This window comes from Loxodonta africana, chromosome 7 (assembly GCF_030014295.1).
Source record: "Loxodonta africana isolate mLoxAfr1 chromosome 7, mLoxAfr1.hap2, whole genome shotgun sequence".
NCBI lineage: Eukaryota > Metazoa > Chordata > Mammalia > Proboscidea > Elephantidae > Loxodonta > Loxodonta africana.
Window position 1 is genome coordinate 129,804,073 of NC_087348.1, and position 1,153,433 is coordinate 130,957,505.

The 1,153,433-nt window shown below is 39.7% G+C and overlaps 1 protein-coding gene and 1 non-coding gene across 2 annotated transcripts; one reads left to right on the forward strand and one right to left on the reverse strand.

Annotated features, from left to right (window-relative positions):
* The first annotated feature begins 444,987 nt into the window (after positions 1-444,987).
* Positions 444,988-445,806, forward strand: C7H11orf87 (chromosome 7 C11orf87 homolog). The gene has a single exon (XM_064289279.1). It carries the CDS (start codon positions 444,988-444,990, stop codon positions 445,579-445,581), a length of 594 nt encoding a protein of 197 aa, XP_064145349.1. The 3' UTR covers positions 445,582-445,806.
* Positions 445,807-731,005: 285,199 nt separating this feature from the next.
* Positions 731,006-731,169, reverse strand: LOC111752132 (U1 spliceosomal RNA). Its single transcript, XR_002787135.2, has one exon. It is a non-coding gene; the product is annotated as a U1 spliceosomal RNA (small nuclear RNA).
* Between the last annotated feature and the right edge of the window lie 422,264 nt (positions 731,170-1,153,433).

The window sequence follows — 1,153,433 nt, forward strand, 5'->3', positions numbered from 1 at the left end:
CTAGGTTTTTAGCTCAATCTCTGTAGACCTCAGTTTTCCCATTTTTATTCCTTCCTCTCATCAGCATATGCAGACTCTGTTCCAGCACTTTATCAACTTTGAGGCAAAATTCAGTTTCTTCACTGGTTTCCACAAGATATTCAGGTCGGTTTACTACAAATCTGTAGGGTCACAGCATTTCCCTTGGGAAGTCATGATTAGTCATGTCCGTCCTTTTGTGTTCCCTGTCTCCCCCACACAGCCGGGGATTCTGCTTGTCTGCTAGTGCTTACCCCATGGAGAGCTCTTCTACTTTTACTCCATTCTTTCCAGTTTTCCTGACATTCCCTGTGGCCTCGAGTTGTTATACGAACTAGCTCCTTTGGCTTTCCTAAAGGAAATCTCGTGCTCAGCCCAATACCCTTGCCATGGAGACTGATTCTTCCTCATTTGGATGAATGGGTTGGTTTATTCAAGAGCTTCTCAACAAATTTAGCTTTCTTCTCACAGAAGGATTCTCTGAGCAGCTGCCATTAACAAAAAGATAAACATTTCTCTATATTATTATTCATTAAATGAGCTTAATACTTCATAGGGCTGCTGAAAGGATGAAAGGAAATAATGAACGTAGAGGATTTAGCAAGGTGCAGTTTATCGTCATCATAGAATGGAATCAGATGATGCTGTATTTAAGTCCTGTCCATATGGATCTGTGTGGCCACCTCCATTGCAACACTTAGAGCTGAGCTGCCTGAGGTTGCACCCAGCTTTGATCTCCCCAAGGGCAAGGCTTCATTACCCATTGTCGTATCTCCAGCACCTGCTGCAGTATCTAGCAGAGGGTGACATGCAATAACTGTTTGTTGAACAATTGAATCCCTTTGGTCTGGGGAGCTTCAGGTATATTCTAAAAAAGCACTACATGTAGAGGAAAAGACAGATCTGGGGAGCAATTAAAACTAAGATCCAGAGACGTTGCTGAAACCTACTTACATTTAGTTTTTTCTTGTTGAGGAGCAGCCAGGGCACTGGAAGCACTTTGCAGGTAGGGTCTGTGCTCTAGATCCCCAGGGCCTGATCGATAACCATGGCAGGCACAGAGGAGGTGCCAGGCTCTGCACTGATAATAAACTTCTCACATTCACTGTATTTGTTAGCGCTTGATGTTTAATTTTTAAATTAATTTAGTAAATCATTTGTGTTTTAACAAGTAACCTTTAATGTTAATGGATGAAGTTCTGACTGTATGAGCTACTTATCATCTACTGAAAGCAAAGCTGGAAAGAATTACCTATACGAAACTCTATTTTCAACAAGTTTTCACTGTGCTTTACACCTCTTAGTTCTCTTTCCATCGTTTGGACTGTCACATGGCTAAGTATGAATGGGAGGAGAAAGGAGTCTCTTTGGTTGTCTGGGGTTTAATTATGCGTGATTCCTTCCCTGTATGCTCTGCTTCTCCCAGGCCCAAGAGGAGTGTGTGTGGACTGTGCCAGAACGTGGGAGCCCCCCAGGAATATAGTAATCATTTGATTTCCTGTCAACTGGATATTCTTAAAATATTTGTTTGTCAGAGGCAGAGGACCTATCTCATGGAATAAGCATGCCGATTGTGGACCTCAGCTCCCCCTTACTGCCCCAGGCAAGCCCTATCAGCCCGGAAGTTGTGTACCCAACTCAGAAAAAAGAAATCTCTGCATTCACCCAATCACCTTTCATAGAAGGCAGCTCAACAATTTATTATAAATTCTTTGTTATGTTCCTGAGAAGGGAAGGAGCTCATCCCAACCCTAGTGGTTTTTTGAAATATTTCTTCCAGCCACATAGATGAGCACCCTGAAAACAGTTCTTGTAAATATATTTTTCCATCTGATTACATTTTCAGTGATGTCTTAGCATCCCTTCTTTATTGATATCCCAGCTGTCCCACACCTTAATATCATTTTGCACTTTCTCCACAATATCATGGACTAGTAAATACAAAATTTACTGCTTCTTCCACTCAGTTGTCTTAGTGTTTCCACAGGCTGTTGATTGTGAAATAAGCTGGCTTTCCATCAAATCCTCTAACTTGGGAGGTGGTTGCACTCTGGCCTGAAAAAAGTATCTGATGAATGTATGATTTCATTTATTACGTAGGAAGATATGAAGTGAATCTTGATATGATTTATTATTAGTTTTGATCATTTTGGTTTTTTTTTTTTTTGCATGTACTATTTTATCGTCACAGCAACTGATGTCTGTTACCTAAGAGGTTCTGAAATATTCTTCCAGCTTTTGCCTCTCTAATAGGGAGGTTCTGGAATGGTGTTCTGGAGTATTCCCCACAAAAGAAGCCCTACTAAGTGGTCAAATAGAATGTATAAATGCATGAATAAAGGACTATCCAGCTGGTGAAAGATCTTGCTTTTATTTTGGGCTCTTATACTGTTCAGTTTTATAAACTGTAAGTAGGAATAATAATTTCTACCATTTTTTAATAAAGTTGTTTTAAGGATGAAACTAGTTAATATCTGATGTCATTCTGGTATGTAGAACACAGAATTTTGGTGCTGAGAGGGACCTTAGGAATCTATCAAACCACTTCTTTTCACAGGTGAGAAAACTGAGGCTGGAGGTTAAAAGACATCTGCAGTTACCTGTCACACAGCAAGAGATCCTTTCTATTTGGCCTATATTGGTGACTTTTATTAAACTGTATGTTTTGCTACTGTCATCATTTTATCAGATTTCTTCCAGATGTAGCACATCTGAGGACTCTACCCATTTGGTTGAGCTGCAGTTACTTCAATCCCCATGCCGTTATCTTTTGTGATTAAGCTGGCCAGTGAGGACAGAGAAAGTTAATCAAATCCAATCTCTTGTAGAAAATTAGCAAACTGATTAACTCATTGGCTGTAGAGATATTCTGAGGTCCAGATGGACACCTGACAGAATCACATCAAATATTCATGGAAGAAACTGGTGCCCTCCACTTAGAGTCACTCAATTATAAACTAACAAACCCCAGCCTACAACATTAAAATGTGATTAGCCCTTTCCTAATAACACATAAGGAACATCAAGGTAATTATGAGTGAGAAACTCTGCAGCATAAAAGGATTCATTTTCAGACTATTTGTTCACCATTTACTCTCCACTGGGTGAGATGACAGGAATTCCTTTGGTGAGACACATCAGCCATTTCCTTTGTTGATGAGAATGGAAAGTCAAAGTTTTTTTTTTTTTAATAATTTTTATTATGCTTTAAGTGAAAGTTTACAAATCAAGTCAGTCTCTCACACAAAAACACCTTGCTACACACTCCCAATTACCCTCCCCCTAGTGAGACAGCCTGCTGTCTCCCTCCACTTTCTTTTCCTGTCCATTTCGTCAGCTTCTAACCCCCTCCACCCTCTCATCTCCCCTCCAGGCAGGAGATGCCAACATAGTCTCAAGTGTCCACCCGATCCAACATCCCTCTCCAACCCATTGTCCAGTCCAATCCATGTCTGAAGAGTTGGCTTCAGGAATGGTTCGTGTCCTGGCCCAACAGAAGGTCTGGAGGCCATGACCACTGGGGTCCTTCTAGTCTCAGACCATTAAGTCTGGTCTTATGAGAATTTGGGGTCTGCATCCCACTGCTCTCCTGCTCCCTTAGGGATTCTCTGTTGTGTTCCCTGTCAGGGCAGTCATCGGTTGTAGCCAGGCACCATCTAGTTCTTCTGGTCTCAGGATGATGTAGCTGCTGGTTCATATGGGCCGTTCTGTCTCTTGGGCTCATAATCTCCTTGTGTCCTTGGTGTTCTTCATTCTCCTTTGATCCAGGTGGATTGAGACCAATTGATGCATCTTAGATGGCTGCTTGCTATCATTTAAGACCTTAGACACCACTCTTCAAAGTGGGGTGCAGAATGTTTTCTTAATAGATTTTATTATGCCAATTGACTTAGATGTCCCCTGAAACCATGGTCCCCAGACCCCTGGCCCTGCTATGCTGACCTTTGAAGCATTCAGTTTATTCAGGAAACTTCTTTGCTTTTGGTTTAGTCCAATTGTGCTGACCTCCCCTATATTTTGTGCTGTCTTTCCCTTCACCTAAAGTAGTTCTTATCTACTATCCAATTAGTGAATGTCCCTCTCCCACCCTCCCTCCCTCCCCATCTCATAACCACAAAAGAATGTTTTTTTCTCAGTTTAAACTATTTCTCAAGTTCTTGTAATAGTGGTCTTATACAATATTTGTCCTTTTGCAACTGACTAATTTCACTGAGCATAATGCCTTCCAGGTTCTTCGATGTTATGAAATGTTTCACAGATTCCTCACTGTTCTTTATCGATGCGTTCCATTGTGTGAATATACCGTAATTTATTTATCCATTCATACGTTGATGGGCACCTTGGTTGCTTCCATCTTTTTGCTGTTATAAACAGTGCTTCAGTAAACATGGGTGTGCATATATCTGTTCGTGTAAAGGCTCTTATTTCTCTAAGATATATTCCAAGGAGTGGGATTGCTGGATTGTATGGTAGTTCTGTTTCTAGCTTTTTAAATCGATTTCCCACCAGCAGTGTAGAAGCGTTCCAATCTCTCCACAGCCTCTCCAACATTTATTGTTTTGTGTTTTTTTGGATCAGTGGCAGCCTTGTTGGAGTGAGATGAAATCTCATTGTAGTTTTGATCTGCATTTCTCTAATAGCTAATGATCGTGAACATTTCCTCATATATCTGTTAGCTACCTGAATGTCTTCTTTAGTGAAGTGTCTATTCATATCTTTTGCCCATTTTTTAATTGGATTATTTGTCTTTTTGCAGTTGAGTTTTTGTAGTATCATGGAGATTTTAGAGACCAGGCACTGATCAGAAATGTCATAGCTAAAAACTTTTTCCCAGTCTCTACTTTTTTTTTTTTTTTACGTAGGTAGTCTTTTTACTCTTTTGGTGAAGTCTTTGGATGAGCATAGGTGTTTGATTTTTAGGAGCTCCCAGTTATCTAGTTTTTCTTTTACATTCTTTATAATGTTTTGTATACTGTTTATGCCATGTATTAAGGCTCGTAACGTTGTCCCTCTGTTTTCTTCCATGATCTTTATTGTTTTAGATTTTATATTTAGGTCTTTGATCCATTTGGAGCTTGTTTTTGTGCATGGAGTGAGGTATGGGTCTTGTTTCACTTTTTTGCAAATGGATATCCAGTTATGCCAGCATGATTTGTTAAAAAGACTGTCTTTTCTGCATTTAACTGTTTTGGGGCCTTTGTCAAATACCAGCTGCTCATATGTGGATGGATTTATGTCTGGATTCTCCATTCTGTTCCATTGGTCCGTGTATCTGTTGTTGTACCAGTACTAGGAAGTATTGACTACTGTGGTGGTATAATAGGTTCCAAAATCAGGTAAAGTAAGGCCTCCCACTTTGTTCTTCTTTTTCAGTAATACCTTACTTATCTGGAGCCTCTTTCCCTTCCATATGAAGTTGGTGGTTTGTTTCTCCATCTCATTAAAGAATGTCCTTGGGATTTGGATCGGAATTGCATTAAATCTATAGATCGCTTTTGGTAGAATAGACATTTTTATAATGTTAAGTCTTCCTATCCATGAGCAAGGTATGTTCTTCCACTTATGTAAGTCTCCTTTGGTTTCTTGCAGAAGTGTACTGTAGTTTTCTTTGTATGAGTCTTTTACCTCTCTGGTTAAGATTTATTCCTAAATATTTTATATTCTTGAGGGGTATTGTGAATGGCATCGATTTGTTGATTTCCTCTTCGATGTTCTTTTTGTTGGTGTAGAGGAATCCAACTGATTTTTGTATGTTTATCTTGTATCCCGATACTCTGCTGAACTCTTCTATTAGTTTCAGTAGTTTTCTAGAGGATTCCTTAGGGTTTTCTGTGTATAAGATCGTGTCACCTGCAAATAGAGATACTTTTACTTCTTCCGTGCCAATCTGGATGCCTAATTGCTCTGGCTAGGACCTCTAGCACAATGTCAAATGAGTGGTGATAAAGGACGTCCTTGTCTGGTTCCAGATTTTAGTGGGAATGTTTTCAGGCTCTCTCCATTTTAGGGTGATGTTGGCTGTTGGCTTTGTATAAATGCCCTTTATTATGTTGAGAAATTATCCTTCTATTCCTATTTTGCTGTTTTTATCGTGAATGAGTGTTAAACTTTGTCAAATGCCTTTTCTGCATCAATTGATAAAATCATGTGATTCTTGTCTTTTGTTTTATTTACGTGGTGGATTACATTAATTGTTTTTCTAATGTTGAACCATTCCTGCATACCTGGTATGAATCCCACTTGGTCATGGTGAATTATTTTTTTGATATGTTGTTGAATTCTATTGGCTAGAATTTTGTTGAGGATTTTTGCATCTACATTCATGAGGGATATAAGTCTATAATTTTCTTTTCTTGTGGTGTCTTTACCTGGTTTTGGTATCAGGGATATGGTGGCTTCATAGAATGAGTTTGGTAGTATTCCATCCTTTTCTGTGCTCTGAAATACCTTTAGTACTAGTGGTCTTAACTCTTCTCTGAAAGTTTGGCAGAACTCTGCAGTGAAGCCGTCAGGACCAGGGTTTTTTTTTTTTTTGTCGGGAGTTTTTTGATTACCTTTTCAATCTCTTCTTTTGTTATGGGTCTATTTAGTTGTTCTACCTCTGTTTAGTTTAGGTAGGTAGTGTGTTTCTAGGAATTCATCCATTTTTTCTAGGTTTTCAAATTTGAGTGTAGTTTTTCATAGTAATCGGATATGATTCTTTTAATTTCAGTTGAGTCTGTTGTAATATTGCCCCTCTCATTTCTTGTTTGGGTTATATGCTTCCTCTCCTGTTTTTCTGCTGTCAGTTTGGCCAGTGGTTTATCAATTTTTGTTAATTGTTTTCAAAGAACCAGCTTTTGGTCTTGTTAATTCTTTCAATTGTTTTTCCGTTTTCTATTTCATTTAGTTCAACTCTGATTTTTATTATTTGTTTTCTTCCGGTGCCTGTGGGTTTCTTTTGTTGCTCTCTTTCTATTTGTTCAAGTTGTAGGGATAATTCTTTGATTTTGGCCCTTTCTTCTTTTTGGAAATGTGCATTTATTGATATGGCGTCCGAGCACCATTTTTGCTGTGTCCCAAAGGTTCTGATAGAAAGTGTTTTCATTCTCATTGGATTCTATGAGTTTCTTTATTCCATCCTTAATATCTTCTATAATCCAGTCTTTCTTGAGCAGGGTATTGTTCAGTTTCCAAGTGTTTGATTTCTTTTCCCTGCTTTTTCTGTTATTGATTTCCACTTTTATGGTCTTAGGATCAGAGAAGATGCTTTGTAATATTTCAGTGTTTTGGATCCTGCTAAGGCTTGCTTTATGCCCTAATATGTGGTCTATTGTAGAGACTGTTCCTTGTGCACTAGAAAAGAAAGTATAGTTGGTTGCTGTTGGGTGGAGTGTTCTGTATATGTCTGTGAGGTCAAGTTGGTTGATTGTTGCGTTTAGATCTTCTCTGTCTTTATTGAGCTTATTTCTGGATGTCCTGTCCTTCACTGAAAGTGGTGTGTTAAATTCTCCTACTCTTATTGTGGAGCTGTTTATCTCACTCTTCAGTGCTGATAGAGCTTGTTTTATGTATCTTGAAGCCCTGGCATTGGGTGCATAAATATTTAATACGGTTTTATCTACGCAGTGTAATGTCCCTTTAATCATTATATAGTGTCCTTCCTTATCCTTTCTGATGGATTTAACTTTAAAGTCTATTTTGTCAGAAATTCATATCGCCACTCCTGCTCTTTTTTGATTGTTGTTTGCTTGATTTATTTTTTTCCATCCTTTGAGTTTTAGTTTGTTTGTGTCTCTAAGTCTAAGGTGTGTCCCTCGTAGGGAGCATATAGACGGATCTTGTTTTTTAATCCATTCTGCCACTCTCTATCTCTTTATTGGTGCATTTAGTCCATTTACATTCAGGGTAATTATGGATAGGTATGTATTTAGTACTATCATTTTGATGTCTTTTTTTGTGTGTTGACAGTTTCTTTTTCCCACTTGATTTCATGTGCTGAGTAGATTATCTTTATATATTCTCCTTTCCTCATATTTGTTGTTGTTGATTTTGTTTCTGCTGAGTCTGTATTTTTCCCTTGTATTTTATTTTGATGAGTGGGATAGTTTGTCTCCTATGTGGTTACCGTATTATTTACTCCTATTTTTCTGAATTTAAAACTAACTTTTATTTCTTTGTATCGCTGTGTCTTCCTCTCCATATGGAAGGTGTATGATTACATTTCTTAGTCCCTCTTTATTATTTGAATGTCATCTTCTTTTATATAATAACATCACTGTTACCCTGTCTTGGGGTTTTTTTTTTTTTTTTTTTTAAACTTTGTTTTTTTAGATTTCCCTGTCTGGGTTCACTTCTGGTTGCTCTGCCCGGTGTTCTAGTCTTGGGTCGATACCTGATATTATTGATTTTCTAACCAAAGAACTCCTTTAGTATTTCTTGTAGTTTTGGTTTGGCTTTTATGAATTCCCTAAACTTGTGTTTATCTGGAAATGTCTTAATTGCACCTTCATATTTAAGAGACAGTTTTGATGGATATATGATTCTTTGGCAGGCAATTTTTTTCCTTCAGTTTTTTAAATATGTCATCCCATTGCTTTCATGCCTGCATGGTTTCTCTTGAGTAGTCGAAGCTTATTCTTATTGGCTCTCCTTTGTAGGTGACTTTTCGTTTATCCCTCGCTGCTCTTATAATTCTCTTTATCTTTGGTTTTGGCCAGTTTGATTATAATATGTCCTGGTGACTTTCTTTTAAGATCTACCTTATGTGGAGTTCGATGAGCATCTTGGGTAGATATGTTCTCATCTTTCACAATATCAGGGAAGTTTTCTGCCAATAAATCCCCAACAATTTTCTCTGTATTTTCTGTTATCCCTCCCTGTTCTGGTACTCAAGTCACTCATAGGTTATTTCTCTCACATGATTCTAAGGTTTCTTCATTTTTTTAAATTCTTTTATCAGATTTTTCTTCAAATATATTAGTGCCAAGTGATTTATCTTTGAGTTCAGAAATTCTAGCTTCTACTTGCTCGATTCTGCTCCTCGCACTTTCTATTGAGTGATCTAATTCTGCAATTTTATTGTTAATCTTCTGAAATTTTTATTGCTGTGTATGGATTTTTCCAGCTTATTAAACTTTTCATTATGTTCCTGAATAATCTTTCTAATTTCTTCAGTTGCTTTATCTGTGTGTTCCTTGGCTTGTTCTGCATATTGCCTCATTTCCTTCCTGATGTCTTGAAGGGTTCTGTATATTAAACTTTTGTATTCTGCATCTGATAATTCCAGGAATGCACTTTCATCTGAAGGATCCCTGGACTCTTTGTTTTGAGAGCCTGTTGAGGTGATCATGGCCTGTTTCTTTATGTGACTTGATATTGACTGTTGTCTCCGAGCCATCTGTAAGTTATTGTATTAGTTTATGCTTGCTTGCTGTGTCATAGCTACTTGCTTTGTTTTGTTTTGGTATACCCCTGTGGGTTGCTTGAGTGAGCTAGCTTGATTATTTTCACCTTTGGAGCTCTGGTGTCCTGTCTCCAGCTGGCTAGAGCTGTTATCAGGTATATCAGTCTAAGAGTCCCTTAGGTTTCCAGGTAGCTGATATCAAGTGTGTGGTACAGGCTTTGTCCTACAGTCTTAGAGGGGCAGGGGTGATTGGTGTATATACTGGTATCTGATTGCAGCAGGGGGTCACGCTCTGAACAAGGCAAGAGGCTGAGAACCGACCCCCAAGTGTCTCTGAGGAAAACGCATCTCTGTTCCCTAGAGCGTGCTCGTGGGTGGATTCTGCAGACGGATCACGGGCACCCAAAGTTTTTGATTGTAAGGACTGGGAGGTACCAGTTATCTTTGGACCCCTGTCGCAGGTGGCTGGGTGACCTGAGTGGAGCTACCAGTCCTTAGGTCCCTGATGTGGGTAGGTGAGTACCTTGTTTAATAGGCAAAGAATGTCAAACGTCAAACACCCACCTCTCCACCACACAGCTGAAATGGTTGGAGTTTGCCTACAAGGGCCTATTCTCCCGAAATAGGCCCACTCAGGTCCATGCAGAAGGGAAAGGTGCTCAAGGTCCACGGATGGTTTATGACTGGAGAGGAGCTGCTTTTGTCCCGATCTCCCCCCGGTTAATGGAGCTAGCAAAGTATCTTTTCTCTGCAGTTGCAAATTTTTTTCTTCCCCAAGGCCAGGAGGATGGCTCTAGGTCCTCTCCAGGGTCTATCTCAGGCCCAGGGATTCAGCCGCTGAAGCCGGCTTGGGTGTGGGGCAGCGCGGGGGCGGGGGGGGGGGCATGGTAAAATATATGCAAGTACTTAGCTTTTGCGGAGAGCGCCCTTCTCCTCAGGTTCCAGAGGTGTGAGTGGGCTGTGTGGCTGGCTGCTTCTCCCGGAGGAAACTCTGGCTGAATGGTAGTATCTGCCCACTGCTGCCTCCGCTCCGGGAATGGTGCCTGAGGGCCCCCCGCGATTCAGGTCCAGTAACTCCTCTCCACTTCTTAAGGGCCTCTTCCTCCCCCTGCCCCTCAGTTCATTGTCTAAGCTTGCCTTTGATGCTCCGGGTTCCCATCTTGTCACAAATATACTCGTTTTGCTTGTTTTTTCAGGTCTTTGTTGTAAAGAGGGCTCGACGGAAGCATCTGTCTATTCTGCCATCTTGGTTCCGCCCCCCTCAAAGATATTTTTGACTTATGCTAAGGAATTTTCTAAAATATTTTGTTTTCTTTGGGTTGAGATTCCAGCCAGGAGGGACTTGGGATACTTTAGCCAATAAGCATTGCTTGAGAGGTTGAAACAACTAGGATTACTCCTTCTAAAGAAGAGACAGCTGAGGAGCACTTGAGAGTTTTCTACTACGTGGCAGAATTTTTCTAGATAGGCCAGTAATAAGCTATCCCCTGTTTCTACTGAAAATAAATTAAATTTTATGGAAACTAAATTAAATTTTAATAGGTTCTGGGTTAAAAATTAATTACCATCGATTGAGGACAAAATTATTCAGAACTCTTGGTTGAAAAGGAGAGAGAAATTGGATTCAAACTTATGTGACAAAAAGAATTCATTGGGTCTTGTAATTAGTAAAATCACAGGTCATCAGTTTTAGGGAAGGGTTGATCCAGGTGCTCAGTCATGTCATCAGGACTCAGTTTCTTCTCTCTCCATGTCTTAGCTTTGCTTTCTTTCCAGGGGCACACATTCCTTTAAAAGCTTTCACTGTGGTATGGCGACAAACCATCTCACTTTGCTCAGGAGAGAGGGGTTTCCCAGGATGCAGAACTTTTAGATTTAAAACCAGGAAAGTTCCAGGCAAACCAGAACGAATTGGTCCCCCTGGTCATGGGAGAGATAGCTCTTGGACATTAGGGTTTATATGATCCTACAGTTCAGACATCAGAGGAAGAAATAGCACATTTTCCCCTAATCCTGGGAGCAGACGTGGTGAGGATTCTGACTGACTTGTGCTGAATTACAGGTCCATCCCTGGATTAGTCTTTTTGGCCTGGGAGATGAATTACTTTGAGTGGGCATGTTTGGGCCTTTTGCCTACCTCGAGTTGAAGGATTAGCCTCTTCTCAAACAGTAGGGATGGAATAGGACTGCTATGGGATTGGGGAGGAAATCCTCCAGTATAGGGATTCTGAGCAGATGTATGTTCACCCCAAGCATTTTTATATACTAGGTATTGTGCTTGATGCTTGCACATATGTTATCTCACTGAGTCCTCAGAATAAGGTTTTTGTTGTTGGTGCAGAGTAGAACTGCTCCATAGGGTTTTCAGTGCTGTGACCTTTTGGAAGCAGACTGTCAGGCCTTTCTTCTGAGACACCTCTGGGTGGGTTCGAACCACCAGCCTTGTGGCCAGTAGTTGAGTGCTCAACCATTTGCACTACCCAGAGACACAGTAACCTTACTGGTAGACATTAATACTCCAATATTAAAGATGATGGAAACCCTGGTGGCGTAGTGGTTAAGAGCTACGGCTGCTAACCAAAAGGATGGCGGTTTCAGTTCACTAGGTGCTCCTTGGAAACCCTGTGGGCAGTTCTACTCTGTCCTTTAGGGTCACTAAGAGGCGGAATTGACTGAACGGCAAAGGGTTTGCTTTTGGTATTCTGATCAGAGGTGAAAAAATTGAACTGTAGAAAAGTTATTGTGCATGAAGTTGTGTAAAAATAAGTAAAAAACTAGGGTCAGAATAGGTTTACTTCTAATATGGTACAGTATAAAAAAGAATTTTCAGGCAGTAAGGAGAGTTACTCCAGAAAGAGGTTGAAGATACTTCTTTCAGAGGACTTTGTATCTGGGTCCATTCAGGAAAACAAACCACCCAGTTATTTTAATAGTGAATTTAATATAAAGGAATTTGTTAAACTAGTATTTAAATTCAGAGCCCTGGTGATTCAGTGGTTAAGTGATACGGCTGCTAACCAAAAGGTTGGCAGTTCAAATCCACCAGCCACTCCGTGGAAACCTTATGGGGCAGTTTTACTCTGTCCTATAAGGTCGGTATGAGTTGGAATCGACTTGATGGCAACGGGTTTGGTTTTGGTTTACTTTTTTTTTTTTTTTAATGGGTCAGAATCAACTTGACAGCAACAGGTTTGGTATTTAAATAGCTGAAAAGAAGAAGGGAACAATGAGGTAACATAGCTATAGAAACTTCAAGAAGAAGCTACCACACCTAGGACTGGGGCAATAGAGGCAAGAAGTTGGGGTTAAAGTCTAGGAGAAGAGGCCTGAGCCAGCTCACTGGTGCTGGTGTCCCTGAGAGGGTTCCAGTAAGGCCGGCTCTGGGAGTGTGGTAAACCTCAAAACTGGAACAACTGCTGCTGTAGGAACAGGAAGGAAACAGACTCTCCTCCCTTCTGTAGCCTTCCTGTCTCCCGCTAGCACCTAACAGGACCCAGCTAGCAAAGCAGAAATGTGGTGTGCAGGGTCCAAGTCCCAACATTAGAGTATTGCGAGGTAGGTTGAGATCTGAGAGAGAATAGCTTAATTACCAACACTACTTTCAGAAGTGGGATGCTGTTATCTTTCAGGGTTCATGATATGACTGACTGTTCATATATCAAATTAGGAAGTTGGTTAGATGCTTAAATTTTTTTTTTACAATTCCAGCAGCTTTTTATTCTTTGAATTTAAGCTTATTTTCTAGATTTCAAGAATTAGTGTAATTAAAGTTTGCCTTCCTTTGTGCAAATGACTGTCAGGTCTCTCCCCAGTCCCACCCTAGAAAACATCATGCTTGAAACTTTCAGACCATCTCCAATTCATTTCCATTCCGTAATTTATCCATTAAAGTATTGCTTGGAGCTGTTAAGGAAAGATGGAGGGCTTTGAAATCAGAAAGGTGTGGACTCAGTTATTGACTCATCCACTTTGCTTGAGGTTTACTTCTTCATCCTTTAAACTGACATAGATGTGCTTATCTATATCATGGAGTTTTTATAGGTTTACATGAAATAGTGTATAAAAAGCTACTGGCATGTAGTTTAGCACAACACTGATGCTTAATAAAAACAGATTACATTCCTTACCCCTGCTACTTGAGACCAAACCATGAGTTTCAGATATCTCACCTTCCTGCATGCAAAATCTCACTTTGCTGTAGTAGCAGCAAGGGTCAGGCAGGTGTTAGTGGCCGCCCCCCCCCATAATTTCCATCAGCCCTCCTTTAAAGCTCCTCAAATAACCAAACCATTTAAGTAGCAATGTGACCACTTACTATGTAACCACAGCTTGAAGACAAATTCCCTATCTCCTCTTTCCAACTAGATTGCCATTCTGGGTTCCTCCTACGAAGAGTCTGGACCCAAGGTCTGGTTGTTGTCTTCTCCTTATTTTCCTGAACTCTGCCCTAAGATAGATTTATTAAAAATTGAGGGCAAAGACCCTTCCTGAAATTAGGCAGGGTGGTCTTTGTTAAATTGCTGTATATTCCAAACATGTGCTTCCAAAGTTTGAAAGATATTTCTGAACTAATGGAAGCTCTTTAGCTTTGGGAAGCATGGGTTAGGGGTAATGCTGCTGAAATGCCAAGTATCTCTTGGGCTACTTTGTAATTATAATTGGATACATAGTCACAGATGTGTAGAAGTCTTGGGTTCCTGCCTCAAAACATGCTCTCCAGAGTAACAGTTACTGTGAGCTGCCGTCAGGTTGACGCTGACTCATGGTGACTGCCATGGATGGAATTGTGCCCCCCCAAGTGTCAACTTAGCTGGGCCATGATTCTCAGTGTTGCATGACTGTCCACCATTTTATGATGTGATTGTCCACCATTTTATGTGATATTTCTATGTGTTGTAAATCCTATTACTATGATGTAAAAAAGATGGATTAGTGGCAGTTATATTGATGAAGTCTGCAAGATTAGGTAGTGTCTTAAACCAATCTCTTTTGAGATATAAAAGAAGTGAGCAGAGAGACATGAGGACTTCATACCACCAAGAAAGTAGCACTGGGAGCAGAGTGTGTCCTTAGGATCTGAAGGTCCTGTGGTGAGATGCTCCCAGACCAAGGGAAGACTGATGACGAGGACCTCCCTCCAGAGCCAACAGAGAGAAATCCTTCCCCTGGAGCTGGTGCCCTGAATTTGGACTTGTAGCCTACTAGCCTGTCAGAGAATTTCTCTTTGTTAAAGCCATCCACTTGTGGTATTTCTGTTAATAGCAGCACTAGATGACCAAGACAGTGACCCTGTGTAAAACAGAACAAAACATCTCCCCATCCTGCATTATGCTCACAATTGCCAGCATGTTCAAGCCCATCTTTGAGACTATGGTACCAGTCCATCTCACCAACCGTTTCCCATGCCCCAGCTGGCCCTCTGCTTCACCGAACAGGATACCCTTCTTTAATGATTGATCCCTCCTGCTGACGCGTCCAAAGCAAGCTAAGTTGGACAGTATTCGGTTATAATCCATAAGGTTTTCATTGGCTGATTTTTGGATGTAAATCACCAGGCCTCTCTTCCTAGTCTTAGTCTGGAAGCTCTGCTGAAACCTGCCCACTATGGGTGACTCTGTTGGTATTTGAAATAATGGTAGCATAGCTTCCAGCATCACAGCAACATGCCAGTCACCACAATATGACAAACTGACAGACGGGTGGTGGCAGGGTCCCAGAGGGGGAGATAAATGGTCCCTTTACTTTCAGGAAATGAGTAATTGGATCATAATTTCACTTTTACCTCATCAGAGAGTCTTAAGTTTAGTATGTACCTCCCCGTACCATGCCTTTAACTGAACCAGTGAAGAGTCCGTGCGTGTCACCTAAGAATTTTCCATGAATTCAGTCGGTGAGGGGCAGCATTGCTCCCCAGAGGACCCCCTGTGGAACAAGGTTTTACATATGCCACTGCCGTGGCTTTCCCAATTGGAAAACACATCATGGAACTAAATGGATTTGGCTTCAGTATCCCCACAGGCCTCTTTCCACGTGGGAGCTAATAACCTGTGAAAACTCAAACTTAAAAACAAGATCACCTTTAATTCACACAAAGGCACAAAAACAGTGCAGCTCTCTGGCTGTCCTCTTTTTAAACAGCCTGTTCCCTTTTTCTTTTTTTCTGTTGGTTTGTTTCTTCTCAATTTTTTATCTTTTTTTTTGAATCGACCTGCTTCGTGGACTGCAAACTCAGTATGTTCCTTTTCTGCCTTGATTGAATTTTTACAGCAAGTCATAAACCCTTGAAAATAGGATTTATAATGGAAATGCTGATCCAGCCCTAGCTAGTGTAGCCAGATAGGTGTTCTAATAATACTGGATACTAATATTCTCTAAATCTAATACTCCGTAGATTTTTTCTTGCTGTGATTCATACTGACCCAGTTCTTTCTCTAAACCTCTTCGTTGCCAAAGCTGTGGCTTGCCGTGTCCATGAGTGGAAAAGTCAAGTGCCGCTTGGGCATGGCTGGGTCCCCTTGGTATTGGCAGAATATGACACATTTAACTTCTGTGGCACAGTGGCTAAGAGCTCGGCTGCCCAAAAGGGCTGCAGTTGGAATCCACCAGCCGCCCTTTGGAAAACCTATGGGTAGTTCTACTCTGTCCTACAGGGTTACTCTGAGTCACAGTTGACTCGACAGCAACAGGTTTGGTTTTTTGGTTTAGGCAGAGACTGGAGGGGGGTGCGGTTGTGGAATGAGACCAGTTCCCTGGAGTGAAACAGGCTGAGGATGGGGGGGTACACAGTTGGCTGTGGGCTCTGGGGGGAGTCTAGTTCCAGCTGGAAGAGCCCAACTTGAAGGGTAGTTTCCAGGTAAGCAGACCGGCTATCCTGACAGGTGTGCAGAATATAGTCATGGGGAGCCAGGGAGAATTCATGGAAATCCAGGCAGGTAATTCCCTTTAGAAAGGCCTCATGGCAGGTAGTAGTAGGGTTTCAGACCCTGGTTTGTGGTTCCTGGGGAAGGAGGGGTCAAGGGGAGGAGGGTATTGGCAAGAGTAAGGCAGAGTCTAAATATCGGAAAAAGGAAGATCTGGAATCAAACCTTAGGTCTGCCATTTACTAGGTAGGCAAATGATTGAACCTCTCAACTTTGTTTCCCCATCTATAAAATGGACATAATAACGTATTGGTTAATTAAGTGTATTTTTTCTTTTTCATGATTAGTATGTATGTAATAGATAATAAAAAATCTTTGTTCAGTGAATGAGTGAAGGACTATGTAAATAGTAGATAATTTACACAAGGACTCAGACCCAGGGACTAAGTGAGTTGCTTAGATATTCATTAAGATTTCATAGTGAAGGCTAGGTGCACAGGGAGGGTGACTTGGTCCTAAGTGTATGTACAAAGCCACTAAAACCCCTTTACTACCTCCTGTTTGAGATCAAAATTGGGTCTAGATTCTTTGAAGTCTACAGGTAGAAGTTAGGAGACCCCAGCTGTGGGAAGAAGGCGGCAATAGATAGCAGCCATAGAGTGGACTCCAACTCATGGCAACGTTATGTACAAAGAACAAAATGTTGCCTGATCCTGTGTCATTCCCATGATGGCCAACATGTTTGAAACCATCATTGCAGCTACTGTGCCAATTCATCTCTCCAGTTCATCTCCCTTGCCCTCGCTGGCCCTCCACTTCACTAAACACAGTGTCCTCTTCCAGTGATTGATCCCTTTTGGTGACATGTCCAAAGCAAACGAGTTGGACAATGTTCTGTTGTGATCCATCGGCCAATTTTAGGAAATAGATTCCCAGGCCTTTCTTCCTTTATCTGTCTTAGTCTGGAAGCTCTGCTGAAACCTGTCCACCATAGGTGACCCTGCTGGTATTTGAAACACCGGTAGCATAGCTTCCAGCATCACAGCAACACTCAAGCCACCACAGTAAAACAAACTTGACAGGTGGTGGAAGAAGGCTACGGAAGCTGGGATATGGGCATGTCTACATATACTATGTAGCAGAGGGGTAGAGAGTGCAGTCTCTGTCCTCAGACTGCTTGGGTTCTTTTCCCACCTCTGCTTGCTAGCTGTGTGACATTGGGCAAATTACCCTCTCTGAGTTTCAGCTTCATCACCCCTAAAGTGGGGTTAAGGGTAGTAAAAAACAAAAAAAAAAATTTTTTTTTTTTTTTACTTACGTAGAATTGTTGTGAGGAGAACTTGAGAATGTATGGGACACATACCTGACACATAGTTATTGATCAGTAAGTGCTGTTATATTTTATTGCTTTCTTATTATTCTCTATGAGAGAGCTGGTTGAATGGTTTGGAGTGGTGCTGTCCGCAAAAGAATCATAGGGGCAGGCTAGGAGTTCTGTGAGCAACCTTAGCAGCTTCCAGGAAAACAAGAGCCTGGGAAAGAAAGTAAAAGAAGCATACATCTCCTCAGAGCAGCTCCAGCTCACCCCAGCATGAATGGAAAATTTAAAAGGTGGGGTTGCGATATTCAGAAGAGCTTTCCATTGTTCATCATTTCTGCGTAGAACTTGAAAGCGTAATTTCTCTCTGCTGTGGCTTTGTCATCTGCCACTTGGCAAGCTGCAGTCGGGCCGCCCTAGGCTGAAGTGAAAGTGAAGGAGCTCAGAGCCTTCTTAACTCCTGCTTCAATCAGGGTTTTGAACTGTATCTTTCTGATTCGACCCCCTACTGGTAATTTGCATTTTCACCCCAGATATCGTAAATCTACATTTTATCAAGTGCCCCAGTTAACATAAGAATCACCTGGGGGGTCTTGTTAAAAATGCTTATGTATACATAAGAATCACCTGGGGATCTTATTAAAATGTAGATTGATTCAGTATATCTAGGGTGGAAATGCAGATTCTTAGCAGGGGGTCGAACTGGAAAGAACTGGTTCAAAGTCCTGGTTTGAACATAAAGGGCAGAGGAGGAGGGGGGTTTGTCTCAATGCCAAGGTGAGCTGAGATGAAGAGAGGCATCTGCCTCGTTAGCTTCTCCTGTGGGAGATGCTCAGCAAGAGATCTCACTGTGCACCAAAAAGGGGAAGAGCAAATTGCTTCAGCTCAAAAGATCCTTGCAGATCAATGGACAGCAGATTCATTTAACTCTTTATGTGCAGTTTGGTGACTCATGCTTAGCTAAATAAAGGCTGCAAAGATGGTGTTGACAAAGAAATTCTGAGACTATGTAAGAAACAGTTGTCTGCTTTTCCTATGTTTGCCTGTCTGTGCCTTCCTGTGTTTCTTAAGACACATTAGACAACCTTGCCTTCATCCACTAAGAGTAATAATAGACTTTTATATAACTTACATACGTGGGAAAGATGCTAAAAGAACTCTGTAGGGTCTGCATTACATAGAAAGCAGCGTTAGAGCTGTAAGGAATCTTAGGTAGCACTGACTCCAATCCCCCATTCTTCAGGTAAATGACCTTCAGGTGAGGAACCTGAAGTCCAGCGAGAAGAAGTAACTTGCCTAAGCTTACCTGGCTAATTAATGGTACTTTACGGCACAGTTTGGAAAATTCACCTATTGACACAGTTGTCTTTACGTAAGCTTTGTTAATGAAATTTTGCAGCATAGCTCTTGAACAGAAAGAAGTCGCTGGTGGACTTCCATGGCCGGTGACTAGCCAGTTGGTGGAGTGCAGCAGGATGCCCAGGGCCTAGGGGAGAGCTCAGTAGCGTTTGGGGAAGACCTGTAGGGCCCCCCTGGGGGTATGCTCTCTCAGGTACAGATCTGGATGAGCCACAGTTATCCCTGGTTTGAAGTCCATTCATATTGTGGCTCTTCCTAGAATCCATGAAAGGAAAAAATTTTTTTTTCTGCTGGTCTTTGGCTCTTCTTTTGATTCTCTTTAAAAGCTTTAGGTAAGCAAGGGCAGCAGTTGAAGGCTGGACGTTTTCATCCTTGTTTACCTGAAGGCTACGTGTATTTCTGGCAGTTAACCTCATAAATAAGGCCTTTAAAGAGGTATGTACCTTTTTTTTTTTCAATCTACCTTGGCAATTCTTGAAAGCATTTTCTTGGGGAAGCTTCATTTGGCATAGATTAAGAGAGAGAGAGAGGCCCTGGAGCACCTCATGGTGATTTATTTTGACCTCCAAGGGATGTGGGCTGGCACATATGGCTGCATAGGCTGTGCGCTGCATAACTCCAGGGACACGACCCCAAGGTGTAAATGGAGCTCCTGGTGTGTGGCTCTGGAGCTCTGGCCAGCTGTCATTGAGATGATGCAGCTTTAGAAGCCGTTGAGGTTCACTGATGACTAGGCTGCCCCACTTGTCTCTGCTCCCTTTGGAATTTTAGCTCTAAGTTTGCCCTGCTGTTTTTCTGTCTCTTGGCTTCTAGGGAACCGCAAGCCAGGGTTCACTCTTGAGCTGCGCTGTCCTTTACCCTTTGTGCTCTTGAATGTTCTTGCTCTGGATGTGGCATGCTTACCAGGAATATTCACATTTATAAGGGTACATCCGGAGACAAAAATGACAACCTGAAGGAAAAATTTTCGTGCTGGAATAGGAGCATGTTGGAAGTCGAGGGTCTTTGGAGGAAGGCGTCAAACCGTCAGCATTGTGGTTGCCTGCGCCGCCCTCTCCTCACAGGTCTTCTGTCCTCTCCTCGCCACCAGCCCTTGGTGTGCTTTAGCTGGGGGAAGAATGTTACTGTTAGCTGCCATAGGGCGGACCCCCCAACTCTTGGTGACACTGCGCACAATGGCATGAAACGAAATGCTGCTTGGTCCTGAACCGTTCCCGTGATCGGTTGCAGATCTGACCTTTATGACCCATAGAGTTTTTATTGGCTGATTTTTGGATGTAGATTGCCAGGTCTTTCTTCCTAGTCTGTCTTAGTCTGGAAGCTCTGTGGAAACCTGTTCCAGCACGATAGCAACACACAAGCCTCCACTAACACAGATGGGTGGTGGCTGTGCATGAGTTGCATTGGCCAAGAATCAGCTAATGAGCTCAGCTGCTAACCAAAAGGCTGGAGGTTCAAGTCCACCCATAGGTGCCTCAGAAGAAAGGCTTGCTGATCTACTTCCAAAAAATCAGCCATTGAAAACCCTATGGGGCTCACAGCTCTACTCTGACACACATGGAGTTGCCATGAGTTGAAAATGACTCAACAGCAATTGGTTAGGGGAAGGATAGTTGCCCAACTAGTCCTCAAACATCCTTCACTGTTTTGTTTCTTTTGAGGGCAGGGGCTCTCATTTATTCCTGATGCCAACTCTCGGTTAGGGGTTTACTTCTTTCTCATGAAAGTGAGCTTGTAGAACCTATTCTTTGGAAGAAATGCTTCCTTCTCACACTGACTGAAAAAAAAGCCTTTTTTTTTTTGCTAGGCTGCCAATCTAGTCCTCCTGGCCTGGCCATTCAGGGTTGGGGCTTTTGACCCATGCTGCGCCAATCAGGTACCTTACCCCTGACATTCTTCGAGTAGGTTGGTGGAAAAGAGTTACTTTTTTCTTCTCTGATTGTGAAGTTTTAAATCAGAGCTTGTACAGCCTATCTAGAACAGGAGAGAATTACAGTAGAGAGCAGCAGCCCTTAGGGAGGAGGAGTTCATGTCTCTGGTGCCAGTTACTCCCAAGAACAAGTTACCCCTCTTTTTTCCAGTTACATGAGCTAGTGCATTCCCTTTTTACTCTAGTGAATTTGAGTGGGGTTTCTGTCACTTGGAACAGAAAAAATGTGGAAAATAGGTACCTCAAACTCACTATGTATGGAATGGAACTCATCTTTCCCCAGCCTAGTCTTGCTGTTGTGTTTCATTTCCATTAATGACGCCACCATTGATCTAGCCATCTAAGCCAGTTAACCTCGGTTTCATCACTACTCTTTCCTCTCCCTTGCCCTCTTTTCACCCCCTCCCTTCTCTCTTGAATCTAATCGCTTTTCTTTACTCCACCCTGGTTCAGGTCACCATTATCTCTTCCCTGGATTACTGCAGTGGCCTTCTAATTAGTGCCTCTGCCATGGTACGGTGGTTAAGCACATGATGGCTAAACGAAAGGTTGATGGTTCAAACCCAGCAGCTGCTCCGCAGGAGAAAGGTGTGGCAATCTGCTTCCATAAAGATTACAGCCTTGGAAGCCCTGTGGAGCAGTTCTACTCTGTCTTACAGGGTTGCTGTAAGTCAGAATAGACTCAGTGGCAACGGGGAACAGGGGCCATCAGTCTTGCTTCCTCTATTCCATTCTCCACTCTCCAGCAAGAGTGATCTTTCTAAGATGAAACTCACGGGGCTGACCGACTTCTACCCCAGACGATTTTGTCATTATGCATTGTGAATATCTAGGAAGGGGTAATTAGACACAATGTTTTGTAAACATATTTAACCACAAAGCTTTATATTCATGAAATGTTCCATGAGAATAATATTCTGTAGAACACAGTTTGGGCAACAGTATCTTTGGTGATTTTAAGGGCTAGAGTTACAAATTCTTTGCCTCAGCTATTAAAAAAAATGCTAATAATGCCTGACATTTTTTGAATTTTTATTATAAGCCTGGCTATGCTAAGTATTTTACATACATTATCTTATGTAATCTCCAAAACATCCCTTGAGGTTGCTTTTATCTCCATTTTGCAGATGAGGAATAGAAGCTTTTAGATTAATTTGCTGAAATTCACACAGGTGATAAATGGGAGAATTGGAACCTGGAACCAGGCTGTCTTGATTCGGAGGCCTGTACAGTCAACCACTAGCCAGTGTTTTTCAGCTAGGGTTTATATAGTTGTGGGGTTCCATAGATAGGCCTCAGAGGCAGCTGCAAGGGAGGGGACAGAGGGAGAAGGTGATGAAGGGGAGATAAACTGTCAAGTTATGGGTTCCTGAGGGTCACTTCAATCAGAGTATCTATGCCTTTATCTCTTTTATAATTGGGAGTTCTGCAGAGATATTTTTCTTGTGCAAATGGTTGGAACATGTTGGAAACTACCGTATTACCTAATACTGGTATTTAAGATGCAAATTTTCTGTCAGGAATCTTTTGCTTCGGAAGGCTTTCTTCTGATTCTTTAGGCTGTATCTCCATAAAGACACTGAAGGAGCATTTGTCTGACATCTAGAGTTAGCTTGTTCAGCCAGCATTATTGTCATTTCCTGTTTATGAAATCAAAGGCTGCATAAAGTTTATTTAGCTGTCTTCTCAATTACATGAAATAGAATGGGGGTGGGTATAATAAAGTATTCCACCTAAGCATGCCTGTACCTTATCTCAGATATTAGATTTGGGGAATTGCAATTAGATTAGAGTAGAAAGCTGGCATAGGATATTGAGGGATATTCAGGAGACTGATGCATCTGGGGAAATTGAAAAAAGTAAAAGAAAAACAAATTGAAACAAAGAAAGGAAATACAAACTGAGTAGAAGAGTTTTCAAAGGGCAGGTTTCTTAAGCATCTCAATAAAATTAGTTGAGAATTTTATTTTGCATGAAATCCATTTCACCTCATGAGATCTGTGCCGTCTGGCCTGGTTCCTTCTCTTCCTGTTCTTGGCTTCTTCATTTAGACACTTGTTTTTTGCCGCCCAGGGGCACTCTGCCTAAATGTGTATTTATGCACTGGCTTCAGGACTTTTTAAAAAACGTAAACCTGTACTCCTGGGGATTCCCGTTTCATTTCTGTTTCCTGTCTGAGGGCTGGGCCTGTGTCAGAACTTATTTCTCTAACCATGATGGTTAATGCTGTTGGGCCTCAGTAGAGACTCAGGCTGTTCTGAGCTTAGGTCATCACAGTGGTCACTTGAGTTCAACGTCATCCATTCTCCAGTAATGTGCCTTTTAACCATGGCCTTAAGGAAGCCATTCTGATTTGTTTAACTGATTTTTAAATTAATTTATGCTCCTAATGAATTAAATGTCTTCGGAGGAGTTTAGAGCTTAAGTTCCCTGAATGCAGAGGGATTATGTCCTGAATTTAAATTTCAGGAAGAAGATGGTGTTAGGTGACCACCTAGGTTGCAACTCTTATGTTTATTTTTATTATGCTTTAAGTGAAAGTTTGGAAACCCTGGTGGCGTACTGGTTAAGTGCTACAGCTGCTAACCAAAGGGTCGGCGGTTCAAATCCGCCAGGTGCTCCTTGGAAACTCTATGGGGCAGTTCTACTCTGTCCTGTAGGGTCGCTATAAGTCGGAATCGACTCGATGGCACTGGGTGGGTAAGTGAAAGTTTACAAATCAAGTCAGTCTCTCACACAAAAACTTATATACACCTTGCTACATACTCCCAGTTGCTCTCCCCCTAATGAGACAGCCCCTTCCCTCCCTCCAGTCTCTCTATTTGTGTCCATTTTGCCAGCTTCTAACCCCCTCTACCTTCTGATTTCCCCTCCAGGCAGGAGATGCCAACCTAGTCTCAAGTGTCCACCTGATCCAAGAAGCTCGCTCCTCACCAGCATCCCCCTCCATCCCATTGTCCGGTCCAATCCCTGTCTGAAGAATTGGCTTTGGGAACGGTTCCTGTCCTGGGCCAACAGAAGGTCTGGGGGCCGTGACCACCGGGGTCCTTCTAATCTCAGTCAGACCATTAAGTCTGCTCTTTTTACGAGAATTTGGGGTCTGCATCCCACTGCTCTCCTGCTCCCTCAGGGGTTCTCTGTTATGTTCCCTGTCAGGGCAGTCATCGGTTGTATCCAGGCACCATCTAGTTCTCCTGGTCTAAGGCAGATGTAGTCTCTGGTTTATGTGGCCCTTTCTTTCTATTGGGCTCATAAATACCTTGTGTCCTTGGTGTTACTCATTCTTCTTTGGTCCAGGTAGGCTGAGACCAATGGATGCATCTTAGATGGCTGCTCTCCAAGGTGGGATGCAGAATATTTTCTTAATAGATTTTATAATGCAAATTCACTTAGATGTCTCCTGAAACCCCTGCTGTACTGGCCTTCAAAGCACTCAGTTAATTCAGGAAACTTCTTTGCTTTTGGTTTAGTCCAGTTGTGCTGACCTTGCCTGTATTGTATGTTGTTTTTCCTGTCACCTAGAGTAGTTCTTACCTACTATCTAATTGGTGAATACTCCTTTCCCACCGTCCCTCCCTCCCACGTCTCGTAACCATCAAAGAATATTTTCTTCTGTGTTTAAACTGTTTCTCAAGTTCTTATAATAGTGGTCTTATACAATATTTGTCCTTTCCAACTGACTAATTTCACTCAGCATAATGCCTTCCAGGTTCCACCATGTTATGAAACGTTTCACAGATTCCTCACTGTTCTTTATCGATGCGTAGGATTCCATTGTGTGAATATACCATAATTTATTTATTTAAGTAATTTTTATTGTGCTTTAAGTGAAAGTTTACAAATCAAGTCAGTCTGCCACATATAAGCTTATATACACCTTACTCCATACTCCCACTTACTCTCCCCCTAATGAGTCAGCCCGCGCCCTCCTTCAGTCTCTCCTTTCGTGACTGTTTTGCCAGTTTCTAACCCTCTCTACCCTCCCATCTCCCCTCCAGACAGGAGATGCCAACACAGTCTCAAGTGTCCACCTGATTCAAGTAGCTCACTCTTCATCAGCATCTCTCTGCAGCCCATTGTCCAGTCCCTTCCATGTCTGATGAGTTGTCTTCAGGAATGGTTCATGTCCTGGGCCAACAGAAGGTTTGGGGACTATGACTGCCGGGATTCTTCTAGTCTCAGTCAGACCATTAAGTCTGGTCTTTTTATGAGAGTTTGGGGTCTGCATCCCACTGTTCTCCTGCTCCCTCAGGGGTTCTCTGTTGTGCTCCCTGTCAGAGCAGTCATGGGTTGTGGCCGGGCACCAACTAGTTCTTCTGGTCTCAGGATGATGTAAGTCTCTAGTTCATGTGGCCCTTTCTGTCTCAGGCTCATAGTTATCGTGTGACCTTGGTGTTCTTCATTTTCCTTTGATCCAGGTGGGCTGAGATCAATTGATGCATCTTAGATGGCCGCTTGTTAGCATTTAAGACCCCAGACGCCACACTTCAATGTGGGGTGCAGAATGTTTTCATAATAGAATTTATTTTGCCAATTGACTTAGAAGTCCCCTTAAGCCATAGTCCCCAAACCCCTGCCCTTGCTCCGCTGACCTTTGAAGCATTCAGTTTATCCTGGAAACTTCTTTGGTTTTGGTCCAGTCCAGTTGAGCTGACCTTCCCTGTATTGAGTATTGTCCTTCCCTTCACCTAAAGTAGTTCTTATCTACTAACTAATCAGTAAATAACCCTCTCCCGCCCTCCCTCCCTCCCCCCTCTCGTAACCACAAAAGAATGTGTTCTTCTCAGTTTATACTCTTTCTCAAGATCTTATAATAGTGGTCTTATACAATATTTGTCCTTTTGCATCTGACTAATTTCTCTCAGCATAATGCCTTCCAGGTCCCTCCATGTTATGAAATGTTTCACAGATTCCTCACTGTTCCTTATTGACGTGTAGTATTGCATTGTGTGAATATTCCATAATTTATTTATCCATTCATCCGTTGATGAGCACCTTGGTTGCGTCCATCTTTTTGCTGTTGTAAACAGTGCTGCAATAAACATGGGTGTGCATATATCTGTTTGTGTGAAGGCTCTTATTTCTCTAGGATATATTCCAAGGAGTGGGATTGCTGGATCGTGTGGTAGTTCTATTTCTGGCTTTTTAAGGAGGTGCCAAATTGATTTCCGAAGTGGTTATACCATTTTACATTCCCACCAGCAGTGTATATGTGTTCTAGTGTCTCCACAGCCTTGCCAACATTTATTATTTTGTGTTTTTTGGATTAATGCCAGCCTTGTTGGAGTGAGATGAAATCTCATTGTAGTTTTGATCTGCATTTCTCTAATGGCTAATGATCATGAACATTTCCTCATATATCTGTTAGCTACCTGAATGTCTTCTTTAGTGAAGTGTCTGTTCATATTTTTTGCCCATTTTTTAATTGGGTCATTTGTCTTCTTGTAGTTGAGTTTTTCAGTGTCATGTAGATTTGAGATCAGGCGCTGATCAGAAATGTCATAGCTGAAAACTTTTCCCCAGTCTGTAGGTAGTCTTTTACTCTTTTGGTGAAGTCTTTGGATGAGCATAAGTGCTTGATTTTTAGGAGCTTCCACTTATCTAGTTTTTCTTCTGGATTGTTAGTAATGTTTTATATACTGTTTATGCTCGTAATGTTGTCCTTATTTTTTCTTCCATGATCTTTATTGTTTTAGATTTTATATTTAGGTCTTCGATCCATTTTGAGCTCATTTTTGTGCATGGTGTGAGATATTGGTCTTGTTTCTTTTTTTTGCAGATGGATATCCAGTTATGCCAGCACGATTTGTTAAAAAGACTGTCTTTTCCCCAGTTAACTGTTTTGGGGCCTTTGTCAAATATCAACTGCTCATATGTGGATGGATTTATGTCTGGATTCTCAATTCTGTTCCATTGGTCTATGGATCTGTTGTTGTACCAGTACCAGGCTGTTTTGACTACTGTGGTGGTATAATAGGTTCTAAAATCAGGTAGAGTAAGGCCTCCCACTTTGTTCTTCTTTTTCAGTACTGCTTTACTTATCCGTGGCCTCTGTCCCATCCATATGAGGTAGATGATTTGTTTCTCCATCTCTTTAAAGAATATCATTGGAATTTGGATCAGAATTGCATTAAATGCATTGATCGCTTTGAGTAGAATACACGTTTTTATAACGTTGAGTCTTCCTATCCATGAGCAAGGTATGTTTCTCCACTCATGTAGGTCTCTTTTGGTTTCTTGCAGAAGTGTATTGTAGTTTTCTTTGTATAAGTCTTTTACATCTCTGGTAAGATTTATTCCTAAGTATTTTATCTTCTTGGGGGCTACTGTAAATGGCATTGATTTAGTGATTTCCTCTTCAATGTTCTTGTTGTTGGTATAGAAGAATCCAGCTGATTTTTGTATGTTTATCTTGTATCCCGATACTCTGCCAAACTCTTCTATTAGTTTCAGTAGTTTTCTTGAGGATTCCTTAGGGTTTCCTGTGTATACGATCACGTCATCTGGAAATAGAGGTGCTTTTACTTCTTCCTTGCCAATCTGGATGCCGTTTATTTCTTTATCTAGCCTAATTGCTCTGGCTAGGACCTCTAGCACAATGTCAAATGAGTGGTGATAAAGGGCATCCTTGTCTGGTTCCCTGTCTCAAGGGGAATGCTCTCAGGCCCTCTCCATTTAGGATGCTGTTGGCTATTGGCTTTGTATTAATGCCCTTTATTATGTAGAGGAATTTTTCTTCTATTCCTATTTTGCGGAGAGTTTTCATCGTGAATGGGCGTTGGACTTTGTCAAATGCCTTTTCTGCATCAATTGATAAAATCCTATGATTCTTGTCTTTTATTTATATGATGGATTATTACATTAATTGTTTTTCTAATGTTGAACCATCCGTGCATACCTGGTATGAATCCCACTTGGTCATGGTGAATTATTTTGTTGATATGTTGTTGAATTCTATTGGCTAGAATTTTGTTAAGGATTTTTGCATCTACATTCATGAGGGATTTAGGTCTATAATTTTCTTCTCTTGTGGTGTCTTTACCTGGTTTTGGTATCAGGAATATGGTGGCTTCATAGAATGAGTTTGGTAGTATTCCGTCCTTGTCTATGCTCTGAAATACCTTTAGTAGTAGTGGTGTTAACTTTTCTCTGAAAGTTTGGTAGAACTCTGCAATGAAGCCATCCGGACCAGGGTTTTGTTTTTTGTTGTTGGGAGTTTTTTGATTACCTTTTCAATTTCTTCTTTTGTTATGGGTCTCTTTAGTTGTTCTACCTCTGTTTGTGTTAGTTTTGGCAAGTAGTCTGTTTGTAGGAATTTATCCATTTCTTCTAGGTTTTCAAATTTGTTACAGTTTTTCATGATAATTGGTTATGATTCTTTTAATTTCAGTTGGGTGTGTTGGAATATCACCCATCTGATTTCTTATTTGGGTTGTTTCCATCCTTTGCTGTTTTTCTTTTGTCAGATTGGCCAATGGTTTATCAATTTTGTTGATGTTTTTCAAAGAAGCAGCTTTTGTTCTTGTAAATTCTTTCAGTTGTTTTTCTGTTTTGTATTTCGGTTTGTTCTGCTCTAATTTTTATTATTTTTTTTCTTCTGGTGCCCGAGGGTTTCTTTTTTGTTCTCTTTCTATTTGTTCAAGTTGTAGGGATAATTCTTTGATTTTGACCCTTTCTTTTTGTCTGTGTGCATTTTGTTGACAGAAATTGACCTCTGAGCACTGCTTTCGCTGTGTCCCAACGGTTCTGATAGGAGGTGTTTTCATTCTCATTGGATTCTATGAATTTCTTTATTCCATCCTTAATGTCTTCTATAATCCAGTCTTTTCTCAGCAGGGTATTGTTCAGTTTCCAAATGTTTGATCCCTTCTCCCTGCTTTTTCTGTTATTAATCTCTACTTTTATAGCCTTAGAGTAAGAGAAGATGCTTTGTAATATTTCAGTGTTTTGGATTGTGCTAAGGCTTGCTTTATGACGTAATATGTGGTCTACTGTAGAGAATGTTCCATGTGCACTAGAAAAAAAAGTGTATTTGGCTGCTCTTGTGTGGAGTGTTCTGTATATGTCTATGAGGTCAAGTTGGTTGATTGTGGCCTTTAGATCTTCCGTGTCTTTATTGAGCTTCTTTCTGGATGTCCTGTCCTTCACTGAAAGTGGTGTGTTGAATTCTCCTACTATTATTGTGGAGTTGCCTATCTCACTTTTCAGTGCTGATAGAGTTTGTTTTATGTGCCTTGCAGCCTGGTATTGCGTGCATAAATATTTGATATGATTTCCCTGTCTGAGTTCACTTCTGATTGCTTTGCTCAGTGTTTTAGTCTTGGGTCGATACATGATATTATTGATTTTCTAACCAGTGAAGTCCCTTTAGTATTTTTTGTAGTTTTGGTTTGGATTTTATGAATTCTCTAAACTTCTGTTTAACTGGAATGTCCTAATTTCACCTTCATAGTTGATAGTCAGTTTTGCTGGGTACATGATTTTTGGCTGCCAATTTTTTTCCTTCAATTTTTTTATATAAGTCATCCCATTGCTTTCTTGCCTGCATGGTTTCTGCCGAGTAGTAAGAGCTTATTCTTACTGACTGCTTTGTAGGTGACTTTTCATTTATCCCTAGCTGCTCTTAAAACTCTCTCTTTATCTTTGGTTTTGGGAAGCTTGATTATAAAATGTCTTGGTAACTTTCTGTTAAAATCTGCCTATCCTATGTGGAGTTCAATGAGCATCTTAGATATCTTCTTGTCTTTCATATCAGGAAAGTTTTCTGCTGACAAATCTTCAGCAATTATTTCTGTATTTTCTGTTATCCCTCCATGTCCCAGTATTCCAATCACTCGTAGGTTTTTTCTCTTGATAGAGTCCAACATGATTCTTAAGGTTCCTTCAGTTTTTTCCATTCTTTTATCTGATTTTTGTTCAAATATATTGGTGCCAAGCGATTTTCCATTAAGCTTGTGAATTCTGCATTCCACTTGCTCAATTCTGCTCCTCTGACTTTCTATTGAGTTTTCTACTTCTGAAATTTTATTGTTAATCTTCTGAATTTCTGATTGGTGTCTGTCTATGGATTTTTACAGCTAATTAAATTTTTCATTAGGTTCCTGGATAATCTTTTTAATTTCTTCAGTTGCTTTATCTGTGTGTTACTTCACTTGTTCTGCGTATTGCCTTATTTCCTTCCTGATGTCTTGAAGGGTTCTGTATATTAATCTTTTGTATTATGCCTCTGGTCATTCCAGGAAGGCACTTTCATCTAGAAGATCCCTTGATTCTTTGTTTCAAGAGCTTGTTGAGGTGATCATGGTCTGTTTCTTTATGTGACTTTATATTGACTGTTGTCTCCGAGCCATCTATAAGTTATTGTATTAATTTGTTCTATTTTTGCTTTCTGTGTCTTAGCTTATTGCTTTGTTTTGTTTTGATATGCCCAGATGGGTTGCGTGAGTGAGATACCTTGATTATTTTCACCTTTGGAGCTCTGATGTCCTGTCCCCAGATGGCTAGAGCTGTTATCAAGTATATCAGTGTAGGAGTCCATTCACCTTTCTTGTATGAATTCAGCTCAGGTGTTCAGGTAGCTGATCATCAACTATGTGGTACAGGCTCTGTCCTACAGTCTTAGAGGGGCAGGGGTGATTGATGCAAGTACTGGTATCTGGTTGGAACAGGGGGTCACACTCTCAACAAGGCAGGGGGCTAAGAATCATCCCCCACGTGTCTCTGAGGAAAGCGTGTCCCTGTTCCCTAGAGTGTACTGGTGGGTGTGTTCTGCAGACGGACCATAGGCACCCGGTGTTTTTGGTAGTAAGGACTGGGAGGTAGCAGTTATCTTTGGAGACGTGTCGCGGTTGGCTGGGTGACCTGAGTGGAGCCACCAATCCTTAGGCCCCTCATGTGGGTAGGTGAGGGCCCTGTTTCATAGGCAAAGCAATGTCAAACATCAAACACCCACCTCTCTGCCGCACAGCTGAAACAGCTGGAGTCTGCCAACATATTCTCGTATTTCAAGAAAATAGACGGGCACAGGTCCGTGCAGAGGGGAAAGGTACTCAAAGTCCACAGACTGTTTATACCTAGACAGGAGCCACTCCTGTCTTGAGATTCCCCAGTTAGTGGAGCTACGAAATTATCTCTTCCCCTAATTGCAAATTTATTCCTTCTCGAAGGTTGGGAGGATGGCTCTAGGTGCTCAACTGGGCCTATCTCAGGCCCAGGGAATTCAGTTGCTGAAGATAGCTTGGGAGCTGGGGTGGGGGGCACAGTAAAACATATGTAAGTCCTTAGCTTTTGCTGAGAGTGCTGTTATTCTCTGGTTCTGGAGGTGTGAGTAGGCTGTGTGACTGGCTGCTGCTTCCTGAAGAAGCTGCAGCTAAACACTGGTAGCAGCCTGCCGTTGTGGCTCCCAGGAATGATGCCTGAGGGCTCCCTGCGATTCATGTCTTTTAACTCCTCTCCACTTCTAAACTGTCTCTTCCTGCCCCTGCCCATCAGTTCATTTTCTAAGCTTTCCTTCGACATTCAGGGCTCCTAGCTTGTCATAAATATACTTGTTTCACTTGTATTTTCAGGTCTTTGTTGTAAGAGGGCTCGCTGGAAGCATCTGTCTAATCCGCCATCTTGGCTTCACCTCAGGTTGTAACTCTTTTGATAATGCATATCAAGCCAAGTGGGAAGACCGCCTTTTTGTACCCTTCAGTTCAGCAGCAGCAAGGTAAGGCTGACTTACACACAGAATTAAGTGTGGTCAAAGCTGTATAGTATAGAATCAAGTAAGAGACCAAGCCAGATGCGGGGAGGATATGATAACGGGTGTGTATGTGGAGGGGTGGGAGGGGGAAGATTTTGCGAAATTATTTCTCCCCACATGTGCCTGTGCATGGAGTTATTTATGTTGTGATGTACTTGGATATTTGGATATGCTACTGTGATAAAAAGTATAATTGGTAGAAATTGCTTATTATTATTGCCATCTTCTTTGTATATAGGTAGTTTTATAGAGAAACGTTTCTTAATAAAAGCCCCGAAGGGGTCTTAGGATGAGGTAAATGTGATGAGTGATGGTAGCATCTGTAACTTTGGTGCCTTTCTTGGTGAAAATAAAATTGAAGAATGTCATACACCCAAGAATGTGACATAAAATTAATCAAATTTAGTGCCTCTTTTCCTCAGGGATTCCCAAATCCTAAATCTCAGCCTTTTAGAAGTTATTGTAAAGATTATAGTGATAAAAATTGTCATATTGAAACCTATAGTTGAGCATTAATTTAAATTATGATAATATGACCTATTAAAGAAATGTGTTCTGGTCTCCCACCAGACCGGACTAAAAGAAATCGATTTTTGTTAATCTTTTGGGTAGCAAATGTAAGTTGTAGTAAAAAACCAAACCAAACCTACTGCCATCGAGTCGGTTCCAACTCATAGCGACTGTATAGGACAGAGTAGAACTGCCCCATAGAGTTTCCAAGGAGCGCCTGGCAGATTTGAACTTCTGACCTCTTGATTAGGAGCTGTAGCACTTAACCATCACACCACCAGGGTTAAAAATAAGTGAAACTGGCTACAATATATTACCTTTCTCTTTAATGGTGTTTGCACAGGTAATGTATTATCTCTGCCATTTTCTCAGCCTGTGACACCTCTGTATCTAAGCTCTGTACTTCAATGGAGAATTACCAAAAGCACCACAAATTCAGATTAATCCCAAGCAGATTCCTGCCCATGTAAGGAGGAATTGATACAGATGTTCATGCCTGTAGAGCAAAGTGTATATGAGATTAGCAGCATCTGGGACTAGAGCCCTGGTGGCGCAGTGGTTAAGCATTTGGCTGCTAACCAGAAGGTCAGAAGTTCGAATCCACTGGCCGCTCAACAGTTCTACTATGTCTTGTAGGGTCGCTATGAGTCAGAATCGACTTGATGGTAATGGGTAGCATCTGGCTCTCTTGGAGCTAACAATAGAGTCAGACAAATACTTTACATGAAAACTCAGATCTCAGCAACACTCAAGCCATCCTTTTACCTAAAATACCATTTACAAAGGAACACCACCCTTATCAGAGCTCTCCCATTTTATCTTTAAGTTCAGCAGGCAGAAGTCATGATGTTCTAATTGGGGAATTTAAGAATAGGCTTAGACTTTTTTTTAGTTCTGTCCAGCGTGTTTAACAAAATTTCAAGATATCAAAGTATTTGGGTAAAGTTTGAAGCAAAAATCTTTAAGATTGGGATGGGGAAATTAATAAATGAATGAAAAATGAATGCATTTTGTGTGCTAAGATCACAAAGTTGACATCTGTCTTAGTTATCTAGTACAGCAATAACAGAAATACCACAAATGGATGGCTTTACCAAACAGATTTTATTGTCTGTCATGGATTGAATTGTGTCTCCCCAAAAATCTGTCAACTTGACTAGGTCATGATTCCCAGTGTTGTATGATTGTCTTACCATTTTGTCATCTGAAGTGATTTTCCTATGTGTTGTAAGTCCTGGCACTATGATGTTATGAGATGGATTAGTGGCAGTTATATTGATGAGATCTACAAGATAGTGTCTGAAGCCAGTCTCTTTTGAGATGTAAAAGAAGCAAGCAGAGAGACGGGGACCTCACACCACCCAGAAAGAAGCACCAGGAGCATAGTGCATCCTTTGGACCCAGGGTCCCCGCACTGAGAAGCTCCTCAACCAGGGGAAGATTGATGACAAGGATCTCCTCCAGAGCTGACAGAGAGAGAGCGAGAGAGCCTTCCCTTGGAGCTGACACCCTGAGTAGGAATTCTAGCCCCCTAGACTGTGAGAATTTTTAGACTGTGAGAGAATAAATTTCTCTTTGTTAAAGCCTTTCACTTGTGGTATTTCTTTTATAGCAGGACTAGATGACTAAGATATCTTCTCACAATCTAGGAACGTAAAAGCCCAAATTCTGGGTTTCAGCTCCAGGGTAAGGCTATCTCTCTCTGTCAGCTCTGGGGAAAGGTCCTTGTCGTCAATCTTCCCCTGGCTTGAGGAGCTTCTCAGTGCAGGGACCCCGGGTCCAAAGGACGTGCTCTACTCTTGGGGCTTCTTTCTTGGTGGTAAGAGGTCCCTCTCCTCTCTAATTTCTCAAAAGAGATTGACTCAAGATACAGCCTAATCCTATAGATTGAGTCCTGCCTCCTTAACATAACTGCCTCTAATCCTGCCTCGTTAACATCATAGAGGTTAGGATTTACAACACATAGGTAATTACATCAGATCACAAAATGGAGGGCGACCACACAGTACTGGGGATCACGGGCTAGCCAAGTTGACACACGTTTTTGGAGGACGAAATTCATTCCATAACAAGGTCTTAAAAATATCTATGGCACCATATAGATGTAACCAGTATATCAAGGAGTCTTGACTACTTGGGATATAAATTGAAAAATATTTTTCCTCAGTCGCTGCTTTCAACTGAATCCTATTGAACCTCCTTTTCTTTTACCCATTCATTCATTGTACAAATAGTTGTTGAGAACCTACTATATGCCAAGCATTGTTTTAGATGCTGGGGACACAGTGATAAGTGAAATAAAATTTTACCCTCGTGGAGCTTATACTCCTTTAGATAACAGTTCTCTCAATATTAATACTTTTTCAAATGCACAAATAAGAAAATAAAAAGCCACTACAATCTATTAAAGATCTCTTTGTTTTCTGTTAGTTTGTGTGCTGTACTTAATGTTAGGCACAGTAAGTAAAGTGCAGGAGAGACCACACTGATGCAAACAGAGATATAGAAGTAAATTTTTGGCTTTGGCATGTAGGCAGCAGGCCAAGCTACTAGGAGAAAAAGACTGAATGTAGAATAAGCAGAACAAGAAAACCAGATAAAAAGCACAGGGATACAGAATAACAGTGGATCTGGGATGAGTTCCAGGAACTGGTAGCTGGAATCAGGTAAGACATACAGAGTTTGTGGGGGTGGTGGTGAGGCTTGATAAGGAAAGCTCTGAGCCAGAACCAGGTGGGGAAGCCGGATGAAAGGCACAAATAATGATGAGACTCAGGGTAGGCTGTGTGTCAGGCGTGAGTGCAAGCAAACACCATGGTAGAGCAAAGTCAGGCATTCAGGGAACACAGAGCACAAGATTACTAGAAGCTGCAAAAACAGAATAAAGCCAATATTTTTTTTTAAGACCAGGTAGATGTAGATCATCTACCTGTATTAGGCCCAAAGATAGCTGAATTGAGTGAGCTATGCCTGGTGGTGGGACCAGGTAGCCAGTCAAATGAGGTGAGGCTTGAGAGACCAGTAGTGAATACAGGAAGTTGCAGATTTGGAGGCAGGAAAATCTAAGTTGGAAAAGGCAGGTCCTCATGCAGACAGGATGAGTATTCAGATTGAGAAATGTGAAGCAAAGAGGGGAAGGAACGTGGGACTGTGTACCAGGACCTGATCAGGAATTTCAAAAACCTCTTAACAGGAAGGGTAGGCTAGTTTGAGAAAGGCTGGCAAACTGGCTGTCCTGGGATTGGAAAACCTTGGTTGAAAATGGGAAGTTGATGAGCAAGGGCAGCTTTTTGAGGGGCATCTCTGAACATCTGGGGTCCCCTCACCAGGGCGCAGCCCTCTTTGCAAAGGACTCCAGTTCCTGGGGATAGACGGTAACATTTGTGAGTCCTCTTATGCACCAGACCCTGTAAACCAAAAAAACAAAAAAACCCATTGCTGTCGATCGATTCCAATGCACAGTGACCCTATAGGACAAAGTAGAACTGCCCCATAGGATTTCCAAGGAGCAGCTAGTGGATTCGAACTGTGGATCTTTTGGTTAGTAGCCAAACTCTTTAATTGCTACCCCTCTAGAGCTCCATACTATAAAGGCAGTGCATATAAAAATAATAATGATCGATATTTTCACTATAGGGTTTACTGCTGCTACTTTGCTCCTGTTTTCCACACAGCAGGGAAAATGATTGTTTTAAAATATGTCAGGGGCAGGACTTCTGGAATGGTGGTGTCAGGAGCTTGGTGAGTCTTCTCCCCAGCAAAAACAAACAAACAAACAAAAGAAACAACATTTAACTGATGAAAATTATAAAAACAACCATATAAAATCTCTGGAAATTATCAAAAGAGCATATTAAAAAAAAGGAGAAGCACTTATTCAAGAAAATCTACTAAATTTACTACCGCCTCTCCTGCAGCAGCATGTTGCAAAAGCACTACTCCAGGTAGGTGCAGCTAAGAGGACTGCTGCTTCCTTTCCCCACCCAGCTCCCACTCAGAGGGTAAGAGCTCTGCTCCAGGCATCACAGGAGAGTACTAAGAACGCTGAAAGAATACTAAGGCCCCAATTGTGTTTGCCCTCCTCGCTCATAGGGAAGAGGTTTCACTCTGGGAGGGGCAAGAGATTCTACACACAGGAAGACACAGGACTTAAGGGCAGACAATGCCACAGCTCTGCCTGTGGCCACTGACCTTCTTTGAAATAGAGTACAGAGAAGTTCATGTCTAAGGGTTTCTTGAAAACAGTGGCTATCTTGGTGGTGAGAAATTAACCTTTAATTCCTGGTAGCTCCGTAAAACAAGTAGTATCCCCCTTTCTGGGGGACATATTTACCAACTGCCTACTAGAATAGGTCACTTCTGCACATGACTGCCACCACCCTTCATGTGTTGAGTTTTTTAGTTCTGGCCTTAGCACATTTTCCTGTCCTTTTCCAAAATCTGGGAGGACCTTTCCGTAACTCCAGGTGAACCAAATCTATTTCTCTTGATCGTCATTTGGCACATAATTTGTACTTAATAAATATTTATCAATTGCTAAAATTAAACTAATTATTAGTGGTGACTAATTATTTTTTAATTATTAGGAAACCCTGGTGGTATAGTGGTTAAGAGCTATGTCTGCTAACCAAAAGGTTGGCAGTTTGAATCCCCCAGGTGCTCCTCAGAAACTCTTTGGGGCAGTTCTGCTCTGTCCTATAGGGTTGCTATGAGTTGGAATTGACTCGATGGCAACGGGGGGGGGGGGTTAATCATTAGTTATAAGGGCTCAGAGGTGACTCCAAGATGACCTGACATATGACTGGCTATATGTCTCTGTCCAAGGTTAGTCCTGCATCTCCTCCTCCTGCTCCCAATTCCTGCTGCTTTCCTCTGTGGCTTCTTGGCTCTGATACCCAAAGATCTGATATCAGTTGCAATGTGTCTTGATACCTTTGTTCGCCGCTTCTCCAGACTATCTCCAGGGAAGCTCCTGGTTTCTCTGCGGGACTCCAGAGACATACTCTTAACCACTCAGTTATTCTGGGTCTAAAAATTCCTAAAATTAATAACCAACTAAAAACAATATTGGTTTCTATTTATTGAGCAAAGAGTTGAAACTCCATTTTTCATATGAGGAAACTGAGGTTTTCCTGGGTGATAGAACGAGGCCTTAAGTCCAGGTCTGACTCCAAAGCCTCATGCTCTTTCAGCCTGTCATGCTGCCTCTCAGTCCTCATTGCATTGTTGTGAGGATAAACCAAGGCAAGCAAGTTAGAATCTGCACAGACCTTGGTTATGTTAATGAGCATGCAAATGTTCCCTAAAGTTTTCTCAGTTTAGAGGGTGGTTTCTGGAGGTAGAATGATTAACACAAAAGAATGATTCTCTGATGATTAGAATTAGATTAGGTTACAGTTATGGGAGGGTGGGGGAGGTGGGCTGAGTTGCTGGGAGTTAGGGAGGCCTTTTGGCAGTGGCCTTAAAGCACATCCTCCAGGGGCTGCTTAGACGAATAGAGCTTTTGTTGGCATTTCTTCTTCCATGGATGACAAAGCCAAGGACAGTGTGTTCCAGCTTTAGGGGGGAAGCAAGCTGTGCATTAGGAGATAAATCTCTGGTTTGCAAAAGGTTGAATAAGATGCTCCTTAAAGAAGCTCACCAGTTGGCCAAATTTAGTGAGGTGAATACCATCCAGGTCAAGAATATTCTTTGGCTTTGGGCCCATAGCACTTTCATTTGACTGGGATTTGGATACATGTTCATTCCCTCCAAGCATTTCTCTTGATTCTCAGTACTTTTGTCTTTGGAGGCAAGAGATTTTTTGCTTATAGTTGGGTGGGGCCCTGTGGCTATCCTTCATGTCCCTCTTCATAGTGACAGTAAAAGATGACCCTTTTTTTGGACATATTTTCAGTGAGTGGTTAGGTATATGTTGTGATGTTTTCCAGTAATCTTACTTGGTCAGTCATCAATCTGGAGGCACCTTTCTTGGCTCTTCTCTGCTCATTTCTTTCTCCACAGCCTTCCCTTCCCTGAACCTCTGTTCTTTTCTTCGAATCTCATTTCAAAGACAAGAAGATACTTGTGAATATGGACCCTTTGCTGTCCATAGATAATAAGTCTGCACGCCTGTTCATCTGCTTGATGATTCAGTGCTGCCGCCTGAACACCAACTATCATGACTTCAGGGATGCCCAGCTTCCCAGCCAGCAACCTGCTTCCCAGAATGTGAAAATGAACATCCAGATCTATGGAGATTGTGGACTCTGATATCAGGAGGTCCAAGTTCCAAAGTCGAGGCGGGTCCAAGATGATGGAATAGACAGATGCTTCCGGCCAGCCCTCTTACAATAAAGACCCAAAAAAACAAGAGAAACTAGTATGTGTATGACAAGCTAGGAGACCTGAACATCAAAGGCAAAGTAAGAAAACGAACTGAGGGGCAGGGGGAGGAAGAGACGGTCCAGAGCGGAGAGGAGTTATGAGACCCGAATCACCGGGGGCCTTCAAGCACCATTCCCAGGAGCAGCCGCAGCGGGCTGGTGCTAGCATTTGGCCGCAGCTTCCTCAGGGAGAAGCAGCCAGCCACACAGCCTACTCACACCTCCGGAACCAGAGAAGAACGGCACTCTCAGCAAAAGCTAAGTACTTGAGTACATTTTACTGCACGCCACCCCCCACAAGCCGGCTTTAGCAGCTGTTGATTTCCATGGGCCTGAGAAAGGCCCTGTTGAGTGCCTAGAGCCATCCTCTCGGCCTTGGAGAAGGAATAAAGTTGCAAATGGGGAAAACATAATTTGCTAGCTCCACTAATCAGGGGACCTCAAGACAGAAGCGGATTCTGTCCAGGCATAAATAGTCCATGGACTTTGAGTACCTTTCCCCCCTGCATGGACCTGTGTGGGCCTATTTCAGGAGAATAGGCCCTTGTTGGCAGGCTCCAACCATTTCACCTGTGTGGTGGAGAGGTGAGTGTTTGATGTTTGACACAGCTTTGCCTATGAAACAGGGTCCTCACCTAACCACATCAAGGGCCTAAGGACTGGTAGCTCCATTCAGGTCACCCAGCCACCCGTGACAGGGGTCCAAGGATAACTAGTACCTCCCAGTCCTTAAAACCAAAAACATTGGGTGCCCATGGTCCGTCTGCAGAACCCACCCACCTGTATGCTGTAGGGAACAGGGACACGCTTTCCTCAAAGACACTTCAGGGACAATTCCCAGCCCCCTGCCTTGTTCAGAGCATGACCTCCTGTTGAAACCAGATACTGGTACCTACACCAATCACCCCTGCCCCTCTAAGACTGTAGGACAGAGCCTGTACCACGAACTTGTTGATCAGCTACCTGGACACCTGAGCTGAACTCATACAAGAAAAGTGAATGAACTCCTACACTGATATACCTGATAACCGCTCTAGCCATCTGGGGACAGGATGTCAGAGCTCCAAAAAACCAAACCAAATGAAACCCACTGCCATTGAGTCGATTCTGACTCAAAGTAACCGTATAGAGTTCCAAAGGTGAAAATAATCAAGCTGACTCACTCAAGCAACTGATTTGGGCATATCAGAACAGAACAAAGCAAGAGGCTATGATATAGTAAGCAAACATAAACTAATACAATAGCTCATAGATTGCTCGGAGACAGCAGTCAGTATCAAGTCATGTAAAGAAACAGCATGACTGCCTTAACAAGCTCTCTAAACAAAGACTCGAGGGATCTTCTAGTTGAAAGTGCCTTCCTGGAATTACCAGATGCAGAATACAGAAGATTAATATATGGAACCCTTCAAGACATCAGGAAGGAAATGAGGCAATACACAGAACAAGCCAAGGAACACACAGATAAAGCAGTTGAAGAAATTAAAAAGGCTATTCAGAAACATAATGAAAAATATAATAAGCTAGAAAAATCCATAGACAGCAATCGGAAATTCAGAAGATTAAAAATAAGATTACAGAATTAGACAACTCAATAGAAAGTCAGAGGAGCAGAATTGAGCAAGTGGAAGCAGAATTTGTGAACTTGAAGAGAAAGTACTTGGCACCAGTATATTTGTAGAAAAATCAGATAAAAGAATTTTAAAAAATGAATAAACCATCAGAATCCTGTGGGACTCTATCAAGAGAAATAATCTATGTGAGTGATTGGAGTACCAGAACAGGGAGGGATAACAGAAAATACAGAGAGAATTGTTGGAGATTTGTTGGTTGAAAACTTCCCTGATATCGTGAAAGATGAGAAGTTATCTATCCAAGATGGCCATTGAACTCCACATAAGGTAGATGTTAAAAGAAAGTCACCAAGACATATTATAATCAAACTTGCCATAACCAAAGATGAAGAGAGAATTTTAAGAGCAGCTAGGGATAAACGAAAAGTCACTTACAAAGGAGAGTCAGTAAGAATAAGCTTGGACTACTCACAGAAACCATGCAGGCAAGAAGGCAATGGGATGACATATAAAGCACTGAAGGAAAAAAATTACAAGCCAAGAATCATATATCCAGCAAACCTGTCTCTAAACTATGAAGGTGAGATTAGGACATTTCCAGATAAACAGAAGTTTAGGGAATTTGTAAAAACCAAACCAAAACTACAAGAAATACTAAAGGGATTTATTTGGTTAGAAAATCAATAATATCAGGTATCAACCCAAGACTAGAACACTGGACAGAGCAATTAGATATCAACTCAGACAGGGAAATCACAAAAATAAATCAAGATTAAAAAAAACGCTCACAACAGGGAAACATTTAAACAATAAAGAGGGACTAAGAAATGTAGTCATAGATCTTCCATATGGAGAGAAAGACAAGGCGATACAAAGAAATAAAAGTTAGGTTTAAATTTAGAAAAATAGGGATAAATATTAAGGTAATTACAAAGGAGACAAACTATCCTACACATCAAAATAAAATACAAGAAGTAGAGACTCAGCAGAAACAAAATCAACAACAACGAATATGAGGAAAAGACGATATACAAAGATTATCTACTCAGCCCAAAAAATTAAGTGGGAAAAAGAAACTGTCAACAACACACAAAAAAAGACATCAAAATGATAGCACTAAATTCATACCTATCCATAATTACCCTGAATGTAAATGGACTAAATGCACTAATAAAGAGATAGAGAGGGGCAGAATGGATTAAAAAACACGATCCATCTATATGCTGCCTACAAGAGACACACCTTAGACTTAAAAGACAGACAAACTAAAACTCAAAGGATGGAAAAAAAATATATCAAGCAAACAACAGTCAAATAAAAGCAGAAGTGGCAGTATTAATTTCTGACAAAATAGACTTTAAAGTTAAATCCGTCATAAAGGATAAGGAAGGACAGTATATAGTGATTAAAGGGACATAGATATTTATGCACCCAGTGACTGGGCTGCAAGATACATAAAACAAACTGTATGACCACGTTCCAAAGTCAGTTTTGCTATTTACTGGTCAAGTTATTAGGTTCTCTAAGCATCAACTTCTTTATGTGTAAGAAAGTAATATTTTGCAAGCCTGTTTTTTCTATCTTAAGTGAGATAAACGTAGATGCCCTGTAAGTGGTGATTCTCTGCCCTCTTTTCCTATAAGCAGGAGTTGGGTTGGCCCTCTTACTCTTTCCTCTGCTCTCTGGCATTGCTCATTCAGCAGCACCATTCTTTGGCTCTGTAGTCATGCAGCTGGTTCATTGTGAACTCTTGAGAGAGCACCCAGTTTTCACACCTGGGCATTTCTGCTTTCCTTCACCAGGTTTATTGAATTGTTCCTAGTAGACCAGGGTATTCTTTTTATGCAGTCATCATTGTGGAGTTTAAGCAATTTCAATTCATTTATTCAACAAATATTTATTGAGCAGTTCTTTGTGCCAGCACTTCCAAGTACTAGAGACATAGTCCCTGTCCTCAAGAAACCCATAGTCAAGTGGAGAAGATACACAAATCAACATACAACTGCAATACAGCCAGTTAATGCTAAGATAGGCAAAAATGTCCATGGAAAATACACCTAAGCCAGCCTTGAGGAGTCACTAAAGGCTTTTTCGATGCGGGGGCGGGGGTGGTGGTGGAGGGACATATATACTGATTTCTAAGGATGGGTAGGAATTGCCAGGCAGAAGCACAGATGGGTAGAGTGGGTATAAAGGGTAATGAAAGTGAAGACAGTGTATATCTCTGCAGCGAGGAACGTCCTGGGCCTTGGGAGAGATTCAGTGGGTGTTGGTACTGTCTACCTAGAAGCTTCTGAGAAGTTACTGGGCCTGGGGGTATTTTCAGAGAGACACTGAATCATCAGGGATGACTGGTAAGACTTGTCATTTTGTGGAATACTTTAAAAGATACTTTATTACTTTTCAGATGTTATCTTGAAATAGTCCCAGTGTGATATTTTTGTTGGTTAATGGGTGTTTGTGTGCGTTTATGTGTGGAGAGGTGCAAGGTGTAGGGGAAAGTAACCATCTCACAAGTTTTATGGCATGATGTTAAATGTGTTTTCATTGTGGGATGTTCATTATTTAGGCCCAGGCAGTTTGAAGAACAGACTGTGGCATTGTTAGCCTGGCTAGTCCCACTTGCCCATCCCCAACTCTCTGAGTTGATGACATCACTCTCATTGACCCTAAATGAGATGCTGCTGCTTTAGACAGATTTAGGCTGGTCGATGGGGAGGAGGAGACACATAATACCTTAAGCAGGGCCATGGAACCCTGCCCAGACACAACTGTGTGTGTGTGTTTAGAAGTGGGTGAGAGGCCAGCACACCCCCAAAGTTGGCTTCTTACCTGTCCCCTTCTGCATTGCTCCTACCCTGCCCATCTGTTGCATATGGGGAACAACCAGGAGTGCCACTGTAGAATCTGACCTGTTTTAGTCATTTAGGATCAATGTGGTCAATGGTTTTAAGTCTGTTTTGGTTGGGTAGGAAACTCTTCATCTGAAACTTGGAGCCATGATCTTGGAGGAGGAGGATTGTCCCTTTTCTCTTGCTGCCCTCCAGCCTTTGGGTGTATAATTCAAGGCAGTCCTGTTTCATCCAGAAGTATCAGAGTTTTTGGATTCTGAGATACTCAGCAGTTCTGACCCCTCTCAGCAATTTTGGTCAACCCAAGACTGATGTCTCACTATATACCGTGTGTTGAACATTGTGCTAAGGGATTGTCACATATAGTTACCTCATTGATTCATCATAATAGCCCTTCAGGTAGGGCCGTTGACACTTGACAGCAAAGAAAGTGAGTAGGCTCAGAGACTGCAGCAACTTCACTAGCCAATGGATGAAGCTAGAGTTTGGAGCAAGGTCCAAAGCCGGTATTTTTTTTTTTTTTTAATAATTTTTATTGTGCTTTAAGTGAAAGTTTACAAATCAAGTCAGTCTCTTACACAAAAACCCATATACACCTTGCTACACACTCCCAATTACTCTCCCCTTAATGGGACAGCCTGCACTCTCCCTCCACTCTCTCTTTTTGTGCCCATTTCACCAGCATCTAACTCCCTCCACCCTCTCATCTCCCCTCCAGGCAGGAGATGCCAACATAGTCTCAAGTGTCCACCTGATCCAAGAAGCTCACTCCTCACCAGCATCCCTCTCCAACCCATTGTCCAGTCCAATCCATGTCTGAAGAGTTGGCTTCGGGAATGGTTCCTGTCCTGGGCCAACAGAGGGTCTGGGGGCCATGACCACCGGGGTCCTTCCAGTTTCAATCAGACCATTAAGTCTGGTCATATGAGAATTTGGGGTCTGCATCCCACTGCTCTCCTGCTCCCTCAGGCGTTCTCTGTTGTGTTCCCTGTCAGGGCAGTCATCGTTTGTAACCAGGCACCATCTAGTTCTTCTGGTCTCAGGATGATGTAGTCTCTGGTTCATGTGGCCCTTTCTGTCTCTTGGGCTCATAATTGCCTTGTGTCCTTGGTGTTCTTCATTCTCCTTTAGTCCAGGTGGATTAAGACCAATTGATGGCTGCTTGCTATCGTTACGTAAGACCCCAGACGCCACTCTTCAAAGTAGATGCAGAATGTTTTCTTAACAGATTTTATTATGCCAGTTGACCTAGATATCCCTGAAACCATGGTCCCCAGACCCCTGCCCCTGCTACGCTGGCCTTCAAAGCATTCAGTTTATTCAGGAACCTTCTTTGCTTTTGGTTTAGTCCAATTGTGCTGACCTCCCCTGTATTGTGTGCTGTCTTTCCCTTCACCTAAAGTAGTTCTTATCTACTATCTAATTAGTGAATGCCCCTCTCCCACTCTCCCTCCCTCCCCACCTCGTACCACAAAAGAATGTTTTCTTCTCAGTTTAAACTATTTCTCAAGTTGTTATAATAGTGGTCTTATACAATATTTGTCCTTTTGCAACTGACTAATTTCACTCAGCATAATGCCTTCCAGGTTCCTCCATGTTATGAAATGTTTCACAGATTCCTCACTCTTCTTTATCGATGCGTAGTAGTCCATTGTGTGAATATACCGTAATTTATTTATCCATTCATACGTTGATGGGCACCTTGGTTGCTTCCATGTTTTTGCTATTGTAAACAGTGCTGCACTAAACATGGGTGTGCATATATCTGTTTGTGTAAAGGCTCTTATTCCTCTAGAATATATTCTAAGGAGTGGGATTGCTGGATCGTATGGTAGTTCTATTTCTAGCTTTTTAAGGAAGTGCCAAAACGATTTCCAAAGTGGTTATACCATTTTACATTCCCACCAGCAGTGTAGAAGTGTTCCAATCTCTCCACAGCCTCTCTAACATTTATTATTTTGTGTTTTTTGGATTAATGCCAGCCTTGTTGGGTTTTTTTTTTTGTTGGAGTGAGATGAAATCTCATTGTAGTTTTGATCTGCATTTCTCTAATGGCTAATGATCATGAACATTTCCTCATATATCTGTTAGCTACCTGAATGTCTTCTTTAGTGAAGTGTCTATTCATATCTTTTGCCCATTTTTTAATTGGGTTATTTGTCTTTTTGCAGTATCATGTAGATTTTAGAGATCAGGCGCTGATCAGAAATGTCATAGCTAAAAACTTTTTCCTGGTCTGTAGGTAGTCTTTTTACTCTTTTGGTGAAGTCTTTGGATGACCATAGGTGTTTTGATTTTTAGGAGCTCCCAGTTATCTAGTTTTTCTTCTGCATTCTTAATAATGTTTTGTATACTGTTTATGCCATGTATTAGGGCTCCTAATGTTGTCCCTGTTTTTTCTTCCATGATCTTTATCATTTTAGATTTTATATTTAGGTCTTTGATCCATTTTGAGCTAGTTTTTGTGCATGGAGTGAGGTATGGGTCTTGTTTCATTTTTTTGCCGATGGATATCTAGTTATGCCAGCACCGTTTGTTAAAAAGACTGTCTTTTCCCCATTTAACTGTTTTGGGGTCTTTGTCAAATATCAACTGCTCATATGTGGATGGATTTATGTCTGGATTCTCAATTCTGCTCCATTGGTCCATGTATCTGTTTTTGTACCAGAACCAGGCTGTTTTGACTACTGTGGCGGTATAATAGGTTCTAAATCAGGTAAAGTAAGGCCTCCCACTTTGTTCTTCTTTTTCAGTAATGCCTTATTTATCCGGGACCTCTTCCCATTCCATATGAAATTGGTGATTTGTTTCTCCATCCCATTAAAGAATATCCTTGGGATTTTGATCAGAATTGCATTAAATGTATAGATTGCTTTTGGTAGAATAGACATTTTTATGTTAAGCCTTCCTATCCATGAGCAAGGTATGTTCTTCCACTTATGTAAGTCTTTTTTGGTTTCTTGCAGAAATGTACTGTAGTTTTCTTTGTATAAGTCTTTTACATCTCTGGTAAGATTTATTCCTACGTATTTTATCTTCTTGGGGGCTACTGTAAATGGTATTGATTTGGTGATTTCCTCTTCGATGTTCTTTTTGTTGGTGTAGAGGAGTCCAACTGATTTTTGTATGTTTATCTTGTATCCCGATACTCTTTTGAACTCTTCTGTTAGGTTCAGTAGATTTCTTGAGGATTCCTTAGGATTTTCTGTGTATAAGATCATGTCATCTGGAAATAGGGATACTTTTACTTCTTCCGTGTCAATCTGGATGCCCTTTATTTCTTTATCTAGCCTAATTGCTCTGGCTAGGACTTCCAGGACAATGTTGAATAAGAGTGGTGATAAAGGGCATACTTGTCTGGTTCCCGATCTCAGTGGAAATGTTTTCAGGCTCTCTCCATTTAGGGTGATGTTGGCTGTTCAAAGCCAGTATTCTTTCTACCAGGCAACTTGTTCTTGACCTGCTGCACTTGGGCCGAAGAACTGAAGTGCATTGGACCAAGGCCAGGAGTACCTGCCTCTTGCTACTCACAGTATGCAGAAATTCAAACCTGGGTTTGACTAAACATTTTCACCTTTACCCTTTCCATGATGAGAACTTTAGGGCTGAGTCTCTCCACTTAGACATCCCATTACTACATTCCTGACTGAGTCCAATTTCTGCCCTAGCAAGCTCCTGGGGAGTACATTTTTTCTCATGCAACCATCTTAATTCTACCCACATTTATTCTTTGCTTGTGGGTTGGCTAAAGAATATTTGCTGACTGTGGGAGGAATAATTTTAAAATGTAAACTCCTTAGTGTCAGAGATGGATCTCAAATTCTTTCAAGTAGCCTTTCATAATGCCGTACTGAAAAGTCCTCTTGACTTCTAGGTTCGTAGATAGCATATTTAATTGCCACTTGGAGACCTTATTTATATTACTAGCAGAGGGACTTGGAAAGGGTGGATATGGCTGAAAATGGGATTTTTCTCTTTATGTATTAAAAATTCTCTCTCCAGTTTCTGAATTAATCACAGCTGATTTGAAATGTTTGTCTGGATGCATTCAATTCGTTTAATATATATTGAGCACCCACAGTGTACCGGTCATTGTGGTGAAGACAGTCGGGTTGTGTTATCTCAACTTGTCTTTGACCCTTGGAAGCTGGAGAACTGGGATCTGGAATTTAAAGTAGTCATGATGTAGTTTTCACAGGATATTTGTTGACCTAGATTTAAGTTATTTCTGTCAGGTTTTGGATATCATCATGCATTTTGAGTTTGATGTGCTTGTGTGTAATGTGCCAGGATGTTCTCACGTGGCTCTACAGTGTCTCTTATTTTCCTGAAGTCATCACAGCATTTCTTCAACAAGCTCCTTCTTCATACACAGTTTCATCAGCCTCCTCTTTGCATGACAGCATCTTAAAGAAATCCCAAGTCTCAGCACCTTTCTTTTTGGCACATGGTACACATGGCCAGGCAGTTCCCTGAGCCAGACTCCATCTTGTGTATTAAGTCCTGTGGATGCATCTTGAGAAGACAGGCAGGTGTCCTTTCTTCTAGGCTTGTGCCCAAATGTCTCTAATATCCCCAGGCCAACAGCTCTCTGGCTTTTTGTTGAATTACTGACCTATTGCGAGCTCTCACATTATCTCTTCTCCCAGGCCAGCCATAGTTTTTTTTTTTTTTTCAGAAGTGAGCCTCCCAAGGCATATAAAGGGCCAGAAGAACACAGGGAAGAGAGGCAGGGCCTGGCCGACTGAAGATTGTTTGCCCACATGATTGCTCTGGGGTGGGCTCGGAGATGAGGTTGGGGGAGAAGATAGAGAAGAAGACAGTGCTGCTTTTGGACAACAACCCTTCCCTCTTCCCAGAAAGAGACCTGTTCCTCTAGAAGCTTTTGCAGCTGTTTTGAAACTGTCTGGGTAATGTACCACTGTAAGAGGCTGTGAACATCCTAGGAAGAAGAGAGTAAGCCTGCTCTGGAAGATGTGAGCTTAAACCTTTCTTTGTGGAAGTACCTTTCTAAATCCCTTTTTCATATAGTTTGTATCTCCTTCCCTTCAGTTTGTTAGCTTTATCTAGTCCCTCTTCCTGATTTCTGCCTGATTTGATAACTTACCTTACCTCTACCTGAAACTGGCCGGAGCCTCACTGCAGACTGGCTATAATACATTCTGTGTTGATTTTCAGTTGTAGGTTTCAGTACGCCACATCATTGCATTATTCTTGACGGTCTGAGAAGCAGAACTCATATTGGTGTGGAGGTTAAATTAAAGCTGTAAGTGTTAGTGCCTTATTTTAAATGGCCCAAGTGTACGGTGGCAGCCTATACATATGTCCAAAAACCAAACCCACTGCTGTTGAGTTGATTTTGATTCATAGTGACCCCGTAGGACAGAGTAGAACTGCACCAAAAGATTTCCAAGGCTGAAATCTTTACAGAAGCAGGGTGCCACATCTTTTTCCCAAGGAGTAGCCGGTGGGTTTGAACTGCGGACCTTTCAATTAGCAGCCAAGTGCTTAACCACTGTGCTACCAAGGCTCCTTTATCTACATGTACTAAATGCGTGATGTTTCACAGTGCATAGTGGTGAATGGTCCTGTGAGGGTCTTAGTTATTTGCCTTATGTAGACAAACACTCACCCAGTACAAAGTGCCAAGGATAGGGCGACTAGATCCCTGAGGTGAGATGACGAAGATTTTCTCTCTCCAGTGGCATTCAGTCTAGATTATTGAGATGAAAAGGTTGGGGGAGCTGGCTAGACAGTCTCTGTCTTCAATCTCACCTCTTGCAGGTGCATAGTAAGTGGCAAGAATGAGAGAAAAATAGAGATATGGACTTATTCTTTTGAACTCATTTGTTTAGTAGAAAGGACTCTAGAATTATGTGGCTCTTCTCTCCATTTTTCCAGATTTTTTTTTTTCTCCCCGCTATATTGTAAGATTGATTTCTGTCTTCAAAACGTGTTTATGGGCTTGAGGGCTTTTCAGTGAAAGCATTACAAATCATCCACAAACATCAGGCATCTTTGGGAAAAGCGAGGCTGTTTCTACAATGCCCATTTTTCACAGAGAGCAGCACCACCTGCCATCCTCCTGTATTTTCAATTTCAAATTGTCCTGGTCTGTGTGAAGCTTGAATATATACATTCCAGATAAGCTTGTATACTTTTTCAATTTGCATGGTTTTAGGAGAAGGAGCAGTAACAGCTGACTGATACAGAAGTGGCTTGAGAAGCCAGGATGAATAAGAAATCCTGATTCTGGTGAAAAGCCCACCATGGCTGAGCCTTGGCTTGCACCAACGAGACCACATTTCAAAATGATTTCACAAGTGTTAGTTCGTTGACTCCTCCCAGCACTCTGTGAAAGAGGCAAAGAAGAAAAGATGAAGCCCACGTGACAAAAGTAGAAGATGAGAGCTTGAATGCTTTTGTGACTTGCCTTGGCCCAAGGCAGGTTAGTGGCAGAGCTGGGATAAGAAGCCAGTTCTTTTTGCACTGAGGAGCTCTGGTGACTCAGTGGTTAAGCGCTCAGCTGTTAACCAAAAGGCTGGTGGTTTGAACTTATCAGCTGCACTGTGAGAGAAAATATGGCTGTTTCCTTCTATAAAGATTATAGCCTTGGAAACCTTATGGAGCAGCTCTACTTTGTCCTGTATGTCACTATGAGTTGGAATTGACCGCAATGGATCATTTTCCCCTGTACCTTGAGGGTCTAAGGCTTGGAGAAACTTTGTTGGATGGTAGCAAGGAACTTGGATGAGATCAGAAAATTAACCTCAAAACGTCTGGATTTAAAAAAAAAAAATCACATTTTTTTATTGTGGTGAAATATTTCTAACAAAAGATTTACCACTTCAACTATTTTCATGTGTACAACTCAGTTGTACAACCATCACTGCTGTTTAATATCTGGATTTTTAAATGACAATGAATGTGACTACATATTAAGCCCCTAGCATGTTATTTGGATTATTAAAAACAACAAAAAAACAAAAACAAAAAAACTTTTGCGGTCAATTCTGACTCATGGCGACCGCATATGTTCCAGCGATCCATAAAGTTTTCAATGGCTGTAACCTTTCAGAAGTAGATCACCAGGCCTTTCTTCTAAGGCACCTCTAGGTGAATTGGTACTGCCAGCTTTTCAGTTAGTAGCTGAATACTTACTGTTTGCACCACCCAGGGACTTCTATTGGACTGCATAGTAGGTACTTAATAAATATTTGATGGAATAATATTCTCTCATCTTAAAACCCAAAGCTCTGAGAAAACAGCTCTGCATTAAGTACAGAATAAGATATGAGAGGGCATACCTACAGAGGTACAGCCCAGGGGCTTTGAAAGAGACCTTCGTGGCAGCAAAGAATGTGGTCTAAAATGATACCCTGGTGCCTGCATCTCAGCTACACTTCATTTGTTTGATCCCATAGATTTTAAATTGACTGTTACAGGAACTTTTTTCTTGCATTGCCCATTTAGAGTTTAGAAACCCATATCAGGAAAGTAAACTGGAAATTTTCCATCAGACGTTTTCCACAGCTTCCATAGTGACCTATGACAGGCATGGCCTGACAGATACGACCTTAAGTATTTTAGAGGAAAAGTTGGAATTTGATGTTCTTGGTGCCTCCCAACTTTATAACCTTCTTTCCGGCTTTTGAATAATATGATACCTTAATGTATGACTCAGATATGATTTGTTGCTTTGGATTTTCTTGATGCCCTGCTTTGGGCCTGGTATCCTCTTACTGAGTATCTGGATTTTCTCTTTGGCACTCCTGGGCTCCTGATGCTTGATGGCTTGCTTTGCCCTAACTCCATCTTAACCTTTAGCTTTTGGGCACCTCTAACCTCGGCCCCGTTACCTAAGCCATCTTTTAGCCATGTTTCCCCTGACAACTCTTGCCAATCACTGTCCATATAAGGGAGAAGTTTTGTTATAAGTTGAGATCAGGAAAAAAATTATTGAAATATTAACTGGTGGAACTTCGAAATAATTTTGTCAGACTCCTCAATGTGTTGATGAAGAATCAGTCCTGGAGAGCTTTAGTGAATTGCCTCAATTCACAGAGTGAGTTGGTGGACTTAGTCAAGTATAGAACCCAGGTCTCCTGACTCCTAGCTCAGTGTTTTCCTCCCACTGTGTAATGGTGTCTTAGGCTGGGTTCTCTAGAGAAGCAAAAGCTTTTATACACACACACACATATGTAATGTTTATATGTACTTATATGTGTATTTATATATGTATATATTAAGAAAATGGCTCATGTGGCTGTAGAGTCTGGAAAGTCCCAAGTCCATGGGTCAGGCATCAGGCTGGAAGCTTCTCCTGACTCATGTAGCTGTAGGGGCTGACAAATCTGAGATCAGCAGGTCAGATGGCAGGCTGCTGGCTCAAGTCCCAAGAAGCAGAGGTCAAATGATGACGAGCTGAATGCAGAATCCAGAGTAGAGAAAAAGCCAGAAAGCTTTTCCAGAAAATCCACATACATTGGATGCAGGCCATACCCCCCAAGGAAACTGCCTTTCAAGTGATTGGCTGCTCCTAGCAGATCTCATCATGGAGGTGATTATGTCATTACATAACTGCCAAACTGCCTCACAGCTGCCAAACCACTGAGCATCATGGCCCAACCAAGTTGACACACAACCATAACCATCACAAATGTTATCTTCTATTTTTCTTAAGTTTATAAAACCATCTAAGCTCCACTGGCCAAGGAACAGGGCCAGTAGAAACATCTTTTGTAATAGAATGGGAATGTTCTCTTTTCCTCTAACCCTTGCCCTTCTTCACCAATATTTAAGCTACTAGGGCAGGAGAGGAATTTCAAATACAAGTGCTTTGATTGCCAAATGCTTCCAGTCTCCCAAGAGCCAAGGGCATGGGCCATTAGCAAAAGCATTACAGTTGGATCCTACAAAGAAGCATAAGGTGATCTCCATGGTTACCATGACCAGAATGGACATGGCAGCTTGTATTACATTCTGGAGCTAATTGTTGGTCATAGAAAACCACAGACCACAGATATAATGAGTTCCATGGGACCTACCGTCTCAGACTGGTGACATTCGATGCCAGCCACCATTTCTAAGTGAATGGACTTGAACAAACTTGATGTGTTAAGCTGTATACAGAATCAGAGAAATTCACATTTTTACATCTGGCCTGGATTTTTTCTTGGAGCTGCCTGTGCTCAGCTAGGCGCTATGTATGATGTGGAGGCTTCATCAGTGACTGGGCAATAGGACTGTATTGAGAAATACCCAAGCCGGACAGGCCTAGATTATGTGTTTCCTGCTTTCTCTCCTCTTACGATTTCCTAAATTATTTAATACCATCTGAGTTCTATCTTGCAGAAGAGTGCACATGTTCCATGACCTCCAGAGGCCACTGGTCCTGCTTTAGGGACGCTGCTAGGCCCTAGGAGTAACTTGGGTGGACGTCATTTAAGTGGGTGGTAGATATGGAAGCTGCCATGGGCCTTGTTCACTTCCTGAGACCTCTGTTGCTTCCTGGGAATGACTGCAAATCAAGGAACTCCAGGCCTGGGGAGGGGCACGTTGCTGAAAACCACGCGAGAAGAAGCGGTGATTTGGGATAATGTCAGATAAATGCGCAGGTTGTCGGACTTCTTATTACCCCAGGTATTCTGTGTCATTTCTTTGCTTGCAATTTTGTAGTTGCAATCCCCTCTCCACCACTGTATAGGTTTCCTACTTTCAGCTTTCTTTCTTCTCTGTCAGGAAAGGAAGCTGACATTTTCCAACATGCATTTCCCACAACATCAGACGTCTATGACAGGCATGGCCTGGTACACATTACTTCAAATGTGTTAGGGGAAGAGTTGTTGGGATGGCTGTAGCACATTAGGATTCGAAAGAAGGGTGCTCTGGTACTTGTTACAACAGCCGCCTCTTCCATTCAATACCAAACAATAAACCTTCAGTGAACTGTGCAGTGGGCAACTGTACCAGGATCTGGGGACACAAAAATGAATAAAAGAAAGCTCCTTGGAGGAGGTGGTGCCTGAGTGAGCCAAGGAAAGAAGGGCATTCCAGCCGAAAGGGAACATGGAGGCAAGAAGGAGTGAGGGTTGCAAGGATATCACAAACATTTGGATTTTTCTAGAGTATAAAGTGAACCAAAGCAGAAGATTAAAGCAGGAGTATGAGAATCATTTTTTATGATGTGGTGGCTGAGCTCTTTGTTCTATTACTGTTCCTATTTGAGGGACATTAATGAAAGCTATTTTTTAATTATGTTAATGGAGCTTCAGATATTACAAAATAATGGATAACCCTGTCCAGGGAAAATCCGTCCAGGGAAAGTAGACAGGAGAGAGCATGGGGTGTGAGGCCTGGTTCCCTCCCTTGTTACCAGAGGATGTACTTGAGGCATATGAGGATACTTCTGCAGTATTTTCTTTGCTCTGTCGCTGTGGCGTTCACTCCCAGTACTCCTCTGGGGCCTTCTGAAGGTCCAGGTTTCCTCCCTCTAGCTGCATGTATTGGGGAGTGGGTTTCAGAAGGTTTGGGCTGGAAATAAGTCTCTGGATATGTCCCCGCCTTTTAAACTGTGTGACTTTGGACAAGTCACTTCACCTCTCTGAGCCTCAGTTTCCTCATTTGTAAAATAAAGGGGTTAATATTCTGTGAAATCCTAATGGGGAGCTTTTTTGTCCTGTGATTGGCCCAGAGATGGTGCCCATTATGGCTTTCTTGAGTTGTATTTTTCATTTTTTTTTTTAAATTTAGGGTATTAGGGCAGCTATGTTGTCTTTCTTTTTTTTTTTTTATGTTGTCTTTCTTAGTTCACATTATAAAGTCTTCTTTGAATTCTGGATATTTTGTGGCATCATCTCAGGGTAAAAACTGCTAGCCTATCCTTACCCCATTCCTGTTTCTTTACACCAATTGCTGTCGAGTAGATTCCAGCTCATGGTGACCACAGGTCTATCCGAGTAGAATTGTGCTCCATAGGGTTTTCAATGGCTGATTTTTGGAAGTAGATTGCAGGCCCTTTTTCTGGGCTTCTGGGTGGACTCAAACCTCCAGACTTGCAGTTAGTAGCCAAGCACATTAACCATGTGCACCACCCAAGGAGCCCACTTCCTTTATAGCACAACCTAGTTGGAATCTGTATTAACTGTGTCTTCTGGGTATATAGGGTGGGAAAGGGAGCTTTTAACCAGGAAATAGGTTAGACTAAAATAGATTGTGGCCTGAAGACATTCCCAGGGCCAAGTGCACGCATTAGCTCTTAGAGGTTGTGAGGGAGGCATTCAGTATATTAATAATACAATAGTTACCATTTATCAGATATATTGCTCTTATGCACATTATTGCTAACCTTTATAGAACCTTGTTATTGTTGTTAGATGCTGTTGAGTTGGTTCCGGCTCAGAGCGACCCTATGTGCAACAGAACAAAACACTGTCTGATCCTGCGTCATCCTCACGTTTGTTGCTATGTTTGAGCATGTTGTCATAGTCGCTGTGTCAATCCATCTCTACTTAACCAAGCATGGTGTCCTTCTCTAGGGACTAGTCCATCCTGATAACATACCCAAAGTACGTGAGACAAAGTCTTGCCATCCTTGCTTCTAAGGAGCATTCTGGCTGCACTTGTTCCGAGACAGATTTGTTCATTTTTCTGCAAGTCCATGGCATATTCAGTATTCTCTGCCAACACCGTGAGTCAAACGCGTCAGTTCTTCTTTGGCCTTCCTTATTCACTGTACAGCTTTCACATGCATTTGAGGTGATTGAAAATACCATGGCTTAGATCAGGTGCACCTTAGTCCTCAAAGTGGTATCTTTGCTTTCCAACACTTTAAAGAGATCTTTTGCACCAAATTTGCCCAATGTAATGCGCCATTTGATTTCTTGACTGCTGCTTCCATGGGTGTTGATTGTGGATCCAAGTAAAATGAAACCCCGCGAGGCACATATTCTTTTCCATGTTTTGCAGGTGAGGAAACTATGGTTCAGAGAGGTTTAGTAATTTACTAATCACAAAGCTAGTACATGGGGAGTTGGAGGAGAAATGGATCTTTTAGGAAAGCTGGTTCTTCCTTCTTGGTTCCTATGCCTGTCAACTATAGACACCTTAGTGTGTGTAACATGCATTAGATGCCCTCACCTGCCCGCAAGTTCCAGGGAGTGATTTAGGCACTGAGGAGTGTAGAAATTTCCTCTTGATCTGGTAGACCACTTGGCCAGGAGATGGGTTTGCAATGATTTTTAAATAAGATTATATACTCAGAGACAGCTAATTATTCTGTCCCTAGTAAAATATTGGGCTATTAACCTAATTATTATAATACGTATAATGCCTGGCTATTTACTTTTTGTGGTGGATACTCCTTTTTTTATCTGCTTAGCACCTGAGCCAAGTTGGGACAGTCAAAGTAACCCGCCATCTTGGCCACAGGCCATTGGCCAGAGTTTGGGAGTCTGAACATGGGTCATAAAGTTTCTTCTCCAGATGTTTTAATTGGGATCAGAAAACGCAACAAGTCAGCCTCTAGAAACATAAGCTTTAGATCTATAACTCTGGGGCTGTTGTTGACCATGCTGTCTTCCATACTGAGAGAGGAATGGAGCAGGGGCACAGAGAGAACCAGAGACAAGAGAATGGAAGGGATCCTGACTGGTACATGTGTGCCTGGTTTGAATTGGTTTAAAACAAACAAAAAGCATTGCTTTCAGGTCAGTAACCCTGTAGGACAGAGTAGAACTATTTCATAGGGTTTCCAAGGAATGACTGGTGGATTCAAACTGCCAACCTTTTGGTTAGCAGCCGGGTTCTTAACTACTGGGTTATTGAGATCCAAATATTCTGGTCTTAGGTTCTATGAGATACCTCAGTATACTTTTTTTTGGTCTAAACTACTTTGGGTTGGGTTTCTGTCACTTGTAACCAGAAGAGTCCTCACTAGTACACTTAGTAATTTTATTTTTTGAATAACCCTAATAATTGTTGATTAACTGGTTTCCACAAGAGGCTTGTTAGTTCAGGTGTTTCGACAACCGTGCTGATGAAGCCAAGGGTTTGCATTACATTGAAATGCTCTGTTGCTATATTGGCTTATTTCATTCTGTTCTTAGCTCATTGTTCTGTAAATTGTCAGTCTTGTTTCTCTGATAAATTTCAGCTTTGGGCCCATCCCTCTAAGAAGTAAGGAGAAACTGATAAGAGGATGTTTCAGGACCTGAATTTCAAAACTCGGAGCCATAAAATAAAAGTGTTTTTGGTAAACTTCTGGACTGATAACAAAAATGTTTCATGCTTAACGCCCCAGTTTTTTGTTTCTTGTTCTGCTCACTTCCAATTTGGTACCTTATCTGGCTGTATTTGTTTCCTGAACTCTGAACTTGACCTCTGCCTCTCGCCTTCAACCAGCTCCACGTTGCGGTTGTAATGTATCAGTAATATCTGACATCCTGAGTTCCATTTTTTACTTAGGTTCCCAGCTACCTTCTCCATTTTTAGGCCATGATTCTGCTGGGGCCTTGTAGGAGTTAAGACTCAGCTATGTGCACCTTTGCTAGTAAGAGAAAGCATAAGAATGGATCAGTTAAAATTCATCATCACTACTTTTGATCACCGATCAATAACATCTTCCAGACAAAGAGCAGCCTCCATATTCTTGTTTGGATGAATTCAAATTGCTGTGAAGGCTTCCAGATAAGAAATAGAGATAGCAAGGAAAGTTAGGGGCCTTCTTTCCCTGTTTTCTGCTACCATGTAGAACTCCTCTTTCAGGTCATATTATACAAAAAAGTATTTTCTTATGTCTGCTTTTATTTTTAAAGGCATTAACAGTAGTTAGATGGGAAAGGATAAAAGAAAATAATTTTTTAAAAATGTACAAGTTGGCATTCTGCCAATGATTTTTTCCATGTGTCTCAAACATCACTTTGAACAGAAGATTACTTCCAGTGCAATTAAGAGTATTTTACTCAATACAGTTCCCATTCGGTTTTAAAAAGCATTAGTGCTTGAGTAAACACTGAATGGCTATTTTGCAAAATGAAAATAAGTAGCTAATCACTTTTGGGTCATGTCTAACAACACTTGGCTATTACCATTGGGATGGAGGAGCCAGCAGTACAATGCGGCTGGCTGCATGGCTTCGTGAAACTCAACTCCTATTGCCTTTAAATGCTTTATAAATATTTGCCAAATAAGTATAGATGGAAAGCACAGCCGTTGTTTATTGAGCTGCATTCCAAATTGAGTAAGAAAGTCCTCTCTTGAGGGACATGCCACTAGGCATGCTCTGGGGCCTTCCCGATGTAAATTCAAGATTTCAGGGCCATGGGGGTTTTTCTGCCCAGGCTATTGATGGTTGTTACCTCACACTCATTTTGAAGTGGTGCTGTTCACCACAACGCAGCATCAGTTGTTATTTTCAAGTGGTAGGGATAGGCATGGTGCTGGCGAAGAGGTGCAGAAAGACTAGGGAGGAGGCGAGAGGGTATGGCTCATGGGTAAGGCACTCTGCTTGGGGGAAGAAAAGAACGGGTGTCTTTTTACTATGTAGATAATGGGCACTTTCTCTCTTTGGTGTGTCTGAGGTCGCTCGGTGGCCTCAGCCTATCTCTAGCCTTATGTCCTGTAATTTCCCATTATATGCCTTACTTTTCAGTTACACTGTTCTCTGAAGAATGGGCAGACATCAGACGTCCATACCTTTGCTCACATTGTTTTTTCAGCCTGAATTGCATTTACATATACTGTATCCTTGCTCTTTCTAGAAATTCTCTCCGTTGTTCAAAGCTCAGTTCAAATGTCCTCTCCCTTATGATGTCTTCCCTGATTCCTATATACAGATGTTCTCTCTCCCAACTTCCTATTACCCTTTTTATAGCTGATTTATGCATTTACCCCGTTTTATTCTAGATGGTATACACATTTATATAGATGGTATATGCTGTACGTGTTCTTCCGTGACTCGCTTTTCCTCACTGTTTTGTTTTAACATTCGTGCACATTGATGTGTATAGCTATAATTGATTTCTTTCACTGTTGTATTAATATGCCAAAGTATCCATTCCTTGGTGATGCATGTTTGAGCTGTTTTTATTTTGTTACTATTTCCATAGAATACTGCTCTGTCTTCTAGTGCACACGTGCAGGTATGTCTGGGCTATATATCTACAAGTAGGATTGTGGATCATAGGGCATACACACTTTCAAATTTAGAGGTAATATCAGATTATTTTCCAAAGAGATTGTATTTAATTATAGTCCCTCCCACTAATGATGAGGGGTCCCACTGTCCTGCATCCTTACCAGAAATTGGTACTGTTAGATTTTAATTTTTGCATTTCTGGTGGTAGAAAATAGTGTCTTATTATAATTAAAACTTGCATTTCTGTGATTGCTAATAAGGTTGACAACTTTTTTACACGTCTGTGGTCATTGTTTTTCTTTTGTAATACGACTGAACAGACTTTTGCCCATTTTTGATTGGGTTATGACTTTCTTATTGGTTTGTATGAGTTTATTACAGATTCTAAGGAGCCTTAGTGGCGCAACAGTTAAGCCCTCGGCTGCTAAATGAAAGGTTGGTGATTCGAACCTACGCAGCAGCTCTGTGGGAGAAAGACCTGGCCATAGGGGCCTGTCTAGGAAAATAGTGCCTATGGCAATTAGTTTTAAAGTGCTGAAGGATCTCTCACAGCAGGTGATGGAAACTGTGATGGCCAATAGAAACTGCTCATTAGCACCCCTCCTCAGGCAGCTCCCAGGGCATGCACCCACCCTGCCATATCTTAGTTATACCTTTGCCTGGCGATCTGCTCCCATAAGGATTAAAAAAAAAAAAAAAAAGGCTCCCATAAGGATTACTGCCTAGAAAACTGCTCTGTCCCATGGAATCACTATGAGTTGAATCAACTCAACAGCACCTGTAGATTGTAGATTCAGGAAGCCAATCCTTTGTCAGTACATGTGCTGCAGCCATTTGTTCCTTTTTATAAAAAAAACTTTTAAAATAGCATCTTTTGCTTACCAAATGTGTCACATTTTGATACAGTGAAATATACCAATCATTTTCTTTGTGATTTTTATGTCTTGCTGGTGGTGCAGTAGTTAAGAGCTTGGCTGCTCCTTGGAAACCCTGTGGGGCAGTTCTGCTCAGTCCTAAGGGTCACTGTGAACTGAAATCAACTCAATGGCAATGAGCTTGGTTGGCTTTTAAGTTTATAAAGATACTCTTAGCTGCTTGCTCCTAATAGTTTTGAAGTCATGTATTTTGAAGTTAGGTTTATAGTCTACTTGAAACTGAATTTTGTGTATAGAGGAAAGAAAGAATCAAATTTAATTTTTTTTTCTATATGGATAACCAATTATGGCAATGCCAGCTTTTGGATTGTCCCTCTTTTCCCACTAAGTTGCAGGGCCACCTCTGTTATATATTAATTTTCCATATATGAATGGCTTTCTTTCTGAGCTTTCTGTTTGGTCTTTTGGTCTAATTGTCTATGCTATTACTGATTTCATTACGAAAACTTTATAATGAATTTTGCTATTTTATAAGGCAAGTTTATTTTCCTTGTTCTTATTCAGGACAGCATTGGACATTTATTTCTATATAGTTTTTGTAATCAGGTTGTTAGTAACCACAAAACAGCAAAAATAAAACAAACATTAGTATATTGTTTGGAATTACACTGAAAAAAATATACAATTTGGGAAACTGGCATCTTATAATATTGAGTTTTCCTATCTGTGAACATATGATCTCTCTCTCCCTTTATTTGGGCTTCTAAAAATGTCTTTCAATAAAGTTTTATAAACTTTGTCATGAGGGTCTCTTATACGTTTTTTGTTAGATTTATTCCTAGATGACTTTGCTTTTTGTTGCTATTGTAAAGATTATTTTTTCTTTGTTGCAGAGGTATAGAAATACATTTAATTTTGTATATTGATTTTTTATTTATCTACCTTACTAAACTTCCTTATCAGTTCTCATAACTTGTCTATAATTGCTTTTAGGTTTTATGTATAAAAAAAAATAGAAAGCATTAATTTGTTAATAATTCATTTGTTCATTCAACAAACATTTTTTGAGCATCTATAATGTGCTAGGCCCTGTTCTAGGTAATATTCTAGAAAGTTAACAACACAAGCAAAACTCCCTGCCCTCATGTAGCTTACATAGATGGGTTTTTTTTCTTTCCAAGAAAAAAAATCACGTGGAAGTTAAGGGTTAACAGCTGATTTGTAACCCATCCTCTCTTACGAAGGAAGAGAGGAAAAGAACCCAAAAGAATTAATGATCTGGTCCAATTCCCTTATAAACATAATGGGGAGAACTTATATAGGAAATGCTTTTAGCAGGATGTGCCTAGTCCATCTAGATTACTTATGGTAGAAACACCTGTTGTTTATGTATTTATGGGTCATGGGCCACTGCAAAAATGTCAGTATCAGCCATGTAATTTGTGGTATACAAAATGAAGACGTTTCATGATGAGAATTGCTTCCCTTTGTTTAAGTGATGTCCAGCATGCCTCATTAGAGAACTCAGGTTAAAACTGGACCAGGGTGTGACCTGTCATAACGCAGCAAGGAAAGATGTTTCAGATTTCTCCATGGTTTTACCTGCTTCTAATAGTTACCTTGATCATTTGAATTATTAATCAAGTTTAATACTGGGTAAGATCTCTGATTCTTGTGAGTTTGATATGACAAATGACACTTTGTGCCATCACAGTGTCTTCTCGTTTTCTTAGTGAAATACTAGTGGTTATCCATATGGTAATCTTCATTTGGAATGCTTTCTATATATTTTTGGTAGCTATTCTTAATCAGGTTAAGTAAATGCCCTTCCTGAATAATACAAGGGTCTTATAACTCTTTGTCTTCTTGAGCTGCCCTTTGAAATCTTCTGTTCAGCTATTTTACTTTATCATTTCTTTCTTTTGCTTTAGCTACTCTATGTTCAAGAGCAAGTTTCAGAGTCTCTTCTGATACCCATTTTGGCCTTTTCTTTCTTTTCTGTCTTTTTAATGACCTTTTACCTTCTTCATGTGTGATGTCCTTGATGTCATTCCACAACTAGTCTGGTCTTCAGTCATTAGTATTCAATATATCAAATCTATTCTTGAGATGGTTTCTAAATTCAGGTGGGATATATTCAAGGTTGTACTTTGGCTCTCCTGGACTTGTTGCAATTTTCTTTAACTTCAACTTGTATATGAGCAATTGATGGTCTGTTCCACAGTCGGCCCAATGTACAAAGACCTGGAGATAGAAAAGCAAAAGGGAGGAACAAGCTTGGCATTTCTCCAGCTGAAAGAACTGAAGAATAAGTTCAAGCCTCAAGTTATGATATCGATGGATTCAATGGGGAAAATACTAAGTGATGCAGGATGCATCGAATGAAGATGAAAGGAATACACAGAACTACTGTACCGAAAAGAATTGGTCGACATTTAGTCACTTCAGGAAGTAGCGTATGATCAAGAACCAGTGGTACTGAAGGAAGAGGTCCAAGCTGCACTGAAGACATTGGAAAAACAAGGCTTCAGGAATTGACAAAATACCAACTGAGATGTTTCAACAAATGGATGCAGAGCTGGAGGCACTCACTTGTCTATGCCAGGAAATTTGGAGGATGACTACCTGGCCGGCCGACTGAAAGAGAGCCATATTTGTGCCCATTCTAAAGAAAGGTGATCCAACAGAATGCTGAAACTGTCAAACAAGATCATTAACAGCTCATGCAAGTAAAATTTTGCTGAAGGTCATTTGAAAATGGTTGCAGCAGTACACCAATAGGAAACTGTCAGAAATTCAAGCCAGATTCAGAAAAGGACACAGAACCAGGGATATATCATTGCTGATGTCAGATGGATCATGGCTAAAAGCAGACAGTACCAGAAAGATGTTTACCTGTGTTTTATTGACTATGCGAAGGCATTTGACTGTGTGGAGCATAACAAATTACTGATAAAACTGTGAAGGATGGGAATTCCAGAACACTTAATTGTGCTCACGAGGAACCTGTACTTGAATCAAGAGGCAGTTGTTCAAACAGAACAAGGGGATACTGGGTGGTTTAAAGCGGGGAAGGTGTGCGTCAGGATTGTATTCTTTCACCATACTGTTGAATCTGTATGCTGAGCAAATAATCTGAGAGGCTGGACTATATGAAGAAGAGTGCAGCATCAGGATTATAGGACCAACCTCTTTATACAGATGGCACAACCTTGCTTGCTGAAAGTGAAGCATTTACTGACGAAGATGAAAGACCACAGCCTTCAGTATGGATGACACCTCAACATAAAACAAAAATCGTCACAGCTGGATGAATAAGCAACATCATGATATATGGAGAAAAGTTGTCAAGGATTTCATTCTACTTGGTTCCACAATCGATGCCCATGGAAGCAACAGTTAAGAAATCAAATGATGCATTGCATTGGGCAAATCTGCTGCAAAAGAACTCTTTAAAGTGTTAAAAAGCAAAGATGTTACTTTAAGGCGTAAGGTGTTTCTGACCCAAGACATGGTGTCTTCGATGGCCTCGTATGCATGTGAAAGCTGAACAGTGAATAAGGAAGACTGAAGAACTGACGCATTTGAATTATCGTATTGATGAAAAACATTGAATATACCATGGACAGCCAGAAGAACAAACAAATCTGTCTTAGAAGAAGTACAGCCAGAATGCTCATTAAAAGCCAGGATATTGTGATTTCATACCACATTCTTTGGCTGTGTTATCAAGGAGGGACCAGACTCTGGAGAAGGACACAATGCTTGATAGTAGAAGGTCAGAGACAGAGAGGAAGACCCTCAACAAGGTGAATTGACAGAGTGGCTGTAACAATGGGCTCAAGCATAACAAGGATTGTGAGGATGGCGTAGGACTGGCCAGTATTTCGTTCTGTTGTACACAGGGTCACTATGAACCGGCTTGATGGCACCTAACAACAACAACAGCACAACTATTTCTCATCATCTCCATCTGCATTTATATGCTGTTGTTAATTCAGGATTTTATTTCTATCTTATAAAAACACAAAGTAGTATTACTATTTTATACAATCAAGTTTTTCATATTTTGTCTAAATGTGTACCATTTTCTTTCTTCCTGAAGTTCATCATTTGGAAGATCGCTTATTGAGTATCTGTTAGTAATAAACTTTCACAGTTCATGTTTATCTAAAAATGCCCTTATTTTACCCTTGTTTTTGAATGATAGTCTTGCTGGGTATGTAATACTAGGTTTACAGTTATTTTCACTCAACAATTATTTCACTTTATTCTGACTGACATTATTGTGGAAAATTTTGATGTCATTCTAATTTTTTATTTTTGAATTATCTGTAATTTGTGGCTGATTTAAAGATCTTTTTGGACGTAAGCAATTTCACTTTGATATTTCTATCTTCATTTTTTTGCTAGGAGTGCATTGTAATTTCTGAGTCTAAAAATTGGTTTATTTCATAAATTCTGAAAATTTCCCGACCATTCTTTCTTCACATTTTAGATCTCCTCTATTCTCTATGTAAGCTCATTTCTGGAACATCAGTAAGACCTCTGTTAGGCTTTTTTGCTTTATCCTCACTGTCGTAATTTATTTTTTGTGTTTCTTATTGCTCTATCTTTTTGTCCTTCATTATGGACAGATTCCTTAAATGTATTTTCCAATATATTAATTATCTTTTCATTTGTTTCTAATTGTATTTAAAGTTCCATTTTAGACTCAGCCTAATCTCTGTCTATATCCCAGTTATAAGGTTTTTAATTTCAGTAGTTAACATTTTTTTATTTCTAGAAGTTCTATTTAAAACTGTTAAAACAGTCTTTGAGAAGGCTTAGGAGTCTACTTTTGAGATGCCTTTGTCTAGAAAGACATAATGTTGTTTTTGCCGTGCATCTGGGAGTATTGCCAACTAGGACACACTTTGGTTTACTTTTGGATTAGGGGTTTCCCTGTGCCTATGAGTGAGCAGACATATGATTGTGAATTATAAATTCTTAAGTGGAGGCTATTATTGGTGATAATATTTTATTCTTTTCCCACCACAGCCATAACAGAGAAAGGTAGGTTTCCTTATAGGTTCCCATTACTGGAAGACAGTTTTTTTCTACCTCACAGGTATCTGGTCAGGCTTCTTTGGCAATCCAGTGAAGCCTATGCACCTTTTTCATTATTTCTGAGTGCATAAAATAAAACACATAGGATTGTAATTATATTGAAATATAATTATCAAAAATGTGTAATATAGTAATATATGTACTTGTTTATTAACATATTAAATAATAAGATCTAGTGATTTTTCTAATAACTACCATAATTCTGAAACAGTAATAATGAGCATAAACATTACCTTAAGACATTTGCAACAATTGCTTATATGCAAGTTCAGGTTGAACCTGAAGAAAATTAAAACAGGTTCACGAGAGCCAAAGTATGACCTTGAGTATATGCCATCTCAATTTAGAGACCATCTCAAAAATAGATTTGACACACTGAATACTAGCGACTGAAGACAAGATGCATTGTGGGATGACATTAAGGACATCACACAAGAAGAAAAAAAGGTTATTAAAAAGACAGGAAAGAAAGAGAGGATTAAAATGGCTGTCAGAAGAGACTCTGAAACTTGCTCTTGAACGTAGAGCAGCTAAAGCAAATGGAAGAAATAATGATGTAAAAGAGCTGAAGAGATTTCAAAGGGTGGCTCAAGAAGACAAAGTAAGGTATTATAATGAAATTTGAGAAGACCTGGAGTTAGAAAACGAAAAGGGAAGAATACACTCAGCATTTCTCAAACCGAAAGAACTGAAGAAAATATTCAAGCATTGAGTTGTCATACTGAAGGATTCTATGAGTTAAATAAAGGAGCCTTGCTTGGCACAGTGGTTAAGTGCTCGGCTGCTAACTGAAAGGTCAGCAGTTCGAACCCACCAGCCTCGCTGTGGGAAAAAAGATGTGGCAGTCTGCTTGCATAAAGATTATAGCCTTGAAAACTGTATGGGGCAGTTCTACTCTGTCCTGTAGGATTACTGTGAGTTGGGATCAACTTGATGGCAATAGGTTATGGGCAAAATATTGAATAGCACAGGAAGCATCAGAAAAAGATGGAAGGAATACATAGAGTAACTGTACTAAAAAAAAAAATCATTGATGTTTAGCCATTTCAGGAGATAGCATATGATCAAGAACTAATGGTACTGAAGGAAGAAGTCCAAGCTGTGCTGAAGGCATTGGTGAAAAACAAGCCTCCAGGAATTGGCAGAATACCAATTGAGATGTCTTAACAAATGGTTGGAGCATGAGAGATGCTCACTTGCCTTTGCCAAGAAATTTAGAAGACAATTACCTGGATGACTCACTGGAAGAGATCCATATTTGTGCCCATTTCAAAGAAAGATGATCCAACAGAATGCAGAAATTATTGAACAATATCGTTAATACCACATGCAAGTAAAATTTTGCTGAAGATAATTCAAGAGCAGTTGCAGCAGTACATCAACAGGGAACTGCCAGAAATTCAAGTTGAATTCAGAAGAGGACGTGGAACGAGGGATATATCATTGCTGGTGTCAGATAGATCATGGCTAAAAGCAGAGAATACCAGAAGGATATTTACCTGTGATTTATTGACTCTGCAAAGGCATTCAACTATGTGGATCATAACAAAGTTGAATAACGTTGTAAAGAATGGGAATTCCAGAACACTTAATAGTGTTCATGCAGAACTTGTACATAGATCAAGAGGCAGTCGTTTGAGCAGAACAAGGGGATATCGTGTGGTTTAAAATCAGGAAAGGCGTGCATCAGGGTTGTATCCTTTCACTGTACTTATTCAATGTCTATGATGAGCAAATAATCCATGAAGTTGGACTATATGAAGAAGAATGCAGCATCAGGATTGGAGGAAGACTCATTAATAACCTGCATTATGCAAATGACACAACCTTGCTTGCTGAAAATGAAAGGGACTTGAAGCAGTTACTGACGAAGATCAAAGACTACAGCCTTCAGTATTGATTACACCTTAACGTATAGGAAACAGAAATTCTCACAACTGGACCAAAAAGCAACATCATGATAAACTGAGAAAATACTGAAAAAAAAAAGTTTTCAAGAATTTAATTTTAGTTGGATCCACAATGAATGTCCATGGAGGCAGCAATTAAGAAATCAAACAACGTATTGCATTGGGCAAATTTGCTGCAAAAAACCTCTTTAATGTGTTAAAAAGCAAAGATGCTACTTTAAGGATTAAGATATGCCAGACTCAAGCCATGGTGTTTTCAGTTGCCTTATATGCATGCAAAAGCTGGACAATGAATAGAAGAACTGATGTGTTTGAATTATGGTATTGGTGAAGTATATTGAATATACACACCACGGACTGCCAGAAGAATGAACAAATCTGTCTTGGAAGAAGCACAGCCAGAATGCTGCTTAGAAGCAAGGATGGCGAGACTTCATCTCACATACTTTGGATGTGTTATTAGGAGGGACTGGTCCCAGAAGAGAAGGATACCATGCTTGGTAAAGATGGTCAATGAAAAAGAGGAAAGCCCTCAGTGAGATGGATTGACGCGGTGTCTGCAATCGTGGGCTCAAGCATAGCAATGATTGTGAGGAGGGGTTGGTAATAACCAGTAAGCCTGGTATGCACAGGCTTACAGTAAGCAGTGTAAACACGAGTTTAATTGTGCTTATTAATCTGTACTGCACAACTTTCATCACAGCAAAAACAGGTGAAATTGTGCACTACAGATTAGTGAGTAAGCACAATGAGCCTGTGTTGCTTGCTTTTTGGGTTATCTGTCCCCGATTGTGAGGATGTTGCAGGACCGGGCAGTGTTTTTTCTGTCGTACATAGCGTCACTAGAAGTTAGAACCGACTCGATGGCACTTAACAACAACAGCAACAATGTGGTAAGAAGTATCTTTAATTTCTGTTAGAGGCATAGACAGTTATTGTTCAGATTAGTGTAATTTGTTGCCTATATTTTATAACTGAGAGATTTTTAAAAAAGATTTTTTTTGTGCTATAAATGAAAGTTTACAAATCAAGCCAGTCTCTCATACAAAAAATTTATATACATCTTGGGTTTTTTTTTTTTTAATATGTATACTCCTAGTTGCTCTCCTCTTAATGAGACAGCGCACTCCTTCCCTCTACTCTCCATTTTCGTGTCCATTCAGGCAGCTTCCGACCCACTCTGCCCTCTCATCTCCCCTCCAGACAGGAGCTGCCTACGTAGTCTCATGTGTCTACTTGATCCAAGACGTTCACTGTTCACCAGTGTCATTTTCTATCCCATATTTTTCAGTCCAGTGCAATCCCCGTCTGAAGAGTTGGCTTTGGGAATGGTTCCTGTCTTGGGCTAACAGAAGGTCTGGGAACCATGACCCCTGGGGTCCTTCTAGTCTCAGTCAGACCATTAAGTCTGCTCTTTTTATGAGAATTTGGGGTCTGCATCCCACTGCTCTCCTGCTCCCTCAGGGGTTCTCTGTTGTGTTCCCTGTCACGGCAGTCATTGATTGTAGCCGGGAACCACCTACTTCTTCTGGTCTAATTGAGAGATATTTTAATTAAAGGTATATAAAAGAACGATGTAATTTTTTTTTTCCCCATCCAACTCCCTTGATTTCCCTCCATGAACACCTTGACAGTTCAAAGACTCCGGGTTAGGAACCTCAGGAGAGGAATCCTGTTCCCTTCTGGATAATCTCAAAACTCTAAAACCGGCCAGCTGCTGTCAGGTCAGTTCTATCCTGGCACCCCCATGTATGTCAGAGTAGAACTGTGTTCCATGGGGTTTTAATGGCTGATTCTTTGGAAGTAGATGACGAGAAATTTCTTGGGAGGTTCTTGTGAGTGGACTCACAAGAGCATATTAACTGTTTACACCACCCAGGGACTCCCTCAAAGCTCTAAACTCCATGTATTAGCGCTTGTCTTCCAGTTACCCCTGGCTTCGGTCTGAAAAGTCACACTCTGATTTCAACCCGATGTTTCTTTTTTCCCATCCATAAGGATCCCCGTACTTTCTTAAAGCTCAACAATATGTTTCAAAGTTTGCTTTTGTTACTTATGCAGGCCCTACTTGTTTTATAGCAGGTGGACTTTTTAAAAGAATATCTAGTTTGCCACACTGCCAGAAAGAGAATTGTATGTTTCTTCTCTCAGTTTAAGATGTGATAGGATAGAGACTTTTTATATTTTGTTGTTGTTAAATCCATAGCAATAGACACAGTGCTGTTTGTTGAATAGATAAATAAATGCAGATTAAGTCAGGCTGAGTCTTACTTCTCAGGACCAACTCTGTGAACTATTCAAGGAATTTTATGGTCTCAGGGTTTTGAGTACCAATCTCCTGTGACTACAACATGACCTGTGTTCACAGTGAATATTCTATCTACAGATCTATATATAGAGATAATGAGTGAAGCACATACCAGGCACAGCTATATATAGATTTATCTAGCTCCAGAGAGCAAGGGAGATTAGAACAGAGCTCTTACACAGCTTTATCAAGATGGTACCATTTTCTGCATTTTTAATTGGTCTAATAAAATCATTTTTAAAGAGAAGCATTTTACAAGATCAGCTCTCAAACAGTCAACTTTAAGTACCACACTTCTTTCTGAAGATAGATTTTTCTTTTTTTTTTTTTTAATATCTTAACCTCAAGGGCAAAATCTGCCAAACTCCTCACTACTGCTGCTTCCTCATAAGCTGCTGCCAAATGGAAGAGGAGTGATTATAAGTCAAACTTTGGTACAACTTTAGTACTAAAGGAACAGTTTCCCCAACAGTTACTTTGAGCTACTATTAAGAACAAACAAAAACACCCAGATATGTTAGTGACATTTTCTTATAATTTCTTTCTTATATAATTTTTATTTCTTATAATTCTTATAATTATATATAATATATAATTTCTTATAATTCTTTTATAATTTCTTATAAAGGATTGAAACTGGGTCCTTGCTATGTTTGGTTCCCACTGTCATTAGGCTTTCCTTTATAAGACGTCATTGCTCCATTACTTCTGTGCCATTTGTTAACAGCAAATTACATTTCACTTTTAGCATTTTATTCACCTACCTACCAGGATGTGCTGAATAAGAAAAGGACATTTTGTTCAGATTGCACAGTGTTCTAGAATGCCAACTCTGTTTAGAAAGAAGAAAATGGGAGTGCAGATAAAGAAACCACGGCAGAGCCATTTCAGATTTATTGTGTTCATGCCTGACACACTGGAATGCGCACATACACACCCGCTTCAGCGAGGAGAACTGTGGGTAGCTTACGCATCCCTTCAGCTAAAAGGTCAAGAAAGAACTTTTTCCATCTTGTTTGCCACCAAGACATAGTTCTCCCACTTTGTGGGAGCCATTCAGGTAATATTAAGGAAAAAAAAAAGATAAATAAGGGAGCTGGCAAGAATGTTTTCTGGTTTTGTTACCTTTTGCTTTTGCCACATGTCCCTGTATTGAGTTTTAGGAGGTGAGTAACTGATCTTTGGTAAATGGCAGGGAAGTGAGAAGGGGTAGTGGCTGTTGTTCACCAATGGGGTGCTTTCTGGACTAAATGATTTTGGGTAATTCCCTGTAGTATTTACTTCATTTGCTTTTTGCTTGGTTTTAAAGCCCAGAAAAAGGCCAACTGCTTTATCTCAAGGCCCACAGGGATCTTTTGGGTTGTAGCTACATTTACTTTCTTTGTCTTTTTTGTTGTTATTAAGAGTAAACTTAAAAAAAAAAAAAAGGCACTATTATTCTTATCTTGATAAATTGAAAAATTCCTCCCTTACTCCTATTTCCAGTACAACTTTTCTCATTGTCATTGAATTTTCAAACTCCCCACACATTTTCCATAAACAGAATCCTAGATATTGGGAAGGATAAAGTTATGAACAAACAAGAAATAGAAAAAAGAAGAGCTTCCGGGGTCTCAATTTTTGTTAAATAAAAACAATGTTGACATGCTGTGATTTTCTGAGGAGGGGTCCTTTGGGTCAATCCATATGTGGTACTGTGGGCTAAGGCCTCAATTCTTCCTGGGAGCCTTCACTAGCTGGGCCCTGCCCCAGAGCACCTGAGGTTACCTCTTTCAAAGCACCAAGCTCCACTGAAATGATCTTTCTTTTTGCTAACTTCACATCTCTGTCTCTTTTTTCTGTCCCCCGCTAGATTCTGAGGGCCTCTAGGGCAGGGTCCTATTTGTATTCCATCTTTGTGTTCTTCATTTTCAGCTCAGTGTCTGGCAGATACCACCTCTCAGCCTTGAAACTACATATTCTGCCCTCAAGGGCTCCATAGTGCAAGCTGGCATCTCCTTTTCAAAGCAGCATTGACAAATGGAAACAGCTTTCTATTTCAGCCCTCATTTGTTAATGCTGCTTTTAAAAAGAAGTGCCAGCATGCTGTACTGGTGTAGATACCACCATAAAAATAAAACAAAGTCATCTACGCACAACAAAGCCAATCCTGAGCTGGCCACTGCCTGCCTGGGAGGGAGGCGTGAGAGGGGAGTCAAAATATTTACAGATTTTATCTCCCTGGATTTCTGCTTATTTATGTTTTTCTACCCTAGTCTGTCACTGGCAATGACTTCAGTTTACTGTGGATGCCGTGGCTTTAAATTAGTGATGGCGCTGCCATGGACTTTTGGGATCAAATCTAAGCTACTCTATATTTTAACTGACCTGTCAGGCGTTGCCAGCAGTGGCGAATTAATCTGATTCCCCTCACCCTACTATACTTGTTGGCTGGGATTTACTGGCTACGGCTGCTCTGCGTTAACGCACTGCTTGGAGTGGGACAGTCCTGGAGATATTATTTATTTTCAGGAGGCGTCCTTCTTGCAGAAGCCGATCAGTCCCCATGTCAGCACAGCCTTGTCCACCAGCTGCTGCAGCTGCTGTGGGCATCTGGCCAACCTTACACTGATGTCCAAGAGTGGCTTTCTCTGCTTCCTCTAATTCCCCTTCCCTACCATGTGTATTTCCATGATAAATTACCCAAGAAAAATTTTCAGCGCATTTTGACAGGATGAAACTGTGTGATTCTGCTTGATCTCATTAAGAGCCCCAGAGCCAAAACACTCCAAAGCCGGCAAGGCAAGCTTGCATCCCTGCCTTGCAAACTGTGGATGGCTGTCTTTCTAGCTAAGGGAGAAAGATTGAAAGGCCTTAACTGACACTCTGCTGACTTTCTGCCCTTGACCCCAAACAAAGGAGGGATATTTATGGCATGTTTTCATTTGCCAAGTCCCAAATATGTAAGATCAAAGGCATTCAGTAAGATTTGAGCACCCAGGGTTCTAAAGAATATACTAGCCCTCGTTTCATTCCATGAACGTGTGAGTGCTAAATGGACAGTATACAAAATCAGAAGTAAGGCAAAAACCTATGCCCTCAAGTAGCTCAAGGTGTGGTGGGGAAGAGACACATGTAGATAGATACTTATAGGCCAATATGTGCAGGGCAGTGGTATAAAAAGCACCAAGTATTACAATGAGGAGGGGCTCCAGGACCCATCTGGGAGGGATGGTGGTGGTGAGGATTAACTTCCCGATGGGTGCCTAGACTGGAGTTTAAGTGGTGAGTAAAAGTAAGCTGTGGTCATAGTGGGATGTCTTAGGCAGAGGGGACAGCAGGGAGCAAAGGCCTTCTTTTCAGCACCTGTTGCCTTCAATTTCAGGATTTGCTCATTGGCAGTGATTCTCATGCTTGTTCCTTTGTGTTCTCCATCCCCAGATATGTGTTAAATGGATACCTAACCCTAGCCTGCCGTTACTCCATGTGGATTTCATTGCACGGACAAGGTTTGAGCATCCTGCTTAAACAGGTCTTGACTGTCTTCAGCCCACCCCTTGCTTTTGGGTTCACTACTTTCCTCTTAGCAGTTCTACTCTGTCCTGTAGGGTTGCTATGAATCAACTCAACAGCAGCAAGTTTTTTTTAACTCTCCTCTTAAGGCAGTAGTGTTTAGTGGTAGAATTTTCATTCTCCATGGAGGGGACCCTGCACCTCATGCATAGCTACAACCCATCTCTTGGTGGAGGTTTGTGTGTTGCTATGATGCTGAACAGGTTTCAGTGGAGCTTCCAGACTAAGACACACTAGGAAGAAAGGCCTGGTGATCTATTTCCAAAAATCAGCCAATGAAAACCCTGTGGATCACAATGGTCCAATCCAGAACCAGTCATGGAGATGGGCAGGAACCAGCAGTGTGTTGTTCTGTTGTGCGTGGGTTGCCATGAGTCAGGTCGACCTGAAGACACCTAACCACAGAAACAACTCTTCTCTTGATACTGACAGCTTGTAGTGATTTTTACTGACTATGCAGCCAGTTTAATGATAAACATGTCCAGGTTGACAAGAATTTTAAGGCTAAATTTGTGTCTTTTCCATCTTTTTTATTCCCAACTGCCTTACGCATAAGAGAGGCTCAGTATATATTTAGTGAGAGAATGAACAAATGGGTGGCCCAACTAATAGGCATTCTTCTTATTCAGTCTCTTTTCTTATTCTTTCTCTTCAGAGAGCAGAGAACAATGGTATTCATGCCATTTTTATGAAAGTTCAGCTTATCTGCACAGTCAGAAGGAGCCTGTAGGATTTAAGGCAGCCATACTGTAAGCCATATACAGAAAGGAGAGTGCCTGAGGAGTCAATGCAGGAACCTGGAGAACAGAGCCTTCAGCCTGGAAAATCAGTGGGAATAGAGATGAAGACAGATTTGTCTTTATCTTGTCTACGGTGGCACCTATTTAGGACTCTTTACCTTGGCTAGACAGGCAGATGCTTTTATTCTGCGTATGAGAGAGGCAGGAATGCTTTTTCCAGGCATTTAGCTTAAAAAGAGTGCAGTTCCTTGGCTTTGCTGAAATGCCAGAAAAGATTATGAAGTCTCTAAAGATCAGAAAAAAACCAGTGTGGTAAATGACATTTTACTCTTTAGGATGGATATCCAGGTATTCTGGGCCTCTGAAAATGTTTTGACCTTTGTACACTGGGATGGGCCTTTGGGGATGCCATTAGCCGTAATAACAGCAATAAAACCACCTTACATTTCCATGGTACTTTGCAGTTGAAATGTGCTTTTATGTATGTAATCCAAATTATAGAACTGACTTCTTGTAGGGGGAGGATGGGATGAGGAGGTTTTCAAAGAAGAGTGACTGTTCCTACCCTTTAGGAATTTTAAGAATCAGCTAAACCGTAGTCTCCAGAATTTGACTCAGGCTCAGTAGTTGAACAGTTCACCCTGTAGGGCTTCATAATTAGGAGATTGAACTTTCTGGGCTCCTCCAATCATGCTGTGCTTCAGTTGCCATCACAAAGAGAGTCCGTCCTGGAAAAGCCCTGGACTAATCCAGACAGCTCCACTCATAGTGGTCTATCGCTTCTTGCAGTCTTGGCTTCTGCTTGTGAGTGTTCAACTTCTAGAGACTTTATGCTGAAGAGCAGAGCTTAGTTTATGATTGGCTGGGTGGGTGCCTTCTGCTTGCTCCCTTGGACCACAGGCCTGGATGTCTCTGCCACTGAGACAGGGCTGTAGCACTGACCCCTCCAGTGGGGCTATGTTCTGCCTTTTTTTAAATTTTTTAATTTTTTTTGCAGCTTTTGCCACTGTGGTCATCATCTATTTTGATGCTAATAGTTTCGCTTAGTCTTTGTGTTATACCTACTGCCACCATAATCACTGCTGCTACCATTTTGTGCCTGTTTTACCAATTGTGGTATGTAGGCAACTAGATGACAACTGATTTCCTGTCACAATTTGTATTCTTTCGGGTCCTTCCACCTCGTAAGTTCATAGGGCCAAAAAGCAGGATCTCATGCCATAGCTCTCCCACTTACTACCAGACTTGCCTCTCACTTTCACAGCTAACAGTCCTTGCAGAAGTGTGGGTATCACTTCACCTTTCCCTTAAACCCCACTTGATAGAGAAAACTTAGTTGAACCCAAAAAGATTTTGGGCACATTTCAGTTATAGACTTTCAATACAAGAATATGTGATTAAATTCGCAATTCCTGATCCAGCAGGAGTAGTAATAATAACTTCCTACAAAAGGCCAATAAGGTGTTGGTGGTTCAGTGGTAGAATTTCCATCTTCGTTCTGGAGACCTGGGTTTAATTCCCAGCCAGTGCACCTCAGGCACAGCTTCCACTCCTCTGCCGGTGGAGGCTTGTATATTGCTGTGATGCTGAATAGGTTTCAGCAGAGGTTCCAGACGAAGGCTGACTAGGAACAAACATCTGGCCATCAACTTCTGAAAACAGCCAGTGAAAACCTGATGGATCACAACAGTCAGATCCGTAACCAATCCTGGGGATGGCACAGGACCAGGCAGCATTTGTTCTGTTGTACGTGGAATCATCATAAGTCAGGGATCAACTTGATGGAAGCTCATAACAACAAAAAGGCCAAACAAGTAATGTGCGTTGATTCTGATTCTTACAACTACCTTACATGGATGTTATCCCCATATTGTAGGTGATGAAACCAAGGATCAGAGAGGTAAACTAACTTTCCCAAAGTCATACCAATGGCAAGGGCTGGAACTGGATTTTATACTCGGATCTTTCTGGCCTCAAAGCCCATGCTCTTAACACTCCATGATGCTGCCTGCTCCCCTTCCATTCTACACTCAATTCCTAGGCCAAGTGTCCAAGGCTCCCAGAACATGTGCAGTTTATCCAAAAGCACTGAATCTTTTTTTGTCCTTAGTAATTTTGAGCTGTTTTTACTAGGTGTCGTCAAGTCAGTTCTGACTCACAGCGACCCTATGCACAACAGAATGAAATGCCACCTCGTCCCGAGCTGTTCATTTTTTGCAGCCACTGTGTCAGTCCATCTTGTCGAGGGTCTTTCTCTTTTTCACTGTCCCTCACTTTACCTAGCATGATGTCCTTCCCCAGGGACTTATTCCTCCTGCTAACATGTCCAAAGTATGTGAGACATAGTATCACCATCCTCGCTTCTAAGGAGCATTCTGGTTGTACTTCTTCCAAGACAGACTTGTATGTTCTTTTGGCAGTCCATGGTATATTCAGTGTTCTTCCCCAGCACCAAAATTCACAGGTGTGAATTCTTCTTTGGTCTTCCTTATGCATTGTCCAGTTTTTGTATGCCTATGAGGAGATTGAAAACACCATGGCTTAGGTCAGGTACATCTTAGTCCTCAAAGTGACATCTTTGCTTTTCAACACTTTAAAGAGGTCTTCTGAGGGAGATTTGCCCAATGCAGTGCATCTTTTGATTTCTTGACTGCTGCTTCCATGGGTGTTGATTGTGGATCGAAGTGAAGTAGAATCCATGACAACCTCAATCTTTTCTCCGTTTGTCATGATATTGCTTATTGGGCCAGTTGTGAGGATTTTTGTTTTCTTTATGTGGAGGCGTAATCCATACTGAAGGCACTTTGATTTTCATCAGCAAGTGCTTCAAGTCCTCTTAACTTTCAAAAGGCAAGGTTATGTCATCTGCATATTGCAGGTTGTTAATGAGTCTTCCCCCAATCCTGATGCCCCAATCTTATTCATGTAGTCCAACTTCTCAGATTATTTGTTCAGCATACAGATGGAATAGGTATGGTGAAAAGATGCAACCCTGACGCACATCTATCCTGACTTTAAACCACGCAGTATCCCCTCTTTCTGTTTGAACAACTGCCTCTTGATCAATGTACAGATTTCTCATGAGCATGAAATGTTATCCATAATTTGTTATGATCCACACAGCCAAATGCCTTAGCGTAGTCAATAAAACACAGGTAAATATCTTTCTGGTATTCTCTGCTTTCAGCCAGGATCCATCTGACATCAGCAATGATATCCCTGATTCCACATCCTCTTCAAAATCCAGCTTGAATTTCTGATAGTTCCTTGTTGATATACTGCTGCAGCCGGTTTTGAATGATCCTCAGCAAAATTTTACTTGCATGTGATACGAAAGATATTGTTTGATAATTTCTGCATTCGGTTGGATCACCTTTTTGGGAATAGGCATAAATATGGATCTCTTCCAGCGGGTTGGCCAGGTAGCTGTCTTCCAGATTTCTTGGTATAGATGAATGAGCACTTCCAGCATTGCATCCATTTGTTGAGACATCTCAGTTGGTATTCCTTCAATTCCCGGAGCCTTGTTTTTTGGCAGTGCCTTCAGTGCAGTTTGGACTTCTTCCTTCAGTATCAACAGTTCCTGAATTTTGAGTTTTACAACTAAATATTTGTTATTTGAGCCTCACAAAACATCTGTGAATTCCATGTGACTTTTATTTTATCCTCAGAATTACATGTGACTTTTATTTTATCCTCAGAGGGGTTTGTTTTTTGTATTTTCCATAAGAAGCATTTTGTCTCTGTAATCAGATTAAAAATAAGAATGACTTTTAAATGCATGGGGTTTGATACAGAGAACCCAGAGGTGGGTCTGGTAAAATAAAAATAGCGGTTATTAAAATAGTAGTTGTAGATTGAAGAAACTGAAGCTTAGAAAAATTAAATGATTTCTCCAGGGTCATAAAGCTGAGAGGTAGTGGAGAACAGACCTACCTCTGGGTTCTCTGTATCAAACCCCATGCATTTAAAAGTCGTGCTTATTTTTAATCTGATTATAAAGACAAGATGCTTCTTATGGAAAATACAAAAAACAAACCCCTCTGAGGATAAAATAAAAGTCACGTGTAATTCTAACTTCCAAAGACCCCATGTTCTCCCGTCTGCCCCTCCGATGGCTGGACGGACACTTTTTGCTGTTCCCATGCTTGTGGTGACCCATTGCTCTGGGCCACGATGTTGCCCAGCCCTGAGGTGACTAGGCTGGGTAAAGCACTGAGATGGGCAAATATGAATTATCTTTTCCTCTCTGTGACCCTCATTAGCCTCTTCACATAGCTTTGACTTTGTACCTGGACCTCCTCTTCAGCTTTGTCACTTGCGGTTGGAGATCTGGGTTTTATACAGGACTGCCCAGGACTAGGAGCTGCTATAACACTTACCAGGCTTGGTGCTTAACCAAGATTTTCATGGTATATGCTGATCTAAGGGTATCAGGAGCTGCCTTGGACAGAAGAGATCAGAGAAATAAAGGGCAAATGAACCGTTCACTTCCTTAAAACTTAAGAGAGTGAATGATCAGGGACTTGTTCAAAAAGTTGTCTCATTAAGGAACAAAAATTTATTATAATTAAACTAAATTGTGAGGGGCCAAATGGAGAGTGATATGTTCTTGATTTTGATCAGTCGGTCTTTTACTGGAGGCAGTGACCTGTGCGCCCTCAGCTGAGACATGAAGGAATAGAGCTGGGCCCATTCAGGGTCCTCCGAGGCAACGGAGGAGGCGCGAGAGCAGCCTGAGGCAGGCGTCTGAGAGTGGCCTGAGCAGGTTCCGGAGGATGGAAATATGATTTCTAGTTTGTTCTGTTCGTCAGTTTTCTCAGATCCACCATTTCTGGACTTGCTTCTATTTGGCTTCCTGGAACGCATGAAGTATTTTCATCACTGCCTTAGAAATTCCGGCTTATCAAATTCACACAGACTCAGGAACACTTTAAATCAAACACAGAGATTTTTCAGATATAACATCTGATCAAAAGTCAGTTTTATGTTCTCACTCACCCTTCTGCAGGCTGGGTGTGAACTCACTGAAAAGCAGTGTGATTTTATCTCTAACAGACATGCCTATCTTTGCTTCTTTTTCTGCCCTTTCTCTTCCTTCACCTTCATCTCTCAGTCTCAGGCGAAGAAGCCGAGCAGTGCTCCTCAAACTTGAATGTGAAAGCTGATGACCAAGGATCTTGCTAGAATGTGGACTCTGATTCAGGAGCCCTGAGGTGGGGCCCAAGAATCGTAGGGGCTGGTGATACGCTAGCTTATGTGAGGCTCACACTCTGAGGACCCAGCTCTGAGCCTCTGTGGGGTTATGTACACCAACCTGTGTATACGGCTCCTAGGTCTAGGAGACCTGTTACTAAGCTGATGTTAGCACAGGGTGACCCAGAGGTGTCAACATTGAGGAACAATACAACCACTTGACCCACTCCCTTCTCCTTCTTGAGCTGTAATGTTACCAGGATCAGGCCCAGAGCTGTCTCTGTCCCTTCTGGGTCCACTGTGCTACTCTGATGCTGCTGTGATTGCTTCTGAATTCTTAGCTTACCAAGCATTCCAGCTGTAGTCAGGGAGTGGTTGATACTAGAAATCTTTGCTCGTTGTCTCCCAGGCCTGTTTTCCTGTAATGAGAGAACTACTTTTCCCTGGTTTTAGAAACATGAGGGCCGTGTTTACATGACAGTTCCAAAATGTACCAGGAGTGGGGAGAAAAAAAAAAAGGAGAAGGTGGAATCAGTGGTGCTCTGATCATCAAGCTGCTCTTGATATTTAGGCTTGATATTGACTGACTTCACTGTTTTTCAACAGTTAAAAACAAAAACCCCATAGCTGTCAAGTCAGTTGTGACTCATAGGGACCCTATGGGACAGACTAGAACTGCCCCATCGGGTTTCCAGGGAGCACCTAGTGGATTTGAACTACTGACCTTTTGGTTAGCAGCCATAGCACTTAACCACTACACCACCAGGGTTTCGTTTCAACAAGTAAGAGACTTGTTTTGATTAGTTCCCCCCCTCCCCTTGCAGTTTATTTTCCCAGACTGATTACCAGACTATGACTAGAAAAATTTGACTGGTATAACCTAACCGTTAGGCAGCCGTTTGTGATAGGGTTAATCATATCTAAATGGAATTTTAACCATAGTCTCCTTAAACAACCTCATTTGCTCCTCTGGGCTCCCTGTCTTAGTTGGGCTCCAGGGAGGCAAGACACTAGTTTTCTAATTTAGAAGGGTAGTCCTTGAAGTTTACTTGCCCTTGAAAAGATATTGCTGTTAGGTAGTTGAGGGCCTAAATAATTTTTGACTAAAATGTTCGGGCCAGATGTTTTATGTAACTTTAGGTAGAGACAGAGCCTGTGCTAGAAATCTGAAAGGTCCTTGGGTTCTCAGGCAGATTCTGAACTGAATGGAATAGAATGTGGCCTATGGTAGGGTTTGAGGGAGTTAGGGAAAGGCACCTATGCTGGTTGTCCTAGTCTGTGGTGGAGGAAGGGAACCGACCCGACTCCATTGTAGCAATCAGGAGGTGGCAGGAGAATGGACTTCTGATGCATCAGGTTGGTAGGAGAAAGCCTTACTGAGGAGTGCACTATTGATCAAAGTGGTGGGAGGTGTCAGGGAGGAGGTGACTTGAATGTGGCACAGGGGAACTGTTGAAGCAGTCCATGAGTGGAGTCAGGAACTAGGGGGTGAAGAAGTTAGGCAGGCCCTCCCCCCTGCCCGGGAATCTTTGCTAGGTTGGCCTGATTGGTGTACCCGCCTACAGTTTTTGCCCATAGTACCACTTCTAGCCACCACAAACTTCAGCACTTCACTTTTCTTCCCCTTTGGCCACAGCTCATTGGTCCAGGGTAGACATGTAATGAAAAAAAAAAAAAAATGTAATGCCAGGGTGTTAATTCATGTTCTGGCTAGTAGCTCATGACACGTTCTAGGCTAAGTGTCTGCCTAAAGAAGGATGAACAAGATGAGAGATAAACAAGGTTTCATCTGGGTTAGTCAGAGATGACCTGGGTAAGTCAGAGATGAATCAGGTTGTTCAGATGAATCAGGTCAGTCAGAGGTGAATCAGGTCAGTCACAGATAAACTGGGTTAGTAGAGTTCTCTTTCTGGAGAATCTGAAACCAGAACCATTGGTCAGGGATGGGTGTGGATGGTAGAGAGTGATGATGGAAAGTGATGATAGCGAGCTGGGACTGCTAGCCATGCTGGCCATATGTAGGCAAGTTGGCAGAGGAAACTGCTAGGAGAGAACATGCCTCCTATTTCCATGGTAGAGACACAGGGAGCAACATTCCTGACCTCTTTCTGCACACTCACTGACTCCTTTTGAGAGGAGCTGAGGTAGCTTATTGATTAGAATCTATCTCCATCTGCCACACAGTCACAAGGTGAGCTTAAAGGTAAAAGCCCTGCCTTTGCAAGTGACTCAGATATGCCTGGGTAAAAAAAATCCATCTGCCACACAGTCACAAGGTGAGCTTAAAGGTAAAAGCCCTACCTTTGCAAGTGACTCAGATATGCCTGGGTAGCTACATTTAATTCAAGGCTGAAATGTTAAGGGAACCCAGTTGGCCCTGACCTAAGCTATGTTCTACAAACAGCTTTATCAGTAATAAAGACAATATTTAAAAAAAAAAAAATTATTGTGGTAAATACGTGTGTGTATAAAACAAAACATTTGCCATATCAACATATTTTATGTGTATAGTTCAGTAACACCAATTATGCTCATCATGTTACCCGTAACAGAAGCTCAGTGCCCCCTCTTTCCCTTTCCATCCCACCCCTGGTAACTACTAATAAACTTTGGACCCTGTATACTTGCCTATTCTAGATATTTCATATAAGTGGAATTGTGCAATAGGTCTTCTTGTGACTGACTTGTTTCACTCAGTGTAATGTTTTCAAGTTTATCCATGTGGTAGCACACATCAGGACTTCATTTCTCTTATGGCTGAGTCATTTTCCATTGTATGTATGTACCACATTTTGTTTATGCATTCAAAAGAAAATGCTTTTATCTCCATCTACCCAATCCCTGTGTCCAGCTCTCAGTTGGTTCTGAATTTGACCAAATAAGGGATAATTTATTGATTCCCTGCCCCATCCGCAAACACCAACAACTGGTACATGATTCGAGGACCTTGAAAGGAGATAAAATGTAGAATTAGGGGGCCAAAATAACTGGTACAGCCTGGGCTGGTGGCTCTAGTCAATAAGTGCTAACAAGTAGAGGCCATGTAGGTTTTTCATCTTGGCAGCCTGCAGCAACCTGTATTTTGTTGTGTGGCTAGATTTTACTGTTACATAGTTGGCTTCTAATAGGTTTGGTCTTGTAACTGGATTTAGTGAGTTATATGGGAAAATGGTCTTGGTGGGTCACTGCCAATTATGGCAGCTTTGTCCGTAGGCGAGAGGAGATATATATATATATGTATATGTATATGTATACATATATGTATATGTATACATATATGTATATGTATATGTATACATATATGTATATGTGTATATATACACGCATACATACACACACACATACAGGAAAGTGGGTGTGTTTCTATACAAGCAGGTCTCTATATATATAGGGACTGCTTGGGTTTTAGCAGATGCCCAGCGGAGTGGCACAGTTTGTCTTGGTATTGCAGGGAAGTCTGAGAGAGGGATTTAAGCATTTAGAAAGAACCGTTGAGTCCTAGTGAAGGTTTACCTTACAATAGGTGCAGCCCTGGTAACCTTTTTTTTTTTTTTTTTTTTTGCCACTCTTAGCTGTGCTTCTCAACAAGTCTGCAAAGATAGCTAAGTTCCATATGAAACTCACTAGTGTGTGTGAGGTTTCTAGTTGTAAATTGTCAATGCCAGGTATAAGTAGTCTGTTGAATTGGCTGCCTTAAATTCTGTTAACTACACTCGGGGGCAAAGGAGGGGAAGTGGGGACAGTCTCTAGTGTTCATGTCTTAAGAGTCACTTCTTCATCCTTACCCCACTACAAGGTTTCACGTAGGCATGGTTTGTGTTTTAGTTTGGGTTACCCCAAGAGTACTGGGTGCAGATAGTTTTTTGTTTTTGTTTTTTGAGATAATCTCAGGAATTCCAGGTGATAGAATGGAGCAAATGAGGCAGCGAGGAAGGAAAAGCAGTAAAAGGTTTATTATGGAGCTGGTTTTCATCATGGGCAATGGGTACCCTCTAGGAACTGAGTAGAAAAGATGAGAAGCTGGCATATTTATCCAGTGACTCCTGTTCCACTGGGTTGAAAAGAAACCCCCACCCCACCTCGTTCTTCTGGGCTATACCTGCATAAGGACTGAGTGGCCTTTGAGGCTTTGGAGAGAATCCTAAAACAGAGAAACCTTGAGAAGTACTTGAGGAGGAACTTTGGACGTACAGGGACTGTCCATCTCAGCTGTGCTGAAATCAAATGTGCTGAGGGGTTGTGGCATGGGGCCCGAGAGCTTATGCTACAATTTATTAGCAATGTAAACTTGGACCATGACTTTAGATTTATGAAACCCATGAAATAGTAGTAGATTTTAGGAATAAACAAATGTAAAAAGTCCTTATGATGTGTACACTATATGCTATTAAAAAGAACTAAAGAGAATTATCTCAATGAAATGACTTCAAATCCAAAGACTAAAAAGGCTTTGGCCTGGAGTCCTGAGTCTCTAGAAATCAAATTAACACAGGAAACCAAGGAAGAACAAGAGTAGTTTGAAAAAGATATTTCAGTTTTACTGTCAGAAGAGAAAATAAGAGAAAAAATTTTGTTTAAGCTGTAAAAAAGAGGACTTCCTCAGGAGATGTGTTGCAATGTAGAGGACAAACTAGAGGACATAAAATAGAAAATTAGATATTTGAAGGCTAAGATAGGCAGATAATGGAAGGGAAAATGAGGTATGCTTAGATGTAATAGCTCTTGAACAGGACTTTAAAAAGTGGGAAGTATTTTAGATATTAAATCAGAAATAGCGACTAGTGCCCAACAAACGTAAGAGAAGCAATGTTTCAGGGAGAAAACTGGACTGGCTCCTTTAAAGATGCCAGATTTGTAAATATAGACTTCAAAATAACTATCTCCTGTAGGTTAGTGGCTATGCCAAGAGGTTATAGAAAATTTAAGAATACTAGGAAGAAGCATTATTTGGAAAGCTCCAGTGTGACACAGACATCACCTGCACCTTGAGGGAACATACCCAAGAAATGTATGGAGCTAGTATGGTTAAGAGAAGGCACAGTAAGAAGGAGATATTAAATGGGAACCAGTCAAATAATAACAGATGAAGTTCAGGCCTGGGTTAAACTATTGGGAGGATATGTCCTGAATGGGATTATACAACCTGGTGAGTTTTTGGGTGGGATGGTTTGTTTGAACAGTGGATGATTGTGATAGATCTAGATCTTTATTTTTTTTTTAATTATAGTCTTAAAAATTTAATACACTTTATTTTTAGAGTGGTTTTATGTTTACATAAAAATTGAATGGAAAGTGAAGAATGTTCCTGTATATTCCCTCTGCCACTGCACACAGTTTCCCCTATTATTAACTCCTGCATTTGTGTGGTACATTTGTTAAAATTGGTGAACCGATATCGATACATTATTATTGACTAAAATCCATAGTTTACATTAGGGTTCACTCTATGTTGTATAGTTCTGTGGATTTTGACAAATGCTTAATGTCATATACTCACAGTATCATATGTCATAGTTTCACTCCCCTAAAAATCCCCTGTACTCCATTTATTTATCCCCTTCTTTCTCCCTCTGAACTCCTGGCAACAACTGATCTTTTTTTAATTTTTATTGTGCTTTAAGTGAAAGTTTACAAATCAAGGCAGTCTCTCGCACAAAAACTTATATACACCTTGCTACATACTCCCAATTGCTCTCCCCCTAATGAGACAGCCTGCTCCCTCCCTCCACTCTGTATTTTCATGTCCACTTCGTCAGCTTCTAACCCCCTCTACCCTCTTGTCTCCCCTCCAAGCAGGAGATGCCAACATAGTCTCAAGTGTCCACCTGATCCAAGAAGCTCACTCCTCACCGGCATCCCTCTCCAACCCATTGTCCAGTCCGATCCCTGTCTGAAGAGTTGGCTTTTGGGAATGGTTCCTGTCCTGGGCCAACAAAAGGTCTGGGGGCCATGACCACTGGGGTCCTTCTAGTCTCAGTCAGACCATTAAGTCCAGTCTTTTTATGAGAGTTTGGGGTCTGCGCTCCTCCTCCCTCAGGGATTCTCTGTTGTGTTCCCTGTCAGGGCAGTCAGCGGTTGTAGCCAGGCACCATCTAGCTCTTCTGGTCTCAGGCTGATGTAGTCTTAAGTTTATGTGGCCCTTTCTGTCTCTTGGGCTCATTATTACCTTGTGTCCTTGGTGTTCTTCATTCTCTTTTGATCCAGGTGGGTTGAGACCAATTGATGCATCTTAGATGGCTGCTTGCTAGCAAACAACTGATCTTTTTACTGTCTCTATACTTTTGCCCCATCACTTGTCTGTCAGTTTGTTGTACTGTGGTGGCTCCCATGTTGCTGTGATGCTGGACTGTATGTCACTGGTCTTTCCAATGCCAGCAGTACCCCCACTGTGGACAGATTTCAGCAGAGCTTCCAGACTAGTACAGACTAGGAAGAAGGACCTGCGATGTACTTCTGAAAAAAATTGGCCAGTAAAAACCTTATGGATAGCAGCAGAACATTGTCTGATATAGTGCCAGGAGATGAGCCCCTCAGGTTGGAGGGCACTCAAAATATGACTGGGAAAGAGCTGCCTTCACAGTAGAGTCAGCCTTAATGACGTAGGTGGAGTAAAGCTTTCAGGACCTTCATTTGCTGATGTGACACAACTCAACACGAGAAGAAACAGCTGCAAACATCCATTAGTAATTGAAACATGGAATGTACTAAGTATGAGCCAAGGAATATTGGAAGTTGTCAAAACTGAAATGGACGTTGACGATCAATATCCTAGGCATTAGTGAACTGAGTGGACTGGTACTGGCCATTTTAAATCAGACAGTCATATGGCCTACTATGCCTGGAATAACGAAGAGAAGTGGCATTACGTTCATTGTCAGAAAGAACATTTCAAGATCTATGCTGAAGTACAGTGCTATCAGCAACAGGATAATATCCATATACCTACAAGGAAGACCAGTTAATTCAACTATTATTCAAATTTACACACCAACCACTAATGCCAAAGATGAAGAAATTGAAGATTTTTACCAATTTTTATAGTCTGAAATTGACCAGACATAAAATTGAGATGCATCGATAATTACTTGTGATTGGATTGTAAAAGTCGCAAACAAAGAAGACGGATTGGTTTTTGGAAAATATGGCCTTGGTCATAGAAATGATGCTGGAGATTACATGATAGAATTTTGCAAGACCAATGAGCTATTCATTGGAAATACCTTTTTTTCAACAATATAAATGACAGCTATATACGTGGACCTCGCTTGATGGAATACACAGGAAGCAAATCAACTGTATCTGAAAACAGAAGATGGAGAAACTCAGTATCATCAATCAGGACAAGGCTGGGGCTGACTTCTGAATGGACCAACTGCTCATGTGCAAGTTTAAGTTGAAGCTGAAAAAAATTAAAACAAGTCCACGAGAGCCAACTTTGTACTTACAACCTTGATTATATCCCACCTGAATTTAGAGACCATTTCAAGAATTTTTTTTTTTTCAAGAATAGATTTGACGCATTGAACACTAATGACCAAAGACCAGAGGAATTGTGGGATGAGATCAAGAACATCATACGTGAAGAAGGCAACAGATAATTAAAAAGACAGGAAAGAAAGAAAAGACCAAAATGCATGTCAGAAGAGACTCTGAAACTTGCTCTTGAACGTAGAGTAACAAATGGAAGAAATGATAAAGAGCTGAAAAGAAGATTTCAAAGGGCAGCTCAAGAAGACAAAGTAAAATATTATAATGAAATATGCAATGACTTGGAGTTAGAAATCCAAAAGGGAAGAACATGCTCAGCATTTCTCAAGCTGAAAGAACTGAAGAAAAAATTCAAGCCTTGAGTTGCAATATTTGAAGGATTCTATGAGCAAAATATTGAATGAGACGGGAAGCATCAAAAGAAGCTGGAAGTAAGGCGTATATAAGTTTATATGTGAGAGACTGACTTGATTTGTAAACTTTCACTTAAAGCACAATAAAGATTATTTAAAAAAAAAAAGCTGGAAGGAATACACAGTCACTGTACTAAAAAGAACTGGTCGACATTCAACCATTTCAAGAAGTAGCATATGATCAAGAATGGATGGGACTGTAGGAAGAACTCCAAGCTGTGCTGAAGGTATTGGCAAAAAGAGGCTCCAGGAATTGACAGAATACCCAATTGATATAACAAACAGATGCAATGCTGGAAGTGCTTACTTGTCTATGCCAAGAAATTTGGAAGACAGCTACCTGGCTGACCAATTGGAAGAGATCCATATTTGGGCCCATTCCAAAGAAAAGTGAACCAACGCAACAGTAGTTTTAGTAGTTTTAAGTTTACATAAAAATCAAATGAAAAGTGAAGAACGTTCCTATATGTGTCCCCACTGCCCCCTGCACAATGCAATGTACAAATTACAGAACAATATCATTAATATCACACTGGTCTGATGCCCTAATGACGTATGATATTGACCATCTTTGCAAATGCTTATTTGCCACCTGTATATCTTCTTTAGTGAGATGTCTGTTCAGATCTTTTGCTTATTTTTTAATTGGGTTATTTATTTTCTTATTGTTGAGTTTTAAGGGTTCTCTATATTTTAGATACAAATCATTTATCAGGTATGTGTTTTGCAAATATTTTCTCCCAGTCTGTGACTTGTCTTTGCATTCTCTCAACAGTGTCTTTTGTAGAGTAAAAAAAGAAGTTTTAAATTTTAATAAAGTTCAAATTACACAATTTTTTTTTTCATAGATTAAATGGCTTTAGGTGTTGTATCTAATAGTCATTGCTGAATTCAGGGTCACTTAGATTTTCTCCTATGTTATGTTCTAGAAATTTTATAGTTTTGCATTTTATGTTTAGGTATATGATTCATGTTGAGTTAATTTTTTCAAAATGTGTCAGGCCTGTATCTAGACTTATTTTTTGCGTGTGGTCATCCAGTTGTTCCAGTACCATTTGTTAAGATCCACATTGTTTGTTTTCATATTTCTTGCTATAGGTGGACCTGCAAGACAAAATCAAAGGTATATTTCCAAAAAACAAAACTATGTGTTTGAAAATACGAAGTTTGAAAGTATGAAGGAATATTTAAAAAAAAAAAACAAAAACAGAGAAACTAAAAGGAATAAAGCTAGAATCTTGGAACCGTCTACCTTTGAGTTAGAGAACAAATGAATGTCCTTAAGAAGTAGGTTAAACAGTAAGAAATTCAGCAGAACCTTACTGAAAGGAATAGGGGAACAATGGATGGAAATAGAACATAAAGACAGTGCTCAGTATTTTCCACTTCTCCATCCTTCTGGGCCCTCTTTGCCTCTGGAGGCGGGATCTCTTTAACTCTGGCTTCTTTATCCTCCAGATGTGTTTGGATTTGGCCATTGGAAGGCACCAGCAGTGATCAGAGGGCAAGAGGAGAAAGGCTAGAGTGTTTATTCACTGGCTTCCTCCCTGTCAAGCCACTTTTGGACTGTGGCTGAATTTCCCTTTGAGCAGCCCCTTTCCCATGGCTATAGACTCCTCCCAGGGTACCTGCAGGTCTGGGGCTAGTCATCGCTTCTCCTGGGTGCTCCCCTTGTTGGTTATGCTAGCCTGCCCACACTCCTGTAAATTGTCTGGTGATTAAACTCCTTTCAGCTACCAGTTTTCTGCCAGGTAATACAGAGATGTATCCTACTATTGTAGAAAGAAGATAGAGCCAAAAAAAGACTACTGAAGTCTTGGAACTTTCAAAGCTGAGGAATATCAGGGAGTCCATTGCAGAAGTGTTTGTCCTCACTGATTAGAGGTATAGGCTTCAGATGTATGAAGAGGCAGAGGAGTCTTAGCTCAGAGTGATTCTCTATCTGAAACATAAGAGGCCGAGAGGGAAATTTCCTCAGGAGACAGGTACATTAGGCCTAAGCAATTCCATAGCAAGAGTACCTGGCAACTGGTAGAGCAGGACTGGAAGAGCCTGTTTGAGCTCACAGTAAATCCAGCACTGGAGTTTGTCAAACATGGTGCTCAAAGGCAAAACGAAAATTAAGAGGCTTTAAATCATGCAGAAGAGAAAGGCATCTCAAATAAGATCTGTTAACTGATGCTGTTATCACTGAAGATCTCGAAACTTTGCAGTAACAAAGTTATTTCTTGCAAGAATGGGTCAAATGCTACTCTTGGAGGGCAAGACAGTATATGAGAGTGAATTTCCCTTCAGATATGGTAAATACATAGTGTCAGAATTAACCTATTAATGGGAGGTTTCCCTACTGAGTTGAAAGGCACAGACTGGGATCACCCAACTGACTCCCAGCAGGCAACAGAGACTTAGTCTGCCTGCTTTCTTTCCCTCCAGAGCACTGAGTCTTTGCTATGGCCTGTGGTAACACAAAACAGTGTTTTGGGAACATATAAATGCAGGCATTAATGCTTTAGGTCTTTATTTTGTGAGTGTGGGTCTAGTGCTGTGATAATCTTATATATCCCATTAAAATTTTTTGATTCTTTAAAAGTAAAGCATATGCGAGACTTGGCATTTAATTCAACTTTGGAGATCCTGAAAAAGTTAAATTCATATAGTAGACAATAGCCTAGGCATCAGATACTGAAAAATCCAGTTTACCCAGTCAATCAAGTGGGTTAGTTGTGATTTTAAATTCTCTTAACTTTTATCTTTGCAAGGCAAGAGTATTTGATTTTGGGCTTTAATATACAAAACAATTTATTTTCAGACATTAATTTCTCCTTGGAAAATTCATAATTGGAGAGGACTTATTTCAATTTTGAGGAAGTTTACCATTGGTACTTTTAAAAATTAGAGCACAGTATTTGTATGTTATTTAATCTTATAGCAGATCCTCTGGTAAGCTATATTAGATTTCTTGGCTAGGCCAAATTTGGGATAAGAAATGGAATAGAGAGTGCAAATTTCAGGAGTTAATTGGATTTAATAAACTGCATTGACCTATTTCAGAAAGAGCTTTTGGAGGGGTAAATGCCAAACCCCACAAGTCACAGAAGATTCCACAAAGAAGCACTGGTCAGTACTGGGAAACTGACCAACCTCATGAAGATGGGCAAGACTTCTGACCTTCTCCCTCATTCATCTACTTCATGCTGGTTCTCCACTTTGTCCACTCATTAGACTCACTTAGGCAGCTTTTAAAAATCTCAACACTCAGGTTACATCCTAGACTTCTTAAATGAGAATCTTTAGGAATGGGATTCAGCAGGCATCAGTATTGTAAAACCAGGCTTTGAACCTGTTTGAACTGGTTTAGTCATGGCTGATGAAGCGAAACCAGAACAGACTCGAATTTTTACAATTTGGGAGATCCTGAATGGCAACTGGAATGGGAAAAACTATGGGTCAAAGGCCTGGAATAGGAGACTCAGAAGAGGCGTAGTGAGCCCTTTCAGGAGCCTAATCCCTGAGATTGGTTTTTGCCAGGACTGTGGAGAGCAACACACATTCAAAGCAGTGAGGTTAGCCACCATCTTTGGGCAGAGCATCACTGTTTCCCCTTGTGCTCAAGATCCCAGGGGCAAGAGATTTGGTTGCTATGCAATGAGTACACTACCCTTGTTTTCTAAGAAGGAGATTAAGTCTCTAGCAGGGCTTTGACCTATAATTTTTCCCGTCCAGTTACTGTTCTGGTTCACCCAAAGTCTAAAAATTTGAGTCTGTTGCAGTTTTACTTCCCTGGCCATGACTGAACTGGGAAGAACTGGTTCAAAGCCCTGTTTTAAAAGCCTTTCTAGTGTTTCCAATGGTGGCTAAACTTGAAAACAATTTGCTTAATGGTTAAGAAAAAACAATCACACCATGTGTTAGGCCGAAAAGAGTTTCCTCCCTGCCCTGTCTTGTTTCCAGGTGGGATGATTTTGGGATTAACAATTCTGGCTATTTTCTGCTCTAACTCATTGGCTTCAAGGTAGGTGGCCCAAATTTTGATTGAAGCGTTTGGAAGAAGTAGCTGGGAGCACATTTCGCATCCTCTGTCCCTCCTTTTGGTTCCCCTACAGAGAGAAGTGTCTGCTCAGCTCTGGCTACAAGGTGAACTTTAGTATTAAAAGCCCTATGCTTTTTTTCTTTTTTTAGCAATTCATTTTTTGTTGTTGTTCCTGGATTGATCCAGCTCTGCCAGTGACTTGGTGTATTGGATTAATTCAGGGCCAAGATACCAGAAAGGCCACTTGGCCCATAATTTAGTTATGTTCTCCAAACAGCTTTATAAGTTGAAAAAAAGTCAATATTTTTTTTACCTTCATCCACCTGACTCCTCCTGTGTTTTCCTCTGACTTTGTTCTAACCTCAAGAGAGGAACAGAATAAGCTGGGACCTGGGCTGGACTGATAGATGTGGATGTGAATAATTCAATAACCCTTCAAATCAATGCTTAAAAATACTTGCTCACATTTATATATGGGAGGAGGGCAAATTTATATTTTGTTAATGAAAATTGTATGCCTCTTTTTGTCAAAAATTGCATGCATTTTACCAAATGTAACATAGTTTTATCTTATTTGGATTATCTTTCTCAGTTTTTATGTCTCTCATGATTGGATAGCTTTAGTTACTCAGACCCACTAAAATAGGGGTCATTTACATAGAAATACTTGCTAAATCTTTCCTGGCTTATATGTCGACAAATTATTTGCTACTTCTTTGTTGTTTCTATTTTATCTTCATTTTTTTTTTTTTCGTTTTGGAATTTTCTGAACCAAACAACTTCTTTGAAGCCATACTAGAAGGTGTATGACATAGGTAATGCAATAAAAGGCATTACACAATGCTGACTGTTACTACTGGCTTCATATTATTGTAGTTGCATCATAAAATGTACACATGTACATTGTGGAAATAGCCCAGGGAGGCCAGCAGCAGCAAGGAGTATCTTTTTAAATTTTCAATTGAGGGTACTGCCTACCTCTACGTGAGTTGGACCAAAATACATTTTGCAAAATACTAATGAAACCACAATTCCTGGGTTTGTTAATGCTTTAGTATCTCTTGTAGACTGGTTACACTGGGCATCTACTTTTATGGATCCTCCCTTAATGAGATTCAAGACTAGGATGCAAGAGGAGAGACTAGCAGCTAAAATATCAAAGAGAGGTCAGGCTTCAAGTTAGCACATTTTGAATTATTCAGTAGAGTAACAAGTTCTGATAAATTGGAAGTGCTGGGCTAGGGCTCGTGTCCATGCCTCCTTTAATTAAAGTTCCTGAGTGCTTACCAGGTATATAAATGTGGGATGGATTCTTACAATGAGGCGTTTACATGAATGCAGTGATTCTTGGCTTACACAGCTAGGGTTCCCAGTGCAGAGTTGAAGCAAAATAAAATATTTTCCATATCTGAGATAAAATGGACTACACTAAGTTTTAATGAAATAATTAAAAGCAATTGGCATATATGCCTGTTGCTATTGTTACATCAATTACATAAATGTAGTATTACGGGAAATTTGCATTAATATATAACTGGATAGTTGATAACAAGAATCTCCTCTGTGTCCAATTTCTTCAGAGAAAATCTGAACCTAACATCTGCAAAGATAATTAAGCAAAGAAATATTGGATTATTTGGCCCGCTTAGGAACCAACTGACTTCGCCAGCCTAGAATCTCTCAGTCTTAAAACGTGTTACTGCTCTTTTATTCCCCCTCTAATCAGGTGGAAAAAAGTAACCTAAAAGCACTTTGGAGCTCAGGGTTGTTCGTGTCTTACCTATAATTAACTAGGAGACCCCTTCTCAATCTAGAGTTTCTTCAGAATGAAATTTGTATCACTGTATTATTAATGGTGTTTCATGTAACTTACCACCTTCTTCTACCTTGGAAGGTCTACAAATGGCCTAATATTCCTGTTTTATACCTACTATTTCTGTGAATTAGGGACTTCTCTCAATGTAAAAAGTAAGAATTGTGTCTGTTTCATCTCTATATCTCCATCATAATTTCTAGTACATAGTATATATTCAATAATGCCTTTTGAATAAAGTAACCTATTTCTGGAGACTCTACCCACCAACATGTTCATTAAACACATTAAGAAATCCATAAGGTACAGCTTGCTGAAAACTTATCAACTACTATCTTGTTTTAAAATGCCAAATGACCCATGAGTCAAATTTATAGTATCTTGATATCCTTTAGAAGGGCTCCAAATTTGGTAAAAATCTGTCATCATTTTTGAGTGTTTTTGTTTGGTACTGTAGTATAGATAGAAATGTAAAACAAAGAGTGGTTAAATTGGGTGATAGTTCACTTTGTTCCTCAAATCAATTTTTTAGCCACTAAGAGTTGGCAGGAATGTTATGGAACATTTGGACATATAAAAAAGACACTTGGCAGATCCTGTCTCATTTACACGTTGAAAATTTGACAGTTTAGCAAAGAACAATCAATAATAACTCCTAGGAAAAGACAAGAAGCATAAATGCTTGTATTTATTACAATTAATCCCCCCTCCAACCCACACCTTTCTTCAGATTGTATTAGTTTCTGGGGCTCTGTCTTTAAGTTTACTGATCCTTTCTCCTGCCATGTCCGGTCTGTTGTTTAGCCTATTGAGAAAATATTTCACTTCGGATATTGTAATTTTCAATTCTAAAATTTCTATTTTATTCTTTTTATAGTTTCCATTTTCCTGCCAGGAATCCCCATCTATTTATTCATTAAGACTATATCTTCTTTAAGACCTTGGATGTATTTATGATAGCCACTTAAAAGCTGTTGTCTGATGGGGGGAGGAACAATTCAGAAAGGAAGGGTGAGAATGGTTATACAACTTGAAGAACGTAATTAGTGTCAATGTATTGTACATGCAGAAATTGTTGAACTGGTATATATTCTGCTGTGTATATTTTTAACAACAATAACAAAATGAATTGTTTTTAAAAAAAGCCATCTGAAAAATACAGCATCTAAGTCATCTCAGGGTCCGCTTCCATTGATATTTGTTTTCGTTGGTCATGGGCTGCATTTTTCTGCTGCTTTGTGTGTCTGTTGTTGTTAGGGGCTGTCAAATCAGTTCTGACTCATACCAACCCCATGTACAACAGAATGAAACACTGCCCGGTCCTGCACCATCTTCAAAGTCATTGCTATGCTTGAGCCCATTGTTGCAGCCACTGTGTCAGTCCATCTAACTGAGGGTCTTCCTCTTTTTCACTGACCTTCTACCTTACCAAGGATGATGATGTTCTCCAAAACATCTAACTTTGTTAGAGTAAGCCTAGAGCAGGACTGTCCAATGAACCTTTATGCAATGATGAAAATGTTCTGTATCTGTGTTGTCTAATATGTTAGCCATTAGCCACTAGCCGCATTTGGCCATGGAGCATCTGAAATGTGGTTAATAAGACAGAGGAGCTGAATATTAAATTTAAATTTAAACTTAAAGCTGCATATGGCTAATGGTAATATATTGGCTGGCACAGATCTGGGCTAACCCTTATTCTAGGGTATGGTCCTTATTCCTAGGCTTTTCTGGAGTCTCAGCTGAATATCTGGGGTGTTGATGGCTCTCATCATTTTGACTCAGCTTTAAAGCTTCATTGTCTCCCAGAATTGTATAACCTCTATTATCTCTATTCCACTTTTAACTCTGTAATAGCCACTTTCTGCCAGGCTTCGTGGAGCCTCTCCCAGAATGTGTGCAGTCTAGCCCTTGGACTTGTAGGCAACCACCCCACAGACTCATGCCACTGAATTACAGGCAGTCCCCAGGTAATGAATGAGATCTGTTCCTAACCCTGTCTTTAAGTCAAATTTGTGCTTAGGTCAGAATAGGTACATATGGTTCTTATTTAGCATCAATTAGTCAAATGTTTGTCTCAATATATACTATATATTCTGCCTTTCTATGAATATAAAGGAGCCCTGGTGGTGTAGTAGTTAAAGAGTTTGGCTGCTAACCAAAAGGTCAGCAGTTCAGCTCCACCATCCGCTCCTTGGAAACTCTATGGGCAGTTCTGCTCTCTCCTGTAGAGTCACTATGAGTCAGAATTGACTTGATGGCAATGGGCATGCATATAAAACACTTAAGAAACTCTTCCAAACCATGCAGTGTTTTCATAAACTTTACAATGTAGTGCGTGCATTTATTATTACAAACCATTATATGTATTTAGAACCCTGGTGGTGCGGTGGTTAAGAGCTCAACTGCTAGGCAGTTTGACCCCACCAGCTGCTCCTTGGAAACCCTTGTGGGACTGTTCTGCTCTGTCCTATTGGGTTGCAATGAGTTGGAACCAAATTGATGGCAACAGGTTTGGTGGGTTTTTTTATTATATGTGTTTAATCCAAATTTTTAATATAATAAGCTTTATGGCAGTCTGTTCTTAAGTATGAGTTGTCTTTAAGTCAGACAGTTGTAACCCAAGGACTGACTACACTATAATTTAGAATTTTTTTGTGTATTTTGAGTTTGCATATTTCATTATCCTTTCATCGTCCCTAAGGATGACCATGAAATTGTGATCTTTAGGACTTAGAAAGCATGAAAAGTTATGATTTTTTGGCCCCTCCTTCATGTTCCTGAAGCACTGTTTTCATTCCCTCATTGTATTTCTTACCACATTCCTCTAGTGAGTTATATACATGTCTGTCTCCCCAGCTATTCTTTGAGCCACTTAAAAGCAGGGACTGTGTCGCTTCACTTTTGTGTCTTACCTAGCACCTGATGGGTGGATAATAATACCAATATTTATTGAATTATAGAGGAATTGACAGAAGGCAGGAGAAACTCAACTTTTAACAGGCCACAGAAACCGGCACTGCAAAAGCAAATAAGCCCTCAAGTGACCTGTCCAAGGGAAATAGGCAGTCAGGCAAGCATTGGATAAGGTACGAGCTGTTTCCGGATTATTGTCACATTACTTCACACTCATAGTCTCTTTAAGTAAGTCGGGAAATTGAAAAGACTTTGTGATTCCCACCATCATCTCACTGTTCCAATGGGGTCTTAAGATAGCAGATCCTGATGGCAGTGAAGAAAACTGTGAGAGGCACACTTGTGAGTTTCTCCTCATGCCCATAGTGAGGATAACAGCTAACGTCTTTGGGTAACTTTTATGTGTCAGGCATTACATATTTTACATATATTAGCCACTCACAACAATCTTATGAGATAGATAGTATTATCTCTGTCTAACATACGAAGAAACTGAGGTATAGAAGAGATAAAACTTGACCTGGTGATACAAACTAATTCTTGTCAGAGAAGGGATGCATACCCAGGTAATGACTCCCGAGCTCATGCTTTTAGCCTCTACATAATCCTGCCTCTCGTATTCCTTTTTTTTTTTTTCATTTTTTTTTAAAAATTAAACTTTAGATGAAGGTTTACAGAACAAACTAGTTTCTCATCACACAGTATACACATTGTTGTATGACATTGGTTAACAGCCCCACGACATGTCAACACTCTCCCTTCTCAACCCTGGATTCCCTATTACCAGCTGTCCTGTTCTCTCCTACCTTCCAGTCCCTGCCTGAGGGCTGGTGCGACCTTTTAGTCTTGTTTTGTTCCATGGGACTGTTCAATCTTTGGCTGAAGGGTGAACCTCAGGAGTGGCCTTATTATTGAGTTGAAAGGGTTGCAGGGCGTATACTCTCAGGGTTTCTCCAGTCTCTGTCAGGCCAGCAAATATGGTCTTTCTTTTTAAGTTAAAATTTTGTTCTACATTTTTCTCCAGCTCTGTCTGGGACCCTCTATTGTGATCCCGTCCGAGCAGTCTGTGGTGGTAGCTGGGCACCACCTAGTTGTACTGGACTCAATCCGGTGGAGGCTGGGGTAGATGTGGTCCATTAGTCCTTTGGACTAATCTTTCCCTTATGTCTTTAGTTTTCTTCATTCTTCCTTGCTCCTGAAGGGATGAGACCAGTGGACTATCCTAGATGGCCACTCACAGGCTTTTAAGACCCCAGATGGTACTCACCAAAGTAGAATGTAGAACATATTCTTTATAAACTGTGTTATGCCAATTGAGCTAGATGTTCTGTGAGACCATGGTCCCCGCAGCCCTCAGCCCAGCAAGTCCCTCAGGGAGTTTGAATGTGTCTGTGGAGCTACCATGGCCTTGCATTGCACAGGTTGTGCTTCATACTCCTTTTCTTGATTAATATCTTGATGCAAGGAAGAACAATGCTTATCAGCATTTTCAGCATCGGTATTTTCATCAGACACACGTACTCTGTGCGGGACTGTGCTAGACATCAGGGGTACAAAGATGTGTAATATAGAGCCCTGGTCTAAGAAACTTATAATCTTGCTGGGCGAATATGACATAGAGCTAAAAATTGAACAGAGATATAAAAATGCAGATGCTAATGACAAAGATAAGCTATCGTCAAAATTAGTACGTAGGATACTTTGGGTAAAGCGGTATATCATGTAACCTTTCCTCATTTCACAGATAATGGAAACTGAAGTACACAAAGGTTAACTGAGTTGTTCAAGTCCTTAACCATTCACTTGTGCACCTGTCCAGTATCTGTCTGTCCATTGTTCTGTCCATTTGTCCATCTGATATTTGTCAGGTACCTATTTTGTTTAGAAACTCTGCTTAGGTGTTAGGGATTTATGTAGGTAGAAAGCAATCCCTGTTTTCAAGGATGAGCCCAGCCTACTTATCACTACCTGATACACTATGTGGAGGAGCCCTAGTGGCACAGTGGTTAAGAGCTTGGCTGCTAACTGAAAGGTGAGCAGTTCAAACCCACCAGCCACTCTGAGGGAGAAAGATGAGGCAGTCTGCTTTTGTAAATATTTACAGCCTTGGATCCCTGTGGAGCAGTTCTGCTGTCTTATAGGGTCACTATGAGTTGGCATCAGCTCGACAACAATGGGTTAATGCATTATGTAATGTGTTTTGTTCTGTGTAGTGTTTGTTTGTTCTCCATTAGGGAGGAGGCAGAGGTATATTTTTTCTGTTTGTTTCACTCCTATGTCCCCCTCTCAGGTAGATCTAAGTTTATTGGGCCCATTAAAACCAACCAACCAACCAACCCACCAATCCCTTGCCATCAAGTCGATTCTGACTCATAGTGACCCTATAGGACAGAGAACTGCCCCATAGGGTTTCCAAGGAGCGGCTGGTGGATTCAAATCGCCAACCTTTTGGTTTTCAGCCGTAGCTCTTAATGACTGTGCCACCAGGGTTCCATTGGGTCTACAGTTTATAAAAAAATTTTTTTTAATGGGGGTTGGGGAGTCTTTAAGGAAAAGAATTCAAACATGTTAGCACAAAATTAGGCCTCAGTGGATATTTGTTTGGAATAAGAGAAGAAATCACAACAAACTGCACATTTAAAAAAGCTAACAAATACCACAAACATCACAATCCCAGAAAAAAAAAATTATATTCTCATTAATTAAATACCTGTTACTGCTAAAATACTTTTTTAAATGCAGTTTTTGGCTGAATACTCTCTGTCATATTTTATGACACATTTACAATTTATTCTTTATATAGAGATTAGAATTAAATTTGTTCTTTCTCGTTTGATCAAAATTTGTTTTTTTATTGATGGTTTAGAAAAGTGTCCTTCAGCTTCTTACTTATTTTTTTGTCAGAAGAGCTATTATAGATGTACTTGTTGTCTGTAGTATAGTTATAGGTTTGTGCCCTACAAAACACAAGACTTCTGATAAATTCTATTTTTCAAGATTCTCTTCTGGAAAATATATGTTTTTTTAATGGTATGCGTTGTGTTAATGGATATATTTTGGACAGGAAGAATCTTTTAACTAGGTGTTGATGAGGACCAAATTATCTGGTTATAATTTTCTATATCTGATGTTTGGAAGGACTTTGAACAGATTAGCTCCTGGCTAGTGCATTTAAACCTTATTTCTCCTCACCAAAAATACTCCTGGGGCTGGGAAGTATAGGACATACTCATATTGCAAGACCACATCTGGCCCTGCACCTCTGTGTCACAGTGACTGGTGGATTAGCACAGTGCAGGGTGGGGGTATTCCTGGAAGCTGTTCCTACTCTAGGGAGGATAACGATAGCTTAAGTACGCCCAGAAATGTCTGGGAACAGCTTAAATACATATATTCATAATACACAAAATAACGTTAGTGATCGGTGTTACAAAGAAAAATAAAGCAGGACAAAGAAGTAGAATGTGACAAGAAGATCTTAAATGACCTCACTCAGGTGGTGACATTTGAGTAGAGAATGGAATAAGTCAGACAACCGTGAAGCTATTTAAGGGAGTAGTATTCCAGGCAGAGAGAACAAATGCAAAGGGCCTAAAAGCATCTCATACATTGTATTCCTCTCCAGGCGACCTTTTTATTGAATGTTTTGGAGGAGATATGCTCCAAGGATGGAATCTGGTTTTGGCTGCTCTGTCACTGTTACCGTTTTCCAGCTGAGACAGCTTCAGTTTCCTAAAGGAAAGTGCAGGGCTGCCTACTCTGAAACAGAGCCAACAAATGGGTCCTGGAGCCTGGGCTTTGTCATCATTTGATGTATACACACATCAGGACTGTTGCAGCAAGGGCTTAGTTCCCTTAAGTGGAGTTCTTTGGAACAGGGTGGCCAATTTTTGTCTCTAAATAGGTCACTGAGTTTTCTGTCTGCTGCAGACACAGCCTCAGGAGTCTCTGGAATCTTACTTTTCAGCAATATTATCTTTTATTGCAAACATAAGGTCTGTTTTTATGGATTACTGCCCCTAGCAGCAGATAGTCTCAGTGCTGTGTTTGATTATCTGTTTACTGTATCCATTTGCCAGTCAATGCCCAGCTGAGATGTCTGGTGTAAGATGGTGTGGACATTCTGGAAAGAGTATGGGGTGCTCTGAGGTCAAACTCATCCACTACTTGTGACACGTGGCCTCAGGCACATGATTCCACTCTGGGATTCATTTATCCACCTGTAAAATGGCTGTGGACCACTGTGTTACTCTACGGTAACATCACTCTTACGTCCATTCAGCAAATCCTGAACAACTCCTGGATGTGGTAGTGTGAAATTACTGTAATTTACCTGGCAATTAGGGGAAGAGACATTCAAATACACAGTGAGCTTGTTCCCTGGATTGAAGGCTTGTCTGGCTCTGCCCGCAGACAAACTAATTTTAATGATCACTAGTTTTCCTATTGACAAACACTAGTTGCTGGCTCTTAAGAGTGTCAGTCCTGTTACTGGACACAGAGGATGGGAAAAGAACCAGAGTGTCTAAATACCTTGACACATAGTTTCAAACGTTGCCCACTAAGCTATGTGGGTGGATCCAAAGGGACTTGGGAGCTTAGATACCTGACCTGGAGGGTATCAGCTGATATTCTAAGGCTTTTTTTTGAGGTCTAGGGCCAGAGTGATGAGAATCTCAGTGAACATTCACTGATAACTCTGGCAAGAGCAGTGTTTTACCAGGGGAGAGCAGATACGAATAAACAGTGTTCATGAATGTGCAGAGTTGACATTTGAAGTTTTTTTTTTTTTTTAAGTCCAATATCTCAATCTTCCTAAAACCCTTAGGAGGGAGGTAGGGTGGGTATTATTCTTTCCATTCATTCATTATTGAGCCTATGGTGTCTTAAGAACAGGCTCTTTCTTATTGTCTAATCCTCAAGACAACCTTGAAAGGAGTTCTCAGGGTTCCCATTTCCCACATCGGAAGGCAGTCTCAGGAAGCTTAAATATTTACCCAGCATCAAAGCAGGGCTAATATTCAGAGGCATACCAATGTGGCTATATATTTTTTGTTAAAACATCAAAATACTTCCAAAACCTCTGGTAAATAGGCTGGAGCCCTTCAAGCACCCCCTTTCCCCTGTCCCGGCCTCTCCCCTTCAAGCCCATGCAGTTTCAGTAACTGAAGGGTTAACACCTGCACAGCAGGCAGTGGCCAGGATCCTGCTTCAGCGTTAAAGCCAGTAGTGGTTTTCACTGGTCTGTGCCTCAGCCATACAGGTCAGTAAATATTTGAATATCACCCCTGGACAAAGCAATTAAATGTGTTGCCCAGAGAGTCCCAGGTTAGGACTCAAACCAAGGTCTTTTGATTTTAAGTCGAGTTTGTTTCATATCACTATCCCATCTTTTCAGTGAATGGAATTAGAAACAGTGGGTCTACCTATTTTACATTTTCTCTCAATAAATTTTTAAACCCGATAGGGCTTATTTTTCAACAGACAATTTAATACACGTTCCCAGCTGGAGTGGTTAAAACCTTTATCAGAGAGAACCAAATAAGGGATGAGTCATCTTCAGACAGTTTGGTTCTGATATACTCTTGGAATGGCTGGGGCATTTATTAGGGTGGAAGATAGCTCACTTTTAAGGAGTATACTTCTGTTCTCATGCATATCTTATTTGACACTCACAACCACTGTGTGGACAGAAAGTCTTCCTGACAGGAGTGTCCCTGAAATTTCCAAGCATTTGTAGTGCAGTCCTTTACTTTTTCTTTTTTTTAATGTATTTTTACTTTTGTTTTTTTTTCTAATTTTGTGCTTTACATGAAAGTTTGCAAATCAAGGAAGTCTCTCACACAAAAACTTATATATACCTTGCTACATACTCCCAATCGCTCTCCTCCTAATGAGACAGCCCGCTCCCTCCCTCCACTGTCTCTTTTTCTGTCCATTTCTCCAGCTTCTAAACTTCTCTACCCTCTCATCTCCCCTCCAGGCAGGAGATGCCAACATAGTCTCAAGTGTCTACCTGATCCAACAAGCTCACTCCTCACCAGCATCCCTTTCCAACCCATTGTCCAGTCCAATCCCTGTCTGAAGAGTTGGCTTTGGGAATGGTTCCTGTCCTGGGCCAACAGAGGGCCTGGGGGCCATGACCACCAGGGCCCTTCTATTCTGAGTCAGGCCATTAAGTCTGGCCTTATTACCAGAATTTGGGGTCTGCATCCCACTGCTCTCCTGCTCCCTCAGGGGTTCTCTGTTGTGTTCCCTGTCAGGGCAGTCATCAGGCGTAGCCAGGTACCATCTAGCTCTTCTGGTCTCAGGCTGATGTAGTCCCTGGTTTGTGTGGCCCTTTCTGTCTCTTGGGTTCGTAATTACCTTGTGTCCTTGGTGTTCTTCATCCTCCTTTGATCCAGGTGGGTTGAGAAAAATTGATGCATCTTAGATGACTGCTTGCTAACGTTGAAGACCGCACATGCCACTCTCCAAGGTGGGATGCAGAATGTTTTCTTAATAGATTTTATTATGCCAGTTGACTTAGATGTCCCCTGAAACCATGGTCCCTAAACTCCCGCCCGTGCTGTGCTGGCCTTCGAAGCAGTCAGCTGATTCAGGAAACTTCTTTGCTTTTGGTTTAGTCCAGTTGTGCTGACCTCACCTGTACTATGTGCTGTCTTTCCCTTCACCTAAAGTAGTTCTTATCTACTATCTAATTAGTGAATGCCCCTCTCCCACCCTTCCTCCCTCCCCCCTCTCAAAACCAGAAAAGAATGTTTTCTTTTCAGTTTAAACTCTTTCTCAAGTTCTTGTAATAGTGGTCTTATGCAATATTTGTCCTTTTGCAACTGACTAATTTCACACAGCATAATGTCTTCCAGGTTCCTGCATGTTATGATATGTTTCACAGATCCCTCACTGTTCTTTATCGATGTGTACTATTCCGTTGTATGAATATACCATAATTTATTTATCCATTCATCTGTTGATGGGCACCTTGGTTGCTTAGATCTTTTTGCCATTGTAAACAGTGCTGCAGTGATCATGGGTGTACATATATCTGTTCATGTAAAGGCTCTTATTTCTCTAGGATGTATTCCAAGGAGTGGGATTGCTGGATCATATGGTAGTTCTATTTCTAGCTTTTTAAGAAAGTGCCAAATCGATTTCCAAAGTGGTTGTACCATTTTACATTCCCACTAGCAGTGTAGAAGTGTTGCAGTCTCTCCACAGCCTCTCCAACATTTATTGTTTTGTTGTTTTTGGATTAATGGTAGCCTTGTTGGAGTGAGATGAAATCTCATTGTAGTTTTGATTTGCATTTCTCTAACGGCTAATGATCATGAGCATTTCCTCATGTATCTGTTAGCTACCTGAATGTCTTCTTTAGTGAAGTGTCTATTCATATCTTTTGTGCATTTTTTAATTGGGTTATTTGTCTTTTTGCATTTGAGTTTTTGTAGGATCATGTAGATTTTAGAGGTCAGGTGCCGATCAGAAATGTCATAACTAAAAACTCTTTCAGTCTATAGGTAATCTTTTTACTCTTTTGGTGAAGTCTTTGGATGAACATGGGTATTGGATTTTTAGGAGCTCCCAGTTATCTAGTTTCTCTTCTGCATTCGTAATAATGTTTCGTATACTGTTTATGCCATGTTTTAGGGCTCTTAATGTTGTCCCTATTTTTTCTTCCATGATCTTTATTGTTTTAGATTTTATATCTGGGTCTTTGATGCATTTTGAGTTAGTTTTTGTACATGGAGTGAGGTATGGGTCTTGTTTCATTTTTTTGCAGATGGTTATCCAGTTATGCCAGCACCATTTGTTAAAAAGTCTATCTTTTCCCCATTTAACTGTTCAGCTGCTCATATGGGGTTGGATTTATGTCTGGATTCTCAATTCTATTCCATTGGTCCATGTATCTGTTGTTTGACCAGTACCAGGCAGTTTTGACTACTGTGGCGGTATAGTAGGTTCTAAAATCAGGTAGAGTGAGGCCTCCCACTTTGTTCTTCTGTTTCATTAATGCTTTCCTTATCTGGGGCCTCTTTCCCTTCCGTATGAAGTTGGCGATTTGTTTCTCCAACTCATGAAAGAATGTCGGAATTTGGATCAGAAATGCATTAAATGTATAGATCGCTTTTGGTAGAATAGACATTTTTATAATGTTAAGTCTTCCTATCCATGAGCAAGTTATGTTTTTCCACTTAGGTAGGTCTCTTGGTTTGTTGCAGAAGTGTATTGTACCTTTTTTTGTATACGTCTTTTACATCTCTGGTAAGTTTTATACTATAAATGGTATCGATTTCGTGATTTCCTCTTCGATGTTCTTTTTGTTGGTGTAGAGGAATCCAACTGATTTTTGTATGTTTATCTTGTATCCCGATACTCTGCTGAACACTTCCATTAGTTTCAGTAGTTTTCTTGAGGATTCCTTAGGGTTTCATGTCATCTGGAAATAGAGATACTTTTATACTTCTTCCTTGCCAATCTGGATGCCCTTTATTTCTTTATCTAGCCTAATTGCTTGGGCTGTGACCTCCAGGACAGTGTTGAATAAGAGTGGTGATAAAGGGCATCCTTGCCTGGTTCCTGGTCTCAAGGGGAATGCTTTCAGGCTCTCTCCATTTAGGATGATGATGGCTATTGGCTTTGTGTAAATGCTTTTTATTATGTTGAGGAACTTGCCTTCTATTCCTATTTTGCTGAGAGTTTTTATAGTGAGTAAGTGTTGAACTTTGTGAAAGGCCTTTTCTGCATCAATTGATAAAATCATGTGATTCTTGTCTTTTGTTTTATTTATGTGATGGATTATATTAAGTGTTTTTCTAATGTTGAACAATCCATGCATCCCTGATACGAATCTCACTTGGCCATGGTGACTTATTTTTTTGAAATATTGTTAAATTCCATTGGCTAGAATTTTGTTGAGGATTTCTACATCTAAGTCCATGAGGGATCTAGGTCTGCAATTCTTTTTTTTTTTTTTTTTTTTAATGATTTTTATTGTGCTTTAAGTGAAAGTTTACAAATCACGTCAGTCTCTCACACAAAAACCCATATACACCTAGATACACACTCCCAATTGCTCTCACCCTAATGAGACAGCCTGCTCTCTACCTCCACTCTCTCTTTTCGTGTCCTTTTCGGCAGCTTCTAACCCCCTCCACCCTCTCATCTCCCCTCCAGGCAGGAGATGCAAACATAGTCTCAAGTGTCCACCTGATCTGAGAAGCTCATTCCTCACCAGCATCCCTCTCCAACCCATTGTCCAGTCCGATCCCTGTCTGAAGAGTTGGCTTTTGGGAATGATTCCTGTCCTGGGCCAACAGAAGGTCCGGGGGCCATGATCACCAGGGTCCTTCCAGTCTCAGTAAGACCATTAAGTCTGGTCTTATGAGAATTTGGGATCTGCATCCCACTACTCTCCTGCTCCCTCAGGGGTTCTCTGTTGTGTTTCCTGTCAGGGCAGTCATCGGTTGTACCCGGGCACCATCTAGTTCTTCTGGTCTCAGGATGATGTAGTCTCTGGTTCATGTAGCCCTTTCTGTCTCTTGGGGTCGTAATCACCTTGTGTCCTTGGTGTTCTTCATTCTCGTTTGATCCAGGTGCGTTGAGACCAGTTGATTCCTCTTAGATGGCTGCTTGCTAGCATTTAAGACCCCAGATGCCACTCTTCAAAGTGGGATGCAGAATGTTTTGTTAATAGATTTTTGTTATGCCAGTTGACTTAGATGTTCCCTGAAACCGTGATCCCCAGACCCCTGCCCCTGCTCCGCTGGCCTTCGAAGCATTCAGTTTATTCAGGAAACTTCTTTGCTTTTGGTTTAGTCCAACTGTGCTGACTTCCCTCGTATTGTGTGCTGTCTTTCCCTTCCCCTGAAGTAGTTCTTATCTACTATCTAATTAGTGGATACTCCTCTCCCACCCACCCTCCCTCCTCTCGTAACCACAAAAGAATATTTTCTTCTCAGTTTAAACGGTTTCTCAAGTTCTTTTAATTGTGGTCTTATACAGTATTTGTCCTTTTGCAACTGACTGATTTCACTCAGCATAATGCCTTCCAGGTTCCTCCGTGTTATGAAATGTTTCACAGGTTCCTCACTGCTCTTTATTGATGCGTAGTATTCCATTGTGTGAATATACCATAATTTATTTATCCATTCATCTGTTGATGAGCACCTTGGTTGCTTCCATGTTTTTGCTGTTGTAAACAGAGCTGCAGTAAACATGGGTGTGCATATATCTGTTCATGTAAAGGCTCTTATTTCTCTAGGATATATTCCAAGGAGTGGGATTGCTGGATCGTATGGTAGTTCTATTTCTAACATTTTTTTAAAAATAATTTTTATTGTGCTTTAAGTGAAAGATTACAAATCAAGTCAGTCTGTCACATATCAGCTTATATACCCCTTACCACATACTCCCATTTACTCTCCCCCTAATGAGTCAGCCCACTCCCTTCTTCCAGTCTCTCCTTTCATGACCGTTTCTGCCAGTTTCTAACCCTCTCTACCCTCCCATCTCCCCTTCAGACAGGAGATGCCAATACAGTCTCAAGTGTCTACCTGATAAAAGTAGCTCACCCTTCATCGGCATCTCTCTCCAGCCCATCGTCCAGTCCCTTCCATGTCTGATGAGTAGTCTTCGGGAATGGTTCCTGTCCTGGGCCAACAGAAGGTTTGGGGACCATGACTGCCGGGATTCTTCTAGCCTCAGTTAGACCGTTAAGTCTGGTCTTTTTATGAGAATTTGGGGTCTGCATCCCACTGTTCTCCTGCTCCCTCAGGGGTTCTCTGTTGTGCTCCCTGTCAGGGCAGTCACGGGTTGTGGCCGGGCACCATCTAGTTCTTCTGGTCTCAGGATGATGTAAGTCTCTAGTTCATGTGGCCCTTTCTGTCTCCTGCTCATAGTTATCGTGTGACCTTGGTGTTCTTCATTCTCCTTTGCTCCAGGTGGGTTGAGACCAATTGATGCATCTTAGATGGCCACTTGTTAGCATTTAAGACCCCAGACGCCACACTTCAAAGTGGGATGCAGAATGTTTTCATAATAGAGTTTATTACGCCAATTGACTTAGAAGTCCCCTTAAGCCATAGTCCCCAAACCCCCACCCTTGCTCTGCTGACCTTCAAAGCATTCAGTTTATCCTGGAAAGTTCTTTGCTTTTGGCCCAGTCCAGTTGAGCTGACCTTCCATATATTGAGTATTGTCCTTCCCTTCACCTAAAGTAGTTCTTATCTACTAACTAATCAGTAAATAACCCTCTCCCACCCTCCCTCCTTCCCCTCTCTCGTAACCACAAAAGAATGTGTTCTTTTCAGTTTATGCTATTTCTCAAGAACTTATAACAGTGGTCTTATACAATATTTGTCCTTTTGCATCTGACTAATTTCACTCAGCAAAATGCCTTCCAGGTTCCTCCATGTTAGGAAATGTTTCACAGATTTGTCACTGTTCTTTATCAATACGTAGTATTCCATTGTGTGAATGTACCATAATTTATTTAACCATTCATCTATTGATGGACACCTTGGTTGCTTCCAGCTTTTTGCTATTGTAAACAGAGCTGCAATAAACATGCGTCTGCATATATCTGTTCGTGTAAAGGATCTAATTTCTCTAGGGTATATTCCAAGGAGTGGGATTTCTGGGTTGTATGGTAGTTCTATTTCTAACTTTTTAAGAAAATGCCAGATACATTTCGAAAGTGGTTGTACCATTTGACATTTCCACCAGCAGTGTAGAAGTGTTCCAATCTCTCCACAGCCTCTTCAACATTTATTATTTTGTGTTTTTTGGATTAATGGCAGCCTTGTTGGAGTGAGATGAAATCTCGTTGTAGTTTTGATCTGCATTTCTCTAATGGCTAATGATCGTGAACATGTCCTCATATTTCTGTTAGCTACCTGAATGTCTTCTTTAGTGAAGTGTCTATTCATATCTTTTGTGCATTTTTTAATTGGGTTGTTTGTCTTTTTGCAGTTGAGTTTTTGCAGTATCATGTAGATTTTAGAGGTCAGGTGCTGATCAGAAATGTCATAACTAAAAGCTTTTTCCCAGTCTGTAGGTAGTCTTTTTACTCTTTTGGTGAAGTCTTTGGATGAGCATGGGTATTGGATTTTTAGGAGCTCCCTGTTATCTGGTTTCTCTTCTGCATTTGTAGTAGTGTCTTTTATACTGTTTATTCCATGTATTAGGGCTTCTAACGTTGTCCCTATTTTTTCTTCCATGATCTTGATTGTTTTAGATTTTATATTTGGGTCTTTGATGCATTTTGTGTTCATTTTTGTGCATGGAGTGAGGTATGGGTCTTGTTTCATTTTTTTGCAGATGGTTGTCCAGTTATGCCAGCACCATTTGTTAAAAAGACTGTCTTTTCCCCATTTAACTGTTTTGGGGCCTTTGTCAAATATCAGCTGCTCATATGTGGATGGATTTATGTCTGGATTCCCAATTCTGTTCCATTGGTCCATGTATCTGTTGTACCAGTACCAGGGTGTTTTGACTATTGTGGCGGTATAATAGGCTCTAAAATCAGGTAAAGTAAGGCCTCCCACTTTGTTCTTCTTTTTCAGTAATGCCTTATTTATCCGGGACCTCTTCCCTTTCCATATGAATTTGGTGATTTGTTTCTCCATGCCATTAAAGAATGTCCTTGGGATTTGGATCAGAATTGCATTAAATGTATAGATTGCTTTGGGTAGAATAGACATTTTTATAAAGTTAAATCTTCCTGTCCACAAGCAAGGTATGTTCTTCCACTTATGTAAATCTCTTTTGGTTTCTTGCAGAAGTATACTGTAGTTTTTTTTGTGTAAGTCTTTTACATCTCTGGTAAGATTTATTCCTAAGTATTTTATCTTCTTGGGGGCTACGGTAAATGGCATTGATTTGGTGATTTCCTCTTCGATGTTCTTTTTGTTGGTATAGAGCAATCCAACTGATTTTTGTATGTTTATCTTGTATCCCGATACTCTGCTGAACTCTTCCATTAGTTTCAGTAGATTTCTTGAGGATTCCTTAGGGTTTTCTGTGTATAAGATCATGTCATCTGCGAATAGAGATACTTTTACTTCTTCCTTGCCAGTCTGGATACCCTCTATTTCTTTATCTAGTCTAATTGCTCTGGCTAGGACTTCCAGGACAATGTTGAATAAGAGTGGTGATAAAGGGCATCCTTGTCTGGTTTCCGATCTCAATGGGAATGTTTTCAGGCTCTCTCCATTTAGGGTGATGTTGGCTGTTGGCTTTGTATAAATGCCCTTTATTATGTTGAGGAATTTTCCTTCTATTCCTATTTTGCTGAGAGTTTTTATCATGAATGAGTGCTGAACTTTGTCAAAGGCCTTTTCTGCATCAGTTGATAAAATCATGTGATTCTTGTCTTTTGTTTTATGTAATAGATTATATTAAGTTTTTCTAATGTTGAACCATCCCTGCATACCTGGTATGAATCCCACTTGGTCGTGTTGGATTATTTTTTTGATACGTTGTTGAATTCTATTGGCTAGAATTTTTTTGAGGATTTTTGCATCTAAGTCCATGAGGGATCTAGGTCTGGAATTCTCTTTTTTGTGGTGTCTTTGCCTGGTTTTGGTATCAGGAATATGTTGGCTTCATAGAATGAGTTTGGGAGCATTCTGTCGTTTTCTATACTCTGAATTACCTTTAGCAGTGGTGGTGTTAACTCTTCTGAAAGTTTCGTAGAACTCTGCAGTGAAGCCATCCAGTCCAGGGCTTTTTTTTGTTGGGAGTTTTTTCATTACCTTTTGAATCTCTTCTTTTGTTATGGGCCTATTTAGTTGTTCTACCTGTTTGTGTTAGTTTATGTAGGTAGTGTTTTTGTAGAAATTCATACATTTCTTCTAGGTTTTTCAATTTGTTAGAGTACAGTTTTTCCTAGTAATCTGATATGATTCTTTTAATTTCAGTTGGGTCTGTTGTAATATCATCCGTCTCATTTCTTATTCAGGTTATTTGCTTCCTCTCGTGTTTTTCTTTTGTCAGTTTAGCCAGTGGTTTATCAATTTTGTTGATTTTTTTCAAAGAACCAGCTTTTGGTCTTGTTAACTTTTTCACTTGTTTTTCTTTTTCATTTAGTTCTGCTCTAATTTGTATTATTTGTTTTCTTCTGGTGCCTGAGGGTTTCTTTTGTTGCTCTCTCTGTTTGTTCAAGGTATAGGGATAATTCTTCGATTTTGGCCTTTTCTTCTTTTTAGATTTGTGCATTTATTGGCATAAATTGACTTTTGAGCACTGCTTTCGCTGTGTCCCAAAGGTTCTGATAGGAAGTGTTTTCATTCTCGTTGGGTTCTCTGAATTTCTTTATTCCATCGTTAGTGTGTTCTATAATTGAGTCTTTTTGGAGCAGGGTATTGTTCAGTTTCTAAGTGTTTGATTTCTTTTCCTGCTTTTTCTGTTATCGATTTCACCTTTTATGTCCTCATGGTCAGAGAAAATGCTTTGGGATATTTCGGTGTTTTGTGTTCTGCTAAGGCTTTCTTTATGAAGTAATATGTGGTCTATTCTAGAGAATGTTCCATGTGTGCTAGAAAAGAAAGTATACTTGGTTCCTGTTTGGTGGAGTTTTCTATATATTTCTATGAGGTCAAGTTGGTTAATTGTGGCATTTAGATCTTCCGTGTCTTTACTGCACTTCTCTCTGGATATCCTGTCCCTCATCTAAAGTGGTGTGTTGAAGTCTTCTATTATTTTGGAGCTGTCTATCTCACTTTTCAGTGCTGATCGAGTTTTTTTTATATACCTTGCAGCCCTGTCATTGGGTGCATAAATATTTAATATGGTTATATCTTCTTGGTATCTTGCCCCTTTAATCAGTATATAGTCTCCTTTATCCTTCATGATGGATTTAACTTTAAAGTCTGTTCTGTCAGAAATTAATATTGCCACTCCTGCTCTTTTTTGATTGTTGTAAGCTTGATGTATTTGTTTCCATCTTTTGAGTTTTTGTTTGTGTGTCTAAGTCTAAGGTGTGTCTCTTGTAGGCAGCATATAGATGGATCGTGTTTTTTAATCCATTTTCCCACCATCTCTTCATTGGTGCATTTAGCCTATTTACATTCAGCATAATTATGAATAGGTATGAATTTAGTGCTCTCATTTTGATGTGCTTTTTGTGTGTGTTGTTGAGAGTTTCTTTTTCCCACTTAATTTTATGTGCTGAGTAGATCGTATGTTGTTTCCTCTTATTCGTTGTTGACTTTGTTTCTGCTTAGTCTCTAATTTGTTCTTGTATTTTATTTTGATGTGTAGGATAGTTTGTCTCCTTTGAGATTACCTTATTATTTACCCGTATTTTTCGAAATTTAAACCTAAGTTTGTTTCTTTGTATCGCCTTATCTTTCTCTCCATATGAGAGATACATGACTACCTTTCTTTGTCTGCCTTTATTGTTTGAGTGTTGTCTTCTTTTACCTAATAACATCGCTGTTACCCTGTTGTGAGCGCTTCTTTAAATCTCGATTCATGTTTTTAATTGGTCTGTCTGGGTTGGCTTTTGATTGCTCTGCTCAGTGTTCTAGTCTTGGGTTGATAGCAGATATTATTGATTTTGTAACCAGTGAACTCCCTTTAGTATTTATTGTAGTTTTGGTTTGGTTTTTACGAATTCCCTAACACTCTGTTTATCTGGAAATGTCCTAATTTCAGCGTCATATTTGAGAGACAGTTTTGCTCGTGTATGATTCTTGGCTGGCAGTTTTTTTCCTTTAGTTTTTTATGTAAGTCATCCCATTGCCTTCTTGCCCGCATGTTATGTGCCAGGTAGACCGAGCTTATTTTTACTGGCTTTCCTTTTTAGGTGACTTGTCATTTATCCCTAGGTGCTCTTAAAATTCTCTCTTTATCTTTGGTTTTGGTAAGTTTGATTACAATATGTCTTGGTGACTTTCTTTTAACATCTACCTTATGTGGAGTTCGATGAGCATTGTGGATAGATATTTTTTCATCTTTCATGATATCAGGGAAGTTTTCTGCCAACAAATCTTCAACAATTTCTCTGTATTTTCTGTTACCCGTCCCTGTTCTGGTACTCTGACCACTCATAGGTTATTTCTCTTGATAGATTCCCACATGATTCTTAAGGTTTCTTCATTTTTTCAAATTCTTTTATCTGATTTTTCTTCAAATATATTAGTGCCAAGTGGTTTATCTTCAATTTCAGAAATTCTGCCTTCCACTTCCTCAGTTCTGCTCCTCTCAGTGTCTGTTGAGTTGTCTACTTCCGTAAGTTTTTTGTTAATCTTCTGAATTTCTGATTGCTGTCTGTGGATTTTTCCAGCTTATTAAATTTTTCATTATGCTCCTGAATAATCTTTTTAATTTCTTCAGCTGCTTTATCTGTGTGTTCCTTGGCTTGTTCTGTGTTTTGCCTCATTTCCTTCCTGATGTCTTGAAGAGTTCTGTTTATTAATCTTTTGTATTTTGCCTCTGGAAATTCTAGGAATGCATTTTCATGTAGAAGATCTCTTGGTTTTTTGTTTTGAGAGCTTGTTGAGGCAATTATGGTCTCAGTCTTTATGTGACTTGATATTTACTATTGTCTCCGAGCCATCTATAAGTTATTGTTATCAGTGTATTTTATGTTTTATTACTGTGTCGTAGATTGTTGCTTTGTTTTGTTTTGATGTGCCCAAATGGTTTGCTGGAGTCAGTTAGCTTGATTATGTTTGCCTTTGGAGCTCTGATGTCCTGTTCCCATCTGGCTAGAGCTGTTATCAGGTATATCAGTGTAGGAGTTCATTCACGTTTCTTGTATGAATTCAGCTCAGGTGTCCAGGTAGGTGATCATCAAGTGTGTAGTATAGGCTCTGTCCTACAGTCTTCATGGGGCAGTGGTGATTGGTGTAGGTACTGGTATGTGGTTGAAGCAGGAGGTCATACCCTGAACAAGGCACGGGGTTGAGAATTGTCCCTGAAGTGTCTCTGAGGAAAGTGTGTCCCTCTTCCCTAGAGCATACAGGTGGGTGGGTTCTGCAGATGGACCATGGGCACTGAATGGTTTTGGTTGTAAGGGATTGGGAGGTAGCAGTTATCCTTGGACCCCTGTCGCGGTTGTCCGGGTGACCTGAGTGGAGCTACCAGTCCTTCGGCCCCTGATGTGGGTAGGTGAGGATGCTGTTTAATAGGCAAAGCAATGTCAAACATCAAACACGCACCTCTCTGCCACACAGCTGAAATGATTGGAGTCTTCCAACAAATTTTCCTGTTCCAGGAGAATAAGCCGCCTCAGGTCCATGCAGAGGGGAAAGGTACTCATAGTCCATGGACTGTTTATACCTGGACAGGAGCCGCTTCTGTCCTGAGCTACATCGGTTAGTGCCCTCGGTTAGTGCAGCTGACAAATTATCTTTTCCTCCAGTTGCAAGTTTTTTCCTTCTCCAGGGCCAGGAGGATGGCTCTAGGTGCTCAGCAGGGCCCTTCTCAGGCTCAGGGAAGTCAGCTGATGAAGCTAGCTTGGAAGCGGGGAAGGGCATGGTAAAATATATGTAAGACCAACGACTTCTTCTTGCAAATACCTTCTTTCACGAACATAAACAGCGACTATACACATGGACCTTGCCAGATGGAACACATAGTAATCAAACTGACTACATCTGTGGAAAGAGAGGATGGAAAAGCTCAATATCATCAGTGAGAACAAGGCCGGGGGTGGACTGTGGAACAGACTATCAGTTGCTCATATGGACATTCAAGATGAAACTGAAGAAAATCAGAGCACGTCCACGAGAGCCAAAATATTACCTTGAGTATATCCTGCCAGAATTTAGAAACCATCTGAACAATGGATTTCACACAGTGAACACTAGTGACCGAAGACCAGACAAGTTGTGGAATGACATCAAGGACATCATCCATGAAGAAACCAAGAGGTCATTGAAAAGAAAGAAAAGACCAAGATGGATGTCAGAGGAGACTCTGAAACTTGCTCTTGAATGTCGAGCAGTTAAAGCAAAAGGAAGAATTGATGAAATAAAAGAAGTGAACAGAAGATTTCAAAGGGAGTCTCAAGAAGACAAAGTACTATAATAACATGTGCAAAGAGCTGGAGATGGAAACCCAAAAGGGAAGAACACGCTTGGCATTTCTCAGGCTGAAAGAACTGAAGAAAAAATCGAAGTCTCGAGTTGCAATAGTGAAGGATTCTATGGGGAAAATATTAAACAACACAGGAAGCATCAAAAGAAGATGGAAGGAATACCCAGAGTTACTGTACCAAAAATAATCAGTCGATGTTCAACCATTTCAAGAGGTGGCATATGGTCAGGAACCGATGTTACGAAAGCAAGAAGTCCAAGCTGCTCTGAAGGCATTGGCAAAAAACAAGGCTCCAGGAATTGATGGAGTATCAGTTGAGGTGTTTCAACAAAGAGATGCAGCGCTGGAGGTGCTCACTCATCTATGCCAAGAAATATGGAAGACAGCTTCCTGGCCAACTGACTGGAAGAGATCCATATTTATGCTTATTCCCAAGAAAGGTGATCCAACCGAATGTGAAAAGTATAGGACAAAATCATTAATATCACACACAAGCAAAATTTTGCTGAAGATCATTCAAAAGCGGCTGCAGCAGTATATCGATAGGGAACTGCCAGAAATTCAGGCCAGTTTAAGAAGAGGACATGGAACCAGGGATATCATTGCTGATGTCAGATGGATCTTGGCTGAAAGCAGAGAATACCAGAGGATGTTTACTGTGTTTTATTGACTATGCAAAGGCATTCGACTGTATGGATCGTAACAAATTATGGATAACATTGCAAAGAATGGGAATTCCAGAATACTTAATTGTGCTCATGAGGAACCTTTACATAGATCAAGAGGCAGTTGTTCAGACAGAACAAGGGGATACTGATTGGTTTAAAGTCAGGAAAGGTGTGCGTTAGGGGTGTATTTTCTCACTATACCTATTAAATCTGTATGCTGAGCAAATAATCGGAGAAGATGGGGTATATGAAGAAGAATGGGGATATCAGGATTGGAAGAAGACTCATTAGCAACCTGCGTCATGCATAGCACAACCTTGCTTGCTGAAAGTTAAGAGGACTTGAAGCACTTACCAATGAAGATCAAAGACCACAGCCTTCAGTATGAATTGCACCTCAACATAAAGAAAACAAAAATCCTCACAACTGGACCAGTGAGCAACATCATGATAAACGGAGAAAAGATTGAAGTTGTCAAAGATTTCATTTTACTTGGGATCCACAATCAACAGCCATGGAAGCAGCAATGAGGAAATCAAAAGGTGCATTGGGTAAATCTGCTGCAAGGGACCTCTTCAAAGTGTTGAAGAGCAAAGATGTCACTTTGAAGACGAAGGTGCGCCTGACCCAAGCCATCGTATTTTCAGTCACATCGTATGCGTGTGAAAGCTCTGCAATGAATAAGGAGAACCGAAGAAGAATTGACACCTTTGAATTGTGGCGTTGGTGAAGAATATTGACTGTACCACGGACTGCCAAAGGAACAAAGAAATCTGTCTTAGATGAAGTGCAGCCAGAATGCTCCTTAGAAGCAAGGATATCGAGACTGCGTCTTACATACTTTGGACCTGTTGTCAGGAGGGATGAGTCCTTGGAGAAGGATATCATGCTTGACAGAGTACAGGGTCAGGGGAAAAGAGGAAGACCCTCAATGAGGTGGATTGATACAGTAGCTGCAATAACGAGGTTAAGCATAACAACAATTGTAAGGATGGCTCAGGACTGGGCAATGTTTCGTTCTGTTGTACGTAGGGTAATAATGAGTTGGAACCAACTCAACGGCACCTAACAACAACAACAGCACTTAGCTTTTTCCGAGAACACCGTTTTATTCTAGTTCTGGAGGTGTGAGTAGGCTTTCTGGCTGGCTGGTTCTCCCTGAGTAAAATGCGGTTGAACGCTAGTACCAGCCTGCTGCCTGCGCTCCCTTGAATGGTGTCTGAGGGCACCCCGCGAGTCATGTCAGGTAACTCCTCTCTGCTTCTGAACCGTCTCTTCGTACCCCTGCCCCTTAGTTCATTTTCTAAGCTTGCCTTTGATGCTCAGGGCTCCTTGCTTGTCGTAAGTATACTCGTTTCTCTTGTTTTTTCGTGTCTTTGTTGTAAAGAGGGCTTGCTAGAAGCATCTGTCTATTCCGCCATCTTGGCTCCACCTCTCTTACTGTACTTTAGCTTAAGGTTTACAGAGCAAATTAGTTTATCATTAAATAATTAATGTACATGTTGTTTTGTGACATAGGTTGCCAACCCCACAAAACATGTCAACACTCTCTCCTTCTGTACTCTGGGTTCCCCATTACCAGCTTTCCTTTCCCCTTCTGCCCTCTCTTCCTTGCCCCTGGGCTGGTGTGCCCCCTTAGTATCATTTTGTTTTATGGACCTATCTAGTCTTTGGTTGAAGTGGGAACTTCAGGAGTGACTTTGGTACTGAATTAAAAGGGTGTTCGGGGGTCATATTCTTGGGGTTTCTGTAGTCTCTGTCAGATCAGTAAGTCTAGTTTTTGTGTGTGTGTGAATTAGAATTTTGTTCTCCATCTCTGTCCAGGACTCCTTATTGTGATCCCTGTGAGATCAGTTGGTGGTCGTAGCCAGGCACTATCTAGTTGTGCTGGACTCAGCCTGGTAGAGGCTGTGGTAGTTGTGGTCCACTAGTCCTTTGATATATTGTTGAATTTTATTGGCTAGAATTTTGTTCAGGATTTTTGCATCAAAGTTCATGAGTGATATAGATCTGTAGTTTTCTTTTTTTTTTGTGGTGTCTTTATCTGGTTTTGGTATTAGGGAAATGCTGGCTTCATAGAAGGAGTTTGGGAGTATTCTGTCTTTTTCTATGCTCTGAAATACCTTTAATAATATCTACTAGTCCTTCGGACAAATCTTTTCCTTGTGTCTTTGGTTTTCTTCATGCTCCCTTTAAGCAGGTCCTTTTCTGAATGTAGAATTCAGGACTGGAAGAAAGCGTTCTAAGTCTGGGCAGAGAGATTTCCTAAAGGTGATGCTTCATGGCTGCTGAGTCTCAGAGCTAAAAAGGCTTTAGAAATTTCCTAATTCAATTAGTCAAATAACTGTAAGTGCCAACTATGAACTCGGGTATGGGAAGCTCTGAGGATACAGAGCTAAAAATCACAGTTTCTTCTTGTAATGGACTCAAAGTGTAGTTGATAGACCGTTAGAAAGATATAAGTATAAACTTTAATATCACTGTTATGGAAATTTAAAGAGGGAGCCAATCACAGAAGTCAAAAAATACAGCCTAGCAGCCCTAAGGACACTTCCATGATTGGAATGAACCTGCTGTTTTCCATCAGAAAAAACCAACACTGGTTTGAAACAGGATAGATATATTGGGTGGATATGATGGGTGGGGCAGAAGGAGGGCTGGTGGTTTAAATGATAATTCACAAGTCTGGGCTAGTTAGGGTAGGATGTGAAGCTGATAGTTTGGGAGAAAGGGGAGGGTAATTGGCCTGAATGTCTTAATGAGGTCAGAGTTAAGGTTCAGAAGAAGTAAGACATGTCAGTGTTCAGTTGTGGGATGGAGGAAAAGGTCTGGGGAGTAGCCACATTAAATTGGTGAGGTGGTATAGATTGAAGAAGCAGGCTTTTGTGGACAAGCCAGGCTTCAGTTAAGGCATGTTGGGGAAGGGAGTGTTCTATGAAGGAGTTGAGAGTATTGTGGGCTATACAAGAGAGTAGAAGGAGGTGACTGTAGGAGGATTGGAGTATTACGGTGGCCAGTGGTGTGAAGAAAGCACAGAGCAGCATGAGAAAGTAGATGTAAAAGGGAATAAATGATTGTAGCCTGGTATTTGGGACAGGAGTCAAGGATGGTAAGGACATAAAACTGGCCTCAGTCTTCCAAATGAAGCACCCATTGAGGTTGTGTCAGTGCTCAGGGGGCTGAAGGTTCAGTTGGGTTCAGTGAGTCAGAGCACCTGTCAGCAGATGTGCCTTTGTTTCACGTGCCAAATGAGGTACGAGAAGAGACTTCCAATGTGCCTCCAGATACATCGTTGTCCATCTGGACCAGGGATATATTTACTCTGTTCCCAGAATCCTCACCTCTGTTTGGAAAACTCAGACTTCTGGCAGAGCCAGCTGAGGCCTATGTGGATCCTGCCCTTCTAGGAATCCCTGTCCAATGTGCAGATACCGGGATTAGTCAGTTTCTAGGATCTTACCTTCGTGTAGTAAACATTGACAGCCATTAGCTGGTGCTCATAAATGTGTTAGATGTCAAATTTGAAATTCGCTCAGGTAACCCTCCCCCCCCATCCCACCCCAAGAAAGGATATAGATAGTTTCTGGGAAAGTCTGGTTATATTACGATTCTTTTTCAATTTAATTCGGAAGTCTAAAAATTGGAAAAACCACGTTTCTGTTAAAAACCTATGCCTTTGGAGGACATTCTGCATTCGGTTAACTTTAACTCTTATTTTTGAGTCTGTGTAATTATTTCAAAATGTGACCAGAATTCATTCTCTCTCACTAAATAATGAGTTCTTTAAGAGGAGCACTGACACAACCTCAATGGGTGCTTCATTTGGAAGACTGAGGCCAGTTTTATGTCCTTACCATCCTTGACTCCTGTCCCAAATACCAGGCTACAATCATTTATTCCCTCTTACATCTACTTTCTCATGCTGCTCTGTGCTTTCTTCACACCACTGGCCACCGTAATACTCCAATCCTCCTACAGTCGCCTCCTTCTACTCTCTTGTATAGCCCACAATACTCTCAACTCCTTCATAGAGCTCATAGCTGGGTTTTGACCTTTACTGTCTTGATAGGATGGGGCTGCTGTTTCTTCTGTAACAATGCCTTTTTCAAAAAGCCCTTCTTTTGCAATTTCGCTGCCCCCCTATCCCATAATAGTGCAGCCTCTAATATATCATTCCACTCTATGTGCTTCTTAACTGGCGTCCTTCCCCCAATCCCTGCCTTCTCCATTGCGTACTGCATATAATTGTCTTTGGTATCTTCATGAAAACATCATCTTTACTATGTCAATTCTCTGCTCAGCAGTCTTCAATGGCTCCCCATTCCCTAAAGGATAACAGCTGGAATTCACTGTGTACCATTCAGTGCCTTCCACAATATGACCATACACATCCTCAACCCAGTCTTCCATTTATCCTTTCTGGGAATTGCCTTTCTAGCCAAACTGATCTGTTCACTACCTGTTGTTCAGGCCTTGCACTTTTTCGTTTTTTATTTCATTTTTTATGTCTCCCTTGCTTGGAATGGTAACCTTTTAGCCTTCTGCTTATTTTTTGCTTTCTGAATCCAGTACATGCTAATGAAGTTCTGTAGTATTGACTGTAAATCCAGTTCAACTCATTTGATGTGAATTCAGTCATTCAGTTACCCAACCAAAATTCATTGGTCAATGTAAATCACAATAATAGTAATAGTAACTAACCCATATGTGCTAGACACTGTTCTAAGTGTTTTGTATAATTACTTAATATACTTTATCAGTTTACCTCTATTCATATTGCTTTAATGTAAATGTGAACCAGATACAGTCCACTCTCACAGGGCTCACAGCCTTGCTGCAGGAGACAGACAGTTATAGTCAGTCATGATACAGTTTGAGAACAAGGTTAATCAGAAAGTACTATGAGGTTACATACTACGTTAGTTTTATATTACTGTATAACAAATACCACTAACATAGAGGCCTAAAAGAACACCTCACAGCTCTGTAGGCCAAGACCCTGGGCACAACGTTGCTGGATTCCCTGTTTATGATACTTTATCAAGGTATCAGCCTGGCTGCAGTTCTTACTTGGGTTTCCATAGTTGTTGACAGAATTCATTTCCTTGAGGTTGTAGGGCTGGTGTCCCTATGTTTTAAGAAATAATATTGTGTTTTTGGTGAAAGTTTACACAGCAAATTAGGTTCCCATCTGACAATTTCTATACAAATTGTTCAGTGACATTGGTTACCTTTTTCACAATGTGTCAACATCATCTTTAATTGCGTCTGGTTATTCCTTTTCTTGTACTCTAGTTTTCCTGACCTATATCTTCTCATCTTTGCTTTAGAGCAATTGTTGACCTTTTGGTCTCATATAGATGGTTTTTTAATGGAGCACTGTACTCATGGGTAAAATCTTTTGTGTGCCAACCTGCTATTGCACTAAAAGGTGACCTCAGGGGATAGATTTGGTTCAAAGTTTAAAGAATATCTCAGGGGAGTAGTCTCAGGCAGTCCTCTTGTCTCAACTCTGGTCCAGTAAGCCTGAATTTTTTAAGAATTTGAGTTCTGTTCTGGGTTTTTCTCCCATTCTGTCAGGGTCTCTCTGGCCCTGATCAGAATAGTCAGTAATGGTAGCTGGGTACCGTCTAGTTTTTCTGGTCTCAGGTTGGATGAGCCTATTGTTGGCTCTTAACTGAGGTTTGCTTTTAGCTCGTAGGGGCCACTCTAAGGTCCTTTCCATGTGGTCCCCTTCATCTTCAAGCCAACAGTGGTACATCAAACCTCCTTTAGGCTTCAAATTTCTGACTGTATTCTGCAACGAGCCATAGAAAACTGTACTTCTAAAGGGTTCATATGATTACACCAGGCCCACCCAGATAATTTCCCTTCTGATGAACTCAGAATAAACTGATTAGTAACCTTAATTATATCTACAAAATCCTTTTTGTCATGTAATGTAACAATCATGGAACTGATGTCCCACCATATTCATGGGCAGCGAGGGAGTGGGAAAGGGATTGTACTAGGGCGAGGTTCATTGGAGGTCATCTTAGGATTCTGCCTACCATACATAGGATGATCATTTCATCTAATTTGGATGGGGATGGGTAGAACAGGAGAAGGTTTTCAGGGGAATTGACATCTAAGTGCAGAACTAAATAATTTGTAGAAATTACCAGGAGAAGAGGGTAGAAGTGAAGATAGGGAGAAGCTTCCACATCCACGTGGTAGGGGGGATTTTTGATATCAATGAATGTCCTTTTTGTTCCTGATATTTTTTTTTTTCTGCACTGAAATATTTATTTTGTGTTTTTTTTTTTTTTTTTTTTTGTCCCTTCTATTTTCCTTTTGCACTGTAACCTTTCTGTTTATTTCAGGTGGCAGTTTAGGGCAGCCTGGGCTTAGAGCTTCAGGGAAAGGATGGGTCAGTATTTCAGCTTTTGTGTTCCATAACAGACTTTAAAAACTCATGGCAGAGCCAGTAGGGAAAAAGCAAACTTTTTTTTCAATCTCAAGTGAAAACCTTGAAGGACTCAGACATCGAGCTTTGAATTAGAAGACGAAGTAATTCATCAGAGCCAGTTTTTCCAAATGAGAAGAGATAAATCTTTCTGGGAAAAGAAGGAGAATTGACCAGAAGAGCAATAGAGGTAGAAACTGGTATGGGTACCTGATAAGAGGCAAGGTACCCTGCATTTACTTGATTGAGCCCTGCCTGGATTGAACCTTGCCTGAATGAGGGCAGTAGAATCACCAGGTAGAATTTGGGGATCTGAGAGCAGAGGGAAGCTGAACCCTGCTTCCCTGTTTGGAGTTTTGGAGTCTATCAGTCTCTGCAGAGTTCCCTTGCTTCCAGGTTAAGAGGTCATTTGTAAAGAGATGGCTCTGGGGAATATTTAAACAAAGAGGCCTGAGATTATTAGCTGCCCTTGAGTCAGCTGTGACTCACGGAGACCCTACGTACAACAGAACGAAATGTTGCCTGGTTCTGTACTGTCTTCACAATTATTGGTGGGCTCGAGTCCATTGTTGTGGCCCTGTGTGTTTTGGACAATATTCTATTGGAATTTATAAGGTTTTCATTAGCTACTTTTCAGAAGTAGATTGTCAGGCCTTTTGTCTTAGCCTGGCTTACTATGGAAGCTCTGATGAACATGACTGTGCTGATATTTGAAATACTGGTGACATAGCTTCCAGCATCATAGCAACACACAAACAACCACGGTACGACCCACTAGCAGACAGGTGTTGGGGCCTGAGATAGACTCACTCATTTTTCTACCACCTATAGGCGCAGAGAACATGAACCGGCAGACCACACTGGGCCTTGTGGTCAGGATGACAAGATGCAGCAGAGAATGTAGATTAGGACAGGGACCAAATGAGAACTCAAGTCCAAAGCAAATGTAAGTGGGGAAAGAAACTATGCTGATGATGTTAGATATCTCAGCAGGTGCCAGAATGGAGAGTGGACAATGCCAAGGTCTTATCTCATCCTCACCCATATCTAAGCATTGTGTAAGACTCCCTGAAGTTTAGATGCACTCCAAAAAAGAAAAGGAAACTAAAAATCTAGAACTGACTGAGAAAACTCTGATCTAACTAAGAAAAGCCTAATATGACTAAGATTAAACTGCTTCCTATAGTTGAAATGGGATGTTGAGATAGAAATCACATTCAATTCCAGAAAAATAGAGTTACATTCTTAAACATTTGAGTTTGTAGTCTGAGAAATTTGTGCCCACTGCGTAATTCTGAAAATGACGAAATCAATTGTGACTAAGGAGGCTGGAGGGGGAGGGACTCGAGATGGATTTGAAAGAATTTGCTGCATACGGTACAGTTGGGTCGGAGGAGAAGTGAATAAAAAGCGTGAACAAAGGGAAAGAGGTATAATATGGGGGCAGGCAGGGGATAGAGCTTAGCTGGGGCACAGAAGTCATACTGGGGATTTAGGAGCACACATGGTTAGATGTTGAAAGTAGAACCAGATTATGGAGGACTTTGGTGGAACAGGAAGGAATATGGTCATAAAATTTTCAGTTTAACAGCAAGGAGAAACAAAGAAAAAAAAAAAACAACATTTAGTAAGTGCTTTCTGAGGGCAGAATACTCTACAGATTATAAACCATTTATTCTTCATAAAATCCTTTAAGATACGCATTTTCCCCATTTTACAGATGAGGACACTGAGGCTCAGACAAGTTACTTAGATAAAATTCAAATTACTGGTTGGTGGAACGGAATTTAAGCTCTTATCCTGGGATCCAAAGCCTAGGAATTCCCTTCTGTACCCCAGAGTATGCCTGTGGTAAATTCTTGAATAGGACAGAGAGCTGAAAAATCAGCATTTTTGAAAGATGGGTCTGGCACAATTATGAATGCTGGATTGGAGACAGAGGAGGCTGCAGAGCAGAAACTGAAGCCATAATTTGGGAAGCAAGTGATACTCTCTAGATTTGGGAGATGCTGATGGAAATGAAGAGTAAAGATGTTTTCAAGAAACACTTTGAAGGAAGAAGCATGATATAGATTTGATAGATGAGGGAGCGTTTTTATTTTTTTAGTCTTAATTATTTACCTCCCTAGTTTCTATGGGTTTCAATTGCATTTTCCATAAACCTGCAGCCATTAACAAAATCATAAAACATTAAAAAGAAGTAATAGCCCAAGGCTTTTCACTTTTGGGAGATTTATTCAAGGATATCTAGTTTTCATAATTAGTTTCCAAAAGGTATGAGCTCTAACTCCAGTGTTTCAAAAAAAAAAAAAAAACAGTTTAAATTTATCCAGGTTCATTGATAGGAAAATTCACTTAGCCACTGTTGCAGCTTGCCACATATCCAGAGCTACACAGATTGTTCTTTTTTTTTTTTTAATTGACTTTTATTGAGCTTCAAGTGAACGTTTACAAATCAAGTCAAACTGTCACATATAAGTTTATATACACCTTACTCCGTACTCCCACTTGCTCTCCCTGTAATGAGTCAGCCCTTCCAGTCTCTCCTTTCATGACAATTTTGCCAGCCTCCAATTCTCTCTATCCTCCCATCCCCCCTCCAGACAGGAGATGCCAACACAGTCTCAAGTGTCCACCTGCTATAATTAGCTCACTCTTCATCAGCATCTCTCTCCTACCCACTGTCCAGTCCCTTTCATGTCTGATGAGTAGTCTTCAGGAATGGTTCCTGTCCTGGGCCTACAGAAGGTTTGGGGACCATGACCTCCGGGATTCCTCTAGTCTCAGTCAGACCATTAAGTATGGTCTTTTTATGAGAATTTGGGGTCTGCATCCCACTGGTCTCCTGCTCCCTCAGGGGTTCTCTGTTGTGCTCCCTGTCAGGGCAGTCATCGATTGTGGCCGGGCACCAACTAGTTCTTCTGGTCTCAGGATGATGTAGGTCTCTGGTTCATGTGGCCCTTCCTGTCTCTAGGGCTCTTAGTTATCGTGTGACCTTGGTGTTCTTCATTCTCTTTTGCTCCAGGTGGGTTGAGACCAATTGATGCATCTTAGATGGCCACTTGTTAGCATTTAAGACCCCATATGCCACATTTCAAAGTGGGATGCAGAATGTTTTCATAATAGAATTATTTTGCCAATTGACTTAGAAGTCCCCTTAAACCATGGTCCCCAAACCCCCGCCCTTGCTCCGCTGACCTTGGAAGCATTCATTTTATCCCGGAAACTTCTTTGCTTTTGGCCCAGTCCAGTTGAGCTGACCTTCCATGTATTGAGTATTGACCTTCCCTTCACCTAAAGCAGTTCTTATCTAGTAACTAATCAGTAAAAAACCCTCTCCCACCCTTCCTCCCTCCCCCCCTCGTAACCGCAAAAGTATGTGTTCTTTTCAATTTATACTATTTCTCAAGATCTTATAATAGTGGTCTTATACAATATTTGTCCTTTTGCCTCTGACTAATTTCACTCAGCATAATGCCTTCCAGGTTCCTCCATGTTATGAAATGTTTCAGAGATTCGTCACTGTTCTTTATCGATGCGTAGTATTCCATTGTGTGAATATACCACAGTTTATTTACCCATTCATCCGTTGATGGACACCTTGGTTGCTTCCAGCTTTTCGCTATTGTAAACAGAGCTGCAATAAACATACGTGTGCATATATCTGTGTGAAGGCTCTTATTTCTCTAGGGTATATTCTGAGGAGTGGGATTTCTGGGTTGTATGGTAGTTTTATTTCTAACTGTTTAAGATAATGCCAGATAGATTTCCAAAGTGGTTGTACCATTTTACATTCCCACCAGCAGTGTATAAGAGTTCCAATCTCTCCGCAGCCTCTCCAACATTTATTATTTTGTGTTTTTTGGATTAGTGCCAGCCTTGTTGGAGTGAGATGGAATCTCATCGTGGTTTTAATTTGCATTTCTCTAATGGCTAATGATCGAGAGCATTTTCTCATGTATCTGTTAGCTGCCTGAATATCTTCTTTAGTGAAGTGCGTGTTCCTATCCTTTGCCCACTTCTTGATTGGGTTGTTTGTCTTTTTGTAGTTGAGTTCTGAGATTTTAGAGATCAGGTGATGGTCGGAGATGTCATAGCTGAAAATTCTTTCCCAGTCTGTAGGTGGTCTTTTTACTCTTTTGGTGAAGTCTTTAGATGAGCATAGGTGTTTGATTTTTAGGAGCTCCCAGTTATTGGGTTTCTCTTCGTCATTTTTGGTAATGTTTTGTATTGTTTATGCCTTGTATTAGGGTTCTTAAGGTTGTCCCTATTTTTTCTTCCATGATCTTTATCATTTTAGTCTTTATGTTTAGGTCTTTGATCCACTTGGAGATAGTTTTTGTGCATGGTGTGAGGTATGGGTCCTGTTTCATTTTTTTGTAAATGGATATCCAGTTATGCCAGCACCATTTGTTAAAAAGACTATCTTTTCCCCAATTCACTGACACTGGGCCTTTGTCAAATATCAGCTGCTCATATGTGGATGGATTTATATCTGGGTTCTTAATTCTGTTCCATTGGTCTATGTATCTGTTGTTGTAGCAGTACCAGGCTGTTTTGACTACTGTGGCTGTATAATAGGTTCTGAAATCAGGTAGAGTGAGGCCTCCCACTTTCCTCTTCTTTTTCAGTAATGCTTTGCTTATCTGAGGCTTCTTTCCCTTCCATATGAAGTTGGTGATTTGTTTCTCTATCACATTAAAAAATGACATTGGAATTTGGATCAGAAGTGCATTGTATGTATAGATGGCTTTTGGTAGAATAGACATTTTTACTATATTAAGTCTTCCTATCCATGAGCAAGGTATGTTTTTCCACTTAAGTATATCCTTTTTAATTTCTTGTAGTAGTACTTTGTAGTTTTCCTTGTATAGGTCTTTTACATCCTTGGTAAGATTTATTCCTAAGTATTTTATCTTCTTGGGGGCTACTGTGAATGGAATTGATTTGGTTATTTCCTCTTCGATGTTCTTTTTATGGATGTAGAGGAATCCAAGTGATTTTTGTATGTTTATCTCATAAACCTGAGACTCTGCCAAATTCTTCTATCAGTTTCAGTAATTTTCTGGAGGATTCCTTAGGGTCTTCTGTGTATAAGATCATGTCATCTGCAAATAGAGATAATTTTACTTCCTCCTTGCCAATCCGGATGCCCTTTATTTCTCTGTCTAGCCTAATTGCTCTGACTAGGACCTCTAGCACAATGTTGAATAAGAGTGGTGATAAAGGGCGTCCTTGTCTGGTTCCCGTTCTCCAGGGAAATGCTTTCAGGCTCTCTCCATTTAGAGTGATGTTGGGTGTTGGCTTTGTATAGATGCCCTTTATTATGTTGAGGAATTTTCCTTCGATTCCTATTTTGGTGAAAGTTTTTATCATAAATGGGTGTTGGACTTTGTCAAATGCCTTTTCTGCATCAATTGATAAGATCATGTGGTTTTTGTCTTTTGTTTTATTTATATAGTGGATTACATTAATGGTTTTTCTAATATTAAACCAGCCTTGCATAAAAAAAAATAATAAATCCCACTTGGTCATGATGGATTAATTTTTTGATATGTTGTTGAATTCTATTGGCTAGAATTTTGTTGAAGATTTTTGCGTCTATGTTTATGAGGGATATAGGTCTGTAATTTTCTTTTTTTGTGATGTCTTTACCTGGTTTTGGTATCAGGGAGATGGTGGCTTCATAGAATGAGTTAGGTAGTATTCCGTCATTTTCTATGCTTTGAAATACCTTTGGTAGTGGTGGTGTTAACTCTTTTCTGAAAGTTTGGTAGAACTCTGCAGTAAAGCCATCCGGGCCAGGGCTTTTTTTTGTTGGGAGTTTTTTGATTACCGTTTCAAACAGATTGTTCTTTTGTAACGTATGGGGAAAGAACAATGAAAGCACAGTCCTCTGAGATGTTTGAAATTTATGCAATTTTATGCCCACATTTTCTTGGAATTTGTGATAATAAGACATCTGAAAGCTTGGTATCAGCAGTCTGCCACAGGCAGCTGGTCCCTATTTCTGAGGCAGGTCTACATACTAGGGACTCCCAATGTTTTGTAAGTAAATTTTCGATTCCTAATTCTTTCTTTTTGCTTTCAGTTACATTCTTGATGGTAATGGTCCATGTTGTAGGTAATGTTTAAGATTCATTAGTTACAAGCAATAAGAACATACCTCGGCTGGCTTACACCAAAAAAATAGAAAAGTATTGAAGATTACAGGGATATTTCATAGGGCTGAAAGAAGAGCTAAAAAGCCAGTGAACGAGGGCAGCTTTAGAAATATCAGCAGCAGGAGTTGGTGGACCTCTCTAGAATTCTGAAATTAATGCTGTTCAGTTCTTAGGACTTGGGTGTTCTCATTTCCAATGTCAAATTCCTGGAGTTAAAATTTAGTTGGCCCAACTCTGGTTAGATGTGGGGCCTGCCTCTGTATCGAAGACAGTTCCAGAGAAGGGGACTTGGTTTGAGCTAGGCAGCCATCCTATGGTTAGTCTACAATAATGGCCTTGCAGTCAGACAACAGACCTGGTTAAATCTCATCTGTTCTCCATTCATTCACTCATACATATTTATTAAGAATCCATCAGCACTCTTATCCACTGTTGGTGGAATTGTAAAAATTGTGCAACCATTGTGAAAAACAGGATGGCTGTTCCTCAAAAAATTAGAAATAGAGCTAATATATGATCCAGATATCCCACTCCTAGGAAGACACCCCAGGGACCTAAAAGTGGGGACACAGACATATGTATGCCATGTTCACTGAAACACTATTTACAATAGCGCACAGATGGAAACAACAAAAGTGCCCTTAGATAAATGGATAAACAAAATGTGATGTATATATACTGAGGAATACTACTTAGTCTTAAGGAGCAAATGAGGTCTTGATACATGCTACAGCATGGTGAACCTTAAAGACATTATGCTGAGTGAAATAAGTCAATCATAAAAGAATAAATATTACGTAGTCTTACTTAAATGACAAGAATAGGTAAATACATAAAAATCAATGTTACTAGTGGTTACCAGGGGCACAGAGTTGGGGAGATGGGAAATCATCCTTTGGGAGGTGGTGAGTTCCTGTCTATGGTGGTGGGAGGGTTGCCATAGATGGAGGGTAATGGATATATAATTTTTATAGCTGATGTCACCAAACTGTACACCAGTGGGGGTCAGGGCAGGCAGTCAAATGGCAAAGAGAATGTTACATATAACTTTACAAAAAAAAAAAAAAAGACTCCCCAATAATAATAAAAGGCTGCAGCTGTTGATACTACATAACTTATAAATAACACATCATAGGAATGGTTTTCTTGGTTCGGTGGTTTGGGGGTATGGTTTCTTGGGCCTCTCCAGTCGTTTGGCCTAATATTGTTTTTAGAGTTTCTGCTCTACCTTCTAGTTCAGTGAGTAGTTCAGTGAGTGGTGTCTGGGGTCCTGAGGGCTTGCAGGTGGCCACCCAAGATACAAAGGTTGGTCTCTGTTCACCTGGAGCAGTAGAGGAAAAAGGAAACCAGGAATCAGAGAAGGAAAAGGTCTGAAGTCTAGTTGCCTCTGTAGACTTCTGCCTCCTTTGTTACGAGACCAGAGGGGGTGGAAGATACGTGAAAGCTCTAAGATTGAGACACCTGACATTACTAGAATGATTGGCTTAGCTCTGAGGCCTAACTCTATCTTAATATAAACCTTAACTTCTGCTTGCTTCCCAGCAACCATTAACCTTTGAACAGACCGAATCATGCAGATAAGGAAATGTTTTTCTTTGTGGTTAATTAAGCTAAGGATGTGAAAAGAATAGTTGTGAGGAGACTCTTGATGCAAGCCCCTTATCAGAAATCCCCCGCACAAGCAATTCTCTAGGAAAGCTTGCTAAAAATCCTGTCTTAATAGAATGTTCCCAGGAAAGAATGACCTGTGATTGTTTTGTGACCAGCCTGTAAACCCCCCTTTAGTCACATATTTCTGCAGTTATTTCACGTAACCAATCTAAGAGGCACACATGTATGATTCAAACCAATAATATTAATAGTCTCACTTCAAGTTGTCCCACCTCTTACTTCCCTAAGTACTTGAAAACCAGTCAGAAAAATTGTATTATAAATCCCTGATTTTACCATATAAATGTATCTGCTTTCTGTCACTTCTGGGGATTGTTTGGTTTCACTGATGTATCCCCTGGTTTGAACTTCTTTGAGACTTCGATAAACCTCTTTGCTTTTACATTTAATAGAGTATACATTTTTACTCTTTGACATTTTTTGGTGTCAGAAGTGGGATTTGAGGGTACATTATCTTCGGCAGTCCTGGAACAGTGAGGAAATTGGAGCCTTGGTACTGGTGTGCATCCCTTGAGCCCTTCCATTTCCCACGGGATCCCAGGAGTCATCCCAGGTAAAAGCCTTTTGAATCAGGCTCTACAGTCTCTTTGTGTACACACTATTTGAGATTTATTGTTGGTTTTTGCTCACGCTTTCATTTCCAGTTCACTCTCTGAACGTTTTGCAGAGTTAGCTGCCAAATGGGGTTTGGCAAGGCTGACATCTAGTGGCAAATCACTGATAACACTATGGTCTGATCTCGGGAAAGCCAGAGGTTTCAGCCAATTAAGTTTGAACTCGTTTTTTCTTCAGGGCACATTCAGGTTTCAGCATGCATTTAAATCTTGGTGCGCATTCAGGTTTTCAGTATACATCCAGGTTCTTAAGTAGCACATGCAATTCACTGTTTTAGTAAAACGAGGAATGTCAGTTCTAAAGACTCGGAAGGGCCACCTTCAGGCACCCTAGCTGCTCATAGGAACAAAAACTTTGGCCTCCACACTTGCTTGTTCTTGAATCACTGGCATGTGTTTAATAAAGACAGTCCATAAAATCAGTGGCTGCTAGGATGCTCTTTTAAGCTGGACAAACTAGTTTTTCTATGCAGCAAATTAGAAAAGAAAGGTCCTGAATTCGGCATCTACAATGGGATGCTGATTTTGATAGGTATCTGGAAGACTATAAAAGACATCAGGAAAATAAACCAGCTAGTAAAATTTTTTTTTTAATAGCTTTTATGCAAGAAAGCATTTCTAAATTGACTTAAAAAAAAAAAAGAAAAAGAAAGTGCAGTGCCAGGCATCTGCTTCCATTCACTCTGCTCCTCCACTGGCTGACTCTTCTTTATATTCATCTCTGCCTTTTATTCTGCCACTAACACCTTCTCTGAACTCCCTTCTTATTCTGAAGAGGCTACTATGGAACAACTAAATAAACCAGTCACTGTAGCTCTTCCTTAAATGCCCTTTAACATAGAATACCCAGAGAAGCCAAAGAAGCCTCCACAAACTATTTCTTCCCCTTGGTCTAATGCCAAGCTGCGTATTATAATAAAAGAATTTCCCAGCATGTGCGAAGATGCTCAAAAATTTAAGAATGAATTTTAGATTCTGACAGAAACCTATGAGCCTGCGTTGTTAGATTTATATCAATTAATAAATGTTAGTAGGACCCAGGGAAGCCCACTTATGGATGGAAGAAGTCCAATGGAAAAATCCTGAAAGATCTTTAGCTGTGGGAACAAATGTTTCTGGAACTGAATTAGTAAATCAGGCGAAGAATTGTGTCTAAAGAACTTTAAATGCAATACCCAAAGTGTTTCCAAAGAAAATGAATTGGACAAAGGTTCAAAGTTGCAAGCAAGAAAAAGATGAAAGCATCTACAGTTACGAAGATTGCTTGACTAAAATTTTTGCAGAACATTCTGGATTGCTCATGGAGAAAGAAAGAGCTGAGATAGCTTTTAGTCCCATGTTCACAAGGGAGCTATTCCCAAAGCTGTCTGATCTGGCCAAACACCATAGGTTAGATAGGGAGACTATTCCCATTTCAGAATAAACTGCCCTGACTTATATGTTAGCTCAAACATTGAAAGAAAAGAAACAGGCATTAGGACAAAAGACACAAGCTGAACAAAACGAATGATGCTGCAGTTGTGGCAATTACAAACCCCAGGCCAAAAAAAAAAAAAAAAAAAAACCCCAAGAAATAATGAGCCTGGGACTATTGTCTGTCACTATATTGTAAGAAACCTGAACATTTTCAGAAAGATTGTATAAAATTAAAAATGAAGTTGAACAGCTTGCCCCCAAACAAAGCCGAACCTAAACTAAAATGAAGGGGCTCTGGGGACAGTATGGGGGCTTTTTTGATGGTGGCTTTAAAGTCTCAAGGAGAAACAATTGTTCAAGTCAGTGAGAAAACTTGCAGATTTTTAGTTGACACTGGTGTCATCCTCTCTGCCATCAAGCTCACATGTTTATAAAAGCCTCTGCCCTGGAATACTAAAACCTCTAAGGTTGTGGGGTTACTAATAAAGGGCAGACTTGAATATGCTCTAAATGTGTCCCCACATTCCTTAGTCCTATAAGTGTTTATGTCCCTTTTTACTCAATAATGATACTCCAGTTAAATTAATAGGAAGAGATTTGTTATCTAAATGGAATTGTCATATACAATTTAATGAACAAGGAGAGATATTATTAGAGCTCTCCAGCAGCCATTGCAAAGTTGAGGTAATCTCAAAGGAAGAGGCTCTTTGCTATTTACAAGCACTTACTCTACCCCTTCAGGAATGCAATTCTACTGCCCCCCCACTCCTTTAGACTGTGTTTCTGCAGTGCCAGAAACCCTCTTGAGTCTCTACCTCTACAGCTGTTGTCTGGGTACTGTCTGTTGATCCAATTAAGATTCAAACTGATACCTCCAAATCTTCGCCTAATTTTTCTCAGTACCCCTTAAAAAAGGAAGCAAAGGAAAGCTTGCTCCTATAATCCGAGATTTCCTTACTAAGGGTTTAATTGTTCCTTGCACTGGCCCTTGTAACACCTGTTTTCTGGTTAAAAAAAAAAAGAAAAGAAAAAGCCCAACAACCAGGGATGGAGGTTTGTGCAAGACTTGTGTGCCATTAGCTACACAGCCATCCCTAGACTCCCCATGGTCCCCAGTCTTCATTTGTTCCTTTCTAATGTCCCCTCTGAGGCTACTCATTTTATAGTTGTCAATTTGTGCAATTTTTTTTTTTTTTAATATCCCTGTACATCCTGACAGCCATTATTGTTTGCCCCTGCTTGGGGAGACCAACAGTATACCTGGAGTGTGATGCCTCAAGGCTTCACTGAGTCTCCCACTTACTTTTCTCAGATTTTATATGCAGACTTGCAGCCTTTGCAGTTTGACCATGGATCAACCATATTACAATATGTACATCATTTAGTTATCTAATCTCTCAATAAGCTTGTCTTGAAGACAGCATTCTCTTATTGAGACATTTGGTCAATGGTGGGCACAGAGTCTCTAAAGAGAAATTGCAACTGGTCCAGCTGAAGTAAATATTTAGGACATATAGTCTCAGCAAAGAAAGGGGATCGCTAGTGACCCTAAAACAAAGGAAACCCTCTTAACTTTTCCTGTCCCTACCACAAAGAAACAGTTAAGAGGACTTCTGGGATTTTGTGAATCTTGCCAAACTTGGATACCAAATTTTCTCTGCTCACACAGCCATTATATTGGTACCTAAAGGCTTCAGAGCCTGATCCTTCCCAGCTTTCAGAGAATGGCACAGAGGCCATATTAAAACTAAAAAGAATCACTAATCAACACACCAGCCTTAAAACCCAAAACCAAGCACGTTGCCATCGAGTCGATTCTGACACATACACCAGTCTTAGGATTCCCTAATTATAATTCGGATTTTTCACTTTTTGTTAATGAGGTATCTGGGAATGCCTTGGGGATCCTAGCTCAAAAACACGGAAGACAGTGGATACGCATTGACTAGTATAGCCTCCAACTAGATTCAGCTGCCAGGGGTTATTCTTCTTGCCTTAGAGCAGTTACTGCCAGTGCCTGACTAGTGGAAGCAGCAGCACATACAGTTTTAGGAAATTTCCTTGATGTTTATGTTCCTCATGCAGTGTCTGCTATTTTAAATTTCACTTCAGCATAGCATCTGTCAGCTAGCAGGCTGACTCCTTATGAGGTCCTACTCCTGGCTGCCTCTAACATTTGGCTACATATGGTGGCCTGTTTCAGTGTTGCCATTCTTCTACCTTTGTGTAATCATGGTATAACCATCCCTCTCAGGAATGGCGTAGATTTAACAGAACAGCTTTTGTCACCCAGGAGGGATTTAAAGGAAACTCCTCTTACCAACCAGACCTAGTCTTATTTACAGATTGGTCATGTTTAAGACCTGACCCTACTTGTTCTAATTACCAGGGAGGATATGCCGTCACCACTTCAACTGAAGTTACTGAAAGTGGCACCCTCCCTGAAGTTACCGGCTCAGCAAGCCGAATTGATCACACTTGTGAGGGTTTGCAAATTGGCTTCTGGACTGTCGGTAAGTATTTACATGAGCTCAAGGCATGTTTTCCGAGTTACCCATGATTTTGGCATGTTAAGAAAACAAAGGGGTCTCTAACCTCTTCACAGATCCAGATTAAGAATGGCTCCTTAGTGCCTAGAGGCCCATTTTCTTCCCTCTGAGATTGCAATGATTAAAATACAAGCCCATCAACCTAAAGGAATACCTCAGACAGAGGAAATCAAATAACTTAGCCGATACTACAGCCAAACAAGTGGCTTCCCGCTGGCTTCTTGCTTTAACAGTACTCAACTAGATTTTTATCTAGGATTGTGACACTTTTAATCCCAATCATGATGAAAAAAAAAAAGGGAGGGATAAAATCATGACATTTATGTGACTTTAGAGCTCTTTTTTAGGCACCAACAAATAGCCCCATTGGATCAAACTGAGACTTGGGAAAAAAACTGGCTGTAACCAAAACCTAATAGCTAAGTTTTGGTAGGGCCTGAAAATACCATAGTCCTGCCAAAGTTTTTGCATGTCCCCATAATTCAAAATTTACATGAACATGCATGTTCCCGGCAAAATGAATGGATTGCTGTATTGCAAAAATATCGGTGGGGAGATTTTTCTGGAGCTACCAAACATGTTTTCATTGCCCTGCCTGTTCTCAACATAGTATTTTGGCTCTTGTAATTTGGGGAATTTTTAGCCATGATCATAAAGGATAAGGATCTTTCTTATTATAGAAGATGACTGTACTCCAGGCAGAATTTCTTTCGAACACCTTTTTGTAAATCAGAGTTTAGCGTTAAAAGATGGAATTGATGTGTGGAAGAAACATGATTGTTCCCAGGATTAGGGATATGGATGGGACCTAATCACCTGCCAGTCCTTCCCAAATCTCTCCAAATCCCCATGTTGAAGGCATTACAAATGAACTCCCATTTGGGAGGAGATAAAATGATGGAAGCATTTAAAAAATACTAGTAGGGATACTTCTTTGAAACAGTTAACTATATAATTTCAAATTGTTCTATTTGCTTTCAGTTTAACTCAGGAAAACCTTGTAAAGCCCCATTTGGAAGATATCCTATGCTTGGGGCCTATGCTTGAATGGCAAATTGATTTTATTTAATTTCAACCTTGCAATATTTATAAATTTGTATTAGTAAAGATGTGTAGATTTTCCCATTGGGTGGAAGCCTTTCCCAGTCATCAGGCTGCTGTAACCTTTGTAGCAAAGAAACTTCTTAAAAATATTATCCCATTTGGGGAGATCCTAAAACCCTTTGCAGTGACTGAGGAACCCATTTTAGTGGGCAAGCAAACAAGGGAATATGTGAAATTTTTCTTATTTTTCAAAGACTCCACTACTCTTGCCATCCTTAGTTGTCAGGCCTTGTGGAAAGGACCGACGGAATCATAAAAACCCAGTTAGCCAAACTTTCTACATCTTTACACTTGTTCTGGGTTCAAGTACCCCCTTTTGTCCTTTTGAATTTAAGATCTGCTCCATTTGGGCCCCACAAGTTAACCGTCTATGAAATCATTTCTGGATGGCCTATGGCCCTCCCTTACCTATCAGCCTGGACTGACTCCAATTTAATTCAAACAAGTTTAATGAAACATTGTCAATCTTCAGTAGAGTACTCCATGGAGTACTCTGTGCAGGTAAAAGTGGCTTTCAATAATCGTAAACCATACCTGTCCTATCAACCTCCTGTTATACCTGGAGATTATGTTTATTGGAAAATACATCAATTAAAAGGCTCCCTTGAGCCTCATTGGAAAGGGGCATATTTGGTCCTCCTTACTAACCCTTGTGCCACTAAATTACAGGGAGTTAAAACCTGAATATATCTGTCCCAACTATACAAAACCAGGGTTGACTCTACCTGGACTGTTCAACCTACAGAAGGACTCAAACTGAAATTCAAGCACCCAAGTAGCCAGAAGCAGACTCCTCCAGAAGTAGACAGTTTCTGCTAAGACCAGGAAAAGACCCCATGCCAAGCTCTTGAAATTATTAGACTTTGTTTAATCCTCATTGCTTTTGAAATCATCTTGTTTTATCAGCTTGGCTTCATTGACTAGTAAAGTAAGTTTATGCATTGATGATTCTTATTCTTACATTAGTAACCCTTATCACTATCATATTTTAATAGGCATATTGTATTATTTCAATTAGAAACTAACTTATGCAGCCGACTGATATCTTTACACTCTGCTTTATTGTTTTTGCTATCCTTTTCTTGATTGCCCTATTACAATATTGTGGTATTATTCCTTGTTTCAACATTTTGTTTTTCCCATACAGATAACCGAAGGAGAAATTTGTTTTATTGTAGCTATTATCTTTATGATTTATTTGCCTGATTGTACTATTTCTGGTTAGTGTTTTTACATTATGAAGTTTACCTTAAGTATTCTCTTGCTGTATCCTGTGGCTTCCCTTTCAACTCCTGGCTTGAAAATGCTTTTGTTAGATTAGCCCAGTCATTACTTAGCACTGGCAATTTCACTGATTGCTGATTTTGTCATCAAATTCCAAAATGCGGACACGACAATTCTGATCCACTAATAGTACCCATTTTGAACTATGGTCTTATTTATACCCAGTGATACTGTCAATACCATTGCCATTGCCAAATGATCCATTTATGTCCAGCTATGGCAGCCACCTGGATCACACACTTACCCTTTAGTGCCTTGCTTTTATCTCACTTGTGTCTGGATATGCCCTAAGGTTATGTATGCTGATGGACACCCTATTCCTTTTATTGATAAGAATTGATATTATACAGCCCCAGTAGACACTTCTAATGCAACCAATCAAAAAGCTCCAATTTGCCTTCGTCTTAGAAAACAATCAGAATCAGGAGAACTGTCTATTTGCAATGACTCCCTTACTGAAAGATGGCTTAAAGAAACAAATCAGACTATTCCTTTCTCTAATGGCCAAACAGGAACAAGAATAACTTATGCACCACTTGGATATATATTTTTATCTGGGGGATCAGCCTATTTGAGAAAATACTATGGTATCGAATCTTTCTCTTGGGCTTTGCCTTGCTTAGATGAATGGATCATGAATGGCCCTGGGACCTCTTGGAGTCCCATTAAACCTCCATTCTTATAATGAGAGTTTGCATTGGACCAGTGGATTAAACATTCTAACCTGACACAGACGAGATCTTGCATAATGTAACAACAGCCTTTTAGTAGATAGACCCGGGGACAGATGGACCTCGTACTGCTTGTTCGTATCCATGAACTTGAAATCTATTTGCAATTTGTCTGGTTAAAAAAAAAACCATTGCCGTTGAGTTGATTCCGACTCATAGCAACCTTATAGGTCAGAGTAGAACTGAACTGCCCCACAGAGTTTCCGAGGAGCACCTGGTGGATTTGAACTGCCGACCTTTTGGTTAGCAGTGGTAGTGCCTAACCACTACTCCACCAGAGTTTCCAATTTGTTACTATGTTCTAAATAACCAGTGAATGTGCTGATAGTGTAGAAGCTCAACAAAAATTCTTAAACTCTTGTTAAAGTTGTACTAGACAATAGAATTGCCCTTGATTTTATTTTAGCCCAGCAAGGGGTGTGTGCAGTTGGAAATACTGCTTGTTGTACTTGGGTAGACACATCAGGAGAAGCAGAACAAGACATCATACAGGTTCACCAAAAGGCTGCCTGTCTTCAAGCATCTCCTACACATAACTCCCCCTTCCTAAAGAAATTGGCTGCCTTCCATGTTGGGATCCTGGATTAGATCTGTATTGCTGACTGGATTAATGATACTTGTAATAATACTGAAACAATCAAATGCTGTATGAAAATTACATCCAATGTTTTGACTTAAAGAACAAACTTGATGCCTATGAGGAGAATTATGTGCATAGATAAGACTTCTCTGATGGATTCTGGCTCCCACCTTAAGCCAACTTATATCAGTAAAGTTATTCCTATAATGTAACCTTGTTCCACCCTAATCCTAACAGAGAGATCACAGAAGTAGAATACTAAGCCACGCATGGCGAAGAGGTCAGGTGATGCCTAGCTATCCTTTGGTACTGTCTGAGGTCTTAAAGGCTTACTTAAGTAAGCAGTCATCTAAGGAATTATAAATTATCTCAAGCCCATGCAGAAGAAAGTGTTCTTTAAATAGTGATCAAAGAATTCCTATAAAAATCCTTGATTGAAAGGAGGGAATTTTGAAAGCTCTGGAATTGAGGCACCTGACATGACTAGGTCTGAGTGCTGACTCCAACTTAATATTCATCTTAACTTCTGCTTGTTTGCTAGCAACTATTAACCTTTGAACAAACTTAATCATGTAACTAAGGAAATATTTTTCTTTGTGGTTAAGCTAAGGATGTGAAAAGAATAGTGCTGGGGGGGTCTTTATACAGGCCCCTTATCAGAAATCCCCTGCATAAGCAATTCTCTGGGAAAGTTTGCTAAAAATGCTATCTTAACAGAATGTTCTCAGGAAAAAATGTCCTGTGGTTGTTTTGTGACCAACCTGTAAACCCCCATTTAGTCATATATTTCTGCAGTTATCTCATGTAACCGATCTAAGAGGCACGCATATATGTTTCCAACCAATCATGTTAAGATCCCTACTTCAAGTTGTTCTGCCTCTTGCTTTCCTAAGTGCTTGAAAAACAGTCAGAAAAATTGTAAATCCCTGATTTTACCATATAAATCTACCTGCTTGCCTTCACTGCGTATGAAAGCTGGACAATGAATAAGGAAGACCGAAGAAGAATTGATGCCTTTGAGTTGTGGTGTTGGCGAAGAATATCGAATATACCACGGACTGCCAGAAGAACGAATAAATCTGTCTTGGAAGAAGTGCAACTAGAATGCTCCTTAGAAGCAAGGATGGCCAGACTGCATCTTACATACGTTGGACATGTTGTCCGGAGGGATCAGTGTCTGGAGAAGGACATCATGCTTGACAAAGTACAGGGTCAGTGGAAAAGAGGAAGACCCTCAATGAGGTGGACTGACACAGTGGCTGCAACAGTGGGCTCAAGCACAACAACGATTGTAAGGATGGCTCAGGACTGGGCAGTGTTTCGTTCTGTTGTGCATAGGGTTGCTATGAGTCGGAGCGAACTCCACGGCACCTAACAACAACAACAGCTTGCCTTCACCTCTGGGGAGTGTTTGGTTTCACTTTGTGAGATCTGATGTATCCTGTGGTTCAGGATGCTTCAAGACTTCAATAAATTGCTTTACTTTTAACAGTACACGTTTTTACTCTTTGATAGTGGTTTCTGGTTACCATTGCAGAATGTTTTGATCAAGGACCCAGTAGTTGGATCTTGGTCAAGAAGAGGAAAAAATGTGAAGCAGAACTTCGGATTGTTACTGGAGACCACGTTTACTGATGACACTGAAACTGGAGGAACCCCTGAAGCTACTGCCTGGAAACAACTTTTGGCTCTTGAACTTAGGCTGTCCCGTGACGTCACCTTTAAACAACAGTTGAGCTCGTTTGGTGGGGAGTGTTCACCTTGGGCATCGTGCTCCTGTGGAGAGTTGTCTCTGTGGGATTAAGGGGACAACAGTAACTCTAAAACACAGACGAGAACTTTAGGGGGAGAGAGTCTGAGTAGTGAAACTGTGGGCAGAGATGGAGAAGAAGTGTTTAGGGCAGCAAGTGGCTAGGTGAGCTACTAGGTAAGACTTCATCATTGATTCCAAAAATGTGAATTTGTACAAAATTTTCAGGCAGATGAAAAATAATATACATTGTGAACAAAAGAGTTTCAAACTGGAGGCACTCCTGTCAGACATAAGATTGAGGCAGCAGAAGGTTAGAATGTAAACCATTTGTTCATGGGAAGAATGTATCAAGATGTAAACAACTTGTTCTCAAAGGAAAAATGTGTTCATGACTGAAATTACATCTAACTGGCTGGTGCGCCTCATCTAGGTAATAATTCACTCTTTCCTAGCCAAATGGCCTATCTTTACATTTCAAAGGACTCCAAACTGAAGCTGAACTTATTCTGTAATCAGTCATTTACATCCTGTCTTTTCTTTGTTCTCTGTGTTTGTAGACCCCTCTCTCTGCTTGAATGGTGGAGTGCTTTGTATTTTTACTTAGTGCTGCCCAGCTTGAGTTGTATTACTGCACAATAAAACTTTTTTCTTTCACTCCTAGCAGAGGATTTTCTTATTTGACAACATAAAAAGTCACAAAAAGGTATGGTTTTTGACTCCACTTTTAAGCTTTATCCAGTGGAAACAATTTGGCAAAGGTATAAATATTATACTATAAAATGTTTAATATAGCCCATTAAATTTTTTTCTTTTTTATATTTAGAAAAAATCTTTAAGTGTGTTCATGTTGTTGTTGTTAGCTACTGTTGAGTCAGCCCCCAACTCACGGGGACCCCATGTGTTACAGAGTAGAACTACTCCATCCTGTTTTCTTAGCTGTCATATTTATGGAAATGGAGCTGCTGTGTGGGTTTGAACTGCCAACCTTTAGGTTAGCAGCCCAAACTACTTGTGCCGCCTGGGCTCCTCAACATAGCAGATTAAAAATATCAAAACAATTTCAATGTTTGAAAGAAAAGAATTATAAAATATATGTAATTGACCATCTAGTCATTAAAATCATGTTGTAAAAGACTACTTATTGATATGAAAGATGTTAAATTAATGCAAAGAGCCTATGAAATAGTAGTATTTCAGTGTTTTTAGGATATGTACATAGGTTTTTTTCCCTAATGATAGCAGTACTTCCAAATAGTGATATTATAGGAGTTTAATTTTTTTTTTAACTTTTTAATGCTTGTTTGTATTTTCAAATATTTCTAAAGTAAAAAGCATTGCTTTAATAATTTGGAAAAAAGCTATTAAATATTTTTTAAAAACTGAAAAAACACACCCCAATGATGCCAATCTGCTGCTTTGGTAAACTCTGCAAGTACTTAAGGCCCAAAGTTGCTTGGTTTACTATTTTGATTAATCAACCAGATCCTGCCTCCTTTGCTGACTTTTGTTCTTTTCTGCCCTCTCATAAAAGAATGATCTTTTGAATGGTTTGCTGCAGGCCACCATCAGAACATCACAACATGGGAAGTAACTGGGGTTGTAGGGCAGTGGTGGTGGTGGTGGGGCGGGGAGGGGGAATTAAAGGACTTGCAGATAAAAGTAAACAAATGAAGTGAAGATGATTTCAGGAGCTGCCAGAGCTGCAGGTTTCTTTGTTCCCTCGGTCCTGCACTTAGCAAACAAGAGAAGCTCGTGATTTATGTCTCAGCTACCTATGTCCTTTGCTTTAAGTGCATCGTGGAGGTATTGATGCTGCTTCTCCTTTAGCCACAAAAGCTGGGCAACAACTGTAGTCTCTTCTTCCCCTGGGCTGGTTTAACTTTATCTTGAAGAGCTTAGAAGGAAGGGGGTATGTAGCTCCCTTTGAGTATCAAGTGCTTTTCTTTCTTTTTTTTTTTTTTTTTAATAAATGGTTAATTCTTTGCTATTTATTTTGGGACAATTATCAAATGCTGTTAGAGTCTACCTAAGTATTGTGTTGGAAGAAATTATGTGACTGTTAGCTCCCCATGCACACAGCTGAAATGCTGATGTATTTTTTGCTCATTTCTTGACAGGACTTTCTGAGTCAAAAGCTTTGAGGAGGAAGAGCCAGCTGTATATTTTGAATATCAGATTCTGAGCACACAGCACCTCTGTGTCTTAGTTTATCATCTGTAAAGTGGAAGCCATAGTGTCTGTCTTAGTATTTTGAGGTTTAGTTATGTATGTAAAACATCTAGCATATTCTCTGCTGAATTCTAAAACCAAAAACCAAACCAGTTGCTGTTGTGTTGATTCTGACTCATAATGACTTTATAGGACAGAGTAAAACTTCCCCATAGAGTTTCCAAGGAGTGGCTGGTGGATTTGAACTGCTGATCTTTTGGTTACGGCTGAGCTATTAACCACTGTACCACAAGGCTCCTCAGGTGCATTGGTAATACTAAAACATGGTAACTATGTCATTATTCAGGATGATAATGTTGCAAGCCACAGAAAATCCAACTCAAAGTAATAAAGGAAATTTATGGGCTTACCTGTCTGAAAAGGTCAGAGGTAGGAATAGCTTCACATGAGATTTAATTCAGCTTCTTAATAATGGCCCCAAAGGGCAGTTTCTTTTAATCTCTGCCATCTTGCCCCCCCCCCTCATTTTTAACCCCATCCTCTTCTTGAAGCTCTAGGCACTCTTTTTTTTGACAGCAACGGTTCTAGATCTCAACTGCCTCAGTCTGTCATACAAGGAAAAAGGAAAATTCTTTTCTGAGATACCTAGTTGTAAAGAGGTTTTCTTTACTTGAAGTTGCAGCAACATACCTTCATGTTGTATTAGTTCTGATTGGGTTTCACATTCATACCAAACATTGTGACCTGAGAGATGTCAATTGGATGTGGTCAATCGAGATCCATTCCTAGAGTTGAGGTTGAATTGGACGCCACCCAAACTACACAGTTGAGAATGGAGAAGAGGTGGTTTTATAAAGGAAATTTGATTATAAAGGAAATGTAGAATACTTCAGAAGGACAAGGAATAGATGTTAAACTGTAGACAACTGTGGCTTTAATTTACTTTTCCCTGATGAATAATGATGTTGAGCAATTCTCATATGCTTTTTGGATTTTCCTCTTTTGTTCATTAAAAAAAAAATGTTGCCTTTTTATTGATTTGTAGGAGGGCCTTTTATATTTTAGAAATGAATATTTTGTCAATTATTTGTGTTGCAGGTATCTTCTCCATCTGTAACTTGCCTGTTCATTCTCTTAATGAAATCCTTTGATGAACAGACTTCTTAATTTAAATAAAGCCCTACTAATTAGTGGTATCCCTTGTGATCGATAGTTTTATGTCCTGGTTAAAAACTTTTTTCCAATCCCAAACTGTCATTTTTTTTTTTAATTGTTTATTATTTTACTCTCCACATTAGGTCTACCATCCATCTGGAATTAAATTTAGTGTATGAAACCACATGACCTTGGAATTATCTTGTGGTAAGATTTTTAATTATAAGTGAATATCTTTACCAGATGTGGGGCTATTCCTATTTTTTTATTATTTTTTCTTGTGTTTGGTCAGTTGTGTTTTTCCAGAGATGCGTTTATGTCAGTTAAATTTTCTAATATATTTGCATAAAGCTTTTTAAAAGAATTTTTATTGTAAAATATATATAACATGTTTGTTGTTGTTGTTAGGTGCCCTTGAGTCGGTTCCGACTCATAGCGACCCTGTGTACAACAGAACGAAACACTGCCTGGTCCTGCGCCATCCTTACAATCGTCGTTATGCTTGAGCTTATTGTTGCAGCCACTGTGTCAATCCACCTCGTTAAGGGTCTTCCTCTTTTCCGCTGACCCTGCACTCTGCTAAGCATGATGTCCTTCTCCAGGGACTTGTCTGTCCTGACAACATGTCCAAAGTATGTAAGATGCAGTCTCGCCATCCTTGCCTCTAAGGAGCATTCTGGCTGCAATTCTTCCAAGACAGATTTGTTCGTTCCTTTTGCAGTCCGTGGTATATTCAGTATTCTTTGCCATCACCACAATTCAAAGGCGTCAACTCTTCTTCTGTCTTCCTTATTCATTGTCCAGCTTTCACATGCATATGATACAATTGAAAATACCATGGCTTGGGTCAGGCGCACCTTAGTCTTCAGGGTGACATCTTTGCTCTTCAACACCTTGAAGAGGTCCTTTGCAGCAGATTTGCCCAATGCAATGCATCTTTTGATTTCTTCACTGCTGCTTCCATGGCTGTTGATTGTGGATCCAAGTAAAATGAAATCCTTGACAACTTCAATCTTTTCTCTGTTTACCATGATGTTGCTCATTGGTCCAGTTGTAAGGATTTTTGTATTCTTTATGTTAAGGTGTAATCCATACTGAAGGCTGTGGTCTTTGATCTTCATCAGTAAGTGCTTCAAGTCCTTTTCACTTTCAGCAAGCAAGGTTGTGTCATCTGCATAACGCAGGTCGTTAATGAGTCTTCCTCCAATCCTTCCTCTTCATATAGTCATATTATTTGTTCAGCATACAGATTAAATAGGTATGGTGAAAGAATACAACCCTGACGCACAACTTTCCTGACTTTATACCAATCAGTATCCTCTTGTTTTGTCCGAACAACTGCCTCTTGATCTATGTAAAGATTCCTCATGAGCACAATTAAGTGTTCTGGAATTCCCGTTCTTCGCAGTGTTAGCCATAATTTGTTATGATCCACACAGTTGAATGCCTTTGCATAGTCAATAAAAACACAGGTAAACATCCTTCTGGTATTCTCTGCTTTCAGCCAGGATCCATCTGACATCAGCAATGATATCCCTGGTTCCACGTCCTCTTCTGAAACTGGCCTGAATTTCTGGCAGCTTGCTGTCGATATACTGCTGCAGCCGTTTTTGAATGATCTTCAGCAAAATTTTGCTTGCGTGTGATATTAATGATTTTGTTCTATAATTTCCACGTTCGGTTGGATCACCTTTCTTGGGAATAGGCATAAATATGGATCTCTTCAGTCAGTTGGCTAGGAAGCTGTCTTCCATATTTCTTGGCACAGACGAATGAGCACCTCCAGTGCTGCATCTGTTTGTTGAAACATCTCAATTGATAGTCCGTCAATTCCTGGAGCCTTGTTTTTTGCCAATACCTTCAGAGCAGCTTGGACTTCTTCCTTTAGTACCATCGGTTCCTGATCATATGCCACCTCTTGAAATGGTTGAACATCGACTAATTATTTTTGGTATAATAACTCTGTGTATTCCTTCCATCTTCTTTTGATGCTTCCTGTGTGGTTTAAAATTTTCCCATGGAATCCTTCACTAATGCAAGTCGAGGCTTGAATTTTTCTTCAGTTCTTTCAGTTTGAGAAACGCCGAGCATGTTCTTCCCTTTTGGTTTTCCATCTCCAACTCTTTGCACATGTCGTTATAATACTTTGTCTTCTCGAGACGCCTTTTGAAATCTTCTGTTCAGTTCTTTTACTTCATCAATTCTTCCTTTTACTTTACCTGCTTGACGTTTGAAAGCAAGTTTCAGAGTCTCCTCTGACATCCATCTTGGTCTTTTCTTTCTTTCCTGTCTTTTCAATGACCTCTTGCTTTCTTCATGGATGATGTCTTTGATGTCATTCCACAACTCGTCTGGTCTTCGGTCACTAGTGTTCCTTGCATCAAATCTGTTCTTCAGATGGTCTCTAAGTTCAGGTGGGATATACTTAAGGTCATATTTTGGCTCTCATGGACTTGCTCTGATTTTCTTCAGTTTCAGCTTGAATTTGCATATGAGCAATTGATGGTCTGTTCCACAGTCAGCCCCTGGCCCTGTTCTGACTGATGATATTGAGTTTTCCATCATCTCTTTCCACAGATGTAGTCAGTTTGATTTCTGTGCATTCTATGTGGTGAGGTCCATGTGTATAGTCACCGTTTATGTTGGTGAAAGAAGGTATTTGCAATGAAGAAGTCGTTGGTCTTGCAAAATTCTATCCTTCAATCTCTGGCATTGTTTCTACCTCAAGGCCATATTTTCCAACTACTGATCCTTCTTCTTTGTTTCCAGTTTTCGAATTCCAATCGCCAGTAATTATCAATGAATCTTGATGGCATGTTCAGTCAATTTCAGACTGCAGCAACTGATAAAAATCTTCTATTTCTTCATCTTTGGCCCTAGTGGTTGGTGTGTAAATTTGAATAATAGTCATATTAACTGGTCTTCCTTGTAGGTGTGTGGATATTATTGTATCACTGACAGCGTTGTACTTCAGGATGGATCTTGAAACGTTCTTTTTGATGACTGGTGCAGCACCATTCCTCTTCGAGTTGTTGTTCCCAGCATAGTAGACTATATGATTGTCGGATTCAAAATGGCCAATACCAGTCCATTTCAGCTCACTAATGCCTAGGATATCGATGTTTATGCATTCCGTTTCATTTTTGATGATTTCCAATTTTCCTAGATTCATACTTCATATATTCCAGGTTCCAATTATTAATGGATGTTTGCAGCTATTTCTCATTTTGAGTCATGCCACATCAGCAAATGAAGGTCCCGAAAGCTTTACTCCATCCACGTCATTAAGGCTGACTCTACTTTGAGGAGGCAGCTCTTCCCCAGGTATCTTTTGAGTGCCTTCCAGCCTGGGAGGCTCATCTTCCAGCACTATATCAGACAATGCTCCGCTGGTATTCATAAGGTTTTCGCTGGCTAATGCTTTTCAGAAGTAGACTGCCAGGTCCTTCTTCCTAGTCTGTCTTAGTATGGACGCTCAGCGGAAACCTGTCCTCCATGGGTGACCCTGCTGGTGTCTGAATACCGATGGCATATAACATAAAATTCACTATCGAAACCATTTTAAATAATACAATTCACTGGTGTTTAGTACATTCACAGTGTTATGCAGCCACCACCACTGTCTAGTTCTGGAACATTTTCATCACTCTAGGAAGAAAACCCATGCTCATTGAGCTGTCAATACCCATTCCCCCCTCCCGCTAGTCCCTGGAAACCACTAATCTGCTTTTGGTCTATATGGATTTGCCTATTTGGAATATTTCATATAAATAAAACTATACAATATTTGGCCTTTTGTGTCTGGCCTCTTTCACTCAGCATAATGTTTTATAGTTTCATCCATAATGTAGCATGTATCGTTAGTGCCTCCTTTTTATGGCTCAATAATATCCTTTTGTGTGGATATACGACACTGTTTATCTCTTCATCTGTTGATGGATATTTCAGTTGTTTCCACATTTTGGGTATTGTGAATAGTACTGCTATGAACACTAATGTACAAGTTTTTGTTTGCATACTTGTTTTCAGTATTTGGGGTTATATACCTAGGAGTGGAATTGGAAATGGGTTATATGGTAATTCTATGTTTGTATTATTGAGGAACCACCAAACTGTTTTTGCAAAGCTGCTGTGCCATTTTACGTTCCCACCAGTAATGTATGAAGGCTTCAATCTCTCCACCTCTTGCCAACATTTGTTTTAATTATAGCCATCATAGTGGGTGTGAAGTAATAATCTCCTTGTGGGGTTTTTTTTTTTTTTTGGAAGTAGTTTTTTAAAAATTAATAGACTTCTTTTTTTTAGAGCAGCTTATAGTTTAGAAAAAAATTGAGCAGGAAATACAGGGTTCCCATATAACTGCCCCCTCTTTACCCTATTATTAACTCCTGCATTGGTGTGGTATGTGAGGTATACGTGTGGTGTGTGTGTATATATATATATATTAACAATTGATGAACCAATATTGATACATTATTATCTAGTGTACATACTTTACATTAGTATCACTCTTTGCATTGTACAGCTCTGTGGGTTTTGAAAAATGCAAAATGTCATGTACCTGCTTTTATAGTATTTTACAGAATAATTTCACTGCCCTAAAAATATTGTGTGTTCCACCGATATATCCTTACATCTCTCCCCGCAAACCACTGGCAACTACTGAAAATCTTACTACCTTTCTTGTTTTGTCTTTTCTAGAATGTTATATAAAAACAGAAAAAAACCAAACCTGTTGCTGTCGAGTTATTTCCAACTCATAGCAACCCTATAGGACAGAGTAGAACTGCCCCATAGTTTCCAAGGAGAGCCCGGTGAATTTGAACCGCTCACGTTTTGGTTAGCAGTCGTAGCTCTTAACCATTATGCCACCAGGGTTTGGACTTATTCAGTATGTGGTCTTTTCAGACTCATTTATTTTACTTAGCAATATGCATTCATGGTTCATCCATTTCTTTTTGCGGCTTGTTAGCTCATTTCTTTGTGTTTCTGGATAATATTCTGTTGCAAGAATTGTACCACAGTTTATCCATTCACCTATTGAAGGACCTCTTGGCTGCTTCCAATTTTTGAGAATTATAAACATTTGTAGGCAAGTTTTTGTATGGACATATATTTTCAAATCATTTGGGTAAATACCTAGGGTTTGCATGGTGAGACTGTGTTCAGCTTTAAGAAACTGCCAGCTCTCTTCCAAAGTGACTGCACCTTTTTCCATTCCCACCAACAATAAATGAGAGTTCCTGTTCCCGTTATTCCACATCCTCACCAGGATTTGGTGTTGTCAGTGTCTTGGATTTTAGCTTTTCTGTAGTGATATCCCGTTGTTTTAATTTGCAGTTCCCTAATGCCATATAATGTTGAGCATCATTTCATAATGCTTATTTTCCATCTACGTATATTCTTTGGTGAAGTGTCTGTTCAGATATTTTGCCTACTTTTTAATTGTAGTGATTGTTTAAGGGTTCTTTGTATATTTTGGATAAAAAAAAAACAAAAAAAACTCAGTGCCGTCGAGTTGGACAAGTCATTTATCAGATAATATGTTTTTTTTTTTTTTATGTTTTGCAGATATTTTTCCCTATCTATGGTTTGTCTTTCCATTCTTTTAACAGTGTCTTTCACGAAGCAGAAATTTTTAATTTTAATGAAGTCTAACTTACAAATTTTGTTCTCCATGGGTGATACCATTTGTTCTGTATTTAAAAGCTCACTGCCAAACTCGAGGTTACGTTGATTTTCTCTGGTTATCTTCTCAAAATTTTATAGTTTTGTGTTTTACAGTTATGTCTATGACCCACTTTGAGTTTTTTTTGTGTGTGTGAAAACTAAGGTCAATGTCTAGATCCATTATTTTACAGGTGGATGTCCATTTGTTCTAGCACCATTTGTTGAAAACTGTTTCCTTTCTCCATTGGATTGCCTTTGCTTTTTTTTTTTGTCAAAGATCAGTTCACCGTATTTTTGTACATCTGTTTCTGGGCTTTCTATTCTGTCCTGTAAGTTTGTCTATTCTTTTGCCAATACCGTATTGTATTGATTATTGTAGCTTTATAGTAAGTCTTAAAGTCTGATAGTGTCATTCCTTCAACTTTGTAGTTCTTCAGTATTCTGTTGGCTAGTCTAGATCTTTTGCCTTTCCATATAAAGTCTAGGTTCAGTTTGTCAATATCCACAAAATAACTTGCAGAGATTTTGATTTGGATGGTATTGAATTTATAAACCAAGTTGGAAAGAACTGCCATCTTAACAATATTGAGCCTTCCTGTTCATAAAGATGGAATCTCTCTCCATTTATTAAGATATTCTTTGATTTCCTTCATCACAGTATTATAGTTTTCCTCATATAGGTCTTGTCCATTTTCTGTTAGATAGCTAAGTATTTTTTTTTTTGTGGTAATTAAATGATTTTGTGTTTTTAATTTTAAATTCCAGTGGTTAATGGTTGTGTATAGGGACACAACTGACTTTTGTATATTAATCATGTCTCTGCAAACTCGCTATAATCATGTATCAATTCCAGAAGATTTTCTGTTGATTCTTTGGAGTTTTTCACGTAGGCAATCATGTCAACTCCTAAGAAAGGAGGTTTATTTTTTCCTTCCCAATATGTGTACCTTTTATTTGTTTCATTGCATTACTTAAGGCTTCCAGTGCAATATTGAATAGGAGTGGTGATAGGGGACATCCTTGCCTTGTCCCTGATTTAGTTTTATTCCATTAAATATGAAGCTAGCTGTAGGTTTTTTATAGATGTCCTTTATCAAGTTGAGGAAGTTTCCCTCTATTCCTAGTTTGAGTTTTTTTTTTTTTTTTTTATCATGAATGAGTATTGGATTTCATCAAATGCTTTTTTGCATCTATTGAAATGATCATATGATTTTTCTTCTTTGGCCTGTTAATATGATGGATTACATTAATATTGGTTTTTGAATGTTGAACCAACATTATGGTTTCCTTTTGCTAAATCAAGTTATAGAGGACAATAACAGGAGCCTAGGGCAGAATGCTTCTTGTGAAGAGCAATGTGTAAACTTTACATGTAATTCCCTTCTAAACCCCTAACATTCTAGTCTTCATCACAAGGAAAAAATGGAATTTGACTTATAATGTCACCCTTAAAATTTCTAGGGTTTCTTTATTTTAATATCATGTTTAAGTTACATGTAGCATACCTGAATATAGTAAGAAAGAATAATCTGCTAATTTATGAATTAAAATCCTAATTAATTTATGAATTAAAATCCTAATTCACAATGAGAACTTGGAGGGGCTCCTGAAGGTAAAACTCATGTAAGTGTGGGAGTTCCCCTAAGGCTGCGCTTCCTGGATTTTTAACTCTCAAACTAGTCCACACTGAGTCTTCAGCAATTAATCAATTATAGTTCAAAGTGTTCCTATGGTACTAGCTCCAGCTGTGAGCTTTCTGCTCCTGGGCTTCTGCTTTCAGTAGTTGTGATTCTCTGCAATACGCTTGTCTGTCTCTCCAGTTTTGGGAGCATCAGTTTGCCCTGTGTCCTCAATTCTTTAGTGAATCTAAGAATTGTTGATTTTCAGCTTTGTTCTTGTTGGACAGATAGGAGTGACAACTTCAAGTCTTTATATGTCAGACCAGAAACTGAAGTCCTTTTCATGTGGTTTTAATTTGCATTTCCCTAGTGACTAACAACTTTAGAAGCCCTGTGGAGCAGTTACCCTCAGCACGTCAGAATTGAACTGACTCAATGACAGCCAACAAACAACAATGACTAATGATTTTGGACATCTTTTTATGTGCTTGTTATGTCAGTTATGAAGTGAGAAGTGTTAAAACCAATAAAGATTGTGAATTTGTTGATTTCTGTCTATAGTTCTGTTAGTTTTTACTTTATATATTTTGAAGTCCTTTTATTAGGTACATGAATGTACCTTTTATCATTAAGAAATACTCCTCATTAACTCTGGTGATATTCCTCATCTTTAAGTCTTCTTTCTGTAATATCAGTAGAGCCATAACAGCTTTCTTATGCTTATTCTGGCGTGGTGATCTTTTACCATTGTTTTACTTTTAGCCTGTGGGAGGAAAGAATTGGCAGTCTGGCTCCATAAAGATTGCTGCCTAGGAAACCCTTTGAGGCAGTTCTTTTCTCTCATGTAGGGTTGCTGTGAGTCAGAAGCTACTGGATGGCACACAACAACAATAACTTTTAAGCCTATCTCTGTCTTTATATTTAAAGTGCAAATCTTGTAGATAGCAATTAGTTCGGTCACCCTTTTGTTTTTTCTTTTTAATCCAGTTTGACAATCTCGGTCTTTTAGTTTATCATGTTTCGGGTCGATTCCGACTCATAGCAACCCTATAGGACAGAGTAGAACTGCCCCATAGAGTTTCCAAGGAGCACTTGGAGGATTTGAACTGCTGACCTTTGATTAGCAGCCGTAGCACTTAACTGCTACGCCACCAGGGTATCCTTATTTGTTTTACATTTAATATAATCATTGATATAGCTAGGTTTAAGTCTGCCCTCTTGCCCCCTCCCACTACTTGTTTAATCAATTTTCTGTTCATCTGTTCCTCCTTTCTTGTCTTCAGTTGAGTTAATCAGTATTTCTTAGTATTAAATTTCATTCCTTCTGTCTATGTCTTGGAGCCCTGGTGGTGCAGTGGTTAAGAGCTCTGACTGCTAACCAAAAGGTCAGCAGTTCGAATCTACCAATTGCTCCTTGGAAACCTTATGATGTAGTTCTCCTCTATCCTATAGGGTCACTATAAGTTGGAATTGACAGCAACAGATATCAGTATCTTAGCTATACTCTGTTTTTATTATTTTAAGTGAGTTTTTTGTGGATTTCAATGTGTATTCATACCTTACCAAATTCTACTTAGAATTAATATTATATAAAAACATGTAAGAGACTTACAGTTATGTAGCTCCATTTGTCTCCACCTTGTGTCCTATTGTTATAGACATTACTTATATGTATAAATTCTGTATAGTAGTGTTTTTATTTTTACTTTATACAATCAATGTCATTTAAAGCATTAAGAGAATGAAATATAGTTTTAAAATTTGCGCACATATTTACCATTTCTGATTCAGTTCTGTATATCTGAGTTTCCCTTTGTATTATTTCTCTTTAGTTTGAAGACTTTACTTAAGGATTTCTTGTAGTGTACTTCTTCTTACCCACCACGTGTCTGTCAGTTTGTCATACTGTGGTGGCTTCCACGTTGCGGTGAAGCTGGAAGCTATGCTACCAGTATTTCAAATACTAGCAGGGTCACCAATGGTGGGTGGGTTTCAGCAGAGCTTATGAACTAAGACAGACTGAGAAGAAGTACCTGGTGATCTATTTCTAAAAGAATTGGCCAGCAAAAACCTTATGAATAGCGGCGTAACATTGTCTGATGTAGTGCCACAGGATGACCCCCTTGGGTTGGAAGGCACTGAAAATATGACTGGGGAAGAGTTTCCTCCACAAAGTAGAGTCAACCTTAATGACACGGATAGAGTAAAGCTTCCAGGACCTTCATTTGCTTATGTCGCATGACACAAAATGAAGCGAAACAGCTGCAAACATCCATTAATAATTGGAACATGGAGTGTACGAACTATCAAAATTGGAAGTTGTCAAAAATGAAATGGAACATTTGAAGATCAGTATTCTAGGCATTAACAATAACAACAAAACCCCCTGTCGTCGAGTTGATTCCGACTCAAAGTGACCCTGTAGGATAGAGTAAAACTGTGTCATAAGGTTTCCAAGACTGTAATCTTTACAGAAGCAGACTGCCACATCTTTCTCCCACAGAGCAGGTGGTGAGTTTGAACAGCTGACTTTTCAGTTTCCAGATGAGTGCTTAACCGCTGCATCACCAGCTATGAGCTGAAATGGACTGGTATTGACCATTTTGAATTGGAAAATCATATGATCTACTGGGCCAGGAATGCCAAAGTGAAGAGGGATGGCATTGCATTCATCGTCAAAAAGAATGTATCAGAATCTATCCTGAAGCACAGCACTGTCAGTGATAGGATAATAGCCATATGCTTGCAAGGAAGACCAGGTAATATGACTATTATTCAAATTTTGCACCAACAGAAAAACCAGGGAAAAGAAATCAAATACTTGGAAAATGAGCAATACCCTGCTCAAAAAAGACTGGGTTATAGAAGACATTAAGGATGGAATAATAAATTCATAGAATCCAATGAGAATGAAAACACTTCCTATCAGAACCTTTGGGACACAGCAAAAGCAGTACTCAGAGGTCAATTTATATCAATAAGTGCACATATACAAAAAGAAGAAAGAGCCAAAAGCGAAGAACTATCCCTAAGATTTGAACAAATAGAAAGAGAGCAACAAAAGAAACCCACAGGCACCAGAAGAACACAAATAATAAAAATTAGAGCAGAATTAAATGAATTAGAGAACAGAAAAACAATTGAAAGAGTTAAGAAGAACAAAAACTGGTTCTTTGAAAAAATTATCAAAATTGATAAACCATTTGCCAGACTGACAAAAGAAAAATAGGAAAGGAAGCAAATAACCTGAATAAAAAATGAGATGGACGATATTACAACAGACCCAAGTGAAATTAAAAGAATCATATCAGACTACTATGAAAAATTGTACTTTAACAAATTTGAAAACCTAGAAGAAATAGGTGAATTCCTAGAAACACACTACCTACCTAAACTAACACAAGCAGAGGTAGAACAACTAAATAAACCCATAACAAAAGAAGAGATTGAAAAGGTAATCAAAAAATCCCAACAAAAAAAAAGCCCTGGCCCGGATGGCTTCACTGTAGACTTCTTCCAAACTTTCAGAGAAGTAACACCACTACTAGTAAAGGTATTTCAGAGCATAGAAAAGGACAGAATACTCCCAAAGTCATTTTATGAAGCCAGTATATCCCTGATACCAAAACCAGGTAAAGACACCACAAAAAAAGAAAAGTACAGATCTATATCCCTCATGAACTTAGATGCAGAAATCCTCGACAAAATTTTAGCCAATAGAATTCAACAACATATCAAAAAAATAATTCACCCTGACCAAGTGGGATTCATACCAGATATGCAGGGATGGTTCAAAATCAGAAAAACAGTCAATGTAATTCATCATATAAATAAAACAAAAGACAAGAATCACATGATTTCATCAATTGATGCAGAAAAGGCATTTGTCAAAGTTCAACACACATTCATGATAAAAACTCTCAGCAAAATAGGAATAGAAGGAAAATTCCTCAACATAATAAAGGGTATTTATACAAAGCCGGTAGCCAACATCATCCTGAATGGAGAGATTCTGAAAGCATTCCCCTTGAGAACAGGAAGCAGACAAGGATGCCCTTTATCACAACTTTTATTCAACATTGTGCTGGAGGTCCTAGCCAGAGCAATTAAGGTAGAGAAAGAAAGAAAGCACATCCAGATTGGTAAGAAAGTAGTAAAATTATCTCTATTTGCAGATGACATGATTTTATACACAGAAAACCCCAAAGAATCCTCAAAAAAAAAAAAAAAAACCTGAAAATAATGGAAGAGGTCAGCAGAGTATTAGGATGCAAGATAAACATACAAAAATCAGTTGGATTCCTCTACATCAACAAAAAACATCAAAGAGATCACCAAATGAATACCATTTAGAGTATCCCCCAAGAAGATAAAATACTTATGAATATATCTTACCAGAGATGTAAAAGACCTATACAAAGAAAACTACAGTACACTTCTGCAAGAAACCAAAAGAGACCTACATAAGTGGAAAAACATAACTTATTCATGAATAGGAAGACTTAACATAGTAAAAATGTCTATTCTACCAAAAGCAATCTATACGTACAATGCAATTCCGATCCAAATTCCAACGACATTTTTTAATGAGGTGGACAAACAAATTACCAACTTCATATGGAAGGGCAAGAGACCCTGGATAAGTAAAGCATTACTGAAAAAGAAGAACGAAGTGGGAGGCCTCACTCTACCCAATTTTAGAACCTATTACACCGCCACAGTAGTCAAAACAGGCTGGTACTGGTAGAAAATGGATACACAGACCAGTGGAATGAAATTGAGAATCCAGACATAAATCCATCCACATATGAGCAACTGATATGTGACAAAGGCCCAAAGTCAGTTAAATGGGGAAAAAGACAGTCTTTTTAACAAATGGTGCTGGCATAACTGGATATCCATCTACAAAAAAAATGTGCCAAGACCCCATACCTCACACCATGCACAAAAACTAACTCGAAATGGATCAAAGACCTAAATATAAAATCTAAAACGATAAAGATCATGGAAGAAAAAATAGGGACAACTTTAGGAGCCCTAATACATGGCATAAACAGTATAGAAAATGTTACTAACAATGCAGAAGAGAAATCAGTGAACTGGGAGCTCCTAAAAATCAAACACCTATGCTCATCCAAAGAATTCACCAAAAGTGTAAAAAGATTACCTGTACAGATTGGGAAAAAGTTTTTAGCTAGAACATTTCCGATCAGCGTCTGATCTGTAAAATCTACATGATACTGCAAAAACTCAACTGCAGAAAGACATATAACCCAGTTAAAAAATGGGTAAAGTGTATGAACAGGCACTTCACTAAAGAAGACATTCAGGCAGCTAACAGATAACAGGAGGAAATGCTGACGATCATTAGTCATTAGAGAAATGCAAATCAAAACTACAATGCGATTCCATCTCACTCCAACAAGGCTGGCATTAATCCAATAGACACATAATAGTAAATGTTGGAGAGGTTGTGGAGAGACTGGAACACTTATACACTGTTGGTGGGAATGTAAAATTGTACAACCACTTTCAAAATCGATTTGGTGCTCCTTAAAAAACTAGAAATAGAACTACCATATGATCAAGCAATCCCATTCCTTGGAATATATCCTAGAGAAATAAGAGCCTTTACACAAACAAAAACATGCACACCCATGTTCATTGCAGTACTATTTACAATAGCAAAAAGATGGAAGCAACCAAGGTGCCCATTAGCAGATGAATGGATAAATAAATTATGGTATATTCACACAATGGAATGCTATGCATCAATAAAGAACAATGATGAATCCATGAAACGTTTTATAACATGGGGAAATCTGGAAGGCATTATGCTGAGTGAAATTAGTCACTTGCAAAAGCACAAATATTGCATAAGACCACTATTCTAAGACCTGGAGAAATAGTTTAAACAGAGAAGAAAATATTCTTTGATGGTTATGAGAGGGGGGAGGGAGGAATTGGATGGAGAGGGATTTTCACTAATTAGGTAGTAGATAAGTTTTATTTTAGGTGAAGGGAAAGAACACACAGTACAGAAGAGGTCAACACAGCTGGACTAAACCAAAAGCAAAGAAGTTTCCTGAATAAACTGAATGCTTTGAAGGCCAGTGTAGCAGGGGCAGGGGTTTGGGGATCATGGTTTCAGGGGACATCTAAGGAAATTGGCTTAATAAAATCTATTAAGAAAAGATTGTGCATTCCACTTTGGAGAGTGGCTTCTGGGGTCTTAAACACTCGTAAGCAGCCATCTAAGATGCATCAATTGGCCTGAACCTACCGTGAGCAAGGGAGTATGAAGAACACCAAAGACACAAGGTAATTATGAGCCCAAGAGACAGAAAGGACCACATAAACCAGAGACTACATCAGCTTGAGACCAGAGGAACTAGATGGTAGCCAACTATAACCGATGACTTCCCTGACAGGTAACACAACAGAGAACCCCTGCGGGAGCAGGAGAGCAGTGGAATGCAGACCCCAAATTCTCATAAAAAGACCTGACTTAATGGTCAGACTGAGACTAGAAGGACCCCAGAGGTCATGGTCCCCAGACCTTCTTTTAGCCCAGGACAGGAACCATTCCCAAAGCCAACTCTTCAGACAGGGATTGGACTGGAATATGGGATGGAAAATGATACTGGTGAAGAAAGAGCTTCTTGGATCAAGTAGACACATGAGACTATGTTGGCATCTCCTGTCTGGAGGGGAGATGAGAGGGTAGAGGGGCCAGAAGCTGCTCAAATGGACATGAGGAGAGAAAGTGGAGGGAAGGAGTGTGTTGTCTCATTAGGGGGAGAGCAATTAGTAGTGTATACCAAAACCAAACCCAATGCCATCGAGTCGATTCCGACTCATAGTGAGCCTATAGGATGGAGTAGAACTGCCCCATAGAGTTTCCAAGGAGCGCCTGCTGGATTTGTACTGCCGACCCTTTGGTTAGCAGCCATAGCACTTAACCACTATGCCACCAGGGTCTCCAATAGTAGTGTGTAGCAAGGTATATATAAATTTTTGTGTGAGAGACTAACTTGATTTGTAAACTATCACTTAAAGCACAATAAAAATTAAAAAAAAAAAAAGTTTATGCCCAAACTACTAATGCCAAACAAAGATGAAGAAATTGAAGATTTTCATCAACTTATGCAGTCTGAAATTGGTCAAATATGTAGTCAAGATGCAATGATAATTAATGGTGATGGAATGTGAACGTTGAAAACGAAGAAGAATCATTAGTTGCAAAATATCGCCTTAGTGATAGGAACAACACTGACCGCGCGATAGAATTTTGGAAGACCAGAAACCTATTCATTGCAAATACCTTTTTACAAGAACTTAAGTGACAGCTGTACACATAGAGTTCACTGGTTGGAACACACAGGAATCAAATCAACTACATTTGTGGAAAGAGATGATAGAGAAGTTCCATTCAATCAGTGAGAACAAGGTAGGGACCGACTGTAGAACAGACCATCAGTTGCTCATATGGAAGTTCAAGTGAAGCTGAAGAAAATTAAGTCCACAAGAGCCAAAGTACAACCTCAAGTATATCCCAGGTGAATTTAGAGACCATCTTAAGAATAGATTTGACGCTTTGAACACTAATGACTGAAGACTAGAGGAGTTGCGGGATGACATCATGAACATCATACATGAAGAAAGCCAAAAGGTCATTAAAAAGACAGGAATGAAAGAAAAGACCAAAATGTGTGTCAGAAGAGACTCTGAAACTTACTCTTAAATGTAGAGTAGCTAAGGTGAATGGAGGAAATGATGAAGTAGAAGAGCTAAACAGAAGATTTTAAAGGGCACCTTGAATAAAAAAAATAAAATATAATGGAATGTGCAAAGAGCTGGTGATAGAAAATCAAAAGAAAGAATATGCTCAGCATTTCTCAAACTGAAAGGACTGAAGAAAAAATTTAAGCCTCGAGTTGCAGTATTGAAAGATTCTGTGGGTAAAATATTGAATGATGCAGAAAGCATCAAAAGAAGGAAAGAATACATAGAGTCACTGTACATGGCTTTTCTCAGGCTGAACAAGCTCTAGTGAGGGCAATTCATTTAGCTTGTTGAGCTGAAGTGGTTTCAGGGAGAGCCTGACTTTCAAGGTCTGTAGTAGAAGTTGTGGAAACCCCGGTGGCATAATGATTAAATGCCATGGCTGCTAACCAAGAGGTTCGCAGTTCGAATCCACCAGGCACTCCTTGGAAACTCTGTGGTGCATTTCTACTCTGTCCTATAGGGTCATTATGAGTCGGAATTGACTCGACAGCAGTGGGTTTGGTTTTGGTTTAGTAGAAGTTGTAACAGGGTATCCAGCTTGATAGTGAGGACTAGCAAGATTAGGTTTTAAATAGGAACCACCGACAGACAAAACTAAGGATTGGTTAAAGGGATCTCTTCTATATCTTTCCAAGGGGTTAAATTTTGCTTAGTTAAGCCTAGACAATCTTGTTTAGGATAGTTGTTCTCATTAGTTGTGGGGAGAAGAATAGCTGGATTTAAAAGGGCCACAGAGTGTAGTCTAATGTTAGGTGTAGCCAGGAGGAGAACTTACAGGTAGTGAGCCTGCTGGCAGAAAGATTTTGTGTTAAAGCAGAATTACATAAGGCAGAAACAGTATGAGGCACAGAAACATCTAAAAAATTCCTCAGCACCACATCTCCTGTGGTTTCCACTAGTTCAGTAGTAGCAGCCACAACCCTAAGGCAGGGAGGGTATCCCCTGGCTACAGGGTCAAGCTGCAGGTTATAATAACCTGTGGGTCTTTGTTATCCTACTTGTTTTTGAGTTAGTACACCAATAACATTTCTGGATACTTCATGTGCAAATAAGGAAAAATTTAGGTGATAATTAGGAAAAGCCAAAGTAGGCGTGTTCATTAAAGCCCTTTTTTATTGAACTACCACCTCTCAGTCTTATGGTGCAATCTGGAATGAATCTCACTCAGAGGCTTTTAAATATTTCTGTAAAGATTGAGCCAACAAAGAAAAATTGGGAGTTCAGGTTTTACAGTAGCCATGCAGTCCTAGAAACTCCCTTAGTTGTTTCTTTGTTTCTGGTAAAAGAAAGACAAGAACAGCTAATTTCAATTTAGAATCAATAAAGATGCCTTCTAAAGAAATTACATGTGCCAAATATTTAACAGAAGGCTGAGCTAATTGTAATTTTTCTTTGGAAATCATATGCTGACCTGCAGCTGTATGTTTTAATAAAGCTACCTTGTCACTATGAGTCAGAACCCACTCAGTGGCAATGGGTTTGGTTTTTGGGTGGTCATTAAGGCAAGCCTGCTGGGAGATTGAGTAAACTAGCAAATCATGAATGTATTGCAGCAATGTGGATTTGTTGTAAGCTTTAAATCTGCAAATCTGCGAGCAGAATCTGAGAAAAATTGGTGGGAGATTCAGTAAATAGTTGGGGCATTACCGTCCAGGTAAATTGTTGCTTTACCCAGGTAAAAGCAAACAAGTATGCACAGACATACTGAAAAAGATTCTTCAAAGATCCGCAACTGTAAAATGAGTTGCATCTGAAGGGACATTAGAAAGTAATGAATGAAGATTAGGAATTACTCTGAATCTAGGAATAACAATATGGTTGATTGCATGCAAATCTTGAACAAATCTCAAACTGTTATTATTTGGCTTTTTAACTGGAAGAACAGGAGTTTTACAAGGGGTGGTAAAGGGACAATTAAACCTTTATAAAGGAAAGTTTATATGTTGGGAGCTAGTCCATTTGCTTCTCATTGGCAGAGGTTCAGATAAATCTGTTCAAATATTAATCAGCTCTGGTGACAGAACTCGACTAACGTCTGTGGATGTGGTGGCTCATAAACTTTCAGGAACTAGGGAAAAAATGTCAGACAGCATGGGATTAGGATGAGCTGAGTTTTGGAGAGACATGACAAGTGCTTGCATATAGAAGATAGTTTCGTCTTCTTAAATATTGTGTCATTCTGAGCCTGTCTCTGTTGACTTAGGGTTATCAGGCAGACAGAAATAATATTTCCCCCATTTCATTAAATTGTAAATGGTAGTTCCATTTGAATGAAAGCTCTTTTCCCAGTAGATTGACAGGAGTATCAGAATTGAGCAAAAAAGGGTGTAAATCTTCAGCTGGTTGAAGAGCTAATGGAACTGGTTGAGAGTGGATCAGTGTTTGTTCCTGATGGGTAATTCCCTCTACTTTTGAGATTTTAGTACTCTGGATCAGGGTTTTTGTAAACAGGTAGGGTTAATAGCTGGTAGTGTAACTCCTGTGTCAATTAAAATTACCAAGGTTCTCTGTTAATAACTAAGTAGTTTCTCCTTGAACGTTATGATCCTCCACAGTAAAAGTCCCTCTTTTGTCCCTGGAGCCCCTTGATTCTGAACCAGATTGTAAGTTTTTTTTTTTTTTAAAGGGGGTTATGTCAATCTTTTGTTTATTTTTAAACTTATAACATTGGTTTTTCTAATGGCCAAGATTTTTTTTTTTTTAAACAATAGGGGCCAATACCTGCCTTTGTGTCATTGTAAGGTTTAGCTTTTTTTTTTTTTCAACTGGGAGATTGTAACTGTTGCAGCTGAAGGGCCATTAATTTATTAGCCTTAGAAACCTGTTCAGCTTCAAGCATCTAGGAAGTTGGTTAGCTTGACAATAGGAGCTGTCTCCCAGTCTAATGAATGTCACTTTACTAAGGCTGAGATCTCAGGTTTAAGACCAGGTAAGAAGACAACATTGAAATTGCTGGAGGTACCAAGCATGGTCGAATTGAGTCCAGAGAGTGTTCGGAAAACTTCTGGAGCTGCTGAGGCTGATAATCATAAAAGCTTTCATCTTAATTTTGTTTACAAGAGTGAATTTTAGTCCAATCAATTAGTGGAGGAAAGGCCTTTGGGATAGCCTATAGCAGTTTTTTACTCACAGCCCAAGAGTCTTCCAGCAGCTTGGTGGCCACTGTATCAGTATTATGGCTAAACTGTCCTTGGAGTCTTTCCATTTTGCCTGTTCTAGTTATAATTGGGCTTCCCCTGGGCCAATAATCATATGAACAAACTGACACAAGTCAGGGATTCCAGGCTGGTGGGCTTCAACAAGGATTTTAAATTCTTCAGAAAATTTGTAGAGGTCCTTGTGGAGTTTAGAAAAATTTTCACAATACTACATAATTCTGAGCATGCCCACGGGGCAAAAGTGATACTACAGGAATCTTTGGCATCACTACTAGGGCATGTTTTAAAGGATGTTTTAGGCAAGGCTTTATTTGCTTTTTTTTTTATTTATTTAGGGGAAAAGGTAAGTTCAGATAAAGTGTTATCAGAGAACTAGGAGGACAAAGAAGGGTATAAAGAGGTAGCAGCTGGCAAGGGAGAAGAAGGAATGGGGCAAAATTTGACATTGTAAATCTTTATGATCCTTCATTAATTTAGACAGTATCATGTAGGTAAGCAATTTTACTGTCTTGATGTCCTTTAGAGACCTCAATATACTAATCAAAATAGGCATCCCACTCGGGCTATTTAATTCGGAGCTTCAGTTCTCTTACTGTGTAAAAAAGTTAACTTAGGGAGATCAGAAGAACCTCAAAGTAGCCACTGATTTTCCAAACCGTATCTAGTGAGGTTATGCCAGACAGGCAAGAACATTCAAGTTAAGGAGACCATAATGCTTGTTTATGTACTGAGCAGGAATACCAGAAGGTGGCTCCAAATCTCATTTAGACATGACAGTGTCCATTTTATGACAGTAACAACAAACAAACTTTTATTGCAAAAGCTAAGACAAATTTACAATAAAACGTGAAGAGCTATCAGTGCAAGGATTGTGGAGCTTGGATATGAGAGGCCTTTTTTTTAATTTAAACTTAAATGATTCCTGAGAGTTTGTGGAAGTGAAGAGCTCAAAGCAGCTCAGTAGGTACCACGCCCATGTCCAGATCATCAAAGATATTGGGTCTTCAACATCCTGCTTTTGACACCAGAAATGTCAAAAGATGAAAATCTCATACTCTGTTAGGAATGAAAGAAAATGAATTTTATTGAGGCATAATACAGAATAAGCTGGGCAGCACTAAGTAAAAATACAAAGCACTCCACTGTTCAAGTGGAGAGAGGGGTCTATATACATAAAGAATAAAGGAAAGGTAGGGAGTTTATGATCGATTATAGATAATATCAGCTTCAGCTTGAAATCTTTTGAAATGTAAATATCAGCCACTTGGCTAGGAGGGAGTTACCACTTAGGTGAGTGGCGCCAGCTGGTTCGGTTATATATAATTGCAGTCATGAACACATTTTTCCCAGAACAAATTGTTCACATCTTGACACATTCTTCCCATGGACAAATGGTTTACGTTCTGACCTTTTGCTTCCTGGGAATGCATGTTGGTCCCGTCATTCTTATGTCTGACACGAGTGCCTCCTGTTTGAAACTTTTCCACTTACAGTTTGCTGAATCTGGCAACCCTGCATGGGGAAGAAAGTCACTTGGAACAGAGATTGTGAAATCTACATTTTAGAACATTTAGGATACAAGGAAATATAGACCTGGGAAGAGAGCATGAAACCCCTGCTGTATATCACCCTGGCAAGAATTCTCCAGCATTTTTTCTTTTCAAAACACGTGCCAAAGTAATTTCCTAGATTGGGGTAATGAATTTCAGATCTTTTAATACCTTGTACTGTAATTAACTGGATAATAATCTGTAATTAGTCAGGGAAAGTGAGCCCATGTATAAATTATTAGTGTTATAAACTGTACTCTTTCAGTGGAAGGACTTTTGGCTTTTTCTAATCAGCTATGGCATTCAGAATTCTCTGATGAGTATTTGACCCTGTCTACTGGGCCAGTAACTTCCTGCCCGCACCATTCACCTGGACCCTTCTAACTTTTTTGGAATGACCTGGCAGGTGATGCTGGATCTGCCATGTCAGTAGATGGCACAGAGCCCAGACCAGGCATACAGAAAGCCACGTGAGTTCTGTGAAGCAGAAGGCCGGGTCGATGCTTCTATAATAGTTAGGAATGTAGGGATATGTGGTCTGGATATTGGGAACCAGTCAGACAGAAAGTGGGGGATACTGTATATGAAGGGCCCTCTAACACAAATCATCTCCCATGAATATTTCCAATGGGATGAGGTTTTTATACATAGCACCTCCATTCAGATATGGCAGTTGTCAAACTGTGAAGTAAGAAAAGTTTATCGTTTGAGCTCACTTTTTTTTTCTCCCCAATAATTTTCTCATTTTTATAATGCCCTTTGCTTAATTGCTAACAGTGTACTGCATAATCACTCTCTGAAGAATTTGGGTTTTAAAAGAGGAAGTCTGGAAAGGATTTTTTTTTTTTTTTTTTTTTAGTCTTAATCTGAGAAACAAGCCTCTTAACAGTGAAATTTCAAACACTATGGAGACCGGGGGAGGGGGGAGATATTCTAGGAGGTGGGGACTTTCTGGTGTTCCTTGGTACATTCTTATGGATAATTGATGTAAGGCAAGTCATGTCTCTTTCTTGGGGCTGAAATATGGAGAGGGCCCTGTGTGGTTACAAACTGTCTCAGCACTTGCACCCTTGAACTGCCATAACAGTGAATTCATGACCCCTCTGACTGAGGGGTCAGACATCCAAGAGTCTGAGAATATTTCAGATGTCTTCTAACAGACTTTTATATGTTCACTGTTACAGAGTTTCTGTTTTTGCATTAAACTTGAGAGGTGAAAATAATCACAGTAATGCTTATATTTATTGAGTACAAGGTGTGTGTTAAGTATCTTATTATTTCATTTTAATCCTAACAGTGTCCCAGTAAAAATATTATTGGACTTATTTTACGTTTTAGCAGACTGAGATTCATTGTGGTTAAGTGATGCTCAAAGTTAGTGAGTGGTGGAGTAAAAACTTGAACCCATATCTGCTCACATACAATTTCATTTGTGAACTCTCATCATTACATTCTTCTGTAGTGATACCTGGCAAAGAACCTGCCACTGTTTAATTTTATGAAAACATTATCTTGCCCAAATTTTTACATTTTGAAAGTTAGAAAGCTGAGGCCAGGGTATCTAATTCCCTTAACCAGTTAAGGACAAGTCTGGAATTAGAATCTATCTTTCTTATCAATACTATTTCAGTTTAACCGCTGCGTGACTGTCTGCACCATGCTCCAGTTACACATAGATTAGATTTGCCTATCTCTGAAAGGGGTTCTCACACCAGTGTTACTGTCTTTGTGATCTATGAAGGTTTGGGAATCAGGTCTGCCTAGTTGTCTTTTCATATACTCTAGTTCCATATCAGGAACAGTGAGAAACTTGATGGTGTTCTTTAGAAGGTTTAGATGGAAGAGACGTAAAGGTATCCTTCAGCTAACACATACACAATCAGAAAGCAAAGCATTAACAGTAAAACAAACAAAAACAACTCCTCTACATATCAATGTCTAATTGTTGACAGATGAGCTGTTGTTGTTGTGTACCATCAAGTCGATTCCAACACATAGTGGCACTGTGGGTCAGGGTAGAATTGCTTCTTAGGGTTTCCTAGGCTGTAATCTTTACAGGAGCAGATCGCCAGCTGTTTCCTCCCATGGAGCCACTGGTGGGTTCAAACCTCTGCCCTTTCGGTTAGCAGCCAAGCACTTAACCATTGTACCTCCAGGACTCTTTGATAGATCAGCTAGTTGAATAGAAATACAAACAAATTTTGAGAGCCATAGTTCTGATATTTGCTAATAATTTTTCTTGCGTACAACCTGATTTCACTTGGGCCTTGGGTTTATGTTGATATGTATTAACTGGTGATATTTTCACAAGTGTAATCTAAACTAGAACACACAACTGTTAGGACAAGCAAGCTGGCAATTTTTCTGCTTTGAAGGCTGTATCAGGCACTGTTACTTATGAGCCAGAGTCCCATTTGCCATTTCCAAACTTTAACATGAATTCTGAAATAGGAAGCATTCTCATTGATTGATACCAACAAATAGTTAATGAGTTCCTGCTATAGCTTGCACATTGATTAGGAACTAAGGGAAATATAAAATGCAGTCTCATTCTCAAATGTATTTATAATCCCACCCACTGCCATCGAGTCGATTCTGACTCATAGCGACCCTACAGGACAGAGTAGAGCTGCCCCGTAGAGTTCCCACAGAGCACCTGGTGGATTTGAACTGCCGACCTCTTCGTTAGCAGCCGTAGCACTTCACTTAACCACTATGCCACCAGGGTTTCCGTACTTATAGGGAAATATACCTGAAAATCTATACAATAGAATGAAAGACCAAGTAAGTGACAAATGAGTGGTGTGCTTGGTAAGATCAGAAGAGAGAGGTCACTTTGACCTGGTATGGGCAGGGGAGGATAAAATAGAAAATGAGCTGAATCTGAAGTTCATTTAGAATATTCAGGTGACACTTGGACATATTCATAGAAGTCTGAAGGACAGGTGTGGAATTCAGGTGTGGAGAAAAGGTCAGAAACTGACAAAGCAGACTCTAAGAAGGCTGTGGTCATTTTGTTTCTCATGAGAAATAGAAAAGGATGTAGTTCATTTATTCTTTCAACATACTTTTGTTGAGTACCTACTATGTATAGGGAATTCATTGGTGAGCAAAAACAGATATATCCTGTTGGAGATATTGGGAGAACCCATGTGCCTTCTTGTTTTCCGCGCATACCTAAGGATCTATTATCTAGATTCTAGGTAATGAGGGCTTGAAAATGTGAACTTCCTAGAAACAGAAGAAAGCAGATGGAGAATAGTTGGTACTTTTGGACAGAGAAAGGTCAAGAGATTGTCAAAAACACCTGTATTATTATTATTACATTAAAAGCAAGTCTGACACTTGTTAGGTGCCATCAAGTCAGTTCTGACCCGTAGCGACCCTATGCACAACAGAATGAAATATTGCCCAGTCCTGTGCCATCCTCGCAATTGTTTTGCTTGAGCCCATTGTTGCACCCACAGTGTCAATCCATCTTATCGAGGATCTTGTTCTATTTTGCTGACCCTCTACTTTACCAAGCATGATGTCCATCTCCAGGGACTGATTCCTCCTGATAACATGTCCAAAGTACTTCTAAGACAGATTTGTTCATTCTTTTGCCAGTTCATGGTATATTCAATATTCTTTACCAATGCCACAATTTAAAGGCGTCAGCTCCTCTTCGGTCTTCCTTATTCATTGTGCAGTTTTCGCATCCATATGAGACAACTGAAAACACCATGGCTTGGGCCAGGCTCACCTTAGTCTTCAAGGTGACATCTTTGCTTTGTAATACTTTAAAGAGGTCTTCTGCAGCAGATTTGCCCAATGCGTCTTTTGATTTCTTGACTGCTGCTTCCATGGGTGTTGATGTGAATCCAGGTAAAATGAAATCCTCAAGAAAGTCCATCTTTTTCTCTGTTTATCATGATGTTGTTTGGCCAGTTGTGAGGATTTTTGCTTTCCTTATGTTGAGGTGTAATGCATACTGAAGGCCGTGGTCTTTGATCTTCATCAGTAAGTACTTTAAGCCCTCTTCACTTTCCGTAAGCAAAGTTGTGTCATCTGCATGATGCAGGTTGCTAATGAATCTTCCTCCAATTCTGATTCCCTGTTCTTCTTCATGTCGTACCGCTTCTTGTATTATTTGCTCAGCATACAGATTGAATAAGTCTGGTGAAAGGATACAAACCTTTCCTGACTTTAAACTGCACAGTGTTTCCTTGTTATGTTTGAATGACTGCCTCTTGATCTATGTGCAGGTTCCTCATGAGCACAATTATGTCTTCTGGGATTCCCATTCTTTGCAATGTTATCCATAATTTGTTATATCCACACAGTTGAATGCCTTTGCATAGTCAATAAAACATAGGTAAACATTTTTCTGGTATTCTGTGCTTTCAGCCAGGATCCATCTGACATCAGCTCTGATATCCCTGGTTCCACATTCTCTTCTGAATTGGGCTTGAACTTCTGGCATTTCCCTGTTGATATACTGCTGTAGCCGCTTTTGAATGATCTTCAGCAAAATTTTACTTCGTGTGATATTAACGATATTGTTTGGTAATTTCTACATTTGGTTGGTTCGCGTTTCTTGGGAATAGGCATAAATATGGATCTGTTACAGTGGGTTGGCCAGTTAGCTGCCTTCCAAATTTCTTGGCGTAGATGAGTGAGCACTTCCAGCACTGCATCAGTTTGTTGAAACATCTCAATTGGCATTTCGTCAATTCCTGGAGCCTTGTTTTTTTGCAATGCCTTTCAGTGCAGCTTGGGCTTCTTCTTTGAGTACCATTGATTCTTGATCATATGCTACCTCCTGAAATGGTTGAATGTCTACCAAACCTTTTTGCTGCAGTGGCTTTGTGTATTCCTTCCATTTTTTGGTGCTTCCTGCTTTGTTTACTACTTTTTTGTAGAACCCTTCAATATTGCACCTCAAGGGTTGAATTTTTTCTTCAGTTCTCTCGACTTGAGAAATGCTGAGCATGTTCTTCCTTTTTGGTTTTCTATCACCAGCTCTTTACACATGTCATTATCATATTTTACTTTGTCTTCTTGAGCTACCCTTTGAAATCTTGTGTTCAGCTGTTTTACTTCATCATTTCTTCCATTGGCTTTCACTACTTGCAGTTCAAGAGCAAGTTTTGGACTCTCTTCTGATGTCCATTTTGGTCTTTCCTTTCTTTCCTGTCTTTTTAATGACCTTTTGCTTTCTTCATGTATGATATCCTTGATGTCATTCCACAACTCTCTTGGTCTTCGGTCATTGATATTCAACGTGTCAAATCTTTTCTTAAGATGGTCTCTAAATTCTGGTGGGATATACTCCAGGTTGTACTTTAACTCTTGTAGACTTATTCTAATTTTCTTCAGTTTGTTTTGAACTTGCATATGAGCTATTGATGGTCTGTTCCACAGTTGGTCCCTGGCCTTGTTCTGACTGATAATATTGAGCTTTTCCATCTTCTCTTTCCACAGATGTAGTCAATTTTATTCCTGTGTATTCTATCTCACAAAGTCAACATGCATAGTTGCCATTTATGTTGTTGAAAAAAGGTATTTGCAATGAAGAAGTCATTGGTCTTGCAAAATTCTATCATGTGATCTCTGGCATGGTTTCTGTCAGCAAGGTCATATTTCCAACAACTGATCCTTCTTTGTTTCATCTTGTGCATGCCAATCACCAGTAATTATCAATGCATCCTGATGGCATGTTTGATCAATTTCAGACTGCAGAAGTTGGTAAAAATCCTCAATTTCTTCATCTTGGGCCTTTAATACTTAGTCTAACACTGATCATGCATAAATGGAGTCTCACTAGGTAAGCAAGTGGACACATTATACGAAGGTAAATAATTTCATCATTCCTTAGCATCCAGACTTTTTTTTTCTTTCATGGATTAAGACCATATACATGTGCACACACTCACCAACCCACACCCCCTCCCCCCCACACACAGCAGTATGTCCATGATCCATTTCTTTCTATCCTAGTCCTATTTCACTTTCCCTCTACTTCTAACCCCCGTTCTCATTCATGCCTTCTCTAAGAAATAAAATTCAAGAGACTTTTAAGTTCCCCCTATTATAAACACACCTGGATATTTTCAGATTCTCCACATTTTGTTCTACTGTAATTTCAAGCTGTCACTTTTCTTTCCTGAATCTGGGCAGTACTGTGCCCTCAATATTTGTGCCTTCCTGGCTTCCAGCTAGAGAACTGGTCTGCTATAACAGTAACTGTGTATTTATGCATAAGGGTTGAAGCTGGAACCCATTGTGTGTGCTATCAGGGGAATTCACAGAACAATTACTGTGGGGAAGTGATTGTTCACAGTTTGGTAGAAAACAGTCTAGTTGACTTGTGTGCACTGCAAGATAATTTAGCTCTGAAATATAAGGAATAATAACTGAGTCATTTCTTGAGAACCTGTATAAGTGAATACCACAGCCACAGCAGCTGACTATATTTGAGTTTAGAAAATGCCATTGGGAGCAGTTTTTAACCTCTGAGAAGCAGTTATATAAGCCTTGTAAATGTGCTGTTTTCCTTTTTGCTCTACAGATGGACAGAACCCATCACTCCTTTCACCTGAACTGTTCAGGGTTTGGGAGGGATTCTCTCGGACACTCAGCCCAGTCCTCTGCTGCTCTTATGGCTAATGCAGTTCATGGTGGAGGGATGTGTTTTTGAGCTAATCCACAGTAGAGGAGTAAAGTTAGTCACTAGCAGGCTGAAAAAATAATCTCTCTAGAAAAAGTTTTTTTTTTTTCCCCCTGTGGTAAACATATCATTTGTCATGGATTATGCTTAAATTGTTTTAATAATAAAACATTTTGACCTTTGAAAAATCTCCAACACCTTTTTCCAGAGAGTTTATGTACTTTATATAGGAAATTAATCCCATTGCTGTCTAGTCAATTCCAACTTATAGCGACTTTATAGGGAATTAAGGGATGAAAAATTTAATGCCGGCTTTGTCTCTAATGACCTTTGTGTCTCTTGTCAAGCCTCTTTGGTGACAGTGATGGGCATGGGGGTCAGTTTCCTTATCTGTATGTAGCTTTCGGGGTATAATTGGCTGATCTTGAGCATAGATTGGGTTCCAGTAGCCAAAGCCCATCTTCCACTTGGCCTATTCACATGAAATGATTCTTCTCAGGCAGGAAAGAGAGGAAGCACATTTTTGTAAAGGTGCAAGGGTAGAACAAGAAAAGATTAAGATAATTAAGGGGTAATGTTCTGATCACCTCCTGTTCACTTTATTGGTGAAAAGAATCTTCCATCCTAAATGGTATGAGATGGCTCAACACACAACATCTGGTGCTGGGCAGATGCGATTGACAGCAGTTCATTAGTCACATATCACATTCCTGGGGAGGACAGAGCATGTAATGCAGAGCCATACTTGAGTTGTATCTGGGAGCAAAGTGAACCAGCAGTGTCTGTGTGGGAGGCAGACTTGTGGTAACAAGAGGGTGGGGTGCCTCCTGTTTGTACAGGAGGATGTGATTGGCTTCTTTGAATCATTTCATGGGCTGACAGGGAACTGAAGTCTGTTAGGTTGAGGACCAGATGGAGTACAGCTAGTTTTGCTGATAGGAGAAGTAGCTAGATGGGAAGCCTTTCCTGCTGGGTGGGTGGCGGCATATCTAGTGAGAAAAAGGGAACTCACAGGCCTTTGGGGCCCTATAAGGCTCAAAGATATCAAGGTAGGTCTTGAAATTTTAAGTTTTATATTACAGGCAAATAATTTGGATTGATTTTGAGCCCCTACAGCAGTGTTATTAGCAATAACATCAGAAGCTAAAGAAACAGTTTTTGTGAGTATTGGTGAGTCACTTTGTATGGGCATAGCTGCTTCAGGACTCAGTTGGCAAAATAGAGTCCAGAAGTGGAAAGAGTGCTATTCTCTTCCATCAGCCTCATGGAGAAGTTAATAAATGAAGAGAATTCAGATTAAAGCATTTTCAGATTTGAGGAGGTTGACTGCTCTTTGGGGGAGGTACCTGTGAACGGTTCTTGAGCCTATAATTTGGATGCTGAATATCCAAAAAGACAACCTTTTTTTAGAGAAAAAGGGCAGACAATGTCAGCTCTGGATAGACTCCTTGGCTGTAATATACCTCTCCCACAGTCCCAAGCTTTGGCATGCCATAAATAAATAATTTTTATGGCAGAGAAATGTTGAGGAAACTTGAATAGCCTCTTGCAGAAACAATGACGTTATAAAACTAAAGATTTTCTTGGAGAGACCTCTTTTAGCCTTAAGGGAAGACCTTTGAACTTTGGCTGTAACATGTCGCTGCTCTGGCAGGGTGTTGTTGGACAGCTTGCATGGCTTTTCACTGAAGTTTGTCCATCTGCTATGGTAGGCAGTGGCTGCATTGTTATAATGGAGAGCTTAGGCATACTTAACAGTTACTCAGAAATACAGCACACAGTAGAACCATGTAGGTTAAGTTTTTTAAGTCTGACCAAATGGTAAGGAATAGACTGTCTTTACCTACGTGTGATTCTTGCAGAAAGCCATTTATCACTCCACAGATGGGTAGTTAACCATTTTGTTAATAATCAGCAGAGCAGTAGCAGTGCTCACGTTGCAGAAATCAAGACCAGAAAACAAGCGTCTAGATCATTTCTGGGCGTAGTGCATTTCAGGTCCTATGGTGTTGATTACTATTGTTTCACAACTTTAATGCTGGAGGAAGGAGACTAAAACCGCTCAAGTGCATATTACCCTCCTTTCTAGGCCCTAGACAGTTTCTTTCTCTTTTCAAACACCCTCTGTTCATGGACTGGATCCTGGGAAATTGATTCCATCTCTTCCCCAGCTCCTTGATGATAATAGTCTTTTATCTGAGCATTCGGCAAGTGATTGTAATGACCCAGTTTGTTGTAATATCGTGTGCATGACTGTACTGTGTATTGTTACACTGCATTAGGCTATAGTGATGGCTTTATTTGCGCACAAGGGACATTTTCTGGAATGTCTGCTGTGTAATTTGAGGATATTACTATGCTGCATATGGACTTGCCTCAAGAACTGCAGTTTAAAAAAATTCCACTAAAATATAATAACTCTGAAGTGGAATGATGCAGCAGCGAACCTTGCTTTCTTTTACTTCCAAACGTGGACCCATAAGAATTGTTCAGAGACACCAAACATACAGAGTGCAGGGAAAACCAAGTTTTATTGAACACGATTTCTTTTGGTGAATGCAGGTCAAACCAACCGTCTTAACCCCATCTGATCGGATTGAAAAGGCCCTCCTGTCCTTTAGTGTATATTCTAGCTGTCCGATGGTATATGTGAGTAAAAGGCACAGACTGAGATTGTCTTGACACAGTTTCAAGAGTTCCCAGTGTATCGGCAAGGGCAATAATCATTTGGTATAAAATCCTTCAACTGCTGTATGTTCAGGGAGACTCATTTCATGCTTTTTCTTCTTATGTATCCTTTCTTTTTTTGGACCAGCCTCAGAAGAATGATTTGATAGCTGGCTGATTAGTTACAGGATTCAGGTTGCAGACTTCAGTTGTTTATTGGTGACCTCTGGGTTCGAGTAACCAGCATCTTCACATTTTTCTTGAAAGACGTCAGTCAGTGGGGATTGTTGTTCTTGTTTCTGTCTCCACCCCCCGCCGCCGGGCCCATCAATGTGGCATGGGTAAGGACATCACATGGAGAACTCTGGGAAAAATAAAAAGCAAGAGGGTTTTCAGTGCTTTAGGCAAATAGCACACAAAGACATGCAAATGGGCTTTGGGGTTTTAGTCCTGAAGCCTAGGAATAGTTGTAATTTGTCCTGGAACATACTTCTCACCAGCCGTGGCTTCATTCCAGCGGTCCATTCTGCACTGGGGGCCTGAGTACTCCTGGGCTTTGGTTATCGTATTCCTGTGTATTCACCCTCTCATTCCTCCTGCTGTTTATTTCTGGGTTACTGAAGTTAGAGGTTTTATGGACTGTCTTGGGTCCTGTCTGGGTGAAGCTGGAAAACTTGGGACATCAGCTGAGTTCTGCCCAGAGAGAAGTGAGATTTGCCAGGGAACTTGGCTTTGGGTAGACCTGGTGTCTTAGGTACACTACCTATGTCTGGACATGTGCTGATGAGGGAGGAGGGAGATTTTACCCCGGGATGTGAGGGTGGTAATGGGCAGAAGTATTGTTGGGAAGAAAGATGAGATTTATATCCTTATATAGTAAAACTACCAAAAAAACCCATTGCTGTCGAGTCAATTCTGACTCATAGTGACCCTATAGGACAGACTAGAACTGTCCCACAGTTTCCAAGAAGCACCTGGTGGATTTGAACTGCCAGCCTTTTGGTTAGCAGCTACAGCACTTAACCACTTCGCCACCAGGGTTTCCATGGCAAAACTAGGAAATGGAAATTATCATTGGGCTCCTGCTCCAGGTAGGCCCACCGCCATTTGGCTGACCTAAATCAGAGGAGAATTCCGAACCAGCATCTTGAGGCTGTGACAGTTATTTGCTTATTCACTTCCTTACTCATTCTTTTAACCATTCATCCATCATTCATTAATCATTTGTCCATCATTCATTAAGGAAACATTTATTTAACATGTATACATCAGGGCTTGAACTGGTTTCTTTTGATACAGAAAAAAAAAGCCACAAGTTCCCTCTCTCCAATTCTAATAAGAGAGACAGAAGAGACTGGTGATTATAGCCTAGTGTGGTGTTGTGCTAAAGGTAAGCATAGTACTGTGTGAAGACACAGAGGAGGAGCATCCCTTATAGCCTTGGAAGGAGGACTCAGCTGAGTCTTTGTCGATGAGGATGGGTGCCTTGTGAAGAAGGAGGAGACAGGCCTTCTTCCATCTTCAGACTGGCTGGTGGAGGCCTGGTATCATCTGAGTGTTGATGAACTGACCTGCCAACTTTGAATCCATATTTTTCCTCTGGATGATTGTTTAATTCTCAGGAAAGTACGTGAGAGCTACTGCTTATATGATCTCAGGGAAGGCTGATATATGTGTGTGCTGTATGGATAAAGACCTTCTCTGTGACTGCTGTTTTTTTTTTTAATGAAATTCATTACAAGCTTTATAATGAAATAATTCTGGTTAAAAATATCCCCACAAGGAAGTTGGAACCCTCATCCATGGCCCGTGGGACTATAAAATGGTACAGCCACTGTAGAAAATTTTGGAGGTTGCTCAGAAAGTTAAAAATAGTTTCCACATGACCTAGCAATTCCACTCCTAGGTGGTATACCCAAAGGAAGTGAAAACAGGAACATACATGTACACTAATGTTCATTGCAGTACTGTTCACAGTAGCCAGAGGGTGGAAACAATTTATATGTCCCTCAGCGGATGAATGATAAACAAAATGTGGTACATACATACAATGTAATAATGCTTAGCCATAAAGAGAAATGAAGTCCTGGTACATGCTACAACATGAATGAACCTTAAAAAAACATTATTCTGAGTGAAATTAGTCACAATAAGACAAAGATTGTATGATTCCACTTACATGAAATATCTAGAATAGGCAAATGTATACCAAAACCAGACCAAACCCACTGCCGTTGAGTCAGTTCCAACTCATAGCAACCTTACAGGACAGAGTAGAACTGCCCCATAGGGTTTCCAAGACTGTAAATCTTTATAGAAAACCCTGGTGGTGTAGTGGTTAAGTGCTATGGCTGCTAACTAAAAGGTCAGCAGTTTGAATCCACTGGGTGCTCCTTGAAAACTCTACGGGGGCAGTTGTACCCTGTCCTGTAGGGTCACTATGAGTCAGAATTAATGGCAAAGTTTTTTTTTCTTTATTAGGTTTCAGACTTTACAGAAGTAGACTGCCGTATCTTTCTCCCATAGAGCAGCTGGTGGGTTAAACAGCCGACCTTTCGGTTAGTAGCCAAGCACTTTAACCACTGTGCTGTCAGGGCTCCCTGGAAAATATATGAAGTCCAAAATTTATTAGGGTTACCACAGGTGAAGGGAGGGGGGAGGCATTGATTACGGGATGCTCAGATTCTGTTAAACCAAAACCAAAAAAAGCCAAACCTGTTGTTGTCAAGTTGATTCCAACTCACAGCAACCCTATAGGACAGAGTAGAACTGCCCCATACGGTTTCCAAGGTGCGGCTGATGGATTCGAACTGCCAACCTTTTTGTTAGCAGCCGAGCTCTTAACCACTGTGTCACTAGGGCACCAAGATTTTGTTAAGAATGATGGAAATTTTTGGAAACGGATAGTGGTGATGGTTGTAGCACAACATGAAGAATGTAATTAATTTGAGTTGTCTGTATATAAATATTGAAATGGCAAATATTTTGTTATGTATGTACTTTCCACAATAAAAAAAAAAAAAAAAACACCTACCAATGTATATATAAGAATAGTCTTGGGGATTTTCCTCTAAGATTTGTATTCAAACTGAGATATCTGAGGTCAGCAGATGAGTGTTTACAAAGGTGTTTGAAAGGGAACTCTTAAAGAAATGCTCTAACAAAATGAGTCAAACTTACCACCCTGGTGCTGTTCCTTGAAGAGCAGGCCCAGCTTTGATCCTTTCAGATGGAACCGTCAGTGATTCACAACCTACAGTGTCTTATCATTTATCTTGCTCCCCCAGTATACCATTCTTTCTTTTGCCCAGCCATAAGCTTGTTTTTTCATTTCTCGCTTTTTCAAGATGACTGAGAGGGCTGGAGATATTACTTAAACCGCAAACAACAGATGCTCTATCTGACTGAGAAATTGCCAAAGGTAAGAGAGGCCCTTTTCCAATATCACATGAAGGTGTCTGGGGTATTTTTTCCTCTCCTTTCTGAAGCGGGGGGCGGGGGGGAAGGGAGGCGGGAGGCGTAAACACTGCTAGCTCCCATCAAACCCAGCATCCCAAGAGAGCTATACTCCTCCTAAGCCTGAAGCTTGTTTCTCAGCAAGGTTTTATGGCGAACACTGAGTGACAAGAGGTGGAGGCGGGGTAATTAGTACCCTAATTGGTGCCTGCTTTGAAAATGCAGAGGTTTTTCCAAAGGTAATTACTTCCTCAGATATCTGGCATATTCTGAGACAAGAGGAAACTCTCTAGATCAGAGAAATCTTTTTTTAATGTGCTGGGGCAGGGGATGATGTGCACTGGTGGTGGTTCGGAGAAGGGAATTGAATCAATAGAAAGGGAACTTTGAGTGTACATGGTGATTGAACCCATGACTTTGATCCCATTCCTACCAAACTCAAGCAACTCACATTCTTGAGGAGTTGGAGGCAGGGACGGTAAAGAGACATCGTGTGAAGTATGCACAATGGTATCAAACAGATCTGGATTTTATATCTAGGTCACCTACTCAAGGGCTGTGTGGCTTTAGACAAGTTGCTTAACCTCTCTCATTATCTGTTCCCTCTTATATAAAATGGAGATAATTTCAGGATGAAAATTAAAGATTACTTTATTAAAATTAGGGTAGAAAGGGGTTGCACAAAAATGGTTAGTACAGTGCCTGGCGAAAGTATACCTGAAATAATAGAAAAATTCAGCTGGTAGGTAAGATATGTAGGTAAGATAGGACTTGAAGCAGAGACAGGTATCTGCACTTGATCTCTAGAACAATGGCGACCTTCTAGCGCAATTAATTACACAATTGAACTTCCCTACTTCAAAGTCAATAATAGTAAGAATAACAATAACAAATTCAGGTTATGGTAGGATTCTGATGTAATTAAGTGGCATAGCTAGAGTCCCAGCAATTCTCAAATGCTGTCCTGACATTTACTGCACCCCCACCCCCACATCCCACCAGAGGTGTGAGTTTGAAGCCTAATTAGCGCTACCTTTTTTGAAGGCTTGCACCTGAAATCCTCATATTGGCAACATGAAGGACATTGTTAGAAACATGGGGAAGCTGGTCTTCAGAGGAGACCCTGGAGTTAACTTCCCCACCCAGTGGTACCCCTGGAGGTAGTAGAAAAGCAACAGAGAGAAACAGCAGGGCTGGCTCTCTGGGCAGTATATTTACCCATCATGGTGCATACTGGGGAGGATAGGCCACAATGCTTAGGGTGATGCCCATACCTTAGGAAAATACGGCCCAAGTATATACCCTGCAATTCCTTTACCACTGGAGGAAGAGGGACGAGGTGAGAAGATGAAAAGCTTCTCTCCCCTCATCTATAACAGTGGCAGCTAACATTTACTGACTACCCACAGGCAGGTCTGTTTGGCTCAAATCTCATGTTACTAACCTTCCTGTTAAAAAAAAAAACAAAAAAACCATTGCCTTCTAGTGGATTCAGACTCCTAGCAACAGGATATAGGACAGCATAGAACTGCCCCCATAGGATTTCCAACACAGGCACGTGAGGCCCTGTAGAATGCACTAGTGTGCGTAGTTAAGGCAAAGTAGATTCAGCTACAGCATTAAACCAAAACCAGACTTTGTTGCCATTGAGTCAGTTCCAAGTCATAGCAACCCTATAGGACAGAGTAGAAGTGCCCCATAAGTTTTCCAAGGAGCACCTGGTGGATTTGAACTGCCGACCTTTTGGTTAGCAGCTGTAGCTCTTAACCACCAGGGTTTCCAGTCATTAGGTGCTTCTAATTATATACTCAGGATTGTAGAAAACACCCTCATTATCTACATCCTTCCTATCTTGGGGGACATACAGGAAAGGCAGGCTGCATCACAGCAGGTGCCCTTGTTTTGCTCTGGGGCCTGTGATTCTTTTCTGTATACCTTCTGAGGAAGCCTGACAACTTAATGGACGGGTTTTATAAATAGGAAAACCCCACCCTAATATTAACCTGTTCTTACTACTATCATTTCAGCAAAAATGCAGTTTTGTTCAAAGAATGTTTATTAAGTAATTTCTATGTGCCTAGTGGGAGCATATTCTGGGAGTTCCTGGGTAGTTAAGATGGTTAATGTGCTCAGCTGCTAACTGAAGGGTTGGAAGTTTGAGCCCAGCCAGAAGCATCTTGAAAGAGAGGCCTGGCAATCTGCTACTGAAAATCAGCCATTGAAAACCCTGCAGAGCACAGCACAGTTTTACTCTGACGTGTGTAGGGTTGCTTGAGTGGGACTCAACTTGACTGTAACAAGTTTCCACTGAGCGTATTCTAGATGTTTTGGAGAATTAAAAAAAAAAAAGTCACAGAACTTTGTTTTTTCTTTAAGAAGATTCTAATTTACTGGGCATATCTGTCATTCATGAAAAAAAGAAACTGAAAGAGTTAATTAAATGTAGAAAAAAAGAAAAAGTGGGAGAATAAGCATATTAGGAGAGCAGTCCTTAACCACAGTACTATCACAGTCAGTTGTGAGATTTGTTTCAGGCAATTGATTATTAATAATAGCTGAAGACAGAAAATTTGTGAATGGTTTATTTTTCATATGAATTAGGATGGATTTAATATAATCCCTTTTGTTTGCATGGGATATGATTTCTTGAAGGAGAGTAAATGGGATTAAAGCTGAAAGCTGTTGCCATTCAGTCAATTCTGACTCATAGCGACCCTATAGGACAGAGTAGAACAGCCCTGTAGAGTTTCCAAGGAGTGCCTGGTGGATTCAAACTGCTGACCTTTTGGTTAGCAGCCATAGAACTTCACTACTGTGCCACCAGGGTTTCCAAATGGGATTAACAAGCTGCAGTTACAATCAGTACTGCTTAGTGAGCAGCCTTGGTGGTGCAATGGTTAAGCTCTGCCTGCTAACCAAAAAGTTGGTGGTTTGAACTCACTGGCTCCTCTGCTCCACAGAAGAAATATGTCACAGATCTGCTTCTATAAATATTGTAACCTTGGTAACCCCACTGGACAGTTCTTCTTTGTTCTGTGGGGTCACTATTACTCAGAATTGACTTGACTGCAGTGAGTTTATTTATTTATTTTACTGCTTTGTGGTTAGGTATTTGAGCCTTAGAGTCAGGCAACCTGAACTCAAATCCCGGTTTCCCTACCCCTGAGACTCCTAGTTGTGTTATGAAGATGCAAGGAGATAATCTGTGTGTGGTCACGCTTACCTTGCATGTAGTAACCGTGAGATAAATGTCAGCTAGTGTCATTATTAACTGTAGACACCCTGGGTACAGAGCTGTTCTAAGAGACCAGAAATGGGGCATATAATGTTGGCTGGAGTTAAGAAGGAAGGCCAGTGACCAGGATCAGTGCAGGGAATGGAGCAAGGTTAGAAAAGGAGTTGATTCCACTTTTGTCTGAATCTGCCCCAGCTGCACATCATTCCAGCCTCAAGACTCCACCTGACTTCCTGCTTTTTCCCAGTACGGGTGGTCCTCCACTTACGACAGGGTTCCGTTCCAACTACCCCGTTTTAAGTCAGTTCTGACTTAGGTTGAATACCTGAGGTTTTTTGTTTGTTTGTTTTTAGTTTTCATTATCATTGCCTTTAATTACCAGTATCTTTATAAATTTGATCTTTATTTGTCTTTGAGGGTGGGAAACATTACATATAAATTTACAGATATATTTTAATAATACATGTGTAAAAAATATACAAATCATAAAAATTTACTACGATGAAGAAGAGTTGAATGGCTTTGACGTTTTGTCATTTGTGGTAATAATTCCACTTATGGAAGGTTCTGGATCATCTGGGTTATCCTTGGGAATGGGGATGGAGTTTCTAGTCGGAAAATTAGTGAGAATTGTCTGTATGGTCCTTTTCTTTTTTTTTCTTCGTATACTTCTCAGTAACATCTCACTGCTTCTCGAATCTGCCTATCAACTTTAGCAAAGCGATCAGCATTTGGGCCATGTTTTCAAGCAACTGAAGCCTCTGAATTAATTTAGAAAGAACTTCAGCTAATCCTTTCACTAGAAAATTTTTGACGACTTTTCCCCTTTCTCTTTCTCATTATTCTTTCATCTTCAGCATTTCTTTCCTCTTCAAAATCCAGTAAGTCCTGATCTGTCAGTTCCCCTTCTTTGTGGTCTATAAGCTGTTCCACACTGGCAGTATCAAGTTGTAAGTTCAGCATTCTTGCCATGTGGATGATTTTTTCACTGATCACTTAAATCATATTATCCTGATCAAATGTAGTCCATAGGTAGTGTGACTTTGAAGATAGTAATTATCCCTGGATCCACAGGCTGAATCACAGCGGTCATATTGGGAAGTAGATGCACGACTTTCATACCTTGATTTAGATCATCTGCAGAAGGAGGCTGTCCTGGGGCATTAGGAAGCAGCAGCAGAATCTCGAATGTTCTTCAAGGCAGTAGGCATGACCTTCTGGGATGAAACAATTTAAAAACCAGTTTTCAAATTGTCATCCAGATCTTGGAGTTATACCTGTAGTAGACTGGCAGTTTATTTTATCACTGTTTTTGAATGCTCATAGTTTTTCAGACTAAAAAACAAGGAAAACTTTTAATTTAAATCTAGCAGCGTTTCATCCAAGCAGCAGTGTGGCTCTGTCTTTAAATGCCTTGAAATCAGGCATCGACTTTACCTCTTTGTAATATAGGTCTGTTGTGGCATCTGTGTCCAAAACAAGCCTGTTTAGTCCATGTTCAGAATCTGCTCTGGTAGGTATTCTTCATCTTGTATTGTCTTGTCCAACTCATCATTGAATTTTTTGGCAGCTTCAACATCGGCACTTCCTGCTTCTCTAGTTATATGCATTTTATTTAAACCAAATCTCTCTTTAAAGCAATGAAACCAGCCCCTGCTCACATTAAAGTACTCACAGTAGTCTCCTTGGTGTTCCTTTAGGTGTTCAAAAAGGCTGCATACTTTCATTTGAATCATCTGTACACTCATAGGAATTCTCTTCTGGATTTAGTCTTCTATCCAGATCATCAAGAGCTTCTCCATCTCATGGATTGGTTCTTGCCTCTTCTTTGTTAAAATTGTTGATTTTATACCAATCGCTCATTTAACTGTTGTCAGGCACGTGGACAGTTCAGTTGTCATATGTCCTTCGAGTTGAACACTGCCCAACTTTCTACCCTTTACGACTCCTGACACTGACAATGACTTCATTGTAGGCCAGGCCATAGCCTGCTATATGGCAGTGTTTTGAGCAGTAAATCATAAAATTGAACATCTGTGAGTGAACATCTGAGAATGATAACATCAGCAGATTACGTGCTGCAACATTGTATGTAGTTCATATTATTAATGATAAGATGTAGGAAAAAAAATTCATAAGTGCGATTTGTCATAACTAAAATACGGCATCAGTCGAGGGCTACCTGTACTGACAAGCCTGTCTTATACGTCTGTAAGGTGTCCTTGGAGTTTAGTTTGATCTTCATGTGATCAGATTGTTTGGCTTTGAGAAGATATCTGTGTAATGTTCAAGAATTATTTCTTCATGTACATTCCATTGGTCTTGATGTTTCATGGATTTACATTTCATATGTTAGGAAAAAGAACAGCACCGATGCCCAAGAGGAGTAGACCACATCACCAAGCCAGTCTGCCACTTGATTCTCTGTCACAGACTTCTGTTGCTGATTCCAATCATGACAATTAGCACTTTTACTATAGTGAAAGCTGATTGGACCAGAGATTAACTCCTGGAATATATGGACAATGTTCTGGGAAGCCCCAGTTACATTAGTTAGAAAGGCTTGTGCCTCATCCTTCTAACTATTTCTCTGTAAATGTGCCTGGTGGCGTTTGGCAGTCAGAGAATCTGAACTCATACCTAACAAGAAAAATATTCCAAAGAATAAATTTTACTCTTCACTCTCAAATTTAGTGTAGGGGTATCTGTAAATATTTTTCTTTCCTAACTTTATAAATAGCAATCAGCGTATTCTGAAGTTTTTCTCCCTTTATGTAATAAAGTTTCATCTTTACCCACAGAGAGCATCAACCAGGACAACATTGTTGATATTTTGCCCTATATAGTTCACCAGTAACCTTGATTCTCTTTCTCCCTCCTACGCCAATACAGACTGGCACCACCCAAATCATGACCTTCACCTTGAGGTGAATCTTTGTGGCATCCTTCAAACCTTTTGTTTTTGGGCAATTCTACCTTACCTCGGCAGCTCTTTAAAACCATCGTTTCCCTTAAGTCCACTAATCAGACTCATTCTTTTTTTTTTTTTTTTAAAGAAAATAGTTTCATTACCAATATTTTAAAACTACATAAAAGTAGATAGTCATAATGAACCTTCATAAACCTATCCTCATACTCAATAATGGGGAAGAGTTTGGTTTATTTGCTTTATCTACCCCATTTTGCTTTGTCTTTGTTGAAGTATTTTAAATCAAATCCCAGGTATCATGTTATTTAATCCCTGTATACTTAAGAATGCATCTCTGAAAAATAAGGACATTTTCTTAAATAACCACAATGCCATTATCACACCTAACAAAATAATTCTTTGGTATCATCAACTACCCATCCCATCATTAAAATCCTTTTTATAGCTGGTTTGTTTGAATCAGGACCCACACAAGACCCACATTTTACATTGCATTGTGTCTTAAATGTCTTTTAATCTAGATCAGTCACCCCCATAATGCCCTTCCCTGCCTTTTTAATCCTTCTATTGACTTACTGAACAGACCAGTCCATCTTACTTAGGAGTGTCTAACATTCTGGATTTATCTGTTTGCTTCTTTATAGAGTCATTAGTTTGTTCCTCCATCCCTTATATTTCCTGTAAATACAGGGAGAAGGTTAGGTACAGAGTCAACACTCGCAGCAAGAATACTTTGTAGGTGATGCTGTGGGCTTCATATTGCATCAACCTGAGGTAACATAATGTCTGATTGTCACAGTTTTAGAGATGCTAAGAAATCCAAGCTGCACTGAAGGCATTGGTGAAAAAGAAGGCTCCGGAAATTGAAGGAATATCATTGAGAAGTTTCAACAAACAGATGCAGCACTGGAGGTGCTCACTTGTCTATGCCAAGAAATTTGGAAAACAGCTACCTGGCCAACTGACTGTAAGATATCCACATTTATGCCTATTCCAAAGAAAGGTAATCCAACAGAATGCAGAAATTATTGAACAGTGTCATTAATATCACACACAAGTAAAATTTTGATGAAGATAATTAAAAAGTGGTTATAGCAGTTCATTGACAGGGAACTGCCAGAAACTCAATCCAGATTCAGAAGAGGACATGGAATCGTTGCTGATACAGATGGATCCTGGCTGAAAGCAGAGAATAACAGAAAAATGTTTACCTGTGTTTTATTGACTATGCAAAGGCGTTTGACTGTGTGGATCATAACAAATTATGGATAACATTGTGAAGAATGGGAATTCCAGAACACTTAATTGTACTTACGCAGAATTTTTACACAGACCAAGAGGTAGTTGTTCGAACAGAACAAAGGGATAGTGCGTGGTTTAAAATCCAGAAAGGTGTGCATCAGAATTGTATTCTTCCACCATACATGTTCAATCTGTATGCTGAGCAAATAATCCGAGAAGCTGGACTATATGAAGAAGAACAGGTCATCAGGATTGGAGGAGGACTCATTAACAACCTTTGATATGCAGATAACACAACCTTGCTTACTGAAGTCTAAGACGATTTAAGCAGTTACTGAATGAAGATCAAAGGCTGTAGCCTTCAGTATGGATTATACCTCAAAATAAAACAAAAATCCTCACAACTAGACCAATAAGCAGCATCATGACCCAAAACCAAAAACCTGTTGCTGTAGAGTTGACTCCAACTCATAGTGATCCTATAGGACAGAGTAGAACTGCCTCACAGGGTTTCCAAGAAGCGCTGGTGGGTTTGAACTATGACTTTTGATTAGCAGCCAAGCTCTTAACCACTGTGCCACCAGGGTGCCAACATCATGATAATCAGAGAAAATACTGAAGTTGTCAAGGATTTCATTTTGCATGGATCCACAATTAACAGCAGGCCAATCTGCTGCAAAAGACTTCTTCAAAGTGTTAAAAAGCAAAGATCTCACTTTAAGGACTAAGGAGTGCCTAACCCAAGCCATGGTATTTTCAGTTGCTTCATAGGCATGTGAAAGCTTGACAGTGAATAAATAAATGAAGGAATAAATCACTAATTGATGTCTTTGAAGTGTGTTGGCAAAGAATATTGAGTATACCATGGACTGCCAAAAGAACGAACAAATCTGTCTTGGAAGAAGTGCAGCCAGAATGCTCATTGGAAGCAAGGATGGCAAGATTTCATCTCATGTACTTTGGACGTGTTATCAGGAAGGACCAGTCCCTGGAGGACACATGCTTGGTAGAGGGTCAGGGAAAAAGAGGAAGACCATCAATGAGATGAATTGACACAGTGGCTACAACAATGGGCTTAAACATAGAAAAGATTGTGAGGATGGTGCAGGATGGGGCAGTGTTTTGTTCTGTTGTACATAGGGTCATTGTGAGTAAGAAGTGACTGGACAGCCCCTAACAACAACACAACAAGATTAATCATTGGGCTCAGGTGATCAAAACTTGACCCCTTCATTCATTTTGAGTCTTCATAAAAGAACAGGATATATCTTTCCATTTATTTAAGTATATTTTTATCGTTCAGTAGTGTTCAAAAATTTTCCTTATGAAGGTGTTGCATAGTTCTTGCTAAGAATATGCATAGGTATTTTGACTTTTAAAAATGGAATTTTCTCTCCCATTATTTCTCATAATGGTTTAGTTTTTGTATAAGTGGAAGCTGTTGATTTCTGTATGGTAATTTTATATCGTGGTAATTTACTAAATTTTCTCATTTTTCAGAGTATTTTTTTATCAATTGTCTTGAGTTTTCATAATATACAGATCTATTATCAAAAAAATAGAACTAACTTTACCTCTTAATTGCTTTATTTTGTTTAAGTTCATTAGCTAATTGTTCCAATGGCGTGTTAAATAGTAGTGCTGATAGTGGGCAACTTTGCTTTGTTTCTTACCTTAATGGAAATGCCTGGAGTGTTTCCCCATCATAAGGATGCATGTTCAATTGTTTCTTATTTTACTGAACAAGGGTGTGTGTATGATCAAAAATAAATGTTATATTTTGTCAAATTCTTTTTTGTCATTGTTGGAGATGATGATGAATATATTTTTCTCTTTTGGTCTATTGCTATGATGAATTAGTGGATTTCTACATATTGAATTATCTTATGGTCCTGGAATAAGTTCAACTCGGTCATGATGTATTTTCTTTCAATATTGGCTATAAGTTCTATTGTTAATACCTACCTCAGTTATAGTTTTGCTTTAGATTTTTTGTATGATCTTTATATGGTTTTCATTTCTGACTTAAGTGGACTTTGTATGTTTTTTTTTTTTTTTGTCTTTTTTATGATTTAGTACAATGTAAGCAACATTTAGACTGTATTTGATGTTTGGTAGCTTTCCCTTTTAAAACCATGTGAACCTGATGCTTTTTTTGCAGAGTTAACTTTTTGAAAACCTTCCCAGTTTCTTGTGTAATAACTCGTCTCTTTGGATTTTCCATCTCAATATTTTATTTCAACTAAAGTTATCCATTTCATCTAGGATTTCAAGTATCTGCATAGAATTGTGCCAAAGTGATTACATAGAGTTAAAAAAGTTCTTTTGATGGATATTTTCTCTTTATCATATTTAGTTTCATATTTGTACTTTTGACCCCCCACTTACTAAAAAATGAAGTCAACTAGAAGTTTATCCATTCTGTTGATTTTTTAAAAAAGAATTATCTTTTTGATTGATTTATTAGTGCTGTAATTTTTGTTTTACAATTAATTTATTTTATATTCTGCTTTCTTTTGATATCCTTTTTATCCTTTAGATTTGAGTGTTTAATTTTTCTACTTATATTGATACAGATAATAAAGTTATAAAGTTTTACCTGAGCATTTACATCTGCTGTATCCCCTAAATACCAATATCCTGCATTTTATTTATTGTTGTTTTCTGGAAATTCTACAATTACGTTTTACGTTTCTTCCTTGACACAAGATTTGTGTGAATGAGTTTGTTTATTTCAAGGTGAAATGACTTTTAAAATATTTTATTAATTTCTAGTTTTATTGCAATGTGGTCAGAGTATACTTTTGTGTGTTTGGAACCTATTATAATTTTTTTTTGTGGCCTAGTATATAGTTAATTTTGTAATTTGTTCCAAATGTCCTTTTAAAGAAGATGCATTCTCTATTATTGGAGTGTAGGACTCAATCAGTGTATAAGATCTATCTTATTATTTAAATATTTTATATCCTTACTAACTGCTTTTATCCATTTGATATACCTGAAAAATGTTTTTACACTCTTACGATCAACATCTGTTTATTCTTCTTTCATTTCTTCTTTCTACTTTGTGAATATTACTCTTTGTTATTTGATGCATGGGATAATAATAATTGTAGCTTCATGCTAAAGTCTTCAACATTGTAAAGTGCCTTTTTATTTTCATTTAATGCGTTTCGTCTTGAATTCTGTCTTAGCTGATAGACCCCTTATTGTTATTTGTGTTTGCCTGCTATGGCATAGCTTATCCTTTGATTTTTATCCTTTAAAAATGACTTTGCTTTTAGTATATATTTAAATCAGTTTAGAATTGAATTTTTCTTTTTTGGCCCATATGAGAATAATATTTTTTTCTTCAGGTGAGTTAAACCCACTTATATTTACTGATATGACATGTATATTTGGTATCATTTTATGTTGTATTTACTTTACGCTCACATTTTCTTTGCCTTTTTGGCGTTTGTTGTTGTTATTTGAATGTTTTATTGTTTGTTCTAATGGACACATTTATATCAATACCTGGTATAATACTTATTGAAACCCCTTGCCATTGAGCCAGTTCCAACTCATAGCAACCCTATAGGACAGAGTAGAACTACCCCATAGGGTTTCTCGGGAGCAGTTGGTAGATTCGAGTTGCCAATCTTTTGGTTAGCAGCTAGGGTCTTAACCACCGCACCACCAGGGCTCCCTTGGTGTAATACTTAGCCATCTCTTCTTATTTAGATATAGCCTATTGATTTCCAGTGATAACTAGTACTGAAGCTAACTAGTAACCATTTTTTCTTTTACTCTCCAGTTTTAGATACAAGTATTGTCTTAGCATTATTTTTTTGTAGTTTTAAATGTACTTAAGCTTGTACTACTTGATTTCTCAGCTTTAAGACACATACACACATATCCAGTTATAACCTATAAAATATTTCCATTTATTCTCTTCCTTGTATTCTTTTTGTATTACATTTTTCTACATTTTTAGAGCATATATCATTTCATATGATTATATTACACTTATCCTCATCCTTTAGTCTTATTTTCACAGATAAATATATTTAGTCCTTACACATAAAACCTTAAAATCTCTCCAATTATTTCATGGCTTATTTTTATGTTTTTATTGTGCTTTAAGTGAAAGTTTACAATTCAAGTCAGTTACTCATACAAAAGTTTATACACATTGTTATGTGACCCTAGTTGCCCTCCCTACAGTGTGACAGCATACTCCTCTCCACCCTCTGTTTCCCATGTCCATTCACCCAGCTCCTGCACCCCTGTGCCTTCTCATCTCGCCTCCAGACAGGAGGTGCCCACATAGCCTCATGTGTCTACTTGAGCTAAGAAGCATGCTCCTCACCAGTATCATTTTATGTCTTATAGTCCAGTCTAATCTGTGTCTGAAAAGTTGGCTTCGGGAATGGTTTTACTTTTGGGCTAACAGAGAGTCCAGGGACCTGAACCTCTGGTGTTCCTCCAGTCTCAGCCAGACCATTAAGTCTTGTCTTTTTACTAGAATTTGAGGTGTGCATCCTACCATTCTCCTGCCTCATCAGGGGATCTCTGTTGTGTTCCCTGTCAGGGCAGTCCTTGGTGGTAGCTGGGCACCCTCTAGTTCTTCTGGTCTCAGGCTGATGGAGTCTCTGGCTTATGTGGCCGTTTCTGTCTCTTGGGCTCATATTTTCCTTATGTCTTTGGTATTCTTCATTCGCCTTTGCCCCAGGTGGGTTGAGACCAATTAATGCATCTTAGATGGCCACTTGCTAGCTTTTAAAACCCCAGATGCCACTCACCAAAGTGGGATGCAGAACTTTTTTTTTTTATAATTTTTGTTGTGCTTTAAGTTTACAAATCAAGTCAGTCTGTCACACAAAAACCCACATACACCCTGCTACACACTTCCAATTACTCTCCCTCTAATGAGACAGCCTGCTGTCTCCCTCCACTCTCTCTTTTTGTATCCATTTTGTCAGCTTCTAACCCCCTCCACCCTCTCATCTCCCCTCCAGGCAGCAGATGCCAACATAGTCTCAAGTGTCCATCTTATCCAGGAAACTCACTCCTCACCAGCATCCCTCTCCAACCCATTGTCCAGTCCAACCCATGTCTGAAGAGTTGGCTTCGGGAATGGTTCCTGGCAGAACATTTTCTTAATACACTTTGTAATGCCAGTTGACTTAGATGTCCCCTGAACCATGGCCCCCAGACCCTTGCCCTTGCTATTCTGTCCCTGGAGGTGTTTGGTTGTATTCAGGGAACTTCTTAGCTTTTGTTTAGTCTAGTTGTGCTGACTTCCCCAATACTGTGCATTGTCCTTCCCTTCACCTAAGATAACTCTTGTCTACTATCTAATTAGTGAACACCCCTTTCCTTGTAATGCCCACCCTTGTAACCATCAAAAAATGTTTCTTTTCTTGAGCTCTTATAAGAGTGGTCTCAAACAATATTTGTCCTTTTGCAACTAATTTCACGCAGCATAATGCCTTCCAGATTCCTCCATGTTATGAGATGTTTCACGGATTCATTGTTGTTCTTTATCGTTGAGTAGCATTCCATTGTGTGAATATACCATAATATAGTTATCTATTCACCTGTTGATGGGCACCTAGGTTGTTTCTATCTTTGTGCTACTGTAAACAGTATCAGTACCAGGCTGTTTGGACTACCGTGGCAGTATAATGGGGTTCTAAAATCAGGTAGTGTGAGGCCTCCCACTTTGTTCTTCTTTTTTTTCAGTAATGCTTTACTTATCCAGGGCCTCTTCCCTTTCCATATGAAGTTGATGATGTTTCTCCCTCTCATTAAAAAATGCCATTGGAATTTGAATTGGGATTGCATTGTATGTATAGATCGCTTTGAGTAGAATAGACATTTTTATAACATTGAGAGTTCCAGTCCATGAGCAAGGTATGTTTTTCCACTTATGTAGGTCTTTTTTGGTTTCTTGCAATAGCGTCTGGTAGTTTTCTTTGTTTAGGTCTTTTATATCTCTGGTTAGATTTATTACTAAGTATTTTATATTCTTGGGGGCTATTGTAAATGGTATTGATTTGGTGATTTCCTCTTGAACACTCTCTTTGTTGGTGCAGAGGAATCTAACTGATTTTTATTTTTATCTTGTTTGCTGATACTTTGCTGAACTCTTCTTTTAGTTCCAGTAGTTTTCTTTTGGATTCTTTGGGGGTTTTCTGTGTGTAGGATCATATCGTCTGCAAATATACTTTTACTTTTTCCTTACCAATTTGGATGCCCTTTATTTCTTTTTATTGTCATGGCTTATTTTTGATAAATTTTTCAAAATGAGCTTACGTAAGCAATGTTCCTTGAGTTTTTGTATGTCAGTGGTCTTTGTTCTTGAAGGAAATTTTAGATGAATTTTAAATCCTAGTTTGTTTTTTCTTTCTTTGAATATCTTAATAATACTACATTGCTTCCTAGCATGGAATGTTCCTGTCAGAATGTTTGCTCTGATATGTTCTTTTTCTGTAAATGTCTTTGGCTTTTCCCAAAGATTTTTTTCCTTGTATTTAAAGACCAGTTTTTTAAATTTTACTAGGAAATGTCTCTGTGTCGGCACTTGAAGATCGATTTTCTGTGGTAAAAGTATTCCTTTCAATATATAGATTCAAGTTTTCTTTTACTTTAGAAAAAAAATTGAAATATAGTTTCAAACATGTGTTCTATTCCTCCATTTCTTTGTTTTCCCTTTTTAGGGAGAAAAATTCTATATTTATTGACTCTTATTTGCTTGTCTTTTATATTTATTACTTTCTCTCAAACATTTTTAAAACTATGTTTGAATGTTCCTGACTGATTTTTTATTTCTATTTTATTTTCTTTTTTACTTCCATTTCATCCTTTATTTCCATTAATGAACTTTATTTGTTCATGTATTCACTTGTGTGTTTCTTTTAATTTAGTCTTAGTTTCTGAAAATGTTTTTATAGTTCTTTTCTGAGACTTGTCAGTTTTTGCCTTTTCTGCTCCTCTTGTATAAAAAAATAGTCACATAATATTTCAGCTTTTCTGTTTCTGATTTACGGTATTGTTTCAATCATTATTTAAATTTAGTTTACTTCATTCTGAAATATGAAAGTTTTCATGTTCTTTGTGGCCACATTATTTGTCAGAATGTCTTAGGTGCTTTTCAACATTTTTTTATGTAATAATTTCTATGGGGGTTATTATTTTGTTGTTTTGGTTGTTGTTTTTAGTTGCTGTTGACTTGGCTCCAACTCCTGGCGACCTTATGTAAAACAGAATGAAATATTGCCTCCTCCTGTGCTATCTTCATGATCATTGGTATATTTAAGTACATAGTTGTAGTCATTGTGTCAGTCCATTTCATATCACTTACTTTCTACTTTACCAAATACAGAATCCTTTTCTAGCAAGTAGTCTTTCCTGATGACGTGTCCAAAGTAAGTGAGCCAAAGTCTTGCCATTGTTTTTAAGGAGCATTCTGGTTGTATTTCTTCTAAGACTGATTTTCAAATTCTTCTGGTAACCCACAGTATATTCAGTATTCTTTGCTAGTACCACAGTTCAAAAGTATCAATTCTTCATCTGTCTTTCTTTTTCATTGTCTAGCTTTCACATGCCTGTGAGGTGATTGAAAAGATCATGGCTTTAGTCAGAGGCACCTTAGTCATCAAAGTGACATCTTTGCTTTTTAAACTTTGAGGTCTTTTGCAGAAGATTTGCCCAGTACATGGACGTTGATTGTTGTATCAAGAAGAATAAAATTGTTGACAACTTCAATTTTTTCTCCGTTTATTATGATGTTGTTTATTGGTACAGTTGTGAGGATTTAGTTTTCTTAATGTGTTTTGGTTTTTCTACTTATTTAATTTACTATGTTATTCTTGGGATCAACAATAAAAAGGAGCCCTGGTGGTACAGTGGTTAAGAGCTTGGCTGCTAACCAAAAGGTCAGCAGTTCGGATCTATCAGCTGTTCCTTGGAAACCCTATGGGGCAGTTCTACTCTGTCCTGTGGGATCGCTGTGGGTCAGAATTGACTTGATGGCAATGTGTTTGGTTTGGGTTTGGCTGTTCTTGGGCTATTGGGAGAAAATTTCTATGGGACAAAAGAGCTATGATCATTTTTCCCTGAGTTTATGATACAGGTGCTCTCTCCTATGTGATTTCCATGAAGGACTCCAAATATGGCCTCTCTCAGAGCTAACCTTGGCTTAGGACAATTTTCTGGTTCCAGCCTTCATACTCTATAGACCGTGCTTTCTGTGGTGGTGCACTCATCTTTAGTACTTGTACCTTACAGTTGCAGGGCTTTCTGGTATATGCATCCTCTGTGTCCCACCATGTGAACCTTCCTTCTCTCTCTTTCCTCTGTGTTTTTGCTGTTCTTAATTCGATTCCTGTTTCCAGTGGATTTTCCTCAGAATGAGAATCAGTTCTTCTGGAAATAATTGTTAAAGCATTCTGAGATTAGAGAGCCACAACCTTCTTTCATCTTTTCATGTCTGTGTGCAGATTTTTATGGTGACCTACATCACAGAGACTGATTTTCTCAATTTTACATGTCATTCTGCATTTATCTGTTCACCTCAGAGTAAGGTTCTCTCTTTTGGGGGTAATTTTTGGGGCAGTTATTTTTAGTTTACATAACTTGGTGGATCAGTTGGCAGTCTCTTTTTCTCTCTGGTCACTTAGCTGTGAATCATAAGCAGGTCAAAGCTGTTGGTGGTTTGGTAGCACTCACCCACATTCTGGGTTTATGGCAATTTTCTGTTGATGATGCTGTCTGTGGACTTATTTTTATTTTGAGATCATTGTTGATCTTTTTAGTTAGAAGGTGGTATTACGGGAAGACTCAGAAACTACACTGTCATCAGGATCATGTTTTTGCTGCCTTTATTACGTGAACTTGCTGCCTCTTTCAACAAGAAATTTAAAGTCATCAGTACTCTCTTAACTTCCTGCCTATTTGCCCCATATACAAATATATCTATATCCAGACCTATTATTTCCTTCTTTTTTTCAGACTCAAAGAGTAGTAGATGAGAGTAGATGACACCACTAAGAAGAATATGTAGAATGAGAAAACAAGTGGGCTAGGAATAGCGCCTTAATAAGCAGAAATGTTAAGAGGTGGGCAGAAAAAGAGACACCAGTGAAGAAATAGAGAGGATTTACAAGGAGAAACAGGAGAATATAGGAGGACATGATCAACAGTTTCAATATAACAATAAATAACCCATGGGCAGGCTTAAAAACTATCTGTAGGTTTGATTCTCTCTCCTCTTGCCACGTCTGGGAACTTATTGTATCAGTTGTCTCCACTTTCTCCTTCATCTTCAGCTTCTCTCTCTACTGGCTTCTTCCTCTTAGCCCATAAACATAGACTTAAAAATATATACTTTCTTTTAATACTGTATCCCCTTCAAGATGTTACCTGATCTCTCTTCCTTTTATACGAAAACATTGATGATTTGTAGTCTTTATTTCTCACCTCTTAGTTACTCTAACTCACAGCAAACTGCCTTCTGTTTCCACACTTTTTTGAAATGCATCTTGCTATAGCCCTGGTGGCGTAGTGTTTAAGAGCTCAGCTGCTCACCAAAAGATCAGCAGTTCAAATCCACAAGCAGCTCCTTGGAAACCCTATGGGGCAGTTCTACTTTGTCCTACAGAGTCACTGTGAGTTGGAATCAACTCAGTGACAACAGGTTTGGTTTGGTTTTATGGTCACCAGTGAGTTACTGATTGCAAATATCTCAGTCATCTAGTGCTGCAGTAACAGAAATACCACAAGTGGATGGCCTTAACAAACAGAAGTTTTCTCTCACAGTTCAGGACACTAGAAGTCCGAATTCAGGGCGCCACCTCCAGGGGAAGGCTTCCTCTCTCTGGGGGCTCTGGGATTGGGTCCTTGTCATCAGTCTTCCCCTGGTCTAGGAGCTTCTCAGCAGAGGGACCCTGGGTCCAAAGGACGCGTGTGCTTCTGGCTCTTCTTCGTAGTAATGAGGTCTGTCTCCTCTCTGCTTGATTCTCTCTTTTATATCTCAAAAGGGATTGACTCAAAATACATCCTAATCCTGTAGATTGAGTGCTGCCTCATTAATATAACTGTCTCTAATCCTGCCTCATTAGTATCGTAGAGGCAGGATTTACAGCACATAGGAAAATCACATTAGAATCACAAAATGGTAGACAACCACACAATGCTGAGAATCATGGCTGTCCTAGTTAACTAGTGCTGCGATAACAGAAATACTACTAGTGGATGGCTTTATCAAACAAATTTTTTTTCTCACAGTCTCATAGCCTTGAAGTCCAAATTCAGGGCGTCAGCTCCGGGGGATAGCTTTCTCTCTCTGTCAGCTCTAGAGGAACGTCCTTGTCATCAATCTTCCCCTGATCTAGGAGTTTCTCAGTGCAGGAACCCTAGGCCCAAAGGATGTGCTCTGCTCCTGACACCACTTTCTTGGTGGGATGAGGTCCTCCTGTCTCTCTGCTTGCTTCTCTCTTCTATATCTCAAAAGAGATTGACTCAAGATACGCCTAATCTTGTAGATTGAGTCCTGCCTCATTAACGTAACTGCCTCTAATCCTGCCTCGTTAACATCATAAAGGTAGGATTTACAACACACAGGAAAATCACATCAGATGAAAAAGTGGTGGATAATCACATAATGCTGGGAATCATGGCCTAGCCAAGTGGACACATTTTTGAGGGACACAGCTCAATCCACTGCAGAATTCAGTGCACACTTTTAGATTTATCTTATTTGACCTTGCATTTATATTGAACCTGTTGATCGTGTCCTCCTGTACTCTCCTGTTTCTCCTTGTAAATCCTTTCTGACAGTTCCTTTTCTATTTCTTCACTGGCTCCTCTTCTTCTGCCCACATTTTAACATTTTTGCTTATTAGGGTTCTATTCCTAGCCCACTTGTTTTCTCATGCTATATGTTCTTAGTTTTATCATCCTTTCTCATGGTTTTAACTACTGCTCATAGGCTGGTAAATTCTAAATCTTTATATTCTACCCAGATCTCTCTTCTGAGCATAAAATCTGCTTTTATGTGGGCTAGGCATTCCCAAACAAATGTTCCAAAGATACCTCAAGTCACTTGACATACCATACTGCAGTAGTCTCTATATGTTTTTGCCTCTTCCTCAAAAGTCTTCATTCAGATTCTCAGATTAAAAAATCTAGATACCTAGAGGTCACCTAATATATGTTATTGAACAAACCCCCACTTTGAGTTTTAGCATTATGGGCATAAGGAAGAGCATGGTTGTTGCATTAAATTTTTTTTTAAATATCAATTGCTACATCTAGCCCAGCGTCTTGTACCTACCAAAAGACCCAAAACCCGTTGTTGTCGAGTCAATTCTGATTCATAGCGACCTTTTAGGACAGAGTAAAACTGTCCCATAGGGTTTCCAAGGAGCAGCTGGTGGATTCGAACTGCTGACTTTTTGGTTCACAGCCAAGCTCTTAACCACTGTGTCACCAGGCCCCCCGCCCTGTACATACCAAAAAAAAAAACCAAACCCATTGCCGTTGATTCTGACTCCTAGCGACCCTATACTACAAAGCAGAACCGTCCCATAGAGTTTCTGAGGAGCACCTGGTAGATTTTAACTGCTGACCTTTTGGTTAGCAGCCGTAGCACTTAACCACTACACCACCAGGGTTTCCCCTTGTACATAGTGAAAAAAACACAAACCCACTGCCGTCGAGTCGATTCCGACTCATAGCGACCCTACAGGATTGTACATAGTAGGTACCCAGTAATTATTTGGTTATAGGTAAAGTTGATTGCTATCTGTGCTCTTAAGGAGTACAATTTTTGATAAAATAGCCAGACCACGGGAAAAATCTCTCAGGCTTAAAATAGGAAGAAATATGGCTTAGAGAAAGCATCAGTGAATGAGGTTATCTGGAGACCCAGTAACTCTCACTAACTAGCTCTGACCTTGTAGGGCAGACTTCCTAAATCTGTGAAATGAGGTGGACTAGGTTAGTGCTATGATCCCTCATAGCTCTAAAATTTGATTGAGTAATAAACCAGCTTGTTATTTTTTTAATAAGCTATTTAAAATAATATGTAATGGTTTAGAGCTAGCCTGGTGCAGTGGGCTGACAGCTTAAAGAAAATCTGAGATTAAATCGTTAGCATCAGATATCTTCCATGTAGACACAGATTCATGAATTCTCACCGGATGCTGTGTATGACCTTAGTTTCATGCCAGCCCTCCTCCACGTTTGAGCCCCCACTGGTTCTGTTCCTCCCACCCACAACGTTCTTCCATTCCCCTCTGCCTACCCATCCTACCCTCCCTCCCTCAAGGCCCAGATCACATCCTACTTTCCTGTTCATATTTATCCTTTCATTGTACTGCTTGCTGTTTATTGGTATTATGATCACTACCACACTTCTGTTTAATTGTTCCCCGAATACTTAATATGGCTTAAATTTATCCTCATGATGAGAGTTGTAAGCACCTAGAAGTCTGAGAAAAGCCCCTTTAAAATCTTCAGGTTCTCATCAGGGGCTAGCACTGTATTAGACTCATTGTGGGTCCTTATTAAGTCCTAGCAGGCTGGCCTGTGGTGCCAGTGTTAAAATAGGTGGACATTGAGCTGGAACAGTTAGTGTTGTGGGGAAATTTCCAGCAGTTTTCCTCTCAGAGAAGCTTCACATTTCAGACCAAGCATAAGGCCTATGCTGTGAATCTGAAATCTGCCACAGATGCTCTTTGTATAGTTTATTTTCAGGTTGTTGGTACTAATTGATGATGATCCCATGCTGAGGAATAAAGTGAAATATGGTTTGGGACCTGTGATTCTGCCCTCTTGAAATCACACAAGGGTTGAGCTTTGATTATTGGGTACAGCATCACTTTAACAAAGCCTGCCACTATCAGTGAAGTTGCCTCAGCCTCTGTAGGACAGACTCCTTTGCTCAAAAAGAGCTGCCCCAATCCTAATAGCTTCCTGCTGAGCTGGTCTCACTGCCACCGCTGTTCCTCAGCAGTCCACAGCTTTGCACAACACTTGAAGTGTAACACCAGGCCATTCTTAAAGAATTCTGCTCTCCCTTGCAGGGTCATGGGCAAGCTCACCTGTGTGACATACTCTACATCAACTGGCAGATGGAGCCACCAAAAGCAACCCTTCTGGAGATCTGCGAGGGAACTGAATGGAAAATACATTGGGTACAACTCAGCTGGACAGGTGCTGAGGATGACAGATGTGCTGAGTCAAGGACCTCTGTGCTGCAGAAGAGGGCAGGCACGTCCCTGTGGATTTTGACTGAGGACTCATTCCATACTTAGGAAACCCTTCACTTCTCTCAGATGGAGACTTGAGAATGTCTTTCTCACACATTTTTTTATAATGCACTTATTCCTAGATGCAATGTCATGTTTTTTCAAAGACCTTTTGGCAGAAAGTTTTGATCCGTACCTTTCATGAACACTTACAGAATGTGGCTTTTACTACATTAAGATCTGATGTTTAAGTTCATTTTAATTCAACAAATATTTGTTAGGAGGCTGGGGTGCTGGGATTACAACTGTGAGTAAAATAAATATGGCATATGTTCTCTGAGATTATAGTGAAAATTCCTCTTATGTTTTCTTGTGGAACTTTTAAGATTTTATTTTTACATTTTAACACAAGGAATAAAAGAGATCCAATTTTTATTTTCTAGATGGTGGCCCACGCATCCAGTCTCCTGAATGAATATCTTTCTTCCTCCCATGTACAAAAACTCCCTTTATAATAATGGAGTTCTTACCCTGTGTTGAAACCCTGGTGGTGTAGTGGTTAAGTGCTACGGCTGCAGACCAAAGGGTAGGCAGTTCTAATCCACCAGGTACTCCTTGGAAACTGTATAGGACAGTTCTACTCTGTCCTGTAGGGTCGCTGAGTCAGAATAGACTCAACGGCAGCAGGTTTGGTTTTGTTTGGTACCCTGTGTTAGGAAGGTAATTTAATCTCCTGAGTTCAGAATCTTACTGTTGTTTCAGTGGCAAAAAATTGTACGGCTTCCTGAGTCTCAAAACAAAAACCTTTTGTGCTAAAACAATCCTATGCCCTGTTGAAATTTAACAGTAACTTCAATAATTAATATTTAGTTGTCACAACGTAACAAAGACAGGTTTCATTAATTTCTCTATAATGTGGCTGTCTACTGGCACTCATTCATACCTTTCAGAGCTGTACTGTTAAGATAATCCTAACAAAGCATTTATATGATTTTCCATGTTTATGTAATTGAATTCTTAAAGCAAAAAAAAAAAAAAAAAAATCAGTGAAATCAGTGTAAATGAAGAACTCATCACTGTTATTTACTAGAGTATTTTGAGAGGAATACCAAACAGAACATGCATCAACTATCCCAACTCAAAGAGGTCTGCGTGGTGGCTCCAATTTCACAGAATCCTAATTTGTATCCCTAAATACAATTTTTTTTTTAGTTTGTATCCCTAAATAGACGTAAATCCTTTATGCCAAAGCAGAGGTATTAAATGAAATTCTTCAGAATTTGAATATTTACCATTTGAATGGCTATACCACAAGCTATGGCTGTACTAAATCTAGTATGTATTTATATCTACTTTTAGTTACCACTATCCTGTCTTATTTTCTGTCTGTGTAATATTCTTCCAGTTATTATAATCTGATAATGTTTTAATATCATTACTCATTACTTCTTTTTTCCAGAATTTTTTTGTCTTATTGCTACATGTTTAGTTTTTCCATATATACTTTAGACACAGCTCTCTGTCTAGTTCTAAAAAAAGTGTACTGCTGTTTTTATTGAAATTTCAGGACATTTATGATCACTTTATGGGGAATTAATTTCATCATGCTATTGAATCTTCCTGGACAGGAACAAGTTTTACTCCTTCATTTATTCACATCTTTTTTTATGGTATATCTTCACAGCATTCAACAACTTCATATGATCTTGCATATTTCTTGTTAAGTTTATTTCCAGGCCTTTAATCCTTTTGGCTGCTCTTTAAAGAGGATCTTTTCTAACTGGTTATTTTTTGTACACAGGATGACCATTAATTGTAGCGTATTAATTTTGTATCCAGTTAATTAAATTATGCTATTGTTTGTTATAAATTTTTGGTAGGTTTTCTTAACTTTTCCAGTTATATAATCAATTATTTATTCATTACATTTAGAGATTAGCACAGTAAGAAAGTATTCATGTATTAAGAGGTTGTCTTAATACATAAGTTTGCTAGTGCTGCCGTAACAGAAGTATCACAAGTAGGTGGCTTTAAAGAACAGAAATTTATTTTCTTGCAGTTCTGGGGGCTAAAAATCCAAATCAGGGTCTTGGCCATGCCGTGTCCTTCCGTAGGCCTCTCTCCTAGAGTCTGGTGGCTTCCAGCAATCCTTGGTGTTCCTTTACTTGTAGACGATCCTCACGTGACATCTGTCTTCCTCCTGTGCCTGCGTCTATTCTACTTTTTAAATTTTTTATGAGATTCCACTCAGAAGCAATTAGGCTTAGGACCCACCCTGCTCTGGTATGACCTCATTAGCATAGCAAAAACCAAAACCGAACCCACTGCTGTGGAGTTGATTCTGACTCACAGAACCACACAGGGTTTCCAAGGCTATAAATCTCTGCGGAAGCAGACAGCTGCATCTTCCTCTGTCACAGCCACTGGTGGTTTCAAACCCCTGATATTTTTTTGGTTAGCAGTCCGGCACTTTAACTACTGTGCTACCAGGGCTCCTTATCATAGCAAAATAAAGCCCCTATTTCTAAACAGAGTCATCTTTACAGGTACCAACCCCCCGCCCCCAAAAAAAACCATTGCCTTCAAGTTGATTCTGACTCATAGTGACCCTGTAGGACAGACTAGAACTGCCCCATAACTATTTCCAAGGAGTGGCTGGTATATTTGAACTGCTGATCTTTTGGTTAGCAGCTGAGCTCTGAACCACTGCACTACTAGGGCTCCTTTACAGGTAACCCCCCCCCAAAAAAAAAAAAACCATTGCCATCGAGTTGATTCTGACTCGTTGTAAGCCTACAGGACAGAGTAGAACTGCCCCATAGGGTTTCTAAGGAACACCTGGTAGATTCGAACTGCTGACCTGTTGGTTAGCAGCCGAACTCTTAACCACTATACCACCATTCATAGGTACAGGGATTAGGAATTCAACACATGTTTTGGGGGATACAATTCAATTCATAGTAGAGGTTTTTGAGATTGATGATTCATACAAAGAGATTCCTAATATTTAACATTGTTACGTTTTTGGAATTTTAGGATACAATAATTTATTTTTTAGTGTGCTGTGTATATTTTTTTATATATATTTTTTATATTTAGGATTATTGCATTGATATTGATAAATAACACTGGCCTGTAAATTTTTGTATGTGCTATCATTTTGGGTTTTGGAATCTATTTTATAGTAAACAAAATCAAACCCGTTCCTTTTGGGTCGACTCTGACTCATAGTGACCCTTCTCCCCCCCAAAAAAAACCCTTTGCCGTAGACTATAAATTCTTAAAAAGAATATCCTGAAATAGTTTAAAGACTACAAAATTATCTGTCTAGTCTAAATTTGATAGAATCACTCATGAAACATCTGGACATCCTCATCTGGTACCCCTCTGGGGAACGGCCCTGTCACACATTTAGATTTTTCTCCTATTCTGATTGCTTTGATTACATTTCCTCTCCTTTTGGGTGAGCTTTGATAATTTATATTTTCCTTGAAAATCATCCATTTCATCTAGGAATACAATTCAGTTGGTATAGATTTTGATAAAATGGTCTCTTATGAAAAAGTTTTTCTTTGTGTCCTTTTATTTCTCAACCTGATTCATTTGTTTTAGTTACATTTGTTGAATAGAGCATATGGTTGGGTTTTGGTTTATATTCTAATTTGAGAATCTTTTGATATAATAAGTTATTATACCATTTACATTTATTAGTATGGACGGATATGCTTGGTTACCGTGTTTGGTTTTATATTTTTACTGCTTTTGTCATTATGTGTTCTCTGTTTTCTTTGTGTGCACATTTTTTATGGCATTTTGAAAGTTTTGCATTTTGCTTTTAGTTCTAGTGATGACCTTTATAATGAAAACCGATGTAGTAGCCTTAAATTTTAATTTTGTTAGACCGTATTTCTTGATTCCCCACAAACATAAGCAATAAAAAAATTGAAGACTTTCTCTTCCTCCTGTGATCTTTCATCCACTCTCTGATTTTAATTGGATCTATTGTTATTTTTCTTATTTTTGGTGTTTATTTTTCTTCTTTTAAATGTATTTGTACTTTTATTACCTTATTAATAACTTTTCAATGGTATGTTTTTTCAGTTAATTTGTTTTATTGTTGTTAAATATTCTTTAAAAAATTACTTTGTTATTGTCTAGAATATGCACAGTAAAACATACATACACCAATTCAACAGTTTCTACATGTACAATTCAGTGAATGGATTACGTTCTTCCAGTTATGCAGTCATTCTCACCCTCCTTTTCTGAGTTGTTCTTCCCACATTAACATAAACTTACTGCCACCTAAGGTTCCTATCTAATCTTTTGAGTTATTGTTATCAGTTTGATCCTATATAGATAATTCTTAAAAGAGCATAACGCTCAAGGCAGGTATTTTTTTGCTAGTTAAGGAAAAATATTGTTTGGTTTTAGGAAGACTTCAGGGGGTATTTTTGGTTTAAGTTTTAAGGATTATCTCAGGGCAATAGTTCCAGGGGTTAGTCCAGCCCCCGTGGTTCCAGAAAGCATAGAGTCCATGAGAATTTGAAATTCTGTTCAGCATTTTCCCCATTTTGATCAGGATTCCTCTATAGACTCTTTGATCAAAATGTTCATAATGGTAGCTGGGCACCATCCAGTTCTTCTGGTCTCATGACAAAGGAGGCAATTAGCCACACATTCCGTATCCTCCTCCTAGTCCTGACTGTCCTTCGTCTGTTGCTCCAGGCAAATAGAGACCACTTGTGCCTTGGATGGCTGCTTGTAAGCTTTTAAGACCCCAGGCACTATGCAATGAACTAGGAAGTAGAACAGAAGTACTAAATACATTATTAGGCCGATTAACTGGGATGTCCTGTGAAACTATGACCTAAACCTCCAAACCAAGGACCAAATCCTAGGAGGCATAAGCAGCCTCAGCAGGTACTGTTTTTTTTTTTTTTTTTTTGTCATTGTTGTAAACACATCTATCACATAACTTTTGCCAGTTCAGCTTTTTACAGGTGTACAACTTATTGATAGCAACTACGGTAATCAGGTGTGCAGTCCTACCCTTAATCAATGGGATTTTTCCATCACTGTTCAGTGTGTCTTACTTTCGTTCTCCCTTAATCTTCAACTTTTGCTTTTCTTTTAAAACAGAAAAATATTATTTCCATATCATTGTGGTGTACTATTTATGTTTTTTAATTATAATTTTCACAGTTGTTTTTGTTCTCTAAATGCTCACAGTCAATATAGCTTTTTTTTTTTGTGTTCATCTCCTAATTGGCTTAAATTCAGCTTCTAGTAGGCTTTTATTTCAAGATGATGTATTGCCCCCAACCTTGGGTTTTTCATATTTAGAATTTTTTTCTGCTTCCTGTATATTTAAATGGTAACTGTCTGGTGTGACAGAGACTGCTGGCTGCTCACTCAGGTCCTCTTTTTCTTCACTAAGTTCCCCAGCCTACCTTGAAGTTTGATGTGGCCTTGTAGTTGAGTTCTAGGCAAAGGAACATGAAGGGAACTGATGTGCACCACTTTTAGGACTAACTTTTGAAAACTTTCCACTCACATGTTTTCATCTTATTTTTTCATTTAGTCTGGCTAAATAACTCTTAGAGTGGTAAATAACTCCTAGAGTGATTCTAAAAGCCAAGTGTTCTATAAGACTGAGTCCCTTAATGGCCATGTAAAGAAGAACACCGCATTTATTCACTTACTCTTCACTGTTACATAAATAAGTAGACTTCGGCTATTTTAGAGCCGTTGAACATTTGGGTTTACTGTTGCAATAGCTAGCAGATTATCCTAACTAATATAGAAATTTGTACTTACTATGGGGTGGTGCCATCACAAGAACCTACAACATGTGGCATTGTTTTAGTGGTCAGATGATTGGCAGAAAGGAGACAGTTACAGAAGGTTGGATGACTAGAAAGCCTTGTTATGCCATAACAAAATTTATGGTAAGATTGACACCGTAAAAATTTGGAAGGCAGACCAAATGCCTACTGAGCCAGATAGCTCTGGAGAAAGTGGTTAGAAGAAGCCAGAATGCGTCTATGACTTGGTTGTTTCTCAGTATAGCAACAAAATATAGTTGAGCTCAGAAAAGAACTGGCTGATTTTCAAGCAGCAGTGGAATGGAATCAGTATTTGGGACCTCAGATTTGGAAAAGCCAACTGCATTTAGGCCCCAAACAGAATGGAAATAAAACTGAAAAAGGCTTTAAGTGAAAGAAGTCCATTAAATGTTCTCTGTTAATGAAAGTGATGGCATTAGAGATCAGGTTAAGGGAGCTGCATTCTCACCCAAGTTTCAAGTGTCCTCAGAGTCGCTGCCATTAAGTTGAGAGGCAAGAGATAGAGCTGGAAGCAAGGAAATAAAAAAGGCCAAAGACTTATGTCTGGAAAAGAATTTTGATAGTATCCTGGCACATGGAATTGACTAGAAGCAAATAGAGCAAAAGTTTATAAGATTTTGAGGGGACTTCACTGCCAAAGAGCCTTGAGACTTTGGTGAAAAAGCCTGTAACTATAAGATAACTTTAGGGTCTCCATAACTGTACCAGCAAGAAGCAGATTGTGAAAGCTGTGCAGGTTCCACAGAAGACATATCCCTCAAAAGTTCATACATTGCCAAGGAAGAATCTCAGTGACAAGGAAACTCTTCTAAGAGAACAGACTCGATGTCTAAAAAGGACCTAAGTCTACTGTCAGGAGACTTCCTAGTATCCCCCAGCACAATCCCATCACTGTTCTGGTGCAGTGACTTCTATGGGTCCCCAGATGGTGCAAATAGTTAATGAGCTCCACTGCTAATCGAAAGGTAGGAGGTTCACATCCACTCAGAGGCACCTGGGAAGAAAGGTCTAGTGATCTACTTAAAGAAAAATCAGCCGTCGAAATCCCCTTGGAGTCGTTCCACTGTGACACACTTCGGGTCACCATGAGTTGCAGTCAACTCAGTGGCAGCCGGTTTTTACCGATAGTGATTTCTATGAGTCTTCTCCTTTATTCCTCCTTCAAAATGAGAGATTCTTAATTGCAGTCTTCCAGTTCTTTTCCTACCCTTGTACATTGAATATATGTATATGTGTTAATAGCTCTCCTAACCATGAGGAACAATATCCAGACTTGAAGAAGAGGACTGAGCATCGCTCAGAGATCCTGTACCGCGGTGCCGAATGGTCCAAAAAAGACCTGCTGCCAGCCAGTACATTCGTTCTTGTTGTTTTCAACAGGCTATTGTTTTGTTTCTCAAAGCAAACCTTAGAGAATTGTCCTGTTTTTTACAAAATCTTCATCTAAAAACTTACTCCTTTTGAATCTTCTTGCACACTTGTTTCTTCCATTCATCTGGCAACTATTCTTCATGCTTATAATTCAGGATTATAAATGTTTGTTTTTTAGAGGTGATTTCAAGATGAGTGGGGGCACAGATGTTTATACTCTGTCATCTTAATTCTGGAAGTCTAAAACAAGTCCTTTTATAAAAACAGTTAAAGTTTGAGGTTAAAACTCAAGTTTGGTGATGGTGATTTACAGGTGGCAACAATTCTCGTATAAAGGATTTTAATGTCTTTTTGGTAAAATTTGATTAGGTCGAAACAGGAAGCATAGTGGCAGTTACTAGGCAAGGAGATCGGTGACCCAACTAACCAGGCTAAGGTTCAGGACTGAGAAACTGGATTAGAGAGACTTGGTGAAGATTAGCTAGGTAGGAAACAACCTGACATGTTTGTACATATCTAGAGTTGCGTTCACTTTTGCGTGAAAGGGCTCTGACTATATTTAGATGTTTCTCATGTGCCAAGGGAGCTACCAATAAACTCCAACACCTGTTTTCCATTAATTAGTTGATTCATTCAACAAATGGATATTGAACACTTACTGTAAGCCAGGTACTGTTCTAGGGGCTTAAGATAAGACCAAGTTCCTGCTGTCTCAAAGATGATTATATTGAGATTGAGGCAAGAGAATGTAGGGAGAAGAAAAACCTGGGCAGGAAAAAAATAGTATGATCGAAGCCAGGAGTATAAACCGTTGGCCGCATTTGGGAGACCGCATGGAGTTTGCTGTGACCAGAATGTAAATGGTGAGTTGTAATGGGCTGCGTTGTGAGAAATGGAGCTGGTGGGGTTGGCAAAGGCCAGGTTAAGAGGTTGAGTGTAAACAGTGAAGGAATATTGTCAGTTGCACAGTGTCAATCAAGTCATTCTGAGAGCATTCCAGAGACTGGACCAGACTGGCGCTGGACAGGAGCCTGGATGACCATTTAGGTAACAAGTTCAGGTGTCCAGGTAGAGGCTTAGGGCAGGCGGACTTTGGGAGGAGGAAGTGTTAATGAAGTAGAGTTAATAAACCTTTGTTAATGATCAGATGTGAGGGATAAAAGAAAGGGAGGGGCTGAAGATGAGTCCCAGGTTCTCAGTGTGAGTGGCCAGTGGTGCCATTGACTTGGACAGGTGTACAAGAGAAAGACCAGGTCTTATCCACATGCTAAACTACAGGGTTAAAAACACTTTAATGTTTTTAATATCAATCAAGATTGTTGTTTATCTGAAATTTAGGGGAAAATGCATTATGATATCTCTAGTTTGTGCTTGTATTTTTTCCCCATAAATGGTTAATTTGTATGAAAAAAAAGTTTTGACATTTTTCAGTTGCCCTTTGAGGTAGAAGGTGTAAGTTCAAATTGTGTATTTTTTCACGTTGTTTTTATGCCTTACCTTGTGTGTTATGCTTTTGTTCACAAATGTTTGCATTATTTACCTGCAAACCAAACTGAATAAGCATGATTTTTAAGTGGGTAGTTTATTCACAGCTTGACTTGGAATTTTTAAAAAGGAGTCAGTTGCCTTTAGAAAGTATTTTCTCATTTCTCTTAATGTCTTTTCACACTTCTTAGTACAGACTGTTATCACTCTTATAGGGAATGTATAGTTATGAATCACAAGTCTAACAGTTCATTGTAATAATCATTAAATTTCAAAAAAGGAAGCTGTCAAAAGTACATAAGGACACTTGTCCAAATGACATTTTAGTATTTTTAAAATTTAGTGAAGCAAACATTTAAGGTATAGTTTAAGTCGTAAGTGAAGGCTCTCTGAAGTTAACTCATAGATAAAAAAAAAAAAAAAATTGAGATTTTTATCTATATGCTTATCATTAGGCTCAAAAATATAAGAGTATTTTTATAAGAGTAAGCAGAGTAAGAGAAAACCCTGGTGGCATAGTGGTTAAAAGCTACTGCTTGCTAACCAAAAGGTCAGCAGTTCGAATCCACCAGGCGCTCCTTGGAAACTCTATGGGGCAGTTCTCTTCTGTCCTGTAGGGTCGCTATGAGTCAGTATCCACTCAACAGCAATGGGTTTAAGCGGAGAATAAATTGCTTCTCACATATCATCTATTTACTGACCTTTTCTTACTGTTAAAAATTCACATGCATTCAGAACTAAAAATGTGATAATGGAATTATTAAAAGCAACTCAAAATACTAAAATTATACCAGTATAAAAATTCTCAGATTCATGACAGTTTGATGTAACAAGACTTTTTTTGTTTATATGGTATAATCTTAAAAAATACATAGAATATTCCATGAAGTCTTCTTTAAACCAAACAACAGTTTAGCTTAATTAGTAAAAAAATGTCTGCCTTGAGCATTGTGCTCTTTTAAGAACTATATGGGATCAAATTGACAACAGCAACTGGTAACATTAGATGGGAAACATCGGGGGCAGTGAGCTTATGATAATGGGGAAGGAACAGTTTGGCAAAGGAGGATGAGAATGGTTGTACAACTTGAAGAATGTAATCAATGTCATTGAATTGTACATGCAGAATTTATTGGATGTTATTGAATATACACAGTATGTTCTGTGTATATTCTCAACAACAATAAAAATTAAAGAAATTTTTAAAAGATCTTAAGAATATATAGAAGATGTTGTTTTCCATCAGTGTTTTTAAAACATAGTTGTGAGTGTTGTACATACTTTGGAACTACATGAAGTTAATGAAATTCTTATAATTTCATTTAGAAATTTACACATTTTTCTTTTGTTCTTCACACAGCTTCTCTAGAAGTTTAGTAAATTATGTACTAGGTCTGTTCTTTTTATTCTACATTTTTTTCCTTTTTTGCCAAGTGTAGCTTTTCTTTTTTTTTTTTAAAGATTCTTCAAACTAAACGTTCAGTTTTCATAGCATAGTTTCATGCTTTCCAGGTGGCCCTTTGTGTGCTAGGCAAAATCAATCTTCAGTTTCACTAAAACATTCTGATTTGGGTTGGTGACATTCTTTCCTTGCCAGGTTCTTCATATTTAGGTCTATGAATTTTTTTTTTTTCCGTAATACCATCTGTCTACTCTTGTATCTTCTTTAAAACTGCTGGCATTCTTAGATTAATGGGTAGGAAAGTGAGGCATATTCTAGAAAAAGAATGTGTGTTCTAAGATGTTTAAACCAGAAGCCCATCTTATACTCAGCAGCAGCGTTAAAGCAACTTAGCCCCTTTCCTCCTTGTCAGTGTGACTCCTCCAATTCTTTTTTTTTTTTCTCCCTGGGTGCCTCACTTTTTTTTTTTTTTTTAATTTTTATTGTGCTGTAAGTGAAAGGTTGCAAAATCAAGTCAGTCTCTCATATAAAAATTTGTGTACACCTTGCTATATACTCCTAGTTGCTCTCCCCCTAATGAGGCAGCATACTCCTTCCCTCTACTCTCTCTTTTCGTGTCTGCTCAGCCAGCTTCTGACCCCCCTCTGCCCTCTCATCTCCCCTCCAGTCAGGAGATGCCCACATAGTCTCATGTGTCTACTTGATCCAAGAAGCTTACTCTTCACCAGTATCATTTTCTATCTGGGTGCCTCACTTTTTAACTAAACTTTTTATTTTGAGATAATTGTAGATTTATATGCAGTTGTACAAAATACTACAGAGACATCCATGTATCTGTAACCCATTTTCCTCCAATGGTAATGTCTTGTGAAGCTATGTAGTACAACAGCACAACCAGTATGTTGACAGTGATACAGTTCACTGATCTTATTCAGATTTCCCCACTTTTACATGTATTCAGTTGTGTATGTGTTTTCAGTTCTATATAATTTTATCACATGTAGGGTCTTGTATCTGTCACCAGTCAAGATACAGAACATCTCCATTACTACAAAGAGCCTTTGTGTTTTCCTCTTGTAACCACAGCCACCTTTTTTCCACCTACACCCCAAGTCACTATCACTTAGCAACCAATAATGTGTTATTTCTAAAATGTTGTCATTTCAAAAATGTATAAATGGAAACACACAGTATGTAATTGGCTTTTTTCACTCAGCCTAATTCATTCCTTTTTATTGCTGGGTAGTATTCCATCATATGGATGTGCCACAGATTGTTTAGCTCTTCATTCTTTGAAGGACATTAGGGGTGTTTCCAGTTTAGGTATACTATAAATAAAGTCGCTGTGAACACTTGTGTATAGACTTTTATGTAAACAAAAATTTCTCCAGGATAAATGCCCAAGAATCTAATTGCTGGGTGTTATGGATTGAACTATGCCCCCCAAAAATGTGTGTTAACTTGGCTAGGCCATGATTCCTAGTATTGTGTCGTTGTCCATTTTGTGATCTGATGTGATTATCCTGTGTGTTGTAAATCCTAATCTCTACGATGTTTGTTTCAACAAATGGATGCACCACTAGAGGTGCTCACTCGTCTATGCCAAGAAATTTGGAAGACAGCTACCTGACCAACTGACTGGAAGAGATCCATATTTATGCCTATTCCCAAGAAAGGCGATACAACCCATTGCGAAAATTATCAAACAATATCATTAATTTCACATGCACGCAAAATTTTGCTAAGATCATTCAAAAGCAGCTGTAGCAGTATATCGACAGGGAACTTCCAGAAATTCAAGCCAGATTTAGAAGAGGACGAGGAACCAGGGATATCATTGCTGATGTCAGATGGATCCTGGCTGAAAGCAGAGAATACCACAAAGATGTTTACCTGTGTTTTATTGCCTGTGCTAAGGCATTCGACAGTGTGGATCATAACAAATTATAGATAACATTTCAGAGAATGGGAATTCCAGAACACTTAATTGTGCTCATGAAGAATCTGTACATGGATCAAGAGGCAGTTGTTCATACAGAACAAGGGGATACTGATTGATTTAAAGCCAGGAAAAGTGTGCATCAGGGTTGTATTCTTTCACCATACCTATACAGTCTGTATGCTGAGCAAATAATCTGAGAAGCTGGACTATATGAAGAAGAATGGGGCATCAGGATTGGAGGAAGACTCATTAACAACCTGTGCTATGCAGATGACACAGCCTTGCTTGCTGAAAGTGAAGAGGACTTGAAGCACTTACTTATGAAGATCAAAGACCAGATCCTTCCATATGGATTACACCTCAATGTAAAGAAAACAAAAATCCTCACAACTGGACCAGTAAGCAACATCATGGTAAACAGAGAAAAGATTGAAGTTGTGAAGGATTTTATTTTACTTGGATCCACAATCCCATGGAAGCAGCAGTCAAGAAATCAAAAGACGCATTGCATTGGGCAGATTGGCTGCAAGAGACCTCTTTAAAGTGTTACAAAGCAAAGATGTCACCTTGAGGACTAAGGTGGGCCTGACCCATATTGAATATACCATGCACTGCCAAAAGAATGAACAAATCTGTCTTGGAAGAACAACCAGAATGCTCCTTGAAAGCAAGAATGGTGAGACTGCGTCTCACATACTTTGGACATGTTATCAGGAGGAATGAGCCCCTGGAGAAGCACATGGTGCTTGGTAAAAAGTGGAGGGTCAGCAGAAAAGAGGAAGACCCTCAACAAGATGGAGTGACACAGTTCAGTGGCTGCAACAATGAGCTCAAGCATAGCAGCAATTGTGAGAATGGCGCAGGAACGGGCAGTGTTTCGCTCTGTTGTGCATAGCGTCCCTATGAGTTGGAGTCAACTCCATGGCACCTAACAACAACAATAATGATGTTAATGAAACAGGATTAGAGGCAGTTATGTTAATGAGGTAGAATTTAATCTTCAGGATTAGGTTGTATTTTGAGTCGATCTGTTTTGAGATATAAAAGAGAGAATTGAGCAGAAAGGTGAGGGACCTCATGCCACCAAGAAAGAAGCACTCAGAATGGAATATGTCCCTTGGACCTGGGGTCCCAGAGCTTAGAAGTTCCTAGACCAGGGGAAGATTGATGATAAGGACCTTCCCCGAGAACCGACAGAGAAAGAAAGCCTTCCCTTAGAGCTGACACTCTGGATTCGGACTTCTAGCTTCCTAACCTGTGAGAGAATAAACAGCTGTTTGTTAGGGCCACCCACTTCTAGTATTTCTGTTATAGTATCACTAGATAACTCAGACAGTAGGTTATATAGTAACTGAATGTTTAGTTTTATGAGAAACTGTCAAACTTTTCCAGAGTGGCTATACCATTTTTTATTGCCATGAGCAATGTATGAGTGATCCCGTTTTTCTGTATTCTTGTTGGTGTTTGGCATTGTTTTTATTTTAGTCATTCAGATAGGTGTGTAATAACATCTCATTTTGGTTTTAATTTGCATTTCCCTGATAGCTAACGATACTGAACATCACTTCATGTACTTATTTGCCATCTGTGTATCTTCTTCAGTGAAATGCCTGTTCATGACTTTTGCTCAGCGCTGGGATCGTCAGGATTACTCATTTTGCCCCTTACCTCTGTTTATGCCAATAACCTCAAAAAGTCTGGTTTCCTGGGTCATTTTTCATCCCCAGGACACTCATCCCTATTTATTCTGTGTAGAATGATGCCATCCCCATTGCCCAACACCCTTAACCCTTACCACTATCTGACATACTTCTTTATTTGTTCATCTCTTCTTCTGCCCCTCTAGAATATCAGCTCCATGAGGTCAGGAATTTGTGTCCATTTCATTCGCTGTTGCATTATCCAGCCAGCAGTGTGCTGGACCAGTTTACTCTATAGAGCGAAAGGGAATTAAGACTTATGTTATCATTGCATGAGGTAATGTCTCTCATTCCTCTTAGGGCTAGTCCCTGGAACAGATGCTAGCTTAGGGTACGAGCTTCGTAATGTTTGTGGAATGAAGAGTTGCATTTCCTGGATGATTCTGTTCCATACGCTAGGAGCCCTATTGGTGACGTTGGTTCTTGAGGCGCCCAGCTTGGATTTAACCCCTGCAAGGTTGGCCTTTTTCCTGGGCAAGCTCTCTGGAGAAATGACCATGGCAAATGGCTTTCCCAAAGGACAACAGCTGGCACTGGAGATCTGTCTTTTGCTTTGTAAAGTTTTCATGGCACAGCTGAGAATGTTCGCACAATTTTACCTAATGCTGTCTAATTGCATTTTAGAATTTTGCTCAATACCGTATAATTACATTTTAGAGCTTTGTCATCTCAGTATGCAGCAATTTGGGTGGCTGAGAGTGAATAGTTGTGGATGATGATTCTGGCCACTTCTGTGTATGTGTAAATCTTCAGTGTGAGCCAGAAAAAGCTTTAGGAATTGAGGGAGCAATGGGCTTTTTTCTCTTATCAGATGATGTTATAAGATGATAGGAGAGCCCTGATAGCAGGAAAGACCAACACATGGATAGGAATGAGGCGTTCACATCAGACAGATTGGGTTAAAATCCTAGCCCTGACATTCAATAGTTATCTGGCCATTAACAAGTTAGATAAGCTGCCTTAGCTTGATTCTACCTCTGTAAAGTATAGATAATATTTAATACTTTGCATTACGTAAGAATTGAATGAGATTAAAATACATAGAATGAAGCCTATCATAAATTGCGTACTCAATAAATATTAATTTATTTCATTCCTACCCTGTTTTTGGAAACTCTGGCAATGTAGTGGTTAAGAGCTACCACTGCTAATCAAAAAGTCGGCAGTCCAGATTCCCGGCGTTCCTTGCAAACCCCGTGGGGCAGTTCTACTCTGTCCTATAGGGTTGCTGTGAGTTGGAATCGACTCAGCAGCAAAAGGTTGTTTGTTTTACCCTGTTTTAGACTTATGAAAATGAAGAACTCTCTCCATCTCCAAAAACATTTGCCCCCTATGTCCGTGATGTAATTTGCCATTGGTCGCAGTCAGACGTATTGTGGAACACTGGGAATTTGGCACAGACAACAGTTAATGGATATTCAAGCACCTCTTATGAGAATGAGCATGCAAGAAGAGAGCAAATGAATGTGGGCACATGTCCCTGTAAAAGAATAGATGGAATTCAAAGGTACTCACAAAGACTATGCTTATTTCCATTTTCCGTTTTTCTGTTGCAAGTTGGATGTGATCTCAGCACTATCTGTTTGTCTCTGCTGATTACATGTCATCAGTTTAGGTTTCAGTAGCAGATTTCAAGCACCCTTACAGCAATGGGTGTATCATAGCTACAGTTTCATATTTCCCAGACTACATAGTGTGCTTACAGGGTATTTTGTAGGTGTGATAACATTTCCTCTTGATTATGCATTTTTTGTAATGCGTAAGGATTACAGTGATCTCTGAGAACCTGGAAATGAAGGAGAGAAAGAGCGCCCTCCGGGATAAACTAAAATATTCATCCATAATTAACCAGGACAGACACATGCAGTCCCTCATTAGAGTCAGGACTATAACCTGATTGAAAGCTAAGCTACCCAAAGATGCCATTAAGATTTTGAGTTAGATAACACCCTTGATTTTGACTCCATGCTTACCAAACAACACTCTGATTATAGTTTATTTTCCCGTATGGCGTGTTAACAGAAAGAATGTATTGGCTGGAGGATCTAATGGTTCTTATCCCCTTGAAAATTTTATGTATAATTTAAAAATAATAACAATCACTCACGGTCTTGGAAACTTTGTTGTTTTGATATGCTTTTGATGTATGGACAATATTGGGTTTATGAGCCTTTAAGACTGAGCACTAAATTGCTGACCAATGCAATTTATTTGAGAAATCCACTCTGGGTGTCCTCTAGGGAGGTGACATACTGGCTTCACAAGTGACACACAACTAATTTTTGGCTCTTTTCTTCCTATTTGGAATATCCTTATGAGGCAACTTGCCTGGAAAATCACAGTACATATTTTAGGAGACATTATGGGCATAAAGAGTAACCAATTAAAAAAAAAAAAAAAACTTGAGTAGTTTTGGATCTGGGGGTGATCTCATATTCTCTTTATACATTGTTGATGAAAATATTACATAGTCTTAGGTATGGAAGAATGCTAAGGTTCTATCCAGTATTATCTCTCCACTTATCTAGAGATTCTCTTTACACTGTCTCTGGGCGGTTATCGTTAAGCCTTTGATTGAAGCTCATTATTTCACAGATCATTGATAATTGACGTTAAATGTGTATATACAGCAAAGTGCACAGACCTGGAGTTACAGTTAGATGAGTTTTGATAAATATGCGTGCCTGTGTGACTGCCACTCCAAATGAGTTATAGAACATAATTGCTTCATTTTTAAACTGATGTGATTATTGAAAGTTTTTTTTTTTTTTTTTTATTGAAGCAAAATCTGACTGTTTGGAACTTCTTACTGTTCCTGTTTTTCTTTGGAGCCAGGTACGTTCAGCCTCTCTTCTCCTTGATAGCCCCTCAAATGAGAATTGGATGAGAAAATAAACATAAGCCCTTCAGAGTATAGTAAGAATCACATGTTCCAACATGATTCTAGAACATATTTTGATGTATTTGTTTATTTAGGCTGTCTTGTTTATTTAGGATGTCATGGTCTTTGGAATCCAGCTGCCTTAGATTTGGAATCTGCTACTTCCAGTTACTAATTGTGTGACCTTGGGAAAGTTAATGGGCCTCCTTAAACTGCAGTATCCTCACCTGTAAAATGAGGACAATATGCAGCCTATAGTGTTGATGAGAAAAAAGTGATATAATGTATCTAAAATGCTTAATATTTCCTGACACATAGTAATATATACAATAACCAAAAAATCAAACATGTTGCTGTTTAGTTGATTCCGACTCATGGTGACCCTATAGGACAGAGTTGAACTGCCCCATAGGGTTTCCAAGGAGCGGCTGGTGGATTTAAACTGCAAACCCTTTCATTAGCAGTGGTAGTTCTTGACCACTGTGCCACCAGGACTCCATATATACAACAGAAGGTATCAAATATATACAACGTTGTTGTTGTTGTTAGGTGCTGTTGAGTCAGTTCCGACTCATAGCGACCCTACGCACAACAGAATGAAACACTGCCTGGTCCAGCGCCACCCTTACAATCATTGTTATGCTTGAGCTCATTGTTGCAGCCAATGTGTCACTCCACCTCATTGAGGGTCTTCCTCTTTTCTGCAGACCCTGCCAAGTGTGATATCCTTCTCCAGGGGCTGATCCCTCCTGACAACATGCCCAAAGTATGTAAGACACAGTCTCGCCATCCTTGCTTCTAAGGAGCATTCTGGCTCTACTTCTTCCAAGACAGATTTGTTCATTCTTTTGGCAGTCCATGGTGTATTCAATATTCTTCACCAGCACCACAATTCAAAGGCATCAATTCTTCAGTCTTCCTTATTTGTTGTCCAGATTTCACATGCATATGATGTGATTGAAAATACCATGTCTTGGATCAGGCACACCTTAGTCTTCAAGGTGACATCTTTGTTCTTCAACAGTTTAAAGAGGTCCTTTGCAGCAGATTTACCAAATGTAATGTGTTGTTTGATTTCTTGACCACTGCTTCCTTCCATGGCTGTTGATTGTGGATCCAAGGAAAATGAAATCCTTGACAACTTCAATCTTTTCTCCATTTATCATGGTGTTGCTCATTGGCCCAGTTGTGAGGATTTTTGTTTTCTTTATTTTGAGGTGCAATCCATACTGTAGGCTGTGGTTTTTGACCTTCATCAGTAAGCGCTTCAAGTCCTCTTCACTTTCAGCAAGTAAGGTTGTGTCATCTGCATAATGCAGGTTGTTAATGAGTTTTCCTTCAATCCTGGTGCCCTATTCTTCTTCCTATAGTCCAGCTTCTCGGATTATTTGCTTGGCATACAGATTGAATAGGTATGGTGAAAAGGTAAAACCCTGGCGCACAACTTTCCTGACTTTAAACCAATCAGTATCCCCTTGTTCTGTCCGAACAACTGCCTCTTGATCTTTGTAAAGGTTCCTCATGAGCACAATTAAGTGTTCTGGAATTCCCATTCTTCTCAATGATATTCATAATTTGTTATGATCCACACAGTTGAATGCCTTTGCATAGTCAATAAAACACAGGTAAACATCCTTCTGGTATTCTCTGCTTTCAGCCAAGATCCATCTGACATCAGCAATGATATCTCTGGTTCCATGTCCTCTTCTGAAACCATCCTGAACTTCTGGCAGTTCCCTGTTGATATACTGCTGCAGCCATTTCTGAATGATCTTCAGCAAAATTTTGCTTGCGTGTAATATTAATGATATTGTTCTATAATTTCCACATTCGGTTGGATCACCTTTCTTGGGAATAGGCATAAATATGGATCTCTTCAGTCAGTTGGCCAGAAAGGTCTCTTCTATATTTCTTGGCATAGACAAGTGAGCATCTCCAGAGCTACATCTGTTTGTTGAAACATCTTAATTGATGTTCTGTCAATTCCTGGAGGCTTGTTTTTCACCAATACCTTCAGAGCAGCTTGGACTTCTTCCTTCGGTAGCATCAGTTCCTGATCATATGCTATGCCTTGAAATGGTCAAACATCGACTAGTTCTTTTTGGTATAAAGACGGTGTATATTCTTCCATCTTCTTTTGATGCTTCCTGCATCGTTTAATATTTTTCCCCATTGAATCCTTCACTCTTGCAACTCGAGGCTTGATTTTTTCTTCAGTTCTTTCAGCCTGGGAAATGCTGAAAGTGTTCTTCCCTTTTGGTTTTCTATCTCCAGCTCTTTGCACACGTCATTATAGTACTTTGTCTTCTCGAGATGCCCTTTGAAGTCTTCTATTCACTTCTTTTACTTCATCATTTCTTCCTTTTGCTTTAGTGGCTCGATGTTCTTAAGCAAGTTTCAGAGTCTCCAGTGACATCCATCTTGGTCTTTTCTTTCTTTCCTGTCTTTTCAATGACCTCTTGCTTTTTTCATGTATGATGTCCTTGATGTCATTTCACAACTCGTCTGGTCTTCAGTCACTAGTGTTCAGTGTGTCAAGTCTATTCTTGAGATGGTCTCTAAATTCAAGTGGGATATACTCTGGATCATATTTGGCTCTTGTGGTTCCTGTTCGGATTTTCTTCAGTTTCAGCTTGAACTTGCATATGGGCAACTAATGGTCTGTTCCACAGTCAGTCCCTGGCCTTGTTCTGACTGATGGTATTGAGCTTTTCCATCGTTTCTTTCCACAGATGTAGTCAATTTGATTTCTGTGTTCCATCTGGCAAGGTCCACGTGTATGGTTGCCGTTTATGTTGGTGAAAGAAGGTATTTGCAATGAAGCAGTGGTTGGTCTTGCAAAATTCTATCATTCATTCTCCGGCATTGTTTCTATCACCAAGGCCATATTTTCCAGCTGCCGATCCTTCTTCTTTGTTTCCAACTTTTGCATTCTGGTCACCAGTGATTATCAATGCATCCTGATTGCATGTTTGATCAATTTCAGACTGCAGCAGCTGATAAAAATCTTGTATTTCTTCATCTTTGGCCCTAGTGGTTGGTGCATAAATTTGAATAATAGTCATATTAACTGGTCTTTCTTGTAGGCATATGGGTATTATCCTATCACAGACAATGTTGTACTTCAGGATACATCGTGAAGTGTTCTTTGTGATGATGAATGCAACATCGTTCCTCTTCAAGTTGTCATTCCCACCGTAGTAGACTATATGATTACCTGATTCAAATGGCCAATACCTGTCCCTTTCAGCTCACTAATGCCAAGGGTATTGATGTTTATGCGTTCCATTTCATTTTTGACGATTCCAATTTTCCTACATTCATACTTCGTACATTCCAGGTTCCGATTATTAATGGATATTTGCAGCTGTTTCTTCTCATTTTGAGTCATGCCACATCAGCAAATGAAGGTCCTGAAAGCTTTACTCCATCCACATCATTAAGGTCGACCCTACATTTAGGAAGCAGTTCTCTAGTTGTCTTTTGAGTTCCTTCCAACCTGGGGGGCTATATCAGACAGCGTTCGCTGCTATTCATAAGGTTTTCATTGGCTAATGCTTTTCAGAAGTAGACTGCCCAGTCCTTCTTCCTAGTCAGTCTTAGTGTGGAAGTTCTGCTGAAACCTGTCCTCCATGGGTGAGCTTGCTGGTATCTGAATACTGGTGGCATAGCTTCCAGCATCACAGCAACACGCAAGCCCCCACAGTATGAAAAACTGACAAACGTCCCCCCAAGTGTGTGTCATATACAGTAGAAGATATCAAATATTATTAGAGGAGAGGTAGATTTAACATTCTTGAAAAATCTCTGGATAAAACTTGTTTTTAATTCTGTCTTCTTTTTTAGACAGGGATTAAAAGAGCATAAAGTAGTGAAAAGGGAACTGGATTTAGAATCAGATTACCTAGGTTTTAATCCTGGCTCATCTGTTTATTAGCCATGTGATTCTTAACAAAACACTTAACCTTCTTCACCTATTTGCACAGTCTAAAGAAAGGATGATAATACTGCTTTATCCACATCATAGTGTTATCGAGCAGTTCAAGATTAAAATACAGGGTGAGTTAAAGCTCCTTTAAAGTTGTAATTTTGTATAAAGACAAGGGGAGAATAAAATGATAGTGCTCACAGGGAGGTGAGAAGGGAATTACCAACCTAAAGTATGAACTATACCTGTAATTGTGGAATTACAGGTATAGTTCATATAATGATGGCACACAAGAGCGCAAGGTATAAGCGGGCTATTAGTACCCAAGTGTTGCTCCTTAGACACTGCCTTCATTAGAACATTTTTCTGCTCAAGAGACTCAATGGTGGAGCACATCTAGGTTGTGGATGAGTACATGTACTCTACACACTCCCTTCTACTCCCTTACCTCGCTGAAATAGATACCTGAAGAGTAAGAGCACCTGGCTAGGTTCACAGACTCTTTTTCATTAGTGGCTATTTGCTCCAGTAGAAGATACCTACTGGACTCTCCTTTGCTTCCTTCAACCTAGTGAATAGAAATTCAAGTCAGCATTCAGTAGCCATGAAGCACTTCTGGGTTTCCTCTCTGAACCCCAAACAAGGGTTTTTGTTGTCTGTTACCCTATTTCCATGTTTTCAGAATATCTTCACCAACATGTGATTAGAAAGAAAGCAGCATTAACATTAACACCCAGGTGATAGTGTCTGTAAGTGTCCTTCCTTGAATGTAGCACTCAAGTTTTCTCACCACCCCACCCCTCCTACCTCAGTTCTTCCCCTCCTATTTCTGGGAAAGCCCTGGCACTAATAATGTACAGCTAACATCATACTTAATGGAGACAGACTGCAAGATCTCTCTAACATCACGAACAAGGATATTTGCTCCTGCCACTTCCATTTGACATAGTTCTAGACTGTGCAGTAAGATAAGACAATGAAATAAAAAGTAGCCAGGTTGGAAAGGAATAAGTAAAACTGTATTTTCAGATGGCATGATTGTCTATGTATAAAACCCAGTCATATCTACAAAAAAGCTTCTAGGAATGAGAAAGGTCATCAAGGTTGCAGGATATAAGATCAATATCCAAAAATCAATTTCATTTTTATATAGTAGCAATGAAATAAAAAAAAAATGATGATGGCAGTGGGTGGAGCAATGAAATATTCTGTATGCTAGTAATAAAGAAATTGATAAACCGAACTCTGTGAAAGCTAATATCTTCTGTATGTGAAAAGATGCCATTAAGAGAGTATAAACATAACCCACAGAGTGGGATAATATATTTGCCATACCCATATCTGACAAGAGAGTCACATGTATAATATATGAAGAAACATAATGGCCAAGAAACATGAAAAAAGGCTCAACCGCTTTTGTCACCAGGGAAATACAAATTAAAACGATCTTATACCACTATACAACCACCAGAATAACTAAAATGAAAAAGATGGAAGACGCCAAGAGTCGGTGAGGATGACTAAAAATTAGAACTCTCACTCTGCTGCTGGGGGGTATAAATTAGTATGCTCACTTTGGAAATCTGCTCAAAAAAATAGAAATGATGCTTATGCTATGACTGAGCAGTTTTATTCCAAAATATACATCCAACAGAGATGACTCCTTTTCCCCACCAAAAGACACATACATGTTTGTTCACAGCAGCACTGTTAAAAGAGTGAAAATCTGGAAACTATCCATATGTCATCACACAAAGTAAGACAGCAATGGAAGTGAATGAACTACAGTTACCTGCTACTGTGTTTATCATTCTCACAAACATAATGTTGAATGAAAGAAGCCAACACAATACAATTTTTAAATATATATACCAATTACAAACAGGAAAAATGAAGCTGTTAAGAGTCAGAATCATAACTACTCTTGGGGAAGTTGTAATGTCTTGATTAGTTCAAAGGCTGATTAGTTCAGTTTATGAAAATTTACCCAGCTGTAAAATTATGTACACTTTTCTCTAACAAAGAGTAGGAGAGATGCAATTGTCCTAGGTTTGGCCAGCAGGCATCCCTGTGCACTGGCCTCTTCATCTTTGCAACGTTGGCCACCCCTTCTTGAGCACTACCTTACTTTCTGGGATAACAAATCTGACTGATTATTTGGGGTGGTGGAAATGGTTAAGTGCTGGATTACTAACCAAAAGGTTGCTGGAGATTCAAACCCACCCAAAGGCACATTGGAAGACAGGCCTGGCAATCTGCTTCCGAAAGGCCACATCCATGAAAACCCTATGGAGTAATTCTACTCTGCACACATTCGCCATTAGTGGTAATCGACTTGACAGCAACTAACAACAATAACAAAGCCCTGGTGGTGCAGTGGTTAAGAGTTCAGTTGCTAACCAAAAGGTTGGCAGTTCAAATCTACCAGTCACCCCTTGGAAACCCTATGAGGCAGCTCTACTCTGTCCTATAGGATCGCTGGGAGTCAGAATTGACTTGATGGCAACAAGTTTAATTTTTTTTTGTTTGTTAACAATGATAACGGTTAAATTTCACCTTTTCTAGGGTAAAATCCAAGACTAACTCTGCCCCAAAGGTGATTTTAGTTTTCAGCACATTGTACAGGTTATACTGAATTCCCTCATTCTTGCTTATACTTGGAAAACCCTGGTGGCGTAGTGGTTAAGTGCAATGGCTGCTAACCTAAAGGTGGGCAGTTCAAATCTGTCAGGTGCTCCTTGGAAACTCTATGGGGCAGCTCTACTCTGTCCTCTAGGGTCGCTATGAATTGGAATCGACTTGACGGCAACAGGTTTGGTTTTTTTTGGGTTTGCTTATACTTAGAATTGATTTCTAGGTGTTTCATGTATTTGATTTATCTTTTCAATAGATCGTGAGTGTTTCAAGATCAGGGCCTGTGTTTTTCACCTTAAAATTAAGACCCTTCTTGGATGTTTGGACTGTTTTAGTTATATAATAGATGCTAAATAATGCTGTTTTTATGAATAATAAAGGAAGCAAATTGTCTTCCTAGAAAAATATTTCTGTTTTGTACTTCTTAATTGTGTTTCAGGGTTGTATCCTTTCACCATACCTATTCAACCTGTATGCTGAGCAAATAATCCGAGACGCTGGACTATATGAAGAACTGGGCGTCAGGATTACAGGAAGACTCATTAACAACTGGCAATATGCAAATGACACAACCTTTCTTGCTGAAAGTGAAGAGGACTTGAAGTACTCACTGATGAAGATGAAAGAACACAGCCTTCAGTATGGATTACACCTCCACATAAAGAAAACAAAAATCCTCAAAACTGGACCAATAAGCAACATCATGATAAATGGAGAAAAGATTGAGATTGTCAAGGATTTCAATGTACTTGGATCCACAATCAACACCCATGGAAGCAGCTGTCAAGAAATCAAAAGACGCATTGCATTGGGCAAAATGACTGCAAGAGATCTCTTTAAAGTGATGAAAAGCAAAGATGTCACTTGGAGGACTAAGGTGCACCTATCCCAAGCCATGGTGTTTTCAGTTGCCTCATATGCATGTGGAAGGTGGACAATAAATAAGGAAGACCAAAGAAGAATTGACGCCTTTGAATTATGGCACTGGAGAAGAATAATGAATATACCATGGACTGCCAAAAGAATGTCTTGGAAGAAGTACAACCGGAATGCTCCTTAGAAGCAAGGGTGGTGAGACTGTCTCACATACTTTGGACATGTTGTCAGGAGGGCTTAGTCCCTGGAGAAGGGTATCATGCTTGGCAAAGTAGAGGGCCATTGAAAAAGAGGAAGACCTTCGAGATGGATTGACACAGTGGCTACAACAATGGGCTCAAGCATAGCAACAATTGCGAGAATGGCATAGGACTGGGCAGTGTTTCGTTCTGTTGTGCATAGGGTCACTATGATTTGGAACTGACTCCATGGCACCTAACAACAACAACTTTTTAATTCATATGTTAATTGAAAATTTAGCTAAATGTTGGAGGGTAGTCATAGCATAGGAGAAAGCAGTGGAAATTGGGTTTCCACATGCTAGTAATATAGAACAATTAAAAGGCCTGTGACCTTATAAATTAACATTTAATGATCTCAATTACTCAACTGACTGGTTGATTTTTCCTCTTCATTCATAATTTAAGAAAGTTTTACTACATTATTATATTTTAGTCATTGTTCAGTTTTTGAGATGAGTTAATATTTACTATTCATTTTGGTGACGATTGTCTTTTATTAAAATTTATTTATATTGTGCTTTAGATGAAGGTCTACAGAGCAAATTAATTTCTCACTAAACAATTAATACACACAATGTTTTGTGACATTGGTTGCCAATTCCACGGCACGTCAACACTCTCCCCTTCTTAACCTTGGGCTCCCCATTTAAAATTTATTTCTTGGATAGTTTAAGTGGTTAAAAAGTTAATGACTGTCTTGTTACGGGGTTTGGTGCATGGTGAATCAGTTTATTTTCAGGAGGTGAAGAGTAGAAACATTCACCCCTTGATGTTGTTACTTAAACCGGTCCTGTCGTATTTGTTTCTCCCTGTTGGCCCTGAACCCTCAAAGATGAAGTAAGTGTGAGCACAACTCTCTTGCCTCATGCCTCACTTCTGTGATGCACATGGCTTTATTCCAGTTATTAAATTCAGTAAATTGTCTTAATCTGAGCTAGTATAGGGAGGGCCAGTGAGTGTCAGAGAATATTGACTTAATGAAAATTTCATTTTTAAGAAGTAATATTGTAACAGACTCTTCAGAACATATTCATTGTGTTAAAGGCTCCTGGAGACTTGATTTGCTAAAATAATTAGCCTATTAATCATTTATATGAAATTGGGTGTGTTTTCAGTAGGTTGGGGATGAGTTTGAGCTGGATATAGCTGTGGAGGTCTTATAGTCTGACCCACGCATTGTACAGGTGAGGAGATTGGGACCCAGAGATGTCAATGAGAGCTAGTTGGTGGCAGAATTGGGTAAAAGAACCCAGGTCTTCTGATCCTTGAGGGAGTGCTCTGTCTGCTTCACCTCAGAACACACTTAGTATATTCTGGTTCGTAGTGTCCCCCACCTCCTGGCATACCCACCTTTCGCTTAGTAAACCTTTAAGAGCATTACCCTGAATTCCAAATGCTTGAGTCTAAATCTATGTGTTTTTACTATAGTTCTTATTAAACCATCAGAAATTCAGGAAATCTTTTGCTGGTTAGAAAATGAGTTACCCAAATATAGAACCTACACTGTAGAAACTTCCCTACTCTGTAAGGCTGTCAGATTAATTTTTCATCTGTTTAGCTACATGACTGCAGCACAGTAAACGCTGGTATCAGCAGCCACACCTCCTCTCTGCTGCGGGGCAGGCCATGCTGTGGGAACTAGCTCTTCTGTGCGTACCTTAGAGCAGTTGCTGTGGAGTCTCCTGTGACTCCTGGTGACCCCATATGTGTCAGAGTAGCACTATGCACCACAGGGTTTTCAATGGCTGATTTTTTGGAAGTAGATTGCCAGGCTTTTCTTTCAAGGTACCTCTGATTGGACTCAAACTTCCAACTTTTTGATTAGCAGCAAAATGCGTTAACTGTTTACATCACCCAGGTTCTTACCTACCTCTCAGCAATTTCACTCATTCAACAAATATTTGAGATTTATTGTGTACCAGACCCAGTGCTTACAATTGGTGATACAGTGTAACTCATAAGAATTTCTCACATCCTTCACTGAGCTTGATAGACAATAGAAAACTAAAAGCATTAACATGAAAAATTATGATAGAGGAAGAATATGGAACCATGAGAACATATAACAGAAGGACCTCATAGTTCTGGGAAATGATGCTTAAACTGAGATCAGAAGGATAACTAGGAGCTAGCTAGGTGAAGGGGCAGGGAGGGACCAGTCTAGGCAGAGGGAACAACATGTGGGAAAACCAGAGGCAAGGTAGAGCTAAACAAGAACAGTGATAGCTGGAACGTAGCCAGGGGAGTTATGGGAGATCAGACTTAAGAGCTGGGCAGAGATTAGATTCCAGACGGTTGTGTGAAGGAGTTCTGACTAAGGCAACGAGAAGCCAGGGAAGGATTAATATGTCTCTCTGAAGTCATTGTCATATTATACTATAATCATTGGTTTATATGTATGCCTCTTTGGTAGACTCTGAACTCCTTGAAGGTAAGGCTATATTTTTACATCTTTGTATACTTTGTGTTTTACATCTTAAGTGTCCAAGAGCTGGCCTGGCACAGACCAAATGTATAATGAATCATTGAAGGCTGAATGAATGGCACAGTTAATGATAAACAGTTATTACCACTCTCCCTAGTTCCAGCCTCTAGTAGAATGCAGGCTTACTTTACACATGTTGCTATGTTAGGGTTAAATTATTTCTGTACAGTAGGCAGGATACATTTCTAAGATATCTAGAATTGTGTTGATAGGATATCGATGTCTTCACTATACTCTTGAGAGAAAAATATAAGAAGTTAAAGTTGGCTCAAGGAGTCATTGGGCAAATATCTGCCAGCACTAAATGGGTGATATCTTTGTTGCTTGCTCCTCTCCACAGTTTAATTTTGGGTCTAGATAACAAACTGGCAGAAGCACATCTCATTTTTAAACAAGCTCTAGCATTTGTTGACATTTTTTGACAAGAGTGCTGCAGACCTTGGGCCATTCTTTACAGAGTCATTGTTTAGAGTTGATATTCTGAAGACCACAGCTATAGGTGACCCTATTGTTGCAACCCCTTCTGGTCCCCCAACCTTGTCAGGCACAACTCAATGTGGTCAAATTCGGGGACACCGACTTGGGGTCAGCCCTGAATCATCTCTTTGCTATTCATGTTGGTCTGTTGGGGTTCAGCATAGACTCACCATACTATTGGATGACTTTGTAAATCCCCTCCTTTTTTAATCAGTGGAAAAATCCACAATCTCACAAAACATAGTTCTTCCAATAGTGATGGCTATAATTGTGATTGATTTTGATAATTCTTTATATCATTAAGGGAAATATTTTACTGATTTCTGACCCTTTTCTTCAGGATAGGTAGTAGCAGACTTCAGTTCAGTATTTATTGCCATGGAAACCAAATCTAGGCCAGCTCTGCTGCTTCAGAAATGTTCATTGGTATGTTGGTTTCTTGGTGTGGCTCTTTGCCAGATACTGCAATCCCTTTTAATCTCTTTCCCTTGACATTTGTGTGCATGTTATGTTTTGTGTGTTTCTCCATTTGAATTAGTAGTTGCCTTGGTTTGAATCTTTTTCTAAGAATACTGTATGGATTACTTCTAACAAGGACAGGCCCCCATGATCCTCTTGTCTGCGTGAGTGCATGTATGTGTGCATAAGAAATAAAGAAATGATAGAAACTGCCATGATTTCCCCTTGAGGTATAAAACATCAAATTTGGGCATATTTCCCTAGAAAGGCTATTGTTTTTCTTCTAAAGTTTATCCTGTTTGTGTGTGTGTGTGTGTACATGCAGGAGCATGTATATATGTTCGACCCTACGTGTAGTTAACATTACGCTTCTTTTTTATCTCTTTTTGGTCTAATGGATCAAACATTATGGGTTGGGCTCTGCCACTATCTTACACTACCCACTGCCGTCGAGTCGATTCTGACTCATAGCAGCCCTATAGGACAGAGTAGAACTGCCCAATAGAGTTTCCAAGGAGCGCCTGGTGGGTTTGAACTGCCGACCTCTTAGCTAGCAGCCGTAGCACTTAACTACTACTCCACCAGGGTTTAACTACATTCCATAAAATACTAAGATGCAAATCAGCCCTACGATGCCCTTGCATTATCAAATTAAGCATTCCTTTAAGCTAGTAGGAACTTGTATTTCTGACTGAAACTGGGTCTCAGTGGAAAGCACAAAAACAAAAGTAAATGATAAATCATACTGCCTATGAGTTTGTAGAAGTAATTGCTAATACACTCGTGTGAAGAGATTTCTGCCGTGCCTTGAAATTAAAACCAAAGTGTCCCTCTTGTCCTGTGAACTGACTAGGCTGCTGAACAGTGGAGCCCACTACCAGTGACCCTCTGTTGGCCAAATGTAGGTTAATGGTCATTTCCAGTGTCATATGAACCATGTGTCAAATGAGGCTATGCCATAATGACATGTGCCTCATGAATATTGTAGGGAAAGAATAGTGAAGGCAAGAACTCAGCCTCATGTTGAACTTGCTTTTCTTTCTTCTTAGCAGTTCCTGAAAGGGGAGAATGGATGTGCTTCTCAGGTGTTTTCCCTCTATCCCCTTTGATGCTTTCTTTCTTCCTCTGGCCTCTCTCTAGAGGGCTTTGTTCACGTCCTAGGCCAGGAAGTTGTCTTTTCTTTCTTTGTCATTTCTCTGTCAGTAATAGCATCCACTCTTGAGGCTTCAAGTCCCATCCCTGTGTAGATGGCTCCCCACCCCAATCTGCCTCTCCAGTCTTCATTTGTCTTTTAAGCTCTAGTCCCTCATTTCCAGGTTCCTGCTGAATATGGCCTCCAATATTCTATTTAAGAGCCCTGGTGGTGCAATAGTTAAGTGTTTAGTTGCTAACCAAAAGGTCTGTGGTTCAAAGCCACCCACGCTCCATGGGAAAAAAATGTGGCAGGTAGCTCCCATAAAGATATTCAGCCTTGGAAGCCCTATGTGGGCAGTTTTATTCTGTCTTATAGGGTTGCTGTGAGTCAGAATTGACTCAACCACAGTGGAGATATCCCATTTGCATCTTTTCTCACAAACCAGGGCATCTCTCTGGCTTCTTTGTTGTTGTTGTTAGGTATTGTCGAGTCAGTTCCAACTCATAGTGACCCTATATACAACAGAATGAAACACTACCTGGTCCTGCACCATCCTCACAATCATTGGTATGCCTGAGCCCATTGTTGAAGCCTCTGTGGCAGTCCATCTCATTGAGGGTCTTCCTCTTTTTCCCTGACCTTCTACTTTACTAAGCATGATGTCCTTCTCAGGGACTGATCCCTCCTGATAACACGTCTAAATATGTGAGACAAAGTTTCGACATCCTTGCTTCTAAGGAGCATTCATGTTGTACTTCTTCCAAGACAGATTTGTTGGTTCTTTTGGCAGTCCATGGTATATTCAACATTCTTTGCCAACACCACATTTCTAAGGTGTCTTCTTTCTCCTTCCATATTTTTTGTTCAGCTTTTGCATGCATATGAGATGATTGAAAACAATGTGGCTTGAGTCAGGCTCACCTTAGTCTTCCGGGTGACATCTTTGCTTTTCAACACTTTAAAGAGGTCTTTTGCAGCAGAGTTACCCAATGCAATGCGTCTTTTGATTTCTATCTGCAGCGTCCATGGGCGTTGATTGTGGAGACGAGTAAAATAAAATCCTTGACAACTTCAGTCTTTTCTCCATGTATCATGATGTTGTTTAATGGTCTGGTTGTGAGGATTTTTGTTTTCTTTATGTGGAGGTGTAATCCATACTGAAGGCTGTGGTCTTTCATCTTCATCAGTAAGTGCTTCAAGTCCTCTTCATTTTCAGCAAGCAAGGTTGTGTCATCGGCATAATGCAGGTTGTTAGTGAGTCTTCCGCCAATCCTGATGCCCTGTTCTTCTTCATATAGTCCAGCTTCTCAGATTATTTGTTCAGCATACAGATTGAATAGGTATGGTGAAAGAATACAACTCTGACACACACCTTTCCTAACTTAAACCACGCAGTATTCCCTTGTTCTGTTCGAACGACTGCCTCTTGGTCTATGTACAGGCTCCTCACGAGCACAATTAAGTGTTCTGGAATTCCCATTCTTCACAACGTTATCTATAATTTGTTATGATCCACACAGTCAAATGCCTTTGCATAGCCAATAAAACACAGGTAAACATCTTTCTGGTATTCTCTGCTTTCAGCCAGGATCCATCTGACATCAGCAATGATATCCCTCATTCCATGTCTTCTTCTGAATCTGGCTTGAATTTCTGGCAGTCCCTGTTGTTATACTGCTGCAACCGCTTTTGAATGATCTTCAGCAAAATTTTGCTTGCATGTGATATTGTTTGATAATTTTCACATTTGGTTGGATCACCTTTCTTGGGAATAGGCATAAATATGGATCTCTTCCAGTGGGTTGGCCAGGCAGCTGCCTTCCAAATTTCTTGGCATTGATGAGGGAGCACTCCAGCACTGCATCTGTTTGTTGAAACACCTGAATTGGTATTCCAGCAATTTCTGGAGCCTTGTTTTTTGGCAGTGCCTTCAATGCAGCTTGGACCTCTTCCTTTAGTAGCATTGGTCCCTGATCATATGCTACCTCGTGAAAGGGTTGAATGTCGGCCAATTCTTTTTGTTATAGTGACTGTGTGTATTCCTTCCATCTTCTTTTGATGCTTCCTGCGTTGTTTAATATTTTCTCCATAGAATTCTTCAATATTGCAACTCAAGGTTTGGGTTTTTCTTCGGTTCTTTTAGCTTGAGAGATGCTGAGCATGTTCTTCTCTTTTGGTTTTCCATCTCATCTTTGCACTTTTCATTGTAATACTTTGTCTTCTTGAGCTGCCCTTTGAAACCTGTTCATCATTTTTTCCTTTCGCTTTAGCTACTTGACATTCAAGAGCAAGTTTCAGAATCTCTTCGACATCCATTTTGGCCTTTTCTTTCTTTCCTGTTGTCATGGATTGAATTGTGTCCCCCAGAAATGTCAGTCAACTTGGCTAGGCCATGATTTCCAGTATTGTGTGACTGTTCACCATTGTGTCATCTGATGTGATTTTCCTGTGTGTTGTAAATCCTATCTATATGATGTTAATAAGATGGGATTGATGGCGATTATGTTAATGAGGCAGGAGTCAGTCTACAAGATTACATTGTGTTTTAAATCAATCTCTGTTGAGATGTAAAAGAGAGAAGTGAGCAGAGAGACAGTGGCACCTCATACCACCAAGAGAGCAGTGCTGGGAGCAGAATGTGTCCTTTCGACCTGGGGTTCATTCGAGGAGAAGCTTCTAGACCAGGGGAAGATTGATAACAAGGACCTTCTTCTAGAGCTGACAGAGAAAGCCTTCCCCTGGAGTTGATGGCCTGGATTTGGACTTCTATCCTACTAGACTGTGAGAAAATAAACTTCTGTGTTGAAGTCGTCTACTTGTAGTATTTCTGTTATATCAGCACTAGATAACTAAGACATCTGTCTTTTTAATGACCTCTTGCTTTCTTCATGTATGATGTCCTTAATGTCATTCCACGACTCGTCTAGTCTTCAGTCATTATGTAATGTCAGTAACCCACGAATGTCAGTAAATTTCCATTAGTCCTTAAAGTAACACAAGCCAGATTTGGCCTGCCCTGCATGCGAGAACGGCCAGCTGTGACAACTAATTGACCTCAACAGAGGATGCAGCAACAGGAGGAACAAATCAGAAGGAAAATCATCACCTGGACCCTATCCTAAAGTGAGAGGTCTGACAAGAACCACATCACCTCCTGTTCCCTGGCCACCTTCTAGAATTTTCCTTCCCCAGTACACCTGCTTGGCCACCATCTTGCTGCCCAAAACATAGATAAGCCCTGCTTCCCTGTAGCTTGGTGAAGTGGATCTGAAGAACTTCCTCCCAGCTCCTTGCTCTGCGCATTGCGATAAAGTTACTCAAACCACTGTCCAGATAATTCGCAAGTCTGAGTGTGCCAGACAAGGATCCAGCTTCTAGGGTTCAGTAATAGTTAGTGTTCAACAAGTAGAATCTATTCTTCAGATGGTCCCTAAATTCAGGTGGGATATACTCAAGGTCGTACTTTGGCTTCCGTGGACTTGTTCTATTTTTCTTCAGTTTGAATTTACATATAAAAAATTGATGGTCTGTTCCTCAGTCATCCCCTGGCCTTCTTCTGACTGATGATCTTGAGCTTTTCCATTGTCTCTTCCCACAGATGTAGTCTATTTGATTCCTGTGTATTTATCTGGTGAGGTCTATGTATATAGTCACTATTTAGTTGTTGAAAAAAGGTATTTGCAGTGAAGAAGTCGTTGGTCTTGCAAAATTCTGTCTTGTAATCTTTGGCATCATTTCTATAACCGAGACCATATTTTCCAACTACCAATCCTTCTTATTTCCAACTTTTGTGTTTCAATCACCAGTAATTATCAATGCATTCTGATTGGATGTTCGGTCAATTTCAGACTGCAGAGGTTGATGAAAATCTTCAGTTTCTTCGTCATTGGCCTTAATGGTTGGTGCGTAAATTTGAATAATGGTTGTATTAACTAGTCCTCCTTGTATACTTATGGATATTATCCTAATATTGCCAGCATTGTACTTCAGGATAGATCTTGAAATGTTCTTTTTGATGATAAATGCAGTGCCATTCCTCTTAAAGTTGTCATTCTCAGCATAGTAAACCATATGATTGTCCAATTCAAAATGGCCAATACCAGTCCATTTCAGCTCACTAACGCCTAGGATATTGATATTTATGCATTCCATTTCATTTTTGATGATTTCCAACTTTCCTAGATTCATACTTTGTACATACCATGTTCCAATTATTAATGGATGTTAACAGCTGTTTCTTCTCATTTTGAGTCATGCCACATCAGCGGATGAAGGTCCCAAAAGCTTGATTCCATCCATGTCATTAAGGTCGACTCTACTTTAAGGAGGCAGCTCTTCCCCAGTTGTATTTTGAGTGCCTTCCAACCTGAGGGTCTCATCTTCTGGCACTATATCAGACAGTGTTCTGCTGCTATTCATAAGGCTTTCACTGATTAATTCTTTTCAGAAGTAGACTGCCGGGTCCTTCTTCCTAGTCTGTCTTAGTCCGAAAGCCCAACTGAAACCTGTCTGCCCTGGGTGACCCTGCTTGTATTTGAAAACTGGTGGCATAACTTCCAGCATCACAGCAACCTGCAAACCCCCACAGGACAACAAACTGACAGACTCAATGGGGGCTGGCTTCTTTAGTGTTGTTAAAGGAATTATCACCATTTTCTCAGTTGGGCTTATTCCTTGCCCTCATTTGTGGCTACTTTCTCTTCCTTTCCTAAACTATTGTTCGTTACATCACTGATTTTACTTAATTAATAGTTTTTATATTCCATCCCCAATTATATTGCCATACTGTAAACCCTCATTATCTCTCATTCAGACATTTTTCCTAGTTTAACAACCAAATATCCCAAGTACCCACTTCTTCTTTCTGCAGCCTATCATGGGACGTTGCTGCTAAATTATTTGTGTAAAGGTTCATCTATGATTAGGCCACCCCCTTATTCAAGAATGTGTAATGGCTGCCCGTTGCTTCTTAGCCAAAAAAACTACAACATACCACTCTCAGATTCATTATATCTTCCTTATCACTACTCTAAATTCTTCAAGGTGTTCATTGAACTGGACAACCAAATATTTGTCATGTCAAACTATCCATTTTTCATTTAATTGTTAGCTTGTCTGTGCCACTCAGCAGATCATAAATTCCAGGAGTAGATACTGTATCTATTTTTGATCATTATTGTATCCTTGTCATGGATTGAATTGTGTCCACTCCAAATATCTGTCAACTTGGCTGGGTCATGATTTCCCAGTATTGTGTGACTGTGTACCATTTTGTCATCTGATGTGATTTCCCTATGTGTTGTAAATCCTGTCACTATGATGTTAATGAGATGGATTAGGGACCGTTACATTGGTGAGATCTACCAGTTTAGATAGTGGCTTAAGCCAGTCTCTTTTGAGATATAAAAGCAGTGAGCAGAAAGACATGGGGACCTCATACCGCCAAGAGAGCAACATCAGAAGCAGAGCGAATCCTTTGGACCTGGGGTCCCTCTGCCCGAAAATCTCCTCAACCAGGGGAAGGTTGATGACGAGAACCTTCCTCCAGAGCCAACAGAGAGAGAAAGCCTTGCCCTGGAGCTGACGCCTTGAATTTGGACTTATAGCCTACTGAACTGTGAGAGAATAAATTTCTCTTTGGTAAAGCCATCTGCTTGTGGTATTTTCTGTTATAGCAGCACTAGATAACTAAGACAATCCTCTAACCTAGTACAGTGCCTGACACATAGCACAGTAGATATATTTTGCATGAACTTTTTTAAATATATCATGTGATTTGCTGCCAAAGAATCTTTGTGGATGCATTTTTTTTTAATGTCTGGACTATCTTGTTTGTATGACTCTGCCAGTTGTAATACTATTTATTTCTTAATACCCAATTAAAAAATTACTCCATTAAATGCTTCCTAATTTTTTTCCTTCACATGCTCTCTACACTCCCTTTCTCTCCTTCTCCAAATGAGTTTCTTCATTTTCTTCTCCTTCTGGTTGCTTTGATCCTCCCTTATGTCATATGATGGCGTCATATTTTGAATATTTGTGCACTATTAACCTTGGCTCCAGCTAGTAGTGGAAGTTTTCTGATGATTTTCTTTGAACTCGTCCTGCTAAACATTTTCCTCAGTGATTTGGAAAAGCATTTAGGAAGCATGTTTATTACATCTGTAGATGATGTGAAGCTGGGAGCGTAGCCAGTGCCTCAGTATTCAATAAAAACTTGAGAGACAGGAAAAGTGGACATATCTAACAAAATGAAATTAGAGATAAACGTGCTATACACACAAGGGCCTTAAAACCGGATGTACTAGCAAAGGATGGGAATGTGCATTAATTAAAACTTAAAGTCTTAGTTGACAGTTGGCTTAGTATGGGAACATTGATATGGCTGCCAAAATGCTGAAGTAATCTTGATCTTGAATATATTGATAGAAACCAACTCCAGAATGAAGGAGGTGATGATTCTTCTTCATCTTAGACTGAGCAGCTCACACCTAAGAGATATAGAAACACTAAGGCATGTTCAATGGTGTAAGACCAAACTTTTGAAGGATGTGGAATCCTATCAGTCATGGCCTATATAAGAAACTAGAGATAGCTGGCATGGAGAAGGGCCGTGATAGTTGCTTCTCAGATGATAGACTTCATTTATGGAAGAAAGATTAGTAGTTACAGGAGGCCTTCAGGGAGCCAGGAGAGGAACCAGGAGAGGAGGGAACATTCTGTTGGCCTCAGGAGCCCTGGGTGGAATTGACTTCCTGCAGACGGTGAGTTTCCTGTCCCTAGAGATGCTCAAGCTGAAGCTGAATAGTGGAACAAAATAATTTCTAAAGTCCTTGGTGGTGCAGTGGTTTAAGCATTTGCATCCCAGTTTACCTCCCCATGTTTGGCTGCTAACCAAAAGGTCAGCAGTTCAAATCCACCAGCTGTTCCTTGGAAACCCTATGAGGCAGTTCTACTCTGTCCTGTAGGGTCACTATGAATTGGAATCAACTTGATGGCAACAGGTCTTTTTTTTTTTTAGTACCTGAATGTTTTTAAGAGTTTAGATTTTAAGCTTTGGAGGCAGAGTCAAATTATAGCTCTTTTTAAAAAAAATGTTTATCCATGTTAATGCCTAGTGATTTAGGTATTATAGATACTTTATTGGTGTGGGTTCATTTTTTAAATACTGTCCTCTGGATGTTAATTCCTCATCTTTATGCAAGGTAAAGTAGAGGACCACCTATTCTCTGGATACCAAACAGCTCTGCCGTACTAATTGAGATTCCATTACTATAAATTTGGTTTGTTTTTTATGCGGAGGCATGGTGTTTCCTGACATCTCATATCAAAATGGAATTACCTCTTGGAGAGATAGTATAGTAATGAGTTATCAGCTATTGATAACTTACTATGAGCTAGTTTGCTTTCCAAGGGAAAAGTTAGTTATTTTATTGAGAACAAAGCAGTAAGGAAATAGGACATGGGGAGGTAAACGGATGTAGGGTGGACACTAGGCTAGGGCTAAGGCTTAAGTTGGGAATTAAGGGCAGTTCTTGGTATAGAACCAAAGAAGAGAGGTGGAGTGGATAGGTTTTTTCTTCCTGGAATCTTTAAAACCCAAGTATATTCAAGATAAAAAGCATGGTTGTATAACACGCAGCAGTTATAATTTCTTATTTCTTGTGAAAGTGACCAAAAAATTCTTTTGATAGTCGTTTATTTAAACATAAATCAAAGCCTTTAAACACTCTCGGGACTGTACTGTGTCGAGCACTCGGGATATAATGATGAAGATATAGTCCTTGTCTCTGAGTAACTTATGATATATTGGGGGAGGAAACATATTTATGATATAATGTGTTAAGTGCTGTAATAGAAGTATTTACGAGGTGCTATGAGAATATAGAGGGAACATATATATTTTTCTTGAAGACCTGGGGAAAGATTCACAATGGAATGGCATTTGAACAGGGCCTTGAATGAATTGAAGAGCAAGCACTAGGAGCATTTGAAGTTTATAAATTCTGGACCTTTGGGTGAATCAGGTGAATTTATACATAGGCAAGTGAATTAGTTCTCTTTACCAGTCCAGAGACTTTTTTTTTAATTGTACTTTAGATGAAGATTTACAGAACAAACTAGCTTCTCATTAAACAATTAGTACATGTATTGTTTGGTGACATTGGTTACCAATTCCACGGCATGCCAATACTCTCCCGTTCTTGACCTTGGGTTCCCTAAAACAAACTTTCCTGTCCCCTCCCGCCTTCTAGTCCTTGCTCCTGGGCTGGTGTATTCCTTTAGTATCTTTTTGTTTTATGGCTTTGTCTAATCTTTGGCTGAAGGGTAAACCTCAGGAGTGACTTCATTACTGAGCTAAAAGGGTTCCAGGGGCCATACTCTTGAGGTTTCTCCAGTCCCTGTCAGGCCAGTAAGTCTAGTCTTTTTTTTTTTTGAGTTAGGATTTTGTTGTATATTTTTTTTCACCTCTGTCTGGGACCTTCTATTGTGATCCCTATCAGAGCAGTCAGTGGTGGTAGCTGGGCACCATCTAGTTTTGCTGGACCCAGTCTGGTGGAGGCTATAGTAGTTGCGGTCCATTAGTCCTTTGGACTAATCTTTCCATTGTGTCTTTGATTTTCTTCATTCTTCCCTGCACAAGACTGGTTGAAACCAGTGATGTATCTTAGATGGCTGCTCACAAGCTTTTAAGACCCCAGATGCAACTCACCAAAGTAGAATGGAGATCATTTTCTTTATAAACTACGTTACGCCAGTTTGAGCTAGATGTTCCCTGGGACCATGGTCCCCACAGCCCTCAGCTCAGTAATTCAGACCCTCAGGGGATTTGGATGTGTCTGGTGCTTCCATGACCTTACCTTGGACAAGTTGTGTTGGCTTCCTCAGTATTGTGTACTGTCTTACCTTTCACCACTTAACTGTTGTCTATTTGGTGTTTTTCCATCCCCACCCCACCTCTCCCTCTTAACCATCAAAGATTGTTTCTTTTTGTGTGTAAACTTTTTCATGAGTTTTTATAGTAATGGCAATCTGGGCCAGACCATTTATTTGTTGGGAGTTTTTTGTTGTTGTTGTTGTTGTTTTTAATTACCTTTTGAATCTCTTCTCTTGTTATGGGTCTGCTCAGATTTTCAACAACAGTTTGTGTTAGTTTGGGTAAGTAGTGTTTCTGGAAATTTGTCCATTTTCTCTAAGTTTTAAAGTTTCTTGGAGTATAGTTTTTCGTAGTACTCTATTACAATTCTTTTTATGTCAGTTGGGTCGGTTGTAATGTCCCCCATTTCATTTCTTACTTGGGTTATATGAGTCCTCTCCTATTTTTTTTTTTTGTCAGTTTTGCCAGTGGTTTGTCAATTTTGTTGATCCTTTCAAAGAACCAACTTTTTTTTTTAGTAAATAGGTAATCAGCAGATTCTTTCTACTGTTTTACTATTCTCTATTTCATTTATTTCTTCTCTGATCTTTATTATTACCTTTCTTCTGGTGTCTGTGGGCTTCTTTTGCTATTCTCTTTCTATTTGTTCCAGTTGTATACATTAGCTAATGTTTTCATATTGTCCCTTTCTTCTTTTTTGATGTATGCATCTATTGATATAAATTGACCTCTGAGGACTGCCTTTGCTGTGTCCCAAAGGTTTTGTTATGATGTGTTTTCATTCTCACTTGCTTCTAGGAATTTTTTTATTCCATCTTTGATCTCTTCTATTACTCTGTGGTTTTTAAGCAGGGTGTTATTCAGTTTCCATACATTTGATTTTTTTTCTTACTTGTACCATGACGGTGTTGTGATCAGAGAAGATACTTTGTATTATTTTAATGTTTTGGGTTTTGTGAGGGTTGCTTTGTGGCCTAAGATGTGGTTTATTCTGGAGAACGTTTCATGTGAGTTGGAAAAGAATATGTACTTTGCAGCTGTTGAGTGGAGTGTTCTATATATGTCTGTGAGGCCAAGCTGGCTGATTGTGGCCTTTGGATCTTCTGTATCTTTGTTGAGTTTCTTTCTAGATGTTCTGTCCTTTATTGAGAGTGGTGTGTTGAAATCTCCTGCTATTATTGTATAACTGCTGATTTCTCTTTTCAGTACTGTTAGAGTTTGTTTTATATATTTTGGAGCCCTGTCTTTCAGTGCATAGATATTTATTATGGTTATGTCTTCATGATTGTACCTTTAATTATTATATAATGCCCTTCTTTGTCTTTCATGGTGGATTTTGTTTTAAAGTCTGTACTATCTGAGATTAGTATTGCCACTTCTTTGGTAGCTGTTTGCTTGATATTTTTTTCCATGCTTTTGTTTTTAATAAATTTGCATCTTTGTTTATAAGGTGTGTCTCTTGTAGACAGCATATTGATGGATCCTTTTTTTTTTTTTTTTAATCCATTCTGTCAATGTCTGTCTCTTTTAGGCTATTTACGTTCAGTGTAGTTATTGATAAGTGTCAGTTTATTGCTGTATTTTGTATCACTTTTGTGTGTGTGTGGTGTGTGTGTGGTGCTGCCATTTTCTTTGTTCCTCTTACTTTCCTGTGCTGAATTACTTTTGTTTGTGGATTTTTTTTCATGTCTGTTGTTTTTGTAGATTTTATACTTACTGCGAATTTATGTTTTTCTTCTTTATTTTGATGAATAGGTTTGTTAACTTTCTTTGTGGTTACCTTGAAATTTACCCATATCTTTCTATGTTTGAACCAGCCTTTTATTACTTGGTATTGCTGTGCCTTCCTCTCCATTTGAAAGTTCTATACCTACATTATTTATTCCCTCTTATTATTCTGACATTGTTGTCATTTACAGATTAATTTCTCTGGTTACCTGAGTAAATCTTTTGATTTTGATTTATCCTTGAGAGTTCATTACCTACATTGTTATCTGGCTGATGTAGTGTTTTGTCCTAGATTCAGGCTGTTGTCTGATGTTGTTGGTTCTCTAACCAAAGGACTCCCTTTAATAATTCTTATAAGTTTGGTTTGGTTTTTACATATTTCCTTCATTTCTGTTTATCTGGAAATGTTCTAATTTCACCATCATATTTGAGTGAGAGTTTTGCAAGATATATTATTCTTTGTTTGATTTTTTTTTTCCTTCAAGGTTTTATATATGTTGTCTTATTGCTTTCTTGCCTGCATGGTTTCTGCCGTGTAATCAGAGCTTAATCTTATTGTTTCCCCTCTGTATGTGACTTCCATTTTTCTCGAGCTGCTCTCAGTATTCTTTCTTTGTCTTTGGTTTTAGTGAGTGTGATTATGATATGCCTTGACGGCACTGGGTTTTTTTTTTTTTTTTTTATGATTTTCTTTTGAGGTCTGTCCTATATAGGATTCATTGAGCTTCTTGGATGGTCAGCCTTTCATCTTTCATGATATTAGGGAAGTTTTCTGTCAGCAATTCTTCAATGATCCTGTCTGTATTTTCCATTTTATCCCCCTGTCTGGAACTCTGATAACACGAAATTTTTGCTTTTGGTTTATCCCACTTCATGCTCAGGGTTTATTCAGTTTTCTTTGTTCCTTTCTCTGGTTTTTCCTCAAACAAAATGGTAAATAAGTATTTGTCTTCAATTTTGTTGACCCTGACTTCTACTGTTTCACACCTGCTCCTCAAACCTTCTAGGACACTGTCTATTTCTGAAATCGTGTTGTTTATCTTTTGGATTTCTAATTGCTGTTTTTGTATGATTTCTAGTTGTGAATGTATTTTGATATTTTGTCCCTGTATTATTTTCCTGAATTATTCCATTGTTTTGTCTGTCTTTTCCATGATTTTGTCTATTTTTTCCTCATTTTTGTCAGCTTTTTCCTTCAACCCTTGGCTAGCTCCGAATATTAGAATTCCCTATCAGGTAATTCTACTGCCTTTTCTTCTCCTGGAAGGTAATCTGGTATTTTATTTTGGACACCTATTAGAACCATCCTGTTCTGTTTATATATATATATACACACACACATACTTTTTGGCTTTCTATGTATTTTTTTTATTGTGCTTTAGGTGAAGTTACAGTTAAAGTTAATTTATCATACAAAAATTTATACTCATATTGTTATGTGACATTGGTTGCAATCCCTATAATGTGACAGGACATTCACCCTTTTCTTCCCAGATTTCCTGTGTCCATTCCTGTCCCTGTCCCTTCCTGCCTTCTCATTTTGCCTCTGGACAGGAGCCACCCATTTAGTCTTGTGTATCTGCTTGAACTAAGAAGCACACACTTCACTAGTATTATTTTGTCGTATACTCCAGTCTAATCTTTGTCTGAAGAGTGGGCTTTGGGAATGGTGTTAGTTCTGGGTTAACAGAGAGTCCAGGGGCCATGGCTTTGGGGGGCTCCTCCAGTCTCAGTCAAACCATTAAGTCTGCTCTCTTTACTTGAATTTGAGTTCTACCCCACACTTTTCTCCTGTTCTGTCAGGTACTCTCTGTTGTGTTCCCCGTCAGGGCAGTCATTGGTGGTAGCCGAGTACCATCTAGCTCTTCTGGTCTCAGGCTGAAAGAGTCTCTGGTTTATATCGCCCTTTTGTATCATGGGCCAATATTTTCCTTGTGTCTTTGGTGTTCTTTATTCTCCTTTGCTCCAAGTGGGTGAGACCAGTTGATGCATCTTAGATGACCACTTGCTAGCTTTTAAGACCCCAGGTGCCACTCATCAAAGTGGGATGCTGAACATTTTCCTGATAAACTTGGTTATGCCAGTTGACCTAAATATCCCCCAAAACCATGGTCTACAGACCCCAGCCTCAGCTACTCTGTCCCTCAAGGTGTTTGGTTGTATTCAGGAAACTTCTTAGCTTTTGGTTTAGTCCAGTGATGCTGACTTCCTGTATACTGTATGTTATCCTTCCCTTCATCTAAGATGATTTTTGTCTACTATCTAGTTGGTGAATTTCCCTCTCCCTCCCTCCCCACCCTTGTAACCATTGAAGAATATATTCTTCTATGTTTCAACCTTTTCTTGAGTTCTTATAATACTGGTCTCATACAATATTTGTCCTTTTGTGACTGACTAATTTCACTCAGAATAATGCCTTCCAGATTCATCCATGTTGTGAGATGTTTCACGGATTCATCATTATTCTTTATTTTTGCATAGTATTCCATTGTGCATATGTACCATAATTTGTTTATCCATTTGTCTGTTGATGGGCACCTAGGTTGTTTCCATCTTTTTGCTATTGTGAACAACACTGGAGTGAACATGAGTGTGCATGTATATTCATGTGACAGCTCTTATTTCTCTAGGATATAGTCCAAGGAGTGGGATTGCTGGATCTTTGGTACTTCTACTTCTAGCTTTTTAAGGAAGTGCCAAATCGATTTCCAAAGTGGTTGTACCATTTTACATTCCCACCAGCTTTCATTCCCAGCAGCAGTACATAAGGGCTCCATTCTTTCCACAACATCTCCAACATTTATTATTTTGTGATTTTTGGATTAGTACTAGCCTTGTTGGGATGAGATTGTGGTATCTTACTGTGGTTCTGATTTGCATTTTTCTAATGGGGTTTAATGGTAATGATCGTGAGCATTTTCTCATCCTTCTGTTTGCCACCTGAATGTCTTCATTGGTGAAGTGTCTGTTCATATCTTTTGCCCATTTTTTAATTGGGTTATTTTTCTTTTTGTTGTTGAGGTGTTGCAGTAAGTTGTAGATTTTTGAGATTAGATCCTTTTCGGATATGTTGTAGCCAAAAATTTTTTTCCCAGTCTGTATGTTCTCTGTTTACTCTTTTGGTGAAGTCTTTTGGTGAGCATAATTGTTTGACTTTTAGGAGCTCCTTGTTAACTGGTTTCTCTTCTGGTGTTTGTGCATTGTTAGCTATGGTTTGTATTTTCTTTATGACATGCATTAGAGCTCCTAGCATTGCCCCTGTTTTTTCTTCCTTGATCTTTATCACTTTAGATTTTATATTTAGGCCTTTGATCCATACTGAGTTAGTTTTTGTACCTGGTGTGAGTTGTGGGTCTTTTTTTCATTTTTTTGCAGATGGATATCCAGTTATGCCAGCACCATTTGTTAAGGAGATTGTCTTTTCCCCATTTAATGGACTTTGGACCTTTGTCAAATATCAGATGCTCATAGGTAGATGAATTTATATTTGGGTTCTCAATTCTGTTCCATTGGTCTATGTATCTGTTGTTGTACTAGTAGCTGGCTGTTCTGACTACCATGGCAGTATAATAAGTTCTAAAATCATAAAGTGTGAGGCCTTCCACTTTGTTCTTCTTCAGTAATGCTTTACTTATCTGGGGCCTCTTCCCTTTCCATATGAAGTTGGTGATTTGTTTCTCCATCTCATTAAAAAATGTTGATATTTGGATTGGGATCGCATGTGTCTGTAGATCATTTTGGGTAGAATTGCCATTTTCACAATGTTGGTTCTTCCTATCCATAAGCATGGCATGTTTTTCCATTTTTGTAGGTCTCTTTTGGTTTCTTGCAGTACTGTCTTGTGGGGTTTTTTGTATAGGTCTTTTACATCTCTGGTTAGATTTATTCCTAAGTATTTTATCTTCTTGAAGGCTATTATAAATGGTATTGATTTGGTGATTTCCTTTTCGAAGTTCTTTGACATAGTTCTCACCACCTTGTCCAATGGGCAGGGCCAGTCACTCAGCTACGGTGCAGCAGGACAGGCCCAGTGGAAGGGGAGTGGCTGGAATGGGTCATCTGTGGTGCACACTGGGGCCTACAGGGTGGGGCCAGGGGTCAGCACAGGACAGATTCCAGCAGAACATGCCTGTGCTGCTTGGGGGTGTGATGCTTAGTGCTTGGTGCAGAAAGGCAGGAGGGAGGGGGTCATTGTGATGTGCAGAGCTATGTCGGTGTGGGAAAGAAGAGAAAGAGGAGAGAGAAACAGGAGCCAAAAAAAAAAAAAAATAGTGCTGAGGAATCCTGCCTTTGGAGTAGCACAGACTCGGGGAAGTTGTGTGCCTATGGCTTTGTAGCCTGGCAGTGAGACACAACCTGTCATGAAGGGACAGATGCTACACATGTAGCTAGGTGGGTGGGAGAAAGGAATGGAAGGGAGAGAGAGACAAGAAACTAGATTTAAAAAAAAAAGGAGAAAAAGGCACACATGTCTAGCTGGTTGAAACAAAGGAATGGAAGGAATGTAGAGAGACAATAAACAAAGAGAAAAATGTCAGGTGGTTGGGAGGAAGGAAAGGAAGAAAGGTAAAGAGAGACAAACTGAGGGGGGGGGAAGAAGAAAGAAAAGAAAAATGCCCCAAGGGAGCTCACCAGAAGTGGGTCCCCCGCTGAGAGGTGCTGCACAGCCCATCCAGAAGGGGCAGAGATGGCACATGACACCAGGTTTTCAGGAGAAGTGTAAGGAAGACAGGTAGAGAGAGGCAAGAAACCAAGAAAAGGAAAAAAGAATGAAAACAGAAAAAGAAGTGCCCCAAGGGAGCCCACTGGTGTGGCGGCTCAGACTGGGAAAGTGGTTCCCTGGCCTCGTGGTACTGCACAGCCCATCTTGAAGAAACAGAGATGGCTCACACTGCCAGGTGTTCAGGAGAAAAGAAGGGAAGGATGCTAAAGAGAGACAAGAAATTAAGAAAAAAAGAATCCCCAAGGGAGCCCACTGGCTTGGCAGCGCAGACAGGGGAATTGGCTCTCAAGCCAAGCACACCACACGGTCTGTTCAGAAAGGGCAGAGATGGCACACAGTACCAGGTATTAAGGAGACAGGAAAAGAAGGAAAGCAGAGAGAGACGAGAAATGGAGAAATGAAGAAAAACAAAAAGAAAAAAATAAAAATACCCCCAGGAATGCCACTGGCATAGCAGTGTGGACCGGGGATGTGGTTCCCCAGCCAAGTGGTGCTTCACAGCCTGTCAAGAAGGGGCCGAGATGGCACATGGAGCCAGGTGTTCTCGAGAAAGGAAGGGAAGGAGGTGAGACAGAAAAAAACAAAAGAAGCCGAGAAAAGCAAAAACAGCAACAAAAAAATGGCACTGAAGGAGCCAGCCAGTGCAGGTGGGGCGAGTCCAAGTGGCAAGGAGCTGGTTCCTCCCTGGTCAAACAACTGTGGCCCGCCAGGAATCTGCAGAGACCGAACAGAGGAAAGAAGGGTAGAGGGTGGAAAAGCGTCTATCGCTGGTTGCCGGGTGCTTTGTCTTCTGCTGAGGGCTCCTTGGAGCTGTCTTCCCGTACTCCCTGTCCATTCTCAGTGGCTAAGGAGTCGAAGATGGTGAAACTGTGTGACCTTAGCTAATAGGGGACCTCCACTTCATATCTCTCCTTGCTCTCTGTCAGTTTCTTATCCTATTTGGTGTTTGGTTGAGTTCTTTATCTCTTCATTTGATGCTTAGGGTTCCAGGATTGACATTTGTCTCTGCTTTACTTAGTTTTTTGGATCTTTGCTCTGGAGGGATGGCATGGTTCTTCTGTCAGTCCAGAGACTTAAAAAAAAAACAACTAATTTATCCCTCTTATAAAATAAATATATGTTCATTTTAGAAAATTCAGTAATAAAAGATGTATCCCATCCCATTGCCCATTGCCGCCGAGCCGATTTCGACTCATAGTGACCCTATAGGACAGAGTAGAACTGCCCCATAGAGTTTCCAAGGAGTGTCTGGCAGATTCAAACTGCCAACCTCTTGGTTAGCAGCTGTAGCACTTAACCACTATGCCACCAGGGTTTCCAAAAGATGTATAGAGAATTAAAAAAACAAACAAAAAACCTGTAGTTCCACCACTCAGAGATAACTTCTATTAATATTTTACATTACCATGTTAAAAAGAAAAAGAAAGGAGTGAGAGAGTGAAGAGGCAGGGTGAGGGGAGTCACAGCTTTAGGATGGTGATCCGGGAAGACCTTTCAGAGGCAATAAAAATAACCAGAAACCTGCAGGGTAATGAATAGTTATGCAACTGCAACACTGGGGGTTGAGCTTCCCAGATGGAAGGAATAGTAAGTGCACAGGACCTGAGGCAGGAAAAGCTTGTTGTTTAAGGAATAGGGAAGAAATGAGTCTGATTGGAATGTAGTAATGAGCAAGAGGAGAATTGTGAGATGTGAGGTTTATGAGGTAGGCAAGAGGGGCCATGTAGACCATGCCGAGCGGGCTGTCTCATTAGGGGGAAAGTAATTGGGAGTGTGTAGCAAGGTGTATATGAGTTTTTGTGAGAGAGACTGACTTGATTTGTAAACTTTCTCTTAAAGCACAATAAAAATTATATATATAAAAAAAAAAAAGATTAAAACCAAGAAAACCCTATGGGCCACAACTACCACAGCCTCCACCAGACTGAGTCCAGTACATCTAGATGGTGCCCAGCTACCACCACCAACTACTCTGACAGGGATCACACCAGAGGGTCTCAGACAGAGCTGGAGAAAAATGTAAAACAAAATTCTAAATCACACACACACATACAAACAAAAAACCCAGATTACTGATCTGACAGAGACTGGAGAAACCCTGAGAGTATGGCTGCTGGATACCCATTTAACTCAGTACTGAAGTCACTCCTGAGGTTCACCCTTCAGCCAAAGATTAGACATGCCCATAAAACAAAACAAGACTAAACGGGAACACCGGTGCAGGGGCAAGAACAAGAAGCCGGGAGGGGACAGGAAGGCTGGTAACGGGAACCAAAGGTCAAGAAGGGGAGAGTGTTGACATGTCATGGGGTTGGCAGCCAATGTCACAAAACAATATGTGTATTAATTGTTTAATTAGAAACTAGTTTGCTCTGTAAACCTTCATCTAAAGCACAATTAAAAAGAAAAGAAAAGGAAAAAAAAAATGCCCTGTGCTGCACCTATTCATCCCTCTGACCCCTTGACAACCACTGATCTTTTCACTCTCCTTTTCCAGGGTGTCATAAAATTGATATCAAACACTATGTAGATTTTTTCAGACTGGCTTTTTTTCACTTAGCAGTATGCATTTAAGGTCGCTCCATGTCTTTTTGTAGCTTGATAGCACTTAGGAGTTTAAAAAACAGGAGCAACGTGATCTGGCTTATGTTTCTGGATGATCACTCTGACTATGTTCAGAAAGGACTGTGGTGGAGGGTGTCGGCCCAGGAGGAAGCAGAAACTAGTTGTGTAGCAATAACAATAGTCCTGGCCAGAGCTGATGATGGCTTGGACTCTGGCCGAGCTGATGATGGCATGGACTAAAGTAGTGAAAGTGGAGAAGGAGAAATACTTAGATTTCTTTTTTGATAGAAATCTAAGACTTCGTGATTTTATATAGGAGGTGATGAAACAGTGGAATAAAGGATAACAGACCATTTTACAAGTAGCCCTGGTGGCACAGTGGTTAAATGCTCAGCTGCTAACCGAAATCTCTGCAGTTTGAACCCACCAGCAACTCTGAGGGAGAAAGACTGTAAGCTTCCTAAATATTACAGCCTCAGAAACCCTATGGGGCAGTTCTACTCTGTCATATAGGGCCACTATGATTCAGAATTGACTCGACGGCAATGGGTTTAGCTTTTGGTGTTGACCATTTTATATCAGAACAACATTGCATTTGTTAGTTTATTTCATATTTAGTACAGTTAGTATAAAGGAAAATCCATGTGATTTTCATTACAGAGTATGGATTGAATCATCTTTAACTGTTTGTTGTTTTAAAAAAATACTGAGTCAGATAATCCTTCCACATATTGTTATGAGCGCATACCTGGCCTACCTGATATTTGAAATCAGTATTCTTTTGTCAGGATGTGAATAACAGGTAAGTAGCACCTTCTTCTAAGATTACTTTGTCAAGGCATCTTTTTTTAAAGAGTAACTAGTCTTATTAAATAATTTTTTTTATTGTAAAAAAGAAATAAAATAATGGCGGACAGAGAGAACATAAAAAATATTACTGATAATCTTATAATCTAGGATTATCTTTTAAAATTTCATGGTACAAACTTTCAGATGAGGGCAGATTTATATGCAGCAAATGATGCTTGCAAAAGGCTCCGGGCTGTGGGAGGTGCCCAGGCTATTTCATATTAATCATTTTGTATTCCTTTTCCAAAAATCTTTTGTGTTCCTTTTCCCCCCATATTGTATAAACTTTAGCTTGTATAGAACCTGGATCCACCTCATATCCAGATTATTATCTGTAATTAAATTTCATTTTACAAAAAATAAGATCATACTCTACTAGATTTTTACCTCTTAAAATATCATCATTATCTTTTCATGCTGTGGAATAGTCTACAATATTCTTTTTATGAACAATTGCCTTTTGTCATATGCCTATAACATAATGTTTTTTTTAATTAATTAATTTTTATTGTGCTTTAAGTGAAAGTTTACAAATCATTTCAGTCTCTCATACAAAACTTTATATACACCTTACTATACACTCCCAATTGCTCTCCTCCTAATGAGACAGCACATTCCTTCCCTCCACTCTCTCTCCTCATGTCCATTTGGGCAACTTTTGGCCCCCTCTGCCCTCTCATCTCCCCTCCAGACAGGAGATGCCAACGTAGTCTCATGTGGCTACTTGATCCAAGAAGCTCATTCTTCCCCAGTATCATTTTCCATCCCATAGTCCAGTCCAATCCCTGTCTGAAGAGTTGGCTTTGGGAATGGTTCCTGTCTTGGGCTAACAGAAGGTCTGGGGACCATGACCTCTGGGGTCCTTCTAGTCTCAGTCTGAAAATTGAGTCTGGTCTTTTTATGAGAATTTGGGGTCTGCATCCCACTGCTCTCCTGCTCCCGCAGGGTTTCTCTGTTGTGTTCCCTGTCAGGGCAGTCATTGGTTGTAGCCAGACACTATCTGGTTCTTCTGGACTCAGGCTGATATAGTCTCTGGTTTATGTGGTCCTTTCTGTCTTTTGGGCTCATAATTACCTTGTGTCTTTGGTGTTCTTCATACTTCCTTGCTCTAAGTGGGTTGAGACAAATTGATGCATCTTAGATGGCCGCTTGCTAGCATTTAAGACCCCAGGTGCCACTCTCCAAAGTGGGATGCAGAATATTTTCTTAATAGATTTTATTATGCCAGTTGACTTAGATGTCCCCTGAAACCATGGTCCTCAAACCCCCGCCCCTGCTATGCTGGCCTTCGAAATGTTCAGTTTATTCAGGAAACTTCTTTGTTTTTGGTTTAGTCCAGTTGTGTCAACCTCTTCTGTATTGTGTGTTGTCTTTCCCTGCATCTAAAATAAAACTTATCTGCTATCTAATTAGTGAAAATCCCTCTCTCTCCCTCCCTCCCCCCCCATCTCGTAACCGTCAAAAAATATTTTCTTTTCCGTTTAAACTATTTCTCGTGGTCTTATACAATATTTGTCCTTTTGCAACTGACTAATTTCACTCAGCTTAATGCCTTCCAGATTTCTCCATGTTATGAAATGTTTCATGGATTCATTTCATGTTCTTTATCAATGTGTAATATTCCCTTGTGTGAATATACCATAATTTATCCATTCATCTGTTGATGGGCGCCTTGGTTGCTTCCATCTTTTTGCTATTGTAAACAGTGCTGCAGTGAACATGGGTGTGCATATATCTGTTCGTGTAAAGACTCTTATTTCTCTAGGATATATTCCTAGAAGTACCATAATGTTTTTAACTAAATGGCTGTTGTTGAGGCTGAAGGAGACTTGTTTCTCTCTGCATTTGAGACTCATTAAATTCATGCTGAGGACCTTACACTAGAGGGACATACTCCCCAGAATGCTCTGGTCAGGGGTACTGAGGAATTGCTGCCTACATGGTTGTTTTGGGGAGAAGATGTAAAATACTGGGTGAATCACATTTTCCTCGATATTTTCTCTTTCTGTTGCACTAATAGTGTGGATTTGGGTGGAGTTTGGGGTGATTTTTTTTGGAATCAATCAGATTTTTTGTAATATGTGAAATAAGTTAAAAATTATATCTGGTAATATTTATTTAAAAATTTTTCAATTAATATAATGTTCATTCAAATTATTAAGCCTGTTTTAAATATGATCCCTGTTTACTTCAAAAAGATAAAAATAGATGGGTGAATGAGCTCTTACTTACTGTATTTGCCTCATACTTAATAGATATACACTTATAATAGCATGAAACCTTAATGAAAAAGCTAATAATCTTAAAAAAAAAAAAAAAAAGCTGCGTGGAGATAACTTTGAGAATCTGGAAAACAGTTAAAAAGAAACATCATTTCACCTCCTCGATTATACAATTATATCCTAAATTTTTAAACTAACAATGGAAATAAGTTACAAGGGTGAATAAATTTGGTTTTCAGATAATAATGCAAACATAATCAGATAACATTGCATGAAATGACTGAATACTAATAAATGCCAAGATAACCATCTGTATGTGGGAGTTAAAAATTATTGCTCATCAAAGTGTTTTGGGTATTTCCAGGTTTGGGAGCTATTTCCTATGGTGTGTATCTTACTGTATTTTTTTTTCCACCAGTGTTAATGGTTCCAGTCTATACGGATATGATAGATGGAGCTGATATGGGAAGTGTGGATAGTACATTCCTAACTCAAAGAGTTGGAACACTGCAATAAAGTTAAACGAGCATACATGCTGCCCCAGAGTTTTCTGGGCTGTAATCTTTATAGGAGCAGATTGCCAGTTCTTTGTCCTGCACAGCTGCTGGATGAGTTAGCAGATGAGAGCTTAAGAGTTGCACCACTGGGGCTCCTTATATAAAAAAAGCACATAGTCCAGTTCAAAAGCAAAAAAAAAAAAAAAAAAAAAAACCAGAAAAATTCTGAGGAGCTAGAAACGATGAGGAAGCAAAGCCAGGGCATGAAAGCAGGTTAAATCTGAAAGGCCCACAGAACTATTGAAACTTGATAGAAGACTACAAATGTGGGGAGGGGGTAGGACCCTGAGCTAGAAGCTGGGAAAGACTATATTGTTCTTTAACCAGGGCCTCAAATGACTCTGCCCATTGGCCCAGGGATATAGCAACCACAATAGGTGTCCTAGGTAATGGACAGAATAAGTCATCTGTGAGAAACTGGAACCCCAGGGCTCCTCTGGAGATATGGGAGTTCTGAACCAAGAAATTTTATTCAACAAATAATACGTAGCCAGGTGCTGTTCTTAGTACTTCACAGTGTTTAACTCATTTAATCCTGATAATGACTTTCTGAGAAAAACTGGTTTAGTAAAAAGAGATGAACACAAAACTACCCCATGGGGTCTCTGCAACTTAGGTTGCATGGAACTCCTGCAGGAAATAACTCACGGTGAAGATGAGCTAAGCCCAAAATTACAAAGCGATTATGAAAACAACCATGAGAGAAAATCAACAGGCACGATATACTGGATAACTCATACTTGATGCCAATAACAGCAGTATGTGAAAAGATCTCATTTTCTACATTCAAATTGAAGTCTTGCTAGGTTAATTGACCTATGTTTTTACTAAGTGGAGAGCCAGGATTAAAATCGTTGTCCTTGAGTCGGTTCTGACTCATAGCAACCCTATAGGACGGAGTAGAACTGCCACATAGGGTTTCCAAGGCTGTAAGCTTTATGGAAGCAGACTGCCACATCTTTCTCCCACGGAATGGCTGGTGGGTTGGAACCACTGACCTTTTAGTTAGTAGCTGAGTACTTAACCACTGTGCTCCTTTTCTTACTTTTAAGCCACTGCAAGTGTTGCTTTGCTCCTAACCTGAAGTTTTCTCCTTTGCCTTTATTGCTAAACTTTTTTTTTTTTTTTTTCTCTGAAAAACCTTTATTATGACTTTTAGCTCTGAAATGGCTGATTCCCTCTCAGAGCCTTCCCAGACCAACCCCAGTTGGTTCTAACAGTTGGGGATCCCTAACACTGTACTAGTAACCTTCATTTTTTCCTCTTTTCTATGTACATAAACGTTTCCCTAGATACCCCTGGAGCATATGCAAAAGTATGTGTGTGTTCTCATCTATTATGTACTTCAAAGTCTGTACTATCTTGTTGCCCTTATTTTACTTAATTAAATCTTTTCTTATTCCTTAAAGGATTTGAGGCTGCTTACAAAGACACTTAGAACAGAACATCTTTAAAAAGTCCACCTACTTCACAATAAGCAAGCAATTTAGTTTAAGAGAAAGTAAAGATAGAAAAATTAAGCTGAAGGCAGGAGCAAAGCTGGTGCAAAAATACGTTCTTTCATAATATATTAAACAATATTAATGGAGGGCATAGGGCCAAAGTGGGGGTTAGTAGCTGATTTGGACTAACCAATTATGTAACCAAAATTTGATCAGTGGTTGGGAAAGGAGAGCTACTTTTTAAGCTTTGGATTTTCTTCCCATGAAAGCAGCATGGAAAGTATTAGGGTGTGAAGCACATGTGCTTAAACTCCACCTAGCACCACCTGTGTGACCATAAAAACCCAAACCAAACCCGTTACCGTGGAGTCAATCTCGACCCATAGTGACCCTATAGGACAGCGTAGAACTGCCCCATAGGATTTCCAAGGAGTGGCTGGTGAATTCCAACTGCCAACCTTTTGGTTAGCAGCCGAGCAAGCTCTTAACCACTGAGCAACCAGGACTCCATGGACAAGTTATTTAATATCTCTGAGCCTCACTGTTCTCATTTGTAAGGATGTTAATACTTATAATACTTACTTAGGAGGGTAATGTTTTGAATGTCATCATATATCCCTTTTTGGTAATTCCAAACCTTAAAAGACTGACCATGGAAAACGGAAGGTTGCATCTACCTAGGCACCAAAAGTAGGAGCTCAGTTTAGTGGTAAAAACACTAAAATAAATTTTTGAGAATCTGGAAACAGCAGGATTCTTTGCCTCCTAATATCTAGGGAGATTCTAAGGCACTTAAAGAAATGCACCATCAGCATAGGACTACATCTAACGTGGTATCCATGTGATAACACAGAAACAGCAGAGAAAGAAACCCTTGTGGGTTGGGTTGGCCTCAGGTTAATCACCTTGGCACCCACTTATGCAATTCATAGAGGTGCAGAAAAAGCAACTGAGAGATCTCACCCAAATAAGTATTTGTCCTTGGAAATGCTAAAAGGTTTGTGGTTGGTAAGAAGCTTGGTTAGAATGTGGAGGCTGAGTATGTGGGGACCTAATGACTGGTGGAGGAGCCCTGGTGGCACTGTGGTTAAGGGCTACAGCTGCTAACCAAAAGGTCAGTGGTCCGAACCCATCAGCCATTCTGCAGGAGAAAGATGTGGCAGTTGGCTTCAGCTTTGGAAACTCTATAGGGCAGTTCTACTCTGTCCTATGGGGTCGTGATGAGTTAGAATCAACTCAACAGCAATGGGTTTTAATGACTGGTGGAAGTGAAAAGGGCTATATAATCGTTAGCCATCAAAGACTAGGTGTCGTTAGCTACGACTCAACCAATAACAGCTCATTTGATTATCAGACAAGTCAAGCATCACTAGCTAACACAGAGGCCTGTGTCAGGCACCAATCAACTGCATGAGGAACAGGTGCCTCCTCCAAATGTCAATAGAACGGGCCAGCTTTTCTGAGAACCTTACTACCATCTTGAGACGGAGAACTGGAAGAGGAGAACGCTGGAGAATGGGGCAAAATGCTGAAGGACTGAGTAATAACTTAAAACAGAGCTACCTTAGATTGTAAGAGAAAGTTTTTTTCCCGGCAATTTCTGCCATCAGTGGGACAGGTAACTTAAGGCAAGCAGAGAACAGACACTTAAACACTCACACAAAAATTGTTATTTTATTTTATCTGCACTACAAGGAATTGTGTGTAATTTTGACTTATCTTGCCTTGCATTGGCTGTTGGGAGGATTCAGTGAGTCAACTTGCAAGGTGCCTTGCCCAACATGTGATACTCAAAGTTTAACGAAAGTCAATTTATTCTCATTTATAAATTGATGGGAAGCCTTGACATTTTTAAGAGTCTCCTTCTGCTGATGAAAACTCAGAACATCATGTCTGACAGTCAGGGAAAAGAGTTTCTTGGGATAATCAGGGGCTTAAATAGGGGCAAAAATAGAAATGAGAATAATAGGAATAATAGGCAACTTCCTTTTTCTCCCCCTCTTGCTGTAGCCTGAAGAAATGAAACATGGTAGTGGATGTGGATGAACTGTGAATGGTCATTAAAGCCACTCCAGGTCAATATTATTTCTCAGGTTTTATGATGAGCCACACAGCTCCCCCTTACCGCCACTACTGTCTCAGCTTGGGGTTTGGATGGCGCTCATTCTTTACTGCCAATTAGGGTATGAACTTTCCCATGATGGGTCATCCTGGCTCTATAAAATTCTCTGAAATAACCCTTTGAGTCGTGTAGGAATGAGGTTGTTCACAATTATGCCAATGGAGACACATAGCTTTTATAGGCTTTGCCCTCAAAAACACTGTTCAAGATGAAAGATAAAAGAAGAAACTGCCTCATCAACACACTTTACGGTTCCTAGGTAACAGCTGGATTGCATGCTCAGCATTTAAGGTTGTTGGTGACTTAGTCTCTATGCAGATAAAGTCATGAAATAAAAGTTGAACAAAATTAATTATGTCCAAGGTCAGGCAGAGCCATCGGAGAGGGAGGCTGTGTTGAATGAGTGAGTGGTCTTTGACACGTGTCAGCATTTCCTTCTAAGCCCTATGGATCCAGGAGCTCTGGGGATGATGCCTGACTGGAACATTCTTTTTAATTTATAGGACTGGTAATTAAGTGACAGCTCTTCCCAAAGGGATGTATCTAAAATAAGCCTCGGAGGTGAAATGACACTATTATCAGCTGAAGATTTTTTTTTCTTTAAGGTTTGAATATATCTAAAACATGTTTTAATATATTTCTATTTTTGAAACTTGAGTAAGCCTTGGGGTTATTCTGCCTATGATTCTGGTGCAGTGGCTAAGAGCTTAGGCTGCTTAACCAAAAGGTTAACAGTTCAAATCCACAAGCTGCTTCTTGGAAACCCTATGAGGCAGTTCTCCTCTGTCCTATAGAGTTGCTATAGAGTCACTATGAGTTGGAATTGACTTGGCAGCAATGGGTTTGGTTTTTTTTGGTTTGCAACAGTCTAGAAAGGAGCCCTGGTAGAGCAGTGTTTAAATGCTTGACTGCTAACCAAAAGGTCAATGGTTTGAACCCACCAGCCACTCTGTGGGAAAAAGGTGTGGCAGTCGGCTTCCATAAAAAATTACAGGGTTAGATAACCCTATGGGAAAGTTCTACTGTGTCCTGTAGGATCACTATGGGTTGGAATTGATGGCAATGGGTTTGGTTTGGGTTTAACAGTCTATGTACTCCAAATCCCAAATAAAACATTTGGTAGGATATATGTTTTTTCAAGTCAAATGATGGTCTGAGTGTTGCCACAGTATTAGAACTTTTCTCTGGACTTAAAAACGTATTTTTGGGGAACAGTAGATGTTAAAAATGGTTACAACCAGGACTAATCCACAATTTCAGATGTTGTTGCTGTTGTCTTTCAGATCTATCAATGTCAATTTTCAAATTGCATAGCTGTTTCTTCTGAGGTCTAAATTTGAAGATCAAATGCAATAATATTTGTAAAAGTGCTTTCAAATGAAACATGCTGTAAAAATTCAAAGTTTTATGAGAGAAAACTGTGGGAACTTCTACAGATAAAGAACCAATGAGCTTAATAAGAGAAAGATGACAGAGACTATATGGGAATAGAAGGGAACCAACATTTGTTGGTGCCTGAAGTCTTTAAATAGTCCTTGCTCACACAGTTCAGCAAATAGCAAACCTAGGACCGTGACTCCAGAGCAATGCTTTTCACACAGCTCCAGCTAACTGGTTCCATTGCCTTCGAGCTGATTACGACTCATAGCAACCATACAGGACAGAGTAGGACTGCCCCACAGAGTTTCCAAGACTGCAATTTTTACAGAAGCAGACTGTCACATCTTTCTCCCTCAGAGCTGCTGGTGGGTTCAATCCACCAGCCGTTCTGTTAGCAGCTGAGCACTTACCCACTAAGCCACCAGGACTTCTTGTATGGCTCCACCTGAAACAAAAAAAAACAAACTCCTTTCTGAGGAGTAAATTCTGACCCTATAGGACAGAGTAGAACTGTCCCATAGGGTTTCCAAGGAGTGGCTGCCAATCTTTTGGTTGGCAGTCAATCTCTTACTGCCCCACCAGAGTTCCAACTAAAAAAGAAAAAGAAAAACCCCTTTGCTGTGGAGTAGACTCCGACTCATAGAGACAGATTCTGACTCACAGGGATACAGTAGAACTGTCCCATAGGGTTTCCAAGGAGTGGCTGGGGAATTTGAACTGCTGACCTTTTTGGTTAACAGCCAAGCTCTTAACCACTGTGCCACCAGAGTCTATGAAGAATATTCTAGTCTTTTGTTAGGTTAGAATTATCCTGGAAGTGGCTTGACAAACTCACAAGCGGTATTTCTGAATTACACAAAAATGTGAAAAACTCTCAGTTCTGTAAGATGCTAAACTTTGATATCTCAGTTCCATGGTCTTACTTTTTGCATATTTTTTTCAATTAAAAAAATTATAAAATATTTCACACATCCAAAGGAATATATAATGAAATATGTTGTTGTTAGGTGCTGTCGAGTTGGTTCCGACTCATAGCAACCCTATGTACCACAGAACTAAACACTGCCGGGCCCTGCACCATCCTTACAATCGTTGTAATGCTTGAGCCCATTGTTGCAGCCACCGTGTCAATCCATCTCGTTGAGGGTCTTCCTCTTTTCCCCTAACCCTGTACTTAACCGAGCATGATGTCCTTCTCCAGGGACTAATCCTTCCTGACTACAAGTCCAAAGTATGTAAGACGCAGCCTCACCATCCTTGCTTCTAAGGAGCATTCTGGTTGTACTTCTTCGGAGACAGATTTATTTGTTCTTTTGGCAGTCCATGGTACATTCAGTATTCTTCGCCAACACCAGAATTCAAAGGCGTCAGTTCTTCTTCAGTCTTCCTTATTCATTGTCCAGCTTTCACATGCATATGATGCAATTGAAAATACCATGGCTTGGGTCAGGCGCACCTTAGTCTTCAAGGTGACATCTTTACTTTTCAATACTTTAAAGAGGTCCTTTGCAGCAGATTTGCCCAAATGCAATGCGTCTTTTGATTTCTTGACTGCTGCTTCCCTGGGTGTTGATTGTGGATCCAAGTAAAATAAAATCCTTGACAACTTCAGTCTTTTCTCCATTTATCATGATGTTGCTTATTGGTCCAGTTGTGAGGATTTTTGTTTTCTTTATGTGGAGATGTAATCCATATAGAAGGCTGTGGTCTTTGATCTTCATCAGTAAGTGCTTCAAGTCCTGAAATATAATGAAATATTTAAAAATGATAATCAGACTACACAGCTGCCTCCAGTTTAAGACATAGAATATTACCAATATTCGTTTAAGACATAGAATATTACCAATTTTAAGACCTTTGTGAGAACTTCCACATTCACAGCTTCAGCCTTTTCCCCAAGAGCAGTCCACTAACCTGAATATTTACTTTAACACTTCCTTGCTTTTCTATATGGTTTTATATGTTTTCATATGTGTGAATCCCTAAACAATATATATTCAGTTTTGAATGTTTTCGAACATGAAAGCAATAGTATCTTAGGCTATGAATTCCTCTCTTGCTTTCAGCTCTCATTGCTTTTAAGATTTATCCATGTTGTTACATGTGGATATAATTCATTCTTTTTCATGTTATGTGAAACAACCTTAAATGAATGTACTGTAATTTATTTATACATTTTACTGTTGTTGATAAACATTTTGGTCTTTTTATGTTTTAGGACATTATGGGTAATGTTGCTATGAACATTATTTACATGTTCCAAGTCAATTTTTGGATGTTTCTCTGGGGTATATACCTAGGAGCAGAATTGCTGCTTCATGGGTTATATAAATAGTGAAGTTTACTAGAAAATGTCAAAATTTTTTCCCAAGTAGCTGTTTGACTATACCAAGCAGGATATAGCAGACTGATTTGTCAATATCATCGTAGTTTAAATATTTATCTCTGATTGCTAATGAAGTTGAAAATTTTTTCATGTTAATTTGTCATTCATGTTTCTTTCATTGAATTCCTTTGTATCTTTTGCACATTCTTCTATTAAGTTATCTTTTTCTTAAGAGTTGTTCCCCCTCCCCCCAAACCTGGATACTAATCCTTTGTTACTTACATGTGTGCAAATACTGTCTGTCAATTCATGGCTTGACTTTCTACTTTCTTTAAGATATTATTTGATAAACAGATGTTTATAATTTTAATGTAGTCAGATTTAATAATCTTATCCTTTATGGAAAGTACTTTTTGTGTATTGTTGAAGAATATGAAGTTAAAAAGATAATCATTCTATTTTTTTTAAATAAAAATTCTATCTTTCAAATTTAAGTCTTGAATTTATTTAATTTTTGTATGGTATACATGAACGACCTGATTTTATTTTATCCCCACATGGCTATCTAATGTTCCCTGGCATTTGCTGAATAGTCCACCCTTTGCCCACTGGTCTACATTACTTTCGCTCTCATGTATCAGGTTTACATATTCAGTCAACATTCAAAAGATTATTTGAATGAGTGCCTGATATGTGCCAGGCACTCTTTTAAATGCAGAAACCCATGTTCATGTGGGCTCTCTATTCTGTCCCATTCACCAATTTGTGTATTTCTTTATCAGTATCAATTGTCTTAATTACTATATTTTTATAATAGTTTGGTCTTTTTCTCACAGTTCAATGATAGTTTGGGTATAAATTATAGGTTGTAAATAATTTTCTTTCAGACCTTGAGAAGACATTGTTCCACTATATTTTAGTATTGGCTGTGACTGTTGACAAGGCTGGAGGCATTTTGATCCTTGATCCTTGAACAATATTATTTCCTCCTCTGGAAGGCTTTAGGATCTTCTTTTGGTTCTCAGTTTTCTGAAATAGCATGATAATGTGTCGTAGTGTGGGTTTATTTTCACTCATTGCTCTGGACACTTAAGGAGCCTTTTTGATTTGGCAAATCCTATTCATTATTTCTGCAAAATTTTCTTCTATTATTCTGTGATAATTCCTTCCCCTCGATTTTCTCTGTTTTCTCTTTCAAAGCACCTGTTAAAATTGATTTCACTGTAGGATGGGATTTTAATTGATTTAATTAATAAATATGAGATTTATTAATTCATTTGGGGGGAATAGATGTATTTGCTATATTTAGTTTTCTAGTCAATGAACAAGGTTTAATTTCTTCATTTATTTAAGATATATCTCGATTAAGTTTCAGAATTTCCCCCGTAAAAGTATTTCACATTGAAAAAATTTTATATATTTGATGTTTTTATCCTATTATAAATGGCACATTAAGAAAATTTACTTTTCTAAATTTTTGTTGCTGGAGCATAGAGATAGAATTGATTTTTGAATTTTGACTTTGCATGCATCAAGCTTGCTCAACTGTCTTACTAAATCTAAAACTTTATAAATTTATTTAGGCTTCCTATGTATACAATCATATCACCTGTCAATGTAATTTTTTTTACATTATTTTTTCCCTTTCTAGTCCTGTATCTTTTATTTATCTTGCCTTACCATGTTAATAAGAACACCTAGGGAAATGTTGAATGCTAAATGGTGACATTGGGCATCCTTGTCTAGTTTCTAGACAATCTTATGGCAACATATCAAGGTTTTACCTTTAATTATGATGTCTGTTGTGCATTTTTTTGCACATAAACATTATAACAAACTTGTTTTTATTCCCATTTGCTAAGAATTTCTATAGTGAATGCATGCTTAATCAGAAGATGTTTTTTTATATTGAGAGGATTATATGATTTTTCTCTTTTTATCTGTTAGTGTAATTGTTTGTGTTAATAGATTTTCTAATGTTAAACTAACTCTACATTCTTGGCTTAAACCCAACTTAATCATATCATAGTTTATATATTCTTTGGAATTTGGTTTGGTAATCTTTTGCTTAGAGTTATTGTCAAGCTGTTAGCACAATCCAGTTTCTCAGGCATGAGTTTTTTTTTGTTTTTTCATTTTTCTTCCTTAACATACCTTTCCTTCTTTCTCCCCTTCTCCTCTCTTCCTTTCTTACCTCCTTTTCTTCACTTCTTTACCTTCCTTTCCTTCCTCCTACCTTTCCTCACCTCCCTACTTTCCTTCCTTTTTTTTCTTTGATGCATTCCCGCTCTTTCTTCCTTCCTTCCTCCCTCCCTCCCTTTCTCCCTTCCTTTCTTCTTTCCTTTCTCTCTCTCTCTCTCAGCTCTGATCAGCTCCAAAGACACCTTCCCTGTAGTTTCCTGGGGTGTAGGTTGGAAGAAGAGTAGTATAGATTTAATTCTGGCTCTTACCTACCCAGATGATATAGTCATTTGGGGGCCCCAACTTAAACTATGAGGGTTTCTTCTAAGATTCTTCTCTTCTGGTTGGGCCTACCCTTTACTTCTCTTTCTAGCTAGGTCCTTCCTGAAGCCCCAGTTTCTTAGTATTGGCATAGGCCTCAGGGCAAAAGCAGCTTGGGTACTCCTTAGGTACTCATCCTCCCTCTCAGGGTTCCAATCTCCTCCCCCCTGCCAATGTGGCCAGGCAGTCTCCACTACCTGCCAGCTCTTCAACACTTTTACTGTTGTTGTTGTTGTGGGGTACCCTCAAGTTGATTCGACTCATAGCAACCTCATGTGACAGAAGAGAACTGCCCCATAGGGTTTTCTAGGCTGTAATCTTTATGGGAGCAGATCAGGTCTTTCTCCTGTGGAGCCGCTGGGTGGGTTTGAACCACCAATCTTTAGGATAGCAGCTGAGCAATTTACTGTTGTGCCACCAAAAATATATGTATTTGTAGCAGAAGGATTTGCAGGAAAACTGTCTTCCGTATTGCCAAAAGGGAGTCTGCATTTTTTAAAAATGTTTGTCTGTTGGATAGGGTGTGCTCTATGAGTTTTGGCTGTAAATATGGTCATTTTAAAGTACATCACCTTGACGGTAGTCTGAAGTGTTGGGTTGGGTTGTCAATTCACTCCTCTTAGTACACTTTTTGCCAAAATACCTAGGGATGTCAAATTTCCTTTCATGTTCTGGGCCCTTAGGCCAGCACTGGGTTGCCCAGCTCTGGCTAATATTAATATGATTGAGGTCATTTTTGTACCATATAAAATTTATCTCCAAAGCGTAACTCATAAAAGGAATTAGGATGAAAATGAGCAAAGTTAAACATAGTTTCAAGTGACTATTGAAAGGAAGGCAGCCAAGAAGCTTTCTCAGCTGAGCTCATCTTTTCATGTCCTTTGTTCTGTGCTTTGACTGAGCTCATTCACAGGGCTACAGGCAGTCTGTTCTTGACTTCTCTCTCCAGCGCTTGGAATACTTCGATTCTGGTTTAATTTCGGTTTTAAATGTCTCTTTCTGCCCAGTGCTCATGCCCTTGCCATTTTATATTTACATATTCATGTGCCTATTAGGTAACTGTAAATGTTTGCTTTGTTTTGAATGTTCCTCCAAGTGAGGGTGACCTATGGGTGCTATTCTGGATAAGGAAAGAAATTCATGCCCAGCAGCCATTCCAGTTTTACCCTTACGAAGAGACTTCTTAGTTTGTTCCCGAAGCCTCTCTTGAGAGAATCTCTGGTTTTGAGTCTGCCTCTTAACCAAAAGTTCGAACAAATTTTTCAGCTACTTTTTAGTCTAAGTTGTGTTTTTGTTTCTACTCACATTTCCAAGAATAAGAGAATGCTTTTGTATGTATATCCATGTAGATTTGAAAATGATACAAAAGTAAATTTCTAGAAAGCTCCACACTGGCTAATACCTCTGGTCTTTGTGCGTGCCTTTACCTTTCTAGAGTTCCCCTTCTCCTGTTTCTTCCTGGCCAACTCCTTCTTCACAACTGCTCTGGGAAATTGTCCTTGACTTTCTAACCGGAGTAGGGTGATAAAACTCTGTGTATCCTTCACAGCCTTTACTTATTCTAACATGTTGTAGCTAACAGGAAAGAAACTCAGCCTGTGGAGTTAAACCTAGGCTCCATAGTGACAAGCTGTGTGACTGTGGACAAATGACTTAACCTCTCTGTGCCTCTGTGTCCTCGTCTCTAAAACAGATTAGTAATTCAATAATACAGTATATACAGAGAACTTAGTATGGTTTGGCACATAATAGCAACTCAGAATGGTTGCTATTATTTTTTGAAGCTCTTAGCGCACTGTATGAAGATCATTGGCTTACTTCTGTGTGATCCTCACATTTTCTACCCCATCTGTCAGAGGTGGTCCTTTATCTCTGTCCTCGCAGCACCTGAGCCAGTGCCTGATACATGGCAGGTTCTTAGAAAGAGTGAAACCAATCAATGAATGAATTTCTGGTTTCCAGAGCTCTCAGGAGGGCCATCTGATGGCTTAGGGTGGAGACATTTCAGTGCTATATTAAAAAAAAAAAAAAAAAAAAAGAACCCGTTGCCTTCAAGTTGATTCCGAACCATAGCCACCCTATAGGACAGAGTAGAACTGCCCCATAGAGTTTCAAAGGAGCACCTGGTAGATTTGAACTGCAGACCTTTGGTTAGCAGCTGTAGCTCTTAACCACTATGCCACCAGGATTTCCGAGCTATAGGCTCACTATGAGTCCGAATCAACTCAACAGCAATGGGTGCTATATTTATGTGGCCTTAAAATCCTGTCACGACGTCTCCCCCAGAGAGTTTTCCAAAGTGGAAGAACCTCAATTTTTTAAAATTATCATTTGTTGCCAAAGCAGTTGTAAATATCAAGTAGACCATTTTGAAGCATCATGGGAATGAATGAGGGTGTGTATGTGTGTGCGCGTGTGCACATAAGACAGAAGGGGCGGGGAACGACTTACCCTTTTCCCTTCGTCCTGCTCCTGTTATTCACTATATGTAAAAACTATTTATAAACTTTGTCTCTGTAAGTTTCCTTATTTTAGATATTGAGATGGAATTGACTCCAGGGCAACTAACAACAACAGAGGTTTCATGTAAGTGGGATCATACAATATTTGTCCTTTTGTGACTGACTTATTAGCGTAATGTTTTCAAGGTTGCAGCACGTATCAGGACTTCATTTCTCTTTATGGCTGAGTGATATTCCATTGTATGTATATACCATATATTGCTTATGCACTAATCTACTGATTGGCTCTTGAGTGGTTACCATCTTTTAGCTATTGTGAATAATACTGCAGTGAACATTGGTGGACTTGTGTCTGATCGGCGTGAAATTGCTGGGTCAGATCGTAATTCTATGTTTAAATTTTTGAGGAACCACCAAACTGAAATTTTGTTTTGTTTTTTAAATGGAAGAATCTCGAAACACATTCCAAAAATTCACTCAATTCGAATCCTTTTTCAGCTTCAAAGTCATTCATGATTAAACTGAAGTTATTTTCTAAATTACTCTCCTTTGCCCATAAACATTCCCTTGGGGGAAAAGAAGGTAGTTTATAGACTATTTCGATGATTTTATTCAGATACTATTCCTGGGATCATTAGTAACATAAAGCCCACTGCTGTTGAGTCGATTCCGACTCATAGCGACCCTACAGGACAGAACAGAACTGCCCCATAGAATTTCTAAGGAGCGCCTGGCAGATTTGAACTGCCGACCTCTTGGTTAGCTGTCGTAGCACTTAACCACTATGCCACCAGGGTTTCCTTAGTAACATAAGGTATCAGAAATCCCAAAAGGGAGCATTTTGCAGTCTAGAAAAATCTTGTACATACCTGACATAATTAACTCTTTACAAAATTTGAGTTCTCTCACACTACCGGCCCCTCTAGAATAAAGACAGGGTTGTATTAACCTTTGAATTACTTCACAATAGAGGATTAATAGTAGTTTCTTAAATTAATAAATGCATTTGCAGAAACATTGTTGGATGTGTATACAGGTAGTCCCCAGCTTAAAACGTATTCAAGTTACAGCAACCACATTTAAGATTGTCTGTTTTTTTTGTACATCTTATTGTTAGTAACATGCACTACAATGTTGCGACACGTAATTTGCTAATGTTATCATTCCCATGCCAACTCCCAAAGACAAATAAAGATCAAATTTATAAAGATGCTGATAATAAAAGGCAATAATAATGGAAACTAACAAACAAACAAACAAAAAAATGAAGCATTCAACTTAAAACAGAACTGACTTACTATGGATTTGTCAGAACAGTATCTGGTAGTAAGTCGGGGGCTACCTACATTTGTCCTTTAAACCTTGTGATTATGGTTTCAAACATTTGGAAAATATTTTTTGCATTGCTATAGCGGGCTATAATATAAGGGCGGTGAAAACTCTGACCCTGCTCTGAGTGAGCTTAGTTATTGAAAAGACTGAGGTGAATAAGCAGGGCACACACAGCATTGTGGGACTGTAGAAGTGGGATCTACTTGACTCTCCCTGGGAGGATGTGCTGGTGATCAAGGAGCTGATATCTTAGCCAAGTGTTGCAGCATGGAGTATGAGTTTCCCAGGAAGACAAGGAGGCTGGGCAGGCAGTCCAGAGAGAAGGAGCAGCTTGCCCAGGAGATCAGAAGCCTGAGAAGCCACTGGCCTCTCTTGCTGGGATTGACTTCCTTTGGGGTTCCTTTAAAGTGGCCCTATCTGGCATCCAACATGCTGGCACAGGGAGAAATTTGTGTCTTGGGGTATCTGAGGCAACAGCATATAACTGCACTGGCAAACGCAATCGTTTTTTTTTTTTTTTAGGTATTATCGGTTATGAAAGTACTACTGGCTCATTGTACAAAGCTAAGGAAAAAATTTAGAGTGTACATTAAGTAAAATAATTTGAAGTAAAGATTATATAAGCTTTAGTGAATTTAAATGTTCTCTTGAGTTACTTTAAGTATATTTACTTTAAAGATTTACTTTTAATTTTAAATTTAAGAGTAAAATAAATTAAGTAAAATAATTACCCATGATATTTTCATTCAGAGGTAATTATTAACATTTCATATTTTTCTTTTCTTTTCATGCATTGTTTTACCCAGCTGTTATCAGGTTGTGTATATAATTTAAAAACCTTTTGTCACTAAACTTTCTTTAAAAAATCCTTATTAAAAGCTGCATAGTATCACATAATATTTTTGTATCTATATTGTTGAAAATTGAGTTTTTTTTTTTTTTCCTGGTTTTACTATTGTAAATGCCATGGTGGCAAATATTTGTGGCATTAATCTTTGTACTCTGTTTTTTTTTTATTTATTATAAATTTCTATAAATGTGAAATTTACTGGGTTAAAAATTGTTATAACTTAAGCCTCCTATATGGTAAAATGTAAAATTAATTCCTGAAAATGTTGTACCTGCTTAATTTTCCACGAACTCTGCATTCGGTGCTCATTTCACTGTGGCCTAACCTTTCTGTAAACATATTCTCAATTAAAAAATAAAGTTACTTTTTTTTAGTATGCAAATATGGTACTTTACTAAAAATTTTATATTTGTTTCATTAGTAATGGATTTAAAGTTTTTCAGATGTTTATTAGCATTTTCTCTTATGACCGATGTGTTTATATTATTTACCCTTTTTCTATTAGGAATTGCAGAGGTAGATGGGAGCAAGATTAATTTTTTTTTTCTTAATGGATTATATGGGTTTTATATATATTATCACTTGGTTGTATTTGATGTAGATATTTGTTTATAGTTTATTGAATTTCAAATAGGTTTATCTAAAATACAGAAATTTAATTTTTTATGCTGTCAGATTTGTCAATAGCTTTAAAATTTTGGAGGTGGATTCCTTTTAAGCCTAGAGTATCCTTTCTTACTTAAAGCTCTGACAAATATTCAACTACATTTTCTTCTGAGTTCTTTTTTTTTTTTTTTTCTCCAGTGGCTTGATTTTAATGTCTAATGTCTTAAAAAACTTTAGCCCATCTGAAATTTATTTGGATAAAATGGCATGTGAATTGAATAGATTATTTCCTAAATAGCTAAAAAATGGTCTCAGTACTGTTTATTGAGTGCCTGTACTTTTTTCCCCCATGATTTGTGATTATGTGTTAATTTCTTATATATACTAGCTCCTGCTTCCTCATTATATGTGCTATTTCATTGATCTGTCCATCTATATTCGTACCAGTGCTACACTGGTTAACTTTATAATGCTTTGTTATCCACTGAAGCCATTACACTTCTTTATCAGTGTTCTCTTAGCTGTTCCAGATGAACTTGGGAATCAGGTTGTCAAAATATTTAAAAATACTATTGGGGTTTTGATTGAGAACACATTAAATCTTCAAATTTATTTGGAAAGAATTGATACTCCTTGGTAGTTTGTCTTCTCATCGAGAACCTGGCTTGTCTATTTATGCAAGGCTTTTTTTTTTTTTTTTATGTATCAGTAGAATTAGGAGCCCTGGTAGCCCAGTGGTTAAGAGCTTGGCTGCCAGCCAAAAGGTTGGCAGTCCAATTCCACCATCTGCTCCTTGGAAATCCTATGGGGGGAGTTCTGCTCTGTCCTATAGGGATGCTATGAGTCAGAATCGACTCGACGGCAATAGGTTTTTGGTTGTGGTTTTTATAGAAGTATAATGTTGGTTTTAGCTGCTATTTCCCTTTTTCTTAAAAGATCTAATGTTTTCTCTCAAACTCCAGCTCCAAAATTTGTGGATCTTCAATGTCTTCCCTAGAATATTTTACAACATACTTTTATGGCCACCTCTGGTTCCGAGCTTATGCCTAAGCTGACTAAGTAAATTCAACCTATGGTTGATTTTGCCATCTTACCCTGACTGCTCCTATTCTGTACAACATTGACCTGAGTGTGAAATTTGATCCCACTCCCTGATTTACACGCACACACTCACAGCGATTCATGTACACAAAAACAATCTACTCTCCAAAGGCATTTGTAGATTTGGGAGACTTAGCTAAAAGCTTGAGGGGACATAATTGTTAAAAATCCTTAGGCTAACCTGTCTTGTTCATCAGCTGTTTGTGATTCTCAAATGTAGTGCTGCAATATGTAGCATACATCATCTCATGTTTTTGCAAATATAGTGGTATTGTTGAACCAAAGACTAAAAGCTTATGCACTTTAGCTAGATACTGCTAAATTTTCAGATAAAATGTTTTGATTAAATTTTAACAGCCTTCTTTGCAAAATATGGAAAAAGCAAATCTTCGGATGTTTATGGAACTTCCAGGGAGCCCAAATAGTTAAAGCAGTCTTGAAAAAGAACTAAGTAGGAGACCTTACACTTCCCAATCTCAAAAAAAAAAAATCTCAAAACATACTACAAAACTATAGTAAGGACCTAAATGCAAGAGCTAAAATCATAAAACTTGTAGAAGAAAACATGGAGATAATGCTTCTGGACCCAGTTTTTAAAAATGACTTCTTAGATATGACACCAAAAGAATGAGCAACAAAAGACAAAACGGATACACTGGACTTCATCAAAATGAAAATCTTTCATTCATTAAAGGATTTTTGTCAACAAATTGAAGAGACAACCTACAGAATGGGGAAAAAAAATTGGGAACATTTATCTGATAAGGGTTTAATATCCAGAATATATAAAGAATGCCTATAACTTAACAACAAAAAGATAAACAACCCAATTTAAAAATGGGCAAAAGGCTTGAGTAGGCATTTCACCAGAGAAGATAAACAAATGTTCAATAAACACATGAAAAGATGTTCAACATCATTAATCATTAAGGAAATGTAAATCAAAATCACAATGAGATAATGAAGTATAGTTCCATTACACTTCACCATCACTTAAACAAACAGTTGCCATCAAGTTGACTCTGATTCATGGCGACCCAATGTGTGTCAGAGTAGAACTGTGCTCCACAGGGTCTTCTATGGCCGATTTTTTGGAAGTAGATCACCAGCCCTTTCTTCTGAGGCACCTATGGATAGACTCGAACCTCCAACCTTTCAGTTAGTAGCCTAGTGTGTTAACCATTTCCACCATGCGGGGACTCTATAAATTGTGGTATATTTATGCAGTGAAATGTTATATAGTTATTAAAATGAATAAACTGCATCTACATGCAATAGCATGGGTGATGTTACATCATCACTCGAATATAATGTTGAGTGAAATGGCCTGACACGAAGGTACATATTCTACAGTTCCATGTATATGAAGTATAAAGCTCAGGCAAAACTAAGCCATAGTGGTAGCAGCCAGGATAGAGGCTACCTTTGGGGGAAAAGAAGCAGTAGGTATAGTGACGGAGAGGGGTGGCGAGGGAAGCAGAAGACTTCTGGGTTGCCCACAATGTTCTGTTTTGACCTAGGTAGTAATTAAGTCGGTGTCTGCTTTATCAAGACGTATTTTTATTTTAATGTACTTTTTACATGCATGTTTACTTCCCAATAAAAACCAAAATATTTAGATGTTTTTCTTTTCACCCTCTGCACATGCCTACATTTTTAGAAGAGGGAAGGAAGGAGGGAGGGTTCCCTGGGAATATTGGATTTTACTGTTCTGGAGTCTGAGTATCTTGGTTTATATCCTAGCTTCTTAATTTTTCCACTTTGTGATTTTGGAAGGTTACTTATCTTTTTGTGGCTCAATTTTCTCAGTTCTGCAGTGGAGATGATAATAAAACCCAAAAAACCAAACCCATCACTGTTGAGGGGATTCCAACTCATAGTGACCCTATCCCATCCAGTGCCCTCGAGTCGATTCTGACTCATATAGCGAGGATCAAATGAGTTAATGTATTAAATATGTTTAGAGCAGTGCTTAAACATATAGTAAAAGCTCAGTATATTTTTAGCAATTCTCTTCCTCTCTTTTCTCCCCTCGTCCTCTCCCTCTTCTCCTTATAATAATAATAAATAATAAGAATAATTATTCTCTGAGGACGCTGCTAATACTGAGCCCTAATTCTAAAGTAAGAAAGGGTATGATTCTGCCCTCTCTTAGGGCCCCAAACGCTTCCTCTTTTTCTTTAGGAAGCCATTATCGGAGCTTGAGCCTGGGGACAAAAGCTGTTCTGCCAGATGTTCTGTAAAGGCAGGTGATGGGGAGGGGTCTAACAGGCCCAGCTATCCCAAACGTAGTTCTTAAATTAATTACCCTGTTGATTACTGCATCAGTAGCTCTGATGCGTTGTATTCAGTTGCTTCCAGCTTGGAGTGCCTCTGGGGTGCCCCTTGAGAACTGTACCCCCCCATACATTGGACAGATGTTTTCTCTGTCGTGGCTTCTCTGTCAAATTCCAGAGATTTCCACATCATATAAATGTCAACATGTTTAGTTTATGGATTGCACTCTTTATGTTTTCTAGTACTATTATGGTTTGGTTGTTTTAAAAATAGGTATAATTTTTTTTTTTAATCATTTCAACAGAGCGTTTGGAGAGAAGGGAAGTATGTATACGTGCACATGTTGCCACCTTGAACAGAGATACTCCTCTTAGATCTTATTTGTTCAAAATAAGACTATATTTGACTCTTATTTAGATATGGTATTGTCTGGTTGTCAGTTCACCTCTGATGTCACATCATCGGTCCTTCAGTTATGCCCCCCTCCCCACCTCCTGACTAGGCCTCCCCTGTTCCTGAGCACCACATGTTCTAAACCTGTTCTGGGAACTAACATCCAGAATAGAGGCTCAGTTTGGCACCTAGTGAATGTTTGATTAATTTGAATTAAATATGGTGTCTATTTCTCTATTTCCTTTATGTCTTTTTCATTAAAGTCTGTTTCTTCAAGATCTATCACTTCATTTATGGATATGCCCATTGATACAAGTGCTTGGTCCCTGGGAAAACACCGCCTTCCAACCTATGACTGCTGAGTTTTTTCCCAATTTCCAGTCATGGCTGAGTGATGAATTTATGGCTCACAGATCATTCCTGTCATAATGTGGTGGGGGTAGTAGGATGGTGGGGAAGATGTAGGGTAAGAGGTGAGGTACTTACACAGCTACAGATCATGCATTTAAATAACAGATTCTCAGAGGACATGGTGAACTCAGACTCAATTCAAGCTTGGTTCACAATGCAGTATTTATGACATTTGATGTGGAGCATGGCAGTAAATGCGTCTATGCAGGGATGCTGACCGTCATTAAGGGGACGGATACACTTCCATTCTGGTGGTCTCTTTAATTTGGATAAAAGTCCATTCAGGTCAAGCTGCAGAGGAAAGGATCTTACAAGTATTAAACAGCAACATAGAGCTCAGGCTAAATAGGCTGGGTAAGACACACACAAATCTTGTTCCTACAGTGGTTGGGAGTACAAAAAAGAAAACCACAGCAACTATCCTTTAAAAAAATTGGACAAGCACAGGAGAGGTGGAGAGGAGACTGCAGCCTATGAACACAGTAGCTGGCCAGGGCTCACCCAGACTCCACTCACCCATGTGCCTGGGGCTCTGAATGTACCTCCCAGCCTGGTGAGAGTTGACTCGAGGTTGGGTGGGGATGGTAGGGAATAGCAGGTCATCTTCATTCCTTCTAATTGATCCTCTGTGTTTTGAATGTAGCTCCCATCTGTAAGACCTATTGCTCTTTGCAGCTAGGCGTCTGTATTTGCCAATCAGAAAGGTCTTCTTTCCTAAAGATGGGTGATGGGTGAAACGAGAACATCTAAGCTCCTCCTTGCCAGCCTCTGATCTCAGGAGAAGAGCAAGCCTGAGTAGAATCCTGAACTGATCATGCCCCAGGGATTGCAGCCATTGGCACCAGCACTTCCTTTGCCTTGAGACTTTTTTTTGCAAATTTGACAGATAATGATACTATTGGGTGTTGACAGGCCTTGCAAGTTCATCTTGCCAGCTGCTTCTGCCAAAGGTGGAAGGTGAAAGAGCAGCAACATATGCCGCCATAGCAGCTGCAGCCGTCTGCTAGCGGATAAAATGCATTGCCAAGAACAGTGCTGGGGAGAGGAGAGAGAAAAAAGAGGACACACTTGAAATGAGCCAGCTGCTGCAGCTTAGAATCCAGAGCACAATAGAGCTAATGCGTGGTTTCTTGTTTTCATTTCCTAAGGTATCTCTCCTCACCTCCCCATCTGCCACCCTCCTCCAATTCTCCTGCTTCTGGGTAAGCATTCAGATGGTGATCAGTGTCTCCCCTCCCCTTCCCCCGTTTTGAGAGTGGTTTCTATAGGGTCGCTATGAGTCAGAATTGACTTGATGATGGCAATGAGTTTGGTTTTGGTTACAGAGTCTGCAAACCATTCGGCTCTGAAGGTCGCATTTGACCCTAAGCTCTAGTCTTGTTAATTAAAATAATGTTTCCTCTTTCCTCGATCCAGTTTAGAAACTAATGCTGCTCTCTCCTTTAGGCCAAAAAGTAACCATATTTTTGCTTATTAACATGCAGATCAGTGAAGAATATAACAAATTCTAGAATGCTGGGTAAGTCAACTTCTCTTGACATCCCTGTTCCGCTTTCTCATCCGGAAGGTTGAATTAATAGAGTCTAACATTTAAGCACTTTACATTTATTAACTTCTTTAAACCTCACAACAACTCTTAGAAGTAGGTGCTATTATTATCTCTATTTTACATATGAGAAAACTGAGATATGGAAAGTCTTAGTTATCTAGTGCTGCTATAACGGAAATATCGCAAGTGAATGGCTTTAACAAGCAGAAGTTTATTCTCTCAGTCTGGTAGGCTAGAAGTCCAAATTCAGGGCACCAGCTCCAGAGGCTTTCTCATTCTGTCAGTTCTTAGAGAAGGTCCTTGTCATCAATCTTCCCTGGTCAATGAGCTTCTCAGTGCAGAGATATCAGGTCCAAAGGACACCCTACTCTTCTGGCTCTTGTTTCTTGGTGGTATGAGGTCCCCTAGTCTCTCTTTTATATCTTTAAGAGATTGTCTTAAAATACAACCTAATTTTGTAGATTGAGTCCTGCTTCATTAACATAACTACTGCTAATCCCACCTCATTAACATCATAGGGGCAGGATTTACAATACATAGGAAAGTCACATCAGATGACAAATGGTGGACAATCACACAATACTGGGAATCATAGACTAGCCATGTTGACACACATTCTCAGGGGACATGATTCAATCCATAACAGAGAGGTTAAGTAACTTTCCTATATAGCTAGAAGTGGTAGAGCTAAGATTCAATCCTAGACAGTTGGCCTCCAGATTGTATACTTTATCCACCATTATACTGCCTCTGTAGAGTCCCTTCCAGTTTTAAGTATTCCCAGATATTTTTAAGGTCCTAGCTTTTTCTTCTCTTTGTGAAGGACACAATTGGTAACATTTGGGGCTTTAAATAATCCTAAATTACCTGTCCTAGTAGAAATGTAGCAAAATATATCTGGATTCTTGGAACTCTTTATTTGTGGGCTTTCAACATTGTACCTACTTACGAATGCTTAGGATTGCCTATTGTCTATACCTGCCACTCTTCCTCAACCTCCAGAAGCATCCACTGATGTTTCAGATCAAGTGTTAACTTCTTGCTACTTGCAAAGCCTTCCAGCTGACTGATCTTGTATTGCCTGTGTGATCTCATTGCTATCTAGCACATTCCTCCTTTTAGTCAAACTTGCCTACTGTGGTCCTATCATCTCACCTTACTCTGCCCTCCAACATTCTCTGTTTTCTGAGAAGAACTCTGTTTAGATTTGTTTGCTTTGGGTTTTTTTTTTTCTCTCACATACATTATTTCATCGGCTCCTCACAACAAACCCAGGAGTCATCTCCCTTAATGTGTGCATTCACATCCTAACATTTATCAGTTTGTATTGATCTGTTTGTTATGTGCCTTCTCTCCTAAACTACATTTATTCCTGGAGTGCATGAACTATATTGAGTGTACCTTTGAACCTCATGGTCTTAGGACTCTTGGCATTCTGCTAAATGAAGTATCCCGATCTCAATTGAACTGAATCCCCATTTAGAGATCAGTAAACTGAGTCTGAAAAAAAAAAACCCATTGCTGTCAAGTTGATTTCAACTCATAGTGACCCTATAGCACAGAGTAGAGCTGCCCCACAGGGTTTCCAAGGAGCATCTGGTGGATTCAAACTATCGACCTTTTGGTTAACAGCCATAACTTTTTAACCACTATGCCACTAGGGTTTCAGAGTCTGAGAAAGGTTAAATTAACTTCTGTAAGTCTCATAGCAAATGACACAGCTAGGATTAGACCTCAGAACTTTTCCCAAGTTGTTCTATCTATATGCATGAAATAAGCTTCCTCCTGTCTCACATGACAAGTCTCTCCTTTTTTATAGCATTTCAGAATCGACCTCTCCATCTATCTTCTCCCTCGACTCAAGTTATAATGACTTCATTTACTGGATTACCTGCTCTACATCTTGTTTTGTTCCCACTTGTTTTTAATCTTCTTTAGCTCAGGAACTGCTGCTTCTTTCCTCTGTGCCTAGTAAAGTGCACCCAGTGGGCCCCTAATACTGACTGAGATACATCAAAGCAAACCTTAGTGCACATGAACCTCATGCTTGCCCAGTTCATAAGAGCAGTTATTAAGCCCGTACTCTGAGCCTAGGGCTAGGCCTACTCTGGCTTTCCTAATTTCCTCCAGTGCTTACTCACCACTGTACGCATTTCTCTGAGACACCACTACTGCACTGAACAGATCCTTAACAGACCCTGCTATGTCCTTCGCAGAGTTGTCTTCTTCTTCTTGTATAGTGGAAAAAGCAAAAGATTTGGAATCAAAAGGCCTGGGTTTGCATCCTAGCTCTTCAAGGCCCTAATTTCTTGTCTAAATGTTGGGTATCGAAATAGCAGGGAAATAGTTGGGAATTAAAATAATGCTGTGTTCAAGTCACAGGATTATTGTGGGGATCAAATGAGATAATACCTGTGAAAAGTATAAATTTTATGTGTGTGTATATATATATATATAGTGTGTGTATATATATATGTATATACAATTTTAAGAGCATCTTCTCAGTTGAGGCCTCTGCTATTCTCTCTGACCTCTTTCAGTCCTTAGCCCAGTAGTTCTCAAACTATTCTGCTCCTTAAGAATCACTTTAGGAGCCTGCTGAAATGCTGATCCCCAGAGCACAGCCCAGGAGAAGCAGACTGAGTAGCTTCTGATGCACGTGATGATCCAGGAGCACACCTGGAGAAGCCTTGCGACAGACAAAGGCTGTTGAAATAATGGCGTGAGTGGGGCTGGCAGGGTGTGAACAGTGATGAGCTTACCACGCTAGGATCAGTCAGTCTTCTGAAGACTTTCTATTGAACCTAATGCTCCAGGGGTCTTTTTCTCTGGCCTGACCCAGATCCCTGAGGGTGCCTTTTCCAGAGCTGCTGGAACCAGAGATGTGGGGAAGGGCTAAGAGAAGGGAGGAAGGGACACACTTAGTGAGAGAAAGAGCAAAAGTTTGGAGGTGTGAGACACCATGATAGGTTCTGGGAACTATGCTTAGTTCAGTATTGCTGTGTGATCCAAGCCTTCCAAAAAATGTTTAGATAATCGACAGGCACATTCTGCTCTTCAACTTTTCACTAAATGGTGTCCAGAGATGTGGATGAGGAAAAGCCAAATCATATCCCTGCTGGCCTGTAGACTCCAGACTCAGCAGTGGTGTGGCCACTGTAATCACATTAATGCACATACCAGGATGAGAGGTAACACAGGCCAATACTTAAATCCATTGCAATTTGTCAAGGGAATGCCAATTAGTTTCCTACAGGTATTCACTTTTCTAGTTAATCTATTTTCCTAAACGTGATAAGAATATTTAGAGGCATTTCTGAAAAACAACAGGGACTTCATGTTGTGTTGAATGGGAAAACAAAAAAACTTTTTCAGAACTCTGGGACCCAGGGAGCTGGTCAACCTCAGGCCCAGGGACAGGTACTCGAGGATGTTCTTCTGTCCTCACAAAATGGTGAAGAAGGTGGTTGCAGTGGAAGAAGGTAGCTGTGGACATCAGGTGTTGGTTGTCTGGTGTCCACAGCCCTTGGAATAACGGCATTTGTCTGTGTAAGGCTTTTCTAGGTGTATTCCTGGATCATTACACATATCAGGAGCTACTCAGTCTGGATCTTCTGGGCTGTGCTCCTGTAATCAGCATTTTAGCAGGCTCCTCAAGTGATTCTTAAGGAGCAAGATCGTTTGGGAACTCCTGGGCTAAGGATTGAAAGAGGTCGGAGACAGAATAGCAGAGGCCTCAACTGAGAATATTCTCTTAAAATTCTTGATTCTTGATCTGACATTTCCCAGCAACATGTGCTGGAAAAGTACTCCGTCTCCTAGGTCTTCCTCTTCTAGAATACCAGAGGTAACGGCCTTTGTAATGATTAGAAAAAGCACTGTGAAGGCTTCCAGCTTAGTGCACCCGGAACATAGTAAGTTCTCTTCCTACCTCCTGTAGCTTACAGGGGGTTTTGTCTCATTTCTTGCCATCTCCGTGGTCCTGGGATGTGCTACCTATACCAGATCAAGTGCCTGTTCCCCTTGTTCCTCCTCCTCTACCTTTGAAAGCTTGCATTTCTTTAGGGCCTTTGTGGGAACAACCTTAATTGATAAACCAATTCTATGCTGTTGTGATCTTGGATAGTTAAAAGTTAATATGTCATCCTACACAAGCAACATAATTACATTTTATCAGGAGTATTCTGAAAATAAATGTAGATTTTTTAGTGTCTCGGGTTGAGAATGGGGGTTTCTCCTAAATGAGCAGATGCTTAGCATGTGTGTGTGTATGGGAAAGTTGGGGGCTGGCCTTGACTGGAACACTATTCTCATTTATCTGACCTTTATTGCTAGAGGGTGATTCAACTTTGAAGATAGAAGACTTGAGCTCCTTGATGTATATTCACCAGTTACCGGTAAGCAGTTGCCATCAAATCAATTCCAACTCATGGCGACCTTATGTATGTCAGGTAGAATTGTGCTCCATAGGATTTTCAATAGCTCATTTATTGGAAGGAGATTTCCAGGCTTTTCTTTTGAGGCACTGCTGGGTGGGCTTGAACCTCCAACCTTTTAGTTAGCAGCCAACCACATTAACCATTTTTACCATCCAGGGACTTTTGATTTATATTTGTTGGTGTGTGCTGTTGAGTCAATTCTGATTCATAGTGACCCATAGGACAGAGTAGAACTGCCTCATAAGGTTTCCAAGGCTGTAATCTTTATGGAAGCAGATCACCAGGCCTTTTCTCCCATGGAGCAGTTAGTAGATTTGAACCACTGGCAGACTGGTGGTGGCTGCAGGTGAGGTGCATTGGCCAGAATCGAAACCAGCTGTCCTGAATTTTTTTTTTTTTTTACTAGTGCGATAATTCTATCACTGAACCATCACTGCCCTCTAAACTCGGGGTGAGTGATTTCTATTAAAGAATGACATCCATATATTATTTCAGGGTGACCTAGCATTATGCTCCAGCAAAGAGTAAACCCGATCAAGTATAGCTCCCTAACTGTGCAATGTTGAGTGCCTTCTATATTTGCAGCTAAAGATTTCCCATTGCACTCAGATCCATTCCAAGGTGGCATTGGGGGCTAAGAAACTGGCAACACGTATAGAATCTATGGGGTTATATGTCATTCATTGTGTAATGGATATTTGTCACTTATTTTGGCTGTCCAGCATCTGAACTTTCTTCTTTTGTTTAGGAGTCTCTTATGAGCCTGTTTCTCTCTACAGGAGCTCATAATGCAAGATGTTCAGATACTCAGTTCCCGAGTCTCCCTTGCAGTTAGAGTACAGGCACATAACTTAGGCTCCACCAATCAGGTGCAGCTGTCTTGAATCTTGCATCAGGAACTAGGGATGGAAAGGAGCTGGGGTGGAGGAACATGGGGAACAGTAATATGCGTTAATAGCAGTGCAGTGGCTGTATCCACTGACAAGTGCCCTTACTAGTCATGGTTGCAGCTGAGATGTCCAGGATTTAGAGATACTGGCCTCCTCAACAATCTGGTTTGATAGTATGATTTTGGCTGTCATCTAAGTTAATTGCATTAGCTTCCCTTTTACTTGACTGTTTTCCTAGCCTGGCCTTCCTGGACTATGAGCTAGCTACCTGGTAACCTTTCAGTAAATTTGTTTTCTGCTTATGCCAGCTAGAGCTGGTTTCTGTTGCAACCAATAATGCTGATTTATACAGGATACATACCCAGGTTTCTATTTTGTGTCAAGCATCTGGCATATTGCTTGTCTCATGGTTTGTCTCTAAAGGGATCTAAAGCCATTTCATAAATAGCTTATCAGAGTCTCTTAGACTCTTTGGTTTCAATGTTGTATCTGTAGGTTATTGGATTATAAGGTGTTTAGCTGCATCCTTGGCCTCTTCCCATTAGATGCCAGTAGTACCCCCCAGCCTGGTTGTGACAACCAAAAATGTCTTCAGACATTGCCAATTGTTCCCTGGGGCAAAGTCACCTTGATCGAGAATCACCTGTCCTGCCTTGACCTCTTGTCTTCAGGCTAGGCTGCATTTCCAATTACCTCATCTATATCTCCACTTGGTTGTTTCAAAGGTATTTCAAATTTGTTTTGTCACAAACTTCTGCCTCAACAACAAAAATAAATTATTAAAAAAAAGAAAAACAAACTTCTGTGTCAACCCTTGTCTTCTAACAATCCAGTCCTCTAGTGCCTCAAGCCAGAAAGCTAAAAGTCATGCTTGACTGAGTTCCTTCTCAGCACTCACAATAACTAATTTATTATTGAGTTCTGTCTATTTAAGTTCCTAAATATCTCTCTTGGGTTTATCTACTTTCCTTCTCTCATCTTTTAATTCCTTTTCCAAATGATCCCATTTTCATTAATGTCATTGGCTTTCTTCGCCAAGCTAAAAAACTCTTGAGTCTTTCCAGTCTTTCCTCCAGCTGCTGTTTGCAGGTTTGATTATGTTTCCCTTTAAAAATCATCTGAATTTTCTCTTTCTTCTCCCTGCTACTGACTCTCCAGATTTCATACTTATACCAACAGCCTTCTCACCACTCTCCCTGGCTTCAGTCTGTTCCTCTTCTCCATCCAATGTTCATATAAACCCAGAAGTCTCTTCCTGAAATTATGTCCATTATTTTAAAACTCCATGTTCACAAATCATTCCTCTACTCAATAACCAAAATAAATCATGAATTTTTCTGTGTTTAGAGTCTTCAGTCTGGTTCTTATAAATCTTTCTAATCTACCACCTCTCAAAGAGAATCTATTGTTGGTTTCTATCCAGATAGACCCCCTACTACTGGAAAACGCTCAATTGCTAACTGTAAGGTTGGCAGTTTGAACCCACCAGTGGCTCCATGGGACAAAAGACCTGGCGATCTGCTCCCATAAAGATTACAGCTTAGGAAACCCCATGGGGCAGTTCTGCTCTGTTATATAGGGTCGTTATGAGTTGGACTTGATGACATACAACAACAACTGACTTAAGACCCTTATGATCACAAAGATTTATTAGAAGATTAGACTTTCTTCCATCAACTGAAATCTTCATCTCTGGGGCCCAGCGCAGTAAACCCCTCATGCTACTCTAGCCCACAGAGTTCTCTCTCACTAATCTCCCATTGTACTTTTAGTCAGTACTACTAGATTTGTTCTTACTTGCTTAATTTCTTTCTAATTTCATGCATACTAGGTTTTCTCCTTCCAACTTGATTGCAAGTTTATTGAAAGCAAGACGCTCATCTTACATATCATCTGCTTTCCCCCTATCATTGATCAGAATGACTGGCACGTAGTAGATGCTTAATAAATGTTTGAATAAATGATGGTATATTTTAAAAGCCTTCTAGAGAAGTCAGAAAGCCTCTCTTTAGTCATTTTTTGTTTTTTCCAGGAAGTTCTTACTCTTACCATGCCCTGACAAACTCCCTCCTTTTACAGATCAAATCTCATTGTCTTGTTCTGAACTCAGAGATGTCAAAGGAGAAAATCTCGTACTCTGTTAGGAGAAAAAGAAAAGGAGTTTTATTGAAGAATAATACAGCTCAAGCTGGGCAGTTCTAAGTAAAAATACAAAGCACACCATCATTCAAGAGGAGAGAGGGGTCTATATACATAGAGAACAAAAGAAAATTAAGGGGTTAATAATTGATTATAGATAAGATTACCTTCAGTTTGAAGTCCTTTGAAATGTAAAGGTTGGCCACTTGTCTAGGAGGGAGTGAGTTTCCACCTAGCTGAGTGGCACCAGCCAGTTTAGTTATGTAGTCATGAACACATTTTTCTCAGGAACAAATTGTTTATATTTTAACACATTCTTCCCGTTGAACAAATGGTTTACATCCTGACCTTTTGCTTCCTGGGAATGCATGTTGGTCCCATCATTCTGACGTCTGGCACAAGTACCTTCAGTCTGAAACTTTTCCGTTTACAGAGGTAAAATTAAGCTGCTCTAACATTCTCTTTATGAACATGAAAACCTATATCCTCCTTTCACCTTCATGCTGTGATGTTTAAAAAATCCCCATTTCAGTGGAGATTTAAATGCCTTCATTAAAAAAACTTTGCTCTCTAGTTACATATGTTAGGACTGTTTGCTTGGACTCATTTTTGGAATCCATTTTTCTTGTTTAAAAAGAGGAATAAGAAATGGAGGTATCATTCGAAGCCGATTACTTTTGGAGTCGATGTCTTCTGAAAAAACGACATGATCAAGAGAAAGAGCCTATTTCAGAACAGAGAGCAAGCATCCTGATCAGAGTCCCAGAATCATTTTCTGTGGAATGAGTTTTAATATTTGAAGGTTAGAAAGGTGCACTCAAGCTGAGCACAGTGTACGAAAACAGCCTCCTTTTGCTAAGCGAATTACTTTGGAAGTGATTCAGTGTTGGATTCAGAAAGAGTTGTGCTGTCTCTCAGAGGAGAAGGCTGAGGGGAAACTGTAGTTTTTGCCAGTGAGATACCAGTTATCCATCCAAACCCATCAATCAATGGTGGCTATCAGAAATGAGATTGAATGTCCTGATTCTTCTGATAATAGTCAGGGAAATGAAGACATCCTGGAGAATGGCCAGAAGCAGAGAAGCCATTGGGTTTCAACATTCTCCCCTAGAGGTGGGCTTTAAGATACTGTCAAAGAAGAAAACCTAGTACTGTGTTAGGAGTGAAATAAAAGGAGTTTTATTGAGGAATAACACAGCTCGAGCTGGACTGCACTAAGTAAAAATACAAAGCACTCTGTCATAGATGGAATTGTGTCCCCCCAAAATGTGTATCAATCTGGCTACGCCCATCATTCCTAGTTTTGTGTGATTGTTCACCATTTTGTCATTGAATGTGATTTTCCTATGTGTTGTAAATCCTGTATGATGTTGATGAGATGGGATTAGCACCAGTTATGTTAATGAGACAGGACTCGATCTACAAGATCGGATTGTGTCTTGAACTAGTCTCTTTTGAGATATAAAAGAGACAAGTGAACAGAGAGGCGTGGGGATCTCATACCCCCAAGAAAGCAGTACCTGGACCAGAGTGTGTTCTTTGGACCTGAGGTTCCTGCTCAGAGAAGCTCCTAGATCAAGGGAAGTTTGATGACAAGGACCTTCCCCTAGAACCAACGGGGAGAGAAAGCCTTCCCTTAGAGCTGGTACTCCGAATTTGGACTTCTAGCCTTCCAGACTGTGATAGAACAAAATTCTCTTTGTTAAAGCCATCCATTTGTGGTATTTCTATTGCAGCGGCACTAGATAACTAAGACACACTCCACTATTTTCAAGCAGAGAAAGGGGTTCATATACATAGAGAACAAAAGAAAGGTAGGGGCTAATGATTGATTATAAATAAGATTAGCTTCAGCTTGAAGTCCTTTGAAATGTAAAGGTTGGACACTTGGCCAGGAGGGAATGAGTTACCACTTAGGTGAGTGGCACCAGCCTGTTCCTTTATATGTGATTGCAGTCATGAACACATCTTTCCTTTGGGAACAAATCGTTTACATCTTGATACATTCTTCCTATGAACAAATGGTTTACATCCTGAGCTTTTGCTTCCTGGGAATGCATGTTGGGCCTGTCATTCTTATGTCTGACACGAGTGCCTCCAGTTTAAAACTTTTCAGTTTATAATGCTTTCCCTAGGATCCTGCTTACTTAGTATTTACTCTCAAACATTCTCTAAGAAACTCAAAGAATTTTTCAAATGCCACCATATTTACTGGGTCTTTTTGACAGAAGGAACATTTGCTGGGGGTTCTTTTCCAAATTGTGAATGTATATAAACAAAATTCATATTTAGAATAAATATCATATTTAGACTTAAATAACATTTCCCAAACACCTACCATGTCCTTGGCACTGTGCTGTTTTTATAGATGTGGCTTTCATGTAATTTTCTCAACAACATTGTGAAGTAGATATTAACATCCCCATTTTACAGATAAGAAAATTGAAGGTCAGGAAAGTTATGCAACTTTTCAAAGACATTGCGCAAGAATCAGATTCTTGGATTCAAAAGCATGTTCTTTGACTCCAAGTCTTATATTTTTTCCACCTTGCTGTGCATAAGACCTTGTAAATGTGCCAAACCTCAGGAAACTGGAGGTATTTTCTAACTTAAGACTAACAACCACTTTTGGTAAAATGATTTTGTACTCTACTGCTCTTTGTTTCTTATCTATGAATTAAATAGGGTGTGAACCACATGATTTCAGGTCGCACACACTGGTTGGAGGCTTCACCTTGGAATTTGAAGTATTTTTAGAGCATGTGAAATCATCTGCTCGTATATAACCACACTTATTGAAGTAATCCTGGCAGGTTGTAGACCAGGGCTCTCACATTTGAGTAAAAGTTTGCCAAAAAAGTATGCAAAAAGAATACTCCTGACACATGCCAAAGCACAAATGTATTAAAGTATGTGGCCTGATGGGGGAAAAACATGTTGTCTGATTGTGACATCATATGCATGGGAATAATGGTAAAAGTTAAAGAAAGAGAAATGTTATGCAGATCGTGAAGGACCTTGGATATTATGCTAGCAAGTTCAGATTTCTATAAACAATGGGAAATTATTAAGTGATTTTAATTGAGGAAGAAACTGTTGGAGTTAAAATTAGAAGGGAAAGAGAATCGAGATAAGTGTCAAGTTAGATGCTTATTTGATACCGCAGATGAGAAAGATGAGGGATTGAACTGAAGAACAGTAATGGATAAGAAGGAGCACAGTTTCAAGGGATTATTAAGAGTGGACCAGACTGAGTAAAGCATAGGGGAGTAGGGCTTCATACATTGATTCCAGATGAAAACGGACTGCTGCCACACTATAATTTCACCCAGGGGTGACATTAAGAAACAGGGGTAAGGAAAAATTTTCCCAGTGAATAAAAATTTGCGCAATGTGCTTGATCATTAACTTTGTGAAGAGAGAGAAGTAGCACAAGATAAGGATATATACCATTCATGGACAGTGATGAATGGCTTTGTTGGTTGATCAGGGTTCTGGAAGGAGCAAGACTGGAAAATTGGGGACACAAAGAAGGTCTGGGGAAAAGACTTATGGACTGACGTAGGGGAGTAGGCACAAAGTATGATGATCTTTGCATTGTATGCTAACGCCCACTAGAAACCAAGTAAACCATTCCGACTCCTAGCGATTCCGACTCATAGTGACCCTAAAGGACAGAGTAGAACTGCCCCCATAGGGTTTCCAAGGAGCACTGGTGGATTTGAACTGGTGACCTTTTGGTTAGCAGCAGTAGCACTTAACCACTACACCACCAGGGTTTCCAACAACCAAGTGGACAGTATGAAATTCCCAGTAGATATCAGCTAGTCTCTGTTCTTGGCCTTCCAGTGTTGACATAATAGGCTCAGGAATAAAGTTTAGATAAGGTGGGCCTAACAGCATAGGCTCCTTCTCATTAGGCCAACAGTCTTAGTTATCGAATGCTAATATAACAGAAATACCACAAGTGGGTGACTTTAACAAACAGAAATTTATTTTCTCAATTTAGGAGGCTAGAATTCCAAATTCAGGGTGCTAGCTCTAGGAGAAGGTTTTCTCTCTTTGTCAGCTGTGGAAGACAGTCCTTCTTTGTCTCTTTTAGCTTCTGATTCTGGGCGATCTTCATGTGGCTTGTTCTTCCCCCATTTCTGCTTGCTAGTTAGCTTGCTTATTTAATCTCTTTTGTATCTGGAAAGAAGTTGACTCATGATATACCCTACACTAATCCTGCCTCATTAGCATAACAAAACAACCTATTCCCAAATGGGATTATAACCGCAGGCACAGAGGTTAAGATTTACAACACATATTTTTAGGGACACAATTCAATCCATAACACCAACCCAACTACTGCTGCTGTTGAGCTATTGAGTGTCTGACCTGCCAGCAACAGAGACCAATGCTGAGAGTCCCTTGATACTGTACATTGAGGAGACCATTTATCTGCTTGGAGGTAACTTTGATTAACCTAACTCATTCTGTCTTAGAAAGGAAGATGTTCTATCCTGATAGGGACTGACACACATGGGTATAGGTTTGCCTTTCTGCCTGCAGGACTCATCCAGAACCACTCTCTGAGGCCTCACAAAATATCTGATCTACTGGCATGGGATGCCACATAACATGGCCTGAGACCAAGGGAGCTTTTCACAGCAAAGACGTTGTGGCAGTGGGCACATAACAATGGAATCTTTCACAAACCAACTAACCAGAGTGGCTTTTTAAAGGCTCCAGCTTAAGGTGACATCCTGTGACAATGGGGTATCATCCTTCAGGATGTGGTATATAACTTAAATATTAGGCAATTACATACTGATATGTCCCCAACATGTAGATCCAAGAATCAAGGAATAAAAGTAGGAGTGGTTCTACTCACCATCATTCCTAGTGACCCACTTGAGAAATTTGTATTTCTCATCCCTTTGACTTTAGGTCTGTGTACCTAGTGGTCCTTGGTTCCAGAGGGGGTACACATCCCCCAGGAGACAGAGTGAGAGTTCCACAAAGCTCACAAATATGGCTGTCACTTAGTTACTCTGGTATCTTTGTATTATAAGACCTTTAAACAAGGGCAATTGAACCTAATTGTCATGAAGAGGTAGGACTCTTGCTACATAATGGGGAAATAAAGGAATGTGTTTAGGACTCACATATTTCACAGGGGTGTCTTTTAACTAAATGGACAGTATAGCAACTATAATCTGAGAAGGACCAGGTCTCCAGGGGCTCAGAACCCTCAGGAAAGAGAGTCTGGGTCACCTAACTAAACAATCCACCTAAATCAGCAGAAGTGCAGCTAGTGTAGAGAGGAATCTAATATGAGTAGTGGAGGAGGGAATTAATGATTATCAACTATGGCCTCAGTACCAACTACAGCAATGGTTTGTGCCACTAAATCTCCTCTTAGTTTTCTAGTAAGTATGACTGAAGTCCTAGAGAAGCTGTGCCTGGAAAGTATGAACTTAATATGAGAAGCAAGTGAATCTGAATAGTACAAGTGTCAGACTAGATTCCCTGCCCTGCTTAGATCCTCTTCATTAGTGTACCAATCCAATAGTAGCTGTAGGTTCTGGCTGCTAAAGGTGCATAGCTGCCCTTTAGGAGCAGGTAGCCATCTTGCCCAGGAGATATATCTCCAACCTCTCTCTAGGAGCAGCCAGCCACTAATGACTGACTGGTATGGGAGTATAAGAGGCTGGCCATTTTGATTCAAGGTGGTACCACTAGTTTCCATCAGAGAACACATCCTTGCTTAGCACTTTATCTCATCCTGCTTTCATCACTTTCTTTCCCATGAGAACGTACTACTAATAAATTACTTGAAGAAGAATCCCAGTTTCAGCTTCTGCCTCTTGGGAACCTGACTTGAGTCAGGAGGTCTGGCTTGGAGGGATAAATGTGGAATGGGGATCCCATAATGTAAATGGATAAGAATGCTCAAAATGAGAAGAAAAGAGGAATAAAGAAAAATTTTGAAGAGCACTAGCTTTAGATGGGAGTTCAGAAAAGGAATTTAGAGTACAGGATAGTAGAAGAGAGAGTGAAGGAACATTCAAAAAGCAGTAGAGCAGGGTGAGAGTATATTCTGGATTATAGCAATAAACTCCTAACTTCCTGCCTTGGATGTAGAAGCCAAAGAGAGTTTCACACAAAGATTGGCAATTGTCACAGGGAGGGCTGAGAAGAGATTATCGGATGTGGTGATTGGAAGTTCATTGGTATCCTCAAAGGAATAGTTTTATATTTACTACAAAATCTCTGGATATTCATGATTCAATTGATATTCATGACACCCCTCAGAGGGTTCTATGTGCTACTCACATCTTCCAACACTCTTCAACATGCACTGTTTTTCCTAGGTTTTCAGGTTGTAAGCATAGGGGCAGAGTCCCACCCAGTGCTGTCGAGTCGAATAAGATTTTTGTGTGCTCGTGTGCTATTGAGCATGAAAGTTGGTCTATAAAAAAAAGATGGATTATTTCATGAATGATGTGGCAACAAATGGCTGGCCATCTATAAACAATGAAGTAGGTTTTAAACTCACTTCTTAAATTTAAAATAATTCCACATGGACCAAAGATTTTAGCATCAAATATAAACTGTATGGAAGTCTCAGGAAAAATAAGAGAAATTTGTTAGCTTTGGAGTGGAGAGTATCTTCCTAAGTAAAATAGAACTCCAAAACCATCGATGAAAACACGTGAAAATTTAAAATTTCTTTAGAACAAAAATAATAGTCATGAATAGCTCGGGTTAGAACCCTGTCTATGTGCTTTACAAGCATTATCTCATTTCTCTAAACAAGCATCTGAGGTAAGTATTATTGCTACCCTCATTCTAAGCTAAGGCTCAAATAAAAATTAGGTAAATTCTATAATGTTACACAACAGTAATGGGCAGAGTTAGAATTTAACTCAGATGGTGTACTTCTAGAGCTTGTGTTTTATTTTTAACTTTTTAATAACAAAATTTAAACTTATACAAAATTGTGAAAATTGTTCAGTGAATTCTCATATATCCTTCATCCAGCTTCCTCTAATGTTGACAACTAACATAACCACAGTACAATTATCAAAACTAAGAAATTAAGATTGATATAATACTATTGAAACCTTGGTGGCATAGTGGTTAAGTGCTACGGCTCCCAACCAAAAGGTCAGCAGTTCAAATCCACCAGGCGTTCCTTGGAAACTCTATGGGGCAGTTCTACTCTGTCCTATAGGGCTGCTATGAGTAGGAATCGACTCGATGGCAATGGGTTTTTATAATACTATTAACTGCATTACAAATGTTACTTGGATTTTCTCAGTTCTACAAAAATATTTTTTTTGTCTGTGTGTGTGTTATGCAGGATCCAGTCCAATGTCTGGCATTGCTTTGAGTTGTCATGTCTTTGTAGTCTTCTCCAATTTGTGAAATTTCCCCTGTTTTTTCTTATCTTTCATAATCTTGACACTTTTGAAGTGCCAAAATACCTGGTCAGGTATTTTCTAGAATATCTCTCAGTTTGTATGTATCTGATGTTTCCTCATGATTAGACTGTGATGATGCTTTTTTTGGCAACAATACCACAGAGGTGATGTGGCCTTCTCAATGTATCATATCATGGCGTACATGGTGTCAATATGTCTTATTGATAATAAGGGTAATTTATTTTATTATTTTATTGTACTTTAGATGAAGGTTTACAGAACAAACTAGCTTCTCATTAAACAGTTAGTACACATATTATTTTATGACATTGGTTAACAACCCCATAACATGTCAACACTCTCCGTTCTTGACTTTGGGTTCACGTTTACGGGCTTTCCTGTTCCCTCCTGCCCTCTAGTCCTTGCCCCTGGGCTGGTGTGCCCCTAATAAGGGTAACTTTTATAATTTAGTTAAGGCAGTATCTGCCAGGTTTCTCCAGTGCAAAGTTACTATTGTTCCCTTCTTTTTTTAATTTTTATTATTCTTTAAGTGAAAGTTTACAAATCAAGTCAGTCTCTCATGCAAAAATTTATATACACCTTGCTATATACTCCTAATTACTCTCCCCCTAATGAGACAGCACACCCCTTCCCTCCACTCTCTCTTTTCGTGTCCACTCGGCCAGCTTCTGACCCTCTCTGCCCTCTCATCTCCCCTCTAGAGAGGAGATTCCAGTATAGCCTCATGCGTTTACTTGATCCAAGAAGCTCATTCTTCACCAGTATCATTTTCTATCCCATAGTTCAGTCCAGTCCCTGTCTGAAGAGTTGGCTTCAGGAATGGTTCCTGTCTTGGGCTAACAGAAGGTCTGGGGGCCATGACCACCAGGGTCCTTCTAGTCTCTGTCAGACCATTAAGTCTGGTCTTTTTATGAAAATTTGGGGTCTGCATCCCACTGCTCTCCTGCTCCCTCAGGGGTTCTCTGTTGTGTTCCCTGTCAGGGCAATCATCGGTTATAGCTGGGAACCATCTAGTTCTTCTGGTCTCAGGCTGATATAGTCTCTGGTTTATGTGGCCCTTTCTGTCTCTTGGGCTCATAATTACCTTGTGTCCTTGGTGTTCTCCATTCTCCTTTGATCCAGGTGGGCTGAGAACACTTGATGCGTCTTAGATGGCCGCATGCTAGCATTTAGACCCCAGATGCCACTCTCCAAAGTGGGATGCAGAGTGCTTTGTTAATAGACTTTATTATGCCAGTTGACTTAGATGTCCCCTGAAACCATGGTCCCCAAACCCTGCCCCTGCTATGCTGGCCTTCGAAGCGTTCAGGTAATTCAGGAAACTGCTTTTGGTTTAGAACAGCTGTGCTGACCTCACGTATACTGTGGGTTGTCTTTACCTTCACCTAAAATAGTTCTTATCTACTATTTAATTAGTGAATACCCCTCTCTCTCCCTCCCTCCCTTCCTCACTCCCTCTCCCTTCTCGTAACCATCAAAGAATATTTTCTTCTGTTTAAACTGTTTCTCCAGTTCTTAGAATAGTGGTCTTATACAATATTTGTCCTTTTGCAACAGATTAATTTCACTCAGCATAATGCCTTCCAGATTATTCCACGTTATGATGTTTCATAGATTCATCACTCTTCTTTATCCATGCATAGTATTCTGTTGTGTGAATATACTACAATTTATTTATCCATTCATCCATTGATGGGCACCTTGGTTGCTTCCATCTTTTTGCTATTGTAAACAGTGCTGCAGTGAACATGGGTATGAATGTATCTGTTCTCGTAAAGGCTGTTGTTTCTCTAGGATATATTCCAAGGAGTGGGATTGCTGGATCGTATGGTAGTTCTAGTTTTTTAAGGAAGTGCCAAACCAATTTCCAATGTGATTGTACCATTTGACATTCCTATCAGCAGTGTATAAGTGTTCCAGTCTCTCCACAACCTCTCCAACATTTATTATTTTGTGTTTTTTGGATTAATGCCAGCCTTGTTGGAGTGAGATGTAGTTTTGATTTGCATTTCTCTAATGGCTAATGATCGTGAACATTTCCTCATGTATCTGTTGGCTACCTGAATGTCTTCTTTAGTGAAGTGCCTGTTCGTATCTTTTGCCCATTTTTTAATTGGGTTATTTGTCTTTTTGTAGTTGAGTTTTTGCAGTATTATGTAGATTTTAGAGATCAGGCGCTGATCAGAAATGTCACAGCTAAAAACTTTTTCCCAGCTGTAAGTAATCTTTTTACTCTTTTGGTGAATTCTTTGGATGAGCATAGGTGTTTGATTTTGGTAGGTCCCAGTTATCTAGTTTGTCTTCTGCATTGTTAGTAATGTTTATGCCATGTATTAGGGCTCCTAATTTTGTCCCTATTTTTTCTTCCATGATCTTTATTGTTTTAGATTTTATATTTAGGTTTTTTGGTCCATTTGGAGTTAGTTTTGTGCATGGTGTGAGGTATGGGTCTTGTTTCATTTTTTTGCAGATGGATATCCAGTTATGCCAGCACCATTTATTGAAAAGACTGTCTTTTCTCCATTTATCTGACTTTGGGCCTTTGTCAAATAGCAGCTGCTCATATGTGGTTGGATTCTCGATTCTGTTCCATTGGTCTGTGTATCTGTTATTGTACCAGTACCAGGCTATTTTGACTACTGTGGCGGTATAATAGGTTCTAAAATCAGGTAGAGTGAGGCCTCCCACTTTGTTCTTCTTTTTCAGTAATGCTTTACTTATCCGGGGCCTCTGTCCCTTCCATATGAAGTTGGTGATTTGTTTCTCCAACACATTAAAAAATGTCATTGGAATTTGGATCAGAATTGCATTGTATCTATAAAAAAAATATCTATAGACCGCTTTTAGTAGAATAGACATTTTTATAATGTTAAGTCTTCCTATGTGTGAGCAAGGTATGTGTTTTCACTTATGCAGGTCTCTTTTGGTTTCTTGCAGTAGTGTTTTGTAATTTTCTTTGTATAAGTCTTTCAAATCTCTGGTAAGGTTTATTCCTAAGTATTTTATCTTCTTGGGGGCTACTGTAAATGGTACTGATTTGGTGACTTCCTCATCGATGTTCTTTTTGTTGGTGTAGAGGAATCCAACTGATTTTTGTATGTTTATCTTGTATCCTGATAGTCTGCTGAACTCTTCTATTAGTTTCAGTAGTTTTCTTAAGGATTCTTTAGGGTTTTCTGTGTATAAGATCTCGTCATCTGCAAATAGAGATACTTTTATTTCTTCTTTGCCAATCTGGATGCCCTTTATTTCTTTATCTAGCCTAATTGCTCTGGCTAGGACCTCCAGTACCATGTTGAATAAGAGTGGTGATAAAGGGCATCCTTGTCTGGTTCCTGAACTCAAGGGAAATGCTTTTTCAGGCTCTCTCCATTTAGGATGATGTTGGCTATTGGTTTTGTATAAATGCCCTTTATTATGTTGAGTAACTTTCCTTCTATTCCTATTTTCCTGAGAGTTTTTATCATGAACGGGTGTTGAAGTTTGTCAAATGCCTTTTCTGCATCAATTGATAAGATCACGTGATTCTTGTCTTTCGTTCTATTTATATGATGGATTACATTGATTGCTTTTCTAATGTTGAACCATCCCTGCATATCTGGTATGAATCCCATTTGGTCATGATGAATTATTTTTTTGGTACGTTGTTGAGCTCTATTGGCTAGAATCTTGTTGAGGATTTTACCTCTATGTTCATGAGGGATATAGGTCTGTAATTTTCTTTTTTTTTTGTTGTGTCTTTACCTGGTTTTGGTATCAGGGATATGGTGGCTTCATAGAATGAGTTTGGTAGTATTCCATCCTTTTGTGTGCTCTGAAATACCTTTAGTAGTAGTGGTGTTAACTCTTCTCTGAAAGTTTGATAGAACTCTGCAGTGAAGCTATCCAGGCCAGGGCTTTTTTTTGTTGGGACTTTTTTGATTACCTTTTCAATGTCTTCTTTTGTTATGGGTCTATTTAGTCGTTCTACCTCTGTTTGTGGTAGTTCTGATAGGTAGTGTATTTCTAGGAATTCATCCATTTTTTCTAGGTTTTCAAATTTGTTATAGTTTTTCATAGTAATGTGTTATGATTCTTTTAATTTCAGCTGGGTCTGTTGTGATATCACCCATCGCATTTCATATTCAGGTTATTTGCTTCCTCTCCTGTTTTTCTTTTGTCAGTTTGGCCAATAGGTTATCCATTTGGTTATGTTTTCAAAGAACCAGCTTTTGGTCTTGTTGATTCTTTCAATTGTTTCTCTGTTTTCTATTTCAGTTAATTCTGCTCTAATTTTTATTATTTGCTTTTTTCCTGATGCCTGAGGGTTTCTTTTGTTGCTCTCTTTCTATTTCTTCACGTTGTAGGGATGATTCTTTGCTTTTGGCCCTTTTTTCTTTTTGTATGTGTGCCTATATTGATAAAAATTGACCTCTGAGCACTGTTTTCGTTGTGTCCCAAAGGCTCTGATAGGAAGTGTTTTCATTCTCATTGGATTCTATGAATTTCTTTATTCCATTCGTAATGTTTTCTACAACGCAGTCTTTTTTGAGCAGGGTATCCAAGTGTTTGATTTCTTTTCCCTGCTTTTTCTGTTACAGATTTCCACTTTTATGGCCTTATGGTCAGAACATTTCGATTTTCTGGATTCTGCTAAGGCTTGTTTTATGACCTGATATGTGATCTATTGTAGAGAATGTTCCATGTGCACTAGAAAAGAAAGTATACTTGACTGCTATTGGGTGGAGTGTTCTGTATATGTCTACAACGTTACACTGGTTGATTGTGGCATTTAGATTTTCCATGTCTTCTTTCTGGATGTCCTGTCCTTCACCGAAAGTGGTATATTGAAGTGTCCTAGTATAATTGTGGAGCTGTGTATCTCACTTGTCAATGCTGTTAGAGTTTATTTTATGTATCTTGCAGCGCTGTCATTGGGTGCATAAATATTTAATATGGTTGTTTCTTCCTGTATATTGTCCCTTTAATCATTATATACTATCCTTCCTTGTCCTTTGTGGTGGATTTAACTTTACAGCCTATTTTGTCAGAAATTAATATTGCCACTCCTGCTCTTTTTTGATTGTTGTTTGCTTGATATATTTTTTCCATCCTTTGAGTTTTAGTTTGTGTCTCTAAGTCTAAGGTGTGCCTCTTGTAGGCAGCATATAGACGGATTATTATTTTTTTTTATCCATTCTGCCACTCTGCATCTCTTTATTGGTGCATTTAGTCCATGTACATTCAATGTAATTACGGATAGGTATGAATTTAGCGCTGTCATTTTGATGTCTTTTTTCCTGTGTTGTTGACAGTTTCTTTTTTCCACTTAATTTTTTGTGCTGAGCAGGTTATCTTTATATATTGTCATTTCCTCACATTCCTTGTTGTTGCTTTTGTTTCTGCTGAGTCTCTTTTTTTTTTTTCTTGTATTTTATTTTGACGTTTAGGATAATTTGTCTCCTTTGTGGTTACTTTCCCCATATTTTTCTAAATTAAAAAAAAAAAGTTTATACCTAACTTTTATTTCTTTACATCGCCTTGTCTTCCTCTCCGTATGAAAGCTCTATGACTACATTTCTTAGTCACTCTTTATTGTTTTAGTGTTGTCTTCTTTTACATAACAACATCGCTGTTTCCCTGTTTTGAGCTTTTTTTTTTACCTTTATTTATTTTTGTGATTTCCCTGTCTGGGTTGATATCTGAGTGTTCTGTCCAGTGTTGTAGTCTTGGTTTGATACCTGATATTATTGATTTTCTCACCAAAGAACTCTCTTTAGTATTTCTTGTAGTTTTGTTTTTTATGAATTCCCTAAACTTCTTTTTATCTGGAAATGTCCTAATGTTACCTTCATATTTGAGAGACAGTTTTGCTGGACATATGATTCTTGGCAGGCAATTATTTTCCTTCAGTGCTTTATATAAGTCATCCCATTGCCTTCTTACCTGCATGGTTTCTGCTGAGTAGTCTGAGCTTATTCTTATTGACTCTCCTTTGTAGGTGACTTTTCATTTATCCCTCGCTTCTCTTAAAATTCTCTCTTTATCTTTGGTGTTGGCAAGTTTGATTATGCCTTGGTGACTTTTTCTTAAAATCTACCTTATGTGGAGTTTGATGTGCACCTTGGATAGATATCTTCTCATCTTTCACGATATGAGGGAAGTTTTCTACCAACAAATCTTCAACAATTCTCTCTGTATTTTCTGTCATCCCTCCCTGTCCTGGTACTCCAATCACTTGTAGGCTATTTCTCTTGATAGTGTCCCATATGATTAAGGTTTGTTCATTTTTTAAAATTTGATTTTTCTTCAAGTATATTGGTGCCAAGTGCTTTACCTTCAAGTTGAAAAATTCTGCCTTCCACTTGCTCAATTCTGTTCCTCTAACTTTCTGTTGAGTTGTCTAATTCTGTAATTTTATTGTTAATCTTCTGAATTTCTGATTGCTGTCTGTCCATGGATTTGTCCAGCTTATTAAATTTTTCATTATGTTCCTGAATAAGCTTTTTTAATTTCTTCAACTGCTTTATCTGTGTGTTCCTTGGCTTTGTTCTGCGTATTGCCTGATTTCCTTCCTGATGTCTTGAAGGGTTCCGTATGTTAATCTTTTGTATTCTGCCTCTGGTAATTCCTGGAAGGCACTTTCATCTAGAAGATCCCTTGATTCTCTGTTTCAAGATCTTGTTGAAGCGATCATGGTCTGTCTCTTTATGTGATTTGATATTGACTGTTGTCTCCAAGCCATCTATAAGTTATTGTATTAGTTTATGTTTGCCCACTGTATCCTAGCTTCTTGCTTTGATTGTTTTGATATGCCCAGATGGCTTGAGTGAGCTAGCTTGATTATTTTCACCTTTGAAGCTTTGACATCCTGTCACCAAATGACTACAGCTGTTATCAGGTGTATCAGTCTAGGAGTCCATTCAGTTTTCTTGTATGCATTCAGCTCAGGTGTCCCAGTAGCAGCTCATCAAGTGTGTGGTACAGGCTTATCTAATATCTAGCTAATGCAAACCCCTCTCCTTCCCTCCCTCCCTCCGCCCCTCTTGTAATCATCAAAGAATATTTTCTTATCTGTTTAAACTATTTCTCCAGTTCTTAGAAAATGGTCTTATACAATATTTGTTCTTTTGCAACTGACTAGTTTCACTCAGCATAATGCCTTCCAGATTCCTCCATGTTATGAAATGTTTCACAGATTAATCACTGTTCTTTATTGATGCATAGTATTCCATTGTCTCACTCATATTTAAAGTATTGCAAATAATTAGGATGTATGTGTGCATGTGTGTGTGCGTGTGTGTTTACATTTAACAGTTCTGAAGTTGGGCATGTCATATATGAGGTAGAAGTAGAGTCCACTCTGATAATCTCCCCTATCCTTAATGTCCAGAATAGGGAGTCAGATACTCACATGTAGTAGGCAATCAGGGGATATGTTTGTGTGGAACATAATTCCAGGGGAGATGGATTTTGAGCCCAGATCCAAATGTCTAGCTACCTTCGCTTGGAAGTTTGTTTACTTCTATTTCTAACCTCATTGTGGTAGCTCTGAGTTGTGAGTTGTTCACTGCATGGCCATTCTTTAAGACCTTTGCTCCTGAATTGCCTTGGGGCAGTCTAGGAAAATTACAGCTTCCGCTGCTGTGGTTAATATGTCAAAGAAAGAAACAGAATTATTTCCTGCCAGAAGCTGGACTCTAAGTATGAAATATAAGAAAGACTTGAATGCATCTGGGGTTTGCTATTGCTGTCATCTTTGGGTAATGTTCATTAAATTCCGAGCATGTCCGTGCCATCATTTTGATACTACCAGGGGCATTACAAAGCTCTTAGTGCAGGCACTGGTGTTGTGAGAAATATGTTTGTTTTATTTTTAAGAAATTTCTTAAAAGGATGCTTATATAGGGGAATCCTAGCGTTGGATTCCCATAGGTCTCCTTTCCTTTCTTTCACTAGCATATCCAGAAAGAGCTCTTTGCATTTCTGATGCTAGCTCTGGCTCCAGCACTGGAAGGTTATTCTGCCGCCAGGACTGGATGTTCACTTATTTGGAGGTGGTAGCTGCAGGAAGCAGTTGGGGTTAAGTGAATGGATTTGGGAGTTAGGTAAGATGTCAAAAGCTGGGCCTATTTCTTCATTTGTAAAATGTAATAATTCTTCCTTTTAAAGCTGCTATGAAGATTAAATGGATAATTTATGCAAAATTCTTAGCACAAATTTTGGAATGTTATTACGTAGCAAACAATTTGTAATTATTATTGTTATTGTTAGTGGGTATGTATTTCTAATGGAAACCCTGGTGGCATACTGGTTAAGTGTTTGGCTGCTAACCAAAACGTCAGCAGTTTGAATCTACCAGTTGCTCCTTGGAAACCCTATGGGGCAGTTTTACCCTTTGCTGTAGGGTTGCTATGAGTTGTAATCCACTTGACAGCAATGGTTTTTTTTTTTTTTTTAATGTATTTCTAAATTCCAAATAACACTGAATATTTTGGTCATAATTGCTGCTTTGTTTTCATTCTGCCCTTCCTCACATTACAACCCATGTGATATTTTTAGGTCCAGAGTCACTTTTTGGAGGCAGTAAATATCCAGCTATTGCACATTTGGAGGACCTTGCATCATTTGGTGCTGACAAACGCCACAGTGACAGCAGGAGCCAGAGTTTCCTTTGAAGTTACAGGCAGACCATGGCCTGGTTGCCATTTGCTGCCTCTCCTCTTTCCAGTACATCTCCCACCCTCACAGCATAGACACAATGACACAATGTAAGCTCATCCTAAGGCTGAATTTAGGATTTCAGATGTGGAGCTGCCAGAAAACAATTCTGCCTAGAGTTTGTCTCTATTCATCCACATGGGATGCCATTCCAGTGATAAACCCATCTGGGTCTCTGCTGTTCAGACAGATGGTAATTGATTGTTTTTTACTAAAAATTGCAGTCAAAATTATTCTCTAAAGATATTGCTGATGAGCATATGGCCACAACGTAAACACTTAAGATTATAGGTTATCCACAGGCCTCAAGGATCGTGGTGAAGGTTGTCAGAGGCAGCCTGACTCTATCCCCAAGTGTGTGTTGATGAGAGTGATGAGCCTTGCAGAGGACAGTTCCCTCCCATTTGGATTCCTTCCTTGTGCTCTCCTCAGTGGTCTCAGGGAAATTCTGAGTTGGTTGGATATTGAGATGTTTGTGCTTCAGCTTCTCTGATAAAAATCTCTGATAGATTGTGACAATTACGGTGTTTTTTTTTTTTGTGGTTGTTAATTATAAAAGGAATGCATGATTACTATAGAAAAATTATAAATATATATTACTTGATGGAAAAAAAAGTCACCCTCTCTCACCCCTCCCTCAAATGTCCTGTCATCCAAAGACAATCACCATTTGAGTTTTGCTTTTTTCCTTCAAGGCCCCCCCACCCCCCATAATCAGGTTATGGCAGGCATAGTTGGTTGACTACTCAACAGCTATTAGCCTTCCTTCTTATCAGAGCCCTAATATTGTTGGTGAACATGTGTCCCAGGATAGTGAGATGGTGGGAGGGGAGGTTGGGAAAACATTTCTATCCCTGATAAAAATAGAATCAAACAAAGAGAATTTTGAATGCTGATATTTAAAGATATTCTGTCTGGAGGATTAGCAGCCCCTGCGACATGAAGCTACGTGCCTCAGTATGCCAGTCAATACCTTGAGGATGATGGAGTGGGAGGTTGAAAGGAATCTGAGTCTTTGATGATGTTGTGGAGCTGGCTAGCCAACCCAACTTCTGACTAATAAACAATAATGTCAGAATGGTGTGAACCAGTGTTAGGTTTTTTCTTTGTTGTTGTTGTTACTTGATGTTGAACACTTACTCTCTGATACACACTTCTTTTGAAACACTGTGTTGAGTGAGGCATCAACTGCGAGGCTGAAGAAAAGACTTGTTACAAGAACTAGGGAAGTGTTAGAATTATCTGGGCTCAGGCAGGTGTCACAATCTGTGCTTTGTGCCCCTAAGATGTTGTATCTTGATTAAATGTTACACTAGTGAAGGAAAATGAGGCAGCTCTTTACTCATGTGCATATGTATCTTTTGGAGCACAGATTTTTTATGAATTATTTGCATTACTGGCCTTCTTAGAATTTATTTTGAAAAATGTTTGAAGGCTGGCGATTGTGATGGTAGAAACAATGCTGGCCATATTCTACTCTGGAGTCAGTGAATTGCCATTTGTTTCCTCCCGGAAATGGTAAGACACAGTTCATTTGCTTTTGAACAAGTATGGTAACATCCTGTAGGGAATGTTGTTTTGGCTACTGGTCAAGGCTTATCTGATTCTATAGGGCATGGTTAAAATAAAAAGGAAGAGAGTGATGAGCTTTTTTCCTGCAGAAAATTGGTAGAGTAAAATCAGATGAGAATGTGATAACCTACAACATCTTGTAAAAGGTATGTGTTGGGGCCAACAATAACCCTACAATAATACGGATGTTATTGTTGTTTCAGGCCACTTGAGTCAGCCCCCAACTCATGGCGACCCCATGCACAACTGAACAAAATGCTGCCTGGTCCTGGGCCATCCCCGTGATTGGCTGCAGATCAGACAGTTGTGATCCATAGAGTTTTCACTGGATGATTTTTGGAAGTAGATTGCCAGACCTTTCTTCCTAGTCCATCTTAGTCTGGAAAGCTCTGCTGAAATCTGTTCAGCATCATAGCAACACACAAGCTTCCCCTCACAGACAGATGGTGGCCATGCATAAGGTGTATTGGACAGGAATCGAACCCGGTCTCCTGCATGAAAGGCAAGAATTCTATCACTGAACCACACCAGTGGCCCCATATTATTGAACTCTTAGAATATACCTATCACTTTGCGTTTCTCTCATTCAATTTAATCCTTACAGGTAAAGTGGCTTTAATTCGTTTATAGGAGACTATTGGGCTTCCCACTTAAACATGAGGAACCTATTGCCATCGGGTGGATTCCAACTTATAGCGACCCTATAGGACAGAGTGGAACTGCCCCATAGGATTTCCCAGGTTGTAAATCTTTACAGAAGCATACTGCCACATCTTTCTTCTGTGGAGTGTCTGGTGTGTTTGAACTGCCAACCTTTCACTTAGCAGCTGAGTACTTAACCACTGTGCCATCAGGGCTCTCTGACTTAAACATGAGAGGGAGCCTTAAGTAGAAGCCACTCTAATTGTGGCTGTTTCTTTCCCATTGTTCTCCCCAATTTCTGTATTTTCTTAGTCATCAATAAAAGCCACCTATTTTTTATTTTTCTACTAGGTGAATATGTGATCAATTCTATTCTATATATCTGATATATTGATGCTGAGGAGAGTTAGAAATCAATGTGGAAAACATGAAAGCTGACTCACAATATACACAAGAAGTCAATTTCCAGGTGAATTATGTATCTAAATGTGAAGATAAAGTGGGAGAATATCTTCAAGAATTTGGTAAGGGAAGATTTCTTAAAGAGGAAACAAAAAGCACTAACAATAAGGACCAAAACTCTTTGCTGTTGAGTCGATTCTGACCCATAGGAGCCCTATAGAACAGAACTGCCCCATAGGGTTTTCAAACTGCCCACCTTTTGGTTAGCATCTGAGCTCTTAACCAGTGTGTCACTAGGGCTTCAACAATAGAGGAAGTGATTTTTAAATTACACTAAACGAAAGTGAAGACCTTTTGTTCTTCAAAAGACATCATTAAGAGAGTGTGATAGACACCGTACTGTGTCACTCAGGTTCTTCAGTGAAGAACTTATTGCTGTGAGCACTGCTGACAGGCAGCTGTCAGCCCCTTCAGGAATTGTCTCAGCTGCAGAGAGCTTGCCTTGCCCAAGATCACACCCCTCCCTGGGTGCTACACAGCCAGTGACTGATGCAGAAGTATAAGGGTCTGGCCATCTCCACCCAACTCAGGACAACTCTGATGGGCTGTTCTCGCTCCAGAATTCCCTGTGGGCACAGCTGAGGTTGTTGGTCCTGTATCACAGACTGACTTCTCTCTCTGTCCAATCCCGCTTCTGGCTTTTCCCTTCCACAGCTGTTGAACCACAGGGGACTCCTTAATAAACACTCTTCATGCTGAACTTTGTCTCCCGTGGAACCCAACCTGTGACAGAATAAAAAGGAAACCCTCAGAGTCAGGTAAAATATTTATAATTCATATAATTGACAAAGGATTCATGTGCAGAATTTGTAAGAAACTTCTAAAAGTCATTGAGAAATATAAGGGACCCAATATAAAAATGGGCAAGAGATTTGAACAGCCAGTACACAAAAGAAGGTATCCAAAATGACCAAGAAGCATGAGTAAAGATTTTTAGCAATCAGAGAAATGCAAAATAAAACCACAATGAGATATCACTACCCACCCACCAGAATGGTTAACATTAAAAAAAAAGACTATTGACAGGAAGTGTCGGCGTGTATATCGAGCAGTAGAAACTCTTACACACTGCTGTTAGTGGTCTAAATTGATATAAACCATTTTGGAAAACAGATTGTCTACTAAGGTTCATGTGTAAACACTGTTATTCAGCAATTCCACTCTAGATATTTGCCTGAAAGAAATATGTGCACGTGTTTGGAAGCTAAGATGGTGGTTACCTTTGGGATACAGTGATTAGGAGAAGGCATGAAGTGGGGGGACGGAAAGTAGAGATGCTGTCATTGTTGTATGTGTTACTGTGTTAAAGTGTACATTTATGTTTTCTGCACTCTGCTGTATGTATGTTACATTTCACAATTTAAAAAAAGATACAGGGAATTGGCTGTAAAACCTAAAAAAGAACTCAAAGAGAAATTTCCTTCTCTACCAAAGCAAGAATGAATCAGAGAAATAATGAGGACTGGGGATGGAGAGTTTGGGTACAGGCAGAATGTCCACAGTGTGGTCCATACTGAAGGGGAAAACAGCTAAGAACATGTGGTGAGGGTATCAAGACAAGATCTTTATTTTCCAGAGTTGCATCAAGGTCATGACACATCATGAAATTACAGCAAAGTATTAACATCTCAATCATATATGATAGTGGAAAGAGGACTTGCTCTGTTATTTAACCTCTGAGTGTTTGTATCCTTCTTGCCAAATCACTTAACAAGACCCATCTCATGGTGTTATTATAAATAGATAAAATAAGGTACAGCCAATGTCTATAACATAGGTACTGCACATTAAAATTCCTTTGTTACTACACGCCCTTTTACAATCTTGTCATGCTGGCTTATTATTGTGAGTTTTGGGGTTGATATAACAGCTTTCTACCCACCCCTTCCCTGTCATGGAGGAACATGTGGCTTTAGAGATACAGTTCATGCTCATTAGTCACAGATTCTCATTATTGCAAATTTGACTACTCCCTAAAATTTACTTGTAACCCCCAAGTCAGCACTCAGAGCTTTTGTGGTCATCTACAGACATGCACAGTGTGGTGAAAATTTTCAGTTACTTAATGTGCTTGTTCCCAGCTGAGGTCAAAAGAGGAGACACTTCTTATTTCAGCTCTTATAATGTAAACAAATGTCCTTTTCCTGATCATATTTAGTGCCATGTTTTTCACATTTTTTGTTTCTTGTTTGCGGTTTAAAATGGCCCCCAAGCATGGTGATGAAGTGCTGTCTAGTGTTCTTAAGCACAAGAAAGCTGTGATGTGCCATATACAGAAAATATGTGTGTTAGGTAAGCTTTGTTGAGGCAGGGATTATAGTGCTGTCTGCCATGAGTTCCACGTTAATATATTAAGTAAAATGTCTTTAAATAGAAACACACATAGAATGCCCAAGGAAGCAGCAGTCAAGAAATCAGATGGTATTGCACTGGGCACATCTGCTCAAAAGACCTTTTTAAGGTGTTGAAAAGCAAAGATGTCACTTTGAGGACTAAGGTGCAGCTGACCCAAACCATGGTATTTGTAATCACCTCACATGCATGCGAAAGGAAGACAGAAGAAGAATTCATGCCTTTGAATTATGGTATTAATGAAGAATATTGAATATATTATGGGCTGCCAGAAGAATGAACAAATCTGTCTTGGAAGAAGTACAGCAAGAACACTCCTTAGAAGCAAGGATAGTGAGACTTCATCTTATGTACTTTGGACATGTTATCAGGAGGGACCAGTCCCTGGAGAAGGACACCATGCTTGGTAAAGTAGAGGTTCAGTGAAAGAGAGGAAGACCCTCAATGAGATGGATTGACACGGTAGCTACAACAGGGGGCTCAACAATAACAATGACTGTGAAGATGGCGCAGGACCGGGCAGTATTGCGTTCTGTTGTACATAGGGTCGCTATGAGTCAGAACAGACTCAAGGGCACTTAACAACAATAACAACAACAACATGTATTAATCTGTTGATGAAAATGTTGTGACCGAGGGCTCACAGAAACCTAACCCTGTATTTCCCCTAGGAGCAACGCTAAGGTATTCACTAATTCATTGTCCCTGGTGACTTTATAAAACATAACTACTGTGGATAATGAGAATTGACTCTACATTCTAGCTCCAGAGTTGAATTCAAGATTGGTTTAAGATGTTTGTCTGTTTTTTTTTTTTTTTTTTTGGTTTTAAGCTATTTATGGCAGGCTCAATCTCCTTGCCAGTGATTGTTTTTAACAATCAAGGCTAAACTTTCTCTTGCAACTCCTATCTTATGACCATGAGAAATTCAGCCTAAGAATGAAGATGACTCATGGCAGAGGACATTTCTGAGAGAACTGTAGGGAAACAAAGCTTAAATCTTACTCATGACACACCTGAAACACTTCCCTACTCCACTTCTGGACTTCTAGTTATATAAAAAATTTCATATTTCTTAAAGTCCAAATGGCTTGGGTTTCATACTGACTTGAGATCAAAGCCCTTCGATCTCCTTTATATGAAATGTTTTTAAACCCTGTATCTTTTTTTTTTATCTTTAGTTGATTTGGGAACTTAAGTGTAATACAGTGCAATTATCCCCATTAAATATCACTTAATTTTAGCCAGGCTATTCTGATTGGTTTGGAGTTTCTTTTGTGCCACTCATATTAGCAAAACTGCTTCACAAAGTCCTAGCTTCTAGGAAAAAAAAAAAAAATCTGCATGAGCATTGGTCTTCCCAACACAAAATAAGTAGGGTTCTGTTTCCTTATCCCTTTGTCGTAAACATCCCTCAGTCTTTCTTTCTTACTCTTGGGTCTTTATTGCTCTGTGCTACTGTCTCTGGGTCTCTGTGTCACTTCTTTTCCTTTTGTCCCTGTCTCACTCAGTTTCTGCATCCCTTGTTCATCTCTCTGTCTCCCTCTGTCTTTCTCTCTTCATATTGTCATTCTCTGTCTTTCTCTCTGTTTTCTTGCCAGTGTGGGGAGATTTTCTCTACTTGCCAGAAGGATTTGATGATTGTTTGGAACAGTGAGTAACTGCTGTGTGTTTCTGACTACCCTATTTTCTAAATGAGAGTTTTTATTGTGATTATGCTGTTCCTCTTCCGTCATTATTTATTGGGTGTGTTTGGGGGCAGATAGCTTATCTTTTTGTGTATAAGTTACTGGACCATCAGGAGCCCCATCTCAATATAATGGAGCATACTGCATAGCATCCAGAGATCCCGGACTTTGAGCTGAGTGGAGAGCCTGAATGAGACTTCAGAAGATACCTCTCATGAGAAGAAGGGTATACATGGATGGGTAGCCAAATCAACAAACTGTCAGAGATTGTTTGTTGCCCCTTTCCCACCCTACTGTTGCTAACATCTATTCTTTATTCTCTGATTCTATGCAAGGAGGTAATGAGGACAGTTATAAAGACTTCTTTTTTCCAGCCTTCTGTGCAGCTAGCTTTGGTCATGTGACTAAGTTCTGGCAATTGAGATATACATCACAATGTTGTGTGGGACTTTTGAGGAGACTTAGAGAGTTGATTCAGCTGTGAGGGTCACCCTTTTCTTTCCCACTTCCTTTTTTCTTTGGACAGGAATGTGAATGCAGTGACGGCATCCTCAAGAGCCATCTTGGCTCATATGGTGACCTTGACAATAAAATTCAAAGCTTGGATAGTAGAGTAGAATGAGAGAAGGAGCTCCTCTCTCTTCTTTTCTCTTCCATTTCATTTCATTCTCTTTCCTTTCTCTTCTTTCTGCCCCCAAAGCCATTATGGGGACGGTACAAGGAAAGCATTACATTGTGAGGTAAGAAAGGCTTCCATGTAGCAGGACTATTCAACTTGGAAAGTTGTAGTTGCTGCAGAATAAGGAAGGAAACTCTGTGAGGAGGTAGATTAGTGCATGGTATCAGAGCCCAAAAGAGGTAAGGAAACTATCTATGCTGGGGAGACAGGAGTGGCCAGGAAGAGAGTATCAGAGACAGAGTAGGAGGATGAGGAGAGAGTCTGTATGAAGGAGTGGGCTAGAAGCTTATCAGAGTCCAATCAAATGAGAGATGTATCATATGGAGAAGGAGCCCTGGTGGCATAGTGGTTAAGTGCTTGGTGGTTTGAACCCACCAGCTGCTCTGTAGGAGAAAGATGTGGCAATCTGCTTCCGTAAAGATTGTTGTTGTTGTTAGGTGCCGTTGAGTCGATTCTGACTCATAGCGACCCTATGCACAACAAAATGAAATACTGCTGGGTCCTGAGCCATCCTTACAGTCGCTGCTATGCTTGAGCTCATTGTTGCAGCCACTGTGTCAATCCAGCTCGTTGAGGGTCTTCCTCTTTTCCGCTGATCCGGTACTCTACCAAGCATGGTGTCCTTCTCCAGGGACTGATCCCTCCTGACAACATGTACAAAGTATGTAAGATGCAGTCTTACCATCCTTGCTTCTAAGAAGCATTCTGGTTGTACTTCTTCCAAGACAGATTTGTTCATTCTTTTGGCAGTCCATGGTATATTCAATATTCTTTGCCAACACCACAATTCAAAGGTGTCAATTCTTCGGTCTTCCTTATTCATTGGGCAGCTTTCACATGCATATGATGCAATTGAAAATACCATGGCTTGGGTCAGGCGCACCTTAGTCTTCAAGGTGACATCTCTGCTCTTCAATACTTTAAAGAGGTCCTTTGCGGCAGATTTACCCAATGAAATGCGTCTTTTGATTTCTTGACTGCTGCTTCCGTGGCTGTTGATTGTGGATTCAAGTAAAATGAAATCCTTGACAACTTCAATCTTTTCTCCGTTTATCATGATGTTGCTCATTGGTCCAGTTGTGAGAATTTTTGTTTTCCTTATGTTGAGGTGCAATCCATACAGAAGGCTGTGGTCTTTGACCTTCATTAGTAAGTGCTTCAAATCCTCTTCACTTTCAGCAAGCAAGGTTGTGTCATCTGCATAACGCAGGTTGTTAATGAATCTTCCTCCAATCCTGATGCCCCGTTCTTCTTCATATAGTCCAGCTTCTTGTATTATTTGCTCAGCATACAGATTGAATAGGTATGGTGAAAGAACACAACCCTGAAGCACACCTTTCCTGACTTTAAACCAATCAGTATCCCCTTGTTCTGTCTGAACAACTGCCTCTTGATCTGTGTAAAGGTTCCTCATGAGCACAATTAAGTGTTCTGAAATTCCCATTCTTCTCAATGATATTCGTAATTTGTTATGATCCAAACATTCGAATGCCTTTGCATAGTCAATAAAACACAGGTAAACATCCTTCTGGTATTCTCTGCTTTCAGCCAAGATCCATCTGACATCAGCAATGATATCCCTGGTTTCATATCCTCTTCTAAATCTGGCTTGAATTTCTGGCAGTTCCCTGCCGATATACTGCTGTAGCCGCTTTTGAATGATCCTCAGCAAAATTTTGCTTGCGCGTGACATTAATGATATTGTTCAATGATTTCCACATTCAGTTGGATCACCTTTCTTGGGAATAGGCATAAATATGGATCTCTTCAGTCAGTTGGCCAGGAAGCTCTCTTCCATATTTCTTGGCATAGATGAGTTAGCAGCTCCAGCGCTGCATCTCTTTGTTGAAACATCTCAGTTGATATTCCATCAATTCCTGGAGCCATATTTTTTTGCCAGTGGCTTCAGAGCAGCTTGGACTTCCTTCTTCAGAACCATCGGTTCCTGATCATATGCCACCTCTTGAAATGGTTGAACATCGACTAATTCTTTTTGGTATAATGACTCTGTGTATTTCTTCCGTCTTCTTTTGATGCTTCCTGCGTCGTTTAATATTTTCCACATAGAATCCTTCACCATTGCAAATCGAGGCTTGAATTTTTTCTTCAGTTCTTTCAGTTTGAGAAACGTTGAGTATGTTCTTCTCTTTTGGTTTTCCATCTCCAACTCTGCACATGTCATTATAATACTTTACTTTGTCTTCTCGAGACACCCTTTGAAATCTTCTTTCAGTTCTCTTACTTCATCAATTCCCCCTTTTGCGTTGGCTGCTCGACGTTCGAGAGCAAGTTTCAGAGTCTCCTCTGACATCCATCTTGGTCTTTTCTTTCCTTCCTGTCTTTTCAATGACCTCTTGCTTTCTTCATGTGTGATGTCCTTGATGTCATTCCACAACTCGTCTGGCCTTTGGTCGCTAGTGTTCAATGCGTCAAATCTATTCTTGAGATGGTCTCTAAATTCAGGTGGAATATACTCAAGGTCATATTTTGGCTCTCATGGACTTGCTCTGATTTTCTTCAGTTTCAGCTTGAACTTACATATGAGCAATTGATGGTCTGTTCTACAGTCAGCCCCTGGCCTTGTTCTGACTGATGATATTGAGCTTTTCCATCATCTCTTTCCACAGAAGTAGTCAATTTGATTTCTGTGTGTTCCATCTGGCGAGGTCCATGTGTATAGTCACCGTTTATGTTGGTGAAAGAAGGTATTTGCAATGAAGAAGTCATTGGTCTTGCAAAATTCTATCCTTCGATGTCTGGCATTGTTTCTGTCACCAAGGCCGTATTTTCCAACTACTGATCCTTCTTTGTTCCAACTTTCGCATTCCAATTGCCAGTAATTATCAATGCATCTTGATTGCATGTTTGATCAATTTCAGACTGCAGCAGCTGATAAAAATCTTCTATTTCTTCATCTTTGGCCCTAGTGGTTGGTGCGTAAATTTGAATAATTGTTGTATTAACTGGTCTTTCTTGTAGGCATGTGGATATTATCCTATCACTAACAATGTTGTATTTCAGGATAGATCTTGAAATGTTCTTTTTGACGATGAATGGAACACCATTCCTCTTCAAGTTGTCATTCCCAGCATAGTAGACTATATGATTTTCCAATTCAAAATGGCTAATACCACTCCATTTCAGCTCACTAATGCCTAGGATATTGATGTTAATGCTTTCCATTTCATTTCTGATGATTTCCAATTTTCCTAGATTCATACTTTGTACATTCCAGGTTCCAATTATTAATGGACATTTGCAGCTGTTTCTTCTCATTTTGAGTCATGCCACATCAGCGCATTAAGGTCCCGAAAGCTTTACTCCATCCACATCATTAAGGTCGACTCTACTTTGAGGAGGCAGCTCTTCCCCAGTTATCTTTTGAGTGCCTTTCAGTCTGGGGGGCTCATCTTCCAGCACTATATCAGACAGTGTTCCACTGCTATTATAAGGTTTTCACTGGCTAATGCTTTTCAGAAGTAGACTGCCGGGTCCTTCTTCCTAGTCTGTCTTAACCTGGAAGCTCAGCTGAAACCTGTCCTCCATGGGTGACCCTGTTGGTATCTGAATACAGTGGCATACCTTCCAGCATCACAGCAACATGCGAGCCCCCACAGTATGACAAACTGATAGACACATGGGGGCCGTAAAGATTACAGCCTTGGAAACCCCATGTGGCAGTTCTACTCTGCCCTATAAGGTCTGTCTTAGTTATCTAGTGCTGCTGTAATAGAAATACCACAAGTGGATGCTTTAACAAAGAGAAATTTATTTACTCACAGTCTAGTAGGTTACAAGTCCAAATTCAGGGTGTCAGCTCTAGGAGAAGGCTTTCTCTCTTTGTCAGCTCTGGAGAAAGATTCCTTGTCATCAATCTTCCCCTCGTCGAGGAGCGCTCAGGCACAGGGACCCCAGGTCCAAAGGATGCACTCTCCTCCCGGTGCTGCTTTCTTGGTGGTATGAGTTCCCCAACTCTCTGCTTACTTCCCTTTTATCTCTCGAGAAATAAAAGGTAGTATAGGCCACACCCCAGGGAAACTCCCCGTACCTTGGATCAGGGAGGTGACCTGGATGAGGGTGGTGGTATAATCCCACTGTAATCCTCTGAACATAAAATTACAATCACAGAATGAAGGACAACCATACAATACTGGGAATGATGGCCAAACCAAGTTGATACACACATTTTTCGGGGGACATAATTCAATCCATGGCAGGGTCACAGTGAGTCAGAATCAACTCGATGGCACACAACAACAACTACCACGTAGATCGGGAGTCTGGCAAAGGATCTCAGAGTCTGAGCAGGGTGAGGACAACCATAGAGGGTGTCACAGTTCGAATGGAGTAAGGCAATACCCCTATAGCAGTGAGCACACTTAACACCCATATTTTGGCTTCCGTATATCATTTTCCACTAAAAGGGAGCAAGTTTCATTGTAGAAATGGCCGATTCTCGACAGAGGCCTGGACAGTATAAGATGAGCCCATAATATCTTTCTGTATGAAGGAAAAGTAATGAAGTGCACACAGGGAAAGAATGTGGAGGATTGCATGGGATGTTTTATGGTCAGACTTGGAAATGGTGTATATCCCTTTTCCCATTCCAGTCTACCAGAACCCAATCACATGGCTCCATCCTAAATGCAAAAGAGGCTGGTAAATGTAATCTTTTCCCAGGAACAGCAAACAAGAATGGTTAGTTCCTAGCCAATCACTTATTCAATGACTAAAAACAAAATAAAACAAAAAAGCCCAAGTGTTATAATTAAAGGTTTATATCGTACTTTTCACCAATAATAATAGTGTAATGATCAATCATCCTATGCATTTTGTGAAGTCTCTGTGCAGACACTTTACATACCTTAGCTGATTTAATCTTCATAACAACCTTGTGAGATGAAGAAATCGAACAATGGGGAGCTTTTACTTGTATAATTACATAGCCGAGAAGTAGGAGTCCAAATTCAGATCCAGGCTTGTAGGCTCCATTGCACGTTCCAGTTCACCATGCATTTTTGCTACATTGCTGTCCTTAAAGTATTTGTATACATTCTTCTCGAATCTGAGTATATACTCATGTAACTACACCGGTTTTTCTAAAATTGTGAATTTTTTTCCTAGTTGGTTAATTTGCTATTTTCTCTAAGAGTATACATTTTGAGATCCTTGAACTTTTGCTCTGTTAAAAAGTAAAGCACTGTGATTGATAACCTAATTTTGGAATCAGACTGAATTGGGTCTGAATTCTGACTCTGTGACTTACCATCCATGTGACTCTTGTCAAGTAAATTAACCTTGTTGCCCTTGGCTTCAGTATCTGTAAATTAGAAATAATGCCTAACCTAGAGTGTTGCTGTTGGGATTATATGGAATAACCTGTAAAGTGCCAAGTACATAGTGGGCACTCAGTGAAAGGGAGTCATCATTGCTCTTCTCTCTAGAAACCTCTTCTTTTATATAGCCCAAAGAATATGCCATGTTTTCTCTGCACTTTGAATAATTTGCCATTCTGAAGTGAGGGGATACATGAACGATTATTCTTGGTGCTTCATTTCTTGTTTATTGTGAATTCTTAAGAATGCATGGTTGTGCTCTTCTAAGGTAGTTAACATTTCCACTTATTAACAATTTTCTTTTGTGTGTGTGAGTTAAGTCCAGAAGAGAATAGTGGAGTAGACAGAATGTGGTCTCTGGAGCAATATCCTCATCTGTTTCCTCTTTCCAAGTGGTTTGTGGAATGCTGCCACAAACATATCTTTTCTGTTATTTAGCTTATCCTTAAGCTCTTTCTCCATGTGCTTCCATGTTCATGTCCTAGATTTCATTAAAATAATTTTTCACCTTGACTTAGAAACCTCTTTTTAAACCCATTTCTAAAAATCTGTTTTCTTTAGATAATGTCTATCCTCTACTACTGAATTCTGGTTATGAGTTTCTTCCAGTCAGGTCTTGGGAATACTTACAATATTTTAGTCTTATATTAAAATTCAAATTTATTTGATACATGTAGTCTATTAGTCTATGCAGAGATATTAGGGCAGATAATTAATTATATGTGTGTGTATATATATGTGTATCATACCTATACCTGTTGCCATTGAGTCTATTCTGATTCATAACAAACCTATAGGACAGAGTCGAACTGCCCCATAGAGTTTCCAAGGAGCACCGGGTGGATTTGAACTGCAGACCTTTTGGTTAGCAGCTGTAGCTCTTAACCACTGTGCCACCAGGGCTCCGTACGTGTATATATATATATATAAATATATATATATGTGTTTGTGTGTATATGTGTTCGTGTGTATGTGTGTGTATATGCGTATAATTTCTTACTGTGTGTTAGGTTCTGGGCTCACAATAGAGAATAAGGTAAACCTAGTCTTCCCACCCTCATGCATCCTGGTCTTTCTAAGTTCTTTCCTTTGTTATTTCTTTTTTGTTGAAGGAAATCTTTCCTTCACTATTTTTCTCTCTGTGGTTGCATTGTAGCCACTTCTACACTATTATCTACGCGTTTATCTTCATCTCCCTTTGTCGTTTGTTGTATGTATTTGGGATCATGGTGTTAACTATTTTCTTCTTGTTTTTCATGGGACATGTCCCTTGCCTGCCAGTAACCTTCTGTTTTAGAATCATAAATCACAGTCTGAGAACTTGTTCTTTGCCACCATCTACTTAATCAGTAACAACCCTTTCTAAACCTCCCTTTCCCATCCAAAAGGATAATCTTCAACAAGAAGAAAAAAAGCACATGACCTCTGCCTCTAGTCCTTTAGTAATATACTCATACTGCGTGTGTTCTTTTGGATAATGTCATCTGTTGAGTTTTACTTGTATCTTATGTATTACATTTGTCCTTCAGAAGAAAATGTATGTGCCCTGAGAGTGGAGAGTATTGTTTTCCCTCCCAGAATGTTTAGCACTTAGTGCAAAGCTGGCATTCAGTATATCTTGGTGACTGATTTGCCCTGACTCTTACCCTTCCCAGAGAAATTTGGGGATGCAGAATGGCATGCTTTAGTCAGCAGTCTTTGGGAAGCCCTGCTTAGGTCCTTATGATACTCAGAACTTATAAGAATATAAGTCAATTCCCAGATTTTGCCACTGAGGGATTTGGAACAATTATCTGGGGAAGGATCCAGGCTGTGATTATTTTCTCCACTGAGTAGATGGAAGGTACTGGAGGATACCATTATTGGACTCAGGAACCTCTGAGATGCCCCCAAAGTCAATATTGGTGCAAGTAAGCGTCAAGGGAAAAGCTCTGTGAACCCAGGAGGCTTGGTTCCTGGTAGCTACCACCAGTAACACATTTCTCTTTAGCTGCCTGCCCATGTGCAGTATGTAGGCAGTCAGCACTGTTCTTCATTTGGAATAAAAATTACCCCTTTGTGAATGGCTCTGATTGATGCCCACCCATCATTTACACCAGGAGATTTTCTTATTAGTTGTTCAGTTGCTGGAGTTTTAAAAATCAAGTTTCTTTTTGTGAAGATCTAGCAAAATTTGTAAATTTCCTCTGAAGATATATTTTCTTTTCCTGGAGTTAACTCCTCAAAGTATGGACTTTGGGGCATAGACTACTTAGTTGAAATGTTCACTTTCTGAAAAAGTAGATCCAAATTTTAGTGAGCATCATGATTCTAATCTTACCAAAATTATACCAACTTCTAAACTTTAAGAAAAGCTAAGTACAAAATGGTTGGGTAAGCACAGAGATTATTGAGCTCTTTTTTTTTTATTATTTTTTTAAACACATTTTGGCTGTTCCTAGTTGATAAGAAAAACCGGTCAGAACAAATACTATGAAATGAAGAAGAATTAGTGGTCTTAAGCACCCAATATTTTTGTATGCTGGTAAATTCTTTTTTTTCTTGTGCTTTAAGTGAATGTAATTTCTTATGACTTTAACTGTGTTGTAAGAGTACATAGTGAAGTAGAGATGGTCTTAGGCCAACCATATACTAAGTTCCTCTTTTTAGAAAATGGTTTATACCAAAGTTCTCTTCATGAAACTAGAAGTTATTGAGTACCTTACAAGTTTAAACCCTACAGTAATTAATTTTGATGATACAAAGATATGTTCTTTTGGACCTACTTGCATGGATCTTATGATCAATCTAGTAAGGATGATAACACAGTATAAATGTAATGAGTATTTGTCATTCTTTTTGGGTCCCTAGAATCCAAACCCCTTCCTATGTTTAGGCAATTTTTCACCTTATGAGTCTTGGTGGATTCTTGGGCCTGTCTTCCACTAAAATTTGAATACCCACATACTCCCTTTCTCAACCAACTTGCACCTAGGGCATGCCTCTTCATCTATTTCCTGCTAATCAGATGCAACCACTCTGTACACAGAGATTCAGGAATGGGATCAACCATACAAATTATCTCTAGTGGTTGCTTTTGTGATGTTAAGTTTCTCAGAGAGCAGTGTAGAAGGCAGGACTCAGCATCTATGACCAATACCAGCAGTGTTGGTGGGCCGAAGTGTGATAAGGAGGTTGGAGCAGCAGCAGTGATGTATGTATTTCCCAGAACAGTTCTATAGGCTAATTTTGGGCATTATTTCTGCTTACTTCCTACTAGGCCAGATTCTTTAGCCTTCCTGAAAATTGTATAAGCCATCCAATTCTTAAATAACCTTTCTGATGAAAACATCAACCGTTTTTGCTTCTTAATTTTCTCAATTAAATATTTTTTTATATTTAATTAAGAAGCCTGAGTTATAAGACAAATATAATAAAATTCAGTCTGTGATAAATGCCATAAGAATGGTAGAAGAATGAGATTACACTTGGACAGCGCTCTTTCCGTGGCCCATTTACCTCTGACACTAAGGCATATGTGGGCATGGCTATCCACCATGATACCAACCTTGAAAGGCAGTCTACCCCAGCACTCCAAAGTAAAACAATAATATTCTCAATTTATTAATCTACCAAATTTGAAATTCTACAAAATCTTGTTGAATCTACAAATTACTATAAAATACTTTCAACCTAGACTTCTTTGCGATAAGAGGAATTTGACGTATTGATTTTACTGTAAGCATACTTCGTATGTTTCACCTACAATGGGTCTGGTGAATTGGTTAGTTTGATTAGTGCAGAGAGTGAAATCAGGTAATTCAAGTTAAAAAAAATAAAAGCTACTTTAGGCCTGAATTAACCACATTCTCTGTTTTGATCAACTAAATAGGGCAATTGCTAATGCTTTCACTTTCTTTTTGCTTAGGCTGTTTGACCTGATGGAAGGTCTGGGTCAAGGAAAGATGGACTGGATATTCTAGAGTTTCTGGGGTCAGTCTACCAAGCTTCACTGGTGGTGAAGAATGTTGAATACAAATTTCCCATCAAGTAATCACTCATGTGCTCTAGAAGGTGAGATGGATTCTGTCTTTAAGACATGCCCATTCAATAGCAAGCAACCGTACATGTTTGGAATTCTATAGTACTGTCTTCTTCTTTATGTTATTGTTTCTTCCATTATAAGCAACTACTCCAGAGTATGGTCTTATTACCAGGTTGGATGAAGTCTGCAGACAGTAATAAAGTAAAGGCATACTCTTCTCAGCCCCATATTCCCCACTCCCGTCAGACGTTCTCAGAGCTTAGTATTAACCCAAGCCATGCATTCAGGTTGGGTATTTTCCCATATGTCTTACACACTGATCAATGGAGTCAATTCAGTAGCTGTTTCAGAGCATTTGCTTTGTGTCCAGGCTGAAGCCTAAGTACTTAAAGACTCTTCTTTCTTGCATCGGTCTGAGCAAAGATCAGCCAGAGAATTGTGCTAAGATTTGTTGGAAGGCCGATGGCTCGGTTTATAGTCATTAACTTGCAAGTGGATTCATTGAACAGCGGTCATGAAACTCTGCCATACACCCTCCATCTCTCCACTTAAATGCCTTTAACCCACATTTGTACATAATGAAACTCTGAAGCTCATCATCTGTTTAGCCATGTGTTGATCTAGCTCGATATGTAGGTGTGTTCATTTGGTTTAGTATTTTAGGTTGTAGGTTGAAGGATCCTTGAGGATAGATATTGTGTTTTATCTGTCTTGGAATATTCCTTTTCTCTGGACAGACTTAATCAAGGATGATCTATTCTAACTCCGACACATTCAACATGGATCCACATAGAAGGAAATTGTTTTTAAAAAGACATACTGACACCATACATATCCCTATAACTGTAGTTTTATTTTATTTTCTTAATACTGGAGGTTAACAAGGATGATTTGAGGGCATGAAGTATAGGCATAGGAGGCTAATGAGAGATAAGGTTGAAAAGTTAGTTTGAAAAGGGTTTAGATTCTTAAAGTAAAACAGTTTGGACATCACTGGCTAGACAAAGAGGAAATATTCAAGGTCTTTGGACAAAGGGGTGAAACAACCAGGTCTTTGAACAAAGGGGTGACACAACCAGATTTTTGTTTCGAGGAGATGACTCTTGCATTCAAGTGCAGGCTGGGCTGGAGAAAGACTAAGCATGGAGGTGACAGGCAGTGAGACCTTACTGGTCTTGATGCTGTTCTGAATTGCTGAGCTAAGCAAATATGGCCAACAAGAAAAGTTGATAGACTAAAATGTTGGTGAGGCAGAAAACATTAAAGGGGATTATACTGAACAGTGATTAGGCTACATATTACATACCTATTTCTATCTCTATCTACTTACACCCCCATAGGGTCTAAATATGTACTTAACATCTAGGGCTTCATATAACCGAAGATTCACTGAAGGAAGAATTCTAAAATGGGTGGGGCACTGAAGAACGAACCTTTAATAAAAAGTGAACAAGTTATAGAAAGGCCCTCCAAGCTTTTGGAGGCTGTTTCATTTTCTCAAATTTGGGAGATTATCCATAGATGAAGCAACGTGACTGTCGTTAGGTGCCTTTGAGCCAATTCTGACTCATAGCAACCCTATATACAACAGAATGAAACACTGCTGGGTCCTGTACCATCCTTATAATCATTGCTGTGTTTGAGCCCATTGCTGTAGCCACTGTGTCAGTCTGTCTCCTTGAGGGTCTTTCTCTTTTTCACTGAGCCTCTACTTTACCAAGCATGATGTCCTTCTCCAGGGACTGGTCCCTCCTGATAACATGTCCAAAGTAGGAGAGATGAAGTCTCATGATTCTCACACCTAAGGCGCATTCTGGCTGTACTTCTTCCAAGACAGATTTGTTCGTTATTATGGCAGTCCATATTCTTTGCCAACACCAAAATCCAAAGGCATCAATTCTTCTTCTGTCTTCCTTATTCATTGTCCAGCTTTCACATGCATATGAGGTGATTGGAAATACCATGTATTAGGTCAGGCGCACCTTAGTCTTCAAAGTGATACCTTTGCTTTTCAACACTTTAAAGATGTTCTTTGCAGATTTGCCCAGTGCAATACTTTGTTTGATTTCCTGACTGCTGCTTCCATGGACACTGATTGTAGATTCAAGTAAAATGAAATCCCTGACAACTAGAATCTTTTCTCCATTTATCGTGATGTTGCTTATCTGTCCAGCTGTGAGAATTTTTATTTTCTTTATTTCGAAGCGTAATCCATACTGAAGGCTGTAGTTGTTGACCTTCTTCAGTAAGTGCTTCAAGTTCTCTTAACTTTCAGCAAGCAAGGTTGTGTCATCTGCATAATGCACGTTGTTAATGAGTGAGTCTTCCACCAATCCTGATGCCCTGTTCTTGTTCATATAGTCCATCTTTTTAGATTTTTTGCTCAGCATACAGATTGAATAAGCATGATGAAAGAATACAACCCTGATGTACATACACCTTTCCTGATTTTAAACCATGAAGTATCCTATCCCCTTGTTCTATTTGAATGATTGCCTCTTGGTTTATGTACAGGTTCCACGTGACCACAATTAAGTGTTCCAGAATGCCCATTCTTCTCAGAGTTATCCATAATTTGTTATGATCCACATAGTCAAATGTCTTTGCATAGTCAATAAAACATAGATAGACTTCTTTCTGGTATTTTCTGCTTTCACTAAAGATCGTCTGACATCAGCAATGATGTCTCTCATTCCACGTCCTCTTCTGAATTCACCTTGAATTTGTGGAAGTTACCTGTCTATGTACTGCTGCAATTATTTTTGAATTATCTTCAGCAAAATTTTACTTGCATGTAATACTAATGATATTGTTTGATAATTTCTACATTCCATTGGATCACCTTTGTTTGAAATGGGCATGAATATGGATCTCTTTCAGTAGGTTGGCCAAGTAGCTGTCTTCCAAATGTCTTGGCATAGACCAGTGAGCGCTTCCAGCATTGCATCCGTTTGTTGAAACATCTCAGTTGGTATTCTGTCAATTCCTGTCAACTGGTATTTGTCAATGCCTTCAGTGCAGCTTGGACTTCTTCCTTCAACACCATCAGTTCTCGATAATATGCTACCTCCTGAAATGGCTGAAAATCAATCAATTCTTTTTGACACAGTGACTCTATGTATTCTTTCCTTCTTCTTTGGATGCTTCCTGTGTCATTTATTTTGCCCATAAAATCCTTCAATGTTGCAACTCAGGGCTTAGATTTTTATTTCAGTCCTTTCATCTTGAGAAATGCCTAGCATAGTCTTCTTTTTTGGCTTTCTAACTCCAAGTGTTTTCACATTTCATTATAGTACTTTACTTTGTCTCCTCAAGCTGCCCTTTGAAATCTTCTGTTCAGTTCTTTTACTTCACCATATCTCCCATTTAGTTTAGCTACTCTACATTCAAGAACAAGTTTCAGAGTCTTTTCTGATATCCATTTTGATCTTTTTCTTTCTTTTCTTTTTAATGACCTTTTGCTTTCTTCATGTATGGTGTCCTTTGGTGTCATCCCTGCAACTTGTCTTTGTGTTCGGTTATTAGTGTTCAATATATCAAATCTATTCTTTAGATGGTTTCTACATTCAGGTAAGATATACTCCAGGATGTATTTTGGCTTTCATGGACTTGTTTTAATTTTCTTCAGCTTCAACTTGAACATACATATGAGCAATTGATGGTCTGTTCTGCAGGCGCCCCCTGGCCTTGTTCTGAGTGATGGTATTGAGCCTCTACAAAACCTCTTTCCACAGATGTAGTTGATTTGATTTTGGTATATCCCTTCTGGCGAGATTCATGTGTACAGTCGCTGTTTATGTTGTTGAAAAAAGATATTTGCAATGAATATGTCATTGGTCTTGCAAAATTCTATCATGGGGTCTCCGGGGTCATTTCTATCATCAAGGCCATATTTTCCAACAAATGATCCTTTTCCTTTTTTCTAACATTCACATTCCAATCACCAATAATTATCAATGCATCTTGATGGCATGTTTCATCAATTTCAGACCTGCAGAAATTGATAAAAATCTTTGATTTCTTCATCTTTGGCATTAGTGGTTGGTGCCTAAATATTAATAATAGTCATATTAACCAACCTTTCTTGTAGGCATATGGATTTTTTCTTTTCACTGACTGTGTTGTACTTCCAGATAGATCTTGAAATGTTCTTTTAATGATGAATGTGATGCCATTCCTCCTCCATTTGCCATTCCCAGCATAGTATACCATATATATGATTGTCCAATTCAAAATGCAGCAATAGGCTGAATTAACAGGATTGAGTGGGTAAAGCATGACAGTGTTAAATTTCATCTGAACCCAAAACCAAAACCAAACCTAGTGCCATCGAGCCGATTCCGACTCATAGCAACCCTATAGGACAGAGCAGAACTGCCCCATAGAGTTTCCAAGGAGCACCTGGCAGATTCAAACTGCCGACCCTTTGGTTAGCAGCCGTAGCACTTAACCACTATACCACCAGGGTTTCCCACATGAACCCAGTGTCCTAGAAAACAGGATTAAGAAATTAAAACCAAATTAGATAGAAGATTAAGAAATCCACCACCCTTTTGTGGTCTGGGAAATGGCTTTTTGCAAAGAACTAGTTTTCCCCATGTGACTTCGATAGGACTCAAGAAAGTTCCCATTTCCCTATGACAAGATCAGATACAAAACATAAACAAAAACCTGTTGCCACAGAGCTGATTCCGACTCATGCGAGCCTGTAGGAGAGAGTAGAACTGCCCCATAGGGTTTCAAAAGAGCGGCTGGTGGATTTGAACTGCCAGTCTTTTGGTTGGCAGCCAAGCTCTTAACCACTGTGCCACCAGGGCTCTGGTCAGATACAGACTGTCTTAGGCTGGGTTCTCTAGAGAAGCAAAACCAGTAGAGCATATAAATATATGTAGAGATTTATATCAAAGAAATGACTCACACAGTTGTAAAAGCTGGAACATCCCAAGTTTCTCCTGATTCATGTAGCCTAAGAGGCTGGCAAACCCAAGATTGGCAGGTCAGAAAGCAGGGCTGTTGTTCACAGGCTATGAAGATGGACAAATTTCCAAGACTGGCAGGCAAGACCACAAGGCTTCTCCTGATTCACGTAGTTATAGGGGCTGGTGAACTCAAGACCAGCAGGTCGGGAAACAGGGCTCTTGCTCACTGGTTGTGAAGACCGATGAATCCCAAGATCAGCAGATAAGCTGCTAGCTCAAGTCCGAAGAAGCGGAGGTCAGATAAACAGGAGGCAGCTGCAGGATGCAGAGAGGGCAAAAGCCAGAATGTCTACTTATATTTGGATGCAGGCTATGTGCCCAAGGAAACTCCCTTTCAACTGACTGGCTACTCATAGCAGATCCCATCTTGGCGGGTGATCACATACAAACACTGAGAATCATGGCCCAGCCAAGATGACACACAATCTCAGCCATCGCACAGACCCTCCAAATTCTCGTTCTTTGCCTCATAAGTGATTAGTTATACTGTTTGTACCCACTGACCAATTTGGATAAAATACAAGTTACCTTAACCTGACTAAACTTTAGTTAAACTTCTCTTCTTCCATTAGGTCCCCACCCTCAGCCTAAACCAGCATACAACTCCACCTTAAGGAACCCTCCAGAGGACTGACCTCAGAGAAAACATTCCCTGATTAAATGTTTTATCAGGCTACCCTTTCATTGCCACTTAACCACATAAGGTTGTTTCTAGCCGTGTTCTTCCTCCCTAAAAAGAAAAGGTTCCCCCTCCTTTTTTTTTCGCTACCATTTGAGAAGTTTTCAGATTTCATCTTCAGAGTTCTCCCTATTGCAACATCCCCTTTGTCCTATTGCAATAATCTTTGCCAATAGAGTCACTTCTTACCTAAGTCTGGATTGTTTTTTATTTGACAAGTAGAATGTAGAGAGTGAAATTCTTGAGAGGACCCTGGAAGGGGGCAACTGCGAGCCTGAACTTATTTCCCTCCTTCCTGGGAATTCAAACAAAAAAAGGGAAGAAAGCGACACAGTGGTAACAGGGTTGACAACTTATCAGTGTAGAAACTTCTAACCAGAATGAATCTTCAGTTTGCAAGTGAGGAAGCTATGGCTCCATGCGTCATTTTTTATTGCCATATAACAAACCATTCACAATTTAGGAGCATAAAATAGCAATCACTTATTTAGCTTAAGATTTTGCTGGTTGGCAATCTAGGCTAGACTGAGTTTTTTTTTTTTAGCTCTTTTAGACTGGGGTGGGCTCACTTGTGAGTCTTCTGTCAACTGCCAGGTCATCTGGGAGCTGGCTGGTTTAGGGGGAGCTCAGATGAGATAACTTACCTCAGTCCTACAGCAGGCTAGTGTGGTCTTGCTCACATGATGGCTGTGCAGAGTGCCAAGAGATTGAGTGGAAGCATGCAAAACCTGTGGAGTTCCAGACTAAGAACTGGCATAACATCGTTTCCAATGCATTCTGTTGGCCAAAACAAGTCACAAGGCCAGTCCGTATTTAAGAGGTGGAGAAATTTCATGCCTTAATAGGAGAAACTGCAAGGAATTACGGCCATTTTTGTAATCTAGAAAATTCTGTTAGTTGAAATAACCAAACCAGATGCCTCGAAGTCATCTCCGACTCATGGTAACCCCATGTGTGTCAGAACAGAACTGTGCTCCATAGGGTTTTCAACAGCTTATTTTTTTTGGAAGTAGATCCCCAGGTCTTTCTTCTGAGGTGCTTCTGGGTAGACTTGAACCTCCAGCCTTTTGGCTAGCAGCCTAGCATGTTAACTGTTTACAGCACCCAAAGACTTGGTGCAGTGAAATAGCTATCCCAAATTCAATGCATCTCGTCAGTGGCCAAGCAGGGGCTGAAAGAAATAGCGTGTATCTGAATTCAGTACATTTTGCTCAATTCAGTACATTTCACATGGCTTCTTCCCCTAGGAAATTTGGTCACAGTTTCATAGTTTTGCAGTCTCCAGATGCCAATATTCTGATTCAGGATTCTTGAACTAGGAGAAGAGAATCCCTTTTCAAAAAATGTGCCATGAAAAACATATGGGGTAGGTGAGACAAACAGGGCTACTGTATACAATTATTCAGGTTGTGTACTGCATCAGAATGACAGAATGTGAAGGTGAGGAAGAACTGAAACTCAGTTTGTGCTCTGCCTGTAATGCCATGTGCTCTTGTGTAGATTTTTTTTTCCTTTTGGCTTGGAGAAAGGGATTCTTTTTTACTAATTTGTACAAAGGTACTGCTCATCAGCGAGCCTGAGGGAGATGTCTATTTCTAATCCACTCCAAACTCTCTTTGAGCTAGTTCTGACTTTGGATGCAGAGCTCTCAATGCTGCTAAAAAGCTAAATATGAAGACGACTGTTCCCACTTCCTATCCCAATCAGTCATTCTGATGGACAGCCCAGAGATGTTTGCATTAGGAAAACTGTTAATGAAAACTTCAGTCCGAAAAAAAAACCCGGGTACTGAGAAATAACTGATGATGATGACAAGAAGCACATCCAATTTTGAAAGCTGATATAAAGGAATTTTCAGGAACAGGAAGGGTCCTCCTCATTGTTTTTGCTTCATCCCACACTTGGCTTCCTTTGGCCCCTAGATCTCTCTAGAAATAGCTCTTCTGTAGGTGGTGTTGGTCACATTGGTTGGGTGCTTTGTCTCAGTCTCCTCCCTAGCAATCATTCCTTATGTTCACTGACTTCTGTGGGCTGTTCTATGTAAGTTTTTCTCTCCTCCTGTGGTTTCTTCCCCTATGATATAAGGTCTCTTTATTTCTAAAACTTTGAAGAAAAATGAATTATTTGCAGGAAACCAATGATAAAAATAAAGTATGTGATGTTCCCTCAAATTGAAAAATCTCTAAAAAAAATTCCACAAGCATTTTCAGACAATTAGTTCTGTGCTGCCAAACTGTGTCCTGTGGGACACTTGACCCAAGAGCGGCTCCCTGACAACAGCATCCTGTAGCCAAATAATCTTGGGAAACAGTCCATATTGTATCCCCCTCTTAGAGAGTCATGTGTACATTAGCGTGCACATTAGCATGTTAGAGTCTCTGGGGAGTCCTCCCGGGGGTGGGTGGGTGGGAACCCTAACATTGTTTTAAAATGTTCTCAGACTATTGAGTCACAAAGACTTTTGTTCCTTTAATCCCACTAATATTTGGTATATCTGATATTCTGTGGTACCCACTTTGGGAAATACTGTTCTACCTCTTGCTCCTATGCAACACACACAAGTATGTGGTTTAATAGAAATTCGATGGGATTAAGGACCACATGGAGTCCATGGGTGGTGTACATAGTTAATGCACTCAGCTACTAACCAAAAGAATGGAAGTTTAAGTTCACAGAGGTGCTTTAGAAGAAAGACCCAGCAATCTACTTCCAAAAAATCAGTAATTGAAAACTCTGTGGAGCACAGTTCTACTCTTGATACACATCAGGTCACCTTGAGTCAAAGTCGATTCTACGGTAACTGGGAAGGACCATGCAGCTTGAGTTCTGACCCCATCTCTGCTACTAGCCATCTGCCTGACTTAGTGGAGACCAGTTAGTCAACCCTCCTAACTTCAGCTTAGTTTTACCTTCCTAATGAAGCTTTCCCTGGCCACCTTGGCTTTTGTGGCTTCTCAAATTCTTGAAATTCTCTTGTATTCACTGTGTTATTATTCTTGCCTTTTGCCTTTCTCATAGATCCTTGTCATGTTTCCTACTGTAATACTGAACCCATCTCTTATGTGGACATTTGCCAAATTCTCCTAACTGGAACTCCTGCCCCTGATGAATAGCCTTGAGTTCCACCCTGCTTCCTGTCCTTCCTTCATTCCTTCCTTCACTCTTGCACTAGAGAGATTATTCTGAAATAAAAATCCAAGTATTTAACTTTCCTGCTTCTAAAAGCTTTGATGGATGCTTGTTGTCTATAAGAGAAAGTGCAGACTTCTCATTCTGGCCTACAAAGTATACACTAAACTGGTCCAATTTAACTTATCTGTTTTATTTCTCACTACTCCCCACCAAACACCTGATATTCTACCTGTGTTGGACTCCCTGTCATTTCCTAAACATGTTAAGCACTTTGCACATATGCTCACGCTGCTTCTACCAGTTTTAATTGGAAGCTACTTATCCTCTAGGGTATATTTCCTAGGTGGCACTGTTCTCTCTTTTACACTCCTATAGCCCTTTGTATACACTTATATGATAGCACTTATTCACATTGCATTCTAGATGACCTTGGGCCTATATTTCTGATATATCATGAGCTCTTTGACTGCAAAGTCTGTATCATAGGGTTCATGGTATCCCAATGCAGGGTGCAGTGTCAACCATATAGAAGGGATGTGGTAAATGTGTGTGAATAAATTGAAAATGAACCAGCCCCTTCCAATCTAAAGCTGGAAGGTATCTTAACGATTGTTTAGTTAAATGGTTGGCACATATATGGCTCTCTCCCTCCAACATTCTTCCCTCCCAAGCCTATGACAATCATTGACAATCAAAAATGGAATTTTTTCCCCACCAAGCCCAGGTATAGTTTCAGAATCCATATCAGCACACACTGCTCCCAGAAGTCACTACCAATTCTTAGAGTCAGCATCTAACTTGAAATTTATTTTGTATCCTTGATGTATTTTCTTCCTTATTTTACAGATGAAAAAGAGACAAAATGAGTTGTCCAATAGGTCATATAGCAAATAAGTATCAAATTCATAACTTGAATCAGGGTCTTTTGATTATTACTCCAGTACCATTTCTAGTATACTGAGATGTCCACCTTTGTTAAATTTTATTCCTGCATTCCCTGGATTCTTCAATTATCTTGAAATTCTCTGAGGGAGAGAACTAAAGAGAATGCATTTTGGAGCACAATACATATTTACTGATTATGTAAATAGTAATTTGCTTGTCAGTATGACATGTTTGTAGCCCTTTGAAAAGTTTATTTTTCTCTCCTATTTAAAATCCACCCCCGACCCCATCCCACCTGTGTGTTCTCACGATCAATATGAGGACAGATGATTCTAAGGGCGGGTAAACTTCCCGCCAGTTTCTGCCTGGTGCGTAATAAATTTTGAATGAAGATGAGCTTGTACTGTGCCTCTCTCTTCTGCCACCCCACTTTGCAGCATTGGCTTTGGCATCACAATGACTCTTCATTTATGAAATCGCCAGACTTTTGTGAATACTACATTTACAATATGGTTTCACCAAGAGCCCTTGCTCAAAACTAGGCAGGCTGCTAGTAACACCTTAGATATCATGACAGTGGGAAACTGTAACAACATTTGTAAATCTGAGTGTTGAGCACAACACATCAGGCACACCTAATTTTCCCTTCCCCATATGGGACTTGTGAACATATTTTTAAAAGAACAACAACAAAAAATCTTTACTCTCTATGTACCTTTTTTGTGTCTAGTATCAGTGATCGATTTTCTCCTTGCTATGGCAGCTGCTAATGCATAGCTGTGGATCAGGAAAGGACTGGGAAGTATAATAATCTAAGGGGTGCACACGGGTTCTCTGCACCAAATATTCATCTCCCTTCCTCCTACCTAACCTTGATTTGCCAACATACTGGAAATTTCACCGTTGGAGTCATTCTTTTAGGCCAATGCATTATATTTCCAGAAAGCAACTGCTAAAATAGAAGCCTGTAGATGTATAATATCCAGAGCCACAAGTACCAATGAACATTTCAGTCTGAAATATTTTAACAAATCAATTTTCCCTAGAAGGATAAGCCTATGGGACCCTGGGTAGATAAATTGTCCAAGTTTTCCAAGAATCGTTCAAGAATTAGAGAGCAGAGGTGGAGCCAAGATGGCTGACTAGGTAGAAGCTACCACGGATCCCTCTTGCAACAAAGACTCAGAAAAACAAGTGAATTGATCACATACATGACAATCTACGAATGCTGACCATCAAACACAGATCTAAAGAGTTGACCTGAGTGACGGGGAGCAAAAAGCTGTGCCCTAAAGCAGCGACAGTCTCTGGAAGCCGCATCCCGCTCCACAGTCTTGAGCCCTCACCATTCCCTGGTGCTGAGTGGCGGGGCTGATAGTGGCTTGCTGAGTCGGGGCAGGCAGGGGACACAGCCCTAACCCCTAGCCCCCTGGGGTGACCTTGGTAGAGACCCAGCCAGCGCACACAGGCTACATGCCCCTCAGGAATCTCAGATAAAACAGTCATCACCAAGCAAGATAAGTAACTTTGTCTGTATTGCTGGGTGCTACTCTCTCCTATCTATCTTATCCCTCCCCTCCCTGCCCCAGGTGGCTTCAATAACATTGGAATTTCCTGGGCCAGGGAGTGAAGTGCTCTGTGTTTTTTTTTTTTCTTTTCTTAACCCATTCTTCTGGCCTGAGAGAAGCAGCTACAAAAAACCAGGGCAGAAAAATCCTTCCCTGACTTCCCTAAACTGGAATAAAAATACAGAACCAGCTCCAGCCAAGCATATGAGATCCACGGTCTTTGGCTTTTATCCCTACAGGGAACAAGGTGGTTATTATAGTGCAAAGGCATTCTGATAGAGATCTGACTGTAATTGTTTTAGGGTATCACTGGAAAGACAACTTCTCCAGGTGGGATATCTCTACCTAGTAAACAGAGCCCTCACTGATCCATAACGGGGAACTGAGGGCTGAAGCTCCACCCAAACCACCTAGCCAACTGCCAAAGGGGTCTGAGGGTACTGACACCTACCAATCTTTAGAGGTACATACACTGGGTGCCTAAGGTACAGCTGCAGAGCCCACCCACCAAAGTGCTTTAGGAATAGAGACACACCTACCTCACTGGCACATGGGGGAAGGCTGTCAGCATTCTGCCCCCCCCCCGGAGTGTGACCCCCTGCTGCTACTAGAGTCTGGTGCACACAACTATCACCACTATTCCTCTAAGTTAATAGGTGAGAGTCTACACCACACACTTGGTGATCCAAAATCAGAACACCTAAGCTGATTCTATTCAAGAATAGTGAATGGACTCTTAGGCTTATAAATCTGGTAACAGCCCAAACCAGCTGGGAATAGTACATACGTGATTTAAAGGCTACAACAATCAAGACAGCACAATCTAGTAGCCCATCTGGGTATATTGAAAGAAAACAAAACAAGATAAGACTCAGTGAGCAAATATAAAATGAATCACTACAGTATCTTATAGATGGCTCAGAGACAGCAGTCGATATCAAACCACATAAAGAAGCAGACCATGATTGCTTCTACAACTCCCCAAGTTAAAGAATCAAAATCTTTCCCAAATGAAGATACAATCCTGGAATTGCCAGATGCAGAACATAAAAAACTAATACACAGAATGCTTCAAGACATCAGGGATGACCTCAGAAATGAAATAAGGCAATGTACAGAAAAAGCCAATGAACACACTGATAAAGCAGTTGAAGAAATCAAAAAGATTATTCAAGAACATAGTGGAAAAATTAATAAACTGCAAGAATCCATAGAGAGACAGCATTCAGAAATCCAAAAGATTAACAGTAAAATTACAGAATTAGACAACTCAATAGGAAGTCTGAAGAGGAGAATCAAGGAATTGGAATGCACAGTGGGGGAGTTGGAGGATAACGCAATTGACACCAATATAGTTGAAGAAAAATCAGATAAAAGAATTAAAAAAAATGAAGAAACCCTAAATGTGGGACTCTATCAAGAAGAAGAATAACTTGTGTGTGATTGGAGTTCCAGAACAGGGAGGGATAACAGAAAATACAGAGAGAACAGTTGAAGATCTGTAGGCAGAAAACTTCCCTGGCATCATGAAAGATGAAAGGATATCTATCCAAGATGCTCATCGAACCGCATATAAGATTGATCCAAAGAGAAAATCACCAAGGCATATTGTCATCAAACTTGCCAAACCAAAGATAAAGAGAAAATTTTAAAAGCAGCCAGAGATAAAGGAAAAGTCTCCTACAAAGGAGAATCAATAAGTTCAGACTACTCAGCAGAAACCATGTAGGCAAGAAGGCAATGGGATGACATATATAGAGCACTGAAGGAGAAAAACTGCCAGCCAAGAATCATATATCCAGCAAAACTCTCTCTGAAATATGAAGGTGAAATTAAGATATTTACAGATAAACACAAGCTTAGAGAATTTGCAAAAACCAAACCAAAGCTACAAGAATTACTAAAGGAAATTGTTTGCTCAGAAAATCAATAATATCAGATACCAGCGCAACACAAGGTCACAGAACAGAACATCCTGATATCAACTCAAATAGGGAAATCATAAAAACAAATCAAGATTAATTTTAAAGAGAAAAATATGCTCAAAACAGGGAATCATTGAAGTCATTATGTAAAAGATCACAATAATCAAAAAGAGGGACTAAATACAGGAGGCATAGATCTTCCATATGGAGAGGAAAACAAGGTGATATAGGACGGTACGAGTTACGTTTTTACTTAGAAAAATAGGGGTAAATGTTGAGGTAACCACAAAGAGGTCTAACAATTCCAAAATTCAAAATAAAAACCAAGAAAAACATAACAACTCGGCAAATATAAATTCAACTATTATGAAAATGAGGAACACACAATTTACAAAGAAAAACATCTCACCACAAAAAGTGGAAAAATGAAATTGTCAACTACACACACAAGAAGGCATCAAAATGACAGCACTAAACTCATACTTATCTATAATTACGCTGAATGTAAATGGACTAAATGCACCAATAAAGAGATAGAGAGTCTCAGACTGGATAAAGAAACACGATCCGTCTATATACTGCCTACAAGAGACACACCTTAGACTTAGAGACACAAACAAACTAAAACTCAAAGGATGGAAAAAATATATCAAACAACAATCAAAAAAGAGCAGGAGTGGCAATATTAATTTCTGACAAAATAGACTTTAAAGTTAAATCCACCACAAAGGATAAAGAACGACACTACATAATGATTAAAGGGACAAATTACCGGGAAGATATAACCATATTAAATATTTGTGCACCCAATGACAGGGCCACAAGATACATAAAACAAACTGTAACAGAAGAGAAAAGTGAGATAGACACCTCCATAATTATAGTAGGAGACTTCAACACACTACTTTCGGAGAAGGATAGGACTTCCAGTAAGAAGCTCAATAGAGACACGGAAGACCTAATTGCTTCAATCAACCATCTTGACCTCATAGACTTATAGAGAACACTCCACCCAACAGCTGCAAAGTATACTTTTTTCTCTAGTGCACATGGAACATTCTCTAGAATAGATCACATGTTAGGTCATAAAACAAACCTTTGCAGAATCCAAAACATCAAAATATTACAATGCATCTTCTCAGACCACAAGGCAATAAAAGTAGAAATCAATAATAGAAAAATCAGGGAAAAGAAATCAAATACTTGGAAACTGAACAATACCCTGCTCAAAAAAGACTGGGTTATAGAAGACGTTAAGGAGGGAATAAAGAAATTCATAGAATGCAATGAGAATGAAAACACTTCCTATCAAAACCTCTGGGACACAGCAAAAGCAGAGGTCAATTTATATTGATAAATGCACAATACATAAAGAAGAAAGATCCAAAATCAGAGAATTGTCCCTACAACTTGAACAAATAGAAAGCAAACAACAAAAGAATCCATCAGGCACCAGAAGAAAACAAGTAATAAAAATTAGAGCTGAACTAAATGAATTAGAAAACAGAAAAACAATTGAAAGAATTAACAAAGCCAAAAGCTGGTTCTTTGAAAAAATTAACAAAATTGATAAACCATTAGCCAGACTGACTAAAGAAATACAGGAAAGGAAACAAATAACCCGAATAAGAAATGAGATGGGCCATATCACAATAGACCCAACTGAAATTAAAAGAATCATATCAGATTATTACGAAAAATTGTACTCTAATGAATTTGCAAACCTAGAAGAAATGGATGAATTCCTAGAAAAACACTACCTAAACTAGCACAATCAGAAGTAGAACAACTGAATAGACCCATAACAACGACAACAAAAAGGTAATTAAAAAACTCCCAACAAAAAAAAGCCCCGGCCCGGACGGCTTCACAGCAGAGTTCTACCAAACTTTCAGAGAAGAGTTACCACCACTACTGCTAACGGTATTTCAAAGCATAGAAAATGATAGAATACTACCTAACTCATTCTATGAAGCCAGCATATCCCTCATACCAAAACCAGGTAAAGACACCACAAAAAAAGAAAATTACATACCTATATCCCTCATGAACATAGATGCAAAAATCCTCAACAAAATTCTAGCCGATAGAATTCAGCAACATATCAAAAAAAAAAATAATAATAATCCACCACGACCAAGTGGGATTTATACCAGGTATGAAAGGTAATTTTTTTTTTTTTTTATGAAAGGTTGGTTCAATATTAGAAAAACCATTAATGTAATCCACCATATAAATAAAAGACAAAAACCACATGATCTTATCAATTGATGCAGAAAAGGCATTTGACAAAGTCCAACACCCATTCATGATAAAAAACTCTCAGCAAAATAGGAATTGAAGGAAAATAAACACAATAAAGGGCATTTATACAAAGCCAACAGCCATCGTCATTCTAAATGGAGACAGCCTGAAAGCATTTCCCTTGAGAACGGGAACCAGACAAGGATGGCCTTTATCACCGCTCTTATTCAACATTGTGCCAGAGGTCCTAGCCAGAGCAATTAGGCTAGACAAAGAAATAAAGGGCATCCGGATTGGCGAGGGAGAAGTAAAATTATCTCTATTTGCAGATGACATGATCTTATACACAGAAAACCCTAAGGAATCCTCAAGAAAACTGCTGAAACTGATAGAAGAGTTCGGCAGAGTTTCAGGTTACAAGATAAACATACAAAAATCAGTTGGGTTCCTCTACACCCACAAAAAGAACATCGAAGAGGAAATCACCAAATCAATACCATTCACAGTAGCCCCCAAGAAGATAAAATACTTAGGAATAAATCCTACCAAAGATGTAAAAGACCTATACAAAGAAAACTACAAAGTACTAGTGCAAGAAACTAAAAGGGACCTACATAAGTAGAAAAACATACCTTGCTCATGGATAGGAAGACTTAACATAGTAAAAATGTCTATTCTACCAAAAGCCATCTACACATACAAAGCACTTCCAATCTAAATTCCAACGACATTTTTTAACGTGATGGAGAAACAAATCACCAACTTCATATGGAAGGGAAAGAAGCCCCAGATAAGTAAAGCATTACTGAAAAAGAAGAAAGTGGGAGGCCTCACTCTACCTGATTTTAGAACCTATTATACAGGCACTGTAGTCAAAACAGCCTGGTACTGGTACAACAACAGGCACATAGACCAATGGAACAGAATTGAGAACCCAGATATAAATCTATCCACATATGAGCAGCTAATATTTGACAAAGGCCCAGTATCAGTTAATTGGGGGAAAAGATAGTCTTTTTAGCAAATGGTCCTGGCATAACTGGATATCCATTTGTAAAAAAATGAAACAGGACCCATACCTCACACCATGCACGAAAACTAACTCCAAGTGGATCAAAGACCTAAACATAAAGACTAAAACGATAAAGATCATGGAAGAAAAAATAGGGACAACATTAGGAGCCCTAATACAAGGCATAAACAGAATACAAAACATTACTAAAAATGCCGAACAGAAACCAGATAACTGGGAGCTCCTAAAAATCAAACACCTATGCTCATCTAAAGACTTCACCAAAAGAGTAAAAAGACCACCTACAGACTGGGAAAAAATTTGCAGCTATGACATCTCCGACCAGCGCCTGATCTCTAAAATCTATAGGATTCTCTTAAAACTCAGCCACCAAAAGACAAACAACCCAATTAAAAATGGGGCAAAGGATATGAACACACACTTCACTAAAGAAGATATTCAGGCGGCTAACAGATACATGAGAATATGTTCTTGATCATTAGCCATTAGAGAAATGCAAATTAAAACTATGATGAGATTCCATCTCACTCCAACAAGGCTGGTATTAATCCAAAAAACACAAAATAATGAATGTTGGAGAGGCTGTGGAGAGATTGGAACACTTACACACTGCTGGTGGGAATGTAAAATGGTACAACCACTTTGGAAATCGATTTGGCACTTTCTTAAAAAGCTAGAAATAGAACTACCGTATGATCCAGCAATCCCACTCCTCGGAATATATTCTAGAGAAATAAAAGCCTTTACACGAACAGATATATGCACACCCATGTTTATTGCAGCTCTGTTTACAATAGCAAAAAGCTGGAAGCAACCAAGGTGTCCATCAATGGACGAATGGATAAATAAATTATGGTATGTTCACACAATGGAATACTACGCACTAATAAAGAACAGTGATGAATCTGTGAAACATTTCATAACATGGAGGAACCTGGGAGGCATTATGCCAAGTGAAATTAGTCAGATGCAAAAGGAGAAATATTGTATAAGATCACTATTATAAGATCTTGAGAAATAGTTTAAACTGAGAGGAACACATTCTTTTGTGGTTATGAGAGGGGGGAGGGAGGGATGGTGGGAGAGGGCTGTTTGCTGATTAGATAGTAGATAAGAGCTACTTTAGATGAAGGGAAGGACAACACTCAACACAGGGAAGGTCAGCTCAACTGGACTGGACCAAAAGCAAAGAAGTTTCCTGAATAAACTGAATGCTTCGAAGGTCAGCGGAGCAAGGGCGGGGGTTTGGGGACTATGGCTTCAGGGGACATCTAAGTCAATTGGCAAAATAAATTCTATTAAGAAAACGTTCTGCATCCCACTTTGAAGTGTGGCATCTGGGGTCTTAAATGCTAACAAGCAGCCATCTAAGATGCATCAGTTGGTCTCAACCCACCTGGATCAAAGGAGAATGAACACCAAGGTCACAAGATAATTATGAGCCCAAGAGACAGAAAGGGCCACATGAACTAGAGACTTACATCATCCTGAGACCAGAAGAACTAGATGGTGCCCGGCCACAACTGATGACTGCCCTGACAGGGAGCACAACAGAGAACTCCTGAGGGAACAGGAGAACAGTGGGATACAGACCCCAAATTCTCATAAAAAGACCAGACTTAATGGTCTGACTGAGACTAGAAGAATCCTGGCGGTCATGGTCCCCAAACCGTCTGTTGTCCCAGGACAGGAACCATTCCCAAAGCCAATTCTTCACACATGGATTGGACTGGACAATGGGTTGGAGAGAGATGCTGATGAGGAGTGAGCTACTTGTATCAGGTGGACACTTGAGACTGTGTTGGTATCTCCTGTCTGGAGGGGAGATGGAAGGGTAAAGGGGGTTAGAAACTGGCAAAAACTGTCTTGAAAGGAGAGACTGGAAGGAGGGAGCGGGCTGAATCATTACGGGGAGAGTAAATGGGAGCATGTAGTAAAGTGTATATAAGTTTATATGTGAGAGACTGACTTGATTTGTAAACTTGCACTTAAAGCACAATAAAAATTATTTTAAAAAAAGAATTAGAGAGCAGAAAAGCCTAGAGTATGGGTGTTCACCAGAGTATACCAAACCCATTGCCACTGAGTCTATTCTGACTCATAGTGACCCTATAGGAAAGAGTAGAATTGCCCCATAGGGTTTTTCCAAGGAATGGCTGGTAGATTTGAACTGCTGACTTTTTGGTTAGAGCTGAACTCTGAACAGCTGTGGCACCAGGGCTCCTCACCTAAGTGTGGAGTTTCCAAATACCCAAGAGGCAGTACCTGGACACTGGGTACTAGTGTTGAATGGTTGAACACAGATACAGAGATGAAGAAAAGATACAAAGGTAAAAAAATAAAAGATAGCTTTGTGTTGAATGTAGCTTATGGTTTGATGAATAAATGGCCAATAATTTGGTGAGAAATGCTATTCTTTATATGATATGATACTTTTTTACCATTTTTGTTTATATTTATACCCCATCTTCTATCACTGCCTTAGTCTGGCCTCTTTTATTTCTCACTTGAAATAGTGCAGATGCTACTAACTAGTCTGCTTGCTTCTGCAGTCCCCAGCCTAGGTCATTCTCTATACCATCTCTAGGATTGTATTTCTAAAACACAGATTTGATCAAAATTCACTTGGTTGTCTTTGGTTATTCAGTTCCTTTGCTTGGTGGGTCTCCCTTCTTTGCCTTGACTGCTCCTAATCAGTATTCTAGGCCCAATTCAAATGTCATTTTTTCAGTGATGAGTCCCAGATCCACCAGGGAGTATTAATTGCTAACTTGTCTGTGTTCCCATTGTATTTTCAGGTAGTGATCTTGTGATATCCACCGCTTGGCATTATATTCAGTGGTGTATCAATTTATCTTCCCCTTTTCAAGAAAGAAACTCCTTTTTCCTTATTATACCCCTTTTGTGCCCAGTGGTAAATATAGCAACCGTGAACTTTTTCAGCCTCTGTGTTTATTGGGAAGCTGCTGTACCACTGACAGTATGTGCTACCACAAGGCAGGAGCCTTTACAACTGTTTGAAATCAAAGAAATGGGCATGTGGTGCAAATTACTGTTTTTTTTTTTTTTTACAGGGTATTGTATGAGGTGTCTGAATTTTTTGGCAGGAAAAATAGAAATTTTCAAAATTTTTATTTCTTACACATATGTACCAATAGACCCTGGTAAGGACTCTGGGATATATACCTCATATGTGCCACTAAAGACTTAGGGTAAACTTGTGAGAGGTGGTAAGAAAAAAAATCTATTCTAAAAACCAAAAATTCAGATACTCTCAGTGATTCACTATGCTTCCATAATGAAAGCACATGGTATCAAGAAAAAATTCAAGCAGAAAATAATTGGGTCACCAAAAGATTATTAGTTTTTGGATGTCTAGCACTTAGTTTGTCTTACTGCTATTCATAAGGTTTTCACTTGCCAATGTTTTTAGAAGTAGGTTGTTAGGTCCTTCTTCCTAGTATGCCTTAGTCTGGAAGCTGACACAGGAATCAAATTGACAATATCTGTGGAAAGAGACAACGGAGAAGCTCAATATCATCAGTCAGAACAAGGCCAGGGGGGCGACTATGGAACAGACCATCAATTGCTCGTATACAAGTTCAAAACGAAGCTGAAGAGAATTAGAACAAGTCCACAAGAGCCAAAGTATGACCTTGAGTATATCCCACCTGAATTTAGAGACCATCTCAAGAATAGACTTGACACATTGAACACTAATGACCAAAAACCAGAAGAGTTGTAAGATGACATCAGGGCATCATACATGAAGAAAGCAAAGGTCATTTAAAAAAGGAAAGAAAGAAAAGACCAAAATGAATGTCAGAAGAGACTCTGAGACTTGCTCTTGAACGTAGAGTAGCTAAAGTGAATGGAAGAAATGATGATGTAAAACAGCTAAACAGAAGATTTCGAAGGGCAGCTCGAGAAGACAAAGCATTGTAAATGAAATGTGCAAAGACCTGGAGTTAGAAAACCAAAAGGAAGAACACGGTTGGCATTTCTCAAGCCGAAAGAACTAAAGAAAAAATTGAAGCCTTGAGTTGCAATACTGAAGGATTCTATAGGACCTGGTGGCACAGTGATTAAGTGCTCCGCTGCTAACCAAAAGGTCCACGGTTCAAGCCCACCAGCTGCTCTGTGGGATAAAAGATGTAACATTCTTCTTCTGTAAAGATTTACAGACTTGGAAACTATAGGCGGCAGTCTACTCTTTCCTACAGGGTGGCTATGAGTTGGAACTGACTCAGTGGCAACGGGTTTGGTTTTTGGTTTTATGGGCAAAATATTAAACAATGCATGAAGCTTCAAAAGAAGATGGGAGAAATACACAGAGACACTGTACCAAAAAGAATTGGTTGATGTTCAGCCATTTCATGAGGTAGCATATGATTAAAAACTGATAGTACTGAAGAAAGAAGTCAAAACTGCACTGAAGGCATTGCCGAAAAATAAGGCTCCAAGAATTGACAAAATACCAAGATGTTTCAATAAACGGATGCAGTGCTGGAAGTACTCTATCGTCTATGCCAGGAAATTCAGAAGACAGCTATCTGAGCAACTGACTGGAAGAGATCCATATCTGTGTCCACTCCAAAGAAAGGTGATCTAACAGAATGCATAAATTATTGAACAATATCATTAATACCACAAGCAAGTAAAATTTTGCTGACAATAATTCAAAATCGGTTGCAGCAGTACATCGACAAGGAACTGCCTGAAATTCAAGGTGGATTCAGAAGAGGACATGGAATGAGGGGTATCATTGCTGATGTTAGAAGTATCCTGGCTGGTATAGACACATCCAAACTCCCTGAGGGACAGAATTGCTGGGCTGAGGGCTGTAGGAACCATGGTCTTGGGGAACATCTAGCTCAACTGGCATAACGTAGTTTATAAAGAAAATGTTCTACATTATACTTTGGTGAGTAGCATCTGGGGTCTTAAAAGCCTGTGAGCGGCCATCTAGGATCCCCACTGGTCTCACCTTTTTGGGAGCAAGGAAGAATGAAGAAAACTAAAGATACAAGGGAAAGATTAGTCCAAAGGACTAATGGACCGTATCTACCATGGCCACCACCAGTCTGAGTCCAGTATAACTAGATGGTACCCAGTTACCACCATTGACTGCTCTGACAGGGATCACAGTAGAGGGTCTTAGACAGATCTGGAGAAAAATGTAGAACAAAATTCTAACTTAAAAAGAAAGACCAGACTTGTTGGCCTGACAGAGCCTAGAGAAACCCTGAGAGTATGGCCCCTGGACACCCTTTCAGCTCAGTAATGAAGTCATTCCAAGGTACACCCTTCAGCCAAAGATTGGACAGGCCTATAAAACAAAACAAGACTAAAGGGGCACACCAGCCCAGGGATAAGGACTAGAAGGCAGGAGGAAACAGGAAAGCTGGTAATAGGGAACCCAAAGTTGAGAAGGCAGAATGTTGACATGTCGTGGGGTTGTTAACTGATGTCATAAAACAATATGTGTCCTAACTGTTTAATGAGAAACTAGTTTGTTCTGTAAACCTTCATCTAAAGTACAATTAAAAAATAAATAAAATTCTCTTTACCTGCTAATATTGTCATAACTAAATAAAGACATGATTTTAAGCCAAAAAAAGAAGGATCTTGGCTGAAAGCAGAAAACACCTGAAAGATATTTACCTGTGTTTTATTGACTATTCAAAAGCATTTGACTGTGAGGATCATAACAAATTATAGATAACATTGGGAAGAATGAGAATTCCAGAACACTTAATTGTGTTCATGAGGACCCTGTACATAGACCAAGGGGCCATCATTCGAATAGAACAAGGGGATACTGCATGGTTTAAAATCAGGAAAGGTGTGCATCAGGATTTCATCCTTTCACCATACTTATTCAATCTGTATGCTGAGCAAATAATCTGAGAAGCTGGACTACATGAAAAAGAACAGGCCATCAGGATTGGAGGAATACGAATAACAACCTGCAATATGCAAATGACAAAACCTTGCCGAAAGGGAGGAGGACTTGAAGTACACATTGATGAGGGCCAAAGACTACAGCCTTCATAATGGGTTGCACCTCAACATAAAGAAAACAGAAATCCTCACAACTGGACCAATAAGCAACATCATGATAAACGGAGAAAAAATTGAAGTTGTCAAGGATTTAATTTTACTTGAATCCACAGTCAATGCCCATGGAAGCAGTGGTCAAGAAATGAAACAATATATTGCACTGTGGAAATCTGCTGCAAAGGATCTCTTTAAAGTATTAATAAACAAAGATTTCACTCTGAGGATTAAGGTACACCTGATGCAATCCATGGTATTTACAGTCACCTCATATGCATGTGAAAGTTGGACAATGAATAAGGAAGATCAAAGAAGAATTGATGTCTTTGAATTATGGTGTTGGTGAAGAATATTGTTTATACCTTGGACTGCCAGAAGAATAAACAAATCTGTTTCGGAATGCTCCTTCAAAGCAAGGATGGTGAGACTTCGTTTCAAGTACTTTGAACATGTTATCAGAAGGGACCGGTCCTTGGAGAAGCACATCATGCTTGATAAAGTAGAAGGTCAGCGAAAAAGAGGAAGACCCTCAACTTGATGGACTGACACATTGGTGGTGACAATGGGCTCAAACATAATGATTGTGAGGATGCCCAGGATTGGGCAGTGTTTCCTTCCGTTGTACATGGCGTCACTATGAGTCGGAACTGACTTGACGGCATCTAACAAAAACAACAGCACTTAGTACAATGCCTTGCACATAGTGTGTCCTCATTAAATGTATTTGGAATTGCACTGAATCCAAGACAGTTAACATTCTTAATAAAGTAGAGCAAACCTGCTACGTGAAAAAGATATTCTACGTTTTGGGGCATTTTCAAGAGCTGGGAGCAGTATTGTTCAATATATAAAGCGTTCATCACTTTTGGGCATTTAAAAATCTTTTCCTGTTAGCTAGAAGTAAATTGAATTAAAAAGGATTCTCCTATTTGCACTGAATTCTGTCTTCTACTTGCTCTTTCTCTTTAGATAAGATTGACTTCTGTAGATTGTTCCTCTCTTTTTAAGGAGTGAAATTTGGTTGATTTATTTTCCTTCTTTCTCCTGCTTCATCTCCTCTCTTTCCTTTTCTTCTTTTTGTCAACATTATTGCCATCAGTCATGATTATCATCATTATCCCACCATTGCCCTTCTTCTGTGTACCAGACGCTTTATAAATACCATCTCACACTTAATCTTTATAATGCTTTGCACTAAATGTGCATTTTTTTTTTTTAAGAGGAAGAAACCGAGGTTCAGTAATTTGCCCAGTGTCACAGAGCAGGGATTTAATAACAGGAGTGTCTCTCCCTCTGTCTGTTACTTCTTCCTTTTATTTCTATTATTATAAAAGAACAAAGCCAGTTCTTATTGTCTCTTATTTCTGGAATTTAATTGATTTTTTTGGTTAATTTATGTGAATGGTATGGGCAATTTTTTCACACTTAAATAACCCCTTTTCACATTTAACCCCAGGCTGAGGGGCTGGATTAGCCTTCCTGTTGTAGAGAGATGCCTTTGCCCTCATGCAGGTAGACCTGGGTAACTCACTAGTTATCAGCCCTGGATCCACTTTCAGGGCCTAATCAGTGCTCGTTGTGTGGGTGGCTCTTTCTGAGACAGATTTTTCCCTTCTTCTCACCAGTTTGTTCTTCCCGATTCCTTATTTTAGATCCAAATGCTTTATCCTGGAAAATATATTTTACTGTGGTCCAGTTCCCCAGTGCAATAGCAATGGAATTTTTGTGGATTTATGGTCAAACTTAAAAAGAAAAATCAAAACATCTATTTTGCATCCTTAAGGAAGCTAATTCTTAAACTTGTTAATTCTTAAACTTGGATAGTCAGCTAGAGGCCTTTATCCAGGATTTGGGCACACATAGTGTAGGTGGATTACAGATGATTCTTTAAAAGGAAAAGAGGGAAGAAGTACCAAGTCAAGACAGGCACTTTTCCTTGTAACTTGTTAAATTCTTAACCATTACTGACCCAGATAAATGGTAACAGATGGGCTGAGAGCTAACTTGAGCTACAATGTGCCCACCTGTCTTAGTTATCTAGTGCTAATACAACAGAAATACCACAGGTTCGTGGCTTTAACAAACAGAAATCTATTTTCTCACAGTTAGGAGGCTAGAAGTCTGAATTCAGGGTACTGGGTCTAGGAGAAAGGTCCTTGACTCTTTTGATCTTCTGTTCTGGGTGGTCTTCATGCGGCTTGGTATTTCTCTTCCCCCATCTCTTCTTTCACTTGCTTGATTAATCTCTTTTGTATCTCAAAAGAGATTGACTTAAGACACACCCTACACTAATCTTGTCTCATTAACATAACAAAGACAACCCATTTCCAAATGGGATTATAACCACAGGCATAGAGGTTAGGATTTACAACACGTATTTTGAGGGGACAGAATCCAATCTATGACATTCCACCCTCCTCCCTGCCCCAAATTCATGTCCTTGCCACATGCAAAACACATTCACCCTATCACATTATCCCAAAAATCTTAAATCAACTCCAAGTCCAAAGTCTCATCTTCAGGCTCACCTAAATCAAGTATGGGTGAGACATTAGGCATATTCCATCCTGGGGCAAAATTTCTCTTCATCTGTGAACCTATGAAATCTGGAATACAATTTAACTGTTTCTAAAGTACAATAGTAGAACAGGCATAAGGTAGACATTTCCATTACAGATGGAAGAAATTGGAAGGAAAGAAGAGATAACAGGCACCAAGCAAGTCCTTAATCCAGCAGAACATATTACATTAGCTCTTAAGACTTGAACATAATCCTTAATAATCTTAAGGCTTGAAAAGAATCTGGGCAACACCTCCTCCCTCCAGACTCTGGGTGTTGGACACACCCTCTGGATTCTGGGTGAAGGCCCTTTAGTCCTGGGCTTCAGCTCCACCCTCCAGGTCCACTGGGACAGCAACTCTGCTCCCTTGACTTTGGGCAGCCCCATTCTCCAAGTCCATATGAATGGCGATCCTGCCCTCTCGGCCCTGGTAGGCCATGTTCTTTCTGCCCTTTGGGCATGGCTGCCCCATCCCCTCAGCTTTGGGCAGTGGCCTCATCCCTAACCTCTAGCACACCTTAATGGCATCCCCACATTCTGGAACTGAGTTGGCAAAGATCTGACTCTTTGAAACGTAGGAGGCTGTGTCACCATCCTTTGGGATCCAGGAGACTATGGCCCTACCGTCTGAAACAGAGAAGGCCCCGTTTCCCATGTTCTTTCCAACAGCTCTGCTGATCTCTGAGCTGCTCCAGGGATGCTCCAGGGATAACAACAGATGTAGCTCCTGTAGAAGTCCAAGGAACAGACAGTGTTCTTTCCTTTCATTCTTTCTCTGTTCCTTTCGGTCTAACCTGATGAGTTTTCTGCTGTAGTAGCTGGTTAGATCCATGAGTCGCAGGCTTAATCTCTTTAACAAAAGATTGCGTAGCCATGTCCTTGGTGAACATTCTAGGGCACATGTCCTTAATTTGTATAATAGAATTTTCCAAATCTTTAAGTTCTGTTTTCATTTTGTACAGTTCATTTTTAAATCCATCTCTTTTCTCTTGCATTTTATTATAAGCAGCAAGAAAAAAAAAAAAACACATGGTCCCTTTAAGATCTTGCTTGGAAATCTCCTCAGCTAAATATTCAAGTTCATCACTTACAAGTTCTACCTTCCACCAAATGTTTGAATATAATTTTAAAAAGCTCTTTGCCGCTGCGTAAAAAGCATCACCCTTCCTCCATTGTCCAATCCCATGCTCATCATTTTTTTAAGTCTTCCCAGAAGTTTACTGAACATCCACATTTCTAGAAACATTCCATTGCTCGTGCCGTACATATTCTCTTAGAGGATAGAGGCTTTCCCTACAGCTTGCCTCACTTCCCTCTGAGACCTCACTAGAATTGCCTTGGACATCCATAGTTCTACCAATAGTCTCTTCAAGGCAATTGAGGCTTTTACCATTAGGCATCTTAAAACTCTTCCAGCCTTTACCTATTACCCAATTCCATTCCACATTTTAGGTATCTGTTAGAGCAGCACCCCACTCTTCCAGTACCAAATTCTGCCATAATTATCTGGTCCTGCTATATCAGAAATAGCACAAGTGTGTGGTTTTAATAACAGAAATTTATTTTCTCACAGTTTAGGAGGCTAGAAGTCCAAATTTAGGGCACGGGCTCTAGGGCAATGCTTTCTCTCTCTGTCAGATCTGGAGGAAAGTCCTTGTCTCTTCTGAGCTTCTGTCCTGGGTGATATTCATGCAGCTTGGCTTCTCTCTTCCCTCAATTCTTCTTCCGTCACTTGCTTGTTTAATCTCTTTTATATCTCAAAAGAGATTGATTTAAGACACATCCTATGCTAATCTTGTCTCATTAACATAACAAAGACAACCATTACCAAATGGGATTATAACCACAGACTTAGAGGCTTGGATTTACAACACATATTTTGGCGGGGGGGAGGGGGGGACATAATTCAATCCATAACACTACCCTTTGCAGCCCACTTTGAGTTTATAGACATTCTTAAAGAAGGATGCTGGCGCTGAGCAATACTATATTTTTACTTCGATAATGTGCACCGTCTATGTTTGTTTGCCAACCTTGCCTTCCCCCTGGGAGATATTTTTGTAAGCGTGCTATGCTAATTTTTTTCTTTTTCAGCAACATGTGAAAAAATTGGCATAGCAGCGCTTATGAAAATGCCTTATGGGGGGAGGGCGAGGTTGGCAAACAAACGTAGAAGGTGTGCATTATTTGTGTAAAAATACAGTAGAGCTGTCTTAACTCTCCAGGAGTGCCCAGTATAATGGTGTGATGAATCAAGCATCTTCTCTACTCTTCCCTCATGGCCTCAAACTTCAAGTGTTCCTCTGAAGGGCGCTGCTCTCAAGTCACTGTTTGGTTGCATTCTTTCTTTAGGGGTGGGTGCTGCCTGTCTCAAGAGACATCCCTGGTGCCAGCATTCTTTCCTTCAGACCTGCCATCTGCTCCTGCGAATAATTCTACCGAGTATATTTTCTGTGATTTGCTTCATTATGTCTCAACGTCCCTTACACAGTGCGTGATTTTTATGGAGTTGGTGTTTCTTGGGGAGGAGAGAGGAAAGGGATGAGGGGGTTTATAGAAATAATGAGAATGAGCTTTGCTTAAAGATGTTCCAAATCACCCATTTATAAATTGACTGTTTAGAGAGGCAGCTTTCAGAATTGGCCAGGGAGCTAGAAGGAAAAGAAGTAAAAATAATTCAAGCTCAGCAGATATATATTTAGATAACAAATTCAAAGAGAAGCAGATGAAGAAACCTGGATAAACAACTAAAAACCAGCAAATGAAAATACCAGACTGCAACTGGGCCACACAGCTGACATATGAATAATAAATTCTGACAGCAAAATGTTGCAGATGAGGCAGCCCAAGGAAGCAGAGATTAGTGGAGAAGCTGGGGCCCAGTAGTCCCAACGTCCCAGCATCCCTATTTGAGAAAGGCTTTGGAGCCAGGGCAAGGTGAAATTTCCTCTTTGCCTCAGCACTTATGAAAGATAAATCATGTTGTTACCAATTGCCAATCGACACAAAGGGTCCTTGTCTTTTCCCAAGTAAAAATACACACGAAAGGCAAACTTTACCTTCAGCAACCTTTATTTTGCTTGAGTCAAACAAAAGGAGTCAGGTGGAATCTTAGCCTCTCTGAAAGATTGACTTGAAAAGAGAAGCAAGGCTAGAGCTTTTATGGGTTCAGTGGAGATAATAGAGTAATGAATATTTAGTGGGCTTCTTTCAAGGGGTGGGTACTTCTCAGAATGATGCCATGTATGTTAATTAGGTTGCACCCATCTGGAATCTAAGATGGAACTCACCGATATTCAAGACGGAGTCCTCTTGGCAGCCCTTGGCATCACTTATTATGGGATATAGGGCATGCGCACTTGATTTTCGGTGTGACATCACCATCTTCAGAGGGCTAAGGAAGGTTGAACAGCAGTCACACTCTGCCCCTCTGGGCATAGGAAGCCTTCAAAGGAGGAGGCGACTAGAAAGACACTAAGAAGGAGATAGTAGCCCCAATCCTTTCTCATGTTGACAGGGTGGGTTCCTGTTTACCCAACTTGTAGATGGTAATCTTTTTGAAAGCTCTTTTGCTCCACCAGCACGGTTAACCTTATCTGCCTCATGATAGGGTGTGGTTCCTGTTTACCCAACTTCTAGATGATAATCTTTTAAAAGGTCTTTTGTTCAGCCATAGTTAACCCTGTCTGTCTCAATGCCACTCTGTGATACCATCATCGTTATCCTTGGCTTTGTTCCAACCCTGCTCCGGCCCAGTGCTGAAGTTCAGGCCCTTCTCCTGTGGCCTGTTTATGAAGGAGCTGTGAGCTATGGGGCAGTTCTACTCTGTCCTATAGGGTCGCTGTGGGTCGGAATCGACTTGACGGCACTGGGGGGTGAGCTTTTTTCTTCACTCAGTTAACAAACATTTAAAAATCAGTTGTTGTTGAGTTGATACTGAATCATGGTGACCCCATGTGTGACAGAGTAGAATTGTGCTTCACAGGGTTTCCAGTGGCTGATTTTTTGCAGGTAGATGTCCAGACCTTCCTTCCAAGGCACTTCTGGATGGACTCAAACCTCCAACCTTTTGGTAAGCAGCTGGGCACATATTAACCATCTGCCCCACCCAGAAACTCCCAACACACACTTACTTGCCAGGAATTATGCTTGCTTCTTGCAAATATTGATTTATATTTGCACAGTGATTTGCAGTTTGCCAAGCATGTTCTAGTACAAGCTTCCCAACAAAATCTACCTATTTTATAGATAGATTAGAGATAGTGAAACTCAGGAGGTTAAATGACTTTGTCTAAGTTTTCCTAGCTCTTAAGTAAAAAAACCTGGCATTACACACCTATTAATCATTATACAAAGCACAATATTAGTCCCTGAGATTCCAAAGATGAATAAGACATTGTCTCTGCCCTCAAAGAGATTAGTAATCAGATGGGAGAGCAGAGATGAACAAAGACTGACTTCTGTATGGATAATACAAGGAAGAAACTGTGATAAGAGGCATACTGACAAGAGAGGTATAATTGAGTAGGCACTGATAAGAATTTAAGTAATCTTCCCTTCCAAGGGCATTTGAATTATAGTTGAAAACTACTGAAGCCAAAAGACATCTCTAAGATCCAAAGAAATGAATCATAAATGGGCCATTTCAGGTAGTGGTGACCGGCAGGTGGGAAAAATACTTTTGGGCAGCGAGTCCGGTTGGCTAACTCCCAATTTGTACCATGTAGAGAGTTTTCTGTTGTTAAATCTGACCCTTTGGCCTATGTTTTTGAGACAAGTGGCTAAAAATAGACTTCCCAGGGAGCAGATTAAAACTTTATCATTAGAGAGTTCAGGTTGCGAAAGTGTTTTTTTCTTTTTTCTCTTTAGACCCTACTCTGTAATTCCTTGGGTGCCGGCCAGTATTTGACCATGTATGTGAGAAAACTCAGTGGATTGGTTACCAATCTGCCCCTGTGCAAGACCTTCTATAGCTCTCCTTCTCTAATCTCTAACCCCATTGCTTCAGTACAGGGTCTCATTTTTCCCTGAACTATTACAGTGGTCTTCATACAAGCCTTGCACTTCTGTAACTTTGTGTTTTAGTAGTAAAGTACCATTTTGTTTTTTTTGTTTTTTTTCAGATTTCAACTTTTTCTCATCTTTCAAACCCAGCTCAGATACCACCTCCTCTTCTGGTCATCTCTAATAGTCCCCGAATTAATTGATTTCTCCTACTGACCCTCAAACACTTTACTGATTTCTTTCATGGCACTTGGTTCATCCTGCCATGTGTTACAATCCTTGTTTATAGACCACAATCCTTCGTTAGGGTGTGAGTCCCTTAAGGGCAGGGACTGTGTTGTCTGTCTTCTTATAGCGGCTGCCTGGCCCAGTATTTTGTAAGTAGAAGAGTCAACAGAAGTGTTGACGTGACTTAGTTGTTGAATAGTTCACTAAATTGAGAATTGATTTTGCTAGATTTTTGTCAGGAGCTGTTCCTCTGGGCCATGATTGCTCAGTTTGGATAGAATTGCTCCCTTTCCTAGCAAGTGGCCATCCTGGGGCCTCTATGACCCTCTGCACTTTGCCAGAGGGGCCTCATATAACTTCTTCTTATGTAACCAGGTCATAGGTTTCAACCACAGACACATTATCCTTCACCAGATATTCCTTGCATCATTAATAACCACTATCCCTTACAATCTACTTTGTTTATTGAATACTTCTGTCCTCCTTTGAGACAACCAGTATAAGTCAGTTGGGGTTTATCAAACACATTAAGAATAATTGTTTGCTTTATGAAAAAATTCTCCACAGGGTTGCTTTTGATAGCCCATTCTGCAATGTTCTTTATTATCTTATTTAAAAAAAATAGTTTGAGGAATATGTATATCACATAAAGGTAAACCCTCCTGTATTTTGAGGACTGTAAGTGGATTTCTGTTTTGATATTGGTTATCCCTTCTTAGCTACTTGATTGTTTTAAGATAAGACCATTATGCCATGACCATTCTGAGCTTCTATTTTTATGCAAATTAATTAAGGCTTCCCCTCAATTATCCGTTAAAGGTCACCAGGTAAACATTTGCCATTCTTTTTGGCCACCCAGCATCTTTGAATATCATTCTATGTTTGAGGAGGTTCCTATCTTTAAGTTTTCACCTGCCACTGTAGAAGGAAAAAAAAAAATTTTTTTTCCAGCTTTCTTTGTAACTAGAGTGTAGGCATGTGGCTTTGCTACCTGCAAGCAGAGTACCTTGCCAGACATTAAATTGGTTGCTGTGCTACAAAAGAAGAGGTACCTTGGGGAAAACCAAGGATGGTGGCAGTTACATCTGATTACCCAAGCAGCAGTGTCAGAGATTTTAGGGATGTGTGCTTACCTCGCCTTGGCCATGTTGGAGGCAGCTGTAGGGCCCAAGACAAGTAGCGGGGACAGTGGCACTTGCACTGAAACAACTCTGTGGTGTGATTTTAACATTATTACTGGTTCTCTGGACTTCCAGGAGATTCTTTGAATGACCTAATTGCCTTTAATAAATTCTTCCTGTTTAAACTGGCTAGAGTTAGTTTCTGTGATTTGCAATGAAGAAAATCCTGGTATTTATAGCAGTATATTATATCCTATGCTAGCCCATAGTGTTGATTGTGTCTTTGGTAAAAAAAAAAAAAAGTGTCATATTAGAAATGATAGTGAGATGGAGGTCGTACTGTGACTGGTGTCTCTGTAGTGTAGCTAGTGTCTGTGTCATTAAGTCTTAGAGACTCTAACTTTTAAATTAATCTCACTTCTATTGACTTCACTCCACCCCCACTGCCTTAACCATCATCACTCTTAGGGCTGTTAACAATATACCTCTTAATATACCTCTCTGGCTACAATATTGGCTTTCTGTAATCCCTCCCACATACTACAGCCAGAAGGAGCTTTCTAAAGCATGCATCTGATCCTGGTATTCCACTTTGTAAACCCTTTAATAGTTCTCTAATACTTTTTAAATAAAATATAAAGTTCTTACCATGTTTACAATGATTTAATATTATAGCTCTGTCTGTCTCTCCAACCTGACATCTCACTTCTCTGTTTCTCCTACTTTATGTTTCAAACATACTACACTCTCTGTCAGGTCCTTGAACATGGCCCTAACCTCTGGGCCACTTAGTCCTCCTCCTTGAAACAAACACTGTACCTCTCTTCATCCAGCCTCCCTTGTCTGGCTCACTCTTGCAATAGGCAAGATATTTCTAGCTGCTGTAAAATATAAATCTCAAATTCTCAGGGACTTCGCCAAATAGAGAGTACATTTCTCATTTGTTTCAGATTCCCGTGATGGCATTCGTAGTTGGGAGGTCTTCCTCATGATTATTCAGGAATTGAGGCTCCTTCCATCTCCTTGGCTTCACTGGTCTCTAAGTCCTCAGAGATCCTTCCATTCAATGGAACATCGGGAAAGAGACTGAAGGATCTCTGGACCAGACCTGCAGGTTGTGTCTCTCTGTGGTGCCTCTCTTTCTCTCTCTCATATGAGCACACAAACTAAGTCACATGTCACACCTAATTATAATGGAGAGTGGGAAATATAGTCTATAAGGATGCCCCTGTAGAAATCAGAAATGGAAATCCCTGCCACAGAACTCATTAGCTTTCAGGCCTCAGCTGTGACTTCCTTTAAGGAAACTCCTTTGATCCTCTGCTCTCAACTCTGTTTAAGTAGCCATCTTAGGAATGCATGTTCTGGAACCATGCACAGTTGGATTTGCATCCCAGTTCCACTATTCGCTAGCTATTGGATTCAAACAAGTTACTTAATTACCTTTGGGCTTAATAAAATTTTCTATAAAACTTGGATACTAATAGTGCTTTCTTTAGAAAGTTGTAATGAGGATTAAGTGAGGACATGCATACAAAACAATTAGCACTCTGCCAGCCATATAATAAATATTCGATAGATATTACCATTTATAATTATTATTTATTTTTTTACATGGCATGTATCAGTCCATAAAGCAAATGTTTGCTTACTGGCCTGTTTAGTGGTGTGCTGGAGATTGCTTACACCAGCTCACAAAAGTCATTTATGTGCATTTCTTCCCAACTCCACTTTCACTAATCTCATGTCATTAGATTGCAGTCAGCTGTCGTGGGATATTTACACCATGAAAATAGGCAAAAACTAGAAAATGTCAGGGTGTGCTTTGTGTGTGTGTGTGAGTGTGTGTGTTTTAACCAGCACATCACTGCCTATCACTGGCTAATGCTTTTCAGAAGTAGACTGCCAGGTCCTTCTTCCTAGTCTGCCTTAGTATGGAAGCTCAGCTGAAACCTGTCCTCCATGGGTAACCCTGCTGGTATCTGAATATCAGTGACATAGATTCCAGCTTCACAGCAACGTGCAAGCCCCCACACTACGACAAACTGACAGACAGTGAAAATCTTATGAATAGCAGCAGAACATTGTCTGATATAGTGCTGGAAGATGAGCCCCCCAGGTTGGAAGACACTCAAAAGATGACTGGGGAAGAGGTGCCTCCTCAAAGTAGAGTCGACCTTAATGACATAGATGGAGTAAAGCTTTCAGGACCTTCATTTGCTGATGTGGCACGACTCAAAATGAGAAGAAACAGCTGCAAACATCCATTAATAATCGGAACCTGGTATGTACGAAGTATGAATCTAGGAAAGTTGGAAATCAACAGAAATGAAATGGAACACATAAACATCGATATCCTAGGCATTAGTGAGCTGAAACGGACTGGTACTGGCCATTTTGAGTTGGACAATCTACAGTCTACTATGCTGGGAATGACAACTTGAAGAAGAATGGTGTTGCATTCATTGTCAGAAAGAACGTTTTAAGATGTATCCTGAAGTATAATACTGTCAGTGATAGGATAATATCCATATGCCTAACAGGAAGACCAGTTAATACGATTACTATTCAAATTTACGCACCAACCACTAGGGCCAAAGATGAAGAAATAGAAGATTTTTATCAGCTGCTGCAGTCTGAAATTGATTGAACATGGAATCAAGATGCATTGATAATTACTGGCGATTGGAATTTGAAAATTGGAAACAAAGAGGAAGGATCAGTATTTGGAAAATATGGCCTTGAGATAGAAACAATGCTGGAGATCGAAGGATAGAATTTTGCAAGACCAATGACTTCTTCATTGCAAATACCTTCTTTCACCAACATAAACAGTGACTATACACATGGACCTCGCCACATGGAATGCACAGAAATCAAATTGGCTATATCTGTGGAAAGAGACGATGGAAAATTCAATATCATCAGTCAGAACAAGGCCAGGGGCTGACTGTAGAACAGACCATCAATTGCTCATATGCAAGTTCAAGCTGAAACTGAAGAAAATCAGAGCAAGTCCATGAGAGCCAAAATATGACCTTGAGTATATCCCACCTGAATTTGGAGACCATCTGAAGAACAGATTTGACGCATTGAACACTAGTGACTGAAGACGAGACGAGTTGTGGAATGACATCAAAGACATCATCCATGAAGAAAGCCAGAGGTCAATGAAAAGACAGGAAAGAAAGAAAAGACCAAGACGGATGTCAGAGGAGACTCTGAAACTTGCTCTCGAACGTCAAGCAGGTAAAGCAAAAGGAAGAATCAATGAAGTAAAAGAACTGAACAGAAGATTTCAAAGGGTGTCTCAAGAAGACAAAGTAAAGTATTATAATGACATGTGCAAAGAGCTGGAGATGGAAAACCAAAAGGGAAGAACACGCTCGGCATTTCTCAAGCTGAAAGAATTGAAGAAAAAATTCAAGCCCTGAGTTGCAATAGTGAAGGATTCCATGGGGAAAATATTAAATGACGCAGGAAGCATCAAAAGAAGATGGAAGGAATACACAAGAGTCATTATACCAAAAAGAATTAGTCAATGTTCAACCATTTCAAGAGGGGGCATATGATCAGGAACCGATGGTACTAAAGGAAGAAGTCCAAGCTGCTCTGAAGGCATTGGTGAAAAACAAGACTCCAGGAATTGATGGAATATCAATTAAGATTTTTCAACAAACAGATGCAGCACTGGAAGCATTCACTCATCTATGCCTGGAAATTTGGAAGACAGCTACCTGGCCAAGTGACTGGAAGAGATCCATATTTATGCCTATTCCCAAGAAAGATGATCCAACCGAATGTGGAAATTATTGAACAATATCATTAATATCACACACAAGCAAAATTTTGCTGAAGGTCATTCAAAAACGGCTGCAGCAGTATATCGACAAGGAACTGCCAGAAATTCAGGCCAGTTTTAGAAGAGGATGTGGAACCAGGGATATCACTGCTGGTGTCAGATGGATTCTGGCTGAAAGCAGAGAATTCCAGAAGGATGTTTACCTGTGTTTTATTGACTATGCAAAGGCATTCGACTGTGTGGATCATAACAAATTACGGATAACATTGCGAAGAATGGGAATTCCAGAACACTTAATTGTGCTCATGAGGAACCTTTACAGTTGTTCGTACAGAACAAGGGGATACTGATTGGTTTAAAGTCAGGAAAGGTGTGCGTCAGGCTTGTATTCTTTCACCATACCTATTCAATCTGTATGCTGAGCAAATAATCCGAGAAGCTGGACTATATGAAGAAGAACGGGGCATCAGGATGGGAAGAAGACTCATTAACAACCTGGGTTATGCAGATGACACAACCTTGCTTGCTGAAAGTGAAGAGGATTTGAAGCACTTACTAATGAAGGTCAAAGACCACAGCCTTCTGTATGGATTGCACCTCAACACAAGGAAAACAAAAATCCTCACAACTGGACCAATGAGCAACATCATGCCAAATGGAGAAAAGATTAAAGTTGTCAAGGATTTCATTTTACTTGGATCCACAGTCAACAGCCATGGAAGCAGCAGTCAAGAAATCAAAAGACACATTGCATTGGGTAAATCTGCTGAAAAGCACCTCTTTAAAGTTTTGAAAAGCAAAGATGTCACCTTAAAAACTAAGGTGTGCCTGACCCAAGCCATGGTATTTTCAGTCGCATCATATGCGTGTGAAAGCTGCACAATGAATAAGGAAGACTGAAGAAGAATTGATGCCTTTGAATTGTGGTGTTGGCGAAGAATATTGAATATACAATGGACTGCTAAAAAAACAAACAAATCTGGCTTCGAATAAGTACAACCAGAATGTTCCTTAGAAGCAAGGATGGCGAGACTGCATCTTACATACTTTGGACACGTTGTCAGGAGGAATAAGTCCATGGAGAAGGACATCATGCTTCGCAGAGTACAGGGTCAGCAGAAAAGAGGAAGACCCTCAACGAGGTGGATTGACACAGTGGCTACAACAATAAGCTCAAGCATAACAACGATTGTAAGGATGGCTCAGGACTGGGCAATGTTTTGTCCTGTTGTGCATAGGGTGGCTATGAGTCGGAACCGACTCGACGGCACCTAACCACAACAACAACATCACTGCTTATGTTCCCTACCAGATTCTGTGGGGGAAGTTCTCTGAAGGCAAAGCCAAAAACAGTACTTCATAAATAATAAATAAAAGTGTTCAATAACTATTTTTTAAGAGAAACTGATTGAAAGTGGTAGAACATAAGCTGGAGAACTATAGAGAGGGCGGAGCAAAGTGGTGTATGGAGCATATCTACTTCCTCCCCTACGACCCCAAGCAAAAGAAAATTGAAGGGTCCCCCAGAGTCAAAAAATGAGGTACATACGTCAATGAAAGATTATTCAACTTTAAAGATAAATGTAGTCCTGATGCATGCTACGACAGGGACGAACCTTGAAAACATTATGCTGAGTAAAATAAGTAAGTCACAAAAGTACAAATATTGTATGACCCCACTTATATGAAATACCCAGAATAGGCAAATGTATGGCTAACAAAGTTCATTAGTGGTTCAGGAGTGGTAGAAGGGGGAAATGGGGAGGTATTGCTTAAGAGGTACTGAGTTTCTATCAAGGGTGATGAAAACATTTGGAAACAGATAGTGGCGATGGTTATACAACAACATAATTAATGTCGCTGAATTGCACATGTAAAAGTAGTTGAATTGATATATATTTTGTTATGTATATTTTCACCACTATCAAAACAAAATAAATGAAAGACGTACCCAGAGTCTCCAAATACTTACCCAACAGTAAGTATAAGGACATTTTCTGGCTTAGCTGATTACGAAACCAAAAGTGGAGGCAGTGGGGCCAGAACTGATTAGCAGTACGTGTTTGTGTCCCCCAGGTCTCACTGAGAAGTGCAAAGTTGCATAAAGATGAAGCTGGTCATGAAAAACGAACTGGCGACTCCCTGAGAAAGATGATATAAGCAGTGCAGTGAAGAACAAAGCTCCATTACTGATCTCATGTTGAGTTGCATGCTCTGTATTTTTGTAGCAAGTGAAATGGACTAATTTTGTCATCCAGGAATTATTTTCCATGTTTGCACTTGATGCCAGGATCAGCTTGGGTCACTCCTTTTGCTTTCTAAATTCTCGTGGGGAGACAGGCATTCATTCATTATTTCAACCATTTCTGGATAGTATTGTCATATTTAGGGGTAGGGAGACTTAAGCAGTTACCTGCTTCTGTTTTCTACCTCCAGTGACTGTGTCAGGCTCACCTTTGTCTTCCTCATAGCACCTGACCCATGTTCAACAAATATTTCTTAAAAGAACAGAACTGGCTAGTTACAGAAGAACCCTCCCATACAAGAAGGTGATATAATCTATTTTAAACAATATACAGAGAAGCTTTCCTATACTGATCAACCATTTATGTGAGTTTTTTTTTTCTTCTTTCTTCTGTCTCTCATTCTCCCACCCTTTTCTCTCTCCCTTCTTTCCGCCATCCCTCCTATCCTTCCTTTATTTTTAAAACTTCAACTTAACTCCATGTCTGTTACTCCATAGGTGTGACTTAGTGAAGTTGGTCAGTGGGGGTTAAATTTTATCTTTCTTTTTTCACCTGAAATGTAATACATTATGCACATTTCAATTTCAGTACTACCTTCTCTGAACTCCAAATATTTAACTCTGCATCCTTCTTTATAAGTTACACGTTCTGCAACGCTCTGCATCTCTGTCATATGAAAGAGTTCTCAGAGCAGTCATTTATTTGTGTTGACATTTCTCTCAACCTGTCTATCTCCCAGTCTAGGTGGTGCCTTTCTTGAGAGCAGAGACTTTGTTTTATTTTCTTGGCATTCCCAGCACAGAATACAGTGTCTGACAGATAGGAGGAGTTCTAGAAATATATATTGAAAGCCTGTACATTTCATCGGTGAAAGAAAATGCTGATCATTATAATACTTCCATATGCCTTGATGATGGTGTGCAGAAAATAAAGACTTCTTAGATACTGAAGGGAATGTGTAAATCTTCTAGACTCAAAATTCTTTTACAGAAAGAGCAACTAAAAGCTCAGAGATACTAAAGGTGTTTCCTGAGGCAAAACAGCTAGTAAGTGGCAGAGCTGAGACTAGAACCCAGTTCTCCTGCCCCCAAGCTACAGTCTTTCTTCAGCACTACAGCTGCTCAGTCTACTGTTTGGAATATTTTGATGGGTCATCCTAGGCAAATGGTCAGTCTGTGGTGATGAATAGAAACTGAGCAGACCCCTTTTGGGAGCAAGTGCACTTTGTAAGGGTCCTTGACAACCATTTAGCAGAGGAATAGTCATGTGTTCATTCCTGCAGGAAAGGCACCAAATGGAGACTAATTGACATGGTCACTGCTCCTTCTGATCCATTACTTCAATTTTTGAGTTTATCCTCAGCACAAAAGAAAAGGGACTATGGAGAAGCAATTATTTAGAAAACTTAATCCAACCAGAATCTGTGAAAATGCCAGTCTAGTTCTGATTGATGGAGAAGATACCCACTAGGAGATTAAAATAGTGACTATTTATATATTTTTTTCAAAATAGATTTTTAAAAATACTATGTGCAGTGGTTAAAGTGCTTGGCTGCTAACCAGAAAGTTGGTGATTTAAACCCACCAGCCACTCTGCAGGAGAAAGATGTGGCAGTCTGCTTCTGTAAAGATTACCACGTTAGAAACCCTATATGGCAGTTCTACTTTGTCCTATAGGGTTGCTATGAGTCAATTGACTTGATGGCAGTGGGGTTTTTTTTAGTTTTTATGAAGGATTAATATACAGCCACATGGGAAAGATGCCTGTCCAATCTCAGGTGCATAATAAGCCAAGAATGAGAAAATGATGACAGAAGAATTACCCAGCCCTAAGTCTGTCCCACTCTTGACTGATGTGTTTGGAATCTCTTTATTGAACTGGGCTTCTGCGCTCTTTTGGCTTTTTGAGTATAGTGCCTGCTGACTTCCCTTTTTTTTGCAAGCCTAATAATTTCCCAGGAGATAGGGACTCTACCTGATGCCTACGGCCTGACTGGCAACAGGAGGGATGTTTCTGAATACAGGATTATTTTTGCAAGTCTTCCATAATTGAAATGAACGGAAGACATACATTGTTTTTGCTAATGCTTTTTATTCCTCTAAATTCGGAGATACTGGACACTGTGACACTACAGACTTGGCAAGGTCAGCCTCAGAAACAATAGTAGGAAGGGGTTGTCAAAATGGCTCTTTCTTTAGGTGTTCCCTAATCCTTTGACTCTCTCTAGGTACCCACTGTAAGCACCAAAAACATTTCAGACCCGATGAACCTGGATGACAGGCCATGGATTATATTTCTCTTGTGTTTTTCCACTATATGGAGCACAGAACAGGTGCTCAACAAATATTTGCTAAATAAATAAATGAATCCTCTCTAATTATTTTCTTTTCAAAGTGCATTCATTGCCATCAGTCGACTTGATCTAGTATACTTCAACCTTGAGATGTTAGATCTATTAACTCCATTTTACAACTGTGGAAGTTGAGCCTTGGAGAAGGTAAATGACTTGCTTCAAAAGACATGCAGAAGGTTGGTTCAATACTAGAAAAACAATTAATGTAATCCACCATATAAATAACACAAAACACAAAAACCACATGATCTTATCAATTGATGCAGAAAAGGCATTTGACAAAGTCCAACACCCATTCATGATAAAAACTCTCAGCAAAATAGGAATAGAAGGAAAATTCCTCAACATAATAAAGGGCATTTATACAAATCCAACAGCCAACATCATCCTAAATGGAGAGAGCCTGAAAGCATTTCGCTTGAGAACAGGAAACAGACAAGGATACCCTTTATCACTGTTCTTATTCAACATTGTGCTAGAGGTCCTAGCCAGAGCAATTAGGCTAGACAAAGAAATAGAGGGCATCCAGATTGGCAAGGAGGAAGTAAAATTATCTCTATTTGCAGATGACATGATCTTATACATAGAAAACCCTAAGGAATCCTCCAGAAAACTACTGAAACTAATAGAAGGGTTTGGCAGAGTCTCAGGTTATAAGATAAACATACAAAAATCACTTGGATTCCTCTACATCCACAAAAAGAACTTCGAAGAGGAAATCACCAAATCAATACCATTCACAGTAGCCCCCAAGAAGATAAAATACTTAGGAATAAATCTTACCAAAGATGTAAAAGACCTATACAAAGAAAACTACAAAGTACTAGTGCAAGAAACTAAAAGGGACCTACATAAGTGGAAAAACATACCTTGCTCATGGATAGGAAGACAACATAGTAAAAATGTCTATTTTACCAAAAGCCATCTATATATACAATGTACTTCCTATCCAAATTCCAACGACATTTTTTAATGTGTTGGAGAAACAAATCACCAACTTCGTATGGAAGGGAAAGAAGCCCCGGATAAGTAAATCATTACTGAAAAAGAAGAACAAAATGGGAGGCCTCACTCTACCTGATTTTAGAACCTATTATACAGCCACAGTAGTCAAAACAGCCTGGTACTGGTACAATAACAGGCACATAGACCAATGGAACAGAATTGAGAACCCAGATATAAACCCATCCACATATGAGCATCTGATATTTGACAAAGACCCAGCGTCAGTTAATTGGGGAAAAGATAGTCTTTTTAACAAATGGTGCTTGCATAACTGGATATCCATCTGCAAAAAAATGAAACAGACCCATACCATGCACAAAAATGAACTCCAAATGGATCAAAGACCTAAACATAAAGTCTGAAATGAAAAAGATCATGGAAGAAAAAATAGGGACAACATTAGGAGCCCTAATACAAGGCATAAACAGAATACAAAACATTACTAAAAATGCCGAACAGAAACCTAAAAATCAAACACCTATGCTCATCTAGAGACTTCACCAAAAAAGTAAAAAGACCACCTACAGATTGGGAAAGAATTTTCAGCTATGACATCTCTGACCAGCGCCTGATCTCTACAGTCTATAGGATTTTGTTAAAACTCAACCACAAAAAGACAAACAACCCAATTAAAAATTGGGCAAAGGATATGATCATGCACTTCACTAAAGAAGATATTCAGGCAGCTAACAGATACTATGAGTCAGAATCGACCTGATGGCACTGGGTACTGGGTAACAGATACATGAGAAAATGCTCTCGATCATTAGCCATTAGAGAAACGCAAATTAAAACTACGATGATATTCCATCTCACTCCAACAAGGCTGGTATTAATCCAAAAAAACACAAAGTAATAAATGTTGGAGAGGCTGTGGAGAGATTGGAACACTTATACACTGCTGGTGGGAATGTAAAATGGTACAACCACTTTGGAAATCGATTTGGCGCTTCCTTCAAAAGCTAGAAATAGAACTACAGTATGATCCAGCAATCCCACTCCTTGGAATATATTCTAGAGAAATAAGAGCCTTTACACGAACAGCTATATGCACACCCATGTTCATTGCAACACTGTTTACAATAGCTAAAAGCTGGAAGCAACCAAGGTGCCCATCGATGGACGAATGGATAAATAAATTATGGTATATTCACACAATGGAATACTATGAATCAATAAAGAACAGTGATGAATCTGTGAAACATTTCATAACATGGAGGAACCTGGGAGGCATTACGCTGAGTGAAATTAGTCAGATGGTAAAGGACAAGTATTGTATAAGACCACTATTATAAGATCTTGAGAAACAGTTTAAACTGAGAAGAACACATTCTTTTGTGGCTACGAGAGGGGGGAGGGAAGGAGGGTGGGAGAGGGTTATTTACCGATTAGATAGTAAAGAACTACTTTAGGTTAAGGGAAGGACAACACTCAATACAGGGAAGGTCAGCTCAACTGGACTGGACCAAAAGCAAAGAAGTTTCCTGAATAAACTGAATGCTTCAAAGGTCAGTGGAGCAAGGGCGGGGGTTTGGGGACTATGGCTTCAGGGAACATCTAAGTCAATTGGCAAAATAAATTCTATTAAGAAAATATTCTGCATCCCGCTTTGAAGTGTGGCGTCTGGGGTCTTAAACACTAACAAGTGGCCGTCTAAGATGCATCAATGAGTCTAAACCCACCTGGATCAAAGGAGAATGAAGAACACCAAGGTCACAAGGTAATTATGAGCCCAAGAGACAGAAAGAGCCACATGAACTAGAGACTACATCATCCTGAGCCAGAAGAACTAGATGGTGCCCGCCACAACCGATGACTGCCGTGACAGGGAACACAACAGAGAACCCCTGAGGGAGCAGGAGAACAGTGGGATGCAGACCCCAAATTCTCATAAAAAGACCAGATTTAATGGTCTGACTGAGACTAGAAGAATCCCGGCGGTCATGGTCCCCAATCCTTCTGTTGGCCCAGGACAGGAACCATTCCCTAAGCCGACTCATCAGACGTGGATTGGACTGGACAATGGGTTGGAGAGAGATGCTGATGAGGAGTGAGCTACTTGCATCAGGTGGACGCTTGAGACTACGTTGGCATCTCCTGTCCGGAGGGGAGATGGGAGGGTAGGGGGGGTTAGAAACTGGCAAAACGGTCACGAAAGGAGAGACGGGAAGGAGGGAGCGGGCTGACTCATTACGGGGAGAGTAAGTGGGAGTATGTAGTAAGGTGTATATAAGTTTATATGTGAGAAACTGACTTGATTTGTAAACTTTCACTTAAAGCACAATAAAAATTATTTTAAAAAAGACATGCAGAAACAATTCACAAAAGAAGTGTAAAATAATTAATAAACACATTTAAGTATTTTCAACTTCGTTGGTAATCAAAGGAAAGCATCTAAATAGAACATACCATTTTCACCCATCATATTAGCAAAAATCAGAAAAAACACTACTGAGTATTGAAAAAAGTGTGAGAAAACAGGAACTCTTAAATACTTTTTAGTATGAGTATAAATTAAACAACCTTTCTGAAGGTCAATTTGTCAACAAGTATTAAAGTCTTTGAAAATTTGCAAACATTTTGATCTAGTGATTCTGTTAAAAGACACTTATTTTAGGAAAATGATTGCATATGTATAAGGGTGTTTATTAAAGCATTATTTAAAGAAAAGCAGAAATAAAAGATTGGTTAAATAATATATGTATATCCATGAGGAGCCCTGGTGGTACAATGGTTAAGAGCCTGGCTACAACCCAAAAGGTCGGCAGTTCGAATCCGCCAGGCACTCCCTAGAAACTCTATGGGGCAGTTCTATTCTGTCCTGTGGGGTTGCTATGAAAAAAAAAAAAAAAATGAGTTGGAATCAATTCCACAGCAATGGGTTTGGTTTTTGCTTTTATATCCAAATATCATTCAGAAATTCAATTCAACTAATTTGATAATATTTGTTGGTATAGAGAAGCTTCCATGGCACATCGTTAAGTCAGAAAAATAGTTTACAAAATAGTATGGATGTGATTGCATTTATTTAAAAAAACCTTTATGGGTGTGTGCTTGTGAACATGTACAGTTAAACACATGGTTATGTATAAGTATCCATATACATGGAAGGGTATGTCAAATTGTTAACAGAAGCCCTTTGGGTAGAAAGAATTCTGATTATTTTTACTTGTTATTTTATGTGTGTAAGTATTTATTTTTTAAATATAACATTCTGGTTTTTTTTTCTTATGGTTTTGATTCCTTCATTTTAAAAAAAAATACTCTTCCTTTAAGGACTATCTGATAGCATCTGGTGTTTTGGGAAATCTTATTCCTGTTGTCTCTTGAGTTTGCTGGCTCACTTCTGGTAGATTGTTTTCTTGTCTGTTTATAACTCTTTGAGCTCATCTTAGCTGGGCCTTATCTACGGGAATCTTATATGGCTTCCTAGAAATTGGTTCCACAGAGGGGTTTTCCATTCCAACCCAGTGGTATCAATAGCTAGGGTCCACTTTTCATATTAATTTCTCATTTGAGCCTTCCTTGACCATGACATGAAGTCCAGGTACATTCAATAAACAAACCAGCATGAGGACAGGCTGCTGATGCAAATTCTCAAAAGGATTTTTAATTTCCCGTTTAGAGTCCAAGTAAGACTTACAAAATTCCTTGTGGTCTTTCAAAGATGCGGTCATTTTTTTGTTTGTTTTCTTGCTCAAGCTTTCATCATCTCCTCCCTCACCTTTAGATTCTCGTTTTTGCTTTAAATGTCTTTAGTCTTTACGAAGATCTTCTTTATCTTCCTCCTTATCAGTTCCCTGTCATTATAACCTTCTTCATTTCAGCCTCCTCTCCGTTCTTACGAAGGTCCAACCCTCCACCTTGCTTGATCCCGGAGACTCATCCACCATCTTCATTCAGACTTTAAAACTCAAGTTCCTTAGTTCCTGAGAATGGCATATTGCCCCACTGCCCATCATGTCTGCTGCAAGGACAGGAGCCTCATTAACTCACAATCTGGCTGCTCTCTCTGGTTTTTAGTTTTCTCTCTCTTTTTTTTGGCCCTGAGGATTTCCCTTACTTTCCTAAAAGCTCAACTATGTATGCAAAAGACTGTCATGTTGCATCAAGCTTTACTACGTGTTTTCTAACAGGAGATTTTCAAGCTACCTTCGGCAAATGTAAATCTTATATAAATAAGGGGGACAACAACAAGCTGTATCATTTAGGAAAGTGAAAATGATTTATCCAATGTCATACATTAGCACAAGTAAGTGTAGGTCTTTTGATTCCCAGTTCTGTTTTCTTTTTCATTGTGCCTACCGATAAAAAAAAAAAAAATGCATACCTCTAAAAATGACCAAGTGAAGCAGAGAGGCAATGAGTTCTAATCAATAAATTTACCACTTCCATGACCATGAGCAAGTTCTTTTACTTGTCAGATTGTTAGTTTCATTGTTGGCAAAGTGGGAATAATAGTATCTACTCTGCCAATTGCCAGTCTTGCCATCAAGATGTTCATAAACAAAATACTAAAAGTTCTTATAGTAAATCTAGGAAGCCAAAAGAAAAAAAAAAGAGAAAAAATCCTAGTAAAAGAATGTCTTGTGGAGGTGTGAGTGATGTTACAGATACTTTGATTCTTAGATATTTTGTTTACAGCTAACCCTTTATTTTCCATTTCATCCTTCACCATCAATTTCCAATCTCCATGTGGTCCTTCCCATCCCTTGAATTCAAAGTGTCCTCTGATATTTCCTACATCTGTTTTTGTTTTCCATCAATTATTCAAACACTTATTAAAACCCTCCTGGGGATACAGAGAGGTCATAGACCATGAGGGAGGCAGCTGAGTAGACAGAAACAGTGTAGTGAGATGAGGGTTAGGTGGAACCCCAGTTAGGGGAGTGGGATAGCAAAGAGAAGGGGACCCCTTTCCATGGCCTCTCTCCCCATAAATACCTATCTGTCCTATGTACTATCCTTTGGAGCCCTACTCCCAGCTAGGTGAGCAAATGAGCCAGAAAAACGGATATAGCTTGTTAGAGATTGTCTGTTATTCTCAAGGAAATAGGCTTTCTAGAGACACTGCACCAACCTGAAGGAAGGAAACTAAGTGGTGATGATTCAGGCTGGCAGAGGGTCTTAGGACAGTCAGGTTTCTGGTTAATCATCCAGTTACATCATGTCCATTAGCTATGTCCACAGATGGCCTAGAGGGACACTGAATGGACACCTCAAGCTGGGTTTCCCTTTAGGACAACTATCTGAACAGTATTGAAAAGATCCATTTTTTTTTTTTTTTAGCATATGTAGCTTTGTATACGGAGTCCCTGGATGGTATAACTGGTTAACATGCTTTTCTGCTAACCGTAAGGTTGGAGGTTCAATCCCACTCCAAGGCACCTCAGAAGAAAGGCCTGGCAATCTATTTGCAAAAAATCAGCCATTGAAAACCCTATGGAGCACAGTTCTACTCTGACACATGTGGGGTCATCATGAGTCGGGGACGACTTGACAGCAACTGGTTAACTTTATATGTTGTTGTTGCTGTTAGTTGCCTTCGAGTTGATTGCAACTCATGGCAGCCCCATGTGTGCAGACTAGAACTGCTCATAGGATTTTCAAGGCTGTGATCTTTCAGAAGCAGATTGCCAGGCTGGTCTTTCAAGATATGCCCCCTTTTAGCTGGTAGCTGAGTGCTTAACCATTGGAAAGCTTTTTTTCATGAAACATTACTCATATTTGTAACATACATCCTTGGGGTGGACTTGTTGGAAAAACTGCATGGTATGAATTGCAAAATTTGGTTTTTCTGTGACCTTCTAAGTTGGCTTGAGATGTCTCTACATTTTAGCCCTGAGTTTATCAAAATTACAGCTACAGGAAATTTACCCTACTGAAGAATTGCTCAAGGAAAGTAAATCAGAGGTTGGTGGAGAGAGTGGGAGTGGTTGAAAAGGGGCCACTAACCCTAGAATAGGTCAAAAAAGCAAAACATTCAAAGTAGAAATATTAAAAACAGAGAAGCCTCCAGGACCAGATGGCCAGAACTGTGAACAAGCCTGGGGACAAAATTAAATAAGCCCTCAGGGAAATATTTTGTCATCTTTTTGGAAGACTGGGTGGGCACCCAGCCCTGCTGAGAAGCTTTCCTGTGCCCCCTCCTCCATTTAAAAGCCACGGCAGTGAGAGTTAGCTAAAATTTGACCTACTTTCCAGGAAAAATTTTTTTGGTTGGAAAGAAAGGAAGAAGAAAGCATGAAATAACATGGAGCTGATGGAGCACAGAGAAAAAGCACTGGATTTGCTGTCGGAACTTGGACAACAGTCCTAACTCTGTTAAGAAAATAATAGTGATAATACTAATGTGATAGTTAAGATTGTGTGTCAACTTGGCTGGACTATGATTCTCAGTGTTTACATGTGATCACTCCCATGATGGGATCTGCTGTGAGTAGCCGGTCGGTTGAAAGGAAGTTTCCTTGGGAGTGTGGCCTGCATCAGAATATAAGCAGACATTCAGACTTTTAGCTTGCTATGGATCCTATGGCTGCCTCCTGTTCGTAAGGCCTCTGGTTCTTGGGACTTGAGCTATCAGCTTACCTGCCGATCTTGGGATTCATGGATCTTCACAGCCTGTGAGTGGAGCCCTGCTCTCTGACTTGCTGATCTTGGGTTAGCCAGCCCCTGCAGCTACAGGAATTAGGAGAAGTCTTGGTCTTGCCTGCCAGTCTTTGGATTTGTTGATATTCACAGTCCGTGAGCAAGACCCCTGCTTTCCAACCTGCCGATCTTGGGTTCGCCAGCCCTTGCGGCTATGTGAATCAGGAGAAGCCTCTATCCTAATCCACAGACTTGGAATGTTCCTGCTTCTACAATCAACGTGAGCCGTTTCTTTGATGCAAATCTCTCTCTCTATATATATTTATATGCTTTACTGGTTTTGTTCCTCTAGAGAACCCAGCCTAAGACACTAAGATAACAACTAACATCAATTGAAGGCTTACCTAAGGCAGGCCCTGTGCTAAATGCACTGTATACATTACCTACCCATTGCTTACATAATCGTGATGTATGGAGCTACTTTCCCCATTTTACCAATGTAAACCTAGGGCTTAAAGAGGTTAACTCCTTTGGCTGATATGCCACAGCTGCTAAGGAGCAGAACCAAGACCTGAACCTGGGGGGTATTGGTTTCCTAGGGTTGTTATAATAAAGTGCTACAAACTGAGTCGCTTATAAAAACAGAAATTTATCTCACACTTCTGGAGGCTAGGAGTCTGAAATCAGGATATCGGTTGTGTTGATTCCCTCTGAGGACTCTGAGGGAGAATCTGTTCCATGCCTCTCTCCTAGTGATAGCATTCCTTGGCATTACTTGGCTGTAGATCACTCCAGTCTTTGCCTCCATCATCACATGGCCGTGTTCTCTGTCTGTCTCTTCTCCTCTTTTATAAAGACACCACTCAGATAGGATTAGGACCCAACCTACCCAGTGACCTCATGTTAATTTAACTGATAACATTTTCGAAGACCCCATTTTCAAACAAAGTCACATTCACAAGTACTGGGGGTAGGACTTGAACATATCATTTTGGAGGACACAATATTTCTAACCATATCTATATGTTGTACCGACCCATACACCTGAATGACCTTGGGAAAATCACTTTCTCTCTCAGCCTCAGTTTTTTTCACCTTCAAGTAATTCAGCTGGATTTATCTGTTAATAGGTAGTTTCATAATTATTGGCTTAACGTTCATCTCTCTTTCAGATTACAAGTGCCAGAAGAACAGGAACTTTGTTTTAGAACTGCCATATTCCCTGGCATATTCCTAGCATCTGGCACAGGGTCAGACATATGGTAGATACTCAAACACTCACTGAATGAATAAATGACCTGGAACAAATCTCTTCCCTCTCACCTGTAGATCCCAAGATGCAACAGCACACAAGTCAGATGAATCTTTTGCATCACTCTCCCCTGCTTCTTGAAGGACTTGCTCAGAAGGATGAGGACTTGCTTGTTTGGTTGCTCTGATTTTGCTCTTAAAATCAGCACTAATTTCTGGAGGTCAATTTATGTCCCAGACACAGGAACCAATATTGTCACATTTTAAATTCTCATTATAAAATTTAAGAAGCAATAAAAAAGCAAACCAAACCCATTGCCGTCGAGACGCTTCTGACTCATAGTGACCCTACAGAGCAGAGTAGAACTGCCCCATAGAGTTTCAAAGCACCTGGTGAATTCAAACTGCCAACCTTTCGGTTAGCAGCTGTAGCTCTTAACCACTATACCACCAGGCACAGCCAATAATAGGAATGTAAAGCATCTTTTCTCTGCCCATCTTTGTGCTAGTTATTACTGTGTTAGACGTGATACTCAACTTCCTTCTACTAGGAATTTAGAAGTGTGAGAGAACAAATATGTGCAGACAGGGAAGTTGTTAAAAATACCATGTGAGAACAGTGTGGTGGTCCTGAGAAAGTTTTTTATTGAAATTGATTTCCCAATATTTTCTAGTGTCCATTAAGATATTTCCTTAAGCTCATAAATTATTCAAAAAATTATTTAGTGAATAATAAATTTGTGGAGTTTTATTTCAGAGAGGATAGCATCTCTTTGTTGTTAAAACTTAAATTGATTGTATTGTAGTCAGAAAATATGGCAGATAGAATATTAGTTCTTTGGCATGTATTGCAACTTGCTTTATGGCCTAATATATACTCAAGTTAAAAAAATTTTTCATGTGTACTTGAAAAAAAGAGTTTTCTTCCTTTATCGTTAAATGCAGTGTTCTCTCTCTGTCTCTTGTATAAGACTTATTAACTATTGATGCAAAAAAAAAACTTTTCAATATGTGGACTGTGGATTATTCAATTTCTTATCATAATTCTCTTAATTTTTTTCTTTATACATTTTGAGTTTATTATTAGGTAATATAAGTCCAGAACTGCTGTATTTTTATGATGAATAATAGTTCTTTATGTTTTGTAAGGACCCATATTATTCTTAATAATGTTTTTTGTCTTAAAAATATATTTTGTCTGCTATTAGGAAAGCTTCACCAGCTGTCTTTTGATTTGTGTTTTCTTACCTTGGCTTTCAACTTTTCAGTGTTACGTTTTAGATGTGTCTCCTATAAATAACATACAAACGGATTTTTTTTTTATTTTAGTTCAACTTAGGAGCTTCTGCTTTTTAATGGATAGATTTAGTTATTTTGTATTTATTATGTTAATTTTGAATTCTTTCCACCATATTATTTTGGATTTCTCAGTAACTTTGCTTTTGCTTTGTTCCTCTTTTTTTCACCTCGTATTGGATTACTGTATTTTTACAGAAATAAATGTTCGCCTTATATGTTTGTTTACCAACTGCACCCTCCCTAGTGAGGTATTTTTGTAAGTGCCACTATGCCAATGTTTTTTTTTTTTTACAACAACATGTAAAAAAAATTGGCACAGTGGTGCTTACGAAAATACCTTACAGGTGGAGGGTGCCATTGGCAACCAAATTAGAAGTTGCATGTTATTTGGATAAAAATAAAGTAATTGTGTTTTATTTTTAATATTTCATCCTCCTGTGGGCAGGAATGTATATGTTTTATTGTTATTTTCATATTTTTTCCACTAACGTTTTAAATTGAGCGAACAAGGTATAATGTTAATTGATAGCAATACTCTCCACTCTGTAGAGCATAAAAATCTTAGAATGTTTTAACTCCAATAACTTCCTTCTGCCTTACACGATTCTTTATTCAATATTTTACTTCTACTCTGTTTTTCTGAATAAAATTCTATTTTAGAATAGCTTTAGATTTACAGAAAAATTGCAAAAATAAATACAGAGAATTGCTATATACCCCACACCTAGTTTTTCCTACTATTAACGTCTTACATTAATATGGTATATTTTTCACACTTAATGAAACAATATTCATTTATTATTATTAACTGAAAACAGTTGTTGTGAAGTTGGTTCTGACTCATGGCTATCCCATTTGTGTCAGAGTAGAACTGTGTTCCATAGGGTTTTCAATGGCTGATTTTGAAAATAAATTGCCAGGTCTTTTTTTGAGGCACCTCTGGGTGGACTTAACTTCCAACTTTTTGGTTAGCAGCTGAGAACTTCACCATTAGCACTTTATTCAGACTTCCTTAGTTTTCATCTAATTTCCTTTTTCTGTTCCAGAATCCCATTGAGAATATCACGTTGCATTTGGTCATTATGTCTCCTTAGGCCCCTCTTGTCTGTGACAGTTTCTCAGACTTTCCTTATTTTTGATGACCTTGATAATTTTCAGGAATACTGGTCAGGTATTTTGTAGAATGTGCCTCATTTGGGATTTCTGCTATGTTTTTCTTATGATTAGACTGGGGTTATGTGTTTTGGGGAGGAATACCACAGATATAAAGTGCGATTCTCATCACATCATATAAAGGGTACATACTGTAAGAGTTATTACTGTAGTGTTTATCAGGTTTCTCCATTGTAGTTATTTTCCATACTTTACCCTCTGAAAGTAAGTCACTATGTGCAGCCCAAAGTTAAGGGGTGGAGACTTATGCTCCAAATCCTTGATGGCAGAGTGTCTACATAAATAATTTGAAATTCTTCTGCATGGGAGATTTGTCTCTTCTCCATTTATTTATTCAGTCATTTATTTATATCATTATAGACTACTGGATATTTATTATATACTTTGGATTATAATTCAATACTATTTATTTATTTTGTTATTCCAATTATTCCAGCTATGGGCATTGAGAGCTCTATCATGTGACTTCTGTATCCCTTTGTCATACTCCATTATTGTGTGTGATTTGTTTTTTGGGAAAATTTTGATACCTTATAGCATTACAGTATACTCCAGGCTCACCTTACAATCGTAGGATTTGTCTTCTTTTGCTTATTGATATAGTAGATTGTATTGATTGACTATTGAATGTTGAACCAGCCTTGCATAGATCCCACTTGTTTGTGGTGTATAAATATTTTTACACATTATTGGATTAGAATTGTTAATATTGAACTAGAATGCTTGGAGATTGATATCCTAGGTTTTAGTGAGTTGAAATGGACTGGCATTGGCCATTTTGAATAGGACCATAATATGACCTACTATGACGGGAATGACAAATTGGAGAGGCATGGCATCACATTCATTGTCAAAAAGACTATTTCAAGATCTATCCTGAAGTACAGCACTGTCAGAGACAGGATAATATCCATACACCTACAAGGAAGACCAGTTAATACACTTATTATTCAAATTTACACACCAATCACTAATGCCAAAGATGAAGAAATTGAAGATTTTTGTCAACTTTGCAGTATGAAATTGATCAACTATGCAATCAAGATGCATTGAAAATTACTGGTGATTGGAATGTGAAAGTCGGAAACAATGAAGAGGCATAGATATTTGGAAAATACAACCTTGGTGACAGAAACAAAGCCAGAGATCTCATGATAGAATTTTGCAAGACCAGTGACTTATTTGTTGGAAACACCTGTTTTCAACAACATAAACAGCAGCTATACATGTGGACCTTACTGGATGAAATACACATGAGTAAAATCAACTATATCTGTGGAAAGAGACAATGGGGAAGCTCAATATCATCAGTCAGAACAAGGCCAGAAGGCAGCTGCAGAACAGACTACCAATTGCTCATATGCAAGTTCAAGTTGAAGCTGAAGAAAATTAATACAAGTCCAGGAGACCCAAAGTACAACCTTGAGTATATCCTACCTGAACTTAGAGACCATCTCAAGAATAGACTTGACACATTCAACACAAATGGTCAAAGACGAGATGAGCTGTGGGATGACATCAAGGACATCATACATGAAGAAAGCAAAAGGTCATTAAAAAGATAGGAAAGAAAGAAAAGACCAAAACGGGTGTCAGAAGAGACTCTGAAATCTGCTCTTGAATGTAGAGCTGCTAAAGCAAATGGAAGAAATGATGAAGTAAAAGAGCTGAACAGAAGATTTCACAGGGAGGCTCAAAAAGGGAAAGTAAAGTATTATAATGAAATGTGCAAAGACCTGGAGTTAGAAAACTAAAAGTGATGAACATACTCAACATTTCTCAGGCTGAAAGAACTGAAGAAAAAAAGTCAAGCCTTGAGCTGCAATATCAAAGAATTCTACAGGCAAAAATTTGAACAATGGTGGAAACATCAAAAGAAGATGGAAAGAATACATAGAGCCACCATACCAAAAATAATTGGTCACCATTGAACCATTTCAGGAGGCAGCGTATGATTGAGAACTGATGGTACTGAAGGAAAAAGTCCAAGTTGCACTGAAGGCACTGGCAAAAAACAAGGCTCCAGGAACTGATGTAATACCAATTGACATGTTTCAACAAATGGACGTAACGCTGAAAGAACTCACTCATCCAAGCCAAGAAATTCGGAAGACAGCTGCCTGGCCAACTGACTGGAAGAGATCCATATTTGTGCCCATTTCAAAGAAAGTTGATCCAACAGGATGCAGAAATTATCAAACAATATTATTAATATCACACATAAGTAAAGATAGCTCAAATCAACAGGAAACTGCCAGGAATTCAAGCTGGATTCAGAAGAGAATGGGGTGCAAGGGATATCAAGTCTGATGGATCTTGGCTGAAAGCCAAGAATACCTGAAAGATGTTTATGTGTGTTTTATTGACTATGTAAAGGCATTTGACTGTGCGGATCAGAACAAATTATGGATAACATTGCAAAGAATGGGAATTCCAGAACACTTCATTGTGCCCATGTGAAGACTATACATAGATCAAGAGGCTGTCGTTTGAACAGAACAGGAGGATACTGTGCGGTTTAAAATCAGGAAAGGTGTGTGTCAGGATTGTATCCTTTCACCATACTTATTCAATCTGTATGCTGAGCAAATAATCTGAGAAGCTGGGCTACATGAAGAAGAACACGACATTCAGATTGGAGGAAGACTCACTGGCAACCTGCATAGGGTCACTATGAGTTGGAACTGACTCGATGGCACCTAACAACAACAACATAAAATCTGAAAATTTTTAGCCATTTTGTCTTTGAATAGTACTTATTCTCTATTTTTAAAAATTCTTTCTTTCTGGAAATGTAATAGTGACTTTGGACATTCTTATTTACTTCTTACTGTCTCTAAATCTCTCTTTAAAATTTTCCATCTCTAAGTTGCATCTTCATCTCTTGAATTCATTAATTTTTCCATTAGCTCTACGTAGTTAACTTTTCTACATATCTCTTGTGTTTTACTTGAATTTAAATGACTGTTTTTAATTTCTATAAGTTACTTATTTTTTTTTTTTTTTTAAGTTTGACTATTCTTTCTTTCATAGGGTATTATTTTATCCTTTGGCTTTGGCTTTACCTTTGTGTTTTTAGTTATTTTAAATATTTTACATTAACTTATTTTATAGATTGTAGTCTCATCTCAATTTTTTAGGGCTCTAATCCTTCCATCGGCTGTATCTGCTGACTCTAATTCATGATGCAACTTCCTTTATAATTTTTTGAGTACTTACCTTTAATGGAGCTTTTCCCCTCGTGGAAATCCCTTGCAGGTTAAGTCATTGAATTGTCTCTCCAGAGCATTTTTGAATTTTATTCTTCCAGAATCTCTAGGTGTAATGCTGGTCTGGGATACATTTTTTTATATATCCATTTATTGGTTTGGTGCTTCCTGAAACACACAGATAGTATACATTCAGGCTTCACAACTGTGAGGTATAGGCTTTGGATTTTATTTTCTCATGGGAAACATTTATTTTCTCCCAGGCCCCAGGGAGAGGTAAGTTCTTTTGTCTTTTTCCATTTAGAATGGGTAAATTTTTTTTTTTTTTTTTGTCCATTCTTTCACTGCAGGTGAAATTGTTCGAGGATCTTGACTTCATACAAGGATCTCAGGTTTGTCTTCTAGTCTCATGTAAGCCTAACGCCTCATCTTTGATCCCTGCACAATATATCAAAACCGAGTTCATTGGTTAATAGACAGAAAACAGCTATAATAATTTACTTGCTTTTTACCTTGCTCAGTTTCCTCTTATTGTCTGGCAACTGTAGATGTTCTTTCCTTCTTTTGAGAACGAGTTTTTATTAAAATAAAATTGTTTTGTCTACCTTTTCTAGGTGTTTGTAGTGGAAATGTATATTTGTTCCTAGGTTACCAGAAGAATTTATCACAAACTTGATAGCTGAAAACAACAAACTTATTATTTCAAAGCTCTGGAGGTGAGAAGTTTGCAATAAAGGCATTGACAAGGCCAAACTCCTTCCTCTAAAGATTATAGGGAAGAAAACTTCCTTACCTCTTTCAACTTCTAGTGGCTCCAGGTATTCCTTGGCTTGTGGCAGCATAACACCAATTTTTGCCTACATCTTCACCTGATTCTCTTCTCTCTGTGTGTCACATCTCCCTCTGCCTTTCTATTATAGCACTTGACATTGGAATTAAGCCCACCCTAAATCCAGGATAATCTCATGTTGAGATTCTTAATTACATCTGCAAAGATTCTTTTTTCAAATAAGGTTAAATTCACAGGTTTCTGGTGGGCATTTCTTTTTGAGGGCTACCATGCAACCCATTACAGTTTGCCCTCTAAATCCACAAAATTTGTTTTCATCCCACAAGCAAAATACATTCACCTCACCCCAACATCCTCAAACATTTCAACCCATTAGTTCATCAGCTGTAAGTACAGGATATCATTTAAATATCATCGGCTCAGAAAGTCCCAAATCTCATGGTCTAAATAATTCATATTAGGAATGGGTGACACTCTGGTATGATCCATTATGGGAAAATGCCTCTCTATCTGTGGACCTCTCAAACCTAGAAACCAAGTTATATGCTTCCAAAGTACAATGGTAAGACAGGGCTAGGATATTATTGCTGTTGTTAGATGCCATAGCGACCCTATTTACAACAAAACGAAACACTACCCAGTTCTGTGCCATCCTCATAATAGTTATGTTTGAGCCCATTGTTGCACTCACTGTGTCAGTCTATCTCATTGAGGGTCTTCCTCTTTACTCATGACCCTCCACCTCACCAAGGATGGTGTCCTTCTCTAGGGACTGGTATCAGGAGGGCCTGATAACATGTTCAAAGTACATGAGATGAAGACTCACCATCCTTGCTTCCAAGGAGCACTCTGGCTGTATTTCTTCCCAGATAGACTAGTTCGTTCTTCTGGCTGTCCATGGTATAGTCAATATTCTTCGCCAGCACCACAATCCAAAAGTATCTATTCTTCTCTGGTCTTCTGTATTCATTGTTCAGATTTTCCATGCATATGAAGCAATTGAAAATATCATGGCTTGGGTTAGGTGTGCCTTAGTCCTCAAAGTGACATCTTTGCTTTTTAACACTTTAAAGAGGTCTTTTGCAGAAGATTTGCCCAATGCAATATGTCATTTGATTTCTTGACTGCTGCTTCCTGGGAATTGGTTATAGATCCAAGTAAAATGAAATCCTTGAAATGAAATCCTTCAGTATTTTCTGTTTATCATGACATTGCTTATTGGTCCAGTTGTGAGGATTTTTGTTTTCTTTATGTTGAGGTGTAATCCATACTGAAGGCAGTAATCTTTGATCTCCACAGCAAGTGCTTCAAGTCCTCTTCTGTTTCCGCAAACAAGGTTGTGTCATCTGCATATCACAGGTTGTTAATGAGTTTTCCACCAACCCTGAGGCCACGTTTTTCCCTATATAGTCCAGCTTCTCAGATTATCTGCTCAGCATACAGATTGAATAAGTATAGTGAAATGATACAACCCTGATGCACACCTTTCCTGATTTTAAACCACACAGTATCTCCTTATTCTGTTCGAACGGCTGCCTCTTGGTCTATGTACAGGTTCTGCATGAACACAATTAAGTGTTCTAGAATTCCCGTTTTTTGCAGTGTTTTATCCATAATTGGTTATGATCCACACAGTTGAGTACCTTTGTGTAGTCAATAAAACACAGGTAAACATCTTTCTGGTATTCTATACTTTCAGCTAAGATCCTTCTGACATCAGCAGTGATATACATTGTTCCAGGTCCTCTTCTGAATTCAGCTTGAATTTCTAGCAGTTCCCTGTCAATGTACTGCTGCAATCATTTTTGAATTACTGTCAGCAAAATTATACTTGAATGTGATATTAGTGACTTTGTTCAATAATTTTCCCGTTCTGTTGGATCACCTTTGTTTGTAATGGGCATAAATATGGATCTCTTTCAGTCAGTGGGCCAGGTAGCTTTTTTCCGAATTTCTAGGCATAGACAAGTGAACACGTCCAGTCCTGCATCCATTTATTTAAATTATCTCAGTTGGTCTTCTGTCAATTCCTGGAGCCTTGTCTTTCACCGATGCCTTCAGTACGGCTTGGATTTCTTCCTTCAATACCATTGATTCTTGATTATATTCTACCTTGTAAAATGGTTAAACATCTACCAATTCTTTTTCTACCAATTCTTTTTGAGAGGGTGACTCTGTGTATGCCTTCCATCTTCTTTTGATGCTTCCTGCACATTCAGTATTTTCCCCGTTGAATTCTTCAATATTGCAACTCACGGCTTGAATTTATTCTTCATTTCTTTCAGCTCGAGAAATGCTGAGTGTGTTCTTTTTTCCTTTTTGGTTTTCTAACTCCAGGTCTTTGTACATTTCATTATAATACTTTCTCTCCTTGAGCTATCCTTTGAAATCTTCTGTTCAGCTCTTTTACTTCATCATTTCTTCCATTCACTTTAGTAACCCTATGTTCAAGAGCAAGTTTCATAGTCTCTTCTGAAATTCATTTTGGCTTTTCTTTTTTTTTCCTGTCTTTTTAATGACCTTTTACTTTCTTCATGTATGATGTCTTTGATGTCATCCCACGACTCATCTGGTCTTTGGTCATTAGTGTTCAATGTGTCAAATCTATTTTTTTTTTTAATTTTTATTCTGCTTTAAGTAAAAGTTTATAAATCAGGTCAGTCTCTCATACACAAATATACATACACCTTGCCATAGGCTCCTAATTGCTCTCCCTCTAATGAGAGAGCACAGTTCTTCCCTCCACTCTCTCTCCTCGTGTCCATTCGGGTAGCTTCTGACCCCCTCTGCCCTCTCATCTCCCCTCCAGACAGGAGATGCCAACATAGTCTCACGTGTCTGCTTGATCCAAGAAGCTCGTTCTTCACCAGTATCATTTTCTATCGCCTGTTCCAGTCCAATCCCTGTCTGAAGAGTTAGCTTTGGGAATGGTTCCTGTCTGGGGCTAACAGAAGGTCTGGGGACCATGGCCTCTGGGGCCCCTCCAGTCCCAGTCTGACAATTAAGTCTGGTCTTTTTATGAGAATTTGGGATCTGCATCCCACTGCTCTCCTGCTCCCTCAGGGTTTCTCTGTTGAGTTCCCTGTCAGGGCAGTCATTGGTTGTGGCAGGGCATCTAGCTCTTCTTGTCTCAGGCTGATCTACTCTCTGGTTTACATGGTCCTTTCTGTTTCTTAGGCTCATAATTACCTTGTGTCTTCGGTGTTCTTCACGCTCCCTTGCTCCAGGTGGGTTGAGACCAACTGATGCATCTTAGATGGCCACTTGCTAGTGTTTAAGACCCCAGACACCACTCTCCAAAGTGGGATGCAGAATGTTTTCTTAATAGATTTTATTATGCCAATTGACTTAGTTGTCCCCTGAAACCACGGTCCTCAAACCCCTGCCCCTGCTACACTGGCCTTTGAAGCATTCAGGAAACTTCTCTGCTTTTGTCCATTTGTGTTGACCTCTCCTGTACTGTGTATTGTCCTTCCCTTCACCTAAAATGAAACTTATCTACTATCTAATTAGTGAATACCCCCTCCCTTCCCACCTCCCTCCTCCCTCTCGTAACCCTCAAAGAATATTTTCTTCTCTGTTTAAACTGTTTCTCCAGTTCTTATTAGTGGTCTTATACAATATATGTCCTTTTGCAATTGACTGATTTCACTCAACATAATGTCTTCAAGGTTTCTCCATGTTATGGAATGTTTCATGCGTTCAACATTGTTCCTTATCGATGTTCCATTGTGTGAATGTACCATAGTTTATTTATCCATTCATTCATTGATGGGCACCTTGGTTGCATCCAACTTTTTGCTATTGTAAATAGTGCTGCAATGAACATGGGTGTGCATATATCTGTTCATATGAAAGCTCTTATTTCTCTAGTTATGTTCCAAGGAGTGGGATTGCTGACTCATATGGTAGTTCTATTTCTGGTTTTTTAAGGAAGTGCCAAATCTATTTCCAAAGTGTTTGTACCATTTTGTGTTCCCACCAGCAGTGAATAAGTGTTACAATCTCTCCACAACTTCTCCAACATTTATTATTATGTGTTTTTTGGATTAATGCCAGCCTTGTTGGAGTGAGATGGAATCTCATTGTAGTTTTGATTTGCATTTCTCTAATGGCTAATGATCGTGAGCATTTCCTCATGTATTTGTTAGCAGCCTGAATTTCTTTTTCAGTAAAGTGCCTGTTCATATCCTTTGCCCATTTTTTAATTGGGTTATTTGTCTTTTTGTGGTTGAGTTTTAGCAGAATCATGTAGATTTTAGAGATCAGGCATTGATCGGAAATGTCATAGCTGAAAACTTTTTCCCAGTCTGTAGGTAGTCATTTTACTTTTGATGAAGTCTTTGGATAAACATAGGTGTTTGATTTTTAGGAGCTACCATTTATCTGGTTTCTCTTCAGCATTTTCAGTAATGTTTTATATTCTGTTTATGCCATGTATTAGGGCTCCTAACATTGTCCCTATTTTTTATTCCATGATCTTTATCATTTTAGACTTTATGTTTAGGTCTTTGATCCATTTTGAGTTGGTTTTTGTGCATGGTGTGAGTTATGGGCCTTGTTTCATTTTTTTGCAGATGGATATCCAGTTATGCCAGCACCATTTGTTGAAAAGACTGTCTTTTCCCCGTTTAACTAACTTTGGGCCTTTGTCAAATATCAGCTGCTCATATGTGGTTAGACTTATGTCTGGATTCTCAATTCTGTTCCCTTGGTCTATGTATCTGTTGTACCAGTACCAGGCTATTTTGACTACTGTGGTGGCATAATAGGTTCTAAAATCAGGTAGAGTGAGGCCTCCCACTTTGTTCTTCTTTTTCAATAATGCTTTACTTATCTGGGGCCTCTTTCCCTTCCATATGAAATTGGTGATTTGTTTCTCCATCTCATTAAAAAATGTCATTGGAATTTGGATCGGAAGTGCATTGTATGTATAGATGGCTTTTGGGAGAATAGACATTTTTACAATGTTAAGTCTTCCTATCCATGAGCAAGGTATGTTTTTCCACTTATGCAGGTCTCTTTTGGTTTCTTACAGTAGTGCCTTGTAGTTTTCTTTGTATAGGTCTTTTATGTCTCTGGTAAGGTTTATTCCTAAGTATTTTATCTTCTTGGGGGCTGCTGTAAATGGTATTGATTTGGTGATTGCCTCTTTGATGTTCTTTTTATTGGTGTAGAGGAATCCAAATGATTTTTATATGTTTATTTTGTATCCTGATAGTCTGCTGAACTCTTCTATTAGTTTCAGTAGTTTTTTTGAGGATTATTTAGGGTTTTCTGCATATAAGATCATGTCATCTGCAAATAGAGATACTTTTACTTCTTCCTTACCAATCCAGATGGGCTTTATTTCTTTATCTAGCCTAATTGCTCTGGCTAGGACTTCCAGCACAATGTTGAATAAGAGTGGTTATAAGGGTCATCCTTGTCTTGTTCCTGTTCTCAAGGGGGATGCTTTCAGAATCTCTCCACTTAGTATGATGTTGGGTGTTGACTTTTTGTGAATGCCCTTTGTTATGTTGAGGAATTTTTCTTCTATTCCTATTTTGCTGAGAGTTTTTGTCATGAATTTGGTGTTGAACTTTGTCAAATGCCTTTTCTGCATCAATTGATAAAATCATATGGTTCTTGTCTTTTGTTTTATTTATATGATGGATTACATTAATTGTTTTTCTAATGTTGAACCATCCCTGCATAAAAAAAAAAAATTTTATACCTGGTATAAATGCCACTTGGTTATGGCGAATTATTTTTTTGATATGTTGTTGAATTCTATTGGCTAGAATTTTATCGAAAATTTTTGCATCTATGTTCATGAGAGATATAGGGATGTAATTTTCTTTTTTTGTGGTATCTTTTTTAGCTGGCTTTGGTATCAGGGATATGCTGGTTAGGGAGAATTCCATCCTTTTCTATGATTTGAAATACCTTTAGTAGTAGTGGTGTTATCTCTTCTCTGAAAGTTTGGTAAAAGTGTGCAGTGAAGCTGTCAGGGCCAGGGCTTTTTTTTCGTTGGGAGTTTTTTGATTACCTTTTCAATCTCTTTTTTTGTTATGAGTGTATTTAGTTGTTCTACTTCTGTTTGTGTTAGTTTAGGTAGGTAGTATGTTTCTAGAAATTCATCCATTTCTTCTAGGTTTTCAAATTTGTTAGAGTACAATTTTTTGTACTAATCTGATATGATCGTTTTGATTTCAGTTGAGTCTGTTGTGATATCGCCCATCTCATTTCTTATGCAGGTTATTTGTTTCCTTTCCTGTTTTTCTTTAGCCAGTCTGGCCAATGGTTTATCAATTTTGTTAATTTTTTCAAAGAACCAGCTTTTGGTCTTGTTAATTCTTTCAATTGTTTTTCTGTTCTCTAATTCATTTAATTCTGCTCTAATTTTTATTATTTATTTTCTACTGTTGCCTGACAGTTTCTTTTGTTGCTCACTTTCTATTTGTTCAAGTTGTAGGGACTGTTCTTTGATTATGGCCCTTTCTTCTTTTTGTAAGTGTGCATTTATTGATATAAATTGACCTCTGAGCACTCCTTTCCTTGTACCTAAAGGTTCTGATAGGAAGTGTTTTCACTCTCATTGGATTCCATGAATTTCTTTATTCCATCCTTACTGTCTTCCATAACCCAGTCTTTTTTGAGCAGGATATTGTTGAGTTTCCTAGTATTTGATTTCTTTTTCCTGCTTTTTCTGTTATTGATTTCTGCTTTTATGGCCTTATGGTCTGAGAAGATGCTTTGTAATATTTCAGTGTTTTGGATTGTGCTAAGGCTTGCTTTAAGACCTAATATGTAGTCTATTCTAGAGAATGATCCATGTGCACTAGAAAAGAAAGTATACTTTGTAGCCATTGGGTAGAGTATTCTGTATATGTCTATGAGGTCAAGTTGGTTGATTGTGGCATTTAGATCTTCCGTCTTTATTGAGCTTCTTTCTGTATGTCCTGTGCTTCACCGAAAGCGGTGTTTTGAAGTCTCCTCCTGTAATTGTGGAGGTGTCTATCTCACTTGTCAATGCTGTTAGAGTTTGTTTTATGTATCTTGCAGCCCTGTCATTGGGTGCCTAAATATTTAATATGATTGTATCTTTGTGGTAAATTGTCCTTTTAATTATCATATAGTGTCCTTCTTTATCTTTTGTGTTGGATTTAACTTTGAAATCTTTTGTCAGAAATTAATATTGCCACTCCAGCTCCTTTTTGATTATTGTTTGCTTGATATATTTTTTTCCATCCTTTGAGTTTCAGTTTGTTTGTGTCTCTAATTCTAACGTTTGTCTCTTGCAGGCAGCATATAGCTGGATTATGTGTTTTTATCCAATCTGCAACTCTCTGTCTCTTTATTGGTACATTTTGTCCCTTTACATTCAGCATAATTGTTGATAGGTATGAGTTTAGTGCTGTCATTTTGATGCCTTTTTGTGTGTGTTATTGACAATTTCATTTTTCCACTTTTTTGTGCTGAGATGTTTTTCTTCATAAATTGTATGTTCCTCTTTTTTGTTGTAGTTGAATTTATTTTTGCTGAGTCCTTATGTTTATCTTGTTTTTTATTTTGAAGTATGGAATTGTTAGTCCTCTTTGTGATTACCTTAATATTTGCCCCTTTTTCTTAATAATAAACGTAACTTGGATCACCGTATATCGCCTTGATTTCCTCTCCATTTGGAACATCTATGCTTCTTGTATTTAGTCCCTTTTTATTGATTATTGTCGTCTTGTACATAACATCAATGAGTCCCTGTTTTCAGCATTTTTTAAAAAATCTTATTTTATTTTTGTGATTCCTATCCACCCAGTAACGTTGAGTCGATGCCGATCCCATATCTGAGTTGATATCAGGATATTCTGTTCTGAGTCCTTATGTTGTGTTGATATCTGATATTATTGATTTTCTGACCAAAGAATTTCCTATAGTAATTCTTATAGCTTTGGTTTTGGTTTTTGCAAATTCTCTAAGCTTGTGTTTATCTGTAAATGACTTAATTTCGCCTTTATATTTGAGAGTGAATTTTCCTGGATATATGATTCTTGGCTGGCAGTTTTTCCCCTTCAGTGCCCTTATATATGCCATTCCATTGCCTTCTTGCCTGCAGGGTTTCTGCTGAGTAGTCTGAACTTATTGATTCTCACTTGTAGGTGACTTTTTGTTTATCCCTGGCTGCTTTTAAAATTTTCTTTTTATCTTTAGTTTTGGCAAGTTGGCGATAATACGTCTTGATGATTTTCTTTTGGGATCTACCTTGTTTGGGGTTCGATAAACATCTTGGATAGATATCCTTTCATCTTTCATGATATCATGGAGGTTTTCTGCTAATAAATCTGCAACAATTCTCTCTGTATTTTCTGTTATCCCTCCCTGTTCTGGAATTCTAATCACATGCAAGATATTTGTCTTGATAGAGTCCCACATGATTCTTAGGGTTTCTTCATTTTTTTTTTTTTAATTCTTTCATCTGATTTTTCTTCAGCTATCTTGGTGCCAATTGCCTTATCCTCCATCTCCCCAATTCTGCATTCCAATTCCTCAGTTCTGCTCCTCTGACTTCCTATTGAGTTGTCTAGTTCTGTAATTTTATTGTTAATCTTTTGGATTTCTGAATACTGTCTCTCTATGGATTCTTGCAGCTTATTAAATTTTTCATTATGTTCTTGAATAATCTTTTTAATTTCTTCAACTGCTTTATCTGTGTGTTCCTTGAATTTTTCTGTACATTCCCTTATTTCATTTGTGATGTTGTCCCTGATGTCTTGAAGTGTTCTGTATATTAGTCTTTTGTATTCCATGTCTGGCAATTCCAGGAATGTATCTTCATCCAGGAAAGATCTTGATTCTGTTTTGGGGGTTTGTAGAAGCAATCATGGTCTGTTTCTTTGTGTGATTTGATTTCGACTGCTGTCTCTGAGCCGTCTATAAGTTATTGTAATAATTTATTTTATATTTGCTCACTGAGTCTTCTTGCTTTTTTGTTTGTTTGTTTGTTTCTGTATACCCTGATGGGCTACCAGAGTGCGCTTACTTGATTATTGGAGCCTTTGAAGCACTTATGTCCTGTTACCAGAAGGCTACAGCTGTTACCAGGTATATGAGCCTATGAGTCCATTCACTATTCTTGAATAGAATCAGCTCAGGTGTCCTGATGGTCAGTCACCTAAAGTGTGGTGTAGGCTCTCACCTACTATCTTCGAAGAGTAGTGGTGATGGTTGTATGCACTGATTTCTGGTAGGGGCAGGGGGTCACACTCTGAGGAGGGTAGGATGGTGACAGCCTTCCCCCAAGTGCCAGTGAGGAAGGAGCATCTCTGTTCTCTAGAGCGCTCTGGTGAATGGGCTCTGCAGCTGTACCTTAGGCACAAAATGCTTGGACCTGTAAAGACTGCTAGGCACCACCGTCCTCAGATCTCTTTCACAGGTGGCTAGGTGGTGTCGATGGAACCTCAGCTCTCAGTTCCCTGGTGTGGGTCAGTGAGGGCTTTGTTTAATAGATAGAGAAGTATCTTACCTCCAAAACCTGCCTCTCCACTGCTTAGCTGAAACAATTAGAGTCAATCTCTATAAGAATTTCCTTTGCATTATAATAGCCACCTGGTTCCATGTAGGGGTGAAAGCCAAGGACTGTATCTCTCATGCCTGGACTGGAGCTGCGTCTGTTCTGACCTTCCAGTTTAGGGAAGTCAGGAAAGGATTTTTCCCCTGATTGTTTATTTCTACTTTTCCCAGGTCAGAAGAATGGGTTAGAAAAAAGCAGGGCACTTCTATCTCTGGCCCAGGGAATTTGAATGTTAGTGAAGCTGGCTGGGGTAGGGAGGGGAGGGATCAGATACATAGGAGAGAGTAGCTCCATAGAATAGATAAGATCACTTATCTTGTGTGGGGAGGGCTGTTTTATCTGAGATTCCAGAGGGGTGCGTAGCCTGTGTGCTCTGGCTCAGTTCCCCCCCCCACCCCAGGATTGTCCCAGGGGGTTAGGGCTGCATCACGTGCTTGCCTTGTCTCAGGAAGCCACCATCTGCCCCACCGCACTTGCTCCATAGCACAGCACCAAGGGATCAGGGCTGGGGCGCTGCTTCTGTGCAGTCTCTCACTCCCGTCACTCAGGTTGGTGTGTAGCCTGTGTGCACTGGCTGGGTCCCCGTGGTTATTACCCCTAGGGGTTAGGGCTGTGTCCCATGCTTGCCTTGTCTCAGGAAGCCACCAACAGCCCTGCCGCACCTGCGCCAAAGCCTAGCACCAAGGGATCAGGGCTGGGGCGCTGCGATCCAGGCTTCAGAACTAGTCGCTGCTTCTGTGCAGTCTCTCATTCCCATCAGTAAGGTCAGTGTGTAGCCTGTGTGTGCTTGCTGGGTTCCCGCCAAGATTGCCCCAGGGGATTGGGGCTGCGTCCTGTGCTTGCCTTGTCTCAGGAAGCCACCATCAGCCCCACCGCAGTGGCACCAAAACACTGCACCAAGGGATCAGAGTTGGGGTGCTGTGCACGTGGCTCTGGAACTAGTCACTGCTTCAGCGCAATCTCTCGCTCCCATCACTCAGGTCGATTCCTTAGTTCTGTGTTTGATGGTCAGGGTTCGTAGATTGTCATGTATGTAATCCATTCACTTGTTTTTTTGAGTCTTTGTTGCAAGAGGGTTCAGCGGAAGCTTCTGCCTAGTCAGCCATCTTGGTCCCACCTCCCAAATCTGTTCTTGAGATGGTCTCTGAATTCAGGTGGGATATATTCAAGGTTGTATTTTGATTCTCATGGATTTGTTTTAATTTTCTTCAGCTTCAACTTAAGCTTGCAACTGAGTAATTAATGGTCTGTTCTGCAGTTGGCCCCTGGTGTTCTTCTGACTGAAGATATTGAGCTTTTTCATCATGTTTTTCCACAAATGTAGTTGATTTGATTCCTGTGTTTTCTATCCAGTGAGATCCATATATCTAGTCTTTGTTTATGTTGTTGGGAATCGTTGGGCTTGCAAAATTCTATCATGTGATCTCTGGCATCATTTCTATCACCAAGGCCATATTTTTCAACTACTGATCCTTCTTCTTTGTTTCCAACTTTTGCATTCCAATGACCAGTAATAATCAATGCATCACGTTTTAATGTTTGATCAATTTCATACTGCAAAAGTTGGTAAAATCTTCAATTTCTTCATCTTTGGCCCTAGTGGTTGGTGCATAAATTTGAATAATAGTTGTATTAACTGGTCTTCTTTGTAGACATACCGATATTATCCAATCACTGAAAACATTGTGCTTCAGGATAGATCTTGAAATATTCTTTTTGATGATGAATGTGCCACCTTTCATCTTTAATTTGTCATTCTTGGCATAGTAAACCATGTGATTGTCTAACTCGAAATGGCCAATACAAGTCCATTTTAGCTCACTAATTCCTAGGGTATCTATGTTTATGCAATCCATTGCATTTTTTGATGACTTCCAATTTTCCTAGATTCATACTTCCTACATTCCACATTCTGAGTATTAACAGATATTAGCAGCTGTTTCTTCTCTTTTTGAGTAGTGCCACATCAGCAAATGAAAGTCCTGAAATCTTTTCTCCATCCATGTCATTAAGGTCAACTCTACTTTGAGGAAGTAGCTCTTCCCCAGTCATATTTTGAGTGTCTTCCAACCTGAGGGGCTCATCTTCCAGCACTATATCAGACAATATTCTGCTGCTATTCATAAGGTTTTCACTGGCCAATTTTTTCAGAAGTAGACTACCAGGTAATTTTTCATAGTCTGTCTTAGTCTGGAAGCTCTGCTGAAACCTGCCTACTATGGGCATTTATATTCCAAAAGGGAGGATATAGGGGAATTAAAGGGAATATTGGACCCAAAGAAGTTCACAATCCAACAGAATAAGTTCCGTTAGTTTTCAAGGTCTGAGATAAGTGGTTCGATGATGCTTTGAGTTCTAGGCCCTCTGCACTGCCTTTGGCAGACACACTGGCCTCTGCTGCAGCTCTGCCTTTGGAGTCATTCTTCATTTTTCCTGAAGAGTAGCATACATTCGCAGCTGAGTAGCCTGTTTCCTGCCTATTAATTTGGATATTTCATCCTGTCTCTGCCTCTTTCAGTCCTATCTAGCAACGTTTCTGCTGATACAACACCTTCGTAAACCTTGTTTGTCTCTTATACATGTCACAAGGATTCACATAATTAGACAAGAGAGTTCCCCACGGAATAACCCCATCTCCATTCCTGGATTCTGCTGAGATGTTTGGCTGACTGAATCATGAGTCATACATCTGATCTCTTCAGCAAAAGGTAGTCCAGTCACACTCTTGGCCCTATCTCCAGAGCATGCTTTTCCAGAAGTGAAGTTCCTAATTTTGGTATCTTTTGCAATATGGATGGAGCCCTGGTAGCACAGTGGTTAAGAGCTTGACTGCTAACCAAAAGGTCAGCAGTTTGAACCCACATTGGAAATCCTATGGGGCAGTTCTTCTCTGTCCTATAGGGTTTCTATGAGTTGCAATTGACTCAACAGCAATGGGTTATTAATAGATTTTTTGCAATATGAAAAGGCTGAGAATCTCCCAAATTATCAACTGCTAGTTCCTTCTTTGAGCCCTGGTGGCATAGTGGTTAAGAGCTGTGGCGGCCAACCAAAAGATCAGCAGTTTGAATCTATCAGCTGCTTCTTGGAAACCCTATGGGGCAGTTCTACTCTGTCCTATAGGGTCACTATGAGTCGGAATCAACTCAAAGGTAATGGGTTTGGTTTTTTGGTTCCTTCTTGCTTTACAGTTCTTTTTCCAATTTTGTCTCTTTCTACTCACATTTTACCACAAACAGCAAAAAGAAACCAGGACACATCTTCAACATTTTGTTCAAAAATTTCCTCAACTAAATATCCAGTTTGTCACTAACAAGTTTGCTTTCCACCTAACTCTAAAACACAATTCAGCCAATTTATGTTACATTATAACAGATTTCCTTTCCTCTCATTTCCAGTAAAATGTTCATTTCCTTCTGAGATCTCATCAGGAGCACTTTCATTATTCATATATATGCCAACATTCTATTCATGATACATGTATTCTCCAAGACAAATAGAATATTTCTCTACTGTGCACTTCACTTCCTTCTAAGCCCTCACCAGAATTGTCCTTAACATCCATATTTCTACCAACCATTCTCTTTAAGGCAATCTAGAATTTTTCTATCATGCTTCTCAAAATTCTTCCAGTCTCTGCCCATTACCCAATTTCACCGTCATTTCCACATTTTTAGCTACTTGTTACAGCAACAAAACACATCCTAGTACCAAAATCTGTATTAGTTTCCTAGGTCTCCTCTAAAAATTAGTGCAAACTTGATGTGTTAAAACAACAGAAATTTATTCTGTTACATTTCTAGAGGCCAGAGTCTGAAATCGATGTTTTTCCAGGGCCACACTCTCTTTGAAGGTGCTAGGGAGAAACCTTTCTTACTTCTTACAGCTTTTGGTGGCTCCAGATATTCCTTGGCTTGTAGCAGCATAACTGCAATCTCTGCCTCTGTCTTCCCACAGCCTTCTTCTCTCTGTGTCTGTATGTCTAAAACCTCCCTCTACCATTCTCTTATAAAACATTCTCTTATAAGGATAGTTATAATCGGATTTAGAGCAAACCCTAAATCTAGGGTGATCTCATTTTGAGATCCTTAATTACATCTACAAAGACCCTTTTTTCAAATAAGATTATATTCGCAAGTTCTGGGTGGACATATTTTTCTGGGGGTGCTACCATTCAATGACTACAGAGGGTTTTAAGGTTATCTTATTAAACTAGGCACAATTATGATGGCAATTTTGGATAATCTAGAAAATCATTCATCCATTAGATAATATACAGTATGCTTTCTATGTGCTGTGTACTCTAATAGTTGCTAGAAATACTTAAGTGAAGAAATATGGCTTCTGTCCTCAGAAGGCCACAATCACAAGTTAAGATAACGTTAGGCCTGAAGATCCTACCCCTTCTAACGGTATTGTGAAGATACCAAAAGAGGAACCTCTTCCAAGCTAGTGACCTAGATAGAAAGCATCAGCAGATTTGTCTTTGCCTCATATTTCATTACATTTTCCTATACATTCTATTCAATCACAAACTTGAATGCTACATTTGAGATAATCTCATCAATGTAATGGATCAAATTTAAGTTGTTAACGGCATTCTGAGTAGTGAGTGGGAAAGGCCAACAATTAGTGAATGCAGCTCCACGTATCCTGCGTGAGAAAAATCATCACTGAGGATCTTTGAGCCCACAGAACAATGTGTGATATGTGAGTATGCATTATTACTCACTTCGAGATATCTAGTATCATCTGCCCTCCATCCCCACTTTGATTAACGTACAAGGGTTATCTTAAGAAATACAAATCTCTATAAAATAATTTTCCTGCTTAAAACCTATCAAGGACTCTGCAAAAAAGTAACATGCACAATCCATCCCAAACACCTTAGCACGTCACACAAAGCTCTTGACCTACCTATCTTCACCTTGCACCATTTCCACAGGATCATTAGCGGTGTTATTATCAATTGCCGGGCAACCCTGTATGTGCAGAGTAGAATTGTTCCATAGTGTTTTCAAGGCTACGGACTTTCAGAAGCAGATTTCCAGGCCTATCTTCTAAGGTGCCTTTGGATGAGTTTGAACTGCCAACTTTTTGACTAGTAGTCGAGCTCTTAACCGTTTACGCCACCTAGCCACCTGCATTGACCGAAGAAGAATTGACATCTTTGAATTATGGTGTTGGTGAAGAATTTTGAATATACCATGGACTGCCAAAAGAATAAACAGATCTGTCTTGGAACAAGTACAATGAGAATGTTCCTTAGAAGCAAGGGTGGCAAGACTATGTCTCACATACTTGGGACATTTTATCAGGAGGGATCAGTTCCTAGAGAAGGGCATCATGTTTGGTAGAGGGTCAGTGAAAAAGAGGAAGACCCTCAATGAGAGGAACTGATACAGTGGCTGCAACAGTGGGCTCAAGCATAACAATGATTGTGAGGATGGTGCAGGACTGGGCAGTGTTTCTTTCAGTTGTACATAGGGTCACTATGAGTTGGAACTGACTGGACGGCACCTAACAAGTTACCTGCATTAGCTGTACCAGCTATTGAATATCCATGTCCCTTCTTGCCCCCAGGAAATCCTGGTGGTGTAGTGGTTAAGTGTTACGGCTGCTAACCAAAGGGTTGGCAGTTCAAATCCACTAGGCGCTCCTTGGAAACTCTATGGGGCAGTTCTCCTCTGTCCTATAGGGTCGCTATGAGTCAGAATCGACTCGACGGTACTGGGTTTTTTGGTTTTCTTGCCCCCATGCCTTTTGAAAATCTGTCTTTGCCTGAAGTGTACTTCTTTGTTTATTAAATTTGGAAAATTATGATTTATCCTGTTTGATTTCATTATTCTCTCCACAAAGCCCCATACAATGGGTTTGTGTTCCTTTTGCTACCATCTTTCAATTCCTTTTGAAGCCTTTCTTTTCACAAGCCTGCCCACTGTACAAGGCATAGTCCCCCGCTCCTTCCTTTTCTCTACTTTTTGAGACATACTCAGATGTCCTTTTTAGTGCAAAGGGCTTTATTGGTTATCACTGTGGAGAAAGACTTCGGCAACAAAAATAATTAAGTGTGGGATGAATTATTTATGGTTCTTAGAATAATAATCTCTGGTCTATGTTTCTTGGGTTTCTTCTGAGTTCTTAAATTGATAAAACAAGATAGACTAGGTTATGGTGTGGTAACAAATTACCCCGAAGTATCAGTGGCTTATCACAACAAAGTTTATGACTTCCTCATGCTACATTTCCATTATGGTCACTCAAGGACCCAGACTAATGAAGCAGCAGCCATTTACAACATTGCTGGTTGTAGTGCTTGAGGAAAAGAGCTCTTGCATGGGGAGAGGGGTCTTATTCTGATCCTCAAGTGACACATACATACCACTTTGTCTCAAAAATAATTTTACCAAATCTAGTTACCTGGACCCACCCAATAACAAGTGGGTCAGGACATGGAGAAAACTAGAAATATTTGAGAGAACAGTATTAATACCTACCACAGTGAACAAAATCCTCTTTATGATTTTTTTTTTTACTTTTTTTATTTATGAAAAATTTTTTTAATAACTTTTATTAAGCTTCAAGTGAACGTTTACAAATCCTATCAGTCTGTCACATATAAGTTTACATACATCTCACTCCCTACTCCCACTTGCTCTCCCCCTCTTGAGTCAGCCCTTTCAGTCTCTCCTTTCTTGACAATTTTGCCTGCTTCCCTCTCTCTCTATCCTCCCATCCCCCCTCCAGACAAGAGTTGCCAACACAATCTCAAGTGTCCACCTGATATAATTAGCTCACTCTTCATCAGCGTCTCTCTCCCACCCACTGACCAGTCCCTTTCATGTCTGATGAGTTGTCTTCGGGGATGGTTCCTGTCCTGGGGCAACAGAAGGTCTGGGGACCATGGCCGCCGGGATTCCTCTAGTCTCAGTCAGACCATTAAGTTTGGTCTTTTTATGAGAATTTGGGGTCTGTATCCCACTGATCTCCTGCTCCCTCAGGGGTCCTCTGCTGTGCTCCCTGTCAGGGCAGTCATCGATTATGGCCGGGCACCAACTAGTTCTTCTGGTCTCAGGATGATGTAGGTCTCTGGTTCATGTGGCCCTTTCTGTCTCTTGGGCTCTTAGTTGTCGTGTGGCCTTGGTGTTCTTCATTTTCCTTTGCTCCAGGTGAGTTGAGACCAATTGATGCATCTTAGTTGGCCGCTTGTTAGCATTTAAGACCCCAGACGCCACATTTCAAAGTGGGATGCAGAATGATTTCATAATAGAATTATTTTGCCAATTGACTTAGAAGTCCCCGCAAACCATGTTCCCCAGACCCCCGCGCTTGCTCCACTGACCTTTGAAGCATTCATTTTATCACGGAAACTTCTCTGCTTTTGGTCCAGTCCGATTGAGCTGACCTTCCATGTATTGAGTGTTGTCTTTCCCTTCACCTAAAGCAGTTCTTATCTACTGATAAATCAATTAAAAAAACCCTCTCCCACCCTCCCTCCCTCCCCCCCCCCCCCGTAACCACAAAAGTATGTGTTCTTCTCAGGTTTACTATTTCTCAAGATCTTATAATAGTGGTCTTATACAATCTTTGTCCTTTTGCCTCTGACTCATTTCGCTCAGCATAATGCCTTCCAGGTTCCTCCATGTTATGAAATGTTTCAGAGATTCGTCACTGTTCTTTATCGATACGTAGTATTCCATTGTGTGAATATACCACAATTTATTTACCCATTCATCCGTTGATGGACACCTTGGTTGCTTCCAACTTTTTGCTATTGTAAACAGAGCTGCAATAAACATGGGTGTGCATATATCTGTTTGTATGAAGGCTCTTGTATCTCTAGGGTATATACCCAGGAGTGGGATTTCTGGGTTGTATGGTAGTTCTATTTCTAACTGTTTAAGATAATGCCAGATAGATTTCCAAAGTGGTTGGACCATTTTACATTCCCACCAGCAGTGTATGAGAGTTCCAATCTCTCCGCAGCCTCTCCAACATTTATTATTTTGTGTTTTTTGGATTAATGCCAGCCTTGCTGGTGTGAGATGGAATCTCATCATAGTTTTAATTTGCATTTCTCTAATGGCTAATGATCGAGAGCATTTTCTCATGTATCTGTTGGCTGCCTGAATATCTTCTTTAGTGAAATGTGTGTTCATATCCTTTGCCCACTTCTTGATTGGGTTGTTTGTCTTTTTGTGGTTGAGTTTTGACAGAATCATGTAGATTTTAGAGATCAGGCGCTGGTCGGAGATGTCATAGCTGAAAATTCTTTCCCAATCTGTAGGTGGTCTTTTTACTCTTTTGGAGAAGTCTTTAGATGAGCATAGGTGTTTGATTTTTAGGAGCTCCCAGTTATTGGGTTTCTCTTCATCATTTTTGGTAATATTTTGTATTCTGTTTATACCTTGTATTAGGGCTCCTAGGGTTGTCCCAATTTTTTCTTCCATGATCTTTATCGTTTTAGTCTTTATGTTTAGGTCTTTGATCCACTTGGAGTTAGTTTTTGTGCATGGTGTGAGGTATGGGTCCTGTTTCATTTTTTTGCAAATGGATATCCAGTTATGCCAGCACCATTTGTTAAAAAGACTATCTTTTCCCCAATTAACTGACACTGGTCCTTTGTCAAATATCAGCTGCTCATACGTGGATGGATCTATGTCTGGGTTCTCAATTCTGTTCCACTGGTCTATGTGCCTGTTGTTGTACCAGTACCAGGCTGTTTTGACTACTGTGGCTGTGTGATAGGTTCTGAAGTCAGGTAAAGTGAGGCCTCCCACTTTCTTCTTCTTTTTCAGTAGTGCTTTGCTTATCCGAGGCTTCTTTCCCTTCCATATGAAATTGGTGATTTGTTTCTCTATCCCCTTAAAATATGACATTGGAATTTGGATCGGAAGTGCGTTAAATGTATAGATGGCTTTTGGTAGAATAGACATTTTTACTATGTTGAGTCTTCCTATCCATGAGCAAGGTATGTTTTTCCACTTAAGTATGTCCTTTTGAATTTCTTGTAGTAGAGCTTTGTAGTTTTCTTTGTATAGGTCTTTTACATCCTTGGTAAGATTTATTCCTAAGTATTTTATCTTCTTGGGGGCTACTGTGAATGGTATTGATTTGGTTATTTCCTCTTCGGTGTTCTTTTTGTTGATGTAGAGGAATCCAAGTGATTTTTGTATGTTTATTTTATAACCTGAGACTCTGCCAAACTCTTCTATTAGTTTCAGTAGTTTTCTGGAGGATTCCTTAGGGTTTTCTGTGTATATAATCATGTCATCTGCAAATAGTGATAACTTTACTTCTTCCTTGCCAATGCGGATACCTTTTATTTCTTTGTCTAGCCTAATTGCCCTGGCTAGGACTTCTAGCACGATGTTGAATAAGAGCGGTGATAAAGGGCATCCTTGTCTGGTTCCCGTTCTCAAGGGAAATGCTTTCAGGTTCTCTCCATTTAGAGTGATATTGGCTGTTGGCTTTGCATAGATGCCCTTTATTATGTTGAGGAATTTTCTTCAATTCCTATTTTGGTAAGAGTTTTTATCATAAATGGGTTTTGGACTTTGTCAAATGCCTTTTCTGCATCAATTGATAAGATCATGTGGTTTTTGTCTTTTGTTTTATTTATGTGGTGGATTACATTAATGGTTTTTCTGATATTAAACCAGCCTTGCATACCTGGTATAAATCCCACTTGATCAGGGTGAATTATTTTTTTGATGTGTCGTTGGATTCTATTGGCTAGAATTTTGTTGAGGATTTTTACATCAATGTTCATGAGGGATATAGGTCTATAATTTTCTTTTTTTGTAATGTCTTTACCTGGTTTTGGTATCAGGGAGATGGTGGCTTCATAGAATGAGTTGGGTAGTATTCCGTCATTTTCTATGCTTTGGAATACCTTCAGAAGTAGTGGTGTTAACTCTTCTCTGAAAGTTTGGTAGAACTCTGCAGTGAAGCCGTCCGGGCCAGGGCTTTTTTTTTGTTGGGAGTTTTTTGATTACCGTTTCAATCTCTTTTTTTGTTATGGGTCTATTTAGTTGTTCTACTTCTGAATGTGTTAGTTTAGGTAGGTAGTGTTTTTCCAGGAATTCATCCATTTCTTCTAGGTTTTCAAATTTGTTAGAGTACAATTTTTCATAATAATCTGAAATGATTCTTTTAATTTCATTTGGTTCTGTTGTGATGTGGTCCTTCTCGTTTCTTATTCAGGTTATTTGTTTCCTTTCCTGTATTTCTTTAGTCAGTCTAGCCAATGGTTTATCAATTTTGTTAATTTTTTCAAAGAACCAGCTTTTGGCTTTGTTAATTCTTTCAATTGTTTTTCTGTTCTCTAATTCATTTAGTTCAGCTCTAATTTTTATTATTTGTTTTCTTCTGGTGCCTGATGGATTCTTTTGTTGCTCACTTTCTATTTGTTCAAGTTGTCGGGACAGTTCTCTGATTTTGGCTCTTTCTTCTTTTTGTATGTGTGCATTTATCGATATAAATTGGCCTGTGAGCACTGCTTTTGCTGTGTCCCAGAGGTTTTGATAGGAAGTATTTTCATTCTCGTTGCTTTCTATGAATTTCCTTATTCCCTCCTTGATGACTTCTATAACCCAGTCTTTTTTCTGGAGGGTATTGTTCAGTTTCCAAGTATTTGATTTCTTTTCCCTAGTTTTTCTGTTATTGATCTCTAGTTTTATTGCCTTGTGGTCTGAGAAGATGCTGTTTAATATTTCGATGTTTTGGACTCTGCAAAGGTTTGTTTTATGACCTAATATGTGGTCTATTCTAGAGAATGTTCCATGTGCACTAGAAAAAAAAGTATACTTTGCAGCAGTTGGGTGGAGAGTTCTATATAAGTCAATGAGGTCAAGTTGGTTGATTGTTGTAATTAGATCTTCTGTGTCTCTATTGAGCTTCTTACTAGATGTCCTGTCCTTCTCCGAAAGTGGTGTGTTGAAGTCTCCTACTATAATTGTGGAGGTATCTATCTTGCTTTTCAATTCTGTTAAAATTTGATTTATGTATCTTGCAGCCCTGTCATTGGGTGCATAAATATTTAATATAGTTATACCTTCCTGATCAATTGTCCCTTTTATCATTATATAGTGTCCTTCTTTGTCCTTTGTGGTGGATTTAAGTCTAAAGTCTATTTTGTCAGAAATTAATATTGCTACTCCTCTTCTTTTTTGCTTATTGTTTGCTTGATATACTTTTTTCCATCCTTTGAGTTTTAGTTTGTTTGTGTCTCTAAGTCTAAGGTGTGTCTCTTGTAGGCAGCATATAGATGGATCGTGTTTCTTCATCCAGTCTGTGACTCTCTGTCTCTTTATTGGTGCATTTAGTCCATTTACATTCAGGGTAATTATAGATAAATAAGTTTTTAGTGCTGTCATTTTGGTGCCTTTTTATGTGTGTTGTTGACAATTTCATTTTTCCGCATACTTTTTTGTGCTGAGGCGTTTTTCTTAGTAAATTGTGAGATCCTCATTTTCATAGTGTTTGACTTTATGTTAGTTGAGTCGTTACGTTTTTCTTGGCTTTTATCTTGAGTTTTGGAGTTGTTATACCCTTTTGTGGTTACCTTATTATTTACCCCTATTTTTCTAAGTAAAAACCTAAGTTGTATTGTTCTATATCGCCTTGTATCACTCTCCATATGGCAGTTCAATGCCTCCTGCATTTAGTCCCTCTTTTTGATTATTGTGATCTTTTACCTGTTGACTTCCATGATTCCCTGTTATGTGTATTTTTTTTTAATTAGTCTTAATTTGTTTGTTTTTGTGATTTCCCTATTTGAGTTGATATCAGGACGTTCTGTTTTGTGACCTTGTGTTGTGTTGATATCTGATATTATTGGTTCTCTGACCAAACAATATCCTTTAGTATTTCTTGTAGCTTTGGTTTGGTTTTTGCAAATTCTCTAAACTTGTGTTTGTCTGTAAATATCTTAATTTCGCCTTCATATTTCAGAGAGAGTTTTGCTGGATATACGATCCTTGGCTGGCAGTTTTTCTCCTTCAGTGTTCTGTATATGTCGTCCCATTCCCTTCTTGCCTGCATGGTTTCTGCTGAGTAGTCTGAACTTATTCTTATTGGTTCTCCCTTGAAGGAAACCTTTCTTTTCTCCCTGGCTGCTTTTAAAATTTTCTGTTTATCTTTGGTTTTGGTGAGTTTGATGATAATATGTCTTGGTGTTTTTCTTTTTGGATCAATCTTAAATGGGGTTCGATGAGCATCTTGGATAGATATCCTTTCGTCTTTCATGATGTCAGGGAAGTTTTCTGTCAGGAGTTCTTCAACTATTTTCTCTGTGTTTTCTGTCCCCCCTCCCTGTTCTGGGACTCCAATCATCCGCAGGTTATCCTTCTTGATAGAGTCCCACATAATTCTTAGGGTTTCTTCATTTTTTTTAATTCTTTTATCTGATTTTTTTCAGCTATGTTGGTGTTGATTCCCTGGTCCTCCAGATGTCCCAGTCTGCATTCTAATTGCTCGAGTCTGCTCCTCTGACTTCCTATTGCGTTGTCTAATTCTGTAATTTTATTGTTAATCTTTTGGATTTCTACATGTTGTCTCTCTATGGATTCTTGCAACTTATTAATTTTTCCACTATGTTCTTGAATAATCTTTTTGAGTTCTTCAACAGTTTTATCAGTGTGTTCCTTGGCTTTTTGTGCAGTTATCCTAATTTCATTTGTGATATCTTTAAGCATTCTGTAAATTAGTTTTTTATATTCTGTATCTGATAATTCCAGGATTGTATCTTCATTTGGGAAAGATTTTGATTCTTTTGTTTGGGGGGTTGGAGAAGCTGTCATGGTCTGCTTCTTTAAGTAGTTTGATATGGATTGTTGTCTCCGAGCCATCACTGGGAAACTAGTTTTTCCAGAAAATCCGCTAAAAAAAAATGCAGTCAGACCCCTATCAGAGTTCTCCCTCTGGCTATTCGGATGTTAATGAAGCCGCCTGGGGAGGGTGGGGGAGGGAACAGAGAGGTAGTAGAGTAGCTCCTCAGAATATAGCCAGAGTTGCTTGTCTTGCTTGGAATGACTATTATATCTGAGATTCCCGCGGGCTCGTCGCCTATGTGTGCTGGCTGTGTGGAGATTGCCCGGGGGGTCTGACCCGCTGGAGTCACGGTCAGATCCTCCGCTTCCAGCCCCATGCCCAGCGTCAAGGCTCCCCTACTGGGACGGTGCACTCTCGACTCCAAAATCAGTCGCTGCCTCCCGGGAACTTCTCGTCCCTCCAGCCGCGTGGCCGTGCCACCCCTGAGAACCAGGTGGGCCCCCTCCCGGGGTTAGTTCAGACGGGTGGAGCGGCTCCCCATGCTTGTGCCGTGACCGAGTGTCCCGGCTGGGACGCTGTTCTCCCCGCTCCAATACCAGTGGCTGCCTCCCGGGGACTTCTCCTATCGGCTGCGTCCCACGCCGCCCGTGCGACCCGGCTGGGCCCCTTCCCGGGGTTAGTTCAGGGGGGTGGAGCAGCTCTCCGTGTTTATGCCATACCTGCGTCCAGTCCAAATCCCGGCGGGACGGTTCCCCGGCTGGGACGCTGCTCTCCCCATTCCAAGACCAGTCACTGCCTCCCGGGGACTTCTCCTACCGGCTGCGTCCCACGCCGCCCGCGGAACCGGCTGGTCTCCCTCCCGGGGTTAGTTCAGGGGGGTGGAGCAGCTCTCTGTGCTTGTGCCGTACCTGACTGGTACGCTGGCTCCAGGCTCTGGAAACAATCGCTGCTTCCCCGTATTAGTTCGTTCCCCGTCTCTAAATCTGTGTTTGTTGTTCAGGGTTTGTAGATTGTTATGTATGTGATCGATTCACTTGTTTTTCCGTGTCTTTGTTGTAAGAGGGATCCGAGGTAGGGTCTGCCTAGTCCGCCATCTTGGCTCCGCCCTCCTCTTTATGATTTTTTAGGCATGGTCCCGCAACTTCTTTTACCCTTCTTCGAATTTAGAGGAAAATTGTGCCAACCTCCTCCTTCTTTTCACAATATGAAACAGGCCTGTTGAGAATATCTGGGTATAATTACATATACCTTTATGTGTTATAGAGACAGGTTTCACCTCTGAGAATACTGGCATGAGAGATAGTTGTTTCAGGAATCTTTGGTTCATACAAGAATGCTTCCCTTTATGCATTTGGATTCTCTTCTTAATTCTAACTAGCTGTGTAACCTAGAATTAATTATAATAGTAATAGTAATGATGAAACTGAAAATCAATTTGATGATTACCTCATGCCAAGCATATACTAAAAACTCCATATGTATTTATTCATATAATTCTCACAACAGCCATCTGAAGTAGATACTACTAATATCTCTATCTTACAGATGAAGATAGTAAGGCATAGAGAGTTAAGGACCTTGCCAAAAGTTGCACAACTAGTAAACCACGGAGTTGTCATGCAACCTGACTCAACTACTATGGCATACTCTCTGTCCTTTAGTTTCTTACCATGCTACTAACATGCCCTTTAATTTTATTTTGATGTTGTGGCTTTGTCCCTACCAGCACACATGTTATTTACCAATATACAAATAATGGTCATCCTAGGAATATATGCTCAGAGTCAGTGACAAACTTTACTGAGTCTTCCTTCTTTGCTCACTAATACATTGTTTTTTAGCCTATTTTGGGGTGTATTTGAACCATTTGATAGCTTTAACCACTTTGAGCTAATACTATTAATAAAATGTCATCTGCCATGACCTGACATGACACTAATATCTTAAAATATATCATTCTTATTTTCTATTATGCCAGTCAGAAAAAAGGCACCACTTTAGGCATTTTCTACAGAGAGAATCTAATAAATTGATTAGGTTGTAGGAGAGGAGAAAAATCAAATAGGGATTGATGAGGAGATCCAGAGATTAGCAACAGCAGAAAGATTCTACTGTCCCTGGCTAGAGGAAGTTTGTTTTCAGGTCCAGAATACAGGACCTGTTAATAAAAATTAGACTATGATGAGGGGCTTCCCAAAGAAATCTGGGACCATATAAAGAGGAGATAACTAGTGATAGCTGGAGCCATGGGGAAAACACAGTTAAAAATATTACCCAAGGCAGAGCAAGAAAGAGAAAAATGTCCTGGCTTCTCCTTATCTCCACTTTCTAGTATTTCACCTGCTCTTCCATTGGCCACAAATTTTCTGATGCCAGTTGACAAAGAAGGCAAAGAAATTCAATTCTTTGTCATCCAAAGGAGACCAGGGAAAGGAAAAATAATGGATTTGAAAACAAATAAATGGCTGGCACACTAACCATCTGTGAAATTCTCTTTGAAGAGAAAGAAACAAATTGTGTATAGCTCAGTCAGTGCTATTAAAAATTCAGTTCCCTTTGAACTATGTTACGTTATATAATCAGCTTGAATGAATTTTTCACTTTTAAAGTGAATACCTTAATATTTTACAGATACAGTCACATTCAATAAGTTCTACTAATTATTTTGAGATTATAACTCCACATAGCAAGAGAAAGATAATCATTTATGGTCAATTTAATTACATATTCTTTCCACCCATCTTCCCATAAATACATTTTACTTCAGGGTTACTCACTGTGTTCTCCAGTGAAGATCCAGAAATAACAGATTTCAGCTGATATATGAGATTATGATCTTTCAGGGCAAAGAGGAAATCTATGACTATGTCTATGTGATATAAATATACCTTGTTAAAAGTAAGAACAAAGTCTATCACACTGGTTATGATGAGTCATATAAACCAGCACTTCCCTTACTGTGTTTTGTATATTAAGCAGATAAGATTCTCTGTAGGACAAACAAAACAAAACAAAACAAAAAACAACCCTTTCCCCACAAAACTATAATCAAATGAATTTGGGAAAAATAGCATAATTTATCTCCTCCATGAAAGTCACGATGTCTGATAAAGAGTTAGCAAGTTTAATTCTTTTTAATCCAACATTTCAAAACTAATATATTTTAAAGGAAGAGTCAGGCTTCTGCCATCATCTGGTAAGAGGTAATATGTGTCTTAACCAGGGCTGTGCTCAGGGGGGTGATATGATAGATGGAAGTGACAGTGTGGATGTTGAATGGATAGGGATTGTCTTCAAATTGAACTGGCAGTGGTGTTAAGTTGAAGAGAGAAGTTAAGAGAAACCAAAGTTTTCAATGATTAAAAGAATCATTGTAGCAATAACTCACGTGGGCGTGTTTAAGAATGTGTAAGAATTTTTTGTAGCATGAATTATAGTAATAGGAGTCTGACAATAAAGAAATATGAATCAATAAGAATATACAATAAATTATATACACACACACGTATATATACACACACACGTTGTTGTTGTGTGCCATCAAGTCAATTCCAACTCATAGTGACTCTATAGGACAGAGTAGAATTGCCCCATAGAGTTTCCTAGGCTGTAATCTTTACAGGAGCAGATCGCCAGGTCTTTCTCCCATGGAGCAGCTGATAGGTTCAAACTGCAACCTTTCGGTTAGCAGCTGACCACTTAACTATTGTGCTGCCAGGGCACTCTCTCTGATAATATATATGAACTATTATACTGGGTGGCTTATTATACCCTTACTCAGAAGTAGAGGGTCACTGAAAAAGAAGACCATCAATGAGATGGATTGACACAGTGGCTGCAACAATAGGCTCAGCATAACAATGATTGTGAGGATGGCACAACACCAAGCAGTGTTTCATTCTTTCGTACATTGGGTTGCTATCAGTTGGAACTGACTGGACGGCACCTTACCACAACAACAAGAATGGGTAACCTCTATACTAATAAACTTGAATAATTTACATGCTGTTCAGTGACAAAAGCAATTATGTAGCATATGATCTAATTTTAGTAAAATACGAGAATGGAAAAATGTCTATTCATTATGGTAGACTCATTGCTCTAACAGCTTCAAAATATCAGTGGTTTAACATTATAAAAGCTGATTTCTCGATTGTGTCACAGTAGTTAGCAGCAGTTCTTTATTCCTCTCCATTCAGCAGGCAAGTGGGGAAGCAAAGTAAGGATCACTCATGGAAGTTTGTTTTTATGAGTCAGACCTGATAATGGGGCACATTACTTTCACTCACATTCCTTCAGTCACACCGGACTGGAAGGGAGACTAGAAAATGAAATCCAGGTGTATGCCCAGGAGGAATAGGGGAAGAACTGGAGCCAGAGATATTGAGTAAGGAGATGGGAAGCTATAGTGGACTTGTTTGGGGATAGTCGGGAGTGTTGATGAGAAATCTTACTGGAGAAATCCCAGTAGGCAGTGGGAAGTGCAAATGGATCACGGAAGAGAAGCAGGAACTTGAGTAAAGCGTTGAGTCATTTGCCTAGGTTAAGGCACATGTAAACTGAAGACGTTACCAAGACTGAGAATAGAATATTTGTTGACCTTCCATAAAAAGGAGTGGGAGAAGGAAGCCAAAGGAACAAGGAAAAACCAGTCAGAGAAGGAGGAAGAGAACCAGGGAATAATAGCATTATGGTGCCAAGTTTGATAAACTTTCAGGTTCTGAGCAACAGTGGTTGAGTCAGGTGATGTATTTTTAGAAAGGCATATGGGAACATAAGATAGCTGAAAAACACATCTTAGCAGATCCGAAGAAGAACTACTTTAAGAACTATAGTAGTTTTAAAGATATAATGGGCCTCTAGCAGCTCATTTTCTTTTGCCTCAACACCCCTTTCTCTCCAAGGCTCTCTTTACCTACTTTATCTTTCTGTTCCACTGATTGACCTCTTTCTATGTGTAACCTACCTTTGTACCTTCCAAGAGAGGAGCTGATTGATTTTGGTAGAGGGCTCTTGTGGAAAAAGGTCTCAGGCTGAGCCTCCTCAAGAGCTGTTGGCAGAACTTCGGGTAAAAACATAGCATGTTAGCTCAGAATCTACTCCTTTCTTCTCCAGGGAAGAAAACAGAACAAGGGAAATTAAACAACATACTCACAAACTTCATTTTCAGTGAAACCAGGAGACATAAAATATGTAACCACCAAATATTGTGTAATGGTTACCAGAAATGTCTCAGAGACAGACCTGTGAGGAAAATGGTTTGGGGAGTTGAGCAAGAAGCGTGCAGGTACTTAGTGGGCTGAGGGACTGCAAACTTCAGGAAGAACTTGTATACTTACTATGGCCTCTTATGAGAGAAGCCAAACCTAAAAGTGCAAAAGCTGAAATTTAAGTTGATGCTGCTATGAAAAGAACTAAGATCAAACAGGACTCTAGCATCAGGCAGTAGTTACCTGCATGATGGCAGGCGAAGAGCAAAAGTGCGGAAAGCATCACAGAGGAGCCTGTTAGGTTGCCCTTCAAATATAAAGACAATACATAAAGAGTTTTGGAAGAACTCAGTAAATAGTTGTTTCATGCATCCTTCTTAAGGAATGTACGAAAAAAGATAAACGAGTGATGACTGAAAAAATTTTGGTAGAAGACTGGTGGTGAGCACTGAATGTGTAAAATTTTAGAACTAAGAAATAAAAGAAAAAAGAGAAAGACATTTTGGAATGAGGCTTTGGGTGGTATAATAGCCTGCTGATTGCTTCATCCCCACTCCAATCAGATCAGCTTCACGTGTTTTTGTTACAATTACTGCTTGAGGAAGATAGAAGATTCTAACGTGGGAAAACAAACTTAAATACTGCAAAACAAGATTATCACAATGGCTAATATTCTAGGGTCTTGTGTTTATTTTGCAGGCAAAGCTGCCTCATTGCTTTAATTGTACTTGCAGTAACTTGGTTGTATCCTGTCATAGAGTAACAATGCATACTCTATTTAAAAATAAATTCAAGAGAGAGTTATTGAAAGTAAAGCTCAGGGACACGTTAAATCTCAAAAAGTGAAAGCCAATGCTCCAAAAAGCTGCAATCACATGGGCGTAGTTGCAAGGTTGAATCAGAAACTTAGCTTACAATATTCTGATTGGTAGGCAAACAATCAGTAAAGTGGAAGGTGGGATATTTCAAAGCAAGACTTTGATTGGGATTGGTTAACAGAGTATATGTGGGTTAAGGAGACTGGGTACAATCACATAATTGCGAAGTACAAGCTCACAAGTGGGGAGAGGTCACATGATGATTGATGGGGGCCCAGGGTCTGCTTGTTCCACCCAGCCAGAAAACCAAGGCCATATACATACAAAGAAGTCAAGGTTACGTTCTCAGGAATGCAGAAGCAGAAGTCAAGAAATGGAGTTTTGATTCAGACCTCATGTCAGCCATTTTATTATGCCAAGTGCCTCAGTTTTAGAGGTTTGCTAGCATAGTCCTTTCAGAGATGGCTGAGGGTAGAAGGGACCTAGTTTATAACCTGAAATCCCAGGATGATCGACCCCAAAGCCGAGCTTCATGGAGATTGATTGGGTCTGAACTCTGCTTGTGACCAAAATGTTGGGTTCTTTACAACCAAGCCTGACTGCAAACTCTCCTTCCCTTGGTCACACTCAGTTCAGCTTTGGTGACTGAGAACAAGTATTCGAGAGGCTGATAATGTATGTTTTTCTCTTCTCTTTCCTTCTCAGCCCTTCCTCTCTGAATTACCCCTCAGATGGCCTGCATCCCAAAACCTTTGCTGAGTATAGCTTTGTGAAGGCTTGAGGGTAGGGATTGCAGGGGTAGCAGAAAAAGGCAGTTCTTCTATTCCACTGAGGGGACTTTGCGCTGTTTTATTATCTGCTGTTGATTTGTTATGAGCTTATTTTAGTTAACTCTTAGGGTGAGTGCTAAACAGGCTGTACAGAAGAAGATGTGAGAAACAAATGGACAAGAAAAAAGGTTAGTTTCTTTTCCAGTAGCATCAAAACATCTGGTCAGCTTAGTGAAATCAGTCAAATTTTATTTCCATGAAATAAATTCATCAAGTGGTTGCTTGGCTGAGTTGATAGCTCAGTAATGTTGCCCCATAAATGGGAATGCAAGGACTAGTTAGACCTATTTGCACTGCTGTGGAGTCATAGGAAAGGGGAGACTCTTGGCTCATTGCTTAGTCGGGCTGGACTTTGTGGTTCAGGGCCATGAGTGATGGGAACTGTTTCATCAATGTGATTTATAGAACGCAGAAAATTTACCCTGCCCACAGATAACCCCAACATTGTTTGTCCCTACATCTCATGCCCTGAAGATTGATGTGAAAATACAAGTGCCCTCTGGGAGGCAAAACACGTGAAATCACTGTGATCCAGTCACACCACAGATCAAATTCATGTGTAAATAGCCTACCAGGGCTCAAGTACATGGGACAAAAGCAGGAGGGCTTGAACGGGCAAAAACCAAACCAGTTGCCACCAGTTCCAATTCATGACAACTTCATTTGATCCATAGGGTTTTCAATGGCTGATTTTTTTTTTTTTTGCTAGGCCTCTGAGTGAACTTGAACATCTAACCTTTCGGTTAGCAACAGGTAGGAAAGTGCAGAAGGCACAGGCCTACCTGAATAAGGTGCTGGTGTGGTGAGCACTAGGGGCCTCGGGACTTAGACAAGAAAGGAGTCACTGAAAGGGGGCTTGGAGTCGGGCATTAAGTTGATCTATTTTATAACTGTGCACAGGGTCAGACCTGCTGCTGCTGAAAATGGAAACTTCATATGCAGTGCAATGGCCTCCTTTCCTACTTTATACTGAAAGGCTTCTTCTATTTGGGCCATGAGGTGAAAATAAGGAGGATATAAGGGCAAAGAAGGACCAGTTATTTAGGGTAGTCAGAAAGAGGACATATGAAAGGGTTTGAATAAAACTGGACAAGAAGAAGCAGTTAAAAGTCAGTCTGTAGGAAATTAGACCATAGGATGGACTTAAAAGCTCCAGTTTTGCCTCTGTGGAGTGTCACCTTTCTGACCCTTCCTGTGCAAAAATAAGAACAGTGAATTTTTTCCCAGTCATGGTCAGAAGCAGGAGTGAGCGTTGTGGTGTGTGATATTGGGTCATGCTCAGAACAAACCCCTGTGCCCTTGGGGAAGCCAAGGTAATGGGAAGGAGTGAGAAAGAACTGTGTCAGGGTCTGTAGAATTGCACCTCTAATTGTTAAACCATTGAGATTTAAACCTCTGTTTAGAAGGAGCATTGTATGCTCAGTGCATTGTTTAGGGCACCTATCTGCTGAGCAAACATTTTGGAACACAAGTTTGAGGGTGATGAGGAAGGGCAGGGCGGAGAGTAGAAGCAGAGCCCCCAAAGCTATGGCCACTGAAAATAAAATATCTCCGTATGCATGACTGTGAGTGCCTGGGGACAGGACCTGTGCCTTATAAATTGTCCCAAGTTGGGTTCCCTGGGAAACAGACTCTAAGATGGAGATGAACAAGTGGGTTGTTTCTTAGGGAGTGCTTTCAAGATCAGCACCTGTGGAAAAGAAGGGGGGGGGGGATCAGAATTGGGTAGAGGGAGAAGCTGAGCTGTGATTAGCCCCAGGGAGGGCCTCAGCCCATGCTCCTGGGAAGCCCTGGAGCCGGCATGGCCCTTCAGACTTTATGGTTTGGAGGGAGTGATTGGGCCTTCCTACCCTACGATGATTGGATTCAGGCAGGTCCCTGTGATACACAGGACAGCACCTACAACAAATAATTATCTGTTCCAAAATGTCAATAGTGTTGAGATTGAGAAGCCCTGTCTTGACCCATAGAGTAATTATACCCCAGCTTGATGTAATTTCTTTCCCCTTGACGCCCTCCCCCCCACCCCATGCAAGAGCTTTAATTGAAGTATTAGAGAATGCTAGGTAGTTTGGAAAACGGAAGGAGTAGGAGGAGAATGATCAGGGAGGACTTCCTGGAGAATGTGGCATTTGGACTGAGTGGATGGTTAGAATTTGGTTTTTTTTTTATTGTGGTTTAAGTGAAAGTTTACAAAAATTAATATACACCTTGCTATATACTCCTAGTTGCTCTTCTCCTAATCAGACAGCACTCTCCTTCTCTCCACCCTGTATTTCCCTGCCTATTCTGTCCCCCTCTGCCTTCTCGTCTTCCCTCCAGACAGGAGCTGCCCACATAGCCTCATGTGCCTACTTGAGCCAAGAAACTCACTCCTCACCAGTATCATTTTCTATCTTATAATCTGGTCCAATCCCTGTCTGAAGAGTTGGCTTTGGGAATGGCTCCAGTCTTGGGCTAACAGAAGGTCTGGGGCCATGACCTCCAGGGTCCTTCTAGTCTCAGTCAGACCATTAAGTCTGGTCTTTTTATGGGAATTTGAGGTCTGCATCTCACTGCTGTCTTGCTCCATCAGGGACTCTCTTGTGTTCCCTGTCAGGGTAGTCATCGGTTGTAGCTGCGCACCGTCTAGTTCTTCTGACTCAGGCTGATGAAGTCTCTGGTTTACATGGCCCTTTTTGTCTCTTGGGCTAATATTCTCCTTGTGTCTTTGGTGTTCTTCATTCTCCTTTGCTCCAGGTGGGTCGAGACCAATTGATGCATCTTAGATGGCCGATAGCTAGCATTTAAGACCCCAGGTGCCACTCACCAAAGTGGGGTTCAGAATGTTTTCTTAATAGATTTTATTATACCAGTTGACCTAGATGTCCCCTGAAACCATGGTCCCCATACCCCTGCCCCTGCTACGCTGGCCATCGAAGCTTTCAGTTTATTCAGGAAGCTTCTTTGCTTTTGGTTTAGTTCGGTTGTGCTGACCTCTCCTGTATTGTGTGTTGTCTTTCCCTTCACCTAAAATATCTCTTGCCTACTAATTAGTGAATCCCCACTCTCGTAACCATCAAAGAATATTTTCTTCTGTGTTTAAACTGTTTCTTGAGTTCTTATAATAGTGGTCTCATACAATATTTGTTCTTTTGCAACTGACTAATTTCACTCAGCATAATGCCTTTCAGATTCCTCCATGTTACGAAATATTTCACGGATTCATCATTGTTCTTTATTGATGCATAGCATTTCATTGTGTGAATATACCATAATTTATTTATCCATTCATCTGTTGATGGGCACCTTGGTTGCTTCCATCTTTTTGTTGTTGTAAACAATGCTGTGATGAACATGACTATGCATATATCTGATTGTGAGCATTTCCTCATGTGTCTGTTAGCTGCCTGAACGTCTTCTTTGGTGAAGGGTCTGTTCATGTCCTTTGCCCACTTTTTAATTGGGCTATTTGTCGTTTTGTTGTTGAGTTTATGCAGTATCATGTAGATTTTAGAGATCAGATGCTGATTGGAAATGCCAAAACTTTTGGAAACTAAAAAATTTTTCCCAACCTGTAGGTAGTCTTTTTACTCTTTTGATGAAGTCTTTGGATGAGCTTAGGTGTTTGATTTTTTGGAGCCCCCAGTTATCTAGTTTCTCTTCTGGTGTTTGTGCATTGTTAGTAATGTTTTGTATACTCTTTATGCCATGTACTAGGGCTCCTAGCTTTGTCCCTATTTTTTCTTCCATAATCTTTATCTTTTTAGATTTTATATTTAGGTCCTTGATCCATTTTGTGTTTGTTTTTGGGCACGGTGTGAGATATGAGTCTTGTTTCATTTTTTTGCAGATGGATACTGACTTATGCCAGCATCATTTGTTAAAAAAAAAAAAAAAGAAAATTTGTTAAAGAGACTGTCTTTTCCCCATTTAACAGACTTTGGGCCTTTGTCAAATATCAACTGCTCATATGTGGATGGATTTATGTCTGGATTCTCAATTCTGTTCCACTGGTTTATGTATCTATTGTTGTACCAGTACCAGGCTATTTTAACTACTGTGGTGGTATAATACGTTCTAAAATCAAGTAGTGTGAGGCCCCCCACTTTGTTTTTCTTTTTCACTAGTGCTTTACTTATCCAGGGCATCTTTCCCTTCCATGTGAAGTTAGTGATTTGCTTCTCCATCTCATTAAAAAATGTCATTGGAATTTGGATCAGAATTGCATTGTATCTATAGATTGCTTTTGATAGAACAGACATTTTTACAATGTTGAGTCTTCCTATCCATGAGTAAGGTATGTTTTCCCACTTAGGTAGGTCTCTTTTGGTTTCTTGCAGTAGTGTCTTGTATTTTTCTTAGTACAGGTGTTTTACATCTCTGGTTAGATTTATTCGTAAGTATTTTATCTTGGGGGCTACTGTAAATGGTATTGATTTGGTGATATCCCTTTCAATGTTGTCTTTGTTGGTATAGAAGAATTGAGCTGATTTTTGTATGTTTCATTAATAAAACACAAGCAAAATTTTGCTGAAGATCATTCAAAAACAGCTGCAGCAGTATATCAACAGTGAACTGCCAGAAATCCTGGCAGGTTTCAGAAAAGGATGTGGAACCAGGGATATCATTGCTGATGTCAGATGGATCCTGGCTGAAAGCAGAGAATACCAGAAGGATGTTTACCTGTGTTTTATTGACTATGCAAAGGCATTTGACTGTGTGGATCATAACAAATTATTGATAACATTGCAAAGAACGGGAATTCCGGAACACTTAATTGTGGTCATGAGGAACCTTTACATAGTTCAAGAGGCAGTTGTTTGGACAGACCAAGGGAATAGTGATTGGTTTAAAGTCAGGAAAGTTGTGCATCAGGGTTGTATTCTTTCACCATACCTATTCAATCTGTATGCTGAGCAAATAATCCGAGAAGATGGACTATATGAAGAAGCACAGGGCATCAGGATTGGAGGAAGACTCATTAATAACCTGCGTTATGCAGATGACACAACCTTTCTTGCTGAAAGTGAAGAGCACCTGAAGCATGTACTAATGAAGATCAAAGACCACAGCCTTCAGTATTGCACCTCAACATAAGGAAAACAAAAATCCTCACAACTGGACCAATGAGCAACATTATGATAAGTGGAGAAAAGATTGAAGTTGTCAAGGATTTCATTTTACTTGGATCCACAATCAACAGCCATGGAAGCAGCAGCCAAGAAATCAAAAGATGTATTGCATTGGGTAAATCTGCTGCAAAGGACCTCTTTAAAGTGTTGAAGAGCAGAGATGTCACCTTGAAGACTAAGGTGTGCCTGACCCAAGCCATGGTATTTTCAATCGCATCATATGCATGTGAAAGCTGAACAATGAATAAGGAAGACTGAAGAAGAATTGACACCTTTGAATTGTAGTGTTGGCGAAGAATATTGAATATACCATGGACTGCCAAAAGAACGAACAAATCTGTCCTAGAAGAAGGACAGCCAAGAATGCTCCTTAGAAGCAAGGATGGCGAGACTGCGTCTTACATACTTTTGACATGTTGTCAGAAGGGATCGGTCCCTGGAGAAGGACATCATGCTTGGCAGAGTACAGGGTCACCGGAAAAGAGGAAGACTCTCAATGAGGCGGATTGACACAGTGGCTGCAACAATGACCTCAAGCATAACAACAATTGTAAGGATGGCTCAAGACCGGGCAGTGTTTTGTTCTGTTATGCATAGGGTCGCTATGAGTCGGAACCAACTCGACAGCACCTAACAACAACAACAACATCTTGTATCCTGATACTCTGCTGAGCTCTTCTATTAGTTTCAGTAGTTTTCTTGAGGATTCTTTAGGGTTTTCTGTGTATAAGATCATGTCATCCACGTATAGAGATATTTTTACTTCTTCCTTACCAATCTGGATGCCCTGTATTTCTTTGTCTAGCCTAATTGTTCTGGCTAGGACCTCCAGCACAATGTTGAATAAGAGTGGTGATAAAGGGCACTCGTGTCCGGCTCCCATCCTCAAGGGGGATGCTTTCAGACTCTCTCCATTTAGGATGTTGTTGGCTGTTGGCTTTGTATAAATGCCTTTTATTATGTTGAAGAATTTCCCTTCCATTCTTATTTTGCTGAGTTATTATCATGAATGGCTGTTAGACTTTGTCAAACGCTTTTTCCACATCAATTGATAAGATCATGTGGTTCTTTTGTTTTATTTATATGATGGACTACATTGATTGTTTTTCTAATGTTGAACCTTGCCTGCCTACCTGGTGTGAATCCCACTTGGTCATGGTGAATTATTTTTTTGATGTGTTGTTGAATTCTATGGGCTGGAATTTTGTAGAGGATCTTTGCATCTAAGCTCATGAGGGATATAGGTCTGTAATTTTCTTTTCTTGTGGTGTCTTTACCTGGTTTTGGTATCAGGGATATGCTGGCTTCATAGAATGAGTTTGGGAGTATTCCATCCTTTTCTGTGCTCCGAAATACCTTTAGTAATAGTGCTGTTAACTCTTCTCTGAAAGTTTGGTGTAATTCTCCAGTGAAGCCCTCAGGACTCGGGCTTTTTTTTGTTGGGAGTTTTTTAATTACCTTTTCATTCTGTTCTTTCGTTATGGGTTTATTTAGTTACTCTACTTCTGTTTGTGTTAGCTTAGGTAGGTAGTGTGTTTCTAGAAATTCATCCATTTCTTCTAGGTTTTCAAATTTGTTACAGTACAGTTTTTCATACTAATCTGATATGACTCTTTTAATATCAGTTGGGTCTGTTGTGAAATCGCCCGTCTCAGTTCTTATTCAGGTTATTTGCTACGTCTCCTGTTTTTCTTTTGTCAGTTTGGCCAATAGTTAATCATTCTTATTAGTTTTTTCAGCGAACCAGGTTTTGTTCTTGTTAGCTCTTTAAATTGTTTATCCATTTTCTGTTTCATTTAGTTGAGCTGTAATTTTTATTATTTACTTCCTTCTGGTTCCTGAGGGTTTCTTTTGTTGTCCTCTTTCTATTTGTTCAAGTTGTAGGGATAATTCTTTGATTTGAGCCCTTTCTCCTTTTTGTATGTATGCATTTATTGCTATAAATTGCCTCCTGAGCACTGCTTTTGCTGTGTCCCAAAGGATGTGTTTTCATTCTCTTTGGATTCTATGAATTTCTTTATTCCGTCCTTAATCTATAACCCAGTCTTTTTTGAGCAGGGTATTGTTCAATTTCCAAGTGTTTGATTTCCTTTCCCTGCTTTTTCTGTTATTGATTTCTACTTTTATGGTTTTATGGTCAGAGAAGATGCTTTGTAATATTTTGATGTTGTAGATTCTGTTAAGGTTTGCTTTAGGTGCTGATAAGTGTTCTATTCTAGAGAATGTTCCATGTGTGCTGGAAAAGAAAGTATACTTGACTGCTGTTGGGTGGAGTGTTCTGTATGTCTACGAGGTCAGGTTGGTTGATTATGGCATTTAGATCTTCTGTGTCTTTGTTCAGCTTCTTTCTCGATGTTCTGTCATTTACCGAAAGTGGTGTGTTGAAGTGTCCTACTATTATTGTGGAGCTGTCTCTCTCACTTTTTAATGCTGTTAGAGTTAGTTTTATGTATTTTGAAGCCCTGACATTGGGTTTGTAAATATTTCATATGGGTTTATCCTCTTGGTATATTGTTCCTTTAATCATTATGTAGTGTCCTTCTTCATCCTTTGTGGTGGATTTAACTGTAACATCTATTTTGTGAGAAATTAATATTGCCACTCCTGCTCTTTTTCGATTGTTGTTTGCTTGAGATTTTTTTTGCCATCCTTTGAGTTTTAGTTTGTTTGTGTCTGTAAGTCTAAGGTGTGTCTCTTGTAGGCAGCATATAGACGGATCGTGTTTTTTAATCTGTTCTGCCACTCTGTCTCTTTATTGGTGCATTTATTTCATTTGCATTCAGCGTAATTATGAATAAATATGAGTTTAGTGCTTTCATTTTGATGTCTTTTTTTGTGTGTTATTGACAGTTTCTTTTGTCCACTTAATTTTTTATGCTGAGCAGTTTCTTTTTATATTGTATTTTCCTCTTATTCATTGTTGTTGATTTTGATTTTGCTGGGTCTTTTTGTTTTTCTTGTGTTTTATTTTGATGTGTAGCATTGTTAATCTCCTTTGTGATTACCTTAATATTTACCACTATTTTTCCAAGTTTAAACCTAACTTTTGTTTCTTTATATCGCCTTGACTTCCTCTCCATATGAAAGATCTTTGCCTACATTTTTTACCCCCTGTTTATTGTTTTAATGCTGTCATCTTTTACATAATGACATTGCTGTTACCCTGTTTTGAGCATTTTTCAAATCTTGATTTATTTTTGTGGTTTCCCTATCTGGGTTGATATCTGGTTGCTCTGTCCCGTGTTCTAGTCTTGGGTTGGTATCTGATACTGTTGGTTTTCTAATCAGAGAACTCCCTTTAGTATTTCTTGTAGTTTTGGTTTGGTTTTTACAAATTCCCTAAACTTCTGTCTATTAGGCAAAATGTCCTAATTTCGCCTTCATATTTGAGAGACTGTTTTGCTGGGTATATGATTCGTGGCTGGCAATTTTTTCCTTCAGTGCTTTATATAAGTCATCCCATTGCTTTCTTGCCTGAATGGTTCCTAACAAGTAGTCTGAGACTGCTCTTATTGACTGTCATTTGTAGGTAACTTCATTTATCCCTAGCCACTTTTAAAATTCTCTCTTTATCTTTGGTTTTGGCAAGTTTAATTATAATATGTCTTGGTGACTTTCTTTTGACATCTACCTTATGTGGGATTCAATGAGCATCTTCGATAGATATCATCTCATCTTTTGCGATATCAGAGAAGTTTTCTGCCAACAAATCTTTAACAATTCTCTCTGTGTTTTCTGTTTTCTCTCCCTGTTCTGTTACTCCAGTCACTCCTAGGTTATTGCTCTTGATAGAGTCCCACATGATTCTTAAGGTTTCTTCATTTTTTACAAATCTTTCATCTGGTTTTTCTTCAAATATATTGGTGCCAAATGCTTTATCTTCAAGTTCAGAAATTCTGCCTTCCACTTCCTCAATTCTGCTTCTCTGACTTTCTATTCAGTTGTCTAATTCTGTAATTTGATTGTTAATCTTCTGAATTTCTGATTTCTGTGTCTCTTTGGATTCTTGCAGTTTATTAAATTTTTCATTATGTTCTTGAATCACCTTTTTAACTTCTTCTACTGCTTTGTCTGTGTGTTCCTTGGCTTTTTCTGTGTTTTGCCAGATCTTCCTGATGTCTTGAAGAGTTCTGTATATTAATCTTTTGTGTTCTACATCTGGTAATTCCAGGAAAACATCTTCATCCAGAAGATTATTAGATTCTTTGTTTTGAGAGCTTGTTGAATGATCATGGTGTGCTTCTTTATGTGATTTGATATTGACTGTTGTCTCTGAGCCATCTATAAGTTATTGTATTAATTTATTTTATGTTTGCTTAGTGTATCCTAGCTTCTTGCTTTGTTTTGTTTTGATATGCCCAGATAGGCTACTTGAGTGAGCTAGCTTGATTATTTTTGCCTTTGGAGCTCTAACATCCTGTCACCAGTTGGCTAGATCTGTTACCAAGTATTTGAGTCTAGGAGTCCCTTCAATTTTCTTGTACGGATTCAGCTCAGATGTCCAGGTAGTTGGTCATCAAGTGTGTGGTAAAGGCTCTGTCCTACAGTCTTAGAGGGGCAGGAGTGATTGGCATAGGCACAGGTATCTGGTTGCAGCAGGGGATCACACTCTGAACAAGGTGGGGGCTGACAACCACCCCCGAGCGTCTGTGAGGAAAGTACATCCTTGTGTCCTAGACCACGCAGGTGGGTGAGTTCTGCAGCTGGACCATGAGCACCCAGTGCTTTTGGTTGTAAGGACTGGGAGGCACCATTTATCCTTAGACCCCTGTCATCGGTGGCTAGGTGACATGGGTGGAGCCACTAGTCCTAAGGCTCCTGATGTGGGTAGGTGAGGACCCTGTTTAATAGAGGCACTGCCTCTAGGGGAAAGCTTTCTGTCTCTGATGGCTTTTGAGGGAGGTCCTTGTCTCTTTTGAGCTCCTTTTCCTCTGTGATCTTCATGTGGCTTGGCATTTATCTTCCCCCATCTCTGCTTGCTTAATCCTTTCTTTAATCTGCTCTTTTATATTTCAAAAGAGACGAATTTAAGACACACCCTACACTAATACTGCCCCATTAGCATATAAAGAAAACCCATTCCCAAATGGGATTATAACCACAGGTATAGGCCATAGGATTTACAACACATATTTTTGAGGGACACAATTCAATCTGTAACAGCACCTTACCTCTGTTTTGATTCAAATATTGTTGAATACTTGTCTTATTCCCCTAGTAGCCTATGGATGTCTGGAGGGCCAGATTCTTTCTTATTTAACTCTGATCTCTCACAATACCTATCACTTGGCAGGAACTCTATGTATCTAGTTGAGTTGCAGTGCAATCCATTGGAAGGTACATTGATTTTCTTGAGGCTGATACCTGTGTACCAGGGCAAATTGATGTTCTTTGCAGAGTTTCAAATACTGTGCTAGAAGATGTCAAGACCTGAGGTCCAGAATGGAATCATTAGGTGAGCCGGACAGAAGATGATGGAGCACTTGCAGCATGTGCCACAGACAGTGGCTAATCATGGGCCTTGGTTCCTGTTTATATGTCAGGATAATTCAGGACATAGGGGAAGCCAGGCCTGAAGATGGTGAGTAGTCGTTCTTATCTCGTCAGTGTTTCTGAGCAGGTTGTGAGAGGTGGAGTCTGGCTAAGAGGACCTGTGAAAGTTGAGGACAGGAGGAAACATCCAAAGGAAGGAGGATTATCTTCTATTTATGCTTTCTTCTTTTCATTCCTCCAGTGCTCTGGGCCCTCTCATCTTCCTGTGCTCCTCCCTACACAGAACCCAGCAGGTAGATGGCCCTGTTACCTATTTCTCTGGGTCTCTTACAATTAAGGCAGCCAGTGATCTTGTGTAAGGAACCGTGTCCAAGGCTGTAGGCCTCTACTGGGAAAATAAAGGATATGAGAGCCACTTCCTCTTCTCTTTACCTTCCCTTGCGTGGGAGGGAAAAAGAGATTTACTAATCAATTTTCAAAGCTTACCTTAGAGGGAGGTTGGATCCCTGTCCCAACCTGCAGTAACCCTGTGTCCACAAACTTAAATATCCAACCAATTGTCATTTGCATTTATAAATTTATTAAACCACCCAGTACGATCAGCTCAGTGTATTAAAAGTCCCCAGGATCAAAACTGCTTCATGGATCAAAGACCTAAATATAAAACCTAAAATGATAAAGACCATGGAAGAAAAAACAGGGACAATGCCAGGGGCCCTAAATAGATAGCATAAATAGAATACAAACCACAAACACTAGATAACTGGGAGCTCCTAAAAATTAAACACTTATGCTCATCAAAAGACTTCATCAAAAGAATAAAAAGAGAGCCTACAGACTGGGAAAATTTTTGGCTAGGACATATCCAACAAGGGTCTAATCTCTAAAATCCATAGAATACTTCAACACCTCAATGACAAAAAGAAAAATAATCCAATTTAAAAAATAGGCAAAGGATATGATCAGACACGTCACCTAAGAAGACATTCAGGCAGCTAACAGACACATGAGGAAATGCTTGCAATCATTAGCCATTCCCATTGCCGTTGAGTTGATTCTGACTCGTAGTGACCATATAGGAAAAAGTAGAACTGCCCCATAGGGTTTCCATAAAGGGATTTCAACTGCTAACATTTTGGTTAAGCCAAGTTCTTAACTACTGTACCATCAGGGCTCCCATTAGCCATTAGAGAAATGCAAATCAAAACTAAAATGAGTTACCATCTCACCCCAACATTATGGGCATAAATCAAAAAAAAAAAAAAAGAAAATAATAAATGTTGGTGAGGTTGCAGGGAGATTGGAACTCTTATATACTGGTGTTGGGAATCTAAAATGGTACAACCACTATGGAAAATGATATGGTGCCTCCTTAAAAAGCTAGAAATAGAAATATCATCGGATCCAGCAACCCTACTCCTAGGAATATATCCCAGAGAAATAAGAGCCATCACATGGATGGATAGTCGTATGCACACCTATGTTCATTGCAGCATTATTCACAATAGCAAAAAGATGGAAAAACCTAAGTGCTCATGCCCATCAACAGATGAATGGATAAACAAATATTGGTACATACACACAGTGGGGTACTACACAACAATAAAGAACAATGATGAATGAGTGAAACATGTCACAACAGGGATAAATCTGGAGGGCATTATGCTGAGTAAAATAAAATCACAGAAGGACAAGTATTGTATGAGACCACTATTTTAAAAACCCACGAAAAGGTTTACGCACAGAAAAAAAAAATCTTCGATGGTTTCGAGGGAAGGGAAGGGTAGAGGGAGGGGAAATCACTAACTAGATAGTGACAAGTGTTAACTTTGGTGAAGGGAAAGACAACACAGTATAGGGGAAGTCAGCATAACTTGACTAAGGCAAAGTCATAGAAGCTTCCTAGACACATCAAAACACCTTAAGGGACCGGGTTCCTGGGGCTGAGGGTTGGGGAACATGGTCTTGTTGGACATCTAGGTCAATTGGCATAACAGTTCATAAAGAAAATGTTCTACATCCTACTTTGATGAGTAGCAACTTGGGTCTTAAAGGCTTGCAAGCAGCCATCTAAGATACGTTTATTGGTCCCATCCTGTCCAGAGCAAAGGAGAATGAAGAAAACCAAAGACACAAGGAAAATATTGTCTAAAGGACTAATGGACCACATGAACCACAACCACCATCAGCCTGAGCCCAGAAGAGGTAGATGGTGCCCTGCTACTGCCACCAACCACTCTTACAGGGATCACAATAGGGGGTCCTGGACAGAGAAGGAGAAAAATATAGAACAAAATTCAAATTCATAAAAAAGACCAGACTTACTGGCCTGACAGAGAAGGAACCCCCAAGACTGTGGCCCCTGAGACCCTACTAACTCAAAACTGAAGCCACTCTTAAAATCCACCTTTCAGCCAAAGATTAGACAGGCCTATAAAAAAAAACAATAACACGTGTGAGGAACGTGCTTCTTAGTTCAATCAAGTATACGAGACCAAATAGTCAACATCTGCCCAAAAGCAAAGAAGAGAAGGCAGAAAAGAACAGGAAACCTGGATGAATGGACAGAGGGAACCCCAGGGTGTAAAGGGAAAGGGGAGAGAATGCTGATACATTATGGGGGTTGCAATTAATGTCACAAAACAATTTGTGTATAAGTTTTTGAATGAGAAACTAATTTGAACTGTAAACTTTCACCTAAAGAACAAGAAAATTAAAAATAAAGAAATAAAATTACTTCAGTGTGGAATATATATTGATGTTCATGGAGAGATTTATTTTTCTGGATTTTTCTGAAAGCTACAGATATTTCTTGCTAGAGGTGAAGCAATAGGGCCTGTAATTCTAGCACTTGAGTCTCATGAGATCTATCCTAAAAAAAAAAAAAAAAAAAAAATCCTAAATGGAGCTATAAAGTTTCTCCCTCTCCAGTCCCTAAAGACTTGCTTTTCAGCACCCAGCCCTAAAGGAGACGTTGGAGGCAATGATTTGTCTATACCAGTAAAACACATATTCCCCTGTCCTGTGGAAGACTATATTATTTATATAACACATTCAGCTCAATTGGCTGTGTTACAACCTGTCATTCAGTTAGGTATTTAGGATGTGTTGTATTCTAGTTATCATAAAATCATCATGAAAATCCATGGAGAAAGGCATTCTTTTTGGGCAGACATTGGTTTTTAAATTAGAACATCTTCAACTGTTATTAATTGTTTTTCTGTAAAACAATTGGACCAAATTAAGAATCAGTCATCTGCCAAATTAAATTCTAAAAATCACTATTATTACTGGGTTGTGCTAATGTGAAAGAGAAGCAGTCAAACCTAGGACACGTTAGAGCATTCATACATATCTAACAAGCAGAGAGACAGGTTGATGTTCTTTTCAAATGCCTTATGCCCCAACTCCCTACTCCCCACCATCCTGCCCAGCATGCTTGGTTATGTAAATGTGTGTGAGTACATGTGCACACGCACACATCTAAAAGCCATCTAACTACTAAAAAAAAAAAAACAAAAAACTACTAGATCAAGTTAAATAAAGCCCTAAATCTCTACACTTATTCACATGTGGAATAATGGCTTGATAACCTCATCATTAGCAATCAGTGATTCTAAGCCATTCACGTTGCCCTGAATGTCTATTCCCGAATCTGAGGACTTATCTTCTCCTTGGGGAGATGCACAGAATTTTAAAATAATTTTTCTACACAATGTGGGGGGAGATGTTTTATTAACAAGAGAAACTTCAGTAGACATAAGTGCAATTCATTATTTAGAGGGAAGGTCCCATTCTTAGTTCATAGTTTATAAGGCAGATATGTAGTAGAAAATGAAAGAAGAAAAATGATACGTGCAATAACTCCAACTGGAGCAACAGCAGAACACAGATTTAGAGAATTAGGAATCCCATGAAAATGTAGCAAAAAAAGGATGAAGTTTGGAGTCAGAAACCCAGGTTAGGTAATGTTTTGAGTCTAAGCTGTAAAAAAGAAAAATCAAATATACTTTGTGCATTTAGGTGGGAATCAATGAGATAACGTATGTGAAAACATTTTATAAACTCCAAAGGCATATCTGTTATTATTTATCATCATCAATACATTTTTACAAAACTTATAATTAATATGGTTTCCATTAGAACAAGGGGTTGAGTTTTAGTCTCTAGAAAATAGCAAGCATATTTTTCAAAAGATGGAAATAATTCTCCAATGGATCTGATTCATCATTAGGAATTCTGTTTCAACAACTCCTGATTTCCTTTTCTGAGGTGTTTTCTACAATTCAGATAAAAGGGACTCTCGTGGAATGGTTTTATTTCTTTGCCCTGGGGGAATGTGCACAATGGAAAAGGGGTTGGAAAATGTAGCATTGGAAATATTCTTGCCATTGCTAGTGAAATTCTGCTTTCTTTCTCACTTAGGTTACTCTGAAGAATGATGTTATCATCTTGATAGTCTCTAAATTTTTGTAGACATGTCCTAAAGTGGTTGTTACCATCTAAGCCAGCAGCCTTCAGCCCAGCAGCCAGTAAATGATTTCCTTCTTGGGAATAATGTGAAGGGCATGGAAAAGCTACTCTGACCCCAAGTACCTGAACTTTTCACATGCCCCAAACTTGTTTCATTTCCATTTTTTCTGAAGGAGCCCTGAATTTTAACTAGGGAAGAGTCTCTTTCTTTCTGGGTAGTAGCTAAGTCAGAGGCAGGGTGGTCTATCTAATTTATCAATCATAGCTCATTTCCCTGAAGAAGGGCCCTGTCTTTTGGGGAAGGGGCACAGGGGCAGCACCTTTTGCTAAGGGAAATGAGGCAGTGGCAGCATGAAGCTGCCTCAGTCAGGCAGTTGGGGCTGTTTGGGTGACCCAGAGTTGGAAAGCCAGAGAAGGTCCTGGCAACTACGGTGTAAGACAGTATATTAGAACGAAAGCATATGCCACGCCTACTTGTGAAAGACTCATACCTTTCAAGTATTTACCACCAAGAAATTCCTGGATGAATACTGGTTTTATAAACCTGGCTTTCTCTAATGCTCTGTGTACGGTCATTCCTTTTTATTATTTTATGCTGGGATGGGGGCAGCAACAACAAGAACAAAAAGGAGATTGTAAAACACCAACACTGATTAGAGTCAGTATTTTAATTCCTGAATGGCAGACTGAAGTCCTAGGCAGAAGGAGATAAGCACTAAGGGTAGGAAACTTAGGAGCTTTGCTGTGCAGATTGGGTCGACATATGGGGTTCGGGATGGGAGGGAGTAGTTCTTTAATGCACAGTCCGCAAATGTGCTCAGGGCACGAGCCTGGAGGAATCTGATGGAAATTAGCAACTGTGACTGCATCAACCATCCAGAAGGTGACCTAGGGCAAGGTGGAGGATGCAGGCCACTGGTGTACAGCCTGATACAGTGAAGATTGACTCAACTGCAGAGGGATGTTGGCAGTAGGGGGTGTTACAGCCCAGGCAGCTGGCTTGATAAGAAGCCCCTGACTTGGTCGAATCAGCCTCAGTGCCCAGGGTGTCTCCATTTGTCTCTCAGCTCTGTCTTACCCTTGGACAACTGTTCTGTCTCTGGTTCTTTTCTGCTTGGCTACTTGGCCTCTGATGCACTGCTTCTCCCTGCTTCTCAGTCTGTGTGAGCGCCTAAATCCATAATGCCAGTGTATGACTTACTCAACTAGTCTTTGCCTGCTTTCTCAGCCTCTCTCTATGCCCTTCTGGAGCTGCCTGTGATTTCAGAACCAACAGGACCCTAGAAGGACAAGGCATATTCCAAGTGCATGGGTAGCCATCTCACTAGGCTAGAACACAAATATATGACAATAGATAAGCCAATTTTATTTCTGCAAGATTCCACTGAACTTGGGTTCCTCAATTTGGCTGGGGGTAAGGGAGAGCAAAGAGGAACGCTGGTGGTGCAATGGTTAAATGCTCAGTTGCTAACTGAAAGGTTGGGGGTTTGAATTCACCCAGCAGCTCCATGGGAAAAAGATCTGAAGATCTACTCCCGTAAAGATTACAGCCTAGGAAACCCATGAGGCAGTCCTGCTCTGTCACATTGGTTTGCTATGAGTCAAAATCTACTCAAGAGCACTTAACAACAACAAGGAAGAACATGGTGGCAATGGCGGTTCAGTGGTAGAGTCCCCCCTTCATGCGGGAGACCTGGGTTCAATTCCTGGCCAATGCATCTCCTGTGCGGCCACCACCCATCTGTCAGTGGAGGCTTGCATGTTGCTGTGATGCTGAACAGGTTTCAGTGGAGCTTCTAGACTAAGATGCACTAAAAAGAAAGGCCTGGTGATCTACTTCCAAAAATTAGTTATTGAAAACCCTGTGGATCACAACAGAACGGATTATTCCTATCTGCAAGTGATCCTGAGGATGGTGCAGGCTGGGCAGCGTTTTGTTCCCTTGTACGTGGGGTCGCCATGAGTTGGGGGCTGCCGAGTCTACGACAGCTAACAGCATAACAAAGGGAGAGCACAGCATGGAAGTAAATCAATGAAGCCAGTTATATTAAACCGACTGGTCAAGCCCAAGTGCTTGATCACTTTGCAGTGGGTAGACAAAGCCTTAGAGAGCTTCCGAAACACAGTTCCCATAGCAACTATACAAAGAAGAAATGGCAATAAGAAGCGGTGCATGTGGAATTTATTTTATGTTCCTTTGCCTGACTTCCCTTAGGCCCATATCATATTCTCTTTGGCACTGGCCATCTGGGCATGTACTTTTCTCCCTAGCAGTTTCCCCCGGGAAAAATCTCTATTACCTGCCTCTGACTGACAGATTGAGATTGTCATTCACAATAACAAACTTCAATCTTTCTTGTCGCTAATGAAATCCTGCCTCAAACTGACCCTGTCCTTCTCCCTTGAACTTTACTGGTTCCCTTTGCTATAGGATTAGGGAATTTATTACAAGAGGGATTAAGATTTTAGCTCCAGGATCCATTCTAAATGATTTCTCTCAGTTAGGGTGCATGTCATTTTGCACACAGCAGTTCTTGGAACTTTAAAAACCTCAAACGAAAATCTAGTCTCAAGGTATATCGTTCCAGTAGCCCTCCCTACTCCCCTTTTTATCACTAACAAGGAGGTGATTCAGAACATTTCCTGTTTTGGCAGTTTACAGACTGATATTTAATTCAGCCTCTTCTATTGATCTACAACTTGACTCAAATGTCCCTGCTCTGAGCCTTGGATATGTCTTCATTTGAACTACACTGAGCCAACTTCTTTAAATAAACAATACAACGGAGTGGGCTGCTTCACCCAAACCCGTTTCATTATGTGCCAAAGAATTTATTTCCTCTCCTTTTTGAAATCTCTCTCCCTAAGAATCACCTTCAGCACCCGTTTCTAATACAGGAGGAAAGAGGTTTTGCCTGAAGTTGCCTTCACTCCCGCCCCACTAAAGCGGCTGCAGTCTTTCTTAAGCATCTTTCCCAGGGCTGGTGTTCAAAGTCCTCCACTAGATAATCCTAACTTACCTTTGTAGTTTATGCCAAAACAAAGTCCGTAAATCTGCTTTTGCCAAAATTGTCTGTTTACCATTTGCTCCCAAAACACCTCTTTCTAGGTACGTATCTTTGCTCATACCATTCCAATTCTTTCACCTGAGATGACCTCGATCTTCCTCTATGCTATGAAAAATCTCCTCCAACCTCACTTAAATTCTTATCTCCTTTAAAAGAAAAGCCTTTTTGACTGTCCCAGTTTATACATAGGCGGATATTATTAGGTGCTACTGTGTAGTTGCTGTGTAACAAACCACTGCAAAAATCGATAGCTTAAAACATTCAGTAATTATTTTCATGCTCAAGGGTCTGTGATTCAATAGTGGTTCCACAGACATATGCTGGACTTAGCTCAACAGCTCTGGTTAATGCTGAGGGTTGACTGGAATTGGCTCCAGACAAAAAGATAGGCTCAAGTTACCACCAGGTATGTTGATTCTGGGGACCACATTGAAGGGTTCCCCAGTGGTTACCTCGAGAACTTTCTCTTGTCAGTCCACTGGAGTGCAGAAAGAACCAAACCAAACATCGAAGCACATTTAAGTCTTCTACTCAAGGTGCATCCTCTAATTCCCATTGCCAAAGCGTTATGTGGCCAAGCCCAAGATCAACTGCGTAGGGAAGTCTACTCTACCCACAGTGAGAGGGGTAGAGGAGTGAATGTTTTTTGACAAATAAAGCAAACTATCACAGCCTTCTTCATATGTTGAGTACCCCATGTAAATATCCTGCATCTGCCAAAAAGGACATTAAGCTTCAGCTTAAAAGCTGGGACTATATTTTGTTCATCATAACTGACAGACAGTTGGCCCCAAATTTGTTTATCTGTTGTTCTCACTGCATATTTTTACCCCCTGACAATATACCAAGAGATAGCCCAGCATTAGGTATGAAAGCTGTGGGAGCAGTTCTAAGATGGTCTGGGTGAGAGTTGTTCCAAGAAGTATTATCAGTTTGGGGTGGATGGTCAATGAATATTTCCAAATTCCTAGCCATTTTGAGTCCTGTGGTTATACTATGGTTAATAACAATTGACAGGGGATAGTACCTTTATTTGGATCATATATTCCTGGTATATACATATATTACTGGTGTATTACATTTGGAAAAAAGAAACATTGAAAGACCAGACCCTGCTCAGAAATTTCCTGGAAGCCATCTGAGTCTATTCAAGGGCAAAAAGTTGGTTCTCTGTTTTCATCTTTGTAAAGTAATTGCTAAGTGTATGTGATCATAGCCTCCATTTACTCTTGGCAACAATAGCTTCATTTTTCTCTTTTTTTAATTCTGTCTCCTCTATGGTGCAGATTCCAAGTCTCTGCTTTAGAGGAATCTTGAGTGGCTTAGTGCAAACTTGATGGACCCTGACACACTCAGGGCTTTCTCTTGCAGCTGCAACGCTGATCAACATGTAGAATCCTTCCTTGAGTGATTTTTGAGAAGGTAGTAGGGACTACAAAAGAATTCACAGGTGAGAGGTGATAGAACTGTCTTAGTTTCCTAGAGATCCCATAACAATATACCACAAAGTGAGTGGCTCTAAGGAACAGATATTTTTCTCACAGTTCTGGAGGCTTAAAGTCTAAATGAGGGTCTCAGCTGTGTTAATTCCTTCTTTGGGCCTTTCCCAGTTTCTGGTGGCTGCTGCAATCCTTGATATTGCTTTGCTGCTTATACATACATCAGTCTCCTTCATCACATGGTGTCTGTGTGTGCGTATGTGTTGGTTAATGTTATGTGTCAACTTGGCGAGGCTATGATTCTCAGTGTTTTGGCAAATACTGGACTGGTTGCTCTTCCATAATGTAATATAATGTAATTCACTTCTATGATGTGATTAGCCAATTAGTCGGAAGGGGAGTTTCCTTGGGATATGGCCTGCTTTCAATATAAAATGGATGTTCTAGAAAGGCTCGCTTTCTCTCGATCCTGTACTCTTCTTGTCACCTGACCTCTGGTTCCTGGGATGTAAGCCTGTAGAAGTCTCTAGCTTGTTGCCTGATCTGCAGATTTTGGATTCGCCTGGCCCAACAATCCCATGAGCCAGCAGAGGTGTCTAACCTGCCACCTGACCTACAGATTTGAGACTTGCCAGCCCCTACAACTGCTTGAATCATTTTCTTGGGTAAATCACTCCTGAGGTTCACCCTTTAGCCAAGGATTAGACATGTCCATAAAACAAAATGAGACTAAAGGGGCACACCAGCCCAGTGGCAAGGACGAGAAGGAAGGAGGGGACAGGAAAGCTGGTAACAGGGAACCCAAGGATGAGAAGGGGAGAGTGTTGACATGGCTTGAGATTGGTAACCCATGTCACAAGACAATATGTATACTAACTGTTTAATCAGAAGCTAGTTTGTTCTGTAAACTTTCATCTAAAGTACAATTAAAAAAAAAAGCTAAATATTTTCCCTGTTTAAAAAAAGAAAAAAAGAAAGGATTAGGTTTAGGACCCACACTACTCCACCCTTCCTTCCACACACAATCACATTCTCAGGTACAAGGGTTAGGACTTGAGCAATTCAATTCATACAAGAAAGAAAATGGGTTTGAAGGTAAGACAGACAGACCTGAGCTTCAATCACAACGTTGCCACTTCCTTCTCTGTAAACTTGAACCAATTACTTAATAATTTAAACTTCGGTTCCCATATCTGAAAAAATAAGAATATTCTCTTTAGTAATTGATTCAAAACTCAAAAAATATTTATGGAATGTTTACAGTGTAGTTGGAAGAGTAGCTACAAGGATCAAGTGAAATAATGCATATTTTTATGTAATACACCATGCCTAGTGAATATGAGGTGCTTATTGCTCACCTTCCACCACTCATCTGTCAGTTTGTCACACTGTGGTGGCTTGCATGTTGCTGTGATCCTGGAAGCCACATGCCAATGGTATTTCAGATACCAACAGGATCTCCCATGGTGGACAGGTTTCAGTGGAGCTCCCAGACAAAGACAGACTAGGAAGTATGACCTGGTAGTCTACTTCTAGAAAAAATGGTCAGGGGAAACCTTTTGAATAGTAGCAGAACATTATCCGATATAGTGCTGGAATATGAGCCCCTCAAGCTGGAAGGCACTTGAAATGCAACTGGGGAAGAGCTGCCTCCTCAAAGAGAGTTGACCTTAATGACAGGGATGGAATAAAGCTTTCAGTACCTTCATTTGCTGATGTGGCACAACTCAAAATGAGAAGAAACAGCTGCAAACATCAAGCAATAATTGGAACTTGAAATGTAAAAAAAAAAGAAATGGAGGTATGAATTTAGGAAAATTGGAAGTCATCCAAAATGAAATGGAACTCATAAAGATCGATACCCTAGGCATTAGCGAGCTGAAATGGACTGCTACTGGCCATTTTGAATGCGAAAATCATATGGTATACTATGACAACTTGAAGAGAAATGGTGTCACATTCATCATCGAAAAAAAAAAAAAAAAATTCAACACCTATCCTGAAGTACATTGCTGTCAGTGATAGGAAATTGACAGGAATCGATGGAATACCAATTGAGATGTTTCAACAAATGGATGAAGTGCTGGAAGTGCTCACTTGTCTATGCCAAGAAATTTGGAAGACAGCTACCTGGCCAAATGACTGGAAGAGATCCATATTCAAGCCTATTCCAAAGAAAGGTGATCAAACTGAATGCAGAAATTATTGAATGGTATCATTAATATCATGCACAAGTAAAATTTTACTGAAGATCTTTCAAAAGTGGCTGTAGCAGTATATCGACAGGGAACTGCGAGAAATTCAAGCTGGATTCAGAAGTAGATATGGAACCAGGAATATCATTTCTGATGTCAGATAGATGCTAGCTGAGAGCAGAGAATACCAGAAGAATGTTTACCTGTGCTTTAATGACTATGCAAAGGCATTCAACTGTGTAGATCATAACACATAATGGGTAACACTACCAAGAATGGGAATTTGAGAACATTTAACTGTGCTCACGTGGAACCTGTACATAGAGCAAAGGCAGTCATTCGAATAGAACAAGGGGATACTGTATGGTTTAAAATCAGGAAAGGTGTGCGTTAGGGTTATATCCTTTCACCATACCTATTCAAGTCATGCTGAGCAAATAATCCAATAAACTGGACTATATGAAGAAGAACAGGGCAACAGGATTACAGGAACACTTATTAACAACCTGCATTATGCAGATGAAACAACTTTGCTTGCTGAAATTGAAGAGGCTAGGAAGCACTTACTGATGAAGATCAAAGACCACAGTCTTCAGTATGGATTACACCTCAACATAAAGAAAACAAAAATCCTCACAACTGGACCAATAAGCAACATCATGATAAACAGAGAAGAGATTGAATTTGTCAAGGATTTCATGGGCCAAATCTGCTGCAAAAGACCTCTTTAAAGTGTTAAAAAGCAAAGATGTCACCTTGAACACTAAGGTGTGCCTGACCCAAGCCATGATGTTTTCAATCATATCATATGCATATGAAAGCTGGACAATGAATAAGGAAGACAGAAGAAGAATTGATGCCTTTGAATTATGGTATTGGTGAAGAATATTGTATATACCGTGAACTGTCGAAAGAACCAACAAATCTGTCTTGGAAGAAGTACAGCCAGAATGGTCCTTAGAAGCAAGAATGGTGAGACTACGTCTCACATACTTTGGATATGTTATCAGGAGGGACCAGTCTCTGAAGAAGAGCACCACGCTTGGTAAAGTAGAAGGTCAGCGATAAAGAGGAAGACCCTCAATAAAATAGATTGACACAGTGGCTGCAACAATGGGCTCAAGCGTAAAAATGATTGTGAGGATGGCACAGGACTGGGCAGTGTTTCTTTTTGTTGTACACAGGATCACTATAAATTGAAAGCTACTTGATAGCACCTAACAACAACACAAGGAAGATCAGTTAATCCAGCTATTATTCAAATTTACCTGCCAGCCACTAATGCCAAAAATGAAGAAACTGAACATTTTTACCAACTTCTGCAGCCTGAAATTGATCAAACATGCCACCAAATGCATTGATAATCACTTGTGACTGGAATGCAAAAGTTGGAAACAAAGAAGGGTTGGTAGTTGGAAAATTAGGCCTTGGTGCTCATGTCAGAGATCACATGATAGAATTTTGCGAGACCAATGACTTATATATTGGAAATACCTTTTTAAAACAACATAAACGGTGACTACCTCACTGGATGGAATACACAGGAGTCAAATTAACTACATCTGTGGGAAGAGATGATGAAGGAGGTCAATATCATCAGTCGGAACAAGGCCAGGGGAACTGTGGAACAGACCATCAATTGCTCAGCTGAGAAAAATTAAAATAAGTCCATGGGAGCCAAATTATAACCTTGAGTATATCCCACGTGCATTTAGAGACCTTCTTAAGAATAGATTTGATGCATTGAGCACAAATGACTGAACACCAGATGATTTGTGGGATGACATCAAGGACATCATATATAAACAAAGCAAAAGGTCATTAAAAAGACAGGAAAGAAAGAAAAGACCAAAATGGATGCCAGAAGAGACTCTGAAACTTGCTTTTGACCATAGAGTAGCAAAAGCGAGTGGAAGAAATGATAACAGAAGATTTCAATGGGTGGCTCAAGGAGACAAAGTATTACAATGAAATGTGCAAAGATTTGGAGTTAGGAAACCCAAAGGGAAGAACACACTCAGCATTTCTCAAGCTCAAAGAACTGAAGAAAAAAATTCAAGCCTGGAGTTGCAATATTGAAAGATTCTGTACGAAATATTGAACAATGCAGGAAGCATCAAAAGAAGATGGGAGGATATACAGCCACTGTAACAAAAAGAATTGGTCGACATTCAGCCATTTCAGGAGGTAACATGTAATTAAGAATCAATAGTACTTGACGGAAAGCCAATTGAGATTCTTCAAAAAACGGATGCAGTACTGGAGGTGCTCACTGGCCTATGCCAAAAAATTTGGAAGACAGCTCCCTGGCCAGCTGATTGGAAGAGTTCCTTATAAGTGCCCATTCTAAAGAAAGATAATGCAACAGAATGTGGGAATTATTGGACAATATCATTAATATCACATGCAAGTAAAACTTTACAGAACATCATTCAAAAGTGGTTGCCACAGCACATCCACAGAGAGCTGCCAGAAATTCAAGCTGGATTTAGAAGAGGATGTGGAACAAGGGATATCATTGCTGATGTCAGATGGATCTTGGCTGGAAGCAGAGAATACCAAAAAGGTATTTACCTATATTTTATTGACTATGCAAAGGCATTCGACTGTGTGGATCATAAAAAATTATGGATGATATTGGAAGAATGAGAATTCCAGAACGTTTAATTGTGCTCATGTGGAACCTGTACATAGACCAAGAGGCAGTTGTTTGAATAAAATAAGGAGATACTGCATGGTTTAAAATCAGGAAAGGTGTCCATCAGGGATGTATCACTTACCATACTTAGTCTATACGCTAAGCAACTATTCTGAGAAGCTGGGCTATACGAAGAAGAACGGGGCATCGGGATTGGAGAAGACTCATGAATAACCTGCGATATGCAGATGACACAACCTTCTTGCTGAAAGTGAAGAGGAATTGAAGCACTTACTGATGAAGATCAAAGACTACAGCCTTCCTTATGGATTGCACCTCAATGTACACAAAGCAAAAATCCTCAGTACTGGACCAATAAGCAACATCATGATAAATGGAGAAGAGATTGAAGTTGTCAAGGATGTCTCGGAAGAAGTACAGCCAGAATGCTCCTGAGATGCAAGGTTGTCCGGACTCCCTCTCCTGTACTTTGGACATGTTTTTAGGAGGGGGGACCATTCCCTGAAGAAAAGCATCATGCTTGGTAAGGTAGATAGAGGGTCAGTGAAAAAAAGGAAGAACCGCAATGAGATGGATTGACACAGTGGCTGCAACAATGGGCTCAAGCATAGCAATGACTGTGAAGGTTGGTGAAGGACAGGGCAGTGTTTTGTTCTGTTGTACATAAGATCTCTATGAGTCGAAACTGACTCGATGGCACCTAACAACATTGCTGACTTTTTTTTTTTGTCTTCAATCTCTTTTTTATTTTTATAATTTTTATTGTGCTTTAAGTGAAAGTTTACAGATCAAGTCAGTCTCTCACACAAAAACCCATATATGCCTTGCTACACACTCCCAATTACTCTCCCCCTAATGAGACAGCCTGCTCTCTCCCTCCACTCTCTCTTTTTGTGTCCATATCGCCAGCTTCTAACTCCCTCCACCCTCTCATCTCCCCTCCAGGCAGGAGATGCCAACATAGTCTCAAGTGTCCACCTGATCCAAGAAGCTCACTCCTCACCAGCATCCCTTTCCAACCCATTGTCTAGTCCAATCCATGTCTGAAGAGTTGGCTTCAGGAATGGTTCCTGTCCTAGGCCAACAGAAGGTCTGGGGGCCATGACCACTGGGGTCCTTCCAGTCTCAGTCAGACCATTAAGTGTGGTCTTAGGAGAATTTGAGGTCTGCATCCCACTGCTCTCCTGCTCCCTCAGGGGTTCTCTGTTGTGTTCCCTGTCAGGGCAGTCATCGGTTGTAGCCAGGTACCATCTAGCTCTTCTGGTCTCAGGATGATGAAGTCTCTGGTTCATGTGGCCCTTTCTGTCTCTTGGGCTTGTAAACACCTTGTGTCCTTGGTGTTCTTCATTCTTTTTTGATCCAGGTGGGTTGAGACCAATTGATGCATCTTAGATGGCTGCTTGTTAGCATTTAAGGCCCCAGACGCCACTATTCAAAGTGGGACGCAGAATGTTTTCTTAATAGAATTTATTTTGCCAATTGACTTAGATGTCCCCTAAAACTATGGTCCCCAAACCCCTGTGCCTGCTACACTGGCGTTTGAAGCATTCACTTTATTCCGGAACCTTCTTTGCTTTTGGTTTAGTCCAGTTGTGCTGACATCCCCTATATTGTGTGTTGTCTTTCCCTTCACCTAAAGTAGTTCTTATCTACTATCTAATTAGTGAATACCCCCCCACCTCCCCTCCCTCCCCCCTCTTGTAACCACTATAGAATGTTTTCTTCTGAGTTTAAACTATTTCTCAAGTTCCTATAATAGTGGTCTTATATAATATTTGTCCTTTTGTAACTGACTCATTTCACTCAGCATAATGCCTTCCAGGTTCCTCCATGTTATGAAATGTTTCACAGATTCCTCACTGTTCTTTATCGATGCATAGTATTCCATTCTGTGAATATACCATAATTTATTTATCCATTCATCTGTTGATGAGCACCTTGGTTGCTTCCATGTTTTTGCTATTGTAAACAGTGCTGCAATAAACATAAAAACAAAAACCCACTGCTGTCGAGTTGATTCCGACCCGTATCGACCCTATAGGACAGAGTAGCACTGCCCCATAGAGCGCAATAAACATGGATGTGCATATATCTGTTTGTGTAAAGGCTCTTATTTCTCTAGGATATATTCCAAGGAGTGGGATTGCTGGATCGAATGGTAGTTCTATTTCTAGCTTTCTAAGGAAGCGCCAAATGGATTTCCAAAGTGGTTCTACCATTTTACGTTCCCACCAGCAGTGTATAAGTGCTCCAATCTCTCCACAGCCTCTCCAGCATTTATTATTTTGTGTTTTTTTGGATTAATGCCAGCCTTGTTGGAGTGAGATGAAATCTCATTGTAGTTTTGATCTGCGTTTCTCTAAAGGCTAATGATCGTGAACATCTCCTCATATATCTGTTAGCTACCTGAATGTCTTCTTTAGTGAAGTGTCTATTCATATCTTTTGCCCATTTTTCAATGGGGTTATTTGTCTTTTTGCAGTAGAGTTTTTGCAGTATCATGTAGATTTTAGAGATCAGGCACTGATCAGAAATGTCATAGGTAAAAACTTTTTCCCAGTCTGTAGGTAATCTTTTTACTCTTTTGGTGAAGTCTTTGGATGAGCATAGGTGTTTGATTTTTAGGAGCTCCCAGTTATCCAGTTTTTCTTCTGCATTCTTAGTAATGTTTTGTATGCTGTTTATGCCATGTATTAGGGCTCCTAAAGTCCCTATATTTTTCCTGATCTTTATCATCTTAGATTTTATATTTAGATCTTTGATCCATTTTGAGTTAGTATTTGTGCATGGAGTGAGGTATCATAGGTTTTGTTTCATTTTTTTGCAGATGGATGTCCAGTTATGCCAGCACCATTTGTTAAAAAGACTGTCTTTTCCCCATTTAACTGTTTTGGGGCCTTTGTCAAATATCAACTACTCACATGTGGGTGGATTTATGTCTGGATTCTCAGTTCTGTTCCATTGGTCCCGGTATCTGTTGTTGTACCAGTACCAGGCTGTTTTGACTACTGTGGTGGTATAATAGGTTCTAAAATCAGGTAAAGTAAGGCCTCCCACCTTGTTCTTCTTTTTCAGTGATGCCTTATTTCTCCGGGGCCTCTTTCCCTTCCATATGAAGTTGGTGATTTGTTTCTCCATCTCATTAAAGAATGTCACTGGGATTTTGATCAGAATTGCATTAAATGTATAGATCACTTTGGGTAGAGCAGACATTTTTATAATGTTACGTCTTCCTATCCATGAGCAAGGTATGCTTTTCCACTTACGTAGGTCTCTTTTGGTTTCTTGCAGGAGTGTACTATAGTTTTCTTTGTATAAGTCTTTTACATCTCTGGTAAGATTTATTCTTAAGTATTTTATCTTCTTGAAGGCTACAGTAAATGGCACTGATTTCGTGATTTCCTCTTCGATGTTCTTTTTGTTGGTGTAGAGGAATCCAACTGATTTTTGTATATTGTATCCTGATACTCTCCTGAACTCTTCTATTAGTTTCAGTAGTTTTCTGGAGGATTCCTTAGGGTTTTCTGTGTATAAGATCATGTCATCTGGAAATAGAGATAATTTCACTTCTTCCTTGCCAATCTGGATGTGCTTTATCTTTATCTAGCCTAATTGCTCTGGCTAGGACCTCCAACACAATGCTGAATAAGAGCGGTAATAAAGGGCATCCTTGTCTGGTTCCCGATCTCAATGGGAATGCTTTCAGGCTCTCTCCATTTAGGGTGATGTTGGCTATTAGCTTTTTATAAATGCCCTTTATTATGTTAAGGAATTTTCCTTCTATTCCTATTTTGCTGAGAGTTTTTATCGTGAATGGGCTTTGAACTTTGTCAAATGCCTTTTCTGCATCAGTTGATAAAATCATGTGATTCTTGTCTTTTATTTATGTGGTGGATTACATTAATTGTTTTTCTAATGTTGAACCATCACTGCATACCTAGTATGAATCCCACTTGGTTATGGTGAATTATTTTTTGATATGTTGTTGAATTCTATTGGCTAGAATTTTGTTGAGGATTTTTGCATCTACGTTCATGAGGGGTATAGATCTATAATTTTCTTTTTTTGTGTTTTTACCTGGTTTTGGTATCAGGGATATGGTGGCTTCATAGAATGAGTTTGGTAGTATTCCGTCCTTTTCTATGCTCTGAAATACCTTTAGTAGTAGTGGTGTTAACTCTTCTCTGAATGTTTGGTAGAACTCTGCAGTGAAGCCGTCAGGGCCTGGGCTTTTTTTGTTGGGTTTTTTTTTTTTATTATTATTATTACCTTTTCAATCTTTTCTTTTTCATGGGTCTATTTAGTTGTTGCACCTCTGTTTGTGTTAGTTTAGGTAGGTAGTGTGTTTCTAGGAATTCGTCCATTTCTTTTAGGTTTTCAAATTTGGTAGAGGACAATTTTTCATAGTAAATTGATTTGATTCTTTTAATTTCAGTTGGTTCTGTTGTAATATCTCCCCTCTCATTTCTTCTTCAGGCTATATGCTTCCTCTCCTGTTTTTCTTTTGTCAGTTTTGCCAGTGCTTTATCAATTTTGTTGATTTTTTCAAAAACCAGCCTTTGGTCTTGTTAATTCTTTGAATTGTTTTTCTGTTTTCTATTTCATTTAGTTCAGCTCTAATTTTTATTATTTGTTTTCTTCTGGTGCCTGTGGCTTTCTTTTGTTTTTCTGTATTTGTTCAAGTTGTAGGGATAATTCTTTGATTTTGGCCCTTTCTTCTTTTTGTATGTGTGCATTTATTGATATAAATTGACCTCTGGGCACCACTTTTGCTGTGTCCCAAAGGTTCTGATAGGAAGTGTTTTCATTCTCATTGGATTCTATGAATTTCTTTATTCCATCCTTAAAGCCTCCTATACTCCAGTCTTTTTTGACCAGGGTATTGTTCAGTTTCCAAGTGTTTGATTTCTTTTTTGCATTTCCTGTTATTGAATTCTACTTTTATGGCCTTATGGTCAGAGAAGGCGCTTTGTAATATTTCAATGTTTTGGATTCTGCTCAGGCTTGCTTTATGACCTAATATGTGGTCTATTCTAGAGAATGTTCCATGTACACTAGAAAAGAAAGTATACTTGGTTGCTCTTGGGTGGAGTGTTCTGTATATTTCTGTGAGGTCAAATTACTTGATTGTGGGATTTAGATCTTCCATGTTTTTATTGAGCTTCTATCTGGATGTCCTGTCCTTCACCAAAAGTGGTGTGTTGAAGCCTCATACTATTATTTTGGAGCTGTCTATCTCACTTTTCAACGCTGATAGAGTTTGTTTTATGTATCTTGCAGCCCTGTCATTGGGTGCATAAATATTTAATATGGTTATATCTTCTTGGTGTATTGTCCCTTTAATCATTATATAGTGCACTTCTTTATCCTTTCTGATGGATTTACCTGTAAAGTCTATTTTGTCAGAAATTGATATTGCCACTCCTGCTCTTTTTTGATTGTTGTTTGCTTGATATATTTTTTTCCATCCTTTGAATTTTAGTCTGTAAGTCTAAGGTGTGTCTCTTGTAGGCAGCGTATAGACGGATCTTGTTTTTTAATCCATTCTGCCACATTCTGTCTCTTTATTGGTGCATTTAGTCTGTTTACGTTCAGGGTAATTATGGATAGGTATGAATTCAGTGCTGTCATTTTGATGTCTTTTTTTGTGTGTTGTTGACAGTTTCATTTTCCCCACTTAATATTATGTGCTGAGTAGATTATCTTTATATATTGTCCTTTCCTCGTATTTGTTGTTGTTGATTTTGTTTCTGCTGAGTCTCTATTTTTTTCTTGTATTTTATTTTGATGAGTAGGATAGTTTGTCTCCTTTGTGATTACCTTACTATTTATCCTCATTTTTCTAAATTTAAACCTAACTTTTATTTCTTTGTATCACCATATCTTCCTCTCCATATGGAAGATGTATGAATACATTTCTTAGTCCCTCTTTATTATTTTAATGTTGTCTTCTTTCATTTAATAACATCACTGTTACCCTGTTTTGAGCTTTTGTTTTGTTTTGTTTTTTTAATAATCTTGCTCTGTTTTTATGGATTTCCCTTTCTGGGTTGACTTCTGGTTGCTCTGCCCAGTGTTCTAGTCTTGGGTCGATACCTGATATTATTGATTTTCTAACCAAAGAACTCCCTTTAGTATTTCTTGTAGTTTTGGTTTGGCTTTTATGTATTCCCTAAACTTGTGTTTATCTCAAAATGTCTTAATTTCACCTTCATATTTAAGAGACAGTTTTGCTGGATATATGATTCTTGGCAGGCAGTTTTTTTCCTTCAACTTCTTCAATTTGTCATCCCATTGCTTTCTTGCCTGCATGGTTTCTGCCAAGTAGTCCGAGCTTATTCTTATTGACTCTCCTTTGTAGGTGACTTTTCGTTTATCCCTTGCTGCTCTTATAATTCTGTCTTTATCTTTGGTTTTGGCAAGTTTGATTATAATATGGCTTGGTAACTTTCTTTTAAAATCTACCTTATATGGAGTTCGATGAGCACCTTGGATAGATATCTTCTTATCTTTCACAATATCAGGAAAGTTTTCTGCCGACGAATCTTCAACAATTCTTTCTGTATTGTCTGTTATCCCTCCCTGTTCTGGTACTCCAATCACTTTCAGGTTGTTTCTCTTGATAGAGTCCCACATGATTCTTAAGTTTTCTTCATTTTTTTAAAATTCTTTTATCTGATTTTTCTTCAGATATATTAGTGCCAAGTGATTTATCTTCAAGTTCAGAAATTCTAGCTTCTACTTGCTCAATTCTGCTCCTCTGACTTTCTACTGAGTTTTCTACTTCTGTAGTTTTATTGTTAATCTTCTGAATTTCTGATTGCTGTCTGTCTATGGATTTTTTCAGCTTATTAAGCTTTTCATTATGCTCCTGAATAATCTTTCTAATTTCTTCAATTGTTTTATCTGTGTGTTCCTTGGCTTGTTCTTTGTATTGCCTCATTTCCTTCCTGATGTCTTGAAGGGTTCTGTCTTTTCAACTTTTGTATTCTGGCTTTGGTAATTCCAGGAATGCACTTTCATCTAGAATATCCCTGGATTCTTTGTTTTGAGAGCCTGTTGAGATGATCATGGTCTGTTTCTTTATGTGACTTGATATTGACTGTTGTCTCCGAGCCATCTATAAGTTAATGTATTAGTTTATGTTTGCTTACTGTGTCATTGCTTCTTGCCTTGTTTTGGTTTGCTATACCCCTATGGGTTCCTTTAGTGAGATAGCTTGGTTATTTTCACCTTTGGAGTTCTAACGTCCTGTCCCTAGATGGCTAGAGCTGTTATCCAGTATATCAGTCTCGGAGTCCATTCAGTTTTCTTGTATGAATTCAGCTCAGGTTTCCAGGTAGCTGATCATCTAGTGTGTAGTACAGGCTCTGTCCTACAGTCTGAGAGGGGCAGGGGTGATTGTCATATATACCGGTATCTGATTGCAGCAGGGGGTCAAGCTCTGAACAAGGCGGGGGCTGAGAAGCTACCCCCAAGTGTCTGTGAGGAAAGCACATATCTGTTTCTAGAGCATGTAGGTGGGTGGGTTCTAAAGACGGACCATGGGCATCCAAAGTTTTTGGTTGTAAGGACTGGGACGTACCAGTTATCTTTAGACCCCTGTCGTGGGTGGCTGGGTGACCTGAATGGAGGTGCCAGTCCTTAGGTCCCTGATGTGGGTAGGTGAGGACCTTGTTTAACAGGCAAAGCAATGTCAATCATGAAATACCCACCTCTCCACCTCACAGCTGAAACGGTTGGAGTCTGCCAACAAGGGCCTATTCTCCTGAAATAGGCCCACACGGGTCCATGGAGAAGGGAAAGTTGCTCAAAGTCCATGGATGGTTTATGCCTGGACTGGAGCCACTTCTGCCCTGAGCTCCCCTGGTTAGTGGAGCTAGCAAATTATCTTTCCCCCCAATTGCAAATTTTTTCCTTCTCCAAGGCTGGGAGGATGGCTCTAGGTGCTCAACAGTGCCTATCTCAGGCCCAGGGAATTCAGCCACCGAAGTCGGCTTGGGGGTGGGGGGCACGGTAAAATATATGGAAGTACTTATCTTGCTGAAATCACCCTTCTTCTCAGGTTCTGGAGGTGTTAGTAGGCTGTGTGGCTGGCTGCTTCTCCCTGAGGAAACTGCGGCCGAACACTGGTACCAGCCTGCCACCACCGCTGCTCCGGGAATGGTGCCTGAGGGCTCCCTGCAATTCAGATCCGGTAACTCCTCTCCTTTTCTGAACGGTCTCTTCCTCCCTCTGCCCCTCAGTTCATTTTCTAAGCTTGCCTTTGAAGCTCAGGGCTCCCAGCTTGTCACAAATATACTCATTTCACTTGTTTTTTCATGTCTTTGTTGTAAAGAGGGCTCACCAGAAGCACCTGTCTATTCCGCCATCTTGGCTCTGCCTCCCCCTTTGCTGACTTTTTATGAGGTCCTATTTCTTATTCTTTGCTGCCACTATGTTTATTTTCTTTAATTTTTATTGAACTTTAAACAAATGATCAATCAACCAATTAATAAATCAGTCCACAAGTGTATATGAGGTATGTCTTTACTGCCCTGGGGCCTATAAATAAGTGTTTATTTTTGCAATAAGGAAAATACACGTCTTTGGAATTTCTTATTGTAGAGAAGACCAAGGTACACCTCCCTTCAACTCAGTGATTCTCAACTTGTGGTAGTTTTTCCCCCAGAGAATGTTAACAATGTCTGGAGACATTTTGTATTTTAACGAGTGGAAGTTACCACCAACACCTAAACATCTAAACATCTAGTGGGTAGAAATCTCAGATGTGATAAATATCCTGCAATTCCTAGGATAGTCCCCTCCCCAAAACATAGCATCATCTGATGCCAAATATTAATAGTACCAATATTGAGAAATCCTGCATTCCAGCCAAGGAGGGGGATTCTGTAAGTGAAGAGTAGATTTTGCCAAAATCTCACTCTTACCTTAAGAATCATATTGAACACGGACTTAGGTTGGGAGGTGTCTAAAGGTGTGGAATGATTTGGGTAAATCACATAAAGATTATCTGTGTAAAAAATTCATGTGGCTCTGATTGATCAAATAAATGTAAAAAGCACAGTTTCTCCCCTCTCATTGATGACAGATCAAGGTAAATGTTTTTCAAGATTCACGTTCAAGGGTCATCTACTATGAGACTTTCCTGGCTCCCAGAGATAGGTACTTTCTTGCTCCAGGTGTCCATTGGCTCTCGTTTATGCCAGGCATTGTGGTGTACATCATATCGCATCATTTTCCCAAAGCAGGTTAAAAGGCATATTTTAGGTTCTCAATAAATAACCACAAATTAATTAATAAAGTAATAAACTGAGTGATGGTAGAAGCCAAATATTTCTGTGAATGTTAGCCAAGTCTTTGGGTTTCTATGCTTGAAGCAGAGATGGCCTGGGGAAAGAAACATTAGAGAAGGTAAACGTGATTATTGAATGGATAATTGGGAGCAGTCCACAACCATTCACCATCAATGAACCAAGAGGTCTGGAAGCACAACTGTTGACAGGTATAATTCTATAGGTATAATTCTATCCTAGGTAATTTAAAAGCCATTGAAGTATTCCTAAATTCTAGTGGGATGAGCTGGCCCTTTGACCTGGGTGAAATAACCTAAACAAACTGAATTTCAAGGTCATTCTACTTCCTAGTTTTTAGATGCCAATAAAACACAAATTCTTAAGTGAAAGGGACTTGTTTCCAGATTTAAAGTAGATTTGTGTTTAGAGAAAATTATCTTTCAGGAACCTCTATCATGTATCATCTAGCCTTGTTCTCTCTATCTGTTCTTGTTCAACCTATCTGCGTATATTTCAAAACAATTATAACTGGCTTATATATGCTATAAGCTTACACATCTCATCACTATGATTATATATTACATATGTATGTCTTATTGCTGTCTGTGAATTGTTCTCTCTGTCCCTAGTATCTTCCCAGAGTATCTAGGCCATTGCTTGAGGCATTATACAAACTTACCTTATGTTACGCATTCTTTCAAACAATAAAAGATTCATTAAATCATTTATTCATTCCACAAATATTTCAGTGACAATGTTCAAAAACATAAATATGTTAAACATAAAAATGGATAGGATACAATTCCTGACATCAAAAATTTCATAGTCTTCTTAGAAATAGACACATAAACATCAGTATACTGCTAATGAAGTGTATAAAACCAAAAAATGAAACCCATTTGCAATCATCAAGTCAATTTCCACTCATAGTGACCCTATAGGACAGAGTGGAACTGCCCCGTAGCATTCCAAGGAGCGGCTGGTAGATTTGAACTGCTGACCTTTTGGTTAGCAGCCAAGCACTTAACCACTGTGCCACCAGGGCCCCAATGGAGTGTATACTTCAGTTCAAATCTTTGACAATATATACATTTTAAAATAATGCCCTTAGTCCTTCAGTTAGATTCCCAAGAATTAATCCTGCAGAAATAAACTTGAATGTAAGCAAAGATTTGGCCATAAAAGTATGTTTTCCTTTTCAAAATCAGAATGTTGCTCTTAAGAGTGTTACTAGATAGATACATGGAATCCTTCACAATCATTAAAAAAAAAAGTATGTTGAAGAATAATATTGACATGGAGTGATGATTATGATATATTGTTAAGAAGGCAAAAGAGTAGGTACCATTGCAGTTTATATAATATGAACCCCTTTTTAAGAAATACGTACGTGTAGAACAAAAAAACAACAAAGTATTATCAGTAGTCATTTCCAAATGGTAAATTACAGATGCTTTTGTTTTTTGTTTCTTTTCCTTCTTGGCTGTATTTTCTCAATGCTCTGCAATGAATACACATTTGCTTTAAAATAAGAAAGGAAAAATTATTTGTATAAAAAATAAACTATATGGATGTAAAGGCAGCACATTTAGGTCATGAATATCTCGGTCTATCCACATGGGGCCAAAGGGTTGAAGACCTGAACTGTATTGACTCTAATCAGTGATACGTTGAACATGAATTGTCCAAATTCAGCAACATATGTAAATACTTCTTTTATTTTATGGAGGAAATCCTTGAACTGATGTTTTCTCTGAATCTTGGTGAAAAAGAAACAAGGAACAAGTAAAAAGATGCTTTTTAAAAATTTCCAGAGCTTGTGAGAGCAGAACTCTACTTATTCTCTTGTTCCAGCCAAAGTTTTTGATGCTGCATGTCCCTGCCAGCCTCTAAGGAGGCCCCCAAATCACCAAATATCTCACTGTGTTCAGTATGGGTCATGTGTTTTGATGGGTTCTTTTCTTTGAAAATGGGTAATTCAGACATACCCGCTACCTCGTCATTGGGCAGAAAAACAAGTTACCCAAACATCCCACTTGCCAACCATCCAGGATAAACAGATATTTACTGGTTATTAGACTGGGCAGTGTTTTGTTCTGTTGTACGTGGGGTCGCTATGAGTCGGAACCGGCTCAACAACGCCTAACAACAACAAGATTCCACTAATCTCTGTTTTCAACAAAGTGTTTTCAGTGTATTAGGGAGGCATTGGCATGACATCAAAAGGATGAACTAAGACAAATTCAATGGGAATGCTGTACCAAGGTCAGAGGGAAAACAATATTTACCACGCAAAGACCTCCAGGCACTCAGACAGATTAAATTAGAACAGGAATGAGTACATGTTCTCCTCTGTTTAGTTGGCAGAAGGTGCTTTATTTTATATAGATTACATAGCCATCATTGAAAATGTATCCTATTTTTAAAATATCACATCCTGTTAGAGGGAGAATCTGGCTCCTTAAAGGGCATGGTGCAATCTAAGGAGGACAGGAAGCGAGGATGAAGCAGAGAATGAACATATATTCAGCACTTCCTGGGATCTCTGTTAACCCTCACTCTTGAATCATTGATTCCAGTTTTCAGCTCTTCCACACAGTTATTAGAATTCCCATTTTATAGATGACAGAGTTGAGACTGGTTTTCAGAGAGTTTGAAAAATAATTCCAGGGTTGCACAGTTGGTAAGTTGTAATGCTAGATTACAGACCTAGATCTGTCAGGCCCCAAAGCCTGTACACTTTCTAATGTACCCTGATGCTTCTGAAGGTCAGACAGAATGAATGCCATATTGTCGTGTTCTGTCATAAAGAAGGCAGAGAGACCATGTGACAAAGAAAATAGACTTGGCATTTTGGACATTGAAAATTCCTGTGAAATTATCACATTAATACCACATTAATAAATTATCACGCTAATACCAGCAGAGAATGAGGGGTGCTGTAGTTTCTGGGTCTCTGGTTTCAAGTGAATCCTTGATCAGGATCACACGCGCTTTGGTAGGGCTGACCTCAGCAAAATCAAAGAGCAAGTGGTCGTTATCTCTGGTGTCAGGTGGACCTACCACTTTAAGATGAGGCAGGGCAAGGAGGCTTTGACTAGGAATCCAGTGCCCAAGAGACTCATCCTACAGCAGACATGTTCCATGCCTTCACCATGCTGCCTGCCCATTCCTGAGCTCCTCCCACCTGTGTTCCTTAGATTTCTCATTTTAAGTTTGCATCTGTGACTATAGTTACAGATTTGTTTTATTCTGGGGGAGAATGTGTGGTGGTGGGATGGGTCTCTCAGCTTATCTCTTAGAGAATCAGGACTGAGCTCATGGTAACTGAGTATTCACTGACCTCCAGCATACAGTTCCTTCCCTCATGAGCCGTTCCTCTTGAACTTCATTTGGGTTCTGGCCTTTAGCAAGCCAGAAGTCAGAGATATGATCCTCCTCTGATACCTGCTCCAAGACCCCTACGGTGGGTTGACTAGTGTCCCCCCGAAACGTATGTCTCCCTAGGACTTAAGAATGTGGCCTTGTTTGGAATAGGGTCTTTGCAGATGTAATTAGTAAAGATGAGGTCATACTGGATTAGGTTGGATCCTAAATCCAATGACTGGTGTTGTTATAAGAAGAAGAGAGGACACACAGAAATACACACAGAGATAAAGTCCACGTGACAACAGAGGCAGAGATTGGAGTGATACAGCTACCAGTCAGGGATTGCTGGGATCCACCAGAAGCTAGAAAGAGGCAAGGAAGGATTGTTCCCAAAGCCTTCAGAGGGAACGTGGCTTTGCTGACAGCTTCATTTTGGACTTCTAGCCTCTGGGACTGAAGAGAATAAACTCCTGTTGTTTTCAGCCACCCAAACCAAAAAAAAAAAAACCCTGTCCCATCAAGTGGCTTCTGACTCATAACAACTCTATAGGAAGAGTAGAGCTGCCCCATAGGGTTTCCAAGGAGCAGCTGGTGGATTTGAACTGCTGACCCTTTGGTTAGCAGCCAAGCTCTTAACCACAGCACCACCAGGGATCCCAGTCTGTGGTGATTTGTTGCAGCAGCCCTGGGAAACTAATAATACCCTCCCCTTTAGATTCCCCCTCAAGCCTGTTTCTTGGAACTCGGTCATCCTGACTTCATAGGGTTCTGTACCAAGAGAACCACTACATCACAGCTCTCCAGGTTCAAGGTCTCACCAGCACTTAGCTGTCCCGTGTCCTACATGTCTCCTACATGTCTCATGTCCCTTTATGTCTTACCAGGTGACTGGTTAAATTTAAAATCATGGAATTGTAACTCTGACCTTCGGAGTTAATATAGGTCAATCCTGAATTGCTCCCAATTCAATTACTACCCCATTCAACAATCATGATTTGAAAAGTTTGGTCTTAGGCTGAATCAAAATCTGCTTCCTATCTACTTCTTACTGCTCCCAATTCTGCCATCTGTAGTTATGCAGGCCACTGAAAGGTAATGTTATTTAAAACAAACAAACAAACAAAAACAACTAAAAAGTCATTTAACACGATTGTTGAGAAACTTCTTGTAGGAGAAAGTGTACTATGGGAACAAGCTTTAGACAGGTCACTTCTAGGAGTCACCTTTGAATTCCCATCGATCCCATTTCCTCCATTAGGTGGTGTTTGGGGTTTTTGTTCTTCACATGAAACAAGCCAGGAATAGGCAGGCCACCAGCTCCAGGCTACAAATCCTCTGAGGACATAGTCTGTTGCCAAATCTTTAGAGAGCTTGGGCTGTGTAAGAAGAAAATCTCAGGCTTCAGTGTGGTCCCACTTGACATCTCAAATAGAGCCAAAGCTTTGGCTGGTAAAAAGAGGTGGAAGTAAATTCTTTTGTAAGTTTTGATTTTGACAACTGGTTTGCAAAAAAAAAAAAAAGATGTAAATTACATAAGGCCTGGTAGAGCATCTAATACATTTTATGGGTGCAGAAAGCAATTGTGGGAACCTTATGCATTATATAAAACTGACTATGGCTTACTTATTGGATGCTGGATCATTGAAAACCTGCAGTCTTAAGCTCAGCAAAGAGTTATTAAACCCTTTGGGCCCCAGTGACTGGACACCCCAGGCCACCCACACCAGCTCTGCCATTTCTAACCTCTGAACATCCTGACTGTTGGGGCTCAAGGGACCCAGCCAACTGAGACTGTAGCCACCCCTGGAGTCTGGTGCCTTGCCAATGGGGGATTTAGCCACAGGTGCAGTGGCTTTCTACTCAGTAGCTTCCAGGAAGGCTCCTTGAATTAGAGGAAAGAGCAGGCTTTGGAAACATGTAAACTTAGATTTGAATCCTCGCTTTATCACTTAGTAGTTGTGTGCCCTTGGACAAATTATTTAACCTCTTATTTTCTTCACATATGAAATGGAAATAATTCTTTATAAAGTGGAGACAATTCTCTCTATCTCAAAGGTATGTTCCAAAGATTAAGAGATCATTTTTGCAAATGTACATTATAGTAGTTGCTCAGGGAATATTGTTCCTTTCCCTTTTCTACAGATTTATCTTCATTGCCTTCAGCTCTTTCTCTGGTTTGGGGTTAGGGAATGTGATGATTAAGGTTGTGTGTCAACTTGGCTGGGCCATGATTCTCAGTGGTTTGGCAATTGTATGATAGGATCACCTCCGTGATGGGATCCGCTGTGAGTAGCCAGTCAGCTGAAAGGGAGTTTCCTTCAGTGTGTGGCCTGCATCAAATATAAGTGTACCTTCTGGCAAGGCTCCTGGGCTTTTTGCTCACTCTGGATCCTGCAGCTGGCTCGTGTTCCTCTGAACTCTGGTTCTTGGGCCTTGAGCTAGCAGATTGCCTGTGGTCTTACCTGCCAATCTTGGGATTCATCAGTCTTCAGAGTCTGTGAGCAAAAGCCCTGCTCTCTGGCCTACCTACCTTGGGTTTGCCAGCCCCTGCAGCTATATGAATTAGGAGAAGCCTCTATCCTGAGCCATGGACTTGGGGTGTTTCAGCCTCTACAACCGTGTAAGCCATTTCCTTGATATAAATCTCTCTCTATATATATTTTTACGATTTTTCCTGGTTTTGCTTCTCTGGAAAAACCACCCTAAGACAGCTAAGGATGTCTTAGAAAGAAACTTCAGGTATACTTCCACACCACTGCTCTTTGTGAGCTCTGCTCTGCTTATTGCTTTGACCATTTTGATCTTAAGTACCTCCATAGAAAGATGAGCCAGAGGACATGGAAAAAGCAAAACTCAAATCCATCTGTTCAATTCTTTGTATGCACAACTTTCGGAAGGAGGATAAAAGCTATTATTGGAAGTGAGTGTGTGTAGGGCTTTTATTTATGATACTTCTACTCTACACAGTGCAGAGATGAATCAAACCTGATGTCTGCCTGCCAGGGCTTTGCTTCTGTCCATTGTGGGAGTTGTACATGTAGGTAAATAATTTCAGGAATGTGATAAGTGTTATAATAGAGGTACGCACAAATCATCAGGTCATTAAGACACACACACACTGCTATTCTCTCTCACTCCTGCAACTAATGATGGTTCCTGGCCTGTTTGTTGAGGTGGCAACTTACTATGGGCCTGGGAAGGACATTAGGCCTCTTTAGCTACTATTGGGTCTTGCTTCTAGTGAATTCATGCCTAGATGGTGGTGAAGAAACTAATAGCAAGTTGCTATTGTTAGTAAAGGATGGCAGATGCTAAGATAATTTTGAATTGTGTTAATGTTCTGAGAAACAAATGAATTCCTGTTGACTTAATACCTGATTTAAGTAATGGATTATGTTGTATTTTCAGTGTCCTTAATGGAAAGCTCAAATCCAAGAGCAAGATGCACTCTCGTGAGATATGACACAATCATAATCCCAAGAGTTTGCTTTTTTCTCTCATTAAAAAGGGAGAAAAGATAGTTCTTTGGATTTTATGATCAAATTCTGAAGAATAAAATTATTACAATTGAAAGATCTATATAAGCCAATATAATCATGCAGAAATGTATCTTTTGTTAGAAAAATAATATAATTTAGATTATCTTCTGTTAGAGTTATCTATCCTTTGATTTTTGATTTTTCTATTAATAATGATCACAAATTTGTTTAATAGAAAAATGTACCTGTGTTTCCAATAATACGGATCAGCTGACATTAAAGTAGAGACAAAAACTACCGCCTGTGTTTCCTGTTCTGATAGGCATCCCATAACCCATCAGAGCGAGTGTAGTGACCGTTTCTTCTCTTCCATGTGGCTTCCTCTGACCATTCAGCGTTGGAATCAGGCAAAAGCTGATTTCATGTCAGTAGCCCAGATATCAAACCTCCATGATTTCAAACCATCCATGAGGCTTGTGTAGAACTTCCACGCTCTCTGGAGGTTCTACATCATCTACTTCTCCTTTCGATGTTATAGAATAATTAGGAATAGACATGGAGGTTCGGAGAAGGGAAAAGAAGAGGGCTAAATCTCAATTAGAGAATATAAAAATTTACATTTGCAGACTGCCTTCTATGTGTTCAGAAATTTCCACATATATTTCAAAAGTCTTCACATTACACTATAAAATAGAAGTTTGTTATCCTTGTTTTAGACTGGATTCTCTAGGAAAGTAAAACCAGTGAAGTGTATATGTACGTTAAAAAAAAAAAAAACATTGCCATGGAGTCTATTCTGACTCATAGCGACCCTATAGGACAGAGTAGAACTGTCCCATAGAGTTTCCAAGGAGCACCTGGTAGATTTGAACTGCCAGCCTTTTGGTTAGCAGCCATAGCTCTTAACCACTAAGCCACCATAAATACAGAGAGATTTATATCAAGGAAATGGCTCACATGGTTGTAAAGGCTAGAAAGCCTCAAGTCTGTGGGTCAGGCTGGAGGCTTTTCCTGACTCACATAACTGCAGGGACTGGTCATCCCAAGATTGTCAGAGCAGACAGCAAGTCTCTGGCTTACAGGCTGTGGAGGCCAACGATTTCCAAGATCAGCAGGTAAGCAGCTAGTTCAAGTCCCAACAACCAGAGGTCAGATAAATAGGAGCCAGCTGCAGGACCCAGAGTAAGCAAAAGTCAGCAAGGTTTTCCAGAAAGCCCATCTATACTGCATGTAGGCCACACCCCCAAGGAAACTCCCTTTCATCTGGTTGGCTGCTTATAACAGATGTCATCATGGAAGTGATTATATTATTACACAGCTACCAAACTACATCATAACTGCCAAAAGCACTGAGAGTTATGGCCCAGCCAAGTTGACACATAGCCTTAACTGTCACATCCCTGATTTACAGAAGTGGAAACTGAGACTCACAGAGATTAAATGAGGTGGGAAAACTGGTACCATGATTTCCTAAGAGTTGGCTATTGCTGTGTTAAAACTCTTACTTCCCTCCCTTCTTTGCCTTAAAACAGTTAGGATAAATGTCTTTGTGGCCCTTTGGAGAGCTAGACATATATGCTGCTGCAGTTATTGATGGGCAAAAGGGCTCTGTGTACCTACGTCTGACTCTCACTCAGGGAATCTAGAGGACAAAAGACTGACAGACTGCTTTGGTGGCAGAACCAGGGGCGGGTTGCTGCAATTGCATTGATCTACATTCCTAGATCTCATTTTGGGCAAAGGTGCATGAGTGTTTCTCATGGAGCAAATGTGGGCTGATATCTTCAGTGTTTCACCAATATCCATTTCAGTGTACACCTACTGACTTCTAATTACCAGTATCTGAATCTTTGTTCATAAGAACTTTTTCTAAAACTGCAGGAGATCACTCTGCCTGTGAGTGAAGTAGGCCACAAGTGCCAGGGAATTAACTCTTCTTTGGATCAGTCTTAAACCTAGATTGTTGTGAGATGGTGTGTAATACCACAGATCCCTTGTTTATAAGCTGGAATAATGCTGAGGCATGTGATTTATACTATTTTCCAAAGTATTCCTGTGGGATTAAACTATAGTTCCCCCACACATCTGTCAGTTTGTCCTGTTGTGGGGGCTTGCGTGTTGCTGTGATGCTGGAATCTATGCCACCGATATTCTAATACCATCAGGGTAACCAATGGTGGACAAGTTTCAGCTGAGCTTCCAGACTAAGACAGACTAGAAAGAAAGACCTGTGAAAACCTTATGAATAGCAGCAGAACATTGTCTGAGATAGTGCTGGAAGATGAGCCCCTCAGGTTGGAAGGCACTCAAAAGACAACTGGGGAGGAGGTGCTTCCTCAAAGTAGAGTCAATCTTAATGATATGGATGGAGTCAAGCTTTTAAGACCTTCATTTGCTGATGTGGCATGAAACAAAATGAGAAGAAACAGCCGCAAATGTCCATTAATAAATGGACCATATAATGTACAAAGTTTGAATCTAGAAAAATTGGAAATTGTCAAAAATTAAATAGAACACAAAAACATCGATATCCTAGGCATTAGTGAGCTGAAATGGACTGGTATTGGCCATTTTGAATCAGACAATCATATGGTCTACTATGCCAAGAATGACAAATTGAAGAAGAATGGCATTGCATTCATCATCAAAAAGAACATTTCAAGATGTATCCTGAAGTACAGTGCTGTCAGTGATAGGATGATATCCATATGGCTACAAGGAAGACCAGTTAATACTGCTATTATTGAAATTTATGCACCAACCACTAAGGCCAATGATGAAGAAATTGAAGATTTTTACCACCTTCTGAAGTCTGAAATTGATAAAGCATGCAATCAGAATGCATTGATAATTACTGGTGATTGGCTGCAAAAGTTGGAATCAAAGAAGAAGGATCAGTAGTTGGAAAATATGGCCTCGGTGATAGAAATGATGCCGGAGATTGCATGATAGAATTTTGCAAGACCAAAGACTTCTTCATTGCAAATACCTTTTTTCAACAACATAAACAGTGACTATACATGTGGACCTTGATGAGTGGAATACACAGGAATCAAATCCACTACATCTGTGGAAAGAGGCAATGGAAAAGCTCAATATCATTAGTCAGAACAAGGCCAGAGGCCTACTGCAGAACAGACTATCAATTGCTCATATTCAAGTTCAAGTTGAAGCTGAAGAAAATTGGAACAAGTGCATGAGAGCCAAAGTATGACCTTGAGTATATCCTACCTGAATTTAGAAACATCTCAAAAATAGATTTGATGTGTTGAGCACTTTAGTGATTACCAAAGACCAGATGAGCTGTGGAATGACATCAAGGACATCACACATGACGAAATCAAGAGGTCATTAAAAAGATAAGAAGGAAGGAAAAAAACAAAACGGATATAAGAAGAGACTCTGAAACTTACTCTTGAACATCGAGTAGATAAAGCAAACAGAAGAAATGATGAAGTAAAAGACCTGAACAGAAGATTCCAAAAGGGAAGAACACCTTCAGCATTTCTCAAGCTGAAAGAGTTGAAGAAAGAATTCAAGCCTTGAGTTGCAATATTGAAGGATTCTACAGAAAAAATATTAAATGACCCAGGAAGCATCAAAAGAAGGTGAAAGGAATACACAGAGTCACTGTTCCAAAAAGAATTAGTTGATGCTCAACCATTTCAGGAAGTAGCATATGATCAGGAACCAATGGTACTGAAGAAAGAGTGCAAGCTTCACTGAAGGCATTGGTGAAAAACGAGGCTCCAGAGATTAACAGAATACAAATTGAAATGTTTTAACAAACGGATGTAGCACTGGAAGTGCTCACTCATCTATGCCAAGAAATTTGAAAGACAGCTACCTGGCCAGCCGACTGGAAGAGATCCGTATTTATGCCTATTCCAAAGAAAGGTGATCCAAATGAATACAGAAATTATCGAACAATATCATTAATATCACAGGCAAGTAAAACTTTGCTGAAGATCATTCAAAAGCGAATGCAGCAGTGCATTGACAGAGAACCCTCAGAAATTCAGGCTGGATTCAGAAGAGAGTGTGGAAGAAGAGATATCGTTGTTGATATCCGATGGATCCTGGCTGAAAGTAAACACCAGAAAGATGTTTACCTGTGTTTTATTAACTATGCAAAGGCTTTGACTGTATGGATCAAAACAAATTATGGATAACATTGTGAAGGATGGGAATTCCAGAACACTAAACTGTGCTCATAAGGAGCCTGTGCATAGATCAAGAGGCAGTCATTTGAACAGAACAAGGGGATACTGTGTGGTTTAAAGTCAGGAAAGGTGTGTGTCAGGGTTGTATCAATTCATCATACTTATTCTATCTGTGTACTGAGCAAATGATCCAAGAAGCTTGACTATATGAAGAAGAATGAGGCCTCAGGAATGAAGGAAGACTCATAACAACCTGCATGATGCAGATAACACAACCTTGCTTGCCAAGAGTGAAGAAGATTTTAAGCACTTACTGATGAAGATAAAAGACTGCACCCTTCAGTTTGGATTACACGTCAACATATAGAAAACAAAATTCCTCACAACTGGACCGATAAGCAACATCACGATAAATGGAGAAAAGATTGAAGTTGTCAAGGTTTCATTTTACTTGGATCCACAATCATATATCCATGGAAGCAGCAGTCAGGAAATCAAAGGACACATTGCATTGGGCCAATCTGCAAAAGACCTCTTTAAAGTGTTAAAAATCAAAGATGTTATCTTTTAGACTGAAGTGCACCTGACCCATGCCGTGGTGTTTCCAGTCACCTCTTATGCATGATGGGCAATGAATAAGCAAGACTGAAGAAGAACTGGCGCCTTTGAATTATGGTGTTGGCTAAGAATATTGAATATACTCTGGCCTGCGAAAAGAACTAACAAATCTGTCTTGGATGAAGTACAGCCAGAATGCTCCTTAGAAGCAAGGATGGTGAGACTTTGTCTCACATACTTTGGACATGTTATCAGAAGGGACCAGTCCCTGGAGAAGGACATCATGCTTGGTAAACTAGAGGGTCAGCAATAGAGAGGAAGACCGTCAATGAGATTAATTGACACAAGGCTGCAACAATGCGCTCAAGCATAACAATTGTGAGGATGGCACAGGACTGGGTAGTGTTTTGTTGTGTTGTACATAGTGTCACTACGAGTCAGAACTGACTGGATGGCACCTAACAGCAACAACGAACTCTAGTTACCCACTTGGTACCTGGCTTAGAAGTGTACCATTTACTGGCTATCTTCTCTTGCCCATATCATCTCCTCACTCCCTTGCTGGTGGTCTCCACAACTCCCAAATAAACTACTGGTGTTTAAATCCTTACTTCTGATGCTGGGGGAACCCAAGCAAAGACAGTTGCTCTTAAGAAGTAGTCCCAGGAAACATACCCTTAGGATGGGATTTTGGAACTAGCTAACAAGATTACAAAAAGAACCCCATTACACATGATGAAAAGAGGAGTGGTAATAATTCCTGGCATGCTGATTATTACAATTACTAATACTCTCATCTGGGGTGAGTTGTAGTGGGATATAGGTTTATGCCATATTTTTAGCATTTCTTGGATATGGTGGCAGTAGTAATTATGAGGACTGTGGAATTGATTGTTGAGTGTCATAGTGACATTGAAGGAAGAAAAAGGCAGACTCAATTCACCCAACCATCAACTAAGAGTTCAGTGTGAAATCCAAAAGACTTCTAATCCAGCATGATCCAGAACTCTCATTTTCCAAGAACTGTTGGTCACAAAGATCTTATCAATCTTCTGACAGTATCAGCTGATCACCTGTTGGTCCATCTGTCTTTACCCATCTACCTAATATCCGTCAGTCTACTTAGTTTACATTCTTCAGTTCTTTGACGTGAGTAATATTTCTTTTAGAAGTATGAGGTAAAGAGGAAAGTGTTAGTGTTCTTTGCTTTTGGCCAGATAATCAGAATGTGATCTTGTGTTTAACTAGAATGTAAGTTCCTGATTGCAAAGACTTTTTCTTGATCGGTGATATACTGAGAACCTAGCATAATTTGTGGTTTACAGTAGACACACAATGAATATTTATTCAATGAGTGAGCTTCCCTATCAAGGATAATGCAGTCAGAAGAACCTTGAATTTTGCACAAATCTCCAAATTTATTTGTGGCTCAGACTTAATTGGAGAACATTTTTGCTATAGGGTTTAAAGGGCTGAAGCACATATTTGTGCAACTGGAGCCTAGCAGTGCCCCGGTGAGGATGTAAGAGTCTACAGGTTCTCAGCCATTTCCTAAAATAGAGGAGCCACCTGGTTCAAAGTCCCATCCCAGTAAGAAATCTCTGTGACACTGATGGTGAGTATAGTTTGTGTTTGAGCCTCTCCAGATGGTATCACAGGTGCTGAACACTTTGGAATAGTAATCTTCAAAGTTTTTTGCTTACAGACTCCCTAAAAGAATTTTGGAAAACCATGGAATCCTTGCATATTTTAAGTTGACATCTTAAGTTTTTAATCATAAGTTTAATAGTAGCAAAGGACAATTTCTGGCATATTCTATACCATAAATGGGCTTTAAATATATTTTGTCAAAACCTTGCATCTGTAGCTTTAGCTCATTCAATTTTATAAAATGGCGTCTTTACTATCTGCCAGACAAAGACAGTTCACATTGACAGTCCAAATAGACAAATCAGGCTTTCCTTCTGTGAGAAAAAAATCTGAATTCATTTTTCAATTTAAATAAACTGGAACGCTTGTATTCCCGTGACAGACATTTCACTTCTGAATTCTAAGATAAATTGATATGTAGATAGATAAGACATAGGAGTCTTAAAATGAGTTTGTCACCTGGATGAAATAAGGCGCTGTGCCATCAATATTTCTTACACATGATCTTTTTTGCTTGGCTGTCACCTCCCTCAGGAGTTATACATCTTCAGGGTATTTCTTTGGTTCCCCAAAGGTTTGTGTACCCTGGGTAATGCACAATAGTAAGATTACGGGTTAGAGAGACATGTTTTTTATCTCATAAAGCAGGAGAAAAGCAAGGAGAGGTGACAAAAGAGAAGTTCTGACCTCAGGTAGATAAATTTGGGGGAAAAGTACACAGTACACATAGAGGTAAAGGATTTGGAAAATAACTTCCTTAAAACTATCCATACACATATACCTTGGAAAAATCTTAATGTACTTCCAGAAATATGAGTACTTCACTTTCAAAAAGGCTGGTTTAGATGATAACTTGCCACAATGTTGGAGAGTTCTCCTTAATATTGAAATAGTGAATTGATATCTGCTTCCTTTTCTATATCTGTCCCACTATGTTTTAGTTCTCTCTTGGGTATCTAGAGTAGGGTGCATTCATCTTCTAGATAATGCTCCAAACATCTGAAGATGCTATGATGCCCCCACCCATGTCTTTCCACCTGAAGGATTAATATTGCCAGTTCCTTGAATTACTCATCTGTCATTGTTTCCAATTCCTTCACCCTTCTAGTTATCCTCTCATAAAAGACACTCGAATTTATCAAAATTTTTCTTAATCTTGATGTCCAAAATAATATAATGCTTCTATTTCAGGAATAAAATATCAGGGTAAGTTATTTCCTTTATGATACAAATAACTACCATTTACTGAGTGCTTACTATATGGTCAGTGCTTAAAATAACATTGGGAAGAAGGTACTATTATCATTATTCCCATTTTACAAATGGGATGACTGAACTTGAAAAGAACTATGTAACTTTTACAAAGTCAAGTGCTTCCTTCATTCAGTGTCTTGTTTATTAATTAATTGCTGGCTGGGCCAATAGTTGATTTAACAGTAACATAACAGCATGTGGGGCACAACTCTGAAGGTGTGCAGGGGCCCAGAGTAGGAGAGTATCAGGATCAGCTGGACATCCTCTGGAAAAGTCCCTGTATCTAACAGAATCCTGGCATGGAGCCTGCTGCACACAGATCTAGAATGATCTGCCTAGGTGATCAGGTACAGTACAGTGGTTTCCAAACCAGACTCTGGTCAGCCCAAGGGGGTCTGTGGAACCTCTTGTGGATCACTGTGGTCAGGGGTGGGAAGACAGTGCCTGAATAACCTGGGCTTCCCATCTCCCCTCCCCTGATTCACCAAACAGCTCTGCTCTTTTCTATGGTAGTTTTATTTATTTATATTCCCCACCCCAATCAGTTTGCATTTGAATGAAGAGTTGTGCATCTGAAGATAGAGATAAGTATGCTTTAGAAGGCAGTGCACAGAGTCACTATACCAAAAAGAATTGGTCAACGTTCAGCCATTTCAAGAGGTGACATATGATCAGGAACCCATGGTTCTGAAGGAAGAAGTCCAAGCTGCACTGAAGGCATTGGTGAAAAACAAGGCCTCGGGAATTGACAGAACACTAATTGAGATGTTTCAACAAAGGGATGTAGCACTGAAAGTGCTCACTCATCTATGCCAGGAAATTTGGAAGACAGTTACTGGGCCAACCAACTGAAAGAGCTCCATATTTATGCCTATTCCCAAGAAGGGTGATCCAACCAAATGTGGAAATTATCGAATGATATCATTAATATCACATGCAAGCAAAATTTTGCTGAAGATCCTTCAAAAGCAGCTGCAGCAGTATATCGGCAGGGAACTGCCAGAGATTTAAGCCAGATTTAGAAGAGGACATGGAACCAGGGGTAATAGCTGATATCAGATGGATCCTGGCTGAAAGTAGAGAATACCAGAAAGATGTTTACCTGTGTTTATTGACTGCTAAGGCGTTTGACTCTGTGGATCATAACAAACTATGGATGGCATTGTGGAGACTGGGAATTCTGGAACATTTAATTGTGCTCATGAGGAATCTGTGCATGGATCAAGAGGCAGTCATTTGAACAGAACAAGGGGATACCGCATGGTTTAAAGTCAGGAAAAGTGTGCATCAGGGTTGTATCATTTCACCACACCTATTCAATCTGTATGCTGAGCAAATAATAGGAGAAACTGGACTATATAAAGAACGGGGGTATCAGGATTGGAAGAAGACTCATTAACAACCTGCGTTATGCAGATGACACAACCTTGCTTGCTGAAAGTGAAGAGGACTTGAAGCACTTACTGATGAAGATCGAAGACCACAGCCTTCAGTATGGATTACAACACCACATAAAGAAAACAAAAGTCCTCACAACTGGACCAATAAGCAACATCGTGATAAACAGAAAAAAGATTGAGGTTGTCAAGGGTTTCATTTAACTTGGATCCATAATCAACACCCATGGAAGCAGCAGTTGAGAAATCAAATGATTGATTACATTGAGCAAATCTGTTGCAAAGGACCTCTTTAAAGTGCTGAAAAGCAAAGATGTCACCTTAAAGACTAAAGTGGGCCTGACCCACACCATGCTGCTTTCAATCACCTCATATGCATGCAAAAGCTGGATGATGAATAAGGAAGACTGAAGAATTGACGCCTTTGAATTGTGGTGTTGGCAATGAATGTTGAATATACCATGGACCGCCAAACAAACGACCAAGTCTGTCTTGGAAGAAGTGCAGCCAGAATGCTCTTTAGAAGCAAGGATGGCAAGACTATGTCTCACATACTTTGGACATATTGTCAGGAGGGATCAGTCCCTGGAGAAGGACGTCATGCTTGGTAAAATAGAGGGTCAGCAAAAAAGAGGAGGACCCTCAACAAGATGTATTGACACAGTGGCTGCAACAGTGGTCTCAAGCACAGCAGCAATCGTGAGGACGGCACAGGACTGTGCAGTGTTTCGTTCGTTCTATTGTACACAGGTTCGCTATGAGTCGGAATCGACTCGATGGCACCTAACAACAAGAAGAAGTATGTGTGTAGGTGCGAGAGGGGGAGACAGAGAGACCCATCTCTAGTCATGAAAAGAATACTATGGAATCACTTGCCTAGGTTTAACCTCAGTAATATACTTACTGTGGTATGACTTGGGCATGCTCTATAAACACTCTGAAGTTAAGTTTCCTTATCTGCCATGCAGTAGGTACTCAAAGATTTTTGCTGAGCAAACAAATGAATAAATACATGATTTAAATCATTTAATAGACTTAAATGAATGTAGTGAGGATTAATATTAATATAGTGCTTAGCACAACCTGGCACATAGTAGGTGTTTTGTTAATAATAATAATATAGTATTATTATTATCCTGATTGTATTCGTTACAGATCAGTGCTTCTTTGGATTGATGCACCAGGTAGCCACGAAGCACTTCTCCCTAAGCTAGACGAAGACCCCTCGTTAAACTTGAGAGCAAGTATTGTATGTTGCTGAATATTTGGAACCTTCCCAAGTCCAGAGGGGTTTTCCCATCACAAGGGAAGATCCTGAGAATAGCAGACATTATTTTCTACTCTTAAGAGTATGGCTTGAGAAGTTTGGAAGCAAAAAAAAGTGGCAAGTTGTTTGGAAGAAGCCTTGCCATTTATGCCAGAACTAGCAACTCGGCGGAATCTATTCCTGTGGCCCAAGATGTGCAGATTTTCTATGAGTGCTATTTCTTGAGTTTGAATCACACTACTCAGTCACATCCAAGTCTATGTACTTAGCACATTTATCCTATGGATAAGAAAAAATCACAAACCCACAGTCCATTCTTCTTGAAATTGAAAGGAAAAAAAAAAAAAAGCTGGACTTTTGACCTGAAAATTCATGTCTTTAATCTACCTAAATCATTTCTAGTTAAGTACCATTGTCTTGTGAATCAAATTCATCTACTGTAGATCATAAGTTCTTCAGGGCAAGACCTCATCTTTTCATAGGCTGTGTAAAATGTTGCATTCATTTTAGCACTCTTGGTATAACAGATGGTTATCATTTATAACAAAAGAATAAGAACAGTGGCAGCCTCATCACCTATCCTAGAAGCTTGGTGTGCAAAAGGAGTCCCATTACATACATATTGTAATCCCATTACTACTTATTGTAAAGGTGTATTCCTCGTTGGGAAAACTTGATAACTCATTCCTCCAAATCTAGACAACAGAGAGATCAGTGAGAGTTAATTCTAATTATGTAAAGATTCTTTGCTTTAGCAGACAGTTTTTGCTAAAGAGTCTCTTTAAATAGCCAGATCTCTTTTTGGAGTATTCAAAACTGGATTTGCTTTACAAAATGTTGATTTGACTCAATTTTTCAGGAGCAAAGAGAATGTGCAAAAAACGAGGCATTGCCTGTCAGGCGTGAATGGTGAAGTCTCACTTAGTGATGACATTGAAAACAAGGCTCACCATTCTATCCCCTGAGCCCACCGAAGTCAGAATGTCCCAGTGTGGCTTTGCTAGAGCATCAGGTGGTCCTCAATCCAGGCAGGAAGGCTGAGCCAGCACTGGAGTCATTGGCCGTCATTAACTATGTGACTTTGGCAGCCAAGAGCATCAATCCATGCTCTGAATCAATCACGCATTATTCAGTATGTACTGATAATTAGCTTAAATAGAGGTACTATTTTATTGAGATAATTATGAAGAAAGAGCTAATGGGCTTTATTCAAATAAATGAAAATAGAATTTAGGGTAAATATGATACATTCCTTCCTCCAAATACAAGTCATGTGTAATGAGGGGGGGAAAAAAAAAGCTGAAGGAGGACTAGAGAGGAACATATGGCCAGAAGAAGGGACCCCAAATTATAGACAATCTTTTTCTCCTCATGTCAAACCCTCTTTCTTTATGAGTACAGCAAATAAAAGCAGATAGGTGGGCCTCAGCCATTCCTGCTAGCTCTCACTTCTGATGCATAACAGGAAAAATCAGCAATATATGCTGCATCATTCAATTTAGCAGGTAAGTATTGTGCAGGCACTGTTCTAGACTCAAAGATAGAAGAAAATGCACACTTAATAAGACACCCAAGTGCCTTCAAAGATCATACAGGCTCTTTCAGTGTTGTTCCGAGCTGGCTTTGCCAATAGGAAAATTGCCATACTCCATTCTGAAGCTGACTAATGTAACTAAAGGCCCCATTCAGGTCTTTTTCCAAGGGTCCCAAACTAATAGTCGACTAGTCTCTGTTCAGGTTTTGGCAGGCTGATGAGAATCCTTCAGCAAGTTCTATCGGTTGTGCAGAAAGCCTGTCATTAATACTACAACATAAGCACCCGAGCACTTCAATAAGCATTAGGGCCATCACAGGAGCCCCAGTGGCACAGTTGTTAAGCACTTGGCTGCTAACTGAGAGGTTGGAAGTTAGAATCCACCGGCTGCTCCTTGGGAGAAAGATGTGGCAATCTATGGTAATCTACCTCTGTAAAGATTTACAGCCTTGGAAACCCTATGGGGCAGTGCTATCCTGTCCTACAGGGTCCTTATGAGACCCTATGGGGGCAGCTCTACCTTGTCCTTTAGGGTCACCATGAGTCAGAATTGACTTAACGGCAATGGGTTTGGTTTCCAGAGGGCAGTTCATTTCTGGACTCCTTAGAATGGTTTTCATTTTCCTGCCTTCTAAGCCTTGTGTCTCCTTTGTGTGTTCCTGAGCATATACATAATCAGAAGAAAAGCCGCTGAAGAAAAGGGGTGTTTAATACATATATTGAGTAGGTTTGGGGCCTGGAGATGAACAGTGTGGGAAAGAGGGGGGAAGGATCATGGGTCAAGTGGAGTGAAGGATAAGCTGGAGGCTCAGTGGTGAGGAAAGTGAAAATTATTACTTTGGATTGTTGGTGCTAAGCACCTGTTCAGGTTTGCATTTCAGGTTCTGTCCCACTTGTGTTCACAAATGCCCGATTATCTCTTGGGCATGCAGTTTTATATTCAGAACCAGGAGCAGCATAGATAATATTTGGGGATGGAGCTATCCTCATCAGCCGTGGGAGAAAATCTCCCAAGGGAAGATGGGTCTACCGGGTGTAAAACGGTTTCTTGAAACTATCTGGGAAAGGGTCCAGGGTGAGGAATCAAACAGCTGGAGGAATGAAGCTTCAGTCTTTCCTAGGCTTGGGAGTGTGAAGGTGGGTTGCTCACCAGACGGAGGTAGGGGGCTGCTCCTGGTAGCCCCTAAGCAGGGAACTGGGAACGCGTGTGGCAAGGGCCTCGCTCTTCCAGGACAAGGTGTTGGGGTGTAAGGGTGGAGTGGGGCCCTGAGAGGTGGCTTGGAGCCCTGGCGGTGGCAGCCTGACGTCACCGGCCTCTCTGGCAATAGGCTGTGAGCTGAGATCCCTGAAGCAGCGGCGGTAGCGGCAGTAGCGGCAGCGCGGCTCGGTCTCTAGCCCCTTCACTCCGCGCCTTCTGCAGCCGCCACTGCAGCCGCGCGGCGGGGGCTAGCTCCCTGCAGCCAGCTGGAGGCCCCAGGTAAGAGATGCGGCGGGGTTAAAGGTTCCGGGGCGCTGGGCTACGGGGCGGCCCTGCGCGAGGGAGGCGGACAATCTCGGCGGCCTGCGCAGGCACTCCTGGCTATTGCTTCGGCCCCCGCCCGGACCCCCGCTCCGGCCCCGGCGGAGGTTTGCGCGCCACCTCGCTGCTCCGCAGTGCAACAGTTTGCAGCTGCCTCTTGGGAGCGGCAAGAAGGTTCTGCTGCGCGCGCGCGGGTCTGCTTGGCTCTAGTCCCTGGGAAGAGCCTTGGGGGCCCTTGGACTTGGAAGGCCGGAGAGGAGGTCCGTTCCCCAACTTTACAGGAGGGAACCCTCCACCTTCCATTTCTAGCTCTTCTGGAAATAAGCAGGATACGGTCAAGTGGGGGAAATGGAGATGGTAAGGAGGCGGCGTCTGCGGGGATGTGCTTCAGCTGAGAAAGGTGTTTCAGCTGCTTTTTATTTGGTGGGGGGTGGTGCGCTAGGAGAAAGGATGGGGCACGATCCTGAGCGTCCGCTGCGGCCGTGGACAGAGAAGGAGTGGGACGTGGTGCCAGGGGTACCCCCTTGAGAATGGAACCTCAGGGATCTGACGCCGTCCGGGGCGGGAGAGGGAGGGAGAGGAAAAGGAAGGGAGAGGAGGACTGCGTACCCGGGGCCCGCCCGGCAGCTGGGGGTGGGTGCTGGGGAAGAGTAGGATCCAGGAGGATACTTCCGCGGAGAGGGTGCAGGAAAGACGAGAGCCGGCACTCCGGGAAGTGGGGATTGCATTCGAGGCTGGTGGCGTGTCTGTTGCAATTAGAAAGTTGCAGATGACCCAGGGAGGGTGCCTTATCTGCTGAGTAATCTAATCCTCCGCGGTGCCGGCGTAGACCCCCTTCCCGCGAGTGGCGCGTGCAGGCAGCTGGTAGCTCTGCTGCGTGGCCCCTGGCGGGCCGGCGGGCTGCGGAGACGCCGGAAGCACCCTTCGGAGGCATTGTGCCCAGAGGGCCGCTTTGCAGTGGCCCCTGATCATTCCTGACCGCCGCACTCCCCTGAGCAGTGCCTGGGATCCTAATTAAACCTGTTCTCTTTGCAGCCTGGTGCCTTGGCGAAGGAAAAGGGCGCGCGGAGACGCGTTTGAGGCGGGGCCGGAGAAGATCTCCCAGGCGCCGCTCGCTGGCCGGCTTGCTCGCCCGCAGTTGCTGCCCAAGTCCTTTGCTCGCGCGCGCACCTCCGCCGGTGCCAGGGAGTAGTTCTGGGTGGCGTGGGCTCCGTCCTCTTCTTGGCTGGTAGTAACCGTGTGCTCAAGAGGGGAAGCCTAGTGGGCTCGGCCCCTCCCAGCCCAGCGCCGATGAGTGCCAGGGCGCCCAAGGAGCTGAGGCTGGCTCTGCCGCCGTGTCTCCTCAACAGGACCTTTGCTTCCCCCAACGCCAGCGGCAACTCCAGTGCCCGCGGCCCGGGCGGCGGCGGCAGCACCTGCATAACGCAGGTGGGACAGCAGCTCTTCCAGTCCTTCTCTTCCACGCTGGTGCTGATTGTCCTGGTCACCCTCATCTTCTGCCTCATCGTGTTGTCGCTCTCCACCTTCCACATCCACAAGCGTAGGATGAAGAAGAGGAAGATGCAGAGGGCTCAGGAGGAATACGAGCGGGATCACTGCGGCGGCAGCCGCAGCCGAGGTGGCGGAGGGCTGCCCCAGGCAGGCAGCCAGGCCCCAACCCATGGAAAAGAAACACGGCTGGATAGGCAGCCCCGGGACTCTGCCTTCTGTGCCCCCGCCAACGTCTCCTCCTCCTCCTCGTCCCCCGGCATCCAGTGCCCGGGTCCCTGTCCTCCTCCTCCTCCTCCTCCACAACCAGCCCCCAGCCCACAAGGAGTACATGCAGCCCCCTCCTGTTTGGACACAGCTGGAGAGGGCCTTTTGCAAACGGTGGTACTGTCCTGATTGTCTGGCTCCTCTCCTCTCCCCTTTCTCCTTTCTAGCTCTTCTGTTGTCTTTGCTGTTTTTCCCTCCTTCCTCCTTCCTCTCTTCCGTTTCCATTTTCCTCTGGCCCCTTTTTACTCTTTCTTCTTTCCCGTGATCCCCCTACCCCCGGTTTCTCCTCCGCCGAGGCACTGTGCGGTATTTGTAAATATTGGGTGAGGAAAGTCTCAGAAGAAGAAAGAACGCTGATAATAATACTTTATTAATATTGATAGTAATATTATAATACTAATAACACAATCCAAACGCATGACAAATCACGTAATTTCTCATTGTCAATGAAGGATATGTCTTCCCTCTCCACCCTGCCCCCCACAATAAGGAGGAGAAACCGCACAAGCTACCAAATATGTAAAAGGTATTGATCCCAGGGAACAAAGGGAGGGGAGGGGAGGGGGCCCAGTGGTGTTGTAAATAGCTATCAAGTTAAGGTTCGGTTAACTTCCCTCCCCTCTGCCCCCTAAGCTTTCACTTTTCTTTAGCTTTCTTCTCCTACCCATTCCCACCCCCAGCAGGGCTCAGGCAGTAACGTAAAGGAAACGTCTACATTAAGCACCAGGACAGCAAGAGGCCACAGAGACGGTTCTGCAACCCGGAGAAACAAATATAAAGAGACTAGCTTAAAGGTAGATATTTCAGTCCCTTTGTGAACCTGGAAAAGGAGACATTTGTGACAGTTACCCCTCTCCAGTCAGCCCTGTTCTCACCCCTTGGTTTAACATTCACTTTTCCAGGACAGGACATTTTAATTTACTTTTAGAAATGTCCCTCGCTGGCCGAGCCTAAGTACATTAAAATTATTAAATAAGTTAAAAACAAAACAACGAATCTGCTTTCACTCCCTGCCCCACCCGCACCTGTACACCTCTGACTTGTGGCGTTTTCAGGATTCCCAGCGGTTCCGGGAGCTGTCCAGCCAGGTCTGGTGCTGCAATTGCCTCACCTTTCTGGTTACTGCCTCTGGTTGTGCAGATGGAGGAGGGGCTGTTTTGGAAAATGACTATTACAGCTTTGGGTTAGTTTCTTCGTTTTCTACAACTAGCTTTGTGTGTACTATTGATTTTCTTATTAAACATCGTATAAGTTACCTTTTTTGTAAAAAAAAAAAAAATTAGGTGATGTGCAGTACTGGAAGTGCAGTATCTAACCAACCAGGATGTTTCTGCTTTATTTTTAGAACAAGTATACCTTTGTTATATATTTATTCTGTTGGTACCAAATACTGAATCAAACTACAGTTCTGTACTATGTCCTCCAAAGTGTATATTCTTGTTCGTAATTTCCAGCTGATGATATAATGGCTGCCACTGGATGAGGAACTCGGTGGGGCAGATACGGCTTCTGCTGTGTCCAGAAGTGTTGTTTTGTACCTTATCCTGTAGTAGACTGTTACAAAAAGATGATACACATGTTTTCTCTTGCAAATTACAGAAACACCACAACAGAAAACAAAAAATGGATGTGCAGGAATGCCATCTATTAAAACATGGTTAATATTTAAACAGTGCCTGTAGTATCCCTGCATGCATTTACCACCTGGAGGCAGTGGTGTGTGTGCTTGCTTGTACTGTGTGTGTTTGGGGGTGAGACTGGTGGGGATGTTGGGCAATTTGGATGACAGGACGTGCAAATTTCAAGAGAAATTAAATCCAGTAACTGCCTGTAGGAGATGTTTGCAGCTTGTTTAGTTAGACATCTGTGTCTGCCTTGGTGATGCATCAGGGGAGGGGGTTGCTTTCTCTTTGTGAGGCTGGCTCAGCTAACTTCACTGAATACATGATATTGAGGGAAAATGGGAAAAGAAGAATATTTTGTTCTCTCTCCTGATGCTGGATAAGGCCCTCTATGTTAGAAATGGAGTACATCTATGGTGATTTACCACTTTCTTTCCATTGGATTGATAATGGAAGGGGACAGAAGCATATGATAGTCTTAATTATATGCAGTGGCAGCCCTTCCTTTGGGAAACCAATTCTTAGAGAGCTAGTCAAAATCCCGGAAAATGTATGGATGAGAAATGTCTACAAAAAGCTCAACCAAAAGAGTGCCTACTAACCTGCAAAGTGTGAGGCAACAGTGCCCCAAGTACATCCCTCTCCCAAGAACTAATTGTTCTGGACGTTCTGTCTTGGTTTCAGGCATATGTGCACTTATCCAGAGAAATATTACCTCTGGGATTTTAGATCATCTACTAAATTGCCCAAGTGTAGTCAGAATCTTTTATAAAATACTTTAATAAGCTTAATTTTAATCATCCATTGGATTTTCACCCAAGTTATTTCCTGAAGCACAGAGAATCATCATTTAAGCATACCCTGTTGTAACATTAGGAAGACCAGGTATAATCTCGGGTACAATATATTAAACAATGAACCAGATTCTTTCCAGTGCCTTAGTCACTTCCTACTTAATAGGGAAAAGAGTGCGTTAACTCCCTCAGGCCACTAGGGAATCCTTTAGTGTATCAGAGCTCTACATGGTACATCAGAATGACTAAGGCACTCTGAAAAGGAAAGTTCATTAATTCCTGTAGCTCCCCCGATCCAGCTGTAGCTCTTTAATCTTATTACAGAATGCCTTTTAGACTTGAAATTTGAAGTGAATCAGGGAGCGTCCTCATTTTCAAGGAGCTCCACTGAGTGCGTGGATGTTACGTTCTTCCCTTTATTTGGTGTACTTTTTACAGTGAATAATTTCCCGTTTTATGAAAGCAATAAGATGTTCTGTTGTCAGCAGCGCTGGATGATGATTCCATTTCCTTGGTGCTGAAGCTACTCATACGTTCTTGCCTTATGAATCATAGTGCATTCAAGGCATGCAATAATAATCTCCTTCCAAGGAGCAGCCTGCAAACTCTGGGGGGGGGGGTAATTATGAAATTGTATCATTTTTTTCCCAAAGGAATAGGAGCAGGACAAATAAAAGCATTATGTATATTGTAAAAAAAAAAATCTTGCTACTTCTAAACATGGGCACACATCTGTAGTACGCTTTTATTGTACACCTCTAAATGTGTATGCCTATCTCCATTAATTGACTATGGTTTAATATTTTTAATAGTGCTTTCATATAAAGACGGTGTGGTTTTCGAATGAAATTTCATGCTGAGTTAAGTTTACCCAGGACCCTAAGCTTCTGGTGGTGTCACTTGAGGTCTTTTTTTATGAGATAGAAAATTACATGAAATTCTAGTAATGCCAGTCCCCATACAAAATTTTTGCAGTAAGCACATATCCAAGCAATTTGCACAGACCACATTTAAAGCACTGCTTCTTGTAGAGCTCAACTGACAGTCTCAAGAGTTTGGGATACTACCAACGGGGCATTTTGGTTTTCATTTATATGAAACAAAAGGCCATCTGGAAATAGATAAATTTACTTTAAGGATTTTACCCATCGATGTCCCGTCAGACTAATTGCTTCCAATCCCTATAGCTACAGATCAACTTCTGCACTTGCCACTCGGTATTAGTAAGGTGGCATGCTTGACTCCTATTGTTTTTAAAAATGAGAAAGTTGGAGAAAGAATGCCATTATGTCAACTGTATAGGACTCTGAATCTTAGAGATGTAGATGGATATAATCTTTAGAATTTATATACGCCCATAGATGTGTATTTGTATATGTATACATTTTGTACAAATTTACAATTGACTTTTTGTATTCTCTTTTCTGCAATTACAAGAATGAGATGGAAACCAAATAGTTGTTCCATCCTCTTATCCAGAGAGGATACTGAGAAGTCAGGTATATGCATGCACTTATTTTTCTGGGGTCAAATCTGAATGACTTTCTCTTTACTTAATAAAAGGAGAGAGTCCTGGTTGGCTCAAGGAATTGGTAATTAGATAAGCTTCCTTTTCTAGGTTAATGACTCAAATGTAGCAATGATATTGGAGTTATGACCATGTCTATGTGGTCCAAATATCTAGATAGAAAGCAAAAATATCCAGAAGAGGTTTAGAGCCATCTAGACCAAAAGCCTGGATTATGGCTAGGTTTTTCATTTTTAACCTATGTGTCGTGTGGAGATAACAACTTATATCTGCATAACTAATATAAATGGAAATATGACCATTGTATGTTTAGTTTGATAAGTAGTTTTTAGAAAATATGAATAAATTAGGTTTAACAAAATTTCTTTGGCACCTGATTTTTCATCATTTCTATTTCTATAAATTGAATTAATTCATTAGATTGAATTCTCTTCCTCACTGTGCAGACGTAGGCTCTAAGTGCTTTTCTGTGGGTGACAGCTGAGCAACTGCTGGCTGATTCTACTTGGAAGTTGAGGATTAAATTATAACCTCAGGTCCTTTCCCATGTGAATCTGAACTTTGAATCTGAATCTGGAAAGTTACTTATCTGGGCCAACTTCCATTGGAACCAGTTATTGTGGTTCATGGATGTTTCAGTTCACATTAGAATAAATTGCCCTATCAGTAGGAAGAGTGTTTTATCAGTAGGAAGAGTGTTTAATCAATAGATTGAACATAAATCTGATTTTGATTTGTTTTTGTTTTATATTTATTTGGTAACATTTGAGAAACAGCTTCTATGACTTGACATCAATACTTATTAATGTCACCAATCTAATAAATACACTTGGTGCCATGTAGGGCTACCTAGCTGAGAAAAAGCATTGAATTAACCTTAATTGTGAGACAATAACTTACCAAAGTGGTCCCACCTGGTTGAGGCAGGGGTACTTCCCCAAAACTTGTGATTTCATTGTTTCTACAGAGAGATTAACAACAGCGGGCAGCAACGACAACAACACCAACAGAGAAAATGATTTTTGAATGTGGATATATCCAACAGACAGAATAAAACATTAGAATTCATGGAAATTTGTTTCGCTTTTCTATCAATAAAAGCATTTTCTTGTTAATTGGCCTTTTGGACACTGTTTCCTTATTAATTTAATTTGTATTACAAAATTGCTCATTCTGTTACTCTCAGATATTCAAAGAAATTGTGGGTTAAAAAAAATTCTCTATAGCTCTTCTGATCTTCCGCACAAACAACTGGCATCTGGGTAACGGGAAGTATATAAATTTTAGTTCAACCCGATAAACTTAGTCCAACACAATAATTTCGCAGCCCCTTTAGGCAGATGCTCAGGCTCTTTCAGTCACATGCTTAGGCTCTCAGGTTTCCTCTTCCCTTGCTTGCACTTCTCTAATATAACCAGGTTTATGGGGAAGGGACTGTTTTTTTTTTTTTTTTTAATGGGGAAGGGATGTGGATTATTTTATTTTGTGACAGTTGGAGAAGGGAAGCCTCAGATTTCCATAATTTCCTGTGCATCCTAGATGTTCCTGTTGAAGAGCAACTTGTTGGGACTGCTCCTTAGCCTAAGGTGCTTTGGTGCTGACATCCACCAGTGGAATCTCAGACCCTAGACCTTTATCCCCAGTCTCAAAATAACCATCCACAGGAGTCTATGCATCCTGACCACTGCCTTCCCTTTGTGCACCAGCTCTGTCACAACTTTGTGCCCTTCTTAGAGATACAGGAACTTCTAGGTGTCCTGCATGCCATGGGCCTACTGTGGAAATGCATGAACCCATCTGTCTAGGAACTCGTCTATCTCAGGACCATTCATCAACCTGCCTCCTACTGCCATCTCAGCTTCAGTTTTTGTTTTATATTAGATGGTGTCACCAATAAGAATTTCTTCTGAGGTCTTGGAGCCCCACACGGATACATTTTAGAGGGCTTGACATTGTAGGACTAATCTTCAGGCTTCTCCAAAGCATTTTGGATGTTTATGAAGCACCATCCACCTCTGTTTGTCTCAGAACTGTATAGCAAAGAGGAGCGTGGAAGTCCTAACAGCTGCTACCTCACTTGTTTTCTCACTTATCTTTTTAAATTTTCCCCCGACTTAATGCCCTCCTTTTTCCTACCTGAAACTCATCCTACTATGGCTGAGCTGTAAGGTAAGCTTCTCATGACTAACTCTTAATAGCAGTTGAACAGGGTGTAGGAGACAGATAATTTTATTGATAGTGGATCTTAAATTGGGAGATATTTGAAACATACAATGCTTCCTTAGTAAACCTTTGTATTCTTGTAAAGGACATTTATTCATGATTAAATTCCCCCCCCCCAACCCTACCACTTCCGTTTTTCTAAGAAAGGGAGAGCTTGACCATTACCTTTCTGTATCAACTCCCACTCAGTCACTTCGGTTTTGGCTACAAAACCTGGCCACTGATTGAGTGCTTTACTTTCCGTCACTGGAGTCCCCTGCTTGTTCTGGAAGAAGGCACATCCTCTTCCCACCCTACTCCCATCCTCTCAGAGGTGCAGGTAGTGCATAGGAAATGCTTCCCTTGAGCTGAGATAAACTTGCAATGGATATTGAATACTGCGATGGGGATGAGTAGCTATCTTTACCTAAAGGCAGCAGGAAGTGTGGGTCGCTGTCACAATCAGAACTCCAGCTATGTTCCTGTTTGTTCGCAGACAGTAGGTATTCTCTGTCCTCTGCTGTTTGGTTCAAGAGGGATGGGCATTAACTGAGCTAGCTCTCACAGGATTGGCATAGCTCCATTCTCTGACTCCTTGGATATCTCTGGGTAGACTTAATTTATGAGATGCTATCTGTTTATTCTTTCTGACTAGTTGTTAAAGTTCAATCTCTTCTTCCAAAAATACCGTCTTCTAATATGTCCCAGGTTTGAATTGCTGCTGATGGAATTGGGCTTCCTCCTCTGACAGGTGGCTCTACTTTTCAGAACTTACGGACCAGGAAACAGCTCGAAAAATAACTTTTCTTCACCCCCCTTTTCTACTCTTATTTGACCGTTTCCTACCTGCATCCTGCCCGTCCCCTCCCTCCCTGGATGATGGCCTTGACTCAGAATTATTTGGTTCTTTAATTTTAGTCAAGAGGTGTGTAATCGTTCTGCAGTACAAAATTTGCTGCGCACAGATTTTCAAAAATCCCAAACAACACCCCCTGGTGCACGAGGTGGCACAGATACCTTACATACAGATGTGTAAAGCAAATATGTCTTCTCTATTTTGTTATAATTCATCTTCTTTTCCTCACAGACCCCTATGTGCTAGGTGTTCCTTTTGAGAAGATTCTCAAACTCTTAAATATTCCCTCCTTCCTCTGCTCACTTCCAAGGTGATGTCTGAGTATTCTTTATGTCATTGCACGGTGGCAGAGGAGGAAGGTTCCTCAGGCCTTTGTGGTGTTACATGTATCCTTGCTGGTTCTGGCTGCAGAGTGGCCACTCTGATCCACTTTCTGAACTGGTGACTGCAACAGTACAGTGGGTCCCATCTAGTGCCCGTCACTGGAGCCTATGGTCCCAGACATTTTTACATAGTCTCAAAACCTGCATCTATAGTGGCCTCTTTATCTCAGCTTCAGGATTTTGCTATTTTACTATGTTGTAAGCACCTATGGGCCCCTCGACTGGGACAAATGGGAATTTTGGGGTCCTTTAGTACATCCTATTCAGATGATGGGATACAAGAAGCCTCCTGGTTGCATATTGCACCACTTTCGTCCCATTGCCACCTCTTTCCTGTTGGAGATAGGAGAGTCTAGTAGCTCCCCTATAGAGCCAGGGAGACTTGCCAAAGCCCCAATTAGTCTCAAAGTCCTCAGGCTTTCCAAGTATATCAGAATGCTTATCACTGGCTCTCTGTCTATTGAAATTTGTCTCTAAATCAGAGGTTTGGGGAGCAAGAGGCTTGAAATCTGCCCTTCTCAATCAATTTTTTGACTCCATCTTTTCCCTGCAATTAGTCTGGACTGGAAGGGATAGAATTTTCTATATGGTCCCTTAAGGACTTCCTTTGGTACAACCAGACAAGAAGGGGTAGACTTTCTAAATACCATATCCTATTCCCTGACTCCAACCTCACAGCTAAGTCTTAAAATGGAGTGTAGGGTGTGGAGGAGATATTAGCCTACTGTTAAACAGGTCTACAGTGGGAGGTGCTTCAGAAATATTTTCTTTCACCCAGGAGGTACGTATTTTCCCTCCTCTGCTATTTGGTTCCAGAAGGATGGGTATTAAGTGAGCTAGCTCTCACAAGATTGGCATGGCTCCATTCTCTGACTCCTCAGATATCCTTTGTTGTTGTTGGTTGCTGTTGAGTCAATTTTGACTCACAGCAACCCTGTGTGACAGACATAAACTGCCCCATAGAGTTTTCTAGGCTGTAATCTTTAGTTATGCTTGTTTACACATAGATGTTTATTCTGGGTTGGATGACAGACAAACACCATCTCCTCCCCCTCCCTGCCCCCCACTACCCAGTGTGTAAAGAAGTCACAGTAAGCTCTTGGTTTATGTTTTAGGCACCTGTCAAACACTCTTGTGAGAGATCATAGGTGTCACCAGTATTTTGTGCCTTTCTTTGTGTGGGCCAACCTTGTCTAGTGATCCTGTGATAGAAAGGAAAGAAGAAAGTATAGGTCACTGGGTTCTAAAGGGGAGAACATCAGCAGGGAAGAGCAAGGAAAAGAGAGGCTGGAAGACACGCTTCTCTAACTTTGCCCTATGGACACGACTTCCTTCTCTCTATCACAGTGTGTCCTGTGGGGGTTTTCACAAAGGGCAGTGATTATGCGAAACACCTGAGAATGTGGCCCTGCAGCGCAGGATTAGTTATAGGGTCTGTTCTTAATAAGTCCCGTTTTTAGAGTCACAGGTAGCTTCTTTTCTTTGTTCCAGTTATATTGGCCTGTTTCTGACAGTAGTCAATCAGCCTGATTTCCCCACTGTTCAGCCACATTCTGATACCTGATCTTGGGTTGACCACTGACTAAGTGTCATTGACTGATTGTTTATCTAATTCTTTACTGGGTTGATGAGAGGATTTCTTTGGACCTTCCACCTCTAACATTTGAGAGTCCTTTCAGTCAACAGATATTTATTGAGAGCCATCTATATGCCAGGTATCATTTTGGGTGCTAGAAATACAGCAGTGAACAGCACAGGAAAAATGTCTTGACCTCATGGGGATTTCATTCTAGTGGAGAGAGAAGAAAAACAGAATACGTAAGTAAATTATAGAGTATATCATAGGGAGAAAAGTGCCACGGAGAAAATACAGCAGGAAAAAGGGATAAAGAATGTGACAGGAGAGAGTGCTGAATTTTAAATAGGGTTGTCAAAGTAGGCTTCACTGAAAAATGATATTGGAGCAAATACTTGAAGAAGTCATGTAGATATATGGGTTAATTAGTTAAAGATTGTTTGGGCTAGAAGGATTTGTAAAATCCACTTCGCCTAGGCCCATAGTTTTAAAAATAAGCAAATAGATTTTGGCAGGAAAAGGCAAGAAGGCACTGAGACTCTACAAGTAGGAAAAGGAGGGGTAAAATCTGCCCCTAACCTTGGGGAGATTGTAGTCTAATTAACAAATAATTTCAATTCAGTTGAAGTGTGATGATAAATATGTGTAAAAAGAGCACAAAATAAGTATGTCTGAAAGGTTTAGGAAAGGCTTCCCAGAAGAGGGAATATTTTAGCTCTTGAAGGGTATAGCCCTGGTGGCACAGTGGTTAAGAGTTACAGCTGCTAACCAACAGGTCGGCAGTTAGAATCTACCAGCTGCTCCTTGGAAACCCTATGGGGCAGTTCTACTCTGTCCTATGGTGTTGCTATTGACTCGACAGCAGTGGGTTTGAAGGAAGAGTAGACTTTTCCCACTTTTTACTTCTTTTGGTAAAAAGAAGGAAAAGTGTTTTAAGCAAAGGGAAAAACATATCCAAAACACAGAGGCAAGAGTACTGTGCATATTTGGAGAATATTAATATGTTCATTCTGGGATTAGCATAGAATGAGTCTGGAAAGTAGAAATGAGTCAGATCCATAAGGGCCCTGCAAGGGCAGATTTTGAGGTTATACTTTTTCTGTCGTTAGTGAGAATCAGTGAGGAATTTTGAATGTAGGGCAAAGTTATAGATCTGGTTTTATTTAAGATTATTTTGGCAGCATCAGTGTATAGAACAGATGACATGGGTGATTGCAAGACTGGAGGTAGAGACACCAGTTAGAAGTCAACTATGATAATCCTTGTGATAAACTTTGAAGATCTGAACAAAGCCAGGGATAGTTGTAGTGGAGATGAGGAAAGGGGTATATATTCAATGGCATGATAGCCCATGGAATTGATGGACTTGGTGATTAATTAATGCATGTTTTGAGGGAGAAGAAGCGAAAAGGGAAGGAAGGGGCAGAGATTAGATTTAAGCTTTCTCTTTTGTGAATTAGGGCAACCTTGGCCTGGGGGCTGCTTATGTCTTATGATTTGGAGACAAATTTATTAGTTAAAAATGAGAAATTGATGGGGATTCTGGACTTCACTGACACAGCCTGTGACAGGTTTTTTCCCAGGTCATACTCACACTGTGGTGAAGCCTAGCTTTATGGAGCAGCCGGCAGTTTAAAATGTGAGCTTCAAAATATAGCACTGTCACCATCATGTAATTCCTGGATGACTACTCACAGTCAAGTTGAAGGATTTTTCCATATGTCTGGAAGTGTGTTCTGAAGTTAGCATTTAGGCCATTTGTTGCAATTCTGACACATGCCTTCAGAGAATCATGAAGTTATACAGGATCTATTATAAACCCCACTTGGCTGTCTTGGAATAGAAAGATGATCAGAAAGGATACCACTGACAGCGACAAGAATCAATATACTTCTGAGAGTCAACCCTACTATGTTGGTGAACTTATTGAGAAACCAACACAAGTAGTAATGTAGGAAAAAGGCCTGGGTTCAAATCTTGGCTTTGCCACTTGGTAGTCATGAGACCTTGAACAAGTTCCTTAACCTCTCCACACTTCAGTTTTATGAAGGTTTGTTGTGTGGATTAAATGAGAAAATACATGCAAAGGTTTAACAGCAGTGAGCACTGAAAATATGTGAATTTCTGTTCTTGCTTCATTTGTTGAGATGGGGGGGAAAGGAAGGGGTCGTTTTCTGGTCAGTGATAAGTGGCAAAATTCATGTTCTTTGTGCTCTAAATTCACATCATATTTTCTAGCAAAGTGCCTGGCACACTGTAGTTATTCAGTAGAAAAGTTACGGAATAAACAAATAAGTGAATGAATACATTGAAATTCTGTGGACATGTTTGATGAAGTACTTTGGTGCTATTGTAAGAGGAGTCTGGTCAGAATAGCATTAGCAGCAGAAAATCAAAAAGTGACAAGATATTTGCAAAAGTCACCAATTTCACTTGACTTCTGGACGGCAATAATAGTTGGATCACTGGAATCTTTGGCATTTTTCAGTCATCTATACCTTCAAAGAAATGGTTTGCAGATGCCAAAGATTCTCATCGTCTTATCTCCACGCCTTGCATGCTTGAATAACCCGGCAAAGCTTGCTTTTAGGACCTGAGATTCAATACTTCCTGTGGTTGATACAGGAACAGTTTGTCAACTATAGTTGCTGAGGCCAAATGGACATTGATTGAAGTAAAAAGTTCAGATAAGCAGTCAGTCATCTAGCATTTTCTCAGTATCTATCAAGTCCTCGCTACTGGGGGAGATGCCAAAGAAGAAGGCAGGAACCCTCCTCTGAAAGCATTTATGGCTCAGTTAGGGAGACAAGACTTTCAGAATGAAATAATGCAAGGGAAATCAAATCTTAAAAATAAGTCAAAGTGCATCAACCACAAACATCTTTACTGGTGTAACATTTTGCTTTCATATTCAGAAGACAGCCATAGGACTCCACTTGCCTAAAGACAGAGAAGGCTGGGTCTGACAGCAGACTTTGGCGTTGAGGCAAAGAAAGGCCTAAGGTTTGCCCTTACTGACCAAGAAGCGTTATGTCATTGTAACTCAGAGATTATGAAAACCACGGGCTCTTGGAAGAACTGTCACAACCCATCTGTTCTTCCTTCTCTTTTTCCTGGCACTTACCCAGGGTGCTCTTACTGCCCGCCAAAGTGCCAGCGTCCCACTCTGTGTTCCACCTCCTTCTAAGGTCTGCCCTCCCAAAGTCACACTTCCCACTTCAGACCGTTGTCTCTCTTTGAAAATTCAAAATGGAAATGTGTCCCCTCAAGATCTCTGATTTACTCCCTGCTTTCCCAGAACCTCACTCTTGGCAACACTGAGTATATATATTTGGTATCAATCACCAATTAGGGCCAGTAACTATTTAAGATAGCATTCCCATTTTCACAGAAGCCTACAATGCTTTAGGTAGGAAGTGGCATTTCAGGTTAGGGCTTTGGTGCAGGAGGGTTGATTTCAGTTGCCTTCTGATCGCATCAAGAGAGTAGCAACCTACCTAACTCTGCCCTCATCAGCAAGACCCAGGACATATTAAAATCTACAGAGCACCCCCTGCAAAAAAAAAAAAAAAAACCCAAACCCGTTGCCATTAAGTTGATTCCGAGACGCATAGTGACCCTGACCCTTTAGGACAGAGTGAAACTTCCCCACAGGGTTTCCGAGGCTGAAATGTTTGCAGAAGCAGTCTGCCATATCTTTCCACAGAGCAGCTGATGGGTTCAAATCAACCTTTTGGTTAGCGGCTGAGTGCTTTAACCACTGTGCCACCAAGGCTCTTCATAGAGGCCCCAGGCCCTGAAAAAAAAAATGTGACTCTCCAATCCATCCCTATTATGTGATTTAAATGAAAAAATACAAAACTGTCAAATAAATAAGGAAGTACATTAAAGTTCTGATTTTTCCCATGGCAGCTATTTTTAATACTTTCTAGAAACAACTGTTTTTATTTTTCCATACTTAATTTGCTTGATGGATAATCTAGCTAGCGCCAAGCAGACCTTACGAAGTAACTCAGCTTTCTAGTGTGGCTTCTGCAAGAGCTAACAGCTAAGATCACGACTGAGAGGTTGGCTGTGGAAAGCTCAACTAACCTTCTAAACCTGCTGGCTCCTTCCCCTAGGAACAGGTGCCTTTTTCTTCACATCAACATCGTTCCTCCTGTGAGGGAGGAAACACTGGGGCCACAGGGTCTCCTCAGGTCTATTTAACACTGTTTTCTACCCTCTCACTTGGCTAGGTGGACCATGAGCGAGTGCTCACTCCCACAGCCTCTAATCAGCACACTCTTCCCTCTTTGTATGCCAGAGCTTCCTCAGGAGCTAGTCCAGGGCTATCAGGCATCACTGACTTAGTCTATGTCCAAGTCATTCCATCTGTGGGCCTGCAGTAGCCTCTGCCCAGCCTTGATTCCCTTTCACAGGGCTAAAAAAAAAGTCAGGGGCAAAATCTCCAGCAAGACCCTGTTTCAACCCACTGGAGTTCTTTTATCCTTATGAAAGCATCAACATCATTTAAAGGAAGGGAAACTTGAGCACCATTTATGATCTGTCTCATTTGGACACAAAGTGGGTGCATTTGTTTGCACCTGTTTTGTATCCAGATAAGATACCTCAGTCAACCCTCAGAGCAAACTTTCAAGAAAGCTGTTAAGGATTCCCGTTTTATAGATGAAGGTCCCCAAGGTCACCCAGCTAGTAAGTCGTCAAGTCTGATAAGTAATCAAGAACGTTGAGTTAAGGTCTGTCTAACTCTAAAGCTCCTGCCCTTTCTTCTCCATCACACTGGATCAAAATACTAGTTCTGTGACTTTTTTCTCGTCAGTTTCAAATAATTACATTTCCACGAGACTGCCTAAATACACTTTGAAACACAGGTTAAAAACAAAGATTCCTAACAAACCAAAAATGTATGCAGCCTTTTAGAACACTCCTCAAAGAGTAGTCCAGGGACCCCTCTACAGCAGAGTCTGAGGTGGGAGAAGGATTGTCAAGCCTATTAAGTCCATCAGTTCCCTGGGTCTGACCCAGCACTTACTGAACCTGAATCTCTGGGGATAGGTCTCAGGAACTTGCATCATTAGCAAAGTCCCCAAGTGATTCTAATGCATGCTAAAACCCACATTCTAGAGGGATGCTGTTGTTGAAGAACAAAAGATCCTGGAGAATATCTAATTTCTGTTCATTTCATCAAGGTTCAAATGGGAAACAGCTTATTTTTCAGGATTCTATGCAGTGCATGTGCTCATTAACTATTTATTCTACTTGTGGAAAAGAATCACAATTTCTGTGTACTAACATTTTTTTTTTTAACATGTAGCATTTGAGAAGTGAATGGAATGACCCAGATTTTTGAACCCTGTCCTTTTTGTTGGCACGAGAGAGGAAAAAACCTCATGGCCTTCAGACCCTTCTGTAAGAATCAGTAGATCTGGCAAGGTCTCTCTTTCCAGAGAAAAATAGAATTAAGCAGGTTGGATTGACAAGGCAACTGCCCCTGAAGCAAACCAAAAAGCCATAGCCACAAGACAAATTGCATAAAAGAAAACTGTGGCCTGGAGGCAACACTCTGCAGTTCCAAAAAAAAGCCCAGTTAAATAAAATGCTACCAATATATAGTGGTTGATGTATATCTGTATAGCTGGTTATTATTTTGGAAAATATGCAAATACTAGTAGTTACTCCTTCAAGACTGAAGAAGGTCATATATTATATAAGAAGTACTGTCAATATCATTCTTTCCCAAAGAGATAGGTATAGAGAAAAAGGAAAAAAAAAAAAAAAAAAAAACGGTCCTTGGTGCAGAGAAGCATGAGGAAAAGGGCTTAAGGGCTTCTTTTTTGTCCCTATAAGGAAGGTGGTGCCATAACTATTGTATATTTGAAAGGGAGCTTTGAGCTTGCTCATTTAAAAACTGATGTAAATAGGATGATTGGCAATGTTTCACTATTATGTATTTAATAATTATGTACTGTCTAAATGATGCCAAGACCTTTACATTTATTACCGTTTTCAATCTTCACAAAACTCTGTGTAGTGGGGATTCAAAAAACCTAACCCAACCCGTTGTGGTGGAGTGGATTCCAACTCATCGGACAGAACAGAACTGCCCCATATGGCTTCCAAGGCTATAATCTTTATAGAAGCAGACTGTCACATCTTTCTCCCATGGAGTGGGTTTGAGCCACCAACCTTTTGGTTAGTGCCAAGTTCTTAACTACTGTGCCACCAAAATTCCTTCAGTGGGGAATTACTCTCATCCGTATTTACTTGTATGGAGCCCTGGTGGTAAAGTGGCTAAGAGCTCAGACTGCTAACCTAAAGGTCGGTAGTTCAAATCCACCAGTTGCTCCTTGGAAACCCTATGGGGCAGTTCTACTCTGTCCTATAGGGTCGCTATGAGTTGGAATTGACCCGGCCCACAACAACTACACAAGTGCTTATGAGGAAACTGGGGCTTAGAGGAGGTATTGGGACTTGCCTGAAGCCAAATGGTGAGTGGCAGAGCCCATCTGATCCCATAGCCCTGTGTCAAGTCACTCCTCTATTCTGGCAGAGTCTCTCTGTTCCTCATCTTCTCTGCATTTCCATCCAAGTTCTTTGCTAACACCAGGGTTATGCCTGGCCCAAGACGAGAATTTCTCCTCTGTATTTGGCTGCCTTTATGAATACTGAGTCTATCCAAACTCTTTTGCCACTGTTTTGAATATGGCCTATAGAAAGAGGTACAAAATCCATCCCAATTTATTTACTGCACCTGTTCTGATAGCACAGTGGTTAAACCACTCAGCTGCTAACCAAAAAGTTGGCAATTTAAACCTACCAGCCATTCCATGGGATAAAGACGTGGCAGTCTGCTTCCATAAAGACTACAGCCTTGGAAACCTTATAGGGCAGTTCTACTCTGTCTTATGGGGTCACTATGATTTGGAATCATCTCAGTGGCAGTGGGTTTGGGTTTTTTTTGTTTGTGTGTGTGTGTGTGTTTGTCCCTACTTTTTGGTGGAGAAAGAACTCACCAGAGTACAGGTAATCCCCATGTTGAATTGTGATAATGATGAAGATTGTAGGTTTTAGAGTTAGACTACCTGGTTTGAACTGTGCCCTCATGACATACTAGCTGTGTGAAAGCGATTTTGAGCAGGTTACTTAATCTCTTCCTCAATCTCCTAATATGTAAACAGATATTAGGATAAAAGGGAGGAAAGGTTTGCAGTGAGGATTAGATGAGTTAATACATTAAATGTGACTAACATCTGTGCTCAGTAGATGTGGTGTTTTTGTTATTGATAAGGATTAGTAATTGGGAGCTTGGAGGCTGGGTATATGTTGATATGTAACAGTACTCAAACAATCCACAACGAATGAAATGGTAAGGATGAAGCCCAACATTCAGCTACAACACAAGGAGAGGCGTCAGAGCTGAGTATAGATTCTAGGCCAGACCAATTGCCTTCAAATCTTGGTTAGTCCCTCAGTAGCTGTGACCTTGGGTGACTTGCTTAATTTTCTTGTTCTCAGTTTTCTCAATGTTAGTTATCCCTAAACTTTGCTCAGATTGCTTGTAGATCCTCAAGACTTTAATAAAGGCCAAGGCAGCTAGGGGTGAACAGATCAGAGCCAGGCAGGCAACCCGACTGACCCTAACTGATCCAGTTTATTTTCAGAAGGAAATACATTTGATGGTCTGACCCTCAGCTTTTCTTATCTTGTAGTTCTGAAACAATCTGCTCTAGCAAATGTAGACTAAATTTTTCTGCCCCACAACTGGTTTGGAGGTATCACACTGGCTTAATCTGAGGCCTCTGATTAAAACTGCAGCACATGACCATCAATGATGTTTGCTGTCATTTTTCTTCCTTAGATGAGGACCCTGAATACCTTCTAATAACTCAATGGACATGTTAGCACTTTCTTGATTCTATTTCTCCATCTTCTATTAGCAAATCCAAGGAAAATTAATGGGCCTCCAAGTTTTGAACCTAATGCATCTAGACATTCATTTCAAAAATGGCTTTACAGTTTTATAAGAGCAGCCTATCCTAACATCTGTCCCCACATTGTTATGATTTGAATTATGTCCCCCCCCAAAAGATGTGTTGAAGTCCTAATGCATGTAACTATGAATATGACCTTGTTTGGGGAAATATGTTTTTTATCTGCAGATATTATGAAGGGTGGGTCCAAATTCCATATGACTGGTGTCTTATAAAAGAAGAGGACAGACACGGAAGCAGAGTCACACATGGGGGAAGACGCCATGTGAGGATCCATTTACAAGCCAAGGAATGTTAAGAAATGCCCTTGGCTACCATGAAACTGAAAGGGACAAGGAAGAATCTTTCATTTGAGCTGACAGAGTGAGAGCATAGCCCTATCTACACCCTGAATTTAGGCTTCTAGCATCCAGAACTGTGAGAAAATAAATTCCTCTTCTTTAAAGCCACCCATTTTGTAATATTTTGTTATGGCAGTCCTAGGAACTAAGATACTCATTCAAGCAGGGAATTCTTCTAAGTAATATACTTTACCTACCTCAGCTTAGGGGTGAGAGAAGCAAATGAAACGGCAGCAAACTACCCCATAGTATGGGAAATGTTGCCTAGTGGGCTTCAGGTCTAAGACATTCTCCTTAGTCTTGAAGCCAGAATTAAATTGACCTGCAGGCCACACATACTTCCACATATCTGCTTCTGTGAGATATGTGGCTTTTCTAGTTAGGAATACTTTGTGTAGAAAGGAGACTATTTTCTTTTAAAGGGATTGGGGAAATTTATCCTTCAGCTCTGGAGGTTGTTGTTGTTAGTTGCCATTGAGTTGGCCCTGACTCATGTCGACTGAATGTATAACAGAAAAAAATGTCGCTCGGTCCTGTGCCATCTCCATGATCTATGATGTTTGAACTCGTTCTTGTAGCTATTGCGTCAATCAATCTCGCTGAGGGTTTCCCTTGCTTTTGCTGGCCCTCTACTTTACCAAACATGACGTCCTTTTCTTGTGATTATTATCCCCAAGGTTTTCATTGACTGATTTTTAGAAGTGGATTGCCAGGCCTTTATTTTGTTTAGAAGTTCTTGGTCTGGAAGCTCTGATGAAACCTGTCTACCATGGGTGACTCTGCTGGTATTTGAAATAATGATAGCATAGCTTCCAGCATCATGGTAATATGCAAGCCACCATAGTACGACAAAATGACAGATGGGTGGTGGTCTTCTGATTCTGTGAGATTTTGGCTTTTCTAGTTGCTTATCTTTGCACAGAAGCAAAACAGTTTTCTTCTAAAGGGACTGGGGATATTTATCCTCCTTATTATTGCTATTTTAGAGAGAGGGGCTTAAGAATAGTAGGTATACTGGTAAGTATGAATCATCACTCACTATCCTAACATCTATCCCCATTAAATGAGTCCAATACACCTACATAAGCTGGATGCATATTTCTCAGAGCCACCAGCAATCCTGTTTAAAATTGCTTTAGGCCAACACCTGTTTACTTGCTCTGCTAGTTCTCACTTTGCTCTTTCTTCTTTTCACTCTGTGCCCTGTGTTGGCTGCATCTTATGGCTTCTGCTCTCCCTTCTAACCCTTGGATCTGTGACCCAGTTTCAGTCTTGTTATCTGTGACAGATGCTGTCAATACCTCCCCCATATCCCCTTGACATCCACCATTCTCTTACATACGGATGGCGTCTTACTGCAAGCATCACAACTCTCTGCCTGAGTGCTTTCCCAGGCTGCACGAGCATGCTGAGTCTGCTCCCAGGGTAGCCAGAAGTACCAGGGAGTTAATGCTCTCAGGAGGAGACCACTACCACTGACAGATGGGAGTTGCTGGATAAATTCTCCAGCTTCCTTGCCCCTAGAATGAACTGATTCTGAGAGGTGTTCTATACAATCTCCTAGAGACTGTCCTTGATTCACTTTTCCACTCTCGTACTGGTGCTCCCTGGAATCACCTCCCGAATAAATTATTCATATTAAGTCCTTGTCAGGTTCTGCTTCTGGGGCAACCCAACCTACAGAACTCTCTCAGTTTTAAGCATGAACCTCCTCCAGCTTATGAACTTGTATCTGCCTCCTAACACCTAAGGTAGACAGATGCCTAGCTCTTAATTCCTACTATGGTTCTAGGAGGAATGTCCCAGCCAAACCCGATCCCCATCCAGGTTCCTCTAGGCAGGAGGGGTCCAGACATTACAATTAATTAGACTGATGCAGAATTTTATGCAAGTGACCAGGTTAGGTAGACAGTTTGGTTGTTTTAGCAATCACATCGTATAGATGTGGCCTGGTATAGAAAGGCAGTACAATACAGTAGTTAAGAATCTGGCCTCTGGAATCACATAGAACTAGGTTCAAACCCTAGTTTTAACTCTTGTCATCTGTGTGGTCCTGGGTCAGAGTACTTAACCTCTCTAGGTCACAGTTCCTTTATCTATAAAATAGGAGTAATAATAATAGAACCTTTCTCAGAGGATTGTTTTGTGAATTCAGTGTCATCATACTGATGTCCTTATCAACAGAGCCTAGGATAGTATACGTATTCAGTAAGTAATGGCTATGATGGCAAAATGATTAAATGCTCAGCTGCTAACTGAAAGGTTGGCAGTTCAAACCCACCATCCGCTCCTTGGAAGAAAAGACGTGGCATTCTTCTCCTGTAAAGATCAAACCAAAAACCAAATCCATTGCCATCGAGTCGATTCCAACTCACGGCAACTCTATAGGATAGAGTAGAACTGCTCCACAGGGTTTCCAATACTGTAATATTTATGTAAGCATACTGTCACATCTGTCTCCCATGGAGTGGCTGGTGGTTTCAAACCACTGACCTTTTGGTTGGCAGCCGACCACTTAACCACTGTGCCACGAGGGTTCCTCCCGTAAAGATGACAGTCTAGGAAACTGTATGGAGCAGTTCTACTCTGTCATATAGGCCGCAATGAGTCGAAATAGACTCGATGGCATATAACAACAATAAGAAGGCATAATATACCCTAATATGCCCAAGGTATAAAATAGATCATTGTGCCCTACTTTAAGAAAGAAAAAATCTATCTGGATAAAAACACAAATCTGAACATTTCATTTTTCTGCTGCCTAAAAAATAGAGATTTGGGGGGAAAAATATCCGTCTGTGAACACATTGCTCATTGTACTAAGTCCCCCTAGAAGCAAAGCCTGAGATGGGCATTCTTGTGGAAGTGATTTAGTGTGAAAGAGCTCTCAAGTGAAAGCTGTAAGGGAGTGAGGGATGCATACTAGGTCGGGAAAAGTAGCTAAGCAAAGATGTAGATTCAGCCGAATCTAGACTCAGCCTAATTCCACAAGAGGCTCTGGAGTATGGGTGGCTCTACAGAGCTATTCCACCTTGAGGCAGGGGTGCAGCTCTTTTGCACCCTGAATCAGTCACTGTGTGTGGTCCACTTCCAGGATATGGGCACAGCCTTCCAGATATTTCCATGGGAAGTGGTTCTTATTTGCTGAAGACAATTCTCAGCAGAAGGGTGCAGCTGTGAACTGTTAGCAGCCAACAGTCCAAGAGGCTGGGGGATGAGTGCATGGGTTGGTTAGGATAATAAGTGAGGCCCGAACAGCAGCTACTACACTTCTCTATTTCCATAAAATGTATAGCATATTGTTAATAGCAGAGTTCTGAAGTCATTTCTGCTATGGTGATTACAAAAAATCCACTAATGTTTATTCTGTTTCTTGATCAATTGGGAACACAAAGTGTACCAATAGCCTGCTTCTTCTTTCCCCAGCCACCAAGGTTGTGACTTCTTGCTGGACATAGAGGTCAGAGGCTATTACCGAAGAAGACTTATATAAGCTTCTTGTCCTCTGGTACCTCCCATTTGTTGTTGTTAGGTGCCTTTGAGTCAGTTCTGACTCATAGCGACCCTGTGTACAAGAGAACAAAACACTGCCTGGTCCTGCACCATTCTCATGATTGTTGTCCAAAGTATGTGGGCCATCCTCACCTTTACAGAGCATTTTGACTGTACTTCTTCCATTTTTTTTTCTTCCAAGACAGATTTCTTCATTCTTTTGGCAGTACGTGGTGTGTTCAATATTCTTCTCCAACACCATAGTTCAAAGGTGTCAATTCTTCTTTGATCTTCCTTGTTCATTGCCCAGCTTTTGCATGCATATGAGGCAATTGAAAACACCATGGCTTGGATTAGGCACATCTTAGTCTTTAAAGTGACATCTTTGCTTTAAAACACTTTAAAGAGGTCTTTTGCAGCAAATTTGCCCAGTGTAATGTGTCTTTTGACTTATTGACTGCTGCTTCCACGGATATTGATTGTGGATCCAAGTAAAATGAATTCCTTGACAAGTTCAACCTTTTCTCCATTTATCATGATGTTGCTTATTGTTCCAGTTGTGAGGATTTTTGTTTTCTTTATGTTGAGGTGTAATCCATACTAAAGGCTATAGTCTTTGATCTTCATCAGTAAGTGCCTCAAGTCTTCTTCACTTTCAGCAAGCAAAGTTGTGTCAACTGCATAATGCAGGTTGTTAATGAGTGTTCAAGTCCCAATGCCCTGTTCTTTTTCATATAGTCCAGGTTCTCGAATTATTTTCAGCATGCCACATTATTTGCTCAGTATGCTGAGGTACCTCCCATAGCTTCCTGGGGATTCTGAATTTTCTCTCAGAACTCATGTGGGCAGCATCATTGCACCTAGGAAAGTTTTGGGGTACAATCCCACTGTCCTGTGAGTTTTTGAGAACCCCACTGGTCTGTTTTTAGATAGACTGTGTATATTGCATAGGAACATATGCTCTTTCTAAAAGTCATTTTCTAGTAATCTTCCCCTTCATGTTCATAGCTACTCTGTTTACTGATGGCTAACATAGATGGTGAGAAAAATGATGTAGTGGGAGAACACTGGCTTAAGAATCAGGAGACCTCAGTGGAGTCCTGCCTTTACCACTTTGCTGTTTGTGTGAGTCTGAGCACGTTGTTTTTCTGTTGGACATCAGTTTTCTTCTTCATAAAGCTGGTTCAAAATACCTGCTCTGAGACTACATAAGCATGAGACCAGAAGAACTAGATGGTGCCCAGCTACAATCGATGACAGCTCTGACAAGAGAACACAACAGAGAATCCCCGATGGAACAGGAGAGCAGTGGGATGCAAACCTCAAATTCTCATAAAAAGACCATACTGAGACTAGAAGGACCCTGGAGGTTATGGTTCCCAGACCTTCTGTTAGCTCAAGACAGGAACCGTTCCCAAAGCCAATTCTTCAGACAGGGATAGGACTGGGCTATAAGATAGAAAATGATATTAGTGAGTCGTGAGCTTCTTGGCTCAAGTAGACACATGAGACTACGTGGGCAGCTCCTGTCTGGAGGGGAGATGAGAAGGCAGTGGGGAACAGAGGCTAGCTGAACGGACACGAGGAATACAGATTGGAGAGAAGGAGTGTGCTGTCTCATTAGGGGGAGGGCAGCTAGGAGTACATAGCAAGGTGTATGCACATTTTTGTATGAGAGGCTGACTTGATTTGTAAACTTTCACTTAAAGCACAATTAAAAAAAACAACCTGCTCTCAGTCCTTCAGAAGGTCATTTTGTGAATCAAGTGAGAAAACATAAATTAAAGGTTTTGTAAAACACTGCCCTGAAGTAAGTTAACATTATTCTTATTGTTGTAATTAAGGAGCCCTGGTAGTACAATGGTTAAGCGCTTGGCTGCTAACTGAAAGGTTGGTGGTTTGAACCCACTAGCCACTCTGCAGGAGAAAAGACCTAGTGATCTACTCCCATAAAGATGACAGCCTAGGAAGCTCTATGAGGCAGTTCAACTCTGTTATATAGGGACACTATCAGTTGGAATCAACTCGACAGCACACAACAGCCTTCATATCCTCTGACTTTTGTCAACGTGTGTTAGAGCCCCAAATAATTATGAGAATACCTGTGGAAGCCAGCGCAATGAGTTCACCTTCCCATTGAGCATTGTCCCTTAGCTTTCAGTGACCCATTTTCTTCTGTCTCTAACATTCAAATAGTTCTTCTAGGGTAACAAAGGCAGAGATTTTCTCAAGCTCCACCAGAGACTTAATGGAAATATCAATGGAAAGCTTCAATGAGATGACTTCCTTCACAGAATCTAGTCCATCTGAAGCCCTCCTTCACTGGTTAAAAATTGTCCAACTTTTACTCAGGATTAGCTGTTCAGAGAAACATAATTATGCTACTACACCAGGGAGTATGATTTCAAAATTCATTAAATTGAATAATTTAAAAATCAAAATAATATTTCTTTAGGCTGTTGCTCTTAATACAAAAGTTAACTGTTATTTCAGGGATTTTCTGAGAATCCTTCAGCAACACTGTGTCTGACATATGCACAGAACACTTTTCAGTCACTGACAGGAAGCTGCTGATGTTGGCATGTACTGTGTGTGTGGTGGTGGCGGTGCCAAAAGTTTTCCTCAAGGCCTGCTGCTTGGGAGTTTTTTGTAAAATTATTAAAAGGCCTCAGTTCATTTTTGCTGGGATAAAGATTATCAAATTTATTTCATTTATTTATAACTCAAACATTTATTGGCCACCTTCTGTGTGTAATAGACCTTGACTTAGGTGAAAGACACAATCCTACCTGGAAAGAAATACAGTCTAGGAAACGAGGCTGGAATGATTTGGTGTAAGAGGATAAATCAAAGATGGTGAGGAGGGATAAGGCAGTGCTGAGTGTGGGATGAGAATATGACTAGCCAGTTATGCATACCAGATTGTTATGCCAGTATTCTGCCATGCAGGGGCTCTTTTGAAATCCTAGAAGGGAGAGTGACATATTAGGACATGGAGAATTCTATCTGGCTTTGAAGACAGGCAAGCAGATCAACTGGAGGTGTTGTTTTCTGTTACTGAAGTCAAATAAAGCCCTTCTACTCAAAGTGTTTCCCACAGACCACTAGTATTTGTGTCAGCTGGGAGCTTGTTAGACCTGCAGAATTTTAGGCCCCACTGCAGATGTACTGAATCCTTTTAACAAGTAGATGATTGCACATTATGGCTTGGTAAGCAGTGCTGTGGAGATTACAAAAAAGTACAAGATAGGATCTCTTCCTTAAGAAGATGAGGCTCTAGGGCCATAGGAACTTAATAAATACTTATGTGAACCAACTTTATAACAACGGAAGAAGGCCCTGCCTCTAGTCCCCCTGATTTCAGAGTTGAGGGTAGTTGAAGTTTTTCTGAAGGCTTTCCTCTACCCAAAGCTCTGGGTTCCATCACTTACCCAAGGCAGGTGTCCCATCAACACACTGTGACTCAGCATCAGTTCACACCTGTCCCTTATTTGAATCTGTACTCTCTTTCTGAGCCTGGCTAGCATTTTGCCTTGTTTCCCTGTACCTGAGTCTTAGTCTTAATAAAAGGGACCTTTCCTGGCAAGTCTTTCCACTTCCAATCGCTCCACTAAAGACTAAAGCTTGTCTTGATTCCAGTATGGAGTCATAAAAAAAAAAAAAAAAAAATCCTGTTAAGAGACACCTTGGATACTGCCTGGATTTCTGAAGGTCATCTGGTTAGGGATTCCTCATTGCCATATTTTCTGATCACCTGTTATCTTTCTTAGGCACTCACTATAAACATCTTACTTTTATTATGACCTATTTTTGCCTTACCCTTCAAACACCATGTTTGCTCTCAGTGCTTAACATAATTAGACAATTAAAAAGGATGGAAGAAGAGTTATGTTTGGGAAGGGTGGGGAGGGAAAAATACTAAATAGACAATAGATAAGTGGTAGCTTTGGTAAAGGGTAAGACAGTATACGGTACTCGGGAAGCCAGCACAACTTGACCAAGGCAAGGTCATGGAAGCTTCATAGACACATCCAAACTCCCTGAGGGACCTAATTGCTGGGCTGAGGGCTGGGGGCCATGGTCTCAGAGGACATCTAGCTCAATTGGCATAACATAAAGAAAATGTTCTACATCCTACTTTGGTGAGTAACATCTGGGATCTTAAAAGCTTGTGAGTGGCCATCTAAGATACTCCACTGGCCCCACCCCATGTGGAGCAAGGGAGAATGAAGAAAACCAAAGACACAAGGGAAAGATTAGTTCAAAGGGCTAGCGGACCACAAGTACCACAGCCTCCACCAGACTGAGTCCAGCACAACTAGATGGTGCCCGGCTACCACTACCAACTACTCTGATGGGGATCACAATAGAGGGTCCTAGACAGAACTAGAGAAAAATGTAGAACAAAATTCAAATTCGCAACAAAGGACCAGACTTACTGGTCTGACAGAGACTGGAGAAACCCTGAGAATGTGGCCCCCAGATAATGTTTTAACTAGTACTAACGTCACTCATGTGGTTCACCCTCAGCCAAAGATTAGACATGCCCATAAAACAAACAGTAATACATGTAGCTCAACCACGTATATGCGACTAAATGGCACACCAGCCCAGGGGCAAGGATGAGAAGGCAGAAGCGGGCAGAAAGGCTGGACAAATGGAAATGGGGACCCCAAGCTTGAGAAGGGGAGAGTGTTGACAAGTCATGGGGTTGGCAAGCAATGTTACAAAACGACATGTGCATTAATTGTTTAATGGGAAACTAATTTGCTGTATAAACCTTCATCTAAAGTACAATTAAAAAAAAAGAAAAAAAAAGAGTTATGTTTTCAGCACGGCTTAGTAACCTAGTAGACTGACCTTTAGTTAACAGATATAAATTCTAGACAAAAGACAAAACCAACTACTTGAAGGCTCTGAAGAGTGAATAAAAGCAAGCAAAGTCTGGATTGGAGGGAAAACTTGGAAGAGGAGGACATCACAGGTGATTTTTCTGTTTTAATAGCTTTTAGCATGAGGAAAGGCTGCAGCCATCACTGCTCAAGCAGCTAAACTCTGATAGAAAATTCACAAATTTTCTGACCTAAAGAACAAGATAACAGAATTCAGGGTGATATGGATTCTGGGAAAGAGAGAAGAGGCCTGGAAAGTGGGGAGTGAGAGAGGTAGAACCTGAAATTATTTGTATAAACTCTCCTCAAATCTCTGACTGACCTCTGAATCAATCACTCATGCAGACTTAAAATACCCAATTAAGGCTGAACAACATGATGAACATATTTAATGCCAATGAGCTGTACATGCAAAGATTTTTGAAATGGCAAATGCTTTGTTACCTATATATTTACCACAAAAAATACCCCACCCTATAGGAAGAGTAGAACTGCCCCTAGAGTTTCCAGGGAGTGCCCAGTGGATTCAAACTGCAGACCTTTTGGTTAGCAGCCAGATCACTTAACTACTACACCACTAGGGTTTCCAGTTAAGGCTGAAAGGTCTTAACTGAGATCTGACCTGCCACCCCAAGGGACAGAATTTTAGATTTGAGCCCAACCAAGATAATTGCCTGCTAAAACAAAAATAGCAACACTCTTGAGAGGAATACAGAATCTCTATAACATGGTATTCAGAATAACCAGGACACAATTCAAAGTTATGTGATATTTGAAGAACTAGGAAAATGTGACTCATTCTCGGGAGAAAATACAATCAACCATACCTAAGATGACTCAGATGTTGGGAAAAGTAGATAAAGACTTTAAAGCAGCTATTATAACTATACTCAATGAGATAAAGAAAAATATGCTCCTAATAAATGAAAAGGAAGTGGGTAGAAACCATAAAAAAAAAAAAGAGCTAAAAAGAAATTCTAAAACTAAAATGGGAAGTACTTGAAGTAAAATAATTTTCTGGATAGAATTAACAGCAGAATAGAGAGCTGGAGGTGATAGAAGTGAGTCAGTGGCCTTGCAAATATATCAGTAAAAAATATCCAATCTGAATAACAGAGAAAAGAAAAAGTCAAAGAACTTGTGAGATAATATAGAAAAGATAAATATATGTGTAATTAGAGTCTCAGCAGGAGAGAAAAGTTAATAGAACAAAAAAATATTTTAAATAATAATGATAGAAAATATCCCCCAGGTGAATACATAAATCTACAGATTCAAGAAGTTCAGATAACCCTAAGCAAGAAAAAAGAAGTGAACTAAATCTGAACACATCATAGTAGAATTTCTGAAAACCAAAGATAAAGAGAAAACCTTGAATTGTTTCTTTCTTTGATTCTCTTAAGTTTTTCTTCTTGCCTATTGATGTCTTTTTATTAGGCACATATACATTTATAATTGTTAGGTGTTCCTTTGCTTCATCATAAAATATCTTTATCTCTGGTAAAACTCTTTGTCTTGAGATCTATTTTGTGGGACATTCATATAGCCACACCAGTCTTTTTATGCTTTTGATTTGCATGGTACATATTTTTCCATCTTCTTACTTTCAACCTATAAATGTCTTTATATTCAAAGCAAATCCCTGGTAGACAACATGTGGTTGCATCTTGTTTTTTGAGATATAGTCCGTCTCACTGTGCCTTTTAATAGCGGTGTTTATACCATTAACATTTAATGTACTATTTTTTTATTGGTATGATCAAGACTGAGAAGAGGATCAAGCGTCTAATTTTTTTTTTAATTTGTGTTTTTAACCTTTTTTTCTTAATTTTAGGCCAAGCCTTCATCTCTGTACTGCAGCAAACCCATGTCTTAACTTTGAGTTTTTCTTGAATTCTGCCATAGGAATTGACTTGCATTTTATCATAATCTCTCATTGCAGACACAGGTTTTAGGTTCTCCATTCTAGAAAATTAGCTTGTTTTCTTCTATCTGCTTTCTTTCTTTCAAACATATGTTGATATTTTCATTCATTTTTTTCCAAAAAATATTTATTGCCTGCCTACTCTGTCAAACAGTATTTTAGGTGCTATGATTATATCATGGGAAAACAAAACAGATAAAGCCCTTGCCTTCATGAAGCTTACATTTTAGTTGACGGAAACAGATAATAAATATATAACATGGTGTATGTTTTGTTAATTATGGAGAGAAATAAGCAGTATCATGAAGCTAGGTAATGAGGGGTAGGGCTGCTGTTTTATACAGAGTAGTCAGATAAGGTCTCTCCGATAAGGTACCCTCTCTCATTTCCCATCTTTTTCTCTTTGCTTTAACATTTTGGGTTTTTGCCTTATTTATTTCTTTGTAGTCAGTTTAGTGAGGTTTAGGGAGGAGAGTGGAGATAAATACAGGATTAATCCACTAAGGTTAACTGAAACTGTAAGTGAAATTTTCAACTCAGTTGTAATTCTCCTTGTTCTTCTCTAGGCCTGTTAATCCAAACAGGTTTATGAAAAATTTAGATACCCCTAACTGGACTCAGTTTCAAGTGAGGCCCTATAGTTAAGGGTTACTGTAATTCCTAGAGATCCTTGCCCCAAGCACTCAAATTCTATTAGGAGATTTTCATCTAAAAGCATACAATGCCTTCTTAAGACATGATTTATTTAACATTTTGAAATCAGTTTTTCAATGATACCAGTTCTTTGTATTTTCTTAATCTTGCAAGTAATTCTAAATGGAAAATTTATATCCAGTCTGCCCAACATTGTTATCTAGCCTATCTAAATACAGAAAAGTCAAGATTCTATTATGGAGATTAAGCCCCACCCCACCCACCCCCCAAGTATTCAGCATTTAAATTTCTGTGATGAATAGTTCACTATAGGCCTCCTGTGGAAGTAGATTCTGTTATATGTTCTAACACTCATTATTTTTAGATCTTTCCTGAGGGACATTAACTTACCATGAAGATGGCACATTAAAATGATATCTAAATCAATGGAAGAATTATTAATGGGATAATAATGGGATGGCAGGCTTTAGTAGCCCGAAGACCACCTAATACATGCAAGTTAACAGCAGGAGAGCCATGAAATCTTGTCTTCTTCCTGTTCTGAGAAAAATAAAAAACAGCATGCTAAAGCTGCAAAGAGTTAAAATGGCATTGTATTCCATTGGTGAAACACGTCTCTTTTAAATTCATCATTAAAGCAACAAGATACTGTATCACATAGGCTTTGGTCATTGATGGTGAAAAGTGTACTTTTTTTAGTGCAGTCCCTAGCTTAATCCAGGTGATCATTTGCTCAGCTATTAACTCAAGATATATTTACTTAATACCTTCCTTTCATTTGGTACTGTTTGAGCACTGGGAAAACAAAAAGATTTTTTTTTCCATGTCTTTTTGGAACTCATAGTCAAACCCCAAACCAAACCCATTGCCATCAAGTTGATTCCAACTCATAGTTGGACCCTTTAGGACAGGGTAGAACTGCTCCATAGGGTTTCCAAGGAGTGCCTGGTGGATTTGAAATGCCGACCTTTTGGTTAGCAGCCAAGCTCGTAACTACTGTCCCACCAGGGCTCCCATAGTCAAGTGGGGTAGAAAATGAGTTGATAATTACAACACACTGTGATTGGTGCTGTAGGTAGAGGTATGCAATGCCAGGGGCACTCAAACTTTCTTTTAGGAGTCAGGCAAGAATTTCAGGAAAGAAAGAATTGTTCTGAGTCTCAAAAAAGGTAGAAGCATAATGTATTGATGGAAGGCATTTAGGAAACCAAAGTCCCACAACAACAGTAACTATTTCTGTCGTATCCATTATTCTATCCCCATCGCTTGAAACAGTACTTTGTACACTGTAGGCCATCAATAAGTTTTTATTGAAGGAAGAACATGGAACAAAACAGATCCCTAATTACAGTGTATATCAAATTAATTTATGATTTTATGTATAAATTATACCTACTTTTTTTTTTTTTTTTACATATGTAGGTATACGAAACTACTGATATTAACTGACATCTCCATATCCACTTCAGCCTTGGAGACATGTTTCAATAACTTGGAGTTTTTTCCTCAATGGCAGTAATTGTTTGATGCTCTGTGCACAGTTGCTTGCCTAAACAGTGGATTGGCGCATGATTGATGAGCATCCTGTCAGACTGTAAAATACGTGATCAATTTTACTTTTTAGGTACTGTAATTAAATAAGGCTTCCACTCTTGTTCTCCCTAGTGTATATTCTCCATACAACAGAGTATGTTTTTTAAAGAATAGTGCTCAGATAAAATGTGGAAAAATATTATTCTTTCATCAAATATCTATTGAGAGTCTATTATGTGCTAGACTCTGTGCCAAACCTTGAGGACAAGAGGATGAAAAGACACAGTTGCTATCATTGAGGAGTTTATAGTCAATGAAGGATGTAGATAAGGAAATGGACAATTACAATGTGGTGTAGGCATCGCCATAAAGACATGTATAAGATGCTATGGGACCACAGAGAAGAGAAAACTGTTAGAGTGTTTGGGATGATGTGGAATTGGTTATCAGGGAAGATTTCTTAGAGAAAGTGATGCCTTAGCTGAATATTATAAGGTAAGAAAGAGTTAAATCATCCAGATGTAATGAAGAAGAAGCGCTTTTCTTGCAAACCTAGGAGACAAAAGAGAGTATAACATGTATTGAGAAGTAAAAGTTGGCTAAGTTTATCATGCAAGGTAGGGATAAGGAGAGGAGATTACAAAGAGATGGTGGGAAAAGAGACTAGAGAGAAAAATTGAGCCAAATCATGAAAAATTCAGAATACTATGCAAAGGAGTTAAGATTTAGTGCTATAGAGGACATGAAGGGTTTGAGTAGAGGAATGATGTGGTCAGATTTCCATTTTAGAAGGATGGCTCTGGCTGCATAGGAAATCATGAAAAGATGCTGGGAGGTGACTTACAAAGTTGTTGTAGTCCTCTGTGTGGTATGTGATGAGGATGAAGAGCTATTTTTGAAGCATATTTGCGGTGCTGAGAAGAATGGGAGAAGCTGTAGAGAGGAGGGAGAAAGGAGATAACTGCTGGAATGAAGTCTTCTAGGAATCAGAAGGGAATTACATCTACAGCTCAGGTAGGAATTAGAACTTGACAGTTAAGGGCCTCCTTTCCCATGGAGTGCTGAATGAAATTGTTAGCTGGCTGCAAATGAAGATAGTGAGGTAAGAGGCTCAACACAGTTCCTGATGCAAAGGAATTGAAGAGTATCTCCCCCACTGCCGCTAACTAAACTATAATATCCGTATGGGCAGGGAATATGCTTTATTCTTTTCTTTTTTATTCTCAGACCTGGTACAGTAAATAAAACATAGTAGGTGATCACAATAAATGCACCTTTATTTATTTATTTTTTTCTTTCTTGTAACTCTGAATCTAGTATGTGAGTAAATGTGTGTTTAAGACCCTGTGAACAAACTGGGATTTAATAGCTATTGGAATTAGCCACAGTCATAGTTTTCCTTAAGACACAACTGTAAAGACGTACTACATACAAATAAAGGAAATACCTTTTATGTTCTTTTATGTAGGTTCATGACATTACAGACTCTGGGGGAAGAGGTCAGTAGGAGGGAGGCATCTTCATTTGCTGTTTTGCTGTTCATCTCAAGAAATGCATATAAAATGAATAATGAGAATCCTCTCTATGGAAATGTGTATATTATGTCTCCAGCATTTGCTGATGTATCTGGAAGGCCAAGGCTACTCTGATGGGCTGGTAATGTTGATTAGAGAACTCTTTTAGAAAGTCAAATTCAAAGGAACCTCTGACAGCATTTGTGGTTTCTGAGAACCACTAACAAAAAGGTAGAGCTGCAATTTAAAGTTTTCATTGGATCCAATTCAACTAAAAAATATACACTGAGGACCTACTATGTTCAAGGGACTGCACTAAAGGCTACTGCTAGCCTTGAATAGCAGAATAACAGCAAAATCTCATACCGTCCTTCAATTCCTGAATCAGGGTACAAAGTTTGGCTGGTTGAGTTAGCAACGACTTTCAATCCTGAGTTGCCATATTGACTAGGTGCATTTGTGTAGTGCCCAAACTGCACAGCCTTATGTATAATAGGGGACCCAGAATACAAAGTTGAAGGAGACCAGTCCCTGACCTCCAGGCATTTTGATCCTGGTGGGGGTGACAAACACAGCCAAACACTCAAGTAACTTTAATGCAAGCCAGAACAGCATCAATATTCTAATTGCGGTGCACACATAGTGACATAGATAATTCTAACATAGTAGAAAATCAAACAAATTTATCTATCCCTACAGCAGCATGACATTATGGGGAGGCTCCCACAGGCTTGGTACAGCCCAGCAACAAATATAGACATCTGGCAATGCAGGAGAACCATTTTTGAAAATACGCGTGGCCCTGTTACAAGCAAATACTAAGATAATATTTTAATTAGAATTTATGATCCTAGAAGTACAAAACTAAAGATTTATCTCTAGGGAGAGTAGGAAGACATCATTACATACTGTAGCAAGTGTTGGCTAGTGTTATGAATGTGGAAGTACAGCAAGGTTACACTAATTACGGGGATTGGGAATGAACTTTCCAAAAAAAAGTAATGCTTCATATACTTTTAGTAGTAGTAAACATATGGAATAACCTAACCCCAGAGATAGTAAAGTTTGAAGATACAAACATGTCAAGAAAAAAGGTCCAAAAATGAAGCATCTATAATAGATACTTAAAGGAAGCAAGAGAATTTCATAATATTTCAGGGTATTGTCAACGGTAACTCTCATCTTCTCCTATGATATAATACGTGGAGCTTCAATATGAGACAGGATGCTGGGGTGGTTGGGTTATGGATCTGTGTCAGGAGTGTATCTTTGGTTCTAAGATGTACCTTGCAGGTAGAAAATCACCATTACTCTTATCCTAACAGCCGAAACGTCTTCATAAACTTAAAAAATCATAGCTATTTTATTTTTAACCCATCAAAGAACAAAGGATATGACACAAAGAAATCTAAATTAACTAGCTTCCAGAAAATAAGTCTTTCAGAAAAGAGAGGAGACCCGCAGCTGCTGTCATCCCTGATAGAGTAGTAGGAGGAAGAGCAATCTGCCACAGATAGGAAAAAGAAGAAACCAATAAAACTTAAAAAATTACCAGTGTATAAACCAGCATGATAGATTGCAATTCCAAGGAGCCCCAGCCACAGAGCATGTCTGCACCCAGCCTGCAACTCTTTCCCTCAGGTGTTCACCACACACTCAGCAGTAGTGCATAAACACTGGGGACAAGACAGGAGAGCTGACACGGACATCCCCTGATGCCCATGGTGTTTACTCCAAATACAAGTCAGTCACCCTCCATGCAAGAGGGAAAGAGCACGGAAACTGAGAGGAATTCATCTGAGACCCTTTAGGACTTCTGCTATTAAAGGCTCAGAGAAGGGCAAGAGAGTCAAGAGGAAACCCCTTTGAGGGATTTAAGATCTTTTTTGAATGTAAGGTAGCTGTGCTCCAAAGACTGGGAACAGAGCAGGAGAAGTGAGAGTTCTCCCAAGGCACAGAAAGCTAGCTGGTGATGGTACCGGAAAGCAAGAACTCCCAGTTACTCAGGAAGCTGGCAGCCAGAGTAAGGGGCCCTTCTATGGTTAAGAAACCTGGAGGCTCAACTGTAAACTGTAATGAGAACTCTGGAAATTCCTCAGTGCTCAGATCTCAAGTCCTGCAGAAGGGAAAGTCCTGATTCAACCATTGAAATATTTGAAGTCAATGGAGAACTGCATTAAATTAAGCAACCAATCTAGCAAGCCAACACTACAAAGGGGTGTCCCTTTTTCTTGGGGCGAATATTGTTTATTTTATATTTTAAAATATAACAAAAATGTAAAATACCTTGCATATGAAGAAACATACACACAAATATGACCCATGGATAGCATAGGAAATAGTCAATAGAAGCATGCTGAGAGCTGGTGCAGAAGTTGGTATTATCACATAGAAAACTTAAAAAAATTATGATTTTAAACACTGAAAGATCTTGTGGAAAAGGTGGCTAAAATGTGAGAAAAGTTGGAAAACTTCAACAGAAAGATAGATTTTTACTCTTATTTTCCCCCTTTCCATACTGTACGCTTTGGGAGGAGGTCACTATATGTGGCCCACACTTAAGGAGGGGGAGTTATGTTCCTCACCCTGGAGAGTAGAGTATCTACATAAAGTGATTTGGAATTCTTTTACATGGAGATTTGTATATTCTTCCTCACTCACTCATTCATTTATTCATTCATAATTAAAGCCCCTTGATTATTACTTGTATGGTATGTGAAAAGTTCAGTTTAGTTAGTGGAAATCATAAAAGAATCTGAGACATTGCACCACAGAAACACATGAATGGATTGGAGGAAATAGTGTCAAATCTTTGGAACAACGTAAATGTCTGTTATGAGGAAGATGGATAAACTATTATATTCATCAATGTGATACTACTCAGCAATAAAAAGAACAAACTACTGATACACACTACTGATATAAACAAAACACGGTTAGATCTCACAGCCATTATTCTAAGTAAAAAAGCCAGACACAAAAGATTACACACTGTATAATTCCAATTATGCAGGATTCCAGAACAGGAAAAACTAATCATAAAGGAGTGTTAGAAAACGTTCTGTGGTATTGGAAATATTCTATTAGAAGTCTTCTTTTGGGTGGTGATTATATGGATGTATATGATTTAGTTACCATATAAAAACATATTGAATTGAACACTTAGGATATATGTATTTTATTGTATGTAAATCATATCCCAATTAAAAAAAGAAGAAATTAAAAATAAATAAAAATGACCTGAACGTTTATATAATTACCATACACTTTAATAATGGAGAGTGTGACTAACAGAAATTTTTTTTTTTTATTGAACTTTAGATGAACGTTTACAGAACAAACTAGCTTCTCATTAAACAGTTCATACACATATTGTTTTATGACATTGGTTAACAACCCCATGGCACGTCAACTCTCTCCCTTCTCGACCTTGGATTCCCTCTTACCAGCTTTCCTGTCCCCTTCTGCCTTCTCATCCTTTCTCCTGGGCCGATGTGCCCCTTTAGTCTCATTTTGTTTTGGCTCAAGGGTGAACCTCCAGAGTGACTTCATTACTGAGCTAAAAGGGTGTCTGGGGCCCATACTGTCAGGGTTTCTCCAGTCTCTGTCAGACCAGTAAGTCTGGTCTTCTTTCTTGAGTTAGAATTTTGTTCTACATTTTCCTCCATATCTGTCTGGGACCCTTTATTGTGATCCCTGTCAGAGCAGTCAGCGGTGGTAGCCAGGCACCATCTACTTGTACTGGACTCAGTCTGGTGGAGGCCGTGGTGGTTGTCGTCCATTAGTCCTTTGGACTAATCTTTCCCTTGTGTCTTTAGTTTTCTTCATTCTCCCTTGCTCCCAAAGTGGTGAGACCAGTGGAGTAACTTAAATGGCTGCTCACAGGCTTTTAACACCCCAGGTGCTACTCACCAAAGTAGAATGTAGAGCATTTTCTTTATAAACTATGTTATGCCAATTGAGCTAGATGTTCCCCAAGACCATGGTCCCCATAGCTCTTAGCCCAGCAATTAGGTCCCTCAGGGAGTTTGGATGTTTCTATGGAGCTTCCATGACCTTGCCTTGAACAGGTTGTCCTGGCTTCCCCAGTGTTGTGTACTGTCTTACCCTTTACCAAAGTTACCACTTATCTATTGTCTATTTAGTGTTTTCCCATCCCCATCCACCCTCTCCCTCATAACCATCAAAGATTGTTTCTTTTTGTGTGTAAACCTTTTCATCAATTTTATAGTAGTGGTCGCATACAGTATTTGTCCTTTTGTGATTCACTTATTTCCCTCAGCATAATGGCCTCCAGATTCATCCATGCTGTGAGATGCTTCACAGATTCTTCATTATTCTTTATTATTGTGCATTACTCCATTGTGTGTATGTAGCATAGTTTATCCATTCATCTGTTGATGGGTGTCCAGGTTGTTTCCATCTTTTTGCTATTGTGAACAGTGCTGTTCACAGTGAACATGGGTGTGCACATATCTATTTTTGTGACAGCTCATATTTCTCTAGGATATACCTAGGAGTGAAATTCCTGGATCATATGGTATTTCTATTTCTAGCTTTCTAAGGAAGTACCATATCATTTTCCAATATGGTTGTATCATTTTGCATTCCCACCAGCAGTGCATAAGAGTTCCAGTCTTCTTGCAGCCTCTCCAACATTTGTTATTTTCTGGTTTTTTGATTCGTGCCAGTAATGCCAGGGTGAGATGGTACCTCATTGTGGTTTTGATTTACATTTCTCTAATGGCTAGAGATTATGAGCATTTCCTTATGTGTCCGTTAGCCACTTGAATGTCTTCTGTAACTGAATTTTTTGAAGAAGCTCAGAAACATGGCTTGAATAATTGACAGTATAGGTTACTATTCATTTTCAAGAGGACTAATATAAATATGATTTTACCGGCAGGCATATCATATTCAACTTTGATTTTCAAAAAAATTGAAGTGACAGACCATCAGAAAAACTCCTTTTTATAGAATACGGTTTCTCATTCCTATCTGTCAGAGAAGTGCTGATTATTGTTTTAAATTCATCTTGATATTTTTTTCCATTAGTTAGGAAAGATTATGGCAAATAAGGAAAAGGTGAGAAAAATAATCATTTAGCCTAGTTGAAAAATCTGGGTTGGGTCATTACCTTTGTAATGATATGGTTTAGTCATCCTGTGAAAAAGACTGGGAGTTAGGGCTTTGAATTCTGCTATACTGCTAATTTGTTGGGTAATGATGCAAGTAAGACAACCTCTTATCCAAGTTCATTGCCTCCAGCTGTGAATGAATCTAGCGTCTTTGGAAATGAGGCCAGATATTTTTCAAGAGCCATACTCTCACCTGCAAAACTTCAAGTGTTTATTTAGGAGAATTCTTATTTCTGTCCTAGGCTAAAGAGCCAGTTTCTTCAGATTGATGCCTATGAATCTAAACCTTTACTAGACACTATAAATGGGTGAAAGTTGGTTAAGTTTTTATGGTAAGATCTGGACCCTCAGGGAGCTTACAATCTAGTTTGGGGTGGGTGTGTGATGAGGAGGATGAAAAAGTTGGAAAGCAAGATATATACATATTAAAAAATTGAAGGACAATGCACAACAAAATGTAATTAATTTAGAAATGTTTTATCCAAACTGTAAAGGATGATTGGGGGTGAGGAAGAAGAGCGATCACTGGGGGTGAAAAATGTGGTTTTCTCCCTTAATAAACGCAATGTTTTGGTGTATGTGTGGAGGGAGGCAAGGCAATATCTGTGTCCATACCCAGTTCGGCAGAAAGCTGAGTCCTTAGGCCTGAATAACTTCCATTTAGTTGATCTTGTTGTTGTTGTTAACTGTTACTGAGTATGCCCTCAATTCATGGTGATCTCATGTGTAACAGAACAAAACACTGCCTGGTCCAGTTCTATATTATGACTGTTTGCAGATCAGACTGTTGTGATCCATAGGTCACCAGGCCTTTTTTCCTAGTCTGTCTTAGGCTAGGCATTCTGCTGAAACCTGTTCAGCATTATAGCAACACGCAAGCCTCGCCGATAAGACAGGTGATAGCTATACATGAGGTGTATTGGCTGGGATTGAACCCTGGTCTCCCGCAGGGAAGGCAAGAATTCTACCACTGAACCACCATTGTCCCATTGATTGCTTATAATAGCCAATAATTTATTCTTCCCTTAGTAAGTGAGGAAACTCATTCAGTTTCAGTGAGTTACCTAAGACCACAAAACTTATAAGGGTAAAACTGGGCATTTAAACAGATCTGCTTGATTGCAAAATTTTAATGATTACAGTGTCCTTTGAACTCTCCTAATTTAAATATCTTGGGCCTAGAACATTTCAGGCCCCCACTGCTAATCCAAAAATAATTATCAAGAAAATTCCAGGGACATGTAATCATCAGGAGCCATTCAAGGATACAAGACCAGCACGTTACTACATATGTGCAAAACCTGGCAGTTGTGTTGGTTTCAGGTTAATTAAGGGGGAAAATTTTCTCTCTCTATCTCCCTGTAATCTCCAAGGCATTACTGAGCCTCAAGAGGTTAATGATGTGAACACCCAATCCATTCTTCAGTTCTTAGGGCCTGGGACCAATTCAGACTTCGTAGTTGCCTTTGAAAAGGTCCTGGCAGAGGATAGCTCCAACATGTGCCAAACCATTGTGTTCAAATTAGTGAAAGATAATAAGAGATCTTTGATTTGCAAAAGAGAAAGGACATTCCAGGCATGCCCAAGTTGAAAGTAATCCAGTCTGGGTAAATATAGGTTAGTGAAAGTTCAGTTAGAATGTGAGGATATAGCATGAAAGAATAAAGAGAAGCATCAGGAACGACAGAAGGCTTTTGGGGACAGATATAATGTGATCACAACATGTAACTTTAGGAAGATAATACAGCAGTTGTGTGACAGAGAATGTAGAGGCAAGAACAGAGGCAGCAACACCAGGAACAAGGTCGTTAAAAATGTTCCAAATTCATTCTCCAACAAAAAGGTAATGAGAGCCTGAGCTAGAAATGGAGAAGAAACAAGAATACAAGAAGCACTGTAAACTGGAAAGGATTTGCCAATTTATTGGCCCAATGGTTAACCCTGGTGTTTTGTACTAGGAAGTGAAGTACCTGCTCTAATGCGTTCTTAGGCATGTCTGCATCTCCACATTTGCCCGTGCGTTCTCCAGAGCCCAACTGATGTTCCCTTTACAACAGACCTCAGGTGTTTGCCCTTTGTGCAAATGTGGGGGCTCCATAAACTTCAGAGTGGCAGTGATCAATTTTGTCCCATCCCTTTTATAAATTAGAATGATTGCTTAGCTGCCAGGCTCACAAAGAGCAGTGCCTCTGTGTTTTCTGCAAGGTTGCAATGACCGAGCAACAGTCTTTATCTAAATTGGATACATACTCAAGTATATCCTTTGAGGATCTGCAGGTAAACGCCATGGTTCTCCCATCCAATAGGAGCTGACAAAGGCCATCACAGTTTTGTGATGAACTCCTTCTACATTACATTTGATATTGGCTTATCTCTCCTAAAATGAAAATGGCAAATCCTTTGCTAAATAGACTGAAATGGAGACCAATTTAATTGTAATTCCGTGGGTAATAATGGACAGGTAGTTCTGGGATTTTTATTTGTTTGTTTTGCAAACAACATTCAATGATTCTTTAAATAGCTAAATTACAGTTTGTTTGAATAAAAATTTAACTATAACAATCACATAAGGGGTGATTCTTTCTCTCCCATAGATTAAAACCAGTTAATTTTTAAACTTTTCTCTCTACATAGAGTGAGGTTGTGGTATTTGAACTTGCACAATTACTGAGACATGTGTCATTAGTCTTCACACTGGAGTCTGTCTCTTTCCTTCAAGTGTTTATTACTTCTCATTTACTTTCTTCAAATGTATTGAGGGGTATAGCTTGCTTATAAGACTATATTATTCTGATTGGAACCTGCAGATTTTACATAAACTAATTCTCCCAGTGCTAAGATACCCAAACCTGCAATCATAAGAGGACCCTGTGCTGGAATTCACTGTCACTCAGAGACTCAGCTCAAACACAGCAAGAAGATAAATGAGGAGCTACAGAATCATATGGCAATGTCAAACCTGTCTTAAACACACAGTACAATAGGTAAAATATCCCAGTAGGCATTACAATTATACCAAGCTCAGAAGGATTCTTTACTGAAAACCTACCTGGGATAAAAGGAATGTTCCAACAATGGCAACTACAGTGAGTAGTCCCCTAGCAGCAAATCAATGACTAGAAAAATGGTTTTCTCACTGTAACTATGTAAGTGTCATGAAACTAATCTGACTCCAGTACTGAAGTGTAGCCAAATAAAGAGAATACTTGCATTTGGAAAAAACCATGAAAAACATTGTTTTAGTTCTTAGATTGTTTCCTTCTCTGCTCAGTTCTGTTACTTCAAGAATTTTTTTTATCACGATATCCTTGTTGAATAGCCACTCTTCTCTACTGGCCAGTATGTCATATACCGAGTTTCCATTTATGTGCAAAATGTCCCTCTTCTATTCTCTGGAAGAGTTGTGTAAAATTTAGCTATTCCGTTTTTTAAGGAAGACGAAACATGTCTATAAATCTGTTGAGGCTTAGTGTTTGCTTTGTTGGCAGATTAACAACTACTCATACAGTATCTGTAATAGTTATGGAACTATTTTAGGTTTTTTTTGGTCACTGTGGCAACTTTTCTTGGAGTTTTAACTGGCTTGTCTTTTAATCTCGCTTTCATGTCTCCATCTCTTCGCTTCCCCTTTTGCATGCAGTACATTTTTTAGTTCAAATTTATCTTCCAGTTCTTTATATCTTTCTTCTATTGTGTTTATTCTTTAAATATTTATTAAAGTATAACATGCATACAGGAAGGTATACAATTCCTAAGTGTACAGGTCAATAAATTCTAAAGACATTAACATATCAATGGAACCACAACCCACAAGCCACAACAAGAAATAAAACATTTCCAGACTCCTAGAAGCTTTCCTTCATGTCTCCTTCCAGTCACTATCCCCTTGCTCCATAAAAACAATCATTATCCTTACTTAAATCACTATAGATTAGTTTGACCTGTTTTTAGCTTTTACGTAAATGGAATCATACAGCTTCATCTCTTTCGTGCCTAGCTTCATTGACAGCTCTCAAACACAAAATACTTAAAGAACTTGTATTCATTTTCATAGATCTAAAATGAATTGGTAACTAGTACAACATGTTATAAACCCAACAATGTAGTTATTAATTTAGCTCTAGTCAATTATTTTTTCTAACAATTAAGGAAAAAGAGTCTCTTTTTACCATATTTTATATTTCTATTGTTTTTCATTCTTTTCTCTAGATTGAATTTTCCATTTGAAGTCCTTTTCCCTCAGCTGGAAGAACATTCTTTAACACTTCTTGTATCGCAGGTGTGCTGGTGACCACTTATCTTCATTTTCAATTATGTCAAAGTTTCTTTATTTCTCCCGTATTTTTAAAGAATTATTTCCACTGGATATAGAACTTTGGATTGACTATTTTTTTTCTTGTAGCACTTTAAGGATGTTATTCCATTATCTTCTTCTGACCACCATTGTTTCAGATGTGTCCCTGTGTGGTTTCCTTTGTGTTTATCTTGTTTGCAGATTGCTGAGTGTATCATATATTTTCCCTTGATTCAGTTCTGAGGCTGAAATATGAAGGTTTCCTTGTTATCCCTTTACTCTCAGCAAGTATAATTCTGATTTACCTTTATGCAGTGTGTGTAGTCTTTGGAGCCTGTCCTTTTAGAATTCCCATTTTGAATATACCCTGGTAGCTGTCAACGTGGCAGTTAAAGATCTACAATTTCTGCAGAAATCTTCAGGGCAAACCCCTTGAGCTCATGAGGCTTCTATCCCCTTCCTATTGAATTGTGTGTGGTTTAGGGAGTACATTTAAAGCTCAACTGGTTTTCAAGTCTCCCTTGGCTTCTTCTGTCCTATGGGTCCTCTCCAGTATCTCCTGTGCAGGTGTACAATTTCTCAGTTGATGAAGGATTTGTGGAATGCTGGTCCAGCCTTTCTGTGTCTCTTAATTTCAGAGTTTCCCTGCTAAATTTTTGGTGAATCGGTCATTTCCCCCAACTAGAAACACAGTCTTAGGCTAGCAAAGATTCAGGTTTTCTTACTTATTTCTTTCAAACTCCCCACTTTTAGTTGATAAATCTATCACTCACCCATTCGCCCTTCCCCCTCAAATCAAGTCTTCCCACTTTGTCAGCAAAGTTGCAGAGCCATCCACGCACTGGTAAAACTATTACTCTTGTTGACTGTCCGGGAGGGTGGAGGTTGGAGTGGGAGTGATAGGAATGTCCACAGCCAAAAAGGTTACAGACTTGCTAATCTTATTTGAAGCTGTAGCAGTTTTTCAAGAATAAATATTTCTTAATTTCTTGTTGGCCTTTGGTTGATTTCCAGAGCCCTAAATTTTTTTTTTTTTTTTTTAATAATTTTAGACTACTGGTTTTTTTTTTTGTAGTAAGTGTTCTGTAAGGGTTTTGTAGTCATAACTGGAACTTCCTCTACTCTTGAATTTTTAAATTCTCTCATTCAACAATTTCTATAAGACTGTTCTTTTCGCGTTCATTCCATGTCTTTTTTGGCTTTCCCTGCTCCTTAAATGTTGACATTTTCTAGGAGTTTATTTTTTAAGATTCTGTTCTTGTTGCTGTTAGGTACCGTCGAGTTGGCTCCGATGCGTAATGACCCCATGCACAACAGAACGAGACACTGCCTGGTCTTGCACCATCCTTACAATCGTTATAGTTGAGCTCATTGTTGCAGCCACTGTGTCAATCCACCTTGTTGAGGGTCTTCCTCTTTTTTCGCTGACCTTGTACTTTGCCAAGCATGATGTCCTTCTCCAGGGGTTGATCCCTCCTGACAACACATCCAAAGTATTTAAGACGCAGTCTGGCCATCCTTGCTTCTAAGGAGCATTTTGGTTGTACTTCTTCCAAGACAGATTTATTCGTTCTTTTGGCAGTCCATGGTATATTCAATATTCTTCACCAACACCACAATTCAAAGGTGTCAGTTCTTCTTTGATCTTCCTTATTCATTGTCCAGTTTTCACATGCATATGATGTGATTGAAAATACCATGGCTTGGGTCAGGCACACCTTAGTCTTCAAGGTGACATCTTTGCTTTTCAACACTTTAAAGAGGTCCTTTGCAGCAGATTTACCCAATGCCATGTGTTGTTTGATTTCTTGACTGCAGCTTCCATGGCTGTTGATTGTGGATTCAAGTAAAATGAAATCCTTGACAACTTCAGCCTTTTCTTCGTTTATCATGATGTTGCTCATTGGTCCAGTTGTGAGGATTTTTGTTTTCCTTATTCTGAGGTGCAATCACAGTGAAGGCCGTGGTTTTTGATATTCATTAGTAAGTGCTTCAAGTCCCTCTCACTTTCAGCGAGCAAGGTTATATCATCTGCATAACACAGGTTGTTAATGAGTCTTCCTCCATTCCTGATACCCCCTTCTTCTTCATATAGTCCACCTTCTTATATTATCTGCTCAGCATACAGGTTGAGTAGGTATGGTGAAAGGATACAATCCTGGCATACACTTCTCCTGACTTTAAATCAGTCAGTATCCCCTTGTTCTGTCCAAATAACTGTCTCTTGATCTATGTAAAGGTTCCTCATGAGCACAATTAAGTGTTCTGGAATTCCCATTCTTCGCAATGTTATCCACACTTTCTTGGGAATGACAACCTGAAGAGGAATGGTGTTGCATTCATCATCAAAAAGAACATTTCAAGATCTATCCTGAAGTACAATGCTGTCAATGATAGGATAATATCCATAAGCCTACAAGGAAGATCAGTTAATACAACTATTATTCAAATTTACATACCAACCACTAAGGCCAAAGATGAAGAAATAGAAGATGTTTATCAGCTGCTGCAGTCTGAAATTGATCAAACATGCAATCAGTATCCATTGATAATTACTGGTGATTGGAATGCAAAAGTTGGAAACAAATAAGAAGGATCCGTAGTTGAAAAATATGGCCTTGGTGATAGAAATAATGCTGGAGATCGAATTGCAAATACCTTCTTTCACCAACATAAACGGCGACTATACACATGGACTTCGCCATATAGAACACACAGGAATCAAACTGACTACATTGTGGAAACAGACGATGGAAAAGCTCAATATCATCAGTCAGAACAAGGCCAGGGGCCAACTATGGAAAAGACTATCCATTGCTCATATGCAAGTTGCTGCAACTGAAGAAAATCAGAGCAAGTCCACGAGAGCCAAAATATGACCTTGAGTACATCCCACCTTAATTTAGAGGCCATCTTAAGAATAATTTTGAGAGGCAGAGCCAAGATGGCGGAATAGACAGACGCTTCTGTTGAGCCCTCTTTACAACAAAGACCTGAAAAAACAAGCAAAATGAGTATATTTGTCACAAGTTGGAAGCCCTGAGCATCAAAGGCAAGCTTAGACAATGAACTGAGGGGCAGGGGAAGGAAGAGACCTTTTAGAAGCGGAGAGGAGTTACCAGAGCTGAATCGCGGGGAGCCCTCAGGCACCATTCCCGGAGCGGTGGTGGCGGTGGGCTGGTAGTAGCATTAGGCCGCAGTTTCCTCAGGGAGAAGCAGCCAGCCACACAGCCCACTCTTACCTCCAGAACCTGAGGAGAAGGGCGCTCTCGGCAAAAGCTAAGTACTTGTGTATATTTTACCACACCGCCCCCACCCCCAAGCCAGCTTCAGCAGCTGAATCCCTAGGCCTGAGATAGACCCTGGTGAGCACCTGGAGCTGTCCTCCCAGTGTTGGGGAAGGAAAAAATTTGCAACTGGGGGGAAAAGAAAATTTGCTAGCTCCATTAATTGGGGGAGCTCAGGACAGAAGCAGCTCCTGTCCAGGCATAAACCATCTGTGGACCTTGAGTAACTTTCCCTTCTGCATGGACCTGTGTGGGCCTATTTCGGGAGAATAGGCCCTTGTTGGCAAACTCCAACCATTTCAGTGGTGCAATGGAGAGGTGAGTGTTTGACATTTGACATTGCTTTGCCTATTAAACAAGGTCCTCACCTACCCACAACAGTGACCTAAGGACTGGTGGCTCCACTTGGATCACCCAGTCACCCGTGACAGGGGTCCAGGGATAACTGGCACCTCCCAGTACTTACAACAAAGACTTTGGGTGCCCATGGTCCCTCTGCAGAGCCCAACCACCAGCACACTCTAGGGAACAGAGATGCATTTTCCTCAGAGACACTTGGGGGTCGATTCTCAGCCCCCTGCCTTGTTCAGAGTGTGACCCCCTGCTAAAATCATATACCAGTATATATGCCAATCACCCCTGCCCCTCTAAGACTGTAGGACAGAGCCTATACCACACACTTGATGATCAGCTACCTGGAAACATGAGCTGAATTCATACAAGAAAACTGAATGGACTCCTAGACTGATATACCTGATAACAGCTCTAGCCAGCTGGGGACAGGACACCAGAGCTCCAAAGGCAAAAATAATCAAGCTAGCTCACTCAAGCAACCCATAGGGGTATACCAAAACAAAATAAAGCAAGCAGCTACGACACAGTAAGCAAGCATAAACTAATACAATAACTTACAGATGGCTCAGAGACAACAGTCAATATCAAGTGACATAAAGAAACAGGCCATGATCACCTCAACAGGCTCTCAAAACAAAGAGTCCAGGGATCTTTTAGATGAAAGTGCATTCCTGGAATTACCAGATGCAGAATACAAAAGTTTAATATACAGAACCCTTCAAGACATCAGGAAGGAAATGAGGCAATAAACAGAACAAGCCAAGGAACACACAGATAAAGCAACTGAAGAAATAAAAAAGATTATTGAGGAACATAATGAAAAGTTTAATACACTGGAAAAATCTGTAGATAGAGAGCAATCAAAACTTCAGAAGATTAACAATAAAATTACAGAATTAGATCACTCAATAGAAAGTCAGAGGACCAGAACTGAGCAAGTAGAAGCTAGAATTTCTGAAGATAAATCACTTGGCACTAATATATTTGAAGAAAAATCAGATAAAAGAATTTTAAAAAATGAAGAAACCTTAAGAATCATGTGGGACTCTATCAAGAGAAATAACGTATGAGTGATTGGAGTACCAGAACAGAGAGGGATAACAGAAAATACAGAGAAAATTGTTGGGGATTTGTTGGCAGAAAACTTCCCTGATACTGTGAAAGATGAGAACATATCTATCCAAGATGCTCATTGAACTCCACATAAGATAGATCTTAAAAGAAAGTCACCAAGACATATTATAATCAAGCTTGCCAAAACCAAAGATAAAGAGACAATTATAAGAGCAGCGAGGGATGAAAGAAAAGTCACCTACAAGGGAAAGCCAATAAGAATAAGCTCGGACTGCTTGGCAGAAACCTTGCAGGCAAGAAGCCAATGGGATGACATATTTAAAAAATTGAAGGAAAAAAATTGCCTGCCAAGAATCATATATCCATCAAAACTGTCTCTTAAATATGAACATGAAATTAAGACCTTTCCAGATAAGCACAAGTTTAGGGAATTTGTGAAAAACCAAACCAAAACTACAAGAAATACTAAAGGGAGTTCTTTGGTTAGAAAATCAATAATATCAGGTATTAACTCAAGACTAGAACACTGGGCAGAGCAACCAGAAGTCAACCCAGACAGGGAAATCCAAAAAAAAAAAAAAAAGATTAAAAAAAAAAAAAAAAACCCCAACACAGGGTAACAGCGATGTTATTATATAAAAGAAGACAACATTCAAATAATAAAGAAGGACTAAGAAATGTAATCATACACCTTCCATCTGGAGAGGAAGATATGATGATAAAAAAAATAAAAGTTAGTTATACACTTAGAAAAATAGGGGTAAGTAATAAGGTAACCACAAAGGAGACAAGCTATCCTACTCATCAAAATAAAATACAAGGGAAAGATAAAGACTCAGCAGAAACAAAATCAACAACAACAAATATCAGGAAAGTACAGTATATAAAGAAAATCTACTCAGCACATAAAATCGAGTGGGAAAAAGAAACTGTCAACACACAAAAAGAGACATCAAAATGATAGCACTAAATTCATACGTATCCATAATTACCCTGAATGTAAATGGACTAAATGCACCAATAAAGAGACAGAGAGTGGCAGAATGGATTAAAAAACAAGATCCATCTATATGCTGCCTAAAAGAGATACACCTTAGATTTAGAGACACAAACAAACTAAAACTCAAAGGATGGAAAAAAATATACCAAGCAAACAACAGAGAAGAGCAGGAGTGGCAATATTAATTTCAGACAAAATAGACTTTAAAGTTAAATCCATCAGAAAGGATAAGAAAAGACACTATATAATGATTGAAGGGACAATACACCAAGAAGACATAACCATATTAAATATTTATGCACCCAGTGACAGAGCTGCAAGATACATAAAACAAACTCTATCAGCATTGAAAAGTGAGATAGGCAGCTCCACAATAATAGTAGGAGACTTCAAAACACCACTTTCGGTGAAGGACAGGACATCCAGAAAGAAGCTCAATAAAGACACGGAAGATCTAAATGCCACCATTAACCAACTTGACCTCATAGACATGTACAGAACATTCCATGCAACAGCAACCAACTATACTTTCTTTTCTGGTGCACATGGAACATTCTCTAGAATAGATCACATATTAGGTCATAAAGCAAGCCTGAGCAGAATCCAAAACACTGAAATATTACAAAGCATTTTCTCTGTCCATAAGGCCATAAAAGTTAACTCAATAACAGGAAAAGCAGGGAAAAGAAATCAAGCACTTGGAAACTGAACAATGCTCTGCTCAAAAAAGACTGGATCGTAGAAGACATTAAGGATGGAATAAAGAAATTCACCGAATCCAATGAGAATGAAAATACTTCCTATCAGAACCTTTGAGACACAGCAAAAGTAGTGCTCAGAGGCCAATTTATATCAATAAATGCACAAGTACAAAAAGAAAAAAGGGTCAAAATCAAAGAATTATCCCTACAACTTGAACAAATAGAAATAGAGCAACAAAAGAAAGCCACAGGCACCAGAAGAAAATAATAAAAATTAGAGCTGAACTAAATGAAATAGAAAACAGAAAAACAATTCAAAGAATTAACAAGACCAAAAGCTGTTTTTTTGAAAAACTCAACAAAATTGATAAACCACTGGCCAACTTGACAAAAGAAAAACAGGAGAGGAAGCAAATAACCCGAATAAGAAATGAGATGGGTGATATTACAACAGACCCAACTGAAATTAAAAGAATCATATCAGATTACTATGAAAAACTATGCTCAAATTTGAAAACCTAAGAGAAATGGATGAATTCCTAGAAACACACTACCTACCTTAACTAACACAAACAGAGGTAGAACAACTAAAAAGACCCATAACAAAAGACGAAATCGAAAAGGTATTCAAAAATTCCCAACAAAAAAAAGGCATGGTCTGGACAGCTTCACTGCAGAGTTCCACCAAACTTTCAGAGAAGAGTTAACACCACTACTACTAAAGGTATTTCAGAGCATAGAAAAGGATGGAATACTACCAAACTTATTCTATGAAGCCACCGTATCCCTGATACCAAAACCAGGTAAAGACACCACAAGAAAAGACAATTATAGACCTATATCCCTCATGAATGCAGATGCAAAAATCCTCAACAAAATTCTAGCCAATAGAATTCAACAATATATCAAAAAAATAATTCACCATGACCAAGCGGGATTCATACCAGGTATGCAGGATGGTTCAACATTAGAAAAACAATTAATGTAATCCACCACATAAATAAAACAAAAGACAAGAATCACATGATTTTATCAACTGATGCAGAAAAAGCATTTGACAAAGTTCAACACTCATTCATGATAAAAACTCTCAGCAAAGTAGGAATAGAAGGAAAATTCCCCAACATAATAAAGGGCATTTATACAAAGCCAACAGCCAACATCACCCTAAATGAAGAGAGCCTGAAAACATTCCCATTGAGATCGGGAACCAGACCAGGATGCCATTTATCACCGCTCTTATTCAACATTGTGCTGGAAGTCCTAGCCAGAGCAATTAGGCTAGATAAAGAAATAAAGGGCATCCAGGTTGGCGAGGAAGAAGTAAAAGTATCTCTCTCGCCAGATGACACAATCTTATGAACAGAAAACCCTAAGGAATCCTCCAGAAAACTACTGAAACTAATAGAAGAGTTCAGCAGAGTATCGGGATACAAGATAAACATACAAACATCAGTTGGATTCCTCTACACCAACAAAAAGAACTTTGAAGAGGAAATCACCAAATCAATGCCATTTACAGTAGCCTCCAAGAAGATAAAATACTTAGGAATAAATCTTACCAGAGATGTAAAAGACTTACACAAAGAAAACTACAGTATACTTCTGCAAGAAACCAAAAGAGACTTACATAAGTGGAAGAACATACCTTGCTCATGGATAGGGAGGCTTAACATTATAAAAATGTCTATTCTACCAAAAGCGATCTATACATTTAATGCAATTCCGATCCAAATCCTAAGGACATTCTTTAATGAGATGGAGAAACAAATCACCAACTTCATATGGAAGGGAAAGAGGCCCCGGATAAATAAGGCATTACTGAAAAAGAAGAACAAAGTAGGAGGCCTTACTTTACCTGATTTTAGAACCTATTATACTGCCACAGTAGTCAAAACAGCCTGGTACTGGCACAACAACAGATACGTGGGCCAATGGAACAGAATTGAGAATCCAGACATAAATCCATCCACATATGAGCAGCTGATATTTGACAAAGACCCCAAAACAGTTAAATGGGGAAAAGACAGTCTTTTTAACTAATGGTACTGGCATAACCGAATATCTATCTGCAAAAAAAATGAAACAAGACCCATACCTCACTCCATGTACAAAAACGAGCTCAAAATGGACCAAAGACCTAAATATAAAATCTAAAATGGTAAGGATCATGGAAGAAAAAATAGGGACAACGTTAGGAGCCCTGATACATGGCATAAACAGTATAGAAAACACTATAAAGAACGTAGAAGAAAAACTAGATAACTGGGAGCTCCTAAAAATCAAACACCTATGCTCATCCAAAGACCTCACCAAAAGAGTAAACAGACTACCTACAGACTGGGAAAAAGTTTTTAGCTATGATGTTTCTGATCAGCGCCTGATCTCTAAAATCTATATGATACTGCAAAAACTCAAGTGCAAAAAACAAATAACCCCATTGAAAAATGGGCAAAAGATATGAATAGACACTTCACTAAAGAAGACGTTCAGGTAGCTAACAGATACATGAGGAAATGTTCACGATCATTAGCCTTTAGAGAAATGCAGATCAAAACTACAATGAGATTTCATCTCACTCCAACAAGGCTGGCATTAATCCAAAAAAACACAAAAGAATAAATGCTGGAGAGGCTGTGGAGAGATTGGAACACTTCTACACTGCTGGTGGGAATGTCAAATGGTACAACCACTTTGGAAATTGATTTGGCACTTCCTTAAAAAGTTAGAAATAGAACTACCATATGATCCAGCAATCCCACTCCTTGGAATATATCCTAGAGAAATAAGAGCCTTTACACGAACAGATATATGCACACCCATGTTTATTGCAGCACTGTTTACAATAGCAAAAACATGGAAGCAACCAAGGTGCCCATCAACAGATGAATGGGTAAATAAATTATGGTATAGTCACACAATGGAATACTACACATTGATAAAGAAGAGTGATGAATCTGTGAAACATTTCATAACATGGAGGAAACTGGAAGGCATTATGCTGAGTGAAATTAGCCAGTTGCAAAAGGACGAATGTTGTATAAGACCACTATTATAAGAACTTGAGAAATAGTTTAAACTGAGAAGAAAACATTCTTTTTGGTTACGAGAAGGGGGAGGGAAGGATAGTGGGAGAGGGGTATTCACTAATTAGTAGATAAGAACTACTTTAGGTGAAGGGAAAGACAGCACACAATACAGGGGAGGTCAGCGCAATTGCACTAAACCAAAAGCGAAGAAGTTTCCTGAATAAACTGAAAGCTTCGAAGGCCAGAGTAACAGGGGCAGGGGTCTGGGGACCATGGTTTCAGGGGACATCTAGGTCAAATGGCATAATAAAATCTATTAAGAAAACATTCTGCGTCCCACTTTGAAGAGTGGCGTCTGGGGTCTTAAACGCTAGCAAGCAGCCATCTAAGATGCATCAATTGGTCTCAACCCACCTGGATCAAAGGAGAATGAAGAACACCAAGGACACAAGGTGATTACGAGCCCAAGAGATAGAAAGGGCCACGTGAACCAGCGACTACATCATCCTGAGACCAGAAGAACTAGATGGTGCCCGGCTACAACCAATGACTGCCCTGACAGGGAACACAACAGAGAACCCCTGAGGGAGCAGGAGAGCAGTGGGATGCAGACTCCAAATTCTCATAAGACCAGACTTAATGTTCTGAATGAGGCTAGAAGGACCCCGGTGGTCATGGCCCCAGACCTTCTGTTGGCCCAGGACAGGAACCATTCCCAAAGCCAACTCTTCAGACATGGATTGGATGGACAATGGGTTGGAGGGGGATGCTGGTGACGAGTGAGCTTCTTGGATCAGGTGGACACTCGAGACTATGTTGGCATCTCCTGCCTGGAGCGGAGATGAGAGGGTGGAGGGGGTTTGAAGCTGGCGAAAATGACATGAAAAGAGAGAGTGGAGGGAGAAAGCAGGCTGTCTCATTAGGGGGAGAGTAATTGGGAGTGTGTAGCAAGGTGTATATGGGTTTTTGTGTGAGAGACTGACTTGATTTGTAAACTTTCACTTAAAGCACAATAAAAATCATTAAAAAAAAAAAGAATTGATTTGACTCATTGAACAGTAGTGATCGAAGACAAAATGAGTTGTGGAATGACATCAAGGATATCATACATGAAGAAAGCAAGAGGTCATTGAAAAGACAGGAAAGAAAGAAAAGACCAAGGTGGTTGTCAGAGGAGACCCTGAACCGTGCTCACAAATGTCAAGCAGCTAAAGCAAAAGGAAGAAATGATGAAGTAAAAGAAGTGAACAGAAGATTTCTTAGGGCGTTTTGGGAAGACAAAGTAAAGTATTATAATGACATGTGCAAAGAGATTTTGTCTTCTTATAACACCCAAATTCCCTGATTTATTGTTGAAAGGAGGGATGGCATAGGATCTCTCAGCAGGCTGGGGCAGGTGAAAAACCTGTAGAGCAGGACAGGCTGGCTGCATCTGAGAGAAGGCCGTGGCTTAGAATGTGTTGACCTATTCTTCAAAGCTAGGTGTTTACATCAGATGCCAAGAGTGTCAGTGCCAATGTAAGGTGTGGAATGGAAGAGTGCCGTTAAGCTTATTGTTGTTGTTAGGTGCCAAGAGTCAGTTCTGACTTGTAGCGACCCTACAAGACAGTGTAGAACTACCCCATAGGAGTTCCAAGGAGCATCTGTTCGATTTGAGCTGCTGACCTTGTTGTTAGCAGCCAAGCTCTTAAGCACTATGCCATAGTGAACTTCAATGATTCTAGCAGTGACAATGTAAGTGGAGTGTATCAGGCAGAGAAATGGAGACTGTGCGCTTTTGTGGGCACAGAGCTATACAACCAGATTCAATTCACTTGAAAGCATACACTTTTCCTTTTCCTCTGATACAGTCTCACTAAACCTGTAATTCAGTGGTCTGTCTTCCCAGAAATTCATCTGCAACTAGCAGCTAGGTAATGGGAGAAACTCGTGATTACAACTATGACTTATCAAGGTTGGGAAGAATCTATACTTATATATAGATTCAGTAGGACATAGTGTTAACAGATATCTGAAGAATGTTAAAGAGGAAAAGAGAAATATTAAATGAGACACAAGGGGGTATAAGTAGGAGTAATGAGATGGCAACCAGAAGGAAGTAAAGAGACTGGAGATGAGAAAAAGTTCACTGAAATCCAGAAGCCTGAAATAAGATCAGACTATTTCTCTGAGAAATATGGGTCTGAGGGAGTCTAAGTGACACCTACAGGAAAACAAAAATGGAGAGCACCTTTATAACCATGGCATGTTCTCCGTGAATATGTCACATGTTTATTTGTGCTTGGTAAAGCAGAGAGTCAGTGAAAGAGAGGAAGACCCTCAATGAAATGGATTGACACAGTGCCTGCAACGATGGGATCAAGCATAGAAACAATTGTGAGGATGGCACGGGACTGGGCAGGACTGGGCAGTGTTTTGTTCTGTTGTACGTAGGGTTGTTATGAGTTGGAACCAGCTCAATAGCACCTAACAATGACAAAAATTTGTACCAAAAAAAAAAAAAAGCGGCAGCATTGACAGAAAAGTCCCAGTTTAACACGAATGCTCATCCCTCAAAGATGTCGAGAACCTGTTTTTCACATTACCGTTGCTGTCCAGAATATTCCTATGGTCTTTCCCCCGCTTCCAATTTGTATTGCTCTGCAGGGGATAGAAAACCAGGAGAGAACTACCTAACCGAAGCTCACCTATGTCTTCATGAGCTACATAGCTACTGAGGACATGCTAGGCTGGGTTAAGCATTTTATGTGAATTTATTTAATCCTCAGAAGAATCCTATGAAGTATGTTCCTTTATGTGGTAGACTGATGTATTTATCTCAATTATTTGCTGCTCTCTCCAAAAGAGAACAACCTGTTGACATCAGGCTTGGCCATTTGAATTATTCCACTGCTCATTTCCCTACCCTATGAATATAGCATTTGCCAGGTGTAAAAATGGCTTGGGGGCAGCATCTGACCTCCTCTAACTTCACAAGGGGAAAGGAGAATCAAGACCAACAGTCCAAGGCTGATTGCCACGAGGTGGAGGTCAGACATGCCTTCTCTCTCCACCATCTTTACCAATTCTGACACCAACCATCCCTCCCATGGCAATCTCTACTTCTCTGCTGGGTTCAATAATTCATCTACTTAGCACAGTTCTACTCTGACACACCTGGGGTTGTCATGAGTCGACTCTACTTGATGGCAACTGATTAAGTTAGGGCTTTATTCAGGGGAGGTATATGAACTTGTTTACATTTTTAAAAGATCACATTGATTCATTTGTGGAAAACAGACACCAGTGGGTCAAGAAAAGAGACAGGAAGACCGGTGAAGAGGCTGTCACAGTAATCAAGGTAGGAGATGTTTGTGGCTTAGACTAGGGTTTAGCAGTGGAGATGGAGCAAAGTGGTCAGATTAACGCTAATTTTGGAAGTGGATCCAAGGGAACGTTATGATGGCTTGGATCTGCAGTGTGAATGGAAGACAAACCAAGTATGATTCCAATGTATTGAGACTCATCATTAAGATGGATTTTGATATTTTACCTGAGTAGGAAGACTGGTGGAGGAGCTAGCTAGAGTGGGAGGTGATAATGAAGAAATTTATTTTTGACATTTTGCATTCTAGATGACTGTTAGACATGCAAATGGACAAAACAAGTAAGCAGTTAGATATGTAAGTCTCGAGACCAGAGGAAAGATTTAGGATAAGGATATAGATTTGAGATTCATCAGTGTACTAAATTTATATTTCCAAATTTGACAAGTATGTAGAAAAAGAAGAGGACCGAGGAAAATACCCTGGAGCAATACACTGTTTAGATTCAGAAACTTCCTATAATCCAAACAGAAATAGCACATTAAAAAAAAAAAAAAAAAAACCCCGTTGCCATCGAGTTGATTCCGACTCATAGTGACCCTGTAGGACAGAGTAGAACTGCAGCATAGAGTTTCCAAGGAGCGCCTGGTGGATTCCAACTGCTAACCTTTTGGTTAGCAGCCATAGAGCTTAACCACTACACCACCAAGGTTTCCAAGTAGCATATTAGCTATTCAATAAATATTAGGTAAATGAATGAAATCATTATCATAGAGACTAATTTGTTAGAAAAAATTTAATATGCTATGCCTGGACTAATACCCGTAAGTTCTCTACTAAAATGGACAAGTTGTATTATTTCATGCCAACAAATATTGGGGATCAGCAAACTAATTCCTCATTTTATTATATTCATGGCAATGCTTTTTTTTTTTTTAAATAGCTCCCACACAATCTCTGTCTAATACTGGTGGGTTTCACCATTCTTCTGGCTTGGGATAGAAGAAAATCTTGAGCTGATTCTATTTAGTCCCATTCAAGTACAGCTATGATGTGGAGACTTTCCCTTCCATACTGTCCTTGTCTGTTTTGTACATCCTGGGAATCAAACCATTGCTTTGGCAGGCCTATGAGTATGCCAGGTCACCAGACTTTGGAAAGAGTGGGGCAAAATATTATCCTAGACAAGTGAGATGATATCCTACTTGATCCTCATTGTGCCCCAGGGAGACACCCACAAGATGGTTATAGTTCAGGTTGGTGGGACGTCTTCTTGCGGAAAATGCATAGTGATAATTTGAATGACAACAGAAGGCCTGTGTACACTTACTTGACTCCCACTTTTGACTGATGGTTCTTACTTGGAAAGATTTTTAGTTCTCTTTAGTTGCTGATTTCTCTCTGGTCCGTGAAGCATATTCTAGCTCAGCATCTTGCTTCAGGGTAACATCCCCTCCAATTTTCCCCTCTGCTATAGGTATGTATGTAAATTCTCACCTGTTCTCATGATTGGGACTGCATGGCTTTTGAACTCTTCTCTTTCCAACACACGTCATTTAGAGATAAGCATTGTATCTTCTTGCTCCAGAAGTTTTTTTTGTTGCTATTCAAAGCCAAACTGATAGTATTCAAGGAAACTGTCTTTACCGTGACTTTTTTTTTTTCTTTTTCCAAAAACAAAATTGAAACATTTGTTTTAGAAATCATCTTCTCTCTTCCTAGGAGTTCTTGGGCCGCACGAACAATTAAGCACTCAACTACTAGCCAAAAGGTTGGCAGCTTGAACACACCCAGTGGCACCTTTGAAGATAGGCCTCTCAATCTGCTTCCAAAAGGTCAGTCTTGAAAACCCTATAGAGCAGGGGTCACCATGAGTCAGAATCAACTCAACAACAACCAGTAACAACAACTTCTCTCCTCCTAAGGTGTTAATGAAATTGAATCAATGGGTTGGTTGGCCACGGGAGGGGGTTGGCGTGGGGTGCCCTGTGCGCGAAGAAAACCTGAAGTAATATTTGGAAAAAGATTCCATTGGTAAAATGTGTCAGATAAGGAATATTCAATATTACACCACTTGATCTTTACTGATTTTATTTTTATTTTTTAAAGGAAAGCTTTAGAGCAAAACTCTGCTTTCTAACACCTAGAGCAGAAAGTTTTCACCACTCTCCTAGCTACATTCTCTTATCTGTGTGTGTGTGTAGGTGTGTATGCGTGTGTAGGTGTGTACAGGGAAATTACTCTCTGGGAGATAAAACTTTATTTGGCTCCACTGTGTCATGGTTTGTGTTTCTTTAGAAACAGATCCTGAGATAAGGATTTGAGTACAAGCAGTTTATGCAAGAAATATCCCAAGAAGTAGGAATGGGAAAGTAAGACAGGAAATGGAATGAAGCCAATTCAAATACATTAATGAACAGGTTACTGCTGTGGGCAACTGGAGCTCAAAGCCTCTAATTCTCAGTGGATCGAACAGCAATTTTTTTTTTTTTTCTCACTAACACTGCATGTATGTCACAAATTGGCAAGAGAATCTGTTCAGTGACATCCTCAGGCTAATACTAGGCTGATTAAAAGTCACCAATACACATGGAAGAAAGAAACAGCACTCAGGAGGATAACACACAAATAACTAAATGCTCAAAAAAAAAAAAAATTTTTTTTTTGCCTAGAGCAACACGTGTCACTTCTGCTGACAACTCATTGGCTGGAAAAAGTCACATGATCCCTCTCAAATACAAGGGAGCCAGGAATTCAGTTTCGCATGTCCCTGGAAGGAGACAAGAACTGGATGTTAATGAGCAGCATGGTTTACCACAGTTTGCCTTTCTGGTCACCAAATATTTGGCTGACTGTCCTTCTCATATGCAAAATATATTCACCTTTCCCTAAGGAAGACCACCTAAAAGTCCCCACTAGTCAGCATATTAAATTATCCATTCCCCATCCCCATATACACACGCTTGTATGCAATGGTGGGGCAGTATTGGATAATTCAGTAAATACTTACATTTGAAAATGAGAAGAATGGGAGATAAAAAGCAAAGTCTGTGGCAATTCTCACATCCTTAAATTCAGGTACTGTAAGGGCCTCCCATCCTGCTGTTAACAGAAAGTTGGCGGTTCAAACCCACCCAGTGGTGCCTCAGAATACAGGCCTGGCAATCTACTTCCAATAGATCACAGCCATTGAAAACTCTATACAGCACAGATCTACTCTGACAAACATGGGGTTGCCATGAGTCCGAATCTAGTTGACGGTAACTGCTTTTTATTTTTTTGTCTGTTTTTATGCTGGGAGAAGGGAATTTTTTTGTGTGTGTTAAGTGAAAGTTTACAGCATAAATTAGTTTCTCGTTCAAAAATGTATATGCAAATGGTTTTGTAACATTGGTTGCAGTCCCCACAATATGTCAGCAGTCTCCCCATTTTCCTTTCCATCCCAGGCTCTCTGTGTGCATTTGTCCAGTTTTTCGTTCCTTTTCTGCCTTCTCGTCTTTGCTTTTGGGCAGCTGTTGACTACTTGGTCTTATATACTTGATTGAATTGTGAAACATGTTCCTCACATGTGTTATTGTTTGTTTTACAGGTCAGTTTAATCTTTGGCTGAAAGGTGGACTTCAAGATTGGCTTCAGTTCTGAGTTAGCAGGGTATCCGAGGGTGGTAGTTTCAGAGGTCCTGCCAGTCTCTGTGAGACCAGTAAGTCTGTTTGTGTGTGTGTGTGTGTGTGTGTGTGTGTGTGTGTATGAATTTGAACTTTGTTCTGCATTTTTCTCCCTCTCTGTCTGGAACGCTCTTTTGTGATCCCTGACAAGTTGGTTGTGGTAGCCGGGCACCATCTATTTCTTTTCGGCTCAGGCTTGCGGATGCTGTGATCCATGTGGTCCATTAGTCCTTTGGACTGATATTTACCTTGAATCTTTGGTTTTCTTCATTTTCCTTTGCTCTGAATGTGATAGGACCAATAGATGTTTTTTAGATGGCTGTTGGCAAGCTTTGAAGACCCCAGACACTACTCACCAAAGTAGGGTGTAGAAATTTTTTTTTTTTATGTACTATGTTATGCCAGTTGACCCAGATATACCCTGAAACCATGGTCCCCAGCCCTCAGTCCCAGTAACTCAGTCCCTCAAGGTGTTTGGATGTGTCTAGGAAGCTTCTATGGCTTTGCTACCTTGGTCAAGTTGTGCTGATTTCCCTATATTGTGTTTTGTCTTTCCCCTTGCCAAAGTTAAATTTTCTATTATTTAGTTGTGACTTCCCCTTCCCATGCCGTATGATCTGCCTCCGGAACTTTATGGAAGCAAAGATTGGCCATGGATTTGGAATATTCCTTATGTTAAAGCACCAGATACTCATGGGAACACGTGGGTTCCTTCCTGAGAATCGTAGATCACTGAGAAATTTAAATGTAAGACGTTGAGCCCCCAACACTAGGCTTGGTTGTTGTCTATTCTGGATATTCACTTCCCTTAGAATCTTGTCTGCACCCCTAAGAAACTCATTGCAAAGGTCATTCTTATGGACGTCAACATTGTTTATATTTTTAATGGTCGTTGTCAATATTCTCACCCCCACCCCATAACCATCAAAGAGTGAAATACTTTCTGTGTGTAAAACTTTTCTTGGGTTTTTATAATTGTGGTTTCATACAATATTTGTCCTTTAGTGATTGATTTATTTCAGTCAGCATAATGCCCTGCAGACATTGCATGTTGTGAGTTATTTCCAGAATTCAGCATTGTTCTTTATTGTTCTTTACTGTTGCGTTGTGTGTGTGTACCATAATTTGTTTATCCATTCTTCTGTTGATGGGTACTTGAATTGTTTCCATCTTTTTGCTATTGTGAATAACGCTGCAGTGAACATGAGTGTGCCTATGTCTATTTGTGTGACAGCTCTTATTTCTCTAGGATATTTTCCTGGCAGTGGAATAACTGGATTGTATGGTATTTCTGTTTATGTCTTTTTAAAGAGGTGCCATATCATTTTTCATAGTGGTTGTACCATTTTACATTTCTACCAGCAGTAAATAAGGATTCTAATCTCCCTGCAACATCTCCAACATATATTATTTTCTGGTTTTTTGATTTGTGCCAGTAATGTCAGGGTGAGATTGAATCTCATTGTAGTTTTGATTTGCATTTCTGTAATGGAAACCCTGTGGCGTAGTGGTTGAGTGCTACGGCTGTTAACCAAAAGGTCAGCAGTTCGAATCCACCAGGTGATCCTTGGAAACTCTATGGCACAGTACTATTCTGTCCTATAGGGTTGCTGTGAGTCAGAATTGACTCGACAGCAACAGGTTTTTTTTTTTTTAAATGGCTGATGATGGCAAGCATTTCCTAATGTGTCTGTTAGCTCCCTGAATGTCTTTTTTGGTTAAGTTCATATCCTTTGCCCAATTTTTAATTGGATCATTTGACTTTTTGTTATTGAGGTGTTCAAGTATTCCATAAAAAAAAAAATTGTTTTTTTTGTAGAAATTAGATCTTTGTCAGATATGTCATAGCCAATTTTTTTTTTTTTTTTCCAAGACTATAGCTTCTCTTTTTACTCTTTTGGTGAAGTCTTGATGAGCATAACTGTTTAATTTTTTAGGAGCTCCCAGTTATCTAGTTCACCTTATGGTGTTTGTGCATTGTTAGTTATGGTTTGTATTCTATTTATGCTATGTATTAGGGACCCTAGCATTGTCTCTATTTTTTCTTTCATGATTTGTATCATTTTAGATTCTACATTTAAGTCTTTGACCCATTTTGAATTAGTTTTCATGTATAGTGTGAGGTATGGGTCCTGTTTCATGTTTTTTGCAGATGGACATCCAGTTTTGCCAGCACCATTGTCTGAGTCATCTAGTGCTGCCATAACAGAAATACCACAAGTGGATGGCTTAACAAAGAGAAATTTATTTTCTCACAGTCTAGTAGGTTACATGTCCAAATTCAGGGCATCAGCTCCAGGGGAAGGCTCTCTTTCTCTGTCAGCTCTGGAAGAAGGTCCTTGTCCTCAATCTTCCCTTGGTCAAGGAGCTTCTCAGGCTCAGGCAGCTCGTGTCCAAAGGATGCACTCTGCTTTCTTGGTAGTATGAGGTCCCCAACTCTCTGCTTTATTCCCTTTCCTTTATTTTAAGAGATAAAAGGTGCTACAGGTCACACCCCAGGGAAACTCCCTTTACCTTGGATCAGGGAGGTGACCTGAATAAGGGTGGTATTACAGTCCCACCCTAATCCTCTCAACATAAAATTACAATCACAAAATGGAGGACAACCACACATGGCCTAACCAAGTTGATACACACATTTTTGGGCGGACATAATTTAATCCATGACAATTTGTTAAAAAGACTATCTTTTCCCTGTTTAATGGACTTTGGTACTTTGTCAAAGATCAACTGACCATAGCTGGGTGGATTTAACTCTGGGTTCTCAATTTTATTCCATTGGTCTATGTGACTGTTGTTGATGAGTACCAGGCCATTTTGACTACTGCAGTTGTGTAGTAGGTTCTGAGATCAGGTGGTGTGAGGCCTCCTACTTTTGTTCTTTTTCTTCAATAATGCTTTGCTTATCAGAGGCCTCTTTTCTTTCCATATAAATTTGATGATTAGTTTTCCATCTCATTAAAGAATGTTATTGGTATTTGGATCGAGATTGCATTGTATATGTAGATCGCTTTGAGTAGAATTGAAATTTCACAATGTTGTGTCTTCCTATCCATGAGCATGGTATGCTTTTCCATTTATGCACATCTCTTTTGTTTTCTTGCAATAGTATTTTATAGCTTTCTTTGTACAGGTCCTTTATGTCCCTATTTTATCCCTCTAGGGGCTGTTATAAAAGATATTATTTTCCCGATTTCCTTCTCAAAGTTCTCCTTACTGTTGTGTAGGAATCCAACTGATTTTTGTATGTTGATCTTGTATCTTGCTACTGTGCTGAATCTTTCTATTAGTTCCAGTAGTTTTCTTGAGGAATCTTTGGGGTTCTTTTGGTATAGGATTATATTATCTGTAAGTAGGGATAGTTTTCCATCTTCCTTTTCCAACTTGGAAGCACTTTATTTCTTTTCTTGCTTTATTGCTGTAGCACTATGTTAAATAAGAGTGGTGGTAAAGGGTATCCTTGTGTTGTTCCCATTCTCAGTGAGAATGCTTTCAGACTCTCTCCATTGAGAATGATGTTGGCTGTTGGGTTTGTATAGATGCCCTTTATTATGTTGAGGAATTTTCTTCTATTCCTCTTTTATTGAGAGTTTTTATCAGAAATGGATGTTTGGAGGCAGAGGCAAGATGGCGGAATAGACAGACGCTTCCGGCGAGGCCTCTTTATAACAAAGACCGAAAAACACAAGTGAAATGAGTATATTTGTGACAAGCTGGGAGCCCTGAGCTTCAAAGGCAAGCTTAGAAAATGAACTGAGGGGCGGGGGAAGGAAGAGACCGTTCAGAAACAGAGAGGAGTTACTGGACCTGAATCACCGGGAACCCTCAGGCACCATTCCTGGACCGGCGACAGCGGTGGGCTGGTACTAGCATTTGGCCTCAGTTCTCTCAGGGAGAAGCAGCCAGGCACAGCCTACCCACACCTCCAGAACCTGAGAAGAACAGCGCTCTCGGCAAAAGCTAAGTACTTGCGTATATTTTACCGTGCCCCCCCCCACCCCCAAGCCGGCTTCAGTGGCTGAATTCCCTGGGCCTGAGATAGGCACTGTTGCGCACCTAGAGCCATCATCCTGGCCTTGGGGAAGGAAAAAAAAATTGTATTTGGGGGAAATGATAATTTGCTGGCTCCAATAACCGGGGGAGCTCAGGACAGAAGCGGCTTCTGTCCAGGCATAAACTGTCCATGGGCTTTAAGCACATTTCCCTTCTGCATGGACCTGTGTGGGCCTATTTTGGGAGAATAGACCCTTGTTGACAGACTCAACTGTTTCAACTGTGTGGTGGAGAGGTGCGTATTTGATGTTTGACATTGCTTTGCCTATTAAACAAGGTCCTCACCTACCCACACCAGGGACCTAAGGACTGGCACCTCCATTCAGGTCACCCAGCCACCCATGACAGGGGTCTAAAAATAACTGGTACCTCCCAGTCCTTACAACCAAAAACTTTGGGTGCCCATGGTCCGTCTGCAGAACCCAACCATGTGCATGCTCTAGGGAACAGGGACGTGCTTTCCTCAGAGATACTCTGGGGTCAGTTCTCAGCCCCCTGCATTGTTCAGAGCGTGACCCCCTGCTGCAGTCAGATACCAGTATATATGCCAATCACCCCAGCCCCTCTAAGACTGTAGGACAGAGCTTGTACCACACACTTGATGATCAGCTACCTGGAAACCTGAGCTGAATTCATACAAGAAAACTGGATGGACTCCTAGACTGATATACCTGAAGACAGCTGTACCTATCTATGAACAGGACGTCAGAGCTCCAAAGGCAAAAATAATCAAGCTAGCTCACTCAAGCAACCCATTTGGGTATATCAAAACAAAACAAAGCAAGCAGCTACGATACAGTAAGCAAGCATAAACTAACACAATAACTTACAGATGGCTCGGAGACAACAGTCAATATCAACACACATAAAGAAACAGACCATGATCACCTCAACAAGCTATCAAAACAAAGAATCCAGGGATCTTCTATATAAAAGTGACTTCCTGGAATTACCAGAGCCAGAATACAAAAGTTTAATATACAGAACCATTCAAGACATCAGGAAGGAAATGAGGCAATATGCAGAACAAGCCAAGAAACACACAGATAAAGTGATTGAAGAAATGAGAAAGATTTTTCAGGAACATAAAGTTTAATAAGCTGGAAAAATCAATAAACAAAACCACTGCTGTTGAGTCGATTCTGACTTATAATGACCTTATAGGACAGAGTATAACTGCCTCATAGAATTTCCAAGGAGCACCTGGTGGACTTGAACTGCTGACCTTTTGGTAAGCAGCTGTAGCACTTAACCACTATGCCACCAGGGTTTCCCAATAGGCAGACAGCAATCAGAAATTTAGAAGTTTAACAATAAAATTGCAGAAGTAGACAACTCAGTAGAAAGTCAGAGGCGCGGAACTGAGCAAGTAGAAGCCAGAATTTCTGAACTTGAAGAAAAATCAGATAGAGAATTTTAAAAAATGAAGAAACCTTAAGAATCATGTGGGACTCTATCAAGAGAAATAACCTACGAGTGATTGGAGTACCAGAACAGAGAGGGATAACAGAAAATACCGAGAAAATTGTTGAAGATTTGTTGGCAGAAAACTTCCCTGATATTGTGAAAGGTGAGAAGATATCTATCCAAGATGTTCATCGAACTCCGCATAAGGTAGATCTTAAAAGAAAGTCACCAAGACATATTATAATTAAGCTTGCCAAAACCACAGATAAAGAGACAATTATAAGAGCAGCGAGGAATAAAAGAAAAGTCACCTACAAGGGAGAACCAAAAAGAATAAGCTCGGACTACTTGGCAGAAACCATGCAGGCAAGAAGGCAATGGGATGACATATTGAAGAAATTGAAGGAAAAAAATTGCCTGCCAAGAATCATATATCTAGCAAAACTGTCTCTTATACATAAAGGTGAAATTAAAACATTTCCAGATAAACACAAGTTTAGGGAATTCATAAAAGCAAAGCCAAAACTACAAGAAATACTAAAGGGAGTTCTTTGGTTAGAAAATCAATAATATCAGGTATTAACCCAAGACTAGAACACTGGGCAGAGCAACCAGAAGTCAACCCAGACAGGGAAATCAAAAAAAACAAAGTAAGGTTATAAAATAAAAAGTTAAAAACTTGGTAACAGTGATGGTATTATATAAAAGAAGACAACATTCAAATAATAAAGAGGGACTAAGAAATGTATTCATACACCTTCCATATGGAGAGGAAGATACATTGATACAAAGAAATAAAAGGTTAGGTTTTAAATTTAGAAAAATGGGGGTAAATAATAAGGTAACCACAAAGGAGACAAACTACCCTACTCATCAAAATAAAATACAAGAAAAAAATAGAGACTCAGCAGAAACAAAATCAACAACAACAAATATGAGGAAAGGACAATATATAAAAATAACCTACTCAGCACATAAAATTAAGTGGGAAAAAGAAACAGCCAGCAACACACAAAAAAAGACATCAAAATGATAGCACTAAATTCATACCTATCCATAATTACCCTGAATGTAAACGGACTAAATGCACCAATAAAGAGACAGAATGTGGCGGAATGGATTAAAAAACAAGCTCTGTCTATATGCTGCCTACAAGAGACACACCTTAGACTTACACACACAAACTAAAACTCGGAGAATGGAAAAAATATATCAAGCAAACAACAATCAAAAAAGAGCAGGAGTGGCAATATTAATTACTGACAAAATAGACTTTAAAGTTAAATCCATCGGAAAGGATCAGGAAGGACACTATATAATGATTAAAGGGACAATACACCAAGAAGATATAACCATATTAAATATTCATGCACCCAATGACAGGGCTGCAAGATACATAAAACAAACTCTATCAGCACTGAAAAGTGAGATAGACAGCTCCACAATAATAGTAGGAGACTTGAACACACCACTTTTGGTGAAGGACAGGACATCCAGAAAGAAGCTCAATAAAGACACGGAAAATCTAAATGCCACAATCAACCAACTTGACCTCATAGACGTATACAGAACACTCCACGCAACAGCAACCAACTATACTTTCTTTTCTAGTGCACATGGAACATTCTCTAGAATAGACCACATATTAGGTCATAAAGCAAGCCTGAGCAGAATCCAAAACACTGAAATATTACAAAGCATTTTCTCTGTCCATAAGGCCATAAAAGTTAACTCAATAACAGGAAAAGCAGGGAAAAGAAATCAAGCACTTGGAAACTGAACAATGCCCTGCTCAAAAAAGACTGGTTTATAGAAGACATTAAGGATGGAATAAAGAAATTCATCGAATCCAATGAGAATGAAAATACTTCCTATCAGAACCTTTGAGACACAGCAAAAGCAGTGCTCAGAGGCCAATTTATATCAATAAATACACACATACAAAAAGAAAAAGGGCCAAAATCAAAGAATTATCCCTACGACTTGAACAAATAGAAATAGAGCAACAAAAGAAAGCCACAGGCACCAGAAGAAAACAAATAATAAAAATTAGAGCTGAACTAAATGAAATAGAAAACAGAAAAACAATTCAAAGAATTAACAAGACCAAAGGCTGGTTTTTTGAAAAACTCAACAAAATTGATAAACCACTGGCCAAACTGACGAAAGAAAAACAGGAGAGGAAGCAAATAACCCAAATAAGAAATGAGAGGGATGATATTACAACAGACCCAACTGAAATTAAAAGAATCATATCAAATTACTATGAAAAACTATGCTCAAATTTGAGAACCTAAGAGAAATGGATGAATTCCTAGAAACAGACTACCTACCTAAACTAACACAGAGGTAGAACAACTAAATAGACCCATAACAAAAGAAGAGATTGAAAAGGTAATCAAAAAACTCCCAACAACAACAACAAAAAACCCTGGTCCAGACAGCTTCACTGCAGAGTTCTACCAAACTTTCAGGGAAGAGGTAACACCACTAATCTAGATGTCCTCTATTTCCTTATCTAGCCTAATTGCTTTGGCTAGGACCTCCAACACAATGTTGAATAAAAGCTGTGATAAAGGGCATCCTTGTCTGGTTCCCGATCTCAATGGGAATGCTTTCAGGCTCTCTTCATTTAGGGTGATGTTGGCTGTTGGCTTTGTATAAATGTCCTATATTATGTTGAGGAATTTTGCTTCTATTCCTATTTTGCTGAGAGTTTTTATCATAAATGAGTGTTGAACTTTGTCAAATGCCTTTTCTGCATCCATTGAGAAAATCATGTGATTTTTGTCTTTTGTTTTATTTATGTGGTGGATTACATTAATTGTTTTTCTAATATTGAACCATTGCTGCATACCTGGCATGAATCCCAGGAAATCACGAAACCAATGCCATTTACAGTAGCCCCCAAGAAGATAAAATACTTAGGAATAAATCTTACCAGATGTAAAAGACTTATACAAAGAAAACTACAGTACACTTCTGCAAGAAACCAAAGAGACTTACATAAGTGGAAAAACATACCTTGCTCGTGGATAGGGAGACGTAACATTATAAAAATGTCTATTCTACCCAAAGCGATCTATACATTTAATGCAATTCCCATCCAAATCTCAAAGACATTCTTTAATGAGATGGAGAAACAAATCACCAACTTCATATGGAAGGGAAAGAGGCCCTGGATAAATAAGGCATTACTGAAAAAGAAGAACAAAGTGCGAGGCCTTACTCTACCTGATTTTAGAACCTATTATATCGCCACAGTAGTCAAAACAGCCTGGTACTGGCACAACAACAGATACATAGACCAATGGAACAGAATTGAGAATCCAGATATAAATCCATCCACATATGAGCAGTTGATATTTGACAAAGGCCCCAAAACAATTAAATGGGGGAAAAGACAGTGTTCTTGACAAACGGTGCTGGCATAACTGGATATCCATTTGCAAAAAAATGAAACAAGACCCATACCTCACTCCATGTACAAAAACGAGCTCAAAATGGATCAAAGACCTAAATATAAAATCTAAAATGGTAAGGATCATGGAAGAAAAAATAGGGACAACGTTAGGAGCCCTAACACATGGCAAAAACAGTATACAAACCACTATTAAGAATGCAGAAGAAAAACTAGATAACTGGTAGCTCCTAAAAATCAAACACCTATGCTCATCCAAAGACTTCACCAAAAAAATAAAAAGACTACCTACAGACTGGGAAAAAGTTTTTAGCTATGACATTTCCGATCAGTGCCTAATCTCTAAAATCTACATGATACTGCAAAAACTCAGCTACGGAAAGACAATGCAATTAAAAAATGGGCAAAAGATATGAGTAGACACTTCACTAAAGAAGACATTCAGGTAGGTAACAGATACATGAGGAAATGTTCACGATCATTAGCCATTAGAGAAATGCAGATCAGAACCACAATGAGATTTCATCTCACTCCAACAAGGCTGGCATTAATCCAAAAAAAACAAAATAATAAATGTTGGAGAGGCTGTGGAGAGATTGGAACACTTGTAAACTGCTGATGGAAATGTAAAATGCTACAACCACTTTGGAAATGGATTTGGTGCTTCCTTAAAAAGCTAGAAATAGTGCCTGGCCACAGCGGATGACTGCCCTGACAGGGAGCACAACAGACAACTCCTGAGGGAACAGGAGAACAGTGGGATGCAGACCCTAAATTCTCATAAAAAGACCAGACTTCATGATCTGACTGAGACTAGAAGAATCCCGGCAGTCATGGTCCCCAAACCTTCTGTTGGCCCAGGACAAGAACCATTCTTGAAGGCAACTCATCAGACATGGAAGAGACTGGACAATGGGTTGGAGAGAGATGCTGATGAAGATTGAGCTACTTGTATCGGGTAGACACTTGAGACTGTGTTGGCGTCTCCTCTCTGGAGGGGAGATGAGAGGGTAGAGAGGGTTAGAAACTGGCAAAATGATCACGAAAGGAGAGACTGGAGGGAGGGAGCGGGCAGGCTCATTAGGGGGAGAAATGGGAGTATGTAGTAAGGTGTATATAGGCTTATGTGTGACAGATTGACTTGATTTGTAAACTTGCACTTAAAGCACAATAAAAATTATTTAAAAAAAAAGCTAGAAATAGAACTACCACATGATCCAGCAATCCCACTCCTTGGAATATATCCTAGAGAAATAAAAGCCTTTGCATGAACAGATATATGCACACATGTGTTTATTGCAGGACTGTTTACAATAGCAAAAAGATGGAAGCAACCACGGTGTCCACCAACGGATGAATGGATAAATAAATTATGGTATATTTACACAGTGGAATACTATGCATCGATAAGGAACAGTGAGGAATCTGTGAAATATTTCATAACATGGAGAAACCTGGAAGGCATTATGCTGAGTGAAATTAGTCAGTTGCAAAAGGACAAATATTGTATAAGACCACTATTATAAGAACTCAAAAAGTAGTTTAAACTGAGAAAAAAACATTCTTTTGTCGTTACGAGAGGGGGGAGGGTGGGATAGTACATAAGAACTACTTTAGGTTTAAGGGAAAGACAACACACAGTACAGGGGACGTCAGCACAACTGGACTAAACCAAAAGCAAAGAACTTTCCTGAATAAACAGAATGCTTTTAAGGCCAGTGTAGCAGGGACAGGGGTTTGGGGACCATGGTTTCAGGGGACATCTAAGTCAATTGGCATAATAAAATCTATTGAGAAAACATTCTGCATCTCACTTTGAAGAGTGTCATCTGGGGTCTTAAACACTAGCAAGCAGCCATCTAAGATGCATCCATTGGTCTCAACCCCCGTGGATCAAAGGAGAATGAAGAACATCAAGGACACACGGTAATTACAATGCCAAAAGACAGAAAGGGCCACATGAACCAGAGACTACATCATCCTGAGACCAGAAGAACTAGATGGTGCCCAGCTACAACCAATGACTGCTCTGACAGGAAACATAACAGAGAACCCCTGAGGGAGCAGGAGAGCAGTGGGATGCAGACCCTAAATTCTCATAAAAAGACCAGACTTAATGGTCTGACTGAGACTAGAAGGACCCTGGTGGTCATGGTCCCCAGACCTTCTGTTGGCCCAGGACAGGAACCATTCCCAAAGCCAACTCTTCAGACATGGATTGGACTGGGCAGTGGGTTGGAGAGGGATGCTGGTGAGGAGTGAGCTTCTTGGATCAGGTGGACACTTGAGACTATATCAGCATCTCCTACCTGGAGTGGAGATGAGAGGGTAGAGGGGGTTAGAAGCTGGCGAAAAGGACATGAAAAGACAGAGTGGAGGGAGAGAGCAGGCTGTCTCATTAGGGGGAGAGTAATTGGGAGTGTGAAGCAAGGTATATATAAGTTTTTGTGTGAGATAGTGACTTAATTTGTAAACTTTCACTTAAAGCACAATAAAAATTTTAAAAAAAAGAAAAGAAGAAAGGAAGGAAATGAGAGAATTAATTAATTCTAAAACTTCCAATGCTTGTTGAAACATGATACTTCCATCGTGAAGGAAACTGTTTTTAAGTAACATGCCAACTGAAAGCTAATCAACTATTAAAAGAAATACAGGTGGTTGCCTCATTGGCTGTACATAGGGCAGTGTTCTCCAGAAGGGGTGTTTTACAAACCTGTTAGTAGCATATGATATCCACATTATGGAGGAAAAAGAATTAATTTCTACTTATAGATTTTATTTGATCCTTGTTCTAAATTTGTGTGCATATTTCATACTAAACATTTATTAGAACAGTAGTATTTTGGTATTCTATAAATAAATGACAGCATGTATCAGAGGTATATGCTTAAAACTTTTTAAATGATGGTATATGTGATCAAAATGGTAAACTATGCTCCGTGGGTCAAATGTGGCCTGGCATCTGTTTTAATAAATAAAGTTTTTTGGTACACACACACACACACAGAAATGGATGTTAGACTTTATCAAATGCTGTTGCTATGTTGATTATGATGATCATGTGATTGCTTTCTTTTGTTCTATTTATGTGGTGGATTATACTTATTTATTTTCTAATGTTGATCCATCCTTATATAAACTGAAAAAAAAACAAACTTGCATACTTGGTAAGAATCCCATTTCGTCTTGGTGTATTATTATTTTTTTTGATATGGTGCTGAATTCTATGGGCTAGAAGTTTGTCGAGGATTTTTGCAACTATATTCATGAGAGATATTGATCTGTAATTTTCTTTTTTTGTGGTGTCTTTGCCTTGCTTTGGTATCAGGGTTATGTTGGCTTTATAGAGTGAATTTGGGACAATTACTTCCTTTTCTATGTCCTGAAATAGTTTGAGTAGTACTGGTATGAGATCTTTGCATGTCTGGTAGGATTCTTCAATGAAGCTGTCTGGCCAGGGTATTTTTTGTTGTTGTTGGGAGTTTTTTTTTTTTTTTTTTTTTTAACTACCTCTTTCTTTGACCCTTGTTATGGGTGTGTTCATATTTTCTATCTCAGTTTGTGTTAGTTTAGGTAGTGTCTTAGGCTGAGTTCTCTAGAGAAGCAAAATCAGTAAAGTGTATAAATATATTCGGAGAGGTTTATATCAAGGAAACACCTCACACGATTGTAGGGGTTGGAACGTCCAAAGTCCTTGGATCAGGATAGAGGCCTTCCCAATTCACGGGGCCGCAGAAGCTGGTGAACCCAAGATCAGCAGGTCAGAGAGCAGGTTTCCCACTCACAGGCTGCGAAGGTCAAGGAATCCCCAAGGTCAGCAGGCAACACCACAAGTTTTCTCCTGATTCACATGGCTGCAGGGGCTGGCAAACCCAAGATCGGAAGGTCCAGGAGCAGGACTCTCGCTCACAGGCTGTGAAGATCGATGAATCCTAAGATGGACTGGTAAGCTGCTAGCTCAAGTCCTAAGAACTGGAGGTCAGACAAGAGACAGACGCTGGATCCAGAACAAGCTAGCGACCTTGGGGATTCCTTGATGTTCATAGCCTGTGAGCGGGAGCTGTGTTGATCTTGGGTTCACTGGCTTCTATGGCTCCGTGAATTGGGAAAGGCCTCTATCCTGATCCAAGGACATGGGACGTTCCAACTCCTACAATCACATGAGCTGTTTCCTTGGTATAAATCTTTCTAAATACATTTATTCACTTTACTGGCTTTGTTCCTCTTGAGGACCCAGCCTAAGACGTTTGGTGCTGAGAGTGGGTTGGTTCTAGGGAAACAAAATTGTAAGAATGAGTTTTCTAAATTTGTTCTCAAGTCTGATTAGTCTTAAAGATGTTGATGACCCTGCTTCTAACAGTAAAGAGGGTGCTGCTAATCCATGGTGTGAGGTGCTGATACAAATATGCAAATATCACCACCAGTAGATCAGGCACTGGTGAAAGGCGAGACTCTGGGTGAACACACATGTGATATCTTTCTAGAGTTTTGTCATAATGAGAAGTATAAGGAAGCTGGTTTGTTGGTCCTACTTTCAATAGACAAAATGGTGAATGAAAGAGATGTGCTCAGGGATTCCGAGTCAAAGCTCAAGTGCCACATAAACGACCTCAAAGCTTCCACCTGTGCTTTGAAAGAAAGCCTTATTTCTTGTAGTAACAGAGCTGGTATTGCTGAAAGCCAAACCCAGACTCTTATCGTAACAGTGGCTGAATTACCACGCCAGCTCAATTGCCAATCTTGAGACGTATCTGAAGTTAAAGTGAGGGCACTGATTGGGAAGAAATGGGATCCTGAAACTTGGAATGGGGACTTCATACCACCATAAAGCAGTTCCAGGAGCAGAGCATGTCCCGGATGATGAGAAGACCAACAGAGAGAGAAAGCCTTCCCCTGGAGATGACACCCTGAATTTGGACTTTTAGCCTACTTTACTGTGAGAAAATAAACTAATCTTTGTTAAAGCCATCCACTTGTGGTATTTCCGTTATAGCAGCACTAGATAACTAAGACAGGTAGGTAATGTGTTTCTAGAAATTTGTCCATTTCCTCTAGGCTCTCAAATTTGTTGAAGTTTTTCATAATATTCTGTTATGATCCTTTTTATTTCAGTTGGGTCTGTTGTAATGTCTCCCCATCTTCAGTTCTTATTTGGGTTATTTGCTTCATCTCCTGTTTTTATTTTGTCAGTTTGGCCAATGGTTTGTCAATTTTGATGGTCTTTTCAGAAAACCAACTTTTGGTTTTATTCATTCTTTCTACTGCCTGTTGGTGTAGTGGTTAAGTGCTACAGCTGCTAACCAAAAGGGTCGGCAGTTCCAACCCACTAGGCGCTCCTTGGAAACTCTATGGGGCAGTTCTACTCTGTCCTATAGGGTCACTGTGAGTCGGAATCAACTCGACAGCAGTGGGTTTTTTTTCGGGGGGGGGGGTTTCATTTACTGCTGCTCCAATCTTTATTATTTCCTTTCTTCTGGTGCCTGTGGGCTCCTTTTGCTGCTATCTATTTGTTAGGGTTGTAGGGCTAATGTTTTTATTTTGGCCCATTCTTCTTTCTTGATGTGTGCATTTATTGCTATAAAATGACCTCTGTGCCCTGCCTTTGCTTTGTCCCAAAGGTTTTGATATGTGTTTCCTTCTCATTTCATTCAAGGAATTTTTGATTCCCTCTTTGATTTCTTCTATTATCCTGTTGTTTTTAAGCAAGGCATTGTTTGGTTTCCATGTATTTGATTTTTTTTTCCTTGTTCTTCCTGTTGATTTCTACTCTTGTGGTGGTGTGGTCAGAGAGAATACTTTGTATTATTTTGATGTTTTGGATTTTATTGAGGGTTGCTCTGTGGCCTAAAATGTGGTCTATTCTGGAGAATGTTCTTGTGTGTTGGGAAAGAATGTACACTTTACTGATGTTGGGTGGAGTGTTCTATATATGTCTGTCGGGTCAAGTTGTTTGATTTTGGCCTTTAGATCTTCTGTATCTGTTGAGTTTCTTTTTGGATGTTCTGTCCATTACTGAGAGTGGTATGTTGAAGTCTCCTACTATTGTCATGGAGCTATTTCTCTTTTCAGTGCTGTTAGAAGTTTTTTTTTTTTTTTAAATGTACTTTGGAACTCTGTTGTTGAATGTGAATATATTCATTAGGTTTATGGTTTCTTGATGGATTGTTCCTTTGATCATTATATAATGGCCTTCCTTGTCTTTTATACTTGATTTTCCTTAAAGTCTATTTTATCTGAGATTAGTATGGCCACTCCCGCTCCTTTTTAGTTACTGTTTGCTTGATATATATGTTTTTTGCACCTTTTGATTTTTAATATAGTTATATCTTTGTACCTGAGGTGTGTTTCTTGTAGACAACATATTGGCAGGTTGTGTTTTTTATCCACTTTACCACTCTGTCTCTCTACGGGTGCATTTATGCCATTTACATTCAGTGTACTTATCAATAAGTATGAGTTTATTGCTCTTATATTGTTGTGATTTTATTTATTTTGTGGTGCTGACGTTTTTCTTTATTCCTCTTTTCTGTGCTGAGTTCTTTTTGTTTGTGGATTTTCTTTTCTTTCCTTTCATTATTATAGATTTTGTGTTTACCAAGTCTTTATGTTTTTCGTCTTATTTTAATGAGTAGGTTTGTTAACTTTCTTTGTGGTTACCTTGAAATTTATCTAAGTTTGAACCCATCTCTAATTACTTGATTTCACCTTGACTTCCTCTCCATTTGAAAATTCTGTAGCGAAACTGTTTATTCACCCCTGTATTGTTTTGATATTGTTGATTTTTACAGATTGACGTCTCTGTTTCCCTGTTTTATGTCTTATAACTTTGTTTTGTTATTGGCATTTCTTTACCTAAGTTGGTATCTGGCTGATACTTTCCTGTTGCCTAGACTCAAGTTGTTGTCTGATGTTACTGGATCTCTAACTGAAGGACTCCCTTTAATATTTCTTTTAAGTTTGGTTTGGTTTTTATGAATTCCCTTAATTTCTCTTTATTTGGAAATGTCCTAATTTTGCCATCATATTTGAGAGAGAGTTTTGCAGGATATATTATTCTTGGTTGGCAGTTTTTTTCTTTCAAGGTTTTATATATGTCATCCCATTGCCTTCTTGCCTGCATAGTTCCTGCTGAGTAATCAGAGCTTAGTCTTATTGTTTTCCCTTTATCAGTGACTTTTCGTTTCTCTTGAGCTGCTCTCAGGACTCTCCTTGTTTTGGTTTTGGCAAGTGTGATTATGGTATGTCCTGGTGACTTTCTTTGGGGACTATTCTATATGGGGTTTGCTGAGCCTCTTGGACGATCAGCATTCCATCTTTCATGATATTTGGGAAGTTTTCTGCCAGCAAATCTTCAATAAACTTCTCTATGTTTTTTATTTTCTCCCCCTGTTCTGGAATCCCAATCATGTACTAATTTTTGCTTTTGATTGTGTCCCATGTAATTCTTAGGTTTTCCTCATTCTTCTGTCTGATTTTTCCTCCAGCAAAGTGGCATCCATGGATTTGTCTTCAATCTCACTGATTCTGTCTTCCATTGTTTCAAATTTGCTCCTATAACTTTCTATTAAGTTGTCCATTTCTGAAATTTTGTTGTTTGTCTTTTGGATTTCTAGTTGCTCTTTTTTGTATGCTTTCTAATTGTTTACCTTGATGTTTTGTTTTTGTATTATTTTCCTGAATTCTGTATTGCTTTGTCTGTGTTTTTCTTGATTTTGAGTATGTTTTCGTTGGTTTTGTCTGTGTTTTCCATGATTGTTCCAATTTTTTGTTTGGTTTTGTCTGTGTTTTCCTTGATCTCTTCCTAATCTCTTGGAGAGCACTACGTATTAGTCTTTTGAATTCCATATCAGGTAGTTCCACTGCCTTTTCTTCTATTGGAAGGTTATCTGATTCTTTATTTTTGTCACTTGCTGGAGCCATCTTGTCCTACTTTTTCACATTTTGATATTGTCTGCTGTCTCTGAGACATTAAGGTATTATTTTCTTTATTGACCGTTTGTTTCATTCTGCTTTTTTTATTTTGTTTTGATATGTCAAGCAGGCAGGTCAGGAGTGTTTTGGTGCATGCTCATCTGTGGGCATGATAGTTCTCACCACCTTGCCTGGGTGGGCAGGGCAGCAGCAGGCAGGTGAGCCTACTTTGCTGTGCACTAGTTTGGCAAAGTGGCTGAGGGCAGACTGCGTGGACACTGACTGCTGCTTGATGTTGGTCTAGCGGGTTGGTGTTCACATCCCTCCCTGATAGGTGGCAGTGTTGGACACAGAGTGGTATGGACTCACCTCCCACCACTCCGCAGCTGGTTGAGTGGCAGGAGGGAAGGAGTGGTGTGGTCCCTGTGTGGGAGCAGGCCTGAGTAATGGGGATGGCCTAGCTGTGGTGGCATGGCAAGGGCCAGCGGGAAGAGGAGGTGGCATACAGGGCTAGGTGGGGGGATAAAGAAAAGGAAAAAGAGTGAAAGAAAAAAATGTAGTCAGGTGGACCCGCATGCTGGTGGAAAATGGGGAGGAGGGTGATATATGGGGCATGTGCTCTGTCTCTTGTTGGGAGCTTCATGAAGCTGTCTTCCTATACTCCCTGTTTGGGGTTGTTGCTGGTTGTGTTCCAAGATGGCAACGCTGTGCCATGTTAGTTGGCAGGGACCTCCACTCTGTGTCTCTCCTTGTTCTCTGTTTTCCATCAGCTTCTTCATCCGTTTGGTGTTTGATCTAATTCTTTATCCCTTCGTTTGATGCTTTGGGTTCCAAGATTGATGTTTGTACCTGTTTTGTTTAGTGTTTTTAGCCTTCGCTGCAGAGAGACTTCATGGTGCGTCTGTCTACTGCACCACGTTGGCTTCACCTTCAGGGAATATTTCTTGATTAGACTTCAGTTCTGCTGCTAAGTAGAGCTAGATCCCTTATTTTTTTCCTGCACAAACCCTATTCCTGCATTCTGGAATATTATTCATTTTCCATTATCCTTTTCGGCAAGATCTAAAGCAGGTGTTGGGGATATTCCTTCTCAGGGTCTGAGAAGATTTCTCAGTCTGGTTCATTTCCATAGAAGCTTGAAGAGTCTATGGGTTACTTTAAGTCTTCAGCAAGCACAGCCTTCTTTAGTCTAGACCAGTGATTCATTTGGCAGTACAGTCTCTAGAACACTTAAAAAAAAAAAAAAAAAAAACAAACCCCATGCCGTCAAGTCCATTCTGACCCATAGCAACCCTATAGGACAGAGTAGAAATGCCCCATAGAGTTTCCAAGGAGCGCCTGGTGGATTTGAACTGCCAACCTTTAGGTTAGCAGCCGTAGCATTTAACCACTATGTCACCAGGGTTTCCCTAGAACACTTTTTTTTTTTTTGATATATATGTATATGTATATATCACCTTCTAAGTGATATATACATTTACACACACACACATAAATATATGTAATGATCTAGATCTGTTCTATTTGTCAATAACTATGCTCAAAATTCTTTTCAAGACACAATTCTCATGTCTGATATATTTCTTTTCCTATTCTCTCCATGCTTTTACCTCTTCACTTAGTTGGAGGTATTTTGAGCCTATGAAGTTTTGGTGGGAGAGTGACACTGTTAGTCTTTTTATTCCTCTGAGACATTTTATCTAATTGAGAGGATATACTGGGTCTGCCTCAATCCATGCAGAAATTTTTAAAGTTATTGTGATAGCCATGCCAATGACTTGATTCTTGCTACAATTTTGAGTTTTAAACTTTTGGCACTCAAAGCATTTTTTCCGTTTTATTTTTATTTATTTATAATTGAAAAACAATTGTCTCCACTAACAAGTTTCTGAAATTGTGAGTTCTCTCTATTCTCTTTCCTTTCTTTTGAAACCTGACCAATTCTTTTCTCTGATCATTTCTTTTTTCTTCCTAATGCCTTGTTGAACACAGTTACCAGAAACTAATACATACTAATAACATTCTGTTTTAAATCTCTTCCTTATTCCTAAAAGTTCATTAAGTGCATGATTGGGCTTCTAATTATTATAGACTTTAGTTCTACCAAATGTTTTGTGAGTACACAATAAGAGAATATTATGAATATTCCTTCTTACCCACCCTCTGATCTCTAACCTAATGGCAGACACTCCAAGTTATTTTTTTGTGTATGTAACCACACTTCTAGGTATACATTTCTGAATCAGTCAAGATAGAATAAATTATGCTGTGATAAGAAGCAACCTCAAACTATCTGTAGCTTAAAATATAAAAGTTTATTTCTTAGTCATGCCACATATTCATCACAGGTTAGCTGGGAGTTATTCTTGGTGTCAACTTCAATGACAAACTGATTGAGAAGCCATTATCTTGAAGTTTGCCCTTAGAAAATGAAAAATATGCTCTGGATGGTCTCACACCAGCAATTAAATACTCCAAGCCAGAATGGACATGTCATTTCTGCTCTCAACTCATTGGCCAGAAATTATCACGTGGCCCCATCCAGCCATAAAAGAGCCAGGAAATTTAGTCTTCATGTGACTGGGAGGAGAAATTAATCTAATATTTATTAAGTAGCATAACCGCTACCAGAGCTAATCACTAGGGGTAGTGACTGAGCAGAAGAGACTCATGCACTGTCCTTTCTCACCTCTACTGGAGCCTGAGGTAGAGAAGCAATGATTCCCCACCATCTGACTATGTTCAGGAGGCATGACTTACTAATGCAACCACATTCATTCCAGTCTTTTTTCCAGCTCCCGTCTGTTTGGGAATGTAGGACCTAGAGACAATGAAAGTTGCAGAGAGACTTCTGGCCAACATGGCACCATAGACAGAAGCGCCACGCTGTCCCACCACAGCTAAGACCTGAAAAACTAAATGAAAGAGATAAACATCATTCCTGGAACCTGAAGTGCCACGTGAAAAGACAGAGAACTCAGCCAAACACCGAACGGAATAAGAAACTGACAGAGGATGGAGAGTGAGGAGAGATATGTGTGGAGAGCCCCACCAGCTAATGCGGCACAGATCTGCCATCTTGGACTCCACTTGGGGATTGGCAGACAGGGAGCATGGGAAAGCAGTTTTGCAGAACTCCCAGCAGGAGACGGAGCACCCAGTAACCAGTGATACACACTTTCCCACCCCCTATTCTCTCCCTGCTGCACTACCTCTGAGCTTCTTGGCTGGCTGCGGTTGCTTGGCCAGCTGGAGAGTGCACTGTCCGTGCCACTTGGATTCACCCTACCCATGTTGGAGATCAGCGGATGGGGAGCATGGGAAAGCAGCTTCACGAAGTTCCCAGCAGGAGACAGAGCACCTGCTGGACTTTTCCTGCTGCACCATAGCTGAATGACTGGCCCTGCTCATTGGACAAGGAGGTGAAAAGTGTCATGACTACAGACACAGCCCACCCGGTCACACATAACCAAATAAAACAAAAAAGCAGGATTAAACAAACAAATCTACAATCAAGAAATAAAGAAAATAACTACTGAATGTCCCGAAGACAGCAGACAATATTAAAACACATTAAAAAAACAGCACAGGATGGGTACAATAGGCATCCAAAATAAAACACCAGATGACTTTCCAGTAGAAGAAAAGGCACTAGAATTACCTGACAGGGAATTCAAATCTCTAATGTTGAGAGCAATCCAAGAGTTGGCACAAAAAGCAGACAAAAATGAGGGAAAAATAGACAAATTTTTGGAAAAACAGGAAAGTAATACAGGAACAAAATGCCAAAATAAATTCACAACTAGAAATCATACAAAAACAACAATTAGAAATCCAAAAGATAAAAAACAAGATTTCAGAAATGGACAGTGTCATAGAAGGGCTGAGGAGCAGGTTTGAAATGACAGAAGACAGAATCAGTGAAATTGAAGACAAACACTGGGGTACAACTCTGAGGAAAAATCAGAAAAAAGAATGAAGAAAAATGAAGAACCCTGAGACCTATGTGGGATACAAGCAAAAGAAAAATTTGCAAGTGATCGCAGTTCTAGGACAGGGAGAGAAAACGGAAAACACAGAGAGGATCACTGAAGAATTACTAATAGAAAACTTCCCTAATATCAGGAATGATGAAAAGCTGACCATCCAAGAAGCTCAACAAACCCATATAGGATAGACCGCAAAAGAAAAACACCAAGGCATATCATAATCACGCTCATTAAAACCAAAGACAAAGAAAAAATCCTGCGAGCAGCTCAAGAAAAACAAAAAGTCACATACAAAGGAGAAACAATAAGACTAAACCCTGATTATTTGGCAGAAATCCTTGCAGGCAAGAAGGCAATGGGATGACATATATAAAACCTTGAAAGAAAAAAATAGCCAACCAAGAATAATATATCCTCCAAAACTTTTGTTCAAATATGCTGGTGAAGTTAGGACATTTCCAGAGAAACAGAAATTAAGGGAATATGTAACAATCAAACCAAACTTACAAGAATAATTAAAGGGAGTCCTTCAGTCTGAGAACAAACATCAGACCACAGCCTGAATCTAGGATGCAAGATTGTACCAGGCAGATAGCAACCTAGGAAATGAACTCTCAGGACTATCTAAAAACAACAGGGAACTGGAGAGGTTAATCCGTAAATAACAAGAACATCAGAACAATAAAAGAGGGAATAAACGGTATAGGTATAGAACATTCCAATGGAGAGGAAGGCAAGGCGATACCAAGTAATAATAGGCTGGTTCAAACCTAGGAAGATAAGGGTAAATCTCAAGGTCACCACAAAGAAAGTTAACAAACCTATTCATTAAAAAATAAAGAAGGAAAACACAAAGTCTCAATAAAAACAAAATCTACAAAAACAAAATAAATCCACAACAAAAGGAACTCAGCACAGGAGAGTAAGAGGAACAAAGAAAATGATAGCACCACAAAAAAAAGCACTACTAAATGACAGCAATAAACTCACACCTATCAAATAATTACACTGAATGTAAATGGCCTAAATATACCCATAAAGAGACACAGAGTGACAGAATGGATAAAAAAACAGGATCCATCAATATGCTGTCTACAAGAGACACACCTTAGAAACAATGATGTAAATTTATTAAAAATCTAAGAATGGAAAAAAATATATCAATCAAATAACTACCAAAAAATAATAGGAGTGGCACTATTAATCTCAGATAAGATAGACTTTAAAACAAAATCCACCATAAGAGACAAAGAAGGCCACTATATATTAAAGGGACAATTCATCATGAAGACTTAACCATAATAAACATCTACACGCCCAATGACGGGGCTCCAAAATACATAAAACAAACTCTAACAGCATTGAAAACAGAAATTGACAGTTCCACAATAATAGTAGGAGACTTCAACACATCACTCTCAGTAAAGGACAGAACATCTAGAAAAAACTCAACAAAGATACAGAAGAGCTAAAGAGCACGATCAGCCAACTTGATCTCATAGACATATAGAGAACACTCCACAAAAAAGCTGCAAAGTACACATTCTTTTCCAAAGCACATGGAACGTTCTCCAGAATAGACCACAACTTAGGCCACAGAGCAACCCTCAACAAAATCCAAAACACTGAGATAATACAAAGTATCTTCTCTGTCCACAATGCCATCAAAGTAGAAATTAACAGCTGGAAGGGTAAGGAAAAAAAGTCAATTACATGGAAACTGAATAACACCCTACTTAAAAACCACTGGGCAATAGAAGAAATCAAAGATGGAATCAAAAAGTTCTTAGAATGAAAATGCACCATACCAAAACCTTTGGGACACAGCAAAGGCAGTCCTCAGAGGTCAATTCATAGCACTAGATGCACACATCAAAGAGGAAAGGGACAAAATCAAAACATTAGTTATACAACTTGAACAAATAGAAAGAGAACAGCAAAAAAGCCAAAAGCCACCAGGAGAAAGGAAATAATAAAGATCAGAGGAGGAATGAATGAAATAGAGAATAGAAAAACAGTAGAAAGAATCACAAAACCAAAAGTTGGTTCTTTGAAAGGATCAACAAAATCGACAAACCACTGGCCAAATTGACAAAAGAAAAACAGGAGAGAACGCAAATGACCCAAATAAGAAATGAAATGGGGGACATCACAACAGACCCAACTGAAATAAAAAGGATCATAACAGAGTATCATGAAAAACTATACTCCAACAAATTTGAAAACCCAGAGGAAAAGGACAAATTTCACATTTTCAAAGTATCAAAAAAAAAAAATACATCATGACAAGTAGGATTCATACTAGGTATGCAAGGATAGTTCAACATTAGGAAATCAATCAGCGTAATCCACCACATAAACAAAAGAAAATAAAAGAAATCACATGATCATCTCAGTTGACATAGAAAAAGCATTTGACAAAGTCCAACACCTATTCCTGATAAAAAATCTCAATAAAATAGGTATAGAAGGGAAATTTCTCAACATAATAAAGGGCATCTATGCAAAACCAATGGCCAACATCGTTCTCAATAGAAAGGGGCTTAAAACATTCCCCTTCAGAACAGGAACAAGACAAGGATGCCCTTTATCACCACTCCTATTTAACATTGTGTTGGAAGTCTTAGCTAGGGCAATAAGGCAAGAAACAGAAATATAGGGCATCCAAACCGGTAATGAAGAAGTTAAACTGTCCCTATTTGCAGATGACACGATACTATACTCAGAAAATCCAAAAGACTCCATGAGGAAACTACTGGAACTAATAGAAAGACTCAGCAGAGAAGCAGGATACAAGATAAACACAAAAATCAGTTGGATTCCTATACACCAATAAAGAGGACGATGAAAAAGAAAATCAGGGAAACAATACCATTTATAATAGCCCCTAAAAAAGTAAAATAAAAAAAAACACCAAACCCAGTGCTGTCAAGTCGATACTTGGGAATAAATCTAACCAGGGATGTAAAAGAACTATACAAAGAAAACTATAAAACACTACTGCAAGAAACCGAAAGAGATCTACATAAATGGAAAAACATACCATGCTCATGGATAGGTAGACTCAACATTGTGAAAATGACAATTCCACCCAAAGCGATTTACAAATACAGTGCAATACTGATCCAAATATGAACAATATTCTTTAAAGAGATGGAAAAACTTGTTAACTTTATATGGAAAAGGAAGAGGCCCCAGATAAGTAAACCACTACTGAAGAAGAAGAATAAAATAGGAGGACTTGTACTACCTGACCTCAGAAGCTACTATACACCTACAGTAGTCAAAACAGCCTGGTACTGGTACAACGACAGATATATTGACCAATGGAACAGAACTGAGAACCCAGATGTAAATCCATCCACCTATGGTCATCTAATCTTCGACAAGGGCCCAAAGTCCATCAAAGGGGAAAAGACAGTCCTTTTAACAAATGGTGCTGGCAAAACTGGATGTCCATCTGCAAAAAAATGAAAAAGGACCCGTATCTTACACCATATACAAAAACAAACTCAGAATGGATTAAAGACCTAAATAGAAAGCTAAAAACTGTGAAGTGCATAGAAGAAAAAATAGGATCAATGCCACAGCCCGAATACATGGCATTAACAGGATACAAATCACAACCAACAGCACACAAGCTCCAGAGGATAAACTAGATAACTGGGATCTTCTAAAAATTAAACACTTACACTCATCAAAGGACTTCACCAAAAGAGTAAATAAAAAGAGAACCTACAGACTGGGAAAAAAATTTTGGCTGTTGCAAATCAGACAAAGGACTAATCTCTAAAATCTACAAGAAAATCCAACACCTCTACAACAAAAAAACAAATAATCCAATTAAAACATGGGCAAAGGAAATGAACAGGCACTTTACCAAAGAAGACATTCAAGTGGCCAACAGACACATGAGGAAATGCTCACAATCTCTAGCCATCAGAGAAATGCAAATCAGAATCACAATGAGATACCATCTTACCCTGGTATTACTGGCACGAATCAATAAAACAGAAAATAACAGATGTTGAGGAGGCTGCGGGGAGATTGGAACTCTTACGCACTGCTGGTGGAAATGCAAAATGACACAGCCATTTTGGAAAACTATATGGTGCTTCCTTAGAAAGCTAGAAATGGAAATACCATATGATCCAGCAATCCCACTCCTAGGAATATATCCTAGAGAAATAAGAGTTGTCACATGGATAGATACGTGCACACCCAAGTTCATTGTGGCATTGTGCACAATAACAAAAAGATGGAAACAACCTAGATGCCCATCAACAGATAAATGGATAAATTGTGGTATGTACACACAAGTATTACACAATGGGAAAGAACAATGATGAATCTGTGAAGCATCTCATAACATGGATGCATCTGGGGCATATTATGTTGAGTGAATTAAGTCAATCATAAAATGACAAATATTGTATGAGACCACTACTGTAAAAACTCATGAAAAGGTTTACATACAAAAAGAAACAATATTTGATGGTTACGGGGAGGGGGGTGGAGAGAAAAAAAAGAAAGTTGCAAAGACAAGAAATATTGGTACTTGAGAGACCTTTTGATAAGGACACTGTAACTATTAATGTTAACACCACTAACCATTTATGCTACTAATAATTGCTACATTAAAAAAAAACCTTGGTGAACACTTATTGCTCCAGGTACTGTGTTAAGCAGTTTACCTGGGTTTTCGCATTTAATCTTCCAAACAAACCTAGAGGAAGACATTATTATTAGCTACATTTTATTCATTAAAAAGCTGAGGCTGAGGGAAGTCCAGTGACTTGCCTAAGGTAGCACGGCCAGCAAGTGCTAAGTCTTGGATTCAAACGCAAATCCACATTGCAGAATACCCCTTCTATGTCTCATGTTTTACTTACCATGATTAGAAATTCATTCTCAGTACCTTCTATTTTAATACAATATCATTAAAATCCATTTTCTTTTGTGATGTGAAAAAGAAATAGCTCTGAGTTATGTGATAAGCATAAAGAAATAGCTTTGTTGAACTGAAGCCAGGAAAGACTGAATCTCCAGATCCCTGGATGTTTAATTATTATGTCCAGATGCTGGGATGACAAGTTTTATTTACATGTCCCCCATTCGTTTCCATGCTTAGTCTGATTCCTTTTTGCTCGCAACTGTCCTTAGGGGCATTTCTGCTTAATGGAACAACAAGATCAATAAGCAGGACTGTTTTTATTAGTCTCAACAAATGGCAAAATAACTGGCCTGATGGCCACATTTTTATAGATCTGTTATCAGGACTTTAGTGTTTTGCATTTTGTAATGACCATTTCTTAAGAAAAGCAGATGGAAAGGTAAAAAGAAAGTCTCAGTGAAATTATGGAAACCCTGGGATCCAGCCATGTCTGAAGTCGAATAATTCCTCTATTATTCCCGGTAAAGTCTTTTCTCTTTCCCTTAGGGTAGAGTTGATTTCTATCATTAATTCACAGTGGTCAAAGTCCATTAGTTATATTTTCTATTCTTTATTTAATTTTACTTTAATGAAGAGTTCCTTTTATCCCAAGTCTATGTGAAAAACAGGTATTCTAAGGGACACAAATTAATCCTCACCTCTAGATTATAAATCCTATATTTGTATTAATTTACATTGATTGAAAGCAGTTTAAGATTACTTAGTTTTCTTCATTAAATTGCATTTTCTTAATAATTTTATTTATCTTGTTGTTGAGAATATACATAGCAAAGCATACGCCAATCCAACAGTTTCTACGTGTACCATTTAGTGACTTTGATTACATTTTTTGAGTTGTGTAACCATTCTCACCCTCCATTTCTGAGTTGTTCCTCCTCCATTAAAATAAATTCACTGCCCCCAAAAGTTCTAATTTTTGAGTTGCCATTGTCGATTTGATCTCATGTAGATAGTACTTAAAAAGGCATAAAGTTCAAGGCAGACATTTTTTACTAGTTAAGCTAAACTATTGTTTGGTTTTGAGAAGACTTCAGGGAATATTTTCGGTTTAAGGATTAAATTGCATATTGATATCAGCTCTTATTATAGGCCATTATATTAACAGCCAGTATTAGTTTCCCAGAAGTCCCTGGCTGGCATAAACCATTAAGTGCTTGACTAATAACCAGAAGGTTGATGGTTCAAACCCATCCAGAGATGCCTTGGAAGAAAGGCCTGGTGACCTCCTTTTGAAAACCCTCTGGAGGGCAATTCTAATTTGCACAGATGGGGTTGCCATGAGTCAGGGTTGACTTGATGGCAACGGGTTTTTACTAGTTTCCTGTGACCACTGTAAAATTACAACAAATTTATTGACTTAAAACAACGTATTTATTCTCTTGTGGTTCTGGAGGTCAGAAGTCAAAAATCAGTTTCGCTGGGCTAAAGTCAAGCGGTTGGCAGGGCCATGTTCTTTTGAGGGGCTCCCCACAACCCAGAATTATCTGGTCCGTAATGTCAATAATGAAGGTTGAGAAACTCTGAACTACAGCAGAGAGGGTAAGAGTGAATTTGATAGAAATAGAAGTTAGAAACGTTGGCTGAGGCCAGCTCCTAAGAGCCTGTTGGCAGTGGTAAAATTTTAATTTCATTCTGTGTATAATAGGAAGCCACTGGAAAACTTCAATGAGGAAAATTCAGTGGTCTGATTTACATTTTAAATGGATCACTTTAGCTGTTGGATGTAGAATTAGCTATAGTTCATTCCAGAAGAATTAGAAAGAATAATAAGAAGGCTATTAAAATAATCTGTGTAAGCTAACTGTGATAACTGTGGCACTTTAAAAATATGTCCTTAAATTCTTTGATACTGCTCCTTCTCTCAAATGTGAGCCAGACTTTGCTTCTAATGAGCAGAATGTGTTGGAAGTGGCAGTGTATGACCTCTAAGATTAGGTTACAAAAGGCTCTGCGGTTGCCTCCTTGCTCAGTCACTGAGGGAAGCTAGATGCCATGTTGTGAGAACACTTAAAACCTATGGAGAGTTCCATGTGGCAGGGAACTGAGGTCCCTGGGCAACAGCACACAAAGACTGAGGCCTCTGCTAAAAGCCACGTAATGAGCCATCTTGGAAGCAGGGGCTCCACCCCTACTCAAGCCTTCCAATAACTGCAACCCTGGATGAGAGACCCTGAGCCAGAGCCACACAGCTAAGTCACTGCCAGATTCCTGGCAGACAGAAACTATGATGTAATAAACTTTAAACTGCTCAGCTTTGGAGTATTTTTTTATGCTGTAATACATAACTGATACAAGCAAGGAACTCATACCAGCTGAATTGCTTGCTGAGGTCAAAATGAATGAAAATCCCATGGGACAGTTCTGCTCTCCACACATGGGGTCTCCATGAGTCGAATCTACCGATAGCAGCTAACAACAGCAGCAGTGGAGAAAAAAAAAAAAGTGGAGAAGGTAGTTATAAATACCAGCTGCAACAGTGTGATCAATTACAGAAACAGAGGTATAGTAGTTGTATTTCTTCCTTAGCTTGATGTGTTTTTGTGTATATGAACCAAATACTCTGGTTTTCTTTCTGTCTCATTCCCCTACCAAATCGCACAGGTGTTAAGAGTAGTTAACTTTATATCTCAAGATTTAAGTTACAGGAGTGTGAATAGCTAAAGAATGGATGTCACCCAAAGACAAAAAGAGACTTTGAATCCTTTTTTGGGGAAAGGGTTAGCATATTTTCAGTCGTGTGTGGGACAGCTGTCTCCTGTTGTCTTTATTTGGAAATTAGCATAGCTATTTTTATGGTTTGAGACAGGTGCCAAATTGATAATGTCTGTGGTGTAATATGGTGGCTTGGTACTGTATCAATTTTTGTAGGCTGAACTAAAGTTCCTAGAAATCTCTTCCCTGTATATTTCTGGTCAGAGTAAGCCACAAGAGACCTTTTCTTTTTTTTTTTGCATTCATTTTGGAAGGCAGAAGCGAAGTCACCACAATTTTGAGGCAGGTACTGTTGAAAAAAAAAATTTTTTTTTTACTGTTGTAGTTCACATACTTTGTTGGCAGAAATTGGGCCCGCAACTTCTTGATCTTCCCCTGGATTTTCCTTCAACTTCAACCTGTTCAACCTGTGGTCCAAGTATGTGTTTAGCTCTGTGATAAAGAGTACCAGATTCTCCTGTAGGACACCCACATCATCAAGGTTAGAGGCATAGAACGGACATGGATTATCGCTCATTCTTGTGAGTTCCCTCACATTCCTCCTTTTTACAGCCATTTCCCCTTCCTGACTACCTACACTGTAGGTTTCAAGCTCCTGCATCAGCAAAGATAGTAGTTTATAGAGACTGTTTAAGGGGCTCCCTCAACTGAGTAGGAGTTCCTGGGTGGTGCAAATGGTTAACTTACTTGGCTGCTAACTGAAAAATTGAAGGTTTGAATCCAACCAGAGGTATCTCATAAGAAAGGCCTGGTGATCTATTAAAAAAAAAAAAAGTAGCCATTGAAATTGAAATCTTTATAGAGCACAGTTCTCTGACTCTGACACACACGTGGGGTCACCATGAGTCAGAGTCAACTTGATGGCACCTGGTTTGGTTCAACTGAGTAAGGTTAAATCAGTGCAATAAATCACACATATACACACACTCACACACACCCTAGTGGGTATTCTCCAGTCAGCGGATCAATATCTAGTCAAGATCTGATTGAATCTTGACTATGGTATTAGCGGAGATGTGGTGATAAGTGGTTGGATTATGATACAGTTTGAAGGCAGAACCAATGGGGTTTTGGGGGGACTTTGATCTGGAGTTTGAGAGATGAATCAAAGATAACCCTTAGGTTCTTAAGCTGAATCACTGCATAAAATTAGGAAGACGTGGGGCGAGGGGTGAATTAAAAGTTCTGCTTCAGACACATTACATTTGAGATGATGACTAGGCATCCAAATGAAGATATCAAGTAAGTAAAAAAAGTAGGGGGATATAAAAATGTGGCTTAGGAAAGAAGTCCAAGTTGGAGAGAAATAGTTGTGACTCTTAGTCTGTATATGATATTTAAAACAATGAAACTGGATTAGTGTCCCTGAGAAGATAGTGTAGATGGAGGAAAGGAGATAAGGAATGATCCCTCGGACACTTCAAAATTTAGAGGTAAATCAGAAGAAGTGGAGCCAACAAAGGAGACCAGAAGGAAACCACCAGTAAGGTAGAAGGAAAACCAGTTGAGTTTGTCATAAAAGCCAAGAGAGTGTTTCAACAAGGAGTGAAAAAACGAAGCCCCAGTTGCTGATATTCCTGGAATAAAGAGGATCTCCTAAACTTTAGGTACTCTGGATATAACCACAGCTCTTCCACCTTCATACCTCAATTGACTGGAGCGAAAAGTAGATCAAGAACTCTGTATTTTCTTCACCTCCTCTCCCTTCCAACAATATTCATGATCACCACTGCTGTTATGCTATTTATTCCTTTAACTGACTTAAATAATAAGTTCTAGAAGCCCAGAACCCCAGGTCATTCCTCATTCCCTGAAATCTCATCCCCATATAGATCTCCCTGTCATCCCCATCAACTTCTGACGTCAACTGTCCTCTCTCGGCAACTCCTGAAATATTTCCACCATGCCCTCCTGGATTCATAGTCTCTAGCAAAATTCTCTACTCATTCAACATCCTCTCTGAATGTTTCCTTCTTGCTCAACTAAAACTTGGCTGGCCCTTGAGGCCCTCAGGTCTTGCTTCTCCTTAACCTCCGTAAGTAGTAGCATTTTGCCTCTTATAGTCCATGAACTACAGCATTTGGATGTGGGTTGAGTGTCCTTTTGCTTTACTTTACCACTTCCAAACTGAAATTATCATCTGTGAATGGTATATTATCAGACTGTCCTACCTTGCAGTCTTTTACTGAATACCCTCTCCCCAACCCACTTCCCCACCTCAGGGAACTCCCCTTCATGCCTTAAGATTTTAGCTCTTGTTCACTGACTCTCCCTCCAAATGTTCCCTTCTTGCTCAACTGAAACTTGGCTGACCCTTGAGACCCTGAGTCAGTGAACACTACTTGGGGATGTCAGTTTCCATGAAGATAATCCTCCCAATATCCTAGAAGGTCAGTTAGTTACTGGATCACTTTAACTCCAATAATCTTGTACCTCACCATATCTCAGTTACCCCCTCCCGTAAGTCACCAGTAATTTCAACCTCCTCCATTAACTCAATTTTAAGCATCATCTTTCCAATTCACTCCCCACATACAGCTATTTTTTAATTGTCAGGGTCTACAATCAACTGATCTTGCAGGCTTTTCACAATTTCTCCCTCCCTCATGACCTCGCTGTCCCCCTTACCCAGTTTACGTTCCATAGTTCATCATTAAAAACTGTCTCTTACATACATTATCACCTCTGTATTTATCATATTGCCTAGCAGAATCCCAGCCTTGATTAAATCAAATTCTTCCGCTATTTTGTGCCTGTTTCCCAATAACAGAATATGGCTAGAAAAAAAAATGGCTAGAGAAACTCATAAACATGATACCTAATTAAATTAAGTTCCTAACTACTAACCTCAAATAAGCCCTTAGTATGGCTTGACAACCCTAGTATGTTTTCCTAGTTCTTTCATTCTCCTGCTCTTACAAATGACAATTTTACACCATATTTTTAAGGTTCCAACATCTTCTGTCTCCCAAACCTCAACTGATGACCTAGCTTCTTATTTCACTGAGAAAGTATAATCAAAAAGAAAATTTTCAAAGATGTCCACCGCCACATCTATCTACATACTTGCATTCGTGTCCTTTTATTATGCCTTCCTGCCTGTTTCAATGGATGAACAAACCATTTTTTGGTTTAAAACCACTGTATACTAGTTTGAGCCCTGGTTACACAATGGTTAAAGCACTCAGCTGCTAACCAAAAGCTGGGCGGTTCAAACCCACCAGCCACTCCACCGGAGAAAGATGTGGCAGTCTGCTCCTATAAAGATTAATAAAGATTACAGCCTTGGAAATCCTATAGGGCAGTCCTAGTTCTACTCTGTACTCTAAGGTCACTATGAGTCATAATCAACCTTATGGCAAGGTTTTTTGTTTTTTTTTTTTGGTTCTACAAGCATATAGCAGAGACACCGAACCTGGGAAAAAGCTTCCCAGAGGAAATGACTTTTAAGATGAAAGCTAAGGTTGAGTAGGAAAAACCCAATTTAGCCTCTTCCTAAGAAAAGCTGTCAAGTTGGTGACTAGAATCTCAGCACTTGGAGAATTCTTAAAATCAGAGTGTTACAAACCCAGTGCTGTCGAGTCGACTCTGACAATCTAAATGAAATTCCTGGTAGTTTCCGTACATTAACCTCACAGTGTTTATTACCATCGTTGTTATCTTCGCCGTGAGCATTATCATCACCTCCTCTGTGTTTTAGTTTCTATTATGGAGAGACCTTTGCTCTTTACGTGCAATAAGGGGGATATTGTTTTAAATGGAAGTATGCTGTGTCATGAGGTTTCCAGCAGTGTTTGTGTTCCATGAATGAACCTAGAGGATAAATATTTCCCAAATAGCCTGGTAAGTGCCTTATGTAAAAATCTGTACTTGCTGGAGAATCTGGTCATCTTAAAACACCCAATATACTGAGATCTTCCTCCAGCCCTATCTGCCTCAGCAGAACTTTAACTTGCTTATTAGACAAGTTAGGCTCTTAGACTATTAATGAGGACTCACATACTCATCTATTAAATTACAATGACATGTTAAAATTCAGAGACTCCGTGTCATCTTTATTTTGGAGCTTAGGCCACTAATAACGGAAACATAGTCAAGGTGATTTTCAGATCATTTTAACAGGATAACTAATGTAAAAGCGGAAGAATTTCTATCCTGGACTGCTTTCCATTTCAAAGTTGATGAGGACACTGTCCTGGTGGTGATAAAGATAAAAAAATTTATGAGGGTATCCAAGGCAGATTATGGCTCAACCTAGCTGTTGAATTTTTCATCTGCACCATAAACAAAGAAGGATGAGAAACATTTACTCTGCATCTCAAAGAAATACACATGAAAAGAGACTGTGGAGTGGGAAGCCAGCATGATTAAATTTCAGTCTGTAAAATGTCACTGCACTTTAGACATTTCTGTACATGGCTTCTCACTCTTCATTTTATTTTATTATTTTTTTGTTAAGCTGTATAAAACTCCTATCTCATTTAGAGAACAAGCTGCTGAGGAGCAGTAACTAAGGGATTCTAGATCCCAGTTACATTACAGGTTCTGAACTAATGTCATCCCAGTGTTTTAGGGCAGCAGTGATTAACGTGAGGAGCTTTTCTTATCTTGATAACCTGTTTATCCTACAATACAAAACCCCGATAACAATCCCTGAGCCAGGCCAGATGAATTATCATCACTGAATGTTAAAATGTGAAATGTAAAAAAAAAAAAAAAAAAGTGTCTGAAATTTCGATGACCATATATTACTGCTATAATGGATAGTTTCAGAGATTTGGGTGCACGTTCAGAAGATGGGGAGGAAAATTAAATCAAATCTCTCTGACGGCGGCATCAAGGGACCTTTAGGACTAGAGATCATTTGTCTCCTCTGATGTCAAACTCTCTGACTGACATCAGCTGGGTCCAACAGTGTCCTTGTATTAACACCAGGTCAGCAGTTAGTCATTTCTTCTGATTTAAGCAAAATGATTATGATGTTTTACTTTTTGCTTTCCCTTAACACCTTAACACCAGTTGCCATCAGGTGGATTTCGACTCATGATGACCTTATGTGTATCAGAGTAGAACTGTGCTCCATAGGGTATTCAATGGCTATGATCTTTCAGAAGTAGATTGCCAGGCCTTTCTTCTGAGGTGCCTCTGGGTGAACTCAAACCTCCAATCTTTCAGTTAGCAGCTAGGCATGTTAACTGTTTGCACCACCTAGTAGATACCTTCCCTTATGACTAATATAAAATATTGTTTCTTTATTTGTGTGTTATGTGCATGTGCATATATGTATGTATACATATGCACGTGTATGTATATACCTGGTTGTTATGTGCCGTGGAGTTGATTCTGACTCATAGTGATCCTATAGGACAGAGCAGCACTACCGTATAGGGTTTCATAAGCTGAAGTGTTTACAGGAACAAATTGCTGAGTCTTTTCTCTCAGGGAGAGGCTGGTAGATTTGAATTGCCAAGCTTATGGTTAGCCACAAACACTTAAGTACTGTACTACCAAGGCGTGCTCTCTCTCTGTACATCTAGGTATGTCTATGTGTGGGTGTATATGTATTTATATACACATAGTATGTATTATATGTATATTACAATAACCTTTACCTCTTTCAACTACTTTACAAGGTGTGTTATTATTCAAGAACGAGAAACTTCATTAATATCCCTGAATCACTTTGGTTTAATAGATGGAATAATTATTTTTTATTCAGTCTTAAAATGGACTTTTTCATATCCACAGTGAGTTCTGAGCATATGACAATAAAGGTGCGTGCACATCCAAGGATGTTAAAGATGTCACCTGTGATAAATGCTAATCGTTCAGGGATTTAACAAATGTACTCAGGGTTCTTTGAGACTGTGTTGCTCCATTTTTATAGGCATAAATTAGAAACCTGAAGCCATAAATAAGACTATGATGCATTGGCATAAGGCGGGGTTTGTGAACAGGTGGCCCACAGTTAGGTTTTACTTTGCCAACACAGCATGTATTTTAACATTGTTTGATTTGCCAATATTTAAAAATCAAGAGTGTTCACAAAGGCATCAGAATTTCTGCTTCTCTTGAAATGTTGGGGGATCTGGCAACACTTGGTCTATGTTCAGTGGTATACTGGTAGATGTTTGACTAACATCCAGCTCTTGGGGAGAGGACCCTATTTGTAGCATTGGCCAATTTCTGTGGTGTAAATACTCCTGTGATGGCTAATTTCAAGCTGCCATTGTGATTTTACTGAAGTGGCATTGAAAAGAGATAGATACAATTTGATCTTGCAAACTGATATGAACCAGCTTCAGTACACTACTGTCTATATTCTTTCTTTAACAAAATTGGCTAAAGTCAGTTAGTAGTTCCCTCCTTTAGGTGAAGAATAATCTCTCTAGTTCCTCATATTCTCTATCCCATCTATGTTATTTATAGTATTTAGGTGATGTGCTAACTCACCTAGGGATTGTTTGTGTCTATAATCTGTGACATAAGGAATAGTTATGTTGAGAACTAAGGCCTGGGACCTTGGAAAATTAAATAAGCTTTCAATGCTATTTAAGTAGGAACTGGGTAGATAAGTCTAGGCTTTAGGCTGAAAAGAGCTGACCCAGTCGGGGGACAGGAAGAGCAGACACAGATGCATTGTGCTAACATCTGTGCATTTGTAGGATGTGGCCTCAGGCTTTTTCGGAAGAATTTGGCCTTTTTAATGACTGGGAGACAAAGGTTGGAACAGCAGAGGTGGCAAAGCCAGAATTATGTAGTGTTGGGTCTTAAGAAAATAGCTGGTTTGAGAGGCAGCTTCCTGAACTGTCTGAATAGGCTGGTAACCTGAACTAGCATTGACCTTGTACCTCCCCAGGAATCTCTGGAAAAATGTGGCCAGACATCTGTGTGATCTATAAGAAGGCAGACTTGTCAGACGAAGTCTGGCCCTCTATGTACTCCACTCCTCCGCTTTTGTGAACCAGAGTTGCTACATATGATTGTAAGGGTTATACACTCTAGGGCACACCTTTCCATACTATTACTTGGATAGTCTCCCTAGATGTTCAGTACGCAGCCTGTACAACCATACCTGGTGGCCCTGGTGGCCTTGACTGCCCTTCCCATTGACTACCTTCTCTCTTACATTCTTATTTCTTAGGGTATTTGTAAATTGAATTTTATCAACACTAGGTCCCCTGACAGCTAAAAATATGTTTTTACAAAGGTTTTTTTGTAGGCTGGGAATGGGATATTGATAGATGTAGGCAGAATGGCCTATGTCTCATAGCTGCAAAGAAGAGTGAGGAATAAACACAGTTGGCCCCACTGAACTGATCATGCCGAAGAGCCCCAGCACTTCTCTGGTGTTGGTTCTGTTGCATTTCGGGGCTGCCCAAGTTTTAATACATGTCTTAACTGCAGGGATTTCCGACTAATGTGATAACTATAGCTGTCCAACCTAAGATGCCCAAACCAGTAGATGGGTTAAATATATTCTATATACTTAACTTCTAAGGGTACGAGTGAAATCCAAAGAGGCGATTGTAAATGAACAAATAACTAGGTGATATGAAAGTAAATAGAACAATAGAATAAAGGCAGTCCCTGGGTTATAAACAAGATCTGTTCCTAAGTGTGTCTTTAAGTTGAACTTGTAGGTAAGTCAGAACAGGTGCATACAGTCCTTATTTAACCTTACTTTAGTCAAGAAAAGACTTGAAGTCTTTACAGTGATTTAAAAACTGTACATGCAGCAAATGAAGGTTAATGTGATGAAGAATTTTTTGCCGGTAGGGGTTGGTTCAGTTTTTTCAAAGTGAGGGCAAGTTGTCTCAAAGTGAGGGCAAGTTTATATAACATTAAACGGCAAGTACCAGTTGTCCATAATTTGGATTTTCTTATCCCGGGAACTTCCTGTATAACAAAAGATCTGCTAGTTATTCTTTCCTGCAAGTGACATGGCTCACTTATAAATTTCTGCCTCTTGTTGGACTTACCTCCAGAGTGAGAGCAAGGGCTATATCCTTCCTATGCTTTCTAACTACCCACAGTGAATATTGGGTGCCTTTTGTTTTCAACACATTGCTGCCTGGCTAAGTCATGCAATTTTTTTTTTTTTTAATTTTTAAAAATATTTTATTGTGTTTTAAGTGAAACTTTACCCAGCAAATTAGATTCCTATTCATGTACAAATAGTTCTGTGACATTGGTTACAATTCCCACAATGCGTTAGCCCTCTCACTTTTTCCATCCCACCTGCCCCAGCCATTCCAGTTTCCCTGCCCCTTCTTGCCTTCTCATCTTGGCTTTTGGGTAAATGTTAACCTTTGGTCTTGTATAGTTGATTGTTTAAAGGAGCACATTTCTCACCAGTGTTATTGTTTATTTTATAGGCCAGTCTATGCTTTGGCTGAAAGGTGACTTCTGAAAGTTGATTCAGTTCGAGGCTCAAAGAATGTCTTAGGGCCATAATCTTGGGGATTCCTCTAGTCTCTATCAGTCCAATAAGTCCGATTCGTTTTACGAATTTGAGTTTTGTTCTACATTTTTCTCCCATTCTAACCAGGACCTTCTGCTGTTGTCCCTGGTTAAAGTAATTGGTAGTGGTAGCCAGGTACCATCTAGTTCTTTTGGTCTCAGGATGTAAGAGACTGTGGTTTGCATGGGCCATTAGTTTTATGGACTAATTTCTTCCTTGAAGTTTTGGTTTCCTTCACTCTCCTTTGCTCTACATAGGAAGAGACCATTAGTTGTATCTTAGATGGCCACTCATAAGCTTATTTATTTATTTATTAACTTTTATTGAGCTTCAAGTGAACGTTTACAAATCAAGTCAGACTGTCACATATAAGTTTATATACACCTTACTCCGTACTCCCACTTGCTCTCCCCCTAATGAGTCAGCCCTTCCAGTCTCTCCTTTCGTGACAATTTTGCCAGCTTCCAACTCTCTCTATCCTCCCATCCCCCTTCCAGACAGGAGATGCCAACACAGTCTCAAGTGTCCACCTGATATAATTAGCTCACTCTTCATCAGCATCTCTCTCCTACCCACTATCCAGTCCCTTTCATGTCTGATGAGTTGTCTTCGGGAATGGTTCCTGTCCTGTGCAAACAGAAGGTTTGGGGACCGTGACCGCCGGGATTCCTCTAGTCTCAGTCAGAACATTAAGTATGGTCTTTTTATGAGACTGATCTCCTGCTCTCTCAGGGGTTCTCTATTGTGCTCCCTGTCAGGGCAGTCATCGATTGTGGCCGGGCACCAACTAGTTCTTCTGGTCTCAGGATGATGTAGGTCTCTGGTTCCTGTGGCCCTTTCTGTCTCTTGGGCTCTTAGTTGTCGTGTGACATTGATGTTCTTCATTCTCCTTTGCTCCAGGTGGGTTGAGACCAATTGATGCATCTTAGTTGGCCACTCGTTAGCATTTAAGACCCCAGACGCCACATTTCAAAGTGGGATGCAGAATGTTTTCATAATAGAATTATTATGCCAATTGACTTAGAAGTCCCCTTAAACCATGGTCCCCAAACCCCCGCCATTGCTTCGCTGACTTTTGAAGCATTCATTTTATCCTGAAAATTCTTTGCTTTTGGTCCAGTCCAGTTGAGCTGACCTTCCATGTGTTGAGTATTGTCCTTCCCTTCACCTAAAAAAAAAAAAAAAAAAGCAGTTCTTAAACTACTAATTAATCAGTAAAAACCCTCTCCCACCCTCCGTCCCTCCCCACCTCATAACCACAAAAGTATGTATTCTTCTCAGTTTATACTGTTTCTCAAGATCTTATAATAGTGGTCTTATACAATATTTGTCCTTTTGCCTCTGACTAATTTCACTCAGCATAATGCCTTCCAGGTTCCTCCATGTTATGAAATGTTTGACAGATTCGTCACTGTTCTTTATCGGTGCGTAGTATTCCATTGTGTGAATATACCACAATTTATTTAACCATACATCCGTTGATGGACACCTTGGTTGCTTCCAACTTTTTGCTATTATAAACAGAGCTGCAATAAACATGGGTGTGCATATATCTGTTTGTGTGAAGGCTCTTGTTTCTCTAGGGTATATTCCGAGGAGTGGGATTTCTGGGTTGTATGGTAGTTCTATTTCTAACTGTTTAAGATAACGCCAGATAGATTTCCGAAGTGGTTGTACCATTTGACATTCCCACCAGCAGTGTATGAGAGTTCCAATCTTTCCGCAGCCTCTCCAACATTTATTATTTTGTGTTTTTTGGATTAATGCCAGCCTTGTTGGAGTGAGATGGAATCTCATCGTAGTTTTAATTTGCATTTCTCTAATGGCTAATGATCGAGAGCATTTTCTCATGTATCTGTTAGCTGCCTGAATATCTTCTTTAGTGAAGTGTGTGTTCATATCCTTTGCCCACTTCTTGATTCGGTTGTTTGTCTTTTTGTGGTTGAGTTTTGACAGAATCATATAGATTTTAGAAATCAGGTGCTGGTCGGAGATGTCATAGCTGAAAATTCTTTCCCAGTCTGTAGGTGGTCTTTTTACTGTTTTGGTGAAGTCTTTAGATGAGCATAGGTGTTTTATTTTTAGGAGCTCCCAGTTATCTGGTTTCTGTTCGTCATTTTTGGTAATGTTTTTTATTCTGTTTATGCCTTGTATTAGGGCTCCTAAGGTTGTCCCTATTTTTTCTTCCATGATCTTTATCGTTTTAGTCTTTATGTTTAGGTCTTTGATCCACTTGGAGTTAGTTTTTGTGCTTGGTGTGAGGTATGGGTCCTGTTTCATTTGTTTGCAAATGGATATCCAATTATGCCAGCACCATTTGTTAAAAAGACTATCTTTTCCCCAATTAACTGACACTGGGCCTTTGTCAAATATCAGCTGCTCATATGTGGTTGGATTTATATCTGGGTTCTCAATTCTGTTCCACTGGTCTATGTGTCTGTTGTTGTACCAGTACGAGGCTGTTTTGACTACTGTGGCTGTATAATAGGTTCTGAAATCAGGTAGAGTGAGGCCTCCCACTTTCTTCTTCTTTTTCAGTAATGCTTTGCTTATCCGAGGCTTCTTTCCTTTCTATATGAAGTTGGTGATTTGTTTCTCTATCACCTTTTAAAATGAATTGGAATTTAGATCAGAAGTGCATTGTATGTACAGATGGCTTTTGGTAGAATAGACATTTTTACTATGTTAAGTCTTCCTATCCATGAGCAAGGTATGTTTTTCCACTTAAGTATGTCCTTTTGAATTTCTTGTAGTAGAGCTTTGTAGTTTTCTTTGTATAGGTCTTTTACAACCTTGGTAAGATTTATTCCTAAGTATTTTATCTTCTTGGGGGCTACTGTGAATGGTATTGATTTGGTTATTTCCTCTTCGATGTTCTTTTTGTTAATGTAGAGGTTTTTTGTATGTTTTTTGTATGTTTATCTTATAACCTGAGACTCTGCCAAACTCTTCTATTAGTTTCAGTAGTTTTCTGGAGGATTCCTTGGGGTTTTCTGTGTATAAGATCATGTCATCTGCAAATAGAGATAATTTTACTTCCTCTTTGCCAATCCGGATGCCCTTTATTTCTTTGTCTAGCCTAATTGCTCTGGCTAGGACTTCTAGCACAATGTTGAATAAGAGCGGTGATAAAAGGGCATCCTTGTCTGGTTCCCGTTCTCAAGGGAAATGCTTTCAGGCTCTCTCCATTTAGAGTGATGTGTCTCTATTGCACTTCTTACTGGATGTCCGGTCCTTCTCCAAAAGTGGTGTGTTGAAGTCTCCTACTATAATTGTGGAGGTTTCTATCTCACTTTTCAGTTCTTTTAAAATTTGATTTATGTATCTTGCAGCCCTGTCATTGGGTGCATAAATATTTAATATGGTTATATCTTCCTGATCAATTGTCCCTTTTATCATTATGTAGTGTCCTTCTTTATCCTTTGTGGTGGATTTAACTTTAAAGTCTATTTTGTCAGAAATTAATATCGCTACTCCTCTTCTTTTTTGCTTATTGTTTGCTTGATATATTTTTTTCCATCCTTTGAGTTTTAGTTTGTTTGTTTCTCTAAGTCTAAGGTGTGTCTCTTGTAGGCAGCATATAGACGGATCATGTTTCTTTATCCAGTCCGCGACTCTCTGTCTCTTTATTGGTGCATTTAGTCCATTTACATTCAGCGTAATTATAGATAAGTGTTTAGTGTTGTCATTTTGATGCCTTTTTATGTGTGTTGTTGACAATTTCATTTTTCCACTTACTTTTTTGTGCTGAGATGTTTTTCTTAGTAAGTTGTGAGATCCTTATTTTCATAGTATTTGACTTTGTTGAGTCGTTACTTTTTTTTGGCTTTTATTTTGAGTTATGGAGTTGTTATACCTCTTTGTGGTTACCTTAATATTTACCCCTATTTTTCTAAGTAAAAACCTAACTTGTATTGTCCTATATCGCCTTGTATCCCTCTCCATATGGCAGTTCTATGCCACCTGTATTTAGTCCCTCATTTTGGTTATTGTGATCTTTTACATATTGACTTCAATGATTCCCTGTTTTGAGCATTTTTTTTAAATTAATCTTAATTTGTTTTTGTGATTTCCCTATTTGAGTTGATATGAGAATGCTCTGTTTTGTGACCTTGTGTTGTGCTGGTATCTGACATTATTGGTTTTCTGACCAAACAATTTCCTTTAGTATTTCTTATAGCTTTGGTTTGGTTTTTGCAAATTCTCTAAGCTAGCGTTTATCTGTAAATATCTTAATTTCGCCTTCATATTTCAGAGAGAGTTTTGCTGGATATATGATCCTTGGCTGGCAGTTTTTCTCCTTCAGTGCTCTGTATATATCATCCCATTGCCTTCTTGCCTGCATGGTTTCTGCTGAGTAGTCTGAACTTATTTTTATTGATTCTCCCTTGAAGGAGACCTTTCTTTTATCCCTGGCTGCTTTTAAAATTTTCTCTTTATCTTTGTTTTTGGCAAGTTTGATGATAATATGTCTTGGTATTTTTCTTTTTGGATCAATCTTAAATGGGGTTCGATGAGCATCTTGGATAGATATCCTTTCGTCTTTCATGATGTCAGGGAAGTTTTCTGTCAGCAGATCTTCAACTATTTTCTCTGTGTTTTCTGTCCTCCCTCCCTGTTCTGGGACTCCAATCACATGCAAGTTACCCTTCTTGATAGAGTCCCACATGATTCTTAGGGTTTCTTCATTTTTTTAATTCTTTTATCTGATTTTTTTTTTCAGCTGTGTCGGTGTTAATTCCCTGGTCCTCCAGATTTCCCACTCTGCATTCTAATTGCTCGAGTCTGCTCCTCTGACTTCCTATTGCGTTGTCTAATTCTGTAATTTTATTGTTAATCTTTTGGGTTTCTGCATGCTGTCTCTCTATGGATTCTTGCAACTTATTAATTTTTCCACTATGTTCTTGAATAATCTTTTTGAGTTTTTCAACTGTTTTATCAGTGTGTTCCTTGGCTTTTTCTGCAGCTTGCCTTATTTCGTTTCTGATGTCTTGAAGCATTCTGTAAATTAGTTTTTTATATTCTGTATCTGATAATTCCAGGATTGGGAAAGATTTTGATTCTTTTGTTTGGGTGTTGTAGAAGCTGTCATGGTCTACTTCTTTATGTGGTTTGATATCGACTGCTGTCTCCGAGCCATCACTAAGATATAAAAAAAAAAAATAGTAGTGATTTATTCTATATTTGCTCACTGAGTCTTATCTTGTTTTGTTTTCTTTCAATATACGTGGATGGGCTACTAGATTGTGCTGTTTTGTTTGTTGTAGCCCTTGACTTACTTATGACCTATTACCAGCTGGTTTGGGCTGTTGCCAGATATATATGCCTGAGTCTATTCACTATTCTTGAGTAGAATCTGATTTTGGGTCATCAAGTGTGTGCTGCACCCTAACACCTATCCACCTCGAGAAGTAGTGGTGATAGTTGTGTGCACCAGATTCTATTAACAGCTGGGGTTCACACTCCGGAGGGGGCAGGATGCTGACAGGCTTCCCCCAAATGTCAGTGAGGAAGGTGTGTCTCTATTCCTATAGCACCTTGGTGGGAGGGCTCTGCAGCTGTACCTTAGGCCCCCAATGGAAGTACCTCTACTGATTGGTGGGTGTCCCCCTCCTTAGACCCCTAAGGCAAGAGGCTAGGTGGTCTGGGGGGAGCTTCAGCCCTCAGTTCCCTGTTGTGGGTCAGTTAGGGCTCTGTTGAATAAGCAGAGATATCAGACCTGGGGAACTTGTTTTTCCAGTAAATCTGCTAAAAAAAATGCAGTCAGATCCCTATCAGAACTGCCTTTGCATTATAACAGCCACCTTGTTCCCTGTAAGGATGAAAGTCCGAGATTTGGATCATATATGCTTGGCTGTAGCTGGTTCTGTGTTTTTAGTCCAATTAGGGAAGGATTTTTGGTCCCTGGGTTTTTTGTGGTTGCTTCTCTCAGGCCAGGAGAATGGGTTAGGAAAAGACCAAAAAAAAAAAAAAAAAGGGAAAAGCAAAGCCGCGGAGCCGGAGCCGTTCTCCCTCTGGCTCAGGAAATTCCAATGTTAATGAAGCTGCCTGGGAAGGGGAGGGGAGGGTTCAGAAAAACAGCAGAGAGTAGCACCCCGGAATATAGCCAAAGTTGCTTATCTTGCTTGGGATTACTGTTTTATCTGAGATTCCTGAGGGGCGTGTCACCTATGTGTGCTGGCTATGTGGAGAGTGTCCCCGAGGGTCTGGCCCGCTGAAGCCGCGGTCAGATTCTCCGCTGCCAGTCCAAAGCCCAGCGTCAAGGTTCCCCTGCTGGGACGCTGCACTCCCGGCTCCAAAATCAGTCGCTGCCTCCCGGGGACTTCTCGTCCTGCCAGCCGTGTCGCCGCGCCGCCCCTGTAGACCGGCTGGGCCCCCTCCCGGGGTTAGTTCAGGGGAGTAGGGCTGCGCCCCATGTTTGCACCGTGACCAGATGCCACGTTCAGCTCCTCTGTGCCCAGTCCAAACCCGGCGCCAAGGTTCCCCAGCTGGGACGCTGCACTCCCAGCTCCAAAACCAGTCACGGCCTCCCGGGGACTTCTTCCACCAGCCGCGTGGCTGTGCCGCCCGCACGGACGGGCTGGGCCCCTCCCAGGGTCAGTTCAGGGGCCTAGGGCTGCACCCCGTGTTTGTGCCATCACAGATGTCATGTTCAGCTCCCCTGTGCCCAGTCCTAAGCCTGGCGCCAAGGTTACCTGACTGGGACGCTGGCTCCAGGCTCCGAAAACAGTCGCTGCTTCCCCGTAGCTGCCCTTCTCCGTCTCTGTCACTCAGGTCAACTCTTTAAATCTGTGTTTGTTGTTCAGGGTTCGTAGATTGTCATGTATGTGATCGGTTCACTTGTTTTTCCGAGTCTTTGTTGCAAGAGGGATCCGAGGTAGCGTCTACCTAGTCAGCCATCTTGGCCCCGCCTCCAGTCATGCAGTTTTTAAAAGGAAGGTGTGTACAAGACAAAGCCCAAGCAACATGCTGCATTATGCACCTGTATTATGATGTTAGCTTTTTAAAGAATGCTATTGACCTCTGCTGAGGCCTGGGTCAGAATCTAGCCTCTATGTTCACAGGTCAATAGATTCAGCCCCTGCCCTCAACTAGAATAGCACACAAATTAAATGCTGCCACTCAGCTTCCTTACAAACTTGACAAATCTGGTATCATATTAAGGATGAATTCCTGAAAGTTTGAATTTTCTGGATTCTGCTTTTCATTCCATTTCCATCTTGCTACTCTATATTCCTTCAAAACTTGCTTTCATCCAGCCCTCAGACACTGTAGTTTGCCATAATTTTCCCCTTCCTTTTTCTAAAATTCTACCTTTTAAAGAGATTTCTTTTGCTAGTGAGAGCACTGAAGTAATATCTCTCTAGTTTTACCTTATCTTAACATGTATCATGGATTGAATTACGTCCCCCAAAAATGTGTATCAATTTGGCTGGTTCATGATTCCCGGTATTGCGTGATTTTCCTCTATGTTGTAAATTCTGCCTCTATGATGTTAATAAGGGAGGGTGGGCGGCAGTTGTGTTAGTGAGGCAGGACTTAATGTAGAAGACTGGATTGTGTCCAGTCTTGAGCTATAAAAGAAAGAAAAGAGCAGAGAGACAAGGGGACCTCGTACCACCAAGAAAGCAGTGCCAGGAACAGAGCATGTCCTTTGGACCAGGGTCTCTGTGCAGAGAAGCTCCTAGTCTGGGAGAAGATTGATGAGAAGGCCAACAAAGAAAGAAAGCCTTCGCCTGGAGCTAACACACTGAATTTGGACTTTTAGCCTATTTCACTGTGAGAAAATAAACTTCTTTGTTAAAGCCATCCACTTGTGATATTTCTGTTATAGCAGCACTAGGTGATCTTTCCTCCTTTTATCCTTTTTTTTTCCTTCTGCCTCCTTCTTTTCCTTTATTTCTTTCATTCCTTCCCTTTAGCTTGTCTGTGTGCCCTTTGGCTTCGCTGGGCCTGTGTTTTTGATTAGCACTGATAGGAGTTCAGAGGGCAGACATGTATTTATTGAATGGGCTTTGCACTGCATCTAATACCATGCCATATCCTGCTGTTTTTCTGGTTTGACAATGATGCCACCAGAAAACACTTTTTCCCCAGAGGACACACTGAACTTTTCATCTTCAAACCATCCATGCTAGGTCTCTAGCAGAAAAAAAAAGTCACATCACTTTGCATTATTTATGGTGGTGTCTGCTCAAATTCATGAACAGGTGTAGAAAAGCAAAGGAGGTAGATTTGTTCTAAAGTTGTAATAACTTCCCAGTTACAACTTTGAGCTGAAGTTATAATTGGGGAGCTGTTGGCAACTTCTTTTCTCCTAGTGTAATACAAAATAAAAAAAAATAAGCTGCTGATAAATCAACAGTGTTTTGGGTTACAGTTTAAATTGTTAGTGTCTTGATGTTAATTACCTGCCTCTGGGTAGACAGGTATAAAACCCCACCCCTTTCTCCTTTAGTGCATATGCACTGTCTTGAGCACAAGGCTCAAAAGTAAGCAGAAGGCATTTTTGTGAGAAAAAGTCACTCCTCCTCCTGGCAAACATGCTTGTGTGAGGGTGCCATGAGGCCTAGCAAATAGGGGGAGGGCTGGACTTCAGCTCCCATTTGCCTCTTTGGCTGGTAGCTTTAGTAGATGGTGTGGATAGATTCCCTTTATTGGGTGGTGCATTTATCACCCAGATGCTTTGAGTTTTGGGTGTTGATCATCAGTCAAGGTCTCACCATAGAAACAGAACCAGTAGGATGTATAATATGTCCAGAGATTTACTGCATGGAATTGGCTTACCTGGTTGTGGGGGCTGGCCAGACAAGTGTGAAATCCATAGGGCAGTGCCATCAGGAAGAGCACGCTCGAGCTGTCAGGCACAGAAGGAAGCTGCAGTCCACAGGTGGAATTTCTTCTTCCTCAAAAAAAAATTTTTTTTTTTCAGGGAAGTCTCAGCTCTTCTCTTAATAGCGCCTTTCAACTGATTGAATCAGGCCTGCCCAGAATATCTAGGATGATCTTCCTTTAAGTAAACTGATTATAGACTTTAATCACGTCTGCAAAATCACTTCGATTAGTGTTTGATTGAGGACTATAACTGAGGACTACAGCTTCTCCAAGTTGGCCCATAAAATTTACCATCACAGCTGCTAAAGGTTCATAGCTGCCCCTTCTTCAGAGAATTGTCCTTGGCTGATGGGAGCCAACTTGCCGTCATCTCAGGGGCTGCCCACAGTCAATAACTGACCAATATGGAGTTACAAAAAGCCTATCCCTTGCCTCAAGGTGGAGACAAGGCTAGACTTTACCTGAGACCATGTCCTCAGCTCTTTCTTCTTCTTCTCTATCTTGCTTCCCTTGATTGTTTACAAGTTTTCCCAGAGGAATACACCCTCAACAAATTATGCACCAGGATCCCTGCCTTGGGCTATGCTTCTAGGGAACCTGACCAACCACAGTGCCTTTGTGAGTGCACACACTATTCAATTACATCTGTAGCTCTGTGATTGGTCCTCCCTTATTTTCCCTTCTATAGCCTTTCATCTCTTTTCCCCTGATTTTGTTTTTCTAGAAATACTTTCTTTATCAGGTTTAGTAATACAATGTGATACACATGAGTTTCCAAAAGTATAGAGTACCTCTATGGTTAGTTAGGAGCCCTGGTGGTGCAGTGGTTAAGAGCTCAGCTGCTAACCAAAAATGCTGGCAGCTTGAATCCACCAGCCGCTTCTTGGAAACCCTATGGAGCAGTTCTACTATCTTCTATAGGGTCACTATGATTTGGAATCAACTAGATAACAGTAGGTTTTTTTTGATTACTTATAGTTCCATTGGGTCTTAGGACAGGACAGAGGCCCAGGGCACTGGAGGTAGTTGCTTGTAATATTTTTGGCTCTTACCTTTATTTTATTTTTTATTGTTTTTCCTCTCTCTCCCCCCCCCCCCTTTTCCTTCCTCTCTTCTGTCTCTCTCTCTCCTCCATTCCTTTTCTCTTTTCTCCCATTTTCTTCCTTGTTCCTGTTTCTAATCCCTGGAGCCTGCCAGAGGCAGCCTGTGGGCATGCTCAGCCGAGCCAGGAGCCTGCATGGTAAGGAGGTTGCTAACCTTTGTTCTATTGTGTAGTATAATATTAACTGTCTGCAGGACTTGTCATCACGAGAGATGGCCTACTGTCGTGGAAAGAACAGAGGACTCAGATTCCTCTATGGAATTTGGCTTTTGATTTCTGCTTATTTTAGGCCATCTATTTTAGACTATCCTGACCTCCCCTGCCATTGACTCACTGCTGTCTAGCTCCCTGCATTATAGCAATCCAATACCAAGAGCCCGCATGCTTTACTACCCGTGTCCCTCCCTGGATGTGGTGGCTGAAGCTTTTAGGGGGTCATTCCTGTTATTGTTTGTCCCATTAGGGGCTTAAACAGAGCTGCCTGATTCTCCCAGATTTCAGAAAGCAAATTCTTAGGGGCAATCACTGACCAGATGGGGATCTACCTATCTAAGGATTTTTTAATGTACAATTTCCTCGACATCTACTATGTGGCAGATACTGTAAGCAATGGCATAATGGGTAAGAGCTGCAGCTGCTAAAAAAAGCTTAGCAGTTCAAACCCACCAGGTGCTCCTTGAAAACTCTATGGACAGTTCTACCCTGTCCTATAGGGTGGTTATGAGTTGGAATTGACTTAACGGCAATGCTTTTTATTATGCATTTTTATACCTCTATATGCATTCTTGTTTTGTTCTCTCAGTCTAGAAAGCCCCGAGGCAGATTTGGAATTAGTCTTAGGTCGAGTTCCAATTCTATTATTTATAGACATAACCTTAACCAGCTTACTTGGATTTCTCATCAATAAAAAAAAGCGATAATAGTACCTAATAAAAGTGCCGTTTTCAGGATTAGGTAAATAAGATGATGTATACAAAAACCCTTAGCACCATTGCTAATTCAGAAGTTCAAACACCCAGCAGGAATTAAATAGTGGTTTGGCTGCCTTTTTCTTTCTTTTCCACTTATTAAAATCCTATACATCCTTCAAGGCTTAGTTCAAATGTGACCTTGTTTGGGTTAAGTATTTTCCTTTTTTCCTTTGCAGCCACTCAGCGCAATGTATGTTCTCTTGTTTAGCCTCATGTTGTTCTGCCTTGTATTGGAGTTATTTGTTCACATGTCTTATTGCTTCCTAGCAGATTTTAAACTCTCCAAGGGCAGAGAGACCTGTGTCGTTTATCTTTGTATTTTCTCCTTCCTCCTCACAGCACCCAGTCCAGTGCCTGGCAAGTAGGAGGTAGCTGCTTACCAATATCTGTTAAAATGGAATGAAATGAAACCTAACAAGTTTTGCAAATTAAGTAAACTTGCCTGCTCCCAGAACTTCACAAATACACTTTTTTGAGAGAAGGACAAATGAGATAGGCACCCAGTGTATGTTCTCTAAGTCACAGTTGTTGCTGTTAGGTCAATTTCAACTCACAGCAACCCATGTGACAGAGCAGAACTGCCCCATAGGGTTTTCTAGGCTGTAATCTTTATGGGAAGAGATCGCAGGATCTTCCTCCCGAGGAGCTGCTGGGTGGGTTTGAACTGCCATCCTTTCAGTTAGCAGCCAAGCGCTTAACCATTGCCCCACCAGGGCTCCTTCTCAAAGTTATTAGCAAAGCTAAAATTAAAGGTTTGTGTTGTCTTGAAGCCATGGCAAGGAATATTTGCAGCTAACCGAGCTTTATGGGCAAGTCACTCTACATGGTTTTTTGCACAGCCCTGTTGATAACAAAGACATGCCACAGAGAGATCTGACATTTTACTTTACAAAGCTCATTTCACACACAGCTCTGGACTCAGAGCTAACTTAGCTTGCATAATGCCTGTCAGAGAAGGAAAGAAGGTTGCAACTTCAAAGTCTTAGAAGGCAGTGAAGGAGAGAATGAGACATACAAGGGCATTTTGGCTTTCATTGCTTTTCACAGTTTTGATTAAAAATAATTGCAATGGCAAAGGTTTTTATATTTGGGGAAGCAGAAGTAGTTTTCAAAAAACTGCTGCCGTTCTTTTTTATTTTTTTTAAAAAAAAGAATGGTTCATGGACTTATAGTTAAAATGCTTTTTAAAATTAAGCTGTAATGGAAAGATGGTAAAACACATTGTGGTCCATTAATACAAGGGAATAATACAAGGGAATATTATGTGACACTTAAAAAATCATGGTTTTGAAGGGTATTTATTAACTTAGGAAAAAACAAAAAAGAACAGGTTATCAAGCAGGTGCAGCCCTATTAAATATATATATATATATGTATCTCAAGGAAACCCTGCTGGCGTAGTGGTTAATATCTATGGCTGCTAACCAAAAGGTCAGCAGTTCGAATCCACCAGGCATTCCTTGGAAACCCTATGGGGCTGTTCTACTCTGTCCAGTAGGTCACTGTGAGTCGGAATTGACTCGATGGCAGTGGGTTTGGTTTGGCTTTTATGTGTCTCAAAGGTTATTTATATGCATAAGTATAGAGAAAGCCTGGGAAGAGATACATCAAAAACATTAATAGTGTGCATTTTTTAAAAAGTTTTTGGCTGAAAGCATTATGGGTAATTTTGATTTTTTTACAAGTATGTTTCTATATCTCACTTGAAATTACTGTAGTATTTCCTCTTGCCTTTTCCCTCAATTTTGCTATAATGCCAGAAGAGATCAGAAAACAAAAGACTTCACTTAATAATTAAGACCTAATGAAATCACTAGCATTTAGGCACTTTATGGGTGAGGTACGCTTCCAAGTATTTCATGTAAATTAGCTCACTTAATCTTCACAACAATCCTATTATTATTTATAGCCATTTACAGATGAGGGAACTAGGGCATGGAAAAATTAGGGAAATGTTCAAGGTAACTCAAGTAATAAATTTCAGAGCTGGGATTTAACAAGCAAATCTGCTGCAAGAGATCTCTTTAAACTATTAAAAAGCAAAGACGTCACCTTGAGGACTAAGGTGCACCTGACCCAAGCGATAGGATCTTCAATTGCCTCATATGCGTGCAAAAGCTAGAAAATGAAAAAGGAAGACTGAAGAAGAGTTGACTCATTTGAATTATGGTGTTGGTGAAGAATACTGAATATACCATGGACTGTCAGGAGAACAAACAAACCTGTCTTGGAAGAAGTACAGCTAGAATGTTCCTTAGAAATGAGGATGGTGGGACTTCTACTAATGTACTTTGGACATGTTATCAGGAGGGACTAGTCCCTGGAAGACATCATGCTTGGTACAGTAAAGGGTCAGTCAAAGAAAGGAAGACCCTCAAGGAGATGGATTGACACAGTGGCTGCAATGATGGGCTCAAGCTTAGCAACAATTGTGAAGATGGCAGGACTGGCCAGTGTATCATTCTGTTGTACATAGGGTTGTTATGAGTTGGAACTGACTCGACAGCACCTAACAACAACGACTCACTCCAGATGCATGGGCCAGGAATTGAACCAGGTGAGAATTCTACCACTGAACCAATGCACTTCACGTGTAGCCACCACTTGTCTATTCATGGAGGCTTGCATGTTGCTGTGATGCTGAACAGGTTTCAGGGAAGTTTTCAGACTAGGAAGAAAGGCCTGGTGATCTACTTCCAAAAATCAGTCAATGAAAACCCTATAGATCACAATGGTCTGATTCGTAATCAGTCGTGGGGATGGCACAGAACCTGGTAGCATTTCATCCTGTTGTGCCTGAGTCTCCATGAATCAGGACTCAGTTCAACAGTAGCTAACAACAACTCACTCCAGAGCTTGAGCTCACACCCATTAGACTCAGGGGCCTGGAGGAGAAAGGAGACCTGTGGTGGCATGTGCTTGTATTGTGTTTGGGAAACTGTATTGCCAGGCCCAGCCTGTTGAGAGCAGCAAGGGAGACTAGAGACTGACCTTGGAAAGTAGGGAAGAGGATTTCTATATTAAGATGACATTTGACTTGGCTGGAGATACCAGCCCAAACTTCAATCTCTAACTTCACCGAGAATAAGCTCCCAATGTTTGAAGGCCTAAGTGATGGCTATGGAATTTGAGCTTTATCACCAGGCAATGAAGAGTTCTTGAAGATTTTGAGAGGACAGTGGCATTCAATCTGTTCTATTCAACAAACAATATTTGAGAATATATCATGGGGATAAGGCTCAATGCAAGTGGTTTTTAAGGCTGGATTAGAGTAAAGGGAAGCTAGAGGCTATAATGATGTACTGAGATAAGGTTCTGGAGTTTATGGGACAAGCATACAGGTAAGAATGCTAATTGCATGTTACTTTACAGTTCCCAAAGTTGTTTCTGAAACTTTTTCTTTCTTTTCTTTTTATCCGCCTAAGAATTTTTTTTTTAAGAACATTATATAATGGAAAAGACAAGCACCATTTACCAAGCACTTAGTATGTGCTAGGCACTGTGCTAGAAACTTTGCTCACACTGGCTCATGTCAATTCCTTAAAAGGCCCTTTCACTAGGTCTTGGTTGCGTATTAGCCAACTGAAGTGCAGAAGAGTGGATTAATTTTTACAAGATTAATTTCTACAAGATCGTGTGCTTGTGAGCTTCCCAGCCTGACGCCGTTTTACCCCGACACGAGCTCTGAGCCACCCAAGGCTGAAGCTGTTGCAATATGCATTTCTCCAAGAGAGCTGTTCAGCCCTTTTCACCTATAAAAGAATTCCCAGCCCTAGCTACCTGGGAGATTCTCAGGGAGTCTCTCCATTTCCACCTGCTATTCACCATGTGGGTTGTGAATTACTTGATACACTTACGGACCCTGCCTGCAGGCCTTATGCCTTAGATTTAATTTTTCGTCTTCATTTAGCCTCCATCGGATTCACAGGTCAGGAAACTATAGCTCACAGGCTGCTTCCTGTTTTTATAAATAAAGCTTTATTGAAATACATCCATGCTTATTTGTTTATGTGTTGCCTATGGCTGCTTTCATGCTACAACAGTAGAGTTGAATAGTTGCAACAGTGACCAGCCTACCAAGCCAAAAATATTTACTGTCTGGCCCTTTATAAAAATAGGTAAGCATCAAATGTTTTGTCGTATTGTCTATCTGGCCCCATGGTACTGTTTCTCCTGAATGATAGTTTATTTCCATTTTTGCTGTAAGCTTATCAGTGTTAAGTCAGCCCTGTCTACTCCCTGCCCCACCCCATACTTTGCCCTGGACATGAGTTAGAGAAAACGACACAAGGGATAGCCTGAGCCTTGAAAAATAGCCACAAATGCAAAAAAAGAGGAAAAACAGAACTGTCAGAGGACATAGAAACCAAGGGACAGATTAAAAAAAAAAAAAAATAGACATTTAATAGTGTCTAGATTTGCAAAAAAAGTCAAGAGATATGAGAAAAGCCTCCAGAATTTTACAATTAGCAGGTCACTGGTGACATTTGGACTTGTAGAATCAGTAGTGACTGGGATAGAAACCAAATTTCACGCAGTGAAGAAGATAATGACTTGGATTTCCAGAATGGACTTAACATTATTGGCCAGGGAGTTTAGCACTTCCTGCCTGCCTAATTTCTCAAGAGGAATTTAGTGATTCTGTTTCCTTATTTAACTTCTCTACTCATTAAGAAGATCTAGTTACGCTCATCATTCGTAATCAAGCAGCTGTTGCATATGGAGGATCTCTTGATAGCCACAATCCACATACTAGCATAGTATCTCTAATTGAGTGTTTGGTTTCACTTAATATTTTTTTCCTTCTTTGTTGTGAAGAAATAGCTTTTGCTGTAGTCTCAGCCCCTTGATTGCTTGACAGCAGAAGCTGTGGAATGTTAATGAGGCTATGTCTTTGCTGGTGGACAAGGAGATCAATGGCTTTCAGGTGTTAATGAGGTGTCCTCAAAATTTATGCCCATTCTTACAGAACTGATGGCTCCCTGCTGGACTGTCTAACTTTGCTTAAATGGGCAACCAATGGCATTTTACAGTCCTGCATACATTTCAGCCATCAGGCAAGGATACTTAGTAAATGCAGCAAAAATTCAAGTCATCTCATTCTTAACTTTCTTCCCCTCCACCTTCAAACTTTCATGTCTCTAACCTCAAAAAGAATTGCTCCTCTTCCTTTCCAAGGTTAACTTGTTCAACTGTGCTTTTGATCCCAGTTCCTTTCACCTCCTCTAGGCATTCATCCATCATTTATCCCATCTCTCTGGTATTTTCAACTTCTTCTCTGCCACTGCCTCATTCCTTCAGTCTGCAAGTATATTTAAGCCTCCTCCATTCTAAGAAAAATTTCTCATTTGATCTTGCTTTTCCACTCAAGTTATTGCACTCTCTCCCTCTCCTATTTTTCTATAAAACTTTTGAAAAAGAACACTAATCTTTATGTATCATTTCCTCATCGTTTTTCAATCCTTCGTCCAATTTTGCTAAGGCACCACCTTGCTATTGAAAATACTCTGGAAAGGTCACTAATAACTGGCCAATGGCAAATCCAATGACTTCTTCGTCATTCTCTCCTACTTGACCTCTAAAGTCATCTGATCCCTTTCATGATGCTGTCTTGCATTATGTCCTGGAAATCAATCTTTTCTGGTTCTTTTTGTCCTCTGATCACTAGCTTCTGAATCATTTTCTGTGGATTCCTGTTTCTCTGTCTATTCCTTAATGCTAGGGCTTTCAGATCTTCTCTCAATCTTATTTCCCAAATTCTCCCTGGGACACTTCATCCTCATTAATGAACTCAGTTATCTTCAAAATGCCCAGCTAATTCCCAAACGTGTTTCTATAGTCTCTCCCTCTCTCCTGAGCTCTAGATCAGTGGTATCTAATATAATTTTCTGCAATGATGGAAATGTTTTTCTGCACTGTGCAGTATGGTCCCCACTAGCCACATGTGACTATTGAACACTTGAAATGTGGATAGGGTGATTAATTGAATGATTAATTTTATTTCAATTTAACTATTTAAAATTAAATTTCAATAGCCACATGTGGCTAGTGACTACCGTATTAGATAGTACTGCTTGTGACCCAGTTTTAAATCCTCTTTTAGATTTCTTCTTTCAAATTTTCCTTCTCATATATCCCAAACCAAATTCATTGCCTAATCCCCCAAATAGCTCCTTTTCCTATATTCCCCATTTCATTAAACAGCATTACTATCTAAATGTTTACCCAGATTGCAAGCCTCAAAGTCATATTTGACTTTGTTTTTCTTGCACTGACAGCCCATTGATTGTTTCTATTCCTAAAATGTCTCCCAAATCTGGTCTCTCCTTTTACTACTAGTGACTCTGCTTTCCTTCCAGCATTCGTCATTAGTGACTTCAGTACATTATCCAATCACTTCATACACATGTGTGTATGCCTATATATATATATACACACACACACTTTCTTGGTATGTTATAACACACGCACCTTTGCCCTAAAGTGGTATCTCTATTCAATAAGATAACCCTGGTTCTGAATTTAAAAAGAATGAGATATTAAGACAAACTGTAAAGAAATGTTGGGTTCCTTGGACTTTTCTTTTTGTGGTCATGTCAGTAATTATAAAAAAAAAAAATTATAACCCCCTGTTATTTCAGATACCACCTGTGATACCAGTCAATGTTGCAATGGCAGCTGCCGGTCCTTCACTTTTTCCTGCTCCCTAAAGACCAGCCAATGGCATACTTATACTCCTCACTGCATAGAGATTTGAGGAGTCAACTGTATCATGCACTTAGACTGACTAATGAATAAATGGCCATAGCCAGCCTGAGGGACTGTCATCCAGTACTATAGAAAGAACTATCTTAGAGTTGTCAGGGTCAGGGCCAAAAGCTCCTCAAGTCATCTCAACAGCAGAGCACTAGCCTCTGGTTTTCTTCCCAATCCTGAGGTCCACTGTAGGATTCAAAAATTCTGTGCAGTACAGAAAAAATACAGGAATGCTTAGAGAAACCTCAAGAATCTACCAAAGTTATACTCATATCTCATCTTTAGTCAGTGTTGTTTTAACTGTATATCCTTTTAGTTGAAAGTTGGAAATATTTTCTTGTTTAAGTGTTGGGGATTGGGATTATTTGCTTTCAGAACATTCATGAAAAGAAAAAGTCAAACCTCATAACAGCCCCATCTCATGCCATCTTTTTCACACACTCAATGCCCTAGAATTTTAGGCATTTGCCAAAAATCAAGGTTGACTCCCTTTTCTGAAAACCCAAAACTAAACTTGTTGCCTTCCAGTTGATCCTGACTCATGGCTACTCCATGTGCTGTAGAGTAGAACTACTCTATAGGATTTTCTTGGCTGCAATATTTATGGAAGCAGATTGCCAGGCCTTTCTTCCTTGGTTCATACCTCCAACTTTTATGTTAGTAGTCAAGTGCAAACATTTTGCATCACTCAGTGATCCTCCCTGCTCTGCCAGGTCTAAATAAAAAATAAGAAGGCGATTTCAAGAGGAGAAAGGCACTTAGAGACCAGTCAAAACGTTTTATTTCACCTTTAGTCACTACTTCAAATAATATCAAGCAATAAATATTCAGTAATTCCAGACTTCAACTCTTTGCTTATGAGATTTATCCTTTTTGTTAAAAAAATTTTTTTTTAATGCCTGAGCCTATTGGACTTTCCTTCCCCCTACTCCACAAGACGTTTTGCCCCAAACCAGATGTCTGCTTCAGTAAAGCGAAGTATAGTGACACTTTATTTCACACTTTCTAGGGCAGACAGGATTGACTATGAGGAGGTACACTAATACATCTGTTGACTCATATGAGGTATTTAAGTGGGCAATAACTTTCTATTCTTTCACAGGATGGGCCAGAATGCCAGACTTATACCATTTGAGCCTCAGTTTCCTTATCTGTGAAACAGGAATAATAATAATATGTTTGTGAAGGAGGTGGAGCCTACAAATCACCCTAGACAGATGCTTCATGCTGTCCCTGTGCAGCAAAGACCTAAAAAACTAAGTAAAACAGATACAAATGTAAATCCTGGAACCCTAAGCATCAAATGAAGTGATAAAGAACTAGATCAAACACTGAATGAAAGAAGAAATGGAGGGAAAATAGAGAACAAGGAGAAATATGGAGTGGAGATCCTCTACCAACTAACACAGCACAATGTTGCCACCTTGGAGCACAGCCAGCGATGGCCCTGGACAGGGAGTATGGGAACGCAACCTCATAGAGCTCACAACAGGAGACAGAACACCCAGTAACCAGAGAAACACACTTTCGCATCCCCCACCCATCTTTTTTTCCTCTCAATTTTTTCCTCTATTTTTCTCTTTTTCCCTTTCTTCCTTTTCTTTCTCCTTCCCACCTAGCCCTATACACCACATCTACTCCTTCCTAACAGGCCTCACCACCCCACTATGGATAGAGAGCTACTGGCCCACCACCACTCAATGTCCCCCACTCTCACTCCCCCTCACCTGCCCCCAACCACCAGCTCCTGCAGTGCGATTTTTCCCCTTTCTTCCTTTTCTTGTTACCTCCTACCTACTCCATATTCCACTTCTACCCCTTCCCACTGGGCCATGCCACACCACAGGGGTTAGAGAGCCACTGGCCCACCACAACTCCAGGTCTACCCCATCTCGCCCACTAACTCCACCTCTTCTTTCTCTTTTTCTCTCTTTTGTTTTCTTTATTCCTCCCACCTATCCCCATATGCTACCCCTCCTTCCCACTCGGCCTGCACTGCCCCTCCCCTCCCACCATTCAACCACCTGCTAAATGAAGGGAAGTGAGCCCATACCAGTCTGCACTCAACACCTCTGCCTATCTGGTGTGGCCTGTGAATGCTCCCACACTACTGGCCAACATCAGGAGGCAGACAGTGCCTGCCCAGTATTCTGCCCTCACCCACCTCACTAAACCAGTGTACAGCAAAGTGGGCTCACACTGCCTACTGCTGCCCTGCACACCTGGTCAAGGTGGTGAGAAGTATCATGCCTGGCCTGCCAGCCCTGACATATCAAAACAAAAGAAAGAAGCAGGATGAAACAAATGAACTCACAATCAATAGTTACAGAAAATAATACCTTAATGTCTCAGAGACAGCAGACAATATCAAAACATATAAAAAATTGGGACAAGATGGCTCCAGCAAAGAATCCAGTAAAGAATCAGATGCCCTTCCAGTAGAAGAAAAGTCAGTAGAACTATCTGATATGAAATTCAAAAGACTAACATTTAGGGCTCTCCAAGAGATTACGAAAGAGACCAAGGAAAACAGACTAAATCAAAGAAAAAAATAGGCAAAATCATGGAAAACACAGACCAAACCAAAGAAAACATAGCAAAAATTAAAGAAAACACAGACAATGCAGTAGAAAAATTCAGGAAAATAATATAAGAATGAAATGTCAAAGTAAATTAACAATTAGAAATCATACAAAAACAGCTACTAGAATTCCAAAAGATAAACAACAAAATTTCAGAAATGGACAACTCAATAGAAGGTTTTAAGTGCAACTTTGAAATAATGGAGGACAGAATAAGTGAGATTTAAGACAAATCCATGGATTCCAATTTGCTTGAGGAAAAATCAGAGAAAAGAATGAAAAAAATGAAGAAAATCTAAGAATTATGTGGGACACAATCAAGAGCAAAAATTTGCACATATAGAAGTTCCAGAATGGGGAAGAAAATGGAAAACACAGAAAAGACTGTTGAAGATTTGCTGGCAAAAGAGTCCTAAATATCATGGAAGACAAAAAGCTGGCCATCCAAGAAGGTCAAAGAATCACACATAGGATAGACCTCAAAAGAAAGTCACCCAGAAATATTATAATCACACTTGCCACAACCAAAGCCAAAGAAGGAATCCTGAGAGCAGTTTTAGAAAAATGAAGTCACTTACAGAGTGGAAATAATAAGACTAAACTCTGATTACTTGGCAGAAACTATGAGGCAAGAGGGCAATGGGAAGACATATCTAAAACCTTGAGAGGAAAAAAAACTGCCAACCAAGAATATATATCCTGCAAAACTCTCTCTCAATTACAGTGGCAAAGCTAGGACATTTCTAGATAAATGGAAATTAAGGAAATTTGTAAAAAACAAACCAAACTTATAAGAAATGTTAAAGGCAGTCCTTTGGTTAGACAACTAACAACAACCTAAGTCTAGGACACAGGACAGCATCAGCTGGATATCAACCTAGGTAAACAACTCTCAATAATAAAACAAACCTCAAAGATTTGAAACAGGAAAACAGAGAAGTGAACCTGTAAATTACAACAATGTCAAAGCAATAAAAGGGGGACTAAATGGTCTAGGTATAGAACTTTCAAATGGAGAGGAAGTCAAGGTGATATCAAGTAACAAAATTTTGGTTCAAACTTAGGAATATAAGGGTAAATTTCAAACTACAAAGAAAGCTAAAAAAACTACTCATCAGAATAAAATAGAAAAATATAAAGACTCAGTAAACACAAAATCTATAATAACAAGAGAAAAGAAAATCCACAAACAAAAAGAACTCAGCACAGGAAAGTAAGAGAAACAAAGAAAGTGTCAGCAAAAAAAGCAGAACAATATGATAGCAATAAACTCATAACTATCAATAATTGCACTGAGTGTAAATGGCTTAAATACACCTGTAAAGAGACAGAGAGTGGCAGAATGGATTAAAAAAAAAAAAAAAAGTGACCCATCGATATGCTGTCTATAAGAGACACACCTTAGACACAAATATATAAAAAATCAAAAGATGGAAAAAAAAATATCAAATACACAGTAACCAGAAAAGGGCAGGAGGTAACACTTATCTCAGATAAAACAGACTTTAAGGCAAAATCAACCAAAAAAGACAAGGAAGGACATTATATAATGATTAAAGGGATGATCCACTAAGAAGACATAACCTTAATAAGTATCCAAAATACATAAAACAAACTCTAACAGCAGTGAAAAGAGAAATAGACAGTTCCACAATAACAGTAGGAGACTTCAACACACCACTCTTAGTAAGGGACAGAACTTCTAGAAAGAAACTAAAAAAGGATACAGATCTAAAGGCCAAAATCAACCAACTTGACCTCATACATGTATAGAACACTCACCTCACAGCAAAAAAGTATACATTCTTTTCTGACACACGTGAAACATTTCTCCAGAATAGACCATATTTTAGGACACAAAGCAACTCAATAAAATCTAAAACATCAAAAACAAAGAAACAAAAAACAAGTTATTCTCTCTGATCACAATACCATAATAATAAAAATCAATAACAGGAATAACAAGAAAAAAAAATCAAATACATGGAAACTGAACAACACCTTGCTTAAAAAAAAAAAACTGGGTAATAAAAGAAAAAAAAGAGGGAATTAAAAAATTCCTAGAATTAATTGAGAATGAAAACATATCAGACCAAAACATTTGGGACACAGAAAAGGCAGTGCTCAGAGGTCAATTTATAGCAATAAGCACACATATCAAAAAAAAGAAGAAAGGGACAAAATCAAAACGTTAGTCCTACAACTCAAACAAATAGAAAGAGAACAGCAAAGGATGCCCATAGCCACGAGATGAAAGTAAATAATAAGATTAGAGCAGCAATAAATGAAATAAAGAAGACAAAAACAATAGAATCAACAAGACCAAAACCCGGCTATATGAAAAGATCAACAAAATTCAACAAACTTACAAAAGAAAAACAGGAGAGGAAGCAAATAACTCAAAATAAGAAATGAGATGGAGGACATTACAACAGACCTAACTGAAATAAAAAAGATTATAACAAAATACTATGAAAAACTGTACTCTAACAAGTTCGAGAACCTAGAGGAAATGGACAAATTTCTAGAAACACTACCTACCTAAACTGACATGGATAGAAATAGGAAATTTGAACAGACTCAAAACAAGAGAAGAAATTGGAGAGGTAATAAAAAAACTCACAACAAAACAAAGCCCTGGCTTGGATGACTTCACTGGAGAATTCTACCAAACATTCAGAGAAGAGCTCATACCAATACTATTCAAACTATTTCAGAACACAGAAAAAGAAAGGTCCCAGACAGAGAGGGAGAAAAATGTAGAACAAAGTTTGAACTCACAAGAAAAGTCCAGACTTTCTAGTCTGACGGAGACTGGCCCCGAAACACCTGATAACTCAGAACTGAGGCTACTCCCCAAGTCCACCTTTCAGCCAAAGATTAGACAGGCTTATAAAACAATAACACACGAGAGGAACATTCTTCTTAGTTCAGTCAAGTATACCTGTCTAAACGGGCTATGCCTGCCCCAAAGCAAAGATGAGAAGGCAAAAAAGGACGGGAAACCTGGATGAATGGAAATGGGGAACTCATGGTGTAAACGGAAAAGGGGACAGTGCTGACATATCGTGGAGATTGCAACCAATGTCACAGAAGAAATTTGTGTATAAATTTCTGAAAGAGAAACTAATTTGCACTGTAAACTTTAAAACACACACACACACACACACGCACAAAATGAGATTAAGTTGTGACTAAAGTGCTTAGATATATGCCTAGCATCCACTGAGTGCTCTGTAAATCTCAGCTGTCATTATATCCCCCCAGGTGTTGTTGTTGTTAGGTGCAGTTGAGTCGAATCTGACTCATAGCGACCCTATGCACAAAAGAATGAAACACTGCCCAGTTCCGAGCCATCCTTACAATCGTTATGCCTGAGCTCACTGTTGCAGCCACTGTGTCAATCCACCTCGATGAGAGTCTTCCTCTTTTCTACTGACCCTGTACTCTACAAAGCATGATGTCCTTCTCCAGGGACTGATATACCCTGACAACATGTCCAAAGTATGTCAGACGCAGTCTCGCCATCCTTGCTTCTAAGGAACATTCTCGTTGTACTTCTTCCAAGACAGATTTGTTCGTTCTTTTGGCAGTCCATGGTATATTCAATATTCTTTGCCAACACCACAATTCAAAGGCATCAATTCTTCTTCGGTCTTCCTTATTCATTGTCCAGCTTTCACATGCATATGATGCGATTGAAAACACTATGGCTTGGGTCAGGCGCACCTTAATCTTCAAGGTGACATCTTTCCTCTTCAACTCTTTAAAGAGGTCCTTTGCAGCAGATTTACCCAATGCAATGCATCTTTTGATTTCTTGACTGGTGCTTCCATGGCTGTTGATTGTGGATCCAAGTAAAATGAAATCCTTGACAACCTCAAACTTTTCTCTGCTTATCATGATGTTGCTCATTGGTCCAGCTGTGAGGATTTTTGTTTTATGTTGAGATGCAATCCATACTGAAGGCTGTGGTCTTTGATCTTCATCAGTAAGTGCTTCAAGTCCTCTTCACTTCTGGCAAGCAAGGCTGTGTCATCTGCATAATGCAGGTTGTTAATGAGTCTTCCTTCAATCCTGTTGCCCCGTTTTTCTTCATACAGTCCATCTTCTCCGATTATTTGCTCAGCATAAAGATTGAATGGGTAGGGTGAAAGAATACAACCCTGATGCACACCTTTCCTGACTTTAAACCAATCACTATTCCCTTGTTCTGTCCGAACAACCGCCTCTTGATCTGTGTAAAGGTTCCTCATGAGGACAATTAAGTGTTCTGGAATTCCCAATCTAAGCAATGTTATCCATAATTTGTTATTATCCACACAGTCGAATGCCTTTGCATAATCAATAAAACACAGGTAAACACCTTTCTGGTATTCTCTGCTTTCAGCCAGGATCCATCTGACATCAGCAATGATATCCCTGGTTCCACGTCCTCTTCTGAAACCGGCCTGAGTTTCTGGCAGTTCCCTGTCAATATACTGCTGCAGCCGTTTTTGAATGACTTTCAACACTCTAAAAGCACCAGTCTTGCTTATATCATGTAAGTCACATAACACTTAACAAGTAGACGGGGTTTATAGGAAGGTAGGCAGCCCATTGGCATCCCTGGGTGGCACAGACGGTTAACCGCTTGATTGCTAGCCTAAAGGTTGGCAGTTTGAACCCACGCATGGGCTCCTCATAGGACAGGCCTGGTGATCTGCTTCTGAAAGATCACTGCCTTGAAAACCCTATGAAGCAGTTCAACTATGCACACATGGGGTAAAGTGAGTCAGAATCGACTCGACGGCTACTAACAACAACAGGTATCTCATTATTGCTAGTAAATATCTTGAGTATAACAGAAAGATAATGTAGACTAAAAAATAATTAAATAATCCTATCTAATCCTAAAGAGCCCCCTACAGGTAAATCACACTCATAATTTTTTTTAAAATAATTTTTATTGTGCTTTAAGGGAAAGTTTACAAATCAAGTCAGTCTCTCACGTATAAACTTATATGCACCTTACTACATACTCCCATTTACTCTTCCCCTAATGAGTCAGCCCGCTCCCTCCTTCCAGTCTCTTTTTTTGTGACCATTTTGCCAGTTTCTAAACACCTCTATCATCCCATCTCCCCTCCAGACAGGAGATGCCAACACGGTCTCAAGTGTCCACATGGTGCAAGTAGCTCACTCCTCATCGGCATCTCTCTCCAACCCATTGTCCAGTCCAATCCATGTCTGACGAGCTGGCTTCGGGAATGGTTCCTGTCCTGGGCCAACAGAAGGTTTGGGAACCCTGACCACCAGGGTCCTTCTAGTCTCAGTCAGACCATTAAGTCTGGTCTTTTTATGAGAATTCGGGCTCTGCATCCCACTGTTCTCTTGCTCCCTCGGGGGTTCTCTGTTGTGTTCCCTGTCAGGGCAGTCATCCGTTGTGGCCGGGCACCATCTAGTTATTCTGGTGTCCGGATGATGTAGTCTCTAGTTCATGTAGCCCTTTCTGTCTCCTTGGGCTCATAATTACCTTGTGAGCTTGGTGCTCTTCATTCTCCTTTGATCTAGGTGGGTTGAGACTCACTGATGCATGTTAGATGGCCACTTGCTAGCATTTAAGACCCCAGATGCCACACTTCAAAGTGGGATGCAGAATATTTTCTTAATAGATTTTATTTTGCCAATGGACTTAGATGTCTGCTGAAGCCATAGTCCCCAAACCTCTACCCCTGCTTTGCTGACCTTCGAAGCATTCCGTTTATTCAGGAAACTTCTTTGCTTTTGGTTTAGTCCAGTTGTGTTGACCTCCCCTGTATTGAGTGTTGTCCTTCCCTTCACCTAAAGTAGTTCTTATCTACTATCTAATCAGCAAATAGCCCTCTCCCAGCCTCCCTCCTTCCCCCCTCTCGTAACCACAAAAGAATGTGTTCTTCTCAGTTTAAACTATTTCTCAAGATCTTATAATAGTGGTCTTGTACAATACTTGTCCTTTTGCATCTGACTAATTTCATTCAGCATAATGTCTCCCAGGTTCCTCCATGTTATGAAATGTTTCACAGATTCATCACTGTTCTTTATTGATGGTTAGTATTCCATTGTGTGAATATACCATAATTTATTTATCCATTTGTCCATCGATGGACACCTTGGTTGCTTCCAGCTTTTTGCAATTGTAAACTGTGCTGCAATAAACATGGGTGTGCATATATCTTTTTGTGTAAAGGCTCTTATTTCTCTAGGGTATGTTCCGAGGAGTGGCATTGCTTGATCATATGGTAGTTCTATTTAAGGAAGCGCCAAATCGATTTCCAAAGTGGTCGTACCATTTGACATTCCCACCAGCAGTGTATAAGAGTTCCAATCTCTCCACATCCTCTGCAACATTTATTATTTTGTGTTTTTTGGATTAATGCCAGCCTTGTTGGAGTGAGATGGAATCTCATCGTAGTTTTAATTTGCATTTCTCTAATGGCTAATGATCGAGAGCATTTTCTCATGTATCTGTTAGCCGCCTGAATATCTTCTTTAGTGAAATGCCCATTCATATACTTTGCCCAATTTGTAATTGGTTTCCTTGGCTTTTTGTGCTTGAGTTTTAGCAGAATCATGTAGATTTTGGAGAGCAGGTGCTGGTTGGAGATGTCCTAGCTGATAATCTTTTCCCAGTCTGTAGGTGGTCTTTTTACTCTTTTGGTGAAGTCTTTAGATGAGCATAAGTGTTTGATTTTTAGGAGCTCCCAGTTATCTGGTTTCTCTTTGGCATTTTTAGTAATGTTCTGTATTCTGTTTATGCCATATATTAGGGCTACTAACGTTGCCCCTATTTTTTCTTGCATGATCTTTATCATTTTAGACTTTATGTTTAGATCTTTGATCCATTTGGAGTTAGATTTGTGCATGGTGTGAGGTATGGGTCCTGTTTCATTTGTTTGCAAATGGATATCCAATTATGCCAGCACCATTTGTTAAAAAGACTATCTTTTCCCCAATTAACTGACACTGGGGCTTTGTCAAATATCAGCTGCTCATATGTGGATGGATTTATACCTGGGTTCTCAATTCTGTTCCATTGGTCTATGTTTCCGTTGTTGTACCAGTACCAGGCTGTTTTGACTACTGTGGCTCAATAATATGTTCTAATATCAGGTAGAATGAGGCCTCCCACTTTGTTTTTCTTTTTCAGTAATGCTTTACTTATCCGGGCCTTCTTTCCCTTCCATATGAAGTTGGTAATTTGTTTCTCCATCACATTAAAAAATGTCTTTGGAATTTGGATCCGAAGTGCATTGTATATATAGATGGCTTTTTGTAGAATAGACATTTTTTTATTAACTTTTATTGAGCTTCAAGTGAACGTTTACAAATCAAGTCAGTCTGTCACATATAAGTTTATATACATCTTACTCCTTACTCCCACTTGCTGTCCCCCTAATGAGTCAGCCCTTCCAGTCTCTCCTTTCATGACAATTTTGCCAGCTTCCAACTCTCTCTATCCTCCCATCCCCCTTCCAGACAGGAGATGCCAACACAGTCTCAAATGTCCACCTGATATAATTAGCTCACTCTTCATCAGCATCTCTCTCCTACCCACTGTCCAGTCCCTTTCATGTCTGATGATTTGTTTTCGGGAATGGTTCCTGTCCTGTGCCAACAGAAGGTTTGGGGCCCATGCCGGCCGGGATTCCTCTAGTCACAGTCAGACCATTAAGTATGGTCTTTTTATGCGAATTTGGGGTCTGCATCCCACTGATCTCCTGCTCCCTCAGAGGTTCTCTATTGTGCTCCCTGTCAGGGCAGTCATCGATTGTGGCCGGGCACCAACTAGTTCTTCTGGTCTCAGGATAATGTAGGTCTCTGGTTCATGTGCCCCTTTCTGTCTCTTGGGCTCTTAGTTGTCGTGTGACCTTGGTGTTCTTCATTCTCCTTTGCTCCAGGTGGGTTGAGACCAATTGATGCATCTTAGATGGCCGCTTGTTAGCATTTAAGACCCCAGACGCCACATTTCAAAGTGGGATGCAGAATGTTTTCATAACAGAATTATTTTGCCAATTGACTTAGAAGTCCCCTTAGAGCATGGTTCCCAAACCCCCGCCCTTGCTCCGCTGACCTTTGAAGCATTCATTTTATCCCGGAAACTTCTTTGCTTTTGGTCCAGTCCAATTGGGCTGACCTTCCATGTATTGAGTGTTGTCCTTCCCTTCACCTAAAGCAGTTCTTATCTACTAATTAATCAGTAAAAAACCCTCTCCCTCCCTCCCTCCCTCCCCGCCTCGTAACCACAAAAGTATGTGTTCTTCTCAGTTTATACTATTTCTCAAGATCTTATAATAGTGGTCTTATACAATATTTGTCTTTTTGCCTCTGAATAATTTCGCTCAGCATAATGCCTTCCAGGTCCCTCCATGTTATGAAATGTTTCAGAGATTTGTCACTGTTCTTTATCGATGCGTAGTATTCCATTGTGCGAATAAACCACAATTTATTTAACCATTCATCCATTGATGGACACCTTGGTTGCTTCCAGCTTTTTGCTATTGTAAACAGTGCTGCAATAAACATGGGTGTGCATATATCTGTTTGTGTGAAGGCTCTTGTTTCTCTAGGGTATATTCCGAGGAGTGGGATTTCTGGGTTGTATGGTAGTTCTATTTCTAACTGTTTAAGATAACGCCAGATGGATTTCCAAAGTGGTTGTACCATTTGACATTCCCACCAGCAGTGTATGAGAGTTCCAATCTCTCCGCAGCCTCTCCAACATTTATTATTTTGTGTTTTTTGGATTAATGCCATCCTTGTTGGAGTGAGATGGAATCTCATCGTAGTTTTAATTTGCATTTCTCTAATGGCTAATGATCGAGAACATTTTCTCATGTGTCTGTTAGCGGCCTGAATATCTTCTTTAGTGAAGTGTGTGTTCATTTCCTTTGCCCACTTCTTGATTGGGTTGTTTGTCTTTTTGTGGTTGAATTTTGACAGAATCATGTAGATTTTAGAGATCAGGCACTGGTCGGAGATGTCATAGCTGAAAATTCTTTCCCAGTCTGTAGGTGGTCTTTTTACTCTTTTGGTGAAGTCTTTAGATGAGCATAGGTGTTTGAATTTTAGGAGCTCCCAGTTATCTGGTTTCTCTTCGTCATTTTTGGTAATGTTTTTTATTCTGTTTATGCCTTGTATTAGGGCTCCTAAGGTTGTCCCTATTTTTTCTTCCATGATCTTTATCGTTTTAGTCTTTATGTTTAGGTCTTTGATCCACTTGGAGTTAGTTTTTGTGCTTGGTGTGAGGTATGGGTCCTGTTTCATTTGTTTGCAAATGGATATCCAATTATGCCAGCACCATTTGTTAAAAAGACTATCTTTTCCCCAATTAACTGACACTGGTCCTTTGTCAAATATCAGCTGCTCATATGTGGTTGGATTTATATCTGGGTTCTCAATTCTGTTCCACTGGTCTATGTGCCTGTTGTTGTACCAATACCAGGCTGTTTTGACTACTGTGGCTGTATAATAGGTTCTGAACTCAGGTAGAGTGAGGCCTCCCACTTTCTTCTTCTTTTTCAGTAATGCTTTGCTTATCCGAGGCTTCTTTCCCTTCCATATGAAGTTGGTGATTTGTTTCTCTATCACCTTTTAAAATGAATTGGAATTTAGATCGGAAGTGCATTGTATGTACAGATGGCTTTTGGTAGAATAGACATTTTTACTATGTTAAGTCTTCCTATCCATGAGCAAGGTATGTTTTCCCACTTAAGTATGTCCTTTTGAATTTCTTGTAGTAGAGCTTTGTAGTTTTCTTTGTATAGGTCTTTTACATCCTTGGTAAGATTTATTCCTAAGTATTTTATCTTCTTGGGGGCTACTCTGAATGGTATTGATTTGGTGATTTCCTCTTCGATGTTCTTTTTGTTGATGTAGAGGAATCCAAGTGATTTTTGTATGTTTATCTTATAACCTGAGACTCTGCCAAACTCTTCTATTAGTTTCAGTAGTTTTCTGGAGGATTCCTTAGGGTTTTCTGTGTATAAGATCATGTCATCTGCAAATAGAGATAATTTTACTTCCTCCTTGCCAATCTGGATGCCCTTTATTTCTTTGTCTAGCCTAATTGCCCTGGCTAGGATTCTAGCACGATGTTGAATAAGAGGGGTGATAAAGGGCATCCTTGTCTGGTTCCCGTTCTCAAGGGAAATGCTTTCAGGTTCTCTCCGTTTAGAATAATGTTGGCTGTTGGCTTTGCATAGATGCCCTTTATTATGTTGAGGAATTTTCCTTCAATTCCTATTTTGGTGAAAGTTTTTATCATAAAAGGGTGTTGGACTTTGTCAAATGCCTTTTCTGCATCAATTGATAAGATCATGTGATTTTTGTCTTTTGTTTTATTTATGGGGTGGATTACATTAATGGTTTTTCTGATATTAAACCAGCCTTGCATAAAAAAAAAAATTTTTTTCTTTTAACCTGGTATAAATCCCACTTGATCGTGGTGAATTATTTTTTTGATATGTTGTTGAATTCTATTGGCTAGAATTTTGTTGAGGATTTTTGCATCTATGTTCATGAGAAATATAGGTCTGTAATTTTCTTTTTTTGTAATGTCTTTACCTGGTTTTGGTATCAGGGAGATGGTGGCTTCATAGAATGAGTTGGGTAGTACTCCGTGATTTTCTATGCTTTGAAATACCTTTAGTAGTGGTGGTGTTAACTCTTTTCTGAAAGTTTGGTAGAACTCTGCAGTGAAGCCGTCCGGGCCAGGGCTTTTTTTTGTTGGGAGTTTTTTGATTACCGTTTCAATCTCTTTTTTTTGTTATGGGTCTATTTAGTTGTTCTACTTCTGAATGTGTTAGTTTAGGTAGGTAGTGTTTTTCCAGGAATTCATCCATTTCTTCTAGGTTTGCAAATTTGTTAGAGTACAATTTTTCATAATAATCTGATATGATTCTTTTAATTTCAGTTGGATCTGTTGTGATGTGGTCCTTCTCGTTTCTTATTCGGGTTATTTGTTTCCTTTCCTGTATTTCTTTAGTCAGTCTAGCCAATGGTTTATCAATTTTGTTAATTTTTTCAAAGAACCATCTTTTGGCTTTGTTAATTCTTTCAATTGTTTTTCTGTTCTCTAATTTTTTAATTCATTTAGTTCAGCTCTAATTTTTATTATTTGTTTTCTTCTGCTGCCTGATGGATTCTTTTGTTGCTTGCTTTCTATTTGTTCACGTTGTAGGGACAGTTCTCTGATGTTGGCTCTTCTTTATATATGTGTGCATTTATTGATATAAATTGAACTCTGAGCACTGCTTTCGCTGTGTCCCAGAGGTTTTGACAGGAAGTGTTTTCAGTCTCGTTGCATTCTATGCATTTCTTTATTCCCTCCTTAATGTCTTCTATAACCCAGTCTTTTTTTGAGCAGGGTATTGTTCAGTTTCCAAGTATTTGATTTCTTTTCCCTAATTTTTCTGTTATTGATTTCCACTTTTTTTTTTTATTTCCACTATTATGGCCTTATGGTCTGAGAAGATGCCTTGTAGTATTTTGATGTTTCGGATTCTGCAAAGTTTTGTTTTATGACCTAATATGTGATCTATTCTAGAGAATGTTCCATGTGCACTAGGAAAAAAAGTATACTTTGCAGCTGTTGTGTGGAGTGTTCTCTATAAGTCTATGAGGTCAAGTTGGTTGATTGTAGCAATTAGATCTTCTGTGTCTCTATTGAGCTTCTTACTGGAAGTCCTATCCTTCACCGAAAGTGGTGTGTTGAAGTCTCCTACTATAATTGCAGAGATGTCTATCTCACTTTTCAATTCTGTTAAAGTTTGTTTTATGTATCTTGCAGCCCTGTCATTGGGTGCATAAATATTTAATATGGTTATATTTTCCTGGTAAATTGTCCCTTTAATCATTATGTAGTGTCCTTCTTTATCCTTTGTGGTGGAAGTAACTCTAAAGTCTATTTTGTCAGAAATTAGTATTGCCACTCCTGCTCTTTTTTGATTGTTGTTTGCTTGATATTTTTTTTCCATTCTGTGAGTTTTAGTTTATTTTTGTCACTAAGTCTAAGGTGTGTCTCCTGTAGGAAGCATTTTGATGGATTATGTTTTACCATCCAATCTGAGATTCTCTGTCTCTTTATTCGTGGATTTAGTCCATTTACATTCCACGTAATTACAGATGAGTTTAGTGCTGTCATTTTGATGCCTTTTTGTGTGTGTTGTTGACAATTTCATTTTTCCACTTACTTTTTTGTGCTGAGACATTTTTCTTTGTAAAATGTGTGTTCCTTATTTTCATAGTAGTTGAATTTATTTTTGCTGAGTTGTTATGTTTATCTTGGTTTTTATCTTGAAGTATGGAGTTGTTTGACCTGTTTGTGGTCACCTTAATATTTACCCCTATTTTTCTAAGTAAAAAATAACTTATATTGTCCTATATCACCTTGTTCTCCTCTCCATATGGAAGATCTATGCCTCCTGTATTTAGTCCCTTTTTTTGATTATTGTAATCTTTTACATAATGACTTCAATGATTCCCTGCTTTAAGCATTTTTTTCCTTTTTAAATTAATCTTATTTTGTTTTTGTGATTTCTGTATTTGAGTTGATATCAGGATGTTCTGTTCTGTTACCTTGTATTGTGTTGGTATCTGATATTATTGATTTTCTGAACAAAGAATTTCCTTTAGTAATTCTTGCAGCTTTAGTTTGGTTTTTGCAAATTCTCCAAGCTTGTGTTTATCTGTAAATGTTTTAATTTCACTTTCATATTTGAGAGAGAGTTTTGATGGGTATATGATTCTTGGCTGACAGTTTTTCTCCTTCTCCTTCAGTGCTCTATATATGTCATCCCATTGCCTTCTTGGCTGCATGGTTTCTGCCGAGTACTCTGAACTTTTTCTTATTGATTCTCCTTTGTAGGTGACTTTTCACTTATCCCTGGCTACTTTTAAAACTTTCTCTTTCTCTTTGGTTTTGGCAAGTTTGATGATAATATGCCTTGGTGGTTTTTTTGGGGGGGGGATCTGTTTTGTATGGTGTTCAATGAGCATCTTGGATAGATGTCCTTTCATCTTTCATGATGCCAGGGAAGTTTTCTGTCAACAGATCTTCAACTATTCTCTCTGTATTTTCTGTTATCCCTCCCTGTTCTGGAGCTCCAATCACACGCAAGTTATTTTTCTTGATACAGTCCCACATGATTCTTAGGGTTTCTTCTTTTTTTAAAATTCTTTTATCAGATTTTTCATCAACTATATTGGTGTCAATTGCCTTATCCTTTAACTCCCCCACTCTGCACTCCAATTCCTCGATTCTGCTCCTCTGACTTCTGGAGTTGTCTAATTCTGTAATTTTACTGTTAATCTTTTGGATTTCTGAATGCTGTCTCTCTATGGATTCTTGCAGCTTATTAATTTTTCCACTATGTTCTTGAATAATCCTTTTGATTTCTTCAAATGCTTTATCAGTGTGTTCCTTGGCTTTTTCTGTAGATTGCCTTATTTCTTTTCTGAGGTTTTCCCTTTTGTCTTGAAGCATTCTGTATATTAGTTTTTTATATTTTGCATCTGGCAATTCCAGGATTGTATCATCATTTGGGAAAGATTTTGATTCTTTAATTTGGGGAGTTGTAGAAGCAATCACGGTCTGCTTGTTTATGTGATTTGATACAGACTGCTGTCTCCAAGCCATCTATAAGATTTTGTAATGTTTTATTTTATATTTGCTCACTGAGTATTATCTTCTTGTTTTGTTTTGTTTCAATATACCCAGATGGGCTACTAGATTGCACTATCTTGATTGTTGTAGCCTATGAATCACTTATGTCTTATTACCAACTGGTTTGAGCTGTTACCAGATATATGAGCATATGAGTCAATTCACTATTCTTGAATAGAATCAGCTTAGGTGTGCTGATTGTGGGCCACCTAGTGTGTGGTATAGGCTGTCACCTATTAACTTAATGGAGTAGCGGTGATGGTTGTATGCACCAAATTCTGGTAGCAGCAGGGGTCACACTCTGGGGAGGGCAGGATGCTGACAGCCTTCCCCCATGTGCCAGTGAGGTATGAGTGTCTCTATCCCCAAAGCAGTTTGGTGGGTGGGCTCAGCTGTTGTACCTTAGGCACCGAATGCTTGTACCTCTAAAGATTGGTAGGTGTCAGTATCCTCAGACCCCTTTAGCAGGTGGCTAGGTGGTATGGGTGGGACTTCAGCCCACAGTTCCCTGCTGTGGATCAGTTAGGGCTCTGTTTAATAGGTAGAGAGGTATCAGACCTCCAAAACTTATCTTTCCTCTGCTTTGCTAAAACAATTACAGTCAGATCTCTATCAGAATTGCCTTTGCATTATAATAGCCACCTGGTTCCCTGCAGGGATGAAAGCCAGAGACTGTGGATCTCTTTTGCTTCACTGGAGCTTGTTCCGTATTACTATTCCAGTTTAGGGAAGTCAGGGAAGGGTTTTTCTCTCCCTGATTGTTAATTGCTGCTTCTCTCAGGTCAGGAGAACGGGTTAGAAAAAAAACCCCACAGAGCACTTCACTCCCTGGCCCAGGAAATTCAGTATTCAGCCTGTGTGTGCTGGCTGAGTTTCCAGCCGAGGTTACTCCAGGGGTTTAGGGCTGAGTCCTGTACATGCCTGTCCAAGGAAGTCATGATCTGCTCCTCTGTGCTTAGTCCAAAGCCCAGTGCCAAGCTTTTCTGACTGGGGTGCTGGCTCCAGGCTCCAAAAACAGTCGCTGCTTCCCCGTGGGTTCTCCTTCTCCTGTCAGCTGTGTCAGTGTGCAGTCTGCTTGCTCTGTCTGAATCTCTGCTGAGGTTACTCTAGGGGGTTAGGGGTTAGGCCTGTGTCCCATGCTTGCCCCATCTCAGTAAGCTGTGATCAGCCTAATCACTCTGGCACCAGGGAACCACAATGGCTCAAGGCTGTGGCTGGGAACGCCGGTTCCGGAAGCAGTTGCTGCTTCACCACATTGCTCCCCTGTCACTCAGGTCAACTCCTTAGTTCTGTGTTTGATGGTCAGGGTTCATAGATTGTCATGTATGTGGTCGATTCACTTGTTTTTCCGAGTCTTTGTTGCAAGAGGGATCCGTGGTAGCTTCTACCTAGTCAGGCATCTTGGCCCTGCCCCTACACTCATAATTTTGAAGGCATTAATATGATCTGCCTTACTTACCATACACATTTATATGGTATGTGAAGGTGTGTCTAGTTCTCCGTTTCATAGGGAAAGGACTGTTGTCAAGATCAAAATCTCAAATGTGGAAGAGCTTCAACTGGAATTCAGGTTCTTTTGATTCTACACTTTTCCATCACTTCTCATTTATTTGGGCTAAATTAGAAATTCACGTCCTCTGAAAGTGAAAAATCTGACCCTAACAAAAATAATCTGCACTTTTCAGTGACTTCATTTCTTATATGTAGTCTTTGCCTCTCAGGATTTGTTTGGTCAAACCTGCTTCAGATGCGCTCCTTCTTTAGTACAAGCAACTCTGTCATCTTGTCTTTCAAGGCCTGATTTGACACTCAAACCTTCCATATAGGCCCCCTGATGACCCTAATCTGAACCTCTGCTGCTCCTTTGTCTGTCCGCCTCCCTGGGCATTCATCCTGTGTTCCCTTTTATTATTTATCATTTACAGTCATACTTGTTATTCTACTTGATCGTCAATGTCCTTATGCAAGAGACCATCACCCAGAACAATACTTGGTTCAAATAGGTGCATAATTATTTGATGACGATGATGGTGATGATGGTGGTAATGAGGGTAATACCTTCTATGACTTTTCCAGTTAACCTCATTGGAATTCTTTCCATGGCTGTGACCCTCATGAGCAATACTGTACCAGTTGTTCATTGATCAGTCATCTATTCATTCATAGATTCATTCATTTGACAATATTTTCTGAGAGTCTGCTGTGCACCAAGACCTATGTAGGCCACAGGTTTATGAATACAAATAAGGCCTGAATGCAGGGACTTATATTCTAAGTAAAGAGACAGACTTAAAAACAAATAAGTATAATAACATATCCAGGTGCTATGATAGAAATATTATTGCAGTGACAAAAAGGAGGGAAAAATCCCTATTTTATTTATGGGGGAGAGGTAGGTTTAAGAAAAGCTCCAGAAAAGGGGGAGGATTTGAGCCAAGCCTAAAGGAGTAAGTGAAATCAACCTACTTATGTCTGCTTTTTTTTCTGTGGTTGGCAGCAAATATACCCCAAGGCCAGACAAGAACCACTAATTTAAAGTGCTCAGAGCTAAAATAGAACTGAAGATTTTGACCTTCAACAGTTGGAGTAAGAGGTAATGACATGATCTAATTTAAAGAAAAAAATTACCCGCTGCTTGGAGAAGTTACTACGAAATAATGTGGAATTGTGTTGAGATCATTGACCACTGCGGCCTGTTCTTTCAGAAGAGGGGCCCTTATCTCTGCCACTGTGTAGGATTCTAAAGAGCCAATAAAGAAAAACAGACTTGCTTTGCACTTGAGACTTTCAGAGAAATGGTGCATGGTTAGTCTTATTGCACACTAGCAGGCAAAATCTCTACATAAAGAGTATTTTATTCAACACATATATATTGAGCACCTACCTTATGCAAGGTACTATTACAGGAGCCACAGCCATGAACAAATCAGACACAAACCATTGCCCTCATGAAGCTTTCATTCTAGTGGCAGGAAACAGATAAGAAGCAAATAAATCAGTAACTTATATATCAGAGGGGAAAGTATTATGGAGAAAAGTAAAGCAAGGAAGGGAGATAGGGAGTACCTGGTGGGAGGATAGGCAAGATGAATTTTAAATAGGCACATTAGAAAGGTATCACTCGGAAGGAGGCAATCAAGCCAAAATGTGAACAAGATCGTCAAGCAATGTAAATATCTGGAGAAGAGAATTCACACTGAGTAACAGCATGTGCAAATGCTCTGAGTGTGGTGTGCATGGCCCAGTTAAGGAACAACAAGGAAGCCAATGTGGCTGGAATGGAGTAAATGAGAAGAATATGAGGTTAGCAAGGTAAGTAGGGGCCAAATTGTGTAGGGCTTTTGCATTTTTGTAGGTATGTTGGCATTTACTTTAAGTGAGGTGAGGAACCATTAGGGCTTATGTTTCAATGGGATAAACTAGACTGCTGTGTTGAATGTATTTTCTTGGGAGCAATAGTAGAATTACAACATTTAGGAGAGTTTTTTTTTTTTTTTTTTTTTTTTTAGCAATCTAGCTGAAAAACGATGTGGCTTGGTCCAGGATAGTAGGAGTGGTAGGTAGTAATGAGAAGAGGACAGAATCTGAATATAGTTTGAAGGTAAAGCCAACAGAAATTCTTGAAGAATTAGATATGTAGTAGGAGAGACAGAGAAAAGTGAAGGATGACTCCAAGGCTTTTGGCCTGAACTACTTGCCATTAACTGAGATTGGGAAGAATGTGAGAGAAGCAAGTTCAAGGTAAGATTGTGTTTTGGGCATGTTATATTTGAGATACTTATTAGACATCCAAAGAGAAATGTTGAATAGCAATTGGATATATGAGACTAGACGTTAGGAGAGAAATCCAGGCTGGAGATATACTTTTGAGTCGCCAGGATATAGTTTGTATCTAAAGTCATGAGAGTGGATGAGATCACCGACAAAACAGGCGCAACTAGAGGACAGAGCCGTGGGGTGTTCCAATGGTTAGAGGTTGTGAATATGAGAAGGGGACAACAGAGAGACTGAGAAAGAGCAACTGAAAAGGCAGGAAAACCAGCGGTGTGCTAGAAACCAAGCAAAAAAAGTTACAGAAGAAGTGGTCAGCTGTGTCCAATGCTGCAATAAATGAAGAAAAATGGTGACTGAGAATCAATCATTGGGCTTGGCAACATGGTAATCATTGGTCATTTGACCAGAAGAGCTTTGAGTGGGATAATGGAGAAGAAAGAATGAAGAGACTAAGTTTAAGAGAGAATGAAGGTAGAGAAATTGGAGACAGTGAGTATAGACAACTCTTTTAAAGAGTTTTTTTTAAGTGCTATGAAAGTCCTTTAATAAATCTAAAGTGTCATACAACCTTAATTATCATCATTCATATACATATTCTTAGTTTTTTTTTTAACATACCGGGATTATCCAAGAAGTTTTAGTCATTTCCTTTTAAGAATCTAGGTTTAGTCTTGGGTGACCTAGAACCATTAGGTCCAGTTGTATCTCTTGGGCTGCTTCAAAGAATCCTTAACTCTCAAGAATAGTATAGTACTTGGAGCAAACTATGGGTCTTGGTGTGCTGCAGACTGAAATTAAGTTCCCAGGGACTACTCAGTTCCAAGCCTAACAATGGGTATGGACTATATAGGCTTTGAAAAATTTGACACTATTTTGGGAGTGCTAAAAAAAAAAAAAAAAATTTTTTTTTTTTTTTTTTTTTTATGAGCTGGTAGGAAACCCTGGTAGCATAGTGGTTAAGAGCTATGGCTGCTAACTAAAAAGGTCGGCAGTTCGAATCCACCAGGCACTCCTTGGAAACCGTATGGGGCAGTTAGTTCTATTTTGTCCTGTAGGGTTGCTATGAGTTGGAATCGACTCAACGGCAATGGGTTAGGTTTTTGTTTTTGTTTTTTTAATGAGCTCATCATCAAGACTGCATTAAAAATGAAAATTGTGGGCCACTACTAATGGAAATATGTTTACATACTATCAGTGTGTCCAAACTGGAACATTGGGTCATTATACTTGATTATGTATTGCTGGTTCCTAAAAACCTGGAATTCAAATGTGCCAACCAAGCTACAGATGTTCCCTGAAACAAATATGAAAGAAGTGATCGTTAGAAATGTCCTTAACATACTGAAATATTTCATGGGGTTTTAATTCATTGTGCACAGAAATTTCATTTAGAATCTACACTATAAAAGGTGGAAGATAAATTGTACTAGGAATGTAGAGGATTTCATAAGAATTCTGGCTCACCTTTTTTTTTAAGTTAAATTATTAGTTGTCTTTATTGTTTCCACCTCATTACTGCATTCATGATTGCAGTGGATGAAAGGCAAGTTGTTCTAATTTAATAGGTTGAAGTTACTGCAGAAGGATTTGAAATTCTTAGCTTCTTGTAATTGAAATAGATTTGTACTAAATATTCACTGTTAACAATTTAAATAAAATGTCTTTCATCAGCTGAGAGTGATTTTCATGGGACAATGTTGAGCCTGTACCTTTCTGACTCTGCAGGATTTGATTAAAATTATCCAGCTGAGTGTGACTGCTCTTTAAAGCAATAGAACATTTTAATGAAAAACCTATTTGCTAGGTACTATATAACAGTGGGAAACCCTAGTGGCATAGTGGCTAAGAGCTACGGCTGCTAACCAAAAGGTCAGCAGTTTGAATCCAGCAAGCACTCCTTGGAAACCCTATGGAGCAGTTCTACCCTGTCCTATAGGGTTGCTATGAGTCAAAATCAACTTGATGGCAATGGGTTTGGTTTTTGGTTTATTTAACAGTGGGAAACCCTGGTGGTGTAGTGGTTAAGAGCTACAGCTGCTAACCAAAAGTTGGCAGTTTGAATTCACCAGGTGCTCCTCAGAAGCTCTATGGGACAGTTCTACTCTGTCCTGTAGGGTCGCTGTGAGTCGGAATTGACTCAAGGGCAACAGGTATCTACCAGTGAGCAGTAGTTGGTTGAAGTCAACTGTGTGGTTTTGGCTGAGGAGCTGCTTCTCACTGTGTGAAAAGCAAATTAGGGAAGCAGAAATAACCTTCAAAGGCTAAAATTGGCCAAATGAGTTGTCTTGGTAAGGAACTGGCTGGTCATAAGTAACAGAAACCGCTTAAGTTACTTAGATAAAAATGAGGCACTAATTGCCAAGAAACAGGATGCCTCTCAGAGCAGCAAGTGCAACCAGCCTCACAAAAGGCTAGAACCAGAGTCTGGACAGCAGATGGGAGCCAAGGCAGACTGTTGCTGGTCAACTTGTCTCCGTATCAGTCTTTGGATTCACATGGTCTCTTGTTTCTCTCTGCACATCTGTTTCATTCATGTCTCTCTGAAGACCAGCTTTCTCTGTCGCACTTCCTTATGAGCCAAATATAGCCACTCTACCGTGAGATGACACAGACAACTCCTGAAGGCTTTTGTGTTCTGATTCTGAATGTCTGGTCATTTGAGACTCAGACTTGTACATTTGTTTCCTCTGGAGCTCGTGGTATAGTTCTGGCCTTCAAGATCCCCAGAATTCTTTGTGTGTTCCAGAATTCCAGGAAGCAGAGAAGCTCTGAGGGCTGGGTTCCAAGGTATTGGCATGGACTTGGTCAGGGACAATCCTGGTGAAAGTTGGAAGGTCAGCAAAGTATTCTTGGCCTCTACCCTTGTGTCCTTCTGTACCCCATAGCCCCATTTGGGGTCATCTGTTGGCCTCAGGCTGCCTTCCTCTGCTCCCTACCCCCTCTGTTTGTCAGCAGTGGGCCTTCCTCTAGCCTCATCCCAACTACATCCTTTGCTATTTACAGCTTCCTAGCTATGTTTGCCTCTCATTTATTCAGCTATCATCTGAAGGACATGAGCTAGCAGGACAAGGAACTCTTTACAATCAACAAAGCAGAAGGCTCAAAAGATAAGAGTGCCAGATACCAGGAAGGAGACATTTGGGGTTTGATGTGTCTTTCTAGGGGCCCTGGTGGCACAGTGGTTAAGACCTTGGCTACTGACCAAAAGGTTGGTGGTTCAAATCCACCAGCTTCTCCTTGGAAACCCTATGGGGGCAGTTCAACTCTGTCCTATAGGGTTGCTGTGAGTCTGAATTAACTCAATGGCAACAGATGTCTTTCTGAGTCAGACAGACTTGGATTTGAATCCCAGCTCCATTACTTTTAGTTGTGAATTTAGAAACTTGATGAGCATCTCTGCTCCTCCACTTCTGATGGTATCATATCTACTTACTTACCCTATAGAGTTGCTGTAAGGATTAAATGAGGTAAGGTATGAAAATATGTGAAATATCCAAATTTAGTGGGGTCTCAGTAAATGATATAATCCTTCACTTCTCCTGAACTTCACTCAGCTCTCATTGCAAGGATGGTCACCATAGAATAAGAACCTATGGGCACCTGTAGAGGTACTATTGGATCTTCTCTAACAACTGCTACATTTTTACCACTTTTTCTGTATTTATTATGTGTCAGTCACTGTGACAAGTATTTCATGTATTATTTCACACAAAAACTCCAGGAGACATTATCACATTTTACAGATAAGGAAACTAAGACTTAGAGATGCTCGGTAACCTGTGTAAGGTACAAGATTGTATTGAAAGACGTAAGAATTCAAACTTTAAAATGATGTTATTAAACCTCTCACGATATATTATGCTGTGCTATTCTTCTTTCATGGCCCCCATCTCCTATCGCGACTCTCATAAAACTACTTAGAGGCTTCAGCTCCCCATAAACCCTAGCCCTGCTGTGTTGCATTGAGAAACTGCAGCCCCATAACTGGGATCCATGTTTTATCCATCTCATTTTTACCAACTAACCAACCAGTTGCCATGACATCAACTCTGAGTCATGGTGAGCCCAAGTATGTCAGAGTAGAACTGTGCTTCATAGGGTTTAAAATGGCTGACTTTTTGGAAGCACATTACCAGGCCTTTCTTTCAAGGCACCTTTGGGTAGACTTAGATCTCCAGCCTCCAACCTTTCGTTAGCAGCCAAGTACCCTGTTTGCACCACTCAAGGACTCCTTCATAGATCTGTTGTTGTGTGTCATCAAGTTGATTCCAACTCATAGTGAGCCTCTAGGGCAGAGTAGCACTGCTCCATAGAGTTTCCTAGGCTGTAGTCTTTATGGGAGCAGATTGTCAGGGCTTTTCTCCTGTGGAGCCACTGGTGGGTTCGAGCCACTGACCTTTCTGTTAATAGCTGGGCACTTAACCATTGTGCCCTAGAGCTTCTTCCTCATAGATCTAGGGCCTTCCTATTCAAAGTATGGGACTTGGATATGAGCATCACCTGAGAGCTTGTTAGAGCAACAGAATCTTACCCCAGACTTACTGAATAAGAACTGGCAGTCTAAAAAACTCCCCAAGTGATTTCTATGCACATTAAAGTTTGAGAAATGTTGACCTTGGACTTGAGCTACAGTGGATGCAGATTATATTAGTTGCTCAAGTATTTTTCAGTGTGTTAATCTCCTTTCTGCATTAGCCAAAATGTTTGATCCTTGTGAGCAATCTCTACCTAGGAGTTCTTTACCTTCCTCTCCTTTCCCAGTTTTGTTCAATAGCAACTTCTTCACTGAGAGTCAAAGAAGCTGGGAGCCAGGAAAGAATTTGGCTTTGGGTGTGTCCCTCGCTCACTCCAGATAGAAGGCACTCAGACCTCTCACTATGGAGGTCAGGCCCTCTGATTGGTGAAGCCTCCTTTTTGCAGCTCAAGGGGTAAGGTATTTTTTTTTTTTTTAACCAGCCTTGAGCCTTCTCTCTTCTTTCTTCCTTCCCACTTTTGTTCTGAACTTGAACACAACACAACTCTGTATGTGGCAACTACCAGTCTGTATAGTGAGACACACTGAAGATGTCAGCTGCTATGCCTTCAGAGAAGCCTGGCTCAACTTGCTATTTGAAAACATTTCTTAATTTTCTTTTTTAAGAGAGGAGAGAGGGAGAAATCATTCCTTGAGGTAGTAACAGAGGGACACTGGGCCATTAAGTTTGGCAAAACAGAAACTTCAAGTAATTCTTTAATATAATGCTTTTAAATAGGAGGCCAAGCAGCTCCTGATGCTGGTCAATTAATTAGAACAGATCACTTTTAACTCTTTAAAAAATTCTATGATTTAGAGATGCTGTCAGTATCATCCAACTATGAGAACACAGGAGCTTCCCGGATCCCAATCCATCTCTCCTCCTTCCACAAAACCCTGATTAGAAGGCTACAGAAAGGATTTTGACTGGAAGCGTAAGCCTATTGGGGAGCTGGAGGAATGGAGGCTGAGGCTACTGAGAAGAATGCTCACATAGCTGGGATGGAGAAGAGTATTAACCTTGAAAGGGGAAATTCTGCATGATTTAATAGTTTCCTCTCAGGGATTCACAGGTCCCTGAAATGGTAAAAGAGTAGTCCTTGAGAAAGGGATATACTCTGAGAAAGAGAGAAAAGATAAAGAGTTAGGAGAGAACTCAGCCATGATGTGTGCTAAGAATCATTTTATTTTCTTGGTTATTAAACTAATACATGATCATTACAGAAAATTCGGAAAACACAGAAAGGTCCATAGAGGGAAATAAAATTTACCTGTAATTCTAACAACCAGAAAATTATTTTATACTAGGCTATAATTCCTTCCAGAAATACATTTTTTTTTTTTTTACTTAAATATAACTTATGGTCATTAGTAAATATTTTTAAAAACACACTTTTAATGACTGCTACATATATTTTTCTGATCTTACATAAGATAATTAGTTTGATCTTTCAGCTATTTCTAATTTCTAGCTATTAAAAATAATTCTATGAATATTCTTGAACACAAATCTTTGTGATTTCCTGAGGATAAACTCCTAGAAGTGGGACTACAGGGTGAAAGGCATGATCATTTTTAAGGTTTTTCATACATATTGCTTGATTGCACTCTGAGAAGGTCACCTCTAAGCTGCATTTCTAAGACCAATTTTGGCAGTGCCCACCACAGGCTTAATTAGATGAAGTAGTCAGTATGCTTTTGGTTATGAGTAATAAAAAAACTAACTGCAGTACAGAGAACTACTTAATATAGCCCTTATAGCCATAGTCTTTATACTCCCACCAAATGACTGGAAGGGACTATGCAAATGAGGTGCTTCTGGCCCACCAAGGGGATTGAATAGCTTGCTAATAATGTAAATGTGATGCATGGCACCCTTGTGAGGTAAACATAAAAAAAAAAAAAAAAAATTTTTTTTTCCTACCAGGAGACTGGCAGAAGATTGACAGGAGATGGCACAGCGGGCTTCCTGGCCCATGGAGTGAGAGAGCTGAGCGCCTTCAGGCTGAGGCTTGCTAGCAGAGCGGGGTGCCTCTGGACACTTACTGGCAGAGCTAAAAGAGCTTTGTAACACTTGCCCAGGCAGGGAAGAGTCCAGGCCTAGGGGCCAAGAGACTGAGGGCCAGGGAGAGGTGTGCCTGTGAGCACTGCTGGGAAGAGGCTATTCTGATGGAAGAACTGTATCCTGAGTGTTCCTGAACCTGAATTGTAACCTGTTACTTCCCCAATAAACCCCATAATTCTGAGTGTGGTCTGTGAGTTCAGTGTGGCCATTGAAACGAATTATCAAACTCAGCAGAGAAGTGGAGTGCCATGGGAGGGACGGTTGATGTCAGAATTGGTAAAAAGGTTGGAAGATAGAGGCATGTCTGACTTCAGCCTCATTTGAATCAGCCATGGGCTGTTGATCTTGATTCTCCTTCCCCTTTGTAAAGTTAGAGGAGATAGGATGCCCCTACCATGCCGTTTTTACACTAACTTTAACTTAAACAGAAAAGAGATATATTGGCTCATGTAATGAAAGGGCCACAACCCATTTCCCCATTTCACCATTGTTAGCTTTATCCCTCCCTGTGTTAGTTCTTCCTCAGTCTGATGTCCTTGTGGTTACAAGATGGCTACCAGCATCAATTGAGGCCATGCGCATCTTCTTTTATGTCTAGAGGAAAAAGATGATTCAGTCCTACAACCCTTGGTAAAAGCCACTCTAATTGTCCAGCTGAGGATAGGATCACCAAATGCTAGGGTTAGAAGTTCTGCTACCCTAACAGACCTATCCCACTTGGGGCCACCCTAGGAGCAGAGTGAAGGCCAAATTCATCCATACTATATTGTTTTTCTAAATGGTAGAGCTATGTAATGGATGTTGGAAGGCAACCACTATGTTCTTGGTTGTTTATTGTTAGTTGCCATCGAGTCAGCTCCAACTCATGGCAACCTCATGTTCAACAGAACAAAATGCTGCCTGGTCCTGCACCATCTTCACCTTTGTTGGTATGCTGGAGTCCATTGTTGTGACGACTGTGTATTTCGAGTGCCTTCCAACTGAGGGGACTCATCTTTTAGCACTATATCAAACAATATTCTGTTGTGATCCATAGGGTTTTCGTTGGCTGATTTTTGCAAGTAAATTCCCAGACATTTCTTCTTAGTCCGGATGCTCTGCTGAAACTTATCAACCATACTGATATGCCGAAATACCAATGGCATAGCTTACAGTAGTATAGCAACATGCAAGCCACCATAGTATAACAAACTGAAAAACAGGTGGTGGACAATTACCTTTACATCCTGTTAAATACTGTCAGTTTTACAACTTTACTAATATGAGAGGCAAACACAGTCTACCACAGCTGTATTACTTTGCATTTTTTACTACTATTGAGATTTTGGTTTGGGTATTGAGATTTAATTTTTAAAATATTTTTTGGCCATTTTTGTGTCTTTTTTGGTGAACTGTTTCTTCATGCCCTTTTCCCAATGATATCCATTCTCTTACGGACTGTAAAACCCTATTTAGAATCTTAAACATGTAGTATAGGGGTTCTGATCCTGGTTGTACACTAAGCTCTTAATCAAAAATGTATATATTATGTCATGATCCCACTTTCAAAGATTCAGATTTTTTTTTTTTGCCAATTCAACTTTTTACAGGTGTGCAACTCATTGACGTCAATTACATTAATCAGCTGTGCAACCATTACCCTTAATCAATGTGAATTTTCCATCACCCAAAGGTTCAGACTTAATTCGTGCAAAGTATATTTTAAAGTCTCCCCCAAAGATTCTAAATTGCTTCCAGGGTTTAGAGAAGGCAATCTTTCGAAACACCCACCATCAAATCTACCTATATCTCTTTCACATAGACTCTAAGCTTTACTTCTTCTATACATTATTCTAGAATTCTACAAGATATCATAAATAGCTCAAGTAAAGTGAATGCACTTATTCAAACCCTGGCGGGGGGGGGCGGGGAACTAGATGAATATTCATCACCACTTAGTGCTTAGTAAAATCTAAGTCAAGCGATCTACAGCTTCTCCACCGAGGCCAATGCAGCAAGGCTTACACTCACAGGAATTGTTATTGGGCCCTTCCTTTCTAATTAAGAGGAAAAAAGCAAAGATGTCCCTAAGAAACCCAGCCCAAGGACAGCATATTTGTAAATAGGAAGCTAAATAGGAATGTGTCCTCGCTGAAAAGCAGAAAAATATTTACTTCTACCTTGGTCGTTAATGGCATTGTAGCTGCGTTACAGAAACAAATAATATTATGGTTGGCTTATTCCCACTCCTAAAGAGCCCAAGGAAATGTAAGCAGACATTTCTTTTAACAAATGACAGCGCTTCTATTAAGCAACTATTCTGCACGCATCTGCCTTCTCCATGTTTGGGGAATACTTGTTATTCCCAGGATGTGTTAAGTCAATGAAATCAAATGAAAAGCTTGATGCCTTCCAACACTGTACTGAAAAATTGGTTGAATCTTTTTTTCTTTAAATCAGAAACACCTCACTGCTTCAAATCATTAATCAGGAGGAATTGCTTCATAAATGTTCTTTTACTCGGCCTCAACTAAAATGTGCTTCCTCCTTCAGTGTTCAGGAGGGCTATTAGGGCCTTGGAATACTAAGAGGAAAGCTGGCATTCCTTCCCAAAGTTCCCTGCCATTACCTCTAAGTGTATGTTTGATATCATTGTGTATGCTTGAAATCTCACTTTATATATACATCATAGATGGATCATCTTTAATTATCTCACTCAGTCTTCTTGTAGATGTATACATAAATTGCTGATTTTTTTATTTATCAAATTATAAAAATATTTATCATTTTAAGCTAACACCTAAACACCATCTGTGCAAAATAGTTGCAACTATTTCTGGACCCAAGTAACCAATACTGAGGCAAGATGGGCTTGCTGGCATTTGACAAGTGCTTAGTTATCCTCAGGAAAAAAGACAAGGCTAATGTATTTTCAGGGCGACCAAGACAAGTATAGAGCGTTGGGAAAGTCCTCCACTGTAAAAGACAGAACCTTGTACTTTAAGCTTTTTAACTCAAACTTGTATGCCACTGTGTCCAAAGGTGTAACGGAAATGTCTAAGGGACTTTATAATTCTAGCAGCCTCATGTTACCTGCCAAGCCCAGAGCAGCATTCAGATGGAGAAGCGAAGTCTTTTTTTTTTTTTTTTTGCCTCTAAGAGAGTTAATAATACAAAAATGCAGATTTCTGAAAAATATAATCAGTCCCCTAGGAGGTTGCTCCCATCTTTACAATATGCAAATCCAGCAAAGTTGCAGCAAACTGTGCAGTTTAGCAATGAAGGAAAAATCCCAACCCTCACAGAGGCAACATAGCTTATTACTGTCTGAAAATTCAAATGTCAAAGCACTGGGAAAGGTATGGCTGAGATTTTGTCCGGCAGAAAAGAAAGAAAGGCAGGCAGTAGCCCTGGTGATACCGAACGCAGCGTTTACTTCAAGCGAAAGGCAAAAATAAACAACCTTCTAGAGCAGACTAGTGAAATTGTGACCCAAAAGCCACAAAGTGGTCCCTTGTACTGTTATTAATGGCATTTCTTCTCCTGCCTTTTCTTTTTATCTCTGCCTTCATCCCAGGAGCAGAGTAACCATTATGCAAGGTACTCAAAATCTTTGATGTGGTGAAAAACAGGTGAACTTGTGCACTACAGAATAGTAAGTACAAGTAAGCCTGTGCATACCTTGCTTATTGGGTAACCTGTCCCTGCTTTCCGCTTAGACTACATGTCCCTCCGCCCCCACCACCCCAGGTCTCTCTTATGCAGAAGAGTATAGCAGAAAGAGCAAGTACTGATGAAAAAGAGAACTTGGTTCTTATCTCCTCACAAACACATCATGCGGCTGAAAGCAAGATGTTGACCTCTCTTAGACTCAGTTTCCTCAATAGCAAAATGGATACAAATAAAGATGGGTGCTTAAACAATATACTGGAAGGAAAGGAAGGAGAGAAGGAGGTAGAGAGGGAAGCAGGAAGGAAGATTGATGTTATCATTAGAATCAAATGAAATAGTAGTTTCTCAACCAGTCTTTGTTCCCCATCTGTTGCCTTTTCTTTTAGCCCCTCTCAGACCATCTCACTTTACATTCTGGCTTCTTTGTTTCTAGTCTTAGAGCATCAAGTAACTTGTCCAGACATTGAGAACACCCAGCCAAAGCCCTACATACTGGGAGGACATCCCAGCTGCAGGACTGTTGATGAGCATGACCAGGAAAGCTATTCACGGTATGGAGATGAGATGGCATTGGTCTGTTTGAATCAGGTTAACTTTACCAGTGGCTGTCCTGCCTTTGTTAGAGGGAAGGTTGAAAGTCAAAATATTGTTGGGGTTGTTTAGAAGCACTGAGCTTCTGTTAAAAAAATGGAAAAAATTGGAAACGGTGGTGATGGCTACACATGTAATGTGTATGGTAATATACATATAAAAAATGTTGAAATGACATGTTTTGTTTTAGATATATATACACTTAAAAACCAGCTGCTGTTCAGTAGATTCTGATTCATGGTAATTCCATGTGAGTCAGAGTAGAACTGTACTCCACAGGGTTTTCAATGACTGACTTTTCAGTAGATCAACAGGCCTTTTTTCCAAGGTACCTCTGGGTAGATTCAAATCTCCAACCTTTAGATTAACAGTCAAGCATCTTAACTGTTTGCACCACCCAGGGACTTTATATATCTACTTAACACAATAAAAAAATATTCTTAAGGAAGCCTATGATTGATCCTTTATTCTAGGCTTGTATTTAATCTTCCTCCTTTCCCAACCAAGGTTCATTCTAACAACTATTATTGTGCTTTACTGAGGAAGAAAAGTAAAATACAAATTAAAACAAAACATTTTGTTTAGCCATTCGCCTGTTGATGGGCAGTTAGGTTGTTTCTACCTTTTGGCTATTGTAAATAGTGCCGCAATGAACATTGATTGGTGTTCATGTGTCTGTTTGCATTGCTGCTTTCAAGTCCCTTGTGTATATTCCTTGCAGTGAAATTTCTGAGCCATATGGTAGTTATATTTTTAGTTTTTTGAGGATCTGCCACACTGTTTTCTACAATGGTTTTACCATTTTGCATTCTCACAAGCAATGGACAAGAGTTCCAAGTCCTCCACATCCTTGCCAACATTTTGTTACTTTCTGTTTTTTATCTTAGCCATCCTAGTGGGTATGAAATAATATCTCATTATGGTTTGTACAGCAATGTTAACTGCAGCATTATTCACAACAGCCACAAGGTGGGAACAACCTAAATGCCCATCAACAGAAGAATGGATAAACAGAATGTGGTACATACATACAATGAAATACTATTCAGCCAGAAAGAGAAAAGAAGTTTTTATACATGCTACAACATGGATAGAACTTGAAGACAATATGCTGAGTGAAATAAGTCAATCAAAAAAGGACAAGTATTGTGTGACCTCACATACATAAAAAGACAAGAACAGGTGAGTATAAAGAGATCGAAGTTTATTAGCGGTTATAAGAAGTGGAAGGGAGGGGTCATTGCTTATGGAACACTGAGTTTTGATTTACAGAGATGGAAAAATTGCATTGATTAAGGGTAGGATTGCTCAGCTGATTAATGTAACTACTGCCAATAAGTTGTACTCCTCTAAGAAGTTGAATTGGCAAAAGTTGTGTGATAAGTATATTTACAACAACAAAAAAGCCGCTGCTGAGACTGTGTATGTACAACCAAATATCTCATGGGATTTGGTTTTTTGGCTTGGTGGTTTAGAGTCATGATTTCATGGGACATCCCAGTTAATTGGCCTAATATCATGTTTAGTGCTTCTGTTCTATCTCCTAGTTCATTGGGTAGTGCCTGGGGTCTTAAAAGCTTGCAAGCAGCCATTCGAGAATTAGTCTCTATTTGCCTGGAGCAATGGAGGAAGAAGGAGAGTCAGGAATAGGAGGAAGAAATGGAACGTGTGGCTGATTGCCTCCATAAACAACTGCTTCCTTTGCCATGAGACCAGAAGAGCTGGATGATACGCAGCTACCATTCCTGAACGTTTTGATCAAAGATTCTGTAGAAGAATCCTGATCACAAGGGGGAAAATGCAAAACAGAATTTCAAATTTTTATGGAACCCAGGCTTTCTGGGGCAATGAAGGCTGGATAAACCCCAAAAATTATTGCCCTGAGATAATCTTTAAACCTTAAACGAAAAATATCTCCTGAAGTCATCTTAAAACCAAATAGCTTAGCTTAACTAGTAAAGAATGTCTGCTGTGAGCATTGTGCTCTTTTAAGAATTATCTATATGGAATCGAATTGATAAGAGCAACTTGAAATATTAGATAGGAAACTTAGGGGCAGTGAATTTATGTTAATGGGGGAGGAACAATTTGGAAAAAGAAGGTGAGAATGTTTGCACAACTTGAAGAATATAATCAGTCACTGAGTTGTACATGTAGAAATTGTTGAATTGGTGTATATTCTGCTATGTGTATTCTCAACAAAAACAATGACAATTAAAATATAAAAACAAAACAACAAGACAAAGCAAAAAAAAAACATTGAGGTCTTTTCTGGGAGGCGGTGGAAAGTAGGGAGAATGTGGACAATAAACGTTTGTAATAATATTTATAGAGCCCTTATTAAACACTACTCAGAGTGTTAATCTATTTACATATTTCATCTTGTTTAATCATTATAACAGCAAGATAGTTACTATTGTAGGTCACTGCCTTTTTACAGAGGCAATGGAGACACAGAGAGATTAAGAAACATCCTCAATCAGACCTTGAGCTAGAAAGCGTGGAGCTGGTATTAAAACCCAGACACTAATTTCAGAATTCTTGAGTTTAATCTTTGTGCTGTGAGTGGAAAGGGTTTGGAGTTGGAAGGACCTGGGTTCAAGCACTGACCCTGCCTGATTGACCTTGAACGAGCATGCTACTTAAACTCTGAGGAACCTTCATTCTTTCATTTGTAAATGTGGATGCTAATGCAACTTTGTATCAGAGGTCTGGTTGAGTATTAAGATAATGCATGCAAGAACCGTTAGTATGGGACTTGTCATAAAGGAATCTTTCAATAAATGTTAGCTATCAACAATTTCATTTTATTATGGAGGTAACAGAAATACCAACACTACTTTGTACTAGTTTGCTAATTTTGGTGTGCTAACTCACAAAATAGTTCCAACTGAAATGGGCGCAGCAACTGTTTATATTTCTTTTTAAGCTTAATTCTGAAATTGGAAAAAATGAGTTATATTCTGAAAACTTCTCATGCATTTTGGATGAAATGTTTTCCACTGCTATTATAAACTCCTGAATGGGTTTTAAAAATCATCCTTGGAGAGAAGTCGACTGTGTACAATAATAAATTTCTATCCTATTATCCTGTTTTCTTAATACTATCAAATCCTTGTTGTTTTGCCTAGGTCATTAAGAAACAGCATCTGAAGGGCTCAAAGAAAGGCATTGTTGTGGAAAAAATTAGAGTTAAAAATGCAGATGCTAAGATTCTTTGTGCTCACCGACTTGAGGCAAATACATGCTATGGTTTCCATGATGGATATGTTGAATATACATAAACAATCCTTGAATTTTCTTTACAAAGGGATATGGTAGAAAATAATAGCTCCATAAGGGAAGCAACCTTAAATTGGTGCAAACTCTATCGAATCTAGTTTCATAAATGTGTGTTTATTGGCTTTGAGCTGGCAGGTAGAGGAAAATGAAGGAAACAATTTAAGCACTTTTTGTTGCTTTTAATAATATATTTAAAAAGGTTCCCAATTTTCTTAAATACCTCCAATCACCATACCTGAACAGTATTTCGACTCTGCAATTTGAGCTATTTCATGTTTCTGATAAATGTATATTGTCTTCTGAGGAGCCTTTAATGATTTCCATCTTTACCAAAAAGCCCTGTAGGTAGAAAAACTAACCCTTGCGGGGTGGGGGGTCTGTGGATTAACCAGTAAGCAAGGTATACACAGGCTTACTTGTGTTTATTTACTAATCTGTAGTGCACAATTTCACATGGGTGAAATTGTGTGCTACAGGTTAGAATGCAAGAACAAGTAAGCCTATGTGTACCTTGTTTATTGGGTAATCATCCCTGCCAGGGGTGGAATGCAGGTAAAGAAAGTAGTGAAATGGCAAAGAAAGTAGGGCAGAGAGGCTCAAGGCAATCGAGACTTGGGAGGGGAGATGTGGAGAAAGAATGGTGGTGGCTTCTCTGATTGCTAGCCCCATCTCAGCCTTCTCAAAGGGGCCATAACCCCGAGGAGGAGATCAAACTCAACTGCCTTTTCTCCCTATGTAGAAGCTAAAGAGTTTCTCTTTCTTTGAAAAGATTGTCATGGTTTCAATCATGCTTTTTTCATCTCACAGTATGTAAAACCAAGGGGTCAGTGGTGGTTCAGTGGTAGAATTCTTGCTTTCCATATGAAGGATCTAACTCAATTTCTATCCAGTGAACCTCATGCGTAGCCACCACCCATCTTGTCAGTGGAGGCTTGTATGTTGCTGTGATGCTGAACATGTTTCATTTGAACTTCCAGACTAAAGCAGACTAGGAAGAAAGGTCTGGTGATCTATTCTAAAAACCAGTCAATGGAAACCCTACGGATCGTAATAATCTGTTCTGCAGCCAATCACGGTGATGGTGCAGGACTGGACAGTGTTTCTTCCGTCGTGCATGCAGTTGTCATGAGCTGGAAGCCGACTCAGTGGCAGCTAACACAACAACAAAGCAAACCAAGAAGATGGAGGAGGAAAAGGTGATGCTGGGTCTCTTTCCCACCTGCAAACAAAGTAAACATTTTCTAATTCTCCTTTGATACCTAAATTGGAAGGTAATGATAGAAGAAAAAGGGTGACAGTACTACTGAGAAAGAGTGAGAGAGAAGGCAGGGGCAGAGGGAATAGACATACTGAGAGAAGGAGAGAGGGAGATACTGGCTGATAGGACAATCACAGTTAAAATCTCTTCCTCTCCTGCCTGACCGATGTTTTCAGGGCTATTTTAACCTACACTTTAAATAAGCCTCCAAAAGGCCACCCCACTCTGATAGCCAGCCATGACACAGCCCTGGGTCTATCCGGGAGCTAATATGTGCTTGTTAGTGTACTGCCAAGAAAATCAGGATGACAAATTCTGTGTGTTATTTCTGGAAGAGAAGCTTATTTAAAGACAAATTTAGGAGCCAAAGATTATATTCTATTCACAGAAGCAGAATTGGTGGGGCTTAGAAGGAAAGCCATTTCTTGTATCTGTTAGAGAACATTCCTGATAATTGGTTGATGGCCAGACATACTAATGTGCAAAGAAGATATTTTGATCCTGGGCTCCTGTAATAGAGAGAGAGAGAGAGAAAGAAAGAGAGAGAGAGAGAGATGGAGAGGGAGGGAGAGAAGAGGGGATGAAGGCCAGAACGGAGAAGGAGGCCAGAACGGAGAAGGAGGCCAGAACAGAGAAGGAGGTCAGAATGGAGAAGGAGGCCAGAATGGAGAAGGAGGCCAGAACAGAGAAGGAGGCCAGAACAGAGATGAAAACAGAATAGCTTTCGGTTCCCTGTGCCTATGTCACTCAGCAGAAATAGGACAGGAAGGATTCATGGAGATAGTCTGGAAGTTCCAATTTAAGGTTTAGGAAACTTCAGTCTGAATCAGAAATGACTGCATATTAACTGGCATAAATAGCAAAAATAAAAACAAACAGATAAACTTGTTTAGTCACCAAGGCCAGTTCTTTTTACAGTCTCTCTCCATTTCTCCTCACTCTGAACATTCAGCAGACCTGAGGCTCAACATGTTCTCCTCTCAGTACTAAGAAAATGTGACTGCACTGTCTCAACCTGTTAGTCTTCCTAAGGCATGTCTGGGTTGCCCCCCCCCCCACATACCCCGTTTGCTCAATTCTTTTATGTGTAATATTTTGAGTCTTTGTAAATTGACATTTGGATGAAGAGGGGAGAGTCATTCACGATAACAAGCAAAATTACCTCAACAAACACTAGAACACTTTCTAGAAACTTGAATCTAGGGCCCTCAAAATACCTCCTGTCATAGAAGGAAAAGTTCTCAACATAATAAAGGACATTTATACAAAGCCAACAGCCAACATCACCCTAAATGGATAGAGCCTGAAAACATTCCCACTGAGACTGGGCACCAGACAGGGATGCCCTTTATCACCACTCTTATTCAACATTGTGCTGGAAGTCCTAGCCAAAGCAATTAGGCTAGATAAAGAAATAAAGTGCATCCAGATTGGCAAGGAAGAAGTAAAAGTATCTCTGTTTGCAGATGACATGATCTTATACAAAGAAAACCCTAAGGAATCCTCCAGAAAACTACTGAAACTAATAGAAGAGTTCAGCAGAGTATCAGAATATAAGATAAAAAACATACAAAAATCAGTTGGATTCCTCTACACCAACAAAAAGAACATTGAAGAGGAAATAACCAAATCAATGCCATTTACAGTAGCCTCCAAGAAGATAAAATACTTAGGAATAAACCTTACCACAGATGTAAAAGACTTATACAAAGAAAACTACAGTATACTTTTGCAAGAAACCAAAAGAGACTTACATAAGTGGAAGAACATACCTTGCTCATGGATAGGAAGACTTAACATTATAAAAATGTCTATTCTACCAAAAGCGATCTATACATTTAATGCAATTCCGATCCAAATCCCAAGGACATTCTTTAATGAGAAGGAGAAACAAATCACCAATTTCATATGGAAGGGAAAGAGGGCCTGGATAAATAAGGCATTACTGAAAAAGAACAAAGTAGGAGGCCTTACTTTACCTGACTTTAGAACCTATTATACTGCCACAGTAGTCAAAACAGCCTGCTACTGGTACAACAACAGATACATGGACCAATGGAACAGAACTGAGAATCCAGACATAAATCCATCCACATATGAGCAGCTGATATTTGACAAAGGCCCCAAAACAGTTAAATGGGGAAAAGACAGACTTTTTAACAAATGGTGCTGGCATAACTGGATATCCATCTGCAAAAAAATGAAACAAGACCCATACCTCACTCCATGCACAAAAACTAACTCAAAAAGGATCAAAGGCCTAAATATAAAATCTAAAATGATAAAGATCATGGAAGAAAAAGTAGGGACAATGTTAGGAGCCCTGATACATGGCATAAACAGTATAGAAAACATTATAAATAACATAGAAGAAAAACTAGATAACTGGGAGCCCCTAAAAATCAAACACCTATGCTCATCCAAAGACTACACCAAAAGAGTAAAAAGACTACCTACAGACTGGGAAAAAGTTTTTAGCTATGACATTTCTGATCAGAGCCTGATCTCTAAAATCTACGTAATACTGCAAAAACTCAACTGCAAAAAGACAAATAACCCAATTAAAAAAATGGGCAAAAGGTATGAATAGACACTTCACTAAAGAAGACATTCAGGTAGCTAACAGATATATGAGGAAATGTTCATGATCTTTAGCCGTTAGAGAAATGCAGATCAAAACTACAATGAGATTTCATCTCACTCCAACAAGGCTGGCATTAATCCAAAAAACACAAAAGAATAAATGTTGGAGAGGCTCTGGAGAGATTGGAACACTTCTACACTGCTGGTGGAAATGTCAAATGGTACAACCACTTTTGAAATCAATTTGGCGCTTCCTTCAAAAGCTAGAAATAGAACTATCATACGATCCAGCAATCCCACTCCTTGGAATATATCCTAGAGAAATAAGAGCGTTTACATGAACAGATATATGCCCACCCACGTTTATTGCAGCACTGTTTACAATAGCAAAAACATGGACGCAACCAAGGTGCCCATCAACGGATGAATGGATAAATTATGGTTTATTCACTCAACGGAATACTACACATCGATAAAGAAGAGTGATGAATCTGTGAAACATTGCATAACATGGAGGAAACTGGAAGGCATTACGCTGAGTGAAATTAGTTGCAAAAGGACAAATATTGTATAGGACCACTGTTATAAGAACTTGAAAAATAGTTTAAAATGAGAGAAAAACATTCTTTTGTGGTTACGAGAAGGGGGAGGAAGGGAGGATGGGAAAGGGGTATTCGCTAATTAGATAGTAGATAAGAACTACTTTAGGTGAAGGGAAAGACAGCACATAGTACAGGGGAGGTCAACACAATTGGACTAAACCAAAGGCAAAGAAGTTTCCTGAATAAACTGAACGCTTCGAAGGCCAGTGTAGCAGTGGCAGGGGCCTGGGGACCATGGTTTCAGGGGACATCTAAGTCAATTGGCATAATAAAATCTTTTAAGAAAACATTCTGCATCCCACTTTGAAGAGTGGTGTCTGGGGTCTTAAATGCTAGCAAGCATCCATCTAAGATGCATCCATTGGTCTCAATCCACCTGGATCAAAGAAGAATGAAGAACACCAAGGACACAATGGGATTACGAGCCCAAGAGACAGAAAGATCCATATGAAGCAGAGACTACATCATCCTGAGACCAGAAGAACTAGATGGTGCCCGGCTACAACCAATGACTGCCCTGACAGGGAACACAACAGAGAACCCCTGAGGGAGCAGGAGAGCAGTGGGATGCAGATCCCAAATTCTCATAAGACCAGACTTAATGGTCTGACTAAGACTAGAAGGACGCTGGTGGTCATGGCCCCCAGACCTTCTGTTGGCCCAGGACAAGAACTGTTCCCAAACCCAGCTCTTCAGACATGGATTGGACTGGACAATGGGTTGGAAAGGGATGCTGGTGAGGAGTGAGCTTCTTGGATCAGGTGGACACTTAAGACTATGTTGGCATCTCCTGCCTGGAGGGGAGATGAGAGGGTGGAGGGGGTTAGAAGCTGGCAAAAAGGATTTGAAAAGAGAGAGTGGAGGGAGAGAGCAGGCTGTCTCATTAGGGGGAGAGTAATTGGGAGTGTGCAGCAAGTTGTATTTTAGCAAGGTGTATATGGGTTTTTGTGTGAGAGACTGACTTGATTTGTAAACTTTCACTTAAAGCACAATAAAAATTATTTTAAAAAAAACACCTCCTGTCTAGTCTGTGAAAGGAGTCCCTGGGTGATGCAAATGGTTAGGACTCAACTACTAATCAAAAAGTTGTCAGTTCAAACCCACCCAGAGGAACCTTGGAACAAATGGATGATGATTTGCTTTTGAAAAGTCACGGCCTTGAAAACCCTAAGGAGCAGCTCTACTCTACACACATGGGGTCACCATGAGTCAGAATGGACTCAACAGGTAAAATAGTAGTGGCCATTATGTAAATAATCCTTGAAATCTCATTGCCTTCTATCAGGAAATGAACAGTTATTTCTTCCTGTCTCCACCCTTTGACTCGACTATGTCGCTGTATGAAATCAATCATCCCTGTTTTATTCTGTCTGTTTTATAACCTGCTTCTGGCACATTCTATACCCCTGTGCTTCCTTATCAGAATAGAGGAAAAGCTGCTGCAGTTCCTTACCCTCAAATTCAGGAGTTATTCTAGTTTGGCTCTCCCCTTGTCTGCCTGATTTCATTCATGGATTTTCCTGGCTAGTAACTTGTCTTATCTAGGTGCAGATACCACAACCAGGAAATAGATCTGCCCCCTAACCTCAGAAAGCTTTAGCTCAATACAGACCCTGCCACTCAAAGTGTGGTCCCAAGAATAGCAGGGTCAACATCATCATCAGGGGTCCGGTTAGAAATGCAAACTCTCAGCTCCATCGCAGATTTACTGAACCAGAATCTGTATTTTTACAAGATTCCTGGGTGGATTTAATGCATATTAATGTTTGAGAAGCAATGAAATCAACACCAGATTAACAAGTATATTGCAGGGTAGCACTTACCATTACAAGGGCAGTAAAAGGCGCTCGTTGCAAACAGTTAATCTGCTTGGCTGCTAACTGAAAGATTGGAGGTTCGAGTCCAACCACAGGGACGTCAGAAGGAAGTCCTGGTGATCTACTTCCAAAGAATCAGCCTTCATAAACCCCACGGAGCACAGTTCTATCCTGACACACCTGGGGTTTGCCCTGAGTTAGAGTCCATGTGACGGAGCGCAGTTCTTTCCTGACACACCTGGGCTTTGCCCTGAGTTAGAGTCAATGTGACAGAGCACAGTTCTATCCTGACACATCTGGGGCGTGCCCTGAGTTAGAGTCCATGTGACGGAGCACAGTTCTATCCTGACACACCTGGGGTTTGCCCTGAGTTAGAGCCCATGCGACGGAGCACAGTTCTATCCTGACACACCTGGGGTTTGCCCTGAGTTAGAGTCCATGTGACGGAGCACAGTTCTATCCTGACACACCTGGGGTTTGCCCTGAGTTAGAGTCCATGTGACGGAGCACAGTTCTATCCTGACACACCTGGGGTTTGCCCTGAGTTAGAGGCCATGCGATGGAGCACAGCTCTATCCTGACACACCTGGGGTTTGCCCTGAGGTAGAGTCCATGTGACGGAGCACAGTTCTATCCTGACACACCTGGGGTTTGACCTGAGTTAGAATCAATGTGACAGCGACTTTTTTTTTTAAGCAGACACACACAGGTGGTACTTAACCCTGGCTTGATGGGTCAGGGAGGACTGTTTAAGTTGAAATTGAAGGACACATTTGTGTTGGGGATGAGAGGAAGTGTGGCGCTATCAGTTGTAATAGGCAAAGTGCTGCAGTCACAAAAATTCCAAAATCTCAGCGGCTTAAATATATCAAATATTTCTCTTCCGCTCACTCATTTTACTTGTTTATCATGGTTCATACTCAGGAATCCAACGTAAGGGAGACTCCATCTCTGTTTCTGTATCTGCTGAAAAAGAAATAAAGGTGGTATGATGACTTGTATACTGGCTCTTAAATTTTCAGCCACTTGAGCAAGTCACTTTGCTCAAACTTCATTAACCCGAAAGGTTTATGTGGATATGTCTAGTTATTAGGGGGCAAGGAAATGCAGCCCTACTATGCCTGGATGGAGAAAGAGCAGAATATTGGTAAACAACCCTTACCTTATGACTTCTGTGAGGAAAACAGCCACTGGGGAAGTTTCCCAGGGAAAGAGAGTAGCATGTTCAAAGCCTCACAGACAAAAGATAGCAAAGAGTCTTCTAGGCTCTGATAAAAGGCCAGAATAACTACAGCATGAAGTTTAAAAGGAGGAGTTGTGAAAAGTAAGTCTTGAGAGCTAAACCAGGGAAGATCATTCAGAGTCTTGTAAGCTACATTAAATAAATTGGAATATTATCCTAAAAGCAATGGGGGGAGGGGGTTTGAAGGATTTAAAGGTTTGCAATAATATATAAGGTCGGCATTTGAGAAGATCACCCTGGTGAATAGTCTGAAAAGCAACAAGATTAAACTCATTTAACAAAGACAGCATTATGTTCCAGGCACTGTGTTAGGTTGATGAAGAATTGAAAAAATACCATATCCCTGACTTTGGAGCTTACCATACAGTGTGGATACACAGAGAGCAGTTCGGAGGCTGTTGCAGTATCTAGGCAAGCAATGGGAGTGCCATGGACTAAGGTATTAAACTATTGCCCATGGGGATGGAGAGAAAACTACTAGGTGTTGGTGGTGAAGGAGTGAAGATTCCATAAAAATGCTCTTGCTTGGATATGCACCATGAGGTGCATGGTGATGTCATTTACTGAGATGGGCAGATGTGGGTAAGAAGGAAGATGAATGAGTTCCATTTTGGCCCAGTGTGTGGGTTTATAATTTTTTTTTTTTTTGGTTGTTTTTATCATCAGTTGGATTTGATGATGATTTTATGTAACTGTTTGGAGCACTGCTTTTTAGCTAACCTCTTGGGTTTGGTGACTGGGCGTTTGAGATCTTCTCTGGCTTCGACTCTGACCCTCTCTAGACTCTGAACTTGGTAACTCTGTCCTCACCTCTGCTTCAAGTTTGTGCCTGGCAAGAAGAAAGATGGAGTAATGTATAAGGCACTATGTGTGGTGAAATGTCTAATGTTTTATACAGAAGGGCTGAGAGGACCACAGTACATTCATTCAAGAAAACGAAGCAAAGGGAGGAAAAGAGGAATAAGGGGAAAAGGGGCTGGAGGAGCAAATTCATTTAATTGTTATCTTTATATAAATCCACTGTTCACACCTAAGTTGATTAATTGCACACATTCATTACTGGGATACTTTCTAAGCTAATCCTTACAAATAAAAAGATACTGTTTCTCCAGTGCTCAGATGGTCACACTGAGGCAGTACGTTTTGGGATTTGAAGGGCCTAAGGTCACTTCAGGGTTTGGTTCATCCATGTAAATTTTATGGGTCATTTTAAAAACAAAGGGAAGGGGAATTATCTGATGATTAGTGTTCATCCTCAGGGGTCACCCAATATAGTCTAGGGACCAAACCAATCAATAATTTTAAAGACATTACAAAGGAGGAAAGTGATGCTAATTAGCTACGCAAGGATAGCCTCAGTATCTCCAGCTCCTCCCACAAAACCAGTAGCATGCCTGGGCTGGTGTCCTGGTAGACTGGACCAGAAGCTGAGGCAGATAGAACCATGTGCTATACAACTTCAAACTCAAGGATGTCTCGATGCAGCTTTCAGGAGACATGCTGAACTGGGGAAGCCCATTAGTTTGTCCAGTGCCTGCGCCATCTGAAGTGCCTGTGCAGAGACTCAGCCAGTTTAGGAGCAGCAGGATGGAACCAGAGATTCCAGATGGGATCTAGAAGTGCTGCAGAGCAGAGCTGTGGGGCTTTTTACAGGTGCCTGTGGCCTCACCTCTCCCAGGAGTGCAAAGGGACTCATTGAGACAACTTCATCTAGTGTCCATTCTATGAACACTATATGCCATCTATCCTATTCCATTGTATAGTGTTAAAAGGCAAGGGCCACATTTCCATTTTAAGGGCTTTAGACATCCCAGTGATGGTGAGCATGTGGAGCGATGGGAACTTCCCTTAAGTGCTGCTGGGAATGTAAATCACATGTACGTCCAGTAAATCCACTTCCAAGAACACACTCTGGAGAAGCTCATGCACGTGTGTACCAGGACACACGAACAAGAATATGTATTGAAGAATTGTTTGTCCTCACTAAAATTAGAAAAATCTAAATCCTCAAAAAGTTGTTGTTAGTTGCTGTTGATTTGGCTCTGACTCATGGCTGCCTTAGGTATAACAGAATATAACATTGCCTGGTCCTTCGCCATCTTCATGATCCCAGAAAGAGTAAGCTGTATAAATAAATTTTGTGTATTAGCAAAGCAATATATCTACAGTACTGAGCATGACCAAATCACAGATGAAGTCAACATTGTTAAAACAGGCAAAAATGTCATATTGTTTAGGGATGTATATATAGCCATAAAGAAAAGAAATGATTTGAAAATAATTATCAAAAAAGTCAGAATAGTTGTTATTCCTGGAAGGAGGGTTAGAGATGGGGCAAGAAAGAGCCACCCTGCCCCCGGGGTTGGGAGCTTCTAGGGAGTTGTCAACATTCTACTTTTTGATGAAGTTGACTGTCACACTTTGAGGGAGAGAAATTGACCTAAATTGTGTTTTTAAACGTTGATTCTGAATTTAGAGATTAAATCTAGCCTTATATGGGCCCTGGAATTTCCGTATTCATCCCAAAGGAGATTTGGAGTGGTAGGTTTGGATGGGGAAAGGGGAACTGGTTGGTATTATATCAAGGCAACTGCTGAGAAGACATTAAAGCAGGAAGATTCTTTGATTACCTTTGCTCTTGGGACTGATGCATTGCTGCCCCTGGAATCCGATGGTTACATAATTTTTTTTTTTATATATATATATATTCTCTCTAGATGGGGCATGCTATTATTTCATTCTTTTAATTTGGTTTTCAGTCATAGTGGCTTCCAGGGGCTCTTTCTTTCATCAGAGGGTGGACCATGCCACAGAGTCACCTCCTGGATTATATTTATATAAAGGGATGGATTCCTAAAGGTCTTAGTCTGGGTTATGATAAATTTCTTCTTTGTAATTTTTTATTACATTTTTTTCCTGGTTGTAAAAAGAACACACAAGGTCTATATGTAGTAACCTAGAAAGACCACTAAGACATAACATAAAAAAAAATCATGTTGTAGAATATGTAGAGAATAATATTTATTTCTTAATGATATAGTTCTACGTGTGGATGTAAATGCAGAGAAAAGGGCCTGGGAGTCTATATTCCAATGATTCTCTACCAGGGGCAATTTTGCCCCACAGGGAACATTTGGCAATACCTGGAGGCATTTTGAATGACTTAAAGGCAGCAGGTGGAAGCAATTTGGTTGTTACTGGCAGCTAGTGGATAGAGAGCAGGGATGTTACTAAAAATCCTACAAGGCATGGGACAGCACTCACTCCCCAACAAAGAGTCATCCTTCCCCAAATGTCCATAATGCCACTCTTGAGAAACGCTGATAGTCACAAAAATACATAACAGTGTTAACCTTTGTGGAGGGGACTGAAACGGTAAAATATTTAAGAGGTATTTCAGCTCTATTTGTAATGTTTAAAGTTTTAAATGGGACACTTTTCTTGTATAATATAAAATACTGATAAGCATAATAAAGTATGAAAGTAACATGTACCTATTACCCAATACAAAACGGAAAAATTAGAAAGAAATAAAACAATTAAAACCCCAATCCACTATTTGGAGATGTCTGGCATTTTTTTTTTTTACCTAATCATTTTTTCCATGTGTGTATCTGTGCACATATAGATTTATATTTTTAAAGTGATGCTCAGACTCTATATAAGTTTCACATATTTTTTTTTCCATATTATAAACATTTTTCCATGTCAATAAATAGTCTTTAAAAACAGGATTTTAACTGGCTGTGAAACATTCACCCCACATGGGTATATATCAAAGCTACATTTCTAAAATATGTTCAGAAATATTTCTAATAAGACAGTGTTTATATATTTAGAATATGTTCAAGTAGAGACAAATTTTGAAAGCAAAGAGCTCTTTGGGAAGAATATGCCATAGTGCAAAATACCAGCTTCAGATTTCAGTCAGATGACAACCTCTTTCCATTTCTAATACTGAAGGAAATTAATAGATAGCACACACATTTGAAAATAGAAATGTGAGAGCTGGATGGCAACTTGGAAACCTTATTACTTTAACAATGTTGCTACAGAAAGAAGCCTCCTGAAATACAATTGCTACTTGTGGTTTAATTATTCCATTTTCTCAAGAGCATAGTTTGGAGTTCAAGTATACATATTGGTAGCGATTAACCTTCAATAGTAATGTAGAGGTCACCAAATAGTTTGTTTAAGCATCTGCCTTCTTGAAATGCCACTAAAATGAATTAAGTTCCAATTTCTATTCATGGATTAGAGCAAATTACTCATTATGGTTAGATAAATGGAGACCTTGTGACAAGTGGCAGGGCATGAGTTAGAAATGATGGCCTGCAAGGAGGCTGGTGACCATGAAAAGATGAAGAAGGTGAAAGAGCAAAGGCCTTCCCTTAGCTGTCAGGCTCCTTGATTCCCCAAGCTCAGCTTTCCTATATTTTGACAGTCCTGCTAATTCAGCTCTGGCTGGCTTGAAAATGCTTTGAGATCACCACCAGATTCTCATTTGCCCTACCTTTGCCCAGTGCACTCGACCTTACATGCCCTTGGAATAGCAGAAGGATTCAGTGCGACAAATTGGCGTTTTCTAAAGTGCCATCTATTCAGAAAATATTTTTCTCCCCTCTAGCAATGAACAATGAGATAATGATTCTGTTGAGATGAGGCAAACTTGTGAAGAAAGCCAAGTTTCTCTGTAAGTCCTTTCTCTAAGGATGAAGACTTATTATCAGTGTTTCAATTCTAATTTCCCACTGACGAACTGAATAATTTTGGGCAAGTCACCTAACCTCTGTATACCTCAGCTTTTTTCTATGTGCCCAGTGGTAATAGCACTAATACCCATTTCTTGTGATTTCTTGAGAATCAGATTAGTTAACATACATAAAGCAGTGTGCCAGGTTGCGGTGTGATGGATTGCTTTTGTGTGACTTTTCTAGCCATGGTCTTGTAACTCCTACCCAAATGATTGGATGGGATTGTGCAAATAGGGTAACTGTGGCTTACCATGGGCATTGGTCAGTTTTGCTATTCTGCTGGGCTTGTAATGAGCCACCCCAGAGGTGGAAGAGAGCGGATCCCACCACCGCCAAGGAAGAACAGCCAGGAGTGGAAAGCACATCCTTTGGACCTGGGATTTCTACACTGAGAAGCTCCTGGACCCAGGAGACAGAGAGCTGAAGACACAGAGAAGTGGTAGCAGAAAAATGGCAATAGTAGAGCCTGGCAGGAGATGACACATTGGGCTTTCCAGCCCATGGAACAAGAAGGCTGAGTGTCTTTGAGTAGAAGCTGAGGGCCAGGGAGAGGCGTGCCTATGAGCATGGTGAGAAAGAGGCTGTCCTGATGGAGGAACTATCCTGAGCATTCCCGAACCTGAATTGTAACCTATTACTTCCTTAATAAACCCCATAATCATGAGTATTGTCTGTGAGTTCTGCATGTCCATTGCGATGAATTATTGAACCCAGCAAAGAAGTAGAGAGTGCCATGGGAGGGATGGTTGGTGTTAGAATTGGTAAAGATGGCGAAGACAGGAGGCATGTCTGACCTCTGCTGCATAGGAATAAGCCTCGGGCTGTTGATCTTGATTCTCCTCTTCCCTTGGGAAGTTAGAGTAGGTCAGATGCCGTTTTTACACAGCTACAAGGTAAATTTTCAATCTTGTGAGGTATTATAGTTCTCTATCCTCATTTCCCTCTTTTCCAGTGGTGCAGTATACCTAATTCTGCAAATCACAATGGTTAGAGTAAGTTCAGAAGAGTGTTCTGGGAGAGTATAAAGAGAAGACTGAGGGAATTTGGGAAGGTTTCATGAAGGACAAACCTCTACCATGACCTATTAGCCTTTCTCTAGTCTGCTCTTCCATCACCTGTCTGTCAGCTTGTTGTACTACGGTGACTTGTGTTGCTATAATACTAGAAGCTATTCCACCAGTGTTTCAAACACCAGCAGGGTCACCCATGGTGGACAGGTTTCAGAGAAGCTTCCAGATTAAGACAGACTAAAGGCCTAGTGATCTACTTGGGAAAATTAGCCAGTGAAAACCCTAGGGATCACAGAATATTGTCTGATCTAGCACTGGAAGATGACCCCCAGGTCAGAAGTCACTCAACAATGGACTTGAGCATACCAGTGGTCATGGAGGTGGTACAGGACCAGGCATTATTTTGTTCTCTTGTACATGGGGTCACCATGAGTTGGAGCTGACTTGACAGCAACTAAGAACAATGACAACAATCTGTTCTGACCCACATTTCCCTTGGCGGATGTGTTTTTGACATGGCTTTTGCTTTCAGCATGCTAGCTAGGAATTAAAGGAATGGCTTTCTGACATAGTGCTTTTAGGGAATTCATCACTTATACACTTTTTCTTTCATTCATTCAATTGTTCAAGAAATATTTGTTGGCTACCTTCTCTCTGGGCAAAACATGAAATAAGAAGATGAGTAAAACGCAGACCCTGCCCTGGGAAAACTCACAGTCTATTGAAATTGACAGATACTTCAACAGGCCTCAACAGAATATGAAGGCTATTAAAAAACAAAATAACAACAACATAAAAACACTGACCCTCTTTCTCCATATAGCCTTTTCCTGCATCCTTAAAAAAAAATAAATAAATAAAATTGCCTCTTCTCACAGCTGCTGGTAAAGAGACAGAACGTCAACATTCAACACATAGAAACTGTGGCTTGCATTCAAATTGTTGAACATCTAGCAGAAAATCTTTTCAGAATTCTTAAATCAAGTAACTCTTTTACTGCCCCATCTCTCAGAATGGACTGGTATTTATTACTGCTGAGTCTCCTTCCCCTCGTTTATGTTGAAAGAAAAATATGTCAACAGTAAGAAAAAATTTGTGAAGTTTGAATTTGATCCAATTCTAGGACTTGAATCCAATGTGAAGAAGTATTGATTTCTGGACAAAACCCTATAAGGTTATCATGATGAATTTCCTAATCCCTGTATACTATGGTTTGACGGTATTTTTGATGGTATGGCCTATTTTGTTTTAAGGTGAGATCTTTTCTAGTTTGACTGGCTTAAAATGATTCCTTTCTGGCTTATCCAGGCAGCTTCGTCGTGGAGGCTGTGACCACAAGAAACAGCTTCTCTGGGAAGAAATGATAGATACCAGAGTGGCATCAAGTGAAGTGTGATGAATAAGCTCTACTCCTGCAAGGTTCTTAAGTCCTTGAGCGGCTCCCCTAACAGTGTGATGACTCAGGCCAAATCAGGCATACCCTAGAAAATACCTTAAAAAATGTTATTGGGCAAGAGCACTAACACACAAATCTTAGAAGGACAAAAGTTGTTAGCAACGAGCTTGGTCCTGGGGTAAATAGGCAATCCTCAGAAGGAACAATGAATACACTTCAGACTTGAGAATCTGTACTCACCTCTCCACCTTCCAGATAGATGGCCCAGTGGATTGCCTATGCAAATTAACCATAAAAGTAGTCTCGCTAGTCAAGTCAGTTTAGACTTAATGATTGAACTAGCCCAACAGGTATAATGAGTTCTGTGGTCTTTGCCCTCAAAATCCTCAAATTTCCATAATAGGAACAGGAACCCCTTAGCCTTCATCTGCAGCCAAACTATACTTCAGATTCTACTAAAAAAAAAAAAAGTTGCCATTGAGTTGTCCAACTCATGGTGGCCCCAAGTAGGTCAGAGTAGAACTGTGCTCCACAGGGTTTCCAGTGGGTGATTTTTTGGAGGTAGATCACCAGACGTTACTTCCAAGGTGCCTCTGGACAAACTTGAACCTTCAACCTTTCTGTTAGCAGCCAAGTATTTTAATCGTTTTGAATCACCTAGGGTCTCCTCTCCAGGCTCTAGAACCAATCACCTCCCTGAGTTTCGGGAAGTCCAAGGATTCCTAGTTCTACAGCATCACCAGCCTTGCTCTTGGCCCCATTCTAACCTTGTGCCACATGCCTAATAGCTATGTCTCACCGTGTTCTTGGTGCTTGAACTCTTGTATTATATATTGATTCTGGTAATTGGGTATCTGTATTAGAATCTTGACCCATACAGGCTGCTTAGGAACTGGGCTTCTCCCTTGCACCTGACAATCTTCCTAAGGTCAAGAATCTGGGTTCTGAACACTAATTGCCATGGCTAGGTGCTTGAAACCCAAAGCCAGACCTCCAAATGCAGACTTTACTTATCCCAGGAACACCTGCCTGCAGCCCACAGCTGGTGCTATGAATATGTCTGAGACAGACAGGGTTAACTGTGCTGGTGGAACAAAAGAGCTGTTAAAAGATTTTAAAAAAATAGAAATTGGGTAAACAGTAACCACACCCTGTCAACATGAGATAAGATTGAAACAACCAGTGAATTACTATTTCCTTCTTAGTCCTTTCCCCCTTTACAGGCTCAGAAGAACAAAGTGGGACCACTGTTTAACTTTCCTTAGCTCTCTAAAGATGGCAATGTAGTGCCAAAGATCAGCACACTTGCGCTATATCTCATAATAATCGATGCCAAGGGCTCGTGAGAGGACTCCATCTTGAATATCATCAGGTTCCATCTTGGATTCCAGATGTGCAGGCAACCTAGTTAGCATGCACCACCATCCTGAGAAATACTTGCCCCTTGAAAGAAGCCCAGTAAATATTCATTACTCTTTTGTCACCACTGAACCCATATAAGCCCTAGCCTTGCTTTCCTTTTTGAGTCAGCCTTTAGAGAGGCTTAGACCCCCGCTGACTCCTTTTGCTTGACTCAAGCAAAATAAAGCTTGCTGAAGATAAAGTTTGTCTTTCGCGTGTATTCTTACTCAGGAAAAGACAAGGACCCTTTGTGTCAGATTGGCAATTGGTAACATATCTACCTCATATACACTATGTGTTGGACCAGACCCCTCTATTGAGTTTTCCTTAACGCTTCACCAGTCCAATTTTTTTCTGATTCCCAAATACTGCTACCACCTCAAATGATCTGAAATTTATTCATTCACTAAGTATTCAAATATACCACGTGTCTGAAGTAGGCAGTTTGGACCCAGTGGTGTACAAGATATATGCTATGAAGACATTATCTTCACAGTGCTTCTCATCTAGTGGGGGATGTAGACAAGTATGTGAGTGATTACAACAGTGTGAAAATGCTGTGATGGGGAAATGTCAGGTGCTATGGAGGCACTAGGGGAAAAACTAATAAAACTCCGGAGGTCAGAGGATACAACCTGAAGGAAGTGATATTTAAACAGGCACGGGAAGGTTAAGCCAGGCAATGGGCAAGAGGTGAGAGAAAGGGTAAAGAGAGATTATATCAGGTAGAAGAACTAGCATAGGTGAAGACTAGGGGATGAGAGAAAGAGAGCATGATAAATTTGAGGCTTTCAAAAAATAAAACAAAATAAAAAACTTGAAAAGCTGAGTGGTGACAGAAGAAGCTAGTCAGGTAAGACATTTGGTCTCTATCCTGACAGCAATGGGAAAGCCTTGGAACATTCTTAGATAGGGAAGTGGAAGGTCACGTGGGTGTTTGGCCTGATAGTCCTGGCCTTCCTTGATCTGTATGCAACTGAAACCAGAATTCCGACAGTCAGTTATATCAGTTACAAGTGAACTTTATGTGGAAGTGGGCCATATATGGGAGTGGAGCATCATGCCATGGGTAGATATAGACATAGACATAGTTATAATCTATCTATCCACCTTCTCATCTTGAAAGTTGATATGGATAGTTGCACTAAAAATATAGAAGTGACTTTCCTTTATTTGATGCATACAGTAACTTTGAGTTCAGATAACTTCACTATACTTTCTAATGATTGTGAGGTGTATTTGAAATATCAATCCACAAAAGGCATCTTAATTATGGGAAATGAAGGCAGATTTTTCTCCAGATGCCATCCTCAGAAAGAAAACACTGAAATCTAATTAAAATGCAGCTTAGGTTACATTTCACTAAACTTTTATAATTTTTTTTCCTAGCTTAAAAAAAAAAGATTCTTATTGATACTGTATGTCCACACTCTTCGAGTCACCCTTATGCTTATTTTTAAATATTGAAAGAGAGAGTGGGTAAACTTGTAAGAACCCAGTCACATCTTCTTTAACATACAATATTCACTAATTAATTCTTAATTTTTTAGAAAACTCATTAACTGCTAGGTAGCTAATGAAGCTGAGAGGAGGAACTTTTTTTCTCCTTCTGGAGAAAAAGCAACCAAAACATTTGAACCAACACTTACTAAGAAAGAGTCAGGCGGGGCCAAGATGACCAACTAGGTAGAAGGTACCTCGGATCCCTCTTGCAACAAAGACTTGGAAAAACAACTGAATCGATCACATACATAACAATCTATGAACCCAGACCATCAAACACAGATCTAAAGAGTTGACCTGAGTGACAGGGGAGTGAAAAGCTGCAACCTGAAGCAGCTACCGCCTCTGGAACTGGCACCCTGTGCCACAGCCTTAAGCCCTCGTGGTTCCCTGGTGCCGAGTGGCGGGGCTGATTGCGGCTTGCTGAAGCGGGGCAGGCAGGGGACACAGCCCTAACCCCTAGCCCCCAGGGTAACCTCGGTAGAGACTTAGCCAGTGCAAGAAGGCTGCACACTGAAGTGCTAATAGCTAACGAGAGAACGAGCAACCACAGGGAAGGAGCGACTGTTATCAGAGCCTGGAGCCAGCGTCCCAGTCAGAAAACCTTGGCCCCGGGCTTTGGACTGGGCACAGGGGAGCTGAGCACAGCTTCCTGAGACTGCGCAAACATGCGATGCAGCCCTAGCCCCCTGAAGTGACCTCAGGGGAAGCCCAGCCAGTGCAGGCAGCCAGCACAATGCCGCTGACAGGAGGAGAAGTCACCAGGAGGCAGCGCCTGGTTTCAGAGTCTGGAGTGCGGCGTCCCAGCTGGGGAACCTTGGTGCTGGGCTTTGGACTAGGAGCAGAGGAGCTGACCATGGATTCTGAGACAGCACAAGCACAGGACATGGGCCTGACTCTTGGGGGCAATCTCAACCAGCCAGAGCACACAGGCTACATGCCCCTCAGGAATCTCAGATAAAACAGTCATCACCAAGCAAGATAAGTAACTTTGTCTATATTGCTGGGTGCTACTCTCTCCTATCTATCTAATCCCTCCCCTCCCTGTCCCAGGTGGCTTCATTAACATTGGAATTTCCTGGGCCAGGGAGTGAAATGCTCTTTGGGTTTTTTTCTTTTCCTAACCCATTCTCCTGGCCTGAGAGAAGCAGCTACTAAAAACCCAGGGACAAAAAATACTTCCCTGACTTCCCAAAACTTGGAATAAAAATACAGAACCAGCTCCAGCCAAGCATATGAGATCCACAGTCTTTGGCTTTCATCCCTACAAGGAACAAGGTGGCTATTATAATGCAAAGGCAATTCTGATAGAGATCTGACTGTAATTATTTTAGCAGATCACTAGAAAGACAAGTTTTCCAGGTCTGATAGCTATACCTATTAAACCAAGCCCTCACTGATCCACAACCGGTAACTGAGGGCTGAAGCTCCACCCAAACCACCTAGCCACCTGCCAAAGGGGTCTGAGGATACTGACACCTACCAATCTTTAGAGGTACATGCATTGGGTGCCTAAGGTACAGCTGCAGAGCCCAACCACCCAAGTGCTTTAGGAATAGAGACACACCTACCTCAATGGCATGTGGGGGAAGGCTGTCAGCATCCTGCCCCCCCCCGGAGTGTGACCCCCTGCTGCTACTAGAATCTGGTGCACACAACTATCACCACTACTCCTCTAAGTTAATAGGTGACAGTCTACACCACACACTTGGTAAACCAAAATCAGAACACCTAAGATGATTCTTTCAAGAATAGTGAATGGACTCTTAAGCTTATATATCTGGTAACAGCCCAAACCAGCTGGTAATAGGACATACATGATTCAAAGGCTACAACAATCAAGACAGCACAATCTGGTAGCCCATCTGCACATGTTGAAAGAAAACAAAACAAGACTCGGTGAGCAAATATAAAATAAATCATTACAATATCTTATAGATGGCTTGGAGATAGCAGCTGATATCAAACCACATAAAGAAGCAGACCGTGATTGCTTCTACAACTCCCCAATTAAAGAATCAAAATCTTTCCCAAATGAAGATACACTCCTGGAACTGCCAGATGCAGAATATAAAAAACTAATATACAGAATGCTTCAAGACATCAAGGATGAACTCAGAAATGAAATAAGGCAATCCATAGAAAAAGCCAAGGAACACACTGAGAAAGCAGTTGAAGAAATAAAAAAGATTATTCAAGAACATAGTGGAAAAAGTAATAAGCTGCAAGAATCCATAGAGAGACAGCATTCAAAAATCCAAAAGATTAACAGTAAAATTACAGAATTAGACAACTCAATAGGAAGTCAGAGGAGCAGAATCAAGCAATTGGAATGCAGAGTGGGGGAGCTGGAGGATAAGGCAATTGACACCAATATAGTTGAAGAAAAATCAGATAAAAGAACTTAAAAAAATGAAGAAACCCTAAGAATCATGTGGGACCCTATCAAGAAGAAAAACTTGTGTTGATTGGAGTTCCAGAACAGGGAGGGATAACAGAAAATACAGAGAGAATAGCTGAAGATCTATTGGCAGAAAACTCCCCTGGCATCATGAAAGATGAAAGGATATCTATCCAAGATGCTCATCGAACTCCATATAAGATTGATACAAAGAGAAAATCACCAAGGCATATTATCATCAAACTTGCCAAAAACAAAGATAAAGAGAAAATTTTAAAAGCAGCCAGGGATAAAAGAAAAGTCTCCTACAAAGGAGAATCAATAAGAATAAGTTCAGACTACTCAGCAGAAACCATGTAGGCAAGAAGGCAATGGGATGACATATAGAGAGCACTGAAGGAGAAAAACTGCCAGCCAAGGATCATATATCCAGCAAAACTCTCTCTCAAATATGAAGGTGAAATTAAAACATTTACAAATAAACAAAAGCTTAGAGAATTTGCAAAAACCAAACCAAAGCTACAAGAATTACTAAAGGAAATTGTTTGGTCAGAAAATCAGTAATATCAGATACCAACACAACACAAGGTCACAGAACAGAACATCCTGATATCAACTCAAATAGGGAAATCACAAAAACAAATCAATTTTAAAAAGAAAAAATATGCTCAAAACAGAGAATCATTGAAGTCGTTATGTAAGAGATCACAATAATCAAAAAGAGGGACTAAATACAAGAGGCATAGATCTTCCATATGGAGAGGAAAACAAGGCAATATAGGACAATAAAAGTTAGGTTTTTACTTCGAAAAATAGGGGTAAATATTAAGGTAACCACAAAGTGGTATAACAATTCCATAATTCAAAATAAAAACCTAGAAAAATATAATGACTCAGCAAACATAAATTCAAGTACTATGAAAACGAGGAACACACAATTTACAAAGAAAAACGTCTCAGCACAAAAAAGTAAGTGGAAAAATGAAATTGTCAACAACACACACAAAAAGACATCAAAATGACTGCACTAAACTTATACTTATCTATAATCACGCTGAATGCAAATGGACTAAATGCACCAATGAAGAGACAGAGAGTCTCAGACTGGATAAAGAAACACGATCCGTCTATATGCTGTCTACGAGAGACACACCTTAGACTTAGAGACACAAACTAAAACTCAAAGGATGGAAAAAAATATATCAAGCAAACGACAATCAAAAAAGAGCAGGAGTGGCAATATTAATTTCTTACAAAATAGACTTTAAAGTTACATCCACCAGAAAGGATAAAGAAAGACACTACATAATGATTAAAGGGACAAATTACCAGGAAGATATAACCGTATTAAATATTTATGCACCCAATGACAGGGCTGCAAGATACTTAAAGCAAACTTTAACAGAACTGAAAAGTGAGATAGACACCTCCACAATTATAGTAGGAGACTTCAACACACTACTTTCGGAGAAGGATAGGACCTCCAGTAAGAACTCAATAGAGACATGGAAAACCTAATTGCTTCAGTCAAGCAACTTGACCTCATAGACTTATACAGAACACTCCACCCAACAGCTGCAAAGTATGCTTTTTTTTCTAGTGCACACGGAACATTCTCTAGAATAGATCACATATTAGGTCATGAAACAAACCTTTAGAGAATCCAAAACATCAAAATATTAAAAGCATCTTCTCAGACCACAAGGCCATAAAAGTAGAAAATATGAGAAAAATCAGGGAAAAGAAATCGAATACTTGGAAACTGAACAATACCCTGCTAAAAAAAGACTGGGTTATACAAGACATTAAGGAGGGAATAAAGAAATTCATAGAATGCAACGAGAATGAAAACACTTCCTGTCAAAACCTCTGGGACACAGTAAAAGCAGTGCTCAGAGGTCAATTTATATCAATAAAATGCACACATACATAAAGAAGGAAGAGCCAAAATCAGAGAACTGTCCCTACGACTTGAACAAATAGAAAGCAAGCAGCAAAAGAATCCATCAGGCACCAGAAGAAAACAAATAACAAAAATTAGAGCTGAACTAAATGAATAAGAGAGCAGAAAAACAATTGAAAGAATTAACAAAGCCAAAAGCTGGTTCTTTGAAAAAATTAACAAAACTGATAAACCATTGGCCAGACTGACTAAAGAAATACAGGAAAGGAAACAAATAACCCGAATAAGAAATGAGATGGGCCATATCACAACAGAGCCAACTGAAATTAAAAGAATCATATCAGATTATTACGAAAAATTGTACTGTAACAAATTTGCAAACCTAGAAGAAATGGATGAATTCCTAGAAAAACTCTACCTACCTAAACTAACACAATCAGAAGTACAACAACTAAATAGTCCCATAACAAAAAAAAGAGATTGAAAAGGTAATCAAAAAACTCCCAACAAAAAAAAAGCTCTGGCCCAGACGGCTTCACTGCAGAGTTCTACCAAACCTTCAGAGAAGAGTTAACACCACTACTACTACAGGTATTTCAAAGAATAGAAAAGGATGGAATACTACCTAACTCATTGTATGAAGCCAGCATATGCCTGATACCAAAACCAGGTAAAGACACCACAAAAAAAGAAAATTACAGACCTATATCCCTCATGAACATAGATGCAAAAATTCTCCACAAAATTCTAGCCAATAGAATTCAACAACATATCAAAAAAATAATCCACCATGACCAAGTGGGATTTATACCAGGTATGCAAGGTTGGTTCAATATTAGAAAAACCATTAATGTAATCCACCATATAAATAAAACAAAAGACAAAGACCACATGACCTTATCAATTGATGCAGAAAAGGCATTTGACAAAGTCCAAAATCCATTCATGATAAAAACTCTCAGCAAAATAGGAATTGAAGGAAAATTCCTCAACATAATAAAGGGCATCTATACCAAGCCAACAGCCAACATCACCCTAAATGGAGAGAGCCTGAAAGCATTGCCCTTGAGAACGGGAAACAGGCAAGGGTGCCCTTTATCACTGCTCTTATTCAACATTTTGCTAGAGGTCCTAGCCAGAGCAATTAGGCTAGGCAAAGAAATAAAGGGCATCTGGAGTGGCAAGGAGGAAGTCAAATTATCTCTATTTGCAGATGACATGATCTTATACACAGAAAACCCTAAGGAATCCTCAAGAAAACTGCTGAAACTAATAGAAGAGTTTGGCAGAATTTCAGGTTACAAGATAAACACACAAAAATCACTTGGATTCCTCTACATCAACAAAAAGAACATTGAAGAGGAAATCACCAAATCAATACCATTCACAGTAGCCCCCAAGAAGATAAAATACTTAGGAATAAATCTTACCAAGGATGTAAAAGACCTATACAAAGAAAACTACAAAGCACTACTGCAAGAAACTAAAAGGGACCTACTTAAGTGGAAAAACATACCTTGCTCATGGATAGGAAGACTTAACATAGTAAAAATGTCTATTCTACCAAAAGCCATGCAATGCATTTCCAATCCAAATTCCAACAACATTTTTTAACGTGCTGGAGAAACAAGTCACCAACTTCATATGGAAGAGAAAGAAGCCCCGGATAAGTAAAGCATTACTGAAAAAGAAGAAGAAAGTGGGAGGCCTCACTCTACCTGATTTTAGAACATATTATACAGCCACAGTAGTCAAAACAGCCTGGTACTGGTACAACAACAGGCACATAGACCAATGGAACAGAATTGAGAACCCAGATATAAATCCATCCACATATGAGCAGCTGATATTTGACAAAGGCCCAGTGTCAGTTAATTGGGGAAAAGATAGTCTTTTTAACAAATGGTGCTGGCATAATTGGATATCCATTTGCTAAAAAATGAAACAGGACCCATACCTCACACCAAGCACAAAAACTAACTCCAAGTGGATCAAAGACCTAAACATAAAGACCAAAACGATAAAGATCATGGAAGAAAAAATAGGGACAACGTTAGGAGCCCTAATACAAGGCATAAACAGAATACAAAACATTACCAAAAATGACGAACAGAAACCAGATAACTGGGAGCTCCTAAAAATCAAACACCTATGCTCATCTAAAGACTTCACCAAAAGAGTAAAAAGACCACCTACAGATTGGGAAAAAATTTTCAGCTATGACATCTCTGACCAGCACCTTATCTCTAAAATCTATAGGATTCTGTTAAGACTCAACCACAAAAAGACAAACAACCCAACTAAAAATTGGGCCGAGGATATGAACACACACTTCACTAAAGAAGATATTCAGGCAGCTAACAGATACATGAGAAAATGCTCTCGATCATTAGCTATTAGAGAAATGCAAATTAAAACTACGATGAGATTCCATCTCACGCCAACAAGGCTGCCATTAATCCAAGAAACACAAAATAATAAATGTTGGAGAGGCTGCGGAGAGATTGGAACTCTTATGCACTGCTGGTGGGAATGTCAAATGATACAACCACTTTGGAAATCTATCTGGCATTTTCTTAAAAAGTTAGAAATAGAACTACCATACAACCCAGAAATCCCACTCCTGGGAATATATCTTAGAGAAATAAGAGCCTTTACATGAACAGATATATGCACACCCATGTTTACTGGAGCACTGTTTACAATAGCAAAAAGCTGGAAGCAACCAAGGTGTCTATCAATGGATGAATGGGTAAATAAATTATGGTATATTCACACAATGGAATACTATGCATCAATAGAGAACAGTGATGAATCTGTGAAACATTTCATAACATGGAGGAACCTGGGAGGCATTATGCTGAGCGAAATGAGTCAGATGCAAAAGGACAAATAGTGTATAAGACCACTATTATAAGATCTTGAGAAATAGTTTAAACTGAGAAGAACACATTCTTTTGTGGTTACGAGAGGGGGGAGGGAGGGAGGGTGGGAGAGGGTTATTTACTGATTAGATAGTAGATAAGAACTACTTTAGGTGAAAAGTAGTACTCAATACAGGGAAGGTCAGCTCAACTGGACGGGACCAAAAGCAAAGAAGTTTCCTGGATAAACTGAATGCTTGGAAGGTCAGCGGAGCAAGGGCGGGGGTTTGGGGACTATGGCTTCAGGGGACATCTAAGTCAATTGGCAAAATAAATTCTATTAAGAAAACATTCTGCATCCCACTTTGAAGTGTGGAGTCTGGGGTCTTAAATGCTAACAAGCGGCCATCTAAGATGCATCAATTGGTCTCAACCCACCTGGATCAAAGGAGAATGAAGAACACCAAGGACACAAGGTGATTACGAGCCCAAGAGACAGAAAGGGCCACATGAACCAGAGACTTACATCACCCTGAGACCAGAAGAACTAGATGGTGCCTGGCCACAACCGATGACTGCCCTGACAGGGAGCACAACAGAGAACCCCTGAGGGAGCAGGGAAACAGTGAGATGCAGACCCCAAATTCTCAAAAAAAACAACAGACTTAATGGTCTCACTGAGACTAGAAAAATTCCAGCGGTCATGGTCCCCAAACCTTCTGTTGGCCCAGGACAGGAGCCATTCCTGAAGACAACTCATCACATATGGAATGGACTGTAGAATGTGTTGGAGAGAGATGCTGATGAGGAGCGAGCTACTTGTATCAGGTGGACACTTGAGACTGTGTTGGCATCTCCTGTCTGGAGGGGAGATGGGAGGGTAGAGGAGGTTAGAAACTGGCAAAATGGTCACGAAAGGAGAGACTGGAAGGAGGGAGCGGGCTGACTCATTGGGGGAGAGTAAATGGGAGTATGTAGTAAGGTGTATATAAGTTTATACGTGAGAGACTGACTTGATTTGTAAACTTTCCCTTAAAGCACAATAAAAATTATTTTAAAAAAAGAGTCAATATAATGTGACATTGTATCAATAGGATGTTGTAGGCTGCAGTGCTGTATCCTTTAACCCTCACACACAGTGCAATCAACCACATGCTACAGAGGTGACAACTCAAGTATTATTATTATTACTTTAATTACAGAGAAATTTAAACAAGTTGTATACTTTAATTTGTTATTCAAGAAGCACAAAATATATTCAAGAAACTGTACAGAACTATTGAAGAAATGAAAACATACTTTTCTATTTCATACTATGGAAAATTAGAGAACCAAAGAGAGAATAAGAAAGAAAAAAAAATCTCTATCCTACGTACTTATCTATCTGTCTATGTACCTATCTGTCTATCTATCCATCTGTCTATCTAGCTAACAGATACAGATAGATAGTTGGGAAAAGAGAACACAAGGTGGAAGGACTCAAAGGGAAATCCACAGAGGCAAGTGCACAGCAAGGAAGAGAAGTAGAAATCCAGAAACCTACAGAGATGGACAAACAGACTAGAGGCCTTTGACAGACCTTCCTGTTCACCTGGCCGGAGATCATCGGAATAGGTGAGCACCTTCTATAATTACCGTTCTAGACTCCAGTGAACTCTCCACCATTTGAAAATCACCCTTTTCCAGGACAAAAATTAATTTTCCTCTTTTACTTACAAATTTCAAATCCAATTTTTTGGAATACTTTTCTACTTAAGAGTTAAAATTAATTTGAGTCTAAGATCGACTCCAGAGGCCATAGGTTCCCAGACCTGTCGTCTAGGGCTCTTGTATGTGCAATATTTCCCTTCCAGTGCCTTTATCTATTGTTGCTCTCTTTTTTTTACTTCAGCTGAGCAAAACAAAAAGCCGGGCAGGACACCACATCCCCACTACTTATCATAGTGCCTGGTCTATGGTAGGCACCAAACAAAATTTTAGGAATATTAAATAAATTAGGAGCTGTACTTTTTTTTTTTCCTCTCTCTAACTAAAAAACAACTGAACAAACCAAGCAACATGTAAAAATTCCTGGTATTTACTTTCCAAATCCTATTAGTTTATGGTGTTCTCAACTGGAACCCCCTGTATTGTTTTAGGTTGATTAGTTCTTGAGATCAGTTTGAATTTTTGGGATTTGCTAATCTAAAATATTTTTTGAAGCCCAATTTAGCTATTCAGGAATGCAATTTTACTTTCTTCTCCCAACATTCTGATCTTCTCATTCTGACTTCACAACTAGTATAATTGGTCAATCTCTTGAAAAATAAGAAAAAATTAGCTTGATAACCCTGACCTGGGTGTACTTCAGAACCTAATCTGTGTTCCACGGGAATTTTAAAATATCTGCCCTAAGCCATCTGTGTGAATGTGAAGACACTGGAAGGTGAAATGGAGGCATTGTATCTCAGAACTCTCACTATAACCCAAAATATATTATTAGCCCCCAGTTCCGTTTTCCAGCTTCAACTCTTCTCAGCAAGGAATTTTCTTTCTTTCTTTTCCCCTTTGAAAACTTTCACAAGATTGAAGATTGAAGTGTAGCAATGGCCTTCAACTGTTTTTTTTTTTCTTTTTTTTTTTAAATTCCCAAACATGACTCTGCGCACAGGAGATTAAGGAATGCACTGGAAAGAAGTCAGCCTGTGGCCTTTCCATTCTGTTTGCCTCCCCAGCCTTTCTCTATATTTCCCTGATCACTATTCAACTTTCAAGGTGAAATAAGTAAGTGAGGAGGGCAGATGAATAGTGCCCCGATGATAATGAGCCAAATGATAGCAACATTCGGAAGGCAATGGTCTATGGTTCTTGGTTTTGATAGGATAGTTTGCTACAGTTGAATCACAGTACTCTTTAAGATTTCTGAGTTTCTTATGGTTATACCTGGATTAAAAAAAAATACATACTTAATCAAGTCATGTAATCCTTACTCCAACCCTGAAAGGCAGGCGTAGGGGAAACTTTTATCTAGCTCTTCTTATTTTTCTGCCTGAGCTCATAAAATAGGAACTTTTGACCTCTCAGAATTCTCGACAGGATGGGGAAATAGCTTCGGTCCTTCCTTCTGTCTCACTGATTTTTCTCCATGGGAGGAAGACTGTGTTGCCTAACTGGTGATATGACTGGAGACTGACATCAGTTGGTCTGGGTTTGCCATTGTGTCAAGTTTATGTATTTTTAAAGCTTTACACAAGAGTGGCCTCAGACTCTTAAGCATCTTTGGCTGCTGTGTACTCAGTAAGTGAGAGGTGGTCCTGTTCTCCACGCTGCAGGATCAGTTACTGTCTGCACAACAATCCAGTCTCACCTGAGATACTGATAAGATCTAGGGGTGCTAGTCCCTCAACCACCACCCCCCACCCCAGCCACAAAAAGGTCCTGTTGTCTCCATTTTTAGATGTGGAAAATGTCCCAGAGAAAATCATAACGTGTCCAAAGCCATACAGAAACAAGAAACATGGAAGAAACAAGGTTTGAACTCAGGTCTACCTGGCTCCAAGCACACACTTTTTTATTTTCACTTTCCCATAACACAGGCCTCGTAATTCCTGGGCCAACGCTGTGGCTGGTAGGCACCAGAGTGCATTTTTATGGTTTTACAGGTCAGCCTGTTTTTATACCTAAATGTGGAGATAAAAGAGACAGCAGTGACCCAGAATTCCTGAGTTCTGTTTCTGACGTCCCTCTATTCCTGCCTCAAAGAAAGGGTATTATTCACGCCTGGAAGTCTCTTTACAGAAACTTCCCAGAAATCTCAAAGGATTTCGCATTATAGGACCTTCCTAGTATGCACTATTCCTAATATGATAGGTCTTTCCTGGTACCTGTTCTACAAAGTATAAAGAGAAAACCCAAACTTGCAGTGGCTTTGCATTAAAAAAGCATACCTCACGTTAAAAAGTAATAAAGTGTAGAGGTAGGCAGTCCAGGGCAGGTATGGTCATTCCATACCTTCATAACTTCAGGAAACAAGCTCCTTGTAACTTTCTTCTCTGCCATCCTTCACATGTCTCCTAGTGGTCCAAATTGGCTACTGGAACCCTAGCCATCATGTCTATATGATAAAGGCAGCAGGAAAGAAGGTAGGGAGGGCAAAGGAGCATTCCCAGATGTCCCACCTAACAACTTCTACTTGTATCCCATTGGCATCAAGTCATCAGGGAAATGTAACTTTTTAGCTGAGCACACTGTCACCTAGATTAAAACCAGCATTCTCCTAATAAGAAAGAGGGAGTACAATAGATGTTGGAGAGGCAACTTGCAGTCTCTACCACTTTCACCCCTACCACCCAAAAAACAATCCACAGGGCTGCCGTATTGCACAATTCTGGGTGTCATTCTCATTGCATTCTGCTGGCACAAAAATTTAAATATTAGCTGCATTCACCTAGCTCGGGTACCTTTCCAGAATGAGTTCCTTTAATTTACATCTTTATGCATTCAGCATCAGAATTAGTTAAAAATTATTGGTCTCATGCTACAGAAGAGTTATTTCTAAAGTGGCTAATTTAAATTTTAATGTGAACGTATGAAACAAGTATCAATAATCATCAGATATGACTTCAGTATGATTCTGGAGTTACCTACCATTCCCCTGTCACTAGTGGCTTAAAGAGATAGAGCTCTGTGACTCCCAATTAAAATTTTCCCCAGTTCTCATTGGCAGCGGGAGCTACTTGCTGCCTTGATAAATTTTTGTAATTCTATCTTTTATCTGTGTCTGTTTACATATGTATCAAACACCTGCATTAGGAGATCCATGAGAGAAATAGATTACATCTGAAAGCCATAGCTCTCTGAAGGCCAACAGCCACCCTGACCCACAGATGCCCCTCCAAAAGAGAATTACTCCTTCAGAGAGGCATGAGCTCTTCTTGATTTTGAAGAGAGGGCGTCCCAATGGTGTACGAGCCTTTAGAATTCCTGTCATCCCCAGCCTTTCTGGTAGTAAGCGTATAATTTTCCTTAAGCTAATGCGAGTTGACTTTTTATAACTTGGCAGCTGAGACTGGACTAACATGGTACTATCATCATGTTGTCATACTGTGACACGACATCCTTATATTACTGATCCCTAGAAGGTATGATCATGTAGAATGCGCCTTTTCCATCTCCAGGTGGAGATTGGGAATGTCATACAACCCTTGAAGATATAAGTCTAGGGTCAGATATGGAAAAGAACTTTCTGTCATGGGCACGGTGGTTATGAGACTCAGGCTAAGCTGATAAGATTACATGAGTAATATATAAGGCAATGCTGGTGTGCACTGGGGTTATTTTCAGTCTTCTATGGGTAGACTTTTAAACCCAAAGTACCAAAAAAACAAACAAACAAAAAAACACACCCAACTCATAACAACCCTATGCACAGTGTTATGTATTGAATTGTGTCCTGCCAGAGTCTGAACTAACTCCAGGGCAACTAACCACAATAACAGCAAAGCTGTGGATGTAATCTTGTTTGGAGATAGGGTTATCTTTTTTGTGTCAATGAGGCCATCAGAGTAGGGTGTGTCCTAAATCTAATTACTCCTGAGTTATAAAAAGAGCAGGTTCTGTGGAAGAAAGTCCTGGAGATCTACTTCTGTAAGACTACAGCCATTGAAAACCCTGTAGAGCACAGTTCTACTCTGAAACATGTGGGGATGCTATGAGTTGGAATCTACTCAACAGCAACAGTTTTGCTTTGTTTTATGGTTGTACAACATTGTGAATGTAATTAATATTACTAAATTGTACACTTAAAAACATTTAAAACGGCAAATTCTGTGTTACATATATTTTACCACAAAAAATTGAGCTTCCAAAAGCTCAAAACAAAGAGCAGATTGGACACAGAAGGGAGCACGTAAGGGGGAAGGCAGACACTATCTGACAACTATGGAGGCAGATGAATCTATAAGCTCAGGAGCTGAAAGGAGTGAGTGGCACAAATGGTTAATGCACTCAGCTGCTAATCCAAAGTTTGGTGGTTCAAGTCCATCCAGAGGTGCCTCAGAAGAAAGGCCTGGTGATAACCTTCTGAAAAATTAGCCACTGAAAACTCTATGAATCTATGAGTCGGAATCAACTCAATGGCAATTGTTTTTTTGCTTTTTTTGGGGGGGTGGGGGGAGGTTAGAAAAAGCGAAGTTGTCACCTTGAAGACTAAGGTGCACCTGACCCAAGCCAAGGTATTTTCAATCACATCATATGCATGTGAAAGCTGGACAATGAATAAAGAAGACCAAAGAAGAGTTGATGCCTTTGAATTGTGGTGTTGGTGAAGAATATTAAATACACCGGGGACTGCCAAAAGAACCAACAAATCTGGCTTGGAAGAAGTACTACCAGAATGTTCCTTAGAAGCAAGGATGGCAAGACTGCGTCTGACATACTTTGGGCATGTTCAGGAGGGCTCAGTCCATGGAGAAGGATATCATGCTTGGTAGGGTACTCATTGAGTTGATTTCCAACTCATAGCAACCCTATAGGACAGAGTAGAACTGCCTCATAGAGTTTCCAAGGAGCACCTGGTGGATTTGAACTGCTGACCTTTTGGTTGCAGCCATAGAACTTAACCACTACACCACAAGGGTTTCCTGGTAGAGTACAGGATCAGTGAAAAAGAGGAAGATCCTCAGCGAGGTGAAGTGACACAGTGGCTGCAACAGGCTTAAGCATTATCACGATTGTGAGCATGGTAAAGGACAGGGCAGTGTTTGGTTCTGTAGTACATAGGGTCACTATGAGTTGGAACCAACTTGACGGTACCTAACAGCAACAACAAATACTGATATAGACAAAGGAGAACACCTCCCCACCGCCCGGAACCACACCCTGAATTTGGGCTTCTAGCCTCCTGAAGGGTGAGAAAATAAATTTCTGTTCCTTAAAGCCACCCACTTGTATTTGTGTTACAGCAGCACTAGCTAACCAAGACACAAAGCAACGAGAATCATAACCAAATTTGAAAATGTAATCCCCATCCTGTGAACACTAGTGAGTCTCTTGAGCCTTGAGTGGCGAGCCCACATCTGTGTGTGTGGGGGAAGGGTGTACACATTTCGCCTGGGTATTATACCGAGGAAGTAACAAAAGTCACAGATTATCTGGACCTCCTTCTGAAAATACAGCAAGTTCTAATGTCTTCTCTCACTGATGCTGTTTTCACTAAAAAGTTGTATTATTTTATGGTTTATGTTTCATTACCTGTTATATTGTCCCCCTTACCTCACAGCCAGTTGCCAGTAAGTAAGAAAATGAGCAAAAGGCAGACAACAGGAAAGAGAAACAGAGAAGCAAATGGCGTGGATAACTCCAAACAACACAGACTTTCTCTGAGTAATCAAGAGCTGCTGCTTTGCAAAACAATGCTGCCTTCTAGACAGCCCCTTGCTTTCCAGTGGCTGCAAACCCTACAGTAGTTACCTAATCAATAAGTGCAATCCCCTGCATTGAGCAGCTTTGCAATTTGCACGTGGAGAAATAACTAGAGTCAGTAAGGGAATTACTTTTTTAAAAAATCCTTGCGCGTGTACAGGGTTTTATAGCTCGCAGTGAGTTTTCACATTCATTATCTTGTTGTAGCTGCCAGCGATGCTGTGAGATAGCTGGGAAAAAAATGTAGTTATTCTCACCCAATGGATGAGCATCACAGAGGCTCTATGGGTAGTCCAAGTCCACACATCTGGAAAGTCTTAGATTCCCAGGCTCCTAGTTCAGGAGATTTTTTTACTCAGTTGCTTGGGCTCAGGCATACAATGGAGGTGAGTCAGGAGCATTTGGCCCTTTGGACCATTTGCTCTACTTTTTTGAATAGGAATTTTTCCCTGATTATTTAGTTAACACATAACATGGAAAATTTGTAACTTAAAATAAAGAACATACAAATCACTCAAAAGCCAATATTGCCTGGGGATTGAAAGCTAAAAATATTTTAGCATGCTTTTTTGGTAAAATTTTTGTTACACAACTAATAATTGTTGACATGATAAATATGTTAGGCATCTATGGGGCAGTTCTACGCTGTTCTTTCTATAGGGTCACTGTGAGTTAGAATCGACTCGATGGCAATGGTTTTTTTTGTTTGTTTTTTTGATTAGGCAGTGCAGTATACTTTATACATATTTATTTAGTCTTCACAACAACATTTTGAAGGACATACTGCTATGATCCTCATTTTATGGATGAAGAAACTGAGGCACAGTGAGGTTAAGAAATTTGCCCAACATTATATAGCCACTGAAAGGAGCCCCAGTGGTGCAGAGGTTAAAGTGCTCAGCTACTAACTGAAAGCTTGGCGGTTGGAACTCACCAGCTGCTCCACAAGAGAAAGATGTGGCGGTCTGCTTCTCTAAAGATTATAGCATTGGAAACCCTATAAGGCAATTCTACTCTGTCCTATAGGGTTGCTGAGTCGAAATCGACTTGGCGGCAGTGGGTTTGGTTTTTTTGATTTGTGTGTAGCTACTAAGTGTATGACTCTTGAGTTCATGCTCTCAATTACAATATGTACACCTCCTGCTACAAACACACATGCCCATGCTTACACACACACACACATATAAATACACAAATTTGGGATCATCTCTACAATTTTCTGGAAACCTTTTTTCCATTTATCTCTATTTCTTGTGTCTTTTCACAGGTTATTCATTTCACATGTTATTACAACAAAATATTAATATATATTTTAGATTTAATAACATTTTATTGACCTTACCTATTAACAAATATTTAATTTGCTTCTATTTTTAGTTTATAAGTAAAACAAAACTGAACATTATTAAACATAACCCATTTTGTCCCGTTCTGATTATTTTCATAAGGTAAATTCTTAGCCCTTGATTATAGCTTAGTACATTTTCTTCGCATACCTGCACTGTTGAGAGCAAACTGTAAAAGCAATTGTTTATCTTGCTTTTTCATTTAACAACATATTATAATCAGTTTCCTATGTCATTTAAAACTCTATGTAAATGTCAATATGACAATAACTAAGCCAATAAAAAGACAGTAAACAATGAGACAGGAAAGATGTCTCTGATGGTGACTTGCTTCGGTTTTGCTCCTTCAAATCAATCCTCCAAACCACAGATACAGTTATCTCTGTAATTTGAAAAACAACTATGCTATCTCTTTGCTTACAACCCTCAATGGCTCCTACTACATATGGGTTATTATCCAAGTTCCTCAGCAGGTAGGGCACATGAGGCCTTGTATGACCCAGCTGCACTCACACTTGGGGACGGTCTTACTACCTCGTGCTGCTCTAACAAAAATAGCACAAATGGGTGGCTTTAAAGAACCATAGTTCTGGTAACTGAATATCTAAATCAGGGTATCAGCCATGTCTATTCCTTCTGTGGGCCTCTCTCCTAGTTTCTGGTGTCTGCTGGCAACCCTTGGTGTTCCTTTGTTTATAGACAGGTCCTCACATGTCATCTGTCCTCCCCTTGTGTGTGTCTGTGTCTATTCTGCTTTTTATAAGACACCACTCAGAAATGATTAGGTTTAGGGCCCACCCTACTGTGGTAAGGTGGAACAAAAGAAAACCCCTATATTAAACAGGATCACATGCATGGGTACCAGGGGTTAGGACTTTCACATTTCTTTGGGGGGACACAATTCAGTCTATAACAGAGGCCCTCTAGTCACCCCAAAGTAAATTTAAGTTTCTCTACCATATTATTTTCTTATACCCTGGTTTCTTCTAGTTCTCTTCCTCAGAATGCCTTCTCTTTCCTCTTGCCCAGATCAACCTCTATTAATTCTTTAACACCCTGCTCCTGGGCCATTTCCTGCAGGGAGAATTTCTTCTGTGACTCTACCACACTCTGAGCTGAAGTAAGTGACTTCATCTGTGCTGTCACATGGTTCCCTGGGACAAGAACAAAGCTTGGGGAACTCTTACATGCTTGGAATCAATTTAGGGACAAGACATTACATTTAGGCATTTCCCAGTCTCCCTATATGGAGCCCAGTTCCACTCTTGGGTGATCTTGTGGCATGCTGAGGAATCTTGAATCAGAGATGTCCTTGGACCATGAGAGATCGCAGGGGGAAGGAGCTCTCGACTGTCCCTCTTTGCCTCTCCCCCCACCAGGCTTCCAGGTTTCCTGGTACAGAGGCCAGTCTATGTCTTAGAAGACTTTTCAAACTCCTGTAACAGCCATAATTCTTCTTAGCTTCTGACTTAGATTAGGTGAGAAATATAAATGCTCTGCAGGATAGTGCTACTTTTATTAGTCTTCTATAGTGTGGAGTCCTGGTGGCGCAGTGGTTCAGAGCTCAGCAGCTAACCAAAATGTTGCAGTTTGAATCTACCAGTGACTCCTTGGAAACCCTATGGGGCTTCATTCTACTCTGTCCTATAGTGTCACTATGAGTTAGGATCGACTCTATGGCAACCAGTTTGGTTTTTTATATCTTAGTGTGAATGAGGGCCTAGAAGAAGGATTCATTGAAGGAAGAGAAAACAATCCAGCATTCTGAATTTTGCTGAAGGTTGACCCTGACTAGATCCCGTGCTCAGAGTTGCAGCCACCAGCCCCAGGGATGTGGGCATGGGGAGATATGAGCCTAGAAGAGGTGAGCCAGGATGTGAGCCTAGAAGCCACCATGATTTCTCTTACGGCCACAAGGGAAATCCCTATGTTTTGCCTTCACTGACAGCCAGAGAAGCCAGATGATAGCCATGGGGGCATGACTTGGCTATCTAGCCCCATATTCACGAGGTCACATTACCTCCTCACCCAGAGCTCATGTGGAGATGACTTCTGTACCCCCACCAGGACCTAAAATTTTTTTTTTTTTGGACCTAAGCACTTCCAAATGCAGTTTGAACTATTTCTGTCCAGAGAGTTTGTTGCTTGAGAGAGATACAGTGCCTACGATCATAAATGAATGCATCTGCAGCTCCATGACTCCTTAGCAGGCAACGTAAGGCTGCTTATTTAAGCAGTATCTGCATCTTTATAAATGGAATAGGGTCCGTAGATTGCTGTTTTTTACGTTAATGTCCTATTCAAAATCAAAGAATCCTTTTGTTACGGATAATACTCCCTGTCCCTCTTACGCATATCTTTATTTCAAGTCTCTTCATTGAGGCAGCTTACAGAAACCAGCATCCAATACAGCTTTGCCCTCAAAGCAAATACCATTCCATTAATCAGAGGGCCTGAGATCAGAGGCCAGGGTGGAATTCAGGTTGCTGGGGTACACTTGGCTTTCTTATACAAGCTGTAATGACCTGAATCAAATCATTTCACCTCCAAGTTTCAATTCTCTTCTAATTCAGAAAAATGGTACCTCCTTCCCTCACCCAGATGCTGGAGAGCAGTTGACAAATGTCCCCAAGGTGTTAGAATTACATAGTGGTTTTTTCTAGCAGCATCTTTTTCTTACTGAAGGTGTTCAGGGCCTCAGTGTAGCTCAGGTAAAAATTGCCTTTCATCTATTTCTTCCTTGCTTGCCAGATAATCCCTGGCTAAAATTAGCAATGCTTAGTTCGGTAGAAAATATTGTTATGGCCAGAGAAATAGCACTTGTGCGGCTTCCCCTTCAGGGGCTGCCTTTTTGTGGGATAGGCTTTACTGCTGATTAAACGAAACAACTCACTGTTTTTGAAACTGGGGTTGGAAATTAGTTAAGAGTACAGGCAAATCTTACATAAGAACCACTCCCCTATATATATTTTTTCCTCCCTTCAGAAGATTGTATCACAAATTAAGGGTAGGGTATAGCTTCCGAATAGAGATTGGGAAGATTGATGTGCTAGCCCACCATCCGGCATTTGAGGTGTCTTTTCAGTAGTAATAGTGATAATTAAATCAATGCTAATTAGTGCTTTCCTCCACATGCCATTTCATAATTGCTAAAAATGCTTCCCTGTGCAGTGTCACTGAAGTCATAAGACACGCCCGGGAGGGAGACAAAGCATGAGCCTCTGGTCACATAAAGAAACTGAGGCTCAGCCAGCCTTTCCCACTCAGCTCATAGCTGGAGGAAATGCGAAGACAGTCCATGTCTCTCACCTCTGATATCATTGTTTCTACACAACCCCTGAGTGGTGCAAATGATTAAGGAGCTCAGCTGCTACCTAAAAGGTTGGAGGTTCAAGTCCACTCAGAGGAGCCTTGGAAGAAAGGACTGGTGATCTGCTCCTGAACAATCAGCCATTGAAAACCTTACGGAGCACAGTTCTGCTGTCACACACCGGGGGGTGGCCACGAGTTGGCGTGTACTTCGCAACAAATGGTTACACACTTCCTCGTCTGGTCTCTTTATGTCTGGGACACTGATCTGAAGTGGCTGGTGGGGGGGGAACTTCAAAGAAGCAATGCTAACTCTGCCAGAGATAAACTTAAATCCAGTTACGTCTTCATCTGGTAAACTCTCAGCTTCGTCCTGAGCAACTTCCTTGACCTGTCAGGGCCTCCCCACCTCAGAGCAGATGTCCCCAGGGTGGAAGTCCGTGTCTGAATGCCATACTCTGGTTTGTCTGCCCTCCCTCCAAAGGACCTTCCTCTGAGTCTTTTTCCTCCAGTTTCTACCTTCCCAGTTCATCTCCTCTCATTACTTTGTCTCTGGTCTCCACTCTCCTGACAAAGAATCTAAGAAGTTAATTCACCTCAATGTGTTCATACAACCTAATGATTTCATGGGTCCCAGGTCAGGGGATTTTGCATTTCTAATTTCTTTGACCCAGGTGAATGATTCTTTAATGCAAGTGTGACCAAACTGACTGAAATCAGGAGCCAGAACCTAGTGCCTTCCAGTAGGGCCACAATGGGATTGAAGAGGTGACAATTTCAGGGAGAATGAGGGCAATAAACTTTTTTTTCTCTTTTTACTTCTTTGTAGAGCATCCTCAGGATATTGCAGTTTAGGTTATTCAAAGAATTTATTTTAAACTTGAGCATCACTGTAATTTGGCATGCAGGTTTCCTCCCCCCCACCCCCAATCTAAATGCTTCAGTAGCTGCCCAAGAAGCTGTGGTGCCGGAGTTGGGATTCTGGTTGCTGCAGCCACTGCAGTCACACCGCAGAGCCAGCTTTCTCCTTACCCTGCGATGGCGCTGACCTCAGAGCTCCATCACTGAGCCTCAGAGCCCGCCAGCCACAGGCTGCTTTCTGAGGTTGTGAAAGGCAAGAACTCATCTACCAGAATGTGGTTCCCTTGGCCCAGGAAGTGTCAAATGCCGTCACAACTGGGTTTTGTTTTCACACTATGTACAAGACATCATTTTCAAAACGATGATCGTTTTGATGAGTTTTCAGTCTTGGAGTTATGATGAAGTACTCATGTGGAACATCTCTGCCTGGAGATTCAGGAGGACAGTCTGCATACTAAAGGCTCTTCTTGGGTATAGTCAAGGTTACAGGGCTGCAATAGAAGGTTGTGCCAGGCCAGCCCAGCTGCATGGCAATAACGCACAACCCTCACTGCCAAATTCACTTTGTACAGTGGGTCAGAGAAACCAAACACACACACGCCTTGTTTTTTTGCGTCAGAAATGATTTATTCTGAGTATATGAGTTTAATGACTTCCGCCTTGAAATCTTCCCAGTGTCTCTCCAACTAGTAACTCTGCTTTTCTCTGGGTTTCCATAGTATCCTGTGCTCCTCTCTAAAGTCTTATCAAACTGAATTATACTTGCCTTGGGGTTTTTTTTCTTTTCTTAGTTTTCTCCTGAGGCAAATAACTGTTCCATTATCTCTATAACCTCAATGACTAATATTCTATCTGTTGAATGAGTTTAGACTAAAGTCTTGCATGTAAATACAGATGGCAAATAGGTCTCACCTGACATGTTAATTCTCATCAGCTGGAAGTGCCTGCCTAGAAATAGTACAGCAATTGATTCCTAATGCCTGACATGGACATGGTCAGAAGTCCTAGTTGCTCTAGTCTAGTGTTAGATGTATGCTATCTCTGAATTAAAGATGGCACAGAGTGAACCCTAGCATGCTATGACTTTTCTATACCTGGCCTAATATGAAAAATGTTATTTTTTAAGTCTAGTTGGATGGATATACAAGTAGTCCCAGGCTTACTATATGGTTCCATTCCAACAAATCCGTCGTAAGTTGGTTCTGACTTAAATCTCTCTCTCTTTTTTTTAGTTTTCATTATCATCACCTTTTATATTCAGTATCTTTATAAATCGGATCTTTATTTGTCTTTGGGGGTTGGAAACGTCACATGTAAACTTACAGATATATTCTGATACATGCATACACACCCAGTGCCCAGTGCCGTCGAGTCGATTCCGACTCACAGCGACCCTGTAGGACAGAGTAGAACTGCCCCATATAGTTTCCATCATACATAAAAAAAATTACACAAAAAATGAGAATTTACTCTGATGATGAAGAGTTGGACGACGTTGACATTTTGTCAGTTTGGGTAATAACTCTACTTGTGGAAGGTTCTGGATCATCTGGTTTATCCCTGGGAATGAGGATGGCATTTCTAGACAGAAAATTAGTGAGAGTTATCTGTATGGTCCTTTTATTTTTTTTTCTGGTACATATTTTTCATCTTGTATTATCTTGCCCAGCTCATCAATGAATTTTTCAACAGCATCAACATCAGCACTTCCTGCTTCTGGAGTTATACGCACGTTATGTAGGTCAAATCTGCATTTGAAGCGATGAAACCAGCTCTTGCTGGCATTAAAGTACTCTGTGTAGTCTTCTTACTGTTCCTTCAGGTTTTCAAAATGGCTGCGTGCTTTCTTTGGAATTGTCAATAATCTTGTAGGAATCCTCTTCTAATTGGTCTTCTATTCAAATCATCAACAACTTCTGCATCTCATGGATTGGCCCTTGCCTCTTCTTTGTTAAAATTGTCAATTTTATGCCAATTGGTCCTTTAACTGCCTCCAAAATCCTATTCTTATCCCTAATGATTGTGGAAACAGTTCAGTGAGACAGTCCTTCCTCACGTGCTATGTCGCCCACTTTCTTTCCATTATCATAGGCCTTAATGATCTTCATCTTCCTCACCTTATTTTTTGGATTAGAACTTTCAGTGGCTGATTTCTTTTGCTAGACATATTATTGGGGGTATAAGCAGTGCAGGTGTTAAAATTAGAGAAACTTGAACAACTCAGCTTAAAATGAACAACTGATGCTTCTTACGGTACAGAATGCTGAATAAGAGCACGCTATAGCCTGGTCTACCATGAAGTTGGTTTCAGTGTTCTAACAATGAAGCTGGAGTCATAATGGCCGTCGAGCACATATGCGGTTCAGTTGTCATACGTTGTTAGAGTTGAACGCTGCCCAACTTTCTGTCCTCTGTGACTCCTGACACCAACCCTGACTTCATTGTAGACCAGGCCGTAGCCTGCTGTATGGCAGTGTTTTGAACAGTAAATCATAAAACTGAGCATCTGTGAGTGAACATCTGATAATAATAGCAAATTACGTGCTGCAACATTGTATATATATGTATTACTAAAGGTAAGATGTTAAAAAAAAAAAGACCTCTCACTGGGATACTACGTAAGTCAGAGACCGCCTATAGATTCAGAAGCCGCTCTGCTTATGTTTTCACCTTTTTTTTTTTTTCCCCTTTATTTCTAATAAAGAGGTTCTTTGGTGTCTATAACGAGGGTCATCTAGGCTGCATTCTTTAGAATGAGGGAGCATACATGCAACCTAACTTCTGAAAACCGTTGTCTCTTCACTTGAATTATGGTCTTACCTCTTTTATTTATATTTTATGCCATCGCAAAATGGCATATATTATCAACAAAACAGTGTGAAATATTTCCCATTTCAGATATAATAGATCCCATACTCTGAGAAAAAAGTGCAAATGTTTTGAAGCTTTTTATCCAATAACATGATATCTCCAATCTCTCTCTCTGAAAAATATTACCTTCCTATAGTATCTTATATTTTCTATTTCCAGAATCAGATAGAATTATATATTAATATTTACAAATATTAATATATAATTGCATTATATATATTACTATATAATTACATACAGATTATATATTTTGCCATAAATACATACCATAATTTTACATAAATAATGAGCACCTCCTATGTTTGCCAACTGTCCCACCACCCCATGAGGTATTTTCATTAAGCATGCTATGCTTATTTTTTTATAGCACCATGTAAGAAAAAATTGGCATAGTGGTGCTTACAGAAATATCTCACAGGGGAAGGGAACAGTTGGCAAGAAACCCATAGAAGCTGTGTGTTATTTCCATAAAAATATAAATATGTATGTAAATGTAAATAATATAAATATATATGTAAATGCAGATGTAGATAAAGATATAGGTATAGAACCAAAAACCCAAACCCATTGCCATCCAGTCAATTCCAACTCATAGCTCTTAACCACTACGCCACCAGGATTTCCATAGGTATAGAAATAAATATTAAGAGCTCAGCTGCTAACCAAAAAGTCAGCAATTGGTATCCACTAGCTGCTCCTTAGCCCTATGGGGCAGTTCTACTCTGTCCTATAGGTTGCTATGAGTCAGAATTGACTTGATGGCAATGGGTTTTTTACTATTACTGCAAAATAGGTAGGTCCCTGGGTCGCTCAAATGGTTTTTACTTGGGTACTAACCTGAAGGTTAGTAGATCTAATGCACCCAGTAGCATCTTATAAGAAAATCCTGGGAATCTGCTTCTGTCAAGATTATAGCCAAGAAAATGCTATGAAGCAGTTCTACTCCGTAATCATGGGGTAGCCATGAGCCAGAATTGACTCATCAGTAGCAGGTTTTTTGGTATTACAAAACAAACGATTAGGAGTATATATTTGATTGTATCTGACCATACATCTGGCAGGCACCTAGAAGAAACTGATACGAAAACCTAACACTTCTTTCAAATGAAATGTATAAATACTTGGCTTGTATATTTAACCCCCAAAATGACTATTTTTCTCATTAAAAAAAAGATAAATCATTATCAGTGACTCTAATAAGGACTAAATTATAACCACATGTTTTATAAAATATAAACTTGATATTCTTAAAAAAATATAAAAAGTAACATGGAGGATTGATGCTTTGAGGTAAACAGCCTGGCTGAAAGGATGAATTGTCTTTACCTGTGTGAGTGAATGAATAGCAAAATTTTCTGTGCCTGCTGTAGTGATGCTTACCCACTTCTGAGCCTCTGAGAAGCATTCATGTTGGACTACACTCAAGATTCGTTAATTTTATTGGCTGTGGCAGACTCAGCTAGTGGCATTCCAGTGTACGCTCTGCCCTTCTTTCAAAAGTAAAACCCTCAAGTTTTAGTAAGGCATATGTTGTCCAGCAGAAGACTGCATTTCCCAGTTTTCCTTTCAAATAGGTACGGCCACGTGACTAAATTCTAATGGATTATGAGCAGATATGGTTTTTGCAACTACCAAGGTGTGTCTTCCGCTTCCTCCCCTCTCTCTTTCCTCTAGCTGGAATGAGGACTTGATGGTGGAACCTAGACATCATCTCAGACCATGAGATGGAAGCTGTATGTTGAAGATGGCAACAATGATACAGAAAACTGGATTTCTGATATCATAGAGCTCCATGGCCATGGCCTGCCTGTGCTTACATTATTATGCTACCGTTGTTCTGACTTTGGTTATAGCAACTGAACATCTATCCTAACTCTTGCAGTGGCCTACGTTGGTCACTATTCCTCATGAGAACACCGAAACCAGAATATGTTTGTACAGTGGTAGGAACAGCCTTGGAAGGCTACAGTGAGTGAGTGGGAGGTGACGGTTCCTGAATCACAAAATCACGGGTACTCAAGTGTAATCTCCTGACTCCCATCTCACAAATTGGGATGGAGTGGTCGAGAATCAGGGCTTTGTTATAAGAAACCCTTGGGTTTGAATCCTGGTTCTGCCTTGGAGTCTGTCCTTACTGGGTGTGACTTTATTGAGTGTGGCAGAGATGGTTTGTTTTTGCCCAAAGTCTATTCTCCCCTTCTTTTAATAATGGAGCCCCCAAGTTTTCTCTGGGCTAATGGCTACCTAGCTAAATCCTACATTTCCTTTCCAGCTTGATGTGGACATATGACCAAACCACCTTCATGGGCCTGAAACCTGTGCAATCTCACGTGGCTCTGTGCTCAGAGAGGCCCCATGCTTGCTTAAGGCTCTGCAGTCACTATCTTGAAATCTTTAATAAATTCTGAACAAGGATCCCCATATTTTCATTTTGTACTGATCCCAATCAATTATATAACTAATCCTGCATGGAACGTGTACAGGAGCTTGGAAAATTTGTTTAGTATTTAATACCATTGGTAGCCCCACTCAGTGGTCTGGAATTTATCCTGAGGGCAATAGAGGCCCATTAAAGTGTTTAAACTAGATGAATAACATGTGATTTACATTCTGTACAGTTCATTCTGGAAACCATATGGAGAAACATTAGAATAAGAGAACACTGGAGATACAATAATGAAATAGAGATTGGGTAGAAATCTGTCCTTGTCAGCTAGGCAAGGACAATTTGATAACAAATTATTTTTTTATTATTCTCCACCTAAAGTAGAGAATAATAATGATATATATCTCATAGGATGGTTGTGGAAATTAAGTGAAATATATATATTCCATTACCTGTCATATAGTTAGTACCCAATTAATGGCAGATATTCTAACTGAGAGCAGTTAGTATTTCCCCTGCACCACTATGACTGCATCACACTCAGCCAAATTTCTATGTGAACTTGAGCGTATCCCGAATCTGACAGAAACTAGGGTTATAAACTGTAATATGATGTATGTACTTTGTGAAGAAAATGAACAATTTGATAAATATTTACTACCTGGTACAATGCCCCAGATGTTGGGAACACAGAGATTGGAAAGAGACTGATAAAGAGCTTATAATCTTGTGGGCGAGCCAGGCACACATATATACAATGGTGGTACATGGTTTGAGTAGATTAGAGGTTTAGTACACTAAGAGAGTTTGAGAGATGGGTGTCTGCAAGATTAACCTCGTTGAGGGCTCGATTGAATGCTCAGCTGAGATAGGAGACACATTTAGGGGATTTCATGGGGAAGAATATAGACAATTCTGCCATCAGGCTACCTTGACCTACCTTGACCTGGAGTGGAAGGATGGCACAGGTAGGCGCGCTACAGCACTGATTGTGGAGTCTGTTGCAGTGGACATTCAACAGAGGCTCAGCAAGATGAGGGGAGGTGGAAATTATAACCACTAAAAATACTGAGGACTTACTAAGTACCTGGCATTTAATCATCCTAAGAACCTTATGAGGCAGATGTCATTGTTACCTCCATCTTCAGAGAAGAACATTGGCTGTCAGAGAGGTTACAGAACGGGCCTGTGACTGTGCAGCTAGTAACTGAGAGAGCTGGCGTCAAGTCTAGAGTTGTCTAACTTAAAACCTGTGTGCTTCGCTACTTTGTTATACTTCATTCCCATAAGCTATAGTCTTTGGAGGAGGGATCCCATTATTTCCTGAGTTTAAACAATGGGAAAGATACATTCCCAAGCAACCAAAAGGAACAGGTCGGAGATACTTTTAGTTGAGCACTGTTCTAAGGATGGATGTTTCATCCCAACTTTGTACTGGAGAAGTCTTTAATGAAAGGCCTTACGGGGAATTTAGTTGGTCCAAGGGCTGCCTCCAGATGTTTGGCTTTGCTGCGGTCTAGTCATCCATCCATTTAACAAAAATTTATTGAGAACCTCTGCATGCCAAGTGTTGTCCTCAGTGCTAGAAATACAATGCTTAACAAGAACTTGACACAGTCCCTGTCTTGAAGGAACTTATTTCATCTAGTAGTAAGTCAACTAAAGAGTCCATTATAATTTATCTTTTTTGTTATTATTTTTATTGTGCTTTAGATGAAGTTTTACAGAGCAAGTTAGTTTCTCATTAAAGAATTAATACACATACTGTTTTGTGACATAGATTGCCAACCCCACAACATGACAACACTTTCCCCTTCTCGACCTTGGGTTCCCTGTTATCAGCTTTCCTGTCCCCTTTTGCCTTCTTGTCCTTGCCCCTGGGTTGGTGTGCTCATTTAGTCTCATTTTATTTTATGGGCCTGTCTAATCTTTGGCTGAAGGGTGAACCTCAGGAGTGACTTCAGTACTGAGTTAAAAGGGTGTCCAGGGGCCATACTGTCAGGGTTCTTCCAATCTCTGTCAGACCAGTAAATATGTTTTTTTTGTGTGTGAGTTAGGATTTTGTTCTACATAAATCAAGCTCTGTTTGGGACCCTCTATTGTGATCCCTGTCAGAGCAGTCAGTGGTAGTAGCAGGGCACCACCGCGGTACCTGTGGTCCATTAGTCCTTTGGACTAATCTTTTCCTTGTGGCTTTGGTTTTCTTCATTCTCTCTTGCTCCCGATGGGGTGAAACCAGTGGAGTATCTTCGATGGCCACTCACAAGCTTTTAAGACCCTAGATGCTACTCAACAAAGTAGAACGGAGAACATTTTCTTTATAAACTATGTTATGCCAATTGAGCTAGACGTCCCCCAAAACTATGGTCCCCAGCCCTCAGCCCAGTAATTTGATCTCTCAGGGAGCTTGGATGTGTCTGTGACGCTTCCATGACCTTGCCTTGGTCAAGTTGTGCTGGCTTCCCCAGTATTATGTACTGCCTTAATCTTCACCACAGTTATAACACACCTATTGTCTATTCAGTGTTTTTCCCTTCCCACAACTTCCCTCCCTCATAACCATCAAATACCATTACAATTTATCTTGATAATGACTCTGATAGGAGAAGCACATAGCACAGACTTGCATGCATAGAGACACAGAGGAGAAACAGAATGCCTGGTCACTGGTGAAATTTAATGTTGAAACAGTAACTAGGAGTCAGGTTATGAAGGACCTTGTAGCCCCACTTAGCAGTTTGGAATTTATACTGAGGGCAATAGAGCCCCCCCATTAAAGTGTTTAAACTAGATGAATAACATGTGATTTGTATTCTGTACACTTCATTCTGGAAGTGACGTAGAGAAGGACTGGAATAAGAGAACACTAGAAATACCATAATGAGATAGAAGTTAGGTAGAAATCTATCCTTGCCAGCTAGGAAGAATCCAGTTAGAAAAGCAGAGGCATCTGGTCCTGTAGATAACCTCTAAGTTATGCCCTCAACAACAGAAGAGCATGCAGATACCACCCCCCTTACTAGAAGGACTTTTTATTATCTGATAAAGAACATATGTGGAGTCCAGAAGAAGTTGTGAAACATTAATTTCCTTTGCTGCTCATAGAGAGTTCATCTCAACTTCAGCTGGTGACAGGCATCCCTTTTCCCTCTAGTTCCCTTCTCTGCTGTTGTGTTCCCATGAGATAAGGTGAAGAGATGCAAGTGGTACTCCCAAGGCAGTGGGGGCTGGGGGTTTGAGGTGGGGGGTGGGAAAGCCTGTAAACACAGAAGAGGCCTGCAGGTGCCATATTGTGGGGAGACCCTGAAGGCAGAGTCTGGACTTTCAGGTATAAGGTCAAGAATGGGACAAGTGAAAAGGGAAGAGGTTATTGTAAAGAGGCCAGGCTCTACCCAGATGGCATAGGAGGGAGAAGTGATTCCTGCAATGCAGGTAGGCTATAGGATAAGTTCCTGGAGAGTAGCTAATTGGTATTGCCAGCTGAGTACAGCCACATGTTGTTAGGTCTCGTCAAGTCAGTTCAAACCCGTTCGACCCTATGTACAACAGAACAAAACGCCGCCTGGTCCCATGCCATCCTCACAATCTTTGCTATGCTTGAGCTCATTGTTGCAGCCACTGTGTCAGTCCATCACATTGAAGGTCTTCCTCTTTTTTGCTGACCCTCTACTTTACCAAGCATGATGTCCCTCTCTAGGGACTGGTCCCTCCTGATAACATGCCCAAAATACATGAGACGAAGTCTTGCCATACTCACTTCTAAGGAGAATTCTGGCTGTACTTCTTTTTTGGGGGGGGGAATTAGTAAATTTTTATTAAATTAATTGGATTTTTACACAATTTATGTATATCTGTTTACGTGTGTATACATATTGTATAAATATTCTATATTGCTGAGCATCCTAAAAGGCCAATCTATGCCCCATATCTTTTCATATGTTCTTAGGTGCTGTCTAGTCGGTTCCCACTCATAGGAAACCTATGTGTAACAGAATTAAACATTGCCCAATCCTGCGCCATCCTCACAATTGCTGCTATGTTTGAGTCCATTGTTACAGCCACTGTGTCAGTCCATCTCGTTGAAGGTCTTCTTTTTTGATGACCCTCTTCTTGACCAAGCATGATGAACTTCTCCAGGGACTTCTCATATGCATGTGCAAGTTGCATATATGGCAACTTGCACATGCATATGAGGCGACCATGGCTTGGGTCAGGTGTACCTTAGTCCTCAAAGTAACATCTTTGCTTTCTAACACTTCAAAGAGGTCTTTTGCAGTGGGTTTTCCCGATGCAATACGTCGTTTGATTTCTTAACTACTGAGTCCATGGGTATTGACTGTGGATCCCAGTAAAATAAAATCCATGACAACTTCAATCTTTTATCCATTTATCATGATGTTGCTTATTGGTCCAGTTGTGAGGATTTTTGTTTTCTTTTTGTTGAGGTGTGATCCATACTGAAGGCTGTAGTCTTTGATCTTCATCAGTAAGTGCTTCAAGTCCTCTTTGGTTTCAGCAGGCAAGGTTGTGTCATTTGCATATCCCAGGTTGTTAATCAGTCTTCCTCCAGTCTTTATGCTGTGTTCTTCATATAGTCCAGTTTCCTGAATTATTTGCTCAGCATACAGATTGAATATGTATGGTGAAAGGACACAACCCTGACACACGCCTTTTCTGATTTTAAACTACGCAGTATGCCATTGTTCTGTTCAAACGACTGCATCTTGTTCTATGTGTAGGTTTCACAAGAGCACAATTAAGTGTTCTGGAATTACCAATCTTCACAATGTTATTCATAATTTGTTATGACCCACACAGTCAAAGGCCTTTGCGTAGTCAATAAAACACAGGTAAACATCTTTCTGGTATTCCCTGCTTTCAGCCAAGTTCCATCTGACATCAGCAATGATATACCTAGTTCCACGTCCTCTTCTGAATCGGCTTAAATTTCTGGCAGTTCCCTGTCGAGGTACTGCTGCAACTGTTTTTAAATTATCTTCAGCAAAATTTCACTTGGGTGTGATATTAATGATATTGTTGGATACTTTCTGCATCTGTAGGGTCATCTTTCTTTGGGATGACCATGTATACGGATCTCTTCCAGTCAGTTGGCCAGGTAGCTATTTCCAAATTTCTTGACATAAATGAGTGAGTGCTTCCAGTGTTGCATCCATTTATTGAAACATCTTAATTAATATTCTGTCATTTCCTGGAGCCTTGTTTTTTGCCAATGCCTTCAGTGCAGCTTGGACTTCAATATCATTGGTTCTTGATCACATACTACCTCCTGAAATGGCCGAACATCAACAAATTCTTTTCGGTACCTGGCTATACTTCTTTCAAGACAGATTTGTTCATTTTTCTGGCAGTCCATAGCATATTCAATATTCTTAGCCAACACCATAATTCAAATGTGTTAATACTTCTTTGGCCTTCCTTATTCATTTTCCAGTTTTAGCAAGCATAAGAGGTGATTGAAAACACCATGGTTTGGGTCAGGCACACCTTAATCCTCAAAGCGACACCTTTGCTCTTAAACACTTTAAAGCAATCTTTTGCAGAAGATTTGCCCAGTGTAACACATTGTTTAATTTCATGACTACTGCTTCCATAAGTGTTGATTGAGAATCCAAGTAAAATGAGACCCTTGACAACTCAATCATTTCTCCATTTATCATGATATTGCTTATTGATCCAGTTGTGAGGATTTTTGTTTTCTTTATGTTGAGGTATAATCCATACTGAAGGCTGTGGCCTTGGTCTTCATCAGTAAGTGCTTCAAGTCCTCTTCATTTTCAGCAAGCAAGGTGGTGTCATCTGCATAATGTAGGTTGTTAATGAGTCTTCCTCTAATCCTGATGCCCTGTTCTTCTTCATATAGTCCAGCTTCTCGAACTATTTGCTCAACATACAGATTGACTAAGTTTGGTGAAAGGATATAACCCTGATGCACACCTTTCCTGATTTTTAAACCACATACTATCACCTTGTTATGTTCAAACTACTGCCTCTTGATCTATGTACAGGTTCCACATGAGCACAATGACGTGTTCTGGAATTCCCATTCTTCAAAATGTTATCCATAGTTATTTATGATGCACATGGTCAAATGCCTTTGTATAGACAATAAAACACAGGTGAACATCTTCCTGGTATTCTTTGCTTTCAGCCAAGATCCATCTGACATCAGCAATGATATCCCTGGTTCCACATTCTCTTCTGAATCCAGCTTGAATTTCTGGCAGTTTCCTGTCAATGTACGACTACAACCGTTTTTTAGTTATCTTCAGCAAAATTTTACTTGTGTATGATCTCAATGATATTGTTCAATAATTTCCACATTACATCAGACAAACCTCTCTTTGGAATGGGCATGTGAATCTCTTGTTTCCTTTGGTTGGCCAGGTAGCTGTCTTTCAAATTTCTTCATACAGATGAGTAAGCGCTTCCAACATTACATTCATTTGTTGAAACACCTCAATTGGTATTCTGTCAATTCCTGGAGCCTTGTTTTTTGCCAGTGCCTTCAGTGCAGCTTGGACTTCTACCTTCAGTATGATTGGTTCTTGATCATATGCTATGTCCTGAAATGCTTGAATGTTGACCAATTCTTTTTGGCACAGTGACTCTGTATTCCTTCCATTTTCTTTTGATGGTTCCTGGGTTGCCCACAAAATCCTTCAATATTGCAACTCGAGGCTTAATTTTTTCTTCACTCCTTTCAGCTTGAGAAATGCTGAGCATGTTCTTCCCTTTTGGTCTTCTAACTCCAGGTTTTTGCACATGTCATTATACTTCTTCTTGAGCTGCCCTTTGAAATCTTCTACTCAGCTCTTCATCATTTCTTCCATTCACTTTAGCTACTTTAAATTCAAGAGCAAGTTTCAGAGTCCCTTCTGACATCCATTTTTGTCTTTTCTTGCTTTCCTGTCTTTTTAATGACCTTTTTCTTTTTTCATGTGTGATGTCCTTGATATCATCCCACAGCTTATCTAATGTTCAGTCATCAGTGTCCAATGCATCAAATCCATTCTTGAGATGACCTCTAAATTCAAGTGAGATATGCTCAAGGTTGTACTTTGGCTCTCGTGTTCTTGTTTTAATTTTCTTCATCTTCAACTTGAACTTGCATATGAACAACTGATGGTCATTCCGCAGGTGGCCCCTGGCCCTGTTTTGATTGATGATATTGAACTTCTCCATCATCTTTTTCCACAGATATAGTTGATTTGATTCCTGTATATTCCATCTGGTGAGGTCCACATTTATGTCACTGTTCATGTTTTTGAAAAAAGGCATTTTCAGTGAGTAGGTTATTGGTCTTAGAAAATTCTGTCATGCAACTTCTGGCATTACTTCTATCACCAAAGCCATATTTTCCAACTACTGATGCTTCTTTGTAATATTACTTTCTTAAAATGCTGTTTTGACACAGTTCTGAGGTCCTAGCTATTGGCCAGTCCATTCCTCTTCTTGAGCAGCTGATTAAGTTTGCGCTGCAACTACTCCCTTTATCAGGTTCTCATACTCCTGGACCACTGTGCACACATCTGAAATGCCCTGGGGCCAACTAGTTATCCAACAAGTAGAAACAGACCCTGTGCTCCCTGAGCCTATAGAATTATTCAAAATGCCTGATTCCCATGAAGCCTAACCCCATTCTGCTTGCCATACATAAAAACTAAAAAACAAACACGTTGCCGTTGAATCGATTTTGACTCATAATGACCCTATAGGACAGAGTAGAACTTCCCCATAGGGTTTCCAAGGCTGTAAGCTTTGCAGAAGCAGAGTGCCACAGCTTTGTTTTGTGGAGCAGCTGGTAGGTTGAAACTACTGACCTTTTGGTTAGCAGCCAAGGACTTAACCACTGCACCACCAGGGCTCCTGCCGTACATAAAACCTCTCAAATTTCAACTTGTTGTTACTTTGTGCCCAGCTGTAATTCCCTGTGTGGCCAGGCATCGTGGCATACCGTGCTTCCCTGTCTCTGGGATCTGTGAGGATATTAAACCTGGTTACTTTTATAGCCTCCCTGACTCCTCTTTCTTACATCACACCTGATTTACCATCTCACAAATCAGAGCAGCCTGACCAGACAATCCAACCAGGAGTGAGGCTACCATTACTACGTGAAAGCCAAGAAGTATAACAGAGACAAGGTCCAAATAAGAGATGAGCGCACCTGAGCTATGAAGTGAGACAAGGGTGTATCTACCTGCAGGAGTGGAATTTTTCTGGTATGCTTGTTTGGATTGGCTCCAGCACACAGAGACTCAGGCTGTCAAGGACCAGATACCTCTGGCTAAACGCAGAGATGCCTCCTCCCTGTGGACCTCTCCTGCCAGTGCTGCTCCCCTTGGTCCTTCTCACCTTCACAGGCATCTCTGCCCCAGTTCTGTCCAAACCTGACACATACATCTGTCCAATCTTTTCTTCCTTTCGGTGGTTTGATTTCTACTTAAACCGGTAAGAATTCTTCCACTACCTTTGTCAGCTCAGTTTACATTAGAATGAGTAAACGAGAGGAGAGAGAGAAAGAGAAATTACAGAATAATGTGGACATTAACGGGATTAAGTAACCTTGGTAGGGTCATGTGTTTCACACATTGGCCTGGACTTAACCTAAACCGGTACCAGCTGTTGTTGAGTTGATTCTGACTCAGGGCAACTCCGTATGTGTCAGACTAGATCTGTGCTGCACAGGGCTTTCAATGGCTGATTTTTCAAAAGTAGATTGTGATGCCTTTCTTCTGAGGCACCTATGGGTGAACCTGAACCTCCAACCTTCCAGTTAGCAGCTGAGCATGTTAAAGTTTGTACCACCCTGGGACTCCGGACTTAATCTACCGCAAGAAAAACAGTCATGTATCAATACTTGCAGGATCCACAGTTACAAGGGAAATGTCAGAGCACTTCATGTTAGGAAGGGTTTCTCTGTACCTTCTGTCTGACTCCGGAGGGTGGAAGGAACAAGAAGCCCAAGTGAGCTAGGGATATTGGCCTAGAATTCCAAAGTGTGACAGAACTGAACCTGTTCTGCTGAATAGCAAGTGCCACCTGTCCAAAGATGTCTTAGAACTTTACTGATGCACGCCTATGCCTTTGTTTTTTTAACAATAGATTTTTTTTTTCCCCACTAAATCTTGGACTGAGCTTCTTATATACGTAGGCTTATTTGTATAAGTCAGTAAGTAAATATCTTATCAGCATGATCAGTGCAGACTTGAGCAAGCACTTACCACATGGATTCCTACTTTTGTATATGTGGCTTTCTGCCCGCCCAACCCCCCCAACACATATATACCCGTCACATTCCCTGCCAACTATAGATTGCATACTCCTTTGGGACAACGACAGATCTTTTTGCATCGCTGCTTACCCTACAGTACTTAGTAGATTTGCAATAGAACATACGCTTAAATTGTATTTTCCAGAGATGACTGTACCAATATATCCCATCCCACGTGCTTTTCTTACAATGTGATATCAACATTCCTCCCATTTAAGAGATGGGATCTATGTTCTCTCTCCCATGAATCTAGGTGGACCTGTGACTACAAAGGGATATTACTTGACTTCTGAGGTTATGTTATGAAGAGGCAATGTAGCTGCTCTTTGGATGCTTGCTCTTGAAATCTAGCCACCATGCTGTGAGGAAGCCCAAGCCACATGGAGAGGTCATGTTTAGGTATTCTCACTGACAGCCCCAGTTAGGGATTGAGGTTCTAGTTGGCAGCAAGTATTAACCTTCTGATATTTAAATAAACGAGACTTTAGTTAATTCTAATCCTATTTCCCTCTCCACTCACCTTCAAGTCACTTCTGAATGAATGCCCTGTGAAATAGAGATGAGATATTCTCTGCTGAGCCCTTCCCAAATTGCAGATTCATGAGCTAAATAAATGATTGTTGTTGTTTTAGGTCACCAGGTTTTGGGGTGGTTTGTTATGTTGCGATAGATACCCGCACAACACCTACCATATCTTCTCCTTTATGGTGTTAATTCATATTCACGTCCTCTCTCCCCAGCTAGTCTGTAGGCTCCTTAGAGTCAGGAACTTGCTCAGCCTAAAATTCCAGAACTTTCCTTCACAGCACCCTATATTTTAGTCAAGCTAAGTTCTTTGCTACTATCTATACATAGACTTACATCTTCAGTCTTTGTATGTTTGATCAAGCCATTCCTTTGTCATGAATGCTCATCTGAGTCTCACTCTTTTATCAAGACTGAATCACATGTCATGTCCTGTGAGAAGAATTTCCTGATTCCTTCAGTCAGAATGGAGCCCTGGTGATGCAGTGGTTAAGAGCTCGGCTACTAACCAAACGGTTGGCAGTTTGAATCTACCAGCCACTCCTTGGAAACTCTATGGAGCAGTTCTACTCTGTCCTATAGGGGCACTATGAGTTGGAATTGACTCGATGGCAACGGGTTTGGTTTATGTTTTCAGGCACAAGAGATGTGTCTGTCCTGTGAACTCCCATAGCACTATAGATGAATTTATCTTACCAGTGTTGTCATCTTCTACCTTATGTTACAGCTACTTGCACACAAATATTTCTCCCCGTCTACACAGTCTTGTCTGTCTTTATATCCATTTATACAAAAATATTTATGGCATGTCTAATCATTGCCATACACTGTGCTAAGTGCTATGTATAGAGTAGCAAACAAGACAGATATGAAGTCTACCCTTATAAAGTTCATAATCTCAGGAGAGAAGTAAAATAAATAAACAAATATTTGACTAATATTCCATTTTAGGGATTTTAACTAAATTAATAAATCAATCCAGGACTTAGCGTGATACTCCATTTCCTTTGTAGCCTTGGGAAACAACATGGAATAACTAGAGATCTGGGTTTCAATTCTATCACTTACTATATGTGGATATAGGGCAATGATATTAGCTCTCTGTGCTTTAATTCCCTCATGGGTCAAGTGGAGAAAATATTGCTATATTATAATATTAAATAAAGTGCCTTCCACATAGTAGGTGTTTAGCAAAGATTCACAGAATAAATTAAAGAGACAGGCTTTAATGGTAGCTGAAACTGTAAGAGAGGAATAATCTCAGGAGGCAGTGAGTCAACAATTTTCCTTCACCAAGTCCCCCACCCCCTACCACCCCAGAGACCATTCTCTTGAACATTTCTATACTCAACCCTCAGAAGATTCTGAGGTTGGAGGGGTGTTTTCCTTTAATGGATCCAAAGAAAGGATGATCAATTTTATTTTGCTAGCTAATTAGTTTCTCTGAATAAATAGCACCACAAAATTGCCTGTGATGGCCTATGAGAGGTATAACAAATGAACATCTCCAAGCTGATGTTTCAGGCAAACAAACTGCCTCAAACTGAGTCCATAAGAGCAAACTCAAAAAGGTAACTGGCAATTTGAGAGAGTTATAGCTGGACTAACTATACTTCCTGGGACAGTCATGCTGTGTGCTACCATAAGCCTTCAGGAGACATCAAACCCCAAGACCTTTGGAATCTGAGTGGCTCACAGAATATTAACTTAAAAAAATAGTTAATAGCTGTCTTACCCTTCCCTGGGCAGGAAACAGACCATTCTCCCAACACACTCTAAAACAGACTTTTCTATTCTTTGCTCATAGCCAGAGGAATGCAATAAAACATCTCCCCTCCTCAAAGAATGAGACTAGTTATAGCGAAATAACAAAGAAAAAAAAATACAAAAACACCTTGGATTCTTTTTGCAATATTAACAGTTATTTTAGAGAAATAATAGGCCATAATCCCCATGGTGTGTAGCAAAATAAATGCTGCATTTATTCTCACCAAAATGCAGGGCATGGCTCCAGATCTGCTTCTGAGCCAGGGGCTGCTAAAGCTCTACTTTGTGATGTTGAGTTTAGTCAGAATGAACACACCTACTGACTTAAGAGGAGCCCTGGTGGTGCAAGGTTAAGCACCTGGCTGCTCTCTGAATGATCGATGGTTTGAACCCACCCAGCTGCTCCACAGAAGAAAAGACCTGGCAATCTGCTCCAGTAAAGATTACAGCCTAGGAAACCCTATGGGGGAGTTCTACTCTGTCATATAAGGTCATTATGAGTTGGAGTCAACTTGACGACATACAACAACAACAATAACCACTGACTTAAGATCCTTATGATCACAAAGGTTTATTAGAAGATTAGACCATAATTTTAATTCAGGTTATATAGCTTGCATGAAGTTTCACATACCTTCTGAATTATAACAGGTTGGAAGTGCCTCTCCTTACAGACTGTTAGAAGGCCTGCGGAGACTGTGAGAAGAAAGAGAATAAAAGATAACTGGGTCCTGTTATAGGCCAACTTTCATGTTTCCAAGGAATATTGTACAGAAATTGAATAAAGACGATTCCTGTTTTGCTGTCACTTGTATTTTTTGTGTGCTAAGTTTTGGGAAAATTCATTCACCTCTGCTTCCTTTTTGTTCCAGGTGTGTAACCACTATTAATATGAAACAGAGAGGAAAGCAAGACTAACGCATCTCATTTTACCATCACATTTGTCCTCAGAGGAGCAAAAGGCTTTCTCTTCATCTTTCATGCAGAAAGCTGCTTTGCAAATTTCTGTGAAGGTTTTCTACCTAATGAGATCTGAATATTGCACCATATGGTGGAAGCATGTCTTAGTTCTTAGGTTTTATTCTGCAAATGAATACAATTTTTGGTTCCAATCCTTTCTGCTTATTAAAATATCTCATAATGTTGATATTAGAAATACAAAGACAATATCTTCATTATAAACTCTTTAATAAACATTTCATGAGCACTGTATTGGCCACTGTGGGAATACAAAAACTAATAAAGGAAGGACTGGCTTCCATTTTCAAACAGAAATAACCTCCCAAATAAAACAACCCCCTCAAAAAAAAAAAAAAATAGATGGAACAATAGTTTTGAAGACAAACAAGCATCAGGTAATGAAGGAGAGTGTTCCCGGAGAAATGGGAAACATAGAAGGGAAGCACTACAATGGAGTTCCTGGGTGGTGCAAACAGTTACATGCTTGGCTTCTAACCAAAATGTTGGACATTCAAGTCCACCCACAGGCTCCTTGTAAAAAAAGGCATGGCGATCTAATTCCAACCGATCAGCCATTGAAAACCTTATGGAGCACAGTTCTACTCCGACACATAGAGCCATCGTTGAGTTGGAATTGGCTTGATGGCAACTGGAGCTGGAAAGCACGATTGCCTCAGCTTAATGCCTTGAGAGAATTGTCAGGCTGTAGCACAGGAAATGGGAAATCAGGTGGAACTTGGCAGACTCCTTGAGTTGGGAAGACTAAATTAAGAGGACAAGAAGACCAAAAAATCCATTGCTGTCGAGTCAATTCCGACTCATAGCGACCCTATAGGACAGAGTGAAACTGCCTCATAGAGTTTCCAAGGAGCGCCTGCGGGGGTTCGAACTGCTGACTTTTTGGTTAGCAGCTGAAGCTCTTAACCACTATGTCACCAGCGTTTCCCAAGAAGACCAAGGTGGCTAGAATTCACAAAACTGTCTACTGGAAATCAGAGAGCTGCATCAATAGAATTCTGAAGATCTCATGCTCTGTTCTATTTCTTCCATTCTTATTTTCCCTGGAAACCCTGGTGGTGTAGTGGTTAAGTGCTATGGCTGTTAACCAACAGGTCGGCAGTTCAAATCCTCCAGGCGCTCCTTGAAAACTCTAAGGGGCAGCTCTACTCTGTCACATAGGGTCGCTATGAGTTGGAATTGACAGCAGTGGGCTTGGTTTTTTTGGGGGCGAAGAAGGTTTATTTTCTCTATGATACAGTTTAGATTTTTCTATTAACCTGTCTTTGAATTCATTAATTCTGTCTTCAGCCATGTCAAGGCTGGTTTTCAACCTACCCTAATTTAACATTTGAAAACTTTATAGAATGTCTAGCATTCGTTTTTGAAGATTCCAATTTGGTTTAGTCATCTATCCATTTATTTTATTTCTCTTTTCCACTATTGATCATATTTGCCTTATCTGGTTCATACGCATTTCTGCTTCTGGTATATGCTTTTATCTTGATTATCAATCACACTTTCCTGTCTCTTGAATGTTTACTAGTTTTTCTAACTATATCTCAGACATTATGAATGAAAGGACCATAGATGTTACGTATGATGCTATCTTTCAGTGGAGACAATGTCCTCTTTCCTCTAGTAGGGAGTGATAACCTCAATCTAATCAAGAATTAAGTTGGGTCAAGGGTTGATTGAGGTTTTTGTAAGGTTCAATCTATTTCCGATTTGTCCTTGTTTTTTGAGTATGACTATTCTTAACTTATATTGAGATCTTTGCAGAACCTTGTCTCTTCAATCCTAAGACTCTCATCTCTGGCATTTTAGTTAATCTATTCTTCTTTGCTTCCACGGCTCTCTGATATCTTCAACTATAAAGCTAACAACAACAAAAAAAAATTAGGATATTTTCAATCATTGAGCAACAAGCAGTACAGAAACATGGTTTTTAAGAGAAGGAGACATGTGAAGTGATCCCCACATATGCCCCACCTTTCTGCCTGCAGGTCCTTTCCTGCCAGAAAGCAGGACTGTGGATTCAAACCAGTGGAAGGAATGCTACTCGATATGTTTTATGATGTCAGCATGACCATTTTACCAAAATCTGAAAAAAAGAAAAATTATAGGTAAAGATAATTAAAAATCAATATCCCCCATAAACAGAATTATAAAAGACATTAACAAAATACAAGCAAATCAAGCCCAGCAATATTTCATGTCCAAATGGGGCTTATCCCCACAATGAAAGTTAAACATTCAAAAAGTCATTAATGTAGTTCAATACATTAATAGAATAAAGGAGAAAAACCAATGATTATCTCAATGAATGCTTGTCTCTCAATTTAATTAATTTTTAAAGCCAGAAAGTAAAAACCTTAGGAATCAAGAGTCTTCCCACCATTATTTCAAACATGAGAAAACTGAAGTTCAGACAAGTTAAATGTCTTCCCCAAAGTCGCTAAGGAAGAAAGAGGTAGTGCTCAGGGGGAAAAGCACATTTTGAACCTAACCCCAATATATTTAAGACTAAATCATAGCATAACTATGCAAAAAACATTTAACAGATCCAGGCTGAATTAATACAATTATCAGAAAGACAAAATAATGGGAGTAAATCTGAATAAGAATCACGGCTCTAATAGATAACAAAATGGAGACCTAACATCAAGGTTTAGAGTTTAGGCTTTATGGTTTAATTTAAAACTGTACTTCTAAGATTTTTTTCTAAGATTAGACACTAAGCTATACCATGAAATGATGATAGTATTGTCTATAGTTCAAACTAGAATTGAGACATTTGGGGTAGAAAACTGCTTTATGCTTCATTTGATAGTACAATTTTTTTTCATGGCTGATTTCTCAGAAGTAGATCACCAGACCTTTCTTCCTAGGTTCCTCTGAATGGACTTAAACCACCAGACTTTTTATTAACAGCCAGGCACGTTAACCAGTTTGCACCACCCGGGGCCTCCATAGAGCAATGTTCTTGATTCAACCCTTATGAGTACCTCATATGTGCTAGCACAGTCTTGGATTATTTTCTGGATAAAATATGAGGGCTGAGTTGTTGCTTCTTGCTGTTGTTAAGTGCTGTCAAGTTGGTTCTGACTCATAGTGACCGCGTACAGCAGAACAAAACACTGCTCAGTCCTGCACCATCCTCACAATCTTTGCTATGTTTGAGCCCATTGTTGCAGCCTCTGTGTCAGTCCATCTGAGTAAAGGCCTTCCTCTTTTTCCCTGACCCTCTACTTTACCAAGCACAATGTCATTCTACAAAGACTCGTCCTTCCTGATAACATGTCCAAAGTAGGTGAGCATCACTGCTTAAGATCTCTGTAACTGGTTTACCTTTCCTGCCACTTAGTAATTCTGCAGGCAATAATACTGTCATTTCATGGTATTGCTTATTTTAAAAAAATCTTAGAAGTACAGTTTGACTAAACAGTGATGCCTGTATACCAAGCCTTGTTGTAAGACTCCACTGTGTTATCTAATAGGCCTGTGATTCTTGTTCAAGTTTACTTCAGTTATCTTATTTTACCTTTTCAATGATTTTATAAATTTACCCTGGATCTGTTCAATCATTTTAGATAATTATGCTATGATGTAGTATTAAAAGTATTGTGCATTGGTGTTCCAAATGAATCAAATTCCCTGTGAAATTAGTGATTCTCTCTGTGTGGTGTGGAATTGAATAGAACATAACGGGTGTTTCCTGGGTGATAAGCAGAGGGGCTGATTCTTCTCTCTATCACTGATAAATTATTCTCAGATGATTAATAGGGATGAGGCCAAAGAATAAGGAGTCTGACTTTGAGTCTTCTATTCCAGCTACAGATGTTTTGGTCAGTAGTAACTTCCAGGATGTGGTGACTGTGAAATGCTCTGCGGGGGAGCAGTTACCATATGCTCTAATGGATACTTGAGGTATCTTGTGTCCTCAAACATCACCTTTGCGCCTGCAGTGGACAGCTTCAAATTACTGTCTTGCTCAGCCTCAGCACCACTTCTAGAGGGTGCTTCACAGCTGCGTGCATGCTGATCCTTCTGGAACAGTGCGTGCAAACTTTTTTGAGGGAAATCTACAGTAAAAAAAATACATGTACATTACACTGTGACCCAGGAAACACATACTTGCATATATAAAACCAAAACAAATCTTCCCAAGCACACACACACACACACACAAAGTACCTTTATGACCGGTGATGCATTCTGATACTTTATATTCTGTTTAATTCTTCTTAAATGTTAATCACAACCACTAGAACTGATTTCATGATCAATAATGGATTACAACTTGTTTTCTGAAAAGCACTGCTATAAAAGTAGCTTCTACACAGAACATCTTCTTCAGTAGATATTTTTTAAGGAACTTAAACAGATTTCAGGTTTAGAGGAGTGAATATTTTTCAACTTTTGAGTATGAGGATCCTTTTTCTATATTATATATAAAAATATGTATATATATGTATACTGGCTGTCTACTTCTGAAAAATTATATAGATATGTATGTATGTACACTGGCAGCCTAATTATGAAAAAATTGGCTAGTGAAAACCTTATGAATAGCAGCAGAACATTGTCTGATACAGTGCTAGAAGATGAGCCCCTCAGGTTGGAAGGCATTAAGATATGGCTAGGGAAGACCTGCCTCCTCAAAGTAGAGCCGACCTTAATGACATGGATGGGGTCAAGCTTTGGGGACCTTCATTTGCTGATGTGACACAACTCAAAATGAGAAGAAACAGCTGCAAAGATTCATTAATAATTGGAAGGTGAAATGTATGAAGTATGAATCTAGGAAAATGGGAAGTTGTCAAAAATGAAATGAAATGCATAAAGATCAATATCCTAGGCATTAGTGAGCTGAAATGGATTGGTATTGGCCATTTTGAATCAGACAATCATATGGTCTACTATGCCAGGAATGACAAATTGAAGAGGAATGCTGTTGCATTCATCGTCTAAAAGAACATTTCAAGATCTATCCTGAAGTACAACACTGTCAGTGATAGGATAATATCCATACACCTACGAAGAAGACCAGTTAATATGACTATTATTCAAATTTACGCACCAGTGACTAATGGCAAAGATGAAGAATTTGAAGGTTTTTACCAACCTCTGCAGTCTGAAATTAATCAAACTTGCAATCAAGGTGCATTGATAATTACTGGCAATTGGAATGTGAAAGTTGGAAACAAAGAAGAAAGACTGGTAATTGGACAACATGGCTTTGGTGATAGAAATGACACTGGAGATATTGCAAGACCAAGGACTTCTTCCTTGCAAAAACCTTTTTTCACCCACATAAATGGCGACTATACACATGGACCTTGGCAGATGGAATACACAGGAATCAAATTGACTACATCTGTGGAAAGAGATGCTGGAAAAGCTCAACATCATCAGTTAGAACAAGACCAGGGGCTGACTGTGGAACAAACTCAATTGCTCATATGCAAGTTCAAGTTGAATTTGAAGAAAATTAGAACAAGTCCACGAGAGCCAAAGTATGACTTTGAGTATATCCCACCTGAATTTAGAGACCATCTCAAGAATAGATTTGATGCATTGAACACTAGTGACCAAACACTAGATGAGTTGTGGAATGACATCAAGGACATCAGACATGAAGAAAGCAAGAGGTCATTAAAAAGACAGGTAGCAAAGAATAGACCAAAATGGATGTCAGAAGAGACTCACTCTGAATGTTACTCTTGAACATAGAGTAGCTAAAGTGAAAGAAAGAAATGATGAAGTAAAAGAGCTGAACAGAAGATTCCAAAGGTAGCTCAAGAAGACAAGTTAAAAGTATTATAAATTAAATGTGCAAAGACCTGGAGATGGAAAACCAAAAGCAAAGAACACACTCAGCATTTCTCAAGCTGAAAGAACTGAAGAAAAAAATCAAGCCTTGAGTTACAATATTGAAGGATTCTATGGGGAAAATATTAAATGACACAGGAAACATCAAAAGAAGATGGAGGTAATACACAGAGTCACTTTACCAAAATAGAATTGACATTCAGCTATTTCTGGAGGTAGCATTTGATCAAGAACCAATGGTACTGAAAGTAGAGGTCGAAGCTGATGACTGAAGGCAGTGGCAAAGAACACAGCTCCAGGAACTGACGGAATACCAATCGAGGTGTTTCAACAAACGGATGCAGCCCTGGAAGTGCTCACTTGTCTATGCCAAGAAATTTAGAAAACAGCTACCTGAGAGATCCATGTTTGTACCCATTCTAACGAAAGGACACCTAACAGAATGCGGAAATCATTAATATCACACTCTAGTAAAATTTTGCTGGAGATTGTTCAAAAGCAGTTACAGGAGTGCATCAACAGGGAACTGCCAGAAATTCAAGCCAGATTCAGAAGAGGACTTGGAAGGAGAGATATCATTGCTGATGTCAGATGGATCCTGGCTGAAAGCAGAGAATACCAGAAAGGTGTTTACCTGTGTTTTATTGACAATGCAAAGGCATTTGACTGTATGAATCATAAAAAATTATGGATAACATTGCAAAGAATGGGAATTCCAGAGCACTTAAATGTGTTCATGACGAACCTGTATGTAGACCAAGAGGCCGTTGTTTGAACAGAACAAGGGGATACTGTGTGGTTTAAAATCAGGAAAGCTGTACATCACTGTTGTATCCTTTCATCGTAATTATTTTATCTGTATGCTGAGCAAATAATCCAAGAAGCTGGACTATATGAAGAAGAGCATGTCATCAGGATTGGTGGAAGACTCACTAACAACCTGTGTTGCGCTGATGACATGGCCTTGCTTGCTGAAAATGAAGATGACTTGAAGCCGTTATTGATGAAGATCGAAGATCACAGCCTTCAGTATGGATTACACCTCAACATAAAAAAAAAAAAAATCCTTAAAACTGGATCAATAAGCAATATCATGGTAAATAGAGAAAAAACTGAAGTTGTCAAGGACTTCATTTTACTTGGATTCACAATCAACACCCATGGAAGCAGCAGTCAAGAAATCAAAAGACGCATTTCATTGGGCAAAAGATCTCTTTAAAGTGTTAAGAAGCAAAGATGTCACTTTATGGACTAAGGTGCGCCTGACTCAAGCCATCATGTTTTCAGTCAGCTCGTGTGTATGTGAAAGCTGAATAATGACTAAGGAAGACTGAAGAAGGATTGATGCCTTTGAATTATGGTGTTGGTGAAGAATATTGAATATACCATGGACTGCCAAAAGAATGAACAAATCTGTCTTGGAAGAAGTACAGCCAGGATGTTCATTGGAGGCAAGGATGGGGAGACTTCATCTCACATTCTTTGGACATGTTATCAGAAAAGACCAGCCCTTGGAGAAGGACATCATGCTTGTAAAGTACAGGGTCAGTGAAAAAGAGGAAGACCCTTAACAAAATGGATTGACACAGTGGCTGCAACAAAATGGGCTCAAACATAGGAACAATTATGAGGATGGCACAGGACTGGGCAGTATTGTATAGAGGATTGCTATGAGTAGGAATTGACTCGATGGCACCTAACAAAAATAACATGTATATGAATATATATGTGCCTACTTATATACTTTTTAAAATATTTTAAAAATATACTTTTAGTATTTTCAGACTGAGAAAACCACATAATAACAAATACCAAAAACCAAACTCATTGTCATCAAGTCGATTCCAACTCATAATGACTAATAGGCATAATAAATTTAATTCTGGATTTAAATGAATTAGTTAATCAAAGCAGCATTCACATATATTTTAAAGCAGTCATATATATCTGTGGGAAATGTTACTTGCTCAGTCTTTGGGCAGTTCTTGGTGCTTTTATTGATTTGTGGACTTGTGTATAATCTCAATAGTCCTCAAGAGGGCCATGACGCACTAGACGGGAACTCCTGTCTAGCCCCAGTAAGAGAGCTAAAAAACAAAAACCAAACCCATTTCTGTCAAGTCGATTCTGACTCATAGCAACCCTATAGGACAGAGTAGAACTGTCCCATAGAGTTTCCAAGGGGTGCCTGGCAGATTTGAACTGCCAACCTTTTGGTTAACAGCCATAGCACTTGACCACTATGCCACCAGGGCTGTGTAAAACTCTATAGAATCATATTTCCATGGGCCCTTGTCCCCTTCCCCATGAGTTTTACTCCCATTCTATTTGCTTTTGACTCAGGGCTCATTATTTTCGCATTGATACGGGGATATCTAGGGACTTTGCAACATTTCCCAATTGTTCTTCAGGTTTCCTTACAGTCTTCATTTACATACTCGAACTGAACTCCAGCAATAGCCCAGAGATGCCTATGGTATTCCGGGTAGACCTGATAACTAAACCATAATAATGAGCTGAGGTTATACTTATCTATTGATACAGATCAGAAGTTCCTAGAAACTCAGAGAATTAGAAGGACCCTTATACTGCCTGATTCATTATTCTTATTTTACAGGTTACATAACCTTAGCCTAGGAAAGAGAAATGACTCATTTCATTGGTGCGTTTTATATTTGGCTTTTGGAATGACCTTTTCAACAATCCCTGACTATTCAGCTCTCAAATTATGAGCAAGTTTGTGTTCTTTTAGAATGAAGAGATTAATACCTTCTCATTAATACAGCATCACAATTTTAGAAGATAAATGTAAAATGCCTATCAATTTTTTTCTATTTAAAAAAATTTTAAACATTCAAAAATGTTGAATCTTACAATGAACACTTGCGTACCTACCACGTATTTTCTACAATTGACATTTTATCATACTTGATTTATCACATATCTACTGATCTACATATCTGACTGTCTATCAATTCCCTCCCCCTTTTTTATGATTAACAAGCTTTATTGGCCCTTTTTTAAAAATAATTTTTATTGTGCTTTTTTTAAGTGAAAGTTTACAAATCAAGTCAGTCTCTCACACAAAAACCCATATACACCTTGCTACACACTCCCAATCATTCTTCCCATAATGAGGCAGCCTGCTCTCTCCCTCCACTCTCTCTTTTCGTGTCCTTTTTGCCAGCTTCTAACCCCCTCCACCCTCTCATCTCCCCTCTAGGCAGGAGAAGCCAACATAGTCTCAAGTGTCCACCTGATCCAAGAAGCTCATTCCTCACCAGCATCCCTATCCAGCCCATTGTCCAGTCCAATCCATGTCTGAAGAGTTGAATGCCTATCGATTTTGCCTGTCATACTGGCGGAATGGTTCAGACGCACATTAAGAAATGGACAAAGCAACTGTGGTTTGATCCAGTTGTTCACATGATGTTAAAGGATGTTGCTGCTGCTAGATATTCTCTGTGTCTGGATTTTTGTCTTGATTGATTGTTTTTACTTTTAAGTAACATCTTTAAATCATGACTAGAAAACACTAGTTAATATCACCAATGAAGAAGTAGAGAAGTAGACTTCACCATTGAGCTCTAATCAGCATAGAAGATATATTTAAAATGGCAAAAAATCAGCAGTGTCATCAATAGAAGCGCAGAATGATGCCAAGGTTTGACTATCATTTAGCAGGCCAAGATTTCCTAACCGGGAACTCTTATAATGGACAAGGTAGAGAATAACACAGTTAAAACTTATACGCTAATGCCTTCTGCAGCTCCACTGGCATTTTTGGTAAACTTTTTGTTTATTTCGGCATGCATCTTTATATAATCATCCCCTCCTTGACTAAACTATTTACTTTTTATGCTAGTGCATAAAAGAACATGACACACATTTAAGTAAAAAAAAAAAAAACTATTAAAGTATATCTGACTTTTTCATTTTTTCTTGTGAGAAAAATTCACTTTGATTTAGTGTTTTGGAGTTACACACCACTTTTCAGGAAAATCTAGGGTTGGATGGATTCAAGTAAGTGCATATACACACACACACATACACACACCCTCACAGATACACTTCTCAGCTTTGTCCTCTGCCTCCAGCCACTTTCAACTCAGCCTCCCCAGCATGAAACACTGTTTTCACTTCTTACCCAAAGATTAGGTCTAGGGTCGGAGTTTGATGCCAAAATCCCACATGGAAGAAGAAAAAATATAAACAGTTGCCATTGAGTCAGTTCTGACTCATGGTGACCCCACATGTATCAGAGGAGAACTGTGCTCTTTAGGGTTTTCAGTGGCTGATTTTTTCAGAAGTAGATGGCCCAGACTTATTTTCTGAAATGCCACTGTGTGGACTTGAACCTCCAACCTTTCAGCTGAGCACGTTAACCATTTGTACCACCCAGCAAGAGTCACCTGGAGAAAACTACCCATGAAAAGCCCTAGGAAAGGCAGTGTGGTAGAGACTGGTATCTCTTCTCTCAGCAAACTCAACACAGGTATAGAGTCCTCCAGTATTAGAATAGGTCTCAGGCTTCAGATGAGCATCAGAAGAAGCTATTGGCTTGGGTTGGAGGCCAAGCTGTAGGAAAAGCATGAAACCTTAAGAACCAGACTCACAGCAACACACTGAGGTACACATACTATACAAGGCATGATGACATCTCCCATCTCACTCCAGAGCATATGTGATCATTGAGAGGACTGCTTTATGTCTTAGGATTGTGTTTGCTTGCAACTAGCAATGACAACAACAAAATAAAAGTAACACAACACAGAAATACCTAATGGCTTAATCAGGTAGGAATTTACTTGTCCCTTATGTTAAGAAGAGCATGGCCAGTCTAGAATTGGCACTGAGGCTCAGCAATGCAACTAGAGACCTGATCTCTATCACATCACTCCACCCATCCTTAGCCCATAGACCTTCATCCTCATTCTAATAGCCTCATGGTGTCAAGATGACTGCTTGGGCTCATGCTGACAACTTAGGTGGAAAAATGGGGAAGGGAAAAGAAGCTGAAGGGGAAGAATCTACTTTGTACAAATCAACCATATGTATTGCATGAGGTCACTGTAATTCATTTATGGATATCTGAGAGAGAGATGTGGAAGGGTATTAAATTTTATTGAGTGTCTTAAATGTTCTAGGCATACACAGTGTTGGAGCTTTCATGTGTGTGTGTATACATAACCTAAAACACCTATGAGAGAGGTGTCATTTTGTCCATGTTACAGATTAGAAAAATGGCTCTCAGAAAGATAAAAATTTCTTACAGTCTTTTAACTAGCAAGTGGCAAAACTAGAGTCAGGAATCAGAGATAAGTCTGCCTATAACCTATGCTGCCTCACACAGAGAAGATAAAACAGGCAAGAGAAAATATGCATGCAGTGTTTAGCAGTCTGCACAAAATTTTAAACTGATCATCACCGAGGCGCTCAAGTCACTAGGACAATATATTCAGCCACAAAATAGTCTCATGTGCCCAATAGTTCATATGTGAGTTTTGAGTATCTTCCAAGCCCAGCTCTAACATGACAGGAGCCTCGATGACCTGTTGCCAGTAAGCAGCGGGGCTACATGTTTGACTTGATTGACTAGATGTTCTGGTGTCATTTAGGAACATCCTGAGGGTAAATGTGTCTTGTTGCTCCAGTTTCCAGAATCCCAAATGGACACAGTTTTTGTCAGAGCCACACGTCAGGTGCAACTTTGGCACAAATCCCAGAACTACCGTGTGGTGACCACAGCCCCCAAACTCTCCGCTCTGGCATGGTGGATGCAGGATGTGTTCTGCACTGGAAAAGGAAGCTCTACATCGTCCCTTAGAGAAAGAGATGGTGCAGAGCAAATAAATAAATTTCACTGATACTATCAGAATAGAGCTTCCAAATTTCATCACCAAGGGCTGTAGGAGCATTTTAAATATTGTTTATTTAACACAGGCTCTGGGATGATTTTCACCATACTCCACAGTTCGTAGGGCGTGCATAGGATAATAGGGTTTTCTTTTGCATAATGCACAGCTGTTCAAAGCTGTGTTATGTTTGGGAAAAATAGGACTTTGATCCGCTCCAAAAACGCAATAAGAAATGGATTGAGTTTAAAATAGATTAAAATCAGCACAGACATGCAAAACAAGAGCTGGAATATTTACATTTCACCTCCTTTAAGAAAATAACCCAAGTGAGCACTGACAGTCCTTTGAAAAGTTGAGACCGTCTTTCATTATTATCTAGTTACAGGTGCGCTGCCTCTACCACTCCTAATGATCAGTTTCCATGGCTGCATCTTGCATTGTTTCTTCACGTGATAGAGAAAATGACAATCATCCTTCCTTGTGGCTAATGCCTGTTGAAACCAGTCCCCTTTTGGGGAGGTAGGACATTGAACTATGGAGAGCAAACCCTCCCCCCGCCCCCTCCCACCCCGCCACGACTTTCTGCAGACCTGGGAATATCTGCATGCAAGGCCAAATAGGTCACTTTGCATTAAAAAAAAAAAAAACTGTTGCACTTGAGTTCATCTCGGCTCATAGGGACCCTGCAGGCAGAGTAGAACTGCCCCTTAGGGTTTCCAAGGCTGTAATCTTTACGGAAGCAGGCTACCACATCTTTCTCCCATTTTTTAATTGAGATGTTTGTCTTTTTGTTGTTAAGCTGTAGGAGTTCCTTAAATATTCTGGATATGGTTACCCCCAATTTTTCTCCCATTCTGTGGAGTGTGTCTTTACTTTGTTGATAAAGCCCTTTGATGCACGAAAGTTTTTAATTTTGATATAGTCCAAATTATCTATTTTGTCTTTTGTTGCTTGTACTTTTGGGGTCATAGCTAAGAATCCATCACTGAAAGCATTACCCCTGTGCTTTGTTCTAAGAGTTTTATGGTCTTAGTTCTCAACATTCAGGTCATTGATCCATTTTTAGTTAATTTCTATTCCTAAAAGACACCAGAACATTTAGTGAGGTATGTATGGGTCCAGCTTCATTCTTTTGTATGTGGAAATCCTGTTGTTCCAGCACCATTTATTGAAGAGACTCTTGTTTCCCCACAGAATGGATGTAGCACCCCTATCAAAGATCAATTGACCATAAACCAAACCAAACCTACTGCCACCGAGTCATAGTGACCCTATAGGACAGAGTAAAACTGTCCCATAGGGTTTCCAAGGAGCAGCTGGTGGATTTGAACTCCCAACCTTTTGATTAGCAGCTGAACCCTTAACCACCGTGCAGTGAGGTGGTGGGTTCAAACTGCCACCCTTTCGGTTAGCAGCCAAGTCCTTTACCACTGTGCCACCAGGACTCCAATTGACCATAGATGTGGGTTTATTTCTGGACTCTTAATTCTATTCCATTGATCTCCATGTCCATGACTGTACAGGTCCAGACTATTTTGATTAGGGTAGCTTTATAGTGCTTTTTGAAATTGGGAAGTATGAATCCTTCCATCTTATTGTTCTTTTTTCAAGATTGGTTTGGCTATTCAGAGCCCCTTGCAGTTCCATATAAATTTGAGGATTGGCTTTTCTGTTTTATCAAAGAGACTGTTGAAGTTTTGATAGGAATCACATTGAATTCATAGATTGTTTTGGGTACTATTGACATCTTAACAATATTGAGTCTTCCAATCCATGAAAATGGGATGCCCTTCCATTTATTTAGGTTTTCTTTAATTTCTTTCAGCAACGTTTTATAGTTTTCAGTTTATAAATCTTTCACCTTTCTGGTTAAATTTGTTCTTAGGTATTTTATTCTTTTAGATACTATTGTAAATTTAATTATTTTCTTAATTTCCTTTTCAGATTGCTCATTGCTGGTGTATGGAAACACATCTGATTTTGTGTGTTGACTAACAAATAATTTTTTTGTATGTTATAAATATTTCAGGGGTCATATTTGTCGTTTACCTGAAATTCAAATTTAACCGAGCATCTTGTATTTTATCTGGCAATCCTAGTCAGATTGAAGCTCAAGACAAAAAGTTTCATGGTAATAGAGAGGAAATAGAAGTAATAGGTGAAGAGACAGAGAGGAACAGATGGATGGACTCATGAGTAGGAAGCAATAGTTACCTATTGCTGGAAGGACTGAAAAAAGACCCAGTTAATAGAGCTACTGTTATTCCAAGAGGAGTCTGCAATAAACTGGATAACATATGAGTTCCTCCTCAAGTTCAGCTAGGCTCTGTTAAGACTGTTGCCCAGGTTTTTTACTTCTCCATGATTTAGTGCAATAAACTCCCTTCAACTGCAGGAATCTGAGTACGCTTCTATTATTGACAATTTAAGAAAATCTAACTGTGACAATGTTATTTGCCTACTCAATATTCATTCCACCTTCTTCCTTACTATTACAATTCCAATTTTAGTTGGGAAAGTGTGCCTATATGATCTAAATCAAGTGTAGCAATCTAGTTTCCTGTTTTCACAGCCTCTCTTGCAGCTAGATAGGTTATATAATCTCATTTTGACCAATGAGATCTAAGTGGAAGTCTTGCTGGATGTGGGTTCTGGGAAAGATTTTCCTTTCCTAGGGAAAAAATACAGATGCTGCTGGTGTAATCTCTCCCATCACCCTCTCCCTGTCCCCCAAAAAGCAGCCTTCTTATGACCATGAGGCAACAAACATAAATAACAAAAGTTAACACAGTAAGTGACAGCATCATTGAGAAGCTACACCAGCCCCAGCAACCACTTTCTAATGGATATATATATATAGCAAATCCCTCTTTATTTAAACTACTGTAAATTGGGTTTTTGGTTATTTGCAGCTGAATCCTTCCCTATTTGGTAAAACAATTAGAGAACTCCTAGAATCCATTGGACATAACATATCTCAAGTGTCATAACAAATCACAAATAAAAAAATAGGATTGCCCCCAAATATGCCATGAACATTCTTGACTTCATAACTCTTTTTAGAATTACTCCAGTCACAGAATTCCTTCTCCTTCCTCTCTACTTAACAAAACTCTGTCTTTCACTAAGTTTTGTATCCTTCCTGAGAGATTCTGTTATCTTAACCCACAATGATCTCCTTCCTATTCTGAACCTGATGATATTTATGCCTGAGGTCTGAAGCATTCATTTCATACTTGGAGAATGCAACTTTCTCTTCTTTTATTGCTTTTTGTGGTGTTATATATGCACATATTTCCTTATTGGATGGTAAACTTTTGGAGGGCATAATTCTTGTGTTGTCAGTGTTTACCAGTGCCTTCTAGGCATAAATAGTAGATAAATACTTGTCTTGACAATGATAGCAATGATAAAATTTTGAAGGATATTTGGTGGGGGCATTTGATAAAAGCCCTGGCCATGAGTTCCAGGGGACAGGTTAGACTAGTTGGTTATTTACTCCGGCAGCCATAGCTGAGGAAAAACCAAGGAAGGCAGAAATTTAGCAGGTATGTGACTTTGATAAGTTGCTTAAGATCTCTGAATCTCATCTCCTCTTCTGTAAAATATAATTACTATGAATATTAGAAATAATATTGGTAAGCACATCTTCCAGTGACTGTTATGAAATAGGCATTAGAATCATTGGAGTTCAGATTTAATCTCTTGATATATATGCCAACATTTTGTCAGTTTTGAGAAAGGACATAATTGCATATTTCCCTTGATAAAATGGATGTAAGGACATTTATTGGCAAAGGAGAATAGTACATTTAATACACATTGGGCTAGTAAACAGAAGATCTGGTTCAAATTCTAATTCTGTGGCTGACTTGCTGTGTGACCTTGAGTAGGCCACTTAATCTCTCTGAAGCTCAGTTTCCTGTTTGTACAATGAGTATAATAATACGTCTTTTATCTGCCTTGTGAGGTTATTACAAAAAAAATGACATAAAACAATGTGTGAAAATGTACTTTGAAAAATACAAAGCATTATATTAACTTAAGGATGGAGGAAGAAATTTATAGATTCAAGAACCATCAGCCAATGCAAATTTATTCATAGTTTGAAAAATCTTGTCCAAATTTCAAAATCACATTGAGTGATTTAGCAAAACTCCAGAATTTAAAGTGTTCAAAGACAAAATGAGCTTGACTTTAATTAAATGGAGCTGAGACGAAATTAAAACAGACAACTCATTTCTCTTGAATGAAATGCAAATGAATTTAAGTACACAAAATGGTAGCATTATTTCATTTTTTAAGGAACACTTGTGAAAAGTACTAACCACTTTTAGAAGTATTGTCAAAACTTCATGCCTACGGTGTTAGACTAGAAGAGACGGGGCAACAGTGCTCTCTGATATTGAATGTGGCAGACTGCCATGAACTTTCAAATTCATGCTTGGCTTTAAGAGGTGCAGATTTGGGCCAAAACCAAAAACCAAACCCAGTGCCGTTGAGTCGATTCCAACTCATAGCGACTCTACAGGACAGAGTAGAACTTCCCCATAGAGTTTCCAAGGAGCGCCTGGTAGATTTGAACTGCCAACCATCTGGTTAGCAGCCATAGCACTTAACCACTACACCACCAGGCTAGAGGAATAAAAACTTGCCATCGATACTTCTTATCCCCTTATGTCCAATAATGCTTATAGATATGATTGTGCATTTTTATTTAACTGGGGGGTGAGATGACATAGTGGTGGATATGAAAAATAAACCACTCAAAACTAGATTTGTTTGAAAAAGCACACTGTAGTCTCTGACCTCTTTCCCCACCCTGGACCAATAGAACTCCCTGGCGGAGAGTCTTCACAGTGACAGGAGTCTGCACCAACTCCAGTACGTTTGATATTTCCCTTCTGAGAAGATAACTCTACCTTCTTGATGGAATGCTCCTTTATCTCCCCAGCTGGAAGCAATTGCTTGTTCTTCTGAGCTACTGGAGCAGGTCTTATCTGTGCTAACCATCTGGACACTTTTTACTCCCATGTAGTGTAGTCATTCATGTACACACCCAGTTGCTCATAGTAGATTACAAACTCTTAAAGGACTTGCTAAATGTTTTTTGCACCTTACTCCAAGGATTTCTAGGCCAATGCCAACAAAGAATACAAACAATAAACACATTTGCTGATGAATTAGTTATAACACCTACGTTTCTAGATTTGCTAGTTAGTCTGAAGCTTATTGGCTCCCAAAGGGTCTGTGAGTGGCCCTTCCTGGTATTCATGAATACTGGTTGTGGCTATCTATCATCTATCTATCTATCTATCTATCTATCTATCTATCTATCTATCTATCTATCTATCTATCTATCTATCTATCTATCTATCTATCTATCTATCATCTATCTATCTATCATCTATCTATCTATCATCTATCATCAATCTACCTACCTATCTATCATCTATCTATCTATCTATCTATCTATCTATCTATCTATCTATCTATCTATCTATCTATCTATCATCTATCTATCATCTATCTATCATCTATCTATCATCTATCTGTCTGTCTACCTGTCTGTCTGTCTATATCTATCTATCTGTCTGTCTGTCTATCTATCTATCTACCTATCTATCTATCTGTCTATCTATCACCTATCTATCTACCTACCTACCTATCTGTCTATGTTAATTGGTCTGGTGAGATGATCTATATCTTTCATCAGGATCTTAAAAAGAGTTAAGAATCATTGCATTCTACTTGCTTCCATACGGTAGATCTGCATCCAACTTTGCCTTCACATTAGATGGCTTTTAAAATACTCTGTTGCTGTCTTTTTTTTTTTTTGCTGTCTGTCTGTCTATCTATCATCTATCTATCTATCTATCTATCTATCTATCTATCTATCTATCTATCTATCTATCATCTATCTATCAATCTACCCCACTTTGAAAATTACAATATAATGATCTGGGTTGAGGCTAGCTGATCTGGCATTGATACATTTAAAATCCCTAAGAAATTCTAATGGGTAGACAAGATTGATCCTCGATCTCAAAACCTCTTTTAATCATTGGACATTGCAGCTTTCACAGACTAGACGGCTGTCTTGACCCCTATCCTGTGGAAGTCCTAACCATTCCTACAAGGAGAAATTGTCTAGGGCATGCTCTTAATTCAGACATTAATTCAGGATCTTTATGTCTCAAACTGCAAATACTCCCCAGGGTCATTTAAAGTTTCTATCGCTATACTCATTGTACCACTGTACTCAGTGCCTTCTTATCCTTTAATTCTAGTGGGAAACATAACCTGCTTTTTCTAATACCAAATGTGTTCCTAGGGAAAGGGAGCATATTAATGGCCATGCTTAGGAGGACTTATCCAAATATGACCATGTATAAGCACAAAATAACCTCAGAAAAATAGCTCTAGCAATAATTAGGAGGATCCTTTCAATGTTATGACTCAGGCGAAAAACAGTTTCTTGTCCATTAGGTTTGATTTCCGTGACTCACCAGGAGGTTTCTTCCCCCAACTTCCCCCACATTAAGAATTGACAGCTTTTGAAATGGAAACAGATTCTTGAGACATTGTCAGATATTTTCAGGGGCTTTTTCGTGACTACAGTGTTTATCTCAATTTGCCACTTCCTATAATTAGGCAGCACATTGCACTTCTGATTCTTAGAGAGATAATTATTCACTGTGTAGATCATACAGACTCTTTGCTGCTCCACCTTCCTGAGGTAACCTCTTTGGACATTTCACTCCCTATTAACAATTCCACCAAAGTGTGAGGTGTAGAAGGAGCAAAAAACAAAAATAAATAAATAAACTTAAAAATGCAAGTCTAAGTGTGCCTCTTTCTTGTATCTTTGTTCATGGTCAGGTAGGTGAAGAGGTCAGATTTTATGGCTAAAGATTATTTTAGATTGCCCACGAACGCATTCACACCATCCCAGTCCAAAATATACAGAGACTTAAAATGTGTTAGTTCTCTTCATAAACATCTTTTTAAATTGCTTTTTCTTCCTTTACTGAGAGTGGGAGATAATTTTAACTTTTATGTCTCCTGAACTGCTCTTCAAATGTTGAAAACCACAACTGTAACAACAGCCTGTCTATTACCATGATGAGTCAACCAACATAAAAAATGACCACACTGAAGAAGGAAAATTGCAAGGCCCTACATATAAGGAAGAAAGACCGCCAGAAGGCTCTTTAGAAGCTAGGATGGCAAGACTTCATCTTGCATAATTTGGCCATGTTATCAGGAGGGACTAGTCCGTGGAGAAGGACATCATGCTTGATAAAGTGGAAGATCAGCGAAAAAGAGGAAGACCTTCAACAAGTGGCTGCAACAATGGGCTCAAGTATAACAATGATCGTAGGGATGGCACAGGACCGGACAGCATTTCATTCTGTTGTACACAGTGTTGTTATGAGATGGAACTGACTTGATGGCACCTAACAACAATAACATATAAAGAAGAAAATTACACAAGCAGAGGCTGAGGAGTAAGGGACTGATCAAGAATATGATTGAAATATGTCTGTGAATAGAGAAAGTAATAAAACCAATGCAAGTTCCTATATTTATAAGGTCAGTTGGTAGTTCTGAACGAGCACCCATAGGATGCTGAGTACTATGAAATCAACTCCAGTGGGATTTGTAATTACGAAAAAACAGCATAATGGGAACAGAGGCCAATTGCCTTTACACTCAATGCAAACCAGTCAACCCAGGAATAACCTGGTTCACTGGGTGTGCAGATCCTAAGCCATATTGAGATATATACAGACTGTAGAAGAAAAATTACTCAATATTTGGAAAAATCAGGCTGATGTGTGAAGCATGTTGGCCTTTCTCATCAGCCTTTCTTCTGGGGGACATTAATTTATATTGTTAAGGCTTCAGGGGAATAGTATAGCACAGAAATTTAAGATATGGCTTTCAGAATTAGGTAGTCAAGGGTTCAAGTCCCCATTCTGCCACTGTGTGATCTTGATTTTTTTTTTTTTAACTTCTCTAATCCTGGCATAAATAACTGATTAATAAATATTGTTGCTGTTAGTTGCCTTCAAGTCAGCTCCAACTCATGGCAACCACACGTACAACAAAATAAAATGTTGCCCAGTCCTGCGCCATCTTTAGGATCATTGGTACACTTAGGTCTGTTGTTGTGGCCACTGTGTATTTTGAGTGCTTTCCAACCTGGGGGGCCGGGGAGGGGGTTGGTGTCCAGCGCTATATCAGACAATATTCTGTTGCAATTTATAGGTTAGCTAATTTTCAGAAGTAGATTACCTGGCCTTTCTTCTAGTCTGTTTTAATCTGGAAGCTCCACTAAAACCTGCCCACCATGGGTAATCCTGCTGGTATTTGAAATGCCAGTGGAATAGCTTCCAGCATCACAGCAATATGCAAGACACCACAGAAAACAAACTGACAGACAAGTGATGGTAATAAATGTTAGCTTCTATTGTTATCATGATTATAACAACTATCAAAAGTAGTATTTATTAAGCATTTAGTGTTTTCTTAGGTACTGAGTTAGTTAACAGAACTAGTTCCTGAACTAGTGAACATAGTGAAAAGAGCAAGCTTTCATGGCAGGGGTCTTTGATTTTAGCTCAGTCCTACGAATTGCCCCCTTTATGACTTGGACAAGTTACCTTGCCATTTTAAGCTTTGATTTCCTCATTTTATAAATGGAGGTTATAACACCTAGCTAACAGTTCTTACAGTTCTACAAGATTTAAATGATTATGAGATAACATATGAAACATGTTTATAAAATGTTGACTGTGTAACGGGCCCACAAAAACACGATGGTGCTTTCCACCCTCTCTTCTGCAAAATTCCAGCTACTGAGTGACAAGATTGATGTGGAGAGTGGCAAGGCACGTTTTGACCCAAGCATAAGCGCTGAGTAAGTGCATAAATCAAAATAAGGTTGAAAGTACATGCAGGGTCAGATAGAGGAACCAGGGTGGAACAATAAGTAACGAGACCAGCATTGGAGTTGATACTTTGGATATCAAAGGGTCAAGAAACGTTCACTGTTAATGGGTGAGATTATTTTAAACAAGGCAAAGGATAGGGAAAAGCTAATTCTGGAGGCTTCCTTGCTTCCAAAGACCTTGTGCAGAACTGTGAGTTAATCAACAGGGTAAACCTATCTGCGATTGCTTGGCACGTTTACAAGATAATTAATGTACCTTTTTTATACCTATAATTAAGAACTCCTAGTCAGAATTGGCAGTGGGTTTTTTTGGGTAGTGGCACAACGGTTAAGCACTTGGCTGGTAACCAAAATGTTGGCAGTTCCCAACCAGTAGCTTCATGGGAGAAAGACCTGGTGAGCTGCTCCTGCAAAGATTACAGCCTAGAAAACCCTATGGGACAATTCTACTCTGTCACATGGGGTCACTAGGAGTTGAAAATCAAGTCCATGACACTTAAACAAACAACAACAACATACATATAATTATTAAGTATTAACCATTTATATTCCACTTTATAATATCTAGTACTGAAAACCTATGCAGATCTCCAAAGAATGGAAAGAAACTTGTTATTTTTGTTGTTGTTCTAAATCTAGCCATCAGAAAAGTAATAGGTTGAGTTTATTAATTTGTCCTTTTTATAACAAAGTTTATATCTTGATTATTTAATTAGTACCTGTTGTCTTCATCATGGTTAGTGTTTCAAAATGGGGTTGACAGAGAACTGAATTGAATTAACCAAGAAATGCTGTATTTGTATTTCCCCTTTTCTTCTCAAAATTAATTTTTAAAACATCTCTTTCTGAGGGGCTGACAGTCTCTAACAAGAACAGTTAAACAAATCATTAGTCTGAGAACAGACGTACCACCACAGGCCCAATTGCCCAATTTAACTGATCACTTATGGATGTTAGTCATGACACATGACATCCAACTTTTCTAAAAAGCAAAATACTTGCACTGTTTTGTCAATTATTACAAAGAGTGGCAGCTTACAAAAGTGCCAAACCAAGAAAAAGGAAGAAAAGTTGTTACATGTTACTGGTGGCTTATTTCCTGAGATCTGCTCTCTTTTCTTTGTCAATAGCTTATTTCCATTGGATTACACAAATACAGCATGTTGCTGTAATCAGTATCTGCCCTGCATGGACATGTTTTTGGGAATAGGCAATGGCTGTGATAATAGTTATTCAAACCTCCAATTTTTCTTCTACTGAATAACAGCTTTTATTTGCCAGATTAGCATTGATTCCATTCCAACTTCTTTTCTCAAAATGGTGAAGGATGGGCCCCTGGGACGTTGATGCTCTTTTTTTCAGCTAGGAATTATTTCCTAGTAATGTAAGAAGGAAGAGCTTGCTTCCCAAGAACAAAGCATTAAGTCTCAACGCTTACCCTTCCTGGGGACTTAACTGAGTTCTGAGCTCTCTTGCTGAGTCAACTTTGGGAAGGAAATCAGGTGTCTCTGTGTTCAATAGATGTGTCTGGCATATAAGAGGAAGATCCTATCTGTCAAGGGAACTATAATTTCACAAACCTTAGTTAGGAGATATGATAGAGGTGAGATAAAGGATCTTAGTTTGTTTCTTAAAGAAATTGCTTAAATGAGACTTAGGTTTGAAGAGTAGGAGGCTATTGCTTGCTTCCTCCTTGCTAGCAAAACATGGCCTTGGCAAAGTGCTTTTGTAATTTCTCCCTTTCCATGGAAACATGACCCAGGAGTGATCATTGACTGAGTTGCCTAGTGCTGCTGTAACACAAATACCACACAGAAGTGGGTGGCTTTAAAGAACAAGAGTTTATTGTCTCAGTTTTCGAGGCTAGACATTGAAATCAGGGCATTGGATATTGGGGAGGTTCCTTTCATGTTGTCGTCCCAGGAGTTCCTTGATACTCCTTGACATTCCTTGGCATTCCCCAGCATTCCTTGACGTCTGACTTCTTTCTCTGTGTGTCTCTGTATCTATTCTGCTTTTTAAAAATAAGATAATGATTAGATTTAGGACCCACCCTCCTCTGGTATGACCTCATTAATATAACAAAAGAAAACTCCTATTTCCTAACAGGGTCATATTTACAGGTATAGGAGTTAGAACTTCAACAGATATGTTAGGGGGGCACAATTCAATCTATAGCAATCATGTAGTATTCTACATTTACATAGGATAAAAAAGCAAAAATATGGGTCTGTCTTGTTAGAGTGTATATTCTAGAAAAAACAGCCCCACCCTAGCAAGGGTCATAGTTAATTCTGAGGGATTATGTTAAACATACCAACAGGTACAAAAATTTGATGATGGGATAGCATGGGTATAGACTTTATACTTATTCTAGAAATATTAAGGATAATTATAATAGCTGAATTCATCAAATACTTATGTGCCGGTCTCTGGCTAAGAAATTCATGCTTGTAACTCATTTATCCCTTCCAGCTATACCATGAGGTAGGAATAATTTTTTCAGATAATGAAACTTAATGATTCAAGTGCCTTGCAAAAGGTCCAACAGTTAATAAATGCCAGAGCCAAGAATGGAATTCAAGTCTATCTGACACCAAATTTTGTAACCCCTTCTCAGGCTTGCCTTCCCACACAGTCTAAAATGCCAGCTCCAAGCAATTCCTGTTATGGACTCAAATGTAAAATGAGGTAAAGATCTCATTTTACATTTACTCTTTTTTTCTCCATATGTTAGAATGATAAATTGAGAGGTCACTAGACTGGGCACCAGGGAGCCTTGGTTCAACACCATTCTTTTCCAACTCCTTTGAGATCTTGAACCATCCATTATCAACTTTCACTACAGTATTTTCAATTCCTCTGTCTCTATACTTCCTGGAAACCCTGGTGGTGTAGTGATTAAGAGCCATGGCCGCTAACCAAAAGGTCAACAGTTCGAATTCACCAGGTGCTCCTTGAAAACTCTATGAGGCAGTTCTACCCTGTCCCGTAGGGTCACCATGAGTCGGAATCGACTCCATGGCAACAGGTTTTTGGTTTGGTTACACTTCTTGTCTTTTCAACTCTAGTTCTCCTTCCTTAAAAAAAAAAAAAAAAACCTATCTTCATTTTATCTCTCCTTTTTTTTTAGCTATTATTGTCTTGTTTGTCTCTCTTGACCAAAAAGGATCAGTCTACACTCTTCTACCTCCTATTTACTCCTTAATCCACCCCACCCTTGCTTCCAAGCTCTATCAGGTCACTGAAACTGCTCTTACTGAAATAACTTCGACCACCTAATTGTCAAATCCAGTTGGGGCTTTTCTTCCTGGCCACTCTGCAGCCTCTGCCCTCCTGTCTTCTTTCTCAGAATCATTTTGTTCTTTTGTTCCATGTTCCTCTTTTCCTCAGTTTTCTTTGTTGACTTCTTTACTACCCCCTTCTAATGTTCTTTTCATGCATCCTTGAACACATACATATCATTTTTATGTTGCTTTACTTATTGCAATAACCTCAGTTACAGCCTACCACATGACTTTCAATCCTTTAACTTCACCACTTTTTATTCATTCACTTATTCACTCCAAAAACTTTTGAGCGATCAAAAACACATAAGACACTGTGCTAGAGCGTGTGCCCTCAAAGAATTTGGGGTCTAATAAGGAAGACACACTCACAGGCAAACAATTACAAAACACAGAAAATACCTTGATAAAGACAAGAATAAGTGCATCCAGGAAAGATTCCTAAAGCAGTCTGAGAGCAGAGGAATTATTACAAAAGAGCTTTCTAGAAGAGATAACCATTGATATAAATCTTGGAATGGCAGGGGTGGGAGAAGGTGGGGAGAGTGGGTAAAGGAAAGGAAAGAAGGCATTTCAGGAAAAGGCAACATGAACAAAGACATGGAAGTGAGAAACAGCGAGACGTATTTGAAGAACCTCACATGTTGTGTGATTGCTAAATCCTGAGTAACATAATAGCAAGAGATGAGTCTATGGGGGTTGGCAGGAGTCAGATTTTGAAGGAGCTTTAAATGCCTTGTTACAGTGTTGCATCATATCTCATAAACCGTAGGTTTTAAATATGAAAGAACCCTAGTCAAATATACATTATTTAGATGATATCTCTGAGCTTCTGATTTATATTTCCAGCTGCCTATGTGACATTCCACTTACCTCAAACTCAACAAATCCTTTATACTTTATACATCTTGCCTAGATCTCTCCCTTGGAATTCAGATTAAAAATGTATCCAGGCACCAGGTGGACAACAGTACTTATTCAATAGGAAATTCAAATCTACTTCTCCTTGTCACATCTTCTCTGTTGGAAGATCACTGTCTATCTGTTCATCCAAACTAGAAGTCTCAGAGTCATCCATGATTACCCCTTTCCTTCATCAGTGCTTCTCAGATTTTTCTACCAAGTACCCCTAAATAGCACAGTAGAACATACTTCCCAGTATAGTAGCAATCAACCCACCAGAAGTACAAAATCCTTTTATTTCATATACCTTGTCTTAAAAATTTAAGTGTATTTTGCATTTAATTCATAATATATCTATTTTGTTTGAATATTGTATCACTTAGCTAGTGATCTCTAACAAACAACCACGCAATCTCAGTGGCATACAACAATAAACATTTATTTAGCTCATGCACCTGTATGCCAACTGGGCTCAGATTGGTGGCTCTGCTGGTTTCGTCTGAGTACTCTCACATATCTGGGGACAGCTAGAAGTTGTCCTATGTTGTCTGGGCTTGGCTGAGGCAGCTTAGCTGGGGTCTACACGTCTCTTATTCTTCTCCTGGCATCACTGAGGAAGCAGAACAGTAACTGGGATGTGAGAAAGTAAGCCCTGTCATATAAGTAGTTTTCAAGTTTTCGCTCATGTCCTGCCCATTTGCATTCCACTGGCCAAAACAGATCACATAGCCAAACCCAGAGTCAGGAAGCAAGAACACATACATTTATAGTAAGAAAAAACCCCAGTGCCGTCGAGTCGATTACAACTCATAGCGACCCTACAGGACAGAGTAGAACTGCCCCACAGAGTTTTCAAGGAGTGCCTGGTGGATTCAAACTGCCAACCCTTTGGTTAGCAGCCTTAGCACTTAACCACTACGCCACCAGGGTTTCCCAACATTTATAGTAGAAGTAATTAATTACACGGTCAGATGGCAAAGGTCATGACTGCAAGCATGGATGAGGAATTGGAGCCATTGATACAATCCACCACAAATATAAACATGTTTTAAATTACACAGCGAAAGTAATGAACATTTCCCCTATAACTATGTAAAAGTTAATGCCCCAGAAGTTGGGCCATATTTATTTTATCAGTTTCCTCATCTACAAAATGTGGGCTAATTGTCATTGTATTATTGAGAGGAGTATATTTCACATAACAACCATTTGACAAATGCTACTATCAGTACTGTTACTTCTGAGATAAGGTTAAAATCTATACCCTTGTAATGCCTCCTTCATCTTTTCAAATTTGGTCTATGGCTAACATGAAAAAACAGAAACAACTGCTGTGGAGTGGATTCCGACTCATGGCTAACCCATGTGTTTCAGACTAGACCTGTGCTCCACAGGGTTTTCAATGGCTGATTTTTTTGGAAGTAGATCTCCAGGCCTTCCTTCCAAGGCACCTCTGGGTGGACTCAAACCTCCAGCCTTTTGGGCTGCAGCAAGTGCATTAACCATGTGCAGCACCCAGGGACTCCATGACTAAAGTGTATGTAAGGAATTAGCCCTGGTCATTGAAAAGAATCTGACGAGCCTTTCAGATTATGCCATAGTTATGCCTCCTAGCAAATCATCACATATGCCAGTTTGAGAAGCTCCCTAAGGCAAGATTATAGGAAATTTTATATCAGACTTATGGAGAAAATGGCATTTACAGCTTTCCACTCTTACCCCCCAAGCCTGCCTTTTCAGAGCCCTGCAAGTTCAGACTCCCCTGCAACTGAAAAGATAAACTGAATTTCCACAGAAGTCAAACAAAGCAGCACATTTCTCTGTCTTTCCTTGATGAGTAGATTGCCACTTCCAAATAAATTCTTCCCTACCCATGTTATATTTATTAACTGGAAATAATAAATAATTTGGACATAAATTCATTATAAATAGATCAATATTCCCCTCTGCTCCCTGCTGCAATTTTTACATGGAATTTTAACACATTTACTATGTTCAGCACCTACGTCTTCGGTGGTTTTATTCTGTAAATCAATGGTTTATAATATAATTTATTCTAATCCCATAATTGAGTCTAATTAAGAACAGCTTCAGACAATTATTATAGAATTATTGAAGGCAGAGATTGAAGAGATTTGTTCATTTATCCTTTGTTCCCCCTGCTGAGAATGGGATTCCCTGTAGCTTTTCTTTCTAGATATCTGGTCTTGTTTTGAAGTCTTATAAGAATTAGTCTAATTTTTTTCTTTGATATCCCACTTAGAAATATAATAGGTTTCATGAGACTTATTGAAGGATAATATTTATTTTCGGCGGTACTTGCTTCTCATTATTCTTTTAAGATATGTGTTTCATTTGGGGAGTTACAAGGCAATACAGATTAAATACATTCCCAAGAGAGGAAATGAAACCTTAGTGGAAAAATGTACAGTGATTTATAAAAAAAGGTAATGTATTGGCTTATTTAATGAGAAGCACAGCCAGTTCCAAGTGCTCACACAGAAATTGTTTTTCCTCGTCTCAACTGTTTTTTTCTTATCAGTTTCCTTCTTTGGCAGACTCTCCCTAAAAGATGCCAAAGGTAAACTTTGACAGCTCCAGGCTTTCACAAGAGACCCATTCTTTCTCAATAGCTAAAGAGATGCTGATTGGTTCTGGAGTTTGTGCCCACCCATGACCAATCCTAACCCAACTTGGATGGGATATTCTGATTGTCTGGCTTAGGTCACATTTCTACCACTACGGTAGAAGAGGTAAGACCCCTCAATCAATAGCACCACAGAACCATGAGAAGAAGAGGGTTAGTTGTCATAAGGAATAGATTTAGGGGGAGACAAAACAAAAAGTGTAGGTATTTACCAAATATAATCTTGTTCTTTTTTAGTTAATCACAACTTCTATCATATTTCCTCAGGAGTTAAAATTGTGAGGGAGGGGACGTACAGCCAATGTGGTAACCCAGAAGACGTATTATGCCATCCTTCTGCAGCAAAGACCTGAAAAAACTAATGAAAACAGCTACAAATGTCAATCCTGGAATCCTAAGCATCAAGTGACGGGATAAAGAACTAGGTCAAACAACAAATGGAAAAAGAAACTGAAGGAAAATAGAGCCAGGAGAGGTATGGAGTAGAGACCTCCTGCCAACAAACAAAGCACAGTGTTGCCATTTTGGAGCACAGCCAGCAACGGCCCTGGACAGGGAGTAACGGAAGGCAATTTCGCAGAGCTCCCAACAGGAGACAGAGCACCCAAGAACCAGAGAAACACACATTTTCATCCCTCAACCTTTTGCCCTGTATGCTACCCCACCCTTTCCTGGCAGGCCATGCCATGTCACTCAGCTAGAGAACTACCAGACCACCATCAACCTGACCGTGCCCTACGTCCTCCTGCAGGCTCCTACCAGGCCGTTTCCTCCCCCTTCTTTTTCTTTCTCCCCTCCACCGAGCCCCATATGCCACCTGCACTCCTTATTGATGGGCCATACCACGCTGCTTGGCTAGAGAGCTACTATCACCCCTGGTCCACCTCACCCCCACCTGCCAGCTCCTGCCATACCATTTTTTTTTCTTTTTCCCTTTTCTTCCTTTTCTTTCTCCCTCCCACCTAGCCCCGTATTGCACCTCTACCCCTTCCTGCTGGGCCACACCATGCCACCTGGGCTAGAGAGCCAATGGCTCACCGCCAGCCTGGGTCCACTTGCCCCTATCTGCCATTTCCTGTGCTCCAGTATTTTTTTCTTTTCTTCCCTTTCTTTCTTCCTCCTACCTAGTACCATACACCAACTCCACCCATTCCAACCAGGCCACGCTACACTTCCGAGGGAGCCACCAGCCTGTTGCCACCCCTGGTCCCTGTCACCCCTACCCACCCCCACCACCCACCAGCTCCCATTGCATCATTTTTTTGTCCCTTCCCTCCTTTTCTTTCTCCCTCCCACCTAGCCCCATATCCCACCTCTACCCTCTTCCTGCTGGGGCATGCAGTGCTGCTTTGACTAGAGAGCTACTGCGCTGTCATCACCTCAGGTCCCCCCAGCTCATACCCGCCAGCTTCTGCTGCACCTTTTTTTCCGTTTTCCTCCTTTGCTTTCTCCCTCCCACCTACCCTGTACACCACCTCTAACCTTCCCCACTAGGCCTCATCATGCAGCCTTGGCTAGAGAGCCACTGGCCAGACACCAGCCTGGGTCCACTCCACCCCCATCCACCAGGTCCTGCTGCACCGTTTTTTTTCTTTTACCCCTTTCTTCCTTTTCATTCTCCCTCCCACCTACTTCTGTATGCCAACTCTATTTCTTCCTAGTGTGTCTTGCAGCACTGCCATGGTAGAGAGCTATCAGCCTGGCACTGCCCTGGGTCCCACCCACACCAGTCCACTTGTTCCCACTGCTTTTTCCCCCCAACCTAATCCTGTATGCCACCTCTACCCTTCCTGTTGGGCCACAACATAACACTGTGGCTAGAGAGCCACTGGCCCACCTTCACCCCAGGTCCACCCCACCCCCATCTGCCAGCAATTGCCATGCCATTTTCCCCCTTTCTTTTCTTTCTCCCACCCACCTAGCTGCATACACCACTTTCCACACCTTCCTGCCAGCCCCAGTTCTACCCCACCCCCACCTACTAGCTACCTCCTTTTTTTATTCTCTGCTTTTCTTTTCTTTCTTCCTTCCACCTAGCCCCATATGCCACCCCCACTCCTGCTTGCCCTTGCTGTGCCACCATGGTTAGAATGACCTGGCTTAGGCCTGCCACCACACTGGACCTGTACTGCCCCTTCCATCCAGCACTCAACCAGCTGCTGAATGGTGGGAAGCAAGCCTGAACCACTCCCCATCTGACACTCTTGCCTATCTGGTGAGGGACTGTGAATGCTCCCACATTGCTGGACCAACATCAGGAACTGTACTCAACCCACTCAGTCCACCCAGAGCTGCCTCACCAAACTAGTATAGAGTAAAGCGGGCTCACATTGCCTGCTGCTGCCCTGCCTACCTGGTTAAGGTGGTTGAGAGCTATCATGCCCACAGATGAGCAAACAGCAAAGCATGCCTGGCCTGCCTGCCCTGACATATCAAAACAAAACAAAGAAGGAGTACAAAAAAATTGAACATACAATCAATAAATAAAGAAAATAACACCTTAATGCCTTGGAGACGGTAGACAGTATTACAACATACAAAAGCAGGACTAGATGGCTCCAGTGAATGACAAAAATAAATAAGTAGATGATCTTCTGGTAGAAGAAAAGACAGTGGAACTATCTGATACAGAATTCAAAAGACTAATATTTAAGGCTGTCCAAGAGATTTGGAAAGAGATCAAGAAAACAGGAAAAAGTAGACAAAATCATGGAAACATAGCCAAAATCAAGGAACACACAAAGCAATAAAAGAATTCAGGAAAACAATACAAGAACAAAACATCAAAATAAGTAAACAATTAGAAATCGTACAAAAACCAGAACTAGAAACCCAAAAGATGACAAAATTCTGGAAATGAACAACTCATTAGAAGGTTTTGGGAGCAAATTTGAAACAACGGAAGATAGAATCAGCAAGGTTGAAGACAAATCCATGGACAACAATTTGTTTGAGGAAAACTCGGAGAAAGGAATGAAGAAAATCTAAGAATTATTTGGGACACAGTCAGGAGCAAATATTTGCATGTGATAAAGGTCCAGAACAGGGGAGAAAATGAAAAACACAGAGAAGATTGTTGAAGATTTGTTGGCAGAAAACTTCACAAATATCATGAAAGATGAAAAACTGACCATTCGAGAAATTCGAAAAACCCCGTATAGGATAGACCCCAAAAGAAAGCCACCGAGGCATATCATAATCACACTTGCCAAAACCAAAGACAAAGAATTCTGAGAACAGCTCAAGAAAAACAAAAAGTCACTAACAAAGGGGAAATGACAAGGCTAAACTCTGATAACTTGGCAGAAACTATGCAGGCCAGAAAGTAATAGAATGACATATATAAAACCTTCAAAGAAAAACAAAAAACTGCCATCCAAGAATAACACCCAAAACCAAACCAAACCCATTGCTGTCAATTCGATTTTGGCTCGTAGAGACCCTATAGTGTAATATCCTGAAAAACTCTCTCTCAAATATGATGATGGAATTAGGACATTTCCAGATAAATGGAAATTTGCAAAAGCCAAACTAAATTTACAAGAAATACTAAAGGAAACCCTATAGTTAGAGAAGCAACAACATCAGACAACAACTACAGTCTAGGACACAGAACAGCATCAGCCAGATACCAACCTAGGTAAAGAACTCTCAATAATAAAACAAAGGTAAAAGACTTTAAACAGGAAAGCAGAGACATCAATATGTAAACGGCGACAACATCAAAATAGTACAAGGGCAAATAAATGGTGTAGGTATAAAACTTTCAAATAGAGAGGAAGTCAAGGTGATGCCAAGTAATAAAAGACTGGTCCAAACTTAGGAAGATAAGTGTAAATTTCAAGGTAACTACAAAGAAAGCTAACAAACCTATGCATCAGAATAAAAAAGAAAAACAAAGTCTCAGTAAACAGAAATCTATAATAATGAAAGAAAAAAAAATCCACAAACTAAAGGAACTTGGCACAGGAAAGTAAGAAGAACAAAGAAAATGAGAGCACCACACACACACACACAAAAGCACAACCATATGACAGCAATAAACTCTTACGTACCAATAATCACACTGTATGTAAATGGCTTAAATGCACCTGTAAAGAGACAGACAGTTGCAGAATGGATAAAAAAGCATGGTCCATCAATGTGCTGTCTACAAGAGACACAACTTAGACACAAAGACATAATTATATTAAAAATTAAAGAATGGAAAATACATCAAGAAAACAGTAACCAAAAAAGGACAGGAGCAGCAATGTAATCTCAGATAAAATAGACTTAAAGGAAAAATCCACCATAAAAGGCAAGGAAGGACATCATGTAATGATTAAAGGGACAATCTACCAAGAAGACATAACCTTAATAAATATCTACGCACCCAACGACAGAGTTCCAAAATACATAAAACAAATTCTAACAGCATTGTAAAGAGAAATAGACAGTTCCACAATAATAGTAGGAGACTTCAACACACCACTCTCAGTAAAGGACAGATCATCCAGAAAGAAACTCAGCAAAGATACGGAAGATCTAATGGCCAAAATCAACCAACTTGACCTCACAGGCATATATAGAACACCCCACCCAACAGCAGAAAACTATACATTCTTTTCCAACAAACATGGAACATTCTCCAAAACAGACCACATTTTAGGCCACAAAGCAACCCTCAATAAAATACAACGCATCAAAATAATATAAAGCATTCTCTGATCACAGTACCAATAAAAGCATATAAGTCAATAACAGGAATAGCAAGGGAAAAAAAAATCACATACATGGAAATTGAATAACACCTTGCTTGAAAACAACTGGGTAATAGAAGAAATCAAAAAGGAAATTGAAAAAAAAAATTCCTAGAATTAAATGCTACCAAAACCTTTGGAACACAGCTCAGAGGTCAATTTAGATCAATAAATGCACACATCAAAAAAGAATGAGCCAAAATCAAAATGTTAGCCCTACAACTCAAACAAACAGAGGCAGAACAGCAAAAGAAGCTCACAGCCCCCACCAGAAGAAGGGAATTAATAAAGATTACCCACCCAGTGCTGTCGAATTAGAGCAGAAATAAATGAAATACAGAAATAATAGAATCAAAAGACCAAAAGTTGGTTCTTGGAAAAGATCAAGAAAATAGACAAACCATTGGCTAAATTGATAAAGAAAAGCAGGAGAGGAATCAAATAACCCAAATAAGAAATGAGATGAGGGACATTACAACAGACCCAACTGAAACAAAAAGGATCATAAAAGAATACTATGAAAAGCTGTACTCCAACAAATTTGACAGCCTAGAGGAAATGGACAAATTTCTAGAAACACACTACCTACCTAAATTGAGAGAGTCTGAGATAGAAAATCTGAACAGAACCATAACAAGAGAAGAAATTGAAGAGGTAATTTTAAAAAACTCCCAACAACAACAAAAACGCCAGGCCCGGATTGGTTCAGTGGAGAATTCTACCAAACATTCAGAGAAGAGCTCACACCAGTACTACTCAAACTTTTTCACAGCATAGAAAAGGAAGGAATGCTCTTTAATTTTTTTTATGAAGACAGTATAATCTGATATCAAAGAAAGTCAGACACCATGCAAAAAAAAAAGAAAAAGTTACAGACCAATATCTCTCATGAATATAGATGCAAAAATTCTCAACAAAATTCTAGCCAATAGAATTCAGCATGATATTAAAAAAATACACCATGACCAAGTAGAATTCATACTAAGTAGACAAAGATGATCCAATATTAGAAAATCAATCACATAAAAAGAACAAAGAAAAGAACCACATGGTCATCTCAGTTGACATGGGAAAGGCATTTGATAAATCCAACACCCATTCCTCTCAATAAAATAGGAATAGAAGGGAAGTTCCTCAACATAATAAAGGGCAGCTATTATTTATTTATTTATTTTTATAAAACCAACAGCCAACATCATTATTAATGGAGAGAGGCTGAAAGCATTCTCCCTGAGGACAGGGACAAGACAAGGATGCCCTTTTTCACCACTCCTGTTTAACATTGTCTCATAGAGGTTGCTATGAGTTAGAATCGACTTGATGGCACTGGGTTTGGTTTGGTTTTTTTTTTATTTAACACTGTGCTAGAAGTTCTAGACAGAGCAATAAGGAAAGAAAAAGAAATAAAGGGCATCCAAATTGGAAAGGAAGAAGTAAAACTATCCCTATTAGCAGATGATATGACACTTTACTTAGAGAACCCCAAAGATTCTACAAGAAAACTACTGTAACTAATAGAAAAATTCAGCAGAGTAGCAGGGTATAAGATCAACATACAAAAGTCAGTTGGATTCCTATACATCAACAAAGAGAACTTCAAAATGAAATCAGTAAAACAATACTTTTTATAGTAGCCCCTAAAAAGATAAAATACTTAGGAATAAAGCTAACCAGAGATGTAAAAGATCTATACAAAGAAACCTACAAAACACTATTGTGTGAAACTAAAAGAGACCTGCATAGACGGAAAAATATACCATGCTCATGAATAGGAAGATTCAACATTGTGAAAATGTCAGTCCTACTCAAAGTGATCTACAGTTATAACACAATCCCATTCCAAATACCAACAGCATTCTTTAATGAGATGGAAAAATTAATCACCAATTTTATACGGAAAGACGCCCCAGATAAACAAAGCATTATTGAAGAAAAAGAACAAAGTAGGAGGCCTCACACTATCTGATCTCAGAACCTACGTACAACCATGGTAGTCAAAACATCCTGGTACTGGTACAACAACAGACACATAGACTGATGGAAGAGAATTGAGAACTGAGATGTAAATCCCTCCACTTATGCTCACCTGATCTTTGACAAAGGACCAAAGTCCATTAAATCGGAAAAATACATCTTTTTAACAAATGGTGCCGCAAAATTGGATGTCCATCTCCAAAAAAATTAAACAAGACCCGTGTCTCACACCATATACAAAAACTAACTCAAAATGTGTCAAAGACCTAAATAGAAAACCTAAAATAATAAAGATTATGGAGGAAAAATTAGGGACAATGCTAGGGACCCTAATATATGGCATAAATTCAATAAAAACATAACTAACAACGCACAAACTCCAGAAGACAAACTAGATAACTGGGAGCTCCTGAAAATTAAACAGTTATGCTCATTTAAAGACTTCACCACAAGAGTAAAAAGAGAATCTACAGACTCGGAAAAATTTTTGGCTAGGACATATCCAACAAGGGTCTAATCTCTAAAACCAATAGACTACTTCTACATCTCAATAACAAAGACAAATAATCCAATTAAAAAACGGGCAAAGAGTGTGAACAAGCACTTCACCAAAGAAGGTATTTAGGAAGCTAACAGACACATGAGGAAATGCTTGAGATTATTAGCCATCAGAAAAATGCAAATAAAAACTACGATGAGATACCATCTTACGCCAACATTACTTGCACGAATCAAAAAAAAAACCAGAAAATAACAAATGTTGGAGAGGTTTCAAGGAGACTGGAACTCTTATGCACTGCTGATGGACATATAAAATGGTACAACCACTATGGAAAATGATATGGCACCTCCTTAAAAAGCTAGAAATAGAAATACCACACGGGCCAGCCAAGAAAAGGTTTACATACAGGAAAAAAACAGTCTTCGATGTTATGAGGAAAGGGAGGAGTAGAGAGGGGAAATCACTAACTAAATAGTAGAACTCTGGTGAAGGGAAATACAACACACAATATAGGGAAAGCTAGAACAGCTTGACCAAGGCAGAGTCATAGAAGTTTCCTAGACATATCCAAACATCTTGAGAGACCAAGTTACTGGGGCTGAGGGCTGGGGACCAGGGTCTCGGGGCACATCTAGGTTATTGGCATAACATATTTCATAAAGAAAATGTTCTACAGCCTACTTTGGTGAGTAGCGTCTGGGGTCTTAAAAGCTTCTGAATGGCCATCTAAGATACATCTATTGGTCCCATCAGATTTGGAGCAAAGGAGAATGAAGAAAACCAGAGACACAAGGAAAATATTAGTTCAAAGGACTAATGGACCACATGAACCATAGCCTCCATCAGCCCAAGCCCAGAAGAACTAGATGGTGCCCGACTACAGCCACAAACCCCTCTGACAGATCGTAACACAAGATCCCGGACAGGGCAGGAGAAAAATGTAGAACAAAATCCAGATTCACAAAGAAAGGCCAGACTTACTGGTCTGGTGATAACTGGAGGAACCCCTGAGACTATTCCCTGCTGCTCACCCTGCTAAATCAGAACTGGAGCTACTCCTAAAGTCCACTTTTTGGCCGAAGATTAGACAGGCCTATAAAACAAACAATTACGTGTGTGAGGAATGTGCTTCTTAATTTAGTTAACAAACACCTACTCAAAAGCAAAGATGAGAAGGCAAGAAGGGACAGAAAAACTGGATGAATAAACACGGAGAACCCAGGATGGAAAGAGAAAGGGATAGAGTGCTGACACATTGCGGGGATTGCAAGCAATGTCACCAATTTGTGAATAAATTTTTGAATGAAAAATTAATTGCTGTAAACTTCCACCTAAAACAAACAAACAAAAAATAAAAAAAAATTTGAGGGAGCCACCTGCTATTGCAGCTATGCAGACAGCGCAATTGACAGGGTTGTTTTTTTTTGTTTTTTTTTACTGATTTCTGAACACACATTTGAGAGCCAAGTGACTCAACAGGCTACGTGAACAGAGAGTACCTTGACATTTCAAGCATCCAAGTAAGCCTGATCTGTTAAGGGTGCAAAAGCGGATATGTTAGGGTGTCAGGGGGTGCATGTGAAGGGAAGTGAACTTGAGGTCTTCTACAATCCTTTCCAATTCTGAAAACCTACAGTCATATGAATTTCTTGGTGCAAGACAATGGTTCCTGTAAATGAGAACCAGCTAAATATAGGGTATTTACCAAATCTAAGAAGTCTCTAAGTGGTGCAAACAGTGGATGTGCTCGATTGCTAACTGAAAAGATAGAAGTTTAAGTCCACCCAGAGGCACCTCAGAAGAAAGGCCTGGTGATCTACTTCCAAAACAATCAACCAAAGAAAACCCTGTGGAGCACGGCTCTACTCAGACACGTGGGCTCGCCATGAGTTGAATCTACTCAGAGACAGCTGGCACCGTACAAATCCTAAGTTATAGTTGCCTCCCAGATTTTACTTTCTCCTGAGGGCCAGATTCTAAGTGGGAATTAGGTCAGTCTTCTGCTGACAGGTCTGACCTGTGGGCAGAGAAAGTTGTTGGGTAGGTCTAGTTATTTGACTCATGGTAGCCTATGATGATCTGATGCGGGAAGTGTTGTCAGTGGAAAGAGGCTCCTTGAATGTTACCTCCACCCAGGATTCAGTGAAAGGAAAGCTGCATGTTTATTCCATGACAACTATCTGCATGGACGTTCTTTCTCTGCAAGAGAAGGAATTTCTAGGCATTAGGAATGGTATAGCATTTTAGCTATGCCATTGTCTTCCCTTCCTCCTTTAGCAGAACCACGGAGTTTTCAATAGTATTGAAAGTCACAAAAGGACAAATATTGTATGATTTGACCTATATGAAATACCTGGCATAGGCAAATGCATAGAGACCAAAGTTCATTAGTGTTAGCAGGGGTGGGAGGTAGGAGGAGAGAGGTAGTTATTGATTAAACGGTACTGAATTTCTGTTAAGGGTGATGAAAACATTTGGAAATGGTTGTCATGGTTGCACAACATGGTGAACATAATTTTTGCCAAAATGTACACATAAGAAAGGTTGAAATGAAAAAAAATTTTATTTTCCTTGTCTTTTCTCTTGTTTCAGTGAATTGGCAATATAGGAAAAGAACCAGAAGCAATTGAACTTATTTTGATCGTGGTTTTGGAAAAATAGCTCTATCACAAGTGTTTTTAATACACATTCAACGGCATCTGATATGAAGCTAATAACAAATTTTGGGGAATATAACAACAGACTAGTCCCTCTGTGAATTTGTTTTGTGCATCCATTTTCAAAATGTGAGACAAATAAAGATGCCAAGAAGGGCTGGCAGCTAGGAAAAACTTCCACTCAATACCAGAATATGTGAAGTTTGAAAATAACAGCCAAACCTGAGATATTGATTTAACTCACCTAAAAAAAAAAAAAAAAAAAAAAAATTTTTTTTTTTTATGACTGCGTATTGAAAACTCAGAGACTGGCATTAGGGAATGAGACTTCTCTGAGGTGGAATTCTTATCTGCCTCCTGGGCTAGCATCAACTGACAGGGTTATTAAGAGTCTACGGAAGATTTACAATATTTAAAATAATACAGATTAAAAAAAAAAACAGATTAGGTCTATTAAAATTAATACAATGTGTCACTCTTTGCTATATTACAAAGTTATCTTTAAACTCCAACCCACAACTATTTATCTTAAGACGTGAAACATGTCCCTCTCATATAATTTCACTATGTATTAGAGTTCACATAACTGCTTTTGACCAGACTGCATCACAATTTATTCAATAAAGGCCCTTTCAAAGTATCTTTTGTATGTTGGATGATGATATTATTACCTGGTCAGGCCCACCTCAACCCCCCATTCAGACACCCCTTTAACCCTCCTCAGATGTCCTATATATGCAGATTCTTGGGGTTGGCTGAGCAACCTGAGATCCCTAAAATAACACCTAGAGCACATGGTTTTAGTTTTGGGTTAACAGAGCATCCAGGGGCCATGGCTTGGGGGGTTCCTCCAGTCTTAGTCAGACCATTAAGTGTGGTCTTTTTATGCGAATTTGAGTTCTGCTCCACGCTTTTCTCCTGTTCCTTCAGGGACTCTCTGTTGTGTTCCCTGTCAGGGCATTCATTGGTGATAGCTAGGCACCATCTACATCTTCTGGTCTCAGGCTGAGGGAGTCTCTAGTTTATGTGGCCATTTTTGTCTTTTGGGTTCATATTTTCCTTGTGTCTTTGGTGTTCTTCATGCTCCTTTGCCCCAGGTGGGTTGAGACCAATTGATGCATCTTAGAAGGCTACTTGCTAGCTTTTAAGACTCCAGACACCACTTACCAAAGTGGGATGCAAAACATTTTCTTAATTAAGTTGTTATGCCAATTTACCTAGATGTCCCCCGAAACCATGGTCCCCAGGCCTCTGTCCCCACTACTCTGTCCCTTTAAGTGTTTTGCTGTATTCAGGAAACTTCTTAGCTTTTTGTTTAGTCCAGTTGTGCTGACTTCTCTTGTATTGTGTGTTGTCCTTCCCTTCACCTAAGATGATTCTTGTCTACTACCTAGTTAGTGAATTCCTCTCTTCCTCCCTCCTCTTTTTTTTTTCCCTCCTCACCTTCATTTTTTTTTTTTTTCATTACCATCAAAGGATGTTCTCTTCTGTGTTAAAACCTTTTCTTGAGTTCTTATAATAGTGGTCTCATACAATATTTGTCCTTTTGCAACTGACTAATTATACTCAGCATAATGCCTTCCAGATTCATCCACGTGTGAGATGTTTCTCGGATTCACCATTGTTCTTTATCATTACGTAGTATTCCATTGTTTGTATGTACCATAATTTGTTTATCCATTCATCCATTGATGGGCACCTAGGTTGTTTCCATCTTTTTCCAATTGCAAACAGTGCTGCAATGAACATGGGTGTGCATATATGTATTCGTGTGATGGCTCTCATTTCTCTGGTGGGATTGCTGTATTGTATGATACTTCTATTTCTAGCTATTTAAGAAAGCACCAAATCGATTTCCAAAGTGGTTGTACCATTTTACTTTCCCACTAGCAGTGCATAGGTGTTCTAGTCTCTCTACAACCTCTCCAACATTTATTATTTTGTGTTTTTTTGGTTTAGTGCTAACCTTGTTGGAGTAAGATGGTATCTCATTGTAGTTTTGATTTGCATTTCTCTAATGGCTAATGATTGTGAGTATTTCCTCATGTGTCTGTTAACCACCTGAATATCTTCTTTGGTGAACTGTCTGTTCATATCCTTTGCCCGTTTTTTAATTGGCCTGTCTATTCTTGCTTTACGCTTTAGCCCCTAACTGTGCCTGAAAACTCTCATATTGTTTACTCTTAACATCTCGAATGGGAAGATCCTATAAAAGTGCCCTTAAATACTGTCAGTCACCCTTAAACCCAATTTATCTTATTATCGTTTGCGGGAATCTTCTCTATTCTACGCTAATCCTCTTCTTCTTTTTTTTTTTTCCTAATTTTTTTTAAACTTAATTTTATTTTTACCAAAATTACACACGCCCATAATTTAAAGAATCAAAATTTCTAAAACACTTATTTAAAACAAAACCGAATAAAACATCAGTCCTCTGCTTAATCATTTGCGCATTTTCTGCTCCCCAGAGGCAACCACTTTAGATTTACTTGATTAGTTATTTTAGGGTTCACTCCCACATCTCTAGTTAGTGTGATTGTTGTGCTACATCTTGGTTTGGGGGTGTTTTGACATTAACCATGAAAGAGGAGGGTTATTATCTGCTCAGGCCTACCTCACCCCTCCCATTCAGACACCCCTTTAAGCCTCCTTAGATGTCCTATATATGCAGATTCTTGGGGTTGATTGACCAAACTGAGAGACCTAAAAGAATATATAGAGCACATGCTTCCCCTCTAGCTAAACTCCTAACTTAATCTTAGTCTTGGTCTTGGTCTAAGTCTTAGTCTTACTTTAGGAAGCTCCCTTTCACCACCACCTCCACCAATACACATCATACAATCTGTGCCCCATTTTTCTGAAATGATTGTATCAAATTTTTCATGAAACCAGCATTCAGTACTTACCTCGGTATGCCAATGTAGACATTATCCTCAGCTGAGCCTTGTAGCATACTAAAATTCCTTTTTTTGTTCTTGCTTTTTTTTTTTTTTTTGGTATTCCTGACTGTAAAAATTAGATTGTATTCTGTTTGCTTAATTTTCTGTGCACTTACCAATTCTTCAACAAAGTCTCTCCCAGTTAATGTAAAATCTTCTCTGAATATATGCAGACACATCAATTTTATCTTCGTGGAGGCATCTTTCTCAGCTTTCGGCCTGTTCTAATATGAAATGTGGTCTCTATGTGTCTCACTGCTGGCCGCTTGAGTTTTCCTTCATCATTATCCTGGGGATTCCTCTCAGGCAAACAGTTCGATATTCTTTTCCTTAGATCCTGTGTCATCTTTCTTGACTTAGTTCCTTGAATTTACGGAGCACAGCCTCCGGCGGCTTCCTCATAAAAATGGCCTGGGAGGTAGACCTTTGAGAACTTGTATATATGAAAGTGTCTATAGTATATCCTCACACTTAATCAATTTTCTGGTTATGGAATTCTATGTTGAAAATGCATTTCTTTCAGAATCATGAAGGCATTGATCTGTTAGTGTTGCTGATGAGAAATACAAAGCCACTCCAAATCCTTATGTTTTGTAAGTGATCTGTCTTAATCTTTGTCTGATAGACATTAGCATCTTTTCTTTATCCCCAGTGTTCTTACAAGTCACGGAGATGCATCTAAATATGGGTCCATTTTCATTCATTGTGCTTAAAATACTTAATAAAAAAATCCTTTAATCTGAAAATTTATTGCCTTCAATTTTTCTTGAGTCATTTCTTTGCTTATTTCTTTCCCTCTATTCTGTTTGTTCTCTCTCTGTAGTTTCTATTATTTGGATGTAGAATCTCCTGAACTGATTCATTAGTTTACTTCTTTTATCTCTTACTTTCTATCTTTTTGGGGTTTTTTTGCTCTACTTTCTGGGGGATTACCTTAATTATTCTTTCAGCTCTTATACTGAGGTGTTTCGTTTTTGTTTTTAATTCTGCTAAAACATTTTTGATTTCCAAGAACTCATTATTCACTAAATGCTCTTTTTATTGCATCTTGTTCTCGATTCTGTATTTTCTGTTTCTGAGAGTGTTAACAGTAATCCTTTTGAATTTTTCACTTGTATTCACAGTATTGCCTTATTTTTATACAAATAACGTGCATATTATACTTTTTTTTTTAAACTAACCGTACCCTTCCACACTAGGTATTTTCCTAAGTGCACTATGCTAATTTTTTTACATGTTGCTGTAAAAAAATTAGCATAGCACATTTACAAAATACCTCTCTGGAGGGGGTGGGTGTGGTTGGCAAGAAACATAACACGCACATTATTTGCACAAAAATACCGTAGATTTTTGCAAGATATTCTATTTTTTATTTTAGAAGATTTTTTTTTGAAGTATCTGACCATCCTCATCCATCTGTTCATACTTAAGAATGAAAATTTTTAAAACGCAAATTGGATATATTGGATCAATGCCAATTTTCTCATTTTGATAATGTACTATAGCTACATAAGTTGTTAGCATTGGGGGAAGCTGGGTGATAGGACTTCTCTGTACTATTTTTGCACTTTTTATGAGCTTGTAATTATTATTAATTTTAAGTAGAAAAGAAAGCTAATTGGAAATTCCAAGTGCCCAGAAAGTAGAGCTTGTTGCCTTTGGGCTTCACTGGAGGGTGCTCTGGCTAGACACTTTCAGTATAATATCTGGTATGTATCATAATTACCATGGTACAGTGGTGAATATTTTTGTATGTTTGCTCATTCAACTAACATTCCTTAAGCTCCTACTATGGGTTTAGCACCATCTAGGCATTGATGATGCCTAAAAAAAAAAATGTGAAGAAAAATGGCAGATCTAGTAATATTAACAACTACAATCTCCTTTAAAGCATAGACGCAAACGATTATCTTCATCAAATGTATGAACAATTGTGATAGGCAACAATCTGTAATCAGTACCACTTTCTACTACGTATTGAAACAAATCCATTTTATATATATATATCATTGTCATGTCCTTATTTCTTTGTTTATTGCTGCAACCGCAGTGCCGTCGAGTCGATTCCGACTCATAGCGACCCTATAAAAAAAAAAAAAAAACATAGCGACCCTATAGCTACTTGAAATTCAAGGTGCTGGTTCAATTCGGCATTCCTGAAAAGGCATCTGAGATGCCAGATACTATACAAACTACTATCGGAAAATTACTTTTATTTGTCTATGGACCTTGATATTGCACATGAGATGGAATTCTCGAAGGTACTTCAAGGTTTGTTCAGATTATGTGGGGTGTTCCTAAGTCACTTTCATAAATGTCATTTGTCTGTAGCTTAGGAAACTTTACTCAACAATCAGGAACTGCTGTCTATATCTTACAAAAATATTAAGTCTTCCTTGTTTACATAACTGGAAATAGCATAATAGTTAAGAACGTCGACTCAGGACCTAGATTACCTGGATTCAAATCTTGGCTCTGCCATTTACGGACTGTGTAATCATAAACAAATTATTTATGTCCTTTATGCTTCAGTTTCCCTCTCTGTAAACTGGGGACAATGATAGGATTAACTGAGTTAATTCATGCTAAGAACTTTGAACAGTCCCTGGCTCTTCTCATTATAAATATTGCCTTTCCCCAAATATAAAGTGTAGAAAAAAAAAAAAGAGAGTTTCTCTTTCAGAATTATGATCCACCTCTCTCTCTCTTTTTTTTTTTTTTACTCTGTAGCATGTTTGTTTTTCTTTTAGCTGTTAAAATGTATTCCGCCAAGGAAAATATAAAGCCTCATAATCTCTTCCATTCTCTTGCCTCAATTTCTTAATAAAGTGAACGATACCTTACATTTTTACAGTGCTTAAATCACTTGCAGATCAAGTTCCCACTTTTTTTGGCCATTGGGGCAATATTATTATAGTTAGTATCCCATTTTTAAGATAAACAAATTGAGATTCAAATATTAGGTGACTTTCCCAGGGTCCACACATAAATCCGGGTTCTTTAATAAAAAATCCTATGCTCTTTGCATTACATCAAACAGCCTCCGTGTAAGTAGCCACTGACAGGAAATTACCTATTTAAAATTGTACAGATTTTGTTTTAACGAAATGACTTTGCTTGCTTGTCTTTGAAGAAAATGCTGACAGAAATGACTCTATGTGCAAGGATATAGCTAGAAAGATAAATTCAGCTCAGAGTAATTTCATATTGTTAACAGTGGAAGGCGGCTGTTTTTGGCAAGGGTGTTTATTTTGGTTGATTCAGACTCCCATACTCTTGGTGAAGTTAATGCCTTGTTTAAGAAGAGAACAAACAAGACCCTAGCAACAGACCCCAATGTCATTCAGTCAGTGAAAGCAAACCGTGAAGGTGTATATAGTTTTAGAATATATACCCATATTTATGGTTACCTGTATTTATATTGTCAATTTAAAGTGTAGGTTCAGGAGAAGAGATAAGATATTTGTTAGGAATTTGATCACATTTGAAGGATCTGAAGGACCAGATAAGTACTGAAAATTATTGAAACATTTGGCTTTTATTGGGTTTTAAACTTAACAGTGTGGCAACACTGGATTTTGTAATTTCACCCTTTTTGTTATTCCTTACCCTTATCCCTGGTCGGGAGAGGTCCTTGTGGCAGAAAAGCACATCAAATGTCGGCACTGAGAAGTAATCAGTATTAGCAGAACATATGATTTTTTGTTCTCTAGGTGCTGAAATGGAAAACCTGGTGGTATAGTGGTTAAGAGCTACAGCTGCTAACCAAGAGGTTGGCAGTTCGAATCTACCAGGCACTGCTTGGAAGTCCTATGGGTCAGTTCTACTCTGTCTTATAGGGTTGCTATGAGTCAGCATTGGCTTGAAGGCAACGAGTTTTAGGTGCTGCAATACAGTGGTGCAAATGGTTAAGGGCACTGGGCTTCTCGTATAAAGGTTGGCAGTTCAAACCCACCCAGAGGTGCCTTGGAGGAAAGGCCTGGAGACTTGCTTCCAAAAGGTCACAGCCTTGAAAATCCTATGGCACAGTTCTACTCTACACATATGGGGTCCCCATGAGTTGGAATCAACTCAATGGCAATTAACAAAAACAACAAGCCTGATAAAGGGGGAAGGGAACAAGAGAAATGAGAACATAGTATTCAAAGGAAGAAGAGTGAAAGAGGAAAGAAGAGATGGAAAAGGTAAGGGACTCAAGCACTCCATTGGAGAAAGGTTATATGGGTTGGAAGTTAATCAATGGCAACTGCAAAGAAATGTTTTGTACCCATCTCACTACTCCCAGTGTGTCCATGAGGCTATTATTAAGACTGATTTGTCTTTTCTGGTAATACAAGGTACCACTACACAATTCCAAATGTTGTAGCATCTAACACAGGATTACAGATGCATAATTATTCCTCAGCATGAAACTAGAGAGAATGGTCCAACATGAACTTCTTGAGGGTTAAAAGATTGCTCAGTTGGTTTTCACTGAATTATTTTTTTCTTTTCTTTTTTTTAAAGCATAAATGAGCTAATTGGTCAAATGCCTGAATATAACTGAAAAGCCTGTGGTGACAGGGCATTGGCAAGACAATGCTGCTAAGGACTTTCTGAACCCTTAGATTCTTTGTGCAGCTGAAACCTTTCTGTTGTATGTAAACCCGTTGCTGTCGAGTGGATTCCAACTCATAGCGACCTTATAGGACAGAGTAGAAGTGCCCCGTAGGGTTTCCAAAGAGTAGCTGGTGGATTCCAACTGCCTACCTTTTGGTTAGCAGCCAAGTTCTTAACCACTGCACCATCAGGGCTCCTTCCTGTTGTATCTAGAGCATTAAAAAGTTGAAAATAGAGTTAAGTGAATTATTTCATTCTTCAATATCTAATGAAAATTAAAAAAAAAAAAAAAAAAGACCCTACATGTTACAGAGTAGAACTGCTCCATAGGGTTTTCTTGGCTGTGATCTTTACTGACGCACTACACCAGGTCTTTCTTCTATGCAGCTGCTGGGTGGGTTTGAACCACCAACCTTTTAAGGTTAGCAGCCGTTCGCAAACTGCTTGTGCCACCCAGGCTTCTTCAATATCTAATACTTCTGCATAATTAGATCTTTCTTGTTTCTATATCCTTTGTTTTAAGTTCTTTATTTTTAATATAGGTAATACATAAAAATCAAAGGACCTTAAAAGCTAACAGTTATATTTTGTCAGTGTCCCTTTTACATGCTTTTTTTTAGCCTATAAATCATATGGGAAAGAAAGCAAGTTCTTGAATATTAATACATAAAGACTTCATACATAAGTAAAATTTCAAGCAGAGACAGTGCTCAATTATCTAATTCGGCCAGGAAGACTTGAGGCTGGGTTTTGTGCCCTGACCTTCTCACCTCACTCTCCACCAGATGGAGGCTCTCTACTCTGAACGTAGAAGCTTAAATCTGCTAAAAGGGAGGTGCCTTCAAGATAAAGAACAATTTCTAATCTGGGCTGTTCAAGTGTTCAGAGTAATTTAGGGGAAAACAAGTTCTTATTTGGAGCTGTTTACTCTTTCTGGCCCTCTCCCTTGCCTGGAACCTTAGGCGTCCCCCTTTCCTGAGGATTAGAGAACTCTCCAGAGGACCCCACTGAGGTGCTATTGCCCTAGGAAGATTGTTCATAGCCTAAGGCAGCTGGTTTTTAACATAGACAAGCCTGAGACTGGCCAAGACTGCCTCTCCTTGGCCTTGTTTAATAACTAGCTCTGCTCTTTTCAAGATAACACGTTTCTCAAGTCTGAAGTGGCAAAAAATAAATATTACTGAAAGCTGGGTTTGGGAAATAAAGGCAAAATGAAAATCAAACTGTTGTGTAATTCTTCATGAAAACATGAGGACAGGAAGACAGAAAAGAGCAATAACTGGAACCTTAGCTCCTCATTCCAGCCATTGATACTCTTCTCCTGAATCTTCTACCAGAGTCGCTTTGAAAGGAATTGATAGATTCAAGTTTTATTTTGACTCTCCACCTCCCAGCAGAAATGATGACAAATGCCAAGTTTGCCCAAAGGCAGGTGGAAAAGGTATGGGGAGTAAAAGAAAAGAGAAAATTGAGGTCTAGATTCCCAACTCCTGAGTAATTGAACATTAGCTGCATAATGTGTGTATAATTTCATGCCAAATGCCCAGATAGGGTGTGGGACAGGGTGTAAGGGTTGATAGGGCTTGCTCTTTATAATATTTTCCCACTTGGCATGGAACTTCTAACCAAACAGAGAATGTCTTTGGCTAATTAGGTGTGTCAGCATGTTACCAGGAAGTGGAAGGTAAATCAGTACCTTGTGTAATTATGGGAGGGAAAGGATTCAGCTACATGCAGCCAGGCAACTGAGGAGTCTCACCCTTTTTGATGGGCAAGTAGATTCCAGAAGGGCTCATCCTGTGAGGCTAGGAAGGCACCCAGCATCAGTGACGAGTGGTTTATAACGGGCTGGCTCTAATATGCAGACCCACTGAACCAGAAAAAAAAACAGAGAGGCAGAAGTCACACACTTGCACCCCGTCTCTGTTAGGCCTTGACTGAAAGTGATACAGCATTTGCTATGTCTAGATCCAGGTAGCACCTACATGCTAGGAAGCTGCAAAGTTTAAATTATTGGTTCCTTCTGACTCAGCGAGGCCGTATCACTCTATGTTTTTAGATGGGGATGTTTTGGATTCCAGGGAAAATCCATTCGAAGCGGAGTTTGGGTCCAAATGCTTTGTCTTAGTGGAATAGGACTTTTTTGTTGTTGTTGTTTATTTGATTTTTTCTCTTTCAGGAAGCAGCACTGAGTTAAGCCAGTGAGAAGCCAGGAAGAGTGGTTGCTATACTAAGTCAGATTTAAATGGAATTTCTAGCTTCATCAACATATCAGAGATACTGGGAAACTTGATGTGATTGTTCATGTCCTTGAAGAGCAAACTGAACCAGGGAGTGGGCCTGTTTGGCAACTGGTTGGCTGAATCAGACGAGTAGCATCCTAGGAAGATGAAAAATTCATGCACTCCCCTTGGACAGGGAAGCAATAGGGAAGGAGAGAAGGAAAAAGACCACAAACGGATGGATGCAAACAACCATCATTAGTACCATCCGTTGGTCTTCAGGGAAAATTGAAGCTTGGGGCCCAGAGAAAAGGAAGCACATGGATGGAGTAGAGGAAGAGGCTTCTTGATCAGTGCCCTGGCATAATAAGGGGAGAACTGCTATCTAGTCTGGTATCAGATTGACATATCTTCATACTCAACCTGAGTCATTCTGTATTCATTCACTACCATTGTCACTTCAAGAAAATTAGTTTTTCTCAGGAACAAAATGAATTTTATAATCATACCACATCTTACAGGGTACTTGTGAGAATTAAAGGTGATAATTTGGTTACACTTTTGTCACTATACCCAGGACATAGTAATTACTCACTAGTCACCAATGGCGGTGTTATAGCTGCTGCCTAAGAAAGGAAAAGTGTCTCTCCTTCCAAGAAACCACAGTAACTTTCCTCTAGGCTGGGGAGCCCAAATAATCATGACCAGAAAACAAAACCTTGAGCTAGAAAGGGGGAAGGGGAGAAGTTGTTTTAAGGATCTCAGAATGTCTCGGGAGCTCAAAGACAGAAATGCAGGAATGACATGAATCCTTGGATTCCATGGATCTGTCATGCTCTAACCCGCTTTCTCTAATGGGCAGAATAAACTATATCATTAGGGGGAACTTAGAGTCCCTTCAGCCTTAGAAAGGCAGTGAGGGATTGGATGAACTTTCTTTAAAAAGAATCTTTGAAATATTTTTGAAAAGAGTCATTTGGAGTCAGCTGGCCCAATGCAAGCAAGTCAGGATTTATTTGACTTCTATTTTATTAGTTCAATGTAAAAGATAAGACATGGGTTTGAGTCCTTGCTGTGGCATATCGTAACTGTGTGACCTAGGAGAGATCACTAAACCTTGGCTCTTTCATCTATAAAATAGGGATTATAATGATATCCATATAGTGTTATGAGAATTAAGTGAGGAAATATGCGTAATGTGCTTAGTAGGGTATTCATGATATAGCACTCAAGAAATATTAATGATTATGATTTACACCTCTAAAACCATTATATTCAATAGACTCATAATGTAAAACCCTAACTTAGAGCTATCAGTATCTTTCTCTTTCTTCAGAGATTATAAACTCTATTAGGGCAGGGATCTCTCTGTTTCAGAGGCTTCCCATAGTACTCACTAAATATTGACCAACTGAATGATAACTTGCCTGGACAGCAGGTGGCTTCGTGTGTGTTTTCCACTGTCACTTGGGGGCTCTGCAAACACGCAGCATCCTAGGGTAACACAATTGGGACATACGTTGTGAGCAGGCATCTTTCACAATTTTAGATGAATTAATTCAGTTTATTTGTTCATTCATTCAACAAATATTTATTGAATGCCTACTAATAATCTAGACATGGGTCAATTTATTTTTATATAGTAGTAAACAAACTCCTTGCTTCTATGTCGTTTATATGAAATTCCATATGCTAGGAGTCCCTGGGTGCAAACAGTTAAAGTACTCAGCTTCCAACAGAAAAGTTGGAGATTCAAATCCACACTGAGGTTCCTTAGAGAAAAGGCCTGGTGACCTGCTTCCAGAAATTAAGCCATTGAACATCCTATGGAGCACAGTTCCATGAACTGGAATCAACTCAATGGCAACTGGTTAGTGCAGGGTTTGGATGCCCCCATGTGCAAACCCATCAACCCTAGATTACAAATTCTGTTTATTTTTCTATCTACCTTGTTCTTTGGTAACCTCCTTAAAGATAGAAACCATACATTTTATTTCTGTGCCTAGCTCAGTGACCTTTACATAACAGACCTCAATAAATATTTGGTGAACAAATGAATGAATAAATGGATGAATGATTTCCTAGAATCATCCTAGAGAATCCTGATAATCTTTGTATATATTTACCCTTTGTTGAATCTGCAGATCCTCTGGGTGAGATAGAGAGGAAAAGCAGGAAGCTTTATAGGTTGGGCCTGTTAAGCCTTCTAAATCTTGCATGAATGGCTTGAGTGATAGATGTGTCCATGATCTCTGAAGAAAAACAAAGAACAAAGCAAAACCTTAACAGTGAGAATAAAATTTGATTAAAAAAAAAGAAAAGCCTCTTCTTCTAATCTTTCAATATTCTCTTTTCTTGGAGAAGAGGTACATCTTCCATCTCCCAACCTTAGCTCTTTGCCCTGTGAGCTCAAACTCATATTACTAATAATTTAAAACAATCGTTTCCATAGAGATAGCCTAGCAACTTCCCAGAGCAGAATGGCAGCTTTGGGAACTTTTGCACAATTGGGTCATGCACACAACTGCTTTGTGATTTCATTTGGCATTTCCAAGAAAAATGCAATTTTTAAAAAGGTAAATTTAAACAGAATCTTAAACAAATTTGAAATAAGAACAAATTGACTTAATGTTTTATTCTATTGAGAAGAAATGCTTATCTAAACACCCAATGGTTTACCCCTCACTATAGGAATCGGGTCATTAAAAATTTTGACCTATAAATAAAACATATATTGCTGTAATCAGATGTTTAAAGTAATATATACTTATTACAAAAACTTTGGAAAACACACAAAAAGAAGAAAATTTAGGTTTCTATTTCAAGACGGCATACCCAGCCCTCACTACAGCCTATCTTCCTTATCCCCGAGCCTCCAGATGCTGTAAGAAAATCATATTTATAGCCACCATCATTTGGTCTCCTTCCTTAGGGTCCAACATTATCAGAGGTGTCATTACTGAATTTATCATTGACTAAGCCATATCACTGATTGACACTAATTTTTTAAATTGTAGACCCATGAAAGTCAAGTATCTAGTTCATTTGATGATTCTTTTTCTCTGATTTTCGTAAAACAGAACAAAATACTTTACTTTTCTAAAACCAAGAAAAATTTCATAAGACTACCAACCAAGTTAGGTTTTCATCATTTGTGATGTATTTAGTTAGCAAACATTTATACAGTCAGGCACCATTCTAAGTGCTTTAGCCCTTTCTTGGATGGATTTTTTTTTTTTTTGCTTTTTGTGATACCATGTTTATTCACTAATGGAATGGCTACTGAATCATTATTTGTTGGTAGTTTTTTTTAATTTATTTGAAAAAACAGGGTGCCAATCGCAAGCAGTCCTTATCGGTACCATGTTCCATAAAGTAGATCACCAATACAGTACATATTGGTACCAATGCCCAGGAAGTGCATTGCACTTCTTCGTTACACTTGAACCATAAAATATCTTATTCAACTTTCCAGTGAGCACTTTATAAAAGGTATCATCAGGGAGATGACTAATGCAAGTAGGCCATATTGGTCCTACGTTCCATGAAGCACATCACACATGTGTTACATATTGGTGTTGTGGCCTAGGGAGTGCATCACAACCTGTTTTCACCCCCAAAATAACTCATTTACTTGAGTATTTCCAAATGCCAATAATCATACCTTCTCAGTGACACAAAGGAAATAGTAAACGTACTTGCAAGATTTATCTTGCTATAACCAAACCTATTGCCAGAGAGTTGATTCTGACTCATAGGTACCCTATAGGACAGACTAGAACTGCCCCAAAGAGTTTCGAGGGAGTGCCTGGTGGATCTGAACTGCCAATCTTTTGGTTAGCAGCAGTAGCACTTAACCATTACGCCACCAGGATTTCTTTGTCTCGCTATATTGAAGCCAAAATACACAAAAATTTCTCACAATCACTCCTCAGGGAAGCATGCCTTCATACATATGGCTCTCAACACTCAAATGTAGTGCAGATCAACTTCCTTTTTTTTTAGGTTGTTGTACCAATATCTGCCACCATGCCAGAATGCACTAAAGTGGTTCAAAGGCCTGCCAATAAACCTCCAGGGGCAGAAAATGTAACTGGAACATATATGTACCAACAACCATGAAAGAGTTTTAAAAATATTAACTCATTTAATTGTTATAACGACCTTATGAGGAATGTGCTATTATCTGCACTGAGAGATTGAGTAAATAAGAGAGCTAGTAAGTGGGGATGATGCATTTATATTCTCTGGATAGTTGCTGGAATCCTCTCATCTTGAAAATCTGCTCTGGGTATAATTCATAACCATGCCTTTCTTACCACCACTCTGTTTCTCTACTCCTTTTGCAAGGACATACAACCATTGTCTGCAACACTTTTTGACAAAAATTTAGAAATTGCTATGAATCTGTAGTTCATCTCAAAATACTTTGGCATTGATAATTATTATATATGTCATAGTCAATTTAAGCTTCAACTCTAGGAATAATCAGTTGATCTAATTGAAAGTGCACACTCGAGGGATAGTCAGCCAGTAATGTATCAGGGTAGCCACACTCCAGGGGCAGCTAAGACAACTGAAGTATGTCTGTTATTCAGACCTTGCTCAATATCTGAGGCTTTGTTAATCAGTATAACAAATGACAGAAATTGCTTTATTATTGGTGAAAATAGTCACTTGTTAATTAGCTTGGTAAATGTTAGAAATGGGATTTAATAATGAGATTACAAGTATTCAATATACATGGATTGGCTCAAGTATTTTAGAAATATTTCCCACCCTTGCTTGAGGAGGATAGAACAATCTAGCAAACCTAGTAGCTTGTACCCTTCTGCCCTAAATCCAGCCGATGAAAAGAAAGATTTCCGGTTGGCTGATGCCAACTATAAAGTAACAGGATGCTGCCCCTGAAAGCTATTTCTGAATATTTCAACTGACCCTTCATGTGAAGTGGCGCGCAGAGCACAGTGCTGGAACTTCACTGACCCTAAAGGACAGGTTTAATCAACCATATTGGGCTTGGTTACTAGTGAAAGTTTGTTCCGTAAATGTCTACATGTATGGCAGAATGTGGTCTGAGACTTGTTTTCCTTAGTAGTAAGTTTTAACCTCATTGTAGTGATAGGGGAGTAGCTCATCCTTACCTACTTCGAATTTCATTTGAAGATAATGTTATCTATCTAAAAGGATCTAAGAGTTTCACGGGGCATCACTGTTAATTGGTTTAATGCCATGTTTAGTGCTCCTGTTCTACTTCCTAATTTGTTGCATAGTACCTGGGGTCTTAAAAGCTTGCAAGCAGCCACCAAGGTACAAGTGATCTCTAGTCACCTGGAGCAACAGAGGAAGCAGGAGAGTCAAGAACAGGAGGAGGAAAATGGATGTGTGGCTAACTTCCTCCCTGAACAACTGCCTCCTCTACCATGACGTCAGAAGGGCTGTATGGTACCTGGTTACCATTACTGAACATTTTGATCAAAGTAGAAGAATCTTGATCAAAGGAAGAGAAAATGCAGAATAGAATTTCAAATTCTCATGGAACCCAAAGCTTTCTTAAGCCATTGAGGCTAGATGAACCCTTGAAACTATTGTCCAGAGATAATCTTTAAATCTTAATCTTTAAACCAAAAATATCCCCTTAAATCTTCTCTAAACCATAAAAAAAAAAAAAAATTAGCTTAATTAGAAAAGAATATCTGCTTTAAACGTTGTGCTCTTTTAAAAAACTATATGGGATCAAATTGACAATAGCAACTTGAAAAGTTAGATACAGGAAGCTTAGGGGGTGGGAAGCATAGATTATTGGCGAAGGAACAATTTGGAAAAGGAGGATGAGAATGGTTGCACAGCTTAAAGAATATAATCAATACCACTGAATTGTATGTGTAGAAATTGTTGAGTTAGTATATGTTCTGCTGTGTATATTTTCAATGATAACAAAATAAAATAAATTCTTAAAAAGAGAGAGGGAGCCTAATAATGCATAGATCTAAGGTCAGTTCACAACAGGCATAAAAGCAGGTAAAGATGGGACAAAACAAAATAAGTTCAAGTTAAATTCAGATACTCCAAAAAAAAAAAAACCTGTTGCCGTCAAGTCGATTCCGACTCATGGCAACCCTATAGGACAGAGTAGAACTGCCCCCACAGGTTTTCCAAGGAGCTGTTGTTTTTTTGTTGGTGGATTCCAATTGCTGACCTTTTGGTTAGCAGCTGAGCTCTTAAGCACTGTACCACCAGGGCTCCAGTTCAAACACTACACTATTCTTCTTAAATCTATTTCCTGGATTTTCTGCCTCAGGGACTCTCTTATTTCTTTTCTTAAGCCCAAGCCTGTTGCTATGTTGCTGGGATCCACTCAGGGGTGAATTAACCAGTAAGCAAGGTACACACAGCCTTACAGTATTAAAAAAAAAAAAAAAATTTTTTTTTTTAAGTATAAAAAAAAATACATGGGCTTAATTGTGTTTGCTTACTAATCGGTAATGAAAATTTTTACATGAGTAAAAAACTGGTGAAATTGTACACTACAGATTAGTAAGTAAAATTAAGCCCGTGCATACCTGGCTTATTGGGTAATCCATCCTTGTCCACATGCTTACTTCTCTGCATGCTTCGCAGAAAGGACTGCCACTTTATTACCAGAGCAATTTGGCTTCTCCTGGGTCTTGACCTCTGCCATCCAGAATGGCCTGAGGCTCTTAACATATTTTTCAACAGGGAAAGCAGTAATGGTGGCAGACACCCTTGTTCCTTCTTTTATAATACAGACACATCTTTTAGGCTTTAAATGTCTCACTTGTTTTCTTCTTTCATCCTGCTATGGGATGATTGGCCCCTCAGGAGCCAGTCCCAGGCAAACATCCGAAGTTAGCCAATTTTGTCTTCAGATCTCTAAGTGCCTGTAACCACTTCCCTACTCAAAGATGCTCGGGGGTGTTCACTCTCTCCCTGTCCCAAACAGTTCTCCAGGAAGGGTCTGACAACCTTGTTTCCACTAAGGGGTTATTGATTGTTAAGCTTTTGAGTAGGGAACAAAGGCAGGAAAACATAAGCATGATTTCCAGACAGCCACATTTAACAAATGTTTTTTGAGCAACCAGTCCCTCTCAGTAGGTATTATATTAAAAAAAAAAATTTTTTTTTATTATATTAAAAAATAAAGATTCAAACCCAAAACCCACCCTCAGGAGAAGACATCAGAGAGTGAGTAGGTGTCATTTCTGCTCCAGCCAGTCCCTTACTCTCTGCTGTCAGCTTTGTCACAGAGCCAAAGAAACAGAGGCTATTACTCCTCCAAAGCCAGTTTCCAAGTCTGGGCTAAGGAGTATAAAAAAAAAAAAAATACATTATATAAATTCTGGACAAAGCACGTTTGTTTCAGTGCCATGAGAACTTACCATCTTAACTATCTTCCTTCTAAGTCACTACTGGGGAAATTGCAGAATATACAAGGAAGACTTCTGTTTTCTAATCTTGCTCCCTAAAATCACACATGACACTCCACCCGGCAGGGCACTGGCTCCATAAACAGAAACACAGCATGCTGTGTTGATGAATCCATCTCTCCCTCGGTCAATCAGCAGTGGCCCAGCTGGAAGGTTCCGGCTCCCTAGCTGATTGCAGTTAAATGCTGACTGCAAAGCTTTCTTGGAATTGGCACCTCCATGAACCTGGCCCACGTTTTGATTACAGAAACCAAAAATAGGTAAGCAACTGTGGAGCTCCAGGTAGGAAGAATTGCAGACAGAAGGCATCTGCTTTAACCTGGTGTATTTTTTTTTAGGAGGTGGAGTCTTGAGAGATGTGAGTTCTAACACCAGCTCCACCACAGCTTGGGATTCTGTGTGTGTGTGTGTGTTTGGGTGGGAGTGGGGGGTGGAGCAGTAGGTGAGTGACGGGCAGAGGTTTATGTGCCCATATTCGTCATAGGAAGCTTGAAGATCATTAAGTGGCAAAAAGCTTATGAATTCCTCCTAAATATTTAAAATATTTCTTGCTATTCTAATATATCATTGTAGCAAGAATATGCAGGCACTTTTTAAAATAAATACATCTCATACAAAAACTCAATAGCTGTAACTTCTGTATCTTCTTCCATTATGGAGGCCAGATTTTATACCTTGAGTATTCTCCTTTCTGCCCTGATTCTTCAGTTTCTCTACTTTTAGAAAGTCTCAAAAAAAAAAAAAAATTTTTTTTTTCTTTTTTGTTTGGTTTACAGGAGCCATTTTTGGTCCTCTCTTATCCATCACTGCCCGGGACTGGAAGATTAAAATACTATCTGCAGAGTGCCATAGTGTATGGTTCCCTCTGACTACCTCTTCATTTTTATACCTTCCCTCTTCTTCTTCTGTCTTGTTCTCCTTGTGGTCTCTAAAATAATGAGATAGAGCAAAATATTTGAATTAGACGGGTATGAATCCCAGCTATGTCTCTCCAAATTGTGTGGTTTAACCACATTACAAAATCTCTCTAAGCTTCAGGCTCTTCAGCAGAAAAAATAATGATGTTACTCATACACACTTTACTGGTTCTTCTAAGGCCTACAATGTATGGAAATCTTTTGGGGCAATGCTAGGTCCAGAGTTGGTATAATGCTACTACTTACCCTCTTCCCACTCCTCCTCCAATATTTTCACCCTTCTGATATCTGTGAAATGGATGCCTACCATTTCAGGGAGTTGTCAGACCTTCTAAAGCTCATTCCTTGACCCCAGATTAAGAAACTCACCTCCAAACCTCCTTCTATAGGTGATGTTTTGTTAGTTGCTATCAAGTTGGCTCTGACTCATGGTGATTCCATGTACAACAGAACAAAATGCTACCCGGTCCTGTGCCATCTTCCCCACTGTTGGTATGCTTGAGTCCATTGTTGAAGCCATGGTATATTTTGAGTGTCTTTTAACCTAGGGAACTCATCTTGCAGTGCTACATTGGACAGTATTTTCTTGTGATCCATATGGTTTTCACTGGCTAATTTTTGGAAGTGCATCACCAGTCCTTTCTTCCTAGTCTGTCTTAGTCTGAAAGCTCTGGGTGACCCTGCTGGTATTTGAAATACTGGTGGCATAGCTTCCAGCATCACAGCAACATGCAAGCCACCACAGTATGACAACCTGACAGACGGGGGTGGTTTACAGGTGTAGAGGAATTTATATATAAGATGGTTATATAGGTGTCTTCATTCAGCTATAATAACAAACACTTTCAAAAGCAATGTTGACAGTTTTCATACTACCTTCATGACCCTAAGAAAATTATCTGACCTCTCTGTGCCAGAGTTTCAAGAACAGACTTTTGTGATGATTAAATGAGTCTGTACACTGGGATATACATGTAAAGCATTCAAAATTTTTCGTGGCACATAGTAAGCATTCAAAAAATGTGAATTATTAATAGTAGTGATAGTAGTATTTAATGAATATTTCCAAGAAGGTGAATATCCTACCTCTAGCATTCTGGGCTGCCTTTTTCTTTAAGAGTTTTTTCTTAATGTCCATAGTCTCTATGTATTCCTTACCATCTCGTCTTAAAAAGAAAGTCCTAAAAGATAACAGGCAAGAGAAGTAGGTTCCCCCCACCCCTATATAATCTTGCTGAGACGTCTCCTAATAACTTACTTCCACAAAGCTGCAAGTTACGCATTATGAGGAGCTTTCCAGACCAGCATAACTTGCTAGGCCCTAAGAAAGGCCTAGAAAGATTGGGAAACCCTGGTGGCATAGCGGTTAAGTGTTATAGCTGCTAACCAAAAGCTTGGCAGCTCGAATCCACCAGGCATTCCTTGGAAACTCTATGGGGCAATTCTACTTTGTTCTATAAGGTCCCTAGGAGTCAGAATCGACTCAACGGCAATGGGTTGGAAGGATGGAAGAAAGATTGAGTCATGTGTGGAAAGTTTACGAGGCTAAAAGTGAGAAAGCCAGATTTTACTGCATACTCTGCTACTAACTAGCTGTACAACCCTGGACAAATAACCTCTTCATTTGGATGTCAGCATCATCATTGTCTTATCAACTAACTCTTGAAGATGCTAGCACCAACATCCCATGAATCTCCATTCCACATCAATAGCTACAGAGTAAGGGGAGCAGTTTACAGAGCTCAGAGAATCTACCTCTTCCCTAGTGCTTCACATTTGGCTGACTTGCTTGAACCTGACACTGGAAAACGAAACTAAGAACGTTTTAATTTATGACCCAAACAAAAGGTACTCTTAATTAAAATTTAGAAGCCAATTCCACAGACAACGTCTGGAAGTGAGCCCAGAAGAAAAGAGAGATTATAACAGAATCAAATAAAGTTATAAAAGTTTAAAAAATGCTTGAAGAGAAATCTATGGGTATCTATGTAAATCAAGGTAAGGTCATTTGGGGATAAAAGAGGATAAAATAAACTGACTTGGGTCTGCAGCTTCGGCTCAGGTAGGCTGCAGACAGGAATATCCGCTCCTCGTGGTCAAGGAAATATGCTTAAGCAAAGACTCTTTCACTTTCTGGGGTTATTGCTGGACAGGAAGAGATGACAAAATGTAAAAGAGTATCTGTTTCTTAGAGAGTCCTGCTAATGGGAGACATGAGGAAACTTTTAGAATGATGGATATATGTATTATCTTGATTGTGGTGATGGGTTGCTTTCATGGGTATATACATATGTCAAAACTTATCAAAATTTATCAAATTGCATATTTCAAATATGTGCAGTTAATTGTGTATCAGTTCTGCCTCAACAAAGCTGATTAAAAAATATTCCATACAGCTACCACGTTCTCCTAGTTCTTCATGAGCCCATTTATGTGTTTCTCTTGGGTTTCTTTGAGATGATAACTGTGACCTAGGACAGAATTTGAGCATTCCTGGGTCCCTGGATAAATTCCATCTTAATAGCATCTCAGCTTCTTCTAAAGTGATAATAAGGACAGTGCCTCTTCACCTTTGCATAAGGTGATGCTTCTTCTCCAGGAGATTGTCTTACCCTTGATCCTCCAACTCAGAGTAGCACCTTAATGACTAGGTGGGACTCTGCCTTTTGTTCAAGAATTGTACCTAGAGCCAAAAGACCAACAAAGAATACAGCCAGGAAATAATGGATAGACTTAGAGACCAGTAGAAATGACAGAAAGAAAAGCATCAAGGAAGAGGAAGATTTCCAAGGAAGCCATGATGGACTCAGCAAACCTACACAGCTTTTGTGGGGGTGTAACTGACCATGAGAAATGCTATAATGCAAAGGCTCAAGAACTCCACTGACAAAGCTCTGCAGAAAGTAGGAGCAAGATAATTTTATTTTATGGTTATGTGAAAAAGAATGTTACCCAGGGTTGGTGGGATCTTTATTTAATGGTTATTTGATAAGACTTGTAAATATGTATCTAGCATATGCTTTTTATCGTAATATGAGAAGAACTAATGAAATAATGCCTGTGAATATGTTTTGTAAACTATAAAGCATAGATAACACTAAACACTAAGTATCCCTTAGCAAAACTCAGGAAGAGTGAGTGAGAAGTTTTATCCTAATGGTGTATAAGGCACAAGGAATAAAAGTATATTGGTTTAGGTGATTTTCAGTCCTGTTTATCCAGTCCGGCAAATATAATTGTTCATTTAGGTTAATCATGTCTACCTTGTCATATTAAGAGAGAAAGTTGTTCGTATTTTCCTCTTTGATGTGAATGCCATAAAGGTTTATACACCAATCTGAGACATACTTGCAATCACCATAAGAAGATTTTTGGAGTAGGAGATCGAGTCTGTGCATATATTGTAGCGTGTACAGCAAGCAGCGGGAGGAAAATTAAACACTTTACATTTCTTACTTCTGCTAAATAAAAAAATTTTTTTAACAGTTACATAGGCATTATATTCTAATACAGTAAAATTTTTATTCTTTTAGAAAAAATATATGCAATATAGAGTCCAGTGCATTGCTCATCTCAAAAAGTCTCCAAAAAAGAAGAAGTTCCTTTAAATTTGCTTTGTAAGCTGGCTCCATGTTAGCCAACAGGGAACCCATATCCCTGTCATACTCGATCAAGAAGAAACATTAGGGCTAATTTATGTTACAGAAATCTCACTGGTATAGATTTTGCTGGAGTCAATTCTTCAAAAAAGAAATTAAAATCGTTTTTTAAATCAGTGTGATTTCTCAGGCCTGGAACTTTCCCAAATTTAGAAGCTGTAAACTAGTCTTTGAATACAAATTATACTCCTTGACAGCAAGTTCAGGTACAGAACGTAGTGCTATATATAAATACAAACATACATGTGCACACACATACAATTTTAAAAAAATAATTGACACCTGAAGTCTATTTACATTACTTATCCATATTTATCTCTGCATCTTCTTCAATTCCTCCCATTGTTCTCTGTAATGATAAAGATTGAAAACATAAGCACTTGCTTGCAGCAATTCTTTATGTTGCATTTATTCTGCTTATCTCAGTCAACTATTTTTTTTGCTGCTATTATTCAATATTCAAATACAAAACAATTTTCTGTATTGTAATATGAGTAATCCAATTCCACTATTAAAACGTCTAAATTAATTTGACAGTTAACCTAGTTACTTAGGCTTTTAAAATAATGAAATATCTGTCTCCTGAGTGAATGGCCAACAATTTGCATTAAGTTCATTTCCAAATACATGATATATGCTGAATGCAGATGTAGCCCTGAATTTTTTTCCATGAAAAGACCACTAAAAAGCATGAGGCAGATAAAATGAATGAGTAGCTAATATATTCAAGTAAAGAGGGAGAATGTTTTTGGGGTCAGTAAATGACTACAACAAGAAGTAGTGTATGGTGAAGGTGGATGACGGGAGTCTCCAAGCTGACGAGTTTCAGGAAGGAGTGAGAATGGTCTGGAAGTAAAAGAGCAATGAAGACACCTACCTCACGCCTATGCCCAGTAGTGTGAGGGTTGTGAGAAGCAGAACCAAATGCCAGATGATGGAAAGAAGACAAAAGAAGATGAAGGAAAATTCCTAAGCAGGTCTTGAAGATTGGAAAAATTTGCTGACAACTAAACTTGAGTTCCAGAAAGCATATTTCATTGGTTTCAGGAGATGGGAAGGGTGAGATGATTCAGAAAAAGGGTAGTGAGAAGCTTGATTGGGATTAGACCAAGAATTCAGGAGTGATGACTGATACAAACAGAGTAATAGGTATACTTTCTTTCTTCATATGATTCCTAAATTCTGTGAAGTGTTAATAAAAGTATTTCATGAATTAAAGAATTTCTGTGCTTTAATGTGCTTCTAAGTACCCTGTTGATTTTCTTCTGGAAAATGTATATTGAAGAAACACAATGTTCTAAGGACAGAGTTGGGCAGGGATGGCATTAAACGGTGGTAGAAGAGAGAAAAGCGATTCAGACAAGATCCATGACCTTTTTGTAGATGAAAGAAGGGAAAATAATACGAAAAAAAAAAAGGGGTGGGGGTATGTGCCTTAAGTATCTGCAAAAAGAAACATGGGAAAGATAAACAAGAAACCAAAGAAAATGGGCACCTATAAGGGATGGGTAGAAATAGACAAAAGGGTCAGGAGATGGTAATGAGACTTCTCTGAGTATACTTTTCTATATAATTTTGATTTTTTCAGTCATATGTATGTTACACATAGTATAAAACAAACATAAAATTAAGTAAAAAAAAGATTTTTTAAACACAAACTGAAACAATGAATGTAAATAAAACCCAGTGAATCTAGCTTCATATCAAGTTGATAACATAATCACAAAGAAAAAAGTATTAAACAACTTTTGACCACAATGGTGGGATGTATTCTAAGGTAAAAAGAAAGTAATTTTGACTATGTTTAGTTGTTTTGTTGTTGGCCATAGTCTTGTACAGTAATTTTGAAACCATTTGTGTGTACTGTAAGATAGAACAAATGAGTATTTTGGGAACCAGGGTTCTTTTTTGCTGAACGTCATTCAAAAGCAGCTGCAGCACTATATCAACAGGAAACTGCCAGAAATTCAGGGCAGATTCAGAAGAGGAGGATGAACCAGGGATATCATTGCTGATGTCAGATGGGTCCCGGCTAAAAGTGGAGAACACCAGAAAGATGTTTACCTGTGTTTTATTGACTATGCAAAGCCATTCAACCCTGTGCATCATAACAGATCATATGAAGAATCATTGTGAAGAATGGGAATTCCAGAACACTTAATTGTGCTCTTGAGGAACCTGTACGTAGATCAAGAGGCAGGCATTCGAACAGAACAACGGGATACTACATGGTTTAAAGTCAGAAAAGGTATGTGGCAGGGTCATATCCTTTCACCATACTTATTCAATCTGTATGCTGATCAAATAATCCAAAAAGATAGACTATATGAAGAAGAACTGGGGCATCAGGATTGCAAGAAGACTCACTAATAACCTGTATTATACAGATGATACAACCTTGCTTGCTGAAAGTGAAGAGGACCTGAAGCAGTTACTGATAAAGATCAATGACCACAGCCTTCAGTATGGATTAAACTTCAACATAAAGAAAAGAAAAATCCTCACAACTGGACCAATAAGCAACGTCATGATAAATGGAGAAAAGATTGAAGTTGTCAAGGATTTCATTTTACTTGGATTCACAATCAACACTCATGGAAGTAGCATTCAAGAAATCAAAAGATGCATTGCACTGGGCAAATCTACTGCAAAAGACTCTTTAAAGTATTGAAAAGCAAAGATGTCACTTTGAAGACTAACATGCGCCTGACCCAAGCCATGGTGTTCTCAATCGCCTCATATGCATGCAAAAGTTGGACGATGAATAAGGAAGACCAGAAGAAGAACTGACACCTTTGAATTGTGGTGTGGGTGAAGAGTATTGAATATACTATTAACTGCCAAAAGAATGAACAAACCTGTCTTGGAAGAAGTACAGGCAGAATGCTCCTTAAAAGCAAGGATGGTGAGACCACATCTCACATACTCTGGACATGTTATCAGGAGGGATCAGTCCCTGGAGAAGGACATAATGTAGAAGGTCAGGGAAGAAGAGGAAGACCCTCAACAAGATAGATTGACACAGTGGCTGCAACAATGGGCTCAAGCATAACAATGATTGTGAAGATGGTGCAGGACAGGGCAGTGTTTTATTCTGTTGTATGTAGGGTCGCTTTGAGCAGGAACCGTCTCGACTGCGCCAAACAACAACAACAAAAGTGTTCTTACTGTACGAGAAGGAAGAAACCAACGTGCAATGGGGCAAGGTAAGAAAAAACTGTGTGACATTAAGATATAAATTTGAAATATCAATATTAACTTATGATTCTATTAAAATACATTTTCTCAGCTCTCTGTCCATTTAAAGCTCTTAGAAGCATTGAAACCTTTGTTGCAATGGGCATGTTTACTCCAGGTCTCCTTGGAGAAATGGCTAATTCCAGGTATGGATCAGGAAAAGTAAGTCTCTTGCTATGCCAAAAATCAAGGAAGTGCTCCTAAAATTATGGGGGCATAGCAAAAAGACAGGACCTGGCTTGAAGGGGCTCCCAAAGGCTACGTTTAGGGTAAGTCAAGCACCAAAATGAATAATGAGTGTAATGCATTTTAACATATTAAATAAAAAAAGAATCTATGAGTTCATAGGGACATTACAAAAACTGTGCGTGTGTTTGTGTGGCGGAGGGGGATCCTTAAGAAAACTCTTCCCTATGAAAGAATACCAGGACATGCATGTAGGAGAATTGATATAATTTGAAAATTGTCATTCTGCAATAGCAAGTATAATAACTGAGTCGAGCAAAGAGCATCAATAGATGCTAAAATCATTTGATTAAGTTTGTTAGGGAATCCTCTTGATTTCAAAGTATAACCCCACAATTATTTATTAATTCCAAAGAGGGTTATTTTAGTTTCCTAAGGTTTCCATTACAAAATACTACAAACTGGATGACTTTAAAGGACAGAAACTTATTTTCTCACAGTTCTGGTGGCATAGAGTCCAAATCAAGTTCTCGGCTGTGTCGATTGTTTCTGTGGGCCTCTCTCCTAGTTTCTGGTGGCTGCCACAATCCTTGGCGTTCTTTTGCTGCTTAAGGATGCATCTACCTCCGTTATCACATGGCATCACCCTTGAGTGTCTGTATCCCTGTACCTGAACTCCCCTTCATAAAACATGACTAAGAAGGAATTAGGATTAGGACCTATCCTACTCTGGTGTGACCTCATTAACACAACAAAAGGAAAACCCTATTTTTCAAACAGGGTCTCATTTATAGGTATAGGGGTTAGGACTTCAACACATATTTTGGGGGGACAAAATTCAATCCATAACAAGAAGAATATATCATTCTAATGAAGAGAACTGAGGAATATCAGATGACCTGATGACCAAATGACAAATAATGAAACAAACTGGTATCAGGTGCCTCTTGATGTGATGCAATGGAAAATACACATTATATTTGTAGCATCTGTACCAAAGTAATAAAACGTTATCAAATGGAGGAAGGGAGGAGTAATTATTCTTGATTAAAGGGAAGTAAAGAAACTAGAAATTATGCATGATTCTTGCTTGGATCCTGGATAAAAAGTAACGAAAAATAAAAAAGAAAGGAAAAATATAAAAGCACAGTTATAATGACAATTTAGGGGAAAACCGAAAAAATTTTCATACGGACTCCATGTTGGATATTATTACTTATCTATGTTAAATTTCTTGGGTATAATAATGACATTGTGGTTATTTGGGAGAATGTCTTTGTTGTTAGGTGAAATACATATGCTGAAGTATTTAGGTGTGAAGTGTTATGACGTCTGTAACTTTCAATGGTCCAACAAAAATAAACATGGAAAGACAGGAAAAAAAGCAAATGTGGCAAAATGTTAACAATTTGGGAATCTAATGAAGCGTATACAGGTGTTCATTGTACTTTTCTTCGTAGACTTGTCATTTTTCAAACTATAAAGTTTGAAAACTCTTCATTTTGTTGTCTTATACTAAAAAATGGAAACCCTGGTGGCGTAGTGGTTAAGTGCTACGGCTGCTAACTAAAGGGCTGGCAGTTCAAATCTGCCAGGCGCTCCTTGAAAACGGTGTAGGGGCAGTTATACTATGTCCTATAGGGTCGCTGTGAGTCGGCCTTGACTCGACGGCAATGGGTTTCGGTTTTAAACTAAAAAACACTATTGCGTGCTTCACAGTCCTCTTAAATAGGTTTTGTGATCTTCCCTTAATTGGCCAAAGTTGTTTTAATAAACACACAAGATTGCTTCAGTCTAAATTACAGAGAAGAGTCACATAAAGGAAGAATAGCATCTGTGATCCAAAGGGGAAAAAAATAATCTGTCAAAATGTTAGCTTATTTTGTGTCTTTGTTGTGCCCAGCAAGTTATGGCACGTTGTTATTTTTAATCCCAGTTAGAGAAGTTTAAATTTATTTCAAAAGGGCAAGTGAAACAAATCTCAGCAGGGTTTGTCCTTATCAATTTATATCTCTAGTGAAGCCAAGTTTTTTCTGTTTAAATGTGTTTTAAAATTTTTAGCCTGGGGATATAAGTCATTATGCTTTTCAAAATAGATAGCAAGTTGAAAGACTGATAAAACTATTTTTTGAAAAAACATTCAAGCTAATTTGAAACCTTTTTTATTTTTATTTTTATTGTGGGGAGGGCTCAGAGAAAGAAGAGTGATGCGGGGTTGATTTAAAAGCTGGTTTCCAGAAAATTCTCCTAATTTTAAAAGAATGTGCCCAGAAAGTGTTTTATGGGTGCTCACAGTTTCCTTTTCTCACATTTTGATATAGCCACAGAGAAGAGAGAGGAAGCTGGGGCTGAAGTTGGGAATTTGAAAGTAAAAATTAATCTCTTTCTCAGCTAGAGAGAGTGTCTTACAAAGCCTTTTTTAATACTGAGGTGCTCCTGAGTTTGGAGATGCCAGAGATGGAGTCACAAAAAAAATTTACAAAGCCTTTACTCTAAGTACTTGCTTCTTGAGGAGTGGAGCACAGCACTGGCAACACTTAAGAGCTTGTTAGAAATGCAGAGCCCCAGCCCTCACCCTGGGGCAGAGCCAGTTCAGTGGCAGATTTTTCTCCTTCCATGTGGGAGGGCAGGTTAGATTTCTGGCCAGTGCTCCTCAGAGGCAGCCACCACCCGTCTATCAGTGGAGACTTGCATGGTGCTATGATACTGAACAGGTCTCAGCAGAGCTTCCAGACTAAGATGGACTAGAAGGAAAGGCCTAATGATCTGCTTTCAAAGACCAGCCAATGAGAATCCTGTGGATTACAATGGTCTAATTCGCAACCCATTGTGATGATAGTGTAGGATTGGGCCTTGTTTTTTTGTCTTGTGCATGGGGTCACCATGATTCGAAGGCCAACTCAATGGCAGTTAACAATAATAATAGGTTTTACCCCTCACCTCAGAACTAAAGTATCAGAATCTGCCTAAAGTATACAATCTTCTTTTTTCTAAGATTCCCAAGTGATTCACATGCATATTAAAGTCTGAGAATCACTGTTCTGAGAAAAATGACTCTCTGCCTTAGCTGCTGGGTCATGGAATCACCTAAGGACTCAGAAGCACAGATGCCGAGGTCCCCCAATTTAATTGTTCTGGGATTTTAAAAAGCTATGTGTTTCTAATGTGCACAAGGTTGAGAACCACTATTTTGTTCAGAGCAGATAACAAATTAGTTTTCTACCTAACTCCAGTAAAAGGTCAAGGGAATTTGGATGTGATTTATTTAAAAAAAAAAAGTAACTTAGTGAAGACAAATGGTAAATTTTTCCAGCTGTTTGTATTTCTTAAAACTGTGCTCAAAATAGTATGCGTATATATAGTACATGAGATTTATATAGGATAAATTTTATTGTTTTGCTTTGAAGATTAATGAAGCATTTTAACAGAAAACATAACGATGAAACGGAGTCAGAAAGACTTAGTTAATTACGTCTGCAAGAGGGTTTTTCGCTTGTGTATAGGGCCACTTTTTATAGGGCCAGGCTCCACTATCCGTCTGCTAGCATGATAGTGCTTTGGAGAAAAGAAATAGACTGTTATATCCTGGCCTTGCAAACCCAAGTCCCAAAGGGACAGCAAATGCCCTAGCCTGCAGTTCTGATCTTCTCCACATTTGTGAAATTTAAGCTTAATCTGAGAATTTAGCTATCAACTTTCTCAAGTACAATATTTATTATTTACAGGAATTTTATAGAAACATTGAAGAGAAACCATTAAATGTGTTATAAACAACACATTATTATTAGAAAAGAAAGAATTTTAAACAGCTAACCTGTTTCACACCACACAGTCACAGTTATTAGTTTCCTATGTATTTTTTACACAGCGTGAAAAATAAGGCTGCAATTCCCTTCTACCAAATCTTCTGAATATTTGGCAGAGAATTTGACAGTCCACATGTCACATTCAGGTGGTGTCCACATAGACACATAAGAGCTCCTACCTCTTGATGTGAATCAAATACGAAACTATAGAAAAATATCTGTAAACAGGTTATACGCTAGATGTTAGAATTATAAGTGGATTTTTTCATTTATACTTCATTTTACTTAGGTTTTTTGAGCTTTCCAAAATAAACATACCATTGTTTAATAAAAAAAAATTCTTTTGAATTTTTAGTAAGAGGGCTAAAATGACTTCTTGCTGAACATTTCAAACCTGGGAAAGCACATTATCACTGGTCCTGTTCATAGAGTCTACACTACTACTCCCATGTCTTGACCAAAACTCCCAAGAAAATAGACATAGGAGATGAAGACTCAATGATGATGCTAATCTGCTGATCCTAGGTCCAGCACAAAGGTTAAATCTGAGGCGAACAAGACCTTAAGGAATCGGAGCCTTAAGGAACAAGGTCCTTAAGGGCAAGAAACACAGGAGAAGAATTTGTGGTGAATCTCAATTCATGCCACAAATACTGAGTACAATTAGCTCAGAATTAGCCATGTGTCTTATGTTAAAGACTACGGTAAAGATGCTACAAATGGTGGTATGTTCCCCATCATGGGAAGTACTGCCATTTTCCTACACAAGTTACAGCTGTAGAAATTCTTCTAAACTTTCCTAGAGAAAAGCCAATGTAAACTGACAATAAGTCAGTGAATTAATACATATAAATTCTGCCCTTAATGACTCAATGGTGACAGAAGCATAGAGAAACAAGAATGCCTGTGTTATGTATTAGTAGCTGAGAAAGGGAAGGAAGTTCAAATGTAATGGATCACTTGTTCATACAAAGCGTTGTAACAGAAACTTTGTATGAGAAAGCTCATTCTATTATTACAGCAGCTATGAGGTAGATAATGCAGACAAAGCTCAGAGACTGTTGACTCATCCATGTTCACAAATTTAACTGCTAGAGCTGTGTCTGAAAGCTATACTTCCTGATTTCTATTCCAGAAATCTTCAGTTTTAAGCTCAGAAGGTAATAATGTGCATGAAGGGCCAAGGATAAGGATTTCCATAGGGGTCTGTTGAATGTTAGGCTTAATGGGAAACCACTGAACTGAAAATATTCTGAGAAAAACACTAGGTTAGAGAAAATGGGAGTGCAAGGAAGAAGAAAAAGTAAGATGATAAACAGATAGTTAAAAGAATGAAAAGACAAGATGCTGCCTGACTGCCATTATTGAACATTTTGATCAAAGATCCCATAGAAGAATCCTGATCAAATGGAGGGAAATGCAGAACATAATTTCAAATTCTTACAGACTCCAGACTTCCTGGAGCCATAAAGGTTGGATGAACCCCTAAAACTATTGTCCTGTGATAATCTTTAAACCCTAGGCCAAAAATATCCTCTGAAGTTGTCTTAAAACCAAACAAGGTCTGCCTTGACCATTACGTTCTTTTAAGAACTATCTGTATGGAATGAAACTGACAACTGCAACTCAAAAGGTTAGACAGGAACCTTAGGGGGCAGTGAATTTATGTTCATGAGGGAGGAACAACTCAGAAAAGGAGGGTGGAATGGTTGCACAACTGGAAGAATATAATCGATGTCATTAAATGGTACATGTAGAAACAGCTGAATTGGTGTAAGGTTTGCTGTGTATATTCTCAACAACAAATTAAAATTTAGAGAAAAAAAACTAATGCATGCTAAAAAAAAAAAAGGACAAAAGACAAAAAAAAAAAAAAAAGAGAGAGAGAGATCCATGACTAAGTTAGTTTGGAAGGCAATAAGTAAACATGATACATCAAGTTATAATATGCTGTAGAAAAGGAAAAGGATAAAAGAAGGCCTATTGCCTGTGTGTGGTATCTGTTAACAGGTAAATAACTGAAATTCTTTGAAGTCCTCATTTCCACACAAACACTACACTTTATTAATGACATTTTAACTTTGATCTTAAGTAGGTATTATCCTAGCACATGGCAATGTCTTCCTCTCTGGAGGGGGTGATTGATCCCAAAGGACCTCAATCCAAAGTATCTCAGTGCAGATCTCTCCCTAATTATAATTGCTGAATAACATCTAAACACTCTAAAAATCCAAATGGACATGAGGATAAATCAAAACAAATCAAATACATTACCATCACTCTATTTTAAGGGGTTTTTAGATGAATAGACAGTGAAGGAGTTGTTCTTTAAACTACTTTTTATTACTAATTATTATCTTGAGGGATATGAGAAAAGAATGTTAAAAAAAAAAAAAAAACACCAAAATTCCACAACCCAGAGATTTACTTCTTAGAGTAAATCCCTCTAATTTTTATATTTAAAAAAAATTAGAAGCAAGCTATACATAATTTTTATAACCAGTTTTTTTTCATTAGCAATAAAGAACATCTGAGCATTTTAAGTATTCTTATATGAGGTATTTTAAATCATTCTTTTGCACAATTAGAAAATATCATTCTACAAAAACAAAAGTGATCATGGAAAAATAAAAAATATAGGCATTTTGGTTTTAGAAGGGACCATTTGTTTATATATGAGAAAAAAAAAGAGTCTGTGAGGCCCTGGGTCATGGAGATAGACAGGGACAGGACCAGGGATAGAACTTGGGTCCTGTATGACTCTCAGCCCAGCAACATAGATACAGCAACATGGAGACAGTGGAAGATAAGGAAATGTGCCAAAAACAGATGGGGGCAAGAAGAACGAGGATGGATAGCAAACAAGGTTTTTTTTTTTTTTTTCCTAAAAGAAAATAAGGGGAAAACGACAGTGAAAGCAAGTTTCTACATTATTTCTTCATGAATGATTTAGTAAAGGCATTTAGTAAAGTCTCCGTGGAGAGCAGAAAAGTAGGAATTTGGACAATAGTTTATTTGATGTAAATTTGTAGCTGGTTGATGAGACCATAATGAATAGATGAGAGAACATGGGCTTCTGCTTAAATAATGGTAGATTGGCCACATCCATTTATCTACTGCCCTCCCAAGGGCCAAGTAAAATGACAGTAAAAAATACAAAAGGTATAAACCACTGATGACGAAGAGAAAGGAGAGAGACTAGTAGGGCAGAGAGGTGGTGACTGTTGTAATAGGGCAGAGAATTCCACAGCCTAAAGAATGGGATGCTGTTGAGAAGAGCTCCATGCCCCATAGAACACTAGACATTAGTGGGATTTGTCAACAGCAGGTATTAGAGAGGGCAAGGATGAGAGGCAATGATAAAAAACTCATCAAAGTACTACTAGAAAGGAACTTCCTTAGCCTAATTAAGGGCATCTATGACAAATGACAAATGCATAGCTAACATCATACTTAATGTTGAAAGACTCCTAAGATCAGGAACAAGAAAAGGATGTCCTTTCTTGCCACTTTTATTCAACATTATACCTGAGATTCTAGCCAGGGCAAATAGGCAAGAAAAAGAAATAAAAGTCATCTAGATTGGAAAGAAAGAAGGAAAACAATCTCTATTTGCAGATGACATGATCTTGTTTATAGAAAATACTAAGGAATCCACACACAAACACATATACAAAAGAAAAACAACGAATTATCGGAGCTAATAAATGAATTCAACAAGGCTGCAGAATACAGTATCGATATACAAAATCAGTTGTATTTCTATACACTAGGAGTGAACAATACAAAACTGAAACTAAGAAAACAGTTTCATTTAAAATAGCATTAAAGAATAAATTTAACAAAAGAAATATAAAACTTTTATGCTGAAATCTATAAAACATCATTGAAAGAAATTAAAGAAGACCTAAATAAATGGAAAGACATCCTGTGTTCATGAATATTGTTTAGATGGCAGTACTGCCTAAACTGATCTACAGATTCAATGGAGACCTTATCACAATCCAAACTGTCATTTTTGCAGACATTGACAAGTTGATCCTAAAATTAATATACAGATGTAAGGGACATGAACAGCCAAAACTCCCATGACCCCATTTAACTTTGCACAAAGCTACAGTAATCAAGACTATGGTACTTGCACTAAAAAAAACTTTTTGCTGTCAAGTTGATTCCAACTTATGGTGACCCCACAGGGTTTTCTTAGCTATAAAATTTATGGAAGCAGATTTCCAGGGCTTTCTCCCACAGAGGTGCTAGGTGGGTTTGAACTGCCAACTTTTAGGATAGCCACTGACTGTAAACCGCTAATGCCACCCAGGGACTGTTGCCACGTGCATGTTGTTGTTGTTAGGTGCTGTAGAGTCAGTTCTGACTCATAGTGACCCCTATGCACAACAGAACAGTCCTGTGCCATCCTCACAATCCTTGTTATGCGTTAGCCCACTGTTGCAGCCACTGCGTCAATCCATCTTGTTGAAGGTCTTCCTCTTTTCCACTGACTCTGTATTTTACCAAGCATGATGTCCTTCTCCAGGGACTGATCCCTCCTGATAACATGTCCAAAGTATGTGAGATGTAGTCTCTCCATCCTTGCTTCTAAGGAACATTCTGGTTGTACTTCATCCAAGACAGATTTGTTCATTTTTTTGGCAGTCGATAGCCTTCGCCAACACCACAATTCAAAGGCATCAGTTCTTCAGTTTTCCTTATTCATCGTCCAGCTTTTGCATGCAGAAAAGGAGATTGAAAACACCATGGCTTGAGTCAGGAGCACCCTAGTCTTCAAGATGACATCTTCGCTTTTCAACACTTTAAAGAGGTCTTTTGCAACAGATTTGCCCGATGTGATGTGTCTTTTGATTTCTTATTGCTACTTCCGTGAGTGTTGATTGTGGGTTCAAGTAAAATGAAATCCTTGACAACTTCAATCTTTTCTCCGTTTATCATGATGTTGTTTCTTGGTCCAGTTGTGAGAATTTTTGTTTTCTTTATGTTGAAGTGTAATCCATACTGAAGGCCATGGTCTTTGATCTTCATCAGTAACCTCTTCAAGTCTTCTTCACTGTCAGCAAGTAAGGTTGTGTCGTCAGCATAACACAGGTTGTTAATGAGTCTTCCTCCAATCTTGATGCCTTGTTGTTCTTCATACAGTCCAGAGTCTGAGAGTATTGCTTGGTATACAGATTGAATAAGTATGGTGAAAGGATACGACCCTGACCCACACCTTTTCTGACTTTGAACTGTACAGTATCCCCTTGTTCTTTTCGAATGACTACCTCTTAATCTCTGTATAGATTCCTCATCAGCACAATTAAGTGTTCTGAAATTTCCATTCTTTGCGATGTTATCCATAATTTGTTATGATCCACACAGTCGAATGCCTTTGCATAGTCAATAAAACACACATAGACATTTTTCAGGTATTCTCTGCTTTCAGCCAGGATCCATCTGACATCAGCAATGACATCCCTGGTTCCATATCCTCTTCTTCTGAATCCTGCTTGAACTTCTAGCAGTTCTGTCAATATACTGCTGCAGCCACTTTTGAATGATCTTCAGCAAAATTTTACTTTTGTATGATATTAATGATATTGTTTGATAATTTCCACACTTGGTTGGATCACCTTTCTTTGGAATAGGCATAAATATGGATCTCTTCCAGTTAGTTGGCCAGGTAGCTGTCTTCCAAATATCTTGGCATAGACGAGTGAGCACTTCCAGCGCTGCATCAATTTGTTGAAACATCTTAATTGGTATGCAGTCAATTCCCAGAGCCTTGTTTTTCGCCAATGCCTTCAGTGCAGCTTGGACTTCTTCCTTCAGTACCACTGTTGCCTATTCATATATTACCTCCTGAAATGGATGAACACTGACCACGTCTTTTTGGTATAGTGACTCAGTGTATTCCTTCCATCTTCTTTTGATACTTCCTGTGTCATTTAATATTTTCCCTGTAGAATCCTTCAGTATTGCAACTTGAGGCTTGAATTTTTTCTCCAGTTATTTCAACTTGAGAAATGCTGAGTGTGTTCTTCCCTTTCGGTTTTCTATCTCCAGGCCTTTGCACATGTCAGCATAATACTTTACTTTGTCTTCTCTAACCACTCTTCAAAATCTTCTATTCAGCTCTTTTAATTCATCATTTTTTCCTTTTGCTTTAGCTACTAGACATTCCAGAGCAAGTTTCAGAGTCTTTTCTGACATACCTTTAGGTTTTTTCTTTCTCTTCTTTTTAATGACCTCTTGCTTTCTTCATGTACGATGTCCTTGATGTCATTCCACAACTCCTCTGGTATTCGGTCATTAGTGTTCACCACGTCAAATCTATCCTTGAGATGGAATCTAAATCCAGGTGGGATATACTCAAGCTTGTACTTGGGCTCTCGTGGACTTGTTCTAATTTTCTTTAGCTTGCATATGAGTAATTGATGGTCTAATCTGCAGTCGGTCCTTGGCCTTGTTCTGACTGATGATATTGAGCTTTTCCATCATCTCTTTCCACAGATGTAGTTGATTTGATTCCTGTGTATTCCATCTGTCAAGGCCCATGTGTATAGTCACTGTTCATGTGGGTGAAAAAGGTATTTGCAGTGAAGTCGTTAGTCTTGCAAAATTTAATCATGCGATCTCCAGCATCATTTCTATCACCAAGGCCATATTTTCTGACTTTCGCGTTCCAGTCACCAGTAGTTATCAGTGCACTCTGATTGCATGTTTGATCATTTTCAGACTGCAGAAGTTTGTAAGAATCTTCAATTTCTTCATCTTTGGCCTTAGTGGTTGGTGCGTAAATTTGAATAATAGTCATATTAACTGGTCTTCCTTGTAGGCGTATGGATATTATCACTGACAGCGTTGTGCTTCAGGATAGATCTTGAAATATTCTTTTTGATGATGCCATTCCTCTTCAAGTTGTCATCCCCAGCACAGTAGACTATATGATTGTCCCATTCAAAATGGCCAATACCAGTCCATTTTAGCTCCCTACTGCTTAGGACATCAATGTTTATGCATTGTATTTCATTTTTGATCACTTCCAGTTTTCCTAGATTCATACTTCCTACATTACACATTCCAATTGTTAATGGATGTTTGCAGCTGTTTCTTCTTATTTTGAGTCGTGCCACATCAGCAAATGAAGGTCCTGAAAACTTGACTCCATCCACGTCATTAAGGTCAACTCTACTTTGAGGAGACAGCCCTTCCCCAGTCATATTTTGAGTGTCTTCCAACCTGGCGGGGGGGGGCTCATCTTCCGCCACTATATCAGATGATATTCCGCTGCTATTCATAAGGTTTTCACTGGCTAATTCTTGTCTGGAGTAGACTGCTGGGCCCTTCTTCCTAGTTTATCTTAGTCTGGAATCTCAGCTGAAATCTGTCCGCTATGGGTGACACTGCTGGTGTTTGAATACCAGTGGCATAGCTTCCAGCGTTACAGCAAAATGCAAGCCCCCACAGTACGACAAACTGACAGACACATGGGTACTTGCATAACAACAAATAAGTCAGTGGAATAGAATTAAGAGTCCAGAAATAAACTCAGCCATCTATGGTCAGTGTATTTTCAACAAGAGTGCCAAGACAATCCAATAAGAAAAGAATAGCCTTTTCAATCATTATTCTGGGGACAGCTGGGCATCTACAAGCCAAAGAATGAATTTTGACTTCCACCTCACATAATAAAAATGAAGTAGAATGAATTAAAGACCTAACTGTAAGAGCTAAGACATTTGTAAAACTCTTAGCTCAAGCGACCAAAGAAAAATTGTGAAATTGGACTTCTTCAAAATTAAAAATTTTTGTGCTTCAAAGGAAACCACGACAGTATGGGGGTAATATTTGAACATCATATATCTAACAAAGGTCCTGTATTCAGAACTTATAAAGAATTCTTACAATCTAATAATAAAAAGACAAATAACCCAATTTAAAAATGGGCGAGGGTTTAAATGGATATTTCTCCATAAAAGACTATGAATGGCCAATAAGCACATGAAAATATGCTCAACGTCATTAGTCGATAGGGAAATGCAAAGCGAAACCATAAAGAGATACCTTTTCACAAACAGGAGAATGGTTATAATAAAAAAAGGTGAGGATGTGGAGAAATTGGAACTCTCATCCATTGCCAGTAGGAATGTACAATAGTGCAGCCACTTTGGAAGACAGTTTGGCAGTTCCTCAAAAAGTTAAACATAGAGTTACCATATGATCCAGGAATTCTACCCTACAAGTATACAGCGAACTGAAAATATGTGTTCATACAAAACTTGTAGTTGAATATTCATAGCAAATTATTCATAGTGCCAAAGAATGGAAGCTACCTAAATATCCATTAACTGATGAATGAATTTTTTAAAATGTGGTATATCCATACAACGAAATAAAGGAATGATATGTACTACAACATGGTTGGAGCTTGAAAACATTATGACAGTTGAAAGAAACCAGACACACAAGACCAAATACTGTACGATTCTATTTACGTGAGATGTGCAGAGTAGGTGAATCCATAGATGCAGAAAATAGTCCACATCTTCATACCTATAAAGTGAAACTTGCCAAGGCACAAAACCCACAAATTTGTACACTGCCTTCCAAAATCTAAGAGTCACCAAACATTTGAGAAATGTCTCCAACAAGAGAGACACTGGTGTTAAAATGATATCATGGAGATAATGGAAGAGAACTAAAACAAAAAATCTAACCTATAAAACAAGGACAAAGTACTATTTAAAGAGAGAGAGAAATCAGAAAAAGCAAGAACTCTTGGAAATAAACATATGATTCTGAAAAAAAATCAATAAGAGGACTAGAAAACAAAAATTGAAGAGACCACCCAAAAAAAAAACAGTACAAAAAAGACAGTGATTGGGTATGACAAAGACAGATGTGAGATTCATAGGGGATCAATCCAGCACATTCAACAGCTAGAAAGAGAAAACTGACAAATTACAAAATTCAAAAGAAGGATTTTGTCATAGTACAACTACCCCAGGAAACAGACTCTGAGACAGAAATTTGCAAGCAAGATATTTTCTAGTGAGAGCTTTGGGAGACAACACCTATGAGGGGTGAGGGAATCAGGACTGGGCAGAGAGAGAACTTGAACTGTCAGATGAAATTACAACAGAAGACTAGTGGAGATGTGCAACTGGTATGACCTTTTAGAACCCATATTGACTAGTCGTTGGGTGCAGGCTGCCCCCAAGATGGAGGCATAGCTTTGGGCAAGGCAGCAAGGGCAGATCTTGGAACAAGACTCAGCTGTGAACTTTCAGCACCAATCACCCTTGGCAAATAGTGGAATGAATGCTTCAGTCTCACTGGGGTTCTAGGTTACAGACCAGCATCTCTTATACACTTAAAGATTAAACTCTACTGGTCACTCCCCAAAAGTAAAACAAAAAGTCAAGGACAGATACGAGAAAAATGGTTAATAGAAGATTGGTTTAGGAGACCAAATCCTGTAGTTACGGATAGAGCTAAGAATATGAAGATGCAGAAAGTATTAAAGAAATATTAGTGATAATTTCCCACACCTGGAAGACAAAAGCCCCCAGAATAAATTCATTTTGTTGAGCACTTCATGGGCTCTTTCATTTTGGAGTCTCATGTCCTTTAGCTCTGGGAAATTATACATAAATATATATAAACTGTGTTTTATGTGCCAGGCAGTCAAAAAAGACCCACACATAGGCATGTTTCCTTGAAATAATCAGAACCAAAAAGATAAACAACAACAAAAAAAAGATGATCAGAAAAGCAAACACTGTAATAGTAAAACAAGCAAACACACACACAAAGACAGAGGTTTAGAGGTAGAATTGGAAGACTTGAATTTTGTTGGTAGTGGGGTTTTTTTTTTATTTTTGTTTTTAAATTGGGTTTGGCTGAAGACATAGAAATCATGTTTATTAAATTGCAGGATACAATACTTGACAGGGTGATAGATGATCATTTTAAGGGTTCGACTGATGGTTCAAAAACAGAAAGATGAAATTTAACAAAATAAAAACACAAGGATTTATGTGGAACTTAACTTATGGAAAACGAATAGTAAAATATATGTAAAATATATCTACTTCACTAGTAATTAAAGAATAAATTAATTAATTAAGGTACAATCTTCAGATTTTTAAAAATACCTTTAAAAAATCCAATGATGAGATTACAGTGAAAGTTTTTATATATGCGTGTGTGTGTGTGTGTATGTGTACATGCATGCGCACGTGTGTGTGCATATTTGTATACTGGCATTACATTTTCTTCTTTTGGAAAGTAAGTTGACAATTAATTTCAAGAAACTCATGTTCTTGATTCAAACACTGGTTTCAGGGGATTTATCATAAGTAAATAATTCAAAAGAATAAAAGTCATATTCAAGAATATGTTCACTGCAGTTTCAGTTATAAAAGTGACAAATCAAAAACAAACTAAAAATATCAAACAACCACTTGATTTATAGCCATTAAAAGTGAAAGTGACTTTAGGAATTGTACTGAAGCAAGGAATACATTTGGTCCGATGCTAACCAAACAGAGAACAAAATTGTTCATGTCCATTATAACTACTATGTGACATATATGTATCCAAGTGAAAACTAAGAGGGAATATACATGAATGAAAATAATTGGTTTAAATTGTGAAATTAATGAGTAACAGTATTCCTTTACTGGAAATAATTTTCTTCAATTTTACTGTAACAACAATTACCAAAAAAAAAAAAAAATACATTTTAACTTATATTTTAAACTGACTAAATGTTTAAAATAGGCCTATAATTCAGGTAGATTTCCTTGGTTTTATTGTTCGTCTTGAGTTTTTACTTCTTCCCCAGTCACATCAAACATCACACTTATACATGTGAATTGAACTTAAGCTTCTTCTTTCTGGCTGTATCTGCTATAATTATTACTCTTCAGGCTATCAGTGTCCCTATTAAACATACACACACACACATACCCCTGGAACACGGACCAGTTTGGACCTAACAAGAAGGCTAATCCTGGGTCTTCCATCAAGCCCTCATGTGATTGGAACCTTGAACTCAAGCCCTTTTGGCTTAATATTCAATATTAGTCCTTCTTCTGTTAAAATACATAAATCGTCTCAAAATGTTTTTTTCAAATATTCAGTGCAGTTCAGATTTAATAGTTTTGCCTATCTGCCCAAACCCAACATTGATGAGGAAAAAGTAATAGAGTGAAGCTCTGTCCCCCTGTCCTCGGCTCTGATTCATCCTACTTGACACAGCATACTTATCACCTCTCCAGACCTGACTGAGAGCAAACAACATTGGGTGGGACCATGTGAAAGGCTTACAGACAGAGAAACACTTTGGAGGAATAGTAGATATTTTTGGAGACAATTTGAGGTTAATGACTACATTAAATAAGTGCAAGCAATTTGTGGCTGCAATTTGTGGCAAAGAGACACAGGGGATCTGAAAAGGTCATAGTCTAAAGCTCTGAGTGGCTGTAGCCATGGTAAAATGAAATGCGATGGTTCACAAATATTTGAAGAGATCTTGTACTGTTTAACGCTAAAAGGAAACAGAAGAAGAAAAGGGGAGACTAACCTTGTCTGATGTGAGCTAAGGGAAAGAGAGCTTGCAAAAGCCTTTTGCTGCCATGGTAAATCAGCATCGCCTTTCAGTATGTCAACTTGGATTTATCTCAAAGACACTGTTGTAACCCACTGAAACGTAGGTAGGATCATGCTAAGAACTTCTAGGACTCTGTCTAAAATGCCTCAGTTAATCTTATATCATCTCCCTGCAGTTGCTGGAACCATCTGAGTGAACTCCATGGGTCACTGCAGAGGCTCCAATGGGCTCAGTATTTACTCACCAGGGATGAAAGAATTGTCTTAGTAATCGAAATCTGCCCTCTGACTCATACCCAGCTAGAGAACCCAGCTTTTCTTTGGGGCCTGTAAACATTTCAATCATTTTATTTCAGCAAGTTAGCCCCCGTGTGCTTTCTACTCTATACTATGGTTGGCCCCAGGAGTAGGTTTGAACTGGGTAAGAAATCATTTTTACAATGCTTTCAGCGAAGACTGGAGGAAAAAAAAAAAAAAAACCTAGAGGAAAATGCGTTCTTTCAAGATTTTCAGGCTAATGTACTTTATATAGATAGAAAGGTTGTAGACATGCATGTTAAATACACCACACACACGTGCAAACCAGTAAACACAAGTTGGTCTCAGAAATCCAAGGCAAAGCTAACTTTTAGTGGCACTTGGCAGAAGAGGTTGTATTCAATGCCAGAAGGGTGAACAAGATACTGACATATTTGATTTGATGATTTGCAGCAACAAACGTGGTCACATGTAGAAATGCCTAGCCTTTCCCGATCATTCTGGATCTAGAACAATTGAATTTTACAATCCTGTATTCAGTATGCACTTCCCATAAGGAAATAGTCAAAGTTTCTTGTCTTAGTCATCTAGTGCTGCTATACCAGAAATACCACAAATGAATGGCTTTTACAAAGAGAAACTTATTTTCTCACAGTCTAGTAGGCTAGAAGTTCAAATTCACGGCATCAGCTCCAAGGGAAGGCTTTCTTTCTCTGTAGGCCTTCTTATCAATCTTCCCCCATACTAGGAGCTTCTCTGTGCAGGGACCTCTATCTGCTTGCTTCCTTTTCCTTTTATCTCTTGAGAGATAAAAGGTGGAGCAGACCACACCCCAGCGAAACTTCCTTTACATTAGATCAGGGATTGGGTTTTTTCGGTGACCTGGGTAAGGGTGTTACAATCCTACCCTAATCCTCTTTAACATTAAATTACAATCACAAAATGGAGGACAACTGCACAATACTGGGAATCATGGCCTAACCAAATTGATACATATTTTTGAGGGACAATTCAATCCATGACATTTCTCAACAGTAAGAGTCAAATTATGCAATGGGAGTGTAGACATACTTGCAGCTAAAACCTAGGAGTGCTGATAGCATAGGATTTATGACTAGGAGGCTTTATTCATTTAAAAGTAAGACTCAAAAATAGGAAACCTGAAGCCCTCAACATCAGGAAAAGGAGTGTTACCATTTTGTTCTTTACATTTCCCTGTGTAGAAATTTGTCAGAATCATAAACCCTTAGAGAAAAAAGTCAGATAGAATAGATGTAACACAGTCCAGTTAACCCTAAACTTCTGCATTAGTTTATGCACTCAAAAAAGTCTAACATTCTGTAAAGGGGAGTAAAACAGGAAGTCAGCCAGCTGCTAATAAGCTCAGATACTAGCCTAGTCTTGGACCGTGGCTGATTACTTTCTTTAACTGGCAGCTAAATCCTTCTAATAATTTATACATAGTATTCTGGTTAAGCTTATGTGCTTTGGACTTATATAGAGCTAAGATCCAGATTAAGCCTTATTTCTACTACTTACTACCTTACCTTAGGCAAGGTACTTATTCTCTCAGAAGGCTGGTATGAAGATTAAACAAGATAACATAGTGTCCATTTATCTTGGTGTCATGGATTGAATTGTGTCCCCCAAAAATATGTGTATCAATTTGGTTAAACCATGATTCCCAGCATTTTGTGGTAAGTTCACCATTTTGTCATCTGATGTGATTTTGCTATGTGTTATAAATCCTATCTCTATAATGTTAATGAGATGGGATTAGTAGCAGTTATGTTAATGAGGCAGGACTCAATCTACAGGATTAGTTTGTGTTTTAAGCCAATCTTTTTTGAGATCTAAAAGAGGGAAGGGAGCAGAGAGGTATGGGGACCTCATACCACCAAGAAAGCAGCACTGGGAGCAGACTATATCCTTTGATCCAGGGGTCCCTATGCCTGAGAAGCTCCTAGAACAGGGGAATATTGATAACAAGGACCTTCCCCCAGAGCCAACAGACAGAGGAAGCTCTCCTCTGGAGCTGGCTCCCTGAATTTGGACTTCTAGCCTTCCTGACTGTGAGAGAATAGATTTGCATGTTAAAGCCACCCATTTGTGGTACTTCTGTTACAGTAGCACTAGATGTCTTGAGTACCCAGTATGGTGCCCAGCTCATAGTCGGTGCTTGATTAATTGTAGCTATTAGTACTATTAATAATACAACAGTATAACAGGATTAAAGTAATTTTCTGAATATGTAGTAGTTTAGGCTGGTAAATTAGAAACAGGCACATTAGAAAGAGTAACTGTGTGCTTATTTTAAACATGATGCATTTATCATGTATAATTGGAATAAAAATAATTTAATTCTCTATCCCGTTTCCAGGCCCCTTGGCCATATTCAGCATACGGGTATATTATTGTGGGGTGGGAAAGAAGAGCACCAGAATGTTTTCAGTCCAAAAAAGCTATGATTTACTCGACAGCAAGAAAGAATAAAGAATAGAAGGATAGGGTGGGAGAAAACAAAGAGGAACCTGTTGTTGTTGTTGTTGTTAGGTGCCATCAAGTCAGTTCCCACTTGTAGTGACCCTATGCACAACAGAATGAAACACCTCCCGGTCCTGCACCATCCTCCCAACTGTTGCTGTGCTTGAGCTCATAGTTGCAGCCACTGTGTTAATCCATCCGCTTGAGGGTCTTCCTCTTTTCTGATGACTCTCTATTTTACCAAGCATGATGTCCTTCTCCAGGGAGTGATCCCTCCTGATAACATGTCCAAAGTATGTGAGATGTAGTCTCACCATCCTTGCTTCTAAGGAGCATTCTGGTTGTACTTCTTCCAAGACAGATTTGTTTGTTCTTCTGGCAATCCATGGCATAGTCAATATTCTTCACCAACACCATAATTCAAAGGCGTCAATTCTTCTTCTGTCTTCCTTATTCATTGTCCAGCTTTTGCAAGTATATGAGGCGACTGAAAACACAATGGTTTGGGTCAGGTGCACCTTAGTCTTCAAGGTGACATCTTTGCTTTTCAACAGTTTAAAGAGGTCTTTTGCAGCCAATTTGCCCAACGCAATGTGTCTTTTGATTCTTGACTGCTGCTTCCGTGGGTATTGAAAGAGGAGCCTACGTGGCATAATGTGAGAGGCAGTATTGATGGAGAGTTCAAAAAGAGTGGGTGGAAGAGAGTCTTAAGAGGAAGCCTCAGGGTGTGAGAGAGGAATAGAAAGACAAATAGAGGAAAGAATTTAAGAAAAATTGCATCTTGAGAAATTCCTCTTGAGAACAAATTTAGCTTTCTGAGTGCTATGTCAGTATTGTTCACTGACAATAGTGATGTCCTTTGGAAGAAACAGGGAAAGACTAGAATTACTTTTATTACTTCTAGTTGTAGGACGGAGCCCTGGTGGCACAGTAGTTAACAGCTCAGTTGCTAACCAAAAGATTAGCAGTTCAAATCCACCAGCTGCTCCTTGGAAATCCCATGGGGCAGTTCTACTCTGTCCTATAGGGTCACTATGAGTTGGAATTGACTTGATTGCAATGGGTTTGGTTGTTTGGTTAGTTGCAGGACTGTTTTTCTTCTCTTGTAACACTGTGCCAAATGTAAGCCATAAAGGGTCCTAGGATATATTTCGGTTACAAGTAGACAGAGAATCAAACACTATAGTTATATGAGTTTCAAATAAGTTACTATTTGTTGGAAATTTTGCGACAAGCATGTGTGAGTTTATAGCACAGATATTCAGTCCCTGCAATTTCTTAGACGTTATAGTCACTGTCTCAGGTTTGACATATCCTAAGAAACCTGTGCATTTTCTCCTCTAGACTTTGCCTTCTGTCTACATAATGCCATCAGCTGGTTTGTGGTACTGCTGGTTGGGTACTGAAGTGAACATTGTAGTTGAGGCATAGAAATCTTTAGGGGAAATATACTTGGGAAACATTGTACTTTGCAATATTTAAAATAAAGTAGTGAATTCACATAAAAAGCAGAAAAATAAATAATCCAAATAAGAACACTTTCTGCATACTAGAAATTATAAAAGTTATATTAATTATAATAAGTTACCATTTGTTAAGTAAGTTTATAAGTATAGATAATGATATTCAGAAAGGGTATGTAATTTGCCCAAGGTCACAAAGCTGATAAGCTGTGAAGCTGGGTTTAAAACTTAGGCTTTGGTTCCAAAGTTCTTAACCATCATGCTATATTAACAAAAACAAAACAAAGAAAAAAGAACTTTCTTTTTTCTAAACTATACAGTATATACTCAATATAGAGAATCATGAAGGCAAAAAAAGATATAAAGAAAATAAAACTTATCTGTACTCTTGTCCCCAGACATAACTATGGGTAGTATTTTGAGTTATTTTATTTCAGTCTTACTTCTTTGCTGATTTGTAGCTTCTTTACTCAACTTTAATTATTCTGTTTTTGTTCTGTCTAAGCTAATTCTCAATCAAGGAGAACAAGTCCCAACATTTAAATACTGGAGAAAGTACCTTGTTACCTGTTCTTAATTACCAAAAAGCGCAAAGCTTTCATTCACTCTACTTGGTCTCTGTTTTCTCTAAATTAGTCTGTCTCTACGCTGATCTTCTGAAACCAGGGTCCTCTGAATTACTCTTCCCTTCTCAGTGCCTGAGCTGCCTGTTATACTAACTAGAGATTCTTCCCTTGTGTCATGGATTGAATTGTGTCCCCAAAAATATGTGTATCAGTTTGGCTAGGCCATGATTACCAGTATTGTGCAATTGTCCACCATTTTGTCTTCTGATCTGATTTTCCTATGTGTTGTAAATCCTACCTCCATGATGCTAATGAGGTGGGATAGGTGACAGTTATGTTAATGAGGAAGGACTCAATCTACAATGTTGGAATGGGCTTTAAAGCCAATCTCTTTTGAGACATAAAAGACAGAAGCAAGCAGAGAAACAGGGGTACCTCATACCACCAAGCAGGAAGCCCCAGGAGCAGAGCGCATCCTTTGGACCTAGGGTTCCTGTGCAGAGAGGCTCCTAGTTCAGGGGAAGATTGATGAGAAGAACCTTCCTCCAGAGCCGACACAGATAGAAAGCCTTCCCCTGGAGCTGATCCCCTGAATTTGGACTTTTAGCCTACTTTACTGTGAGGAAATAAATTTGTCTTTGTTAAAGCCATCCACTAGTGGTATTTCTATTATAGCAGCACTAGATGACTAAGACATGTTGGATACATGTAGCTGATCCCTTTACCTGCCATGAGAGTTAAGTGACTCAACAGCCTGACTCTTTAATAAAGCCAGACACACAGACCCCACATTCAAAATATGACAAGCCATGGAACACAATAGTTACAAGTTAATCCTAATGGGTTTATTTACGACCACCTTAATAAAACACTAATCCTGGTTAACGGCATAGGGAACAGATATGCCGTTTCAGGCACCGACCTAAGATCTAGATGAATCTGAATTTTGATCCCAGCTCCACCTTTTAGCTTTGAAAATTACTAAATCTTGCTAAGCTTCAAATTTTGTCAGCTATAAAATGGGGATAACTTCATAATAGAACTAATTTTTCAAAGTTGCTGTGGGATTAAATTATATAGGGTATGTAAAATACCTGGAAATAATCAGTGCTCAACAGAAATCTCCCTCACGACTTTAAAAATTATGTTGTTAATTAAATTTATTACTTTATTTAAAATATTAAAACAAATTGCTTTAACTAGAAAATTTTCATAGGCGTGTACCTACTATCAAATATAACATGCTTCCATGTGATCACATTTAATCACCATTAATTTGTCCTAACTATTCTCATAGTGGTGTGCCTCTGTATATCACCTCATCCCTGATTACAGAGAAGAAAAACAGTGACAAAAGTGAAATGATAGGAACAGATAGATTACTTCCCAAAAAACAAAATCAATGCAAGATGTGCAGTCACAGAAAGTAGGAATGAAGTAGGAAGAAAACATAGCTAAGTTATGTTTTTCCTGCAGAGGAAAGTGCAAACGTAGTTCCCCACTAGCACAAATTATGCAGCCGAGTTTCCCACATGTGAAGAAATCACAGGGGTCAGCACACCTGGGGTGAAACGGATGAACCTCGCCCCGGGGAAATCACCTTCATGATCACGGTATCTCCCCTGCCAGGTAAGTATAAGCTAAACTATTTTTTAAAAAGGAGACAGGAGAGATAATAAAAAAGAGACACCCTCTTTTTGCTAAACACAGTAAGCTGGGATTGGAAATCTGTGAAAAATGAAGTGTCAGATCAGTGAAGCCAGCTATTCTGCTGCTGTGTGTTTGGGTATTTGTCCTTTGCTAATTGTAACTGCCCTGATGGCGCAGTGGTTAAGAGGTCAGCAGCTAATCAAAAGGTGGGCAGTTCGAATCTGACAGCCGCTCCTTGGAAACCCTATGGCGCAGTTCTACTCTATTCTATCGGGTCACTATGAGTTGGCATCGACTTGATGGCAGAGGTTTTGGGTTTTTTGTTTAAGTCTCATAGGGAAACAAAGTAGGGAGGAACACAGGGCCACAATAGATAAAAGGTCAGCAAAACTCAACACAAATAAAAATACAAAGTAATACATTTGCCTTCAAGTCAGCTCCAACTCAGCATTCCCAGAGTAGAAGAGCACTCCACAGGTTTTTCAATGGCTAATATTTCAGAAGTAGATCTCCAAGTGTTTCTTCTGAGATGCCTCTGAGTGGACACCTGTGGACCTTGTGTCTTTTTTTGGCAAACACTGGCTGTGATATCAGTTTGACCCACTTTAACAGACTTGAGAGCAAAAGAGACAAGATACACCCACTGCAAGACTCCCAGGCAAGTCGTGTGTGACACCTCCATGCTTTAGTCAGACAGTTGAGAAGATCCTAGCTTGCACCATAAATTTAAAGACCCATGAATCTAAGTTCCCCAGGAAGATTCAATCACCCAAAGAAAGAGCTGGCAAGACTCGCCCCACTCATCTCAAGATACTCTTTCCCTCTCCTGCCCTTGGCTAATGTCTCCCCCTCCCCACCCCTTTTGTGTTCTTTGTACTTCTGAAAAAGGTTATTTTTCTGAAGGTCTGAAAAAGGGTATTTGCTGAGAAAGTGGTTCTCCAGCACGATATGGTTGTGCCATTCATCCTACCAGGGTCTCGGTGACAAGTGTGGTAATTAAGAATGGAAGAAATGCAGGAGAAGACTGGACTAAAAGAATGATTACTGGACTAAGGAGGTTGCTTCCTTTTCTGGTGGGAGGCTTTGCAGTGTTCGGAGCCTGGCCTGTAACTAGGTATGAGCTGAAGAAACCTCAGATAAATAAATATCTCCTTGGGGCAGATTTCTGATCCACATTGCTCATCATGAGGCGGTGTCCAGCTGGTCTGGCATTCGCGAATGAATGGCCCTCAATGGAAGCTTAGCGTTTGAGCGGAGATAACGGTTTGTAGGCTCCAGAAAGGAACATTTACTATGTCACTAGAAGCTGCAATGAGCCTCAAGGTGCTTTCCTCCAAAGATACTGTAGTCCAGCCCCAGTCTCAAAGGACAAACCCAAATGGGGAAAACTAGGAGACAGAAATCCACAGACAATGACCTCCCCGTGCTCTTGAAAGCATCAAATACTTCAAAGGAAAACACTTGAAACAATGTGGGAACTGTTTTTCACTTAGGAAAAAGTGTATACTCAACCTGAATATTAAAGTTGCAGGGAAGAAAGGACCAGGATTTTGGCTTTTTTTTTTTTCTTCTTCTTCTTCTCCTCATTCTCACTTCTCTGAGACATAGTCTGAATTCAGTGGAAGGAAAATTTACTACCTTTCAAACAGAACCTCTACTGGATCTCTTTTCTCTGTCAAGTTGTAAATTGTTTGAATAGCTTTTGATGATCATTAATTTCACCAACATGAAATTGGTAATTATGTATGGCTGATCACACCTGAGACAAGATTTCTGGTGCTACAAACTAATTTAGAAGTAAACTATTTTCTCCTGAAAAATAAAATTTACTTCCTAACCATAGGGAGATTTTTCTTGGCTCTTTTAGGTTTCGCAAATAAAATGAAAGGCCTGAATAAGGCTTTCTTCATTCAAATCTCATGGGACCTAGAGCTAGAAAACAAATGTAATTCATATTAAGGAGCTTTTCAATGCATATGGATTAGTCGTATGGGTTAATTTGTTTACAAATGACAAGCAAACTATATGAAATACCAATTTACGCAGAACACAGAACTACCTTACCCTTAGGAGCTGGGCTTGGGATTGCCTCCAGACAGTAGGATCAAAGACCCTGGGTCTCTGTGCCACTGTAGATCAGCTGTTTTGTTTAAAGGCTGTGATCACTGTAAATAAAGAAGAAATGAGGCTATTAGCATGATATTTCATTCCTGGTGGCCCAAGCATCTTATTATAAAATTATTTATAAATAATCTAAAATTATCATTATAAAGTTAGCTGTCACCAAGGGCCAGAACAGAGGACCGTAAATGATTGTGCTGCACAGCAGTGTGGTTCTCACTGGTGTTCAAGCGCAGCTTTTCCACGTCAGGACTTTTGAGTAGAAAGCTGAAACCTATGCATGCCATTAAACAAGCAGGTAATGGCGGCAGCTTATTTATAAGCACCTAGGTATTTTTTTTTTTTTTTTTAGGTATTAAAGTATCTAAGGCTTAAATGAAAATATCTCAGAAGCCAACTTTCCTATATTTATCCTTGTCCATAGATTACTTCTTTGGGGTCAGAGGGGATGGAAGGAGATTTACTTCGTTACACAGGATATTATTCCTAGATCCAAATGTGTTCGTCCAAAGAGCTTTGGACAAATCATTATTTACTGTCACAACTCCATGAGGTCTGCCACATTGCCAAATTTTTCAAATGTTTTCTGTTGTTTAAAGTAATTTTTTTTTTAAATTATGAGTCAGTGTTGAATTTTATCAAACTGGTTTTCTCTATTTGTTGAAAGCATATTGTTTTTCTCCTTCAACCTGTTAAAATTGTGAATACATGGATTAAATTTTTAAAAACTAATTCATTTTATTTTTTGCTGTTGTTTTGAATATACACAACAGACCAAAGACCAATTCAACAATTTCTACATATACAATTTATTGACATTGATTACATTCTTCAAGTTGTGAAACAATTCTTACCCTCCTTTTTCAAATTGTTCCTCTCCCATTAACATAAACTCACTGCCTGCTTAAATTTCCTATATAACCTTTTGAGACGCTTTTGTGAAGTTGATCTTTAAAAGAGCGCAATGCTCAAGGCAGACATTCTTTACTAGTTAAGCTAAACTATCGTTTTGGTTTTAAGAAGACTTCAAGGGTTTAAGGTTTAAAGATTATCTCAAGGCCATAGTTTCTGGGGTTCAGCCAGCCTCCATGGTGCCAAAAAACATAGATTCCATGAGAATTTGAAATTATGTTCCACATTTTTATTCCTTTTGATCAGGATTGTCTATAGAATCTTTGATCAAAACATTCAGTAACGATAGCCTGTCACCATCGAGTTCTCCTGGTCTCATGGCAAAGGAAGCAATTGTTCATGGAGGCAATTAGCCATGCATTCCTTTTCCTCCTCCTGTTCCTGACACTCCTTCTTGCTCTGTTGTTTCAGGTGAATAGAGACTACTTGTACCTTGGATGGCTGCTTGCAAACTTTTAAGATCCCAAGCACTACACAACCAACTAGGAGATAGAACAGAAACACTAAACGTAATATTAAGTCAGTTAACTAAGACGTCCCATGCCAAACCAAGAAACCAAGTCTCAAGCCAAACCAAGAAACCAAATCCCATGAGTTGTTTGGTTATAGGTAAGCAGCTTCAGCAGCTGTTTTGCTGTTGTTGCTGTTTTGTGTGTGTGAGTGAAAATATATGTCGCACATTTGTCAGTTCAACTTTTTTTGCAAGTGTGAAACTTATTGACATCAATTACATTAATCAGCTGTGCAGCCATTACCCTTAATGTGAATTTTCCATCACTGTAAACCAAAACTCAGTGCTCCATAAGCAATAACAATCCCTCCTTTCCTCCTTCCTCAAGCTTCTGGTCGCCACTAATAAGCTTTGGTCTCTATACGCTTGCCTGTTCTTGTCTTTGTCTTTTCTGGATTGACTTATTTAACTCAGCACAATGTCTTCAAGCTCCATGTATGTTGTAGCTTGTATTGGGACTTCATTTCTCTTTATGGCTGAGTAGTATCCCATTGCATGTATGTACCACATTATTCATTCATCCGTTGATAGGCATTAAGTTGTTTCCACCTTTTGGCTATTGTGAATAGTGCTGTTATGAACATTGGTGTACAAATATCTGTTTGTGTTGCTACTTTCAAGTCCCTTAAGTTTTTAAATAACCAAAGGCCCAGCAGTGGGTGTGGAGGATGTAGAGACTCTAAGGATAGCTAACACTTACTGAGTGCTTACCTAGTTACAGGCATTAAGCACTTCATGCTTGTTAACATGATTAGTCCAGGCACTCAGATTCCAGAACCTGTAACTCTCATCCACTTTGCAATACTGCCAAGGAGTTTACTGTGGATGATATAGAAGAGGAAAGGGGACTGATTACTGATTTATCAGCTGATGATTATGACATAGTTCCTGGGGCCATCTGACTAGATCATTGCCCTGTCTTCCCCAGGAGAAAGATGTACATTCCTGGCAAATGCTTTTGGTTTTTATTGTCAAGTGCTAGTGAATGGGCTGGTTAGGCCTGTGGGAGGGCTGGAACTTGCAAGCAGAGCATGGCAGCACAGAGAGATGATAAGTGGGAACCTGCTAAGGAAAAAGTGGAAGTAGATAGATGGAAATAGGTCAGTTGGGGATTTAACCTAAATGAAAGCCCAGAGTGAAGCAAGTTTATTCCAAAGAATTGCTGTAGGTTCAGGTATGAAAATGAGGGGGATCCCAGTAAATGAGCTCAACTGAAGATTAAAAGAGGATACATCTCAGATGGTAGAGAGATGGAGATATTCTTGCTAAGAGGCTAGAAAGAAGCCCTTGCAATTGCACATCACCACATTGGCTCCTACCGAAGGATGGTTCTTGCCATTTCTTAGTGGAAACTTTAGAGGCTGGGGAAGCTTCATGCCTGATTGTAGAGGATTTACCATCAGTAGGAAGCATCTGGAAACCCTGGTGGCGAGGTGGTTAAGTGCTATGGCTGCTAACCAAAAGGTTTGCAGTTTGAATCTACCAGGCGCTCCTTGGAAACTCTATGGGGGCAGTTCTACTCTGTCCTGTAGCATCGCTGTGAGTCGGAATCTACTCGACAGCAACAGGTACGGGTTTAGGAAGCATCTTGCCTTAAGGCTTTTCTCTTTGATTCCTGCAGTCAGCTAGAGGCTGTTGTCTCTTGTGAGCCTCTGTGCCATGTAAATTTAGTGACCTGGCCAGGGTCACAGAGCCAATATGTGGTAGCTATGCTAGGATAGGAACTGAGGTTTACCTACCTCCAAAGTCCACATTATGCCCATGACACAGCACTTCAAAAGAGGTCTGGCTGCTATTAAATGCCAGAAGCGTAAATACAAATATACGATGCTGTAATCACCAAGATGGAATCATTATTGACCAGCATTGATCCACCATCCCAGAGTCTGAGCAATACTTATCCTCAAGCTTCATGGTGCATAATAGTAGGACATGTTTCATTTTTATCATTTCTTGACTTTTTTTTCAAGCTCTATTTAACCTCTTAAGGAATCAACTCGATGGCACTGGGTTTTTTCTGGGTATTCTCCTTATTCTGTCATCAGTTGTATCATAAAACACAAAATCTCTTTGCATAGGGACTTTTTAGTTATTATCACACAAAAAACCTTATTGTGTCTATTATAGAACAGGTATTTTATTTTTTTTTATTTCTGGTAAAAATGTTAAGGTAAATATAGTATGGGAAAAAGCCAATTCTTTCCCTAAAGAAGACTATTCCCTGTGGTTCTACAAACAGTCGTTTCAGTTGCAGTTTCCCCGGAAGCCTCGGGATAGCTTTTCTGGTAAGTTTCAAAGACTTGTTAGCTTCCTTTTAGACCAGGTGCACTATAAAGAGGGTTTTACATGAAAGATGATTCACAAATTCTATTCTGCACCTTACTTTTTCTTTATTTCAAAAGTATATTAGCAAAAGTATATATATGTGCATATATACATGCACATTAAAGAAATGTTAACCGAAAAACCAAACTCAGTACCGTCAAGTTGATTCCGACTCATAGCGACCCTATAAGACAGAGTAGAACTGCCCCATAGAATTTCCAAGGAGCGCCTGGCGGATTCGAACTGCCAGCCCTTTGGTTAGCAGCTGTAGCACTTAACCACTAAGCCATCAAGGTTTCCAAAGAAATGTTAGACAGTGGAAAAACATAAATAATCTATAATCCCATCTTCTTCCTGCAACCTACTGTCTTTTTTTCTTCTCAACCATGCTTTCAGTTTGGCTATAGTAACATTAGATTCTCAGTTTTGTATTTTGCTTTTATTTGTTAATATTACAATCTAAGTATTTTTACATCACTATATAATCTTCAAAGCCATTATTTAAGGGCTATAAAAATATTGTATCAAGTATGTCACAATTACTTACCGACATCAGTTAGGTTATTTCTATTTTTTAAAACTATAAAGAAAGACATTATGAATATTTTCATGTGTGTACATATATATATATTTCCATATTTTAGTTTTGTTTTTTTTTTTTAGAGCATGATCCAAGAAATTGAAATACAAAGTGAAGAGGCAAAAACATGTCTCTGCCTCTTGATGGTATTGTGAGATTTTGGGTGCTACAAAAAATGTGGGGTAAAAGCTCTTGGGGACTAAGACAAATTGTATGAAAGTGTGATATAACAGAGAGAATACAGGATGTGTTGTGCATAAAGATTGAGTTGTGCCAAACTGTCTTCTGCAATATGTTAAAGTTACAAATATTACAAAAGGACTGAGGTCTTGCATAAGAACCCTAACAGATACATGATACTAAATTGCTTTCCTGAAGTGTTCTCTCAGTTTACAATACCTCCAGAAGTGAATGATGGTGACATTATCATGGCACCTTCACAAGGATTATATAGTATCATTCCTTTAAAACTTTGATCATTTACTGAGAAATATTTTTTTCTCATTCGCATTAACTTTGTAGATAGGCTGACCATTAACTATATATGGTTTCCAGAATATGTGTTTTCTGGTATTCTTCCACTTATTTTTCTAGTTGAGTTCCCCTTAGAATCTACTTCTGCTCAGGCTCCCCCAAATTAAAGAATCCAACCCACTGCCATCAAGTTGATTCCGACTCATAGCTACTCTATACGACAGAGTAGAACTGCCCAATAGAGTTTCCAAGGAGCCCCTGGCGGATTCGAACTGCTGACCTCTTGGTTAGCAGCTGTAGCACTTAACCATTATGCCACCAGGGTTTCCTCAAATTAAAAAAGAACCCATATTTCTACCTCTCAGGGATTTTACTGTTATCCACGGTGATGTTTACATTTCATTTACATTGTCATCTCCTCACAGCATGGCCCTTTCCTCTGTTTTATGTTTTGCAAACTGCTGTGGAATGCTTGTGATGCCCTATAAATAATAAATAATAATATGTGCTGCAGTTCTTTGCAAGCAGCCTTTGATCAAGGGCAGCTTTCAACTGACTTCACATCAGTAGACATAAAAAAGAAAAAGTAGGAACCTTCTCAATGGCTTGGCTATTTATCAACCAGGTTGCTGACGCAGAAGCTTCAGAAAACATACCCCATACCAGCTCACAGGGAAACTCTGGGTTTCCTGGTGGACTTTCAAATCTGGCAAAGCTCTGCATGTCCAGGACAGGGCTGTGAGAGCTCATTCAGGTGGGCTGCAGGGTGGGAAGATTTCGTACCTCTTGTTATTGCCCCTTTATGGAGGACCCTTGTATGTGTAGACACCTCTAACCTCTAAAGAGAGGTGGAAAAGTATTTAGGCTTTACTGTCAGTTTTTCAAAGATAGGAATGGAGCAGAGAAGCTAGAAGTCCCTGGTGAGGCGAGGATTACCTGATTATTCAGTGCTGAGGCTAGACATGGTGACCACAGCTCACAATCTTTTTATGTAAACACAGTTAATGCTTTGTCCTCAGGACATTTCTTCTCTCACTGTTGACAGGCGGATAAAACGGAGTGAAGGGATTGTGCACAGAGTATTTTGGAGCATATTCTCTACTTCATCTCGGGGTAAGCTCATTTAATTCACCTGCTTTTCAACCAAGATCAAAGGCATAAAATTTTCATTCATTAGTTCCACCTGTTTAAATATAAAAACAATTTTTCAGTTCAATGTTATGGATAATTGTTAAAGGGATCAGGAAAAAATAAGGTTTGTAGAGAAAGGAAAATGGGTACAGAGTGGAGGTAGAAGAAAGGGAGAGACAGGAGTGGAGGAGAGACAAGGTAGGCGTATCAGAGAACAAAAACGATATCCTTGAAGAAGGAAAAAGGAGAGACTCTAGGAAAGAGGCCCTAGAAACAACAAGACCCACATGAGAAAAACTGAGGCAGTTTGGTGCTGAGTATATATTGCATACCCTTCTAACTAAAGTGGTAACTATTTCTTTGCTTCCTTTTGGAATATTTGTGCTTTAAAAAAAAAAAAAGTCACCGTAGAACATTTTAAGTGTACACAAAGGTAGAATAATATAATGGAACACCATCCAGCCACAATTGTCAGCATATGGCCCGTTCTGGTTTCATCACTACCCTTACTCACTACCTAATCCCTGTATTATTTTCATGCAAACTCCAGACATCTTTGAGAAATATGAACTTCTAAAAGATAATGCATTTTAAAAGATACAACCACAATACCATTAACCATCTAACAACAAACAAAAACCTGTTGCTGCCAAGTGGATTCTGACTCATAGTGACCCTGTAAGAACAGACTAGAACTGCCCCATCGGTTTCCAAGGAGCACCTGGTGGATTCGAACTGCCGACCTCTTGGTTAACAGCCATAGCACTTAACCACTATGCCACCAGGTCTCCCCAACCATCTAACATACAACACTAATTCTAATCTCGTCAAAGCTTCAGTGTTTAAATTTCCCATCATCACGTAAATGTCAATGCTTTCTTTTTTTAGTTTTTGTTATTGTGGTTGTTTTTTTGTTGTTGCTTCTTCAGTCAGCACCCAAATAAGACACACAGAGATTAGTCATAAATCTTTTAAGTATCTTTTAACCTATAGATCCTCCTTCTAGCTCTTTATTTTCCTTGCAGTTTATTGTCGGAGAAAGCGCTCATTTGTCTTGTAGCATTTCCTGCAGTTTGGATTTTGCTCGTTGTATTCCCTTCACCTCCTTTAATGTTTTTCTCTGTCCTTTGTATTCCTTAAGTTGTAGTTGGTTACAGGGACTTGAGTAAATGCAGGTCTGGATTTTGGCAAGGCTATCTCATAGGTTGTGTTTTGTTCTCCCACTAGGAAGCACATAATGCCTGATTGTCTCCATTTGGCGCTGGTTTGCAGCCACTGATGATCAATGTCTAGATCCATTCAGTCAGTAGAGGTTGTAAATGGTGACATTCTAATTCTATAATTTTGTCATTATTTATTGGCCAAAAATTCCTATGGGGAAAAAAAAACCTATTTCTTCAATTTATGAGTCACCCTTTTTTCAATGGAATAGTTCTAATAGAAATGCTAGAAAAAATGTTTTATTCTTTCCCTTAATTTTCCAATTTTCAAAATAGTGGTTTAGTTCACTAACATCCCCAACAGGATCAATGAGAGTTGTTTTTTTTTGTTTTGTTAAAAAAAAATCATTATGAATTCATGGATTTAACCATATTGATATCTTTGAATAACTTGTAGTTATTAACTCTGTTGATGTTCACATTTTTCTCTCTTTAGCCAGTGGGAACCTCTTCAGGTTTACTCCTAAGTCCTTTTGACATAACCTTATAGTCTTTGACAGTTTTCTTGCATTTGTTGGAAATGACAAGATGTTCCAAGCTCATCTTACATATATATATATATATATATTTTTTTTTTTGTCGCAAACCTGGTATCAGTCAGCTCCCCTGGCTTCTTGTAGTAGAAAATCATAGTTTAAGACCACACTCTAGGAGGCAGGAATATTATCAAGACTGAGTAGTTGTTGTTTCCAGACCTTTTCAGTAAACAGCTACAAAGCAAAATTAGATGCATACACACAATTGAAATATATTGTGAGTTCGTACTCGTATTTCCTATTTAAACTGAGGATCACAAAGATTTTACTTAACTTCTTATATCTGTATCTCCTTCCACACAAAGAATCCAAATTCTTAAACACACTGGGAATGAGAGAAGTAAAAGAGGATATAAATACTCATTTACTTGTTCCTGGGTAGTGCTCAGCTGCTAACTCAAGGGTTGGAAGTTCGAGTCTACCCAGAAGTGCCTCAGAAAAAAAGGCCTGGTGATCTACTGCCAAAAAATCAGCTGCTGAAAACCCTCTGGAGCACAATTCTACTCTGACACACATGGGCCACTATGAGCTGGAATAGACTTGAGGGCAACTGGTTTTATTCGTTTACTTTATCCCACAATACACAGGTACCAGTCTCAGAATAGCAATACTAACACCACCGTCAATAATACAATTGCTGTAACCACTTCGATTGTTTTTTCAGTTGTTATTGTCCTTGGGTTATACCCCACTAGGAAGTACAGTCAAATAGCTGTGTTTTTTTTTTTTAATTAACTTTTATTAAGCTTCAAGTGAACGTTTACAAATCCAATCAGTCTGTCACATATAAGTTTACATACATCTTACTCCTTACTCCCACTTGCTCTCCCCCTAATGAGTCAGCCCTTCCAGTCTCTCCTTTCGTGACAATTTTGCCAGCTTCCCTCTCTCTCTATCCTCCCATCCCCACTCCAGACAGGAGATGTCAACACAATCTCAAGTGTCCACCTGATATAATTAGCTCACTCTTCATCAGCATCTCTCTCCCACCCACTGACCAGTCCCTTTCATGTCTGATGAGTTGTCTTCGGGGATGGTTCCTGTCCTGTGCCGACAGAAGGTCTGGGGAGCATGGCCGCCAGGACTCCTCTAGTCTCAGTCAGACCATTAAGTATGGTCTTTTTATGAGAATCTGGGGTCTGCATCCCACTGATCTCCTACTCCCTCAGGGGTTCTCTGTTGTGCTCCCTGTCAGGGCAGTCATCGATTGTGGCCGGGCACCAACTAGTTCTTCTGGTCTCAGGATGATGTAGGTCTCTGGTTCATGTGGCCCTTTCTGTCTCTTGGGCTCTTAGTTGTCGTGTGACCTTGGTGTTCTTCATTCTCCTCTGCTCCAGGTGGGTTGAGGCCAATTGATGCATCTTAGATGGCCGCTTGTTAGCATTTAAGACCCCAGACGCCACATCTCAAAGTGGGATGCAGAATGTTTTCATATTAGAATTATTTTGCCAATTGACTTAGAAGTCCCCTCAAACCATGTTCCCCAGACCCCCGCCCCTGCTCCGCTGACCTTTGAAGCATTCATTTTATCCCGGAAACTTCTTTGCTTTTGGTCCAGTCCAATTGAGCTGACCTTCCGTGTATTGAGTGTTGTCTTTCCCTTCACCCAAAGCAGTTCTTATCTACTGATTAATCAATAAAAAACCCTCTCCCTCCTTCCCTCCCTCCCCCCTTCGTAACCACAAAAGTATGTGTTCTTCTCAGTTTTTACTATTTCTCAAGATCTTACAATATTTGTCCTTTTGCCTCTGACTAATTTCGCTCAGCATAATGCCTTCCAGGTTCCTCCATGTTATGGAATGTTTCACAGATTCGTCACTGTTCTTTATCGATGCGTAGTATTCCATTGTATGAACATACCATAATTTATTTAACCATTCATCCGTTGATGGACACCTTGGTTGCTTCCAGCTTTTTGCTATTGTAAACAGAGCTGCAATAAACATGGGTGTGCATATATTTGTTTGTGTGAAGGCTCTTGTATGTCTAGGGTATATTCCGAGGAGTGGGATTTCTGGGTTGTATGGTAGTTCTATTTCTAACTGTTTAAGATAACACCAGATAGATTTCTAAAGTGGTTGTACCATTTTACATTCCCACCAGCAGTGTATAAGAGTTCCAATCTCTCTGCAGCCTCTCCAACATTTATTATTTTGTGTTTTTTGGATTAATGCCAGCCTTGTTGGAGTGAGATGGAATCTCATCGTAGTTTTAATTTGCATTTCTCTAATGGCTAATGATCAAGAGCATTTTCTCATGTATCTGTTGGCTGCCTGAATATCTTCTTTAGTGAAATGTGTGTTCATATCCTTTGCCCACTTCTTGATTGGGTTGTTTGTCTTTTTGTGGTTGAGTTTTGACAGAATCATGTAGATTTTAGAGATCAGGCACTGGTCGGAGATGTCATAGCTGAATATTCTTTCCCAGTCTGTAGGTGGCCTTTTTACTCTTTTGGCGAAGTCTTTAGATGAGCATAGGTGTTTGAGTTTTAGGAGCTCCCAGTTATCTGGTTTCTCTTCATCATTTTTGGTAATGTATTTTATTCTGTTTATGCCTTGTATTAGGGCTCCTAGGGTTGTCCCAATTTTTTCTTCCATGATCTTTATCGTTTTAGTCTTTATGTTTAGGTCTTTGATCCACTTGGAGTTAGTTTTTGTGCATGGTGTGAGGTATGGGTCCTGTTTCATTTTTTTGCAAATGGATATCCAGTTATGCCAGCACCATTTGTTAAAAAGACTATCTTTTCCCCAATTAACTGACACTGGGCCTTTGTCAAATATCAGCTGCTCATACATGGATGGATTTATATCTGGGTTCTCAATTCTGTTCCATTGGTCTATGTGCCTGTTGTTGTACCAATACCAGGCTGTTTTGACTACTGGGGCTGTATAATAGGTTCTGAAATCAGGTAGAGTGAGGCCTCCCACTTTCTTCTTCTTTTTCAGTAATGCTTTGCTTATCCGGGGCTTCTTTCCCTTCCATATGAAATTGGTGATTTGTTTCTCTATCCCCTTAAAATATGACATTGGAATTTGGATCGGAAGTGCGTTATATGTATAGATGGCTTTTGGTAGAATAGACATTTTTACTATGTTAAGTCTTCCTATCCATGAGCAAGGTATGTTTTTCCACTTAAGTATGTCCTTTTGAATTTCTTGCAGTAGAGCTTTGTAGTTTTCTTTGTATAGGTCTTTTACATCCTTGGTAAGATTTATTCCTAAGTATTTTATCTTCTTGGGGGCTACTGTGAATGGTATTGATTTGGTGATTTCCTCTTCGGTGTTCTTTTTGTTGATGTAGAGGAATCCAAGTGATTTTTGTATGTTTATTTTATAACCTGAGACTCTGCCAAACTCTTCTATTAGTTTCAGTAGTTTTCTGGAGGATTCCTTAGGGTTTTCTGTGTATAAGATCATGTCATCTGCAAATAGTGATAACTTTACTTCCTCCTTGCCAATCCGGATACCCTTTATTTCTTTTTCTAGCCTAATTGCCCTGGCTAGGACTTCAAGTACGATGTTGAATAAGAGCGGTGATAAAGGGCATCCTTGTCTGGTTCCCGTTCTCAAGGGAATTGCTTTCAGGTTCTCTCCATTTAGAGTGATATTGGCTGTTGGCTTTGCATAGATGCCCTTTATTATGTTGAGGAATTTTCCTTCAATTCCTATTTTGGTAAGAGTTTTTATCATAAATGGGTTTTGGACTTTGTCAAATGCCTTTTCTGCATCAATTGATAAGATCATGTGGTTTTTATCCTTTGTTTTATTTATGTGATGGATTACGTTAATAGTTTTTCTGATATTAAACCAGCCTTGCATAAAACAAAAATAAACCCCACTTGATCATGGTGAATTATTTTTTTGATGTGTTGTTGGATTCTATTGGCTAGAATTTTGTTGAGGATTTTTGCATCTATGTTCATGAGGAATATAGGTCTATAATTTTCTTTTTTTGTGATGTCTTTACCTGGTTTTGGTATCAGGGAGATGGTGGCTTCATAAAATGAGTTGGGTAGTATTCTGTCATTTTCTATGCTTTGAAATACCTTCAGTAGTAGTGGTGTTAACTCTTCTCTGAAAGTTTGGTAGAACTCTGCAGTGAAGACGTCCGGGCCAGGGCGTTTTTTTTGCTGAAAGTTTTTTGATTACCTTTTCAATCTCTTTTTTGTTATGGGTCTATTTAGTTGTTCTACTTCTGAATGTGTTAGTTTAGGTAGGTAGTGTTTTTCCAGGAATTCATCCATTTCTTCTAGGTTTGCAAATTTGTTAGAGTACAATTTTTCGTAATAATCTGATATGATTCTTTTAATTTCAGTTGGGTCTGTTGTGATGTGGCCCATCTCGTTTCTTATTTGGGTTATTTGTTTCCTTTCCTGTATTTCTTTAGTCAGTCTAGCCAATGGTTTATCAATTTTGTTAATTTTTTCAAAGAACCAGCTTTTGGCTTTGTTAATTCTTTCAATTGTTTTTCTGTTCTCTAATTCATTTAGTTCAGCTCTGATTTTTATTATTTGTTTTCTTCTGCTGCCTGATGGGTTCTTTTGTTGCTCACTTTCTATTTGTTCAAGTTGTAGGGACAGTTCTCTGCTTTTGGCTCTTTCTTCTTTTTGTGTGTGTGCATTTATCGATATAAATTGGCCTCTGAGCACTGCTTTTGCTGTGTCCCAGAGGTTTTGATAGGAAGTATTTTCATTCTCGTTGCATTCTATGAATTTCCTTATTCCCTCCTTGATGTCTTCTATAACCCAGTCTTTTTTCAGGAGGGTTTTGTTCATTTTCCAAGTATTTGATTTCTTTTCCCTAGTTTTTCTGTTATTGATTTCTCGTTTTATTGCCTTGTGGTCTGAGAAGATGCTTTGTAATATTTCGATGTTTTGGATTCTGCAAAGGTTTGTTTTATGACCTAATATGTGGTCTATTCTAGAGAAAGTTCCATGTGCACTAGAAAAAAAAGTTTACTTTGCAGCAGTTGGGTGGAGCGTTCTGTATAAGTCAATGAGGTCAAGTTGGTTGATTGTTGTAAGTAGGTCTTCCGTGTCTCTGTTGAGCTTCTTACTGGATGTCCTGTCCTTCTCCGAAAGTGTTGTGTTGAAGTCTCCTACTATAATTGTGGAGGTGTCTATCTCACTTTTCAATTCTGTTAAAATTTGATTTATGTATCTTGCAGCCCTGTCATTGGGTGCATAAATATTTAATATGGTTGTGTCTTCCTGATCAATTGTCCCTTTTATCATTATATAGTGTCCTTCTTTATCCTTTGTGGTGGATTTAAGTCTAAAGTCTATTTTGTCAGAAATTAATATTGCCACTCCTCTTCTTTTTTGCTTATTGTTTGGTTGATATATTTTTTTCCATCCTTTGAGTTTTAGTTTGCTTGTGTCTCTAAGTCTAAGGTGTGTCTCTTGTAGGCAGCATATAGATGGATCGTGTTTCTTTGTCCAGTCCGTGACTCTCTGTCTCTTTATTGGTGCATTTAGTCCATTTACATTCAGCATAATTATAGATAAATAAGTTTTTAGTGCTGTCATTTTGATGCCTTTTTATGTGTGTTGTTGACAATTTCATTTTTCCACATACTTTTTTGTGCTGAGGCGTTTTTCTTAGTAAATTGTGAGATCCTTATTTTCATAGTGTTTGACTTTATGTTAGTTGAGTTGTTACGTTTTTCTTGGCTTTTATCTTGAGTTATGGAGTTGTTATACCTTTTTGTGGTTACCTTATTATTTACCCCTATTTTTCTAAGTAAAAACCTAACTTGTATCGTTCTATATCGCCTTGTATCACTCTCCATGTGGCAGTTCAATCCTCCTGTATTTAGTCCCTCTTTGTGATTATTGTGATCTTTTACCTATTGACTTCCATGATTCCCTGTTATGTGTATTATTATTATTATTTTTTAATTAATCTTAATTTGTTTGTTTTTGTGATTTCTCTATTTGAGTTGATATCAGGACGTTCTGTTTTGTGACCTTGTATTGTGCTGGTATCTGATATTATTGGTTTTCTGACCAAACAATATCCTTTAGTATTTCTTGTAGCCTTGGTTTGGTTTTTGCAAATTCTCTAAACTTGTGTTTATCTGTAAATATCTTAATTTCGCCTTCATATTTCAGAGAGAGTTTTGCTGGATATATGATCCTTGGCTGGCAGTTTTTCTCCTTCAGTGCTCTGTATATGTCGTCCCATTCCCTTCTTGCCTGCATGGTTTCTGCTGAGTAGTCTGAACTTATTCTTATTGATTCTCCCTTGAAGGAAACCTTTCTTTTCTCCCTGGCTGCTTTTAAAATTTTCTGTTTATCTTTGGTTTTGGCGAGTTTGATGACAATATGTCTTGGTGTTTTTCTTTTTGGATCAATCTTAAATGGGGTTCGATGAGCATCTTGGATAGATATCCTTTCGTCTTTCATGATGTCAGGGAAGTTTTGTGCAGGAGTTCTTCAACTATTTTCTCTGTGTTTTCTGTCCCCCCTCCCTGTTCTGGGACTCCAATCACCCGCAAGTTATCCTTCTTGATAGAGTCCCACATGATTCTTAGGGTTTCTTCATTTTTTTTAATTCTTTTATCTGCTTTTTTTTCAGCTATGTTGGTGTTGGTTCCCTGGTCCTCCAGATGTCCCAGTCTGCATTCTAATTGCTCGAGTCTGCTCCTCTGACTCCCTATTGCGTTGTCTAATTCTGTAATTTTATTGTTAATCTTTTGGATTTCTACATGTTGTCTCTCTATGGATTCTTGCAACTTATTAATTTTTCCACTATGTTCTTGAATAATCTTTTTGAGTTCTTCAACAGTTTTATCAGTGTGTTCCTTGGCTTCTTCTGCAGTTTGCCTTATTTCGTTTGTGATGTCTTGAAGCATTCTGTAAATTAGTTTTTTATATTCTGTATCTGATAATTCCAGGATTGTATCTGCATTTGGGAAAGATTTTGATTCTTTTGTTTGGGGGGTTGGAGAAGCTGTCATGGTCTGCTTCTTTATATGGTTTGATATGGACTGCTGTCTCCGAGCCATCACTGGGAAACTAGTTTTTCCAGAAAATCCGCTGACTGGTACGCTGGCTCCAGGCTCTGAAAACAATTGCTGCCTCCCCGTATTTGTTCATTCTCCATCTCTAAATCTGTGTTTGTTGTTCAGGATTCGTAGATTGTTATGTATGTGATCGATTCACTTGTTTTTCCGAGTCTTTGTTGCAAGAGGGATCCACGGTAGCGTCCACCTAGTCTGCCATCTTGGCCCCACCTCCAAATAGCTGTGTTTTAAAGTCACCTGGAACAGTTCTTCTCTACATGGTTATATCACCAACTGGGCGCTTATTTACTTTAGTTTTTTAAGGGTTGGTCTTTTTAAAAATTAATTTGTTTTAAAATTATGCAAAGGTGTACTAATGGGCCCAAAGTCATATCTCTAAAACAATATATACAAACAATTCTAGCTTTTCTTCCTGTCCCGTTCTGTCTATTCCCCTCTGTCTATTGGTATACTTCTTTTTTATAGTTTCTCCTTTCATTTCTTTTCGTAAAAATAAAAAATCGATATTCCCTCTTTCAATAGATTAAAAATTCTAAATGATCTTTTCTACTTTTCTTCAATAAAAAAAAATATCCGGGAGAATCTTTCACAGTTGCCATTGGGTGAACCCCATGTGTGTCAGAGTAGAACTATGGTCCATCTGGTTTTCAGCAGCTGATTTTTCTGAAGTAGATCCCCAAGTCTTTTCTGAGGTGCTTCTGGGCAGACTCAAACCTCCAACCTTTCGGTTAGCAGCCAAATGCGTTAACCATTTGCATTACCCAGGTACTCCACAGAAGTGTATAATCAAAATCAAACCAAACCCATTGCTGCTGAGTCAATTCCAACTCATAACGACCCCATGGGACAGAGTAGACCTGCCCCATAGGGTATCCAGGGAGCAGCTGGTAGATGCGAACTACCGACCTCCTAGTTAGCAGCCGTGGTATTCCTAATTCCTTTCTAGCTGCACAGTACTGTATGAGGTGGATGTACCACACTTTATTTATACAGTCCCCCATTGATGGACAACTGTGCTGTTTCCAGCCTTTTGCTACAAAAATCATGCTGCAGCAACTAACTTAGGTTATACATCTTCTCATATATCTTTGCCCAAAGATTATGTTGTCACAATTTTAAATATTACATATTTGTGATAAGTGGAATTTCAGGGCAGTTTTCATTTGTATCACTTTCATAATGTATGAAGCTGATCATCTTTTATCTGATTAAGAGAAATTTTTCTCTTTCTTTGAACTCTCTGTCCATTTCTCTAGCCTATTCCTCTCCTATATTGACCATTTTTTTCTGTTTTTAGAAACTCTTTTTCATGTTAAAGATTTTAACTCCTTGTTTGTGATATAAATTGCAAATATTTTCTCCAGCTTGTCATTTGTCTTTTTCCTTTCTTTACACTGTCTTTTTGCCGTGCTAATTTTTAAATGTAGTCAGGTTTAGCAGTTTCTTCTCTTATTGCTTCTGGATTTTGAATTCATTTGTATTTTCTTCCAGTACTAGTATGGGTTCTAATTTTTACCTTAAATTTCAGATCTTCTGTTTAGAGTTTTTCCTTGTTAGATATGAGGGTTGGATCCAGTTTTATCTTTTTCCATAGATCTTATCCCAACATTTCCATCATATGCTCTATTTTTTTTTTTCCTCATTTTCTTAAATATATAGTTTTTGTTACTTAGGGGAGTTTGTTTTTTTTCTGTTGTTCCAGTGGTTGCCTTTATACTAATATGTTTGTTCACCAACCTTAGCCTTCGTTTTTTGGTTATTGTCTAACGACTCCTCACCATAAGTAATATTGAAACTAGATTGCAACCCCTTCTCCTCCTTCCTGTCCCTCTTCTCCAGCTTCTGAATGAAGTAGCATCCTTTTACTTTTAATTAACATCTAGAAAGCAATCAGCAATCTTGTTCTTCTCATATGCTGCCCCCATTATTCTGTCCCCATTTTTGTTAGTTGTCCTTTACTTACATTATCTATCCTAGTGACTCCATCAGTTTTATGAGGGGGAAGGTTTAGAAAGAATGAAAAATGATACTGCACCCGTTGCGGTCTTTCCAGGGTTCCCCACTGTTTGTTCCTTTTTGACTAATTTAACTTTTTGGCTTCTCTAAAACAGTGGTTCTCAAAGGGATCAGTTTTGGAAATCTGTGGAGGTATCTTGCTAACCACAGTTATTAAGTAGTGCTAAAGACATTTGAGGCATTGGTGACTCAGTAGTAGAATCCTTCTATGCAGAATATCCAGGTTACATTCCCAGCCAAGGCACTTCGCACACAGCCACCACCCATCTGTCAGTGGAGGCTTGCATGTTGCTCTGATGCTGAACAGGTTTCAATGGAACTTACAGTCTAAGACAGACTAGGAAGAAAGTCCTGGAGATCTATTTCCAAAAATCAGTCAACGAAAACCCTATGGATGACAATGGTCCAATCCACTGGCAATTTTGTGAGTGGCTCAGGACTGGGCAGCATTTTGTTCCATTGTGTATGGGGTCACCGTGTCTCGGGGCCAACCCAACAGCAGCTAACTGACAGAAGCATTTAGTGAGTCGATGCCAGGAATATTAAACCACCTGAAAAATAGAGAACAATCCTATACAACATGGAATTGTCCTATTTCCTACATGACTTTTCAATGTTCTATTGGATATTTATGTAGGTGAAAAAAATGTTGCTAATCTTCTAAGCTTAGAATCTAACTCTGTATTATCTATAAAACCGAAGTATTTTTTTGCAGTTTTGGTATATGCTAAACTGCCAGGAATGCAACTCTAGTACAACTAGAAAGAAGACTGCCCTTTCTTTTATCTGGAATTTTAACAAGAGTTATTTATCATTTCAGAAAATCATGTCAATGATGACAATGTCACTCCTGGCATTTTAGTTCCCAATACAACACCTGCCCATCAAAGTACATTTGTAGCTGTCAACGTTCACAGTGATGCTTCGTGTGTGTGCATCTGACTACCTCATTTTGTTTTCAGTGTAATCATTACTGCATGTTTCATATGGAAATATATTATTTAATAATAAATTTACTTTTATTGACTTTTACTTCTCCTTTAGTTTTCCTTTAAAGAGGGTACTATATATAATCTTTTTAATTATGGCTAAAATTGCATTTCATGATAATAAAGTGGACATTATAAAATGTGTTTTTAAGATATGTCAGGCAGTAAGTCTGATAGGGTTGAGAACCAGGGTTATGGATGATCTTGAAAAACAATGAATAAGGAAAGAAGCGTTAACCTTGGACCACAATAGCAACCTCCACAGAGGTGATGCCAGAGGGGAGGACTACACAAAACCCTAAGAGGAAGTTCCTTGTCCCTATTCTTGCAAGAAGCAAAGCTCTTTAAAAAAGTGGTTCTCAGGAATTCTGCGAAGATCGTGGCATAAACAGACCATCTTTCAGACCCTCCCCCACAAATACAACAAGAAATATGACTAGGAAAGGGTGCTCCGTGTTGAGGGATACTGAATCAGGGAGCAGAGGAAAGCAGCAGGAAACTGCATACGGGCAAGAATCAACAAATCAATGAGTCACATATCATAGGAAAATCGCTTCTCCCACAGTCCCTACCCCTCAACCCAGACACACTGGCTGCTGGCTGCTGTGAACTGGAGAAGTGCCCGGGAAAAGGAGCCTGCTTCCCTAACCACCACGGCCCTTGCCTATACAAAAGATAGGACCCCAAGCTTCTGCTCTCAAATCAACAAGGCAGACCACCCTGGTGATCTGCTTGAAGTGTGCCAGCACCTCCCCCACACAGATACTGTCAGCTGCAAGACTTCTGTAAATTGCTACAGAAGGCCCATGCAGTGAAGTCTGCTCTTGTGTCGACACTCTACCTGCCTTCGTGCACACCCCATAGCTCAGGCCTCTAAAACCAACAGGACAAACCTCCCTGGGAGTCAGTTCAGATCTATTTGTTTCCCTTTCTGGTTGGGGCTAAGGACTGCTGACTGAGGCTGCTATGTGCTAGGAAGCAGACATCTTTAGTGTAGGCTACACCCACAGCCAACATACTACAGGTGAGGCTCTGATAGCAACAAGGCTGTTCTCCTCAGGGGTCCATTTGCAGTGTGCTAGCATCACCCTTACCTGGACATTGTCAGCTTCAAGCCTGCTGTGAATAGCTACTGAAGGTCTGTGCAGTGGACTCTGCTCCAACAGTCAGCACTCTACCTGCCTCCCCATGCACCCCATAGCTCTGGCCTCTGAAACCAACAGGACAAACCTCCCCGGGGGCCAATTGGGGTTAGTCAGCCTCCACTTCCAGTTGGAGCTGAGAACTGCTGACTGAAGTTACTAAGTGCTAGGACGGAGTCTTGAGTAGAGGCTGTACTCACAGCCAACAATCTACTGAGGGAACTCTGATAACAACAAGGCCTCCATGGGGTTCTGACCAGAACATGACACCCCCTCCCCCACTTTATAGTTATTGGTTACCACTCCCTCCCTGTGTAACTCGTAGCTTAGTCCTCTGAAATCAACAGGTAAAACCTCCCTGGTGGTCAGTTTGGGTCTGTTTGCTTCCCCTTCCAGTCAGCACTGAGGACTACTGACCAAGGCTGCTTCTTGCTAGGAAGCAGACATCTTGAGTCGAGACTACACCCACAGCCAACACACAATGGGGTGGGCTCTGATGGCAACAAGGTAAACCTCCCTGGGGGTCCACTCAGAGTGTGATAACCACTCCCCCAACAAGAGATTGTCACTGCTGGACTGATACAAATGCCTACAGAAGTTTCCCTACAGTAGAGTCAGGAGGTATACCACCTAAGTGGAGATTGCTCTTCAAACAACCTCAAGGCCACTGGGGGGCTCTGAAGCCAACAAGGCAGATTTCTTGGAGATACTTCTGGGGAGGGAAGTCTGCCTATACTTCCCCTGAATGCCAGCTAAGGTATAAGCAGCCCCCACAGAGCAGAGAAGGAAGACTTGGGCAAAACTGCAGGGCAACACCTAGCACTGGATGGTGCTTGCTGGGTGTGGGTTTTCTGACTAAAAATGTGGATGCAGAAACAGAGATGGGAAAGGAGTAATAACCAAAGAGAGAGGACTTCACTCCCTGGTGGACAGATTGATTAGTACACAATATCTGACCTAAGTGGTGGTGCCCACTGGTGGACAGACTGAGCACAGTGTGTTCTCAGGTGTGTTCGGGAGAGACTGAAAGGTGAAAACCAAAACCTGGAGCTTTCAAATTCTAATTAAACCAGGGAGGGATAAGGAGCTATCACAGAGAGGAAGAGCAAATGATAATCGAAGTCCAAAAGTTCTACACACCAAAGAGTTTTTTGCAGAAAGTAGTGCAGGCAAAAATAATGCCCAAAACTGAGAAAGTTAACATCTTTGAAAGTGCCAATGCCCCAACAAAGATTCACAAAACACACAAAGAACAGAGAAACAATGGTCCATTTAAATGAACATGACAAAGGGAGTGAAAGTACATTTAAGGATGACTAATAATGAAAAAAAAAAACAAAACTGGAAGAATATAATACAACAATATTAAGAATAATTAAAAACTTAGGAAAATAGACAAAGAGATAAAAGAAATAAGGAAAACAATGCAAGGACAAAATGAAGATCTAATAAAACAGATATTGCAACTGAAAGGGACAATAACTGAAAAAGAAACACAACAGAAGGACTTACCAACAAATTTAATCAGGCAAAAGAAAGAATAAGCAAATCAGAGGCTAAGGTAGTTAAAATTACAGATGTTGAAGGGCAACAAAAAATGAAGGCTCAAGAAGGCTGAGCACAGTTTAATGGAATTATGGGACAACAAGAGGCCTAATACGTGCATCATAGGAATTCCAGAAGGAGATGAGAAAAAAAGAAAGGGATGAGAAGAATATTTGAGGAAATAATGACACAAAATTTCCCCAGTCTAAAGAAGGAAATGAACCTACAAATCCAAGAAGCTCAAAAAACCCAAAGCAGGATAAACTTAAAAGAGATCTACACCAAATATACCACAGTTAGGCTCTGAAAAAGTAAGGCTAGAGAACCCTGAAAGCAGTGAGAAAGAAGCAGTCACATATGAAGGGTCCCCAATAAGATTAAATGCCAATTTCTCCTCAGAAACATTGGAGGCCAGAAGGCAATGGAATAGTATAGTTAAAGTGCTGAAAGAAAAAATCTGTCAACCAAGGATACTATATTTGGTGAAACTATCCTTCAAGAATGAGGGTGGAATTAAAATATTCCTAAACAAAGCAGAAGCAGAGCAAGTTCATATTCACCTGACTGGCCCTACAAAAAATACTAATGGGAGTTGTATAGCTGGAAGGGAAAAGACACTAGAAAGTAATTCAAAGCTGTACATAAAACGAAAGATCTCTAACAAAGGGAAATATATGGACAAGTATAAGGGCTAGTAATAATGTACTCACTCATGCTTGATAATTATAAATGTTTTGTCCTTCATGTTTTTAAATAACAAATATATAAAAAGCAAAGATAAATTTATGTTACAGGGCACATGAAATATAAAGTCATAATTAGTGAAACAGCAACAAAAGAAGGGGAGAGGAATGGTATAGATATAAAATTTCTTGTATGTTACCAAAGTTCAGTTGGTATCAACAGATCCTAGAATGTTATATAGACAAGCTGTTAAATGTAATATTCATGGTCACCACTAAGAAAATATACAAAAAACATACACAAAAGGAAAGGAGAAGGGAACCAAGAAGGCTTTCTAAAATAAACCAACAAAACACAAAAGCAAGCAGAAGTGAAGGACAAGGACAAACAAGGCTTAAGATAAAAAAAACAGGCAGAAGTAAGTCACTTCTTATCAGTAATTACAGTGAATGTAAATGGACTAAATACTCCAGTCAAAAGGCAAAGAGTGGCTGAATGGGTTAAAAAAACATGATCCAACTATAAGCTGTTTACAAGAGACACACCTCAAACCCAAGAAAATAAATAGGTTGAAAGTGAAAGGATGGGAAAAAAAATATTCCATACAAATAAAAACTAAAAGAGAGCTTGGGTGGCAATCCTAATAGAAGAGAAAGTAGACTTTAAGACAAAATCTGTTAGAAGAGATAAAGATGGACATTCCATAGTGATAAAATTAATCAGAAACACTTAACATTCATAAATATATATGCACCCATAATCGGGGGCACCTAAATATATGAAGCAAATGCTGATAGAACTGAAGGGAGAAATAGGTGCTGTTTTTGTTAGATGCCATCGTGTTGGTTCCTACTCACAGAGACCCTATGTACAACAGAACAAAACACTGCCTAATCCTGCTCCATCCTCACAATCTTTGCTATGTTTGAGCCTTTTGTTGCAGATGCTGTGTCAATCCATATCATTGAGGGTCCTCCTCTTTTTCACTGACCCTCTACCTCACCAAGTATGATGTCTTCCTCCAGGGACTGGTCCCTCCTAGTAACATGTTCAAAGTATGTGAGAAAAAGTCTCTCCACCCTCACTTCTAATGAGCACTCTGGCTGAACTTCTTCCAAGATAGATTTGTTTGTTCTTCTTGCAGTCCATGGTATGTTCAATAATCTTCACCAACACCATAATTCAAAGGCACCAATTCTTCTTCAGTCTTCCTTATTTGTTGTCCAACTTTCACATGCATGTGAGGTGAGAGAAAACACCAAGGCTTGGGCCAGGCCCATCTTAGTCCTCAAAGTGACATCTTTACTTTTCAACACTTTTAAGAGGTCTTTTGCAGCAGATTTGCTCAAAGCAATACAAAATTTGATTTCTTGATTGCTGTTTCCATGGACAATGATTGTGAATCCAAGTAAAATGAAACCCCTGCCAGATTCCATATTTTCTCAGTTTATCATGATGTTGTTTATTGGTCCAATTGTGAGGATTTTAGTTTTCTTTATGCTGAGGTGTAATCCATACTGAAGTACTAAAATGGAGACTTCAACACAGCACTTTCAATATTAGACAACCATCTAGAAAGAAGATCAAGAAGAAGACAGAGGACTTGGATGCCATTATAAATCAACTGGAGTTAACATACTGTTATGGATTGACTTGTGTCCTGAAAAAATATGTATCAACTTGGCCAGGCCATAATTCCCAGTATTGTATGGTTGTTCACAATTCTGTGATCTGATGTGATTATCCTATGTGTTGTAAATCCTTACCTCTGTTATGTTGATGAGGTGGGATTAGAAGAAGTTATGTTAATGATGCAGGAATCAACCTACAGAATTAGATTGTATCCTGAGTCAATCTCTTTTGAGATATAAAAGAGTGAATGGAGTGGAGAGGAGGGGAAACCTCATACCACCAAGAAAACAGCCGGAAGCAGAGCTCATCCTTTGGACCCAGGGCCCCTGTGCTGAGAAGCTCCTAAATAAGGGGAAAATTGATGACAAAGACTTTCCTCCAGAGCTGGCAGAGAGAGAAAGCCTTCCCCTGGAGCCACCACCCTGAATTCAGACTTCTAGCCTCCTAGACCATTAGAGAATAAATTTCTCTTTGTTAAAGCAATCCACCTGTGGTATTTCTGTTATAGCCGCAGTAGATAACTAAGCCACATTCATATGCAGAACACTGCACACCCAGAAACATTCTACTCCAGTGCACATGGACCATTCTCCAGAATAGACCACGTGTTAGGTCACAAAGCAAGCCTTGATAAATTTAAAAAGATTGAAATCATACAAAGTATTTTCTGTGACCACAATGGAGTGAAGCTAGAAATGAATAAAAGAAAAAAAAAACTGGAAAATACACGACCATATGGAAATTAAACAATACACTATTAAATTGCCAATGGATCAAGGACAAAATCAAGAGAAACTACAAATTTCTTAAAGTCAAATGAAAGTGAAAGCACATTATACCAAAACTTACAGGGTGCTGCAAAGGCTACTCAGAGGGAAACTTGTAGCCATAAATGGCTACATAAAGAAAGAAGAAAGATCTCAAATCAACAGCCTAACTCGACAACTCCAGGAACTGGAAATAGAAGAGCAAAATAAGTTTAAACCAGCAGAAGAAAGGAAATAACAAAGATCAGAGAAGAAATAGATAAAAATTGAAAACAGAATAACAATAGAGAACATCGATAAAACCAGTTGGTTCTTTGAACAGGTCAGTAAAATTGACAATCCTCTAGCTAGAATGAAGAAAAAAAAATGCAACTAACCAAGGTGAAAAATAAAAAAGGGGACATTACAACTGACCCAATAGAAATGACAGAATATTATGAACAACTGTATGGCAACAAACTGGATAACCTAGATGACATGGACAAATTTTTAAGCACACAACCTACTCAAACTGACTCAAGAGGAACTAGAAAGTCTCAACAGAGGCATAACAAAGGAAGAGATTGAATGAGTGATCAAAAACTTCCTAACAACAACAAAAAAATCTTGAGGAAAATTCCTCAACATAATAAAGGGGATTTATACAAAGTCAACAGCCAAAATCATCCTAAATGGAGAGAGCTTGAAAGCATTTCCTTTGAGAACAGGAACCAGACAAGGATGCCCTTTATCATCCCTCTTATTCAACATTGTGCTGAAAGTCTTAGCCAGAGCAATTAGGCTAGACAAAGAAATAAAGGGCATCCGGATTGGCAAGGAAGAGGTAAAATTATCTCTATTTGCAGATGACATGATCTTATACACAGAAAACCCTAAGGAATCCTCCAGAAAACTACTGAAACTATTAGAAGAGTTTGGCAGAGTTTCAGGTTACAACATATACATACAAAAGTCAGTTGGATTCCTCTACACCAACAAAAAGAACATCGAAGAGGAAATCACCAAATCAATACTATTCACAGTAGCCCCCAAGAAGATAAAAAAAAAACTTGGGACTAGATCTTACCAAAGATGTAAAAGACCTATACAAAGAAGACTACAAAGTACTACTGCAAGAAACTAAAAAGGACCTACATAAGTGGAAAAACATACCTTGTTCATGGATAGGAAGACTTAACATAGTAAAAATATCTATTCTACCAAAAGCCATCTGTATATACAATGCACTTCTGATCCAAATTCCAATGACATTCTTTAATGTGATGTAGAAACAAATCACCAACTTCATGTGGAAGGGACAGAAGCCCTGGATAAGTAAAGCATTACTGAAAAAAAAAGAACAAAGTGGGAGGCCTCACTCTACCTGATTTTAGAACATATTATGCAGCCACAGTAGTCAAAACAGCCTCCTCGTACTGGCACAACAGGCACATAGACCAATGGAACAGATTTGAGAACCCAGATATAAATCCATTCACATATGAGCAGCTGATATTTGACAAAGGCCCAGTGTCAGTTAATTGGGGAAAAGATAGTCTTTTTAACAAATGGTGCTGGCATAACTGGATATCCATCTGCAAAAAAAAATGAAACAGGACCCATACCTCACACCATGCACAAAAATGAACTACAAATGGATCAGATACCTAAACATAAAGTCTAAAATGATAAAGATCATGGAAGAAAAAATAGGGACAACGTTACGAGCCCTAACACAAGGCATAAACAGAATACAAAACGTTACTAAAAATGCCGAAGAGAAACCAGATAACTGGGAGCTCCTAAAAATCGAACACCTTGCAAAAAAATGAAACAGGACCCATACCTCACACCATGCACAAAAACTAACTCCAAGTGGATCAAAGACCTAAACATAAAGACTAAAACGATAAAAATCATGGAAGAAAAAATTGGGACAACCCTAGGAGCCCTAATACAAGGTATAAACAGAACACAAAACATTACCAAAAATGATGAAGAGAAACCCGATAACTGGGAGCTCCTAAAAATCAAACACCTATGCTCATCTAAAGACTTCTCCAAAAGAGTAAAAAGACCACCTACAGATTAGGAAAGAATTTTCAGCTATGACATCTCCGACCAGCGCCTGATCTCTAAAATCTACATGACTCTGTCAAAACTCAACCACAAAAAGACAAATAACCCAATCAAGAAGTGGGCAAAGGATATGAACACACATTTCACTAAAGAAGATATTCAGGCAGCCAACAGATACATGAGAAAATGCTCTCGATCATTAGCCATTAGAGAAATGCAAATAAAAGTACGATGAGATTCCATCTCACACCAGCAAGGCTGGCATTAATCCAAAAAACACAAAATAATAAATGTTGGAGAGGCTGTGGAGAGATTGGAACTCTCATACACTGCTGGTGGGAATGTAAAATGGTACAACCACTTTGGAAATCTATCTGGCGTTATCTTAAACAGTTAGAAATAGAACTACCATACAACCCAGAAATCCCACTTCTGGGAATATACCCTAGAGATACAAGAGCCTTCATACAAACAGATATATGCACACCCATGTTTATTGCAGCTCTGTTTACAATAGCAAAAAGCTGGAAGCAACCAAGGTGTCCGTCAACGGATGAATGGGTAAATAAATCGTGGTATATCCACACAATGGAATACTACGCATCGATAAAGAACAATGACGAATCTCTGAAACATTTTATAACATGCAGGAACCTGGAAGGCATTATGCTGAGCGAAATTAGTCAGAGGCAAAAGGACAAATATTGTATAAGACCACTATTATAAGATCTTGAGAAATAGTAAACCTGAGAAGAACACATACTTTTGTGGTTACGAGGCAGGGAGGGAGGGAGGGTGGGAGAGGGTTTTTTATTGATTAATCAGTAGATAAGAACTGCTTTAGGTGAAGGGAAAGACAACACTCGATACATGGAAGGTCAGCTCAACTGGACTGGACCAAAAGCAAAGATGTTTCCGGGATAAAATGAATGCTTCAAAGGTCAGCGGAGCAAGCGCGGGGGTCTGGGGAACATGGTTTGCGGGGACTTCTAAGTCAATTGGCAAAATAATTCTATTATGAAATCATTCTGCATCCCACTTTGAAATGTGGCATCTGGGGTCTTAAATGCTAACAAGCAGCCATCTAAGATGCATCAATTGGTCTCAACCCACCTGGAGCAAAGGAAAATGAAGAACACCAAGGCCACACGACAACGAAGAGCCCAAGAGACAGGAAGGGCCACATGAACCAGAGACCTACATCATCCTGAGACCAGAAGAACTAGTTGGTGCCCGGCCACAATCGATGACTGCCCTGACAGGGAGCACAGCAGAGGACCCCTGAGGGAGCAGGAGATCAGTGGGATACAGACCCCAAATTCTCATAAAAAGACCAAACTTAATGGTCTGACTGAGACTAGAGAAATCCCGGCGGCCATGGTCCCCAGACCTTCTGTTGGCACAGGACAGGAACCATCCCCGAAGACAACTCATCAGACATGAAAGGGACTGGTCAGCGGGTGGGAGAGAGACACTGATGAAGAGTGAGCTAATTATATCAGATGGACACTTGAGTTGTGTTGGCAACTCTTGTCTGGAGGGGGGACGGGAGGATAGAAAGAGAGGGAAGCCGGCAAAATTGTCAAGAAAGGAGAGACTGAAAGGGCTGACTCAAGAGGGGGAGAGCAAGTGGGAGTAGGGAGTGAGATGTATGTAAACTTATATGTGACAGACTGATTGGATTTGTAAACGTTCACTTGAAGCTTAATAAAAGTTACTAAAAAAAAAAGTAATAAAGAGGTCCCTGGGTAAAAAAAAAAAAAGAAGATGGAAGGAATATACAGAATCATTATACCAAAAAGAATTAGTCAATGTTCAACCATTTCAAGAGGTAGCATATGATCAGGAACTGATGGTACTGAAGGAAGAAGTCCAAGCTGCTCTGAAGGCATTGACGAAAAACAAGACTCCAGGAATGAATGGAATATCACTTGAGATGTTTCAACAAACAGATGCAGCACTGGAGGTGCTCACTCATCTATGCCAAGAAATATGGAAGACAGCTTCCTGGCCAACTGACTGGAAGAGATCCATATTTATGCCTATTCCCAAGAAAGGTGATCCAAGAGAATGTGGAAATTATAGAACAATATCATTAATATCACACACAAGCAAAATTTTGCTAAAGATCATTCAAAAATGGCTGCAGCAGTATATCCACAGGGAACTGCCAGAAATTCAGGCCGGTTTCAGAAGAGGACGTGGAACCAGGGATATCATTGCTGATGTCAGATGGATCCTGGCTGAAAGCAGAGAATACCAGAAGGATGTTTACCAGTGTTTTATTGACTATGCAAAGGCATTCGACTGTGTGGATCATGACAAATTATGGATAACATTGTGAAGATCGGAAATTCCAGAACACTTAATTGTGCTCATGAGGAACCTTTACATAGATCAAGAGGCAGTTGTTCGGACAGAACAAGGGGATACTGGTTTAAAGTCAGGAAAGATGTGCATCAGGGTTGTATTCTTTCACCATATCTATTCAATCTGTATGCTGAGCAAATAATATGAGAAGCTGGACTATGTGAAGAAGAACAGGGCATCAGGATTGGAGGAAGACTGATTAACAACCTGCATTATGCAGATGATACAACCTAGCTTGCTGAAAGTGAAAAGGACTTGAAGCACTTACTAAGGAAGGTCAAAGACCACAGCCTTCAGTATGGATTGCACCTCAACATAAAGAAAACAAAAATCCTCACAACTGGACCAATGAGCAACATCATGATAAACGGAGAAAAGATTGAAGTTGTCAAGGATTTCATTTTACTTGGATCCACAATCAACAGCCATGGAAGCAGCAGTCAAGAAATCAAAAGATGCATTGCATTGGGTAAATCTGCTGCAAAGGACCTTTTTAAAGTGTTGAAGAGCAAAGATGTCACCTTGAAGACTAAGGCACGCCTGACCCAAGCCATGGTATTTTCAATCACATCATATGCATCTGAAAGCTGGACAATGAATAAGGAAGACCAAAGAAGAATTGACGCCTTTGAATTGTGGTGTTGGCGAAGCATATTGAATACACCATGGACTGCCAAAAGAACTAACAAATCTGTCTTAGAAGAAGTACAGCCAGAATGCTCCTTAGAAGCAAGGATGGCGAGACTGCGTCTTACATATTTTGGACATGTTGTCAGGAGGGGTCAGTCCCTGGAGAAGGACATCTTGCTTGGCAGAGTACAGGGTGAGCAGAAAAGAGGAAGACCCTCAACAAGGTGGATTGACACAGTGACTGCAACAGCGATGTCAAGCATAACAACAGTTGTAAGGATGGCGCAGGACCGGGCAGTGTTTCGTTCTGGTGTACGTGGGGTCGCTATGAGTTGGAACTGACTTGACAGCGCCTAACAACAACAACAACTCATATGTGGAAAATACTTAAGCTCAATAATAAATTAAAATGAAAAAAAAAAAAATCGAACACCTATGCTCATCTAAAGACTTCACCAAAAGAGTAAAAAGACCACCTACAGATTGGGAAAATTTTTCAGCTATGACATCTCCGACCAGCGCCTGATCCTAAAATCTATATGATTCTGTTAAAACTCAACCACAAAAAGACAAACCAATTAAAAATTGGGCAAAGGATATGAACACGCACTTCACTAAAGAAGATATTCAGGTGGCTAACAGATACATGAGGAAATGCTCTCGATCATTAGCCATTAGAGAAATGCAAATTAAAACTACGATGAGATTCCATCTCACTCCAACAAGGCTGGCATTAACCCAAAAAACACAAAATACTAAATGTTGGAGAGGCTGCCAAGAGATTGGAACACTTATACACTGGCGTTTCCTTAAAAAGCTAGAAATAGAACTACCATAAAAAAAAAAAAACTACCATATGACCCAGAAATCCCACTCCTCAGAATATATCTCAGAGAAATAACAGCCTTTACACGAACAGGTTTATGCACACCCAAGTTTATTGCAGCACTGTTTACAATAGCAAAAAGCTAGAAGCAACCAAGGTGTCCATCAACAGACAAATGGATAAATAAATTATGGTATATTCACACAATGGAATACTACGCATCGATAAAGAACAACGATGAACCTGTGAAACATTTCATAACATGGAGGAACCTGGAAGGCATTATGCTGAGTGGTATTAGTCAGACACAAAAGGACAAATATTGTATAAGACCACTATTATAAGATCTTGAGTAATAGTTTAAACTGAGAAGAATACATTCTTTCGTGGTTATGAGATGAGGGAGGGAGGGAGGGTGGAAGAGAGTTATTTACTGATTAGATAGTAGATAAGAACTACTTTAGGTGAAGCGAAGGACAACACTTAATACAGGGGAGGTCAGCACAACTGGACTGGACCAAAAGCAAAGAAGTTTCCTGAATAAACTGAATACTTTGAAGGTCAGTGGAGCAAGGGTGGGGGGTTGGGGACTATGGCTTAAGGGGACATCTAAGTCAATTGGCAAAATAAATTCTATTAAGAAAACATTCTGCATCCCACTTTGAAGTGTGGCGTCTGGGGTCTTAAACACTAACAAGTGGCCTTCTAAGATGCATCAATGGGTCTCAACCCACCTGGATCAAAGGAGAATGAAGAACACCAAGGTCACAAGGTAATTATGAGCCCAAGAGACAGAAAGGGCCACATGAACTAGAGACTTACATCATCCTGAGACCAGAAGAACTAGTTGGTGCCTGGCCACAACCGATGACTGCCCTGACAGGGAGCACAACGGAGAACCCCTGAGGGAGCATGAGAACAGTGGGATGCAGACCCCAAATACTCATAAAAAGACCAGACTTAATGGTATGACTAAGGCTAGAAGAATCCCGGCAGTCATGTTCCCCAAACCTTCTTTTGGCCCAGGGCAGGAACCATTTCCGAAGCCAATTCTTCAGACATGGATTGGACTGGACAATGGACTGGAAAGGGATGCTGACGAGAAGTGAGCCATTTGCATCAGGGGGACACTTGTGACTATGTTGGCATCTCCTGTCTGGAGGGGAGATAGGAGGGTAGAGGGGGTTAGAAACTGGCAAAATGGTCATGAAAGGAGAGACTGGAAGGAGGCAGCAGGCTGACTCATTAGGGGGAGAGTAAGTGGGAGTATGTAGTAAGGTGTATATAAGTTTATATGTGAGAGACTGACTTGATTTGTAAACTTTCACTTAAAGCAAAATAATTATTTAAAAAAAATCTTGGATCAGATGGCTTCACTGAGGAATTCTACCAAACATTTAGAGAAGATTTGACACCAAAACTGTTTAAAATCTTCCAAAAGATGGAGAAGGAAGGAATACTCCGTACTTCATTATATGAAGTAAACATAACCCTGATACCCAAACCAGACAAAGACCCCACAAGAAAATAAAATGACAGGCCAATATTTCTTATGAATATAGATGCAAAAAACTCCAACAAAATACGAGTGAATAGAATTCAACAACATATTAAAATAGTCATACGCCATGACCAAGTGGGATTTATTCCAGGAATGCAGGGATGGTTCAACATTAGAAAATCAATCAACGTAATGCACCACATCAGTAGAACAAAGAAAAGAACCACGTGATCATCTCTATGGATATGGATGCATAAAAAGCATTTGATAAAATCAAACATGTTTTCTTGATGGAAATTCTAAAGAAGATTGGAACAGAAGAGAAATTTCTCAGTAGGATTCAGGGCGTATATGAAAAGCCAACAGCCAACATTATACTTAGTGGAGAAAGACTGAGTGCTTTTCCCTTGAAACTGGAAACAAGATAAGAGTGCCTGCTCTCACCACTTCTATTCAATATTGTATTAGAAGTCCTAGACAGAGCAATAAAACACAAAAAAGAAATAAAAGTTATTTAGATTGGAAAAGAAATAAAATTATCTCTATTTGTGGATGATATGATTCTATACATAGAAAATCCCAAAAAGGCCACAAGACAACTTCTGGAGCTAATAGGGGAATTTAGCAAAGTTGCAGGGTACAAAGTCAATAACCAAAAATAGATTGGGTTTCTACATACCAGCAATGAGAAATCTGAAACAGAAATTAGGAAAACAATTTTATTTACAATAGCATCTAAGAATAAAATACCTAGGAATAAACCTAACCAGGGATGTAAAGGACTTATACAATTAAAACTATAAAACACTGCTGAAAGAGATTAAAACCCAAAAAACCCACAGCCGTCAAGTCAGTTCTGACTTATAGTGACCCTGTGGGATAGAGTAGAACTGCCCCGTAGGGTTTCCAAGGAGAGTCTGGTGGATTCAAACTGCCACCCTTTTGGTTGGCAGCCATAGCTCTTAACCAGTACACTGCCAGGGTTTCCAGAGATTAAAGAAGACTTAAATAAATGGAAAGATGTTCATGGATTGGAAGACTTCACGTTCTTAAGATGTCAATACTACCCAAAGCGATCTGTGGATTCAGCACAATCTCAATCAAAATTTCAACAGTCTTCTTTACAGAAATAGAGCCTCAACTTTATATGGAATAGCAGGAGGCCCCAAACAGCTAAAGCAATGTTGAAAGAGAAGAACAAAGTAGGATTCACACTTTCTTGTTTTAAAATATACTATACAGCTATAGTAATTAAAACAGCCTGATACTGGTATAATATTAGACACATAGACCAATGGAATAGAATTGAGAGTTCAGCAATAAACCCATACATCTATGGTCGACTGATTTTTGACAAGGGCGCTAAATCCATTCAATGGGGAAAGAAGAGTATCTTCAATAAATGATGCTGAGAAAGTTGGATTTCTACCTGCAGAAAAATGAAACAGGATCTATGCCTTACGCTTTACAAAAAAAAAAAAACAAATTCAAAAGGGACTAAGGACCTAAATGCGCAAACTAAAACAATAAAATTCTTAGAAAAAGTAGGGGCAAAGCTGTTGGGCCTAGATTTTAACAATGGATTACCTGGTTTTTTAATCTTATTTTTTATTGTACTTTATTTTTTTTTATTTTTATTGAACTTTTTTTTTTTAGATGACGGTTTACAGAACAAACTGGTTTCTCATCAAACAGTAGACACATTGTTGTATGACATTGGTTAACAGCCCCACGACATGTCAACACTCTCCCTTGTCAACCCTGGGTTCCCTATTACCAGCTTTCCTGTTCCCTCCTACCTTCCAGTCCCCACACCCAGGGCTGGTGTGCCCCTTTAGCCTTGTTTTGTCCCATAGGCCTGCTCAATCTTTGGCTGAAGAGTGAACCTCAGGAGTGGCCTCATTACTGAGCTGAAAGGGTGTCCAGGGGCCATACTCTCAGGGTTTCTCCAGTCTCTGTCAGGCCAGCAAGTCTGGTCTTTCTTTTTGGATTAGAATTTTATTCTACATTTTTCTCCAGCTCTGTCTGGGACCCTCTATTGTGATCCCTGTCAGAGCAGTCAGTGGTGGTAGCCGGGCACCATCTAGTTGTACTAGATTCAGTCTGGTGGAGGCCATGGTGGATGTGGTCCATTAGTCCTTTGGACTAATCTTTCCCTTGTGTCTTTAGTTTTCCTCATTCTTCCTTGCTCCCGAAGGGGTGAGACCAGTGGAGTATCCTAGATGGTCGCTCACAGTCTTTTAAGACCCCAGATGCTACTCACCAAAGTAGAATGAAGAGCCTTTTCTTTATAAACTCTGTTATGCCAGTTGAGCTAGATGTTCCCTGAGACATGGTCCCTATAGCCTTCAGCCCAGCATTTTGGTACCTCAGAGAGTTTTGGTGTGTCTATGGAGCTACCGCGGCCCTGCCTTATAAAGGCTGTGCTGACTTCCCCAGTATTGTGCGCTGTCTTACCCTGCATCAAAGTTACTGCTTATCTATTGTCTATGTTTTTCCATTCCCACCCCTCCCCTCCCTCGTAACCATCAAAAATAGTTTATTTTTGTATGTAAACCTTTTCATGAGTTTTTGTGGTCTCAGACAATATTTGTCCTTTTGTGATTGACTTATTTCACTCAGCATAGCATCCTCCAGATGCATTCATGTTATGTGATGCCTTACAGATTCATCATTGTTCTTTAGCCTTGCATGATACTCTATTGCATGTATGTAACACAGCTTGTTTATCCAATCATCTGTTGATTGGCACCTAGATTTTTTCCATCTTTTTGCTATTGCGAACAATGCTGCAGTTAACATGGGTGTACATATATCTGTTTGTGTGACAACTCTTATTTCTCTAAGATATATTCCTAGGAGTGAGATTGCTGGATCTTATGGCACTTCTATTTCTAGCTTTCTAAGGAAGTGCCATATCGTTTTCCAAAATGGCTGTATCATTTTGCATTCCCACCAGCAGTGCATAGAGTTCTGATCACCCCGCAGCTTCTCCAACATTTGTTATTTTCCATTTTATTGATTTGTGCCAGTAATGCTGGGGTGAGATGGTATCTCATTGTGGTTTTGATTTGCATTTCTCTGATGGCTAGAGATGGTGAGCATTTCTTCATGTGTCTGTTGGCTGCTTGAATGTCGTCTTTGGTGAAGTGTCTGTTCATTTCCTTTGCCCATTTTTTAATTGGATTATGTGTCTTTTTGTTGTAAAACAAAAAATTGGATTTTCTTGTAGATTTTAGAGATTAAACCTTTGTCTGATTTGTAATAGCCAAAAAATTTTTCCCAGTCTGTAGGTTCTCTTTTTACTTTTTTGGTGAAGTCTTTTGATGAGCATAAGTGTTTGATTTTTAGAAAATCCCAGTTATCTAGCTTATCCTCTGGAGCATGTGTGCTGTTGGTTGTGATTTGTACCCTGTTAGTGCTGTGTATTAGGGCCTCTAGTGTTGATCCTATTTTTTCTTCTATGAACTTCACAGTTTTTTGCTTTATATTTAGGTCTTGATCCATTTTCAGTTAGTTTTTGTATATGGTATAAGATATGAGTCCTGTTTCTTTTTTTTTTTTTTTTTGCAGATGAACATCCAGTTTTGCCGGTATCATTTGTTAAAAAGACTGTCTTTTCCCCATCTGATGGACTTTGGGCCCTTGTTGAAGATCACTGTAGGAGGATGAATTTATATCTGGGTTCTCAATTCTGTTCCATTGGTCAATGTATCTGTTGTTGTACAATACCAGGCTTTTCTGACTGCCATAGCTGTGTAGTAGGTTCTGAGGTCAGGTAGTGCAAGTCCTCCTACTTGATGCTTCTTCTTCAGTAGTACTTTACTTATCTGGGGCCTCTTCCCTTTCCATATAAAATTAATGGTAAGTTTTTCCATCTCTTTAAAGAAGGTTGTTGGTATTTGGATCGATATTGCATTGTATTCATAATCACTTTGGGTAGAATTGTCATTTTCACAATGTTGAGGCTACCTATCCTTTTGCACGGTATGTTTTTCCATTTATGTAGATCTCTTTTGGTTTCTTGCAGTAGTGTTTTGTAGTTTTATTTGTATAGGCTTTTACATCCTTGGTTAGATTTATTCCAAAGTGTTTTATTTTTTTAGGGACTATTATAAATGGTATTGTTTTCCTGATTTCCTTTTCATTGTTCTCTTTATTGGTGTATAGGAATACAACTGCTTTTTGTATGTTTATATTATATCTTGCCAGTCTGCTGAATCTTTCTCTTAGTTGCAGTAGTTTTCTCATAGATTCTTTTGGATTTTCTTAGTATCATATCATCCACAAATAGGGACAATTTAACTTCTTTGTTACCAATTTGGATGCCCTTTATTTCTGTTTCTTGCTGTATTACTCTGGCTAAGATGTCCAACACAATGTTAAATAAACCCAGTGCCGTTGAGTCGATTCCGACTCATAGCGACCCTACAGGAGAGAATAGAACTGCCCCATGGAGTTTCCAAGGAGCACCTGGCAGATTCGGATTGCTGACCTCTTGTTTAGCAGCCATAGCACTAATGTTAAATGGGAGTGGTGATAAAGGTCATCCTCATCTTGTTCCTGTTCTCAAGGGGAATGGTTTCAGCCTCTCTGTTGAGAACATTGGTTTTGCATAGATGCCCTTTATTATGTTGAGAAATTTCCCTTCTATACCAATTTTATTGAGAGTTTTTATCAGGAATGGGTGTTGGACTTTGTTGAATGCTTTTTCTGCATCAATTGAGATGATCATGTGATTCTTTTCCTTCCTTTTATTTATGTGGTGGATTATGTTGATTGATTTTCTAATGTTGAACCATCCTTGCATACCTGGTATGAATCCTACTTGGTCATGGTGTATTATTTTTTTTTGATATGATGCTGAATTCTATTGGCTAGAATTTTATTGAGAATTTTTGCATCTACATTCATGAGAGATATTGGTCTGTAATTTCCTTTTTTTGTGGTGTTTTTGCCTGATTTTGGGATTGGGTTATGCTGGCATCATAGAGTGAATTTGGAAGTGTTGCTTCCTTTTCTATGTTCTGAAACAGTTTGAGTAGTACTGGTGTAAGCTCTTCTCCGAATATTTGGTAGAATTCTCCAGTGAAGCCATCTGGGCCAGGACTTTTTTTGGCTGGGAGTTTTTTTTTTTTTTTTAATTACTACCTTTTCAAACTCTTCTCTTGTTATGGGCCTGTTCAGATTTTCAATGTCATTTTTTGTTAGTTTGGGTAGGTAGTGTGTCTCTAGAAATTTGTCCATTTCCTCTAGGTTTTCAAATTTGTTGGAGTGTAGTTTCCCATAATACTCTGTCATGATCCTTTTTATTTCAGTTGGGTCTCTTGTAATGTCCCCTATTTCTCTTCTTATTTGGGTTATTTGCATTCTTTCCTGATTTTCTTTTGTGAATTTGGCCAGTGGTTTATCAATTTCGTTGATCCTTTCAAAGAACAACTTTTGGTTTTGTTGACTCTTTCTATTCTCTATTTCATTTATTTCTGCTCTGATCTTTATTATTTCCTTTCTTCTGGTGGCTGTGGGCTTCTTTTGCAGCTCTCTTTCTATTTGCTCAAGTTGTGTAACTAATGTTTTGATTTTGTCCCTTTCTTCTTTTTTTGATGTGTGCATCTAATGCTCTAAATTGACCTCTCGGGACTGCCTTTGCTGTGCCCCAAAGGTTTTGGTATCATGTGTTTTCATTCTTGTTTGTGTCTAGGAACTTTTTGATTCAATCTTTGATTTCTTCTATTACCCAGTGGTTTTTAAGCAGGGTGTTATTCAGTTTCCATGTAATTGATTTTGTTTCCTTACTCTTCCTCTTGTTAATTTCTCCTTTGATGGGATTGTGGCCAGAGAAGATACTTTGCATTATCTCAATGTTTTGGATTTTGTTGAGGTTTGCTCTGTGGCCTAAGATATGGTCTGTTCTGAAGAATGTTCCATGTGTGTTGGAAAAGAATGTGTACTTTGCAGCTGTTGGGTGCAGTGTTCTATATATGTTGATGAGGCCAAGTTGGCTGATCGTGCTCTTTAGCTCTTCTGTATCTTTGTTGAGTTTCTTTCTAGATGTTCTGTCCTTTACTGAGAGTGATGTGTTGAAGTCTCCTACTATTATCGCGAAACTATAAATTTCTGTTTTCAGTGCTGTTAGAGTTTTTTTTTTTAATGTATTTTGGAGCCCTGTCCCTGGGTGTGCAGATGTTTATTATGGTTAAGTCTTCATGAGGGGTCGTACGTTTAATCATTATACAGTACTCTTCTTTGTCTTTTATGGTGGATTTTGTTATAAAGTCTATCTTATCTGAGATTAGTATTGCCACTCCTGCTCTTTTTTAGTTGTTCTTTACTTGATATCTTTTTTCCACCCTTTGATTTTTAATAAATTTACATCTTTGTTTCTAAGGTGTGTCTCTTGTAGACAGCATATTGATAGATCATGTTTTTTTTATCTAGTCTGTCACTCCCTGTCTCTTTATGGATGCATTTAGGCCATTTACATTCAGTGTAATTATTGGTAGATGTGAGTTTATTGTTGTCATTTTTTAGTGCTTTTTTTTTGTGGTGCTAACACTTTCTTTGTTCCTCTTATTTGCCTGTGCTGAGTTCCTTTTGTTTGTGGATTTCTTTTGTTTTTGTAGATTCTGTTTTTATTGAGACTTTGTTTTTCTTCTTTATTTTGTTTGTTAACTTTCTTTGTGGTGACCTTGAAATTTACCCTTATCTTCCTAGGTTTGAACCAGCCTATTGTTACTTGGTATCGCCTTGCCTTCCTCTCCATTAGAAAGTTCTATACCTATACCGTTTATTCTCTTTTATTGTTCAGATGTTCTTGTCATTTACAGATTAACCTCTCTGGTTCCCTGTTGCAATTGTTTTGGTTTTGGATAGTCCTTGAGAGTTCATTTCCTAGGTTGATATCTGGCTGGTACAATCTTGCATCCTAGATTCAGGCTATGGTGTGGTGGTGTTTTTTTCTCAAACTGAAGGACTCCCTCTAATAATTACTGTAAGTTTGGTTTGGTTGTTACATATTCCCTTAATTTCTGTTTATCTGGAAATGTCCTAATTTCACCCTCATATTTGAATGAAAGTTTTGCAGGATATATTATTCTTGGTTGGCAATTTTTCTTCTTTCAAGGTTTTATACATGTCATCCCATTCCCTTCTTGCTGCATGGTTTCTGCTGAATAATGAGAGCTTAGTCTTATTTTTTCTCCTCTGTAGGTGACTTTTTGTTTTTCTTGAGATGCTCACAGGATTTTTTCTTTGTCTTTTACAGCTTGGTTTTAGCGAGTATGATTTTTATATGCCTTGGTGTTTTTCTTTTGAGGGCTATCCTATATAGGGTTTGTTGAGCTTCTTGAATGGTCAGCTTTTCATCATTCATGATAGTAGGGAAGTTTTATGTCAGCAATTCTTTAATGATCCTCTCTGCGTTTTCCATTTTCTCTCCCTGTTCCAGAACTCAGATCACTCGTAAAATTTTGCTTTGGATTGTATCCCACATAATTCTCAGGGTTTTTTTCATTTTTCTTCATTCTTTTTTCTGATTTTTCCTCAGAGTTGTATCCAAGCATTTGTCTTCGATTTCTCTGATTTTGTCTTCCATTGTTTCAAACCTGCTCCTCAGCCCTCTATGACACTGTCCATTTCTGAAATCTTGTTGTTTATCTTTTGATTTCTAGTTGTTGTTTTGTATGATTTCTAGTTGTGAATTTATTTTGGCATTTTGTTTCTGTATTACTTTCCCGAATTGTTCTATTTTTGGTCTGTATTTTCTATGAATTTGTCTGCCTTTTCCATGTATTACTTTCCTGAATTGTTCCATTTTTGGTCTGTATTTTCTATGAATTTGTCTGACTTTTCCACAAATTTGTCTATTTTTTCCTCGTTTGTGTCTGCTTTTTTACACCAACTCTTGGATTGCTCTGAATGTTAGAGACTTGAATTCCCTGGCAGGTAGTTCTAGTGCCTTTTCTTCTACTGGAGAGTCATCCGGCGTTTTATTTTGGATGCCTACTGGGACCATCCTGTCTTATTTTGTTGTGTGTTTTGATATTGTCTGCTGTCTTTGGGACATTCAGTAGTTATTTTCTTTGTTTCTTGATTGTAGATTTGTTTGTTCCATCCTGATTTTTTGTTTTATTTGGTTATGTCTGAGCAGGCAGGCTGTGTGTTCTTTATTGTTTGCTTGTGTGTAGCCATGATACTTTTCACCTCCTTGTCCAACGGGCAGGGCCAGTCAATCAGCTATGGTGCAGCAGGGCAGGTCCAGTTGAAGGGGAAGGGCTGAGATGGGTTGTTTGTAGCATGTACTAGGGCCGACAGGGCAGGCCAGGAATCAGTGCTGGGCAGATTCCAGTACGCTGTCCCTTGCTGCTTGGGGTTGTGATGTTCAGTGCACAGTGCAGGGGGGAGGTTGTGATGTGTGAAGCTAATATGGGTATGGGAAAGAGGAGAGAGAAACAGGAGTCAAAAACAAACAAGCAAACAAAGAAAGAAAAAAGAAAAGAAAAAAAAATGCTGAGGGAGCTTGCCATTGCAATGGAGAGATGAGCAAAAAAAAAAAAAAGCCCCAGATGTCCCACCAGCATGGTGTTGTGGGCCCAAGGAGTGGTTCCCCAGTTGAGCATGGCTTCATGGCCTTTCAAGAAGAAGCAAAGATGGCATATGGAGCCAGGTGTTCCAGAGAAAGGAGAGGGAGGTGGTAGGAGGCACAGAAGAAACCAAAAGAGACGGCAAGAACCAACAGCAGCCCAGGGGCCCGGCCAGTGTGGGCAGAGAGAATCCAAGCAGCCTGAGGCTTAGGCAGTTGCCTTGCGGCAAAAAGACTGCCACTGATGGGAAGCAGAGGAGGCCGAAGTGGGGAGGAAAAAGGGAGGGTTAGGGAAGCATATATCACTCAGGTGCTCTGTCTCCCACTGGGAATTTGTGAAGCTGCTTTCCCATACTGCCTGTCTGCCAATCTGTGCTATGGGTGGGGCAAATCCAAGTGGCATGGACCCTGCACTTCCTGGCCAGCCGAGCCACTGCAGCCAGCCAGAAAGCTTGGAGGTAGAGCAGAGGGGAGAGGATAGGGGGTAAGAAAGTGTGTATTGCTGATTATTAGGTGCTCTGTCTCCTGCTGGGAGTTCTGTGAAGCTGCTTTCCCATGCTCCCTGTCTGCCGATCCCTGACAAGAGTCCAAGATGGTGGACCCGTGCTGCGTTAGCTGATGGGGCCCTCCTCATGTATCTCTTCTCACTCTGTCCTATGTCAGTTTCTTATTCCATTCAGTGCTTCACTGAGTTGTTTATCTCTTCACTTGACACTTCAGGTTCCAGGAATGACGTTTGTCTCTGTTTTACCTAGCTTTTCGGGTCTTTGCTGTAGAGGGACGGCATGGTGCTTCTGTCTGTGGTGCCATCTTGGCCAGAAGCCAACAATGGATTATCTAATATCATACCAGAAGCACAAACAGCAAAAGACAAAATAAATAAATGGGAACTCATAAAAATTGAAACTTTTGTTCATCAAAAGAATTTATCAAAAAAGCAAAAAAGACAAGCTACAGAGAGAGATAATATCTTTGGAAACCGTTTATCTGACACGAATCTAATAACTAAATATATATATTTAGTTATATATATAAAAGTTTGACAACAACAAAAAGACAAATAACCCAATCATAAAATGGGCAAAGGACTTGAATAGACACTTTACCAAAGAGGACATTCAGATGGCCACCAAACACATGAAACGGTGCTCAACATTATTAGCCATCAGAGAAATGCAAATCAAAACTACAATGAGACACCATTTCACTCCCACTATCATGGATAAGATAAAAGAAAAAAAATAGACAATAACAAATGTTGGCAAGGATGTGGGGAAACTGGAATCCTTATGCATTACTGGTGAGAATGCAAAATGATACAGCCATTGTAGAAAACAGTATGGCGGTTTCTCAAAAAATGAAAAACAGAGCTATCAAATGACCCAGCAATTCTACTTCTAGGTATATATCCCAAAGACTTGAAAGCAGAGACTCAAACAGAGACTTGTGTACCAATGTTCATTGCAGCACTATTCACAATAGCCAAAAGATGGAAACAATCTAAACGCCCATCAACAGATGAGTGGATAAACAAAATATGGTACATACATACAATGGAATACTACTCAGCCAGTAGGAGAAATGAAGTCTCGATACATGCTACAATATGAATGGAGCTGGAAGACGTTCTGCTGAGTTGAAATAAGTCAATCATAATAGGACAAATGTCATGTGACCTTACTTATATAAAAAGACAAGAAAACGCAAACGTACAGGGGACAAAGTTTATTAGTGGTTACCAGAGGTGGGAGGGAAAGAGAAAGGGGAGGTTAACAGTGATGGAAATATCACACTGATTAAGAGTAGAGCTGCACAGCCAATTACTGTAACTGCTGTCAATAAATTGTATACCTGTAAGAAGTTGAATTCGCAAAAGTGTGATAAATATATTTACAACAATGACAAAAAAAAAAGAGTACCTGCTAAGGCTGCTTATGTACAATCAAAAAACTCATGGGATTTACTTTCTTGGTTTGAAGATTTAGGGTCATGGTTTCATGGGATATCCCAGTTAATTGGTTAAATAACATGTTTACTGCTTCTGTTCTACTTCCTAGTTTGTTGCATAGTGCCTGGGGTCTTAAAAGCTTGCAAGCAGCCATACAAGGCACAATAATTTGTCTCTATTCACCTGAAACAACAGGAAGAAAGAGGGTCAGGAAAAGAAGGAGGATACGGAACTGACGAAATACCAATAAAGATGTTTCAACAAATGGATACAGCGTTGGAAGTATTCATCTGTGTGAAAAAATTTGGAAGGCAGCTACCTGGCCAACCAACTGGAAGAGATCCATATTTGTGCCTATTCCCAAGAAAGGTGATCCCACCGAATGTGGAAATTATCGAACAATGTCATTAATGTCACACACAAGTAAAATTTTGCTGAAGATCATTCAAAAGCAGATGCAGCAGTATATCGACATGGAACTGCCAGAAGTTCAAGCCAGATTCAGAAGAGGGTGCAGAACCAGGGATATCATTGCTGATGTCAGATGGATCCTGGCTGAAAGCAGAATACCAGAAAGATGTTTACCTGTGTTTTATTGACTATGCCAAGGTATTTGACTCTGTGGATCATAACAAATTATGAATAACATTGTGAAGAATGGGAATTCCAGAACACTTAATTGTGATCATAAGGAACCTATACATAGATCAAGAGGCAGTCGTTGGAACAGAACAAAGGGATACTGTGTGGTTTAAAGTCAGGAAAGTTGTGGGTCAGAATTGTATCTTTCACCATACTTATTCAATCTGTATGCTGAGCAAATAATCCGAGAAGCTGGACTATATGAAGAAGAATGGGACATTAGGTTTGGAGGAAGACTCATTAACAACCTGCATTATGCAGAGGACACAACTTTGATTGCTGAAGGTGAAGAGGACTTGAAGCACTTACTGATGAAGATAAAAGACCACAGCCTTCGGTATGGATTACACTTCAACATAAAGAAAACAAAAGTCCTCACAACTGGACCAATAAGCAACATCATGATAAACAGGGAAAAGACTGAAGTTGTCAAAGATTTCATTTAACTTGATCCGCAATCAACAACCATGGAAGCAGCGGTCAAGAAATCCAAAGACGAATAGCATTGGGCAAATCTGCTGCAAAAGACCTTTTAAAAGTGCTGAAAAACAAAGATGTCACCTTGAAGACTAAGGTGCGCCTGACTCAAGCCCTGGTGTTCAATTGCCTCCTATGCATGAAAGCTGGATGATGAATAAGGAAGACTGAGGAAGAATTGACTCCTTTGAATTGTGGCGTTGGAGAAGAATATTGAATATACCATGGACTGCCAAAAGAATGAACAAATCTGCCTTGGAAGAAGTACAGCCAGAATGTTCCTTAGAAGCAAGGATGTCTCACATACTTGGACATGTTATCAGAAGGGATCAGTCCCTGGAGAAGGATATCATGCTTGGTAAAGTAGAGGGTCATCAAAGGAGAGGAAGACCCTCATTGAGATGGATTGACATGGTGGCTACAACAACGGGCTTAAGCATGGCAGTGATTGTGAGGATGTGCAGAAAGTGGGCAGTGTTTTGTTCTGTTGTACATGGTGTCACTATGAGTCAGAACCAACATGATGGCACCAAACAACAACAACAACGTGGAACGTGTGGCTAATTACCTCTATGAACAAGAACTGGATGGTGCCTGGCTACCATTACTGAACATTTTGATTAAAGATTCTATAGAAGAATCCTGATCAAAAGGGGGAAAATGCAGAACAGTATTTCAAATTCTAATGGACTCCACACTTCCTGGAGCCATGAGGTTGGGTGAACCCCTGAAACTATTGCCCTGTGGTAACCTTTACACCTAAAACCAAAAATATCCCCTGAAGTCTTCTTAAAACCAAACAATAGTTTAGCTTAGCTAGTAAAAAATGTCTGCCTTGAGCCTTATGGTCTTTTTAAAAGTATCTATATGGGATCAGATTGACAACGGCAACTTGAAAGATTATATAGGAACCTTAGGGGACAGTGAATTTATGTTAATAGGGGTTGAACAACTCAGAAAAGGAGGGTGCAGATGGTTGCACAATTCAAACGATGTAATCAATGTCACTGAATTTTACATGTAGAAACTGTTGAACTGATGTCTGTTTTATTGTGTATATTCCCAACAACGAAATTAAAAAATTTAGAAGTATATCAATAAATTCTTTACTGCAAATTGTTACATGAATAATATGCAAAAGGATAAAAAATAGAAATTGAATTTTTTTTTCTTGGAAAATGATTGTTATGTCCAGATTAGTAAAGGTTCCTTTCAGTGACTGAATTATTTTTTCAACTCTTGGTGCATCTTGACATAGTCTTACCTTATTTTTTAAAAGATTCCTTCCTTACTTTTAGAAAAATAATTTGTTGCTAATAATCATTGTTGTTTATTGCTATGTGTTTTTACAACGTTTATTATAATTTCTTTATATTTATATTTTGTACCTTGTATCAATCATTTTTAAAAAGATTCTTTACTTTAAAAAAAAAATCCTAATACTAAAACAAAAAGCAGTGCTCATAGTAAAGCTTGTGATCTACCTGCTTTCTGTGAAAGAATGAGGAGAAATGAAACAGAAAATGTTAAGAAGCCTTTGTAACCAGGGAAGTTGGATAATCAAATGGTGCACTGGCCAATTTATGTAATCTAAGTTTTTTTTAAGTCACATCTTTTTTTTTTTTTTTTAATGGAATGACATAAGTCAGACTTCAGTCATCCAATGAAGCCAATGGTATTTTCCTAAGCACCTGTATGTACATGGCACTCTGTTAGATACTATACATAGTGGGCAGAATCACCTTTGCACCAGCTCTTAAGTAGCTACCTTTCTGCAAGGTTTGAATGTGACAGAGTTTAGCTGCTAACCTGACTGCTTTTCGTTCTGTGGTTCTAGATTGTGTGAGAGTGAGTCTTCGCAGCACCAAGCTAACCCGATTTGAACTCCTCTTGTTGGCTTCCAGGCTGATGTGCTCTGAGCCGGTCATCCCCCCTGGGTGCACAGGCAAGAAATCTTCAGCCAGCCCAGTGAGACGTTGGAAACATTCATTTGATTTAAAAAAAAAAAAAAAATGCCATAAGATTCCAGTCACAAGTAGCTTTGAAGTGATGTTGTGATGTTGTTGGTAAGTGAAGACAGCAATGATGGATTATCAGTTTGCATTTACTGTGTGGTTTCCGTTGGTCGATCCCGAGGGAAGGCCCATTTCAATAGGATTTCACCCTTGGTAGCCACATAGTCCATTCACTTTCCGATGTTCTTACCTTTTTCTGACAGCTAAAATTTATATAGCACAAGCCCTTTGAAATGCATGTCTAACTTACTTTCAGAAAAAATGTTTCCTGCACTTCAATAGTTTGCACTGGAGCAGTCCTCCTCCATTCTTGGAAATAATGTGTTTAGTTAAGATGTGTAGGATATCATGTACTGTATGATGTCTCTTCTAGACAGTTTCCTGAGGGAAGGAGCCTATTTATTTCTTTATCCTCACCACCTAGCGTTGTAGACATTCACCAAATGTTTGTAAAATTAAATTGAATGTAGAGTTAAAGAGTAATTTGAAGGAGGTAGTGAAAAAATAGACATGAGAAAGTGTCTACAGAAAACATCTAGCAATGTGGTTAGAGGTGGTACCTTCAGCTGATTACTCATTTAACACTTGAAGAGCTCATTGGAGTCCATAGATAAGCACATATGCTTAAAGCACTCACTGCTAGCCAAAAGGCTGGTGGTTTGAGTCTACCCAGAGATGGCTCGGAAGAGAGGTCTGCGATCTACTTCTGAAAAATCAGCCATTGAAAACCCTCTGGAATGGTCCTACTCTGACATAGATGGGGTCTCCATGAGTCGGAATCAACTAGATTGCAACTGGTGAAAGAGCGCATTAAGATTCTAGACCTTCAGTCCCCACTGGTTAGGATTCATTCACCGTCTGTGAGCTTCCTCATCTCAGTTGATCCACACTAAAATGTCTATCTACAATGTGAGACCCCTTTTTAACTACAAGGTTGTGGTCTCCATAGGACAATCAGATATGAATGTAATGTCCAATAAACCAAACACTGTATAAAATTCAAGTCACCTAAGGGTTACTAAGTATTTCTAGCCTTTTCAAGTCACCCTTACCTTTAATAATGAAATGTAAATGGCTAATCCCCCCATCCAACACAGAATGGGAAGCCAAGTGTCTGCCCCATCACTTTCCCCAATATTGACAGGTTTTTTTTTTTCTTTTTTCCAAAAATGCCTCGATTTCTGTTAGTTACTTCTTGGTCTGATTTCTTGTTTCCCTTCAATTCATCTCACTCACATTTCACCTCCTATGACAGTCTTCTCTTACTTGTCTACTATGACCCAGTGTAGACTAAACTTACTTTCTTTGATTTCTCTAAATATGGCTATGACAAGGCAAATGCATAGCAGAATTCTATTGGACACTGGGGAAATTGTGGGATGGGAGGAGATTACAAGGCAGCACAGCAAGCCCCTTTTAATTTAACAGATAATAATGTTCTTAACAATCCAGAGGGCAGTCTTTCCCAGTGGCCTCTTTCCACCAGTGCCACACCAAGCCCTATTGAAGCCAGAGGCAAAAGGAAAAAATCAGTAATACTGATCCTGTCTTTATTAAAAAGTTTGATATTTTGCTCATCTTGAACTTCTTTGCATTAATTGTGATTTTCAAAATACTGCATTAAACAATTATTTATTTAGATTACTGAGTTTTTTAATGTCCTTGCAAATAGTGCACCTGAGGTAAGTGACTCATTTACTTGGTGCTGGCCCTGCCTACTACCACCTATTGTCCCAGTCTTTCATTATTTTCCTAGACCAGCGTTCTCAAACTTTATATAGTGCATTAAAATTACACAGAAGACTGCATTGGAAATGTCAGGGGGTAATTCATTATGTCTGGGGTATAGCTTGGGAGTCTGAATTTTTAATAATCACCTGCCTCCCTCAGTAATTCTAATGCAAATGATCCACAGACTAGAGTTTGACCTTAAAACCCAACACAGTTACTCAACTTTTTCATCCTCGAATTTGGAAATGTGCAATTTTCCTTGTTTTATTAATTAGGCATAGCTATTTAATGCTCTGTGTCTTATTTCTCTTCCTGCCAGACCATATACTAGGCCTGTCTTATCCAAAAAAAAAATTGGCTCAGGAAGGCCTACATATTGGCTGGGTCAAGATTTGAACCATGGTCCTCTTGACTATTTTCTTTCTGCTGCACCAGGCTGCCTAACTTCCCTGGTCTGTACAAAGGATCACCCTGGAAGGTTGTCAGATGGATTTGTCCTGCTTTCATAACTTTTAAAAGTCTCCTTCTTATGTTTCACTGCCACAGGGTCAGGAAATTCTTCATCATAACATTTTAAAAAATGTTAGCTGTATTGTAAACCTACGTTTCATTTTCTGTTGAGGACTATTGAAATAAAAGCTGCCAAAGATGATGTGCTCTCAAATCACACAAACATAATTTTATAGTCTCAGAGTCTGACTGCTTTAAAATTGTTCTATATTAACCACAAAATTAAACCTTCTTCTTTTCCAAAATTTCTAGGAAATGATGCATCTGGAAAGGTTAATTGATATCATGTACATAGGTGCCTTTCCCTGCAAGCTGGGCTGCAGGGTTTTGGATGAGGCAGCAGTAAAGTCACATTGATAGAGTAATGTGGGTTGAAGGTATAATTAGTGAGCATCATCAGTTCCACCTCCACATTCACCTGTCAGAGATAAGGGACAAGTTACAGGCAGCAATGAATTCAGGTCCCCTGGGCCCAACACACCTTATGAACCCAGACTCATAGGAAAAAAAAAAAAAAAAAAAAAACCCATTGCTTTTGAGTTGATTCCAATTCATAGCAACCCTATAGGACAGAGTAGAGCTGCACCATAGGATTTCCAAGGAGCATCTGCTGGATCCGAACTGCCAATCTTTTTGTTAGCAGTCCAGCCCTTAACCACTTTGCCACCAGGGCTCTGGGGCCAGAATACAAATGGTCTGAATACCAGTAACATACCAAAGATATTAGACTTTATCCTTCAGGTAATGGATGCCATAGAAACATGTCTGAACAAGAGAGTGACATGGTACAAGCTCATTCTAGTTACACCGGCTTTGTTGTTGGCATTTATAGATATTTAGTATTTGGGGTAATACTGTCTATAGGTAAAGGGTATGGGATTTGGGGCCTTTGGATTATAGGCTTTTTTCCCTCCCCAGTGACAGTTCTGGAGTTCTAAAAAGTTTATAAATGAGATTACTGCTCCTTGATACTTCTCCCAGCATTCTTTCAGGCTCTTAAACAATTCTGGCAAAAACCTAATTTAAGTGTTTGTCTAGGGTATAAATCTGGTAAGAACATGGCGGGCATCAATTTCTTAATACAGGAAACAGATCTACCATTGGTTTTATCTCCAACCTTCACACAGCACCTGAAATCCAAGCATTTAACACATATTAATAGTGAGTACAATTTGTTTTATGAATTATGAGAGAAATGCTTTTGACCAATCACCATTCTTGTCCCTTCCAAAATCAGTGTCTTGCTTGCCTTCTTTTGGATATATTTTCTGGCTCTTTTTAAAACAATCTAGTAATGAATATGAGATAATAAACAACATGGTTTTGAATAAACATGTCATGCATAAAAAGGCCTTAGGGTAGTGACCAAGGCAGAGGTGTGGAACCAGACTGCCTGGGTTCAGATCTCTGTCTGCACCTCCTAGTGGTGTGCATATTGGCAAATTATGTTACCATTCTCTGTCCCAGCTCTCTGAGATGAGGTGATTGTAATTATAGGGCTGTTCTGAGAATTAGGAATTAACACATGACCTGTTGGCTCAGTTTCTGGTATGTGATAAATGCTCAACACTTGTTAGCCATTGTTATTACCAATCCAAGATTTCTTAGGTACCTTCTCTGATCTTGGCCTCCCAAGAGACACCCTAGATTTTGTGTTCCAATAAAAAAGTCATTTTCCTCATCCTCTTTTTTCATCATAGACTGAAAGCATGAGTGTAAAGTACAGCATGAACATCTCAGGTTAGATCTGAAGGAAGAGCCACCTGATATTAATGGTTTTTACCTGTTTAAATTACTTTCCGAGAAATACCTGGTCACTTTTTCCTAAGAGACCCTTTAGCAATGAAATGATATTTCACAGGTGAGAATCTGCTGGAACAAAATACCATGTAGTCTTATGGAGTTTTCTATAGAAGAGAACTGGGTTTGCCTGGAGATAGAGACAGGCTGCAAATGGTGAGAGGGGATTGCGTTGTAACTGGGTGCCCTCTTTACCACTAGTTAGGATTTGACAAATTACATACAAGCAACTGCAGAAAGCTGGATTGGCAGGGGGAAAGATACTGCAGCAGAGAGTGATAGAAGACAAAATTAGCAAGGTTGGAAGACAGCCTGTACTCTGTGCTAAGTTTGGACTTTATCTTATAGGAAATGTGGATCCTTTGGAGGTTTTGAGCAGGGGAGTTACATGGTCAGGTTTGTATTTTAATCTGATGGCAGAATCAATAATTGGCTTTAGGGGAGCGAGATTTAAGGTAGGTAGACCAGTTTGGGGGGCTGGCTAGTTGTCTAAGTGAGAGTTGCAAAGATCCTAAACCAAGGTGGTCATAATAAGAGATGCAGATGAGAAGTTAAATTGGTCAAAGTCTATGGTTAATTAGAGATGGAAAATGAAAGAGAAGAAAATTGAAGACCACCTTCAAATGTCCGGAGGTTTCAAAATTAACCTAATGACAAAAATTCAGGAAGAGAAGGTTTGGGAAGATACTGAGTTAAAGATGGATGTACTGGGTGATGTGTGTATGGAATATCCAGTGAAGGTGTCCAACAGACAGTCTGAGGCCTAGGAGAGAGAGCTGGCCTGGAGGCATGTTTACTAACGGTAACACTTGAGTATATGCAGGTGTTTTACATATACTTTTATTTTCACAACAACTCTATAATGCAGGTATTTATAATTCCCACTTTATAGATAAGGTAACTTGTCTTTATCATTAAGGTTGTTGTTGTTAGATGCTGTCAAGTTGGCTCTGACTCTTAGCGACCTTATGTATAACAGAATGAAATGTTGCCTGGTCCTGCACCATCTTCATTATCATTTCTGTGTTTGAGACTATTGTTGCAGCCACTGTGTCAATCCATTTCATTGAGAGTCTTCCTCTTTTCTGCTAACCCTCTGCTTTACCAAGTACAATGTCCTCCAGGAACTGAACCTTCCTGATGATGCATCCAAAGTAAGTGAGACAAAGTCTCACCATCCTCACTTCAAAGGAGCATTCTGACTGTATTTTTTCCAAGACTGATTTGTTCATTCTTCTGGCAGTATGTGGTGTATTCAATAATCTTCAGCAACACTGTGATTCGAATGAGTCAATTCTTCTTCAGTCTTTTTTATTGTCCAGCTTTCTCATGCATATGAGAATCACTAAGGTAGTCAGTCACAGAATCATGACTCAAAGCCTGCTGAGAAGTCATCAGTGCACGGATGTAGCCAAGAACATAGAGAAGATTGCCCACGGATAAGAGAAGGATAATGAATAATGTATTTCAAGGAGTGACCAGGAGAAGAAGAGATCAAGCCAGCAGCAGAGAGATCACCTGCTTACTGGAATGTGCAACTCTCACTTTGACAACTAGCCAACCCCCAGACTGGTCTACCTACCTTAAGTCTCGCTCCCCTAAAGTCAATTACTGATTCTGCTACCAGATTAAAATACAAACTATCTATGCTTGTCACACGTGAGGGCACTGGTGGCTCAGCGGCAGAATTCTCACCTTCCATGCAGGAAACCCGGGATTGATTTCCAGCAAATGCACTTCATCTGCAGCCACCACTTGTCAGCCATTGGAGGTTTTCCTGTTGCTGTGATGCTGAGCTGGTTTCAGTGGAGCTTCCAAACTGGGAAGAAAGGCTTAGTGGTCTACTTCCAAAAATCAGCTAATGAAAACTATGAATCACAAAGCATGGGGTCACCATGGGTTGGGGGCCAAGTGGAAGGCAGCTAACAACAACAAGGCTTGCTGTACAACCCTCCTAATTCAGTGTTCTATAGTCATCATTGTAATTGTACAAAACTTCAGCTGCTGCAAAAGTGAAGTTTATACATTTATTAAATTTGACCATGGATCTTTGAAGGTGACAAGTTACGCCTTTGATTCAGAAAACAAGTTGAGAATTGTGGCTCTTTTCTGCCTGGTTTTCCACCTTGAAAGTGGCAACTGCCACTTGATTCTGGCATGTTGTCAGACTTTCAAGTCTAGGTATGTATTTTCATTCCAAGACTGTTTCACTGGACTCTGAATTTCACTCTCATGCTAAGCACTCCTTCCCTCAAACCCTCTAATAGCCCTATCACACCAGCGAAAAGACTTATGCTCTAGAACTACTCTTTTTCTAAACAACGACACCACAAAGAACAGCTCTGCCACTCTCCCCAGTGATCTCAGTTAATGCGTTAGTCTTCCTTGTAACTGGAAAGGTTAGTGCTGTTATTTCTTATGCTCTGTAAAGGTATTCACTGTCCTCCCTGAATTCTAATCAGGATTAAAAAAGAGTGTTATAAGCAGTTCCTTGCTTCCACTACGACCTTAGATTACTGCAGTGCACCAAGTATGGATGAATAAATTTAAGCTCTGATGAACTTCCTTCCTATAAGAAGGGATTCATGCCAAGGGACAGCTCAATTTCGGGGAACGTTTCAGAATTCCAGTTTGTCCCACGTGGACGCGGTTGCACCGGAGATGACTGATACTGTGACCTGAGAAGCAGATCAGCACTGCCCCATGGAACATGCTCTAGAGACTGTCTAACAATGATAAACCTCACAACTTTGTGTTCTGTGGGAACATGACCTAAAACGGCCTCATAAATCAGAGACATTTGTTTCTTGTAGCTCCCAGCAAAGACAAAGATGTTTTGAGTACATTTATGTAAGGCTGTTCTACAAGCGTCTTAGTATAGTAGCAGTGTCTTTTGGAAGCTAAATACACTCACATGCACAGAACTATCAACACATTAAAAAAAGAGGACTGGGTCTTTTTTTTTTTTTTAATGATCAAAATGGACTTCCTTTCTACTTCAGTGTGATCTGGCCCCTCTATTTCATTGTGATTAAGCATAAAAAGTGAGATCTCCTTCTTGAGTAGTCACCACAAGCTCTATCTAGCCCTGTGGTTGCACATAGTGGGTCTTTAAGCAGTGAGGTGATACCTTTGACAAAGTTCCAGAAGAGGCTCATGGCATAATCACACTGGCATGAGGCTGGGCCATAGCCGGGTGATTTCACTATGTGGGGTCTGGCATGTGTGTGAAATGGCAGGCAGCCATCAGTTAAATGGGTTTAACCAATTAAGGAGCTGAAAACCACGGAGGGCAAAGCAGAGTTTATGACAAGATTGGTATCTGATTGTTGGGTCACTTTATTTGGTTCATCAAATGCAACGCCACAAATACAGACATATTTAAATCAGGAAAACTATGAAGAGCCTCTCTCCTCTTTTTGATGCCAATTTCAACCTATTAAAGAGAGAAACATTGAACATTTGGACATGGCTAAGCCTTCTACACAAGATACCCCCTACCTGTTCTACTCTGAACATTCAAATGAATCCCTTGGGGACCCATTTTTGAACTTTTAAATCTAAGAATCTTAGCCTATCTGCTATTACCACCATCTTTTCCTGAACATCAGACTTCTTAAGGAGTTTAAATTTTCTTTCTCTGATTTGTTTTTATTGATATCAATGCGCATAGCATTGTCAAGAGAAACTGTAAAGCAGATTGTGTTAGTGGATGCATGTACATGAATATATATATGTGTGTGTATATATATATATGTCTTAGTTATCTAGCACTGCTGTAACAGAAATACCACGAGTAGATGGCTTTAGCAAATCAAATTTATTCTCTCACATCCTAGGAGGCTAGAAGTTCGAATTCAGGGTGTCAGCTCCAGGGGAAGGCTTCCTCTGTCTGTTGACTCTGGAGGAAGGTCCTTGTCATCAACCTTCCCTGGTCGAGGAGCTTCTCACCGCAGGGACCCTGGGTCCAAAGGACACACTATTCTTCTGTCTCTTGTTTCTTTGTGGTATGGGGTCCCTATCTTTCTGTTTGCTTCTCTCTCCTTTTATTTTTTGTAAGATGAAAGGTGATACAGGCCACACCCCAGGGAAACTCCTCTTATAATGAATCAGGGCTGTGACCTGTGTTTCATCCCACCCTAAACCTCTTTAGCATAACTTAATCTTGCCCTATTAAGCACAGGCAGAGATTAGGATTTACCACACATAGGAAAATTACATCAGATCACAAAATAGAGGACAACCACACAATACTGGGAATAATGACCTAGCCAAGTTGACACGTATTTTGGGGGGACACAATTCAATCCATATATATAGCATATATGTGTGTGAGTATGTATGTGTGTGTGTGTATAACACTGATATGCACTTAGGGAGAAACAAATTTAACTTAAAAAATACAGCTTACTGATTCTGTTCATCTGTTCATTTTGCCACTGTAATTTTAGAATGGTAATGTCAGCTCACTTTAGCTAATTAGAGAGTGATACTTATGCTATGTCTACATGATATGAAAATAGTCAATCAGTTCAAGAGGAAGAAAAAAACAGGTATTTTTGCTAGCTATTTTTGCTGTATAGAACAAAAAAATTTGATCACATTTTTTCACATTTCAATTGATTATGCAATATCTTAAAGTAATTTAAAATAAAAATCAGCTCATTTCTTTGGCCTATTGGTGGTTCTGGGCTCAAATAAGCCTGTCTAAGGAGAGCACCAGCGCCCCAGGAACCCACGCAGCGGGGCTTGTGATAGGCAATGAAATAGTTTCCTAGCTCGTTAGCATGTCCTTCTGAGAAAATTTGTCTTCCAGAAAGACTGTAAAAAGAGACAAAGGATAGATTTTCCTAGAATAGTTAGGACATACATTTTTTTCCCATCTAGAGGGGAAAAATCAAGTTGAGCAATATCTTTTTAAATGCTAAATTATATCTATTTATTTCTTCATTTGTTTAATAATTATTTATTAAGGCTCCATTGTATACCAGGCATTATAGAATACAGAAGGCCTCTAAGTGGTGCAAATGGTTTGTACTTAGCTACAAACCAAAGGTTGGACGTTTGCGTCCACCCAGAGGTGCCTTGGAAGAAAAACCTGGCAATCTACTTCCAAAAGATCACAGCCATCGAAAACCCTGTGGAGCACAGTTCTACTCTAACACAAATGGGTTACCATGAGGCAGAATGGACTCAGCGCCAAGAGGCTTTTAAAACCTGTTGCTGTTGAGTTGATTCTGACTTATAACGACCCTATAGGACAGAGCTATAACTCAACAGTGACGGGTTTGGTTTTTGGTTTTTATAGGACAAAGTAGAATTGCTCCATAGGGTTTCCAAGGAGAGGCTGGTGGATTCAAACTGCTGATCTTTTGGTTACTGCTGAGCTCTTAAAGACCGTACCACCAGGGCCCCAAAGGATTTATAGAATACAGAAATGAACAAGACATTTCCTGTGCCCTCAAGTTGCTGCACTAGGGAACTATGTACATAATTAGCTGTGAATTAATAGAATATAAATTAATACACGGTAGGATGCCAACCCTCCAGGAACTCAAACTGTAATCAAGCAATATGACAAGGCCTTGAAAAACTCACTGTCAAAAGACACTGATGTGAGCTATAGGTGCTTTGGAAGGTCAGAAGAAGTTCCAGTTGATGGGGAATGGAGCAGCTGAGGAAGGACTTCACTGGACAGGTGGGGCTAGAAGGAGACTTTGAAGAGCGAGAAATCATTTGAACAGAGAAGAGTTGGGAAGGTCACTTGAAGCAAGGAAAAAGCAATAGCAAGGACACTGAGTTGGGAATGAACATTACATGTTTGGAGGGCAGGAAGGAGATTAATGTAGCTGAAACCTAAAAGCGGAGTATGAGATGAGGTTGGATGAGAAAATGGGTGCCAAACAAGAGAGGGCATTAGGTGCTATAATCAGGAGTTGAAATTTGATTCGCAGGCAATATGGAGCTACTCAGTATTAATCTGGGTTGAGGCTTTATGGATGCTCTATATTTTTTTCAGCTTTGTAACCACAGCATTGCTTTTATATTTTTTAAGCAATAATTTCAGACTAAAGTAGAGAAAGCATTAAGAAAATTAAATCAACCACATTTACTTTTCAATGAAAAATGTGAGGAGGAAAACATCTGCCAACAATGGATAAAGTGATATGAATTCTAATGAACTTCCCTCTCTCTTGTGTTCATTAATCCCTGTTTTCATAAATAGGTGGGTACAATTAAACAAGAGAATAATTATGAGTTTCTACAGGAATACTGTAGAGAACCATTTGATTCAATTCCCATCCACCACAACTGTCCAGTCTTCTAATAATGACTTCTGAGCTCCTTTAGGCTGCTGTGTTTCTTGGTTCAAAAAGCAAACAGAAAAGATATACTAGAGTTTGTACAAAAAAGACTTGAATTTCTTGAAATTAGACTCCTAGGTCACCTTATTCCTTCTTCTCCAGGCAAGTGCAAGGAAAGAAGTTTGAGCACTTTTATTTTTTTAGCAAGATTGACCTTGTCAACTTTGACTTGTCCTTGTTTTGGAGAGAGACAATTTGAGGGGCCAATTTCTTTCTTCTTTTTGTACTTTAGGTGAAGGTTTACAGAGCAAATTAGTTTCTCATTGAACAATTAATACATATATTGTTTTGTGACATCGGTTGCCAAACCTACAACCTGTCAACACTCTCTGCTTCTTGAACTTGGGTTCCCCATTTCCAGCTTTCCTGTCCCCTCCTGCCTTCTCATCCTTGCCCCTGGGCTGGTGTGCCCATTTAATCTAACTTTGTTTTATGGATCTGTCTCATCTTTGGCTGAAGGGTGAACCTCAAGAGTGATTTCAGTACTAAGTTAAAACCGTGTCTGAGAGCTGTACCCTTGACATTTCTCCAGTCTCTGTCAGAGCAGTAAGGGGCCAATTTCTTGATGGCTATAAAATTATTTACTTTTTAACTAAATTACTGTAATGTTTTCTCGTTTAAGCCTGATATTTAACACATGTGATTAGACTTAAGACACATCCTACACTGATGTACCTCATTAGCGTAACAAAGAAAACCCTGTTCTCAACAGGGATCACATCCACTGTTATAGGGGTTAGGATCCCAATACATATTTTAGAGGGACAAAATTCAACTCATAACAAAGAGTAACCTAGCTAAATACAAAAGAAAAAAAAAAGATTAAGAAAATACTTGCAGCAAACATAAAGGCTCATAGAAATTGGTAAGAAAAGTATCTAGACCCAGAGGGTAAATAAGCAAAGGATATGAAAAGAAAATTCACATAAGAGTAAACACAATTACTGTCATGGACTCAATTGTGTCCCTCCAAAATATCTGTCAACTTGGCTAGGACATGATTCCCAGTATTTTGTGATTGTCCAACATTTTGTGATCTGATGTGGTTTTCCCGTGTGTTGTAAATCCTACCTCTATGATGTTAATAAGGCAGGATTAGAGGCAGTTATGTTAAAGAGGCAGGACTCAATGTACAATATTAGGTTGTGTCTTCGGTCAATCTCTTTTGAGATATAAAAGAGAGAAGAAGCTAGAGAGATGGGTACCTCATACCACCAAGAAAGCAGCTCTGGAAGCAGAGTGTGTCTTTTGGACCTGGGGTCCCTGGGCCTGAGAAGCTCCTAGACCAGGGGAAGACTGATGACAAGGACCTTCCCCCAGAGCTGACAGAGAAAGACTTCCCTGAGTTGGCAGCCTGAATTTGTACTTCTAGCCTATGAGACTGTGAGAGAATAAACTTCTGTTTGATAAAGCCATCCGCTGGTGGTATTTCTAAGACAATTACTTAACAAGCATTTGGGAAAATGGTCTCTGGTACTACCAAAAAATGCAAATTAAAACAGTATTGTTTTTCACATGATACTTTTACAAATATTTAAACTTAAAATCCTTAATCCTAGTCAAAATATTTCAAAACTTGTATGTATATACTGATGAGGGCAATGTAACTTTTTTCAAGTCTCTCGAAAACTAATTTGACAATAGAATTGTCTCAGTTATGTAGTGCTATGATAACAGAAATATCACATGTGGATGACTTTAATGAACAGAAATTTATGTTCTCACAGTTTTGGAGGCTAGAAGTCCAAATTAAAAGTGCTAGCTCTACAGGAAGGCTCTCTTTCTCTATTAACTCTGGAAGAAAGTCCTTGTCTAAGTTTCTGTTTCTTGGTTCCTTGGAGCTCTCATCTGGTGAGGCATCTATCTCCCCCTATCTCTGCTTTTTTGCTGCCTGTTTAATCTGCTCCGTCATATCTCAAAAGAGATTGACTCAAGACATACCCTATGCTGGTAATGCCTTTATTAACGTAACAAAGAAAACTGATTCCCAAAATGGGATTATAACCATAGGTATAGGGATTAGGATTTACAACACATATTTTTGGGTGATACGATTCAATCCGTAACATATTTTATTAGATTAAAAAAAAATTCATCCAATTTGGCCCAGTAAAATTACTCAGAAGAATATCCTAAAAAAACAATAAAATATGTGAAAAATGCATAGGCACGAATATTTCCACTGCAGGATTTTTTACAAGATGAAAATGGAAACAACACTACAGAACTGTTGTGAAATGTTATGTAGCCACTATAATATTAATATAGAAATATGACAAATGATTAGATGATAAAACAAAACATAAAATTTTAGAATTTTAGCCATTCTAAACACGTATTCTTAATATGTATGGCATTCTAAATATCTAGGCATAGATTATGGACCCATAAAAATAAAATCTGGAAGACAATATGATGAAATGAGAGTAGTTGATTAAAGATAGGTAGAATTCAGATTTTTTTCTTCTAAAATTCTCATGCTTTTGATAATTTTTTCTGTTCAATACGTTTTAAAAATGGTGTGTGTTGACATTATACATCTTCATGAGGTCAGCCTTGCCAGAGGCTGGCAATAACCTGTTATTGGCTACTCAAAACCAAGGAAATGATCAAACAAAAATATTTTCTCAAGGTAAAAGTATAGCCACAGACTATAATCCATAATAAAAGGTTCTTACTCCCTATGCCTTATCACAATAATTCGAATGTCAAAGTGACAAAAGTGAAGGAGAACCTGTTTTTTAAACTTTCAAAGAGGACACAATATTTAAAATACTCAAAAAGAACATTATTTTTAATGACCCCTTTTAAACCATTTGAAGCTCCATCTCCATGTCTTTCATCAGAGCCTTAGTCATTTCAAACAATTTTTTTTCATTTTGTTTCAAATTAAACTCTGCTAGTAACGACCTATCAGACTATTTCCTCTATATAATCATGTAAGTACCAAATAAAAATGGTTATGTAGCTTGATGATGTGATGCCCAAATCGCCTACTTGCTGGCTTAGTAATTAATGGAAATGAAATGCGTAGAACTACCACATAAAAATATTCTGAGACATGTTATGTTCACAATCAATTGTTTTATTTTCCCTAGTGCCTTAGAGATTCATGTTGTTAATACCAATATATTTTCATCAGTTGAATCAATAAGGACATGTTATAATGAATGTTTCATGCTCAGTCTTGAGGATAATAGAAAAACTGACAGACTAAAGAACGACTGGAGTTTCCTACTGCTCTAATCCAAGTCATTATGGTGGATGTAGAGTTGCTATCCATGCAATATTCCCTCCCTTCTTTTTTTTTTTTTTTTGTCACAGAGTGGTGCTGTTTACCACTCTTGCGACTTTGCAGGGTACCACATCTTCATGAAGCAGCAATTGTCATGAAGATAGCAGACACAGCCATGGCTTCTGGGTGTCAGAAGACTGAGCCCTGTCAGGGGTCCCTGCAAAGGTGCACTTCAGCCACAGCAGAAGAAGGGTATGGAGGCAGCTCTTCCTATCCCATGGGAAGGGGAAACGTATGTCTACTTCCAGCAGCAGAGAATGGAGCTGTTCTCATCTTCTCTTCCTGGGAAATGGCTCAAAAGCAAGGACAGCCAAGGACCAGAACCTAGCTTGTGGGCTGCCTAGCTGCCCAGATCCCTGACCACCACCCAACTCTCCCACTGCACATCTGCACACACACACATCCATCCTCTGGTCTTTTCCCATTTTCTCTCCCCACAGCCCTTGTTATTTGCTGGGAGGTCAACCATGCTGTTGACTAAGTGATTCCTCTGAGGCCATTGGATTTTCCTCAGGATACCCCAGAAATCAGAAATGAAAGAGAAACCCTAGGATGTATGAAACAGGCCACCCTTACCCTCTCTTGTGCCCAAAGTGAGAGAATATGGCTTATATATTCTCATCATTCAGTCAGTTTTTTTCTTAAGGAAGATGTAACATATAATGAGGTAGTCTTTACATTTGTGTAGTACTTTAATCGTTTACATTTGTGTAGTACTTTAATCTTTACTAGGTTGACCTAATGGCATAACATCTACCTAAGTTCTAGAGAGGGGTGTATCAAATCAACAGCCTTTCGTTATGTTACCACCAGCCATGCTAATCTTGAAGGGCTTCCTTCCAGTTCTTCAGTCTACTGCTGATTTCTTCTCTCTTCTAATTTCCAGTGTATTTAATGGTGAAATATACGTAACCATTATCTTACTGTCAATGCTCATATCAGATTCAGGAGTGGGATGGTTAGCCATGGTCCAGGCATCAAGATGCCATCACTGCCATAGGCCAAACATGTTAGAGAGGTACTGTATGTGCTCTGACAAAAAAAAATCATTCCACTCATCCAACCACCGATCCATTCAGTAAATGTTACTAAATGATTGTTTTCTGCCAGGAGCTGGGGATACAATGATGAACAAGACACAGGTTAATGGGCAAACAGAAAATTGCTCTACAGTGTACTGAAACTAATGATTAAAAAAATAAAAGAAGAACTTTTGCCGTCGTGTAGATTCCGACTCATAGTTAACAGCTTGATTGCTACCAAAAGGCTGGCAGTTCAAATCCAACAGCCACTCCTTGGAAACCCAATGGGGTAGTCCTACTCTGTCCCATAGGGTCACTATGAGTCAGAAAAGCAATGATAAGGATTATAAAGGGTACTTTATGAGCCCATAGAAATAGTGCCTAACATTGTCCTAGCGAATCTTTCCCAGAGGAAGTGAAAAATAAATTGAGATCTCAAGAACGAGAAACAGCCAGAAGAAGAATTGGAGAAAGGGAAGCTCCTAAGGTGAGAGGACAGTCTATACAAATAATTCATACAATGGTAGTAGATAAAGTAGACATTTCTCTACCCATGCAGATCATATATTCATGTGGGTGAAACATGTAATAAACAAATTATATGATAAGTGCTGTGATAAAAAATAAAACAGAGTCAGGGAAGAGATGATGGATACTGATATTTTGGTTAAAGTCATTGTGGAAGATCGCTCTCAAGAGTTAACACTTGTGGGCAAAAGATATGAACAGACACTTCACTAAAAAAGACATTCAGGTAGCTAACAGATACATGAGGAAATGCTCACAATCATTTGCTATTAGAGAAATGCAAATCAAAACTACAATGAGATTCCATCTCACTCCAACAAGACTGGCATTAATCCAAAAAAACACAAAACAATAAATATTGGAGAGGCTGTGGAAAGATTGGAACACTTATACACTGCTGGTGGGAATGTAAAATGCTACAACCACTTTGGAAATCGATTTGGCATTTCCTTAAAAAGCTAGAAATAGGACTGCAGTACGATCTAGCAATCCCACTCCTTGGAATATATCCTAGAGAAATAAGAGCCCTTATACGAATAGATATATGCACACCCATGTTCATTGCAGCACTGTTTACAATAACAAAAAGATGGAAGCAACCAAGGTGCCCATCAATGGATGAATGGATAAATTACAGTATATTCACACAATGGAACACTATGCATCGATAAAGAACAGTGAGGAATCTGTGAAACATTTCATAATGTGGAGGAATCTGGAAGGCATTATGCTGAATGAAATTAGTCAGTTGCAAAAGAACAAATACTGTATAAGACCACTATTATAAGAACTTGAGAAATAGTTTAAACTGAGAAGAAAACTTTTTTTGTGGTTACGAGAGGGAGGAGAGAGGGAGGGTGGGAGAGGGGTATTCACTAATTAGATAGTAGATAAGAACTACTTTAGGTGACAAAAAAGACAACACACAATACAGGCGAGGTCAGCACAACTGGACTAAATGAAAAGCAGTTTCCAGAATAAACTGAATGCTTCGAAGGCCAGTGTAGCATGGGCGGGGGTTTGGGGACCATGGTTTCAGGGGACATCTAAGTCAACTGGCATAATAAAATCTATTAAGAAAACTTCTGCATCCCACCTTGGAGAGAGGCGTCTGGGGTCTTAAACGCTAGCAAGCGGACATCTAAGATTTATCAATTGGTCTCAATCCACCTGGATCAAAGCAGATTGAAGAACACCAAAGACACAAGGTAATTATGAGCCCAAGAGACAGAAAGGGCCACATAAACCACAGACTATGTCAGCCTGAGACCAGAAGAGCTAGATGGTGCCCGGCTACAACAAATGACTGCCTTGACAGGGACCACATCAGAGAACCCCTGAGGGAACAGGAGAGCAGTGGGATGCAGACCCCAAATTCTCATAAAAAGGGCAGACTTAATGGTCTGACTGAGACTAGAAGGACCCCGGTGGTCATGGCCCCCAGACCTTCTGTTGGCCCAGGACAGGAATCATTCCCAAAGCCAACTCTTCAAACATGGATTGGACTGGACAATGGGTTGGAGAGGGATGCTGGTGAGGAGTGAGCTTCTTGGACCAGATGGACACTTGAGACTATGTTGGCATCTCCTCCTTGGAAGGGAGATGAGAGGGTAGTGGGGGTTAGGAGCTGGCGAAATGGACAAGAAAAGAGAGAGTGGAGGGAGGGAGGGGGTTGTCTCATTAGGGGGAGAGCAATTGGGAGTATGTAGCAAGGTGTATATGGGTTTTTGTGTGAGAGACTGGCTTGATATGTAAGCTTTCACTTAAAGTACAATAAAAAAATTTTTTAAAAGTTGACATTTGAAGAAAAATGTTTGAATTAAGTAAAGGGGTAAGACATGTGAACTGCTCCATAATTAGTGGAAATGAAATGCATGGAACTACCACACGAGAATATTGGTTGAAAAATATTCCAAGATAAGGAAAACAGAAAGTACTCTGAGTTGGCCACATGCTTGGTGTGTTAAAGGAATAGCATAAAGACTAGTGTGGCTGAGATGGAAGGAAGAAATGTAGCCTGGATCTGGACCATATTGGGCCTTACAGACATTGCTAAAATCTTTTTTAAAAGATAGCTTTGAATGATGTGTGAAGAAAATACTAGGGGGTGCGGGACATATAAGAAAGCAAGAAGATAGTCTTGGAAGCTATTGCAGTATCACAAAATATCAGAGATGATAGTGGCTTGAACTAAGGTTGTAGCAGAGGAGGTCAGATTCAGGACATATTTTACAGGTGCAAATGATAGGATTTGCTGATTAGTTGAAGGTGAGCTATAATAGAAAGGATGGAAATGAGGATGTCAAGCTTTGTAACCTAAACAACTGAATGAACAGCAACAGCATTTTACTAAACAATAACCATTGAAAGAGAAACAGGATAAGGCGTGGTAGGGAGGAGGACTTGGAATCATGAATTTAGCTTTAAGCAAATGAAGTTGGAGATGCTGAGCGGACATCCGAAGTTCAACTATTCTCTAGGATATACAAATCTAGAGTTTAGGGGAAAAGTCAACGAGAGGAGTACACATTTGGATGCCATCAGAGTAAAGATACTATTTAGAGAAAAACCAAAAAAACTAAACTTACTGCCGTCAAGTCGATTCCAACTCATACTGAGCCCATAGAGTTTCCAAGGCTGTAAATCTCTATGAAAGCAGATTGCCACATCTTTCTTCCACACAGCAGCTGGTGGGTCTGAACTGCCAACCTTTCAGTTAGCAGCCAATCACTTTAATCAGGGCTCCTTTAGAGAAAGGGTCCTTGTTATTATCTAGGATGTTATCACTTAGTGGCATAGTGGTTAAGAGCTATGGCTGCTAACCAAAAGGTTGGCAGTTTGAATCCACCAGGCACTCTTTGGAAACTAGGGGGCAGTTCTACCCAGTCCTAGAGGGTCACTGTGAGTTGGAATTGACTCAACAGCAACAAGTTTTTACTTAGGAAGTAAGAGCAGCTAAAGAAGAGGCCTGAGGACTAAGTCCCAGGACACTCCAACCACAACTAGAGGTGGGGAAGAAGAGGGGATTTCAACAAAGACATGTGGAAAGGGGTTGCCAGTGAGGTAGGATGAAAATCAAAAGTGTATGGTGTCCTGGAAAATAAATGAAGAAAATATTTCTGAAAGGAAGAAATTTATCAGTTTTATCACATGCTTCTAATGTGGAGATTGAGAATTCACCTTTGGGTTTAGCATATGGAGGCCAATGGACCGTGAGCAGAAGTGGTATGTTTCACCCTCAGCACAAGACAATTAAGGAGGAGTCTGCCTTCTCCATTTCTCTCTTTTCCTGCCTCAGCAACCATGGAAACCCCTGTTCTAGGTGACATAGCTATAAGAAGGAGAGCCACCCAGCCTATATCAGGTGTCATGTGAATGGGAAATATATTTCTGATGGGCTAAGTAGAGTCAGTAAAAAAGAGGAAAACCCTCAACAAGATGTATTGACCCAATGGCTGCATAAACGGGCTCAAACATAACAATGATTGTGAGGATAGCACAGGACCAGGCAGTATTTTGTTCTGTTGTACATAGGGTTACTATGAGTTGGAACTGACTCGAAAGTACCTAACAGCAACAAGTGGCTGAGGTTTTAGGGATTGTGTGTTGAGGCAGTTATCATCAATCACTTTGACTAATAACATGGGCAGTGACCCTCAGTCACCATTCCTGTTCCTGAAGAGGTAAGGTGCTGCCTTTCATAGAGTAGGTGATGAGCAGAAGGAAGGTGAGCCCAGAAGTCACTTAGAAAACCAGCAAGCGTGGCAGAAAGAAGGATGGGGCATCAGACTAAGGCTATTTTGCTGAAAGGGACAAAAATTGTTTCAAGATAGCTTAAGTAAAAGGATAAGATATTTTAAAGGTATTGTTTCTCAGAACCATCTAAAGACAAATAATGAAGTAAATCTGGACTAAACAAGGCAGACTGAAATTCTTAAGACAGCAAAGTCACCATGTTCTCAGGAATCACATGGTTTTCCCCCTGTCGTCTTCTCTCCAGCTCTCTTTCTCCTCTCTTGGAATGGCTTCATCTGATTGCACATGACCCCACTTAGGTACCAATCATGACTCTTCACGGTCTTTCATGAGTGCCCACCATCATCCAACTGGCTCCATCTCTGTGAGTCAGTTCCAAATTCTTCTGACATAGGATCATGTTGGTTCAGCCAACATACCTATGACTCCCCTAAGTTAGGTGTCTACAATCTCTACCAGTTCAATTAGTCCCAGGCAGAAGAGGGGTCACACATCTTCAGAAGTGGCTGTGGGTGGAGGCAGCTTCAAATCAGGGGAATGGACTGGGCAGAGGCCTTAAAACAGGTTTACAAATGAAGAGAATTTCTATAGAGACTTAAGACATGATTGCTAAAACATGTGAGGGATGAAAGGAGGCATTCTAGATTATGGAGAGGAAAAGACAAAGGGAAAGTAGGAAGCCAGTCAGGCCAGAAGGGGGAATTAACGCAGAATTGAGCCCCAGGATGAAGCTAGAACTGGATTCAAGAGGCAGATCATCCGGGGAGTGATGGAGGGAGGTGATCTACAATGGACAGTAAGACATTATGCAAATATGTTGGAAATATGGGGCCAGTTAATTCAGGCTTCCACCCATGACTCCCTACATAACCAAACCCAAACCAAACAAAGCCTATTGCCGTTGAGTCGATTCCAACTCACAGTGATCCTACATAACCAGGGAAATGTGAACGGGTTCCACTGGTGGTGATGTAGGCAGTACCACTGAGCAAAGTTTAAAGAAGATAATACTTCCCACTAGGGCATACATATTTTGTTAAGTACTTTTGAAAGTTGCATAGACCAGCTACAGCTCCCGAACTAGCCCAGTGACAGTTGCCTGAGGACAACCCTCAGAGTCAGCATAATTTGAAAACATGACATAGGACTATTTAGCAAAAACAAATTGTTTTTATATACACTTTAAGCCCTTTAATATGTCTCCCAAGGAAGGCCCATTTGCTATTGGAAATGACAAAGGAGAGCTGGAAAGAGAACAGAGTTACAGAAAAGTATTTTGTAGAATTGTTTTCACAGCATTGACTCTGCTTCTGCTGAGGGAAATTATTTGGTAAATGAATTTTTTTCAGGATAAAATATACATGTAATAAGCAACTAATGTCACAAAACAATATGTATATTAATTGTTTAATGAAAAATTAGTTTGCGGTATATACCTTTATCTGAAGTACAATAAAATATATAAATATATGTTAATAGAAACTTAGTTTATGCTCACACCCATTAAATATTCAAGAATATCAGTTTGAAGGGGTACCCAATTATTAGCCTGTCTGGGGTATGTCTTTGTCTAGCTCTGGCTTGGGCAGTAGAAAAGGAGGAAATAAGAGAGCATTTGGTCTTCAATGGTCATGCAGATAACATTGGGAAATCCAACTCACCTAGGAAATAAAGGCAACAAAAAATGCCAGATTATAGTTGTTAAACTCTGTGGCATAAAGAGTTTAACTTTTCCAGAAGACTCCTGCAGAGAGAACAAAAAGGGCGCTTACTGAGAGCCGATTTTTTCAGTTCATAACTCAATCTTGTAATCATACTTAATTTAGGCTTAAAGACAAATTCTCTCTTTATCTTCACATGCTCACACGGTAAGCACAGATCCAAAAACTTCCCCTCACTAAATGAACAAATAATTTCTACAAGCATTCAAGAGATTATTTCTTAGCAGTATAGTAAATTTAAATTTCTCTCTTTTTTCTAGGATCTTTTACACCCTTTGCCTAGTGTTATCCTGACTCAGTGAATATCAGCTTCAATTCAATTTACAGAGTATGTGTTAACTTATATTGAACTATTTATGGACAATCTCCCATGCACAAGACAGTGTTGCAGGTATTACAGGGACTACAACATCAAACGAGAGTTTAAGGTCTGATACAGAATATCACTTCCCAGGCATGGCTAAGAGGGGAATTGGGAGAAGCCATAACTTGGGACTAGACAAATGCATAAGTAGGAGAGATCCATTTTTAGGCTCTGAGATGATGTCCGCTGCAGCAGGAAGAAGATGGTACCCTAAGGAAAAGCACTGGATGACTGGTGCTGACTAGGTCAGTTCTTAGAATCAGAAATGGCCAACAGAATTCCAGGTATCTATTTTTAGCTAGGGAAAGGAGAGAGAGCAAAAAGGAATTTCAGAACAGGTGAAGGTCAGACATTGGGAAAATCAAGAACAGGGCCTGGGAACTGGGGACCAGACTGTCAGGGCAGAGGCCCAGGGTAACCACCTTGGGCAGAGATGCTGTAGGCTGTGGGAGCTGATGGGCACCCTAGGGGTAGAGAGTATCCAGAAAAGCCTACAAAGCTGGTGCCAGAACCTTGGAGAACACCATCATTTAGAGTGTGTAAAGACAAAGGAGCTGTCATAAAGAGGCCTTGAAGACCTCAGAACATTGCTGCGTCCCTGGGACCGTATGGAAGAGGGTGTTTTTAAGAAGTTTTAAGAAGGAGGTATTGGTCACCAGAAAGGTCAGGGAGAGCAGATGGACAAAAGCCCGCTGTGGTCTAATTAAGACATTTTTGGAGACCTTCTGGAAAGCCTGGAGTGAGGGTCTGCTGAAACAGTTGCCTGAGAAGTTCTCTGTTCCTTTACTTGAAAATCCTGGCAGGTTTACATAAAGGCATCTTCATGGTAAATGCCACACTGATATAAGATGAATCACATTTTCTTCTTGAGAGTCAGCTCACATGACTCTCAAACGGTATGAATGTAAGTCATTTTTAATTTCGACAGGTTCTCCAGTTTGTTTCCAAACAGAATGGGAATTTTTTTTCTAATCTTGCTATTGTGAGAGCTCAAAGCCACTCGCTGAATTTAATTCTTTTCTGTGATCAATTATTTTATGACAAAGAGATGTCTAAATTTGCATTTGGATCAACTGCAGGAACAAGGCTCACAAAACATGCAATGAGGCACAATGTGGTGGGCTGGCCATCATGACATGTGAGAGACACAGCCAAGATTTTACTCATGCATCAGATATACAGTTCTGCTAGACGCGGAGCTCACTTGGAATCCCTGGGCAATGAAAAGTTAAACCCTTGACTACTAACCAAAATGTTGGTGGTTAGAATCCACCCAGAAGTGCCTCAGAAGAAAGGGCTGAGGATCTACATCCAAAAGATCACAGCCACAGAAAAACCCTATGGAGCACGGTTGTACTCTGATACACACGGGGTCATCAAAAGTTGAAATCCACATGACATCAGTTGGTTTGGTTTTCAGTTTTGTAGACACAGCTAAAGAGCAGCCTGTCTGGGTACCCAGTGGAGGAACAGAGTGCACACCAAAGCCCTAAGACACACTCGCATCCTTGGAGAGTGAACACATCCCTCTACAGGCCATTTGATGTGGGAGTTCTAAGATATTTTTCAAAAGGCCAGTTCTTTACAATCACGTCTTGTGTCATACCTGTACGTTTTAAAAATTAGAGTTAGAAGATTCAAGTTTAAAACCTTGTCCCACTACTTTCTAGCTGTGAGACTTTGGGCAAAACTATAAATCTCTTCTGGAGTCTCAGTTTCCCCACCTATAAACAGGAACAAGAAGCTGCTGTCTTATAGGAAGGGGTTACAGCTCCTGCCTGTGAAACGTCTGGCACAAGCCCAAGCTCAGTAAATGGTGGCTGTTACCGCTATGATTAACAGGAGGAAGGATCTCCATCACTTAAGCCTCAGCAAAAACAGCATTCCAATAAAGGCAAGCACTGCAGGATGACAGAAATGAGGAATCTAATGCTAGGCTGTTAGACACATTTCCTTCAAGAGCAGGGAAGCGAGTGGAGGCATAGCCTACTGTTGAGCTCACTTAGAGAAAATGCCGAGGAAGCGTCACAGCATGGTGACACCCCCACCCCCCAGTTTTTCAGTTCCCAAATCACCAAATCTGAGAATCATTCTTTGTTTTGATACATCCTTAAAGGGATTAAATAATAATAAGGAAATAAAGTGCAAAAGCCTTAAACCACTAAACTACTAGGAACTGAAGGAAAAGATGAAGCCCACATAAACTGAAGAAAGTTGAAATGAAAGAAGCATTAAAGCAGGACATTCAACCAAAAGAAGAGTTGAACTCTCTAGCCAGCTTTTAAGTTTGAGCATGTCCAGTAACCAAGGTATGAATCATGTTACGCATATGTTCTGCTTTCCTAGGAATGGTATGAGCTATAGAAACATATGAAAAGGTGAGAGAAAATCATGTACGCAGTCTGTTGACATTTGCTCCATGATTTTATATACTATTATCTGCGAACCATAAGTATTTCTCACTTTACATACCCGTGTGGATGTACTATGTCTCCTGCCTTTGGAGACCAGAGTCAACTTAAATTACCCAGGACTTAGATGGGAGCCAGTATTGACAACAGCAGTCAGCTGAATTTTCAAAAGTCCAGCTTGGAGTTTACAAACCTTTAGCCTTAGGGGATGCCAGCTAAATGGCCCTGAGAAAAACTGGTGAATGCCTTTGCCAGTGGAGAAGGATAAATTGAGAAGAAAAACATGTAGGAGAAGGGAAGCAGAAAAAGAGATGATGTAAGTTCATGTGAGTTTGGTTGCAAGTAAAAAAAAAAAAAAACTGTGCAAGATTAAACAAATAAGAGCACGAGATTTTCTGGGAGAGCCCTAACACAATCCAAGGAACTGCTGCGCCAGAGTTCCCAAACCTCAGGAAGAGTGGCAGCACTGCAGGGGACATTTGTGAACCAGCCCTCTGGACTGGACCCAGCTCTCAGTGACCCTGTGTGTGTGCATCTCCATTTTGATTGACCAAAACCAGGTCAGGGTCAATTCTGGTCCAGTCACCTTCTACTGGGGAGTGGGGATGACGGCAGTTTCATGGAGAGGAAACATGACTTACCAAGGACCTTCTCTACTCAGTGATTGGCTACCACGTAGAAGAATGGAGAAAGAGATGAGTCAGAGAAAGAGGAATCCTCCATCAACTGATGAGCTCTTGTGGCATGAACCATTGATCTAAAATGGCATTAAAGACACAAAGAAATCAATATACACGTCAAAGGGATGGGGGCTGGCAAATAAAGAGAAAACAAATACACACTTGTATATCTGAGATATTTCATAGGAATTTTTTTTTTGCTTTAAACAGGGGTCAGGCGTCCTTCTTAGGCCTACAGAATCCTGCTTTGCCTGCTCTTTTAAAAATCCAGGCATCAGATATTTAGGGGTTTGCATATGTCATCCATTTCCTGGGTTTTTGTTCGTTTGTTTTGGGCTGTGTGTGTGTGTGCTTTCTTTGATCTCCTTGTGAAGGCTTTATTTCATATTACAGCTGATGACAATTATGCTAACCTTGAACTAAGTAAGTACTTCATTGGAAAACAGGGTTTTTTTTTTTTTAATTAACTTTTATTAAGCTTCAAGTGAACATTTACAAATCCAATCAGTCTGTCACATGTAAGTTTACATACATCTTACTCCCTTCTCCCACTTGCTCTCCCCCTATTGAGTCAGCCCTTTCAGTCTCTCGTTTCATGCCAATTTTGCCATCTTCCCTCTCTCTCTATCTTCCCATCCCCCCTCCAGTCAAGAGTTGCCAACACACTCTCCAGTGTCCACCTGAGTTAATTAGCTCACTCTTCATCAGCATCTCTCTCCCCCCCCCCGCTGACCAGTCCCTTTCATGTCTGATGAGTTGTCTTCGGGGATGGCTCCTGTCCTGTGCCAACAGAAGGTCTGGGGACCATGGCCGCCGGGATTCCTCTAGTCTCAGTCAGACCATTAAGTATGGTCTTTTTATGAGAGTTTGGGGTCTGCATCCCACTGATCTCCTGCTCCCTCAGGAGTTCTCTGTTGTGCTCCCTGACAGGGCAGTCATCGATTGTGGCCGGGCACCAACTAGTTCTTCTGGTCTCAGGATGATGTAGGTCTCTGGTTCATGTGGCCCTTTCTGTCTCTTGGGTTCTTAGTTGTCGTGTGACCTTGGTGTTCTTCATTTTCCTTTGCTCCAGGTGGGTTGAGACCAATTGATGTATCTTAGATGGCTGCTTGTTAGCATTTAGGACCCCAGACGCCACATTTCAAAGTGGGATGCAGAATGTTTTCATAATAGAATTATTTTGCCAATTGACTTAGAAGTCCCCTTAAACCATGGTCCCCAGACCCCCGCCCCTCCTCCGCTGACCTTTGAGGCATTCATTTTATCCCAGAAACCTCTTTGCTTTTAGTCCAGTCCAACTGGGCTGACCTTCCTTGTATTGAGTGTTGTCTTTCCCTTCACCCAGAACAGTTCTTATCTACTGATTGATCAATAAAAAACCCTATCCCACCCTCCCTCCCTCCCCCCTTCGTAACCACAAAAGTATGTGTTCTTCTCAGTTTTTTCTATTTCTCAAGATCTTATAATAGTGGTCTTATACAATATTTGTCCTTTTGCCTCTGACTAATTTCGCTCAGCATAATGCCTTCCAGGTTCCTCCATGTTATGAAATGTTTCAGAGATTCGTCACTGTTCTTTATCGATGCGTAGTATTCCATTGTGTGAATATACCACAATTTATTTACCCATTCATCCGTTGATGGACACCTTGGTTGCTTCCAACTTTTTGCTACTGTAAACAGAGCTGCAATAAACATGGGTGTGCATGTATCTGTTTGTATGAAGGCTCTTGTATCTCTAGGGTATATTCCTAGGAGTGGGATTTCTGGGTTGTATGGTAGTTCTATTTCTAACTGTTTAAGATAACGCCAGATAGATTTCCAAAGTGGTTGTACCATTTTACATTCCCACCAGCAGTGTATGAGAGTTCCAATCTCTCCGCAGCCTCTCCAACATTTATTATTTTGTGTTTTTTGGATTAATGCCAGCCTTGCTGGTGTGAGATGGAATCTCATCGTAGTTTTAATTTGCATTTCTCTAATGGCTAATGATCGGGAGCATTTTCTCATGTATCTGTTGGCTGCCTGAATATCTTCTTTAGTGAAATGTGTGTTCATATCCTTTGCCCACTTCTTGATTGGGTTGTTTGTCTTTTTGTGGTTGAGTTTTAACAGAATCATGTAGATTTTAGAGATCAGGCACTGGTCGGAGATGTCATAGCTGAAAATTCTTTCCCAGTCTGTAGGTGGTCTTTTTACTCTTTTGGTGAAGTCTTTAGATGAGCATAGGTGTTTGATTTTTAGGAGCTCCCAGTTATTGGGTTTCTCTTCATCATTTTTGGTAATGTTTTGTATTCTGTTTATACCTTGTATTAGGGCTCCTAGGGTTGTCCCTATTTTTTCTTCCATGATCTTTATCATTTTAGTCTTTATGTTTGGGTCTTGATCCACTTCGAGTTAGTTTTTGTGCATGGTGTGAGGTATGGGTCCTGTTTCATTTTTTTGCAAATGGATATCCAGTTATGCCAGCACCATTTGTTAAAAAGGCTGTCTTTTCCCCAGTTAATTGACACTGGTCCTTTGTCAAATATCAGCTGCTCATACGTGGATGGATCTATGTCTGGGTTCTCAATTCTGTTCCATTGGTCTATGTGTCTGTTGTTGTACCAATACCAGGCTGTTTTGACTACTGTGGCTGTATAACAGGTTCTGAAGTCAGGTAAGGTGAGGCCTCCCACTTTCTTCTTTTTCAGTAGTGCTTTGCTTATCCGGGGCTTCTTTCCCTTCCATATGAAATTGGTGATTTGTTTCTCTATCCCCTTAAAATATGACATTGGAATTTGGATCGGAAGTGCGTTAAATGTATAGATGGCTTTTGGTAGAATAGACATTTTTACTATGTTAAGTCTTCCTATCCATGAGCAGGGTATGTTTTTCCACTTAAGTATGTCCTTTTGAATTTCTTGTAGTAGAGCTTTGTAGTTTTCTTTATATAGGTCTTTTACATCCTTGGTAAGATTTATTCCTAAGTATCTTATCTTCTTGGGGCTACTGTGAATGGTATTGATTTGGTTATTTCCTCTTCGGTGTTCTTTTTGTTGATGTAGAGGAATCCAACTGATTTTTGTATGTTTATTTTATAACCTGAGACTCTTCCAAACTCTTCTATTAGTTTCAGTAGTTTTCTGGAGGATTCCTTAGGGTTTTCTGTGTATATAATCATGTCATCTGCAAATAGTGATAACTTTACTTCTTCCTTGCCAATCCGGATACCTTTTATTTCTTTGTCTAGCCTAATTGCCCTGGCTAAGACTTCCAACACGATGTTGAATAAGAGCGGTGATAAAGGGCATCCTTGTCTGGTTCCCGTTCTCAAAGGAAATGCTTTCAGGTTCTCTCCATTTAGAGTGATATTGGCTGTTGGCTTTGCGTAGATGCCCTTTATTATGTTGAGGAATTTTCCTTCAATTCCTATTTTGGTAAGAGTTTTTATCATAAATGGGTGTTGAACTTTGTCAAATGCCTTTTCTGCATCAATTGATAAGATCATGTGGTTTTTGTCTTTTGTTTTATTTATGTGATGGATTACATTAATGGTTTTTCTGATATTAAACCAGCCTTGCATACCTGGTATAAATCCCACTTGATCAGGGTGAATTATTTTTTTGATGTGTTGTTGGATTCTATTGGCTAGAATTTTGTTGAGGATTTTTGCATCTATGTTCATGAGGGATATAGGTCTATAATTTTCTTTTTTTGTAATGTCTTTACCTGGTTTTGGTATCAGGGAGATGGTGGCTTCATAGAATGAGTTGGGTAGTATTCCGTCATTTTCTATGCTTTGGAATACCTTTAGTAGTAGTGGTGTTAAGTCTTCTCTGAAAGTTTGGTAGAACTCTGCTGCGAAGCCGTCCGGGCCAGGGCTTTTTTTTGTTGGGAGTTTTTTGATTACCGTTTCAATCTCTTTTTTTGTTATGGGTCTATTTAGTTGTTCTACTTCTGAATGTGTTAGTTTAGGTAGGTAGTGTTTTTCCAGGAATTCATCCATTTCTTCTAGGTTTTCAAATTTGTTAGAGTACAATTTTGCATAATACTCTGAAATGATTCTTTTAATTTCATTTGGTTCTGTTGTGATGTGGTCCTTCTCATTTCTTATTCGGGTTATTTGTTTCCTTTTCTGTATTTCTTTAGTCAGTCTAGCCAATGGTTTATCAATTTTGTTAATTTTTTCAAAGAACCAGTTTTGGCTTTGTTAATTCTTTCAATTGTTTTTCTGTTGTCTAATTCATTTAGTTCAGCTGTAATTTTTATTATTTGTTTTCTTCTGGTGCCTGATGGATTCTTTTGTTGCTCACTTTCTATTTGTTCAAGTTGTCGGGACAGTTCTCTGATTTTGGCTCTTTCTTCTTTTTGTATGTGTGCATTTATTGATATAAATTGGCCTCTGAGCACTGCTTTTGCTGTGTCCCAGAGGTTTTGATAGGAAGTATTTTCATTCTCGTTGCTTTCTATGAATTTCCTTATTCCCTCCTTAATGTCTTCTATAACCCAGTCTTTTTTCAGAAGGGTGTTGTTCATTTTCCAAGTATTTGATTTCTTTTCCCTAGTTTTTCTGTTATTGATCTCTAGTTTTATTGCCTTGTGGTCTGAGAAGATACTTTGTAATATTTCGATGTTTTGGACTCTGCAAAGGTTTGTTTTATGACCTAATATGTGGTCTATTCTAGAGAATGTTCCATGTGCGCTAGAAAAAAAAGTATATTTTGCAGCAGTTGGGTGGAGAGTTCTGTATAAGTCAATGAGGTCAAGTTGGTTGATTGTTGTAATTAGATCTTCCGTGTCTCTGTTGAGCTTCTTACTGGATGTCCTGTCCTTCTCCGAAAGTGGTGTGTTGAAGTCTCCTATTATAATTGTGGAGGTATCTATCTCGCTTTTCAAGTCTGTTAAAATTTGATTTATGTATCTTGCAGCCCTGTCATTGGGTGCGTAAATATTTAATATGGTTATGTCTTCCTGATCAATTGTCCCTTTTATCATTATATAGTGTCCTTCTTTATCCTTTGTGGTGCATTTAAGTCTAAAGTCTATTTTGTCAGAAATTAATATTGCTACTCCTCTTCTTTTTTGCTTATTGTTTGCTTGATATATTTTTTTCCATCCTTTGAGTTTTAGTTTGTTTGTGTCTCTAAGTCTAAGGTGTGTCTCTTGTAGGCAGCATATAGATGGATCGTGTTTCTTTATCCAGTCTCTGACTCTCTCTTTATTGGTGCATTTAGCCCATTTACATTCAGGGTAATTATAGATAAATAAGTTTTTAGTGCTGTCATTTTGATGCCTTTTTATGTGTGTTGTTGACAATTTCATTTTTCCACATACTTTTTTGTGCTGAGGCGTTTTTCTTAGTAAATTGTGAGATCCTCATTTTCATAGTGCTTGACTTTATGTTAGTTGAGTCGTTACGTTTTTCTTGGTTTTTATCTTGAGTTATAGAGTTGTTATACCTTTTTGTGGTTACCTTATTATTTACCCCTATTTTTCTAAGTAAAAACCTAACTTGTATTGTTCTATATCGCCTTGTATCACTTTCCATATGGCAGTTCAATGCCTCCTGTATTTAGTCCCTCTTTTTGATTATTGTGATCTTTTACCTATTGACTTCCATGATTCCCTGTTATGTGAATTTTTTTTTAATTAATCTTAATTTGTTTTTGTGATTTCCCTATTTGAGTTGATATCAGGACGTTCTGTTTTGTGACCTTGTGTTGTGCTGATATCTGATATTATTGGTTCTCTGACCAAACATTATCCTTTAGTATTTCTTGTAGCTTTGGTTTGGTTTTTGCAAATTCTCTAAACTTGTGTTTGTCTGTAAATATCTTAATTTCACCTTCATATTTCAGAGAGAGTTTTGCTGGATATATGATCCTTGGCTGGCAGTTGTTCTCCTTCAGTGTTCTGTATATGTGGTCCCATTCCCTTCTTGCCTGCATGGTTTCTGCTGAGTAGTCAGAACATATTCTTACTGATTCTCCCTTGAAGGAAACCTTTCTTTTCTCCCTGGCTGCTTTTAAAATTTTCTGTTTATCTTTGTTTTTGGCGAGTTTGATGATAATATGTCTTGGTGTTTTTCTTTTTGGGTGAATCTTAAATGGGGTTCGATGAGCATCTTGGATAGATATCCTTTCGTCTTTCATAATGTCAGGGAAGTTTTGTGTCAGGAGTTCTTCAACTATTTTCTCTGTGTTTTCTGTCCCCTCTCCCTGTTCTGGGACTCCAATCACCCGCAGGTTATCCTTCTTGATAGAGTCCCACATAATTCTTAGGGTTTCTTCATTTTTTTTAATTCTTTTATCTCATTTTTTTTCAGCTATGTTGGTGTCGATTCCCTGGTCCTCCAGATGTCCCAGTCTGCATTCTAATTGCTCGAGTCTGCTCCTCTGACTTCCTAGTGCGTTGTCTAATTCTGTTATTTTATTGTTAATCTTTTGGATTTCTACATGTTGTCTCTCTATGGATTCTTGCAACTTATTAATTTTTCCAGTATGTTCTTGAATAATCTTTTTGAGTTCTTCAACAGTTTTATCCGTGTGTTCCTTGGCTTTTTGTGCAGTTATCCTAATTTCATTTGTGATATCATTAAGCATTCTGTAAATTAGTTTTTTATATTCTGTATCTGATAATTCCAAGATTGTATCTTCATTTGGGAAAGATTTTGATTCTTTTGTTTGGGAGGTTGGAGAAGCTGTCACGGTCTGCTTCTTTACGTGGTTTGATATGGATTGTTGTCTCCGAGCCATCACTGGGAAACTAGTTTTTCCAGAGAATCCGCTAAAAAAAAATGCAGTTAGATCCCTATCAGAGTTCTCCCTCTGGCTCAGGCTATTCAGATGTTAATGAAGCCGCCTGGGGAGGGTGGGGGAGGGAACAGAGAGATAGGAGAGTAGCACCTCAGAATACAGCCAGAGTTGCTTGTCTTGCTTGGAATGACTATTATATCTGAGACTCCCGCGGGGTGCGTCGCCTATGTGTGCTGGCTGTGTGGAGATTGCCCCCGGGGGGTCTGGCCCGCTGGAGTCACGGTCAGATCCTCCGCTTCCAGCCCCATGCCCAGCGTCAAGGCTCCCCTACTGGGATGGTGCACTCTCGACTCCAAAATCAGTCGCTGCCTCCTGGGGACTTCTCGTCCCTCCAGCCGCGTGGCCGTTCCGCCCCCGAGAACCAGTTGGGCCTCCTCCCGGGGTTAGTTCAGATGGGTGGAGCAGGTCCCCGTGCTTGTGCCGTGACTGAGTGTTCCAGCTGGGATGCTGTTCTCCCCGCTCCAATACCAGTCGCTGCCTCCCAGGGACTTCTTCTACCGGCTGCGTCCCACGCTGCCCGCGCGACCCGGCTGGTCCCCTTCCCGGGGTTAGTTCAGGGGGGTGGAGCAACTCTCCGTGTTTATGCTGTACCTGCGTCCAGTCCAAATCCCTGCGGGATGGTTCCCTGGCTCGGACGCTGCTCTTTCTGCTCCAAGACCAGTCACTGCCTCCCGGGGACTTCTCCTACCGGCTGCGTCCCACGCCGCCCGTGGAACCGGCTGGTCCCCCTCCCGGGGTTAGTTCAGGGGGGTGGAGCCGCTCTCTGTGCTTGTGCCGTACCTGACTGGTACGCTGGCTCCAGGCTCTGGAAACAATCGCTGCTTCCCCGTATTAGTTCGTTCTCCGTCTCTAAATCTGTGTTTGTTGTTCAGGGTTCGTAGATTGCTATGTATGTGATCGATTCACTTGTTTTTCCGTGTCTTTGTTGTAAGAGGGATCCGAGGTAGCGTCTGCCTAGTCCGCCATCTTGGCTCCGCCCCAAGTGATTTTTGTATGTTTATTTTATAACCTGAGACTCTGCCAAACTCTTCTATTAGTTTCAGTAGTTTTCTGGAGGATTCCTTAGGGTTTTCCGTGTATACGATCATGTCACCTGCAAATAGTGATAGCTTTACTTCCTCCTTGCCAATCCGGATACCCTTTATTTCTTTGTCTAGCCTAATTGCCCTGGCTAGCACTTCAAGTACGATGTTGAATAAGAGCGGTGATAAAGGGCATCCTTGTCTGGTTCCCGTTCTCAAGGGAAATGCTTTCAGGTTCTCTCCATTTAGAGTGATATTGGCTGTTGGCTTTGCATAGATGCCCTTTATTATGTTGAGGAATTTTCCTTCAATTCCTATTTTGGTAAGAGTTTTTATCATAAATGGGTGTTGAACTTTGTCAAATGCCTTTTCTGCATCTATTGATAAGATCATATGGTTTTTATCTTTTGTTTTATTTATGTGATGGATTACATTAATGGTTTTTCTGATATTAAACCAGCCTTGCATACCTGGTATAAATCCCACTTGATCAGGGTGAATTATTTTTTTGATGTGCTGTTGGATTCTATTGGCTAGAATTTTGTTGAGGATTTTTGCATCTATGTTCATGAGGGATATAGGTCTATAATTTTCTTTTTTTGTAATGTCTTTACCTGGTTTTGGTATCAGGGAGATGGTGGCTTCATAGAATGAGTTGGGTAGTATTCCGTCTTTTTCTATGCTTTGAAATACCTTCAGTAGTAGTGGTGTTAAGTCTTCTCTGAAGGTTTGGTAGAACTCTGCAGTGAAGCCATCCGGGCCAGGACTTTTTTTTGTTGGAAGTTTTTTGATTACCGTTTCAATCTCTTTTTTTGTTATGGGTCTATTTAGTTGTTCTACTTCTGAATGTGTTAGTTTAGGTAGGTAGTGTTTTTCCAAGAATTTATCCATTTCTTCTAGGTTTTCAAATTTGTTAGAGTACAATTTTACGTAGTAATCTGAAATGATTCTTTTAATTTCATTTGGTTCTGTTGTGATGTGGTCCTTCTCGTTTCTTATTCGGGTTATTTGTTTCCTTTCCTGTATTTCTTTAGTCAGTCTAGCCAATGGTTTATCAATTTTGTTAATTTTTTCAAAGAACCAGCTTTTGGCTTTGTTAATTCTTTCAATTGTTTTTCTGTTGTCTAATTCATTTAGTTCAGCTCTGATTTTTATTATTTGTTTTCTTCTGGTGCCTGATGGGTTCTTTTGTTGCTCACTTTCTATTTGTTCAAGTTGTCGGGACAGTTCTCTGATTTTGGCTCTTTCTTCTTTTTGTATGTGTGCATTTATTGATATAAATTGGCCTCTGAGCACTGCTTTTGCTGTGTCCCAGAGGTTTTGATAGGAAGTATTTTCATTCTCGTTGCTTTCTATGAATTTCCTTATTCCCTCCTTGATGTCTTCTATAACCCAGTCTTTTTTCAGGAGGGTTTTGTTCATTTTCCAAGTATTTGATTTCTTTTCCCTAGTTTTTCTGTTATTGATTTCTAGTTTCATTGCCTTGTGGTCTGAGAAGATGCTTTGTAATATTTCGATGTTTTGGACTCTGCAAAGATTTGTTTTATGACCTAATATGTGATCTATTCTAGAGAATGTTCCATGTGCACTAGAAAAAAAAGTATATTTTGCAGCAGTTGGGTGGAGAGTTCTGTATAAGTCAATGAGGTCAAGTTGGTTGATTGTTGTAAGTGGGTCTTCCGTGTCTCTATTGAGCTTCTTACTGGATGTCCTGTCCTTCTCCGAAAGTGGTGTGTTGAAGTCTCCTACTATAAATGTGGACGTGTCTATCTCACTTTTCAATTCTGTTAAAATTTGATTTATGTATCTTGCAGCCCTGTCATTGGGGGCGTAAATATTTAATATGGTTATGTCTTCCTGATCAATTGTCCCTTTTATCATTATATAGTGTCCTTCTTTATCCTTTGTGGCGGATTTAAGTCTAAAGTCTATTTTGTCAGAAATTAATATTGCTCCTCCTCTTCTTTTTTGCTTATTGTTTGCTTGATATATTTTTTTCCATCCTTTGAGTTTTAGTTTGTTTGTGTCTCTAAGTCTAAGGTGTGTCTCTTGTAGGCAGCATATAGATGGATCGTGTTTCTTTATCCAGTCCATGACTCTCTGTCTCTTTATTAGTGCATTTAGTCCATTTACGTTCAGCGTAATTATAGATAAATAAGTTTTCAGTGCTGTCATTTTGATGCCTTTTCATGTGAGTTGTTGGCCATTTCATTTTTCCACATAGTTTTTTGTGCTGAGACGTTTTTCTTAGTAGATTGTGAGATCCTCATTTTCATAATGTTTAACTTCATGTTAGTTGAGTCGTTACGTTTTTCTTGGCTTTTTTCTTGAGTTATGGAGTTGATATTCCTTTTTGTGGTTACCTTATTATTTACCCCTATTTTTCTAAGTAAAAACCTAACTTGTATCGTTCTATATCGCCTTGTATCACTCTCCATCTGGCCATTCAATGCCTCCTATATTTAGTCCCTCTTCTTGATTATTGTGATCTTTTACCTATTGATTTCCATGATTCCCTGTTATGTGTATTATTTTATTTATTTATTTATTTTTTAGAATTAATCTTAATTTGTTTGTTTTTGTGCTTTCCCTATTTGCGTTGATATTAGGACGTTCTGTTTTGTGACCTTGTATTGTGCTGGTACCTGATATTATTGGTCATCTGATCAAACAATCTCCTTTAGCATTTCTTGTAGCCTTGGTTTGGTTTTTGCAAATTCTCTAAACTTGTGTTTATCTGTAAATATCTTAATTTCTCCTTCATATTTCAGAGAGAGTTTTGCTGGATATATGATCCTTGGTTGGCAGTTTTTCTCCTTCAGTGCTCTGTATACGTCGTCCCATTCCCTTCTTGCCTACATGGTTTCTGCTGAGTAGTCTGTACTTATTCTTATTGATTCTCCCTTGAAGGAAACCTTTCTTTTCTCCCTGGCTGCTTTTAAAATTTTCTGTTTATCTTTGTTTTTGGCGAGTTTGATGATAATATGTCTTGGTGTTTTTCTTTTTGGATCAATCTTAAATGAGGTTCAATGAGCATCTTGGATAGATATCCTTTCGTCTTTCATGATGTCAGGGAAGTTTTGTGTCAGGAGTTCTTCAACTATTTTCTCTGTGTTTTCTGTCCCCCCTCCCTGTTCTGGGACTCCAATCACTCGCAAGTTATCCTTCTTGATAGAGTCCCACATAATTCTTAGGGTTTCTTCATTTTTTTAAATTCTTTTATCTGATTTTTTCTCAGCTATGTTGGTGTTGATTCCCTGGTCCTCCAGATGTCCCAGTCTACATTCTAATTGCTCGAGTCTGCTCCTCTGACTTCCTATTGCGTTGTCTAATTCTGTAATTTTATTGTTAATCTTTTGGGTTTCTGCATGCTGTCTCTCTATGGATTCTTGCAACTTATTAATTTTTCCAGTATGTTCTTGAATAATCTTTTTGAGTTCTTCAACAGTTTTATCAGTGTGTTCTTTGGCTTTTTCTGCAGTTAGCCTAATTTCATTTGTGATGTCTTGAAGCATTCTGTAAATTAGTTTTTTTATATTCTGTATCTGATAATTCCAGAATTGTATCTTCATTTGGGAAAGATTTTGATTCTTTTGTTTGGTGGGTTGGAGAAGCTGTCATGGTCTGCTTCTTTAAGTGGTTTGATATGGACTGCTGTCTCCGAGGCATCACTGGGAAACTAGTTTTTCCAGAGAATCTGCTAAAAAAAAAATGCCGTCAGATCCCTATCAGAGTTCTCCCTCTGGCTCAGGCTATTCAGATGTTAATGGAGCCACCTGGGGAGGGTGGGGGAGGGATCAGAGAGCTAGGAGTGTAGCACCTCAGAATATAGCCAGAGTTGTTTGTCTTACTTGGAATGACTCTTATATCTGAGATTTCTGTGGGGCGCATCGCCTATATGTACTGGCTGTGTGGAGATTGACCCCCGGGGGGTCTGGCCCGCTTGCGTCACGGTCAGATCTTCTGCTGTCAGCCCCACCCCCACGGTTAAGGCTCCCCTACTGGGACGGTGCACTCCCGACTCCAAAATCGGTCGCTGCCTCCCGGGGACTCCCCGTCCCGCCAGCCGCGTCACGTGCCGCTCCCGCGAACCAGGTGGGCTCCCCCCCCCGGGGTCAGCTCAGGAGAGCGGAGTAGCTCCCCGCGCCTGAGCCGCGACTGCGTGTCCCGGCTGGGACGCCGCTCTCCCTGCTCCAAGACCAGCCACTGCCTCCCGGGGACTTCTTCCACTGGCTGCTCCGCCACGCTGCCCACACGAACCGGCTGGTCCCGCGAGAACCGGTTGGGACCGCCCCGGGGTCAATTCAGGAGAATGTAGCTGATCCCCGCGCTCACGCCCCGCCCGCGCCCGCCAAAATCCTGGCAGGACGGCTCCCTGGCTGGGACGCTGCTCTCCCCACTCCAAGACTTGTCACTGCCTCCTGGGGACTTCTCCATCCGGTGCGCCCCGCCGCTTGCGCGAACTGGGTGGGTGTTGCCCGCACGAACGGCTGGCCCCCCCCCGGGGTCAATTCAGGGGAATATAGCTGGTCCCCGTGCTTGCGCCATGCCCGCCCCCCGCCAAAATCCCGGCGGGACGGCTCCCCGGCTGGGACGTTGCTCTCCCCGCTCCAATACCAGTCACTGCCTCCCGGGGACTTCTCCCACCGGCTGCGCCGCCACGCCACCCGCGCCAACCGGCTGGGCTCCCTCCGGGATGAGTTTGGGGGCTAGGGCTGGGCCCCTTGTCTGTGCCGTCTGCCCCCCTGGGCTCTGCCCCAGATCGGGCTCCGAAGGTCACCTGCCTGGTACGCTGGCTCCTGGCTCTGAAAACAATCGCTGTCTCCCCGTATTTGTTCGTTCTCCGTCTCTAAATCTGTGTTTGTTGTTCAGAGTTCGTAGATTGTTATGTATGTGATCGATTCACTTGTTTTTCCGAGTCTTTGTTGCAAGAGGGATCCGCGGTAGCGTCCACCTAGTCCGCCATCTTGGCCCCGCCAAAAACAGGGTTTTTATTGAAACATTTTCTGGTGTGATTAAAGCTCTAAAGACAAGGGTGTTAATTTCCACATATTCTTAAGAGATAGTGGCCCACAAGCTGGTTCTGTGACCATGTCTAGGACACTTATAAGCAAAGGCAGGAGACTGAGAAGAGAGTAAATAGGGATTTCTCTAAGGAATGGTGTTTGGTATTATGTGTACGTACCCTCCATAAACACTCAAAGCCAATTGAAGAGAGCCACTCCTTTGTCCTCTGTAGTTTGTACAGAGCAGGGGCCAGTGCCAGTTTCTGGCCTGAAACCATCTGAAGGCAAGAAGTTGTGATGGCAGTGTGAAGGGAGGGTGTGAAAGCAGGGTGAAGGCGGCCTGCACTTTCCAAGTTTGTTGGGGCAAGAGAGCAAACATTGTTGTTCGTTTGTTTTTTCCCTCCTCTGTGGACTAAGTGGGCTAGAATTCTCTTAAAAAGTAGTCTATTCAATACGATTGCCTGTCTGGGGGAATGATATTCCAACAGAAAGAGGCTTTGCAAGGAACCATATATCAGGAGGGAGGCGCTGTCTCTGATGAGTCCACAAAAGCACCCCAGAAGAGAAAGGACCAGTGCTTGTACACCTGCCACACAGAAAGCCCCAAAAGCACTAAGTAGGATCTTTTCCCCTTTTCCTTCTCCCTATCACAAACCTGGAAACCCTGGTAGAGTAGTGGTTAAGTGCTATAGCTGTTAACCAAAAGGTCAGCAGTTTGAATCCACCAGGCGTTCCCTGGAAACTCTATGAGGCAGTTGTGTTCTGTCCAATAGGGTTGCTATAAGTTGGAATCAATTCAACAGCAATGGGTTTGTGTTTTTTAATTTTTTTAATCACAAACCTGAAGAATTCAGAAGCTTGAAAGTAACTGAGGGGCCGGGGGAGCAGGGCAGGTTTCTAAAGATGTTTCAGTGCCTCTCTGGAGAAGGGGCAATGCTCAAACTGTACGAGAAATTGAAGTTTTGATGTAAGATGGGATTGGACTTCTTAAGATGAAACTGTATTTATTGCCAGGGAATGACCATAGTAGCTGTAGAATTTGCCTGAAATATTGTCAAGGGTTGGGAAAGGGAGTTTCAACAGACCAGATTTAAAAAGGCAATGTTGAGAAAAATAAAGTCGGTTCGTACTTGCACTCTAATAAATTCACCTGGCTCAATAGCAGGCTTTAGCTCTCATTTCATCTTTAAAACAAACCTAAGGAGATAGAGATTATTATCCCCTTTACATATAAGGAAACCAAGATTCAAAGAAGTAAATACACTTACCCAAGTTTCCACTGGTAAGTTAAAGGGCCATTATCCCAGTTCCCTTTGCCCTCAGGTCAATTCCAACTCCAAGTGACTCTATAGAACAGAGCAGAACTTCCCCATAGCATTTCTGAGGTTGTAATCTTTACAGAAGCAGATTTGCCACATCTTTCTTCTGCAGATCAGCTAGTTCCCTTTCAGTTAGCAGTCAAGCACTTAACCGCTGCACCACCAGACCTTCTTGCTGGTATCCTAAGCCTATATTAACATGCTTAATTTATATTGTTGTTAGTTGCCATGTAATTGGCTCCCATGTACTTGGAAACCACACGTACAACAGAATGAAACGTTGCCAGGTCCTGCCCCATCTTCAAGATCCTGCATATGCTCGAGTCCATTATTGCAGCCACTGTGTATTTTGAGTGCTGTGGGTGACCCTGCTGGTATTTGAAATACCGGTGGCATAGCTTCCAGCATCATAGCAACATGCAAGCACCATAGTATGACAAATTGACAGGTAGCTGTAATGTGCATAAATACTTCTAATAAGCCAATCCATAGTGACTCATAGCGACACTATAGGACAGAGTAGAACTGCCCCGTAGGGTTCCCAAGGAATGGGTAGTGGATTTGAACTGCCTAACTTTTTGGTTAGCAGCGTATCATTTAACCACTGTACCACAGGCTCCATAAGGTTGCTATGGGTTGGAATCAACTGGAAGGCAACGGGTTTGGCTTTTTTTTTTTTTTTATATAATAAGCCAGTAGATGATTGTGCAATGCTATGACGCTTCCTTTGGGATGTTTGCTGGGAAAGAAGCCTGGCAGTCACTGTGGACAACATAGTGCTGCAAAGGAGATCAGCCTGGCTTCCAAAATGAGGTTTTCTAGAAAGCAGGGTCTGAGTGGACAGGCCATTGCACTACAAGTGTTTACAAGATTTATCTTAGGGTTCCGTCTTCATTAAGTGGATGAATTGAAGAAAGGTTGGTGCTTCTCTAGTGCTTTGCAAACTTGTATGGCTAGGGTGATGAATGACCTAAACAATTGGAGGTGTGCTCCATCCATTCATTAACTGTGAACTAATTTTCCAGGCTCAACTCTGAATTCAGGTGTTTCAAATAGATGAAAAATTTCTCTTGTTCTCCATCCTGCCATATTTATAATCCCAGCCTCCCAAATGCTTGCTTTTCTCTCTTTAGATGTCAATGTTAGCTCCACCCTCCTCAGAAAACTACTGTGGAGGAGGAAAAAAAAAAAAAAATTGAAGGCATTATGACTTTTTTTTTTTGGTCCTACAACTGCCTCCTCTGCATTATTTTGCCTGTGGAGTGGGGTAGCATCCAATGACCAAAATCTCTTCCTGAATTTAGATTTCTTAAATCCTAAAGTTCCAAAGAGCCTGTAGGTGTACCTTCCCCCTACACATGTCACCCATCTCTTAGTAACTGTTTTCAGTTCTATTTTCTTCTCCTAAATGGCTAATAAAGGATCCAAGAAACCAGAGGTCTTTAGATAGACAGACTCCTCTACGTATGTTAGCTATACTTAGCTCTGAGTTCTTTGGCCAAAAGTCAGCATCAAGAATCCTTATGTCTTCTGGCCTTGCTACAATTGAGGTCAGTGGTTCTTGACCCTGGATGCATACTAGAATCACCTGAGGAATGCTAAAACATAGTGGACATTACCCCGAACTCATTAAATCAGAACCTCTGGATAAGTTACTCAGGCAGTGGTAGATTGTAAAGTTTCCCAGGAGTTTCTAATACGCAGCCAGAGTTGCAAACTACTTTTCAAGGCCAATGCTACTCAGAGTGTGATCAACAAACCAGTGCTGGTCAGTGATCTTTGTTACCCATTTTGTGATGAGGTAAGGAGCTTGTACTAGCATCGAGTATGTCGCTACAGCAGTTTGGTTCAGCTGGCATTTTCTTTGTAGCAAGACTTTCTCAATGAAGGAAGCAATGCACTGATTTACCCTCTGCTGGAAGTTTCTTGTCATAGATGTGTAACAAAGAATTTGGAGGCTGGTTTCTTAGAGTAGCCTTCCTACAGGCCTTTTTGGCATATCTAGAAGTCTCTAGAGTTCTTTTTTCTGTAGCCTCTTTTGGGCCTGGGCATTTAATTCAAACATTTATTTTATAGCTCTGAGTTCAGTGTGCTAATTCTTGATCCATGTCCATTAAATTGTCTAACATTACTTAACTAGATTTGAACTTTTTCTGCCCTTTAATGCATATTATTGTTAAGTCATCACAGTGTGCATAAAACCAGATTATCAAAACACTAGGACACTGGAGTGGCTGTGAGTTGGAAACGGCTTTGAAGTGTTTGAGGCTTCAGGGACTCACTTTCAATGGCAATAGGCAGGTTCTGACTGTCTCCCTTCCCAATCTCTATCAGTCTCTCACCTGTATTCCCTTCTACTCAGGGACAGTTTTAGGAGTAGAGTGGATAGTCTCTGACCCATATAGAAAAATAAAAGAAGCCTCAGAACAGGCCCTACCCCTACACCCCAAAACCAAGGCCACTGCTCTAAAAATGCTCTTCTGAATCTTGAAAGCTTTTTTTGGAGTAAAAAGGATATATTTCAAGTGTGTAGGGTAAGCTGAAAATGTTCCTGGAAGGTGTTAATCCTAATGAACCAACTCTTAAAGGTAAAGGAGACCAGAATACTGTTGGAAATAGAGATAACACAAGCATTTGTGGGAAAAGAGAAAGCGCAAATAGATATTTAGGAGGCCACAAGTTTTAAGAGGTCACATGAAAAAAAAAATTCTGGATTTAAAGCAACAAGATCTGTTTTCTTTTTTTTTTGTTGTTGTGGGTCTCTCTCTTTAAAGTTAAGTGACAGTGTTTTTTAACCTGTCCATGCCTTAGTTTTCACATTTGTAAAAGTGTCACAGAGCATTTGCCACCAGATTGCCGTGAACTTTTAATGTGGTAATGTATGTAAAACACTTAGCATAGTTCCTGGCACCAAGTTATTCTCTGTTCATTAATTCAATCAAGAAATATTTATTAAACACCTACAATGTGTCAGGCACTGTACAAGGCACCAAGCATATGATGGAGGGCAAAATCAGACATTGATTCTGTTCTCATACAGCTTACAGTCAAGTGTCGAAGGCAGGTAGGAATCAGGCAATCATAAATGTAAATGTACAAATAAATGTATAATTACAAATGAAAACAAATACTATGAGGAACCATAAGAGAGATACCTTATTTTGTTTGGAGAGTTATGAAACAGTTTCCTAAAGAAGTAATATTTAAGCTGAGCACTGAAGGAATTGGAGTCGAGTAGAGGAGAGGCTAGGAATGTAGAACAAAGAACAAGAAGGAATCTTCTAGTTGTGATACTAACTCAATTTAAATTAGCCTAAACCAAAAAGGAATATATTGACTCATGTCAATGGGAAGTCCAAGATCTGGCAATGGCTTTGGGCATTAGCTCATGTTTCTTCTGCATTATCTCCAACCTAGGCAGACTTTCTTGATAGAACAGGAAAAAATGAACCTTGCAGCTGACCTAAGTGCTCCTTTTCCTAGGATTCACATTAATTGCCAAATAAGGATTCTCATTGACCCATTCCTGGATAGAGTTTCTAACTCTGAACCAATCTCTGGAGTACTCTGATTTTCCAGGTTGGGAGGGAGGGAGTCACATGTGCCCCCTGCGGAGGGGGAAGGTAGAGCTAAATGACAGACAACCCACCTGGGTGGAGACAGGCATTTCAGAAAGTAAAAAGTGAAGGAGAGAAAGAATTAACGGATGTCTGTTGCAAGTAGTTTGGTGCCATGTTAAGCACTTTGCTCCTTATCATAAGGGCAATGGGAAACCACTTAAGGGTTTTAAACAGATGAAATAACCGGAATCTACTTTGATATATGTCACCCTAGCTGCAAGGTGGACAATGAATTTGAGGCAGCAGAATAGATGTGGGGAGACCAGTTTGGCTCTTTCAGACTGGAGATGATGATAATTTGGACTAACCCCAAAAATGAAACCCATTGCCATAGAGTCAATTCTGACCCATAGCCACCCTATAGGACAGAGTAGAACTGCCCCGTATGGCTTCCTAGGAGTGGCCGGTGGAACTGCCGACCTTTTGGTTAGCAACTGTAGCTTTTAACCACTACGCTACCAGGGCTTCCTAATTTGGACTAAGATGGTGAAAACATAGCTATAAAGAAAGAGATGGGTTAAAAATATTTAGAGAGTAAAATCAACAGTATTTGAAAATGGATTGAACATGGAGAGAGAAGGAACGTGAGATTCCTGGGCTTCTGGCGTACACAGATAGGAGGATAGTGAAAGGCACCAGGGGAAGGGAACCAGCTTATAAGCAGGAGCTTTGAGCTGCATAGATAAGAATTAGCAGGACTTTGAACACTGGGTTGGTCACAGAGCGTCAGACACTGTTTCTGGACAGTTTCTTGAGGGGTTGTCTGGTCCAGTTTTTGACTGATCTTAGCTCTGACATCCCTCAAAATTTTCTTTCGTGTCCATGCAGCTTACTTGGCATTCTTGCCTGACCGTTTTATGGTTTTTTCCAGGACTTTCTGCTCCCTGTAGCTCCTGGTGTGTCTGGAGAATACAGAATTATTGAAAGGGACTGGCTTTTGACAGCCCAATTTGTGGCTTCTGTACGGTGCTGACAGTTCTCAGGTTTGTCTGGTACTTCTGTCTGAGACTGTTAGACCCCTGAACAATTGCCTTTTTTTTTATGTACACAGTTAGATGACCTAAATTTTAAGTAATTGAATCCCTGGAACAATGAAATTTTATAGATAAATTTTAGACATTCATTGGATATGTCTCCTCTAGAGATTAGTTAAGAAAAATACTATTTAGCAACAAAAAAGAAAAAACACAATGCAGCCACCTTCAAATTAGAAACTCTTGGAATTACTGTGTCAAAATACTCCCATCTGTTAAACCAGTTTCCATCAACATCAAGTCCTGTTTCTCATCATTTCTGTAAAATTGCCCAATTAAGAACAACCTGAAACAAGAAGTGCCCAGAGATGCTGATTCTCATTTTTGTCAGTCACAAAGGTCAGGGCTCATTTCATCTAATTCCCCTTCTCTGGGCTTGAAACCTAATGTTGCTCTGCAATTGAGCAATTGAGTTATACAAACGCAGTTCCTTGGCTATAAAACGATCAATGGCAGATTTCACATTAATTTTTACAGTGCTTTGGTTGCTCCTAAAGTTATTAGGACATTGTGTCAAGTCATCTTTTTTGAGACAGACATTACCCCTCTAATTTTCCATAGATTCTTTAATCTGTTACTCAGCTGATCTGTTGGTTCATTTTAGCATATCACTAGGTTGAGCAGTGGTGTTTCACAGTTAAGTATCTGTCAATTTCATTCCATATTGCTATTCAGGTGGTCAAACCCATTTCTCCTTCTGAAGTTCTGCATTCAGAGGCACTAGTTAAGTCCCCTGAATGGCCAGAGGAGCGGAATGATGAGAACCGCACCTTAAAAAGCATACATCATCTCGAAAGAGCCCAAAACAATCAGACTACGAAGCTTTATCTTGCCAAAAATTTGAGAACAGAACGTCAGGAATCTGGTCAGACTTATTTAGATGTACCTGGGTTTAGAGAAATCCTAAGGAACGGCATTCAGCTATTTCTCATGGATAATATGGAAGTGACAAGAGCCAAGCCACTGAGTTTTCACTGAAAGTGTTCTCAGGGCCTTGGTCCAATCTCTTCATTTCACAGATGTGGAAGCTGACACTAGTGAGGTCAAGGTCACGCAGCCAAAGGTTGTGAAGCGAGCTAATTCCAGATCCAGGTCAAAGCACAATATAGGATGAAGGGCCAATTTCACAGTCATTAAGGGCTTATTGGCTTACCACTTGTCGGTTGTATAGTGTTGTTGCTAGTTGCCATCAAATCGAGTCTAACTCATGGCAAACACATGTGTGCAGAGTAGACTTACTCTATGGAGTTTTCAAGGCTGTAATCTTTTGGAAGCAAGTCACCCAGGCGTTACTTGTGAGATACCTCTGGGTGGGTTCAGACCACCAACCTTTCAGCTAGTGCTTGACTTCTTAACCATTTGTGCCACCCAGAGACCATTAGTTGTATAGGTAAAGAAAACCAAAACCAAATCTATTGCTGTCACCTTGATTCTGACTCACAGCCACCCTACAGGACAGAATAGAATGTCCCATCAGGTTTCTGAGGCTGTAATTCTTAGGGAAGCAGATTGCTGTATCTTTCTTCTGTGGAGCCGCTGGGTAGGTTTGAACCACTGAACTTTTGGTTAGCGGCTGAGTGCTTTAACTGTCGCACCTGTGTAAAACTGTAATCTGTTGTCAAGTCGATTCCGACTCATCACTTGCTAAATTACTTGACCACCTTGAACATACACTCTAGTGTATTTGAATTAAAATAAGAATCCTAAGTAAAACATTTAGCACAAAGGAGGTGCTTAATAAATGTTATTTCTCTTCATTTTTCCTTCTCTCCTAAGGGCCACAGGAAAGATAAAGAAGATTGATTCCATTTTCATTGAGCTCAAAATTTTTTACACTGTTTTTAACTTTCTATTTGTACACCATTTTTTATGTTTGTTTAAAGAGGCCGAATTAGCACGTTGTTACTGTCTTTAAAAAAAAAAAAAAAAGGTGCCGTCTAATTGGTTCCAACTCATAGAGACCCCATATACAACAGAATGAAACATTGCCCAGTCCTGCAGTGTCTTCACAACCGTTGTTATGCTTGAGTCCATTGTTGCAGCCACCGTGTCAATTCATTTTGTTGAGGGTCTCCCTCTTCTTTGCTGGCCCTCCACTTTACCAAGCAGGGACTGATTCCTCCTGATAACATGCCCAAAGTATGTGAGACATACTCTCGCCATCCTTGCTTCTACGGAACATTCTGGTTGTACTTTTTCCAAGACAAATTGGTTCATTCTTTTGGCAATCTGTGGTATATTCAATTTTCTTCTCCAACACCTCAATACAAAGGCATCAATTCTTCTTTGGTCTTCCTTATTAATCGTCCAGCTTTCGCATGCATATGAGGCGATTGAAAACGCCATGGCTTGGGTCAGGTGCACCATAGTCTTCAAGGTGAAGTCTTTGATTTCAACACTTTAAAGAGGTCTTTTGCAGCAGATTTACCCAATGCAATGCATCTTTTGATTTCTTGACTGCTGCTTCCATAGGTGTTGATTGTGGATCCAAGTAAAATGAAATCCTTGACCACTTCAATCTTTTCTCTGTTTATCATGATGTTGCTTATTGGTCCAGTTGTGACGATTTTTGTTTTCTTTATGTTGAGGTGTAATCCATACTGAAGGCTATAGTCTTTGATCTTCATCAGTAAGCGTTTCAAGTCCTCTTCACTTTCAGCAAGCAAGGTTGTGTTATCTGCATAACGCAGGTTGTTAATAAGTCTTCCTCCAATCCTGATGCCCTGTTCTTTACCACATAGTCCAGCTTCTCAGATTATTTGCTCAGCATACAGATTGAACAAGTATGGTGAAAGGATACAACCCTCACCCATACCTTTCCTGACTTTAAACTACACCGTATCCCCTTGTTCTGTTTGAACAACTGCCTCTTGATCTATGTACAGGTTCCTCGTGAGCACAATTAAGTGTTCTGGAATTCCCATTCTTTGCAATGTTATCCATAATTTGTTAAGACTCACATAGTCGAATGCCTTGGCATAGTCAATAAAACACAGGTAAACATTTTCCTGGTATTCTCTGCTTTCAGCCAGGATCCATCTGACATCAGCAATGGTATCCTTGGTTCCATGTCCTCTTCTGAATCTGGCCTGAATTTGTGGCAATTCCTTGTTGATATACTGCTGCAGCCACTTTGAATGAACTTCAGCAAAATTTTACTTTGTGTCATATTAGTGATATTGTTCGATAATTTCCACATTTGGTTGGATCATCTTTCTTGGGAATAGTCATAAATATGGTTCTTTTCCAGTCTGTTGGCCAGGTAGCTTGTCTTCCAAATTTCGTGGCATATACGAGTGAGCACTTCCAGCACTGCATCTGTTTTTTGAAACATCTCAATTGGTATTCTGTCAATTCCTGCAGCCTTATTTTTTTGCTAATGCCTTCAGTGCAGCTTGGACATCTTCCTTCGGTACCATTGGTTTCTGATCACATGCTACCTCCTGAAATGGTTGAACATGAATCAATTCTTTTTGGTAAGTGAATCTTTGTATTCCTTCCATCTTCTTTTAATGCTCCCTGTGTCATTTAATGTTTTTCCGGTAGAATCCTTCAGTATTGCAAGTTGAAGCTTGAATTTTTCTTCAGTTCTTTCAGCTTGAGAAATGCTGAGTATGTTCTTCCCTTTTGGTTTTCTACCCTCAGGTCTTTGCACATGTCATTATAATACTTTATCTTCTCAAGCCACCCTTTGAAATTGTCTGTTCAGCTCTTTTACTTCACCATTTCTTCCTTTTGCTTCAGCTACTCCACCTTCAAGGGCAAGTTGCTGTCTCTTCTGACATCCGCTTTGGTCTTTTCTTTCTTTCTGGTCTTTTTAAGGACCTCTTGCTTTCTTCATGTATGATGTCCTTGATGTCATTCCACAACTCACCTGGTCTTTGGTCGTTAGTGTTCAATGCATCAGATCTATTCTTGAGATGGTCTCTAAATTCAGGTAGGATATGTTCAAGTTCATACTTTGGCTATCGTGGATTTTTTTCTTATTTTCTTCAGTTTCAACTTGAACTTGCATATGAGTGAGCACCTGCAGTGCTGCATCCATTTATTGAGACATCTTAATCAGTATTCTCTTAATTCCTGGAGCCTTGTTTTTTTGCCAATGCCTTCAGTGCAGCTTTAACTACCTTCAGTATCATTGGTTCTTGATCGTATGCTACCTCCTGATATGGCTGAACATCAGCTAATGCTTTTTGGTACAGTGACTCTGTATTCCTTCCATCTTCTTTTGATGCTACCTGAGTCATTCAGTATTTTGCCCATAAAATCCTTCAATATTGCATCTCGAGACAAATTTTTTTGTCAGTTCTTTCAGCTTGAGAAATGCTGAGTATGCGCTTCCCTTTTGGTTCTCTAACTCCAAAATTTGCATATTTTATAATAATACTTTACTTTGTCTTCTTGGGCTTCCTTTTGAAATACTCTGTTCAGCTCTTTTGCTTTATCACTTCTCCCATTCCTTTTAGCTATTCCAAGTTCAAGAGCAACTTTCAGAGTCTCTTCTGATATCCATTTTGGTCTTTTCTTTCTTCCCTGTCTTTTTAATGACCTTTTGCTTTCTTTATGTATGAGGTCTTTGTAGTTGTCATAGATTGAATTGTGACCCCACTTAGTTAGACCATGATTCCCGGTATTGTGTGGTTGTCCTCCATTTTATGATTGTAATTTTATGTTAAAGAGGATTAGGGTGGGATTGTAACACCCTTACTAAGGTTATATCCATGATCCAGTGTAAAGGGAGTTTTCCTTGAGTGAAGCCTGCACCACCTTTTATATTATAAGAGATAGAAGGAAAGGGAAGCAAGCAGAGAGGGAGGACCTCATACCACCAAGAAAGAAGCACCAGGAGCAGAGCACATCCTCTGGACTCGAGGTTCCTGCACAGAGAAGCTCCTAGTCCAGGGAAAGATTGGCAAGAGGGACTTTCCTCCAGAGCTGACAGAGAGAGAAAGCCTTCCCCTGGAGCTGACGGCCTGAATTTAGACTTGTAACCTCCTTGAGAAAATAACTTTCTCTTTGTTAAAGCCATCCACTTGTGGTATTTCTGTTACAGTGGCACTGGATGACTAAGACAATTGTCATCCCACAAGTCATCTGGTCTTCCTTCATTAATGTCCAATGTGTCAAGTCTGTCCTTGAGATGGTCTGTAAATTCAGGTGGGATATACTCTAGATCATATTTTGTTAAAAATTTTCTTCAACATAGAGGTAGTAATGAGAAAATCTAAATAAAATTAATTAATTATGGAAAAATAGTTAGCATATAATCAGGAACTGATGGTACTGAAGGAAGAAGTCCAAGCTGCACTGAAGGCATTAGCAAAAAATGAGGCTTCAGGAATTGACGGAATACCAATTGAGATGTTTCAATAAACAGATGTAGCACTGAAAGTGCTCACTTGTCTATGCCACGAAATTTGGAAAACAGCTCCCATATTTATGGTAGAGATCCATATTTATGACTATTTCCCAAGAAAGATGATCCAACCAATGTGGAAATTATCAAACAATATCATTAATATCACACAAAGTAAAATTTTGCTGAAAATCATTCAAAAGCAGCTACAGCAGTCTATCAACAAGGAATTGCCAGAAATTCAAGCCGGATTTAGAAGAGGATGTGGAATCAGAGATATCATTGCTGATGTCAGATGGATCCTGGCTGAAAGCAGAGAATACCAGGAAGATGTTTACCTGTGTTTTATTGACTATGCCAAAGCGTTCGACTAAGTGGATCTTAATAAATTATGGATAACATTGCAAAGAATGGGAATCCCAGAACACTTAATTGTGCTCATGAGGAACCTGTACATAGATCAAGAGGCATTTGTTCAAACAAAACAAGGGTATACTGTGTGGTTTAAAGTCAGGAAAGGTATGGGTGAGGGTTGTATCCTTTCACCATACTTGTTCAATCTGTATGCTGAGTAAATAATCTGAGAAGCTGGACTATGTGGTAAAGAACAGGGCATCAGGATTGGAGGAAGACTTATTAACAACCTGCGTTATGCAGATAACACAACCTTGCTTGCTGAAAGTGAAGAGGACTTGAAACGCTTACTGATGAAGATCAAAGACTATAGCCTTCAGTGTGGATTACACCTCAACATAAAGAAAACAAAAATCGTCACAACTGGACCAATAAGCAACATCATGATAAACAGAGAAAAGATTGAAGTGGTCAAGGATTTCATTTTACTTGGATCCACAATCAACACCTATGGAAGCAGCAGTCAAGAAATCAAAAGACACATTGCATTGGGTAAATCTGCTGCAAAGGACCTCTTTAAAGAGTTGAAATCAAAAACATCACCTTGAAGACTATGGTGCACCTGACCGAAGCCCTGGTGTTTTCAATTGCCTCCTATGCATGAAAGCTGCTGGATGAATAAGGAAGACTGAAGAAGAATTGACTCCTTTGAATTGTGGTATTGGAGAAGAATATTGAATATACCATGGACTGCCAAAAGAACAAACAAATCTATCTTGGAAGAAGCAAAACCAAAATGCTCCTTAGAAGTAAAGATGGCGAGATTATGTGTCACATGCTTTGGGACATGTAATCAGGAGGGATCAGTCCCTGAAGAGGGACATTATGCTTGGTGAAGTAGAAGGTCCGTGAAAGAGGAAGACCCTCAATGAGATGGATTGACACAGTAGCTGCAACAATGGGCTCAAGCATAGCAACGATTGTGAGGATGGCGCAGGATGGGACAGTGTTTCCTTCTGTTGTAAATAATGGGTCGCTATGAGTTGGCAATGACTCGAAGGCGCCTGCCAACAACTACAATTATTTTCCTAGGAATTACCTTATTAAATTTCTGTCCTCAAGAAGAGAAAGGTAGTGTTACTTTCTGTAAAGGGCAGATATGAGTGGACATCTCTTCCCTCTACTAGCCCCTCTCCTAATGTATCTGAGCTAAAATGGGACTGAGAATTAAGGGAGCATCAGGAATAGGTACTAGAAGTGCCAAGAGTTTGGGGAATCTCAGAATGGGATGCATTAAACCTCAGTTGGATATATGTTGCTGAATTGGAATGGTTGTGTCAAGTGTGATGTTGTAAACTTTAATGAGAAAAGATGTCACTAGGGAATCCAGACAACAGTAAATCTTAGAATAATGACTTCATATAGAATCTAGGAGCCTGGCACCAGGATTAGAGAGAGAAAAAGATAGATTCCTGGGGCAAACCCAGAGAGCTATAGCAAAGGGGCTGCAAGAACAATCCTTAGGCTTGGCCTGAAGTCCAAAAGGAAAGGACCTTGTTACTTAAATAATTATGAGTGAAGAAAGCAGGTTAGCCTGGAACTAGAAGATGGAGATTTCTTACAGTCAGGGACTGATTGTTATTTATGTCTTCAGACCTGCCACAAAATAGGTATTCAATCATTATTTGCTAAATGAATGAATGAATGGAAAACTAGCTAGTAATATAATAGCCCTACAGTCCGGGGCCTAGGATTGTGTGTGTGTGTGTGTGTGTGTGTATGTGTGTATGTATGCAGGGCAGATTATATAATAGCCAAGGTAAGCACTGTGTTTTCCTTTCTTACCAGATCATCTGTAGTGAACAATTTCACCTTTTTTTTTTTTTTTTCCACATCATAGATTCTAGGTATGGCTGGCATCTATTTCTCTCCCAACCCCACAGTGCCTTCCCACAGAATTAAAACCTCTTTTCAAATTTACAACCCCTGACACGGGCAGATGACCCAGTAAGCAAGGTCAGCATGAGGTTACTTGTTGTTACTAATATATAGCGAACAATTTCACATGGGTTTCACAACGTCAAAGATGTGAAAACCCACGTGCAGTTGTTGACTACAGATGATCTGGAAGTAAGGTAAGCACCGTGCTTACCTTGCCTATTGGATAATCCGCCACTGTGCGTGTGTGTGTCTAGGGAGGGGGAGTGGGCTATGTTCAGAAGGTCTGGAAAGATCCTCATGGCCTGGGCAGAAGCAACAAAATAATATAAATTTTCCAGAAAATGTTCTCATCTTTCAGTAAATTTGGCTGAACAGTTTTCCTATCTATATGCTGGGCTTTAGAGAACAAAGTGGCTCATTCTACCATGAGGAGCCAACTTCATCCCCAGCCCGTGATGAGTCTAGAATCTGTACTCCATCTGCGCACCCCATCACCATTATAAATATGCCTCAGTCTTTTCTTCTTATTATTATTTTTTAGAATGTGGGGAGAGCTCCATACTAGAGCTGATCTTTCTGGAATTCAGCAGGTTGTTTTATCTCATTCTTCCTGACCCCAGTGTCCTGCCCCCCAACCTTTAAAACACACCTAGCACACATGAATCTTTGAAAAGGAAATATGGTTATCAGCCTTTGGCTCACAAATCATTCCATATTCACCCTAACCCCCTTATTCCATACTCTTTTTACCTACATCAACAGTCGATTCATGAGCTTTCTTCTGGCCCTTGGCCCCTTTATTGGCTCCTCCTTTTCTCTTGGACAAGTTAGATTTAACTACTATCTCTGGAACTGCTTAACCAGCTCAGACTTTTACTCCATTAGGATCCTACTGCTGGAATCTCCTTGTTGCTTTCTGCACTGAAATCTTGCCTTACTTATCACTCTTATTTCCTTAATCCTAACCTGGATAATCATTTGGAAAAGCCCACCCTCCTCTGAGCTCATGCCAGTAAAAGAAGTAAACTAGACACAACTTCCCAAGACAAGCACACATCCATCTCAGGGATTTACTCTTGTATGCTGCCTGCGTAGGGCTCTTCCCCCAAACATTCATGTAGATTACATCTTTACTTCCTTTAAAGTTTCTATTCAGAGGTCACATCTCTGAAGGACCTTCTATGGTAGCCTTTTAAAAATAGCAGATGCTTTTTTTCCCCTCACTCTATCCTTTTATCTGCTTAATTTTCTTTTTTTAATTTTTATTGTGCTTTAAGTGAAAGTTTATAAATCATATAAAAATTTATATACACGTTGGTATATACTCCTAATTCCTAATGAGACAGCACACTGCTTCCCTCTAGTCTCTCTTTTCGTGTTCATTTTGCCAGTTTCTGACCCCCTCTGCCCTCTCATCTCCCCTCCAGACAGGAGATGTCAACATAGTCTCATGTGTCTACTTGATCCAAGAAGCTCGCTCTTCGCCAGTATCATTTTCTGTCCCATTGTCCAGTCCAATTCCTGTCTGAAGAGTTGGCTTTGGGAATGGTTCCTGTCTTGGGCTAACAGAAGGTATGTGGATCATGACCACTGAGCTCCTTCTAGTCTCAGTGAGATCATTAAGTCTGGTCTTTTTATGAGAATTTGGAGTCTGCATCCCATTGCTTTCCTGCTCCCTCAGGATTTCTCTGTTATGTTCCCTGTCAGGGCGGCCATTGGCTGTAGCCGGGCACCATCTAGTTCTTCTGGTCTCAGGATGATATACTCTCTGGTTTATGTGGCCCTTTCTGTCTCCTGGGCTCATCATAATTACCTTGTGTCTTTGGTGTTCTTCATTCTCCTTTGATGCAGGTGGGTTGAGACCGATTAATGCATCTTAGATGGCCACTTGCTTGCGTTTAAGGCCCCAGACACCACTCTCCAAAGTGGGATGCAGAATGTTTTCTTAATAGATTTTATTATGCCAGTTGACTTAGATGTCCCCTGAAACCATGATCCCTAAACCCCTGCCTCTGCTATGCTGGCCTTCGAAGCATTCAGTTTATTCAGGAAACTGCTTTGGTTTAGCCTAGCTGTGCTGACCTCTCTTGTATTGTGTGTTGTCTTTCCCTTCATCTAAAATAGTTCTTACCTAAAAAAAGAAAGTTCTTACCTACTATTTTCTTTTTTTTACCTCTACCTTCCTGTCCTCTCTCATAAGTGACAAAGAATATTTTCTTCTCTGTTTAAACTATCTCTCAAATTCTTATGATGGTGGTCTTAAACAATATTTGTCATTTTGTATCTGACTGATTTCACTTAGCATAATGCCTTCCAGATTCCTCCATGTTATGAAATGTTTCACAGATTCATCACTGTTCTTTATCGATGCGTGGTATTCCATTGTGTGAATATACCATAATTTATTTATCCATCCGTTGATGGGCACCTTGGTTGCTTCCAACTTTTTGCTATTGTAAACAGTGCTGCAATGAACATGGGTGTGCATATATCTGTTCGAGTGAAGGCTCTTATTTCTCTAGGGTATATTCTGAGGAGCGGGATTTCTGGATCATATGGTAGTTCTATTTCTAGCTTTTTAAGGAAGCGCCAAATCGATTTCCAAAGTGGTTGTAGCATTTGACATTCCCACCAGCAGTGTAGAAGTGTTCCAGTCTCTCCATAACCTCCCCAACATTTATTATTTTGAGTTTTTTGGGTTAATGTCAGCCTTGTTGGAATAAGATGGAATCTCATTGTAGTTTTGATTTGCATTTCTCTAATGGCTTTTTTTTTTTTAATGGCTAATGATCATGAGCATTTCCTCATGTATCTGTTAGCTACCTGAATGTCTTCTTTAGTGAAGTGCCTGTTCATAACTTTTGCCCTTTTTTTGATTGGGTTATTTGTCTTTTTGTAGTTGAGTTTTTATAGTATCATGTAGATTTTAGAGATCAGAAGCTGATCGGAAATTTCATAGCTAAAAACTTTTTCCCAGTCTGTAGGTAATCTTTTTACTCTTTTGTTGAAGTCTTTGGATGAGCATAGGTGTTTTATTTTTAGGAGCTCCCAATTATCTAGTTTCTCTTTTGCATTGTTAGTAATGTTTTGTATACTGTTTATGCCATGTATTATGGCTCCTAACGTTGACCTATTTTTTCTTCCATGATCTTTATCAGTTTAGATTTTATATTTAGGTCTTTGATCCATTTTGAGTTCATTTTTGTGCATGGTGTGAGGTATGGGTCTTGTTTCATTTTTTTTTTTTTTTTTGCAGATTTATATCCAGTTATGCCAGCACCATTTGTTAAAAAGACTGTGTTTTTCCCCCATTTAACTGCTTTGGGGCCTTTGTCAAATACCAACTGCTCATATGTGGATGGATTTATGTCTGCATTCTCAATTCTCTTCCACTGGTCTATGTATCTGTTGTTGTACTAGTACCAGGCTGCTTTGACTATTGTGGCAGTATAATAAGTTCCAAAATCAGGTAGAGTGAGGCCTCTCACTTTGTTCTTCTTCAGTAATGCTTTACTTATCCGGGGCCTCTTTCCCTTCCATGTGAAGTTGGTGATTTGTTTCTCCAACTCATTAAAAAATGTCATTGGAATTTGAACTGGAATTGCATTGTATCTGTAGGTTGCTTTTGGTAGAATAAACATTTTTATAATGTTAAGCCTTCCTATCCACGAGCAAGGTATATTTTTCCACTTATATAGGTCTCTTTTGGTTTCTTGCATTAGCATTTTGTAGTTTTCTTTGTATAAGTCTTTTACATCTCTGGTAAGATTTATTCCTAAGTATTTTATCTTCTTGGGGGCTGCTGTAAATGGTATTGATTTTATGATTTCCTCTTCGATGTTCTTTTTGTTGGTGTAGAGGAATGCAACTGAGTTTTGTACATTTATCTTGTATCCTGATAGTCTGCTGAACTCTTCTATTAGTTTCAGTAGTTTTCTTGAGGATTCTTTGGGGTTTTCTGTGTACAAGGTCATGTCATCTGCAAATAGAGATACTTTTACTTCTTCCTCACCAATCTGGATGCCCTTTATTTCTTTATCTAGCCGAATTACTCTGGCTAGGACCTCCAGCACAAAGTTGAATAAGAGCAGTGATAAAGGGCAACCTTCTCTGGTTCCTGATCTCAAGGGGAATGCTTTCAGTCTCTCTCCATTTAGGATGATGTTGGCTGTTGGCTTTGTATAAATGCCCTTTATTATGCTGAGGAATTTTCCTTCTATTCCTGTTTTGCTGAGAGTTTTTATCATGAATGGGTGTTGAACTTTGTCAAATGCCTTCTCTGCATGAATTGAGAAATTCATGTGATTCTTGTCTTTTGTTTTATTTATGTGGTGGATTACATTAATTGTTTTTCTAATATTGAACCATCCCTGCATACCTGGTATGAATCCACATGGTCATGGTGAATTATTTTTTTGATATGTTGTTGAATTCCTTTCACTAGAATTTTATTGAGGATTTTTGCATCTAAATCCATGAGGGATATAGGTCTGTAATTTTCTTTTTTTGTGATGTCTTCACCTGGTTTTGGTACCAGGTATATGGTGGCTTCATAGAATGAGTTTGGGAGTATTCCATCCTTTTCTATGCTCTGAAACACCTTTAGTAGTAGTGGTGTTAACTCTTCTCTGAAAGTTTGTTAGAACTCTGCAGTGAAGCTGTCCGGGGCAGGGCTTTTTTTTCTTGGGAGTTTTTTGATTACCTTTTCAATCTCTTCTTATGGGTCTATTTAGTTGTTCTTACCTCTGTTTGTGTTAGTTTAGGTAGGTAGTGTGTTTGTAGGAATTCATCCATTTCTTCTAGATTTTCAGATTTGTTAGAGTAAAATTTTTTTTTATAGTAATCTGATATAATTCCTTTAATTTCAGTGAGGCCTATTATAATATCACCCATCTCATCTCTTATTTGGGTTATTTGCTTCCTCTCCTGTTTTTCTTTTGTCAGTTTGGCCAATGGCTTATCAATTTTGTTTATTTTTTTGAAGAACAAGCTTTTGGTCTTGTTAATTCTTTCAATTGTTTTTCTGTTTTCTATTTTATTTAGTTCTGCTCTAATTTTTATTATTTGTTTTCTTCTGGTGCCTGAGGGTTTCTTCTGTTGCTCTCTATTTGTTCAAGTTGTAGGGATAATTCTTTGATTTTGGCCCTTTCTTCTTTTTGAATGTGGACTTTTATTGATATAAATCGACCTCTGAGCGCTGCTTTCACTGTGCCCCAAAGATTCTGATAGGAAGTGTTTCATTCTCATTGGATCCAATGAATTTCTTTATTCCATCCTTAATGTCTTCTATAATCCAGTGTCTTTTGAGTAGGGTATTATTCAGTTTCCAATGTTTGATTTCTTTTCCCTGCTTTTCCTGTTATTGATTTCCATTTTTATGGCCTTATGGTCAGAGAAGATGCTTTGTAATATTTCAGTGTTTTGAATTCTGCTAAGGCTTACTTTATGACCTAAAAAAAAAAAAAAATATGTGGTCTATTCTAGAGAATGTTCCATGTGCACTAGAAAAGAAAGTATACTTGACTGCTGTTTGGTGGAGTGTTCTGTATACGTCTATGAGGTCAAGTTGGTTGATTGTGGCATTTAGATCTTCACGTGTCTTTATTGAGCTTCTTTCTGGATGTCCTTACCTTCACAGAAAGTAGTGTCCTACTATTGTGGTGGAGATGTCTATCTCACTTTTCAATGCTGATAGAGTTTGTTTTATGTATCTTGCAGCCCTGTCATTGGGTATGTAAATATTTAATATGGTTATATCCTTCTGGTACATTGGTCCTTTAATCATTATATAGTGCCCTTCCTTATCCTTTATGATGGATTTAACTTTAAAGTCTATTTTGTCTGAAATCAATATTGCCACTCCTGTACTTTTTTGATTGTTGTTTGCTTGATATGTTTTTTCCATCCTTTGAGTTTTAGTTTGTTTGTGTCTCTAAGTCTAAGGTGTGTCTCTTGTAGGCAGCATATAGATGGATCTTGTTTTTTAATCCGTTCAGCCACTCTCTGCATCTTTATTCGTGTATTTAGTCCATTTACATTCAGTGTAATTATGGATAGGTGTGAATTTAGTGCTGTCATTTTGTATGTTGTTCACAGTTTCTTTTTCCCAGTTAATTTTTTTTGCTGATTAGTTTATCTTTATGTATTGTCTTTTCTTCATATTGGTTGTTGTTGATTTTGTTTCTGCTGAGTCTCTATTTTTTTCTTGAATTTTATTTTGTTGTGTAAGCTAGTTTGTCTCCTATGTGGTTACCTTAACATTTACCCCTATTTTTCTAAATTTAAACCTAATTTTATTTCTTTGTATAGCCATGTCTTCCTCTTCATATGCAAAATCTATGACTACATTTCTTAGTCCCTATTTATTGTTTTAATGTTGTCTTCTTTTACATAATAACATCGCTGTTTCCCTGTTTTGAGTGTGTTTTTATCTTGATTTTTTTTGTGATTTCCCTGTGTGAGTTGACATCTGATTGTTCTGTACAGTGTTCTAGTCTTCGGTTGATACCTGATATTATTGATTTTCTAACTCACTTTAGTATTTCTTGTAGTTTTGGTCTGGTGTTTACAAATTCCCTGAGCTTCTGTTTATCTGGAAATGTCCTAATTTCATCTTCATATTTGAGAGACCATTTTGCTGGATATATGATTCTTGGCAGTCAATTTTTTTCCTTCAATTTTTTATATAAGTCATCCCATTGCCTTTTTGCCTGCATAGTCTCTGCCGAATAGTCCAAGCTTATTCTTATTGACTCTCCTTTGTAGATGACTTTTCGTTTATCCCTAGCTGCTCTTAAAATTCTCTCTTTATCTTTGGTTTTGGCAAGTTTGATTACAATATGTCTTGGTGACTTTCTTTTAAAATCTACCTTATGTGGAGTTCAACGAGCATTTTGAATAGATATCTTCTCATCTTTCACCATATCAGGGAAGTTTTCTGCCAACAAATCTTTAACAATTCTCTCTGTATTTTCTGTTGTCCCTCTCAGTTCTGGTACTTCAGTCACTTTCAGGTTATTTCTCTTGATAGAGTCCCACATGATTCTTAAGTTTTCTTCATTTTTTTTAATTCTTTTATCTGATTTTCTTCAAATATATTGGTGCCAAGTGCTTTATCATCAAGTTCACAAATTCTGCCTTCCACTTGCTCAAATCTGTTACTCTTTCTATTGTGTTGTCTAATTCTGTAATTTTATTGTTAATCTTCTGAATTTCAGATTGCTGTCTCTCTATGGATTCTTGCAGTTTATTAAATTTTTCATTATGTTCTTGAATAACCTTTTTTAAAATAATTTTTATTGTGCTTTAAGTGAAAGTTTACAAATCAAGTCAGTCTCTCACACAAAAACCCATATACACCTTGCTACACACTCCCAGTTACTCTCCCCCAATGAGACAGTCTGCTCTCTCCGTCCACTCTCTCTTTTCGTGTCCTTTTTGCCAGCTTCTAACCTCCTCCACCCTCTCATCTCCCTTCCAGGCAGGAGATGCCAACATAGTCTCAAGTGTCCACCTGATCCAAGAAGCTCACTCCTCACTAGCATCCCTCTCCAACACATTGTCCAGTCTAATCCATGTCTGAAGAGTTGGCTTCGGGAATGATTCCTGTCCTGGGCCAACAAAAGGTTTGGGGGCCATGACCACCAGGGTCCTTCCAGTCTCAGTCAGACCATTAAGTCTGGTCTTATGAGAATTTGGGGTCTGCATCCCACTGTTCTCCTGCTCCCTCAGGTGTTCTCTGTTGTGTTCCCTGTCAGGGCAGTCATCAGTTGTAGCCAGGCACCACCTAGTTCTTCTGGTCTCAGGATGATGTAGTCGCTGGCTCACGTGGCCCTTTCTATCTCTTGGGCTTGTAAACACCTTGTGTCCTTGGTGTTCTTCATTCTCCTTTGATCCAGGTGGATTGAGACCAATTGATGCATCTTAGATGGCTGCTTGCTAGTGTTTAAGACCCCAGACGCCACTCTCCAAAGTGGGATGCAGAATGTTTTCTTAATAGATTTTATTATGCCAGTTGACTTAGATGTCCCCTGAAACCATGGTCCCCAGACCCCTGCCCCTGCTACGTTGGCCTTTGAAGCATTCAGTTTATTCAGGAAACTTCTTTGCTTTTGGTTTAGTCCAATTATGCTGACGTCCCCTGTATTGTGTGCTGTCTTTCCCTTCACCTAAAGTAGTTCTTAAATTAGTGAATACCCTTTTCCCACCCTCCTTCCCTCCCCCCTCTCGTAACCACAAAAGAATGTTTTCTTCTCAGTTTAAACTATTTCTCAAGTTCTTATAATAGTGGTCTTATACAATATTTGTCCTTTTGCAACTGACTAATTTCATTCAGCATAATGCCTTCCAGGTTCCTCCATGTTATGAAGTGTTTCACAGATTCCTCACTATTCTTTATCAATGCATAGTATTCCATTGTGTGAATATACCATAATTTATTTATCCATTGGATAACCTTTTTAATTTCTTCACCTACTTTATGTGTGTGTTCCTTTGCTTGTTCTACATATTGCCTGATCTCCTTCCTAACTTCATTCCTGTTGTCTTGAAGAGTTATGTATATTAATCTTTTGAATTCTGCATCTGGTAATTCCAGGAAGGCACCTTCATCCAGAAGATCCATTCATTCTTTGTTTTGAGAGCTTGTAGAGGTGATCATGGTCTGTTCCTTTATGTGAATTGATATTGACTGTTGTCTCCAAGCCGTCTATAAGTTATTGTATTAGATTACTTTATGTTTGTTTACTGTATCCTAGCTTCTTGCTTTGTTTTGTTTTGATGTGCTGAAATGGGTTGCTTGAGTGAGCTAGCTTGATTATTTTCACCTTTGAAGCTCTGAAGTCCTGTCACTAGATGGCTAGAGCTGTTATCATGTATATCTGTCTAGGAGTTCATTCACTTTTCTTTATGAATTCACCTCAGCTCAGGTAGTTGATCATCAAGTGTGTGGTTCAGACTCTGTCCTACAGTCTTGGAGGGGCAGCGGTGATTGGTGTAGGTACCAGTATCTGTTGCAGCAGGGGGTCACACCCTGAACAAGGCAGGGTGCTGAGAATCGTCCCCCAGGTGTCTCTGAAGAAAGCACGTCCCTGTTCCCTAGATCTAACAGGTGGGTGGGTTCTGCAAACTGACTATGGGCACCCAATGTTTTTGGTTGTAAGGACTAGGAGATACCAGTTATCCTTGGACCCCTGTCGCGGGTGGCTGGGGGACCTGAATGGAGCCACCAGTTGTTAGGCCCCTGATATGGGTAGATGATGTTAAATAGGCAAAGTGGTGCCAAACATCAAACACGTCCCTCTCCACCACACAGCTGAAACACTTTTAGTCTGCCAATAAGAGCCTATTCTCCTGAAATGGGCCCATACAAGTTCTTGCAGGGGGGAAAGTATTCAAAATCCAGAGACTATATATGCCCAGTCAGGAGCCACTTCTGTCCTGAGCTCCCCAGGTCAGTGGAGCTGGCAAATTATCTTTTCCCCCAGTTGAAAATTTATTCCTTCTCCAAGGCCAGGAGGATGGCTTCAGGTGCTCAACAGGGCCTATCTCAGGCCCAGCAAAATCAACAGTCAGTGAAGCCTGCTTAGGGGTGGGGAGTGTGGTAGAATGTATGCAAGTACTTAGCTCTTGCTGAGAGTGCTGTTCTTCTCTTGTTCCAGAGGTGTGAGTAGGCTGTGTGGCTGGCTGCTTCAGCCTGAGGAAACAGCGGCCATATGCTTCTATCAGCCCACTGCAGCCACTCCTGGGAATGGTGCCTGAGGGATCCCAGCGATTTAGGCCCGGCAACTCCTCTCTGCTTCGGAACTATCTCAGCTTCCCCCACCACTCAGTCCATTTTCTAACTTTGCCTTTGATGTTCAGGGCTCCTAGCTTGTCATAAACATAATCATTTCACTTTTTTGGGGGGGTCTTTGTTGTAAGAGGGTTTGCAGGAAGTGTCTGGCTATTCTGCCACCTTGGCACTGCCTCCTGCTCAATTTTCTTCATAGCACTTACCCTGGACTTGAAATATATGACATACGTATGCATTTTCTTGTTTATCATAAGGACTAGAAAGTAAGTTTTATGACAGCAACAACTTTGTCCATTTGGTTCATCATCATATCCCTAACACTTAGATTAGCCTGTCATATAATTGTTGTTGTTAGTTGCTGTCAACTCAGCTCTGACTCATGTATAGTACAACAAAATGTTTCCCAGTCCTGTGCTATCTTCATGATCTTTGATGTGTTTGAGTCTATCGTGCAGCAATTGTGTAGTGCTTTCCAACCTGTGGGGCTCATCTTTCAACTCTGCATCAGACAGTGTTCTGTTGTGATCCATAAGGTTTTCATTGGCTGATTTTCAAGAGTAGATCACCAGGCCTTTCTTCCTAGTCTTAGTTTGGAAGCTTTCCTGAAACCTATCCATTATGGATTACCCTGCTGGTATTTGAAATACTGGTGGCATAACTTCTGGTATCATGGCAACACACAAGCCACCATGGTACAACAAACTGTCAGATGGATGGTCATGTCACATAATAGGCACCAAATACCTATCTGTTAGTAAGTGAATGAATGAAACCTCCGGCACATACGGAAGCGACCCATGATCACACAATATGAGAAGTCAGGCAGTGAGTTCACTGACTTTAACCTGATGATGTTCAGGGTTGACTGGTAGCTCTAAACTCAGAACATATAATAAAATGAAAATACAGGAATCTATTTGTAAATTATTCTTATACATAAATATTAGAAAATATCCTATTAGCCTGTTTCCCAATTTGCCCTTCCTCAGTAGAGAAACCCTGGTGACAAAATTAATTAAACCAACCTTTTTTCTACTACTTACCTGGCATAAATCGTCATTTGCTACAGGCAAGTAGAAATCTGGCTACCTTCCAAGGTGCATTAAATGTAATTTTGGGTCATCTGTTCAAAACAGTAATAATAAATATATACACTTGCTGTAAGGAATATCAAGATTTATAGTTCCTTGGAATCAGTAGTGATTTCCACTTTACTTCAATCAAATTTCATTTCTTTGGTTAGTGTGTTTTGATAGCTGTCTTACTAGTTGCCAACATACGCTTTCATTGGCAGTGCAAACTAAGAATTATGTATCTGACTATCCATGGCTTCTGGACATTGTAAGGGAATGCATCGTATCAGGGTGGACTCTCATAGCCCAGAGGAAAGCACCGGTCCAGCATGGACATGTAGGGAAGACTCATGGGGGTGCCATGCAGAGATGAGTAATTCCTTCCCCTTTGTGGGCATGGAGCCCTGGTGGCGCAGTGGTTAAGACTTCAGCTGCTAACCAAAAGATTGGCAGTTCAAATCCCCCAGCCACTCCTTGAAAACCCTATGGGGCAGTTCTACTCTGTCTTAGAGGTTGCTATGAGTTGGAATCGACTCAACAGTGGTGGGTTTGGTTTGGTTTGGTTGGTTGTGGGTATTTAACTCTTTACATGAATTATCAAAAAAATTTTTTTTTTTTTTACTCAACAATGGTATAATTCAGTTAATCATTTCAATTAGAGAACAGCAGCAAATACCCCATATAATATGTTGTAAGCATTATGGCTAAAGACACAATACCAGGTGTTTTAGTCATCTAGTGGTGCTGTAACAGTAATAACACAAGTGAATGGCTTGAACAAAGAGAATTTTATTCTCTCACAGTCCAGTAGACTAGAAGTCTGAATTCAGGGTGTCAGCTCCAGGGGAAGGCTTTCTCCCTCTCTTGGCTCTGGAGGAAGGTCCTTGTGATGTATCTGTCCTCCTTTGGCCTGGGAGCATTTCAGCACAGGAGCTGCAGGTCCAAAGGACACACTCTGCTCCCAGCACTGGTTTCTTGGTGGTATGAAGTCCCCATGTCTCTCTACTCACTTCTCTCTTTTATATCTCAAAAGAGATTGGCTTAAGACACTACCTAATCTTGTAGACCTCATCAATATAACTTCTGCTAATCCATCTTATTATGTCATAATGATAGGATTTATAATACATACGGAAATCACACCAGAAGATAAAATGGTAGACAATCATACAATGGAGTCATGACCTAGCCAAGTTGCCAGATATTTTGGGGGCACACAATTCAATCCATGACACCAAGTAAGTAGTCCAACATGGTGTATCTAGAAAATCTATAAATCAATACTCTGTGTGCATGTCTTTCATGAAAAAACTCTCCATGATTATGTAATTTAGAAGTGTCAGCATGGAAATGGAAGCTAAATCCAGTTCTCTGTTTTGGTAATACAATCTAAATTACTCACTGTAATGATTTCTATCTAGGCAAAATCTTCTGATTTGAAATAACCAATTGATTATAGCCATCAAAAACATAATATGGAATTAACTAGGCATTGTGCTGTGAAAAACAGGGGAGGAAAGGAGGTTACTCAGTGAAGCGTGTCATTCTTCATGGTTTTTCTACACATTAGCCACGGAACCATCACGTCCAGGATTCTGAAAGATACATAAGCAAGGGGAAAAGAGCAGCAACCTTTCAGAAGAGAACCTTGCATTTTCTGATAAAGACAAAGACTAGGCCACAAGGAGTTAGAAGGCATCTCCCTTCTTTCTTTTGTCCAGGCTTCAGACTTTATGGGGGTGGGGGCTCCTTTATAGAGATAATTTGCTCGTGATTTGTAATAAGACTTTACAAATTTCATCAGGCAGTCAGTTTAAGGAGATCATTCTGGGAGGCATGATAATCATAAACAAATTATCTTGGAGTGATTACTTAAATTTTATATTGGCAGGAATTGACTATTCAAGTACAGAGAATTTAATGAATTATGAGTTTCCTGTACTGTTGCATTTGCTGTTTGAAATGTGCAGAGATGAAAAAGAAGAATCTTAATTCTACTGGTTGTGAATTTAAAATGTGTAAGGGTGGCTGCCTTTCTCTGTGGCTCATGTGGAGACTTTGTCCCTAAAGGGCTAGAGTGTCAATTATCACCTTGAACCTCCGTACAAAAGGATGCCCTGTCCTGAAGGGTGGACATGGTCACCATCATCAGGAGGCACACCCACTGGCAGGACCAACTTCTCCCTGTTTGGAAGTGGGAAAACACAAGTTCTGGAGAGCCTTCTGCTGTCAGCACCTGAGTTTCTCGTTCTCTGCCTGCTGGGCTGACATCATCAGAAACATGTTATGTTGTGTTTTGTGCTGAAACCTTCCACACTTCCACTGAGGGACTGGGACTCAAAGGCGGTGAGAATTTCCTTGCTATGAATGTGGAGTAGACACCTCATCCTGATGTGCTTTAGCTGCTGTAGCCTGGCTCTGGCCCCCTTCCCTCAAGGTGGGATGGTGCTGCACACGGTTCATACTCCAGAGCACCTAGGGATCAGACCAGTGCTATACTAGACCTGAGACCACATCCTTGCTGAGCTCTTACCCTTTCCTGATCTTGTTTCCCAAAAAGTGCTTTATCCCACACCCTACTTTAGGCAGCCTGACCTAAGACAGGATCATTGCCTCCCAGTGGCAGAGCAGGCAAGAGTAGAACCACAGAGTTCAATTGAGAGGATAAATGGACCTGGGCATTCCCTTTGGAAAAATCCCTAAAACACCCCTGGAGTGAAGGAACCCACCAAATTGACTGCACAGTTTGCTGAGTCAAATCCAGCCACTGAAACTTGGCCTTGCCAGAATCCAAATGAGCAGTGGCATCCAGATCTGTACTTCCACACTCTGCCTCTGATTCTTCATAAAGGAATAAATCACAATCAGTCAAAACCACAGGTAAGCAAGGTTGGGAACCAGAATCATAGGTATGCCTCTGTTCTCTAGCATATCTAAGAAGCCCAGAGTGGCATAAGAGCTCAAGTATCTAAATCAGTTAAAAAAGATACACTTTTTATCCTGTGGGTGATTAAGGCAAGAGACGATGATCACACGCACAGCAGCTGTTATGGATTGAATTTTGTCCCTCCAGCATACGTCTTGGAATCCTAACCCCTATACCTGTGGATATAATTTTATTTGGAAATAGGGTTTTCTTTGTTATGTTAATGAGGCCTGTGGGTATGAGTGTGGGGTTTCAGACATATCCAATATGGATTCTGCTCATGAAGAACTCTAGGACTGAGCAAGACTGACTGGACAGTAACCCCATACATAGATAGACAGGGACATTAATCAGGCTCCCCACTCTTTGCACCTCCATCTGGGACCAGCAGCTACTGATGAACAGCCTTTAAGTACAAATCCAGCCATCTGTCAGCAAAGTTAACTCCTCAGGGCCATTGCTCCCTCCTACCCCCAGGTTTTCAGACTACTTTCCCCCTGCAGCCCTGGCATCACATTATAACCTTGGTTAATAGTCAGCACGTCGTGGTGGGTTCATGGGATTCAGCACCATTCTCCTGTACATAAGTTTCCCCTTATTAAAAGCCTTGTAGTCCAATCAACCTGGCTTTTGCTGCCTCTTATTTCAGAATCCAAATCAAGCCTTTCCAAGAGTGTTTCGGGGGTGCTTTACCACCCCCCGTCTGCACCATTGGTACTGCCCCGACTGCTGGCCAGACTGGACTCTACCAAGCCCATGTCAGTGTAGGGTGTGTCCTAAGCCTAATCACTTCTGAGTGATATAAAGAGCAGCATAGACACAGAGACAAGAAGAGCAAACTGGAGAAGATAGATGCCATGTGAGGATCACCAGGGAACCTAGGAATGCCAGGGCTACAGAAGCTAAGACAAGTATCTTTCCGCAGAGCCCACAGAGACTTCCTTGAGAGCCGGTGACTTGAATTTGGACTTCTATCCTCCTAAAATGTGAAGAAATAAATTTCTGTTCTTTAAAGCCACCCACTTGTAGTATTTTTGTTACAGCAGCACCAGGTTACTAAGGTAGTAATACTTCATTTTCTTCTTCTAGAACAAAGAATCAGTTGGAACTCTAAAATCAGATTTAAGATGGGACAGATGTACCTGAATTTCCTGACATTATAAGTGGTTAAGGCAAAAGGTTGGTGGTTCAAACCCACCAGCCCCTCCACAGAAGAAAAATGTGGCCGTCTGCTTCCATAAAGATTACAAACTCTTTGAGCTGATTCCAACTCATAGCGACCCTATAGGACAGAAGAGAACCGCCGCATAGCGTTTCCACGGAGTGGCTGGTAGATTTGAACTGCTGACCTTTAGGTTAGCAGCCGAGCTTTTAACCACTGTGCCACCTACAGCCTTAGAAACCCTATAGAGCAGTTCTACTCTGTCCTATGGGTCTCTGAGTCAGAATTGACTCAAAGGCAATGGGCATGTAGGCTGGTCCCTATATCTGTGAACAGAGGCAGAGTGATGTAAGGGACAGAGAATGGGCTTGGTCAGGGCCCCCCGTGAAATGCCCCCTTTCCTTCCCAGCCTCATACACCTCTGCAAACATCTAATTGTCTATCTTCCTTTCTTGACCATGAGCTCCATGAAAGCAAAGGGATATATGTTTTGTTCATTAAAAACTATTTTGCCCCTTCAAAATAATTATGGCTCATCATCAGTATAACTTAGCAGTTAAAAGTCGGAAGACCAAGCTCTACTGCCGACTAGCTGTGTGACCTTGAGTGAGTTGTTTAATCTCTCTTAGCCTCAGTTTCCTAATAAAATGGGAATTGTAATAGTGCCTATCTCTTGGGTTTGTTGTGAAAGTTAAGTGAAACAAAGCCAGTGAGGCCTTTATCATGTCGGGTACATCATAAACACAAAACAAATGGTAGGTATTATTATAGTTTCTAAATAGTATTACTGTGTCATGATTCTGTTATTCACAGAACTGAACAAAAAGAAATATCGAGCTTGAGTTCCTGCTTACAACCATAGAGGCACACCTGTCTGTGAGTATTGTTTCTCATCCGCCTCTTTCACAGCTTCCTTCCCCTTCAATAATGCTTTTACTGCAACAGACCAGAATCTTCCCACTTAATTTGGATGATTCATTTTTTTTCTTCCCAAATGCAATACTTATGTCTTCAGGGCTATCACCTCTGAGTAACAAGATTTGTGGAGGTCATCTGAATAGACAATAAAGGAGAGCACATTAGCAGACCCAGTGGCCCTGAGACCACCCAGCCTGTGATTTACAAGGTGCGGTGTGGAAGGCAAGACTGCAGCTCTGAGCCCTGACACTCCCTAAGGGCATGGTAAGTGGTAGCAGAGCTTGGAGCAGAGCCTGAGTCTCCATGCTTACCCTTCAGGTCAAATCACCCTTCTGAGAGTCATCCCCAACTCAAGGTGGTCATGCTCATTCATTTCCTGAGTCTTCACAGCTCTGTCCACTGCTGAAGGCCCAAGTGTCTAAGGCCTAGGACCAGGGTAGGATAGGCAGCTTCAGAAGCTCCCTGATCACCAGCAAAAACAGGAAACAAACAAACAAAAATACCCAATTAGTTGCCACAAGTTGATCCCACTCAAGTGTTATGTGGTAGAACTGAGACCCACAGGGTTACCAATGGCTATGATCTTTTGGAAGAAGATTGCCAGGACTTTCTTTCAAGGTGCCTCTGGGAAAATTCAAACCACCAAGCCTTCAGTTAGTAGCTAAGCTCTTAACCATTTTTTCACCACCCAAGGACTCCATTGCTCACCTGCAGCACAGGTTTAATGTCAGGACTTCAGAGTGAGCACGTTTCTCTTAAGATCTTGCTCACCATGCCCAGTTGCAATATTTTTGGTTGTAAGCTTGCAGGCTCCATTGTCCTTTTCATTATCAGTGAAGGTTTCCTGAGAAGATTCCTTAAATATTGAGCTAGAAACCTGCTATCAATTTGATGCCACAAGAATACAAACAAAGCAGAAGAATTTCTAGGCTGATTTGATTACTAATGGTCTGAAAATATATGTAATTGAATATATTTACCTAACATACATGGGGGGAATTATATAGCCGTTAATCCTACATTATTCAGGATATGCTTTCTAAGACAGAACTTCTTTTTTATCATGTCTCTGATTGGGAATGTGCTAGACTATCACTGCAAAAGATTGCTGAGGAATGACTATATTAACTATTTAATCACACAGATCATAGGCTCTATTTCTTAGGTTATGATACTCTTCAACAAAGTATTTGCGAATGTTGTTGCCTTTGAAATTAAAGCACTCTGAAACACAAAACAGTATGTAAGATTTCAATCATTAGATAATTTTTGCTGTCTCTTAGTACCTTCTAAAACGGTTGGATGTTCAAGTCCACCCAAAGGCACCTTGGAAGAAAGGCCTGATGATCTACTTCTGAAAAAATCAGCCATTAAAAACCCTGGAGAGCGCAGTTCTACTCTGACACACATGGGTCACCATGAGTTGAAGTTGACTCAATGGCAACTGGTAAACTGGTAAACTTGGAAAACTATTCCATGAAGCTGCTTACGTTTCATTTGGAAGAGTTAAGTAGAGACATTAAGAAAGCCAGGATGACCTAGAACAATATTGGCAAAGTGCACGGAGATTTTGATGTAGAAATCCAAAACTGCGATGTTATCTCCATTTTTACACATGAGAAAAGTACAAATAAAAACTCTTCATGGTTTTAAAGAGAACACTTAAACCCGAACCATTTTTTACTGTGCTAAATTGTTGGATTTTTATCACCAGCTCCCCATCCTAATTATTCCTAAAGGGCCCCGAAGGGTGTTCCGTAGAACACTAAGTCCAAAATAGACACTTGCTCCCCTTTCGGCCAAATTCTTCACATAAAAAGCCCTCTTCAGTCTAATAAGCTTTGGGAATATTGTATTTTTGTTTGGATATTCATAATTTTTGCCATAAATTGAAGACTGCGAAGCCCCTTAGTGAAGAGACCTGTTTACTTTTAAATTGCCCAGATTTATTTGACAAAGAATCTTTTATCCCGTTATGCTTATACTGCACTACAAAACCAACTTCTGAGCAAGCTGTTTTAGGACATATGCTTATAGTTTACTCTAATGTGAAATAATTATCTCTCTTCTTAGCATTGATAAGAAACACTTTAAGAATCATTGAACTAAGTAAGATCAACAAGTAAGCACTTAATCTTTCTTGGACAAAGGGATAAAAAAAATGATATACGTATATTTTTCTAATTTTGTCTTTTGTGATAAAAAACAAAGTGTCCATACTCACATTGTTTGCACAGACCGCAGGAACCAGCTGCTTGGCTTGGTGGTAGTCCCTGCCATCCTCACACTTCCTTTCCCAAACGATGTGTGGTCCAAGTTTGGGCTTCTTGGAACATGTCTATAGTTACCATGGCTACTCCTGGGCAGGTACTGCATGAAAGCACCTGGTATTGCTCCACGGCTCCACAGCCAGCACCAGAGATCACAAATGTCTTAGATGGCTCTCCCCTTCCAGTAATATCATTGGATCCACTGCTCATCTCTCATGCCCAAAGTAGAAACAGACAACAGGCCATCTGTTCCACCTCTCTGAGTTCTTCTTCCTCAGCATGAGGCGCCATCTCTGCTGTTCATTGTTACCATGGTAAGGTGCACCCATGGTAACAATGAACTGTGTGGCCTCCGAGTTGCCCACTTAGCTGCGTGAGTGACAATCTGACTCAGAGTCAGCTCTTTCAGGAGTTAGGAGACTTAACAGAGGGGCTTTTCCTACCAAGATCTGAGAATGAAGAGCTAATGTAAATGCTTTGTATTTCCTGGAGGCGCTTGCCATGGTCTCATTTAATGCATTTTATGGCCCATATGTGCTGTGCAAATGGCTGAATCTCTTTTGACCAAGTGTGAAGAATAATTAAGATCATTCTAAGCCAAATGAAGTGTTGAAACACATTGTAAAAGGACTTAGAGCAAGGCAAATGCCTTGTTACCTCTGCTTTTCAGCTCTGCCCCCAAAAAACCCACTGCTGTCAAGTTCATTCTGACCCATAGCAACCCTATAGGACAGAGCAGAACTGCTCCATAGGGTTTCCAAGGAGCAGCTGGTGGATTCAAACTGCCGACCTTTTGATTAGCAGCCAAGCTCTTAACCAATGCACCAGCAGGGCTCCCAGCTCTGCCCAGTCCCATTCAAATGTCCTTTCTAGAGCTGTCCGTTCCACTCCACCTCCAACTCTCTGTATGTCAAGAACCCGACCTTTGATCCAGGTACCTTAAAAGTATACTGGGCTGATGTGAAAGAAACTGGTGTTTGCATGGCTGTCAGTAAATTCTTGAAGCATGGTCTGCTGAGTTATTCATGGGTAACACTCACCTCCCACAGCAGCAAAACCAACAGCAAATGTGTCTCTGTCATCCAGGCTATGTGTAGTCCTCCACTGAGTGGTAACAGGTGTTCTGCAGGTCTGGCTGGACTATCCTCCTTCTCCCTGGGAGGATTGGCCTGGTTCCTAAGCCGCTGAAGCTACCCTGTCTACATGGCTGGAACCAATTTATTCTGATTTGAAAATACTGAAACCCCTCAGCATTTCTAAATATATATAATATATGCATGTATATATTTTATATATATGTAAATATATATACATGTGTGTATGTGTATATATACAGATACGTGTGTGTATATATATACATATATGCTAACAGTTAATAAATAATAAGCACTTACTATTTGCCAGGCATTGTGTTAACACCTTAGAGTCCCTAGATGATACAGTTAATGTGCTAGGCTGCTAACCAAAAGGCTGGAGGCTCAAGTTCACCCAAAGGCACCTTGGAAAATAGTCCTGGTGAATTACTTTAGAAAAATCAGCCATTGAAAACCCTATGGAACACAGTTTTACTCGGACACACAGGGAGTCACCATGAGTCGGTGTCAACTTGATGGCAACTGGCTATTATGTTAATGCCTTACATATAGTATCTAAGTTTATCTTAACAACAACACCTTGAAATAATTGCTATTATCTCCATTTTACATTTCAGAAACTTGAGGCTTAGAGAGAAAAATTAACTTACCCAAAATCATAATGTCTTTTGTTGGTAAAGCTGGGATTTAAACCATGTCTGTGTTACTCCAAAGGCGTTTGTAGCCGCTTTACTATGCTGCACGCTCCTGCACTGCCTATCCCCACAGTCTGTGTATTTCCAGATACCCCATTTGTCGTTATTGTTAGTTGCCGTCAAGCTGGTTCCGACTCATGGCAACCCCACGTACAACGGACACGAAGCTTTGTCTGGTTCTATGTCATCCTCATGATTAGTTGCAATCAGATAGGATTGTTGTGATCCACAGGGTTTTCACTGGCTGATTTTCAGAAGTAGATCCCAGGCCTTTCTTCCTAGTCTTTCTCAGTCTGGAAGCTCTGCTGAAACCTGCTCAGCATCACAGCAACACACAAGCATCCACTGACAGATGGGTGGTGGCTGCACATGAGATGCTCTGGACAAGAATTGAACACTGGTCTGCCCCTCGAAGGTGAGAATTCTACCGCTGAACCACCACTGCCCCCAGGTAGCCCGTTACTCATTGCTATACCCATGGATTGTGTGCTCTATCTGCCAAAATACCTTCCTGTTTTGGTATTCCTCTCACCTCTGTAGCTGCCCCACCCTCATGGACAGGTCTTTTTCCAGACCTCAGCACTTCCTGTCTGCCCCAACCTGATCACATTCAGCCAACCCCCAAGTTATGGCACCCCATTTATCAAAAGATATGCTTGAGATGAAAAAAGCATGATATATATGAAGCTATACAAAAACCAGTGTGGGCTACTGGCCATGAGAGTGACTAATAATGCTTAGCTTTGTAGAACGCTTTACTGTTGGCAGAACAATTTAACATTTAATATGAACGAAAAATTCAAGGTTCAAATAGCAAAATGGCTCTCATTGCAGGAAAACCAGTCCAAGTACAAATTGGCACTTCAGACATCCTGCAGGCAAGGAGGAAAATGTTTGAGCCAATAATAAAGTGCATTTAAAGAAAAAAATCTTTACAAGTAGTTAGTGGGTTTTTTCATTATTTAATTCAAAATTCATCTTTATTTATTGATTGATTATAAAGAGACCTGTACACGTTGAAATAAACCAAATATACAGTAAGGAAGAACTGTTGGCAAATTCAGTTAAACCTGCTGATGTTTATACTTCTCTATCCCAAAGGTAACCAGTCGAGGAAATAACCTTAATTACTGCCAATTGTTAAATACCAATATATTGCCACTTTCACAAACATGGCATATTTGCATTTCACAAGTTTTCTGTTTTATAACCTGGAGTAAGTCTCCATTAACATTTTTTTAATTGGACAGAATAATTAGAAAAACAGTGATTTAGCAAGTAAGCAAATAATTACCTTGGGTTAAAAGTAGTATTTCAGGCCCAATTTGGAGATCCGCTGTTATTCTTTCCTACCCTGGATGTTAACCTTCAGATAACCTTCAGCTACATCATTAGTAACTTGTGTATACTGATTGTTTATGTCTAAACCAATGCACATTTAAATGTCCCCTGTCAAATCCCAAACCATCTTGGTCAGGCCCACTACGGTTATACCTTGTTGGTACTCAGTTGTCTCCACTCATAGCATCTCTCCACCATCCTTTCTGTTTTCCTAATGGTTAGTTTCAAAAGATTCATCAGTGGAATTATTTTGGATGCTTCTTACTACTTGGAAACTGTGTTGAGGGTCCCTAAGACCACCCTCAGGTTCAATAAACTCAGAAATGCTGTTACACTCATGGTTACCATTTATTACAGTGGAAGAATACAGTTTAAAATCAGCAAAGGCAAAAGGTGCACAGGACACAGTCTAGGAGAAATCATGTATGAGGGTTTCCAGTTGTCCTCTTTCAGCAGAGCCATATGGATAGCGCCTATTTCTCCCAGCAGCTATGCGTGAAAACACGTACAAAGTGTTGTCAACTAGGGAAGCTCATGGTGTCCAGGGTTTTCATTTGGGAACATCATGTAGGCTTGAAGTGCCCACGTGACTGACCTTAGCTACTCAGTCTCAAGTCTCTTCAGAGGTCAGACTAATAAAGGAAACCAGGTAAACAAAAACAGGCATTCACTATAAATCACATTGTTAGCGTAAAAAACTCTCTGGCTTGGTCCAAGGTCTCAAGTATACAAAGACACTCTTATCAAGCAGATGAGAGCTTACAAGTACAGTAAGGCTAGAGGTTATCTCCAGGAGCTGGCCAAAGGCCAGTCCTTTCTTTGGAATGTGCAGGGCTTGAATACCCAATGTCTGCTGAGTTAACCCTTTTTTCGTTTGTTTTTTGCTCAAAACCTACTGAGCAAAAAAAAAAAAGTAGTTTGAAAGTTTTCTATTTAGCTTTATTCTGATTATCTTCATTAATTCATGAATGTAGTGGGCCCGTAGCAGTCCTAGAAGCTACAGATACAACAATGCTAAAATGTGGTAGTTCAAGAACTTTTAAAATACCCTGAAATAGCCCTTCTAAATTAGAGGAGGCATGCTACAGAATTTTTATCTGGATGGTTACTAAATTCTATAACGCATTTATTGTCAATATTTCACATTTTTTTACAGCCAAGACTTGTTTTATGATTTTCATGTACATTTTATAGAACAATGAGATTCTTTGTATAATCACTGTGTTCCATACAATCATGCCTGATTTGATAGCATTCTTATGAGGGAGGCAGCAGGATATAGCAGAAATAGCAGAGTTGGGGTTTCTGGATCTGCCACGTAATTGCTGTGGCTTGGTTGTCAAAACTTACATCTCTAGATTACAGTTTCCTAATCCATAAAACAAATGTCTGGACTGTATAGTTCTTAAGATTCTGCAGCAGTCCTTAGTGCTATTCACCAAATGCTCTTGGCTCTGTCTTTGGGCACCTGGTAGGACAGGTGGAAGTGACTTGTGACACTTCCAGGTAGACACTTTAAGAACTAGTATGTCATTGTTTACATATGTTCCCATCTGCTGGGGTGATCATGGAGCCCTGGTGGCACGATGGTTAAACACGCGGCTGCTAACCAAAAGGTCAGCATTTCAAATCCACCAGCCATTCCTTGGAAACCCTTTGGGGCAGTTCTACTCTGTCCTTCCGGGTCACTATGAGGCAGAATCGACTCAACAGCAACGGGTTCTGGGGGTGATCACAGAAGCATCTTTTCAGATGGAGAATTCATCATCCCGATGCCTGATAAGCAGAGATCCCTGCCAATCCACATTGGACATACAACCTGTGTGCCAAATAAACCTATGTTCTTATAAACCACTAAGATATAAGGGGTTATCCCTTGCCACCACACATTACCTATAATTTAAGCTATCCTCACTGGTACATCTTTTCAGTCCCCATCTTGATGTGTTAACCATCTGAAGTCAGCCCTGTTATCACCTCTTGCCCCAACCCCCTGAAATGCAACAGGATCCTGTCAAAGAACTTATAGTTAGCTCTTAACCCTGTTAAATAGTCTTAACTCCTCCATCCTCAAGGGCTGAAGCCCTCAAGGGCTGCTTAATACATCAGCTCACCAGGCTTCCAATCTCACATTCTTTTCGGACACCTTGGCCTCCCCACCCCTGCACCAAGGACATTGATTTTTAGCATGGGGAGCACACTTTTGCTCCATTCAGTTGGCCTGCGTTACTATCAGCCATACCCTTCCCTATCTCTGCTGGGAACATAGCTTCCTGAATGACAGCTCTGTGTCTAATAACCCTCAACCTCTGAAGTCATATCTTCATCCTGTTCCCAGGTTTATATTCCTCCTTGGGTCTTGCCTCTTCAAGAAACCAGATTGTTTTACAATTTATAATGAAGTATAGCATACTTTATCATAAAGTTGGTTTATTTATTCAACAAATATTTAATTTACTGCCAATTTTTATCTATTGGGAACTGAATGCATTCCCTGTTGCTTAGAAACTCACAATTAAGTAGAGAACGAATCTTTATACAGTAAAGAAGACTTTTCTACAGTTTATATCACGTAATTCTCTAACAACCCTGCAAGGAGGGCATTACCAGCACTATGTTATGAATGAAGGAAGGGAGGTTCATAAAAAGCATCCAATGTCACTATGACAGTAGGAGGACAGGTTGACTGGAAGGACATAAGAGTAAGTAGGTGACAAAATACAAAGAATAATGAAATGTGTGGACACATGAGGAGAGGAAGAAGTCACCTAGAAGTTAAAGGAACTTCAGAAAGATGGCATTCATCACCCTAGTAAAGACCCTCAGCCTCTCTATGACATGGACCAAGTCATTTTAGAGGCCAGAAGTATTCTCCAGTGTTTATATGACATACAAGTTTGTCTTCATATCTTGTGAAATTTTAATAAAAATATTACCGAGAAGATGATTATTAATCTTAATTTATACAATAAGCTAACATGCTAACCCAGTGCCATCGAAGCTAACATGCTAGGAACAAAAAACCCCAAGAATACAAATAGGTATTGTTATCACGGAGTCTGTGGGTGGTGCATACAACTAACATGCTTGGCTGCTAACCAAAAGGTTTGTGGTTCAAATCCACCCAGAGGTACCTTGGAAGAAAGGCCTGGCAATCTGCTGTGGAAAATCAGCCACTGAAAACCCTATGGAGCACAGTTCTATCTTGACATATATTGCGCCACCATAAGTTGGAATCAACTCCACAGAAACTGAAAAAATTGTCATCATACCACTGTGGTTAAAGCGATATGGGTCGAGGTACCAGACTGCCTGCATTTGAATCCTAACTCCATATCTTACTAGCTGTATCTTCTCTGAGACTACAAAATAGAGTAATAATATTGCCTAACCCATAGAGTCGTTGCAGTTAAATGAGTTTATAGACATAAAGTTCTTAGAACCATACCTGGAATATAGTGTTGTTGTTTTTATTGCCTTTAAGATGATTCCAACTCGTAGCGACCCTGTGTAACAGAGTACAGCTGCCCCATAGGGTTTTCTTTCTGTAATCTTTACAAGAGCAGATCATCAGATCATTTTCTCAGGGAGCCACTGGGTGGGTTTGAACCACCAACAATTTGGTTAGCAGCCAAGCACTTAACTGTTAGCTGGGCTCCTTGGAATACAGTGTTGTTGTTGTTAGGTGCCGTTGAGTCGATTCCGACTCATAGCAAACCTATGTACCACAGAACGAAACACTGCTTGGTCCTGCGCCATCCTTAAAATTGTCATGCTTGAGCTCATTGTAGCAGCTGCCATGTCAGTCCATCTTGTTCAGGGTCTTCCTCTTTTCTGCTGACCCTTACTTTACCAAGCATGATGTCCTTCTCCAGGGACTGATCCCTTTTGACAACATGTCCAAAGTATGTAAGATGCAGTCTCGCCATCCTTGCTACTAAGAAGCATTCTGGTTGTACTTCTTCCAAGGCAGATTTGTTCATTCTTTTGGCAGTCCACGGTATAGTCAATATTCTTTGCCAACACCAAAATTCAAACGTGTCAATTCTTCTTTGGTCTTCCTTATTCATTGTCCAGCTTTCACATGCATATGATGCAATTGAAAATACCACAGCTTGGGTCGAGGGCACCTTAGTCTTCAGGGTGACATCTTTGCTCTTCAACACTTTGAAGAGGTCCTTTGCAGCAGCTCTACCCAATGCAATGTGTCTTTTGATTTCTTGACTTCCCCCATGTGTCTGTCAGTTTGTGTACTGTGGGGACTTGCGTGTTGCTGTGATGCTGGAAGCTATGCCACTGGTATTCAGACACCAGCAGTATCACCCATGGAGGGCAGATTTCTGCTGAGCTTCCAGACTAAGACAGGCCAGGAAGAAGGGTCCAGCAGTCTACTTCTGAAAAGAATTAGCTAGTGAAAACCTTATGAATAGCAGCAGAAGAACATTGTCTGATATAGTGCTGGAAGATGAGCCCCCAGGTTGGAAGGCACTCAAAAGATGACTGGGGAAGAGCTGCCTCCTCAAAGTAGAGTCAACCTTAATGACGTGGATGGTATAAAGCTTTTGCTACTTTCATTTGTTGATGCGTCATGACTCAAAATGAGAAGAAACAGCTGCAAACATCTATTAATAATTGGAACTTGGAATGACATTGGAAATTGTCAAAAATGAAATGGAATGCATAAACTTTGATATTCTATGCATTAATGAACTGAAACCGACTGGTACTGGCCATTTTCAAATGGTTGATCACATAGTCTACCACACCAGGAATGACAACTTGAAGAGGAATGGTGTTGCATTCATCGTCAAAAAGAGCACTTTGAGATCTATCCTGAAGTACGATGCTGTCAGTGATAGGATAATATCCATACGCCTACAAGGAAGACCAGTTAGTATGACTATTATTCAAATTTATGCACCAACTACTAAGGCCAAAGATGAAGAAACTGAAGATTTTTATCAGCTTCTGAAATTGATCAAATGAGCAATCAGGATGCATTGATAATTACTGGTGATTGGAATGTGAAAGTTGGAAACAAAGAAGAAGGATTGGTATTTGGAAAGCATGGCCTTAGTGATAAAACAATACTGGAGATTGGAAGATAGAATTTTGCAAGACCAGCGACTTCTTCATTGCAAATACCTTCTTTTACCAACATAAACGGCGACTGTATACATGGACCTCACCAGATGGAATACACAGGAATCAAATTGACTACATCTGTGGAAAGAGACAATGGAAAAGCTCAGCATCATCATCAGTCAGAACAAGGCCAGGGGCCAACTGTGGAACAGACCATCAATTGGTTATATGCAAGTTCAAGCTGAAACTGAAGAAAATCAGAGCAAGTCCACAAGAGCCAAAGTATGACCTTGAGTATATCCCACCTGAATTTAGAGACTATCTCAAGAATAAATTTGACACATTGAACACTACTGACTGAAGACCAGACAAGTTGTAGAATGATATTAATGACATCACACATGAAGAAAGCAAGAACTCATTGAAAAGACAGGAAAGAAAGAAAAGACCAGGATGGACGTCAGAGGAGACTCTGAAACTTGCTCTCAAACGTCAAGCAGCTAAAGCAAAAGGAAGAAACGATGAAGTAAAAGAGCTGAACAGAAGATTTCAAAGGGTGGCTTGAGAAGACAAAGTAAAGTAAAGAAGATGGAAGGAAAACACAGAGTCATTATACCGAAAAGAATTAGTCGGCATTCAACCATTTCAAGAGGTGGCATATGATCAAGAACCAATGATACAGAAGAAAGGAGCCCAAGTTGCACTGAAGGCTTTGGTGAAAAACAAGTCTTCAGGAATTGACGGAATATCAACTGAGATGTTTCAACAAATGGATGCAGCGCTGGAAGTGCCTATGCATCTATGCCAAGAAATTTGGAAGACAGCTACCTGGCCACCCGACTGGAGGAGATACATATTTATGCCTATTCCCAAGAAAGTTGATCCAATCGAATGTCGAAATTATAGAACAATATCGTTAATATCACATGCAAGCAAAATTTTGCTGAAGGTCATTCAAAAACGGCTGCAGCAGTGCATTGACAGAGAACTCTCAGAAATTCAAGCTGGATTCAGAAGAGGGTGTGGAAGAAGAGATATCATTGTTGATATCTAATGGATCTTGGATGAAGTAGAGAACACCAGAAAGATGTTTACCTGTGTTTTATTGATTACACAAAGGCATTCGACTGTGTGGATCATAATAAATTATGGATAACATTGCAAAGAATAGGAATTCCAGAACACTTAATTATGCTCATGAGGAACCTGTACATAGATCAAGAGGCAGTTGTTTGGACAGAACAAGGGAATACTGAGTGTTTTAAAGCCAGGAAAGGTGTGCGTCAGGGTTGTATCCTTTCGCCATACCTATTCCATCTGTATGCTGAGCAAATAATCCGAGAAGCTGGACTACAATGAGCACCCTATAAATGTTTATCATAATCATCATCATCAACATGAACTGGAAAGAAATTAATGGGCACTCAATAACTGCTTTATGTGTTCTTTCTTTTGGAGTGTTACCCTGTATTTTTTGAGCTCAACATGATTTGAGGGGGGCATGTGGTATCTGGGGTCCTTATTTAATTTCAAAGACGAAACTGAAAGAAGAGGGCAACTGAAGGATAGCTCTTCTCAGACCAGTAGAATAAAATTAACAAATAATAAAGTGAATGTCCTGGCCATATATGTCTTTCCCATGCTCTGAAACAACTCCATTTTTTTTTTTTTTTACTTCCCAATTCTTCTCCAGTATTTTCAAATAAGAATCAACCCTTATGAACCCAGATTTCAAAAAGAAGAAATGAATTCTCATTTTTTTTTAGCTTATGGCTTTTTCCATTTGAAATGCTTTTTTCCATGGAAATTATGTTACAAGGATCACAAAAATTTTGTTCATTTTAAGCCGCAGGCCCAAGCATTTAGCCTTTGTTCGTGGAGTGGGCTGATTGCTACTCAAATCATGTGCTCAACAGGAAACAGGCATTGATGTGATGATGGCCACTTCTGAACCATACTTATAACCAAGCCTGGGCACCCATTTGTGGTGGGCCTGCTGACACCCAGGATGACATAAACCACAACGAACAACAAATGCTATGTAGGGGCCCTGTTTCTGAATACCTATAGGTAGAGAGATGCTAGCAGAAAGGGAGGTAAAGCTGCTGGGGCCTTATTTCTGGACAGCATGAGTTCCGAACAGCTTTGTCCAGGGAATCTTTACCAGATAAACCCCACCTACCATATCTGAGATGAAGGTGAGTTGGGTCCCAGGATAGATTCAGCCTCAGGAGAAATAATCTCCTAGTTGCTCTCTAATATTATAGCAAAACCAAAAAGCCAAACACACTGCTGTGGAGTCAGTCTCAACTCATAGCAGCCCTACAGGACAGAGTAGAACTGTCCCATAGGATTTACAGAAGCAGACTGCCACATGGAGAGGTTGGTTTATTGGAACCACCAACCTTTCAGTTAGCAGCCAAGCACTTTAACCACTCAGCAATGAGGGCTCCTAATATTACAATAATATCTATAATATTTTATTGTATTTATAATATTTAGCTATTATTATTATTATTGGTGTTGTAATAATAATGGCTAAACATTAAGTATTTTGCTACATGCCAGGTAAAAAACAAACGCTTCAACATACATTATTTCATTTATTTCTCCCAATTCTGTGAGATAAAAACTATTATCATCATTATTTTAAAGAATGAGTTTTGGAGAATTTGTATAGTTTTCCTAAAATGATATAACTAGTAAAGGACAGAGCAAAGAATTGAAACCAGGCTGTCTTACTCCAAGCCTAAGCTCTTAACCGCTGAACTATCCTGCCATTACTCTCCATCTCTACCCTGGGCTGTCCTTTCTCTATGCTGTAGCTAACTTGCTGCTAAAAGCCCAGCTCCAATTAGGCAATTCCTCTGCATAATGTTTTGATGGTCACCCACTGCCTACCAATCTCCCGAGGTTGGGCTCCAAGGCATTCGATTTACCTCTCCAAAATCATTTTATGGGCACACTGAGTTTCAACCAAACCATACTCACATCTGCAACCATAATACACAATCCCCTGGTTCTCTGCCTTTTTACTCTTCTACCCTATGAGATAGATAGTATTATCATTTCAGTTTTATAAATGAGGAAATTGAGGCTCAGCAATGTCAGGTTCAAGATCCCACAGTGAGTAAGTAAACTGAACGAGATTTGAACCCAGCTGGCTGATGCCAGAGTTTGAGTTCCCTGCCACTGTGTTATCCAGGTGTCTTAGGTACCTAGTGCTGTCGTAATAGAAATAACACAAGTGGGTGAATTTAAAGAACAGAAATTTACTTTTTCACAGTTTTGGAGTCTAAAAGTCCAAATTAGGGTATTGGCCTTGTCAATTCTTTCTGTGAGCCTCTCTCCTAGTTTCTGGTAACTGCTGGCAATCTTTGCCACTCCTTTGCTTGTAGACCATTCTCACATGGTATCTGTCTTCCCTCTGTGTGTGTCTCTATGTCTATTCTACCCTTTTTATAACTCGGAAGTGAGTAGGTTTAGGATCCACCCCACTCTGGTATGACTTTGTTAACATAACAACAACAAAAACAAACCCCATTTCCAAACACAATCACGTCCACAGGCACAGGGGCCAGGGCTTTGATACACCTTTTGTGGGGGACACAATTCAATCCGTAATACCAGGTGAAGTTCTGCCCAGCCTTGGAGGCTTCATTCACATGCAAACCCTTTTGCTAAGCCTTCTGGTCCCCTAGAAGGAATCAGCCCCTGCTCCCACAGTGTGCCTCTGTTGCAGAAATTACTCCACTCTGTTTCATTTTAGCTGTGTCTCTCACCCACAAGATGTGCTCTGCTTGAGGCCGTGCCATTCATCTTGGTGTCCTTTCTGAACCTAGTGCAGGATCTGAAGCTCTGCAAGAGCTCACTTGATATGTGCTGAATCCATTCAACGACTGTTCATTGAATTCCTACAGAAATTATCTCACCCTTGCTCACAAGCTTCCTGGTGCAATTGTCCTTATCTTTTTTCGGTTCACACTCCTCTTTGAGAATCTGATGAAAGCCAGGCATCTTTACATCAGAAAGACACAAGAACTGATAAAATTTTACTCCCTTCTTTAGGTGTCCATGGACTCTGGGTGCAGAGTCTAACGGATATGAATCGAATACTTAGTGAATTGAATTTTTTCTTATTCCTATTAATCAATTCTCTTCTGATTTCAAGTTATAGAAATCAAACTGAAGTTAGCTTAGATAAAAAGGGATTTAAAAAAGAAAACATAATGCATCCAGGAAATGATTACATTAAAGGAAAAAAGAGAAGTAGAGGTATGAGCTTGGCCACTGGAATGACTGGAGCCGGAGACTTAAATATTACTAGGACTTGCTACTATCTGTTGATCAGTGCTGTTGTTGTTGTTACGTGCCATCGAGTCAGTTCTGACTCATAGCAACCCTATGTACCACAGAATGAAACACTGCCCGGTCCTGCACCATGCTCACGATCGTGGATCAGTAGATCAGTTCTATTCTCTCAGACTGGCTTCCCCCACAAGTTGGGGAATAAGCTAGCTGACAGTCCTGTGGCCTCACGTCTCAGCCCTGGAGAAGGGTTGGTCCTCCTCTCTTAGTCACAATTCAAGAAACTCTCATGGAAAGATTCTGATTGTCTAGCTTGAGTGACATGCCAACCCCCAGATAATTGATGGGGAAAGAAAAGCTCCACAAAAATGGGGTGTTCTTCCCAGAAGAAGATAGAAGTAGATGTTTCCTGGGTTTTTTCTCACCACCAACTTCTCTGCCTGTGCACTTTTTTCTTATATACAGCAGCCTGCAAGCCTCTGCAGCCTCTCCCAGGGGATACTTTAAACTTCCAAACATCTAGCCCTTCCCACCTACGTTCCACACCATCCAAACTTGGCTTCTGTAAGTCACTTCCTTTCAAGATCTAATTCTTTATTTTTTAAGGGCACAAATAACTATTTATTGGATTTATCTGGGCCAACCTATTAAGGAAAAAAAGTCACAAGGGCTTCTTCTCCCTAGATAAGCTGTGTTTTCTTAACGGCCTTCTATAATAAATAATCAACCTTAACCAAAAGTAGTTCTAAAACTAGAAATTCTGCCTGACATCACAGGCCCCAGACTTAAACATCACTGATGTTTAGAGCTAGGAGAATCTCTAGAGATCATCCTGTCCAATCCTTCATATTATAGATGAGAAACTGAGGCTTAGAGAATCACTTAGCCAGGTCACACAGCAAATTGGTATCAAGCCACCAGCCAGAGCTTAAGTCCCCAAATACCCAATGCAGTGTCTTCTTGCTTCATCGTGATGCACTTAAGAGAAGGCTTGGCTTGTCACAGGGCCAGTGGAGCACATCACTAAGCACATCCAGGTTGTTTCTCCATTTGTGTAAGTCCTAATATTGATACTGTCCATGCGAATGTAGTGAATTATAAGTTTCGTGGGAGGCCTGTGCTATCAGGGTTAGAACTACGAGCTTTGGAGCCAGGCTGCTTGTGCTCGCAACACAGCCTTACCACTTATATGCTTGCACAAGTTATTTAACAGTTCTGTACCTCAGTATCCTCATCTGTAAAATACGCCTTCCTACAAGTCCTCTGAAGCAATATCCTTACTTAGCTTTCATTTTCTTTGCGATTTATGCTACTCTGGGTGTTGGCAATCCCACAACAAATGGATGCCCATAGTAGCATACACCATGTTGGGTTTTGGAAGAATAAATAAACACATGAAAAGCACTTACTGTCTGGTGCACAGTAAGCATTCAATGATTGTAAGCCACTTTAATTAGTAAAGTTTCCAAAAAAAAAAAAAAATGGTAGTATTTTAAAGACAAAATAAAATACAGTTCTCTCCAAAAATTTTTCAAAGTCAGTAATTTAAAGTGTTAATTAGATAAAATTTCCTTTCTGCCATCTTCTGAGAACAAAACAAGGAAAAACTGTTATGAGGAATTTAGTTAAAAAATAATAAAACAATCTAATATCAGTAAACCTAAATTAGCCCTAGATTCAGCCCAATCTACTACTTAGGCTGCCTGCATCTGCTGCCCTATACAATCGTAACTGACATTCAGAATAATGATTTGTGTCTCCTTAAATCCTGACTCCTCAAACACAAAATAATTATAAAATAATTGCTATCATTTGAGTCCACCACTCATCTATGAGTTTATCATACTGCAGTGGCTTTCACGTTGCTGTGATGTTGATGTGTCACCAATATTTCAAATAGCAGCAGGGTCATCCATGGCAGACAGGCTTCAGTGGAGCTTCCAAACTAAGACACAATGGAAAGGACCTGGCCATCTACTTCTGAAAACATTGACCAGTGAGAACCTTATGGACAGCAGTGGAACATTGTTAGTCTTTGAACTTCATAAGTAAGTGTTTCAAGTACTCTTCACTTTCAGCAAGCAAAGTTGTGTCATCAGCATATCACAGGTTGTTAATGAGTCTTCCTCCAACCCTGATGTCGTGTTCTTCTTCATATAGTCCAGCTTCTTGGGTTATTTGCTCAGCATGCAGATTGAATAAGTATGGTGAAAAGATACAACCCTGACTCACACTTTTCCTGCCTTTAAACTATGCAGTATTCCCTTTTTGTGTTCGAGCACTGCCTCTAGGTCTACATACAGATTTATTTCTCATGAGCACAATTAAGTGTTCTGGAATTCCCATTCTTTGCAATGTTATCCATAATTTGTTATGATCCACACAGTCGAATGCCTTTATACAGTCAATAAAACACAGGTAAACATCTTTCTGGTATTCTCTGCTCTCCACCAAGTTCCATCTGACATCAGCAATGATCTCCCTCATTCCACATCCTTTTCTGAACCTGGCTGCAACTGTTTTTGAATGATCTTCAGCAAAGTTATACTTGTGTGTGATATTGATGATATTGTTCAATAATTTCCACATTCTCTTGAATCACTTTTCTTTGGAATGGGCACAAATATGTATCTCTTCCATTTGGTTGGCCAGGTATCTGTCTGCCAGATTTCTTGGCATAGATGATTGAGCACTCCACCCTTAAAAACACCACAGGCCATTGTTCCACCCTTTGAAACCCCAGAGGTCCTGGCCATACCTTTTGAGACTGAGGCAGCTTGGCTTCTTGTCTTCCTTATATCTTCAGCTTCTGCTTCCTAGTTTCTTGGCCTCTTGGCTCCTTGGGCTTCATGCCTGAGTCTGCCCTGCTGGGGCAAGTGTTTGAAGCTCTGTAGTTCCACCAATAAGTGCCTGGTGGCACCCTACTTCACCAGGATGCCTCCTGTACACAGGCTCTCAGCTCTCTCACTCCGTGGGTCAGCTCCAGCACTGTTGGGTGCTGGTCTCCTGGTTCTGCTGCAGCCAGTCCTCTGCTGCTTTTTCTCACCATCTCCACCTTCTCTGTTGTTAACAGTTCTCCTCACTTTCTTCTGAGTCTTTGATTCATTCACACTTTCAAAACCACTTCCACTATTTAGGTATCTGTTACAACAGCACCCCACTCCTGGTACCAAATCCTGTCTTAGTCATCTAGTGCTGCTATAACAGAAATACCACAAATGGATGACTTTAACAAAGAGAAATTTATTCTCTCACATTCTAGTGGGCTATGAGTCCAAATTCAGGGCATCACCTCCAAGGGAGGGCTTTTGCTGTGTCACCTCTGGAGGAAGGTCCTAGTCATCAGTCTTCCCCTGGTTGAAGAGCTTCTCACGTGCAGGGATCACCAGGCCAAAGGACACACTCTGCTCCTGGTGCTGCTTTCTTGGTGGTATGAGATCCCCATGTTTCTCTGCTTGTTTCTCTCTTTTATATTCCAAAAGAGATTGGCTTAAGACACTGTCTAATCTTGTAGATCTCATCAATATAATTGCCACTAATCCATCTTATTACATCATAAAGATAGGATTTACAACACATAAGGAAATCACATCAGATGACAAAATGGTAGACAATCATATAATACTGGGAATCATGACCTAGCCAAGTTGACAGATATTTTGGGGGGACACAATTCAATCCATGACAATATTCAAGGTTGTGCTTTAACTGTTATGGCTTTGTGCTAATTTTCTTCAGCTTTAACTTGAACTTACATATGAGCAATTGACAGTCTGTTCTGCAGTCAGCCCCGGCTTTGTTCTGACTGATGATATTGAGCTTTTCTATCCTCTCTTTCCACAGATGTAGTTGATTTGATTCCTGTGTATTCCATCTGGTGAGTTCCATGTGTGCAGGAACCATTTATGTTGTTGAAAAAAGGTATTTGCAATGGAGAAGTCATTGGTCTTGCAAAATTTTATCATGTGATCTCCAGTGTCGTTTCTATCACCAAGGCCATATTTTCCATTGTTCACATTCCAGTCATCAGTAATTATCAGTTCATCTTGATTGCATGTTTGATCAATTTCAGACTGCAGGAGTTGGTAAAAATCTTCAATTTCTTCATCTTTAACCTTAGTGTTTGGTGCATAAATTTGAATAATAGTCGTATTAACTGGTCTTTATGTAGGTATATAGATATTACCCTATCACTGACAGTGTTGTACTTCAGGAGAGATCTTGAAATAAGATTTTAAGAAGAATAGAAGAAGTTTATTTGATCTCCAGTTACAGATCACAAAACCTGTTCTTCAGCAGTTTATACAGTAAAGAAATCATAGTGCCAAGGCCCAAATATATATCTATTGGCACAAATTCTGAACCTTCCTCAATATTCTAAATTTCTTTTGAGGAGAGTGGGAAAACCAAATCTTATAATCTTCCAGATTAACTAGTGTGAGGTGAAGAATTACTTTACCCAATTAATTCGTTCTTTGTTCTTGGTTCCTAAGACATAGCCTCTAAATCCTTGGAATTTCCCAAGTAATTAGAATGTCTTTAATATTCATGTGGGACTATAGACTACACCTAATACTTTATGCAACTGGGGTGGGGGGAAGCTCAGGTGATCTCCATGGTTGGTGAAAGACATTGATGCACAGGAGGGTAACACATCCTAGAGGACAAAGAAGCTCCTTATTGGGTACTCTCCCAGACCTTGCCATGTGGATCTCTTCCTTTGTATCCTTTATAATAAAACTGCAGTCATAAGTATAGCACTTTCCTGAGTTCTGTGACTTGCTCCAGAAAATTATTAAACCCAAGGGTGCAGGGAGAACCCCTGAATTTGTAGCCAACAGCTCAGATGTGTGGGAGTCTTAGGGACCCCCAAGCTTGTGGCTGGTGTCTGAAGTTTTGGGCAGACTTGGAGACCTGGAGGAATGTTCTCTCAATGTGTGCAATCTGACCTAGCTCCAGGTTGTTAGGACCAGAAGAAGAGCTGAATTTGGAGTTAGTATCAGAGACATTTAGAGTTCACCTCGGAAGACACTTGTCTTAACTATGTGTTACAAATGCAGAATTATATGATGTTGTAATAGTTATCAAGCCATGTCTATTTCTCAGGTTTAACTTATAATACCCCACCTCTTTAAAGTGCTAAAAAGCAAAGATGTCACTTTGATGACTAAGGTGTACCTGACCCAAGCCATGGCATTTTCAATTGCCTCATAGGGGTGAGAAACCTGGACGATGAAAAAGAAAGACCAAAAAAGGAGAATTCATTTGCATTGTGGTGCTGGTGAAGAATATTGAACATACCAGGTACTGCCATAAGAATGAACAAATCTGTCTTGGAGGAAGCACAGCCATAATGTTCCTTAGAAGCAGGAATGGCAAGACTCGATCTCAGTTATGTTGGACATGCTGTCAGGAAGGACAAATCCCTGAAGAAGGACATCATGCTTGGTAAAGTGGAGGGTCAGTGAAAAAGAGGAAGACTCTCAATGAGATGAATTGACACAGTGGCTGCAACGGTGGCCTTAAACATAGCAATGATTGTGAGGATCGTGAAGGATTGGGCAACATTTCTTTCTGATATACATAGGGTCTCTATGAGTCAGAGACAATATGACAGCAGGTTAAATGTGTAGGAGTCCTGGGGACTCCCTTGTAATGAGGATCCCTCATTGTAAAATTACCATTAATTGCTTCAGATAACCAATTATGGCAATTTTCTTTTAACCAGGTGTCACTCTAATATTAACACCTACCCATGGCAGGATCACAGCTTATAATAATAGCCAATAAGTAAAATTCTGAGCTCGGCAAGTTTAGTAAAGCCTCCAACTTTTGTTCTGTGGAGTAAACTGGTTATACATACACATACACACATACACACACACACACAATTAATTACGACTATTTTTAGTGAAACATTGGTTTTTTAACATTGATCAAATGAAATTTCATCTCTCTGACCTTTGAAAGTGTAAAAAGAAATGAGAAGAATTGACTATAAGATAAACTTTATTTTAAACTATAAGTTTACCCATTTTTATATGTTATGTTGAAGTGCAAAATGTTTTTTGTGAATTATTCGCCCTTTCAAATCTTTCTGGGGTGCCATTGTACAAACAGATTTCTCTCTACAGAAAGAAAAATGAATCAACCCTGAATCACTTCAGGAAGCTAACGTTTTTTAACAACAGCGTATTACCATTATTTGACATCTGTTACACACCAAGAATGTTCAAGAATGTCTGTTGTTTAGTAAGGCTTTCAGAGAACATTGACTCAGTTTGTAGTCAACCAAAAATCTAAATTTGACTGTAAAGGATAGAAACTGCCAAAGAATGAAGGGGACTTGTAGGCAAAGGAGCAAAGATAGTGGACATCTTCTTGACTCTGGTGTCCAGAGCACTGACACTTCACATTTACACAGTGCTTCTATTTTAATTGTATTAATATTAAGAGAAAATTCCTCTTTAGGATGAGAAAACTGTTGCACAGAATGGCAAGGACTCTGACTCTATTTCACATGGCTTGGGGAGACCTGTTGGAATGAGGAAATTTAAAGTCCCTTATCTTCATATTTTCATAGAGACCCTATAGGACAGAGTAGAACTGCCCCATAAGGTTTCCAAGTAGCAGCTGGGGGATTCGAACTGTCAACCTTTTGGTTAGCAGCCTGAGCTCTTAACCACTGCACCACCAGGGTGAGTCAGAATCAACTCAACAGCAACAGGTTTTTTTGCCCTGGTAACACAGTGGTTAACTGCTTGACTGCTAACTGAGAGGCTGGAGATTCAAACCCATCCAGCAGCTCAGTGACCTGCTCATGTAAAGATTTCAGCCAAGAAAACCCTATGTGGCAGTTTTGTCGCATGGGGTCACTAAGAGTCAAAAATTGACTTGACACCACCTAACAACAAACAACATCTCCCTTCATCTTGCCTCCAAGAAGCAATTCCTCTGGAGAAAGCCCCATGACCTATTACAAACCGGATTTTCTTATACCCTTCAATTTACAGAGTCCCTAGGTAGTGCAAACGGTTAACTCGCTCAACCGTTGACAAAAAGGTCGGAGGTTTAAGCCCACCCAGAGGCACCTCAGAAGAAAGTCCTGATGTCCTAAACACTGGCTCTTGGAAACTCTGCGGAGCACAGTCGTACTGTGAGTCACATCCACTCCAAGGCAACTGGTTTGGTTGGAATGTGCAGGGCATCCTCACACTCCTCCTGTTGTTTCCAGCTCGAAGCAATTGTTACGTGACTCTGAATAAGCAGATATAAATAATAGCTGATAGGTGACTTGTCATTAATTTTTGCCACGGTTTCCTGGTGTGAGTAGAATTACAGCAATTTTATGTGTTAGAAAAGTTATTTTTTTTAATAAACTGAGTCAGATTTTCCTCACTTGTCTCTCTGTGGGCCACATAGTCCTGTAGCTATTATGCTGAGACTTTGATGATGATGTGTTTCGTGGTGCTGAGAGCTTACACAACGTGATTAACACAGACTGCAAAATCATCTACAAAAGCTGATGTGCAGGGAAGTGGAAACCTATGGAGGAAGCCCACAAAGTCATATTTCCAGACAAATCATGCCAGATCTCACTCACTAGAGTATGAATCTGTAAAGTGTACTTTATGGTAAACCACTGGCTGAAGTTGATGATGTCAGCCTAATTTAGCCTTGAACACAGCTCATAAGGATAATAAAGCAAATAGAAAAGATAATGTACACAGTGCAAGCAGGGCTTCAGACTGGTTCATTCTGGTTCAGCCTCCTGCTGAGAATTTGCATTTTCGTCCTCAGATATACATCAAAATCTACATTTTAACAAGATCCCCAGGTGATGCTTATGTATACAGAAGAATTTTAATAAGATCCCTAGGTGATTCTTATCTATGCATAACTGTCATCCGGAGATCTCGTTAAAACGTAGGTTCTGATTCACTATGCCTGGGGTGGAAAGGCAATCACAGCAGGGGATTGAACCAGAATGAACCAGTTCAAAGCCCTGAGTGCAAGATGCCTGAATTGTAAGCAAGATAAGTGGTATGACTGGAGTTTTCTGCCCCATGTATCTCCCCAGATACACCCGGTGTCATTGTGCCTGAAATTCTATGATTCGAGACCCATAACCAGGATGTAGGCATTGCCCCATGTTATGGATTGAATTGTCTCCCCAAAAAAGCTATGTTGAATCATAACCCCTGTACCTGTGAATGTGATCTTGTTTGAAAACAGAGTTTTCCTTTTATCAGTTAAATTAAATGGGGTCATTTCAGAATAGGGTGACTCTTAATCCTAATCCTTTTTGAGTGGTGTTTTATAAAAGGGGAGAACAGACAGAGAAACAGAGCCACACACAGGGAAAGGCGTCATGTGAAGATACATCTCTAAGCAGCAAAAGAACGCCAACGATTGCCAGCAGCCAGTAGAAGCTCAGAGAAAGGAAGGAACAGTTCCTCTTTGAGAACCCTCAGAAGAAATTGATATAGCCATACACTGAATTCGGACTTTTAGCCTCTGAAACTGTGAGACAATAAATTTCTGTTCTTTAAAGCAACTCACTTTGTGGTATTTTGTTATGGAACAAAGACACCCCAGGAACAGAATTCCGTTTTCAAATGCAAGAAATTCTGGAGGTGGTAAGTATGAAGTCAGTGAAATACTAGGTTGAATCAATTTAGAAAACTGTTCTGTTTGTTGATAGAGTGACTCAAACACCCCTGTGAGGCACTGGGAACCCTGGAGGTGAGAGGACACTGAAGGAAGTGAGGAAGAGGAAAAGAGAAGGGAGCAAATTTTTCATATGAGCAGTTTAGACCACATCAGAGGACACTGATTTTACTGACTCTTTGACATATTTCAAAAGATGAGATTAGTAATTAATAGTGTCTTCTTTTTTTTTTTTTTTTTCCAGTCACCATCAGGTTGACTCTGACTCACGGCAACCCCAAGTGTTTCAGAGTAGAATTGTGCTCCATAGGGTTTTCAATGGCTGATTTTTTAGAAGTAGATCACCAGGCTTTTCTTCCAAGGCACCTCTGGGTAGGTTGAAGCCTCCTACTATTTGGATAGCAGCCAAGTGTGTTAATCATTTGCACCACCCAAGGGGCTCCAAATAGTGTAGATACTCAAATATAAATAACCAAAACTTGTTGCCATCAAGCCAATTCTGATTCATAGCAACCCTATAGGATAGAGCAGAATTGCCCCATAGGGTTTCCAAGGAGCAGCTGGTGGATTTGAACTGACGACCTTTTGTTTAACAGCCAAACCCTTAACCACTGGACACCAGAGCTCCACTAGTAGAGCAGTGGTTCTCAAAATTTATCATACATAAGAATCACCTGGGGATATTGCTAAACTGTAGATTCTGATTCAGTTTATCTGATGGTGGAAATGCAGATTCTCAGCAGGAGTTTGAACCAGAACAAACTGGTTCAAAGCCCTGCTTTTTTCATGTAGATGGAAATGATTTTATACCTGTCTTTTCTTTGTAAACCTATAGTGGCATTGTTGCAAAATTCTTCTTTTTTTGCCTTCTATAAAACAGTTCCAATCCCACTTGTATTAGTTTTACTTAAAAGCATTGGAGGAAATATCTGACAGTGTCTCAGAGGTCTTTTGGAATCATCCATTTCTTTTTGTTCTTGTTCTGTGGACTCTTCGTTTGTGCTGCAGAGCCTGTGTGGTCTTGTAGCTAAGTAAGTATCACGTCAGTCCATTCTCCATCACTCAGACTTCCCTGCTTCAAATATTGTTGTTGTTCTTGCCAACTTCAAAGATGGGTCCATGACTGGTTCCAAGGCAGCCTGTCTGAAGGGAAACCAGACTGAGCCATCATCAAGGTATCTGTGTCAGCCTCTTCATTATCAGAGTTTATCAGATGGAAGAGATCAAATTGCTCATCTGCTTTTTTATTTCTGAATGCTGAGCATCTGTTATTTGATTGTGTATTGCCATGTAAGAACACAATAATCCTCAAACATTTTGATCACAAGTAGATCTGTGTGGGGGGAAAAATGCCTTCCTGCTGGTAAATGCCTCCTTAGCTTTGATCAAAGGTGTGGAAGACATCGCATGGCACCTCAAATTGCCAATGAAAGCTGAGTTTTGAGAAGCCTGCAGGATAATCTAACTGAATTCCGAATCTAATTCACCTTTCTCAATTTGCAAATGAAAAAGCTGATGTCTGGAGGGGAAGTGAAAGTCCCTGGTCACCTCTTTAGTGGTGGCAGTAAGGCCAGAATCCAAAGCTCTCACTCCAGTCGATAACTGGAAGCAAACAGGACAAAGATTGCCCAGAGTGGCCTTGCCTCTGGATGCTCAAGTGGACAAAAGAGCTTTGAACTTCCCCACAGGTCAGTCTGAAGGTGAGGGACAGGACAGATTAAAGGGGGAGTCAGGGTTTATTTTGTTGGAAGCTGTCATCATTTGGTCTGACTTCAACATTTTAGTGGACTAGTGAGTTGGCATTTCAAATTAGGATCAAGTATTACTCTTACTTTATTGCTTAAATCTGCATAGCCAGTCAAATAATAATAGAAATGAGATGTAAATTTGGAAACTATTCAAGTAGAAGAAACAATACTAATTAAAATTTTTTAGTGGGGAGGCTTAAGAAGGCTGATTTTATCACTGACTTGTTAACTAGTTTTTCCCTAGAGACCCAGCACTTAATTAAGTAGAGAAGGCATCTCATGGTACAATCTAAAAAGGGCAGACTCAAATGCTTCCCCACTGGCAAGCCACGGTGCTAGAAACTCTCACATTTGAACACTCACGCTCCTCTTCCTGAAAGCATTATGTCCCAGATTTGGTGTTGTTGTTGGACTGGGTTATATCCACTAACCCATGAGTACCCAACTTTCATCAACTAAATTTATGAGACAACTGAATGGAGGAAAAGTAAGACATGCTGATTTTGGTTTTATGTGGAGATGAAAGAAAGAAAGAAAATAAGACGTTGACCATATGTTTTGTGTTAGCCACCATGCTAAGGGCCTTCTCATATACCATTTTATTTGATTCCCACAATAACCCTGGGAAGCAGTGTCTTAGTTACCTAGTACTACTGTAACTAAAACACCACAAGTGGGTGGATTTAAGGAACAGAAATTATTTTTTCACAGTTCCAGAGGGTATAAGCCCAAATCAGGTCCTCAGCCGTGTTGAATCCTTCCTTGTCCATAGCATGGGGCATTCCTTGGCTTGTATACGATTCTCACATGGTGTCTGTCTTCCCCTATGGTGCTGGCTCTGTGCATATTCTGTTTTTTTTTTTTAAAATCACTCAGAAGTGATGAGGTTTAGGATCCACCTTGTACTGGTATGACCTTATTAACACACAAGAGAAAGCCCCTATTTTATCTAAACAGGACCACATCCACAATTACGAGGGCTATGAATCAACACATATTTTAGGTAGGTGGGTGGGGGAGAACACAATTCAATCCATAACAAGTAGGTATTAGATCTGTTTTATAATTGAATAAAATGAGTCATGGAGGGATCACCCAGGGTCACAGACCTAACAAATAGCACGGTAGTGCTTCAGAGAGAGCTAACTATAAAAAAAAATTACTCTCCCCTTTCTATATTATAGAGTCATTGCTTGGGAATGCCTGCCCAGTCAGTAACTACATTTTCCAAAACCCTTTGCAAACTAATGGGCCATACAAATAGTTCTCACAAATGGAATATGTTGGGAAGTAGTGTATATTGCCTCTGAAAAAAGACAGTTAAAAGCAGATGGGCCTTCTCCGCCCTCTTTTTTTCCTGTTCTGGCTATAGGCAGAGCATGATGAGGCCCTAGGTGATGTAGGAGTCACATAGAAGGATCCTCTGTCTCTGAATTGTCCACTACCCAGGTACACCTACATGGGAGTTGGGAAAGTGAGATACATAATTTTATTACTTTAAGTCATTATAACGGAGGCCTGGTGGCACAGTGGGTTAAGTGTTCAGCTGCTAACCAATTAGGTCAACAGTTCGAATCCACTAGGCGCTCCTTGGAAAACTTACGAGGCAGTTCTACTCTGTCCTGTAGGGTTACCACGAAGTGGAATCAGCTCGATGGCAATGTGTTTAGTTTTTGTTTTTGGTAAGTCACTATAATTTTGGAGTTATTATTAGAGTGGCTAGCATTTCCCTAAATAATACAAATAGGAATTTGGACCCTGTCTTGTCCAACCTAGGAAGTGGAAGGTGAGATCCAAAGATTAAACCAAAACAAAAAACCAAACCCATTGCCTTTGAGTAGATCCCAACTCATAGTGACCCTATAGGACAGAGCAGAACTGCCCATAGGGTTTCCAAGGAGTGCCTGGTGGATTGGAACTGCTGACCTTTTGGTTAGCAGCCGAACTTTTATGTTTTATACCACCAAGGTTTCCATCCAAAGGTTAAGCACTACTAATTAAAACAAGGCCAAGAAACACCACCACAAGTCCTAAATTAACACGAAAGCACTAGAAATCGATAAACACCAGGATGGACGTGGAGACTGGATGTTAAAAATGGAGTAAAGAGCTATCTAATCCATTTGTGGTATGACCAAACTTGTGCAATAAAAATGCAAAAATAATAATAATATGCAGATCTTTGGCCTAGGGAACATGCCAAGAATTAGCTTCTCAACTGCAACAAGAAGGAAGGTGATGGGACAATCCCCCCTCAAGGAAGACAGACTTTACAAATAAGTTTTATAGTCATTAAAGCATCAAAACAGCCTCTCAAGGTCTTTTCCAGCTGTACCTTTATGACTGCTTTTCTCACTTAGTTTTACAGAATTTTAGCTTATTTATAAGATGCCTGCTGTCTCAGATAAACTGCCTCGAGTTAGGCCACAGGGAGTTTTAGAACACAAAGGAATTGGTGAACCTACAATTTCACATGATTATAGAAAAGTTGAAGTATATGCTGCAATCCTTTTCACAGAATATTATAGTTGACCCTGAAGCTAGGGAGCAAGGATATTTTATTTATTGACCCTGGAGCTTTTGCCAATGAGGTAACACAGTTATTATCTGTGAGTCACATATAGTACCTGTCTTAAGCTGGGCTCTCTAGAGGAGCAAAACCAGTGACGCGTGTATATATACACATGCAGAGAGAGAGAGGCATTTATTTCGAAGAAATGGCTCACGCAGTTGTGGAGGCTGGCAAGTCCCAAATCTGTGGTCAGGCATCAGGCTGGAGGCTTCTCCTGATTCACATGGTTGCAGGGGCTGATGGACCCCAAATCAGCAGGTCAGATGGCAGACTACTGGCTCAAGGGGCTGAGGGAGCTGGTGAATCCCCAAATCTCCAGGTTGGACAGCAGACTGCAGGCTCAAGTCCCAAGGATCGAAGATCAGAGGATGACAAGGCGTATGCAGGATCAAGAGAGAAAGAGAGAACGCTTTGCCAGAACATCCATATGTATTTGACGCAGGCTACACCCCCAAGGAAACTCCCCTTACATCAGATCACAAAATGGGAGAAAATTACATAATACTGAGAGTCATAGCCTAGCTCCATTGACTTATAACATTAACCATCACAGTACCTTTCTTTTGAAAATCTTTGTGTTTTTAACTGAAAATAACAAATAGAGCATTCAAGTAAAGCAGAAGCAGGGAAGGAAGTGTGTGGATTAAAACATAAAACCAGAAAATGAAGAATGGCTGGGCACTAGGGTACACCCCAAGAAGGTTCTAGAGCTTCGTCTTTCCCAGTGACTTTATCCAGTCGAGTCTGCGGAGAAAGCTAAGCAAGCACAAGAGAAATGTGCAGTCTCATTTGAGGCAGTAAACCACCAGGAGTTTCCAAAGATAGAAGCTATGAAATAGCTTCATTAAAGGCATCCTTCAGTAAAACCGACTTATTTTAGTATCTATTTATGTACCGTATTGCCTTATACTTTTCTTTGGTTGTTTCTTGACTCTTTGAACTGTAAACACTTACAGGGCAGGAATTCTCTTACTTTATTTTCAAAATGAAAACAGCCTTACTGTACAATTTGTAGTAAAATTTATAAATTAAATAAAGTATACAGAAGGAAGTAAATTCATACAAAGTCCCATTAACCAACAAAATAGCAATACTAACATTTTGTTGAATAAGCTTCCAGATAATTCACACTTTACACGCACACACCCCTACATATAATTTTATGTAAATTGGCTCACATATTAAAAGTCATTTTAACTTTTTTTAATTTAAAAATACCTTATTGATATCCTCTCACAGTGATAAATATAAAATTATATCATAATTTATAATGACTGCAAAGTTTACAATTGTATTGATACACAATGATTTATCCCGTTGATAGACACTCGTTTCTAATTTTTGCTTTTAGAAACAACGCTGTGACAAACTGCTTTGTACAAATGCCTTGTTATACTTTTATAATAGTCTCCTTAGAATAAAGTCCTGGAAAGACAACTGTGGATGGGATTACTTTGCTTTCTTCATTTATATTCCCCACGACACATGATACAGAACTAAGCACAAAGAAGGTACAAGCCAGAGACCCTAGAGGTAAATTCAGCCTCACAGTTACAGGAAGTCTACAAAATGAAAACACTGAATACCAAAGAGAAATGTTTCTGAGAAGTCCTACTGAAACTGAACTGAAAGGCCTGACTCTTCCCAAGAAAAATGCCCTTTATGTTTCACTTGAGAGAAGGTTGTTAATGTTGATGCTAAAATAGAGTGAATTAACAATTTGCTAGTAAGCAAAAAAGTGCTTGGATGGAGTTCCTGTCAGCTAAAACTGCTGACAGAAACCTACAGGAGCCAAGAAGGAAAGGTGATGTCTTGCATCTGATTCGGAACCTAAATGCATTTTCCTCTAGAAGCACCAGTGATCGGTTCGAATGCTAGTTTAGAAAAGCTTATTAAACCTAAAATGTACCTGACTGTGTTTACAATACAATGTCAAAAATACAGACTCCAACTAATTGCATTTTTTCTATGGAAAATATATTCTGCATCACAACCACTGACATTTAAAAATAACATATTAAATACAAAGCAGTCATAAGCCAGGCACCTGCTGGCACAGTTATATCCATCAGTCTAAGTCTAAATTCAGGGCGCCGGCTCTAGAGGAAGGTTCTCTCTCTCTCTCTGTTGGCTGTGGGTTTTTAAAGTGTGAGAAAATAAATTCCTGTTTGTTAAAGCTACCCACTTCTGGTATTTCTGAGACAGCACCACAAGATAACTAGGACAGAGTTTTCAAAATATTGGACTTCCAGCAACAAAGATGATTCCTGAGAGACGGGAAACAGAAGAAGTGAGACCTATGATTACACAGGTCCAATGCCTGGAGAGAACCCCCACTCCGTGACACAGGGAGGGGGAAACTAAACTAATGCCAGCAGGCTCCCTGAGTTGAAAAGACAGAGGTAGAACTGTGGGGAAAGAAAAGAGGCTAGACTTCCCAGAGCACTGGAGAGGAGAGAGCTGCACGAAGATTTCCAGAGATCTCCAGAAAATTCCCCTTGAGTCTTGCGCTCAGTACTAGTCAGCACATGTGTGAGAAAAGACTGCCTAAGACCAGAGGGAAAAATACAAAATGATCAGAGGGAACAATCCCGGTAGATCACACAGGGCCAGGAATAGTTGCTGACCTCACCGGCCAAAGAGGAAAACCTTGTAATTATGTCACAGGGTATCAGATAGACTACCCAAAGGGATTTTGCATCAGTAAGCCCTTAAAACCAAACCCATCGCCAAAGATTGGATTCTGACTCTTAGTGACCCTATAGGACAGAGTAGAACCACCCCACAGGATTTCCAAGGCTGTAATCTTTATGGAGGCAGACCGGTGCAGCTTTCTCCCGTGGAGCAGCTGGAGGTTTTGAATCGCTGACTTTCCAGTTAGCAGTGGAGCACTTAACCATTGCACCACCAGGACTGTAGATTAAATGTGTTCTGGACCACCTAACAAAACTTAAAGTCATTGCCAGAAAAGATTGAACTCTTTCAAAGGAAGTTAACTGCATCACAGAACTGCAACAAGAATACTTATAGGAACAAAAAGTCTCCGCCATTCAATGGGTTAAAAACCGTAATGTCTACCATCAAATCAAAAATTATCCAGCCGTGAAAAGAAGGAGAAAATACAAGTCACAATGAGGAGAAAAATCAGTCTATTGATACCAACTCAGAAATGACAAAAACATCAAAGTAGTATACAAGGACATAAAAACAATTCCTAATACTGTACTACATATGTTCAAGAAGCTAGAAGAAAGACTGAGCATGTAATGAACTTCTACAAATCAACTAAAAAGACAGTAATTAAAAAATGAGCAAAATTCTTGAATATATACTTCATAAAAGAATATGCCTAAATGATAAATAAATTTTTAAGAAGCTGCTCAAGATCATTAAATATCAGAAAAATGCAAACTAAAACCACAATGAGATACCACTGCATACCCCACCAGCAGTCTGTATGGTGAAAGAGTAAATTGGTGCAAACAATTTGGAAAATCGTTTTCCAGTGTCTACTAAATCTGAGTATACATCTAGTATTTCTTCTCCTCGGTAAATACCCAAGAGAAATGAGTGTTTATAGTCACGAAAAGGCATGAACAAGAATGTTCATAGCAGTCTTATTCATCAACTCTCAAAACTGGAAACTAAAAATTCTTATGATTAGAATGGGTAAAGTGTAGTATAGTCACACAGTGGAATAATGCACAATAATACAAAGCCATAAAAAAATGCACTAATGATACATGCATCAACATGGAAAAATCTCAAAGGCATTATCCTGAGAGAAAGTAGAGAGGATACAGAAGAGTACACACAGTATGATTACGTTTACATGAGGTTCAAAAACATGCAAAACTGATTTACACTGATAGAGACTAGACCAGTGTTTAATTTTGGGGTGAACACTGACTGGTATGGGGTATGACTGAGCCATCTGGAATGCTAGGAATATTCTGTATCTTGATCTAGCAGGTGTGTGTCTGTGTATGCATATTTACCAGTCGCCATCACGATGACTCTGAATCGTAGTGATCCCATGTGTATCAGAGTAGAACTGTGCTCCATAGGGTTTTCAGTGACTGATTTTTTCCAGAGATAGGTCTCCAGGCCTTTTTTCTGAGGCATCTCTGGTTGGACTCAAACCTCCAACGTTTCGGTTAGCAGTGAGCACATGAACCATTTATTCAACCCAGGGACTTCATATATGTGTACGTGTTACGTATATGTGTACGTGTTATGTATATGTGTACGTGTGTATACACACACATAAAAAAACAAAACCCATTGTCATCAATTCGATTCCAACTCGTAGCAACCCTACAGGACAGAGTAGAACTGCCCCATAAGGTTTCCAAGGCTGTAATCTTTAAGAAAGCAGGCTGCTGCATCTCTCTTCTGCTGAACAACTTGTAGGTTTGAACCACTGACCTTTAGGTTTGAAGCCGAGCACTTTAACCGCTGCACCACCAGGGCTCCTTTCACACACACACACACACACATACATATATGTATATAATTTCATCAAGTTGTATATTTAAGATTTCTGTACTCTACTATTTGTAAATTATACCTCAATTAAAAACAAACAATACAGATGACTGCTTTTGAAGCTCCATCAACCTTGGAATGAATTTAAGAACATGGACCCAAGCTGAGTAATGAGCAATAAGAGATGTGGTGGTTTTAAAATGTGTCTTCAGATTTGACATCCATCCCACCCAAAAGGTGAAGCCTAACTTCCTTCTCCCTGTATATGTGCCAAGCGTAGTGACTCACTTCAACAAAAATAGAACACAGTGGAAGCGATATTGCATGATTTCAAAAACAAGTTAGAAAAGGCAATAAAGTTTCCACCTGGCTCTCCCTCTTTCTCTCTTACTCTTGCTCTGTTCCTTTCTTTCTCCTTCTCTCTCTTTCTCTCCCCTTCTCTCTCTTATATCTCTATTCACCCTTCAAACCCAGCCACTCTGCTGTGAGAAGGCCAGCCAGCCACATGGAAAGCTCCCATGTCAGTGTTCCAGCCACAGCGCTTCCCAAGGTCTCAGCTGACAGTCAGCATCAGTCTCGAGGTATGTGAGTAAACCTTCATATTACTCCAGACTTCATCTTTCAAGCCACCCAGCTGATAGCAAGTAGAGCAAAGATAAGCTATCTTTACCAAGCCTGCCCAAATTACAGATTCCTGAGGAAAAAAAAAACCTTGTCATTTTTTAAAAGAATATGTATCATATAATCCCAATTTCATAAAAACATAAAACATATGTTTATTTACATAAAGAACAAAACCTGGAGAAAAACACATCACCAATTTTGACAATACTGTATTTCTTCTCTCAGCGATTTTTTTCATACTCTTTTGCACTTTCCAAATTTTCAACATACGTTAGATGTGGAGGCATAGGAATAGCCCTAGGGCTTTTATTCAGAGAGGGTAAGTTGATAGTAAAAGGGAGAGAAAGGAAAAAAAAAAAAAAAAGGACCACTAAAATAAAATGAAAAAAGATGTAGAAGCAACCAAAAAAACATAAACGTTGTGATGCTGGTTTGTCTCACTGTATTAAACCAAAAAACCAAAATCACTCCCATCGGGTTGATTCTGACTCACAGCAACCCTATGGCACGGAGTAGAACTGCCCCATAAGGTTTCCAACGCTGTAAATCTTGATGAAAGTAGACTGCCACATCTTTCTCCTGTGGAGCAGCTGGTGAGTTCAAACCACCGACCTTTTGGTTAGCAGCCAAGCACTTAACCACTGCACTACAAGGGCTCCTTCTCACTGGTCTAGGAGACAAAAATACACAGTTCCTGATTTGGCTACTAGGATGTTATGCCCTTGTATAGGTCCATCCAACCTGCCCAAGCCTCACTTTCTGCTTCTCTAAAATGGAGATTTTAATAATTCCTGGCTGTTACTTCACAGAGTTTTGTTGATATCATTCATTCATTCAAAAAACCTTTACTTGCCACTATCTATATGTCACGAACTATAGTGGGAATACAAAGATAAAAGGCTGAATTTTTAATCTTCATAGCATTAAACCCCTTTCAGAAGAAGGCAGAGATAGCTAGAAAGAGGAAAGAAAATTGATATATGTGTACAGTCTCTATCCTCATAGTACTCACAGTTGTGTTGTAGGGTAATAAAAGCCTACAAGATGCACGTAAAATAGATTGTGGCATGTTGAATGCATAGTTGAAAGGGTGTCTTAAAAATTTGACTCCTAACTTCAGTATTGAAAGTGAGTATGGATTGCAAAGGCAGAGAAGTAGGAGGCAAGCTGGATGGATAAGAATGTGGAGATGAGACTGGAAGATGAATAGTGAAAACAGAGAAGCTTTGTAATCAGTAAATCCTGGATCCAAACGTAAGGTCTGTTGTTTATTGCCCGAGTAATTACAGGTATTTAGCGAGATTATTATGAGTTAGAAAAAATTATGGAAAAGACAGTAAAAACTCAAAAAATGATACAGAACTAGAGATGAGATGATCAGGATTCCAGGTAAGAAATGGTAAGGGCTGGCCTTCAGTAGTAGCGATAATATTGGTGGCATGAGGGTGAACTTGAAAAGGTAAAGCCACCATGACTTGGTGAGAGTGTTGACATCCTGTTTACACCCTAGAAACACCTGTTTAGAGTTGGTCCCCTCATTGTATGTTGGTGCTCTTCATAGAAGTGGGAAATAAAGTGGAAGAAGAAAGTTTGCCTGGGTGGTATAGGGTAGGGGACAGGAACAATGGAGAGAAATGAACAGTTTGCTTTTGTACCTGTTGAGGCTGAGGTGTCTCTGGGGACTTTCAAAAGGAGATGTTCAGGGATGAAGTCTGAGCTGGGCATTTAGTTTTGAGAGTCATTAATATCCAAGTGGTGTTGGAAGCCAAGGGGATGGATGAGATCACCTTTGGAGTGCATTTAGAGGCAGGTAAGAAGAAGATCAAGGATGGCGTTAACAACAGCCAACTGATGGGTTGAGGAAGAGACGTTTCCCCAAGGAGAAGGGACAATGCATGTGTGCCTAGGACTTAATATACTCCTGGGAGCTGATGGTTAGCATCTCCTATTTCGGACTCTGGAAACTCTGGTGACGTAGTGGTTAAGTGCTACGGCTGCTAACCAAAGGGTCGGCAGTTCAAATCCACCACGCGGTCCTTGGAAACTCTATGGGGCAATTCTACTCTGTCCTATAGGGTCGCTATGAGTCAGAATCAACTCAACAGCACCGGGTTTGGGTTTTTTTGGTTATCTCAGACGCTCAGTCTTCTTGGGCTATTCTATCATGCCCTTTCCAAGGACCATATCCCATTTATCAACTATCTCTCTTCACTCCCTTCCCAACTCAACACCCCCATTTCCTCCATGTACAGATTTGAGCTAATCTGATAACATACATCACAAGCAAACCAAAGGAATACTAATCACTTGTGCGATTTAGGCACCCACAGTAAACAGGCTGGTAGCAATCTGTGCTTGGCAGACTGTCCTTTCCAGGACACCTAAAATCACATCACTTTGCTCACCCATATGCATACCCAGTGCTTGATAAAGGCATATGGAAAAGCCAAGATGACAAGAACAGAAGGCAACAAATGGAATATAAAATATTGCTACAACCCCCACTCCAACCCCTCTTCCAGCAGGGGGAAGGAACCCAAGGGGAAATTGAGGAGGTGGGAATACGATTTCAGGCGGTTGATTCTCTAGACCTAGGGAGGCTGGCATTCCATTGCTCCCACCTAGTGTACAGTGCTAAGCTGCTTTTCATACAAAGCAATATGATTTAAAAAAAAAATCATCACCAGCAGGACCTACCGAACCATCTACATGTGTGGGGTAGTCAAGATTCCCAGGTAAAACTATACTGATATGAGAAAATCTAAATATTCATAAGTATCAGGATTTGAAAAGAGACTCAAGATTGCACCAGGTGTCCTGGCCATTGAATCAGAAAGTTTCATCAGTGTCTTATTCTGAACAAATGGAAATAGAACCTTATTCATAGAAGTCCCTAAAGACAGTTTGCCATTCCACTCAAATGAGGACCCACCATCTCTATGGTGGCTCTCTCCTGTACTTCAAGACTGTCTATTATGAGAAAGAGAGAGGACTGAATTTACAACCAGCACTGTGCACTCATGACATTTGGAACTTTTCATCTATGGGCTTTTTTCATCTTTTATGGTATAGCAGCTTCTCATCAGTTGGTCCTCCTTGTGAGTAAGATTGAGAACCACTGCTCGGAAGAGATGAGAGGCACTGATTCTGCCCTTGGTTTGTGCAGCTGAATTACATGGACTCTTCTTTCTCCAACTCCTTCTGTGCTCCTCTAAGCCTCAGAGTCCACATTAGGTGCTGGCTCAGTGCTGGCATGTATTATACACTTGATAGATGGTAACTGTCACCATGCATTCCTATAGCTACATTTCACACACAGAATATCCTCTTTCTCTCTAAACTCTTGTTTCAAAAACTTTGCATATATTTTGGCCATATAGATCCTCAATACCCTGGATGGATTATTGAGATGTTTCAGTACCTTGATCCACTTTCTACTGTCAGGTCTGATGTTTGAACTTGACCAAAGCTTGCTGATGGTTGTTGCTTCCCCCAATCCTCATAGGGGGATTCTACCCAAGGACGCCGCTGCTCAAAATGTCTCTGAAATAGTTAAGCACTAGCTCTAAAAGAAAGAGTAATTAAGACTATTTCCAAACTCAGCTATTACTAGAAATACTGGTTTACATTTCACTCAGATTCCATTGGTTCTGGAGAGAAGCAAGGTAGACTGCAAATGGCTGAGTACATATTTGGAAAGCTGGGAATGGGTAGAGATTATCAAGTACTCATTACCTTCCTACAAGCTTCCCTACCTTCCTACCCTTCTGCTTTGGCTCCCTCCCTTCCTTTCTTCCAACAGTACTTATTGTGTGCCTAATATATACTGTGATATCCTTGGGTGGCACAAATGATTAAAATGCTCAGCTGTAAGCCGAAAGTTTGGAGGGTTGAGTTTACCCAGCGGCACCTTGGAAGAAAGGCCTGGTGATCTACTTCTGAAAGATTGCACCCATTGAAAACCCTAAGGAGCACTGTTCTACTCTGGCACACATAGGATCACCGTGAGTTGGAATCAACTTGATAACTTTTTTTTTTTTTAACCTGTACCAGCCACTCACTATTCTAGGTATTGAGATACAATGATGAACAACACAGACCAGGATTCTGCTCTCAAGGAGTTTATACCGTGGGGGTAGGAAGAGATAGACAACAAACAAGTGTATCAATAAACAAGTTAATCCCAGATAGTAATAGCTTCCATGAAAACAATAAGCTAGGTACTATGAATGACTAGAGAAGACATAGAAGGGCCACTTTAGGTAGGATGTGAGGGAAAAGCTTCCCTGAAGATTTGACATTTGCACTGAGACCTGAATAACAAGAAGGAGCTCACTTAAAGATTTGAGGGAATGAGCTTCCCAGACAAAGGGAACAGCAAGTTCAAAGGCCCTGAGGTGGGAAGGTATTTGGGGAGTTCAAGGAACAAAAAGAAGGACCTGTGTGCCTTGTGAGTATTGAAGGAGAGAGCAGTAGGAGATGAGGTCAGGCGGAGGGAAGGATCCACATTTATGGGCACTGAGGCCTTGATGAGAACTTTAGGTTTCACTCTAATGGGAAGACAGTGAAGGATTTAGTGGGGAAATAATGTAATCTGATTTACATTGTAAGTGGTGTGGAGAGCGGAGTAAAGGGAAACAATCTCATTACTTCATAGCCATACCTTTTACTGGGTTTAAAAACAATTCAGTGGAACCCCCACCCCAATCACTTGGCTATTTCCAAGACTCATATTACTCCAAAGCCCAAAACTTTGCTCCCCACAGTAAAGGCTTACGAAAATATGAAGTAGACTCTAAGGACAATTCCAAAAGAGAAATGCCAATTTATGTACATTCTGGCACATGATTTTTTTAAAAGTTGTCATATTTTAGCCTCACCTCCTTTATAATTCCCATAATACAGACAGTGCTCAATCCCACGTCTCCCTAGAGCTGCTCAACCTTGGCTGTATATTTAGAATTGCCCGGGGAGCCTTTAAAGATTCGACACCCAGACCAACCACAAAATGAATTAAATCAGAATCTCAGGGGTGGGTCCCTGGCTTCGATATTTTTTTAAGCTTCTCCAAGTGATTCCAATAGGCAACCAACACAAAGAATGTGGGCATTCAGAGCTTCAGGTGGCGATGACAACTAGCACATGGGACTACACGAAATATACATTCCCATTGCTTTGTCCCTGGGCCTGGGGAAAGGCAATGATCACCTCCCAGCTGATGGGCACATTCGGAAGCCTGACCACACACAGGCTGATGCAGGAGGCCCCCCTGCAGGCAGCAGCATGTTGCTCTGCATCAGGGTGCCCAGATCTGCAAAATAAAATTAGAGGACATTTTGTCTCTTTGAAAGGAACTTTTTGGAAACTTGACAAACTCAATTAAAAAAAAAAAAAAACATGAAACAAAGGATGAATTCATCCAAATAGGATGCTTGTGCACCCAGTATCATAAAGATAGATGCCACCCCTGCTCTGAAGTGCCTGACATCCTACAGAGCTCAAAATTTAAAAGCTAACACATCTCGTCAAGCTCTAAAATAAGAGACAGAGCTTTCCCACTTGCCTATTTAGCTGTTCCACATTTATTATGCTTAGCTGCTAGGTTAAAAAATACAATAAAAAGAGAAGAAATTAAAAAAAAAAAAGTTAAAAAAGCCCTAGCAGAATAAGGATGACATTTTAGTCAAGTGGCATAATCCAACCAAGGAAGTTTCCATTGTTTTCTGTGGTGGAGGCTTATTTGGCTTTACTTTTGATGATATAAAACCCAGTGCCGTCGAGTGGATTCCGACTCATAGTGACCCCATAGGACAGAGTAGAACTGCCCCATAGAGTTGCAAGGAGCACCTGGAGGATTTGAACTGCTGACCCTTTGGTTAGCAGCCATAGCACTTAGCCACTACGCCACCAGGGTTTCATTTGATGATTTAAGGAAATGGAAACAGGCAGAACAATGCTACAGGATCCTAAAGCATTTTGTTATAGTCTTTTCCACACAGTCTAGCCCTTCATTATACTCTGCCTTTTATGGTTTAATATTATTTTAGATGTGTTAATCTTCTCAGATCTAGTAAATCTTTTGAGAACATACTTCTTCCGTGATTGAAACAGTACCTGTTCACAGGTGCACATTGCCTAAAAATCATAGATTCCGTATTGGACAGACCATGAAATTCTTTTATTCTGTTTTGATAATGCTTCTTCCCTCCCTGCCCCAACTCTTCACTTTTTTATGTTTGTGTATGTGTGTGAGAGAGAGAGTCTCCAAAAGAAGCCACAAGGCTCTGGAGGCTCTCCCTGGTACCTATGCTGTTTCAGGGCAGGCTGTCATGGGCCTTAGTAAATAAGGTACTGTTTGTAACAGTATGCCTAGAAGTGACATGTTTAGCTAGCTTAGAGCTAGGTTCCTTTTATTAAGGCCCAGACACCTGCAAGAAGGGGAATGGGCCCTATATCAAGGGGTGCTTAGTGGATCAGTGCATCAGTATCTTAATCCATAGGGGCTGATAAAATTTTCAGAAAAAGAAGTACTAGAAGTCAAGGATGGATTCCTCCACCCAGTCATTGAGTGTTGATCTAGATTTCTTGACAGGAGTAACTATAACCTTAAGAGCAAGACAACCTTTAGAGGGCAACCAAAGTTGTAATACTTGGCAGTCTGGGGGTGAGAACTGGGAACAGCAAGCACCATTATCTACACTGGATAAGAGGTTCTTTAAGCTATCAAGTGACAGCACTCGTAATGACACATGGGTGGTGTCCAGCATGAAGCCCTCCTCAGGACTTCATACATACACATATGAATGGAAGACAAAAATCGAAATATATCACTATGAGATTTGTTGAACCCAAGAACTTGGAGCTTGGGAGTCTGTAACCCTAAATTTCCCACCATCACTTTGGTCTACGGAACAAGAATCATCGTCACTATCCTGACTCAAAGTTAAAGGAAGATAATTTTTTAAATGTGAGGATTGAATGTCTCAATAGCTATTGTGTTTTCTGAAAAGATTCTCTAAAGTAGTGATTCTCTAATCATATTGATTATCAAAATCATCTGAGGGACTTACTGGCAATAATACAGATTTTCTGAATCCACTATGTAGCCATTGTAATCTCCAAAAGAAGAGCCTCGGAACCCTTATTTACAAAAAGTTTTCCAGATGATCCTGATCATATGCCAGGTTTGGAAACCATTGTTTCATATATGCCAAAAAATAAGTTTTACATGGAGGCTGTGGTAGTACAATGGTTAAGCGCTTGGCTGCCAACCAAAAGGTTGGCAATTTGAACTCTCCCAGAGGTCCATGGGAGAAAGACCTGGCGATCTGCTCCCATACAGATCACAGCCAAGAAGATCCTATGGGGCAGTTTTACTCTGTCCCATGGGAGATGCTATGAGTCTAAATTGACTCGATGGCACCCAACAACAACAAGTTCTACACAATCAATGAAAAGACACCTGTCTTTGACCTTTTTTAACCAATGAGAAAGTCATTAATCAGTTTCCTCTTAAGAGTTTCAAGATCTTGGGATCATTGTTAGGGAAAACAGAGCCAAATAATTATCTTGAATTTTGCTGCAGAATAAGAGTTCCTTATTGAGGAAGAAGCAGAGCCGATGAGTTGATTTCTTCTCCGTTGAATGTACCAGCATGGATCCCCACACTGATAGCATGTCTGAAATCTAGATTAATATGATGAAAATAACCCACTCTTGCCTCAGAGAGGTAGTAAGATGATAAGTTCTTTTAGCTACTTCTAAATGGGTTTTGCTTTAAGTCATCTCTGTAGAGAACAAAAATCCATTGCAATCTTTCAAAATGCCTGCAAATTTTATGTAGAGGATCACAAAGCCTATAAACCTACTAGAGAAAGAAACCAGGATTTGGGCTAAAAAGTAAGGGATGGGGGCTGGTGCAGAGCTTTCCACCAGGAGGGCCACAGAAGATGTAAACAATTTATAAAAAAAAAAAAAAAAAAAGATGGGTTATTTGGGAGTAGGAAAACTGGAATGACAACATAAGAAATTGAAGAAGCAATGGCTTAGCAGGAAGAAACCAGGAAGAAAAATGAAATGATAAGCTAGGTAAAATATGGTTTGAGAGAGGACCCTGGCTTTACCCCTTTTTTCTCTCCTTAGGTATCACCTTGTCCATAGCTCTGTTACGACACTTCTGAAGTTGTGAACTTATTGAATACACGGAGCATATTTTTTTAATCTTTGTATCCCTCATCTTTAACATGACTCCTGGCACATAGTCAGCTCTCAATAAACAGTGAATGAATGAGTGAATGAAGCTGCTACAACTTTGATATCATTACCCATGGGACTGTCTTGCAGATGCTTTATGAGCTCATGAAATGTTGAAAATTCCGAAAATTTGTCCCTAAAATAATGTCAGAGTCTTGAGCAGTTCCCAATATGAAGTGTGTGGAACCCTCCATTTATCCAATAAGAGTTTATTAAGCTGTATGTTGTTCATCGTTGTTGTATTGTTTTGCTGTTTTGTTTCTTTTTTTTCTTATAAAGTTGTGCTTTTTTATTAAATGCTTAAGAAACTATGCCATAGCTTCTCTATTATAGTCATGTTTCCTTAGTTTAGGCTTTGTTGATGATTTTACTGCACTGTGGGGTAAAAGGATGTTCCCCATGAGTGTCTGTGACTGGCTCTGAGAATAATTGTTTTCCTTTTTTCATTATTTTTGATATTTTAGAGACCAAACATTGTTCTACACTCTATTAGCCTCTTGCACTAGACTGGGGCTGAGGTCTAGAACAAAGAGAAAGAAAAAAAGGAAAAACATGTAAGACTGAAATGGAACAACTAGGATGATAAAAAAAAAAAAAAAAAGATAGTGATAACTTTATCTCATTAGCTGACATCTGGAAATTAAGGAGCAATCATTTACCCAAAAAGAGCCAGGAATAGAGCATACCTCCCCCCCCCAAAAAAACTTACTGCCGTGAAGTCAATTCCGACTCATAGCAACCCTATGGGACAGAGTAGAACTGCCCCATAGAGTTTCCAAGGAGAGCCTGGTGGATTCAAACTGTGGACCTTTTGGTTAACCTTTTGGTTAACCACTATGCCACCAGGGTTTCCATACCTGCCCAAGACACTGTATATGTTCCACAACTGGTCAGTTTTCCTTTCTCTCAGGTGTTGTCAATAGGCAGAGTATCAGTCGGCTATTGCTGCGTAATATACAACCACTGGAAACCCTGATGGCATAGTGGTTAAGAGCTACGGCTACTAATCAAAAGGTAGGCAGTTCAAATCTACCAGGCGCTGCTTGGAAACCATATGGTGCTGTTCTACCCTGTCCTATAGGGTCAATATGAGTTGGAATGGACTCGACGGCAGTAGGTTTGGTCTTTTGGTTTATACAACCACTAAATGTCAATGGCACACAACATTAAGGTGTTGATTTCGCTTATATGTGGCTGATCTTGGCTGGACTTGGCTGGGCAGCTCAAAGTGCAGGTAAGACTCAGGTTTGCCCCTTGTGTCTTTAATCCTCCTTGCACTAAAAGACTATCCAAGGGAAGCTTATTTCCTGATTTGGCAAAGGAAGAAGAAAAGAAAACCAAACCTGGTGCTGTTGAGCCAATTCCAACTCATAGTGACAGAGTAGAACTATAGAACAGAGTAGAACTGCCCCATAGGGTTTCCGAGGAATGGCTGGTGGATTCGAACTCCTGACCTTCTGGTTACCAGCCAAGCTCTTAACCACTGCACCACTAGGGCTCCAAAAGGAAGAAGAGAGCTGCACAATCAGGAAAAAATAAGCTCCTCTTTGTGAAATTGACTGACATCCCATTGGCCAAAGCAAGTCACAAGGTCAAGCCCAAAGTCAAGGGGTGGTGAAGTATAGTCTTTCCATGGAAGTGGCAGAGGAGAAAGTGAATATTTTTAAATAAAACTTAGGTATTCACAAGTGGACCCTTTGTCTGATGCATTTCAAAAGAATGGAGAAGATTGTGCTGGGGAAATCAATGGTACATGATCCTTGTATCTTTAAGTCCCAGGTCTCTTTATTCTCATACATGGTTGATAGGACAGTGAATTGATACAACTTTTCTAAGGTACAATTTGCAATATATATTAGCAATTTCTTACCTATTGATTTCTAAGAAATTTATCTGAGTTGTGTAGAGAGATGTCTACGTAAGGTCATTCATATCACTAATTATTTATACTAGTGAAAACTAGAAGTAACTGTCGGGGGTTGATTAAATAAAATGTGGGAGCGGGGGTAAAAACTTTCCCACGGGTGTTGTGAATGCTCTCATGAAATGTAAATTTCTTTTAATTTATTTTCTTTTTTCTTTAATTTTTATTGTGCTTTAAGTGAAAGTTTACAAATCGAGTCAGTCTCTCATACAAAAATTTATACATACCTTGCTATATACTCCTAATTGCTCTACCCTAATGAAACAGCACACCCCTTCCCTCCACTCTCTCTTTTCATGTACACTCAGCCAGCTTCTGACACCCTCTGCCCTCTCACCTCCCTTCCAGATGGGAGATGCCAACATAGTCTAATGTGTCTGCTTGATCCAAGAGGCTCATTCTTCAACAGTATCATTTTCTATCCCACCGTCCAGTCCAATCCCTGTCTGAAGAGTTGGCTTCAGGAACGGTTCCCGTCTTGGGCCAACAGAAGGTTTGGGGACCATGACCTCTGAGGTCCTTCTAGTTTCAGTCAGACCATTAAGTCTGGTCTTTTTACAAGAATTTGAGGTCTGCATCCCACTGCTCTCATGCTCCCTCAGGGGTTCTATGTTGTGTTCTCTGTCAGAGCAGCCATCAGTCATAGCCAGGCACCATCTAGTTCTTCTGGTCTCAGGCTGATGTACTCTCTGGTTTATGTGGTCCTTTCTGTCTCTTGGGCTCATAATTACCTTGTATCTTTGATGTTCTTCATTCTCCTTTGCTCCAGGTGGGTTGAGACCAATTGATGCATCTTCGATGGCCACTTGCTAGCGTTTAAGACCCCAGAAGCCACTCTCCAAAGTGGTGTGCAGAATGTTTTCTTAATGGATGTTATTATGCCAGTCGACTTCGATGTCCCCTGAAACCATGCTCCCCAAACCCCTGCCCCTGCTACGCTGGCCTTTGAAGTGATCAGTTTATTCAGAAAACTTCTTTGCTTTTAGTTCAGTCCAGTTGTGCTGACCTTGCCTGTATTGTGTTGTCTTTCCCTTCACCTAAAATAATTCTTATCTACTACCTAATTGGTGAAAACCCCTCTTCCTCTCTCCCTCCCTCCCCCATCCTGTAACCATCAAAGAATATTTTCTTCTCTGTTTAAACTATTTCTCGAGTTCTTATAACAGTGGTCTTATACAATATTTGTCCTTTTGCAACTGACTAATTTCACTCAGAGTAATGCTTTCCAGATTCCTCCATGTTATGAAATGTTTCACAGATTCATCTTCGTTCTTTATCGATAAGTAATATTCCATTGTGTGACTATACCACAAATTTATCCATTCATCCGTTGATGGGCACCTTGGTTGCTTCCATCTTTTTGCTATTGTAAACAGTGCTGCAGTGATCATGGGTGTGCATATATCTGTTCATGTAAAGGCTCTTATTTCTCTAGGATAATTTCCAAGGAGTGGGATTGCTGAATCGTAGGGGAATTCTATTTTTAATTTTTAAAGGAAGCACCAAATCGATTTCCAAAGTGGTTTTACCATTTTACATTCCCACCAGCAGTGTATAAGTGTTCCAATCTCTCCACAACCTCTCCAACATTTACTATTTTGTGTTTTTTGGATTAATTCCAGCCTTGTTGGAGTGAGATGAACTCTTATTGTAGTCTTGATTTGCATTTCTCTAATGGCTAATGATCGTGAGCATTTCCTCACCTATCTGTTAGCTGACTGAATGCCTTCTTTAGTGAAGTGCCATTCATATCCTGTACCCATTTTTTAAATGGGTTATTTGTCTTTTTGTAGTTGAGTTTTTGCAGTATCATGTAGATTTTAGAAATCAGACGCTGATCTGAAATGTCCTAGCTAAAAACTTTTTCCCAGTCTATAGGTAAACTTTTTATTCTTTTGGTGAAGTCTTTGGGTGAGCATAGGTGTTTGATTTTTAGGAGCTCCCAGTTATCTAGTTTCTCTTTTGCATTGTTAGTAATGTTTTGTATACTGTTTATGCCATGTATTAGGGCTCCTAATGTTGTCCCTAATTTTTCTTTCATGATCTTTATTGTTTTAGATTTTATATTTAGGTCTTTGATCCATTTTGAGTTAGTTTTTTTGCATGGTGTGAGCTATGGGTCTTGTTTCATTTTTTGCAGATGGATATCCAGTTATGCCAGCACCATTTGTCTTTTCCCCATTTAACTGACTTTGAGCCTTTGTCAAATATCAGCTGCTCATATGTGGATGGATTTAGGTCTTGATTCTCAATTCTGTTCCATTAGTCTATTTATCTGTTGTTGTACTAGTACCAGGCTGTTTTGACTACTGTGGCAGTATAATAGGTTCTAAAATCAGGTAAAGTAAGGCCTCCTACTTTGTTCTTCTTTTTCAGTAAGCTTTATTTATTTTTTTTTGTTTACCCGGGGCCACTTCCCCTTCCATATGAAGTTGGTGATTTGTTTCTCCATCTCATTAAAAAATGTCCTTGGTATTTGAATCGGAATTGCGTTGTATCTATAAATCGCTTTTGGTAGAATAGACATTTTTATAATGTCAAGTCTTCCTATCCACGAGCAAGGTATGTTTTTCAAATTATGTAGGTCTTTTTTTTTTTTTTTTTTTGGTTTCTTTCGGTAGTGTCTTGTTGTTTTCTTTGTATAGGTCTTTTACATCTCTGGTAAGATTTATTCCTAAGTATTTTATCTTCTTGGGGGCTACTGTAAATGGCATTGATTTGGTGTTTTCCTCCTCGATGTTGTTTTTGTTGGTGTAGAGGAATCCAACTGAGTTTTGTATGTTTATCTTGTATCCTGATAGTCTGCTGAACTCTTCTATTAGTTTCAGTAGCTTTCTTGAGGATTCTTTTGGGTTTTCTGTGTAAAAGATCCTGTCGTCTGCAAATAGGGATACTTTTACTTCTTCCTCACCAATCTGGATGCCCTTTGTTTCTTTATCCAGCCTAATTGCTCTGGCTAGGACCTCCAGCACAATGTTGAATAAGAGTGGTGATAAAGGGCATCCTTGTCTGGTTCCCGATCTCAAGGGGAATGCTTTCAGGCTCTCTCCATTTAGGATGATGTTGGCTATTGGCTTTGTATAAATGCACTTTATTATGATGAGGAATTTTCCTTCTATCTTATTTTGCTGAGAGTTTTTATCATGAATGGGTGTTAAACTTTGTAAAATGCCTTTTCTGCATCAATTGATAAAATCATGTGATTCTTGTCTTTTGTTTTATGTATGTGATGGATTACCTTAGTTGTTTTTCTACTGTTGGACCGTCTCTGCGTATAAATCCCACTTGATCATGGTGAAGTATTTTTTTTTGATGTGTTGTTGAATTGTATTGGCTAGAATTTTACTGAGGATTTTTGCATCTAAGTTCATGAGAGATATAGGTCTGTAATTTTCTTTTTTTGTGGTGTCTTTTCCTGCTTTTGGTATCAGGGGTATGGTGGCTTCATTGAATGAGTTTGGGAGTGTTCCGTCCTTTTCTATGCTCTGAAATACCTTTAGTAGTAGTGGTGTTAACTCTTCCCTGGAAATTTGGTAGAACTCTGCAGTGAAGCCTTCCAAGCCAGGCCTTTTTTTTGTTGGGAGTTTTTTTGATTACCTTTTCAATCTCTTCTTTTGTTATGGATCTATTTAGTTGTTCTACTCTGTGTTAGTTTAGGTAGGTAGTGTGTTTCTAGGAGTTCATGCATTTCTTCTAGTTTTTCAGATTTGTAGAGTACAATTTTTCATAGTAATCTGATACAATTCTTTTAATTTCAGTTGGGTCTGTTGTAATATCGCCGCTCTCATTTCTTATTCAGGTTATTTGCTTCCTCACCTGTTTTTCTTTTGTCAGTTTGGCCAATGGTTTATCAATTTTGTTAATTTTTTTAAAGAGCCAGCTTTTGGTCTTGTTAATTCTTTCAATTGTTTTTCCGTTTTCTATTTCATTTAACTCTGCTCTAATTTTTATTATTTGCTTTCTTCTGGTGCCTGAGGATTTCTTTTGTTGCTCTCTTTCTCTTTCTTCAAGTTGTAGGGATAATTCTTTGATTTTGGACCTTTCTTCTTTTTGTATGTGTGCATTCACTGATATAAATTGACCTCTGAGCACTGCTTTTGCTGTGTCCCAATGGTTCTGATAGGAAGTGTTTTCATTCTCATCGGATTCTATGAATTTCTTTGTTCCATCCTTAATGTCTTCTATAACCCAGTCGTTTTTGAGCAGGGTATTGTTCAACTTCCAAGTGTTTCATTTATTTTCCCTGCTTTTTCTGTTATTAATTTCTACTTTTATGGTAAGAGAAGATGTTTTGTACTATTTTGATGTTTTGGATTCTGCTAAGGCTTGCTTTACGACCTAATACGTGGTCTATTCTAGAGAATGTTCCATGTGCACTGGAAGAGAAAGTATACTTGACTGCTAATGGGTGGAGTGTTCTGTATATGTCTATGAGGTTAAGGTGGTTGTTTGTGGCATTTAGATCTTCCGTGTCTTTATTGAGCTTCTTTCTGGATGTCCTGTCCTTCACCCAAAGTGGTGTGTTGAAGTCTCCTACTATAATTGCGGAGCTGTCTGTCTCACTTTTCAATGCTGATAGTTTGTTTTATGTATCTTGCCGCCCTGTCATTGGGTGCAGAAACATTTAATATGGTTTTATCCTCCTGGTATATTGTCCTTTTAATCATTATATAGTGTCCTTCCTTGTCCTTTTTGGTGGATTTATCTTTAAAGTCTATTTTGTCCAAAATTAATACTGCTACTCTTGCTATTTTTGATTGTTCTCTGTTTGATATATTTTTTTCCATCCTTTGAGTTATACTTTGTTTGGTCTCTAAGTCTAAGGTGTGTCTCTTTAGGCAGTATATACATGGATGGTTTTTTTTTTTTTTTTTTAATACATTCTGCCACTCTCTATCTCTTTATTGGTGCATTTAGTCCATTTACATTTAACATAATTATAGATAGGTATAAGTTTGGTGCTGACATTTCAAAGTCTTCTTTTGTGTGTTGTTGACAGTTTCTTTTTCCCACTTAATTTTTTCCACTGAGTAGTTTATCTTTATATATTATCTTTTCTCTTATTCGTTGTAGTTGATTTTGTTTCTGCTGAGTCTCTCTATTTTTCTTGTATTTTATTTTGATGAATAGGATAGTTAGTCTCCTTTGTGGTTACCTTAGTATTTACCCCTATTTTCCTAAGTTTAAACCTAACTTTTATTTCTTTATATCACCTTATCTTCCTCTCCATATGAAAGATCTATGACTACATTTTTTATTCCCTCCGTATCGTTTTGATGTTGTCTTCTTCGAGACAATAATATCGCTGTTACCCTGTTGTGAGTGTTTTTTTATCTTGATTTATTTTTGGGACTTCCCTGTCTGGGCTGACATCTGATTGCTCTGTCCAGCGTACTAGTCTTGGGTTGATACCTGATATTATTGATTTTCTAACCAAAGAACTCACTTTAGTATTTCTTGTAGTTTTGGTTTGATTTTTACGAACTCCCTAAACTTCTGTTTGTCTGGAAATGTCCTAATTTCATCTTCATATTTGAAAGACAGTTTTGCTGGATATGTGATTCTTGGCAGTCAATTTTTTTCCTTCAATTTCTTAAATATGTCATCCCATTGCCTTCTTGCCTGCATGGTCTCTGCCAAGTAGTCCGAGCTTATTCTTATTGACTCTCCTTTGTAGGTGACTTTTCATTTATCCCTAGCTGCTCTTAAAATTCTCTCTTTATCTTTGGTTTTGGCAAGTTTGATTATAATATGTCTTGGTGACTTTCTTTTAAGATCTACCTTATGTGGAGTTTGATGAGCATCTTGGATAGATATCTTCTCATCTTTCACCATATCAGGGAAGTTTTCTGCCAACAAATCTTCAACAGTTCTCTCTGTATTTCTGTCGTCCCTCACTGTTCTGGTACTCAGATCACTTTCAGGTTATTTCTCTTGATAGAGTCCCACATGATTCTTAAGGTTTCTTCATTTTTTTTAATTCTTTTACCTGATTTTTCTTCAAATATATTGGTTCCAAGTTCTTTATCTTCAAACTCACCAATTCTGCCTTCCAGTTGCTCAAAGCAACTCCTCTGACTTTCTGTTGAGACTCAACAGCAGTGGGCCGGACTTGTCTAATTCTGTAATTTTATTGTTAATCTTCTGAATTTCAGATTGCTGTCTCTCTATGGATTCTTGCAATTTATGAAATTTTTCATCATGTTCTTGAATAACCTTTTTAGTTTCTTCAACCACTTTATCAGTGTGTTCCTTGGCTTTTTCTGTGTATTGCCTGATCTCCTTCCTAATTTCATTCCTGATGTCTTGAAGAGTTCTGTATATTAATCTTTTGAATTCTGCATCCGATAATTCCAGGAAGGCACCTTCATCCAGAAGACCCATTGATTCTTTGTTTTGAGAGCTTGTTGAGGGGATCATGGTCTGTTTCTTTATGTGAATTGATATTGACTGTTGCCTCTGAGCCATCTTTAAGTTATTATATTAATTTATTTTATGTTTGCTTACTATATCATAGCCTCTTGCTTTGTTTTGTTTTGGTATGCCCAAATGGATTGTTTGAGTGAGCTAGCTTGATTATTTTCACCTTTGAAGCTCTGACATCCTGTCACCAGATGGCTAGAGCTGTTATCAGTATATTAGTCTAGGAGCCCATTCACTTTTCTTGTATGAATTCAGCTTAAGTGTCCAGGTAGGTGATCATCAATATGTGGTACAGGCTCTGTCCTACAGTCTTAGAGGAGCAGGGGTGATTGGTGTAGGTACCGGTATCTGGTTGCAGCAGGAGGTCACACTCTGAACTAGGCAGGGAGCTGAGAAACATCCCCCAAATGTCTGACAGGAAAGCGGGTCCCAATTCCCTATAGTGTACAGGTGGGTGGGTTCTACAGACAAACCATGGGCACCCAATGCTTTTGTTTGTAGGGACTGGGAGGTACCAGTTTTCCTTTGACCCCTGTCGCAGGTGGCTGGGCTACCTGAGGGGAGCCACCAGTCCTTATGTCCCGGATGAGGGTAGGTGATGACCCTATTTAATAGGCAAATGGTGTGAAATATCAAACACCCACCTCTTCACCGCACAGCTGAAACAGTTGCAATCTGCCAACAAGTGCCTGTTCTTCTGAAATAGGACCACACGGGTCCATGCAGGGGAGAAAGTTATACCAAGTCCACAGACTGTTTATGTCTGGACGGGAGCCACTTCTGTCCTGAGCTCCCCCGGTTAGTGGAGCTGGCAACTTATCTTTTCCCCCAATGTGAATTTATTCCTACTCCAGGGCTGGGAGGATGGCTCAAGGCGCTCAACACAGCCTGTCTCAGGCCCAGAGAAATCTACAGCCACTGAAGCCGGCTTGAGATTTGGAGACAGGGTAAAATATACACAAGTGCTTAGTTTTTGCCGAGAGCGCCATTATTCTCTGTTTCTGGAGGTGTGAGTAGGCTGTGTGGCTGGCTGCTTCTCCCTGAACAAACTGCACCCAAAGGCTACCACTAGCCTGCTGCAGCCGCTCCCAGGAATGGTGCCTGAGGGAATCCCGGCGATTCAGGTCCGGTAACTCTTCCCTGCTTCTGAGCCATCTCTCCCTCCCCCTACCACTCAGTCCGTTTTCTAACTTTGCCTTTGATATTCAGGGCTCCTAGCTTGTCATAAATATAATTGTTTCACTTGTTTTTTTGGTTCTTTGTTGTAAGAGGGATCGCAAGAAGTGTCTGGCTATTCTGCCACCTTGGCCCCACCTCCTAATTCATTTTCTTTATCTTTCTAAATATTTGACCACTTAGACCAAACACTTGGTACTGAGAAATATGTGAAATGTAAAATTTTTGTCTTCTTAATCTTGTTTTCTGACCTCTTATCAAAAACTTATGCTCTTCTGGAGAGAGAATTTTAACAGTCACATATTGAACTATATCAATGAATTCCTTTTCCCTGCTTTCTCATTAGGCATCTGGTCAGTTGAGTTTAGGGAGGGAATGTGTGGATGGGCTTTCCAGGGTATCACGACAACCCTCCACCTAGTCCATGTTTTTCGAAATGTAGCCGAGGCAGAGAATTGGGTTGCTCCAGGCAGAAATTAGAGCCTACTTTGTGTAAACACAGTTAAAAAGGAAGAAGAGGGAAGATACAAACAGAAAGGGAAGCGACAGTTAGCAAAAGTGCTGTACAGGAATTTCATTGCATATGTTTTCTGAAAAGCCTAGGAATAACAACATGTATAAACATGAAGCTCAAATTAAACTCAGTAACTCCCACAGCCACCTATAACCTTTCCTTTATGCTGCATCCTTTCTCTCTTTAAATTAGGATATTAAATCTACCTTAAATCTTGTATTTGACATCCATAGGGAAAGAAAAAAAAATACAAACTACTTGTAGGTAGTGAACCTTTAATGAAATATTTAAAAACTTTAGGTCCTATTCCTGTTTTTCTTCTTCTCTTTCATAATATGCAGTCAGATACTGTCTTACCTCTCTCTCCCTTCCATCCTCCTTCCCCTCCCTGTCCCCCTTTCCCCTAAAATCTAGCCTTTCCATCATCTCTCTTGGTTTGTCCCCTCTGAAATGCTAAGTTTTTTGGTCTTGTCTCCTTCTTCTCCCACATCTGCAGTGTTCTCCTGTCTTGCATATCCCACGTCTCTCAATTGTATCAAGGTGAATGTGATGAGATTGTCAGAACAGATGTGCTCACTTACTGTACTCTTAAGCTGCCACGTTGCATGTTAGCCGTCATTTGTATGAATGTGAGCCTTAAGTAAACTCTCCAGGAATATCTCCCGCTGGAAAAAAAAAAAAAACAGAGATCTAATAAGTAGGTTTTTACGTAGGTTGATACCTTGCTTGTGACAATAATTATAATTCTGTGTGGGATTTTTCTCTCAGAGAGGATTTGAGTTCTTGTGCCAGATACAAGACACTGATCCAAGATAATGAATGGCTGAAACTATACTCTCTGTTTAATGGTTTGGGGCTCAATTTGAATCACTGTACTACTTCCAAAGCTACAATTCCTTGGAGTAAATGGAGTAGCCAGAGATTAAATTTGGGAAACAGGTACCAGGTTGGGATTTCACCAAGGTTCAAGGCAAGGAGCTATGAAAGAAACTCATACAAACACACCAATTGTTTCAAGATAACCCCCTGAAGGGGAAACCAGAGGGCCAGTCAGTTATCAGAAAGAGGAGCAGGCAGTAGGAAAGGTGACTCAGGTGAATGTTGAAACGTTTGATGCCTCTGTAAGGTCTCACTGGAGTTTTGAGGGGTAGTTGTATGAACCTGTGAGAGTATTAGAGGATCTGTGTGAGCTCTATCATTTGCAGACAGGTGGCAGGAAAAAATCAGATCTATAAGCTTTCTCCAAAAAGGAAGCCAAACCCTGCAAATGGATGATAATGGTATTAATAACATCTACACTTCACTGAGAATTTACTTCAGGCTAAGCAGTATCCCAAATGCATTTCATGCATTATCTCATGTAAATGTAGGCAGGATGACATACCTGCCATCAGAGAAAGGAAAGGAGGTTTAAAAATAAGAATTCTGGGAGAAGCAGAGCCAAGGGGGCCTCAGCCAGGAATTACATAAAGCACTTTACTTTTAACAGCTAAAAGTAAACCAGTAGACAAATAGCTACTTGTTCTTTGAGTCGCTTCCTTCTGGAATAAATATGCATGTGGGTTACAAATTATTGCACATTGACTGGGCTAAGCAATATGTATGCATCACTGGGCTAAGCAGTATACACACATTATTTCTTTTCGTCTTCACAAGAAGCCTGAAATGTAGGTATCTTACAGGGAACTGGGCTTTTGAAAATTTTAGTAATTTGCCCAGATTATACAGCTAGGAAATGGCAGATCCAGCATGGTTTTTCGCCCAGAGCTCTGCCCTTTAATATACTATCTCTGGTCTTGTCTTTTCCAATCCCGCCTGGACACTCTGTTGGAGAGAATTCGTGTCTCATCTTCACCAACAAATCTGTAGTAGAAACCATGGCATAAATATTCCATTACTTCCATAAGGACAGAGCTCGCAAAATTCTTCTCCTCCTAAGGCACAATATGACACCACTTTAAGCTCCAGATAAGCACACAACCCTCTTTTAACTTCTCCGCACTTCAGATCAGATCAAACTATTGATGCCAGATGCTTAATGCTAAATCATATAGCTCAGCTCTGTGTCATAATATTGGCTTGCATTTCTTTAGCACCTGTCATCCTTATGGATACCAAAGCAAATTACAACCACAGACCAATAGGCATCTATACATAGGTGTCACTTCGCTCCTCTGGGGACAGTTTTTCAGAGTCCCGCAGTTTTAAAGAAGAATGAGAAACATCTTTGCTGTACATCCATTTAAAACATAACTTTGAGATAGAAAATATTGTAACTCTATACAGAATTTCTCATTGCCGTGGAGGGGGTTAAATGTAGCATTTATGAGTACATTCTTAAGCCTGAAAAATATTTTGTTTGAAAAGTACCATTGTGATAAAAAGCCTAGTTCTATTTTCCATATTTAAAAAATCAATAGTTCATGTGCCTAATGAGAGTATATCTCTCTACTGCCCTGAATGCCACATATTCATTTTGAATAATGACAATGTTTTCTGTTCTGAATGCCATGCATTCAATTTGAATAATGACAGTGTTTTTCTTCACAGCCTCAATGGAAAAAAAAAAAAGTTTTCCTACCATGGCACTCCTAATTTTTTCAGTTACAAGTAATTCAACATATACTGAGCAACAACTCCTTTAGACACTTGTAGATGCTGAGATGGTAGGGGTAAGGTAAAGGATATGACAGATGAATATGCTATAATATCTGCTCTCAAGGAATTCACTATATAGCAGGAGAAACAGAAATATAAACAACATTTACACCACATTAGACATGATGTACATGCATGCAATACACAGAGGAGGAAGCAAAGAATTTTTCCTGGTGGAATAAGGAGTAGCCAGCAGAGGATATGGCACAATATTTTCTGACAATTATAGTGTTGGGAGAAATTTCCCCCATGGGTCTCTCACATTCCTACAGACCTCATGAGTAAGGCACAAACTACTCTTTTGCTCTAGACTATGTTTCCAAGGATGATTATATAGCAAGCAGCCTGAGAAGGTGTCTCCCTCCAGAGTAAAGGGCAGATTTTCTTACTTCTAGGTATCATAAAAATAATGTCTCCCTCTGGGACAAACAGCAGGTTTACCCATTATAAAAGAGTTAGGCTTCCTAAACTTGGAGTTCTTCAGCTGTGATATAAAACCAACACATGAGTACCATTCACCTTAGTCCCACCACGTCAACTCTGTGGGACTTGGGAGTGTGAGGGAAGAAGAGATTATACAAACACGATACTCATGCTTCTTGCTCTGCAATGAGTATATCATTCTTTGTCTCTGACCCAGGAATCTCGTGTCTTCTGCCAGTATCCATGAAAAAGTAACAGGCTAACTTGTTAGCTTTTAAATAGGGTAACATCTCAGATCCTTCACAGTTCCTTACAAATATCCTTTACTACAGATTAGATATTGGTTTATGCACTTTATCCTCATTAACTTGTCCTCACAACAATACTATGACGCAGGTACTATTATCACCACTCCCATATTACAAGTGAGGAAAATGAGGCACCAAGAGATTATATGAGCAGCAGAAATGTAATGTGATTCTGGCAATCTAGATCCTGAGTCTTTAAACTTCATTACTCCACTCTGCTGAGGACTCAATGTATTCCTGGAAGTGTGATGATCCACTGTTGATGGAAATGTAAGTTATGTCCCGACTTGCAGTTTGGCACCTTCATTTTTATTCTGTTCATTATTGCAACATTCACCTAAACATTTGCAGTAAGGAACTGTGAAGGATTTGAGATTTTTTCCCCTACTTACAAGCTAACAATTTAGCCTGTTACTGTTTCATGAATGTTGGCAGAAGACATGAGATTCCTGGGTCAGAGACAAAAAACTATGAAAGAGCCTTTAAGGAAAGAGCAGGGGTCAGTGCACAAATGTTCACATACCCATGGAAATGTGTTTGGATGATCTAGGGAGAGAGTTCAGGTGGAGAGTAAGGAGAGCCAGCAAAGGAAACTGAGAAAGACAGCTATGGGGCATGAGGAAACCAGAAGAGTGTAATGCCGGGATAGCCAAGATAGGAAAGCGTTTCAAGATGAAGTGGTTTATCAGTTTAGAAAAACCTCCTTTGTACTTAGCAACATGAAGCTTGCCATGATGTTCACTAAAGTAGTTTTGATGGAATGATAGATGGAAGCTAGATTATAAAAGAGGAAGAGACGTAAGTTGTATAGACTTTTTTTTTAATTAATTTTTATTAAGCTTCAAGTGAACATTTACCATTCCAATCAGTCTGTCACATGTAAGTTTACATACATCTTACTCCCTTCTCCCACTTGCTCTCCACGCATTGAGTCAGCCCTTTCAGTCTTTCATTTCGTGCCAATTTTGCCGTCTTCCCTCTTTCTCTATCTTCCCATCCCCTCTCCAGTCAAGAGTTGCCAACACACTCTCTAGTGTCCACCTGAGTTAATTAGCTCACTCTTCATCAGCATCTCTCTCCCCCCCCGCTGACCAGTCCTTTTCATGCCTGATGAGTTGTCTTCGGGGATGGTTCCTGTCCTGTGCCATCAGAAGGTCTCGGGAGCATTGTCTCCGGGATTCCTCTAGTCGCAGTCATACCATTAAGTATGGTCTTTTTATGAGAATTTGGGGTCTGCATCCCATTGGTCTCCTGCTCCCTCAGGAGTTGTCTGTTGTGCTCCCTGACAGGGCAGACATCGATTGTGGTCGGGCACCAACCAGTTCCTCTGGTCTCAGGATAATGTAGGTGTCTGGTTCATGTGGCCCTTTCTGTCTCTTGGGTTCTTAGTCGTCGTGTGACCTTGGTGTTCTTCCTTTGCCTTTGCTCCAGGTGGGTTGAGACCAATTGATGTATCTTAGATGGCCGCTTGTTGGCATTTAGGACCCCAGACGCCGCATTTCAAAGTGGGATGCAGAATGTTTTCATAATAGAATTGTTTTGCCCCTTGACTTAGAAGTCCCCTCAAACCATGTTCCCCAGACCCCAGCCCCTGCTCTGCTGACCTTTGAAGCTTTCATTTTATCCCAGAAACCTCTTTGCTTTTAGTCCAGTCCAATTAGACTTACCTTCCTTGTATTGAGTGTTGTCTTTCCCTTCACCCAAAGCAGTTCTTATCTACTGATTGATCAATAAAAAACCCTCTCCCTCCCTCCATCCCTCCCCCCTTTGTAACCACAAAAGTATGTGTTCTTCTCAGTTTTTTCTATTTCTCAAGATCTTATAATAGAGGTCTTATACAATATTTGTCCTTTGCCTCTGACTCATTTTGCTCAGCATAATGCCTTCCAGATTCCTCCATGTTATGAAATGTTTCAGAGATTCGTCACTGTTCTTTATCGATGCGTAGTATTCCATTGTGTGAATATACCACAATTTATTTACCCATTCATCCGTTGACAGACACCTTGGTTGCTTCCAGCTTTTTGCTATTGTAAACAGAGCTGCAATAAACATGGGTGTGCATATATCTGTTTGTGTGAAGGCTCTTGTATCTCTAGGGTATATTCCGAGGAGTGGGATTTCTGGGTTGTATGGTAGTTCTATTTCTAACTGTTTAAGATAACGCCAGATGGATTTCCAAAGTGGTTGTACCATTTTACAATCCCACCAGCAGTGTATGAGAGTTCCAATCTCTCCGCAGCCTCTCCAACATTTACTATTTTGTGTTTTTTGGATTAATGCCAGTCTAGTTGGTGTGAGATGGAATCTCATCGTAGTTTTAATTTGCATTTCTCTAATGGCTAATGATCGGGAGCATTTTCTCATGTATCTGTTGGCTGCCTGAATATCTTCTTTAGTGAAATGTGTGTTCATATCCTTTGCCCACTTCTTGATTGGGTTGTTTGTCTTTTTGTGGTTGAGTTTTGACAGAATCATGTAGATTTTAGAGATCAGGCGCTAGTCTGAGATGTCATAGCTGAATATTCTTTCCCAGTCTGTAGGCGGTCTTTTTCCTCTTTTGGTGAAGTCTTTAGATGAGCATAGGTGTTTGATTTTTAGGAGCTCCCAGTTATCTGGTTTCTCTTCATCATTTTTGGTAATGTTTCGTATTCTGTTTATGCCCTGTATTAGGGCTCCTAGGGTTGTCCCTATTTTTTCTTCAATGATCTTTATCGTTTTAGTCTTTATGTTTAGGTCTTTGATCCACTTGGAGTTAGTTTTTGTGCATGGTGTGAGGTATGGGTCCTGTTTCATTCTTTTGTAAATGGATATCCAGTTATGCCAGCACCATTTGTTAAAAAGACTATCATTTCCCCAATTGACTGACACTGGTCCTTTGTCAAATATCAGCTGCTCATACATGGATGGATTTATATCTGGGTTCTCAATTCTGTTCCATTGGTCTATGTGCCTGTTGTTGTACTAGTACCAGGCTGTTTTGACTACTGTAGCTGTATAATACGTTCTGAAATCAGGTAGAATGAGGCCTCCCACTTTCTTCTTTTTCAATAATGCTTTACTTATCCGGGCATTCGTTCCCTTCCATATGAAATTAGTGATTTGTTTCTCTATCCCCTTAAAATATGACATTGGTATTTGGATAGGAAGTGCGTTATATGTATAGATGGCTTTTGGTAGAATAGACATTTTTACTATGTTAAGTCTTCCTATCCATGAGCAGGGTATGTTTTTCCACTTAAGTATGTCCTTCTGAATTTCTTATAGCAGAGTTTTATAGTTTTCTTTGTATAGGTCTTTTACATCCTTGGTAAGATTTATTCCTAAGTATTTTATCTTCTTGGGGGCTACTGTGAATGGTATTGATTTGGTTATTTCCTCTTCGGTGTTCTTTTTGTTGATGTAGAGGAATCCAAGTGATTTTTGTATGTTTATTTTATAACCTGAGACTCTGCCAAACTCTTCTATTAGTTTCAGTAGTTTTCTGGAGGATTCCTTAGGGTTTTCCATGTATACGATCATGTCATCTGCGAATAGTGATAGCTTTACTTCCTCCTTGCCAATCTGGATACCTTTTATTTCTTTGTCTAGCCTAATTGCCCTGGCTAGGACTTCTAGCACGATGTTGAATAAGAGCGGTGATAAAGGGCATCCTTGTCTGGTTCCCGTTCTCAAGGGAAATGCTTTCAGGTTCTCTCCATTTAGAGTGATATTGGCTGTTGGCTTTGCATAGATGCCCTTTATTATGTTGAGGAATTTTCCTTCAATTCCTATTTTGGTAAGAGTTTTTATCATAAATGGGTGTTGAACTTTGTCAAACGCCTTTTCTGCATCTATTGATAAGATCATATGGTTTTTATCTTTTGTTTTATTTATGTGATGGATTACATTAATGGTTTTTCTGATATTAAACCAGCCTTGCATACCTGGTATAAATCCCACTTGATCAGGGTGAATTATTTTTTTGATGTGTTGTTGGATTCTATTGGCTAGAATTTTGTTGAGGATTTTTGCATCTATGTTCATGAGGGATATAGGTCTATAATTTTCTTTTTTTGTAATGTCTTTACCTGGTTTTGGTATCAGGGAGATGGTAGCTTCATAGAATGAGTTGGGTAGTATTCCGTCTTTTTCTATGCTTTGAAATACCTTCAGTAGTAGTGGTGTTAAGTCTTCTCTGAAGGTTTGGTAGAACTCTGCAGTGAAGCCGTCTGGGCCAGGACTTTTTTTTGTTGGAAGTTTTTTGATTACCGCTTCAATCTCTTTTTTTGTTATGGGTCTATTTAGTTGTTCTACTTCTGAATGTGTTAGTTTAGGTAGGTAGTATTTTTCCAAGAATTTATCCATTTCTTCTAAGTTTTCAAATGTGTTAGAGTACAATTTTTCGTAGTAATCTGAAATGATTCTTTTAATTTCATTTGGTTCTGTTGTGATGTGGTCCTTCTCGTTTCTCATTCGGGTTATTTGTTTCCTTTCCTGTATTTCTTTAGTCAGTCTAGCCAATGGTTTATCAATTTTGTTAATTTTTTCAAAGAACCAGCTTTTGGCCTTGTTAATTCTTTCAATTGTTTTTCTGTTCTCTAATTCATTTAGTTCAGCTCTAATTTTTATTATTTGTTTTCTTCTGCTGCCTGATGGGTTCTTTTGTTGCTCCCTTTCTATTTGTTCAAGTTGTCGGGACAGTTCTCTGATTTTGGCTCTTTCTTCTTTTTGTGTGTGTGCATTTATCGATATAAATTGGCCTCTGAGCACTGCTTTTGCTGTGTCCCAGAGGTTTTGATAGGAAGTATTTTCATTCTCGTTGCTTTCTATGAATTTCCTTATTCCCTCCTTGATGTCTTCTATAACCCAGTCTTTTTTCAGGAGGGTATTGTTCATTTTCCAAGTATTTGATTTCTTTTCCCTAGTTTTTCTGTTATTGATTTCTAGCTTCATTGCCTTGTGGTCTGAGAAGATGCTTTGTAATATTTCGATGTTTTGGATTCTGCAAAGATTTGTTTTATGACCTAATATGTGGTCTATTCTAGAGAATGTTCCATGTGCGCTAGAAAAAAAAGTATATTTTGCAGCAGTTGGGTGGAGAGTTCTGTATAAGTCAATGAGGTCAAGTTGGTTGATTGTTGTAAGTAGGTCTTCCGTGTCTCTATTGAGCTTCTTACTGGATGTCCTGTCCTTCTCCGAAAGTGGTGTGTTGAAGTCTCCTACTATAAATGTGGAGGTGTCTATCTCACTTTTCAATTCTGTTAAAATTTGATTTATGTATCTTGCAGCCCTGTCATTGCGTGCATAAATATTTAATATGGTTATGTCTTCCTGATCAATTGTCCCTTTTATCATTGTATAGTGTCATTCTTTATCCTTTGTGGTGGATTTAAGTCTAAAGTCTATTTTGTCAGAAATTAATATTGCTACTCCTCTTCTTTTTTGCTTATTATTTGCTTGATATTTTTTCCATCCTTTGAGTTTTAGTTTGTTTGTGTCTCTAAGTCTAAGGTGTGTCTCTTGTAGGCAGCATATAGATGGATCGTGTTTCTTTATCCAGTCCGTGACTCTCTGTCTTTTTATTGGTGCATTTAGTCCATTACATTCAACGTAATTATAGATAAATAAGTTTTTAGTGCTGTCATTTTGATGCCTTTTCATGTGAGTTGTTGGCCATTTCATTTTTCCACATATTTTTTTGTGCTGAGACGTTTTTCTTAGTAGATTGTGAGATCCTCATTTTCATAATGTTTAACTTTATGTCAGTTGAGTCATTACGTTTTTCTTGGCTTTTTTCTTGAGTTATGGAATTGATGTTCCTTTTTGTGGTTACCTTATTATTTACCCCTATTTTTCTAAGTAAAAACCTAACTTGTATCGTTCTATATCGCCTTGTATCACTCTCCATCTGGCCATTCAATGCCTCCTATATTTAGTCCCTCTTTTTGATTATTGTGATCGTTTATCTATTGGTTTCCATGATTCCCTGTTATGTGTATTATTTTGTTTATTTATTTATTTTTTAGAATTAATCTTAATTTGTTTGTTTTTGTGCTTTCCCTATTTGAGTTGCGTTGATATCAGGACGTTCTGTTTTGTGACCTTGTATTGTGCTGGTACCTGATACTATTGGTCATCAGGCCGAACAATCTCCTTTAGCATTTCTTGCAGTCTTGGTTTAGTTTTTGCAAATTCTGTAAACTTGTGTTTATCTGTAAATACCTTAATTTCTCCTTCATATTTCAGAGAGAGTTTTGCTGGATATATGATCCTTGGTTGGCAGTTTTTCTCCTTCAGTGCTCTGTATACTTCGTCCCATTCCCTTCTTGCCTGCATGGTTTCTGCTGAGTAGTCTGAACTTATTCTTATTGATTCTCCCTTGAAGGAAACCTTTCTTTTCGCCCTGGCTGCTTTTAAAACTTTCTGTTTGTCTTTGTTTTTGGCGAGTTTGATGATAATATGTCTTGGTGTTTTTCTTTTTGGATCAATCTTAAATGGGGTTCGATGAGCATCTTGGATGGATATCTTTTCGTCTTTCATGATGTCAGGGAAGTTTTGTGTCAGGAGTTCTTCAACTATTTTCTCTGTGTTTTCTGTCCCCCCTCCCTGTTCTGGGACTCCAATCACTCGCAAGTTATCCTTCTTGATAGAGTCCCACATGATTCTTAGGGTTTCTTCATTTTTTTTAATTCTTGTATCTGATTTTTTTTCAGCTATGTTGGTGTTGATTCCCTGGTCCTCCAGAAGTCCCAGTCTACATTCTAATTGCTCGAGTCTGCTCCTCTGACTTCCTATTGCGTTGTCTAATTCTGTAATTTTATTGTTAATCTTTTGGATTTCTACATGCTGTCTCTCTATGGATTCTTGCAACTTATTAATTTTTCCACTATGTTCTTGAATAATCTTTTTGAGTTCTTCAACAGTTTTATCAGTGTGTTCCTTGGCTTTTTCTGCAGTTAGCCTTATTTCATTTGTGATGTTTTTAAGCATTCTGTAAATTAGTTTTTTATATTCTGTATCTGATAATTCCAGGATTGTATCTTCATTTGGGAAAGATTTTGATTCTTTTGCTTGGTGGGTTGGAGAAGCTGTCATGGTCTGCTTCTTTATGTGGTTTGATATGGACTGCTGTCTCCGAGCCAACACTGGGAAACTAGTTTTTCCAAGTAATCAGCTAAAAAAAAATGTAGTTAGATCCCTATCTGAATTCTCCCTCTGGCTCAGGGTATTCGGATGTTAATGGATCCGCCTGGGGAGGGTGGGGGAGGGATCAGAGAGCTAGGAGTGTAGCACCACAGAATATAGAGCTGATCCCCACGTTCACGCTCTGCCCGCTTCTGCCAAAATCCCGGCGGGACGGTTCCCTGGCTGGGATGCTGCTCTCCCCGCTCCAAGACCAGTCACTTCCTCTCAGGGACTTCTCCCTCCGGCGCGTTACACCGCTCGCGCGAACTGGGTGGTCGTCGCCCTCACGAACGACTGGGCCCGCCCCCGGGGTCTATTCAGGGGATCGCGCTCACGCCCCGCCCACTCCCGCCAAAATCCCAGCGGGACGGATCCTCGGCTGGGACGCTGCTCTCCCCGCTCTGAGTCTTGTCACTTCCTCCCGGGGATTTCTCCCTCCGGTGTGCCGCACTGCTCGCGCGAACTAGGTGGGCGTCACCCGCACGAACAGCTGGGCCCGTCCCCGAGGTCGCTTTAGGGAAATATAGCTGATCCCCACCCTCGCGCCACGCCCGCTTCCCGCCAAACTCCCGGCGGGACGGCTCCCCGGCTGGGACGCTGCTCTCCCCGCTCCAAGATCTGTCGCTGCCTCCCGGGTGCTTCTCCCACCGGCTACGCCGCTACGCCGCCCGCGCCAACCGGCTAGGCTCTCTCCCAGGATGAGTTGGGGGGGTAGGGCTGGGCCCCTTGTCTGTGCCGTCTGCCCCCCTGGGCTCTGCCCCAGATCGGGCTCCGAAGGTCACCTGCCTGGTACGCTGGCTCCTGGTTCTGAAAACAATCACTGTCTGCCCGTATTTGTTCGTTCTCCGTCTCTAAATCTGTGTTTGTTGTTCAGAGTTCATAGATTGTTATGTATGTGATCGATTCACTTGTTTTTCCGAGTCTTTCTTGCAAAAGGGATCCGCAGTAGCGTCCACCTAGTCCGCCATCTTGGCCCCGCCCCCCTGTATAGACTTTTTCTAGAAGTTTGTTTTAAAGGGATGTTAACTAGAGAGATGTGAGGACATAGTAGAATTTTTTAAAATAAGATGGGAAATACCAGAACAGATGAGAATAGCACTGTGGAGAAAGACTGATGATGTTCAAGATAACCAAAGTGGAAAATTTCTTGAAAAAGTGAAAAGGGATATCGTGGAAAACATAAATAAATAAATAGGATAAAGAAAGGAGACTCATCCAAGATCTCCAGCTAGTTAATGACACTAAAGGGATTAGAATTCATGCCTGTACTTTTTTCCTCACCCATAAATCTTTTGAAATGCCATCTGGTGTTACTTTTTTATCTCAACATTCACCAAAGCTGCAAAGAGAAAGAAACAGTAATCGTTTTGTGACAATTAGGTTGCTCAAAGCACTCTTTCAGTAGTAAAACAGCCTTTCAAAAAATAGTCTCTGAAAATGTCAATCTAACCAAGGAAAGAGAGGTAATGCACGCCACAGCTTAGTGTGGTGTAACATGGGTGTTTTTATTCTTTTGCGTTATTTTATTTGCATGGTTTAGCAAGTGAGATGAGCTTAACCAAGAGTAGTTTTGCGGTGATGAAGAGTTGGGCCTTGTTTGCCTATGTTATAATTTTCCAACATACCAGTCACCCAGAAAGCTGAAAACCTCAGTTGTTTTACAATTTTTTTTTCCTTAGTCATCCCTTCTCACTTATGGTGCTTTCATTAGCTTGGTGCCTACTTTTTACAGCTTCTTCCTTCAACTTCCAGTTGAAATTAGGAGACCAAGTGGAGAAAAGGAAACCCTGGTGGCATAGTGATTAAGTGCTATGGCTGCTAACCAAGAGGCTGGCAGTTCAAATCCGCCAGGCACTCCTTGGAAACTCTGTGGGGCAGTTCTACTCTGTCCTACAGGGTCGCTATGAGTCAGAGTCAACTCGACAGCAGTGGGTTTTTTTGTTTTGTTTTAGTGGGTTTACCAGTCGCCCAGAAAGCTGACAATCTCAGTTGTTTTACAATTTTTTCCTTAGTCATCCCTTCTCATGGTGCTTTCATTAGCTTGGTGCCTACTTTTTACAGCTTCTTCCTTCAACTTCCAGTTGAAATTAGGAGACTAAATGGAGAAAACAGACCAGGAAATAGAGAATGTAGACTAGAGTACCCCGTCTCCTCCAGGACCATCGATAAAACACCAGACACATCAAGTCAGTTTTTGTATTTTTATGTTTTGTTTATCAAGTATATTTCATTCAGCTAACATTCATTAAGTGTGAATTCCGGGCCATGAACTAAACTGAGCTGTCTTCAAAGTTACAAAATTACGGTTTAATGAAAGTTCAAAAAACAAACCACAAAATTAAACACAAAGAATCTTACAGAAGGGAGAATGAGCTGTGTTCATTTATTCTGTCAGGTGTGATAGAGTTTTAGTTACAAAAACACTTAACAGTACACAGATAAACTTACTGTTGTACATCATGTAAAATTAATGAAATAATTTTAATCAAAACTCTCACTTCGACAGCCGGCAGTTTAAAAACTGCTTGTAGTTTTTGCAAAGAAATAGACCATCAAGGGTGTGTGAGTGTGTGTGTATGTGTGTGTGTGTGTGTGTAATAACATAAACTTTTGTTCTTACATCTGAAAACAGAGAGCGCTGGGGTCATCTTCATACTTGTCTATATCCATATTCAGGTTTTCAGTTTTTACTGTATACATTTGCATGTAGTTTTGAAGACAGTAAGTAGATTCTATTTATGTTTTGTCTCCTCAAGAAGATAGTAAATATCTTGATGGCAAGAAATCTGGCTTTTTTCCCTGCCATATTCCCCTTCATAATCCTTTCTCAGAGTGTTTTGTATACACCATTCACTCAAATATAGCTGCTTCTGCTGCTAGAGGTTGGAGCCAAGGTCTGAGATGGGAGTAAGATAGAGATAGCGGGAAAGCCATTATTAAGTGAAATTAACATGTAGATAAATGAGCAGTGTACCACAAAGGGTTAACATTTAGAGTATTCCACATGAACTATCAGGGAGGACTGGAAACCCTGGTGGCTGGTGGTGTAGTGGTTATTTGCTAAGGCTGCTAACCAAAATGTCGGCAGTTCAAATCCACCAGCCGCTTTAAATAAACCTCAGAAGTAATTTCTCTACTCTAGTAACTGAGCAGCAATGAAACCTAAGGTCCTACCTAGGTGTTGGCTTGGACCTACCCTTGTGGTTCTTCAAGTATTTTAAGGTTTGGAAGAAAGCGATAACACAACATAATTAAATATATTTAACTGGCCATATATTATTTTCCCAAAGGCCTCTACAATAAACTCTCCAAAATTCTGGACCTCCTATAGTTACTACTGTTGCAATAATCAGATTTTATTCTTTCAGCAGGAAAAAAAAAAAAAAAAGGCATTGTTTTGCTCGTGACTTTGCTGTTAAATTTAAGTCAATTTTTCAAAATTCACTAAAATGTCAACAAATTAGTGTCTATTCACAGATCTCTTTGACTTGTTCTAATTGATTTGACACCCCATAACACAGTGACGTTCTGCAAAGAGGCCGTTCATAAAATTGAAAAATGGAAAGTGTCTGGGCATTGATTATAACACATCCCATGAGGTAATTTGTAACCAAGATCTTGCTTCCTCACACACAGGATAAGTGGATAACTTGTAAGCTGCCATATACTAATAATTAAATATTCAAGAAATCTTAGCTTAAATAAAAAATGCAAGAATGCTGTGCTTTCCTAACCCGTTGCCATCGAGTCGATTCTGACTCATAGTGACCCTTTAGGACAGAGTGGAACTGCCCCATATGGTTTCCAAGGAGCACCTGGTGGATTCAAACCGCCAACCTTTTGGTTAGCAGCCATAGCTCTTAACCGCTATGCTACCGAGGTCTCCTGTGGTTTGCTGGAGAGGAAAAATAAATTTCATCTCATATATCATTTCCAATCTGTTGACAGAGGCAGATTCAAGTGTTGTGATAAGGAAGACTTTGAGGTCACATCTAAGCTCAATAGAAACAAGTGTTTTGATGAAATAAGGACATCTGCAACAAACACACAGGGTCATGTGTCAGGAGTTTACCATGTCTGTAATAGATTCTTTATTATTTTTTATTGTACTTTACATGAAGGTTTACAGAACAAACTAGCTTCTCATTAAACAGTTAGTATACATACTGTTTTATGATATTGGTTAAAAACCCCACGACATGTCAACACTCTCCCTTCTCGACATCAGGTTCCCTATTACCAGCTTTCCTGTCCCTCCTGCCTTCTAGTCCTTGCCCCTGGGCTAGTGTGCCCCTTTAGTATTGTTTTGTTTTATGAACCTGCCTAATCTTTGGATGAAGGATGAACCTGGGGAGTGACTTCATTACTGAGCTAAAAGGGTGTCTGGGGGCCATACTCTCAGGGTTTCTTCAGCCTCCATCCAGCTGGTAAGTCTGGACTTTTTTTGTGAGTTAGAATTTTGTTCTACATTTTTCTCCAGCTCTGTCTGGGACCCTCTATTGTGATGCCTGTCAGAGCAGTCAGTGGTGTATCCAGGCACCATCTAGTTGTACTGGACTCAGTCTGGTGGAGACCATGGTAGTTGTGGTCCATTAGTCCTTTGGACTAATCTTTCCCTTGTATATTTAGTTTTTTTTCATTCTCCCTTGCTCTTGAAGGGGTGAGACCAGTGGAGTATCTTAGATGACCACTCACAGGCTTTTAAGACCCCAGACGCTACTCACCCCAGTAGAACGTAGAACATTTTCTTTATAAACAATGATATGCCAGTTGAGCTAGATGTTCCCTGAGACTGTGGTCCCCAGAGCCCTCAGTCCAGCAATTTGGTCCCTCAGGGAATTTGGATATGTCTATGGAGCTTCCATGACCTTGCCTTTGACAAGTTAGGCTGGCTCCCCCAGTATGGTGTGCTGTCTTACTCGGGGATAGACTCTTGTGGTATATTACAATGGCATGCCTTAAGCAATCGTGGACAGTTTCCATGCCAGCAAAGCGAAGCTAAAAGAGACACTATCGGCAGTTTTCCTAATATCCAATCAAGCGAGCATTGATTATCAATAACAATATTTATTTTTAATTAAGTCCAAATTTACTTGTGAATATACAAACTTCCAACTTGCTTCTTAAACAAGTAATAGAAAAAGAATAAATCATCATAGTGTTTGTAATATTTTATTGTTGGAATTTACATAATATTTGCTTAGTCCATCATTTGTGTTTGGTCTCAAAATTAAACACACCTTGTCTTCAAAAACTTACTATGAGGTCCACAAGGCAGGATTATATGTTCCATGAATATAATATTTATATAAGAGAGAGAGAATAGACAGATAAGCTCCACTTAGAGAAATCACTGTATGTTTTTGTTTGTGTCTCAAGCAAGACACAGAGGAAACTATCCTGAAATTTATGAAATTAATATTATGTCTTAAGTTTTCTATTTGAGAAAAATCCAGAGTATGACAGATCTTAGTGAACAGCCTCAAGCTTGCTAATAGTGTTATACTACACTTAAATGTATTTTTTAAATGTGGAATTGATGCATAGCGATTACTCATGACCTAGAACTATTTATCTGAATTTTTTTAGTTTCTCCCATTCTTCCAGAGAGCATTATGCCTTCTACTACAAGAGATTTATTCAAAGATTTCAATTTGAAGTATTTTGTTGCTCTTATTCCAGTTGATAGGATTCATTCTTTGCTCAACTATATACTCTAATTGATTCTCAACTACAGCTTCTGCATGTGAAGTGAAGGTATGTGTAAACTCATTAGTTTGTCAGATACTCCATCGAAAATATATGCTGTCTTTTTCTTAATAGATTGCAGTTATGATCTCTCCACCCAATAGGGAATATGCAAATATCTCTATACTCTTTTTCACCCTGCTGGAGAAACGGCTAAAGATAAATACAATTTTTTACTTCAACAATCTATCATCAGCATTCGATTCTATGAACTCTTCAGGAATCAAAATGTGCATTCAGGGTCTCCGAATTTATCATGTTCAAATCTCAATTGCTCTAAATCAGAACCAAGACTTTGTCTTTTTTTTTTTTCCAGCATATTGAAATTTCAAATATTAGGGCATGTGATACAGATGACTAGGAAGATAAAGCCAGTTGTCTGTTGTCAAAGCCTTTACACCCTCACAAGGTGTCATTTTTTAATAGAGCTTTAGTGAAGCCAGATTTTGTTGGTTCCCTAGGAATGATTCCCTTAACCAAGGATGTGTGTGTTTGTATTTATGTGTATCTGTTCAAAGTCTTTCTCCAAATAAGACATACTGTAATGTATTAGGATTTTACTTACTAAATCATAATCTGAGGCTCTTTATACCCTTGTAGAAGATTTCTCACTCAAACAGCTAATCCTATTCATTGTGTATGAGTATTGCTACTTTGATCTTCAAAGGATATTATTTTCCTCACCTCCAAATATCTAAATAGCTTCATGCATTTCTTTGATTAACTACATATATACTGGCTTGCCTTGGGAAACAGAAAGAAAAATATCCTCTCTATACAGACAATATGATTTATTTTCCCTAAGTTTCTTCTAAATGGGTGAACATAGTCAATGCATGATGATTTTCTTTAGACAGTCAAATAGAGTTCAGGGTGCCCATCCTTGCCAAGAGTTTAACCTTGAATTCATTGCTCTCTACCTCCTGTCAAAGGCTGGAGTGACAGGCACAAAATCCTACCAGCAAGTGGACCATGTACTCTGTTGCACAGAGCAGAGTATTCTTGCACCCTAGGCAAAGTTGCATAGGCTAGAACTGGAACTCAAGGCACACTGGTTCAGCTGTGAAGTCGAGTTGAAGTAAAAATGACTCATATTCCTCTCCTAGGATTCTGGTACCAAAGCTGTCCTGGAGGCTACTGGGGAAATTCAGAACAGGGAGGAAATTTGAAGGGTAAAGGAGATCACAAAAATATCAGATATGGTTCCCTGCTTTCAGTCTCTATTTGGAAAACTCACCTGAGGCCCAGGAAGGTTGTGGTTTGCCCAAATTTACACTGCAAAAGAGATGACAGAGGACGGACTAGAACTAGATGACCAGAGTCCTAGGCCATGCCTCTCAAGAGCATGGCAAGAAAGCCAGAGATTCACAGCTACCTCAGTAACTAATCTAACAAGTACTTATGGAGGACCTACTTAGCACCAAGGAGTCCCTGGGTGGTGCAAGCAGTTAATGTGCTTGGCTGCTAACTGAAAGTTTGGAGGTTTGAGTCCACCAGGGGTGCCTCGGAATAAAAGCCTGGAAATCTACTTCTGAAAAACCAACCATTGAAAACCCTATGGAATACACTGTACTCTGACATGGGGTCACCATGAGTCGGAGTTGATTGGATGGCAACTGGTCTGGTTTTTACTTAGGCCCAAGCTCCATGGGAGGCACTTTAGGAATCAGAAGATGTATAAGACGTTGTCTATTCCTCCATGAAACTCATTGACTATTTAATAAGAATTTGATACATGGAACAATCAAGAAACAAGACTCCTATCCTATTATAATAATGTTCTCCTTAGCCCATCCTACCTGTCCCCCACAGGTTCACCGAAGTAGGGAGGGAAACACTGATATTTCAAACAAGCAATTCTTCCCCTTGCCTAGAGTGTCCTCAAAATACTGTTTGTGTGGCTTAAATGCAAACTACATGTCTTATATTCGTTAACCGATTTGATCCTCACAAGAAACCCATGGAGTAGGCGATATTGTATTGTCCCCATTTGTAAATGGAAATAATCTGTGGCTCAGAAAGTTTAAGTAAATTGTCTAAAGTCACACAGCTGGTGTCATGGATTGAATTGTGTTCCTCCAAAATGTGTGTCAACTTGGTTAGGCCATGATTCCCAGCATTGTGTGGTTATCCACCATTTTGTGATCTGATGTGGCTATCCTAATCCTACGTGTGGTAAATCTATGATGTTAATAAAGCAGGATTAGAGGCAGTTATGTTAACGAGGCAAAACTCAATCTACAAGATTAGGTTGTGTCTTGAGTCAACTTCTTTTGAAATATAAAACAGAAAAGCAAGCAGAGAGACAGGAGGACCTCATTACCACCAAGCAAGAACAGCCGGGAACTTGTGTGTCCTTTGGACCCAGGTCCCTGTGCTGAGAAGGAACTAGACCAGGGGAAGGTTGATGACAAGGACCTTGCCTCAGAGTCGACAAAGAGAGAAAGCTGTCCCCTGAAGCTGGCACCCTCAATTTGGACTTCTAGCCTCCTAAACTGTGAGAGAATAAATTTCTCTTCATTAAAGCCATCCACTTGTGGTATTTCTGTTATAGCAGCCCTAGATAACTAAGACAGCTGATAAGTAGCAAAGCCAGGATTCAATCTCACATCTTTCTGACTCCAAAGCCCACGCCCTCCCAGCTTGCCCATTGTCTTCCAAACTGTTTATGAGATGACTCTGATCTCACTTGATCCTCACAGTCACTCTGTGATCCCTCCCGTCATCTGCACTCTCCTGTGAGGAAATGTCCTTCATTCTTGATCCTGGTTCTACCAAATCTAGTTTTCCTTCTATATTCCATTGACATAATAGTAGTATCTATACAACCTCTTATGTTGTACAAAGGGCTTTCGTGTGTTTAGCTCACTCATGTAAAACATCAAAATTGAAATGCTTTGTTATTTATATCAGCACCCGAGGAGCCATCTGCTACAACCTTCTCGTATCTTGAATCGCAAAGCAGCTGGCTAGAGAAGCACATCCCTAGATAATTTTTGAGAATTAATTAGGATCTGATTTTTTTGTGCAGTTAAAGTGAGGATCCCATGAGACAGGTGATAGCCATATACCCACTTGTTAATATGGCCATGGTGTGTGTGTGTGTGTGCATGAGTGCATGTGTGTGCTCACATGTGTGTATGTGTGCACACTTGTGTGTGTTTGTGTGTGTCTGAGTGTTGTCCAAGAGGTACTTGGATGCCTTGGCCACAGGTCTGTGGGCTAATGAAAAGTTAATACTTGTTATTTTTGTTATCTTGGGCAAAAATCACTTAAGATTTCTTAGCCTCAGCTACTCCATGATAAATTGGTGGTGAAAATAACTCATGGGATTATTACGAGAATTAAGTGAGCTAATCTACATAAACAGCTCCCAAAAGGTATCTTACAAATAATAGGCACTCATTAAACATTTGTTCATTTACTACACAAATATTAACCACTTATGTCTACACCCTGCCAGACACAGGAATATGAAGATGAATAAGACACACAAACTTGTTGGATGGATGGCCAATAATTTGAATGTTGGCTTTTCATTGAGAACTACATGCTGAAGGAGACCTAGCTGAAGCCTCATATCTGTGTATTGTTTTCTGTACATAATTTTACCCTTTATTATAGAGAACATAATGTACGTTCACACATTCTATATTGTTTTAGAAAATCTTGAGTTTCTAATTTATTTTGTTTCAATTCCTTTTGCAACTTCTCACATTTCAACTTAATCTAATTTTTATTTCTATATTATGACTTATTTTTATGTTTTTTGCCTTTATTTTAGCTCGTTTTAATCTTTTTAGTCCATAGTTTAAAATATGATTTTACTTTATCCTTTATTTTCTTTATATCTAGAGTTTTGATCATTTTAAATGTCATTTCTTTTACTTAGCATTTTTCATTTTTAATGTATGTCTTAATATATCTATTTCTTATTATTTCTATACTTTCATTTTTATCATTTTCATTTAATATTTTTTCTTTTCTTCAATTTTAATTACATTTATTGCCATGATTTCCTGATAACATGTAGGAATGATAGCAATAGTTGAGGGAGCCCACAATACAAATAAAAAGAGCTGGAAGCCTTTCCCCCAAAATCTTTCTGTGAAAAACTTTCCAGCTGCCTTCTTATAGTGGTTCCAGAAAGCTAAGTAACTTGCTCAAAATGACACTGTGGTGAACAAGTTATTGACTATTACCACACAGGCTAGTGACAGCTGGAGCTGGGATTCATTCAGATCTCTCTGACCTCAAAGTCCTCCTCACTCTACACTTAACTCATCTCAACTACACTGCCTCCCAGCCACTTAGACCAAAACTGCCTGAAAATCAAATATGTTCTTTAATAAGTCAACCACTCTTATCTAAGGGTATATTTTGCAACTATCTTAACTTGCAAAGTTCACCAAGGATTCTATGAGGTTTTATTGAAGGAGGGGGTCCTCTTGAGCTTTTCTTTTTATGACTATCCTAGGAAAGTAGAGATGCCTGCTTCTAAGATTGTTATGGCATGAAACTTGAGGGCCCTGATAATGTATTTGTCCACATGTTGAGGCAGATTCAGATTGTTTCTGGGGGAGACTTTGGCCTTGTCCTTAGGTATTACCTCAGCCCACTTCCCTTAGCTGGTAGAGTGGCTAGTCGTTCAGGAATAAGTTAGGCTGCATAACTGGATACCATCCCAAACTTTCGGTTAATTGTTAAAATATTATTAACTGGTATTATTGAGTGTTGTAGTATTTTGATTCCAAGTGACAGAAGCCCAACTTGAGCTAACTTGAGGTAAAGGGGGATTTACGGAAGAATATAAGGCAAATTGCATTTTACAAAGATGGCCACACTGAAATAACTGTCATTTCCCACATGCTGTTCTTACAATGAGAGTGACACTTCTCCCAACAAGAGGCGGGAGGGAGGGTCTATGTTCCATCCCCTTGAATCTGGTCTGTGGCTTATGATTGCTCCAACCAGTGCGGCATGGCAGAAGTGATACTATTTGGCATCCTGGACTAGGTTAAAAAAGGAGAGGGGAGGGGGACACAGCTTCCACCTGACACACTATCCCTAGGACCACTGACATTGGAACTCAGCCATCATGTAGGGTGATCAACTTAGCCCAGCGTGCAAGAGTCCTTCCTAGTTTTAGCACTAACTGTCCCATGTCCCAAAAAACCCCTCTGTCCCAGGCAAACCAAGATGGTTAGTCACTCTATGCCACCATGTTTAAGGAAACTCAGGTCACATGGAAAGTCCCTGTGTAGGTATTGCAGACAACTACCCCAGTTAAGGTCGTAGCTAGCAGCTAGCATCAACCACCATACATGCGAGTGAATAAGATTTAGATTATTCCAGCCCCTAGCCTTTGTATCTTTCAGTTTAGGCACCAGACATCATGGAGCAGAAACAAACCATTCCCATATATGCCTTGTCTCAATTCCTGACCTATAGAAATCATGGGAGATAATAAATGAGTATTGTTTTAAACCATTAAGCTTTAGAGTAATTTGCTACACAGTAATTGCTAACAAATACAGATACTGAGGTACAGGGTAGGAATGTAACTGGGTTTCAAGAATAATTGGGACCAGAACACAGGACTATGTTCATATTGTCCCTGCTTTTTCATTCCGTGTGGGCTTGGTTCTTACCTATTATTGCTGACCAGATCACTTTATGTGCTATAAAGTACTCGCACATTTTCTATCCTTTGACTTCAATCCAAAACCAAAACCAAACCCAGTGCCGTCAAGTTGATTCCGACTCATAGCGACCCTACAGGACAGAGTAGAACTGCCCCATAGAGTTTCCAAGGAGCACCTGGTGGATTCGAACTGCCGACCCTTTGGTTAGCAGCTGTGGCACTTACCCACTATGCCACCGACTTCAATCAGGATGCTTGAATCTCTGGTCTTGGAGAAGGGCTCTGATTAGCCTGACTTGGGCCAAGTCCACACTCCTGGGCCATTCAACTTGACTAGAGAAGGGAAGAAGAAGCAGAAAAACGGCTGCCTTTAATAATCAGGTGATAGGACAAGAAGGTGACAATGGTCTCCGGAAAAGCAGAGCCTGAGTAAATTCCACAACACCTAGAATAAAAGTATCCAAACTTCATGATGTTAATTGAACACAAATTGTCAAACTTTTGGCAAAAGTTTAGTTTTGAAATAAAGCATTCGTAGACAGCTACCTGAAATATGGGCAGGCTACTATTATTTCTATACAACAGGTTAAAAATCCAGCTTCCTGGACCTCACCCCAAGTTTATGACTTCAGACCTCTGCTTATTGAGCCCAGGAAGCTTCATTTTGAAAAAAAAAAAAAAAAAAAAAAATTTTTTTTTTTTTTTTTTAAAGATGCTTATATTTTCATACAATAGGATTTTAGGAAAAAAAAAACTATCTTCTTAATAATTTTGTTGTTTTCAGCAAATCCAGAATTACTTCCTTTCTTCCAAAAACTGTCCTGAAGATTTCCTATCAAATCAACTCTTGGAAAACCAGTGCAGTAACCCTTAACAGCCTTCTGCTTTACAGACAGTGCTTTCCTACTCACTCTGGATCAGTAACAACTTATGCCCAGTGGGCAGTGGAAATGGAGGATTTCATTTATTTTATCGCCTTCTTTCTTAGAGGAGGGCAGTAGGACTGGGCTTTTAAAACACGGCACTTTTTTTTGTTGTTTTTTAGTACTTACTTATACAACTGAGTTATAGCAATGCAGGGTTTTTCTGAGGCTATCACAGCTGTAGCAGTAAATCAATAATATATAACCTGCCTTTGAAGAGTTGCTGCTTCTACTTTATTGGTATTTTTCTAACACGGGCATGAGGGTCCCAGCCACTATGAATCCCTGCTTCCACTCTTCCCTGCCTTCGCCCACCACCCCAATCTATGCTCCACCCAGCAGTCACAGCCAACCCTCTAAAGACCTAAGTCAGACCAGGTCACTTCCCTGCCTAAGACCCTCCAACAGCCTCCAACAGTCTCCTTTCACATTTAATATGGCCTTCAAATTATTCTCCGTATTCCAGCAAGGCCTCGTGTGGCCTGGCCCCCTTCCTACTACTCCAATCACATGTTATTCTCCTGTCCTCTTAGCTGTTTCTCGAACATTCCAACAGACTCTTGCCTCAGGGCATTTGCACCTGCTCTTTCCTCTGTCTGGAACATATTCCCCCAATATTTCCATGACTTACTACCTGAGTTCATTCAACTGTCTCTTCTAGAACGGTGCCTCATCAAAGGATTTTCTCCATATAAAATAGTACATGCAATCCACCCTACCCTCTGTGGCCCTCTTTCCTGTTACCCTGTGGGTTTTGTTTGTTTTTTTTTTTTTTTTCCTCCATAGCACTTCTCAGTACTCCAGTGCCCGACTGTGGAAGGGACTCACTAAATATTTCTTGAATTAAAAAATACATATTTCTTGAATGAATGAATGGATGGATGGATGAATAGACGGATGTACAAATTAATGAGTTAATGTCCACTCTGCTTTTTTCTGCAGCTCTTTTAGGATTTTACTATTTCCTAAAGCACTTAGTATATCCTCTAAAAGACCCAATAGTTTCCTTCCAGAGCAGAGGTTGATATTAGTAAGTTCAGCAAATGTTCTTGAAAACTGTGGTTGATGGAGTATGTGAAATTTTGTAGTATTTCTACAAATCAATTTTTCAAGGCTTGTTTTTACTAGTGAAGTGTGATATACCACCTCCAGGAAGGAATTGTGAGCAAGCTAGGCTTTGAACCTGCTGGAATTACTTGATTTTTGCGACCAATTTTGAGGCAAGGACTTTGACTTTCAAAACTGTACGATGAAGGTGAGTTATGCAGCACAGCTGTTCAGAAGCTGTGTTACTTGCATATTGGAGTTGGCCTGGTCATTAAGTCAAACTTCATTGTTCTAAAGTTCCCAACGTGTGCATACACTTTATTGATAATGCATCTGGCACTAGCACTTGTGATGGGGATTGGGAAAGGTTGCAGCATCTTCCAGGAAAGACCTGGAGTTTATGCCTCAGGAGGATATTACTAACTTAATATTTACCACTTAAAAAGAGTTCCTGGATTTTCCAAGGGCAGAAAGTTAATTCACTTTGTTATACCCTGGTTCCCACATGATGGCTAAACATGCCATTTGCATACTTTGAGTCCTTCCTGATATGGTAGAAACATAAATACGCTCCAGAAGACAGGTGGTACCAATGATAATTTAAACAGGATACTGTGTTCAAAGCTACCCCAACAATAACCAAAAATATTGCAAACTAGTGCCACTAAAAATTAGGTACATATAAGTAATAAAGTCAGTCCCATGTAATAACTGACTTCTCAAAAGAGACCGTTGACCCTTATTTCAGTTCAATGACCCCAGCAATGTGAGCACCATGCCCGAGGTCCGCATGTTCAGGTCCAATTATAATCCAGGCATTGTGAGCAAAGCTCAAGCCAGTGGCTTGGTGTTGGCAGAAGGCTGAGATCACAGCACATTATGACAGGTGTGTAGTGTCAGAGAAAAACCCAGGACAGCAGGGCTTTAGTGTGTGATCTGATGGGTCAATAATGATGAAGACGTTATCATAGCTACAACAACTATGCATGGGTTTTTTAAATGAGATGTGCTTGACAGCAGCTATTTCCAAACTCCAGAAGACAAGCTGAATCAGAGTGGCCCATAGAGTGTTTTAAAAATACATTTTTTTAAGCTTCCAGCCTTCAGATCCAAATTCAGTAGTTACAGGTTAGAACCCATAAGTATATAGTCTTACAAAGGCTTCTAGGTGATTCTGATGCCCAGTTTTGTGAGCTCCCAATTTAGAGGATAAGAGATAATTTAATGAACATAAGTTGCATGAATATTAACAGTAGAAGCATTTCCAAAAAGAAATCTCTGGTCTTTAATAAATTCCCAATTTCTATTAACCTAAAGGGTCACTAAGATTTTGAAATCCATGTCTATACTTCTTTCATGAGCCCCACTTATTTCAGGTATGTTGTCACTGCTGGAAATCTAAATCCAAAGTTCCTGTATTAAGAGATCAAACAATCTAAAGGGATAGAAAAGCCTGTACCAACTCCTGGTTAAGCATGGCAGATGGAACACACGTGTTTATCTCCACTTCCCATGAAACCGTGGAATTTTTTAAAGGTATAAATCCATAAAGACAAGGAGAAGGGGAAATCATACACAAGCAAATAAGAGATGTCTGCACGATTTTGGAAGATTAAAAGCTAATAGATGAGTGGTCGCGGACTTAGCAGAGTGGAGAAAGCTGGAATTTAAGGGCCAAAAGCCAGGGAAGCCATTAAAAAGTAGAGTGATTTGTATTATATATCACAAAGAAAGTTTGGAAATTCAAGCCATTAAGTGCCTCTGAAGGTGGGATTAAGGGAGGGACTAAAGCAGGAAGATGAATTGAAAGTCTATATAAGAAAAATTGAGACCCCATATGTCTTCCCCAATTATGAGAAGTGAAGTGCGTTTTTCTTCCTTACCTCATCTGGATGCAAAGTTAACTCTGGACGGCTTAGATCAGGATTTGCAGTATAGCCGAGCGCAGGTGTGTCACACGGAACACAGAGGGAATAGGGATTAAGTGAAAGTCTCTAATGTGAAATCCAGAACATAAACAAACTAAAGAAAAAGAAACTTAGGAGGCAGCGAAAATACAAGGAGCAAAGTGAACGACAAAACAGCTATAATTCACAAAAATCAGGGAAGCAATTGCATTTCTGCAAAGTCGTACAGAAAATGACTCCTTAGATGATCAGTCACGTTTTTCACTCTAGCTGTGTGAATGGGTAAGTTCCCTGACATCTCTTCCTTGTTTATAAAATGAGTATTATAGTAACACCTACTTTCTAGGGATTTTATAATGATTCAATGAAATAATGCATGTAAAAGGCTTAGCACAGTATGCAGGTATTATATTTACTCAGTAAATGTTAACTGCTTTTATTCACCCCTATGAGTCGCAATCGACTCGACGGCGGTGGGTTTGGTTTTTTTTTTTTTTTTTTGACTTTCCAGGAGAGCCCTGGTGGTGCAGTGGTTAAAAGCTTGGCAGCTAACCTAAAGGTCGGTAGTTTGAATCCACCAGCCTATCCTTGGAAAACCTATGGGGCAGTTCTTTTCTGTCCTACAGGATGCAATGGGTTTGGTTTTGGTTTAACCTTCCAGGAAGGAATGTTTGTGGCTCAACAATTAAGTGCTTAGCTGCTAACCGAAAGGTTGGCTGTTCTGAACACACATAGAGGTGCCTGGGAAGAAAGACCTAGAATCTGCTTCCAAAAGGTCACAACCTTGAGTACCCTATGGAACAGTTCTATTTATGGGGTCACCATAAATCGGAATTAATTCAACAGGGTTTTTGGTTAACCTTCATTCAACCATAAGCCCAGACTTACTTTTTCATCCAAATTAATCTCACTAAACTATCTCTCTAACTTACCATTTACTTTCTTGCTAACCAGTTACAGTCATTTACCTACTTCTTGCTCTCTTGGTTTTTCCTGCTTGACTGTATACCTTCCCTTCTAAGTTCTATTCATCACCCCACCCCCTAGCATTTGCAGTGAGAACTGAATAATTCAAAACCACCTGAATTATTCAGTATTTGACAAACACACACAATTTGGAATCCTCCTAATCTGGCTTTAAAATAAAAATTGCCTGTGAATAATTTCATGCTAAACTCAACACTGGCCAGAGCTTGAATCGATACGTGTAAAATTACCCTTGGTGATTCCTATAAAGACATGTGTACAGGTTCAGTCGGGCATAGTACAGTGATTGAATAGTTGATCATTTTGCCCATTTCTAATGAATGATGAGCCAGAATCACTTGCACACTCAAAATCAATTAAGTGAGAATATTTCACCCTGAATTCTGAAAGAGACAAGGGATTTATTTCCTCAAGTTTCATGCTATGGCATCAAGAAATTATTAAAGGATTTAGCAGTACTGAATCTGAAAAAGAATTGTAAAGGGTAGAGAGAGGAGCACAGTCTGTGGGGCTTAGCCACAGGCCCCTACCCCGCTGGGGAGATCAACCCCTGCAGAACTGCAAAATTGACAAAGCTTAAGGGCTCACAGCCTCTTTTGTGATACACTCTCCTCATCTCTGTAAACCAAAAAAAAATCAAACCTGTTGAGTCAATTCCAACTCTTGGCAAACCCGTGATGTTGCAGAGTAGAACTGCTCAATAGAGTTTTCAGTGGCTGTGAACTTTCAGAAACAGATCCCCAAGCCTTTCTCCCAAGGGGCCGCTGGCTGGGTTGGAATCACCAACGTTTGCAGTTAGTAGCCAAGTGCTTAGCCATTCGTGCTGCCCAGGGAGTGCCTCTATAATTCTTAGTTATTTCCTTTCTTCTCTCCCCAGTGCTCAGGGGTTTCTAAGCTATTACCATGTTCTAACAGGTTGGTTTTCCTGGAAAATTATGGTTTCTTCTTATGTCAAGGAGCCCCGGTGGTGCAGTGGTTAAGAGTTCGGCTGCTAACCAAAAGGTTGGCAGTTCGAATCCATCAGCTGCTCCTTGGAAACTCTATGGGGCAGGAGATGCAGCCTCTGCCTTTCAAGAGTTCACGGTCTGGTGGAATGAGTCATGTAAGTGATACCATTACAGTATGATGAGTTCCATGAGAAAGGAAAGCACAGGATACTACAGGGCCCAGGGTCAAGCTCCCCACCCCCCCGGACTCAAGCAAAGGCCAGGATCCTAATCAGAAGAGCAAGACAGGTGTAGGGTTGCTCTAAAGAGGAGAACTTGGAGATATGAGGTTAAAAGGAGAGTCGAAGCCAGGAAATGAATCCACAAGGCATGGGCAAAACAGAAGAGGCAAATAGCATTAATAAAATGTGCAAACCAAGTAAAAGGTCCCAGGTGTCCACTTAAAATGAGGTAGGGCAGGCACTAGGCTGACATCCAAGTAAATGAGGTGACCTTGAGGGGATTTAGCAGTAGGGGTCAGGGATTTAGACTTGGTTTGATTTGGATCAAGGTCAGACTGGACCAGTTGCCTTTGAGTCGATTCTGATTCATGGCGACTCGAAGAGTGTCAGAGTAGAACTGTGAGCCGTAGGTTTTTCAAAGGCTTGATTTTTTGGAAGTAGATTGCCAGGCTTTTCTTCCAAGTTGCCTCTGGGTGAACTTGAACCTCCAACCTTTCAGTTAGCAATCAAGTGCATTAATTCTTTGTACCACCCAGGGAAGAAATTTGGATACAAGAGGATAAAACTTCACATTTCCTTTGCCTAAAACATTCTCCCCTCAAAACTTGACAAGGTTGGTCCCTTCTCATTGGTCAAATATGAAGGAGCACTCTCATGCCACTCTTTACTATGTTTTATTTTCTTTGTAGCACTTATTGAAAACTGAAATTATCTCTATTTACGTGTTTACTTCTTGTTAAGTTCTAAGAGGTCCTGTCTCATAGGAGGCATTTAATAAACATTTGTTGAATGGTCATAGAATAAAGAAGGCTGGGGGCTAGAGCCAAGGCAAAAGGCAGTCAGTGAATTGGGAAACACAGCAGGTTGGTAGGGGTCTGTGAGTAAAACTAGAGTGGGTTCAAATGGTCCAGGCATTGGTCATTTTTAGATTTTTTTTTTTAATTGTGCTTTAGGGTTAAAGTTTACAGAGGAAATTAGTTTCTCATTGAACAATTAATACACATATTGTTTTGTGACGTTGGTTGCCGACCCCATGGCATGTCAACACTCTCCCCTTCTCCATCTTGCGTTCCCCATTTCCATTCGTCCATCTTTCCTGCCCCTTCCTGCCTTCTCTCCCTTGCCCCTGGGCTTGTATGCTCATTCAGTCTTGTGTACATGGTCGAGCTACGTGTATTATTGTTTGTTTTAAGGGCCTGGCTGAAGGGTGAACCTTAGGAGTGACTTCCTTACTGAGTTAAAAGGGCGTTCAGGGGCCACACTCTCAGGGTTTCTCCAGTCTCTGTCAGACCAGTAAGTCTGATCCTCTTTTTGTGAGTTTGAATTTTGTTCTACGTTTTTTTCCAGCTCTGTCCAAGACCTTCTATTGTGATCCCTATCAGAGCAGTCGGTGGCAGTAGCCGGGAACCACCTAGTTGTGCTGGACTCAGTCTGGTGGAGGCTGTGGTAGTTGTGACCCATCAGTACTTTGGACCAATCTTTCCTTTCTGTCTTTGCTTTTCTTCATCATTCCTTGCTCCCATTTTAAGAAATTTTATTCAGGTCTTCCTTACACAGAGCTGAATTTTTTTAAATATTTACTTGAATTTGCTTATGATCTCAAACTTGGCTTATTTAATCAATGAAGGATCAGTTCTAAGATATCAGCACACTCACACAAAATTAGTCAGGAATCAGGGTCTTCCTAAACGGCCTGAGAGATATTGCTATGTGCATTGTTTCTGATGAGTTTGTTTTATCTCCCTCCAATAAAAAAAAAATTTTTTTTAATGTATACATATCAGAAGGTCACATTTGCTCTTTGATTCAACAAACTCCTCAAGAGAAATAAAAAATCTTGTGGTGTTAGCTGTCCTTTCTTATAATTTCAAGAGTAGGCTTGTGTTCTCACTATGTCTGGGATAATTCCTCAGTCTAGAAAGTGACAGACTCAATTGAATTAGTTTTGGTTCTTTCATCACTAATTAGGTGGCAAAGCAGACCTGCCTCAGGGCACACAGACATGGACTCTGTTCCCATAATTAGCCTGATAAAAGGATTGCAGCCCTGGTAAGAGATGTCCTTACATGATCGCCAGCCAGAATTCACATTTGATGGTAGGCTTCTCAAGGGCAGGAGGGTTGCCTTATTCCTCTTGGCATTTCAGTTGCCTGATGCAGGATATATTCCAACACATAGTGGATTCCCAACAAATATTTGTAGAAACTAATGCATTTCTAAGGAGGAGTTTCTAGAAGTATTCTGCCCTTAAAAAACGCCACTGCCGTCGAGTTGATTCCAACTCATAGCGACCCCTATAGGCAGAGTAGAACTGCCCCGTAGAGTTTCCAAGGGGCGCCTGGTGGATTCGAACTGCCGACCTTTTGGTTAGCAGCTGTAGCACTTAACCACTACGCCACCAGGGTTTCCATCTAGCCATGTTTTATTCTCCATGTTTATCAGCGTCTTAAATAAAAGAGACAAGTTCATCAATTTTCAAAAGGATACAAGCCGAGAGAAATGCCTAATATGATGGCTGATAAAATAAAATTTCAAAATTATTCCAAGAGAGTAGAAAGATTGACTCCATCTTAACAGGATAAAATTTAATAATGGCATATGTATAGTCTCATATATAGGTACAGAGAATCAATTACACAATTGTGAGATGAAGCAAACCTGATTAGCAACAGCTTATGCAAACAATATCTAGGTCTTATCTTTGTCTATAGGCTTAGTAGGTGCTAACTGTATAAAGAATGTGCTGGGGAGAAAAGAGCAATGTTAGGAGATTTTAATACAAAGATAATGTACAGAGCAAGGTAAATACTCTGACATTATTTTGTGGTCCTTGGGCCACACTGGAAGGGTTTATGTTATTCTTATTGTTGTTAGTTGCTATTGACTTGGCTCTGACTCATGGTGACCTCATGTACAACAGAGCAAAACGTTGCCTGGTTCTGTACCATCTGAATGATTGTTAGTATGCGTGAGTCTGTTGTTGCAGCCACTGTGTATTTTGAGTGTCTTGCAAGCTAGGGGGCTCATCTTCCAGCACTATGCCAGGCAATGTTCTGTTGTGATCCACAGGGTTTTCACTGGCTCATTTTTGGAAGTAGATTGTCAGGCCTTTCTTGCTAATCTGTCTTAGTCTGGAAGCTCTGCTGAAACCTATCATTATGCTTGACACTAGTGACATGAGAAATACTGGTGGCATAGCTTCCAGCATCATGCCAACATGGTATGTGATTCTAGTTGCTGTATTTTAAGAGATAGTTTAGCAAACTACAGTAGTGCTCCTCAGACTTTAACGTGCATATAAATCATTTTGTTAGTAGGTCTGGGGTGAGGCCTGAGACTCTGTTTTTCTAACAAGCTCCCAGGTGATGATGCTGCTGCTGCTGGGGCACACAGCACTTTTTGAATAGCAAAAAACTAGTGTATATCCAAGAAACCCTGGTGGAGCAGTGGTTAAGTGCTCGGCTGCTAACCAAAATGTCAGCAGTTTGAACCCACCAGGTTCTCCATAGGAGAAAGAAGTGGTAGTCAGCTTCCATAAAGATTACAGCTTTAGAAACTCTATGGGGCAGTTCTACTCTGTCCTATGAGGTCTTTATAAGTCAAAATCAATTCAACAGCAACGGGTTTGGTGTTGATTTTAGTGTGTATCCAGAGTCCCTGGTTGGTGCAAACACTTAATGTGCTCAGCTGCTAACAGAAGGAGGTTCAATTCCACCTAAAGGAGCCTCAGAAGAAAGGGCTATTGATCTACTTATTAAAAATCAGCCATTGAAAACCCTATGGAGCACAGTTCTACCCTGGCACACATGGAGTCACCATGAGTTGGAATCAATTCCATGGCATCTGGCTGGTTGCTGTAGCGTATATTCAGAGAAGATCCCAGGAACCTGAAAATCAAGCCATGAGTTCAACAAACTGAATTATTCAACATGAAGAAGATTTGCGTGGTGGGGACATATTTTAAGGCCTCAAATTTTGAATAACTGTTACATAAAAAAAAAAAAAAAAGACGTGCTTTCTTGTCACCAAAGGCAAAGGCAGAAGTGGAATGAGTTAAAGGAGGAAGATTTTGACTAAACATAACAAAGCACATTCTAACAGATGGAGCTGTTCTGTGATGGACAGAACTGCCTCCTAACTTCAGATGCTCCCCTGCACTAGGAGTGTGTAAGCAGGAGCTGGCCGATTATTAGTCAGACATAAATGATAACTCCCATGTGGGTGAGAGGATGAACTTGATAAAATTTAAGATTCGTTGCACCTCTAAGATGTTGTGAATCTGCACCTTATCTCCCCTTAATGTCTCTTTCTTAATGGATTCCTTTCAGCCTATTGTTCCAGGCCCATGAACTTCACTGCAGTTTCCATCTGATGAGAATGTGAATGTGAAAATACTCTGCAAAATATATAGCACCTTATAAAATACAAGTTTATATTGAGAATTTTATATTACCCCATTAATTTTCCTTCATTTTTATGTATCTAGATGCCAATTTTACATGGAAGTTTCTTAGATCAAGACAATACTCGGCAAATGGGTGCTATTCAATCATGACTAAAAGCCATATTTCATACAAATGAGGATGGTGAAGGTTGTTAAAGAGTTGGATTCATTACAAAGCAGTCGTGACACTTTCAGCATTCAGATATTTAGAATTTCTAAGGATGGTTTAGTTGTAATCCACCGTGGAAACTGAGAGGTAAATAAGCTGCTATCTCAAGGTCACTTTCAAACCTGGGGCTGGAGAAAATTTAAGTGTATTCTTTAAAATCTCCATGGAACTTTTTCTTATTTTCTGTTGTGTCTGTAAATTGTGTGGCTCCGATATTTCTTAAGCTTTACATTTCAGGACCATTTTTAGAGAATTGGCATCCTGAAACACAGTGAAGGCACTTCATTAGGCTTGAACTGAATTAATGCCTTTGCGCCCTGAGGCAGGCTGGCTGCGCCATCTAATTAGTTATGGAAGAACCAAAACTAATTCAATCTAGTCTGACAGACAGATTGCCCTGGTCATCCTGGCTGGGACCACAAGCTCTCGGAGGGTTATAGCATCAGGACAAGCCCAAGAAGGGTACTCCCGTCAAACGTTAATTCCTTCCTCGCTCTTCCCAAAAGCAACATCAAAAACAACAAATTTGACGGGAATGATTGTCACACCCAGATGATTGTCACATTCAAAAAAAAAAAGAAAACCGGCGTATTCAAAAGAACCTGCCATTTTTCTCTTGGCATAAGGTATCAACTTGTGCCATGTTTCTCCTGGATTTGAGACTCAAACAGTGGTGAAAAAGATCTATTCCCTCACATGGCTACTGAGACGTAATACTGCATATGGATAGATTTATATAGTAATACAGTATGGCACAGTGTTTCATTTTCTTTTTTAAGCCTATTATATTCAGGACCTAATTTGCCAGAATCACAGTATAGGAGGTAACAAACCAAACCAAACCCACTGCCGTCAAGTCCATTCCAACTAATAGCGACCCTCCAGGACAGAGTAGAGCTGCTCCACAGGGTTTCCAAGGAGCACCTGGTAAATTTGAACTGCTGACCTTTTTGGTGAGCAGATGTAGCTTTTAACCACTATGTCACCAGGGTTGAGGAGGTAACAAGGGTAGATAATATTCCCATTTTATCGATGAGGACACTGAATTTCGAATTATCTAAGTGGCTTCTCAGTGTCACATAGACACTAAATAATAGAGTTAAGACTCCTTTTTCGAGTCATAACTTAGTTTTGTGGCTTTTCTCTTTTCCATTATGGAGGGAATAATTAAGTGCCATGTTTTCTTGAGAACTAAAATTTACCGTTGGATTATGCTGGGTACAGCTACAACAGAGATGCGTTTAACTATCTCTCTCATTGACATTTTTAATTGAGTTTCTGAGTCCTTCTTTAAAGCATCGTTCTCTCAGACTAAGAAGATATGTTTTATACATATCCATGTTTATTGAATTCCTACTGTGAATGATGCACTTCACAGTCCTTTACATATGCTACCACTTAATCCTCACTAAAAACCCATAAAATAGTCATTACTGGGTCCATTTTTAAAAAGAGGAAAGGACTAAAAAAAACCCATTGACCTCAAATTGATTCCAATTCATGGAAACCCCATGTGTTACAGAATAGAACCGCCTCACAGGGTTTTCTTGGCTGTAATCTTTACAGAAACAGGTCACCAGGTCTTTTTCCCACAGTACCGTTGGTGGGTTCAAACCCCCAACCTCTAGGTTAGTAATCAAGTGCAAACTGTTCACACCACACAGGGGCTACCCATTGCTGTCGAGTCAATGCCAACTCATAGCAACCCTATAGAACAGAATAGACTTGTCTCTTAGGATTTCCAAGGCTATAATCTTTACGGAAGCAGACTGCCACCTATTTCTCCCAAGAGTGGCTGGTGGGTTTGAACAGCTGACTTTTAGGTTAGCAGCCAAGCATTCAACCACTGTGCTACCAGGGCTCACCCAGGGACTGTCGTTGTTGTTAGATGCCGTAGAGTTGGTTCCGACTCATAGCGACCCTATGTACCACAGAACAAAACACTGCCCAGCCCTGCGCCATGCTCACCATCGTTCTCATGCTTGAGCCCACTGTTGCAGCCACTGGGTCAGTCCTTCTCTTTGAGGATCTTCCTCTTTTTCACTGACCCTGTACTCTGCCAAGCATGATGTCCTTCTCCAGGGGCTGATCCCTCCTGACAACATGCCCAAAGTATGTAAGATGCAGTCTCGCCATCCTTGCTTCTAAGGAACATTCTGGTTGTACTTTTTCCAAGACAGGTTTGTTTGTTCTTTTGGTAGTCCATGGTATATTAAATATTCTTTCCTAACACCACAATTCAAAGGCATCAATTCTTCAGTCTTCCTCATTCATTGTCCAGCTTTCACATGCATATGACGCAATTGAAAATACCATGGCTTGGGTCAGGTGCACCCTAGTTTTCAAGATGACATCTTTGCTTTTCAACACTTTAAAGAGGTCCTTTGCAGCAGATTTGCCCAATGCAATGCGTCTCTTGATTTCTTGACTGCTGCTTCCATGGCTGTTGGCTGTGGCTCCAAGTAAAATGAAATCCTTGACAACTTCAATCTTTTCTCTGTTCATCATGATGTTGCTCACTGGTCCGGTTGTGAGGATTTTTGTTTTCTTTATGTTGAGGTGCAATCCATACTGAAGGCTGTGGTCTTTGATCTTCATCAGTAAATGCTTCAAATCCTCTTCACTTCAGCAAGCAAGGCTGTGTCATCTGCATATCTCAGGTTATTAATGAGTCTTCCGCCAACCCTGTTGCTCCATTCTTCTTCATACAGTCCAGCTTCTCCAATTATTTGCTCAGCATACAGATTGAATAGGTATGGTGAAAGGATACAACCCTGATGCATACCCTTCCTGACTTTAAACCATGCAGTATCCTCTTGTTCTGTCTGAACAAGTGCCTCTTGATCTATGTAGAGGTTCCTCATGAGCACAATTAATTGTTCTGAAATTCCCATTCTTTGCAATGTTATCCACAATTTGTTATGATCCACACATTTGAATGCCTTTGCCTAGTCAATAAAACACAGGCACACATCTTTCTGATAGTCTCTGCTTTCAGCCAGGCTCCATCTGACATCATCAGTGACATCCCTGGTTCCACATCCTCGTCTGAATGGGGCCTGAGTTTCTGGCAGTTCCCTGTTGATATACTGCTGCAGCTGCTCTTGAATGATCTTCAGCAAAATTTTGCTTGTGTGTGATATTAATGATATTGTTGGATAATTTCTGCACTCGGTTGGATCGCCTTTCTTGGGAATAGGCATAAATTTGGATCTCTTCCAGTTGGTTGACTAGGAGAGAGTATATAACTCACTATGGGTCTCAGAACTAGATACTGACAAACTTGGTCCCTTCATGACATCCTGTACCTCCATTTAGTACTGGAGTCATTAATTAACCTGGCCAACAACGATTAAATACACATATCTCAGAGTTGAATAGTAACTGAAAAAAAAAATCTAGTTGATGATAATTTTGAGCCAATTAAATTATAGCAACTTAAAATTATTATGCTCACATTCAGCTTAAAATGTGTCTTTTGCTGAATATTATTATTATTAATTTGAAGTAGCTAGTCCAGGTGTGGCAGGTACTGAGTGTCTTTCTGTGTAAGGGTCTGCATGAAGGATGAGAAAAATGCAGGGGAGAGGGGACAGGGAAGAAATCCACAGTGGTTCAGTTTGCACTGTTCTCTTGCTTTGTGCCTGGCACAGAAAGCCCCACGGTAAGGCCTGAAGGAAGAATTTTGGAGAGTAAACCTGTGTGACAATTACCTTGTCCTTTGGGGCCTGCAGAAATCACACATCAAAAACAGCTCAATGGTCTGAATGAGAAACAACCGCCCCAAGCCTCAGTTCCCTAACCTGTAAAACCAACCGAAAAGCTTGTGTTTGTCCAGCCTAATCTGAGTTACGGTGAGCCCATGTGTGTCAGAGTAGAACTGCACGCCATAGGGTTTACTATAGTGGATTTGGGGGAAGTAGATCACCAGGCCTTTCTTCCAAGACACCCCTGGGTGGACTCAAACCTCCAACCTTTCAGTTAGCAGCCAAGTGTGTTACCTGTTAGCACCACCCAGCAACTCCAACATATAAAAAGAGAAAATTATTGTCAACTTGACTTTCTTCTTGAGATTTCTGTGAAAAGCAAATGAAATAATGTCTATAAAAGCACTCATATAGCGATGGTATATCTTAGTTTGCTAAAGCTGCTATAACAAAATACCACAAAGTGGCTGGCTTTAAAGAACAGAAATTCATTTTCTCACAGTTTTGGAGGCTAGAAGTTCAAATAAGGGTCTTGGTCATGTTGATTCCTTCCATGGGCCTCCCGGAACCCTTGGCATGTTTTGCTGCTTATAGATGCATCTGTATTCGTCCCTGCATGGTGGCTTCCCCCGTGTGTGCCTCTGTCTGTTCTGCTCTTTTTATAAAACACTACTCAAAGGAAATCGGGTTCAGGACTCACTCTACTCTTGTGTGACCTCGTGATCATAACAAAAGAAAACTATTTCTAAAAGGGGTCATATTTACAGGTACAGGGTTAGGACTTCAACACAGCTTTTGGGGGGGGGACATAATTCAACCCATAACGTGGTATTATAAATAGGAGACATTACATACCAAAGAAGTAAACGCATTTTCTTTTTCATTTTTATTAAGCATTTTTATGGTCTTGACACTGAATCATTTCCTTGCCTGGCCTTACTGGTTTGATAGGATAGTCCCGTTGGTTTTTCGTTTTGTTTTGTTTTACTCTGAAATGAATGATTTGGATATGAATGAGGCAGTGAAAGGGACCAGGATTTGGGGGCCAGTCCTACCAGGTCCACATCTTAATAATAATATGATCCTAAACCCAAAAACCCACTGCTGTTGAGGCGATTCCAACTTATAGCAATCCCATAGGATTTCTAAGGCTGTAAATCTCTACAGAGGCAGGCTGCCACATCTTTCTTCCACGGGGCCACTGGTGGTTTTGAACAACCTTTCAAGTGCTTTAACTACTGTGCCACCACGAGCCCCTAAATACCTCTTTCCTCCTTTGTAAATTGGGAAAATAACACCTGCTTCATAAATGGTTGTAAAAATCAAAAGCAGGTTATATATTTAAAGCACCTAACCAAACGTTGGGCTCTTAGGATTTTTACCAGCTATTAGTTCCTTTCCCATAACTATCCAACAAATCAACTAATGTGACCTGATTCTTAGTTCTGTCTTTTCCAGATGCAGGGAAAGGTGCCCTTTTAAAATAGATCTAAATTTGTTTTCAGTGTTACCGTAAGTAACTAATATGATAAAAATGCAGCATGCTATTTCCAACTCCAGCTTTAATATCCAAAGAGGCCCTGGGTGATTCTGAGACACGCATACCCTCATCTCTGCTTCTAAACCAAGAGCCTGATTATATGTTTATCCATGTTTTTACCAGGCGTTATACGGAAATATTCCATAAAGACTTCAAAGACCTAGATATACTAACTGCAATGAAAATTAATTAAACCATAATCAATACTGTCATAGTGTTCAGTTATACAAGTCATGTGTGTGAATGGTCTGAATCCATGGACAGGTTTCAAAATTGCTTTCTGATCTAGTCCTTCACCATTGAATTGATGTCAATAACATTTTAAATGAAGTTGAACCGTTCATTAAATATATACCAGCAGATAAAGCAAGACTTTTTAAGAAGTGCAATAGCCCTTCAGTGGAGTACTATTGATGCTTTCCAATCAATTTTCCTAATAGTGCATGCCGAAAAAAACTGTATAGTTCTCTATGAGAAGGAAATCAATATATCTTAAAAATACATATATATCTTAAGTAGTTCAATGCAATTAAAAAAAAAAACTGCAGGAAATTGCATGTTTTTATTGTTGTTGGTCTGTCTTTTCTCCTTCCATCCATCCCATCCCATTCCTCCCTTTCTTTCTTCCTTCATTCCTTCCTTCTTTCTTTCTTTCACTTTTCTTTCAACGATTTTCATAGCCAATTTAATCATCGTTCTACCTGTGGCCCCTGTGAATTTACTGTAATTCCATTATATCCCACCAGGCGGAGACATAGCTTTAGAAATCAGCAAGTTGACCAAGACTAATTGCAGAGAAGACATATTAACATTTACTTTTTTTTGTGGCTTCTTACATGAAAAGTTGCTGCGTTCAGTTATGGATATTTAAGTCTCCTTGAGTTGAGTCTCCTCGAAAACACACAAAGACAAAATCTGGCAATCCATGCAGACTGAAAAGGCTCAGGCCACGGCAGTTACCACCGCAGTGACGTAATAAACCAAAACCAAACCAAACCAAACCCGTTGCCGCTGAGTCGATTGCGGCTCGTAGCGACCCTATAGGACAGAGTAGAACTGCCCCACAGAGTTTCCAAGGAGCCCTGGCGGATTCGTGACGTAGTACAAGACCTGAATTTTTCATACCTCACGGTCTCTGTGTGTATGGTACATAAACTCATCCTTGCCCTCCAAGGCTCAAAAGATTAACTATTGATCAGGTCTTCTCAGAGGAAACATGACGTATAAATAAACCCTTGCCCTTTATCCTTTTTTCTACCTACCCAAATCTTACACTTCAGATCCAAACAAACCTTAACTTCCACAAAATCTTCCCTGATTCCGTTTGCTGTCTATTTTGATATTTTATCAAGTATATTGCCTATATTATTGTTGTTGTGTGCCGTTGAGTAGATTCCAACTCGTAGCGACTGTATTTGACAGAGTAGAATGCCCCATAGGGTTTCCTAGGCTGTAACCCATAGTAGGTGACATGAAAGAAAAATGAAAAAGTCAAGTCATCTTTGAAGTAAGACAGAGCTCTATTTGAATCCTGATTCTGCCAGTAGCCAGGTGGCTTTGGGCAAATGATTTAGCCCTCTGGAAGCCTCAATTTCTCGTCTTTACAGTGAAAATAATGATACCTACCTCACGAGGTTGTTGTGAAAATTAAATAAGCATTTAGCAGCGCCTAAAAAAAAAAAAACTTAAACACTTCATAAATATAAATTGATATCCTATAATACCAATTTATATTTTATAACACATATTGCACCTTTTCTCTGTATCTGATGTCTTTGCTACAGAGAAAAGGAGAAGTTATTACTAAGTGTATGACTGATACAAAGCAATCTAATATACTAGACAATGGCTTGAAAGATTTAGAACGATGGGCTTGAGCTAACATGCTATAAATATAATCTTGTGATTAGGTTTTAAAAAGCGATTTCATGATTATAGAATGGGGAGGGGAAATCTGGCTTAGTGCTTCTTATGAAATAAAGTGAAATATTTAGCTGGCTATTACATCAATATGAGTCAACAGTATGACATAGCTGCTTAAGACAGTAAGGGATGTTATCAATGTTTTCTTTCTGTCTATACTTGTCCTTTGGAAACCCTGCCCGCATAGTGGTTAAGAGTTATGCCTGCTAGCCAAAAAGGCGAAAAGGTCGGCAGTGGAATCTACCAGGCACTCGTTGGAATCCCTACGGGGCAGTTCTACTCTGTCCTGTAGGGTCGCTATGAGTCGGAATGGACTCAACGGCAACGGGTTTGGTTTTTTTTTCTTCTTTATACCTGTCTTTTATTTAACTTATTTTTGTCATCTAGCTTGTTTAAATCCTTACAAGCTCATTGTTATTGTTGTTGTATGCTGACAAGTCGATTTTGACTCATAGTGACTCCACATGGCAGAGTAGTTTCCTAAACTGTAATCTTTACAATAGCAGATCACCAAGTCTTTTCTCCCGCGGAGTCGCTGGGTAGGTTCGAACTGCCAACGTTTCCGTTAGCAGCTGAGCACTTAATCCTTGTGTCACCAGGGTGATATTTATAATGTCAGAGACCTAGGCATAGCGTATTATACACTAGTGCAGTAGAGACGGGCTAGCTGTATCCCGAGCCCCATTTTTCTCTCCAAAGTTAGGCACTTCCCAGCCTCTTTCTGCAGTTAGGTGTGGCCATGCAGTTCTAAGAGCTGAAGCAAAACACACTACTTCAGATGAGGCCCATTAAAAAATGTGTATATGCTTCATGTTCTTTTTTTTATTTCTCCATCCTGATGCAGATGAGCCCAGTGGCCCTGGAGCTCATGTTTTAAAGATAGCAGAACCGTGAGATGAAATGAACCTGGGTCCCTGCATCCATGCTTGGCAGAGAGGCACCCACCAGTCAGGAAAGTTCGGTGTAAATTTTTATAAACAAGGAAAAACGTCTATTGTGTTTGAGTCAGCTCTATGTTTCGATTTGTTTGTCGCAACTGCTAGCATATCCTAATTCAACTGGTTTGCTGTATCTGTAGGATTTTTTTGAACTAGTGATTCATATTTTAAGAGGGATATTGGCAAGTTGGAAACCCTGGTGGGGTAGTGGTTAAGTGCTGCAGCTGCTAACCGAGAGGTCGGCAGTTCAAATCCCCAGGCGCTCCTTGGAAACTCTATGGCGCAGTTCTACTCTGTCCTATAGGGTCGCTATGAATCGGGGTCGACTTGGCGGCAGTGGGTTTGGGTTTTTATTGGTAAGTTTGACATTTTCAGAGATGATTTAACCCTTTGGTGACCCAATTATTTTCTGCTTTGAATGTTTTTGAATTTGTCTGCATGTGTTCTTTTTAACAGACGCATGCTAAATCACTGTGTCTGAATTTTTGGTAGGTAGTATGGATTATTTTGTTGTTGTTGCCCCTCCCGCAGGTGTTTAGTGGTATATATGAAATACCACTAATTATATCCCAGAGTCCCCACTGGGGTCTTTTGGTACCTATGTGTAACAAATAAAAATTTCCAAAAATTCTATTTTTCCTACCAAAAAATTCAGATACCTCATACTGCTAAACCAAACCAAACCGGTTGCCTTGGAGTCAATTTAAACCCATAGACAACTCATACAATATCCTGTAAAAACAGTAATTTGTGGCACACACCCATTTCTTTGCCTTCAAACAGTCATAAAGGCCCCTGACTTGCAGCAGCACACACTGTCAGTGGTACACCAGCTTTCCAATAAACCCCAGAGGTTAAAAAATACATGGTCACTGTATGTGCTATCAGGTACGACGGGTTACGATATTAAAAACTTAAGAACTTAAGAATCATCTGGAGTGCTTTTCAACCTATACAAGTTTTTGAAATAAAACTTCTAGGTGATTCTGATGTCTTACATGTTGTAAGAACCACGATGTGGCAAGAAAGATCACATGAGTTGGGGATGGTTAGCCTGGAAAACAGAAACACGAAGATAGCTTTGTTCAGATATCTGAAGGACAGACAAGAAAAGAGAAATTTCAGTTTAAACTGTGACTCTGGAAGAGAATGACCAGAATCAATGGGTAGAAGTCAGAAGGAAGATTTGGGTTGACTTAAAGGGAAAATGCTGTAGTAATTATACAATGATACCTCTGAGAGCCAGAACTCAACGGGACTGCCTTGATTTCCTGAGTCTCTTTAGTTTTTTGCCTTTGACAGTGTGCAGTGTTACTACTTTTCTGTTGCTCGTTTTAGTGTAAAATATTTGTATTTTCCTTCTTGGACAGGTTTCTGCCTTGCACAGGTTCCGGTTTGCACAGGTTTTACTGTAGTTGTTCAAAAAAGAACCACGTGCTTCTATAATAATGCGTTGCTCACCCTTTCTTCCAATGTCCAAGCAGGTGTGATGTAATATCATTACTAGTGTAATGATCTTCCACAAGCATTATTTCCTCCAAACCTCATATCCACTCTGTGGGACAAGGCAACGTGAGTCTCATGTCCATTTTTTAATAGATAAGGAAACTAACACTCATTGTCGTTAAACTCCCTGCCCATTCTCACAGAGCCAGGAACCAACACAGGCGAAGCTTTAAGTCCCATCTTCACACTCAGTTCTTTCCTCCACCAACCATATCCATTTGGGCAATCCTTCCCAGGTTCTTTAAAAGAAAAGGAGCTCCTCAATGGCAGGGATTCTATCTTATCCTTCTTTTATTTTGTATTATCATGCTGCTGAGCACATAGTCTGTGCTTTCTAGATGCATATTTAACTGAGTTGAATAGATATCATCCTTCTAAAATAAAAGTGTGAAGAAAAAGTGGGCCTTTTCTTGTTGTGTTCACATAAGACCACTGCCATTATCAATAATGTCACATGGCACAGCAGTAGGAAGGAGCATGGCCCATGCATTCCAAATAGAGGGGACACGAATGCTAGAGTCAGCTATTTGAGTCAATAGCAAGTAAAGGTATACAGGAATTACATTCAGAAATTACAGCTCAATGTTTTTGTTTCTGTGTGTGTAATAGATAAATACATATGTAGGACATAACATTTGCCATTTCAACATTTTTTACATGTACAATTCAGTGACATTAGTTATGTTCATCATGTGTACAGCCATCATCACTACCCATTTCCAAACTTTTCCATCGCTTTGAACAGAAACTTAGTGCCCCTGAAACAATGACTTCCTCCCCCCCCTCGACCTCTAGTAACCTCTGATTAACTTTGAACTCTATGCTCTAGCTATTTCATATAAGTGGGTCAATCAATATTTGTCCTTCTGTGACTGACTTATTTCACTCAACTTAATGTTTTCAAGTTTCATCCAAGCTGTAGCATATATCAGGACTTCATTTCTCTTCATGGCAGAGGAATACTCCATTGTATGTACGTACCACCTTTTATTTATCCATTCATCTGTTGACAGGCATTTAGGCTGTTTCTGTCTTTTGGCTGTTGTAAATAGTGCTGCAGAGAATCTTGGTATACATGTATCTGTTTGTGTTCCTGCTTTTAATACTTTTGGGTATATACCTAGGATTGGAAGTGCTGGATCATATGGTAAGGCTATATTTAACTTTTTGAGGAACTTCCAAACTGTTTTCCACAGCGGCTGTACCATTTTGCATTCCAACCAACAGTAGATGAGGGTTCCAATTTCTCCACATTTTCACTAACGCCTGTTGTTTTCCATTTTCTTATCACAGCCATCTTAGTGGGGGAGAAGTGATAACTGGTCATGCTTTAAGGCACTCCCAGGAAGAAGAGACCTGACAACCTACTCCTTTAAAGACTATAGCCCAGGAAACCCTATGAGACAGTTCTACTCTGTCAGGTAGGCTTGCTATCAGTCAGAATTGACTCAACGGCACCCAACAACAACTAATGAAGCTGAGCATCTTTTCATGTGCTTATTGGCCATTCGTATTTCTTCTTCGTTTCAGTGTCTACTCCAGTCCTTAACTCTACTCTGTTGTGTAAAGAGCACTGGATCAGGTTCCAGAAGACCTCAGCTCTAGTTCTGGCTCTGCCACATGCATGCCTTGAAACATTGACCAAATCACTTAGCCTCTGCTTCCTTCAATGTCTTTATCCAAGAGCTAGTTAATGATTATCAGTGGCTGATGGCATCACAACAGGAAAAAGCCAGACTTTATATGCTTCCTGAATCTGATCAAGTCTCCATATCAGACCACCAGTTTGCAGAAAATACTAGAGACAGGCACATTTGGAAAGAAACGCTAAAGAATGCAATCAGCAAAATCAGACGGCTGCAAATGCTACAGAATTAACATCTCAGCTTCTTTAACAACAACAAAACCAAAAAAAAAAGGGAAAAATAAAAAGAGATTCAAGGATACATATAAATGGCGTTTTTCAATCTTATTCAGATCTGAATTTCAAACTGTAAGAAAAATATTATTTTAAGCAAAAGAGTACATATGGTATGATTCCATTTATATAAAGTTCAAAAATAGGCAAAACTAATCTATGCTGTTAGAAGCCAGGATAATGTTTTATTTCCTGAACTGTGCTCTGGTTGCATTGGGGTGTTCAGACTGAGAAGGTCACGTTAGCTGTACAGTTACGTCTATTTTACCATATATCATTATAATACAATAAAAAGTTTTTAAACAAGATAAGTCTGGGTCTTATATTAATAAAGGCAAATCATGAGCGAATTAAATGGAAAAAAAATCAATTCCTTTGAGGCTCATCAAGGGAGGCTTCATGGAGTGATGGAATTGTTTAAGAACATACTGAAAAAAAGAAATTTGCTTGGTAAAACTAGATGCAAAAGGCATAGGATTGTTAGTACATGTGACAGCAGATAAATGCCAGAAACTTAGAAAAATGGAGGAAAAGTGGTGCTAGATGGGCATATCAATTGATCAGGGAGGAAATAAAAATGTATTATGGAGGGTATCTACTCAGGAACTAAAGACAAAAAAAAACTAAAATGATCTGTAACTATATCTGTGTCTGTGTACATGTTATGCTGTTGTCGTCGTGTACCATCGAGTCAATTCCAACTCAGAGAGACCCTATATGACAGAGTAGAACTGCTCCATAGGGTTTCCTAGGCTATAATCTTTACAGGAGCAGGTTGCTGGTCTTTTCTCCCATGGAGCGGCTTTGGGTTCCAACCAGCATCCTTTCAGTTAATAGCCAAGAGCTTAATCATTGTGCCACTAAGTCTTCTTAGACATTATGCTAAATATGCCTATTTTACATGGGCCCATGCCAGCTGTGGACATCACCTCTGTTTTAAAGATAATATGATTTCGCATGGCTATCACAAGGACACAGTATAGAACGAGGCATTAAAAAACTGTGGTCTTTAAAAAAATTTTTTTTCTTTTAAAGCTGTGGTCTTCTGACTCTGTGTCTGTGTTTGTTTCACAAACTGGGCTAGTCAAGACAAACAGTGTTGTGCCATCCACAAACTGAAAAAGAATATCTGGGAAGGGCCAATAGGAACAGAGGCCCTACAGTCCATCAATTATCCTCTATATTCTCATTGTACATACCGATGGATTATTTTTAGTACTTCTGGCCAGATGGTTTCATTTCAGCTGTCTCCATTATTGAGCTATGAATGGTACTAAAATTTTCCACCCAGAGTACAGGGATTCTCCCTTGCCCAGCAGATCAGCACACAGTTTATGGCAAGTAATAAATAAAAGAATTTCCCTTTGTCACTGTAACTTTCTTTGACGCAATAAACATGATGACTCAGAACTCTGGGCCCACATCATGGAGATGTGGCTGTGATAAAAGAATAATAAACAAGCTCTGAAGATAGGGAAATCTGCAAAAGGGCTGATTCAGACAGAAGTAAGCCATCTGTCACCAAAGACCTCGTTGATCCTAGCTCTGCTGATATCAGATGGGAAGTAAGGGACCAAGGATGTGGAAGTAAAAGGGTCACCAGGCCCAGGGCCAAGTTGAGTAAAATTGTTATAGGGGTGCAGAATTTACAGAGGCCTCTGTAATAGAAGAGAGTCCCTGGGTTGTACGAATGTTAACACACCCAGCTGCCAACTTAAATGTTGGAGGTTTGAGTCCTTCCAGAGGCACCTGGGAAGGAAGAACTGACAGTCTATTTCTGAAAAACCAGCCACTGAAAACGCTTTGGAATGGAGTCTCCAAGAGTTGAAATTGACTCAACAGCACTTTTTTTTTTTTTTTTTTTTGTATAATAGAAGTTTTCAGACTAGCCTCAAGAGTTGAAATGGTCAAGTATACACATAAGAAGAAAACATACCTACAGAAATAATTTTTTGTAGTGAACAGTTGTAAAACAAGAAATTGTGAGGTGGTCAGGGAATGTTTTGTCCCTCCAATGCCTATTTTTAAGAAGAGTTCGGGCTCTGGAATCACATTCCCAAACTAAACCCATTTTTGTTGAGTCAATTCTAACTCATAGTGACTCTATAGGACAGAGCAGAATTACCCCATAGGGTTTCCAAGGTTGTAAATCTGCACGGAAGCTGACTGCCACAACTTTCTCCCATGAAAGAGCTGGTGGGCTTGAACCACCGACCTTTTGGTTAGCAGTCAAGTGCTTTAACCACTGCACTACCAGGGCTCCTTAGAGTCAGATTACTAGCTTCAAACTGGGGGTTCTAAGCTTCACCTTTTAGCAGTACTGTGACCTTTGGCATGTTACATAATTGCTCCAAGGCTCAGTTTCCTTGTCTGTAAAATGAGTTAAGTATAGTACGTAACTTCTAGGATTGTTGTGAGGGATAATGAAATAATCCATGTAAACTGTCTGGTACAGCGAAAGGGCTCAGAAACTCTTAGTTATCATGTTATCATCATTATTGTGTCATTGTTACTGTTGACAACCAATTTCAAACATCACTGCCTCACACTAACATAAAGATTTTGAGAAAGTCCTAAGGAGCGGAGAAAGCTAAGAGTACACATTTAAGTCAACAAGATGTTTATTAAATGCCTATGATAATTCAATGCTTTTCTAGGTACTTGGAAAAAGAGAACAAACCAAAATCCAAAACCTGCCATATGTTCTGAAGATGTTTACGACTGCACTGGGGGAATGGGTTATACATGTCAAACAGTTCAGTGGTGCTGGGTGTATAACCATACTCAAGCTTTTCACTGGTGCCAAACTTCAGAAAATAGGAAGCTCTTGCATGATATATTGTGATGGTCACGAGCACACGCTTTGGTGTCAGCCACACATAGGTTCAAATCCCACTTCCACCCCTACAAGTAACTTCACCTCTCTGAGCCTCAGTTTCTTCATCAACACACAGAGATAATAAAGGTAACTACCTCAGAGGGTTGTTTAGTGGTTTGTTGCTGTTGTGTGCTGCAAAGATATGTATCATTGCCCTCATTTTACAGATGAGAAAACTGAGGTTTCGAGTGGCTAAATAACTTGTGGAATGTCACAAAATTAGTAAGAGGTGGAGCTAGGACTTGAACTCAGTTCTATCTGATTTCAAAATCATTGCCCTTAACCAAAGAAAGGCGCTGTCTAGATGAGGGGAAGTACAGAGTTCCATACTTATTTTTTTGATGGACAGCAAAGATTGGGTCTAAAGTTAACAGCAAATTAAGGGAGATTGAGTACAGGTGGAGTGGAGAGCAGAGAAATGGAAATAAAATGTCAGGTAGCTGGAAACAGTTGAGATAGCCTAGAGATAAGAGGGTTTTTTGTTTGTTTCATTTAATTGATTGAGTTTTTTTGTTTTGTTTTGGTTTTTTGTCTTTTAAAAAATAGACTTTCATTATCACATTCCCTTTATTGGCACGAATTTGGACAATAATTTTCCTTGGCTTTTAGACCCTACATATTTTTTAAGAATTGGGTTTTAACTTCTGTGACTAACTCCTGCCAGATAATTGATATCCAGGGGGATCCAGGAAGAGTTCATTTACCTCATCAAAAGGAATGGCTTAATCCTAAATCAAAATTGAACCTGACTCACTACAGAATCAGTAATTGTGATGACCAAGGCCATCATGGTCTTCTTGAATGCCAAAATTCTTGACATTATCCATTAATACTACACCAGAGTAAAAGTTCTGGGAGGTTACTGAGAACCCTCTGAGAGTATGTCTAAATAAAAGGCTGTACAGGTCTATGAGCTCATCATTATACTATAATATATAAGCCCTTTGAGGGAAGGGACTGGCCTTTGAACAACTTGAATTTTCATTAAATTGAAACACCTAAATATACTTTATTATATAGTATGGCACATCTATTTATTTAAATGAAAGTAATTGTAGGTTTCTACTTTTTGAAGAGCCAAGTTATTAACCACATGTCTGTGTGTCCCTCAATGAACGGTCTTTCTGAACATCCTGGAGAAGGAAGTAGAGTTCAGTCTTTTAATGCATGACCTTGAGAAATAAAGTGGGGCTCCCTCCAGGAGCTTTTGGGCATATGACCTCAGAAGTAGCCAACATTCTTCAAGAGAATCAAAATGGAGTAGTGGATAGGCTGTACTTTTAATTTTTCTCAGCTCTAGTTCTATTCCTCTGCAGTGTCAGCACCAGAAAATTCCCAAACCTCCAGAAGTTCTGCATCTCCCAAAAACCTCCCAAAAAGCTCCTTGAGCAGAAGAATCCTTCCAATCTTGTTAAGAAACAATGATCAAGATGGATATGAGTTGGGGTAGCCTTCTGAGGATGTGTACACTGACTAATTACTTCTAGAAAATCCTAGCGGTTAAGTGGTTAACCAGCCCTTTTCATGCTTGCACATAAAAGTCTGTTCCCTGTAGAGATGACAAATGACCCACATACCAATTACTAGTGTTGATGAAAGTCAAAGCTTCCATTGCCCACTCACGGGTAAGTATTGTGGTTGTCTCCAAAGCAATAAATTTTTTTTTTTTTTCTGTTTCTTGGTTGGAGTTCCTGGGTGGCACAAATGGTTAAGCACTTGGCCAGTAACTAAAAGGTTGGCAGTTTGAACCCACCCAGAGCACTTTGGAAGAAAGGCCTGTCAATCTGCTTTTGAAAGGTCACAGCCATGAAAATCCTATGAAACACAGTTCTACTCTGATACCATGAGTTGGAATGCAACATCAACTGTTTTGCTGTTGTTTTTGTTGGTTTGGTTGGTTGGTTTTGGTTTTGGTTTTTTTTGTTATCTCTTCTGACCAGTGTATTAGTGTCTTAGGCTGAGTTCTCTAGAGAAGTAAAACCAGTAAAGCATATAAATATAGAGAGAGAGAGGTTTATATAAAGGAAATGGCTCACACAGTTGTAGAGGCTGGAATGTCCCAAGTCCATGGGTCAGGATAAAGGCTTCTCCTGATTCACGTTGCTGGAGGGGCTGGTGAACCCAAGATCAGCAAGTCAGACAGAAGGGCTCTGGTTTCTAGGCTTTGAAGACTGATGAATTCCAAGATCAGGAGGCAAGATGGGAAGTAAGCTGATAGCTCAAGTCCCAAGAACGAGAGGTTAGATGAACAGAAGCCAGCTGCAGGATCCAGTGAGAGCAAAAGCCCATGAGCCTCACCAGAAAGTCCACCTATATTGGATGCAGGCCTCACCTCCCAAGGAAACTTCCTCTCAACTGATTGGCTACTCACAGCAGATCCCATCACAGAGGTGATCATATTATATCAAATCTCATCATGGAGATGATCACATCATTATACAACTGCCAAACTACATTATAACTGCCAAACCACTGAGAATCATGGACCAGCCAAGTTGACATACAATCTTAACGATTACAACTAGAATAATCTTGGTAAAGTCAGAGTACTTAAAAACTCCTAAAGATTTGAATTGCAGATCCAGAGTTTTCTAATTCCACTTATTGTAATAACCATAGGCCCTCAGGTCAGTAGAATCAAACAAGAGCAATCCAGAGTTTTAGGTTCTGGATCTAGATTTTATTGGGAAGAGATCTACCATCTAATCAGTTCTGCATGATGCTCTCAAGTCAAGGCATCGTAAGTTGATGAATCCCTCTCTCCTATCAGTGTAAAATTATTAGTGTTGTATATTATAAGCTGAGGTTCCATTCTTGGAGCTTTGAACATGCTTCTTTAAATGTGTTTATTCATTACATAAAGCTAAATAATATAAAAGCTATAACACAAATATTTCTTTTAAGCAATTTTTCTGTGTATGATAAATTGGCTCAGGCATCTTTAAATGTAATTTCAATGATGTTTGGACTAAAGGTGTTTTATTCTCTGGGTTGGTATCCCCGAGGCAAAATATAAGCATTCTTCAGATCTCCAAGAGTCTTTTAACTATGTTTAAAATCAGATCTTCAATTTTGTAAAGAAAAATCACAATCTGCCAAATCCTGAACCTAATCTGCACTTAAATAACAATCCTGAACAAGAAACCACAGTCTAAAGAGCATAAAATGTGTGTGAGCATTGGTCTGGATAGATAGTAAGTCCTTCAGACCCAAATACCAAGATGAGCCATTTAGGTTAGGACCACAAATTTGGGCTTCTATGTTGTTCTGATTAATGCCATCAGAATCCAAAAATATGTATAAACATGAGTGATATAAGGAAATTAAGTAGGAACCAAGCTATCTGTCAGTCCAACAACTCTTATTATTACTATTATTATTATTAGAATGATTTGAGTCTTAGATGCTTTGAAGAAACCCCCTATTTCAAAATTAAACCGTGTTTTGTTTACAATGTGTTCCAAAACTATGCAGAGGAAAAAAATAATTTGATAAAATCAGAAACACCAGTTTGAGAGTTTATTCATTCATTGTGTGCTTACCATGTGCGAACAGCTGCACTACATGCTGGAAATATAAGGTTGTCCCTTCTTTTGAAGCATGCCAGGACTAGACTCGCATATACACAAGCACACACATCCAGCACAGGGTGGTAAATGCTACAACACAGGTATGGATGCACTACTCACTGGGAACACAGAGAAGGAAGAAGAGGAGCATGTAAACCACAGTGAGGTAGGAAGACATTTCAGGGGAAAAGACACTTGTGCTCAGTCTTGACCAAGACTGCCTTTTGTAGAGTCACTAAAGTATAGAAATGAGGGAACTATCCCCTAAGCAGAGGATGGGCAAAACCAGAAAACTTAGTGCATTGGCCAGTGGGGCTGAGGAGGATCCTTATGTTAGATCTAACACCCTTAAGTTAGGGCTCATGCATAAAGGGGTTAAGTGATTCATTCAAGATTGTATGAGTTTGGAATTTGGAGCATGCAAATGAGGTTAAATAAGAAATATGAACAAATACATTCAACTGATTTGAGAGTCTTCATGTGAAGGGGAATGTTTTGTAAACAGGTCTATCCCATTAAAGAGGAATAAAAGACAAAAGAAAAGTAAGAATGCACTCTTGCAACTAAAGAGACTGGGAACCCAAAGTACCAAAATGAAGAACTGAGATTTGGCACTGCTTCCTCTATGTCTATGATGAGTTCAAAGTCTCTTCTGTCCTTGAGGAGAAGAGTAAGGTTAATGATTAATAACAGTGTACATTTAGCCAAGAAAGTACATGCAGATCTTTAGATTTTACTCCAAATTGTACAATCTCTTAAACATATTCATGAAAGAGGAGTAATTAGTGTTTACATATTATTTAATTATGTAATTATTTCATCCATAACTTACGTTAGGTTTTTTTTAAAAGTTTATCTTGTACAGAAAAAAAAAGTATAATCAATTGAATAATGCATAGGCCTCCCTCTCTGTTAGCTACCCTTAGGGGAAATTTGTATTATTGATTCATGTAGCCACAATTATTTCCCAGGCAACCACTATTTGAGATGCAGGGATAATACCTAAGATAAAATAGAAGAGCCCGTGAAAGTCTAGACCAAGGGTATGGGAACTTTCACATACATATTTGGATTTACGACTTCTCTTAAAGAAAAAAAAAATTTATTTTATTTTTTTCTTAAAGCAGTGAAAGTGCTGATAGGACCAGGTCCACGTTTCCACATAACAATTAGCAAAAGCTGAGGAACAGCAGCTGCCCCTTCTCGATAGTATGAGTATTCTCCAGTTCACTTCGGCTCTCATACATCAAAATTAATATAACTGGCCTGGCCCCATCGACATTTGAGTTTATGATCCCTAGTATAGTCTTATAGGCTCAAAGGTAGAGTTGCAGGAAGCATCACAGATGCTTAATGTTCTTATTCTTTAGAGAAGGATTTATTTTTATTACTCTGGAATAGACTCCATTGTATTTTTGGAATGTTTTAGTCCTTTGAATTTTAACCAGAAATTGGAATGCTGACAGTCCTCATTTTTATTAGTTAGCTACCTTGTTCCATCAATTTTACTTTGGGCATACTGTAGAAAGTGCATTTGAGAACCTTTAGACTCTAAATTCTAATTCCTAATGCCAGATACATAAATTTATATTCCACCTTCTAGCATAATCAAGAGGGAAAGTTAAGACTGGCTTATTGAAGAGGTTGAAGAATAACTTTTTAAAAATAACACAAACATCTGACATGCCTAGTTTATCAGCAAAGCAAGACATCGCATGACATTCAGTAATTAATGGTAGGACCTATACATGATAGGGAAAATTAATGGAGTACATATTTCAAGTAAAATCCATTTACTAGGTGAAAAATGTTTTAGTTCTACACCATTATCCTCAAGTAGAGGTAAACCAAAATGTATGAGTTGTTACAGTCAGGAAAGGGAATAAGTTAAGCATGGAGACTGTTATTACGGCAACACTAGTGACCCCTCCTATGTAAAAGAAAGCTCTGAATGCCTTTAAGCTTCAGTAAAAGCGAGACAATTGGGCAATAGAAACCCCTCAGGTATTGGAAGCTTTCAGGATTAAGAACTTCAGACTCTCCATTATTTTTTTTCCCCTACTTCTATTTCAGAAAACAAAACAAAACAAAAATTTGCATATTAAGTAGTTTAGCTTAAAGGTTAGGATACTTGGCTTAGTTTTTCTCATTTGGTGATGTGCCCACCTCCCTGAGATGTGCTGTTAATACGTCAAAAACACAACTATATCATCAAATAATTTGTGTGTGGAAATACTTAAGACAAACCAAGGAAAACACGCCGGAATACAAGAGGATTTGGAATCCTTGAATATGCTTATATGAAGGCATTGCAAAAAGGTAATGTTCCTCTTTTGAGATAATTCCTGTGGCAGTTTGATGCCTGGCCCAGATGTACCTCCTACATAAGTTTCTCTCTCCATTCACTGTCATCTCCATCAAACAGAGGGGAACTCAGAAGTTCACTCAAGCATTTTAATGACCTCAAGTTGGGTAGCAAGAACCTGGGGCTTTTTCTGAGTCATATGATGGAAATTGCACAAGGTCACAGTCAGAGCTCTACCAAATTATCAGTCTGAGATGACGGCAACACCAAATGAGAGAAATTCTTACTTTTTTCCAAGGAAGTGGCCTTTTATCTTCTCCAGTATAGAAGTTCATTTTGTGACTACAACGTCTATCAATTACAGGAGTCGTTTAAACTCTGAGATGAAGAAAAGAAGGATTGAACCTTGCTAGTAATCTTTTTTAGTAATCCCCAGGCCCAGTGCTTTCATCATACTTCAAAAGTGAACATCTCTCACCAAGTACACCCTTACTTTTATTGGAGGCCCATGATTGATTCTGCCAAGAAGGATAGTGCTGCACATCTCAAAGGGTCACTTTCTCCATCCCACTCCATGGATCGAGGGGCCTAATTTCTCCTTCTTTTCTTTCATCTGGACCTGGGGTATGAACAAGTAGATCAGAAAACTATCAAACCGCTCTAAAAGAACACGTTGAAATAGAAATATTCCAAAAGGGAAAGGAGATGCTAACTCAAATACACACTTCCAGAATCACAGGAATGGGACTATTTAGAATGGTAGGTGAATGGTTTCAGCAGTCAGACTGGGACAACAAACAATGTATGTATCCCTCAATAGTGATGGACCTGAGACACTCAGTAATTACTCAGCTACTAATTAAAGAGTAAGTACCTTGGAAAGATTCCGAAAGACCTAAGTTTAAATTCTGGCTTTGCTGCTTATGGCCTTGTGCTTTGAGTTACTTCTCTACATCTCAACTTTCTCACCTCTACATTCCTGTTAATGAAATCTGCCTTTAAGGATCATTATAAGGATTGAATGAGATAATGTACCTAAAAATGCCAGGCACACATGAGTTGTCTAATAGGTGATAACTATTATCATCATTATTTTTATTATTAATGTGTAAGTGAAACGAGTGATCTATTCAGGGGCATCTTGCTCTTTCTTTGTTTTTCCGTAGCATCGTCCCTATAGTTAAGGTATTCACTTTGGGTTTCTTTTCCCATTTGAAGTCAAGCTCTGCCATATTGTATGACATGGGCAGGAACAAAAGAGGTAAATATAGCACTCAGACCCAGAATGATTGGACAATCTGGAAAGTGCACACGTCCAATTGCATAAGACAACTACCTGTATCATGGGCCTAACTCTACATGTGGTAAGATGCAGTTTTTCCTCTGAAGGAAATGTCATTTTTCCTGGACACAAAGAGGCAAGCGTTGGGTCAAAGAAAGGGAAGGGCTTTCTCTTCTCTCAGGATCAGAACTCGAGGGTTAGGGGAAAGTCAGGTTCCAGGCACCACAGGAGGCTGCTGGAAACCTCTTAGACATGAGTCCCTTGAATATGTCTTGGGGGAAGTGTGTGTGGATGTGTATATGTGTACATGAACTAATGACCCAGACCTGGGTAGCCACAGCCCTGGGTCACAGAAGCACATTTGTTCAGTGGACAGGACCACCCCAGGCACTGAACTGCCAGGTATCAGTGGTAGTGTACCACATACTCAGCACCAGGTAACTTCAGCTCTCCTGCCAGCAGACAAGGGCAACACCAGCATGCCAGCCTGCCTGTGCTTCAACAGCAACACCATGTGGCAGTGACAACAGCCCAGTCCTCCCCATGAACTAAGTAGATTTTCTGGTTTTCTTTCCTTGGTATGAATCTTCAGGTTGAGTAAGACCCTGAGATTCTTGTTGTCATGAGATAAAGTACTCCAGGGATAAGAGAAAGATCTTTTCACAATAGATGGGATGGGGACTTGGTCATTTAATTTGAATATGAAAAGAAAATTTGACTGTGTGTAATCCAAACTGGACATATCAGTTACACAGGTGACCAGTGGAATCACAGTGCTGGAAGACAATACCTGGGATGCATGGTGACAGACAGCAGGCAGTACGTCCTACAGGCATCAAGGGAGTATGGTGAATGATAACAGGAGCACCATGACAGCGGGTAGAACGGAAAGAGAAAACCTAAAAATGGATCATATAAAGGGACTTTGGCAGGTAAACTAGCACTCAGCCTCAGAGAGGGCCAGTAGGAACAGATAGCCCCATTTTGCAAGTTCAAGAACAGACTTGAGTACTGGGTGGGATGGAAGGATAGTGATGACTGAAAAACAGGTCCAAGTCAATAAGGGCCAAGGGCAGGGTAAGCTATTAAGGCAAAGACCTCAGATATGGAGTCTGAATTAAGAACACACTTATCAGAACAATGCCAGGGCCTGATCCCAGAAAGAAGAATTGAGACATTCATTCATTCATTCTCTCAGCAAATATATATTGAATACTATTATATGTGCTACTAAACATACAGTCAAGGCACTAGAGATATACCAAAACTCAATGCTGTTGCATTGATTATGACTCATAGCAACTCTATAGGAGAGAGTAGGACCTCTCCATAGGGTTTCCAAGGCCATAATCTTTACAGAAGCAGACTGCCACATCTTTCTCCCATAGAGAAGCTGGTAGGTTCAAACTGCCAACCTTTTGGTTAGCAGCCAAGTGCTTAACCACTGCATCACCAGGGATCCAGAGGATAGCAGCATATGAAATCAACAAAAATTCCTGATAGAATTTATGTTCTATCAGGGGAACTAGATGATAAATAAGAAAACACGTAGCAGGCGGTGGTTAAGGCAATAGAGAATAATAAATTAGGGAAGAGAGACAGGACATGATGGGGGGAGGGTGTGAAATTTTAAATATGATGGCCAGAGAAGGCATTTTTAGGAAGGTGGCATTTAAGCAAACACACAAACAGGATAAGGAAGTGAGTCATGTGGGTATTTGGAGAAAAAGGGTTCCAGACAGAAGGAACAAAGCAAGCAAAGGCACAGAGGCAAGAGCAAGGCAGGCATGCTTGAGTAACTGTAAAAAGGCCAGTGTTTATGGAGTAGAATAAATGAAAGGGTGAAGACTAGGAGATGATGCCCAAGAGTTGAAGGGTCAGGTTGTGCGGGGCCTTGTAGGCCATAATAAGACCTTGGGCTTTCACTTTGAGTGGAATGGGGGCCATTAGAGGGCTTTGGACAAAGTGGTGCTAAGACAAGACTATAAGGCACAAGGACAGAAATGGGCAGATCAGTTGGGAGGCTGTTGGAATAACCCAGTCAAGAAACAATGGTGGCGAGGACAGCATGCTCATCCTGAACGTGGTAAGAAATGACTGAATTTTGGGTACATGTTGAAGGTAGAGCTGACACAACTTGCAAACCAAGGGGTTAGGGAATATGAGAGAAAAAGAGGAGACACAAGCATGGGCTGAGACACTAACTAGATTCTGAGTAGATCGAGATGGACCAAGAAGCAATATCACATGACTCCAAGTCACTTCAGTTCCTTAAATCACTTCCAAACCCACCAAGACTCCAGTTGCCTGCAAGCAGGTGGTTGAATTTGACAATGCACTATGAGAATGAAAGGGATGTAAGGGAGAAAGAAAAAGGGAAGTCATCAAAAACCTCAATCTTAGATCCTGTAAGGCCAATGGCTTTTTTTTAAGGCCAATGGAGCTCTGACCCCAAGTCACACCTGCTACTTTGGGTGGCATAAACATCCTCTGAGACTAGGAGCACACAGAGAGCCAGGAGGCAGATTATATCATCCTGCTTCCCCATTTGCCACCAAAGGAATAAATGAATTCTAAATGCATGGCATCAAAACATGCTTCATGAGAGGGCATGAACACGTGACAAGAACAACCCTTCCTTATTTACAATGTCCAATTACCCATAAATCAGTAGTCTTAAGCTGTCACCAAACTGATCACTTTCATAACTGATAATGTTTTGCTAGCCCTTCAGACCTGTTTATATAACGGATGAATTCTCCTTAACACAGATATTCTTGTAGGGCCCACTCAGAACCTTTGTCTTATACCCCATACATCAATCAAGACATTTTTAGTGTTGTGTATCTTGCAGAGTTTTTTGTTTTTGTTTTTCCCCTTCCATCTCCAGTTACCCTAAAATGAATGGGTTAGTACAACCCGGATGTCTGGTCCAAATTTAGCCTTCTTTCAAGTCCCCATGCCTACTTCTTCTTTCATGCTTTTTAAGGCCCATTACTGTCTTTATCCCCATCTTTCCACTGTTATTTTTATTAATAGTTGGACTCTTCAAAAGAGCCCAGTAGTGTAATTCTTGGTATGGTATCAGTGTTGGTAACAACCCCACTAGTTTTCAGCTCTCCATCCCAAAGATTCTCCATCCATTCCCTAATACACATATAAACACATACACACACACGCCACACACCCTTAAATGCTTTGTGCCTGTTAACTTGTAAAATCAAAGCTCCCACTTAAACCCATTCAGTTTGATGACCACATTATAGCTCAATTCTTTCAGAAGAGTGGTCATCTCTGAGAGATCAGGTTCTCCCTGGTGTGTCTTTGCAGATGCTGAAAAGGTGAATCAATCCATGAAGATGCCTTGCTCTTGAGCTTTCTAGGGAACATTCGTGCAAATACATTAGTGTCCTCTGGGCTTTGGGGTGTGTTAAGTAGTCAACCTGCTATCTCCAGCAATTTATTTTTAATGAAATTCTGACAGTTTAGCATCTCCTTGTATAACTGCATTTGAGGGTATCTGTCAAGAGTGACAGCTATTTAAAAGCACGGAAAATAATCCACCAGTAATCAGCCCTGTCTCAAGTTTTCCTACAAATTGCTATACCCTTGATGCTAATTTTAGCTGGCAATGGAAAATCAGTACAAATAACAAGAGATGGTTTAATCTCTTTAGGTATGTTGTAGTTCACATCACTGCACACATATTCTCTCCCCTACAAACACACTTGGAGATGTTAGAATTTTCTAAAGGAGATGCAGAGTATAAGCAAAACAATATCAGTGCACAGATAAGAGGCAATAATTCCACTGGAAGAAACAAAATGTCCTTAGGGGCATATGTGCCAGTCACACCTGTGTAGTAAGGTAAGATTTCAGTGGTTTGTCTTATCATGTTGTCCATAGGCAACCACGTCTTTCTCAGATGGTGAAAGAAGTGAACACTGTGCGTCATGCTGAGTTTTGAGGTTGGTCTCCACCACTGCTTCAGTGCCGCATGTCGTGTTTCAGCGTTGTTTGGATGTCATCAGATTTCTCAGGACTTTCTTCCCGACTCTAACAAAATGTGCTTCTCTGCTCTGATGACCCGGTAAGAAAGAGCTTTGGCACAGTCGCTAGTCCAGTTTCTTGAAAAATCCAACTATTGTTCCTTAGAGATATAATGTTTTTTGGGTTTTTTTTTTTTTTGTTACCAATCAAGATTGAATATGTAACCAAATACCTTATTTTCCATGCCTGTCAGATCCTGCCATTGGCATAAGAAGGCTTCATAAAATCATGGAAAGATAGCTTGAAGAAACTGAGATGGGATTTTTCTCTCCCCTTCAATAAGCACCTGCTTTCTCCCTAGCCCCCAAAAACAAATTAGTAAAGGGCTTGTTTAGTTGCCCAGAAAGTTTGCTTTCCGGAGGCATTTGTGCTCCTCTTTAAGGGCTGGAAAGAAAGATAAAATTTTTTAGCTCCACAGGCTTATAATGAAAAACACCAGTCATTTGGCCTGCCGATCCCCATCTGTGATACTTCTCCCAAGAGGAGCACACTTTTAAATATTTCTTCTGGTGGTTACTTCCAAATCTCTAAATAGTAAGCTTTAATCGCTATTTCATGGTGTATCATCTTTAATCACTGTATGTAACTTCCTGCTGTAATAAATGAACGTTAGCTCATTTGTACCACCTCCTACCGCCTCTACCCTTTACCTCCCAATATAGTCATGTCTCTATTCTCAGTTCCTCCCACGGATCGTCTCAGCGATTTCAGGTTTAAACCTCCATTTCTTACTCTGTCAAACATTCCATTTCTCTTGGCTCTCCATTTTGAAGCTAGGGATATCAGTGGTTCCCCCTCCTCTTTACTTTCTATGCCCATTTTCATGTGGTCAAAACCCATAACAGCTTTATTCCCAACATCTGTTACCTCTAGCTTTACTTTTATGTGGTGAAAGCCCATAGCAGTTACCATGGTAAACTCTTTCATGATTTCTTTACAGGTTAATTGTAAAAGCTGAATATCAGTAAACGATGTTTACAGTGTTGTAATCAGTAAGTATTGTTATCTGCAGAGCCACACAGTGTGCTATGATTGTTACTCTTTCTCTAAGATTCCAATGCCATCACCCATCTGAAAGTGGAGAATAAGCCTAACATCTAGTTCAAATGAATGCTCCTGTTTTATACTCATCAGTTGCTAGAAGGCACGTCACATTTTAGTTTGCAGCAGCAGTCTTAGATCAGAGCAGTCTTATGTAGTTTTCTTAGCTGGTCTGTTGGTCGGTTGGTCAGTTGGTTGGTTGGTTGGTTTTCAATGGAATTTCTGAGCCTTGCCTTTTCTTCCTTCATTTTGTGCCTTAATCATTTCTCAGTGTTTCTTGAGCTTTTAGTCATATCTATTCTATCATACACCCTTTAGTCCAGTGATTTACCTTGCAGAGTCCTCCATACTCCTGCACCCTTTGTTTGTTTGAAGTTTTCACCTATTTTTTAATTTAGTTCCGGGGTTATTTGTTTCTCTTTCTCCCCCTCCCCCTCCTTTCTTTTTTCTGGGGGGTGTTATGGGTTGAATCATGTCCATTAAAAAGATGTCCCTGTCCTAACCCCTGGTAACTGTGAATGTGATCTTATTTTGAAATAAAGTCTTTGCAAATGTATTTAGTCACCATAAGATCGCAATGCATAGGGCGGGCCCTAATCTAATATGACTGGTGTCCCTATAAAAAGAGAAGAGACACAGAGACCCAGACACACAGGTAAGATAGCCATGTGAAGACAGAAACAGAGATTGGAGTTATGCCACCACAAACCAAGGAATGCCTGGGGCTACCAGAAGTTGGGAGAGACAAGAAAGGATCTTCCCTCAGAGACTTTGGAGAGAGCATGACCCTGTCAACACTCTGAATTTAGACTTCTACCCTCCAGAACTGTGAGAATATAAACACCTCTGTTATTTTAAGCTGCATATTTGTGCTGATTTGTTACTACAGTCCTAGAAAGTTAATACGGAGCATAGGAAGGCAGGTCATTTATGTTTCCATATCTCCTCAAATCTCAAGAACTCTTGATTGTTGGTTCTCATTTAAGACTGGAGCTATAGAAAAGCTGGTTGAGCCACTGTGTACATGGGTAGCCTTGTTGCTTAGCCTGATTCACATTAAAGTAAGTGAACAGGAGAATCCCTAAAAGCCAAAATAAGGGATCAGGCACGTATACCCACACTGGTTCCCCTATTTCTCCCTAGAAATTTAATTTAATGTTTTGAAGAAAGAATGATCTTTTTTGTTGCCCAGAAATATAAAGGCTTTTATGACCACCTTATGTAAAAATAGTCTCATGACTGTCTATTTCATTAACCTGTTGTATTCCTTCATAACTTAAAAAAAAAAAAATTGTCATGAGAGTTGATACCGACTCATAGCAATCATATAGGACGAGAGTAGAACCGCCCTACAGAGTTCCAAGGAGTGGCTCTTGAAACAATCTCATTTGTCCACTTGCTTATAGTCTATTTCCCCCACTAGAACATAAGCTCCATGAGAGAAGGGCTCCTGTCTGTGACTTTCACTCTCTACCCTTAGTGCTTGAAACGCTACCTGACACATAAAAACAAACCAAACCTGTTGCCATCGAGTTGATTCCAACTCATAGTGACCCTATAGGGCAGAGTAGAACTGCCCCAGAGCTTCCAAGGAGCGCCTGGCAGATTCAAACTGCAGTCCCTTTAGTTAGCAGCCTTAGCACTTAACCACTATGGCACCAGGGTTTCCAATCTGACACGTAGTAGGTGGCTTGAATTACAAACTAAGTATTTAATGAACAAATGAATAAAATGCTAGGTCTGGACTACTCCAATCCACCCCCCCCCGGCCAAAAAAATCGTTCATATAAGTAACAATAATGTGGGAAAAAAAGCTGCTTGATAGCATAAAAAAAAATTAGGATGCTTCCTATTTCGTAATATTTTAAGATCAGAGAAAGCCCAGCCGCCAGGCCCCAAATTAAAAATGGGACCTTCTCATTGGATGGCATCACTGTCAATCATCTCAAAAGGGAGCAGGTCATCTTATCTCCGTTCTTAGTCTCCTCCTCTTAAGGCCCAGCTTGGGCTTTTGAAAAAACTCAGGAATGTAAATCTCACCAACAGAAGGCTAAGAAATGTGTACAGGTAATATCAGAGTATTACTTAATATTCTCTTCAGTAGAAAATGAAAGAAATTTTATAGAAAGTCTCGATTTAAGAGTACCTCTTAGAATCTGAATTTTTCACTCACTGCTTTATGAAAATAACTGTTTAATTAAAGAACAGGTTTGGAGAAAAATTTTCTCTGACCTCTTTCCAAGTATTCCCCCTAAAACACTGGCTGGCCAATTTAATAATCTAAGATTAAGTCTGGAGAACACTTAGTCACTGGAAAGCAATCCTCCCTGATGGATGACATGAGAACTGATGTGGTTGACTGTGGTCCACATTTCTTTGATAACCACACACAAATCTTACTATAGGGAACAAACCTCTTTACGTTCAGCTCAACAAACATTTACTACTTGCCTACTCTGTTTTGCCATGCTGTTGTGCAATCTTCTTCCATTCCCACAACTTAAGTGGGTTACCAAAAATCCAGCTGCCGTTGAGTCAGTTCTGATTCATGGCAACCATATGTGTGTTAGAGTAGAATTGTGCTCTGCAAGGTTTTCAGTGGCTGATTTTTCAGCAGTAAATTGCCAGGACTCTCTTCTGAAGCACCCGTGGGTGGACTCAAACCTCCAGCCTTTCAGTTAGCAGCCAAACGTGTTTAACCATTTGCACCACCCAGGGACTTCGTTAAGTGGATTATTCCATACTCAAGTCCTTCTTAACCATCTCCAAAGACTGACATTTAAAAACAAAGATAGCTCCCTCTAAGTAATTCCCCAGTATGACTCTATGTGCATGTTTAGATCATAGGAATTAAGGAAATGATTGTCTGTAATTCAATATTCATTTCTTTCCAGTTCATCTTCCTTCTATACACACACAGATGCAAGGCACCCGTGTACCTGTATAGCTGCGTACACACAAGAACGTTCTGCTCGGTGTTCCCTGCTGACAACTAGAACATGGAACGTAATTTTGTGACTAGATTTGTAATCTAAACTCTGAGCCGATGAACCTACAGGCTCCAAAGGTGCTTTTGTAAACCACTAACCTCTGATTAGCTCATGTGCAGGGCACAACCTTTCAAATGTGAAGGACTTTGAACTATTCTCCAAAAATTAGTTGCTTAAGGCAGTGATTAATCAATAAGCTAACTAACCCAAAAGGGCATTATATTACTGGTAATATAAATAAGCACTGTAAGTTGGAAAATGGTGTTACTATTTTCACCTTGTGAACCTGAGACACAGCCAAGAATCAATAGTTAAAAAGATCACCAAGTGCTCAAACACCATTCTTGGCATGCACTAAAAGCAAGAGCCATTTATTTGTACAATATAGTACTATATTTTGCTTTAATAGAGAAAAATTTCCCAGAATTTTACATAACCGGCATCCAGAAAGTAGCATTTGAAGTTCGATATTGAGATGGACTTCCATAACTAATTCCATATGTGGAATATAGCATGAGTCTCCCACAATCCATTTCTTCAATTTCCCCATGGTACAATCTGATTAAGGAGCCGTGGTGGCACAATGGTTAAGCACTCGGCTGCTAACCAAAGTCTGGTGGTTTGAACCCCCAACTGTCCTGCAGGAGAAAGATGTCACAGTCTGCTTCCATAAAGACTAGAACCTTGGAAACCCTATAGGGCAGTGCCACCCTGTCTTATAGCGTTGCCATGAGTCAGAATTGACTTGACAGCAACGGGTTTGGTTGCTTGGGACTATTTGATTGGCTTGGTTCAGCCACAAGGAGAATAACACCAAGTTGGGAGACACACACCAGGGTGTGCTGGTTTTGCAAAAACGTAATCCGCACTACATGCTTGTGAAACACAAGAAGATGGAGTTACTTCTTCTAATTAAAGGTGGAAATGGAGGCCCTAAGTTTAGGTAACAGATGAAGGAAGAACTTCTAGATTTCAAATCTGGCATAGTATCCACTGTGCCCACAATTGCTTGCAATTCAGATTTTTACTTAAGTGTTCTTGGTTGTAAGAAATAAAGACTCATTCATTCTTCAAGTAATTGTGAGTGGGAATGGCATAGGGACACCAATACATTGGAAGGAAGTCCTATTAAAAAAATTTTTTTTTTTATAAAAGCTCAGAAATCCAGGAAATTATGAACAGCTGTTGTTGTTAGTTGTGGCATCAGCTGCAACTCCTAGCAACCTTACGTGTAACAGAATGAAATGTTGCCCAGTCCTGTGTCATCTCCATAATCATTGATATATTCGAATCCAGTGTTGCAGCTATTGTATGGTGCCTTCCAGCCTAGGGGGCTCATCTTTCAAGAACTATATGGGATAATATTCTGTTGTGATCCATAAGGTTTTCATTGGCTAATTTTTGAAAGTAGATCACCAGGCCTTTCTTTCTAGTCTGTCTTAGTCTGGAAGATCCACTGAAACTTATCCGCCATGGGTGGCCCTGCTGGTATTTGGAATCCTGGTAGCATAGCTCCTACCATCATAGCAACACGCAAACCATCACAGTACAACAAAACTAGCGGACGGGTGGTAGTATGAAAAACTAGGCCTCAGAAATGACAAAAACTGGGCATCTAGATATTTCTGATGTAGGAATATTCAATTTTCATTCTAGTACAACTAGGGGCCTGGAGTAGGTGGGGACTGGCTGAAAATAGGCAGCTGAAGACACTTTAGTGTGATAAAGTATTCTTTAGGTTGTGGTGGTGGTTATAGGGATATATACATTTGTGAAAACTAAAACTATGGAGCCTTCGTGGCACAGTGGTTAAGAGCTCGGCTGCTAAGCAAAAGGTCAGCAGTTCAAATGCAGCAGCCACTCCCTGGAAACTCTGTGGGCAGTTCTACCCTGTCCTATAGGGCCACTATGAGTCAGAATCGACTCAACAGCAAGAGTTTTTTTTTTTTTAATCAAACTATGTATGGGTAAAATGGTTGCATTTCACTGCATGTGAATATACCTTGTGGCACTGTGTGGGGATCATTGTATTTTAAAGAAAAATGTTTAAGAAAAAAAAACAAGAAATTCTTAAAAGCAAGAAAAATTAACTCTTTTACTTTTTCTGAAATAAGGTGTTGATGGACCCTTTGTTCTCTCTCAGGTTTATCACAGGTTGATGCGTAGAGTTTTGGAGTGAGAGGATTTGATTGTGTTTTGAATTAACTGTATTATTTCTTTAATATTTAATAATGAGAGTAGTGGCCTTTGATGTAAATTGTCCTTCTGGAAGGACTAAGTTATCCCTTCAATAAACTAGACGTTAACCTCATTGTCCTTAAGTTTTTCCCTATTAATTTTTGCCTTTAGGGTAGAAAAACAGCAAAACATAGCTCTGGAGTAGAGTCCCTTGAGCAGAGAAACCATGTATTTTCCAATCAAAAATATACGTGATAAGAGTCATTCAGACTGCAGCATGGCATTGGAAGAAGGTGGCATTTTTTTCCCCTTAGTATGTTAAAAAAAATAGGTGCCCAATATTCTAAAGACACAGCAGGTCTGCTACAACACTGATAAAAACCCATGAGGAATTTAAAATTTTCTATGAATTGGAGTTGAAACTTTTATTATTTGCAGATATAGTCCAGGCCTATAAAATATAGGACTTTCATCAGTTTTAATCGTTAGCTGCTGAAAGTTAATCTTAACATAATCCGTGGCTGACGAGTTGATTCTGACTCATAGCGACCTTATAGGACAAAGTAGAACTGCCCCATAGGGTTTCAAGGGAGCTGCTGGTGAATTCAAACTACCAGCCTTTTGGTTAGCAGCTTTTAACCTTTGTGCTATGCCATCTCCAAAAGTTTACCACACACTCAGCAGACAGGAACAATTCACATGAAACAATGCACACTCTAGTTTCACGTTCCTCCCACCCAGATTGGACCTGAGAGACCACTCAGGCTTCCTGCCAAGCCTGCCATGTTAATCCCCAACCCAGGGTTACTCCCTCTGTCTACTTTTACTATGGCTTCCTGGCTGCTGAGTGATGACTGAGTGTGTCAAGAAACTGGGGTAGTTTGCGACAGCACAAATCCAGTGCTATCTTAGCTCAACTAATCTCCATTGCTATCGGGATTTATGTTACTGTTTTTACTATGAAACATTTCGAGGCTGTTCTGACTACTCTTTGCATTCCTTTAAATGTCTAATGCTAAACTTTCCTCTTTTCTCTTTACAAGAGAACTAATTTTTCCAGGAAGATAAATATAATTTGGAAACCCTGGTGGTGTAGTGGTTAAGTGCTACAGCTGCTAACTTAAAGGTCGGCAGTTCCAATCCGCCAGGTGCTCCTTGGAAACTCTATGGGGAAGTTCTACTCTGTCCTGTATAATTTATTTATATAAATATAGTTTATCACGATGTAATTAACCATTATTTCCTCTTCTGTTATTCCCTCCTAGACTTTATTTCTTCCATTCTTTTGTCTCTCTCACTCGACTCTTCCATCTTTCCTTCTCTCCTGTCTTTCCCTGCATTGTTCCCTTTGACCCTCTCAAGGGATCAATTGCCTTCATTTTGCCACTAGACCTCTCCGGAGTATGAGGAATACGCCTTACTCTCCATATCTTCAGCTGGGTGCCTCCTTAGTCCTTTTAGGTGCGGCTTCCATCCCATCACGCTACTAAAGCTGTCTCTTTTAGATCTGGAGTGAAGTTAAAAACCTGTTGCCATCAAGTTGATTTCAAATCCTAATGACCCTATAGGGCAGAGTAGAAACACCCTGTAGGGCTTCCAAGGCTGTCATCTTTACAGAAGCAGAGTGCCACATCTTTCTCCTGCAGAGCAGCTAGTGGGTTTGAATCACTGACCTTGCAGTTAGCAGCCAAGTGCTTAACCACTGAGCCACCAGGGCTCCTTGGAGTGAAGTTACCACTCACAAATCCAATGACCTCTCCTTAGGCCACGTGCTTTGCAGTCTCTCTCAATATTTGACCACCAATTTCTCCTTAACCCTTCACGACATTATTCTCTCTTGGTCTACCCTCTCTAACCCCTTCTCTGTCACCTCTCATTGTCCCTAATCTTCCTCCCTCATCTATAAGTTGCACCTCCTCAAAGTGTCTTTCTTCCTCTTCTCTTCCTCACTACCACGTTCTGCCTCAATGATTCCATTAGCTTCTAAATCTTTAACTCTCACCTCTTTGAGATAACTGCACCTTGAGTCCTGGCTGCCTATTGGCTTCAAACATTGCTCTTGCCTGTATTCTCCTGTTGTTCTACCTCACCCATCAGATAGGGCCCTTTTGGTGACCATCACTGACTTAATGCTGAAGAGTAAAGCTTCACTTTGTGTTTGGGTACGATTCTTCTCACATCCTGTGAACCAAAAACCAAACCCTTACCATCAAGTCAATTCTGACTTGCAGCGATCATGTAGGACAGAGTAGAACTGTCCCCCCATAAGTTTCCCACGTGTCTGTCAGCTTGTCGTACTGTGGGGGCTTGTTGCTGTGATACTGGAAGCTATGCCACCGGTATTAGATACCAGCAGGGTCACCCATGGAGGACAGGTTTCAGCTGAGCGTCCACACTAAGACAGACTAGAAAGAAGGGCCCGGCAGTCTACTTCTGAAAAGCATTAGCCAGTGAAAACCTTATGAATAGCAGCAGAACATAGTCTGATATAGTGCTGGAAGATGAGCCCCCCAGGTTGGAAGGCACTCAAAAGATGACTGGGGAAGAGCTGCCTCCTCAAAGTACAGTCGACCTTAATGACGTGGATGGAATAAAGCTTTCAGGACCTTCATTCGCTGATGTGGCATGACTCAAAATGAGAAGAAACAGCTGCAAACATCCATTAATAACTGGAACCTGGAATGTACGAAGTATGAATATAAGAAAATTGGAAATCATAAAAAATGAAATGGAACGCATAAACATCAATATCCTAGGTATTAGTGAGCTGAAAAGGACTGGTATTGGCCCTTTTGAATTGGATGATCATATAGTCTACTATGCTGGGAATGGCAGCTCGAAGAGGAATGGTGTTGCATTCATCGCCAAAAAGAACGTTTCAAGATCTATCCTGAAGTACAACGCTGTCAGTGATAGGATAATATCCATAGGCCTACAAGGAAGACCAATTAATACGGCTATTATTCAAATTTACGCACCAACCACTAGGGCCAAAGATGAAGAAATAGAAGATTTTTATCAGCTGCTGCGGTCTGAAATTGATCAAACACGCAATCAAGATGCATTGGTAATTGCTGCTGATTGGAATGTGAAAGTTGGAAACAAAGAAGAAGGATCAGTAGTTGGAAAATATGGCCTTAGCGATAGAAAAAATGCTGGAGATGGAATGATAGAATTCCGCAAGACCAACAACTTCTTCTTTGCAAATACCTTCTTTCACCAACATAAACGGCAACTATGCACAATGGACCTCACCAGATGGAACACACAGAAATCGAATTGACTACATCTGTGGAAAGAGACAATGGAAAGCTCAATATCAGTCAGAACAAGGCCAGGGCCCCACTGTGAAACAGACCATCAATTGCTCATATGCAAGTTCAAGCTGAAACTGAAGAAAACCAGAGCAAGTCCACGAGAGCCAAAATATGACCTTGAGTATATCCCACCTGAATTTAGAGACCATCTGAAGAACAGATTTGACGCATTGAACACTAGTGACCGAAGACCAGATGAATTGTGGAATGACATCAAGGACATCATCCATGAAGAAAGCAAGAGGTCACTGAAAAGACAGGAAAGAAAGAAAAGACCATGATGGATGTCAGAGGAGACTCTGCAACTTGCTCTTGAGCGTCAAGCAGCTAAAGCAAAAGGAAGAATTGATGAAGTAAAAGAACTGAACAGAAGATTTCAAAGGGCGTCTCAAGAAGACAAAGTAAAGTATTATAATGACATGTGCAAAGAGCTGGAGATAGAAAACCAAAAGGGAAGAACACACTTGGTGTTTCTCAAGCTGAAAGAACTGAAGAAAAAATTCAAGCCTCGAGTTGCAGTAGTGAAGGATTCCATGGGAAAAATATTAAATGACACAGGAAGCATCAAAAGAAGATGGAAGGAATACACAGAGTCATTATACCAAAAACAATTAGTCGATATTCAACCATTTCAAGAGGTAGCATATGATCAGGAACTGATGGTACGGAAAGAAGAAGTCCAAGCTGCTCTGAAGGCATTGGCAAAAAACAAGATTCCAGGAATTGATGGAATATCAATTGAGATGTTTCAACAAACAGATGCAGCGCTGGAGGTGCTCACTCATCTATGCCAAGAAATATGGAAGACAGCTTCCTGGCCAACTGAGTGGAAGAGATCCATATTTATTTCTATTCCCAAGAAAGGTGATCCAACCAAATGTGGAAATTATAGAACAATATCATTAATATCACACGCAAGCAAAATTTTGCTGAAGATCATTCAGAAATGGCCGTAGCAGTACATCGACAGGGAACTGCCAGAATTCAGGCCGGTTTCAGAAGAGGACGTGCAACCAGGGATATCATTGTTGATGTCAGATGGAGTCTGGCTGAAAGCAGAGAATACAAGAAGGATGTTTACCTGTGTTTTATTGACTATGTGAAGGCATTCGACTGTGTGGATGGTAACAAATTATGGATAACATTGAGAAGAATGAGAATTCCAAAACACTTAACTGTGCTCATGAGGAACCTTTACATAGATCTAGAGGCAGGTGTTCGGACAGAACAAGGGGATACCGAAAGTTTTAAAGTCAGGAAAGGTGTGTGTCAGGGTTGTATTCTTTCACCGTACCTATTTAATCTGTATGCTGAGCAAATAATCTGAGAAGCTGGACTATATGAAGAAGAACAGGGCATCAGGATTGGAGGAAGACTCGTTAACAACCTACGTTATGCAGATGACACAACCTTGCTTGCTGAAAGTGAAGAGGATTTGAAGCACTTACTAATGAAGATCAAAGGCCACAGCCTTCAGTATGGACTGCACCTCAACATAAAGAAAACAAAAATCCTCACAACTGGACCAATGAGCAACATCATGATAAACGGAGAAAAGATTGAAGTTGTCAAGGATTTCATTTTACTTGGATCTACAATCAACAGCCATGGAAGCAGCAGTCAAGAAATCAAAAGACGCATTGCATTGGGCAAATCTGCTGCAAAGGACCTCTTCAAAGTGTTGAAGAGCAAAGATGTCACCCTGAAGACTAAGGTGCACCTGACCCAAGCCACGGTATTTTCAATCACATCATATGCACGTGAAAGCTGGACAATGAATAAGGAAGACCGAAGAAGAGTTGACACCTTCGAATTGTGGTGTTGGTGAAGAACATTGAATATACCATGGACTGCCAAAAGAACAAACAAATCTGTCTTGGAGGAAGTGCGGCCAGCATGCTCCTTTGAGCCAAGGATGGCAAGACTGCGTCTTACATACTTTGGACATGTTGTCAGGAGGGATCAGTCCCTGGAGAAGGACATCATTCTTTGGCAAAGTACAGGGTCAGCGGAAAAGAGGAAGGCCCTCAAAGAGGTGGATTGACACAGTGGCTGCAACAATGAGCTCAAGCATAGCAACGATTGCAAGGATGGCACAGGACCGGGCAGTGTTTCGTTCTCTTGTGCATAGGGTTGCTATGAGTCGGAAGTGACTCGACAGCACCTAACAACAACAACAACAATCTTTACAAAAGCAGACTGTCACATCTTTCTTCCACTGGTAGGTTTGAACTGCTGACCTTTGGTTAGCAGTGACGCACTTAATCACTATGCCACCAGGGCTTCTATAAGACAAAATCAAGACCAATGTCTTTATGCTTTCTATATAGCAAGAGAGCCTCCACCACACTGATGGTGAAAGGATTAATTATTATTAGTTTAGTGAGGCTACTGTTGTTAGCTGCCCTTGAGCTGGCCCCCAATTCATGTTGACCCCATGCAAAACAGAGCAAAACACTGCGTAGTCCTGTGCCACCCCCATGATTGGTTGTGGATCAGACCATTGTGATCCATAGGGCTTTCACTGGCTGATTTGCAAAAATAGATACCCAGGTGTAATTGGTTTTATTGAATTTTACACATTTATAATGTTCAACTGGCAAATGTGTTTGTCTTAGTTGTCTAGTGCTGCTATAACAGAGACAGCACAAGTGGGTGGCTTTAACAAAGAAATTAATTTTCTCACAGTCTAGTAGGCTAGAAATCCAAATTCAGGGCATCAGCTCCAGGGGAAGGCTTTTTCTCTCTGGTGGCTCTAGAGGAAGTGCTTCTCATCAATCCTCCCCTGGACCAGGAGCTTCTCTGCATAGCAACCCAGGTCCAAAGGATGCACTCTGTTCCTGGCGCTGCCTTCTTGGTGGTTTGAGGTCCCCATGTCTATCTGCTCACTTCTATCTTTTATATCTCCAAAGAGATTGGCTCAAGACACAACCCAATCTTGTAGACTTGAGCCCTGCCTTATTAACATAACTGCTGCCTATCCCATCTCATTAACATCATAGAGATAGAATTTACAACATAGGAAAATCACATCAGATGACAAAATGATGGACAGTCACACAATCATGGCCTAGCCAAATTGATACACATATTTTGGGGGGACACAATTCAATCCATGACAGTGTTCTATATATTTTTATGACAATAGACACTTTAAAAAAATGTAGAATAGGTAGAGCCAAAATTGTGCCCTAGACAGGTGCATCATGCCATCTTTCTGCAGTAAAGACCTGAAAAACTAAGTAAAACAGACACAGACGTCAATCCTGGAACCCTAAGCATCAAATGAAGGGATAAAGAACTAGATCAAACACCAAATGAAAGAAGAAACTGAAGGAAAACAGAGAACGAGGAGAGATACAGAATAGAGGTTCCCTGCCAACTAACATGCACAGCATCACCATCTTGGAACACAGCCAGCAACAACCCCGGGTAAGGAATATGGGAAGGCAATTTCATGGAGCTCCCAGCAGGAGACAGAGTACCCAGTAACCAGAGAAACACACTTTCCCACCCCTCACCCTTCTGCCCCATACACCATCTTCATCCCTTCGCAATGGGCCATGCTGTGCTGCCTTTACTAGAGAGCCACTGGCCTGCTGCCACCCTGGGTCCACCCCAACCCAACCTGCCAGCTCTTCTCATGCCATTTTTTCCCCTTTCTTCCTTTTCTTTCTCCCTCCCACCTAGCCCTGTACCCCATCCCTACCCCTTCCCACAGGGCCACGCCAAGTCACCTTGGCTAGAGATCCACCTGCCCACCGCCACCCCGGGTCTGCCCCACCCCCACTCACTGGCTCCCACCACACCATTTTATTTTTTTTCCCCCTTTCTTTCTTTTCTTTCACCCTGCCACCTAGCCCCGTCCACCACTTCACCACCCAGCCATTGGACCCTGACACTTTTTTTCTTTTTCCTTCTTCTTTTTCTTTCTCTATTCCACCAAGCCCCATACACCTCTTCCACCCTTTCCCATTGGCCCCTGTCATGCCTGTTGTCTTGTGCTGCATCACTTTTTTTTTTTTTCGGCTTTTTTTCTTTCTTTTCTTTCTTGGTCCCACCTAATCCACATAGGCCACCCCCCTCCCTTCCCAATGACCCTTGGGACTGCCCTGCTCTGACTCTTCAGCCCCCACCATGCAGCCAGACTTCTTATTTATTTTTCTCTTTCTTCCTTTTTTTCTCTCTCCCACATAGCCCTCTACACCACTTCCCCATCTTCCTTCCAGACCCCACCATGCTGCCACAGCTAGAAAAGCCACCAGTATATCAGCTCAATGTGGCCCTGAGTCTACCCCACCACACCACCATTTTTTTTCTTTCTCCCTCCCACCTAGCCCAGTACATCACCTCCCCTCCTTTCCCATGCCCCTGCTTGCCAGCCCCTGCCACGCTGCCATTCTGTTTTCTCTTTTGTTTTTATTTTATCCTTTCTTATTTTTCTTTCTCCCTCCCACCTAGCCCCATACCTGCCCCCACCCGCCAGCCACTCTTTTTTTCCCTCTCTCTTTACTTTTATTCCACCACCCCTCCATCTGGCACATTACACCACCCTTCTTCCTGACGGCCACCACTGTGCTGCCACAGCTAGAGTGTCCCTTGTGCTCAGGCCCACCATTGCACCAAGCCCACAGTGCTTGTCCATTCTCTCCCACAACTAGACCAGCTGCTAAACAGTGTAAAGTGAGCCTGTACTACTCCCCATCCAACATTCCCACCTACCTAGGAGGAGCTGTGAATGCTCCCACACTGCTGGACCAATATCAGGAGTCAGACAGTGCCCACCCAGCCTGCCCTCAGCCACCTCACCAAACCAAGAGAAGATACTGAAGAGAAAATTTTAAAAACTCTCGAAAGAAAAAAAAAAAGCCCTGGTCGGGATGGCTTCACCTTAGAATTCTACCAAACATTGCACCAGTACTACTCAAACTACTTCAGAGCATAGAAAAGGAAGAAATACTTCCAAATTCATTCTGTGATGCCAGCATAACCTTGATACCAAAGCTAAGCAAAAACATCACAAAAAAAGAAAATTACAAACCAATATCTCTCACAAATATAGATGCAAAAATTCTCAACAAAATTGTAGCCAATAGAATTCAGCATTGTATCAAAAAAATAATACACCATGACCAAGTGAGATTCATACCAGACACCCAAGAATGGTTCAACATTAGAAAATCAATCCATGTAATCTACCACATAAATAAAAGAATCACATGATCATCTCAATTGACACAGAAAAGCCATTTGATAAAGCCCAACACCCATTCCTGACAAAAACTCTCAATAAAATAGGAATAGAAGGGAAATTCCTCGACATAACAAAGAGCATCTATACAAAACCAACAGTCAGCATCATTCCCAGTGGAGGGAGGCTGAAAGCATTCCCCCTGAGAATGGAAACAAGACAAGGATGCCCTATTTAACGTTGTACAGGAAGATCTAGCTAGAGCAATAGGACAAGAAAAAGAAATAAAGGGCATTGAAATTGGAAACAAAGAAATAAAACTATACTTATTATGGGTGATATGATACATAGAGAAGCCCAAAGATTACATAAGAAAACTACTGGGACTAATAGAAAGATTCAACAGTGTAGCAGGATACAAAATCAACACACAAAATCAGTTGGATTCCTATACACCAACAAAGAGAACTTAAAAAGGAAGTCAGGAAAACAACACTATTTATAATAGTCCCTAAAAAAAAAAAAATACTTAAGAATAAATCTAACCAGGAATATAAAAGTTCTGTACAAAGAAAACTACAAAACACTATTGCAAGAAAACAAAGAAGACCTACATAAATGCTAAAACATACCATGTGAAAATGTCAATTCTACAGATATAGTGCAATCCTGACCCAAATACCAACATCATTCCTTAATGAGATGGCAACACTAATCACCAACTTTATATGGAAAGGAAAGAGGCCCCAGACAAGCAAAGCATTATTGAAGAAAAAGAACAAAATAGGAGACCTCACACTACCTTATCTTAGAACCTGCTATACAGCCACAGTAGTCAAAACAGTCTGGTACCTGTACAATGACAAATACATAAACAATGGAACAGATTCAAGAACCCAGATGTAAATCCATTCACCTACAATCAGCTGATATTTGACAAAGCACCAAAGTCCATTAAATAGGGAACAAACAGCCTTTTTAACAAATGGTGCTGGCAAACCTGGATGTCCACCTGTAAAAAAAATTAAACAGGACCCATACCTCACACCATACACAAAAACTAACTCAAAATGTGTCAAAGACCTAAATATAAAGCCTAAAATGACAAAGATCATGGAAGAAAAAAAAAAAAAGGCTAACTCTATGGACCTTAACACATGACATAAAGAGAATACAAACCATAACTAATAATGCACAAACACCAGAAAATAAACTAGACAATTGGGAGCTCCTAAAAATTAAACATTTATGCACATCAAAAGATTTCACTAAAAAAGTAAAAGACTTCACTAAAAGAGTAAAAGACATTAGGATTTACAACACATAGAAAATTACATCAGATCACAAATTGGAAGACAGCCACACAATACTGGGGATCATGGCTTAAATTGACACACATTTTGGGGGGGGACACAATTCAATCTATAACGCCAAATAACTGAAACTCCTAAAATTAAACACTTACGCTCATCAAAAGACTTCACCAAAAGAGTAAAAAGAGAACCTACAGACTGGGAAAAAATTTTGGGCTAAGACATATCCAACAAGGGTATAATCTCTAAAATCTATACAATACTTCGACACCTCAATAACAAAAGGAAAAATAATCCAATTACAAAGTGGGCAAAGAATATGAACAGACACTTCACCAAAGAGGACATTCAAGCAGCTAACAGACACATGAGGAAATGCTCATGATCATTAGACCTTAGAGAAATGCAAATCTAAACTACAACGAGATACCATTTCACCCTGACATTACTGGCATGAATCAAAAATACATAAATAACAAATCTTGAGAGGTTACGGGGAGATTTGAGCTCTTATGCACTGCTGGTGGGAATATTAAATAGTATAAGCACTATGGCACCTCCTTAAAAAGCTAGAAATAGAAATGCCATATGATCCAGCAATCCTACTCCTAGGAGAAGTAAGAGCTGTCACATGAATAAATATATGCACACCCATGTTCATTGCAACATTATTCATGTTAGCAAAAAGATGGGAAAAAAAATGAATGGATAAAGAAATTATGGTACACACACAGTGGAATACAATGATAAAGAAGAATGACCAATCTGTGAAACATCTCACAACATGTATGACTCTAGAGGGCATTGTGCTGAAGGAAATACATCAGTCACAAAAGGAAAAATATTGTATGATATCACTATTGTAAAAACCCAAGAGGAGGTTTACACTTAGGAAAAAAAAAAGAGCAAACAATCTTTGTTATGAAGGAGGAGAAGGGTGGGGAAGGGAAATCACTAACTAGATAGTAGACAAGTGTTAACTTTGACAAAGGGAAAGACAACATGTAAATATAGGGGAAAAAAATTTTTTTCCCTATATTTACATGTTGTCTTTCCCTTAAGTCAGCACAATTTGACCAAGGCAAGGTCATAGAAGCTTCCTAGACACATCCAAACACCTTGAGGGACTGACTTACAGGGCTGGGGGCTGGGGACCATGGTCTCAGGGGACATCTAGGTCAATAGGCATAGCATAGTTTATAAAGAAAATGTTCTACATCTTACTTTGATGAGTAGCATCTAGGGTCTTAAAAAGCTTGTGAGCGGCTAAGATACATCTATTATTCCCATCACGTTTGGAGCAAAGGAGAACGAAGAAAACCAAAGACACAAGGAAAATATTAGTCCAAAGGACTAAAAGACCACATGAACCATAGCCTCCACTACACTGAGCCCAAAAGAACTAGATGGCACCCAGCACCACTGACCTCTCTGACAGGGATTGCAATCGAGGGTTCCGGACAGAGCGGAGGAAAAATGTAGAACAAAATTCAAATTCCAAAAAAAAGACCAGACTTACTGGTCTGACAGAGAAAGGAGTAATCCCTGAGACTATGGCCCCTGGACACTCTGCTAAATCAGAACTGAAACCACTCCAGAAGTCCACCTTTAGCCAAAGATTAGACAGGCCTATAAAACAATAACACACGTGAGGAACGTGCTTCTTAGTTCAATCAAGTATACCAGACCAAATGGGCAACACTCGCCTAAAAGCAAAGATGAAAAGGCAGGAAAACTGGACAAATGGACACGGAGAACCCAGAGTGGAAAAGGAAAGGGGGAGAGTGCTGACACATTGCAGGAATTGCAACCAATGTCACAAAAAAAATTGTGCATAAATTTTTGAGTGAGAAACTAATTTGCACTGTAAACTGTCAGCTAAAACACAATAAAATAAAAAAGAAACCCCCCCAAAATGTAGATAGCCAGGCATTTCTTCCTAGTCACCTTAGTCTAGAAAATCCACTGAAACCAGTTCAGCACTATAGTACCACACAAGCCTCCACTGACATAGATGGAGGCCACATATGAGGTACATTGGCTGAAAATAAAACCCGAGCCTCCTGCATGGAATGGAAAAAATCTACCACTGAACCACCAATGCCTCAATGAGGCTATAAAACGAAACCAAACCCACTGCTGTTGAGTTGATTCTAACTCTACAGCTGCGCCACAGGGTTCCCAAAGAATGGTTGGTAGATTCAAACTAACGACCTTTTGGTTAGCAGTCATATGTTTAACCATTGCATCACCAAGGCTATAGACAGTGGTTAACTTTCACAAAACTGATCATTTTACACATAAGAGATTAAGTTCAATCCCCTCTATGGAAACTATCTTAACAATACAATATGCGATAACATGTTTTACATGCCTCGAGCCACCGCATTTTCCCAGTCTCCCCTGCGTTACAGTTCTCTAATTTGGTTATACATAATTCTAGAACATGCATGTAAGACATATTTCTGCCCTGGTTTCCCTTCCAAAGGCTCTGTTCCTTTCTGACTTGGACTATTTCTACAGCTTTTTGACTTACCTTTCTGCCTTCTTACATGACATTTTAAGGTCCTCTATGATCCAACACGGAAACGCTGGTGCTGTAGTTGTTAAGTGCTACCACTGCTAACCAAAAGGTCAGCAGTTCAAATCCACCAGGCACTCCTTGGAAACTCTATGGGGCAGTTCTACTCTGTCCTATATGGTCGCTATGAGTCGGAATTGACTCGACTGCAAAGGGTATGATCCCACATACCCAATCATTTATTATGCTATTTCCCACTGCTCTCACTCCCAAATCACTTAAAAACATGCCTCATAATTTTCCCTCCCAGGCATTTACTTATGCTACTCCTTCTGAATAGAATACTTTCCCTTCAGCTGTTGTTGTTGTTAGGTGTCGTCCAGTCGGTTCCGACTCATAGTGACCCTATGCACAACAGAACGAAACACCACCGGGTCCTGAGCCATCCTTACAATCGTTGCTATGCTTGATCTCATTGTTGCAGCCACTGTGTCAACCCACCTCGTTGAGGGTCTTCCTCTTTTCCGCTGACCCTGTACTCTGCCAAGCATGATGTCTTCTCCAGGGACTGATCCCTCCTGACAACACGTCCAAAGTACGTAAGACGCCGTCTCGCCATCCTTGTTTCTAAGGACCATTCTGGCTGTACTTCTTCTAAGACAGATTTCTTTGTTCTTTTGGCAGTCCATGGTATATTCAATATGCTTTGCCAACACCCCTATTCAAAGGTGTCAATTCTTCAGTCTTCCTTATTCATTGTCCAGCTTTCACATGCATATGACGTGATTGAAAACACCATGGCTTGGGTCAGGCGCACCTTAGTCCTCAAGGTGACATCTTTGCTCTTCAACACTTTAAAGAGGTCCTTTGCAGTGGATTTACCCAAAGCAATGCATCTTTTGATTTCTTGACTGCTGCTTCCATGGCTGTTGATTGTGGATCCAGGTAAAATGAAATCCTTGACAACTTCAATCTTTTCTCCGCTTATCATGATGTTGCTCATTGGTCCAGGTGTGAGGATTTTTGTTTTCTTTATGTTGAGGTGCAATCCATACCGAAGACTGTGGCCTTTGATCTCCATTAGTAAGTGCTTCAAGTCCTCTTCACTTTCAGCAAGCAAGGTTGTGTCATTTGCATAAAGCAGGTTGTTAATGAGATTTCCTCTAATCCTGATACCCCATTCTTTTCATATAGTCCAGCTTCTTGTATTATCTGCTCAGCATACAGATTGAATAGTTATGGTGAAAGAATACAACCCTGACGCACACCTTTCCTGACTTTAAACTGATCAGTATCCCCTTGTTCTGTCCAAACAACTGCCTCTTGATCTATGTAAAGGTTCCTCATGAGCACAATTAAGTGTTTTGGAATTCTCATTCTTCTCAATGTTACCCATAATTTGTTATGATCCACACAGTCGAATGCCTTCGCATAGTCAATAAGACACAGGTAAACATCCTTCTTGTATTCTCTGCTTTCAGTCAGACTCCATCTGACATCAACAATGATATCCCTGGTTGCACGTCCTCTTCTGAAACCGGCCTGAATTCTGGCAGTTCCCTGTCGATGTACTGCTACAGCCATTTCTGAATGATCTTCAGCAAAATTTTGCTTGCGTGTGATATTAATGATATTGTTCTATAATTTCCACATTTGGTTGGATCACCTTTCTTGGGAATAGAAATAAATATGGATCTCTTCCAGTCAGTTGGTCAGGAAGCTGTCTTCCATAGTTCTTGGCATAGATGAGTGAGCACCTCCAGCGCTGCATCTGTTTGTTGAAACATCTCAACTGATATTCCATCAATTCCTGGAATCTTGTTTTTTGCCAATGCCTTCAGAGCAGCTTGGACTTCTTCCTTCAGTACCATCAGTTCCTGATCATATGCCACCTCTTGAAATGGTTGAGCATCGACTAATTCTTTTTGATATAATGACTCTGTGTTTTCCTTTCATTCCCTTCAGCTCAAAAAACCTGGTGAAACCTGAAGTCTTAATCTCTTTAGGAGTTTTCTTACACTTTCCTTTATGCCTGTTTGATGTTTGTTATCACAGTTGGCCTTGCTTTTCTGTTGTTTGTATACATTTCCTTACTTTGCTGTAAGACCATATGTCCCTTGACCCACATGTTTTGTTCATATTTGTATCCTCCCTGACATAAAGCACAGTGCCTTACACATAACATGAGTATACTATCATTTTCCTGAATTATTATTATTAATAATACAAAACATTAAAGAAAGTCCTACTGGAGAGAATTACACACTAATTTAAGTGGCATTTATATCTGTGGCTCTACACCTTTTTAGGTAACAAACATTTTGAGAGACCATTGAAAGCTATGGACTTGCATGAAATTTACGGATTCCATGAAGCCCGTTTAATTTTGATATTATCATCATCATTTTTGTTGTAAATGTGGCCAGTTGTCTACACAAGAGATAAAAATGCCCATACCAATGGAAGGATCCTTTCCCTGCATTTCAGTGAAGAGGAAAGTGTTATATCAATGGGTCAGAAATGTCCCCATGTTGTTTACTTCTTCACAGCAGGCTAGGCCCAAAGCCCACCAGTACCAAGCTCAAATATTCATACACCTAATTGCTTTAAAGGAAACCCTGGTGGCATAGAGGTTAAGACCTACGGCTGCTAACCAAGTGGTTGGCAGTTCAAATCCACCAGGCCCTCCTTGAAAACTCTATGGGGCAATTCTACTCTGTCCTATAGGGTAGCTTTGAGTCAGAATCGACACAACGGGCTTGAGTTTTTTTTTGTTGTTGTTGTGTTTTTTTGATAATTGCTTTAAATGGAGCCCTGGTGGAGTAGTAGTTAAGAGCTTGGCTGGCAACCGAAAAAGGTTGGCAGTTCAGATCCACCAGCCACTCCTTGGAAACCCTATGGGGCAGTTCTACTCTGTCCTGTAGGGTCACTAGGAGTTGGAATCTACTTGACGGCACCTAATAACAACAACAGCAAGAACAATTGCTTTAAATACAGTCCAAATAAACATATTTTAGCCATTTTTTTTTTTACAGTCTACCTACTTACATATCCCGTGAAACTACAACCAATATCTGCTAACTATAGATAAGACAGAGCCCTGGTGGCACAGTGGTTAAGAGTTTGGCTGCTAACCAAAAATGCCAACAGTTCAAATTCACCAGCCACTCCTTGGAAACCCTATGGGGCAGTTCTACTCTGTCCTGTAGGGCTGCTATGAGTTGGAATTGACTAGATGGCAACAAGTTTTTGGTTTTTTAATCTCTCTGACCCAAGACATCCCATCTTGCTGCTGAGCAACATCACCAAAACATGTAAGCCCCTTCTCCAAATACCACTCCTCCCCTGAGAGGTCCCTTGCCCTATTTTCCTTCTGGGTGATGGCCTCACACCGCTATCTCTGAAAGGCCTTTGCTGGAAGAGACTTCCTGTCTCATGCAACCCTGTCCAAGCGCCGCTCAGTAAAGCTTGTTTTGTGTTACTGCCTCTTGTGGTCCTGTCTCTCTTGATCAACCCCCAAATCCTCTAATTTGCCAAAGGGAGACCCTACCTTTGAGAATAATATCTGTCCCCAACTACCATACTACTATGGGAAAGGGAAATAAGTCCATCTGAGACCAGATTTTCAAAAGCAGAAATGCCCTCTGTGATCACTGTGGTGAAACAGCTCTGAAAAAGAGCTGATATCCCAAAGCAGCAAAGCTAAAGACTCTAATAACAATCTCCCAAAAGCATTTTTACAGTTGAATTGTTTGATTTTCTGATCAAATTGTAACTCTTCATGCTGGTATAATATTTTTCTCCTGTCTTACACAGCACTGGTTATATTGCCTGTATTCAAAAATAATAAACAGCAATTAAGGAGACTACAAAGGCAAAGCTTTTAATTTTTCAGTATTATTTTCATGAATCAGACACTTAATGCAAGTGGAGGTTTTGCTGTAAAAGGGTTTCAGATGTGTTGACCAGAATTGTCAGTGATATTTAAATGTTATTACAGTAGTAATTCGACATTCACACGTAGAATGAAATTTAGAAGGGGTGTAGGATGTAATTATTAGGTATCCCGAAGCTAATTGCACAGATAAAACTAATATTTCATTATCTGTTAAAACGATTACACATTCTTTTATGTAATCTCTTTTAGGACTCTCTAATAGCAATTGCTATCCCAATGTGCCTAGACTGAGGTGAAATAGTCATGGGATTGTCAAATGTCTGTATACAACTCAGAAGTTAGAAATACATTGGCTTGTTTATGTATTGTTTATTCTTTCAATATTATCATTTTTTTATTAATCAATACCTTCTATTTGTATGTTCTTGTGTTGTTGTGTGGAACCCTAGTGGCACAGTGGTTAAGAGCTCAGCTGCCAACCAAAAGGTCAGTGGTTCAAATCCACCAGCGGTTCCTCAGAAACCCTATGGGGCAGTTCTACCCTGTCCTATAGGGTTGCTATGAGTCGGAATCTACTCAACAGCAGTGAGTTCTTTGCGTTGTTGCGTGACAAGTCGATTCTGACTCATAGCAACCCTATAAGACAGAGTAGAACTGCCCGGTAGGGTTTCCTAGGCTGAGTTGTTACAGGAGCAGATTGCCAGGTCTTTTCTCCTGCAGAGCCTCTGGTGGGTTCAAACCTCCAAACTTTCAGTTAGCAGCTGAGAGCTTAACCATTGAGCTACCAGGGCTCCTTTTCATTTATAGAGTATTTTACGATAGCAAAGACCTTCCATATACATTGATTAACTCATTTGATCCTTACCCTTTGAGCTAGGTAAGTTAGATATTATTCAGCATATTTTAGGCTAAGAAACTAAGATTCGTGGAATTTGCCCAAAAATCTCTTAAGTAGTAGCACTGAGCACAGAACCTCGATTTCTCCTTTGTTCCAGCGTTATTCGTAGCAAAATATACCATCTCCGAAACATTCATCTGACAAGTTGGAAGTGATATATTTTTGCTCAAAGACTTACAGAAGGGGCAAAAGAGAAATGTGTACTAGCACAAAAATGAAGAAATCAATGCACAGGAAAGAAAACAATAAATATTTAACGACGAAATCCTGTGGCCTTTGAAAAATGTTCATCCTCCATTGTGATTTTCCTTTAGCATCATTTGTGGTCAAGGGAAGGAGATAATCAAGTGAACCATTCTTGTGCACTCCAGGGTCTCCTGTAGGACCCTCTCTGGTCTCAAACTCCACCGGAGGCTGACATCCTGCCTGAAATGCCAGCAGTTGCAGCCTCATAATAAAAATGAGCAAGGGTACCTTAGATGAACCTCTGTTTCTAATATGAAGGATAAACAATATATTTTCATGTCAAATATGAGAAGCATATTGGATTCAGGAAAGCAATTTTACAGCATTCAGGCCTATTTGTATTTATGAGAAATGGTGAACAGGGCTATCTGAGATATGTTAGTGGGAACATAGCCTCTGAGATTGTAAAAGCTACTCTCTTTTTCTTAAGATGGTCATGTTTTGCTTTTGGAGAGGCAAAGGCTATAAACATAACATGGAGAAGAGGAAGGAGAAAGAGGGGAAAAAGGTGGAAAAAGGAGAAGGGGAAGGAAACTCTAAGTCTTTCAGAAACAAAGAATGTGATTAAGCAGAAATAAATAGTGTGTTCATGTACAATTGGTTGGACTACTTTAGCCATCATTCATTTGCATGCTTTGCTTTTTAATTTCCAACTCGATTTTAACAAGTATTTTGAGAGATTAATAATTACAGTTGAATTGGTTCTATTACAATATAAGGTAATTTCTCTTTGAGTTCATTCAAATTGGTCTAGTATAGATTTAGAAAGGTTTCGGAATATCCATCTTATCTGAGAGAAGGATTGTTCTTTTGATCATTTCTGGCTTAAATGTTTGCAAATTCCTATTCTCAAGATGCCATTGAACAGATTAAGAAGCATGGTGTTTGAATATTAGAACTCCAACTCCCCATCCCCTCCATAAACCCACCCATGTGAGAAGAGTTTGGAAGTGACCTATTGTTTTTTAGAAGTAACTGGTCTATAACAGGAAACTCTGGTGATGTAGTGGTTAAGAGCTATGGCTGCTAACCAAAAGATCAGCAGTTCGAATCTACCAGGTGCCCCTTGGAAACTCTATGGGGGCCATTCTACTCTGTCCCATAGGGTCCCTATGAGTCGGAATTGACTCGACGGCAATGAGTTTGATTTGGTAGAGTCTATAATAACATGGTAGCAATGAGAATGGTAGCAGCCGAAAGGCTGGAGGTTGGAGTCTACCCAGAGGTGCTTCAGAAGAAAGGCCTGGCAATCTACTTCTGAAAAATCGGCCACTGAAAACCCTATGGGGCGCAGTTCTACTTTGACGCACACAGGGTCACCATGAGTCAGAGTCAGCTCTGTGGCAACTGGTTGGTTAGACTTGATGGCAAGGTAAACAACAACAACAAAAAGACACTAAACCGGTTGCTGTTGAGTCAATTCCGACTCACAGTGGCCCTATAGGATAGAGTAGAACTGTCCCATAGAGTTTCCAGGGAGTTTCTGGTGGATTAGAACTGCTGACCTTTTGGTTAGCAGCCATAGCTCTTGACCACTACACCACCAGGGTTTCCAGTGCCAAGGCAGAGGGAGGAGTAAATAATTTTTGATGCCATCCTACGCAGATAGAGTCATCCTAGAATAATTTTTTCACACAATCCCATGTCTATTTTCATAGTATCTCCATCTCTGCGATCATCTGGCTTTTTAGGGTCTCACACTTGGTGTTTCTGCAGCACTTTGTCCCAACTGCATTCTGGTGTTCAGGAATCTATAACACAGACTTGAGTTTTATTCCAGGTTCCACCGCTTATTAGCTATGTGACATTGAACAAACTACTTCACCTCTTTCAAACTTTGTTTCTTCATCTGTAAAATATAAATGGCATCTATTCCATAGGTTTTTGTGAGAATAAAATTATATAATGCATGAAAAGCAATCAGGAAAGTGTCTGGCACATAATAATATGTCCTTAAGAAATGTTAGTTCTTCTATTTTCAGCACTTATCCAACTGTATTTTTATTGTTAGTTTATGTGCATCTCCTATTCAACGCTGGAGGTCCTCTAAGGAAAAGACTGTGTTCTACTCATTTTGCATACTAGTTAGGTAAGTCAACTAAGTTTGCAAATGTCTTGTTAGATAACTAGATGTTGGTGTTTGTCGTTGAGTGCCTTCTCTATTCCAACTCACAGGGACCATAGATAGAACCAGTTATTAAGTCAGTCAGTAAGTATTCTTTGAGCATTACATGAATTTTCTAGAACCTACAAAAGCCAATTCGAGGTATATCTGAAGGACTAGTTAGGATCTATGATCAAAGGTCTCAAAGTTCATTTACTAATTCATTCTTTCAACAGACTTACATGATGTACTTACAACTAGGCATTGGCGCAGTGGTGGAGGCAGTCAGGGAGAGTGGTGTCTGCTCTGCTCAGACCACTGGATCCCTTAAGTAGTGAAAAAATCTTTGAAAATTTTTAGGCAAGGGAGTAATATAATCAATGAAGAGGAGTCTGCATTGGAGGTCAAAGGAGCAAGACTAGAGTGAGACTAGCTAATGGGTGACTGCAAAAGCCCTGGGTTCTGACTAAAGCAGGATTCATGGGAATGAATGGGAAAAATTCATGGCAGAAAACTCTAATTCTAAAGACACTAAGCAGATAGAAACATCCAGGCTTGTAACTGATGGGATGTAGAAGATAAGGGAGAAAAAAATTCTAGAGGCCTTCCAAAATATGAATAAAAAGAACAGTGGGGCATTAGTGGAGACTGGATATTCTTCTTCACTGCAGTATGCTAAAAAAAAAAGAGTATAGTAAAGTGCTCCCAAGGAGTATTATGGTAAAATCTGTATGTGCAGGGTTGAAACCTGGTCACCAACAGACCATTCCTGGCCTGCAGATACATGCAATTTGACCTGCACAGTATTTCTTAAAAACATTTTTTTCTTTGGATGGAGCAAGAGTTCTCCAAGTTTCCAGTGCCCACCACCCCTACTGTCTTACATTTGGCTCTCTGGGCTCACTGTTAGTATACTGAAGATAAAAATCCTTCTTGATTTTTTCCTCCATGTGCAAAAATACCCTCAGAGCCTTCCTGCAGCTTGGACCATAGTTAGCTGTATATTCAGCACTTATGTGTGCATGAGTTTCTGTATTTTTTAAAATTACGTAGACTCAGATGTGTAATAAATACATCTTCATTTTTTCAAAGCTAAATAAAGTTTCTATTTCATAGTCCTGTACCACCTGGTGGTAAACTCTGTCAGGTAAGGATTTTATCCCTCACCCCTTTCCCTTGAAGTTAATTTAAAATGCTGGTAGATCATATGGCCTCATGGCATTGTTTGATTGTATGTTTGGGCTAGAGATGGGACTGAGACTCAGTCATGGTCACCTGCCTTGGGAAGGATGTGCTGCTGAGGAAGGACCATCCCAGCTGGTCTGCAGGCATGGCCATCTCTCCACACAGGCATCAGTGGGGCACTTGTTCATACTATACCCTTCTCCTGTGAGCGGGATTCCTTCAAGCCCACTAGTTCTCCACATCCACTAACATCTGTGCCCTCTTCAGAGCACAGAAGAATGTGACTGTTCTGTGGTTCCCTTTCAACTCTCATTTGTCATTTTGTCATGCTGTAGTGGCTTGTGTGTTGCTGTGATGCTGGAAGCTATGCCATGGGTATTTCAAATACCTCCGTATTTCAAATACTGTCACCCATTGTGGACAGCTTCCAGACTAAAACAGACTGGGAAGCATGGCCTAGCAATCCACTTCTGAAAATTTCCAGTGAAAACATTAAGGATCACAACAGAACATTAACCAGCTCATTCTCTTTGGACACATCATCAGGAGGCATCAGTCACTGGAGAAGTACATCATGTTTGGTGAAGTAGAGAGCCAGCAAGGGTGAGAGTGACCCTCAGTGAGACGGTCTGACAGAACAGCCGCAATGATTGACTCAAACATACCAGCAATCATGAGGATGACTCAGGGCCAGGCAAACTTTAGTTCTGTCATACATAAGGTTACCACGGGTCAAAGTCTACTTGGCAGCACCTATCTATCTATCTATCTGGACACCCTGGTGGCATAGTGGTTAAGTGCTACGGCTACTAACCAAAGGGTTGGCAGTTCAGATCTGCCAGGCGCTCCTTGGAAACTCTATAGCTTCTACTCTGTCCTACAGGGTCACTATGAGTCGGAATCGACTCAACAGCACTCATTTTTTTTTTAATCATCTCTCGTCTGTCTATCTACCTATCTACCTATCTATCTATCTATCTATCTATCTATCTATCTATCTATCTATCTATCTATCTATCTATCTATCTATCTATCTATCCATCTATCTATCTATCCATCTATCTACCTATCGTGCTTTGGTGACAGGATACTCAGGTCACATCCAAATTCCTAATGTTCCAGGTCTGTTTTCAGAGTCCCACACTTACAGGAGGCTCTCTTCATTCACCACCCTTCCCCTCACCTCTTGGAGCTATCCTCTGGTAAGATACACCCACCAGTATCTCTTTCACTGGATTTTTGTCTAATCCTTTCCTCACTCCCTTAGGTTGGGAGAACTTTAAATAATCATCCTGACTCATCATTGTTTTTCTTCAGCGACGACTGTTTAGGTCAATACCCTGCTTTTGATGTTCAAAAGATCCAGGCTCTTACAATACAACACCCTTCTACCTTTTTATTTTTCAAAGCTGTTATCTCTGCCAGGGAGCTTCAAATTCTATCTTGATACTCAAAGGCTGAGCACCGAATCTTATCTTCCTTTCTGATTTTTTGCAGCAAGGCAGTACTTGTGGCCTGCCCTACCTAAGCATCAAGGCTGGGGTTAGACGGGATTGTGAGGGTAGCACTGGGGGACACAGCAATTAGTGTTGAAAATATTATCCTGTCACATATGCATATTTTGAGAATAAAGTTGTCTCTTTCTCTCCTTGCTTAGCATCCTCCTCCAGACACACACACATACAAGATGCTACCAAAAAGGTTTTCTAAACATAATTTGTCCTTGTCAAAATGAGAAAGGAAAGGAACTAATATTTATTAAGTGCCTGTTCCATGTGCCAGACCCTTTACTAGTTGCTTTTATATAAATTACCTCTCATATTTTTGCCAAGGAAAAGAAAAGAACTGTTGCCAAGTTTTCCCTAAACCCCTCTAGAGAAATACATTTACCAGTATGTCCTTACCTAAGCTCTTTTTAACTCATCCTCTGTGCTTCTGTTTCCACTGCCCTTATTCAAGTTTGTTGCTGTAACAGCAGCTATTCTGAGAGAACCCTATCTAAGCCCTTGGCCAAAAGACCTGCAAGAAGCTGGGGCATACCCAACGTCACACCCTGTTAGTTTGCATTCAGATCAGACTCTGATGCTCCCTTATGCCTGCAAACTGCCATGCACATTAAGTCTTAGTTCCAAAGCTAATGCAATTATTAAGAATGTCTTCTGACCCATATGGTTTTCATTGATTCAAAAAATATTTGAGCACCTACTCTACTCTGTGCTAGGATCAAAGGTCATCGCATGTATAGTGTCTACCTAAGGGCTCCTTAGACTTTTAGCATCACCCAGAAATGTCTGTTTCATATAAAAACAAACCATTAACAAAAAATGCAACCAAAGAAATAATTATTTTCATTTAAACAATAGCAGCACCCCCCCCAAGGTATACCAAATACTTTTTTCATTTTTCTCCCACTAAATTAACTGATTTTCTGATTAAAACTCATATTAATTACCAGTTATTTTGATATGATATGAAAAAAAAAAAGCCCCTGGCTCCATTTCACTCTTCATCCACTCTAGAAAGACCCAGAAATGGCCAGACCTACATCAAACACGAATAAGAAAGTGTCCCTCCCAAGTCTTAGCCAGCGAAGCTCACAAAGGCATTGTCTTTATTGAAGGTTTCATGAGACTTTCCAGAGCTTCTCATTTAGATACTCGTCCCTTAGTTCTTCTAAAATCTTCATAAATTAGTGAATAAATAAGCACTAACATTAGTGAAAATGAAAGATAGGGCCATAGTTTATTAATGCTGTTGGTGGCATTTTAATTTGGGGTTTGCAATTACAGAATCTTCACTTATTTAAAACAAATGCCAATCAACAGAGTTGCTGCTCTTCAAGAATCTTGTGGATTCCATTCATCATGTTTAATGATTTGTATCTTTCTTAATGGTGCAAGGGAAATAATTTAGAACCCCATACCATGATTAAAATAGTCTCCTGAGCATTCATGCTGAGCAACTGTTAAAAACATTTCTCCCTACTTCCTAATCATCATTAGTTAACAGGTATTCTGTTTTCCCATGAAAAGTCTTACATGTAAGGCTTTGCTTCATCTTCATCATGATCATCATCATCACCACAAAAAACTTTCATTATGAGTAGTGACTATGAAACAATAAGACTTTTTTTAAAATAATTTTTATTGTGCTTTAAGTGAAAGTTTACAAATCAAGTCAGCCTCTCACACAAAAACTTATATACACCTTAGTACACACTCCCGATGACTCTCCCCCAATGATACAGCCCACTCCCTCCCTCCACTCTCTCTTTTCGTGTCCATTTTGCCAGCCTCTAACCCCTTCCACCCTCTCATCTCCCCTCCAGGCAGGAGATGCCAACATAGTCTCAAGTGGCCGGCCACCTGATCCAAGAAGCTCACTCCTCACCAGCATCCCTCTCCAAACCATTGTCCAGTCCAATCCATGTCTGCTGAGTTGGCTTTGGGAATGGTTCCTGACCTGGGCCAACAGAAGGTCTGGGGGCCATCACCACCGGGGTCCTTCTAGTCTCAGTCAGACCATTAAGTCTGGTCTTTTTATGAGAATTTGGGGTCTGCATCCCACTGCTCTCCTGCTCCCTCAGGGGCTCTCTGTTGTGTTCCCTTTCAGGGCTGTCATCGGTTGTAGCTGGGCACCATCTAGTTCTTCTGGTCTCAGGATGATGTAGTTTCTGGTTCATGTGGCCCTTCCTGTCTCCTGGGCTCATAATTACCTTGTGTCCTTGGTGTTCTTCATTCTCCTTTGACCCTGGTGGGTTGAGACCAATTGATGCATCTTAGAGGGCCGCTTGCTAGCATTTAAGACCCCAAACGCCACTCTTCAAAGTGGGACGCAGAATGTTTTCTTAATAGATTTTATTATGCCAATTGACTTAGATGTCCCCTGAAACCATGGTCTCCAAATCCCTGCCCCTGCTACACTGGCCTTCGAAGCATTCAGTTTATTCAGGAAACTTCTTTGATTTTGGTTTTGTTCCGTTGTGCTGACCTTCACTGTATTATGTGCTATCTTTCTCTTCACTTGGAGTAGTTCTTATATACTATCTAATTAGTGAATACCCCTCTCTCATCCTCCCTCCCTCCCCCCTCTCGTAACAACAAAACAGTGTTTTCTTCTCAGTTTGAACTATTTCTCAAGTTCTTATAATAGTGGTCTTACACAATATTTGTCCTTTTGCAGCTGACTAATTTCACTCAGCATAATGCCTTCCAGGTTCCTCCATGTTATGAAATGTTTCACAGATTCCTCACTGTTCTTTATTTATGCGTAGTATTCCATTGTGTGAATGTACCGTAATTTATTTATCCATTCATCCATTGATGGGCACCTTGGTTGCTTCCACCTTTTTGCTATTGTAAACAGTGCTGCAATGAACGTGGCTGTGCATATATCTGTTCATGTAAAGACTCTTAATTCTCTAGGATATACTCCAAGGAGTGGGATTGCTGGATCATATGGTAGTTCCAGTTCTAGCTTTTTAAGGAAGTGTCAAATCAATGTCCAAAGTGGTTGTACCATTTTACAGTCCCACCAGCAGTGTGTAAGTGTTCCAATCTCTCCACAGTCTCTCCAACATTTATTATTTTATGTTTTTTGGATTAATGCCAGCCTTGTTGGAGTGAAATGGAATCTCATTGTAGTTTTGATTTGCACTTCTCTAATGGCTAATGATCGTGAGCATTTCCTCATGTGTCTGTTAGCTGCCTGAATGCCTTCTTTAGTGAAGTGTCTTTTCATATCTTTTGCCCATTTTTTACTTGGGTTATTTGTCTTTTTGTAGTTGAGTTTTTGCAGTAGCATGTAGATTTTAGAGATCAGGTGCTGATCGGAAATGTCATAGCTAAAAACTTTTTCCCAGTCTGTAGGTAGTCTTTTTACTCTTTTGGTGAAGTCTTTGGATGAGCATAGGTGGTTGATTTTTAGGAGCTCCCAGTTATCTAGTTTCTCTTCTGCATTCGTAATAATGTTTTGTATACTGTTTATGCCACGTATTAGGGCTCCTAATGTTGTCCCTATTTTTTCTTCCATGATCTTTATTGTCTAAGATTTTATATTTGGGCCTTTGATGCATTTTGAGTTAGTTTTTGCGCATGGAGTGAGGTATGGGTCTTGTTTCATTTTTTTGCAGATGGTTATCCAGTTATGCCAAAACCACTTGTTAAAAAGACTGTCTTTTCCCCGTTTAACTGTTTTGGGGCCTTTGTCAAATATCAACTGCTCATATGTGGATGGATTTATGTCTGGATTCTCAATTCTGTTCCCTTGGTCTATGCATCTGTTGTTGTACCAGTACCAGGCTGTTTTGACTACTGTGGCGGTATAATAGGTCCTAAAATCAAGTAAAGTAAGGCCTCCCACTTTGTTCTTCTTTTTCAGTAATGCCTTACTTATCCGGGGCATCTTTCCCTTCCATATGAAGTTGACAATTTGTTTCTCCATCTCATTAAAGAATGTTGTTGGGATTTGGATCGGAGTTGCATTAAATGCATAGATTATTTTTGGTAGAATAGACATTTTTACAACGTTAAGTCTTCCTATCCACCAGCAAGGTATGTTTTTCCACTTATGTAAGTCTCTTTCGGTTTCTTGCAGAAGTGTATTGTAGTTTTCTTTGTATAAGAATAAGACTGACTTTTAATTGTGTCACTTCACAATTAACATTTTCTAAACTGTTTCTATTTTCTTTAACTTAATACCAAACCCGTTGCCATTGAGTTGATTCCGACTCATGGCAACTCTATCGGACAGAGTGGAACTGCCCTGTAGGGTTTCCAAGGAGCAGCTGGTGGATTTGAACTGCTGACCCTTTTGGTTAGCAGCCAAGCAAATAACTTAGAACAGAGAGTTAGAGAGACACAAAATATGAAACCAGATTGGCCGAACTTGCCAGTTGCAGCCTGGTTTAGAATCAAACGATACAAGTTTGATTTCAGGTGCAGCCTCTTACCTCACTCATGACCTGGGACAAGTTGCTCGTTTAGGGGTTTCTTTATCTGTGAGATGAAAACAGTATCTATTTCCCTGAATGAATTCTTCTGAGAATAAAAGAGTTCATTCATGGTATGTGACAGAGTCTAGTGTCTTTCCAGGAACATAGAAGATATGCAATACATGCTAATCTCCTTCCTTTCTACATTTCTACCTCTCCTCTTTCCCTTCCTGAGTCATGTGCAGGGTTCAAGAGATATAGCAATTTTTTTTTTTTTTTTTTTTTGATCCAGAGAAATAATCTCAACAAAATAATAAGGTTCCCAGCAAGTGGTTGGAGTATAGGAATCAAATGTCCGGATTGAATGACAGCTTTAGGCATGAGCAAAGGCTGATGTCTAAGAATGAGCTCCAGTTCCTAGGAGGAACCTGGCAGAAGACAAGGCAGGGTCTTGGTCTAGGAAGACGCTGGGACACTGGATAACAACCACAATCAAGTGGAAAGAATCAAGTCACTTGAAAGAAAGTAGATTTTAAGAATAAAGAGAAGCCCAGTTGCCAGGATTTGAGGAGGAGGAATTAAGGCCTGGAAATGAGCTATGAGCCCAACCACGAGAACTGGAATATCCCATTAGGGACAGACTGGCAGCCATATGATTCAATGCCAAATCCCACAATATGGAGCAGGACTGAGTCTGCAGTGGTAACTTAATAGCCCTGGCCATGGAGCAGAGCTAGAGAACAGGTTAGACCTGAAAGCTGTGTGTTCAGATTCTACCAGAAGCCTTACGATTTTATGCCCTCTTTAATACTTTATTGTGAAAAAAATGAAAAACAACAATGATAGCAGTTAACAAAATAAAGAATATTTTTACTTTCAGTGCAAGGAGCGGATAAGTTCCATAGCAAGGTGGTAGAGAAGGATTTTTGGAGGCATTGGGGTTTTAGGAACTATTTGGGTGGTCTGAGAGAAAAATATGGCAAGAGCAGTCTTTTCCGAACATGAGAGAAAAAAAAAAAGCACAGGAAGAAGATTAAGTAAAGTGTTAACTCATCTGCATGAGAGGAAAAGAGCACATGAACTCGGCAGGAAAAGGTAAAAATCAAGGAAATGCAGATACAAAAAGGCACGAAATTTGCTTAACCCAAGGCAGCTCAACCAGAAAAGGGTTCAACTTTGGTTTTTTCTGGGACTGACAGTAACCTTGCATTTTATAGCACCAGTGATTCTCAGAAAAAAGAGTCTTTGTAAATTTTATTGACTTTTTAAAGGGCAAGCATACTGGCAGAGAGATGAAGACCATAAATAACGCACACACCTGATCTCAAGAAGATTAGCCCAAATTATAATCCAGGCAAACCTCCTGAGTTATACAGAGTGTGCCATTCATTTCTGTGAAAATAGATATAAGAGCTAGATGCACTTAGGTACTAATTGGTCAGTTCAGAGAAAACATATTCCTGGAAATGTTAATACATTTTACAGCAGAAGTATGGTGATGAAAAATGGCCTCTTTTTTAGAGATGATGTGTGGTAGCTATTTAAGAAAGGTAAGCAACACTTGCTTCAAGGCATGGGATTTTTTTTTACTGTATGTATTGTTTTAGCCAGGTAAGTGAAATAAATTCCATTGTAACCTGCTGGGGCCTTCCCCACATGGGATCCCTAAACAAGTGTGTAGGCAGAATGTTTATCTGGGTCAAGAAGAAAAGGCACTAAACTAGAAATTTGAAAACAAAGGCTTTAAGTCCAAGCCCCATAAACTGAAAAGTATGATTTTTGTCAAGTCATTTAAGTTTTCCTTTGTTCAGTTTTTTCATCTTAAGGTAATGTCATACCACTCTCGTCCTCTAAAAACCCTCTAAATTATAACACATGACGCCTTTTCCATCCGTTTGAGCCCTAGCGTATATCCTACAGGGTCTCAATGAGTTGGAATCGTCTCAATGGCAATGGGTTTGGTTTGGTTTTGGTTTTCAATACTTTGCACATCTTTTGTCCTCAGAGAGAGATTATTGAAATTTCCAGAAAATTCATCCTTGCACCTTATTGTTGAAAATGTAAGTAGTATAAAATAAGAGATAAATTTATTAACTCTTTTACTGTATTAAATATGTAACAAATGACATTGACTTATATATAATAATGAAAAATTTTACAAAAACTTTATGGCCAGAATAAATGCTGAAGTCCGAGATACACTAAATAGGGATTCTGATTTTAAACAGAAAGGTAAAAGTCCACAAAAAAATCTATAGTACATGAACAGATTTTTTTATATGGTTTTGAAAGCACTGTAGACTTACAGCTGACTGCCAGATAAATGTGGAAGATGGAACGGAAAGCTGAAGTGGTTAACACACTGGGCTGCTAACCTAAAGGTTGGAAGTTCAAGTCTACCCAGAGGCACCTAGGAAGAAAGGCCTGGCAATCTACTTCTGAAAAATCAACCATTGAAAACCCTATGGAGCACAGTCCTACTCTGACATGGTCAACTCAATAGTAACTGGTAATAGGGCTTATTGAGGGTAATGCAAAGAACTAAAGGACCCCTGTACAGCAGAAACTGGGGCTGAAAATAGGAATATTCATCAGAAGTCTGAGGAAGAAATTCAATCCATAGATCCCAACTCCGGTTCATATAGCCAGACCACTTCCCCTCCCCAACTCCAGCAGAAGCAGAATGCTTACTCTTTAGAGAGCTCAACAGAGGGAGGCTCTGTGCCAGACACCCCAGGCAGGTTGAAGGTCGAGGTGAAAACAGAGATTTAGAGGGATGCTTGCAATTCTTTCTCTGCTCTCAGAATGTTAGCAGTCAACTTTGTACCCTCCAAGCAAAAGATGGGAGGATTCCTTCCAACTTGTGAACAGAAAAGATCTGTAGATACTGTGTTGTAGATTGAATTGTGTCTCTGCAAAATATGTGTTGTAAATTCTAACCTCTATACCTGCTACACCTGCTATACTGACTACATCTGTGTAAAGAGATGACGGAAAAGTTGAATATCATCAGTCAGAACAAGCCCAGGGGCTGACTGGGGAACAAGCCATCAATTGCTCATATGAAAGTTTAAGTTCAAACTGAAGAAAATTAGAACAACTAAACAAGAGCCAAAGTACCACCTTGAGTATATCCCGCCTGAATTTAGAGATGATCTCAAGAATAGATTTGACACGTTGAACACTGGTGACCAAAGACCAGATGAGTTGTGGAATGACATCAAGGACATCATCCATGAAGAAAGCAAAAGGTCATTAAAAAGACAAAAAAGAAAGAAAAGACCAAAATGGATGTCAGAAGCGACTCTGAAACTTGCTCTTGAACTTCAAGTACCTAAAGCAAAAGGAAAAAATGATGAAGTAAAAGAACTGAACAGAAGATTTCAAAGGGTGGCTTGAGAAGACAAAGTAAAGTATTAAGATGACATGTGCAAAGAGCTGGAGACAGAAAACCAAAAGGGAAAAAGGGAAGAACATGCTCAGCATTTCTCAAGCTGGAAGAACTGAAGAAAAAATTCAAGCCTAGAGTTGCAATAGTGAAGAATTCCTTGAGGAAAATATTAAATGACACAGGAAGCATCAAAAGAAGATGGAAAGAATACACAGAGTCATTACACCAAAAAGAATTGGTCAATGTTCAACCCTTTCAAAAGGTAGCATATGATCAGGAAGTGATGGTACTGAAGGAAGAAGTCCAAGCTGCATTGAAGGCATTGGCGAAAAACAAGGCTGCAGGAACTGATGGAATATCAATTGAGATGTTTCAACAAATGGGTGCAGTGCTGGAAGCGCTCACTCATCTATGCCAGGAGATTTGGAAGACAGCTTCTTGGCCAACTGCCTGGACCAGATCCATAATTATGCCTATTCCCAAGAAAGGTGATCAAACCAAATGAGGAAATTGTCGAACACTATCATTAATATCACACACAGGTAAAATTTTGCTGAAGATATTCAAAAGCAGCTGCACCAGTATATCGACAGGAAACTGGCAGAAAATCAGGCCAGATTCAGAAGAGGACATGAAACCAGGGATATCATTGTTGATGTCAGATGGATTCTGACTGAAAGCAGAGAACATAAGAAAGAAGTTCACCTGTGTTTTATTGACTACGCAAAGGCATTCAACCATGTGGATCATAACAAATTATGGGTGACATTACAAAGAATGGGAATTCCAGAACATTTAATTGTGCTCATAAGGAACCTGTACATAGATCAAGGGCAGTTGTTTGAACAGAACAAGGGGATATGATGTGGTTTAAAGTCAAGAAAGGTGTGGGTCAGGGTTGTATCCTTTTGCCATACCTGTTCAATCTGTGTGCTGAGCAGATAATCCGAGAGGCTGGACTGTGTGAAGAAGAATGGGGCATCAGGACTGGTCCAGTCAGTTGGCCAGGAAGCTGTCTTCCAAATCTCCTGGCATAGATGAGTGAGCACTTCCAGCGCCACACCCATTTATTGAAACATCTCAATTGATATTCCATCAATTCCTGCAGCCTTGTGCAGATGACACAACTTTGCTTGCTGAAAGAGGACTTTAAGCACTTAGTGATGAAGATCAAAGACCACAGCCTTCAGTATGGATTACACCTCAACATAAAACCAAAAGAAAAAACCAAATCCGTTGCTGTCGAGTCGATTCTGACTCATAGCAACCCTATAGGACTGACTGCCCCATAGAGTTTCCAAGGAGCACCTGGTGGATTAGAACTGCTGACCTTTGGGTTAGCAGCCATAGCAGTTAACCACTACACCACCAGGGTTCCCCCTCAACATAAAGAAAACAAAAATTCTCACGACTGGATTAATAAGCAACATCATGAAAAATGGAGAAAAGATGGAAGTTGTCAAAAATTTCATTTTACTTGGATCCACAATCAACACCCACGGAAGCAGCAGTCAAGAAATCAAGAGACGTATTGCATCGGGCAAATCTGCTGCAAAAAAACCTCTTTAAAGTGTTGAAAAGTAAAGATATCACCTTGAAGACTAAGGTACACCTGACCCAAGCCATTGCATTTTCAATTGCATCTTATGCATGTGAAAACTGGACAATAAATACGGAGGACTCAAGAGGAATTGACGCCTTTGAATTGTGGTGCTGGGGAAGAATATTGAATATACCATGGACTGACAAAAGAATGAACAAATCTGTCTTGGAAGAAGTACAACCAGAATGGTTCTTAGAAGCAAGGATGGCGAGACTGTGTCTTACATACTTTGGACGTCTTATTAGAGATAAGCCCCTGGAGAAGGACATCATGCTTGGTAGAGTACACGGACAGTGAGATAGAGGAAGACCCTCAATGAGATGAATTGACACAGTGGCTGCAACAATGGGCTCAAGCATAAAAAAGATCATGAGGATGGCACAGAACAGGGCAGTGTTTCCTTCCGTAGTACATGAGGATGCTATGAGTTGGAACCCACTCAGTGGCACCTAATGACAACAACAATAACTGTGTTTATAATCCCAGTGGGTTATCTTTGTTATGTTAATGAGACAGGATTAGTGTTGGGTATGTTTTGAGTTGAATCTCTTACAAGATGTAAAAGGAGCAGGCTAAGCAAGCAGAGATGGGGGTGAGATAGGTTCCAGGCCACATGGAGATCTCTAAGGAACCAGAAAACAGAAGGTGAAGAGCTAAGACCCTTCCCCCAGAGCGGACAGAGAGAGAAAGCCTTCTGCAAGAGCTGGCACTCTGAATGCAGACTTCTAGTCTCCAAATAGTGAGAAAATAAATTTCTGTTTGTTAGAACCATCAACTTGTGGTATTTCTGTTATAGCGGCACTAGATAACTAGGACATACTAGTAGGAATAGATCCCCCAGTGAAATAGCTGAAGCTTTGCCCAGTCACCCTCATTGAACTCCACCGTTCTATACGCCCTACTCTTCTATTTTTTAATGCCTCACTCTTAAATAGGAGAGAAACTGAGGAAATTAGAGAGTAATCAGTCTAGATTGGAGCATTGAGTCCTGAGAGGGAGTGCCAGGAAACAAATGTATAGGATATAAAAATCTGGGCATTTGGAAAAAAATTATCATGGGCTTTTTATAGATCTAATGGACTCTTTGGAAACGCTGTTGGCATCGTGGTTAAGAACTACCGCTGCTAACCAAAAGGTCGGTGGTTCAAATTCACCAGGCCTCCTTGGAAACACTATGGGGCAGGTCTACTCTGTCCTATAGGTCGCTGTGAGTCAGAACTGACTCAATGGCAAAGAGTTTTTTAGATGGACCGTTTAATGAATAAGATGGATTTTAATAGATGTGATGATCCCATAATATCTAAAAAATAATAATTAACAGCAGCACCAAAATTTGCTGTAAAAATATGAAAGTATACAGGAAGAAATAAAGTATTGAAGGTGGTTTGCTCTGTGGAGTGGCAAGAGGAGGAATGACAATGGACTGCTGTTTTTATATAAGCTGTGTAACCAAAACTACAGTTGCTGTAGAAGTTGATTCCAACTCATGGTACCCCAATGTATGAAAGATAGAACTATGCTCCATAGGATATTTAATGGCTTCTTTTTTGGAAGTGGATTATCAGGCCTGTTTCTGAGATGCCTGTAAATGGATTCAAACCTCCAACCTTTCAGTTAGCAGCCAAGCATGTCAACCATTTGCACCACCCAGAAACTTCATATAGTATTTTTTAATTAAATGCATTAAAAGTAGTACTAATTTTACGATAAATTGTAAAAGTAATGAAAAAAATCCTTGCAGCTTATCACTAGAGGTTGACATCTAAAGATATAAAAAGTATATTTTCTGTGGAAAACACGGACTACTTAATTGTAATATCTAAATTCAATAATCAGGGAAAGTCAAAGACCTTAAATTATACACCTACTCCTCACTTACCAACTATCTCATTACCTTGACATTTCACAATTTTGACAACAAGAAAAAACCAAACCCATTGCCGCCGAGTCGATTCTGACTCATAGCAACCCTATAGTAAAAAAATCTGTTATCTGACTATTTTGTACACTAACTACATGTGTCTGACAGTAACAAACCCTGAGGTGTGAGGCAAGAGTAATGTTGGCTGTGATGGTTAAGGTTATATGTCAACTTGGCTAGGCCATGATTCTCAGCGGTTTGGCAGTTATGTGATGATGTGATTTGGCAGTTGTGTAATGATGTAGTCATCCTCCATTTTGTTATCTGGTGTGCATAAGCCCAATTTTCACATAACGACATGGTTTTTGGAACTCAACCATGTCGATAAATGAGGAGTGGGAGTATCATATATAGGCATCAGTGATCACATCTGAGCAGGATCTTCAGTAGCTATAATGTCTTCAGATGTGGCCTCTCTCCCCAGTGAGGCTATAATAGTTTTGAGGGCTGTGTTGTATTGCTGCTTATTTCATCCTAGAATGCTCACTAACTTACCCAATGACCCACCTCAAAGACATCCACAGTCAACGTTTCAGTACATATTCTTCTGGAGTATTTTCTGTTCATTGAGGTTTGTGTGCTTGTTGTTATTTTATTTATATAATTGTAATTTCAATTTGTACCTGCTTTTTTTGCTTAAATTTATACCTTTGATTTTCACGTTGTATTATTCTCTCCGTAAACAATTTATAACATCGTGTAATATTTCATGGAGCAGTGATACAGTCATTTATTTAACCATTCATTTTAAAGTTTTCACAATTTAAATAAATATCTTATACATAAAGCTTTTTTACATATTTAGAATTGCATATTAAGATGATTCCCTGAAGGGAAATTACTGAGTCAGAGACAATAAATATCTTTAAGACATTTAATTCATATCGTCAAGTTAATTTCCAAGTTATTTACACTCCCATCGGCAATATATTAAAGGCCCATTTCTCTCTATCCCTGCTACATTACTATTGTACTTCAAAAGTTTAATTTGATGGTTGAAAAATAGCATCCTCTTTATGTTTAAATTTGCACTGTTATTTTAGTAAAATGGAAGATTTTTCATATGTTTTATAAGGAATTATATTTATTTCTTTTTGCCAAGTTTTCTATTGTAAAGACCTTAGTATTTTTTTCCTGATCAATTATCATGTATTATGTATGAGAACTCCACACATCTGACAGTTTGTCATACTGTGGTGGCTTGCATATTGCTGTGATACTGGCCTTTCTTTCTAGTCTGTCTTAGTCTAGAAGCTTAGCTGACACCTGTCCACCATGGGTGACACTGCTGGTATCTGAACATCAGTGGCATAGCTTCCAGTATCACAGCAACACACAAGGTTTTCACTGGTTAATTCTTTTCAGAAGTAGACCGCCACATTAAAACAGACCAGGAAGAAGGACCTGGCAGTCCACTTCTGAAAAACTTAGCCAGTGAAAACCCTATGAATAGCACTGAAACAATGTCTTATACAGTGCCAGAAGATGAGCCCCTCATCTTGGAAGGCGCTCAAAATATGACTGGGGAATGCCTGCCTCCTCTAAGTAAAGTTGACTTTAATGACATGGGTGGAATCAAGCATTCAGGACCTTCATTTGCTGACGTGGCATGACTCAAAATGAGAAGGAACAGCTGAAAGCATCCATTAATAATAGGACGGTGGAATGTATGACGCATGAATCTAGGAAAATTGGAAGTCATCAACAATGAAGTGGAACGCATAAACATTGATATCCTAGGCATTAGTGAGCTGAAGTGGATTGGTACGGACCATTTTGAATCAGACAATCATATAGTATACCATGCCGGAAATGATAAATTGAGGAGGAATGGCATTGCATTCATCGTCAAAAAGAACATTTCGAGATCCATCCTGAAGTAAAAGTCTGTCAGTGATAGGATAGTATTCATATGCCTACAAGGAAGATCAGTTAATGAGACTATTATTCAAATTTACGCATCAAACACTAATGCCAAAGGTAAGGAAATTAAAGATTTTTTACCAACTTCTACACTCTGAAATTGATCAAACATGCAATCAAGATGCATTGATAACTACTAGTGATGGGAATGCAAAAGTTGGAAACGAAGAAGAAGGAACAATAGTTGGAAAATATGGCCTTGGTGATAGAAATGATGCTAGAGATCACAAGATACCATTTTCTATAATTTGTTATGATCCACACATTCAAACGCCTTTGCACCGTCAATAAAACACAGGTAGACATCTTTCTGGTATTTTCTGCTTTCTGCCAGGATCCATCTGACATTAGCAATGATATCATTCATTCCACATCCTCTTCTGAGTTCGGCTTGAATTTCTGGCAGTTCTCTGTTGATGTACTGCTGCAACCGCTTTTGAATGATTTTCGCAAAATTGTACTTGTGTGTGTTATTAATGATATTGTTTGATCATTTCCACATTCTGTTGGAATTTTTTCTTTGGAATAGGCATAAATGTGGATTTTTTTCCAGGTGGTTGATCAGGTAGCTGTCTTCCAAATATCTTGGCATAGATGACTGAGTCTTTCCAGCGCTGCAAGACCTCTTTGAAGTGTTAAAAAGCAAAGATGTCACTTTAAGGACTAAGATGGACTTGACCCAAGCCATGGTTTTTTCCATCGCCTCATATGGATGGGAAAGCTGGGCAATGAATGAATAAAGAAGACTGAAGCAGAATTGATGCCTTTGCATTATGGTCTTGGTGAAGAATTTTGAATATACCATGACCTGCTGAAAGAATGAACAAATCTATCTTGGATGAAGTACAGCCAGAACACTCCTCCGAAGGGAGGATGGCAAGACTTTGTCTTATATACTTTGGACTTGTTATTAAGAGGGACCAGTCCCTGGAGAAGGACATCATGCTTGGTAAAGTAGAGGGTCAGCAAAAAGGAGGAAGACCCTCAATAAGATGGGTTGACACATGGCTGCAACAATGGGGTCAAGCATAATAAGGATCATGAGAATGGTGCAGGACCGGACCACTTTGCCGTATACAGGGTTGCTATGAATTGAAACCAATTCGATGGCACCTAACAACAACAACAACAGGTTAGTGCAATGCCTTTTTTTTTTAATTTTATTGTGCTTTAGGTGAAAGTTTACAGCTCAAGTTAATTTCTCATTCAAAAATTTATATACTTTTTTTTGTGACATTGGTTGCAATCCCCACAATGTGACATCATGCTACCTCTTTCCACCCTGGGTTCCCTGTGTCCATTTGTCCAGTTTCTGCCCCTTCTTTCCTTTTCCTCTTGCTTTTGGACAGGGGTTACCCGTTTGATCTCCTATATTTGATTGAACTAAGAAGCACATTCCTCATGTGTGTTTTTTTGTTTTACAGGCCTATCTAATCTTTGTCTGAAAAGTGGTCTTTGGAATAGTTTCAGTGCTGAGTTAGCAGAGGGTCCAGTGGCCTTAGTCTCAGGGGTTCCTCCAGCCTCTGTCAAACCAGTAAGTCTGGTCTTTTTGTGTGTGTGTGTGAATTTGAATTCTGTTCTACATTTTTCTCTCATTCTGTCTGGAACTCTCTGTTGTGATCCCTGTCAGAGCTGTCAGTGGTGATAGCTGGGCACCATCTAGTTCTTCTGGGCTCAGGCTCGTGGAGTCTCTGGCTTTAAAAGACTCTTAAAATCTAGTTATATGCTATTACTTTATGTAGGGTATGTGCATTTAACTTGAAAAGTGAGATTTTTCTCTAGGCCTTTATGTAGGAGTGGTATCAGGGTTATATTAGCTTCATAAAAAAGAATTTGACAATTTTTTCAGCTTCGATGTAACATTCAGATGCAATTATTTGGAAGGCAAATAGCTTGTTTTAATTCCATTTTGGTTATCTTATTGTTTCTCGTAACTTAATTTCTACCTAATTGTTAGAACCCACAACCAAAAATTATTTTTTAGGCCCAATATAGGGTCACTATGAGTCGGAATCAACTTGATGGCACCTAACAACAAAAACATAGGAAGATAAACAATTCACTACTTTAGCTTTCTCTCCAAGGTCATCTTCCCATTTGTTGCTGATTTCTTTTATTGTAATATAAATCAGTTCCTTCAGATAATTTTGTAAACTTTTTTCCAACAACTTTTTAGACTGACAAATCATTTTAATGTTTACTACTTGTCTTTCTGTCCTTTCTAACCACAATGTTCCCCCACTTGATGACTTAGTCTTGATTTATTTTTCAGTGTTCTGAATAACATCAGGTAACTTCCTTTTTTTCCTGAGAATTTGCATACAAGAGAACATATATTTGCTTAGCAAATATGTACTAAGGAATACATTTTTCTGTTCCTTTCACAACTGAAAATCCTTTTTTTCCCCCGTAGCAAGCCTGATTTTTCTGTTCCTTTGTGGAGAATCTGCTTTTTGTTTTATTGTGAAGGATTTTGTTTCTCTGTACTCAGATGTTTACAGCATTTCACAAGGATATGTCTTAATATGGATTTCTTTTCCTATTTTGCTTGGAACTTGATATACCAGTATCTTGACAACAAAAAAGAATAATGAAAAATAATTGAACCCAAATGAGAAAAAAAAAAATTACTGAGCTCACACAATGGAATGCACTACATGGAATTTGTTAAACTATTTCTCTCACAATCCTAAACTGCCCTGCCCCTCTCTCTTTTGTGACACTGAAATGACAATTTTCCAACCCTGAATAAACTCTCCCATGTAGCATAGAGTTCTCATCTACCCTATGTGTGTAATTCAAGCTATTTCTGCTTCTAATGGATCTACAACTTCAGTAGACTCACTATGCTCCATGTTGTACTCAAGAAAATGCCTACTGCATTGGCAGTGATCAGATTTAGTTGGTTTCTCTCCATTTCAATCTCTGTCATTGATCAGCACCTTGCCCAATGCCTGGTACACAGTATATAAATAAACTTTTTTGAATTAGAGAATCAAGCAACTCTAAGCTATTTGTCAGCATCACATTGTTAAGCAACTCTTGAATAAAATCCCCCGGGGTTTTACTATTTAATAGTGTTCATTCCTACTGCCTAGAAGTTCTCCTTACTCTGAGGAAGTCCTTAAACCCTGGGATTTTAAGTGGTCAATCAAATGGTCCAAAATTGTACAAGCATGTTTGTTGACTAACCCAGGTAGATCAGATCCCATATCAGTGGATACCAATGATGTTGGTGTCAAGGAATAGTTGAAAAGCAACTAGTTCACGCCTATAACAGTATAATAACAGCCAAGGTCATTTTACAAAGTTCTTTAGGTGAATAGAGAGTATGTCATAAATTGGAATCTAACCTCTAAAGAAGTTATTTTATTCATTCAAGAAACCACCAGGAAGGAAGTAGCATAGTGGCGTAGGAGATATGATGTAGGGCTGTGTACAAATTGTATCTCTGCCACTCACTGTGGGACACTAAACAAATTGTTTAACTACTCTAATCCTCAATTATGGAGCCGTGGTGGCACAACGGTTAAGCACTCAGTTGCTAACTGAAAATTTGGCAGTTTGAACCCACCCAACAGCTCTATGGGAGAAAGACCTGACAATCTGCTTCTCTAAAGAGTGTTGTTATTGCTGTTGTCAAGTGTTGTCAAGTCGGTTCTGACTCATAGTGACCCTATGTACAACAGAACAAAACACTGCCTAGTCCTGAGTCATCCTCACAATAGTTGCTATGTTTGAGCCCATTGTTGCAGCCTCTGTGTCATCCATCTCCTTGAGGGTCTTCCTCTTCACTCTGTAAAGTTTACACCTAGAAAATCCTATGGGACACTTCTACTCTGTTACATGTGGTCATTACGAATAGGAACCGACTCAACAGCACACAACAATCCTCAATTTCATTACCTATCAATTGGGATTATAATATTATTTACCTCAGAGATTTGTTGAGAGCAGGGCCATGCTAGAGTGAAGCAAATGAGACATCTAGGGTGCAAAATTTAACTCCAAATGGATCATAAGCCTAAATGTGAGAGCTAAAACTATAAAACTCTTAGAAGAAAATGTAAGAGTAAATCTTCACGACCTTGGATTAGGCAAACATCAAAAGCACAAGCAACAAAAATAAAAGTAGGTAAATTGGACTTCATCAAAATTAAATTTTTGGCACTTCAAAGGGTCCTATCGAAAAAGTGAAAAGATAACCCAAAGAATAATGGAAAATATTTGCAAATATATATATACATACGAGATAAGAGACTTGTGTTCAGAATGGATAAAGAACTCCTATAACTCAATAATAAAAAGATAATCCAACTTAAAAGATGGGCAAAGACATTTCTCCTAAAAAGGTATACAAATGGCCAGTAATCACATGAAAAGATACCCAACATAATTTGTCATTAGGGAAATGCAAAGCAAAATCACAATGAGATACCACTTCAACACACTAGAAAGCCTATAATAAAAAAAGACAACCAATTACACATGTTGGCAAGGATGTGGAGAAATTGGAACCCACATACATTTCTGGCAGGAATGTAAAATTATTCAGATGCTTTGGAAATGGTCTGGCAGTTTCTCAAAATGTTAAACATAGAGATACCACACAATCCAGGTTCCATTCCTAGGTACACATTCAGGAGAAACAAAAGTATACATCCACACAAAGACTTGTACACAAATATTATAACAGCATTATTTATAATAGCCAAAAAGTGGAAAGAACCCAAACATCCATCAACTGATAGACAAATATAAAGCAGTTTATCTATACAATAGAATATTATTCAACAATAAAAAGAATGAAGTACAGACACATGCTACAACATGGATGAACCTTGAAAATATGCTGGGTGAAAGAAGCCAGTTACAAAACAACACATATTGTATGATTCCTTTTGTATGAAATGTCCAGAATAGGCAAATCTATTCATTGGTGCCTAGGTGAATTTGGGGAGAAGTGAGGAGTGAGGATTGACTGCTAATGGGCATGGATTTTGAGGGGGGGATGATGAAAATATTCTAAAATCGATTGTGGTAATGGTGTCACAACTCAGTGAATATACTAAAAGCTATTGACTTGCACACTATGCATTTGATTTGTATAGTATGTGAATTACATCTCAATAAAACTGTTAAAAAATTTAAGGGGACACTCATTCTCAGGGTCATGCAAGTTCAAGGTCAGCAGAGGGCACTTGCATAACCCTGAGAGTCAGCGCCTCCCTAAATGTTGTGCCCTAGATGCCTGGCTAGCCTCACCCCAGTCCTGACCCTGGTTGTGAGAATTAAGGAGACATTACATGGCAGTGGGTTTTTTTTTTTTACATGAAAGGTACTTCACGCTAATATGTACCAAGTTCTAGTAAATATTTGTTGTTATGATTATCAAATGTAAGGAATTTGCCAAGCTCTGGGCATATAAGGATAACATTAATAGCTAAAATACATGGAGAACACGGGCCAGGCCTAATTCCAAATGCTTTCTTCGAAGCTTTGGTAATTTGGCCATTTATACACTAGTAGGTGACACAGTTTGTAAAAAAGAATAGGCAGTCTAGCTCTAGAAACATTACACCAAAGTGCATCATCAATAAGAGCATAAAGGTAGACAAGATAATTAATAACCCGACATGAATCATAAATATGTTCAAGACAATAATAACATGATCATATTAAATAAGAGAAATTCCATTGATGCACAGAGAACAGTAATTCTATCTGGGGATTTGGGCAAGATTCCAGAAAGAGTTCATTCCTTCACCCCATGCTCCTGGTTTAAAGATGAAAAGGAGCTTGCTGTATGTGGAAGGTGAAACGGAAGGGTGAATAGGACCTCGTTGGAAGAGAAGGTGAAAGAGCATTCCAGGCAGAATGAAAATGAGCAACAGGGAAGGAGGAACCAGGCTGGCAGCTGAAGAAGCTGTGAGAAATTTGCTGTGGGGCAGGCACAGTGGCAAGGTGTGGATGCTAAGAGTCATCCCGGGGCGGAGATGGGTGTGAAAAGGGCTTTCTAGGCCTCACAAGAGTATAAGCTTATTCCAAAAGGCAAGTGGGAGCTAGCAGAGCCCTTGGGCAAGAGTGCAATGTAATCAAACAGGAGGTGGAGAGATCTTTTAATAAGAATTTAGATTAATTTGGACAACAGAAATAGGCAATAGGATGCCCCTCAAACCAAAATTTAAGTTCCTTAAATTTCTCATTCAGAACTATTCTGTCACTAATACTTACAGGAATTTCACTGAATCTGAAGGTCAAGTTTTCCCTTTTTTTATTCATGGCAGGGGCATTGGTGGTTCATTGGTAGAATTCTTATCTTCCTTGTGGAAGACCCCGGTTCAATTTTCAGCCAATGTGCCTCCCACCCATCTGTCCATGGAGATGTGCGTGTGGCTATGAGGCTGAACAGGTTTCAGCTGAGCTTCCAGACTGACTAGGAAGAAATGCCTGGTGATCTACTTCTGAAAAATCAAAAACTCTATGGAGCATAATTCTACTTTGACACATATGGGATCACCGTGATGAGTAGGGGGCCAACTCAACCACAGCTGACAAAAAGCAACATCTTCATGACAACTGCCTTTCTATTAAATAGTCAATGTAATATTTTATGTTTTTTTTTTAACTGAGAATGAAATGGAAACTTAACAAGATGAAAAGTTGTATCCTTTTAGGTTTTATTTGATTAGTGTTTTGTACTAACCCCTCTCACTTACCCTAGACCTTGGTTTCAAGTATCACTTAAGATAAAGTTAGTTCAGTGTCAGCAACACTCTTTTTTTTTTTTTTTTTTAATCTTAAACCTTACAGGTGAAAGACAGTGGCTGAATAAGCAGGCTTCCTAGAGAATGTCTTGGGGTGGGACCCGTGTTCATCTGGCTGGAATTTCTGGCACACAGACGTGGCTGCAGGTCAGCCAGGAAATGAACAACTATTTCCGTCAGAATCACTCATAAACAACAGCTCAACCCCCAGGATGTGAAAACACCAGCCCCTAACAGCATATGGCCTTCTACCATCGGCTTCCTACATTGTGAACAACAGACTCTGCTAGTTCTGACGATGCTCCCTCACTTTGGGCAACTAGCGCAGAGGTTAAGCACGGAACGCGACTATTTGCTTCAGGTGTTGAAGGGAAATTGGTGGTACTTGTTCTCCCGCTGCTATAGCACCTGGAATTGCTTGGGCTGATGTTCTTTCTTTGGTTTCATTGTTAAGCCCTCAAGCTCTTTACTTGAAACTTGTACCAAGGTTTCTTCTTACAGTCTATCTGAGATACAGAAGCGAGGTATGCTATAAAAAAAAATGCTATAGAAGGTGATTTATTTCACCCTTGTTCATCACAGCGTTTTTTTTGTTGTTTTTTTTTTTTTTCCCATATCGTTTAATCATTTAAAACATCCTTTGGAGTAGAAAATATGATGCATTTTCTGGAATCCATATACCATCAGGTTTAAGGAAACCTACAATTTTCCTTATGGCACCCCCTCTGTGAGAAGCTCAGCTGGGGGGCAGTAGTCCAGTGTTTGCTGCAATGTTTTCAGTGATGAGTCACTAGGTAGCTTGTTCCATTTTTGGATGAATCTAATTATTAGAAAATTATTCCTCACTCTATTTATTGAAAATGAGTCTATCCTTTCACAGACTGCCCTTCAAATATAAAAAAAAAAAAATGTATATTCTCTCTCTTAAGTCTTTCATTTAGCTGTGCCAGGCTAAATTAGGGCTTTGATTAAATTCATGTTCTCTGTGGGATTACTGTTTTCTTATCTTTAAAGTACTGTCACTTCATTCCTTGGTAAAGTGTCAGATTTCCTACTCAAAAAGAAATGGAGATAATGATACCTTCCATACCATGTTATGGGAGCCCTGGTGGTACAGTGGTTAAGAGTTTGGCTGCTAACCAAAAGGTCGGCAGTTCAAATCCACCAGGCGCTCCTTGGAAACCCTATGGGGCAGTTCTACTCTGTCCTATAGGGTCACTATGAGTCAGAATCAACTTGACGACAACTGGTTTGGTTTTTGGTTTGGTTATACCATGTTATGAGGGCCAAATAAAATAATAAAGGTGAGCTTACTTTAAAGAAAATACAGCATTCTACAAATATAATGCATAAAGTATCATTAATAGAAATACAGATACTTGTGTAGGATATCAGTTTAGACATCTTATCACTTAATGCAAAATACTGACCAAATAGTTATCCAAAAGAAACTGAAGCAAACAACCTAGCTCTTAACATGAGAAAAGAAACCAAACACTCCCATGCCCTGAATTATCTTGATTCATTCAAGAAACAGTTTATTGAGCCCTTACTCTGTGCCAGACACTGTTCTAAGAACTACAGATTCGAAAATAAACAAAGGAGACAAAGACACTCTCCTCTCTCAAGGAATTTATGATTTAATGTGGGTAGTCTGGCAATATATATATATAAACATATTTGGTGTTGATAAAAGCTATGGGGAAAATGAAGCAGATTGATAATATAAGGAGTGTCTGTGGGTGGGAAGAGACATTATTTCATACAGATTTGTTAGGAAGGGCCTCTTTGATAAGGTGACATTCAAGGTGTAACCCAAAGTAAAGGAGGAAGTCAGTCATGTGGATAGCTGAGGGATGTGTGTCCAGGAAGAGAGGGTAGATGGTATGTATAAAGGTCCTGGTACAGGAGGAAAAGTGTGGCAGCCAATATGGCTGAAGGGGAGCGAATTAGAGGGAGAGTAGTAGGATATATAGGGTCATTGCTAGAACCCTGAATTTTGATCTAAATGAGAAGGGAAGCCATTGGAGGGCTTTGAGCAGAGTGATCTGATCTGACTTAGGTTTTAAAAAAGGGTCACTATCCTACTCTATAATATATAAACAAGGAAAAAAAACAAATCCATGCAAGAGATAATGGTAAATTGGACCAGGGTGGTATCAGTGTAAGTGGCTAGAAATGATTAGATTTTCAATATATTTCGAAGGTAGGTGCATCAGGATTTGCTAATGGATTGGATGTAGGATATGAGAGAAAGCAATGAGTCAAGAATAACTCCAAGGTTTTTGGCCTAGGCAACAGATAGAATGAAATCATCATGTATGAAGATGGGGAAGACCATGGGATGTACAGGCTTGGGGAATGGAAATCAGGAGTTTGGTTCTGGATATGTTAAGTTTGAGATGACTACTAGACCTCCAAGCACAGATATCAAGCAGGCAGCTGTATCTACAAATCTAGAGTTTGGGGAGAAATCCAAGCTGGAGATATAAACTTGGGAGTGTCAGCAAACAGCTGGTATTTAAAGACATGAAAATGGGTAAGAGCACCTAGGAGTGAGTCGAGATAGGGAAGAGAAGAGGAATATGAAATTATGAGATGGATTCAGCAAAGAAGACTGAGGAGTGGCCTGATGAGATAAGAAAGGAAGTAAGAGAGAGGGTTGTCCTGGAAGCCAAGTAAAGACAATTCCAAAAAGGGAGGGATCATCTTCATCCAATTCTATTCATAGGTCAAATAAGATATGGGTAAGAATCGAGCACTAGATGGTCACAGGTGACCTTGACTGGAGCTGTTTTGGTAGAGTGGGGGCTGAGGAGAAGAGGTGTACCTGATGCTATTAGAGAGGTAGAAAAGCTATTCTATAAGAACCCAGAGGAACGACCAGTTCATAGAGCTTGGGATGTTGGAAAAGATTTTGTCACAGAGGTGATGACTTAGCTGGGTCTTGACAGATAAATAAATATTCAGTGACAAACAAATGGGGGTGGGGCAGAGGAGCATAATGACGGGAAAAAGGCACTTCAAGGAAGAGAGACAGCGCACAAGAAAATGGAGAGGACGAAAGAGCATGATGTGGTTGATTGGAAATCCCATGGTATTTCAAAGCATAGGGAGGAGAGGGAGAAAAGGTTGAAAAGTAAGGCATGGTTTAATTGTGAAGGACTTTCTATGTCATGCTGGAGAATTCAGACTTTATCCTGAAGGAAGTTGGATTCAAGTACAGAAAGTGGTAAGGGGTGTTAAAAGCACTGTATTTTCTAAAAATAACTCTGAAGGTACATCCAGGATGGAACAAAATGGGGTGAAACTAGAAGATGGGGGATGATTTAGGACAATAGTATAATAATCCAGATGAGACAGAATGAGAGTCAGAACAGAGGGTGGGTGGCAGGCTGACCGTAGTGTCTCCTGATCTAATGGTGGTGTGATCATTAAGATTGTGTGTCAACTTGGCTGAGCCATGATTCTCAGTGTTTTGTGATCATATAATGTGATCACTTCCCTGTTGATATTCAATATGTGATCACCCCCATGATGGGATCTGCTGTAAGTAGCCAATCAGTTGAAGGAGAGTTTCCTTGGGCATGTGGCCAGCATCGAATATAAATGGACATTCTGGCAAGGTTTGGGGGCTATTTGCTAGTGCTGGATCCTGCAGCTGGCTCCTGTTCATCTGACCTCTGGTTCTTAGGACTTCAGCTAGCAGCTTACTTGTGGTCTTGCCCGTCGATCTTGGGATTCATCAATCTGCGAACCCTGTGAGCAAGAGCTCTACTCTCCAACCTGCCAATCTTGGGTTCGCCAGCCCCCATGGCTTCATGAATCAGGAGAAGCCTCTATCCTGACCCACGGACTTTGGACTTTCCAGCCTCTACAGCCTCGTGAGCCATTTCCTTGATATAAATCTCTCTCTGTATATATATTTATACACTTTACTGATTTTGCTTCTCTAGAGAATCCAGCCGAAGACAGGTGGGAAAACTATATGCTCGCTGAGGAAAGGAGATAAATGACCTTAAGGACTATTTTCACCAAGTGACGAAGAGCACACTCCGGTCTGTGCTGATTTATCCTCTGATCAATGCGTCTCTTGCCGAGACAGTTCTAGAGATGTACCGATGAATTCATCCCCCTCCAACTCATCCAACGTTTCTCCAGGAAGCATATATTGAGCATCTACGATTAGTTAGGGGTTTTTTTTTTTTCTTTTTGTATTTTCCCTAATTGCCGTCAAGTCAAATCCAGCTCTTGGTGACCCCGTGTGTGTCAGAGCAGAACTGTGCTCCATAGAGTTTTCCACAGTGGATTTTTCAGAAGTAGATCTCCAGGCCTTTCTTCTGAGTCACTTCTGGGTAGACACAAACCTCCAACCTTTCAGTTAGTAGCCAAGCACTTAACCATTTGTGACACTCAAAGACACTCTATTAGTTATGTACTAGGCCAACTCTTTGCCTAGATGCTATGGTTTAAATTTTTTTTTTAGTTGGGATTAGAAATAAAAATAGCTGAGTATTAGTCCTTGTTTCATCTCTGGCTAAATCACTTTATTTTTGACCCTGGTGTTTTCATCTCAAAATTCAGAGAATTTGATTAGATAACTCCTCCCTACCAACCACCTGAATTATCCAACAGCCCATTGTTGCAGAATAAAAAATCTCTTTGAAATATTCATTGGCTACCACCGGTAGGCATGATTATTTTTCCACCCAGGTTTTTACTTAGTGAGCATTTTCAGGCATATGGTTTATGTCAAGATTGAACATACTTTGATTTGAACCTTTTGTTTAAGGGCGATGAGGTGGTAAATTGTTTCCACGTTGCAACTCAGTCAGAGAAATTTTTTTCCTTGCTTTTTGCTGAACAAGGAAACTATCCACGAATCATGCAGGTAATCCTTAACATTTTGCCAGTATTCTTGTAATAACAGGTAAAGTCAATGATGAGTATTTTCCGGCAGCACGAATTCTTGGTGTGGTTACAGTTTATGAGTATTGACTGGCAGCCTTCCCGTATATTTCCTGCTGAAGCTAGGCCAAAGAGTTTCTTTAATTTTTTTTTTCTTTTCCTTTCTCGTTAACATCTAACGGCTCATTCCCAAATAAGTCAGTATACTTTTTAACTCGTGTTATCTTAAAATTTCTAGTTTATTGATATCAACAGAGTACAGAATTGGTACCAATTAAGGGGTGGAGTAGAATAGAACTCTCTTGACTGGACTATCGTCCTGATTCTAACTCCAATTTAGCATATAATCCCGAACAGGCCAATTTACATTTCTACATTTCTAAGTCTAGCTCACCCTTAATTCAACAATACAGCAAATGTTTATTGAGTATTTACCCTATGTCAAGCACCAGACTAGCTAAATAAGGAAGACACAATCCCTGCCCTTGGAGCTCTCAGTCTGGTTAAGAAAGCAGACGATAAACAGGAAATGATAATTCAAGAAGTGTTAAAGTAGGAGCATTGGGTCCTGTAGGAGCACCTGGCAAGGGGATCTAGCCCATGGCAAGAAAAAGGAATGAAATACTGACACATGCTACAACATGATGAATCTTAAAAACATTATGCTGAGTGGAACAAACCAGTCGCAAAAGACCACATATTACATGACTCCATTTACGTGAAATGTTCAGAATAGGTAGATCTACAGAGACAGAGGAAACCCTAGTGGCATAGAGGTTAAGTGCTATGACTGCTAACCAAAAGGTCAGCAGTTCGAATCCACCACTTGCTCCTGGGAAACCTTGTGGGGCAGTTCTGTTCTTTCCTATAGGGTCGCTATGTGTCAGAATTGACTCGATGGCAACAGATTTGTTTTATTTTGTTTTTGATAGAGACAGAAAGTAGATTAGGGGTTGCCTGGGGTTGGACAGGAGATAGGAATCAGAAATGACTGCTAATGGGCAAGAAATTTTGAGGAGGAGGTAATGAAAATGTTCTAAACTTGATTGTGGTGATGATTGCACAAATCTGTGAATTAAAAAAAAAAAAAAACCACTGACTTGTACACTGTAATGAGTGAATTGTGCAGTATGAGAGTTGTATCTCCATAAACTTTTTTAAAAACATTTTATAGAACAACCTATGGCGAAATGCTTGTTCTCTCTCTCTCACACACACATACACACACACACACACGCACACCATTTATGAATTTTTACAAAACAGCATTTGACATTTATATACCTCTTTTCTATTTTGGAAGCCCTGGTGGCATAGTGGTTATGAGTTTGGCTGCTAACCAAAAGGTCAGCACTTTGAATCCAACAGGCATTCCTTGGAAACCCTATAAAGCAGCTCTACTCTGTCCTCTAGGGTTGCTATGAGTCAGAATTGACTTGATGGCAATGGGTTTGGTTTTTTTGTTTGTTTGTTTGATATTCTATCTTACTCTATTTCATTAAAAAATTATAATTACCTGTGTTCTACTTATCAGTTGCTGCATAACAAAGCATACCAAAATTCAGTGGCTTAAAAATAACATGTTGTTATTACTTCAAAAGATATTTTGGGTTGAATGGGTTCCACTAGTGGTTCTTGCTTGGGGTATTTTATGCAGTTGCAGTCAGATATAAGCTGAGGCTGCAGAGTTCTGAAGGCTCAGCTGTGTTGGATATCCTAAAGGACTCACTGGCATGGCTGGCAGTTAATGCTAGCTGTCATCTGGGAGCTCAGCTCTGGTTGTCAACTGAGCAGCTACACATGACCTCTCCCTGTGGCTTGGACTCTCACAGCTTGGCATCTGAGTTCCCAGAGGGAGTGTCTGCAAATGACCTTAGCTGAACAGACCTGAATAGAAGCTTCAAGGATCTTTATGAGCTATCTTCTGAAGTCCCAGAAAGTCACTTCTGATGCTTTCTACTGGCCAAATAAATTACTAAGGCCAACTTTTTTTCCAGGGGAGGATAATAATAGGAGAGTCAATAGAATTTGTGACCATCTTTAATCCATTACAATTCATTAAGTTTATTTTACCACTCACTAATGAGTCACAATCTGTAGTTTGAAAATGATTGCTCCAGTCAGATGAGGTAATTTCTCTTGTAGCACTGACATTCCTTGAGTCTGTGAGTCAATTAGATCTCATGTAAGGTTATAACAACAACAACAAAAAAAGATTGCTATTGAGTCGATTCCAACTCATAGCAGCCCTATAAGACAGATTAGAACTGCTTCATAGGGTTTCCAAGGAGCAGCCTGTGGCTTCAAACTGCCTACCCTTTGGTTAGCAGCTGAGATGTTAGCCACTGCACCACCAGGGCTTCCTGTATGGTTATGAGAAGGTTTCTACTAATTCCCTCCACTTAAGAGCGAGCAGAGGGAAGAGCAAGAGTACGGAGCAAGAGGTGCAGTAAGGTCTGATGTCTGTGGTTGGGTTCCTGCCTAGAAGGACATCACACTGTCTATTCTATAGCCTCTTGCTGCTCCTATTCAGATCCAAAACATTTTATGGTAAAATGAGTTAGTAAAGGGCCACACGCAGTGTGAAGGAGAAGGTGTAAAAGTTAGCTGGGACCAAACTTGGACAACGCTAAGTGTATGGTAGGGGGAAGTTTGCAGATCTATCAATGAGGCTAAGAGACTAGAAGTTTTAGAGAGAGACACCTACAGTCTTTAATGCTGTTTCTAGACTTGGATGCCTGCGGAAATGGCGTTTCAGTAAAATGTATCAACTACAGGACATTGCAAAGACCCACTTTTATACCTTCTGTGCTATAGTAGGAAACCCTGGTGGTGAAGTGATTAAAAGCTTCAGCTGCTAACCAAAAAGGTCAGCAGTCCTAATCCCCCAGGTGCTCCTTGGATATAGTATCAATGTGTATTATACCTTAAATTTCAGAGAAGTCTGTCTATTGACATTCTAAGAGTATTTACTATGAACAGATGTTTCCTTCCCCTTGGCTTATCAATGCAAGACTGAATAGGAGGCATCAGGGTCATGAAGAAAGAAAAAATGAAGGGGTGGGCAGGAGCAGTGTGAATTTGTGAATGAACTAGAATTTTGCCGAGCCAAATTACTTAGAGAACTGATTTGCAAGGTGAGGTAAGCTGCTACAGGAAGAAGGAGTCTTCATTAACCCAAATTGTACCTATTGATTAGCTACAACACAAATATGATCTATGAAAACAGAAGAAAGAGGGTGGCAGGGCAAAGATGGTGGAATAGACAGATGCTTCTGGCAAGCCCTCTTACAATAAAGACCTGAAGAAACAACTTAAATGAGTGTATTTATGACAAGCTAGGAGCCATGAAAATCAAAGGCAAAGTTAGAAAATGGACTGAGCAGCAGAGGGGGAAGAAAAGACTATTCAGAAGTGGAGAGGAGTTGCCAGAGCTGAATCACTGGGATCCCTCAGGCACCATTCCCGGGAGCAGCTGCAGCAGGCTGGTACTAGCATTCAGCCACAGTTTCCTCAGGGAGAAACAGCCAGGTACAAAGCCTACTCACACCTCCGGAACCAGAGAAGAATGGCGCTCTCGGCAAAAGCTAAGTACTTATATTCTACTGCACCCCCTGCCCCCAAGCTGGCTTCAGTGGCTGTTGATTTCCCTGGGCCTGAGATAGGCCCTGTTGAGCACCTAGAGCCAGCCTCTCAGCATTGGAGAAGAAATAAATTCACAGTTAGGGGAAAAGATAATTTGCCAGCTCAGGAGGAGCTCAAGACAGAAGCAGCTGCTGTCCAGGCATAAACGGTCCATGGACTTTGAGTACCTTTCCCTCTTCACGGACTTGTGTGGGCCTATTTCAGGAGAATAGGCCCTTGTTGGCAGACTACAACTGTTTCAGCTGTGTGGTGCAGAGGTGGGTGTTTGTTGTTTGACACCGCTTTGCCTGTTAAACATAGTCCTCACCTACCCACATCAGGAGCCTAAGGACTGGTGGCTCCACTCAGGTCACCCAGCCACCTGCAAGAGGGGTCCAAGGATAACTGGTACCTCCCAGTCCTTACAACCAAAAACTTTGGGTGCCAGTGGTCCATCTGCAGAACCCACCCCCCTGTACGCTCTAGGGAAGAGGGATGCGCTTTCCTCAGAGACACTTGGGGGACAATTCTCAGCCCCCTGCCTGGTTCAGAGTGTGACCCCCTGCTACAACAAGATACTGGTACCACACCAATCACCCCTGCCCCTCCAAGCCTGTAGACAGAGCCTGTACCAAACACTGGATGAGCAGCTACCTAGGCACCTGAGCTGAATCCATACAATAAAAGTGAATGGACTCCTACGCTGATATACCCGATAACAGCTATAGCCATCTGGGGACAGGACGTCAGAGCTTCAAAGGTGAAAATAATCAAGGCTAGCGCACCCTGGTGGTGTAGTGGTTAAGTGCTATGGCTGCTAACCAAAGGGCCAGCAGTTCAAATCCTCCAGGCGCTCCTTGGAAACTCTATGGGGCAGTTCTACTCTGTCCTGTAGGGTCACTATGAGTCGGAATCAAATCAATGGCACTGGGTACTGGTACTGGTAGCTTACTCAAGCAATCCATTTGGGAATATCAAAACAAAACAAAACAAGAAGCTAGAATACAGTAAGCAAACATAAAATAAACTAATACGATAACTTATAGGTGGCTCGGAGACAGCAGTCAATATCGAATCACATAAAGAAACAGACCCTGATTGCTTCAACAAGCTCTCAAAACAAAGAATCAAGGGATCTTCTAGATGAAAGTACCTTCCTAGGATTACCGGATGCAGGATACAAAAGATTAGTATACAGAACCCTTCAAGACATCAGGAAGGAAATAAGACAATATGCAGAACAAGCGAAGGAACACACAGATAAAGCAATTGAAGAAATAAAAAAGATTATTCAGGAACATAATGAAAAATTTAATAAGCTGGAAAAATCCATAGACAGACAGCAATCAGAAATTCAGAAGATTAACAATAAAATTACAGAAGTGGACAACTCAGTAGAAAGTCAGAGGAGCAGAATTGAGCAAGTGGAAAGCAGAACTGGGCAACTTGAAAATAAAACACTTGGCACCAATGTATTGAAGAAAAATCAGATAAAATAATTTAAAAAAAAAATGAAGAAACCTTAAGAATCATGTGGGACTCTATCGAGAGAAATAACCTATGAGTGACTGGAGTACCAGAACAGGGAGGGATAACAGAAAATACAGAGAGAATTGTTGAAGATTTATTGGCAGAAAACCTCCCTGATATCGTGAAAGATGAGAAGATATCTATCAAAGATGCTCATTGAACTCCACATAAGGTAGATTTTAAAAGAAACTCACCAAGACATATTATAATCAAACTTTCCAAACCAAAAATAAAGAAATTTAATTTTTAGGGATAATGAAAAGTCACCTACAAAGGAGAGTCAATAAAAATAAACTCAGACTACTCAGCAGAAACCATGCAGACAAGAAGGCAATGGGATAACTTATATAAGAAACTGATGGAAAAAAACGTCAGCCAAGAATCATATATCCAGCAAAACTGTCTCTCAAATATGAAGGTGAAATTAGGGCATTTGCAGATAAACAGAAGTTTAGGAAATTCATAAAAATCAAACCAAAACTACAGGAAATACTATAGGGAGTTCTTTGGTTAGAAAATCAGTAATATCAGGCATCAACTCAAGACTACAACACTGGACAGAGCAATCAGATGTCAACCCAGATAGGGAAATCACAAAAATAAATCAAGATTTAAAAAATTCTCAAAACAGGGAAAAAGTGATGTAATTATGTAAAAGAATACAACATTAAAACAAAAAAGAGGGACTAAGAAATGTAGTCATAGATCTTTCATATGGAGAAGAAGACAAGGTGATATAAAGAAATAAAACAGGTTTAAATTTAGAAAAACAGGGGTAAATATTAAGGTAACCACAAAGGAGACAAACTATCCTACACATCAAAATAAAACACAAGAAAAAAATACTCAGCAGAAACACAATCAACAACAACAAATAAGAGGAAAAGACAATATATAAAGATAAACTACTTAGCACACAAACTGTAAACACACAAAAAAAGACATCAAAATGACAGCACTAAATTCATACCTATCCATAATTACACTGAATGTAAATGGACTAAATGCACCAATAGAGACAGAGAGTGGCAGAATGGATTAAAAGACACCATCCATCTATATGCTGCCTACAGAGACACACCTTAGACTTAGAGACACAAACTAAAACTGAAAGGATGGAAAAAAATATATCAAGCAAACAACAATCAAAAAAGAGCAGGAGCGCCAATAATAATTTCTGACAAAATAGACTTTAAAGTTAAATCCACCACTCCACCACAAAGGATAAGGAAGGACACTATAAATGATTAAAGGGACAATATACCATGAGGATATAACCGTATTAAATATTTACCCACCCAATGACAGGGCTAAAAGATACAGAAAACAAACTCTATCAGTATTGAAAAGTGAGCTAGACAGCTCCACAATTGTAGTAGGAGACTTCAACACACCACTTTCAGTGAAGGGCAGGACACCTGAAAGAAGCTCAATAAAGACACGGAAGATCTAAATGCCTCAATCAACCAACTTGACCTCATAGACATATACGGAACACTCCACTCAACAGCAGTTAAGTATACTTTCTTTTCTAGTGCACATGGAACATTCTCTAGAATAGACCACATATTAGATCATAAAGCAAGCCTTAGCAGAATCCAAAACACTGAAATATTACAAAGCATTTTCTCTGATCATAAAGCCATAAAAGTAGAAATTAATAACAGAAAAAGCAGGGAAAAGAAATCGAACACTTGGAAACTGAACAATACCCTGCTCAAAAAATACTAGGTTATAGAAGACATTAAGGATGGAATAAAGAAATTCATAGAATCCAACGAAAATGAAAACATTTCCTATCAGAACCTTTGGAACACAACAAAAGCAGTGCTCAGAGGTCAATTTGTATCAATAAGTGCACACATCCAAAAACAAGAAAGGGCCAAAATCAAAGAATTATCCCTACAACTTGAACAAATAAAAAGACAGCAACAAAAGAAACACTCAGGCACCAGAAGAAAACAAATAATGAAAATTACAGCAGAATTAAAAGAAATAGAACACAGAAAAAGAATTACGAAGACCAAAAGATGGTTCTTTGAAAAAATTAACAAAATTGATAAACCATTGGCCAAACTGACAAAAGAAAAACAGGAGAGGAAGCAAATAACTGAAATAAGAAATGAGGTGGGTGATGTTACAACAGGCCCAACTGAAATTAAAAGAATCATATCACATTACTATGAAAAATTGTACTCTAACAAATGTGAAAACCTAGAAGAAATGGATGAATTCCTAGAAACACACTACCTACCTAAACTAACACAAACAGAGGTAGAACAACTAAATAGACCCATAACAAAAGAAGAAATTGCAAAGGTAATCAAAAAACTCCCAACCAAAAAAAAAGCCCTGGCCTGGACGGCTTCGCTGTACAGTTCTACCAAACTTTAAGAGAAGAGTTAACACCACTACTAGTAAAGGTATTTCAGAACATAGGAAAGGACAAAATACTCGCAAACTCAATTCTATGAAGCCAGCACATTCCTGATACCAAAACCAGGTAAAGATACCCAAAAAAAAGAAAATTACAGACCTCTATCCCTCATGAATATAGATGCAAAAATCCTCAACAAAATTCTAGCCAATAGAATTCAACAACATATCAAAAAAAAAAAAAAAATTCACCATGACCAAGTGGGATTCGTACCAGGTATTTAGGAATGATTCAACATTAGAAAAACAATTCATGTAATCTGTCATATAAATAAAACAAAAGACAAGAATCACATGATTTTATCAATTGATGCAGAAAAGTCATTTGACAAAGTTCAACCCATTCATGATAAAAACTCTCAGCAAAATAGGAATAGAAGGAAAATTCCTCAACATAATAAAGGGCATTTATACAAAGTCAACAGCCAACATCATCCTAAATGGAGAGAGCCTGAAAGCATTCGCCTTGAGATCGGGAACTAGACAAGGATATCCTTTATCACCACTCTTCTTCAGCATTGTGCTGGAGGTCCTAGCCAGATCAGTTAGGCTAGATAAAGAAATAAAGGGCATCCAGATTGGCAAAGAAGAAGTGAAAGTATCTCTATTTGCAAATGACATGATCTTATACACAGAAAACCCTAAAGAATCCTCAAGAAAACTACTGAAACTAGTAGAAAAGTTCAGCAGAGTATCAGTATATGAGATAAACATACAAAAATCAGTTGGACTCCTCTACACCAACAAAAAGAACATCAAAGAGGAAATCACAAAATCAATACCATTTACAGTAGCCCCCAAGAAGATAAAATACTTAGGAATAAATCTTACCAGAGATGTAAAAGACCTATACAAAGAAAACTACAAGACACTACCGCAAGAAACCAAAAGAGACCTACATAAGTAGAAAAACATACCTTGCTCATGGATAGGAAGATTTAACATTGTAAAACTGTCTATTCTACCAAAGTGAGCCATAGATACAATGCAATTCGGATCTAAATTCCAACGGCATTTTTTAATGAGATGGAGAAAAAAATCATCAACTTCATACAGAAGGGAAAGATGCCCTGGATAAGCAAAGCATTACTGAAAAAGAGGAACAAAGTGGGAGGCCTTACTTTACCTGATTTTAGGACCTATTATACCGCCACAGTAGTCAAAACAGCCTGGTACTGGACAACAACAGATACATAGACCAATGGAACAGAATTGAGAAGCCAGACATAAATCCATCCACATATGAGCAGTTGATATTTGACAAAGGCCCAAAGTCAGTTAAATGGGGAAAAGATAGTCTTTTTAACAAGTGATGTTGGCATAACTGGATATTTATCTGCAAAAAAAGGAAACAAGACCCATACCTCACACTATGCACCAAAACAAACTCAAAATGAATCAAAGACCCAAATATAAAATCTAAAACAATAAAGATCATGGAAGAAAAAATAGGGACAATGTTAGGAGCCCTGATAGACGGCATAAACAGTATACAAAACATGACTAACAATGCAGAAGAGAAACTAGGTAACTGGGAGCTCCTAAAAATCAAACACCTATGCTCATCCAAAGACTTCACCAAAAGAAGAAAAAAATTACCTACAGATTGGGAAAAGGTTTTTAGCTATGACATTTCAGATCAGCACCTGATCTCTAAAATCTACATGCTACTGCAAAAACTCAACTACAAAAAGATGAATAACCCAATTAAAAAATGGGCAAAAGATATGAACAGGCACTTCACTAAAGAAGACATTCAGGTAGCTAATAGATACATGAGGAAATGCTCACGATCATTAGCCATTAGAGAAATGCAAATCAAAACTACAGTGAGATTCCATCTCACTCTGATAAGGTTGGCATTAATCAAAAAAACACAAAATAAATGTTGGAGAGACTGGAACACTTATACACTGCTGGTGGGAATGTAAAACGGTACAACCACTTTGGAAATCTATTTGGTGCTTCCTTAAAAAGCTAGAAATAGAACTACCATACAATCCAGCAATCCCACTCCTTGGAATATATCCTAGAGAAATAAGAGCCTTTATACAAATAGATATATGCACAGCTATGTTCATTGCAGCACTGTTTACAACAGCAAAAAGATGGAAGCAACAAAGGTGTCCATCAAGGTGCCCATCAATGGATGAATGGATAAATGAATTATGGTATATTCACACAATGGAATACTATACATCTATAAAGAACAGTGATGAATATGTTTAATATTTCATAACTCGGAGGAATCTGGAAGGAATTATGCTGAGTGAATTTAGTCATTTGCAAAAGTAGAAATATTGTATAAGACCACTATTATAAGAACTCAAGAAATAGTTTAACCAGAGAACAAAATATTCTTTGATGGTTATGAAAGGGGGGAGGGAGGGAGAAAAGGAGAGGGATGGTCAGTAATTAGATAGTAAAAAAAAAAAAAAGACGGGAAAGACAACACAATACAGGAGAGGTCAGCACCACGGGACTAAACCAAAAGCAAAGAAGTTTCCTGAATAAACTGAACGCTTCAAAGGCGAGCATAGCAGGGGCAGGGGCCTGGGGACCATGGTTTCAGGGTACATCTAAGTAAATTGGCATAATATAATCTATTAAGAAAACATTCTGCATCCCATTTTGGAGAGTGGCATCTGGGGTCTTAAATGCTAGCAAGCAGCCATCTAAGATGCATCAATTGGTCTCAACCCACCTGGAGCAAAGGAGAATGAGGAACACCAAAGACACAAGGTAATTATGAGCCCAAGAGACACAGAAAGGACCATATAAACCAGAGACTACATCAGCCTGACACCAGAAGAACTAGATGGTGCCTGGCTACGGCCGATGACTGCCCTGACAGAGAACAGGACAGAGAAACCCTGAGGGAGCAGGAGAGCAGTGCGATGCAGACCCCAATTCCTCGTAAAATGACCGGACTTAATGGTCTGACTGAGACTGGAAGCACCTGGGTGGTCATGGTCCCCAGACTTTCTGTTGGCCCAGAATAAGAACCATTCCCAAAGCCAACTCTTCAGACAGGGATTGGACTAGACAGTGGGATTGAAAATGATACTGGTGAAGAACGAGCTTCTTGGATCAAGTAGACACATGAGACTATGTTGGCATCTCCTGTCTGTAGGGGAGATGGGAGGGCAGAGAGGGTCATAAGCTGGCAGAATGGACACGAAAAGAGAGAGTGGAGGGAAGGGGTGTGCTGTCTCATCAGGGGGAGAGCAATTAGGAGTATATAGCAAGGTATATATAAATTTCTGTATGAGAGACTGACTTGATTTCTAAACTTGCACTTAAGGCACAACAATAATAAAATCTAAAAAAGAAAAATGCTCCCCTTCTGCAATTTTATTCTACTGGGTGTTATGAGATGTTCCTAAATGGACAGTCAGACTTCTAAATGACCATGTAATTCCCCATCTCTGCATGGCAGGAAAAAGAAGAGTATAAATATGCAAAAGCTGTTCCATTTCGTGGTTGCATGGATACCAAGCAGACAGGTAGATGAACATGAAACTGTTCTTTACAAACAGAGAGAACTTCGTCAATTCAAGCAGCATCCATCTGGCTATACAACACAGCAGTGCTTTACCTAGTTCAGGAAGAGGAAGAGAGAGAGGCTGAGAGAGAAAGAGCGATTCATAAAGAAAGCAGTTTGACCTTTAGAATCTAATATTATAATTATAAAACAGCTCTCAGTAAATAAACATTAGGTTACCAACTCCTGTGAATGGACCCTGGAGACTGAAGATTTTCTGGCAAGATATTTAAGTGACCTGTTTAATGACCCCACCACTACTCACTAGCAAGTTGCTTAAACACGCAAAATCTGTTTTCTTATCTATAAAGTGGGGAATGTTATTGACACTACCTCATAGAGTTTTTGTGAAGGTTACCTGAAGTAACGTTTGCAAAATTTCCTACAGTGTCTGGCACATCTTAAATGCCCAATAATTCAAAAACAATATTAATAATTTTTATTATGATGGTGGTCGCTATGAGTCGGAATCGACTTGATGGCAAAATGTTTCCCTTACAGGACGCTCTTCACCACTATCTGCTCTTTCTGGGAAAACGTTTCCATTCCTTTTTTCCTTCCTTCCCATCCTGGTACTTGACATGCTCCTCACTGCTGTTTTTCTTCCCTGAAAACTCAGTGTTGCCCAGTAGGCCCAGAGAAAGGGAACTCAGATGTCAAAGGAGATAACATCTGAAATCTAATTTCCCAGGAGGCTGCCTTCTCACCTTATTCTCCTCCAATCGATCAGAAGTTGGTATGGCCTTAAGAGTCCTTTGGCCATTTGTTTTTTCAAGTAATTTTATCCCATTTATTTAACTAAGATTTGGTAATATCTGATTGGAGTCCTGGTAGAGCAGTGGTTAAGTTCTCTGCTGCTAATTGGAAGGTCAGTGGTTCAAACCCACCAGCCATTCATCAGGAGAAAGGTATAATAACAGTCTGCTTCCATAAAGATTACAGCCGTAGCTGGGGACCGTGGTTTCAGGGGACTGGCACAACATAGTTCATAAAAAATGTTCCACATCCGACTTTGGTAAATAGTGTCTGGGTTCTTAAAAGCTTGAGAGATACATCTACTGTCTGGAGCAAAGGAGAATAAAGAAAACCAAAGACACAAGGGACATGTTAGTCCAAAGGACAAAAGGACCACAAGTATTAGATCTTTCATCAGACTGAGTCCAGCACAACTAGATGGTGCCAGGCTACCACCACCGCCTGCTCTAACAGGGATCACAATAGAGTGTCCCAGACAGAGTAAGAGGAAAATGTAGAACAAAATTCAAATTCACAAAAAGAACACCGGACTTACTGGTCTGACAGAGTCAGGAGGAACCCCAAGACTATGGCCCCTGGACATCCTTAGATCTCAAAACTGAAGTCACTCTCAAAACTGAAGTCACTCCCAAAGTTCATCCTTCAGCCAAAGACTGTTGTTGTTAGGTGCCGTAAAGTCAGTTCCCACTCATAGCAGCCCTATAGGGCAGAGCAGAACTGACCCATAGGGTTTCCAAGGAGCAGCTGGTGGATTTAAACTGCTGACCTTTTAGTTAGCAGGCGAGCTCTTAACCACTACACCACCAAGGCTCCAGCCAAAGATTACACATGTCCATAAAACAAACAATAACACACTGAGGAATATACTTCTTAATTCTATCATGTAACTGAGACCAAATGGCAACACCTGCCCAAAAGCAAAGGCGAGAAGGCAGGAAGGGACAGGAAAATGGGACCAGTGGAAACAGGGAACCCGGGGCGGAGAAGGGGAGAGTTGACACAGCGCAGGGATTGCAATTCGTGTATAAATTAAAACAATTCGTGTATAAATCTGTGAGTAAGAAACTAATTTGTCTGCAAACTTTCACCTAAAGCAAAAAAAAAAAAAAAAATGTGTATATATATATATACATATATATGTATGGGGAAACCCTGGTGGTGTAGTGGTTAAGTGCTACGGCTGCTAACCAAAGGATCGGCAGTTCGAATTCTCCAGGTGCTCCTTGGAAACTCTGTGGGGCGGTTCTACTCTGTCCTATAGGGTCGCTATGAGTCGGAATCCACTCGACGGCACTGGGTTTGGTTTGGTTTTTGGTATATATACATGGAAACCCTGGTGGCGTAGTAGTTAAGTGCTACGGCTGCTAACCAAAGGATCGGCAGTTCGAATTCTCCAGGTGCTCCTTGGAAACTCTATGGGGCAGTTCTACTCTGTCCTATGGGGTCACTATGAGTCAGAATCGACTCGATGGCACTGGGTTTGGTTTTATATATATACATATATATATATATGTATATATATATATATGTATATATATATGTGTATATATATATATGTATATATATATGTGTATATATATATATGTATATATATATATGTATATATATATACTTACAGCCTTTGAAACCCTGTGGGACAGTTTTACTCTGTCCTGGAGGGTAGCTATGAGTTAGATTCAACTTGACAGCAATAGATTTTTTTTTGTAATCTGATTATGCAGTTTAAAATAAAGTGAAACTAGCTCACTCTTATATTCTTCCTCTGTCTCCTCCTCATCCATCACCCAGCCCAGACCACAGCTTCCATGGGGAATTCCCTTCTACACAACTTTCGACAGATGGTTCTCCAAATTTGTCTGAATATCCTTCTACCTTATGAGGCAAGCCATTTCCTTTTTAGATAACTCTAATTGTCACACACTGTTTTTTTTTTTTTTTAGGCTGAGCCCAAATCTGACTCCTTCCCAATGGTCTTCTTTCTGACATCTGGAGTTTGAGAGAGGGATAAATGTAACTACTCTTTCACATGCTTGCCTTTCGAATACTTGAAAAATTGTATTTTGGCTTCCATTAATCCACTTGAAGCAGTATCATCCATTGATCTTTCCTCCTACATATGTGAAACAATTCCCCAGCATTTTACTGTTCTATCCTCCTTCTCCTAAATGGCTTTTTACTTTAGTGGCATAATTCTTTATATGTAGCACATAAGATTTTAAGCAGCATTCAGTTTGTGGCTAGAGAAGAGAAGACTAAGGCGAGGCTACAACCCACTGAGGAAACACTGTCTCTCTGTTCATTCAACCTGGAAGGACTTTCGGAGTTGAGACAGCTACCTCCTTTTGTTAGTATGCTGTGACAGGCCAGCAGGGTCCTAAATATGAACTGCTTCAGGTCAAGTGAACCTCACTCGTCTTATTATTGTACAGCTAAATTTTAAGTACAGCTGTCCACAGAAATGTCCATCTAAGTTTTCACAAGATAATTCACAATTTTTGTACAGTTAAATCTTCATGGTGAGGAAAAAGTCAGCAAAAATGAGGGAAACCACCCATGAGATGGATTGATATAACGGCTGCAACAATGCTCAGTCATACCAACAATCATGAAGATGGCACAGAACTGGACAATGTTTCGTTCTGTTATGTAAAGGTCATCATGAGTCAGGGCCTACTTGACGGCAACTAACAAAACCAAATCTTCACCATCTTCTTTTTTGGAGTCTTACAACAGTCTTCAAATGATTTCCTCTTCTTTCATTATAATCCTCTCCTAGCCCATGTTCCTCCTCACTAATGTCAAAGTTACCTTTCTAACATGCAAATCTGATTATGTAATTTTCTGAGTTAAAATTTTCCTTTTTTCTCTTCATCACCTGAACTCATGAAAGCTCTAAGGTTGGGCTCCAGGGAAAGATCTGTGAACAACCTGAAGACGTAGTGCAGAACGCTGTGTGGGAGGAAAATCTCATAGCTTTCAACAGATTAAGAGCCAAGGACTTATACGATAAAATCCAAAATATTTTACAGCCAAACTAAGAGGGGGTTTGGGCCCTGGTTTAAAAAAAAAAAGTCAAGGAAGGGGCTTCCAGCAAAGACATTAATTAAAAATCTTTACACTAGATTCTTGCTGACCTGAAACATGGTTAGGCCCTAGGTCAGCAGAGCCCTGGTCATTTGTATCAGTTTCTCGCCTTTTCTTGGTCCTGAGCCTCACTACCTTTCCTGTATCATATCCTCATTTTTTTCTACAATGAACCTTTGTTCCAGACACACTGAACCTGAAAACTCCTACTCCTTCAGGATTTTTCCAGAAGCCACCTCCTCTGTGAGTTGCAGCGTAATGTGTGGGTAGTCGATAGTTCATGAGTTTTGGAGCCAGTCAGAGTTTGGCTCCTTGCTCTGTCACTTACTAGATTTGGAGAGTTGGGAAAATTGTTTGAGCTCTTTAATTCTTAGTTTTCTCATCTTACAAATAGAGGAAATATAATTTCTCTTAGGGTTATCCTGGTGGCATAGTGGTTAAGAGCTACAGCTACTAACCAAAAGGCTGGCGGTTCAAATCTACCAGGTGCTCCTTGGAAACCCTATGGGGCAGTTCTACTCTGTACTACAGGGTCACTCTGAGTCAGAATTGACTCGACGGCAATGGGTTTGGTTTGGGTTTTTCTTTTAGGGCTATCATAAGAATTGAATGATACAACATATGTGTGGTGGCCATTTGTCATGTTTTTGGTTACCCAGCATATCTTGGACACCATAATGTATATGGAGAGTCCTGGTGGTGTAGTGGTTAAGGGCTATAGCTGCTAACTAAAAGATTGAAGGTTCGAATCTGATAGCTACTCCTTGGAAAGTCTGTGGGGCAATTCTAGTCTGTCCTATAATATTGCTTATGAGTTGGAATCAGCTTGGCGGCAAAGGGTTTTTTTTTTTTTTTTTTTTTTGGTTTAACGCATATGGAGAGTGTTCGGCCTTATGAGTCCTGAAAACTAAAGACAAAAAACCAAGAACTAGGTTATCCAGACTCGTTTTATAGGTAGGGCACAGACATTTCTCACCCACCAGTTCAAAAATTACTAATTTAACTTTCCTCTATTATTTGATATTTAAGCTACTTCTAAATTTTTGACGATATAGGTAACACTGGGATCAACTTACGCATTGCAGTGGAGTCGATTCCAACTCACGGCGACCCTATAGGACAGAGTAGAATTGTTCCACTGGGTTTCCAGGGAGAAGCTGGTGGATTCCAACCGCAGACCTTTGGGTTAGAAGCCATAGCTCTTAACCACTGTACCACCAGGGCCCTGGGATCAACTTATTTGTATTTAAAATTTTTATCTACATTTCTGAGACTTTTCTTAAAATAGTGTGCTGAAGTTTGAATTAATGGATCAAATTATGGAAATTTTAAGGCTCATAGTATATATTTACAATTTGCTTTCCAGATGTTTAAGCTGATTCATGTTCTTGCCAACAGTGAGCCAACACCAAACTCTTTCTAACACTATAGTATTTCTAATCTTTTGCTAATAAAAGGCAAAAATGTTCTTCAATCATTTTATTTTGTATTTCTTTGAATGCTGAACAATTTGAACATTTTTGTGACTTTATTATTCATTTGTATTTCTTCTGTGAATTCCTTTTTTCTACATGACCTTTCCCCGTTCAGTTCAGCTATCGAGTCTTAGTGTTTCTCTTATTTAGTTGTATGCTTTTGTATATAAAGACAGAGTGACCATTTGTTTCTCAAAGTTGTGTCAAGGATTTTTTTCATGTGATTTTAAAACTTTTGAATTTGTCGAAACTAGGTTTATGGCCTGTTCTATAGCCTAACTTTATGAATGTTTAGAAAGATGTGGCAGTCTGCTTCCATAGAGATTTACTGCTGTGGAAACCCTATGGTGTTGCTATGAGTCCAGCAGGTTTGTTTTTGGGTTTCATTAATGTTTTGTGTGCAATTGAGAAGAATGTGTGCTGTATTTTTATGCAAATAAATAATGTGCACCTTCTGTGTTTGTTTGCAGGCCCCACCCTCCCCTTGCCGGGCACTCTTACAAGCAGTGCCATGCCAGTCCTCCTCAACAAGTTGCTGTAAAAAAATTAGCATAGCTCACTTACTAAAATACCTGGAGAGGAGGGGTGAGGCGGCAATCAAAGGCAGAGGGAGCTGTTATTTACGTAAAAATACAGTCTTCTACTGTTTTTGAGAAGTTTTCTATAACTACTATTTAGGTGAATAGTTTATCTCTCCTTTCATTTTCATCAGTTTTGCTTTCGAAGGTCTGCATATGTATTTAGTATTGTTTTGTCTTCCTGATTAATTTTCACCAGTATTAAATGCTTCTTATTCTCTCTGCTAATGCTCTTTTTTCTGATGTCTACTTTGATATTAACATAGACACTCTTGGTTCCTTTCGATTAGTATTTACATGGTAGATGTTTTTCAATCCTTTTACTTTTGTACTATCCTTGTCTATATATTTAAAATATGTTTCTTGTAGACAGCATAAAGTTGAGTCTTTTTTACATCATCTGGCATTCTTTGCCATTTCATTAGAATGTTTTTACAAAGTTCAATTTGATCCAAATGGAGTAGAGAAATGTGTACTTACGAAGTGAAAATCTTACCTGCTCTAGATTAATGACATTTCTTTGAAATGACACAATAATTTTTTAATTGGCGCATCATGTATAAGTATTTGCACAATTACATTTCAGTAATTTAAGACATTATCTAAAAAAACATGTAACTCCCAAGAACCATCACGAATTCTGCATTACCTAAAAAGTAATTGTCCATTTATTTCCAACCCCATAAATCACAGGTCATAACAATCTTTCTTCAGTTGTTACAATGGCATTATTTTTTAAAAAAATCAGTAATCGCATTTGAAATGTCTATTATGTGAATTCTTCAGGAGTGTTTAGATGCTTGGGTAAATGATCTTTTGTGGCTAAAACCTTGCCAATATCATTTGTGGAATAAGCCATTCTTTCCCATTTATTTTCCGTGGCTTCTTATTTATACATGAGTTTATTTCTGAGTTCTTCTGAATTTCCAGGAATCTTTGTGTCCAGTTTTGCTCAGATACCACACTATTTTCATTATTATAAATTCATAATATCTTCTGATATTTGGAAACATGAGTCTCCCTCATTAGTTTTTTTTTTTTTTTCTTTTTTACAAAATTGTTTTGGGATGTTCTTATCCATATACTCCTCCAGAAGAAGTTTAAACTCGTTTTTTTAATCTATAGAAAAAAAGGCCATTGAGATTTTCATCGAAATAGCATTAAATATTAAATGAATGATAAGAATCAACATTTTTTAAATATTAAGTATTCTAACCCAATGGCATGGTTTTTTTTTTTTTTTTTCAAATATTCAAGTCATCTTTTATATTACTTGGTAATATTTTAGAGTTTTCCTTCTCTAGGTCACAATTTATTTCTTGTAAGCTTATACATAGGTAAATTATATTTTGTTGCTGTGGTGAAGGGAGGAAACCCTGGTGGCATAGTGGTTAAGTGCTACGGCTGCTAACCAAACGGTCAGCAGTTAGGACCCGCCAGGCACTCCTTGGAAACTCTATGGGGCAGTTCTACTCTGTCCTATAGGGTCGCTATGAGTCAGAATCGACTCAACAGCGCTGGGTTTCCGGGTATGGTGAAGGGCATCATTTCCATTAGAGTTTCCAATTGTTCATTTCTGATACGTAGAAAAGCTTTTAGTTTTTAGATATTTATTTTATATTATAAATACAATAAGTCCTGTTTAACTGAAAAAGTTCTTTATGAATCTAAGCTTATTTATTCAATATTTATCGAGCATCTCTCTGTATCAGACACTATGGGTTCAATTTAGAAAATAATATTCAAATCATTATTCCCTGTCCCTGAGCATAGAGAATGTGACCCAGCTGGAGCTGGGCTCACAAGAACTCACAAGGATACCTCAACTGGGCCCTGAGGTATAAAGACAATAGCTAGTATAATCTTGGAAAATATCTTTTAGAGAACCTTTCGCATAAAGCCAATCAAACAAAACACAAAAGACTTTCCACTCTTTTTCTATTAGCATTTAGTGAATAGAAAATTTGTTGGACCAATGAAAACCCTCCTGTGTTACTGAAACCTGTACCAATGACCGTTAAGAAAGACGATTCGAAATGTTAGGATCGCAGTTTCCAGCCAATCTGTGAGAAGGTGAAGCTTTCAATGGTTTTGCCCATTTTGCAAAGTTAATATACACTGATGATTCTGTAATGTTCCTTGGACTCAGGCAGACGTGGCTGTGGCAGCATGCTTGTCCGTTTCCCCATTCTTGCCTATTCCGTGATATTCTCTGAACTCGGGCAGACGTGGCTATGGCAGCATGCTTGTCCGTTTCCCCATTCTTGCCTATTCCGTGATATTCTCTGAACTCAGGCAGACGTGGCTGTGGCAGCATGCTTGTCTGCTTCCCACTTTTGCCTTTTTGAATATATGCCGAATACAAGTTTCTTTTTGCTTTACTAAACTTTGTGATGTTTTTACCCTACGGCAGTTCTAAACTGCATTACTATGTTCTTATCCATCACATTTTTTTCCCTGCACGTGTGTACATCATATGCTCTAAATTCTTCTGCAGGATCACACGCCAATGTTCATTACGGCTTCCAAGCAGTCCCTCTCTATCTCAGTTCTAGCCTGTCTTTCTTAGTTCATCTCCTGCTACTTACGACCAAATATCCTCTGCTCCACCTACTTCAGACAGGCCTCGTGACTCTTTCATGACTTGAGAGTGCATCGTTGCCTGCCTGTAATGCTCCTCTCTCCTTGGTTACCGGGAATTCCTACTCATTAAAGACCAACTCAATAGCACTTCCTTTCTAGGACTCTCCCTAACACATACTCAGACAAAATTTGTTTCCCTCTCTCTTCTGTTTCATCATAGGTTAAGAGATCAGCTGCTAACCAAAAGGTTGGCAGTTCAAATTCACCAGCTGCTCCTTGGGAATTCTATCAGGCAGTTCTACTCTGTCCTATAGGGTTGCTATGAGTCAGAATTGACTTGATGGCAGCAGGTTTTTTTGTTTGTTTGTTTCATCTGTTTCGCCGTCACAGTATGCGCACACCTCTAGTATAATATAGATTACATTGTACTACTCTTCTGGCTTCCTTGAGGGCAGGATCACTATCTTACTCATTTTTGTGTCCTCATTAAAATTTAGTCAATATATTTTTGTAGAATAAATAAATGGAATGATTATTCAATTTTTTTGTTTTTGTGTGATTTTAATAAAAATGAGTGGTTTATTATTTCTGGAATCTACCCCTTTCTCCCACTTAGAATTGTGACGTTCTCCCATTGTCATTCATTTGGGGTAGCTGACATTTTCCATGATTGCTGAAAGATTATAGGTTATAGTTCTATGGTGGCATCTGAAGTTTTTTCCCTGGTCTATAAAGAGTCTGGAACTAGAACTGGAATTAAGTTTACTAATTCCCTCATGACTACATCTTTGACTTTAGTTCTCTATATATGATGTGAATTTTCCTTTGTTTAGTGGGAAGATGGAAGTAATGGAAAATGGAAATTCAAATCAGTACATTGAAGCATTTAAATATATTCCATGAAAAAAAATTGATCTTTGGGGAGAATACAAAAATAAACAGTCCCATCCTTTCATGGGAGTCCTTGGGTGACACAAACAGTTAAGCGTTCATATACTAACCAAAAGGTTGGTGGTTCAAATCCACCCAGATGTACCTTGAGAGAAAGGCCTGGCAATCTACTTCTGAAAGATCACAGCCATTAAAAACCCTGCAGAGCACAGTTCTACTATGACACATATGGGGTCATCATGAGTCAGAATTGATTTGATGGCATTGTCCCAAGACCTCTACTTTCAAGAGAATTATATATGTGGAGATGATATATGTGGAAAAAAATCTGTAAACTACAAAACATTATGCAAATATTAGTAATACTTTGCTTAAGACCATTCAAAAGCAGTTGCAGCAGTACATTGACAGGTAACTTCCAGAAATTCAAGCCAGATTCAGAAGAGGATGTGGAACAAGAGATAGCATTACTAAGATCAGATGGATCTTGGCTGAAGGCAGAGAATACCAGAAAGATGTGTTTTATTGACTAGGCAAAAGCATTCAGTTTTGTGGATCATAACAAAGTATGGATAACATTGCAAAGAATGGGAATTCCAGATCACTTAATTGTACATAGATCAAGAGGCAGTCATTCTAACAGAACAAGGGGATACTGTGTGGTTTAAAGTCAGGAAAGGTGTGTGTGAGAGTTGTATCCTTTCACCATACTTATTCAATCTGTATGCTGAACAAATAAACCAAGAAGCTGAACTTTATGAAGAAGACCAGGGCGTCAGGATTGGAGGAAGACTCATTAACAACCTACATTATGCAGATGGCACAACCTTGCTTGCTGAAAGTGAAGAGAACTTGGAGCACTTACTGATGATCAAAGACCACAGCCTTCAGTATGGATTACACCTCAACATAAAGAAAACAAAAATCCTCACAACTAGACTAAGCAACACCATGATAAATGAAGAAAAATATTGAAGTTGTCAAGGATTTCACTTTACTTGGGCCTACAATCAACGGCCATGGAAGCGGCAGTCAAGAAATCAAAAGACACACTGCATTGGGCAAATAGCCTGCAAAAGATCTCTTTAAAGTGCTAAAAAGCAAAGATGTCACTTTGAGGACTAAGGTGTCCGTAACCCAAGCCATGGTGTTTTCATGTCATATGCATGTGAAAGCTAGACAATGAATAAGGAAGACCAAAGAAGAATTGATGCCTTTGAATTATGGTGTTGGTGAAGACTATTAAATATACTATGTCCTGCCAGAAGAACGAACAAATTTGTCTTGAAAGAATGCTCCTTAGAAGCGAGGATGTCAAGACTTTGTCTCATATACTTTGGCATGTTATCAGGAGGGATCAGTGCCTGGGGAAGGACAGAGTGTAGTAGAGGGCCAACAAAAAAGAGGAAGACCCTAAACAAGATGAATTGACACAGTGGCTGCAACAATGGATTCGAGCATAGCAACGTTGTAAGGATGGCACAGGACTGGGTGGGTGTTCTGTTCTGTCTTCCATAGGGTCGCTATGAGTTGGAATCGACTCAACACCACCTAACAACAAAAACCATCATCCCCTAATAAGAAACATAGCTCGGTAGGCAAAGAAATACAACATTACTTTGGACATTAAAGAGTCAGCATGAGCTAACACCTGGAAAGAGCCCAAGTTCAAAGTACAATTTAAAAGGGAATAAGGCAGTTCAAAGCAATGGAAAAATTGAGCCAAGCTGCAGAGGATTTAAGGAATAAATATCATGAAAGGGTGATCGTTTATTTCTAAAAAACCTGGTATTAAACTATATTTTCCTTCTTAATAGTTACTATTTTATGACTTATTTGGAGTATAGCATAGCATTACTGATATTTTGGAAATACTTGTAAATAATATTATTGTCAATGTTTTGGCAGATGATTAGTATTTTCCTTTATAGGGACTATTTTAAAAGATTTGCTGTATTCCTAACCGTGACTTAATAATATCTGAAGACAGGTTTTGTTTTGTTTCCTAGAGGGCTGTATCCTGATTTTAATAATGAGATTCAGTGAGGAAAAAAATGGAATTTATTTAAGGGAAATGAATTTTATGACTTAAAAAGAAAACAGAAATGAGTTTACTTCATTAAACAAAAGACAATTAATTGTTCTTGGGAAACCTTTTCTCCATGTGACGTGAATACCAAGCAGACCAAACTGACGAAACGGCATTTAACTTCGGTACTTTTCCTCTTTTGTATTCTCTGTGCCTTTAATTCAGGTAACAGTGGGAAGCTGGAACTTGGCCATTTTCCGACACAATCCCCTTGAGCAGAGGCCTTTACCAACTGCAGTGAAAGAGTTCTTGTACTGCCATCTAGTGCATTCCATAAAGGGATTCACCCATTTTAGTCAGATAAGCTTGATTATATTTAGTTAGAAGTGTGGGCTGGAGGAAAATGTGGGCTGGGGATGGCAGAAAGCTAAAACTTTTTATTTGAGACGGTTTTTGAAATATATTACATTAATTAGAAAGAGGTGCTGAGTCACAAACAACATATTATAGGTTTATGAGCTAGATGTTTCAGCGAAAGTTGTAGGAAATCCCATATCTGGGAGGGTGATTTAACAAGCCTTCACTTTCTTTTTTTTTAATTGTGCTTTAGGTGAAAGTTTACCGAGGAAATTAATTTCTCATTTAACAGTTAATACAAGTATTGTTCTGTGACAATAATTGCCAACCCTGGGCTGTGTCAACCCTCCCCTTCTCCACCCCAGTTTCCCTGTTTCCATGCTTTCAGTTTTCCTGTCCCTTCCTGCCTTCTCATCTTTGCTTTGGGGCTAGTGTGCCCGTTAGTCTCATATACATGATTGAACTATGAAACAAATCCCTCATGTGTGTTATTGTTAGCCCTATAGACCTGTCTAACCTTTAGCTAAAAGGTGAGCCTCAGGAGTGATTTCAGTCCTGAGTTAGAAGGATGTCTGGGAGCCATACTCTGAGGGTTTCTCCAGTCTCTGTCAGACCAGCAAGCCTGGTTTTTTGTTGTTGTTGTTGTTGTTAGTTTGCTTGTTTTTGTTTTTTTGTGAGTTTGAATTTTGTTCTACATTTTTCTCCCGCTCTGTCTGGGACCTTCTATTGTGATCCCTGCCAGAGCAGTAGGTAGTGGTAACCAGGCACCATCTGGTTGTTCTGGGCTCGGTCTCGTAGAGGTTGTGGTAGCTGTGGTCCGTTAGTCTTTTGAGCTTTCTTTCCCTTAAGTCTTTGGCCTTCTTCATTCTTCCTGACTCCAGCCAGGATGGGACCAGTAGATGTATGCTAGATGACCACTTGCAGGCATTTAAGACCCCAGTTGCTACTTACCACGGTTGGATGTAGAACATTTTCTTTATAGGTTACGTTATGCCAATTGAGCAGGATGTCCACCTAGACCATGGTCCCCAGCCCTCAGCCCATTAGCTTGGTCTCTCCAGGCATTTGGATGTGTCTGTCAAGCTTCTATGACTTTGCCCTGGTCAAGTTGTGCTGATCCCCAGTACTGTGTACTGTCTTACCATTGACCCAAGTTACCACTTACCTACTATCTAGTTAGTGTTTTTCCTTCCCCACCCCTCCCCACCTTTGTAACCATCAAAGATTGTTTGTTTCCATGTGGAAACGTTTTCATGTGTTTTTATAATAGTAATCTCATGCAGTATTTGTCCTTTTGGAATTGACTTATTTAACTCAACATAATGCTCTCCAGATTCATCCATATTGTGAGATGTTTCACAGGTTCATCATTATTCTTTATTGTTGCCTAGTATTCCATAGTTTGTTTATCCATTCATCTATTGATGGGCACTTAGATTGTTTCTATCTTTTTGCAAACGTGAATAATGCTGCAATGAACATAGGCGTGCATATGTCTATTTGTACGACGGCTCTTCTTTCTCTGGGATATATTCCTAGGAGTGGGATTGCTGAAGCATATGGTATTTCTATTTCTAGCTTTTTAGGGAGCATCATATTGTTTTCTAAAATGGTTGTACCACTTTGTATTCCTACCAGCAGTGTGTAAGAGTTTCAATCTCTCTGCAACCTCTCCAACATTAGTTATTTTCTATTTTTTCTTTTATTCCTGCCAGTAGTGTCAGGGCGAGATGGTATCTCATTGTAGTTTTGATTTGCATTTCTCTAATGGCTGATCAAGGGCATTTCCTCACGTGTCTGTTAGCCACTTGAATGTCTTCTTTGGTGAGATGTCTGTTCATATCCTTTGCCCATTTTTTAATTGAATTATTTTTCTTTTTATTGTAGAGGCACCGGATCTTCCTATAGATTTAGAGATTAGCCAAAATTTTTTCCCCAGTCTGTAGGTTCTCTTCTTACTCTTTTTGTAAAGTCTTTTGATGAGCATAAGTGTTTAATCTTTAGGAGATCTCATGTATCTAGCTTATCTTCTGGTGTTTGTGTACTGTTAATTACCATTTGTATGCTGTTTATGCTGTATATTACAGCCCCTAGTGTTGACCCTATTTTTCCTCCCATGAACTTTATAGTTTTTGGTTTTATATTTATGTCTTTGATCCATTTTTAATTAGTTTTTGTGTATGATGTGATATATGGGTCCTATTTCATTTTTTTTCAGATGGACATCCAGTTTTGCCAGCACCACTCGTTAAAAAGGCTATCTTCTCCTCACTTAATGGACTTTGGGCCTTCGTCAAAGATCAGGTAGATGGATTTACGTCTGGGTTCTCAATTCTTTTCCATTGGTCAATATGTCTGTCATTGTACCAATACCAAGCAATTTTAACTACTGTAGCTGTATAGTAGGTTCTGAGATAAGGTGGTACAAGGCCTCCTACATTGTTTTTTTTTCTTCAGTAATGCTTTACTTTTCCAAAACTTCTTTCCTTTCCATATAAAGTTAATGATTAGTTTTTCCATCTTGTTAACAAATGCTTTTGGTATTCAGATCAAGATTGCATTGTATTTGTAGATTGCTTTGGGTAGAATTGACATTTTCTCAATGTTGAGTCTACCTATTCATGAGCATGGTATGTTTTTCATTTATGTAAGTCTCTTCTCCCCCACTTGTCTGTCAGCTTATCATACTGTGGAGGCTTACGTGTTGCTGTGATGCTGGAAGCTATGCCACCGGTATTCAGATACTAGCAGGGTCACCCATGGAGGACAGGTTTCAGCTGAGCTTCCAGACTAAGACAGGCTAGGAAGAAGGACCCGGCAGTCTACTTCTGAAAAGCATTAGCCAGTGAAAACCTTATGAATAGCAGCAGAACATTGATATAGTGCTGGAAGATGAGCCCCCCAGGTTGGAAGGCACTCAAAAGATGACTGGGGAAGAGCTGTCTCCTCAAAGTAGAGTCGACCTTAATGATGTGGATGGAGTAAAGCTTTTGGGACCTTCATTTGCTGATGTGGCACAACTTAAAATGAGAACAGCTGCAAACATCCATTAATAATTGGAACCTGGAATGTACAAAGTATGAATCTAGGAAAATTGGGAATCATCAAAAATGAAATGGAACACATAAACATCAATATCCTAGGCATTAGTGAGCTGAAATTCACTGGTATTGTCCATTTTGAATTGGACAATCATATGGTCTACTATGCTGGGAATGACAACTTGAAGAGGAATGGTGCTGTATTCATCGTCAAAAAGAAGGTTTCAACTTCTATCCTGAAGTACAACACTGTCAGTGATAGTATAATATCCACATGCCTACAAGGAAGACCAGTTAATATGACTATTATTCAAATGTACGCACCAACCACTAGGGCCAAAAATGAAATACGAGATATTATCAGCTGCTGCAGTCTGAAATTGATCCAACATGCAATCAAGATGCATTGATAGTTACTGGCTATTGGAATGCAAAAGTTGGAAACAAAGAAGGATCAGTAGTTGGGAAATATGGCCTTGGTGATAGAAACAATGCCAGAGATCGAATGATAGAATTTTGCAAGACCAACAACTTCTTCATTGCAAATACCTTCTTTCACCAACAAAAACGGTGACTATACACATGGACCTCGCCAGATGGAACACACAGAAATCAAATTCACTACATCTGTGGAAAGAGACAATGGAAAAGCTCAATATCATCAGTTAGAACGAGGCCGGGGGCAACTGTGGAGCAGACCATCAATTGCTCATATGCAAGCTCAAGCTGAAACTGAAGAAAATCAGAGTGAGTCCATGAGAGCCAAAATATATCCCACCTGAATTTAGAGACCATCTGAAGAATAGATTTGACGCATTGAACACTAGTGACTGAAGACCAGACGAGTTGTGGAATGACATCAAGGACATCATCCATGAAGAAAGCAAGAGGTCACTGAAAAGACAGGAAAGAAAGAAAAGATCAACATGAATGTCAGAGGAGACTCTGAAACTTGCTCTCAAACATCGAACAGCTAAAGCAAAAGGAAGAATTGATGAAGTAAAAGAACTTAACAGAAGATTTCAAAGGGCGTCTCAAGAAGACAAAGTAAAGTATTATAATGACATGTGCAAAGAACTGGAGATGGAAAACTAAAAGGGAAGAACACGCTCAGCATTTCTCTAGATGGAAGAACTGAAGAAAAAATTCAAGCCTCGAGTTGCAATAGTGAAGGATTCTATGGGGAAAATACTAAATGATGCAGGAAGCATCAAAAGGAGATGGAAGGAATACACAGAGTCATTATATCAAAAAGAATTAGTCAATGTTCAACCATTTCAAGAGGTGGCATATGATCAGGAACCGATGGTACTGAAGGAAGAAGTCCAAGCTGCTCTGAAGGCATTGACAAAAAACAAGGCTCCAGGAATTGATGGAATATCAATTGAGATGTTTCAACAAACAGATGCAGCACTGGAGGTGCTCATTCATCTATGCCAAGAACTATGGAAGACAGCTTCCTGGCCAACTGATTGAAAGAGATCCATACTTATGCCTATTCCCAAGAAAGGTGTTCCAACCGAGTGTGGAAATTATAGAACTATATCATTAATATCACATGCAAGCAAAATTTTGCTGAAGATCATTCAAAAACGGCTGCAGCAGTATATCGACAGGGAACTGCCAGATATTCAGGCTGGTTTCAGAAGAGGACGTGGAACCAGGGATATCATTGCTGATGTCAGATGGATCCTGGCTGAGAGCAGAGAATACCAGAAGGATGTTTACCTGTGTTTTATTGACTATGCAAAGACATTCGACCGTGTAGATCATAACAAATTGTGGATGGCATTGCAAGAATGGGAATTCCAGAACATTTAATTGCGCTCATGAGGAACCTTTACATAGATCATAGAACAAGGGGATACTGATTGGTTTAAAGTCAGGAAAGGTGTGCGTCAGGGTTGTATTCTTTCACCATACCTATACAATCTGTATGCTGAGCAAATAATCCGAGAAGCTGGACTAAACGAAGAAGAACGGGGCAACAGGGTGGGAGGAAGACTCATTAACAACTGGCATTACACGGATGACACAACCTTGCTCGCTGAAAGTGAAGAGGACTTGAAGCATTTACTAATGAAGATCAAAGACCACAGCCTTCAGTATGGATTACACCTCAACATAAAGAAAACAAAAATCCTCACAACTGGACCAATGAGCAACATCATGATAAATGGAGAAAAGATTGAAGTTGTCAAGGATTTCATTTTACTTGGATCCACAATCAACAGCCATGGAAGCAGCAGTCAAGAAATCAAAAGACGCATTGCATTGGGCAAATCTGCTGCAAAGGACCTCTTCAAAGTGTTGAAGAGCAAAGATGTCACCCTGAAGACTAAGGTGCACCTGACCCAAGCCATGGTATTTTCAATCACAACATATGCATGTGAAAGCTGGACAATGAATAAGGAAGACCGAAGAAGACTTAACATGTTTGAGTTGTGTTGGCGAAGAATATCGAATATACCAAGGGCTGCCAAAAGAACGAACAAATCTGTCTTGGAAGAAGTGTGGCCAGAATTCTCCTTAGAGACAATGATGGCAAGACTGCATCTTACATACTTTGGGCATGTTGTCAGGAAGGCTCAGGCCCTGCAGAAGGACATCATGCTTGGCAGAGTACAGGGTCAGCGGAAAAGAGGAAGACCCTCAACGAGGTGGACTGACACAGTGGCTGCAACAATGAGCTCAAGCATAACAACAATTGTAAGGATGGATCAGGACCGGGCAGTGTTTCGTTCTGTTGTGCATAGGGTAGCTATAAGTCAGAACCAACTCGACAGCATTTAACAACAACAACAAGTCTCTTTTGGTTTCTTGAAGTATTGTGTTGTGGTCTTCTTTGTATATATAGGTCTTTTACATCCCTGCTTAGATTTAGTCCTGGGTATTTTAATTTTTTATTTTAATTTTTTAGGGACTACTGTTGCTTTCCTGATTTCCTTTTTGTAGTTCTCTGGCTTTATTACTGTGTGGGGATCCAACTGATTTTTGCATGTTTTTGTATTGTGCTACTCTGCTGAATCTTCCTATTAGTTCTAACAGTTGTCTCGTAGAGTCTTTCGGGTTCTCTATGCATAGTATTATATCATCTGCAAATAGGGACACTTTTACTTCTTCCTTTTCAATTTGGATGCCCTTAATTTCTTTTTCTTGCCTTATTGTTCCAGCTAGAATTTACAGCACAATGTTAAATAGGAGTGGTGATAAAGAGAACCCCTGTCTTGTTCCTGTTCTCAAGGGGAATGTTTTCGGCCTCTCTTCATTGAGAATGACGGCAGTTGGTTTTGTATAGGTGCCCTTTATTATGTTGAGGAATTTCCCTTCTACTCCTGTTTTATTGAGAGTTTTTATCAGGAATGGGTGTTGGACTTTGTTGAATGCCTTCTCTGCATCAATTGAGATGATCATGTGATTCTTTTATTTATATGTTGGATTACATTGATTGATTTTCTAATGTGGGACCATCCTTACATACCTGGTATGAATCCCACTTGGTCATGGTTTATTCTTGTTTTTATAAGCTGTTGAGTTCTATTGGCTAAAATTTTGTTGAGAATTTTTTCATTTATATTTATGAGAGATATTGGTCTGTAATTTTCTTTTTTTGTGGTGTCTTTGCCTGGTTTTGATATTAGAGTTATGCTGGCTTCATAGAATGAATTCGGAAGCGTATCTTCCTTTTTCTATATTCTGAAATAGATTGAGTAGTACTGGTGCAAGCTCTTCTCTGAATGTTTGGTAGAATTCTTCATTGAAGCCAACTGGGCCACGACTTTTTCTTGTTGGGAGTTTTTTTATTACTTTTTCAGTCTCTTGTTATTGGTCTGTTCAGAGTTTCAACCTCCACTTCTGTTAGTTTAGGTAGGTGATGCGTTTCTAGAAATTTGTCCATTTCTTCTAGGTTTTCAAATTTCTTGGAGTACAGTTACTCATAGAACTTTGTTATGATTCTTTTTATTTCAGTTGGGTCTGTTGTAATGTCCCCCATTTCATTTTTTATTTGAGTTATTTGCATCCTCTCCTGTTTTTTGGGTTTTTTTTCTTGTCAATATGGCCAATGGTTTGTTGATTTTGCTGATACTCTCTAACTAGCTTTTGGTTTTGTTGATTCTTTATTGTTTTTCTGTTCTCTATTTCATTTATTTCTTCTCTAATCTTTAATCTTTATTATTTCCTTTCCTCTGGTGGCTGTGGGCTTCTTTTGCTTATCTCTTTCTATTTGAGTTGTAGGGCTAACGTTTTGATTTTGTCCCTTTCTTCTTTTTTGATGCATGCATCTATTGCTATAGCTGTGTCCCATAGGTTTTGGTACAATATGTTTTCATTCTCACTTGATTCTAGGAATTTTTTTATTCCATCTTTGATTTCTTTTATTACCTAGTGGTTTTTCAGGTGTTATTCAGTTTCCATGTATTTGATTTTTTTTTTTTTTCTTTGCCCTATAGGGTCACTATGAGCAGGAATTAACTCAATGGCAATGGGTTTGGTTTGGGTTTCTTCCTGTTATTAATTTCTACTTTTATGGCATTGTAATTAGATAAGATGCTTTATATTATCTCAATGTTTTGGATTTTGTTGAGGGTTCCTTTGTTGCCTAAGATGTGTTCTATTCTGGAGAACATTCCATGTGCATTAGAAAAGAATGTATACTTCGCTGCCGTTGAGTGGAGTGTTCTGTATTTATCTGTGAAGTCAAGATGGTTGATTGTGGTCTCTACATCTCCTGCATTTTTGTTGAATTTCTTTCTAGGGGTTCTGTCCTTTACCAAGGGTAGTATGTTGAAGTCTCCTACTATCATTGTGGAACTGTCAATTTCTCTTTTCAGTGCTGTTAGAGTTTGTTTTATGTATTTTGGAACCCCTGTCATTGGGTGCGTAGATATTTATTATGGTTATGTCATCATGGTGGACTGTTCCTTTAATCATTATATAATGTTTCTTTGTCTTTTATGGTGAATTTTGTTTTAAAGTCTATTTTATCTGAGATTAGTATTGCCATTCCTGCTCTATTTCAGTTGTTGTTTGCTTGATATATTCTTTTCCACCCTTTGATTTTTAACATGTTTATGTCTTTGTGTCCCAAGTGTGTCTTTTATAGATAGCACATTGATGGGTCATGTATTTTATCTGTTCTGTCACTCTGTGTCTCTTTATGGGTACATTTAAGCCATTTACATTCAGGGTGATTATCAACAGATGTGAGTTAATTGCCGTCATTTCGTAGTACTCTTTTTTTTTTTTGGTGGTGTTGACATTTTCTTTGTTCCTCTTACTTTACTGTGCTGAATTCTTTTTGTTAGTGAAATTTCTTTTCATTTCTTTGATTAGTATAGATTTCGCGTTTACTAAGCCTTTATATTTTTCTTCTTTATTTTGACAAGTAGATTTGTTAACTTTCTTTGTGGTTACCTTGAAATTTTTCCTTATCTTCCTAAATTTGAACCAGCCTTTTATTACTTGATATTGCTTTGACTTCTACTTCATTTGAAAGTTATATATTTACACCATGTGTTTCTCTTTTTATTGTTCTGGCATTATCGTCACTTACAGATTGATGTCTCTAGTTCCCTGTTTTGAACCTTTTAGTTTTGTTTTATCCTTGAGAGTTCATTATCTAGGTTGGTATTTGGCTGATACTGACCAGTGCTCTAGATTCAGGCTGTTGTCTAATGTTATTGGTTCTCTAACCAAAGGACTCCGTTTAATAATTCCTGTAAGTTTGGTTTGGTTTTATGAATTCCCTTAATTTCTGTTTATCTGAAAACATCCTAATTTTGTCATTATTTTTGAGAGAGAGTTTTGCAGAATATAATATTCTTGGTTGGCAATTTTTTTTTTCTTTCAGTTTTTTTCTTGCCCCCATGGTCTCTGTTGAGGAATCATAAATTCGTCTTATTGTTTCCCCTTTTTATATGACTTTTTTTTTTTTTTCCTCAAGCTGCTCTCAGGATTCTTTCTTTGACTTTGGTTTTGGCAAGTGTGATTATGATGTGTCTTGTGACTTTTTGGGGTGGTCTGTCTTACACGGGGTTTGTTGAGCTTCTTGGATGGTCATCTTTTCATCTTTCATGACATTAGGGGAATTTTCTATCAGCAAACCTCCAATGAGCATCTCTGTGTTTTCTTGCTTGTTCTAGAACTCTGATCACACACAAATTTTCACTCTTGATTGTAACCCACAAAGTTCTTAGTTTTTCTTCATTCTTTTTGCTGATTTTTCCTCAGAGTAACATCCATGGATTTGTCTTCAATTTCTCTGATTCTGTCTTCCATGGTTTCAAATTTGCTCTTAAAACCTTCTATTACATTGTCCATTTCTGAAATTTTGTTGTTTATCTTATGGATTTCTAATTGTTGTATTATTTCCCTGACTTCTTTATTGCTTTGTCTGCGTTTTCTATGATTTTGTGTAAGTTTTCCTTGATCTCTTTCCTAATCTCTTGAGATCCCTGAATATTCGACTTTTGAATTCCCTGTCAGAGAGGTCCAGTGCCATTTCCTCTGCTGAAAGGTCAACAGGTGCTTTATTCTGGTCCTATTTTTTTTTTTTAATATGTTTTGATACTGTCTGCTGTCTCCAAGACAGTCAAGTATTATTTTCTTTATTTATTGATTGTAGGTTTGTTTCCTTTGTCCTGCTTTTTTGTTTGGTTTGGTTATTTCTGGGTGGGTGGGCCAGGTGTGCTTGCTCATCTATGGGCGTGATAGTTCTCACCACCTCATCCTGGTATGCATGGCTGGTCACTCTGCTGTGGTTCAGCAGGGCAGGTCTTGCAGGAAGAGAAGAGGTGGAGATGGGTCATTTGTCTGCAGTGTGAACCAACCTGGGTTCCCTGTGTGTCACAGTGGGCAGTGGAAGGGGTCTGGAGCCAGCAGGAAGTGGTCTGGAGTTCAGACCAGGTCCCTTTGGGGTTGCATGAGGTGGCAGGAGGGGTCCGTAGCCAGCAGGAAGGAGTCTGGGGTTTGGGCTAGGTTCCCTTGGGGCTGTGGGCAGTGGTGGGAGGGGTCTGGAGCCAGTGAGAAGGAGCCTGGGGTCTGGGCCAAGTCCCTGGGTGCCATGGTGGGCAGCAGGAGAGGTCTGGGGCTGGCACGAAAGGGCCTGGGGTCCAGGCCAGATCCACTTGGGGCTGCAGGAGTTAGGACAGAGGAGAGGGGTGGGGGGGAAGGCGGGAGTGGAGGGGGCTAGATGGAGGATGGTAATAGGGTGGGTTGGTACTCTGGTTTATGGTAGTCAGGGCTGCCACAACGGGGTAGTTGTAGCAGCTGTTCACCAGAGGAGTGGGTGTTGTAGGAGCATGCTCCTATGGTTACTAGTGAGAGAGTCTGGGCTTCTCCTTGAGTTGTAGCCAGCAAACATGGTCTTACTTAGTCCTGGGTGTATCCACACCATACCTCATTCTCCTTTGGGGCATTCCATGGAGGTGCCTTTCTGTGTGCCGGGTTGTTGTCTTTATTCCAAGATGGCACCACTTATGCTATCTGGCCAGGAACCTCCACTCTGTATCTCTATTCCTTCCCTGCTTTCTCTCAGTTTCTTCTCCTCAGTGACTTCCAGTCTAATACTTTATCCTTTCATTTAAGGTTCAGAGTTCTAGGATTGACATCTGTATCTGTTTTACTTGTTTTTGGGTCTTTGTTGCAGTGGGGTGGCTTATTGTGTCTGACCAGCCTGCCATTTTAGCTCCACCTCAAAACCTTCACTTTTGTGAAGGAAGATCACCTTTGTGACGGTGAAAAGTTCAGCTGAGAGCAGCAAGGGGTAATAGTTTTGAATTGCATTTACACATTTGCCAAGTAGATTTATCCTGAGATAGTATGGCAACTCTACAAGAAAAGCCTGCCTCTGATGCCCTCTCCCTCTTCTTTTCCATCCTGCCCATCTCCATTTCATCCCTTGTCATCCAGATAAATCTCATGCTCTCGGGGCCTCATTCCTTGCTAGAATTTGTTGTTGTTGTTGTTGTTAGCTGCCATACAGCCAGATTTTTGACTCAAAACAACCCAGTGCAACAAACTAGAACTGCCCCATAGAGTTTTCTTGGCTGTAACCTTTGCAGAACCAGATAGCCAGGCCTGTTTTCCAACATGCCTCTGGGTGGGTTCGAACCACCAATCTTGAAAACTCTATGGAACAGTTCTATTCTGCACACCTGGGGACACAATGAGTCATAATAGACTCTATAACAACTAAGAACACAACAGTAGAGAGGAAATCGCATGAGTTACCAAGGAAACTATCAAGTAAGGCCATCTTGGGGAGGGGCATGGGGATGAGTCCCAAGAAGACTACCAAATGGGACCATAGCTGAAGTGGTAGAAGCTTCCAAGAGTATAATTACAGGGGACCAAACAGTGGTCATTCTAATGTCCCAGAAGGGGCCTGAAACCAGAGCAAAGGGCAAGGGTTTTCTGCAGGGATTGAACCCTAAAGGCTTGTGCACAGAATGTTGGAGCATCAAAGACAAAAATTTAAGTTGTTAATGCATTTACATCCTAGAGGCGGGAGCATGTAAACAAGTATAGTACAACATTTTAAGTGTGTCACATATAAAAAAGTGCAATATAAATGCATTTCTTTGGAAACAGAAGAAAGAGGTTAAGTCAGCTAGGTTGACTCTGAGTAAGTATGTCGGAGAAGGTTAAATACAAATTGAGTTTTGAAGATGTGAGAGTTCTCAAGTGGCAAAAAGAGGGAAGGGTGAGCAAGGCAGAGTGGTCAGTCCTTGGGAAGGTACAGAGATGTGAGAAAGAATGCAGTGGATTGCAGTGTAGGAAAAGGATGGAGCCATATCTATCTCTCAACCAGAACCTCCATCATAGTTCATAAAATGCACACAGCAGGCATTTAATTAACACTTGTGATTTGGCTTTTGAAGAATGTGAAAATAACAATATGCATGGCATCTTGACGAAGTCAGAATAACAGACTAATAGAAGCGGCTTTCTTTCATCTTTAATATTAAAAAAGATGGGAACAATTTTACCCTGATACTACTTCAGGAAAACACCAATAAGAATGTCATTTTGGGGGCTTCCCACATGTTTGATCAAACCAGCTTCCATCTGAAACCTCTCTGAAAATAGAAGTCCCTGTTGAAGACTTACTCACTAAAGTAAACCTAGTTTTTCCCCTGTATTTCTGGCCGAAAGAATGCGGGAGGGGGATGGCATTCTCTTAATTCCATGCTAACACTCTAAACAAATCTTTAATCCCCCTCCTTTGAAAGGCAACCATGGGGCTTTACAACACTTTTACTACTCCTTGCTGTGCTTTTATCCACAAGTAACCAAACTTCAAACTTCAGATTTCTCTGCTTTTGATTATTTCCTGAATTGGAACATAGAGATGTAACCAATTAATTATCATTTAAGAGATGTAACCAATTAATTATCATTTCAGAAATCTTTTCCCATCCTAAATTCTTTTTGTTGCTTAGAATTAAATTCCAGGAAGCCAATCCCTCATTGTTTCCCCAATTTTTCAAGAATTAATAATGTTAGCAAAGGAAGTCAAGTTATTTATATTTCATGAAGAAGAGAAATATTTAACACTACACATAGATTCTCATTTGTCTAAGTAAGACATAAGGAAAAACACTAAATTGATGTTCTTGGGGAAAAAAAAATTGGAAGGAGGGGCATATTTATACAAAGATTCCCTCTCTAAAGTAGTAGATTAAGCTTCTAGAACTAGGCAAGAGTCAGTAGCAAATTACAGAAGTTTGATGCTTTGCTGATGCAGTGATTTTTAAGAAAACAAAAAATAATTAAAAACCATAATTGTGGGTGTCTACAGAAATTCTACTGTTTTCAGATTTCAGGCTTACCATTCATTTGTATGGTTGGGTTTTTTTGTCAATATTATTAGATTCTATTGCAGAAAGAGTAGTATATATTGTACTAAAAAGACTCACTTCAATTTTTTTTTTTTTTCCTATATTCAAGAAACATTGTGTTTTCACACCTAAGAACAGTAGGGTAGGTTTTATATTCCTGCTCTGATATTGGAGCACACTCCCCTTCAATAAAAGTGTGGACCTCAAAGGAGAAGTTTGAGAAGGTTCCAGACCTGAGAGAAAAACCTATCAGGAGGGTTGGGATGGGATTGAGTGTTACCAGCATGGGTTCTAGGCCCAGCCCTGCTCTGACTAACTGTAGGGGTTTGATATATCCCTTGAGAAACATCTAAAATGACAGAATGACTTCAATGTTCCTTCTAGCCTTAAAGTTCCAAGCTATGCTTCTGGTATTTAGACCAGGAAATACTTCTATATTCAAGATTTACCCTTTAGCTGGAACAGATGGCTAAAATGGAGGAACACTTTAATGATTTAAGAAGCTATTCAGTTATCATTAAAAAAGTGATGTTTCTTCCAAACTCCAGATTATTATGGAGATTTTTTTCTGCTGAGTCTTATTTTAAAAAGGTATTGTGCTGTTCAAGACTGACACAGCCATAAGGAATTGTAGAAATTTTAATACCTGTTGATGTAGATAAGAAACTAAAACTTCCATATTTAAAACTGTCAGATGACTTTTAAACAGATAACATTAAATTACTGTCAGGGGTGTCCAATATTTTCTCATATATATACAATTGTTTCTTGGTAGATGAGAGCTGTAGTCTGGTTTCTTAGGCTAAATGGGTGCTTTCCACTTTGTCCCAACACTTGCTACCGAGTTTGTCCCAAAGCAGTAGGTTGTGATTAAATGATTTCTTAAGTGTGAGTGTGTGTGTGTGTGTGTGTGTGTGTGTGTAAAACAGAGGGATAGAGAGAGCACAGAGAGATAAACAGCTGCGAAAGGTTTATTTATAAAATAAGGTTATTTCCAAAAAACTGTATGGGTTTTTTTTTTAATGACATATATAAAGTACCATATTTTTTTAAATGACACATAGGAGGTTATATACGACAAATTTAAGATTTTTGGAATGAGAAGTCCACAGCAAGTAATTTTTTGTCCAAGGCCTTTCCATTTGCAGTTTTTGTGTATTTATAATTTAGCAGTTGGGAGTCCAAATGTCAGGATTGATTTTATTTTATTTTTTCATCCACTGACTTAAAAAAAAAAGTGAGAAATACATAATCCTACTTCAGCCTGCTTAGGCCAATATATAAAAAAAGAAAGAAGATAATTGGGACATTGTGATGAAATCACTTAAAAGCTTTCTAACTTCTGTTCAGAATATAATGTTCTGTGAAAGAGATGCAGAGCTTAGGAGAAAAAATATCATTTCTAAAATAATTGTAGAGATAATTTGTAAGAAAAGCCAGTTGCTGCCTATACTTAGTCTCTTATATTTCTTTCTTACCACCCTTTTCTCCAAGCATTATTCCCAGCCCATGTTAGGTCTGAATATTTCTTGATTGACGGGTTGCTAAGAATAATAAATGCCCAAGGTTAATTAGCAATAACTAGTCTATCTAAATAGGTTCTAATTATACTCAACCAGAGAGATGGAGAAGAGTGGTAATTCTTGGAAGAGAAACAAGGATAGGAAGGAAGAAAAAGAAAGAGGGGGGATGGAAGAGGGGGAGGGGAATAAGAGAGAGAAGAGAGCAGTGAAGAAGAGAGAGACAGAGGAAGAAAGAAAAATATCATCTAATTCTTGCTCTCCATGTGGGAAACCCGGGTTTGATTCTTGGCCAATGCACCTCATGTGCGGCCACCACCCACCTGTCACTGGAGGCTTACGAGTTGTCATGATGCTAAACAGGTCTCAGCAGAACTTCCAGGCAAAGATGGACTAAAAGGAAAGGCCTGGCAATCTACTTCTGGAAATCAGCCAATGAAAACTCTATGAATCACAATAATTAGGGCTGTTTGGTTCCATTGTGCATGGGATTGCCATGAGTTAGGATATAACTTAATGGCAGCTAACAACAATTTGGGGAAAATAAGCCAGAGTAGCTTCTATGTCCTGACAATGTTCAGGGAAGAGAATGAAAATAAGAGAAATTACTGTTTATTGACTATCATGGGCCAGATACTGTCCTAGGTTTTTAGAATTTTTTTAAATATTTAATCTATAGCTATTTCTATCTTCTTCCTGATATATAAGGATATCTTAGAAAAAAAGAAAGTACAGAGAATAAAAAAAGATTTTTTGAGTTGATATCAGAGCCTACGGAAGTCTTCCTACTTAGCAAGCCTAAGTTGTCAAAGTCACGCACGGTTTCCTAGAGGATTTTGACACCAAAATGAATGATGAATCAATATTCTGTAATTAATTATATAATTACATTTTTAAGCTAAAAAATCATAAATACAGCATACACATTTTTCTTAGGCGTTTAATTCTTTAAAAGCTAATCTTTAATTTTTTTAAGCCTAATTTTTTCTTTTTTTTTGATTGTGCTTTTTAGATGAAGGTTTACAGCACAAATTAACTTCTCATTAAACAATACACACATTGTTTTGTGACATTTGGTTGCCAGCCCCACGACATGTCAACACTCTCTCCTTCTCAACTTTGGCTTTCCCATTTCCAGCTTTCCTGTCCCCTCCTGCTTTCTCACCCTTGCCCCTGGGCTGGTATGCCCATTTAGTCTCGTTTTGTTTTATGGGACTGTCTAATCTTTGGATGAAGGGTGAACTTCAGGAGTGACTTCATTACTGAGTTAAAAGGATGTCCAGGGACCATACTCTGAGGGTTTCTACAGTCTCTGTCAGACCAGTAAGTCTGGTCTTTTTTTGTGAATTAGAATTTTGTTTTACATTTTTCTCCAACTCTGTCTGGGACCCTCTGTTGTGATCCCTGTCAAAGCAGCAGGTGATGGTAGCTTGGCACCATCTAGTTGTGCTGGACTCAGTCTGGTGGAGGCTATGGTAGTTGTGGTCCATTAGTCCTCTGAACTAATCTTTCCCTTGTGTCTTGGGTTTTCTTCATTCTCTCTTGCTCTGAGTGGGGTGAGAGCAGTGGTGTATCTTACATGGCTGCTCATAAGCTTTTAAGACCCCAGACACTACTCACTGAAGTAGGATGTAGAACATTTTCTTTGTAAACTGTGTTATGCCAATTGAGCTAGATGTGCCCTGAGACCATGGTCCCTAGCCCTCAGCCCAGTAATTTGGTCCCTCAGGGAGTTTTGATGTGTCTGTGAAGCTTCCATGACCTTGTCTTGGTCAAGTTGTGCTGACTTCCCCAGAATTGGGTACTGTCTTACCCTCCACCAAAGTTACCATTTATCTGTTGTCTAGTCAGTGTTTTTCCCTCCCCACCATCCCCTCCCTCTTAACCATCAAAGATTGTTTCTTTTTGTGTGTAAACCTTTTCATGAGTTTTTATAATAGTGGTCTCATACAGTATTTGTCCTTTTGTGATTGACTTATTTCACTCAGCATAATGCCCTCCAGATTCATCCATGTTGTGAGGTGTCTTGCAGTTTCATCATTGTTCTTTATTGTTGCATAGTATTCCATCATGTACCATATTATGTACACAATGTACAAATTATGTACCATAATTTGTTTATCCATTCATCTGTTGATGGGCACTTAGGTTGTTTCCATCTTTTTGCTATTGTGAATAATGCTGCAGTGGACATGGGTATGCATATGTCTATTCATGTGACAGCTCTTATTTCTCTAGGATATATTTCTAAAAGTGGGAGAGCTGGACACCATGGTGTTTCAGTTTCTAGCTTTTTAATGAAGTGCCAGATCGTTTTCCAAAATGGTTCTACCATTTTGCATTCCCACCAGTAATGCATAAGAGTCCCAATATCCCTGCTGCCTCTCCAACATTTGTTATTTTCTGTTTTGTTTTTTTTTTTAATTAGTGCCAATATTGTTGGGGTGAGATGGTATCTCATTGTAGTTTTGATATGCATTTCTCTAGTGGCTAGTGATTGGGAGCAGTTCCTCATGTATCTGTCAGCCGCCTGAATGTCTTCTTTGCTGAGGTGCCTGTTCATATCCTTTGCCCGTTTTTTATTGGATTATTTGTCTTTTTATTGTAGAGGTGCTGAATTTTCCTATAGATTTTAGAGATGAGATCTTTGTTGCATTTGTCGTAGCCAAAAATTTTTTTCCAGCCTGTAGGTTCTCTTTTTACTCTTTTGGTGAAGTCTTTTGATAACTGCTTAATTTTTAGAAGATCCAAGTTATCTAGTTTATCTTCCAGTGTTTGAGTATTATTAGTTCTGGTTTGTATCTTATTTATGCTGTGTAGTAGAGCCTCTCCTTGGAAACTCTATGCGGCAGTTCTACTCTGTTCTATGAGTCGGAATTGACTCGACATCAATGTTTTTTTTTTTTATTAGAGCCTCTAGCATTGGCCCTATTTTTTCTTCTATGTTCTTTATAGTTTTTGGTTTTATATTTAGGTCTTTGATCCATTTTGAATTAGCTTTCATGTATGGTGTGAAGTATGGGCCCTTTTTCATTTTTTTACAGCTTGACATCCAGTTTTGCCAGCACCATTTGTTAAAAAGAGTGTCTTTTTCTCACTTAATGGACTTTGGGCCTTTGTCAAAGATCAGATGACCACAGGTGGATGGATTTACATCTGGGTTCTTGATTCTGTTCTATCGGTCAATGTGTCTGTCATTGTCCCAGTACCAGGCTGTTTTGACTACCATAGCTGTATAGTAGATTCTGAGATCAGGTAGTGTGAGTCCTCCTACTTTATTCTTCTTCAATATTGTAAAATCTAATTATTTTAATGGAGTCCTTGGGTGCTGAAAATGGTTAATGTGCTTGCCTTCTAACTTAAAGGTTAGAGGTTTGAGTTTACTTAGAGGAGCTTTGGAAGAAAGGCCTGGTGATCTTCTTCTGGAAAATCAGTCATTGAAAACCCCATGGTACCCAGTTTTACTCTGATGTAAATGGCTCGCCATGAGTTGGAATCGACTCCATGGCAATTATTTAAATTATTTTAATAGAGCTTTGAAAGGTATAAAAGACAGAAAAGAGTTTACCTCCACCTTAATCAAATTACCTAATAGTATGACAATTTACCATCACCCGGTGGTAGCATATGTGAATTGCCAGAGAAACAACAAAGGAAAAAGGTTGCAGAACACTGTGTATACATTAAAATGTTGATAATGCTTATCTCGGCTTAGTAGGATGTTAGATAATTTAAATTTATTTTGTCTGTGTTTTCTAATGTTCTAAAATTTATATATATTTATACATGTAGTTTGGGTAAATAAAAAAAGAAAACAAAAGTTTAAAGAGCTAAATAGCATTGACAGCCATTTGAGAGAGGAAAATGGAACCTAGCCTTATTCCGTCAATGGTCTGGCGTTTTACAAAAGGACTGAAAAAAATTACAAAAAATCCAACAAAAAGGCATGAGAGATGCTGAGTGCCTCTGGAGAAAAAAAAAGAAGAGAACACAGGAAGATAAACGTACATGTTTCAATGAACTATCCTGCTGTTCTAGGAAATGGGCAGGAGCACAGACATCCCTATGCATCAACGGTCACAGAGAAGGAAAAGGGGCACAATTTTTTCTCATGAAATATTTGGTTTTAGTTGGCCTAAGTGCAGCAAATGCATCAGTGTTTTTGTTTTAGGGCATTTGAACTCCCTAATATTGCTAGCTCTTTCCATACTTTTATGTATAGTAACTTAGTTGATGGCATCTCAATTTCTCAATTTCTACAAATATAGTGAGCTTTTTCACTACATGGCTTTTGCATATGCTGTTCCGTTTAGAATACTCTATTTCCTCATCCTCTCCAGTGTTTCCTCGTGGCCAGCTCTTGGTCAGTCTTAATGTCTCAACACGTGGCCTCCTCTGAGCTTTTGCTGACCACCCTACCCTCTACCTAAAGTAGACTCTAAACCACTAGATGTCACTGTGCCCAACTTTGGTTTCCTATCTCAACCTCTGCATCGCTGCCTTCGTGCCACAATTTGTAATCATTTTACTTGTTTCTTTTTCTGTCTCCCTCAATAGACTATAAAGTTCATGAGAACAAGAACTTATCTGTCTTCACAGTTAATCTCCAGTGAACAGGGCTTGGCATATGGTTGGCACTCAACAAATATTTGAGGAAAATGAATGGTCTCATGACAACTTTGTACGGTAGACAGAGCAGGAATTATTATCCCCATTTCATAGGTAAGGGAATCCCTCAGGTTTACCAATGACTTGCCCTACATTGCACAATCAGAACCGTAACTTAGGTTTCTTTACTCATGTCCAAGGCTTGAGTTAAACTGGCTTCTAGCTAGAAACTGGGCACTTTCATAACCTTTGTGCCTCCACTTCTGCAGGCATAGAATGGAGAATATAATAGTAACCTACTGCATGGTTGTTATAAGGATTAAATAAATTAGTACATAAAAGCGCTTAGAATGGCATCACACACACAGCAAACACAATGTAGATTCGTGGTCACTGTTATCAGGCTGTTCTCTTCAGCTCACTACTATCTCAGTGTTCTTTTATTGTAGTGCCCTCTTTTCAAAAGCATGAATGTCTCTCACATCCTCTACTGGTATTTAAAACTTTAAAGATTGTGATTTAAAAAAAAAAATTACATTAAAGCAATGATAATTTTAAAATGTGCTTTATCAAACTATATATAAATCCCAGCCCATAGGTTGGAAAGCCACCCCTTTCCTTTCCCCTTCCTTCCACCTGGGCCACAGGGGAATCACTACTCTAAGGAAACAAAGAGTGCCTTTACCTGGCAGAGTGAATTCTAAGATGTCAGAGCCATGGCCCCCTGAGTAGTGCAATAACCTATATAAGGCACCCAACTTAGGACAAAAGAATGAAACTTCTAAAGATGGGTAAAAGGTATTTGAGGAAAAGAAGCCTCCAGACAAAGAAGCTATTCTGATTCAGGACTTTGATATTCAGTAGAGACTATTGGGACCTCTCTAAAGTGGTAAAAGTCATGCTGGTCACTGGTTCCCCAATCCCTCTCAGACCAAATGAGATGTAAGGATGCCGAGACATAAGTTGAGCCGGACTGAACTGGATTGATCTGGGCTCAAATTGCTCTAACCAATTTAAATTCTCTGTGATGCATGAAATTTGATGGCCTCTAATTCCACATTTAGAGAGGAGGGCTTAGAATGTATTTCCACTGGGAGAGAAAATCTATTGACTTAATTTCACAGAAAAATATGAGAGGCTGATACTAGTTCACAGATCTTGATGAAGACAATAGCACTGAATTCCTAACGTGTATGTGATGGGCTGCCATCGGGAAAAGGGGAGGGTTTGGGCAGCAGAGGGGATGAAGAAGTGGAGGGGAGGCTGGGGCTTCAAAGGCAGCTGGGCACCTCACAGACTTGCAACCAGCTGGCCGTTTTCCAACCATAACCTGAGTCACCTTCTTGGTGCCTGTGAAAGTAGGCTTGTCTCATACCTTTAAAAAATGCATTTAAGAACATGAGATACTACCAGTTGTGACCTGAATTAATAAAAGGCTCTATTTTCTTTAGCCTCAATTTCTGGAATTACAAAACACCCTGGCTCTTCGTTTGGCAGAACAGGCTCTGACCACTAGAGGGAACTGCTCCATCATTTGTATGATGTATTGACTACAGGCTTTACATTCTTGTTGCAGTTACCATGGAATATTGTTTATTCCAATTCCCTCAGAAGTATAAAAATATAAATCATGAATCCAATCAACTCTCCTTCACGGCTTGCAAAGCATATTCTCCTGGCCTCAGATTTGTAAAAATGGAAACACTCCCTTTCAATTCTCACAAACCTGGAGTCCTTTTGGCAGCCCACGTTATGACTCTGCCTCCTAGACAGCTGAGGTTGGTCCCCTACAGTCCTCACAGATAATTTCATCAGTGAACACGTCAAAAGAGAAAACCCTTTTCCTCCCCAAAAATATTCATTTCCAAAAAATTCACCGGATGCACGATTACATAAAACAGGAACTCGGAAAGATGCTGGCCTAGTAATTTATACAAAGTAATTAAAAAAAAAAATTGGAGGGGGGTTAATTTATAGTAGGGTCAAATGGCTGCTTGTGCCCCATGCCAACTAAGACCCACATCTCAAGTAAGTGCAAAGTAGAAAGGAATTCACGAAACTAGTACTTCCCAACGAAAACAGAAGAGCAAAATTCAATACATTTTCTTTGGCAACATGTGAATTTTCCAACTGGTTTCTATTCTAGCAGTAGTTCATTCATGCTCTTTGACATACTCTGATTCCTTCAATTTAGATATCTTTGTTCTTCAAAGATCTGTCTACAATCTTAGAAGAATGAGCTAATATTACAGGGTTGGGGGGACTTTAAAACATCTATAGATCATGGGAGAGAAAAAGTTTTGATTTCTCCTGGATATTTGAAGATTTAGTTAATGACTTATTCCTTTGATTCAAGCTCATCTTATTCATGCAACAAAATTAAGTGCCTTCCATATGACAGGATCTACTCTAGGTACTAGAAAGTGTACGTGGCACAGATTCACTGTGACTTTTTTTTTTTTTAACTGTTTTTAAATTTTTGAGGTAATTGTAGATTCACAAGCAGTTGTAAGAAATAATACAGGGAGATCCCATATACCCTTCACCCAGTTTCCTTCAGTAGTAACATCTTACAGAACTATAGTACAATTTCACAAACTAGGATATTGTGATGGTTAACGTCATGTGTCAATTTGGCTGCGCCATGATTCTCAGAGGTTTGGAACTTATGATGTAGTTTGTCAGCTGTGTAATGATGTAAACACCCCCATAAGAAGATCTGATATAATATAATATAATCACTTCCATGATGAGATCTGCTATGAGCAGCCAATCAGTTGAAAGGAATTTTCCTTGGGGTGTGTCCTGCATCCAATATATGTGGACTTTCTGGCAAAGCTCACTGGCTTTTGCTTGTTCTGGATCCTTCAGCTGGCTCCTGTTCTTCTGACCTGTAGTTCTTAGGACTTGAGCAAGCAGCTTGCCTGCTGATCTTGGGATTTGTCAGCTTCTGCAGCCTGTGAGCCGGAGACCTGCTGTCTGACCTGCTGATCTTGGGTTCCCCAGCCCCTGCAGCTATGTGAGCCAGGAGAATTCTCCAGTCTGATCCACGAACTGGAGTTTTCTAGCCTGTACAACCTCGTGAGCCATTTCCTTGATATAAATATAAATATGTGTACACACACACACACACACACACGGTTTTGCTTCTCTAGAGAACCCAGCCTAAGACAGATATTGACACTAATACAGTCAAGATATAGAACAATTCCATCACCGCTAGAATCTCTTATGGAGCTCTTTTATAGCCACACCTACTTCCTCCCCCCACCATTTCAAAAATATTATATAAATGGAATCACATAGTATGTAATCTTTGGGGGCTGGCTTTTTTCACTCAGCATAATCCTCCGAAGATTCATCCAAGTCATTATGTGTATCAATAGATCACTCACTTTTATTGCTGAGTAGTATTTCATGGTATGAATGTACTGCAATTCATTTAACCATTTGTCCATTGAAGAACATCTTGTCTATTTCCAGTTTTTGTATATTATAAATGAAACTGCTATGAACATTCATGTGTAGGTTTTTGTATGAACATACATTTTTATTTCTCTGGGATAAATGCCCAGGAGTATAATTCCTGGGTTGCATGATAGCTGAATGCTTAGTTTTTTAAAGACTCTGGCAAACCATTTTCACCAATGGTGTATGAGCAATCCAGTGTCTCCACGTTCTGACTGGTTTTTGTTGTCACTATTTTTTTATTTTAACCATTCTGGCAGGCATGTAGTGATATCTCATGTAATTTTAATTTGCGTTTCCCTCATGGCTAATGATGTTAAACATCTTTCATATGCTTATTTGCCATCTGTATATCTTTCAATGAAGTGTCTCGTTGTGTCTTTCATTTATTTTCTAATTGGATGTTTGATTTTTTATTGTTGAGCTTCAAGAGTTCTTTATATATTCAAGATGCAAGTCTTTTGTCAGATATGTGATTTTCAAATATCTTCTCTCAACATGTAGCTTGTCTTTTCATCCCCTCGAAAGGGTCTTTCACAGAGTAAAAGTTTTTAATTTTAATGAAGTCCAGTTTATCAATTTTTCCTTTCATGGATTTTTATTTTGATGTCAAGTCTAAGAATTCTTTGCCTAGACCTAGATTCTAAATGTTTTCTCCTACTTTTTATTAAAATTTGCACCATTTGTTGAATAGGCTATCCTACCTCCATGGAATCTTCTTCACACCTTAGTCAAAAATCAATCTGGCATATTGTGTGGATCTATTTCTTGTTTCTGTAATTTGTTTTGTTGATCTGTGTGAGCCTGTCCCTTCACCAATACTATATAGTATTGATTACTGTGACTATATAATAATTTTTGAAAATATACAGTAAGTTGACTGATTCTTCTCATTTTTTTTTCTTTTTCAAAATTATTTTAGCTATTCCAGTTCCTTTCCATATAAATTTTAGAATAATCTTATCTATAACTACAAAAAATTTTGCTGGGATTGTGATAGGAATTTTGTTAAACCTATGTATCAATTTGGAAGGAATTGACAGCTTTACTGTGAGTCTTTCAATCATGAACACATATACCTCTCCGTTTATTTAGACCTTCTTTGATTTCTATCATCGTTTATTTATTTATTTATTTTAGCACACAAGTCTGTATATGTTTTGTTAGATTTACACCTAAGTATTTCATTGAGCAATTGAAAATGGTGTTTTGGTTTTAATTTTGGTGACCACGCATTAATTTCTAGTATATAGAAGTAAAATTGTTTTTGTGTGTTTAACTTGTATACTGTGACTTGCTGAACTCACTTATCAGTTCTAAAAGGTTTTTTGTTTTGTTGTGTGTGTGTGGTTTTTGTTTGTAAATTCCCTGTTTACGTAAACAATCATGTAATCTGCAAATACAGTATTACTTCCTCCTTTCTAATCTGTGTGTCTTTTTTGTTTCTTTTTCTTGCTTTATTGCAATGGCTAGAACTTCCAATAATATGTTGAATAAGCGTGGTGAGAGTGGACACCCTTGCCTTGTTCCTGATATTAGGAGGAAATTATTCTGTCTTTCATCATTCAGTGTAATGTAGATGGTCTTTATCAACTTGAGGAAGCTCCCTTCTATTCATATTTTTAAAGAATTTTTGCATGAGTGGGAGTTCAATTTTACCATATTTTCCTGTGTCAATTGTTATGATTGTGTGAGTTTTCTTCTTTAAAAAAAAAAAAATTAGCTTGTTAATATTCTTACATTGATTTGCAAGTATTGAACCAGCCTTGTGTCCCTGGAATAAACCCCACATGGTCATAGTGTATAATACTTTCTATATACTGCTAAATTTTCTTTTAATATTTCTAAAAGAATTTCTGCATCTAAATTCATAAGGAATCTGTCTGTAGTTTTCTTTTTTTGTACCACTTTTGGTTTTGTTATCAGGGTAATACTACCTTCACAAAATGAATTAGGACGTTTTCTCTCCTCTTCTATTTTCTGGAAGAGATTGTGTAAACTTGGTATTAATTCTTCTTTAAGCATAAGGAACACTAAAGTAACTCTACGCACATAAGTTTGACAGATGAAATGGATCACATCCTCAAAAAGCACAAACGACCACAGCTCACCTAATATGGAGTATGTAATTTGAATAGTCCTATAAATATTAAAGAAATTTAATTGATACTTTAAAAATTCACAAAAAGTAAATGTGAGGTCTAGAGAGTTTCATGGGAGAATTCTACCCAGACACTTAAAGAACTCCTTCCCAAAGAACCAGTCTTTCATTCATTGATTTTCTCTATTGCTTTTCTATTTAAAATTTCATTGATTTCTGCTCTTAATCATTTCCTTCCTCCTGCTTGATTGAATTTGTTTTGCTCGTCTTTAGCTAGCTCCTTGAGGTGAGAACTTAGATTATTTATTTGAAAAATTTCTTCTTTTCTAATGTGTGTAACGGTGCCATAAATTTCCCTGTTAACATTGCTTTAGCTGCGTCTCACAATTTTGATATGCTGTACTTTATTTTCTTTAGGCTTAATTTTTTTTTAGAAAAAAATGTGTTATTTTGTTTCCAAGTGCTTGGAGATTTACCTGATTTTTTTGTTGTTGTTATTGATATATGACTGATATACATTCTATGGATAATTGGAAGAGTGTGCATTCTGTTTTGGGTACAATGTTCTATATGAATGCTGATGAGATACTATCGATTGATGGTATTGTTGAGTTCTACAACCTTGATGATTTTCTACCTAATTGCTCTATCAATTGCTGAGAAAGGGGTGTTGAAATCTCCAACTATACTTGTGGATTTGTCTATTTTTCATCAGTTCTATCAATTTTGGTTCACATATATTGAAGCTCTCTTGCCTGGTGTATACACATTTAGGATTGCTATGTCTTCTTGGTAGATGGACCCTTTTATGATTATGTAATGTCTCTCTCAGTCTCTGGAAATTTTCCTTGTTCTGAATTCTACTTTATCTGATCCTCTTTCCTAGGTTGGAGAGCTTTGATGCAAAATGAAAACCCCTAGATAACTTTGAGGATCTGAAGATAGAAGGGTCTGCTTTGTAACAGCAAAATGAGCTTGTTGTGTGCCCTAGATCCTCAAAGACTGGCTTCAGGGAAGTAGCAATAGAGACTTAGCATATTTACATAGGAAGTGTTAGCATTTCTGGCTCCTCTTGGTCAGCTCACATCCAGCAGTCACCACATGCCCCAGAAGGGCCACAGGGCTGAGAAGGATGGAGCACAGAATGTGGAGGGCACAGAGTACATGGACCTGAAGACCAGATGTCATGGCTACAAACAATGCAGCAGCAGTAGATGCTGGTCATGTGAGAAGAATGAGGAGGGACCAGGAGTGCAGAGGAGGAGCAGGGAACGGCACGATTAGACAGGCCAATCCAGGCCAGAACCCCCAACTCCTCTGCTTAGCTTCCCCTGGGACACGGAAGCCATTTTAAGGAGGAGAATCCATACAAAGAGGAGGGTCAAGGGGGACAAAACCAGGAAGTAGGAAGAGTGGGTAGAACCCTTGAGAGGAAAGTACAACCCTAACAGGGAGTTTGAGTTTTGAAACAGTTAAATTTAAAATCCGAGATTTACTCTAAACAGAAGAAAAATAGGTATTTTGAAGAGGCAGAATTAATGATGTTTCTTTGCTTGTTTTATTTAGTTCTCTCTCCCTCTTTTCTCTGACACTATTAGAAGAGGGGCTTATAAACAATTGAGCTTGGGTATAAAGAGGTTAAAAAAAGAACTATATGTGTGTAAACACAGGAGGTTTAGAAGGTATATTAATATCCTGCTTATTTTTTTTTTAAGCTTCAGATCTGAAATGGACTTTGAAAGGCATCCAGCCCAATTCACTTTGTATTGAGAGGAAACAGAAAAGGAGAAATAATTATCTTGAGATCACACAGCCAGTTAGTACAAAGCCAGGACAATAATCCACATCTCCAAGGCATCCAGATATGTGAGTATTCAAAATCAAGAGCCACTTTCACCCAGGTAATTGATGGAGAAAAATGCTGAGTTCAATAGATGTTGCTGTTTCAGATTTATAAACACACACACAAATCCTCTGCAGTTGGGATAAACCAATCAGCAATCAATGGCTGCATGAGACCTTTCTCTTAGCTCTTTTCTTTCACCGGTAACTCCCCTTGTTGTTGACACTCAGTTTTCTGCAGTGCCCGCTGTTCTTGACTGGTTGTAATGCCTCTAACAAAGTGTGTTAGATTTTGTTTTAAAGTCCCATGGTTGCATTTCAGGGCTAAAAATAAAGTGACGTTGTATCATCTGATATTTGAGATGATAAGCTTCACCACTCTCCTCCTTTCCGAAATAACAGAGGTAAGCGGATTTTAAAATTCTGTGCTTTGGGTAGCCCAGTTCAGAGACAAATAAAGTTGTATAGCAGGTATGCTTAACTTGGAGAATTCAACTGTATACATTCAGCCCATTACCTCTAACCCCTAAAAAGAGAAAACAGGAGAGAGAAAGAAAGAAATATTCATTCTCTCCTCTTGCCTCATTTTTGGGAATAGTTGACTCCAACTGAATAACTGACTTTCCTTTATCTTCAAGAGCCCTGCAATTCCTGTTAGAGATCACTTTCCTTCAATTCATGGGCTGCTAAAGAAATATCGAACCAAATGTGCGCAACCCACATCTAACAAGTATGTTTGCTATTTGACCTGAAAGAGTGCTTGTGAGAAACAAATGGCACATTTTAAGTGTGACCTCACACTTGGTTCCAGTTTACATTTCTCTATTCATATTCCTTTGCACGGGCTTCTATACCTATTTTAAAATTTTATTTTACATAATTATTTCTTTCTGTAACTCAGCTTACAAAGAAGGCAAAGATATTTATTAATTAATTTGCTCATTCTCTCATCAGCTTCAACCAACCATTTATTTATCCCTCTTCAAATTATTTACCCAAATTGTACCTACAAGGCAAAATGAAATGGAGGATAAATAACAAATAAAGAAAAAAATTCTATTGAAGATAAAAAGCACCTTTCATATAGTTATTAATAAATTTTGCAGACTGGCTGCCAACCTGAGTTACAGCATCAGACAGACGCCCCAGAGGTACATTTTCACCCTGGCCACGTGGGTATAATCTCAGTTAAGGCTGTAGCGAAACTTGACTCAGTTACACAAGAGTGAGATTGTAAACTCCTTAAAAGCAGGGAACACATCTTTTTATAAGTATTTTTACCTTCTTTTCATATAGACTCACTGCGTTCAACAGCCATAGTAATTATTTTAAAAGCTAAATACATTAATATATATGTACTCTACAAAACAGGTAAGAACCTTTTGTTGTTGTTGTTAGGTGCCTGGTCCTTTGCCATCTTCACGATCATTGGTATGTTCGAGTCCATTGTTTTCGCTGGTTATCTCCGTCTACCTCATTGAGGGTTTTACTGACTCTATAACAACCATGATGTCCTTTTCTAGCGTATTAGTCTTTCCTAATGATGTGCCCAAGGTAAGTGAGCTGAAGCCTTGCTATCCTTGATTCTAATGACATTCTGGTTGTATTTCTTCTCAGACAGATTTGTTTGTTCTTCTGCTACTTCACAGTATGTTCAATATTGTCCACCAACAGCATGAAGAACCTAAAAAATAATACTCTCTTAAAATCCTAATGGTTACTTGAAAACCGGTAGCAATCCAAAAACAAATTTGAGATCAGTGTTGGGATAGTCCCTTTGTTCTTGGCAAAATATGAAATAAATATATCTCCTCCCTTTTTTCATATATAATTTGGGGGCATGGGCAGCATTTGTACTGAGATAAATAACGTTATCTACAAAATAAGTCAGCATACTCAACAATTTCTCTCTTTTGTGATTCTTCCCTTCAAAATTACAAGTTTCAATTCATTTTAGATTTTAACTTATCTGTTTAATTTAGCTCTTTTTTTAAAAAAAGCCTGTATTCTTTAGCTTTCCCTAATCAAGAAAGTGAAGAGTTCTCTTAGTAAGACAAGTCTTGAGGAAGAGTGCAAGCATTATACTATGCTTTGTTGAGTAGGTACAGAATAGCTTATAATATAGTACCACAAAAACAGATTGACATCAATAGCATAACTGCTGCATGAATAATCTTAGAACAAGTGAGGCCTTCCAAGGCTTTTTATTCTAAGCAATCATTATGCTCACTATGTAAAACAAATGCCTTCTGGGATTTTTTTTTTTTAATGAGATATAGCTTTCTATAGTTTATATTTCTTGGCTTCTACCTGAGGCATCTAAAAGATTAAAGAAGCTGGCTCTTCTGGTTGTAGAGATAATATTATATGTGGCCGTTGGTGATTTATGCAGTAAATTAATTTTTAAAAGTTTTACTTTTAATGAAATGTTGGTGAGCTAGGCCCTCATTACCATCATAATATTTGGCACTAAAATTTAATAATTCTTTCTGCATGCAAATGCCATGAGTATTTTAACATTAATTAAAATCCCACAACGGTTTTGGATGAAAGAAATAACCCTAACCCAATTTTACATATGAGAAACAGAGTTATGCAAATGAAGAAAGTGACCCAAATGGATTTTTCAAAATTTATTCATAATGCCACAATATGTCAATGGAAAAAATGGAAACAGACATAGACTCTCCACAATTACTGATATATTGATGCACCATTGCTTTGTAAGGGAACAGAAGCCTAAGAATTAGGGCTCCTGGTTTCTGCAGATGTCTCACTCACTCTTCTACCCTGCATTCCCTCAGCACTAATGAATTCACGATTAATTTGTAATAGATGATTACAAAAATATAAAGCTTTAACTCCTTTGGGCAGAGAGAGCAGTTCTTTCACTTTCTCTGTATTTACATTTCTCTACCTCAGCTTCATGACCAGTGCAAGGAGAAAAAAAAAGTTCTTAGGTTGGGCTAAGTTAGACAGACTTCTTGAATCGAGGAATTCTCAGAGCCTTAACTATGCTGATTTGCACTGCAAAACTCCAAGAAAGAAATACTCTTCGCAGACTTATCCGACTGCAAAATCTCTGTTTCATGGGTCTGGTAGGCAGGATAATGTCCCCCCAAAGTTGTTCAAGTCCTAATTCCTGGAATCTGTGAATATGTTATCTTACATAACAAAGGTGAATAAGGTTGCAGATGGAATTAAAGTTGCTAATCAACCAATTTTAAAACAGGGAGATTATCGGGGGTTGTCCAGGTGAGCCCAGTGTAATCTCAAAAACCAAAACCAAACCTGTTGGCATTGAGTCAATTCTGACTCACAGCGCCATTATAAGACAGCATAGGATTGCCTCCATAGGGTTTCCAAGGAGCAACTGGTGGATTCGAACTGTTGACGTTTTGGTTAGCAGCTTGAGCTCTTAACCACTGTACCACCAAGGCTCCATATAATCATACAAATCATTAAAAGTATAAAAGGGAGGTAGAAGCAAGTCAGTGTTAGAGTGATGCAGCATGAGGAAGGCTCAACTGACCACTGGCGGTTTTGAATCAGGAAGCAGGCCAAGGAACGTGTGTGGTCTCTGTTATCTGGTGTCATTTCAGACTCATAGTAATCCCATATAGCAGACTAGAACTGCCCTATAGGGTTTCTTGACTGTAAGCAGATCGCCAGGTCATTGCAGCAACCTGTTTCCTGTCTCTCTCATGATCTTGCCTATCTTTGCCTTTTATCACAATAATTTCTACAAACTATTTGAATCATGAGGCAAAAATGGAGATCTCCCCTGAAACCACTGGGTGGGTTTGACTGACCATCCTTTCTGTTAGCAATTCAGTGCTTAACCATTTGCTCCACCAGGACTCTTTGGGTGGTCTCTAGAAGCTGGAAAAGGCAATGAAATGGATTCTCCCTTACAGCCTCCAGAGGAACACAACCCTATTAACATCTTGATTTTAGCCAAGAGAGACCCATTTTGGCCTCTCACCTCCAAAAATGTACGACAATAAATTAGTGTTTTATTAAGCTACCAAGTTTGTGGTAAGTGGTACAGCATCCATAGGAAATAAGTACAGTTGGGCACTGTCATCGATTGAATTGTGTCCCCAAAAAGTATCTGTCAACTTGGCTAGGCCATGATTCCCAGTATTGCGTGATTGTCCACCATTTTGTCATTTGATGTGGTTTTCCTATGTGTTATGAATCCTATCTCTATGATGTTAATGAGGTACGATTAGCAGTAGTTATGTTAATGAGGCAGGACTCAATGTATAAGATTACGTTGTATCTTAAATCAATCTCTTTTGAGATATAAAAGAGAGAAGCAAGCAGAGAGGGGACCTCATACCTCCAAGAAACAAGAGCCAGGAGAATAGCGTGTCCTTTGGACCCAGAGTTCCTGCATAGAGAAGCTGCTAGTTCAAGGGAAGACTGATGATAAGGACCTTCCTCCAGAGCCAACAGAGAAAGTCTTCCCCTGGAGCTGACACCCTGAATTTGGACTTACAGTCTGCTAGACTGTGAGAGAATAAGCTCTGTTTGTTGGAGTCATCCATTTGTGGTATTTCTGTTATAGCTGCACTAGGTAACTGAGACAGGCACTGTATAGTGCTGCTGTAACAAAAATACTACAAGTGGATGGCTTTAACAAACAGAAATTTATTCTCTCACAGTTTACCAAAAAAAAAAAAAAAACAAACCTGTTGCTGTCGAGTCGATTCCGACTCATAGTAAACTTATAGGATACAGTAGAACTGTCCAATAGCGTTTCCAAGGAGCAGCTGGTGGATTCAAACTGCTGACCTTTTGGTTAGCAGCCAAACTATTAAACACTGTGCCATCTCACAGTTTAAAACCCATAAACTAAACCCATTGCCATTAAGTCAATTCTAATTCATAGCAACCCTATAGGACAGAGTAGAACTGCCCCATAGCGTTTCCAAGGAGCACCTGGCGGATTCGAGCTGCTGACCTTTTGGTTAACAGCCGTAGCTCTTAACTGCTATGCCACCAGCGTTTCCTCTCACAGTTTATGAGGGTAGAAATCTGAAATCAGGATGCTGGTGCTAGCGGAAGGCGTTTTCTCTCTATCTGCTGTGGGGGAAGGTCCTCATCAATCTTCTCCTGGGTCTAGGAGGTTCTCAGCGCAGGGACCCTGGGTCCAAAGGATATGCTCTTCTCCCCACTTTTCTTAGTGGCAATAGTTCCTCTCTCTCTGCTTTTTTTTTTTTTTTAACCTCTTGTAAGATAAAAGGTGATACAAGCCACACCCCAGGGAGCTCCCCTTACATCAGATTAGGGCTGTGACCTGAGTAAGGGTGTTTCAATCCACCCTAAGCCTCTGTAATATAACGGAATTTTGCCTCATTAACCATAGGCAGAGATTAGAATTTACAGCATATAAGACAATTACATCAGATCACAAAATAAAGGACAACCATGCAATACTGGAGCTCATGGCCTAGCCATACTTTGGGGAGACACAATTCAATTCATGATAGGCACCTATTAATATCCTACTAACACTTCCCAGAATTATAGTTCTGTAGTACAATTTTTTTGAGAACCCTGATGGCTCAGTAGTCCTGGGTTCAGCTGCTAACCAAAAAGTTGGCAGTTCACATCCACCAGTGCTCCTTGGAAACCCTATGAGGCAGTTCTAGTCTGTCTTATAAGATCGCTATGGGTCAGAATTGACTCAATGGCAATGGGTTTGGTTCATTATTATTATCATTTTTGGTACAATTTTTCAAGAAATACTATTCTATCTAGAACAGGAGCCCATATCAGAATGACAATCAATAAATATTATTGACTGAAAAATTCGTTTTTATTCTGTGAAGATTATTGGTACTCGGTCATTACATCAACCTGCCGCTGTCTATTTCACTATCTTGCCTGTCTTTGCATTTTATAACAATAATTTCAACAAACTATTTGAATCATGAGGTAAAAATGTATTTACTTTAAATGATGTTATAATGCTACTTCCATGTGCCTTGAGTAGATTTCAATTCATAGCAACCCTATAGGACAGAGTAGAACTGCCCTTTAGAGTTCTCTAGGCTGTAGTCTTTACAGAAGCAGATAGCCACATCTTTTCTCCCGTGGAGTGGCTGGTGGGTTTGTATCACCAACATTTTCATTAGCAGCAGAGATCTTAACCATTGTGCCACCAGGGCACCTTGATGTTGAAATAAAATCAGTCTCCTTAAACTTTAATGTGGTTGAAAACTACGTGGAAAATCCTCTTAAATGCATATTTTGATTCAGTAGGTTCCTGGGATGAGAACTGAGAGTTTGTATTTCTAACACGTACCCAGGTGATGCCAATGCTGGTGATCTGTGAACCACACTTTGAATAGCAAAAGAAAAGGGAACAAACCATGTCAGAACCTGCATCGTACCCTACCCTGGAATCCTTTCTGTCCTCAGAAGTGGACCCAACGTCAAATCCTTCTTGCCCATGCTTCTAGAACAATTACTGATCTTAAGCAGAAGATACTTAAACAATTTTAGTTTCATACTTAGAAGGCTCAGCTTCCAGTTAATATAATACATTTTTAAATTATAAAAATTAATATATTCCCATAAAAGATAATTTTTAAAATCAAGAAAGAAAGAACATTTTTATTATCCACAGTCCTGTCACCTGAAGGTATGTTCTATTAACGTTTTAACATTTTCCCTTCAATCTTTTTCTCTGCAGAGATTCTGTTTTACATATTTGAAATCATAATGCATATCTCAATTTTTTATCTAACATTATATAGTGTGACAGATTTAATTATTGGCCCCAATTCTACATTCTCCTCTAATAAAATTATACACCACACTCTTTTCACTCTGGTGAGCACAGTGCCCCAGCTCTCTTCAAATAGAAACATGTATTCACTCTTGGGAGTATTCACTCTTGCCATACTCCTGGGCAAAATGTACTTCCCCACACCTTGACTTTAGGCTTGGCCTACTGACTTCATTTGGTCATAGCAATATTAGTGAACTTGATGTAAGCAGAGGGTTTGGCAGGTGCTGACGTGGCTGAGCTTGTTCTCTTGCTTTATAGCTGTCTGCCTCTGAGGTTTTGTGGTTGTTTCTTTGTTTGTTGTTGTTGTTGTTGGGTGCCCTTGAGTCAGCCCCCAACACAAGTTCAGACTATTGTGATTCACAGGGTTTTTATTGGCTGATTTTCAGAAATAGATTGCCAGGCCTTTATTCTTAGTCCATCTTGATCTGGAAGCTCTACTGAAATCTGTTCAGCATCATAGCAACACACAACCTTTCCAGTGACAGACAGGTGGTGAGTGTGCATAGGGTGTATTGGCCCGGAATAGAACCCAGGTGTCCCAAATGGAAGGCAAGAATTACACAGCATTATTTTGGGAATAGCTGAATAAGATGAAAATTGGTACTGGAAGTGGGGTGCTGCTATAACCAATTTTAAAATACGAGGCACTGGCTTTGGGGCTGAGAAGCAGGCAAAAAGGAAATTGTATAGGAGGCTGGAAAATGTCGATCCATGTTGTTTCGCAGGGAAATATGTGGTATAACTGTTATTTGCTGTAAACTGAAAGATAGAAAATGGACCTGATAATGCAGCGACGGACAAGCATGTCTCAAGGCATGAGGTTGGTAGGGAAGGTGGGTTGTTGCTAACTGTATTTGAAAAAATACTATTAAAATGAATTTAGAGAAAAACAAAGCTGGTTTGCAAACAGAATTGAAAGTGGATAAATACAGTCCAGAAATTCTAGAATTTGGAAGATTGAAAAATGAAACTATATTAAGGACATTTTTGTCAGCTTATACAAAAATCATTGCCTCTTTGAAATATAAAAATACCTATGGACACCCCCTCCACCAAATTTCCAAAAACAGGAAGCAGGCTGAGAAAACTGCTCAACCACCAAATCAGGCATATTCTCCAATGCCATCTTCAGAAGTGGCCAGGAGGGATTTTGGCAAAGAAGGACCTCAAAAAGGGCAAAGTCAAGAGCCATGGGGAAAAAATGGACTGTGGTCAGGGAGCTACTCCCAGGGAGTAACATTCCCTTCCCCCAGGATAGGGGAACCTGGAAATATTTGCCTACCAGGATGTGGAATTGCTATAATCTCCCCCACCCCCGTGACTACTATATGATTCTCACTCTTCCCCTATTTGAATAAGAGTGTTTACTGTGGTTATTTTTTTCCTGGTCCACTATGGTATGTTCAGTGAGGGAGGGCAAAGAAAACTTGTCTTTTTGGGTCATAGGTCTGTAGACCGAGAAGAATCACATCTAGAGCAGAGGACAAAGTCATGAAGTGCTGTCTTTCTAGCCTGAAGTTATCAGGGAATGATAATACGGGGGGGTGGGGGGGGATCTTGGAATGAGGGTGAGTATATGTATGAGGAAGCAGCCCTAGTGACATAATGGTTTAGCACTCAGCTGCTAACCAAAGTGTTGGTGATTCAAAACCGACCAGCCACTTTGTGGGAGAAAGGCCTGACGATCTGCTTCCGTAAAGATTATAGCCAAGAAAGCCCTACAGGGAAGTTCTACTCTGTCACGTGAGGTTGCTCTGAGTCAGAAACAAGTTGAGGACACGTAACAAGAACAACAACATATGCAGGACAGAAAAACCAAACCAAACCCATTGCCTTAGAGTCAATTCCAACTCATAGTGACCCTATAAGACAGAATAGAACTGCCCTACATCGTTTCCAAGTTGCTGCTGGTGTATTTGAACTGCCAACCTTTTGATTAGCAGCCGAACTCTTAACCTGTCTGCCATCAGGGCTCCTCATATGTAAGAGAATCATGAATAATAGTGATGAAGGCAACAGACTGTAGTAGATCAAATTATTGATCCCAATTCTTTGTTCCCTGTAATGGAATTATACATACACATTTGTGCCACAGAGCCCCAGTGGCATACTGGTTAAAAGCTCGGCTGCTAACCAAAAAGTCAGCAGTTCAAATCCAACAGCCGCTCCTTGGAAACCCTATGGGCCAGCTCTACTCTATCCTGTATGGTCACTGTGAGTCAGAACTGACTCAACAGCACCTAACAACAAAAACAACATTCTTGCCACATTCTCATGGCAGGCAAACGGTATGTCACCTCTCCTCGACTTTAAGCTTGGCCATGGGCCTTGCCAGTAAGAAGTTAGCAGACATGAAGTAAACAGATGCTTTAAATGTGCTCATGAGTTTGCACTTGACCTCTCACACTCCAGGCATCTGCCTTGAGAAGAGGTTTCCCCTGGACAGTAGCAAATGCCCCTTCAACCTGGGCTCCAAAATGAATACCTTGAAGCATACGTGGGCCCAAATCTGCAGCTTACAGCCTAGGCCAGCTTACCTGAAGCCAAAACCAGAACCAAACCCCAACTAACCTGCCAACATGTACATGCAAAATAAAATGTTGGGACATGCAGATTTACTGGCTGTTTATCGAGGCAATAGCAGGTTAAGACATGTATTTTTTTTTTACGTCATTACATATTCTTTAAGAACACTTTAGTCAATGCATCAATTCCATTGAGTAGTTTCATTTTACTTAACAGTTCTCTGTTGTTTGTAAGGATTAAAAGACTTAAAATACATAAAGTGCTAAGCGTATTATCTGTCATATAATAAACAGCTCAGTAAGTGATAGTTGTCAAAAACCTAAATGCACAGAAAAACACCAAAAACTACCTCTGGCCATCTGAATGACACAGGGTGCCTGATATGAGTGGGAAATTCAGTCTTCCCTTTTTGGGGCACACTCCTCCAACACATCAGGACAGGCTACCTCCAAGGAACTAAAGCTCCACTGTGCCGGGACAGGTTCAGTGCCTGGATCAGGGATCCTCTAGGAGGTGGGGCCAAGGTGGTGGAATAGTCAGACGCTACATGTCATCTTTCTTACAACAAAGATCTGAAAAAACAAGTGAATCTGAAATATATGACAATCTAGGAACACTAATCACCAACAATCTAGGAACACTAATCACCAAAGACAAACCCGAAGAATCGGACTGAGCAGCAGGTGGAAGGAGAGACAATTCAAAAACAATGGAAAAAGGAAATTATGGATTGCAGGATCACCGGCATCCTGATAACTGAATTTGCACAGTGCACACAGGTGGGGACGAGCAGCGGTACGCCAAGGTGAAAGCAACCCCATCTGGTGCAGCCAAGCAGCAGCGAATCTGCATACACCTCTAGAGCCAAACAGGAAATCATAAAAACCAAATAAAGCTAAAAGATTGAAAATTGGGAACCAGAGATGTCAATATGTAAGTGATGACGACGGCAAAACAAAAAAGAGGGAATAAACAGTGTAGTCATAGAACTTCCGTGTGGAGAAGAAGTCAAGGCAGTATCAAGAAATAAATCACTGGTTTAAACTTAGAAAAATAAAGGTAAATTTCAAGATAACCACAAAGGAAGCTAACAAACCTACCCATCAAAATAAATAAAAAAGAAGAAAAACATAAAGACTCAGCAGACACAAAATCAACAATAATGAAAGAGACGGAAAGAAAATACATAGACAAAAAACTCAGCACAGAAAACTAAGTAGAACAAAGAAAACTGTCGATACCACAAAAAATAAAAAGAAAAAATCAAACTGACAACAGTAAATTCAAACATATGAATAATTACACTGAATGGAAATGACCTAAATGAACCAGTAAAGAGACAGAGAGTGGCAGAGTGGATTAAAAACAAAACAAAACAAAAATGATCCATCTATATACTGTCTACAAGAGACATACCTTAGGCCAAAGACATGAACTAAAACTCAAAGGATGGAAAAAATGTATCAAGCAAACAATAATCAAAAAAGATTAGGAGTAATATTAATCTCTGATAAAATAGACTTTAAACCAAAATCCACCATGAAGGATAAGGAAGGATACTATGTAATGATTAAAGAATCAATAAACCAGGAGGACATAACTATAATAAATACATAGACACCCAATAACAGGGCTTTGAAATATATAAAACAAACTCTAACAGCATTGAAAAGAGAAATAAACAGTTCACAATAACAGTAGGCGACTTTGACAAGCCAGTTTCAGTAAAGGACAGAACATCCACGAGAAACTCAATAAAGATATAAAAGCTCTAAATGCCATGATTAACCAACTCAACCTCATGGACATATACGGAACACTACACCCAACAGCATAAAAGTATACATTCTTTTCCAATGCACCTGAAACATACTCCAGAATAGACCAGGTTTTAGGCCACAAAGCAAGCCTTAGCAAAAGCCAAAACATCAAAATAATACAAAGCATCTTCTCTGATCGTAACGCCACAGAAGTAGAAATCAATAACAGAAACAAGGGGAAAAAAATCAAATACATGGAAATTGAACAACACCTTGTTTAAAAACTACTGGGTAACAGAAGAAATTAAGGATGGAATCAAAAAGTTCATAGAATCAAATGAGAATGAAAACACGTCATACCAAAACATTTGGGACACAGCTCAGAAGTCAATTTATAGCAATAACACATCAAAAAAAAAGGGGCCAAATCAAAATGTTAGTCCTACAATTTGAACAAACAGAAAGAGAACAGCAAAAGGAGCCCACAAGCACCAGAAGAAAGGAAATAATAAAGACTAGAGCAGAAATAAATGAAATAGAGAATAGAAAAACAACTGAAAGAATCAATAAGGCTAAAAGTTGGTTCTTTGAAAAGATCAACAAAATCAACAAACCGTTGGCCAAACTGACGAAAGGAAAACAGGAGAGGAAGAAAATTACCTGAATAAGAAATAATATGGGTAATATCACAACAGACCCAACTGAAATAGAAAGGATCATAACAGAATACTATGAAAAACTGTACTCCAACAAATTTGAAAACCTAGAGAAAATGGACAAATTTCTAGAAACACTACGTATCTAAACTAATATCAACTGAGGTAGAAAAACTCAACAGACCCATAACGAAAGAAGAGACATAGAAAAAAAAAAAAGCTCCCAACAAAAAAAGCCATGGCCCGGATGGCTTCACTGGAGAATTCTACCAAACTTTCAGAAAAGACCTAACACCAATACTACTCAAGCTATTTCAGAGCATAGAAAAGGATGGGATAGTCCCAAACTCATTCTATGAAGCCAGCATAACCCTAATACCAAAAACACCACGAAAAGAAAGAAGACTACTGACCAATATCCCTCATGAACATAGATGCAAAAATTCTCAAAAAAATTTATCCAATAGAATTCAAAAGCAAATCCAAAAAATAATTCATCATGATCAAGTAGGATTCATACCTGGTATGCAGGGATGGTTCAACATTAGAAAATCAATCAATGTTATCCGCCATATAAATAAAACAAAAAAAAACATGATCTTATCAATCAACACAGAAAAGGCATTTGACAAAATCCAATACCCATTCATGATAAAAAACTCTCAGCAAAATAAGAATAGAAGGGAAATTCCTTGATATAATAAACGAAGAGCCAATGTCATTCTAAACGGAGAGAAACTGAAAGCATTCCCCTAGAGAACAGGAACCAGACAAGCATGCCCTTTATCATCACTCTTATTTTTTATACATTGTGCTGGAAGTCCTGGTCGGCGCAATAAGGCAGGAAAAAGAAATAAAGGGCATCCCAATTTGTAAGAAAGAGGTAAAATACTCCCTATTGGCAGATGATATGAGCTCATACACAGAAAAACCCCAAAGAATCCACAAGAAAGCCACTGGAACTAATAGACCATTTTAACAAAGTAGCAACATACAAGATTAGCATACAAAATCAGTTGGGTTCCTTTACACCAACAAAGAGAACTTCAAAAAGGAAATCACCAAATCAATACCATTTACAATAGCAAGAAGATAAAGTATGTATGAATAAATCTAACCAGGGACGTAAGAGACATTTACAAAGAAAACTATAAAACACTATTGCAAGAACCCAAAAGAAACCTATATAAGTGGAAAATATACCATGCTCATGGATAGAAAGACTGAACATTGTGAAAATGTTAATTCTACCCAAAGCAATCTACAGATAAAATGCAATTCCAATCCAAATTCCAAAAGGCATTCTTTAATGAGATGGAGAAACAAATTACCAACTTTATATGGATAGGGAAGAGGCTCCAGATAAGTAAAGCATTACTGAAGAAGAAGAAAAAGGTGGGAGGCCTCACGCTAACTGATTTTAGAATCTATTATACCGCAACGGTAGTCAAAACAGCCTGGTACTGGTACAACAGACATATAGACCAACAGGACAGAACTGAGAACCCAGACGTAAATCCATCCACCTATGACAAAGTGGCAAAGCCCATTAAATGGGTAAAAGACAGTCTCTTTAACAAATGGTGCTGGTATAACTGGATGTCCATCAGTAAAAAAAAAAAAAATGAAACAAGACCCAAACCTCACACCATACACAAAAACTAACTCAAAAATGGATCAAAGATCTAAATAGAAAGTCTGAAAGGATAAAGATCATGAAGGAAAAAATAGGGGCAATGCTAGGGGCCATCATATATGGTATAAATAACATACAAATCATAAATAACAATGTACAAACACCAGAAGAGGAACTAGGTAACTAGGAGTTCCTAAAAATTAAACATTTATGCTCATCAAAAGACTTCACCAAAAGAGTAAAAGGAGAACCTACAGACTAGGAAAAAAATTTTGGCTACAACATATCTGATAAGGGTCTAACCTTTAAAATCTATAAAATACTTCAACACTTCAATTTTTAAAAAAGACAAATAATCCAATTAAAAAGTGGGCAAAGGATATGAACAGACACTTCCCCAAAGAAGACATTCAGGTGACCAACATATACATGAGGAAATGCTCAAGATCATTAGCCATTAGAGAAATGCAAATCAAAACTATAACGAGCAGCCATCTCACCCCAGAATGCTGGCACTAATCCAAAAAACACATAATAACAAATGTTGAAAAGGTTGCAGGGAAACTGGAATTCTCATGCACTGTTAACACCAAAAAAAAAAAAAAGATCTGTTGCCTTCTAGGTGATTCTAACTCATAGTGACCCTGAAGGACAGGGTAGAACTGCCCCGTAGGGTTTCCAAGGAGTGGCTAGTGGATTTGAACTGCCAACCTTTTGGTTAGAAGTGAGCTCTTAACCACTGGGCAACCAGGATTCCTTATGCACTGTTGGTGGAATGTAAAATGGTACAACCACTTTGCAAAATGATATGGTACTTTCTTTAAAAGCTAGAAATAGAAATACTATATGTTTTAGCAACCCCACTCCCAGGAATATGCCCTAGAGGAATACTAGCCATCACACGAATAGACATATTAACACCCATGTGAATTATAGCACTATTCACAATAGCAAAAACAAAGAAAGAACCTAAATGCCCATCAACATATGAACGGATAAGCAAATTATGGTACATACACACAGTGGAATACTATGCAGAGATAACAACAGTGAATCTGTAAAACATGTCAAAACAAGGATCAATCTGGAAGGCATTATACTGAATGAACTAAGTCAGTCACAAAAGGACAAATATTGTCTGAGACCACTATTATAAGAACTCGAGAAAATGTTTACGCACAGAAAAAAAAAATTATTTGATGATTTTGAGGGTGGGGAGGGAGGTGGAGGAAAAATCACTAACTAGATAGTAGGCAACTGTCAGCTGTGGTAAAGGGAAGGACAACACACAATATAAGGGAAGTCAGCACAACTGGACCAAAGCACAAGCATAGAAGTTTCTACCCTATAAGACAGAGTGGAAATGTGTCATAGGGTTTCCAAGGAGCAGCTGCTGGATTTGAACTGCCAGCTTTTGGCTTAGCAGCCATAGCTTAACCACTGTGCCACCAGGGCTCCAGAAATTTCCTATACACATCCAAACAATTTGAGGAACCAAATCGCTGTTGCTGGGGGCTGGGGACCGCAGTCTTGGGGGACATCTAGGTGAGTTGGTATAACATAGTTAATTAAGAAAATGTTCTACATTCCACTTTGGTGAGTAGCGCGTGAGGTCTTAAAAGCTTGCAAGTAGCCATCTAATCTACATCTATTGGTCCCATCCATTCCAGAACCAAGAAGAATGAAGAAAACCAAAGACACAAGGGAAATATTAGCCCACAGGACTAAAGGACCCCATGAACCAGATATTCGAACAGCCTAGACCAGAAGAACTAGATGGTGCCTGGCTACTACCAACAATCTCTCTGACAGGGATCACAACAGAGAGTCCCAGACAGAACAGGAGAAAAATTTAGAACAGAATTTAAATTCACAAAAAAAGACCAGATTTACTCCTCTGACAGAGACTGGCGGAACCCCTGAGACTATGGGCCCCAGCCACTCTGTCAGCCCAGGACTGAAAAGCCCTCTTTTCAGGCGAAGGTTAGACAAGCCTATAAAACAAAAAATAACACAAGTAATGAATGTGCTTCTCAGTTCAATCAAATATAGGAGCCCAAATGGGCAACTCCTGTCCAAAGCAGAATGTGAAGGCAGGAAGGGACAGGAACTGGACAAGTGGACACGGGGAACCCGGGATGGGAAGGGGGAGCTGCTGCCACATTGAGGGAATTGCAACCAATGTCACCAAACAATATGTGTATAAATTTTTGAATGAGAAATTAACTCGAGCTGTAAACTTTCACCTAAAGCATAATAAAATTAAAAAAGAAAAACCCCCCAATTTAGCGTAACAGAATACATTCATTGTGAGTTGATAGCATTAGAATTGGGCAGCATCAACCTGAACATAACAGGAAGGTGCTCCAGAGTGGACAGGGAATTAGGTTGTGCAGGTCATTGTGATGCTAATTTCTCAGGCGATAGCATCAGAACATGTGCAAGGTTCTACGTAGTTGGAAAGCAGAGTCACTAAGGACAAGTCATACATTTTCCAGTCAGACCCTGGGGTTCCTGCTCCTCAAAACTGGCTGCACACAGATAATTCTCTAAAAGAACACAATGCCTAAGGCAAAACTGTCTCCACTAAGCCGCTTACTAGGCTATTGTTTGACTTGAAGGCGAGGTTAGGAAAACACTTTCTTAAAGTCTCAAGGTTCAAAACAACACCTAAGGGCAGATGGCCTCGGTGGGGCACCTCACTTCCATGAACTCAGAAATCTGGATTCCAGGAGCATCAAAATGATTTTGTCGTTGTTACTATGGGTTTTTGTCATAGAGTCTTAGAAGTTGAAAAGACAGTTTAAAGTTCTTGACATGTAACATACAGCTGCTTTCCAAAAGTTATACAAGCAGTCGCGGGATTACAAACAAGGTATGTTCCTCACCGAGTCTTTTAGTCATTAAGTCGAATTTGTAGGTAAGTAGCAACAGGTATATTCAGGTTCTTATTCAGCCTTATTTTAGTGCAAGAAAAGGGGTCCTTGTGGCGTAATGGTTAAACCGCTAACTTAATGGTCAGCTGTTTGAACCCACCGCCTGCTCCACGGGAGAAAGATGTGGCAGTCAGCTTCCATAAAGATTTACAGTCTTGGAAACCCTATGGGGCAGTTCTATTCTGTCCTATAGGGTCCTTATGAGTTGGAGTCGACTGATGCTGAAGCAGACAGTCGTGAAAGGGTTAACCATCCCATAATAGTTGTTTTTCAGAAAAATCTACCCTTGCTACATTTTTGTTACAACTTTATAGCACTTCACCGTGACTAGTGGAATCCCAAGGTTTCTTGTCTTCTGGCAAGCTGGCCGAGGCACAGGCGCACTGACTCTGAATCTACCTGCTGTGTGGCCCTCCTGAGGTGGCAGTAGCGAGCCGTGGCCATTTTTTTCAGGGCCGTACGCAGTATTTTTAGAGCCGTGTGCAAAAACCCATTCAGTAAAATTATGCGGACTGCAAACTCAATACAAGACTGAAGATCCTCCCCTCACTGTTTATACATATGTATGCCACTCCATGTAAAAAGAGCAAATCTGCCCTGGTTCAGGGAGCTGGCAGCCTTAAGTCAGGAGACCCTGCCTGTCTCCCAGTTTGCAGGCTGTGAATAAAGCTTTCTGTTCTTCCAACCCTGTGTCCGGATGACTTTAATTCCCTAGTCTGCTTGACAGCGTCAATGGCAGTGGGTTTGGTTGAGTCTAGTGCAAGAAAATTCTTGAAGCCTTTTCAATAATTTAAAAGCAGCATTGCAGCAAGTGAAGGTGGTTGTGATAGAAAATTTGTTGCAAGTAAGGGTTGGTTCATTTGTTTCAAAGTAAAAGTAAATTTATGTAACATTAAAGGGCAACTACAAGTTGTCCATAAGCCATACGTTTTGTAACCCAGGGACTGTCTGTATGAATTTACACAGCTAACAGCAGCGTGTGAGTTTCAGCACACCTTTAAACAACAGCATCTTTTCTAACCTTGGCTATTTTGACAGATGAGAAATAGTATCTCATGGATATTTTAATTTTTATAGTTTTGATTACAAGTGAAGTGGAAATTTTTCTTATGAATTTCCTAAAATTCATTTTAGAAATGAACTTACATTTTCTCGTTTCCGTAAATTACCCATTACGTATCAGTTTCCATCCAATCAGCATGATGTTGGTCTCGCTCTAACCGGATAGGCTTTCTGGTGGTCAAAAGCCTTACTGATTTCTGTGCAGTCCAGTATGGTAGCTGCATGTGGCTACTGAGCACCAGAAATGTATCTAGTGCCACACGTTGATATGATAATATTCTGGCTATATTTGGTTAAATTAAATATATCATTAGAACTTATTTTACCTGTTTCTTTTTACATTTTTTCTGGGTACTAGAAAATTTAATTCCATTGGGCAACCCTGGTTAGACCTTTGACTGTCACTTGCTCTGAAATTCCCAGTAGCCAGAACCTCATTGCTGTCACCCTCATGTTGGGTTCTCCTGATGCTGCCCATTGCACAGTCCATCATCTGTGGTCTGTGGTCATACCTTCTAAAGAATGCTGCGCTTAGTTCAATGAGTTCAAATCCCTTGACTGTGAGTCTCTGCTATATTTCATTCCCCACAGCCCACCTGCTCCTAACAACAACATACATAGTCCCGTCCTCCTGTAGTTAATCTCCTCACATTTGGCAGCACATCTTAATTAGTCTGTATTGCAAATTCCCTGATGAAATGGCAAACTCAGTAAGGACTTTGATCCCTGCAGTGCTTTTATTGTTTGTTTTTTAACACATTACTTTCATTATTGACTGTGTATTTATATTCTATTTCTATAGTAGAAACATATGATTTTGCAAATGCTGAGTTCTTTTTATGCTTTTCCATTAAAAGGTCACAAATAGTCAAGGCAAATAAACAATTTCGTATGTTTTCTGAATTTCCCTACCTCTGTAGCCTACACCTTTCAGCGCAACTCTGAATCTTCTCAAACCACATTAGTGAAGACAACCAAAGGTTATGCCTGTAGCCACTAACGCTCAAAAGTTCCCCCAACACCAAATCCAATTAACCAAAATGTCACAGACATTCACTCATAATTCCTGGGTTGTGTTTTTGTTTTTTATTTTTGTAGTCTAGAGGGCAGTGCGGGTATGTGTTAACTTACCTGGTTTTAGCAGTAGAAATTTTTAAAGCCCTTTAAGAAGGATTCAAGAAAAATAAATCTTAAAGCAGTGCGACTTGGAAACTCGATCTCGTGTATTAGGTTCACAACTATTTCGTTGTTGTTATTGTCTGAATTTTCATGATTTGCCTTAGGGAAATATCTGTAGCACATTTTTAATGCCAGACCAGCTTCCTTCACTGTTCCCTCCCCTACCCAGCATGCTTCTCTCCATCTCCCCTGCCATCGGCATGCGTGCCCAGGGAACTCAAACCAATTTGCATATGTAATCATGGGGAATAATAAGCTCAAGTACACTCTTCAGAGGTGTTCTCTGGCTGCTACTCAGCCTCCTGCAACTGGTTTCCTAAGTGCCTTTGCGAGATGTTAACCTTTTGACAGTTTAGCCATTCTCTGCTCTCTCTGGCTATAAGCCCACCTCCAGTGAAGTGGGTCAACGGAAGCGTTTCCTTCCTTCTAAGACTCAGTGGGGACACACTTTGCTTAGCCAGAAGGAGAAAGTTGGGCAGGTTTGAATCATTGTATTTTAAAAACGTTCATTGTTTTGACAATGGAGTTCCATGACACTAGCTTTTTATTCCTTCGCACCAGTCAAATAAAGATCTCCGAAAACACATTCTAGAGCCAGGGAGTAAATAACAGTTGCCTTGTTTTATGACTATCAGAAATGTCTGAGAAAATGCCTAAATATTTTGATTAATTTAAAAGTAAGTAAGATGATGCATAGGTATTTACAACACCAAAGTACTCTGATGGAATCAATTTTGAAAATGCAGCATTGAAAATGGCAATTTTAAAATAAGTGCTTCATTAGTCTGAGGACTTCAGAATCTGATTCAAACACCAGAATTATCAGCTTGGTGGTAAGGGAGTGACCCTGGATTTAATAGTCAGAACAACACGTAAAAACGCCTGCTGTTCCTCTTGAGTACATAATAATAACAATGTCAGTAAATATTTGAATGGCACTCCATTTTCTTTCACCTATATAGTCTCATAAATCTTCCAAGAATATCCCTAGGAGAGGGATATAGATATCAGTGTTAGTTACTGATGGTGCTGAGGTTGAGACTTTCTCTTCAGTTGCTTATAAAAGTCTAAGAATCACTCTTCTGCCTTGAGCACAAGCATATCCGCTCAGACTAGAATGTCTGCAGACTGTGCTTGGGCTATTTTTAGGTAGGGTTCCAGAGAGCAGCTGTGATTCACGTGTTACAAGTGCACGCCTTTTTGGCTCAGCAGCAGATAGCCTGTTTCACGTTCTTCTCCTTCTCCAAACTCCTGGAAAAAAAACAGAAGGGGTTTGGGACATGCTATGTTGCATTAGAAGACCTTAGGCAGTGCAAATGGTGACCAGGCTCTGCTACTAATTGAAAGGTTGGAGGTTCAAGTCTACCCAGAATCAGCTTGGAAATAAGACCTAATGATCTACTTCTGAAAAATCAGCCATTGAAAACCGTAGAGAGCACAATTTATTCTGATGTACATGCGGTCGCCATGAATTAGGATTGACTCAATGGGAACTGGTTTGGTTTTGGGTTTTCGATGTTGGATTATGCGCATACCGCATTTCTCCAGTGGGACTGTAAACCCCTTGAGGCTTACAATATGTGAAAACTTAACACTGGAATCTGAACAACCAAAATCAATAAAGGTTCATTACTAATGAGATTTTGTAAAGTTTCAGAGGCTTCCATGAGGTGTCACAGTCTTGACCCCAAGGCAAGTCCTGGTTTAGCTGCGGTTCACCATGGACCTCACACCCACTGAGACATCCTGTGGAGCCACAGTCAGAGGAGAAACTGGAGTGCAGGAGTGGCTGGACCCAGCCTGACAAGGAGTCAAAACCTTCATTTAATAGCTCGAGGTTTCCAGAGAAGACTCAGAGTTAACAGAGTTGGAATTCAGATAAAAGCTTTCAGTTTTAGTCACTATAATTTCTGAAGAATCTTGCCAAGCTCTTTCAAAGCCGTAGGGTCAGAGCTCTTTCTCCTGGTGTCTGACGACTGCTGCTGTCTGCCTTGAAAGGTGCTGTCACAACTTTTCCCATCCTTGATGGTACCATAAACTGACTAGCTTTGCCTAACATTGATTGAATTACAGAATCATGGGTTTGGAATGGCCCTTTAACACAATTAAGGAGCCCTAGTGGTGCAGTGGTTAAGCACTCGGCTGCTAACCAAAAGTTGGCAGGTCAAACCCACTAGCTGCTCTGTGGGAGAAAGAGGTGGCAGTCTGTTTCTGTAAAGGTTTACAGCCTTGGAAGCCGTATGAGGCAGTTATACTCTGTCCTGTAGGGTCACTAGGAGTCAGAATCAACTCAAAGGCAATGGGTTTTAACACAACTCTCCAAGCCCCTACCCAATTTTCTAATTTTATTACTGCAAGAGTAAAGAATTTAATGATGTAGGTGTGCAATAATAATTTTGGCATATTTTTCTCCCAGTGATTTCTCCTTTGTAAGAATATAGGCAATTCTGTGCTCTTCGCCTCAGGGAGGGGTGTAGCTCATCAGGAAGTAGAAACAGCCAATGGACAATTTTTGTCTCTGTGTGTTAAAAGGGGGAACTTAGTGGTTTTGGAATAACATACAGACAAAAAGAGTGGTAGCAGCAGGGATCAGTGGTTCAGAATCTCTCCCCTACCCCCAGCCTAGAAAACGATTCCCCAAGGGCTGAGGGAGGCAGGGTGAAGAAAAGAAGGTGATGAGAACAGACAGAATGATGGTTCCAGGAGCCAAATTCCTTTCTTTCTAGGCAGCGCCCCTGGGGAAGTAGCAGTACCCCAACAGCCTAGACACATCAGCTCCTTGAAGATTTCCATGCCCTCAAGCGAGGCACCAGAACATCCATGTAAGCCTCCAGTCATAAGGGGCCAGGCTGCCGCCAGATGCTGTCTCCCAGTGACTCAGTGGGAACAGATGAGTCAAAGATCAAAAGGATTCCCCTCTCCCCCAATTTATAGGCCAAGGCACTGAGTAAATTCCTCTGCGGCCTTTGTCTTAACCCCAGGAAGAAGAGAGAAACCAAAAATTGCCTAAGAGTGTTACCCTCAACCCACCGGTATGAAGGTTAAACCTGTTGCGGCCAGGGTGGTTCTGACTCATAGCGACCCTACAGGACAGAGTAGAGCTGCCCCCACGGAGTTTCCAAGGCTGTAATCTTTATGGACGCAGACTGCCACATCTTTCTCCCCCAGAACAGCTGTTGGGTTCAAACTGTCGACCTTTCGGTTAGCAGCTGAGCACCTTAACCATTGTGCTACTAGGGCTCCTTATGAAGGTTAAACATAGAATGTAGTTGAGTAATTGGAAAATGTAGAAGTCATTTTCCTAAATCAACTGAGTTTACACAGAGAGATTCGTGAATCTGCTATACACATAATGCATCTATAACTCCCTAACACGCAAGTTTTCGAAATGTTATCTATATCATTATAATATTATTAGTGAATTTAAAGTAACTACAAAATCTGAAAAATATTTTTCGCCTTATGACTTTCAATTGGTCTTCACATGATTGTCTTATGGCCAGATGCAGAAACACTGGCTCACTTCATTGCTCATTTAAAACCCATTCTTTTAAAATAAATAAATAAAAGTTAAAGAATTACTCTTATTTGGGGGGAAAGATGAGGAAAGGAGAAAGGACAGAGTACATGTCTAGTTTCATGCCACAAGAATTGATTCCAGCCTCTGTTCCTTTCAGCATTTTGCAATCTCTGGGCAAAGTGCAGGAATTACACACAAGCCCAAGCAAGAAGCCCATTGCCATCAAATCAATTCCGACTCATAGCGACCCTGTAGGACAGAGTAGAACTACCCCTTAGGGTTTTCAAGGACAGCCTGGTGTATTCGAACTACCAACATCCTTATTAAATCTTTTACTCTGCACTCTGCTAGATTTGACCATTTTTTCCAGCTGTGCTACTATTGAGTCTCCATTATGCCAACCAATGTTTTGGCTGCCCACCCAACACCACATTATCTCAAATTCAATCTCCATTTGAACTTATTTCTTCAACAGTTTCTTTGCCCTCCTTTCTCTTCCATCTCACCATCACTGCAAACCTCTCAGCCTTAGATCTTTCAGCGCACCTCCCTTTGGCTCTCCTACACCCTGTACCTGAGTGCCGCTGTAAGGAAATCACACATCTGTGCTGATTGGTCTCACTAGCAGAGCTGGCTTCCAAATCCAGCCAAGCCCTCTAGCCCTAGGCACTATGCAGGAGTTTCTCTTCCTCCTCAGCGAAGGTGACAACACTCTTTTCTGATTCTCTTCCTGCCTCCCTGATCGTTGTGTCTCAGTCCTCTTTGTAAGCTACTTCACTTCTGTCCGTAATATTAATGCTCCCTGTGTTCTAGCCTTGGCCCTCTTATCACGCAACATGCCCTTTCTGAGAAATCTCAGCCGCTTTGAGAAGTTTAACAACCAACCATACCTAGTGCCATCAAGTCGATTCTGATTCATAGTGACCCTATAAGACAGAGTAGAACTGCCCAGTACGGTTTCCTAGGTTGTAAATCTTTACAGAAATAGACTGTCACATCTTTTCTCCTCAAAATGGCTGGTAGGTTCAAACCGGCAACCTTTCAGTTAGCAGTCAAGCACTTAACCGCTATGCCACCAGGGCTCATTCAGCCAACCATGTTGCTGTTACGTGCCATTCAGTTCCAACTCATAGCGACCCTATGTACAACAGAACAAGACACTGCCTCGTCCTGTGCCATGCTCAAAATCTTTGCTATGTTTGAGTCCATTGTTGCAGCCACTATGTCAATCCATCTCATTGAGGGTCTTCCTCTTTTTTTGCTGACCGTCTACTTTACCAAGCATGATGTCCTTCTCCAGGAACTGGTCCCTCCTGATAAATGTCCAAAGTATATCAGACAAAGTCTTGCCATCCTCACTTCTAAGGGGCATCCTGGCTGTACTTCTTCCAAGACAGATTCGTTTGTTCTTCTGGCAGTCCATGGTATATTAGATATTCTTCACCAACACCATAGTTCAAAGGCATCGATTCTTCTTCAGGCTTCCTTATTCACTGTCCAGCTTTCACATGCATATGAGGTGACTGAAAACACCGTGGCTTGGGTCAGGCGCACCTTAGTCCTCAAAGTGACATCTTTTGCAGCAGATTTGCCCAATGCAATGTGTTGTTTGATTTCTTTACTGCTGTTGCCATGGGTATTGATTGTGGATCCAGGTAAAATGAAATCCTTGGCAGCTTCAATAGTTTCTCCATTTATCCTAATGCTGCTTATTAGTCTAGTTGTGAGGATTTTTGTTTTCTTTATGTTGAGATGTAATCTATATTGAAGGCTGTGGTCTTCGAACTTCATCAGTTAGTGCTCCAAGTCCTCTTCACTTTCAGCAAGCAAGGTTGTGTCATCTGCATAACTCACGTTGTTAATGAGTCTTTCTCCAATCCTAATGCCCCGTTCTTCTTCATGTAGTCCAGCTTCTCAGCTGATTTGCTCAGCATACAGATTGAATAAGTATGGTGAAAGGATACAACCCTGACACACACCTTTCCTGGCCATAAACCACACAGTATTCCCTTATTCTGTTCAAACGACTGCCTCTTGGTCTATGTATAGGTTCCTCATAAGCACGATTAAATGTCCTGGAATTCCCAATAATTTTCAGCTCTTTGTCTCCAGTCCAGGCCCTCCTATGCACTATACCTGCATATTAATAGATATCTCCATCTACATCATTAACACGTTTTAAATAGAAGTTCAGAACTTAACTCACTTTCTACTACCCCATCCAACAGCTCCTATATTTCCAATTCCGGTAAAGACTACCACTGTCCTTTCTGTATATCTGATCACATTTCTGTTTCATTTCTTCCAACAGTAAATGATTCCCTCCCATGGTCATCAGCAGAAGACAGTACTGCCTATTTCTCCAAGAAAAATGAGACAGATAATATGTCTGCACCTGGTTAATGTTCAGTAAACATTTGCTGAATGAGTGAATCATTTCTATGATTTACTGCTTTAATGATTTTACCAAAAAGGAAAATAATATGCTGACAAAACTTACATTTAGGAACCTTTTTATCAACTTTTTATCATCGCTCTTTTTCTTTCCTAAACTCTAGCAAGCAATCCTTTTAATGTTTTACTTGGGGTAAACGTCAAGCTAATTGGTTTATAATTTATGAGGTTATGAAAATAAGTAGATTCTTCCTCTTTTTCTTTTTGGAAATCAGTGCGGCATTGGTCTCTGGGTCATTGTACGGAAGCATGCTCATGTTCTGTGAATTTTCATAGATTGCCATTTGTGGTTCCACAATCTTACCTGCCGTGTTTTTCCAGTAACCTATCACATGGTTAATATGAACTCATTTGGATAGCTGTTTCTGTCTCTAAGAATCTAGATGCCTCTTAACCAAAGTTTAATCTTCCCTTTTGAATTAAATATAGTTCTTTTTGACTAAGAAGGAAAACGTTAAAACACTGGTTCAACACAGCTCTGCTATTTTTCTGTTATCTGTTAATATTACACAATTTTCCTTAAACAATAGATATTTCTTCCTTATTTTTCTTGGTCTAAAAATGACTTTGAGACTGCACTTTAGTTGTCCTTTGCATTTTTTGCAAACCTCTGTTCATTCTGGGTTTTGACCTTCCTGACCCAGCTTTTTCAGGTTTCTGACATGTTCCATTTCTGTTTAGTGTCTTTCCTTTCCTTCCAGCCTATGGTTATATCATTTTAAAATATGTATTAAAATATCAGTAATAACACTGGCAGATAGCAGTTATTGAGCACTTATTACGTACTAGACACCTGACATTTAATAATTCAATCTTTGCTATAACCCGGTGGAGTTGTTAAGGTTGTTGTTAGCTGCCTTCAAGTATCATAGCAACACCAAACCTCCACTGATAGACCAATGGTGGCTGCACTTGGCATGCATCCAGGCTTCCTGCATGGAATACAAGAATTCTATCACTGAACCACCCACTGACCCCACCCAGTGGAGATGGTATCAATAAAACCCCTAGATTATAGATGAGGAAACAAGGCTTACTTAGATTCACAAACTTTCCAAGGTCACAGCATTAAATAGGTGGCTAACAGCAAATCAGGGGCTCCAGCCTAGGTCTGGAGAACTGAAAGCCAAAGCTCCACTGCCCGAACTTCATTGGCAAACTCTTCTTCTGTGTGAGATGAATCATGGAACTGAGCTCACAAACTCAAAGGGCTCCAGAAGCAACGCAGTAATGCACGTGAATAAAGAGGGCCAAGTGTTTGCCTGGTAAACACGTTGGAATATTCCTCACGTCCACAAAGACATATACTTTGCCTATTTTTCATTCTTATTTTCCCACTTCCAGGAGTAACACATATAAGGAAAAATATTTCTCTTATATGCCAAAGGTAATAATTTGAGCTTGATGATAAATGGCAATAGATATCCAGGTTCAAAGAATCAAAAAGAAGTGGGAGAACTGTGGCGAGCTGGAAAGTACATGCCCTACCTCAGTGGTTCTCAAGAAGCAGAACCCTGGCCAGCAGCCTTACCATAACCTGGAGTTTGTTAGAAATGCAAATTCTCAGGCTCCGCCCCAGACCTGTTAAACCAGAGACTAGGGGATAAGACCCAGCAACCTGTGTTTTCACAAGCCCTGCAGGTGACTCTGATGCACGCTCGGGTCTGAGAACCACTCTTCTACCTAAGGAGCCCGGGTGCCATAGTGTATAAGAAGAGCTTGGCTGCTAACCAAAAGGTCGTCAGTCTGAATCTATCAGCAGCTCCTTGGAAGCCCTATAGGGCGGTTCTACCCAGTCCTGTGGGGTCACTATGAGTCAGAATTGACTTGATGGCAATGGGTTTGGTTTGGTTTTGGGGCTCTACCTAAAGGGAACACCTGCCCCTCACCTCCAGGTCATCAGAATCTCCCATGTTGAAAGGGAAGCTGGAAGTTTCAATTATTTTCATTCTCCCAATTTTTGAATACTGCCTCAAAGGATTTTTAATACTCTATCAGCTAAATGGGTCGTGCTTGTAGGCCTGTTCTGTCCTACAGGCCAGCAATTAATAACCTCTGCACTGAATCTGAGTTATGACAAACATTAGAGTAGAAGAGAACTCAAATTCACTTAAAAAGACCAGACTTAACGAGCCTGACAGAGACTGGAGGAACCCCCAACACTATGGCCTCCGGATGCCCTGCTAACACAGAATTGAAACTATTCCTGAGGCCACTAAGCCACTGGCATAATGGTTAAGTGCTATGGCTGTTAACCAAAGGATCAGCAGTTCAAATCTACCAGACTCTCCTTGGAAACTCTGTGGGGCAGTTCTACTCTGTCCTATAGGGTTGCTATGAGTTGGAATTGACTCGACTTCAACGGGTTTGGCTTTTTTTTTTAAATGAGACAAAAGGAAACCTTGGTGGCATAGTAGTTAAGAACTTGGTTGCTAACCAGAAGGTTTTTTTTTTTTTTTTGGTTTAAAACAAAAAATTATACACATGAGGAATGTGCTTCTTAGTGCAAACAAATATACGAGACCAAATGGGCAACTCCTGCCGTAAAGCAAGACAAGAAGGCAAGAAGGGACAGAAACTGGACGAATGGACATAGGGAATCTGGGGTGGAAAGGCGACACCATTGTGGGGATTGCAACCAACTTCGAAAAACAATATGTGTATAAATTTTTCTATGAGAAATTAACTTGAGCTATAAGCTTTCACCTAAAACACAATTTTTTAAAAATCAAACAAAATAAAAAAATGGTAATAAACATTAGAGTTCATTTACTAATAACTTTCTTGAGATGTCAGCTAATTGGCCAAATGAATTAAGGTCTCTTTTTCATTATAACCACTTGTTATTGGGGAGAGTTATCACCCAAGGAGCCTTGGTTGCACAATGGTTAAGTGCTTGCACCTGAATGAAGTCTCCAGCATAGAAAAGTTGGCATATTCAAGAAATGAAGTAGGACCAATGTGGTGAGTCACCCAAAATGCAGCTGGAGAAATGATGAAAGCAAAGAGTGTGAAGAGCCTTGTAAACCTCATTAACAGTTAGGACGTCAACATTGCATCTCAGTTTTTGACTGATAAGCAAGAAAACAAAACAAAGCCTGTTGCCACCAAGTCAATGCCAACTTCCTGCGACTGTGGGAAGACCTTAATCAGGTCAGCATGACCCAATTGTACTAATGTATCTTGCCCTCATAAGGGAAATGAGACATAGAAAATTAATTCTAGGGGGTTTATTGTAAAGACAATGGGGAAGCATTGACAGATTTTCAGTATAGCATCAAAACGACCCCAGTGTGGTCTTAAAACTTGAATATTTGGACAATTTGGTCACATTACAGAGAGTAGATAGGGAAAGAGCAGATAGAGAGCAGATGGGTTAGAAAGTAATTCCAGGAGACCTGGTGGGATATGATGGTGTTGTGGTGGTGATAAAAATGAGGAGAAATAGACAGATTCAAGAAATGTTTGTAAAAATTAGATTTGTATGGGTTTGGGGCCAAGACACATCATTGGTAACAGGCTGAAATATTCATGCTCCGGCTGTCTCTGACTACACACCCCAGTACTCCAAAGGCTCCACCTGCTGTCTTCCTCAACCCATGCCTAGACCATGGCCCAGATTCATAACCACAAGCCTTGTGAATAAATAATTGGCTTTTTTTTTCCTGTATGCTATGTGAGATTGTTCTTAGTTCCAAAACAATCGACTTCTGAAAAATAGCCTGTTTAAAAGTTAGATGTTCCTTTCCCTTCTTTACTATAAGATTCTCAGAGATTAAACCTGTTGATGTTGAGTTCCCAAACTATATTCTCACTTATTTATTAATTGAAATAAGGTTTTGAATCCCCAAAATTAATTTTTTCCATTTCTCATTTCCCTTATGAAGGTGAGATACATTAGCATAATTCAGTCCTGCTGACCTGGTTAAGGCCTTTCATCCGTCAAAATCTAAGACACAGAGTTGATGTCATAAGTCATACCTACACTGAAACACTGACCTTTCGCTTTAATGCGCATTTATAGTTTAGGGCGTGATGGGTTCCCAGGGCAAAATGAATTAAATCAGCAATAAGTATCTTTGCACTTCATTATCATCTTAGTGAAAGTGTGGTAGAAAAACACCGATGATCTGCTCTTTTTTTTTTTTTTTTAGAATTGAGAATTGAGGGTCACAAATAGCAAAGAAGAATTGTGGCCCATCCAAAGAAAATACTAGGCTGGGAATATAAAAATTAGTTGCCTTTGATTTGATTCTGACTCACAGCAACTCCATGTGTGTCAGAATAGAACAGTGCTCCATAAGGTTTTCAATGGCTGATTTTTCTGGACGTAAATTGCCAGGCCTTTTTTCTGAGGTGTCTCTGGATAGACTCAAACAGCCAAACTTTCCATTTAGCGGCCAAGTGCATTAGCCATTTACACAACCCAGGGACTCCAGCCGGGAATATAGCCAGCACATAGTCAACAGAATGCCTAGAACAGCACCCTTTGGAATACGGTAGTCATTTGGAAATTCTTCGTCAGCTATGAACTTTTTTTTTTAACCTAAATGTGTCGATAGAGGGACTGAGTCAATATGGTATATACTTATGCCATTAACAGATAAAACTGTGAAGCAAGATTAAGAATAATATATTTATATGGTCCTGTATGATAACTGCCTCTGCCTTCTGCCTGGCCCCAGACTCACTCCCTTTATTCTAGCCTCCATTTATATGCAAAGTTCAAATATACTCTGTGGATGACAAGGAGGAATGATAGATAGAGCATGAGTAAGACCAGCAGGAAATAGACTTGGCGTATTTAGTGCAGGAAAACTGGCTCCATCAACACTTCTGAAGTACTGGGGAGAGCTACTTTCCCTTTCCAGGACATTAGGACCCGAGAGAGACAGAAAGCCTAGGCACCCAAAAATATGGACAGAAAGGAGGCAGATAGACTGCCCTTCACTGTGGATGTTCTTCAGTGATACTGCAGAAGCACGCAGCACTTCAGCCTTTAAGCCGGCCAAGAATATTTCTAATACCTCAGCCATTGGTGGGATTATGTCCTGCCCAAGATATCCTGAAGATGGCTGGCTATTTATTGAGAAGAAATCATAGGACTATGATCCAGACTGAGAGGGACATCCAATTTTCATAGAATTGAGAAAGCCATGTCTTCTTTGCTTGGGGACTGTCTTTTGCTATAAACCTAACCCTAGCTTGGTAGAATGGGGGTGAAGCAGATGATAGTGATGGCCTCCAATTATTCCAAGGCAAAAATATGTGAGCAAAAGTTCTACTACTACTCTATTTTCCAGGACTATTATAACAAACAGACTTGAGATTTAGAATTGATGTCCAAAAAATATTGTCTTTATATATGATATAGAAACTACGTGGCAATGAAGGCATCTGTAGGCAAAAATTATCACCTCTCTGGATTCTGTTCCTTAAGTAGAGCTTTCTTGGTTAATAGTATATTATAAGCAGTAACCATAGCAGCAGACTTGAATATATACTATTAAATTCTTAGAATTGACAAAACGTGAAGCTGAATTAATGTTATTTTACATTATTTCTTCTTCTGATCAACAGAGGTAAATTGACGTGAAATTGGACCATCCACCCATCAGTTTGTTGTACTGTGGGGGCTTGCATGTTGCTGCGATGCTGGAAGCTATGCCACTTGTATTTCAAACACCAGCAGGGTCACCGGTGGTGAACAGGTTTCAGTGGAGCTTCCAGACTAAGACAGACTGGGAAGAAAGGCCTGGTGATCTATTTTTTAAAATTACCCAGTGAAAATCCTAAAGGATCACAGAATATTGTTTAAGACATCAACTCACTTACTTTGGGCACATCATTAGGAGGAATGGATCACTGGAAAAGCCATCATGTTTGGTGAAGTGGAGGGCCAGCAAAGGCCAGGAAAACCCTGAACGATATAAATTGACAAGTGGCCACAACAATGGACTCAAACATACCAATGATCATGAAGATGGTGCAGGATCTGACAACATTTCACTCTGCTGTACATGGAATCACTATGAGTTGGAGCTGACTTGACAGCAACTAACAGCAACAAGAAGAAATAAAAGAAAACCAGAAATTTCTCTCCTGCAAGGTCTTGGAGAAGGAAACTGAGCAAAGGAATTTGAATTTTAGATCTGAAAGAGATGGATCAAATAGTTATCAAGCACCTCTATGGCAGGTGCCTTATCTAGGCTAAGACATAAAACCATCTGAGATGCAGAAACCCTGGTGGTGTAATGGTTAAGTGCTATGGCTGCTAACCAAGAGGTTGGCAGTTCAAATCTGCCAGGTGCTCCGTGGAAACTCTATGGGGCAGTTCTACTCTGTCCTATAGGGTCGCTATGAGTCGGAATCGACTCGACAGCAGTGGGTTTGGTTTTGGGTTTTGATAGTTGAAGAAACTGAGGCTTAGGAATGTAAGTAGCTAACTGAAGGTCACACAGCTAGTAAATAGCAGAAGCAGGAAGCAATTGTAGGCATTTCGCTTGGGTATTTCTGATTCCAGATTCTGTGCTCCTTCTTAAGGCACCTTAGTCACCATCTGGGCCATTTTACAGAGGGAAAACAAATGATTAGTTTATGCTTCCTTTTAAGATGAGAAAACTGCAGCTCAGAGAAGTTACGTATCTTCCCAAGGTGACATAATTATTTGATGCCACAGAACTCAAACCCAGGAGTTCTAAAAAAAACCTCGTCCAGTAATTTTTCAAATCATGAAGATGACTATGGCATTCTACTAAATCCAGGGCTTATCTGTTTTTTAATTAGTCGTTTGTAACCTTAATTGAACATTTACTATTTAACCTAGATGACATCCAATGTTACCTAGCTTCTTAAAATCTAAACAAGATTGTCGCTGGCACCTAACATACCTCCTGCTGAAAGTTCAACTCTCTCTCCAAGATTTCTGTATATTTCCTCAGACCTCACATTTCTCATGATCACCTCTTGCTTCAGCAGAATTTTTTCTCTGTTTTAATTTTATTGTGTTTTAGGTGAAAGCTTATAGTACAAATTAACTTTTTCATTCAAAAATTTGTACACAAATTATTCTGTGACATTGGTTACCATCCCCATTTCCCTTTACACCCTGGGTTCTTCAAGTCAATTAACTCAGGTTTCCTTTCCCTTCCTGCCTTCTCATCTTTGTGTTTGGAAAGGTGTTGCCCATTTGGTCTCTTATACTTGTTTGAACTAAGAAGCACATTCCTCAAGTGTGTTGTTGCTTGTTTTATAAAACCAAAAACTAAACCCATTGCCGTCGAGTCGATTCCAACTCATAGCGACCCTATAGGATGGAGTAGAACTGCCCAAAGAGTTTCCAAGGAATGCTTGGTGCATTTGAACTGCCGACATTTGGGTTAGCAGCCGAACTATTAACCACTATGCCAGCAGGGTTTCCATTTGTGTTATAGGACTGTCTAATCTTTGGCTGAAAGGTGGACTTCGGGAGTGGCTTCAGTTCTGAGTTAGCAGGGTGTCGTGAAGCCATAGTCTCGGGGATTCATCCAGTCTCTGTCAGGCCAGTAAATCTGGTCTTTTTTTTGTGAATCTGAATTTTGTTCTACATTTTTCTTCCGTTCTGTCCATAACCTTCTGTTCTGATCCCTGTCAGAGCGGTCAGTGGTGGTACTTGGGCATCATTTAGTTCTTCTGGGCTCAGCCTAGTGGAGGCTGTGGTTCACGTGGTCCATTAGACCTTTGGACTAATATTTTCCCTGTGTCTTTGGTTTTCCTCATTCTCCTTCACTTCAAAATTGATGGGAACAATAGATGTATCCTAGATGACTACTCGCAAGTTTTTAAGACCCCATACGCTACTTACTCATACCCTGGTGGCATAGTGGTTAAGTGCTACAGCTGCTAACCAAAGGGATGGCAGTTCAAATCCACCAGGTGATCCTTGGAAACTCTTTGGGGCAGCTCTACTCTGTCCTATAGGGTCTCTATGAGTTGGAATCAACTTGACGGCACTGGGTTTTGTGTTTTATGCTACTCACCAAAGTAGGATATAGAACATTTTCTTTATGAACTATTTTATGCAATTGGCCTAGATGTTCCCCAAGACCATGGTCCCAGCCCTCAGGCTCAGTAATTCCATCCTTCAAGGTGTTTAGATGTGTCTAGGAAGCTTCCAGAAATTCAGGACGGATTCGGAAGAGGATGTGGAGCCAGGGATATCATTGCTGATGTCAAATGGATCCTGGCTGAAAGCAGAGAATACCAGAAAGATGTTTATCTGTTTTATTGACTACGCAAAGACATTCAACTGTGCATACCATAATAAATTATTGATAACATTGCAAAGAATGGGAATTCCAGAACACTTAATTGTGCTCATGATGAATTTGTACATAGACCAAGAGGAAGCTGCTTGGACAGAACAAGGGGATACTGTATGCTGAGCAAATAACCCAAGGAGCTGGACTATATGAAGAAGAACAGACCATCAGGATTGGAGGAAGACTCATTAACAACCTGCATTATGCAGATGACACAACCTTGCTTGCTGAAAGTGAAGAGGACTTGAAGCACTTACTGATGAAGATCACAGACCACAGCCTTCAGTATGGATTGCACTTCAACATAAAGAAAACAAAAATTCTCACAACTGGACCAATAAGCAACATCATGATAAACGAAGAAAAGATTGAAGCTGTCAAGGATTTCATTTTACTTGGATCCACAATCAACAGCCATGGAAGCAGCAGTCAAGAAAACAAAAGACACATTGCATCGGGTAAATCGCTGCTGCAAAGGACCTCTTTAAAGTGTTGAAAAGCAAAGATCTCACCTTGATGACTAAGGTGCACCTGACTCAAGCCATGGTATCTTCAATCGCATCATACACACGCGAAGCTGGGCTATGAATAAGGAAGACTGAAGAAGAATTGATGCCTTTGAATTGTGGTGTTCGTGAAGAATACTGAATATACCATAGACTGCCAAAAGAACGAACAAACCTGTCTTGGAATAAGTACAACCAGGATGGTCCTTAGAAGCAAGGATGGCAAGACTGCATCTTACATACTTTGGACATGTTATCAGGAGGGATCAGTCCCTGGAGAAGGACATCATCCTTGGGAAAGTACAGGGTAAGCAGAAAAGAGGAAGACCTTCGACAAGATAAAGTATAGTGTCAGCAGAAAAGAGGAGACCCTCAATAAGATGGATTGACACAGTGGCTGCAACAATGGGCTCAAGCATAACAACGATTATGAGCATGGTGCAGGACTGGGCAGTGTTTCGTTCTGTGGTACGTAGGGCTGCTATGAGTTGGAACAGACGCGATGGTACCTAACAACAACAGGAAGCTTCTGTAACTTTGCCTTGGTCAAGTTGTGCTGACTTCCCCTATATTGTGTGTTATCTTTTCTTTCACCAAAGTTAACACTTGTCTACTATCTATCTAGTTAGTGATTTTGCCTCCTCACCCATCCCCTCTCCTCCCTCGTAACCATTAACACTTGTTTTTTTCTGCTTGTAAACCTTTTACGAGTTTTTATAACAGTGGTCTCATACAATATTTGTCCTTTTGTGATTGACTTATCTCACTCAGCATAATGCCCTCCAGATTGATTCATACTGTGAGATGTTTTGCAGATTCATCACTGCTCTTTATCACTGTATGAAATTCCATTGTGGGTATGCACCATAGTTTGTTTATCCATTCATCTGTTGATGGGCACTTAGGTTGTTTCCATCTTTTTGCTTTTGTGAATAATGCTGCCATGCACATTGTTGTGCATATGTGTACTCATGTGATGGCTCTTATTTCACTAGGATATATTCCTAGGGATGGGATTGCTGGATCCTATGGTACTTCTATTTCTAGCTTTTTAAGAAGGCACCATATCATTTTCCGTAGTGGTTTTACCATTTTACATTCCCACCAGTAGTGCATAAGAGTTCCAATCTCCTGTAACCTCTCCAACATTTGTTATTTTTTGTATTTTTGACTAGTGCCAGTAATGGAGGGGGTGAGATGATATCTCAATATAGTTTTGATTTTTTTTTTTCCAATGGCTAATGATCTTGAGCATTTCCTCATATGTGTGTCAGCTGCTTGAATGTCTTCTTTGGTGAAGTGTCTGATCATATCCTTTGCCCATTTTCTAACTGGATTATTTTTCTTTTTGCCTTTGAGGTGTTGAAGTATTCTATAGATTTCAGAGATTAGACTCTTGTGGAATATGTCTTAGCCAAAAATTTTTCCCAGTCTGTAGGTCCTCTTTTTACTCTTTTGGTGAAGTCTTTTGATGAGCAAAGTGTTTAATTTTAGGAGCTCCCTGTTACATAGCGTTATGGATTGAATTGTGTCCCCCCAAAATTTGTGTCAACTTTACTATGATTCCCAGTATTGTGTGATTGTCCTCTAAATTGTGATCTGATGTAATTTTCCTATGTGTTGTAAATCCTTATCCCTGCCTGTGGTTAAAGAGGCAGGATTAGTTTATGTTAGAGAGGATTAGGGTGGGATGCAACACCCTAACTCAGATCACAGCCCTGATGTGATGTAAGGGGAGTTTCCTTGGGGTGTGGCCTGCATCACCTTTTATCTTACAAGAGATAAAAGGAGAGAGGAGCGAGCAGAGAGGGACCTCATACCATGATGGAAGAAGTGCCGGGAGCAGAGTGTGTCCTTGGGACCCCAGGGTCCCCGCGCTGAGACGCTCCTAGACCAGGGGAAGATCAACGAGAAGGACCTTCCCCCAGAACTGACAGAGAGAGAAAGCCTTCCCCTGGAGCTGGTGCCCTGGATTCCGTTAAAGCCATCCACTTGTGCTATTTCTGTTATAGTAGCACTAGATAACTAAAGCACCTAGTTTATCTTCTGGTGTTTGTACATTGTTAATTGTGGTTCGTATTGTATTTATGCTATGTGTTAGGGTCCCTAGTGTTGTCCCTATTTTTCTTTCATAATCTTTATCATTTTAGGGTTTACATTTAGGTCTTTGTCCCATTTTGAGTATAGTGTGAGGTATGGGCCCTGTTTCATTTTTACGTTCGTCTCTATCTTTGTTGTTTCTTTCTAGGTGTTCTGTCCTTTACCGAGAGTGGTGTGTTGAATTCTCTTACTATTATTGTGGAACTATTTGTCTTTTCAGTGCTTTTAGAGTTTGTTTTGCCAGCACCATTTGTTTAAAAGACTGTCTTTTCCCCCATTTAATGGACTTTGGTCCTTTGTCAAAGATCAGCTGGCCATAGGTGGATAGATTTACATCTGGGTTCTCAATTTTGTTCCATTGGTCTATGTGCCTGTCATTGTACAAGTACCAGGCTGTTTTGACTACCATGGCTGTAGAGTAGGTTCTGACATCAGGTTGTATGAGGCCTCCCATTTTGTTCTTTTTCTTCAATACTGCTTTGCCTCTTTCCTTTCCATATAAAGTTGATGATTAGCCTTTCCATCTCATTGAAGAATGCTGTTCGTATTTGGATCAGGATTTGATTATAACTGTAGATAACTTTGAGTAGAATCGACATTTTCACGATGTTGAATCTTCCTGTCCATGAGCATGGTACGCTTTTCCATTTATGTAGATCTCTTCTGGTTTCTTGCAATAGTGTTTTGTAGTTTTCTTTTACAGGTGTCTTACGTCCCTGGTTAGATGTATTCCTAAGTATTTTATCTTTTTAGGGGCTATTATAAATGGTTTTGTTTTCCTGATTTCCTTTTCAAAGTTCTCTTTGTTGGTGTACAGAATTTTTGTACGTTAATTTTGTATCCTGCTACTCTGCTGAATCTTTCTATTAGTTCCAGTAGTTTTCTTGTGGAATCTTTGGGGTTCTCTATGAATAGGAAAATATCATCTGCAAATAGAGATAATTTTACTTCTTCCTTTCTGATCTGGCTGTCCTTTATTTCTTTTTCTTGCCTTATTGCTCTAGCTAGAACTTCCAGCACAATGTTAAATAGGAGCGGTGATAAAGGGCATCGTTGTCTTGTTTCCGTTCTCAGGGGGAATGCTTTCATCCTCTGTTGAGAACAATGTCGTCTGTTGGTTTTGTTTAGATACCTTTATTATGCTGAGGAGTTTCCCTTCTATTCTTTGTTTATTGAGAGTTTTTATCAGAAATTGGTGTTGGACTTTATCAAATGACTTTTCTGCGTTTATTGAGATGATCATTGATTCTTATCTTTTATTCTATTCATATGGTGGATTATATTGATTGATTTTCTAATGTTGAACCAGCTTTGCATACCTGGTATGAATCCCACTTGTCATGGTGTATTACTGTTTTGATATAATGCTGAATTCTATTGGCTAGTATTTTTTTGAGAATTTTTGCATCTATATTTATGAGAGGTATTGGTATGTAATTTTCTTTTTTTGTGATGTCTTTGTCTGGCTTTGGTATTGGGGTTATACTGGCTTCATTGAATTAACTTAGAGGTTTCCTTCTTTTTCTGTGCTCTGAAATAGTTTGAGTAGTACTCTTCTCTGAATGTTTGGCAGAGTTCTCCAGTGAAACCATCTGGGCCAGCACATTTTTTTTGTTGTTGGGAGTTTTTTTATTGGGAGTTTTTTTTATTACTTCTTTGGTCTCTTCTCTTGATATATGTCTGTTCAGATTTTCTATCTCCATTTGAATTATTTTAAGTAGGTTGTGTGTTTCTAGAAATTTGTCCATTTCCTTTAGGTTCTCACATTTGTCAAAGTACAATTTTTCTGGTATTCTCTTGTGATCCTTTTTATTTTAGTTGGGTGGGTCTGTTGTAATGTTCCCAGTCTCGTTTCCTATTTGGGTTATTTGCTTACTCTCCTGTTTTTTGTTTTTTTGTCAGTTTGACCAATGGTTTGTCACTTTTGTTGATCTTTTCAAAGAACCAATTTTTGGTCTTGTTGATTCTATTATTTTTCTGTTCTCTAGTTCATTTGTTTCTGCTCTAGTCTTTATTTCATTTCTTCTGGTGCGTGTGGGCTTCTTTTGTTATTTTCTTTCTATTTGTTTGAGTTTTAGGACTAACATTTTTATTTTTGGCCCATTCTTTTTTTTTTTTTTTTTTTGATATGTGTGTTTATTGCTATAAATTGACCTCTGAGCACTGCCTTTGCTGTGCCCCAAAGGTTTTGGTATGATGTGTTTTCACTTTCATTTGATTCTAGGAATATTTTTGTTTCTTTGATTTATTTTGTTGTCCAGTTGTTTTTAAGGAAGGTGTTATTCCATTTCCATGTAGCTTATTTTTCTTCCTTGATTTTCTGTTACTGATTTCAACTTTTATGGCATTGTGATCAGAGAGATGCTTCGGATTGTTTTGATGTTTTAGGGTTTATTGAGAGTCACTTTGTGGCCTAAAAGGTGGTATCTTCTGGAGAATGGTCCGTGTACATCGGAAAAAAATGTATACTTTGCTGCTGTTTGGTTGAGAGTTCTATATATGTCTATGAGCTCAAGTTGATTGATTTTGGCCTTTAGATCTTCTGTATCTTTGTTGAGCTTCTTTCTAGGTGTTCTGTCCTTTACCAAGAGTGCTGTGTTGAATTCTCCTATTACTATTGTGGAACTGTCTATTTGTCCTGTCAGTGCTAATAGAGTTTTTTTTTAATGTATTTTGGAACCCAGTCATTGGGTCCGTAGATATTTATTAAGGTTATGTCTTCTTGGTGGATTGTCCCTGTAATCATTGTATAATGTCCTTCCTTGTCTTTTGTGATTGGTTGTGCCTTAAAATCTATTTTCTCTGATATTATTAGTGCCACCACTGCCCTTTCTTGGTTAGTGTTTGCTTGGTATATTTTTTCCATCCTTTGATTTTTAATATATTTTTGTCTTTGTGTTTAAGGTGTGTCTTTTGTAGACAGCATATAGATATGTCTCTTTTTTATATAATTTTTATTGTGCTTTAAGTGAAAGTTCACAAATTAAGTCAGTCTCTCACACAAAAACCCATATACCCCTTGCTACATACTCCCAATTACTCTCCCCCTAATGAGACAGCCTGCTCTCTCCCTCCACTCTCTCTTTTCCTGTCCATTCCGCCAGCTTCTAACCCCCTCCACCCTCTCATCTCCCCTCCAGGCAGGAGATGCCAACATAGTCTCAAGTCTCCACCGGATCCAAGAAGCTCACTCCTCACCAGCATCCCTCTCCAACCCATTGTCCAGTCCAATCCATGTCTGAAGAGTTGGCTTTGGGAATGGTTCCTGTCCTGGGGCAACAGAAGGTCCAGGGGCCATGACCACTGGGGTCTGTCTAGTCTCAGTCAGACCATTAAGTCTGGTCTTACGAGAATTTGGGGTCTGCTTATCCCACTACTCTCCTGCTCCCTCAGGGGTTCTCTGTTGTGTTCCCTGTCAGGGAAGTCATCGGTTGTAGCTGGGTACCATCTAGTTCTTCTGGTCTCAAGATGATGTGGTCTCTGGTTCATGTGGCCCTTCCTATCACTTGGGCTCGTAATCACCTTGTGTCCTTGGTGTTCTTCATTCTCCTTTGATCCAGGTGGGTTGAGACCAATAAATGCATCTTAGATGGCTGCTTGCTGGTGTTTAAGACCCCAGACGCCACTCTTCAAAGTGGGCTGCAGAATGTATTCTTAATAGATTTTATTATGCCAATTGACTTAGATGTCCCCTGAAACCATGGCCCCCAGACCCCTACCCCTCCTACGCTGGCCTTCGAAGCATTCAGTTTATTGGGGAAACTTCTTTGCTTTTGGTTTAGTCCAATTGTGCTGACCTCCCCTGTCATTTTTCTTTTTTATCCATTCGGCCATTCTCTGTCTCTTTATCAGCGCATTTAAGTCATTTTCATTCAGTGTGATTACTAATAGGTGTGAGTTTATTGCTGCATATCGTTGTGCTCTTTTTTTGTGATTTTGATGTTTTCTTTTTTCCTCTTACTTTCCTGTGTTGAGTCCCTTTGTTTGTGGATTTTCTTTTCTTTCATTATTATAGATTTTGTCCTTACTGAGTTTTTATGTTTTCCTTCTTTTTTATTCTGATAAGTAGATTTGTTAACTTTCTGTGTGGTTACCTTTGAATTTACCCTTATCTTCCTAAGATTGAGCCAGTCTTTTATTACTTGATATCACCTTGGCTGCCTCTCTATTTGAAAGTTCTATACCTACACCATTAATTCCCCTTTGGTTGCTTTGACATTGTCATCTTTTACAGGTTGACATCTCTGTTTCCATGTTTTAAGTCTTTTATCTTTGTTTTATTATTGAGAGTTCTTTATATAAAGTTGGTATCTGGCTGGTGCTATCCTGTGCCCTAGACTACAATTGTTGTCTGATGTTGTTGGTTCTCTAATTGAAGAACTCCCTTTAAAATTTACTGTATGTTTGGTTTGGTTTTTACAAATTCCCTTAATTTCTGTGTATCTGGAAATGTCCCAATTTTGTCACATTTGAGAAAGAGTTATACAGGTTACATTATTCTTGTTTTTTTTTTTCTTTGAAGGTTTTATGTATGTCATCTTATTGTCTTCTTACCTTCATAGTTTCTGCCAAGTAACAGCACTTAGTCTTATCATTTCCCCCTTGTGAGTGATTTTTCATTTTTCTTGAGCTGCTCTCAGGATTCTTCTTTGTCTTTGGTTTTGGAAAGTGTGATTATGATGTATCTTGGTGACTTAATTTTGGAGTCTATCCTGTATGGGTTTCTTTAAGCTTATTGGATGGTCACCTTTTTGTCTTTCATGATATTTGGGAAGTTGACTGTCAAAAAATCTTTAACAATCTTTTCTGTGTTTTCCATTTTCTCCCCTTGTTCTGGAACTCTGATCATGTGCAAATTTTTCTCCTGATTGTGTCCCACATAGTTCTTAGGTTTTCTTCATTCATTTCTCTGATTTTTCTCAAACAAAATGCTTCTATGGATTTGTCTTCAGTCTCACTATGTCTGCCTTCCATTGTTTCAAATTTGCTCCTAAGACCTTCTATTAAGTTGTCCATCTCTGAAATTTTGTTACTTATCTTTTGGATTTCTAATTGCTGTTTTTGTATGATTTCTAATTGTTTATTTATTTTGATGTTTTTGTTCTTGTATTATTTTATTTTCCTGAATTCTTTATTATTGCTTTGTCTTTTTTGTTTCCTTGATTTTTGCTGTTTTTTCATTGGTCTTGTCTGTATTTTGTATAATTTTGTTGGTTTTCTCTGCGTTTTCCTCAATCTCTTTCCTAATCTCTTGGAGACCCCTAAATATTACTTTTTTGAATACCCTGCCTTTTCTTCTACTAGAAGGTCACCTGAGTCTTTTTTGGGGTCACTTGCTGGAGTCATCAATGTCCTGTTTTTTTTATATGTTTTGATATTGTCTGCTGTCTCTGAGACATTAAGGCATTCTTTATTTGTTGATTGTATATTCATTTATTTTGTATGGTTTTTTGTTTTTGTTTTGATATGTCGGTGTGGATGGGCCAGGCATGCTTTGCTGCTTGCCCTTCTGTGAGAGTGATAGCTCTCATCACTTTGTCCAGGCAGACAGGGCATCAGCAGGCAGGGAGAACCTGTTTCACTATATACTGGTTTGGTGGGGTGGCTGAGGGCAAACTGGGTGGGTGCTACCTCCTGGTGTTGGTCCAGTGGTTTGGGAGGATTCATAGCCCCTTACCAGATAGACAGGCTCACCTCCCACCATTCAGCAACTGGTCGAGTGGCAGGAGAGGAGGGTCAGTGTTAGTCCAGTGCAGCAGTGGGTCTGAGCACCAGGAACATTCTGCTGCAGCAGCACGACATGGGCCAGCAGAAAGGAAAGGTGGTATTTGGGGCTGGGGGTGGGGAGAGGAAGAAAATGGAAGAAAGAGAAAAGAAAAAGAAAAGCAATGACAGCCTGGTGTGGGCTGGCCAGTGGGTATGGGGCAGACCCAGAGGCTGGTAGGAAGTGAGGAGAGGTGACATACTGGATTAGGTGAGAGAGAGAAAGAAAGAAAAATTAACAGCATGGTGGTGGCCCTGGGCAGGGTTGGGGCAGACCCAGGGCAGCAGCAGGCCAGTGTGTTGGTGGCCCTCTAGCCATGGTGGCATGGCAGGGTCCAGAAGGAAGTGGGGGAGGTGGTATACAGGGCTAGGTGGGAGGGAGAAAGAAAAGGAAGAAAGAGAAAAGAAAGGAAAAATAAATAAATTTAAAAATAATAAAATTAAAAAATTTTAAGTAAATAAACCTGGTGGTACAGTGGGGGCCAGTCAGTGGGGGCAGGACAGTCCTGAAGGCCAGCTGAAAGGGAGCAAGGGTGATGTACAAGGATAGGTGGGAAGGAAAAATAATAGAAAGAAGGGAAAGGGAAAAAACAAAAAAAAATGGTGGTGTGGCAGGAGCCATTGGGTGAGCGAAGGGTTGACCTAGGGTGGTGGTAGGCTGGAGCCTCTCGCTAGTTGCGATGGTGTGGCATGGCCTGGCAGGTGGGGGGAGGTGGGGGGAAGTAGCATACGAAGCTAAGTGGGAGGGAGAAAGAAAATGAAAAAAGGGGGAAAAAATATCAGCACAAGAGCCAGTGGGTGGGGGTGGGGTGGATTTCGGGTGGTGACGGGCTGGTGGGTCTCTAGCTGTGTGGTGCAGCATGGCCTCTTGGGAAGGGGTGGAGGTGTTGTATGGGGGAAAAGGGTGAGGGGTGGGAAAGCATGTTTTTCTGGTTACTGGGTGCCATATCACCTGTTGGGAGCTTATGAAGTTGCCTTCCCCTAGTCCTTGTCTGGAGTCATTGCTGGATGTGTCCCAAGATGGCTATGCTGTGCCATGTTAGTTGGCAGGGGACTTTCTCTGATTTCCATCAGTTTCTTCTTCCATTCAGTGTTTGATCTAGTATTTTAGCTCTTCATTTGATGCTTAGGATTCAGGGTTGATGTTTGTATCTGTTTTACTTAGTTTTTTGGGTCTTTGCTACAAAGGGTGTGTGTCTGTCTACAGTGTCATGTTGGCTCAGCCTCCCTTCAGCAGGCTTCTTGTTCTCTGCTTGGCATCTTGAAACTTTTCTTTATTGCCAACCTGATGCTTCAATAGGGGTTCAACCACCTTTCTTAGTTTTACATTCAAATAAAGAAATTATTCACAAAAGGCCTTTGGGTAGCAGATTTTACAGAAAGTTTACAGAAGTTAGTAGATGGGATTTGCACTTATAACCCACAAGCAATTAGAACTGAATAATAGTCATCCCTGTTCTATAAAGTCTATTGGCTGATCTCTCATGTTGCTCAGCCATTCTCTCATCTGTCTGCCCCTCCCCACAACCAATTTATTTTTATTAATGCAGAGTAATTTGACACTGCATTTGTTCTGCCCTTAGCCTTCCGAATCCTACCATGGGGCAATTCTATTTTTTATACCTGTCATGGATTGAATTATGTCCACCAAAAATGTTTGTCAACTTAGCTGGACCATGAGTCCCAGTATTATGTGATTGTCCACCATTTTATGTGATTTCCCTATGTGTTGTAAATCCTACCACTATGATGAAATGAGAAGGATTAGTGGCAGTTATATTGATGAGATATACAAGATTAGATAGTGTCTTAAGCCAATATCTTTGAGATATAAAAAAGTGAAGCGAGCAGAGAGACGGGGGACCTCATACTACCAAGAAAATAGTGCTGGCAGCAGGGAGCGTCCTTTGGACCTGAGGTTCCTGCACTGAGATGCTCCCAGACCGAGGGAAGACTGATGCATTACAAGCACCTTCCTTCAGAGCCGACAGGGAGAGAAAGTCTTGCCCTGGAGCTGGCGCCCTGAATTCAGACTTCTAACCTACTGGACTGTGAGAAAATAAACATCTCTTTGTTAAAGACATCTACTTGTGGTATTTCTGTTATAGCAGCACTAGATGAATAAGACAATACCCAAATACTCCAGGATATTTTCTTTATTAAAGACAATTTCTTCCCAAAGGGAATTCTACTATAAGCTATTAAAAAAACAATAGGGTTTATTTTAAACACCCACCAATTATGTAACATGTTCTGAGGTATATATAGGAAGAAAATCGGCTCCAACAGCAGCTAATCTAATGAGGAGATAAATGCACATAGCCCGTGTTTCTCTTGGGCCTCCTCAGCCTGTGGAAACAATTAGATTGCATGACATTTACCAGTTCAGTCTCGGCAACATGCCCACCATCCCCAGGGAGCCCTGGCCTCATGTCCTGACAGACTTGGAGGAGGCCGGTCTAATGGGAATTCAGCCAACACAACTGTGAAAACTATCTAATTTATACTTGGAGGAGGGGAAAAAGATGTCTGAAAGTTGAAGAAGGGAGAGTTACTGGTGTGATCACAAAAAATGGCCCACCCGAGGTTTAAGTCAGCTGTTTAGGTTTCCGAGCCCAAGTCACAAGTGTTCAATGTTAACAGCTTCTAAATGTCTGTTTCATCTGTTTTATCCTCCACCCCCAACAAAACAACAAACAAACAAAAAATAACCCTAGGGTTGTCTGGGGTTTCCACTTCTAGCCAAATGGAAAGTATCAACACTCAAAAAATAACTGAGAATGGAAATCCGTTAAACTTCACGCTACTATGCTTCTATTACAAGGAAGGAGAAAAGCCTGTAAAGTACGTGAAAAGCCAGTTTTGCAAAACAATTTTTTTTAATAATGCTGCTACTACAGGTCCTACATCCCTTATCCACAAATCCAAAATTCAAAAAGCTCTGAAATTGTAACTTTTTTTTTTTTTCATAAAGTTTCTGGCAGTGTCACTTGGTGGCAGAACCTGGATTAAACTGATTTTTTTTTTTTTTTTTTTGAGGCTGGATGGAGTCTTTATTCTTTTTACTTTGTGGAAATAGTCATGTATTTCCTGAAGAAATGAAAATGTTTGATTATAGGGGCTCTTCCAACCACATTGAGGGTGGCATGGAAAATGTGAAAATGCAAAATCTGCCTTTCTAAACTCTAAAACATTCTGAGTTCTTAAACATGTTTGGTGCCAAGGGTTTCAGATAAAAGACTGTGGACATATATTAGCATCTGCAAGAGGAAACTGAGGGCTAAGTAAGAGGAAATAATGGGAAACTGGTATGGTTCCGGCAGAGAATATTAGACATAGGACTGTGTTATAGACACATAGAGCCATGTGGAAGCTAGTGTGAATGTGTCTTCCAGCCAAAGCCAGACTCGCTTATTAGGTCCTGTTGGCCAACCACCTGGAGTCCCTGGCCACTTGTTCTCCTAGCAAATGGTTAACATGTTTGGCTGCTAAGCAAAAAGTTGGAGGTTTAAATCCACCCAGACGCACCTCAGAAGAAAGGCCTGGCAATCTATTTCCAAAAAATCAGTCACCGAAAGCTCGACGAAGCACAGTTCTCCTCTGACACACATGAGGTCATCATGAGTCAGAATCCACTAGAGAGCAACTGGCTATTTTTGCCCAGCCACTCACCACTGCCTATGATGTAGGATGCTGAAGCCACAGCAATACTACCCTGCTCTTCGGGGAATTTTCTCAAGCTCCTTCTTGTTTTTGTTTTTAAGAAATCTGATCATTTAAATTGTTTAAGGTGTTTTCAATGTATATTTTATTTTTCAGTAAAAGCATCTTTATCTTTAAAAGAGGAAAAAAAAAAAAACGGGGTTGGTGGGAGGTAAACCAGGCTTTACTGAGAGGTTCTCAAACTTGGTCACATATCAGAACTCCTTGGGAAACTTTTTAAACTGCCCATCCCTAAGCCCACCCCAGACCCACTGGATAACTGAAACCATGGAGCCATTGCACAGGGGGGTTTTTAAGTGGCCCCGGTCATTTTGATGTGCAAACAGAGTTAAGAACCACTGCCTTAATGCTTTTTTTTTTTCTAAATTTTAAAGAGCAAAAAAGAAAACAGAGCTTTTCCTTACTTCTATATAAGAAATGAAAGTACATAAGACCCAGAAAAGCCCAAACGAGTGCACTAGGTACACTTTGTAGCTCTTGTTTTAATCACATGTGCTAACCACACAAGGGAAGTTTCGTTTCTGTACAAACTATCAGTTTCTCTTTCAGGCTGATTGCTTGCAAGCAGAGATGCATAAAGCAATTTTCTACCAATGATCTTGTCTTCATTGATTTCAACCTGTTACATTTCTATACCTTAAGGGATTAAGGGAGTGTCTGTTATTTGTCAGACCATCTTGCTAGAGGTTAGAGATTAAAAAAAAAAAAAAAAAAGAATACTATGAAGGCCTTGCCTTTGAGAGCTCGTCGTTCAGTGCTGCGCTGTCCCATAAGGTAGCCACTAGTCACATGTGGCTATTTACATTTAAATTTAATTTAATTAAATATTTGATTCCTCAGCCACAGTAACCATTTTTCAAGTGCCCAGTAGCTACATCAGCAAACAGACTCAGTGCCACTTCAGCAGGGACTGGAGCCTGAAGAAGCTCAAAATGGAGATAGATGAGTCGAACGTGCCACAAACTCAGCATTCCTGCAGCCTGGGACATGACTCCCATGGGCGAACTCCTTCTCCTTCATTTCTCCTTCTCAAAGAGGCTGCCTGGATCCCTGGTTTAAATTGGGTTCCTGTTTTTGTTTCTCAGAAACACCATGTGTTTTCTTTCATAGCACTCATCACGATTTAATTAAATACTTACCTCTGTGCTCACTTACCTAGTATCCATTTTCCTACTAGATGATAGAATATTTAAGATCAGGTATTAAGTCCACTTTTTGTTGTTGCTTAGTTTTTGATTTGGAGTTTTCCTTGTTTGGTTGGTTTTTTGTTTTTTTTCCATTTGATGAGGGGGTGGAGTTTGCATTTTTATTATGGACTCCCAGTCAGTACCTAACACTGACATATGCAGTTGTTGTTAGCTGCCATTGAGTTGGCTCCCAACTCATGGTGACCCCATACACAAGGAACAAAACACCGCCCAATCGTATGCCACACCCATGATGAGTTGTAGATTGGACTGTTGTGATCCAGAGGGTTTTCACTGGCTGCTTTTCAGAAATAGATCACCAGGCCTTTCTTCCTAGTCCATCTTAGTCTGAAAGCTCTGCTGAATTTCCAAAACACGTGTGTCTCCACTGACAACACGGTGGCTTTGCATGAGGTGCACTGACTGGGATTGAGCCAAGAAGTCCTACACGGAAGGCAAGAATTCTAACCCTGAACCACCAAGGTCCCACAACTGATTACATTAAAAAAAGAAAAAAAGCCACTGCTGTCAAGTCGATTCTGACTCACAGTAATGCTGTAGAACAGAGTAGAACTGCCCCATAGGGTTGCCAAGGCTGTAAATTTTAACGGAAGCAGATTGCCACATATTTCTCCCATGGAGCAGCTGGTGGGTTTGAACTGCCATATTGAAATGATAAATAAATATTCACTGAATCAATAACTTAAATATCACAGAGACTCATGTGGGCTGGGGCCATTTGATTTGTTCATCATGGACCGTTTTAGACTTTATGAGAAACAGTGTCAGTAAAAGCAGAGATAAACGGAAATTGGAAGGCAAGGTCTGAAGCAAACTTGGAAACCCAAAGTGAGGAGGTATAATGTTCTCACCTCTGCAAAGCAGGACTTGCAGGTATCATGGTTAAAAACAAAAGCATCCAAAAATGCGAGACTGATCAATGAGTCACGCTTATGATGAAGATTTATTTCCGAGTTGCATACACTATATTTATATAATTGTAGTTCAGAACTAACGCCCTGGTGGTGCTTTATTTGCTATGGCAAGTGCTTAATTGCAGTTTGTTTTGTTGGCATTTATTTAAATGTCAATAAAACAATCTCCCATAGATATTAAATTTTACAACTACACATTCGTGAAGACTTCTTTAATCAACTTTCCCTTAAGTATTTCATATGCTTGTCAGGCCCATTCATCTTCCTTGTGATGATCTAAGAATTGGATTTAGGTAATAGATTAACTATGTTCTCTACATTAATCTGAGTTATCATGCCATGGGGCCCAAGCACAGTAAACACAGTATAAAAGGTAGCATCTGTCAACCCCAGTAGCAAAGTATGTCAAGCATTCTCAAGCCCCTTTCATTTTTATGACACATAAACTGGTTCGTATATTCAGTCAGTCAACCAACCAACACTGATGTGAGCACCGACCATGAGTCACATCTGGAATATGGTGACAAATATAACCCTGTGCCTGCCCTCGTGGAGTTTATAGTGCAAGTGAACAGACAGACATGAAAGCAAACAGGAGCAGTAAAGAAGTGTAGTTTACAGGGGAAGCTCAAAGATTGGAGTTGGTCAAAAAGAAAGACCAGACTTGCTGGCCTGACAGAGATTGGAGAAACCCTGGGAGTATGGCCCCCAGACACCCTTTCAGTTTTATAAGGAAATCATTCCTGAGGTTTACCCTTCAGCCAGAGATCGGACAGGCCCATAAAACAAAACAAGACTAAAGGGGCACAACAGACCAAGTGCAAGGACTGGAAGGCAGGAGAAGACAGGAAAGCTGGTAATAGGCAACCCAAGTTTGAAGACGGAGAGTGTTGACATGTCATGTAGTTGTTAACCAATGTCATAAAACAATATGTGTACTGTTTAATGAGAAACTAATTGGTTCTGTAAAGTTTCATCTAAAGTACAATTTTAAAAAAAGAAAAGAAAAAGAAAGCAAACACAGATAGGATCCAATTTATTGGATTCTTTGCCTTCCTGGAAATAAAAAAAAGATTGGAGTTGGGGTGAGGTGGAGGTTGGAATGAGTTTCTGACTTGAGCTGAATCTCAAAAACTGAGTAGGAAAGTAAGACAGGAGTGAGAGGAGTAACAGGGATAAAAGGCTGTCCAGACATGGTGAAGAAAGAGATTGAAGGCCCAGAGGCATGGATGAGTATGGTGCCTTGGACAAACTGTAGGCCATTTGGTATGATGAGGGCTCAGTGATAAATATGGCTGGAGAGGTAAGGGGTCATATCATGGAGAGTCTTGTGTGCCATGCTGAGCAGTTTGCATTATATTATCTTAGCAGTGGGAGCCTCTGGAGTGTTTTAAGTAGGGAGTGACTTGGTGAGATACATGTTTTAGACCATTCACTCTGGCAGTTGTCCAAAGATGGAATGAGAACATTTTGGGTCTGGAGATATTTACATCAAACTGTTACAGAATAAGGTTCTTGCCTCTCACTGGTCAAGAATGAGCAGTAGTTTTCCACACGAGCAGAGCAAAGCTTTATTGAAGAGGCTTGCAAGTAGAGACGAGGAGGGCCTAGAGCAACGCTTAACAGAACAAAAGACAGGACCGAGTTTTTAAAAGTTCTTGGGCAGGAGAAGATTCACGTTTATTCACAGGCCCAGGCAGGGATATGTTAACTAAGGTGCACGCGCAGCAGCTTCCCAAGATGGCTCCTGTCCTGGAGGCCTCTGGGATTCGTAGCAGGGGTTATTATGGGGTGTCACACCTGCGCGGTCCCCTCCTGTCTGGATTCGATTCCCCAACTGGGGCTGTAGGCCCTCACTGCCCCTGGTGGGAGGTCACACAGCGGTCACATGTGGATGCTCTGTGCATGTCCCTGGGCCTGGTTTTCTCCAGCTGCTTCTGAAAGGCAACTTTAAAGAAGTTTGCAGGCTATTTTTAGATATCCTGCCCCATTGTTCTGGGGAATGGCTTTGTTTCTGTGCCCTGGACCATTGCTTGTTACTTTGTTTGCAGATTTGGGGGCCCCTCTGTCCCTTGTCTTACTTACTAAGTCTCTAGGCTCCACACTCAACCCCTATTACCTCCCTTAGAATATAGTCTATTTCTCTTTTACTTGTTTCTCCTCTAGCCACACCAGTCTCTTCGCTATTTTTCAAACAGGCATCTTCTGATCTCAGGGCCTTTGCTCCCTGTCTTCAAACCAAACCAAACCCACAGCCATTGAATCGATTCCAACTCATAGCCACCCTATAGGACAGAGTAGAACTGCCATATGGGGTTTTCAAGGGTATAAATCTTTATGGAAGCAGACTGCCACATCATGCCCTAGCAGAGCGGCTGGTGGGTTCGAACTGCTTACCTTTTGGTTAGCAGCCAAGTGCTTTAACCTCTATGCCATCATGGCTCCTTCAAACATTTAAAAGCCAAAAAAAAAAATAAAAACCAAACCCATTGCCATCGAGTCAATTCTAACTCATAGCGACACTACAGGACAGAACAGAGCTGCCCCATAGAGTTTCCAAGGAGCACCTGGTGGATTCAAACTGTGGGCCTTTTGGTTAGAAGGCATAGCACTTAACCACTACGCCACCAGGGTTTACCTATTAAATGCCAGTTACTGCTCTAAACTCTCAGAATACTGCAATGAACCAAAGAGACAAGATTGCTGCTCTCTTGGAGCATTCTAGCAGGAGCAGATACTAAACAGACTAGTGAATAGATAAACAAGAAAAATTGAAGATAGTGTTAAGTGCTGTGCAAAAATGAAAATGAGAGACAGTGTCCAGTGGCTACCTGAGCACATTTTGAGTAGATAAGAAAGACCTCTGTGAGAAGGCTCTAAATGACAAGAAAAAAAAACAGTCACTCTATAATCAGGAGGGAGAGCATTCTAGGCAGAGGGAAGAGCTGGTGCAAAATCTTTAAGATAGAAAAGCTTGGCCAGCTCGAGAAATGGAAGGAAGACCAGTGTGGTCAGTGAGTAGTGAGAAAGGAGCAGAAAGGTGTCTTAGTCATCTAGTGCTGCTATAACAGAAATACCACAAGTGGATGGATTTAACAAAGAGAAATTTATTTCTTCACAGTAGAACGGCTAAAAGTCCAAATTCATCTCCCTCTCTCTCAGCCTTGCCTGGACTAGGACCTTCATCTGTGCAGGAACCCCAGACCCAAAGAATGCACTCTGCTCCTGGCACTGCTTTCTTAGTGGTATGAGGTCCTCCTGGTTCTCTGGTCACTTCAATCTTTTATATCTCAAGAGATTGCCTCAGGACACAATCCAACCCTGTAGTTTGAGTCCTGCCTCACTAACACAACTGTCGCCCATCCTCCCTCATTAACATCATAGAGGCAGGATTTACAACACATAAGAAAATCACACAATACCAGGAATCATGGCCCAGCCAAATTGATACACATTTTGGCGGGGGGGGAGGGGGGGTGGGTGGGTCGGGGTGGGGGTGGCGGGGTGGGGGTGGCGGGGAACGACATAATTTAATCCATGACAAGAGGTAAGCAATGAGTTTAATAAGTAGACAGGGCCTAGAATTCAAAGGCCATGTGATCCCAGGCGACATGTTTGGGTTTTACCGTAAGGGCCATAGGAAGTCACTGCATGATTTTAGGCAGGGAAGTGATATGGTCTTGTGTACATTTTTTAGTGTTCACTGACCACTTTGTGGAAGGTGGACAAAAGCAGAAGTAGAAAGACCAGTCAGGAAGCTACTGCTGTAGTCCTTGTATGAGAGATGAGGTTGAACTAGTTTGATGGCAGTGGAGAATGGATAGAAACAGAATTGGGATATGTTTGTAGGTGGAGTTTCAAAGGACTTGCGGATGGGTTGGCATGGAGAAGGAAAGAAAAAATTATAATAAAAGAAAACTGCTAAATGGCTGGCATGTGCAATTAGTGAATGGGTGGTAGTATTAAATTCTTGATTAGAAAAATGTATTTAATGTCTAAAGCAGTCCCAATTCACAAAAAATTTGAAAAGAAAGAGAGATGGAGAGAAAATAAAAATTTCTATTAAACCATGTTAAACGTGAAATCACTACTGGATCCAAGTGAAGATGCCAAGTCAGCAAGTGGATGTACCAAGGAGAGTTCAGAGCTGCAGATAAAGATTTGGAGGTCACCCAATGGCAGTGATTCTAAAGCCCTAGGCTGGGTAGGGCACCAAGGAGATTGTATAACTGGGAAAGAGAGGGAGCCCCAAAACAAGCCCCGAATGCTGAGAAGTTGCACATACGGTTAAAAAAAAAAAAAATTCAGAAGACTGTGGCATCATAGAGGCCAAGAGAGGAATGTATGGTGCAGTGTAGTAAATTACTTAATATGGCCTTTCTCACCATGGTCTTGTAACTCCCACCCAAGTGCTTGGGCAGGACTGTGTGATAGGGTAATTGTGGCCCACCAAAGGGATTGGTCAGTTTTGCCATCCCACTGGGCTTGAGATGAGCCAACCCAGGGGTGGAAAAGAGAAGATAACACCACCCCCGAAAAGGAGAGCAGCCAAGAGCCACCATGTCCTTTGGACCCGGGATGCCTCCACTGAGAAGCTCCTGGAAGCAGGAGACCAAGACAGAGAGTGAGCTATAATCCTACAGATGGTGGGAAGCGGTGGCAGAAGAGACCCAGCAGCAGGAGATAGCTCTGGGGGATTCCCAGCCCATGGAGAGAGAAAGCTGACTGCTTTGGGGTAGAGGCCTAGGGCCAGGGAGAGGCGTGCCTGCAAGCACGGCTGGGAAGAGGCTGTCCTGATAGAAGCAATGTGTCCTTGAGTGTTCTTGAGCCTGAATTGTAACCTGTTACTTCCCTAATAAACCCCGTAATCGTGAGTATGGTCTGCGAGTTCCATGCAGCCAGTGCAATGAATCATCAAACCCAGTATGGAGAAGTAGAGAGTGCTGTAGAAGGTACGGTTGGTGTCAGAATCGGTAAAGATGGTGGAGAGTCAGGAGGCATGTCTGATCCCCGACTCATATGAATCAGCCTTGGGCTGTTGATCTTGATTCTTCTTCCCCCTGGTGAAGTTAGAGGAGGTCAAACACTGTCCCCATGCCATTTTTACATACGGCTTTAGACTATAACTGAAAAGCAGAATATTATTAAGGAGAACTGGTGGTGCGATGGCTAAGAACTCCGCTGCTAACCAAAAGGTCGGCTGCTTGAACCCACCAGCAACTCCACAGCAGCGATCTGCTCCCGTAAAGATTACAGCCTAGGAAACCCTATGGGGCAGTTCTACTCTGACCTATAGGGTTGCTATGAGTTGGAATCAACTCGGCGGCACACAACGACAGCAGGATACTGTTATTATAAACGGGGCATCTGTGCAGCAACCTTGCTTGACCAAGTCTAATTCATCTCTGTAATCTTAGCGCTGATCACAGTGTCTGGCACAGAGTGGTTACAAAATAAACCTTATTAAGCCTAAAGCTCAGGTAGGAGGCCTGACCTGATAAGGATATGGGAATCTTCAACATTAAAGTCATGGGAGTGAGTGGGATCACACAAGATCAGTATAAAATGAGATAAAAGCCAGGGGTAGACACAACCCCAGGGAAATAACAACTCTCAGGAAGCCAGCAAGGGAAACAGAGAAGTAACAGTCAGCAAAACAGGAGTTGACCTAGGAGAGAGTTGTTACAGAGAAGCAGTATGGAATGCTACAAATAGAACCTATTAGCCAACTGCAGAGAACAGCAGTCAAGTAAGCAAAGAGAAACTTGGCTGTAGTGGGTGAAAGAGGGGTAAGACAGCGAAGAAAGTTCACTTTTTTTTTTTTGGACAAATTTTTTCAGGAAACCCATTGTCTTAGTTGCCTAGTGCTGCCATAACAAAAATACCAAAAAGTGAGTGGCTTTGAACAGGAATTTATTGTCTCACAGTTTGGGAGGCTAAAAGTACAAATTAGGGCATTGGCCCTCGGGAGGGTCCTTCCTTGTCAGTAGCCCCAGGGATTCCTCGGCATTTTTAGGTGTTCCTTGGTGTCTGCCCCCACCCCATTCTGTGGCCATTTTGCTCTTTTTATAAGACATCACTCAAAAGTGATTAGGTTCAGGACCCACCCTACTCTGGTATGGCCTCATTAACATAACGAAAGAAAACCTCTCTGTCCAAACAGTTGTATTTACAGATATGGAGGGGTGGTGGTGGCTAGGACTCTCACACTTCCTTTGCAGGGACACAATTCAGTCCACAACGCTCATCCATGAAAGGATGGAGAGAGGTTGAGAGAGTGCAAGATCAGAGGAAATCTCTAAGTTCATGAGAAATGACCAGTGGAATAAAGAGGTTAAGAATGCAGATGTAGAACAATTAGGAGATTGATGGAAAAGGCCTGGTCTTGCTGGAGCAGGAAAAAGGATGGAGGCATGTCTCTAGAACCTCAATGTTCTCTATGAAGCACCAGGTAAGGTCATCAGTGAGAACAAGGAGGGCAGGCAGGAGTCACCCCAACCTCAGTTACCCATGATGATGTTCGAAAAACATAGCAGAGTGAGATCAATTCCACAGAGGAACTGCATCTGATTTTTTATCTTGTCCTCCCCTGCTAGGCAGTCAACTGTCAACAAACATCAGCAGTGTATAACAGGTAATTACAGTCAGTCATGAGAATAATGAGTCTCGTTTCACAAATAAATACAACCTCTTGTATTTGAGCTAATAGAATATGCAGACTTCTACCAAACTCGGCATCCAATTTATTTATTTCGTTCTGGTTGTACAGAATCAATAACATCATGACTTCCACAGATTAGTAGTTTTGAAAATGTGTTGATTTGTTTAGAGCTCACCTTGCAATCTCAACATAGTCCTAAATTAAACAAATCTGGAAGCACAGGAAATGAATAGTAGTCATATTTTTTATTTTAAATTTGAATCACTTACAATATCTAAGAGTTGCTTGCATTCTTTTTATAATGTCAGGAAGAAGCACTCGTGATATACAAAAGAGCACCAAAAATATCTACAATGAAATATCATGGCACACTGTTACTCATTGTTGATTAATTATTAAAGCCGGTAAGAACAGAAGCAGAGCAGATGTGCCTGAACCTTGCCTGGCATTTAATTTATCACGGTGCCCATGTACAGTAATATTGTACTTACTTGTCAAATGTTATGTGTTTCAATGTATGCTGGCCTGAATTTTTAAAAGAGCAGTATGGAGCCCCAACTTTATTAAGGAAATGTTTACGAGCACTTTTTGTTCATTTGGTTTTATTCATAAATATTTCAGTATGTATTTCTAAAATCTGGGAACTCATTTTTTAAACATATCAATACCATGATCACATCTAAAATCATATTACTAATTCCTTAATATCATCAAATGTCCACTTGGCTTTGAAATTTCCCTGATATATTTCTTCATAGTTTGTTTGAATCAGGATACAAACAAGCTCCATGTATTGAAATCGGTTGGTATGTCCTCTACGTCTCTGTCTATAGGTTTCCTTCCCATCTCTTTCTTTTTTCCAGCCTCTTTCTTTACTATTGAATTCAAACAATGGGCCAGTAACTATGCTAGGTGCTTAATGGATATTAAAAACGCATTGCCTTCGAGTGGATTCCAACTCATAGCGATCCTGTAGGACAAAGTAGTAGTGCCCCAAAGGGCTTCCAAGGAGCTGCTGGTGGATTCGCACTGCCGACCTTTTGGTTAGCAGCCATAGCTCTTAACCTCTACACCACCACGGTTTCCTAATGGATATTATCCTACTTATTTATCATCAAAAATCTACAGAAGTAGGTATTATAAAGATTATTTTACAGATAAGGAAATCAAGGTCTTGAAAAATTATTACACTAGCAGAGGCAAAGTCAGGTTTAAGTATCTAGGGCTACTTGACCTCAAAGCCCATGTTCTTTCCGCTAGCATACTGCCTTCCAGGTCGCTGTGTACTTCAGCCTCAAAAATCCAAGATGTACCTCTGCTTAATTCTGAAATGCTATCCCACCAAATTTGAGCCCAGGTATTGCAAAAACCTAAGTTTCTGGAAGAGCACCAAATCTTTTGACTCCTTAAAAATTTCCAAATTTTCAGGGCCATTAGGATTCTCACAAAAGCAGCAGCAATTACTGAAACAGCATCTGAGAGTAAGCAACTCCCCAGCTTCCAACTTCTAGTACCAAGTGTCTTTCAGAGGTGAGAGGGAAATGAAGAGGTCGGGAGTACTCAGGGCTGCCACAGCGCTGTCTTTTTTTTTTTTTTATTGTGCTTTAAGTGAAAGTTTACAAATCAAGTCAGTCTCTCACACAAAAACCCATATACACCTTGCTACACACTCCCAATTACTCTAGCCTTAATGAGGCACCCCGCTCTCCCCCTCCACTCTCTCTTTTCATGTCCATTTCGTGAGCTTCTAACCCCCTCCACCCTCTCATCTGCCCTCCAGGCAGGAGATGCCAACATAGTCTCAAGTGTCCACCTGATCCAAGAAGCTCACTCCTCACCAGCGTCCCTCTTCAACCCATTGTCCAGTCCAATCCATTTCTGAAGAGTTGGCTTTGGGAATGGTTCCTGTCCTGGGCCAACAAAAGGTCTGGGGCCATGACCACCGGGGTCCTTCTAGCCTCAGTCAGACCATTAATTCTGGTCTTATGAGAATTTGGGGTCTGCATCCCACTGCTCTCCTGCTCCCTCAGGGGTTCTCTGTTGTGTTCCCTGTCAGGGCAGTCATCAGTTGTAGTTGGGCACCATCTAGTTCTCCTGGTCTCAGGATGATGTAGTCTCTGGTTCATGTGGCCCTTTCTGTCTCTTGTGCTTGTAATTGCCTTGTGTCTTTGGTGTTCTTCATTCTCCTTTGATCCAGGTAGGTTGAGACCAATTGATGCATCTTAGAGGGCTGCTTGCCAGCATCTAAGACCTCAGACACACAGGGCCATCTTTAATACTTGCCTCTCTGTCCTCAAACTTTGCAGATTTACAAAGGAAATAACTGGGACCCAGGACAATTAAGACTTTTACCTAATGCTGTGCAGATGTTAAGTGGAAGCCAGCTTCAAAGCAGACCATCTGGTTCCAGCACTCACTTCTTATTCCAGTTCTATCAGCTGCCCTGCCTAGCAGTCTGTCAGGCAGACATGCAGAGGAGAAGCATCCCAGACAGAGAAGTGGGCACTGACCAAGACTTTGAAGTGACGTTCAAGAGCAGGTCCACATGAAGGGGAGCCTGGTGGAGAGCAGAAAATGATCATGGTCTCTGCTAGAAATCTTTTTGTGTTATAGACCTAGATGTTTACACCTTTGGAACCCGAGAGTCAGGGAGAAAAAGGCCCGAAAACACTAAACATACAAAAAAGATAGCTCTAGTGAAAATATCAGTTGAGGGTGGGATTGGAGTAGATGACCAATAAGGTTTGTTTACAGTTAAGCTGGAAACTCTATATATTACCATTCTATTTTCTGAACTGAAAGCTACTGCCAAGCAGAAATTGATGAGCAGGTCATCCAGTTTATTCATTACATAATGTGTTCACTCCTTCCACAGATATTTCCTGGGCGCCTCTATGTACAGATGCTGTACTGAGCGCTGCAGAGAAGTGGCTGAACAAGGTATGAAGCTTCCCTCAACAAGGTCGTCATCTAGTGGAAGAGACTAACGTGACAACCTGTAACAACAATGCAGGGCACACAAGCAGGCAAACATCAAGCTCTAGGTACAGGGCACGGCTGTGTCCTCACTTCCCCTCAAGTGTCTCACAGTGAGGGCAGGAGTGTCACCCCCCAGCAGGCACATTTGTACAATGCTCGGAATGCACCCAGGTTTGAATTTAGAAACTACTAAATTAAAAATTAGATTCACAAAGAGGCTGAATAATCAGAATAATAGCAGACAAGAGCCAATGAGAGATATTTTTCGGAATCTAATACTTGTTCTCTTTCATGAAGCCTCAGACAATTGTGCCGTGGAGCCTATCATGCCACATTTAGAGTATTTCAACTTTGTGTCCACCAGAAATCTAGCTTTGCATGATATTACAGATAATGTTGAATTTTTGTTTTTTGGAGGGGTGGTATATGCTTGTCTCAGAAAAAATAAAAGGACTAAGAGAATTAAACCTTGTCGTTATTAGTGTTTAAATGTTTCCATTTTTAATTTTCTTGAGCTGAAAGCTACTTAGCAGGGTCCTGACAGCCAAGTGAAATAGCAAAAGAACTAAAAAATTATTAACAGTGTAATATTTAATTAAAGTAAATTAATAAGTAACCTGACAGAAAAAATGGAAAATGAATGAACCTCAAGCGTACCAAGAGGTGAATTACTGTGCTGAAGAACACCGAGCTGCTGACTGAAGGCTCTATCTACATTGTTGCTGTTAGCTCTCCTGGAGTAGGCCCTCCACTCAGGGCAGCCCTGTGCACAACGGAACAAAACGTTGCTCAGTCTTGCACCATCCCCAGGGTCGTTTGTAGGTCTGATAATCACTGTGATCCACAGGGTTTTCATTGGTTGGTTTTTTGGAAGTAGATCGCCAGGTCTTTCCTCCTGGGCCACCTTAGTCTGGAAGCTCCACTGAAATTTGTTCAGCGTTATAGCAACACCCAAGCCTCCACTGACAGGCAGATGGATGGTGGCTGCATATGAGGTGCACTGGCTGGGAGACAACGGGAAAAAGAGAAACTATAGTCTCTTCTTACGAAATGCCACGTGTGTATCGGGGCAACTTATAAATGCTTATGAGGGTTGATGATGCTGCCAATGTCCCATGGAATGGAACCAAATATTACCTAGGTCCTCAACATCACTGATTGCTCACTCCTAGCCCCGTATTCTCAGCCGGAACCTTGGTAAGTAGCACCCTCAGAGTGCATTCTATAGAGTCACAGTGGGAAGTAGATACGCATGGATGTAAATGTAAGACCTCTCCATGGTGACTCATAAAGACTTATCACTCTTCAAAGATTTGGCAATGATGGCCAACTATGCTGGAAGGCAACAAGAAGAGTAAAACAGTGGTGAGGGTGAGTTGCTGTGGTTTGGAGCTTAAGGTTTGATTCACGTGTGTGATTAAACAGCCCTTTACTTATTCAACAACATCACTACAATAATGATTCTTCTCTCTCCTGTGCTATCAATTTTTTCCTGCCTGTTGATTGGGTCTTTTCCAGTGGCATCTAAACATAATTTTATCTTTATCATCCCTAAAAATGTCCCCTCTGGACTTTACTTCCCCCTTTCTGTTCTCCGTTACAGAAAAGCTTAAAAGATTTGACTGTTCGCTGTTTCTAATTTTCTCCTTTAATTCTGTTGCACACCTACTAGTTACGCTTTTGTTCCCACCACTCCCCGGAACGGCTTTCCAAGGTCATTGCTGAATCCAGAGGTCAATGCTGAGTCCTCATCCCACTTGGTGTATCAGCTGCATTTGATACAGTTAATTGCATTCCACTTCTTGGAAATGCTTTATTCACGTGGAATTCAGAACAACACACTGGCTGCCTCCTTTGCTGATTTATTTTTTCACCAAGCCCAGGGCCTGGTCCTGGGAACTCATCCATTTCTATGTACTCTTGGTGATCTCAGGGCTTTAAATATCATCTCTATGCTGACAACTGCCAAATTTATACCTCCAGTCTGGGCCTCTCCCCCTGGAATTCTGGCTCATTTATCCAACCATCTACTCGGCAACTTCACTTGGATGTCTAAAAGGTATCTTAAAATTAATATGCCCAAAACTGAACTCCTGGTCTCAAAACTGGGCCACCTACAATCTTTCCAATCTCAGCCAATAGCATTGGTCCTTGCACTTGCTCAAGCCAAAAATCTCAGAATTAGTATCCACTAATTTAATTTCCTAAAAGTCAGGATTTTTTCCCTTTCCGACCATAGAGCAACCCTGGTAAAAATGCCATAAGTCCTTTTGAAGAAGGACCCAGTGACATGGCTGCGAGCATGTACAAGAAGTCTTCCTCCTACTCTTGCCAAAAGGACTGTGGCAATTTACTAGGATGACTGTGCATTGGGGAAATGGAAATACCCAGACTTTTCCGGGATTACTGAAGACTAGCTCTGAGCTGACTCTCATTCCTGGGAACTCAAAATTCCAGACCAAATTAAGACTTACGGAGATCAGGTGAGAAATGCCCTCTCTGGGAGCCAAATTTTAGTCCCCCAGTTCCTGGAGGCTTAATTGGAACAGGCATTCTCAACACCTGGCAGAAAAGTATGATGGTTAAGATTATAGACTCTGGAGCCAGCCTACCTGGGTTCAGTGCGTATATGACACCAGTTATATGACCTTGGACAAATTAACTCACTTCTCTTGCATTTCACTGCTTTCATCTGAGAAAATGGGATAATAACATCCCTTAGGAATGGTATCACAATTAAATGGGCTAGTGTTTGTCAAGTGCTGAAAACAGCTCCTACACATAGTAAATACTACATGTCTTAGTCATCTAGTGCTGCTGTAACAGAAATACCACAAGTGGATGGCTTTAACAAAGAGAAATTTATTCTCTCACGATCTAGTGGGCTACAAGTCCAAATTCAGGGCGTCGGCTCCAGGGAAAGGCTTTCTGTCTGTGTTAGCTCTGGAGGAAGGTCCTTCATCAGTCTTCTCTTGGTCTGAGAGCAGCTCAATGCAGGAACTTCAGGTGCAAAGGACACTCTCTGCTCCTGGCAATGCTTTCTTGGTGGTATGGGTCCTGATGTCTCTCTGCTCACTTCTCTCTTTTATATCTCAAAAGAGATTGGCTTAAGACACTATCTAATCTTGTAGACCTCATCAATATAACTGCTGCTAATCCATCTTATTATATCATAGTGATAGGATTTACAACATACAGAAAAATCACATAAAACGGTGGACAATCACACAGTACTGAGAATCATGGCCCAGCTAAATTGACAGATATTTCGGGGGGACCCAATTCAGTCTGTGACATTACATAAATGTTGGTTAAGTAAGTAAAAGCCTTCATCCCTCTCTTTATCTTACACTGCCCCTCAAATAAGTCAGGAAATCTCTCGTCCCTGCTTTCAGAACATTTCCAAAATCTGGTGACTTTACATCACCTTCACGACTGCTACTGTCAACCAAGCCACAATTCCCTCTTGCCTAGATTACTACGGTAGCCTCTTAACCAATCGCGCTCTCCATTACCTTTCTCACCTCATCTCTTAAAACTCTTCTCCATATTCATTTCACTCTAGCCACCCTTCCTGCTTGCTGCTCCTCAAACACTCTCACCTCGGTGCCTTTGCAATGGTTGGTCCCTTTGCCTAGGATGCTCTTGCTCCAGATATTCTCATAGATCACCCCTCTTTGACGTATTGCTCAAATGCCACCTTCCTAATAAAGCCCATCCTGACCAGCCCTGTTTAAATTACAATTGTGCCCCCATACCTACTCCTGATACCCCTTATCCGGCTCTATTTTAATAGTAATTGTCACCTTCTAAAAAGTGTATAGCTTACTATATTAACGACATGGATATATAACTTATTTTTATCCATAATCCCTGCCAAAAGTGAACAGAATAAAATGCCAATTTCAAGACAGAAATTTTTTTTCACATCTGTTTTGTTTATGTGTTCCTGATGTCCAAAACAGTGTTTGGCACCTACTAGATGTTCAATAAACATTTGTGGAATTAAATTTCAGCACTTCAAGGAAGTGAACTCCTGGGGGTAGGGCATAAAATGGATCTATTTTACACAGTAGTTTAGATTATGAAAGATCAAGTGAAATCAGATGTCAGTCATTCATTCATTTATATTTCAACAAGCCACTTTTTGGGTCCCCATTCTGCTAGACATCTGTGATACAGAAATAAACATGTTGAAGTCCCAATCATGCCATCATGTAAGTATGTCCCCCTTCAATGGTGCTAACGTTTACTAACAACTGGCACAGTGGTTAGGAGCCACTCCTTGGAAACACTATGGGGCTGTTCTACTCTGTCCTATAAGGTCTCTACGAGTCAGAAGTGACTCGATGGCAACAGATTTTTTTTTTTTTGGTCAGTGGCAGCAGACAAGAAAAGAGGAGTCACTTGGTATACTTGGTGTGAAGCCAGTGGACTGGAAGGTTGTCTACTTTTATCATTCACTTAATTGTTGATTTCACAGCTATTGGAGCTAAATATTATCTTTCAGGCAGAGCAATCCTCCTGTCTTGTGTCACAATAAGCAACAATAACCAAATCCCTATTCAACAACAACACAATCCTTCTAGATGGGTTTCAAGGACTCTGTTATAAAAGGTGGCCACAGCGCTTCCTAGAATACAGTGACCAGAGTACACAGCTCTCCACCATATCCACTCAAGTCCAATTAAGTAAGAACCACCCATCCTTAGTGGAGCTCCTCCTAGGGCAATGGGTGGCCACAGGGCCTGAAGGGTATGTACCTGACCCTGGGATCTACTGGAGAGGAGAAAGCAGTGCAGGACTGTGTCCCCTCTTGGTTGGGATTGTAATGGCAAGACCTGGAACAGAGATCAGAACCCTCTGCTCCAGAAGAGAACCTGGCCTGTGAGGCAGAGCCAACGGCATAGATTCATCAACCCGTTTCATTTCCAGCCTCACTTGCATCTAGGTGGCTCTATTGACTAATTCTGGCCAATGGAATGGGGTGCAAGTGATGGACCACTTCTTGGCCTGGATCCTGAAACACCTCATTCAATCCTTCATGCTCGTTCAGTTCGGCAGCCAGCAGGATCTTACAGAGGATCACGAGGAGGTGCCAAAGGATGAAAGATCCGCCGGATGGAAGGAACCTGGACCTGTGAGTTACTGCTTGGTGCAGAGTCATCCAGGAGAACGTACTGACTAGCCTCACATGCACTGGACTCTCCAAAGGCGTGAACTGACTGCTCGCCAGAAGGTACATCATCAGCTCAAAGGAGCACAGGTTGCGGTTTCCACCTGGGTTTGGCATCATCCAACTGCTTAGCTTAAATCGCACAGGTGAATAGAGCCATGCTTTACCAGTACCAGCTGCCGCCTAGTCGACTCCAACTTATGAAGACCCCATGTGTTGCAGAGTAGAACTGTGTTCCACAGGGTTTTCATGGCTGTGACCTTTTAGGAGCAGATCATCAGACCTTTCTTCAGAGGCACCTCTGGGTGAGTTCAGACCATGAGCCTTTTGGATAGTAGCCACATGCTTAATTGTTTGCACCACCTAGAGACTCCAGAGCCATGCATAAGGGATGGCAAACAATATCAACACCCACAGGACCCAGCAACCAGAGGGAAGGGAAAAGCAAGCAGAACAGCCAAAATAGGTGGCTTCCCATAAAAGAGAACTGCTGGAGAAGAGAGGTGACAGCTTTAATTTTTGAATAAACCAAAAATAATAACAAGAGTACTCAAAGAAATTCAGTCCCGATATTTAAAAAAAAAAAAAAAACTTTGAAACTCGAAGAGATTTTTTAAATTTACAGATTCCATAGATGACCTGAAGGAGTAGCTAATCTGTTGGGGATTAAGTTTAGGCCTGTAAAATCAAGAAAAAGATATCTCAACACACAGAGTAAAAACACAAAGAGATGGAAATCATGAGGGAAACTTTTAAAAAGGGCTTGGAGGACAGATGCAAAGACCTAACGTGAATAATAGGAGTTCCAAGGGAGGGAAAAGGAACAGATGTAGGACTGCATTAATTACGGAAATAATAGACAAAATTTTCCCTGGCTTGAAGAAAGACTCAAATCTGCAAATGTAAAGTACACATCAAGTTCCAAGAAGAACTGAAAACATGCACACATATACTTGGACATATCCTGGCAGAGTTCCCAAATTCAAGCATAAAAATTAGAAGCTTTCAGACATAAAAACCATGTTAAGGACAAAGGAAATGGCCAATGCTGGAATTGGACTGACACACTAGACATAAGGAGAGAGAAGAATTATACTCACAGAATGCTGAAAAAAGAGAACTGAACCCCAGATCCGACCCCTGCTCACAGAGCCACAATTCACCTGTCAAGATGAAAGGAAGGTGTCTGCAAATATGCAAAGTAAGGAGTCCTGGTGGCTTAATGGTTAACCACTCAGCTGTTAACCAAATTGTCGGTGGTTCAAACCCACCAATGGCTCCACGGGTGAAAAGACCTGGCAACCTGCTCCCGTAAAGATGACAGCCTAAGAAACTCTATGGGACTGTTCTAGTCTGTCATACAGGGTAGCAAGGAGTTGGTATAGACTCAACAGCATGCAACAGAAACAACAACAGGGGCTATGTCACCTACATATTCCATCAAAGGAAGTACTTGAAGAACTACTGTAAGTCAATGAAATGGGCACAAGGAGGTGAGGAAACAGCCATGTGAGTGAGTCTGTTTATGTGTGTGTGTACGTACACATACGTGTGTGGGGGTATGTGATTTTCCACTTAAACATTGATACACATACAGTCACCCTCCATACCTGCAGGTTCTGCAACCTTGGATTCAACCAATTTCTACTTGTGTTGTGTGCACCTTTTGTTTCTGTGAAAAAATGGCTCCTAAATAATCCTGGTGGGGTAGTGGTTAAGAGCTACAGCTGCTAACAAAAAGGTCAGCAGTTCGAATCTACCAGGTGCTCCTTGGAAACCCTATGGGGCAGTTCTACTCTGTCCTATAGGGTCGCTATGAGTTGGAATCAACTCCTCAGGAATGTTTTTTTTTTTTTTTTTAAGTAATTAAGTGGTCAAAGCAATGCATCAAAGGCTAAGTGTGATGGGTTGAGGAGAGCAAGAGGAAGGAGTTTAAGGCAAGTAAGGCCTTAAAAAAAAAAAAAAATTTTTTTTTTAAGGCTTTAAGGCCAGCTAGCTGTGTAAACCCTGGTGGTGTAGTGTGTTAAGTGCTACGGCTCCTAACCAAAGTGTCGGCAGTTCGAATCCGCCAGGTGCTCCTTGGAAACTCTATGGGGCAGTTCTACTTCGTCCTATAGGGTCGCTATGAGTCAGAATCGACTCGAGGGCACTGGGTTTTTTAGCTATGTAAAGTGCTATAATCTTAAGAACTTCAAGATCAAGGGCCAATTGCATGGGCAGATGCCCAGGCAGCATCAGCTTTCCCAGAGAGCGCAAGAAACTCACGAAAGAGAAAAGCTACCTTCCAGAGCAAGTCTTCAATTGGGATGAAACAACTATTTACATAATGTTTACATTGCATTCAGTATTATAAGTAATCTAGAGATGACTTAAAGTATACAGGAGGATGTGTGTAGGTTATATGCAAATACTATACCATTTTATGTAAGGGACTTGAACATCCTTGAATTTTGGTATCTGAGGGGCCCTGGAACCAATCCCCCACGAATACCAAATACCGAGGGATGACTGTATATTTAAATCTAAATGGAAAATGGTAGAGTGACTAGGAATTTGTAACATAAGTGGTAAATATTGGTTATTCAAAAAGAAGAAACATCCTACAGGGGAAAACCTAAAAATGTCTAAAAGTACTAAACTATCTCACAAAACTGGGAGAAGAGAAGAGAGAGTAAGTAGAGGAGGGAAGTAAAAGTTTTGTTAAGGTTTCACCTGGGATAAAACTAGGAAAATGAAAGGTGAAAACGAGCATCGAGAAAATAAAGGTGAAAAAGAGCATGGAGAAAATAAAGAACTTTAATGAAGAAATACAGTTGTATCTTGTTTTAATATTAATAGCAGCGAAATATGTGGTTCAATAGAAGTGACAGAACAGGAGTATAACCACTAAAAGAAGGGGAAAATGTAATACCACAAACCCAAACCAAGCCTACTGCAGTCGAGTCAATTCCAATAGTGACCCAATAGAGTAGAACTGCCCCAAGGGTTTCCAAGCCTGTAAATCTTTACAGAAGCAGACTGCCACATCTTTCTCCCATGGAGCAGCTGGTGGGTTCAAGCCACCGAACTTTTGGTTAGCAGCCAAATGTTTTAACCTCTCCACCACCAGGGCTAGGAAAATATGATAGAACCTCTAAACTTAATGAAAAGGAAAAGAAAGAATAATACCTTCATCAATTCACTCAAAGTAAGGGGAGGAAAAAAAAATTGTATCCATGCGGTAAGATGCAAGAAATAAAGTCAAATATATCAGGTATTAAATTAAATGTGAACAGACTGAAGTCATCTTTTGAAGACAGAGATTGTCAGATTGGACTTAAAAAAATAGATATATGCTGTTTTCAAAACACACTGTAGACAAAGTGATTTTGTTCATGTTGAAAAGAAAGGGATAAGCAAGCAAGATACCAGGAAAATACAAAAAAATAAATAAAGGAAGAGGGGGCAGCAACGCTATTATTGTTCATTAAAGCAGTATTTAATATTAAAAGCATTAATCAGGACAAAGAAGAAGGCTATAAATATAAAGTCATCATTTATCAAAAGGATGTAAGAGTCATCAATCTGTATGCACCAGATATTTAAAAAGCTATATGAAGCAAAAACCACTGGAAACCTTTAAAAAAAAAAAAACAAAAAAACTTGATATTATAATGGGATGTTTTAATAACTGCTTTCATAGTATAATTTCTGTGGTCAGTTATAGCTGACCATGTTTACACTGTGATATAGACAATTAATCTTAGGAGACTAGTGCCTTTAGGTATAAGGTTTAAAGATCTCAACCTGGATCAGCTTGTCTTGAAAGTTGGTGATCTCCTCACCACACTGCACTGCCTCCCTTGGGCCAAATAAGCCCAGCCAGACCCACCAAGGCAGAGGGAAGCATAGAAGTTCTTTGGGGCCCTCTCTAAGGGGATGTTCAGTCACTGTCAACTATGCATGGCCTCAGGCTAGTCCTTCTAACGTGGGCCTTCAGTAGTGACTGTCTGGTTCCTGAGGAGAAAGAGTCTAACCCTCGTATAGTAATTCCTATCCCACACCAATGGGATACCTATCCCACACCAGTGGGATAAAGAAGCATGGGCATCCTGAAGGGTTATTTGTCTTCCCTGGAAAGATATTTTTACATTTTTTTTAAAGGTTTCCAATGGTTTTTGCTTCGTATAGCTTTTTAAAAATCTGGTGCATACAGATTGATGACTGTTACATCCTTTTGATAACCCCCCGTATCTGTGAATGTAAACTTGTTTGGAAATAAGGTCTTTGAAAATGTGATAGTTAACATGAGTTCACACTGGAGTAGGGTTGACACTGATGCAATATGTCTGGTGTCCTTAGAAAAGAGGAGAGACACACAGAGACACAGACAGAAGGGAAAACGACTATGTAACGACTGAAGCAGTGATTGGAGTTCTACTGCCACAAGCCAAGGAATGCCAAGGATTGCCAGGAACCAACAGAGGCTCTCAGGAAGCAGGGAAATGGCATCTCCTGCCTGCGGGGTAGATGAGAGGGTAGAGGGGGTTAGAAGTTGGCGAAATGGACACGAAAAGAGACAGTGGAGGGGAGAGAGCGGGCTGTCTCATTAGGGGGAGAGTAATTGGGAGTACGTAGCAAGGTGTATATAAGTTTTTATGTGAGAGACTGACTTGATTTGTAAACTTTCACTTAAAACACAATAAAAATTATTTAAAAAAAAAAAAAAAAAGAAGAAGCAGGAAAGATCTTCCCTGAGAGCCTTCGGAAATAACCTGGTGCTGCCAACACCTTGATTTCAGACTTCTAGCTTGTGTTACTGTGAGGTAATAAATTTCCGTACCTTTAAGCTCCCTAGTTTGTTGTATTTTGCTACAGCAGATGTAGGAAACTAGTACAGACCTAGAGTAACCCTTAGGTCCACCTGGGGGGCCACTGCCTAGATTCAATCCTGAGACTTGGCAAATATTTGTCTCTCTTCTGTTTCAACAACAAACACTTCTTGAGCACATGATATGTGCAAGACCACCTGTTCTGAGCTTCTTTTTAGGTCACATTTCTCCTAGACGTGCCTCAGGTCTGGTGAGTGGATCAAAGTTTTGGAACTCATGTTTGACTTCAAAATGCTTCACATTCAGGGATTGTCAGACAACAGCCCATAGGAAGAGCTGATTTGTGGCATCATTTCTGTCGGGCAAAACCGGGAAATAATTGCAACAGAGTGAGTTTCTAAGGAAGCCAAGTGTACTCAGTTCAAAAGGTTGCTGTTACCCTGATATTATATTCTCCCTCTTTTCAGTTTTCTTTTATAAAATGATAGTAGGTGGTAGGATTTTTTTTTTTTTTTTATGTTTTTACTTGAAAAATAAAATGTTAACAACCTCCAACCAGTCGTCACTGAGTTGACTCTGACCCCACGCGTGTCACAGTAGAGCTGCGCTCCACAGGAATTTCAATGGCTGGTTTTTCAGAAGTAGGTCACCAGGCCTTTCTTCTGAGGCATCTCCAGGTGGACTCGAACCTCCAACATTTTGGTTAGCAGCCAAGTGCATTACCCATTTATACCACTCAGGGACTCCTGGCAACCTCATGGCCTCCAAATAAATCAATGAATGTCTGGGTAGATGATGTATCACCTTATGAAACTCCTAAGTGTGAAAACCCTTGTTCTCTTTGGTTCCTCTCTGGACCTCTAGAGACTGTGTGTGTTAAAAGGATATATTACAGTGTTTCTGTGGTCACGTCTCTCTCTTTGTCAATGAATTTCATACCACACAAATGGCGTAGTTCTTCAGGGAGCCAGATTTACTCGGGAGGGGTGGGGCTGTGTTCTTCAGAGTCCTGGCCTGGGGGGCTGAAGGAACATGCTGCCGTGTAAAGAGCTGCTGAGCCTGATGACTTCAAATCCTTTTAAAATCCCTGGTAGAGTTTTGTCTCCACATTGCCAACTTACATAACAACCCTGAATACCTGGTCTCCCACATATTTTATTGAGGAAACCCTCATAATCCAAAGTCATCCTAAAAGAAAAATTATCAGGTGCACATAAAGTAATCGTCACAAATATGACAAAATTGCCCTGAATCTGTCTTCAAACTTCAAAGGAATGAAAATTGGAGGTTATAATTTTGCCAATATCAGACCAAAGATAGACAAGTATCATATTCATTTACATCATGTTTTTTATTCCCCCAAATTTCGAAACCACTTCTGATTTTCTCCATAGCTTATCTATAAAATTTGGGGGAGTTTACTTTAAACCCCAGTTAGGTCCAGCATTTTGGCTCATTTGGCCTGGGCTAGTTATGGTGCAAACAGCTAACATGCTCAACTGTTAATTGAAAGGCTGGCGGTTCAAGTCCACCCAGAGGGCCTCAGAAGAAGGACCTGGTGACCTACTTCTTGAAGATCAGCCATTGCACACCCTCCGACGCACAGTCTACTCGGACATGTGGGGTTGCCGTGAGCTGAAGTGGGCCCTCCGGCAACTGGTTAGCTAAGACGGGCACTTTGTTTCTTTCTTTCACAAGAGGCAACATGGGATCGGGAACTTGGGTCTGTGTGACAGCAAATATCTGAGTTTGAATCTTGAAAATGGTTTATGAGCTGTGTTACCTTCCCCAAGCCTCAGTTTCATCACTCGTAAAACGGGTATTAGAAGACCAACGGCACATAGTTGAAATGCATCTGGTATAAAACTCAAAAATGCTGCCACTACAGACCATTCTAAGGAGCCCTGGTGGTGCTGTGGTTGAGTGCTCCCCCGCTAGGTGGGTGGTTCGAAACCACCAGGTACTCCCCAGGAGAAAAGAGCTGGCGATCTGCTCCTGTAAAGGTTACAGCCCAGGAAACTCTATGGGCCTGTTCTACTCTGTTCTGTAGGGTTGCTCTGAGTCAGAAGCAACTCAACAGCACACGACAATAACAACTGACCATTCAAATCAGTGCCACAATAGATGGACTCGGATAGAATGGGAGAAAAATGTGGAACAGGATTTTAAAGTCCTTAAAAAAAAAAAAAAAACCTACTGGACTGGTTGAGGCTGGAGGACTCCCTGAGACTAATGCCCTGAGATACTCCTCAAACCTTGAACTGAAACCCTGAAGTCGCTTTGTAAGCTAAATTGACTCAAAAAATAATGAATATCACCTCTAAGTAATGTGTTTCTTTTAAAAAATCACCTATATGAGACCAGGGCGCCCTGGTGGCACAGTGGTTAAAGCGATCAACTGCTAACCGAAGGGTCAGCAGTTCAAAACCACCAGTGGCTCTGTGGGAGAAAGATGTGGCAATCTGCTCCCATAGATATTTACAGCCCCAGAAACCCTATGGGGTCATTTTGAGTCGGAATCAACCCAATGGCAGTGGGGTATATGAGACCAAACGGTCAACAACTACTTTAAAACAAAGATGAGAATGTAAGGAAGTAGGGAAACTCAAGTAATGGAAACAGAACAACTAGAATGGAAATAATGAGAATGTTCACACTTTGTGAAGAATGTAACCACTAAACAACTTGCACAGAAATTGTTGAATGGGAACCTAAACTGCTGTGTAAACCTTCACCAAAAACACAATGAAATATTATTAAAAAATACAACTTCAGTTTCTAAAAAATTTAATCAGATGTCAATGTCAATTTTTAATTTCAAGTGAACTTAAACAGGATGCCTTTTTTTCCTATTTTTATTATTAAAAAAATAACAATACGGAGGAAGAATTTGGAAAGGCAAATTTCTCAAGTTCATTGAGAGCTTATTTCTCAAGTTCATGAAAAGTTACAGAAATGAATCTACAGTGAAAAGGATTTTGTGCCAAACATTTTGCCTATCCAAATGCCGAATAAGAGCCACAAGTGGTCCCAGATTTAATTTCATACAACTGTAACTTTAACCAAACAGTGTCCTTAGCACTGTGCTTCAGCGCTGAATCATTATTGACTCAGAGGGTTATAAATACCACTCCTTGAATCACTTGGAGTTTTCTTTAGTGGTCCCCTATTTCCCTCTCTGTTTCAATTAGTCCTGACCCTGTGAAGGGAGTGATAGCTGACAAGCTCGCTTCCCACATAAGTGGGGTTGCTAAGTCTCTATGACGTACGTGAAACATTTATAAGAAGGAACAGTCTAAAAATAAGTTTAATGTATTCTCATTCAATTTCACTAAATAACTGATGTCACTTGGAGACAGCAAGCCATCCTCCAAAGCTTACTAAATGCCAGAAAGAATCGGAAATGTTCTAAATAAGGGCATCACTCTAATTTCTGACAAAGTAAATTAGAATGCATATGTTTTCATGGGCAGAGGGAAGAAATGCTTTACTAAGGTGACATAAACTTATAACATTGGAAATCTAAAACTCATTTGGTAAGAAGAGTTAAATGATAACAACTCAGAAAAGACAGCTAAGGTGCCATGTTGAAAGCAGCCAAAATGTAATTGCCGGTACATGAAATCATTTTAGGGAATGGGGCAAGAAATTACAGACATAATGCACAAGTCAACACCATGAGAGTAAACTCATCATCTATGCTCACCATAATGTACAATAGCAAAGATAATCCAAAAATCTTTTGTATTTTTTTGTAGTAGAAGATATTATTATTTGCAGTAGATTTATCTTCCCAGTTATATTTAAGATTTGTTTGCCTTTTTGGAAATGCATTACCTGTACCATCGAGGGCACAGGAAAGCCAGAGAGATTAAATTTTGCCAAAGATAATCTACAAAATAAGTTGTCTGTAAGTGAGTAGGTGTGACCGGGAACATTGAGCACACGAGTGAAGCCAATCATATCCCCTACGGTGGCTCTGCAATTCCTCAGCTCCCTCTGGGTGACCCAGTGAGAATGGTGACTGCAGCTCACGACGATTACTGCCCTCTCCCTCTGGCTCACATCCCACCCTCCAGAGCTGTTGTTGTAGTTAACGCATTGGGGACCACAGGCCTTAAAAAAGGAGCACTCCCAAATCTGGGGACAAGTCCTAAGGAAGCAACAGAAAAATCAATGACTAGAGCTACTTGATGCCCCCAAGGAAAGCATTTGCAAAAGAATCTTATCCAGGGACTAGGGTGTTTCTGAAGGAGTCCTAGTGGTGCAGCGGTTGAAGTGCTTGGCTGCAAACAAAACATTGGCAGTTTGAACCCACCAGCCACTCTGCAGGACAAAGAGGTGGCAGTCTGCTCCTGTAAAGATTTACAGCCTTGGAAACCCTACGGGGCAGATCTTCTGTCCTATAAGGCCACCATGAGTTGAAATCTACGAAATGGCAATGGGGGAAAAAGGAGTGTTTCTGATTCTTAGCAGGAAGATGAAATACATTTATGCAAAATTTGGCATTTTGGTTATGATCTTTGTTAAGGAAATACTGCGGTAGAAGACAAATTCCAGTGATTAGAGAAATGAGTGAGAGGTAAGAGGTAGGCAGAATGAATTTACATTATTTTCATGGTGTGCTGGTAAACCAGATTTCTGGACTATAGAGGGAAAAGCTCTGATTTGTCATTTTTGCCCATTTCTGTGGTGTGAATACTTCCACCATGACTACTTTCAAGCTACTAATGGTTTATCAACCAGCTTAGCAAATTCCTAAATATTTAACCATCAGTTCTCACCAGCCAGTAAACCCATTGCTATCAAATTGATTCCGACTCACAGAGACCCTGTAGGATAGAGTCGAACTGCCCCACAGGGTTTCCAAGGCTAGGAATCTTTACGGAAGCAGACTGCCAAAGCTTTCTCCTGTGGAGGGGCTGGTGGGTACGAACTGCCAACCTTTCAGTTAGCAGATGAGCGCTTTAACCACTGCTCCACTAGCAGCTGGTGGGTTTGAACTGCTGATCTTTCAGTTAATGGCCAAGGGCTTTAACCACTGCACCTAGAGAAAAGGAAGCTACACAGAGAAAGAACACCAGAAATTCACTTGAGTCTTGGATTAAATATCAATCTGCACATGTATAGGATAAAAATCCACAAGGCGAGATAAAGTCAACTTCTAGGGAAAGAATAATTATCAGGGAGCAATGAAGCAGGTAGAAGTACAACCAAAGAGCTCCTTAGAAGCGAGGATGGTGAGACTACATCTCACATACTTTGAACATGTTGTCAGGAGGGACCAGTCCCTGAAGAAGGACATGAGGCTTGGTAAAGTACAGTCAGCAAGAAAGAGGAAGACCCTCAATGAGATGGATTGACACACTGGCTGCAATGATGGGCTTAAGCATAACAACGATTGTGAGGATGGTGCGGGACCAGGCAGTGTTTTGTTTTGTTGTACGTAGCGTCACTATGAGCCAAAACTGACTTGACAGCACCTAACAGCAACAACAGCAATGGAGCAGCAAGGGAGCCCTGGTGGCACAGTGGTTAAAGCCGTCAACTGCTAACCGCGGTTTGAAACTGCCAGCAGCTCCATGGGAGAAAGATGTGGCAGTCTGCTTCCATAGAGATTTACAGTCTAGGAAAACCTATGGGGTCGCTATGTGTCAGAATCAACCCGATGGCAGTGGGGTTGGTTTTTAGTATAAAGCAGGACAATTCCCAGCGCTCACGTGGGATTGGGAATCTTTCAAGGCCCCAGCAGCCAGAATACAGAGATGTTGATGAATACGCAGAGCATTCAGCTGAGATCCCACAAGGACCACACCTTGCACTGGGAAAAAATTAACCCTAGAAAAAGGTTACTCTAGACTTTTACCATGGAAGTGTTTAAAAACAAGGCCTGACTGATCTAATCTGCATGTACCCTAATTGCATGCTGGAGCAAAGTCCAACACTCTTCAAAGAAATACAAGAAAATCCTAGCACAATATAAATATAACAATCGGATATATAGTAATATGTAACTAATATATAATATATAATGATACGTATATACCCACTGCTGTCAAAACTGAAGACTCAAAGAAGAAACTAATCTACAGGAACTAATAGCCCATGCAAACCACAGCCTGATCTATCCTGAGACCATAAGAGCTAGATGGTGCCCAGCAACCACCACTGGCCATTCTCACCAGGGACTCAATAGACGGTCCCGGATAGTATGGGATAAAAATGTAGAACAAGACTCAATTTCTTTAAAAAGACCAGACATAGAGACTAGAGGAATCCCTGAGACTGTAACCCTGAAAGATACCCCTTAAACTTGGAACTGAAACCACTCACAGAGGTTACCTTTCAGCTAAATAACTCACAAAGTAAACAATATCACCACTGAGTACTGTGCTCCTTTAAAAAGCATCTTCAGGCAGACCCCAGGTTACAAACTTCTGACTTACAAACAATTCATACTTAAGAACAGACTTCCATACAGCCAGTTACATTAAAAATTTGAGTTAAATACAATGGTTCATAATAAGGAACATACGCACAATGAAAACATTGTGCAGTTTGGAACTGTTTCATATGCATAAAAAGGTAAAATATATACTACATACTAAGAAAAACATTTTCTAACTGACACTAAATAAGAACCATATGTACCTGTCCAACTTACCTGAAGACAGACTTTGGAACAGATCTTATCCATAACCCAGAGACTACCTCTATATGAGAACAAAAGGTCAACATTTACCCTAAAGCAGAGATTGAGAAGGTAAGGGGTTGGGCGGGGGTGGGGGGAAGCTAGATTGAAGAAACAGATCAGAATGGAAATAATGATAATGTTGACACATTATGAAAAAATAACCAATGTCACTGAACAATATGCATAGAAATTGTAAATGGGAACATAATTTGCTGTGTAAACTTTCACCAAAAACACAATATTATTTTTAAAAAAGAAAGAACAGTTAAAAAGACATTATATGCTCAATAAATAAAGAAATGCTACAAAAAATATGGAAATTGCCCCCAAAAGGTGATGAATGATGAAAGGATGTGAGGAAGGGATTGAGGCTTCTGATTTATAGAGAGATAAGGGCAAAGAGCCCAAAGATCAGACAATACCACAGAGTAACCACTTCTAAAACAGAGCACATGGTGAGTGGGTGACATGCAGAGTGCTGGATTGTCCCACAGCTCACTGTGTTCAGCTCTGGGAGTGTACTTTGCCTTCAGCTGCATTACTTGGTTGTCGTTAATACCCTGGGGTAATCTACATCATCAACCAATGTGACCTTCTGTTTATGCTGACATCATTCCCCAATTTCCCAGTCATGTGTGAGCCAATCTGACTTATAGAAACACGCATCATAGAAGCAAAATAGCCTGTACTTTTATTTAATCATTGAGTTCAAAGGTCAGTTCCTCAGGAAAACCTTTCCTGACCTCTTGCCCCAGACTAGAGCAGGCCCCCTCAAGCATACACCCTGACAAACCTGTCTGTATTTTTCCTTTATAAATATATGCCACTGTTTATAATTATATTCTCATGAAATTATTTTATTATTTTCTGACTCCCCCATGGAATGTAAGATGTATTTTCACTCACCACTGTATTCCCAATACCTGCCATAATGCCTAGGCAGATAATAGGTGCCCAAGAAATACCGGTTGCCTAAAATAATTAATTAATTAATTAATTTTTATTATGTTGTTAGAGCAGAACCTTAATTTCTCTTTGTGATGGCTTTTATAAAATTAATAAGTATAATGGTATTCTTCTTCTCTAGTCCTTGCTTTCTTTTTTTAAAGATAAAACACAGAAAGCTTGGTTTATGCGCAGCTTCACTCTGTTACTAACAGTGACAAAAGGCAGTGGGAGAAGGGAAGATATGAGAAGAAAGATCATAAGCTTGATGAATAAAACAATAATTCTCACTGTGACTATCACGTTTCTATAAGAGATTATCAAGTGAGATTTCATAGATCAATATAATACCCCCTTGACTTCACCTGTCTGACCTGCCTCCAGAACTGGATTAAGAATGCCTTTGGAAATGATATTATTACAATCATTTGTTTCTATAAAATTTATTCAGTGATTTGCCATCTACTTCATTTCCCATTGTAAATGGTACTGCAGAGTAGTTTGTCTCACATTGATTAGACAAGAGCACATACAGCTTTACAATGACTAGGGGAAAAAAAAAAGAATCAATATAATAAATACTGCTTTACTTTTTTCCGCATTAGAATGCTATGCCATGACCTTTTTCTCAAAATTCTACAACTTATTGAGGTTGAGATTACTATAGAAATTATGGATGAACAAACCAAGGTAGGCCCAGAGAAATTAAACGTCTTTATTTGCCCAAGGTCATACAACCAATTTGTGGAAGAGCTAGAGTTACAATTCAGATTATCTAACTCCCATTTTAGTAATACTGAGTGGTTTTTAGTTAATCCTGAATCTTCTCCCTTTGTGGGGATTTTACATGTCTTTCTTATTTTTGGAATAGAATTTTGCCCTCTGAAATCTGCTATAAATCATGACAGCCTAATATGAAGATCTAGTGTTTTTATTCTGCTATATAGCAATTTAGAAGTCATTCCACCTGTGTATTACAGGCGAAGCACAGAAAGCACACACACAGATACGTGCACAAAGAAAAAAAAAAAAATCCCAGGATTTATACCCAGGAAAAAAACAAAAAAAAAGGAAAACACAATTTCAGACAATTTAAAATAAATTAAAAAACAAACCTAAGGCAAATTGATGTTTCTAACCCCAAAATCTTCCATCACTCTTGGAGATGTGTCATCCTTGTCAACTAGCAATCATTTTTATTGCCCTCAGGTGTGTGGCTTTGGGCTTGGCAACTCTCCCCAACTATTTTACCAGGTCGTTGGCAGACTGAATCCAAGAACTACTAACAGCTCAGGTAGGCTCCATGACCAAGTTTCAAATTAAAGGCCCGAAGTAACACACATTCATAATTGCAGCTTAAGGAGCATGATTTAAGGTTGTATGTCAATTTGGCTGGGCCACGATTCTTAGTTTGGCAGTAATATGATATTGTAATCACTTCCATGATGAGATTTGATATTATGTGATCACTTCCATGATGGGATCTGCTGTGAGTAACCAATCAGTTGAAGGGGAGTTTCCCTGGGCATGTGGCCTGCATCGAGTATAAGTAGGCCTTCTGGCAAGGCTCCTGGGCTTTTGCTCGCCCTGGATCTTGCAGCTGGCTCCTATTTGTCTGACCTCTGGTTCTTAGCAGCTTACCTGCCGTCTTGCCTGCCAATCTTGGGATTCATCAGTCTTCACAGCCTGCAAGTAAGAGCGCTGGTCTCTGACCTGACAACCCTGGGTTCTCCAGCCCCTGAGGCTACACGAATCAGGAAAAGCCTCTTTCTGGATCCACGGACTTGGGACGTTTCCAGTCTCTACCACCGCGGGCTGCAGGGAGGAGAAAGCAATCACCAGAGAGCACGCCTGCTCCTGAGAAAAAGCACACTTTGAAAAATGAAGTGTTCCCTGTCATTAGCTTTCAGTCAAGCATCACATCAGGAAACTTTTGCATCACCTGCTGTGATTGGACCTTGAAGGGAGAACCTCATACCACCAAGAAAGCAGTGCCAGGAGCAGAGCGTGTCCTTTGGACCTGGGGTTCCTGTGCTGAGCAGCTCCTAGTCCAGGGGAAGATTGACAGCAAGGACCTTCCTCCAGAGCCGACAGAGAGAGAAAACCTTCGCCTGGAGCTGATGCCCTGAAATCAGACTTCTAGCTTACTAGACTATGAGAGAATAAATTTCTCTTTGTGAGAAAGCCTTCCCCTGGAGCCGACACCCTGAATTTGGACTTCTACCTTAGTAGACTGTGAGAGAATAAATTTCTGTTTGTGGAAATCATCCACTTGTGGCACTTCTGTTATAGCAGCACCAGATGACTAAGACAAAGGGTCTTTTCAGGAGAAGATGGATGACTTCTCAGCCCCACAGTAAATCAGGACCTTCCTTTCAGGGATTTGTTTTCAAAGGACTCCTCACAACAGGGTGATGGGAAGCAAAGAATACCTTTAAATGATGAGCATTTACTAAAGAGGTAGTATGTATGATAGTTAAGAAGACAAACCCTGGATACACAAACTGCCTGAGTTTAAGTTCCAACTCTGCTGCTTAAAAGTTTGTGTTCTGGGACAATTTATTTTACCTCACTGGACCTCAATGATTATGGCTACAAAGTGGGGGTATTTATAATGCTTACATCATGTACTGGTTCTAAGTTAAATATATCGATATTTGTAAAACATTTAGAATAATGCCTGGGACATCTAAGGATTTTTAATATTTTATTTTGTTGTTGTTGAGTATATACGCAACAAAACATACACCAATTCAATAGTTTCTACGTGTACAGTTCAGTGATATTGATCACATTCTTTGGATTGTGCAACCATTCTCACCCTCCTGAGTTGTTCCTATCCCATTAACATAACTCACTGCCCCTAAGGTTCCTATCTAATCTTTTGAGTTGCTGTTGTCAATTTGACCCCATATAGATAGTTTTTAAAAGAGCATAATGCTCAAGGCAGGCATTTTTTACTAGTTAAGCTAAACTATTATTTGAATCAAAGAAGACTTCAGGGGATATTTTGGTTTAAGGTTTAAAGATCATCTCAGGGCAAGAGTTTCAAGGGTTCATTAAGCCTCCATGGCTCCAGAAAGTCTTGAATCCATGAGCATTTGAAATTCTGTTTTATATTTTCCTCCTTTTGATCAGGATTCTTCTATAAAGTCTTTGATCAAAATGGTCAGTAATGGTAGCCAGGCACCATCCAGTTCTATCTGGTCTCATGGCAAAGGAGGCAGTTGTTCATGGAGGCAGTTAGCCTCAGATTCCATACCCTCCTCCTGTTCCTGACTCTCCTTCTTCCTCTGTTGCTCCAGGAGAATGGAGACCAATTGTTGTGCTTTGGATGGCCATTGGCAAGCTTTTAAGACCCCAGGAAAATATACAACAAACTAAGTATTTTTTAAGTGTTTGCTAAGTAAATAAAATGTTTCCCTGGCAGCATTTAGGGAACTTCCTTTAAGGAAGTTTTTTCTCCTTAACTCCTAAAAGTACAGCATGTGTGTCTGTTTAGGTTTAGAGCGAGTGCTCCTTTGGTTTACCTCAACATAGAAATAAATGGAAGCCTGACATTTAAAGCTGAGAGTCTTCCCCATTGCAGTTAGCCCCTGAGGCCAAAGTAAATCTCTTAAGGAAAAATAAAATAAAATAATCTCTTAAGGAAAATTAAAAACCAGAAATAATAAGTCTGCACTCAAGGCATGACCTCAGTCCTTGGTCACAGCTCTGCCACTGATTGGTATTCAGGGCATTAATTAGTGTCTAAAAGACTTAGATTCATTTTCAATAAAAGGTAAGTTGTAATCATGGCCTCACAGATAAATGAGATAATTCAGACAAGTTAGTCAGAATGCTCCTGCAAGACAGGTCAACAGGGGCTGGTACACAATTGACATTCAATGAATAAAGTAATGTTGTTGTCATTGAGCCTCCTCCCACTCATGGCAACCACATGTACAACAGAACAAAACGTTGCTGGTCCTGGGCCATTTTCATAATCATTTGGTATGCTCAAGTCTCTTGTTTTAGCCACTGTTTATTTTGAGTGCCTTCCAACTTAGGGGCTTTCGCACTATACTGGGCAGTATTCTGTTGTGAGCCATAAGGTTTTCATTGGCTATTTTCAGAAGTAGATCACCAGGCCTTTTTTCCTAGTTTGTATTAGTCTGGAAGCTCTCCTGAAATCTGTCCAACATGGGTGACTCTGCTGGTATTTGAAATAACCAGTAGCATAGCTTCTAACATTATAGCAACATAGAAGCCACCACAGTGTGACAAACTGACAACAGATGGTGGAAATAAATAATAGAAAACATGTATGTCAAGCATTTTCCTAAGTGCCTTACATGTATTAACTCATTTGATCATCACAATAACTCTCTAAAGGTTATTACTGATATCTCTACAAATGAGGAGTATGAGGCACAGAGAGGTTTAATAAATCTTCTAAGGTCACCCAGTGAGCAAGTGTTGGAGCTGGGATTCAAACCTGGACTGTCTGGTTCCAGAGTCCAGGCACTGAACAATTATGCCATGAATGAATATAGGATGCACCACTTGGATCCCCCTTCATGAAGGAACTCACCATTCAACTACCAAGAGTTCAATAGCTGCTGCCTATGGCTTTTTGCACCTTTAGGACTCACCTCAGGTTTTTAGTGGAGGCCACATTCTTCTTGAGCCAATGACCCTGCCAATGACTGCATGCTGAGGGTACCAGGGCCCGGCCATTTCTGCCCGAAACAGGACTCCTCTAACAGGCAATCTTTGCTCTGGAGCACCTCGTTGGATAAACAGAGATTATCAGCTCTGCATAACACTCTGAGGCTCAGCCCGCGGAATCCTGCTCCCTTTCTCCCCTTTTCCTTTCACTGGTGTTAACCCAAAAATCTTCTTGTGCTACTAACTTTGTCTCAGCATCTACTTTCCAGAGGGCCCAACAGACACAGTCAAATATCTGCTGAGATCTCACCAGGAAGGAAGCAGTATGAAGCTTCAGTTTACAGAAACCTGGGCTGAAGGAGATGAGCCCAGACCCAACACATCAGAGAGAGTTACCTGGCTATATATGGGTCAAGGACGAGCAGGTCAGGACTCTGAATTGCCTCACCATGGCATTAAAGAAATTTGCCTCAGGTTGCTTTGTCACTTTGTTGACAAAGTTTTTATCTCCACAGAAGCACAGATTTTAACCTTATACTAGAATACCTGCTTTCATTTTGTCATTTCAACCCCAGAAAGAAAATGAAACCTGACTTCATTTCAGAATAGTGACATTTTGGCAGATGCAAAGGATTCCTTCTCCCCCAGTTTTACCTGGAAGAGAACACAAAGCACTGTGCCACGTGCAGATCCATGACTGAGCTGATCTCTTCCCACAAAAGGTAATTTGTGTTTTCAAAAGGCCACTCATCCTTTATGCTTAATCAAAATGATATGCTTTATTGGTTGACTTCTTTAGCAAAAAAAAAAAAAATACAGCATCATATTGTAAGAAGGAGAGGAAGATGGGAACAAGTCCATGGATTCAGCTTCCTGGAAATAAAGACAATAAAGGTATTATGGGAAAATTAAAAGGCAGGTGAATTACTTATAAGTTTAAATAGTATGAATAAATATTGTAGAAACCTTCAGGGGGAGATGTTGTAGAAGTTTTTATACAGTAGGTAGGCACACCACCATGTACAATGGTTCTATTAGTTAGGGTTCTTTGCTTGTACGCAATAGATAGTGACTCCAGCTAACATAAGCAAAAAGGATTTATTAGAAAGACGTAAGGTTCACAGAACCAATAGGAGACTGGAAAGCAGGAATTATAGTAAAGTCTTGTAGGGATTCTATTTTTAAATTTATTGTTGTAAAAATATACGTAACACAACGTTTGCCAATTGAACATTTGCCAGGTGTACAATTCAGTGACATGAATTACCTTAATCGTGTTGTGCAACCATCACCCATAATTATTGCTAAATTTTCCATCACAATAAACAGAAACACACTGCTTCCTAAACAATGACTCCTCTTTCCCCGTTTCTCCCACCATGGGTGACCACTAATAAACTTGAGTCTCTATACATTTGCTTATTCTTGTTATTTCATATAAGTGAGATCATACAATGCTTGTTATTTTGTGATTGAGTTATTTCACTCAATGTAATTATTTTCAAGAATGCTCAGGTTGTTGAGCATTCTTACATTTTATGTTAGAAATTCATGGACTTTTTAATTCTGCTTCTTAAGATGTCAGTGTTTAAGTTAAGAAAACAATTTTTTTTATTACGAGCAATTTAATTTGAAACTCTGGAAGCTGCTCTGTGTTTCTCTTATGGCTTGTTTTTGGAGTCCCTTATGCACCATTGCATAACTGTGAGTGTGCATACTCCACTTTCTGATGGGCAGAATCAAATATTCAGGAAGAGAGAGTTTTTAATAGAACTGTCTGAAGATGTATGGACTATCTAAGGAAATTTTACATGGACTTCCAAGCCACCAAGGGTGAGCCCAAACCTCCTCGCTCCAGATTGATCTGTCGGAGGCACTCCAACATCTACCCGTCAGAATTGTCTAGGATGTGAGGAATAAACACCTGAAGCTCCAACCACAGTGACTAGCATTGGGGAAAAGTAGCAAAAAGCAAGAAGACCCACAGTTGATTTAACAAGGCCACCAGACAACGTAATAAACAAAAAAAAAATAGGAGAAATTAACTATTTTTCTACTGAATTAAATAAGCTGTAAAGTCCCATTTGGAGTCCCTGGGTAGTGCAAATGGTTAACGTGCTCAGCTGGTAACTGAAAGGTTGGAGGTTTGAGTCCACCCAGAGGTGCCTCAGAAGAAAAGCCTGTCTGTCAATCTACTTCCAAAAAAATCAACCATTGACAACTGTGTGGAGCACAGTTCTACTCTGACATACATGGGGTCATCATGAGCTGGAGTCCACTCAAGGGCAATTTGTTTTTAAGACACATTGTTCCTGTTTTTGGTGGAGCATAATATGTTCAATGCATTTTTATCAGTGAGCTAACAGAAACATTACATTTATTATTCAAAGAATTTACAGCTGGAAGGAATCTTAAGGTTAATTTAGTCTAACCTCCTTCCTTTTACAGTTTAGAATCTGAATTGCTATGAAGTAAAGTGGCTTGCCCATGGTAACATAGCTTTAGGGGCAGAGCTGGGCCTTTTTATTCCCAGTTCAAGCACTCTTTTTACAGTGAAAAGATGTGCTGTACTGCAAAGAGACGCTTTAAAATGATACACTTAGGCATGGTCATTCCCTTGCCTGGTAACGTTGGGCAAGTCACTTATCTTTTCTGAGCCCCGGTTTCCTCATCTGTAAAGTGAAAGTAATACCTACTTCTGCGGATTCTCGCAAGGATTTAAAGAGGTAAAATGAGCATAGCACTTAGCACAGTGCCCAGCACATGGAGGATGCTACAAAAGCCCTTCAGTTCTCCATTTTTCAGCCTTCCTTGTTTGGTTGTTTCCCACGTCCTCTTGCTAATACTGCTTCCCCGGCTTTAAAAATAACAATGGACTTTCCCTTCCTCTTTACAAACTCTGTCTCCAAAAGAGACAGAGATAGAGAGGAAGGGGGAAGGGAGGGAGAAATGAAGCAAATACAGTGAAATATTAAGAGTCGAGGAATCTGGGTGAGGAGGATCTGGGAGTTCTTTGTAGTTGACTTGCAAGTTTTCTGTTTAAGTTAAAAATCGTTTCAAAATGAATTATTTTTTTATTATGCTTCAGGTGAAAGTTTACAACTCAAGTTAATTTCTCATTCAAAGATTCACACACATATAGTTTTGTGACATTGGTTGCAATCCCTACAATGTGACAGTGCCCTCCCCCTTTCCACCCTGGGTTCCCTCTGTCTATTTGTCCAGTTCTGTCCCTTCCTGCCTTGTCATCCTGCTTTTGGAGTGGAGCTGCCCATTTGGTCTCATATATTTGGTTGAACTAAGAAGCACGTTCCTTACTTGTATTATTTATTGTTTTATAGGCCTGTCTAATCTTTGTCTGAAGAGTAGGCTTCAGGAATGGTTTCAGTTCTGGGTTAACAGAGAGTTCAGAGGCCATAATTTCAGGGGTTCCTCCAGTCTCTATCAGAGCATTAAATCTGGTCTTTTTACATGATGAATTCTGTTCTACATTTTTCTGCTGCTCTGTCGGGGACTATCTCTTGTGTTCTCTGTCAAGGCAGTCATTGGTGGTAGCCAGACATCATCTAGTTCTTCCAGTCTCAGGCTGCTGGAGTCTCTGGTTCATTTGGTCCTTTAGTCCTTTGGACTATAATTTCCCTTGTGTCTTTGGTTTTCTTCATTCTTCTTTGTTCCGAGTGGGATGGGACCAATAGATGTATCTTAGAGGGTGGCTCGTGAGCTTTTAAGACCCCAGATGCTACTCAGCAAAGTGATAAGCTATGTTATGCCAATTGACCTAATTGTCCCTCGAAACTATGGTCCCCAGCCCCCAGCCCCAGCTACTCTGTCCCTTGAAGCGTCTGAACGTGTCTAGGAAACTTTTTTGCTTTTGCTTTGGTCCAGTTGTGCTGACTTCTCCTATTTTGTCTGTTGTCCTTCCCTTCACTAAAATTGACCCTTGTCTACCATCTAGTCAAAATAAACAATTTTTAATAGGAAAAAAAAAACATTACCACATTTTGTTTTTTCTTTCATTTCAAAGTCCTATTGCATAAAAACTGGGCTAAGGTTTAGAAACCCATGTGCATCATAAAGCCATGTATTAGTAAGTGGACTATTCCAAACGCTCTGTGCTAGAGGAAGTTAGGCTTGTGACTCCTCTTTCACTTGTTGAACACATGACACAAAAAGAAACTGTGCCCGGGCCCTAGGCCAGAGGCTAGGACACAAAAGTGCCTCAGTTTGAATGATAAATGCACGATCACCCCGCATTTAACCACAGATAGAGAAGAGGTCATATGCTAAATTGGAAAAGTCCCAGCAAAAGGGAAAGTAATTGAGAGTTTTTTGTATCCAACATAGTACGAATGGGTTCCACTTGAGAAGGAGCCCAAATTTCTTTTCTTTTCATAGTGATTTTCTGCTGTCTTTTTTAAAAAATGGGAGCCCTGGTGGCACAGTGGTTAAGAGTTCAGCTGCTAACCAAAAGTTGGCAGTTCGAATCCACCAGCAGCTTCTTGGAAGCTCTATGGGGCAGTTCTACTCTGTCCTATAGGGCCACTACTAGACGGAACCAACTCGATGGCAATGAGTTTTGTTTGATTGGTTTGGTTTTAAAAAATGAGTTGGAAGACATCCCCACCAACAATTGTGTCAGATACATATTCTTCTGCATCTGATAAAACATTGATATCCTGGTAAAACCATAGGTTGGTAAACAGAGATGGTTCCTACATGCATTGTTTTTAACTATATGAAAAGCCCTCCGAGTTTTTAGATGTAAATAATCTTTGGGCAGTTTCTACAAGGAAAAAGAGGTACAATAATTATTTTATCCTTGCTTTCATTGTTAGTTGCTGTCAAGGCGGCGCCTAGTTATGGTGACCCCACGTGCAATAGAACAGAAACATTACCTGATCTGTGCTTTCTTCACAATTGTTGCTACGCTCAAGTCCATTGTTTCAGCCGCTGTATATATCGAATGCCTTCCAATCTAGGGTGCTCATCTTCCAGCACTATATTGGACAATATTCTGTTGTGATCCATAGGGTTCTCATTGCTTATTTTCAAAAGTAGTTCAACAGGCCTTTCATCCTAGTCTCTCTTAGCCTGGAAGCTCTGCTGAAACCCATCCACCATGGGTGACCCTGATGGTATTTGAAATACCAGTGGCATGGCTTTCAGCATCATAGCAATACCCAAGCCACCACAGTACAACAAACCAATAGGTGGTGTTGATGTTATCTTAGGAAGGATATTTTCAGATCAGAATTAACATATAAGGTAGAAATACCAGGATAAATCTAAAGCTACTTCCCCTCCCCCAAGCCTCAGTATGTAGTTCATTCATTTACTTATTTAATAAGTATTTATTGAGTTCCACTTAATTATCAGTTATTATGCTAGAAACTAGGGGTACTATGGTGAACAAACTTGATGTGGTCCCTGCCCTCACTGAATTTACAACCAAGTAAGGAAGACAAACATGAACAAGCAATTGTACTGATAGGGTGCTGTGGGGAAACACATGACAGGGGCAATCAGCTCATGCTAGTGGGCCATGAGGGCTTCCCAGAGGAAGTCACATCTAAGCTGAGACCTGAGATTCAAATGAGAATTAACCAGGAGAGTTGAGTGGAAGTTTTTCCTAGCCAGAAGAAACAATGTGTGTAATTGTCTGGACAAGAGAGACTCCAAATAGCTGGAGTATAAAGTGCAGGAAGGTTAAGTGAGAAAGAAAAACAAAAAACAAAAGGCAGATCAAGAACATCAGGTCCATGTGAAGGCAAGGGTTCCCTGGGTGGTAGGAGCAATTAACCAAAACGTTGGAGGTTCTGGCAACTTACTCCCAAAAAATCAGCCATAGAAGTTCTACTCCAACACACATGGGGTTGCCACGAGTCAGCAACTGTTTTGTTTTTTTTTTTTTATGTAAAGGTGAACAACACACCTTCAATATTCTCAAAGAGCTTACACAAAGGGGAGAAGACCTTCACAAAATGGTTTTTATGTTTATATGGCTTTTTTTCTGTGACACAGTCTTCCCTCTTGAGGTCAGACTGCCTAGATAATAAAGTTGACTTTGGGCGAAATTGTTTTGTAGGTATGGTTTTTCTTTGGTGCCTTCCATCTTTTCTATTGGAGTCCCTTCCCTTAATTCTGGCATAATAAAAGAAATAGCTACTATTTATGGCATACTTCTTATCTGCCCACTGTCTTTTGAGCACTTTACATACATTATTTAACCAATTCTCAAAATAGCCCTAAAAAGTATCATTCTTGCCCCTATTTTACATATAAGGAAACTTGGACTTATGTATTTTAACTACCTGGGGAGCTAACTTTCCCAAAGTCACCATTTATTAACTGCAGAACTGATATTAGAACCCATTTCTACCTAAGTCCAAAGCTCTTCCCCCTATTCATCCTGGTACCCAACCACAAGGCTCCTAGTTTGTATCCTATTCCCTGTAAAGCCTTCCTCTAAGGTGTCTGTAAGCTGACAAATTAATTGAGGCCATTGGGCCTGACACACAGGAGATCTTCAAAATGCTGATGGTTAACTAAGGTATTAACTGATAGAGTTAGATACATTAAATGTAATTTTAAATAGAGAACTCTTTAAGGCTACGAATGCTTTCAAGGCCCAAAGCAAAGAAACTATGCTTATAGAAAGATGATTGGAATTGATACATGGAGTGGTAACCATGGCGCCCCCTTAAATAACACCGTGGAAACAACTGACTACCTTTCCAGTGCCTGCTACACTATTTCCTCTTGGATGACGCTTCTGGGGTCTTAACAGAAAACTGCTTCCCACCACCGCTTTCTTTCTCCGTGTCTCATGAATCAGGATGCTATCCAGAAGAGCCAAATTAGGTCCTTTTCGAAACTGCACCTATAGTAACAGCCAGAGAAGTAGGAATTTCCAACCCTGGTCAGAAGGGAAATTTAGAAACTCTCATGCTGTAAGTGTTCTGCCTACTGTGTAATCCACGGAACAAGTCTATTTTATAAATAAATAGCATGACTAATTTTGTGCTTTTAGAAAAAGAGACTTTACCATTTGGAAGCGAATCTTGTTCTTCTGTTAAAAAAAAGAAATAAATTAAACAGAAACAATCTCTAAAAATCTGTCCCAGTCAATAACGGTAAGAAACATACCGTATCTAAAAGTTTTCTTTGAGGTCTCAGTGTTGAAAGGAACTTGTAGGACTTTCTAATCTAATGCTTCGAGGCTACCTCATTTGGCTGTGCTTTCTGTATCTCTAGCATAAAAATATATTGAAATGCCTGCCGTTGTTGAGCCACCCTAATCTGAAACATGAGTCTCCTCTAAGGTTATCTCTAACACATGACCACTTGCCCTTCCATAGACTACACTGCAAAGGCCAGGAAACTCATTACTTCTTGAGACAATCCATTGATTTTTCAGGCATCTCTAAACATTTTTGGTTTGCCTTTATACTGAGCCCAAATCTACTCCCCGTAATTGCGCTAATCAGAGAAAAACACCCTGGGCCACATGAAGTTGGGTAGGCAAAGGACTAGGTTATAAGCAATTTAACAAACCATAAGTGTCAAAGGCCCTCAAAGGTTGTCTTTGAGCTTTCTTTTCATCAGATATGTAAAAATAATCTATGTGAAGAGTGAAGACTAAAATGCTGACCTTGTGAACAAAAGAAAATGGCGTGAAAGTGAACGAGGCCTCCCTATGAACAAGGAGTGTGGTCATGCTTCCTATAAATAAAGGATGAGAGAGGCCAAGGTCCAAACTATAAATGACCCAAGGGTTCATCTAGTAATGAAAGAGAGGATGTGAAAAACTCACATGAATCACTGCCTTGATTCAGACTACAAGGAAGACGTGACAGTGAAAAATGTGTCCGTAGAGTAAGGGTCGTGCCTACTAAGACAAGTGCGGAGTCGTTTCAAACACTGCCTCCCTGTGCTCTGATGAAAAGCCTTGCTGGGGTGCTTGGTCTCTATAGGCAGCGTCCATTTACTGTTGAATGCCCTCGGAGATGGAGATGGGGCTATATCTGAAAAGCCAAGTTGTAAGTAAAGTGCACTATAGAGTGACCACCTGCCAAGGGTCAAGGGTTGGGCTTAAGGTCATTATCTTATTGGTCCCTCTTTGTTCTGCGAGGGCGTGAAATACTTCAGGTTATACATAAAGAATGCAATTTTGAGGGAAGGAAGAGAGTGATGCTTCATCTCTGATTGGCTGCAACTTTGGGCAAATCCTTTAAACTCTCTACAGAAGTTCAGAGTGTCAGCCTCTGACCAAAAGGTGAAAGGAAGGATGCAACACAGACCTTCTATTGGGATCTTGTATGTACTTGTATTAATTTCTCTATCAATGTATTTTCTGCTCCCCAAATTCTGAGAAGGAATATGTAACCTTTCCTCCCCAAATAATTTCCCTAGCAAATGGCCTTGACAAAGGCTAACAGCTGTTTAGGAGAGCCTGGGAACACTACCTTTGCTGCAGTCCCCGTATGGGGTCTTTTGTTTTGAGAAAAATACCTGATCCAGAGCTGTTGAGGGAGCAAGTAGTTTCCAGAGATTATGAGCCCCTTTCAGGATCTATCACAAACTTCCACCCCCAAGGATCTCTGGGGCTTCCTAAACAAGTCCAAAGCCATGGTCAATTTTTTCCATATTGGGAAGAAAGGTTGGGCAATCTACTACCAAAAATTACCCAGTGAAAATCTTATAGACCACAACAGAACATTGTTGAATTCGCTTGTTTTGTACATGCAATCAGGGGGGATCAATCGCTAGAAGAGAACATCATGTTCTGTTGAACTAGAAGGCCAACAAGGGTGTGGAAGACACTTGGTGAGATGGATTGGCAAAATAGCTGTACCTATGAACTCGAAAACGCTGGCAATTGTGAGGATGACATAGGACCGGGCAATGTTTTGTTCTCTTGTACATAAGATCACCAGGAGTCGGAGTCAACTCAATGACAGCTAACAAGCACAACAGACAAGGGGTCTAAAAATGGCCACTGAAAAAGCCACTTAGCACTGTAGTCAAAGGTGGGCAGATATTTTGCAGCTAGCCATCTTAAATCTCAGATCTTATTTTTGTTTTATGCTATCTTTCTTAGTTTCAGTCATGCCAGCAAGGACCAAAAGTAATATATATATTTTTAATATTTCAAAAGTAATATTTGAATGAAACAAAACAACTGGTTTGTGGCCAACGGTTCTATCTTCTCCCCACCCTCCTTGACATGATTTTACCAGAAAACATCAAAAGGACTGGCCACCCCCACTAGACCAAGTGGTCCATGGGTGGGACTTAGCTCCTTCTTAACTGATGATTCTAGGCAGACTGGAGACAGGGAATTCACTAAAATTTGGCTGAGCTCTTAGCAATAGTAGGGAGGCATAGCTTTTATAAACCTATTTGACCGTGGTCAAATCTTTCCAACTATTTTCAGGTCTTAGGATCTGCATTTAGATTCAGAAGGACTGGGCAGACTGTGTTCATAGGATATTTTCCAACTTTATATCCTGCAAGTTTGTGAATGTGACGATGGGAAGTAATAAAACAGTCTCCCCTCAATTCACAAGCCTCAGAAAGAGACCACTTGCTTCCTTTCTGCATTATGTTATTCACATTATGTATCTCGGTGTCATTACTAGTAGGAACATCAATAAAAACTCACTGAGTGCCCTAAGGAGCCCTGGTGGTACAGTGGTTAAGGGCTCTGCTGCTAACTAAAAGGTGAGCAGTTCAAATCCACCAGCTGCTCCTTGGAAATCTTATTGGACAGTTCTACTCTCTCACAGGGTCATTATGAGTCAGAATCGACTCGATGGCAATGGGTTTGGGGTTTTTTTTGGAGTGTCCTAAGTAACTACATTTAATAATAATGTATTAATTATAGTAATTGAGAACAATTCCTTCTCTGTGGCTTTCAAGAATTACATAAATTATGCTGTCGTTGTTAGGTGCCGTTGAGTTGGTTCCAACTCACAGTGACCCCGTGCACAGCAGAAGAACACTGCCCGGTCCCGCACCATCCTCACAATCGTTGCTGTGCGTGTGCCCATTGTTGCAGCCTCTGCGTCAAACCAGCTCCTCGAGGGCCTTCCTCTTTTTCGCTGACCCTCGACTTTACCAAGCATGATGTCCTTCTCCAGGGACCGATCCCTCCTGATAACATGCCCAAAGTATGTGAGGAGTAGTCTCGCCATCCTTGCTTCTAAGGAGCGTTCTGGTTGTACTTCTTCCGAGGCAAGTGTGTTTATTCTTTCAGCAGTCCATGGTATATTCAGTGTTCTTCGCCAACACCACAATTCAAAGGCATCAATGCTTCTTCAGTCTTCCTTATTCATTGTCCAGCTTTCACATGCATATGAGGAGATTGAAAAGACCATGGCTTGGGTCAGGTGTGCCTTAGTCCTCAAAGTGATATCTTTGCTTTTTAACACTTTAAAGAGGTCTCTTAAAAAAAAAAATTTTTTTTTTTTCTTGCAGCCAGTTTGCCCAATGCAATGTGACAAACTGTATGACAAACACAGTACAACAAAATGACAGATGCATGGGGGACGTAATTGATATATTTTAAATTTTTTTCATTTTCTGAATAAATTAGACCATGTGTTACACCACTGAAGTTAAAGATATTGTTAATTAAGGATATTGTTATTGATCATTCTTGGCCAGGTATTCAAAAGGCTCTAAAGTATTCCAAATAATGTTAAAGGGAGTTATTACATTTTCCTTTTTAGTGTACAATTTTCCCACTTACCCTGCGTTTAGCCTATTTTCTCTGACTCCTTTTACATTCATTCTCTCTTCTCTGATTCACGTTCCATGTTGTGATTTCATGTTTCCTTTTCTCATACTCTTAACTTCTCTTTGTTTCTGACAGCTCCAGCTCCCTTCCATTCATCAGCATTTTCGTATTCTTCCTCACTGACATCTGCTGCTACCGGTTTCCTTTTTTGTTCCCTGGCGTCAATGCATGGCTTCCCCTCCATTTTCCTTTCTCCCTTACCGCACCGTTCCTGCGAGCCTGTTTGTATTTTGTGCTGCTGATCAGATGCTGCACAGGCTTCGAGAAGACCTCAGGGTGTCAGTGTTCAGGACACAGCTAACGATGATCCAACAGCTCTTGAAGCTGCAGGCAGCTTGCAATATTCAAGTGGGAAAGAGAAGCACAGAGAAAATGCTCTGCCACAGCCTTTTCAGTAACGTCAGTGTCCTAGAAACATAAAAAAAAAAAAAGGGGGGGGGCTAACTTAGCGTTCAAGTTGGCTTGCCTCCTTAAACAAATAGGTTTTCTTGTGCCCATACTCCTGAAGTGGGTGCTGAAGGCCTTTTCCTTCCTTTCTAGTAAGTTTTGGGTTTTGTTTGTTCATGTTTTATGTTGTATTGTTTTGTGTTTGTTCATTCCTTTGTTCATTAGCCAAGAAAATGATTTCACCTCTTTGTGCTTTTCTTTGCCTACTGCCTTGCTGGGAGGTTTTCTGGTATTTATTTCATCTCCCCGTGGAAAAAAGTGTGTCAGGAGACGTGGGTCGTAAACACAGCCATGTCAACACGGCCTCATGGGTATTTCCAAGCAGCCTTACCTGATCAATTAGCATGTATTTCCGAGCACTTAATGGTTCTCTGTTAGATCTTGAAGGTGATGCAGAAGATTTATTAGACAAGTTTGCTGCCCTCCAGGAGGCAACAAGTTATCTAGAGAGACAAGACTAATGCACACCAAAGAGATACGAGCACCAAGCAAATCCATGTGTAATAAAGTGGCACAGGAAGAGACACAGACTGTAAGAGCAGCTGGAATTGAGGGAAAGGCAAAATCAGTGTTGACTGGGCAAAACAGAGAGAGCCCTTGGCTTTCAACTGTGACAGAAAGGTGGGTAGCATTTAATAAGGAGTTGAGAGGTGTGTGTGTGAGAGGTTAAGAGATTCTAGGCCTTGAATGTGGCTCTTATCACACTAAATGTTGGAGTGCCCTAGGGCACTGTCCTTGGATCTTTTTTTTTTTTTCCCATGACTTTTATACTATCTATTATAGGCTACTAGTTCTCAAATTTGTATCTCAAGCCAGTATCTCCCTGAGTTCCAGATTTGTATTTCTATCATTTACTTAATATTTCCAATTGGTTGTCTAATACACGTTTCAAACTTAGCATGGCCAAAATAGGAATTTTTGTTTGTTTTCCAAATCCGCTTTCCCTCAAAGCCTTTCCTATGTAAATGCTGCCAGCAGCCACCCTGCTGTTTAAGGCAAGAATATGAGGGTTATTCCTGACTCTTCTTTTTCTCTTACAGCCATATTCAGTCAATAAATTCTGACATTCAACTCTAAAACATATCACACATCCTACTAGCGCCTACCATCTCCATTGCTATAACCCTAGATCAAGTCTGCATTATCTCTCCTAGACTACTGTAATAGCCTCCCTCTGGTCTGCCTGCTTCCACTGTTGTCCCAGTATAGTCTGTTACCCATACAGCAGCCAGAGGGATCTTTCTAAGATAAAAATCAGGGCACTGGCTCTTTGACTTGAAGTCCTCCATGGCTTTACATTCATATCAAATAAAACTCAAAATCGGCCACACAAGACCTGACCCCTGCCTCCTTCACTGACCTCATTTCTCACCACTCTGCTCCAGTCACACTGACCCTCTTTCAATCCTTCTAACACTCCAAGTTCATTGTAGCCTCTGCCTTTGCACCAGCTGTTGCTTCCATCTGGAAAGCTCTTTCCCGCAATCTTTGTGTGACTTCCTTCTTTTCTTTATTTATTCTCTTTTGCTGAAATGTCTACTCTGCAAAAAAAAAAAAAAATTTTCCCTGAACATCGTAGCTAAATAAAACACCCTCTTGCCCTTCCTCCCCCCATCAATCTCTATCCAGTTGCTGTGTTTTATTTTCTTCACAGTCCTTCTCTGAAATTATACTATATATTTGCTATTGTATTTACTATGTGTCTCCTCCACTGGGTGTAAGCTCCATGAGTACAGGCATTGTGTCCCTTGGACTGTTACCCCAGTGCTTAGAGTAATGCTAACAGGTGCTCGATAAACAATTGTTGAGTGAAGGAAGCTGATATGGAATGAGGCCCTATATGAGTGGGGGAGAAATTCACTCTGATGGAGGTTCATAAGATTGGAATAGGGGCGGAATTTATCTTGTAGACACTGACATTATCGTCTCATCCAGACAGTTTGGATATTGGCCTTTAGAGAAGCCCTCATAGAAAAGAATCAAATAAAATATGTACAATTAGCATTTCTGTACATACTGAGGACACAGGGCAGACTGCCCCATTGGCAGGAGAAAGTCTTTCACTCCACTAGCTTTGACAGGAAGACAGAGCCTAAAGCAGAATGGCCACCATTCGCTGAGCTCCTACTATGTGCCAGGTCATTTCCTAAGCACTTTGCACTCTGTATCTTATTACACCCTGAATATGATTACACTGTGAAGCAGGTATTATTGTTTCCATTTTATAGATGAGGAAAATCGAGACTCAGAGAGGTTATGAGACTTGTCCAAAGTCACAGTGTTGCTAAGTGGCAGAAACAGAATTAGAACATAATACTGCATGATGCCAAAGTCAGTATGCTCCTCCCAGTCATCTACACCTCCTACGGGAGGAAACAGCACACAATTAGTCAGGAGCTGGCTTGCAAGTTCAGAGCAGAGTGGTCACAGAGCCCTCAGGGGGCAGTGGGTGCTTTGGCAAGAGCAGGGGGATCTCCTATTGGGCCATGTTACCATGGAAAGAAGCAGTGAAGGAGGAGGTGGCTGCAGGGCACTCTCATGGAATCTAGAAAACAAGTTTCCTACTCCCCTGTAAACCCACCTTGAACCAGACAGGGAATGTGGCAGGGGATGGGGGTTAAGGAATACAGTTTGTAGTAGTGAGCCAAGGAATTGTGGTGTGAATTTCATCATTGCATGTGTCACCCACAGTGCTATGGTCCTAGCCCCTCATTCTAGGTCTAGTTCCATTAGACCCTCTCAGGTACATTTTCTTCACACGCTTAGCTTTAGTAGTAATTTTCAGCTTTACGTGGATTTTTACATAGGTAAGACTCTCTTTCTCAAGGACAGCATCTATTTTGCTGCTGTAACAAATTACCACAAACTAGATGGCTTAAAACAATAGAAATTCATTCTTTCACAGTTCTAGAGGCCAGAAGTCCAAAGTCAGTTTCACTGGGTTAAAATCAAGGTGTCAGCAGAGCCCCAGCCCCTACATAGGCTCTGAAAGAGAACTCGTTTCTTTCCTCCTCCAGCTGATGGCTGCCAGCATTCCTCCACTTGTGGTTGCATCACTCCCATCTCTGTCTCCGAGATTATACTACCTTTTTCTTTTTATTTCTGTGTCAACTCTTCCTCTGCCCCTGTCTTACACGAACAGTTGTGATTACAATTAGGACCCACTCAGCTAATCCAGAATAATCCTCCCATCTCAACATCCTTAACTTAATCACATCTGTAAAGACCTTTTTTTCCAACTAAGGTAAATTTACAGGTTCCAAGGGTTAGGATTTTATATCTTCGGATGGGCTGTTATTCAGTCTACCATACAGAGGGAAAAATTATACATGTATATATATACTTATATATACCTACTCCTCACTTACTGACTATCTCATTACCCAACATTTTGCATTTACAACAATAGTAAAAAATCTACTATCCAACTATTCTGCACGTTAAAACCTACATCTGGCAGTAACAAACGCCAAGATGCAAGGTGAGAGCAACCCTGGCTGTGATGGTTAAGGTTATGTGTCAACTTGGCTGGGCCATGATTCTCAGTGATTTGGCAGTTATATGATGATGTGATTTGGCAATTCTGTAATGATGTAGTCACCTTTCACTTTGTGATCTGATGTCATCATCCTCCATATTCACATAATGGCAATTTTTGCGTAAACAACCTGGTCTTTGGAACATAACCATGGCAGGTATGGCAGGTATTGCACCAGCCCTGGGCACATGGTACCACTGAGCAGTATCTATTAACCAGGTATGGCCAGTGGTGTATCTATGAAAAATGGTGCCTCTATGGCAAGCACTGAATTTGTGTCCCTGTCCAAATATCTGACATCCCTCTCTTAGATAACTTTACAATATCAGCTCAAAAATACAAGTCAAGCTCATTAATCTTTTAATTAACACATTACCATGCTTCAGAAAGGATGTTGGGCCCCACCACTTTAATAGAAACTGCTTAGTGACACCATGTGCCCGGGGCCAGTGCAATACCCTATATACACCACTGTCGGTAAGTAAGGAGTGGGTATATATACACATATGTTGTTGTTGTGTGCTATTGAGTTGATTCTAACTCACAGTAACCCTATAGGACAGAGCAGAACTGTCCCACAGGACTTCCAAGGCTGTAGTACTTACCAAGACAGACTGCCACATCTTTCTCCTGTGGAGTGGCCAATGGATTCAAATCACCTACCTTGTGGTTAGCAGCTGAGCACTTAATCACTGTGGCACCAGGGAGATGTATATATATGTATTGGAAACCCTAGTGGCGTAGTGGTTAAGTCCTATGGCTGCTAAGCAAAAGGTCAGCAGTTTGAATCCACCAGGACCTCCTTGGAAACTCTATGGGGCAGTTCTACTCTGTCCTGTAGGGTAGTTCTACTCTGTCCTAGAGGGTCGCTATGAGTTGAAATCGACTCCACAGCAACTGTTTTTTTTTTTTTTTTTTAAATGTATGTATATGTATGGACACGCTGGTGGTCTAGTGGCTAAGAACTATAGCTGCTACCAAAAGGTCAGCAGTTCGAATCCACCAGAAGCTCCTTGGGAATTCTATGAGGCAGCTCTACTTTGTCCTATAGGGTCGCTATGAGTTAGAATCAACTCAACAGCAATGGGTTAATGGGTTATGTATATGTATATACACACACACACTTTATCTTATCAGTATCAGTACAAACTCAAAGGTGTATAAAAAAACAAAAACCAAACCCGTTGTCATAGAGTCAATCTCAACTCATAGCAACCCTATAGGACAGAGTAAAACTAGCCCAAGGAGTGCCTGGTGGATTTGAACTGTCGACCTTTGGGTTAGCAGATGAACTCTTAAACCCTGTGCCACTAACATGCTGATCCTGAATTTTATTCTGTCCCACCCAGTAATCAATCACCTGTTATAGAATAATGTTAGAGTGCTCATCTCCTATTAGACACTAGCATCTCAGTCTCCTTAAGCGCTCTGCTTCTTATCTCTCTGTCACCTTGCTATTCCTTGTGTTCTGAAAGACCTAAAAATTATTCTTATATTCAAATAACTTTTCCTGTTCACAGACTTCTATCTTTTATTTTCTATATACTATCTTCTATTTCTCATCTTTCTGATAGTTTCACAAACTGTTCTTTCTGCCTGTGAAATATTGCTCCAGAGTTAATCTCAGGATATGTCCTTCGTAACATTCAGTCCTCCTTGATAAAGTTAGGCAATGCTAGATTTCAATAGAAACAAGAACAAGATTCTCAGACAACAACCCAGTTCATTCCAGAACTATGCCATTTTTTATAGAACAGTTTAACCTTGCCTTTCAGGAACTTGGCTCTCAATGGGTTCTCACCAGCTCTCAGTTGGTTTCACATTCTTTTCCCCAAATGAGTTCTCAAATGGCTCTATTTAATATCAATATTTCTTCCTGTGCTCATGGCAGGGGGTAATTCATCTGTAAATGTTCATTTGGCCTTGAATGTCTTTCACAGTATTCTGTCACTATGAATGGAAAGCAAAGTGCAGCACAGAGACACCATCCATGATGCCAAAAAACAATTATACCCTTATGCTGGGCAACCTTTCCAAGAAACTTCACACTGTGTTTTTAAAAAATCCTTTGCTTTCCAATTTCCCAGGGAAATAGGTTAAGTGTCCTCACATTTGACAGGGGGGCAATATGGGTCTTGATAATTAACTGTAGCGGTCAAAGTACTGAATTACAGGAACATTATTTTTTCAGTTCTATTTACTCGTAATTGCTAAAACCCTTCCTGTCATGTCAGATGCAGCCTAGTTTTTATTAACGTCTTTAGCCTTCTTATCAATCTGATATTGATACTGTGAGACTGTATGCTGCTGGACCTCAATTATTCAGAGAACATGAAGAATTAGATATGTAGGTTATTTAATTTTCTGGTCGAATGAAGAGAGAAATCATTTTTTATCCCCAATCTTTATTTTTTAATATCTTTCTCAAATACGTGAATCTACTTACCAGTCTCAGTAAGTATGGACTATTGTTGCTGTGTGACATCAAGTCAACCCCAACTCCTAACAACCTTATAGGACAGAGTAGAACTGCACCATAGGGTTTCCTAAGCTGCAATCTTTACAGGGGCAGATCACCAGGTCTTTTCTCCCACAGAGTGGCTGGTAGATTCTAACCACCAGCACTTTGATTAGCAGTTGAGTGTTAACCATTGTTCCATCAGGGCTCCTTCAAGCATAGAATAGTGGGCATGATTTGCTCTATTTCTATATAACTAGGGACCTTGTAAAAATGAGAGAAGCCCTCGATGAGATGGATTAACACAAAAACCACAACAATGGACTCAACATACCAACAATCATAAGGATGGCACAGGACCGGACAAAATTTCATTCAGGAATACACAAGTTCTCCATGAATTAGAATCAACTTGATGGAAACTAACAACCACAACAACAACCACCAATGTCTTGAATTGGCCTGAACTGTCCTGGCTTTTATCTTCTTGTCTCAGGTAGCTCTCTTTCTTGGATTCTATCCCAGGTCATGTTTTATGGGTCCTGCCAAAGCCACCTAATTCGAGGACACAAATGTCAATCTCATCTTATAACTGAGAATCTAAAGTCAGAAACAGAGAAAAAAGAAGGGAATAATTTTTACAGGTTTTTACCTAATAGAAAATAATATATATGTATTCAATTCTTGTCAAAAGAACATAAACATATAATCAACATTAAGTAGTTAAAAGAATGAACATGTATATTAATTTGCAAGGTAATTGAAATACTCAGCTTATACTCAAGACTTCTTATTAAATTTTGGCTATGGAAGTTGTATCCCTTTAGGTTTATTTAATTTACTGCCTTGGC

Excerpts from the sequence above, each read along its gene's own strand:
- C7H11orf87 (XM_064289279.1), top strand. The coding sequence starts at position 444,988 with ATGAGTGCCAGGGCGCCCAAGGAGCTGAGGCTGGCTCTGCCGCCGTGT.